This window comes from Pelodiscus sinensis, chromosome 7 (assembly GCF_049634645.1).
Source record: "Pelodiscus sinensis isolate JC-2024 chromosome 7, ASM4963464v1, whole genome shotgun sequence".
NCBI lineage: Eukaryota > Metazoa > Chordata > Testudines > Trionychidae > Pelodiscus > Pelodiscus sinensis.
This window is the reverse complement of record NC_134717.1, coordinates 59,895,811-61,008,733: the sequence shown is the minus strand read 5'-3', so window position 1 is coordinate 61,008,733 and position 1,112,923 is coordinate 59,895,811. Positions and strand designations below refer to the sequence as shown.

The 1,112,923-nt window shown below is 43.6% G+C and overlaps 4 protein-coding genes across 8 annotated transcripts; 2 read left to right on the top strand and 2 right to left on the bottom strand.

Moving 5' to 3' along the window:
- The first annotated feature begins 28,411 nt into the window (after positions 1-28,411).
- On the top strand, positions 28,412-157,662 carry ABCA12 (ATP binding cassette subfamily A member 12). Its single transcript, XM_075933955.1, has 54 exons — positions 28,412-28,883; positions 33,568-33,661; positions 44,212-44,359; positions 45,904-45,992; positions 48,144-48,253; positions 49,259-49,444; positions 52,139-52,317; positions 53,051-53,154; positions 54,557-54,653; positions 54,786-58,727; positions 62,196-62,311; positions 63,762-63,868; positions 64,897-65,150; positions 65,256-65,368; positions 66,469-66,593; positions 67,557-67,730; positions 69,167-69,331; positions 69,926-70,127; positions 71,895-72,034; positions 74,106-74,225; positions 75,284-75,374; positions 79,362-79,541; positions 80,330-80,645; positions 84,678-84,792; positions 88,213-88,542; positions 89,803-89,872; positions 89,959-90,093; positions 91,093-91,248; positions 93,281-93,467; positions 96,338-96,556; positions 97,981-98,177; positions 99,145-99,305; positions 100,677-100,913; positions 103,096-103,234; positions 106,748-107,000; positions 108,362-108,448; positions 109,824-109,917; positions 112,195-112,322; positions 115,889-115,976; positions 118,430-118,535; positions 126,549-126,603; positions 127,358-127,535; positions 128,975-129,090; positions 131,889-132,048; positions 134,135-134,403; positions 135,961-136,171; positions 140,900-141,009; positions 142,337-142,481; positions 143,823-143,957; positions 149,071-149,174; positions 149,967-150,059; positions 151,066-151,171; positions 152,723-152,860; positions 156,980-157,662. The coding sequence occupies exons 1-54, from the start codon at positions 28,815-28,817 to the stop codon at positions 157,097-157,099; spliced, it is 11,763 nt and encodes a 3,920-aa protein (XP_075790070.1). The 5' UTR covers positions 28,412-28,814; the 3' UTR covers positions 157,100-157,662.
- Positions 157,663-199,063: 41,401 nt separating this feature from the next.
- Positions 199,064-358,416, top strand: BARD1 (BRCA1 associated RING domain 1). 2 transcript variants are annotated; one of them, XM_075933951.1, is made up of 11 exons: positions 199,064-199,255; positions 201,266-201,322; positions 208,141-208,286; positions 216,895-217,895; positions 230,732-230,812; positions 231,703-231,875; positions 241,251-241,359; positions 243,286-243,421; positions 246,126-246,218; positions 258,701-258,798; positions 259,529-261,183. In XM_075933951.1, the coding sequence occupies exons 1-11, from the start codon at positions 199,107-199,109 to the stop codon at positions 259,859-259,861; spliced, it is 2,376 nt and encodes a 791-aa protein (XP_075790066.1). In that variant the 5' UTR covers positions 199,064-199,106; the 3' UTR covers positions 259,862-261,183. The 2 variants fall into 2 exon arrangements, with proteins under 2 accessions (XP_075790066.1, XP_075790067.1); XM_075933952.1 differs by lacking the exons at positions 258,701-258,798; positions 259,529-261,183 and adding an exon at positions 357,980-358,416.
- On the bottom strand, positions 300,560-402,382 carry VWC2L (von Willebrand factor C domain containing 2 like). Its single transcript, XM_006127392.4, has 4 exons — positions 401,851-402,382; positions 399,211-399,677; positions 365,075-365,204; positions 300,560-300,865 (listed from the first exon to the last, which is right to left on the bottom strand). The coding sequence occupies exons 2-4, from the start codon at positions 399,598-399,600 to the stop codon at positions 300,717-300,719; spliced, it is 669 nt and encodes a 222-aa protein (XP_006127454.1). The 5' UTR covers positions 399,601-399,677; positions 401,851-402,382; the 3' UTR covers positions 300,560-300,716.
- A 778-nt stretch (positions 402,383-403,160) lies between these two features.
- On the bottom strand, positions 403,161-1,080,925 carry SPAG16 (sperm associated antigen 16). Of its 4 annotated transcripts, XM_014575658.3 has the most exons (17): positions 1,080,825-1,080,925; positions 1,075,178-1,075,224; positions 1,073,871-1,073,969; positions 1,068,435-1,068,562; positions 1,060,783-1,060,920; positions 1,054,808-1,054,915; positions 1,053,486-1,053,620; positions 1,050,105-1,050,222; positions 1,047,283-1,047,352; positions 1,038,928-1,039,079; positions 979,861-979,991; positions 741,278-741,421; positions 704,118-704,303; positions 651,057-651,183; positions 596,249-596,314; positions 554,579-554,705; positions 403,161-403,475 (listed from the first exon to the last, which is right to left on the bottom strand). In XM_014575658.3, the coding sequence occupies exons 1-17, from the start codon at positions 1,080,874-1,080,876 to the stop codon at positions 403,300-403,302; spliced, it is 2,004 nt and encodes a 667-aa protein (XP_014431144.2). In that variant the 5' UTR covers positions 1,080,877-1,080,925; the 3' UTR covers positions 403,161-403,299. The 4 variants fall into 4 exon arrangements, with proteins under 4 accessions (XP_014431144.2, XP_025042610.2, XP_075790068.1 ...); XM_025186825.2 differs by lacking the exon at positions 1,053,486-1,053,620; XM_075933953.1 differs by lacking the exon at positions 554,579-554,705 and having other exon boundaries at positions 403,332-403,475.
- Positions 1,080,926-1,112,923: the final 31,998 nt, after the last annotated feature.

Genomic DNA, 1,112,923 nt, shown 5'->3' with positions numbered 1-1,112,923 from the left:
GACTTGTTCATACAGCTCCAGACACTGAAAGGTAAGTGCAGCATTTCTATCCCACTTGATTTATGTTATAATGATATGGTTAAAAATGAGAAAGTATGGATTTCTTTTCAGTAATGGTGTGCTGTGGCACGTTTTTGTATTTTTATGTCGGCTGTTGTAAGCAAGAAATGTGGGTCCGGAGGACAAATCAGATTTCGGAAAGGGGTACAGTAGTCTGGAAAAGTTAAAAGTAACACAAGAAAAACGATGCATTCCCCCTGAGTGTCCTATAGAGGAAGATAGAGAGCTTCTTTTCTTTCTACACCATCTCCATCTGAAGTTTAACATCAGAATATAAAATTCTGGGCATGCGAAAAGAAAACATTTTTTTTAAAATAGCCAGTCCAAAAAAATTATGTTGACAGTATCCTCTTAAATATACCTAGTGTGCAACAATAGTGAAATAATTTAGGTGCTGCGTAGAAACGCACATAATTGCTGAGAGTTCATACTGTAATTCAGCTGCAAACCTGTATATAATACTAATCTCTGTTGAGATATGTAAGGGGTCTGGGTAATAGCTACCATGGAAATGGGGGTACAGCCTGGGTAGGCACTGTCCCTGTTGATTTGTAGACATGTTATTATATTTTCATGCCTCCTTGGGATAGATAAGCACATAACGGTACCAGGGATGTAACTTTTCATGAATGCTCTGTGTGTTAACAATGCTATCTTATCTGTTCCCTTACCCTCTTATCTGTTCCCGTTCGCTCTGAAGTATACATTCAGGGTCACATCTCCTTCCCCCTTGTAAGTCGCTGATTAAAGGGGTTTTGTGCTGTGAGAATTACTTACATCAACTAAAAAACTGTACATACAAGGTGTGCCTGTGGTTAATTTGTTGCTCACTCCGATCCCAAGGTTGTGAGGGAGATCCTAGATGGAATGAGTGTGCAATAAAGGAACCCTTTTAACCCATCCATGTCTGGTTCACCTGCTCTTTTCTAACAACCTCCTGTTTGAAAAGCACTTTGAGATCCGCTGATGAAAAGTGCTGGGAACAGCACACAGTATTTTTCACTATGGATCTGCGGGACTATAGAATAATACCAAGCGCTTATATTGCACCTTTCATCAGCAGATCCCAAAGTGCTTTCAAGCTATATTTATATCCACAGACATAAAATAAACAGTATGATACTATAGTGCAGTGGTCCCCAACATTTTGAGGTTGTCGGGCGCCAGGGGGCGTGGCCGTTCGCCCGCCGGGCGCCAGGGGGTAGGGACACTTGCACGCCCGGGGGCGCCCCCCCATAGCTGCATGCCCGGGGCTGGGGCCCCCCCATAGCCACGCGCCCGGGGCCGCCGCTCCCCCCCCCCCCGCAAGCGCCGCGCGCCCGGGGCCGGCGCTTCCTGCCCCCCACAAGCGCCGCGTGCCCGGGGCCGGGGCTGGGGCCGGCACTTCACCCCCTCCCCCCCGCAAGCGCCCAGGGCCGGCGCTTCCCCCCCTGCCCCCGCAAGCGCCGCGCGCCCGGGGCCGGCGCTTCCCCTCCCCCCCCCCGCAAGAGCCGCGCGCCCGGGGCCGATGCTCCCCGCAAGCGCCGCGCTATGTGCCCGGGGCCAGGCCAGCCCCGAGCACTTGGCGGGCACATGGCGCCCGCGGGCAACGTGTTGGGGACCACGGCTATAGTGCATTAGCTGAGAAACGAGAGAGGGCGATCCTTTGTTGTTCGAGCAATAGGATACTGCATTATAACAGGATTAGTATGCGATCGTACAATCACTGCTTTAGGTGTTTGAAGAACACATTTGACTTCATGGACTAGTCATGTATTAAGTTAAGCATGTACTTTGTTTGCAGGATCAAGGCCTAAGAAGCTATTTAATAGAGTTATCTACCTAGCACTGAGAAGCACACAGGGCTTGATTCTCCATTGCCACTCTTTGTGCTGTCATTTACACTAGTGCAAAGTGACTTCTGGTTGGGAAGCATTTGGCTTTCATATAGCTGTCTTTTTGCAGTAGGGTGCACACTTTAGAAGGCAAGAGCGAGTCAGGCCCAGTGTGTGTGGTAAAAACAACTTGCTTTCAGCTTTCTTGCACAATTACAGAATGTTCAAATCCGTACTAAACAGTGTAGACACTTTCCTTCCCGGAATTAAAGAAACCAGTTGACAGCATGCCGTACAATGCATTGAAAAGCAATATTTGCACTTTCTGAGGGCAGTGCGAGGACAGACCATCTGAAAACACAGGTCAGAGTGAACCCTTGTAATCCTCTTGTCCAGCATTTCCCAAACCAGGGAAAAAATTACCGGGCCTCAGCGTGGCTGCCGGGAGGGGAGCAGAGCGGGTTGGGCTGGGAGGAGGTATGTGTGTGGGGGGGGAACTGGCTGCCGGGAAGCAGGTTTGGGGGCAGCGGGCTATCCCGCAGAGATGGGGGGAGGGATGGACGAGCAGCGGAAGCAGGGTTGCGGATAGCGGGGCTGGCTCGCAGAGATCCGGATGGGCAGGCGGCGGAAGCAGGGTTGGGGGTAGCAGGGCTGTCCCGCAGATATCCGGATGGGCAGGCGGCGGAAGCAGAGTTGGGGGTAGCAGGGCTGTCCCGCAGAGATCCTGGCGGGCAGGTGACACAAGCAGGGTTGGAGGTAGCAGGGCTGTCCCGCAGAGATCCAGGCAGGCAGGCAGGCAGGCAGGCAGGCAGCAGAAGCAGGGTTGGAGGTAGCGGGGCTGTCCTACAGAGATCCAGGCAGGTGACGGAAGCAGGGTTGGGGGCAGCGGGGCTGTCTGGCTGCTATTGAACTGCCTGGCTGCTAGACACTCTCATGCAGCCTGAGCACATCTACCAGCCAGGCAGTTCACAGCTAAGGACTGATACACCTAATAATAATAAAACTTACCTCATTAGAAAAATACCGGACATTTTATATGTCCGGTATTTTCTCAATTTGTTTCCCGGACAGAAGCCTCAAATACCGGACTGGATACAAAACTGGATACCTGGCAACCCTACCCCTCCTTGCACCCTGCCTCCTAGCCAGATACCCTACCCCCAATCTGCTCCTGCTCCCCCCCACCTGGAGTGCCCATGTGGTGCCGGGTCCCCCTGGCCCAGGCTGGGCGGAGGATGCAGCCGGGTGGAACACTGAAAATGTATCCATTTTTCATTCTTTTTTTATTTGCGTTTATATTTTTGGGCTGCAAAAAACAGTTCTGAAAAAAACAGGTTCCAACTAAAGTAAAAAGTTTGGGAAACCCTGATGTAACCAGCTTTCTATCCATCTTACAGTCCATTTATCCAATCTATATTCCCTTAACTTGCTGGTAAGAATATTGTGGGTAACTGTGTCAAAAGCTTTGTTAACACTCGTACTGGGGGCTTTGGGAGGACCAGAAACAACTTAGCTGAATATTTATCATTTGCTTAATGAATATGCAAATATGCAAATGACTGTTACCGGTCCTCCAAAAGCTCGTGAATGGATTTACTGGTCCCCGTGTCAAAAAGTTTGGGAACCCCTGTTCTAGTCTAATCTGACTTTCTGCACAACACAGACCATAGGATTACTCCAAAATAATTGCGAGAGACGATGTTTTAGAAAAGCATCCAATCTTGGTTTTAAAATTGTCAGTGGTGATGGGGAAGCCACTATGATTCTTGGTAAATTGCTCCCATGGTTAAAATATGCGCCTTATTTCCAGTCTGAATTTGCCTAGCTTCAATTTAGATTGCGTTAGATCAGTGGTCCCCAATGCGGTGCCCGCGGGCGCCATGGTGCCCGCCGGGGTATTTGTGTGCGCCCGCTGACAACCTGGGCCGACCCCGCCCCCAGCGCGCGGTGCACTGGAGGCGCCAACCCCAGGCACGCGCCATGCACTGGCGCCTGGTGCGCGGCGCTCGGGCGGCCCCAGCCCCGGGGCACATGCGGGCGTGTGGCGCCGGTGCCGGCCCCAGGCGCACGGCTCAGGCAGTGGCGCCGGCCCCGGGCCCATGGCACAAGGCGCTCGGGCGGCCCCGGCCCCGGACCTGGGGCATGTGCCGGCGCCGGGTGCAAGGGCATCCCCGCCCCTGGCGTGCCTCAAGACGCGCAGCCCAGCGCATGAGTGGCCCCGCCCCCGGGCGCCCGGCGCGTGAGTGGCCCCGCCCCCGGGCGCCCGGGAGCCTCTAAAGGTTAGGGACCACTGCGTTAGATCATTCTAGATTGAAGAGCCCGTTATTGAATATTTGTTCCACGTGTAGATATTTAGACACAATATTGCCAACCCATGCTTTTATTGCGTCTCACAAGAGTTGAAATTTATATTATAATCTGAGCTGTTCGCATCAAGAGAATGCATGGAAATCTCAGCTCTTCATTTTTTTAAATAAAAGTAATTTTCTAGACACTGCTGTTGCCAAGAAAATTTGGCAACCGTGGGCTTGGTTAGTCTGCAGAAGAAGAGAATTGGCGTGTGGGGGGAGGGAGATTTGATAGCAGCCTTTAACTTCCTGAAAGCGAGCGGGTTCCAAAGACAATGGAACTAGGCTGTTCTCAGAGGTGACAGATGACAGAACGAAAAGCAATGGTCTCAAGTTACGGTGGGGGAGGTTTGGGTTGGCTATTAGAAAAATCTATTTTCCTAGGAGGGTGGTGAAGTACTGGATTGGATTCCCTAGGGAGGTGGTGGAATCTCCATCTCTAGAGGTTTTTAAGTCTGGGCTTGGAAAAGCCCTGGCTGGGATGATTTAGTTGGGTTAGTTGTTCTTTGAGCAGGGATTTGGACTCGATGACCTCCTGAGGTCTCTTCCAACCCTAGGAATCTATGAAAAGCTGGAGAACATGAAGGCTGTGTCTAGACTGCAGGGTTTTTTCGAAAAAAGTAACCTTTTTTCGAAAAAACGTCACCTGCGTCTAGACTACAGCTGCATTCTTTAGAAATTAAATCAAAAGAACACGGCTTTTCTTTCAACGGCGGTACTCCTCATTTCACGAGGAATAACGCCTTTTTTCGAAAGTGCTCTTTCGAAAAAAGACGCTATATAATGCAAACTGTGCTTTTTCCAAAGAGAGCATCCAGACTGCCTGGGTGCTCTCTTTCGAAAAAGCGGCTTGCTTTTTCGAAAGTACTGATTGTTGTCTAGATGCTTTTTTCAAAAGAAGCTTTTTTTCGAAAGTATCTTTCGAAAAGCCTCTTTCGAAAGAGGCTTGCAGTCTAGATGTAGCCGAAGCGAGCACAACCTAAACACTCAGACATTGGAAGGCAAATGAAAACAGCCCCAAATTTAGGGAGGGCTGTCTCCTAATTTCTGCACTCTTAGGATAATATTGTTTACAAAAGTGAGAGATAAATGAGAAATAATATAAGTAGATAAATCTTTGTAGGTATATTTCTCTTAGAAGCAGCTTCTGAGACACAGTAATAAATCTGTTCCAAAGAGCATCCGTGGCCAAATGAAAAATACTGTTAAATGATATGAGTGCCAACATTATTATAATATTTACCTTAGAGACACTAAAATTACCATAAAGAGAACAAATTTAGAAAGTTGCACTGGACCTTTGGGGCAATAAATTTATGAAAAACTGTAAGATGTTCTGCACGGTTTGTGACAGATATGGGAATTTCCTGCAATAATCCTGGACAGACCTTATTGAATTAAATAAAACCAGACTGAATTAAGTTTAAGTACCTTGGGAGCTCATTGTATTAAAAACATAAATGTTTATATATTACTGTGGGATTGTATGTAACTTCTTCCAAGGGGGAGACATAGCTAATATAGACCCTACAAAGTTTTATGAGCTCGGAAGACCTCTTTGAAATGGTATGTTAGACACACAAATAACATTCCTAGGAAATACGGGGGAGAGAGGGGTAGAACAAAAAGTCTTCTTTCTGGACTCATCATTTTGAAGCTGCACCCTTTAGAAGAACCGAGTTAAGGCGGTTGTAAAATTGTGATCACAGAAAAATCTCTCAGGGGGGCTTGTAGAGTCACTTGTCAGATCCCCTGTTGGAGTTAGGATGGGCGCTGGTGAGCTTATTAGCATGCATGTCGATTTTTTGATGGTTTTTAATATTTTCTCGGTAATGTGTTTACCTTAAGAATAAATGTGCTTGCTGAGAAACAGCAGTATGGTAAATTATCTGTGGGTAATTAGACTGTTGGTAGCCTGTCAGTCCTTGTCTATACCTGACCAGGAAGGTTGGCTGAAGGTACGCAACTCCACTTACGCAAAATATATTGCTGGCGACTTACCTTAAGCTGAGCCTTGGCATTAGCCACACAGCAGAAGGCCAATGGGAACAAATGCTCAGAAGGAGGAGTACTGGCCGATGGCGAGGGATGGCTTCCACATGCACTTTATGGGTCTATACTAAATCGAGCGCCAGAAGACCGACCTCAGGAGCATCAATCTCCCAGTAAATATAGATGTGCCCTTAGGGGAAAAGCAAAGCCTGCATAGGCAGTTGGATTTGCTCATGACTTCACACGGTGGGCAGGGAATTGTTTAGCTTCCTGATCAGCAGGGAGAGAGATGTATGTCTTTGCCCCAAAAGAAATGATGACGGGGCACCAGAAACTTAAGGGTGGAATTGTGGCTGATGTCTGAAGGGATATACAAATGTATCCGGCAGTAAATACCTTGCAACGCTGGTGAGAAAAGTGCCATGAAAACATCTGTTCTCACTTTCTGGTGATATTGTCATTAAGAAGCAGGAGCAGTATCTCCCATCAATGTCAACAAACTTGTTTGTGTTCAGCGATTGGCAGAACAAGAAGTAGGACTGAATAGACTTTCAGACTCTAAAAGTTTGACATTGTTTTGAGTGCAATTATGTAGACCCCCCCAGAAATCTACATTTATAAGTTACACTTTCATGGTAAAGAGATTGCACTACAGTGCTTGTATGATGCAAATTGAAAAACACTGTTTCCTTGTTTATCATTTTTATAGTGCATCTATTTGTAATAATAAAAGTAATATGATAAAGTGAGTGCTGGACACGTTGTACTCTGTGTTCTAATTGACATCAGTATTGAAAATGTAGAACTACAACTGCAATTTAATTTTTTGAGTTAATCACGTAAGTGGCCTGTGATTAATCGACAGCCCGACTGCTAATACATTTGTTGGTGGTGATCACAAGCTTTGGGAAAGCTGAAGTACCCTACACTTTCACTCCGTCAGCTAGAGGGGCCAACTTTCCAAAGTGCTGGGGGGGTGCTCGACTCTCGGCTCTACCTCACGCCCCACCCCCACTCCACCCCTTCAACCAACGCCCCACCCCTACCCCACCCTGTTCCATCCCCTCTTCTGAGCATGCCTCATCTTGAACGTTCCCCTTCCCAGTCTCCTGAATAACTGGCCACAGCAGGCTGGAAGAGGAGGTGCGGATCCATGGGCGGGTGGGTGATGTTGGTGGGGAGCTAGTAGGGGACTGCCTGTGGGTGCTCACCACCCAGCAGTTTTTCCCCAGGGGTACTGGAGCTCGAAAGCACCCTTAGAGTCGGCGCCTATGCCTTCAGCTCTTTAATGAGCAGAGAGAAAAGAACTCACTCCTGTTTTGCTTTGTGCTTTGAGCCACTGGAGGCTCAGTTGGTCCAAGAAGGCAACAGAATCCTACTGAACATTATAAGGGGAGACTAGGCGGGTTGGACGAAAATAATAATAGGATCACGGCCATGAAATAAACATATGACTTCATCCCCAGATCTACATCCATGCACAGACAATCAAACTTCATTAACTGAGTATTCTGCTGCATTAACGAAGAAAAGTAAAAAGCGGGTCAGTGCTGAATAGGGATAGACAAAGAGCACAGTTGCGGAGTGTGCAGTTGTCAAGGTAATACCCCCGTTTCCCTTGTCTGGAGAGGGTAGAAACTTGTGACCATCCTCGTTCACTACTTTGGCTTCAAATCACTGTTGTAACGCTCTGGTTTAGCATGCAGCACACTCCCAGGATTACAGGGGGAAAAAAGAGATTGATTTAATCACTTATTAATTTTGGTACATTAAAAGGACCTCTGGGGGCCTCATTTTTTTTATTCCTTCCAAATAACGAATTGTTTTGCTAATTGTTTGTGCAAATCAAAATCAATTCAAAGAATGTACCTTTTTCAGTCAAGGATGTTCACAAAATCATTTGTCTTCCTTGATTCTCTTTATGTGACTCCATTAAAAACATTACGGTTCTAATGGCATCCAGGCACAGCTGTATTGGATAATTTAAGCAGCGCCAATGCACGACATCTGTTCCCTATGAACGGTTTCTCATACTAATGGTCATAGAAGCCATTGGGAAATGAGAATCCGGCGTGCAATTCAGGAAGAGAATGATCAAAGGGGATTGCTATTATTCCCATGACCATAGCACCTAATGCCCCTTTTGTTATAAGTTCCCATGAGACCCATAACACCTTACAATGAAAGACACCATGTGGTTGGTGCGCCTGCATGAGGGAATCCATGCTATTGGAGGAACCGCTGCCCCCAAGACAGGCAAAGCATGTAAAGAACAAGAGGATAGCATGGGCCTTAGCCACAGTGCCAGCTGAGGGCATATTGGTATCCTGTATATTTTTCTGACATGTTCATCTTTGGTGGGTTTTTTGGTCCATTTGATTTCAGGGTCCGCTTTCGAGAAGAAAGCCACTTCTATTTTCAGTTGTGCTAGCATGCCCTTACAGCAGAGCTTGCCTTACAGCATGGCCCTGTGACATTTAGTCGCCTATAAAGCTGGTGAGAATGGGAGAATGCAGGACAGACTAAACCAAACGTGTGGTCTCTTTTGTTCCCCTCCCACTCAAAAATGGGCAGGAGAATTGCATTAGAAAAACAACAATTCAGTCATCTAACGTATCAGCAGGTGGGCGATTTTAAAAAAACGCAGCCACGTTCGAAAAGAGCAGCCTGTTCCCACAGCCAAATTGAAAAAGGCAGATCTGAGAGCTATTTGGCTCTACTACCTTTAGTTTTGCAACACAGAAAAAGCATCTTCCCCAGCATTATTATTTTTTCTGTTTCTAATAGAAATTCTCCTTTGCATTTCAGTTGTTCAAGGCGCCGCACATGGGAGCTCAAAACCAACTAAACAAACCAAAAGGCAGTTTTGTGATTAAATTTGTCCACTAAGTGCAGGGACCTCAAACACCACCCTTCATTAAACATAGCAGAAGCAGGTGATAATTATTTCCCGGCGGCAGAGTTTTGATGCTTATGGTTTTCGTCAGCACCAGGGCTGCGTCCGAACTTGTTAGCTGGATTCCACAGATTAGCAAGATAGAAGAATTGCAGCTCAAATCCCTCCAGGGTGATTTGTTAGCTTGGCTTTCACCTTCCCTTCCTACACACACACCTTTATTTCATTGCAAATTCCATGAGCAGAAATCTTGGCTGTACATCTATTTCCATGCAATGGTTGAGGGCGTTCTTGTTCTAAAGTGACTTGATGCTAACAATAAAGCTGTCTGTCATTTGGTGGGATTACTTTTTTCTTTGAAAGACAAATAAATTACAGTCAGATTACAAATGATTTGTGGTCTTTCTGCCTTTACTGTGGTAGTGCCCCATCTCTGTAGAGGCCTTCAACCACTGCTAAAAATTCCTGATGGAATCTTGAATGTGAATTGTAAGCGCAAAAGGGAAAGCAGGGTTTTAAAATTAAGATCCATTTATCTCTGGTTTTGCTTCAAAATGGAGCAAGGGACCATAGCTGAATAGCAAGGTTGTAAGTGTCTTCTTGCAAATTGCATCACAGAACAGCTATGGAATGACTTGGCAGAAGAACACAGGAGCAACGACATGCCCCACCTATGGGCAGAGAGGATGGAAGGCCTGTCCCCTGGACTGATGTTTCCTAGGAGCGGGGAGCCATAAGTAGCAATAAGAAGAAGAAGTTAAGTAGGGCCAAACTACAGGGTCTGAGAAGCTACATTTGCTTGGCAGAGTGAAATTAACACTTCATGGCATCACATCCTGTCCCCTTTGAAGTTAGTGGCAAATTTCACATTGACTTCATCCATAGATGTTCCAACCAGAAGAGAACATTGTGATGATCTAGTCTCCCCTTCTGTGCACTCCGGGCCCTAGAGTTTCACCAAAAACTATTCAAGGATTGTCTAGTGTAGAATTGATTGTTTTCTTCTCCGTTTTTGTTGCCCTTGGAGAAATGTCCCATGACTCGCTAGAGTGGAGGGGTCTTGATCAAGGGGCGGCTGTGTTTCATTGGTTAGTTGCATGGAGTTAACATTTGAAGTTGTATGGACAGAATCGTTATGTAGCATTTAGTCTTTGGGAATCTGATAGCAGCAGGCTTTTTTCCACCCAGGGCTTACAAGCAAGGTAAACGTGGGCTGAATTTACAAAATGAGGGCTTGGTTTGGGCCTTAGCTGATCCAGACTGAGCACACTGGTACAGAAAAAACAATTAAGGGCAACATTGAAAAAATAGGCCATAACTAAGACCAGATTAATCACAATAAACATTTCTTAAATGTAAGGTGAGGAGTTTCTCCATTCTGAGTCTATTCCTATAACACAGTGGGGTCTGGGTGTTAGATGCCACCTGTTATACTGTAACAGTGATATTAGACATAGCCTGAAGTTAGGAGTCTTGACACAGGCATTCTATGTGGGCTAAATTCTACTTTGGTGTAAGGACACTGAGTTACATCAGGGATAAGCTTAATCTGCATCTGTAAGGGTTGTTGTGTTCATAGCTGGGATTATCTCCTCATTTTAGCAGAGTGTCACTCAAAACTGTTTCTGTTTTATCCACATTTTTCTAAACAGGATTCAGTTTTATTATAAAAAAATATCACTCGTCCATCGTCTTACAGAGACTTAGGTGCTCCTGTTCTCTGCAGAGATTTGCACAGCATTTCCACCAAAGTTTCTACTAAAGGTACGTCTACACTGCATGGCTGTTTCGGGATACAGGAGGGATCCCGAAATAGCTACCTCGCGTCTATGCAAGCTGCCTATTATTTTGAAATATTTTTTGAAATAATGAGAGCGCTATTTCACCATCCCGGTAAATGTCGTTGCACGAGGAATAAGGAATGGCTGGAAATAGTGCATTATTTCGAAATTTGGCGCTGTGTAGATGCACCAAATTTCAAAATAAGCTGTTTTGAAATAGATTTGAAATAAGATATGCAATTTGCACGGTGCAAATTGCATATCTTATTTCAAGTTCAGGATGCTGTGTAGCCGCACCCTTAAACACACCCCCATCTATAGTTCCTGTAGCTGTTAGCAGGTGGTTGCATAGTTGGTTGGATACCCATTTCCAGAGAGTAATTCTCAATTGTTCAAAGTCACACTGGAAGGGCATAACGAGTGTGGTTCTGTGGGGATTGGTTCTGAGTCTGGTTCTGTTCAGTATCTTAACCAACAATTTAGATAATGGCACAGAGAGTACGCTTATAAAGTTTGTGAACGATGCCAAGTTGGGAGGGGTTGCAGGTACTTTGGAGGGTAGGGTTATATACTGAATTCTAATCCTGTCTGGACAAACTGGAGAAATGGTCTCAGGTAAATAAAATGAAATTCCAAAGTACTCCACTTAGGAACACATACGAAATGGGAAGCAACTGTCTAGGAAGGAGTATGCAGAAACGGATCTGGGGGTCATAGTGGACCACAAGCTAAACATGAGTCAATAGTGTGACACTGTTGCAAAAAAAGCAAACATCCTTCTGGGATGCATTAACAAGAGAGTTGTGAGCAACACACACAAAGTAATTCTTTCGCTCTGCTCCATGATGATTAGACCTCAGCAGGAGTTCTGTGTCTAGTTCTGGGCACCACATTTCAGGAAAGGTATGGACAAACTAGAAAAGGTCCAGAGACGAGCAATACAAATGATTCAAGGTCTGGAAAACATGACCTAGGAGGGAAGACTGAAAGAACTGGGTTTGTTTAGGTTAGAAAGGAGAAGACTGAAAGGGTCGCAGTTTTCAAGTACCTAAAAAGGTCTTACAAGGAGGAGGAAGAAAAATTGTCCTCTGAGGATAGGACAAGAAGCAATGGGCTTAAATTGCAGCAAGGGAGGTTTAGGTTGGACGTTAGGAAAAACTTCCTAACAGTCAGGGTGGTTAAACACTGGAATAAATTGCCCGGGGCGGTTGTGGAATCTCCATCACTGGAGATACTTAAGAGCAGGTTAGATAGACATCTATCAGGGATAGTCTAGATGATGCTTGGCATGTCACGAGGGCAGGGGACTGGACTCAGTGACCTCTCGAGGTCCCTTCCAGACCTGTCGTTCTATGGTTCTCAAGTGCTGGGTTTGCAAACAGAGCCTCTGTCTATATGAAATCAATGGAAAGACTTAACTTCAGTGGGCTTTGAATCTGCTCGCAGAGTGTCTCCATCAACCCCATATCTCGGGGTTAGCCAGACAGTCCCGAAGGGTATGATAATATAGGCAGGCCATGGAAGCAAGCAATACTAGTCCAGCTTTGCCTCTAGCTCCCAGAGCAAAGGGGAATCCCCCAGGGAAAACATTGGGCAAGAAGTGGCAGCAGCCACCTACAAAACCAGTAGCAGGAATGGGAGGTGATAAGGGGAATCTAACCTCCAATAAAAAGGGAAGAACCGGCTCAACCTGCCGTAGCCGGCAGCACCTGCTCGCTGTGGAGCAGTTGTCTAACCAATGGTCTATGACTGTACAAGATGCTGACAGAGATTCCAATGGCTTCAACACTTGGAAAAATCTGCTAGACCGGTTTTCTTACCCGCAGGTGTGTCGAGCGATTCGCAGCCCTGAAATCCACATTGTTACAAGGCTGCCAGGAGGCTGAGTGAAACAGGATCCAGGGACTCAACAGGACCCCCAATGTCATTTGATACAGCAACTACAGGAGAGGGTAGAAATTATCTCTCTGCTTCCTCCTTCCAATTCTCTCCTTCTCTCCTTTCCAGCGACCAGCATTCACTTTTCACCTGCCCTTTTTTTGATCCACACCCACTGTTGCCAAATCTTTTGGTTTTACTGCAAGTCTCATGAGATTTCATGGGTTTTTTTCTCCAATGTCTAGGTGTGACAGTCCTATGAATACACGAGACTGTTCAGTTTCCTCTTTAGAAGAGTATATTTCTAGCCCCTAATGCTGTTAAAAAAAAAGTTTAAAAAGATGGCCATAAAAGGTTCAAACGCCAGTAGCCCAATAAAAAGGATGGAACTTTGTTTGAAAACCCGACTCATGATTTTTTGAAGCATGCCAATACCACTCCTCCCATGCACTTAGCTCATGAACATTGCAAACGTCCTCAGCATACATTATTGCATACATCCTGGCTGTGTCTACCCTGCACCCCTTTTCCGGAAAAGGGATGCAGATTAGACCAGTAGGGATGCAGATTAGACCAGACTTCGAAGTAGGAATAAGAAATCCTCCGGAAAAGGGCTTATTTTCCGGAGAATCACGTCTAGACTGGCACTTTTCTCCGGCTTATCCCCAAGCCGGAAAAAAGCGGCAGCCATGTAAATGCAAATGCCGCGGGGGATATTTAAATCCCCTGCAGATTTGCAATTCCGACTGGTCTAATCTGCATCCCTTTTCCGGAAAAGGGGTGCAGTGTAGACACAGCCACTTAGTTTTCTGCCCTCAGCTTTTGTGACACTATCCGTGCCAACCTGCCCAATACTGTCTACCAGTTTGCTCTGAATTATGCAGCATGCTTAATTTTTTTTTATCTGCCTTGCAACTCACAAGTCTCCCTTCTCTTTCCCGAAGCACAGGGACTTAACTTCCCTGTCTTGTCGCTTGCAGATTTGTGCCTTTATTTTTGCTCCGGCTGTGTCTACACTGGGAAGGTTTACTGACAGAAGTGCTGTCGACATGCAAAAGGGAAACCTGGTCAAACTGGTTTTTGTGCCTCCCGTTGTCGGCCTCATTTCCAGCTCCCCTGTCGATAGGTAGAGCAAAGCACTGTGGGTAAGTATCCCACAGTGCAGCATTGCGGGAAGGTAGAGCTGATCCCTGCACTTCTTGGGGTTCTTTCTAAGTTCTCCCATAGAATTCCCAGCTGCTGGGAGCAGCATCATGTGTAGATCTGGGAGCTCTCTGTGCTGAGGAATGTCAAAGCAGCACTGCAGTCTCTCCAGCCCTCTGTCTGCAGCAGCCATCTACTTGCTGCTGTGTTCCTAGCAGGACAGAACAGGAGCACTCCAATGATTTGTTCTTTGTTTGTTCCCCAAAGGGAGCAACTCACTCAGCTGTCAGATACCTCCCAGAGCTTGAAAGAGGAGCGGGGAGGGGTACATGCCTGTAGGGCAGCAAAGATCACCAAACACTGAGCACAGCCATCAGGGCAAGCCTTGTGGGATACTGGCGGAAGCCAGTTCTCTCATCCAAATGAACAACAGAGTCCACACTGGCGGGGGGGGGGGGGGGGGGGGGGGGGGAGGCAAAATTATCTCACAGGGATGGAAGTTTTTTGTCACCAAAACTGGGTGTTTTTCCCGACAAAAGTCGCTTTGCAGTGTAAACGCTCTCACTCTTTTGTCACCAGAAGGCAGGTTTTGGCGACAGAACTTGCCAGTGTAGACAAGGCCTTACTCCTACTGCTCAAACTGAAAGCTACTGTGCTTTGCTCAGCACACCTCACCCTGTTCCTCCATTCAGCTGTTCAGAACCCAATCAGAGGTTCCCAAAACCTCATGCTCCAACTCCCCTCATTGCTTTTCTCATTTGTCAGTGAAATCCCCTCTATAAACCTCTCCCTTCGCATTTGATATTTATTTATTTCTGCCATTTCCACCTATCGCCTTTCTACCTTATCTCCATTCTGTAGGCTGGGATGCAATCTGGATTGGGCACTACCAGTTTGGTTTTGGCTGTTCTTTCAACTGCGTTATTCATTGTGTACACCATTGCTTCCTCTGCAGGCCTTGCCCCATGGAATGGTAATAAAGACCCAAAGGAGATTAATATAATGTAAGGTGGTGCAATGCTAATGATTAGAAATGGACAAAACGGAGAGGGTTTCCCGAAAGTCTTCTCTGTCGCGTTTTGGCTTGGATTCAGGCCTCGTTATTATTTATTTTCTGTTGCACCTGCTGACTGACTGCTAGATGTTACTTACATGAGTGGATGGGTCCCTTCCATCTCTCCCATTGCATAGATGCCCCACCTCCCCGAGAGAGTACCTATGACAACAAGAGAAGTTCTCCTGTCAACACAGCGTTGTCTACACTAGGAGTTCGGTCCATATAATCGCATTGCTCAGGTGTGTGGGTATAAAAAGATAACTTAATCTGTGTAACTTTGGGCCCACACCTTCCATGTATGGTGACTATGGCAATGCGACAGCATCCTGAAGATCCTGGAGGTATCATGGAGAACCTTTTTCCTGTACTATATTATTATTGTCTAATTAAAGTTGGTTATGTGGTCTCTTGAGTCTATTTCATAATGAACCAAAGTGTGGTCAGGCAATTGACAATACAGTTTATCAACAGGTTCAACAGAGCTTTGGTGAGGATGAAAAGATGCTTTAAGCTGGTGGTTTTCAAACGATGGGTCGGGACCTAGTACTGGGTGGTGGAATGTCGGGCGCTGGGTTTCATTGCTGTAGGGGGATTGGGTGACCAGTGGGCGGGGAAGGGGCTAAGGCAGCTGCCGGCCTGTCCTGGCACTGAAGACTGCGCTGCACCCCAGAAGTGGCCGGCAACAGGTTTGGCTCCTAGGTGGGGGGCGGAAGGGGGATGCACAGGGCTCTACACACTACACCTGCTCTGAGCACTAGCTCCACACTCCCATTGGCTGGGAACCTGCTGCTGGTTACTTCTGGGGTGCAGCATCATCATCTGCGGTACCAGGAGAGGCAGGAAGCTGCCTTAGCCCCCCACTGCGCCATTGACTGGGAGCCACTTAAGGTAAGCTCCTCCTACTCCAGCCCTGAACCCCTGCAAAGCCGAAGTCCCCTCCTACACCTCCTCAGACCCACCCCGAGCCCACACTCTAGTCAAATTATGTTGTCATAGTCTTCAACAATGTTCTTCAACTGGGTCATGAGAAAAAAAGTTTGAAAACCGCTGCTTTAAGGTAATGCATGAGGGATTCAAAGAGGGGAGTCAAACTGATGCACAATCCAACGTGCAGAGTTGTTGGGTTTTTTTAAGAAATTGTATTTCATCCATCTGTGTTATTTGGGCCTCTAATGTTGCTCTATTGAGAGTCAATGATAAAACACCAACTGACTTGCTATGAGAGGAATCCATTCCTTAGAGTTCTCAGAAATCCAGGAAAATCTGATAAGCTACCAGCTAATTAAATAAGTGCATTGATTTCCCCAGGGAGGCAATTAAAAAACATGAAATGCCGTGTTGCTAATTTCCTCCTTAAAATTAATTTTACAAATGCTTGTTGATTTTAAATTAAAGGACAACTGTGTTGTTCAAAAGGAAAAGCCTTTGCTTGGTAAAACGGTTCCAAAATTTGAGACCGTGTTCTTTTACATTACAGGTCCTGGGTAGTTGAAATCCAGCGCAAATTATTTATTTCTGTTTCTCCACGTATTTTTCGCATCATCCCCAAAGAATACATTCAGCATGGGAATATATTAAGGGGTATGACAGTATTTTGGGGTGTTTCCCAATAATTTGTGTATTATTCTCAATAGCTACTATGAGTATCTCCATTGGATTCATATTCCAGCCATCAAAGCCAGCTCAGAGCCAGGCTTGTCTGCACACGTGGATGGAACTAACGTGTCTTGCATGTGATTGACTGTACCACAAAAGCTAGCATCAAAGACAGCCTCCATATCTGATTGGTGTCCATTCTTCAGAGACCGTACAGTTTGTCCAATGAACATGGCAGCAGGGCATTGCTGGCCCATGGTGGCATAGATCACGTTCGTGGATGTGCAGGTGAACGAGCCCTGACGGTATGGTGGATGTGTTTAGGGCCTGTGATGGTGTCACTAGAGTTGAACGTTAATATACAAAACCTCTCTGAAAGTTGCCATCCTGGAGCCAAAACAACTTCAAATGCAGACTGCAGCATGAAACTGAAATTCATCTGGAAACTTGACACCACCAGACTGGGTCTGACTAAGGACTGGGAATGGCTCACTCATTACAACGTGTAAGTTTCCCCTTTAGGTATTCTCACCTTCTTAGCACTGTTGGAGATCGGTCACATCCACCCCGAGTGAATTACATCGGTGCTAAAGAGGCTAACGTTCCCCTTTCTGTATGTATGTACACATCCCTGCCCACTGACAAAGCAAGCTGCACCTCATGAAAGCTGATGCCCTGATAAATGTGTTCATTTTTAAGGTGCCTTGGGACTCCTCCTTGCTTTTTTTATAGCTAAGACTGGATTCCAACATTTTTTACTTCTGAAGCTATTACCAGCTTCTTACCTCTGCTGGTTCTACCTGGTTTCAGAAGTCATAGCTCAGGAGGGCCACTTAAAAAAAAATAATAATAGTTTTACATCAGCCACCATCTCTCTGGCCTTGCATGTTTCATCACATGTCAAGATTTTGTCTTTCTGATCTTACTGCATATGGCGGAGGAATTGCGTGAGTTCCTGGAGCATATCTTTTTATAGTGACCCCGTGGACTTAGCCTCAGCATAAGAAGGTCCCCTCTCAGCACCAGGAAAAGGCGCTTCCCAGCTCAAAAAGAGAGAGAGATGTTGCCAGTTAATAAATAACTCCTCTAGGACTTGGCTCTATAAAATATAAAGGCTCAGCTCCAGAAAGGCAAGCTGGAAAAACAAAAAAAATTCTTATCAGGCTACGTCTGGACTTCAAGCTTCTTTCGGAAGAAGCTTTTCCAGAAGAGATCTTCCAAAATAACTTCTTCCGGAAGAGAGCATCTACACAGCAAAAGTGCATTGAAAAAGCGATCTGCTTTTACGAAAGATAACATCCACACTAAATGGATGCTCTCTTGCATTGAAGCTGTGATTACTATGCACGGAGTGGCCACCAGGGCACCTGTGCTTTTTCCTCTTTCCTCTTCTTGCAAAAGAACTCCCTCTTCCCCATCCACACACGCCTTTTTCTGAACGAGCTCTTTTGGAAAAAGCCTTCTTTCTCATAGAAGGAGGTTTACCAATGTTGGGGAAACCCCTCTGTTCTTTTGATTTTTTCCCCCAAAAAAACGTGATTGTAGTGTGGACGCAAGTGAAGCCAGTTGAAAAGGCTACAGAAAAACGTGTCTTATGATTTCTCTTTTTTTATAGGCTCCTGCTGCAGCCTTACTCCCCTTTAGTGGTGCTTTACTCTGAGCAGTCCCCCAGCTGTGACTGGGCCTCCTTGGAAAGTCCAGTACAACTAAGCATGCAGAAGACGGGCAAAATCAGGGCCTCTATTTCCATTACAAATTCCTAGGACTATAGGGCTGGAAAGGTCTATTTCAGTTACTTTCTACAGCTGTGCCTCAAAAGAGAACGCAACAAGATATATGTCCATTCAGCCATGGGCTATAAGGAGTGCTCTACCAAAGGTTGCTAGGCTAGATCGATTGGTTAAGAACAAAGCTGTAGGCTGATTTATGCAATTTTGGAAGGGAGTGATGTCTCATGGCTGACACACGCCCTGTCACCGATAAATGCCGTGTAAGATATTTTTAAACTGCAAATGTATTATTATATACAAAATACCAGAACTCAGGATAAATTACATTACGCACATAAGTAAGAATTAAGCCTTTTAATGCCAAATGTTCTTATGCTAGACCTAAGATGGTCTTAGACCCAAGATTCTGTTGGGTTTGATATTTTGATATCTGCTGGTTTTCTAGTTTGGAATACAAATGAGCTACACTCACGCTCCTTGGAAGAGGAGTGAAGCCAAGACTATGTGAGGTCAGGTGATATCAGACTTTCAAGGTCTTGTATGACACTCCTTCTCTCGGTCCAGAGTAAGAGAAAGGGGCCTGAGAGACGTTTTAATATGATTGCTGTTTTAAACGTAAAGGAAACTAGATTCTGTGGTTTCGCGAGGAACCCTTCCTAGCTGGAACTACAGCTTTTAGAACCACATGCACAAAGATCTCACTTCAGAAATCTAAGGCTTGGTTCCTCACTATCAGTACATCTACACTGCAGCGTTATTTCGGAGTAACAGACGCTATTTCGAAACAACATAGCACGTGTCTACACAACAAGCCATTATTTCAAAATCATGTCAAGCTGGAGGACTTCTTACTCCAACTCCTGTAACCCTCATGTCATGAAGAGTAAGGGAAGTCGGAGGAAGAACATTCTTCCTTCAACTTTCTGGTGTGTAGACAGGGCCAAAAGCTGAGTTAAGCTCCTTCGACTTCAGCTAGGCAATTGATGTAGCTGAAGTTGCGTATCTTAATTCGACTTTTGCCCTTCTGTGTAGACGCACCCTCAGTTACTTCAGTGGACCCTCCAGCCCATATACTGGTGTCCTTGACTTGAATCCACAGGGTGAGCAGAAGAGAGCCATCGGGAATGTCCGTCCCAACCTCATTTCAGTATATCCAGATCAATCATGATTTAACTGAACTTACTTCAAGACTAAGACAAATGAATCGTACTGCTTTAGAAAAGACACACTAGATGGACTTGCATAAGGATTGCTCTATGTCTAAAATTTGCCAACTATGTCTCAATACTCTTAAATTGGGAAGAACAAAACCTTAATTATATGGGAGATGGTTGCAGTGTTCCATTCAGACAGGTTTCAGATATTCTATACTATAACACTCCTGTACATCTGGATTTCTTCATACTGGATATATATCCTGCCAATGCAATGGCCTTCTTTCGTAAGAAGTAACTCTTCTCGGGGTCAGATGACTGTACAGAAGAAATATCTCCATAGCGTACACTCTGGTTATGCAAAAACTTCTGGGGACAAAACCATTTCTCAGATCTGGGGCATCAAAAAACCTACAATCCTGATTTCCCCATGAAACATCTTCTTTAAAAAAAAAATCTTGCCTGTCTCAAATTGAAGTTGCGGCATTTACTGTCTGTTTTGTAACAAGCTAGCACACGGGCTCCCTATGGAAGTGCTGGCATGAGTCCCTCCTCCTGAAACCAGTTAAACACATGAGTAACTCGAGTCACATAGGTCATGTCTACACTATGCAGAAGATCCACGCTGCTCCTGTCGATCTTCCGGGGTTCGACATAATGGGTCTAGCAAAGACGAGTGGCCTTTATAGATCATGGCTCTCCTCTGCTGATGGTTTGAAGAGGGGATGGCTAACACTTAATGAATAGTGGATTCTACGAGCATTGTTGATTTAGCGACCTGCTTGAAACACCCACGGAATAGAAGCAAACCTTTCAACCATCAGCATTTATATTCATGCACCCCCTTCACCTACCAGGCCCCAAGGCCTCTGTGAAATGATTTGCATACACCCCCTCTCACGTAGTGTTAGTTCCAGCTACGGGGAGTTGTCCTGTAACTTCAAACTAGGCCAACGGGCACTTACTCAACCGCACACCATTGCAGCGTGTGAATAAGGGCGTGGGTTTTTTTTTTGTTAGCTAATTTTGTAATAGCACTCAGCTACCATGGTGATGGACACCTAAGACATTGTTCTAATCATTGACAATGTTTTTGAGAGAGTTTGTTTGGCAGTGTGTCTGTTTATTCAAAAACTCCTCCGAAACGGTAAGAGCTAGGAGCCTCAAATTCGGTATGCAGCTTCCTCTTAGCCTAACTGGAATGGGCTTGCTTCTCAGAAGACCACACATAAAAGAGACAGAATTACCAGGCAGGTGAAAGGGGAGGGCTGGGCATGCCTCGTCCAGGACTTCCACCCCCCTGGCTTCCTTTAGGGGTGAAACTCTCCTTCTCTCCCCAATTCATACGGGGACATTGCTGGTTGTTCACCAGGGAGCACGGGGAAAGTACAGAGTTTGCTGCATTCCTCAATCTGGATGGAGAGGGCAGGGCGCAGATGAACCTGGACCTGCCCCAGCTAGAGGACATGCACCTTCCCCCTGGCTGTGCCCACCGGAGCTGCAGCAGCCATGGAGAGGCGCGTCTCTCCTGGCCCCAAACTTCTGTGGTGACAGAGGGCAGGGGTAGTCCTCTCTCCCTGGAGCAGACTCCTACTGAACCCCTCATCCCTAGCCCCACCTCAGAGCAATTATTTAAATAAAGCCTGGATATTTTCATTTTATTTTTCAAAACACCAAAAAAGAATCGACTTAAGGACCAGAGCAATGCCGGGTAAATCTTCTAGTGACTTCTCATTGCCACAGCTGCACGCCGAGTTGTAGCTGTGTTCGTGATAACCCACTCACAACCCTCTCTAGCTGCTTCTCTTCCCACCCTTTGCTTCCCTATACCTTGGTGGGTGTTCGTAGGCCCGTTTTCCTTAAATGATGAACCATTTGTGCTAACCAATCTGTTCATATGGCACCGCACAGCAGCACTCCTGAGATGCGCTGGGTCTGCACTGGTAACTGGTCCACAAACCTTTTGTCCTTCCTAGGAGCGCTCTCCTGTCCACAAAACAAAACCCATTCATGTCCACATAGCCTTGCCCCCAAAAGCCGGGTCGTACAGTCACAGCCTTCCAGCTTCCCTGTTCCAAGGTCGAAAGCTAACTACCAGAACTTGGCCTGATAAAAGAGATTACTTCTCCCATCTTTTCTCCACCGCATATTTACAGCGTCCATGTTGGGAAATACAGTTTTATCTGGAACAGGGTCAGTTGGCTTCATGAGCAACATCATGTTGACTCATTCTTTTGGACATTTTTTTTCATGTCTGGGAGGTTTTTCCATCTATCCCAGCCCGTCACTGTAGGAAATGCCTCTTGAAAGTTCCATCTCCAAGCAAATTATCCATATCCACATATATAATTTCACTTTGATCTACATCAGAGCTACTCAACATGTGGCCCATGGACCACATGCATCCTGCGGCCCATTGGTTTGCGGCCCACGGGGCAGTTTAGGTTTACTGTGCGGTTTGGGTTGATATGTGTTTTAATAGTTACATTCCTGGACTGTTGTGAAGCCAAAACAAAAAAGTAGTCAATATAATAGTCTTCTGTTGATACGTGTTTTAGTAGTTAAATTCCTGGACTGTCATTGCTCATTAAAAGTGCTGTCCTATGAGTGGAAATCGGGTAACTATTACATTGTATTAATATCAGCAGAACTTACTTAAATGGGGCCTGTATATTGTGCAGTCTTGCCTTAATCTTTGTAGTCATGCCTGTCAGTGTGAAAGAAGCTATTTGCATATATTTGCATATATATTTGCATGTCCATGCAACCATATTTAAGTTGCGGCCCTCGGTATGTGCTGTGAGCATCATTGTGGCCCTCGGGGTTCCAAAGTTGAGTAGCCCTGATCTACAGAAATCTATATTGTGAAGAGCATCTGACCTCAGATTGCCGGCCCCTTGCAGCTGTCTCAGCTGAACACCCAAGAATTGAGGTTTCTAAAGCCACTAGTCCCATTGAGAGTCAGGGGTGGAGATTTTCCCATAGGGGAGACTTAGGGTATGTCTAGACTACAAGCCTCTTTTGAAAGAGATAGTCTAGACAGTCACGAGACTTTTGAAAAAGCAATCCACTTTTTCGAAAGAGAGCAGCCAGGCAATCTGGATGCTCTCTTTCGAAAAAGCCCTGTTTGCGGTCAAGAATGCCTTTTTTCGAAAGAGCTCTTGCAAAAAAAAAGGCATTCTTCCTTGTATAATGAGGTGTACCGCTGTCGAAAAAAGCGCCACGTTCTTTCGATTTAATTTCAAAAGAACGCGGCGGCAGTCTAGACGGAGGTGACTTTTTTCCAAAAAAGGCCACTTCTTTCAAAAAAACTTCTGTAATCTAGACATAGCCTTACATTGCCAGACGCAAGTTGCCAGCTTTGAGTGGTGCATCAGGCCCCTTGAATCGTTCTCTGAGGGCGAAGGAGTGCCTTGCATTGCTCATCAAAGCCTTGGATGCTAAATAGCCGGCAGCATTCCTGCTTCCGCAGCATAAAACTCCCACGCCTCTTCAGCATCACCCAAGCGACAGTGTGTCTCCCTGCCTGGTGCGATCAAATGCTCCTGCCAAAATCTATCCTGCCTAGGAGGAAGACAGCGGACCCAAGGTGGCTGTGGGATCCTTAACTTTGATTTTTGTTCCCCTCCTTGCTACCAGTGCATTTAATACCAACGAATTAACTCTTTCACTGCTGTGCTCTGCTCCATGCTCTCTGCCGTGGGAGAGACGATATTGGTGCTGTGCCGTGTGGCACATGGATACTTTATGAGCTCAGTCCTGCAAGCACGCCTGCCCCAAGCTGGCACCGCACGTAAGGATGTGAGCAGGCCCAGAGTAATGCTAAGCCTACCCCAGAGCACCTTGTAGCATTGAGCCGTACCTGACGCTTTTCCCAAAGTCGCCAGTAGATTGTGTGGCACTCAAAGGACGAATGCTCTTTGCAAAGAATGCAAGATGCAGCAAGATTTGTATTGCGCAAATAAGATGCCTGCCGTTGAATAAAGGCTGCCGTCCGATTGAAGACACCCAAGTAACACTCTCGACAATGGAATATAAATCAGGATTCTGGAATGCGGCCTGTTTGCCAATCAGAGCGTTTGCGACACCGGGCAGAAACGTGCCCACCATTTCTCATTCGGTGGGCTTTCTCAGCACGGCAGCGGCTCTGATTATATGGCAATTACTGCCTTTGCAGCTCCCCTCTCTGCTCCCCCAGGCCTCTCCTGGCACCTTCCCACTGCTCACCTTCTGCCCCTCCAGCTTGTTCACGCACTAGCGGCAGTCCTATACGTTTTCTCTGTGGCAGGTACGGGGTAGTTCCTGTGTCTGCTGGCTGAAGCCTTTGCATGTGCCGGACTGTTCTGCCTGTTTCCTGCTAATGGTCCCAGCAGGGTTAGTGCACACATCAGTCTCACAGTTTTGTAAAATTTATGGTCCTAATTCAGCCATGTAATGATGTTTGTGCTTAATTTTTGAATCGCCCAGGTTGGCCTCTTTGGTGTTGCTATGCACATGTCTATATTTGTGACGTAGGAGTTTTCTCCTTGCTTCCCATGCCATTTCCTCCTTCCTGCTGCTGGATGTTTTAATTCCATACCACGCTGGCTCTTAGAAATGCTCGGTCTGGGCAAAGTCCTTCCAGGGCAGCCATGGCCAAACCGCGGCTCAGGAGCTGCAGATGGATCTTCCCTCCCCTTTCTTCCGTGGCTTGTAAAGCTGCCCCTGTATCCCCCAAAACAGCCCTCTGCTCCCGGCTCCCTGTGCTGACCTGGGCCATTAAAGATGGTGTCGGCCAGCGGGAGCCTGATGTGGCCAAAAAGCCCCTAAACACATTTTCTTAAAGGGGCAGAGCTTTTTTTTCCCCCCTCCCGACCAAACGCGACTGGGGCTCCTTTTAAAGGGGCAAAAGGGACGGACATTCTTTCTCGACAACTTTGCCCTGGCTGTTCACGCTAGATCCACTGATATCTTGGCTCTTTGCCCAGAATGGGTTGGCCATCCCTATTCCAGGTGCTGCAAAGGGTCTCAGAGAGCTGTAGCAGTGATAACTTGCTGCATCGGAATCAAGGAAAATAGGCCAGAGAGCATTTAAAAAAGTCTCGTCTCTTCACATCACTGATGCACACACTAGGGATGTTAGGAAGCGTGTAATCGTGTAGCCAAAAAAAAATGTCAGTTACACGGTTAACTACTGCGGCACTGTATGGGTCAGACTATCAGCCCACCTACCGCTTTCCTTAAAGGGCAATGAAAATGACAGAGAGCTGCTGATGTGTTTGGACACTGAGCAAGGGCAGTCGGGCTATTTCTAGACACGCCGACAGCTGGGTTTTACTCCCCGCAGTGAGGGTGTATCATGCGCAAACTGTAATAAAGATTACGGTTTGTGCAACCCAGAACAACAGAGAAATACAACACTATAGACAGGATCTCAAGGATGGCCTGGTGATCTGGTGACATTTCAGGACAGGGGATGTGGCCTAGCTGGGCCAAGAAACAGACAGAGAGAGCTGATTCAGCCCTGGACGGAGAGGCAGAATAGTACTTAGCACTTACCTAGCATCTTCCTCCTCAGCACCTCAACTCTCCCCACAAACATTAATTGACACAGGACTCAGACATAGGAATTTCTAGTCCCGATTTATAAATGGGGAAACAGAGGCACAGACAGAGTAAATTACTTACCTCAGGTCAGATGGGAAGTTTGAGACAGAGCCAGGAATAGACTCCTGGAACCTAGTAATCCTAGTGGGTTTATAATCCATGGAGCTGGTTGGAAAATGTTTTTTATCTCCTAGGGAAGATGAAGGGTTTTGTTGTTATTGTTGTTGTTTTGTTTTTTGAAAGAAAAAACAATAACCCAAATCTGGACCAAAAAAAAAGCCCAAAATGTTGAGGGGATAAAAATATAAAAAAACGGACCAACATTTTATTTTATTGTTTCAGTTTTTGACTGAAAACTTTCTGGGTTAGAGTCTTCCTGTGGAGGGTTGAAATGTTTCATCCAGTCCAAAATAATTGTTTATCAAAAAATGTTCAGAAGAAAGCAGGTTTCAAGAGCAGGTGCTCTCCTCCAAACCGGATTGTCGCCTGAACACGAAGGCTGGGGGTTCTGCCGTCCCTGCTGGCTGGTTCGAAAATGCTGTTAAGTGTAAACACAATACATGGTGAGTGCTAAGCCACTGAAAAGTAATCACTTTACATTTAGGGTATGTCTAGACTACATCCCTCTGGCGACAGAGGGATGTAAATTAGACTTACTGAAATTGCTAATGAAGCGGGGATTTAAATCTCCCATGCTTCATTAGCATAAAAATGGCCACCGCTTTTTGTCACCACGGAGCTTTGGTGACGAAAAGTGGCAGTCTAGCCACGGTTCTATCGCTCACTAAAGCCTTTGGCGACAGATCTCTTATGCCTGGTGCAGCCAGCTGTATTAGAGGGTTCTCTTGGAGTGTGAATTGCAGATGTTAGTACTACTACTAATTAGCCACAGTGTAACCGTGTCCAAAGCTTTGATTAATTCAGTGTTCCGCTGCCCTGTGAGAGCCCTCCATGCTTAAAGGCAGTAAAAGCAGGAATGTAGACAATTGTTACTGCCTTGTCTCACCTGATGTGGAGTCTGTAGTACTCATTATCTCAGAAGAGGAGTCCTTTGTGGGGTAGAAAGACTTGTCTGAGTCCTTGAGCTGCAAATTGTTTTTCCTCCCAGATTAGCCCCAGCCTGGAGGTTAGTTTTGATTGGCACCAAGACTGGAATTGAATTGAATGTGTGTGTGTGTGTGTTCAGGGGAGGGGAGGAGGTTAGGGAAACCAACAGACTCTTATAGATGTGCAAACCATCTCGCTGGAAGCTGATGTGGAATTGCTTTTTGGATTTCTGGCCAGCTGCAGTGGAAGGGATGATTTTATAAGGTGGTATATTTCAGATCCATCATCAGAAGTATACCCAATTTAAAACAACACAGATTAGGATTAAGTATCTTCCTGTGTCAACTCATTTCTCCCCTGGCAAGGCAATAGCCCACTCCTAGAGCCAAATCCAGTCTAATCTACCATTCAATTTCTACCACTCCTGACTGTTGGACTGAGCGGTAGCAAAGTTAGTTAGAATTGGAGAATAAGCTCAACTTTACCATTATCAGGGAAGGGAGCAGAGGGAGGAGAGGGAGGGCCTCTCAAGCAAGCCTCTTTCACCTACCTGGTGATTTTGTCTCTTTTTTGTAGGGTGCAGCTTCTACATGGAATCTAAGGTGCTCAGTTCATTCCTCCTGCCTGAGCTGGTGAATTATTGGATTAGCTCATCATGTAATGACCTTCATATGGATTTCAAAATTCATAGTTCATTAGGGCTGTCAAGCAAATCAAAATGAATCATGATTAATTGCACAATTTAAAAATACCTCGCGACACTGGTTACAAAAGTACTATGCGAATAGCTGTCCCCTCTTTCAGGTTACTAATAAGAAGCGGCATCACGATCACCAATAATTATAAACCAAAGTTTATTAATTAAAATTAAAAAAACAAAGTTTATTAATATTAAATAAACTAAAAAAATTTCTTCATGATTGGCTGGACAAGAAGTAGGACTGAGTGGACTTGTAGGCTCATACATTGTACAGTTTTGGTTTTGAATGCAGTTATATAACAAACAAATTCTAGATTTGTCATTTGCCCTTTCCTGGTAAAGAGATGGCACCACAATCCACGAATGAGGTGACCTGAAAAATATTCCTTTTGGTCATTTTTACAGTGCAAATATTTGTAATAAATATAATGTGAGTAGTGCACACTTTATATTCAGTGTTGTAAATGAAACATTTTCAAATATAGAAAAAGATCACAATATTTAGTGAATTTTATCAGATATTTTATTAACAGTGTGATTGCTTATAATTTTAAAACCACTATTAATTTTTTTAGTTACTCTCATGAGTTAACTGCAGTTAATCAGCAGCCCCCTTGTTCATACATTCCAGATGTGCTGTCTGAGTAATGATGTTCTCATCTATTTTTACTTTTCAATCTATCTTGTTTAATTTTCCTAGTTAGCAAGCTACTAGCATGAAAATTTATCAACTAAAAATGACGTCTCAGTAACAGCAGTGATCTGAATGAACCTCACAAAAGGCTCAGTTCTGCGGCAAAATTTCTGTTAAATTATATCTGTCATATGGAGTTCAGTGAGAATTTCGCCTGAGTGAAGATTGCATGATTGACCCTACAGGAAGGAAATCCAAGTTAGAAATTTGGGGCATTGGACCAGTCCATGGTGGTTGAATTTATATGCAGTAAATGTATTTTTCCATCCTTAACATTCTTTTGCTAATTTCCCTTAACCTTAGGCTTAATAGAGAACGTCCAAGTCTACACTGCTGGGCTGCGTCTAGACTGGCAGTTTTTCCGCAAAAGCACATGCTTTTGCGCAAAAACTTGCCAGATGTCTACAGTGGCCGCTTGATTTTGCGCAAAAGCACTGACGTTCTACTGTCCGAATCAGTGCTTCTTGCGCAAATGCTTTGACATTCCTGTTCAGGCAAAAGCCCTTTTCCGGAAATGTTTTTGCGCAAGAAGGCCAGTATAGACAGCTAAAAATTGTTTTGCGCAAAAAAGCCCCGATGGCAAAAATGGCGATCAGGGCTTTCTTGCGCAAAACCTCATCTAGATTGGCACGGACGCTTTTCCGCAAAAAGTGCTTTTGTGGAAAAGCGTCCGTGCCAATCTAGATGCTCTTTTCTGCAAATGCTTTTAACAGAAAAACTTTTCCGTGAAAAGCATTTGCGGAAAATCATGCCAGTCTAGACGTGGCCCTAATGTGGCTTGAGCTCAGCTGAGAATGCACCTGCTGCTGGTTTTGACTCCCAATCCTCGTGTGTGTTTGTGTTAAGAGAAGGCAGATAAATATGACTGGTCCTACAGGCTTGGCAAGCAGCCTACCGGAGAGTTTTTTATGACACCTCTTCCTCAGGTGCTATGTGTGGGCTGAGAGGTGGATTCATCGAGGCGTGTAGCAACTTCAGCAGAAGCATCTTAGAATGCCACCCCTTTCCTCACTCAGGGATTGAACAAAGCACAGTGGAGAAAGACTAGATATTATCATTAACACAAGCCACTACAGGCTACCACTGCATCTGCCTCCTCACCTTGAGAAGAATAACCTGTTGAATTGGCTAGGAGCGATTGCCGTGGAGAAGGGAGCTAGATTTCCTGGGACAACAGGGGATCCGAGGGGCTGCTCCAAAGCTATGCTGTGGGGAGGGGGAATCGGTACTCCTGCTGGCTGCAGCCCATCTGGTTGGGCCAGAGTGTAAATTGGTTTGCTTTGAGGTGGAGGGGAGAGAGGAAGTGGTTCGTCTGCTTTTGCTCGGGCTTTTCCCAGGATGGCTTCACTCTTTCGGCACTTGCGGATCCTGCTGTGGAAAAACTGGCTGAGCGTCAGGAGGCAACCAGTGAGTATGAAAATGAAGCTGAAAAGGGGAACGGGGGGGGGGGGGGGGGCCTGAAAATTATCAGCTGCTGGAGAGGTGAGGGGAGAGAGTGAAGCAATGGGACGGAGGGAAGGGGCGTTGAGTGGCCACTGACAGGTGCAGAGAGAGGAGGAGAGGCTGGAAGTGAAAACGCTGCGTCAGCTAAACTCAAAGATCCTGATCCTGCATTGGGTTCCAGCTGGATGGACTTTGGGCACCGCAGTGGAGTTCCCTAGGAGCCAGTGGGGTTCTACAGGGGCCCATGGACCTCAATGCAGGAACGGGGCCATAGCTGGGATGGTCATTGTCTAAACTAAGGACCTGATTCTGCTAGCGCCTGGCAGGCAGACCACAATGCCCGTACCCAGCCTTATCCACCAGCCCAGTGCCAGATGCGGAAGATGGATGGGGGGAAATAAAGGCCTTGGAGGGGGATCTGTGCCATGTGGCATGGCCCAGCCCGTTCCCACGGCGAACACGGCGCTCCTCCAGCGTTCTGAGTGGGGGATGAATTCCAGCAGAGGGCAGGCAGTGCCCCCAGGAGCGCAGACACGGCACTGTGTTGCTGTGTGGCCGGGGGAGGCTAGCACCTCCCCTCTCCATCCCCCTCCCCCTGGACTGGGTACAAACGCCAATTGCTTATATGCGGCAGAATATTAGCGACTGCCGAGGGAATCCGGTTTCTTCAAAGTTGACTGGACCAAGATTCCCAGGTGGAAGGAGGGTCATAGGAAGACGAGTAATAGGCAAAGGTGGGGGAGAGGTAAAAACGTAAAGGGGGAGCTGACAGAACCTAAACTTCGCGTTTCCCAAATGAGAAGGAGGTAAATCCCATCTCCCCTCATTTACCCTTTGGCAAAGGCCAGGGAGTCATTAGCCCCCCTCGACCTCTGTAATCTCCCGCCTCTCACGCCCATTGTCAATCCGCTGGAAGGTCTGATCCTGTGTTGGGGCCTGATTCTGCTCTTCAGGGGCCCACTGACATCTCCCTACCTCTCAGCATTGGGCCCCTGAAGAGCAGACCTCCAGCATGGAGGAATGGGCACCCCTTGGAGAGGTCTCCATGATCTTGGAGAACCTAAGGCGGATTAGCAAGGAATGATTTCTCACGTGCCTATTCAATAATGGGGTTCCCTCAGGACCTCTTGTATTGCCAGTGTGGTTATCACTAATTCCTGCCCTCGTTGTTACAACCATGCTGCCCTCGTGGGCTTAGAGTGCCTCTCCGTTACAAGTCGAGCAGCTTGAAAGTTTGGAAGTGTTGATGGAGTTTTCAAACAAACATCAGGACAAATGGCGAGGATTTTTTATTTTTTTTAAGGACTCCCACCCTTCTTTCTCTCCCCACGCCCCCAACTCACCTGCTCCCCTAGAGCTAATTTTAAAAAAATTAACACAGGATTTTTTTTCCCCAAAAAGTGACACTTTCTCCTTAAAAAAAAAAGTAGCTCTGGAGGTACAGCTTTATATCCCTGTGACTCCATTGCCTTCCCCAGTGGAGTGACAGAAGAAACAGGCCTAGAATATGGGTATATTTAGAGTATTTAGCATCTGTTGTTTTTATATTTCCACTCTACATTTTATTTATTAACAGTTTGTGGCTAGGAAGGCTGATTCTGTAACCCCCTGCCCTTTTACTTTTTACTTTGGAGGGCACGTCTTACTGCAGTCAGTGTTATTAAGCAGTTTGCACTTTCCTGGTGTGGGGTGTATGCAATATGCAGCCTTGGCTTTTCTCCCAGAAGATGACTGGAACGCTGTCTTGTGACTTGTAGAGAGAGGAGGTGGGTTATGCAATGCCTTTTACTGGACCAGATTTTGTTGGGGAGACAGACATGTAGTCACTTCTGTCTCTGCTTTCTCTTACATTGTGATGATTTTTTTCTAGGCGTGGTCCTCTATCTAGGCTACACCTCCATAGGTAAAGGGGGCCCGCTCTTGAGCTGATGTCAATTACTATAGCTTCATGAAGTCAGCTAGGATGTGAGTCTGGGCCCATATAGTCCCCCTAAGGGAATGGGAATCTCTGTCAGTTTCCTTTTGCAGAGTCTTCACCGCATTCAGCCGGCAGGGACTACCTCAAACACCAGAGGCTCCAGATTGCTTTGTGGTGGTCAGGGCCACTGTTCCCTGATTAGCAGAGCACCGCAGATAGGCTTTTTGTTTCTCCTGGTGGTGCACATGCATATCTGCCTCGGTGCACAGAAAAAATTATTCCACACATAGATGGGAAAAATTCTACCGATGGATGGAAAAGTTTATATGGAACATTGGTTGGGGCTATAATACAGAAACCTTGTCCTGAGGGTGCCTTGTACCTTCCTCCACAAGACACATGAATGAAAGATAGCAGTTGGGATGCTGAGATAAACTGAAGCCAAGACAATTAATACGCCCTTTGCCTAGTGAGTTAGTCCACCAACTAAAAGAGTTACATTAATTCTGTCACATAGCACAGGGCTTAATAATAGTTCTGTGAACTAAGTCAAGGGCTGTACACCAGATGTGAATCTGACATGAGGCGCTTGCTGAATTCCTGTTAGCCAGGAATGTCCAGAAACCATCCAAGATGATACTGTCACAATTAGTATTCATGTCTGCAGGGAAATTGAATTCTGTCAAGAGACAGTGCTGCTAAGGGGAGACTTCTCTGGAGGACGGTTACCATGGGGCCATTTTGGCTCCAAACTGTACGGAACAAGGACTTGTCTATGGAGGGAAACTCAGACTGCATTTCCTCCCATGATGCACCTGGCAGCCCTGCAGATTTTCCTGTGCTCATTATAAGCAGTTGTGTCTATGGGTGTGTCTAAACTACATGGCTCCGTCGATGGAGCCATGTAGATTAGGCTGATCAGCAGAGGGAAATGAAGCCGCGATTTAAATATAGACGCACTTTTCCGGAAATACTTTTAACGGAAAACGTTTTCCATTAAAAGCATTTCCGGAAAATCATGCCAGTGTAGACGTAGCCTATGTGTGTGTGTGTGTACATGCACAAAGCATTCTTAATTTTAAAACATGCCTCAGAGATTTTATGGGGAAGGGGAGAAAGTGGGTAATATTAAGAATAGAACATATTGGTGTGCTAAATCTCACAGTGATCGAAAGGTGTGCAAATCAGTTGCCCGTAAAAGCTAAAATGGCGCTGAATGCTGACAGTGTGCAAATGCATAAAAAGAAGCCTTTTCCGGTGTCTGGTTGTAGTGGAGTTGTTAGAGGATGCAAAGCTCTCTGTTGCAGTCCCAGAAATGAGCTCCGCTATCAGTTCCACGGACATAAGTTCACCTCAGCCCCCTTGGCCTTGCTGGAAATCCTCTGAGCCCTCCTCTTTCTGGTGGTGCGTCTCGGAGATGAATCAGGCTCCTACACAACAGGCCTAAATCTGAGACTTCGGTAAAGGGGGCGTTTCCTCACCTTTTGGTAAATGGCTTGGATCATGCCATTTCAAAAAAGAACAACATTGTGAATATTGTTGAAAAAAATCTTCAAAATGGGGCAGCTTTGAGTAAAAACTGACAGTAACAACCCTCTCAGTCGGATTTCTGGAGTAAGAACTGCCATCTTGAACTTGTACACTCCTTAAGATGCATCCATTACTGTTATCTAGCACTATCTCAGTGTGTATCGCCCTCTCCCCCTCTAAGAGATGCACCTTCCCGTGTGTTGGTGTTCCCAAGAGACTCACCATAAGGCCATTTTGCAATTTTACTATCTTTATATATAAATCCTGTCTGGTTTTAAATAGTGTACATATAATAGTACAGGCTGAACCTCTCTAATCCAGGCCTCTGTGGTCTGGCAACCTCCATGGTCCGGCATGATTTTAGGTAGCTGGATGTCCACTTATCATGGGTGTGGCCAAGTTTCCCACCATCCCATAAAGTTTGTTTACAGCCCTGGCTCTTAGTGTTCTGTGCTCATAGCTCTTATTTACCCCTCCATGTCTTCTAAGGGTATGTCTACACTAACCCCCTAGTTCGAACTCCTGCAATGAGGTGTAACAGTTAATCCGAACTAAGAACTTCGTTCAGATTAACTTCTGACTGCCGCGTGTAGCCGCGGGCAGTCAGTTCGAACTAAGGGGATTTAAAAATGGCGCCCGCCCGGGAACATGCAAATGAAGCCGGGGATATTTAAATCGCGTGCTTCATTTGCAAGTTCGAATGCCTACATTAGCCACCCTAGTTCGAACTAGGGGGCTAGTGTAGACATACCCTAAGAGCCCAGTGAGCAGTGGAAGTGTTGGTAATGCTGCTAAATGATATTGACCTCCTATGGTCCGGCAAATTCTCCAATTTGGCACCGGTCAGGTGCTGAGGGTGCCGAACTAGGGAGGTTCAACCTGTAATACCCAACTTTTATCATCAGTATATATCCATGTGCTCTACAAAGGAGGTCACAGTCGTCATCTCTTTCTGAACGGGGAAGCTCAGAGCAGCCAAGGGGTCTGTCTAAACTCATGCCACAGCAGAGAGGGGAATAGAACCCTTCCTCCCCCCCAAAACGATCATGTACTAACCACTAGGCAACACTGCCTCTCAAAACAAGCCAATGCCTATTTACTGCATACTGTTTATGATACATATACTGTCATACTTGTACTGTCTGACCAAGTTCTGCCGCTCACCAGTATAATAAGTTTACCTTTATTACTGTTTTATAGCTTTGGTCGCTCACTTTAATTTCCTGGCCGTTGGTTGTTTTTATAATCCTGGCTATTGTCCGAATCAAATTCCCTCCAGAACCACAACCGAACTGTAAGTAACGGGAACGTTTCTATTATCTTGGGGGGTTGGCTCCCATTCCAGTGACTGATGTATTACTTTTCAGTGTGTGGTTCCTTTACATGAACTGTTCTCTCTCGCTTTCAGCTGAAACTGCCTAAGGCATAGAAAGCTGCATACAAAATGTCTGTGTTCTTCTGAGGTTATTTTTATTTACAGGTCTTTCATATTAGCTTCAAAAGTAGGTTTACCCAGATCCCCCTTTGAGATCTGCTCCAATTCTACAGTAACAGGGGGAGAGTGGCAATATCAAATTCTAGGACAAAAAAAGAAGACAGTCCTATTTAGCAAAGAAAGTAACTACAAAGCTAAGGACCCACGTCCAGATCCCCAGGGAATTGTACTGAATTCTGACGTTAGGAGCCTAAATATTTCCATGGATCTGTGCCCATATCCTTAGCTGGCGTAAATGGGTGAACGCTGGCTTCTTTCCGCCAGCTGAAGATCTGGCCCTAAATCTATTCCATGTTGTTTGCACATAAACCAGTCTTGCTGACTGTGAGGGGGCAGGCCCTGTTCCCACAGTGAACACCCCTTCTTCCTGGGAACACATAATCCCTTGGGCCTGGCCCTCAAAGTCAAGTGCCTCTTTATCAGGGGAAATACGGCCCTCCAGCCTAGTCCATTGAGTCCAGTGCCCCTTTATCAGGGGAAATACGGCCCTCTGGCCTAGTCCATAGAGTTCAGTGCCCGTTTATCAGGGGGAATACGGCCCTTCGGCCTAGTCCATAGAGTCCAGTGCCCCTTTTATCAGGGGAAATACGGCCCTCTAGCCTAGTCCATTGAGTCCAGTGCCCCTTTATCAGGGGAAATACGGCCCTCTGGCCTAGTCCATAGAGTTCAGTGCCCGTTTATCAGGGGGAATACGGCCCTTCGGCCTAGTCCATAGAGTCCAGTGCCCCTTTTATCAGGGGAAATGCGGCCCTCTGGCCTAGTCCATAGAGTCCAGTGTCCCTTTATCAGGGGAAATACGGCCCTCCAGCCTAGTCCATAGAAACCAGTGCCCCTTTATCAGGGGGAATATGGCCCTCCAGCCTAGTCCATACAGTTGAGCCTTTTCCACCAACCTGGAGGCTAGATTACAGGGGCTTTGGAGGAAGTAGGGGGACCCAGGCCCTCCCGCTCCTCTGGGTCCCAGCCCAGGGCCCTATTGGCAGTGTCAGTATCCACTGCCTGGATGGCGGGGATGCCTGCTGGAACACGCCGACCTCCCGGAGTTCTTTCCTCTGCCCTGCGCTGCTTCCTACCCTTCTCCCCTGGCTGAGGCGATGTCCTGGGGTCTGTGCATCGGCTTGCAGCTCCTGAGCAGCTGGATCAGCAGGCCTTGCTCCAGCGGTAGCGGGGATGTCAGGTCTGGCTCCAGGGACAGCTGGGACAGCTCAGGATCTCTCCCCTGCACCTCTACCCCTTCAACTACCTCCCCAGACTGCCTGCTTCCCCTGGCTTTTATCCTAGGGCTCACTCGTGTGCATGCCCAGCAAGTCTCCAGGGGTGGGGTCCGCCCCTCCACCGAGGCCAGGTGAACTCTTTTAGCTGCAGTGCGGGGCCATGCCGCACCATCACACCAACTCGTGGGATTTGATCATGAGACGAGCAACATTTGCTTTTTTGTTGTAAAAATCATTTGCAGTCACATAGCATTGGGCAAGTATTCTATGTAGCTAGTGCAGACAGGAAAGAGTAGACTGCAGAGAGATTCTCTGACACCGAATTTTCTGATTCAAGAGTCGCACTGAAAACCTCAGCCGAAAAGCGGATCTCATCTCATCAGGGAACATGAGATCGGCAAGTAACACAGCTCACATGTGAGGATGGTGACTCAGGCAATCGACAGATCTGGAATAATTCAGAGTATGTCTAGACTACCTGCCTCTGTCGGCAGAGGCATGTAAAATAGGCTACCCAACATAGTCAATGAAGCGGAGATTTAAATATCCCCGGCTTCATTAAAATAAAAATGGCCGCCGCACTGTGCCGGCTCAGCTGATTGTCGGCACAGCGCGTGAGTCAAGATGCGGATCGGTCGACAGGGGAAGCCTTTGTTGACCGCTCCCTTATGCTTCGTGAAACAAGGTTTACAGGAGTGATTGACAAAGGCTTCCCCTGTCAACCGATCTGTGTCTTGACTATCGCGCTGTGCCAACAATCAGCTGATCCGGCACAGCGTGGTGGCCATTTTCATTTTAACAAAGCCAAGGATATTTAAATCTCCTCTTCATTGACTATGTTGGGTAGTCTAATTTACATGCCTCTGGTAACAGAGGCATGTAGTCTAGACATACTCTCAGGCTGTGTCTAGACTACATGCCTCTGTCGTCAGAGGCATGTAGATTAGACACATAGGCAAAGGCAAATGAAGCTGCGATTTAAATGATCGCGGCTTCATTTAAATTTACATGGCTGCTGCGCTGAGCCGACAAACAGCTCATCAGCTGTTTGTCCGCTCAGCGCGCTAGTCTGGACGCTCCCCTGCCGACATCAAAGCCCTTTGTCGGCAGCCCCGTTATTCCTCGTGGGATGAGGTTTACCGGGGCTGCCGACAAAGGGCTTTGATGTCGGCAGGGGAGCATCCAGACTAGCGCGCTGAGCGAACAAACAGCTGATCAGCTGTTTGTCGGCTCAGCGCGGCAGCCATGTAAATGTAAATGAAGCCGTGATCATTTAAATTGCAGCTTCATTTGCCTTTGCCAAAACAACAAATCTACATGGCTCCTTCGATGGAGCCATGTAGTCTAGACATACTCTCAGTGACGGATGTTTAGTAATGAATAGACTGTGAGATCTTTGGAGCAGGGAATGTCTTTTTACTGCACATATGTACAGGGCCTAGCACAGACCGATGCTTCTCTCTGCAACAACAGTGCCAATAATAATGAATATGCCATTCACAGATATTTTAGCAACAGAAAAAGAGCGGAAATGCGTTGGGTACATTATTTGTGGTATCTAATCAAATATTCACCCTTGGAGTGGAAAAATGAACTAGTTGCTCAAGTGACAATGGAAAAAACCATCAGTCTGCACCATACAGGCAACCCAGATGATTTTACAAGTGCTGGGAATGTGTACAAGATACAATCTATCCCTAAGGGCTCAACCCACACTGTCCGCTGAGAAACATAAATTAAATTCCTAGGCCTGGATGGTATTTACCCTACCCCACCACACCATCCGATCCTTCTTTCCCCACCTTTTTATTCTACTCCTTTGCCGCCTTCTCTGTTACTCCCCTCTCCCACATCTTTCTATTCTCAGCAAATGCTCTCCCTAGTAAACTGGTTCCCATCTTCCATCCACTGCAGGATGTCTTGAAAACAACAGCCAGATTCAGACAATTGTTTGCTATTCTTCAGGGACTGGCCAGTTCCAGTGCCACCCTCGCTGTAATGCCAAGTATGTGAACTGGCAGAAGCATCAGTGCCCTCCAATTAGACCATAATTGTTGCTCTTCCAAAGACATGGACTTTCTGAGGAATTATGCTGGATAGTTTGCAAAGGAGATGTCACTGGATTTCTTCTAAAGGGCTAGAAAACACAGGCTAGGAGGGAAGACTAAAAGAACTGGGCTTGTTTAGTTTGGAAAAGAAAAGGACGGAGAGGGGACATAGAATCATAGAACACTAGAATTGGAAGGGACCTCGAGAGGTGATTGAGTCTAGTCCCCTGCCCTCATAGCAGGATCTGATATCAGCTTTCAAGTACCTGAAAGGGTGTTATAACGAGGAGGGAGAAAAACTTTTCCCCTTGGCCTCTGAGGACAGAACAAGAAGCAAAGGGCTTAAATTGTAGCAAGGGACGTTTAGGTTGGATAATAGGAAAAACTTCCTACCTGTCAGGGTGGTTAAACACTGGAATCAGTTGCCCAGGGAGGTTGTGGAATCTCCATCACTGGAGATATTTAAGAGCAGGTTGGATAGACACCTGTCAGGGATGAGCTAGATGATGTTTGGTCCTGCTGTGAGGGCAGGAGACTTGACCTCTCGAGGTCCCTTTGGGTATGTCTACACAGCAAGCCATTATTTTGAAATAATGGCAAGCTGGAGGACTTCGTATGCCAACTCCTGTACCCCTCATTCCACAAGGAGGGAAGTCAGAGGAAGAGTGCTCTTCCTTGGACTTGCTGTTGTGTCGACAGCGCCAAAAGCAGAATTTAAGCTAAATTCGACTTTCACTACGCAATTGACGCAGCTGAAGTTGTGTAGCTTAATTCGACTTTTGCCCTGCTGTGTAGATGTGCCCCCCCATTCTAGAAATCGAGGATTCTACAATTCACTGCTTGCGTCGCATAGCAAAGGCTTGTGCAGAGAGCAGAACCATGCACTGGGCGCTGTTAATATGAGAAGCGTGTAGATCATTTCTGCCCTTAAGGAGTTCCGCATTTCATGGCCCTCCATCTAGAATGGTCTTCTCCCTGCCCTTGAAGGGTTTACACTAGGTCCCAATAACCAGCATGACCTGATTTGTGATGGTTATAATCCTGGATCAGTGCAGAGAGAAACATGATCCCACCAGTAGCCAAATCTAAGAACAAGGTATTATTAATGTTTATTATTTTAATGCCACATTGTAATACTGTAATATCTAGGTCTTGTAGCACTTTTCAACAGTATAATCAATATTAACAGTAAAACAATAATTAGTACTTCTCGTGCAGGGCAAATTTCTATAATTGACCCTTACACCACTCCTGTGAAATAGGTGGACAAATTAATCCCGTTTGTGGATGATGTAGTTATTTGTTACTCTGTAAAGCTTCCATTTTTCCTTTGTTCCGCCTGTGTAGTGTTCTTCTTGTACAAGATTCATAAATTTCATTCACACAGTTCTCCGTTCTGTGATCAGACTATTTTGGGGTTTGTTCTGCCCTCTTCTCTTATTGGTTTTTCAGGCTCTCTTCTGAGCAGCATGTGAACCAATCACATTCAAATGCCCGTGGAACTTTGCAAGGCGGTATGTTAGGGCAGGCTTGTAGTATTCTGGCTTGCCTAGCCTATAAGCATGGAGGTGTTGCCGTCTATTCAGGGCTAGGTTTTTGATTTGGAAAGGCTGCAATGCCATGGAGATTTGGGCTAGGAAAGTTCTGCTTTGATCCCGTTGCCTGAGAGAGGAAGTTGTTGCCGTGTAACACTATTTTATTTCTTAGAATCCAGAACCCATATATACCCAAGAACACAAAAAGAGAGAGAGAAAGCAGGTTGCCCCATAAGGAAGGGAGGCACAACTCACCCTACCTTAGTCTAGGCTAGCTTCTTCACAGACTGGCTTCTGAAGACACAGACTGCATGCTTTTCTACAGGAGTCCTTAGCCTGCAAGTAGGACCAAGAAACCCCTTACACTTACAGTAATAGCTTGTAATTTTAACCCAATTTTCAATATACCGCATGATCCAACTTGAGTGGGGAGATCTCTGAGGGCTTGTCTACTGGAGACACTCAAGAAAGTGAAGATGAGTCATGGGGACCTCCATACTTTATGAAAATTGGCTTATGAATATGCATAACTCAAAGACACTTTATGCAAAACAGGTCATGTAACCTATCATTCAAGATCCCCTGAATGTGTGTATTCTATTTTTGTGCATGTATCTTTCCTATATGTGAAGTTAGAAATATTAAGCCGGAACCTGTTTTAATATTCCAGGTAGTCTAATAACAGCCATTAGTGATACTTTAGTGATACTTGGTGATCAAGCCAATGACCTGTGAAAGGTTTTGTTAGTTTGGTAAGTCCAAACAGTGATTGGTCCTTCAAAGACATGTAACCAGGCCACCTGCTGCTAGAACCCATTTTGGATCTGATACTTTTCCATGCTAGATGAGAAAAATTTGAACTGAGCACAAAGAATTCCCACCTTGAGCAAAGGGCATATAAAGGGGAGAAACTAAACAAGAGGGAGAGGGTCTTTGCTTCCCAGCCCTGTTCCCTTGCCAAGCACAGTTCATCTGAACCTGGGAATTGGGATCTGGATATTTTAGAAGCCTTGTTTTGAGTTTTCAGAATATTATCCCATGTTCTCCCATGAAAGAATGTGGTAGCTGCCACCATGTGTTTTTAAGGAGCTAGTTCAGGGCTGCAGGTTTCCTTCTCTTCAATCCTTGCAGATACAAAACTATGGAGCTGAGAACTGGCCTCTCTGTAGGACAGGCTGCCTATGAGTATTGATTGTGGGGACAATGTGGAGACCTGCCCATTAGGAGCCAGACTAAGCTCACAACTATGAATGGTTCGGGCGAGGCTTTCCACAGACTGAATGCTCAGGCAGAAGACTAAGTGGGAGCCAACTGGCCACTGACCGCACTGATATCTGTGTGGCTGTGAAAATGAAGGGAGCAAACCGTAGAGGAGGATTTCCAAAAGCAGTCAGCACCGACCTCCCTTTGCTCCCAATGAAGTCAATTTTCAACCTCTAATGAGTAGGTGCTGCCTGCCCCATTTCCCTGGGCAAGTTCAGGCCTGGCTTTCAGAGAGTTGCCAACAACTCGGTTATCAGTGTGTCACAATCAATCACATTGCTGTCAGCAGAGGAAAACTGGTAATCCTTTTCAATTAGATCCTTTCCCCTCTGTTCATGCGTAATATCTTCTCAGTCTCAGAGAGCGAGGGATGGGCCAGCTAGTTATTGGATCATTGAGCAGATAATTCTGAAGGCGTTTGATTTTTTTAATATGTATATCTGGTGTCAGAGCTTACGCTTTGGAGAGATGCCAGTCACTCTCTTCAGGCAGTAGTCCTTAAGGGGTTTACTCTGCAATGCTATTTCAGGTTACTGGAGTATCCCGAAATAGCTATCCCGCATCTTCAAAGCAAGCCTGTTATTTTGGGCTCGCTATTCCGATGTCCCTGTAAACTTCATTCTACGAGGAGTAAGGGACGTTTCGGAATAGCGCTTTATTTCAAAATTTGGTGCTGTGGAGACAGTGCCAAATGACAAAATAAGCTATTTTGAAATAGCATCGAAACAAGATACACAATTTGCTCAGCTCAAATTGCATAACTTATTCAAGTTACGGTGCTGTGTAGATTCACCCTAAAGGTCACATAGTCGTTACGGGGCTGGTCAATATTTTAACATGACTCTTTGCCCCATGTTGATCACATGGGGATAATGCCTCGCCATCCAGTATAAATAAAGGAGGGAGAAGTAAATGAGTTTCGGTAAAAGGAACAACCTCAGTCTTCTACCCAGAGCAAGAGTGAAATATTTTTCTAAGGATAGAAGGTGTTCATTTAACTTTCTCCTTGATTTTGTGCACCTTCATGCAGATTTTTCCCATACATGAGGCCTGCACCACGACACTAGATATGAAAACCTCAAACTTTAGGGAATTCTGGATCTTATTTAGTGTCTGGCCCTCATGATTGTAATGAAGCAAATTGAAACCTCATTTTCATTCTGCCTTTAATTTGGCAAGATTCCAATCTTGACTCATCTGGACCAGCTGATGATTCCAAGCTGATACTAGAGATGGGTTTACAGGTTCAGATAAAATAAGGATTTTGATCCTACTCCATTACCATTGAAAACGTTGATGTTTTACATTTCTTTCATTATATTTCACATTCCAGCATCCTGATCCAAACAGGGATGGTGAATATAAAACAAGAGAGTGTAGAGAGGCCACAACAACAGAAATGCATGACTTGAATGTAACCGCCCAGTTACGAACTGATTGAAGGTCAAATTGAGGTCTGCGTGTCTGCATATCAGGGATCTTGGCTGTATTTCTCTGGGACCCAATCCTTCAAGAGGACCCCAATACTCATTGAAAGCCCCCTCGAAATCAGCAGGGCAAATCTTCATCTGGTTCAAATCAATGTAGCTTTAGGGGCTTCCGTCAAGTAGAATGGGTTGAAAATTTTTGATGGAACAGTTTTTCATCAGAAAATGTGGTTGTGTCAAAGCCAAAACCTTTCATGGGGGACATATTGATTTTTTTGGACACAATTTTGGGTGGAAAAAATGTCAGAATGAACCATTTAGACATTGCTGTTTTAAGAATGTCAAAACATTTCATTTTGAGAAGGTAGAAAAGTCTTTTTTCAAGATAGTTTGATTAAGCTTTTATAGCACATTCAAATATTAATTGTAATGTTTTATAGATACATGATAATAATTTATAATGCTTCATTAGACTCAAAGTCTTTTTATTCTATCAAAATGAAACATTTTGATGGTTCTTAATCTATTATTTTTGAATTTCCATTCTGCAGGGCATTTCAAAATTTTGACTTTTTATTCCACTTTGGAATGAAAACAAGTGTCAAAATGTTGGAATTTACAGTGCAACTCTCAATCATGACTATAATGAAGTCATGCAGATTTACAGGAGCTGCAGATGTGCCTAATACGTCTCTATATGGGGGCAGAAGCCAACTCTGATGGGTTGCATCTAGACTGGCAAGTTTTTCCGCAAAAGCAGCTGCTTTTGCGGAAAATCTTGCCAGCTGTCTACACTGGCCACTTGAATTTCCGCAAGAACACTGACGATCTCATTTAAGATTGTCAGTGTTCTAGCGGAAATACTGTGCTGCTCCCGTTCGGGCAAAAGCCATCTTGCGCAAATGCTTTTGCGCAAGAGGGCCAGTGTAGACAACGCGGTATTGTTTTGCACAAAAAAGCCCCAATCGCGAAAATGGCGATCGGGGCTTTCTTGCACAAAACCGCGTCTAGATTGGCACGGACGCTTTTCCGCAAAAAGTGCTTTTGTGGAAAAGCGTCTGTGCCAATCTAGACACTTTTCCGCAAATGCTTTCAACGGAAAAACTTTTCTGTTAAAAGCATTTGTGGAAAATCATGCCAGTCTAGATGTAGTCATGAAGTAGATCTATTCAATTGTAGATCTGCAGCTCATTGTGGTGTGAGTTTTGTTTGGTTGGGATTTTTTTTTTTAACTTTTCTTTAACAGTTAGGAATGAATTAAGAAACCTATCATGTTTGTAGAGAGGGAACGTGCTTTTCATCCAGAGGGGTGTGCATGTGCTGGGTTTCATTGCTAGCAAAGACCGATTTCCATCTGATGTCTAATTTAAAAGATGAAAATTGAGTAAAAAAAGATAAAAGACAAATTGGAGAGAGTCTAATGGAGGATAAGGAAAATAATTATGGGTCTGGGGCACATGACTTTTGGGAAGCGTCTGCAGGAATTGGACTTGTTTATTCTTCTGAAGAGAAGAAGGAGGGAGAGGCGTTTTGATAGCAGCCTTCAACTACACGGAAACACGGACACAGGGTGTTCTCAGTGGGGACAGATGAAAGAATGAAGAGCAATGGTCTCAAGTAGCAGTGGGGGAGGTTTGGGCTGGCTATTAGAAAAATTTATTTCACTAGGCGGGTGGTGAAGCACTGGAATGGATTACCTACGGAGGTGGCGGAATCTCCATCCCTAGAGGTTTTTAAGTCCTGGCTTGACAAAGCTGGGATTGGTCCAGTTTGGGCAGGACTAGACTAGATGCCCTCCTGAAGTTGCTGTTGTTTTAAGGTCTGTTTCTCTAATGCTTTTGCCCCAAATAAATAATGCTTGCCTGGAACAAGGCAGTTGTGTTGCTGGTTACCCCATGGATATTGCCCAGAGGGGAAGTGGGTACTGAACGGACGTCAGATCTGCTGGGAATCAGGGCCAATCTCAGAGGACAAGGCCTGGTCTGGGAGCGGCAGGATGGCCAGAGTCGCTCCCGAGAAAGGCGACCGCTAGCGGGGTGCTCTCAGAGAGACGTGGAGTGACCCAGGAAGCATCGCATGCTGGCATAAAGAGGCCATGCCCACAGTGCCAGAGCTCTATAGGTCTGTTCGTGATCCTTGCAACCCCCGAGTAGAGAGCGGACCTGCCCAAGGCGTGCTGGGGCAATGCCTGGGCATGGCAGCTGCATCGCACACTGCAGCTGTTCTGGGACACAGTATAGTCCTTTGATACCCCTCGCCCGCACCTTGCAGCTGCTGTGACTTACCTGAGTTGCAGGGCCAACGCTCTGTCAAGGGGGCCAGATCAACTCCTATCCTCTGCAGATCATCATAGCCGGGTCCTGTAACACGCTCTCGCCAGCTCAATCATCCCAGCCAGGGCTTTGTTAAGTCTTAAAAAACCTCTAGGGATGGCGATTCCACCACCTCCCTAGGGAACCCATCCCAGTGCTTCCCCACCCGCCTAGGGAAATAGTTTTTCCTAATATCCGACCTAGACCCCCCTCACTGCAACGTGAGCCCATTGCTCCTCATTCTGCCATCTGTCACTACTGAGAACAGCCTCTCTCCATCCTCTTTGCAACCCCCCTTCAGGTAGTTGCAGGCTGCTATCAACTCCCCCCTCACTCTTCTCCGCAGACCAAACAATCCCAAATCCCTCAGCCTCTCCTCGTAGGTCATGTGCTTCAGCCCCCTGATCATTTTTCTTGCCCTCTGCTGGACCCTTTCCAATGCATCCACATTCTTTCTGAAATGGGGGCCCAGAATTGGATGCAATCCAATTATAGGAATCCACAATCCAATCACCGCGTGATAGGAATGAGATTTTTTTTCTTTTTCCAGGTTATCTAGCGCCTCGGAACCTCCCCAGTGCCGGTTTGTTCCCCTTCCTGCAAACCGTGCTCTGCGACTCAGATGCCAAGTGCAAGGCCACGCCGTACACACCAGAAGATCTGCTACCAAGACTCCTTGGCAGCTCCCCAATCAGACGGTAAGGGGGTCAGAATCCAGGGAGCGTCTAGCCTGGACGTACAGGACATACAGGCGTGCTGTTTTGGGCATGCCTCTCCGCGGGGTACAGTGCAATTCTTGCGGGTACAGTGCTTTAGAAACCTGTGTAACAATGGGCAAATTGCCCTCTGGGCATTTCCAAAATGTTTCTGTGAAAATAAGCATAGAGGGATCTGACAGCCACATTTCAATTCCCTGATGCTTTCCAACCATCAGAAAATCTTCTGATCTTCAACATACTCACACAAGAGTGGCTGAAGGAAGGTTGTCAGAGAAATAAAGGGGTGGGATAGGTTCCCACTGGAGGGGTTAATATTTTGCTTAGTGGAACCTCTGTACGTTCATGCTTTGTCAATATTCCTTTGAGTCCTAAATGAGGGTAAATTGCAGCTGCCAGCATAGCAGAATGACCTATCACCTGGCATGGGTGGGCCAGATGCTATAGATGATCCGTTGTTTCATTGAAACCAGCAGAAACCATATCAAAGCAACTGCAACGATAGGCCAAATGCATGCGTTAGAGAGAATGCCATCATTTCTGTTGGCCCCAGCCAAGAGCAGGGAGCCACTGTGCCCGGCATTGTACAAACGCTGGGTAAGAATGGGTCTACGCTGCAGTGTAAGCCTGGGTCATGGAGCACGAGTCGGCAGGCTCAGTGCTTCCACGCCTGTGCTTGAGCGTTCGTGCTGAACTTCTAAACCCTGATCGCACACCTATGCTGGTGCATCTCTACGGTCCTACGTAGGCCAGAGTCAGACCGGCCTGCCCCCGGCTTCCCAATGCATTTTCCAGATGTACCCTTTCTAGCTGTTTGTCCTTGGTGTGCTATGGGACAACATGACTGCCCATCCCATGTATCCAGCAGAGCCATCAGTTGGGTCTGTACACTCCGGGAAACCGGAGCCAGCAACTTGGCGGGTGCACCGTGTGAAGAACACGTGCTCAGGAAATGGGCAGAGCACGGTAGATGTACCCTTGGCGACTGTTCTTGAACTAAAATGTTTTTAGCCGAGACAGTAGAGCTGGTCGGAAAAGCTCGGCTGGGACATTTCATAAGGATGGTTGGGTTTGGTTGAAGTTGCGATGGAACCGATGGACTCCTGCCTGTCTTGTTTCTAAAACCTGTCTGGTTCTCTTGCCTGCCCAGCTCCTTGGTGGCAGAGAACCTGGAAGCACTAAGAACTCTAGCTCCTAATCTCCTGAGCTTCTTGGTTCCTCTGCAGCTTGCCTGGCAGGCAGTAATGGAGTGGAATTCTTATGGCTTCCAGCTTCCTCTGAGCACCTCAGGTGACCTCAGTCTGCCCCTGGACCCATGTGAGACTGAGAGTTTCCACTGAGAGTTTCAGAGTTTTGGGGGTTCGTTCCAAGTGGGAATGAGCCAGGATTCAGAAGTAGACATGAATCAAACCCCTTTATCACTCCTGAAAGTCAACTCCAACTGTACCTCATTTCTGATTTAGCATCCGTTCAGTTTTAAGCACCTATCTGTGGAGTGACTGATCTTGTCTCTTCCTTTGTATCAGAAAGGAGAAAAGATCATCTAACTTGGGGGAGGCCGTCCATCCATCACCGCCTAGTGCCAAGGTTCCAAAAAACAGGAATGCTTCACGAGGTAGGTTATTCAATTCTGTTCATGCTTAGAGAGTTCTCAGTGTGTTGCATGAAAAGGTCTAATCTTTCAAAGGTTCATCTTTTAAAGCTCTCCTGGCAGAGACATGATTTCTTGAAGAGCGCTGTTGAAATGATTGATATGTTCTCTATGGCCGCTTGAGTGTATTAGTGCTATTATATTAAACTGGTGGGAATGATCACAAATAAACATCTTTACAAAGCTCAAACATTTCTTAATCCCTTAGGGCAGTGTCTCTTAAACTTTTTAAGACCGAGGAAGTACACCAAACAATCATTTTTTTTATGAGGAACACCAAGAATTTTTTGTTGAGGAAAAAAAAAAGATTGAGGGGGAAAAGGGACGGGGGAAAGTTATTGAGCAGAAAAAAGGGGTGAGGGGAAAGTTATTGAGAAAAAAAGATCACCTGCCCCTTTAAGAGCAGCCATTTTGAACTGTGTTGTTCTCCATGGCATACCTCTGACTGCCTCACGGCACACTGATGTACCATGGAACAAAGTTTAAGAAACACTGCCTTAGGGGGTAAGACCTTAAGCCCTCCCTGAACCCACATACAGTGTTAGAATGTGGCTAGAACACAAGCATTTTCTTCAAAGGAATTCCATGAGATATTTGGTGCTCAGCTGTTTCATAAACAAATATGCATGTAACTAATATTGGCTTTTCCCTGTTCATAATTCCTCCACAAACAATTTTTTGCACATTTCTTCTTCAATTCTTCAGCTGATAAATTCCTGGGAATAATCCTTTCTCTGTAGCTCATTCATTCAGCATTATACCCGGGGTTTCCTAGACATTAAAGATGGGAATTAATTAAGTTATGGGAACTTGATTCTCAAAGTATGAATTCACAGTTCATATTCTGTAACATGTATTACGTACTCATTATTTCCATTCGATTCCTGCTAGTTAACTCATTGGTTAGAATAGTTGGAGAACAGGACACAAGTGGATGAAAATGCAAAAGAGATTCATAAAAATATTTAGATGAATATTGAGGGGCTTTGTTTTGCAGCATTCACACAGCTCTACTGACCACAGGTGGTCAGGAGAATTTAAGTTTTACACCTCATTGAAAAGATTACAGGTCAGATGTAAATTGGCATAATAACTGCATTGATTTCAACAAATACGTGAATGTATACAAGTAATTCTTAGAATGTTGAGAACACGTGAATGCATACAAGTAATTCTTAGAATGTTGGGAACACGTGAATGTATACAAATAGTTCTGAGACTGTTGACTTCAATGCCGATTTACCTCAGTAGAGGGTGTGCAGCGTAAACACACTGAAGCTGGCTCAGAATAAACACTGCCACCCGGTGAATCATTGAGATCGCTTCTTGCAGTACTTTGGCATTCCGTAGAGCTGTCCCATCCAATCACAGTCCCAGTCTGACCTTCATTACATTGTAAGGCCAAGGTGAAGGTGAAGACTCAATAAAAGGGATGAGTTTTTTAAAAGGTTGCAAAAGGAAAACATGACATTTAGGATTTCATTAGAGCTGATAAATTCCTTACATATTTGATATTGACATGCATCTTTGAAGCCAGAGTAGTGACAAGAGCTTTTTGGGAAACAATTTCCATGAGAAAATGCCACTGTTGAAACCCAAATATTATAGAAATAGATTGGTTTCAATCCATATTTCAAGATCCAATTTTTTTGAAAATAAAGGTCATGAGACTCAAAAAATGTCGAAACAAAACATTTTGTCAAACACAAAGTTCTGCTTTATTGGTTTGAAATTAATTTTTGTTTTACATTTGAGTTCATTATTATAAAAAAATTATTCGTAACATTCAAAATCAAAACAAAACATTCCAAAGCGATCAAAATGAAATCTTTGGAGAGTGACCAAAACTGATGTTTTTTACAAAAAACGTTGGTTCACAACAAATATGTATTACTTTTTGTGCCAATTTGGGAGGAGAAATGCTTTGATAGCGCTACAATTTTTGTACAATGGGAAATCTCTTTTTCACCCAGCCCTAGTAGTGATCATACAAGCAAAGATGTAGGATTGCTAGCTGTGCTATTGGATATGTTGATTTATTTAAAAAGTTAAAAGTTATGGCCTTATTTGTGAGAGAAGAGTGAATATAATGTTTGAAAATTCTCATTATTACAGCATTATCGGATTCAATAGCGAACTTGGAAAAAACCTTGGAAGATATTTCATCACCATCCAACTCGACCTCCAGAATAAATATGCTCAACAAAATTCTAAGTTTTGGGAAGGTAATTTTTGCACCTGTGCTTACAGTGACATGGAGTGAATTTGTTTTCATTTAAAGAGCAGAGTTTAAGCAGAATGGGCCCCAACTCACCACTGACGTGAATTGATCCCAGTTGAATTATGGCAGCTGACAAGTTGTCCTCCTAATTTGTACACATATTTTATTTTAGGAGAGGAAAGATAGTTGTGCGGGGTGGGTTGTTAATTGGCTGTGGGAAATTTAGTTTTCCTCAATGCACAACCAGCAAGTGTTGTGAGAGATCCAAATTTTTTTGCCACTTTGCAGATTTCCAGATAACAGCAGGAATACCCCGATATTCTAGAACAGAATTTCTCTATTTTATTCGAAGCAAGGGCACTCCATGAGCTAAAACGTGTATCCTCTGTCACATGTTTATGGACATGAGCTTTGTGTCAGTTAGGCATGGTCTACACTGAAGGGGAAAGTCGACTTAAGATACGCAACTCCAGCTAGGTTAATTATGTAGCTGGATCAATGTATCTTAAATTGTGTTTTCGTGCCATCTACACAGCAGGTGGTCAATGGGAGCACACATACCTGTGGACTTCACTTATTCCTCGTGAGGAGCAGGATTATCGGTGTTGATGGTGGCATCCTCTCAGTTCGAATTAGCGGGTGTTAACTAGACCCACTAGTTCGAACCCCAGAAGATCGACTCTGTTGTCATCGATCTTCCGCGTAGCATAGACATGGTCTTAATGTACAACACTATGTTCTGGACTTTAATTGATAAATTATAAAATATGTTGAATGTTTTTATATTATGGCTTCAGTCGTGTGCTTAATTTCCTGCATCTGAATAGGCCCAGAGAAGTTGGTGGCACCATTCACATGTATAAAATTAAGTATGTGCATAAATGTTTGAAGGAGCAGGGCTAAATGACTGGATTAATTATCCCCAGTCATAATTCCTTGCCGCTTGGATTCAAATCGCTGTCAGGAAAATCCTGGTTTTATTATTACTGATGTTAGATTTTTCTTTTAGGTTCAGACACAGGACTCCTCACCAGAGAACCTCAGAATGGTTATTTGTGAGATCATGTCACCATATCTGGCTTCGTCCAATCTCTCCGGGGAAAGCATGGGAGCACACATTCACAGGACATTTTGTTTCACCAACATGTCTCTTTTGGAGTCCTTTTTCCAAGCGTTCAGGAGTCAGATCTCTCAGGTAAGTAGCCAGCACCTCTGGGCTCCATGAAGAATATTAAGAGTTGTTCTTATTCTTTGGACTGTTGTATTGGTGCCATAATCATGGGCCAGGATCCCTTGTCCAAGGTGCGGTTCAAAGAGTAACTCAAAAGATGGTCCCTGCCCTAAAGAATTGGCATTCTAATTCCTTAGGATGGGGCAGGGAACTTTTTTTTGGGTTGAGGGCCAACAACCCACAGAAAAATCAGTTGGGGGCCGCACAAAGGTGAGAAGCAAAGACTGAGAAGAAAGACACTTCCCTCCCCACATACCTCTTACACACCAGAGCCAAGAGGGGGCCCAGGCTAGTAGCTAATAGATTTTGTGTGGCCCCCTAGGCTCTGGCGAGGGGCCAAAAGTGAGGGGTTGAGTGTGTTGGAGGTGGCTGCAGGGAATCAGGCTTGGGGTGTGGGATCTGGAAGGCAGGGAAGGACACAGAAGGGAGTTGGGGGTTGGTGGGTCTGGGAGAGTAGTAGGGTGCAGGAGTGGGCTGGGAGTGGACATGCTGGGTGGGTGGTGGTGTGCAGGGTATGGGCAGCGGGGGGTGGTTCTGGAGCCAGCTGGGAATTAGGGTGGGGGGAAGTAGGGTGCAGGCATGTAGTGGGGTTGGGGATCAGAGCAGGAGGGGGTGCAGGAGTGAAGTGGGGAGCGGGGTCTGGGTGGGGTGATGTGAGACCGAGATGGAGGCGAGAGGTCTGAGTGGGAGGCGGGGTGCAGGAGCTGGTTATGGGGGTCTGGGTAATGGGAGGGGGGTGATTACCTAGTACAGGTCCCAGGGGACACACATGTACCCTGCTGCTCCTAGGCACTGCCCCCTGCTGTCCCTATTGGCCACAATCATGGCCAATGGGAGAGGCAGGGGAAAAACCTCCAGGCAGCGCTTTGCTGCACTGCTGTTTCCCCAGCCAGAGGAGGAAGGACAATGTACAGGCAGTCCCCGAGTTACGCGGATCCGACTTATGTCGGATTCGTACTTACAAACGGGGCTTTTCTCGCCCCGGAGGACGCGGGCGGCGGGACCGCCCAGACGCGCTGCGGTCCCGCCGCCTGCATCCTCCGGGGCGAGAAAAGCGGCTCCGCATCTCCCTGGTCTGCTGGGGGGGGGGGGGCGTATTTCCTCAGCCCTCCCCTTGGTTCCAGTTTCATCACCTACCACCTCCCCTAGTTTCGTTGCTTTATGAGCTCTGCTGTAGAATCTCGTTGTTCTGGGTCCTCAGGTGGCAATCCCTGCAGGCAATGTCATGAAGGAGAACAAGTTATTCCACCGTGCTGTGCTCGTCAGCCATTCACAACAAAACGACTAGTTAGAGCTGGACTCATTCCAAGTCCTGTAACAGTGTAAACAGTCTCTTGAAATGGGTTTTAGGCAGGCTGGTTAAATTAATCCCGGCTGCAAACCTATTCATTTCGGCATAATTACACTTGGGAAGAATTTGATGCATTGACCCAGCTATAGGTATAATGTGCAGAATTAGTCAGATAAAAGCCCTGTTGAATGCCTGCGCTGGGGAATAAGGTGTGCGGCGCCTCCTTGCCTACACAGCGTACCTGCATTGCACATCTGAAGTGGAGAAAATCAGTTGCCAGTGGGCTGCTACTCCTTCTCATGCACTGATTGTTGAGGTTGCCTGACAGGATTATGGAATAAACAGAATCCCGTAAAGCACCAATCAATATGCCTGAGCTAGCTTAGGCCATGTCTTCACAAGGGGGAACATCAATGCTGGCGTAATTGATCTTCTGGAGTTCAATTTAGCAAGTCTAGTAAAGACCTGCTAAATCGAACTCAGAGGGTGCCCCCATCGGTGGCCAGTACTCCAGCTCCTGTGAGGAATAAGGGAAGTCAACAGGAGCATTTGCTTCCATTGGCCGCCCACTGTCAGGATGGTGGGGACACTAGAATTAAAGTACATTGACGCCAGCTAAATAATTAACATAGCAGGAGTGTAGCTTTGGCTTTAGAGAAGGTTGTAAGCTTTGTTAGGAAAAGGGCGAGGCCCTCGTACTTCCATACAGAGCAGGGACTGAATTGTGGCTTTTAAGGGGAGGTCTACACTTACCAGGAGATTGACACAGCAGCAATCGATCCCTGGGGGGTCGATTTAGCAAGTCTAGTAAAGACTTGCTAAATTGACCTCTGTTCGTTCTTTCATCAACTCCGGTACTCTACTGGAACAAGAGGCAGAAAGGAAGTTGATAGGAGAGTTTCTCCTGTCAACCCTCTGTAGTAGAGACCCCACAGAAACTCAATCTAAGGTACGTTGACTCCAGCTATGCTGGTCACATTCCCAGAGTTGCATGCCTTCGATTGACATTGTCCCTTCCTGTACACCTACCCTCAGGTGACCTCAATTTGGTTCCTTCTTGTGCTCTTGAGTTATTGTAGCTGTGTTATCCTTTGCTGAGGCTGGATTGTAAGGGTACAACCTAGCTCAAAATAAATAGAATACTCAGCACACAATTTTATTACGTTTAAAAATATTTTCCAATTTTGATTTTTATGCAGTCGGTAAAGCCCTTCCAAAAATATCCTGGGGTTACCAAAATTGAAAATGCTCTGTACGAATTCCAGATTATTTTGGAATGTGAAATGTGACTCTTTTGGTTGTGTGGTGCAGCTAGTTAACAAATATTCAGTCTTCTCTCATTTAATTTCATCTTGTTATAATTTAAGTTGCAACAGGACCCTCCGTACCAGGTGACGTTTGTCAAAGAAACGGTCTCGTTCCTGTCACTCCTCTCACGAGTGCAGAACGAAAAGTCTTTGTGGCGCTTCTTCCTGATGGCCCCAGACATGATCCGAGGCAGCCTGGGAATGAAGGACAAACATTATTTTCTTCAAAACCCAAGCAGGTAGGGCCACAGAAAGAATGGAAAGTGCAGTAATTGTATGCTTGTTCACACCTTTTGTTCATCCTAGGGCAACTCCACAAGGGAGCTTGTTGAAAGCAAAGCATGATGTGTCGGTACAGAGCTTTCTTATTATGTATTTGAAGGTCTCCAAGGAGATGGTCGGTAATACACTCGCTTTGCGCCCCTATGGACATGTCTATGCAACCTGCTGAAGTGAATGGGGCTCATTCCAGTGTACTAAACTGGACAGAGTATAGCAAGAAGGGGGTTGCTGGTTAATTGAATGTGCCCGATTAACAAAGCTTATTGCTCTGCCCCCACCCTGTACTGGCAGATGTAGCTTCCAGCAGGTTGAGGGGGAAGGAGGCGCCGGCTGATGATGTCAGCCAGCAGTGCCAGCTGTCAGAAGCCCCAAAATGGCCAACCAGACAGGTGGGAATCAGGTGGGAGTGCCTGAAGATACAGCGGCATTGTGGCGGGGGGCAGCGTCAGTTAACAAAGTTTTCTGGATAACAGAGTGCCGGATAACAAAACTTTCACTGTATGAGGCACTTCTGCTAATGTACTGCTATGGGTTTCCTTCAAGCTTTTGTTAGCATCTTGTACACCATCAAATACATAATTAAACATCTTTTCTGTCATGTATTTTACATGTGCTATGTATTTCCCATGCTCTTTTGTTTCTCTTGATAAACTCTGAGACACAATTTATTTTTTTTGTTTTTCTCTTTAGTGCTCTGCGGGCACCTCCAAAGGTTTCTCCACCAGTCATAAGTAATGAAACTATCCAGAACAGGGTTGTGTGTCTTGTGTATTCCCTGATCTATCCAGAACAAGGTAAGATACCTGAAACGAGCTGTATCTTTGTTGGAAAAATGGCAAAACCAAGGGGAAACGTACAGCGAGCGTGTAGGTTACCAAACCCATCTCGTGCCATTCCGGGCTTGCCATTGTGAATTGTCCCTTTAACTTTTAACAAATCCAAGTAAGTAAATAAAATGTCTTGTTTCCCATGGAAACATAAAACTCTTCCTCAGTTAACCTGCTGCTGCCAAAGAAGGTAAATTTTTACTGCATGATAGTATGAATTTGCTTTCTCACTGACGTAGTGGAAATAAAGTACGGCAGTTTTAACCTTGGTGTAGGTAGGCCCTGGTGAAGGGTGTAATGCTGAACTCATGTAACTACACAGAGATGAACGCTGCGCTGCCTTGTCTTAGGAGCGAGATAGCTTTCTTCAGGGGATTGTCTCGCTGTATAGTCATGCTTATTAGCAGTGAAGGCATAGGCTTTGAAACTTGTCAGGTATGCTCAGGTGGATGAGATGACTGATCTGGAGAGAGAGAAAGCATATTTTATGTATACATCTACAAAATTTGCTATTCTCCATAGTCTTCTTTACCCTGGTCACAGTCAGTTTCTTGTTGTCGTGTTCCGAGTGATTCACGGATGGGAGATGTTGGCAAGGAGGGGAGGTTGTGGGCTTTTAGTACATGATGGAATTCCATGGCTAAGGTGAGGTCTAGAAAAAATCTAGGTGGTTGGTGGGAGCAGCAGAAGGGGACAAGGTTGAAGATGTCCATGTTTGCAGAGCAGAAGGCATGGGAAGTGACGCCCACAGACATAAGAACCGATTATTGAGGCAGAGCAGAACTGTGAAGGGCCTTGAAGAAGAGCACAGGAAGCTGACCAAGTAGGCCACTCTGAGTTGTGTTACTGCCAGAAGATGCTGAGAGTGCTAATGGCGTGCCATCTGCTAGCAACCAGATGTTCATGACCACAAAGTGTTCCTCAGATGGGGAAAACAAACTACTTATTTAGCTACCTAAACATACATCTAAGAATGTGTCTACATTGCACCCTACACTCAAAATAAGATATGCAATTTGTGTTACACAAATTATGTATCTTATTTTGAATCTATTTTGAAATTTGGTCTACACAGCGCCAGATTTTGAAATAATGAGCTATTTCGAGGCATCCCTTATCCCTCGTGCAACGAGGTTTATCAGGATGGCAAAATAGCGTGCCCGTTATTTTGAAAAATATTTCAAAATAATGGTGGCTTCTGTAGACACGAGGTAGCTACTTTGGGATACCTCCAGAATCCCGAAATAGCCATGCAGTGTGGACATATCCTGAATGCTTAACTTTAGACATCCAAGTTTACAAATAGAACCATAATATTCTGTTCTGTTTCCAAACTCACATATGCATCTTCTTTATGCTTCCATTGTAGGCAAAACTAACAGCTCAACAATGGCTGATATTTGCAATCTCTCTATTAACCGGAAAGACAAACAAAGTTTGGTATCTCAGATGGAAGAAGTTTGGAGGTAAAAAAGGACTTAGAGTCATAGACAATGACAAAAAAAATGATTGAAATGTGCGCTCTTTTCTCCAAACAGCTTTTATGTTTTCACTTAAACTGATTTCATATTTTCTAAAATACTTTTCGTTCATTTTAGAAAAAGCAAATTACTGGAGTTTGATGGAGAAGACTTCATAAGAGCTACTTTCTCAAAGTATTTAAAAATCATACAAAAGTCCCTACAACTTTTAAAAGGCTTCCAACAAAATTTGAATAGAAACAAATTAGAAAATGTAAAGCCATTCACTGATGTTGAGAACGGAACCATTCAGCGATTGCATAACATTCTGAAGTTGGGAATGAATATCTTCTATGACTATAAATTAAGGAAACCATTAAGTAAGGAAACAATTGATGAAGTCTATAACGTCACATCTCTTCTACTTCTCAAAGATTTTAATGGGACTTCTGTTTTCAATGTAGCAGCACATTGGAATGAAATTCAAAGAACGTTTAAATTAGCTACAGTGATATGGGATCTAGCATTTTTAAATAAGACGTATTTTAATACAAGTAAAACATGGGATGTTATCAAAATGAAGATATCTCATAAGTTTTCATCATTGCCTGAAGACATAAAACACTGCCTCAGTGTAATGCAAGAAATCCCATCTTTGTTTTCAGGTTCCTTTCTTGAACCTACTGTCGGTGAAATCTTTCAGGAGCAGTTCAATACTTTCCAGAGAATCTTTCTTAGTATGAAGAATACGAATATGAGTTACTGCTATCCACTGGGAATTGTTTTTGAACTTTCACGGGCAATCCAAAATTCCATCCCCGAAGACCTGTGGAAGGAGCTGAATATCTATTGGCAGATTTTCGAAAAACTGAGGTCCACAAAATGGAAGAACGCTGATACCCTGCACAGCTGTTTACACTCACTGAATAATGCTTCGGGTGCTCTTTTCAATACAGAATTGGAACAACTAACAGAATTTGCAACCCACATGTTACAAGAGCATGGTAGCGAAGCCTCCAAAGTGGCCAATATCTCAATGGCCATAGAAGCCATCCAAAAAACCATGGACATATTAAAAGATTTGCAGCAAAAGATTGATATCAGTACATTAGAAACTATTCATCGACTTTTTAATTTTGGCAAAAACAACACTGGTAGATTGATGGAAATATTGAGAGCTGGCATGAAAATCCTTTATGACACCAAATTGAGTGATGTATCCAACAAGGACAAAATTAATGCGGTCTATAATTTCTCACAGCTGCTCCTTCAAAAAGAGTTTAACAAGACTTCCTTACAGTACAAGACTTCACTGGAAGGAAAAGTGTTGGATCTCTTGCATTTAATCTTGAGTCCCTTCCTAGCAGAAAATAATACTCAGAATGAAAAGCCACAGAACTGCTCTATCCAAAACGTTCTCCACATAACACTTCAGATGTTCCTTAAAAATACCACACTCGATGAGTCCTTACCAGGAAACCATTGCAAACACCTGTTTACTTCCATGGATACTCAGACCAGAGCTATGGAAAATCAAACATTTACTGAATTGTTTCAACTTGCCATCATAAACCTAGAGCAGACTCCAGAATTTGCCAGCATCTACAGAAACAACAGTGAATATTTCTCGAATGAGCTGTCTTGTATCATCCAGTCATTACAGTTTGCTTCTAATTTTCTTTCAAAATTAAACACTGTCTCCAACCTTAAGCATCACTGGATCGAAGAAAAGTATCAGACTCTGACAGCCATCTCTAAGGAGCTGCCCTTGAATAAGGTGACCTGCCTAATTCCAGCTTTTCAGACTATGGATAGTGTATTTAAATCTTATCCTTTAAACATTTTGGTGCCTATTATTTTGAATGAAACAGACTGGAAGTCACTAAATATCTCTGGCAGTTCATTGGACTGGATTGGGTTGCCTCTGTTTTCCAGTCTACGGCCAGTTGTTCCCCGGTGGAATGCCAGGATATATGAAGTGTTACAGATGATCCAAAACAACTCCAGCCAGTCTGAATGGGGATATTTCTCAAGATTCTGGAAAAGCATTGGCAATCTGACAGTCACCAAATGGAACCTGACAGAAGTGAAACTCCTGGAAATGATGACAAAAACTTTCAATGTTGTTGACATTGGATTAGCTGCCAAGAAATCAAAAGCACACCAGTTCCTTTATAAGTCTAACTTGGGAATGAAACCCTCATATTTGGAAGATATATTTAGTGTGCTAAAACTCTTCCTCAACACAACTTCTGCCACAAACCACAATCCAGTCTCAGAGAGGCTGTTTAAAAGTTTTGCTCCCCCAAGCGAGGCCCCTGCTGAAAGACGTCTCTTTATGAATCTCTATTCAGGGGAAACACAACGTTTTTTAAACTTATCTAGCGTAATTTGGTATCGACACATTTTAAATGACCAGCTTTTATCCCTCCAAAAACTCCTTGCTTACAAGGCAAAGGTGTACACAACTCAATATTACCTACTGATGTCTTCCCTGTCTAAACGAATGCAGCTTTTCCAAAATTCCACTCAGGGGAATGAGTTCACTAGTTACAGGCGCATTGCTGAAATATTAGGGTCCACAGAATGGAACAGTACAGATGTGATTGCCTCTGAGTCCCTTTTCGACGCCTTGCAAAAACTGTTACAGACAGTGGGAAAAAATTCAGGTCTCCCTTTCAGTAACAAACTGGAGCAGTGGATGAAACTTGCATCCCAAGCGTATCATGGAGCAGACTCCAGAGAACCCAGTTTCTCAAAGTTTTTGCAAGCAGTACAAAGGGGCATCTTCATTTTAAATGACGTCCAAGAAAAGTTTAATGTCAGTGGACTGAAGGCTGTTGATCGGCTGATGAATTTCGACAATAACTCCATCCAGAGATTGCCTAAAATATTGTGGATAGGATTGAAAATCCTTTATGACACCAGATTGGGCGAAGCATCCCATAAAGAAAAAATAGCTGTGGTCTATAATTTCTCACACCTACTACTTCGAAGGGAACTCAACCAGCCTTCTTTACACCCCGATACTTCATTAGAAGCAAAAGTGTTGGATTTCTTGCAGCTAGCCCTGAGTCCCTTCCTAGCAGAAAGTAATACTCAGAATGAAAAGCCACAGAACTGCTCTGTCCAAGACTTTCTTCACATAACACTTCAGACGTTCCTTAAAAATACCACACTTAGTGAGTCCTTACTAGGAAGCCATTGTGAACGCCTGTTTACTTCCATGGACATGCACACCAGAACCATGGAAAATCAAACATTTACTGAATTGTTTCAACTTGCTATCAGAAACCTAGAGCGGACTCCAGAATTTGCCAGCATCTACAGAAACAATAGTGAATATCTGTCAAGTGAATTGTCATGTATTGTCCAGTCATTACAGTTTGCTTCTCGTTTTCTTTCAACCTTAAATACTATCTTTCACGTTAAAAATCCTTGGATAGAAGAAAAGTACCAAGCATTGACAGCCGTCTCTAAAGAACTGTCCCACAGTAAGGTAACCTGCCCACTGCCAGCTTTTCAGCATATGGACAGAGTATTTAAATCCCATCCTTTAAGCTGTTTGATTGCTTCCATCTTGAACGCGATGGACATGAATTCACAAAATTTGTCTAGGAGCTCAGTGGATTGGAAGAACTTGTTTGTTCCCTGGATTGGTACCCAGTGGAACTCCAGACTGTATGAACTACTACCGATGGTCCGTAGTTCCCCCAGCCCCTCTGAATGGAATAATTTCTTCAGTATCTGGGAAAAAGTTGACAAGTTGCTAGGCACCAAATGGAATCTGACCAAACCAGTGGGGTATGGAAAGCTGCTGGAAGTGATGAAAAGGGATCTGGCTGACAGCCAATCCGCACCAATAGATGCCGCTCATGTTAAGAAACTGAACTTTTCTGATCGGCTAGCCTTATTGAAAATGGATCGCAGTCCAGAGTCTGTCTCTACTAGAGCCAATTTTGATGGTATATTGGGCAGCATGGCTCATCCTTTCCGTGTTATAGCAGAAACCTTTTTCAATAAAGCCCTCACTCGGAATGAAGGCAAACAAACCCTGTCTCCTACCAACTTGATCGCCCAGTAAGTTAATTTATTTCCAGTTTAATAACTGTCATAATTTCTTGTAGACTCTACAATAGCTTCTGGCATTAGTTTATTTTACTTGTCAATTAAAGGAGCAACATTATGCTGCACTTACATGAACTACTAGCAAGGGACATAAAATGCAATAAGGAAAGGTTCTATAAATACATTAGCAGCAAGAGACATACAAGGAAAAATGTAGCCCCCCTACTAAGCAGGGAAGGATAGCCAATAATGGATGACCTCCAGAAGGCTGTGGTCTTTGCCTGTTTTGCTTCAGCCTTCACTAAAGAGATAAATTGTGACCAGGTACTCAACACAATTAACGTTAACAACATGGGGGAAAGGAACACAAGCCCAAACAGCGGAAGAACGGGTGAAAGAATAGTTAAATAAATCAGGTGTATCTACATTGGCTGGAGCTGATGAAATTACCAAAGGGCACTTAAGATGCTAGCTGAAGCAATCTCAGATCGATTCATAATTACTGAGGCCCCAGAGGACTGGAGACGGATAAACGTAACACCTAGCTTTAAAAACAGGACTGGAAAGGGCCTAGAGAATGATAAACCACTCACCCTAACTTTGATATCTGGAAAGATATTGAAACAAATTGTATTAAACTGCCTGTGAGCGCCTAGAGGATAATAAGGTTACAAATAACAGCCTACATACATTTCCAATAGCAAATCACGCCAAACCAACCTAATTTGTTTCTTTGTCCCTAGTGGATAAAGGGAAGCAGTAAACACAATATATCTTGATTTTAGTAAGGCTTTTCTTACAGTTCCACGTGTCATTGTCGTAAGAAAGCTCAGGAAGCATCGTCTTGGGTACATTGCTACAACGTGGGTGCAGAATTGCCAGACTATACACAAAGAGAAGTTATCAGTGGGCAAACTTGGGGAACATTTTGAGTGGGGCTTCCTGATGGGGCTATGCTGGGCTCAGTACTAGTCAATATTTTCATTCGTGACTCAGAGAATGAAGTAGAAAGCGTGCTTGTGAACTTTGTGGATGACCACAAGTTTGGAAGCTTTGTTAGTGCTTTGGAGAAGAGGATTAGAATTCAAACAACCTTGAAAACAAAAAAAGGAGAATGGATCTGAAATCAACAAGAGGAAATGGAATAAAAACAGACAAAGAGTACAGGTTGAACCTCTCTAGTCTGGCACTGCCTGGTCCGGCAATATCTGTGGTCTGGTATGATTTTAGTTCACCAGATGTCCACTTATCATGGGTGTGGCCAACTTTCCTGCAGTCCTATAAAGTCTGTTTACAGCCACCCATCTTGGCTCTCAGTGTTCTCTGCTTCTAAGGGCCCAGTAAGCAGTGGAAGTGTTAGTAATGCTGCTAGAAAAACAGTGACCTCCTGTGGTTCAGCAAATTCTCTGATTCGGCACCGGTCAGGTCCCAAGGATGCTGGACTAGAGAGGTTCAACCTAAGCTACAGTTAGGAAGGAAAAATCAAACGCACAACTACAAAATGGGAAACAACTAGCGAGGCAGTAGTGCTGTTGACATGGATCTGGGCTAACAGTAGGCAGAAAATTGAATATGAGGCAGCAATGTGATACGGTTGCAAAAACATCTAATATCATTCTGAGGTGTATTAATGTAAGTAATGGGAGGTAACTGTTCCTTTCCATTTGGTACCGATGAACCCTCAGCTGTAATGCTGTGTCCAAGTTGGTGTGGCACATTTTAGGAAAGATATGGAGAAACTGGAGAAAATTCAGGGGAAACCTACAAAACTGATAAAAGGTTTAGAAACCCTCACCTATAAGGAAGGGTTTAAAAACACTGAGAAAGTTTTTAAAGACCAAGAGGAGGATCTGGTAACAGTCTTCAAGTGGGCTAGGGGCTGTTATAAAAAGGAAGGTGATCTATTTTTCTTCAGATCCTTTGAACGTACAAGAAGTAATCATCTAAATCTGCAGCAGGGGAGATCTAGGGCAGTTCCATTTCTAAGGTCGTGTCTACACTAGATCTGGAAGCTCGGCTTAAGGTACGCAACTCCAGCTACGTAGAGTATGTAGCTGGGGTCAGCTTACGTTAAGCCAAGCTTAGCGCCATCCCCACAGTAGGAGGCCAATGGGAGCAAGCCCTCCCGTTGACTTCCCTTATTCCTCACAAAAACAGGAGTACCAGCAGGGGCACCCTCTGAGTTCAATTTAGTGAGTCTTAACTAGACTCACTAAATCAAACTCCGGAAGATCAATTGCAGCAGCATTGATCAGGGTAGTTAAGCTTTGGAATAGGCATCTATGGGAGCTGATGGAATCCTTCTCATTGGTGGTTGTTCAGAACAGGTTGGACAAACATTTGTCAGATTGGTTTAGGGTTATTTGACCCTGCCTCAGAGCAGGAGGTGTCCTCCTTTGGTTCCTTCCATCCCTCCATTTCTCTGATTCTGTGTCTAAGACCTACCACCCTTACTTCTGGTTCCAAACCATATGGACACTGAGAACATGAGGGCGTGGAAGATTTCATAAGTCACTAAACCTTACATGCAGTGGGAGAGATTTCCAGAAATGCTCCTAGTTGGCCTGCCTCTGTCTCCATTGAAGTCAAAGGGAGTTTTAACCATTGGCTCCAGCAGGAGAAGAGATAGACCAATGCTAAATGCTTTTGAAAACCCTCACCTGAAGAAAATTAAACTCCTTAGCCTCTTCCCCCTAGTTAAATGACTTCCACCTGCTTGAAAGTTTTCCCTACTGTGCCTTTAAGGCCAGTCACTTTCATTCACCTGAGTGACCATTTAATATACATTTTCTTTTACTCGTGGTCTGCATGAATTTCTGCAGGCGACTTTTTCTATTGTTTGTGAGAGAATAGCAAAAGAGATCAATGCAATAAAATCGGGCGCATCTTCACAGACTAGATCAGTGGTGGGTAAACTGTGACCGCAGGGCTGCACGCAGCCCGTCGGGGTTCTATGTATGGCCCATGAGACATTTTGTTTACTGCTGCTCACAGTTCCACGGGTTTCCATCCACGTAGTTTCCCCCTCCCCCCCACACACACACTAGTATTGCTAAGGTGACACAGATGTAAAGCCAGGGTACATGAAATGAGGTGCATGCTGTTGGCACACAACACTGACTACGAGAGACGTGTGCTCCCTCTACATCCAAAGCGCTGCTAGGTTTCGGTTGGCACATCCTACAAATTCTAGGCATGCGAGTGCAATTAGCAAAACTACTCTGTGCTAGGAGACTTCCTTGGTCACAACCATCTTGCGGCCCACGGAGATGGAGGAGGGCCACTCATGCGGCCCACCCACTAGCTTCGGTTGCCCATGGCTGGACTCCATCCTCCGACGATATAAATCAATTGACTTCAGGGAAGTCATACTGATTTACACCACCCAAGAATCTAGCCCTCATGCTGCTAGCAGGCTACTCAACAATGCTCCTTGCTTGTTATAAGCAGAAATGGACTAATTGTGGTCTTATTTTCCAGGTTTCTGTTTTTAGAATTGGAAAAAGCCATCTTACAGGTGTCCTCCAATAACATCTACAAACCTTACCTGACCTGTTTAATGAATGTGAGTGGCAGCCAAGATAGTGAGTTGTCAGGTAATCATTTTTTTTCATTAACGCCATGGGGATTATCTGGTAATGATTTAAGTCTGTCTTTAAAAAATGTTAGCTGTAATGACGCGAAGAAATGGTACGGCGTGTTTTTAGTGTCCTTGGAAGTCCGCTGGCACTGTGAGGCCTCAGAACCTCAGAGAAGAAGGTGCCTTTTGATTTGTCTTGTGCATTTTTATTTTTATTTTAGGGTTTGTTTGTTTTTTTGGTTCTTTAACTGTATCACACTGTCAGTGTAATGTGTCCACCATAGTAATCAGAAAAACACGGAACACTTCACAGTGTGTGTGACATTGTAGTAAAATATATGCTGCCGATACCTCCTTAGCAATGTGAACCTAGCATCTTCAGCCCTGCTGTGTTCTGGTGTGACTTCTCTGTTCCTTTATGACGGCAGCCATGATTCCGAGAGCTAAGCTTCCGTTGGGAGCACGGTGCGACGTGTGGACACGCTGGGTCCCTACTTCCAGCAGCAGCACTGGAGTTGCTATTTCCTCTACAGGCCTCTTTGCTTTCACGAGTGTGGTTTCCATTCTGGGGTCGGTTTGGGGAGCAGGGAGTTGGCCTCTCGAAGATCAGACCCTGAAAAACGAAAGGTTTTAGTAAAGGGGCAGATAGAGATCACGCTCCCCGGAGCGCGAAGGAAGCCAGGCTCGGACTGTGTACCACTAGGTGAGGGCTTCTCAGGAGGTTGTTTTATGGCTGTCTCCTGCCATGCCTGCCCTAGGAGAATTCTCTGGCTGCCACAGGGGCCCATTTACACCACTCCGGCCCTTTAATGCCATGTCATGAAGGGACCTGTGCGGGGATGAGAATCTAAAAGGCTGGACCATAGAGATACAGTTGATGGCTGCAGAGGTGCTGCACACCATCTGAACTCATTGGGGTCTGCGTGCGCTCAGCCCCTGTGGAAAGCTGACCCTCATGGAGGAAGTTCAGGTTTCCAATTTTTCTGGAAAACCTCAGGGCTGTGTCTAGACTGGCCAGTTTTTCCAGAAAATCAGCCGCTTTTCCAGAAAAACTTGCCAGCTGTCTACACTGGCCACTTGAATTTCCGCAAAAGCACTGACTTCCTACTGTAAGAAATCAGTGCTTCTTGCAGAAATACTATGCTGCTCCCGTTCAGGCAAAAGTCCTTTTGCGCAAAAGTTTTGCGCAAAAGGGCCAGTGTAGACAGCTCAGATTTGTTTTCCACAAAAAAGCCCCAATCGCAAAAATGGTGATCGGGGTTTTTTTGTGGAAAAGCGCGTCTAGATTGGCCACGGACGCTTTTCCGCAAAAAGTGCTTTTGCGGAAAAGCATCCGTGCCAATCTAGACGCTCTTTTCTGAAAATGCTTTTAACGGAAAACTTTTCCGTTAAAAGCATTTATGGAAAATCATGCCAGTCTAGACGTAGCCCAGGTGTCCTTGAAAGTAACTTCTTTCCCCTGACAGAAACGGTAGCGCTTCTCCTGAACCGCACTCGGCTGAAGGATGCTCCTTTCAATCTAAGTGACACCGCTGGGAGACATGCTTCTATTCCAGAGATCCTACAGGTCAAAGTAAGTCTGCTCAGAGGAACATCCATGGGCAATGGAGTATTCCGGGAACCAGCACATGGCAAACCGTTTTAAAAACCTCTGACATGAGCTAGCACTGGAGCCTGTGCTTGGGGGGTGGCTGTTACCAAGGAGAAATAGTGTTATTTCCCACATGGTCACAGCAAATGCACTTACCTGGTTGGGAGGAAAGGGAGGTGTTCAATTTGCTTGAACTGACTCCAAAGTCCAGAGATCTAGGCCCACTACAAATACATAGTAAAGATAATCGCATCCCTACAGACTTTACGATAAAAATAGATGAGGAAGCTAAAGGGTAGTTGAGGAAAGACTGAAAAGACCTAAAGGAAGCTAAAGAGTGGAAGGAAAGGCTGAAAGAATTGGGCTTCTTTGGTTTGTAAAAGAGAAGACTGAGAGGGGACATGATAGCAGTTTTCAAGTATCTAGAAGGGTGTCACAAGGAGGTGGGAGAAAAGTTGTTCTTGGCCTCTGAGGATAGGACAAGAAGCAATGGGCTTAAACTGTAGCAAGGGAGGTGTAGGTTGGACATTAGGAAAAACTTCTTCACTGTCAGGGGGGTTAAACACTGGAGTAAATTGCTTGGGGAGTTTGTGGAATCTCCATCACTGGAGATATTTAAGAGCAGGTTGGAGAGACACCTGTCAGAGATGGTCTAGATGGTGCTTGGTCCTGCCGTTAGGGCAGGGGACTGGACTCGATAATATCTCGAGGTCCCTTCCAGTTCTAGTGTTCTAGGATTCAATGATTCTATGAAACAGAGGCATGAAGAGAAGTGACTTGCTCAAAGTCATATAGGACAGTAGCAGACTTGTCGCTAGCCCGTAGACTTTTCTGCCTCTCCTAGATTGGTAACAGCCCACGTGAATTTCAGTTTATTTTAAGAGCTTTTGAACTCAAGGGCTTGAAAGCAGAATCCGAAATAGAAGCAATGTCTATATTCTTTAGCCAAAGGCCCTCTTTTGATAATCCTCTTCCAGAACTTGTGTGTCTCTCTTTTTTTCAATTTAAAGACATCGCGCCTCCGAAGCCTGATAAAGCTTCTTTGTGACTACCAGAGCTTTAAATCACTGCAGCGTATGTGTCAGCTCCCGACCGTGCGCTTTGAAGCACTGTGTGAGCAGAGTCAATTTCACGAGCAGCTCCTTCACAGCATTGAGTTAAGCAGTCACCTTGTGACAAATGTCGTGAATCACAACAGGGTTGCGCGAGAACTTCAAGATGTACTGATCGGGGATCCCACAAAAATCCAGTCACAAATGAGTTGGTAAGGACTTCTTTGAGCTCTTCCATGCCAGTGTTTCTTCCTGTAATTATTAATGTGGGCCCCTTTATTTTCTTTTAATATTGTCTGTTTTTTTTTAAACGTAAGGTTTCAAAAAACTATACCGCAAATTGATTATTTTCGAGATATCTCTCGGCATATGGCTATGATAAGTTCCCTGATGAATACCACTGAGAATGCAACAGTTTCTACTAAACAAGGTAGTTTTACTATTTACTATGAAACTTTGGTTGATAAGAATAGCCACTAATTTTCTCGTTGCTTGTAGGGAATAATTCCGGACACACTGGATATGGTGAAAACAAGTATAGGATTTATTGTGCACCAGCGCTAGTGGGGTACCAACCAGGGGTTAACCTGGCGAGCACTAGTTAAACATACATTAAATTATATAGGCAGAAGATGCATGGAGGTGAAGTGATTTGATAGGTCTAGCAGCAGAAATGGAATGAGCACATAAGCCAATAAACTACAAAGGTTAGACTGTATCTCCACCCATTGCAAATTAAACATCTTATTAATCATACAGGTAATTATTCCTAACAAGCTAAATAAACCAGCATAAACAAAAGACATGTTGATGGCAATTTTGTCTACTGAAATTATGATACGTCTACTGTGGGGGTAAAAGTGCCTTGCATTTGCGAGGTCCTTGAGATTCAGGCTTATTTTCTAGAAATAAAGGAGACAGTGAGAAACACTTCTGCACGGTTTGTTTTGGGACCACACCAGTGCTTTATCAGCATGAGGAATGTGGTTGCCAGGGCAACCACGGTCAAGTTAACTGTCTGCTCTGTGCATTCTCCAGCCTAGCCTCATAATTTAGGATTTAGATGAGAGTTCTTAGCAGAATACCATGGACTGCCTCAGTTTACCCCTACATTGCTCTTGGCGTTTCCAAGGCAAATTTCACAATGATTGTCTTATGAAAGTGCTATAATGACTGTAGTAAGCATGGGTGATGCCCATTTGGCTTCTTTTCTAGGATAAGTTGTAGGCCTACTGAAGTCAGTTACAAAACTCCTATTGAGTCAGAGTTGCTGTACTCCGGTGCAAGACCCAAAAGGAATGGCTCCATCAATCCCTGGACCTGCTACTAGATGCTTACAGATTAACAAATGGTCCATCCAAATTCAGACCTATTTAAGTGCTCCTCTTAACCAAAATGCACAACATCTTCAGTCTGGGCAAAAATGTTTTTCTACCGCTGCCTTCGTGTAGGTGCGCTGTGCACTGAGCCGGGTAATAGTTCTGTAAGGCTGGAAAAAACTATTGTATCATATTTTTTTTTATTTTAAAGAAACGTTAATGGTGGTGTTTAAAAATGTCACCCAGCTCAAAGAGGAGCTCAGAAATAAAGCTGGAATGTCCCCAGCAAGTGTCAAAGCCTTGGTGGAAACCCCTCTCCCAGAAAACATAACGCAGGTAAGTTTATGGTCATTCTGGTAAACTGCACATCCTTGTTAAGTTCTGTCCTCGGATAATTAAATCTGGGGGCTATTAGTGCATGCAATTCAGCAGATCTCGGCTCCTGTGGGAACGGAGAAGGAGAAACACAATGGCTAAGGGACACAAAATCTATCGTGTTTTAGACACCAAGAACGTTGTAAGCCAGAGTAGCCTCTGGAAACCAGGAGTGGTATGTTCTTTGACTGACACCAGTGACTGGTGGATAGCCACATACTTGGTGATTGCTCAAATATTAAGCTAGTGCATCATGTATTCTAAGGATAGACATGCTCTCCTCAATGAATCAGCTCCAAATTCTTCTTCTTCCAACCCTGCCTCAGAACCTCCCCATCACCTTGTTTGGATTCAGTCTCACAGCTCATTTTTACCAAACACCAGTTCTGTCAGTCGCTGGGAAAGCTAAACCACCATGGTCAAGTAAGCCTGTGGAAAATGTGCCTCCAGTAGTACCGTTGTGCTTGGTTTCTCTGTATAGGAATAATGGGGAAGAGAAGGCATGTGTCTTAGGGCTTGTCTTCATTTACTCCAAGATCAATGCTATAGAGATCAATCTCCTCGGGTTTGATTTAGCGGGTCTAGTAAGGGCCAGCTAAATCGACTGCTGATGGTGCCCCCGTCAACTCCAGTACTCTGTCGGGTCACAAGAAATAAGGGAAGTCAATGGAAGAGTTTCTTCTGTCGACTTCCCACCATGGGGAGACCTCAAAAAATGGATCTAATGTACATCGTTTCCTTCTACGCTATTCTCGTAGCTGGAGTTGCGTATCTTAGGTTGACTTTCTGCTGTAGTATAGATCTGGCTTTAGTCCTCAGCTTTGGAAGATGATGTTGGGGAAGAGTTGAGAAGCAGTAGTTTAACCCCTGTGCCATGGAACAACTGAATAATTTGCAAATCTGCTTTTTTTTTTGCAAATACAGCTCATTTCTCAGCTTCTCCAGCTGGAGTCATGTGACATCCATTCCATCGACCCAAAGCTAGAACCAGTTGTGAGGAAATTCTGCAACCTGTCACTTCCAGAAAGGGCCCGTCAATCTTATGTCCTGGGGGTCATACTTTTACGTCACCTGGACATTTCCACCTTTCTCTACAAGGTTTGTGTTGTTTTTTAGGGCACTTTTGTGGCTTTTGTTAGTTACCCTGGCCATGTACAATATTGGCACGGGGTTAGGCCAGTTTCCACCAGCTGAGGATTTGGCCTTCTGCATGAAATAATTAATAATGTTTTATTGCATAATCACGCTAACATGTACCTTAAGACAACTGTCAGTTATAGAGCCAACTGGTGAAAATTGGCAAACCTCAATTACAACCATTGGGGCTACACTGATTTACAGCAACCTAGGATGTGACTCATAAGGTAGTCTTGCCAGGGTAGAGTCCAATCATCCTAGGTCTCCATGGATACAAGATACTAGGTTATGGGTCACTGTATCAATTAGTTATCCTACTAAATCCCAGACTTTTAAAAGGTGCTGCAAGATTTATTTGCCAAATATTCAGCACGCCATAGAACCTCTGTGTTATGAAGTGAGCAGTCAACCACAAACCTCATTTGGAGCCAGATGTAGGCAATCAGAAAGCAGCAGAGAGATAGAGGGAGGGGGAAAGCAAATATAGTACAGTATTGTGTCAATGTGAACTACTTAGAAAAAGTGTGTGTGGGGGGGTTTAAAATAAGATTTGACAGGGTAAGGAAACAGTTTCTGTGCTTGTTTCATTTAAATTTAAGGAGGTTTAAATGCAGCATTTTGCTTCTGCATCGTGCAGTTTCAAATCTGTATTAAGTCAAAGTCCAGCTGTAAACGTTTGAAAGAGCAACCGTACCATGTTGTTTAGCATTGCCAACATTTCAGAGTTACGAACAACTTCCATCCCCGAGGTGCTTGCAGCTCGGAGGTTCCACTGCCTGTAGCTACAGTCGATGAAGACCACGTGTCAAAATAGGTCTGTTTAATAAGCAAGCCTGGTTCTGACACATCTAAAACAATGCTAAGGAATTGCCCGGCTGAACAATGTAAACAAATGAGTATGCCAGTGAACTTGGCTCTGTCGTGATTGACATAAAGACATAAGAGCGGCCATACTGGGTCAGACCAATGGTCCATCCGGCCCAGTATCCTGTCTCCAACAGTGGACAGTACATGAGCTTCAGAGGGAGTAGACAAAATGGCAATTTTGGAGAGAACCTCCCCGTATTCCTCTCCAAAGCTTCTGTCAGTCAGAGATTTAGGGGGTGCATCCATGTCCATCTTGGCTAATAGCCATGGATGGACCATTCTTTCATGAACACATCTAGTTCCCTTTTGAACTATTTACAGCCAGGTTCTTCAGAGCAACACCTAAAGTTCCAGGGTAGAATTTTCAATCAATGGTAAGTGACTTGCGAGTACAAGTCCTGTTATTTTTCTATGGGATTTGTGCTCCGAATCACTTTTGTAAATCCCACACCTGACCCCCCCTAAGAATTAACCCTAGATCTGTGTGTGTATGTCCTGATGGCTGTTTCCTTCCTTCCCCTCTCTTCTAGATGTTTTTCCCCAAAGAACTACAAAAATCAATGGACAAGACGTTAGGCCTCCTCAAAGAGATGGAGCATTTCAGGGACCAGGTGGCATCTGACCTGCACCCACTGATAGATGCGATTAATTCATTCAGAAACCTACAGCGGTCTCGAAAGGTGCCCCTCTCCAAGGTGTGTGTGTGTCTGGGAAAGGCACTGAGCTAAAATGCCTTTGGAGGAGAGACACAGTGTTACCCGTAGAAGCTCTCCATGCATCCAGGGAGACAACCAGAGGTCAGCTCCCTCTGCCTGGATTCTGGGAACATTCTTGTTTGAAATGGTGTAGGTAGCGGAGGGGTGGTCACATGGGCAAGGAGAGGAGAGAGCACGCAGAAGACTTTACAGCTGTGTGGAAGTGGCGTAATCAGGAAAGAGGGTGTAACTCACCACGTCATCAGTGAGAACAGAAGATGTCCTACCCCTCAAAGGCACATCCAGTAGGTCTCATCACTGTGGCCTCAACTCCTTTATGTAAATTTACCTGTCGCCGATGTGTATCGGCACAAATTATCCTTTGCTATTGATGCTTTCCCTTCATATTTATAAATAAGCACTCAAAGGACAAAGCCAGATGGTTTCATTGTTTTTCCAAGTAAATTCCTTTGTTTTGTGGGCAGCTAAACTCTTATCCAACAAGTCTGCATAAATGTGGCTTCTCTCCCCCATGGAGATAAGGTGCTTTCAATGTGCAGGTGTTTCTTACTGCTTTTGTTTTTGGTCCTGTAGGCATTGTTTAAAACAACCAACCAAACAGGAACTCGTGGATCATTTAAGGCCATTTCGAAAGCTCTCTGCAACGAGGAAATCACACCCTTGTTTTTTGAATCCTTGCTTCCTAATTTTGGAAATCCCCCAAGTCCGGGTGCTTCTATCCAGGATGAAAATGTGCAGAAGATCATGAGGAAATACGGCATCCCCCAGGATTCCAGTGAGTCTGCTGCGGAAGCCGTGTCACATGTGAAATCTCGGAAACTGTTCCCTTTCTCAGAGAATGTAGTGAGACTTCGTTAGAAGGTTCAGTTTAAAAAAAAGCGTGGGCTTCATTCAGTGCTCTTCGGTGTTTATGAGAAGCCAGTGCAATGCCTCTAACTTCAGTGGAGCTTTCTGAGAGCAGATTGAAATTTTTCAGCCAAAACTTTTAATTGAGAAATGGCTTTTTTCAACATGAAAAATGTATGGTCATTTAAAATTTTTTTTTTTTTAAATCAAGAACCCTTCTGATACCATTTTCTTTATTGGAAAACCCTGTGTTTTTAGTCCATTAAATGTTCTTTTCATGGATTCATTTTTAGCCCAGACAAAGTTGGGACATTTTTGGCAACATTTTAAAAAAATTGCAACAGCTCTAGCTCCTACATGTTGAGTGGCACAGCAGTGCCCCAGATCCAGTCCTTGGCTGCTTTAAAATAGGCGAAGCTGCATTGAAATCAATGGCGCTATGCCGACTTCTGCCAGCTGGTTTATTGTATCAGTTCTGGGTGGCGCACTGATGATGGAATTAGAATGTGTCACAATGTAGCTGTTTGTGTGGGATGGGCTGTATAATTTTGTGTCAAGATGTTATAGTGCAGGAGTGGGGAACCTTGTTTTGAGTCGGGGAAGGGGGGACACTGACCCATGGAAAAATTAGCCGGAGGCCACACACAAGTGAGAAGCAGGGAGCGGGGCACCTGTCAAAACAACACGGTGATGAGAGCCATCAAGGCATTTACTACTGCAGAAAAAACAACAACCTACCTCACTGATGTGGGGAGGGAATAAGACATTCTCCATATTCCCCTTGCACACCGGAGCCTTGTGGGGCCCAGGCTAGTAGACTTTGTGTGCTCCAGCCTCAGGGGCCAGCTCCAGGCAAACTGGGAGCCGCATCCGGCCGCCGGGCCTTAGGTTCCTCACTTCTGCTATATTGGTTCAGGGAATCTGCCAATTCTGCCTTCGTACACTGTCTCTCTCTCTCCAAACCCAGAGTAACCCTTCAATGGCAATTGGGCCCCGGTTGGGAGTCAGTGTGACTGGAAGGGGACAACTGCTTTCCACAGAGACCCTCGACTCAGCCTAGGTCTTTCTTCCCTTGGCATCCGGCCCTCCCATTTTATATAACAAAAGCTGCTTCCATTTGTTTTGAACCTTGGTACAGAAACATTTCGGAGCCGACCCCAGCATTTCCGATTAGATCCAGAACGCAGCTGTTCTGGGCCAAACCCCCACTTGGTGCCTGCCGGCATAGTTCTGCTCCACGGAGCTATGCTGATTTGCCCCTGCTAAGGTCCTGGCCCTCTATATTTAGGGGGGACATCTTTTCCTCAAGCTTTAGAAAGGAAAACTCAGGCTTCTGAGAGTAAGCCTCAATGCTTCCTAATCTCCCAATTCACATGGTGGACAGGTTTGAGGACTTGACAGGTGAGAGCTTTTATCCTGACATGTAGTTTTTTTCCAGATGCACTGAAGGGATTAGCACCTCCTGGGTCATGCAACTCCACTTAATCTTGAGGCAGAAAAATCTGTTAGAACAATGAGAATCTAGTTGTCTTGATTTCCACAACAGGAAACCAGGGGAGGGGGGTGGTGGATTAGTTCTGTCAAGAGGTATTACATCCACCAAAGAGGGGGATGCAGATGTTAATCAGACACAACCACAAAAACACAGCAGGCATTTCTGTGCATCTGCTTTATCTGTTTTTTTTTCTCCTTGCAGCTCCATTCTGTTTATCCTTTTATTTGGATTTGGTCAGCACCTCTACCGGAGCTTTAATATGGTCTTTCCTCAAACCTATGCTGCTCGGGAAGATTCTGTACACACCAGACACCCCGGAAACTCGAGCAATCATGGAAAAGGTATGATGTTGTTGTTGTGAATACCAAGGCCAGGTCTACAGTAGACCCAGAAGGTTGGGTTAAGGTACACAACTCCAGCTACATAAAATACGTAGCTGGAGTCTCCTTACCATAAGCCAAGGTTGACGTTGTCTTCACAGAGGGCTTTCACTCTCCCATTGGCTTCCCTTACTCTGTGAGGAGCACTGGCACCGACCAGGGCCGCCCTCAGCATTCGATTTAGTGGGTCTTAATTAGACCTGCTAAATCAAACACCAGAAGATCGATCTCCGGCGTGGCAAGTAGAGGCATGGCCTCAGAGGGGCTCTTGTCAAGCCAATCCCAAAGATGGGGCTTCTAGTTTTGTCTCTGGTGCGGGCTGGCTTTTTGGAGAAGCAGCAAAATTCTGTTTTCTGCCTGTCTTGGAAGTATTTGATTTGGTAACCCCCCTTGGAGGAAAAAATGAATCTTGAAGCATTACTGTTCAACACAATTGATTCAGCCTCAAACTGGGAGCAATCTCTGGCTTCTAAGAAGTTCAGAGATGAATAAAGGATGTCGATCAGTCATCAGCAAAGAATTGTTGAAGGCATTTCAATTCCAAATGGGGAGGGAGGTACTGACGGCAGGGTGCTGATTGGACCCACTGAAATTATGGAAGCTGGATTGTAATTTTGCAGGCATTCAGAGCTGTCATCACTGATGGAGTGCTTCCTAAAAATAATGAGGCTAGGTCCGCTTGCAAGTCCTTCTGAACTGGTGTTCTGAGCTGGTGTTGGTGTGCTTAGGTTATCCCATAAAGATCTACCTCAGAGGTTTCTTGCCCCTTACTCTGAAGCCCTTGGTGCTGGTCACAGTCACAGACAGTACATGGACTCCCAGTTTGGTCCTATGGCTTAATTGCAAAAGAAGATTGCTAACGAGGCAGCGACCACTCATCATTTATCACTTTGAGAATGTGGTAAATAGTGTCAATTGCAGGAAATATCCAAGCATCACTGGAAATGGAAGGGGCATTGCTGGGTTTGGAAGGGTTTCTCTGTAAAAGACCTTAGATCAAATCGGTCTTGCCTTCAGTAAGAATATCTTCCATTAATGTCACTGGCAGCTGCTCTCCTTTTGGCTCTTCACCCCAGCCAGGCTCTGTGAAACCCCACAGGAAAATATTGAGAGTTTTGTGACAGCACCAGATCACTGCTCTATGTTAACTAGAAAAGGAGCTGAGGTCAATAAACATTAGTAGCTACTGATGGTGCTTTGCAGGAGGGAAATGGTTGATTCTTGGTTAACAGAACTAGACTCTTAGGCCTGGTCTACACGAGAATGGAAGGTCAACTTAAGATTTGCAACTCCTGCTACATTAATTACCTTACTGGAGTTAATGTATTTTAAATCTCATTTCTATGCTGTACACACAGTGTGAGGTCGACGGGAGCAAACGCTCTCGTCAGCTCCCCTTACTCCTAATGAGGAGCAAAAGTACCGGTGCTACTGGTGGAACCCTCTGAGTTCAATTTAACAGATCTTCACTAGACCCACTAAATTGAACACCGGAAAACGGATCGCAGCAGCATCAATCTTCCGCGAAGTGTAGACATGGCCTTATTCTTAATCTCAGAGCAATTCTACATTTAAAACGCTTTAAGTTTTTCCTGCTGACACAGCACACTCTATGCAGTGTGTAGGGTAGATAAAACTGTGTCGCTCTAGGGTGTGGACCTTTCACATCCTTGAGCAATGTAATTATATGGATATAAGTCTGTAGTTTAGACTAGTCATAATACTTAAGGCCCCACTCCAGGAAAGCATATAAGTAGGTGCTTAAGTTCAGCTCTGTTCCGCACAGCACTGAAACAGGTTAATCCTTAAGCAACTACATGTGGTTGAGGCATGTGTTAAAATTCAAGACGTTTTCAAGTTAAGCGTGTGCTTAAGCACACAGCAGTACAGGGAGGGGCTGGGGAATCGGGTCCTAAAGAAGGAAAAACTTGTTCAATGCCCTATGCAAGGACCAGGGAAATATTAACGTAGCTTTTTGTAAAGCGCTCAAGTGGCTTTATTTATCGTTTTTTGGTTTTATTTCTTTTTAAAGTCTAACGCAACTCTGAAGCAGATGGCTGATCTGATGCAAAAGTCCCAGGAATGGCTGGACAAGTCGCCGTTGATCATGAGTTCACTGACTACCTTAAACCAAACCATTCCAGTAGTCAAGGTAATATCATATCACCGTCTTAACTAGACTCGCTAAACCAAACTCTGGAAGGTCGATCACGGCAGTGACGATTTTCCGTTTCATGTAGACAAGGCCTGAGTGGACTCATTTGTGGAATTAGCTAAGCTAAAACCTGACAGCCAGGGGCTCACTCAGGCCCCTATGCACTGTGCTATGACAGAGTCCAGGGCCTTACAGGGTTATGTCTACACAGTATATTGGAGCCCGTGGGCATGAAACTCCCAGGAGGGTCGCCAGACTCAGACTAGTGTTCTAAAAATACCTGTAGGCACAGGGTTGGACCATGGGCTCTGAAGCCAACAGAAAAGGAACTGTCTGAGGAGCCCATGCCACAGTGCCATATCATTACCTATACAGCTATTTTTGGCGCTCTTTGGCAGACCTCACCAACCCCATCCTGCTGATTGAAGAAACATGCTCCTGAGAGCTCCCCATGGCAGTGTAGATGCACCAAAAATGGCATTTGCTCATATTCGAATGTCTTAGTACCACTGAGGATTCAGGCCAAAGTGCTTCCCAGAACCCATCTGGTACCTGGTGAAATCAGTGTGAATGTTTTGCATTGGCTCATGCTGTTAGAGCTTGCACGACACCATTGCTGGCTAAAGTTTTCTCACCGTAATTGAAATCCAGTGAAGAGACTCAGTTCGAGAAGGGCGTTTGTCCCATGGAGGGGTGCCAAAGGGCACGGATGTCACTCTTGCTCTGTCATTTGGCAGAATGACCCACGGTCAACCTGTGGAACTCCGTGCCAGAGGACGTCGTGTAGACCAGCACTCTAACAGGGTTTGAAAAAGAACTAGAGAAATTCATGGAGGTTAGATCCATCAACACTTATTAGCCAGGTTGGGTAGGGATTGTGTCCCTAGCCTCTGTTTGTCAGGAGCTGGAAATGAGTGACAGAGGAGAGATCACTTGATGATTTCCTGTTCTGGCACTCGCTCTGGGGCATCTGGCATTGGCCACTGTCGGCAGACAGGATACTGGGCTAGATGGACCTTTGGACTGACCTATGATGACCGTTCTTATGTTCTTAGAATACCCTGCAGAATCCATTCGTGCAAGTTTTTATCAAACTCATGGTGGAGCTGGATGCTCGTGAGCTGCTGAGCCAAATAAATGAACTGGGTAAGTTGTTATTCAAATGCCCCCTGTTTATATAAGGGTGCTCGGAGCATCATAGCTACCACACTGTCAAACCACTGGTATAATGATTCCTGTTGGCCAACTAGCTGATTCTTTAGTACCGGTCAAACTCACCATAGTGTGTGCTGACCATGCTTCATGCTTTGTGTGTGCTGGAAAGATTCCTCCTCTTAAAATTTCAGCGTAAGTCCTGAGCAGTGTCCCCACATCCTGTGTGGATAAGACAGCCAGAAGGAAAAAGGGAGCCTTGTTTTACAGATGGGTAACTGAGTCAAAGAGAAATGAAGTGATTTGACCAAGGGCAAACAGGATTTCTGTGGCAGGTTGGCCTTGAAATGAGGTCACCCAAGTCTCAGTCTCATACCTTAGCCCAATAGCACTCATCCTCTCCATGAATCTATCTTATGTAGCATCCAGTATAAAACATATTATCAGATGCAAAAGACAGTCTTAGCTGTGGGATTTCTGAACTGTAACCGGTTACTATGTTATTGGACCTTTTTGTTTAAGAGAAACTAATGGGACATTAATTTTTTTTTAAGTAAACAGGGTGACCCAAATAACTATAGGCAAGTTAGCCTAAGAGTGAGCTCAGGAAAAATCTTGGGAACGGTGGATATGCACTATAATCAGGAAAGAATTAAAGTATGGCAGAATCATTACTAGTACACTGTACGAAATGTCCATTTTAAATGGATTAAGAACTGCTTAAATAAAAGATCTAAAAATAATTGTAAATGGGAAATCATGGAAACCTAGAAGTGTAAGGCTCAAAAGGATGTTGGGAGGTCATCTAGTCCCGTCCCCTGCACTCAAGGCAGGGCTATGTAAAAACTAGACCATCCCTGGCAACTTGTGGTTGAATCCTCTGGTGATGGAGATTCCACAACCTCCCTGGGCAATTTATTCCAGTGTTTAATCACCTTGATAGTCAGGAAGTTTTTCCTAATGTCCAACTTAAATCTCTCTTGCTGCAGTTTAAGCCCATTGCTTCTTATCCTATCCTCATAGGTTAACAACACCAATTTTTCTCCTCTTTGTAAGAGCCTATGATGTACTAGAAAACTATTAGGTTCCCCCTCAGTCTTCTCTTCTCCAGACGAAACAAACCTAGTTTTTTTCAATCTTCCCTTATAGGTCATATTTTCTAGACGTTTAATCACTTCTGTTGCTCTTCTCTGGACTTTCTCCAATGTGTCCACATTTTTCCTGAAATGTGGCACCCAGGGCATGTTTATACTAGGAAATTATTTTGAAAGAAGTTATTTCAAAATAATAACTCCTGAAATAACGATTTCAAAATAAGCGCTATTCCTCATGACCAGGGCTCGACAAAGTATTGAATCTACTCACCCGTGGCGAGTAGATTTCAGCCGGGTGCCCCGTTCATTTGAAGCGCGCACATGTGCAATGCGGGTCTTGCGCATGTGCAGTGCGGGGATGGTGAGCAGCTTTCGCCGCCGTTTGTCAAGCCCTGCTCATGACAAGCAGGAGTTATTACTTTGAAAGAACCAGCCCGTTATTTCGAAATAACGAGATGGGTAGTGTGGACGCTCACCTTGTTATTTTGAAATAAGGGGAGTACACTGGCATTAGGAAAGCTAGTGTAGAGCAAGGCCCAGATCTGGCCACAGCGTGAAGTAGAGCAGAATGACTTTTCGTGTCTTGCTTACAACACACCTGCTTATACATCCCAGAATGACATTCACTTTTTTTGCAACCGGGTTACACTGTTGAGTCATATTTAGCTTGCGATCCACTATGACCCTTACGTACCTTTCTGCAGTACTCCTTCCTAGACAGCATTTTCTGTTTCGTATGTGTGCAATGGATTATTCCATCCAGACTGGTGATGACACATCTAAATCGGGGCTGGACAGAATCAGACGCAGAACTGATCCCTGCGAGACCCCACTTGTTATGCCCTTCCAGATGTACTGTGAACCACTGATAACTGCTCTTTAAGAATGGTTATCTAACCAGTTACGCACCCGCCTTGCAGTAGCTCCATTTAGGTTGTATTTCTTTCGCCTTTTTAATGAGGTCATGCAGGATAGTATCAAAAGTCTTGCTAAAGTCCAGTCATATCTGATCTAACACTTTCCCACATCCACAAGGCTTGTTATCCTGTCAAAGAAAGCTGTTAGGACGGTTAGACATGATTTGTCTAACTGATCTGGATTGCTTGGTAAAATTAACGCCTCTGCCCAGGCATTTTTAATATAGTTAAATGCAAATGCGTACATCTAGGAACAAACAATGCAGATCATCCTTACAGTGCAGGGGCAGTATTCTGGGCTGCAAAGACAGTGAAAAAGACCGAGGAGTCATGGTGGATAACCCATGGAACATGAGCTCCCGGTACGATGGATGTGATCCTTTGATCGATAAGCAAGGGAATATCGAGTAGAACTAGGACGGTAGTATTACCCCTGAATGTGACATTAGCAAGACCATTACTAGAATAATGGGTTCGCACTTCAAAAAGGAGGTTGAAATATTGGAAAGGTTTCTGAAAAGACCCATAAGGATGGTTCACAGTCTGGAAAACATTTCCAGATGTGAGCAATGTAAGAAGCTCTGCCTAGTTTATCCAAGAGAAGGTGATGAGGTAACGTGATCATGAACTACAAGTACCTACTTGAGGAAGAGACTTTTGAAACTAGAAGGGTCTTTTATCAACCAGAAAAAGACATTAAAAGCTTCAGTGATTCAAAGCTGAAGTTGGACAAATTCAGATTAGAAATAAGATGCTCATGTTTAACAGTGAGAGTAATTAACCATTGGAATGATGTGCCTAGGGACATGGTGGGTTCTCCATAACTTGAAGGCTTCAAATCAAGGCTGGATGTCTTTCTAAAAGCTATTCTAGTGGCCAAACAGAAGTTATGAGCTTGATGCGGTTTACGGAGTGCAGTTTTATGGCCTGAGCTATGCAAGAGGTCAGACTAAAATGATGATAATTCTCATGTTCCAATACCAGATAAGGACTGGCTACAGTGCTTGCTTAAATGCACCAGATGTGTTCATCATAAGATCCTTTTATGTTCTGCCAGGAATGGCCAAGGTTCCTTTAGAACAGTGGTTCCCAAACTTTTCGGCATCACACCCCCTTTTTGATTTTTGAGAAACCCTCATGTTCCCAGTCCTGCATGTTATTCAAACCGAAATTGCGAGAGAGTCTCTGCAGTAATTTGTATTAATCCCCTCTGACCACCAGAGGGCACTGTTCAGCCATAATTACCCATCCACATAGTGAGTTGGAAGTCTGAGGGAAAGTCATTTTAATAGTTCATGTGCATCAGAACTGGTGTTTTGCTTTACAGTTTTCAGGTCTCTGGTCTCCCTCCCATCCCTGCTCCCTCAGTGGACTAAGGTAGCAGCCTATTTCTGCCAACAGAGCCCTGGGGAGCTGGGGTTTAGAACAGGAGTCGGGCTAGCCCATTTCAGCCCATAACAGCACACCGTGTAAATGAAATAGCCACCTGTTGAGTGCAATCACCTGCCCTAACTGCAGCAAAACCGTCTTCCTTGTGGCCACTGTTCCATATTAGTTACACTGCCGGGCCTTTCCTGGGTATTAATACACACAGCACTAGAGCAGACGTACCTCTTGCTTGATCGGGTTGTGTTTGCCACGGAGCAAAACCAGACCCGCCGACATGTCGACAACCCTGAAAACCACGAGACGTGGAATGAACGGAGAACACTAAAAACCCAGCAGATTAGCAGTCAAGTCTGGTTTGAAAGGGCTGTCGCGTTCCATAATTGGCACCCTCCCAAAGACAAATAGAGGACCGTGTTAGGAATGATTAACATAAACATTGGGCCAATTAATGCAATCATTGCCCTGATAAATGCAGAATAATATTTCATGGTTAAGATTTAGTTTTTCCCCTCGCCACTAGCACTCACCCTAGAGTGCTGTGGTGGTTCTTGTACTTCATTCCTTCTTCTCCCCCACCACAGACGATATAAGGTTGGAGTTGCAGAACAACGCCGACATCATCAATCAGCTGAACATACTATCTAACCTAGCAGTAAATGTTTCCTCCTGCGTGTTGTTTGATCGCATTCGGGTGGCAAAAACCAGAGAGGAGCTGGAAACAGAAGCCAAAGAGCTGTTTCTGAAGAATGAACTCTTTGGAAGTAAGTGCCTTGTTCGGGGACAGAAATGCCCACATAAGCTAGGCCTGGCCAAAGTGCAATTCATGAATCAAGTGCGATGCACGTAGTTCTAGGATATGGAGATGACCGGTCCCTGCAAAAAATGCTCAACCCGCAGTTTTCAGGCCATCAGCCATAACAGGTTGCACGGCCATACCTCCTTACCAAAGACAAGAGTGGGTGAAAGTCTGCTCCCAGAGATGTAGGTAGCCCTCCATATCCTAGCAAGTTGCCCATATGTCTTTTGTGGAGCAGCTTTGGGAACTCTTGATGACTGTCCAGGAGACAGAGTTGTCCTCCAGCAATGCCTGTGGAGGAGAAGGAAGATGTAAAACAAATAATATGAAGAGACCATGCTTTTCTTCAGAACAGGGGTGGAGAGAACCTTACATGGGTAGGGAGATAGAAAAATCAGTCAGGGACTGCACAAAAGTGAGAAGAACCCCGCTCCCCCAAGCCCACCTCACGGATGTGGCATGGTTTGAAGGGTCTGCTTTTCCAAGGGCAGAGATTCTCAGCCTCGAACGCTGCTGGTCAGTGGTGGTAATGTCAACGTAAATACAGTCCAAGCCACAACCGCTAACTCTCCCTTGACACGCTTCAGAGTGACCACAGACTGCCTGGCCTCGTGAGCCATAGGCTCTTTCCTTAAAATATGCAAAAGGGTTATAAAAATGAGGCTTTCCAATTCTTTTACTCATAGGGGACCCTATCCTACTGCAATCGGCGTTGACTAACCCCCCCCCCCCAACCTTCCTTTGTTTTCCCAGGTGTCATTTTCACGCTACCGTCAAACAGCACCAGATGGAGGAGAGCAGCTCCCGGCAGTCTCTCCCTTCCACCGTTGGTCAATTATACTCTCCGAATGAGCAGCAGGATTTCCCAAACGACCAATAGGATCAGGGAGAGGATCTGGACCGTGGGCCCACATAATTCGGCCTCTCAGAGCCAGATCTACAGCCGAGCCTTTATCTATATCCAGGACAGCATTGAGAGAGCAATCATTGAGTTACAGACCGGGAAGAGTCCACAGGAAATAGCTGTCCAAGTCCAGGCGACTCCCTACCCCTGTTACAATAAGGATAGGTAAGTCCAGGAGCTTTTAATTATTTTAAAATGAAACCATCATAGGGATGTTGGGTTGGGCAGGACCTCAGGAAGACAGATGGCTCATGCCACCACACGTAGGAAGGGCTAGGTCAATCTAGATCTTCACTGACAGGTGTTTGTTTATTGTGTTCTTAAAAACCTCCAGCGATAGGGATTTGAAAACCTCCCTTAGAAGCGTATTCCAGAGCTTAACTACCTTTATGGTTAGATTTTTTCCCCCTTATATGTAACCTAAATCTCCCTTTCTTCTATTAACTTCATGTTAACAACAATGACTGCAGGACATCTTATACATTCGCAGGACCATGACAATAGCTGGGAGTCACCGGCTTCCTCAAAGTCATGGTCTCATGAAGATAAAATCATAGTAGAAAAGGAAAGTCTTTATGATAATTTAAAAATACAAGTTTGTTGTTTTAAAGGAGGCAGGGTAAGATATTAGCCCTCCCGAAATCAATAGTAAAACTCCGAATGACTGTAGCGGGGTGAGGATTTCATCCCGAATGTTTTGCCTCTTCCTAGCACTATAAATAGGTGAATCATCCTAACTCCTGCAGACAGCACTGTAGGTTAAAATGACTATCCCCATTTCACAGACAGGGAAACTGAGGCACAGTCTGTCACTGTCAAAGCAGGGATTAGATTTGAGGAGATTTTTCAGAGATTGTTTTTTCCAGTAGAGGTGTTTCTAGACTACAGGGTTTTTTAGAAAAAAGTGGCCTTTTTTTAAAAAAAAACTTCCCCTGCATCTAGACTACTGTCGCGTTCTTTTGAAAGTAAATCAAAAGAACACGGCAGTTTTTTTGACTGTGGAAAACCTCGTTTTATGATGAATAACGCCTTTTTTTGAAAGTGCTCTTTTGAAAAAAGGCGCTATGTAATGCAAAGTGTGCTTTTTCGAAAGAGAGCATCCAGACTGCCTGAGTGCTCTCTTTCAAAAAAGCGGCTTGCTTTTTCGAAAGTACTGGTTGTAGTCTAGATGCTCTTTTTCGAAAGAGGCTTGTAGTCTAGACGTAGCCTAGGTGTATAAAAGCAGATAGTATATTAGAGCTGGACAATTCATCTGTTGAGCCAAAAAAGTCCCTAAATTTATGAGCCTAAAGATGAGCTTGAAGTGACTTGATATTTCTGTCAAGTTGCAAGTATTTATTATTTGTGCCAGCAGCTCCAGCTTGGACACAGTTCATAGTGTACAGTTCTGCAATGTATTCCTCTCTCCCCGGTGCTGCGAGAGCTATAGAGGAGATGAGGTTGTAACCCTCCTCTCAACAATGTTATGGGGAGACGGATGAGATTCCAGCATGCCGCGCTGTCAGGGTTAACTGCCTGTTCTACCAAGTGGTGTAGCATGAATTGTGTATGAACCAGAATGAGCCTTGAATGGTAAACAGACTGGTGTGGGAATGAGGCGTTCTCGGTTTTCTCTTGCCTTGAGCTGGTGGAAATCAGCTTAACTGCGCCAATGTTAGTAGAACCAAGCCATGTGAGACCAGCTCAGAATCCAGCCCCTGGATGTGATGCTTACAATAAGGAATAAAATGCAGGACTATGTAGCACTTTAAAGACTAACAAGATGGTTTATTAGATGATGAGCTTTCGTGGGCCAGACCCACTTCCTCAGATCAAATAGTGGAAGAAAATAGTCACAACCATATATACCATATATGTGACTATTTCCTTCCACTATTTGATCTGAGGAAGTGGGTCTGGCCCACGAAAGCTCATCATCTAATAAACCATCTTGTTAGTCTTTAAAGTGCTACATAGTCCTGCATTTTACTTCAGCTACACCAGACTAACACGGCTACATTTCTATTACTACAATAAGGAATGGAATCCCAAGACGGTGAGGTCTCAGAATTCTTACAGGGACCAAGTGGGAAATCCTCGCGTGGTAAACATAAGTGTGAAAAGCCATTTAAAATTAATTTGAAAGCCAGGAGGGACGTTCAGCTCATCACGCTGTTCGTTTGGATAATCTTTTTACAGAGGACAATATAACTGACTCCGCTCGGGCCAACCAAAGGGTTTGAACTCTGGACATTTCATGCGAAAAGCACGAGTCCGTGCTGTTTGAGCTAAAAAAATATTTGTAACCTGTGGGACATTTTGTTAACCTTATGAGGGGGCCGGCTGAGAGAGAGTTGTATTCTCGTAATGTAGATTACAATTAAATAATTCACACGCAAATGACCTGCCACCTTCTTGTGAGGTGATCAGAAGAATTCAAACAAAATGTTCAACTTTTTACAGCCCAAATACGGATGATTATTGTTCAGTCATTATGCACTATGATGAATTATTTCCTCGAGGTGCCTATTATTGAGTTGTAAGCTGCCTTTCTCACACCTTTGCTGCCAGGAAAACAACCCACCTGCCTAATTCTTTTTCCTTCAGCCTGAAGTTCAGGGCAGCCATTTCACTCAGCAGGAGCTACAGAATGATGCTACAGTAGAAACTGTTACAAAGTCAACACACATCCCCTGCTACCACAGAGTTACTGTTGTACAAGCCAAATTGTGTCACCCTCCTATGTCATTTTCCTGTAACATTTGGAAATGGCTGAAATTTGGAGACCTAGTTGACATTTTTTGTAGTGGAAAGGTGCACTTTCATCTAAATGTTACCTGCAAACATGGGTTAATTTGTATGGCTTTTTTGAGTTTTCGACTAAAACGATTCAGAACAAAATGAAATTTGAAATGATCTCACTTGAAACTTCTTGCAGAAATAGTATTGGCTTTTTTTTCACCAGAAAGAGGACGTGCTATACACTCATTAAAGTTTAACTACTGAGGAAAAACAATCCATTAATACACTTATTTTCAAAAGCAGTAGGTTCATTTTACTACTACTACTACCGGTACTCCCTGTTGACTGGAAGAGAAAAATCTGTTAGCACAACACAGAGGGACAGTGGTCATGAAATGTGGGTTCTGATGCTGATTCTTCCACAGCCTGATGCAAGACCTCCTCAGGACAAGCTTTTCAAATGTGGGTGTCAAGTTAGGTACCCAAATCCATAGTTAGGCACTAAAATAAATGGCTTGATTCTCAGAGGTGGTAATTACATGATAGCAGGATGCTGAGGGTTCATCGACGATATAGTTGAGCGAGTTTGTCTGTCTGTCTGTCCATCCATGTTTCCATCCGTCTGTCTTCCTCAAGAACTCCTCCTAAATGGTTAAGAGCTAGGACCATCAAATTTGGCAGGCAGCTTCCTCGTCTCATAACTTAAAGCAAGATAAGGGTTTGGTTGTGCCAGGAAAATGGGATGTGCCTGGAATCGGACATAAAACCATGCAGAAAAGAGAGAGAATCCTGAGACAGGTGAAAGGGGCTGGTTGGAAGTACCCCCCGATTTGTCACTGCTCGAACCCCAAGCCTCCTACTGCCATGGTGCCTTTTAGAGAGGGTGAGAAGGCCCCCGATTTCTGTGGGGACGTTGCTGGTTGTTTCTCTTCCTCAGGGAGTGAGGGAAAAGTGCCCAGTTTTGTGCATTCCTCACTCTACCTAGGGAGCACAGGGGGCAGACAAACCTGGACCTGCCCCATCTGGGGAGACATGCACCGCTCCCCTGGCTGTGTCCTCTGGACCTTCAGTGGCCATGGAGAGACATTTATCACCTGGCCCCATGCTGTTGGGGTCACTGAGGGCTGGGGTTGTCCTCTCTCCCCAGGGCAGCCTGTCTACTGAACCCCTCGTCTCCAGCCCCTCCCCACACAATAATTTAATTTAAGAAAAACAAAAATGATTTGAGTTAAGGACCCGAGCAATGCTGGATAAATCTAGCTCATTCATATTTTTTAAGCATTTGGCGGTTCTTAGGTGGAAGATCCTATATAAAGTGCAAAATAGTCTTATTCTAGTCCTAATTACACTCTGCATTTCAAAACCGGAGCCTTGGCTTTCTGGTGCAAAGAGCATGAGTCTGAAAAGTACATTCATCTCCAGCCCCTATGCCAGCACCCGTTCTGGTCCTCTTAATCCTGCATTTGCCTTTTACAGGTTCCTGAGTAGTGTCACCTACTCACTTCCCTTTGCTCTCATGGCTGCCTGGTGCCTGTTTATAGCTGCTTTTGTGAAGAAGCTCGTTCAAGAGAAAGATCTCCGGCTTTATGAGGTACATTAATGGCATTAATAGATGTTTCTATCTGGAACACAGCAGAGCTAGGATGTGACACTGGGGGTGCATCTAGATTGGCAAGATTTCCAGCTGTCTACACTGGCCGCTTGAATTTGCGCAAGAACACTGACGTTCTAATGTAAGAATTCAGTGCTTCTTGAGCACATACTTTGACACTCCCACTCAGGGATAAGCCCTCTTGCGCAAGAACACTTGCGCAAGAGGGCCAGTGTAGACAGGCCCCTTAATATTTGCTCAAGAAAGCCCGATGGCTAAAATGGCCATTGGAGCTTTCTTGCACAAAAGCGCGTCTATACTGGGCACGGATGCTTTTGCGCAAAAGCACTTTTTGTGCAAAAGCATCCATGCCAATCTAGACGCTCTTTTGCGGAAATACTTTTAATGGAAAAACTTTTCCGTTAAAAGTATTTCCGCAAAATCATGCCAGTTTAGACGCAACCTGGAAGTTAAAAGCCCTACTGTCAATGGATGGCTTAAACCTATAAATATAGGGCGTCATTGTCATGAATTAAGTTTCCTGTAAGGGAAAACACTTTCTTTGCTAAAATCCAAGCTCATGAAAGTACTGGGGACTGATCCGAGTTTGTGGAAATAACCCAGCTCTTCAGCTGCGTGATTCTGAAAACTGCGTGGGGAGGACAGGGTGTTGACGTGTGCTTAGTGGTTTTATTCAGTGGGCAGTGGGGGCTAGCTATGGGAAATGTTCAGCACCAGCTGACAATCCTGAATGTGCTGCGATGGTTTGCTGGGACTGCTTCGTTTCTGCAAAGTGTTGTGCAAAGCGTTGGTTGTCCTGCTTCGTCGCAAAAGGTCACGTAGGGCGTTCGTAGAACCCTGGGGCTGGAAGAGACCTCGGATGGTCATCGAGTTTGATCCCCTCCCCAAAGCAGGACCAACCCAGGGAGCTTTAGAAGAGCAAGATGGAGCTATGCCAATCTAGCACAGAAGGAGCAGAAAGTGGGGAGAGGACTGGTCCAGCCTTCTGTCAACCAGCCTCCTAGCAAAGGTCTGGCAGGTTCAGGAGGTCAATATTTTCTTATCTCAGCTTCTGGTTCAAAGGCAGCCCAGGAGAGGATCTATTCATAGAATGATAGAATCCTAGGGCTGGCAGAGACCTCAGGAGGTCGAGTCCAGCTCCCTGCCCAAGGCAGGACCAACCCCAACTCAATCAACCCAGCCAGGGCTTGGTCAAGCTGGGACTTAAAAACCTCTAGGGATGGAGATTCCACCCCCTGCATAGGTAACCCATTCCAGTGCTTCCCCACCCTCCTAGGGAAATAGTTTTTCCTAATAGCCAACCTAGACCTCCCCCACCGCAACTTGAGAGCATTGCTCCTCCTGACATCTGTCACAACCGAGAACAGCCTCTCTCCAGCCTCTTTGAACCCTCTTCAGTTAGTTGAAGGCTGCTCTCAAATCCCCCCTCACTCTTCTCTTCTGTAGACTAAATAAGCCCAAATCCCTCAGCCTCTCCTCATAGGTCATATGCTCCAGCCCCCTAATCATTTGGTTGCTCTCTGCTGGACTCTCTCCAATGCATCCACATTCTTTCTGTAGTGGTGGGGCCAGAACTGGTCGCAATACTCCAGTGCCGAATAAAGGGGAATAATCACTTCCATAGATCTGCTGGCAATGTCATACGTCTCACGGCTTTTCTCCTGTGTCCCTGATTGGACGAGCATATACCACGTGATCAAGAGCGTTTGGCAAACTCAGTAGATGCAGTATTCCTGGGTATCTCAAGGAGAGGTTAAAACTGGGGCAGCCCCAGCCAATAGAACGCGCCCATTATTTGGCCAGAACTCATCTAATTCCCACAAAACTCAAACCAGGAAGGACAGGACTTAGCTTCCAAGGCTTCAGCTAGTAGGTCACGTTGTGCCTGTCAGAACTGCAAGCATGGTCACGCGGCCATCTGGAAAGATGTCAAAAGCACAAAAGAATAGGGCTTTCAATGTTATCAGGTGTATGCTGGAAGTGGGGACAGTGTGAAATGGGTTTTTTCCTACATTTGAAGTCAGCTCTTCCTTACGTCTCCACTGGCATGGTATTTTATGCCTGCTCTAGCGAAGGAGAGCTCTTTATTCCTTGCACTTACCAGCGGGAGAACAACAGCACTGACAGCAAAGTGAAGTTCTTTTTCCTACCCTAGTTTAATTGGATGCCCAAAGTGAACAGGTACTACAGGTCTGAGAGCCAAAGGGCTTCTGCAAGCGTCACCCTCAGCAATCAGCAAGAACTCAGACCACTCTGTTCGTGCAGCAATTCCCATGGAAACAGCTACCAGATCACCAGAAAACGCCTTCCACTAATGACCATTTGCAAAAACAGAAGGGGATTTAATGAGCTTTGAAAAAAACAAAGCAAAAAGAGAAAAAACATTGACTAATTGATCTCCGCTTATCCTGTTGAGGGCAATCTGCTGCCGTGTTTCCACCAGAGCCAAAGTGGCGCGAAGCTTGGTAGAAATCTTCACTCAGCCCACAGTCAACCTCTGGAACTCCTTGCCAGAGGATGTAGTGAAGGTTAGGACTTTAACAGGGTTCAAAAAAGAGCTAGATAGATTCATGGAGGTTAGGTCCATCAATGGCTATTAGCCAGGATGGGTAGAAATGGTGTCCCTAGCCTCTGTGTGTCTGGAAATGGATGGCAGGAGAGGGATCACTTGGTGATTCTCTGTTGTGTTCCTTCCCTCTGGGGCATCTGGTATTGGCCACTGTCGGCAGACAGGACACTGGGCTAGATGGACTATTGGTATGACCCAGTCTGGCTGTTCTTATGTTATGTTAAGTCGCGCTGGTTAAAGAGAAGAGCCATGAATGTGGTTTCTCTTTCAGCATCTAATATTCTTAGGCTCAAACAGGCTTCTAAAGTTGATAGGGTCAGAATCACAGCTGCAAATTAGTGAGACTTCGTTGCAGTGGTGTCTATTTGGACCGGGAGCATCTGCATTTTTAGCGAGTTAGGTGAGAGGGTAATGGGGAAATGGACTTTTTTTTTACAATGAGCTCATTGATTGAAATTTGAAGTGCGTTTGTGGTAAAACCATTCAATAGACATCTTTTAAAATATGTCCTAAATGTCTTGGAAAAGCAACAAATATGTTAAACTAGAGGCCAGTGTTAGCATTTGCATTGGACTTTGGGGGCCGTGTACACTTTTGGGACACTCTTGCACCAGACTGTTGTGCAAACCCAGGAGAGACTGAAGTTACATGTTCACTGGGCTACTCTAGTTTATACATAGAGCTTATGCCAAAATCCAAGAGGGCACGTGCTAATTCCATGCACTGTTCACTGAGTGTGAGAGAGGAATATTGAAGTATGCTGGTGACAGGATGTAATCGGAAATCTCTCTTACTAAATAGCTGTCCTTTTTCTGTCTTCCTCTCCACAGTATATGAAGATGATGGGTGTCAACTCTAGCAGCCATTTCATTGCCTGGTTCATCGAATGCGCCACCTTCCTTCTAATCACAGTCACGTTTCTCATCGTTATCCTGAAAGTTGGCAACATCCTTCCCAAAATCAACGTGGTGATCCTGTTCCTGTACCTCATGGACTACAGCCTCTCCATCATAGCCATGTGCTACCTCATCAGCGTCTTCTTCAACAACACCAACATTGCCGCTTTGGTTGGCAGCCTCATATACAGTCTTACCTTTTCTCCCTTCATTGTGCTGCTGGTAATTGAGAACCATCTGAGCTTCTCGGTGAAGAGTCTCATGGTGAGTTCTTCCTTGTTAAAATAAAAGGGCTGGAGTGTTTGGGAACAGTCGTTCACTTTTGGTGGTCCCACGTTTCTTGTGTCACAAATGACAGCTTGGTGGCTTCATCCTCGACTTTGTTTATGGAACCTCACCAAGCTACTGAGGTAGAATTCTCCATGACGAGCAGTTTCTGACCAAGAGCTACTTATGGATAAAGTAGCCAGGCTATTATGGATAGGAATGGGGGGCTCCCTCAGAGATATGAGGGAAGGTTGCTGACTTCATTATACCTAGCACTGCAAATTCTTTAGTTGCACAAACCTCAAATTCACCTATAGGCCTCGTCTACACTACAGTGGAAGATTGACTTAAGATATGCAACTCCAGCTACACTATTACGTAGCTGGTGTCAGTGTATCTTAAGTTGTGTTTCCATGCCATCCACAGAGTGGGAGGTCGCTCCCATTGGCTTTCCTTACTCCTCGTGAGGAGCAGGAGTACTGGTACTAATGGGGGCACCCTCTGAGTTCGATTTAGCGGGTCTTCACTAGACCTGCTAAATCAAACCCTGGAAGATTGACTATGGCAGCATCGATCTTCTATGTAGCGTAGACATGGCCTTACAGAGTAATGAAAACAGAACTAAAGAATCATAATGTCATGCTTGCTCCAGAGGAGAAAAATCAAGATGATCAGATATCAATACCTTTCTTAACTGAGGTGTGGGATAAAAGGATTTAGGAGCAGGCGCAAAACATCTCACTGACTAGCCAGTCTCTGTCTTGCAATGGAAACCTCACATCCTGTACTCCACTGGGATCCTGCAATGTAAAGCCATGACACCAGAATCCTCCGAACATCCACTGATTTCAGTTGAACTTGAGAGCCTGAATACCTCTGAGGATCTGGGTCTTAGAGTCGTCGTAGCATTTGGGATCCTTTTTCACCTGGCCTGTATAAAGTCATAAGTAAAAAAACCTCCTCCTGGAGACACAATTTTCCTTGGACTTCTACATGTTTTGCTTCCAAAAGCCAGATTCGTTTCTTGTCTAAGCAAACATCATTCCAGTCAGTTTGGTCGGTAAATTTAGCCGTAGCCCTCAGGCCGTTCTCAGGCCAAGCTTCAGTTTTTCAAAGTGTTGTCAATCATGTGTTCGACCCTGTGCTCAGTGAAGTCAGGGGAAAGATTCTCCTCCACTTCTCCGGCCACCGGGTAGAACAAATGAATGTTTTTATGTGAATATTTTGATAAATTTTGTTTTCCAATTTATTCCACAGAGCCTGTTGTCCCCTACTGCATTCAGTTATGCTAGTCAATACATTGCTCGTTATGAGGAACAGGGTACAGGTATGTAGGGCACGCACGAAACTAAGTTTTGCTCCCTCGTAATACTTCATCTATTCCATGATCTATTCCTTGTGTCTTTACTTCAGGTCTGCAATGGGACAATCTGTATAGCTCACCAATGGCTGGCGACAATACTTCTTTTGGCTGGATGTGCTGGTTAATTTTGATAGACTCTGTCATCTATTTCCTTCTGGGCTGGTACATTAGAAACGTTTTCCCAGGTAATAATAGAAAATATTGCAAAGTAGTTCCCTACAGTCCCTCTTGGAAACAAGAAACCTGCCCTGCCTGATTCCAGAATTAATGGGAGTGAGTAGATTGTGCTTGGAAGCGCCTTCCACTTGTGGACTGAGGAGGTGGGATTGTGACACAAAGTAGTATCTTAGGGGGAGTGACCTTGGGTTCCACATGTGACTGAATATCTGAGAGAAATAATGAAACGGTGATAGGGCGAAGCAGCCACCTAAAAGGGGTTAGGGTTGGGGTGGGCTGGATTCAGTCTGCCAGGGTTAGTCCCTGCTGGGCCCCCACACCACCGTATTTACTTGCGTCTCCACAGGTATGAGGGAGCACATCTCCCATTGGCCGCGGGTCACCGTTCCCGGCCAATGGGAGCTGTGATCGCTCGTCCCTCTGGAGGTGCAGATAAATACAGTGTCAGCGGCCCACCAGGTGAACTGCCGCCATTTTATTGCCCACCCTTGAGTTAGGGAAACCGTGCCTGTCACATAGCTAGATGGGCTATAGAGGAAGCTGGGCTGGGGAAGGCTACGTACTCTTTTCCCCTGGCTGGTGGAAGCACGGGGAAAGCCTTTGGGGGTGTCACCCGCACTTCTCCGTGTCTGCACCTGCTTTATATTGTGTCATTTATCTTCTTTCATTTCACATAGCAACTCATGCTCTGAAGCCAGGGGCTTGGGGAACTGTGTGATTTTTGTTTCCCTTCTATGGCTGGGGAAACGGTCCATCGGTCAGTGTACAGAAACCGACAGAGGGCAGAAAAGTAGTGCGTGCCTCCCATTTGACTGTGATAATATATTACCCCATACTCCCTATGACACAATCCGAGAAAATAGAAGTCGCCAGTAGTACACATGCATGTCGTGGCGAGAATAAACTCTTTAGGAGTTGTGTTTTGCACAATCACAGCTAGTACTTTCTGCAAGATGCCAGTGAACAGCCCCCTTCTTTCTTTCTTTTATCTTTGTTTGTGGCTGCAGGAAAATATGGCATGGCTTCCCCGTGGTATTTCCCATTGCTCCCATCCTACTGGGCCGAGCACTACGGTTACATGCCATTATGGGATGAGAAAAGATGCAACCTCCTCTTCGCCAAACTCTTGCTGAGGAAGCAGGTTGAAGTCACCAAAAAGATGTGTACGTGAGCACTGGACTTGCTAACGAGCGTTGTTGATGCTAGAGAAGCTAGGTTTACAAAGGGGGGGCGCCATGTTTGGCCATTCTTGTACTGGAAATATTGCTGATTGCAGAGGTATCCCCATTTTTAAATGTCAGGGGCATTTCTGAAACCTCTCCTTATTGAAAACCAGAATTACCCTTTGAAGTTGGCCAGGGGGGTGTTTTTCACACTCTGGACCAACACACGTTTTGCCAAGAGGAGTGTGACTGTTGACACGAGCCTCTGTTTCCTCATGTGTGACATGTGGCTAGCACCGCAACTATTCCCAACCTTCCCAACGGGGGGTGTTGAACAAACTGATTGATTGTGAAGAGGGATTAAACCCTGGGTGCTTTACATAATGCTTCTCCTGTCCACCGAGTGCTTCTTATTTAAAAGATTGACTTTTTATCACATGAACAGGAATAGCAGCTGCTAAAATAATGAGAGTACAGCGCAGACAGTTAAATTAGCATCGTTGTGATGATGAATGATTATAATTAATTTTTACCAATAAGGGCCTAGAGACCCCCAACCACAATTGCCCCCCCCAACTCCCTTCTCCAACGAGACCTAATGGGAGACATCCTTGTTCCGAAGAGCTGGCCCTTCAAACGGACAAGACAGAACAGAGAGTGGGAGGGAAAGTAGAGGCCCAGCAAGTGGAAGTATTTTGAGCTAGATCAGTCATCAAACCCTGAATAGAGCCCAGGAGTCTAGTTAAATACCTTACCCGCTGGGCAGACTGCTGTGTCTGTACTGAGCCATATTTGCTGGAGGTGGCATGGAATGCAGGGCCACGGGGCCACTTATACACCGTTTGCTGGTTACTGGTGGGATAGGCTATGGAGAGATGAGGTGGGTGAGGTAATAGCTCTTACTGAACCAATGTCTGTTGGTGGGAGAGATAAGCTTTTGAGCTACACACAGCTCTTCTTCAGGTCTGGGAAATGTGGTCCCGATGTCCCTGCCAAACACCAGGCATTTGGGATATGCTATTTAACAGACATTTCAAGGAGCTCTGTGAAGTGAAACGGCACCGTTAACACCTCTCCAGTTACAGGGCAGAGAGGGGACAGTGTGAGGGAAGGCAGCTTGCGGGCAGGTGAGGGTTGTGTGGGGTATAGATCATTGTTAGAAATTCTCTAGTGTGTCTATTCCATCCAATATTTATAGTGTCCAGCAAAGGTGCAAAGGTGAGCTCCTAGGCCCATCTTTAGAAGGAGCTGGGCTGGTTTCCTTCGAGAATGAGGCCTGTGAGGTCAGTTGTGGAGAGATTGCTGTGTGAAAAGGTGTTCAGTTCAGGTGACGGGGTGTTTACGTCTTTCTCATTTTCCTGCGGGGGTTCATTCAAGAGCGCATTGATTGTCTGTGTTGACTAGCTAGTTAGTATCAGGGCGTATTAGATGAGGTCCACTGCATGTTGTGACAGGTGTGTGTAGGTCTCATGGCCCTTGCTGGGGATGCTGGTCATTGTAGCCATGGAGAGACGCCTGCAGGTTTTGCATCTGTTATTCTTGCAGAGTCTGGTGCTGCTTCGAGTTGCAGTGCTCTGGTATTTGAGAAACTTGCTTCTGAGGAGGAGTTTGGAGATGGTGGTTGGAAGGCCAGAAGAAGGGGCTCAGAAAAGAGGTCTTTAGTCCTCATCAAGTATGACTTGTTTTACCCTGTATGAGCTCCAGTATGGAGTGACCAGACCAATACTGCTATCACACGACACACAACAGTGGAAATTCTAAGCTGTAGGATTTCTTCCACTATTTGATCTGAGGAAGTGGGTCTGGCCCACGAAAGCTCATCACCTAATAAACCATCTTGTTAGTCTTTAAAGTGCTGCATAGTCCTGTTTTTTGTTTAAGCTGTAGGAGGTTAGAGGGAGAATTAGTTTCCAGCTGACAAGAATCTACTTTTCTTTATTGCTCTTTATAAAAAAAAAAGCCCTATTTTTTCCTAGATTAAAAGCGCCATAGCCTCGTATATAAAGTTATACGTTATCTCCTCTGATTTTAGATGTCAAAAGTGCCCTTCCTCCTACCCTCGAGCCTGACCCCCCCAACCTCACCGTGGGAGTGTCTCTTCATGGAATAACGAAGACCTATGGCTCCAAAGCTGCCGTGGAGAACCTCAGCCTGAACTTCTATGAAGAAAACATCACCTCCTTGCTGGGGCACAATGGAGCTGGGAAAACAACAACAATGTATGTCTCTTTTAGGCGTGGCTATTTGATGCGGCATCGTATGGGTCAGCATAGCTAGAGGGGATGTGTGAACAAGACCTCCCATTTGTTCTGTGTCAGAAGAGCTAGACACGTTGTCAGCTTTGATTTGATTCTTTTGTAGGTGTCTTGGGAGTTGGGGGGCGTATCGTGCTCTGTATCCATCCCCTCTGTTATAGACAAGGCTGTCGTACTTTGAAGTCTGACAGGGCTGGTTAAGAACACTTTTGCGGGGGAAAGCCATCTCTCCTGCGACTGAGAAAACAAGAAGTAAAAGCTGTAAGAGCCGTTGGGCGCTCAGTCCAATGGAATTCCTATCATGTTGTATAGCATGGCCGTGGTTGGAACGTCAGTGGCGCTTTGGTGCTCATGATAACTTGCTCCAGGAAGCCATGGTTGATCGGGTTGTACCAATCAGCAGTATGGGGAAGAAGCTTAATGGCTGTATATTCAGATGAACAGCACATGAGTCTGCTGGGCTGAGAAGAGCAATGGCTGAATATTGGCCATTCCAGTCTGCCAGGTGTGCATGTTTTCCTTGTTAGGAAATAATGAATCTGAAAACAGACTCGTAGGACTGGATTCCCCCATGTACCCAAGCCGTGCTGAGCACCATGATGGACTGATGTATGGGTGGCGGGGGAAGACCCAGCTCTGGAAGGAAATCCCCAACCCCACTCCTTCTACTTGAGACCCTGGCCCTAGAGCCAAGCCCCGCCCACCCCCAGCCCTATCCTTCCTGGCCACCTGGAGGTCTGGGGTTGCCACACTGCAGCACCGGCCCCAGCCCTCCCCGGTAGCCAAGGAAGCCAACGCATGTAGGCAGTTTTGGGAAGGCAGTGCCTTCCCTTGCCTGCATTACCAGCCACCCATAGGCTCATGTGATCCCCACAGAGCTCTGAGCCAGTCTGTGCTGAACCCTGGCATGCACTGAAGCAGCATAGGTTAGAGCAGCCTACGGACCCATATGTCACCACAAGAGCAATGGAGCGCAATGGGGCTCCACCCCACACTTGACCGTTCTCTGGCTCCCCAAACAGCTGGAGCATGGCTGGCCTAGGAACATCTCCATCAGTCACACCGGGGTCCATGGTAGAGTGTATGGAACCCAGAGTTCTCCACTGGAGTCCTAGGCTGCAGCCTTAACGAAAGGCCCTCGGTGCTCCCTTTCCCAGCACCTCGGTGTGTTAGAGCAATAGGCTGGAACTGAAGCACAGCAGAACGGACCGGGCAACAACCGCAAGACCCAGGAGTGGCTATGCTGTTCCCCTGGCAGTATGTTATGCTGATCAGCAAACATACCGTCAGGAGGCCAAACCCCACAAAGGCCGACACACCTAGGCTGCATCTAGACTGGCATGATTTTCTGCAAATGCTTTTAACAGAAAAGTTTTTCCGTTAAAAGCATTTGCGAAAAAGAGCATCTAGATTGGCCCGGACGCTTTTGAGCAAAAGCACTTTTTGCGGAAAAGCGTCTGTGCCAATCTAGACGCGGTTTTGTGCAAGAAAGCCCCAATCGCCATTTTCACCAAAAGCATTTGCGCAAGAGGGCTTTTTCCCGAACGGGAGAGTCATTGTATTTGCAGAAGAACACTGACAATCTTACATTAGATCGTCCGTGTTCTTGCACAAATTCAAAGCGGACAGTGTAGACAGCTAGCAAGTTTTTCCGCAAAAGTGACTGCTTTTGCGGAAAAACTTGCCAGTCTAGATGCAGCCCTAGTGTCTCCACAGATCCCAAATTCATCCTGTCTCCTCTGAGGGGATGGAAGAGCGGGAGGGTGTGAGAGTAACCGTAGTGACTTCCTGGAACATGACACGAGAGGCAAATTCTGATGCGGGGTGGGGAGCCCACCCCACCGGCTCCTTCCTTTTCAAATGCAATAACGGGGGAGGGGGAGTTCGGAGTCCCAAGGGCATGGAAAGCTCTTGTGCGGGCCGTAGCAGCCACTGCGGCAGCTTCAAAAATAGCTTCTCCTCTTAAACCCCACAGGGAGTCTCTGAACGCGACCACTGTTGTAGGTGTCATCATTGTGGGGAGAAAGCACACCCCTCCGTTCCATTGGGTGCTGCTGGGTAGGTGATCATGGGCGTGAACTAACCGACAGGATGGAGACCTGTTCTCCCTGAGATGCTCAGTGTAGCAACGTTGTCTGGAAGCCTGCACATTTCTCTCTTTCTTGCTAGGAAGGCAATGAACTCAGGGCCCTCCCATTGTCAAAGCCAACGGGGTGACCGGCAGTTGGTTCACTGGATGGTGCAGCTAAAACGCTCTAAAATGTAGAGTGATCTTCACAGTGGGAGTTCTCCACAACGAAACAGCAGCGCGGGGGCCCTATTTCTCTGGGGGTGGGGTAAACCCAGTGGCCTGATGGCAGAGCAACGTTTCCACAAAGAGGCTCTGAGTTGAGGACCTGAGCGTTGGCCCCCGGGTTCTGGGCCAGCGGACCCAAGTAGGTTGTCAATAGAGCTGAATTCTTTTACGGGTTCTCCAGCTCTCTTGGTGACACAGCAGCAAAATGGAGAGGCTCTAGAAGGGAGCTGGGTCTTGTCCGCATTGGTTGCAAGGAGCATTGCATTATGTGGAGTCTTTCGAGGGGCGGAGATATAAAGGAGAAGAGGATTTACTTTTAGTTTCCTTTCTCTTTACCTGGCTTCACAGGTCTGTCCAGTCTTTCCTCCAGGTGTAGGCCCCAGAGACGGCCGGGACTTCCCCCTTAGCAGTTGGAATGTGGCTACCTTGCATGAAATCAAGGAAAGGGACATTAGCAGTCCCGCTAGGGGAATTCAGCGAGGCCCTGGGGGAAAAGTATCTCTGCATTTGTTCACCCCTAGTTTCTTTTCCCTCCCAGATCTATTTTGACGGGGCTGTTTCCTGCGTCATCAGGCACGATATGTGTTTATGGCAAAGATATCCGGACAGATCAGGACCTCATCCGGAAGAACATGGGTGTCTGTATGCAGCACAACGTGCTCTTTAGCTACCTCACGGCCACGGAACACTTGCTGCTCTACGGCCACATCAAAATCCCGCACTGCAGTGAGCAGAAGCTAGACGAGGAAGTGAAAAGGTGTGGTCATGGGGACGTCGCGCTCCCTCAACCTGTGCTACCTACAGTGTCCTGTGTGTTAACGCTCAGCAGGTCAATGAGAGTCCGTACCAGCTGGTGGACTCCAGGCAGAAAGTACTGGGTGAAATTTGGCAGCCTGTGTTAAGCAGGAGGCCAGGCTAGGTTATCATAATAAGTCCTATTGTTGGCCTAAAATCTCTGGATCTAGGAAAACGTGGCTGCTTTCCCAACAAACTTACAATTGACTGTAGATTCCCCTGTATGTTCCAGCACTCCAGAGACGGAGCTTCAACGAACCAGTTATACCAAACAGAGCAAAGCATCCTGTACATTCAAATGCCTAAAAGGGTGTTACAAGGAGGAGGGAGAAAATGATTCTGCACATCCTATGATGATAGAACAAGAAGCAACAGGCTTAAATTGTAACAAAGGAGGGTTGGGTTGGACATTAGGAAAAACTTACCACCTGTCAGGGTGGTTAAACACGAATAAATTGCCTGGGGAGGCTGTGGAATCTCCATCCCTGGAGATATTTAAGAGCAGGTTGGACAGACATCTATCAGGGATGACCTAGATCAGGAATAGGCAAAAGGGCCTCCGTGGCCCGGATCTGGCCTGCCAAGCAGGTTGATCCGGCCTGCAGAGGCCCCTGCCGCCAGGCCAATCAGGGCCTGGTGGTGGGGGAAAGTGCACAAAGTTTCCTCCACCCTGTCCCCGCCCTTCAAGGAGCGCACGGTGCTGCTCCTGAAGGGCAGGAGGAGATTTCGTGCACTCCCCCGCCCCCAAGTCCTGATTGGCCTGGGGGCAGAAGGGGGAGCGCGCAAAGTCTCCTCCTACCACCATGGGTATAGGCTTCTAGGGGGAACCTCGGAGGGGTGGGGGAACAAAGACTTCATGCACTCCCCCACTACCAGACCAGTCATGGTCTATGAGTGGGGAAGCAGGGAAGTATCCTGGCCCCTCCCCTTCTGCCTGAGGCCCCGCCCCTTCCAGAGCAGCCCGGGGCCACTTCAAAAATTTCTGAAGTGGCCCCCGGTAAAAAACTATTGCTCACCCCTAATCTTGATGGTGCTTGGTCCTGCCATGAGGGCAGGGGACTGGACTTGACCTCTTGAGGTCCCTTCCAGTTCTAGCGTGCTGTGATTCTATGGCACTTACCAGTGGATCTGGCGCTTTGGGTTTCCCAGCCATAGGATCCTGCCCTTAACCTTGACACATCAGATGGAATTTATGAAGCATCCCCCACAAAAAAAACCCAATCCTGAGTCTGAGCTATATGTTCATTCTGCATTATGACAATTCTGAATCTGCCTGAGCAGTTTTTCATTTGCGTTAATGTTGCTTGATGCATTCAGATTCCCCTTTCTTTTGCTAAATAACTGAACTGCAGCTGTCTGGGGCGTTTGTGTGTGTGTGTTTTGAAGGACTCTGAAGGATACCGGCTTGTACAACCATCGTCACAAGTTAGCCGGCGCTCTGTCGGGAGGGATGAAAAGAAAGCTGTCTATATCAATAGCTCTCCTTGGTGGATCACGGGTCGTGATCTTGGATGAACCAACCACTGGAGTGGATCCATGTTCTCGGAGGAGTATTTGGGAGATTATATCGAAAAATAAAAAAGGTACTGCAAAGAGACCCGGGGGTAGCGTTCTTCAAGTGATTTCAAGTCGTTAGTGGCTACGGACCTTTTGAAAAGTGTTGTCAGTTGCTTGGTTTCTTTTGAAAATGTTACCCCAGATTCTTGCGTATGAAAATCCAGCAGCTGTAGCCATATTTAGTAGGGGTGGCACTGACAGTGAAAGTCGACCTTGAGGTTAATGACCGCATTGGAGTTGGTTAGAAATTGTTGAAGAATGGATATAGGGAGTCTTGGTTGAACAATTGTGTCTGTCATCCAAGCCCTGAACCAAAGCCCGGTTAAGCAAGTGAGAGTCCTCAGTGGAATTTGGATCTGTACTTACCAAATATTCCCAGAAGAATTATAATCCATCTAGCAATGAGGGAGCAGTTTTCTCAAAGTCTTAATTCATGTAACAACATTGTGAGAGAGGCTGGATTGGCAATACGCATAACGCATGCCAGATCTTGTGTTTGCACCATCGCTGGTCTAAGCACGGAGTGCCTCAGACCAATCAGAATCCTCCCCTACCCCAGGCTATGAAGTAGCTGCAGAATTTGTGGTCTACTCCAGTCATAGAGTCGGGTGAAGCGCCATAGGTCTACCATCTCTGAGTCTGTATCCTAGTGCCACCTTTCTCTGCCTCTCCAAAACCACCAGGGACTATGAGATGTGGAGACCACAAGGAGCTGGACTCCATGGGGAATATGGTCTTTCCCAACCCTCGATGGGCTCCGGTTATCTTCCGCTAAATTCACTTTGAAGAATTAACTCTGCCACCGTGATTAGGGGGGTGTCTCGTTTCTTCGCAAAGTTGCCTCTTACTCAATGACCACCACTATTCATTAATTATTCACATAGGTATATGCTATTCTACGCCCTCATTTGATTATGTCGCTTGCCTGTACTGCATGTTTCACAATCACCGTTGATTCAGTCATGTGTCTTTGCTTTCCTATGCATTCCCCAGGCCGGACAATTATTCTCTCGACCCATCACTTGGACGAAGCAGAAGTTTTGAGTGACCGAATCGCTTTCCTGGAACAGGGAGGACTCAAATGCTGTGGATCTCCGTTCTACCTCAAAGAAACCTTTGGTGATGGATACCACCTGACTCTCACCAAGAAGAAGGTTTGTCACTGTGTTGGGAACGGAAAAGGTATAGCCTGAAATTTTCAAGAGTCACTAGTGGATTTTGGTTGCCCAATTGGAAATGCCTGCAAGGGGCCCGAGTTCCACGGTACAACAGGATTGGAAGAGGGGGCAAAGCATGGCTTTAATCATTTTTGTTGCTCTTCTCTGGACTTTCCACGGTTTCTTCACATCTTTCTTGAAATGTGGTGCCCAGAACAGGACATAATACTCCAACTGAGGCCTAATTAGCACAGAGTAAAGCGGAAGAATGACATCTCGTGTCTTGCTCACATCATGCTCACAAGGTCTAAGGGTATGTCTGCACTGTAGCTGGGCACGAACTGCCCAGCATGGTTAGACAGATTAGCACAAGCATTGAAACTTTGGCAGGGACACCATATGGGCTAGAGCCCGAGTCTCTGCTAGTCTGTCTACCCTGTCTGAGCAGCGCTGTCGCAGCTGTAGTGGAGACATAACCTACGTGGCTTGCCCAAGGCCACCCAAGTCTATGGCAGAGCTGGGCCTTGAGCTCAGATCTGCTGCCCAGTCTAGCATCTCAGCTGTAAAGACATTTCATCTGCCTTTTGAGAAGATGAGCATCTAGGGGTCACCAAATGAAATTAATAGGTGGCAGGTTTAAAACAAAGAAGAGGACGTTTTTCTTCATGCAGCACACAGTCAATCTGTGGAACTCCTTGCCAGAGAATGTTGTGAAGACCAGGACTTCAAGGGCATGTCTACACTACCGAGAAGATTGAAGCTGCCACTGTCAATCTTCCAGGGTTCGAATTAGCAGGGTCTAGTGAAGACATGCTAATTTGAACTGAGAGGGGCGCTCAGGTACTCCTGTATCCATGAGGAGTAAGACGTTGAAGGGAGAGTGTTCTCCCTTCGACTCCCTGCAGTGTGGACAGTGCCAAAAGTCGAGTTAAGCAATTAACATAGCTGAAGTTGCATCTCTTAATTCGACCTTATCCCGAAGTGTCGACATACCCTAACAGGGTTCAAAGAGAACTAGATAGATTCATGGAGGTTAGGTCTATCAATGGCTATTAGCCCGGATGGGCAGGAATGGTGTCCCTAGCCTCTGTTGGTCAGAGGCTGAGAATGGGTGCAACAGGGGTGGGATTGCTCTATGATTCCCTGTTCTGTTCACTCCCTCTTTCCCGGCATTGGCCAATGTGGGCAGACAGGACACTGGGCTAGATGGACCTTTGGTCTGACCCAGTCTGGCCGTTCTTATGTTCTTCTGATCTTATGTGTCTTGAAGACAACAGGTTCACATGTCACAGGCAGATAAAGTCATGGGTTAGGGGGCTGGTGCCACAATTGATATTTGAACTTTTGAGTTATTTCCTCTCTTGCCAGTGTCCGAACCAGCACCTGACAGAGGAGTGCGACACTGCGGCGGTGACCTCCCTGATCCAGTCCCACCTGCCAGCAGCTTATCTCAAGGAAGACGTCGGTGGAGAGCTTGTATATGTGCTTCCGCCATTCAACTCTGGAGTCTCTGGAGCATATCAGTCTCTGCTGAGGGTTTTAGATTCCGGCCTGAGCGATCTCCACATTGGCTGCTATGGCATTTCAGACTCCACTGTGGAAGAGGTACGTGTGCCAAATCTTTCATTTTGAATGACACAGTCTGGAGAGTTGGTGATTTGGAGAGTTGGAGGCAGACAGTGACATGACTGGGTGGGAATGGTGGGCTGTTGTTGGCCTTTGGTAAGCCAGTCAGCTTTCTTTCTACCACTGGGTGTTGTGGTTTGTTGTAGCTCTGTGTTTTCAAGTCCAGCTACGAGGATGTTCTGGCTCACCAAAAATTCCCACTCAACTAAATGTCTTTCAATATCTTCCAAGGCAAAAGAGATGATGGATTTGGGGAACGGGAATGGTAGTAGGATTCTTAAATTCTTTTGGCAATCTCAATGAATCTTGGTGCTTCTATTGAAACAATCAGTGTGAGAGAGTTCATAATGCTGACACTTTTAACTGTTGTCGTTATGCTTCAGGGTGAATACCCTATTAGCCCCTCAGAATAACTATCTCTGTCTTTCTGTCTGCAAACTCACAGAGATCGTCTTGCCTCTGTTCCCATTAAGCAGCCTCTGTTTATAGTCAGAAGAAGGGCTGAAATATAAGCCCTTGTATCAGAGGCCTGGTATGAGGCCTGAGGTCTGGGCTAAAGTAGCAGTCGGAGCTTTGCTAATATAAAGCAAAGTCAGGCTATGACTAGAGGCAGGGCCTGCTCCTAGAATCTGGCAAGAATAGGACTGCTGCACAGAAACACACATCCCAAAGTAGTGCTAGGCACAAGAATATACACACAAATACATTCCAGAACAACTTGATCCCAACACATTCCTCAAAGGTACCAGGGACATGCTGACCCATCTGAAAGATAAGGGCAAGAGGACAGCATGATGGATAGCAATGGTTTGATCAGACCACCAGGTGCAAGGCAATGAGTGGCGCCTACCTACGCCAGAGAGACACATCAGAGATACAACATATAACTTTGATCGGTGTATAAAGAGGTGTCTCTGAGGGAAGGTCTTTGGCCAGCCAAGGGGGGAATGGAAGGTCCATTGTCTCTAGTGTAACTGTAGACACTGATCTGTGCTTCATAGACAATAAACATGACCAAGTGCCTTCACACCTTAACGGATCATGGGGCAGTTCACTCAAGGTTGCTGTGCCAACTCCCTGTGCAGAGCTGGGACAGCACACGGAGGGAGTACGTGCAGCTGAGTATCTAACAACCCTTCTCCCTCACATAAAATGTTTTAAGAGGGAGAAGTAAACGCTTCTGAAACTGATGGGGCTGCCGGAGAAGCGTCAGTACCGGGGTTAAGTCTGACTCGCTGGAGTCTGCACGGGGGGAAATAATTGACACCCCCAGAACGAGTTTTCTCTGTCCCTGCTGAAATAGACTTCCTGGTAATCTTCATAGTTGACCTGCTAACTTATGTGAAAGACACAAATTGCTTTGTCTTCACTATGGTGGCATCTTGAGGTAAGAACACACCATTTTTGCCTAGCTAAGACAAGACTGGAGAGGAGTAAGGTAAAACTTGAGTGAACGCAACTTCTCAGTTGACAAGATGGACCATTCTGCCACATGAGTGCTGCCGGCACTCCAGTGCCTTTCCCCGGTTCCCTCGTGCCCAGACAAGTGGAAGACCATAAGTCATTGGAAAAGCTTGTAGAGAGCAGCTCTGCACACAGCAGTGCTAAGAATCATGGGATATTATCCCTGGAAGTCAGAGTACTGCCCGTAAGTCCGTGCAGCACCAATGTGGACACAGCAACTCAAGAGTTGTTTAAAATTGTGGACTCTCTTCTCTCGAGTGAGGTTACTCGGGAGACATCACTTGAGTGAAGACAACTTGTGAGAAGCTGAGGTGAAAGCAGCCTGCTTCAGTGGGACGAGCAGGAGTTTCTCACTCAGTACCCACACTGCAAGTGAACAGACAGGGACAGGGAGGGAGCCCAGACGTGACGAGTCTCACTCACTAGCCAGAGTAGCTGACAAAGCGCGCAGTGGAGTGGAAGTCACGCCCTGTAAAGCAGCAGAGTAATTTACAACCTCACCCAGAACATGGAGGAGAGCCAGGAAGAGCTGTCATTTAGAGGGGTGTCTCCACATCTCACAATGTCTCATGAAGGACAGAGGCCCCGTGGCGTGGTAAGAAGTCAAGCGGAATGGTAATTCTGGGTGGGTTTGTTGTTATGCTAGGCAATGATTGCACCTCAGTATACTCTTCTCTTTGGTTTTCTTGTGCTTTAGGTATTTCTTAACTTGACTAAGGACCTGGAGAAAGATAAACAGCATGAACCTGGGTTGTCCCAGCAAGTGCCTCAGCCCACTAATCTAATGGACAGCAAGGAGATGTCTGTGAGCATTGACAGCTTCACAGAAAGAGACGGTACTCATTTAACGTGATTTTATTTCAGACTTATACCAAGTGTAATTAATGGCAGCTAGACTGAGCATCCAATGCGTTGGCTCCTTTCTTTGGTTAAATACAGACCAGATTTCAATACAAATACAGTACACAATAGATTTATAACAATACTGGTTTCTCACGGTCTGAATTGCAAAAACAAGTTCTGGGTGTATTTTTTTACCTACCTTCTGTTAAATAAGTCCCATGTTAAAAGATTGGGCCTTAAAAGAGCCAGGTTTTATTCCCGGCTCTGTCTTTGGCCTGTTCAGGGACCAACCTTGTGATTCACTCTTGTCATCTGTAAATGGGGGCAATGAAACTGTTGCAAAAAAAAAAAAAAGAAGCAAACATAATTCTGGGATGCATTAATAGGAGCATTGTGAGCAAGACACAAGAACAAATTCTTCCCCTCTGCGTAGATGAGGCCTCAGTTGGAGTGTTGTATCCAGTTCTGGGCACCACATTTCAAGAAAGATGTGGAAAAATTGGAGAGGGTCCAGAGAAGAGCAACAAAATGATTAAAGGCCTAGAAAACATGACATAGAGGGGAGGCTGAAAGAAATGGGTTTGTTTAGTTGCAGAAAAAAGAAGACTGGGAGGCAACATGATAGCAGTTTTCAAGTGCCTATTGGGTGTTACAAGGAAGAGGGAGAAAAATTGTTCTCTTTGGCCTCTGATGACAGGACAAGAAGCAATGGGCTTAGATTGCAGCAAGGGAGGTTTAGGTTGGACATTAGGAAAACTTTCTGTTAGGGGAGTTTAAAGACTGGAATAAATTGCCTAGGGAGGTTGTAGAATCTACATCGCTGGAGATATTCAATAGCAGGTTGGATAGACATCTAGCAGGGATGATCTAGCTGCTGCTTGATCCTGCCATGAAGGCAGGGGATTGGGTTCGATGACCTCTCGAGGTCCCTTCCAGTTCTAGCGTTCTATGATTCTATGAAACTGATCTCCTTGGAAAAATGCACCAAAATATCAGATTCATCCTGATATGCAAAGGGGTAGCTTCAAGGGAGGGGGGAAGCAACATATTGGTTTAGGGCCTACATTAGTCATTGGCCTCTAAAAAGTCAGCCCAAATAACATTGAATTTTTTGGGCATTCCAGAAACTGGGAAAGGGGAGGGATCACGTGAGGATTTCCTGTTCTGTTCACTCCCTCTGGGGCACCTGCCATTGGCCACTGTCGGAAGACAGGACACTGGGCTAGATGGACCTTTGCTCTGTATCTCACTTGCCCAGTAACTGGGGTGTGCCTGACACCTCCCCAAACCCCATTCCCTGCTTTGCCTCCGCTGTGCCCTCATTATACCCTTCCCCCAAGCCACCCACCTGTTCTCGGGGCTGCTCCGCCTCTCATCTTTACACCCCCTCCTCCCAAAGGTGCCCCATTCCAACTTCTCCCCCTCCTTCCCAGAGCCTCCAGAACACAGTGGAACAGCTGTTTGTGGCTGGTGGAAGGCAGCAGGAGGGAGGGAGTTGATCAGCTGGTGGATGAGAAAGCACTGTGGAGAAGGGGACGTGTGCTTCCTGTTCGGTGCCAAACACCTGCTACGTTTTCTCTTTGGTTGCTCCAACTCCGAAGCACTCACAGGCCACATCTAGACTGGCATGATTTTCCGGAAATGCTTTTAACGGAAAAATTTTCCATTAAAAGCATTTGCGGAAAAGAGCGTCTAGATTGGCACGGACACTTTTCAGCAAAAGTACCTTTTGCAGAAAAGTGTCCGTGGCCAATCTAGACGCGCTTTTGTGCAAAAAAGCCCCAATCACCATTTTCGCGATCGGGGTTTTTTTGCACAAAACAAATCGGAGCTGTCTACACTGGCCCTTTTGCGCAAAAGTTTTGCGCAGAAGGGACTTTTGCCCGAACGGGAGCAGCATGGTATTTCCGCAAAAAGCACTGATTTCTTACAGTAGGAAGTCAGTGCTTTTGTGGAAATTCAAGCTGCCAGTGTAGACAGCTGGCAAGTTTTTCCGGAAAAGTGGCTGATTTTCCGGAAAAACTGGCCAGTCTAGACACAGCCACAGTGCGGTCGTTCTTGTGCCCCTTCTGCGGAATGCCAGTTGTTCGGGAAAACTTTCTAACGATAAGGAGAGTTAATCGCTCAACGGGGTTACCCAGTGTGGCTGTGCGATCCGGGAGGTTTTCAAGAAGAGATGAGACAATCCTTGGTCTAGGCATACTTAATCCTCCAGTAGCTCAAAGGGCTGGACTGACTACCTGATGTGGGATTAAGTATAAAGTCCCTTCCAGCACTGCATTCCTATGATTTATGTCCTGAACAAATAAGAGCCCTGCAAATTATTTCCTTCATGCTGTATTCTATATGTGGCAATATTTCATTCATTTCAGAGGAGATTTTGCTAGGCCACATAGAGAAGAGCATCTTGGACAAGAATTTCTCTCTGTTTAACATGTTCTGTGCAATTATATATTAGTCTACATGCCACCTCCTAGGTCTTGTTTCTTTTCTTCATTTGCCCTGTTCCGATACATTTTATTATTGATTTGCCCGTCTAAGAAAGTACTTATTAAACAATGAAAACATTTAATACTTGCAGAAGAGACCAGCCGTAGCTTTCTGGTGCCAATTAGAGTTTACGTGTGAGCTACTGGTGTTTTGCCTGCGGGGTAGCAATGAGGAATGATGGTTCGGGAGTTGGTTCACTCGTCCGGGTTCAGTTCTGGGTTGTGGCGTAGCTTTTCTCTGTGCTAGCCATGTTTGCCCAAAGCCTGATTTTAATTAAAAGTTAGGGGCCTAAATACTTCTGAACAGGCCTTCCCATGGGGGGTGGGTAGGGGCGGGAGGAGGCAGTTGCCCCGGGGCTTGTTGATTCAAAGGTGCATGGTCTCCTGGCCACTACTGTGGCAACCAGAGCTTGGGCCCTTTAAACCAGCCCCTGGAATGCTGCATGGTATGTGCCGGGTAGCGTGGCGCATTCCACGCAGTGCAGAGGACTGGTTGCTCTGACCCTGCCCCTTCTGCCCAAGCCCCCGCCCCACTGGGCCTCCCCTCCCCTTGCCCAGTGGCCCGTGGAGTTTGTTGGTGCCCCTGCTTTTGAGGATCTGGGCCTTAGTCTCTCTGTGTCTCAATTCTCTGTCTGTAAAATGAGCATAACAGCATTTCCCTACCTCACAGAGCATTCTGAGGATAAATACATTAAAGAGGGTGAGGAGATCAGAGAGCACAGAGGTAGGGGGGCTGCATATAAGTACTCAAAACTGGTAGAAGCTCAGTTCCTCTCCCCCGGTAGGCGGCAGAGAGAGAGGTGCATTCTAGTGACCTGATTTAGGAGTGGCTGAGTTCTAACCCCAGTTCTGACACTGGGCAAATCATGTAGGCCTCCCAGCCCCAATTCTCTCCACCGGTGAATGGGACCAGAAATATTTACCTACTTCCCTGAGGCAATGGAGAGTGAATTCATATATGTGAAGTGTTTTGACAATGACAAGCACTAAGGGGGGGGTTCTCTTTAACACACGCAGACCAAGGCCTGGTGAGATCAAAAAGGGTGACCGGTTTGCCGCTGCTGCTCAAGAAGATGACGGCCGTTTTCATGAAGAGGTTCCACCACACCCGACGGAATTTGAAAGGCTTTTTAACACAGGTCGTCCTCCCAGTGGTCTTTGTGACAGTATCCATGGGCCTCAGCACTTTGAGAACAGAGGTGGCTGAATACCCAGCGCTCCACCTTTCTCCCTCGCTGTATGGTTCCTCTGGGCAGGCAGATTTCTTTGCGTAAGTCTCTCTCTTTCTAATTAAAAGTGGTTTACTGAGCTCTTATCCAATGGCAGGGTTTGGTATTCAGAAAATCCAGTGGCAAAGTTTTACACAGAAAACCATGCTATAATACAGACGAATTCCTAGCAGGTCTGTCTGGGAGCACAGTTTTGCTAAAGCCAGCAATCTGAATACTTAAAAAAAAAACCTTAAAATCTCTCCCTAAAAATTACCTCAGAAGTATGTGCAGCAAGGTCTTAATCGTGTTTGTCACTGAAATTATCCACAGCCAACGGCAGCCATCTTGCCCCCGATGGATACATTTCACTTGCTTTTTATAAGGAGAAGTGAGGCCTACTCCTGTCCTTGGGCACTCGGCCCCAGGAGACAAGATTACAGGTCTGGGAGAGAATTCTAGCTCCCAACTCCTGCTGTGGGTCCATCTGCCCGACTCTTCCCATCTTGATAAAAACCCCGAACCTGAACCCTCGGAGTCTCCATTATGTAGGCTTCTCTTCACCGCACCTATCGATTATCCAACGGTTAGTCACGTCTCCTCTCCCTGAGGTTTGATTTCAGTCGGTAAACCCTTCCCTGTTGAAGTCTTAGGGGTCTTCTTGAACGTAAAGACTTCACTGTGCTGAAAACCAATCCCCACCTTATCCAAAACCTCAAATTACTCAAATGAATGTATCTTGCAGCCTTCTAATTCAGCCTCGTAGTTTCCTGGCGCTCTCCGCCGGTCCTTAAGTTAGGAATACCCAGTGCAGCCCCGACCTTCTCCCTGCTGCTTTGTTGCTCTTGGAGTTCCTATCTTAGCACTGTTCCTGCTTTTCTAGACAATGGCTCTTTGGGTGGGGATGGGGGACGAGGGCACCACCTGCCTCCATGGGTCAGCAGAAGCCACATCCTCCTCTCCCAGCATGAGCTATTCCCGCTGACAGAGGTGAGTTGTTTCAGGCAGATCCTGCCAGATGACTGGGCCTGACGAGGGATGCTTCTTTGAGTGGACGAGCATCACCGAAGATGGGGGAATGGGTGGAGGTGCAAATGGAGACTCATCCCCATTCTCTGGAAGCACAGTGGATGATCCTCATGCAAAATGAAATTCAGAACGGCCATAATTGTATACACCAATGGGATCCTTCTCAGGCCTGAACTCAGCAACATGCTGAAGTCTATGTCCAACTTTAAGCCTATGAGCAGTGCTGTGGAATTACTCTCATACTTATGACTCGTGCTGAAGTATGTTGCACCGGGGACCTCCAATAATAATTCATTTCCAAGCCTCATTTCACTCAGCAGATGGGTTTTTACCACAGGGTCCATCCTGAAAGCACCCTCAACACCTACCTCTCTTTTTCTTTGTTAAATCTTAGGAATTTTAACGAGACCACCGATGAGTTAGTGGCGTCAATGCTTGCTTTCCCTGGAACAGATAACACCTGCTTGAATGAAAGCAATTCGTAAGTAGTTCTTTGCCTCCTTTTTAAAATTCTTAATCTCCAGAAAGGAAAGGACATGAAATTAAGAGCTGTCAGGTATTAATAACCGCCTTTGATCATCTGCCCAGGTTTCATAGCCTGGAGCCACATCAGAAAAGGTTTCCTCTGTTGCCAGAGTTCCCAAAGATAGATTCGCCCCGTGTGAGGTTTGAAGCCACCTGTCTTTCACAGGCTTTAAATTTACTGAGGAAACTGTGTTAAGCTCGAAGAACTAGGCTGTGTCCAGACTTGCTGTGAGGCGCCCTCGCGTGAATAGGCCACTGACTTTGCTGAGTTTACACACAGGAGTAAGTTCTCATCGGAAGTGATAAGGGTTATGCTGTAGAAAGTACGGACCAGTACCTGGGCGGTGGGTGAAAGTAGGGCTGGAGGAGGCAAGCCCTCAGCCCCACCTTCAGCCCCGCCCCTTCTGCTGAGGTCCCACCCCTTCTGCTGAAGCCCCGCCCCCCGGGGAGCCAAGCCACCTCCTCACCCCTCACCATGGGGAGACAGGGCAGCGCTCCCCTTCTCCCTGTGCTCAGAGAGGGTGGGAGGGCAGGAGTGTGACCCCAGCCTGCCCAGCCCTGGAGTACGGTAGGACGTTGAGTGCTGGGGGCAGCAATACTCTATCCCCAGTACACCTACAGTGGGCAGGGCCAGGCTGGCGGTTTGGGAAGGCAATGCCCATGGGCCAGTATGAACACCAGGGGTGCTACTCAAGATGAGTAAGCCTCTCACAGGCTTGCAACGCGGGATGGTCAGCACCGAAGCTTGGAAGCTCTCGGACTCTTTGGGCTGAGTGGGCAGAGGGTGGGGTTCCCTGAGATTTTACAGCCGAACTGTCAGAAGGCCAGTGCCCAAACTGCTGAGTATTCCTGAGTGATTTAGTACGGTGAGTTACAGGCAGGGAAATATTTGTGCTGCCTAGACACTGTATATCAGCCATCGGAGAGCTACCCAGTTAACGCAGCACCCCTGAGATTGGGCGTCTCTTTCTTTTAAAAGATCATTTTGGCCTCTTCATGTGAACTCTGTCGGCTGTTTGCTGGGGGATTTGAAGCAGCCTCCTCCGGAGACGTCTCACAGTGTAGTCGCTAGAAATAGATCTAGCAAGAGCCACTAAAGCAGGAGGATGTGGAGCATCTCGGCAGTGGGGCTGAACCATCTGGGCCCCCCGTGAAATCAGAGGGGTTCTCTGCACTTCCCGGGGGCACCATGGCCCAATGGAAAACAAGGATCTCCGAAGTGTGCCTCTCACCTTAATTCCATTCACTACAGCTCTGCCACACCCTGCCGTTACATGCCACCTGCTCGCCTGCCTATAGAAAACCTCAGGGTAACTTGTGTTCCTTTTCAGGGGGTGTTTGAAGGATGACATGCTGGGCCCGTGGGTATTCCGTGGGAACCAGAGCACGAGATACTCCGCGTGTAACTGCACAGACAGCAGCCAGGTAAAGCTGGGTTCAAGTTTTACGGGGAGAGTACATTTCAACCACCCGAGAGATCTGTGCTTATGGAAGTAGCTGGGAGGGTGGGCAGATGGCTCCCAGGCCTGGTATTGTCCCTGGTTCAGAGTGATCCTAGCTTGGGTAAAGACCAGCACTGCTCTCTCGTTAGATCGTTGTGCTAATTAATCGTTATCTGGGCTACAGTAAGTAGCTCCTAGAGATCCCAATGGGGCTCAGAGTCTCCTTGTGCTACGGCTGGTAGGCACTGTGAGAGGCCAAACTCAGTGACTGGGCACCAAAATGGCAAAAGAAATTGAATGTGGATAAAGGCAAAGTTGGAAAAAATAATCCCAACTACACATACAACATGATGGGGACTAATTTAGCCACAGCTACTCAGGAGAGAGATCTTGGAGTCTTTGTGGAGAGTTCTCTGAACGGATGTGTGTGTGCAGCAGCAGTCAAAAAAGCAAAGAGACTGTTAGGGATCATTAAGAAAGAGATCGAGAATAAGACCGAGAATATCTTATTGCCTCTATATAAAACCACGGTACGCCCACATCTTGACTCCTGCGTACAGATGTGGTCGTCTCATCTCAAAAAAGATACCTTGGCATTGGAAAAGGTTCAGAAATGGACAACAAAACTGTTTAGGGGGTTGGAACGGGTCCCGTATGAAGAGGAATTAAAAAGACGTGGACTTTTCAGCTTAGAAAAGGGAAGACTAAGGGGGGATATGATAGAGGTCTATAAAATCATGACTGGTGTGGAAAAAGTGAATAAGGAAAGTGTTATTTACTTGTTCCCATAACAGAATTTTATTTGGTGACCCCTAGTTCTTAATAGGTAGCAGGTTTAAAACAAACAAAAGGAAGTTTATCTTCACACAGCGCACAGTCAACCTGTGGAACTCCTTGCCAGAGGATGTTGTGAAGACCAGGACTTTAACAGGGTTCAAAAAAGAGCTAGATAGATTCATGAAGATTAGGTCCATCAATAGCTATGAGTCAGGATGGATAGGAATGGTGTACCAAGCCTCTGTTTGTCTGGAAATGGATGACAGGAGAAGGCTCATGTGAGGATTACGTGCCTTGCCCCAATGGGCATATTGTCCCTCCTGCAAGCACATCTGCCTTGTTTAGCTCTCCTGCTGTGACTGGCACCATTGATGTCCAAGTGTTTGCAGGAACAGGACTTACAGGGACAAAGGGGGTGGGGAAATCGTGTGACTAGGGGATACAGTGATCTCGTCTGGCTGACAGCTCCATGAATCGGAGGAGGGGGATTAAGTGCCCTGCTCTGAGGGATAGTCATGCTTTCCAGGAGGAAAGGTTTAAAAGGCATCCTTCTGTGTGGCCTGCCGGAGCAGTAGGGAGTGTGTATTCAAGAGGATAATTGCATTTCTCAGAATGCTCTCTGGAGGAGAACGTATCCTGTTGTGGGCATTTGCCATCAAGGAGAGAAACTTCGTGCAGAAGTCTGGCTCCAGCCACTTTTCCTGTGCCTGGCCTTATAGATTATTGTTCTTAGCTGTTTGCATGGCAGAGGCACCTACAGAACACGGATGGCAGCAAGGGATGGGGAACTCATTGTAGGGGAAGATGTTTGGAGAGGGGAGCCCTACAGAGAAACACACTCACCTCGTGGGTACTTCTTTGAGGTCCTGATAACTATATAGGATTCAGTTCCGCAAAATGCTTATGGATGTACATAGGTTCAAGTGTGGGCTCAGATCTTAGTGAGGGACTGGGATGGACTTAAGCATGTGCTTAAGCCAGCATTTCTTAAAGTGTGTTCTGCAACAGTTGAAAGTATGCCGCAGAGAGAACAGAATTCAAAATGGCTGCCCTTAAAGAGGCAAGCCTCTGTTTTTTTTTCAACAACTTTTCTCGGGGGGAGGGGAGGTTTGGTCCACAACTTTTCCTTGGGGAATGACCTCCCTTAAAGAGGTAAGCCTCCTTTTTTTTTTTTTTTTTTTTTTTTGCTCAACTTTTCCCTGGGTTTTTTGTGTGTGTGTGTGTGTAACAAAAAAAATCCCTGGGGTTCCCCACAAAAAAAAAATTGTTTTGTGTTCCTCATTCTTAAAAAGTTTAAGAAACGCTGGCTTAAACTAAGGCACACGTGTAAGAGTTTTGCTGCATTGGATCACTAATCCAAAGATATGTCCCAATCCTTCAGCGAGCCAGACTCCTGTCTCGGTGATAAATTCTCCCTTGTGGGGACAGAAGAGAGGGAATGTAAATGTTAAAAATTGTTTTAAAAAAACTTTTTTTTTTCCAGACATGCCTAAATTATGACTTCTCCCCACCTCACAAAAGGACTTTTTCCTCTCGGCTGGTTTATAACCTGACGGGGCACGATGTGGAAACGTACCTTCTCGCCACTGCCAAAGAGTTCATCCAGAAAAGGTACAATGACTCCTCTTTGTCTTTGTCCAGTTTCACTGACGAGGGGGCTTGTTACCAGTTTGAGCCTCCTTTTGGAAAGCAGCCCATGAATAGCCAAGCCCTATGGGACTTATTGCTACAGGCCTGGGACGGTTTTTCTTTCAAGCGTGGTGGGACCCAGTGTTGGATTCACTGAACGCTCTGCTAAGGCCGGAGGCGGGGCACCTGTCTTACAGTCAGGGTGGTCATATTTCCCTCTCCTGGATATGGGACACCTGTTAAAATTACTCACATACACGTGGGTTGAACGGTAATCAGTCGGAATTACAAACATCCAGATTAACATCGAGTTGACTGAGCCCCTGTTAAATAGAAATGCTGAGGAACTGGATTATTTTTATTTACCTTCTTATCTTTAAGGATTTACGGTTCACATGGGGAGGGGTGACACATACACCCCTGTACCTGACATGCCCATACGGCTCTCTCACACCAGGGAGAGGGAGGGTGACTGACTCTCCCCTTCCTGCCCACCACTTTCTGCCCTCTTCGCCTGGGACTGACCCACCTCTCCTGCTACCTGGTGGCACATCTTCCTGAGACAATACATAGGGGTGGGCATACCAGGTTACATGTCCCCTCCCCATATTTCTGCCAAGGTCCACACTCGAATTCAAGCAGCAGCAGCCTTTCAGCACTGTGTGGGAGGGAAGAGTTGGGAGCTGATGGTGAGACTTCGAAGAAGAGCCATTGACCAATCTAGGAATTCAAGGAAAGAAACTGGCCAATACCCCATTACCAATCCTGGGACCCATTCTTTTGAACCTATTTATAAATGATCTGGAGAAAGGGGTAAACAGGGAGGTGGCAACATTTGCAGCTGATACTGCACAAGATAGTTAAGTCCAAAGCAGACTGCGAAGAGCTTCAAAAAGATCTCGCCAAACTAAGTGACTGGGCAACAAAATGGCAAATGAAATTTGATGTTGACAAATCTAAAGTGATGCACATTGGAAAAAATAATCCCAACTATGCATACAATGTGATGGGGACTCATTTAGCTACAACTACTCAAGAGAGAGATCTTGGAGTCATTGTGGATAGTTCTCCGAAAACATCCACTTAGGGTGTGTCTAGACTACATGCCTCCTTCGACGGAGGCATGTAGATTAGCCAGATCGGAAGAGGGAAATGAAGCCGCGATTAAAATAATCGCGGCTTCATTTAAATTTAAATGGCTGCCCCGATCTGCCGATCAGCTGTTTGTCGGCAGATCGGGGCAGTCTGGACGCGATGCGCCGACAAAGAAGCCTTTCTTCATCGGCACAGGTAAACCTGGTTTCACGAGGCTTACCTGTGCCGATGAAGAAAGGCTTCTTTGTCGGCGCATCGCGTCCAGACTGCCCCGATCTGCCGACAAACAGCTGATCGGCAGATCGGGGCAGCCATTTAAATTTAAATGAAGCCGCGATTATTTTAATCGCGGCTTCATTTCCCTCTTCCGATCTGGCTAATCTACATGCCTCCGTCGAAGGAGGCATGTAGTCTAGACACACCCTTAGTGTGCAGCAGCAATCAAAAAAGCAAACACAATGTTAGGAATTATTTAAAAAAGGATAGAGAATAAGACAGAGAATATCTTATTGCCTCTATATAAAACTATGGTACGATCACATCTTGAGTACTGCGTACAGATGTGGTCGCCTCATCTCAAAAAAGATACATTGGCTTTAGAAAAGGTTCAGAAAAGGGCAACAAAAATGATTAGGGGCTTGTAACGGGTCCCATATGAAGAGAGATTAAAAGGACGTGGACTTTTCAGCTTAGAAAAGAGGAGACTAAGGGGGGATATGATAGAGGTCTGTAAAATCATGACTATTGTGGAAACAGTGAATAAGAAAAAGTTAGTTACTTGTTCCCATAACCTAAGAACCAGGGGGTTACCTAAAGAAATTAATAGGTAGCAGGTTTAAAACAAACAAAAGGAAGTTTTTCTTCATGCAGTGCACAGTCAACCTGTGGAACTCCTTGCCAGAGGATGTTTTGCAGGCCAGGACTTTAACAGGGTTCAAAAAAGAACTGGATAAATTCATGGAGGCTAGGTTCATCAATACTTGTTAGCCAGGACGGGTAGGAATTGTGTCCCTCACGTGTGTTTGTCTGGAAATGGATGACAGCAGAGGGATCACATGATAATTACCTGTTGTGTTCCTCCCCCCTGGGGCACCTGGCATTGGCCACTGTTGGCAGACAGGACACTGGGCTAGATGGACCTTTGGTCTGACCCAGTCTGGCCGTTCTTATGTTCTAAGCAAGTTTTGTACAGAAACTGTGCATGTAAACTCTGATTCAGTGCAGTGTCTATGGGGGGGGGGACAAAGCTTCACTCTAAATGCATCCTTCAGTGCACCGAGGGTTAGTGCATGCTTCAGTCCAAGATTTTAAGCTGCTTGGCTAAATCAGGGCCTGATGCCATTCGGCACTGTGTAGCACATGGCGGGTTTGCGTGTGTGAAGTATTAGGGTGCCAAGGTAAATGTGCAGTTAAAGGAGTCACGGGAAAAGCGACTCTCCGTATTGATGGAAAGGGAATGGTTTATTTTTCATGGAAATCATCCAACAAATGTGGAATTGCACCAGTGAAGAGAGTAGCAAAATCAGGTGACGGCAGCAGCCAAAATGCAGTTCAGAATCGTACACATGAACACAGATCAGGACTTCGCTGCCTTGCTTTCTGGTTGCTTTCTTTGTAAAAGTGAAGGCTCCTGCAGCAGTATTAACTGGCCCATGCTAGAAATACTGGTGCAAATCCTGTTCCCACCCAGACCTTGTGTGAATCCAATGGACACCTGCGATAATCATTCGTTGTACAGAGCCTAGAGGCCCCAAGAGAAACTGATGCACCTCCGGTGACTTCAGAGGAATTGACGTGCTTTCCGCCTGCTAAGGAGCCGGCCTTGCATTTTCCCAATAACAATAGTGCCTTTCCCTGTATTACCTGCAAAAACAACAACTAGCCTGCAGCTCCTTCGAGACGAACAAAACATGTAGATGGTCTCAGGAGCTTTCGTAAGCACAACCTACTTCTTCCAATGAATGGAGTTAAGAGGTCCGGGCTACAAATAAATAGAGGAGGAGAGGGGACGGGGGGGGGGGGGGGGGGGGGAAGAGAAGGAAGAAAGGGGGGGAAAATGGTCTATTAGAGCGTCCATGCTAAATGAGGATAATAGAGTGAGCTGTAAGTACCCGGTACTTAGCTTTTTATGTCATTGTGGCTAAGTACTGGGTACTTACAGCTCACTCTATTAGTCTCATTTAGCATGGACACTTTGAAAAATTTCCCCCCTTTTTCCCCCTTCTCTTTCCCTCCCGATCCCCTCTCTTTCTCTGCTATTTATTTGTCCCTGGACCCCTTAACTCCATCCATCTGAAGAAGTGGGTTGTTCCCCTGACAGCTCATGAGACCATCTACGTGTTTTGTTAGTCTCCCAGGAGCTGCAGGGCTATTTGTTGTTTTTAAAGTTTTTTTCAGTGACAGACTAACACGGCTCCCCCTCTGACACTTTCCCTGTCTTGTTTCCCATGCAGATACGGCGGCTGGAGCTTCGGGTTGCCCTTACCGACTGAGCTCAAGTTTGATATCACTCCAGTGCCGGCTAACAGAACGCTAACTAAGGTAACGGATGCCTCGTAGGGCCAAGTTAGGGCTGAGTGGGCAGGCGCCTGAGAGTCCCACGGCTAAGTCAAAGTGAAGCAAGAGGAATGTCCTTGTTTGTATGAGGGGCATTGCGGAGTAACCACAGCGTTCCTGCAGGTTACCGTTCCTCAGGAGGAAATACACAGAGAATGAAAGAGAGGAAAGGGAACTGAAACAACTGAATTCAGTCCATTGGGAAGGGAGTGACTCTGTAACCCTCCGCGTGCCCTAACTCTGCTACTCTTGCTTGCACCACGGATGTGCACAGCCCTGACCCCCAATCTACACATCCGCAGGCCTGCACCCTCCCCAAACGCTGAAGCTTTGCTCCAGAGGCGGCTCGCCTAGCCTGGTTTTGTTTGGGTTCCCCTCCTTCCCCCCCGCCCAGGTTGTGAGGAGGCCTAGTGGGAAGGAAGGGCCTAAGTAGGCATTACATTCTGCAAAAAAATTACAAAGTTCCTCCCGCATTGATCTGCGTACATATTTGCATCGCATGTACATATGTAAAATGAAGAGGTTTGTTCTACTCTCGCTACACTCAGTTCTGCAGACAGATGACTCTGCATAAGAGGTAGCATGAGGGGTGCGAAGCTGTCTGTTTCTCAGGCTTCCTCCCTCCTGGGTGGCGGAGCGCTCCTCTGTGTGAACAGTCCCCGACGGCTCCTCCCTTTCAACCTTGTGCACCTACCTCAGCGACCCACATGGCGCAGTGAAAGGCCACGCCTTGCTGGCAGGACCATTCATAAAATCCTAGCACACTAGAACTGGAAGGGACCTCGAGAAGTCATCGAGTCAAGTCCCCTGCCCTCATGGCAGGACTAAGCACCATCTAGATCATCCCTGACAGGTGTCTGTCCAACCTGCTCTTAAATATCTCCAGTGATGGAGATTCTACAACCCCCCTAGGCAATTTATTCCACTTTTAACCACCGTGACAGGAAGTTTTTCCTAATGTCCAACCTAAACCTCCCTTGCTGCAATTTAAGCCCATTGCTTCTTATCCTTGTCATCAGAGGCCAAGGAGAACAATTTTTCTCCCTCCTCCTTGTTACATCCTTTTAGGTACTTGAAAGCTGCTATCATGTTGACCCCTCAGTCTTCTTTTCCGAACTAAGCAAACCCAGTTCTTTCAGCCTTCCCTCATAGCTCATGTTTTCTGGACCTTTAATCATTTTTGTTACTCCTCTTTGGACCCTCTCCAAGCTGGAGTTGACATGCTTTAAGTCGAGTTTCCACGCTGTCCCTACAGTGGGAGGTCGATAGGAGCAAATGCTCCCTTCAGCTTCCCTTACTTTTCATGAGGAGCAGGAATACCGGCACTGATGGGCACACCCTCTAAGTTTGATTTAGCAGGTCTTCACTAGACCCGCTAAATCGAACACTGGAAGATTGATCATAACAGCGTTGATCTTCCGCATAATGAAGACAAACCCATAGTCTGTTCTCCCTTCAGGTACTCTGGATTTATACCAGTGTAAGTGAAAGCAGAGTTTATCACAGAGGACACAGCTCCTAAATTACCAGGTGCTATTTTCACAAAGTTTTCTACCCTGTAGCAATTAGGTGCCGGGTGTGCTCTTCACTTCAAAAGCCCTCTTTGAAAATACCAGCCACTGACATTGCTGAAAAGCAAAAGCACCTGTTGTGGAAAAGCAAAGGGTTCATTTGCTTAGGGTGTGTCTAAACTACATGGCTCCGTCGATGGAGCCACGTAGATTAGGCTGATCGGCAGAGGGAAATGAAGCCGCGATTTAAATAATCGCGGCTTCATTTAAATTTAAATGGCTGCTGCGCTGAGCCAACAAACAGCTGTTTGTCGGCTCAGCGCGCTAGTCTGGACGCTCCAGTGTCGACCTGAAAGCCCTTTATTGACCTCCCCGTTATGCCTCGTAGGATGAGGTTTACCGGGGAGTTCGATAAAGGGCTTTCATGTTGACAGGGGAGCTTCCAGACTGCCCCGATCTGCCGACAAACAGCTAATCGGCAAAGCGGGGCAGCCATTTAAATTTAAATGAAGCCTCGATTATTTAAATCGTGGCTTTATTTCCCTTTGCCGAACAAACAAATCTACATGGCTCTGTCGACGGAGCCATGTAGTCTAGATATACCCTTAGTGTCCCAAGCACCACTAACATAAACCATTAGCAATTGGTGCATCCTCATCTACGTGAAGGCAACTGCACTAAACCTTCTAGAAATGGACGGAACCAGTCACATGCTTAGGCGCCTTGTAGGATCCAGGCTAACAAACCAGAATCCTGCATGACTGAGTCACTATCCCTTAATTTGTTGATTGCCTGGCATTAGCAAATGTTTTTACTGCTACCTTTTAAGATATCCATTATGGAGGCATTCGTCGGTTCAAATGGAAGAAACCAGAGTTGTTGGTAACTATTTTCCACTTGTTGTGTTTGTTTCCCAATCGAGTACAGGTGTGGTATAACCCAGAGGGATATCACAGCCTTCCAGCCTACCTCAACAGCCTCAACAACTTCATTCTTAGAGCAAATGTGCCGAAAAACAAGTCTTCCGAATACGGTAGGTGCTAACCACGCCTTGAAGCATCTCCTGGTACCCTCACTGAAGGGATCCTAGTTCTCCCTCTGCAGGGAGAAAATGATCCAGATTCATTCCTGGTGTAAAATGGAGCGGTGCCAATTTGAACTGGAAGGAAATGTATCCCCTGGGGGAAATCCTAGCCCCTCTAAAACCAGAGGGGAATGCGTTGGGGACAATGTCTTTAGTCCTGGTAGTGCTGATTCATTCCGCGTTCCTTTGAAGAGAGTCAGTGTAACACATCTGTTTCTAGGAACGGCCCTCACCACCCCATCTGAAACACCCGCCCCCTTGAGTCAGTGGGGCCCAGCTATCTCAGTGCGGGAGCAAATCCCCGAGTGAGACGGACTCTGCTGGTAGCCCTCTCCTTTTTTATATACTGATTGGCTCCAGCCCCTTGCTGCTGCAGCAGTGTGGCCTAGAGCCACCGGCCATCTCCCCAGCAGGAGGTCCCAGGCCAATGTAGATGTTAAGGGGTGACTCTTGCCCTGGCTTGTGAACCCCCTCTCCTGGGATCCCCTAGTGCAGTGATGACGAGGAGTCCTGTGGCACCTTATAGACTAACTGAAGTGTAGGAGCATAAGCTTTCGTGGGCAAAGACCCACTTCGTCAGATGCATATAGTGGAAATTTCCAGAGGCAGGTATAAATATGCAGGCCAGGATCAGGCTGGAGATGACGAGGTGGATCCAATCAAGGAGGATGAGGCCCACTTTTAGCAGCTGATCTGGAGGTGTGAATTCCAAGAGAGCAGAAGCTGCTTTTGTAGTTAGCGAGCCATTCACAGTCTTTCTTTAATCCAGAGTTGATTGTGTCAAACTTAAAGATGAACTGTAGCTCAGCAGTTTCTCTTTGAAGTCTGGTCCTGAAGTTTTTTTGCTGCAGGATGGCTACTTTTAGATCTGCAATTGTGTGTCCAATAGTGCAGTGGGAAGTTCTGTTCCACGGGGTCTTCCTGGCTGCCAGAGGACAGGTGGGGGCAACCCTGGATGGAACCAGAGGATCCGCTGCTCTTTGTAGCCTCATTCTTTTGTGCTCAGCCTCGGCTGGGCTCGGAAAAGGCCACCCTCATGACTGTGCAGCAGTTTGGTCCATGGAGAGAGAGAGTGGTAGTATGCGGGGGCTGAGAAACATTCCCCTCCTAGATGATTGGAGAGCTGAGATACCAGGGAGACGCAGTCACAGGGTTCCCCCACAAAAGCACCTTTGAACATACCAAGGGCCCCAGCGTGGGACATGGGGGGAGACCGAGCCCCCAAATGAGAGACACAACACTGTTATTTCGGCAAGGAACCCAAAGTGCGGCATGATCTGTTCCTTTAAACATGAACAAATATCTGCAGCCCCAGCATCACCATTCCTTATTTCTGGTGTGATTTGCAATGCTAAAAGTAAGCACATGCCGAATGTATGTGGCAAAGAGGTCACTTTGGGTGCGTCTAGACAGCAGCGCTATTTCGGGATACTTTTAATATCCCGAAATAGCGTTTTCTGCATCTTGACAGCGTGCCCGTTATTTCAAAATAGCTTTCGAAATAACGGGTGCACTATTCCAATGTCCCTGTAAACCTCGTTCCACGAGGATTAATGGATGTTTCGGAGGAGTGGTTTATTTTGAAATTTGGCGCTGTCTACACAGCACCAAATTTTTAAAATAAGCTATTTGGAAATGAACTCAAAATAAACGACGTAATTTGCCTAGCTCAAATTGCGTAGCTTATTTCGAGCTAAGGGTGCAGTGTAGATGCACCTTTTTGGACTAAAATTAATGACATCTTTTGAATTGAAGGACAGTTGAACCATATTTCCCAAAGTGGATTTCTCCTCGGAGAGCCATTTTATCCTACCTTGCCTCTAAGTTTTCTGGAAATGGTCTTCTATGTTAGTGAGAGCAACTCAAAACTCAGAATCTTTCTCCTGGGGCAATTCTGACAACTGCCACATTTGTGTTCATTTTGGATTGTCATGAACCGGTGAGATGAACTTTAACCAAAAACAATTTGAAAAAAAAATTAATTTAAAGAGCTTTTCTCTGACTTTTTATTTTATATTAAAAGTTATAATAGAAAATAAACTTGTAAATGAAAAAAATAATAATTGAAACCTTTCCCTTCTGGTAAGTTCAACCTTACAGCTTTTTTCCCTCTGAAACAAAAATTCAGTGAAACTGGCATGTTCCCATGGAAAGTTTCAGGTTTGAAAAAAATGGCATTTTCTGATGGAAATGTGTGGGAAGATTTTATAATGTTTTCAATACATCTCGTATGCTCTGTTTGTCTTTGGAAATGACAGATATAAATGACTAGACTGATAATTCCCAGGTTCCTCTAAGAAACAGGTACTCAGAATAGAGGGGAAAAAGGAACTGATGAGTAAAGCTTAACAGGACTTGTCAGCTGGTCTGAAATGCAACTGGACGGACATCGTAGTTTGCTGGCGGCTGAAAGCCATTTGATGCTGTGACAAATAAATGACAATTTAAGAACCATTGAAATGGCCAGATAAAAGCACAGTCATTTCAGCAATTTGAAAGAGGTGCCAATCCTGCTTTTGAGGTTTGACTTAAACTTCCTATATTTAAAAAAAAAAAAGAAATACATAAAAGGAGCTTTTTGCCCTGTCACCAAGCAAATCATAATAGCTTTCGACTTATGTCTATGGGGCTTCCTCTTCTCCAACACCACAAAAAAAGTATTGAAATGGAAATTTTGACTTCTAGGCTAAGCTGCAGTGAAGGAAAAAATACTTTATTCTGCAGCATTAACAGATTAGTTAGACTGGATGGCCTTTATTTATAACTGAAGAAAAACGTTTTTGAGTTGTTGGTCCATCGCTATTAGCAACTGGAGATTTTCATTGAATCCTGTAAGAAAAATATTGCTCTTGAATGACTCCCCTTTTGTTTTCCCTAAAATGAACTGCAAATAAAATCGCACCAGTCCATGTGTCATTGGTGCAGAGTCTTGACTATAGCACATAAAACGGAGACCAGCATTTTTATACAGCATTGTAACTGCCTAAAGTTAAGCACCTGATTTTCGGCTCCCTTTGAATTTAATGGCAACAGTGGACTGTTTTTCCCAGCACCCCTTGAAAGCTAGGCCATTTAATTGCCTAAATGTTAATTTAGTTGCATAATTTTAGGCACTTGGGCTACGTCTACACTACGTCTATTACTTGGCTTCCGCAAGAGATGTGCTTTTGCGCAAGAGAGCATCCACACTGCCATGGACACTTGTGCAAGAAAGCTCTGATGGCCATTCACAGAATGGCCATCAGAGCACCTGTACTTTTTCCGATAGAGGGTTCTTGCGCAAGAAACCCCTGTTGTCCGTCCACACACTCCTTTTTGCGCAAGAGCTCTTGCACAAAAAGGCTTATTTCTTCTGGAAAGAGGGATAACTCTTGCACAAAAGGCCCTGTCTTCTAACGATCTACTGTATTTTTTCTTGCGCAAAAACATGCTTGTCGTGTGGACTCTCCGCGAGTTCTTGCACAAAAACTCTGCAGTGCAGATGTAGTGTTAAAGTTTGAAAACTTTTAGTTTAACCTCTTCCAGGTCCACAAAGTCGTGGAGACTGGTTCTGTTTTCCATTGAACTTCTCTGGAGCTTGGAACTGACCTTCTGGGATTCAGTGCAGTCTCTCTTCGTATTGCATTATGCTGCAGAAGTCATAGAACCCTAGAGCTGGAAGAGACTCAGGAGTCATCGAGTCCAGCCCCCTGCCCAAAGCAGGACCAGCCCAACTCAAACATCCCACCCAGGCTTTGTCAAGCTGGGACTTAAAAACCTCTAGGGATGGAGATTCCACCACCTGCCTAGGTAACCCATCCAAGTGCTTCACCACCTTACTAGGGAAATAGGGTTTTTTTCTAATATCCAAGCTAGACCCCTCCCCCCCCACACTGCAACATGTGACCATTGCTCCTCGTTCTGCCATCCATCAAGTCTATTAAAGAGAAGCCTCATGGATATTGCTACAAATCCATCCCCACAAAACAGCATTTGCCAGAGGCTCTGGCCATCACTCATCGAGGGTACAACACTCACCCCAGAGCATGGGAGGCTACAGAATGTGGAAAGCGGCTTTCTGCAGTGATGCGGAGTCTCCTTCACCGGAAGAGTGGAGAGCAGCATTCCCTATGGCGTAGCCTAAGAAGCTCATTTTTTCCACGGAGATATCGGCCCGTACAGGGCCAGCAGTCCTCTGCCTGCATGGCCTTTGACACTAGTCCAAAGCGAGTGGTAAATGCTGCCCTATAGGCTGGAAATATTTTGCACCTGCTTTGCTCTCAGGTGTAAATGGTACCGCAGGGGGCAAAGCTGCGGAGTCTTCTTACGACTGCCTCGAGCCTCTGAAGCCGTCGTTGTGGCCGTCACAACAAGCTGATGTTGCGAGAGGGTTTTGTACATCCATGCGCCTTGCAATCAGGACTCAAGAAAACACGTAACTATGCGCGTTGCGGAGAAACAGAGAGAACTCTTGATCGCTTTTCTCCCCAAGGCAAACTAAGAACATAAGAACATAAGAACATAAGAACGGCCGTACTGGGTCAGACCAAAGGTCCATCTAGCCCAGTATCCTGTCTACCGACAGTGGCCAGCACCAGGTGCCCCAGAGAGGGTGGACCAAAGACAATGATCAAGCGATTTGTCTCCTGCCATCCCTCTCCAGCCTCTGACAAACAGAGGCCAAGGACACCATTTTATCCCCTGGCTAATAGCCTTTTATGGACCTAACCTCCATGAATTTATCCAGCTTCTCTTTAAACTCTATTATAGTTCTAGCCTTCACAGCCTCCTCTGGCAAGGAGTTCCACAGGTTGACTACACGCTGTGTGAAGAAGAACTTTCTTTTATTAATTTTAAACCTGCTACCCATTAATTTCATTTGGTGTCCTCTAGTTCTTCTATTATGGGAATTAATAAATAACTTTTCTTTGTCAGCCCTCTCCACACCACTCATGATTTTATAGACCTCTATCATATCCCCCCTCAGTCTCCTCTTTTCTAAACTGAAAAGTCCCAGTCGCTTTAACCTCTCCTCATATGGGACCCGTTCCAAACCCCTAATCATTTTAGTTGCCCTTTTCTGAACCCTTTCCAAGGCCAAAATATCTTTTTTGAGGTGAGGAGACCACATCTGTACACAGTATTCAAGATGTGGGCGTCCCATAGTTTTATACAGGGGCAGTAAGATATTCTGGGTCTTATTTTCTATCCCTTTCCTAATAATTCCTAGCATCCTATTTGCCTTTTTGACTGCCACTGCACACTGTGTGGAAGTTTTCAGAGAACTGTCCACGATAACTCCAAGGTCTCTTTCCTGATTTGTCGTAGCCAAATTAGCCCCCATCATACTGTACGTATAGTCGGGGTTATTTTTCCCGATGTGCATTACTTTACACTTATCCACATTAAATTTCATTTGCCATTTTGTTGCCCAATCACTCAGTTTGGTGAGATCTTCTTGGAGTCCCTCACAGTCTGCTTCTGTCTTGACTATCCTAAACAGTTTAGTATCATCTGCAAACTTTACTATGTCACTGCTTACCCCTTTCTCCAGATCATTTATGAATAAGTTGAAAAGGATTGGTCCCAGGACTGACCCTTGGGGTACACCTCTAGTTACCCCTCTCCAATCTGAAAATTTACCATTTATTCCTACCCTTTGTTTCCTGTCTTTTAACCAGTTCTCAATCCAAGAAAGGACCTTCCCTCTTATTCCATGGCCATGTAATTTACACAAGAGCCTTTGGTGAGGGACCTTGTCAAAGGCTTTCTGAAAATCCAAGTATACTATATCTACTGGATCCCCCTTGTCCGCATACTGGATCCCCCTTGTCCGCATTTTGTTATTTGTCCTCATTTCTTTTTGTGTTTTTGGCTAGCTGTTCCTCAAAATCTTTTTTTGCTTTTCTTATTACATGTTTACACTTGATTTGACAGTGTTTATGTTCCTTTCTATTTATCTCACTAGGATTGGACTTCCACTTCTTAAAAGATACCTTTTTGTCCCTCACTGCTTCTTTTACATGGTGGTTAAGCCACGGTGACTCTTTTTTAGGTCTCTTGCTATGTTTTTTAATTTGGGGTATACATTTAAGTTGTGCCTCTATTATGGTGTCTTTAAAAAGATTCCATGCAGCTTTCAGGGATTGGCTCTAGTCACTGTGCCTTTTAATTTCTGTTTAACTAACCTCCTCATTTTTGCGTAATTCCCCTTTTTGAAATTAAATGCCAGGGTGCTGGACTGCTGAGGTGTTCTTCCCACCACAGGAATGTTGAATGTTATTATATTATGGTCACTATTCCCAAGCGGTCCTGTAACGATTATATCCTGGACCTGATCCTGCACTCCACTCAGGACTAAATTGAGAATTGCCTCTCCCCTTGTGGGTTCCTGCACTAGCTGCTCCAAGAAGCAGTCATTTAAGCCATTGAGAAATTTTATCTCTGCTTCTCTTCCTGAGGTGACATGTATCCAGTCACTTTTTAAACTTTTTAAAATACGTCACTCCCTCAGGCATGGAGCAGAGCCTGGTTTGGCCTGCGACGAACCCCGTTCCATGAATTCTAGAATTCTCCTCAGAACACACCCGTTAGCATTTCATTCCCAGCACCAGCCCGTCTCATCCACTCCCAGCACTCCCCCTAGTGGCTCGTTTCACAAGTGACAAATGTTTTTTTCTCCCAGAGGAGTTCAGTCTTGTTCCCTCAAAACAGGCTGTTCTGTATGTGCATAATGGAGAAAATAGCTCTATTGGCCTATTCTGATTTATCCCAAAGCCCCTTTACAGCACTCTGCTAGAGTAACAGGAGTCATAGTACAAGTGAGAATAACCAAGGCCAATAGTCTCAGAGGGGTGGCCATGTTAGTTTGTAACTTTAAAAGCAACGGGTAGTCCTGTCGCACCTTAGAGACTAATAATAATTCCACTTCAACTCATCTGAGGAAGTGGGTTTTGTGCATGAAAGCTCATGATGCTAGATATGTTTTTGTTAGTCTCTAAGGTGCCACAGGACTTATAAGAGAGTTGACTTTGTTACGTTGTGGGTTCTAATCCATTTCTGGTTGTCCTTGTACTCCCAGAATATTTTTTAGCTTAGTGCCATGGATAAATAGATTCTTACTGCATCTTAACAGAGCAAAAATCCTTCATATGTGATATGCATATTAAGGGCTAGAAGCTGGCTTTCTAAGAGAAGTGTTTAAACCAAAGGTTTGGACGGAACTTTGCACGCCACATTATGGTCGGAGAATTCCTATCACCGTTTTCCATTTGATTGTACCAGCCCTGAATTTATGAATCTGGTTGGGAAAGACCTGAGTTGCACACAAGGCAGAAACAAACCATTAGACCAATGGCCAGGCATTGGCTGTTTTCTGTGGTCCAGGCGCTTCTTTCTAGCTTCACAAGGCAGAACTGTTAAATTTCAGTTTTCTCATCAGAAAATATACCTTCCTAACCAAGAGCAGTGTTGTCTGAAGCTTATTCTGGTATCTGCTGGAAGGCTGGAGACCCAGTGGAGTGTGAAAGATTCTTCCACATTGGTTTACCCAGGAAAATACTTATCGGGTATGGTACAGCTCACCAATAAACCTCATTTTTTGAGGTTTACAGGATCTGTCGAAAAAGGGATCCACATCTAGACTGCCTTTTTTTCGAAAAAACTCTGTTTCGAAAAAAGCGGCGGCCATATTTATGCTAATGAGGCATGGGATATTTAAATCCCTGCTTCATTAGCAATTTCGATGTGCCTAATCTACATCCCTCTGTCGACAGAGGGATGCAGACTAGACACACCCTGGGAGAGCCACTCAAAACAATCAATGCCAGTTGTGAAACTTCTCCCTAAGATGCCCCCAGCAATCGGTGGCAGCGTGAGAGCGGAAGCCACCTCCTCTGGTCCTCTGGAGCTGGCATGACCCACTCCATGCCCAACAGGAATCTTAGTCATACATGTTCTAAACGACGTCTCTTCTTTTCCTAGGTATTTCCGTTGTGAGTCACCCTTATCCCGGAGGGCAGTGTAAAGAACAAGTCATGTAAGAGGCTTAATGGCACTGATACCTGCTGCTCTGATTCATTGAGTGGCCATAGAATGAAAACCGCTGCCTGGAAATCAGGAACCACCTGAATTGACACACAACTTTTTTGAATGCTCCAATTGTTCTTCTCCCCCGTAGCCACAGAGCCAGCGATTTTCCTTAGTTTCCTCCCAGAATCTCTTATAAATGTGGGGATGCTGTGGACATCAAGGACGTATTTTCCCCTCTGTCTTTCCAAACAATCTGCTATCACAGTCCTAGGGCTGGAACCTGCATAGTCTTTCTGCAAGCCATAGTGCTTATTAGCCTGAGTGGCGGGGAGGGAAATAGACTTGCCGGATCCATGGGCAAAGTGTGGGTGGGGAGGCCAGCTCTGTGCTCCCAGAAGGTGTGGGGCCTCAGGTGGAAGCGGCAGGCCCTTGGGACATGCCATGCCGGCCCCCCACAGCCCTCACAGCTGCCTGGAGCGTGTCATGCAGTGCTCCGGCGGTGATTTAAAGGGCCCGCAGCTCCAGACACTGCCGCTCCTGTGGTAGTGGCTTAGGCCCATTGAATCATCAGGACCCAAGGAAATGACCCCTTTCCCACCCCCACCCCCGGTTGGAAGGTCTGTTGGGCATCCACAACTAACAGGAGATGTTGGCAGCATCAGATCCTGGAAGGGGCGGGGTTAGCTGTTAGCTATGAATATTGCTTTCTAAATAAGGGAGATCGAACATTGACTCTGTCTTTCTTCCCCTTTTCTCTTCAGGCTCAGTAGCTTACTTGACATCCTAGTCTCCATGTCTATCTTGATTGGCTACTCCATCACCACAGCCAGCTTCGTGCTGTACGTGGTAAAAGAACATCAAACCAAAGCGAAGCAACTGCAGCATATTTCAGGCATTAGTGTGACCATCTATTGGGTGACTAACTTCATCTACGATCTGGTAAATAACTTAACTTTTATACACCAAGAACAAGATTCACACACACACACACACACTTCTGTATTTAAACTTTGTTACACAGACTTATTAATATCCCTTATTTTGAAAAATAGTAGCCCAAGAGTCTGTAATGCTGAAATGCTGGCTGTTCCCTCTGGGGGGCGCTGTTGCCTGAAATGCTGGCTGTTCCCTCTGGGCGGCCCGTGCTGCATGGGGAGCGCGGGGCCCAAACGGCAACTTGCGCTGCTTGCTCCCTCGTGGCTGCCTGGCTGAGCGGCACAGAAGTCAGCCGAGTGCCACGGCGGGAGGAGAAGGGGGATGGGGCGGTGACGTGCGGCATGACAGCGGCTCCAGGCCCTGCCCCCTGGCTGTGAACGTCACCGCCCCACCCCCCTTCACCTCCCGCCGTGGCGCTCGGCTGACTTCTGTGCTGCTCAGCCGGGCCGCCGTGTGGGAGCAAGCGGCGCAAGCGACCATTTGGGCTCCGCACCCCTCATGCAGCACGGGGAGTGCGGCGCCTAAACGGCCATTTGGGCTCCACGGTCCCCTGGGTGAGAGGCAGGAGGGGGAGGAGAAGTGAAAGAAAGAGACAGAGAGAGAGGCAGGAGGCGGAGGAGAGAAAGAGAGAGAGAGAGAGAGAGAGATGGAGCGAGAGACTGGAGGCTCAGGAGAGAAGACCGACGTGGAGGAGAGACCTGAAAATCCCGTCTTATGACGGGCTAATTGGCTAGTTTTGAAATAACAAGCAGAGCGTCCACATGATGGCTTATTTTGAAATCTGTTCTCCTGCTTTCCACGAAGAATAACACTTATCTCAAAATAGCAGCAGCGTGGACACTCCGGGGCTGCTTTTTCCAAATAGCCTCTCCTCAGAGTCATTCAAGTAATTACTCCCCGTGCTTCCTGGGGCGCTCAGTTGAGGTACTAAGTGAGTCACTATTCAGACACCTCACCTGCCTCTGCTTTTATGCTCCCGGTTGCTACTGCAGATTTTTAAATGAGCCTGTCGAAACTGCCCCAGCCTTCTCACTGCAATCAATATTCAGCAGGCAGAAACTAATCCGGAGTCTCAGCAAGCGGCTATTTCTCAGTGAACACCTGACAGTTAATTCTCTGGAGCCCCGAAGTCGGGGAAAGCGGAACCTCCGGAGGCTGCCGCTCCACAGGTCCTTGGCTTGACGTAGTGTTATAAAAAGCCGAATGTGGCTCCGTAATAGGAACGTCATGGGCATTTCTCATTCACACCCGGGCCTTGCATGCTCATGCTTCCTGGGGTTCAAAGCTTGGATGCTCTAGGGGGCCTCAGATAATTTATTCTCCACTCCCATTGATGGACTCTAGGGCAAAATGGTCATTCCCTTGCCTGTACCAGGTGCAGGTCATTCTATTAGGATATTAATTAGTCTGCCTATAACACACCCTTCCATTTCATTTCACAGGCTCTTTTCACGGTCCCGGTCACACTCTCAATAGGCGTTATTTCAGCTTTCCAAATACCTGCTTTCTTCAATAATAATAACCTACTGGCTGTCTATCTTCTCATGATGATGTTCGGGTGAGTGTGTGGCTCGGTTTACTTTAACAGGACTTCATGGGAGGGAGGCAGGAATTTGCGTAGGGTTTGGGGCCAGGAACAGAGCTGCATGACTTTACCGTCACTGCTCCAGGGAGACCCGTCTCTTGGAAGAGATGAGGCAAGAACCATTATCCCTGTTTTAGGAAGGGGAACCAAAGGTATCACAGCAGACGGGGGGCCACCACCAGCCCTTCCTGCGGCCAGACAGAGGCCAGGCACCGGGGCCTGCCCAAGGATCGGGGCCAGAGACAGGCAGCAGGTTTAAAACAAATAAAAGGAAGTTCTTCATACAGTGCATAGTTAATCTGTGGAACTCCTTGCCTAAGGAGGTTGTGAAGGCTAGGTCTATAACGAGGTTCCAAAGAGAACTGGATAAATTCATGGAAGTTAAGTTCATAAATGGCTATTAGCCAGGATGGGTAAGGAATGGTGTCCCTAGTTTCTGTTCGTCAGAGGGTGGAGATGGATGTGGCAGGAGAGAGATCGCTTGAGCATTACCTGTTCGGTTCACTCCCTCTGGGGCACCTGGCACTGGCCACTGTGAGCAGACAGGACACTGGGCTGGATGGGCCTTTGGTCTGACCCAGTATGACCGTTCTTATGTAAGAATTGGAGAGGCTGGGCTGACTCCTGCATACAGATATTACGTGATAACCCTTAACTCGGTAGCCGTCAAAAGCCATGGGGGAGATGAGGCAAGAACCGTTATCCCTGTTCTTGAAAGAGGGGAACCCAAGGTGGCAGCTCAGACACTAGAGGTTCAGAGACCTAGGACACCCTGGCAGGGGCAAAAGTTGCCTGGCTGTGCTTGTCTTTATTTCCTCTCTAGGCAGATTGTACTGTATGCCCACCAGTGGCCACCGTGAGCCCTGGAGGGGGTACAGGAGTCTGGGTAGGAGTAGATAAAGGGCGCAGGGCAGGGGGTTCAGGTGTCTGATGGACTCAGGGCACAGGACTGAGGTGTGGTAGGGAGGATAAGGCAGCCTGCTTCTCCAGGGCAGCAGCTGGCAGGGCATGGGTGGGGAAGGTGGCTTGCTTTGGGACTCTCTTCTGGTAGCTGGGCAGCCACCACCCACTTCCCGAGGGCGGGAGCTGGCATCCGCTGAAGGAAGGATAAGGCAGCTCCTGAAAGTAGGCAGGTGGGGTGGGTCCTCCAGTGGCCATCATCCTCCAGCGCCTGGGGTTGGGGGTTCGAGTCCCCATCTGTCCTGGGATCAGCTGGGCAGCAACAGCGGCTGGGAACAGGAGTACTGCTGCAGCCACCATGCTGCCCATCCGGCAGGTCTTGTTTGACATTCCGAACAGCAATGCCCATTTGCATGACTGAAACTGTGATGACACCTGATATTAGATGAGTTACTATGGTTGATAATGGACATGAGAACCGCATCACTGAACCATTGTACTCACAGCCTTGATTTCACGGGACTTCTGGGGGTGCAGTTTGTGGCTGTGGTGCTGCAGGAGTCAGGGTTGGGATGTATCGGGGTTCAGGGGTGTGTGGGAGGGGCAGGGTACTGGGCGTGGGAAGTAGACTGTGTGTGGGGCGGGATTACCTTACCTGGCCGTGGCTGAGCTGCTGCACCCAGGCAACAGTAGCTGGACAAGGAGCTGGGCCAGGATCGCTGCTTCTGGATTGTGGCCTCCCCTCCTACCTATTCCACAGCAGGAGGGGGGCCACCACCAGCCTTTCCAGGGGCCAGACTCCAGGGCCTGCCCAAGAATTGGGGCTGGGGACAGGACGCTGTGGCCAGAGGGGGGTTTGCCCTGACTGGGGCCTTGCTGGCAGCTGGGGACAGACCACAGCCATCAGATGGAGGCTGGAGCCAGGCCACCGTGGCCAGATGGAAGCATCTACCACCTCCAGCCCCTCTCCCTATCCCAGCTTGGAGCACGCACATGTCCCCCACAGCCAGCCCCTTAAACAAGCGCAGTCCCCCAGCTGGCCAATCTCTGGTTAAAGAGGAAACAGACCAGAAAAGACCAGCTGGACATGAGTAACTATGTGTGTTTAAAATTGTGAATTCATTTCTTCATTTGAATTTTAAAAGTTGCATGTATTTTTGGAATGACGTATTTGGTTCCATATTGAGCCATGTTTGGCTCAAGAGCCATGCTGACCCCTGTTCTAGAGGGTGCTTGATCCTGCCATGAGGGCAAGGGGCTGGACTTGATGACCTCTCTCTATATCCCTTCCAGTTCTAGTGTTCTACGATTCTATGAAGAAGCCAGACTGGTTTTGAATCTTCCCACAAAGTTTTTGTTTGTACTTTGAGCTAGGTCAGGCCTACAAGATCTTCAAGACTTTGCCCCTAGCTGATCTGGTTAAAGAGTTTTCCTTTGCCTTGACTACGTTTCATCAACGTTTCCCTCCAATTCCACCAGATAGATTTTCTATTTTTCCTCCTCTCTTTCAAATTCCCAAGTCCAAGAGTAGAAGGAAGGTCAGTCTGGAGGTTAAGGCCCAGACCATGACTGAGGGCCACCACCGTTCAAGTCCCTCTTCCACTAGAGACGTCTTCTCTAACGTTGGGTGAGTCACTATGACTCCACTGTAAAATGCTCCTCTCCCTCACAGCAAGGTTGTGAGATTAAAAAGCGGTGTAGAGTTCTGAGATCTGCTGAGGAAGGGTGCTACATAAGAAATAGGCATTATTATTATTGCGACAGTGACTTTACCCGCTTGTGTATCATGCGTGAGGCGGAATTCTTCTGTTGGCAGCTTTTGCCACTCTTAGAATCACTTTACTTCTCTCTCTGCGGTTGGTGTTCTACAGATACGCAACGTTTTCGTGGATGTACTTGCTGGCTGGCATCTTCAAGGAAACGGGAATGGCCTTCATCGTTTATGTCAGCATCAACTTGTCCTTTGGCATTAATACCATCATTACTCACTCAGTGGTGTTTCTGCTTTCCCAAGAAAAGGCTGGTGATCAGGTAAGAGCTCACTGTCACTTTGGGCTTGTCTACATGGTGCATTGGTCCTGGCCCGGGTAGACTCTGCTGGCATGCACTAAAGTCCCCGACTATGTCTTAATTAATGTATCCCATTTTAAACAGGACTACTAAGCCCTGTGTTAACTCTTAGAAAACTGATTGGTTTCCAAGGCCATGTCTACACTAGGAAACTATTTTAAAATGACTAAATTCGACCTAATAACTCCTCATTTAACCTATTTGAAGTAGCGTGTCCTCGGTATGGGGAAGCCTTGAAATTAGTCCGAGGTAGGCTCCATTAATATGGACACGCTACCTTGGACCTAGAGCCCCAGGAAGCACGGAGGAGCTGCGAGAGACCTCCTGAAGGCCAATTGGTTTGAGTTAGCGGCATCAGAGTGTCCACACTAACGTTATTTCGGACATACAACTTTGGAATCAGCGTTACTCCTGATGAAAAGCAGGAGAACAGAGTTTGAATTCTGCAGCCTGTTATTTCGAAATAACGGGCGTGGTAGTGTGAACGCACCGCTTATAAATTCAGACTTGGAGGCGGGGAAGAGGATATTTCAGAATAAGGTCCTAGTGTAGCTCAGGGCCAAGTGCCTGAGTCAAAAGCTATTGAAGTCCACGGGAGTTTTCCCTATTGGTCTCAATGGGGTTTGGAGCACAACCCTGAACTTGCATTTTTTCAAGGTTTCAAGGCAGGTCAAAGGGCTGGTGAGATCTCCTATTGCCAAAACATGGAGCAAGTCAGACTCTTGCTTGTCCATTTAATTTTCCCCACTTGTGGTTAGGAACCAGGAGTGGAGAGAGAGGCAGATGGGAGATCCGGGAGGATGGAAAACAGATGCATGTGGGAGAGATCAGGGAATGAATGCAGGCCCACATTTTTGGGAAAGACGGTTGTGTTGAGTGTTAATAATAGTAAGTTCTTCCAGTGCAAATTACTGAGCCTGACTACTAAATCTCAGTGCCCCCAGGGTTAAACTTTCTGCCATCTAAATGTAAAACAAGTGCTGAATACGCTGAATTCCTGCCCATACAACGGGAAAAGCAGGGCTGTCAACAGAGGGGGGGCAAAGTGGGGAGCTGCCATGGGGCCTGGTGATTTAAAAAGGCCCGGGCCTCCTGTCCGTCACTACCACTGCCTCAGCAGCGGCATTTCATGTAGTGCTGAAGGGCTGGCTGAGGGAGCCCCGCCCCTTCCTCTTGGGGCCCCACCCCTTCCTCCTGATGCCCTGCCCCTTCCTCCTGGGGCCCCGCCCCTTCCTTCTGATGCCCTGCCCCTTCCTCCTGGGACTCCACCCCTTCCTCCTGAGGCCTGGCTAGGCTCCTGCCCCAGGCCCGGTGAAGTCTGTCCTCAGCCCCGAGGAAAAGTGACTCCAAGGCACTGATGTTTCCCTAAAGTCGAGCACTGCTCTTTCACACCTCTGCTTCCCATGTGCCTTGGCGAATCCATCTGGTTAAAATGTAAACTTTGGTTTTGTTTACTACCAAGACAATCTTTTGATTTAAAAAAAATTGGAATCCATCTTTGTCCCGCTGTCAGGCAGTACCTGTTTACCAAACTCTTGGCTTGTGCTATGCATTTGTCACGCACTCGCTGGAAAACTGCTCCTGCACCTCCCCAGGCGAAACGTGTCTCCTGGACAGTGGGCACGGGGCTGCTTGAACAAGCAGAACCGATGTGCTAGGGCAGCTGGATGGCTTTATCCCCACCTGCATGAAGAACTGCAGTCTGCAACTTGCTTACTCAGCCTTACCTCACTGAGGGCGTCCCTCCACCAGGAGAATTCCCAGCCGTAGCCTCAGGGCACCTTCCTGGCTGCTGTGCAAAGCGGCAGGAATAGCAGCCTAGAAACCTGGAAATCCGACCGGGGGGGTGCTCACTCTCCAATTCCAAAGCATCTAACGGGGTGGGCACCGATTCCCAGTGACTTTCCCACCCATTTTGGAGCTCTTCACTCATGATTCATCCAGGGTGTGAGAGAGGCCGATCAGCTCAAACAGGAGTCAATCCCATGCTTTCCCCAAGAACAAAGTCACAATGATCATTCGTGTTTCTTTTTTTTCCCCCTTCCAGGGCTTGCACGATCTCGCTGAAATCTTGAGGCACGTTTTCCTGATCTTCCCACAATTCTGCTTTGGCTACGGCTTGATTGAATTGTCCCAGCACCAGGCACTAATGGGCTTCTTGAAAGCTTATGGTGTGGATTACCCCAACAAAACTTTTGAGCTGGACCACATAAGCTCCAAGCTGCTGGGCATGTTTATCCAGGGCACGATATTCTTTGCCATTCGGCTCTTAGTGCGTGACGGGATGATTCAGAAAGTCTGGTCTGGTATATTAGAGTAAGTACCATCTATTTACCTACCCTGGCTGTAGATTAAAACAGAGCTCGGTGCTTTAGTGGTGGGATCTGACACGGTCATCCTTATCAATTATTAGTATTTGTCATCGCTCTATAAACTTACACAGCACTTTGCCAACACCGCACAAGCTCTCTCGGGTGGCAGTTCCTATCTCTGCTTGTGATGAGTAGTGCAAATGTGTGCACCTTCGTTTTTGGATGCCCCTGCCTGTCTATGGGCATCTAGAATTGCTTGCCTGCCCTACTTGTGCACATGCTGGACAGTCCCAACATCGGAAAAGGGAGAGGTATTTAGTATTGTAACATCTGCACAGGCCCGTGAGTTCAGTTTCAAAAAGAATCGGCCTGGCTGACAGAGTCCATTCTCCGCTGGAAAGGTGACCCAAAGGGCAGCCGTTTCAGCTCTCTGGTGCCTCAGGATGTTGAAGGGTCCGCCGGAAGAGTAGCTCCGGTGTCAGCTGATCCAGAGCCCCTTCAGTGTATGCTGTGAAATGTTGAGACCAAGCTCATTTGGGGTTCACTTCATGCAGGGGCTGCTCCCCACGTTCTGATGGTCAAAGCGGTCACCAGAACTGAAAGCTGCCATGATGTAGGCCCTATAGCAAAAGCAACGCATTTGGTGAATACAAGGAAAAGCTTTGCAGAGAAAGAACATTTATTTGTAAGCATCATATGCAGAATAATAATAGGAGAGAATTTTATAATACAACTAGGCTGCGTCTAGACTGGCGAGTTTTTCCGCAAAAGCAGGAGCTTTTGCGGAAAAACTTGCCAGCTGTCTACACTGGCCGCTTGATTTTGCGCAAAAGCACTGACGTTCTACTGTCTGAAATCAGTGCTTCTTGCGCAAATGCTTTGACGTTTCCATTCAGGCAAAAGCCCTTTTCCGGAAATGCTTTTGCGCAAAAGGGCCAGTGTAGACAGCTGAAAACTTTTTGCGCAAAAAATCCCCGATGGCGAAAATGGCGATCAGGGCTTTCTTGCGCAAAACCACGTCTAGATTGGCACAGATGCTTTTCCGCAAAAAGTGCTTTTGCGGAAAAGCGTCCGTACCAATCTAGATGCTCTTTTCTGCAAATGCTTTTAACGGAAAAACTTTTCCGTTAAAAGCATTTGTGGAAAATCATGCCAGTCTAGATGAAGCCCTAGTGTATACAATAGGATCTCATTTCATTTTTACTGAAAAGACACTAGGACCAGGTCTACAGTAGACCCGGCAGCTCAGCTAAGGGACACAACTCTAGTTATGCATTCTACATAAATAGAGTTGGCTTACCTTAAGCAGAGCATGGTGGTGTCCCCACAGCTGAAGGTTGACAGGAGCAAACACTCCCGGTGGCTTCCCTTACTCCTCACAGAAGCAGGAGTACCGGATACCAGCGGGGGTGCCCTCTGAGTTTGATTTAGTGAGTCTTAACTAGACTCACTAAATCAAACTCTGGAAGATCAATTGCGGAAGCCTTGATCTTCCGCAGAGTGAAAACAAGGCCTAAGTCCTCTGAACAGATAGGAAAATTGCCTGCTTCTACGCCTGTAGGTTCCTGTTCAACAAAGTGCATGGCAGGCTGCCGCTTCTGCTGCCGGAAGCTGATGAAGACGAAGATGTTCAGGCTGAGCGTGAGCGGGTTGAGTCAGGCCAAGCAGACAACGACGTGGTGCAACTGCAGAGCCTCACCAAGATCTACCATCTTCCTCTGAGAAGGATCATGGCAGTCAAAAACATCAGCGTTGGGATCCCAGCAGGCGAGGTAAGCAAGCTGGGTAAGGCAGCAGCATTTCTCCTCCAATAAAGGAGCTAGACCAGTAGAGGGAACTGAAAATGCCCTCCAAGCCACTACCTCATTTTCTTCCTGGTCTGTGCTTAAGACTCAGCAAGAGCAGGTGACCGCAACTAGTATCTTACTTTACTATTGCCTCATCCTTCCTTCCTCTCTTGGGGGGGGGGGTCTCCTCTGTCTATTGAGTATCACTGACTTTCTGTATTCTAATAGAGGCCCAAACACCCAAGCTGGAATCAGACGCACCCCTCCATTGGGCTAGCAATAGCTTGCACAGATAGCAAGAAACCGTTCTTTCCTCAAATAGCTTAAACAGACAAAACAAAGGAAAGAGGGAGGGAAACTGATACTCTATCTCAGAGGGGTAGCCGTGTTAGTCTGTAACTTTAAAAACGAGTAGTCCTGTAGCACCTTAGAAAGCAACAAAAGTATGTAGAATCGCAAGCTTTCGTGAGTAAAACCCACTTCGTCAGATGAGCTGGAGCAGAAATAACAGAAACCAAGATATACCGATATATAACAGTCAAAGAAGTACCTGTCAATTGTAGGACCTGTGGTAATGAGATTAATTAAGTGGGCTGGATGTGCCCCATTCATTGCTTTTGATGTGAAAATGCAGATGTTAAAAGCAAGAGAAATTGGCTTTGTAATGTGCCAACCAATTAACATCTTTATTCAAGCCCAGGTTAACAGTGTCAAATTTGATGATGAATTCAAGTTCTTCAGTCTCTCTCTGTTAGGGTATGTCTACACTACAAAGTTAATTTGAACTAACAGCTGTTAGTTCGAATTAACTTTGATAGGCGCTACACATGCAAACTGCTAGTTGGAACTTAATTTGAACTAGCGGAGCACTTAATTCGAACTAGGTAAACCTCATCTACGAGGACTAACACCTAGTTCGAATTAAGTAGTTCGAATTAAGGGCTGTGTAGCCACTTAATTCAAACTAGTGGGAGGCTAGCCCTTCCCAGCTTGCCCTAGTGGCCACTCTGGGCACAACCAGGGAAACTCTTCTGCCCCCCTCCCGGCCCCGGAGCCTTTAAAGGGGCACGGTCTGGCTACGGTGCCCGTGCCAGGTGCAAGCCTGCCAGCACCCAGCCAGCAGACCCTGCACCTGGCATGGCATGAGCCAGCCACCCACTGCCACCTAGCCCTCCACCTCTTCCCGGAACCAGGCTGGCGGCTCCCAGGAGCCTGCCCGGGGCCGCAAGAGGCGGGCACCCGCCTGGTCTATTGCGGAGATCGTGGACCTCATCCAGGTTTGGGGGGAGGCCTCCAACGTCCACGATCTCTGCACTAGGCACAGGAAAGCGACCGTCTAGGGCAGGATAGCTGCCAGCCTGGCCACCAAAGGCCACATGCAAAACCAGGAGCAGGTTTCCATGAAAATCAAGGTGGTCCAGTGGGACCCCCGGCCCTGAGCTTACAATGGCCGTACTGGGTCAGACCAAAGGTCCATCTAGCCCAGTAGCCTGTCTGCCGACAGCGGCCAACACTAGGTACCCTGGAGGGGATGGACCGAAGACAATGACCAAGCCATTTATCTCATGCCATCCATCTCCAGCCTTCCACAAACAGAGGCCAGAGACACCATTTCTACCCCCTGGCTAATACCACTCCATGGACCCAACCTCCATGACTTTATCTAACTTCTCTTTTAACTCTGTTCTAGTTCTAGCCTTCACAGCCTCCTGTGGCAAGGAGTTCCACAGGTTAACTATGTGCTTTGTGAAGAAGAACTTTCTTTTATTAGTTTGAAACCTGCTACCCATTCATTTCATTTGGTGTCCTCTAGTCCTTCTATTATGGGAATTAATGAAGAACTTTTCTTTATGCACCCTCTCCACACCACTCATGTTTTTATAAACCTCTATCATATCCCCCCTCAGTCTCCTCTTTTCTAAGTTGAAAAGTCCCAGTCTCTTTAGCCTCTTGTCATATGGGACCTGTTCCAAACCCCTGATCATTTTAGTTGCCCTTTTTTCCAAGGCCAAAACATCTTTTCTAGGGTGAGGAGATCACATCTGTACACAGTACTGAAGATGTGGCGTACCATAGTTTGATACTTCCCCTCCTCCTTCTTCCCCTGGCTTCCCCCTTCCAGCTCCCTCCTCCCAGGTTTCCCCTTCCCCTCTCCCACCTTCTCTCTTCCCCTCTCCCACCTCCTTTTCCAAGTCTCCCCAGAGGTTAATCCCCCCTGCCCAGTTTTGTTCAATAAAGAGAGTTTCTATTTTTGAACACACATGTCCTTTATTTTGTACATTAGGAAGGGGGGCTAGGGAGGGGTAAGTGGAAGGAGGTGAGGGAGGAATGGGGCACGAGCCCCCGATGGGGAGGACTGGGGTGGCTCTGTGGGCTCCTCGGGATGGAAGCTCTTCTGCAGCCCCCCGATTGATCCCCACCGGATGGCAGCCTGTGGCAAGTGCAGCCAGGCTGATGGCCGAGTGCTTTGATGTGCCGAGTGCGGGCACTCAGGGCACTCCAAGCCAGGACTGCTTTGCTGTCCCTCATCGAGGTAGACAAGCGAGCGGGGAACCCTGAGAACTGTCTGTCCGGGGTGGGGGTTGGGCCCCTTTAAGTACAGCCCTCGGCTAGCCTGAGACAGCAGCTCCACTCTCTAAGTCCTAATCTGATGCCCTGCCGGCACCACTTCTGGCCATCCTTAACCTCAGTTCAGGGTCCACTCAGTGTGGACGTGCTAATTCGAATTAGCAAAATGCTAATTCGAACTAGTTTTTAGGTCTAGATGCACTAGTTCGAATTAGCTTAGTTCAAATTAACTAATTCGAATTAAGTTAGTTCGAATTAGCGCTGTAGTGTAGACATACCCTGATTGATTCGTGACATTCTTTTGTAGCAGAATGGCTTCTTTTAATTCCATGATTGAGTGACCAGGCAGGTTAAAATGTTCTGCCTACTCTGTCCACACATCTATATAAGTGACACCATCACAGGACCTAACCACATAAGCCGCAATATCAGTGGCTCATACAACTGCACGTCCACTTCATATATGCCATGAAGTGCCTGCAATGTCCCTCTGCCATGTGTATTGGCCAAAGGATAAATGGACACAAATCAGACAACAGATATGGTTACTCACATAAACCTGGAGGGTAACATTTAACTTGCCTGATCATTCAATTGTGGATTTAAAAGTAGCCATTCTTCTACAAAAGAATTTCACCAGCCAATATAGAGAGACTACGCAGAACTGGAATTCATCTACAACTTTGATACTGGTACCCTGGGCTTGTTGGCACATTACAAAGTCAATTTCTTCTGTCTTTAACATCCACATTTTCACATTAAACTCTATGAATGGGAAACTTCAAGCCCACTTAATTAGCCTCATTATCCACAGGTCCTACAATTGACAGATACTTCTTTGGCTGTTACATATATATATCTCGGTGTCTGTTTTTTCCGCTCCAACTCATCTTATAAAGTGAGTTTTACCCACAAAAGTTCATGGCGATTCTATATATTTTTGTTAGTTTCTAAGGTGCCACAGGACTACTCATCGTGATAATCTAGAGGGAGGACCTGTCTTTTTACCGCGTGTTTTATAAAGTGTTTAGCACACTATGGTGTTGATCATTCATTGGTGCCTCTAAGTGCTAGGATTGTACAGTAAATAATGGCAATTCTTTATTTGTCATTGTTAAACTAACCTCTATAGGACACCTGGAAGATCAAGTTTGTCAGGACTTTTGTACTTCGGTGACGAGAAAATTAGAGCCAGTTCAGTTAGGATACACCAGAGTATATTGTCCCCGGCAGGGCGGTAAGACTGAGTATAAACTCAGCATTGTTGGTCTGTCTTGAATTTACAATTACCATTGGAAATGTCGCTTTGACTATTCAGAGAGCAGTGGGCTTGGAAAGGGGGATGGCCAGGTGGCAAGGCAGTGGGGTCCAATGGCTAGTACACAGGACTAGGAGATCTGGATTCTGTTCCTGCCACCGGCTTGATCTTGGGCCAGGCAAGATTTTTCAGAATTGCTTCAATGCCAGTTTGATACCAACAACCAGATTTTAGGAAGGGCTTTGCACGCTGGGTAAATAGGAGCTGATGGCTTATGGAAATCTAGCCTCAGATCTCAGGCGGGGGGGGGGGGGGGAGGAGGAAATTTTTAAAGGCATACACAGAAGATAGTCCCCAAATCCCTAGGAAAGTCAGTGGGAATTAGACTTCAAACGGCCATTTGTGTATTTGACTCTTTCTCCCTCTGTACCTTTGCTTCCTCCCCTGTCCGCCGGTGTGTGGGTACAGTGACTGTCTTGCCGTGAGTCTGTCTACACTGCTGCAGGGAGTATGATTGAAGCAGACCTCTCTCCAGGTAGCTTTCATCTAGTCCGTGAAGCAGCAGGAGCCTGCATTTATAGAATAAGATGATCCCGGGATATGAACGTGCATCTCGAAATAAAAGGAATGATCGTATTACAGACCCATCCATTCTTTCCTGCTATATTAACCAGAGGACTCTAATGCATGCGGCAAGATACCGCCCAATAAACAACCTCCCTTCGGCTATTGCTATGCACTTTGCCTGCCTTTGCCTTTTCCATAATTCATGTGTGCTCAGGGGCCAGAGGAGAAGTCACACGTTGCATGGAGCACTTGCCTCAGAGCAATCCGTTAGCCCTGAATGCAGCATGCCTAAATGCCTCCCTTTCTGTCTCACAACCCAGTGCTTCGGGCTGCTTGGTGTGAACGGCGCTGGAAAGACGACCATCTTTAAAATGCTCACGGGAGACATTGGGGCTACCAGCGGAAGACTGCGCGTCCGGGATCAAACTGGGTACGGAGGGTGAGCTACATGGGAGGGATGTAGCCACAAGTCTGGTCGTGGACCCCAGCTGGGTCAGCAAAGCAAATTACCAAGAGTTAAACTTAAAAAGAGAGCGCGTGTGCATGCACAGAAAGCAGATAATTCCACCTTTGAAAAATATTATAATTACATCCTCAAGGTATTGAGTTTCATTTCACTGGCAAAGTTTAGTGCTGGGTACAAACTCATAAAAATGACCACACTGGGTCAGACCAAAGGTCCATCTAGCTCAGTGTCCTGTCTGCCGACAGTGGCCAATACCAGATGCCCCAGAGGGAGGGAACACAACAGGTAATCCTCATGCGATCCCTCCCCTGTCACCCATTTCCAGAGAAACAGATGCTAGGGACACTATTCCTACCCTTCCTTGCTAATAGCCATTGATGGACCTAACCTCAATGAATCTATCTAGCTCTTTTTTGAACCCTGTTAAAGTCTTAGTCTTCACCACATCCTCTGGCAAGGAGTTCCACAAGTTGACTGTGCACTGAGTGAAGAAAAACTTCCTTTTGTTTGTTTTAAACCTGCTGCCTATTCATTTCATTTGGTGACCCCTAGTTCTTATATTATGTGAGTATGCTAATAACTTTCCCTTATTTGCTTTTTCCACACCAGTCATGATTTTATAGACCTCTATCACATCCCGCCCTGATGTCAGTGGAGTTTCTCCTGGGTTTATTTCTCTTGTGTGATCAGAATCTCACTGTCAGATTGACACTAGACGTGCTGCCTGGGTGTAGCGTGTCCACTGAAGACATGCTATGCTGTTGGCGGGCCATTATTAGTCCTCTGTGAGAGGTAAAGCTTTGTTACCAGGAAAGCATCTTCCACCGATGGTGCGGATGGTACGTAGGTCGCTGTAACTTCTGTTGCTCGGGGGAGGGGTGTCTTTTTCACACACACACACCCCTGAGCAGCACAAGTTAGATAGGTTTCAGAGGTCGTGTAGACCTGAGTCATTAAGAACCTGAGTCTATCCACCATCCTCTGGTTCCATTTAAACCAGTGGGTCTGATAATGGAGCAAAGAGCTACTGAACATGAGTCTGGCCACTGGAAACTGGTCCATCAAAATCACTGGACAAACAGAGTGAGGTACTACTCAGTGTGAGTAACTGGGCCATAGACACATGCTCCTTCCTTCTAGGAACTGAGACAGGCTTACGTATCATGAGCTAAGAGCATCCCTCCTTCAGCTAGGCCAACATTTCCCCCTTTCACTCCTGTTTCAAAGAGCCCAGAGCAGATTTTGTTCTGTCGTGTTTATGAAATGACCCTTTCCTCCTTTCCTGATCCAGGTCCCTGAGTGACATTGATGACACCCACTGGTCACTGTTTGGCTACTGCCCTCAAGAAGATGCCTTGGATGACTTGCTGACGGTGGAAGAGCACATGTACTTCTACGCTCGGCTACACGGCATCCCAGAGAAACAGATTAAAGGAGTGAGTAGACCTGTATGACCAAAGAGTTCCATTCAAGCCCAGTCGAGTCAGTGAGTCCTTCCATTAAAGTTCGTTGTCTTGATTTAGACCATTTTGTGTCATAATAAACAATGAGGAAGGTGACAATAAGGGATTTCCAACCTGGGATTCCCTGCCTTTCTGGGGTGGGCAGTAAGTAGAACAGGGCACCACTTCCTGCAGCTCCCACTGGCCTGAAAGAGTGATTTGCAGCCAATGGGAGCTGCAAGAGGCCATACTGGAGGACACGCAGGTAGGTGAAGCATCTGGCCAGCCACTGGGAGTTAATCCTGGCAAACCGTGTCTCGCCTGTGGGCTGCTTATTGCCTATCCCAGGCCTAGATGAATGTGGGATGGTCCCAGGACTTGATTGTTTTTGTAACATGGAGTCATAGAGAGGCTGAGGGATTTGGCTTAATTAATCTACAGAAGAGAAAAGTGAGGGGGGATTTGATAGTATCCTTTAACTGCTTGAAGCGGGGGGTTTCAAAGAGGATGGAGAGAGGCTCTTCTCAATAGTGACAGACGACAGAACAAGGAAAACTAAGTTGCAGGGCTAGGTTGGATATTAGGAAAAACTATTTTCCTAGGAGGGTGGTGAAGCACTGGAATGGGTTCCCTAGGGAGGGGGTGGAATCTCTACAGGTTTTCAAGTCCCGGCTTGACAAAGCCTTGGTTGGGATGATTGAGTTGGGGTTGGTTCTGCTTTGGTCAAGGGCTGGACTTAATAACTCCTGAGGTCTCTTCCAGCCCTAGGGTTCTCTGATTCTATTGTATGGAACGACTACAAATAAGGAAGGGGCTGATACCGCAAACATCAGATACTAGGCATGATATACATGCCTGGAGCCATCCTGTTAAAACTATCCCCATGGACATCCGTGCAAATACTCCCGTTGACTTTGGTGGCAGATGTTTACTAAGCGAACGGGTGAAGCTGGAATTTGTAAAACGGGGCTCGTAAAGGCTGTGTCCTTAATGGATCTCTCCCCAGGGGTCTTTGTGACATTGTTAAACTCCTGTGTATTTCAAGAGAGTCCCCACACTTCAAAGACTCCTTTGGAGCAACACCTTACCTGGCAGCAACATGCTATTTCAAAGGACATTCAATGATAGTATCTGAACTGCTGGGAACCAAAGGTTACAGTCCTACCTGATGTAAATCGGCGTAGCTCTGTGGAAGACATTGCAGCTACACTGATTTGCACCCGTTGAGGAGCTGGGTGCTGATTCATTGGCAAAGACATGCTTGTTCCAGCTATTCTCTGGTTGCTCTAATTCTCAGTGCAAATCAAATGTTTGTATTATTCATTGTACCCACAGATCGCACTTCAGCTTCTTCATAGACTTAATCTGATGCCATACAAAGACAGAGTCACCTCCATGTGCAGCTATGGCACTAATAGGAAGTTATCGACCGCACTGGCCCTCGTCGGGAACCCGTCGATTCTACTGCTGGTAAGAAATCAGAAGTTTTGTGATGTAAAGATTTGTAGCTTTTAAGGCCAGCAGGGACCACTATATCATCTCCTCTGACCACCTGCCTGCAGCCTGGGATAAGAGTAGGGTGCAAATTGCACCAGTCGGGTTTTTTACTCTGCAGTGAGGTCAGAAATTTCACAGAGTTGAAGGCTGGTGAGGCGCAAGCAGAAACCGTGGACTTCAGGGAGCACAGACAAATCTCATTGAAAGAACAGAAACATCCGCGTGCGTAAGGGAAGTACAGCAAAGTGCTTTCCTGCATTGTACATACTCACAACCTTCTGGAGGCCATTAGAAGTGCCGATGGAAAGAAACGTAAGTGGAAGTCATCCTAAGGCAGTGGTGACGGTTTTCGCTGTCACGCTGTCATTCCGATGAGCCCAGCGAAAGGATGGATTTACACCTTACTACACCAGTCCTTCTTCCCCTGAACAATCAAGCATGTCCCATTACCGTCGTTAGGTGGTTTTCTGGCTTTCATGCTACAGTTGCCCAGGAAACCGGAATTGGTGTTCTGATTGTTGTTAGGTTTTTTTGCATCAATACATTTCCCAGGGTTTCCGATATGTTAATGAGGTTGACCTCATGGTTTCACATACTTAAGAATCCCCTAGAAGTTTATTAGTATTCAATTAATGTGTTCTTTGCTGTGCAATTGTGTATTCAAAAGCACACGTTGCTAAATCTTATAACCCTAGGTCCCTTATTTATGCTAAGTCTTATGCTTCTTATGCTAACAAATGTATCACAGCTAGACCTCAATTTATTGCTTAATATTAATACTTGTACGTTCCCTTACTTGCCTTTTGGTTATGTTGGCGTCACTCATAGCTACTAAAAGCAATTTTATTGTCTGCCTGTCTGTCTGTCCATCTATTCTCACAGCCTTTGTAGGATCAGATCAGAGGTCACAGGTCAACTCGTGTAACACACGCTATAGGATTTCACCCCCATACAGAGCCCAATACATTGTGTCTGACTAAAGCATTTCTTCTGGAAAGGTGTTGAGTCTTCATTTGAAGGCTCCAAGACATGGAAAATCCATCACTTCCCTTGGTAATTTGTTCCAATGGCTAATCAGGCTCACAGAAAAAATGGTGCCTTCTTTCTAATTTGAATATATCTGGTTTTTCCCTTCCAGCCCTTGGTTCTCGTGAGGCCTTTCTCAGCGAGATTAATGAGCACCTTAATTCCCACTATACTCTCCTCAGAAGGGTACTTATACGTTGTAATCTAGTGACCTCTCAGTCTTCTTTTTGTTAAGCTACACAGATGGAACTTTTTAAGTCTCTCACACTAAGGTGTTCATTTTTGTAAATTATTTTGTGGCCCTTTGCTGCACCTTCTCCAATTTTCCCAGTAGCCTTTTTCAAATGTGGATGCTCGAACTGTAGGAAGTATTCTAGAGAAATCCAGAGACACTGCCTGAGGGCTTCTTCACAGATGTTTTATTGTGTCTGCCTATTACTCATAAAGGGAAAGGAACAGAAAATACCATCACATGTTCCATACGTATTGTCTCTCTACAACTTCCATATCAGATGCAAGATGAGACCACGCCCTCCATGATACAGCAAGAAGGAGCAAAAGGAGCAGATAGCCTATATCAGTGGCCCCACGCCACTATGGGGTGAAAACCAGAACCAGTGTCCCTCTAAGATATGATCTAGAAAGTGTAGCTCTCTTGCCACATACAGGCAATATTCGACTGTTTTATCTAACATAACTTAATGTTTTCTTCTTACACGATAGTGGAGGTTTGTTCTGAAGTAGCCTCATGTTCTCTTTGAGCAGCCTGTGGCAGTAGGTTTGGCATTGATGTAGGAGTCCCAGGAGCTCCTGGGTTACACACACGTTTTAGTCACTCTGGGAAAGGTGGGCACATGCAGCATCCCATACGTACACATCCAAAATCACAGCTCAGGTTTCTCAGTCTTGTTCCTCAACTTGAAGCTCTCCAAAGCCTGGTCTCTACTAGAACCTTAGTACAAAATAACACACACACCCCGGTCGATTTTGTAAGCGATGTGTCTGCACTACCAAGCTCGTTATTCCAGAATAAGGGGGCGCAGAATTCGAACTCTGTACTCCTGTTTTTCATGAGGAGTGATGGTAATTTAGTTGGGGTTGGTCCTGCCTTGGGCGGGGGGCTGCACTTGACCTCCTGAGGTCTCTTCCAGCTCTATGATCCTATGAATTCTGAACTTGTACATCCGAAATAACGTTAGTGGGCATGCTCCGGTGCTGCTGTTTTGAACTAATTGGCCCCTCCCACAGCTCCCCACAGTGCTTCTTGGGGCTCTGAGTCTGAGGTAATGCTTCCACATTAACAGAGCCTGCCTCAGACTACATTCAATTCTTCCTTGCAGTGAGGACACGGAAGTTCGACTTTGTAAAATCAGGTGCCCAGAAGTTGAACTTAGTAAATTTGAAATAAACTCCTGGTGTAGATGTGGCCCAAGGGACAACCCCAGCACTCCAAGTTTGATTGCCACAGCATCCGTAAGCGGCCAGTGTTTAAATGAACCCCACACAGCTTAAGGAGCTGGTTTTTCTCTGGCCCTTCTGCTGCCGCTATTGGCCTCGTATTCTGCTGTCCTCAACAAACCTCACCTTGCCCTTCAGGATTCAATCACGGCAAATAGCCTCTGTCTTTTCTACCTCATGGTTGTTAAGGCAACCAGCCTGATTCCCGGGCTTCAAGGAGGTTTACAGGATCTGTTGAAAAAGGCTTTCTTTCTCGACAGATCCCCCTCTAGATGGCCGCTTTTTGCCGACAAAGTGTTGAGTCGGCAAAACGCAGTGGCCATTTTTATGCAAATTAAGCACGCGATATTTAAATCCCTGCCTCATTTGCAATGTTGACCTGCCTAATCTGCATCCCTCTGCCGACAGAGGGATGCAGTCGAGACATACCCAGAGAGTTGAAGATGACACAAAACTCCTCAAAATAGTTAAGTCCTAGGCAGACTATGAAGAGCTACAAGAGGAACTCACTAAATGGGGTGACTAGGCAACAAAATGGTGGATGAAACTCAATGTTGACAAATGCAGAGCATTGTGTATTGAGAAGACATAATCCCAGCTATACATATAAAATGTTGGGGTCTAAATTAGCTGTCACCACTCGAGAGAAATGTGGAGAGTTCTCTGAAAACATCCACGCCGTGTGCCGCGGCAGTCAAAAAAGCCAACCGGATGTTAGGGATCACTAAGTAAGGGCTAGAAAATAAGAGCCAGCAGCAGAGCGGGGGTTGAGTTCCCCCAGGAAAAGTCAGGTGCTCGCACCGGTGATACCACATGCAACATGCATTGTTTAAAAGACAGAAACGAACCCTCCAACGTCCCAGACCGCCCTGGGACCAGGGGTTTTAAATTCTGCACTCCTGAGCAATCCCTATGCCAGACACTGGGCCAGATGCACACAGCTTTGATGTACAGAAGAGCCACCCCTCCTTTTGCATAATTCCTTTGCTTTTCTGTCTGCGCCTACAAGCGCCACAGAAGCGGAGACAAGGAGATTGTCTGAGCGCAAGCTGCTTTCCGAAGAACAAAGCTGTTTTCTTTCTGCTTCGTCGAGCACATTGTTCCCCCCATGATAACAATTCCATGATGGGCAGCTGGCTGAGAACTTTGTTGATGATGAATGAGGTGGGGCGCCACGTATCGTAACTCCTCTGTGGCGTATTGTCCATGGGATTCTGAAGCTCGACAGCTTGTTTTGCCCGTAAATGAGGCAGATATTACTCAGAAGGCGGGTCGGTCTGGAGACAAAGGGCTGTTCTGTTATTAGTCCATGTGTGGCTCAGAGCTACAATGGATTAAGAAGCTTTCATTTAGGGAAGTGTGAAATAGATATTGTGGCAAGTCTGGGCTAAGTCCCCTGGGTCCTGCACTTCCTGGTAGGGTCTTTGCATGCGCCTCAGAGACTCGCGGTGTCCCTACCACTGCCGAGACTCCAAGAGCTTTTTTCATCATTGGCCAGTCCAGGGTTTTGGAGGTCAGTCCCTCCGATAGTCCAAGGGTCCCCCTTTTCCTTTCTGGCAGCTCACCAGCCAAGAGGAGGGGTGGGGGAAACCTGGTCCCACCCACCTGCTCCGGGTTCTGGGCCAGGGCCCTATGGGGTAGCCCCGAGTGCGGCTGTGAGGCTTGGTCCTTGCCCCACTGAATAGCGGCCCCTCCCTGGGTCACTTCCCCAACCACTCCCTGGGTACTGACTCCCTGGTGTCTTGGAACAGGCCCGGTTAGCTGCTGCCTTCTGGGTTTGTCTTCTGCTCCGTCTCTCTCCTCCTCTCTTCTGGTCCGTCCCTTTTCTTCTTTCCCTGCCATGCCCGAGGGAAGGTTTTTATAGGGTGCCCATAAGCCTTAACTGGCGGCAGGTGTTCTAATCAGCCTTCCTCCAGGCTGTCTGCAGATGGGCTTCAGGTGTCCTAAGGGCAGGGCCGCCTCCTCAGGGAACATAAACCCAGATACCCAACTCCCCCGTATCTACCTTTCACTTGGCTTCTGCAGCCCCCTGCTCTCGGGCTGCTACGGTATCTACACGGAGGGATGTTTATCTGTGGAACCTCAGAGTCAGCCCTTGGAAAGCTAAGGCTGAAGCTTGCAAATGATTTGATTTAAAATTAATGGGCACCAGGCTTCCGATTCCTCTAGAGAGCCTGAGTGGTTGTATATGAGTTTAATGTTCCGCTACAGCCCTGAGCAGTGAAGAGGGCACTGGGCTGGGATTCAGGAGACACGGGCTCTGACGCCGACCTGCTGTGTGAATTTGGAGAAGTCATGTCCCTGCTGTAAGCTTCTCTGGCTGTCTTGTCTGTTTGGCTCGTAAGCTCTTCGTGGAAGAGACTTTCTCTTAATATCTGTTTTATACAACGCCCAGCACAAGGGGGTTCCACCTTAGGCACTATCATCATACAAATAAATAATACTGATAACACAGACAGAAACTCCATATAAGAGCTAAGTAGTTGTATTAGTATTTGTAGCGTCTTTAATGATGATTCTAAACAGAGCTGATACAGAGAGGAATAGAAATTACATTTTATTTACTCTTTAAACTTACAATCTTTTTTTTTTTTTTTTATAGGATGAACCAAGCTCTGGAATGGATCCTAATGCTAAACGACACCTTTGGAAAATCATCACCGAGGAAGTACAGAACCAATGTTCAGTAATCCTCACTTCTCACAGGTAGAATGTACTGTCTGCCTTTGTGTTGTTATGCTCAAACTAAAGGCTTGTCTCCACTTACCAGGAGCTCAGTCCTGCAGCGATCACTCTCCCGGGGCTCAATTTAGCAGGTCTAGTAAGGACCCGTTAAATCAATCACTGATGGCGCCCCGTTGATTCCGTCACTGCACCAAGTTATGGGGAGTAAGGGAATTTAATGGGAGACTTTCTCCTGTCAAGTCCCCACAGTTGGGTTGCCGTGGAAATTCGATCTAAGTTACATCCACTCCAGTCACGTGGCTGCTATTGCATATCTTGGGTTGACTCTCTCCCCGAGTGTAAACCTGGCCTAACACTGCACACTGGAACACTCTAGAACTCACAGGCACCAGAATGTAAACCCTTTCAGAATCCCAACCCCGACTCACCGCCGCAGCCAACTTCTCTGGATCTGGAGGGTGCTGCATAAGGCCATCTGTGGTAACATCCACATGGAATGAGAAAATCCAGGAAAATCCTCCAGAAAGGGCCAAACACCTCCTGGACATGTGTGATAGCTCTCCATGGACTGGGTCCTTGGCCCAGACCCTCAAAAGCATGTAGGCACTTAACTCCCTTACATATCTTTGAGGAACGGGGCCTTTTCAGTAGTAGTGCAAGAAGAGCCAGCTAAAGATTGGGTCAGGTGATTAAGATGAATCATTCCCGGTCAACTGCCTGACAAACTCATGGGAAACCGTCCAATCTCTGGCCAGTAGAGGTTCTTGCACTGCCATTCGATGGCCCTACAGAATTTCTCTGCTTGCTTTTCAGCATGGAAGAATGTGAAGCTCTCTGTACCAGGCTGGCGATTATGGTGAATGGGCGTTTCCAGTGCCTTGGCTCTTTGCAGCATATTAAGAGCAGGTCAGTAAAATGTATCTTCCACACATCCCCTCTACCACAGTGAGCACCACATGCCCTGTGATGGTAAATCAGTGGAGCTCCATGGAAGGCAACTGAGACACGCTGAGGACCTAGCTGTGTGTACTCAAGGTGCAGTGATCAACCCATGGGCATCACTGAAAGCTTTTTGTCTTTTGTTTCAGAGAACTGGTGATAGATAAAGGGTGCTAGCTGGAAAACAGGAGTTCTGTTTGGGGTCCTTCTGTTTGGGTGTCCATTCCAGCAGGACTAAAGCCAAGATTTTCCTCATTTCTGAGAGACTCGTCCCCCACTAGCCCACACTCAGCATACTCACTTGTGGTCAACTTCAAGGGCCTGTTCCACACCAGGTCAATCAGGGAATTGAAACAGAGTCACCCATGTCCCATGTGACTGCTCCAGCCGCGTGGCTTTTCTGGGGTTGGTTGGGATCTCACAGTCCCACCAACCTGGGACCTGAGTGCTTCCTACAAATCAGCACTTGCCAATGGAAAAAAAAATAAGAAATTCTTAGCCAGCTCTCTCAGTGCATTTTCTACCCCGGGAAGCTTTTGTTCGGTGTTTGAGAGGCATGTTCCTCTACGTAGATGACTCAATAACTGTGTCAACTTTAATACAGAACGTAAAGACATACAATAGTGATGAACCATGACGTTCATCAATTATCACTCAGACTAGACTGCTGATCCAGATTTCTCCATAGTATGGCCTCACTCCATAGTTTCTCCATAGTATGGCCTCACTCCATAGTTTCTCCATAGCATGGCCTCTCTCCATAGTTTCTCCATAGCATGGCCTCTCTCCATAGTTTCTCCATAGCATGGCCTCTCTCCATAGTTTCTCCAAAGTATGACCTCAGTCCATTCTCAGTCATTGTTCTCACCGGAGTTATACTGGGCCTGGATTTGTTTCACGAGTGCTTCTAGCAAACGCTCTCGTGTTTTGTTCTGAATCTGCTGTGGAACAAGCGTTGTGATTTTCCATCTAGGTTTGGAAGAGGCTTCACGGTGAAGATGCACCTGATGAGCAGTGCGGTCAGCACGGAGGCTCTGACGGAGTTAATGCAGTCACACTTTCCAAACACATGCCTGAAGGTGAGCAGGAGAGGTCAGACCCGCTGCCGGAGGAACGGAGAGCAGAATCCCGTCCTCTGGCTTCAGCAAGAGCTGGTTACATTCTCAAAGCACAAGGGAACGGCACACCCAGATCCCTCTTTCAAAGCAGGAGCCAGGCTCTGATTTACAAAACTGCCCAAGGGAGTTGGGCACCGAGGTCCAATTAATCTTAATAGCACTAGAGTAGCCAGATTTCCTAGGTGGCTTTAAAAACACAGCCAAATGGTGACAGTGAGCATGCAAGATAGTCCAATCCGGCACCCTCCTGCTCACTTGAGTAGTCCCATTGACATCAGTGCTACAGAAAGCTGTAGTTGTCTAGCTCCATTTGTTTTCAGAGGGAGCTGGGATTCTTGAGTACCTCTGGCAATAGAACTGTGTTAGCATCGAGGTGGAGTAACACCGTGCTGAATGAGGACAAGCCAATCTGCTAGCTTAACCCCAACTTTCAAAGTCATCCATCCAACTACCAATGGGAAATCATAGACTCCTAGGGCTGGAAGAGACCTCTGGAGTCATCGAATCCAGCCCCCTGCCCAAAGCAGGATCCATCCCAATTAATTCATCCCAGCCAGGGCTTTGTCAAGCCGGGACTTAAAAATGTCTAGGGATGGAGATTCCACCCCCTCCTAGGGAGCCCATCCCAGTGCTTCCCCACTGGAAACACCACATGTTCCCTAAAGATCCTAGGCTGTAGTCTTCTCCGAGAGCCTAAGGTAATAGACATTTCAGTTGGGAGTCCAGAAAACACCTGACATTTGTTGCACTGCACTATTTCCCAGGCAAGAAATGTTTTCTGCGGGATTCCCACTCTTCAGAGGGGCTAGCCAGCATTACAGAACAGACCAGCCAGCGCAGTGGTGGGTGATCTGAGGCCCGGCCCATTGGGGTCCTGTGTGTGGTGCACGAGACGTTTTGTGACAGCGGCCCACGCGCAGGGTTGCCAGATTCTGCTGGTTTCCATCCTCATTGGGGTTTTTGTCCCTGCCAGTGTTACTAAAGTGACACGCACGTCAAGCCAGGATATGGGAAGTGAAGCACATGCCCTATCTTCCTAAAGCCTGTTCCTCAGTGCTTGTGTACTTACCCCCACAGAGCACCGCAAACCTAAAGCAACTCACGGGAAACACACTCGGCAATCCTTGCCTGAGGAGTTTTCTCACCGGAGTCAGTCAGAAAGGGAGAAGATGCATCCGGCCCTTTAAAAAACAACCAGGAGTCCTGTGGCCCTTAGAGGCTAACAAAACTATGGAGGAGCATGAGCTTTTGTGGACCTCAGCTAATGAGTAATGACGTGGGTTTTGCCCACGAAAGCTCATGTTCCTCTATATTGTTTAGTCTCTAAGGTGCCACAGGATTCCTCGTTGTTTTTAAGGTTACAGACTAACCCGACGACCCCTCAGAGACTTTTCATCCTCCCCCTTAGTTCAATTTCCCCTTCCTTTTTATACTGCACCTCAGCCGTAGGACCAGCCGGGACCTATTTACCTTGTACACCTTGACGTTGTTCCTCTGCGCTTGTTCCGACAGGACCGGCATCTCAACACGGTGGAATACCACGTGCCAGTCTCAGCAGGAGGAGTAGCAAACATATTCGATCTTCTGGAAACCAACAAAATGGCCTTCAAAATCAGGCACTTCTCAGTGAGTCAAACCACTCTAGAGGAGGTAAGAAATTCAGTGTCTGCTCCGGACAGGAACCGATTACCAGACACATTGGAGCACCCGTTGAAAGGGGTTCCAAGCTGTTCTCCTTTTGGGTGCACACACAAGCACAGCTGTGTGGTACAAATAGTTGTTGGTCTGTGGTCATGCTGCTGCTGGCCTGGTGATTTCAGTGGGGCTGCGTGGGGGTCAATGTAGGCAGCCATTTCAACCCACAGTTTTCAGAGACGAAGGTTGGTCGTGTGGCGAAGGGTTGTCAGGCGGGAGCTGTGACGTTGAGTTCCTGTGAGACCTTCCTGAAGTTATTCACTCTCTGGGTGTGTCTAGATTACAGGGTTTTTTCGAGAAAAACTTCCCCTGTGTCTAGACTGCTGCTGCGTTCTTTTGAAAGTAAATCGAAAGAACATGGCAGGTTTTTCAACCGCGGAAAACCTCATTTTATGAGGAATAACGCCTTTTTTTGAAAGTGCTCTTTCGAAAAAAGGTGCTATGTAACGCAAACTGTCCTTTTTCGAAAGAGAGCATCCAGACTGCCTGGGCGCGCTCTTTCGAAAAAGCAGCTTGCTTCTTCGGAAGTACTGGTTGTAGTCTAGACACTCTTTTTTGAAAGAGGCTTTTTCGAAAGTATCTTGCAAGAGGCTTGCAGTCTAGACGTAGTCTCTATGCCTCACTCCCTAGCTGTAAAACGGGACGATTGTTAAGGGCCCAAAAGCAAGCTATTCCAATGTGTCGGAAAGATAGAAAATATGGCAAAAGACCACCTTGGCTTAACCACGAGATCTTGCATGATCTAAAATAAAAAAGGAGTCATATAAAAAATGGAAAGTAGGACAAATTACAAAGGATGAATATGGGCAAACAGCACAGGAATGCAGCAGCAAGATTAGAAAGGCAAAGGCACAAAATGAGCTCAAACTAGCTACGGGAATAAAGGGAAACAATAAGACTTTTTATAAATACATTAGAAGCAAGAGGAGGACCAAGGAGAGGGTAGGCCCACTGGTCAGTGAGGAGGGAGAAACAGTTACAGGAAACTTGGAAATGGCAGAGATGCTCAATGACTTCTTTGTTTCGATCTTCACCGAGAAGTCTGTAGGTATGCCTAATATAGTGAATGCTAGTGGGAAGGGGGTAGTTTTAGAAAGTAAAATAAAAAAAGAACAAGTTAAAAATCACCTAGAAAAGTTAGATGCCTGCAAGTCACCAGGGCCTGATGAAATGCATCCTAGAATACTCAAGGAGCTGATAGAGGAGGTATCTGAGCCTCTAGCTGCCATCTTTGGAAAATCATGGGAGACAGGAGAGATTCCAGAGGACTGGAAAAGGGCAAATATAGTGCCCATCTATACAAAGGGAAACTACAAACCAGTTAGTTTAACTTCTGTGCCAGGAAAGATAATGGAGCAAGTAATTAAGGAAATCATCTGTAAACACTTGGGCTGCGTCTAGACTGGCATGATTTTGCGCAAAAGCAGGCACTTTTGCGCAAAATCTTGCCGCCTGCCTACACTGGCAGCAAGTATTCGCGCAAGAACACTGCCGTTGTAATGTACAAAATCAGTGGTTCTTGCGCAAATACTCTGACGCTCCTGCTCAGGGATAATCCCTCTTGCGCAAGTATTCTTGCGCAAGAGGGCCAGTGTAGACAGCAACGTTAATTTCTTGCGCAAGAAAGCCCAGTGGCCATCAGAGCTTTCTTGCGCAAGAGAGCGTCTACACTGGCACGGATGCTTTTGCGCAAAAGCAAATCTTTTGTGCAAAGGCACATGCCAGTATAGATGCTCACTTGCACAAATACTTTTAACAAAAAAACTTTTCTGTTAAAAGTATTTGTGCAAAATCATGCCAGTCTCGACGCAGCCTTGGAAAGTGGCAAGGTGATAGGGAACAGCCAGCATGGATTTGTAAAGAACAAATCGTGTCAAACCAATCTGATAGCTTTCTTTGATAGGATAACGAGTCTTGTGAATAAGGGAGAAATGGTAGATGTGGTATACGTAGACTTTAGTAAAGCATTTGATACGGTCTCACATGATATTCTTATCAATAAACTAGGTAAATACAACTTAGATGGGGCTACTTTAAGGTGGGTGCATAACTGGCTGGATAACCATACTCAGAGAGTAGTTATTAATGGTTCACAATCCTGCTGGAAAGGTACAACTAGTGGAGTTCAGCAGGGGTTTGTTTTGGGACCGGCTCTGTTCAATATCTTCATCAACTATTTAGATATTGGTATAGAAAGTACGCTTATTAAGTTTGCAGATGATACCAAGCTGGGAGGGGTTGCGACTAATCTGGAGGATAGGGTCATAATTCAAAATGACCTGGATAAATTGGAGAAATGGTCTGAGGTAAATAGGATGAAGTTTAATAAAGACAAATGCAAAGTGCTCCACTTAGGAAGGAACAATCCATTTCACACATACAGAATGGGAAGCGATTGTCTGGGAAGGAGTACAGCAGAAAAGGATCTAGGGGTCATAGTGGACCACAAGCTGAATATGAGTCAGCAGTGTGATGCTGTTGCAAAGAAAGCAAACATGATTCTGGGATGCATTAACAGGTGTGTTGTGAGCAAGACACGAGAAGTCATTCTTCCACTCTATTCTGCGCTGGTTAGGCCTCAGTTGGAGTATTGTGTCCAGTTCTGGGCACCGCATTTCAAGAAAGATGTGGAGAAATCGGAGAGGGTCCAGAGAAGAGCCACAAGAATGTTTAACAGTCTAGAGAACATGACCTATGAGGGAAGGCTGAAGGAATTAGGTTTGTTTAGTTTAGAAAAGAGAAGATTGAGGGGGGACATGATAGCAGTTTTCAGATATCTAAAAGGGCGTCATAAGGAGGAGGGAGAAAACTTGTTCATTTTGGCCTCTGAGAATAGAACAAGAAGCAATGGGCTTAAACTGCAGCAAGGGAGGTTGAGGTTGGACATTAGGAAAAAGTTCCTAACTGTCAGGGTGGTCAAACACTGGAATAAATTGCCCAGGGAGGTTGTGGAATCCCCATCTCTGGAGATATTGAAGAGCAGGTTAGATAAATGTCTATCAGGGATGGTCTAGACAGTATTTGGTCCTACCATGAGGGCAGGGGACTGGACTCGATGACCTCTCGAGATCCCTTCCAGTCCTAGTATTCTATGATTCTATGATTCCATGATGACATTCCTTTCTCTCGGCTTTTGCGTCTCTATTTCGATTGCCAGCTCTCTACGGCCTCTCTGTTTTTTAGCATGAATGAGCTCTTCATCTGAGGTAGGTTGCCACAGCTCCGTGGACTTCCGTGAAGCTATACGAGGCTCCAATCTGAGTTGAGCTTCTAGATTCTGTTCTAATTCTCATTGTATTTATTATTATTGGTAACATGCCGCCCTAGTTAGGTTTCCTCCATTTCTACTGCACAGTTTTTTGCACCGATATAAAAATATCATAGGAAGAACCCAAGTTTAAGGGCCACCTTACGTTATGCCTGGTAGGACCATTTCAATTGGCAGGGAATAGCTGGAGCTCTAGGCTCTGCAACCATGCCCCAAAGGGACCCCCCACACAAGGACTAAACGTGGGTGCAGTGGAGCTATCTCGTTTTTTTTGCCGCCTGGGGACGTTCCTGCAACAAGGAAATCCTCAATTGCTCTTATAGGGAAGCTGCGCAGCCCCTTTATAGCACCAAAGTAGTGCCAAGTGATTGCAACTGGGAGCATAACTATTACTCTGAAATCCTGCCTGCTTTTCCGATAGTGAAGTGTGTGTGTTGATGTGAATAATAGGGGTGTGTGGATGAAAATGTAGGCGTATGTGTGTGTACACACAAATATGTGCAGGATTGTGTGTGTACACACAAACATATAGGTAGTTATGCAGGTAGATATCCATGTGTGGTGTGTATATATAAAATACACATTCAAGGTGGGCTTTTCAAAGCAACCCAAGATATACAAATACCCCACTCGCATTTGTCAACTAGCTCTCTTAGACTTCTTTTGGAAATCGCCTCTCACACACAAAATTCCTCCCTGCCTCCTTCCCAGGGCTGTGATCCGTAGGGGGGAAAATGGCATTTTTGTCCATTTTAACTTTTTGTTTTGTTTTATCACATAGCAAATATTTTCCTTTCAACTTTCAGGTTTTCATCAACTTTGCCAAAGACGAAAGCGGTGCTGACAACGCAGAGGCAAGTACAGATGTAGGCTCAGACGGCTCCAATGCAAGTTGCCAAGATAGTCACATAAATGCCATCTGTTAAAGGGATATTGTGGTGTTTTAAAAAATGACATTTTTCTAAACAATTTGTTTGTATTTATTTTGTTATTAACAACCTGGTAAACATGTAAAACTGGCATTGGATTCCATATCAAGATTGGTCTTGCCCCTGTCTTTCCGTTCTTGCTCTAGGTTTATTTTATATCGCTATTGCGAATTTGGTGACATCTCTTGATACTTGCTGTTCAGATATTCTGGGAGCTTATGGCCATTGGCTGTCACCAAGAACAGTGAGTGATAGAGCAGAACAGCTGCTATGGACTCAGGGACATAAGAGAGAAGGATGGGCCAGTGGTTTGGATGTTAGCTGGACGCTCAGGAAACCCGGGTTCCATTTCCTGCTTTGCCACAGACTTCCTGTGCGCCCTTGGGCATGCCACTTGACATGTCAGCAAATGGGGGTTAACAATATTTCTCTGCCTCCCTGAGGTGGTGTGAGCCTAGCTACAGTAAAGATTGTGATTCTCCAGCAAGGGGGGCCGTCTTAGATAAAGCTTTTCTCTGTGTGTGGTTTATGTGAGTAATAATACAGTTATTTAAAATTCATGCTGCCTGTTGTTTCTGTTTGTTTGTGTAGTTTGCCCCAACTCTAGTACAAACCTCCCAGTCCTAAGCAATTTCCCCCCATCCAGTATTCCATACCTCCCTGAAGCCAATAGCCTCACCCCCAGGAAGCATTTGTGTGTCCAGCTTTTAATTTAATCCCCACCTTCCTGCCACCAGCGAGGACAAATTAACCCGGCCTCTCCCAGAACAACCACTCACCCCTCCCTGCTAAACTCCAGCTTTATCCTTCCCCGCAGAGGCCCAGCCTGCCAGGCTGCATTTCCCAATGGCGGTCATAGAATCACAGGGCAGGAACAGACCTCAGGCGATCAGTGAGTCCGGCCCCCTGCCCAAAGCAGGACCAACCCCAATTAAAACAACCCAGCCAGGGCTTTGTCAAGCCGGGACTTAAAAACCTCTAGGAATAGAGATTCCACCCCCTTTCTAGGGAACCCATCCCAGTGCTTCACCAGCCTCCTAGTGAAATAGTTTTTCCTACTATCCAACCTAGATCTCCCCCACTGTAACTTGAGCCCATTGCTCCTTGTTCTGCCATCTGTCACTACTGAGAACAGCCTCTCTCCATCCTCTTTGGAACCTCCCTTCAGGAAGTTGCAGGCTGCTCTCAAATCCCCCCTCACTCTTCTCTTCTGCAGACTAAACAGACCCAACTCCCTCAGTCTCTCCTCATAGGTCATGCGCTCCAGCCCCCTAATCATTTTGGTCACCCTCCTCTGGACCCTCTCCAATGCGTTGACCACCCCAGACAGCCTGGGGTCTAAGGCACTCATCTGACACGGGCACTCATCCCTCTAAATCCCAGCTCTTTCCTTAGCACGCCTGCTCCGCACCCCATCATTACAGGTGGGTTTTCCAAAAAACCCCTCTGCCATTGAGACACTTCAATAAAGTCAGTTAGCAGTTCTGGGGGCGACACTGATGGCCAAATGCTCCAAAGAGTCCAACGTCCGGCCTGCACCTGAGATGTGCCTCTGAATGGAAATTCAGCTCTTCAGAAAAGCTGGCTCCGGTTATGTCCTTTGGCTTGTCGCTGAGGGAGAAGGAGCTGTCTGCGTACCACAGCTCATCAGCTCTCCGAGTGCTCGCTTTTGACCTCCGCGCTGTCTCACCAACGGTCCTTTCAGCCTTTATAATGCCAGCCAGTTTTTCCAGGGAGTACAGAAAACCAGCCTCATTAAGTCCCCGTTGGATGGGGCTTGTCCATGCTAATTGGAACGACAGGGTCCTCCACTGGGTTTCATGTACGAATGCTCTTAAAAATCAGTCGAAAGTGGAAAACCGTTTGACGCGACGCGGTGGCTAAAATAGTCTGGGGCCAGGGAGTCAAGTAGGAATTTTATAATTAGTTATGTGAAGTGAGACTGAGTCAAATCAATTTCCTAATTGGCAACGAGACGTTAGACAGACGGACTCAAATCTCTGTCCCTTCTCCGTTCAATTACACACGTCAAGGGGCCGTTTATTTTGTGACACAGGCTTGGACGTCGCAGACAAAGCTTCTGCTTTTAGCAGAGACATTGGATTCCGTGACTGGGCCTCCTCCCTGGATTCAAATGTCAGGCCTTGATTGGAGTGAGGCTGACTTCAGCAATGGGAACGTACCACCACAGGGGTGAAAAAATGGTACCTGGGTGGTGAATTTGCAAAGGGAGGTTTATGCCAAGCAAGGGAAACATCTGCCAAAGGAAATTGGCCAAAGAACAACTCCGACTTGCCTCTAGTCGGAGGGAGTTGGGTCTATTTAGTCTTCAGGAGAGAAGAGTATAGTTTTATACTGCCCCTGTATAAAACTATGGGACGCCCACATCCTGAATACTGTGTACAGAGGTGGAATCCTCACCTCAAAAAAGATATTTTGGCCTTGGAAAGGTTTCAGAAAAGGGCAACTAAAATGATTAAGGGTTTGGAACGGGTCCCATATGACAAGAGGCTAAAGCGACTGGGAGTTTTCAGTTTAGAAAAGAGGAGACTGAGGGGGGGATATGATAGAGGTCTATAAAATCATGAGTGGTGTGGAGAGGGTGAATAAAGAAAAGTTATTTATTAGTTTCCATAATAGAAGAACTAGAGGACACTAAATGAAGTTAATGGGTAGCAGGTTTAAAACTAATAAAAGAAAGTTATTCTTCACAAAGCGCATAGTCAACCTGTGGAACTCCTTGCCAGAGGAGGCTGTGAAGGCTAGGACTATAACAGAGTTTAAAGAGAAGCTAGATAATTTCATGGAGGTTAGGTCCATAAAATGCTATTAGCCAGGGGATAGAAATGGTGTCCCTGGCCTCTGTTTGTCAGAGACTGGAGAAGGATGGCAGGAGACAAATCACTTGATCATTGTCTTCGGTCCACCCCCTCTGGGGCACCTGGTGCTGGCTGCTGTTGGAAGATAGGATACTGGGCTAGATGGACCTTTGGTCTGAGCCAGTATGGCCGTTCTTACGTTCTCATGTTCTTATGGGATAGCAGCCTTCAACTTCCTGAAGGGAGGTTCCAAAGAGGCTGGAGAGAGGCTGTTCTCAGCAATGACAGGTGGCAGAATAAGGAGCAATGGTCTCAAGTTGAGGTGGGAGAGGTCCAGGTTGGATATTAGGAAAAACTATTTCACTAGGAGGGTGGTGAAGCACTGGAATGGGTTCCCTAGGGAAGTAGTGGAGTCTCCATCCCTAGAGGTGTTTTAAGTCTCAGCTTGAGAAAGCCCTGGCCGGGTTGATTTAGTTGGGATTGGTCCTGCATTGAGCAGGGGGCTGGACTTGATGGCCATCTAAGGTCTCTTCCAGCTCTATGATTCTATGAGTCTAGTCTCTCTATTTCTTTAGAAATGAAATGGCTGTCTGTGCAAGAACTCCTAAATGATAACATTTAGGGCCACCAAGTTTGGTAGGCAGCTTCCTCTTACCCTAACATAAAGCTAGGTCAGGGGTTGGTTGTGCCAGGAACATGGGAAGTGGCAGGAATGGGGCTGTTTTCCACAGCATGGACGTGATCCTCACACTCACCACTGGGGGCAGCGAGCGAAGACGGGATACTGCAGAGTGAGCACTGGGAACAGCCACACCAGCACGAGACTGACCAGCTGGGGACAGGGCTCCGCATGCTACTGGCCAGGCTTCCTTCCACGAGCAAGGTTCCTGGGGATTCCCTCCGCCCACCTACTGGGGCCTGCACACTCCCCCTCCCACACTGATGTGTGGAGATTCCCCCACCCCCGCTGTGAGGCTCCAAAGGGGCCTAGCGATTTCCCCATTATTTCACCCCGAGTGTGGGGATTCCCGCCCGTTCTATGTTTCTTCACCAGGGGATTTCCTTCACCCTCCTTCCTGGGGCCATGCCATTCCCCCTTCCCTCCCTTTGTGCCACTCCTCTCAGGGCCTCCCTATGTATCCCCCCCCTCATGGGCTTGGGGATTCCCTCCCTCCCTCCCCTCCTGCCCCACTGCACCCAGGGTGGAGAGGCTGTGCTACAGGAGTGGATTTGAGACCAGATTGCTTTGCACATGGCAACTGTATGTTGCTACATTGCACGCGGGAAATGCCAAAAATCTTTATTTGAGCAAAAGACAGGAAAACTGCAACTAGTGTCTGCCAACAAGCTTTCCCTAATGTTTGATTCACTTTCATTCTTTTATTAATAGAAACTGTTTTCCTTCCTTTTTGAAAATGGCAACTATTTGCATCGCACATCTGCACTTTCCTTCTATTTCCCCAAGAAACCCAGCCAACCTTTTCTTGAGTTACATCTCTGAGCAACGCCAGGAACATCTTCTAGTTCGAATATAAAAGCTAACTCTAGTTTGTTTCTTTGCTCGCGTGATTGGTGTGGTAAGAAAATCTGGCTTTGGTGTCATTTCAGCCAGAGCTGGGCTTAGGGGCGGGCGAGTCAGGTGGCCATTTTCAAGGGGCCGCCAACAGAGCCCAACTTTTTTTTTTTCTCAACCATTTTTCCCCAGCATGTGAATAGTTGCACCGCAGTGTCACTGAAATGTCATGTGTGTCAAATTCCTCATTGGCAACAATTTCCCAAAACAGGTCCCATGCCTGCAAACACTTACAGGAGTGTGCACTTTTATACCTGTGCCCAATGCAGTTGGTATTGCTGGGATTACTTTTGTGAACAAGATTTGTATTCATGTAGGAGTTCGCTTATGTGCGTCAATGGGACTACCGATGTGAAGAAGTTGTCATGCCCTTCTGTAAGCCCTAAAGAATTAGGTTACTTTTTCAAAGTACCAAGCAACCCACCCTCCCCCTGGTCCCTTTGAATTCAGAGGAGCTTCAGGCAGAAAGATTTAGAAGCCTTATTTTACGCTTGTAAGGGGGTGTCACTGATCTCCCACCAGCACCCCGCTTTTGTCGAGTGCATTTGCCAGTAATGTCTATTAAAAAGCCTTTTGGCGACTCGGCCAGCACACAGGCTCATGTGAAATCACAACCCCTTCCAAGACAGATGCTTTACCAGGGCCCATCCCGGTGCCCCCTATAGGGTCTCTCAGATCAATCCATTCTCTTATCAGTTTCCCCTCTCGATATGAGGGTGATGCGCCTCCTGGAGACCATGTTCTAAACAACTCCCCACTCTGAGCAGTCCTTGGTTCTGCCAACCAGCTACCCCGACTTTCTCCCTTCCAGGTCTGGGCTGCAAATGAACTGCTTTCAGGCCTGCAGCTTCTTATCTAGTCCCTCCTGGCCCCTGATTGGCTGGTTTCTTCCTAGACGCTCTAGCCATCTGAAGGACTTGTCTATGGCTCTCTTGGCCTTAGGGCCTAGCCCCATTACAATGCCCCACTTCAAAAAAATCTCAGCGTAGAGGTTATGTAGCGTGATGCTGAATCCTCAGCAAAATTGGCATTGCCCCATTAAAATCAATTAATCTAGACTGATTTACACTATCAGAAGATTTGACCCCAGTTTGAGTACATAATAATTTGCAACCAAAACTTTTATTACATTTATCTCTTCTGGACAAAAAATTCAAATTGAACAGATTCTGAGTATTAGTTTGGACAAAACTGTGGGCTAAACAGGAAATGTAAAAATCTTTTGACACTTTTATTGGTTAAAGCAGGCTTAAAAATACATAATTCTTGGTGGGTGTAATTCAGTTCAGTCAAACTGAAGGCATTATACTGATTTACACCCGCTGATGAGGGTTTTTTGGGGGTTTTTTTAGGAATAGAGATAACTTTAAGCCTGTGCACTTAATAGAGGCAATAGGTTTAGTAAATGGGCTGAATGAGAAAAAAAATGGGTGGAAGGCAACCGAAAAGAGGAAAATTGGGGGGGTTTTAAGTGCCAAAAATTTCAATCCCGCTAGTGCCTACGGGAGTTCGGTGCCTAAATACCTTTAAAAATCTGGGCCTTAGGCACACAGAGGCCTATGTCACTTGAACACTTTTGGTAACTTTATTCCCTATATTTAGGTTTGGTGAATTCAACTTTAATGATTCTAGGATTTCAACAGATAATATACAAGTTTGTTTGAAGCATTTTATTCTATTTTTACCTATATAAATGTTCACATTTGTGAGAAATTATGGGCCCATTGTATTACAGAGAGGAGTCAGACTATAGTTATTAATGACAGTAGACACAGATACAAAAGTTAAAACTTTATGATCAGTAAAATCCAGCTTACCAAAACAGACAAAAGTAAATGTCCTTAAATCAAACTATAATAAGTACTCTAGCAACATTTATTGTCGTACTTTGCCTCTCTGTAAATATCAATGATTATCAATGGAAATATTTTTGTCAGTGCATGTTTACGGAGAAATCAACATTTACCAACACTTACTGAATAAAAAAATCTCATCTTTTCCTGCCTACATTGATTTTTAACACGTAGCAAATTCTCAGCCAATTTATACCCCAGCTGGCTGTGCAAGCGATCCACAGAAAACCCAGTGACAGGTGGTGTGTGAGGCAAAAAAGAAGGGTTAGGACACACATCTGTTTGTGTCATAAGTCATTTGCAAGATGCATCGGGAGGAAACAGTGTCCATACTGAAGCAATTAGAGAACTCCCAGGTGCCAAAGCAACATCATGTACATGATGGTTACAGAAAGGATTAATTACTCGGGCAGTACTAACAGGGCTTCAACTATGACTTGCAGGAGCAGAGGAACAGTGAAACTTCTTTGGCTGCCATCAAACTTAGAGGCGATAATTTTTTAAACACAAAGGATGTGACGCTTATTGGGGGGTAATTCAAACCATCTCTCATTCTGACAGGTTAAAAACCCACTGGCGGTTCTCTGGCGCTAATGACATGCTGAGTCTTGGACACAAGCTTTGGGCTTCATACTGGAACCCCTGACTGAAATGGTAGGATCTGCGTTATGTAGACGATCAGGGCTAGGTGGTCCTAATGCCCCTCCACCCTAAATCACTGTGAGCATGTCTACACTATGGAGAAGATCAATGCTGTCGTAGTCAATGTTCTGGGTTCGATTTAGTGGGTCTGGTGAAGACCTGCTAAATGGAACTGAGAGGGAGCTCCTACAAGTGCTGGTAGTCCCGCTTCTCATAAGGAGCCAAAACAAGATTTAAGATACTTCAACTCCAGCTATGTAATTAACGCAGCTGGAGTTGGGTTTCTTAAGTCGACTTTCCCTTTCGTATGGAGCTGGTCTATGAATGTATGAAACAGGACAAACTCTTGCCCTATACTAAGGGTATATGTATGGTAAAGGTACATTGCGGAGAAACTAAATGAATTCTTTGCGTTGGTCTTCACAGCCGAGGATGTGAGGGAGATCCCCAAACCTGAGCCATTCTTTTCAGGTGACAAATCAGAGGCACTTTCCCACACTGAGGTGTCATTAGAGGTAATTTTGGAACCAATTGATAAACTAGACGGTAATAAGCCACCAGGACCAGATGGTCTTCACCCAAGAGTTCTAAAAGAATTCAAATGTGGAATTGTGGAACTACTAATGTAAACTACCCTTTAAATCAGCTTCTGTACCAAATGACTGGAGGATAGATAATGGTTTGCTAATTTTTAAAAAGGCTCCAGAGGTGATCCTGGTATTACAGGCTGGTAAGTCGAATGTCAGTACTGGGCAAACTGGTTGAAACTGTAGTGAAGAACAGAATTTTCAGACACATAGATTAACATAATTTGTTGGAGAAGTGTCAATACAATTTTTGTGAAGGGAAGTCATGCCTCACTAATTCACTAGAGGGGGGTCAACAAGCATGTGGACAAGGGGGGCCCAGTGGCTATAGTGTACTTACATTTTCAGCAAGCCTTTGACAAAGTGCCTCGCTAAAAGCTCTTAAGCAAAGCAAGCCACCATGGGATACAAGGGAAGGTTCTCTCATGCATTGTCAACTAGTTGAAAGGTAGGAGACAAAGGGTAGAAATAAATGGTCAAGTGTCAGAATGGAGAGAGGTTAGTAGAGGTGTCCCCCAGGGGTCTGTATTGGGACCAGTCCTATTCAAAAATCACTTAGGAAACAAAAACAAAAAACGTGCCCTGGTGTACAGCTTGTGCCCCACAGCACTTGTGCTTTCTCTAGGGGTTTCATTTTGATTTTGAGGCATCACAGTGAGGCCATCTCTATGCCACGTGGAAAATCAATGCTGCCACAGTCGATCTTCTGGGGCTCGATTTAGCGGGTCTAGTGAAGACCCACTAATTCGAACAGAGAGGGCGGCCCCATCGACACCTGTACTCCTGCTTCTCATGAGGCCTAAGGGAAGCAGACGGGAGCGTTTGCTCCCGTTGGCCTCTCGTTGTGTGGACACCCTGGAAACGCAATTTAATACGGTGACTCCAGCTACGTAATTAACCGTGTATCTTAAGTCGACTTTCCCCTTCAGTGTAGACCTGGCTTTACAGCAAGGCCATTCCCCAGCAATATAGGCAATATATTTACTGGTCTTCCTTTCCTGGCTGTCGGATTTATCTCCAAGCCATCTATACCACACTCCTTTTTGGTGTTTTAGAGTTAAGAATAATGTGTCTCCGCTTGTTCTCCTGATCAGGGATAGCATGAAGGAGTTTCAGCAGCACTGGCTCTCACGACTTACTCTATCCTGACAGCCACGTTTTTGACTCACGGTAAAAGAACAAAATGGCAGCCCACTCCTGTCACTGGTGCGACGGGATGGTGGGCGTCTACCTTTGTCTTTACCTCAGTCAATAGTGTGGGCTAGTGCCTCAGCTACGCAGGAGAGGCATGCTCCTTGAAATGTCCGAGGAAGGAAGGAGGTCATTGTGGGTACATTTTGGTTTTGAGGTAGGCCTAGTACCTATCCGAGGGTATGTCTACACTACCCCGCTAGTTCGAACTAGCGGGGTAATGTAGGCATACCGCACTTGCAAATGAAGCCCGGGATTTGAATTTCCCGGGCTTCATTTGCATAAGCGGGGAGCCGCCATTTTTAAAACCCTGCTGGTTCGAACCCCGTGCAGCGTGGAACGAGGTGTACCGGTAGTTCGGAATAGGAATCCTAGTTCGAACTACCTAGTTCGAGCCCCGTGTAGCCGCGCTGCACGGGGTTCGAACCAGCGGGGTTTTAAAAATGGCAGCTCCCCGCTTATGCAAATGAAGCCCGGGAAATTCAAATCCTGGGCTTCATTTGCAAGTGCGGTATGCCTAGATTACCCTCCTAGTTCGAACTAGGAGGGTAGTGTAGACATACCCCCAGGCACTTAGATGGCCCCCGTTACCACAGGATCTGATAGCCTCAGAAACTTTAAGGTATCCATTCTCATAGCCATGTAAGGTAGGAGGATACTTTACGCCCATTTTACAGATGGGGACCGAAGGCACAAAGAGGAAGGGCTTGTCTACACAAACAATTTGTTTGCAGCAAGATGAGGATTCCCAGGATTTCTAAGGTGATATCTCAAAGGCAGCTTGACTGCCCCAGAGCTAGGGCTCCGTTCCCTTTTACAGAGAATTTCAAAATTGGGAAGGACAGAAGCCTCAGTCATTCTCCACCCAGCTCTGGCTAGTGGCACTCTGCTAAACTGCATCCTCTCATTTGAAGCTTCTTTGCCTTCTAGGATCTGACTGGCAGCTGCATCAAGTCGAGCTGATAAGAACATCAGAACGGCCAGACCGGGTCAGACCAAAGGCCCATCTAGCCCAGTGTCCTGTGTGCTGACAGTGACCAATGGCAGGTGCCCCAGAGTGACTGAACAGAACACGGAATCTTCACGTGATCTCTCCCCTGTCATCCATTTCCAGCCCCTGACAAACAGAGGCTAGGGACACCATTCCTACACATCCTGGCTAAAAAGTATTGAGGGACATAACCTTATGAAAGTATCTAGTTCTTTTTTGAACCCTGTTAAAGTCCTGGTCTTCAGAATGGTCCTCTGGCAAGGAGTTCCACCGGTTGGCTGCGCGCTGCATGAAGAAATGTAGCTGAAGCACACTGTGGGGAATGGTGGCCATAAGCAAACTCACCCCACGTACCCGTGCCTCCCACGCTCCACATCCTCCCTCCCCTGATGCTGGACCGGCCAGACGTCAGCTCAGGAAGTTATCCGGAGCAACCAAAGGGGGGCACTGGAAGTGACTGTGCCTATGTGAGGCGCAGTCCATCACGATGATTTAACTGCCATTGCCGTACATTACATAGCTTGCGGTTGGTGATGAGCATGGAAATGACTATCCAGCCTGGGCCTTAACGGCATGGCCGAGCCTTGCAATTAGAAAGTTAGAGTTCCCAGACAAAAGTGGAGCAAACAAAATGAAATCCAATTGCTGAGCGCATTTGTATTCCTCCGTTAGCAATATTAGAACTAATTCAGTGTATAAATTAGAATTCAGTCACTAGAGACATTCTCACTCAGGATTTATGGTGTTGCTGAAAAGTGCAGGAAAAAGGAAAGCTTAACTTTCCAGTGAAATGTGCACTGGTAGAACTGCGGAACAGAACGGAATATACTGTAAATAAGGATCATTAATCATAGGCAAAGGAGTGTGGCTTTGCAGTTATTTACTGTAACAACATAAATCAAGAGCGGTTGCTTTGGTATTAATTTGGATTTAGTATGTAATTTTGTAGAAAAGAAAGCCGTGCTTACCTGTAAATACATGGAGAGGGGGAGTTGGGTTTTTCCCTTCATGTTCTCTTGCTTGCCACTGAGACAAGAGGGAAAAAAAAAGTTTTAGCAACTTAAAAGTGCGGGCATCATTTTCAGGACCTAGTCACAGATGGGACTAGAGGAATGATGGTCTTGCGATTCAGGCACTAATTGGAGGTGTGAAGAGCTGGATTCAACACCTGGCTGGGTCACTGGTTTTTTATATGACTTTAGGGAAGTCAGTTATGGTGCATCCACACACCAGCAATATTTCAGAATAACGGCCATTATTCCGAAATAACAATGCAATTCTGTTATTTCGAAATAACACAGCAATTCTGTTATTTCGAAATCAATTCAAAATAATAGACAGCTTATTCCGACTCCTGTAAACTCCATTCCACAAGGAATAACACCTCTACTGAAATCGCTATTTCAGAATAGCCGTAGAGTGGACACTCCACTTCTGCTATTTCAAAATAGCGCCTCCCCAAGGCCATTCAAAGTAATTACTCCCCAGTTCTTCCTGGGGCTCAAATTCGAGGTAGCGTGTCCACATTAGGGAAGCCTGCCTCAGACTCATTTTGAGGCTTCTCTAGTGTAGAGGCACTATTTCAAAATAAGCTATTTCAGAGTATTTCTTCTGGAATATCTTATTTGGAAATAAGGGTATGTCTACACAGCAAAGTTATTTCGAAATACAGGCAGTCCCCGGGTTACATACAAGATAGGGACTGTAGGTTTGTTCTTAAGTTGAATTTGTATGTAAGTCGGAACTGGCGTCCAGATTCAGCCGCTGTTGAAACTGACCAGCGGCTGACTACAGGAAGCCTGAGGCAGAGCTGCTCTGCCCTGGGCTTCCTGGAATCAGCTGCTGATCAGTTTCAACAGTGGCTGAATCTGGACGCCTGGGACAGAGCAGCTGGGGCGCTGCCGGGTAGGTCCCCGCAGCGCCACACCTCGGCGCTGCGGGGACCAACCCGGCAGCACCCCAGCTGCTCTGTCCCAGGCATTCCCAAGTCACCCCTGCTGAAACTGACCAGCGGCTGACTACAGGAAGCCCGAGGCAGAGCAGCTCTGCCTTGGGCTTCCTGTAGTCAGCCGCTGGTCAGTTTCAGCAGCAGCTGACTTGGGGATGCCTGGAGCAGAGCAGCTGGGGTGCTGCCGGGTTGGTCCAGTAGCGCTCAGGAGCGGCGCTGCGGGACCAACCTGGCAGCGCCCCGGCTGCTCAACCCCATGTGTCAGCGAGAAAAGCCTGGTCTGCTGGGGAGGGGGGGTGCACTAGCTGCTCCGTGTCTCCCTGGTCTGTTGGGGGGGGGGGGGGGCGCAGCTAGTGGCCCCCAGCCGACTAGGGAGACGTGGAGCAAAGCCGCGGAGGATGCGGGCGGCGGGACCGGCGCGTCTCGGCGGTCCTGCCGCCCATGTCTCCCTGGTCTGCTGAGGGGGGCGCAGCTAGTGTGCCCCCCCCAGCAGACCAGGCTTTTCTCGCCGCAGAAGACGCTAGCGGTCCTGCCGCCCGCGTCCTCTGTGGCGAGAAAAGCCACTCCGTGTCTCCTTGGTCTGCTGGGGGGGCCACCCCAGCAGACCAGGAAGACGCGGAGCAAAGCCGTGGAGGATGCGGGCGGCGGGACCGCCGAGACGCGCTGCGGTCCCGCCGCCTGCGTCCTCCGCGGCGAGAAAAGCCTTGTCTGCTGGGGGGGGGGGGGCGCACTAGCTGTGACCCCTTCCCCCCAGCAAACCAGGGAGACACGGAGCAGCTTTTCTCGCCTTGGAGGATGCGGGCGGCGGGACCGTGGCGCGTCTGGGCGGTCCCGCTGCCCCCGTCCTCCGCGGCGAGAAAAGCCCAGTTCGTATGTAGGGATCTGACATAAGTCGGATCCACGTAACTTGGGGACTCCCTGTAACAGCCGTTATTCTGAAATAACTTTCCTACCATCTATACAGCAATTCCGTTATTTCGAAATTCATTCAAAATAGCGGAGGGCTTATTTCGAAATTGGTAAACCTCATTCCACGAAGAATAGTGCCAATTTCAAAATTGCTATTTTGAAATAAGTGCTCTGTAGATGCTTATTTCGAAATAGGGAGCCTCCAGCCCTTCCCAGGGTGCCCTGCTGGTCGCCCTGGCCACAAAGAAACTTCTGACCTGATGCCCTGCCGGAACTGGTTCCAACCAGCCTTAAATGCGATTCAATGTCCTCAGTGTGGATGTGCTATTTCGAACTAGAAAAACACTATTTCAAAATGCATTTTGTGTGTAGACGCGTTATTTCGAAATAAGCTCTTTCAAATTAACTATTTCGAAATTAGATATTTCGAAATACCTCTGTAGTGTAGACATACCCTAAGGCTGTGTCTACATTGGCACCCCTTTCCGGAAAAGGGAGGCTAATGTAGACTTTGGAATAGGAGCCGAACCTTTTGAAATGTTCTCTCCCGTTATGGCAGGGATTTCAGTGACTTAATTTACAGCGTTGGTGGCTCACTCACGTGTCTGGGGTTTCAGAAGTGGTGAAAGGTTCCCTTAACTCAGAGGTGGGGAACCTCCGGATCCACCCCCCGAGGCTCAGCTCCCCCCTCTCCCCCCGCAGCATTGGAGAGCCCACAGTGGCGCCCCCTGCCACTCCACCGTGGGGCTGGAGCGCACAAAATCTACTAGGCTGCCCCCCCCCCCAGGCTCTCATGTGTGAGGGGAATGGGGGGGGGGGTCTCCTCCTCAGTCCGTGAGGGGCGTTCACTTTCACAGGGCAAGGGATCACTCAGTGGTTTGCGCATTAGCCTGCCAAACCCAGGGTTGTGAGTTCAATCCTTGCAGAGGCCATTTGGGGCAAAAATTTGTTAGGGATGGTACTTGGTTCTGCTGTGAAGGCAGGGGACTGGAATCAATGACCTTCAAGGTCCCTTCCAGTTCTAGGAGATAGGCAATCCCCATTAATTTATTTCTCCTCCTCAGTCAGAGGCCCTGTCAGTGAGGAGTTTTGGTTTTTTTTTCTTCTCACATGTGTACGGCCCCTGACTGATTTTTCTAAGGGTCAGCCACCCACAACCCAAAAAAAGTACCCCACCCCCATCTTAATGAATAGGTTGCCAGAGTTTGGGGCACCGCCATTGAAGTCTGGGGCTCCGCTCTCCATCCCCATACCTAACCATCGGGAATTTCAGAAGCAAGCTGTACAGAATGGAGGCCTGTTCTGTTTTTGCGGGAGGCTAATTCAGCGCAAGGGGAAATTACAAGCAATAAAGAGAGTTCTATTCCAGTACATTCCATTTTTTTACTAATCAGGCCCTTAGGGCTTGATAAAAATAAGGTGGGTTACCAAACGGCTGCTCGTGACCTTATCCTCAGGGCTGCATCTGTGCGCGAAGGCACTGCCAAAAGACAAAAGTGCCTTGTGGAGGAGTGGATGCAGCTCCGAGTTACTGAAACACAGACTCCCCACCGCGATGTTTCCTCTTTCATCTTTCTAAAAGGCAGAGAGCTCAGGAGTAGGGCGGGCAGGCATCATTTTAATTTGAACTAAAGGAGCGTTACCAGCATGCTTTATATGCTTCAGGAATGCAAACCATGCCTCTTGCTTTATGGGGTTTTTTTTCTTTTGACGTAGCACTGATTCTAGCCCTGTAAGCTGTGCACATGTGCATCCTTTCAGGCAAGATTTAAATGCTACCTGGCTAATTAGCAGAGTGCCCACAGATGCATTTTTGTTTTGCCTGGTGGTGCACATTCACACATGCCTCAGTACACATAACAAAATTTATTGTGCACATGGATGGAAAAAAATATGCACATGGATGGAAAACATGAGAGAACACATTGATTCAGACCAGCATATCCAAAAGAGGAGTTGCTTCACAGCATGAAATTCTGCCCTGGCATGTGTGGGTATAACAGACTGAAGTTTTGGGGTGAAATTCTGGCCTCATCCAACTCCCAACGGATTTTAATGGCACCAGGATTTCACTTAATAGAAAGAGCAAACAGATACTGCAAGTCCTAGTATTCCTAATTGCCTTAGTTCTATCTGGACAGATTTCCCCTATTCCAATTATGTAACCCAAGTTCAAAGAACAACAACAACAAAACGTAATAAGGGTTTCTTATTAACATGTAGCGCCAAACTTATCTCCGGAATTCTCCCTACAGCTGTGCTTACCATCATCTTCCCTTGATGGATCCGAAGCTACTGATCTCTGTTTGACGGGATAAAGTTCACCGACCTGCTTACAGCACATATGGCAATCAAAAAGGCAAATGAAAAAGGCTGGAACTTGAAAGGGACATAGTGCAGTAGATGTTCAAAAGGAGGAATATTGGAAAAAAAGCAATGAAATCTGCACCAAAGCATCCTATCTCAGAGGAAGTTTAATGCATTTAGAGAGTTTTTTTAAGCTTATAATGTACAGGGAATTATTATTTATGTGAATTGTTATAGATATGAGCAGCCCAGTCCCGGGCCAGGTCCCCAGGATGCAAGGCACTGTGCAAATTCAAGGCAAAACACTACTGTGGTTATTTATTTCCTGAATTATGATAGTGCTAAGAGGACCCAACTGAGAGCAGGTTCCCACTGGCCTGGGAGCTGTATAAACATATAACAAGAGACCATTCCTGCTTCAAGGAAAGTATGATGGAAATGGGCAGGACAAATGATTGGAAAGGAAACAAAAAGGAAGAGACTTCGCCAAGGTCACAAAGTAAGACAGTGGCAGAGTCAGGAAAAGAGCACATATCTAGATAGATTCCTAGATCCAACTCCAGTGCCATATCACGCTGCCCTCCTAGGGGCTGATACATAGAACCATGTATCCCCCCCTTGCGTAAACAACTTGCGGTGTCAGGAAATTATTTTTTCCTCACAGATTTCTTTTAATTTCTTTGGCATTCATTGAAAGACCAAATTCTAAAAACATTTGTGTGGTTATTTTTTGCACCCTCTTCCCCCAAGGTATGTCCATGAAAAAAGAAAATTACTGGGGAACACTTCCAGTCCATTTCAATTCCATTTTCCTTTAAAAACACATTCTGACAGGAAGTTTTACCCCAGCTCTATTGTTGACTCCTAGATCAGTTTGAAAACCTTCTTGTAGAACATTTGGGTGTGAAAAGATCTCAGCTGGTTACTACTGGAATTCCTCAGGGATTGGTCTTGGGACCATTCTTATTTAATATTGGTAGTAATAACCTGGGCACAAAAATTGGGAATCTGCTAATAAAATTTGCAGCTGACAGAGCTGGGAAGTACTGTCGATGGGAAGAGGACTAGAAAATCATACAGGTTGAACCTCCCTAGTCTAGAACTCTGGTCCGGAAACATTCAGGGTCCAGCATGATGTGAGTTAGCCGGATATCCACTTTTCATTGGTGTGGCCAAATTTCCTGTGGTCCCATAAAGTTTATTCACTGCTACCAGTCCTGGCTCTCACAGGTCTGTGCTAATACACAGAAAGCATCTACTTCTAGATAGGCCCAAGAAAACCAACAATAGAACACCACTTATCATCACCTACAACCCCCAACTTAAACCCCTCCAACGCATTATCAATAACCTACAACCTATACTGGAACAGGATACTACACTCCGAGAGGCTCTGGGAGACAGACCCATAGTCTCCTATAGACAACCACCTAACCTCAGGATGATTCTTACCAACAACCACAGGACATACCCCACGAATACCAACCCTGGTACCTTCCCTTGCAACAAACCCTGTTGCCAGCTTTGTCCACATATTTACCCTGGAGACACCCTTACTGGACCTAACCATGTCAGTTACATGATCAAGGGCTCATATTCCTGTACGTCCAGCAATGTGATTTATGCCATCATGTGCCAGCAATGTCCCTCTGGGATGTATATTGGACAGATTGCTCAGTTATTTTGCCAAAGAATTAATGTCCACAAATCAGACCTCTTCTCCTGGAAAAACAAACCTGTTAGTCAACATTGTAATCTAACTGGCCATTCCCTTAAAGACCTGACAATGTGCCTCTTACTTCAAATAGTGGTAGAAATGTAGCCGTGTTAGTCTGGTGCAGCTGAAACAAAAAACAGGACTGTGTAGCACTTTAAAGACTAACAAGATGGTTTAATAGGTGGTGAGATTTCGTGGGCCAGACCCACTTCCTCAGATCAAATAGTGGAAGAAAATTGTCACGACCATATATACCAAAGGATACAATTAAAAAAAATGAACACATATGAAAAGGACAAATCAAATTTCAGAACAGAAGGGGGATGGAGGAGGGGGAAGGGGAGGGAGGTAAATGTCTGTGAGCTAATGATATTAGAGGTGATAATTGGGGAAGCTATCTTTGTAATGGGTAAGATAATTAGCGCCTTTATTCAAATTTGAGTGTAAAGTGTCGAATTTAAGCATGAATGACAGTTCAGAGGATTCTCTTTGAAGTGAAGTCTTAAAAGGTCTTTGAAGCAGGATGCAATCAAGTCATTGAGACAATGTCCTTTCTGGATGAAATGGCAAGAAACTGTTTTTTCTTCGTGATCCTGTCTGATATCTGTTTTGTGGGCATTGATCCTTTGGCGAAGTGCCTGAGACATTTGTCCAATGTACATAGCAGACGGACACTTTTGGCACATGATAGTATAAATTATATTTCTGGAGGCGCAGGAATGTGTGTTCTTGATCTTATAACTCACTTGGTTAGATCCAATAATGGTATCAGCAGAGTGAATATGTGGACAAAGCTGGCAACGGGGTTTGTTGCAAGGGAAGGTACCACACTAATACCAACCCTGGTACCTTCCCTTTTTTTTCCTTTCGTTTTACCAAGATCAGACTAACACAGTTAGCTCTCTATTACAGTTCTGTGCTCTTATTTACCCCTAAATGTCTTCTCTCAGCCCAGTAAGCAGTGGAAGTGTTGGCATTGCTGCTAGACAATATTGACCTCCGTGGTCCAGAAAATCCTCTCGTTCGGGACTGGTCAGGTCCTGAGAATGCCAGACTAGAGAGGTTCAACCTATACAAGAAGCCTGGATAACTGAAAATTGGAGTAATAGACATGGGGCGACATTTAATAGCGTAAAGTGTGTCATGGGACTAACAGCAAGAATTTTTGCTGTAAGCAAACTTGCCAGTTGGAAATAACAGAGCTGGAGAAAGACCTGGGTCTAATCACAGAATGACTATCAGCCACCAGTGTGATGTAGCGGTGGAAAAAGGCTGCAGTGATGCTGGCATGGGAAGCGCTTTCCATCTGAGACAGGGAAGCGTTAGTCCCGCTGCCCGAGGCCCTGGCGAGACCCTATCTGAAGTACTATGTGCAATTCTGGTCTCCCGTGTTTGAGAGAGATGAATTCAAACCAGAGGAGGTGCAGAGAAAGTCTACTAGGGTGATGTGAGGGGTGGAAAGCCTCCTTCAGGAGCAACTCAAAGAGCTGGTCTTGCTTAGCCTAACCAAATGAAGGCTGAGGAGAGATATGATTGCTCTCTGTAAATACATGAGAGAGATAAATACCAGGGAGCGAGAGGAGTTCAGGGCCAGTGTTGACAAGAATAAATGGATATATCCTGGCCCTCAACACGTTTAGGCTTGAAATTAGACACCAACAGAGGGTCAAATTCTGGAACTGCCTCCTGAGGGGGCAAAAATGGGCTTTAAGAGCGAGCTTACTAGTGTTTGGAGGGGATGGGACAATGAGATTCTCTACATTAGGATGTCACTGATCTGAAACCGCGAGTGGCAAATATCCCCAGCAGCTGGGGATGAGACATTAGATCGGGAGGCCTCGGAGTTACCTCCACGAATTCTTTCCTAGGTGTCCAACTGAAATGCTCAGGGTCCAAACAATGACCTATATTCTCCCAGACTGCAAGAGACCCGGGGAGTTTTTTGCCTTCCTCTGCAGCTGGGTGTGGGGATGACTTGCAGGTTTAAACTAGCATAAATGGTGGATTTTCTATAACGTGGAGTCTTAAATCATGATTTGAGGACTTCAAGAATTCAGTGGGCGAAAGCCTGTGACCTTCTGGACTTAAAGTCTATGAGTCTAAGACAACAGAAGGGAACCCTTTCCCTCCCAAACAGCGGAATTACAGCCCTATATCATGATTATGAGGGTTAACCAGCAGCCTGGGGACTATGAGGTTAACTACACCTAGCCAGGTGGAGTGGCCAATAGGAATGTAGGTAGGAATTTCAAACTGGGACAAAGGAATTTGGGTTTTTCCTCCTTTGTCTCTGTGAGTTAGGTTTTTTTTGTTTTATGATTTGGGTATGGGATCTGGTGTCTGTGCACATTTTAAAAGATGTTTTGGCTTTTCTTTGTAACTAAGTTCTAGGCCCATGGAGTTTCTCTATGAGTATATTTTGTTACCTTTCCATCTCGTCATTATGCTTGAAACAGGAATATTGTTGTAATAATAAAAGTTCTTTCTCTTTTCTTTTTATTAACCTGGGATTGGTGAATTGTGTGCCCTGATTTTTACTTTAGGGGTGAGATTTCCCAAATGATCTTTCCCCTGATTTCTTTATTAATATGTGGGTGGTGGCAGCGGAAGTTTTATTCCCAAAATCTAGGTTTTTAAGATTTTGGGGGGAAGTTTTATGCCAAAGCCTGGTAGATAAGGTTTTGGGCTAATTGCTGCCCCCCCTTCTGAATTTATCGTGCCAGAGTGGGGAAGGAGCCATGACACCCTACTAGAAGATTTACCTGGTGTTGCCTGGGTCCTTCAGGGCAGGGGGCTGGGGGAGTGGGAGGTGCAGGAGTCAGGGCCGGGTCTTGGGGATGAGAAGGGGCAGGGCAGGAGGCTTGGGCCATGGAGGGTGTAAGAGTGAGGGTTGGAGGGTGAGGAAGGGTTCAGAATAGGGTGGGTCCCATCTGGCCGGAGCTTTCTCTCCCCTTCCTCCCCACCCCCCACAACCACCTCAGCTACCTGGGGCCTTCTGTCTCCCCCCAGACTCTTCCCCCAACATGGACCTTCCCTCCCCTGCCCCAGTACTGCGGCAAAGTGCTTGGCCGGGGAAGGGTTTGGGGCAGGGGGGCAACTTACTTGTTCTGGTGGTAGGCAAGATGGCAGAGCCCCAGTGTCTCCCTCACAGATCACTGCCTCCAGTGGCCATTCTCAGCTCTGCATCCCTCCTTTCTCTGACCCCTCCCTTTCCATGTTATGGAAAACAGTCCCATTTCTGGCACTTCCCATTTTGTTGGTACAACCAAACCCTGACCTTGCTTTAAGGTAGGATAAGAGGAAGCTGCCTATTGAATTTGGCGGTCCTAACTCTTACCATTTAGGAGGAGTTCTTGAACAAAGAAACTCACAGACAGACAGACATTTCTAAAATAGATAGGCAGAGAGTTTGCACACCAACCCTCCTATGAGTGGACTAATTTCAACCCACAGCCAAAGCCTTAAGAACTCCCAGATGTTATTCTAATATTTTCACGGGTCTTAGTAACGTCCTGCCTTTCAGGCTGGTGATGATGTGACTCCTAATTGGTTCAGGCTCACTAGAAGAGCAAATTTTGAATATTGAGGGATTTGATCCCAAAAGGAAATTAAAAAAAAGGTCTCTTACCATCTTCATCTAAGCGGCAGAGTCGGGTTTATTAGTCTACTCTCAACAACAGGAACATCTGCTGGAGTTAGACATGGCATTTTTAATTAAAGTCAGCAGCAAAAAAGCTCGTGGTTCATCAGTTCTGCTTTCGCCGTACGAATTGCTAAATCCAAAGGGCATGTCTACAAAGGGTTTCATCTGCAGGCACTCTCTGAAAATGAACTAGAAAAATAACAAGTTAAAAAGTGACAGATTATTTGCATCTGCAACCAGGGGCTCACTCGCATGGGGAAACCAGGCTGTACAAATGGGAGCCTCCCCAATTAATTTAGGATCTTTGAGATCTTTATGAGAGGTTTCAAAGCAGATCTAAATAATACATTTTTTTTTAGGGCTGTTCTAAAACTTCCACCACACCCCGTTGTTCTGTGGGTTCTCTCCCACACTTACTGATCAGCATGAAGGAATGGCAGATAGGCCACATTGTTTCCATAGTAGTATTTTACCAGACCCTTGAAAGAGAACTGAGGCATGGTGAGTTCACTGGAGCAGATTTCCTTCTCTTGGCACTGGCGGTCTTGCGAGCTTTCACGCACAACCTGAAATCCAGATTGTATCGTTAGCTATTGTCGCAGACTTCCTAGTCAGCAGTGTCATGCTGTAAGTGTGCCCCACCCTGAGGCAGCACGGACCAATGGCCGCAGTCTACATCATAGTCCTAGGTTCAGGGCAGACCAGCTTGATGGCTAGAGTCAGTAACCCAGCCCTGGGGTTCAGGGTAGCACAGCCTAATGGCTAGAGTCTCAGGGGTAAGGGGTAGCAGCCCCAGTCGGGGTGTTCAGGTCCCCCCTACTCTACTGGACCCCAACACAGGGGTCAGTGGAAGAGTGATCTGCTACTTGCTCAGCAGGGAATCCCACCTCAATGCACTGAGCTCATGCGCACCCTTTCCCTGCGTCACTTCCCGCCAGTTCTCATGTTGGGGTGATTCATTCAGTCGCTGTGTGATCAGCCTCCACAGTGCCAGTTTCCTCCTGCAGCTCTGCTGGGTCTAGAGGTTCGATTCAGTCTCCCGGGTCTCCAGCTCCTGTTTTCTGGGCTTCTGGCTGGTCCACCTCTGAGTTCTTCCAGCTGGTCTCGCCTCTCCAGCTTCCATCCCAGACTGAGCTGAGCTGCTCCCTTATATACTACCCCAACTCTTGGAGCATGCCCAGTGCAGCTGGGGGGCGGGACTTCCTCCATCCACAGGGCATTAAGTCCTCCTGGCCCAGTGTGGGGTGTGCACACCCTGTCACAGTAGGCAGATCACCAGGAAACTCTGTGCCTCAGATACATTATACCGCCTAGGGCTCCACTTCGTGAGGCAAAATTTCAACAGTCTTTGGGGACAGCATTCCATTGTCTGGTGCCCAGGAGGGTGCCCATCATCTACCAGCTCTCTGCCCTTCTTCATTCACTTATTCCCTGGCCTCACAGCCACTTGCACCAGTGGGAACCCTGAGGTGAGTTCTCAGAGGTGGGAATTGGGCCTGTAGACCTGCGTGGTACCTAATTTAAAAGGGAAAAAACCTCACTGGTTCATAGTCTTTCTGTGTGGGGGAAAACAAACTGACTTGTCAAACATAAGGGAAGTTGCTCATTTTTCTCGCTATTATTCTTACCGGGCCAGGCGCTGTTATGTGATGAATAAAATAATAATTGTAGCTTTACTGAAAATCAGCTGGGGAAAGTTGCGTAATGAATATAATATCAAGTAGTGGCGTATTTACATTAAATGGGCATTACCACACAGATAGCACTCTGTTTTCGCACAAGGTGGAATATGATTTTTCCCTTCCCTGTCAGCTGGGGACCTTGGCACCATACTTCACCCGGAGCTTTTCTTTGAAGAACCACATTGTTAAGAAATCACATTATCAATTTAGCAAGGCTAAGGGCATTGTTGTCTCGGCAGGCTATGGAGTACTTGATTCATGGACGTACGGAACTTGACTATCTCACTATATCACACCCCTCCTGAAACTATTTCCCTAGCTTTCTGTCACATAACCAATTGATTTTAAAATGCGTGGGCCCATATAGCCTGGAATTCCTTTGCCTGTACTTTAAATACTGCATAAACCAAATTTAGTGATCTGTTTATTTTTCACTCCCCTGCGGTCTGCAGCATTTTGCTTCTGACTCGCCAGCTGTCTGCAGTAATTCATGGCGGAGACAGATATTTCTTATATTTTCAGCACCTGCAATGCCTTCACCTTACAAAATATGCAACTTTTACTGATTTCCCGAACAAAAGTATTTGTTAATCTTAGTGGCCGGGGGCAGCGGTTTGTCTTACGTCTAATTTAGTTGTAAACGTTGTAAATCTGCAGATAATATTGCCACACAATGGGGGCTATGGACATACATACTGATTTATTGGCAAAGATTTGGAGCATATTTCAAGTAGTGGAAGAGAAGATGAGGTACTTAGCTGCTTTATTGTCCTATATTGGCATCCCATATTTTTCTAATGTGCATGCCACGTTCACTAAGGAGCTCTATGGATCATGAGTTGTTTGTAGTCTGGGCTGAACGTTTCAAATTGAGAATACTTGTTAAAGACTCATTCTGCCAGGAGGACCGTTAGCAATGATCGAATCATTAGAACTCGATCTGCCGGACTTCCACTAGCCATTCAGTTTTTGTGTATCGAGCATGGGGTGCATAAATCATAATAAAAAGGAGCACAAGGTGAGGGAACGTCATATTTAGTGACCTCATGTTTAGCGACCGAGTCGGCAAAAAGAATTTTACTTCAGGATTCTGACATTGGTTTTAGAGTTTTGAGGAAGCAGATGCTTTGAGAACCATCCCCTTTGAGAAGCAGAAAAAAAGAGGATGGGGAGTTGCCCTAAGAAGGCATTTTCTCTTGCATAGAAGACCCCATGTAGCATAGAGGCTTCATGGCCTATTCTTCAACTTCCACTGCTAACCCTGCTGGCATTTTGGCAATCCTGGGGCGGGGGTGTATGCTAGTTTTGAGAGAAGCGCCTTATCTAGACCATCGTGATCGAGCTTCCGGAATTCGATTTAGTGAGTCTAGTTAAGAGTGGCTAAATCAAACTCAGAGGTGCCCCTGCTGGCGGTCGCTACTCCTGCTCTTGTGAGGAGTAAGGGAAGCTGACAGGAGCGTTTGCTTCAGTCAGCCTCCCTCTGTGAGTACGTTGCCAAGTTTGACTTAAGGTAAGCCGACCTCAGTTATGTATTCTACATAGCTGGAGTCACATACCTTAAGCTGAGCTTCTGGGTCTAGTGTAGACCTGGTGAAGGACAGGTTGGAAGGTATAGCCAGAGCACGCTGAGCTCCAGTGATTCTTTCCCTGTAGTTATATATTACTTAGGGTGTGTCTAGACTGCAGGCTTCTTTCGAAAGAGCCTCTTTCGAAAGCATCTTTCGAAAGAGGCTCTTTCGAAAGAGCGCGTCTAGACTACAATGCGCGGATCGAAAGATCGATCCGCTATTTCGAAAAAGAGCGTCCAGACTGCCGGACGCTCTTTCGAAATTGAAAGCCACCCGGAACTGCTTCTGCCAGGGCATGGGGGCAGCATTTCCTTCCGGGTGCTGCCTGCCTGCCCTTTGCAGAGACGCGTGGTGAGAGGGACACTCCTGAACACCCGTTGCTCTGCTCCTGCAGCTGCCTTTGCTGTCCCTTGAGGAATTTTGCAAGGCATTGCAGTGCTGCTTTGGAGTGCTCAGCTTCCTGGGACACCCCAGCAGCTTTTTTCTTTTGAGGTTTTTCTGCTTGCAGACCCTTATTTGTGGCATGGAGCCAGAGCTGCCCCTGGGCAGGCGAGGGCCCCACACCACCATACTGCAGCTGTTGCTGCATCTTCGTGAGACAATCATGAGGCTCCTTCCCGAGCTGGACCCAGACCAGAGGGACGAGGGGTTCCCCCGTCCGGCAGCCACACTGCCCTTGCCTCCGAACTTTTTCGTGGACAGGCGTGTTTGGAGGTTTGACACCAGCTCTGAATGGTGGGACCGGCTCGTGATGGAGATCTGGGATGACCAAGACTGGCTACGGAACTTCCGCATGAGAAAGACCACTTTCCAGGAGCTCTGTACCTGGCTCGCCCCTGCTCTGCAACGGCAAGACACCCACCTGCGGCCCGCCATCCCCCTGGAAAAGAGGGTCGCCATTGCCCTCTGGAAGCTGGCAACCCCCGACAGCTACCGCTCCGTGGGACACCAATTTGGCGTGGGGAGATCTACTGTCGGGGCCGTCTTGATGGAGGTAAGTCATTGTCTGGGGACAGTCACAGTTTGGGGTGGGGGGAAGGGAGACTGTCAGGAAGGGCCAAGTGGAGTGGGAGTGGGAGTGGGAGGGAGCTCCTCCACTCACCCTGAATTGGGGGGCGGGGGGGGGGGTTCTGAGGAGGGGATTCCCGGGCTGTTTGTTTGAGAGGGAAGGTGGGCGGTGGGTTCTCCTCCTAAGACATAAGGCACCCCTTCTAACACTTTGTTGTCTGTCTCGTTCTGCAGGTGGTGAGGGCCATCAATTCGGAGCTGCTCAACAGGCTCATCTGTCTACCGGATCTGGACAGCGTCATGGCCGGCTTTGCTGCCCTCGGCTTCCCCAATTGCGGAGGAGCGCTCGATGGGACACACATTGCCATCCGTGCACCGCCCCATCGAGCAGCCCAATTCATAAACAGAAAGGGCTACTTTTCTATGGTCCTCCAGGCCCTGGTCGACCATCGTGGACAGTTTTCGGACATTTGTGTTGGGTGGTCAGGGCGGGCACACGATGCCCGCATCTTCAGGAACTCGTACCTGTACCAGAGGCTTCAGGCAGGAACTTTTTTCCCCCATCGCCAGTTTGCGGTTGGGGATGTGCACATGCCGGTGTGCATAGTGGCTGATGCCGCCTATCCCCTGATGCCGTGGCTGATGAAGCCCTACACCGGCCAGGTGGATGCGAGCAAGGAGCAGTTTAATGCTCGCCTTAACCGGGCTCGCAACCAGGTGGAATGTGCGTTTGGCCGTTTAAAGGGCAGATTCCGGTGCTTGCTCACACGCCTCGACATGGGGGAGACCAACATCCCCGAGGTGGTGGCCGCGTGTTGCGTCCTCCATAACCTCGTGGAGAGGAAAGGGGAGGCCTTCCTACCAGGGTGGGGGAGAGCTGCTGATGCCCAGGAGAGGCTCTTTGCCCAGCCCCGGACAGCTGCCATCCGCCAGGCTCACCGGTCTGCAGTTGGCATCCGGGAGGCCCTCCGGGAGCAATTCTCCAGTGGAGGCCACTGAGTGCACTGAGGGGCTTCTGCCTGGGGACTGGGCCCTGGCCCCCAATAGAAGCTTCACTGCACAACCCATCTCCTGACCCAGTTTGGACACATCACTTACACCAGGGTGTGTTTCAAAATAAAATGTTCTCTTTACTTATTTATAATTTTGTACATATAATCCAACAATGTGGCAAAATAACAAAAATTTTCTTCATTTTTGTTGTTGCCAAACTATATACAATAAACAAACAGTGCCTTTAACCCTTTGTTTGTGCTTTAACTGGGGTGATGGGGGTGATTGAAACCTGGAGGGGGGAAGGGGCCTGGAAACCTGGAGGGGGGAAGGGGATCAGGTTGAACGGGGCTTGGCAGATTTCCCTTTCCTGGCTGGGCCTCGTGTTTGGGGTGCTCCCCGGCTACGGGATCGGGTGATGCACCTGTCGGTTGGCTGGCTGCTGGGGGGCTCTTGGGACGTGGAAGCCTGGGGGAGAGGAGGGCCAGGGGGAGAGAGGGGCTGGGGAGCTGGGGGGGCTGGGGGAGAGGGAGGTCCAAGGGGGGAAAGGGCTGCTGTTGTGGAAGGGGGGTTTGGTGGGGTGGGGTCATGGGGTGCTGGAGGAGCAGGACCAGGCACAGCAGCAGGCAAGCCGCTGACCTCCCTCAGGGTGGCGTACAGCACCGTGCGCTGCAGGACCAGCTCATTCATGAGCCGATCACGCCACCTCTCCTCTGCCTCCGCCCTCTGGAGCAGGATGGCGTTCTGCTGCTGCACAGCCTCGACGTGCTGCCGGAGGATGTCGGCGTAGACACGCCTGTGTCTGCGGCTCCCATGTCTCCGAGGTGGAGATGGAGATGGAGGTGGGGCTGGGGTGCTGCGGCCCTCTTCCACGGTTGGTCCGGCTGTGGAGGAAAAGAAGAAGACACAATCAGTCCTATAAACTGGACTCTGTAGCACTTACAATACTAACAGGATGGTTTATTAGGGGATGAGCTTTCCAGGGCCAGACCCACTTCCTCAGATCAGAGTAACACGGCTACATTTCTATCACAATCAGTCCTGTGTGCAACAGCTGTCCAAAAGGGCATGCCCTCTCCCTTGAGACAGGGGAAGCAGACATTCTGAAGGTCACACTGTGTGTGTGTGTGTGTGTGTGTGTGTGTGTGTGTGTGTGTGTGTGTGTGTGAGACCTGGGCATCAGCATGAGCATGACAGGTTTCCCTTGTGCATCACCCACTGTGCACCCACCCACCTACCTTCCCCTCCCCCCCCCCGGGTGTGACACAAACTCACTGTACTCACCTGCTGCTTCCTCTCCCGTGCCAGATGACGCCTGGGAGGCCTCAGAGGTCTGGGTGACTGGCTCCAGGGTGAGGGTCGCCGTCTCCTCGGTGTCCTCCTCCTCTGGGCCCATGTCCCCGTCTCCAGACTGCTGTAGCTCCCGCTCTGGAGCGTCCACCACCGGGTCTGCCAGTCCGGACTGCACGAACCGCCGTGGTGTGCGTGCTTCTGCACTGCCACCCAGGATCTGGTCCAGCTCGGGGTAGTAGGGGCAGTAGTGGGGGGCTGCCCCAGAACGGGAGCTCTCCTCCCTGGCTTTGGCGTAGCCCTGCCGCAGCTCTTTTACCTTTGAGCGCACCTGGTCCTGGGTGCGGGGGTAGTGGCCCTTCTGGGCCAGGGCTTCAGCCATGCGGCCATAAATGTCGGCATTTCGCCGCCGGCTTTTGAGGGCCTGTAAGGCCTCCTCCTCTCCCCACAGCTCCAGCAGGCTCTTTATCTCTGCGCCGGACCAGGATGGTGCCCGGCGCTTGGAGCCCTTGGCTGGGTCCCCAGAAGGCTCGGAGGAAGGGCCAGGACGCTCTTGGGGCTGTGACATGCTGCAGCAAGGTCGCCGTGTGCTCTGGCTCCTTGTCTGCAACAAGTGGCTGTGAGGGTGCGCCTGTCCCTTTAAGGAATGGCTGCAGCCAGGAACCACAGACGTGCAACCCATGGCCCAGATTGTCCACCAGGGCTTGTTCCTGGAGGCCAATAATTTCGAAAGAAAGGGCTCCCCCCGTCCAGACTCACGTTCTTTCGATGGATCTCCCTCGAAAAAGGCGTTCTTCCTCGTGAAACGAAGTTTACCGCCGTCGAAAGAAAAGCCGCGTTCTTTCGATTTAATTTCGAAAGAACGCGGCTTGAGTCTGGACGCAGGGGAAGTTCTTTCGAAAAAAGGCTACTTTTTTCGAAAGAACCCCTGAGTGTGGACACGGCCTTAGAGTTACGGCCTGCACCTCCAGCATCCTGCACTTTGCTTGGCTCATCTACAGGGGAAATACGGGACTTTCTGCCACTTTTCCACTGCCTTGACCCTGAGGACAAGCCCACAGGTGGCTCAAACGCGGAGTGGCTAGATTGGTCTCTGTGGGTATCGCTGCTGTTCTGTCTCACGGATGGCTGTATTCCTCCTGCCTCTTCCATGCTGAGGCTTGTAGTAGAAAGAAAGAGCTTGAAGGATGGGCCTAATGTAAGGCCTGAGGCCTGAACAAAAGTCAGCAGAAGTTATGAGTTGCACTCAGGCCCTGTTATCTGACAGTGCTCCAAAATTCAAATACAAAATTACATTCCACCATCCTGGTCCCAGGCCTAACATTCCCAGGCCCACTGAAAGGGACTAGACATATGATGGGAAAATAAATCCTGACCATCAGTTGTATGAGGGAACATGTAGGCCAAGGGATGGATGGGGCATGAATGTGTGGATGGTAAATTAAGATGACCAAATAACAGTGTTTAGCCCACTGGGTCATCTTCATGAAGCTTTTTTGGGATGGTGGGTAAACATCCTCCCCACAAAGAAACAAAAAGTGGAGGAATGTAGTAGAAAGAAAGACCAGGAAAGCTGGGTCTGGAGTAAGGTCTGGGGCCTGCACCAAAGTTAGCAAAAGGTATGAGTAACAGGCCTTGACAGAAGTATATGCCCAGGACACGAACTCAATATCGGTATTGCTGGCACTGCTAAAACCCATGGAACATTCCAGCAGGACAGGAGAAGGATGCTCCAACCTCACACACGATAACGTGGTTTGACAAAAGTGATGCATACTCTGGAGTGAAACTACATTGACAAATGGTGAATAGGAATTTTTTTGTCTGACCTATCAGGAGGAAAGAACCAGGGAAGGTAACAAACATGTCATTAACCGTGTAAGATGATACATAAGTTGTGTATTCCAGATGGTTTGTCTCAGTCTTAACACGTTGGGATACCTGGTCTTAACTCTTTGCCTGGCCTAGGGGATAGTAGAAAGTCCTGTGGCTGACTGAGCTGGTCCATTGCAACAGGAATACGTGTTAATGGTCTGGTGCAGTCTTCTGGTTATTCAGAATGTCCTTGGCTGACAATAAACCTGGCCTCAGGTGGGAAGAAATCTGAGCTTTACATGTATATGATTGTTGTCCTTTTTTACTGCATATTGGGTACTGTAATTTCTGATGAACTTGCCACCACTTGAAGCAGTACAGATGGCATCACAGGGATTTCCAGCATTCTTCCTTACTTGTCCCTTGGACCTCTCTTATTCCACTAGCAGTATCCTTTCCCCACCAACTGTAGGCGTCCTTTTTCTTTAGGGACTGCCAAGGCTGCTCCCCACTCAGGCACTTTGAGGGCAAAAGCTGGGGGCCTGCAAGAGACGTTAAAATACCCTGCCACTAAAGCCTTGTTTTATAAACTGTCCAAGGTCACAGATTTCCTGGCCTTGGATTGGTGCTCCTGCCATCATCCAAAAGCAAAAACTCCTTTGAAAGTCCAGGAAGGTGCACTTGAGAATTCCCTCCTGTGAGGTACTCTCAAGCTCTTTTAACCCTCCCTCTGGAGACAGCTTGAAAACTGTAATTTCACTTAGTAGTTTAGTTTTGCAGTCTCAGGCATGTGAACAAAGAGCCTTCCACTTTCTAGGATACAGAAATCAGATCAAAGCCTTAAAAAGGTGATTTTTATTAACAACAACAAAAAACTTGGTGAAATACTACTTGGTTGCTAGGAGTTAACAACGAAAAAATGAATTAAAAAACACAGAGAATTGCTTCCATGGAATTGAGTTTGGAAAGGTACAGTGTATGGGGTAGGTTACATGTGCTCAGCACAGAGAGATCCAACAAGCCACCAAAGAAAAGAAAACAACCTGCTCGCATCTGACTAAACATTCCCTGTTCTACTCACGTCTCTGTTGTTTCAAGATTTAATCCTCCCCAAGGTCTGGATGTCGCTGGATACGCCATGCTGGCTCTCTGGCTTAATTCAGCCTTCCAGTACTGCTCTGAGACACAACAGCAGGAACTAGAAGGCCACTGATTTCAATTCAAAAACCCACACTCTGTTTCCATTGGCTCTCCTGGCCTCCTGCCAGCTCATTTCCTGCTTTCCTAGCATTCCTGGGGACTCTCTAGGACCCACTGTCTACAGTTTTAACGCTTACAGGCAACACAATTAGGGCTAGGTCTCAAGAGTCAACCAGTGTAAAAAAAGTTTAGCTAACTGACCAGTGGGAATGTCCAGAAAAGGGCATAAACACTCTCCTTTCATCACAGGGACATTCTTCTTTCACTAAGATGGACACGCCTCCTCCTTGCCTGCTTATACCACCTGCTTGAGGCCATTCCACTTCCTGCTTCTCCTCTTCTGCAACTGGCAAGGTTGCAGCACTGGTTTTATCTCATCTCTCTCTGAAGAAGAATCCCAGCCATGGCTCACTTCAGAAGAAAACCTCCTGCCTTCTAGATATGCGGTCCTCTTCTGCAGCTGAGTGATCTAATGGATAGAGTGCTGGAATGCAACTCAGGAGAACTTGGTGTCTATTCCTGGCTCTGCTGCCGGCCTGCTGCGTGACTTTAGCTGAGTGCTCTTGATAATAATATTAATCTGCACCAGAACAAGAGCGTTCATCACTTACTTTGTATTCAAGAAGCTGCTTCCTAATTCCTGGCTTCCAACTTTTCCCCAATCACATCATGCAAATAAGATTGATGTTGGGGTATAGCTGTTCAGGGAGGTCACTCCCTGCCAGAAATGCCGGGGGGGGGGGGGGGGGGACAAAATTAGGCTGGTTGCGGGCCTGTTGCCTTGGATATGCAAGTGACCTAACCATTTCTTCTTACGAGGTACAGACTTTGATTTTTGCTTCCTCTCTTGGCATGACTAGATCACATGACTGCGGATGAAATTTAGCCGCGAGACGATGGCCAGCCCAAAGTTTCTACAGCACCTGCATCCCACCACTCATGATTATAGGCTGTTATTAACGGGATACCACTCAGTAATATTAACACAGCAGGGTGTGTTTCCCAAGCCTTAGAAACACAGGCTGTTCCAGAGATGTAATCACACTTTTCAATAGCCAGACCTTAGCACCCAGATGTGACTACCAACCTGCCAGTGGCAACCAATGGCCTGTATTTTTGCACTTGCAGAATGAGTCAATGTTCCCTCTAATCTTTGATCAGAGTGCCAACAGATTTTGCTGATGAAAACTGCACTTGCAAAAGATGGGTAATTGTTTTCTTTTTCGTATCAGACTCTCAATGTATCTTCATTGTCTCTTTCATCCCAGGGGGATAAGAAGCAACTGTTAGCTCAAACACAAACAAAGACAGTGTTCCCCTTTTCAGAAAGATGCATTTTTATGTTCCCTGATTTATTTAGGGCAACCTAGATTATAAGGCATACAGTTGATTGATTGACGCCTGAATGTGCTAAGGTTGAAATTTATGGGGTGATATTTTACCCTAGCAGGTTTCAAATTATTTTGGATGTCAAAAAGGCCACTTTTTAAGATGTTGATGATGCGCTAAGAGATTTCTAGGCTCCAGACCTCGTGCGGTGCTGGGTGCCTCTTATGAAGAGCTGAGCCCTAAAATCCTACCCTCGGGGGAGCAGGGGAAAATGAAGAAAAGAAGATCTGATTAGTTGATTTTCAGATGATTATTCGACCTTATGCAAATGGACGTGGAGGGCCTCACAAGACATCCCTCCCTGCCAAACTGAGGGGCTACTGTTTGCTTCTTTGCCAACTACATCTACGTGTGCCTCACACTTGTCATTTAGCTGGAATGTGAAATACCACACAGATTTGCCCCCTGGGTACATTGCCCAAACACACTGAAGAAGTGAAAGTGTTCTGATACCAAACATGATACACGAGGCATAGTCATGTGAATCAAATAGGAAACGTTTTTGTCGTACCATTATCAATAAGGCTACGTCTACACTGCAGGGGTTTTGTTGGCAGAAGATATGCAAATGAATCACTCATTAGCATATCCTCTTCCGATCCTTTTTGTGGAAGAGGTTTTGCCGTTAAAAAGCCCTGTGTAGACAGGGCCATTTGTTGGGAAAAAAACCTTTTGCACAAGTTCCCTTATTCCTCAAAAAATTAGGTTTACAAGGATCTTGCGCAAAAGGGTTTTTTTTCCCCGACAAATGGTCCCCATCTACATGGAACTTTTTAACGGCAAAATATCTTCCACAAAAAGGATCAGAAGAGGATATGCAAATGAGAGTGTGAGATATGCTAATGAGGGCATCATTTGCATATCTTCTGCTAAACCCTCCCCACCACATTATAGACATAGTCTAAGATGCAACGTACAGGCCTCAGCAAAGTGCTTTGCTGGTGTGAGGGGACACAGTGCAGTTTCTATCATCCATCTTCTGTCTAATCGTGATCGCTAACATTGCCTACAGCAATACGTACCTTGCATTTCACCCCTTAGCCATAAGCCCAAGTATACATAGAGATTTTGGATAGCTCTAAATCTTCCTGAAGACTGGCTTTTCATATTGTGCGGAAAACAAAAGGAGAAGATTAGATGGAAGAAAGGACCATATGCCTCTTCTTCTTAGGGATCATACCACGCCTTCCCCTGCGGTGTCCCACAGCCCTGCTATCAAAAATAATTTCTCCGTTTTAAAGCTGAAACTTGAAGACAGATTTCGGAGGTAACCCTGTTAATCTGTTTCAGCAAAAACAACAAGGAATCTGGTGGCACCTTAAAGATGAACCATTGTATTGTGGCATAAGCTTTCAAGAGTTGCGACTTGCTTTAAAGAAAGCAACAGAACTAGCCTCCCCCCCCCATGAAAACACATCCTCGAGGACCTACAGTTTATCCCAGGTGAAGATCTCTTGCTCTCACAGACCTTGGGAGGCAGGTTTGTCCTTGCTTACAGACAATGTTTTCCCCCCACCCCAACCTGGAGCACATACTAACCAACCCCACACCCCACAACAGAAACTAGGACCCAGGAACCAATCCCGGCACCAAACCGTATTGCCAACTTGGTCTGCACCTCAGCTCGAGGGACACCATCACAAGACCTAACCACATCAACCATACCTTTGAAAGCTTGTTCACCTGCACATCTACTAATGTGATACATGCCAGCATGTGTCAGCAGTGCCCCTGCTATGTACATCGGACAAACAAGGCTGTCTCTGTGCAACAGAATAAATGGTCACAAGGCAGACATCAAGGTAACATACAAAAACCAGTGGGAGAACATTTTAACCACCCCAGGGACACACAGTTACATATTTGAAACTTTCCATCCTGAAGCAAAAGAAAACCCCTAGAAGCCTGAAACTGCTGAGCTGGAATTCATATGCAAATCGGACACCAGCAGAATGGGTCTGAACAGGGACTGGGAATGGTTCTCTCATTACAAGAAGTAATTTTCCACTTTAGATAGTCTCACTTTCTTATCCACACCTACTCAGACTGAGGGTATGTCTACACTGCGCAGCTATTTTAAAATAAGATATTCCGGAATGGTTATTCGGAAACAGCATATTTCGAAATGGCACGTCTACACTGCAGGGAAGCCTAAAATGAGTCCAAGGCAGGCTACCCAAATGTAGACGTGCTGTCTCAATTTAGAGCCCCAGGAGGAATAACTTAAAATGGCCCTGGCGAGGGGCTATTTTGAAATAGCAGCAGTGGAGCGTCTACACACGCTTTATTTCGAAATAGCTATTTCGGAAGACCTGTTATTCCTCATAGAATTAGGTTTACTAATTAGGTTTACTAAGCCGTCTGTTATTTCAAAATGATTTTGAAATCACAGAATGGCTGTGTAGATGCTCGCATTGTAATTTCAAAATAACATTAGTTATCTCGCAATAACGGTGCAGTGTAGACACATCCTGAGTTAGCTCTGATTCAACACCGGCATCTCTGTATCCCTACTATCTGCTTCCTTTTTTTCCCCACTTCACGCATCTGGTGAAGGGAGCTGCAATTCACAAATGCTTATGCCCTATAAAATTGGTAGTCTTTAACCTGCCACCGGATTCATTGTTTTTACAAAAAATCGAAGAATCTACTTTTGAGGTTATGGGGGAAACCAAACATATATATTAAGATACAGTTCAAACGTGATAGCCAAAGGAAATTCTCCATCAAACAGCAGTTAAAAGTCCTATAAACAAGAACAAAGACTTGTTCCCTCACGATTAAGTGATGCAGTATATCTCAACCACCGGAGAGACTGACAGTAAAATAAATCCAATCGCATAGCTATTTTATGGCCCCTATTTTGGAAAGTACTTAAGTGTATGCTGGGCCTCCTCACATGCTTAAAGTTAGGCATGGGCTTAAATACTTTCCGTATCAAAGTTAGGTCATTATGGGAAGTACCATATGACAAAGCCGTGTATGTGATCATTAAGATTATGGGTGCTGAAATACTATAACCACAAACTTTGTCTTAACGGCCATGGGCCATTTTGAGTGTTAACTCTCAACGGCTCCCTTGAGACGAATTAAAATTACTACCCGAGTTCTGAGGCAGCTGATTGCAAAATGCTAAAGTACAAAGGAAAACAGAATAGGTGTCAGTGTCCAGGAGCCAAATGAACCTTTTATGGGTGCCCAGGGAGCTGCTGAAATGCTACTGAAATTTAAAACAAGCTGTTTGTGTATTTTACTAACAGCTGTTTCCCGTGATTTTTGTCAACTAAATTTTGCTGCGCTGCATCACAGAATTCTTTTATTATGAACTCCACCCCACCCAAGAATAACTTGCTGCTTTAATCACATTTGCTCTGAGATTTATGACTTGATGAGTATTCACTGGGAGAATTTCTCGACATGAAATGTCAGTGAGCCTGTTATAAATTGCTTCTGGCATTCCTACTCTATCTTTGATTTGGCTGGGAGTATTTCTACCTGAAAGTGATAAATTCCTGCTATAACTGCTTTATGTGCTTCAGTAATTACACCGCGCAGAAAAGGGGACGGGAGGGCCTTCCAGAGAGGTATGGTTTAAAAATAGCAAGCCGTAAAAAGCAGTGGAATAGGTTGGACACTGAAGTGTTAGAGAGCAAAAAACAATGACCAGTAAAAGATCTGTGTCAGGTTGAAATTGATAAATGATCAGGAAATGGAAGAGATCTAGAAATGTTTAAAGAAATGGGGGGGGGGGGACATTTTAATATTGCTGCATCCGAAAGATGCACATTTTTGCTTGGTTATGTATACAGCTGCTCAGCGGCCCCTGGTCTCAACCAGCTACTTTCACCTCCTCTCTGTCCACAGCGTGTTTACTTTGCATCTGGCAAGAGTCTTCCAGACTGGAGGATGGTACCAGTTGAACAATTACCGGGCAGCCTAATCATGCCAAATTAATCTATTGGTGTGAGCGTTCCTCTCATATCTCGTTAACAAACCTTTGGATTGGCAAAGCAAGAGTGATTCCACAGAGCGGAATTTCATGACTGTATGGTTAATTCCCCACAAAATCTTGGTATCCTCCTACTGAGGAAGATTTAAACTCATCTCAGTGATCTGCCAACTTGTTTTCTTTCCCTTTTCAGGGTCTGTATAACATGTATATAACATGGGCATTGCGTTCCCCTCCAGTGGCCAGTGTAAACACGGGGGCTGTGTCTACATTGGCAAGATTTTGCGCAAAAACTTGCCACCTGTCTACACTGGCCGCGAGTTCTTGCGCAAGAACACTGATGGTCTAATGTAAGAAATCAGTGCTTCTTGCACAAGAACTCTGATGCTCCCACTCAGGGATAAGCCCGCTTGTGCAACTGATCTTGCGCAAGAGGTCAGTGTAGACAGGCAACGTTAATTTCTTGCGCAAGAAAGCCTAAAATGGCCATCGGAGCTTCCTTGCGCAAGAGAGTGTCTACACTGGCACACATGCTTTTGCGCAAAAGCACATCTCTTGCGCAAAGGCATATGCCAGTGTAGACGCTCTCGTGCACAAATAGTCTAACGCAAAAACTCTTGCGTTAAAAATATTTGCGCAAAATCTTGCCCATATAGACATAGCTTGGGGCTTTGTCTACACTGCAGGGTTTTTGTGCAAGAAGCTTTTTGTGGAAGAGATCTTCCGCAAAGACTTCCTGCGCAAAAGAGCATCCACACCTCAAAGCACATCACAAAAGCAATGTGCTTTTGCGCAAGCGAGCTTCCACACTGAATGGCCATCAGAGCACCTGTGCTTTTTCTGATAGGCTCTTTTTGCGCCAGAAGCCCTTGCAGAGCATCTACACCTGCCTTTTTGTGCAAGAGCTGTAGCGCAAAAAGGAGTTATTCCTCATGGGGAGAGGAGTAATGCTACCAGCAAAAGCCCTCTGTCCTGTCAATTTACTGTATTTTTTGCTTGCGCAAAAACGACCTTGCGGTGTGGACACTCCGCCAGTTTTTGTGAAAAAATGGCCATTTTTGCACAAAAACCTTGTAGTGTAGACATAGCCAGGGTAACAACCTACTACTGCTTCCAGATCATAAAGTCACCCATTAGCCTACATGGCAGAGTGTGCTTTGGTAATGAAAGTATAAGGTTAAAACCTGAACAATGAACCTTTATGAGCATTGTCACACATGGAGAAGACATAAAGAGTTGAGCCCTCCTGAAGGTTCTTTTAATTCTTCAGCACTTGCTGATGCTCTGTGCCAAAGTAATGGGACAATACCATGAAAAGGCTTTCATTGGTGTTCGCTCACACCTTCACCGCTGTACTGTGTAGCTCAAAAGAAGAGAAATGTCAAGGCCAAATTCAGCTGCCGAGCAATGCTCAGTATGTGCTCCAATCATTTAAAAAATATTCAGTATCCCAATAAGAAAGGGTTGTCATGGTGCTGTCAGTTGGAAGGACAGGGTCAAGAAAATAAACAGAGAGGGCTCAGTTTTAATTTTTCATAAGAACGTGTACATTGACGTGTATAATGAAATATCCCTTAATATGCGTGTAAAATCTAATTAAAGTGTCCTACGGAACAGAGTAAGTGACAATGTAGAGCCATTGATCAGATTAAAAATTTGCCTACAGAGAGCACGGAGTACTCTGAGAGAATTATTGAGGTTTGAAATAGGTTTGCACAGATAGTTGCGCAGACTCTTATCAAAACAAGAGGCAAGTGAATTACAAAATGGCATCGCTCGCCAAAAGATTAATCTTTTCTGTTTCCTCCTGCCGCCTACCTATTCCACCTCGGAACAAGAAGTTAAAAACCTGCCACATCGTCAGCAGATTGATTGACTGGCATGGAATTGAACAAGTTTGCAACACTTCAAATAGAAGGAAGAGTGCTTTGGGCCGGATTCCAAATGGGTGTAAAAAGCAGTTCTGTTGTTTGGAGTGGCGTGGTGCCAATATACACCAGCTGAGAACCTCGCAGCAAGTGATCAATGGGCCAAATGAAACATACAGCCAAGTTTAATTACAATCAAGATAGAAGGGACACAAAGGCTGTGTCTAGACTGGCCAGTTTTTCCGGAAAATCAGCCACTTTTCTGGAAAAACTTGCCAGCTGTCTACACTGGCCGCTTGAATTTCTACAAAAGCACTGACTTCCTACTATAAGAAATCAGTGCTTTTTGCGGAAATACTATGCTGCTCCTGTTCGGGCAAAAGTCCCTTTTGCTCAAAAGGGCCAGTGTAGACAGCTGAGATTTGTTTTCCGCAAAAAAGCCCCGATCGTGAAAATGGCGATCGGGGCTTTTTTGTGGAAAAGCGCGTCTAGATTGGCCACGGACGCTTTTCCGCAAAAAGTGCTTTCGCGGAAAAGCGTCCGTGCCAATCTAGACACTCTGTTCTGAAAATGCTTTTAACGGAAAACTTTTCCATTAAAAGCATTTGCGGAAAATCATGCCAGTCTAGACGTAGCCAAAATGAACTATGTTGTTCTCCTTTTCTCTCTGTCTTTTGACAGAGGAGTGTGGCTTCTCAGGTACGTTTGCCCTTGACCCATCTGATGAACAGGTAGATAAAAATCCCATTGCCATTATAAATCCTTTTTCAGCTTGAAAAGACCTTGCCAAACGGTTTAGACATTTAAAAGCCATCTTCCTGCGAGCACCAGATCCTTCCTGCTCTCGTGTGTATAAACGTGGAATCACTAAAAATGTCAGCGGTTACACGTTTGCACAAATACATGATTATTAACATCATCTCTAGCCCCACCCAAGGATCACGGGCAGCTGCTTGTAGAAGTGGCATCTCTGCAGCGATGCTCCAGAAAATCCATTTACCTCCTTTGTGTTTTGGTACGACTGCCTGAGCGCCTTTATTTTCACACAGCACCGCCGGTCGCCCCTGGCGTATCCTTTCTCCTCCATGCCCTGTGTGATCTTTGTATAGATATTTGCATTTCTTCTGCTGATTCATAGTTCTGCGAGAACGGATTCCTCTCTCCACACAGCAACGAGGTCCATGATCTCCTGCCTGCTCCCAGAAATGGACTTTAGTGTCCTTAAAGTCAATGGAAAGGGCTTGGTAGTGAGGAATGATTGTTTAGAAAATCAATCTAATGCAACCAAGTTTGATCTAAATTTCTAGTGTAGACAGGAACAGTGTACAGTAAAACCTGTGTTATCCAGCATGCCCGGGGATTAGGGCATGCTGGTAACCTAAAAAATCTTGCTATCGGGGGGGGGGGGGGGAGGGGGGAGTAGTCATACAGGGCCTACGGTGGGCGGGCATGGGAGCTGTGCGGGGGCTGGAATATGGCCTTCTGGGGGGGCTATGAGCCATGGGAGGAGAGGGGAAATGCGGCCTGGTGGGGGGAGGGGTGGAAGCTGGAAGGTGGGAAGCGGAGATGGCAGGAATGGCGTGCTGGGGGGTGGGAGCTGCAGAGGGAGCTGAGATGTTAGCTGCTTGCTTCTGGCTGCTGTTTGCCCCTCCCCCAGGTACGTGCTGCACGCTCATCTGAGGAGTGGCCCAGCACTTAAAGGGCCAGTTTCCTTTTTTTGTTTGTTTTGCTTTTCCCAGAGTCAGAAATTTGCCGGTTTCTACAGTTTTCCGGATGATTAAGTTCCGGATAGTGCAGGTTTTACTGTATTAGCAACAGTCGTTCCTTTAGACTGTAGTTCAGGGATGAGCAAATGCCAGTCTGCAGATCAGATCGAATTTGCCAGGGTTAGGCCCTGGCAGGCTTTCGCCACTATCTTTATTTCCGTCTCCACAGGTATGGGCGACTGCAGCTCCCATTGGCCGTGGAGCACTGTTCTTGGCCAATGGGAGCTGCAGGAAGCAGTGTCCCGGTCCCGTAGCTAATCTGGATGAAATGTAAGGGAACCCTGATTGCAGCTTTCCTTGTGTATTTCTTGCTGTCTTCAAAGCAAAAGCTTCAATGATCTTGGTCTCAAATTAATTAGTCTTGTTTTACTTTGTAAATGCACTCAACTAGGGAGATGGTAGGGAATGGGAAATCCTGGGATGCGGGGAAGCCAGAATATTTTACTGTATAAAAAACTGAACAAATAGCCTAAGGGAATCCATGGAGAGCTCGTTTTGTTTTCTTAAGGATGCAAACAGACTTGTCAGTGAGGCTTCTCACTGTCCAGCAACTCTGCAAAAATAAAGTGCCTGGTCCTGCAAACATGGGGCAAGTAATCAGTCCCATTGATTTCAATGGCACTGAAATCAATGGAAGTGGTATGCCAGGAACTCTCTCTTTGCAGCATCAATGGCTGTAAGATGAGGCCCTGAAGCTCATGTATCACAAGCCAGGTGTGGGCCTAGGCACAAAGGTCAAGACTTAGCCAATGTAAAGCAAAGCCAAGCTGTGGGCAAGAGGCTGGAACTGCTCACTGAATCTGGCATGAACAGAGTTAATGGTGTAAAACACGGGCATTGGCTGGAAGCGCATTCCAGAGGGATCGTAACAGAACACCTTGAGAAGAAACGTCCTGGTACCAAACCACCCCTTCCCCCACAGATAGCAGGAACATATTGACCCAGGTTCAGGACATGGTCTAAACTGACAGCATGATTGATAGTGATCAAACCCCTGTGTATAAGGGAATGGGTGGTATCTAGGCCACAGCTACACTAAGTGAAAGATCTTTCAGGGTTCGATTTAGTGGGTCTAGTGAAGACCCATTAAGTTGAACTTAGAAGAGTACTCCTGCTCCTCACAAGGAGTAAGGGAAGTTGAAGGGAGCATTTGCTCCAGTCGACCTCCCTCTGTGTGGATGGCGATTTAAGAAACCTCGACTCCAGCTACGTAGTTATGTGGCTTAAGTCAACCGTCCGCTCTAGGATAGACCAGACCCAGATAGCGTTAGAGGGTGGCAACCTGATACATCAGGAATGATGTGCCTTGTTTGTCCCTATGTATAAAAATGTACCCGAAGGGAGTATCTAGGGGGCAGCAGTGAATCCTGTGCTACTAACTGGGTTGAGTCCACTGTGACAAGCACACATTCGTAGCCATTATGCCTCGTGGGATGAGGTTTACCGGGGAGGTCGACAAATGGCTTTGATGTCGACCACGGAGCGTCCAGACTACAGTGCTGTGCCGCCAAACAGCATCGGCACAGCGCGGCAGCCATTTAAATTTAAATGAAGCGGCGATTATTTAAATCGTCGCTTCATTTGGGTATGTCTAGTAAACTAATCTACATGGCTCTGGCGACAGAGCCATGCAGTCTAGACATACCCCAAGAGAAGAGAAACTGCTTTTGTAGTTGGCTAGCCATTCACAGTCTTTGTTTAATCCTAAATTGATGGTGTCAAATTTGCAGATGAACTGTAGCTCAGCAGTTTCTCTGTGAAGCCTGTTCTTGAAGTTTTTTTGTTGCAGGATGGCTATCTTTAAATCTGCTACTGTGTGTCCAGGGAGATTGAAGTGTTCTCCTACAGGTTTTTGTATATTCCCATTCCTGATATCTGATTTATGTCTGTTTAGTCTTTTAGGTAGGGACTGTCCAGTTTGGCCAATGTATATAGCAGAGGGGCATTGCTGGGATGGAAGCTAGAGGCATGAAGGTGAAGATCATGTAGGTGTTTGTCTGGTTTAAAAGTAGCCATACTGCAACAAAAAAACTTCAAGAACAGACCTCAAAGAGAAATTGCTGAGCTACAGTTAATCTGCAAATTCGACACCATCTGTTTAGGATTAAACAAAGACTGCGAATGGCTAGCCAACTACAAAAGCAGTCTCTCCTCTCTAGGGCTATGTTTACACTGGCTCTACGGCTGTTCTTGCGCAAGAGCCTGCAGAACGTCCACACGACCTGCCCGCTTTTGCTGAAGAAGATTTACAGTAAAGCGAGGGAAGAGAGGGCTTCTTGCTACACTCTTTTCTATCAAGTGTAAGCTCTCTTGTGCAAGAGCTTTTTCACAAGAAGGCAATGTGTACACATGGCAGGGGTTTCTTGGGTAAGAAAGCCCTATGGCTAAAATGGCCATTTGAGATTTCTTGCACAAGAGAGCATCCACACTGCCATGGATGCTCTTGTGCAAAAGTACATGGCAGTGTGGACGTGTTCTTGCACAAGATCTTCTTGCACAAGAACCTGCCAGTGTAGACATAGCCTTGGGTGTTCACACCTCTGCATCAGCTGCTAGAAGTGGGCCTCATCCTCCCTGACTGAATTGACCTTGTTATCTCCAGGTAAAACTCAGAATCTGATAGCATATGGGGTGGGGGTTAGGGGTTGGCAGATGCCTGTTACATGGCTCCTGCACAGGTTCAATGTGCAGCTGACAGGCGGGGCAAGCTTTTCACTTTGACTCCACAGGCTGCAGCAGCCACAAAGCAGGGAGACGAAGAGGTGGATGGGCGGACATGAAGACCCAGTGGTGCCCCAGATTTTGGGGGCTGGGTGAAGGGGGATGTCTGGGCCCTGCCCCAGTGTATGGGAGTGGAGGGAGGAGTCTGGGCCCTGCCCACCATGACGAGTGGGAGGAGCTATAGTCTTGGCCCCGCCCCCAGGGATTAAGACTGGGCGTGGCTGGTGAATTGGCCCCGCCCCATGGCGGGTGGGAGGGGCTGGAGTCATGGCTCCACCCCCTGGGGAAGAACAGTGGGAGGGGGTGTCTCGATCACGCCCCCGACATGGGAGAGGGGCGTGGCTGGAGTCCCCGGGGATGAGGGATGGGAGGGGCGGGAGTCTTAGTCCCGCCCCCCGCGGGAAAGTGCCGCTTTGGGAGCTCTGCCCCGCCCTTTCCCAGGCCTGGCGGCAACGGCTCTGGGGCGGGGCTTCGCGCGCTCCGCCGCTCGTGCGCGCGCGCGCCCGCTGCCCCGCCCCTTCCCGCATGCGCAGTGCGCCCGGCGGGAGGCGGTTGGTTTGAGCGGCGGCGGGAAGATGTGGGCCGCGCTGCGGGCTCGCTCCGGCAACCGGCCGGCGGGGGGGGCCGGCCCCGCGCCCCTCGGCATGGAGCTGCCGGCCGGCGGCTGGCACCGCACCCGGGCCGCTCTGCGGCAGCTGGAGGGGCGGCTGCTCTGCTCTCGCTGGTAACCGCTGGCAACACCCCCCCGCCGGGACCTTCCTCCCCCCCCCCCCGCCTGGAGACACCGACCCCCCCGCGCCTGGACCTTCCTCCCCCCCCGCCTGGAGACACCGACCCTCCCCCCCCCGCCGGGACCTTCCTCCCCCCCCGCCTGGAGACACCGACCCTCCCCCCCCGCCGGGACGTTCCTCCCCCCCCGCCTGGAGACACCGACCCTCCCCCCCCGCCGGGACCTTCCTCCCCCCCCGCCTGGAGACACCGACCCTCCCCCCCCGCCGGGACCTTCCTCCCCCCCCCCGCCTGGAGACACCGACCCCCCCCCCCGCCTGGACCTTCCTGCCCCTCCCCCCGCCTGGAGACACCGACCCTCCCCCCCCCCGCCTGGAGACACCGACCCTCCCCCCCCGCCGGGACCTTCCTGCCCCCCCCGCCTGGAGACACCGACCCTCCCCCCCCCCCCGCCTGGACCTTCCTGCCCCCCCGCCGGGCGGGAGACACCGACCCTCCCCCCCCGCCTGGACCTTCCTGCCCCCCCCCCCCCCGCCTGGAGACACCGACCCTCCCCCCCCGCCTGGACCTTCCTGCCCCCCCCCCCCCCGCCTGGAGACACCGACCCTCCCCCCCGCCTGGACCTTCCTGCCCCCCCCCCCCCGCCTGGAGACACCGACCCTCCCCCCCCGCCTGGACCTTCCTGCCCCCCCCTCCGCCTGGAGACACCGACCCTCCCCCCCGCCTGGACCTTCCTGCCCCCCCCTCCGCCTGGAGACACCGACCCTCCCCCCCGCCGGGACCTTCCGACCCCCCCCCCGCCGGGAGACACTGACCTTCCCGACCCCCGCCCGGCGGGAGGGACCGACCCATATGGGGGGGGGGGGCAGAGATCGGCTCGCTGCACGCGGCTGGGGGGGCTGTTCCGCACAAGCTGTCCCTCCCCGAGTCCTGCTCATTGCCCCCTTCCCCGCCATTGGCAGGGCGGCTCCCTCCCGTCCCCCAACCGGGCTGGCTCTGCCCTGCAGTGACCCCGACCAGACCTCTTCAGCGCGCTGAAACTGCCCCCTCTGCTGGGGGTGGGGGGGCTCGGGTCGGGCATCGCTTGTTTCCAATGCCAGTGCCCCCCGGGATCGTAGCCCTGTCCTGGTGCCGGGCTGACCCATACGTGTAGAGCAGCTGTTCCCAACCTCCCACTTCCGGCCCCCCCCTCCTGCCGGGACCCATTTTGACAATTCAGGAAGACTTGGTGACCCAAGGCAATTCAAAAACCGGGGGAGGAGAAGGGGCACGGTCATGGGGGAGACACTTGGTGACCTGTTTGAAGTGTAATGGCGACCCATATTTGGGTCCTGACCCATAGGTTGGAGAAAACTGATATAGCTGGAGTCTCGCGAGTCTTTGCGGGCACAACCCGCTTCCTCAGGGGAGCGGAGACTCTCTTCCAAAGGGAGCTGATGCCCATTTTCTACTTCTCTTGGAAAGCTGCTCGAAAAATGGCCTTGGATTTCCCAGCCCTCTGCCCCTGTGCCAGTGGGCTGTAGGGTACCTCTCTGGAGGGGTGAACAGTGAGCCGTGCACATGGAGGGACGCAGATCTGGATTTACTTGTTTTGGAAAATAGTTGGTGCCAGCTTGCTTGTGCTGCTGGCTGGATGGCGCCTGAGGAAGCTGATTGTCAGTAAATGCGTCTACATTGGAGCCAGAACCATGGCAGCTGTTAGTGGTCTCAAGCCGCTGTTGCTACTAGGGTTCTACCAAGATTTCCCTTATTGTGGAAGGAGAGAGTTCATCAGCGAACCATGCTAGCTGTTCTGTACGGTACTCTGTTTATTCAGTAGCCTGATTTGTAGAACTGTTCTCAAATAGAATATCTCCAAGTCCTCAGGAAAACCATGCTAGAGGCTTATTAGCCATCATGTTTAAACTACAGGCAGAAGTACAGGTGCCTTCAAACTAATTGGTTCTTTGGTGTTCTAGGAGTTGGACTTTTTTAATAATTAATGCTTCTCTTCTTTTCTGAATAGCATTAAGATCCTCAAGGAACCTGTGTCCTTAGGAAAATGTGAGCATGTCTTCTGTCTGTAAGTACTTTATTTGCTTTATATATAATAACTGTAAAGAACAGGTCCCTAGTCCTGCAAACAGTTAGGTGTAGGGCCCTAACAATTTCATGTCTGAAAAATGTCACAGATCATGAAATCAGCTTCCTCTCCTTCCCTCCCCCATGAAATCTGATCTCCTCAGCTGGCAGGAGTTGCTATTCCAGCTGTGGTGGGACAGGAGTTGTCCTTCCCCTGCATCATTGCTTTTGATGGGCAGATCGGACCCACATCCAGAGGCAGTGCAGGAATGGGGATGGTACACCCTAAACCTCCTCTCACTCTTTGCTGCAGTCACAGCAGCCTAGGCTCAGGGCTTCTGTTCCTCTCCCCCATTCCAGCTGAGCTTGGGGCAGCCCAGGCCCAGAGTTGCTCCCCCCACTAATGCCCTAGCTGGGGCAGCCTGGGTGCAGGGCTCTCTGCTACTTTGCATCTCCAGCTGTGACTTGGGGCAATCCAGACACTGGGCTTCTTCCCCTGTGGAACTTGCCAGGGCTTGGGTGACCCCCTAGGAGTTTCTGCCCTGGGACTTGTTCCAGGGCTGGTGCATCCATTTTTCCTGGAGGGGCCCCTCCCTTTATCTGTTGTTGGCAAAACTAGCAGCTAGGAATCCCTGGCTGAGGTACTCACAACAGCGTGGGGGGAAATCCTCCTTTTCACCTCCAGAAACCTCCTCTATCTGCAGGATTTTAGAAAGGTGCTAATCTCCTACAACAGCTTAGCAACACTTCCTTCTTCCTCCCCTCTCATGATCCCATTTTGGGTCAGTACCTTCACAGTTATAACATTGTGATCTGCTATCATGAAATTGACCAATTTTTGAAACCTTCTGGCTGTGAAACTGACTGGAATGAATGGTGAATTTGGTAGGGTTCTAGATGTGCAAAATACCCTTAACTTTACATATCTGAGCAGTTCATTTGACATCAATGAGACTGTTCTACTTACTGGTTCTAGAACTGGTTTGGAGACAGATCAAAAGAAAAAGCTGAACAGTTTTTAAAAAGAATAGTATTTGAAATTCGTGCTCTCATTCTTATAGTCTGGCCTAGGCGGGATAGGAAAGGGCTTGGGGAACAATACAACAGGGAAACCTTACATGTGTAAATATTAAAATAACCTAAAATTAAAGGAACCATTCACTCTGCCTGCTTAGATCTGCACAAGAAATCACAAATCTTGTAATTAAGGCCTTAGTTCCCCAGCAGTCTGCCCATGTAGAGCCCCTTTTGGCTTTAGAAGGCGTCTAGGTGGAAGCAGAGGTATGTCTGCATGGAGATTTTAGCATTGTCTGTCTATTTAGATTTTTCGTTCACAGATTATTGAGCTATTCTCTGAACTGTAGGGCTAAAATGATCTTTATTTGAATTGTATTGCTAAGAATATCAAGGGGATCCTTTCAGCTACAGGAATTAGTCTAGAAAGATTCAACCATTTGCCTACACTGTTATACCCTCATCAGAGAGAACAAGGTACATATTAGACAGGCAGAAGCATTCATAGGTTTTATTGGTGTACCAAAAACAAACACAAGGTTTCACGTATCCAGAGCAGCAGGTTGGTTGTTATTCAGGGAAGGGAGGGGAACTCTTTCTATTTTCACTGTGTAGAAATTCCCAGGGAGCATGCTGGTTCAGTTAGAGGTAGGAAGATATGCAAAGTAGCTTCACAATTTACTTAATGCCAGTTGTGAGACAATTTGCATTTCACCTCAGACACTGTGCCCATGAAGGTTATGTTATCAATGTAATCTCCTCATGTGGAGTTCTCCGTTTCAGTGTACTAGGAAGATGTCCTACACCGCCAATTTGTTCTACTTAATTTATCCTCTCTGCACGTAGGTAGATCATACATCATTTGAAAGCTAATTATGTGTATTTTATGATGTGGATCTGTCGTGGTGCTGTTACCATAGAAATGGGGATAAACAATGACGCCAACAACCCATTTAAATCAGGGGAGTTGAAAAATGAGTAATTGTGTAGCCTTGTAACCGCTGAAAGTCTCAACGGTTACATGGGTATACGCACTTGCAGCGCAGGGTACATGCCAGGAGCTGGCTTTTAAGCCGGCTGCCAGCGTGCACTAGCTCTGGCCCGTTGGCCTTGCCATTGGGGAACTGGCTGCCGCCACACACTGCTGCCTCAGATACAGAGACGACCGCGCGGGGTAGCAGTTGGCTCCCTAGAAATAAGAACGGCTATACTGGGTCAGACCAAAGGTCCATCCAGCCCAGAACCCTGTCTGTCAACAGTGACTAATGCCAGATGTCTCTGAGGGAGTGAACTGAACAGGTAATGATCAAGCAATCTCTCTCCTGCCATCCATCTCCACCCTCTGACAAACAGAAGCTAGGGACACCATTCCTTACCTATCCCGGCTAATAGGTATTAGTGGACTTAACCTCCATGAATGTATCTAGTTCTCTTTTAAACCCTGTTATAGTCCTAGCCATCACAACCTCCTCAGGCTAGGAGTTCCACAGATTAACTATGTGCTGTGTGAAGAACTTCCTTTTATTTGTTTTAAACCTGCTGCCCATTTGCTTCATTTGGCGGCTCCCTAGTTCTTATATTATGGGAACAAGTAAATAACTTTTGCTTATTCACGTTCTCTACACCACTCATGATTTTATAGCCCTCTGTCATATCCCCCCTTAGTCTCCTCTTTTCCAAGCTGAAAAGTCCTAGTCTCTTTAATCTCTCCTCATATGGGACCCATTCCAAACCCCTATATGAGGCAGGAGCCTGCATATAACCGTGACCAGTAACTGGTGAGCTCAGGCTTATCAGTTAACCGTTGAAACGGTTCTACTTCTACACCCCTAGTTTAAATATTTACATTCATTTCTGTTGGTTTAAAGATTCAGGATTGAATATCTGTGAACTCACAGCATCATAACAGTGATCCCAACGTCAAAAAAATCTGATAATAAATTTGCACAGATATCATTAAAGTATAATCGTGCTGATGACATTTCTGGTCACTTTTGTTATTTTGTTCATCATTATTATCTTGGTCAATGTGGGAGTTGCCACAGTCTTTCTTGCCTTGACACGTACATAGTTCTGCGTAGGGGAGATTGTTCTGACTGCAGATACAGTTGATTGTGCAGTGACCCATACTGTTACAGACACCAATAAGGTCTTCTGGAAGCTTAGATGCCACTGGACTCTTGAAGAAAAGGGGAAATAGTTCATTATCCACTTTTTTCAATCTATCTTGCAATGGTGATCCAGTGTCTGATTTACCTCTGTTGCATAGATGTCCAGATCTTGCTTTGCCAAGAGGCCACTTTGACATGCTCATCAAAACTGTCCTCACATGGCAAAAGTATGGCCAGTGACTCATCCTTTTTGATTGCTAGATGGAGGTGCAAGCGCTTCAGATCTTCGTGAGTCTCTCTTTCTTTCTTGCTCTGGTCATACAGCACTGCTACCTAGTAGCTGTAGCATATGCTGTTACAGTAGTATGAGACTCTTTAATAATACGTTGTAAGGACTCAGTATCTTCAGACTCAACCCCCTTTTGAGTGTTTGCTACTATTTCCCTGATATATGCTGGAACTGCAAGAGTACCTCCTTGGTGAATGCTGTTTAACAAGTGAATAAAGTTTCAGGGCACTCAGATCCTCAGACGCTAGTGTCATGCCTTATAGAGCACAGTTGAATTTCTTACCAGCCAGCATTTGATCTGCAGTACAAAGCTGCATACACAACAGGCTTGAGCAACTACTCTGCAATTTTATAGCCCTGTGAGCCTAAGTCAGCTGATGTAGGTCAGCCGTGTCTGTGCAGCAGATGTTTTATCGCAGCCATACCCTTATGGGGCTTGAGGGGGAAATGGTAGCCAGAGGCATTTTCTGATTCTTTAGGGCTAGTAAGTTAACGGACAGCAATTATACACTAAATAGAGCTTCAGGCAATATTTTTTAAATCTGTTGCAAAGGTCTCTAAGGCTACGTCTAGATTGCATTGCTTTTTCAGGATACCTCCGGTATCCTGGAAAAGCAACGCTGCATCTAAGGAACGTGTCTGTTTTTTCTGAAAATTTTTCGAAAAAGTGGACGCTCTTTTGCCATCCGTGTAAATCTCGTTCTGTGAGGAATAAGGGATGGCTCGAAAGAGCATTTCCTTTCGCAAACTGGCGCCATGTAGACGCGCCAAATATCAAAAAAGCCTCTTTCGAAAGTAAATCAGAAAGAGATGCAATTTGCGTACACATTGCGTCTCTTTTTCCGATTTAACAGTGCAGTCTAGACATAGCCTAAGGGGCCTACTTTCACTGCTGTGTCTGTTCCTCTGGTAGATATGGGCTAGGACTTCTGTGGAACCTCTCACTGTTTCACAAGCTCTATTGAAATCCTTTTTCCGTGTTCCTTTTATACCATCTTATCACATAGAATTTGATGCTCTGCAAAATAATCCTCTGATTTAGGCTTGGTCAAGAGACGTTACTATGTAGGATATATCAATTAACACTAACAGTTTTGACAAGTACTATCTAATGATCTATTTTTACTAGTGCTAGAAATCTTTAGATGAATTAAATGACTCTCAGACATCTAAAATGTAGTAATTTAGTTTCGGGCTCTGTAGTTTAGAGAACAAATCTGAGATACTCAGACATTATCGAAGTAAGATCTTTTTTTTAAAGAAAAGCTTTCACAACATCAAAGATGCTGTAATCTGTGGGGAGGTCAGGAGGAACAACAAACAGGCACTGTAGCTTTTGACAAAAGCTGCTTTTTTCTCCAGGTCTAGAAAGCAAATAGTTTGTATTATCAATATAATCCAAACAACTGTATCGTGGTTGCTTATTTGTTTGGTGGTGAACTAGTTTATTGTTTGTTTGTACCTTTTGATCATCATTCCTTTGGTGGTTTAATCCTGCATAATGGATATTTATTTCATTGAACTTTAAATGGTGGATTAACTAGTCAAATGTAGTTTTTCCAGACAAGCATGCAAGAGGTCAGGTCAAATTTGCAGTAGTCAGACACGAGATTATTCTAGTCCACCATCAAATAAACAAGTATTCATATTCTGAAAGGAGTGGGGTATGGACGGATGACTATGATGTGTAAATATAAATGTGTGAAAACAAGTGGCCTGCAATAACTGGGTCATGTGTTGGAGTGTTTTTTATGGGCTGTGGTGTTTTATTGATGGAAATCAATCCCTATAATATGATCTGATCCAAATTAATTTCAGTAAGTTAACTACAGCGAATGGAAGCTATGCATCAAGGAAGTGGAATATATGTGGGACTGTACAGATACAGATTGACAGCCCCTGAACTGTTTGGAACCTAAATAAATATATAAGTTAAGATGCACAGCTGAAGAAAGATCCTCACTTGTGACAAGCGATAATAGTTGGAGGCAAAGAGAGATGAACATCTTTACTTCCAAAATACTCAGCACCTGGCAGCACCTGCTAAGAACAGTATCAGCTGGGTAATGAGCTGTTTTAAAAATGTGGCCATAAGTGTCTTGCCTAAAGTCATATAAAGAGCTTATCTGAACCAAAAATTGAACTTAAATCTCCTTTGTATCAATCCCATGTCTTAACTGCAAGACTACTTGTCCTCTCAACAATGTAAATGTCATGTGGGAAGAGTTTGAAATATCTCCCTCCTTTTGAGAAAATCTCCCTCTTAGAAATTAACAGTGCAGCACATGTTAGTGTAGTGGTTTTAGGAGATGTCCAGATGTTTAAGAACATTTCATAGCCCCTCAATGTTGGCCTAACTGCTTCCATTGAAGGTGTACTTGGAGACTTGATATGAATATGCTTATGCCTATCTCATACAGCTGGAAGGGATCTTGAGAGGTCATGCAGTCCAGTCCCCTGCCCTCATGGCAGGACCAAGTACCATCCTGGACAGATTTGCCCCAGATCCCTAAATGGCTCCCTCAAGGATTGAACTCACAACCCTGGGTTTAGCAGGCCAATGCTCAAACTACTGAGTTATCCCTCCCCCTGAGTACTAGCTAGGGGGAGCTTATGAGAATCCCACATGATCACTTGTGTGGTGGACCCTAAAGTCTTTTTGCTATAATAATCACAGGAGTAGAAGGTTTCTTTAAATATAATTATATGGAAGGAGGAGGAAAAGTTGTACTGGGAGGCTGCAACTTTGGGTTGAAATGACCTTTACTAACCAAACTTGTTTCTCCTTATGCTATTCAGAGGTAAACGTTCTGAAAAAAAAAAGCTAAAATAACTCTGACACCCATGGATTCCCGGGGGACTTCTTACTGAGAAACGTTGAGAGGGTGTAACAACAGTATCAAGATAGTTTTAACAACAGACGGGTGAAAGTGATAGATTACTATAGATTGAATTTTCTATCTAACTTGTAAAAAGGAATGTTGTTGGAAAACAGTACTATGTAGTTGAGGGGACAAGAGAACCTAGAGTTAAGCAACTCAAAGACATAATTCCCTGTTAACAGAGACAATGAGTAGAAGTAGACGACTGGAATGTTTTCAATTTTGATCTACATGGGCGGGTAAGATTTAAAAGTTTATATTGAACATTTTTGATGACACAGCTTCCTGATATGACTTTTGGACTTGGCGTGTTTAATTCTGACCTGTAGTTGGCCAAATATTAGATTTTTCTCTTCTGCAGTGGTAAATGAATTGCAGGAAGTTCTTGTACTTTTTGCATTGTTTGCTTTTTGGTTTTAAAATAACAGGTCTTGCCTATCAACTGCTAACAGGTGCATGCTGCTGTGGATGTGCCAGCTTACCTGTGTTGAATGACTTGTGTTTATACACGCTTGATTTTCAGATCTTGCGTGGGTGACTGTATTGGTGCAGAATGTCCAGTGTGTCACACTCCAGCCTGGGTCCAAGATGTGCAAATCAACAGGCAGCTAGACAACATGATCCAGCTGTGCAGCAAACTGAGACATTTCCTGGGCAAGGACTCCTCAGGTAAGACAAGAACTCAGTCGTCCCGTATTGTGCTCCCTGTTCACATTAGCGTCAATTTCAGATGCTTTTAAAGGATAAGAAAAGTATCTTTTCAAGATACTGAAAGTTTATATCCAATTGTATTTGGAAAATCTACATTTGAACAGAACGCTTGCTGGGTTTATCTCCTTCAGATCGACCTAAAGCCCCATTAAAGAAAGAGGAAAAAGTCTAGAATTGTATTAGTCCACAATTAGTATCTGTCTAAATCTAAATTTAGCAAATGTATGCAACATTCCCAGGTCACATGACACCCGTGAATTCCAAGTAGGAAAGTGGTGAACATTGTCATGGCTTATACTCTGCATTTTTGAGTGAGTGTAAAGTTAAGGCACAATTCTTCAGTGAGACGTAAATATGGTGATCTCATTGCTGGAACAGGTTTCTTTTCACCGACTACCCTCTCATGGTTGCTGCCTTTTATGGAATTTGCTATTAGGTTGTTATGCATGTGAAATCTTTTACTTTCTGCTTTATGATGAGGAGGGAGACAAGTCTCAATTCTCTTGGATTGTCAGAATCCAGACTGACATAAGCATATCTCTTCTCTCTTCTCTGTTGTGGAAATCTGTCATTTCTGACAATTGTGGAAGTGACTGTGCTATGAAACTACAGAGTTGCTGATTGGGGATTTCTCGTGGATTGTTTTCTTACCAAACTTTTGGGTGATTGACAAAGAAGAGAAGAGTGAGACAGGGATTGTAGGCGAGCCTCTTGAGTAGTTATCACATTTGAGAAAACACTCATTTTACTGTCAGATACAGATCAGGTACTTTTTTCCTCATTGCTTATTTCCAGTATTCATTTAAATAGAAGATTTCCTTTATCAACCTGATTCTGTCAAATGGTTCACATCACAATCACTGCCATGGTAGTTCTTTTTTTTTTTTTTTTTTTTTTTTACATGAAAACACTGAATTATGATATCACTGAAGCAGTGAGGTTAAAGGGCATGTCTGATAGTAAATAAAGAGTTTGTCTCTTATAGCTGAAATCTCTGGGAAATCAAAAGCCACGAGTGAGAGAAAAAGTGGATAACAGTTTAATAGATTTTAGGGAAAATATTTTAAGTGTGGTGAAGCTCTTTAAGAGTATAATGAGAAGGGAGGGCTTTTGAGGTGACTGGCTTCAGGCTTTTCTATACAGTGTTGAAGAATAATAGTCAAAGCTGAGAAGCAACATTTTATGGTTATCAAATGAACTTTAATGGTACTCCAAATGTCAACGTGAATGGAGAAAATCATGCATGAGGTTATTTTGGTTTAAGGTGACGTTTCCCTCTATGGTGGCTTTAATTGCAAGAACAATGGAATGGAATAAAATGTATTTTAGAATAAGGTTCATGCAGTGCATTGGAAATCCGAAACAGGTGAAATATTTTCTTGAAATTATTTGATGCATTCAGCCTTGAGAAACTTGAGCTTTATTTTGTCTAATTTGATTTTTTTTTTATTACTGCAGTATTTTTATAAGCAAGTTTTCAGTACTACTGTAGCCAGAGTGCGCTAAATTATAACGTGATATGGTGATTGGCTCTGGCAATCCATGGAGCAGCCTCTGTCCGCGGCTCCTCTTGTGGATCTGCTCCCAGCCTGCCACCCCGCGCGTGGGGTTGAGAGCACACAGGCTTCTGGCTCCGCCTTGGGGACCATCAAAGTCGTGTAACTGCTAAAATTGATGCGGTTTTATGACTAGTCAGTTAGGGTATGTCTACACTATCACCCTAGTTCGAACTAGGGTGGTAATGTAGTCAACCGGAGTTGCAAATGAAGCCCGGGATTTGAATTTCCCGTGCTTCATTTGCATGTTGCCGGGCGCCGCCATTTTTAAATGTCCGCTAGTTTGGACTCCGTGCCCGTGGCTACACGCGGCACGAACTAGGTAGTTCGGACAAGGCTTCCTATTCCGAACTACCTGTACTCCTCGTGGCGGCGCCCGGCAACATGCAAATGAAGCCGGGAAATTCAAATCCCGGGCTTCATTTGCAACTCCGGTTGACTACATTACCACCCTAGTTCGAACTAGGGTGGTAGTGTAGACATACCCTTAGGGTGTGCTTAGACTACATTCCTCTTTTGACAGAGGGATGTAAATTAGGCACTTTGAAATTGCAAATGAAGCCGGGATTTGAATTTCCCGTGCTTCATTTGCATAATCGCGTCATGGTGTGCTTTCGAAAAAGTGCTCTTTCGAAAATAAAGCCGCGGTCTAGACTCAGTTCTTTCGAAAAGGGAAGGCTTTTTCGGAAGATCTTATAAACCTCAAAAAATGAGTTCTAGTCTGAACTGGTTATTTTGGGTTTTTTCCAAAATATTTTGGTGCACCTGTTAAGTTTGAGGGTATGCTTGGAAGGTCCCTATACCATTAAAGGTTATCTTATTGTTTTCTATCTTGGTCAGGACTGGGGAATCTTTTGGGTTGGGGGCTGTGGGGGGCCAGGGCTGGAGCACCAGCATGGGCCCCCCCAATGCTGGGGGAGGCCTGAAGCCTTAAGGGCCAGATCCTGGTAACCAAGGGGCCACATCCAGCTCGCAGGCCTTAGGTTCCCCACCCCTGATCTAGGTGAAAGGTCCCAGACATATGTATGCTTATTTTTCCTTAGCTGAGCATACAAGATGTGGCCCATAGGTGCCTTGCGTTACAGCCAAACTACCTTTATAAACCTTTTGTAACCTATTATAATAATCATGTCATCGAACCATAAGTAAATTAGAAATCTATAAGAAAATATATCTATAGACAAGCAAGCAGATAAGCCGTATAGGCTACAGCCAGGTCATAAGCCGGGTCTCTGGTTGCAACTTCCTCTCTGACCCTGCAATCCCTCCTATGTATCTCATCCAGGTGAGAATCCTCTCCTGCATCCAAACCACCTACCAGGCCACTCCCCTCCGGAACGCCAATCCTCTGCCCGGCACTCTCGCCTGTATCCAACTTGTGTCCCACATCCCGTGTCACACCCCAATGGCCCCCTCCCTCAAGGGGTTCCTCTGGGGAGGCAGGTCAGCGTTGTATATTGCTTACGCTGTTGCAAGCATTTCAGGGCATTTTGGGAAGGGTCAAAGGTATGAGTGTGGAATGAATGAAGGATTCCTTTGCAGGTCATGCGAGGCCAAGTGGGGGGAGGGGGGAGACAAAGAAAGCAGAGAATGGGTTAACTCCACTCCTGCTAGGCCCAAAGATAAGACACTGGCTCTAGCCAGTTGAAGGCCACAGCACACATTTGACTCTGGCTGTCGGCCAAGAAAGGGGGTGGCTGGGAATCCACCGACCACCCATAAGAGAGACAGATTCAACAGAACAAATCTGCAGAGCCAGCCCATAACAAGCAAGAAAAGCGAAGGCCAGCACGGAGGAAAGCAAAGAGAACAACAGTGTCTAGCTGGTGTATTTTGGGAAAGTCAAGGAGACCACAGAAAGCCAGTTTGGTTGTCACAAAAAGCACCAGAATCCGAGGTCGCGGAATGGAACACCCCAAAGGAGCCCAGGCCTTAAAACCCTCCTGAGAGCTGGAGCAATTCGGAGAGATCACAGCGGACCCTGGACGACCTGTGCGCACAGGACCGAACTCCTGTCCACCCTTCCCCTTCTGTTGTTACACCCAGGCCTGGCCAGCCTCAGGGGGGGGGTGGGTGTGTGTGTGTGTGTGTGTGTGTGTGTGAGAGAGAGAGAGAATGAAAGTGGATTAGGGCTTTGGGCACTAACGCTTTCTTCCTTCCCCTGAGTGACGTGGGAAGCACCCATCGCTCTCCGCTGTTGTTTTATTATTTTATCAATAAAGCTTTAAAATGTAGACACTTGGTGTGTTCCGTCATCTCCTCCCTTAACAATCCTGTGGCTTCAGCCTGATCATTTGACACCTCGGGCAGTTTGGTAACAAAAATCTGTCACACCCGCATCCCTCTATTAATATCAGAAAAGTGCAGCCCTTGATCATTGAACAAATTCTAGGAGTGGGGTGTCCCCATCAAAAATTGCCTACCCCGGTATAGTAGACAAGAAAACAAAGTAATCAGATCTCTACAGACTTCTGCTGCCTTTAAGTACAAGTGGCTGCAGAGCCATCCTTACTGATGCACAAACTCTGCAGCTGCTAGGGCATCATGAAATTTGGGGCAAGTTGCCCCAAATTTCCTAGCAGCTACATGCTGCGTATTGGCTCCCGTGGCTACCACATTCCCCAGCCCATGGACCAGCTCTCTCTTCTGCTGCCCATCTCTCTCCCGCTTGTGGGCTATGCCCAGTTGCTGCTCGCCAGCCGTCAGTGAACAGTGTGAGTGAACCGTTCTGGGGTGCAAGCCCTGGGCTGTGCTAGGAGTGCTCTGACTGGTTGGTAATATGGAGATGAAAGTGGAGAACTTTGATCTGTTGGATTTGTGTTCCGCGCGCTCTCTCAAACCAAGTGCCTTCTCTTTAGCGACCTCTTTCAATACCCCAGATATGGAGAACAAATTACCATTGTAAAGATCTAAATTTTAAAGACTGTGATCTACACATCTTAAAAGAAAAAATAGTTAATATTAGAATTGTGTTAAAAGAAACAGCCTGCAGGTGGCAATACAGTTATGACATGTGTTAATGGAATGGTTTAATTTTTAATTCATATGTAATTAAATTCAGAATTAGAATGCCTTGAGAATTTATCTTGTTTAAGCCAGCACTGAATCTATGATGCTGCTCATTAAGCAGATATTGAAGATTTCACAAAATCCTTCCTTACAAGGAATTGTGACTTATTAAGGACTTGATTATACCCAAATAGGACACAAAAAAGGAACATATAATGGAAAATCAACTGCTGGGCCTGCCGTCTCTTTTCTATCTGCGTATCAAAGCATGCTGTATGCCTAGTAGCATTGCACCTTCACTGTGTTCTTGTCTTGATGTTTTCTAGATTTGTACAGGTACTGAAGTCTCTGTGTATCACGAAGAATTAATTTTTGAAGATGTCTCCTAGAACTGTGGAAACCTTTCACTGCTAACATCTTCACCCTAAGTACTGTGTGTGTTGCTGCAGATGCTTATTATCATAAGACTCTCGGTATGCTTCTTCCTCTCCCTAAATACAAAAGTCCTCTTCTGCACTGGGAAGGAAGAGAGAATTGCGCCTCTGAATTAATGATTCTGCCAGCCGCCAGACTCGCAAGCCTTTTTTGTTTCACCATATTTGATAATTCCCTTTCCAAGTGAACCTTATTACCTGCATTTTCTAGAAAGTATATAATTACTGCAATTAAGGTGGGTAATTAGGAAGAACTTGTCAAACCCTGGACATAATATATGGCATACTAGAGATGAAGAAGCCTGATTTACAGTAATATTTTTCAAAATTAGCTTCTAAATACTTCACCAGATTTTCAGTTAGTGTACTTTCAAGGGACGAGATTGTCATACATTTTCCTGACAATTTATAGATAATTGTATCTTATTCTTTACAACACAATCTACCTGAGACCAATAGTTAAATTGAAAGCTTTTCAAATTCTCCTTTTTTTTTTTTAATTTTATTTTTTTTAAAACAGACTTTACAGGTGTGAGTCAGATCCTGTTAAGCACATGTTGATGCTGGTGGGCAGTAAAAGAGATTAACTCTGATAAGCCTTTATAGATCACAATTTAGATTCTCCTATTTGGTGTGGAGGGGAAGCTATCGGATGCCTTCTATAACAGATTATATTGCATTTTGTGTATGGTGTGACATTTTTCATAATAGCTAAAGATGAGTGTTTGAATAGCTGGAATTTCTCCTATTTTTTTCCAGTGCTGAATACTTAACTTGCAAAATAATCATTCTTCAGTGAAGGCGCTAATGTTGCACAGATGGTACCAAAGCACTTCCCTTTGATTTTTAATAAGGGACTAGTTTGTCAAAGAGATTTCTCAACTTCTGTTCTGAAACCCATAATAGAGAATAATTTGAAAGACACACAATGTGCATCATTATATTCCTTTGATGCAGATTAATGATAGCTAAGACACATTTTCTAATTGCTTCTTTTTCCTCTACAGTTTATTATTGCATTACAGCAAAAACTTGAATATGCAACTCTTTAGCGACAAGTATTTCTCTACCTCATAATATTTTTGTCTAGTCTGAATCATTTAAAAATTCACGGAATTGATTTCTATTAAATGTCAGCATTAAGAAACTAGGTTTCATTATGTGAAAATAAACCAGACTTGGTGAATAGCAATGATTCTGTTAATTGATCATGTATATGAATATTATGGTTTGATAACCTATTTGTTAGAGAAAATTTGCTGGAACTATTATAGGCTAGTTTTAATACTGGTAGAGTGGGTTGTCTTTTTCCATGTTTGTAAATGCTTCAGGTAATCCAGCATTAGTAAGGTCTGCTGTGCTGATCTGTGTATCTCTCTTACATATATCATTTTCAGATTTTGGGCTGAGATTTATGCAAGTGGAATTAAGTATTTTTTAAACATTATACAACTTTCTTTCTTCATTTACATTAAAGTTAAAATTTTATTGACTTTTGTTTCCATCTCGGAAGAAGCATATGATTCCTTTGGATCAAAATCTTGCATTTTCTGAAGGAGAGTTAATTGAGTGTTTCTAGTGATCAGTGTAATGCCCTCTTTGTTTAAACGACGGTGAACTTTTTTTGTAGCTAATATACAACTCTTACAGCATAACATAGATCCGTGTGAATGTCTTTTTGCAGAGAGAATTGAAGGAGATCTATTGTCTTCCTCCCCTTCTGAACACAGGTTAATCTGGGATGGCATTACAGAAAGGAAGAATCTCAGAGGGGTAGCCATGATAGTTTGTAACTTTAAAAACAACAATTAGTCCTGTAACACCTTAGAGACTAACAAAAATATGTCTAGTGTCATGAGCTGTTGTGAGCAAAACCCACTTCTTCAGGTGAGCTGGAAGGTGGAGATGAGGAATTGGTGTGTTGGGCACGTCTCCCCTTTCTTGTAGAACTTAATCTGTAGACGCATCAGAGGAGGAGAGTTGACACTTGTCTTATTTGTCTCTTCTCCCCCCCCCCCCCCCCGTGCAAGTCCCTAAATAGATAGGAGACTGAGTGTTGCTGCATTTTTCCGGTAGTCAGGTGGAGAGATTCACAGATACTTCCAGTCAGTGGTTCTGAAAGATGAAGGTTCTGGAAAGGGTCCAGATAGGCAGGCTAAATTTCTATGGCTCTTCTTTGATATTGGTCTGTGGCTAATAGGTGTCTAGAAATCTGTGGGTATTCAAACTTTCTCATGTAGACCGCATCTTAATTGTCTTTGGAATGTTTCCCTTCCCTATTAAGTGTCATTGCAACATCCCCATTGCAACTGAAGCAATTGCTTATAAGAGAAACGCTAGGAAAGTGTTCCTTGATTTTTTTTCAGCTTTCTTTCAATGCAACTAAACTAAAAAATGAGGGGTCCCAGTACCATCTGACCAGCCAGCCCTTTGTTTACCATTAACAGTCCATAGATGAGTTTGAGAATCTATGTGATGCATTTTCCAGCACTGCTAATGCCAGAAGTGGTACATTTGAAGAATAACTTGCTGTTCAAATGTTTCATTGTATTATTATTGCTTTAGAATCTGTACTACTGAATGATAATGTATGTCGTTAGTGTCTCTAGGACTCGTGTAAAAAATAATCTGGCCTGACACAAATTCTTGTCCTCTAATCTGTCGAGATGAATGATAGTTACATCAAGGTAAATATTTTAGAATAGCTCTGCTAGTTGTGTAAACAGTGAAAACAAAATGAACGTAAATATTTGCATTTTGTCTTGTGTGATTGTGTGCAGTGGAGTGCTTCCTGTTTTAGATATTATTGTTAAAAACAAAATTGGATCTCAGAGCCTTATGCTGGTTATAAAGTTACAAGGTTTGTTTCAATTGTAACTCCCCTCCTTTTCCATCAAACTCTTTCCTTGAAGTAAGTGGAGAATCTGTAATGCTGTCGTTGACTACCATTATCCCTTAATACTGTAATTATTACTGGATACTAAAACGAGTGATCAGCTAACCTGAGGTTATATTGTTTTTGGAGTAAATCTCAGCCTAACAACACTTTTTTTTCTTTTAACTGAATTTCCACACGTGTGACTCTACTTAATTGGAGGGATAAATAGGGGAATGTAACCAAGCATAGGAAAGCATTCTGTCTTGAAATAGCATTTCTGAAGAGTATTCAGCATGTTTGTTTTGGCAGCTGTCTGCAATACTGCAGTGGTTTTCATCTGATCTGTGTCTGCCGTTTTTCATGTGAATTTTGTTAAAAGTGAAATTATCTTAAACTCCTTTCTTTTGGGGAGTGAGAAAGTGGCACGCCTGTCTGGTATCCATAAACCCGACTACTGCTTGAATTAGAAGAGAGTACTGCTACTAATATGAAATCTAGAATATATGGCGATGACAACTTTCCAGCCATAATGTTAATATACTGAAGTAGAAGTAATACACATATCTGTTTCATAAAGGCTTCTGTTTTTAGCATTCAAAATGTTGATTTACAGCTCTATTCGTAGAAGGTTAAAGGGCTGATCTTGACCTCAGAGCTCATTTTAAAAAAAAAAATCTCTCCCCCTCCAGATTCTGCAGATGACTTGTTCACATCAGTAGTTCCTGATCATGAATCAAGAAGCAAGAAGAGGCAGATAAAAATGTGGCTCAGCCCACGCAGCAGGAAGATCAGATGTGTCCTAAACAATAGTTCCTCTCAGAAGCAGAATCAACTGGTGATTGATGATAGTTCTCAACAGGGCCCATCGTCTACATATGACTTCTTTCCTTCTCCTCAAGAGAAATCTTCCAAGATGACCATGCCACCCCCTCACAGATCAAGGAAAAAGCGGAAGAAAAAAATTCTAGCAGACTTCAACCAAGTGTGGGGCATAGAGAAGACAAAGCAGCAAGAGGGCAGTGGAACTGAAGGGGAGACCCAAAATGCACCTAAAGGAAAGACTGTGACCTTTTGCAGCCAATCATTAGTTTTAGGCAGTCCAGAGCCAAAGCATATGGAGGAGACAATCGGGCAGGAGTTTGTAACAGAAATCAGCCATAAGAATGGAAGAGAGTCCCCCTTGGAAAGGGCTATGCAAGTAAAACCTGCAGAGGATATAGATAGTGTTAAGGTCACCTGTTCTGTACAAGTGAATGGTATTAATACAGAGAAATCTCTGCCATCAGAAAATGAAATTACTTCGTTAAAACGTGGAAGGCAGCAGCAGTCTACATCCTCCGCTTTAGCTCATTCTAAAAGACTTAGAAGAAGTGGTCAGAATGCTGATATGCACTCACTCAGCCAGGGTGGTGGCAGTCCTGAGGTAACTGAACCTGGAACTCCTGTTCATATCTCCCCTCGTGCACATAAACGTAATGGTGGCGCATTATCAAAGACAAGATGCTCTGCAGTTCAACAAATAAATAGCCCTTCACTTTCAAAAACTCCCTCTAGCCCATTCACTTCAAATACTCCCCATCAGATGGAAACGACACCCAGCCCTTCCCTTTTGAAGAAGTCTCCTGGTGGGAACACAGTTACCAAAAGGAATCACAGAGGAGAAACCGTGCTTCATGTTGCTTCCATCAAGGTAGGACAGCCTTATTCTTTTGGTTTGAGACAGTGGATCAGTGGTTACTCTAAGATAGTGCAAATGTTTTTCAGACTGTCACTTTAAAATTGCATCAGTAAATTCCATGTTGTGCTTTTTTGGGGTAAGGCCAATTTTTATGGTACTCTTTTTGTATAGATCACCAGATTTAATGAGAGAATGTCTTCATCCTCTTCCGTTCCCCCTTCAAAGAAGAAAAGAAAAAGCCTGTGGCAGTGCAACTCAGAGTTGGGAGTCAATGATCCGGGCCATGTCTTTGCTATATGGTGAAGATCGATGCTGTTGCAATCGATTTTCTAGAGTTTGATTTAGCAGGTCTAGCAAAGACCCACAAAATCGAACTCGGAGGGCGCCCCTGTCAGTGCCAGTATTCCTGCTCCTCGCAAGGAGTTTGGGAAGCTGAAGGGGAGCATTTGCTCCCGTTGGCCTCCCACTCTGGAGACCATGCAGAAACTCAAATTAAGGTATGTCCGTGCCAGCTATGTAATTAACATAGCTGGGGTTGTGTATCTTAATCTGACCTTCCAGGTAAGCATGGACAAGGCCCAAGTCTTGTGGTATGGGGCAAAGAATAGTAGTATAGATGTTCACACTCAGGCTCCGAGAGAATGTCTACACTGCAGTTAAATACCCATGCCAGTGTAGACATTCAGGATTGGGCTGGAGCCCAGGTTCTGGGACCCTTGCTGTGTTTCAGATCCTAGACTCCAGCCTGAGCCTAAATGTTCTCACCACAGCTCAACAATCCTATAGCCCAAATCAGCTGGCATGGGCCCGCCATCTGTACATAATTGCAGTGTAGGCATCCCCTTTGTCCCAACTCCTTCAATGTTTCACAGCCTTGGCGCCATGTGGTGATGTCCAATCCGCTATTCTGAACCCCGTAGTTGACCTAGTTCTGACAGTTGAGGGGGGTGGGTCTTTGTTTTGAGGTGTAGAAATACCCTGGGTTCTCCAAATGGATGTGAAAGCTGTGGTTTTGTGCATTCCAACATCAGCTAGGGTCGTCTTGCATGAGACTCTGAGAAAGTGCTGCACGGTTAGGTTTCGTTCTAAAGATATCGTATCTGCCAAAAAATTGAATGTGTGTCTGACATGGTCTTTGGATTTATTTTGGATATTTCAAGTCAACTCTGCTCGGTGGCCTTAACAAATAATCGGCTGCCTGTTCAATGAGCATATTGATACTATGCATATTGATTATTAACTGCAGCTGATGGTGTACAAGACTACATTGACACTGCTTTTGCCTCGCTTTTGAGACCTTGACTTCACAGCACTAATATGACTTTTGGTATCGCTTTTTAGATGGGCTGTCTCTGGTTTTCTTGAACAAAATTGCAAGCAAAAACACAGTCATAACTGTTTGCTAGGCAGGCATGGAAGGCTGTGTATCAGGAGTCTTCTCCTGTGTTGCTGTCTCTGGGAGGAGAAGCTAGGATTTGATGGTTAAGCAGGCAATTGAGAGTTAGGAATCCTGGATTCAAGTGGATTTTTTGAGAGTTGCTTTACATTTACATGGTTCTCATTCGTCTGTGGGGCAAAACAGTCAGTGAATCACGGTCAGCTTCTGCGGTGTCACAGTTCGTGCCCCTACATTTTTAAATGTTTTTTCCTCTGTCATTTCTGTGTGAGACTCTCACAAATAGGCAAAACTGTGTGTAGTCAGCTCACTGTTCACTCCTATGTAATCACTTGTCAAGCTCACTAAATAAACAAGGGGAGGGAGGGATATTTTTTCCTCATCTTTCTTTGGTTATAGTCATGAAAGGTGTTACGTCCAACTGTTTTATCTACTATTGTAAGTGGTGTGGTATCGTTTTAAGAGGGTGTTTTTTATTCCCTGTTGTATAGCGCCTCAAGTTTTCTCTGAGGGAGATCAGACGGACGAGTATCACATACGGGAAGCTTTGGAAACATTAACTGGGGTCATTTCAAAGAACTTGCGCTTTATGCAGTAGCACTTCCATATGTTTTATCCTAAATCAGACATAAAAATATACAACCTCCTCTGTGAAATGCCTTTACCTCTGGAATTGATATACCTGAAAAAAATCCTGACATTGATGCACAACATTTCTCTTTGTAGAGTCAAAGAATTTCCTTGATAAAAAACTGTTTTCTGCCTCTCATGGCATTCTAGCAGTTCTCACTTGCTGCTTATGAAACAATTCTTCCATTTGATTAAGTGGAAGTAGAACCTGTGGGGTTATGAGAACAAATACTCTGTTTGAAATCATTTCTACTTAATTAGTCATAGGGGAGAAAATTATATACTGTATAGGTAGTGACTTGAGAGCTCTAAGGATGGCCTGCTATTACCTCAGTTCACAAATTCAGCATACTCATCCTTTATTATTACAATGTTGCTTGCAACTACCCTTGTATATTTCCAGGGGGAGTTTTAAGAGATGCTGTCAGGATTGATTTGTCCTAAAATTGGGCCCAACTTGACCGCTTTTCCACATCTTCCCTTCAAGATTGCAGTATCTTCGATGTATTACTCTGCTTATTGTGCGATTCATGGTAAACCAAGAGAAGTCAGTAAGGTGCAGGTATCAAGGTACAGTTTTCTTGATGATTTTTGGTCAGTGAGCTGAACATGGAAATCAGGTGCTATTTGTCATTAGCATCGATACAATTTCCTCCGTTTTCTTTACTTGCATTAAAAAACACCCACAATTATTCATTATTGGTTTAATTAGATGGGTCTTCACTGTACCCCTAAAATAGAATGCATCTGCCTTGAAGTTCAGCAACTGATAAAAGGAGGATGATCTTGTGATTTAAGACATGGAACTGAATTCAGAAGATCTGGGTTCATTTCCCAGGTCTACCACAGATTTCTTGTGTGACTCTAAACTAGTCATTTCGGATATGTCTACCCTGCTGTTAGAATAATAGACTTGTAGGGCTGGAAGAGACCTCAGGAGGTCATGAAGTCCAGACCCCTGCTCAAAGCAGGACCAATCCCAATTAGATCAACCCATCCAGGGCTTTATCAAGCTGAGACTTAAACACCTCTAGGGATGGAGACTCCACTACTTCCCTAGGGAACCCATTCCAGTGTTTCACCACCCTCCTAGTGAAATAATTTTTACTAATGTCCAACCTAGACCTCTCCCACTGTAACTTGAGCCCATTTGCTCCTTGTTCTGCCATCTGTTGCTACTGAGAACAGCCTCTCTTTGGAACCTCCCTTCAGGAAGTTGAAAGCTGCTATCAAATCCCCCCTCACTCTTCTCTTCTGCAGACTAAACAAACCCAAATCCTTCAGCCTCTCCTCATAGGTCATGTGCTCTAGCCCCCTAATCATTTTGGTCGCCCTCCGCTGGACCCTCTCCAGTGTGTCCACATCCTTTCTATAATGGGGGGCCCAGAACTGTACATAGTATTCCAGATGTGGCCTCACCAGAGCCGAATTAAAGGGGAATAATCATTTCTCTAGATTTGCTGGCAATGCTCCTCCTAATGCAACCTAATATGCCATTAGCCTTCTTGGCTACAAGGGCACACTCACTGTTAGAAACTTACAGGTAGCCAATGCCAGTTGTATTGGGCATGGGCTAAGGGGCTGATTAATTTCAGTATTGACCATCAGGTTGGACTTGTAGCAATGGGACCTTCCCACTTTGCAGGGTCCTAAAGTCTATGCATCAGTCTGTTGAAACATCTGCCCTGCAGTTAGATAGCACAAGCCCTGTGCGTCTAATTCAGCTGGCCTGGGCCAGCCTAGTTTTTAACTGTGATATAAACACACCCTTTATCTCTCTCTTCTTCACTTCTTCTTTTGTAAAATGTGAATAATACTTATTCTTCCACACTTAAGTCTTATGTATTTAGATTGTAACATCTTCAGGGCAGGAACAATCGTATATTAGGTGTGTATACTGCCGCCAATGCAATGCTAAAATTACGAGCTAAGGGGTTTTCGGGTCTTGGTTGAAGGCAAGAGAGCACATGCAGTCTGGGTTTTCAGCAGTCAGTCTGTAAAGAGCCAGGTGGGTTGAATTATGCATCTCTGGCTTAGGACACAGCCTACTTTGTGTGTGTTGTTGCTGCTTGTGTTTTTATGGTTCTGAATTCTAAGAAAAAAAGTAGTGTTACCTTGTGATTTTTCAGCAAGTGTTTTTATTTGTGTATATAGAGAGTGAACGTAACGCAAACAAAAAAGGGAACTGAATAATCTCTGTACCTGACTTCTCATGTAAGTTAGAGGCACGAACAAAAGTCCTTTGAAGTTGACCCTAGGTCTGGCTTTGTCTACACTTGCAGCATCCAGTACTTTAATGCGACATAGTACCAGTGTTGGGAGAGAGGTCTCTTGACGCTTTAGGAAAACCACTTATACAACGACTGCAGTCCTAGTCCTGGCAGCCTGTTTCATTGGCAAGTTACTGCACTGAAATTTGCTGCGCTTTAAGGGGTGATTTTTCTCTCCCCCCCCCCCCCCACCCCATTAAGAGAGTTTCAGTGCTAGTCACTTGCCAGTGTAGACAAGCCTAAGTTAGAGAGGTGAAATTAGAAAAACGTTGACTGTAATACACGTAAAGTAGCCTAGTCAGCGATTTCGGTTCTACAAGCAGAATGAGATTTTCTTGGTATTTCTGACATTGCTTCCTTGATTTCTTCATCCACCCGTGTTTGTCAAATTGCCATTTGTAATGGCAACAGTCTTGCAAAAAAAAAAAAATCAGAATTAGAACTAAATTCTCAGGGCCTTCATTAATTATAAAATCCATATTATTTTCATTAGCTTTTAGGCCCTAATACATTGCACTTAATGAAAGTTAATTGAGTTTCTCTTTTTTGGCTTTTAAAAGAGATAATTAACAATGTTATCAGGCATTAAAATTAAGTGTGTTGTGCGATTCCAAATCAATCGAAGCTGCAAGTGTGCGGGGCTCTTTCCCATTTTACTACTTCTACACTAATAATAAACATACTAAAAGCAAAATGGTTCTGAAAAAAAGGTTACAGAGTAGATGAGCTTCATGCTGAACTGCTTTCATAAATTAGAATGAATGTAGCTATTTGCCTAGTGAACTGAAATCATGTTTTTTATTACCCTACATACTCATTAAAGGTAAAATTTTCAAGTAGTTAAAGTGCAAAATGGGGCCTTTTTATACTTTTAAAATTATCGAGGCGGCTGGGGAAAGCCTCACTCCATCACAATCCTTCCGCATCTTAATTATCTAAATTATTTTATTACCAAACATTGGATCAGAGAACTACTGCCCTACATAAGTGGTGATTAAAACACAGAAACTTGCACCTTGTAGTTAACACAAGGTTTTAAATTTGGCCTGGAATTAGAGAATCCTCTAAACTTCCTGCATAAACTTACCTTCAAATAAGATTTTGTTTGTGTTTCTCCTGCAAGGCACAAGGCCACTGGGTAGGAGAGACTGTAGAGATGGTTCTCTATGCCAAAGCAGCACCAATATAAAGTCCAGCATGAGATGAGGACAACACAGGTAGGTGTTGGGAAGAGAATTTGAGCTTTCTGCTCTGAATGAATAGCAGCTAAGCACACAGCTGTCACACACAGACTCCGGGAGCAGGAAGCAATTTACTTGTATTTAGGTGACTTTATTTTGAGTGAAGGAACAGTGTGGGACAATATGTACTTGCTTTGGAAAAGATTATTTGGTGTCTATCCCCTCTCTATTCCAGGGATCCTCAATTTTTGTTTTAACTGAGTTTTATTTGCAGAACTTGACCTTTTATTTTCATGGTACTTGCATTTAGTGCTGTGAAGCCTGTTGGGTAACTCCGTCTGAGCCCTTCAGCTTTGTCATGTGTTGTATAGGGCTTCATTTCTGGAGAGATCCAGACACGTGAGGTATAAACCTCCTTCCACGGTGCTCCTGAGCCGAAGGTCCACACTCTAGGCTCTGTTGTAAAGGGACGGATTCCATTTCAACAAGTTCAGTTCACCAATCATCTGTATCATTACTGGGAAAAACTAGAGTGGTTAAGTTTTATGTACGTTTTATGTAATGAGCTTAAATACCTAAGCTGCATAAAGCTTTTTAATGCGGCAACAGTTAGATAAGATCAGAGTTTTTAAGAACTTTGGAAACTGATTGAAAAATCACATGAGTTGGCAGGGTAACTGAGAAGCAGGTGCGATACCTGCTACTCTCTTTAATTTGTTTGAAATTGACCAGATTTAAAGTTGATTATGTCCTTTTATAGCTAAGTGTTGTGATAATACTAAGCAGACCATTGCAGATAAGAATTTCCAGGCTCTTTCAAATGGAATTCACACCTGGTAGCTTAAATGTATTTCAAACAAATATAAAAGCTTCGTAACCACTAACAATATAGAATTTAGAAATACAAGAATGGGCCGTGATCATGGCAATTCCTAAATATCAGTGTGGAATGTAAAGCTGTTTCCAATTGTTGGGGTCAACACAATGTTCTACAAATACTGCCTTTCAGAGTGCTCAATTTCTGTGGCTGCTTATGAGATGGAAGCTTAACTCTTCTTAGATGTATCTATTACAAATATATGTGCTGAATCACAATGCTCATTACTCACTAAATGATCTGCTGGTGAGGAAATTAATTGTAAAGAAATCGGAACTGCGGAGCTGATTGTGAATGCTCAGACTGAAACTTTAAAGAACACAATTTCTCTAAATGCTCTAATTCTGTGTCATTCTCTTTCTCCACTTCAATGCAAGCTACAAGTAAGATGGGAGGAAGCAATATGAGCTGGGAGGGGTGGGGGTGGGAATGGGGTTTTTTTGGAACCATCTAGTAGTTTGCTCATTAGATCAAGATACTGGGTTCTTTTGTTTGACTTGCAGTACAGGCAGTCCCCGACTTACGCGGATCCGACTTATGTCGGATCCGCAGTTACGAACGGGGCTCGCCCCGGAGGACACGGACTGCGGGACCTCGCGGTCCTGCCGCCCGTGTACTCCGGGGCTTTCTCCGCGTCTCCCTGGTCTGCAGACCAGGAAGCCGTGGAGCAAAGCCGCGGAGGGGCTCAGGCAGCGGGGCAGCCCAGGCGCGCCTGGGCTGCCTCGCTGCCCGAGCCCTCCCGCAGCTTTGCAAAGCCTCGGGGGAAGCCTGCAGCGGGACAGCCCAGACGCCCCGCGGCTGTCCCACTGCTGGCGTCCTCAGAGGCTTTGCTCCCCGTCTCCCTGGTCTGCTGGTCTCCAGCAGACCAGGGAGACGGGGAGCAAAGCCACAGAGGACCCAGGCGGCGGGACCGCGGTGCGTCTTGTCCGCCTCCCGCGTCTTCCTGGTCTGCTGGGGTGGGGGGGTGCAGCTAGTACGCCCCTCCCCAGCAGACTAGGCTTTTCTCCGGACGCCTGTGGCAGAGCAGTTGGGGCGCTGTTGGTTGGTCCCGCAGCGCCGCTCTGGGCGCTACTGGACCAACCCACCAGCACCCCAGCTGCTCTGCCCCAGGCATCCCCAAGTCAGCTGCTGCTGAAACTGACGAGCACTGATTACAGGAAGCCGGAGGCAGAGTTGCTCTGCCCCGGGCTTCCTAGAATCAGCTGCTGATCAGTTTCAGCAGCAGCTGACTTGGGGACACTTGGGGTTCTTAAGTTGATTCTGTATGTAAGTCGGAACTGGCGGTCAGTTTCAGCAGCGGCTGAATCTGGACGCCAGTTCCGACTTACATACAGATTCAACTTAAGAACAAACCTACAGTCCCTATCTTGTACGTAACCTGGGGACTGCCTGTATAGTAAAATCACCTGGAACTTAGAAAGTAGAAGAGCAGGAATAGAATTCTGTGGACCTATCCCCTTGTCTTGGCTTCGGTCTTGTTCACATTATATTCTAATGCTCATGGTACTTACTTTTTCCTTCCTGGAACTTAATACCGCCTTGCGCTCACTGGTCATTATAAGGAAGCTGCAAAATATCTTGATTTAATAGAAGTAGGAAAGGGGGAAATATAAAATTAACGAAAGGGATGCTGGCTGCTTTCCTTAACCATCTGTGTGTACTAGCATTTGATACAATTGACACTAGGACTAGAAAAAATCCCCGTGCCCATGCCAAATGGGAAGGCTTTCTGGGCAAGTGCCACTAGCATCTGCAGAATCTAAGGTTTTGTTGAGGGGAAAAAACGGGTAAGGGTGGGGATGATGGCTGTGAAAATACCCAGCTCCATGTAAAGCATTGCAATGCTGTCATCTAGCTCTGTGGACAGGTGGCTCTTGTATCTTTCATTCTGCTGTGCCGCTTGGAGCTTTCCCAACCTACAGCAGACTGAAGACTAACCAGCTCCATATAATTGTTCACTGCTGCTATTCACAACCTTGATAATCAGCTTAAAATGGCTTGGTGGGTCTCCAGCAGATAATTGGCGCCCGCCCCATATCTCGTGCTGGTTTTCTTTCTGTTCACAAGCTAGTTATTTTCTCGGGGCACTATTCACTCATTAACAGTAGCCCCTATTAATTTACCATATCAACTTTAACTAGCTAACCTCTTTACCTGTCTTAAACATATGCCCATCCCACGGCATTCTCCCAAGTAAGAGAATCCCAAGTCTTTCCAATAAATCTGTTGGGCAGAATCCTGAACTCTAAATTAACCAAAGTCATAGAAGTCCAATTTACATAGAATTACTCATAAGTCAGCAAAAGGTGAGAGACTGAATTAGTCCAAACTAAAACTGTTGTTCATGTTACCCAAAGATTATTAAGATCATAACTAGTAAGCAAAAGGAGAATGGAATTAAAAATCAGTGGCCCAAAATTGGTGGTTGGAAACAAGGCTAATTAGCGAACAAACTAACAAGGGTATGGGCTATTCTGACCACTTTCTCCTCGGTGTTTTGGAAAGACTCCTGGGGGATCTAATGCTGAGAGATGGTAGATATGTAAAGAGTAAGCTTTATAATCATCATTGCTGTTACTCCCAACTTCTGGTGGGACCCGAGAATTCATCATGACACCGTTGTCCTGTTCCTGAGAGATGTCCTGATTTGACTAGGAAAGGACCCAGAGGACATTCTGACTTCCATGGGCTTTGGCTAAAGCCTGAGCATCATCTAGAATAGGGTTTCTCAACCTTTTTTCTATAAAGTTCCCTTTAAAAAAAAATTGTAAGTACCCCCAGTATCTACACTTTTCAGATGCACATAATTTTTTCTACCATTGCAACACATTTTTTTAAACAACTTATTTGTAGCCGGGTGAGCGATGAAATTTTTGGGGTGTAAAAAGTACAAAAATAATAAAATACTGTAAAACTTAAAAAATTCAGTTTTCACCAAATTTCAGTGGTGTCGATGTACCCCCAGACTTCTATCGAGTACCCCTAAGGATACTCGTACCACTGGTTAAAAAACACTGATCTAGAACATGAGATGTGGGCTCTTGTCAGCCTCGCCCTTCAGTGAGGTGTCCCCACCTTTGCCATCTCCTTTTCCATTCTCTTTTGTTTAAGTCTGGCTAAGCCATCCAGGAACGAGATTCCCCCACACTGCTGTGAGCCCACAACCAGAGGGGCAGCTCAGAGTAACGTCTCCAGAAGCTCGTACAATTTTGCCAGGTCTCTGGATGGCTAGTAACACTTGTGCTGTGCCTGTTTCTCCACAGCAGGGTTGCAGTTACACGTGAGCACCATAGGAACTGTGTTTTTTGTCTTCACTACTCTTTTCTGTGCCCTTTTATGGCTTTTTTGTCTAAAGGAAGCAGTATTGGATTTCAGCGACATCAGCTTCAGCCCATCTCAGCTAACTTTTTTGTCTCTTTTCCCCCAGATAACGATCCCCATTTGCTACCATATTCTAGCTACAAGAGTGCCATACAAAGTTTTCCATATTAAGAGAGAGACCTGTATGCAACTACAAGGAATAAGAAATATTGTTAAAATGAAATTCCTAATATTTTACAGTTCAGTTGCCTTATCTGTTTTTTTTTCTACATCTTTCATGAAAGATTGTTAAGGATCGATTGGTGGTTAGTGCTGTGTGACAAAGCAGATGAGTTGGCTTTGTTTAAAGCCCCAACCCAGATTTAAATGTTTAATGTTGAGTATAGACAAGGTCATGTTAACACTTTTGACTCTTTGGGCCCCTTTTTCCATTAAGCTTAGCATAAGTAGCCTTTGCTAGTGGAAGCTCAGAATAGGCACAAAATATTTTAGTGATTTCATACCTCTGCAAATATTATGTGGTGGAGGGATTGATGACTTCTTGTAGTGTTCCCGAAACATTACAGAATCAAGGAAATAATTTTCTATCTGACCATAAGAAATGTAGCTTTTAAATAAAAAAAAAAAAGCCAAAGCAAGTTCTTGGTGCCCTTTAGCTGAGTACCAAATGGGTATGCTTGAAACAAGAGCTATGTATAGATAGGAGTCTTTTTTGTTTTCTTTGCTGCAGGTGAAAACTCAAAAAAAAATTGAATGATCTGTAATCTTCCTGATTGCTTCCAAATGGAGATGGGCAATATAAGGACTCCGATCCTCAAATGGGACTCGGTTTTGCCAGGTGCTGAGAACTCTGGCCCTGACCCAGCAAAATGTTTAAGTCACTAGCCTACACTTTAGCATGAGAATGGTCAGTTGAAGTCAATGCTTAAAGTTATTTATGTTTCTGATTGTATTGTTGGGGCACTGTTCGGTGCTTGGAACCTAGCAAGATCGGGTCCCTAGTGTATACAGATTAAGATCTGTCCTGCATATATTTTTCCTTGTGTGTTTCTTGTTCAGCGAGTATTCACTGTCAGTAGTTGAATGCAGTTTAAGAACCTCTTAAGTTCAGAGTGTAGAAGACATAACGTCCCCAGGTCTAGTAACGTGCCCTGCGGCTGTAAATTTAAACTTTAATTTCTGGCTATATTTTCTCTGTCAGTCTCTAGGCCACAAACCGCTTTCTTAATGCATCACTTCTAATCCTGATTGACAGTAGCCGTTCAGTCATTGTGCATGTGTGTAATCAAAAAGAAAGCCCTCATCCCCTCCACTTTTATTGTGAATTGCAAGTGGTAAAAAGAGAAGTTCCATTTACAGCCTAGGTAACAAAATGGATTTTTTCTCATTTCCAGGGGAAAAAAATCCCACTCAGTTCTATTGTAAACAGAGAAATATAGCTTTCTAGTTTTACTCTAACCGTTTTTCATTCTGTGCATGTAGACAGTACTTCTCGTTGTCCACAGCAGCAAAATTTTACAGTAATGAAACGAACATTTTATAGATTTGTAATATTAGTGTTTGCATTTGGAGCTGTTAACATCAGGGATGTATGAGAGTAGTCAATTAGTCGACTACCTGATCAGCCTATATCAGAGACCATGGAGGGGAGGGGAGAAGCAGGAGCTGGTGCTGGGGGGGAATTGGCTTTTAAGGAAATGTAGGAGGAGCCGGGCGGGCAGGCAGCTCAGCTCGTGCCGGGTTGGGGACCAAACCCCGCTGCAGTTCTACAATTTAAAACACAGTAGGAGCCGAAGTGGGTAGGCTGCCCAGGGACTGAGCTGGTCTGTTTTCCCCTATTGAGTAGTGGATAAAAATGTGTTTGACTACTCGATTACTAAAATAACCTAATTTTAACATCCTTAGTTAACACACCTAATGTCCACCCCAGATTTGAATTATTTGCTAGGTGTGTGAACTGCTTTAAGGGAACACTGCAAAAATTTCAACTGCTCTTCACCATGTTTGCAAATTTAGTCATTTTTAAAAAGCTCAGCTATCACTTACCACCTGTAATTCTGTTTGTCCATGAAGAAAGCTCTGTAGCACTCATCACTGCGTGCAGTGCCTGTGACTATTTTGTTTTTGTATATGGTTTCCACTTGAGTTTCTTTCCTGGAGACCAAAAAAGATTCTAACTAGAACAGCGTATTCTTCAATTACTGTAAAATGTAGCATTTTGCTGGGGGCGTCGAGGTTGTGATTCTTGTATGGAACATATCAAAGTGGTTTTTTTTAATATACATTCAGCTGACTGATATCAAACTAGAGTTTTTCCAGCATTTTCTGTGACTGTTGAGTTTATATTTCGTTTATCAGTTGCTGATTATTTTTCTGCTGAACAGAATTCAGCGTTTTGGGATTAGGGTTAATGCTAGTCTACATTGTCTCAGAAACATTCCTTGGTATCATAGAACAGGCTTTGATGCTCACCTTCATTTAGTTGAATGTTATCCTCAATTCTGGGGCTCATATTTGTTGTTTGTAAAGAAAGAGATGAATTCTAAGTTGTGTTCTGTGGTAGCAGGCTAATGGTCAAGATTTCTTTCAGGTAATATATCTGATGGCATGAGAACTACATGCAATGCATCATGATTCAGGTATTAACTTCTTCCTCTGCTTTTTGTCGAGAGAGCTGCTTATTTTTAATCTTTTTGGATTCCCATGCCTTGCTTTCAGTAGACCTGCATTGGAAATACATGTGCATTTTTCGAGCTAGTTGTTTAGATTAATATGACACTTTTTTTTTTTTTTTTTTTTTTTTTTTGGTTTGAAGGACCTATAATTTTTGGGTAGGTGTGCTTGGTCTTAATCCTTGTAGTCCGTAGCCAGTAGGTGTAGTCTGCCCACGGTTGTTCAGTTGTGTTATGAATTATTTATAAAGTGTCAAATATGCCCTATTCGGTCTGCTCGTGGCTTAAATAAAGGTTTTAGGTGTTTCTCTCTAAACTGTACTAGTAAATGGTGTCATTTTCCAAAACCGAGTAAAACAGGTTGACTAAATGAGAGTCTTGAGTCAGCTGCAGTCAAAATGACGCAGCTTATAATTGTTGTCTCCCATTTATTTTTCTTTGATCTATCCTTTTAAAGATGCTTAGCTGTGATTTTTTTCTTCCCCCCCCCCCCGCCCCCAGGGTGATGTATCAGCTGTTGAAGATTTACTGAAAAATGGAGCTGACCCCAATGTTAAAGACCATGCTGGATGGACGCCATTGGTGAGTATCAACATTTTTTGATATTTTAATTTTTGTCCATTGTTCTTCCTCACCTCCATTTTTTTATAGTGTATTCTTTCCCTCCCCATCTTTATTGTATTCTAAACATAAAGAAGACAATTGAGGATTACCTGTTGTGTTCCCTCCCTCTGGGGCAACTGGTATTGACCACTGTCAGCAGACAGGATACTGGGCTAGATGGACTGTTGTTTTGACCCAGTATGGCCATTCTTACGTGAGAAATAGCATTCCTTATGACAATGGGGAATGCTCTTCCTTTAGAATCATTTCACCTCTCATCAAGTGTCAGTATTCTCTGCCACTTTTACTGTCATGTTCAGACAGTGTTCACAAATCATGTGTGTGGAAAATGATCTCTCTTCAGGTTACTGTGCAAGCGCAGTTTCTTGTACATCCTATAAACCGTTATTGCCAGTAGACCTGTGGGGTGCACGTTAGGTATTGAGATTTGAACTTTGGTTTCTAACAGGTATCTCTTCGATATATTTTTGTATGGTTGCATGCTTGAATATCATTAAAAATGATAGGGAGTGAATGCTAGTCCCTTTTTCTCCACTGCCTTTTTCTCCCTAAGATTGTTTGACCCTAATAGATAATGTGGAAACATTCCTTTATAGTCTTATTTGCATACTAGGTGCTCTCTGTTAAGTTCCACTATACTCTGTCACTGCCATGATTGAAAAGAGAATTACTCCTGATGGCCTTTGTATTTTCAAAATTGAATAGTGTCTTCAAATCAAACTGCCTGTTTTTGCGATGCTATGAAAGTAAATGCATTAACTGTTGGTGACATCCTTTGACTAAAAGTGAGGGCTTTCATTAGACATGTGTCTCTTTCCCATGTGCTTCTTGTCAACATCCCCAACTAGCACGAGGCTTGTAATCATGGGCACAAGAAGGTGGTGGACCTGTTGCTACAGCACAGGGCTTTGGTGAACACTACGGGCTATCAGAATGACTCACCACTTCATGATGCTGCCAAGAATGGACACGTGAACATTGTTGAGCTGTTGCTTTTACATGGAGCCTCCCGGGATGCAGTGTGAGTAGAAGTGTAATGTTGTTTCTTTAATTGACTTCTATATTTCCAAATTGATGTTGCTGGTGCAAGGCCAAGATGGAACATGGAGAAAATATAACTAAAACTCTTAATACATCAGGTTTACTCCGTGGGAATTTTTTTACATTCAATTACATACTGCCTTTACCTTCCCCTTTCTAACTTGGATGATCTTTTTTGCTTAGGCTTCAGGATTGTCCTAAGCCAGGTTAGGCAATAAGAGGTCTGGGGACCAAAGTAGAGTTGCCGATGGCAGTTGCTTTGTTTACTCAAGTGTCCACTGGTATGGCTGCTCGAAGCTCCCATTGGCTGTGGTTTGCCATTCCTGGCCAATGGGAGCTATGAGAATCGGTAGGCCAGCCCATGCTGTTTCCTGCAGCTCCCATTGGCTGGGAGCAGCCAATGGGAGTTACGGGTGGCTGTATCTGCAGATAAATAATACATCTGGCTACCTGCCAGGGGCAAATTGTATCCGGCCCACAAGCCCACTTATCGTTTGCCCCCGTCCTAAGCTTTTCTTTATGAAGTTTGGAACAAATCACAAAGTTTAGGCTTTTTTTTGGAAAAAAAATAGAGTAAAAAGAATAATTTGAGTCCACTATAAAAATTATTGATATTTTTTTAAAGTTACTTCCATTTTAGCTCTGTATATTTCTGGTAAGTTTGCTCTATTGAGAGACATGTGGCAAATGTCTGGAGATGTAAAGTGACTGATACATATTTGAGTCAGTAAGAATTATTCATGGGTTTATTTTTCTGAATGTCCTATCAACTGAATGAGATGCAAGGTTGATCGTGAGATGATGTGGTGCGGCAGCAGCATTGCTATTTGTATCAGCTGCTACTGTATACAATCTATAATCTGGTACCATGCATGTTGTCAGTAAATGGCATGTGCACATTACAAGCCTGTAGAATGTAGCCTTTTCATATCTCATTAAACCAGGAAAAAAAAAAGAAATCCTATCCTTGATCCTGGTAGCACATTTGAGGAAAAAAACAGGAAGCAACTATCGTTAGATGTTGGCTTTCCAAGACATAATGCTCACCAGTTGGATATTGGTGAATGCCTCCATGGTTTTTACAGCTCTCCTGGGCTTCTGAAAGTAATGCACAAGCAATCACATTTGGTATAATCCTTTTTGGTAGGAGCCAAAAGACTGTCAAAATTGCACAGTAGAACCTGAAATTAATACCAGATTTTTCAGGTATCTCTTATTAGCCCACCATTTCTACTCGATTTGCTATCAGAAAATCAAATGGTGCTGTGAGAACTTTTTTGTTACCCACACTGGCAAGTTTGTGACCACCTTTAGTCAAAGTGTCTGCAAGAAAATAGATTGAAATCCAGCTCTATTCATGAGAATGTGAACTGACATGGCATAGGGTAATGGGGATATAATCAGTAGTCTATTATTTATTGTCACAACAATGGTTTTTAAAACAGTGGGCCGTGTGATATCCAATACTGCATCCCCTCTAAAATCAATATGTTTTAGGAGATTGGCTCTAGGTAGTATCATCATACTACCATTAGTGGAATCTTTAGGAACAGGAAAAGGGCTCCATTTGAATCTTTTAAATGGGCAGTGTTTGACAGGGATGGGGGGTGCACTATGATTCAGTATTTCCAGGATATACAAATTCATTTATAGCTACTTAAGTGGTTTTACAAATAGGTACCTAGCAATTATTTTTAAACATACCTTTCCAAAGCGAGTGATGTCTGAGAATAATGACAATGCTAGATAATTCTCACACAATAATTGCTGCAGTAATTAATTTCAAACTTTAATAAAGTAATTTCAAACTTTATTAAAATCCTCTGGGTACAAATTTAGCATGCTTTGTATTTCATCTCTTGCTAATGGACGTGCAAGTACCTTGGCAAGTGTTTAGCGTTTTAAGTAAGTGACACAAAAAAGGATTAGTTTTTCTCATCTTATATAGTCCTCCTGTATCTGGTACTGAATAGGGAGGGTAAGGACTAGTCGACTCTCCGATAAGCTTATCAGATAATCGACAGGATAGTCAACTTGTCGCACCCTCAGCCCCTTTCTACCTCTATCAGATAGAGGCGGGAAGAGGAGGGTACTTGAAAGTTGCAGCGCCGCAGGGAGCCCGTTATCCCGGGCTCGGTGCGGCACTGCCACTCTGAAATGCTCCAGCGCGAGATCAGCTGGGGACTGATCACAGCGGCAGTGCCACTTGGAGCCCAGGATCAGATCCCGGGTTGCATGCGGTGCACCAGCTTTGAAATGTACAAGAGTCCCCAGCTGGGGCTCTTGTGCATTGCAAAGAGGAAGCGCTGTATGGAGCCTGGGGCCCGTGTGGGACTCTGAATCCCCCACTGACCCCAGGTTCCATGTGGCATTCCAACTTTGAAATGCATTAGAGCCCCAGCTGGGGCTCTTGTACAGTTCAAAGGCGGAACGCGGACGTGCCTATCGAGTAGTCAATGGTAATTCCATCGACTACTCGACTAGTAAATTTATTGCTAGTTAATATCCCTAGTACTGAAATACTATTGTATGACTCACTACTGTAGTAGCTGCAGAATTACATTTCTTCCCATTTAGGAAAAGCAATTTGTCCTCTCACTCCAGTAGATTAAATCATTCTGATGTTGTAGCATATAGAAGTATGCCATCCCTTTCTGTACTGTCAGGAGTAAGACTTCAGTATAATAGCACAATGTAAAAACTAGGTATTTGTCACTCGTAAATCACTAAGTGTCAGGTGGCATCCGCTCCTGGGGCACCAGGCCCCCAAGTCACTGGCCCTGTGAGCTGCCAGCCTCCAGATCAGCTCTACTACTAGATGCTCTCAACCTCTGCTGCTAGGGACTCTGGCTAGGTCTATACTGCATCCCTCTGTCGACAGAGGGATGCAAATCAAGCACGTGGAAATTGCTAATGAAGCAGGGATTTAAATATCCCGTGCTTCATTAGCATAAACATGGCTGCCGCTTTTTTTGAAATGGAGGTTTTTCGGAAATAGATGCGGATCTGTCGAAAATAAACCCTTTTTCGACAGATCCTGTATTCCTGAAAAAATGAGGTTTACAGGATCTGTCGAAAAAGGGTTTATTTTTGGCAGATCTGTGTCTAGACTGCCGTTTTTTGAAAGCTCTGTTTCGGGGGAGAAAAGCGGCAGCCATGTTTATGCTAATGAAGCATGGATATTTAAATCCCTGCTTCATTAGCAATTTTGACGTGCCTAATCTACATCTCTCTGTCGACAGAGAGGTGTAGTCTAGACACAGCCTCTATGGTCCTGTGGATCAGAGTTTCCCAGGTGAGAGAGGTTCAGTCTGTATTAAAATATAGTAATTTTAGGTATATCATATCTTATTGCAGTGCCTAGAAGTCCCAAGTGAGATAAAATGCATTGGGTTAAATGCTGTACATTTATATGGGAAGACCTGAAAACTTATGCTTTGTCTACTCTGTATGTTCAGATAGTAGAGGAAGGAGTTCCTTTTATCCCCAATTGACAGATGGGCTGTGTCCACACTCAGGGGTTCTTTCGAAAAAAGTAGCCTTTTTTCGAAAGAACTTCCCCTGCATCCAGACTCAAGCCGCGTTCTTTCGAAATTATTTCGAAAGTACGCGGCTTTTCTTTCGATGGCGGTAAACCTCGTTTCACGAGGAAGAACGCCTTCCTTCGAAAGTTCTTCTTTCGAAGGAAGGCGTTCTTCAATGTAAAGAGGCTGTCTTCGAAAGAGAGCATCCAGACTCGCTGGGTGCTCTCTTTCGAAAAAGCGGATTTCCGCTATCGAAAGATCCGCCTGCAGTCTAGACGCGATCTTTCGAAAGAGGCTCTTTCGAAAGATGCTTTCGAAAGAGGCTCTTTCGAAAGAAGCCTGCAGTCTAGACACACCCATGGAGAACCAAGGCAGAGACTTGCTGAAAGTCTCATGGGAAGCCTGCGGCCATGCCAAGAACTACGCTGTGCACACACTGTTCATCTATGAAGTATCTTTGCCTTTCAGACACCTTTAAACAGACCTCTAATATACCATACAAGTACATTTCACTTCTAGCGTCTCACCTCAAGGATACGGTCAGATTTTTATCTGTACAATTTAATATAGGAAATAGCTTTACTATCAAAGGAAGCATGTGTACATATTTTATAGGCTGAGAAATCAGCTCAGAATTGTTTTTATTTTCCAGAAGACATGGGATTTCAGTTTTTCTTGGCAGTACTTTTTGGAAATCTGCAAGATTAACTCGTTAGGACATTTTCTTTGCTGTTCAATTTTTTTTCTGACGAATAAAGGTTGCAAACTGCAAATGGAAAATATTATATGGACCAGTGGACCTATTAATTGCCCGGCTGGTCTAGTTAATATTTTTAAAGTTAATCTTCTACACATTTATATTTTCATGTGCTTGTTTTTTTGAGTGCTGTCTTTTTTCCCCCCTTGCTTCAGAGCAAGCCAAGTGACTTGAAAAATTAGATCTATGCAATTGCAATTTCACAGTTGTTCATAAATGCTTTCACTCAAATGGGCCATCTTGCAAGTTCTTCATGGACAATAAGTTTAGCATTAATACAAATTGTTTTGTTGCCTTATTTTTTTAGGTGTGTTTTAGCCTTCATTCTCAGTGGCCACCAGTTTGAGTCTGAACAGTCCCAGACAAATGGGGTTGTTTATTTAGAGGTAGCTGTGCCTCTAGGTGCAGATATGAGCAGGACTTGGGTATACATTGCTCCACCCCATGAATATCCTGCCTCAGATGATACTTTGACACAATTCCTTCCTTGTTTTCCCCTTCCTTGAGTGCTGCTGGAGGTCTGTATTCATTCGCCTGTTGTCCTAAACCATCAGCAAATCATAACCCTTCTCCCAGCGCAAATTAGTGTTGGCTAGTGCATTGGGGAGCAGAATCAAGGCTCTACCCATTCTCTGTCCACCTACCCCCTGGGGAAGTAAGCAGATATCTCTAGTGGGTCAGAATTAAGATGGCCTGGAGCTCTAACTTGGTTTTCTCATTTTCAGAAGGTTGAGTTTTGCTGAATTCTATTTTCTAGAAAGGCATGAGATGCCATTGGACAATCTTTATTTTTTTTGCCAGTGAATAATGTCATTCAGCACAATTTCATAGAAGGTAGTTCTTGTAATCCTGCCTCACCCCCAAAAAGACACAAAATGGGTTTATTTTACAAGTCCAGTTGATAAAAGCGGCTGTGTTATTATGGTGTCATTGGATTTCTCCTGGGCTTTACTTTAAACACATTAAATGGATTAAAAACTGGGTTACTAACATGTCAAAATGGGGAGATGGCAATGAGGAGAGCTGTTTCCTGCAGGTTCCCCCCAAGAATTAGTTCTTGGTCCAACTCTTAAATATTTTGATTAGTGATCTGGACAATTATATATAATAATTGCTGGAGAGTTTGCAGATGAGACAAATATCGGTGGGGCAGATTACAGTTGTGGGGCAATCTGACTCCAGTGGCTAAATTGTTGGGATTGTGACTGTTTTAATGCAGTCTAATCAAGGTTATAGATCTGGTAATCAAGAACACAGGTTATCTTCAGGATGAGAGACTGCCTATGAAGATAGTAATTTAGAGGGATTTAGGACTCATCATACAAAATTAACTCAATCAGGGTATGTCTACACTACCCTCCTAGTTCGAACTAGGAGGGTAATGTATGCATACCGCACTTGCTAATGAAGCCCGGGATTTGAATTTCCCGGGCTTCATTAGCATAAGCGGGGAGCCGCCATTTTTAAATCCCCGCTGCTTCGAACCCCGTGTAGCGCGGCTACACGGGGCTCGAACTAGGTAGTTCGGACTAGGGTGCCTATTCCGAACTACCGGTACACCTCGTTTCACGAGGAGTACCGGTAGTTCGGAATAGGACCCTAGTCCGAACTACCTAGTTCGAGCCCCGTGTAGCCGCGCTACACGGGGTTCGAAGCAGCGGGGATTTAAAAATGGCGGCTCCCCGCTTATGCTAATGAAGCCCGGGAAATTCAAATCCCGGGCTTCATTAGCAAGTGCGGTATGCATACATTACCCCGCTAGTTCGAACTAGCGGGGTAGTGTAGACATACCCTCAGTGCAGTACTGAGATCAAAAGATCAAATGGAAAGAAAACCCAGAATATTTTCCTCAGAAGCATGAGATTGACCTAAACTGGCGGTGGGACACTGGCTGAGTGGACCTTCTGAGAGGTAATACAGAAAATCTTTTCTAGATGCCTGGCTGGTATGTCTTGCTCCCATGATAGAAGGGTTTTTCCTCGGGGGGCGGGGCAGTCCACCACCTTCTGTAAATAAATTGTGGTTTGCCTGCAGGAATCATCTGCACATAATCTCATCTCATAATTTCCTGGTTTTCCAGAGGTTATGGTCTTTGGCACACAGAACAAAACCTACAGCCCATGTTTGTTCAATTTTACAGTTGCTCAATTAAAATAAAAATATGTATCCCAAAATATTCAAGATGTGTAACAAGGCCCAGTTGTGCAAACCAGAGTTCTTGCATTTCCTAGCATTGTGCTTCAACATTGTGGGTATGTCTAGGCCACATCCCTCTGTTGCTAGAGGGATATAAATTAGACATACCGAAATTGCTAATGAAGTGGGGATTTAAATATCCTGTGCTTCATTTGAATAAAAATGGCCACCGCCTTTTGCCGACGCGGCGATTTTCCAGCAAAAAGCGGCAGTCTAGACGGGGATCGGTCGACAAGGAAAGCCTTTTCCAACCGATTCCTTATGCCTCGTGCAACGCGGTTTACAGGATCAGTCAGAGAAGGCTTTCCTTGTCGACCGATCCCTGTTTAGACTGCCGCTTTTTGCCGGCAAATTGCTGCGTTGGCAAAAAGCGGCTGCCATGTTCGTTCTATTTAAATCCTTGCTTCAATAGCAATTTCAGTAGGTCTAGTTTACATCCCTCTGGCGACAGAGGGCTGTAGTCGAGACTTAACCTGTGTGAACATCCCTTATTTTTTGTCTCCTTGCAATACCAAGATGGTGTAGAGTATGCACTGGTAAAAGGTCAACTTGAAATGTTCTTTGAAACAAAAAATTCCTAATGGTCATAAAACTCCAATTTAATACAAGGGGAAGACTGAACCAGTGTAAATAAAAACACTGTTCAATAAGGCATAGAGTTGTTCTTTCATATAATTGCCAAGATCTAGGTTGAAGCTTTTGGGATTTTTTTGTCACAATTAATGACCTCACTATCACTCTATAAAATAAAAAAGCAAACGAACTGGCATGAAATGTAACATTTTTAAAAACTAGGTTCAGCCATCTGGTGGAAAAAATTATTTTAATGCATATGCCAATATGAATTTCTCTTTTGGACCTGTTTGAAGGAGCCATCTTACAGCAGCTTGATTTAAATATGGCCTTAATTTAAAGAGAGGTCAAAGCCTACTCTGGTCAGGCATGACAAAGCAGGAAAGGCATGGTAGTATTTAATGGGCTGCAACTCCCAGGACTGGACTAAGATGTAACCAACTATCTTTTAATCTGTAGCATTTGTATTATGCCCGCTCCCTGCACATTAGAAATAGTGGTGCTAGGGCGCCAGTATTGTGAAATTGAGATGTCTTAGTAAAAACCCATCCAGAATCTTTGACCAGAGATTCTGTCTGTTGTACTAAAGAGCAGTGGGGAAAAGAAGAGGCGCATTTAGGCTAGAATGATCATTCAGCTTGGATTTAATTGTTTTGCTTTGGTTAAGACTAATAATACAAGAATCTTGCTGTTTTTGCTAAATCACGTAACTGTGCTGGGAGATTTTTTTACCTATGGACTAAAATCTGATTTTTCAACTAAATACAAGCTTTATGCCGCAGCGTATGGCTATCCTGAAAAGATAATGCTACCATGACACAGCAGTTTTTTGACCTCCTTAGATCTTCTTTTTGTATTACTCCTTATTCTGAAATATGCATTATCCAAGTTACTTCACACTCAGGGCGTTATTCCCATCATGAGCTGCGTTTCCTTTTAAGATCTAGTGCCATGGAAGGTAGAAGGAAGAGGAATGGCTATAGTAGACGAAGCAGGTATAGTGCCCCCAGGAGTGAGACTGTGCTTGCTAACACTAGTTATTATACCTATTCTGTAGCTGCAGGCTTTCCTCCTCTAACCACTGGGGAGGAGACAGAAGTCATAGCCACTCTCAGACAAACTCACCGTTCGCCACAGGTACAACTACCCAAATTATGGCTGGTGAATTATGTGGGATGTAGGAGGTTACCAGCATGCCTTACAACCATAATCTCTCCTTATGTGGGCACATTTGTTAGGTCTCATACAATAGCAAAGAGAATAAGGGAGACCGCAAACTGTGAGTTGATGCTTATAATAGAAAGTATCTGAGCCAGCCATGGGAAAAGTATGCGCATGGGTGTTTTGGGTCACAGTGGTGGTCCTGTTAACAGGCATCTTATATGCCTGTTAAAATATGACACTGTTTTGTTTGAATTGTGTTTGAGTTCTGGTAGTTGGATGATTTGCCAATGAAATATTGGGTGAGGAGAAAATAGCATTTACAATAATCTCTTGATCTTGGCTTGATCAGTACCTCTGTTATACAGGGCATTCCCTGTTATATATTACCCCGGTGTATGTCGCTTCTGCACTAACGTTGTTGATGCTTGTCGGAACTGTTGTGCTGTAAGTCCTCCCATTCCTCGTTGTGCCAAAAAAAAAATTAGTGCTAAAAAAATTCCCCGCTTTGTCGTTTTGCTATATGTCCACTTTTTTTGGAATGTATCTTGGACATATAGAAGGGACACCCTGTATAAAGACTTTCAGTCTGTCTTTTCTAGTTTGTAGTAGCTTAAAAGGTCTTTGGTAGCTACACGGAAGCCCTTTTTTGATACTTGCTAGTATATATTTTTCTAGATCAGCAATATGACACAACATTAGTGGATTCAAGTGCAGATCTTGTGTGCTAGTATATTTGTATTTAAATTGTAATAATCTATTAGAACTTTCCATTTGGAATCAACATGCTTTCTTCCCTGGTGGTGTGATTGCAATTAAACATTGCAAAGCCAGATTCTCTGTATTGAAAATTCTGGCTGTTGTGGTAGATATCATGTGTGAGCAGCAAAACATTTAACTAGGGCTATGGCTTATTTAACTTAGCATCTAGTTGTAAATTCTCTTACTTTTCATATTGAATGTAGCAGCTTGTGATTGTGAATCCATCTGCCTTTGATGCAGTTCTTGAGTCTTTTCTGTGTGTTTTAGCTGAAATTGCATATTAATAAGAAGGTGGAAAAACTATCCAGCTAATGCATCCAGTTAGTTAAGAATCAAGTCACATATTTTATTTACTTAAACCCATCTGTGCTTGTTTTACCAGTAATATATTCGGTCTGCGCCCTGTGGACTACGCAGAAACTGAAAAGATGAAGTCTGTGCTAATGCTACCGATGAAGAATGAATCGTATTCATTTAGTCAGTGCTCAGAAGTAAGTGGTTCTAAAAATAAAATCCATCTTGTGAGCCCAGAACACTTTGGACTTAAGGTAACAAGGGCACCTGGCTGGATAGACAGGTTAAAAATGGACCTGGGAAAAACAGTCCCAGTCAAATTTTTCAAGCTCTCCAACAATTTCAAGACGCTTTCTGTGACAAATTATTTATACGGAAAGTGGCATGACGAATTTATATGCAAGACTGTGGGGTCATCTCCATAACTTAGAATGGCTTTGTTGATTGGGAACGGGCATATTATTTACAAACTATTGACAAACTTTGTTCCGCATCCTGTGTTGTCTGCCTCTGTTATTTGTTGTAGTATACCACATCCAGTAAAAAGCACTTATCCTTTGTTGTAAATGCTTTTACATACTTTCAAATATAATAAGCTATTCCACTATCTCCCTTCACCCAGTAATTAAGATGTTTTCAGCTGCTGGGCTATTACACATCTTTACAGTCTTCTGCCAGCAGCCTTTCAGTTTCTTGCAGCTGGAGAAAACAAATGGGCCACACAGCATGCCTTGAACAATCACAAATGTAGGACAGCGTATAGATGATGGTCTTATTTACACAAAGGCCCCTTTTCACTACTAGAGGAATGTATAGAGGCTTTAGTGTAAACGAGAATTACAGATTTCTCTGTGTACCCATAATAGGTAATAAACACATTTACTCTTCATTGTTTAGAATGCCCTGCAAGACCTTTGGGGGTGGAGGAGAATGATGGTGCCTCTTGGGACAAACCTCGCTTTGATACACTTGAACCTCTCTAATCCAGCAACCCTGACAAATAGGGTATGCCGGAAGAAGGAAGTTTTTGGACCATGGAAGGCAGTGGGGTGGGATCTGGGAAAGAGGGAGGAGGTGTGGGGGGATGGGAATGCAGTACTTACCTGGCGCCCCACCTCCAAGGATCTTGTGTGACTCTGTGCCCCCTGCCGTTCTCAAGCATCGCCTTCCGTTGTTATGGGAGCAGCGGGGTGCGAGAGGGAGCTTCCAGACCAGTGCTGTGCCGCCATTCCCCAAGCTGGGTGTAGGGGGAGCGGCAGAACCGCTTGTTCCTCCCCCTGCCAGGTTCTGAACCATGGGTGTTCCTGGATCAGAGACATCCAGATTAGGGAGGTTCAGGTGTGCTGCAGCTTACATGGCTGTCTCCTGTAGAATAGCTTCAGCCTTACAGTGCCTCATTACTGTAACATTTGTGTATCATGTTTAAGCTAACGGATTGGCACCCATTCATATATATTTGTGTGTCTGTGTGTCTTCAGTGTAAAAAAGAAACAATATGGTAGCACCTAGAGGACCCAGTCAAAGAAAACAACTGTGTTAGGTACTAAACATTAAGGGTTACTTTTAAATTCTTTACCTTCAGTGCCCCACTTTAAACTGTTCAGAGCACATTGATTTAAAATGTTTCTGAGTACGTTATGGTCTTCTCTTGATTAATACTCAGTAACGGCTGTTAGCTGAGGGAGGGGGAAAAATCCCTGCTCTCTACATTTGAAAGTATCAGGTTGAGTTCCTTGTCATGTTATTGAGACCTATGGATGCTAGACATGTACTGCAGTTCCCAAACAGAACATGCTGCGTCTTCATCAACCCATTTGCTGAAAGCTGCTAATGATTCCAAAAGGGTCCCCAAGACAGAACTTTTCGTTCAAAGCCATTTTCAAATGGTACCTTACATAAATTAAAGGAAGTATCTACAATGCCATAGCATTCCCTCTAGAGCTAGTTGGTTACATATAGATTTATGTATGAATGCCGTGTCCTGGAAGATACCATAAAATATTTATTTCAGAGGCTTATTCTTTATTTAATAGACTGTCAAATAGATTAGTTGCTTTCTTTAAGTCCCCCCCACATTCAGTTTAGGAAGAACTTAGCACTTTTTTTTTCTTGTCCTCACCCAGCTAGCAAGCCCAGGCCACACCAGAGAAGGGCCTGTTGTTCTGCTGGGAAGTGGCCTCACTTCAGAACAACAAAAATCACTGAGCAAACTCGCAGCGGCGCTGAAGGCTAAAAAATGTGTCGCGTTTAACAGCACAGGTAAGTAAGCCTGCTTTGGATGTGTTTTAATACTGTCTGTACGAGACTTGTGCTTTTTGGCTCTCCGTGTTAACTGCATAATGGGTGGTAGATTGAAATGAAACTTGAGGTGTGACGGGCCGGGCCTGGACGCAGCTGAGGGCGTCCGCTCAGGGTGAATTGCTCAAAACTCGGGGCTCCTTACAGCCCCAGACTGGAGACCTCCCAGACAGGTCACAAACCAGTCACACCGAACGCTTCAGCTGCCAATCTGGCCAGCCAGAAGCCTCACGACCAAAACCCTCTCACACCCCAGCTCTTCCTGTGCCCCAATCTTCCCCGGGCCTGCACACAGGTGAAGGGTTATAGAACCCAATCTCACCTACCCCAAAGGGATTCTTCCCGTCCCAAGAAACCTGCCACAGTTCCCAATCAATTTACACTCTGGATCTTACCCACAAGATCATGTTGGGCCAATCCTTTAGAATCTAAAGCTTTCTTACTAAAAGAAAGAAAAGCATGACAGTTACTGTGTCTAGATTTCTGCATTCGTTGACAGGGACTCTTGTTACCTTTTAAACGTTGTGTGTCTTTTTGCATACATTGAGCAGTTGTGGAGAAATCCTTAATTCCTAGAGAAATCAGGTTCCCTCCTTATTTTTTTGGTAAGATTGCCGATGTGCAGAGAACATGGTTGGGGCGGAGGGAGCATATTAAATGTGTGTTGTGCCAATGAAGCATGTACAGTTTATATAACACAAATTTCATTCAACATCTCACATGACCCCCTTTGTACAGACTTTTGGGGCAAGCTCCCCTCCCCCCCCAATGGGGCAGCAGTGATTTGCCTTCTCACTTTATCCTTCTGTCACGTTACTGGATTTTATAGTATTTATGCCTCTAATAGTACTGAAGCAATATAAAGTTTCATGTTTATTAGCCCACAGTCTTATGGGCACTCTTTGTGGAGAGAGAAGCCTGTGGTACAAGAGATGATAGAAACTAGCTACCAGCAAAAATGAGTTGGCTAGAAATGTTCCCTTTAAAAGGGAGCCAACCACTAGGATTCTAAATCTGAGTTCTCCCCCTCCTCAGGCAAGACAGGCAGAATTCCTCAAACTCTTGGTTTTGGAGCCAGCTACATTGCTCGAAGGGCACTGGGCCATATGAGGTGGTAGAATAACCCTCAACCTTCCTCAGCTGGAGCCTTCCACGCCATTACCTCTGGACCGCAGTTGGTCAAAGTGCTGCCTGCAGGAGCTCGGTATGTCTGTCAGGCACTGGACACACAGAATCATAGACTAGAATCAGAACTGGAAGAGACCTCAGGAGGTCATCAAATCCAGCCCCCTGCCCAAGGCAGGACCAATCCCAACTAAATCAACCCAGCCAGGGCTTTGTCAAGCCAAGACGTAAAAACCTCTGGGAATGGAGATTCCACCCCCTCCCTAGGGAACCCATTCCAGTGCTTCACCACCCTCCTAGTGAAATAATTTTTCCTAATATCCAACCTAGATCTCTCCTGCTGTAACCTAGACCATTGCTCCTTGTTCTGCCATCTGTCACTACTGAGAACAGCCTTTCTCCATCCTCTTTGGAACCTCCCTTCAGGAAGTTGAAGGCTGCTATCAAATCCCCCCTCACTCTTCCCTTCTGCAGACCAAACAATCCCAAACCCCTCAGCCTCTCCTCATAGGTGATGTGCTCCAGCCCCCTAATCATTTTGGTTGCCTTCTGCTGGACTCTCTCCAATGGGTCCACATCCTTTCTATAGTGGGGGGCCCAGAACTGGACACAATACTCCAGATGTAACCTCACCAGAGCCGAATAAAGGGGGAAAAAGGATACATCTAGTATCCTTATCCAAGAACCGTCCTTCCCCTCCAGTCAGAACCATGAATAACATTTCGGCGTGTGAAGCCCTTTGCCTTGGGTGCTTTTGGCCTAGTGTTTTGTCTTTGGGTTTCTTTGTTTTCTGTTGCATTTCAGCACCTGTGCGGCTGGTGTTTTTGCAACCTTCTTGCACTGTGGCAGCAATTTTTTGGGTAACATCAGCACGAGTCTCTGTTTGTGTGGGTGTAATGGGCACTTAGCACTCTTGAGCTGTAGTGCTGAGGCATCGGAACACTAATGTTTGCCATGGTTTGGCACCTGTCGTAGTGCTCTTAATTCCTTTTATTGATTGGCTTATTCCCTTGAGAGCTTTGCCACACATTAAATATAGCTCTGGCTGAAAGATTCTCAGGCTGTGGTTAAGCTGATCACATGTACTGGGAGCGCTAAGAAGGTGCCTGTCTTATGTTCCACCTAACTACTCTTGCATATAGCGTCTAAAAATCTTGAACTGAGGAAATTAACACCAGTCATGCGTTACATACCAGCTCCAGCAGTGAGAATCTTATTGCAATTATACCTTTGGAGGAGAAGCAGGTTTAGAGATTAATAATATTTCCCCCTTTTCTACATTGCAAGGCTACGCTTACAAAAACCAAAAGGTCTCTCTTTTTGCAGCAGGCTGTGGGTTTTCAAGTATAACACTCATACGCACAAGTTTATAAAGATAAGCTTTTAATCACAGTGATTAAAACCAGATTTTGAGGGTGGGGAAATGGCTCTGTAGAAATGAGAAGGACATTTTAAAATTGGGGATGATTGGATTTGCAACAAGTCTGATGCAGTTATTGAAGTTTGTAAGCTTTCTTACATGTGCAATTTTTTACTCTAGTGACTCACGTCGTTATCCCTAATGATCCAGTACGAAGTACTAGCAAATGCATGCTGGCCATTCTGGCGGGATGTTGGGTCCTGAAATTTGCGTGTAAGTATTGGACTAGATGGAAAATTTATTTTTTCAAACAAAAGTAGTTTGTCTAGAGGATTAATATTACCTGAGAACCTTCCATTCCTTTTTTTAGAAATTTGGTCTAAATGGTTGCTTAGCCCAAGCTATGGGGCTTTTTAACTTTTAAGTGACAATTTAAGATTCAATGTAATTACTCCACCCGTGGAAATTGTATAATGCATCATTGTAAGCAGATGCCAATGGAATAGTTATCCCGAAAATGTAAGGAGGGAATGAATTTGTTTACTGCTCAGTATATTATCAGTAGTGCTGGAATGATGAAGGTAAATGTTTTAACGTATGTGTTTAGTATTAAATTTAAAAATGTTAAATGGTCATCGATATTTTTCAAGTCTTCTCTTAGACAGTTTATCAATAGCTATTTCATAGCATGTTTCTTTCTTAACAGTTCTCTGTGTATCTTGAGGTCTGACTTTATTAATCTCCCTTCTAATTCATTTCTTTAGCATTTTGTTTTCTTTATATTGTAAAAGCCCTTCCTGTTCCTCTTGACTTCTGTGGCAGGAACGTCTCCCCATCCCCATATATTTTCTGGTATGTTTTAACATTATAATTAACTTATGTGCAGCTTATCCCCCAATGGACAATTCATAGAGAGATTTCTTCTAGTGGTTTCTGGAGGGTGTTGGGTTAATAAATTCAATGAGGATTCTTCAAATTACTTAGCAGCCTAAATCTTTCAAGCCCACTACTGATTTTTTGGTGTCCAGTTTAACATGCTTCAGGCTCTTTTAAAATGTATCTGGTTGAGCAGTGAAAATCACTAGTCACTTTGGAAAAGTTCTAATGCCCATGTAACTTCTTAACAGCCACTTAATTTCTTCTCTGCTCTTTTTAAACGGCACATTGGTTAAATGTCTCCTTTGATGCTTTTGATTTCATTTAATTAAAACTCTTTATATTCATCTCCCTGATCTATAGTTCAAAAAGAAAAGTTTTCAAGGAGTCTTGGTACTGTGATCTGTTACATGTAAGAGTAGCTCCTCAGTGACTACCCTGAGATGCTGGTAAACGTTGGCGTGCCGAACAAATGGTTCTGAATGTCTATATCTGCCTATCTTCAGAGACTTTTGGCTAGTATACTTTAAGATACTGAAAAGTAGTGAGGAATTGTGGGACAGTTATTGTATTACAACTGTCTAGCTGCTTCAAGGTTACACATGGGCAGGAAGATAGAACTTCTCTCTTGCTGGGGGTAACACATTTCTGAGGTGTTAAGATCTTGCATGGGGTGCACAAGGAATGTCTTTTATAGTTAGAATTCTGTTTCACTGAGAATATTTAAATCTAGCATTTCTGTGATAGATATTGACTTTATTAAAGCTGTATACATACCAGTTGTTCATCAGGGTTATGAATTTGCCAGGTTGTCGTCCTCTTCTCCATCTCAGCGTTTTTCCTGGTCAAACAGTATCTACTATATATTTGAGTGTCTGTCTGTCTGTCTGTCTGTTGAAGAGCTCCTCTTAAACGGTGAGAGCAGCTAGACCATCAAATTCGGTATACAGCTGCTTCCTCTCATAACTTAAAACAAGATACAGGCGGCTCCCGTCTTGCGACGTGATTGGTTCCTGGGGAAGCATCACAAAGTTGGAGGTGTTGTAACTTGACCCCTCATTTATGATAGGTGCTGTGTGCCGTCGTGAATGCGGGGCTGGGGGCGTAAATTGGCAGTTTTGGCCCCTTCTGCACTTACAACCCCCAGCACTTACAAAAATGATTGTAACTCGGGTGGTCGGAAGTTGGGGGTTTCCTGTAAGGGTTTGGTTATGCCAGGAAAATGGGATGTGCCTGGAATAGGATTGCTTCTCATAAAACCATACAGAAAAGAGATAGGATCACCAAGCAGGTGAAAGGGACTGTTTGGGGGCATCCCATCATGAGCCTCCCACCCCCATGGCACCTGTTAGGGAGGGCGAGGGGGGCTGAAGCTTCCTCCATCCAAATTTGTACAAGGTCATTCCCCTTTGTTATGGGCAAGTGCACAGTTTGCTGCATTTCTCACTCTGGCTGGAGAGCACAGGGGGCACCTGGACCTCCCCCAGCTGAGAGCCATGCCCACTGGAGCTGTAGCCACCATTGTGAGGCGCTTCTCACCTAATCCCAGGATGCTGTGGTGACAAAGGGCTGGGATTGTCCTCTCTGCCCTGGGCAGCCTGCTACTGAACCCCTCATTCCCGCCCCATCCCAGAGCAATGATTTAAATTAAGCCTGGATGTTTTCTTTTTAGTTTCCAAAACCCAATAAATAACTGACTTCAGGACCCGAGCAACACCAGCTAAGTCTTCTAGTAGAAAATATATAATAAAGTTACCAGTACAAGATTCTCTCTCCCTTCAGTTGAGCACTAGGGAGCAGATGGATTTTTCTTGCAGAGGGGACGCTGAACATTTTGAGAGAGAACTTGGTGTTTTGTTAACTTTAGAAATGTGACAGGAAAAAAAGCAAATGCTGCCTGTCCAGCGTTCCATGGAGATTTTAATGCACTTCTTGGTTTTCTGTTGAGCTTTATTTAATGTGGTGCTAAAATCCTGATTAGTACACTCCTGGCTGCTAATGCACACAGCTTAGTAAGCAACATACTTTCTAAAAGCAAATGCTTCTCCTCCCTAGTGGGAAACATTGGTAATAACTCAAGGAGTCTGATACAGCTAAGTGCCTATAATTAACAGCACCACTCCATCTGCTCCTGCCAGTTTGTTGTTGGTCTTCTTCAGAGGCATCGCAAGTTAAAGATGGTTATAACAAATAATGGGATGCCTGCTGATGAAGCATTTGTCTAGGAGAAAGGGTTTTACTTGGCTTTTCTTACACTCCTTATTTATCATTGCTTTTAGGGCTTCTGTTTAGTAATTGGTTAAAGTCCACTCAAACATTACAAAAAATAAACATATAAAGGGTGTGCTTACTCTGCTGTCTTTTCTCTTCCCCCTGTGTCTCTATCAAAGCAAAAATTGCAAAAATATTAGATGTGAGTAAATGAAAAGTTCCAGTATTTCACTTCAGGAAATTTTCACATGGTGGCACATGTTGAAATTGTTCTCCAAGTATGTTCTTTAAAAGATATTTACATTTATGGCCTACAACATTTAGTTTGTGTCACTTAAAAAACCCTGCTTTAAGCTTTTCAAAAGAATATTAATAAAAATAGGTATTTGTACGTCTCCCTTACAACGGGTTTTCATATCATTCTGCAAAAGAAGCAGTCTCCTTATCTGCCTGAATCATTCTTCGTCGTCATGCAGTATTTAAGATTATATATATTTTAGAATTATGCGTAATCTCCCTCTTTGTTCCAGATTCAGCTCTTTAGTAAGCATTCTATTGGAGATGCAGCACTCTTATTTGTGCTAGCACAAGACCTGCAATTAATACAGATGGCCCCAAAACCTCAACAGCTATTTGAATTCCCTTTTGGCTCACGCTGGAGGCTGAAGATGTAAGAATAGTAATGCTGAGCAAAAAGGTCTTTTGAGAAGAAAGATTTCTTAGTGCTCCTAGCGAGATGATTATTTTCTGTGAATTTTATATGTACTTAACACACTATCAGTGAGATCTCAATTTTTCAGAGCAGCATAAAAATCAATTGAGACACCATTGTCACCCTACTCCTTGCCCTTGGTCATATCTTTCATTGCTTTCATTATTTTATTGCCTTCATTATTTCTGGGACTGTAATAGAGACAGAAAGTAGCATATCGTTATCCTCCAGCAAGTATGTTGAGATTAAGATTCAAGTATTACTGAATTTCATCATCGCTTTTTTTTCTGAATCAGAGTACAGTTTGATTAAAAACAGCAGAATTCTTTAATATCTTTGGACTTCACAGTTTTCTCCTCCCCCTCCCCTCCTCCCCCTTCCGAAAGAGAAGCTTGACTTTGTTTTTTAAATTTCCCCATTTAAATAAATGACAGTCCTGGTACAATGGCTACTGTGAATGTCAGAATAAATGCATTCAAGAAACACATTCATGGGAATGCACGTATTGGGAATATACAGCTTTAACTACAGCACTACAATCTCTATCTGGCTTCAGAAAAATATGCAGTTTTAAAGAGTTTTATAAACTAATAATGAAAAATGGATTCAAAACCTTTTTTTTTTTTTTTTTTTTAATTTAAAGATTTCAAATCTGATCTCATGTTTTCCGTACACAATATCCTGGATACTAGTAAGACTACTATGCTTAAGGTGTAGGCTTCCAGATGTCAGATTCTGTTATCTGAAAAGACTGCCTTTGGTCCAGGATTCCTACTTTCCTTCTTCAATCAATTCATCAAATCAGTTTCTGCTCTCTCTGTATAGAGACCCCTGTATTTCCATTTCCAATGTCCCAACCTATGTCAACATTTACCATTGGTACCCCAACTAGACCCTGGACCCTTTGATACTAATATGGCTATGCAGTGGCAGCAGTAAAGATAAAACATCAATTAACCTTTTCAAGTTTTTTTAGGACGATAGTATTTTAAAAGATTTAGGCTGTCTCTACATTGGCAAGATTTTGCGCAAAAGTGGCTGCTTTTGCGCAAAATCTTGCCGCCTGTCTACACTGGCCACGAGTATTTGCGCAAGAACACTGACGTTGTAATGTACAAAATCAGTGCTTCTTACGCAAATACTCTGACGCTCCCGCTTAGGGATAAGTAAGAGGCCAGAGTAGACAGGTAACATCAATTTCTTGCGCAAGAGAGCGTCTACACTGGCACGTATGCTTTTGCGCAAAAGCAAATCTTTTGCGCAAAGGCACATGCCAGTATAGACGCTCTCTTACGCAAATACTTTTAATGGAAAAACTCTTCCGTTAAAAGTATTTGTTTAAAATCATGCCAATCATACTTAGATGCAGCCTAAGTATCAAAATCTGTACTTAGTTGTACTAGTGTAAATCCATCATAATTCCATTAAGGTTAATGGAGCAATTTAGGGTTTAGACCACTATAACACTGGATAATACAGGTTGAACACTTTTAGTCTGGTGCACTCGGGATCTGACCGGTGCTGAACCAGAGAATATGCCAAACCACGGGATGTCAATATTATCTAGCGGTATTACCAATGCTTCTCCTGCTTATTAAGGATGTGAAAGGTTAACCTGTAAGCATTGCCCTAAACAGATAATGCTTATCAGTTCCAGTTAACTGCAGGGGCTGGAGCAGCCTGCTCCAGCCCCATGGGGACCACCGCAGGCAGCGGCTGCATCAGCTGGCCAGAGCACTACCTGTCTGTGGTGGGTATGCCCCAGGCATCTCCCACTGCAGGTTATATGGTGGCACTCCAGGAGCAGGGCCGGCAGCAGCTCCCAGCCCCGCTCTTGGGAAGCCAGCTGCAGAGCCCCCAGTGAAGCTGCTTCCCTAGGAGTGGGGCTGGCAGCTGACTCCTGGGGAGGAGGCTTCGCTGCAGCAGAAAAGCCGCCTCGCTTGGAGCCAGGCCAGCAGGGGCTGCTGGCTCTACACCTGGGTGGGCTTCTCTGCTGGCTCTGCTATACAAAGCTTATTGAAGCTTTATACTGCAGAGCCCGCGGCGCACGCAACCATGTAACCACTAAGATTTTGAGTGGTTACATGATTACCTGTTTACATCCCTACTGCTTACTGCGCTCATAGAAGACATTTAAGGGCAAGTTAGAGCTAAATAACACAGAACACTGAGGGCCAGGACTTGAGGCTGTAAACAGACTTTGTGGAACCACGGGAAACTTGGCCACACCCATGATAAGTGGACATCCGGCTCACTACAATCATGCCGGACCATAGATGTTGCTGGACCAGAGAGGGCCGGACTAGAGAGGTTCAACTTGTACAACTGTACTTGTGTAACGAGCCCTGGCAAATGCAGATAGCGTCAATCAAATCAGTAGAACTTCTCAGAGGAGTACAGTTTAGAGGATTGTGCCCTCACCTTGTAAAATTCACAAATTGCAGTTTCTTAAGTTCCACAGCTTGAAAGGTATGTGGATAAGAGAGGAGCAATAAAGGTAAATTACTGCCAGTATTCAGTCAGATGGTGCATTGGGAATTAGTATTGTGATGGGTTGTGAGACGGCTAGATGCAGAAATGGTTCAGTGTAAGCTAAAGTGTGCAGTGTATGAAAGAACTCAGTTCCTTCCTTTCCTAAATGCAGAGATGTTAACACACAAGCTTGCAACTTCTGATATTTAATGTTTATACTGCAGTAATCCTGTACATCTGAACCGGTCCCATTTGATGGACAAAAGGGGTGGGGGTGGTTAAAAGGACCACTTATTAAACAGTATGGCTTTATAATTTTAAACAACCATTCTGTCTAAAGTGAGCAATTACAATGATTGTTTTTGGTAAGTGCAATCATGCCCTTCAGACAGCTACTCAAAAGGAATTCATGCTCTGGTGTGGTGCACTGTATCCCTAGAGCAGTGGTCACCAACCAGTAGATCGGGATCTACTGGTAGATCTTGGAGCTTCTGACAGGTCACTGGTTTAGCCAAGAGGCTATCAAGTGCGGGCACTTCAGCTTCCCCTCCCTCCACTGCTGTGTATCTCCTTCCCTTTGTCTTGGAGCTGTCCACTCCGGAGCCCCCTGCTTTCTGTGCAGGGCAGGGGAGGGAGAAGAGTGGTGCTGATGCCAAGGTGCACCCTTCTCCTGCTTTGTATCCTATGTCCACAAAGCAGAGAGGGGGCACAACAGGAATTGGGCAGGGGAGAGTTTGCTGGCTACTTTAGGGAGGGGTGCAGGGCCAGGACATGGGTGAGCCTGCCTTAGCCCCACTGCACCACCACCCAGAAGCCACCTGAGGTAAGCAGTGCCCCTCTGGAGCCCACAACCCTACCCGAGTCACGAACCCCTTCCTGCACCTCAACTGCCTGCCCCAACCTCAGCTCAGGGCCCCTCTCACGCTTCAAATCTCTTAACCCAAGACCAGAGCCTGCACCCTAACCTGCTGCCCCAGTCTTGTGAAAGTGAGTGAGAATGGAGGAGGGAGAGGGGACAGAGTGAGCAGGCGCAGGGCCTCAGAGAAGGGGCAGGAAGGAGGCGGGGCAAGGGTATTTGGGTTTGAGAGAGATCTTGGATTGCATTTAAATTCAAAAAGTGATCCCCTGCTTAAAAAGGTTGGAGACCACTGCCCTAGAGCAAGGGTGAGCAATAATTTTTGATGGGGAGAGCACCTCAAAAATGTCTTACGTGGTTAAGGGCTGCATTCTTCTGTAATATTAATGGAGGAGGTGTGAGGTCTGGGATGGAAGCTGGATCCAAAAGGGAGGGAGTTCAGGGGTAGGGGATTCAGGTGCAGGAGAGGATATGGGTAGAGGTGCAGGAGAGAATTCTGACCTGGAGGAGAGGTGGTATAGGGTCTAGAAGGGGGTTTGCCCTGAGGCAGGAGGAGGTTGTGACTTGCAGCTCCCGTTAGTTGGTTTCTGCCCTTGCCCCAAGCATGTTTTCAATTCTCTTGAAGCAGTTTTGTTGGTATCTTTTAGGGAAGCTGATCCAACAAGCACTAGTCTCAGCAGTCAGTCATCAGTGTAGGGACACTGATGTTGCCCCAGCACATGATGAAAAAACATGGTAAAGGAATATACTTCCTTCCCCCACAACTGGCAGGTCTATAGATTTTGTGTAAGGGAAACCTGATTGCTGATGTTTGAGTGAACAAATTGTACTTACTAATAGGTCGGTCCGTTGCGAGCATTGGTTTATTTGCTATTTAGAGGGTATTCATTTGAAATTTATAAGGGCATGTAAACATTATAAAAACTCTTTAGGTTTACAGATCTGTAATAGCAGAGCCAGTTTGGAAAGGAAAAACAAACAGGATACCATTGTGGGCCTCACTCAGAATCTGTACAAAAACTTCAGAGGGGTAGCCGAGTTAGTCTGTAACTGGAAAAACTTAAACAACAAATAGTCTGGCAGCACTTTAAATCATAGATTCCCAAACTGGGGGGTGTGCCTTCCTGAGGGGGCATGAAGAAATTCTACGGGGTGGGGGCGTGAGGTGACCCAGCCCTCCCTCCCTTCCCCTGGTCAAGCTCCCCCGCAAGAAAGAGCCCGGTCCGTCTGGTAAAAAAAATTCAGAAAATCCCATGTGAAATGTCCAGTATCTTCTATTTTTCCTAGCTCGGGCATCCACTGTAACACGTTCAGCTCGGGCTGGCTGGGGCTGGGGAGGATGGAGCATCCCGGACAGATTTCAGAATGGCTGCCTTAAAAGGGCAGTGCCTGCTCTGCTCTTAAAGGGCAACCTTGTTTGTTTCTTTGTTTGTTTGTTTGTTTGTTTTTGGTCAACAACTTTTCCCCTGGAACACTGGCACTTTTTTTAACACTATACTGGTCCCTGGAATTAAAGGGGCCGTGACTGTTTTTGGCCCCAGTCAGTTCTACCTCCCCCACTTTTTTTTTCCTCAGTAACTTTTGCTGCTCTTTTCATTTTTGGGGGGTGGGTGGGCATGAGGGTTTCTCAAAATCAAAAAGGGCACATGATGCCGAGAAGTTTGAGAACCACTGCCTTAAATACTAACAAAACATGTAGATGAAACAAAAAACAGGAGTTTTCAGCTAGACCAGACTAACATGGCTACATTTCTATTACTAAAAAACATGTAGATGGTATCAAGCGCTTTCATGGGTACAACCCACTTCTTCTGATGGAGTATTAAATGTCCAGTTCCAAAATAAATAGGGGAAGAGGGCGAGGAGAAGGAAGGGAAAAAATAGTGAATTAGAGTTTCATGTTACATGAAACTGATAGAGAAGGTGCAAATTGTTCTTAAGTACCCATTGTTTGGTTGGTTAAGGCATTAGGTTGTGGAAGGCAGTGAGCTACCCAGGTAATGTCTTTGTGATGGGTCCCAAACTTGTAAATGAAGTTAAGTTCCAGCACTTCCCTGTATATTTGGCTTGTGGAATTAGCCTGGAACAATACGGTGTGGTTCTCAACCTTTCCAGATTGCTGTACCCCTTTCAGGAGTCTGATTTTTTTGTGTACCCCAAGTTCCAGTTTACTTGAAGTACTTGCTTACAAAAATGGGTTATAACACACTTACTGAAAAATTGTTTATGGTCTCATTTTTGCCATATACATGTACAGTAAGTTTATTGGACTATAAATACAGCACTTACATTTCAGTGAGCTATTTGAGCTCGTTTTTCACACGAGCCTTGTCATTTGGGGAGGCAGCGAATTAAAAAAATTCCGTCGCCACGACCGCCACTTCCAGCTCTTTGTTTTGAAGCCATTTTTGCATGGCAACCATTTGCGCATGACAGCTTCAACCTCATTATCGTGCTTGCACACGTTAAAGACATAACACACATGTCTAATACACTGAATACATGTATGGTACATTGCCATATAATATAGTATGTGGAGCAGTATAAATAAGTTATATGACATTTTAGTTGGTACTTGACAGCTGCTTGTTATGTAGCCTGTTATAGACCTAGGCAAATATCTAGATGAGTTTACTCCTCTTGGAAGATCTCTGCATACCACCGCTGGTTGAGAACCACTGGGATGCCACCATGCTAGGCACTGTACATAAAATAGACACAGTCCTGCCCCAAATAGTTCAGAATCCAAATCCTCTCTCTTGAGCAAAGATGGTCAATTGTTCAAGTGGGACTCCTCTTCCTGTGTAATTTGTGCTGTCTGCCACAGTGGGAGGCTGAGCTATCATTGAGGCTCCGAAGTGGCATCGCACTATAGTTCCTGTTATAATGCCCCCAAGGGTGCAGCCTTAAACAATGTGTTCAGTTCTCATCAGCTGTGCTAAAAAAGGCGATAGCAGAAACAGTAGTATCTGGAAAGCCTTCTGTCTGCAGAAAAAGACTGAGACTTACAGGGCAGACAAATGAGAGAGGGTGTGATACAAGTAAACCTAATTAATGGTATAGAAAATGGATTTGGGGCCTTTCTCTCATACTAACTTCTCATTTTGTTAGAATAAACAAAAAAACAGGACTATGTAGCACTTTAAAGACTAACAAGATGGTTTATTAGGTGATGAGATTTCGTGGGCCAGACCCACTTCCTCAGATCAAATAGTCCTGTTTTTTTTGTTTCGGCTATACCAGACTAACACGGCTACATTTCTATCACTATTTTGTTAGAATAAAAGATTCAATTTAGCCAATTCACTCAAAACAAAAAGGAATAATCACATACTTTAATGCAAAGTATATGGCTATCGTGTGGAACTCATAGTCACAGTATTAGGCCAAGAAATTAGTTGCTTTAGAAATATTACAGAGGAGAATGTCCACTGTTGTTGGGCAAAAGCAAAAGAGTTTGCATCTTTACCATTTTTTTTTATTCCCATAAGGTTTGACAGAAACATCCTGTTCCCTTTTGGGCAAATTAATTCCATAATTATGTGTACTAGGGTTTCTTGCATGGTCCTCTGAAGTATCTGGCACTGCCAAACAGGATACTAAAACAAATAAACTGCTAGTCAGATCGAGGATGGCAATTTGAATATTTCCATCACTACTTTATGCATTCTTGTCTCTCTGCTGCTATGCGGTGTGTATTGTCTGTTGTCTTCCAAACTGTTCTGATCCTTACCACCTACTAGTTGTGCTGTTTGACTGTAAAATGGCATCTGGAATTTAGACGTTCGTGTCAGCTGACATTCCCGCAGAACTGAGGATTCTGATAGTTTTCACATTGTTCCAGTCTTCATATGGGAAGCGAAGTACCAGGGGGGTGAGAAGAGATTGAATGACAGCTGTTCAAAAAGCATTCCAGCACATGTGGTTCTGTAAAACTGTCTAGCTGTGAGTTATCAAACATTACCAAGCTGATGACTTTATATAACAAGTTCTGTTTCCGCCATCGTTATAAGCTACACTTTCTCAAATAGTGGAAGCATAGATCACTCCAAGGAGTGGTATATAACCTCCGTGAAGTCACTCAATGAAAATGTCTGCATTTTAAAGATTGCTTCCTCTGTGCTCTAATAACTTGTTCACAACCTTTTTTCCTGTCTGTAAGCATACCAGGTACACTGTGATTCTGATCAGGTGATGATTAAAATGCATGAGGAAAAAAATGCTTCAGACATTTATTAACAGGGGTGTGTGTACACACCTTGACTTAAAAAAAAAAAATACTTGGACCAATTACTATAAAATTTCTAACTCAGTGTTGGAGCACAGTGAAACTGAGATGGTTATGATCAGCACCATCATCACTATATTGGTTAAATGTTCTCATTGCAGTTAAAAATTAAACCATTACAATGACTGCAGTAAAATTTTACTGAAAGGATTTATCCGTAGAATTGGCTGCATGAAATGGAATGCATATGCATGCGGAGAAGATTTAATATTTTCTGCTAAAAGAGATGCCCTTTACCAACATGCGTCACTTTCATGATTTAAAGTTTAGTTATGGTTAGGATGGTAACTCTGAAAAGATAACTTAGCGTTCCAGATTGTCTGCTGTTTTGCCTCAGATTTGCTCTGACTACCACTGCCAGCTCAAGTTGTCATTGGAAAGTCCACTTGTGAGGAATCTAGCCTTGTAAAGCCTCGCCTTCCGTCACAAGGATCCTGGGATGGGGACTTTGCTGGCAGTTTGCTATTCTGCTTCATGCATCAGTCATAAAGTCTCTTCTCCAACAGGGTCTGCACTACGGGCATCTACAGACTAGCCCTGTCGAATTTTTAACTTTCCCATAAACTTCCTTGTGGCGACTTTGAACGGGTTTCATTGAACTTCTTTCAAAAGCAGCTTCCCACACACGTAGCTTCACGTAGCATTCACACTTGTGCATCTTTGAAACACTACTCCAGTGCAGATAAATTGGTGACTCTAAAAGGGAAAGAGCCCACATTAAGGCATTCTGATGCTCCTGTTCTGATTTCATGCATCAACTACAAACTACTTTTTCCGGATACTTTTCATTAGAATGGGAGATGTGATTCCTTGTATTAGTAATGCAATCCAGAGCCAGCTTTTTATCTGTTCATATGCAGTCCGGCTCAGGGATTTGCTGTCATCTGATGGCTGTTGGTTGGCCTCCAAGATGAAGGTTGCTGTCGTGAGGGACCAAATGATCAGAAAGACAGTAGTTAATTGACATTTTAATGACATTTTAAGTTAATGCCATGGGCAGAATGTTTGACACCAGGCTCCTATAACATGCTGCTGCAGTACCTATTCCACCCGGAAGGAAGTTTTCCTTTTCCAGGGGCATCAAACCAGCATCTCTCAGAAGCACGTCTATAAACTCACTTTAAAGAGTTTCTTAGAAATTGGCTAAACAAGTCACCTGCGCTGTGATGTTGCAAGGATTTCTGTATATATTGAACTTGATCACCCCTTTGACTTCAGTGTAACTATTCACAATACATAAAATTAAGCACACATGTAATCCTTTGTTGATTATATGAAGTACTCTTGTGTTGGCATAAGAATGCTTTGCTCTGTTACCTTGACACGTGTCCTAATTCCAGGGGTGGAGGCATGTTTGCAAAGCAGAATTCGTGAACAGGAGGAGAAGTATGAAGTCGGTGGTGGTCCACAAAGAGGCAGACTCAACCAAGAGCAGCTGGTAGCTATTTAGATACACGTTTCTAAAAATGATGTTTTGTTTCACTGCCCTCTGCTGCTGGCATGGATGAGCGATTTAATACTTGAATGCACACTTATTGAGGTGTTTGTGGGAGAGGTGATTGAATTTCCAATTAATGATGGTCTCAAACAAGTAATGGATATCGGATGTATATTCCCATAAACCTGGCCAAGACTTTAGAGGGAAGTTTCAGTTATGATTAAAGGAGTTTCATGAAATACAAAGGCTGAAGTTTCCTCTAGGATTCTCCAGTCCTGTTTCAGTTGCTACTTGGAGTGACTCCCATCTGAAAGGAAGGGAAAATATTGTAATTATTTTTTATGCAGTCTAAGTCCATCCTACTTTTTAGCTGACCTCTCCTTATTTAAATGGGCCAGTGCTCTGATGTGATTGTATCACTTGTAGTGTTGTAGCACCTAGCGGTCCTCCTCAAGGATCAGGACCCCATTGTGGTAGACCCCATAATAGAACAAAACTGTGTTCCTTGCCCCAAGGAGCTTACAGTCTAATGAAATGCCTTTCCGCTACTAGCTTTAATTGGTTGGCAACATTTATTAAGGTTTCAGAAAAGCTGACGTAGTAACTTGTAACACAACTTAGCCCATATTTTCTGATGCATCAATTTAGTCAATGCTTGATCTGATGACTTCATCATATGCAGGGCTCTGGATCCCTGGACTTACTGTTTCTTGTCATCTTTTTTTCTTAGCTGCCTAAGTTGTTTGATGGTTGCTACTTCTATTTTTTGGGAACTTTCAATCACCACCAGAAGAATGACCTCATTGAGCTGGTTAAAGCGGCAGGAGGACAAATCCTCCTGAGACAGCCAAAGCCAGATAGCGACGTGACACAGACCATCAGCACGGTGGCGTACCATGCTGAGCCTGGCTCTGATCAGTGTTTCTGCACACAATACATTATCTATGATGTGTCTTCTAAATACAACCCAGAGAAAATTCGCCAAGGCAAAGTCTGGATGGCCCCCTCCAGCTGGCTCATAGACTGTGTCATGTCATTTCAACTGTTACCTGTTGCAAAGTGAATATCCCAGCAGAATGAGCAAGTTTCTTAAACGAACTCTGGGGCTCTTGAGCAGTGGGAACACACCGCTGGGCGGTCTAGAATCCGAAGCACTCTTCGTTATTCCCACTTACAACCACAGTGGAACCTATTCATGATGCGAGACTCGGTGTGAATTGCTGAATTTTGTGGATAAATGTGTAAACAACAACAAAAACGTAAGGATAATGCATCAAGAATGTACGTGAAGTTCATTTATTTGACAGATAATTTTAATTCTATTGCAGCATACTAATAAATGTCTCTTATAGTATTTTGTAATTTATAACAGTCTCTGTAACATGAGACCTTTATAATCCTCTTGGTTGCTCAAACTTTTTCTTCAAAATGGATGAGAACACCGTTTCTTATCTGTGACCTATAAATGAACGGGGTTCTGCCATAAGTGTCATGCATTAGAATTCCCTTCAAGGCCAAGAATTAAAAAATAGGGACTCTACATGTTTAAAATCATATTTCTGCATCTGCCTAATTTCACAGTTGTGTGCTCCGCCCTTCTGAAAATTGGTCATGTGCATAAATACAGATTTAAGAGCCTAACTTGTGACTTCCCCAAAGAATTCAAACCTACCCAAGTTACTTAGGACCAAGTCCTATTAGACATTCAATAGGATTTGTGGTCTTATGTCACTTATGCACCTTTGAAAATCCCAGCCCTGGATTTAAAAATCTTGACCTTATCCTAATTGTTCATGTTTTATAACAGAATATTAGTCATTATTGAAACTCGTTCCACTTTCATACCTGTAAATATGTAACTTTTAAAAACTCTAATAACATAACATCTCTTTTCAAGCATGATTTTTTAAAAAGTTGGATTTAGAACGGGTCTGTTTATAACTATTCCAAATTATTTTCTCCATGCGTATTCATGGCAATTGTATTACATATGTCACTGCTATCATAGCCTCTTTAATGGGAAAACTGTGGCATCTGAAAGCATAAACTTGTGCCTTTTTAGGAAATAGAGCATTTTATTAAAAATGTAGCCTGGTTGCATTTGAGTGAAATTTGACATTTTCCATATTTTGTTCTAATCACTGATTTTTTTATTGAATCCTTTATTGCTTTCGTAATTGACCACAGTTTATGTTAATGTCTACAATCCTGCTTTCTTTTAATGCATTCAAATGGCTTTCATCCTGTAGGTTGCATCAGGTATAAAATCATGACTTGGAGCTGTGTGATTGTAATGATTTTGATCTAATGATAATGATGGCTGTGATGGGATTAAGCCTTTGTGTTCGCTTTTTGTATTGCATGTAATAAAACTTATGGTGCCAATGACTTTAAAATTTATTACATAAATTTAGCTGCAGAATAAATATGAAGCTAGTACATAACTTCACAAGAATTTCAGAGTTATTTGCATAAATTCCCGACACAGCAGCTGAGCACAACAAAGATCCTGTCTGAGAGACTCATTCTCTTCTGAGGGAGGGACAATTGATTTCTTTCCTATACCCATTGTCACTGGGGAGTCTAGGCCATTTCCATTATTTACCATGGAGCTCTTTGGGGAATGTTGCTTTCTTCACAGACTGTAGAATAGATAAAAATTTCAAATGTGCCAAAGTGACTTTAGGAGCTGAAGTCCCTGGGATGTAGATTTCTCATGTAGACTGCGGACTGTCACCATATATTAAAAGCAAGTCTCCGGGGAGCTGACAGCCTTGTGGGCTCTGCTCCAGGAAGGGGTGGGGTCTCAGCTGGAAGGGGCGGGACTGGGACAACCAGCTCTCAGTACTGGCCAGACTGTGGTGCTGCACCACCACCACTCCCCTTTCCCCCAGCCCTCAGCATTGCCTGGAGCATGCTGCGTGGTACTTTCGGAGATTTGAACAGCCATGGGACTCTGGGCGCTGTTGCAGTTTCAGCGGTGGCCAGGAACCCAGGGCCGTTCTGAACCACCAAGCCCTTGGGGTAGTTGCCCCCTTTACCCCACCTTGTTGGTGTGCTTGCGGGTCTCATGCACTTGGCTGTTTGTGCTCAAGTGCATGCACAAATTTCACTAACAATTGTTGCAAACGGCACATTTTTGTGACTATGCAAATAACTGAGTAGACACTACAGAGATAAGCATATATTTAGTTCATTTATTTTGACACCTGTAGTTCAGTTAACACTGAAATACCAAATGTAAGTAATGTAAATACTATGGTTTACCTCAGAAAAATAACTCGATCATTGCTGGTGTGAAGTCGCACAACTTTACACTAATAGGTAATTTAACCCTTTGAGAATGTACTAATCACTCTTCTCAGAATTTGAATAGAAGAGTCCATCATTTGGGGAGAAAGAGGAGAATGGCATGTTATAACAAGGAAAAGTTACGTACATGGGACTTAAGGACCGAACAGAGGTGAGATTAGAAATGACAAAGTTGCTACCCATCCTCCTAAATTCATCTGTTTTGCTTGCAAGTGTACAGGCAGTCCCTTGGTTACGTACAAGATAGGGACTGTAGGTTTGTTCTTAAGTTGAATTTGTATGTAAGTCGTAATTGGTACATATTGTAGGGGAAACTCTAGCCAACTGCTTCCTAAAAGGGATGGGAGAATAAGCCTCTGTAAATCCATGGTGTGCACACATCTTGAATACTGCATACAGATGCGGTTGCTTCATCTCAAAAAAGATACATTTGCATTGGAAAAGGTTCACGAAAGGGCAACAAAAATGATTAGGGTCCCTCGTGAGAGATTAAAAAGACTGGGACCTTTCAGCTTAGAAAAGAGGAGACTAAAGGGGGATAGAATAGAGGTCTATACAATCATGACTGGCATGGAATAAGTGAATAAGGAAAACTTTATTTACTTGTTCTCAACATAAGAACTATGTTATGTTAACTTCACCACATGAAATTAATAGGTAGCAGGTTTATAACAAACAAAAGGAAGTTTTCCATGCAGCACACAGTCAATCTATGGACCTTGCCAGAGGATGTGGTAAAGACTAGGACTTTAACAAGGTTCAAGAAAACTAGAGAAATTCAGGGAGGTTAGATCCATCAATGGCTATTAGCCAGGATGGGCAAGAATGGTGTCCCTAGCCTCTGTTTGTCAGAAGCTGGAAATGGATGACAGGAGAGGGATCATGTGCTGATTACCTAGTCTATTCACTGCCTCTGGGGCATCTGGCATTGGCCACTGGCGGAAGATGGAATATTGAACTAGATGGAGCTTTGGTCTAACCCAGGATATGTCTACGCTACACTTTTTTGGAAAAAGGTATGCAAATTGCACTCCGTAATTTGTGTACCTTTTTCCGATTCTTTTTTCGGAAGAGACTTTTCTGAAATTTGACTTGTATACATGGGGCCAAATTTCGGAAAAACCTCTTTTGGAGGAGTCCTTCTTCTTTGTGAAACAAGGTTTACAGGGCTTCCGAAAGAGTGCGTCTGCTCTTCCAAAAAACGCCGTAGTGTAGATGTAGCCCCATTATGGCCATTCTTATAGTCCTTTCTGGGCAGCTGTTATTTACTGGTGAGGTCCATTTTGGGTGAGTAGAGACTTGCTAGAGCAGCTCTCTACTTGCCCAAGCAGAGCCTGCCCATCTATGCTGCCATTTCAGCACAGCTTTTTCTGCTCTCTTCTCTGCCAGAGCCTTTCATGGGTACATGTAACTGCCTATAGTATGGACACAATCTGCTTCTCACCATGCCATCTAGCTCCATGTACGCTCCATCCCACAGATAACGATGTGTTGTGTAGGTGTAGCCTGATAATGTGCTGGACTTTGTGAAGCCTGATGTAGTTGTTGCCCATGAAGGCCTACTTCCATCACGGGGAGGGGAGGAGGAGGAGCAGCAGTAAGGCCTGAGCTTCCCTGGCCTCTGGAGCAGCGGGAAGGGAGGTGGCTGTGTGGCCCGAACCTCCTTGGAGCAGCCCAGAGAGAAGAAGCTGCGTGCCTCCAGCCTCCCTGGGCCCTGGAGTGGCAATGCTCCACCCCAGAACACTCCATCCTCTTTTGAACCCCCCTTCAGGAAGTTGCAGGCTTCTATTAAATCCCCCCTCACTCTTCTCTTATGCAGACTAAACAAGCCCAAATCCCTCAGCCTCTCCTTGTAGGTCATGTGCTCCAGCCCCCTAGTCATTTTGGTTGCCCTCTGCTGGACTCCCTCCAATGCGTCCACATCCTTTCCGTAGTGGGTGGCTCTGAATTGGATGCAACGCGCCAGCTGTGGCCTCACCAGTGCTGAATAAAGGGGAATAATGTGACCCAATGAGGCCTCCTTCTGAGCTGGAGAGAAGACCACCAACACACTATACAGCTAAGTAGACAAGACAGACAAGGTGAGGGGAAGAGAAGCATAAAGGTCCCGAAGCAGAGCCAGGAGCAGAATGCAGCTTTCCTGATTCCTAATCCAGTTCTCTGACCCCTTACCGCTGTCTCACAATTAAGTGCTTTCCTTTCTTCTCTGTTTGCTTTCAGAGGGCGTTTTTAGCCCTAGTTTTTAGTCCTTCCAGAAGAATGACGTGTAAATGGACCATACTAAATTGATTCCAGTCAGTCAGCATGCTGCACTGAAATTGGGCCACTCTGCATTCAAATTCTGCGGTAAAATTGAAATTTTTTGCGGCAGTGTGAAATAAAACCCAGAAGCCTTCTCCTGAATGGCATATTAATATGGAGGCCATGCTGTGCGATTGTGTTAGCCACATTCCTATTTAATTCAGAAGCGAGGTCTCGGGTGTGGAAGGATTTCTTCCCCCCATTTATTTTGGGTGGTGGCAGAAATGGGAGTTTTTCCATCTTGCGGCTCTCACTGTAGCCGGTGCCAGACGCGCTGGCGGGATTGGCAGCTGGAAGTCAGGCTCCCGGGGAGAGACGGTTTGGCAGCTCAGAATGATATACTGTGCAGAAAAGCTGCAGTTCAGAAAAGCAGGCAGACTTGCTGCGTGAGGGACCAAATGCAGGAGTTCCACTGTGTCTCCTCTAAGCTTTAGACATGGCCTTTTTTAGAGGAGTATCCCATGTCCTGAATGCAAGTGGCTTCTGGGGCCTTTGCATTAGGCTCTGGCTCCAGAATCTGTGCCTATTACATGGCTGGCAGCTATGGTAGGCAAGGGAAGGCATTGCCTTTCCTGGTGCTGACACCAACCTGTGGCCGGACAATGGGCTGCCGTGCCCCCTGTTCCATGAGAACCCCACTGCCTCCTCCACTCCATCCCTTAAGTCCCTGCTGCTCGCCGCATCCCTCCTGTGAGAGGTGACATGGAGAGCCAACAGACTGAGGAGACTCGACGGGAGGACTTCAGAGTAGAAGGAGCTGGTGTTCAGAGAGGCTGCTAGCAGGGCCAAGCCCGACTGGTAGCAATGGGGCTGGCCCAGTGCACGGGGACGGCTTAGCCAGGCACTAGGATTAATAGGCCCCTCAAGGCTTTTCATTTTACAGGAGGTGGAAGCGGTTTTAGGGCACCAGCTTGCATGGGCGGAGCCTTGGACAGAAGGGGTGGGGCTGGCAGGCTTGCCTCCCCAAAGCAGGGGTTCACCCACCACCCCTGGCCTATTGGCTGCTGCTAATGAGGAAGGTACCATAGCCTGGGCAACAAAGTTGTATTGTGTTTAAGCCAGCTCTAGCTTCCATATTGTGTGTGAAACTCTACCAGCCCCGAACAATTCTTTATAGCCCTAGGCTGAAGGTTTCATAGAGAAACTAGCATTAATACAAGTGTTAATTTAATTTAACTGTAGCCAAAGCCAGGAGAGTTCCCTCCTCCTCTCCCCCCCCCCCCCCCCCACACCACTGCTATGTTTTTATATGTATCCCAAGCCATCAGATTCCCAATTCTTTGCTTTTAACACACTTGTCAAAAACAAAGCAGTAAAACCATTCGGGCATGAAATCACACTGAGACCTTGTTTCCTAATGACGGCCTGCCATGGACGTCCATGTCCAGACCCGGCACAGACTGTTGTGCATTCTGAGAGAAGTTGTTGGGTGAAAGATGTCCTCTCTGGCACAGTGAGAAAACCAGAAAATACCCTGACCATATCAGCCCTGGGCTGTTCTCCAACATAAACCCATGGGTGCTCATTTTCCAAAAACCTCTGCTCTAATTTAACCCCCCTAATTAAGGACTAGATATTCAGGAATGCTTGACACCCAGCGCCATCTGCCTCACCACTGATGGGCAGGTTTGCCAAAGAGCTTCACACCCGCTGTTCTTGGCTCTTTACACAATCTCACCGCTTGTTTTGGGGCCTCAGTGGGACCGTGGGGAAATTTGCCCTGGCGTTTTGGGTCTTCAGCACTCGAAAAGTCAGCCCTTAGGAGAAATCCAGGGTGTGCTGAAGTAAGACTCCAATTAATGGCAATGTGTGTTGGATTGCCCCTTTTAAGTCACTGCGGAATTTTTCATCGGTCATAACTGTTAGGAGGGGAATAGATGGGATTTAAAGGCAGTTAGCCCCATATAGGAGCAGCCCTTGCCTGCTGATGTTTAGCTGGTAGTTGTTTCCATACCTTCTCCCCTCGCTACATTCCTGTTGCCAAGTGTTTTAGATTGTTGTTCATTTCTTGTGTGAGGTTCTGATTAATCCACATTGTTGCAGCACATACATTTACTGTATGGGAATGTGTATGGTTAGAGAAGTCTAAGTCTGATCAGTACATAGAGGAAATCAGGTATTAGATATACGCAAGACAAGCTAAAATGCTGCAAGATTTTTGCCTTGCTATTTGGGGCCTCTCTATTTGACACGTTGCAGACAAGAAATGCTGACATACGGCAGTCGCTGAGGAATAACCTGATGCCCTAAGGTTATGGAAAAAGTGGCACCAAGCGAGAATATTGCAAAACTATCTGTAGAAGCAAATCTTGTCTCCCAAATGTGTCTTAACCCCAGGAGACAGTTGATTGAGAACCTACCCAGCCTGCACAAGTCAGGGTCCTTCATGCTTTGAGGGGACACAGACCAATAACAAAGAATGTAGGTATAAATATGATCATGTTATTAAAAAGGGTGCCCGGAACCCACCTCACGTGGAGATCTCTGACCCAGCCTTGGCAGCCTTCTGGGAGGTAGAGGAGAGGAACGGGATTTGACTGGGAGCTAGTTGCATTTTGCAAATTGTATCCGTGATTGTTGTAATCCACCACATTAAGTGTTTGCAAGTCCTTGAAAATCCCATTATTCTTGCTTTTTATTTCCTCATCTGTTTGGCTGAGGGCACCAATGGTGTCAGCCCAGTGCCTAATTATGGCGGTGGATGTTAGAGCCATGACACAACTTGGCTCTCAGAGCATCTTTGTGAAGAAGGGGGAAGCAGCAAGCTCTCCTCAGTGCGAGGTCAGCCTGCATCCCTTTCTCTGGCCATTTGCAGTATGCTCCTGTCATTGGAAGGTGAACTCTTCCGGAAACAGAACCCAGAGCCTCCATATATAATAAATTATCAGTTTGAACAACTCCCTGCTGGGGAAGGTCATGCCACATGTCTGTCGTACAAAAGGCTTGTTCTCTAAGGCCAGGTCTACACTAGAGGGGAAGGTCAAATCAAGATATGCTATATCAATGACATCTCTGGAGTTGACGTACCTTATTTTGAGTTTCCCACCGTCCCTGCAATGGGAGGCTGATGGCAGCTGGTACTCCTGCTCTTGCAAGGAGAATGTTTGCTCTTGATGGGGACATCCTCTGAGTTCAGTTTAGAGGGTCTTAACTAGACCTGCTAAATCAAACTCCAGGAGATCGATCGCGGCAGCATCCATCTTCTGCTGAGTGAAGACATAGCCTAAGATTTGTAGGTCTTCCCTAGTGCTTACCCAGGTAACATTCCTATGGGACTCTCAGTAAGTCAGAGGAGCCAACAACCATGTTGGGCCTCTGGGCAAGGTGGGGAAGGGAGCAGCTCTGCACCCAAAAGGGGCAGGCCTGGGGCAGCGAACACGCCATACCGCCCCACCCAGCCCTCAGTGGTATCTTGAGTGCAGTGCACCTCCTCAGCCCTGAAAGCTGCTCGGAGTGGCTGTGAGGTGGTCTGGTGGCTATTTAAAGGACCCAGGTCTCCAGGTGTTGTTGCCTCAAGACCTCAAGATAGAGAAGGTGCAAAGGACTCATTCAACATCTTACTAGTGAGCTGATGGCAGCCTCGGCACCAGTCAAGTGTAAGTCTCTGCTATATTTAGAGCTGCCACGAAAATTTCTCCCCTAATTGGAAAATGCCAATTTTTTTACTCCAAAGCGGTAAGCAGAATAGGGTCAGTTTTGACAAGTTCCTATAAGAGGACATAGAGGATGGGGAAGTGAAAAGTGTTGAAACGGGGATGTTTTGACTCTTTTCTGGTTTTCATTTCCAAACCTTTTTTATTTTTTTGCTTCAACCTTGAAATAACTCATGGGCTGAGGGAGGAAATGTTTGGTTCCTAAACAGGCAGAAATTGCAGGAGTCAGAACAGGAATCGTTTTCAAACTCTCAACCGTCTTTGCCGGACGAACTTTTTCCTGCCCAGCATTAACTGCGCGAAGGGTCACGCATACCCATGGGGGGATGCAAAAGCTGCCTTTGCCTTGTGTAGTCACCATCAGGACAGGGACCATGATCCTGATGTTCCAGGCAGGGAGCTGAGACACAGAGCAAGTGAGTGACACGCTCCAGATCACACAGGGAGCGTGGGGCGGAGCTAGGAACGGAACCTGGATTTTCTAAGTCCACCACCTTTTCTCTTGGTCAGCCAGTCCATCTTCCCCAGTCCTGTGCTCAGACTGGAGAATGTTGCCCTTGATGAGTGGTATTATGAAGCATTAACTTCACAGAGTTCATGCTGCGACTTTCCAGATGGCCAATTAAGCTAGATTTTTGTCCTTGTTTGCTAACTATCTTCTCTCTCAAACTATCATTACTTATGAGGCTAAATCACAGTTTCTTTTCAGTCCTACTGGGCGATAAATCTTTTTACATTTTTTAATATTTGATCTTTTAAGTGAAATGCAATTGAGCATAGTACGGAAAGCAGGCTCTAATTATCCCTTAGGATATGATGCATATTCACAAACTTAATAGATGATACTCTCTCTCTCTCACACATATACACACACACACACACACAGAGAGAGAGAGAGTGTCTTAGCTGATACTACCCAACTTTCCCTAGGAGGGTGGGGAAGCACTGGAATGGGTTCCTATGGAGGTGCTGGAGTCTCCATCCCTACAGGTTTCTAAGGGATGATTTAGTTGGGGTTGGTCCTGCTTTGGGCAGGGTGTTGGACTTGATGACTCCTGAGGTCTCTTCCAGCCCTAGGATTCTATGAATTCTATGCTTCAATATTAAAAATATGAATTATAGATCCATGTGACTATAAAGAGAGAGAGTTGATATAGGACCTTCATGAAGTGATTGATTTTCACTGCAGAGAATTCTATTCACTTTCTAATAGCAGGAAGAAATAAGACATCTCTAACTAGGGACCAGTATGGCTGACTCCTTTGCAAAGTTAAAGTATTTTAAATACAGGTTGAACTTCTCTAATCTGGCACCCTCGGGACCTGACCGGTTCTGAACTAGAGAGTCTGGACCATGGGAGGTCAATATTGTCTAGCAGCATCACCAACACTTCTGCTGCTTACGAGGCTCTTAGAAGACATTTAGGGGTAAATTAGAGCTAAATGACAACACCGAACACCGAGAGCCAGAACTGGTAGCTGTAAACAAACTTTATGGGACTGTTGGAAATTTGGCCACACCATGAAAAGTGGACATCTGACTAACTAAAATCATGCCAGAGCATGAATGTTTCTGGACCAGAGAGTTCTGGACTAGAGAGGTTCAATCTGTATTAACTTTAAAACCCATAAGTTAAAAGAGCATTAAATTTGTAACGTCAAGCACTCCAAAACTTATGAAAATGCAAGGCAGGTAAACTATCTGACCATATTTATGGGGCCCTAAATAAGAGAGAGAGGATCTTTTTCAAAATCCTCAGCTCTGAGGGCCTTTTTAAAGGGCTTCCATAGAGTACCACTGTGCTTAACTAAACCTGTGTAGATTTGATTTATTCAACTTAGGGTTCATCTAGACTGCGTTGCTATTTCGGGATACCGTAAGTATCCCGAAATCGCAATGCTGTGTCTTTAAAAGCGCCCGCTATTCTGACATCCCTTAACCCTCATGTAACGAGGGTTAAGGGATTTGTCGGAATAGAGCCTTATTTTGAAATTTGGTGCTGTCTGCACAGTGCCAAATTTCAAAATAAGCTCTTCCCATTTAGACTCGGAATGAGCTAAGCAATTTGCACAGAGCAAATTGCGTAGCTTATTCGAACAGAAGGATGCTGACTAGACGCACTCTTATTCCGCAAATTACTTTTCCTTGGAGAATCGCAGCTGCGATTCTGCATCAGGCTTTTGCAGAGTAACTCTTGACATTATGATACTTCATGTCATGATTTCTAGGCAATGCCGACTAATGGATTTTAGCTACTATCAGGAAATCAACTACCAAAAGCTTAATGTACCTCCGCTAGGTTTTTTTTTCAATAGATATGTTCATACAAGTCAACCAATTTCAGTAAGTTCCTATAGACTGAAAGGGGCATGAAGCATTCGGAATAGTGTATGAGACTTGTTTGTGCTATATTAACTTTGCTCTGATTAAATATTGCTGCTGAAATTTGATTGAGAGATGGCACCTTAAACAGTGTGGTCTGTGCTTTCAGAGGACCCTACATCAACAATAACAAATTATATTGTGCAAATCTTTGAGATTTTGTGTGTCTCTTGTATAGATCCCACTTGGAATGGCTTTGTAGCTTCTGTTCTCTATACCCTGTGTGCTTGGGTGGCCATGCAGGAGAGATTCAATTGCTGCCCAGCTGATTAGCAGCGCACCCACTGCTATTTTTTTGTTTCTACTCTCAGTGCACATTCGCACATGCCTGAGTGCACATAAAATTATTCCACACATTGATGGAAAAAATGAGAGGGAACATTGTTTGTGGCTCACATAGGTCCCGGATCCCATGTGAAACAATGCTTTAATTGTACCCCAGTTGCATTTCCCAATATGTTGAACAGAAGACAACCCAAGAAGAAATGACATCGCTTGACAAGGTCCGGCAAGATCATATCACACAGTGGGCTTTCACCCTTGCCGGATCACTCATCCCCTTCCAGGAGTCTAATTTGTCTTGCCTATTCCCCCATGTTTCCCCTCAGCTAAGAGATACTTGCTCCAAAATCAGATATAAAAATACAGAGATGTCCCTGAAAAATTGCTGTCGTTCCTCATTTTTGCTATATCATTATAAAGCAAACCAATTGCAAGATAACTATTGGGCTTACCTTTCAGTGTATGGAGCATCATAAGCAAGTCTTTGTATGAACACGTTTGCACTGACTTTGCTAGTGTTTTTTATGTAGCCTGTTGTAAAACTGCACCTAGCTAAGTGAGTTGAGGTACCCTCTGTGTACCCTCAGAGGTATGTGTATCTCTTGTGGAGAACCATGGATATAATGGGCTTAACATCTTTTATGCTAATAGCCATGACCACCAAAGCTTCCCAGGCAATGGGCCATCATCGTGTGTAATTTGATGTGGTCTTTTAGTAAATTAATGAGCTTTTTTCCCCTCTCATCGGTAACGCGCTCTCTGGAGCTTTGTACTTATGATTCACCAAGCCTTAGCTGTGCCCTCCGACGTCCGACTGACAGAACTGTGAAAGGTCACGAATCTTAGCATCTCATTAAGCGAATGTAATGCTGTCTAGCTTGATGTGTTGAATACAATGGCTCTGCCACCAGTGGTGCATAGCACTAAGCATGTGCTTTGCTGTATTATGGATGGAGTCTTCAAGTCAAAATTTCCTTGGTTTTTTAATTCTACCATAATGATTCCTCAAGCAACATTTTTCAGTTGCCAGCTGTCATCTAATGATGATCTTCGGAAGCTGTTTACCAACAAAGAAATCATTTGATAACCTTCAAATCCTCCCTCCTCTTCGGTACCGGAAGTCAATAAACCAACCGTACTCCTGAGTGGAGAGCTAAAATGTGACTTTCAGCTTCTGGAGTTTGCTATTCTATACTGCTAATTATTTTTCTGCATGAAAGGCATGTGGTTCATGCCTTGGTGAATCCCACAGCATGGTCTCAGGTTTGATGCCCACAGCAGCAGATTTCAGAGAGTCAGCACGGCCGCACTTTGTGCCTCTGCACAGTTTGGTTTGTAGGCTCTGTTTCATCCAATGCTCTCCTCTCTGTGCTGGGGACGGAAGACAAAAAGTACTCCCAGCTTCTGCGTCACCAGATGATAATTCCCAGATTCTAGCAATACCTCTTATCTGGAACGGTTTGCTCATGAAATGACTGTGTTAATTGATAGGGCATTTATTTATGTCCTGCACATTTTGTGAAATATAACATAGGTTAGATGTGGTGGATAAAATAACTCCAGAGTCGTACATATATGCAACAAGACATTTAAAAAGAACTCGACACTCGCTGCCGATACCGTTCCTCCTTTTGTATGCAATGTTTCTCCTTTTCTTGTCTTCAGTTCCCCCAGTTCATCTCATATTTACTTCAGCTGATCATTTGACCATATGACCCTCAAAGTGCCTTCTCTCCCACTCCCAGGAATCATAGAACCAGAAGGGACCTCAAGAGGTCCTCAAGTCCAGTCCTCTGCCCTCACGGCAGGTCCAAGCACTGTCTAGACCATCCCTGACAGATGTCTGTCTCACCTGCTCTGAAAAAGCTCTACCAATGGAGATTCCACAACCTTCCTAGGCAATTTAGTCCAGTGTTTAACCACCCTGATGTAACTGCCACCTGGCAGATTTGAAGCTGGGATGGCTGGAGTTTAGGGTACTTTTAGACTATAGGGCTTTTCTGGGATACCAGTGGTATCCTGGAAACACTTTGCTGCGTCCAAGGAACAGGTCTGTTTGTCTGAAAAAAAAAATGCGGAAAAGCCAACACGTTTTTCGACATCCTGTAAATGTCATTTTAGAAGGAAGAAGGGATGTTCCGAAAGAAGGGTTTTTTTTTTTCGACATTTGGTCCCATGTAGATGGACCAAATGCTGGAAAAGCCTTTTTTGGAAGAAAAGTGGAAAAAGTTACACAAATTGCACTTTGCAATTTGCGTATTTTTTTCTGACTTTTCTTTGTAGTGTAGGCACAACCTTAGTATAGCCACCCCTAAGCTTGAGCTATAAAGCCAGCTAACTCTTAGCTTAGGCTGTAGAGTTCCCTTGTTCTTATCTCTCGTTGTAAGTGGTCTAAGTGCCACTACATAGAACAGTGAACCACACTAGGGCTATGTCTACACTGGTGGCTTCTTGTGCAAAAACATCTTGCGCAAGGGTTCTTGTGCAAGCAGTCTTGCGCAAGAAAACATCCACACTGCCATGTGTGAGCTGTCCTTTTGCGCAAGAGCGCCCATGGCAGTGTGGACACTCTCTTGCGCAAGAAAGCTCCGATGGTCATTTTAGCCATAGGGCTTTCTTGCGCAAGGAATCCTTGCCGAGCGTCCACACTGCCCTCTTGCGCAAGAGTTCCTGCGCAAGAGGGCTTACACCTGTTAAAAAAGGGCATAGCCCTTGCGCAAGAAGCCCTCTCTTACCACGCCATACTGTAAATTTCCTTGCAGAAGAACGAGTGGGCAGTGCGGACGCTCTGCGGATTCTTGCGCAAGAATGGCCATTCTTGCACAAGAAGCCGCGAGTGTAGACATAGCCCAGGTGTGTGGGTTACACTGAGGGTATGTCTAGACTACAGGGTTTCGTTGACAGAAGTTCTATCGACAGATACCGTCGACAAAGCTTCTGTCGACAAAGAGTGTCTAGACTACATCCAGTTCTGTCAACAAAGAAAGCCGCTTTGTTGACATAACAGTGTGGACGCAAAGGACAGTGTAGATGCAATAATGCCTTCTATCGACAGAACTCTGTCGATAAAAGATATTATTCCTCGTAGAATGAGGTTTACATACGTCGACAAAACTGCTGAGTTTTGTTGACGTTATGTCGACATAACTCAAAGGCAGTGTGGACCCAGGTATAGTTTTGTCGATAAAAGTCCACTTCTGTCGACAAAACCCTGTAGTCTAGACACACCCTGACAGTTAGGAAGTTTTCCCACTGTTCAACCTAAACCTCCCTTGCTGCAGTTTAAGCCCATTGCTCCTTATCCTAGGGAATGGGGCAGAGAGGAGTAACACTGCATTTTCCCTTTAGCAGAGCTCAGAAAGTCATATCAGGTTTTGATGTCAGAGCTCTGAATTAATAAGATCTGCACACAGCATACTGAAAAGGTCAAGAGCCATGCCCCACACAGCCGCAAGACACCCAATGGGCAGGAACAATCGGAGACATTAACATTCTGACACACCATGCCTATGACAAAAAAATTGTGAACGCGAATGGAAAATGGTATAAAATGAAGCCAATCTTCATGACAAATGTTATGAAAATGGAGACATGGCTGTTCAGGTGCGGGGTGACGCAGGAGTGGTGTTAGAAATGCCTTTTGTTTCTTTGGTGGAACACATCACTCTTTTGTCCTCCCCCAGTCATGTAGAGGGTGGGTGGACCTCGCTAATGACTGGGAGACACAGGGCAGAGGACTGAAATTTGTGAATGCTCCTTGCTTTTGGGTCAGTGGCTGTTTTACCAGTGGCTTCATGGGAAACAGAATCAGATGGCTACCATTCCGGCAATGCAGAAGCCAGCACAAAGTGTGTGCACTGCTGAAATCCCATTTGTCTCAAGAGGGACTTTTATGATGCAAAACCCTAGGGCTGGTCCTCTGTCAAGGGGAGAAAATTCTACCCTACATGACTAGCTATGGTCTAGTCCAGTGGTTCCCAAGTGCTGGTCTGCGGACCGCTGCCAGTCCGTGAGCCACTGGCTGCCGGTCTGCAGCACGCTGCCAGGCCACGCCCATGCCTTGATGATTGGCTCGGCAGCAATCTGCATTCACTGTAAGATGTGCAGCAGTGCTGCCGCTCAGCTGCTAATTGAGCCCCTCCCAGAGCTCCCTGCTCCAGACAACGATCATGCTGGTAGGGAAGGAGACATAGGCAGGAAGGAGGGAGTAAGCACATGGCTGGGACAGGAGGGGGCCAGCAGGGAGGGGAGTCAGGAGCGTGTAGTAAGTGCTGGAGAGGAGAAGTTTGATTACAGAGAACTGATTACAGCAGCTGGGTTTGCCTGCAGCTTCCTGCGAGGAAACCCAGCATGCTCCTCTAGCTTTCTGGTCTGGGAGAGAGGCAGCAGACTGCACGAGGTAGGAGAGGAAATGGAAGGTTGTGTTGGCATCTGTGCAGTGAGATGGGGATAGGGAAGTTTGGGATGTCTTAACTGGCTCCCATCTGGACTGTAGGCAGCAAGATCCAGTCTTTCTCAGCACAGCAGCCCTGGTTGGGCTGCAGACATAGCACTCTCTCCTGGGCAGTCTATAGGGTGGTGCCAAAATTTCAGGTGGGTTAAAAGGTGTAAGGCTGCTTTTGAATATTGCAACAAAAGGCCTGGCGCATGATATGTGAATGGTTACATGTCAAACAAAGTTTACATAGGTGTTAACGGCTTAAGAAAGGAAAGGGTTTTTTTAACAGAATTTTTGTAGCGTTGTAGATATCTGCACACTCTGGTCCATTACAATGACATGTATGGTGTGTGTACAGATGTGAAGTCAAATAATATCTGATCTCTTAAAATGAATTACTATAATGAATATATGAATATGTAAATGTGCAAACAAAATGTTACTGGTGCACCAAAAGTTTGGGAATGGGTTTGCCAGTCCACGATATAAAACAGATTGGGAACCACTGGTCTAGTTGGCAGGACTCTAGACTAAGCAACACATGACTCGAAGTGTATTCTCAGCTCTGCCACTGGCCTGCTGTGTTATCTCGGACAAGTCCCTTTGTGATCCATCCTCTCCCATTCCCAGCACTGGGCAAACAGAGGTGAAGGACACCATTCCTGCTCATCTTCGCTAATAGCCAGTGAATGACCTATCCTCCATGAATTTCCCTAGTTCTTTTTTTAACCCTGCTTTAGTCTTGGCCTTCATCACACAGTCAACCTGTGGAACTCCTTGCCAGAGGATGTTGTGAAGTGCTTCCTTTGGTTTGTTTTAAAACTATTAATTTCATTTGATGAGCCTAGTTCTTGTGTTATAGAAGGAGCAAATTATTCTTTATTCACTTTTTCCACACCTGCCATGATTTTTTAGATCTCTTATCATATCCCCCCTTAGCTCTCTCTTTTCCAAAGTGAAAAGTCCCAGTCTTATTAATTTACCCTCATACGGCAGCTGTTCCATATCCTCATTATTTTTGTTGCCCTTTTCCAAGCTTTTTCAATGCCAAAGTATCTTTTTTGAAATGAGACAACCACATCTGTACACAGTATTCACTATGTGGCGCACCATGGATTTATACAGAGGGAATATGATATCCTCTGTCTTATTCTGTATTCCTTTTTAACTGATTCCTAATATTCTGTTTGCTTTTTGACTGCTGCTGCACATTGAGCAGATGTTTTCAGAGAACGCTCCACAATGATTCCAAGATCTCTCTTGCGTGGGAACAGCTAATTTAGTCCCCATCATTTGATATGGTGAGGTGGGATTATGTTTTCCAATATGCAATACGTTGCATTTATCAACATTAAAATTCATCTGCCAGTTTGTTGCTGAGTCACCTAGTTTTGTGAGCTCCTTTTTTAGCTCTTCCCGGTCTACTTTGGACTTCACTATCGTGAGCAGTTTTGTATCATCTGCAAATTTTGCCACCCATTTCTCCAGATCATTTATGAATATGCTGAATAGGATTGCTCCCAGTTTGGACCCCCCAGGGGACACCACTAGTTACCTCTCTCCCATTCTGTTTATTCCTACCCTTTGTTTCCTATCTTTTAACCACGAGAGGCCCTTCCTTCTTATCCCATGACAGCGTACTTTCCTTTAGAGCTTTTGCCTCTTTTTCCAGCTAGATTTTCATGATGGAGTAACCCTGACTTGGTGAGGGTTACTTTAATAGATGTAAACACTAAAAAAGAGTCATGGCTAGTGCCCCACACATTCGGTTCCTTTATTTTTACCATTACAGAGTAGTTTTAATGATTCATTATAATACCTCGTGGTATAGGGAAAAAAAACACACAATAGTGTACAGAAGTTATGCAGTCCCAGTCCTAAAAGCTTCACAACAGGCTTCAGCTGTGAAAATTTTAATGAGGAGTAAGGCAAGACTATTGGTTATATGAATTGTATTACCATAGCAACTAGGAGCTTTAATAATGGGTCAGGTGCCATTGCTCTTGGCCTCGGATGAATATAGCACACAAGGCAGCCCATGCCCCAAACAATGTTCCCGTTGTGCCAGTCACAGTGTGTCCTTTGCACCATGTTGGTTAGTTACATTAGTCATCCAATCAGATAGCAGATATTAAAATCGGACCATGTACTTGGCTAAGCAACACAGCCCAAATGTCCAGGCACAATGCAGCTATTCTCCATGAACCTTTTGTTAAATGAATCCTCCCAAAGTGCTTATGTAGGTGAGGTGCGGGCCTTACTTTGACTCACTGAACGGGGTGAATTTCACCCTGAAAAAATCCCCAAATAACTGCAAAGTCTGGGTCTGTTTGATAATTGGATGACCTGTTTTCCAATGGAAGACTATTTTAAAATGGAACAATAAAGGCAACATTCCTTTAGGAGCTTATTTGCTGCAGTTTTCTCACATGGCTCTTGAAACTGTGAAAAAACTAAACCCTTTACAGTGCCTGCACTGTTGGCATCTTCTCTGTCTTCAAAGCGCATGCCACAAGTGGGCTTCATAACTACAGGTTGAACCTCTCTAGTCCAGAACTCTCTGGTCCGGCAACATCCGTGGTGCGGCATGATTAGTTAGCCCGATGTCCACGTTTCATGGGTGTGGCCAAGTTTCCCACAGTCCCATAAAGTTTGTTTACAGCCACGAGTCCTGGTTCTCAGTGTTTGGTGCTGTTATTTAACTCTAATTTACTCCTAAATTTCTTCTCAGAACCCGGTAAGACGTATTGGTAATGCTGCTAGACAATATTCACCTCCCATACCCCGGCAAATTCGTCAGTTCAGAACCGGTCAGGTCCCAAGGATGCCGGACTAGAAAGGTTCAACCTGTACTTACTTAACATTTCATAGATATGCTTCAGAACCCTCCCAAGTCTGGCATGCCAGACACTGGTGACCCAAAAATCTAGGAGGCTAAGGCACCGGGCGAACTTGAATTAGAAGTTAGTCATTCTCCCTTCCAAATAAATCACTTTGTGAAAGCATAATGTCTCCAGTGCTTACTGTATTAATTTTATGCATGAGTGCTTTTTTTGCCATGTGAAATATATCACTTGCCTACTAGAGCAAAATACCATTAGATCTGAAGAGGGATTTGGTCACGTACAGGTTGTCACCGAGGATCTTTGCACATAGATTATGCAGGGCCGTACTGTGCGATTTTTCTTGTGTTTATTAAATGATGATCAATGTTGTGTGGAATGCCTTAGGGGGCATTTAACTTCTGTGGTTGCAGTGACATTCCATTTAAAAAACGATACACCCAGGGCACTATGTGGCTGCCAGGCTGTGCTCGGGGGGATGGTTTATGAGCAGGCAGCTACACTCCCTTCTGGCCTCTCTTGGCAGATCTCTTTTGTGTTTCTGTTTTCTCCTTTGTCCCACGCATGCTCACAGTCTAGTTGGTAGAGACCAGAACTAGCCTGAAGTGCCCCTGGAGGGACTGTGGTTTCTTTGCAGGGTTCCTATGTGACTTTGGCTAAGGGGGTCGTTTGGTTTGGAGAGTCTCCCTTTTCAGATGTTCAGCTAGACATGATCTTCAGAAGACAGGAGTGCACAGGAGTACACAGGAGTACACAGAGCGTATGCTTGGCATATAGTGGGTAGGCATGCATTTTTTGCCTAACGCAAGGGTGCACGATAACACGGTGGCGGTTTGCCAGGGTTAGCCCCTGGTGGGCTGCTGCCACTATGTTTACCTGCACATTGACAGGTTTTTTTTCCCTCCCCTGCTCCCTTCTTTTTCTGTTATATATTGGGAGGTTTCCCCTTTCTTCTCCACTCCTCTGAGAAAGTGGATTTTGCCCACAAAAGCTCATGATACTCTCTATATAGTACAGTGAAACCTTTGTTAACTGGCGCTCAGTTAACCAGAAAACTTTGTTAACTGGCATTGCCCCCAGCCACAATACTCTCACATCTTCAGGAGCACAGGCCTGGCTTGGTTTACCATGATTGGCTTAACAGTTTTTTTATTGAAGAAGTACTAATCATCTTTAACTCAAAATAGAAATGTGAGACCAACTGCCTCACACTACAAAACTACCAATATTAAAAACTTGAGTTTCACTATTATTGTCCATTGGTTTTCCTACGTTGATAGGACCCTCAGATAACTGGAATTTTTAGATAACCAGAAAGCCCTAATCCCCGAGCGTGCCAGATAACACAGATTTTACCATATATAGGAGCTACAGGACTACTTGCTTTTTTGGGGGGTGGAGGGGCAGCATTAGTATGAAATCAGAACGGTAGAAAACAGGACTCCTGGGCTCCCTTCCAAGTTCCAGTTGTAACTGAGTACATTATTTTCCCTATGTTGGAGGAGGAAATGCAAGGATAACTAGGATGATTCAGAGAATTGCTCCTAGGAGGCAATACAGGTTGGCTTAAGGTACGCAACTCCAGCTATGCATACATACCTTAAGCCAAGCCTTGGTGGTGTCCACACAGTGGGAGGCTGAGGGCAGCAAATGCTCCCGTTGGCTTCCCTTACTCTGCACAGAAGGAAGCATACCGGATGCTGGTGGGATCAGCATTCGATTTAGGGGGTCTGTACTAGACCTGCTAAATTGAACACTAGATAATCGACCTCTGGAGCATCAATCTTCTTGTAAGTATGAACGTGCCCTCAGAGTAGCTCACTTGGTTGCTTATCGTCTTTGAACAGTGGAAGCTATCCTAGGCCGCCAGTCGCTCAGCCAGGAGATGTAATATAGCCCAACTTGGCTACAAATGTGCTATTGGGGCCTTTGGCAAACCAGTTAGCTTCTCTCAGCCAGATTTTCAAAAGAACCCAGCTGCTATTTTGGTGCCTCAGTCAGTCGTCAGATTTCCTGAAAGTGGTTCAGCTCTTTTGAAAATCTGGCCGTGTCTTCCTGGGAGTTGTTTGGCACCGCACTCTTTTGAAAAGCCAGCCCCAAACTGTATCTGCTGAGTACCAGAAAGACTGCTCCTTTTTGTACTGAATTTCATAGCTAGAACATTGAAATAACAACGGTAGTCCCCATTTGTAAAATGCTTTGCGAGCCAGGGTTTTTTTAAAATGACTATTTAGCAGCTAAAAGGTGCAGTGGCTATGATTTATTTATCAAAAAGTCTGCCCAGAAGGGAAAATGTGCGACTTGTTATTTGTAGAAAGTAAACAGTCTGAATAAACTACCTGCCAGAAGAAGCCAAGTTATATAAAGATATAATGCTGTGGCGAGGTGGGGTATAACACATACACCGGGAACCATGAGAAATGAAGCACATGTGATTTGTGACCAAGATTGTTAAAAAAATTTCCCTGTATTACATGGCTGCATATTTGTTACTTTTATTACTTTTATAATATATGGCTGGACTATTTTGCTTGGCAATCACTTTTGTTTAACATTGCATTTTTCCTCCCCAAACTGAGCTATTTCCTATCAGTTTTCTGAAACGCAATTCCCTGCTAATGGCTAATCCTTGAACTTTATTAATGCCTCTTGTTCTTGAGAATGAGCTGCATTAGCCCAGGTAATAAAGCTCTTGTTTTGTTATTATGTAGCCACCTTATCTCACGGGCTTTCCATAGCAGAGGAAGGATGAAAAATCTGTTAATAAAAATAATAATAATCCAAACCATAATATGTTACATCAATAGTAATGTGATTTTTATGCCAGCTGCTGCTCTTAGGGACTTTTCAGAGGCCTCATAGTAATTTAATAATAACCTACCGTGGTCCAGAGTTTGATGTGATCTATCATACCAATATTGAATTTTCAGCCCTAATTGTTTTGATACACATGATGCGCCAGAATAACAATAATCTATAGAAAATGGCTAGTTATCTCTGCCCTCTAGCAATTGATCAGGGTGCACATTGATTCGGATACTGTAGTATTGCTGTTTGCAAGTAATGCTACCGCAGCAAATGGGATATTAACATACAACCCGAAGGCCTAGGTGCTCCTTGTGACAATTCTTAGCATTGTTTGTGTTGAGTTTAAGAGGACAAACCTGGCTCCATTGAAATCAATGTGAGTTCTGGCCTTCAAAATCTGATTTTATCCCAGGTAACTGTGTGACTCATTAACTTTCAGGCCTTTATTCCTGTTCCTCAGGCCCTGTCACCATATGAAAGAACATTTTAATACTTGTTTTCTAAAATGCTCCGTTTCTTTTCTCCCCCTGAACCCAGCTCTCGAGCGCTAGCTGCTTCAAAACAGAGCCATTCGTAGCTTTTAATGATAAGAGAAAGCTGGCGTGAGCTCCAGATTCTGTCCCAGAATTACTGACCATTGATCCCCTGGTATGTAGTGGCTTGAGAGTGAAAGTAATTTCCTCCTTTTGATGTCTTTGGGCCTCACAGCGATGGGAAAGCAATGCCAATGTATTATAGTCCAATGCCTGCTTTCATTCCATTTCGAAAAACGTGACACACAGGATTAAAGAGACCCTGGTATATGGTGAAACCTGCCTAAAGGAATAGGTGAGTTATAAAATATGTAAAGAGCAAATCTGCTGTGTGCACCAATGCTGATCAATCCTGTTACACAACAGCAAATGTGTCCAATAATGAAAAAGGTTAATCTGACCCTGATAAACGTCTGTGGTGTAATAATTGGTGCCAAGATGAAGCATGCAGTGAAATGCTTGCCCATTTAATTCCAGATACAAGAATTCAGTTTGCAGAGGAATTCCTTCGCCATACCTTCAGCAATGCATTCAGTAATTGTCTCTTGTATAAGGAAAGTTAAACTAATCATAGTTGTTTGTTCTAGCAGTCCAGGAACCCGGGGGCACTCAATAGTGGGAAGGAGCATTCTTAGAGAGAAAAACTTAGGTCCCAGTTGAAGTCAACCCATGGGCATGTAGAAAATTAAGCAAGAGCTGGATCCTGAATGCAGAATGGTCTGGCCTGATCCAGTGATGCACGTAAGTTTGTGACCAGCTTTTAAGGGTGCAGGTAGCGCCGTTGGCTTAAATGGGATTTTCACGTGTTTAAAATGAAGGGTGTGCTTTGGGGCTCTGCAGCATTGATCCAACATGCCCAGTGCCTTGGAAGATTCCAGCCCCGTTTGCAGGATCAGTGCAGAAATCAATAAGACCCAGATTTTTAAAGGTATTTAGACACTTAGTTCTGTTGGGTTTCTAGTGACTGAGATGGCTATGTGCCATTTTCAGAAGTGTTAGGCGCTTAGGCGCCAAAGTCCCCTCGGCTTTCAGTGGGTGGCCTTGCCACAGTTGGGCAGAGAAATCCTGCCCCACCATGGAGCGCAAGCACAGTGCCCTTGTACAAAGCCATATAAATAAACTGGGTGACTCTCAGCCTGTGTATATGAGACTGAGTCTGATCATTACCGGGACACAATTGTCTTCAGTTGTGCCCAGAGCCATGGGGTGTCTCAGTGGTTTCGAACTCAGTTTGTGACACTCGGAGCCTGGTTCCCAGAGTGGGTGTACCCTGGCAAGTCCAGCAAGTGAGTGCTCAGCAGCCATTGTGCCCACACATGTCACCCCGAAGTACTGCCTCACCGAGGAGCAACCCACTGGGACGTGTCGAGTGCTCATGCACCTTTCTGAGTGCCTTGCTGGCTCTGCAGCTCAGCCATCTTACGATGGCCAAATGTGGCTTGCTCAACGTAGCTCCCATTTGGAGACTACACTTACAAACCTCAGTGTCCATTTCCCAACAAGCCCCCTTAATCCTCACTTGTCTCAACATGTTGGAGCATTGTCCTGTGTCTAGGGAACCTAGTGTGCAAGCTGTCCTATTGCTCTAGCAAGAAAATCCATCAAAACTCAAGCCAACCATTAAAGCCAAGATTTTCAAAAGCCACTAGGGACTTTGCGTGCCTCAATTTTTCCCTTTGTGGTGCTCGTGGTGATCTCTACGATCCCCTCCACTTCCATGTGTGGCATTCCACCTATAGTCCCACTGAGTTCTCTTCAATTCCATGTGTCATAATCTTGACTTACATCTAAGATGGCTTCATGCTGACCCCATTTTTGCCTGAATCGGAGACCGGCATTTTCCTTGGGAAGAATGCTGGCCAAGCATTGGCCATAAAACCCATTTGTAGATGTTTTTACCTTCTTATCAAGTCACCCAGTCCTCCTTAAAACATATTGTTTTCGACATTACCAGTATAAGCCACTTATTTCAGGTTAGGTTAGTGATGCTCAGATACACTATGGGGCATCAAACCTTGACAATAAACGTATTTCTTTTACAATGATTGTAAGAAAAAAGGGGAGGGGAGAAATCAATTATGCACAATGTTATTTGACTAGCTATACAATTAGAAAACGTCTACAGGACTTCAATAGTCCAGTGTGGTAACCTTGAATCCAGTGGAAGTGAGGGGAAATTTAAAGATAAGAATTATACCTCAGCATCTGCAATTGGTCCCAATGCACCCTTTTTGCTCTCAAATTCCTCTCATGCCAATAAAATACCAGAAGATGCAATACAATGGAAAATTGGTTCTTTGGGTAATATAGCATCTCGACTTCAAAGTGCTTTAACCTTGGCCTCATGCTTCCTGTGAGGCCTGTTGTCTTTGCTACATAAATACCAACACTTGCACGGACGATGTTGAATTTCAGCTCAGTTAAAATTAAAAATGAAACCTTCACAAGCCCATCGATTCTGGACCTGTTCCGGGTACATTAAATTGAACTTAATAGACTGAAAAACAAGCATTTCACCACATAGGGGAGAGACTTACTTGTGGGAGGCTAACTTGCTCACATTTTTATATCAGTCCTGCTCCCCCTGCCTTCAAAAGACATGTATATGTCTATGTGGGCAGACAAGACAGAACCATTCTATTAGCCGCCTATGACTCTGCGCCAACTCCATTTCAGAGCCTTTTTGTGCAGCTGATGATAAATTCTCCTGGGAAATTCTTCGTCTCAAAAAGTTTCAATGGTTAAAAAAAATGCAGTGGTAATAAAGGAACAAAAGTGATCCTAGTAAGGTTGTTATCAAGTGAGCAGTTGAAGTTTGAATCTGTCAAGCTATCTACATAGTAATAATGACACATTAATAAGACCAAACTATTAATTATTAATCAATTAATCACCCACTTTTAAAATTATTATTTAACTTAGGAAAGGTTATAATCCATCAAGTTTAAATCAACCTCTAATAACATTTTGGAAGACCCTTTCCTGTGTCCAGTGTATCAAGTATCTTCCTGCCATCAGGTTTCTTGCACTTTCTGAATCAGCCAGTAATGGCTACTGTAGGACATGCAGTCTGTGTTGTTAATGTGTACATCACACGAGGTGACTGTTGATTTAAGCCAATTCTATCATACATCTTTGATGTCATTGCTTATGTCTGTTAGGTGAAGCATGCCAACTTTTATAGTCAAACTATTTAATCTTCATTTTGTATACATTTTAATAGCAACGAGGAGTCCTGTGGCACCTTAGGGCACATCTAAACTACATTTTTTTGGAAAGAAGATATGCAAATTCTGTGGGAATTTGCATATCTTCTTCCACTATCAGTTTCGAAGGAGGATCTTTCAAAAGTGAAAGTAGTCTGGACACATTTTTTTCGGGGGAAAAAACCCTTTTTCGAAAAAACTGCGCATGCCTCCTTTTTTAAGGACAAGTGATTTTTTTCGAGAGTTTTTCCGAAAAAACTGCATCCAGACTACTTTCTCTTTTGAAAGATCCTCTTTCGAACGTTCTATGTAGTTTAGATATAGCTTCAGAGACTAACAAAAATATAGACTATCAGGAGCTTTTGTGGACAAAAGCCACTTCATCAGATGAGCTGGAGTGGAAATAACAGAAACCAAGATATATATATAAAACAGCAAAAGAAGTACCTGTCAGTGGTAGGACCCATGTTAATGAGGTTAATTAAGTGGGCTTTATGTGTCCCATTCATAGCTTTTGCTGTGAAAATGTGGAAGTTAAAGGCAGGAGAAATTGGCGTTGTAATGTGCCAACCAGTTAATGTCTTCATTCAAGCCCAGAGTAATAGTGGAAAGTTGAATTCCAGTTCTGCAGTCTCTCTCTCTGTAATTGGTTCGTGATACTACTTTGAAGAATGGCATTCTTTGTGTCATTCAGAAGCAACCAGCCAATGCCCTCTTTGGTTTTCTGTAAATGTATGTTGTTCCTCGGGGGGGCTAATGTCATATGACCAGATCTGGCACCATTTTTTGTTATAATTTAGCTGGATACTATCAATGGCTTATTTTTAGGTATTTTTACATATTTTTTACCAATGTAAACATTAATATTTGTGCACTATCATGACAATTTTTTCAATTTTTATTGATATAAATGTTCACAGTTGTGAGGTGTGGGACCATAATCAGTTAATGACCGTACACACCGAGATTCCAGAAGGTAAAGCGTTATAACCATCCAATCAGAAATCATCACCGTCACGTGCCAAAATATGCCAAGATGCTATTCTTCAATCAAACTCTCTCAAGCGGCAGGTTTCTTAGGTTGCATTTCTATACATTTTGATGATTATTGATGGGAATGTGTTGTAGAGGGGGTTGTGTGAGTACAATGAAAGCCATGTTCACGGAAAAGCTAAGCCTTCCAAGCCCAGGTGTGACCTTCGCGCAGAGAGCCCCACAACCATATATGCTGCTGCTACCACGTTTTGTGTGAAGTTGACGTCTCTCGTACTTTCATTGAGGGAATACGTTTGGCATGCGCGGTATTTTCCCTGTACTACTTTCCTACTATATAGAGTTGAGGCCTTGGGTAGAAAAGGTGGAAGGCTGGGAGCAGCCTTTAGCACCACCAAGAATGCCCCGCCCAGGGCTGCTGGTTTAAAGGGGCTCCGGCTGTTGCCGTTGCTGCAGTATCGGCGGTCAGGAGCCCAGGACCTTCTTGAATTACCGGGCCTCAGGGCAGTTACCCCTTTACCCTTCCCTCCCACCCACCCCCATTGGCATCCTGGGTGCAGGCACCTGTAGAGCATGGGACTCATTTTTGGTTCCTATCCACCAGACTGGTGAGCCTCATAACGTACCGTGAGATGCCTTACAATAGTCTAACTGCTCGAGTTGAGGGGCCCTTAAATCCACGGCATAGAGGGTCCCAAATTGCATTGGTTCACATTCCACGGTCTCAAAAAATTAGCAATACCAGATGCAAATTTCTTCTTTCGGTGCGCCTTTATTTTAAGCCTAACTAGGATAGCATGACTTATTTCTAGATGCTTTCTCTACATGCCTTCTCTTCCAAGTTTGCCTCTGTCTCTCGGTCATGCTGTAGGCTAGCATCACTGTTGGGTTGCTGTGAAGCGACAGAAAGAGCTACAAATGTGGTTCAGAGCTCTGTTTGTTTCGAATATCGCTGTGTTCAAATGTCACCGAGAGTCATTATTTGTCGTCTTCCCATCTCAGCCATTTTGACTTTACAAATGATGCCTAAAACTACGGTAAGGCTTGAATCTGAGATCTTCGCGATAGCAGAGAGAATTCAACCAATCAGCACCCTTAACCTACAGGGAATTTGCATGCAACAATATCATTGGTTGCATCAGAGTAGAAGGGAGCGTGCTCAGATAGGGGAATCACTTGCACAGCTGCCAGGTTGATGAGATAGCATGGACGTTCAGCTACTAACAGTAAATAAAAGACTTGGGAAGTCTGAAATGTCAACTATACCATCTTTTTTAAACCGCTCCCATATTTAGACAGTGCATCAAAAAGATACACAATGAAGCAGCCATTATCAGTACCTGGATTTTGTGATGCACAAATTACCAGGAACAATTCACAGTGCCACTAGGTGACATTGATATGTTTGGGTGCGTGTCGATGAACTACATGCTGCAGCTTGGAAATGCGTCTCTTGGAGCTGGGAAGCGCCAGCTGTGTCGGATGTGGTTCCTTGGTTGACCGCTGCCCGTCCACAGTTCATCTGGCTTCCCTTTTATCACGGTTCAGTCAAGGAGAATACAAAACTTGCGGAATGTGGAGAAAATTCACAGTGGGGGAATTAACGAGGAGACCCAGGTGTCGCAAGGGCAGAGGGGTGCTGGTGGGGGGCTGTGTGTAAAAGGCAAGGGGGGTTAGAGAAGAGGAAAAGTGGCTGGTCGTCAGGCAGCTTCTGGAGGCAGGTTATCTGACCCCACCCCTTAGCTTTCCAGCCGCCACTTGCTCTGTGGTGACTTTGAGCTCGGGGCTCTCTATGGCTGTAGGGTTGGCAGCTGTTCTGACCCAGCCCTGCGTGGCTGTGTCATTCCAGGGCAGAAGAGTGCGGCGAGTATTTTGCTAGTTCACCTTGAGCGGCATCGAAGGCTGGGCCTAGCAGAAAGCCTCCCCCGCCATGCACAGCACAGTGCTATGTAAAACTGCTCTGCCTGCACGGTCAGTATGTGGGGCGGGGGTGTCCGACAGCCATCAGGAGGCAGCCCTGCGGGTTGTGGGCCCGTTCCAGCGTGCTGTGCCCCACAGCGTGGTATACACCCCACAACTTGGCATCCTCTGCACGGTCCCTTTGCTTTACACATTTGCCATTGGTGCTCTCTTGCCTGCTAGCCAACTGGACTGGGCATCGTCAAGGACAGACGGGACTGCGGGGGAACTGACGTGTGAAAGAGCAGGGCCAAAACGAACGTGGAGCCATTACCTGCGATTAACCCCTCAGGAAGCCCCCAGGGGAGCAAGCAGAAGTGGCACAAGTGAGCGACTCCAGCCATGTCTCTGCTCCTCACCACTACACCTGGGACACCGAAGAGCAGTGGAGGCTGACGGGCCAGAAAGTGCATGTTTTTTGGTGCCTCAGTTTTTAGATAAGCAGCTTGAGGCTTTATGGGCAGCGGATTTTTAGCAGGCACTGAACCCCTACCCTGAGGGTTTTCCGTGTCCCCAACTAGACTCTTTAGGAGTTTTCGCATCTAGTGAGCTGATAACTAGAGGAATATGCGGTAGCTGTTAGATAAGATATTATCGAATGGGAATATACTGGATCTCCTTGGTTTTGAGGGAGATTTGCTAGTCTGCAGTGCACTGCAAGGGCAGGTTGGTGTAAGTGAATCTGACTGTAGCTTTTGGGGGCTCCATGGCAGCCACCCCAACCGTCCTATGGATGGGAGAGACCCAGGGGATTATGGGTGCCTGGCGCAGCGGCAGCAGACATGCCCACCTGCTCACCACATGGGCAGCAGGAGCCGGCAACCTGCTCCGTGCTGCCTGCCGCCTTCTAGCCCACTGCGTGCAGCTTCTCAGCGATGGCGGGAAGTGAGGCGCAGAGGGCAAGAGGGCAGCACGGCGGGCAGCTGCTGGGCTGCTCCAGCTCCTGCCGCCCATGTGATGCGCAGCGAGGGAAGACAGAGGGGGGGAAGTAAACCCTGCTGCTGTCACGCCAGGCCCTTGTAATTTTCTGGGCTGTCTTGCTCAGGGGGGAGGGAGTAAGGAGGCGGGACCGGATCAGGGGCGGGGCTTGGGGAAGGGGTGGAGCAAAGGGAGCATTGGGGCCTGCAGTGGAGGGTTGCTCTGGGCCCATGCCTGCGGCACTGGCAGGAAGGGTTCCCCCAGGCTCCACCCCCCCCCACTCGGGACAGCCCTGTATGCAGCATAGTTATTTCTGTGTCAGTCCCAGGCTGTTAGAGACACACCATGGGTGAAGTAAGAATTTTGACTGGACCCATTTCTATTGCTAAGCTCCAAACTGGCCTGTTGGGCCACTAGAAGACCCTTCTCTCTCTGTGACTGCCTGTATTTTTGGCTTTTCCCTTTAGAAAGCCAGAAGCAGAGTGTTCCTTGCTCTGTGGTGGCCAGAAGGCCCTCTGCTCTCTGCCCATATGCATGTGGTGTTATGTTTTCCGGACACATTGGTGACTCGCTTTCGCCGCAGTGGCTCAGGCATCCCCGCTGATTGGGCCAACGGCACGCTCCTCGGGAAAGTCAAGTAAGATGGAACTCAAGTCATTATGTGCCATTGAAGCAATTACACGCCACTGACTCGGGCATTGATAATCAGCCGTCTGGGTGCTGATAGCGCGTGGTGGCGTCTGAGGGGAGGCTGGAGGGAGTTGAAACTCCAATTTGTTCCAGTCTTAGCCTGTTTCAGTAAGTGCCTCTCGAACGCTGTGATATGAGGATGAAATATGCCTCACAATGCTGGGCAGGTGATATAATGCAGAGATGGCTTTCCAGAGGAGGATGGGGAAAATAATCTCAAATTCTAGATAACTGCATATTAATAAGGCTCTGAAAACACTGTGAGGAAAAGCCCCTGGGACAGAAGAAGATGTGAGGTGTTCTCATTAAAGAGGCAGAGAGCAGATGTATGCAGACACCAATTCAGGGGACAGGAAACCGAAGCCCGCTGCAGCTAGAAAAGTTTGAGTAAAGCAGAATGTATTTAAATTAAAAAAGCAGTAACTTACCAGCTCCCTGTGGAGTTTTCCCTTCTCTCTTCCTATCACCTAGGTCCGGGTGTGACTTTGCTGCAATTTCTCCGTGGTCATGTTTCCCCTCAGACTCATTTTTTTCTACTTATCAACCTCATGAAAAAATCATTTTTTTTGCCCTGTGAAAATCTGCCTTGTCTCTCGTGCACACGCCGACACGCTATCCCCCAGTCTCTCTGACTCACACACAACCCTTTGCTAATTTCTCCTTTCTCTGTCCTCGGCTCCTTTTTTTTTACCAGCCTTGTTCCTCTTTTTCCCCAAGCAATCCTCTTCCCCAAAATTCCAGCACTTTTATAGAATCTGAGAATCCTAGGGCTGGAAGAGAGGACCTAAAAGCAGGACCGATCCCACCTAAGTCATCCCAGCCAGGGCTTTCTCAAGCCAGGACTTAAAAACCTCTAGGGATGGAGACTCCAGCCCCTCCCTAGGGAACCCATCCCAATGCTTCACTACCCTGCTAAGGAAATAATTTTTCATAATAGCCAACCTAGACCCCCCCCCACTGTAACTTGAGACCATTGCTCCTTGTTCTGCCACCTGCCACCACTGAGAACAGCCTCTCTCCATCCTCTTTGGAACCCCCCCTCAGGTAGCTGCAGGCTGCTATAAACTCGCCCCTCACTCTTCTCTTCTGTAGACAAAATAAGCCCCAATCCCTCGGCCTCGCCATGTAAGGCATGTGCTCCACCCCCTGAATCATTTTTGTTGCCCTTCACTGGACCATCTCCAATGTGTCCACATCCTTTCTGAATTGGATGCAGTGCTCCAGATGTGGCCTCACCAGTGCTGAATAATCGCTTCCCTAGCTTGGGTGGCAATGCTCCTCTTAATGCACCCCAATATGGCATCAGCCTTCTTGGCTACAAGGGCGCCCTGTAGACTCCTGTCCAGCTTCTCATCCTCTGTACAGGTCCTTTTTGCAGCACTTTCCACCGACTCCTTCACTTTCCTCTATCTCCTCAGCTCACCTAATGCTCCCTTCTCTAGCCCTTCAGCTCCTGAATTATGTCTCGGAATTCCCACTGCATTCTCCCTCTGTTCTCATAGCACCTGCTGTGATTCCCGTCTGTCCCCTCAGCGCCCCCTGTGCTTCCTGTCTGTCCCCTCAGCGCCCCCTGTGCTTCCCAACTGTCCCCTCAGCGCCCTCTGTGCTTCCCTTCTGTCCCCTCAACGTCCCCTGTGCTTCCCGTCTGTCCCCTCAGCGCCCCCTGTGCTTCCCAACTGTCCCCTCAGCGCCCTCTGTGCTTCCCTTCTGTCCCCTCAACGTCCCCTGTGCTTCCCATCTGTCCCCTCAGCGCCCTCTGTGCTTCCCTTCTGTCCCCTCAACGTCCCCTGTGCTTCCCGTCTGTCCCCTCAGCGCCCCCTGTGCTTCCCTTCTGTCCCCTCAGCGCCCTCTGTGCTTCCCTTCTGTCCCCTCAACGTCCCCTGTGCTTCCCATCTGTCCCCTCAGAGCCCCCTGTGCTTCCCATCTGTCCCCTCAGCGCCCTCTGTGCTTCCCTTCTGTCCCCTCAACGTCCCCTGTGCTTCCCGTCTGTCCCCTCAGCGCCCCCTGTGCTTCTCAACTGTCCCCTCAGAGCCCCCTGTGCTTCCCATCTGTCCCCTCAGCGCCCTCTGTGCTTCCCTTCTGTCCCCTCAACGTCCCCTGTGCTTCCCGTCTGTCCCCTCAGCGCCCCCTGTGCTTCCCATCTGTTCCCTCGGTGCCCTCTGTGCTTCTCGTTTGTCCCCCCCGTGTCCTCTGTGCTTCCTGTCTGTCCCCTCAGTGCCCCCTGTGCTTCCCATCTGTCCCCACAGCACCCTCTGTGCTTCCCATCTGTCCCCTCAGAGCCCCCTGTGCTTCCCTTCTGTCCCCTCAGGGCCCCTTGGCTGCTCTGTCATGCAGGGGAGGGGTAAGTATGAATCTCCCTGGTCCCCCTGCATGGGGCAGGGCACAGCCCTGGAACTATGGGGCCGAGGGAGGAGGGCTTTGCACTTGCGGTTTGGGATGCTAGGGGGAGCTGAGCTCCAGCTCCATTAGTCTGCACACTGGAGCCATTCAGTATGGCAGCAATCGGTGCCAGTAAGGGAGAAGGTATGTGCCACCCACGGGAGCAAGGGGGAAGCAGAGCCCGGTCTGTGAATCTGAGAGTAAGTCAGGTGTCTGCAGTGCCCTTTGGGCATGCTGGCTTGTGGGGGTTCAGCCAAGCCCCTCCATCTTTGAGGCTAGATTGGTCTGAGCAGCATCTGCTCACTACGCCAGCTCATACGTGCACCTGTGTCCAGATAGCCAGGCCTCCCCACTGTGCTGGCACATTCGAGATACCTCCCCCCTTGGGTTTATGCACCTGCACATTTACCTTTGCAACCTCTGGCTCCACTCGCAGGTGCCAAACCCTCACTGACCCTCAAGCCTTGAGAAACTGAGCCCTGAGCGGTCGCTTTAAAGGAGTCGAAAGCAGCCAGGAGGCCACGCAGTGCTCCTGGAGCTACCAACCTGTATCTGACACCCTTCTCTTCAAATGGAAGCCCCCCATGCAGTTTTCAACAAGATTAAAGAGAGGCTATTAATTGCTATCGATTCTGGGTCAAGAAATTAAATTGCATCTGCAACGGTGTCTCTGAAAGGCATGAACGAAGGCGAGTAGTTAATGGGCCTGCCTCTGTTATTAATTAAAAGGGGACATGCACCACAAAATATTAAAATAAATAAATACATTGAGATGCGCATCCTTAGCTTTGGCAACATGCAACTGGAGAGACTGAGCGTCTCAGTGGATGGTAATATCACCGTTCCCCTTTTCCTAATAGGTAGCAGGTTTAAAACAAACAAAAGGCCGTTTTTCTTCATGCAATGCACAATCAACCTGTGGAACTCCTTGCTAGAGGACATTGTGAAGACCAGGACTTTAACAGGGTTCAAAAAAAGAACTGGATAAATTCATGGAAGATAGGTCCATCAATACGTATTAGCCAGGATGAATAGGCATGGTTTCCTTAGCCTTTGTTTTTCAGAGGCTGGAAATGGAAGACAGGAGAGGGATCACTCGATGATTCCCTGGTTCTGTTCACTCCCTTTGGGGCACCTGGCATTGGCCACTGTCAGACAGCAGGACACTGGGCTAGAGGGACCTGCAGTATGGCTGTTCTTATGTTCCTGTCCTGCAAAGCTGTTAGCAACACTCACTGTGGACTACATTATTATTGGAATGGATTACAGTGTAGAAGTCAAGGGCGGCGCCTAAATCTATTCGGTGCTTCTTCACATCTTTCCTATATGTATAACAGTAGTGTCTAACTCAGATCAAGACATGAGTGACATCCCCTGCCTTAAGGCGCTTGCAGGCTAGGCCTGATTCAGGCACGCATCCCTGTCCAAGACAGTATATTAAACGTGCTTAACTTGAACTTCTTTTGCCTTTTGTTTGTCTTTAAACAGGAGCCATCACCCACAATGCATCCTGTGGTTTGACATATATGAAGACAGCTTTTGGCACAGCCCTGTCCACAGTGACAAGGGTGGAATTACCTGGCACTCTCAAACCACAGAAATAAGCCAACAAGGGGAAAAAGCAGCCCACAAATAACATCCACTGAGGTCTGGCTGAAAAATGCCATTCTCCTGACAGAAGGGTGCCTTCTTTCACCCAGTGCTCATGGATATAATCACCACAGAAATGTCTGGGATGGCTCTTGTTTATGCTTGTGCTCCTTTACACCAATGGTTTGCAACCAGGAGTCTGGGCCCCTGATGGGGGCTGAGAGTGAGTTACAGGATGGCTGCCAAGTATGAGACTTGCTGGGGCCCACGGCAGCCAGCCGAAGTCCCGCCACATGGGGCTGAAGGGAGGGGTCTGGTAGGAAGGAGTTATACTGTAGAATGACCACAGGGGGGCAGCAAGGGGCCGGAGATGGGGACCAGGACAGTCATAGCCACCCAAGGTGAATGCTGAACTTGGCTTCACTGGGCCCCTTGTGACAAGGGGCCTCAGGCAATTTCCGTGCCTGCTCCCACCTCTCCCGTCACCTCTGGCCTTCGTATGCAGAAAGCTCATTGTGGTGGCAGGGTGGGCTGTGGAGTTTTTAGAGCCTGCTGAAGGACACTCAGAAGGAAAATGATTGAGTCCCCTCCTCCCCCCATGAAAGGGGCTTCAGTGTAAATGTACCTCAGATCCAGCCGATGTATAAGGCTCGCTCTTGCCAGCCCATTATGTAATTGCACCATTGTATTGCAGCGCGTCTTTACCGTCCGATCTGCACAAGAAGCCCTAATCTTGCTCATGATGGTGTTATCCTGCTGGCTGATCCCAGCAGCCTAATCTGCAACCGGTGTTCTCTCTCTGCTGCTCAGGGACAGATGGCCATGGGCTTGCAGGCCAGCTCCCCTCAGGAGGAGAACATGGGTAGGTGAGCCCTGGGTCCGCTCCGGGGTAACTATCTTTCTTTACATGCTCTGCCATGCGTGAAACGAGGTGATCAACCAGCAGGCAGACCCGCCAGCCTTCCAGGCTGCTCTTGCCCCTCTCCTGCTTAGTCCCAAGCTATCAGCACATCAGGCCTGGCCAAAAGGCAAATCTTACGCCCACACTGAGACAGCTAAGCCGGATTCCTCCATGTATTGCCAGCAATTGGCATCCTGTTACCATGATACCAAGCAGGCAGAGGCCTACTCACTTTTGGCTTAGCCAGGGAGCCTAATACAGGAGCATAGCTCATCGGAAGGTCCAGGAGATGACAGCCTCTTGGAAGGGATTGTAAGTATAGTGTCACTCTAGCTACCTGCAACAATAGCCATTTTCTCATCCAGTATATATTTTAGAAACTTTGTCTGTGTGTCCGTCTGTCTGGGACTCCGTTTTGTTCAAGAACGCCTCTGAAATGTTAAGAGCTAGGACCGCCACATTTGGTAGGCAACTTCCTCTTATAACGTCAAGCAAGGCCAAGGGTTTGGTTGTGCCAGGACAATGGGATGTGCCTGGAATTCACTTGAGTCTCATCAAATGGTGAGGAAGGGGTCTGGTAGGAGGGAGTTATACTGTAGAATGACCACAGGGGGGCAGCAAATGGCCAGGGATGGGGACCAGGACAGTCATAACTCCAATGGGCCAGCAGGGGGCAGAGGTGGAGAAAGGGACAGCTATCTCTACTTAAGAGAGTTTGTTTGCGTGTCTGTTCACTGTGCATCTGTCCCTCAGTGGGGGGACATGCACCCCGGTCCTAAGCTGCTGCAGTGGGAGAGGGCTGGGGGGTTGTCCCCTCATCCCAGCCTCACCCCACAGCAATGACTGAAATGAAGAAAAACAAAACTTGAGTTTAGACCCCCAGCAAATCTTCTTGTAACCCACGAGTAAGACTTGACTGCTAAGTTCAGCAGTTTATTAAATTCCTCCTTTAAAAGTGCCATGCCATTTCCCCCTGCTACCTAGTCTCTCTGCAAAATGATTTTCCAAACCCCACGTTAAAAGTCCTTGTATTGTTTTTCAACCCACTTCTAAAATGCCTGGAGACGAGAGGAAGGGGCAGTTTCTTCAGCCTTTTCTCACACGCCGCAGCACTTTACTCTCATCAGTGTGAGATCACCAGCACTACTCCAGGAGGAAGGGTTTACTCGATGCAAGTAATAGTAGGAGAGTCTGGCTTTTAGAAAGTGATTAACTAGCATTGCATGGGATATGGCTAGAGCTAGTTTAATGACTAATATTTAGCATGTGTAGTGCTGTACATGTTCCAAGCATTGTACAAACATTAGCTACAGTCATTAATCTGTCATTAATTAGAGTAACTCCTAATTAGTGTAAATAATGGTGCATCTCCCTCTATAGGTACCAAATGGATTTTGTGGACCTGAAAGCAAAGTACTACTGTGCGTAGATGGCATGTGTGAAACCAAGAGGGGAGAGAGAGTATTGCAGAGGGAGTGTAAAGGAAAGGATGAGGCATCAGAATGGGGGTGTTCACAACTTTTCAAAATGCAAATTTTGAACCCAGGGAAGTCAATGTGACCCCCGTGTGGTGCCTCAGTTTCCCCATCTCCAAAACGAGATGCATGATATTGACTTCCTTTGTAGAGCACTTTGAGAGCTGAGTCCTTTGTTGTGTTCCTTTCGAGTCTGTGAAAGGGCTCTGAGGTCATTGCACTTTTTTAGTGACTGCAGCCAAAGACCTATTATTACTATTTTGGGGGCCAGTCATGCTCTTGTGACCACAGTACAAGACCTATGGAACAAAGCTACTGGGCATTGTCACGTTATTGGGTTTTATAATGGGCAGACAGATCACTGCTGCACCCACTGGGGGAGAGAGGGGTTGCCCCAAAGTCTAACCAAACAGGAGCATGTGAGGTGTCAAATGAAAGCTTATGTTCTACTGCTTCTATATATGTTATGCATGTACTTGTATGATGTCTGTATGTGTAGATATGAATATGGACTCTGTGCTTGTACTGTGAATGCTCTCTGCCTGAGACAGAGCAATGGGCCTCGCCTGCCTGGTGTAAAGAAGGATTGTTCAGTCAATGACTATGCTAATTAGCACGGCCCCCAAGGACAATGGCTCTCAAGGTGGCCAACACACACCTGAGGCATGCCTCTGGAAATGTGCAAACCAGCCAGGGCATAATGGCGGCTGACATGTGAAACACAGGTAGGTCACATGACCATGTGAGTCGCTCCAGCTTGGGCGACAAAGGAAGAGATATGTAAGTGCCATGAGGCGGACGCCATCTTGTCTTTAATTTTGCTACTGAGTCCCAGATGCAGCCTTGCGAGGGACAGAGAGCTGGGAAGGCTTGCTGACTCATCCTGACATAGGATGTACACCAGAGACTTTTAAGTGTGTAACATCTCTGCTAAGAGCCTGCATCAAGAACTTGGTGATCAGTGTATGTAATGTGTTCTCCTTAACAACCTTACTCTCAACCTTTTCTTTCTTTTGTTAATAAACCTTTAGATTTTAGATTCTAAAGGATTGGCCCAGAATGATCTTATGGGTAAGATCCAAAGTATAACTTGACTATATAAAGGATTTGTGGCTGGTTCTTTGGGACCAGGAGGATCTGTTCAGGGTAGGTGAGATTGGGTTCTATAACCTCTCACTTGTGTGTAGGCCTGGGGCTGATTGTGGCACAGGGAAGGTTGTGATGTCTGAGGGGTTTTGCTCATGAGGCTTCCTACTGGCCGGATTGGCAGCTGAAGCGCTCTGCGTGACTGGTTTGTGACCTGTTTTGGGAAAGGTCTCCAGTTGAGGTCTGTAAGTAGTCCTGGTTTTGAGCAATTCACCCGGCGCGGTGTCCAGACCCAGCCCGATCCGTCACAGGTGTGCTCCAGCCCTGTTGTTTTCATTACTGGGCTTTCAATGCATTGATGCAAATACTAACTTTGGAGCACCCTGGGACATCAGAGTTGAAAAGGCACAAAAGCGAAGACCAGGTCCGGAGCCATCTTGTGACAAATATACGAATGCTTAAGAAAAGCTGCAGGAAAGCTCTTCAGATGGTATAAAAAAACAGCATCACTCCATTAACGTCAGTGGAGCTGTGTCAGTTTACACCAGCTGAGGAACTGGTGGGTTAACAAAATCCGTCAGAATTCAGGAACCCTTCTGCTATTTACAGCCATCAGGTGAGTGCCTACAATCTCTTCTGCACTGCTTTACCTCAGCAAAACCCCCACGAAGATCCCAGAGCCCGTGCTGTCCTGTTTCATTTGGAACCGGAGGAGCGGGGAGAGCTGACGCGCTTTGGGAGAGGAGTGGCTGAGTAAAACACACCAAAACCATTTTTTTGCAGGTTAACACACTTTATATTTAACAAAATAATTTTTAATAATATATTTTTCACACATCAAATATTGTTGCTAGAACCCCATAGTGTTACAGTCACGTTTGGGGGGGTTTCCCCATCAGTTTTTCAGGCACACTGTTGTTTAGAGCATTTCGAAACTGGCTAGTCAGTGACAGCTAGCCGGTTACAAATAAACACGATGGTCCCTTCTTTCACAGTAGCAGTGTACGTGGGCCGCAGCCTCGGCGGGGTTAAACTTTTGCTGACTTCACCAGCGTTATGCTGAATCCCGCCAGCTGCGAATCTGGCCCCAAAAAAAACAAATGGGGAGGAAATAATAATGCAGAGGCAACGGACGGGTTGCAAACCAAGGATCTACTCCTCCTTCTATTGCCAGATCCTGAGCCGGTGTATCACAACACAGCTCCACTGATTTCAGAGGATCTGACCCCAAGTGCTTAGCCATTGATTCTAGAGTAGGTTGCTGGCTCAAAAATCTTAACAAAAATCAGGACTGGAAAAGCAAACAATGGTTCAAAAGACACTCGCTGTGACCTGGTGACAGGAGAATTGTAAAGTGGTATCGGTCGTTGGAGGAGGGCTGGGCTGGTGTTAGGTTACATCTTCAGGAAGACAAATTAACAGGTGTCGGTGCGATGAAGCCAGAAAGTAAAAATCTTGCCATGAGACACCCAGAAAGACTCACTCTGGCTGCTAACAAAGCCCACAGAGCTGTCCTTCTCCTGAAGATGGTTTATCATGCACCCTTGAACCCTAGTAATTCTCGCCATGGCTCTTGATGCAGAATTAGTACATCTTGGCTTCCCAACTGCATTTTCTCTTTCCATTCCCCCAAGAAGTTCTCGGTAGCTCCTTGACAATGGTTGTGTCATGGCTCATCTGCAGATTTGCCTTGTGTTCCAACCCCAGCCACGTCGTTTACTTTTTATTCCCATGATTGTGAATGTCAAAATTGGCACTAGGCTACCTGAGTGCAAAGGAACCCATGTCGCTCCACTTGTGGAGGGCCGCTACGTTGAGTGAGCATGAGTCAGTCATGTAGGGCTGCTCATGCATGAGTCGAGATCACGTATTATCTATTAGTAGCTGCCCCAACAAACTCCCCTTCCCCTCCACCGGTGAGGCAGACCAGTGTGCTGCGAGGAAACCCGTTTACTCAAGGTTTGAGGGCCAGCTCTTCACCACATTAATTTTAGGAATGGCTCTGCCTGGCACTAACTGCTATTAGAAGGGAGGACTCATAACATCTGTTGGAAACGTTCCGATCTCCTGTCTTGTGCTGAGTAGCCGCTTCCTCCATAGGTGGACCCATTGGCTAAAACAGAGCTACTCCAGGAGGAAGGATGTGAAGCCTAGAACTATAACAGAGTTTAAAGAGAAGCTAGATAAATTCATGGAGGTTAGGTCCATAAAAGGCTATTACCCAGGGGGTAGGAATGGTGTCCCTGGTCTCTGTTTTTCTGCGACTGGAGATGGATGGCATGAGACAAATCGCTTGATCAGTGTCTTCAGTCCACCCCCTCCAGGGCACCTGGTGCTGGCCACTGTTGGCAGACAGGCTACTGGGCTAGATGGACCTTTGGTCTGACCCAGTACGGCCATTCTTATGTTCTTAAGGATGGGCTCAGCAGGAGGAGGCGGTTAATAATCTAGCCTGGTATGACAAGTGCTGTTGTAAATCCATGTTGATGGGCCTACTTCAGTGGCACCAAAGGTGGCACATCATAAGAATCTGAGCCGTGGCCAGTTCCCACTGAAATAAATGGGAAGCATCCTAGAATGTAGGGATGGTATTGAAACTTGAACATTTGCTCATGGGCTGCTAGGGTCTAGGAGCATCAGAGGTGGAGGAGTATACTCATCTCCTAGGCATGGGGATGTTACACATGGATTCCTTGGCCATCGCCGTCATTATGGTCACAGGCTTGGGGGATGGTGAGAAAATGAGGGGATCATTAGACGTGTCCTCAGGAAACCCTATCTTGTCCACAGGACAGGAGAACACACTAGGCCATGGTGCACGCCCTGTATGTTAATAAGGGCATAGTTTTAGCTTGCTCTGTGAACTACCCGTTGTCCATTGTCATTATTTTGGCTGGTCTTCTAGGGCAGCTTTGTGAATTAGAGGCGTAGGTTTTAACATTTTTCTCTCATCCACTATTCTAATTCAGAATTTGTTGCCTAGCAAACAGAGCTTCAGAAATCTCACTCAGGGCTGGTCCGAGATGCATTTGGCCCTGCACTTGAACTAGAAACAGTGGGCCCAACCTTGGTCTGACTGAGGTCAAGTGAAATTTTGCCCTTGACTTCAGTGAGATGAGGGATTGGCTTGGAGGTGTGGCAGACACGGTGATACGGTCATTGCAGACGGCTCTCGGGGAAGCCATGTGTTGAAACCAAATCAGAGGGCAAGCGTCAATGCTGATCACACTCACAGTGCATCTATGCACCCAAACCCGATGGTTTACGCTAGCAGAAGCCACAAAGGGCCAAGTGCTCGCCGGTGTAAGGCAGCATAGGCACACCAGGAATGTACATGTGTTCAAAGTGATTACCAAAAGTCTGGAACAAAGAGCTTGATCATCACTGGTGACAAATGGTGCCGATTTTCAGCCTCGGATGCAAACCTCCTGTTTGCCATTTTTCAAATGATTTTAGTCCACGTTTCCCCTGTCAGGTTCATTGGTAGCAATGGAGTTGTGTCCACCTACTGCTGTCATCACAGAGTGATTTGATTGACAGTTTTAATGAATCAGTCATGGTTAATGTGTAGTTTCCTTCAACTTGATTGTCCCCACTCGGTGGAGAAAGCATAACACAGCGTCTTCCTAGGGTAACGCCGATCCCTCTCTTGCTCGGAGTCTAGCTCAATCTTTCTGCCGTTTACATTCCAGTTTTATTCCTTCCCTCCAGCCAGCCACCCCCCTCCCTCGCTCTCTGTTTTTAGCATCATTCGGCATTAAACAGGTTTTATTCTTGTTTAACCCATAATTACCCGGAAGACCCTGGCTGTGAGAAAGTTTTGGAATAGGCTTAAAAAAAATCACAACAGCAAAAATGCAGTTCACGTGGTTGGAAGTGCTAGAAGAGTTACACGTTGAGCGGAGGAATCTGTGCAGATTTTCCCTTCTGAAATGTTGGCGATTGAGTCCCCATCAAGCAAAAGCGGAGTAGATATCTAGCTACTGAATATATATTCTGTATACGGTGTGGGAGAGCACTTTCCAGGTAGTAAAAGAATTTGCTTTTGGGAACCCTAAAACGTTTTGCTGGTGACGCTGTGGCAGCAGGCAGGAGGTTTCGCATGTGCCGTGTAGAAGCCACGACTCTCTTTTTTTGAAATAGACTTGTCATTGGTCTGGATTTGGTCTCTACAGAGTCTGCTTTCCGTGGCATTCGCGTTTGGAACACTGAGCGGGCTTCCACCAGTCCCCGTTGTGACAGTGACAGATGTTACACTCATCCACTTTCACTTCAATGCCAGCCGGAATTATGGTGGTTCCTGCAAAGCAGTTTGGACCTGGAAACACACATACAAAATACATAAATGGATTAAAATGGGGGGATGGGGGTGTCTCAGGCAGAGTGGGGGTGACACAGGGTGGATTGGAGAGTGATATTGATAACCGTTGATGTGTAGGGAGTCTGATGGAGTCATCCCAAAGAACAACCCCACCTTATCCCTTCAACTTTCCTTCCAGTCTTACATTTCCATTAGTACCAGGGGAAAGTCTTGTCCCCCACTGACATCAAGGGCTACCCTCATTCACATCAAAGGGGGCAGGATTTCACGGTTAAATAACGTTGTCGTAAAAGCCACCGGAGCGCTGAGCTGGATCAAACTTTTTCCTTTCCTCATGCTCTTTCCCCATTCATTGGATACTTGATCATGTTCAAAGGCCTGATCCACTTATTGACAAGGTGGTGTCCCCTTCTTCCTAGACTGGCTACAAGACCGACCCAAAAACATTGGCACTAAATCTGCTGCGGGTGCAAATGGGCACCGCTCCAGTGAAGTCAGTGGAGTTCGGCCAGTTTACACCCGCGGCCCATGTGGCTGCTCTCACTTCCTTCAGCTCTGTCTGTTCATTCCTGGGCCTTCTGAGTGGGTGACGTAATACGTATGAATAATGCACGCGTCCATAATTGGGTTATCAGCCCCTCCTCCCCCCATGCTTTGCGATAGAATTGATTCCTTCACTCTGCTGACCTTGTCTTGCCTCTGAAGTCTGCAGGCTTTTTGTTTGCACATGTTCAGAAACCCCTGACAAATAAAACATGGCCCAGCCGGTTATGTACATGCAACACTTCTCCCCTACACCTGCTCATGCATGCATAATGCAAATGGGTAATATTGAGCCTCAGATCTTAATACAATTAAATGTGAATTAAAGTCAGAGATGTGGGGGTGAGGAAGGGCTGTAGAGGTTTGACCTGTTGATGTGGGGGAATGTGGCAGGAAACTGATCTGGGTAATTTGATTGTCAGATGTACTCGGTTTTTCTGAAGACTGTGGCCAAGTTTAACACGGTCCTCTATTCATCGGTTTTTGCATTTGGCGATAATGCAATAGTTTAACATCAAAGCGCAAGAATCACAGGGTCATTATAGAGCAGATCTTGAAACTAGACTTAGCCTTGTTTTAAGGGAACACAGCTTTTTACTTTGTGGCTGTGTCTAGACTGGCAAGTTTTTCCGCAAAATCATTTGATTTTGCGGAAAAACTTGCCAGCTGTCTACACTGGCCACTTGAATTTCCGGAAAAGCACTGACGATCTCCTGTAAAATCATCAGTGCTTTTCTGGAAATACTATGCTGCTCCCGTTCGGGCAAAAGTCTTTTTCCAAAAGACTTTTGCGCAAAAGGGCCAGTGTAGACAGCATAGTACTGTTTTCCGCAAAAATGCCCCGATTGTGAAAATGGCGATCGGGGCTTTTTTGCGGAAAACCGCGTCTAGATTGGCCACAGACGCTTTTCCGCAAAAAGTGCTTTTGCGGAAAAGCATCCTGCCAATCTAGACGTGCTTTTCCGAAAATGCTTTTAACAGAAAAGTTTTCCGTTAAAAGCATTTTCGGAAAATCATGCCAGTGTAGACGTAGCCTGTATGTTTATTTCACTTGTGGTGCATCTTCCATCTCTATTTCAAGGAATAAAAATGTGTATCTGCAAATGTGTGTCTGTAAGTAACTGAGAGAGGGGCATGATTAATTGGAGCTGGTGAGACATTGCCCATTGGAGTGATTTTTCTAATGGAAAATGATGCTTCTGTAAAAAATTTTTTTTTTAAAATCCAAAACACTGATTTGGCCAAACAATTTTCATTTTCCATCCCGAATTTTATTTTGGTTTGGTTAGAACTAAATGAGAATATTTCATGGTCAGAAATGACCCAACATGTTTTGCTTTGAATCAATTCAACGAAACATGATACTGCATTTTCTCATTGTGGTACGTTGCCTTATAGGAAGTCTAATTCTGACGTTGATTCTCTACGGGTTGAGCTCCTGAGAGGACCACATCACCTGTACCAAGGCAAAATAGATGTTTAAATGTCAGAATTTCAAAGTGACACTCACTTCTACTTACCATACTAATGCTAAGAGTCAATTGAACGTTTATTTTCTGCAATGGGTTTGGTGTACTTTAATATAGTCATCATTCTCAAGCTGCGATCATCAGTAGATGTTTCCCAATGAGTATACCTCCCAAATTGAAATTATGTATCATACAGTAGCACCTTTACTAAATGCTGTTCACACACATAATAAGAAGCGGGCCCAGTCGAAACAATCTTACAATCTAAAAACAGACAAGCCAGATGATGGATGGGAGGGGAAATGACTTGCCCAAGGACACACAATAAATCAGTGGCAGAGTTTCCTAATTGCTCAAACAATATCTCATACACTGGCCCACCTGCATTTCTAGGTCAAATCTTTGGAAACAGCAGGAAGTTATTAAGCAAACATGTACACACACAGACCCAAGCATACACTGGAAATGCTCTTCCAGTGTCTTACGTTTTGAAATATTCAGTTTGCAAGACAAGCCCAATACTTAAGGACGGGGACTCTTGCTGGATCTGGTAACCTGGCCTCCAAACAGAAGGAACTTAAGTATAGAAACACATGACATGCAGTGGTCATCTACCTGAATGGGTACCTCCATTCCATGGACAGTGGACAGCAGCTACTGATGACAACTTGAGAAATATCTCCACGTGAATAACTTTTCAAGTGACTCCCAGCGAGACCCTGTGTTTTTACTTCACTCCCTACTCAGAAATACAGCTCAAAACCATCTCCCACGCCCCCTTCACAAATCTGTTTGTAGGGATACCGTTTGTAGCATCGTGCTATGCGAAACGTCACACGTGTATCTCAACATTTGCTCAGCCGTCTCGCTTGAAAACAGGAGTTATTTTGAGCAAAGAGAGATATCGGGGCGCTCTAAATTATAGCTGAGTTTGAATCAGAGGAGTCAATCTGATCCGTGCCTGTCACAGCAATGCCTTGGACTGGGACAGTCTGGTATCACACCAAAGAGGTTTGCATTTTACAGCATCCGAAAACTATTTCTTTCCTCTCGTTAACTTTATTAATACCGTGACTTTACAGTGCTCTTCTCAGCACCCACAGGCCACAAGCTTGACATTGCTGGTCTTAACTACCCAGAAGTAATTTAGATAGCTGTCAAGCAGGATAATTGGTGTCTCTTGGCTATTATTCACATTTAAATCATCCCTCCCTTTAATAAGCGCTGCTATAAATTGCGATCAGCTTTGTCTCGCATTCTACTGTCTGCACTAATAGAATCACAATAAAACCATATGAGTGAGACACCCTTGATGACTTTCGTGCTAGTATTTGGAGCTATTATATTCACCCCGTACCTGTTACTTTGCTGCCATCCTCTTTCACACTCAGGGAAGAGAGACAAATGAACAGAGTCATGTAGCTTACAAAGAAGTGGTTCCTATGGTGTGCAAAGGGAGCGTCCAGATGCGCTGCATTTCAGACGTAGCATGCTTCAGGTGGGAGAGAAAGGATTCTCTTGTGGTTCAGATTCAGGAGATTTGCATTCAGCTTTTACCTCTGTCACTGACTTTTGCTCTCTGCCGCAAGTCCCCCTTCGGCAAAATGGGAATAATCGTAGAATGCTAGAACTGGAAGGGACCTCGAGAGGTCGAGTCCAGTCCCCTGCCCTCACGGCAGGACCAAGCACCATCTAGATCATCCCTGAGAGATCTCTGTCTACCCTGCTCATACGTAGCTCCGGGGTTGGAGATTCTACAACCTCCCCTAGGCAATTTATTCCAGTGTTTAACCACCCTGACAATTAGGAACTTTTTTCTTATTTCCAACCTAAACCTTCCTTGTTGCAATTTAAGCCCATTGCTTCTTGTCCTGTCCTTAGAGGCCAAGGAGAACAATTTTTTCTTCCTCCTCTTTGTAACACCCTTTTAGGAACTCAAAAACTGCTATTATGTCTCCTCTTAGTCTTCTCTTTTCTAAACTAAACAAGCCCAATTCTTTCAGTCTTTCCTCCTAGCTCATGTTCTCTAGACCTTTAATCATGTTTGTTGCTCTTCTCTGCACCTTTTCCAATTTCTCCACATCTCCCTTGAAATGTGCTGCCCAGAACTGGACACAATACTTCAATTGAGGCATAATCAGTGCAGAGTAGAGCGGAAGAATGATTTCTCCTATCTTGCTCACAACACTTCTGTTAATGCAGCCCAGATTCATGTTTGCTTTTTCTGCAAGTGTCACACTGTTGACTCATATTTAGCTTGTGGTCCACTTTCTGCCGTACTCCTTCCTAGACAGTCACTTCCCATTCTGTGTGAAATGGATTGGTCCTTCCTAAGTGGAGCACTTTGCATTTGTCTTTATTAAACTTCATCTTATTTACCTCAGACCATTTCTCCAGTTTGTCCAGCTCCTTTTGAATTATGTCCCTATCCGCCAAAGCTTGGTATCATCTGCAAACTTAATAAGCATACTCTCTGTGTTAATATCTAAATCTTTCCTTTGTTGTCCTGTATATTTAGACTATGAAGCTGCTCAGGGCAGAAGAGTTTGTCCACATTCTGCCCTCTGTATTCCCAATCTTGGTGGGAACCTCTGGGTGATCATACAAATAATGGACAATAAAACCATGGTAGACCCATAGTTTAAACAGTAATAACCGTGTAGTTATCATGGAGTGCTAATAGTCTCCTCATTAGAGCAAACTTTAAATGACCACCCAGGCTCTCCTCACTAGTTCCTGTGACCATATTGCTAGAAAGACAGACAAAAGCAAAGAATGTGCTCCATGAGATCCCAGGTGTGTTTGAGAAGAGCAGGCTTACTCCAAAAAGGAGTGAGCAGGGCCAGATCCATGCCCAGATTCTTGCCCAGGTGAATGCCTAGAAAAGGGAGCGTGTTGAAATCGATTTCTTCACGCAGTGCTCAGTCAACCTGTGGAACTCCTTGCCAGAGGAGGTTGTGAAGACAAGGACTTTAACAGGGTTCAAAAAAGAGCTAGATAGCTTCATGGAGGTTAGGTCCATCAATGCCTATTAGCGAGGATGGGTAGAATCATAGAGCTGGAAGAGAACTCAGGAGGTCATCAAGTCCAGACCCCTGCCCAAGGCAGGACCAATCCCAACTAAATCAACCCAGCCAAGGCCCTGTCAAACTGAGACTTAAAAACCTCCAGGGAAGGAGATTCTACCACCTCCCTAGGTAATCCATTCCAGTACTTCAACACCCTCCTAGTGAACTAGTTTTTCCTAATATCCTACTTAGACATCTCCCACTGTAACTTGAGCCCATTGCTCTTTGTTCTGCCATCCATCACTACTGTGAACTGCCTTTCTCCATCTTTTTTGGAACCTCCCTTCAGGAACTTGAAGACTGCTAGCAAATCCCCCCTCACTCTTCTCTTTGGCAGACTAAACAAACCCAAATCGCCCATTCTCTTCTCATAGGTCATGCGCTTCACCTCCCTAATCATTTTGGTCGCCCTCCACTGGACCCTCTCCAATGCACATTCTTTCTATAGTGCGGTGCCCAGAACTGGACACAATACTCATGGGGTGCATCTAGACTGGCAAGATTTTGTGCAAAAGCAACTGCTTTTGCACAAAAACTTGCCAGCTGTCTACACTGGCCGCTTGAATTTGCACAAGAGCATTGACTTTGTAATGTACAAAATCAGTGCTTCTTGCGCAAATACTTTGACGCTCTCGCTCAGGGATAAGCCCTCTTGCACAAAAATACTTGCGCAAGAGGGCCAGTGTAGACAGTGATGCCGTAATTGAACATTTCCATTACTCCAGAGGGGCCTATTTGAAGCACACAACATTTCTAAGGCTGCGTAATGTTTCTGGGCAATATAGCTCTTTGACCCTGGCTTGTGGCTGGAACATAAGCTCCTGCTTATCGGGTAGTTGACTACTCAACATCCCTAAAAGAAACAATCTCTTTTTGGCTCCTCCTGTGATCAGGGAAACAAGACTTTGTATGTTCTTTGTAAACAAACCAGATTGCACATCCCTTTGTCATCATTCAAATGGAAATACCTCCCAAATTCTGGCTAACTACTCATGGTACAAGTAATGCACATAATGCATAACAGCATAGTACCTAAAAGTACAATGAAAAAAACAAGGTTGGGGCAAAAATGCTCCCCCAAAACTACCCCAGTAAGTCTTCTCCCTAGTCGAAACATTTCACTTATCCAATGTAGACTGGTGAAAGCACATGTGAGCACAACTTTCAATGGATTTGATCAATTTCAACTTCCGTGGTTTGCCTGCTAATAAATCTGATCCCAAACAAGTGCATTCGGTATTCATTAAAAGAGCACGTTTTTTATTCACGAGGGAGCTGTGCTTGAGAGATTCTGAGAACCTTTTTTGTACTGTGCCTTTTTGAAAGCTCTAGTAAATAACCTTTGCCGCAGCACAAACAGGTCAGAATCCGGTTATAAAGGGACTATCTATATTTCTTCACCGGTCTGTTGAAATAATTATTTCTTCAAACACTAGGCTTACGGATATCCCTGTATGCCTGAACCAAATGCAGGCAGTGGTGTTCATGACAGATTTTAATTCTCCGCTTCGTGAAATCTGAGGGAGGTTGTTGTGTTATGACAACCAGAACAGACTTTTCCATCAGGTAGACTCATTTTCTGCTGTTTAAAGTTCCAGGCCAAACACACTTGAAATGCCAGTAATTTCAGCACCCTACATTGAACTAAGTGCCTGAATCTCTTCAGAACAATCTTCTGTTTGCCTGACAGACTTCTCCTAACCAACAGGTTCCAAAACAGTCGCCGGAGCTGGGCCAGGGTTGCCTGCCCCCTGGAGTACAGCGAGAAGCCCCTTTTCATGACAATTTAAACAAAAAGAGTCCTCTGGAGATGAGGGTGGCCGGGAAGAGGGCAGAAACTTTTCTCTATGGCTGCCCTGAGGCTGCCTGTGAACCATTTTATTTGAAAATTCAATCCTGCCACAACTCCCACACGCAGGAGAGACAGAGGGGTTGCCTGGCATTTAACAACAGAAGATTTATAGCACCAGGCTTCAATTAACTCTGCTGATGGCGTGAGGAGGACTGCAGCCAAGCTGTGCAGGGAGGGGGCGGAGCTGGGTTCTTTAGTGCCGAAGGCTTTGACAGGCTGAGGGAATCCTCTACCTGTCAGCCGCAAGCACAGACGGCATCCGCTCACCCTGCTTGTCTGTCTCCCGCCGAGCCCGGGGGGGAGGGGATTCGGTGCCTCCCGGCAATGGATTTGGTCTGCGTGCGTTGACGCCATGAAAAAGCTGCCACGCTGTGCAACATCCGACTGGAAAGAGCAGTGTTCAACACTGGAAGGAGGCCTGGATTATTCTCCTGCTTTGCGTCCTCCTTCCATACTGCCCCACTCCCCTCCCCACCACATTGCAGCTGGCGGGAGAGAACCGCCCCCCTCTGGCCCCGGTGATGGTCAGTGCCCCCCTCTGCTATGCACTACCAGGCCTGCAGCCCACACAGTAGCCCTCATGCCAGCACAGGGCTCTGCTTCCTGCCTTTCCAGAAGTACCACAGAGAGAGCTGACGGGGGAGTGAGAACTGGCGAGGAGCAGGCTGGCCATGGGTAGACCATCTAGGCCGCTCGCAAGCTCCCGGGATTGGTTGTCTCTTACCCCTTGCCCTCCCCCTCAGTCTGTTCTAGCTACTTCCTACCCCCTCCCTCTGGGGTGACCACATTTCCCTATTCTGGATATGGGATACCTGGTAAAATAACCGGCATCAAGGGAGCTCAAAGGCAACCCAGAAGGTTCAAATGAACCACGTCCATGGGGCCCCTGTTAAAAACCCACAAAGCATAGCTGGGGACCTGTGCTCACCCACATCGTCTCAAGGCAGCATGTGGGGGAGGGGCACGCCGGATCACAGCCTTCCTCTCCAGATTTCTGTCAGGGGTCACACAAGAACGTGGGCAGCAGCAGCAGCCTTTCGGCCCGGTGCAGGAGGGAAGAGATGGGAGCGGCTTCGAGCCGGGGCGGGGGGAGGAGGGAGGACCTGGCCTGTGTTTTTCCAGGGGCCACCTCTTTCCTCCCACCCACACCCTCCCTGGTGGCTGGAAGCCGCTTGTCGACAGGCAGCTCACACCCTCAGGCTGCTGCTGGCCATCTGCATGATCCAGCCACCTCCTGTCCCCTGGCTACAGCATGGGCAGGAAGGGGTTAAGCCCCCGACAGATGCATTTTGAGCACCAGAGCCCAAAGAACTGGCTGCAGGGGTTCAGTGAGCCAGGCCAGTGAGGTGGCTCGGAGAGGAGGGTGCCTAAGGGACAGAGCAGCCCCGCACTCCCTGAAGGCAGGATGTGGGGCGGGGGGGGGGGCTAAGTACTTCTGCTGGGGACCTGGAGGGTGCAAACAGACTGGAACTAGTTTCCGTCCTGTCGGCTGAGGGGTGGAGAAGTTTCCCCAACCAGCACTGTGCAGGGGCTTTGACACATGCAGGGCTTGGCTCCTCTTGGCCAGTGCCCCAGGCTGCGGTTGCGAGGTGGGGACCAGGCACAGCAGGGAGAGGGGAAGCACGTGAAGGGCCGACAGGTGGGCAGCAGAGGTGGCCCAGCCTCTCCGCCCTCACCAGTCACTGCAGCCAGCACGGCTGGAGATGGGGCCGCGGGGCGGAGCAAGAATTTGCAGGCTGCGAGGGCGTGTCCAGCCCTGCACGCTGCCTGCTCACCAACCTTGCGCACCCGCACATCCATCATCAGACCCCGCCCCCACGCACTCACCACTGGTGGGGGGGGGCAGCTGGAGAGCGAGAATCCAAGCAGCAGTAGATCCCCTCCCCCCCCCCCGGCCCAGTACTGCTGGGAAGGGAGAGACAGAAATACAGAACCATTTGCCCATTGTTAAAAAAGTCAGGACACCTGCAGGGGAGCGTAGATATGGGACTGTCCCTTTAAAAATGGGCCAGTTGGTCACCCTACCTCTTTCCTCTCCCCCCCCCATACCCTCAACTGCCTCTTCCATCACCTCTCTCCTCCCCCCCCCTTCTCCCTGCCTTGCTGTGCTCTTTGCAGGGACATTGACTAATCGCTCCTTTCAGTCCGCTTGTGAGTCAGCACTGGCTTCTGCAGCTCTCCCCTGGGCTGGGAGGGTGGGCCGGCTTCCAGGCAGGCCAGCTAACAGCTGGACCATGCCACCCCTCTGGACAGGGGCTGCAACAGGCTGGGGGGACGGCAGGGGAGGAATAGCGCCGGTAGGGAAACAGATTGGGGGGGGACGCGAGAACTGGGTAAGGGGCTGTCTGCAAGGGGAGGGGAAAGCCCAGTGCAGCCACTGGAAAGCAGCAGCAGGTGGGCTGTAGGTCAGGGGTGGGACTGACCTTGCACAATAGCAGCTCTGGCCTCAAGTCAGTGCCACCGTAGAACTGCTGAGTTAATGTGTTTATTGATCCACAAAGGACCTGACAGCAGCCTCAGCCTCTCGCAGGAATGCTGCCCCCCTTCAGGAAGGGCGCCTCTTCTCCTTTGTGAGGTCACGTATCCAAATGAGGGTCCAACGGCAGCCCTGCGCCCGGCGCCAGCATTCAGCAGCCTGGAGTGAGTGGCGTTTCCAGCCCTGGAAGCCGGAGAGTCACTGGGGACCTTTCTAGCTACCTCTGCGCTTACATGTCTGACAGCTAATCCGCCGATACAAAGGCAAACTCGAGCACCAGGGAGTAGTGGGGAGGATTTGTGAGCGTCACCGGAGGAATGTCAGTCTGTAAATCAATGGACGGATTACAGGCAAAAAGAAAGTAGTTTGATCTGTGGCAGATCTAATCCAGCTCCCATATGCTTCCTGCTGTGCACTCTTTATCCACACGAATGTGTACGGCTGAGGGCCAGATTTGGCAACCTCTGTTAAGCTGAGGCGCTAAGAAAATACACTGAACTATGGCAAACCTAGCAACAAACATCACAAGCAGCGGCAATACGGCATTTCCCTCCGTACCTGTTACAGACTGTGACGCCCCCACCTCTGTGCTTGAAGAAAACTGGCTTGTGACTATGACTATGCATAACACAAAATACCTCCTGTAAGCTATCAATTGTAATGTCCCAATCTGCTGAATCTCTATATCCTATTTCTGTGCATGAATCATTCTTGTATGTGGAGTTAGAAATACGAAGTGAGGATCTGTGTAAAAATGTGCTAGTGAGAGCCATTACTGGTGCCCCAGAAGCCTAATGACTCAGTGATCAACTCAACGACTTGTGAACAGCCTTGTTTGTCCTGTAAGTCCATGTGACCATACCCACCTGGGACTGAAATCCATTTTAAAGCTGGTATTTTTCCAGGGAGGGGGGGATATAAAATAAAGGAGTCTTCCCTTTGGCGAAAGTCTAAGCAGTGGGAAGCAATCCCTTTTTGTCTTCAGCTGGCTTTTTAAATTGCCTGGCCCACCCTAATTGAAAACAAAGAACTTTGAAGACCCAAGTAAGAGTAAAAGGCCAACTTTCATTTGAAACTTTTTACCTGCAATAAGAACAGCTGTTTATGGTAAGAATTTGCACATGAGAAGTTTCTTAGTGGATTAGAACTGGCTATGCATTTTCTATTCATTTTAATTTAGTAACTTACTTTGATCTCTCTGTTTTCACTTGCAGCCACTGGAATCCTCCTTCTTGTACTTAATAAAAACACTTTTATTTATGATCAGGCCTAGTGTAAATAACTGTAAACTCGGGGAGATCAACCATGGTGCATATCTCTCTTTCATTGATAAAAGGAGCTAATCTGATGAGCTTTCCAAGTGTAAAACTTTTACACAAAGATGGATTTATTTGGGGGTTTGAACCCTTTTGGGGGGTTGGTTTCCCGGGTGATTGTGGAAACTCTGTCCGACTGCCACCTGAAGGATCCAGGGAGGGATTTTCTGTGAACATGGTGGGGTGGCTTGCACCAAAGGATTGGGCTCTTCTCCACCTGCCCAGCTTGCTCTGGAGTCAGAGGTCTCTCTTTGGGGGGAGCATGATGGAGCAGTCACCTCATTCCTCTGAGTGCTGAGCCTCACTTTAGGAATTAGGAGGAAACTTTCATAAGGGACTCAGCTTCCCTCAGAAGCAGCCGGTACTGGCCACTGTCAGACAGAAGATTCTGGAAGGTATGGACCTTGGGCCAGACCCAGCTGGGCAATTCCTATGTGCCTATGTTGCATGCCACGGGTAGATGGTTCCTCTGTGCACATGCACTGTATTACCCATTGTAATCTTCTCTTAAATCCACAGAGAAAGGGGGTGCGGAAGCAATCAAAGGCACAAACCATACTGGATCAGCTCCTGCGCTGGTATCAATCGCCAGGTTTCTACCGGCTGTGGCTCTGCCCCATTAACAATGCCGTAGATTAAGGAGTGCTAACGGTACGGGCAGAGTTTTATGTGCCTCATGTACCGCTGTCTGAAATGAGCGAAACCACCAACACGATGTTGTTGTTTGATTGCTAAGCCAACATTCTGAATGCTCCATAATCCAAGCCCGGTGCTTTCTCTTTACGATCCTGGCTACGCACCTGCGTTGCGAACAAATGCCAGCGAAGCATCCAGCCCCTCTGTGGCTGAGCTGCTTTTAGAGTAAATGATGACTTTGTCTTCCTCCCCACTACGGCGTGATTGAGACGTAGGATAAAGCATTAGAATGCAATAGCCTCGTGCAAGGACTAGCTTCAAGCAAACAAGTAGCTGGGAGCATGTGGTTTAATTTGCTTTTAGAGGCTGAGCATATGGCTTTGTGCGAATGTTTTGTACATCTTAGCAGCTCAGTGCCAAATGCCACTGTGGTTCCTAAGCACCAGGGGCTCCATTCTGCTCTCTGTTACATCTCAGGCAAGCCAGTAGCTTTGGAGGGTAGGGAGGGAGGGCTATAGCCGTGCAGAACTTAGCCTTGCATGTGCGAATGAATGCTGCAATCAAAGAAAATGAGAGAGGAAACACTGAGAGTGAGTAGGAATTACTTAGCGCAGCTTGTGACACCCTTACTAAGGCCTTGTCTATACTAGACAGAAGAGTGCTGCTGCTGCGATCGATCTCCCGGAGTTTGATTTAGCGAGTCTAGTTAAGACTTGCTAAATCAAACTCAGAGGGTACCCCCCACCAATGTCCAGTAGTCCTGCCAGGAGTAGAGGAAGCCGATAGGAACGTTTGTTCTTTTTGGCCTTCCACTATGGGAATCCTACCAAGCTTGCATTAAGGTAAGCCGACTCCAGCTACGTATTCTACTTAGCTGGAGTTGCATACCTTAAGCCAAGCTGCCGGGTCTGGTGAAGACCTGACCTTACAATGCATAGTATCCTTCACTACAAGAAGTTCCAGTGACTTCAGTGGAACTACTCATGTAATAAGATTCCAGTAAATAAAAGTACTTATCTGGTGAGTAAAAATATCACACTATGGTTTTAAATTTTCCCTAGTTAGGCTAGTCTTTTTGTCCAGTTGTATGGGCTGTCCCCTCATATGGCTAACATCGGAATTATTTTGGAGATCACTGACTAATCTAAGGACTATCCAGGTGGAACCTCTCTAGTCTGGCATTCTCTCGTCTGGAATCATCCATCATCTGGAATGATTCCAGTTAGCCGGATGTCCACTTTTCATGGGGCTGGCCAAGTTTCCTGCAGTACCTTGTTTACAGCCACAAGTCCTGGCTCTCAGAGGACATTTGAGAGTAAATTAGAGCTAAATAACGGCACAGAGCACTAACAGCCCAGTAAGCAGTGGAAATGTTGGCAATGCTGTTAGGAAATATTGACCTCCCATGGTCCAGAAAATTCTGTTTCTGGTCAGGTCCTGAGGGTGCCAGATTAGAGAGGTTCAACCTGTGCTAGCACTGCAACCTATTCTAGAGAGGTTCAACCTGTATATTGTTTTCAGTAGAGGAGAACATGGATTATTTTGTATCTATCTCATATTTAGCCAATTACCTGACATTCAGTAAGTACATCTAACCATATTTCTTCTGTCTTCCGAGAATTCCCAAGGAGTGGAAGTTACACCATGTAACCATGAGATGGGGTTGACTTGTTTTCTGATAGAGCTAATAATTCCCCCCCCCCCCCACACACACACCCCTGCCTTGCTCCATAATATTCAGAGGTGGGTATAAACTGCATGCATTCCCATGAATATTCATTCAAATGTCTTAATGAATGTGCTGTCAGAGTTTGCAGGCCATGAATATTCTAGTAGAAATGTTTGCTGAAATGAAAAAAGTTTCTCACAAGTATGGAAGAACCTTCTCAGAAAGTGAATACAGATGTCCTAGCCAAAAATATTCACTCCAGAAACCTCATTCTGCATTATGACCATCCGATTGGGGGACCAAAACAATAGCATATGACCTGCGTGGCCAGCCCAAACAACTCACATCCCCAGCACTTCCTATTCACTAAGAACTGGCCACAAACAAGCTACAGTGCAAGAATTAATCTGCTTGCAGACCATCCACAAAGCAAGAAAGAGGCAAAATTTGTAAAATAAATTATTCATTGCAAATGAGTCCCCCGGGTCTATTAATATTTATGCATTCACAGTAAGCCTGCTTAATTTCTCACGAGGGTGCCAGAAATAATGACGGTGGCCTGTGTTGAAGAGTGTCCATGAGATAGAGGAAAGAACTGAAAATAGGACCAAGCCAGGCTTCTATTCCTGACTGTGCCATTATAGTCTTGTGCATATGATCTTGTTTTCTCAGCATATAAAAGAGTTTATTTCGCTCCAAGCACTTGTTGTCAACAGTCCATAATACTCAATTCAACTGCCCCCCAAGCCAAATGCTTGAGAAAACTGGTGGGCCTTACAAGACAATGGAAAAATTCTCAACCCTCTGTGCCTCAGTTTACCCATTTTGTGGAATGATCATAAGAAGGCCTCACAACACTAGGGGTACAGCTAGACTGCGAGGATCTATTGGAAAAAGATATGCAAAATGCAGAGTGCATTTTTTGCGTATCTTTTTCCGATACTTTTGTTGGAAGAGACTTTTCCAAAATTTGGCCCTTCTAGACTGGGCCAAATTTTGGAGAAAAAAAACCTTTTTTGGAAGCCCCCTTCTTCCTTGTGGAACGAGGAATACAAGGGCTTCTGAAAGAGTGCGTTAGCACTTCCGCAAAGAAAAAAGTGGCAGTACAAACTTGTCCGCTGGATGCAGCTGAGTTTTTTGGGATATCTCCAGTGCTACATCACTGCCCTATTTTGAGCAGGCACAGCTGTACAAGCCACACGGCGCTGTAACCCCGGTGAAAAAGGATGTTACAACGGAGTTTCCCTGCCTATTCTTAAGCATGAGGTGCCAGGTGATTACAAGTGCTAGAGCAAGTACCAATAAACCTACCCCGAGTTTCTCCATTGCTGTCCAACCTCAATACTAGTGCATCACAAAACTTGGCTACAGAATCAATCAATGCTCTTAAAAGCACCAGAATCCAGCCAACCCAGCTATAAAATAAAGAGCAAAGTAATTAGGTTCATGTACATTCTCACTGAATTTCTATTTTTTTTTTGTTCTTTTCTAGTGCGGTCATATTTTTTTGTCCAGACAGCTTCACCCACAGCTATTTTTCCCAAAGTCTTTTTTCCTACCCAGCATTTGTCAAACAATTTAGGAACTATATGTTCAACCTCTTTGGGGGGTTTTGTTGTTTCAGGAAGTGTTGTCTAATCACATGGATCAGCTACCTTCTGGGAGAATTCTGTGCCAAAAAATGAGGAATTCTGCACCCAAAAATACAAAATTCTGCATAAAAATGCAAAATTCTGCATATTTTAGTTGTCAAAATAATGCCATATCATGACACTACTTTTACTTATTTTGCAATTTATTTAAACTACCATGGAGAAAAAAAAATCACAGTAACTGTACAATATTTCCTAACTATGTGAAAGTTAATCTACTATATATTTGAGAGAGTTTGTGTGTCTGTCTATCTGTGTGTCCGTCCGTCTGTTAGTGTCTGTTTTTTGGGTCTGCACATCCTAAACTCATCACTCCGGTCATCTGAAGAAGTGGGCTGTGCCCACAAAAGCTCATGAGCCCATCGACATGTTTTGTTAGTCTATAAAGTGCTACCAGACCATTTGTTCATTTGTTTTAGTTTATCCTCCTAAATGGTAAGAGCTAGGACCACCAAATTTGGTAGGCAGCTTCCAGTTACCATGAGTTAAAGCCAGGCCAGCAATTGACTATGCCAGGACAATGGGATGTGCCTGGAATGGGATTGTTTCTCATCAAATGGAAAGGGAGGGCAGTGATAGCAGGGACAGTTATACTGCAGAATGGCCACAAGGGGGCAGCAAGGGAGCACACCGCCGCCACCCCGACAGCCTCGGGGAGCCACACTGCCGGTAGGCCAGGCAGTGCAATCCCAGCTGAGCAGCCACTGGTTCCTGCCCCAAGTTGGTCTGGGGAGCAGCCACTGGCCACCCAACCCCTTCCCTAAATCCCTCCCCTATGCCCCACACCTCCAAACGCCCTTCCCTGACTCCTGCACCCTCTGCCCTGAGCCCCACACATCCCCCAGGCCCCTGCCCTGAAGGACCTGAGCAATGCCAGGTAAATCTTCTTGTTTACAAATAATTAGTAACCAAGACCCTGCCTCCCTGTAATAACCTTGGATTTCCATTTAAATTGAAGCGCACCAACCCCCAATTGAAATTGCTCAGACTTTCACACAAGAAAGTTTTGCTAATCATTGTCCTGCCTTTTTTTTTAACCCCATTGTGCCTGTCCTTCCTGCCTTATCCATCCACAGACTTTGATCTTTATCTACTCAGGTTTAACACCCTTTCTCCTGATACTTTATACATAGAGGGAGGGGGGGTGGGCTACAGAATATTCCCCCCCCCCTCCCTTTTCCTATTTATTTAGAGTTTCCTTATCCTCTAATCATAACTCCGGTCATCTGAAGAAGTGGGCTGGGCCCACGAAAGCTCATGATACCATCGACATGTTTTGTTAGTCTATAAAGTGCTACCAGACCATTTGCTTGCTATTTTTTTTCTGTAACAGACTAACTCGGCTACCCCCTGAAGCTTAATTGAGGAAGAATGGGAACAATTAACAAGCATTAGCAGCCTGTCTTTTTAGCTGTCACATTTTGCTCCACCTCAGGGACAGTGCCTGCTTCACACAGGCCTAGGCCTCCATGCAGCAATGTGGGGGTTATATCTGATGAAGCGAGTTTTGCCCATGAAAGCTATATATATTCTATATATTATGGTTAGTCTCTAAGGGTATGTCTAGAATGCACCCCTCTGATGGCAGAGGGATGCATATTAGGCTGGGCGAAATTGCTAATGAAGTGGGGATTTAAATATCCCGTGCTTTATTAGCATAAAAATGGCCGCCGCTTTTTTTCTGGCACAGAGCTTTTTTGGAGAAAAGTGGCAGTCTAGAGGCTGATCTATCACTAAAGAAAGCCTTTTCCGATAGATCCCTTATACCTCGTAAAATGACGTATACAGGATCTATCGGAAAAGGCTTTCTTTAGTGATAGATCAGCCTCTAGACTGTCACTTTTCTCTGACAAAGCTCCATGCCAGAAAAAAGCGGTGCCATTTTTATGCTAATGAAGCGTGGGATATTTAAATCCCCGCTTCATTAGCAATTTTGCTCAGCCTACTCTGCTGGACACAGAGGGGCGCAGTCTAGACATACCCTAAGTTGCCATAGGACCGCTCATTGTTTTTACTGAATAGGATGTTATGGCACCAGTAGATCCATGGATGCCAACGGTACTACTCACCGAGTACATCATTACTCTGTGTGACTATGGATATCAGAATCTGGTTCCTAACACTTCTCATGGACCCCATTTCTGAATGATAATGCAGTTCAGATAAGCTCATCTCGCACAAGCTTTTCAGATTTTCTCTCAGTGCTATTTATCCAGCACTCCAAAAATGCATTTAGAGCCAGTTCAGAGTGTAAGAAAAGATTATGAGTTGTGTCAAAACAGTGAAGAAGGTTTGGCTTCCTCCCAAGATACCAAAACTGAAAGACAACTGCTTCTTTCGGGGCCAAAATGAGGCATTCAATTCTGCTGATTAAGACAAGGTTTGCCTGTCCAACGAGGCAGATTTAAAAATAATACTCCAGGATTCTATAGTACTGGTCCAAAAAAATCCCACAGCAACAACTGTTGTCTTGCATTGGACAGTAACAATTCTGAGGCCATGTCTACACTAGCAAACTATTTTGAAATTAGTAAATGTGACTTACCTCCCGATTTAACAAATTCGAACTAGCATGTCCAGACTACGAGGAAGCCTCAAAATGAGTCTGAGGCAGGCTCTGTTAATGTGGATGCACTACCTCAGACTTAGAGCCCCAGGAAGCACTGGGGAGTAATTAGTTCAAATGACTTTGTGGAGTCGTTATTTCGAAATAACAGTACCGGAGCATCCATGCTACCACTATTTCAAAATAACTATTTTGGAATTAGCGTTATTCTTGATGAAAAGCAGGCTTACAGATTTCGCATTAAGCGGCCCGTTATTTCGAAATAACGGGCTTGGTCGTGTGGACGCTCTTCTTACAAATTTGACCAAAGGGGGGTTATTTTGAAATAAAGTCCTACTGTAGACCAGGCTGTAGTAGTCCTTGTATTGGGCCAGTAACAATCCCATGTTTTATTTGTAAGGTTTAATAATTTTTCCAAATGCAACAAATAGATCAAAGTACCAGATTCTTCATTACACTCAAAGTAAGTAAAGAGGCTAAAGGAGAGGAGAGTACACAACATGTCTCTCCTTGGGGGGGGTCTATGTTAATTTTAGACCTCTAAAAGTCAGCCTTAACTGCTTCGAATTGTTCAGGAATTCCCCTGTGAGGCTATACTCCATACCCTTCATAGAAATATTGTGTTTTACACAAGATGGGTCTTGTGAGGTATCAGTGGAAAGGCTAGGATTTACTGAATGCGTTTATCCAATTTGTTCTGTATCTGAAGTTAGCAATATTGATTATTGTAACCATTACAACTGGGCATGTATACTCAGAAATGGTCCATCAAGGCTGATTGCATATTGTCTGGTGTGCGTTAAAAATGACATTTCTTTTGAAATGTGGATCTCCCATCTTCCTAGGAGCTCTTTCCTGTGGACCTTTCAAATAAAACTTGTCATGTGGTTGCTGTGACACTGCAAGGCCATGTGATAAGGTCACATGGTCTAAAATATCTTGGACACTGCTGGTACTTTCCTTCTGAAAACAAAGGATCCCCGCCTTATGTAAATTCCATATAAGACCGGCAAGTAAGGCAATTAAGACTCTTCTCCATTGCCTTCCTGCCCAAGAAGGAAAACTTCTGAGAACCAATGTTCCCTCTAAATTTTTCCATCAGTGTGCAGAATAAATTATGTTATGTGCACCAAGGCATGTGCAGATGTGCACCACTACTAGAAACACAAGCTGGTGGTTGTGAGCGTTCTGCTAAACAGCTGGGTGTCACTGGAATTTCAGCTTACAGGGAACATTGCTGAGAACATTTGAAAAAAACTAAGCCAGGGGAAAGGCAAGGGCTGAGTCGAAGCTGAGACAGGGTTCTAACCTGTAAGATAAATAACTGTAACTCTAAGCTGCAGAACCGCTGCAGCCTGCTTAAAACAACCCTTAGGCTATGTCTACACGGTCCAGTCTTGCGCAAGAACATATGCAAATGAGCTGCCATTTTTGCACAAGGGGCATTTGCGCAAGGAGGAGCAGTTTATACTGGAATAGCGAGCCTGTTATTTTGCAAAATAATGGGCATGCTCAAAAGACACGGAACAGCTATTTTGAGATACCGCCAGTATCTTGAAATAGTGCTGTAGTATAGACACAGTCTATGGTACCACAGGACACCTTGTTGTTCTTATGAAACAGACTGACCCGGTATCCCTCCCTAACCAGTTATGCCAGGGTACAAAGTGAACAGAGTAGGTTGTGCTGGTGAGGGAGTGGCCTAGAGTCAAATAAAGCAAAACTCGTCACTGAATCAAGCTGTGCAACAGAGTATCTAGGGCTCGAAATCCCTGGCTTGAATGATAAGCGCCTAGCAAGAGTGACTGCTGTATTGAAACGTTCAGGGAGATTGGAGAAGCTATAGGAACGGCAAACTCAATAACAATGGGAGATTTCAGCCATCCCTGTGTTGCCTGCACCCAGTCCTGAGGTGACATGTGCTTAGAGATAACATTTCTAGACACCATCAGTGACTGCTTTGTGGAACCGCTTGTCCTTGATTTATTCCAAAGTGGAGCAGAGGATCTGATCTAAGAGGAGAATGTAGCTGAACCGCTTGGTAATAGCGATCAGAATACAATTAAATTTCACGTCCTTGTAAGGGTGGGGTGTGTGAGTGTGGGGAAACAGGAAAGAAATGCACCACAGTAACATTTAACTACATAAAGGGGAACCATACACCCATCAGGAAGCTAATTCAATGGAAACTGAACAATAAAGTAAGGGAGACTGTTGGAGACAAATGTATCTTTTAAATATCAGAAGTCAACCCTACTGAGGAAGCTAGAGATGAGCATAAATGGTGGCAAGTCAAGCATGTAAAAATAATTAGGCAGGCCAAAAAAAGAATGTGATGAGCAACTAGTAAAAGACACAACAACTAACAGCATTTTTTTTAAAGTACCACAAGAAGCAGGAAGCCTGCCACAAACATCGGGGGCGGCGGGCAATGGATGATCAAAGTGCTGAAGGAGCACTCAAGGACAGTTGTTGAGAAGCTAAATTACTCTTTTGCCTTGGTCTTCACTACAGACTATGGGAGGGAGATTCCCCCACCTGAGCCGTTCCCTATCAAGTGAAAAATCTGAGGAATTGTCCCACAGTGAGGTGGCAATAGAGGAGGTTTTGGAATAAATCAACAAATCGAAATCTGTCCTCACCCAGGAGTACTGAAGGAACTCAAATATGAAACGTGCAGAACTACTAACGGTGGCATTATATCCTGCCACTTAACCTGGCCGCTGGTTTTATTTCTAGCTCAGCTACTGGCTTGGTAGGTGACTTTGCACAAGGAACGGCCCATCTCTGTGCCTCTGTTTCTCCATCTGTCAATGGCGGTGTGTGTAGGTGAAATAATACTGGTACCAGCCATAGGTAACCCAAGGCCCCGATCGTCTGCTGGCCCAATTGCTGCTGTTATCTGGTTCCTGTCTAGCATCCAGGGCCATTGTTATTCCAGCACCTCTGGAGGCCCTGGAACCTTTGAAGACAGAGTTTCACTCTCAAGGATTCTCTCTCCCAAGGATGTCAGAGAGAGGAGGGGGAGAAAGAGGGGAGGTTTCTGTCTGGCTACATTCCACCCCCTTATTACGCCTACATACACTGTCCCAGAAGAGGAATCTGTCACCCCATCAGAAAAAGGATGTCTAGCCCTAATGATTTCGTTACCTCCACTTCACAGGTACAAATTAAGCTTTGGACCCCCTGTGGCAATGGGCGTCACAAAGACGTTCCAACTTAATTGGCATTTTAATGACAAGAGGAAGCATCTACGTGACCACAGGGGTATAAAGTAGAGCCCCGTGCCCCAGTCTAATTGGAGATCCACCCATATACCTGCTGTTCAGGCGGTCTGAGGAAATGGGTCTGGCCCATGAAAGCTCATCACCTATTAAACCATCTTGTTAGTCTTTAAAGTGCTACATAGTCCTGTTTTTTGTTTCAGCTACACCAGACTAACACGGCTACATTTCTATCACGAGACTTTAGGGACACCTTAGTCTCGTACTGACTGCTTCCCATTGGGATTGAGAGGAACCTGGCATTGCCAGAGTAAAGGATTGCAGGGGTAAGAATATACCTGCTAGGTGTCTGTTTTGCGCACATTTAATAAGAGCTCAGAGAGCCACAAGGGTTTCATGGTACCTGTAAGTGACTTTTTAATGTAATTTCTGTCTTGTCCTATTTGTAGTGGCTGTGTTATCAGTAACACAGCAGTAACATTTAACAGCTAAGCTTGCCTTGTAACAATAAAATAGTAACTGTTTAAGCTTTAACCTGACTCCTTCAGTTGCTGTAACAGAACCAGACACAATCAAAAGAACATAGCCGGTCAGGGGTAGACGCAGTGAGAGTTGGCCATTGGGGCTCTGCCGCCTCCACAGGGCAGACCCTTGGGGCACCCGTCAGCCTCCCCTGGCTTCCCGCTGCAAAGGGACCCCGTCCTAGCAGTTGAAGACTTGGGTGTTTAATAGGGCTCACAGACCACTCATTGCCCCGACCACCGGCTAATAGAATTGGCGTAGTAGGCAGGCTTGTGTTATCGGTTTAAAATACAGCAGCATGAAGCCAGTCATGGTTAATACTGATTTCAGTAAAGTAGAAAAGAATTTTGCTCAGGAAGGTTGGGGCGACCCAAAATGGGATAGAGAAATGTTAGAAAAGGATTGGGGAAATCCTGAGGAGTTGTGGGTGCAGTTCTGTAAGTATAGAACTGCCTGCAAGTTAAAGAATGGGACAAAACCTGAGTCTATGGAAAGGAGCCACTTTCCATTTAGCAAGAAAAACAGGATCAGGCCCAGACAAGCAGGCAGGCAAAAGATAGATTGAAGGCCTTGTGGTAGAACTGAGAAAAAGCAATAAGTACAGGTACTGGAAATCTAAATCCTTAAAACAATACTCACAAGAGTAATATATGAAACAAGGCCAGTTTTCATTTTAAGAGATAAGAAAGTGTTTTAAGAAAAAGAAAACCCACAGAGAATTTAACTCTACAGAGAGTGGAGGGAATTGAGCAGTTGTGCAAATGCTAAAATGGTGGAGGAAAAAAAATTGTGGTTTCTTTGCAGCGATTCTGAAGGAAAAATGGGCCCTTTTTCCAAAAGAATGTCTGTAAATAATCCAGGCAAATTTGACTCAAATCAATATATTTGATAATAGATACTGCTAAAAGAACTTAAAGGGGTTTCTATTGGAGCTTAACTACCCCAATGAATAAAAGGGAATGTAATCGTACAGCTATGTAGAAATAGTGTAAGAAAGGTTCAGAGAGAATGTATGTGTATCTGTGTGTAAATATATATATAGTGTAAATAAGAGGTTTTCAAGGTCCAGTAATCTTGTTTTGTAGCTTTAAAACAAATTGGTTTGGTTTATTTTCAGTAAGACCATTTCACTCCGAGTTGTTTAATGAAAGTACAGGAAAACTCTGTGAGCATAAAGAAAGAGTTACACCCTATGCAAAGTTTAATATGGCTAAGTAATGTTATAAACAAAGATTGCACATTTTCCTATGACATGCCATGTATATTGTAGCTTCTACAAACAAAATCAAAATCCTGTGGAGGCTTCAGGAGCCACAACAGGTTGTAATTTCCTTTGTGGTGCAAATGCCCTAGCTGGCAGCACAAAGAAGCTTTGCAGGTAATAGCTAAGTTTGATCAGCAAACGACCTGAGATCAGAAAGTTCAAATTGTAGCCCTCCAGAAAAAAAGATGGGAAAAAGGAGTCAAACCTAAAATGAGAATCTAAAAATTTCAAGATCTAAAAACAAGCAAGAAAAAGGATTTATGTTTGCACAATGCTAAATGTGAAAACAGATACAAAAGGGGGAACAACTTCTGGTAACAAGAAGATGGAGTGTGCTTGTGTGTGTGTGAGAGAGTGCATGAGTGTAATGTATCATATGCATATGATAAGTATTGATTGATCTATGTATGTTCAATAAATGTGGCATGTTGCCTTATCCCCCTGAAAAAGATCCCGGGTGACAGAAACATAGGTCTCCTGTCTCCTATATCTAAGTCTCTACTCTCCCCACCACTAGTAGAATAACTGCACCGGGCCAGCAAAACCTCTCGGAACTTGGGCAGCTCCTCCCAGGTGGTACCTATTGAAAACATGCTGCGTTCTCAGCAAGGCGGTTTATTCAGCAGTAATTCAGGGTAGGGTTGAGGTGTAAAAAGCAAATAAAATCCAAGCTTCAAAGCCACCCAACCCATCAGTCTTAATGCTTCCAATTAACCCGCCTCCCCCGGCAAGAAGCAGAGTGTTGTGGTAGGTGTAAATCTCTGACGCATCAGGCAAACCGTTTGCCGTGCCATCTGCCCCCACAAATGCTGATCCTCGAAACTCCACAGCTTGGCAGCTGTGGGTGCGGTGTGTAAATATTTTCCGCGGCAGCAGGTGACTCCCGCCTGCTAGCGTCAACAATTAGTCACCCGTTGGAGACCCCGCGAAGCAGAACCCGTCTGATTGTAGTTTTGCGCTTCCTGTCTAACTTCCATCAATCGAAGTCCCTGGGAAGAATGCAGATGCGCCATCTGGGATCCAAGAAAGTGAGAGGGTTTTGTGTTGCGTGTGGCATGGGTAGGAAAACTGGGAAGCAAAGCAAAGCTGAGCTGTTCTGGTAAGTGTCCCTGTGAGAAAAAGGATGCTTCTCTATCTCTGACAGCACGGATTAAATCATTGCAGATCCTTCCAGTTTTTTTCCTCCAGAGTCTCTGCATTGGAATATAGAGACAAGAACATTTTCTCCTGGATGAAAACCTCCCAAGTTGCGGGAAAGTCGTCAATCAGGAAACCCAGTTATTCCTCATCCAGCCAGAAATAATGGCATTGTCTTCATCTAAATCTTTGTTCTGTGATCGGTGGCTTTTAAAAGACGTGCAGTGCTCTTGAACAGAGCTGGGTGAGAGTTTTTTCATCCAAAAGTTATTTTCCAGCCACAAAAAAAAAAAAAAAGTAGACATGGGTGAACTGAAATATTTCATCAATTTGCATCAATTTCAGCAAATTGTTTCAATCCAAAAAAACCTAAAATAAAAAAAAAATTCTGAAAGTTTAAACATTTCGCGTTGTGATTTTTGAAATAAAATGTTTCAACTTTTTAATTCAAAAAGGACGTTTTGTTTCAAAATTACTTTAATGTTTTTTGGGGTTTGTTTTTTTTTACGGAAAAGAAGTTTGAAATAGAGAGAATCATTTGGGTTCAAACAAAATACTTAATTCAGCCGAAAATGTTTGTTATTTTTACTTTTCACCAAAAAGATGGATACATTTTGGTTTTGGGTGGGCCCCAATTATTTTTTTCAAAGTTTATTTTTGGGAATTTTCAGGGAACTGAAAAATCCACTATTTGCTCAGGTCTACTCTTGAATAATGAGACTGACAGCCCTGAAGGCTTGCTCTGAGTTGGTTGAAAGTTTCTTACCGAAACATTTTTTTAACAAACAATGACAAAGTAGTGACAAAACTGAATTTCTTTGCAAAAATATTTCCATTTTATGGAAAAAGTTCAGGATTTCTCAAGCCCTTCCTCCCCACCCAAAACTTGACAACGGTTTCAAGCAAGTGAAACTGTTGCTGTTTTGACAAAAAAAAAATCCCAAACAATTTTGAGGACTATTTTTTATTTTTTCAGGAAGGAAGGGAAGGGGAGGAATAATTTCCTAATCAGAATTCTTTATCTATGGAACAGGAAGAGCACAGAGAAGCAGAAACCATGCCAACATTTCCTGACTTGCCAGACGCTCCCTACAAGCTCAATTTCCATGTCCTTTTGATCCCTATCCTCTAGGCTGACTGTCTTTAGTTAGCTCCTCTTCTTAGCACTAACACAGTGTTGTTTTCTTATGTGACCCACGCCTTCTCTAACAACTGAGACTTTCACTAAATGAAAGATCACAGCTGCTGCTATCAATCTTCTGGAGTTCGATTTAGCGAGTCTAGTTAAGGCTCACTAAATCGAACTCAGAGGGCATCCCTCTTGGTGGGTGATACTCCTGCTCCTCACTAGCAGTAAGGGAAGCCAAAGGGAGTGTTTGCCCCTGTTGGCCACCCACTGTGGATATGGCAGGGAAACTCAAAACAAGGCATGTCGACTCCAGCTACGGAATTAACATAGCTGGAGCTGAGTATCTTGAGTCGATCTTCCCTTTAAGTATAGACCTGGCCTTAGTATCCCGTTACTAATCTCCTGACCTGTCTAGTACATCATAGAGATTTAAGGCCTGTTACGCCATTACCCCACACCTTGTGTAATGAGGACAAGTTGGCTGTCAAATGCCAGGCTGGCAGTATTTTATACCCATTTGGTGTCTGTGTACATAACCAGCGAGTAGAGAACAATGGGCAAGCAGGCTTTTATTTTAATCTTTTTCATATTCTCTTCTAGACACAACACAATAGGCCTGAGCTAAAACTCACTGCAATCAGCAAGGATCTTTCCAACAGGCCCAGCGTTCCAGGTCATAAACTAATTAAGGATATCGACATGAGTGGAACTACATAAATCTGCACAAACTAATCTTAAATTGTTTCCCATAATCTCCAGTCATTCCCCATCTAACAAGGTGACTTTAGCAGCACTTCTGAAGCTCTCTCTATTTACTTGTGAGGTTTTCTTGTCATCATTTATTTTGCAGGGCAACCGAAGAAACTGCTACATAAAAGTTATCGTCTCTAAGTGAAAGCATTATTAGCAGTTTCCCGATCTATTTGAAATCCAAGTTGTTTACGCCAGAGGAAGCTCAACCCAATTCACATTCAAATCAAAGGGAGGCTTTCTAAAGCAACACCTCAACATTGTAGTTGGAGGACAGCCAAGGAATGTCATGGCCTTGAATCTTCTTCACTCTAAGGCCTCTTTGTACCACTCTACCAGCGTAAAGGAGCTTTAAAGTCATAGGATAAGAGGGAAGGTTCTGTCGCAGATCAGTAGTTGGTTAAAAGATCAGAAAGCAAGGGAAGGACTGAATGGTCAGGCTTCAGAGTGGGAAGAGGTAAAGAACAGAATCCCGCAAGGATCTGAGTTGGGACCAGTACTGTTCCATGTGTTCGTGAAGGATCTGGAAAAGGGAGCACGCAAAGAGAGGACAAGAGTTGTACATCTGTATTCCGTCCAAAGCTGACCATGATGGCTCACAAAGGGATCTCACAAAACTGGGGTCACTGGGCAACAGAATGGCAGATGATATTCAGTGGTGATAAATGTAAAGGGCTGCACTTTGAAAAGCAATCCCACCTGCACATATACAACGAGAGGGTGGATATTAGCAGTCACTATTTAAAGATCTTGGAGACAGCATGCACAGTTCTCTGGAAACATCTGCTCATTGTGCAGTCCAAAAAAGCTAGCAGAATGTTAGGAACCACTAGGAAAGGGATAGATAAGCCAGAAGGTATCAAAATGCCATGGTATAAATCCATGGTATGCCCGTACCTTGATTTCTGCATGCAGGTCTGGTTGACCCATCCCAAGAAGGTATATTAGCATTGGAAAAAGTACAGAGAAAGGCACCAAAAATGATTAAGGGCACGGACCATTTTCCATATGAAGGGAGGTTAAAAATGCTTCCCCTTTCATCTTGGGCTCTCTCTGCTCTGAAGAGTTCCCAGCGGCCTCAAGGTACTGACACAGCTGCTGTACGCGCCACTTTAGGCCAACGGGAGAGAGTTGTTCCCTCAAAATAATCAATCCACTAACAACAAGTGGCAGTAACGATATTGGCAAGAGAAATCTCCTCAGTCATACAGCTGTACACACTAATGTGCCTGCCGGCGTAACTTACGTCATTCAGGTGGGTGGAATTTTCATGTTCCTAAACAATATAACTTGAGTTGATGTACGCAGTAGTTTAGGTATAGCCTTAGAAAAGAGAGGACTAAGGGTGGGGTGGGGGATATGAAAAAAATCAATACCATCATGAACAGTGAGGAGAAAATGAATCAGGAGTGTGATGTACCCCTTCACATAACACAAGAGCCAGAGGTCACCTGATAACATTAATGGGAAGCAGGTTTAAAACTAACATAAGGAAGCACTTCTTCACACAACACACAGTTAACCTGTGGAACTCCTCGCCAGGGGATATTATGAAGGCCAAAAATATAACTGGGTTCAAGGAAGAATTCAATTAATGTACGGCTGATCCATCAATGGCTATGACCCAAGATAGTCAAGGTCACAACACCATGCATCGAGTGTTCCTAAAGCCATGACTGATAGGATGGATCACTTGATAACTACCCTGCTCTGTTAATTCTCTCTGAACTATCTGGAACTGATTCTGTCGGATTTCAGACCATTGGTCTGACCCAGTATGGCCATTCTTATGAGAATCAGGCTAAAGAAGCCATACCCTGATCTCAGTCACACCGAAGCAAGCCACAATGGCGTCACTGATCTGGTGGCTGTATAGCTAGGCGAAGAACAGCAAGCCAAGTGCAAGGCTCGGAAAACGTAAATTCTATGCTGGGTGATGAATCAGAGTCAGAAGCAGATGTCTGTTAACCAAGCCGCAAGGGAACTGCTTTCATTTCTCAGGAGCACTGTAGCTATCTCCAATCCCATCTTTGTCATTACTAAAGCACCCATGTCTGAAGCCTCGCCCTAAAGGGCATCAGTTTTCAAAGGCCGTTTCTCCACTACGTGGCCTTCCCAGAGATATTCTGAGGAAGAAAAGTTTACGCAACAGACGCTAGACCAAGGCATGTCAGTTGTGATTTGCCTAGGAAGCCTCAGGAGCCCACTGCATTTCCGTCTCATAAATATCGGGGACAAACCTGCATTTCATAAATGATGAGCCGCCTTCCACTGACACAGATTGATGTAATCCGGGCTGCTTTGCATCAAACTTAGATTACCGCTAGCTTGTTATCATTCTTAATCAAGCGCAATAGTCCCCACACAAATCAGGGACGGGCAGGCATCCCACAGGAATATATGGCATTACTTCTTTTTATGGATGGCCCAGCTACTTAATTTGATGAGCAGACATAAATGCAGGCAGCATGAGATACCTAACCAGAAATGTTTTGGTACAAAGAAGATGTATAGATGCAATTTAAAAGCACTCTGTTTAGGCAGGACGGCTTCTGCCAATGAAATTTTTGATCCGAGATGTGCATGCAGCATACAGATTATTGCTCCAACAGGGAGTTCAACACAGATGACTGCGTTGGCACAGAAAACAGATCAGCTGAAAATTGTGCCTTCAAATTCCTTTTCCCCCGGGGAAATTCTGGAGCATCATGTCTGAGGAACGTTACCCATCCAAACCCAAACAAAACTGCTTCTGTAGTAGGAGGTTTCCCATATTTCTGTAGGATCTGCTCTGGCATAGCCACTTTTCCAGATTGCTTAGTTCTAATTAGTAACCCTTATTATGTTCCTGACTGGTGGTTGGTGCACTATACTTGGTAATCATGCATCAGGGAGTTCCACTTTTGAAAAAAAGTCTTATGAATGTTTTGAAAAATAGAGTTGTGTGCTGTTTAGGAACCTTCATCTTCATTTCAGGGCACCCTTTCACTTGAGAAGAACTCTTTCCCTACCAAGTCATGATACATACACTAGCTACTTCCTGGCTCCACAGCAGTTCATGTACCTCAAAGAGGGACATATTTCCCATTGTTTGCTAGCAAGTGTCGTGGTGTTTTCCACCATTGCTGTAGAGAAAGGCGGGAAGAAAGTTGCCTATACAGGATGAACCTCTCCTAGACTATATCTAGACTACGCTGAAGTTTCAAAAGAGGATATGCAAATTCTGATCTCACTTTCTCACTATCCAGAATGACAAAGAAGTTTATGCAGCTTTTCAAAAAAGGGGGGTTGCCGAAAAAAAACCACGTCCCAATTATGAAGCTCTGCTTTTGAAAGTGAGATTGGAAGAAGATATGCAAATTCCGGCGGAATATGCATATCCTCTTTCAGAACTTCGGCGTAATCTAGATGAGCCCCATGTCCAGCAACCTTGGGACCTGACCAGTGCCGGATCACAGTAGGTCAATATTATCTAATAGCATTCCCAATACTTCCATTGCTTTCTGGGCTGTTAGAAGACATTTAGGGGTAAGTTAGAACTAAAGAACAGCACAGAACACTGAGAGCCAGGACTGGTGGCTGAAACCGAACTTTATGGGACTGCGGGAAACTTGGCCACAACCATAAGAAATGGACATGTGGCTAACTAAAATCATGCCATGTGACGGATGTTTCCCGACCACAGAGAGGTTCAACTTGTACATCAGCTCTATTAATTTGGACCACAATTCAGGAGAGCACTAACTCTAATTCTTGAAAGCATCCTTGTCCAAGACAATATTTAAGCACACGCTTAATGTAAAGCATATGCTTATGTTCAATCTTGACTACAAATACTTTCCTGAGTAGGGTGGGGTGTCTAAATCTGTGCCAATTTCCAGAAACAGAAATTTCAACAAAAAAGGCCAGAGAAGTGTCCTGCACATTCATTTTGTCCATATTTACTCTCCCAAATGTGTGCATTTTCCTAGAAATTCCACAAAAATGACAATTCAGCCATAAGAAAGCACAAACCCACAATATTTGCCATGGACATGCCAGCATTCAAAGCTGATGCAGATCTGTAAAGGAAGTGCACGCAATTCTGACTTTGAAAGGGAACATAAAAACGGTCACATTTTGAATATTTTGCTCACTTTCACGACTAGCACTCCTTCTGTGTTACAAGTGTAGTGGGGCTTCACTCAGAGCAACTCTGAGAGCTAAGGGTGAAGGAATGAACCTCTGAACTAGATTTGCTGAATCTTAGGCCACGTCTTCACTTGCCATGTTGGAGATCAATCTTCTGGCATTCGATTCAGTGGGTCTAATTAAGACCTGCCAAATCGAACACTGAGGACAGCTCCAGTCAGTGTTGCTACTCCTGGCAGTCATGAGGAGTAACTGAAGGAGACAGGAACATTTGCTCTTATCGGCTTCCCTCTGGGAAGATGGCGCCAAGCTCGGCTTAAGGTAAGCCGACTCCAGCTACGTATTTTATGTATCTGAAGTTGTGGACCTTAACCCGAACTTCCAGGTCTAGTGTGGATACTGTCCTTAGAGATGAGTTAAGACCCATCTTGAGGTTCTGCAATATCCTTTCTTTTGTTCTGAGCCTGAAGGAGGATGTTTGGGACCTACAAGCCAATCCTCCAAGAAGTTGAGTGCTCCCGCTCATCAGCATGTTGGAGAGACTCAGCTCCTTGGTGGATTAGAATTTACGTTTGTATGACCATCTTGACTGGCTATTGAGATTTAGTTGATGTAAATGTGCGTGTCCCTGCTTTACTCCAGTGCCAAATCAGAATCATCCACCCTGTTTAGCTCTGGGAATTCCCTCAAATTTCAGCTTCAAGCAAGCACCACCACATCTTGACTACAAAAGTCCCATGGGCCACCCACATGGCTCCAACACCAGCGGGCAAAATTTGGTCCGTGGTATTAGATATGACGTGGCATGCCAGACTCAAGCGCATGCAACTCCAGCCAACAGCTAGGGGAATTTCAATCAAATGGGTTCCAGAGATCTCAACAAGTGAGGGGCTGATGGCGTTAACTTAAAGAGGGCCTTTCCCAAGGAGGCAAACCTGAGGGAAAACAGTGGAATGGGACCCCCATTCAGGGTAATGCAGTCTGTCACGAGCTCTAGAAGAGGCAGGCTCGACTGTGTGAGGGCTAAAGTTGGTTGGATTTTTAGACAGCGTAGTCCCACCTCATTCCTTCCTATACCCCTGATGTGACAAATATATTTATCCCAAATGCTACTGATGCTAGTTTTTTGCATTCCCTTTGGGTCTGACTCAGCTCATATTTGAGAGACTCCCATTCACTTCTGAGAGAGTGAAAACTTTTAGTTGGGGGAAAAAACAGGATGTTTCCTTTCACCAGTTCACTTCTTAGTCCAGTTTGATTCCACAAGGAGAATATTTTTTCCCCATGACCTCTGAGGACAGGACAAGAAGGAATGGACTTAAATTGCAGCAGGAGAGGTTTAGGTTGGACATTAGGAAAGACTTCCTACCTGTCAGGGTGGTTAAACACTGGAATCAGTTGCCTAGGGAGGTTGTGGAATCTCCATTACTGGAGAAATTTAAGAACAAGCTAGAAAAACTACGGGCTTAAACTGTAACAGGGGAGGTTAAGGTTGGACATTAGAAAAAACTTCCTACGTGGTTAAGCACTGGAATAAATTGCCTAGGGAGGTTATGGAATCTCCATCACTGGAGATATTTAAGAGCAGATTGGACAGACATCTATCAGGGATTGTCTAGAGATGGTGCTTGGTCCTGCCATGAGGGAAGGGGACTGGATTTGATGACCACTCATGGTCCCTTCCCGTTCTAGTGTGCTATGATTCTATGGTTCTATGATTGTGTGTTGATGTTACAGCATGCTGCCATGGTGATGTTTGCACTGTCAGCAGTACTGCATTGTGACTTCATGGCAGGGCAGATGGTGAAAGACACCACCAAAATCATCACTGTGGAAAACATCAGCATTTATTATGCCACGGGAATGAAATTTACCAGGAAATCTCTGATGTTCCATCCATTCCGAACAGGAAACAGCGCAGTGCACTCAAGCCACAGAACCGACTGTGATTGTTTGGATTGTCACATCGGCTGCTGCAGAGGCAGAACATTCAGAGGGGCTGGGATGCTGCCCCCATGGGACTTACTGATTCTGCGGAGCCACGTTTTGCTTTGCTATCGCTCCACTCTGGAGACTCCAGCAGTCTCCATATGGGGAGGAAGATGAGACAGGATAATAAATGATCAAACCCTCAGAGCCCTGGGAAGGAATCTTTGTAACCATCCAAGACCTCGGCAGATTATGCAGTACAATTACAAGGATCTGGCCCTATTAAAGAAGACACATCTATGCCTACCAGTGCATTTCACATGGTCTGGTTAAGGGCAGATGCCGGAAATAACAATACATTGTGTATAAGTCAGCTGCTGCACATTGGTCACAGAGGGACCACAAGGGCCAGGTCTGTCTTTAAGAAAGCAGTAATCCTAGGTGCTTTTTCTCAAGGGTTTAATAACAAATTTCTTCCTCCTTCCCCAAGCTGGCGAAGGATGGGCACAGAACATTCCAAACGCAACAGGCTTAAATTGCCCGAGGTTGCCAGGGGGATTTAGGCACCTAGCTTGGGGACCTATGTCCAACGCTTAAATTCCCAAAGTCCCTGCTCTGCTGTTGCCAAATGTGGCTCATCCATCTTAAGCACCTAACTCCAGGAGAGATTCACTGCTGGCAGCCTCCCCATCTCGGGGTTAGGTGCCAGAGTCCATTTGAGGGGCGGGGGGCCGTAAGCCACATCCCTCTCCTTGGATTTTCCTATGGTTAATTCAGGACACTGGCTTCTGTGAATCCCATTTCAGGCACCTAATTTCCCAATTTCATTGTGTAAGGCGCCTGAGCACCTTTGGTGGATACCACTATGCAACAGAGAGCTTAAATCCTATGTACTGCACCACCACCGAACTCCCCTTTGTGTCTCTAGTCCTCAGAATCAACACTGGGGTGTAGCAGCCAGGGGTTTAACCTAACAACGGCCACACTGGGCCAGACCAAAGGTCCATCTAGCCCAGTGTCATGTCTGCCAATAGTATCCAATGCCAGATGCTCCAGAGGGAGTGAACAGAACCAGTACTCATCAAGTGATCCACCCAATCACCCATTACCCATCACAATCCTCTGACAAACAGAGGCTAGGGACACCATTCCTACCCATCTTGGCTAATCGCCATTGATGGACCTAAACTCCATGAATTTATCGAGCTCTTTTTTGAATCCTGTTAAAGTCCTGGCCTTCACAAAATTCTCTGGCAAGGAGTTCCACAGGTTGACTGTGCATTGCAAAAGTTTTTTGACACGATCAACTTGGGCTTGCAAAAAGATATTAACTAGTTAATGCACTACAGAGGTAATTTCCTCTGTCTTTGATATTCACATCTACACATCAAAAGCTAGGAATGGCACACATTCAGCCTGACTCAATTAGTGTCATTTACACTGGTCCTACAATTGACAGGTAACTGCTTTTGCTGTTATATGTATTCTGGATTCTGTAATTTCCACTCCAACTCATCTGATGAAGTGGGTATTACCCACGAAAGCTCATGATATATTTGTTAGTCTCTAAGGTGCTATAGGACTACTCATTGTTTTTAACGTCACAGACTAACACGGCTACCCCCTGAGACTTTTTACCAAGAAATGTGCAAATAGCCAAGATATTTATATTTGAAAAGCAGCTAGTTTGCACATAGAACAGCTAGTTTGCATTTTATTTTTTTAAATCAGATTCTTACGATTCACACTTAAATATGTATTTACAAGAGAAACTACCACTACTCAAAAGCAGTAATATAACATATAACAACCTATTGGTTAAACAACTTGTATTTCAAAATGGGCCTCAACACATAAGAGGATTTAACAATATCCCTTTGCAGATGGCCCAGCATTTCAGTGAACAATACTAATTTTAAGAATGATTAAGATTATTATTAAGATTTTAGCAACGGGCTATCACAGCTACTTCTGGGCCTTTATAACCTCTAAGGTAAATAACGTGCTTCTAAAAACGTGTCTATGTAACTACATCCCCAAACCAACTCTAATTGCACGGAAGTTACAGATAGAGTATGGTAGACATTTTCTTTTCTTTTTTTTTACTTCATGTAAAATAAACAAATTAGAAATACATCAACCAAGTTAACAGAAACAGTACAAAGTGAGGCAAAATGAACCATTCCAAGAGGGACATTTATAGCCAAGGAAAGGAAATACGAATCAAAGAGATTAAACTCTCACTCCTTCAAACACATATACTTGTGTGAAATCCTTATTTATGCAAGTATTGCCCCTGAGTCAAAGGGATTACACACACAAGTAAGGTCTATGTGTCTGAGTAATGTTATGCCAATAAGGCCATATAGCTTTAATACACAACAGGGCATCCAGCTATTATTATGGGCCAGATTTTGTTACTCTTTGTCATTCTGGATAGAATCACAGACACTTAGGACTAGACGGGAACTCAAGAGGTCTTCTAGTCCAGTCCTCTGCATTCAAGGCAAGACTGAGTATTATCTAGACCACCTCAACTGGTGTTTATCTAACCTGCTTGTGAAAAGCTCCACAACCCTCTTACGCATTTTATTCCAAGTGCTTAACTACCCTGACAAGAAGTGTTTCCTGATGTCCAACCAAAATCAGCCTTCCTTTAATTTTAGCCCGTTACTTCTTGTCCTAGCCTGAGAGGATAATGAGAATGATTTTTCTCTCTCCTCCCTTGCCTTTTATGTTATCATATCCCTCCTCAGTCATCTCTGCTCTAGATTAAAGAAACCCATTTTAAAAAAAGTCCTCCTAGATCATGTTTTCTAGATCGTTAATCATTTTTTTTTTTTGCTTTCCCCTGGACTTTTTCCCATTTTTCCAAAGCTTTCCTGAGATGCCGCACCCAAAACTGGACACAAAGCGAGTGGAGTAGAAGAGAAGAGTTACTTCTTGGGTCCTACTTACAACTGTCCTGTTAATGCATCCCAGAATGATGTTCTTTTCTTTTTTGCAACAGAGTTGCTGTTCCACCGTTGACTCATATTTACCTTTCAGTGGCATTCCTTGAACAGCAAGGCACAACTCAGAATGAGTAAAGGGAACAGAATCTGGTATTCTTTTATAATGACTCATAACAGTGTCGATGTCCCATTGGTGGCTAGGCACCAGATCCCTAGCTGTGGTCAGCTCCTTGGCTTGTATAAAAAAGTGATGTCTTAAAAAAGTGATGTCTTAAAGTTCCGGGCTCATTTATTCCATCAAAGTCAAAACAACTCCAGTTAAAGATCTGTCCTTGTGTTTGAAATAGTGCTGTTTTACATGAAGTCCAAGTTCACATGGACTTTTCCACCTACCTGTCTTCCGGGAGGTTTATACTTTCCTGCTCATTAAGGCGGTATCAGATCACCCTAGTATTGCAACATTACGGCTCTTGGAAACCACCCGTTGCTGTTACGTGGCATGGGGCTACCGTTCTTATACAAATGCAGCTCCAACTGAAGTCAACAGCAGTTCCATGCCTGTAAAGATACAAATCCTCATCCATTGACGTCAATGGCAAAACTCCCACTGATTTCAAGAGGAGGCAGGATTTTGCTTGCAAGATCCTTATTTACACATTAAGAAGAGGGTGAATAAGAAAGTTAAAGCCCTAATTCTGAACTTCTGATTCTTTCCATGGATAGCCTTAGCATCGTAGTCAGGCATTAGTTGAAAACATAATGATGTTAATGGCGAACATTTTTATGTCTTTAACAAAATAAGAATACATTCAGGATATGCACGGACGCTATATTTCCTCCTTTAAATGCAATCCTGGATGATGCATGTAAGAGGACTGGCTGCAAGTCAAGTCAGCAGAAAGCCAAAATTGAATGGGACTCCGCTGCTACAGCTGTGTGTGATGACTTATGCAATTTTTTTTATATTGGCTATAAATGAGGCGGAAACTGTTATTACGCCAATTTTGGAACAACACAGTTCTTCTAAAACACCAAAACCAAATAAATACATTTTAAAAAAATAGTGGCACCAGCAGAATGCAACCCTATTTATGTGAGTGAGTGCTGCAATCCACTAGCAAATGAACTGGTGTAATCTTTAGCGGCTAATGGGACGTCAGCTAGTTAAGGTACTATTGCTACATGAAGCAGCACTAGTACAAAAGTCAATGCAGGGACTGATGATTGGTATCACCTGAAAATTAAGTAATTGTCTATTATATGTGCAGATCTACATGTAGGAATGAAAGATCTCCCTCTCCATATGCAACCCTAAACACAACACAAATAAGGAGAGCGTGGTGAAAATTTTCGAAACAAAACATTTTCTCCACTGGGAAACGGCAGTTTGTTGAAATAAAAACATATTCTGCGTCTCATCCTTTCCCATCTCCATCACGCAGGGCTGCTGCTTCACCTCCCCCTGCGAGGGTACATCTACATGGCCACGTTATTTCGAAATAACTAACGTTATTCCGAAATACCAAAGAGCGCATCTACAGTGCAAGCCATTATTTCAGAATAATGGCGAGCTGGAGGACTTCTTACTCTGACTTCTGGAACCCTCATTCCACGAGAGGTAAGAGAAGTCGAAGGAAGAGTGTTTTTTTCTTCGACTTCCTGCTGTGTAGTTAGTGCCAAATGACGAATTCAACAATTTTGACTTCAGCTATGTCAATTGACGTAGCTCAAGTTGCATAGCTTAATACGACTTTAGCCCTGCTGTGTAGACGTGCTCCTAGTGGCTGCTCATATGAGGACTGGATGGGTCATACAGCTGCAGCAGGGGGGAAAGACAGCTTATTTTTTCCCCTGTAGTGGATCTGGATTCTGTGCAGCATGAAGGGTGAAGCCTTTGGGTGTCTTGCTGAAAGAAGGACAATGGGCTTAAATTTTTGCAGTTATGGAGGTGTAGGTTGGACATTCGGAAAAGCTCCCTAGCTCTCAGGGTGGTTAAACACTGGAATAAATCGCCTAGGGAGATTGTCGAATCATTGGAGATATCCAAGAGCAGGTTAGCATCTAAGAGGGATGATCTAGCTGGTGCTTGGTCCTGCCGTGAGGGCAGGGGACTGGATTCGGTGACCTCTTGAGGTCCCTTCCAATTCTAGTGTTCAATGATTCTGTGAAGGCCTCCTGGCTATCCAGTCCCAGTGGACAAACACCCTCATGAAAGGTGCACCCGGCCTGATATACTAAAAAACTATCTACTGCAGGGCTGCAACAGGGGCCTGGAAGCAGCACTGTGAGGTCTGAGGGTGGAAGAGCTCATGAACCAGATGAGGACCCTCCCATGCTAAGACCTTCTATTCAGGCTCCTGGTGATTTTGGCTCCAAAGCCCTTTGATGTCCGTGAAAGAACCTATTGACGTCAATGGGACCCTAATGGCTAGGTACCCCAGGTGGACAGGTCCAGGTCCAGGTCCATTTTTTCTCAGGCTGAAGAATGCAGCTAACAGACTTCAGCAGGGCTGACGCCTGCTACTCCCCTCCTCTCCCCCAGCTTCCCTCCCCCACAAGGCCTTTTCATCGAAATGCAATTAATATGATTTATAGCCTTCGCATCGGGCTCTATTGCCAAGCTGTGCAGTGAGTCAGGTGGCTGTTCAAATAAAATGAGCATATGCCACATTTGGAGAAGTAGCTCCACTGAATTAAATCACCAACTGGAAACTGGGCATACCTCCGGGTGCCAGCCATTTTGGGCACCGCTACAATGGGAAAGAGCAGATGAGTGAATGCTGCCATCTTTACCTACGTAGAGGGGGTAACTCATGATCCCGTTCTGATCTGGTGGGGCATTGTATCCAGTTTGCCCTGACCTGCATGTCTACCCAAGCTGCAAGGCAGTGGTTCACCCTATGATATTTCCCTTATAGATTTCAGATTATTTTTGGAGTCCCTCAAGATCTTTTTCTTGCTTGAGGAATTATTCTTGAATCAACCACATTGCCCAGCTCACATCTGATTGCGACTTTCACTTGGCCCTGTCCTATCACCATGGTATTAAAGAACCTGTATCCGCACCCCACTCCTGTGATGCAGGGAAGCGCTATTAAGCTCATTGTACAGGTGGCAAACTGAGCTAGAGAGAGACCCAAACCTAGGTCGTAAGAGTTAGTTAGGCATCTAACTTCCACTGATCTCAATGGCATTTAGGTCCATAACTGCCTTTGAGAATTTGGGCCCATGTGAGTTGCCCAAGGAAACTTCTTGCAGAACAGGGAAAGGAACCCCATTCTGCTGCGTCTAACGGGAGCGCCCAAAATCACTGGACCGGCTTGATTTTTAGCCCAACTTGTGATGCTGGGTCAGTGGTGAGGAATGAAGGATCATGGAGCCCGATTGTGGCCATGCCAGGGAATAAATGTGTCCCCTTGTTCCTTTGGGCCACCTACTCAAACCATGAGTAGAGGTGCAGACGCAAGAACGCTAGGACCTTTGTAGAAGTGGGGGTTGGGGGCACAAAGCCAAAGTGTCTCCTCTCTCTCCATGGCTGGCAGCACAGAAGCCCTCGGTGGTTGAAAGGTGTAATTACAGCACCTCCCCAGCAGAAGCTATAAGTCTGCGGGGTCAAAAATCTGTGGGGGACATGAATTCTGCACGTATGAGGGTTTTTTAGTCAGAAAGTGGAAGCCTCCATGGGTCTGGTGCCAGCGTTTAGTGAGCCCTCCATGGGACTGCTATTTGGCCTACCCTACACAGGTGCAGGGGCAGCCAAAAATGGCCTTGGCTCCACCCCCCTCGATGTGCAAACCATTACAGGTGCACCAGTGCATACACTGCACTAGGTGTTGGCCCAGGACTTGTGGTAGCCCTTGCACAGGGCTTGAGATAAAGACACGAATGACCCCATCGCTATTCTGAAATGACTGTGCCGTTGGAAAAAAACAAAAGCCGCACAAGCTGTGAGGAGTTTCACTCCCCCTATTACAGATGCTCTTGTTTTTCCTAGGTACTAAGTTAATGATTTTACAAAACAGTTAAAAAAAGGTTTCACTTTCAAAGATTGATGGTGCCTATTGTATTGTTTCAATGCCAATTAATTACTTAACTCATTAGCAATGTAACACAAGAATAGGCGTTGAAAAGCCTGGGCTTTGTGTAAAGGCCTTTAATTATGGCTAATTAAATACTGTGGAAGGACCTGATTATGCCTCTGAGCGCTGGAGAAAGAAACAAGGCCTTGTTGCCTGGAATGCATGCAACAAAAGCAGATCTCAACAACTACATGGCTGTAAAAAGGAAGATTATTGAGAAACACGGGGGGATGCATTCTGAACTCAGCATGCGGCTGCCTCCTTCTTGGAGAGTTATGGGCATTACTACTGTTTGCTTTGGGTAGTAGGGTCTGGATAACCTAGAGTTGGAAGCAGAGCATGCAGCCTGTGGAAAGAAACAGCCGCACCAGTGCGTAAACCTAGTCTCGAGGCTAGTTGATGCAATGCTCACAAAAGTGAAGAGCAGATTTCCAGATGGCCATTGGACATATGGTTAGGGCCACTACTCCAGCCAAAAACTGCAAAAGCGAGCAGAACCCTTTCCAAATGAAATCAGCTTTGACCTTGGGAGATGCAAATGTGCCAGCCCCCGAAGTTGCTCTGAGCTCTTTTCTTTTTCTCTTTTCCTCTTTATTCCTCGACCAACAAAGATCAGATCTGAAGAGTTGTCACGAAAAAGAAGGATTTTGCCACTGTCTCAACAACAGTGTAAAGCTAGGGAAACCTTTCTTTTTAAAGATGGGTCGATCTGTCACTTTAAGGAAAGCCTTCCCTAGAATCATAGAATTGCAGGGTTGGAAGAGACCTCAGGAGGTCATCAAGTCCAACCACCTGCTCAAAGCAGGACCAACCCCAACTCAATCAACCCAGCCAGGGCTTGGTCAAGAGTAGCCTTAAAAACCACTAAGGATGGAGAGTCCACCTCCTCCCTAGGGAACCCATTCCAGTGCTTCATCACCCCCCTATTGAAATAGATTTTCCTAATATCCAACCTAGACCTCCCCCACTGCAATTTGAGACCATTGCTCCTCGTTCTGCCATCTGTCACCACTGAGAACAGCCTCTCTCCATCTTCTTTGGAACCCCCCTTAAGGGAGTTGAAGGTTGCTGTCAACCCCACCTCACTCCGCTCTTCTGCAGATTAAACAACCCCAAATTCCTTAGCCTTTCATCATAAGTCATGCACCCCAAACCTCTAATAATTTTTTTGGCCTCCACTGCTCTCTTTCCAATTTGTCCACATCCTTTCTGTACTGGGGGAGGCCCAAACTGGATGCAATACTCCAATACTGCATGCAAACAGAGGGGAGTTATCACTTCCATTGATCTGCTAGCAGTGGTCCTACTAATGCAGCCCAATATGCCTTCTTGGCTACCAGGGCTCACTGTTGACTCATATCCAGCGTCTTATCCATTGGAATCCCCAGGTCCTTTTCTGCAGAACTGCTGATTAGCCAGACGGTCCCCAGCCTGTACCAATGCTTGGGATTCTTCCTTCCCAAGTGGAGGTCTCTGCCTTTGTCCTTGTTGGACCTCATCAGATTTCTTTTGGCCCAATCCTCCAATTTGTCAAGGTCACTCTGGACCCAATACCCACCCTCCAGCGTATCTACCTCTCCCCCTAGCTTAGTTTCATCTGCAAACTTGCTGAAGATGCAATCCATCCCCTCATCCAGGTCATTAATGAAGATGTGAACAAAACCAGCTTCAGAACCAACCTCCGGGGCACTCCGCTTGCAACTAGCTGCCAACTAGACATGGAGCCATTGATCACTACCCATTGAGCATGATGATCTCGCCAGCTTTCTATCCACCATACAGTCCATTCATCCAAGCCCTATTTCTGGAACTTGCTGGCAACAATGCTGTGGGAGAGTGTATTGTGTGCTCGAGCTGGGAAGTATGTTCTCAGCTGCAGCCTAGGCATGCTGTCTGTTTTATCCACCCGAAGCTTCCCACAAACACTGTTTAGGTTCTTATCAACTGTCTCCATGGCTGTGTCTAGTCTGACCAGTTTTTCCGGAAAATCAGCCGCTTTTCCGGAAAAACTTGCCAGCTGTCTACTCTGGCCGCTTGAATTTCCGCAAAAGCACTGACTTCCTACTGTAAGAAATCAGTGCTTTTTGCAGAAATACTATGCTGCTCCCGTTTGGGCAAAAGTCCTTTTTGCGCAAAACTTTTGCGTAAAAGGACCAGTGTAGACAGCTCAGATTTGTTTTCCGCAAAAAAGCCCCGATTGCGAAAATGGCGATTGGGGCTTTTTTGCGGAAAAGCGCGTCTAGATTGGCACGGACGCTTTTCTGCAAAAAGTGCTTTTGCGGAAAAGTGTCCATGCCAATCTAGATGCTCTGTTCCGAAAATGCTTTTAACGTAAAACTTTTCCGTTAAAAGCAGTTCCAGAAAATCATGCCAGTCTAGACGTAGCCCATGTGTTTGCCCTGAAACATAACAAATTGCACCAGAGACCCCAACTGAGATACATTTCCCTTCGTCCATGGTTCAGTGCATGCACGTAGTAAGAGACATTCCCTCCCCTGAAGAAGATACTGTTTAAATAGGCAAATTGAGATAGAAGAGACAGGAAGTGACTTGCCCAGGCTTACAGAGTAGGTCAGTGGCAGAGACAGTAGACCCCCCCCCCCCTCCAAGTCTCGTATCTCCTAGTTTAGTCTCTCTACTAAAACAAGCTGCTTCTCTATGGGAGTAAAGACTGAGCAGGGACTTCAGGATCTGGCCGTGGATAGTTGATGAACCTCGTAACAGAACGTTAGTCCTAGCAATACTGCAGGAGAATTTCTCAGCACACCTCCTTCCTTCAACACAGGCATCAAGGTAATTTGCAAAAGGGCCGAATGGATTTTTTAAAAAAAATTTTAAACTTTCCTCATTATGTTCTTGTCATTTAGTTTTGCATTCCTGTTTCGGAAAGTTAAAAAGATGTCCGTAAAATTTAGAACCCCCACAAAATAGATGCATGCAGCCTTAAGCACAGACACAGCACAACATAATACTAAGCAGTGCAAATCATACCTAACCAATATAGCCATAATAAATACAGCTTATCCATGGCCCATCTACCAACAGATATTTATTCAGCAAACAAATAACTCATTCTCACGCGTTGCAACAAGGGCTTGATTGTAAATTATATGTCATCTCACCATCCCAGTAAATATGAGAAGACAGTCAAATTTGCCCACACAAATCACATCACTATCATATTTTGATCCTATATATTGTGAACAGAGGTATGTATTTCTTAAACTGTCATAATCTATCAGGAATGCAATGAAGGTTTGTAAACTATGCATGGGCCAGATCCTCAATTGTTGTAGATTAGTATCATTCTGATTTATGCCACCCGAGGATCTAGCTAATCATTCTACAGGAGAACCTCGCAGATCGCGGAACTGCTATTCATAGTTCTCTGTATTCGGGGGTCTGCTGTCCTGCCTTGGGGGGAAGGGTGGGGACTGGAAGATGAGGGGACGTCCTTATGGCTCCTGGCCTCCGCAGTGAGTTTCCTGTGGTCCCAGCCTCTGCAGTGAGTTTGGGAGCCATGGGGCGCTCACTGCAGAAACAAGGAGCCACAGTATTTGTGAATTTCGCAGCTCACGGTATTCGTGAATTTCACAGGAACACATCCACCGTGAATGGCAAGGGTTTCCTGCATTTGAAATATGCCATGTTTTTCCCAAGTCAGCATCAGTTAAAAAAGTTTTACTGCTCATTAGTTTTGCTTTGGTAGAGGACCTCTTATTTGCTTGAATAAGGGGAAGAAGTTCTGTAGCTCTATTTACAAGGTTAAAGATAATGGAACCTATTGGAGGGAATTTACTGTCTGCTGATCAGTAAAGAGACATGGATGGAAGCACAAAATGTAGTCTGGAAATTTTGAAAATCAGCTGGTTTTGCTAGAAGCAGTTGGGAAATTCTCAAGGAAAGGAGTAGTTGGTTGGTTGGTGTCAGAACATGCCAATTCTTTGAATACAAAACTGTTATTGTGAAAAAAAATTGGTGTTGAGAAATTTCCCATTTGGGGGGAAAAACGCTTTGAAATTGTCAAAATTGTCACGTGTTGACATTTTGTAAATGAAAAAGTCAACTTTTGCGGGATGGAATGACTTTGTATTGCAATCTGGAATTTAAATCATAGTACAAATGTAAATAATAATAAAGGTTGAAATCAAAACGAAATGGTCCAATGGACGCGATCCTGATTTTTGATTTGTTATGGATTTCTGATTCAGAAAAACGGGGGAGATTTCAACTTTTCTCCCTGAATCAGAGCATATTTTTTTTTCAAAAATCTTACAAATTCTTGCAAGATGGGAAGATATTTTCCCACTCAGCTCTCAGTTTTACCTAGATAGTTTTGCATCTCATAACTCGAGGTTCAGCAGGAACTAAAATATCTGTTCTATCTAAAAAGCCCAATCCTGCGAGGTATTAATCCTCCTCACTTCCATTACAGCTGGTAGGAGCTGAGGGTACCTGCAGGATTGGTCCCTCAGCATATATGTAGGAAAAGCGTTTTTATTATGTGTCTTGGCAACTGTGCCTTTAATTACATCTTCTTGCCCAATTAAAACACATGAAAAATGACAGGCGATGTCGGTTTCAGAATCCCTGTTTAATATCGCCTCTGTATTTCAGAATCTCATTAGCCAAAGTCACGGCATTTAGCAGGTTTCTAGTTTCTCACTTGCAATGTAGAACATAACAATGCCCTTCCCCCCCCCCCCCCCTGTCTGTTAGGATAAAAAACAAAAAAAACAGGATCAGAAACTGCGAGTAAGCCATCCGCCTGATTGATTCCTCATTCTGTAGCAGAGTAGAGGAGAGCAAATCTACTGCAGTCAATGTGCAGTGTTTCAATGCACGAGGAACAGAATGGCTCTTTTAAATCAATGAGTTAGCTGCTAGTTCTCAGCGGGCCCGATCCTGCAAAATCATACTCACATGAGTAGCTGTTTCACTTTGGACCAGCCTCCTGGAAGTCAATGAGATCCTCCCAGGAGCAAGGCTTGCTGGCAGGAATAAAGTCTGCAGGACCGGATGCCTCATTTTTAATCGCCAGTAAGTGAGAAATAGAATGAATGCTGACAGTGGGGTCAAAATACCAATTTCAGTACAGCCTAGTAATTGCAGCTATATTCATATGGTTACAGATCAGGTCATCTGACGCCAAAAATTAATGAAAGACCTTTAGCTCGTCTTTATTTGACACACTGCTGCAGATTTGCATAGGGCTCCTGTGCCCTGATAAGGCTGCAGGCGAAGGCTCGAGAGATAATTTTTGGTTACTTTTCAAGCTGCGTCACACCAACAAGAAATGCATTCTAGGAAAGGATGAGCAGTAATTAGAAAGGGCGAGGGAAAACGGTGATTAAAAATGGAAACCTGTCTATTATACTGGCAATTACTTCCAATTTCCACATGCAGCACCGAAACCACCTTTTTCCACTGTGGTTTTTTTTCTGAGCCGCTGTATACTAGCACAGCTCCATTAACTCCAGTGCAACTACACCCGTTTACACCAGCTGAGAACATACGAATATAAAAGCAGCCACACTGGGTCAAACCAAAGATCCATCTAGCCCAGTGTCCTGTCTGCCCACAGTGGCCAATGCCAGATTCCCCAGAGGGAGTGAACAGAAATAGGGACTCATCAAGTGATCCCTCTCCTGTCACCCATTTCTAGCCCCTGACCAACAGAGGCTAGGGACACCATTCCTACCCATCCTGGCTAAGAATTATTGATGAATCTAACCTCCATGAATTTATCCAGTTCTTTTTTGAACCCTGTTAAAGTCCTGGTCTTCACAACATCCTCTGGCAAGGAGTTCCACAGGTGCGCCACATGAAGAAAAACCTCCTTTTGATTGTTTTAAAATTTGCTACCTATTAATTTCATTTGGTGACCCCTTGTTCTTTATGTTATGGGAACAAGTAAATCACTTTTCCTTATTCGCTTTTGCCACATCTTTGATGATTTTATAGACCTCTACCCTATCCTTCCTTAGTCTCCTCTTTTCTAAGCTGAAAAGTCCCATACTTTTTAATCTCTCATATGAGACCCGTTCCAAACCCCTCATCACTTTTGTTGCCCTTTTCAGAACCTTTTCCAGTGCCCTTGTGGTTAGTTCTCCTGCCATTCAGGACATCTGGGTCTAAGATGCTGCCTCTTCAGAGTAGAGGAACATGGTGTTGATTAATACACCGAAAAGCTGCATGAGAGAATTTCAGCATGATGCCCAAAGGCTCCAGCCTTCATGCTGCGCAGAAGCCAGATCCACTGCAGGGATAAAAATAAGCTGTTTTCTCCCCCCCTGCTGGAGCTGTATGACATGTCCTAGCCTAATACCAGCAGTCACTAGTACGGGGTGGTAAAGCAGCAGTCCTGCATGGCTGAGAGGGGAAAGGATGAGACAGGTGGGAAAATGGGAACCCGTTACCGCTGCATGCCTAGACAACGCAGCGCCCGATGGTGTGGGCAGAAATTCCCTTTTCAAGGGAGAGCTCTTGGTCTGTCAACCCATTCCGGAGAGGGACTTCAAAGGGGTCTGGAAATGCAGCCCTGTAACAGCAAACTTTCTTTCGTGCAGTGAGCTGTTCACCTGAATCTCTACTGTGCCTTGGTTTTGCTTGGAGGTGCACTGGGCTTGTAGGAAAAAGTGAATACCACCTCAGCGCTCTCCCCCTGGCTTGTTCTTTGTGTTCGTGAAGGCCAGCTTCACAGAGTCACAAGCCAGCTCTTTGGGGGCAGGGACTGGCTCTTTTTAAAATGTGCACGTACAGCGCCTAGCACAACCGCACCCTGGCTCCTGACTGGACCCTCTAGATGCGACCACAGTACAAATCATGGGCATCTAAATCACCTTGGCTACCACTCAGATCTTCACAGGAGCAGCAAGGATAGACGTCAGAGCATCCCGCTTTGAAAACACAGGCCCTTACTATTTACACCGGTGCCTTAGACCAGGGGTCTCCAAACTTTTCAGCCCGAGGGCCGCATTAACTATCAAACAGCAGTTCGGGGGCCGACTACACACTTGAGGTCCAAATAAAAAACAATCAAAACATGGATGTTGTTTTTAATTATTTATTTAATATTATTTTATTCAGTTATTATTTAATAACACATTGATACACTACTAAAAAGTAAGCAGCGAATAAGGTTTTGCAATGTAATGATCGGTTGGAAAACATAACGCACTACTGCGTGCCTCTATTTTAATTCGGTAAAAACATAACATCCACGTAAGCGGCGGCTGATCTTGGCAGGATACACGTAAATTTCCGTAATTTTTTTTCCGTAGACAAAAAGGTCTCCACGGGCCGGATGAGAGGGCCTCGCGGGCCGCATCCGGCCCGCGGGCCGTAGTTTGGAGACCCCTGCCTTAGACTAATAAACCCTGTTGCAAACTGAGAAGCAGCTGCAATTCCACCCAGTAGAGGGCAGTGGTACATCCACATAAGGTACTTGCTATAGGGCATGATTTCTCAACCGGCGGGTCCCAAACAGCGCCAGAGGGGCTGCAATCTAAGCCCCCTTTCCACCCTCAAACCAAAGCTCTGCTTCTAAATTCAGGTTCAATACATCACCGCTCTTATTGTGGAGCCTGAAATGAGATTGGAGGGACTGCCGGTAATTGGAAGCACCGACAGTAACGAGGCGTGGCCGGCCCGACGGTGATGTGATTCGACTTCCAGATACGCAACAGCACCCTGGATCTGACAAGGCACTTGGCCAACAGGCAGTCCTCTGTCCGCCTCACCTCTGCGCTGTTTAAAACAATGGTGTTTCAAGGCGTCTTCCCTTGCGCATGGAGGATACTGATATTTAGCGTACTAGTGATTCACGACCGCCTAATTCTCCTTTACTTTAATGGTCTGGCAGTGTAAGGGACCTTAACATGAGTGTGTATTTTCAAGGACAGCTCCTTAGGTCTGTTAATGGTAGAGCCCTGGCTAAATGTATTCCTATGGAACCATGGGCCAATGTGTCTCCATGGCTACAGTGGCGTGCACTGTCTAAGGCAGGAGTGGGGAACTTAAGGCCCGGGGCCCGGATGCGGCCCTTGGCTTGCCTGGATCCAGCCCCTGAGGCTCAGGGCTCCCCCCTAGCATTGGGGAGCCCTCACTGGTACTCCATTCCTGCCACCGCCCCACTGCGGGGCTGGAGCACACCAAATCAACTAGCCGGGACCCCCCGAGGCTCTGGTGTGTGAGGGGATTGTGGGGAATGTCTTTCTGCTTTTCTCAGTCAGGGTCCACATCACCGAGGGTGGTTTTTTTGGGGGGGGAGCTTCTCACTTGTGTGTGCCCCCCCCCATTGGTTTTTCTGGAGGTCAGCAGCCCCTGACCCAAAAAAGGTTCCCTACCCCCTGTGTAAGGGTGTGTGGATTGTTCTGGGGCATGGGTACTGAATGGCACACTGAGGCAGGGGAGTTTACAGCTAAACTGCAGCTGTATCTACTGATCTGACTGCAGCTTTTTATTTTTTAGCCCACAGTTGTTTGCACTGGGAAGGTGGCACTGGGGCCTACATTGAAAAGTTAAACATCACCAGCTTTATTGCAGTATTTCTCAGCTGATGGGTTTCAACCCACCCCAGGGTCATGAAAGGCTATTGGGTAGGCATCGCGTGGTGGCAGAAATGTTATTCCAATTCTACGGTAAAGAAAAGAGAGTTTCTAACACCTCTGTGGGGGTGGCTAAAGCCTTCCAAGTGTGTGAGGTCAACAATGTTAGTGATCATACTATTAGCTCCGCCCCTTTAACGTGCGTGGCAGCAGTTGACTCCCACGAGCTCGCTCCAGGACTCCCTGCACATCCTTGTCCATCAAAGGCAGACATTCTGTGTCAAGCTATCGAAACACTAAGGCTTCGTCTTCACTGCGAGTTCTTCCAGCAGAAAATATGCTAATGTGGAACTCATTAGCATAAGTTGCAATCTCATTAGCATATTTTCTGCCATTTCTTTTTGCACAAGGGGTTTTTGCACAAAAGGAAGCAGTGTGGACATTTTTTTTGGCGCAGAAACCCCATTTTGCACAAGATTCTTATGCCTGTCCTGGCAAAATATACTAATTTTATGTCTACATTGCAATAAAAGAGCTGGGGAAGAGCTGGGGTTGTCCCGGGTCAGCTGACTCCAAGCTGACAGCTTCTTGCACCATGAGCTACTCGGACTTGATGATTGACCCTCGGCTTCATGTTCCCAAACCATAGCAAATGCTTGTCCAACATGTCACGTTTTGCAGTTGTGAATTTCACCCAGCAGCCCCCCGATTAAAATTGCCGAAGCAGCTGTGGATTAACATGGCACATTCTGCCAGAGACTCTTTTAGGACCAAAAGGAAAATAAAAAAACCATCTGTCACATCCACAAGGGTGATCTTGCCACTGATGCGGTAGCTTTGGCACGTGGTCAAGTGCGTCATGCATTGTAGAGCACGTTTTACGTCTTACTAGTGCTTTTGATAGAATCTCACTGCCACAGAGACCTCTGCCAATGTCTCTGTACATCTCAGAAGATGCCCCTGGACTCTTGGCATGAGTGTATTTCTTGTGAAAAGATCAACATTGAGCTGACGAGAAAGGGGTTCATATAACGTAAGCTGTTTGCCTATCAGCATAGGCGATGGCTGCATGCCGCAAGGAGAAAGATGGCAAAATGAGATTCCAGATTCAAAAGTTTGACATTGACGCTCACCCAGTACCGCTCCCAAGATCATTGGAATGAATCGCGCACAGCCCCAGCAGGGATAGACAATACACTATAGAAATGTTTCGTCTCGCTGCCTGATTGCTCTCTTGTGATACCATGGTTAACAACCCTGGGCTGTAACATATGTGGCTGACACGCTGAGAGCCTGCCGTTGATTAAGAAGTTCAACGAGGCTTCCCAGCAGCAAAAGTCAACTTCCAACTGGCTGGGCATGAGTGGCCAAAAGCAAATGAAAGCCCATGGCACGCTTTTCTCACCCCGCTCGAGTCAGCTCCTTTTAATTAAGGGAGACCAGAAGATCTTTCAAAAATGTTACCAGCAAAAGAGTGACATGAACGCGGAGAAGAATCACCCTCGATATAAAGAAGATTTGAAAAAGAAATACAGAGTGGAGGCATTCGGGCTGTGGCGTCCCTAGAAAAATAGGTTTTGTTTAATTGTTATTCCCCTCAAGCACAATTAGGCTGCTTTGTTAAGCACGTTGGGTTCTAGACACAAATCTGCTTGCCAGCATGGCCAACGGCAAGATCTCAAGGAAGTGATTAGTTCCCTTTATTGGGCACTGGTAAGGCCATGTCTGGAGTATTGTGTCCAGTTCTGCAGGCCCCCTCCGCCCCCCAGAGAAAGGAGGTGGACCCATTGGAAAGAGTCCTTCCTACAGAGCGCCCTGCAGACAGGATCAGGAATCCCCTTCTTCCCCCCTCTTAAAATGATCTCTTGCCAACACAGTCCTCAATACACCAACCTGCTAATGGGGTCACATCATAACAACAGTTACCTCAGTCTATACCTTCAGTGAGAGTTTTACCCAAGCAAGGTCTCAGTGAGGCCTGCAGGCCAAATCTGCAGGCTCCAGGGGAACTGTACATTCTTCCATGGTTTGCCCACAGGAAACATAGGGTTACCATATTTGAACTTTCACAACAGTATAACATTAATACAACGTGAGTTGGTAGATACTGATACAGATACACTCCCTCTCTTGTGAAAGTTCAAATATGGTAACCCTAGAAAACAACCTCTCCCTCTTCTTTGCCCCATGCTTTCATACACACATTAGGACGACCAAGCCCAGACATCTGAGTCTTGCCCAGCTTTGCTTACCCTCCGAGTGCAGGAATTCCCTACAACCGGGCAGAAAGTTTCCCTCTGATTTTTCCCCTCAGCGTGCCAATCTGGTCACACTGTTTGCTGCAGCAATTCCGTGAAGTCAAAGAGAGGCACCTGAGCGCTCCCTTCCAAGCGTGATGCCTTGACATCGACCACTTACTGCCTCACTGAACGGCTGAAAACACCCACAGGGAGCGGAGGAGGGAGACAGTTCACCAAAGCGGTGCGGGGCTAGGCCAACATGCTCTGGTGATTCATTGCAACTGGCAGGACTCTGCACAACAACGGGATGGAAGCCCCAGTGTGGCTTGCGTGGACCTGTCTCTGTTTTCCACCCCATCTTCTTAGTGTGCTTTCCACCTCCCTCCCCCCCGTTTTCAGCCTCTCCTCACTGCCTATGTGGCCAGCGTCAAGGTGTCGCGACTGGAACGGAGCACGGAGGCACCTCCCTTTCACATAAGTGGATTCTCGCAGCAAACAGTGCAAAGCGCTTGACACATTAGGGGCCGATTAAAAGGAAAACAATTAAGAGGGAAATTGTCACATGCATATACGTGCACATCTTGTGGCAAAGCTCTGGCCATGCCCCATGGGTCTCATGCTTCTGCAGATCGTATTTGACTCAGAGGCTTGCTATGGCCCTCCACACGGCCTCTTTATCTTTACTAGAGGCAGGAACCACATCCTACTCATCACAGGTTAGTTCATAAGGTCGGGGTAAACTCTCCCCTGAAGTCCCGATCCCCTTTCTCAGGGCAGATTTTTGAGATGTTCTGGAGAGATTTGGGGGGAACCTGAGCCTCCCTACTACTCCAGGTTCCAGCTCAAGGACCCTAATGTACCATGAAGGGTTACTGCCACTTACAGTTTGGCAGCTTTTCCCTGGGCCAAATGATCCCTCCCAGCCCCTTTCTTCTGGTTCCTGATCGTCAGTCCTCAGCTCACACCTGTTAACTCAGGGAAGAGAAAGCTGTTCACCCAAGCCCCAGCATGTCTTCCCTCCATTAATGTGTGGCAGCCAGCTGGTCTAGGTCTGTCACAGTATATAGCTAGAAAAAAGTTAACCACACCTGGTGCAAAGGGGGTATCATCTCCGTAACTTACTTGCCAATCTTTCCCCCAGTCAGAAAGAAGTGCTGATACAAATTGCAGGTTGACAAAGCTCACAAGCTTTCTGCTCTGCCCCAGAGTTGTCCTGCCTGAAAAACTACACTCTTCATCTGTGTGCATGTCAGGGCCTAGGATGAAAGACGCGCTGTAAAAACGTTTAAAATCCCACTAACCAAGACAGTGGGAGTTCAGCAAGCTTAAAAGCCAAGGCTGTTGCTTCTGCCTATGATCACATATCGGGAACAAAATTACTGGAATGATCTCATTCTAAATGCTGTGTGGGTGGACGGGTGAGAATAAGACAGAAGCCCAGGTCTGAAATTAGTGATTTTACCAGGGAGACAGAGCAGTTGGAAGGTTGGGAGCAGGGGGAACACGGAGAGAAAACTTCTAAGTGCATTTTTCATTCTAATTTCTTCCAAACTCACTTAGCGCTAATCTTTAATTCATGTTTTTATTATATTCGCTCTGCTGTAGAAACCTTATTTCATGTTAAGGAAGAACCTCACACATCAATTATTTGATAAGTCAACCCTTTTGACACATTCTCTGTGCTACATACATGTAGGCACCTGCAAGAGACATTAAACATTAATTAAATTAGAAATACAGGAAACCAGTCTCCACAGCTCTTCTCATGCAGCTATGATTACTAATCCCCATGAAGGGACAAAGTAAGCCCGTCTCTAAACAGTTGACCATCCAAAATACTAGAATGTCTTACATAGTTTGACTCTCATTAGAGTCAATGGCCAGATCCTTAGCTACTGGAACTCTATTCGCTTCAATGAGGCTACCCTGATGTACACCAGCTGATCCTAGATCTCTATGGCTGCCAAATGGATCACAGTTGTATGATGGGATACACACATCATTCATACTCTTCTCAATTACACTGATGGTTTGATTGCCCTGGGAATAATAATGACACGCCTGCTTTAATTTTAGTACCTTCTGAACGGCTCCTGTTCTACCAACGTACATATGCTCTCCACCTAAACTTGAAGTGCCCCGTCTGGCCCTGGAGATAGGGAAATGGTGGAATTTTGAAGATTCATGTAAATTTAAATTGCGGCTTCATTTGCCTTTGCCTACAACCCTCATCTACATGGCTCCATCAATGGAGCCATGTAGTCTAGACACAGCCTGACTGATCTAACTAGCAAAGGCTTCAGGGGATAGCCGAGTTAGTCTATAAAGTGCTACCAGACCCTTTATTGTTTTTTTCTGTAACAGACTAACAAAATTACCGGAGTTAAGAAGCGGGCTATGCCCACGAAAGCTCATGATACCATCTACATGTTTTGTTAGTCTATAAAGTGCTACCAGACCATTTGTTGTTTCTAACTAGCAAAGACTCTCTTTTAATGTCCACTTTATCTTACGTTTATAAGGTGGCAAATTCTGTGCTGTTCCCTTAAAGCTGCTGCATGCCTGGGCCTCTCCCAATATTTTAGCACTTTTATTCTCTGTTTACTTTTCCAAATATTTTAAATACAGTTGGTTAAAGCTGCCAAGAGTTGTGTTTGTGGAAAGTAGACCATGGTATCAATCTAGCAAAGCACTTATGCTTATGAATAATCCAATTGAATGAGGTTTTCAAAATTACTTACAAACACAGACCCCAAAAGATATTTAGGATCCAAACTTCTACTGAATACAGTAGAAATTTGGAGCCTAAATACCTTTGCAGATCTGGGCCTAAGTGACTTGGAAACACAAGTCCTCTGGAAAATCAGCATCAATGAACTACTCAAATTAAGCCTGAGTTTCAGTGGTTTGCTGGAGTTTTGCGTAAGTGGCCTAAATATATTGGCTTCTTTCATGGCCTTCGTACTGTCTTTTAAATTGAATTCTTCTTCCTCAGTTGGCAATCAGGTAGTTTTTTATTGAATGAACACTGTCACAGTTTACCCGCTTACTCATCGTAACAAACATTAGCTGGGAGAATCAACTGGCATCCAGTTTAAGATGTTTCTTACAGTTTCTTCTGCTTTCACTCTTTCGTTACCAGCATTCATATTCCATTCATTGGTCCCTCGTGTGTTACCATTTGTTTAGGCTGCCTCTACTAGTGCTGGAAACAGTGGCATGAGAATCCAGAACTGGGAAGGCAGCTTTATGTCAACGTAACATTGCCAAATATAAGGTTTTGAAACTGAAGTTGGCCAAGGATTGTCGGAGTAGCACTGGCAGAAAATTAGTGGGTCTTTCCAGCATTCCATCAGCACTGCGTTTGAACTGGGTGTTCAACAGAGCCCATCAGAAGGTGGTTGATTGAGATGATTATGCTATTCACATTGAAAGAAAAATTCACTCACTACATTCTACTACAGCCTCTCTCCAACTTACGAACCGGTTATGGACCAAGCAATTGGTCGTAACTTGGTTTGTTCGTAAGTCAGACCCCATAGAGTTACATGCGACCACACTGTTCATAAGCACGGATCGCTTTTGTAACTCAGGATCTGCCATTTACGACAGTTTCAGTCGTAACTGCGAACGGTCGTAAGTTGATTGTTCACAACTCAGAGACCGGCTGTATCAGATGCTGCCTGTTATCATGGGTTTGTGTGAACAGAGTCCAGCACGGCTGATGCTTCTTTATCGTCTCTCATCGTTGACTGAGCACAAGTGCAATTTATCCGCACAATTCAGCGTATTGCACACATTTGGTCCAGATGCTTTTCACTGGAATCCTGAAAGCTGCTCATTTTATAACTTCCTAAAATAATTTAAAGTTGGGCTTTTATTTTTTCCAGGGCTCCAAGCCCACTGGTTTCTGAAAAAATGTGTGAACCTGAAGTCTTTTCATGTCTTCATCCCATGCCTGATTTTTCTTCTTTATTTTGCAGTAGTTTTACACAATCAAAGGGAAGATGATCCCCATTTCCCAGCCATATTTTTGTCTCAAAACCTTTGCAAAGTTTCTCAAATCTTTCTTGATTTTCTCCTATGATCAGTGTCAGAAAACAGTGATATTTCTCATTGAACAATGGCAAGATGAATCAAAAAACTAAATGGTGCAAGGAAGTAGGTGTTATTTCGGAATAGCTGAGGTTATTCCAAAAAAACATAGTCCGCATCTACACACAAGAAATGATTTTGACATAATGTGGAAATAATATTGAGCTGGAGGACTACGTAATCTGGCTATGTCTAGACTGCAGGGCTTTTCTAGGATATCGGAGGTATCCCGGAAAAGCTCTGCCGCGTCCAAGGAACACTTCCGCTTTTTTGGAACAGTTTCCGAAAACACAGAAGCATTCTTTCAGCATCCCTGTATTCCTCATTGCATGAGGAATGAGGAATGTTCTGAAAGAGGAGGGTTTTTGGAAATTTGGCCCCATGTAAACGGGCCAAATTTCGGAAAAGCCTCTTCCAAAAAAAAAACCAATTTGCCTATCTTTTTCTGATAGAACTCTGCAATCTAGACATAGCCTCTGACTCCTGTAACCCTCATTGTATGAGGAGTAAGGGAAGTCGGGGGAAGAGTGCTCTAACATGAACTTCCTGCTGTGTAGACAGCACCACTTAAGCTATGCAATTAGTGTAACTCAAGTTGCGTAGCTTATTTTGAGTTTAGTCCTGTTGTGTAGACGTGCACTAACAGACTACCTTACCTATGCTGTAAAGTACTGATTACTTTGAATAGCCAGGCATTGGATTAATAGAAACTAAACTCGTGGCATTTCTAAGTTTAACAGATAGCTTTGTTGTAGACACATCAAATGGAAAAGCTTCTTTTGTCAATATTGTTTAACTCCTTGTATTGCTTACACTGGTTAATCCATTCGGTTTACCTAAAGAACAATCAACATTTTACATGTATATAGTGTGTCATGGCTCCTTCCCCACTCTGGCACAATAAATGCAGAAGTGGGGGCCAGCAAGTGTACCCCAAAGGCTTATCTACCAGGCTTTGGTATAAAACTTCCCCCAAAATCTTAAAACCCTAGATTTTGGGAATAAAACTTCTTCTGCCACCATCCAAATATTAATAACGAGATTAGGGGAAAGATCATTTGGGAAATCTCACCTCTAAAATAAAAATCAGAGCACACAATTAACCAATGCCAGGTTAATAAAAAGAAAAGAGAAAACTTCTATTATTACAACAATATTCCTGTTGCAAGCATAATGATTAGATGGAAAGGTAACAAAATATTCTCATGGAGGAATTACACCATGGGCTAGAACTTAGTTAAAAAGAAAAGCCAAACATCTTTTAAGTAGTGCCAGACATCAGATTCCATACCCAACCCTTAAAACAATAAAGCCTAATGAATTTATCTAAACTTTACCCTACTTACAGAAAGTGAAGAATTGTTTCTTGGAGAGAGAGAGACATGTTTGTCCCTCTCTGTAGCTGCAGAGGAACTCACAGAGACAAAGGAGGGAAAACCAAAATTCCTTTGTCCCCGTTGAAAGTCCTACCTACATTTCTATTGGCCACTCCACCTAGCTAGGTATAGTTAACTCCTTAGCCCCCGGGTGCTAGCCCTCTCTCATAATCATGACATAGTGCAAGACTTTGCAAGCCAAATAAGATACACTCCCTTCCAACAGCATAGTTGGACACTGATTTTTTAAGAGACATGGAGCGGAGATTACCATCTATTGATTGAAACACCAACACTGTTTCCTATAACATCTAGATTTTCGAGTTCTCCTATCCTCATAACAACCACTCTTAACCCTGCTTAGTTTATGAAAGTCAATGAGATTCAATAGCTGTAGGAGTTCAGTAATGTGATCAATTAGCTAATCTACCATTCGCTTCTGGAGGACTCAATTCACATGGAGAGTAGGAATCAAAAGGACTGTGGAAAGCTCAGTCTTGTCCACAGTGGAGATTTGTCCACATCGCAAGACAGCCCCCTAGGACTTCATCCAGGGAAGCAACTCGTCTGGTCAGGAAAGATCCCAGCATTAGGAATGAAATACATTGGCAACAGGGGCTAATCTCACCTTCATTAGTAGAAAAGGGGCTCTCACAGGCATAGGAGGATGTGCCAGGGAGTTTCGTGGTAGGTAAGTGCTTCAAAGCACAGGTCGAACTTCTCTAGTCTGGCACTCTCAGGATCTGACCAGTTCCAAACCAAAGAATTTTCCAAACCATGGGAGGTCAATCTTGTCTAGCAGCATTGTGAACACTGCCACTCCTTATTAGGCTATCAGAGGACAGTTAGGGGTAAATTAGAGCTAAATAACCTCACAGAACGCTGAGCAAGGACTGGTGGCTGTGAACAAACTTTATGGGACTGCGGGAAACTTGGTCACACCCATTAAAAGTGGACATCCAGCGAACTAAAATCATGCCAGACGACGGATGCTTCTGGACCAGAGAGTGCCGGATTAGAGAGGTTCGACCTGTTGTGTATCTTTTGTCTTTTACTTGGGGCCCTTGCAAACCATGTCACACTGACTCCTGGTGAGGAGAAATATTGGTATGGCCGTATGGTCCTAGCTGCACCCTGTGTGGTTATCTACTCACATGTAGAAGTGCTAACACTCATACAAACCTAACAGGGATCTTTTCAAAGGTACAAAGGGCAGCTAGGCCACAACAGAAATTGGGTTTTTCTCTTCACTTGGGTCTCTAAAAAATTCCCCCTTCTGAAAAAAGCAATGTAAATACACATGTTGACTAGAAAAAGACTGTCAGGGAAGAACAAAAATCCCTCCCTAGTTCTTTTAATGTAGCTGTAGGTAGAATTCACTTAGGGCCAGAACCAAAGCTCACTGCTGTCAAAGGAAAGATTCCTATTAATTTGGACCTAGTCCTTGGAGACGTTTGGTGCAAAATACACTCTGTCACAGAAGATACGGATTGGTGCACAGACTGCTTATTTTAAATTAACTCAAACACCAAAATAATGAGCAGTGAGTTTATATTCTAAGAAACTTAAGAAAGAAGCTTAGGCAAAATGTGGATTTCTATGCAGAGAAATAAATTGTTATTTACATTAATTTGTGTCAGTGCCCTCAAAGAGGAGGATATTTGTAGGGAACTATTAATATTTATGGCTTATTAAAGTATATGTACATAATAACTGTGCCGGATCCTGGTCTCTTTACCCAGGTAAAACTCGAGCTGAAGTCAATGGGACTCTTCCCCAAATAGAGACAAAAGGATCAGACTTTGTATTTTAAAATCTATCAACTGTGAGAATTTAAAACTTTAATTACAGGCTCCGTGACAGATTATCTATGAACGATCTTTCTCCTAGACAGTGTTTCATCGCAAATCTCACCCCTAGTCTATGCAGCAGGTGAATAACTAGAGTTGTCAGGAAGTATTTCATTGTAGATGTGTTAGGTTTCATCTGTTGTGTTGGGTGCAACTAATTACCTTCTTGAGAGTTAGTGGTAACAAAAATTAAATTAAAATCAAAACCAGAGCCCAAATTAGAAACATATAAGGCTTATTTGCTCATCCCTCCAGAAAATGAAAATGCCAGGCCACAATCTAATATTTTAGCAACCACATTAATGTGCATGTAAGTGGGCGAGAAAGATTTTGCTCTGAAAAGAATTTCACACTTTGGTGGAGAAAAATGTTAACTAGTCTAGGGCGGCTTTTATTGGATTTTTCAATTAATTCTTGTGACACAGGCACGCCACAAAAGCCCCAGTGATGAGTTCTTGCTCACATCAAAATTATTTTGGGAAAGAAGTTTTAAAATAGTGCCTATAATTCATGAGAGTAAAGGCCTCTGGGAATTTACAGCATAATCTTATTTTGCCCTGTCCTTGTTTTCACTCACTACTACACTTCCCAAACCAGTTTCTTTTAATTTTAAAATGTATCTTTTTTTTCAGCAGATCAGGAAGTGGGAGGCGACCTGACATGAAACTATACCAAGCAGAACTGATGAACAGCAGTGGGCAAAGATCACAATGTCGCTAACTCAAAAGAGCATAGGGAAAAAAAGTCTATTTTGTATTCCCAGAGGACAATGGTCTATAGCAGAGCTGCTCTCCTTGTTTAACGTTAAAATGTAGGAGCCAAATCCTCAAGTCCTAACACAGAACTTGGATTTAAGCAAACAGTCCTGTGCATGGTGGGGAAGTTTCTCTGATCTTGTCCATTTCCCCGCCCCCATGATCCAAAGGCGATAACTTTTAAGGGCCAAAGACAAAAGTGAGGAGAACCCATTTCACTTGGCAACTTCTTGAACCTGATTAAAAGAAGTGGAAGACCATAGTGATCTGGCAGTTGCACTGGCTTCTGGTTTGTTTCCGGGCACAATTTAAGGTCTTGGTTATGACCTATAAATCCCTAAACAGGTTGGGTTCCGGGGTATCTAAAGGACTGTCTTCTCCTGTATTAACCTGCTCGGGATTGAGATCAGCTGGGGAGGTCTGCTCAGTGTTCCCCCACTTATGGAGAGAAGATTAACATCTATGCGGACCAGGGCTGTCTCAGCTTTTACTCCGAGGCTGTGGAATTCTCTTCCTTGGGATATTCACTTGGCGCCAATGTTAGCGTTGTTTCAGGCTAAAGCCACCCTTTTGACTCGTGTTTTTATTGGTGTTTGAGTCTATGTGTATGGGTGTGTTCCTCCTCTCGAGATGTTTTTAGCAGGTTTTATGCCCCTCTGGGATGTCGTGTTTTACATTTATATATATATTTGTATTGTGTTTTTGAAAATGTTGTAAGCCGCCTCGAATATTTTAAATAGTGAGGCGGGATAAAAATATTTAAAATAATAAATAATAATAAACTGGCCGTGCCAGAATGCATTCAAAAGGATTAAAGGCACCATAAAGAGCAGCTTCCTGGTTACCCTTAGGAAAGAGCTTTAAAGTACGACCAACCCCCTGCTAATGCCATCTGGCTTTGAGCCTGGGGCCCTCACTCATAAATTTGAGTGCCGCTTGCCAATGTCAAGCAAGGCCTTTGGGGAGAGGAAAGAGGGAATTGTGAAGCAATTAAAAAACAAACAGAGGGAGAGCAGGTTTGGGGGCAACGGGAAAGACCCTCAGCTAGAGGAGCTGCAATTCTGACCCATAAGTAGCAAAAAGTGGAGGTGATAAAGATGGAGTGGAATCTCACGTTGGCTGCTGGAGACAAAAGGTCCCACAGCTTGTGACAAAACAGGCCAGGGAGATGAGCAATAACCACGCGTTCACACGTGCAGCAAGACCGAGGTGAAAACGCTCTGTGGGGCCATTCCAGTGGGAATTTGCTTACAGACGCTGCTGCTCTTGCTTCGGTGTAAAGTGAATTCAGAGTCTTCTCGGCGAGGTCAAGTAAAGCCTATGGGGCAAGAGGGACATGGCTGACCATGGCAGTTGGCAGCTTGACTTTAATAACAGCGGGCAGGTTTAAGATCATGGCAAGATGAAAGTTAACCACAGCGGACAGACTGTTGTCTGGAAAAGTCATCATGATGATGAAGAACAACTCGGGGCAATAATTTGATATTCTGTCATTCCGGGAGCACATGAAATCCAGTAACCTTTCGTCGCAAGTCAAAAACTGTATACAGTCCCTGGAGCCATCGCTCTTAAACTTTACAGTGACAATTTGTATGATGGGCCATGGAGAAAAAGGAATGTTTTCTCCCAGTTTTTAGCCTTGCGATGAACCCTGCCTACTCTACGTGCAAATCGATTACGCTGCCTGCTACAAACAAGCTTTGCTGTCCCTCCAAGGAATTTTTCAAAACACAGGATAAAGGTTCTATTTCTTTTGACAATTAGAAGTAAATCTCCCAAAGTGCTTGTTTAGGATACAGGGGAAAGGAATGGATATTGGCTGCTTATGAATCATCAGGTCAGGTGTGATAGAGTCAACACATTTCTGCATTAACCTTACTTCTGCACAGTGCGTCTGCCCTTGGCAACACATAATTAAGACAGGCATGAAAATCATTCTCAATGTATCAAAAGGAAATTATTCTCTGGTTAATGACGACAACGGTTACGCAAACAGGCAAGCTACACTGCTTGCAGAAAGGAAGCACAGAAAAAGACATAGGGCTCGATTTTGACCCAAATGAATGGCCTTTCCTGGCAAATCCATAAGGAATAACTTTGCAAAAGAGAATGTGCATGCCGCGGCTAATCTCATCCCCAAATCGCCTTCCTTTGCCTTTGCAGGACAAAATGCAGGGAAACAGGAAGACTTCGCTGAAGCTTTTGATTGCAACAAATCTTTCCACTGAAATATCTTTTTCTTGACTAGGAAACAAAAGTTGTAGGGCAGGGGGGAAAAATTGTCTATTAAGTGAGGCTGTCCAACAGAATTACCCATCAGCGCATGTGGGAAGCGAATCTTTAATTGGGTGGGTGCAGTGGAAAGCGCAGAAATAAACGCTTTGTTTGAACATGGCTAGTGGGTTTCTTCCTGAAAGTGGTGCAAACCCTCATTTTAGCATATGTCAAAGGGATTCGTGGGGAGGGAGTGGGGGGATATGCTAGATACCTTTCCACTTGTTTAGGATTTCATAGAGTCATAGATTTCAAGAACAGAAGGGACCAGAGGGTACATCTGCACAATGCGATAAGGTCGAATGAAGCTACATAACTTCAGCAATGTTCATTGCATCGCTGAAGTCGAAGTAGCTTAACTCAACTTTTGGCGCTGTCCACACTGCAGGAAGTTGAAGAATACTCTCCCTTTGACTTCTCTTACTCCTCATGGAAGCAGGACTAACGGCATCAACCGGAGCGTCCCTCTCAGTTCGAATTAGCATGTCTTCACTTGACCTGCTCATTCAAACCCTGGAAGATTGACAGAAGCAGCTTCGATCTTCTCTGTAGAGTAGACATACCCATAGTGATCATCTAACGTAGGCTGTAGAACTTCCCCACAATAATTCCTAGAGCAGATCTTCTCAAAAGACATCCAGTCTTGCTTTGAACGTAGCCAGCGATGGAGACTCCACCTTGACCCTTTGGTAAACTGTTCCCATGGTTAATTACTCTCATGGGTAAAACATACACCTTATTTCCAGCCTGAATTTATCTTGTTCCAGCTCCCAGCCTGGATCATGGTAGACTTTTCTCTGCCAGACAGAAGAACGCACTCTTCAATGTTCGTCCCCCTGGAAAGTCACCCCTGAGCCATTCGGTGAAGTTAAATAGATTGAGCTCCTTGAGTCAGTCACTATAAGGCATGATTGCTAACCCTTTGATCATTCTCAAGGCTCATCTCCAAAGCCTCCCCCGTTTATCAACATGCTTCTTGAATTATGGGCCTCAGAACCGGACACAGGATTACAGCAGAGGGTGGCCAATGTGGAGGTAAAATAAGTTCTGTTCCTTGAACCTCCCCCCCATTTATGCAGTCAAGAATCACATTGGTCCTTTCGGCCACAGCATTGCAGGGTCAGCTGATTATCCACCCCAAACTCAAAACTTTCCAGAGTCACTGGTTCCCAGGATACAGACGCTCAGGAAGGGAGGTTAACTATTGAGATGCCCAGTAGAAAAACGCATGCCAAAGAGGAATGACTGAGTCTGCTCATCATGTTTCCTATCATAATATGGACAGCTAGAGAACGGGGGAGCCTTGATTCCCCGTACTCCTTCCCCACAATCTTCCCTTGCCTCGAAATCCAACATCCTCAACAGACTTGGGCTCTTGGTCTTAAAAGGCTTGGGGTGAATAAAATAATTCCTAGCTCTGATAAATCCTTTTTCAGCAGTAGATCTCAGCATGTTTTACAAAGGAGGTCAAAATCATTATTCCCATTCCACACAGGGGGAAGCTGCTGCAGAGGGAGATGAAGTGACTTGACCCAGGTCACCCAAGAGACCTGTGGCAGAGATGCCACTCAGTGTGCAGCGGCAATCAAAAAACCAAACAGAATGTTAGGAATCATTAAAAAAGGGATAGAGAATAAAACAGAGAACCTCTTATAGCCTCTATATATAACCATGGTTTACACCCACATCTTGAATACCAAGTACAGATGTGGCTGCCTCATCCCCAAAAAAGATATATTAGCATTGGAAAAGGTTCAGAAAAGAGCAACAAAATTGATTATGGGTTTGGAATGGGTCCCATATGAAGAGTGGTTAAAAAGACTGGGACTTTTCAGCTTAGAAAAGAAGGGTTCGAACTAGGGGGGTAATGTATGCATACCGAACTTGCTAATGAAGCCCGGGATTTGAATTTCCCGGGCTTCATTAGCATAAAGCCGGCTCCGCCATTTTTAAAAGCCGGTTTGTTCGAACCCCGTGCCGCGCGGCTACACGCGGCACGGGCTAGATAGATCGGAATGGCTACATAGTTCGAACTATCTAGCCCGTGCCGCGTGTAGCCGCGCGGCACGGGGTTCAAACAAGCCGGCTTTTAAAAATGGCGGAGCCGGCTTTATGCTAATGAAGCCCGGGAAATTCAAATCCCGGGCTTCATTAGCAAGTTCGGTATGCATACATTACCCCCCTAGTTCGAACTAGGGGGGTAGTGTAGACATACCCGAAGAGACTAAGGGGGGAAGGGGATATGATAGAGGTCTATAAAATCATGACCGGTGTGGAAAAAAGTGAATAAGGGAAAGTTATTAACATATTCCCACAATATAAGAACTAATGGCCACCAAATGAAATTAATAGCCAACAGGTTTAACACACAGAAGGGAATTTTTCTTCATTCAGTGCACTGTGAACTTGTGGAACTCCTTGACAGAGGATTTGGTGAAGATTAGGACTTTAACTGGGTTCAAAAAAGAACTAGATAGATTCATGGAGGTTAAGTCCATCAATGGCTATTAGCCGGGATGGGTAGGAATGGTGTGCCTAGCCTGTTTGTCTGGAAATGGATGACAGGAGAGGGATCATGTGTTGATTACCTGTTGTTTTCCCTCTCTCTGGGGCACCTGGCATTGGCCACTGTTGGCAGACAAGACACTGGGCTAGATGAACCTTTGCCCCTCCCCAGCTCACTATTTCTGGCTCTTTTAACTTGGTTTTGAAGATCCCTCTTCAGGGGAAGGATGATGAGCTGGCAGCCTGCATTCTGAGGGCAGAAGAGGAGCAAGACACTGAAGGTCTCACGGCTTCTAAGGCACAGAGACAAACGTGGACCTCATGGGCGGTGGAGGGAGAGGGCAGAGCAGTTCTGGGGAGAGGTTGGGTGGGGAAACTGAGTGGCCTCATTCTGAGACTGATTTCTTTCATTGGGCTTGTCTGAAGATCACTTCAGTGTTCATTTTCGGGAAGCTTGAACCTGGAAGCTAACCTCACAGAGTGAACACGAAGTACAAAATCTCGTCAGAGCGTACTGGAGCAAAAGGATTAACCACTGGACAGTATGTGCGAGGAGGACTCAAAAGGCCAAATAGAGCAGCGATGTACTCAGTGATGCAAACTTCATACTGACAGCGTGTGTGAATCTCCCTGGACATACGGGATCCTAAATAACACTCACAAACACATACACAGAGAACTCAGAAGAGTAAAGTTACATTTTCCATGTAGCTGTGTTTTCTACTACATCCTTCTCTTAGGCTACATCTACACTGCGGTGCTATTTCAGGATACCGGAAGGATCCCAAAATAGCTATTCCGCGTCTTTTGAGCACGCCCGTTATTTCAAAATAGATTTGGAAATAACAAGCGCACAGTGACAAGCGCACTTCTATTGATTAGAAGACTGGGGTTATGCAGAAGAGAGCAAAGGGTATTCCTAAACCTCTAATTGTACTGAGTAGAAGCTGGTGTAACGCACCTGTGAAGTGGGCTGGAAGACGGTGTAAGTTATGCCTACTTAGACTCTGAATTTACTCCACGTATGACTAAAGAGAATGTCTCAAGGGTTGCGTGTGAGAGGAGTGGAGGATACCGAGTGCCACTGTATTTACTTAGGTAAATTTACTTAGGTGAATACTAGAAGAAACAAATGGAGAGCATGGAAAGGATCTCAACTACACTTTGCCTAGGGTGAAGGCTCCATTCCCTTCCATTACCCAGTGCACACATATATTTACAAAGGTGGATCTGATTGGCTGACACCCCAAAAAGGCCCAAGGCATTCTTCACTGAACCACGTTATGATAGTCATGTTCCCACAGGGGTGAAAGATGCTTTGTATTCTGACACAGGCTCCCCACTTTGTGTTTGGTTTCTGCATAGTGACATTACGGAACAATGGAAAATAAATGCTCACTCTACAAACACTGCCCAAGGAAAATAGTTGCTTAAATCAGTGTGGGCCCCACCCTGCTTTCACCAAAACCAACGGGAGTTTTGCTACTGACTCCAATGAGAGCAAGAGCAGCCGATTGACCATGGGTGGCAGATGAAGCCCTGCCCCTTCTGCCCAAAGCCACACCCCTTCCCTAAGGCCATGCTTCTTCACAACTTCTCCGCCCCTCGCAATCAAGCCCTGCCCAACCCCAGCTAAGGGCCAGAGCTGTCACCAGGAAGCCGGGTTGCTGCAAGGCCCTAGCCTCTCCCATGTGGCTGGGCAGCGTAAGCAATTTTGGGAAGGCAATGCCTTCCCTTGCCTTCATTACCCTCTGCCCATGCTATTGAGCTTACATAAATGTTGACTCGCCCTGTATCTCAGTCTAGACCCAAATGTTGCCCCTCCCTTACTCATGCAAATAGTCCACCTGCCTTCCAGTGAGACTAAGTGTGGGAGCAAGGTGAGCAGGAAGGAGCCCTTGGAGAGGTGACATTCATGTTTTGAGTGAATGTCGCTTTACGGCACGTCCTACAACACATCCTACAACTTTTGCTGGGGAGGGGGCCCCATTGACTTCAGTGGGGTGACTTATGTGAGCAACAGTGCCCTTGACTTGCATTGATGGACTTGAGCACTAAAGCACACACAAAGAGAGAGGAACACACATTGACCTGTGCCAATCAAGGTCGTTCCTTGGGCGATGGGCAGGTAATAAAAACACCTTGACATTATTTCAATGGCATCTCTCCTTTAAAGCTAATACAGCGCGTTCTTACCATTTTTGCAGACAGGACAACACTGTTCTGGCTCATAGACTGGGTTGACACATTCGGGAACGGCGCAGTCTGCTACAACACAGTGCACTTCATTGCTCGGCTCACAGCGACACCATTCGCATGGCGAGGGCTAGGAACAAATCTCAAATTAGCCCCTTTCCTCCGGCAGCGGAAACGTTTATAACATTTATAGATTGCCATAAGACATAACAGTGGCGTTTCATACAACTTCACTGCTTTTGCTCATCACGTGCAACACGGATCAGCCTGTCGGACAACAACGCAAAGGCTGAAATAGATTTCAAAGTACTATAGAGAACGCTCAGGATTCTATTTTTTTTTTAAGGACCATGTTTTTTAAGGACCATGCAAAAATGGGCCTTTGTCTGTTGTCACACTTACCTCTGTGTTATTACAGGACCCAGAACAGGCCGGGGGGGTTAAAAGAAGTCAGCAGTTTGGCTTGAGTTTGAAGGCACGTAAGTGCGTGACACACAGATCATGCTTTGTTTACTGGTAGTTGTCTTGTGAGCAAGTCTGGTGTAAAGATTTATAAGGACTGGGGATGTAAAATCCCATTGCATTAGGTACTAGTTAAACATTATGTTAAAATAATTAACCGATTAAACGGTGGTGAGCAGGGAGGCCATTGCCAGACACCAGACCGGCTGGAGCAGCTGCCATCTGTGGTGGGACTGACCCAGGCGCATCGCGGATGGGGGCTGCTCTCATTGCACCTGGGTCAGACCCATCACGGATGGGGGTGATCCAGCTGTGCTGGATTGCCCTTGTCTGCAGCGCCCTGGGTCGGGCCTGCTGTGGATGGGGGCTCCTCCCAGCTCATCCAGGCCGGACCCATCATGGATGAGGACTGCGCCAGCCTGTGGTGGGCACCACAGGGCTGGAGCAGCACCATGCCTGCCCCCTGCTCCAGCCCCCGCCGGTTAACCATAACCAGTAAGCACCACCCAGTAAGGATAATGCTTACCAGATACTGGTTAACCAGTTAACCATTCACATCCCTAATAAGAGCAGGGTGCTAGTAAACCTCAGCCCCATGGCATCTCTCAGGAAGGTCCAGAGGGACTCCGTGATGTTCAAATGTACATTCATGTCATGTGCAAACTCACAGTTGCAAACCAACCTTAGCCCTGCATATATTGTAGCCAGATCAGCCAGCTGGAAGCTGGAACCGGAATAGTGTTGCAGCCTCATATTAGCAGGGCTTTTCAGAATCAAGAAGGGCTTCCATTGCTTTTCTTGTGGGGCAGGGAGTCTATTTTTATGTTCTGTTTGCACATTGCCTAGCACAAGATTGGCTCCCAAAGCACTACCCCCATATAAATAATAATTTAATTTTCTTACTTGTCTTCTCTTGTAATGGGAAGCCAAAGAAACCTTTTCAAAAAATACAAAAGCCACTGTTTCAGGGCCTTAAATGTGGAAGAGTGTATGTGAGTGTGAAACGAACATACACACATATGTCTACACAAAAGGGGAATGTCAACTGAAGATACACAACTCCAGTGACATTAATTATGTAGCTGGAGTCGATGTATCTTAAATCACCATCCATATAGCGGGAGGTCGAGGGAAGCAAACACTCCCAGCGGCTTCCCTTACTCCTTGTGAGGAGCAAGAGTACCAGCACTGACAGGGGCACCCTCTGAGTTTGATTTAGTGGGTCTTCACTAGACCCACTAAATCAAACTCCGGAAGATTGACCGGAGCAGTGTCAATCTCCCACGTAGTGTAGACATGGCCTCAGAGAAAAGGAAAGCAACTAAGGGCTTGACTATATGGAGATTTAGTGTAGGGCTGGCCAGAGTGTAAAATCGATGCAATCTAGCCTGCTGCATGCCAAGTGTCTATGCTGCACCCTCAGAAACACACAGTTCACTTTGATCTACTCCTGTTTGCAATAGATCAGAGCACATTAGGGAACTTTCAGTTGTGGTAGAAGTCTGTTGTCCCATGTGCCATTGTTACATCCTAGCATGTCAGGTGCTACACTCCATCCAGCTATGCCCTGGGATAGATAGGAGAGAAGGAGTAGGGCCAAGGGATAGAAAGAGAAATAAAAATGGCATGTAAGTGCATGCGACAACACTATCACTAGAAAATCCTTTTAATCGAGCACCTGTCAGACACTCAAATCAGGCCTCTTCCAAAACAGCTGATCTCACTAGCACCTAAACTAACAGGGGTGGGTCCTGGAGCAAACATCTTCCTTTACATGAGGGGAAAGGTGCAAGAACACCATTGACTTCACTGGAATTCCTCCACGTGAAACGAGAGCAGCAAGCCAATGAAATGTTCAGGGCATGGTGATATCACTCACTCCTTTGCACAAGACAAACGAGCCTGAACCGTGGTCATGGCAGGTCAAAAGCTTTTCTGTTCACCTCGAAGGGACTCCAGATGGCTTGGATCAAATCATGTTTGTCTAGGAACTTCAGTTCCACCCTAAAATGGACTAATTAAAGCTTCCCTTGCTTTGTCAGAATGTCTGCTGCCTGTAATCCTCGTCAACTCGTATTACTAGCGGCTCTGGCAAATTAGATAAATTCAGTACATCCTGAGCTAAGGAAGCGGTGTGTGGAGGTGGAAACCCTCCATCTAATTATCTTTCCTCATTCAACTCTGCTTTGATTTCTGTGTGCAGTACCGGGAAGCTAAATTCCTTTTACCGGCTTTTCTTATTCAAGGCAATTTATTAACGATAAGACAACACAGAAGAAAAACCAAGCTGCTTGCCCAGGGATCAATACGAAAATTACTGCTTTGTTTTCCCTCAATCTAATCAATAGCTGTATGGAATAGTCCAGCTAGCTCTTTTGCTATATGGAGACCTTCATTAACACATCATTGAAAATTTTTCTCTACCCCAACGTTACATGAGTTTTTGTGATGCTGATACCTCTCTCGTCCAGAACTCTCTGGTCCAGAAACATCCATGGTCCGGCATAACTTTAGGATGCCCACTTTTTGTGGGTGTGGCCAAGTTTCCTATGGTCCCATAAAGTTTATTCACAGCTACTAGTCTTGGCTCTCAGTGATTGGTGGAGTTGTTTAGCTCTATTTTACCCCCAAATGTCCTCTAACAGCCCAGTGAGTAGTAGAAAGTGTTGGTAATGCTGCTAGACAATATTGACCTCCCATGATCAGGAACATTTTCTGGTTCGGAACCAGTCAAGTCCCGAGGGTGCCAGACTAGAGAGGTTCAACCTGTGCTAGTACTGATAGCTATCAGCCAGGATAGGTAGGAATGGTGTCCGTAGCCTCTGTTTCTCTGGAAGTGGGTGACAGAGGAGCAATCATGTGAGGATTACCTGTTGTGATCCCTCCCTCTGGGGCATCTGGTATTGGCCACTGTCAGCAGACAGGATCCTGGGCTAGATGGGCCTTTGGTCTGACCCAGTCTGGCCGTTCTTATGTACTAACTATTCTACTGCATATGTCTCAGACTGAAGTACATTAGCAGAGGTAGTACATGTCTCTAAATAACTCAACACTGAGAAAAGGAGACATCATACATGTGTCTGCTGCTTCTGCGTTGTTAGTGTTACCTGAAAATGACACTGCAATAAAATAGGATGTTATCTGATACTGGAAGCAGATGGTGGGATGGGAGAACATCAGACAGTTAGAAGATGGAAAGAACACATCAATGTTTCAGAGAATGAACATTCTACAAAAGGAAAGAGAATCTCTGATCTGTGCCACCCCCTCTTGGAATCTCTCCATCAGCTGCCTATTCCCCTCCAGAGCCGTCCTTAACCTCACCCCTTTATCCAGGCTCATCTCGTATTACATTTCCCACCCATCCCCTCCCCACCACCACTGAGGCTAAGCTTGCTGATCCTTTTCTTGGTCCTGCTGTGAGGGCAGAGGACTGGACTCAATGACCTCTTGGGGTCCCTTCCAGTTCTAGTGGTCTACGATTCCCCGATTCTACAAAAGAAAGTCTTAGTGCTTTCTTCCACATCTTCCCTTTCACATGGAACTCCCTTCTGGAGCTGGTCTGCAAAGCCACTTCCATTGTGCATGGGACCTGACACAAGCACTGTGAACTCAATAGGGTTCCTTTTAATTGTATCAATGGGCTTTGGATCAGAGCCTTAAATTCCTCCTGAAGTTACACTTCATCTGGGAGGCTGACAGGAAACCAGCTGACTGAGTGATCTCCTGTCTATTTATCTCATGACTGAACTGCTCTTTTATAGAGAAAGATGAGTCAACTGTAGGGAGGAAGGCAGTGAAACTGAAGCTGGGAATTAGTGCAGGAACTAGAATTCATATGGGGCACATCACTCCAGGTCTTTTTCTGACTTCTCTATCTAGCCCATCTGTTCTTATTTTCCTTCAGGCATCCGCTACTCTTCTATTGACCCTATTGAAGTTCTCTTCCAGATGCTGATGCTTTGTTTGCTTTTCATTCCTATGCAAATATCGCCCATGGTGCCCAAGAGCTCTTTATAGCAAGCCATACATAGCGTGGCCAGTTTTCAGCAGCAGTCACGGTTGGGATTTAAAGGCATGTAAGCATCTTGAAAACATGTGTATTTAGCAGCATGTTGTATGGATGTGAGACATGGGTGATAACGAAGAGAAGGATAATGGCATTTGAGTGGAATTGTTATAGAAAGTTCCTGAGAATAGGATGGAGGCAGAAGGTCACCAACAAGGAATTATATAGGAAGATACAGCCGAAAGCGAACCTACTGCAGAAGGTTATACAATGGAAATTATAGTTATTCAGGCATATCTGCAGAATGAACGACAAGCGAAAAGTTAAGACCTTGGTATTCGGCATAATGGATGGTCCAAATAGGAGAGGCAGACTCTACAGAGAATGGGTAGAAGATATAATAGATTGATGCAGAGCTAGTCTACAGTAACTAAGGCACTCCGCATTGGACAGGGAAAGATGGAAGGAAATAGTGAGGGAGGCCTCAGATACCAACGGGCGTTGAGCCCATGGTTGTTGATGATGATGATGATGATGATGATGACAACTCACACAGCATGGCACCGTGGCAGACAGTTTGTAAATTTGCACCCGGTGGCGTTTAAAATGATTAAACAATTATGTTCTCCCGTCTGTACTGAAAACTGTTCCCAGGAGTATTTATTAACCCTGACCTACAAAAAGAGTATTCCATTAGGGCACTTCCTTTTAGATAGGGCAAATCCCCCAACTAGCATCGTTAAGTACTGATACCTTACAAGAAAACTCTGAGGAGATCACTGAATTCAGGTCAATCAAGGGTTGTATATGGAACAAGATTTTGGACAGTGGTTGACGCTATCCTTCTGAGAAAGAGCGATGTTTTATAAGGCACTTCTGTGGAAGAGTTTTGTAACAAGACTTCTCAAGAACCAGTGTGTGTGTGTGTGTTTGTGTAATCATCTCATTAACAATTCAGCTGAAAGAAGGAACATGGTTCATGTCCATAGGTATATAATAAATACATACTTATCGCAATATCACTCTGCAATGGTTTTCAAGAAAAATTCTGAAGATTATGATGGATCAGGGTCACAACCCCTTTTGCAGGATCTTCAGTTAATATCTAGGGATACTAATGCAGTACCACCACAGTGGACAACGTTGTCAGTACAGATTTCCATGTTGTCGTTTGCATCCATGCACAGGAAACCTGTGGAATAATGTGCCATGCTTGTTTTCTAGGGCACAGATTCCAACTCTAGCCAGGGTGGCAGGGTGCAAATGTAGCCATCATTATGGATGGCAGGTAATGTAGGAAAGGGAAGGCCTTGCCTTCCCAAAATCACCTACACTGCCCAGCTGCTTGGGAATGGTTGGGGATGAGTTGTTCGGCTCCCCAGTTGCCAGGGATGGATGAAGCCATACCACCTTACAGCCCGGCTCCTCAGTGGACAGAGAAGGCTCATGCTGCACCGTACGGCAGTCCCAGGCTTCTTGGCAGCTGGGGAAGGCTGGGGCTGAACCAGTAACTGGGGAAGGCTGGGACATGCTGCAAGGATCATCCGGCCCTCAGCGCTTGGCTAGGTGGTGGAGGGAAAGATTGTGAAGGGGCCTGGTGTAGGGCCAAGAGTGTGTATTGGGGTGGAAAGGGTGAGGTTTTGACTGCCTTCCCCAGCTGGACCTTGACCCGCAGCCCATGGCCATCATCTGACTGTTGTTCAGTGACCCAAGTTGGTGGATCCAAATTCAGTGCCTTTCTCACTGACAGGGTTTTAGCTCCCCCAACTGGCAGACTCAGCAAAGATGCCTGTAATGGGGTCACACTCCCCTCTCATGAGCAAGGCTCCCTCTCATTTTTTGCATCCAGGCCCAGAATAAATTTTGTTATGTGCACCAAGGCATGTGGAGATGTGCACCACCAATAGCAAAGCATGCTGCCAGCTGTGGGTGCTCCGTTAAGGGTGGCACTTGACTCTCTCCTGGGCTTAGCTTACAGGGAACACTGCTCATATGTGCCCCTGGCTGAGCGCATGTGCCTGAATTTTCTTTCTATCTGCTTGTGATGGGCCTTTGGTCACTGAGCCCTCTAGATAACTCATGCGCAGTCTGCAGGTGTGACAAAAGCAAAGCAATCTCCTTCCGGGGTAAGAGTCCAACAGGGGGCCTATTTCAGAGCTCTCTGTAGGATCCTTTGATCTGCAGCCCCATCCTGGGTCTCACTCGTTAATGAGTCCAGCAGAGCCTATCACAGCACCCTGGCCAAACTCTCTCTCCATTCCTTCTGGGTTCCCTCAAATTACCCTGCTCTTTAAGCAGTCCCATCCCGGTGTGGGCCACACCCCCCATGGCTCCTTCCATGGAGACTCCTCATCTCTCTGGGCCTTTTGGATTCCAGCTCTTCAGCTGGGAGACTAAAAGAGTTCAGTTCCCGTTCTGAGGGGCATCAAAATCCAGGCCACTGTCTCAGTGTTTGATGGGGGGAGAGGGGTTGCCCTCTTTTCCTGGTCCCAGCCCAGGCACCCTATAGATAGCAGCCATCTGCCATGTCCCCTTCAATAAACTATGTTGCTGATACAATTCTCCTTGTAGCGCATTCTTCACCCTTACCTCAGGTCCTTGTCCTGGTGAAATCTCGGCACTCAGCCCAGAGCATCATCCACTCCCCTCCAGCTCTAGCAAGGAACTGAACTCTCTATGCCTTGTGACTCTTTTTATACTAGCTTGCTGAGTCCTAATTGGCTGCTTCTCACACAACCACTCTAAGCAGTTTGGAGGACCTCTCTACTGCCCTTTTCTGGGGCAGAGTGTGGCAAGGCCACAAGACCTCCAGCAGGGGGCCTCTGAGCCTAGCCCACCCTATTACAAGGCCATACACACAAAGAAAAGCATAGCTCAACTATAGTCTTCTCCCTAGAAGTGAATCGCTCCCAACACAACGATGGGACTAGAAGATGTTAGGTTCTTGTCTTGACAAATGGGAGACATCTATAACCAGTAAAGTTCACTTTTTAGAAAAAAAAAGTGAGCAAGACAACACACACAGCTAAATGAACGCTTTACGCACAAGAGAGGAGATACGGATAAATCTGGCAGATGTTAGCAACCTACCAAAAAGACAAAGGATGATGATTCAACAAGAAAAAAATAACGATCCTTCCTCAAGTTGATGATCTTTACTTATTTGGGAGGAGGGAAATATGGAAAACTGACCGGATCAACCACCCAGTATCCCAAACCAATTCTCTAGATGTTTTCTAGATCCATGTTGGGTGCAGCCAAAGATAGTGGAAAATAATTGAGCCCACAAGACTGGACATTTCTGTGAAAACCTCGCTGCCGGGATTTGCAAGAGCTCTGCATTGCTGACTCTGAACCCAAACTCTAGCCCTGGTCTGTGCCCGATCCTGAAATCTAGAGTGAATCTAATGTAGGTAGCACTATCACCTCTTTGGTCACTGACTAGTGGCCTAAGCTATCACTGTATTCCCCCCAAATGTGCTTTACTGTGTAGGTGCATTCTTAGTTGTCTATCACTGTGTATTAAAAGTTCTTTCTAACGCATGGAGCAAGCATCTGTAAAATAGATATTATATAATGACTGCCCTTAACTGTTCTTCAGCTGCCTTAGGGTAAGTCTAGACTACAGGCTTTTGTCGACAGAAGTTTTGTTGACAGTATCTGTCGACAAAACTTCTGTCGACAAAGAGCGTCTAGATACATTCAGTTCTGTCGACAAAGCAAGCCGCTTTGTCGACAAAACCCTGTAGTCTAGACACAACCCTACATGCAATAACACCTTCTGTCGACAGAACTCTGTCGACAAAAGGCGTTATGCCTCGTAAAATGAGGTTTACCAGCGTCAACAAAACTGCTGAGTTCTGTCGATGTTATGTCGACAGAACTCAGCGGTAGTGTAGACGCAGGTATAGTTTTGTCGACAAAAGTCCACTTTTGTCGACAAAACTCTGTAGTCTAGACACACCCTTAGGTAAGAAGCTCTCTATTTTTGTTTGGTTTCTTCTGTCTATTTGTCAATCAGTCTTAGGTACTTCTAAGCCAGTGTGGTTAAAGTTGCAGACAGTCAGTTACTTATTCAAGACAACAGAAAAAGCTGTCTTTATCCTTTTACCCATCATTCATTTTAAGGTGACAAATGTACAATATGTCTTTACTTGTTTGTTCTCTCTGTTTTTGCTCCTGTTAAGACTGTCATAGCTCAGGGGCAGGAATAACTAAATGTTCCCTGTACGCTGTGCGGTTTTTGTGCAGCCACTCAGGAGAGAGTCAGATGCTGCCTAGCTGAGTAGCAGAGCGTCCATAACTAGGTTTTTTTGTTTCTAAATGTGGTACATGTTTGCACATGCCTCAGTGCACATAAAATTATTCCACACATGGATGGTTACATGGAGCATTGGGGCTAACTGCACGTCTGGCCCCATCTCGGGCCTCTAGACACAACTCATCTGTTAGCGAAGAATCTTGATAATTCCAGTTTCAGACCAGGACTTGGGCCTCAGTCCCCTTGAATCAACTGTGGCTACCTCAGCAGGCTTGAGTTGGGTTCAGTACTTGCAGTTCATTTCCCTGCAGGGCAACGACTGAGGTAACCAGCCCCCTTAATGCCACATATTATTGACTTAGTACAAAAGCATTTAAAAGAAAACAGGTCTTAAAACAGTAAACTAGTCTCTACGCAGGCCTGCCTCTCCCTATGGCTTACATCCCCCTGGGCATGGAGTTCAAACGCCTTTCCAGAACCTTCCGCTTTGTCAACCTGTCCCCTGATAATTCCTGACAATTCGCCCCCCTCCCTTTCCTGAGAAAGACTTTTTAACTCGTCATTATTTTGCTCTCTGGGCTGCCATACTGGCAAAACAAGGCTTTCACCTTCATTGGAAACAATAATATACAGGACCCTCAAAGCGAAATGCTTCTCCCATTGTTCTGCAATCGTCCTGGTTTCTTGACAGGCTGCTAATCTAGATCCATTGCGTTTTTTCTCTCACAGACCCAGATCAAAACATTCATGGGGAAAAGTCTCCAAACCCATGTACAGGCAGTCCCCGGGTTACGTACAAGATAGGAACTATAGGTTTGTTCTTAAGTTGAATTTGTATGTAAGTCGGAACTGGCTCCAGATTCAGTTGCTGCCACTGAAACTGACCAGGGGCTGACTACAGGAAGACGGAGGCAGAGTTGCTCTGCCCCCAGCTTCCTGGAATCAGCCTGATCAGTTTCAACAGCTGCTAAATCTGGAGCCTGGGACAGAACAGCTGGGGCGCTGCCCGGTAGGTTCCCACAGGACCAACCCAGTAGCACCCCAGCTGCTCTACCCGAGGCATCCCGCAAAAAAAGCCTGGTCTGCTGGGGGGGGGGGGGGCGCACTAGGTGCGCCCCCCCCCCCCAGCAGACCAGGGAGACCCAAGCAAAGCCGCACAAGCAGAGGGACCCTGCTGCCCGTGCGGCTTTGCTCCTGTCACCCTGGGGTGAGTCCCCCCCAGCACACCAGGGAGACCCGAGCAAAGCCGCACAGGCGGAGGGACCCCGCCGCCCGTGTGGCTTTTCTCCTTTGCCCCCTTGCTCCCGAGCAAAGCCGCGCAGGCGGCGGGATGCCGCCTGTGCGGCTTTGCTCCTGTCTCCCTGGTCTGCTGGGGGGGGGGGGGTCCAGCAAAGCCGCTGGACCCCCCCAGCAGACCAGGGGGACAGGAGCAAAGCCACCCAGGCGGCGGGGGTCCCGCTGCCTGGGCGGCTTTGCTCCCGGGCAAACGAGCAAAGCCGCCCAGACGGCGGCTTTGCTCGGGTGTCCCTGGTCTGGTGGGGGCGTCCAGCGGCTTTGCTGGACCCCCCGAGCAGACCAGGGAGACCGGGAGAAGCTTTTCTCGCCCCGGAGGACACGGGCGGCCACCCGCCACCCGTGAGCTCTGGGGTGAGAAAAACCCCGTTCGTAAGTGCAGATCCGACATAAGTCGGATCCGCGTAAGTCGGGGACTGCCTGTACAATTATTTCCCCTCACGGACCAGGTCAGGAAAGTATTATACCTCAGTAGTCTCTGATTATTACATAGCAGTTCCTTGCCCACTACCAATACCCACATGGGGGGTGGATGGCAGGATTATCTGGGTACATCATTGTAGAGCTATGCAAAATGTACTACCATTACTTCACAAATGTTTGCAAAGGGGGAGTGGTAGGCAGGCTGCAAACCAGGTTGTTTTATCATCTAATTCAAGTGATAGCTGTCATAGAGTGAAAACCATTTATAGAATCATCGAACACTAGAACGGGAAGAGACCTCAAGAGGTCATCAGGTGCAGTCCCCTGCCCTCACAGCAAGTCCAAACACTGTCTAGATCAGGGCTATTTGACCTGCGGCCCACAGCCCGTTTCTTTGCGGCCCACTATGCGGTTTGGGTTTACGCTGGGCTCAACATGAGGCCCATAGGTGGGAGGCAAAACAAAAAAGTAGTCAATACAATGGTCTTCTGTTGATGTGCATTTTAGTAGTTACATTCCTGGACTGTCATTGCTCATTAAAAGCAATATGGGTGGAAATTGGATAACTATTGCATTTTATTAATATCAGAAGAACTGACGTACATGGTGCCTATGTGTTGTTTAGTCTTGCCTTAATCTTTGTATTTATGCCTGTCAGTGTGAAAGAAGCTATTTCCATATATTTGCGTATATATTTGCATGCATATGCAACCACACTCAAGTTGCCACCCTCAGCATGTGCTGTGAGGTATCATTATGGCCCCCGGGGCTTCCAAAGTTGAGTAGCACTGATGTAGATCATCCCTGACAGATGCCTATCCAACCTGTTCTTAAATACCTCCAGTGATGGCGATTCCACAACCTCCCTCGGCAACTTATTCCAGTGTTTCACCACCCTGATGATTAGGAAGTTGTTCCTAATGTCCAACCTAAATCCCCCCTGCTGCAGTTTAAGCCCATTGCGTCTATCCTCAGAGGCCAAGGAGAACAATTTTTCTCCCTCCTCCTTGTAACACCATTTTAGGTACTTGAAAATTGTGACGATGTCCCCTTTCAGTACTTATGGTTTGTTCCAGCTCTGTTGAAGACAACTTGAGTCTTAAACTGTGGAATATATGCATGGATGTTGATGGAAAGGGCTGGGATAAAAGGAGGAATCTGATTGGCCGATGAAAATTCCACATGGTTTCCACCTGCATTTAGACTTCTGTCGCATTCTTTCGAAATTAAATGGAAAGAACATTGCGGGTTTTTTTGAAATCGGTAAACCTACTTTTACCAGGAGGACTGCCTTTTTTCAAAAGAGCTCTTTCAAAAAAAGGCATTCTTGAACGCAAACAGGACTTTTTTGAAAGAGAGCATCCAGATTGCCTGGGTGCTCTCTTTTGAAAAAGTGGATCGCTTTTTCGACACTCTTGTGGCTGTCTAGACAATCTCTTTCAAAAGAGGCTTTTTTGAAAGAGGCTTGTAGTCTAGACATACCCTCCGGTGTACTTGGCCGGGATGCTGGAACAATATTTACAGTGGGGGTGCTGAGAGCCACCGCACCAAACTGCAAAGCCGGGATGTGGTGGAAACCACTTCAAGCCAGGCAGTGCAGGAGTAGTCCTAGTTCATAGAATCATAGAATCATAGAACCACAGAACTGGAAGAGACCTCAGAAGGTCATCAAGTCCAGCCCCCTGCTCTAGACAGGACCAATCTCAACTAAATCAACCCGGCCAGGGCTTTGTCAAGCTGAGACTTAAACACCTCTAGGGATGGAGATTCCACTACTTCCCTAGGTAACCCATTCAAGTGTTTCCCCATTCTCCAAGTGAAATAGTTTTTCCTAATATCCAACCTGGACCTCTCCCACTGCAACTTGAGACCATCGCTCCTTGTTCTGCCATCTGTCACTACTGAGAACAGCCTCTCTCCATCCTCTTTGGAACTTTACTTCAGGGAGTTGAAGGCTGCTCTCAAATCCCCCCTCACTCTTCGCTTCTGCAGACTAAACAGACCCAACTCCCTCAGCCTCTCCTCATAAGTCATATGCTCCAGCCCCCTAATCATTTTGGTTGCCCTCTGCTGGACCCTCTCCAATGCGTCCACATCCTTTTTGTAGTGGGGGGCCCAGAACTGGACACAATACTCCAGATGTGGCCTCACCAAAGCTGAATAAAGGGGAATAATGACATCTCTGAATCTGCTGGCAATGCTCCTCTTAATGCACCTATGTGCTTGACTGGCTGGTTCTTACATCCATTTGTTCCCAGGGCCTAGCTGATCACCCTATGGGTTTAGAAAAGGGTTATCCTCCAGGTCAGATTTTTCCTCCTTCCCTTGCAGCATGTGGTGTAGCTCTCTGGCCAGAATTATCTGAATACATCTGATTTAATCCATTCTCTGCCACTGGTGCGATTCGGGGGCCCCTATTCTCTTTCTATATCATTAAGTCACAAATCGGTTAAATTATTCGTTGGCAATAAGTCATCTAACCACCGTAGCACTATTTCCCACTGACCGCTCCTTTGGGAGCCAGTTCTCTCTTCTGTGGCTGTATTTACTCAGTGTAAATATTCACCAGTGAGGTTATTTGGACCCGTGTACACCCATGGGCGAAGAGACTGTACCTTGGGGCATACAGCTGTGGGATTGAGCACCCAAGTCACACAATATTGCAGCTGCTCTGAGTGGAGGCCTGAAACTTTTAAAAAGAAAATAGCAGGTGACTAGCAGTGAACGGTGATTAATGAATACCCCCGTGCAAACAGGCATCTTTGTAGTGAACAGACATTCCACAATCAGCAAGGTGAAGGACAAAAACCCTAAAACCACAGCCGAAGCAAATGTGTATGAATAAGCAATGAAAAGGGGAGGAGCATGGCCCATGTGAAGTTAATCTGGATTCAAATGGATGTTTTCAATTACTGGGATAATCCTGATACCCCTTATTCACACTGAATAATATTGTCTACCCACTGAAGTCAAAGGGGCTAATTAAGTAATAAAGTTGCCTGCTCAACACCTGGCATCATTCTGTCCTCTCCAATGATAAATAATGTGCTATTCCATCCTTTTGGATTGATTCCTTTCTCTTGCTTAGGGTTGTTGTCAAACTAACCAGTCTGTCCTCAATAGTTTAACACCTGTTAAGTTTCATAGGCAAAGGCGCTACTTCAGCTTTCTTGCAATCCCCATCTCTTCTGCTTGAGATCAGAGGCAATTTGAATAGCAATGAAAATTATTCCAATTTCAGCTCCCGTGGTAGTTCCTGATGAGTGCCATCCTGTCGATGGCCCCTTTTTATATTCATCTCTTCCCATTTATAGCCGACGATCTTAGCTGTAATGTGGAGTCCATTGTGGTGCCGATCTTACTCATCAGCTCCTTTTAAACTTCTTCCTCCCTATAAATTTACCACCTGAAACTGCAGCTACAAAAATCATCCCCATCAGAACTGCCTTTGTCCTCAGCCTCATTAAAATTTACATCTGCGCTCCAGGTATAAGTACACAATTTGACAGTCTTTGCGGTACCGTTTTCTGCGCTTCCTGCTGCTCCCTCTGCAGAAGGCATGAGTTCATCAGTGGAGCCTGCACTGAGGAGGGCTGACTGCAATTTTCTATCTGAGAGCTGGGGATCGATGACTCGCAGGCAATAAGAGAACAGCAGAACGGGATTACTGGTGGCCCAGAAAGCTTTGACGACATTCCAGATTCTCCGGGGTGGCAGCTGCATCCTTGATTGCAAGCAGGTCTTTTGGAACCATGTTGAAATCATAGAATCATAGAAGACTAGAACTGGAAGGGACCTCGAGATGTCATCAAGTCCAGTCCCTTGCCCTCATGGCAGGACTAAGCACCATCTAGATCATCCCTGGTAGATGTCTATCCAAACTGCTCTTAAATATCCTCAGTGATAGACAACCACCCTAGGCAATTTATTCCAGTGTTTAACCCCCCTGACATCTATGCAGTTTTTCCTAATGTCCAACCGAAACCTCCCTTGCTGCAATTTAAGCCTGTGGCTTTTTGTCCTATCCTCAGAGGCCAAGGAGAGCAATTTTTCTCCCTCCTCCTTGTAACACCCTTTTAGGTACTTGAAAGCTGCTATCACGACCCCTCTCGGGGTATGTCTACACTACAAAGTTAATTCGAACTAACGGACGTTAGTTCAAATTAACTTTGATAGGCACTACACTAGCGCTCCGCTAGTTTGAACTTAATTGGAACTAGCGGAGCGCTTAGTTCGAACTAGGAAAACCTCATTTTATGAGGATTAAGCCGAGTTCGAACTAGCTAGTTCGAATTAAGGGGTGTGTAGCCCCTTAATTCGAACTAGTGGGAGGCTAGCCCTCCCCAGGTTTCCCTGGTGGCCACTCTGGCCAACACCAGGGAAACTTGTCTGCTCCCCTCCCGGCCCCGGACCCCTTAAAGGGGCATGGGCTGGCTACGGTGCCCGTGCCAGGTGCAAGCCTGCCAGCACCCAGCCAGCGGACCCTGCACCTGGCATGGATCGAGCCACCCACCCGATGCCCCCCAGCTCTCCCCCTCTTCCCGGGACCAGGCTGGTGGCTCCTGGGATCTTGCCCGGGACCACAACAGGCGGGCACCCGCCTGGGCTAATGCAGACATCGTGGACCTCGTCCACGATCTCCGCACTAGGCACAGGAAAGTGGCCGTCTAGGGCAGGAGAGCTGCCAGCCTGGCCACCCAGGAGCAGGTGTGCAAGAGAATCAAGGGGGTCCACTGAGACACCCGGCCCTGAGCCCTGAGCTTACAATGGCTGTCCTGGGTCAGACCAAAGGTCCATCTAGCCCAGTAACCTGTCTGCCGACAGCAGCCAACCCTAGGGACCCTGGAGGGGATGGACCGAAGACAATGACCAAGCCATTTGTCTCGTGCCATCTCTCTCCAGCCTTCCACAAACCTTGGCCAGGGACACCACTCCTACCCCCTGGCTAATAGCACTCCATGGACCCAACCTCCATCACTTTATCTCACTTCCCTTTCAACTCTGTTCTAGTTCTAGCCTTCACAGCCTCCTGCAGCAAGGAGTTCCACAGGGTGACTCTTTGCTTTGTGAAGAAGAACTTTCTATTACTAGTTTGAAGCCTGCTACCCATTCCTTTCCTTTGGTGTCCTCTAGTCCTTCTTTATGGGAACTAATGAAGAACTTTTCTGTATGCACCCTCTCCACCCAACTCCTGCTTTTAGAGACCTCTATCCTGTCCCCCCTCCGTCTCCTCTTTTCTAAGCTGTAAAGTCCCAGTCTCTTTAGCCTCTCTTCATATGGGACCTGTTCCCAACCCCTGATCATTTTAGTTGCCCTCCCCTCTCCCAGCCTCTCTCTTCCCCTCTCTCACCTCCTTTTCCCAGTCTCCCCCAGTTTTGTTCAATAAAAACAGATTCTATTTTGGAAGACACGTTATCTTTATTTTGTACATCAATAAGAAGAGGGGCTAGGGAAGGGTAAGTGGAAGGACGTGAGGGAGGAATGGGGTATGAGCCCCCGATGGGGAGGACTGGGCTGGCTCTGTGGGCTTCTGGGGGTGGAAGCTCTCTTGCAGCCCCCCAATTGCCCCCTCTCCCCAGATGGCAGCCTGCAGCAAGTGCAGCCGGGATGATGGCCAAGTGCTGTGATGTGCCCAGTGTGGGTAGTCCGGGCACTCCAAGCCAGGACTGCTTTGCAAGCGGGGCACCCCTGAGAACTGTCTGTCCAGGGTGGGGGTTGGGACCCTTTAAGCACAGCCCTCAGCTAGCCTGAGACAGCATCTCCATGCTCTAAGTCCTCCTCTGATGCTCTGCCGGCACTGCTTCCGGCCATCCTTAAGCCCGGTTCAGGTTCCACTTAATGTGGACATGCTAGTTCGAATTAGCAAAACGCTAATTCGAACTAGTTTTTTAGTCTGGATCCATTAGTTTGAATTAGCTTAGTTCGAATTAACTAATTCGAACTAAGTTAGTTCGAATTAACGTTGTAGTGTAGACATACACTCTTCTCTAAACTAAAGAAACCCAGTTCTTTCAATCTTCCCTCATAAGCCATTTCTAGACCTTTAATCATTTTTGTTACTCTTCTCTGGACTTCTCCAATTTCTCCACATGACATGTGGTGCCAAGAACTGGACACAATAGTCCAGACGAGGCCTTGTTAGCACAGAGTAGAGTGAACAATGACTTCTCGTGTCTTACATCACTCTTGTTAATGCATCCCAGAACGATGTTTGCTTTTTTTTTGCAAATGTCACACTGTTGACTCATCTTTAGTTTATGGTTCATTCCGACCTCCTTTCCTGCTGCAGGTCCTGGAAAGTTTGTTTTTCTTCTCCCTTCTCTCAGTTTTGCCCCCAAAGGTTTTTCTTTTGACCGAGTGATGGTTTTCTGGAAGAGTGGCAGGTGGGTTTTGAAGCAGAGGGATTCAGCGGCACGAGAACACCCATAGACAATGCCTGTCCCAGCTCAGCATCATGTCGTCTCCATAGCGTTAGCTCTCACTTCATGCCAGCATAACTTCACTGGGCTAACTGAAGTCAATGGAGATGCTCCAGTTTACACCAGCAGAGAAGCTGGCTCCCAGGTTTAATTCCAGCATGAGTGAGAGAAGAAAACAGGCCTACGGCCATGTAAATAGAAGTAAGTGATCTTGGAAGAAACTTAAAAAACAAGTGGTCCTGCTATACTGGAAGTATCCGAAAATAGCTATTCCATGTCTATTGAAGTGGCCAGTTATTTCAAAATAGATTTTGAAATAACGGGTGGTTTATTCCGACCTCCCAGTAATCCTCATTCCAGGAGGATTAAGGGGCATTTCAGAATAGCAAGTTATTTTGAAATTTGGCGCTATGTAGGCAGTGCCAAATTACAAAATAAGCTGTTTCAAAATACACTCGAAATAAGCTATGCAATTTGTATAGTGTCTTGAGTTTTCATGGGCAGAACCCATTTCTTCAGATGAGTGGAGGAGGAGGCACAGAAACCCCCAAAATTAAAACACAAAAAGATGGGAGAGGGGGAGGAGAAAACAAAACCCTGGCATTTATCGTGTCTGTGCTAAATGAGGCTAATAGAGTGGGCTGTAAGTGTCCCATATGTAGGTTTGGATGTCATAGGATCATGGAGCTGGAAGAGACCTCAGGAGGTCATCGAGTCCGGCCCCCTGCCCAAGGCAGGACCAATCCCAACTTAATCAACCCGGCCAGAGCTTTGTCAAGCCGAGACTTAAACACCTCTAGGGATGGAGACTCCACTACTTCCCTAGGTAACCCATTCCAGTGTTTCACCACCCTCCTAGTGAAATAGTTTTTCCTACTATCCAACCTGGACCTCTCCCACTGTAACTTGAGATCACTGCTCCTTGTACTGCCATCTGTCGCTACTGAGAACAGCCTCTCTCCATCCTCTCTGGACCCTCCCTTCAGGAAGTTGAAGGCTGCTCTCAAATCCTCCCTCACTCTTCTCTTCTGCAGTCTAAACAAACCCAAATCCTTCAGCCTCTCCTCATAGGTCATGTGCTTCAGCCCCCTCATCATTTTGGTTGCCCTCCGCTGGACCCTCTCCAATACGTCCACATCCTTTCTGTAGTGGGGGGCCATTTTCTATGCCATTTAGGTGTTGAAGATAATGGCCCATCCAGTTTGTTCAGGCCCTGGTGGAAGGTGTCAAATTTGTAGATGAAGGCCAGTTGTGCAGTCTCTCTCTCTAGTTAGTTGATGAAATTACTTTGCAATAGAATGGCTGCTTTTAATCCATTAATGAGTGCCCAGGTAGGTTACATGTTGCCCGACAGGATTCTGTGTGTTACCATTTCCAATACCTGATTTGTGTCCACTCATCGGCTACGTCTACACTGGCCCCTTTTCCGGAAGGGGCATGTAAATTTCACTAGTCGTCATAGGGAAATCCGCGGGGGATTTAAATATCCCCCGCGGCATTTAAATAAAAATGTCCGCCGCTTTTTTCCGGTTTTTAAAAAAGCCGGAAAAGAGCATCTAGACTGGCCCCGATCCTCCGGAAAAAGTGCCCTTTTCCAGAGGCTCTTATTCCTTGGAAGGATGTGGCGAGCAGGGGCCCAACAGGGCTCCAAGCTGAGACTTTTTCTATTCAATTTGCTAGCCCGCGGTGCAGATGAAGGACAAAGAAGATGCCAGGAAGGCTGGAGAGGCTGATGACACTGACGAGGATGGCAGCATTATGCACACTGAAACAGCCCCGGGCAATGCGGAAAAGACTGGCGAGATGGAATGGGGGTGTCAGAATACATAACATCAGGCATCCAGGAAGAAGCACCGAGATGGCAAATAGAAATTCCAGATGTCTCTTTAATCAAGGGGACATCGGAGGGAAGGGACCCAGAGGCAAGAGCAATAACCAGAAATCCAGGGCACAGGGCCAGAGGGTTACACCAGTGCAAATCCAGGGCAACTTCACAGACATGCGGATTTACAGCAGTGCAAGTGAGATCAGAACTTGGCTCTCCATTCTAGTCACTGTCAAAAAATCAGAGAGCGTTTTAGGATGAATAAACAGGAGATTTAATGATAAACCACACAAGGTAATGGGCCCTCTGTATAGGGTATCTTTTAAGCCAAAATAATATGGGTCAAATCTAGCAAGATGCTTCCTGTCCTCAGCTGTTACTGATTCCCAAGAAGATCCATCCCTGTGTTATCCAGCATGCCCGGGGATTAGGATGTGCCGGTAACCTAAAAATTCTGGTTATCTGAGGAGACGGGGAGGGCGGGAGCCGTGCAGGGCCTATGGGGTGGGGAGCACGGGAGACGTGCGGGGGTCAGGATGTGGCCTGCTGGGGGGGCCATGAGCCACAGAGGGGGGCAGGATGTGGCCTGGTGAGGGGGCGTGGAAGCCGGAGGCTGGGTATGTGTTGCACGCTCCTCCGAGGAGCATCTTAGCACTAAAAGAGCCAGTTCCCTTTTTCCTTTATTTTCTTGGTTTTTTTCCATTTTTGTTTTGTTTTGCTTTTCCCAGTGTCAGAAATATGCCTGTTTCTATAGTTTTCCAGATGCTTAAGTTCCGGATAGCGCAGGTTTTACTGTAATAAGCAGGATTAGGGAATCCACAGGTTAGCTGCCTGCACTCAAGATTAGGAGCAAGCAGCCCTGACACTGAGCAACTCTGTAGCCTCCTGCAAGTTCCTTAACCCCTCGATGTTAGTTTCTCCTGTGTTAAAATGCTGGCAAATGCTGCCAAGACATGCAGGGAGGTAGCGGGGATTGGTTAGTGTTTGTATGCTTTAGAAATGAATACATTTAGGGAAAGGTGGTGGGAGGCGGCATGACGAGGCACCGTTTTATATTGCAATAACTTGCTGATGGGGAAAAATCTCCTTGATTTTGACATTGATTATTTTAGGAAGAGGTAACTACTCCCTGTGCTCCTTCCCTCCCTCCAACCAACTCACATATGAGAAAGAAGGGCAGAAGGAGGAGGGAGAAAGTAATATGGCCTCCGAAAGGGGCATATACCGCCCTGCCCCACATGATCATGGGAGGTTTCCCCCTCTGTGATCCTCACTTTTTGGACCATTGTAAATTTAGGATTGGGGCCCCCTGTAGTCGGATCTGTAGAAATACTGAATAATCCCCTATCCCAAGGTGTCCTCTATATGCTCCACAAAGGAAGGACAGCTTGCTAATTCCCTGATATAGTTTCTCTCCGAGCCTTCTGACCATGAGGATGCAGGGGACAGGGTCTTCCCCTCCTCCCGGCAGATGTCATAGGCAAGCAGGGCCCAGAAAGGCAGGAGAGCCAGATACAGTTCTTGGGGCAATCTGGCTGAGTGATCACAGTAATTAATAATGGGTTTGGAGGGATGGGAGGGATCTAATGCACTCTGCCATAGTTTGAAATCCCAACATGCGGCCCACAACCCGTTCGTTTGCGGCCCGCAGTGTGATTTGGGTTTACACGGGGCTCAACATGCAGCCCGCGGGTGGGATCCTTTGAGCATGACCTCTGGGAACACGCTCCACAACGGCGGGTCAATATAACGGTCTCCTGTTGCTATGTATTTTAGCAGTTAAATTCCTGGATTGTCATTGACCACTAAGGGTACGTCTAAACTACTCTTTCTTTTCGAAAGAGGATATGCAAATTCCACGGGAATTGTCATATCTTCCTTCGATCTCACTTTCGAAAGCGGGTCTTTCAAAAGTGAAAGTAATCTGGACACATTTTTTGGGGAAAAAAACCCCTTTTTCGAAAAACCGCAGAAACCTCCTTTTTTAAGGAAGAGCGGTTTTTCGGAAAAGGGTTTTTTCCCACCCGAAAAAAAACGCAATCAAACTACTTTCACTTTCGAAAGACCCGCTTTCGAAAGTGAGGTGGGAAGAATATATGCAAATCCCCACGGAATTTGTATATCCCCTTTAGAAAATAACACGTAGTCTAGACACAGCCTAAAAGTGCTGTCCTATGAGTGAAAATCAGGTAACTATTGCATTTTATGAATATCAGCAGAACTGACTTAAATGGGGCCTGCGTGTTGTGTAGTCTTGTATTCACACCTGTCAGTGTGAGAGACGTTATCTGCATGTATATTTGCATGTAAATGCAACCACACTTAAGTTGTGGCCCTCGGCATGTGCTGTGAGTATCGTTGTGGCCCCCAGGGCTTCCAAAGTTGAGTAGCCCTGGCGTTAGGGAATCACCTAAGGATATAAGAAAAGGTCTTTTCCACCCCCATAGAATGATATTGCCTTGGATTACAACTGGACGGTTAGGAAGGGCTTGAAACCAGAAAAGGTCTTTTTCTCTGTGAGAATTGTTTGCCCATGTTGAAGGAAAGGACTGGTATTTACCGAACATCCTGTGTTAGCTGTGGGTTACCTCACTATTAGCAAGGTTCACCTGCTGACACAGCGGACAGAGAGCTCGGCTATATGGCTCTTGCCTTTGTTGTAATTTGGTGCAGCTCTCTGGAGGCCTGAGACTGGAATAAATTTCCCAGGGAAGTTGTGGAATCTCCATCTCTGGAGATATTTAAGAGTAGGTTAGATAAATGTCTATCAGGGATGGTCTAGACAGTATTTGGTCCTGCCATGAGGGCAGGGGACTGGACTCGATGACCTCTCGCGGTCCCTTCCAATTCTAGTATTCTACGATTCTATGACCCCTCTCACGCCCAGGGGGTTAACATGCAGCACCCTCAACTTACGAAATCAGAACCACAGCGCGCTAGGGTTTTTATTTTCACCAACCACACCTCAAGCCGTCACTGAGCAATGTATTCAATTTTCGGTTAAAACGCAATCGCTAGGATCTACGCGGGTGTTATTTTTACTCAGTGTCATTCTGGGCGTAGCACTCTCAATGCTGCTCCAACCCAGAGGCCTACACTTTTCACATCACCCTATCACGGGTCCAAAAACCTTCCGTGAATTTCTGTGCTACATTTTCACAGACTTCCATAAGTCCTGTGCTCGAAGGCTGATGGCAGGATTGGCCTCCCATGTCATTATCTCCTGACAGAGACTTCATTGTATTTTCAAGCTGGCATATGTCAAAAGCCCTCAGCACTGGCTTGACCCGGCTCGCTGTTGTGGCATTGCTTTCAGCAAGAGCAGAGATCCGATCTCTGCTAGGTAGGTTCCCTCGCCCATAATATGTAAAACAACAAATGATTAGTCATGTATTTACAGTATGCAAAGCAGCATATTTACATCTCTCTTCCTGAGTAATGAGATTCCAGCCTGAAGGTCAAAGGAATTGAAACATTTTAATAAGAATAATGAACAAAAAAAAATTAAAAACAAATAGGCTACGTCTACACTGGCACAATTTTCCGGAAATGCTTTTAACGGAAAAATTTTCCATTAAAAGCATTTTCGGAAAATCGCGTCTAGATTCGCAGGATGCTTTTCCGCAAAAGCACTTTTTGCGGAAAAGCGTCCATGGCCAATCTAGACGCGGTTTTGCGCAAAAAAGCCCCGATCGCCATTTTAGCCATCGGGGCTTTTTTGCGCAAAACAGTACTGTGCTGTTTACACCGGCCCTCTTGCCCAAATGATTTGCGCAAGAGGGCTTTTGCCCGAACGGGAGCAGCATAGTATTTCCGCAAGAACACTGACGATCTTACATGAGATCATCAGTGTTCTTGCGGAAATTCAAGCGGCCAGTGTAGACAGCTGGCAATTTTTTCCACAAAATCATCTGATTTTGTGGAAAAACTTGCCAGTCTAGACACAGCCATAGAGTCAGAACTAGGCCCCCAAGGGGGTCTCATCTCTTGGAAAGGGAGCAGTTCTTTGTGCCATGGTCTCCCTCAGCTCTTGGCCACCAGGGCAGGCCCTTAAGTGGGTGAGAGGTGACAGAGACTGGGCACAACCCCATCGGATTCTACACAGCTTAATCGAGAATGATAACAGCCTATGTCTAAACTAGCTTTTCCATGTAGCTGTCCCTCTGGAGTGCCTGGGAAGAGCTGCATGCTGGGTATTCTTCTCTGGAGACATCCCTACTAGCATGGCTCCTGTGGGGATGAGGGTGTTGCTAGGGCCAGAGCCAGTGTATGAAGTTCTCTGAGGAGCTACCTTGTCCTCCAGCAGACCCCTGGGTTTCCTACCGCTTTAGACACAGGCCTAGTGGCTAATTTAATGGCGTGGATGTCTCAAGTGGGCACCCACCAGCTGAGGCACCAGCATTCCTGGATACTCCTGTAATGTGGACACCACGTTCAGTGACACTAGGGGTGGTCACGGCTTCACCCTCAGGTATTTTTTAGCAGGGGAAAGCCCAACCATATGAGCACGAGGTTACAGACCAAATTCCTCCCTTCTGCCACAAGAAGGAAGGCTGGGCTTTTGTTTAAGACACTGGACTGGGGCCCAGGGGATATGGGTTTGGTTCCTAGTGCTGCCACAGACTATCTTTGGGGGGATTTAGGTAGGCCAGGTAGGCCCAACTCACATTTAAATATAGGACTATCTAAATATAGGACTATAGGACTTGGGCAGCTAACTCCCCTCTGGGTATCTCCACCCCATATCAACAGGGATGATGATGTTTCCTTTTTCAGTCCTATTTATTTAAAAGGTCAGTTCTTTGAGGCAGGGGCTGGCTTTTCCTATGTGTCTATACAGGGCCTCGCACAACAGGGGGCTGAAGTCGGCTGGGAACTCTAGAAGCCCCAGGGTGCCCTTTTAGTCAAGGAGGCTAATGGCATATTGGGGTACATTGATACGAGCATTGCCAGCAGATCCAGGCAAGCGATTATTCCCCTTTATTCAGCACTGGTGCGGCCACAGCTGGAGTATTGCGACCAGTTCTGGGCCCCCCAATTCAGAATGGATGTGGACACATTGAAGAGAGTCCAGCGGAGGACAACCGAAATGATTAGGGGGCTGGAGCACATGACCTATGAGGAGAGGTTGAGGGATTTAGGCTTGTTTAGTGTGCAGAAGAGAAGAGTGAAGGGGGATTTGATAGCAGCCTTCAGCTACCTGAAGGGAGTTCCAAAGAGGATGGAGAGAGGCTGTTCTCAGTAGTGAAAGATGACAGAACAAGGAGCAATGGGCTCAAGTTACAGTGGGGGAGGTATAGGTTGGATATTAGGGAAAACTCTTTCCCTAGGAGGGTGGTGAAGCACTGGAATGGGTTCCCTAAGGAGGTTGTGAAATTTCCATCCCTAGAGGTTTTTAAGTCTCGGCTTGACAGAGCCCTGGTGGGGATGGTTGAGTTGGGCTTGGTCCTGCTTTGGGCAGGGGGCTGGACTTGATGACTCCTGAGGTTTCTTCCAGCCCTAGGATTCTATGCTACTGTAGAACAAATAAAAACCAACATGAAATCACTGGAATGATTTCAGATTTACACCCATGTAACTGAGAGCAGCATACACCCTGTTGACTGCTAGATTTGGTAACAGAAACAGCCCATTATATTACAATATTGTACTAGCGTGTAATGTCATACACACACACACACACACACACACACACACACACTTTTAAAGTAGGTATTATTATAGTTCAGTATATGACATACTAGTCTCCTTTATTATGTATTTTTGTATCAGCTATGACAGAAATACAGTAAGTCAGTAATTTCAGACACGATCGCATAGACCCTGTCACTGTAATTTTGCCAGGAGGGAGATAATAAATCATACTTTTCCATTTGACTGATGTTCTGTTTCCTCTATCTGATTTCAATGGCTGTGTGCTATCTTGCAAGCTAGTATTGTTCACGGCTCCTTTCATTAAAGGATAGGCACGTTATTGAAATGTCTTTTGTACTATGATTTTCTAGCAGTACATGAAATTGCAGAACATATAAGAAAAAGGCCTCATTTGTTCATGTTGTAATGTAAAATCACTGCCACATGTATCTCAGAAGGAGAAAAAAATTAATATTAAGTTTTGGCCCTGTGCTGACCTTGTTAGTAATCAGTTTCTTGTAATTTACAAACAGGTATCTGAAAATTACTAGGAACTCGGATCTCTGGTCAGTACACTGCCAAAAGGTTTTCATAATGTTTGCTTTTGCTATTATTAGCCTCCCTTGATTTGAATGCATTCCAAGGTTCGCTATGAAACAGACTGAACATTCATGCTATTAAAAGAGGAGGCAAACTCCAATATGAAAAATTTGTTACCAGCCTAATGGAGCATCTCAGATTTAAGATGTCAAATTTCCATTCTCGCGTGCTGCTTTAAAACATAGAACACGCTTCAAAGCCGCAACGGGTCTATTAGATTTATTTGGGGGAAAACTGAGTTTGAGGCGGAATGATCATCACTTTTCAAATTAAACATGCTGCACATATTTTCCTAGCTCCTCCACACGAGCCGTCTGTGTCGTGAAGCCTGCACATGAAATGAGTGCCGAAATCCCTTTTGAAATCAATGGGGATTTTGTGCAGCGGAGCGGCTTGGAAGGTGCATTAGCAATCAACCCTGCCGTTAACAGATCCAAGAAGTCTGACCTAAGAATCTTAAATGTAATGCAGACATCGATTAGGCAAACACTAGTACTAGCGACAGGCTGTTTGTATGTCAGTTGTGGGATTCATCGTGGTATAACAATATTATAGAGTCTGCTAAGGCTCCAAAATAGTCATTGAATTAACAATAAATAAGGCTGTATTTTATGTCTTTGCTAATGGTTAGAGAAGGGATCTTGGTGTCAGGACACTTGAATTCTGTTTCTAACCATCAGTGGAGACAAAAAAAATAATTTAACTCTCTATACCTCCTCTTACCAAAGGACAGAATAGATGTTATTAATTTCTTCATCATCACAGTGCATAGTGCAGAATTATAAACCAGGACCCCGCTATCCAAACACAGAACAAACAGACGTTAATCCTGGTTATGTCCCCAAGGACATGAGAATCCCTGAACAACATGTGCGGTGTACTGACACTCTTTGATAAAAGGCACCATCTTTCTTCCAAAGTACTATTTGCATATTTGCCTTAATAATGCATGTTTAAAAGAACTAACAGTGGAACAGATGCTACTAGTTCTAAATGAATGTTCCCCCAAATAAATAAAAAAAATCTCGAATTAATGATTACATTCATAATTTTTAATGAATAATTATTGTTTGAGAAAATTAAACTTAATGCAGTTATTACTATTTATTTTCTGGGTTACTACCCAGCCAGGACTGTGACCCTCCCGTTGGACTAGGGACTGCGTAAGAAGACATGAACTCTGGCTTGGTGAGCTGAACGCAAGGCAACAGAGCACAGTGGTGTAACCAGGCACAGTCACCTGGAGGATCAGGAGAATTGAAGAAGAGATGGGGCAGTTGGGTATGGAGGACGAGCAGGCAGTAAAACACCATGGCTACGTCTAGACTGGCATGATTTTCCACAAATGCTTTTAACGGAGAAGTTTTTCCGTTAAAAGCATTTGTGGAAAAGAGCTTCTAGATTGGCACAGATGCTTTTGCGCAAAAGCACTTTTTGAAGAAAAGCATCCATGCCACTCTAGATGCAGTTTTGCACAAGAAAGCCCCGATCGCCATTTTCGTCATTGGGGCTTTTTTGCGCAAACCAGTTTTTAGCTGTCTACACTGGCCCTCTTGCGCAAATACATTGGCCCTCTTGCAGCATAGTATTTGCGCAAGAACACTGACAATCTTACATTGTCTTACAATCTTACAATCATACCCTGAGGGTATGGAGGATTCTACAGTGGCAATGAATTATTTTCACTCTTTTTTTTCACCCCTTAGTCATGCTTGGTCTAGATAATACTTAATGCTGCCCTGAGTGCAGGAGATTGGACCTGGTAACCTCTCAAGGTCTCTTCCAGTACCTATGGTGACTGGCTACATAGGGATTCTTGGGGGGATGAGTCTGAGACCATGAGACTTACAGAAGGGGGGGGATGTGAGAGTGCATGTTGTTATGTGGGGGTGGCTGAGCACATAGGGGAGGAATGAGGAGATGAAGCTGGGGACAGGTATCAGAAGAAGATGGATAGTTAAGGACCAGGCAGATGAGTAGACGTGGTATAGTAGGGTATTGGTAAGAACATGTTCAGCAAAGCAGGTAGCTCTGAGAGTCAGTGGTGGGAATTCTGTCTTTTGGGACTAATGAAGAAAGCCAAAGAAGGCGATGTTGGGAGCCCGCCTAGGACAAGAGGGTTTGTTCCTGCAATAGTGAGGTCACTGTTTTAAGCTTGGCTCCTCCCAAAACCCATAGAATTGTAGAACACTAGAATGAGAAGGGACCTCGCGAGGTCATCAAGTCCAGTCCCCTGCCCCCACAGAAGGACCAAGTACCATCTAGATCATCCCTGATAGATGTCTGTCTACCCTGTTCCTAAGTATCTCCAGTGATGGAGATTCCATAACCTCCCTAGGCAATTTATTCCAGTGTTTAACCACCCTGACAGGAACTTTTTCCTAATGTCCAACCTAAACTGCCGGTACTGGTACTTGAAAACCGCTGTCATGTTCCCTCTCAGTCCTCTCTTTTCCATACTAAACAAGCCCAATTCCTTCAGTCTTCCCTCATAGCTCATGTTCTCTATACCTTTAATTATTATTGTTGCTCTTCTCTGGACCTTTTCCAATTTCTCAACATCTTTCTTCAAATGTGGTGCCCAGAACAGAGTAGAGTGGAAGAATGATTTCTTGTGTCTTACTCACAGCACTCCTGTAAATGCATCCCAGGATCATGTTTGCTTCTTTTGCGACAGCGTCACACTCTTGACTCATATTTACCTTGTGGTCCACTATGAGCCCTAGATCCCTTTCTGCAGTACTCCTTCCCAGACAAACAACGAGAAGTCCTGTGGCACCTTATAGACTAACAGATTTATTGGAGCATAAGCGTTCGTGGGGAAAGACCCACTTTGTCAGAATCATCCTAGACAGTCACTTCCCATCCTGTGTGTGTGAAACAGATTGTTCCTTCCTAAGTGGAACACTTTGCATGTGTCCTTATTAAACATCATCCTATTTACCTCAGGCCATTTCTCCAGTTCGTGAAACTGAAAACTCTCAGACCATGATCTGGTTCCTCCTCCTTTTTGCCCTGCACCCCAAAAGCCAGCTCAAAAGCCCGAAAACAGATACGTTTTGTGTCTACTAAGATTTTTTAAAGGTATTTCTAAACTCAGGATGGTAATGCCCCACTGATTTAGGAGCCTAAATCACATTTATTAAAGATATTTAGGTGTTTGGCAGCCTAAATCCCATTGATGGTCGATAGCAATGCACCCCCCCCCCCCCGCCACAGGGTATACCCGGGCGTGGGGTAGACACATTTTTTTTACACACCAGCTCACCATCCGATTTCTGTGCAGCCTCCAGCCTCCGGGTGGTGAGCGCTCCCCCACCTGGTTCCTGTGCAGCCTCCAGCCTCCGGGTGGGGGAGTGCTCACTGCCCGATTCCTCCGCAGCCATAGGAAGGGGCAGGGGGAGCACTCATCTGGCTCCATAGGAACCAGGTGGTGAGCACTCGCCCGCCTAGAGGCTGGAGGCTGGCGGCTGCGCAGGAACCAGGCGGTGAGTTGCTGGCTAATTTCCCTCCCACCCCCCGCATCATAAATATACCCCCGGCACAGCCTTGTATACCCCGCGGGTTATACTCGTGCGCGGGGTATGCAAGATTTTTTTAACTCAAAAAGCAAAAACTGCAGGGTATATTTGGGTGCAGGGTATATTTGGGTGCAGGGTATATTCGCTAAAAGGCGGTACCTAAATAAGTTTACATATCTGGGCCTAAATACCTACATCCAGATCCTGGCTACTGCCATCCTCTTCAGAGCACTCTCTGATGCACCTACTGCCTCTGTGACACTCCCTCATGATGAGATCCCTGGCCCTTGCCTCAACTTCCATAGAGATCCTGTCAGGTTCCCCTCAGGGCTGTGAGGTATCAGTGGTATCCATGCAAACTATGCCTTGTGAAATCCCCTATGCAAGCTAATAGCATGGCGGCTACCAATACCACGGGGAAACTCGTCTGTTAATGTTATAGGTGAGGCATCTGTGTGATGTTTAAGACAAGACAGCGTCACCGAGAGCAGCGCTTTGAAAAACATTTTTTTCTCATGACCCAGATGAAGAAAATCATTGCTGCCCCGACCCAGTATAATGTAACTAGGGTCTTGGCTCCAGGGTGAGGCTGAGGATGGGTGAAGGAGGGGGCTCCCGTTTTGGGGGCAGGAAGGGCTTACCTTGCGTGGCTCCCGGTCAGCAGCACAGTGGGAGGGGCTAAGGCAGCTTCCTGCCTCTCCTCAGCCTGTGCTGCACTCCCAGAAGCAGCCAGCAGCAGATTCCCAGCCAATGGGAGTGCAGAGCTCGCGCTCAGGGCAGGGGCAGTGCACAGAGCCTTGTGCGCTCTGCCCTCCCCCAACCTCAGAGCTGGGCCTGTTGCCGGCCGCTTCTGGGGCGCAGCGCAGTCTGTGGCGCCAGAACAGGCAGGGAGCTGCCTTAGCACCCCTACTAGTCACCTGATTCCCCTGCAGCACCGAAACACAGCACCCAACATTCCCCCACCCAGAACTGGGTGGTGACCTGCCACAGGCCCAGATAAAGGTAACACACAGGCCTGCCCTAGACAAAGCAATCTGGGTTTACCTCAAATTACACATTAGGAGCACACAAAACTATTGAGTGAAACCAGTAGGGGTTATCCTCTTTCTGAATTGGAGACACAGAAAATTAACATGGTCCTGCAATGGACACAGGATGCTGAGTCCCCATGGGTACCTTCCTGCCTGTGAAAAAGACAAACCTGTGGGAAATATAAGGGACACAATGATATTCTATCCTTCTATTCCCCTTTATTTGGCTCTGGTGAGGCCACACCTGGGCTACGTCTACACTACAAGCCTCTTTCAAAAGAGAGCATCTACCAGTGTTTCTCAACCTTTTTTTGCTCATGGCCCCCTTCTGAGCCTTGTTTACCTTTGTGGCCCCCTTCATAGCTGCTGTTAGTTGGAAAATAAGGTACATAATTTACCTAATGGTCCATTTATTCCATGTGACCCCCTAGAGGTAAGGTGTGACCCCTGGGGAGCCATATGGCCCACGGTTGAGAACCATTGATCTAGACTACAAGCAGATTTTTCGAAAAAGCGAGACACTTTTTCGAAAGAGAGTCTAGATGCTCTTTTGAAAAAGCACAGTTTGCATTCAATAGCACCTTTTTTCAAAAGAGTACTTTTGAAAAAAGGCATTATTCCTCGTAAAATGGGGTTTACCATGATCAAAAAAACTGCCGCGTTCTTTCGATTCACTTTAGAAAGAATGCCGCTGCAGTCTAGATGCAGGTGAAGTTTTTTTTTAAAAGGCTGCTTTTTTCGAAAAAACCTGTAGTCTAGACACGCTCGTGGAGTATTGTGTCCAGTTCTGGGCTCCCCACTATAGAAAAGATGTGGACGCATTGGAGAGAGTGCAGCAGAAGGCAACCAAAATGATTAGGGGGCTGGAGCACATGACCTCTGAGGAAAGGCTGAAGGATTTGGGTTTGTTTAGTCTGCAGAAGAGAAGAGTGAGGAGGGAGTTGATAGCAGCCTTCAACTCCCTGAAGGGAGGTTCCAAAGAGGATGAAGAGAGGCTGTTCTCAGTAGTGACAGATGGCAGAACAAGGAGCAATGGGCTCAAGTTACAGTGGGAGAGGTCTAGGTTGGACATTAGGAAAAAATATTTCCGGAGGAGGGTGCTGAGTGTAATTCTTGCTTCTTTTTCAATAAACTTGTTTTACTTTTACTCAGGAACGGAAGGGTACATTTACCCCAGTTGCGTTCATAAACGGTGATGCAGTAACTCAATAAAAGAGCAGTGAACTTAATATCATCTGTGACTGCAAAGCAATGTCTCCGAGGAGCTCCAGGGCTGGAGTTGGTTCATTGATTGTTTCCTGCTAGATGAGATTTGGTTCCAGAGAGCCTAGAGGGGTTTCCTGGTGCAAAAGATAGGCTGGTTTGGCAGAGAGCTGACCCCAAGTCTAATCACCAGCAAAACACTCTCTTGCTGAGCCAGCAGTGTGTTACAAGCACATAAGGGGCTTTATAAAGTATACAAACTACTTTTTAGGTTCAATTTGCAGCTGAAGTTCAGCTTCGACTTCCTCTAAGACATACAAATATCAACACTTGGACTAGCACAAATTAGGTGGCTGGTTGCCCGCATGCTGATATTTGTGCATACCGTTTTTTATCGGTGCACAAAAATTACGGACGCTACTTGTGCCCACAACATGGAAGTCAGATTTTGGAAAACACGCATCTTAGTAACAAAAGAATTCCCACCAGGTACCACCGTTTTACTCCAAAAACTAGTCAAACACATTTGTATTTACTCCAAAAACTAGTCAAACACATTTGTACTCACTAAGGGTATGTCTATACTAGCCCCCTAGTTCGAACTAGGGAGGCTAATGAGGGTGACCAAAATTGCAAATGAAGTGCGGGATTTACAAATTGACTAGCCCGGAATAACTGCCCGCGTCTACATGTGGCAGTGAAATGGGAGTTCGAAGTAAAGCCCTAACTCGAATTAACTGCTATTCCTCATGGAATGAGGTTTAACAGCTAATTCGAATTAAGGGCTTTCCTTCGAACTCCCGTTTCACTGCCATGTGTAATTATTCCAGGCTAGTCAAGTGCCAAAATGGCGACCACCCGGGAACATGCTAACGAAGCACGGGATATGTAAATCCCGCTCTTCATTTGCAATTTTGGTCACCCTCACTAGCCTCCCTAGTTCTAACTAGGGGGCTAGTGTAGACATACCCTAAGAGCAACAGATGAAGAGAAAGATGGATTTTCTATGCCAAGCCAACAAGCTACAGTGAGCTAAAAATAAGTTAGGAAAATCACCCCAGAACTGAAGCCACTGAAGTACTGACCCAATTACACTGTCTTCTTCAACTTGCTCCAAACTTTCCAGACAAAAATGTCGATCTTGACCGAAGATCATACATGTGAAATTTCAGAGATTGGCTCAGTTCTGGTGAAATTAATTAACACAGTGTGTGTGTGTGTGTGTGTGTGTGTGTGTGTGTGTGTGTGTGTGTGTGTCAACCTTAACTATATATTGACCAGCATAAAATCAGATGGTGGAACCTAGATCTTGATACATATAAACAGTAATCAAGCCGTTATTCTGACAGGTGAAAGGCTTAAACTATACGAGTCCATTTCAGCGACAAGCACTCTGTTTCTAAGAAGCATACGGAAGTATCTCATCTCTGGTATAGCTTGACGTCCTCGTAGGTGGAAATGCACTGAGAAGACCTGCAGACCATCAAAATGTCACAAGAGGCAAGAGAACGAGAATGGAGTCTTCAAAATTTCTACTACAGAGATAATGGAGGAAATCGTGGCTCCATAAATATCAATGGGAAAACTGCATTTGACTTCAGTGCAATCAGGATGTCACTCAATAAGACTGGCAAATTCCTTATAATGAAATTTACAAGATCCCAGTTGTTGGCCCAGGTATTATCTTTCAGCTCCATGAGTTTTTCTGTGTGTCTGGAATGGTGCTACACTTAAAACAGAATTTAACTCCATAGAAATGCCTTGAGAATAACAGGACTTTGCTATTTTGGTATAGTTGGAATTTCATCATAACCAAACCTCCTGCAAATGCCACTCTATCCCCACAGTATATTCCTTCTCACTTTTTCAGGAGCGGAGTTGACTGAGGAAATGTTTCAGCTCAGTGCCTGAAATTGTGATGTTTCTGTGCCCCTGAAAATGTATCTTTTTGTGAATTTGCTATTTGCAGAAAAAAATTCACTGTTCTCTACACAGGAGCCCAGCTATGAGCAAGAGAAGTTTTGATTGTGATCTAAATTGAATTAGGAGTATCTCCTGAAGTCCTGCATGGAGACTTATTTGATCGGGGGCATTCCACAATCTGATCTGTGTTTTCCTCATCATTAAGGTGGTTATTATGATCTCGGATTGTGATCTACTGAGCAGTCCCCAGCTAAAAGTTTGGCATTAGCTTGAGGTGGGGGTTAGGTTTCCTCACAATAATCAGGGAATCGACTCCATCTTATTTTAACAGAGGCTTTGTGGCTCCATGTCAATGCATAGCCTTGAAAACATACTCCTAGTATTATCAGTGGCAAAGTACTAATTCATTGTTTCTCTGACAACTTTTTTTCTTGCACAGGGTTTGTGACATAAAAGTTCCATGTTGCATCCCTTATGCTGTAGGACCTCTTCCGAAAAGGGTCTTGCATGATTTTATCATGTGTACTCGATTTTGACCCAGGAATAACACGAGGTCACTAATTTTTAAGGAGTCATGCAAAGATAGTAATGTTATATTTTCAAAGGTCGGAGGCTGATGCCTGTCATAATAAGTTGAATTAATTTTTTTCCTAGGCTATCAACAGCACAATATATTATTACTGGTCACACAATCAGCAGCCTCAAGTTGTATTCTTTGGCAAAGCAAAGGACACACTATTTGTTAGTCTATTAAGGATATGTGTCTAATGCACCTTAGGAAAGAACTAGGCTCTTTCTAGGACATTCTGATTCATGCGTGGATGGGAAATCCCTCGTGAAAGAAAAACTAAACTATATACTATTACTGTAGGATACAACTGAAAGAGAAGCTACTGTCTGGAAATAAAGTCTAGCTTGTGTTACTGAACTGCTGGAAAATACAAAAACTGATATGAAAGTGTATTCACTGCCAGAGAAGAAAAAAACCTGGCAAGTAGAGGCGTAAGGTTTATCCCATGAAGAGTTAAAAGTTGTGCTTCAAAGCAAGTCTTTACTACTGAGCTATGAGGGCACATGTTCTCAGAAATAAAAACGTATGTGTTGGGTATAGATGCTACTGCAACAGAGGTATGGCATTTTCCTTAGCTTAACGGAAAATCCGTCTTCTAATTTCTTAAAATCACAAGCACACGGTAAAGATTTTTTGAAAACATTCCTTTCAAAATGACTCCTGAATACTTTACCCATGGGAACTGGACAGTTCCAATCAGTATAGTTCTCATTACTTTAAAATCACCTGCATGGAAATTTAACTACCTGCAAGCTGGATGATCACTATTTAATCAAACACAGCAAGCCTTGAGGCTAACAACTGTTACATGTTTTGATGTACTTGTGAATATTCATTCTCTGAGCACCACACCAGCATTTTTTGCTGTATAAACAGGCCAATACCAAGTGACTTTGAAAGTCCCCCCACCAAAGTTCATCTAGCATGCGAGTAGTGAATAAATACTAAGGATCACTCATACCTTAAACTCCTCCAAGATTTTGTAATTTTTCCCATGATATTCACAAAAATTTTTCACTTCTTTGCACTCCGGGCAACATCCATTGTGTTCCACTTTAGTACACTTTGGGTGGATTTTAGGACATTCGGGTTGATCACAAACAGGCCCATCCTCAGTACAGACACAAGGGCAGTTGGAATGCCCTGGGAAAAAACGTTCTCCCAGTTTGTATACAAAGCCACTGTCATCCACACAGCCTTTCCCTCGATAGTCGTCAAAGATCAGATTGTCATTACTGGAGGTCTGGTCGCCTTCATCGGCAGGGTAGTCTTCATGATTGATGGCAGCTGGGGTGACCAACCCAGGTATTAGTAACAGAAGTAGGCATGCTTCTTGGATATGACAAGCCATCCCCCTCCTCAACTTCCATATACGGTCCTAATCTCAGATAGAAACAGCTGCTTCCATAGGGGTACCAGAGGAGTGGTCTGAAAACAAATAGTTAAAATAAGAATAACTTGAAATAGTCACAAAAGCAGACATAGGAAGACCACACTTTCAACCCACACCAGTGGTTTCAAAACATGCAGATGTTAAAAACTGTTTAATCTGAAAGCAGTTTTTTCTCCTCAGTTATTCCTAAGAAAAACAACACATGCTACATAGGGCCAATAAAGTGTGCATTTGTATAGATGTAGAGAGAGACAAATGTACACATACAGTTCATGCATACAAGGGCCTATAGAAAATCTCCAATCAAATGCTGGTTTATCATGATGCCTAATGTTTGCTTTTTCCTATTTGGAAAATATTGGTCATTGGAAACACAAAGAAATGAAATAATTGCCTGAAATTGAAATAGTAAGTAGGCAGTTCACTGGCACAGAACTTGGGATCAAAACAGTTCCTTTCTTTTTTGGTGTAACCACTACCTACTCTTTTCTACAATGCATGGCTCAGTTTCTTAAAATCAAGAGGATAAAAAGGCCAGAGAAGCTTTATCAGACAAAATCACAGAAGGTAAAACAAGAATTATATGGGCTTTAGTCTGATCTGAGCTTCCCATATGAAAAACAAAACAAAACAAAACCCTGTATCTTATATAGGCTTAGAGAGTTAGAATTCCTCAGTGTTTTAAATATGGTATTTTTACAGAGCAAGGTAAAGAGGCTGGGCTGGTAACATCTGTCAAGCCTGTAGGTTTCTTCTCCTTCTTCTGTAGTGTAATTGTCCTTATTTGGCATTTCTAGACACTGACATTTTTCAGGGCAGCAGTTTTCAGACTTATATTAATGTCCAGCGAGGAGTTCATAGATCAGTATTTTAAAATGTCTGGCATGTACACGGCATTACCATAATAGATTTGTCTCATTAGGTTAGTGACAGTCTCCATGCTAAAACTTAGTATGCCAGCACAGCTACATAGAACAGCCAGCGGATTTGGCAATGGAGAATAATATTTAAATGGGCAAGGTAATGATTGACAGATTGGAAAAGGAAGGAAAGCCCATCCCTATCCCAGGAAAGAGCACTCCACATATGATTTGCTGTTACTTTATTGTCTGTGTTGTGTGTCACACCACTGTCATCAAGGTGTGCATTTTCAATCCTTTTCTAAATGCCATTTGGACTTCAGTGTAATGCCAGCAGAAAAAGGGTCTCTTGCTGGTTTTCTGATAATGGGGCAAGGAACGGTCATCCTAGAGTGAAAAGTATTTGCAGGAAACTTTTTAGTAACTGGAATATTAGTTTTATGTTTATTACTAGTCAGGTATGGATTGCCTGCTAATAGCATACACAGGACTACTTGAATAAATAAAATTATGAGCATTTGAACACAGACACAACCAACCCCTCCCCCATCAATACACACATACTTATAGAGATCTGTTTCCTCTTCCTCCTCCCCAAAGAGACATTTCCTGTCGACTCAGATTATATTAAAAATCTGTCAAAAAGAATGAATCAGGAGGAAGCTATAATCTCACAAGATAAGCTAACGGATCCTGCTAAGCAAGACAGTTTTCCCAAAACTGCTACAGAGGGAGACACCGGATATTACACACGCTTTGTCAAAATCAAAAGATATCCTCTTAATTGAAGTGCTAGCTATGTTTTTATCACAAGGGTAAGGCACTGAAATACTGCCAGCCACAGCTGTTGTAGCATGCTGTGTTGTTGTTTTTTCTAAGTGGGATGCACCCAGCTACGTCTGCATTAGAGATTTGGAGAGTAAAGAGTTTTGCTCACCTACCAAGCCACAGGTAGGCATCAATTTTCTATGGTCAGGCAAGTGAAGATTTACGAAAAAAAAAAGAGCAACTGGGAAACAGATATTTGAGGTAATGTGCAATGAGCCAAGCAGCCCAATGAAGCTACCCCAAGTTTGATGGCCAGGCACTCAGTAGCAAAGCATTATAAATCAGTGCTGGTGTGGGCTAATCTTAGCTACCACACACCAATTCCAAAGACCCAGTCTAACGAATGGGAAGGAAACTGACCCGACTGCAGCTTCGTTCTCGGGAAGCGGGTCCCCAAGTAAACAAACCCGGCTCAGCTACGGATTAGTGAGCAGCTCAACTTTCCCATCCTTGCTCATGCCCAGCGATGGGTCCGACCCTGCGAGCAAGCCAGGTCTCCCCCCGAGTCATTGCTACTCACCTCGCAGGCTGGGGAAAAGCTGCCGGGGGTCACAGGCCAGCCTGGATGGAACGGCTGGGCGATCTGTTAGCACTAGCAGCACATCACTCGTCCAGCGCCGGCTCCCGGAGCATCCCTGCCCATGTCCCAGCCCGGAGCAGCCGCCGCCACCGGAGAAAGCAGCTTCGCCCAGCGTTCAGGCTTCACAGAGCCGCTCCGGAGGCGAGAGTGGCTCGCAGCCCCCTGGTCTTCAGCCGCAGCAGCAGCAGCAGCAGCGCACGCATCGCCTCCAGCTGCCTTTCCGCGGGTCTGGGCGTCTGAGAGCCTCCCCACACCCCCCGCCGCAGGAGGACGGGCTGGCTGCGCGGCAGCTACCGGCGGCTGGGAGCCAGCCCCGGATGGCATGCAGGCGGCAGCATCCCCTGGCGCCGCGTCCGCCCCCTCTCCGGGCCAAGGGAGGGGACTTGGCCGGCTCAGGCACGGGAGCAACTTGCCCAGGGCTTCAGCCCCACGGAGCGCAGCGGCTCTGCGGCGGGGCACATACTGCTAGCCCGGCTACCTTCAGTACCGCGGACAGCGCCCCTGTCCGATCCCTTCAGCACCGCAGACAGCGCTCCGCAGAGCCCAGCCCGGACTCCCTTCAGCACCGCGGACAGCGCCCCGCAGTGCCCAGCCCGGGTTCCCTTCAGCACCGCGGACAGCGCCGGGCAGATCCTAGCCCAGCTTCCTCCAGCACCGCGGACAGCCCCCCTCGCGGTCCTTCTGCACCGTGGACAGCGCCGCGCAGTGCCCAGTCGGGGATCCCTTCAGTACCGCGGACAGCGCCCCGCACGGGCTGGGCTCCCCGGCCGCTAGGAGCCCTTCCAGGGTGGGGGCATCGCCGAGCGCCAGAGCGGGCAAACCCACCCCGCCCCCGTCCCCGCCCTCCCCCAGAGCCAGACGGGCCGGCTCCGAGCCGGGGAGAGCCGCCCCGGGCAGCCCACGGCGGGGCTGAGTCCCAGGCAGCGCCGGTGCTAAGGCTGAAGCGCCCTGGCGCGCCTGCAGGAGGAGGCAGAGATCAGGCGCCTGTCGCCAGCTCTTGTGCGCTCCTGCCCAGCCAGAGACTGGGGGGAGGGGGTTGGGAATGCCCCACGTCGCTGCGTTAGTCAAACTTCAAGGCAGCTCCCAGGCGAGGCTGGGGGTGGGGAAGCCGGGAGCTGGCTGTGCCACGGAACAAACCAGGCTCTTTGCAATTCGTCTGGGCTGGCATTAGGCGTCCTTGGGAAGCTACTGCTCCCGCAGCCCCCACAGGAGGGTCCCGGGGCCCTGAAAGACACACACAGAACAACATACACAGACACGCTGGGTTTTATTGGGCCCAGCTACAAACGCGCTCCCCGCGCACGCAGCAGTGAAGGCGCTGAGCCAGCTGATTGCTGCTGGTTCCCTGCAGCCTGGCTCCTCCTCTTCCATCCAGCCACCTCCAGGGGCTCAGCACCACAGCCGGACGGTCCCATCCGAGCCCCCCGACAGCAAGTGCTCTGCCCTGTGATCAAAGACCACGCTCTGCACCTCGCCCTCATGGCCTGCCAGGCTGGAAAGCTGCCCCGAGCTGACGTTCAAGGTCTTCACCGTGCCATCGTTACTCGCAAGGGCTACAAGGTGACCTGCAATTCAGAGCAAAGGAATCAAAGCTCCAGAGGGCCAGGTCTGCAGGAGCCAGTCCTATGCCATGGACTCTTTCATACAATGCACCAAAGGTAGCATACCCTATGCTAGATCTCAGATCCTCGAACTCCATTATCGGAAAGTAGCACCAGTCAATAACAACAGACTCCATTTTAGAGTGATAAAGTGAAGCTAAGGATTTGGCCTGGCTGGTCATTGGAAAGTCAGGTACTTTGTTTTTAGTTTAAGAACAGGAAAACAACCATATTGGGTCAAACAAAAGGCCCATCTAGCCCAGTATCCTGGCCAACACTAGGTGCCCCAAAAGAAATGAACTGAACCAAGGAATCATCAAGTGATCCATCCCTGTCACCCATTCTCAGCTCTGACAAGAGGCTAGGGACACCATCCCTACCCATCCTGGCTAGTAGCCATGGATGGACCTAACGTCCATGAATTTATCTAGCTCTTTTTTGAACCCTGTTACAGTCTTGGACTTCACAACATCCTCTGGTAAGGAGTTCCACAGGTTGTGAGTTGCATGAAGGAGTACTTCCTTTTGTTGGTTTTAAACCTATTAATATCACTTGGTGATCCCTGGTTCTTCTGTTATGGAAAGGAGTGACTAACTCTTCCTTATTCGCTTTTTTTCTACACCAGTCATGATTTTATAGACCTCTATCATATACCCCCTTGGTTGTCTCTTTTCCAAGCTGAAAAGCCCCAGTCTTGTTAACCTCTCTCCGTATGGTAGCTGCTCCATACCACTAATCATTTTTGCCCTTTTCTGAACTTTTTCCAATGCCAATATCTCTTTTTTTAGATGAAGCAACCACATCTGTATGCACTGTTCAAGATGTGGGAGCACCATGGATTTATACAGAGGAATAAGATATTCTTGGTCTTATTCTCTATCCCTTTCTTAATGATCCCTAACATTCTCTTTACTATTTCTACTGCCACTGCACACTGGGTGGATGTTTTCAGAGAACTATCCACAATGACTGGCAACTCTTTTGCTTGAGTGGCCTTCATCATTTTATACATGCAGTTGGGATTTTGACATAATATAGGGCCCAATTCTGATTCACATAGAAGCACCTTCATTGAAGGTACCTTTGCTGAAATCAGTCAGCACATCTGGATTAAGATGCCTTTGGTCTAAATGAACCTGAACCAGAACCAGGCCCACCAACATTTAATATTGATATTCTCAACATAATATATGAAGGTGCCTAGATGAGTTTAGACACCTCACATCCACTGAACATTAACAGGAGTTGGGCACATAACACCGATAGGTTCCAGTGAAAACTCCCAGCCTAATTAAACAGTTAATACAGATGTGGATACAGCAGTTAAAAGGGGGAGAAAAGATTTTAAAGAGTCCAAAGTTTCCTTATGTTTCTTTACAAATCAGGCTACCTCTATATTTTATCAGTTGGGACAAGTCCAGGATGTATTTATAAATTTCTTATTTTGCAGTTTAAACAAAAAGCATCAGTAAAACCTAGCAATGCAGGCTGAACCTCCCTAATCCAGCACTCTCTGGTCTGCTAATATCTGTGGTCCAGCATGATTTTAATTAGCCAGATGTTCACTTATTATGGGTGTGGCCTAGATGTTCACTTATCATGGGTGTGGCCTAGTTTCCCACGGTCCCATAAAGTTTCTTTGCAGCTACCAGTCCTGGGTCTCAGTGTTCTGTGCTGTTCTTTAGTTTTAATATACCTCTAAATGTCTTCTAGGAGTCCACTGAGCAGTGGAAGAATTGGTAATGATTCTGGACAATATTGACCTCCTATGGCTCAGCAAATTCTCTGGTTCAGCAGCAGTCAGGTCCCAAGGGTGCTGGATTAGAGAGGTTCAACCTGTACATTTGACTCCCCCTTCATTTTCTCAGATGAGGGAATCTCTCTGCTTCAAAATTATAATCAGGATCTTGACATATGTGCATAGACACACAGCAATAACTATATCCAACAAGAGATCAATACATTCTTTCCAAGGCACAGATGGGCTGCTCAACAAAGCCATCATTGTATTTCAAGTCATGATTCTGGTCAAACACTGTTAGCTATTAGACACAGGTTCAATATTCCCTCAATGATTAAAGCCCTTTTTATGTATCAAACAGTACTTTTTCCCCCCTCTCAAAGCAAAGACAAATCACCCACAGAAGTTGAATTAGTGCTGACAAAGTCAATGTGGTATTGAAGCAATCGTTGGGTGAGCAAGAGTAGTTTAAACAGGGCCACATGTTGGCAACCTTACTCTATGAATAGCTTGATCAGGACTTATGACCACATGCAAGTGTGTGGGGAAGAATCTGGCCCCCCAAAATGTGATTTTAAGGACACTGAAGCTACAAGGCAGAATCTGATGTAACTTTTATCCTGGAAATAGATTATCTGCCCCTTCAGACAATAATGTCTCCTGTTCGCAAAATTGTTTTGGCAATATCATCTTAAAAATGCATGGAGACCATCTCATTACTGGTTATGCCGGGAGTGGTCATGGCTATTTGTACAGTAGGTGGAAGTATGAAAGTAGAGCTAACCATGATAAATATGCCCCATTTGCAAACCTTTATAACTACTGGGCTTCTTCACCTAAAACAAAGCCTGACACAGCAAAGATCAGTAGGATAGATTAGAGTGTCCAAAGCACCAGATGCAAATATTTATTATAAACTCTCTCTTAGCAAGTCTTTGCTGACAGAAGCACTACATATGGATTTTACTTGCAACCAGACTCTATAGGCAGTTGCTGGGAGGTTTCCCCTAAAAGGCAAACAAATGACTTTTAGCTCAGAGTCTGAATCCTGAAATAGCTGGGTAGGGGGTTACCATCACATTTCAGCTTTTAAAATGGGAACAAAGGCTTAGATTCAAAAGAGATGATTTGGACAGTCCTACTTTACTTTAAGAAAACTAAATCAATTCAAATACATATTTGAAACAATACATTTAAGTGTTTAGTTAACATTTTTGCTGACCACGAGGGGAGTAGAACAGGCCTTAATGAAATGGTGCATCTTTATTGCCTTTGCCTGTTAAATCACGTCTGAAAGACACAGGTACAGACTGAATCTTTCTAGTCCTGTACCCTCGGAACCTGACTAGATCTGAACAAAAGAATTTTCTGGACCATGGGAGGTCTAGCAGCATTACCAGCACTTCTACTGCTTATGGGGCTGTTAGAGGACATTTAGGAGTAAATTAGAGCTAAATAACAGCACAGAACAGAGAGTTGGATTGGTGGCTGTAAACAAACTTTATGGGACCGCGGGAAACTTGGCCATACTCATGAAAAGTGGACATTCGGCTAACTCAAATCATGCCAGACCAGAGATGTTTCCAGACCAGGGAGTTCTGAACTAGAGAGGTTCAAACTATTTACACTATTTGGTTGGTTCACATGAATATCTGAAAATGGTAGTAAAATTAAGTGACAACTAGCTAGATGATGCAGTAGTGATCATAGAAGACATCTGAATGTATCCATGCCATCTTCTAGAGAAGATATTTGGGGGAGGATATATGTGTTGGTAGAGAATAGTTCTTTTCACACATTTTCAATGCTGGCCAATATATGGTGCATTGCTGTTGCAGACCATGAATAAAACAATGTATTTGCTCTGCAGTAGAAGGGTGTATGAGTAACGGCACATCTACACAGCAGAGCTAAACTTGAAATAAGCTACACAACTTGAGCTACACTAACTTCATGGCTTAAGTCGGAATAGCTTATTTTGGTGCTATCTACACAGCAGGAAGTTTGAGATAAAGAACTCTTCCTCCAACTTCCCTTACTCCTTATACAATGAGGATTACAGGAGCTGGAGTAAGCAGTCCTCCAGCTCAACATGATTTCGATATTATGTCGAAATAACTGCCTGGGTGCAGATGCGGACTGTTATTTCAGAATAATGTCAGTTGCTCCAAAATAACACTTCTGTGTAGACGTAGCCTAAAAGTGTGAGTAAGACAACGAATAGGGAAGGGCACATAATGGGCCTGTCTTTTTTCCATTACCCTTTATGTCAACACTGATCTATAAAATAAATTGACTCCCTCCTTCCTGCCAAAAAGAGATTATTTTTCTTGTTTCAAAGAGAGAACAAATTGTATTTTATTGCTGATCAAAATGTTCTCCAATCAGAAAACCACACAAAGCCTATTTCATAATTATCTTGTAAAATTCTACTTAAAATTGGTGGTTTTATGAAGCACACTTCTCTGTACATTAGCAAAGGCACTTTGATGCAGCACTCATAAGAAGAGAAAAAAATAGGGCATAAAACATAGTTCTAATAAGTCTCTAAGCCAGATCCTCGGCTAGGGTAAATTTCCTCAGTGCTAGTGAGGTCTCTAGAACAATGTGGATTCCCATCAGCTGAACATCTGCTCCTCTGTGTGGAAACCACAAAGCAAGAAGTTTGAAATCGACAGATAAGACCCAACATAGTTTAAATCATTTGCAAGGCCTTTGGTGGAGTCACACTGCTACTGGCTCACTTACAGCAATAGGTACACTACTGGCTGTCCCAGGATTGGTCCTGAACCCCCAACCTCCTTCTCAGTCTGTTAGATGGGTGGAATGACTCAGTAGGTCTTCCTGGGGCCCATCACAGAACCAGCTAAGCATGGAGGCAACTAATTTCTAATGTAGACACGACAACTCACCCGAGATGACGTATGAGTCTCTTAGGCCATGTCTGCACAATAGAAGGGATGGATGCTGCCACAGTCAATCTTCTAGGGTTCAAATGAGTGGATCTAGTGAAGACACACTAATTTGAACTATAAGGGAGCTCCCATCAGTGCCGGTAGTCCTGCTCTTCACAAGGAGTAACGGAAGTCGACAGGGGTGTGCGCTCTCGTTGGCCTCCTGTTGCATGGAGAGTGCCAAAACACAATTTAAGATACTTGGACTCCAGCTACATAATTAACGTAGCTGGAGTTGCATATCTTAAGTTGACCTTCCCTGTTAGTGTAGACCAGGCCTTAGAGATGTATAAACCACGAGGTGATTTGCACCACAAATAACTCTGGAATAGGATGTGTAAACAAAAGCTCTTCCTACTCACCAGATGTGATAGGTCTGCCCATTCAAGAACCATTTCTGCTGACATTAACAAAAACAATACAACTAGACCGTTTTACTCCAGTTAGCTCTGTGGAGCCAACCCAACTGTTAAGCCAACACAGTTAAGAGTATGAGCTGGATTCTATTTCTGCTTATGCCTCATCAACAGAACTGTTAATAAGTTCTAGGCTGTTACACTTGTGCAAGCCCCCGTTGCTGGTAATGGACCATAGAGGTTTAATAATTTGTTCTCCTGGAGCCTTATGATGTATAAGAAGGAAAGGGGCCAGCTTGATTTTGAGATCTCGGCGTCAGTAAGTAGGGCCACCAAAGAGGACCCGAAAGCAGCTGAGCTCATTGGATTAGGAGTCACAGAGGCAACAAGCATGGAAATGCAGGCTGCCATTTTTACAGTCATTGCTCAAAGTTGGACTATGTGCAGTCATTTTTGCCTTCATCAGCAGTAATACTCATGAACAGGTGCAGGGTATGGGATTGGCAGCAAGACAGCCAATGGCAGGAGTGCCCTGGCATTTGCTAGAAGTAACATGGCTCCAAAAGGGACATTGCAAAATACGTGGAGATCTATTGAGTCTTAATGGGCATAACCACTAGGCAGGTTTTTGTGGCCCAGTGGTAAAAATGCCTGAGCTCCGTTTACTCTAGCACTCACTCTACCATTACTGCTCATGCAGCAACACTCTTCCTGCTTGCGAGCAGGAAATGTGTAATTCTTCTGCTTTAACCAACTGGTGTTAGCACCGAGGTAAATCACCGTGCAAACAGCTGCTGAAAATGAGGTGTGTTTTCAAGACCATGTCACTTATCCTTGCTTCTTGTTTTACAGTGGAAAAAAATGCCAAAAGCCATCATAGGTCATAACGGTGGGATATTTTCATAAGATTCCCTATTACATAGGTCTTTGGTATCTGTCATATCCATTCCTTATGCCTCTACTAGCCAGCAGCATGGAGTTTTAATTCTCTTGTATGGGCCACATAAAGGCTAGAGGCAGGCATATAACATGTGGGAAGGGATGACATTATGGTCACGTTTCCTCTGATTTTTCTCTGATGCTGTGTCTACACAGCAGCATTATTTCGGAATAACTGGCGTTATGTTTTGGAGTGCGTCTACACCGCAAGCCATGATTTCAAAATAATGTTGATGGGGGGTGGATAGAGGAGTAAGGGAAGTTAAAGGAAGAGTCTTCCTTTGACTTTCTGCTGTGTAGAGAGCACCAAAAGCCGAATTAAACTATTTCGACTTCAGCTATGTGATTGATGTAGCTGAAATTGCATAGCTCAATTCAACTTTAGCCCTTCTGTGTAGAAATACCCTGAGGCTACGTCTAGACTGGCATGATTTTCCGGAAATGCTTTTAATGGAAAAGTTTCCCGTTAAAAGCATTCTCGGAACAGAGCATCTAGATTGGCACAGATGCTTTTCTGCAAAAGCACTTTTTGTGGAAAAGCACTTTTTGTGGAAAAGCGTGCCACTCTAGACGTGCTTTTCTGCAAAAAAGCCCCGATTGCCATTTTCACGATCGGGGCTTTTTTGCAGAACACAAGTCTTAGATGTCTACACTGGCCCTTTTGTGCAAAAGGACTTTTTCCCGAACGGGAGCAGCATAGTATTTCTGCAAGAACACTGACAATCTTACATGAGATCGTCAGTGCTTTTGCGGAAATTCAAGTGGCCAGTGTAGACAGCTGGCAAGTTTTTCTGGAAAAGTGGCAGATTTTCCAGAAAAACTGGCCAGTCTAGACACAGCCTGAGTGATTAGGGCCTTTGGATCCTTTTTCTCCAAATGCTGAATAAGGGATTAGAGCATATGGCTTCCACATCTGAGTTAGCTATTTGCTGTTTCCAAATTCCAGTGTCATACTAGCAAAGGGCTATTCTTGGACTCCAGTTTGAAACTCCTGCATGGCAGCTCATCACACTGCCTTTTACAGGTTAGCTAAGCTCTTTATTTTAGACACTGATTAATTACAAGCATAACACTGATGTTTTGGTCAGAAATATACTTGAAAAACGAGAAAATCCTGAAGATCTTTGCAGTTCTCCCCTGGCCCTCTTATCAACATTGCTCTTTTAGGAAGACTGCACCTAGGTGTTCTTGCTTGAGGCCAGAAGTGCGATCTTAGTACATCAAAAGATGTTCCAACTTTTTTATTTTGTGGGTCAAAGCCCCTTGTGGTGTAAATCAGTATAGCTGTATAGCCATTGATGGAGTTATGCTGATTTCCACTAGCTAGAAATCTGGCCTTATTACTTTAGGAATATGTGTAAGATTCTGGAACTAGACATATTTTCTAGATGAGTGGCTCTCAAAGTGTGGTCCACGGACCACTAGTGGTCTGTGACCATCTTGCAAGTGGGCTGTGGGCTCAGGGCTTACCCCCAGCCCCTGCAGCAGGGAGCCTGTGCTAGCACACCAGCTCCATGAGGTTGGAGCACCAGTACCAGCTTCCCGCTGCAGGGGGAAAGGGGAGATGGCGGCGGTGAGCCTCGCAGGTCGGATCCAGCTTCCGGGGGGCAGAAAGCTGCTCTGTGAGCTCCCCCACCCCTTCCCTCTGGTTGGAAGTATGGCAGTGCAGGAAAGCACTCACTGGAGGCTTTCCTTGCTGTTCCCATTGGCTGGAATCACAGCCAATGGGAGCAGCAGGCAGTGGTGCCTGGGAGTAGTGGGAGGCACAGAGCCAGGTAAGCACCTCCCATCCCCCTCATTCCCAGACCCCACACTCCTATCCTGCTCCTACACCCAACCTCCCAGCTAGAGCCCCCCAAGCTACAGCCCATACTTACACACTCCCTCCGACCCATACCCCGCACCCTCTCCTGCACCAATTCTGCCCTCATGAGTGGTTGGCTGGTAGTCCACAGGATGGTCTGCATTGAGTGGGGTGGGCCATGGGCCACAAAGTTTCAGAACCACTGACCTAGGCTACGTCTAAACTACATTCCTCTTCTGAAAGAGAAATGTAAATGAGCCCAATTGAAAATGCAAATGAAGGACAGATTTACAAATCTAGTGCTTCATTTGCATAATTGCATGAGCGCTTTTTTGAAAAAGGGGTTTTCGAAAAAGAAACCACAGTCTAGACAGGGTTCTTTCAAAAAAGCACCACTTTTTCGAAAGAACCAGTACACCTCATTTTTTCAGGAGTATGGGTTCTTTTGAAAAAGGGTGGTTTTTTTAAAAAAAAAAAAAAATAACCCCATCTAAACTGCAGTTTCTTTTTCGAAAAAACGTTTTTTTGAAAAAGTGCTCTCACGCGATTATGCAAATGAAGCACAAGATTTGTAAATCAGTGCTTCATTTACATTTTCGATCGGGCTCACTTACATTCCTCTTTTGGAAGAGGAATGTAGTTTAGACGTTCCCCTAGACATACGATTCTAAGGGACCACATTCTGATCTGTCTCATACGGATGAAAATGCAAACTAACAGTAGAGAAGTTTATGCACTGTGATAAAACCAATATGAGTCCAAAGTTATGGCCATGACATGTTTTAACTAAATTTGATTTTAAGTTCCACGGAAGCAGAGATCTGTATCTTTTCCCTTGAGTATAAACACCTCCAGTGCAAAGTAAACAACAACAACTAATCCATTTGCTGTAGATATAATATTAAGCCCATCTCATGATACAAATTGTTGGTTACATCTAAAATAGTGCTGGTACACTGAAGCAATTTAATTTAATCTGTTACTGTATGACATTTCTATAGCACACACAACTAGACACGATTAATTTGCTGGGTTGATAAAGCCAAATTACTTAGAGTAGAGGGAACAAGACCTGTACTTGTCAAAGGACAAAAACATTGACAATTCATATTCCATGGCACCCTAATAGAAATCACAGCCATGATTACCAGATATCTTTGCAAAAATGAATTCAGAGCAAAACTCTGCGAGGACAACAGTAGGCAATGTTTTCCAAGGCTACATAGTCAAGTATTCATAAACAAAGCCGTTTTTGCAATGGGATAGCCTCCAATCAGACTGTTTTACTGATATTTGGCTTTGACATTTGATAAATCATGTTTACCGAAGCTTTTGATTTTTTTTTGTTATTAAAGGACCAAGTCACAATCCCAAAGGCTGTTTTGCAGCTAATGTATCAAACAGTTAAAAACTGAGCCCTTCACAGAAAACACTCCAACAGATTTAATCTACTTTGTTTTTTGCTTCCCTATTAAATCCAGCTATACACTTATCCAATAGGCTGGGTAAGGACCAGTAAGGACCCAGCCTACTGGATAACTGTATAGCTGGATTTAATAGGGAAGCAAAAAACTGGGGGGACCCAACTTGAGGACTCATCTCACACACCTTCAGCAGCTGCCTTATCCTTCCTACCTCCAGCTGGTGCCAGCTACCCACCTGCTGGAGCGAAGCTCTGGAGCAAGCAGTACACCACATGCTGCCCATGCCAGCTCCAGCCCTGGGAAACTGGTGACCCACCTCCCTACTTCAGCTGATACCAGATCCCAGCCCTGGGCAAGCAGGTGGTGCCTATATAGCTGCTCCAAGGGCAGGCAGGACTTGAACCGACAACCTCAAGCTCTGTAAGCTAATGCCATTTCCATTGGACCACTCCTGCACAACCTGCCCATACCCCAGAGCCCATCATACACCTGAATCCTCTGCTCTGAGCCCCTAATGCAACCCAACCCAGACTCCTGCACCCCAACATCTCTAGGCCCCTGTCATAAGATTGACAGAAAGCTGCCTGAATGCATGCATAAAGCTATGACGTAAAATTCCAAAAAACGTGAAAAGATGCAGCAGCAGAAATCCCATTATATAAAATCTGTGAATACAATGTTTCATTTATGCTATTAATAACCATGTCAATTCTCCATAATATTAAGCTGCATATTTTCAGTCATGCAAATGGGCATTCTGATACAGCACTTTGTTGACCACTTGTTTTGAATTTTGATGTAGTTTGGCTCGTTGTTGATAGAATCTTAAGATAATACTAACGTTGAATCATCACATTTTTCTTCAGACAAATTCACGTAGAAATTATGCATCTAATTTAATTATTGACTACTCTTAATATTTCTGTTTAAGGAGGACCAAGCTACAGAATATAGGTAGCATGAATGCCAAAAAAGTCTAATAAATACCACACACACATATCAATCAACCAACTATCTAATGGGATTGAGACATTAGTGCCGATAAAGTAGAAGATAAGTAGCATTATCTGTTATCCTTAATTCAATTATTTGTAGAGGCCCCATATTAACTCTTTGGCTTATCTGAGGAAGAGAAGAAGAAATGCATAAAAAAATCATGCAAAACTCTCCCTCAGCCTGTATTCATGTAAGTAGTCAATATTATATTGATAACTTAGGAAAATAAGAATAGTAGACATGCACCATTGCTTTTAATAAAAGATGGAGATAATAAAAGCTCTCACTGAAAATAAACCAACAGTTTCCCCAATTTACCACCACCGGCTCTGCTTAAAATTGCAACATATTCTTCCAAGAAACAAAACCATTCGTTTAATCTTTCATTCAAATTACTGGCATCTTGTATGCATGCTGTCTATTTTGTTTATCATAACTACACAGGGAGGAAGCCTGAAACTACTTACGTGTGGCATAGATGAAATAACATATCATCGAAAGAAAGCAAAGCTTTGATCGATATGAAAATGATTTTTATACCAATTCAAGGCAATTCTCTGGGATCAATTTAGATAGACAGGAATGCTTCTCAGCATTTATTACCTGTGGAGAGAATTATTGATTACCTCCATTGATTTCTTCTATGTATGTGGAGAGGCATCTGCTGTTTTTCAAGACAGATGCCTCAAAATGAAAAGCATCAAGAAACTACTTATATTTTAAGGATTTACATTAATGGTTCAACTGGTGTCATTACTCAGGACTTTGCAAGCCTATTCAAAGAGAGGAGAAATATAATTGAGCTTATTTTTAGCACATGATTGCTAGTCAATGTAATGCATTGTCAGAGATGTTGTTTGAAACCTTACTTACCTCTCATCTTTTAAAATACACATTGTGCTGAATAGGTTGTTTTCACTGTCCGTCCCCTGTGTAAAGCATTCCTATTGTCAAAAGTATATGGTAAATCAGGGGTGGAGGAGTGGCTAAATTCTTTGCTGATGTAAATAGCTGAAATTTCACTGCAGTCAATGCAGCTGTAATACTTGTCACCATTATTGTTATGTCTTATATTATAATAGTGCTTATAAAGGACCACTGTGCTAGGTACTATATAAAAGGAAGGCCCCTTTCCCAAACAGTTTGCAAACTAAGTCAAAGACTAGGGAAAAGAGGTGGCCAATGGATCCGAGAGTGCAAGTTAAAATGGGACAATTGCAAGTGAAATAAACTGTAGTCGAACTGCCCGCTCCTTGCCAAATGCCTAGTAGCATCATAGTAAGAGAACAGAACGTGGTGCTACGTTTACAGATCCCCACCTGCTGTCAGTCAGAGGCACTGATTTACGTCTGCTGAGGGAAGTTTACGTTTAATGTGAAATTACAAAATACTTATGTTGGGAACTTTTTAGGAGCAGGAATTGACAGAAGGGAAGGCCTCCAAACACACCGGTAACTCCACCAACAAACGCTGGAGTGCTACTCTCAGTCAAAGTAGATAAAATGTTTTAACAGCTGTTGCAAACTGTGATTGTAGTGGCTGCAGATAAAAATTCTTCATTACTGTCATCCCATGCCGAATGTTATTTACCAAGCAACTGATTTGCACTGCACGAAAGATGTTTTATATATGTTTTTTGTTCTATAAACAGCTTTCAACAAATACAGTAATTATTTCTTGTCTTCCAAATGTAAACTATGTTCTGCTTAGAAGTGCACTTCTTTGACATTGCTATAATTCCTAAACTCTAGCAGCACATGAATAAATCCTTTGTGACAATCTTATTTTGCTAGCAACAGCATATACCCCTTCCCTCCCCTACCTACAGAGAGCATTTATTTAAGGTTTCACAAGAGGGAATGACGAGGAATCTTCTCCAGAAGATGCTACTTCATATGAAATAATTTACAAAATATTATAGTAATTCAATGCAAGATAATTGGGAAAGAAAGGACTTTGTGAATATGCTGAAATGGGGAATGGTTTTTAATGAGTCCCTACTGAATTAACATTGAGTTCCTGTTCAGAAATCACGGATTTTTCTCTCAGAACTACCTAAGTCAAAGATATTAGAGATCTAGCAATCTGCATTAGGAAAAAAACTGCCTTATCTACAAGCACTCCAACTTCTGAGCCATCTTACTCATACACAGCAAAGTTATTTCGGAATAACGTCTGTTATTCAGAAATAACAATGTGAGTGTCTACATGGCAATTCCGTTATTTTGAAATAATTTTGAAATAACGGAGGGCTTATTCCGACTTCTGTAAACTTCATTGTACGAACAACAACACCTCTTCTGAAATAGCTATTTTGAAATAAGGCATGTGTAGATGCTCCACTTCTGTTATTTCGAAATAGCCCCTTACCAGGGCCATTCTAAGTTATTCCTCCTGAGGCTTTAAATCGAGATTGCACGTCTGCATTAGGGAAGCCTGCCTCGGACTAATTTTGAGGCTTCCCTGTGGTGTAGATGTGCTATTTCGGAATAAGATATTCTGGAATAACTATTCCGGAGTAGCTTATTCTGAAATAACTGAGCAGTGTAGACACAGCTGCAGAGTGTCCCCATTGAATTCAGTGCAGTTATTCACATGCTTACATGTTTGCAGGATCAGGGCCTTCTCGCGGACAGAGAAGTTTTATTGTGACTGTGTGTATTTTTTTTATTTTTTCCAGATAAACCAATTGCAAAATGGCAAAAAAGGAAGAGGGAGACAAGAACAGAAATACATAGATTCCCATGCTCAGGAAGGTACATAAAGCCTACCTTTAAGCACCTGGGTTGTGGCAGATTCTCCTTACAGGGGACAGATCCACTTTCATTTGGTTCTTTACCCTCAGTGAAACTGTTGGAGCTCTGTAAGTGTAAACTGAACTTTTTGTGTTGAATGCGAGGACACGGGTTTACTAGATTCAATTATTCAAGGAAGCGAACGGTAACCAGAATTAAGGCCAGAGGAAAACAAGACTTTTAGGCAAATTCCTCAATAAAGATTTAGAAATGTGTAGGGGGCTTTCAGTGAAAAACACAGCCTGGGCCATGCTGTCATTGTTGATGGGTCATCAGGACAGCTTTGATGATGCTGAATCACAGAGACTCCACATCAGCTGATGATACTTCAGCCCCATTGGCTAGAGGGTTGTCCCCTAACAACAGAGGGGCTTTCTACGGGCTATATCCATATGCATGTACTTTTTGGTTAGGAAGGTCCACGTGGGTGTGTCTACACAGCAAAGTTATTTTGGAATATCAGCCGTTATTCCAAAATAACTATGTGAGCATCTACACAGCCATTCCGTTATTTTGAAATAATTTTGACATAATGGACGGCTTCTTCCGAGTTTGGTAAACCTCATTCTACAAAGAATAATGCCTATTCCAAAATAGCTATTTTAAAATAAGGCATGCCACTTCTGCTGGTTCAAAATAGCCCCTTACCAGGGCCATTTTAAGTTATTCCTCCCGGGGCTCTAAATTGAGACAGCATGTCTACATTAGGGAAGCCTTCCTCAGAATAATTTTGAGGCTTCCCTGCAGTGTAGACCTGCTATTTTGGAATACGCTATTTCGAAATAACTATTCTGGAATAGCTTATTCCAAAATAACTGTTCAGTGTAGACATACCCCATTTGTCCTATTTGAATGGAGCACACAGTTTAGTTCTGGTTATTCTCTATAAAGAAAAAAAATACTTAGAGGGAAAGACATTCTTTCCAAAGCGTGAACAATTCTCAGAACTGATACAATTGCTTTTTGGTAGGTGTGTGAGAACACACACGTCAGGTGAAGTTGTGGAGATACATTCACCATTCAAGGCGAGATCTAGAAGGATGAGTTCCTGGCTCACTTTCTACAAACAATCAGTTTTATCTATAAATGGCAGCAGTTCATTATCTTTCTATCCACCTGGAAGAAAAACAAATTGTAATGCATCAAGTAGGAACAGCTTTGTCTAAATATCAATTTTATGTATTTATATGTGCATGTATGTTTGCCTCTGCAACTGAGTTTACCAGAATATAAGATTAAGTACGTAGCAGATGGCATTCTAGTAAACAGTGGAAAGATCATTAACTCTGCTTAGAATTTCCTAACAGCAGGTAATTGAAGAGCGCAAACATAGGTGAGGATTTATAGTCATTTGTGTGAGTGTTTGGAGGAAATTTTCTTATACTCTCCAATTGTTGTCATACAAGGAAGGTATTTTCATGGAGAAATAAAGGCACACTGTTGAGAAAATGGAGTAGAATAGGATCCATTAATGACTACATACTACTTCATCTCACATGTCGTGCCTTAGGTCTTGCTGTTCCAGAAGTAACCACAATCAGGAGTCTTCATGCTGAAAAAAACATAAGACCAAAGGCTTGGATATTCAAAGAGATCTAAGGGAGTGAGGCACCCAATTTTCATTAGTTTTCAGAAGGTGTCTAACCTCTCAAAGCCCTTCAACAAGGTACGTTTGGAGATGTAAGCTACAAAGTCGTCAAAATAAAGCAAGAAATGGATCATCACAGAAATTAATAGCTTTTAGTAGTGATTAACTAGAATTGTATGTGAGCTAAGTGCCATTTCACAGAGTTGTTGACTCGAGTCCCATGACTTGAACTCGAGTCCGACTTAAGTCGCCTAGGTGACTTGACTTGAGACTCAACTCGGGTTCATTGTTTGTGACTTGAGACTCGACTTGAGACTTCCTAATTTTGTTAAATCTACTTGGTGAAAAAATTGTCAGAAAATGCCGATATTGATGGCTTGTATAAAAGTGACTTGACATTTTTTAAATTAAGACTTGAGACTCAACTTGGGACTTGACTTGAAAGTGACATTAGGGACTCGAGACTCGACTTGAGACTTGAACTGTAGTGACTTGAGATTCAACTTGGACTTGACAATGATGACTTGAAAACAACACTGCCATTTCACCCGTCCACTGGTATAAACCCATTCAACCTGTTCATTGCATTTCTCACAATGTTATGGTGATGTACGTGTACACATATAAAGTTCCTGGAATTGGGATCATTGAGAAGGAGGTTTTTTATGTTTGTGATGGGGATCTCAAGAGAAAAGAAGTATGCAGAGAGCCTGATCTTGCTTTGAGCAACTCAGGAAGATCCTACCTGTGTGGTGATCATTGTCTTGAACACAGTCACAGAGGTGGGGTCCTTAGCGTATTTTCTAGTTTGGTGATTGCTGAGTTTCCTAGTATATTGACAGGAGTGATTGAGACAATTTCTGCACATTTAGCCCTGGTCTACACTAGAGAGTTATGTGAAAATAACCCCCCTTATTTTGAAATAATAAGCGGCGCGTCCACACTACCAAACCTGTTATTTCAAAATAACTGGTTATTTGAAAATTGGTACTCCTGCTTTCCTTGGGGAATAATGCTTATTTCAAAATAGTTATATTAGCTTATTTCAAAATAATGTTAGTGTGGACCCTCCACTGAAGTTATTTCGAAATAACTACTCCCCATAGTAATTCAAAGTAATTACTTCCTGGGGCTCTAAGTCAAGGTAGTGCATCCACAATAATGGAGGCTGCCTTGGACTAAATTTGAGGCTCCCCCATAGTGGGGACATGCAATTTTAATTTTGTTATTTCAGGAGTTATTTCAAATTTAGCTATTCCAAAATAATTTCCTAGTGTAGACATGCCCTTAGATTGAAATATTTTTTTCTGGACAGAAGGGTCAGCAGCTGTATTATGTGCAGACTTGGGGGACTGACTGCCAGATATTTGAAATGGTCTTGGAGAGCCACTGTAGCGTTACCTCTGTATTTGGCAATTGCTACCAGAATACTGGGACCAGTTCTGGTGTCCACAACTGATCACTTGGAGAGGGATCAATGAAAAGTCAGAAGAATGATCAAGGATTGGAAAGCATGCCTTAGCGTGATAGGCTGAAGGAGCTCAATCTATGTAGCTTAAAGAAATGCCGAATGGCTCACTTCAACACAATCTGTTAGTACGTCCATTGGGGAACAGAAATTTGATGATAAAAGGCCCTTCAGCTCTGCAGACAGAGGTAGAACACGATCTAATAGTGCCAATTTAAAGAACCATTGGAACAACTTAACAAGGGGGGTGGTAAATTCTCCATCTTGGCAAATATTGAAACCAAGACGGGATGTTTTTCTGAAAAAATATGCTGTAATTCAACCAGGAATCAATTGAGGGAGTTCTCGGGCCTGTGTCATAGAGGTCAGTCCAGATGGTCCCAGAGGTCCCCTCTGGCTTTACAATCTATGATTATCAGCATCTGACTGGCCCAATCTGCACCGGCAAGGACAGCATGGTGGTTGGAATATTAATGATATTATGATGCTGAGTCAATGGGAAACGGGAAGAAGATATGCCAAAGGAAGGACTTGATCAATAATTGTGGTGAAGAACGTCCGTGCTTGTGAGGATAATAACATTGCTGCTGTGGTGCTCCTGCCCCTCAGGGCAAGCAGACGACAGGGAAATGTCAAATGTTAAAACTTGGCATAAGTGGAAGGTGACTGCGGAGAAGAGTAACGATCAGTATGATCTGCTGATCTTCACAAATGAATTAATCACCATAAAATTATCTAAACGCATTCCTGAGACAAACTCTACTCACAGGCACATTTTCCACAATAACTCCTGGTCATGTGGAAAGTACAAGTTCAACCATCCCTTTTAATAACCATTTGTATTTGTCAATTACAACTGCACATATGACATTTCAATTTAAATGACTAAAGACTGGACTTGGCGCAATACCTAACCCAAAATGAGTTAGTTACTTCTTGGATATTTTAAGCAACTTTCTTAAAACAATTTGAGAGAAACACTCCCTGATGTAAAATATATTGACTAAAATATCTTAACTTAACTTTCTCAGAGTTTTGGGAAACTTAGAATAATGGGAGAGCAAAACACATGTTACACATTGGAATTTACTCTGGACTTGGAATTGAGATCCCCATATATAATTCTTAATGCAAAATGGCCTACTCTATTAGAAGTCTGAGGTCCCTGTAATAGCTCAGGGCATTCATATTATTCCAGTTGCAAGAAATCTATTTTTTGTTATTGGCATAGCAAAAGTGTTAGGGTATGTCTACACTACAATGTTAGTTCGAACTAACGGACGTTAGTTCGAACTAACATTCATAGCCGCTACACTAGTGCGCCGCTAGTTCGAATTTGAATCGAACTAGCGGAGCGCTTAGTTCGAACTAGGAAAACCTCATTTTACGAGGATTAAGCTTAGTTCGAACTTACTAGTTCGAATTAAGGGGTGTGTAGCCCCTTAATTCGAACTAGTGGGAGGCTAGCCCTCCCCAGGTTTCCCTGGTGGCCATTCTGGCCAACACCAGGGAAACTCTATGCCCCCCTCCCGGCCCCGGACCACTTAAAGGGGCACGGGCTGGCTACCGTGCCCGTGCCAGGTGCAAGCCTGCCAGCACCCAGCCAGCAGACCCTGCACCTGGCACGGCACAGAGCCACCCACCCGATGTCCCCCAGCCCACCCCCTCTTCCCAGGACCAGGCTGGCGGCTCCCAGGAGCTTGCCCTGGACCGCAAGAGGCGGGCACCTTCCTGGGCTAGCGAGGACATCGTGGACCTCGTCCACGATCTCCGCACTAGGCACAGGAAAGTGGCCGTCTAGGGCAGGAGAGCTGCCAGCCTGGCCACCCAGGAGCAGGTGTGCATGAAAATCAAGGGGGTCCACTGAGACCCCCGACCCTGAGCTTACAATGGCCGTCCTGGGTCAGACCAAAGGTCCATCTAGCCCAGTAGCCTGTCTGCCGACAGCGGCCAACCCTAGGGACCCTGGAGGGGATGGACCAAAGACAGTGAGCAAGCCATTTGTCTCGTGCCATCCCTCTCCAGCCTTCCACAAACTGTGGGCAGGGACACCACTCCTACCCCCTGGCTAAGACTACTCCATGGACCCAACCTCCATGACTTGATCTCACTTCCCTTTCAACTCTGTTCTAGTTGTAGCCTTCACAGCCTCCTGCAGCAAGGAGTTCCACAGGTTAACTATTTGCTTTGTCAACAACAACAACTTTCTCTTACTAGTTTCAAGCCTGATACCCATTCCTTTCCTTTGGTGTCCTCTAGTCCTTCTTTAGGGGAACTCAGGAAGAACTTTTCTGAATGCACCCTCTCCACCCAACCCCTGCTTTTAGAGACCTCTATCCTGTCCCCCCTCCGTCTCCTCTTTTCTAAGCTGAACAGTCCCAGTCTCTGTAGCCTCTCTTCATCTGGGACCTGTTCCCAACCCCTGATCATGTTAGTTGCCCTCCCCTCTCCCAGCCTTTCTCTTCCCCTCTCCCACCTCCTTTTCCCAGTCTCCCCCAGTTTTGTTCAATAAAGACAGAGTCAATGTTGGAAGAAACGTTATCTTTATTTTGTACATCAATAAGAAGGGGGGCTAGGGAAGGGTAAGTGGAAGGAGGTGAGGGAGGAATGGGGTACGAGCCCCCGATGGGGAGGACTGGGCTGGCTCTGCGGGCTTCTGGGGGTGAAAGCTCTCCTGCAGCCCCCCGATTGTCCCCTCTCCCCAGATGGCAGCCTGCGGCAAGTACAGCCGGGCTGATGGCCGAGTGGTGTGATGTGCCCAGTGTGGGTACTCCGGGCACTCCAAGCCAGGACTGCTTTGCAAGTGGGGCACCCCTTAGAACTGTCTGTCCGGGGTGGGGGTCGGGTCCCTTTAAGCGCAGCCCTCGGCTAGCCTGAGACAGCATCTCCACGCTCTAAGTCCTCCTCTGATGCCCTGCCGGCACTGCTTCCGGCCATCCTTAAGCCCTGTTCAGGGTCCACTCAATGTGGACTTGCTAGTTCGAATTAGCAAAACGCTAATTCGAACTAGTTTTTAGTTCTAGACGCGTTAGTTCGAATTAGCTTAGTTCGAATTAACTAATTCGAACTAAGTTAGTTCGAACTAGCGCTGTAGTGTAGACGTACCCTTAAATATCTCAATATATGTATATGGATTTTCTGTCATTTCACATCACAGCATTTCTGTTGCATTTTATAAATATAAAGACAGCAAAACATTCAAAAAAATGTGTCTCCGACTGATAGAAACATGACTTTCAGGAGCATTGATATAATATAAAATAACCCTTTTATTACTATTCTACTCCTCTCTCTCTTTTCGGATGCCTGCAGTCATTCAACACAAGCCTCTTTGATCCTCCTTTTTTTCTCAAATCATTATACAGTTATGCAAGTGAAGCAGAAGATCAGATCAGGATGTAAGTAATGACTTATTTTCCCTATAGATCCCCATATGTGCAGGGATGGCCCGTGAACATGGGCAACTCGGCTGTCGCCTAGGGTGCTGTCTTCAACAGGGTGCCCAATAATGATGTCATGGCCATTGACACCCATGCAGGAGGGGGCACTGATTGCTTGTTCCACCTGGGGCGCCAGCTGCCGCAGCCTGCCTTGGGCCGCCCCTGCATATGTGCCATCTATTGACCTCAACATTAGCTTAAAGAATGGAAGGCCAGATTTGTAATGGGATTTAAGTACTTTATGATGCAGGCAGCAGCCTAGTGGATTTTCAGGACTTAGGCATCTAGTGACCATATTTCTACTGAAATAAATAGGAATTGCACACTTTGACACTTTCAAAAAAAAATCTCACTGAGTGCTTAAAGAACGTTAAACATTGGCCCCCTGTAGTAAGACGAGGATCTGAAACATAAGCCTGCGGATCACAGGCCGGATATGAGGCCTGAAGCCTAGACAGCAATGGTCAAGACTAGGCTAATATAAAGCAGAGTGAAGCTGTGAGCAAGAGACAGGCCCTGCTCACAGAAGTTGGCAAGAACAGGACTGGCATTACAGAAACACTGCGACCTAAGAGGTGCTAGGCACAGGCAGTAAGCACATGCCAGAGGGGTTGTAACAGATCACCTTGTTAAGAAACATCTTGGTACCAGCACACAACCCACAAATAACCTGCACAACAACTTAGGTTCAGGACCGGTGTAAATTAACAGCATGATGGATAGTAATGGAAACCCCCCTTCTGTGAGGTAAGGGGTGGTAACTAGGCAACAGAGGATGGCAACCTGATACATCAGGAGTGACGTGTAACTTGTATGTACCTGTGTATGAATGTGCACCCCAAAGGGTGGTTGTCGACTGACCGTGGGGAGGGGGGTTGCTAAAATCCAGCGTGTTTAGTTGGGTGTTAGTCCATTACACGGCTTACATAAGGTGTAGTGGTGCAGCTGACAACTATTATTATACCTTGCTTGGCAATAAACCTACTCGGGTGCTTTCGATCTTTATCTGAGTTGTGGTCTTTGGGGGCTCTCTCAGGAGTCTGTCGTGTTAACTAATTGCGCATGATTAACGCATTAGACAGGAGAGCAAATGCAAGCATGCACTTAGTGGAAAATTTATCATTGATGGAGTAGAAGACCTGTCCGGAACCCGTTAGGATGACCCCGTCTGACTGATGACACCCCCCTGAGCCTGTGTCCGCATCTGATCCTGAATCTTCGCAGCACAGTACAGTTATTCAGCTATGACAACAGTCCATAACTTATAATTAATACTGAAACAGCTTGCATGCGTTGCACAAATTCTGCAGCCCTAGCTACTGAAGTAACACACCTCTCATCTCTCCTGTCCTTCTAACTGGTTATAATGAACACCTGCCTTTCTACTAGAATTCCCATGGCTCCTCGAACAGCTTTACAGAGTCATGGAGTCTAATGAACATTTCAGATGTGGTCCTCATTTATAGGAAGGATGCATGAGATTAATGTGGAATCAGATGGTTGAGAGCTGCTGTCAGTTGTTCTACAAGGGCTGGCTGTCAAGCTCAACTGAAGAAGCATTTAAGATCATTGTAATCAGATGCACATAAATAATCTCAGGTGAAGAGGAAAAAAAAAGAATTATTTTGCTTTATCTCACAAACCTTCCCTCCCAAACGTTTCACCGTCGAGTATGCACATAGAATCAAGCATTGGGCTGGATTACAGAAGAAGCTGTTGACAAAAAATGTGTTTTGAGTTCAATGATTCTAATATTCATCTCCCATTTGCATGAGATTAGCTAGGGGAAACAATTACGTTTTGACTATGAAGTTAGTTGGTGAGACCAGGAGTCTACTTGTATTTCAGAAAGTTTGTTTGTCTGTCTATCCCCCAGCTAGGGGACATGCACCCTTCTCCTGACTGTGCCAACTGCAGCTACCATCGAGAGGTGCTTCTCCCCTGGCTCCGAGCTGTTGCAGTGTGACAGGACTCGGGTAGTCCTCTCCCCGGGGAAGCTGCATACACAACCCTTCCTCCTCAGCCCCACCCCACCCCATGGATGATTTCCATGAAGAAAAACAAAATTTGTTTGCGTTAAGGACCCGAGCAACGCCGGGTAAATCCTCTAGTGAAATAAAGATGGAGATGGTTATTCACTCTGTTGAACTTTAGAGAAATAGAAGGTTTCATTTTTTTAGCTCAGAGAAATCTACCCCTAAGCTACCTTCCCTTGGGAGGAAGGTTGATCTTGTGCTCAAGGAATGGAACTGAAACAGATGATTTGGGTTGAATGCCTGGCTCTGAGCTACAGACTTGGGCAAAGAACCTTTTTCTCCTCATTTGTAAAATGGGGATAAATAATACTCCCTTTCCTGGAAATGCTGTCCATTTCAACTGAATGGAACAGTGGCAGGATCAGTGTCTTATTCTGTTTCTTCAGTATCTACCACCATAGAGCCACAGTCTCCACTGACGCCCTTAGGTGCTACTACAATTTAATATACTATATTTAAGAGAATTTTTCTGTGCATTTGTTTGTTCAAGAACTTCTCCTAAATGGCCAGAGCTAGGACCACCAAATGTGGTAGGTAGCTTCCTCTTAGACTGTAAAGCTAGGTTTGGGTTTGGTTGTGACAGGAAATTGGGATGGGCCTAGAATGGGATTGCTTCTCCTCAAACCATACAGAAAAGAGACAGGATCACCAGGTAGGTGGAAGGGGCTGGCTGGGAATGACCCCCATTCAGGACTGCCCCAGCTCCAAGCCTCCCACCCCCAAGCACCTTTTAGGGAGCGTGTCAGTGGAGCTGAAGCTCTCCCCATTCGTACGGGGACATTGCTGGTTGTTCCCTTTCATCAGGTAGTAGAGAGGAAAGTGCACAATTTGCTGAATTCCTCCTTCTGGTTGGGGAACACAAGGGGCAGATGAACCTGGACCTGCCCTAGCCGGGGGACATGCACGCCTCCCCCGGATTTGCCCACTGGAGCTAAGGTGGCCGTGGAGAGGTGCATCTTCCCTGGCCCCAAGCTGCTGTGGAGAGATAGGGCTGGGGTTGTTCTTGCTCCTGGGGGAAGCCTGAATATTGAACCCCTCATCCCTCACCACACCCCCGCCCAGAGCAATGATTTCATTGAAGCACAGACATTTTCATATTTTCCAAAAACAAAAAGTTAATTGAGTCAAGGACCCATGGAATGCTGGGAAAACCTGCTAGTGTAAACATATAAAATAACAATAATATAATAATAATAAATACATTTAAGAGGTTTCTTTCATGTACATAAGAACGGCCAGACTGGGCCAAACCAAAGGTCCATCTAGCCCAGTGTCCTGTCTGCCAACAGTGGCCAATGTCAGGTGCCCCAGAGGGAGGGAACAGGACAGGTAATCTTCATGTGATCCCTCCCCGATCACCCCTTTCTAGACATGTAGATTATTCCTGAATGATTGGCACCTACAGCTAAATGTTTTCCCATGACAGTGAAAAAACAGATTTGAAAACGGAATTTAATAAAATCGCTTCGGGGGGAGGGGAAAACAAGAGGCTCTGCCTTTACCATAAGCATGTTAATGTCAACAGCAGCATCTCTATTTGGCTTGTTCTTTTACCTAAACATTCCTATTACTGTCATGTCTCCAGTTTGTCATATTCACCATCTTGACAGCACAAACACTACTCCGTAAAATCTGTCAAAGAGGCCAGTTGATTTCCTACATCTTATGACACTTGCAGCTCTTTAATATTGGGCTGTCAGAACACCTAAGAGAAAGACAGGGGCTTACTTGTTCAGCGCTGTTACGGTGACTACCATCACAGATACTTTAATCATTAGCCCTCCACGATGAAATTCTGACTTTTATGTCCTCCGAGTCCCAGGTTGTAAAATGCTACTGGCATAAATCTCTCTTGTGGGTGAGTTTAGCTCACTTACCCATGGAAGTAGATTTATAAAATGAAGCCCTTGTAGTTTATGAAATGTACATGATTTTTACTGAAATTTTCCACTACGGTCTGTTGGTTTTACTGTTGTTTTTTGTAACTCTTTATTGACTCTGATACTGATAAGTGAAACTCAGTCTTCTCCAGGGGCACAGCCAGAAGGGTGGGTGGGCATAAATGAGGGAGAAGCAGGACAAGAGGGATGGGGAGGGTAAGTCCCATCCTGCTTTTGGACAGTGTCGGGACAAGCCCCAGCTCCACTTCCTGGCTGGAGTGAGTCAAACCCTGGCCTCCTAGCCCCATTCCCCGGCCAGAGCGGAGCAGGGTAAACTCCAGCACCCTGGCCAGAGGGCTGGGCAGGCTGGCAGGTGGGCATTGATACAAAGTGTGTGCACCATGGCCCATTAAAGCCCACCCATGGCTATGTCTCTGATCTACTGTATTCCTAAACTCAAGGGTAGATTAGGCACAGTCTTTCTTCTGCAACCTTCTGGAGACCTTTGGAAACAAAGATGGAAGAAAACATAAATAGAGCTCCCCAGAAGAAGGTGCTGGGTGAGGCTTCCCACCCCGCAGGCCCATGTTATCCCAATATGTCCCAATAACTAGCCATTGTTTACACCTCTTCCTCTTCCACCCACCCAGATCCCAGACCATATCTGATGTCCCCATGTGTGGAATTCTGGCTAGGAATGGTTAAAATTCTAAGGGTACGTCTAAACTATGTTCTATTGTCTCAAGAAGATATGCAAAGTCTGCAGGAATTTGCATATCTTCTTCCGATCTCACTTTCGAAAGCAGAGCTTGCAAAAATGAAAGTAGTCTGGATGTGGGTTTTTTGGGAAAAAAACTCCTTTTTCAAAAAAACCGCATAAACTTCAGTTTTTAAGAGTGGTTTTTGTATATGTTAGGCTTAATTCCCATGGAATTTGCATATCCTCTTTCAAAAATAGAACATAGTCTAGACATAGCCCAACTGTTATCACCTCATTTGTGTCAAGGAATGGCCCAATGATTTTGATATGTCAATGCAGTTTGCTTTATTACAAAAATCCCCTACGAGCCTGTACTATGTTCATTTTTGGGTTACCTATTATCATGATCATGAGAGATGGCCAGCAGCCTGGGGACTAAGGGGTTAACTGTGTCCGTTACCGAACCAGGTAGCCGGTAGCCAATAGAAATGTAGGTAGAAATTTCAAACTGGGACAAAGGAATTTTTGGGTTTTTCCTTCCTTTGTCCCTGGGCAGTTTCTCTTCAGCTACTGAGGGGGACCGACATGTCTCTCTCTCCAAGAAAAGACTCTTCACTATCTGTAAGTAGGGTAAAGTTTAGATACATCCATTAGCTTTTATGGTTTGGGAATGGGAATCTGATATCTGTGCATTTAAAAATGGGGTTTCCTCTCCTTTGTAACTAAGCTCTTGGCCCATGGGGGGGAGGGGCCCCCCATTAGTATATTAATTGGTGACTTTTCCATCCAGTAACTACGTTTATAACAGGAGTATTGTGGTGATAGAAATGTAGCCGTGTTAGTCTGGGGTAGTTGAAGCAAAATGCAGGACAATGTAGCACTTTAAAGACTAACAAGATGGTTTATTAGATGATGAGCTTTCGTGGGCCAGACCCACTTCCTCAGATCAAATAGTGGAAGAAAGTAGTCACAACCATATATACCAAAGGATACAATTAAAAAAAATGAACAAATATGAAAAGGACAAATCACATTGCAGAACAGAAGGGGGATGCGGGGGGGTGGGAAGGGGGAGGAAGGAAGGTAAGTGTCTGTGAATTGCTGATATTAAAGGTAGGGAGAGTGGGATGTTTGTGAGTTAATGGTATTACAGGTGATAATTGGGGAAACTGTCTTGGTAATGGGTGAGAAAGTTCAAAGTCTTGTTAAGTCCTTGTTGGCAAGTGTCGAATTTTAACATGAATGACAGTTCAGAGGATTCCCTTTCAAGTGCAGATGTAAAAGGTCTTTGTAGCAGAATGCAGGTGGCTAAGTCATTTAGAGAGTGTCCTTTCTGGTTAAAATGGCAAGAAACTGTTTTCTCTTTGTGATCTTGTCTGATATCTGTTTTGTGGGCATTAATCCTTTGGCAAAGTGTCTGAGATGTTTGTCCAATGTACGTAGCAGACGGACACTTTCGGCACATGATAGCGTAGATTATATTTCTGGATGCGCAGGAATATGTGTTCTTGATCTTATAACTCACTTGGTTAGGTCCAATAATGGTATCAGCAGAATGAATATGTGGACAAAGCTGGCAACGGGGTTTGTTGCAAGGGAAGGTACCAGGGTTGGTATTAGTGTGGTATGTCCTGTGGTGGTTGGTAAGAATCATCTTAAGGTTAGGTGGTTGTCTATAGGAGACTATGGGTCTGTCTCCCAGAGCCTCGATACCATACTCAAAGAGCGGATTTTTATTGCCAAAATCTAGGTTTTTAAAATTTTGGGAGGCAGTTTTATACCAAAGCCTAGAAAGACAAGGTTTTGGGTACTTTTGCAGGCCCCCTCTTCTGCATTTATGGTGCGAGAGCGGGGATTAGGCCTTGACAAATATTTATCACAAAATACACTGCCAAACCACCACAAGAGACATAATGTACATTTTATAACATTAGCTCAAACACATAATATACTCTTTGCTAACTTATACCAACTGCCAACTTCTACTGAACCTCGCTTTAAGCCCTTAACGCCTAAGCTGAAGACATTTAGCAAAACCTATTTTTAAAACGTGGATTTCAGTTCTTCTGTTTTCTGTTATAGTTTCAATAACTTCCACTATTATTTCTATACACATACTTAGCAAATAGTTTCTATTTTAGCCAAAAATATACTCTCCAAGGTGAGATTGGGAGTCAACAAAAGAAAGGGGCTGTTGTACATAGCTATGAACATTAATCCCAACACATGCAGCACACAGTCAACTCTGTGGAACTCCTTGCCAGAGGATGTCGTAAAGGCCAGGATTTGAACAGGGTTCAAAGAAGAACTAGATAAATTCATAGAGGATAGATCCACCAATACTTATTAGCCAGGATGGGTAGGAATGGTGTCCTTAGCCACTGTTTGTCCGAGACTGGAAACGATGACAGGAGAGGGATCACTTGATGATTCCCCATTCTGTTCACTCCCTCTGGGGGCACCTGGCATTGGCCACTATCAGAAGACAGGACCCTGGGCTAGACATACCTTTGGTCTGACCCAGTATGGCCGTTCTTATGTTCTTATTCTCATTAGGCATGTGGAAATCATTTCTAACAGAAAAGCTTGTAATTAGTCCAGTCTATTTGAAAAAATCCCCTGTCCTATGCAACTGTTAAATGTTTAAAGAAAAGAAAACGATCCACAAATTAACAGCCTCCACCATGACAAATAACCCTGTCCTATGCATTATTGTGAACTCACAACTAAGTAATTCAAAAAGAGCCAATCAGACTTGCCGCTTTCTGGAACTGGACTAGAGTTTCCAATTTCGATAGCATTGAAAAGTAAACTTGAGTCACTTCTTTGTCTCTCTGCTATGTTGCAAGAAGAATGCACACAAATACAGGTAATCCACACACCGCCAGTCTGAAAGGCTTAGGCTGTGTGCAAAAAGTAGCGCTATTTCACCTGCCCCGCAAAGACATTCTGCGTCTGCCTGTAAGAGACATTCTGTGTCCTTTCTCCTCCTTTGCAAAAAAAGACCTTCAAAAATTCTTTGGTCTTCCCGGAGCATCACTTTCATTTCTCTCCACTCCTTCTCCCCATGCATCCAGGCTGTGTCTAAATCTTTATATCTTCTTTCATGTCATCTCTTGCTCCTCATTTCCTGTCCTCATTACTGCGGCTTAGCCTCCCTAATATCTACAGTCCTCTCCTCCTCCTTTCCCCATTACAACGTAGGATAATTTCCCTTGCCTGATCTGACCATGTCGCTCTCCTTCACAACCCCTCTACCCACACCAAATCAAACGTCTCATTTTCCAGAGCCCTTCATAGCTCAGCATTTCTTATCCACCTATTTTTTCCCCGCACCACCTGCTCCTCCTCCTGCTTCGCTCTTCCTCCAGGGTAGTTAAAAAAGATCACTGGGGGAGGGGGGGGGGCTAGAGGAGACCACTAGGACAGAGTGTTGAAGATGAAAATGAGAAGATTATGAGAGACAATGATGGTATAGTTCGACAGACAAGAGGAGGACAGACCTACAAAAGCTCAGAGAGGTGAACATGCAGTAAAGAAGGCAGCAGAGAGCTGAGATGTTTCACCACATAGCTGTTGAAAGACAGAAAGACAGAAAGAAAGACAGAACGAAAGAACGAAAGAACGAAAGAACGAAAGAAAGAAAGAAAGAAAAAACTTTTTTGGCAGCTCTCTACTTTGAGAAGTTGCAAGACTCAACAGACACTTTGCCTATACCATCTTCCAACACTCAGGGTACATCTAGACAACAGAGCTTTTCTGGAAAAGCTCTGCCATGTCCAAGGAACATATCTGCTTTTCTGAAAAAATAATTCAGAAAAGCAGAGCATTTTTTTGGCATCCCTGTAAACCTCATTTTATGAGGAAGAAGGGATGTTCTGAAAGAGATTTGTTTTTCTGACATTTGGCCCCGTGTAGATGGGCCAAATATCAGAAAAGCCTCTTTCGGAAGATAAGTGGGAAAAGATATGCAAATTGCTCTGTGCAATTTGCATATCATTTCCCGACTTTTCTTTGTAGTGTAGAGACAGCCTCAAAGAGATTTCAAAACAAGCCATTTCAACTAATGCACTATCCCATGCACGAAGAAAGATTTTGTTCAGCAGAGTTCATTCTCCTTCAGCATGTCACGCAGATGCAATTTATTTGTAACACGATTGAGAGATCGAGGCTTCCAATGTAGCCTGGTGCAAATCTGGATGTGTGAGCTGGTGATATTCTGAATAGAGAACCTAGAATGCAGTGACATTGCAGGGATAAACTGGGATGTGAATGCAACACCACGAGCCACGGATTCAGCTGTGACATTCCACCTGGGCAGCAGCAGGCCTCAGAAGACAGCTCAGGGCATGACGTGTCTTTCACTGCTCCGCGAGGCATTTGCACCTCACAAAATGCTCAAGTCACCTCCTCCGTTCTGTATCAACGGTCTCTGCTCACTTTTGTCTTCCGTATGTAAAGTTCAGAAATAGTTAAACAACTGGAGGTGTATTTCTAACTTACTCCACATTATTAACATGTATTGAATTGTATTGGGATTAGGTATGAAGTAACAGCTAATCCCCACATTATAGCGGACGGAGATTAAAAGCCTACATGTGGATGAGCATAATCCACTCAATGCTTTATGGATCCAAAGTCCTTCAGACAGTGTTACAAATCCACTTGTCCCTCAGCACTGAAATGAATGTGGAGATCTAGGGGAGGTGAAGATGCTGTGGCAAGGCTCCGGCCGTGCCCCGAGAGTCCTACACTTCCTGGTGGTTACTGTTTACCTCAGAGACTTGTTGTGGCCCTACATATAGCCTCCGGCCCTTTACTAGAGGCCAGGGTCGTAGCTTACTGAGCCATCCTCATCATAGGCAAGTCCAAAGATTGGGGTGAAGCCTCTCCATTGTCCTTGTCTCCTCTGCTGTGGGGCACAATTTGTAGTGGTGTGGGGAGGCTTTGGGGCAACCAGGGCCCATCCACTACTCTGGGTTCCAGCTCTGGGACCCTAAGGCAGTAACAACTGGCAGCGTTTCCTCTACTCCCAGTCTTGCAGCCTTTCCCTGGGCCACTTCCCCAAACGATCCCTCCCTGTACCTTCTCCCTAGTACCTGAGCAATCCTTCTCGCGCCTCCACAGTCCTCTTCTACATTCCCAGTTCTCTCAGGGGACCAAGTACCATCCCTGACAGATTTGCCCCAGATCCCTAAACATCCCTTTCAAGTATTGGGCTCACAACCCTGGGTTTAACAGGCCAATGCTCAAACCACTGAGCTATCCCTTCCCACTTCCCCTAGGCTGGCTAGGTTCAACTGGTTTTAGGGAAAGAGCCGAGTGATTGTTCCAAGACAAATGCACAAACAATAGTGAAAATAAACCAAGTTAGCAAGTGGTGAGAGGGTGGAATAGAAATAGTAACCGAGTAAAGAAGAAACTTAAGGGAAGGGCGCTAGGGCTAAAAATTAGCTAGGTGCTGAGTGACAAGAAGAGAGCAAGGGACCAGACAGGACAAGTCATGTGTGGGGAGACATGAGAAAGTGAATGTACTGCTGATGACTGAATGCTGTGGTATATTTTCTGGGTATTCCGACTGTGGCTATTGGGGAATTGGTGTGGAGCATTGGTTGGAAATTAGGGATCCGGGAGAATGAAAATGCAGCCAAAGAGCAGAGTCCCCAGCTTCTGCTGAGAAAGATAAATAGGAACAGCTCATTGATGAGAGACGGTTGGGGATGTATTTGACAGCAGAGGAGCAAGTTACAAAGAATGACAGGACAAGGGCGCCATTGAACTCACTGAATGGAACGGGGAGAGACCCCGTAACAGGAAGGGCTGTGGTTGTAAGTAAAATGACATCTGGATTCGAACTGAAGAGGGTGTCATTTTTAGACAGGTGTGAGGCACAACGCAATAGCTCAGGGAGATGTGGAAAATGACATCTAATAAGGGTGGCTACAGGGAAGAAACAATCCAAAGGAAAAAATCCAAGGAAAGAATGTTAGGCAACTTGCAGAAGCAATGTTATGTGGACAGTGAGTTCTGCCAGCATCCAGAGTCAACTGCCAGTCTCATATCAAAGTTTTGGAGATGACAGATGAACTGATTCAGGAAGCATGAAGGAACTGGTAGAAACCCTACATGATGCTGGAATAGTTACAGTGAAGGAAGAAAGCTTCAGGATAAGATTTTAATTCTTGGGAGCTTACTTATCTCTGGAAGGTTATAATTACCTCAACAGGCTTTAATTGGATCTCTGGAATTGAAGGGAAGTTGCATTTGTCTGGCTGAGGTCAGTCACTGGTAGAAGAAGAGGCAGAAACATGATCAGAATTCATGATGGTTGGAAAAATCTCTTCCTAGAGAAGTGGGATGGATGTCTAGGATGAGCTATAACTCAAGTCTGCCCATGGGATCATACTACAGGTTGAACCCTCTCTACTCCGGCACCCTCAGGATCTGACCAGTGCTCAATCAGAGAATTTTCCGGACTATGGCAGGTCAATATTGTCTAGCAGCATTACTGACACTTCCACTGCTTACGGGGCTGTCAGAGGACATTGAGGGGTAAATTAGAGCCAAACAACAGCACAGAACATGCAGGCTACGTCTACACTACAAAATTTGCCGGAAGAGGCAATGCAAACAAAGCACGGATTAGCATTTTCTCGTGCTTCATTTGCATGTTCTCTTCTGATCCATTTTTGCAGAAGGGGTTTTTGCGCAAAAACAAGCAGTATGGATGTTTCCTTTTTGCGCAAAAAACCCCTTTTTCACAAGAGCCTTATGCCTCAAAAAAGAAGGTATAGCAATCTTGTGCAAAAGGGGGTTTTTGCACAAAAAGGAAAAGTCCACACTGCTTGCTTTTGCTCAAAAACCCCTTGCGCAAAAACAGATTGGAAGAGATTATGCAAAGGAAGCACGAGAAAATGCTAATCTGCGCTTCATTTGCATTGCCTCTTCCAGCAAATATTGTAGTGTAGAGACAGCCTTAGAGCCAGCACTGGTGGCTGTAAACAAACTTTATGGGTCGGTGGGAAATTTGGCCACACCCATGACAACAGATGTTTCCAGCCCCGAAAGTTCTGGACTAGAGATGTTCAACTTGTAACCACTACTTAATCCTACAGGCACATTCTCTCCCTTCTCTTCCTAGCCTTTTTACTCAGGGAAAATCAAAGTAAAAAAGCCATGAGTGCATTAAACTGAAGAGATTGCAATTTGACGCGCGCTTAAGTTCCTTCAATTTTAAAGACCAGTTTCCATTAATCCTGCTTATATTTGATGTTCTTAAATTGTGTAGACGATAGACAATGACACCAAACTATTTGCTCAGCCTAGGCCTCATCTGGATGTTGTCAAACAGTAGTTAATGAATAGTAATAGAAAAGTGGGTTCTAACATCTGCATTACTTAGACAAAATCCTCAACATTATACAAAGCTTTCGCTCCTTATACAGCTTTTCTCTCTGTCTGATAGGAAAAGATGCAGGGCATTTTTTTTGCATGTTTACAACTAGAAATATATGGATGGGTTTTTAAATGATGACATCACAGACAAAATGCAAGCTTTGCTGAATCCAGACTGTAATTGCTTTCTGCTTCCACGGCTATAAAATTGCGAAGTTCCGAATTCCTGCTGGTCGGACACCAGGTGGAGAACAAATATATATTCAATACTTGATTTATTTTTTTCCATGATTAAGTCATACGCATAGGAATAGGAAACATCTACTAACTTGAACTTATTTTGTGTCTCGATGGGTCATGTCACCGGAAGTTATTCCTACTGGAAATACTGCCATCACATATGATATGCCTAATTCAAGATATTGTGACTGAAATGAAATTCACCGTTTGAATTATACCTAAGCTTACACTGTGGAGATGTATGCACTTACAGGCTAGTGTGGCAAAATTCTGCATTTATATTTTCAATGGATGTGAGAAATTTCCATTTGACGTGCCTATTTTCCAATGGCTTTCCACCTCTTCAAACCAGCAGACCTGCTTTCACTTTTTTATTTTTAAAGATAAATTGCTTAGTGTGCTATCAAAGGGTACTTAGAATTTAAGAATAGAACATATTAGGCTGTCATTCTTTCAGAGACACAGGTCTTGAAGAGCCTGAAGAAGTAGTCTTTATATGACAGCATAATAAGGATGTCAGCTCCCCCCCTTCATCTTTTTGAACGACATTTTCCCCAGCAGGGAAAATTAGTACACTTCAAAAGATATAAAGTACAGGAAAACATGCATTAGACACCAGTGTGATTTGCTAAAATGAAACACTGTGCAAATCACATCCTTAATAGATTTTGGTAAACTAGTTCCCTTTTTTTTTAAATACATGGTTTCAAAACATCATCCGGTGTGTGGCATTATATTTGCTAGTGAAGTGTGGAATATTTCTTTCTTACATTATTAAGTTTCAAAAAGATATTCCTTGGGGCTTGCCTTATTTATGTCATCTGTGCGGCTAGTAAAGATTCTTAACTCTTGGACAGCTATTTACCTCCCATTTGGATGCTAACAGCAAATCAATCAATATGGCAGCTTCTGTATTGGATGTAGGCTATTAGCAAGATGCCAGGAAATGTTTGTACTTCATCACAGTGGAGCTGGTTTTTGTCACCAAATGAGCGTTGTCCATACCACTTAACAAGAAAGACAGCCCGCCCAATGAGAAGGCCATCTCTTTAGGTGTGATTATCATCATTGTTTGATCTGAGTGAAAAGAATGGCTGTTGTGAATGTAAAGCCAGAAAGCCAAGAAAACCAAAGAGATATAAGTAAGATCAAAACTCTACCAGGAGAGGGAAAAAAGACATAAAGATAGAAAGGAAAGAGGCTAGAAAAGGATGTACATGAAAGAATAGGGGCTTAAGTGAAGGAAATGTGAGATCAAAGAAATGTGACTTAAGTGAAGGAAAAGTCCAAGAAAACTTGGGGAAAAAGTTGAGGAAAGAGAAAAAGGGAAATGAAATAATTACAGGCGGTTCAAATTCAGATCAATAAGCCAGGCTCTCTGGGTATGTCTAGATTGCATCCCTCTGTCGGCAGAGGGATGCAGATTAGGCAGGTCGACATTGCAAATGAAGTGGGGATTTAACTATCCCATGCTTAATTTGCATAAAAATGGCCGCCGCTTTTGCTGACTGAGCACTTTGTTGGCAAAAAGCGGCAGTCTAGAGGGGGATCTGCCGAGAAAGAAAGCCTTTTTCGACAGATTCTGTAAGCCTCCTTGCAGGAAGCATAAGGGATCTGTCGAAAAAAGCTTTCTTTCTTGACAGATCCCCCTCTAGACTGCCACTTTTTGCTGACAAAGTGCTGAGTCGGCAAAAACGACGACCATGTTTTATGCAAATTAAGTGCAGGATATTTAAATCCCCACTTCATTTGCAATGTTGACCTGCCTAATCCGCATCCCTCTGCCGACAGAGGGATGCAGTCTAGACATACCCTGTGTGTGTGTGTGTGTCATTGGCGCACCACAGGAATCCAGCTATATGAGGCCAGTAGGAAGGAAAACATATTTCCAGCTAGTCACCAATGGCTCTGAGCCAATTTTGTTGTTGTGGTTATTTGGCCATATAGTAGCTCTGCAGAGTATAAGGAATCCAAAGTTGCAAAGCAATGTGCTAACAGCTGACAGGTGGCATTGGAGGTCTTTTATGCTAGCCTCTTGTTTAGCTTGTCTAGTAATAGAATATACACCTGGAGATACTTTGGGAATCTCTAGCCATAGTTTCTACAGTATTGGTCCAGGCTATATCTTATTTTAGGATATGTTGCAGATTCAACTTGCTAATGCAGGTGTTGACAATCTCTGTTCTGCAGACCCCAAAGCCCCTTTCTCCATCTATGAAGGGCAGAGTACAGTCATTCATGGTGATCTTGACTTTGGTCACTGTTTCCCTGTCTACAGTGGGTATGACTGGGCTAAGTTCTCTGAAGTAGAGAATTGTGTTTTTGGTCCGTTTCTTGGCTTATGGCTTTTGTGCTCTTTTCAGGCTGTTTTTCATAGTATCATGGAATACTAGAACTGGAGGGATCTTGAGCGATCATTAAGTCCCAACCCCTGCCCTCACGGTGGGACCAAGCACCATCAAGTTCATGCTTGAGAAATGTCTATCTAACCTGCTCTTAAATCTCTCTCTAAAATAAGAGAATTTTTTGTATGGAGAGGGACTGTTTCTGATGTTGATTGGATATAGCCTTCGGTTTTTTAAGAAACATAGTCTGGTAAATTTCTTGTGCCTGTATAGCAGAGAACTAGGATCTTTGGCATCCTCTACAGTGGTGCCATAGGTTTGAAGGAATTCTTGTGACTGACTCTACGAACTTCATTCTAAATCAACACCATTCACATGTTTTTCCTTTCATGTATTTCTGTCACTGGCCCATTGAAAACTACAGATAGAAGTCTGTCAGAGCAGGAGGGGGTATGCTGGTGATGGGGGTCTACAGCAGTAGGAGAGCAGGAGTAGTATTTCATTCATTCTCTGCTCCTTGGCCTGGTGGGTGGGAAGAATTTTCCAAAACTAAGGCTATGTCTACACTACAGAGGGTTTTTTTTTTTTTGGAAAAACAAATGTTTTTCCGAAAAAAAACTTATGGAGTGTCCACACCGCAAGCGCGTTTTTGTGCAAAAAAAATAGAAAGAACAGAGGGTTTTTTCCACCGTAGGTATTCCTCATTCTATGAGGAAGAATGCCGTTTTGCGAAAGAGCTCTTTCGCAAAAAGATGTGTGTGGACAGGGAAGAGGGTTTTTTTGTGCAAAAAGAGGAAAGAAGAAAAAGCACAGGTGCCCTGGTGGCCATTCTGTGCATAGCAATCAGGGCTTATTTTTGAGAGAGCATCCATGCAGTCTGGACGCTCTCTTTCGCAAAAGCATATCACTTTTTTGATGCGCTTTTGCAGTGTGGACGCACTCTTGCGCAAGAAGTTTTTACAGAAGATCTCTTCCAATAAAAGCTTCTTGTGCAAGAAGCCTGCAGTCTAGATGTAGCCTTAGAGAGGGCTTTTGCAGGAGGAAGGGTTATTTGGGGCAGATAATGGGGGCAGTTTCCTTTTGCAAAGCCAACAGAAAATGCTTCCTTTTGTCAAGAGGAAGAAGTTGTTTGAGTTGGGCAGAGGCCAGTCCCTATGTTTCTTATTTTCCCATCTTTAAAAGGAACCAACTGGGAAAATTATTTGGAAGGAAAACGTTCACTAAAAACACCGAGCATTAAATTCCTTGTCTTTTTGTGAAACAAATCAACCAAGCTGACACAGGGTTTGGCAACTCTGCTGAGCGTTTTCTGCATGCAAAATGAAGATGGGAGAGAAAAGGATGCACAAGACTGGCTTTTACTGACAGATCAGCTAAGGTGACTGAACTAACAGGATATCTGTAGCCCTAGTATATATAATGTAATGAAAATCCTCCTTTCCTTTTAGTTACCTTTGAACTGACAAATTCCGCAATACTGTCATTTACAGTCTCTCAAAAATATGAGCAAGCAAATATCAGAACTGAATAGCTTTAATTCTTCGATCAACAAAGATCCGTTGGCAATTACAAAATGGTATGGAAAAAATAATAACTCGTCCATTGTGAAAATTGTGTTATGCTAAAGATGTCCTATTCATGCTTAAAAATTGGACTCTTGTAGAATTCTGCAAGCATTACATTGCAGAATGATTGATTTTTATGATAAATGGATTTGTGCCTGCTTCAAGCAATTCTTATACATTTTCACTGGAAAAACTTTTTTTTTTTTTTAGAATAAAATAAGGTGAATGTCGAATCTTCTCCTTCTAAGGAAGAATGAGAGCTTTTAAAGATGGGATGAAATTGGCCAAGAACTTCTCTCTCAAGTCAATATTATGAATATAACCTCAGAAATGTTCTTCCGTTGATTCTAAAATTACATGTTCTCACTATAGGGTAAATTTTTAATTTACCTACCATATGAGCAAGTTATTATTACAAGGAGTCATATAGTTAATCATTGTAGACTGCAATGGAAATATACCACATTATGCTTGTTAATTTTTGAAGAAAAATTTGGGAAATTAGAGTTAATTAACAAAAAACTATGCTAAAATCATGCATATATTGGCATGCACTTGATCCTGGAAGGAGAAAGGAAATCAATGGGGAGCAGAAGAGGGGTAATCATATAATCATAACTGTAATAGTTGCCATAATGAAATTCTGTCTATAGCGCTACAAGTAAATTTGCATGTCATGTTGTTTTAATTATAATTGCTGAGAACTAAAAGGAAACAATGGTGAGGTAAGAACCAGAATAGAAAATGCATTAAGTACGTCTACCTACTCTTGCAGAAAGATTGAAGATGGTGGTTGCTTTCCCATCATTTTAGTGCTGGCTTACGAGAACATAATGTCGTAACTATCACGTATGTTTCAGTCACCTAGGATCAATATGACGATGAAACATCATAATTTTTTTATTTAATCTATTCGAAGGAAATTCCATGTGGATTCTGAGGCTGTGATTTCTGTGTGATGGGCTAGATCATGGAAATCCCCTACGGGTTGTCCCATGGTGTGCTGATCAAGCCACTGTTGCCCACCTTGGGGCTCTCCACCAACCTCTCCTGCTGGGTCAGAAGCACCGGTCTCCCCCAGCCTACGCACAGAGTTGGGGTTACCACCTCCCTGCAGAACTATACAGACATTGAACCAGCTGAACTCTGGGAGGACTCATCTATAAGATCTTTGATGACACCCAGGAAACTAACCCCCAAAAAGGGACCAACGCCCCACCAAAAGATTTGCCTTACCCTGCGTAAAAGTTTTACATACAGAAAGCTCATAGGGCATGTCTAAAATACATCCTTCTTTTGAAAGAGGGATGTAAATTAGGCTGATTGAAATTGCAAATGAAGCCGAGATTTGACTTTCCCAAGCTTCATTTGCATAATGGCGGCTGCGCATTCTTTCGAAAACGGGTATTTTGAAAGTGAAACCGCTATCTAGACACAGTTTTGTTGTTTAAAAAACCATTTTTTGAAAGAACCGTAATGCCTGAAAAAATGAGGTTTACCAGTTCTTTCAAAAAAGGTTTTTTTTTTTTCCCCAAAAGAACCACATCTAGACGGTGGTTTTACTTTCGAAATACCCTTTTTTGAAAGAACGCGCATCTACCATTATGCAAATAAAGTGCAGGAAATTCAAATCCCGGCTTCATTTGCAATATTGATCTGCCTAATTTACATCCCTCTTTCAAAAGAGGGATGTAGTCTAGACATAGCCATATAGATGTTCACCTCCTTTATCAACAAACGAGAGCTGCACCGTGGTTGCTGCCCCCAGGAAATAATTATTTACATTGGATTTAATAATCCAGCCTATTAATGGATCCTGGTGAAAAAAGATCAAAAGCCTGTAGCACAATCCAAATGGCAGTTGAAATTCCACCAACAATTAATGATATTTTGGTTTGTCGTGTCCAACCCTACAAATCCAACCCTACCATACCAGAATCTTGTACAGCTGGTCCCCGAGTTGCGAACGGTCGATTTACGACCGTTCGCATTTACGACCAAACCTCTAATTAAGCAGTCGTAAAAGACAGTCCCCGAGTTACGAACGTGACCCATGATTACAAACAGCATGGTCGCAATGTAACTCAAAGGGATCCGACTTATGAACATTTCGAGTTACGACCAAATGTTTGGTCCATAACTCGTTCGTAACTCGGGGACCGGCTGTACTGAATTGTAATAAAGTGCCAAATATTGCTGCCTTTATTTATGTAAAACAGACAGGCAACCTCAACTTAGAGCCCCAAGAAGCACCGGAGAGTAATTAGTTTGAATGACTCTGGGGAGGAGTTAATTTAAAAATAGCAGTACCAGAGCATCCATACTACCATTATTTTGAAAGAACTATTTAGAAATTAGCATTATTCCCTGAGGAAATCAGGAATACAGATTTCAAAATAAGCAGCCCATTATTTCAAAATAATGAGCTTGGTAATGTGGACACTCCACTTATTAATTCAACCAAAGGGCGGTTATTTTGGGGGGGAAAAAAAGTGTAGGCCAGGGCTCAGAGAGTAACAAAAATATATGTAGTATCATAGACTTTCGTGGGCAAAACCCACTTCCTCTGATGAGCTGGAGTGGAAATAACAGGAACCCAGAAGTGATAACAGAAAAAGGAGGAGGGGAGAAAAAGTACCTGTCAATAGTAGGACCAGTGCTAGGGAGACACATTGAGTGGGCTGGATATAGTACTTTGCTTTTGATGTCTCCGAGCGGTAGCTGTGTTAGTCTGTAACTGTAAAAACAACGAGTGGTCCTGTGGTCCCTTAGAGACTAACACAAATAACACTTCCCCAATTATCACCTCTAATATCATTAGCTCACAGACATTAACCTCCCTCTCTTCTCCCCCCTCTGTTCTGAAATTTGATTTGTCCTTTTTATATGTGTTCCCTTTTTTTGACTGTATCCCTTTGGTATATATGGTCATGCCAATTTTCTTCCACAATTTAATCTGAGGAAGTGGGTCTGGCCCATGAAAGCTCATCACCTAATAAACCATCTTGTTAGTCTTTAAAGTGTTGCATAGTCCTGTCTTTTGTTTCAGCTAGACCAGACTAACACGGCTACATCTCTATTACAAATAAATCTAGTATCATGAGCTTTCGTGGGCAAAACTCACTTCTTCAGATGAGCTAGAGTGGATGTGAATGAGGTGTTCAGTGTGAGGAATATTCCTTCTGCAAGCACTACTCAAAAGCATCAGAAATAAAGGAGAGGAGCAGAAAGTAAGCCAAGCAAACCAGAACCTTCCCCCCATCCCTCCCCACACCATGTGATTATATCAAATAACCTTTCCCAGGCTTATAAACCTTCCATAGACTATTAACAAAAGCCTGATTGCAAAGCAAGTTTGCTTGGTATTCCTACCTCACTGTCCTTTTACGTGCAAAGCTCCCATTCACTTCTGTGTGTGAAATAATGACAAGATCCCTTGGAATCTGGCTGGGTCTTAGAAATGCACTTTCACCCACAGTTACAAAAAGAATCAACGTGTGCTAATGTGCACAATGCACTTCCCGTCTGGAGACACACACAGTCCTGGTCTGAACTCTCTTTCCAAGACAGTGTTTGTATTTCCAAGGGGCTCTCTGTTTTCTTTATTTCAGGCTGCTTAATGTTAGGGAGTGCAACCTGTTTGTGTCTCATGAAGGAAGGGCTCCGGTCCAAAGCTGGGCTTCTGCTAAGCACAGGCAGCAGAAGCTGTGAAAGTGCTGTCATTACCAGCAGATTTATGTTCTTGAGGAACTTGGCAGCAGATGCTGTCGCTGTGGACACGATCTGCCGCACCAGGGATGGATGAGAAGAATGTCTTTCTGTTTGGGCACAAGAGAGGTCTGCCAAGCCTTCAAAAGCATCTGGAGGAAGCTCTAAGTCAGAAAACTGCTTTTGGGATGGCGACAGAATCCCTAGATGCAGGGGCAGAAAGAAAGCAGTGATGGGCATGCACACGGAGGATAAGGCAGCCAGAGAGAATGAAGAAAGAGGAAGTAATTGAAAATGCCAAGATATATACATGATCACTGATGTGAAGAATAGTAGCATTTCAAAGGCTTCTACCTGTTATGATCTCTGGGGTGGAAAATTTGTAAGGGATCACAGCCCTTACTTTTCAGGACATAAGCCAGTCACTACATGCCTGAGGTTAGCCAGAAATTTCCTCCATATAATTGCTAAATCATCCATTATTGGAGTCTTGCACCTTTCTCTAAAGCATCTGGTCTATTGTCAGACTAGATGGACCATTGGCTTAATCTGTTATGACAATCCTTGTGTTTTCTACAAATTCCGATGCTGAATTCAGGTTTCATTTGGCTTCCTGATTCACCTTACAAACGGATGACTGTTCAATGCCTAAAGGTAAAGGCAGAGGGTACGTACCTGTCCAAACTATTACTCAGCTCATTTGGTTTATACCCGGCATCACTGCCTGATTCTCACATCAAAATTATCTTTAGAAAAGAGTTTAAGCAGAATCCCAATAAGAGCTACATTAAAGAGTAGCCTGCATCAAAGTAGGATGAAATAAATATTCCTTATGTAAGATTCATTATTTGGATCCCCTTTTAAATGTTTCATTAGAGCTAGCCAGAAAATGGAATGCTCCTTCTACAGGACATTCTGGTATTCTGAAATCTGTGTTGGTCTTGAATCAAAACAAAAAATGAAAATTTCTATTCCCCCCGCTCCAAACAGAAGTTCCAATAAAATAAGGTATTATAGCTGAAACAGAAATAGAAGGCCAAAGCAAAATGCTTTGATACTGAATTCTGTCCATTCAATAATCCCTGCAAAATATTTTGGTTCTAAAAAGTTTCAGGCTACAGCTAAACTATAGAGTGTTATCAGAAAAAGGTATGCAAATTGTGCTCCACAATTTGCATACCTTTTTCTGATTGTTGTTTTCAGAAGATGCTTTTCCAAAATTTGGCCCATTTACACTGGTCCACATTTTGGGAAAACCTTCTCTTTCCGAAGAGCCTTAATTCCTCACAAAACGAGGCTTCTGAAAGAGCACATCTGCTCTTCCGTAAAAAATGTCAGAAGAGCAGATGCGTTCCCTGGACACGGCGGAGTTTTTCCGGGATACCTCTGGTATCCTGGAAAAATTCCATAGTCTAGACCACTGTTTCTCAACCTTTTAAAAAAAATATCAAGTACCCCTTTCTCAACAATAAATAAATAAATAAATAAATAAATAAATAAATAAATAAATAAATAAATGAAAATGGTAAGTAACCCCAGTACCTACAGTTTTCAGATACACAATTTTTTTTTCAACCATTGCAACACATTTGTTAAACAACTTAATCATAGCCGGATGGGTGATGAAATTTTGAGATGTAAAAAGTATAAAAATAATAAAGTGCTGTCAAACTTTTAAAAAAAATCAGTTTTCTCCAAATTTCAGTGGTGTTGACGTACCCCCTGGACTTCTTTTGAATACCTGTGAAGGTATTAGTATCACTGGTTGAGAAACACTGGTCTAGACATAGCCTCAGTCGGACAGCTGTATTAATCTGCATCTGCAAAAGCTATAGTCTTATGGAACCTTAAAGACTAACAAATGTATTTGAGCATAAGTTTTGTGGGTAAATCCACTTCATCAGATGTTTTTATCCACAAAAGCTTATGCCCAAATAAATCTGTTCGTCTTTAAGGTGCCACAGGACTCCTCATTGTTTTGTTTCCTTATTCTGAAAAAATACCATTTTTCAAGAGAAAATTGTTTAGTCCAAAAATTCTCCACCAGCTCTGGTTACGAAGGTGCACTGTGGTAACAAGGTGTAAGGTTAGCCTTGATTGCAGCATTTTATAGAAACAAAGAAAGACAAGGTACGCTTTTAAAAATAAAGACTTCATGTATCACTGTAAAAAAAACACCCCCCCCCCCCAAATGGGATGAATCTTAAATCAGTGAGATTGACAATGTCAAACTAGTTTTCTTCAAGAACAATGAAAATTTCCTCCCTGGGGTTTAAACTTGAAAAGGTGACTAAATTATTTCAGAAAAACTGAAAACTCTTTTCATTTTAAATCCTCAGAAAACAAAGCCAAGTTGAAGCTGTCATTATAAGGGACATTTTGTTTGAGATTCCTCAAAGCTTGCACCATTCTTGTTTTAAAGGTTAAACTAGTGAAGGAAACACGGGTTTGTTATACCCTGTTCTTCTATAAAAAACAACCAATCAGGTTGGAGGCCAAACTTAATATGGAGAGTGACATTTACTGGGAGCCCCTGGGATTTTCAAAAACCTTTAACTCTGCCCACTTCTGAAACGATTTCTTACTAGAATTTGGCTCAGCTTGAATTTCCCAGTTTTGGACACCTGTGCAGAAAACTACTGATAATTCTTTAGCATAGGAGAATACAGATGGGCATTTCTCTTTCCCCTTTGCTGCCTATTTTTTTGGTTTATGTTTTTTTGTGGGCAGGTTGGGTTTTTTTGGCAGAAGAACAGCTAACTCTCATGCCAAACTGATTATTTTCTTTATTTATTTTAGTTTAGCTCTAAGAACTTTTGATACGGTCTCCCACAACATTCTTGCCAGCAAGTTAAGGAAGTATGGATTAGATAAATGGACTGTAAGATGGATAGAAAGCTGGCTAGACTGTCAGGCCCAATGGGTAGTGATCAATAGCTCGATGTCACGTTGGTGGTCGGTTTCTAGTGGAGTGCCCCAAGGATTGGTTCTAGGGCCAGTTTTGTTCAGCATCTTTATTAATGACTTGAATGAGAGGATGGATTGCACCCTCAGCAAGTTTGCAGATGACACTAAGCTAAGGGGGAGAGGTAGATATGCTGGAGGGCAGGGATAGGGTCCAGAGTGACCTAGACAGGTTAGAAGATTGGGCCAAAAGAAATCTGATGAGGTTCAACAAGGACAAGTGTAGAGTCCTGCACTTGGGATGGAAGAATCCCAAGCATTGTTACAGGCTGGGGACCGAATGGCTAAGAAGCCAGTCTGCAGAAAAGGACCTGGGGATGAGAAGCTGGATATGAGTTGACAGGGTGCCCTTGTAGCCAAGGCAGGGAACGGAATATTAGGTTACATTAGGAGGAACACTGCCAGTAGATCTAGAGAAATGATTATTCTCCTTTTTTTGGTACTGGTTAGGCCACATCTGGAGTATTGCATCCAATTCTGGGCCCCCCACTGCAAAAAGGATGTGGACGCATTGGAGACAGTCCAGCGTAGGGCAACCAAAATGATTAGGGGGCTGGATCACATGACCTATGAAGAGAGGCTGTGGGATCTGGGCTTATTTAGTCTATAGAAGAGAAGAGTGAGGGGGGATTTGATAGCAGCCTTCAACTTCCTGAAGGGAGGTTCCAAAGAGGATGGAGAGAGGCTGTTCTCAGTGGTGATAGATGGCAGAACAAGGAGCAGTGGTCTCAAGTTACAGTGGGGGAGGTCTAGATTGGATATTTAACAAAAACTATTTCCCTAGGAAGGTGGTGAAGCACTGGAATGGATTGCCTAGGGAGGTGGTGGAATATCCATCCCTAGAGTTTTTAAGTCTTAGCTTGACAAAGCCGTGGCTGGGTTGATTTAGTTGGGATTGGTCCTGCTTTGGGCAGGGGGCTAGATTCGATGAACTCCTGAGGTCTTGTCCAGCCCTATGATACTATCTGCAGGACTTGGAACAACATAATTTCTAATGTAATACTGATAATTGTGGGCTAGGTTTGCCTATCAACCCCAGAAGCTACATTTCTGCTTCTTTCAGGAAGAGGGAAGGCTTATGCTAATTAGCCCAATGTCTATTCACATTTGCTGCACTTCAGTGCACAAAATAACAAGTAAAATTCCTGTCTCCTCCCCTGTTTGCAGGTGGGCATGTAAACAGTTAGGCCATGTCTACACTAGGAAAGCATTTCAAAATGACTAAATTAGACTTAACTTCTGATTTAACAAATTCAAACTAGCGTGTCCACACTACGGGAAAACCTCAAAATTAGTCCAAGGCAGGCTCCATTAATGTCGACTTAGAGCCCCAGGAAGCACTGGGGAATAATTAGTTTTAATGACTCTGGGGAGTAGTTATTTGAAATAACGGCACAGGAGTGTCCACACTTTCATTATTTTGAAATAACTATTTCAGAATTATCATTACTCCTGATGTACAGATTTCAAATACCATAGTCCATTATTTCAAATTAACAGGCTTGGTAATGTGGATGCTCTGCTTATAAATTCGGCCTGGGAGGGTGTTATTTCAAAATAAAGTCGTAGTGTAGACCAGGGCTTATGGTTAAAACACATTTCTGTGCAGAGAGCTAGACGACATGCAGGGATAGAATTCTGCTTCTACAATGTCCAAATAACCACTGCCACCAACAAAATGATCACCCCTCAACTACAATCACACAGGTCTAGTAAGCAGGTATATGATAAAGCAGAGGGCTGTGACCCCAACACAGCAAAACATTTAAGCATGTGTTTCACTTTGAGCATAAGTAGTCTTGTTGACTTCAGCGGAACTGCACTGATGCTTAAAGTTAAGCACATGCTTAAGCGTTTTGCTTGATCAGGACCTGAGGATTCACTTTCTTTTATTTACACATCACTTGCTTTCCCTCCTATTGCCTCTCACCCTTCTGCTCCTTTACACATACTCCCACTTAGGCTATGTCTAGACTGCAAGCCTCTTTCGAAAGAGGCTCTTTCGAAAGATACTTTCGAAAGAGCCTCTTTCGAAAGAGAGCGTCTAGACTGCACGTTGAACTTTCGAAAAAGCGGCTTGCTTTTTCGAAAGAAAGCATCCAGTGAGTCTGTATGCTCTCTTTCGAAGAAGCCCTATTTACATTCAAGAACGCCTTCTTTCGAAAGAGGAACTTTCGAAAGAAGGCGTTCTTCCTCGTAAATTGAGGTTTACCGCCTGTAGCCAGACATAAAGCCCCATTTTAACATCCATCTTTGTCTGCTTAAAACCATGCAGGGCACATAAGAGCTGGAAAACAGCATATTCTTTGAAAACCTTGGAGCAGGAGGTTTAGATATGCTGGCTCAGTGACCGTGACCAACTGTAAGCAGAGATAGGAGGGTGGTCAAACTAATTGTTGACCAAGAGGCTGTACATCGTGCCCTTGACTGAAACCCATATTGATACGAACACATACCCGTCCACGGGGGAAGGAATCTTCCGCCCAATAAGAACATCCGGCAGTCCTAATTTAGTTATCTTCCTCTCTTACAAGTGTAAATTAACTTGTAACCTGCTTGTAAGAACTGGCACCACAAAATGGACCAGTAAAATTTGGCCTCTGAAGATAAGAAAGAGAATACGGGCCCCCAGCGGTATAAAGATGAGTCCAGCAGCACATTTGCTTTGTGTGTCAATCTACCATCTATCTGCTGGTCGGGTTTGGTGTTTGACCTCCCGAGGTTCCAGAGGGGACGCCCACCTCGTATTCGTCTTTCCGAGGAATTGAGAGACCGGCCCTGGCCTGACACGCTGGAGTCGAGAGGCACAGAAGGGGGTAAAAATTGTACCTGGATGTGGTCCTTTGTTTAAGTATATATACATAGTGTTAGAGCTCTTTAAAGATTAAGCTGTCACTTGGTACCATTATTTTCTATTTTCTATCTTTACCTTTTTCCTGTAACCATTTTAAGATCTATATTTTGCTAATAATTAAGAAATAGAGCAATAGCCATTGTAACCATATGATTTATAAGTTCCTTTAATAAACCTGTAACTGTTTAAGTTTTAACCTGACTCCTTCAGTTGCTGTAATAGAACCAAGCACAATTTAAAAGAACTTCAGCCGGTCATAAAGGGACAGACATAGGGAGAGCTTGGGCGTTTGGATCTGTGTCACTCCCAGGTGACAAGATCCGTTAGGGCACCTTTCCAGCCTTTCCCAGGCTGCCCGCTGCGAAGGAACTTTGTGTTCTAGCAGTTAAAATCTAAGGTGTAATAAGCTCTTCCTACACACTGGGGCGTCTGTTAGCCTGTTTGGCTACCCTCTGCGACGGGACCTTGGTCCTAGCAGTAAAGTCACAGACGTTAAACACTCGGGGCTCCTTTCAGCCTTCTGGGCTGCCCGCTGCGACGAGACTTCGTGTCTTAGCAGTTAAAGACTTAGGAGACATACCCACACACACTGCCCTGACCGTCGGCTGACACCGCCATCGAAAGAAAAGCCGTGTTCTTTCGATTTAATTTCGAAAGAACGCGGCTGCAGTCTAGACGCAGGTGAGGTTTTTTCGAAAAAAGGCTACTTTTTTCGAAAAAAAACCCTGAGTCTGGACACAGCCTTAGGGTACGTCCGCACTGCATGGCTATTTTGGGATACCAGTAGGTAACCCGAAATAGCTATCCTGTGTCTTCACAAGCCACTTGTTATTTCAAAATATTTTTCAAAATAACAGGCACACTATTTCAACATCCCGGTAACCCTCATTCCACAAGAGTTAAGGGATGGCTCGAAATAGTGCATTATTTTGAAATTTGGCATGGTGCAGATGCACCAAATTTTGAAATAACCTATTTCAAATTGCATGCGTAGCACAAATTGCACATACATAGCACAAATTGCACATACATAGCACAAATTGCATATCTTATTCTAAGTTTAGCATGCTATGTAGACGCACCCTTACAGAGGCATAACTTACATCATCTGTGACTCTCTCAGTTGAAGCTACATGGCTGGGTGATAAAATCCTTGAGGTCTGATTAATTGATGTCTACCATTTATGTAATTAACCTTCATCTTTTGCAGAGGTACAAGCCCAGGGGCTGCAGAAATTCAATCACTTTTCTCCAGTCTATGGGTTGGAAGAAGGCTTTCCCCAGAGAGTTCACTTTCAATGTAGTATTGATCTTAGTCCAATATGGTGAGGAGCTGGCAGACAGAGTGCAAGGTGATTCATCATTTTGCAATCAATTGCGATAAATGAACTTGCTCATCTTAAATTATTTCTCCAAGTTCCTCTGGGATGAAAGCATCAGGAACCATGACCCCCTAACTGCAGAAATACTTGGTCAGTGACCCCCAGGGGAGACACCCAGATCTGAGCAGTACCTTTTAAGAGCAGTATCTGATCCTCTGTGAGCAACTATTTGGATCGTGTGCAATCTGTTTGTTCAGGAACAGTGGACATTTTTCAGTCTCAGTTGTGGTTTCTGCATGTTATTTGGTTGTAAATAGATGGCTGTCTAAGGCACTGGGCATCCTTCACATAAAAGGCAAAAACCAGAATAAATAGCCAGCCACAATTCCAACAACTCAACAGCCAAATGAGTTCAGGCTCAATTCCGTAAGGTGATGTACAATTTGGCCCAGATCCAGCAAAGCACTTAAACAAGCGCTTCTCTTTAAGCTCATGAATAGTCCCAGTGAAGTCAGAAGATCAAGTCTTATGTGATCAAACATTTGATATTTGCAAGAACAGCTCCCATCGTTCCACCTCCAATTACATAATTAAAATCGGTGCAGCTTCATATAGGAACCATGAAAGAAACATGCATTGTATATAGAAGAAACTGGGTATTCCATCCTTCTCGCAAACAATTCTCCACAACCAATTGGCAAAGAGCATTTGTACCCACTAGCATCAGCTGGGATTTCAGAAACTATGATCCAAAAGAATCCCCAAATTTGGAGTCTTTTGGACAAGATCCCTTAATAAAAAGGAGGAAACCATCCATGCCACACCTTTCAGACCATCCAATGCTATAGTATCTAAGACCAATTATCTGCTAAGTTCTGGGAATGCAGATATAGCACATCAAAAAAAATGGAACAGAGATACCGCATATAAAATCCAAAAGAAGATTTGCACAAAGGTAAGCCCAAGAGTTACTCTTCAGGGCAAGGAACAGAATAGGTGATTTGTGTACCTTCTTCAGAAAGCAGAAAATATTAAGTTGGGACCCTAGCAAGAACTTCTTAGTTACTTCTACGAATGGCCCTTATCATGGAAACATAAATGCTTCAAGAGCCGGCCTTAGAATCTAAAGAGTATCTACTGTAAGAATGCTAGTATTTCAGATGTTTGAATACACCTTACACCGTGCCGTTCTAAAAAGAGCAAAGCAAGAAGGTTCCCACAATCTGGAACACTGATAGAAAAAAGACACATCAACAGAGCTCCAGTTCCAACTTTCTCACTTCTGCTCAAATCTTACAAAGCAAGCAGGACTGTTACTTCAGACAACTCAGCAATGCTGAGGACTGATGCAGATCTGAGGCCAACAGAGAACTTGGAGGAACGAAGTTTCTGTTTGTAAATATCCATGCTGGAAATTTACTGACCAGGTCATGTTTTTAGATGGAACCTGGTCAGCTAAGCACAGCAGGGTCCTAATAAATGTGTGATTAGTGTTCACCATCCTCCAAGGTGTATCTTGCAGCACAGAGGAGTTACATCTGTACTGGGACGCTTCAGAGAGGCTGGCCCCATATTCCATACTGCGTTGGAAACAGATAAAGTAGCTGAGGCTCCAGTACCAGAGGGCAAAAGACTCCAGAAGTTGCTTCAGAAGGTGTTCTTCAACATGCCTTGTTCTTCAGACAACTGGAGAAGGTGCTCTCCATAGCTCCTAGTACTGAGCCTAAGGTAATACATGATTCCTTCCTTCACTCCACTGGCCTCATCATCTGATGGGATGCTGATAAAGGCCAGGGCATTGCATCATTGGAGAAGAGGCCCTGGAGGACCTGGCGTGGTTCATATGTGTTACAAGAACTTACTGATAAAACCAAAGCCCTATCAAAGGTATAATTTAGCCCTTTTAGGATAGTTCATCAGGATTTGCTCAGAATGAAATCCAAAGTGTTCTGTAGAAACATAGCAGACTTCTTCAGAAATGACTTGAACTTTATAGACTTTAAAAGAGAATGATTTCTTCTCTATGGAATATTTAATCATGTAAAGAAATGAGCAAAAAATCCAGAGCCCTACATAGAAAAATGATCATGCTCATTTCAAGTCTATAGAAATGGTCTATAACAAAAGGAAACATATTTATAATGGTCTAGGATCAACACCCCATTGCCCCTGAAATTCATCACAAACATGAAAGTTTAACTCAAAGTATTTATATAATGAAAACATCACTCCATTATGTATTCAATTGGTTGATTATGCCTTTGTTGTTTCTTTATCATCTCTTCAAAGACAATGGCACACCTACGTTCTTCTAAAGACATTTTGCTTATGTAGAGCTACCGCAATGCTTTCACAGCTACAGCAGTTTTACTTATGAAATGCTGTTTATTTATAATGGCTATAATGTTTCAGAGCATGAGCTCACATTGACTAAAAACAAACGAACCTGCTTTATAACAGGCTTTTACGGCAGATACTTTGGAGAGTGTGGGTTATGTGCATTCGTGAGGTCACTATGGGCTCATCTACACAGCAGGGCAAATTCAAATTAAGCTACGCAACTTCAGCCACGTCAATTGCGTGGCTGAAGTCAAAAACCTTCATTTGGTATTTTGACGCTGTCTACACCACAGGAAATTGAAGGCAGAACACTTTTCCTACCACTTCCTCATGAAATGAGGGTTACAGGAGTTGGAGTAAGAATTCCTCAAGCCCAAAATTAATTCAGAATAATGACTGGCTATGTAAACGCACACTATGTTATTTCGAAATAACATCAGTTATTCTGAAACAAAACTGCCGGAATATTCTAAATGTTGGCATTATTGAGGCTTAAGTCAGTAGTCAAGGAATGCAAAATTCAAAAGGAACCACGGGGGATTGGAAGACACACCAAAGCTATTCTGTCCCCACAGTATTGGACATTAAGGGTACGTTTACACTGCAACACTATTTCAAAATAACTAGCGCTATTCGAAAACAGTAACTTAGTCTGCATCTACACAGCAGGCAGTTATTTCAAAATAGTGTCAAAATACTGTCAGGCTGGAGGACAACTTACTCCGACTCCTGCAACCCTCATTGTAAGAGGAATAAGGGAAGTCGGAGGAAGCGTGCTCTATTTCAAAATAAGGGCTATGTAGATGCTCCCTATTTCTAAATAAGCTATTTCAAAATAAGATACGCAATTGATGTAGCTCAACTTGCATAGCTTATTTTAAGTCCTGCAGTGTAGACACAACTTAAGAGAAAACTGATACAGATGAGGATGATACAGATCAGTGTAAAAGAGTAATGAAGACCATTCCACCTTTGCATATAAAGTCACAGAAACATTCAGACACTAGATTACCAATCAGAATTGAATTGGCAATATCTTTTGCACCAATCTCCAGTTTCTCTGTTGCACCAAAAAAAATGTTCATCATATTAGCGCAAGATAGCAAAGCACATGTTCCCTCTAACTGACTTTGGCTGCGTCTAGATTGGCATGATTTTCTGGAAATGCTTTTAACGGAAAAGTTTTCCATTAAAAGCATTTTCGGAACAGAGCATCTAGATTGGTACGGACGCTTTTCCGCAAAAGCATTTTTTGCAGAAAAGCATCCGTGCCAATCTAAACATGCTTTTCTGCAAAAAAGCCCCAATCGCCATTTTCGCGATTGGGGCTTTTTGCGGAAAACAAATCTGAGCTGTCTACACTGGCCCTTTTGCACAAAGCTTTGCGCAAAAGGGACTTTTGCCTGAACGGGAGCAGAATAGTATTTCCGCAAGAAGCACTGATTTCTTACAGTAGGAAGTCAGTGCTTTTGCGGAAATTCAAGTGGCCACTGTAGACAGCTGGCAAGTTTTTCCGGAAAAGCGGCTGATTTTCCGGAAAAACTGGCCAGTGTAGACACAGCTTCTCAGTCTTATGCAAAACAATAATAAATCAGACCCTTCGTCATGTATTTCTGTCTCCTTTTAATGTCAGACAGTTTTTCCTTTTCTTTAGTAATGAAAGTACACAACCAGGATAAGGCACAATCCTGGACTAATGAACAAAAAAAGCCTTTGGCTTTGCTGATGGCCTTCAGAATGCCAGTGTGTATACAAAGATATGAGCGTGTAGTCAGAAATAATATCCATGTTTTATGACCTCCAGCTTTCTTGACGGAGAAACACCTAACAGAGTTATAAGATAAAGGTTCGGGATGATTGTTGAGCCCCTAAGGATTTGGAAAGTCACTTTTATTTAGTTTTAATGGCACAAGAAAGGAACAGGAGCAACACAGGTGCAATAAATGACTTTGTGAAGACTCTTTTCTGATCTTCTCATCCTAGACTCTCTGTCACACTCAAAATATTTGTATTCCTTGTGTTTTGGGGGCATTTATTATCTTTGGATTAATTCTTCTAAACTCCTAACCTTATCTGTTCAAGGAGATTCCTGACTCAGTTACAACTTTCTAGTCAATAACATTATATCTTGAACTAATTTTTTTTTCAGAGTTTGTGTGAATCAAAGTACTTACCTCTGGCACAAAATTCAATCTCCTCTTAACCACATATATTACCTGGTGCTAGGAGTTTTCAACTCCTCTCTGAACTGGACTCTCTCCAGTTCCCCAAAAGAGGAGCTAGGATTAAATATTTGGACAAACCTCTAGATGGAGCAATTCTAATTTCAAAATCCAACAGTTTAATGTAAATAGACTGAGAAATCTTAGTTTAAATTGTTTGAAAAGTAAAAACATTTTTGGTGTAGGCTTTAGAGTAATAGGAGATGTCACACTTCTTGTCTGAAAACACACAAGACAAACTAACTCTAGACAAGACTTCAGTTCAGGAAGAAAGGGGTGAAAGGAAAGAAAGATATCTGGGAGAAATGGATTTTAAGCAGGGACCTGAAAGGGAGACAGAGTTGGCAGATTCTCATAGATTTAGTGACTTTAACGCCAGAAGGGACCATTGTGAGACTTTCATCTGACCGGCATATTACAGTCTACAGAACATTGCTAAGCTCCTGTAACAGACCGATATTCTCTGGCTGATCTAGTTAAAACCTCAAATTATCATTTAAAAACTTCTAGTTACAGAGAATCCATCTTTTTCTCCAGCTCAAAACAGCAAGTGATCCGTGCCCCAGGGTGCAGAGGAGGGTGAAACCCCTCCAGGGTCTCTCTCAGGGTGTGTCTAGACTACAGGGTTTTGTCGACAAAAGTCCACTTTTGTCGACAAATCTATATCTGCATCTATACTACCGCCGAGTTCTGTCGACATTAAGTCGACAGAACACGGCAGTTTTGTCAACGGTGGTAAACCTCATTCTGCGAGGAATAATGCCTTTTGTTGACAGCGTTCTGTCGACAAACGGCGATATTGCATCCACACTGTGCTTTGTCAAAAGAGAGCGTCTAGACTCTCTGTCAAAAAAGCAGCTTGCTTTGTCGACAGAACTGGCTGTAGTCTAGATGCTCTTTGTCGACAGAGGCTTTGTCGACAGTATCTGTCGACAAAGCCTCTGTCAACAAAAGCCTGTAGTCTAGACCTACCCTCAGTGTGACCTGGGGAAAGAGATCCTTTGACGATCCCAAATATGGCAATCAGTCTGACCTCTAGGAAAGCATTCTTGGTATCTTAGGAAACATCTACATTACGGGATAAGGTCAAATTAAGATACGCAACTTCAGCTACTTCTCCATGGGGACTCTGGCAATGCTGGATCACCAGGGGTATTTCAGAGACATAACCGTGGGGCAGTCTGGAAAGGCTCATGATGCACGCTTCTTCAGAAACAGTTGTCTGTATGGAAAGCTGCAGGCAGGGACTTTCTTTCCAGCCTAGAAAATTTCAGTGGGGATGTGGAAATGCCCATAGCGATCCTAAGTGATGTGACTTACAGCCCTGGCTCATGAAGTCTTACAGAGGGCACCTGGATAGCAGTTAGGAGCAGTTCAACAGCAAGCTAAGCCAAGGCTGCATGGTTGTTGAATGTCCCTTTGGCAGACTGAAAGTGCGATGGAGGTGTCATATGGCAGGCTGGGCCTTTTGGAGGACCAGATTCTCCAGGTGGTGGCCTCACGCTGTTGCTTACATTATTTGGGTTAGAGTAAAGGTGATGCATTGGCCGTGGGTGGAATAATGAGACACAGCACCTGGACAGCCAGACACTTGTGCTATCAGAGGAGCCCATCGGGTGGCCATCAATATCACAGAGGCTCTGAGGAGCCACTTTGACAATGAGGGGTGCTGACATTTCTGTGTGTCGGGGTTGCTTCCTTGCCTCATCCTACTGCTCATGCTGAGCGAGGCATTTCTATGAAACCCTAGGGTTATTTCAGGCTTGCACAGGGGCCAGAGTGATTGATGCGGGTTGTGTCACACAAAATAAATTCATGGAAACCTGCATGACGTTTGTCTTTATTGATGTCTTTTAATCAGGATGCTCAGTGGTAAGGCCTATTGGAAAACCTCACAACGGTGTTAACCTCCAGCTGGTAAAGTCACAGCTGCTTTCACAGGAAGCAGAGCGTGCTGGGGGAAAAAAACACGACTTGATTTCAAAAATGAGTATGTGGGCATAGAGGCAGGGTTGCTGGATAAAGAATTTTATGTGTGACTGAGGAGGGCTGGTTGCTGTGAAAAGAGTTCTGCATCTGTTGACAGTGAGGCCTTTGTTTCTGTTCTCTCTGCATCTTAATACACTTCAGTATCTCAGTTTGGTCTTCCATGAGCTTTAGCATGCACTCAGTGGTTTGTGTTTTTGCTTGCACCTCCATAGCTCTTCTTGTTTCCTTTTCTCTGTGTGAAGCACTAAATGAAGCAACGCCTCCTTGACCAAGGTCCTCCCTCATCTTCTGTGGTTTTTTCCTTAATTGATGGGTAGTCTGTCTGCTGGTAAACATTCTTGAATCTCAAGGTTCAGTCTCGAAAAGCAGGCACTTGCGCATAAATGCTTGCGTACATAAGACTATCAGTGCAAGACACGCTACTGCTAACGCAACTAGTCTTGCTCACTGAACTGGTTTTATTATGTTAATAGGAAAACTCTCTCCCGTTGTAATAAAAAATGCTACATGAGAGCTGTTACAGCGACATAACTGCCTTGGTACAACTGTGCTGTAGTCACCTTGGATGGGTATAAATGGTGCCTTTGTTCTAATCCCATATTAGAGACATATAATTAAGTTTCATGGCAACTTTCATATGAAGTTCATTATGGGAAACTGGAAAACATATGATCACCAGAGAATGCCAGTTTTTTTTGCCAGTGGCCCCAAGAGCAAGAAAAAGCTTGATAAATGTTTTTCACTGTAGATTGGTACCATTTCACACAAACCCAGAGAATGTACGGAAAAGAGCTGTATGGAAAAGACTCATGTAGTTACACAAAGTCACCAGTCATTTCCAAAGGGATTCCAAAAGGCAAGTCTTCTATTGTATTGTATATACATGTTGAATCTCTTCCCTGGGTACTGGGATTTAAGATAGCCCAACCCTTTACAATGTATTTCAAGTCTGAAAAAAACCTTTGTCGGATTAGGAAATTTACAAGACTTATTTAAGGTGAAACACAAAACGACAACATCAGTGGCGGGGAGGGAGGGTGGATTCCACAATAAGCTAGTTTACATGGAAAGACGCGTCTTTCAACTTGCTAACTTTGGGAACACATTTGGGGAAGCATTTCAGTAGTTATTGCATTTGTTTTGAACCCTTCCTGAGAAGAGATTCGGTGCTAGCAATGAACTGATCCAGAGACACAGTTAAGTCCAGAGACACAGTGTTCAGGAGAAAGGGGATAAATATATCAAAGCTGAATAAAACATCAACCTATTTTAAGTGTGTTCTTTCCACTCCTTAGAAGAAAAAATTCTGTGATGCGACAGTGGTACATTAGTACTAAGAGTCCATCATCTACAAAAAAATTCATGCATTTAGTATTCAGAGTTTTATTCAGCTGACCAGTCCCATGCAGCAAAATACTTATGTGCTTAAATATTTTCTTGCTTAGAGATGGGCGAAAAAAACACGCTTAAATGCTTTGCTGAACTGGATCTTCAGCGAATAAAATAAAATCATCTCAGAGAGATAAGGAGGGAGTTTTGTTATGACTAGTATAATTTGTACAGGGATTGCAGCTAGAAGTCCCAGTTGGGGATCAGGGCCCTGTTTCACCTACGGAGTACACACAAATAATGATAATGGGATGCCAGCAAAATGCTATGGTGCCATTACTGTACAACAAGAGTTGTTTTTATGACTTTTAATAGTATATTCGGTATTGTGATATCTCTTGGAGGCCCCAAATCAGTGATCAAGGCCCCAGTCTGCTGGGAAATGTACACATATACAATGATAGTGGGCGCTCAATAAAAACATCCCACCATTACCAGAAAATGAGACTAGATTGGTGATATTTAAGATTACTCAGTTAACATCTTAATTTTTCTAAAGTAACCACAGCAGCGTGTTCAAGGATGCAGAAATCAGTCTTTTCCACTATTAGCTGTAAACGCTGACGCTAGTGATGCAAATGCGCCTTGTATACTAATTGAGTTTAAAAGGTTACTGAACTCCTATTTTTATTTCCTACAAAGTAAGAAATTTGTAGAATAATTACCTTATAATCAGTAAGGCACCTCCTGCCGAATATTCTTCAAGAAGGTTTTCAATAAGTTTATGGATCACAGGCAGAAGCCCAATATTTATAACATTTATATGAAAATACTTTTACTAATGCTTACTGTTCCTTCCATTTGCTATAAAAGAATCTTCCAGGCAAAAACCAAAAATACAAATACTGGCAAACAGGGATTACTCCTTTGTTGCCCATGCATCATATAATTAATACCATGATGCGATCTAACATGTTAAGGAAATAATAATTTACCATCAACGGGCTGAGAGAAATTTGTTTATTAGTTTACTGTGATCCAATTTATGAGAATGTGCTTCATTGATCTTGGTAAAAGAACTTTAATTGGAAATGAATATCACAATCTATTTACCACTCCACTAGACCCAGGCTGCTGCAGTTCATTACATTCTACACCTGCTACTAAAAACTTTCCTAGGGGAGAAAAAAAAATCTTGATGTAACACAGTCAGGAGAAGTCAGGACACGGGGTCAATACACCACTGGTTTAATCCAGGAATTCCTTTGTTTTCTACGCCATTTATATCAGAGCTTATATTCCGATTCTGCGCATTTCTGTGAGTGCGATAAGCATGCCCAATCATTCCTGTGATGATCTGAAATAAGGGAATCCATACCCAGCATTCAAGATTCAGAAGCGATATTTGACTTCTTAGGGCCAACTTGACCTGCCTTAGAACAAGGATGTAGGAGAGTACAAGATGCCTTCCCTAAAACCAGTACACCTACACAGAGACCAGAAACAACTGTAGAACCCCAAAGTGTAGGAGCGTAGGCATTCCTCCTCCATGAATAGCTGGTGATGCAAATCAGGACAGGAAGGGAGGGGGCAGGGCCCTATTCTTCATTCCTGCATTGGTGCATGGGATAAACTGAGTGTGTTAGAGGAGCAGCCCACACCACTGCAAGGGATGGAGCTGCATGTGTACTCATTGCTTTGTGTTCGAGAGCTCTGGACTGGTTGGGTCTCCTGATGAGCTGTCCCTCCTCTTGTTCCTACTGAGTCAATGAAGTTCTTCACGAGCCCTTACTCAGGGCTAAGTCACAATCCGGCAGACAAATAAAGCCATGGTGGTGGATGGATCCCAGGCTAATACCATAGAATCACAGGATTGGAGGGACTTCAAGAGGTCATCTGCTCCAGTCCCGTGCACTCATGGCAGGAGAATTATCTAGACAAGAGGGGGGCAAACTATTCCCTGGAGGCCACATTCGGCCTGTTGGGCCCTTCAGTGTGAACCCCCCAGCTCCTCCTGGGAAGCGGGATCAGGACAGACATTGTGTTGTTTGTTTATGTTCAACCTTTCTAATTGGACCAAGTTTCCACTTTGGGTGTGACTAAACTACATGGCTCCATCGATGGAGCCATGTAGATTAGAAAATTGGCAAAGGGAAATGAAGCCGCGATTTAAATAATCGTGGCTTCATTTAAATTTAAATGGCTGCCGCGCTGAGCCAACAAACAGCTGATCAGCAGTGCGCTAGTCTGGATGCTCCCGCACCGACCTGAAAGCCCTTTATCGACCTCCCCATTATGCCTCGTAGGATGAGGTTTACCGGGGAGGTCCATAAAGGGCTTTCATGTCGGCACGGGAGCATCCAGACTAGCGCACTGAGTCGACAAACAGCTGATCAGCTGTTTGTCGGCTCAGCGTGGCAGCCATTTAAATTTAAATGAAGCTGCGATGATTTAAATCGCGGCTTCATTTCCCTTTGCCAAACAAATCTACATGGCTCCGTCGACGGAGCCATGTAGTTTAGACATACCCTTTGTGTGGGGCTCATTGCGAGTTTTAGATCAGAGAAGATCTCCTAATTAAGCAAGAGTGGTCTTTTGCCATACTTCCCATCTTTCCTATGCAGTGGATAGTTTGGTCTTGTGGCCTTCATAATGTGTTTTTGAAAACTGCCAGCTGTCTTCAATTGTTTTTCCCCTCCAACTGGCTTCCCATGGTTGCTGTTCTCTCCTACCGTTGCTTAGAATTATGAATGCCACCAGTTCTTCCCTATTTATCAAAATCACATTGAGAGCAGACTTCCTCCAGTAGCTTTCTCCTCCTTCTGAAGTAAAACTCAAACTCAAATGAGGCCCTAAGCAGAGCCATGAAGAGCTGAAAGAGGAAATGGCTGTCTCTAAATCCCAGACACATAAACTAGCAAGCCCTCCACATCAGCAGCTGATTAAGCACAATGCTTCTCTGCAAGAATTAGTAAGTGCCCCAAGCATGGTTTGCCAACTCAACATAAAACATCTAGCCAGGAAATAACCATCTGCTGTAATACTACAGGTTGAACCTCTCTAATTCAGCACCCTTGGGACCTGACCGATTCTGAATGAGAGAATTTTCTGGACCACAGGAGGTCAATATTGTCTAGCAGCTTTACCAACACTTCCACTGCTTGCTGTGCTGTCGGATGACATTTAGGGGTAAATTAGAGCTAAACAACATCACAGAACACTGAGAGAGGACTGGTGGCTGTGAACAAACTTTATAGGACAGCGGGAAACTTGTCCACACCCATGAAAAGCGGACATCCGGCAAACTAAATTCATTCTGGATGACGGATGTTCCTGGACAAGAGAGTTCTGGATTAGAGAGGTTCAACCTGTAGATGTATAGCTGGCTATGTGTTGCTATCCACATTGCACATACTTTTGGGTAGAGATGATTGAAGAAGTCACTATCTCAGGGTATGTCTACACTACAAAGTTAATTCGAACTAACGTCCGTTAGTTCGAATTAACTTTGATAGGCACTACACTAGCACTCTGCTAGTTCGAACTTAATTTGAACTAGCGGAGCGCTTAGTTCGAACTAGGTAAACCTCATTGTACGAGGAATAAGCCTAGTTCGAACTTACTAGTTCGAATTAAGGGGTGTGTAGCCCCTTAATTCGGACTAGTGGGAGGCTAGCCCTCCCCAGCTTTCCCTGGTGGCCACTCTGGCCAATACCACGGAAACTCTATTGCCCCCCTCCCGGCCCCGGACCCCTTAAAGGGGCACGGGCTGGCTACGGTGCCCGTGCCAGGTGCAAGCCTGCCAGCACCCAGCTAGCAGACCCTGCACCTGGCATGGCTCGAGCCAGCCACCCGATGCCCCCCATCCCTCCCCCTCTTCCCGGGACCAGGCTGGAGGCTCCCGGGAGCTTGCCCAGGACCGCAAGAGGCGGGTACCCGCCTGGTCTAGTGCGGACATTGTGGACCTCGTCCACGACCTCTGCACTAGGCACAGGAAAGTGGCCATCTAGGGCAGGAGAGCTGCCAGCCTGGCCACCCAGGAGCAGGTCTGCATGAAAATCAAGGTCGTCCACTGAGACCCCCGACCCTGAGCCCTGAGCTTAGAATGGCCGTACTGGGTCAGACCAAAGGTCCATCTAGCCAAGTAGCCTGTCTGCCGACAGCGGCCAACCCTAGGGACCCTGGAGGGGATGGACTGAAGACAGTGACCAAGCCATTTGTCTCGTGCCATCCCTCTCCAGCCTTCCACAAACTTTGGGCAGGGACACCACTCCTACCCCCTGGCTAATACCACTCCATGGACCCAACCTCCATCACTTTATCTCACTTCCCTTTAAACTGTGTTCTAGTTGTAGCCTTCACAGCCTCCTGCAGCAAGGAGTTCCACAGGTTGACTCTTTGCTGTGTGAAGAACAACTTTCTGTTACTAGTTTGAAGCCTGCTACCCATTCCTAATGAAGAACTTTTCTGTATGCACCCTCTGCACCCCACTCATGCTTTTATAGACCTCTATCCTATCCCCCCTCAGTCTCCTCTTTTCTAAACTGAAAAGTCCCAGTCTCTTTAGCCTCTCTTCATATGGGACCTGTTCTAAACCTCTGATCATTTTAGTTGCCCTCCCCTCTCCCACCCTCTCTCTTCCCCTCTCCCACCTCCTTTTCCCTGAGTTTTGTTCAATAAAGAGAGATTCTATTTTTGACCACACGTTTTCTTTATTTTGTACATCAGGAAGGGGGGCTAGGGAAGGGTAAGTGGAAGAAGGTGAGGGAGGAATGGGGTACGAGCCCCCGATGGGGAGGACTGGGCTGGCTCTGCGGGCTTCTGGGGGTGGAAGCTCTCTTGCAGCCCCCCAATTACCCCCTCTCCCCAGATGGCAGCCTGCGGCAAGTGCAGCTGGTCTGATGGCCGAGTGCTGTGATGTGCCTAGTGTGGGCACTCAGGGCACTCCAAGCCAGGACTGCTTTGCAAGCAGGGAACCCCTGAGAACTGTCTGTCCAGGGTGGGGGTCGGGTCCCTTTAAGCGCAGCCCTCAGCTAGCCTGAGGCAGCAGCTCCACGCTCTAAGTCCTCATCTGATGCCCTGCCGGCACTGCTTCTGGCCATCCTTAACCCCAGTTCAGGGTCCACTTAATGTGGACATTCTAGTTCGAATTAGCAAAACGCTAATTCGAACTAGTTTTTTAGTGTGGATCCGTTAGTTCGAATTAGCTTAGTTCAAATTAGCTTAGTTCGAATTAACTAATTCGAACTAAGTTAGTTCAAATTATCACTGTAGTGTAGACATACCCTTATTAGGGGGCTGATTCAGATTTCATTTTATGCCAGATATGCACCATTACTTCAGAGTTACTTTTGAACCTTAACACCTGTTTCAGCAAGATTGTAAGGCCCAACATTGAGAAAACTTTGGTAATTCTCCATTGATTAACACATGAATAACTTTCCCTCTATTATTCAGCCATTTCTGCTTTTGGCTGTAAGGATAGGATTTAGTTTTTATTTACCATTGATCTTCATAAGTGAGTTTGCCACAGATTTATAGTTCTCCTTGATGCAATATGTTTATCCTGATTAAAAAGTAAGACGACAGCAAAATATTGTACTCTTCTTTATAATGTTTTATTGCATTTTAACACTCTGTCCAATTAAAAGCAGCAGAGTAATGCATTTATTTACGCATAATAATTCAAAACACTTGAACAAATACATTTTTCTATAGGTGATGGACAGACCATTATAATTTTCCATTAAATATCTTTTTTTTTTAGGGATAACTTCTACCATGTGCCTTTTGATTGATCTAAACCACAACATTTTCAGTTTGTTGACTCATGATTTTTTCCCCCTCATTTTAAATGTTTGTCCTGATTTGGGATAAGACCCAATCTCAAAGTCGTGACATATTTCACGAGATTGGAAAATTGCTTTCCAGTCCCACAAAGTCCATTTGGCACCTCCTGGATATAGCAGAGCAGGGCTCCTTGGATCTCTGCTAGACAGCAATTGGAAAAGGTAATTCCCAGTCAGTCAGAAATCAACACATTAGCTCTGTTTGAGCTAGCAGGCTAAAAATAGCAGTGTGGCAGCAGTAGCATAGGCAGAAGCACAGGCTAGCCACCCAAGTATGTACCAAGTATTTTGTATATTGTCATTCCTAATATCTGATTTGTTATACCTTGTAATATACAAAAACCTGTAGGAGAACACTTCAATCTCCCTGGACACACAATTGCAGATCTAAAGGTAGCCATCCTGCAACAAAAAAACTTCAAGACCAGACTTCAAAGAGAAACCGCTGAGCTACAATTCATCTTCAAGTTTGACACCATAAACTCAGAATTAAGACTGTGAATGGCTCGCTAACTACATAAGCAGCTTCTCCTCTCTTAAAATAATAAACCATCTTGTTAGTCTTTAAAGTGCTAAATTGTCCTGAATTTTGCTTCAGCTACCCCAGACTAACACGGCTACATTTCTATCACTATTCTCCTCTCTTGGTATTCACACCTCCAGATCAGCTACTAGAAGTGGGCCTCATCCTCCCTGATTGGATTCTCCTTGTTATCTCTAGCCTGATTCTGGCCTGCATATTTATACTTGCCTCTGGAAATTTCCACTACATGCATCTGACAAAGTGGGTCTTTGCCCACGAAAGCTTATGCTCCAAACACTTCTGTTAGTCTATAAGGTGCCACAGGACTCCTCGCTGCTTGAACAGAGTTTGTTATTTAATTCTCCCTCATCTTCTCTTCCTTCCATTTCATTCACACGGATCACTCATGTCTCCACTTGCTCTTCCCTGCCCTGCATTGCTCCCAACTGCTCCTTATAGTTAAGTTCCACCACCCCATTTCTCTTCAACTGCTCTTCAGCTTGTCTTATCCCCCTTTGTAGCTCCAACTGGTCTACACTGACACCCTTCACCTGATCTCACCTCTCAAAATGTGTCTCTGCTCTCCTAGTCACCATCTATCTGCTTTCTTTTTACTTCAACAGGTTAGAGGCTATAGGGAGAGGAAAGGAGCCTGTGGAAACCCCCCACAGGAAAGGAGGAGGAACATAAGAATGGCCATATTGGGTCAGACCAAAGGTCCATCTAGCCCAGACGTCATGCATTGGTATGTTCAATGATGCTGCAGTGCTTTGGAAGGGATGGAAGTTTTCAAAGAACCTTGCACGTGACCACATGAAGGTGAGGGGATTGAAGTTAAGAGTTGTCTGGGAACTTGCCAGTTGTATCTCCTAATCCCTGCAGGATCCTCCCATTCTTCCCCAGAGAAAATGACGGCTAAGAGAAGAAAAGTTCAGGACCCAGGCAAATAATACAAGTGTGATGAAAGATCTCCATTTCTGTCTTATAAAAACACAGAAGATAGAACAGGAAGAACACCAGGAGCCTGATGTCTTTTCCTTTGTCATGCATTCAAGTGATTTCTTAAGTCCTCTAATGATCTATGAAATCTGCTGCAATATTATGTACAGTTACTATGTATTGATAGTCCTGGTTGCACAGACCATGCTGATACAGTGGGATACTTTGGGCGATATCCCAGCTGTAATATGATAAGTTGCAGTTATGCACTAATTGCTACATTTTTAAAGAGTCTTTGAGAATAAAAATTTATCAACAGAGCGGCCACTTGCACTGCTACTTTGAGATAGCAACATGAATCTAGAAATTTTTGAGGAAGTACTGTAGTTCAGAAGTTAAAAATGCAGTCCAAGATGTAAAATTGGAGTTGTCTCTAAACATGATACAGGTTCAGTACTGTCCTTTCTCTCTATACAGACTCACAGAAGAAGACGGATTTCATTACCAATAGCAGAGTCAGTTTTGAATGACTGATCTCCAAATCATTGCAAGGTTTAGCCAGAATGAATGTAACAGCTAAATCTGGTATAGCCTAATTTTACGGAAATAAATGTAAAGATGACATCCCAACAATATATAATAAGAAGTGCAGCTTTAATCAAAGAATTGGGACAAGACAATTCAGAAATATTCATTTGCGGAGAACAGTAGGTAAGGCTCTTATCCATATTCAAAATGTTGGCTAACTTGCACTGGTTTATTTATCTGATATAATGGATAGACATCAGTTCCAGGTAATGAGATCCTCTACCAGTAGCAATGTTATAGAGTAAAAAAAGACTTCCTATGTAATTCAAATCAGCATACAAATCAGTAGAAAATAAATTATGATTCCAAATCAAATCTGAATTAACGCAGGGGAAGTGCAGAATTTTTGGCTTACCCAATGTTTCTGATTAAGAGATTTGGAATGTCCACATATAAAACAAAATATACTTTTAATTTACATTTAAAACAATCCCTGTTAAAATTTTCCAAAGCAGAAATATATTAATATCTAAGGTCCAGGTTCCAGTTACATGACTCAAGTGGAATAGTACTTTCCTTCACAAACAGCCTTCATGAAGTCAATGAGACTACCCATGGAATAAGATTATAAGAATTTGTCTGAAAGCTGCTTATAACATGATATGAGCATATCACAAATGTTTCTCTGGTAAAGAGTTCTCCCTAATTCATGCATCTATGCAATAATAAGTACTGTAGTGGCCATCCTAGCTTTGAGTCAGGTTGGTGTCAAAGGGTATGTCTACACTAGCTCGTTAGTTCGAACTCGGTAGGCAAATGAGGGCAACTGGAGTTGCAAACGAAGCCCGGGATTTAAATATCCTGGGCTTCATTTGCATATTCCTGGGCACCGCCATTTTTAAATCCCCCTTAGTCCGAACTAACTGCCCACGGCTAGACGTGGCAGTTAAACGTTAGTTCGAATAACTCCTTAGTTCGAATTAACTGTTACTCCTCGTGGAATGAGGAGTGCAAAGGAGAAATATTCCAAGTGCTTTGTGTTGGTGTAACTCAATTTATGCTATCATGTGCCGAAAGTGTCCGTCTGCTATGTACATTGGACAAACATCTCAGACGCTTCGCCAAAGGATTAATGCCCACAAAACAGATATCAGACAAGATCACAAAGAAAAAACAGTTTCTTGCCATTTTAACCAGAAAGGACACTCTCTCAGTGACTTAACCACCTGCATTCTGCTACAAAGACCTTTTACATCTGCACTTGAAAGGGAATCCTCTGAACTGTCATTCATGTTAAAATTCGACACTCTCCGAGAAGGAATGAACAAACACTCAAACTATCTTACCCATTACCAAGATAGCTTCCCCAATTATCACCTCTAATACCATTAGCTCACAGACATCCCACTCTCCCCACCTCTAATATCATCAATTCACAGACACTTACCTTCCTTCCTCCTCCCCCCCCCCCCCGCACCCCCTCCTGTTCTGAAATGTGATTTGTCCTTTTAATATGTGTTCATTTTTTTTAATTGTATCCTTTGGTATATATGGTTGTGACTATTTTCTTCCACTATTTGATCTGAGGAAGTGGGTCTGGCCCATGAAAAGTCATCATCTAATAAACCATCTTGTTAGTCTTTAAAGTGCTACATTGTCCTGCATTTTGCTTCAGCTACCCCAGACTAACACGGCTACATTTCTGTCTCTATTCTTATTAGCATTAGAGAAAGCAGAAATAGGCCAATGCTGTGTGTGTCAGAAAACCCCACCTAGAACTGCTAGCTGTAGGTATAGAACATTGTACTATAAGACATGACAAAGAGAAAAATGAAGAGAGCTGTCTAGAAGGACAGTGACAAGAGAAGGAGGGTGGGGGAAGGCGTGTTTGCCACAGATTTATAGTTCTCTCTGATTCAGTATGCTAACTTGATTAAAAAAACAAGACTACAGCAAAATATTCTACCCTCCTTTATAACATTCAATATCATTTTAACATTTAACATCTCATAATTAACAGCCTCCGATTAACATATTTTATATGCGGCATAATATTTCAGGAGATTCCGAACAATAATTTTCTTTACTATTGGTCATGCATAACCATTACAATGCGCCAGAGAGGGAGGGGTCAGGAAAACTAAGAACGACAATAAAATCAATCCTCTCCCACATTTTTGTAATTGGTGGGCTTGGAATAGAGAAAGGCAGTTGACCATTTTGATTTACACTCTCGCATAATTTAGGGATGTGGAGACTCTTAATAAAAGGCAATACAATTAAAACAGAAGACATACTTTTTTTCACACAACATATAAATTAAAATGTGATAGTCACCAACACTGGACATCATTGAAACGGCTTAGCTAGATTTATTTCTAAAAGGATTAGATATACATGACACAGAAAAATCATCTGCAACTGCATTATACTAGATAAGACACTACAAAAGTTTTGAATCCCAATATTATTTGGCATAAACTGACCTTCAACTGAAGTTAGGAATAAATCTTCTCTTGTATCCTGCTGCATTAAGGCAGTATAGGCATATGGTACAGTTTATAGACCACTGGAGGACACAGGAGGTGAAAGAGGACGACAATTTCTTTAACCAGAATACACTATGATGTTTATGTCTCTTCCAAAGTCATGGAAAGTCTGTGGAATTTCTTCCACTGACTTCAGTGTGCTTTAGAACATGTCCTATAATACCCTTTACATTTGCTTAGCTTTGCCATTGTAGAGTACTATTCATTTGTTTAACTTGTTTTCTGTTATATCGATTGGAGTTCCATAGTTTAGGAAGAAATCTCTGGAAACACAGAGAGCTTGAGCAGTTGCAAGTGTCCATTTTATTTCATACCATAGAACTAACTAGAAGCAAACCAAACCAGCTGGGCTGACCGTTAGGGTGTGTCTAAACTACATGGCTCCATCGATGGAGCCATGTAGATTAGGCTGATCAGCAAAAGGAAATGAAGCCGTGATTTAAATAATCACGGCTTCATTTAAATTTAAATGGCTGCTGCGCTGAGCCGACAAACAGCTAATCAGCTGTTTGTCGGCTCAGCGCGCTAGTCTAGACGCTCCCACGCTGACCTGAAAGCCCTTTATCGAACTTTCCGTTATGCCTCATAGGATGAGGTTTACCGGGGAGGTTGATAAAGGGCTTTCATGTCGGTAGGGGAGCGTCCAGACTGCCCCAATCTGCCGACAAACAGCAGATCAGCAGAGTGGAGCAGCCATTTAAATTTAAATGAAGCCGCGATTATTTAAATTGCAGCTTCATTTTCCTTTGCCAAACAAACAAATCTACATGGCTCCGTCGACGGAGCCATGTAGCTTAGACGTACCCTTAGTGACCTAACTCAGTTACTATAACAACAAGATCTGTATCTACAACCCAATACACAATATTTTCAGGTACTGATGGATACTAAAAACTCACCAAGACTCACTTGCCACCAAACTTTTTTTGAGGGGTTAACTGGTTGCTGGCTTTAAAGTCTCGGACAAAAATTTACCCTCATTTATGCCACTATAAAATGATTGACTTCAGTGAAGTTGCAATGGTGCAGCTGACAGAATATGGCATATTGTGGTTATTTTTATATAGAAATCTCAAGATACCCAAAAATAAATGCATAAATAAATAAAACTCTGCAGATTTTGTTGGGATGTCTGGGGGTGGAAATTTTAGGCCAGTATTTGCATAAAAGATTAAAAAACAAATGTGCGTGAGTGGGGATAAGTGAGTGGGGAGGGAGGTGATTTTTAAGGGCATGTCTACACTGCAGAGCAAAAGTCAAATTAAGCTACACAACTTCAGCTATGTTAATTGCGTAGCCAAAGTCGAAATAGCTGAATTCGGCTTTTGGCACTGTCTACACAGCAGGAAGTCTCAGGAAGAGCACTCTTCCTTTGACTTCCCTTACTCTTCATGAAATAAGGGTTACAGGAGTCAGAGTAAGAAGTTCACCATCTCAACATTATTTTGAAATAATGGCTTGCTGTGTAGACATGCAGTATGTTATTTTGAAATAATGTCAGTTATTCCAAAATAATGCTGCTATGTAGACGTACCCTAAATGCCTTAGCCACAGATGCCAGCAAACCAGAGTGTTTGGACACTGAAAAGAAAAAGTAGATTGTAAACGTGCAACTGACAATATTGTGAATTGCCAAAGAGATCATTTTCAGCTTGGAATAACAGTTTTATCATACACATTAAAATGTATGCTCCGCTTCATTAATCACATTCATTTCCCTTCCAGAGCGCCTGATATGATTCACACCTTATTTCACAAGACCAGTGTAGAAAGGTTGTTTTTTTTTCCTTTTTACTTGAGTGTTCAGCCTGATTATTGTGAAATAATTTCTACCTTGAAATGCTTTGTCTCTGAATGTGGAAACTGCAATTCCTGGCAGCCTCCCTTCCCTACCTGCAGTTCCATTTTTCTCTCACTGAATCAGAAAAGCTCTACAGAATCTAATAAATGGTTGCAGATTTTTGACTCAGAGACAGAGAAACCATCCTCAAAGAGAAAGAGAAACTACACTTACTTGTAGCCATCTCGACTTGAAATAACATAGGGCTTCTCTTTACTATGTGGAAGATCGACACTGTCGCAGTCGATATTCCAGAGTTTGATTTAGCGGGTCTAGTAAAGACCCGCTAAATCAAACTCAGAGAGTGGCCCCATCAGTTCTAGTACTCCTGCTCCTTGCAAGAGTAAGGAAAGCTGACAGGAGCGTTTATTCCTGTCAACTTCCCGCTGTGGAGATGCTGCAGCGATTCAGCTTCAAGTAAGCCAAATCCATCTACAAAGTTTATGTAGCTGGATGGCGTACCTTAAAATGACTTACCTGGTCTAGTGTAGACCATGTCATAGATTCTAAAGTGGGGGGGGGGGGACTAGGCATGATAGAAGAAAGATCTAAATGACTTCCGGACTTTCTGGGTTTAAACTTTTACAACCCGCTCAACACATTTGAGGTTTGAGTCTATTTTATTGTAATGTCAAGACCAAGGCATACTTGTAATGAAGCAGCTCAGAGCCACCAAGTTCAAAGCTCTAAATTCTGTCCTTGGATTTACACAAGATGCCCATATACTACCAAGGAAGCTTCCCGTGCCTATGCAGGCAGAAACTGACTTGCTGCACCTAGCAAGAACTAGTTGCAGAAGAGAGGTGCTGATAATGAATAACAATCAAACGAGGAAGAGGGAAATTTCAGGTCTGTGTTCCGGAAGGACTGTCTGGAAAAGGGAGATAGCGTAGTCATAAAAATTAGTTTGTGATTAAAAACAGAAACAACTGTTGCCTCCCAATTGTTAATCAATCCAGCCAAAGACACTTGTGCAGAAGGAAGACAATCCAGAGATGTTACTCATTAAAAGTGTTGCATATTTAGCAAAGTAAAGGAGATGAGTGAAAAATGAGTTAGGCCATGAATTTGTCATGGAAGTCAAGGACACGGACTATTCTTTACTAGAAAACAAACAAAAACCCTGACACTGACAACAGCTCAAATTCAAATTTTAAAAGGGTCAGATGCTCAACTGGTGTAAATCGGCATCACTCCCACGACTCATCGCTTTATTCTTGTCTTCAATCCCTGACCCTGGGAAAACACCATGTCAGGTGTCCCATGCCCAGCCTTGGGAAAACAAGCGCAAGAGGAATGGGAGCTCAAAGACTTGACCCCATCAGACCTTGCCTCTGTTGCTCTATTGGCACCTGCAAATGCAGCATGTCTGAGTGTTGCTTGTTAGTTTTGCTGTGCACAAGACCAGAAGGTATAGCCATGAACCTCCACTGGTGTAAATCACCATTGCTCCTTTGACTCCAATACAGTTACGCTGTAGCTGGTTTACCCTGGGTGTGTATATAGATGAGATACTTGTTTCCTATATCAAATGTAGTAGCTGATATGGGACTATACACTGAAGTTTGCATAGGCTGACTGACATCTAGACTACACGCTTCTTTCGAAAGAAGCTTTTTTGAAATAATCTTCCGAAAAAACTTTTTGAAAGAGATCATCTAGACAGCCACCACTTTTTTCGAAAAAGCGATCCGCTTTTTTGAAAGAGGCCACCCAGGCAATCTGAATGCTCTCTGGCGAAAAAGCCCTGTTTGCATTCAAGAAAAACCTTTTTCGAAAGAGCTCTTTTGAAAAAAGGCATTCTTCCTTGTAAAATGAGGTTTACCACTGTCGAAAAAAACACCGTGTTCTTTAGATTTAATTTTTGAAAGAACGCGGTGGCAGTCTAGACGCAAGTGAAGTTTTTTTTTCGAAAAAAGGCCACTTAAAAAAAAAAAAAAACCCCTGTACAGGAAGTCCCCGGGTTACATTAATCTGACTTACGTCGGATCCTTAGTTACGAACGGGGGGGGGGGGGGGAGGCGCAGCTAGTGCGGGGTGCACGGAGGCCGCAGCCTGGCTCAGGGCCGGGTGTTTAATGGCAGAGGCGGATTCCCCTTTAAATCTCCCTCCCTGTCCCCCCCCAGGTCTCCCTCTTATAACAATGAACCGGGCGCGCCGGGCTCCCTCAGCACCGCCTGAATGGAAATGCCGCTGCCGGGGTGCAGCTAGTGTGCGGTGCCTCCCCCAATGTCGCCGCCTCTGGCGGCACAGAGGGTGCTTCCCCGCAGCAGACCAGGGAGACACGGAGCTAGTGCCCCCCCCAGCATACCAGGGAGATTCAGCCGCTGCTGGTCAGTTTCAACAGCGGCTCAATCTGGATGCCTGGGACAGAGCAGCTGGGGCGCTGCCGGGTTGGTCCCGCTGCCCGCGTCCTCCGCGGCGAGAAAAACCACTCCGCGTCTCCCTGGTCTGCTGGGGGGAAGCGTCCCCCGCGCCGCCAGAGGCGGCGACAGTGGGGGAGGCACCCCGCACTAGCTGCGCCCCGGCGGCGGCATTTCCATTCAGGCAGCGCTGAGGGATCCCGGCGCGCCTGGTGCATTGTGGGACTGGGCTGGGAGTCCCGTTCGTGAGAGGAGGCGGAGGGAGGGCGAGGAGCGAGCCGGTAAGAGGGAGACCTGGGGGGGGGGGCAGACGGGGAGATTTAAAGGGGAATCCACCTCCGCCGTTAAACACCCGGCCCCGCGCCGGACCTACGGGCGCTGCAGCGGCTGGTCGGGGCGCACGGTGTACACTTGGCCCTAACCCCAGAGACCGGCCGCGGGGGAGGGGGGTGGGGAAAGGGGATGCGAAGTGCCGCTGGGGCCACTTTAAAAAACTCCCCACGCCTAGGCCGACTTACATTCAAATTCAACTTAGCATACCAGTTCCGACTTACATACAAATTCAACTTAAGAACAAACCTACAGTCCCAATTTTGTAGTAACCCGGAGACTTCCTGTAGTCTAGACATAGCCCTTATACTTAAAACATTAGGCCATGTCCACACTAGGTGACTGTTTCAAATTTACTAAATTCGACTTCTGGGCACCTGATTATACAAATTCGATGTTCCATGTCCTCACTATGGGAAAGAATCAAATGTAAACTGAGATAGTGCATCCACATTAACGGAGACTGCCTCAGACTCAGAGCCCTAGGAAGAACTCTGGGGAGCTGTAGGAGGGCCAGAGGCCAAGTAGTTTGAATTAGTTCCACCAGTGCAGCCCCACTAACTTTTTTTTTGCACTTACAAGTTCAAGAATAGTGTTACTGCTTGTGAAAAGCAGGAGTACAGAGTTCAAATCCTGCAGCCCTTATTCTAGAAGGCCTGGTGGTGTGGATACATCACTTACAAAATTGACCTTTGGGGGCTAATTTCGGAGTAAGGTGCTAGTGTAGAGCAGGCCTTACAGGCTAGATCCTCAATATAAGTCAGCATGACTCCATTGAAGTCAAAGACTCTTGACTTTCCAGGGGTAAGATGATCTATATACAAATAGGGCCAAAATAAATTTGGCTTGTTTCAGGCTCACATGGCTTGAAATGCATGTTGACAACTTTTCTTTTCTTGTTAGAGCTCTTAAAGTTGCTGGTAGCATGTTGCAAGAAGGGGCATGGAGGGGCAAGGGATTTAAGGGTTCGTATTCTTTCCAGGATTGACTTGTGTAGGCCTTGTTTTGAGATGGGATTAGCTTGTTTTTGGGCTCACTGTGAAAGCTGGGGCGCTTAATTACAGCGTGAAAGTTGGCAACAGATCCTGGTGAAAATCAGCCAGGCTGGTAAAATCAGCATGGTTCAGCTGGTGTCAATTTACCAGTTTACACCTGAGGATCTGGTTTTCTTTTATAAGTCATTTCACCCCCAAAAGAGTCAAGTCTGCATAACATTGATATTTCTATATCTCCCACAGCAAGGGTACATCTAGACTACATGCCTCTGTTGCCAGAGGCATGTAGATTAGGCTACCCAGCGTAGGAAAATGAAGCGGCAATTTAAATAATTGCCGCTTCATTTAAATTTAAATGGCTGCTGCGCTGAGCCGATCAGCTGTTTGTCGGCTCAGAGCAGTAGTCTGGACACTCTGCGGTCGACATCAAAGGCATTTGTTGACCTCCCAGGTATTCCTCCTGGGATGAAGTTTACCTGGGAGGTCGACAAATGCCTTTGATGTCGACCGCGGAGCGTCCAGACTACCGCGCTGAGACGACAAACAGCTGATAGGCTCAGAGCGGCAGCCATTTAAATTTAAATGAAGCAGCAATTATTTAAATCGCCGCTTCATTTTCCTATGCCAGGTAGCCTAATCTACATGCCTCTGTCGCCAGAGGCATGTAGTCTAGACGCACCCCAATTGTCCTTAGCTACCTGCCTTCAGTCATCAACATTAGGCATGAAAACATGTGAGACTTCATCTTAAAGCATTATACGAACTGCCTAGCACACTGGAGTGCTCTGACGCGCTTAAATCAACAGGAATCCTTCAGATTAACCATTGTTTTTAAGGACTTTGCATCTGGGGATGTAAGTTCCTGTCAGGTTTTCAATTAATTTCATTTTACGGAATTACTGAATTTCGTTTCCTCCGACTGGTTCATTGTGTGTGTGTCTATTCTGCCAACTGCTTTAGGTATCACAGTTTTATTTTTATGTTAATGTAAATCGCTGCTTATACTAAAAGGTCAGTATTGGAATGACTGCAAATGTGAACAGAGTTTAACTCAAATATTTTCCTCCTCACTGCCATGATGGTAGGGGGAAACGTTAAGCATTTTCCCCATTACGTGCAAAGCATTAGAGCAGTATAAAAAGCTGCCAACACTGTTCTAGTGCATCACTAGTTTGGAATAAAGCCTTTCTTCAATTTTAACTCAAGTGGTTAAGGTTTATTTGACTGATTAAAAAAAACCATTTCAAAAGCCCCCAAAACAAACCTTCCATGCTTGCAGGAGGAATATTGCAAAATATAATTATATCAATCCGGTCATTTAATAAGACAATGTACACAAAGAAAAACAAGCATAACATGAATTTAAGAAACTTCCAAGTCAAGTCAATTTGCAGACAGAAGAAAGGTGAGTAACGGAGTCATTAATAATGCCACGTTATCATTCATTGTAAGATATTCCGTTGTGGATCATCCACATCTGCGTCTCCATACACGAAATTATAAAGGTAGTGAGCTCTAATATCTATGTACATCACACAGTGTCGTCTGCGATCGGCTCAGCTCAACATCTTCTCAGTTTTTCATGTACCACTGAGCTGCTGTGATAACTGCTGTCTTTCTTTGGCTACCTTATCAGTCTAAAGTCCAGTTTGCTCTCTTGATTAAGAACAGCAGTTATGCACCCCCTTTATATATTACGTAATGTATCAACAATGAGTAGTCCAGTGGCCCCTTAGCTACAGCTACACTGCACATCAATTTCAAAATAAGCTATTCTGGAATCATTATACCAATATAACTTATTTTGAAATAGCATGTCTATATGACAGGGAAGCCTCAAAATTAGTCCATACTATCTCAATTAGATGTGCTACCTTGATTTAGAGCCCCAGGAGGCACTGGGGAGGAATAACTTAGAATGGCCCTGATGAGGGTCTATTTTGAAATAGCAGCAGTGGAGCATCTCCAGAGGCCTTATTTCGAAATAGCTATTTTGGAATAGGGGTTTAAGTTCAAGATATATTCCAGAAACATACAGAAAAACAACTCAAAGCGGGGAATTTTTTTTCCCACAACTGACTTCCATTTGCGCAAATTGGTTGGGTTGGGTTTTTTTGTGACTGAAGAGCAGGGAATGGGAGGACTTATAAAGCATCAGCTCCTACAAGTATTAGCAACTTTAGTGCAGAATGGATGTATGCCGGGGCAGCTTACAGCTGGAACGCCCTGTGTATATATATTTTTAGTTTTTAAAATGCCAAAGGACTAATCATTGTTTTTAAAGTTACAGACTAACACAGCCACCCCTCTGAGATAATTTATCAGGATGAGAGAGAGAGAAATTCAACAGGTGTCTGGAGATCTTTGATCAATTTGTGAACAACTAGTAAGTGATCTTTACATTCTCTAATGTTATTAAAAAGTTGTCATGTAAATATCACCTGTGGTGCAAGAAGGGACAAATCTTTTTCAAGCTCATATGCAATATATGTGCTACCAAACAAATGTGAAGGCCCAAGACTTTGTTACATCTGGGTAAATAATGCATACTGTTTCCGAGGATGTTTTATGACTTCTGAATTAATTCACCAAAGTGAATGAATATAGTTTATGTTTGCTTTTGGTGAACGTTCAAGGGATTACAATTTTACAAATGAAAATATTGCTGAAAAGAGACTTTCGAATTCACATTACTGGAAACCACAGTTTTAAGTTTACAGGAACAATTATTCACATCAGGAGTGCTTGGGAGTGCTTATCCAGGTAGGAACCAAAAACAACAGCATGCAAGTCGTCTGACCAATCACAGGTAAGTGAGACATCTCCACGTTGGAGTATTCTTCAGTAAGATGATGAATATTTATCAGACGGAGGCGAAGTCCTGCAATGGGTTACCTAGGGAGGGGATGAAATCTCCATCCCTAGAGGTTTTTAAGTCTAAGCTTGACAAAAACCCCGGCCAGAATGATTTAGTTGAGATTGGCCCTGCTTTGGGCAGGAGGCTGGACTCGATGGCCTCCTGAGGTCTCTTCCAGACCTAAGAGGCTATGATTCCATGAAAAGATGTGAAAATACTTTGAAGAAATCAGACGAATTAATTGGAAAAACCTGTGATTGACTCATGGACATCCTGGGAATACGGAAGGAAACTACATGTGTCAAACAAAGTATTCATTGCAAATTGGTCATGCCTCGGTACACAGACTGGGCTCGATTGTCACCTCCCTTACTGAGCCATTCTGGAGAGCAAAGGCATTGCATACGGTGATTCTAGCCCTAGCTCCATCCCTCCAACTTGCCGGCCAGAGTAGCTAGACTAGTGCATACGAGAAGTGAGCTGCTCCAAGAAGAAGAGCTCTGTGTAGCTCAAAAGCTTGGCTCAGGGGAGCCACTGGCCTCCGTGGGTGCCTGGGAGAGATGAGGGAGGCAACTCCATGCTTCCAGAAGGGACCCAGCCCTCTACACCACTCAGAGCATGCCATGGCCCCCTCAGAGCTGCCCGGAGCACATAGCATGGTGCTCCAGTGGTGAATCAAAGGGCCCAGAGCTCCAGCTGCCACCGCTACTGCTACAGCCCAGAGCCCCAGGCTCCTTTCAACTGCCAGGCCCTGGGGTAACTGACCTTTTTACCCCCGCGGCCCTCAGCAGCGAGCCTAACTTAGCTCATTCACTAGTGGAAGCAGGTCCAATCAAAAGGCATTACCTCAGTCATCTTGCCCAGCATGAAAAAGGATGAAGCAATTCCCTGGGCAAGGGCAGCCAGATAGCAAGAAAGGAACTGGGATTCTGAGTCACATTTCATTTTCCAGATAAAACTCACTAGGTAGCGTTGGTTTTGCCGAGGAGAGTCAGCGAACCAGGCTCCCCCCAAAGTGCCCATCTGTGAGGCTGAAAAAGTGACAATGCTGCAGCGGACACGAAAAGGGTGATAAAAATTCCCACGCCAAGCGCAGCCATGTTTATTAGCAACCTGACATTTCCTGCGTCCCTGGCTCTTCAGGGAAACATCAACATTTTATTTTGTTCTTACCTCCTCCAAGCTATCGGTCAGATGTGCCACCCTTCAAAATCATTAGCATATCAAATATACAATCCTTTACAAGGGGTGTGTTGAAAATGGCTTCTTAATGTATTTCCCAGTGGCCCTCTGATTTGTGCTTTCTAAAGGGTATAACGCAAAGATGAAACCATAGGCAACATATAAGTGCCAGTATAACATACAGATTTAGGAGCAACCCTAACAATATATAGTATACAAAAAAAACCCAAAACAGGTAGATTTGAAAAACAACCCTCAAAACATTTCTAAACTTCCAAGTTACTGGTGGGGATTATTTCTAAGAGAACTTTTATGTAATTGCAATAGGAATCCCTGCATGTAATTCACATATAGTCATCACATTAGGCACATGTATATAACTAGAGATGAACCAATACAGATAAATGGGTTAGCTTCAAAATATGATGGGGGAGGGGAGGTCTGCATGGATAAGGGCTTGGTTCAGGTTGAATGTCTCTACTTCGGCATCCTTGGGACCTAACCAGTGCCGAACCAGAGAAATTGCTGAACCACGGGAGGTCAATATTGTCTAGCAGCATTACCAACACTTCTACTGTTTACTGGGCTGTCAGAGGACATTTAGGGGGAAATTAGAGCTAAATAACAGCACAGAACACTGAGAGCGAGGACTGGTGGCTATAAACAAACTTTATGGGACTGCAGGAAACTTGGCCGTGCCCATGATAAGTGGACAACTGACTGACTAAAATCTTGCCAGACCATGTATGTTGCTGGACCAGAGTGTGCCACATTAGAGAGAGTTCAACTTCTGCTTGGCTACAGAGCCTGTCTTCTCTAAGGACCTAGTTCAAAGTCCAGTGTAAGTGGTGTATAAGTTCCTCTGGCCTTCGATGGCTTTTGGACCAAGAAGTTACTCATTGGATTAAATCTTATCCAAGTTAATAGTGAGGTACATGCGGAAAATATGTAAAACAGGTAGACAATCTCACTTCATTTCCAAATGAACAACACAGGCACTAAGGTTATGTCTATACTAGCTCGTTAGTTTGAGCTAGGTAGGCAAATGCGGGCAACTGGAGTTGCAAATGAAGCCCGGGATTTAAATATCCCAGGCTTCATTTGCATGTTCCCAGGCGCTGCCATTTTTAAATCCCCCTTAGTATGAACTCCGTACCTGCGGCTACACACAGCACAGAGTAGATAGTTCAAATTAAAGATCCTAATTCGATATTTAAATCCCGGGCTTCATTTGCAACTCTGCTTGCCCTCATTTGCCTACCTAGCTCGAACTAACGAGCTAGTGTAGACATACCCCTAAGTATGCATGTGTAACTGCAGGGGGCGGGGAGGGATTTGAACCTGGGAGCTCTGAAGTGCAGTATAGGAGCCTCTACCCTCTGAGCTAAAAGCCAGCTGCTTCCCAGCCCATGCTGTTGAGGTCTCTTGAGCTTAACTGTTTCTGTGGTCTAGGTACCACTTGCATTGCTCAGTAACTACACTAGGGCTATGTATACACTCGCAGCTTCTTGCACAAGTATGGCCATTCTTGCGCAAGAATCCGCAGTGTCCACACTGCCTGCCTGCTCTTGCACAAGAAGTGGTAAGAGAGGGCTGCTTGCGCAAGAGCTGCACTCTTTTTAAACAGGTGTAAGCCCTCTTGCGGAGGAGCTCTCGCGCAAGAGAGCAGTGTGGATGCTGGGCAGGGATTTCTTGCAGAAGAAAGCCCTATGGCTAAAATGGCCATCAGAGCTTTCTTGCGCAAGAGAGAGTCCACACTGCCATGTGCGCTTTTGCGCAAAAGCCCAGCTTGCACATGGCCGTTCTTGCGCAAGCTGCCACCAGTGTAGACATAGCCTCAGTGTGTGGGTTACACATGTTTGGAGAGAGAATCGAGAATACTGACTGAACGGATGCAGAGGGTACAATGCAGTACATTACATGTAGACCCTAGATCTAGCTTCTGTTTGAATGACACAGTGAGGTGATTTCTAGCTGAAAACAGCAAGGATTGAAATAGACTCATCTCTTACACACACCTATAAGCTCTTGGGGGAAAAGAAACATTTAGTGCAATGGAGCCCTCCATTTTGAGTGGAGCACAGGTTGCTACTGTAACAAACAGAAATGATAAAAGGTGGATCTTTTGGCCTGTTCCAACCACTTTGCCCTTCTCCAGCAACATCAAAGCAATGAAAGCTTGTCAGATCTCCCTAGCTGGGAATTATAAGGACTCTTAAGAAGGATATATATCCGACATGGCTGGCCCACAATCGGGGACATGCCAGGCATAGGAATGGACATACTGAGCCATTTCCAGCTGGCTGAAAGTCTCTTGATGGTTACCACTGACTGGTGTACTCTAGCGTAACTGCAACAAGCTGTTATTGCCTTTCCTTCTACTGAGTTGAGTTGAGAATTTGACTCTGTGTATGGTATTGTTGAAGGTATTTGTTATAATTTGTAGTTCTCTTGCACAAATCATTGAACAGTGGTCAGAGAAGGCAAATACTTTTCCTAGAGTTGGAGGATACATTTCTGTACATTCAATATTTCTTGAAATGATCTTCATATACTTCATGTTAGAACACTTATATCGATACGCAACCCAAACGAATGCCTAGTATTATATTATCAAGTTAATACCCCAGAATCCCCATTAAGTTCAATCATTCTTTCATATAAAAGTGCGCCCTGGCACGCATGCATGCAGAGAGATCGAATGTATGTGTGAGGAGGGGGAGGTTGCCTTTGAGTCTCTACCATGTCTCTCTATTAAAAACTTTGCAAGTAAAGTATAAAAGATTACTCAAATAATTCAGTAGATGGATCGTGACAATGACTAAAAAATTCAGTATACTGTATGTCCTGAAATTCTACAGGCTTGCCAAGTATACTGTAACTCAGAGCTACTATGATTTCTGTGTTGGATTTCATAGATTCTTAAATCTCTCCCATTAGAGAGTTGCAATTTTCAGGATTTGGTTCAAGTGGTTCAATATTAAGTAGACAGTAAACTATTCTGAATGTTTTTCTTCCTGTTTTGACTAAACTCAAGAGTCTATCTTTTTACATTTTCTTTAAAAATACATATAACCAGGGCTCGACAAACTATGTAATCTACTCACCCATGGCAAGTAGATTACAACCTGGAAGAGCCGGGTTCGGGTAATCTGCGCATGCGTAGATCGCCGGACAGCGCGGCTGACGAGCAGAGCCCGCCGCGGTTTGGCAAGTCCTGCATATAACTAGGAATGAAATATATGCATCACTCATATTATTTATAGAATAATAGACTCATGGGATACTAAAATTAGAAGGGACCTTGAGAGGACATCAAGTCCAGTCCCGTGTCCTCATGGCAGGACCAAGCATCACCTAGATCATCCCTGACAGGTGTCTGTCCAACCTGCTCTACTAACTTTGTAAATAAACAATTAGATTAAATATTTATGTGATCCTTCTTCCTTTCAAAGTACTGTAACTTTTAGTGACTTATCAGAGATTTTTCTATGTGCCTTGCCTAGACTGTAGACCATCTAGGGAGAGCATCCTAAGGGAACTTGGCCTAAAAATTTAAAACTGCAATATTTCTAAACTAGTAGTAGTGAATTGTCCATATGCTTGTGTTCAGCCTGAAGGATTTTCGATTACCCTTTAGTTTGTAGTTATGCAGCTTTAATGAAGTTTAGATACATTCCATCGTTGTTAATAGCTCAACACACTGAGACCTTGAAGAATAACAACCAAGGTTATTTAGTAATGTAAGGCAGTAAAATAAACCAGAATTCACCATCTATGCAAAAGAAGTCAGTAAAAGCATTGCTGATTTTAAGACTTCTTTAAAGTGCTCAAAACAAAATGGTTTAACTGACCCTCCTCCCCATAAGACACGTTTCTTGCAAACATTACAGGTTGCAAGAAGCAGATAAAGACATAAATAACCAGCAATTAGAAACTTGCTGAAGAGGAGACTTAGGGGAATTAAGTTAATTCAGAGAAATGAAATGCAAACATACAATCCTTGCATGTACAGGGCCACTACACCTGTGTGCTTGCAAAACCACTAAATCAGCAAGCATGAGTCAACCATCAAGCCATGAGGATGCCGATGAAAATGGAGCAGCATGAATCTTGGTGCTTCATTCTGAGAGGTGCCGAGTCCCTAGAGTTCCCATTGAGTTTAACAGGGGGTTATGTGTATGCTCGGCAACTCTGAACTGCAAGCCCACCAGAAAAAGACTGTATTTATTAAACTAGAACAATCAGTTAACTCCTCCAAATATCCCTTCCTCCAGCAAGACAGTTGGTCTCCAGACACTTCCTCTCAGTATCTCTTGAAGAGGTTGCTCAGATGTCCTACGTGCTCATTATACCGAAACGTTAATGGTGGTTAGCTTAAGAATTCATGAATTCTTTAAGAAGGGGCTGGCTGGCTGTAACTGAAGTATTATCGGCATACAGAGTACGCTTATTAAGTTTGCAGATGATACCAAGCTTGGAGGGGTTGCAACTGCTTTGGAGGATAAGGTCATAATTCAAAATGATCTGGACAAATTGGAGAAATGGTCTGAGGTAAAGAGGTTGAAGTTTAATAAGGACAAATGCAAAGTGCTCCACTTAGAAAGGAACAATCAGTTTCACATATACAGAATGGGAAGCGACTGTCTAGGAAGGAGTACGGCAGAAAGGGATCTAGGGGTTATAGTGGACCACAAGCTAAATATGAGTCAACAGTGTGATGCTGTTGCAAAAAAAGCGAACATGATTCTAGGATGCATTAACAGGTGTGTTGTGAGCAAGACATGAGAAGTCATTCCTCCGCTCTACTCTGCACTGATTAGGTTTCAGTTGGAGTATTGTATCCAGTTCTGGGTGCCACATTTCAAGAAAGATGTGGAGAAATTGGAGAAGGTCCAGGGAAGAGCAACGAGAAGGATTAAAAGTCTAGAGAACATGAGCTATGAGGGAAGACTGAAAGAATTGGGCTTGTTTAGTTTGGAAAATAGAAGATTGAGTGGGGATGTGATAGCGGTTTTCAAGTATCTAAAAGGGTGTCACAAGGAGGAGGGAGAAGACTTGTTCTTCCTGGCCTCTGAGGATAGAACAAGAAGTAATGGGCTTAAATTGCAGCAAAGGAGGTTTAGATTGGACATTAGGAAAAAGTTCCTAACTGTCAGGGTGGTGAGACACTGGAATAAATTGCTCAAGGAGGTTGTGGAATCTCCATTTCTGGAGATATTTAAGAGTAGGTTAAATAAATGTCTATCGGGGACGGTCTAGACAGTATTGGGTCCTGCCATGAGGGCAGGGGACTGGACTCGATGACCTCTCGAGGTCCCTTCCAGTCCTAGTATTCTATGATTCTATGATTACTTCAACGTTTGGGGCTATGTTTGAATGAGGTGCTTCCTGGAGGGGAAGTAGCCAAATTCTCACTCTACCTATGGTTTGCAAACATCTGACTGTAGTGAGTATGCTCAGAAAAGCCTGATACATTGTTTCCCTAGGGCCTCTGTTGGCCATTATGTGATGGCAAAGGGGCTGTAGAACAGGAGAAAGGCCTTTTAAGGGTCCACGGCACAGGTGAGGCCTAGACCTAACACAGAGCCAGCTCTGTTCCACTGTCACAGCAGGCCTGGGGAGTGTTCTGGGGCAGTCTAGAAGAGGAAAGGGGTGTCTTGAGAGGTTGGAAGAGCCTCTGCCCCTGAAACAACCCATCGGGATCAGCGAAGCAAAGGCCTAGATTAGGGCACTCTTTGCCTGAGTCAGCCATCTTGGTGGCCACTTCTAGCACCAACACCCGTGCCAGGCCTACCGTCTCTTGCTACGTTTTGCAGACATACCTCCATGTGGTCTGAACTCTGCAGGATGAATTCTGTGTAAAACTGCTCCTGTTCTCAGGGTTTGCTTACATCCTTTATATCTCATTCTGGTGTTTAACTTGTCAAAAAGCAACACTGAACACCTTCACCTGATTCATGCAGGTCCTTCCAATTTTAGCTCGAGCAAGGCATGGCCTTCGCCTGGGGTGGCTGTTGGAAACGTGCTAATTATGGGTCTAAATCCATCTGTGTTGCCAAAGCAAGCTGTACTACCGGCCAGTCCTGGGAAAAATCCATCCAATAAGCCCTTGAAGAAATCCATGCTCAGTTGACAAGGCTCCTCTCAGACGGTGACAGTGTTTGGTGTGAGTGCCACCAATCATTACAGCAGTGCTCCTTCCCCTCAGGAAGTGATTTCAGTCCCAGTAGGCAGCTCAGTGAACAGCAGTCAAAGAATAGACTGGGGAGAGGCAGTAAAAGAGGTGAGGTGAGGTCAGAATTACTACTGAAAGGCTCAGTGGGAGAATGAGAATTTGCTGAGAGAGGATGAAGACATCAAGGTGAGAGACTGAAAGAGAAGGAAAGAGAAAAGCTTAGGAGACCCAAAACGATGAGGGAGAGGAACAAAAGGGAGAATTCCCAGAGGAAAAGCACAGTAGAAAACTTGAAGAAAAACAGAATCTGGGGGATGGGGATCACATTGAAAACAAAGAGAACGGGAGCTGCAGGAAGTGGTGGGCCACAGTACGTGCTGGCGGCTGCTTCCTGCAGCTTTCATTGGCTGGGAATAGCAAACCGCAGATAATGGGAGTTGCTGGAGGCCAGGCCTATGGACACTCAATGTCAGCAAAACGTCTTGGTGCCTGATTACGGTGATGTGCTGCTGTTAGCCTATTGGCTGCAGGCTGTCCACCACTGCTGGAGAATATCTTGGAGCTTAGTAGGAAACAAAAATCTCCATATGGCCAGACCGTGAGTGGTCTTGCACAAATTACTTCTCACACACACATAATATCTTAATGCCTCTATATAAAACCAAGGTACGCCCTGCGTACAGATGTGGTTGCCTCATGTCAAAAAAGATATCTTGGCACTGGAAAAGGTTCAGAAAAGGGCAACAAAAATGATTAGGGGTTTGGAATGGGGGCCCATATGAAGAGAGATTAAAAAGACTGGGACTTTTCATCTTAGAAAAGAAGAGACTAAGGGGGGATATGATAGAGGTCTATAAAATCATGACTGGCTTGGAAAGAGTGAACAGGGAAAAATTATTTACTTATTCCCACAATGTAAGAACTAGGGGCCACCAAATGAAATGAACAGGCAGTAGGTTTAAAACAAACAAAAGGAAGTTTTTCTTCACATAGCGCACAGTCAACCTGTGGAACTCCTTGCCAGAGGATGTTGTGAAGTCCCTGTTAGGATTCAAAAAAGAGCTAGATAGATGGATGAATGCTAGATCCATCAATAGCTATTAGCTAGGATGGGCAGGGATAGTGTCCTAGCCTCTGTTTGTCTGGAAATTGATGACAAGATGGATAACATGAGGATTACCTGTTGTGTTCCCTCCCTCTGAGGTATCTGGCATTGGCCACTGTCGGGAGACAGGATACTGGGCTACATGGACCTTTGGTCTGACCCAGTATGGCCATTATGTACACAAACCACACACCCATTTATTCTTTTTGTTTTCTTCCCTCTCTCCAGTTCACACATACTTTAGCCTCATCATTCAGAATTCAGCCACTGTTTGACAGATGATGTATGAACCCAAACCTTTAAAGTTTGCAATAGGAACCAGGAACTGCAATTAAGAAATGTGTTATGAAGCCAATGCCTTTCATAACCTGGTTACCATCTGCAGAAACTCAACTTATTTAATAGAGTTTTGAAAGGAGAAAAAAGGTTCAACTGAATTTCAAATGGTTCTTTTCTCAGTGGTAGTGGAGAATGGAGAGGGATAATAAAAATCTGTAGACTCAACAATTATAAAGGAAGTGTAAGGTGTCTTATTGCATTTAGTAAGGGACTGACAATCAGGTTCAGCTTTGCCACCAACTCACTAGGTGTTCGTCTACACAGCAGCGTTATTTTGGAACAACTGGCGTTATTCTGAAATAACAGTGCGCGTCTACACGACAAGCCTTTATTTCCAACTAACATCAAGCTGGAGGACTCCTTACGCTGACTCCTGCAACTCTCATTCTATGAGGAGTAAGGGAAGCTGAAGGAAGAATGCTTTTTCTTGACTTCCTGCCGTGTAGACAACACCAAAAGCCGAATTAAGCTATTTCAACTTCAGCTACGCAATTGACAGAGCTCAAGTTGCGTAGCTTAATTCGACTTTTGCCCTGCTGTGTAGATGTGCCCTAGGTGATCTTTAGCAAAAGGTCTCTCTGCTTCCACTTTGCTCTTTATACAATGGATACAGTTCTTCCCTTAGGGTGTGTCTAGACTACATGCCTCCGTCGACGGAGGCATGTAGATTAGACAGATCGGCAGAGGGAAATGAAGCCGCTATTAAAATAATCGCGGCTTCATTTAAATTTAAATGGCTGCCCCGCTCTGCCGATCAGCTGTTTGTCGGCAGAAAGGGGGAGTCTGGACGCGCCGCGTCGACAAAGAAGCCTTTCTTGATCGGCACAGGTAAACCTGGTTTCACGAGGCATACCTGTGCCGATCAAGAAAGGCTTCTTTGTCGATGCGGCGCGTCCAGACTGCCCCGATCTGCCGACAAACAGCTGATCGGCAGAGCGGGGCAGCCATTTAAATTTAAATGAAGCCGCGATTATTTTAATCGCGGCTTCATTTCCCTCTGCCGATCTGGCTAATCTACATGCCTCCGTTGACGGAGGCATGTAGTTTAGACGTACCCATACAGATGTATTTTGAGGCTTATTTAATACACTCTGAAAAGTGCTATATCCTGTAAATGAAGAACGTTATTACATTTTGGCTTCAGAAACTCATCGTAGCAAGGATTCTATGCATAGAAATTATTGTACTGAACCTCAAGGTCCTTGCTTAACACGCAACACTCCAGTTGATTTAAATGGATTGAGATGGGATTGTGGAAAAGAACACACAGGCGAGGCTATTTTGTCCCTTGATATTCTTGTGGGTAGATGGGCCTCTCTTTGGTCATGCTTCCTTCCCCCCTTCTCTGGGGCCCTGCCCCTGCTCCACTCCTTCTCTGAGGCCTTGTCCTGCTTGCTCTGTTGCCCTTCCCTCTCTGAATCTCATTCACTTTCACCAGGCTGGGGTAGGGGTGCAGGCTCTAATCTTGGGCATGTAGCAAATGCCCTATCCCCTTGGCCAAATATAGTCCCACTGAAGTCAATAGGCCAGATTTGGATACCTTTAATTGATGAGCATTTCCACTGGCTCCTGGTATTTATATAGGCCTATCACTGGGGCATCGGAGTGCCTCACTCTCTTTAATGTATTTGCCCTTACAACGCTCTCGTGAAGTTCTAGCACTGACGTTTTACAAAGGTACACAGAGGGACGAACTGAACTTGCACACACAGTCGGTAGCAATGCAGGGATTTGAGCCCTGGACTCCCACGTGACAGGCTAATGCCCTAACCACTGGGCAACCATTCCCCGCGGTAGTGACTTCAGCTACGAATTGTTCCATTCCAGAGCTATTTATGGAGCAAGTTCCTTTGCAATTGGTCTAGAGCCAAAGTACGCTGCAGTCTACAGGTGTCTCTCTAGAGCCAAAGTACGCTGCAGTCTACAGGTGTCTCTCTAGAGCCAAAGTACGCTGCAGTCCACAGGTGTCTCTCTAGAGCCAAAGTACGCTGCAGTCCACAGGTGTCTCTCCCCTGACTTAGAACAGTATGTGTGGGAACAGGTATACTGTAGAGTGACCCCGGAGGAATGGGGAAGGCACCAGTAAGAGAGTGGCTGCGGGGTCGGGCTTTGGCATGTTGCAAGCTACCGGCCCAGGTAAATGGCTCCCCTGCCCCAAAGCTTTCAGTTTCCCCACTTGTGGCTCCACTCGGGGGGCTCGGGCTGCACAGACCTGGTGAATGCTTCTGAGGGCTGCGGCTTCGCTGCCCGGCCAGTGACTCCTCCCAGGGAGCCCAGCCCCCTTGTTCTCCAGTGCAGCACCACCCTCAACACCATGGGAAGTCCTGGTAAACCCCCCTGAACTCCCAGCCCTCTGCCGGACATCCCCCACCCCTCCCAACCCCACGCCCTGCCTTGAGCGCCCCCACACCTACCAATCCCCTACTCTGAGCCACCCACCCCCTGTTCTGTGCCACTCTGAACCCTCACTCTAGGCACCCCCCCACACACCCTGCCCCGGGCCCCTCACTCCCCAGCCCTGATGCCTACACCTCCATCCCTAGTCTGACTCCTGCGTCATCACACCTGCCCTCACCTCCCAATCCTCTGCCCTTAACTCTGCCCCCATCAAAAAAGAGTGAAGGACCCGAGGAATGCTGAGTACCTCTGCTAGTAGTCAAAATACCAGCACTAACCGTGAGTAAATAATAATAATAATAAAACAACCACCACTTTCCTTTCAGATGGCAAAGTTTAAAGCCAACCGGCTGTCTTTTCTAGGAGGCACACTTTGGCCTGTCAACATAATGGAGTGTGACAGACCATTTCAAGACAGCACAGCTCACACAGATATCTGTTTTGGTCAAAAGAAATCATGGTTTTACTACCCCAATCTTCACAGGAATAGTTTTCTTCCCCTCCCGTTAAAAAACATCATCTCTTGGAACCAGTTGAAGGATGTCGGACATTTTTCTGTGGTTTGAATGTTTTCCCCCACTGCATACATGGCCAGGCGGGTTCATATCCATGTAAGTGGAGTTAACATGACATCTGGGGATTCCCCATATATTAATTCAAATGCAGTGGAATGGAGTAAACTGCCCATGCTGCACATACCATTGAAATCTTGACATTTACCACAATATAGTATTTACCTTACCTGTGGTATTTACCCATATTCCCTATACTTAAGAGTGGGGAACACTGCAAATGCCACGGCGATTTATCTATCGCAAGCAGTAAATGACAAGCGCTTCAGAGCACCCGCTGTGTATCTGCTCCAAGGAGCCATCAGTGTGCATGCATTCCAACAGAGGTCAGTCCTACACACAAGTCCCTTTCACATTTTGTTCCTACTGAGAGGGGTATAATTTGCACGGGGGATGATGCGGAGGGGCACTTGCTTTGGCTGAGTGTCCATACACGTATGTATGCACATACCAATTATGCTCTGTTATCTCTAACTATGGCCTGATGCTCCCACCATGTTAGTCAGATACGGCAGTCTTTTCACAACTTCCTTGAAGACACAGAAATGGGATAAACAGCTACCGCAGTTTTTCCCACCGTAGTTCATGGGGCTTTTTATTTGTTTGTTCGATGAGCAAATGCGTATAATCAGGTGGAATTTGTCTAACTAAAGTTTGCAATTTCTCAGAAGGGCATCAACAACATTTTTGTTTAGCCAGGTTGAACTGCTCCGATCTAGTTGAAATTATTGTCCTTCAAAACAGCCCTCCACCTGGGAAAGCAGCTACTGAAGATGACTTATGCATCCAAAATTGCACAACTCCAGCATTGTCAATTTCACAGATCTATGAGTTCTAACTTATTACAATTTCCTCTTATCCAACCCATGGAGCTAACCTCACTCAATGGTCATGAAAAAAACAAGCAGCCCAAACATCATTTTAAACAAACTACACCGAATGCCGTAGCTTTCGCATTATATTAATGAAATGGAGTGATAGGATATGCAACGGCCATGTCACAGGACATGAATCAGCAAGCCGGCACAGATTTATACCTGCCTGAGCACTGAACTGAAACCCAAAAAGTAGCTCATTTTGAATCACCGTCCTTTATGAATCTGATATTTAAACCAGCATGGGCTTAAAATTCTGTTCCTTTCCATGTCCTGTCAGCGTATGCTAAAAGTGATACTAATTTCAAAGAAATGTATGCTGGTCCTATACTCTCAAAAGAAATGGCCTAATTCACCATATAATACAAATTCATATTTGACTTCTCATGTGCAGCATAACATTGGGTCACATGGATTTCATTATGGATTACATACGACCCGTCTCCAATCACGTGTATGCTTTACACCAGGTTGAAGATACAGGTTGGACCTTCCTGGTTGGACTGGATGGGTCCTGGACAAGGGAGTTTGCGAGACGAGGGGAAGTCAGGGCTCTCCCAGGAGCACTGGCCCCCTGGCTGGCTCCCCTCCTGGCTATCGCCCTGTTCCTGGCCCCCAGTGGCTGTCAGCCGGTCTGTGCTCCTGGATCAGAAGCTGCAGGGCTAGCCAGACTATACTCCTGACCCCCAGAAGCTACCAGACACTGCTCCCAAGCTCCAGAGTCTTCTGGCTGCTCTCCCAGCCGCCAGAGGCTGCCAGCTGGGCTCTGCTGCCGGCCTCCCGGCCAACGGTCGCTGGGGCTCTCTGGACCAGGGTTCTCTGGGCCGGCAACATCGGTGGTCCTGCTGGACCATGAACATTGCTGGACTAGAGAGTCCCAGACCAGAGAGGTTCAACCTGTAGTAGGGTTAGCTCTGTGGGAAAGTTATGGATATATTTGCAATTCATGGTCAGATATTAAAGACGGTACAAACATTTAATTTAACACCCTCCCAAAAAAATACCCGCTTGACAGTAGGGTGGGTTTGGTTTGGAACCACACTGACAAACATTAACCCTGAGTGGCAGCTTGGAGCTAGTCTTTCACAGCACCTCCCCCTCACCACCACTGTTCAGGTGCCAGGGCTGGCCCTTATCTCGGTGTTGTCTGTCCCCTGAGTCGCTCACAAAGTCCAATCCAAACCTCATCGAGTCTTTTCATGGACCTCTCTGTGCTTTAGAGCAAGGTGTAAAGGATGGAATCTCCTGGAGTACCTCAGAGCTCCATGGTGGCTGGTTTGCCAGGCTCCTCAAGGGACCACTACTCAGCACCACTGGCTTCTCCAATCTGCAACATTTCCAGGGAGATCTGGCCGTTTTTCCGACAAAACTCTGCAGTGTAGACATACTACCAGAGAAGAGAGCTTGGGTGGCTAGTGGTATCTGGGAACTGATGCCCAGCTGAGTGAGTGTTGCGCTTGCTGAGGTGTGTAACAGGTTGACTTTCAGTCCTGGGTACTTTGAGAACCACCAGAAGGAGCCAAACGGATCAGACCACCGCACACCACACAAACTGACAGCCATGATTAAGAGGATTCCAGGGGCAAGAGATTTAGTGGTTTGGGTTCTGTAGATGCTGCAATCTGTTCAATAAACAAACTTCTTAAACTTTCAAATCAAGTTCACTCCCCCTTCCCCACAAAACCAAACTGCAAATTTTCTCTGAAGTTAATTTTCTACATGAGGACTACAGCCATTGTGATAAATTCCTTCCTCATTGCCTCTTTCTTCCATTGGGACACAAGCTTTCCACCACATGGATTTTCATAGCTTAATGATCCTCGTCAATAAACAGAGAGCATAAACTAGAAATTAGATGCAGGGTCAGCTGCCTCCACATTTTTTCCTGTGTACAATTAAGCCTTTCAGAAATCATACACTGCCTGCGATCATGACAATTCTATTCATTAGTTACACTCTAGCAACTGAATTTGAAGTCACAGTGCCAATTAAAACTACTTAGTTGTGTTTGGGAGTTAATTAATAGTAGATTACAGTTCTGATTTTCATATAGATTTCTGATCTGTGCTGCTAAGTCCACTGAATGTGCCCAATGGAGAGCACTCTCAGGGAACAATTTTCTGTCAACTTATTTTCATCTGAAAAGTAAGCTACTAACATTTTCTTTATGCCTCATTTCTTGACGACCTTGAATGTGGCTGTTTGTTTTCTTTTCCCAAGTATTTTCAAGGTGTTCTTTCCCCCCATTTCAGTAAATGGTTTTTATATTTTAGTTGCTTTTGGATAGATTAAGACTATACCCAGAACGAATTTAAAAATTGCTATTAAAACTTCTATTCCCCCCCCACCTTAAACAACTGTTTTTGGCACAGTACCCATTTTTGTCAGCTATGGGATTTCATGTAATAGAGTGATAAGGGATCACCTAGGATAAGGAAGATTCATAGATCCAAATAATAAAGTCGTAATATATGGCAACAGTATGTTGGGATGACATATGGAATAAAAAGGAGAGGTGTATAATTATGCACAGTGTTTAAGTGACATTCAATTGATCCAAGCTTTGTTTTAGAGGCTTTTTCTAATATTATTCGGCCACTTATAGCTAGTTAGATCTCTCAGGAAACCAGCTGCCCTAGATGAATGTTTAAGGCCAGTGAATATTTTATGTTTCCAACCAGACTCTTGATTCTCCTCTGGCAACTTTGTATGATTCAGACATCATAAGATAACTTCATCTGAGGATGACTTCGACAAGGACAAGTGAAGAAGAATCCCAAGCATTGTTACAGGCTGGGGTCCGACTGGCTAAGCAGCAGTTCTACAGAAAAGGACCTGGGGATTATGGTGGATGAGAAGCTGGATATGAGTCAACAGGGCACCCTTGTAGCCAAGAGGGCTAATGGCATATTAGGGTGCATTAGGAGGAGCATTGCCAGCCAATCTAGGGAAGTGATTTTTCCCCTTTATTCAGCACTAGTGAGGCCACATCTGGAGTACTGCATCCAGTTCTATCCCCCCCCCCCAGTACAGAAAGGATGTGGATGCATTGGAGAAAGTGTAGCAGAAGACAACAAAAATTATTAGGAGGGCTAGAGCACGTGATTTGTGAGGAGAAGCTTAGGGATTTCGGTTTATTTAGTCTACAGAAGAGATGGGGGATTTGACAAAGCCCTGGCTGGGATTGTTTAGTTGGGGTTGGTCCTGCTTTGGGCAGTGGTTTGGACTTGAGGCTCTCCTGAGGTCTCTTCCAGCCGTAGGATTCTATGGTTCTAATTCTGGCCAAGAGTTCAACGGGGAATCCCCCTTAGCTAAGAGAAACTCTCTCTTGGTGGAACGTCGATTCGGCTGGCCCATTAGTCAGCGGTCCCCTCTATCCTTGGGGTGAAGAGAACATTTCTGTGGGAGTAATGGGCTTTGCTTTGCTACATTGACTCTCCAATGGTGAAAGGTCTGTTCATGACCTTCCGCTAGTGATGTACATTAGAGCAGCCCCGAGGTTGTATGTACTCATACAGGGCTGACCAAATTGCTACCTTGTTAGTTTTCTCAGTCACGGAAATTTATCAAGGCAAGAGGCAAAATCAATGCTGCTATTTGTTAAGTGTCAGAGTGCTCAACGCGACTCTCAGTTACTAGATTCATCTGTGTAAATCCAAAATAAATTCAATTTGAGTTAATTCTGTTGTACAACCTCATTGAAGTCAATGCTCCAATTTTACCCCCCAGAGCCATTGTATGCAAGGCAATTGACTTCAACAGAGTTGGAGGGCAAATGAGAGCCCGGTGGCCATATAATGTGAATCAAAATTGAAAATGACACGTTATTTCATTTCTGACATAACTGAAGATAGATCCACCTAGGGGACCAATCGTACTTCAATCGAAATCAGCGGGAGGAATGAGAAATTACAAACAGAGCCGGATCAAGCCCCTACTGATAAAGTCATGTTACTTTATTCAGCATTTTGCTTTGGAGAGTCGTTTTGGTAAGCTGTCAAAACAGTTTCAAGCTTTCCCAAATGTAGCTGAATTATGAAGTCAAACTGTGGTTGAGGCAAGAAATGTTAATTTGGGACAAAAATCCCCTCTATGGTGTGGCTCTGTTTTTAATGCCTGGAGTCACTCTATGCTTCAGATTACTGGCGATATTCGTGGGAGTTTTCATGTGAAACAAGCATATGCAATAGAGGGTCACAATAAGGATGGGTAGAGGATAATTTAGTCCTTAATTTTGGCTCGTTTGGCATTTTTGCTTTTCTATTGACTTCATATGGCAGCAAAATACTCAGCCATATAGACTCAAGGCAGAACCTACCATAGAAGCCAGCTGGTTTGTTTTAGTACCGTGGTCACCAACTCATTGATCGCGATCAACTGGTCGATTGCGAGGCCTCAACCAGTCGATCGCGAGGGCCCCCCATTTCTCCCCACCTCCAAGAAGCCCCACTACTTACCTCCTGTGACGATGGAGGTAGTGGCGTCTTCCCGCTGGGTGGATGGAAGTCATGAGCTGCGTGTCATTTCCGCGGGTTCCGGAAATGCACTGGCTGCTTCCTTGCCCCAGGTCTCTGACGTGCCAGGAGCTTACTGGGGGAGTCCACAGAGGTGCATGCTGGGACTTCCCTTCTCTGCGGGATTGGGGGGGGAAACTCACCCCAGAGTGGGTGCATGTGCGGGCTTCCCTGCTCCATGGGACCAGGGCGCTGTCCCCTGCTGCAGAACCCTGTCCCCTTTCCCCTGCCCCCAGCCACAAAACCCCGTCTCCACTGGCACCCTGTCCCCTGCTGCAGAACCCTGTCCCCTGCCCTCCCAGCACCCTGTGCCCTTTCCCCTGCCTCAGAGCCCTTCCCCCACTGGCACCCTGTCCCCTGATTCAGCACCCACTAGCACCCTTCCCCAGTACCATGTCCCCTGCTCCCACTAGCACAGTTGGGGCCACATTAGTGTGGCTTGGGGTTTTTTGGAGGAGTTATTTGTTTGCATCTCACTTGTGTGGCCCCAACTGACTTTTTTGTGGGTCAGTGACCCCTGACTCAAAACAGGTTCTCTGCCCTTCTCATAAATAAAGACAGTACAGAAACTTTTTGTTTGACATAGTATTTTATTTAAAAATGAAGCCTGGCCAACAAATCCCCAATTGGGGCCAAGCCCCCATCTGGCCACAGCATCATAACACTCCTGCACCCCCTTTTCCCCCAGACCTTAGATCTAAGCCTATCATACACTGGAACCCCCTGCCCTGACCCCCTCACATACTCCAACCCAAATTCCTGCACCCTAACATCCACAAGCCTGTGGCTTGCTTAGTACCGTGACCCTCCGTCTGACCCCAACACTGCCCGGCCTGGAGCCTCCTCCCCAATCCAGTGTCCCCTTATCTACCTTCTCCTGCATCCAGATTTCCTCCCAGAGTTTTCACCTCACCCCTTCCCGCACCCAAATCCCCCATTCCCACCCCAGAGCCTACACATCCTGTCTCAACCCAGCGAGGGTACAACTAGACTACAGGGGCTCGTCTACACTGGCCCCTTTTCCGGAAAGGGCATGTAAATTTCACCAGTCGTCGTAGGGAAATCTGCGGGGGATTTAAATATCCCCCGCGGCATTTAAATAAAAATGTCCGCCGCTTTTTTCCGGCTTTTAAAAAAGCCGGAAAAGAGCGTCTACACTGGCCCCGATCCTCCGGAAAAAGTGCCCTTTTCCGGAGGGTCTTATTCCTACTTTGAATAAGGAATAAGACCCTCTGGAAAAGGGCACTTTTTCCGGAGGATCGGGGCCAGTGTAGACGCTCTTTTCCGGCTTTTTTAAAAGCCGGAAAAAAGCGGCGGACATTTTCATTTAAATGCCGCGGGGGATATTTAAATCCCCCGCGGATTTCCCTACGACGACTGGTGAAATTTACATGCCCCTTCCGGAAAAGGGGCCAGTGTAGACGTAGCCCCGGGAGTTTTTCAGGATTCCAGAGATATCCCAGAAAAACAATTCTGCATCCAGGGCTGCGTTTGTTCTTCCGCTTTTTTTAGTGGAAGAGCAAACATGCTCTTTCAGTCACCCCTATATTCCTCTTTCCATGAGGAATAAGAGGACTTCCAAAAGAAAGGTTTTTTTCTGACATTTGGTCCAGTCTAGACAGGCCAAATGTTGGAAAAACCTCTTCCTACAGAAGAATTGGAAAAAAAGCAGCAGTATAAGGGTTGGGGATAGCAAGTGATGGAGAGGAGGAGAAAAGAGAGGGTGGGGCGGGGCTTCAAGGAAGGGGTGGGGTCTTGGGGGAAGGATGGGGTGGTAGATCTTGGCTTGTTCTGTCATTTAAAATGTGATTTTAGGTGTAAAAAGATTGGAGACCACTGTTTTAGCACTTGCCCACAAGTTTATACATTGTGACTGCTAGCTTTTGTTGGCTCTTTAACAACACAGTCTACACTGTGTCCACTGCTGCTTGTAGACACATATGTTCTCGTTCTCCACACAGAATGAAATCCATGGACCTGTGCACAAGAAAGGGGTCCACTCACTGCACCAGCACAGAGGATCATGGCTTAAAGACTACATGGTATTCTGAGCTACTGATTTTTTTCTCCTAAATACCACGAGAGTCTGGAATTGGACACACGCTGGTTCCTAGGTCATCACTAGGAACAAGTAATGAACGTGACAAGAGAAGCCATCTGACATATCCCGGATACACGTGTAAATTACAGTGGTGTTTGGCGCACGAAACTGACCATGAACCTGAAATTGCTAGTTTTTCATAAACAGAATGTGACTGCGGTGGCTGTTTTGATGGCCAAATTCTTTTTTGGGGAGATTTCACTAAGTCAGCCAGTTAGGAGGGCATGAAAAATGCGGCAGTCGTAAGTCATTCATTTTTTGTGGTGTCAGTTTAAAATAATGCTTTATCTGGTCTTGTTACTACATTTACAGTAATTAAAACACATTTATCACCATACATCCGCTGCAGTAATTGAGACGGGGAAGTCGGTTTTTTCATGGTCTACTGAACATTCTAGGTCTTTGAGTGGCCGGGGACATGACCTATACATTTTCCTGAGAGTCAGAAAATTCTACAACTATATACTTGTGCTTGTTTTTCATTAAAATTCAAGGGATCTAATCATGCTTGATGAAGGGCATCCGAGAGTCATTTACATAAGTGCAAAGTGGCCGTACAAGGCTCCCAAAGAAGAATGGTAGTATGAAACTCAGTTTGCAATGGGATAAGGATAGAGCAATGAAGAACGAGGTTCAAGAATAAAAATAATGTGTTTTTTTTCTGAATGTCAAATCCTGATTTTCCTACCCCAATTCCTAGTGAGCACTAGTTGGAATTCATCTGTAAGAACACACAGTACTAAAGCACCCAGCAAAGACCCATCTAAATCTTCCATGGAGGAGTGGATTTCGCTCGGAATGACTGTGTATCATTTCTAGCAATTAGCTGGTGGGGCAGGGTGGGTGATCCTTTCTTCTAGTAAGCCAAGGGTTTTTACAAATCAGAGAAATGCAAGCATGTCCTTATGCTATGGAGACTCTAAACATAACAGAACAGCCAGACTGGGTCAGACCAAAGGTCCATCTAGCCCAGTATCCTCTCTGATGACACTGCCCATTACCAGATGCCCCAGAGGAAGGGAACACAACAGGTAATCCTCCCATGATCCCTCCCCTGTCACTCATTTCCAAAGAAACAGAAGATAGGGACAGCATTCCTACCCACCCTGGCTAATAGCCATTGATGGACCTAGCCTCCATGAATCTATCTAGCTGTTTTTTGAACCCTGTTAAAGTCCTAGCCATTACCACATCCCCTGGCAAGGAGTTCCACAGGTTGACTGTCCGCTGAGTGAAGAAAAGCTTCCTTTTGTTTGTTTTAAACCTGCTGCCTATTCATTTCATTTGGTGACCCCTAGTTCTTATATTGTGGGAATAAATAAATAACTCTGCTAGGAAAGGGTACGTTTCTAGGTTTTTCAAAGTGCAGCAGTGGGTCTCAAAGCACTAGAATTTTTTTTTTACCGCGATGCAGTCATGGAGCCTGGAAGGCCCACCATTTGCTTGAAATCTACTCAACATAATCAAATATGAACTCAAATACTCATCTGCCCAAATTGTGGCTTAGTTTTGAAATGATGCCCACATGCCTCCCAATTAATGAGCTAGACAGGGGAAACAGTGGCTATAAACACAGTGCTGCCCAATGCACAAAGCAAGAACACCAAAACCAGGGAAACATAAGGTTTTCCTCTTTACTTTCTCTAAGCGATCTTGGGGATTACCTCTATGAACAGAAGGAGATAAATGTTCAGGAGAAGTGTGATGCTTAAGCAGACAGCGTCTCTTTCAAATGCTGCCTGCCCAATAGAAAGTGACTTTTTAAAACAGGAAATCCATGTTTGTCAATGGAATTTCACCCGGCAGGAAAACTCCACAGAGTAGGTGGAATGTTAATGCTTAAAGATGGCATGTTGCTTTCACCTCTTCATGTGCAGTGGCATTTTGCTCTTTTGCCATTCTAGCCAAGAACACGAGGCGTGCATGGCTCTCCTTCCAAACTGCCAGTTTTCCAAAGGAGTCGTTTCACAGATGAAGAGAATGCACTTCCGACAGAGCTGATATTCTCCTTTTCGGAGAGTTGTCTGGTATGACAGTAGCAAGAATGGGCCAGGACATGGCATGCCTGGGAGAGGGAAAACTTCCCCTCTGAAATGTTCCTCTCAGCTCCTGAAGCTTGCAAGGAGCCATAAGTGAATTTCTGCAGCTTGACTCTGCAATTTGCTGTGTGCCATGTTATTAAACAGTGGACAACTCTGGCTATTATTTACTAATTTATCAAAAGGAGCCATTGTAAGGTTGTATACAACAGAGCACAGAAATACTCAGAACATCTCTAAAGTAACTGGATGGAAGGAATTCTTAACATTGGACCTTAAGCTTATTGGGAGTATAATCTGACTTCATACACTTTTGGCAACGTCTACATTGGCCCCTTTTCCGGAAGGGGCATGTTAATTTCACGAGTCGTAATAGGGAAATCCGCGGGGGATTTAAATATCCTACTTCAAAGTAGGAATAAGATCCTCCGGAAAAGGGCACTTTTTCCGGAGGATCGGGGCCAGTGTAGACGCTCTTTTCCGGCTTTTCTAAAAGCCGGAAAAAAGCGGCGGACATTTTTATTTAAATGCTGCGGGGGATATTTAAATCCCCCGCGGATTTCCCTATTACGACTCGTGAAATTAACATGCCCCTTCCGGAAAAGGGGCCAATGTAGACGAGCCCTTTGAGTAAAACGAGGGAAAATGCTGTACCAGGAGACTGAGGCGGACATACATGGTACAAGGGAATTATCTGACCTGGAAAATATGGCTTTGCACAGGGACATAAACATTAATCGTCTTACACAGATTTAATGAAGCCCAAGAATGAGGAATCTTAAACACAAATAATGAAGGTGGGTGGTTTTTTTGAAGGATAACGGGCATTCATAGTAGAAATTTGAATGAGGGCCCGGTGTAGGAGTTGTACATCCAAGAAATAAAGGAAATGTACCAATGTGTTCTGAATGGATTGTAAATGGATAATGGTTGAGGCAGACAGACCCTAGAGAACCACAAGACTATTGCAAGAGTGTAAATGGGAAATCGTAGGACTGTGAATTCATGTATTAACTATTTCCCTATGATTTCAAATGTTTACATTTTTGACAGAGACCTTCTAATGGAAGGCAATGCTTCCATTAGGTTTCAAAACACCACACTTCTCAACGTCTTTTTCAAATGATGGGTATTATCATCACATAGGGGATACTGAGGCACAGACAGGTTACATGGCTTGTCTGCTGTCATCCAACACTCAGTGCCTGGAGTTCAGGGAAAATCAGGAAAAGGGAGGGGCCTTTGAGAAGTGGGTGGTGGGGACTGAATGCTTGGTATATTCAGAATTAGTTCTTCTAGGTGTGTGTGTGGGGGGAAGGGGCTGTCTCTTAAACCTCTGCAGTCAGAGTGCATGCTGATGCTGGACCTGCTTTTCTGCAGGAAAACCAAATCTTGGCTTTCTCAGTCTCTCTTTGGACAAGCAAGGACAAAGAGATGGATATGAACAGCTATCGTCTTAGGAAGACTGAAGCAACATAGGTGTGGAGGCAGCGGTCTGATTTGTACAGCAGTCTGATTTATAAAGACTGCCAAATTCTGACGTTTCACCATGTGGATTTGACAGTATCAGATGAGCTGGAGTGCATAATCCTATTACAAAGTCATGTTTCTAAAGAGCGGATTTTATGGGAGTAGCAAAGCATGGGCATGAATAGTCCAGCGACTGTCAGCAACTACCCCGTGGAGCCCTTATTGTACAGGCATTGAAACTCTTCTGCCAAAAGAAGAGACACAATACAATTTTGAACAGTGAAAGAATGAGCTAGCCCTAGGAGCAACATCTGAGTCGGTCAACTACAAACGCATGTCGTGAGAACCGTCGCACCAGTGCACAGGAGACGGGTGGTACCAGCTGGTGTCAAAATGGAGGACCTGGGAATCCACTAAATCCATCGTGCTGTATTGTATGCCTCCCATGCACCTCTAGTGCTTTTGTGGCATCCAGTGTTTGTTGAAATCAGTGGAAAGACACCAATGGGCTTTTGATGAGGCCTAAGGTGCACAGCTAAATGAAGAAATGGAGATGAGTTATGACCAAGCCTTCTTTTCTGATACCCTTGCCCACTTTTTGGGGGGGATGGGGGTGTGGAGGAATGTGCTTCAACTGTGTGTAAATACAATGTTCCTTGAAGGCACTTGACTGCATCCTATGTTCAGGTGAGTAGAATCATAGAATTGGAAGAGACCTCAGAAGGTCATCGAGTCCAACCCTCGCCCAAAGCAGGACCAACTGTAACTAAATCATCCCATCCAGGACTTGGTCAAGCCAGGACTTAAACACCTCTACGGATGGAGATTCCACGACCTCCCTAGGGAATCCATCCCAGTGCTTCCCCAGCCTCCTAGTGAAATAGTTTTTCCTAAAATCCAACCCAGACCTCCCCCACTTGCAACTTGAATTCATTCTGGATGCTTTTTGGATAGCTCACACTGTGGTTTGCATTTTCTAACCCATGCAACAACTGTAAGGAAATTTGTATACAACATCACGTATTTCTAAAGGTCTTGAAAACATGAGCTGTGAGGGAAGACTGAAAGAACTGCGCTTGTTTAGTTTGGAAAAGAAAAGACTGAGAGGGGACATGATAGTGGGTTTCAAGTATCTAAAAGGGTGTTACAAGGAGGAGGGGGAAAAATTGTTCTCCTTGGCCTCTGAGGGAAGGACAAGAAGCAATGGGCTTAAATTGCAGCAAGGAAGGTTTAGGTTGGACATCAGGAAGAACTTCCTGCCTGTCAGGGTGGTGAAACACTGGAATAAATTGCCTAGGGAGGTTGTGGAATCTCCATCACTGGAGATATTTAAGAGTAGTTAGACAGACACCTGTCAGAGATTATTTAGACAGTGCTTGGTCCTGCCGTGAGGGCAGGGGACTGGGCTCGATGACCTCACAAGGTCTCACAAGGTCTCAGTTTTAGTGTTATATGATAATATGATTCAACATGCTACTGAGGCCACATCCTGCTTACCTTACTGATGCCAAGTTGCTGCTGAACTCAAGCGAGAGTTGGACTTGGAGAAAATAAATGAAGGACAAGAGGTGCAGTGAGAAAACACTTTCCTCTTGGACATCTGAATCGCTTTATCGCCCAATAGGTTTGTGAGAAGATTTGCGTGGCACCAGATCCTTGGCCATGAGTGTTGGTGCCGAGGCAGATGTCGATAGTCATGATGTGAATGGTACTGGGGTGGGTAGCATGGTTGGTGTCGGCTCAGTTGTTGGTGCTGTACGCATCAGTGCTGTGGAGGAGACCTGTAGCATTTTCGGTCTCAACTTTTTCGGCTCCCTGGCACAACTGCTGGCAGAAGAGTCGGGAGACCTGTGTGGACTGACTCTCTTAGCCATTGGTACTAAAGGTAGAGACCTTGCAGGGAGCCATTTCTTTTCCTGTGGGTCTGGTTGTTGAGAGGTGGAGGCTGTCTTCCTCTTTTCTGAAGGGGATGGAGATGTGCTCTTTAACAGTTCAGACCGTGTCAGTGAGCACTTTTTGGAGGATTCTTGGTTATGCTCGTCTGAGCCTGGGAGAAGCGATTTCTCCAGTAGGTTCATTTTCAGGGGAGGTCCTGATCTTGGCAGACTTGTGCCTTCAAGTTGAGGCGAATGCACTCAAAAGGGATGCGTCTCTCTCCTAGGCACCTCACACATTGAAAGTGACCATTGGACCTAGGCATCACCTCTCAGCAGCTGCCGTACCTCCCAAAGCCAGGCCATTAAAGGTAACATGCACAGTCTGAGGAGAAACTATGAACTAAGGAAAGCTAAAAGTATCCATATTTTTAACGAACTACAAAGCAACAATAAAAGAAAACTTATTTTACTAATAATTTCTATGTATTAAGAGGGAGAAAGAGCTGGCACACTGTGGAAAGCTCTGTCTTCAGCTGAGTATGGCTGAGAAGGAACTCAGGGGTGGGTGGGCCATGAATGTGCACTTAACGAGGTAGACGGGCACCATGAGACAGCTAAAGCATGTACCTGGCCTAACTGAGCACTTCTATGGAGAAGCCTCCATTGAATGGTGCAGGGACACACCATCACCTAAAACGGAGCACCCACAGGGAAGGCACTAATCTATTGCTATAAGCTTTTCTTGAGGTGAAAAATATAAAAATAAAAGACACAGCTGTACCATGATACCAGCCACTGTAGCAATACTTTACATTATTGAAGGTCAGATCCGGCATTATCTTTTAAAGAGAAAATGTAAATAATAAGAAATATACGAGCTTTATCAACCAGTCCGTACACAAAGAAGTGGTTTTCTTTCAAGGTCACTGGCACATACATTTAAGACAATAGGCTAAAACATGATAAAGAAAATGTGAAACGACTTGTGCTCTTACAGTAGAGGTGCAACATTTGTTTACTTTTGACAGTCCGTTTTTTAAAAGGCAAAAGTGATACATGATATATAGCCTGAGTCAGAACAATGCTGCAGTTCATGCTGTCAGAAACACGGATGCTGGTAAGAGCTCTGGAATTTAAAATGATTTTTTAAAAAAATCATGAATATGGAACCATCTTCTACAGTCAGTCAAAAAGCAACACACTCTGCTCCCCGCGTAGAGAGAAAATAAAAGCAGTTAAGTACTTTCCTGAAAATGGAATTATAAAATAACGTTTTATTGTAAATACCCTCCTTTGATTTGATGAATTACAAAAACAGGAGCAACAAAACCTAGGTCTCCAACCGTTGCTATAATTTAAACAAGATAAAGGCAATTTTGACATTTAATTTGGCCCTCTTAGTGCAGCTGAATCATACATGTTTAATGTTTAAACAAATCCCCTGGTATCTCTTTAAAAGGAGGAGACTATGTTGACACAATATCTTCAGAGGGGTAGCCGAGTTAGTCTGTTAAGGGTGTGTCTAGACTACAGGGTTTTGTTGACAAAAATGGACTTTTGTCGACAAAACTATACCTGCATCTACACTGCTGCAGAGTTCTGTCGACAGAACTCAGCAGTTTTGTCGATGGCTGTAAACATCATTCTACGAGGAATAACACCTTTTGTAATCCTATACTTATTTCTGAACATCTTTGCTGGGAGTGTTTTCGGTTTTGTTTTGAGCCCAACGTTACCTGAAGAAGGGACTCTTAGGGTATGTCTAGACTATAGATACTGTCGACAAAGCTTCTGTCGACAAAGAGCGTCTAGACTACATCCAGTTCTGTCGACAAAGCAAGCCGCTTTGTCGACATAACAGTGTGGACGCAAAGGACAGTGTAGATGAAATAATGCCTTCTATCGACAGAACTCTGTCGATAAAAGGCGTTATTCCTTAAAGAATGAGGTTTACATACGTCGACAAAACTGCTGAGTTTTGTAGACGTTATGTCGACATAACTCAAAGGCAGTGTGGACGCAGGTATAGCTTTGTCGACAAAAGTCCACTTTTGTCGACAAAACTCTGTAGTCTAGACACACCCATATAGTTAATCAAACACAACAAACAAACAACCCCCTACATGTAAGTTTCTAGGAGTGATGGATCATGATGGTGGTCCTTCTCCTCACTGCCTTCCTACAAAAGTGGCTTCCCCACACAATCTGACCAGGTTGCTCTGTGTCACTAGAAAGGGTTATAAATCTCTCTTTCAGGCACAGTGAGGCTATGACAGCCCAGGCTTCAGTGTGAGCTAGCCACCCAAGTAATTACACAAGATTCTGGGTGGGCTTGGACATAGAATCCTAGGATTGGAAGAGACCTCAGGAGTCATGGAGTCCAACCCTCTGCCCAAAGCAGGACCAACCCCAACTCAATCGACCCAACCAGGGCTTTGTCAAGTTGTGACTTGAACACCTCTAGGGATGGAGATTCCACCCCCTCCTTAGGAAACCCATCCCAGTACTTCACCACCTGCCTAGTTAAATAGTTTTTCCTAATATCCAACCTAGATCTCCCCCCACATACTGTACTGAAACCCATCCCACCACACCTTTCACTGCTCCAGGACTCAGGGCAGCTAGATTAAAGATTGCTCGGCAATCACATCCTCCAACTGCAGTGTAGACATATCCCCAGCCACTGGTATTTCTAAGATGCTCAGAACCAAAGTACAAAGACACCCAAGGCTGTGTCTACACTGGGCCACTTATTCCGGAAAATCAGCCACTTTTCCGGAATAAGCTGTGAGCTGTCTACACTGGCCCCTGAATTTCCGGAAAAGCAACGACGCTCTACTGTACAAAATCAGCCGCTATTCTGGAAAAACTATTCTGCTCCCGCTCGGGCATAAGTCCTTATTCCGGAACACTGTTCCGGAAAAGGGCCAGTGTAGACAGCCCAGTAGTCTTTTCCGGAAAAGCGCGTCTACATTGGCCACAGACGCTTTTCCGGAAAAGGGCTTTTCCGGAAAAGCAGCCTGCCAATTTAGATGCTCCTTTTCCGGAAAAACTGAAAACGGAATAGTATTCCGTTTTAAGCATTTCCGGAAATTCATGCCAGCGTAGACACAGCCCCAATGACAGCGATTACACGGTAACATGCCTAGTATATTTGACTTTGGTTTTTCTTAGCTTGTCCATAGAAATTACTTGATCACAAGTTAGGGGAAAGAGGGATTGTAATCACTTACCAGTGATTGTTTGGGAGCGAGCCTTATTATCCATTGTGCTGACCAAGTTGATGTTCGGGCTTATGAAAGGCTATTGCCCAAATTACACTAAGACACTCTAAATCCTGCTGTAATAGAACAGAAGCCTTAAAGAGCAATGCTGCATTCAAAGGTGGTAAATCTTTAAAGGGCTTAGCATTGCTTTTACTCAGCAGGTATTTATCAATGCTAGAGTAACCGCTTTGGACTGTACCACATTTTTCTGTGCCATTTACAGGAGTTATGGCTGCGAATGACAGGAAAGGAAAGCTGGCAGGCCAACCTTTACCACATGCTCCAGAGTTTAGTTTGGCTGGAAAGGACTTAAGGGCTCCCCTACAGCTAGAAGACCTCAATTTTGGAGGGCATTTGCAAATCATCACTATCCTCCCCAGTCTGGTGGCTAACAAGAACAGCCACTATTTAAGGAAAAGTATTTATAGGGTCTTGGTCATCAGCCAGGGATACACATATCCCTGCCATGGCCCAGTGGTCTTCCAGAGGGCATCTCAACTCATCTAGCTGTTTGCCTTGTTGTACCACAGGTGACATAAAAAGCACTAGCAAAGTCAGTGCAAACTAAAATTCCATACAACTTGATTACACGGCTCTATACACTCTGCACTGAAATGTAATTAGAATATTTATATGCCTGTTGATTGGTTTTATATTTCTGGGGTGAAAATGAGAAAGGAAGCAGTTTTTTTCAGTAACAGCGTGCTGTGACGCTTCTGTATTTTTGTGTCCAATTTTGAGTACTAGGCATATAGTATTTAACTGAGGTGAAACTTGGGATATGACAAAAAAGATTGGTCTCCTGAAAGAGGTACAGTAGTCTGGATAGGGTTCAGAGCCACTGATCTAGAATAATGATCCAACCACATTGTGGTCGTATGGGGTAAAATGCCAAAATTATTCATTTTATTAATAATAATACATAATAGTTTTAATAAAATTTTAACATGCCTGGGCACTCATTAAGGGGTTTAAAAGTGGTCATTCTTCCGCAAAGGAATTTCACAAGCCAATTACAGAGAGAGAGTGTGTTGAAATGACCATGTGCAAATTCCACACTGCTTACCTGGGCTTGAACACAGACATTAACTGGATGTCGCATTATAAAGCCAGCCTTCCCTGCATTTAGCACCTCATTTACATCAAATCTAAGTATGGGACAGGTCCAGTCCATTCAATTAGGCTCATTAGCACCAGTCCTACAATTGACAGGAACTTTTTTTTTCTTTCCTTCTTTTTCTGTTATAAATTCTGGGTTCCTGTCGTTTTCACTCCAGCTTCCAGCTCATCTGAAGAAGTGAGTTGTGCCTACAAAACTCATGATACTATATGTGTGTGTGTGTGTGTGTGTGTGTGTGTGTGTGTGTGTTAATCTCGAAGGTGCCACATAATTGCCTATTGTTTTTTAAACTATTCACTTACAATATGTCTTTGAATTAGCAAATGTCATGATTTCTCTTCAGTGATCACCTTCAGGCAAGAAATAAAGTTGAAATTCTTTATTGCTATGGGAGGGCGGGGGATAGGGAGGAAGCAACCATCCGTATAATGGACCCAATGTTGCATCATACGAGTCAATGGGAATCTTAGCATTGATTTCAGTGGCATCAGGAAGGGTGCCAGTAGGGTTATCCTAATGATCATGTTTACTTGTCACAGTGGGAAACTCAGAGGATGCTTTCAGTGGTATTTCTGGAATGATTCAATAGGCTGCCTAGCACAGAAGGATCTTGAAAGCTATTCCTTTGATTTCTTCTGCTAACTTTCTACTGCACACAGCTATAGGGCCCTGGCACGCTTCCCTATTGTGAAGGTAAAGCAGAAGGATTGTGCTTATTAGCTGTACTGTTCAAACCAGAGCTCTGGATGGCATTGTAATCAGGGGCGTGTCCTCTGCTTTACCGCGTAATGGGTTGTGAGAGGCACCTGGCCAGAAGAGACTGATCAATGTGGAGGTGGTGGGAACCTATCCTTTCTTGGCAGCTAGCACTATTCACGTGTGCCGCTGGGCTCAGCGGCCTCTTTGCAAAGGGAGAGAAGAGTTTCTTTGCACTCTTTCTTCCCATTTTCCATATGCACAAAAGCCAGGCACACTCTGATTCTTAGTGCAGACCATACAAACCTGTGGAACTCCTTGCCAGAGGATGTTGTGAGGACCAGGACTTTCACAGGGTTCAAAAAAGAACTGGATAAATTCATGGAGGTTAGGTCCATCAATGGCTATTAGTCAGGATGGGCAGGAATGGTGTCTCTAGCCTCTGTTTGTCTGAGGCTGGAAATGGATGATAGGAGAGGGATCACTTGGCGATTCCCTGTTCTGTTCGCTCCCTCTGGGCCACCTCACATTGGCCACTGTCGGCAGACAGGATGGACCTTTGGTCTGACCCTCTATGGCTGTTCTTATGGTCTTAAATATTAGCTCTGCTTTCTTTTCCTTGGGGAAGATGTGCAAGCAGCATAGAGCCTCCTGCCTGCCATAGTGCAACACAGACTATAGTTCCGCTCTGCTGTGGTTTGTAGCTACAGCCTGCATCATAAGAACATAAGAGCGGCCAGACAGGGCCCGACCAAAGGCCCATCTAGCCCAGTGTCCTGTCTGCTGACAGTGGCCAATACCAGATTCCCCAGAGGGAGGGAACACAACAGGTAATCCTCACGTGATCCCTCCCGTCACCCATTTGCAGGTAAACAGAGGCTAGAGACACCATTCCTACCCATCCTGGCACCATGACAGGAGCTCTGGGTCTCCCAGCCCCTCATTTCCCTGAAGGTTTCCCAAACATCACTGCCGAGTTGTGTCTCCAGGGCTTTAGCAGGAAACAGTCCCTGCTCTTAAGAGAACCAAGGTGTTAGCTCTGTGGCCTGCCCCATGAGGCGGCTTGACCTCGAGTCTACCTCCCTTGCATAGGGACTGCTCACGATCCGGCTCCTTCTACTGCCACAATTCCCAGTCTACCGATAGTGACACAGTCTCAGTAGAGTCTTTCAGGCCTGGACATGGAACTTGTTACAGAGTTTGAGGAAGACTCGTCAGCTGATAAAGCAGATGCACAATTCAACCTGAGAATCGCTGGAAACATTCTCCTCTTGCAGCGGGTTACTATGCAGATTGGAGGAATTTACATGACAATGATCTTATTGTTGTAAAAAAGGTGCTGCAGGGAACATAATGCGGGAGAACGCTTCACTCTTCCTGCCTTTGCTGGTGGCGTTTGAGCAACCTATGAAGTGCAGGTCTGTGTGGATTGTAAAAGACCAACTGCTATAATGTAAGCAGCTACCACGTGCTATTTCTAAACACAGGGCACTATGGAGAACAGAACTGAGGAAACAGAGACAGAAATCCAGCCCTAAGTGTTCCCTTTTTCTATTCTCAGGCTGTCTGTACAGAGACTTTCCACCAGAAAGCAGGAATGCTGCCAGTCTCTAGGGCTAGACAGCATGGCCCAGTCAATCAGACATCAGCCTCCCATTTAGGAACCTGGTTATGCCTTGGTATGCTGCATGACTTGAGAGACATCACTTCTCGCTGTGTGCCTCTGTTTCCCATCCCACCCTTTATCTGCCTTGCGTTTTTGACTAAGTTCTTCAGGAAAGAAAAAATCTCATAGCATCTATACAGGGCCTTGAATCCATCTCTATGCATTACCGGAATATGAACAATACAGGAATCCCCGCATTATGATGGCCCGGGTTGCAACCGCCCCACACTAATGACCATTTTTGTAAGTGCGGAAGGGGCCCAAACCCCCCAACTTATGTTCTTGGCCCGCATTTACAACGACGCACGGAGCCTATCGTAAATGTGGGTTCGAGTTACGATGCCCCTGACTTGCGACGCTTCCCCAGGAACCGATCATGTCGCAAGTTGGGGCTGCCTATAATACAAATTAGATAAAAGGTCTTGTGTTATCCCCCGACTATAATGCCCACAAGATACAAGCACGGATCGACATGCTGCAACAGCCAGATGAGTAAATTTACAACAATTAAGAAGTATTGAAACCTCCCTCCCCTCCCTCACACACACTGAGTTGCCAGTACCCCTTAACCCACCCCACCACCAGACCTCCCTTTTCCTGGGCTCTGAGGTCCTGGAACATTCATGGTCCATGAGGGAGCACGAATGTTACCGGACCAGGGAGTCCCAGTTAAGGGAGGTACAACCTGTAGTAATTATATCTTGTTTCTTATCTGCAAATGTAATTCATAATCAACAACAAAAGAACTTACAGTGGGTATCTTGAATATATGTGAAATGTGAAATCTCCCACACAGCTTCCCCTCTTCAGACAGTGTAGTGCATACAGCTGGAATGTTCCTATACCACAGTGATCCCTGGCTGCCATAATAGCCCCTTGGAAGCTTGCAGAAGTTAGAGCAGTCTTAAGGCTGCTGTAAGTCACACCAGGGGATGGGCTGGTTTACCTTGACCTTGAAGAACAGAAAACTAAAAACTCTCTTTGCACCCAGATCTTCCTGAGCTGTGTGGTGTTTTCTTTAAATCAATAAATAAATCTTCATGTGTCCTCTTTGAAAACAAACATGATTAAAGGTCTAGCAACAAAAATGATTAAAGGTCTACAAAACGTGAGCTATGAGGGAAGGCTAAAGGAATTGAGCTTGTTTTGTTTGGAAAAGAGAAAACAGAGGGGACATGATAGTGGTTTTCAGGTATCTAAAAGGGTGGCACAGGGAGGAGGGAGAAAAATTGTTCTCGGCTTCTGAGGATAGGACAAGAAGCAAAGGGCTTAAATTGCAGCAAGGGAGGTTTAGGTTTGACATTAGGAAAAACTTCCTAGCTGTCAGGGTGGTTAAACACTGGAATGAATTGCCTAGGGAGGTTGTGGAATCTCCATCACTGGAGATATTGAAGAGCAGGTTGGACAGACATCTATTAAGGATGATCTAGATGGTGCTTGGTCCTGCTATGAGGGCAGGGGATTGGACTTGAAGATCTTTCAAAGTTCCTTCTGGTTCTAGTATTCTATGAGAATGCTTCTTAAAATATATACAAAGTGTATAGTTTTAACACCCCGGCTTCACCCCCAAATGAAAGAGTTAATTGATAAATTGTGTCATGAAGTCCTGGATCAAAAGTGCAAAATGAAATGAAAGCATACATCTATATTTTGGAATAAGCCTGGAAAATGGTTTGTACAAAAATTATCATCTTTCTAGCTCCCATTAAAACCAAGGCTTAAGCGATTGTTATGTCCAGTCAGAGCAGGATTGGGCTCTAGACTACAAAGTAATTCTTGGACCTGAAAGAAAAGCACTGTAGGATTTGAAATAATTATATGGTACAGTATGTGCTGTATAGACATTAACACATAATCATTTTGGTATAGTCAATCATTTGGATGTTGTAGGCTGCATTTAATTTTCATACTGCTTGTAATAAAAATCAGAATACCATAACAAACATTTTCATTGTGTAGCTGCTTCCATAAGGAATAGCGAGTTCAAATGGAACCTTTAAACATTATTTTGTGGCCTGCAAATACATATCTCACCATTTTTTAAAAGGGCAGAAGATATAGGAAGCAGGAAATAATAGAAAATATCCATTCTTGTATCAGGTAACTGCTGTTGATGCTTTGATATTTCAATTTCACCAGGGCTACGTCTACACTGGCCCCTTTTCCAGAAGGGGCATGCTAATTTTTCAGATCGTAATAGGGAAATCCGCGGGGGATTTAAATATCCCCCGCGGCATTTAAATAAAAATGTCCGCCGTTTTTTTCCGGCTTTTAGAAAAGCCGGAAAAGAGCGTCTACACTGGCCCCGATCCTCCGGAAAAAAGCCCTTTTCCGGAGGATCTCTTATTCCTACTTTTCTAAAAGCCGGAAAAAAACGGCGGACATTTTTATTTAAATGCCGCGGGGGATATTTAAATCCCCCGCGGATTTCCCTATTACGATCTGAAAAATTAGCATGCCCCTTCCGGAAAAGGGGCCAATGTAGATGAGCCCAAAGTGTTTGGAGTGAAAAGTTGAATATAATTTGAATGAAAGAACATGATCCCTGAAATATTACATCCTCGCCTCCTCTATTGTGATGTATTAATAGTATCAGTGGATCATATTCTTTAATTCAAGTTGCATTCGGCTTTTGATTCTCAAATACTTTATGAAAAAAAGTTCCAACTTTTCGGGACGGAGCAAATGTTTGCGCAGAAAAAAATGTTCCATACCTAATGGAATATCTTCTGTCAGATGGCAAAGCAACTCGTGATCTAACTTCTTGCTGATGGGAATAAGTAACCCATAGTTACAGATTGCTAGTGAGGGCTTTTCCCCTAAGCTCATTAGGCAGAATGTCAAGGAAAACATTAGTGCAATAATTAGCACAGAAGTAACTGCACTACCGTGAGCAAAAGCTTCTTTTCAATAGTGTACTTGAAGTACAGCTGAGTGGATGAAAGAAAGGTCACTCACTAGCCGTTCTTGGTGAGGCCTGCGTCCTCTCACATATCTCTTGCCTCCATTATGCAGCACTTCAGGGGCCCTCTAGAAAAGCAAAACCCTGCATAGAAACCAACATTTAGAGCTGGTTCGATAAGGCATGTGGGTCACCTCTGCACCTGCTTTTCTTCTGTTCACTCGCAGGACTCAGAACAAAACTCTGAGGAAAAAGAGAAGGTGAACAGGTAGCATGAACAACCTGCAAGAACTGCAGCAATCTGTTTTAAACCCCCCACACCTCTCTCTTCTCTGAGGGTGTGTCTACACAGCAGCGTTATTTCAGAATAACGGCCGTTATTCTGAAATAACAATGCGAGCATCTACACCATAATTCCGTTACTTCAAAATAAATTTGAAATAATGGACGGCTTATTCCGACTTCTGTAAACCTCATTCCACGAGGAATAACACCTATTCCGAAACAGCTATTTTGGAATAGCCATAGTGTGGACGCTCCACTGCTGCTATTTCAAAATAACTCTTCCCCAGGGCCATTTAAACGAATTACGGTACTCACCAGTGCCTCCTAGGGCTCTAAATTGAGGTAGCACATTCTACACTAGGGGAACGTGGTTTGGACTAATGTTAAGGCTTCCCTCTAGTGTAGATGTGCTATTTCAAAATAAGCTATTTCAGAGTATATCTTCTGAAATAGCTTATTTCCAAATAAGCATGCAGTGTAGACATACCCTGAGGTGGCTTCTGCATAGCCTCATTTGTGGAAGTCTAGGTAGCAGCAGCTCCCAACAGCTGGGGCAAGGCGATAGAACAACGTTTGCTCTCTCAAAGCAAATATCAACAGATGCCATGACTGGATGTGGCAATGAGGGCGGTGAGGCCTGCAATTCAGCCCTTTTAAGAGGCGCAGAAGAGTAAATTAAAGGAATGGGCTTCTCAGTTTTGGTAGCCCCATGACCACCAAAAGTGGAGGGACCTTTCTGCTGATATGACAATATCAGCCATGGGTTAACAAAAGGAAGACAAGGAAGTCTGCACCTAAGTGTCCCAAGGAGCCAGAGAGGTCCTTCCAAGTGGTGCTCAAGGAAAAACATGACCCCACAAAAGGCTCAGTTTCCTTGTCCCAAGGACTCTCCCCATCAGCCATCAAGACTTTCCTGGTTGAAGCCAAATCCAAACCAGACAGCTTCCAGACCCCAGAAACTAAATCAGGAATCTCCGGTACCTCTTCCTGATATGAAAGAGGACCTCTCTTAGGTTACGTCTAGACTACAGGTTTCTTTTGGAAGAAGCTTTTTTTTTTTTGGAAGAGATCTACGGATAAACTTCTTCCAAAAGAGAGTGTCCAAGCTGCAAAAGTGCACCGAAAAAGAGATCTGCTTTTTCAAAAGAATGCATCCAGTCTGAATGAACACTTTCTTGCATGTAAGCTGTGATAGCTATGGATGGAATGGCCACCAGGGCACATGTGTTTTTTCCTCTTTCCTCTTCTTCTGAAAGAACTCCCTCTTCCACATCCACCCATGCCTTTTTCCAAAAGAATTCATTCAGAAAAAGGCTTCTTCCTCCTAGAATAAGGATTAATAATGCTGGAAAAAGCCTCTCTGTTCTTTCGATTTTCTTGCAGAAGAACACAACTGCAGTATGGACGTTCCTCAAGTTTTGTCAGAAAAATGGCCATTTTCCCGACAAAACTCTGTAGTGTAGACACACCCTTAGATTCCTCCATATAGAAACAGGAACCATGCATGGGATGATGTACCCGTATTGGTGAACCTGCACCATCCTCATGTGGCTAACTCACACAGTCTTAAATGTATCCTGGTTCCTACAGAACCAAAGAAGCAGGACAAGAGACCTTCAGTCTATAGAGATGTTTCTTCTTCCTTCTCTGCCACAGAATCATATATCCCAATTTGGGGAGAGAGATGGAGCCCTGCTTCCTCATAAGGAACCTAGGACAACTTGTTTCTTTCCAAAAAACGATACTGCCAGAGTGCCTGGCATCAAAGATGATCCCTAATAGCACCAGAATCAAATCACACAGCCAGCCCTCTCATTGCTGGAGCAGACCTGGAACTGGATTCAGGATGCCCCCTCTTACTGCAGACAGCTGAAGGTGCCAGACCGAGCATTAAAACCATTTTTTCCTCATTTCAGGGGGATTCAAAACCGACAAAGACTAATTCGGTCTCTGCATGAGAACAGGGTGTCAATGCATTGGGAGATCTGAGAATCTGGCCAAAGGCCTGTTACATGAAGAAGACCTGGAACACAGGGTACATCTACACTGCATGCTTATTTTGAAATAAGCTATTCTGGAATAGTTATTCCAAAATAGCTATTTCGAAATAGCAAATCTACACTGCAGGGAAGCCTCAAAATGAGTCTGAGGCAGGCTCCCCTAATGTAGATGTGCTATCTTGATTTAGAACCCCAGGAGGCACTGGGGAAGAATAACTTAAAATGGTCCTGGTGAGGGGCTATTTCAAAATAGCAGCAGTGGAGCGTCCACACAGGCCTTATTTCGAAATAGTTATTATGGAATAGGCATTATTCCTTTTAGAATGAGGTCTACACATTTTGGAATAAGCCGCCCATTATTTTGAAATAATTTCAAAATAACGGCATGGCTGTGTAGATACTTGTATTGTTATTTTGAACTAACACTAGTTATCTCCAACTAACGGTGCAGTATAGACACACCCTGAGTGTGCCTGTGTTCCTGGGCCCAAAGCATAAAGGATCAACATGCTGAACAGAAATATGGGGAATAGCCTTTGGAAATACCGTGCTGGAACCCAGCCTTGTTTCCCCAAGATATTTAGAGTCTGGATCAGATGTGACGTCTCAGAAGAGAGCTGGAGATGGCTACGGAACCCCAACTGCGCAAAGGCACCAAAACTACCTGAAATAGCCTAAAAACTTATTTAAAAACTTCTAAACTGTGACAACTCTAACAAGCAACAAACAATTTAGTGGAATGCCAAGAAGAGGTTCTTTGGACTCAGAACAAAAGGTCTCTAATCCCAGGAGCTAGCCATAGTGAGAAGGGGAGCTCCATAGATTCTCATAATCTCACAGATGAATATTCATTGCTGTGAAGGGTATGGTTTTTCTGTATGGTTCCTGAAGCTCAGTGCGTGTATGTGTGTGAATCCCAAAAGATGGAATGTGAAAAGGCCATCCTGAAGAAAGAAAGTATGTATGCTAATAAATGGATCCTCATGCCAATATGAGAATGGAAAATTAACAATAGACACCACCACAGAGGAAAATGGAATGAAAACAACTTCTCAGCGTCTAACATGGTTTCCTTTTATTAAGGTAAAAAGTAAGAAAGCTCATAAAATTATTGTTAAGAAAGAATTGTTTGAGGTTTTAAAATCCTCTGTCTTAAATAATGCAAATGGTATTTAAGGAATACTTCTGTATTATGCTCCAGAGATGGAGTTCTGCTGATGTGTCTGTGTTTTAAGAGTATTTAGAACTTTTGTCATAAATTGGAAGTCACAAATTATTTTTAGACATGCTCTCTGTTGCTTTTCTTAACGTAAAGGCAGTTTTATAGTAAATCTTCAGCTTTACTGTTCATTTCCTCTAAATCTGAATGCCAATATATTTCTCTCTCATTTGCTTCAGCATGCTTATTTCTTTCCTTTCATCTGCGCCCCCCTAATAACTGTTAGAAAATAAGCAAATAACCCGGTATGGGGCTGAATCACTCTAATAACGAGTTGTGACAATTGCTGGAGGTTAAAAACTCCGACAGGAAACGGGCTGTACCTTTGCAAATTGTGTATTCTTTTTATTTTGCTTTCAAAGGATTGGGAGGAACAACTACACCATGTCGTTTATCACAGTTTATGCCATGCTGTTCCAAAAGTCTGGCCCAGGCTCTGCCGTGATAGACAAAGCCAGTTTAAGATCTGTAATACGCTACTTTCTGCCACTTTTAGCCAACTAACATTATCTTCTGGGTAAAAAAAAAGACAGAAATTTAACCAGTTCAGAATAGGCTTGCCCTATTAATAGACTACAGAGATAACTGAGGTTTTAAAGAGTTCTCAGAGTTCTGACTCTGAGCTGACTCTTATGCTAGACTAGTTTAAAGAATATTTAAACTCGGTTGGGCAAAGACATACATTTAAGACTAAGGTCAACATAACAGGAACAGCTGGAAAGAACTCTCTTTACAGAGTTACTGTTCAGCAACTGATCAGTGTGAGTTTCCTGCCTCATTTTTTTATTTGTTCCCTCTCTGATGCCTTTTCCTCTGTTTTGCTACCTCTCTGGCTGTCCATCCACATTGTAAGTGAACAGAACTAAATAAAAGGAGGAAAGAGTCAAAACTAACAAAGGGTAATGACCAGAAAGAAAGGGTCAAATGTCCTGAAGTTAATTTTTAGTGATTAAGAACGTAATTTCATTTGATAGAAATAATACAATGGTTTTTAAATTAAATTCATTGAACTTATTTGATTCAGCTGAGTGAATTGCAACAATTCAAATACCTCACAACTAGTAAATCAAAGGTACACTTCCAGTATTCATAACATTTCATATATCAGGTAATAATGTTCATCAGCATATATTAAGCTGTTAATATTCTGATGTGATTATTTTTCATAATTTATATAAAATCTGATTTCCTACCTTGAAATACATTAATGGTTATGATGCCCATTTAAGATGTACAGTTAATTGCACCAGAGATTCATATGCTAAACATGGTAAATTATTTGGAAGACTTTAAACATTATTGCTTGGTTTGCCCCACTCCAACATTAATACATTCTAACAGCCCAAGTAAATTCTCTTATTCTGCTGCTCCTACTTATACGACAAACTCATATTGTACTCTGTCAAACAAACTTTTTTAAAAAGACAGAGAAAGTTTACAAACCAAAGCAAAAAAAAAAAAATTCCACAAATGGGGATTGGAAAGGTAAAGAAGTGAAATAAGACTAGATCATGAATCTAAATTGCTCGTTGCGTTAATCTAGCACACCCCCTTCACTAATTAGAATGCACACTGGAGGCATCTTATGTGACAGAGTTGGTGAAAGATTATTTCCTTGCTAGGGCATATTCAATATTCAATTATTCTCCGGTTAATAATTTATCCAGTATAATAGAGAAAACACTGTAAATAACCATCTGTCTCAAGGAGCAGCTTTTTATGTTCACAAAAGTCAGACACTGCAGAATCTCCAAGTGGGCTCTCAAATTCATGGCGTGCTGAAAGGAAGAACATTGGGGTTGAATCTTTAGAATTCTGGAATTTTGCAGACTGCCCACTAAAGTAAGATCTGGTCTACACTAGGACCTAAGTTTGAAATAACCCACCAAAATCAAATTTGTAAGCGATGAATCAAGTGTTATGGGGAAAAAACACCATGAACATATCAACTTTTCATTGTCACCATTAAAAAGTCAACCTTCCCCAACAGCTATGACACCACAGTATCTGACCTTCTCTGCTGTTCAGGTTCTGACATTATAGTCATCACCATAGTAACTGAGCACCTTCTGGTAGTGGATAACACAGTGTGATCAATGATTGGATGCCCCTCTGAAAGATGTGCTCCAGTCCAACCACAGTTATTCTATGTGGAGAAGGAATTATGCAAAGATCTATGGCTTGTGTTATGCAAGAGGTCAGACTAAGCTGTCAGAACGATTCCTTCTGGACTTAACACCGATAGATCAGGCCAGGGTAAGTCATATTACAGTAAACATGTGTAAATACTGGGGTATTTTACAAAGTCCGGTAGTTGTTTGTAAATATCACACCAAATTCTGTACTGGCCTCATTCCACTCAGTTCAATGGAGTTATGCCAGCAAAGTTTCTTCAACATTGACCTTTTACTGATGCTTACTAAAATGCTACTCTCCACAGGATATCATAAAGGACATTTTCAAGCAATTAAGAATAGATGCAAGCAGTCCTCCTGGTTTACAGACCTCCCATTTCAAGGAATGACGTATAAAACACGGTGTCTTTTGGGTATCTAGATAAAGGCATTTGAGTACATTCTCGCTCCTTTGCATCTCTAACGTTAACGGGTGTGACGGTAGACTTTGGCTCGTGTATCCAAAATTGCATAGGGTACAAGAGAAGTGACTTCCAAAGTACATGAACTTTTGAAAAATGTCATTGCTATATCTCTATTAAAAATTACTGTTTCGTTCCTCTAAAGGTACTTTAGTATTCTAATCTGAGACCAGGCCTACACTAGATCCGGCAACTTGGCTTATGGTACACAGCTCCAGCTACATTCTTCTATGTAGCTGGAGTCAGCTTACCTTAAGCAGAGCTTGGCAGCGTCCCCACAGCGAGAAGCAGATGGGTGAAAACACTCCTGTTGGCTTCCCTTACTCTTGGCAAGAGCCCGAGCACCGGACACTGCTGGGGGTACCCTCTGAGTTTGATTTAGCAAGTCTTCACTAGACTCGCTAAATCAAACTCTGATAGATCAATCATGGCAGTGGCAATCTTCCACGGAATGAAGATGTGCCCCGAGGAGCCTCAGGCTGCTAGAAGGTGGCTGGATCTTTGGTAATGAGCACACATTAATTCTGTGCCAGTGTGTGCATGGATTTAATTCCACAAGACATTTCACTTCCATCAAACAAATGTTCCTCCTTATGAGACTCCTGCATTCGCTTGTCAACCATCGCTAGCCTTACATTCATTGTTCTTGATTTCTCAAAACAAACAGACTGAAAACTGCCCCATGAGTAGCTCTCGTAATAGAAGCAACCACCACAGGAGCTGGATACGTTAATAAGTCCCCACGCACTCTATTCACGGAGTCTGCAGTGAGTGGATATGACTTACCCTGGCCTGATCAAACACTCTGAGAATGAAACCAGACTTGGCGATTTCGGAGCTTAATCTCCGTTTGTGCTCTGTTCCTGCTGCTTTCAAAACGGCTGCATCTGGAGTCCATCATTCGGTACGGATGTCCCGTTTTCAATGCACTGTCAGTGTGAACTGGAGTGAAAGGTTCAATATTCACACAGACATTTGTATATGTACACACCCTCCTCCACTCCACCGTCCACATTACAAAGTAACTTAATCCTGACAGTGCCAGGGGGGGAAAGAAAAGCTTTATATTTTATTCTTTGATCACTCCAAACAGAAGACTGACAGGCACTAATGACATTCTGGTTTCCAAATGAGTTCTTTTACTCCTATATCTTCCCATTTAGAATCTCCAGAAATTAATAATTTAGTCTAGTAAAACCGTAGGCCATGCTAGGGTTATCTTCTGAATAAAACAGTAACCAGCACTACCTACACTTATGTTGCTAGAAGGCAGCTGGGTTTCTGAGAGGCAATGCCAGGCAAAGAACTAGCTAGTCTCGACTCATTATAATAACTGGGACTTAGCAAAACTGCTGCCAGCTTTATTTACCAATATCAGCTAAGGTTAGATTTGTTTTCCTTTTCATTAGATATGTTAATTTGCATTGGAATTCAAGTGTATAGAAAAGAAAAAGACAGAAAGCATCATTTACAGAGACCCTGAATAACAACCTAACAATACCTTTACAGTTAATCGAAACTCCCACGGTTACTCTCCCATCTGGATACTTGGTTATACTGCGTTTAATTGAAACAGCTTTCAGCTATATCAGCTCAGCCTCTAATCTATGATCTTATAGGAAGTTCTAACTGACAAAAGAGTCACATGCATGCTAGCAATAAGTCATCACAGTGGCCAATGCTAGGAGAGAAGACAAGAATTTAAAAAAAGTTGGGCCAAATTCAGCATCAAAAGAATTTGCCAATCTCTTGCTTCAGTGGATTTGCCCCTGCTTATACCAGGCTCAGTATGGTTCTCTGTCTTTCAAACTTTTTTGGGGAGGTGAGGTTTTACAGAGCTCTATAGAGCTCCTGTCAGACATTGGGTTTTTGTCCAGATACAGATAAAAAGAAATACCTGGTAAAAGAGACAAATAAGGAGAAGAGAGAGAGAGAGAGATTTCCCTGCCTCAGAGCCCCCAGAAAAATGCTTTGTATGCTACTAAGTACCCTATAAATTGAAGCTGAAAAAATTAAAAACAAACCACCCTCTCTGCATCTATTAGAACGTAGCACCAGGACTTGTTTTTTTCCAAAGAAGCCAGGATGGAATGACCCAGGAAGATTGAATTCTCAGGAGCAAAGGAGTCCTGCAAGCCAATGCAATCAGCTTAGCACAGCTTGTACTGAACTCAGCCTGTAGATTCCTTTCTTCTGAAGTCCCGTTCCTTGGTGTTTACAAGACTTAAATTCCACACTTTAACAAAGGCAGCTCTGAATATAGGCAGGCTTAAGCAGATAACTGTCGACCTCGTGGGTGACATTAACACCAGAAACATACACAAAATGTATTTAGACGTAGAGGATTTTTTTGTAAAATGATCAGGTAGAGAGGAATCTGGCATCTCAGACTCACAGGTGTCTGAAATAGGGGCACAAGGAGTTAGAGACAATTGAGCTATGCGTCGAGCTCCTCCAATGCATTACATTAATTTTGCCTCGGATTTCCATTATTCTTTTCTTGCTTATTCCCAGGGCCAATTAAAATGCAAACAGGAGATTTTAAAGGCTTGAGTTTGATAACAGGCAGCAAGACAAGTGAGGCATGAGACAGAACTGAAATATGACTGTTTAATGTGAGCGTATTAATAGAAATAATTGGATTTCTAAAGTCCCAGAATTGCAAGCTTTACCTCTTATTGCCCATTAAATCAACGGCCGCCTTGCACTTGTGATTTCAGAAGTGTTTGATGCTATTTGAAAGAAGGCTCTCTCATTCAGTTGCCAGCCAGGAAAGTTTGTCAAATTTCAGATTAAAATATGTGGCAGCTTCACATTCTGGGGCATTCTTCAGGGTGTAACACAGACAAAGGGTGAAATCCCGGTCCCAATAAAATCAATGGCCAAATTCCCACTTACTTCATCCAGCAGACTTTTGGACTCAGACAGAGTCTGCACTGTTTCATTAGCCTTCTTGTGTGATTTAGCTTGGGATTTTCAAAAGCGCCTAGGAGAGTTAGGATTTTACTACATTTCAATGGGAGTTTGGTGCCTAACTTCTGAAAACTCCACTCAATATTTATTACTGAATTCTGGATACTAGAAGCTCATTGTCTTCCATTCCGTGCTTAACCAGGGCCACCAGCCTGATTTACCCTTCCTTGCTGTTGAGCACAATCCTAGGTTCAACCAGGCTCATCGCAGGTGGGATTTTCAGAAGATGCTGGCCCACTCTGAAGTCAAGTTAGGCCAATAGGGAGTGTTGTTAAATGCTGAAGGATGGAATGATGTTGCCTTGGTAACTCTATTTAGGCTGCTCGGTGCTTGGCGTTTCAGGTTATTGGTACGAAAGGCAGATAAATGCAGCCTGCTAATTCAGCTGACCTTTATGTTACTCATCAAAGACGACCACAGGCATAATTCAGATACATGTTCCTCAGCCACAAGGCACAGTCCGAGTGCCCTGTTTTCATACAATGACATGAGAACCCCCTTGGCAAGACACGGCTCAGGCAGCAGCAGAAGTTTTTGCTATTCATGAGGTCACACGAAAGGTGAAGGCAACATTGATTTACTGGAATAAACCATGTACTACCTTCTGTTTGTAATGACACCTGTGTGGTACCTCCCCATGCTCCCAACATCTTTGACAAAATACCCCTATACATTATTTTGTCAAACCATTTTATCTTGTATGACATTGGGATGTATCTGTTCTAGCTGGAATATAGTCACACAAATAGCTAGTGCTTAATACACTAGCCACGAATTCGCCAAGTCACAGACTGAACAGTGAGCTTGGAAGCATCTGCTTTAATACTTGATTTTAATGGCCTGGTTTGGGTTCACAGCCTCTGGCTCTCACTTTAGACCTTACACCAGACCCAGTGTTCTGGGTTCTTCCCCCCCCCCCCCCCCAATAACACTGAATCCTTATTAAATTCCCAGGCCAAGAATTTAAGGCCAAGTTTTTCAAAACCAGGTACAGGCGACCCTCACACTTACGACCTAACTGGTTCCTGAAGAACCGTTGCAAGTCAAACCATCGTAAGTCGAACCCTTATTTCCTATAGGCGCAATGTTATAAATAGCGGTTCCATTCCTGGAAACCAATTTCATACCCTAAAAATACCAAAACTGACCACGAAAATGGAGGAAAACTGAACTAAATAGTTCTAATAATGCACAAAAAACTAAAAAGTGAAGACCGACGTGGCGGAGATGCGTGCAGTTCAAGCAGCAGCTGCAGGCTGGCGAGTCTGACTGACCTTGTGGGTTTCCTGTTTTAGGATGATGTGTGGAGTCTGCATCGTATACTGTCGTAAATGCGAGCTGCAGACATAACTTGGGGGGTTTTAGGTGCTATCTTGCATGAAAAAGGTGGTCGTAAATGCGGGGGGGTTGTAAGTCACGTGGTCCTAAGTCGGGGGTCACCTGTACCTAAAGTTAAGTTTCTAACTTGACTGGAACTAATGAACAGCCAGCAGCCTATGAGGCCACTTACTAGATGCTTAAGTACAGATGTAGGATGCTAAGAGTACGTCTATACTCAGGCCTGTACGCAGGAATTTCTTGGGCGTGAGAGAGTGCTTTTCTGGTAAATGGGGACGTCAATTTTTTTAAATATAAAGGAGTTCAAAATAGTCATGCAATGAGCGTGCTTAAGAGGGGTTACTGAAAAATTTGAGGGGAACCAGGGATTGGTAAAATGATTTTGTTATAACAGACTAAACATTTATTCAGTAATTAAGGTTTTATAGAAATTACCTTCTGGGACCATAGTGAGCAGCGTAGCCGTGATGGCCCCGTGCTCTCTCGGTCACCTCTGCTTGCTGCTGCTCTACCTGCTTGGCGAGGCCAGTGCTGGGTGAGTGTGGGCAGGGCTTCTAGCCCAGGCCATTGCTCGCAGGTAGTGGGGGGGAGGGGCAGTTCCTTCAGCCCTACCATGCTGCCACTAGCCCCACCTGCCCATCCCCCCACAACACAACACTCATCCATCCCCCTAACAGAGCTCTCTCATGCATACTTGGAGGACCATGGGAGTGTGTTTGTCCCCTTCACATAGCCCCTCCCCCGCGTATGGGCCTGATACTGCAAAGAAAAACACGCAGTGCCAAATTTTAGAGCCTAGGTCGACAAGTAGATGGGTAGATGGAGCCTGGGCTTTGAAACTCAAAAAAGGGATGTGTCTTAGACCCCAGAATCCAGCGTGTGGGGGTGTGAATCCAGCGTGTGGGGGTGTGTTTGGGGGGGTGACAACACAGCTATTTTTAGTCCTTCAGCCTGCGCCTCAGTAGCCCAAATCAATTGAGCTGGGTTTGGTTCTGTGAATTTTTCTTTGCAGAGTAGATGTGCATTGTGGGTATGTCTAGACTACATCCCTCTGTCACCAGAGGGATGTAAATTAGACATACTGAAATTGCTAATGAAGCGGGGATTTAAATATCCCAAGCTTGATTAGAATAGAAATGGCCGCCGTTTTTTGCTGACATGGCAATTTGCCAGCAAAAAATGGCAGCCTAGACGGGGATCGGTCAACAAGGAAAGCCTTTTCTGACCGATCATGTAAACCTTGTTGCACGAGGCATAAGGGATCCATTGGAAAAGGCTTTCCTTTTTGACCGATCCCCGTCTAGACTGCCGTTTTTTCTGGCAAATTGCCGCATCGGCAAAAAGTGGCAGCCATCTTTATTCTAATGAAGCGTGGGATATTTAAATCCCCACTTCATTAGCAATTTCGATATGTCTAATTTACATCCCTCTGGCGACAGAGTGATGTAGTCTAGACATATCCTGAGTGCCCCAGGATTGGAGGTGAGTGAATAATCAATTTTTTTGGTTTAAAACTGACAATTTGTTACAAAAAATGACCTCGTGAAATAAATGGTCAAAATGAGTCTTTTTGAAAATATCAAAGTGAAAATTTTCAACATTTCCCAGAAGAAACTTTTCTTTTCTCCCCCTGCCCAAATGCCAACCTCCATATTTTTGGAAATGATTTTGGTGCCCCCAAAATTTTTTTTTTCAGTAATGTAATTTACTAGTCACTGAAAAAAATCCTGCCTAGCTCTATTAAGCAGCAAAATCTCATTGAAGTTGAAACTGAGTTGTGCTCCTAAGACAGGCAGGTGCATTAAAAAATCTCATAAACTTTAGGCTCCTGTTTTGTTTTGTTTTTTTGACTTAGTGGCCTACGTCTTTAGACCTCTTTATTCTCTATTGCTTTTTCACAGATTTAAAGCATGGTAAACAATGTTTTTATAATTAAGATTCCTTACAATTCTTGATCAACACACTTATGTAAGCAGTCATATTCATTTAAATTGGATCAACTCGCTTGAGTAAAGAAAGATGTATCCTCAGATTAGTAGATGCGAATTAATCTACACACAAAAAGCCAGAGGCCAGTTTCACTGGCATTTTTGAGTTGCTTTGGATCAATCCAGTGAAGTAAAATAGCTGTAAACCTCATTTCATGACTCAGGTTTATGCCACTCCAAGAAGCCAAATAGCCATAATGTCTAGAAAAATGTATTTTGAAAAATTATTACACTGATTTGGGACCACAAACACCAAAATGCATGAGTCAAAACTGAACACTGTATGGCATAATGTAACAAGAGGACAGAGTTAAGATTATTTACATTTTCATAAATCAACATTTATACAACCAAAGCTCTGAATTTTGTGTCTCTGGATGTTTAGTTTTGAGATAATTACAACATCCCGGTAATACATTTTCCCTTACTCTTAATCTTATCTCTATTTTAACACAGTTTCGATTTGGGAATATATGCAGTTCTCCACTAAAATGGTTCTGAATTAGAATTATGATTGGTACACATGATTCAGTGAACTGGTGTTTATACGAATTTGAATCTATGGGGACTATTTTGCAGATGTAGATAGCTGAACTCTGCTTGCAAAATTTACCCTGAGATTAACTGCATAAAGAAAGCATGTATTTGCATACACAAAATGGGTGAACAGCTACCTGTGACGGACTAGTGTTTTATTTTCTGGGCTACAGGTAGGCATGCAAATATTCCTCCTCTAAAATCAATTCATTCGTCCCCCACAATCAATCAGTTCTCCTTTTCCCGAACAATCAGTTTGATGCTTCAGAACTATTCTGCCTTCACAAAAATCAATTTATTCTACACTCCTCTCCTGCTTCCGTACAAGAGTCTGCTGGTTTCACACTTCTCCTAGGATCTCAGCTCCTCACCTTCTCCAGGTAGGCTCTTCTCTTTGCTCTCACTAACATGAATGCCTAGTGTGCTGCATACCATTAGCTTAGGGTGCATCACCTTGCAGTACTCTAAATGCTGGCAAGTATTCACAAACAGCTAGGATCCACTTGTCTTATAGCAGGAAGCCAGGTTGTACCTGCAATTTCACTTACATAATCCCTAGCATGCGCACACACACACATTGGCCCAGACCTACTAAATAAAATAAGTTAGCTAAGTTTGGATGCTTCCAAATGGATCACTTCACTAATCTCATAATTTTCATGCCAGCTTTGTACAGTATGAAGGGGATCACATGACCAAAAGCCGGCAGTTTGATCAGACATGACAAAAATTGTTTTTAAGGTTTACCCCAAATGCTAAGGCCGGTTAAAGCAACATCCCAACGATTTCTTCTACTTAGAGTTAATTCTCTGTGGCTAGCATCCCTGGCTGTAAGCTACGATCTCCTTGAAAGATGAAAAAGTGTTGCACTTTATCAAGAATCTAATTCAAACATGTTGCAAGAACTGACAAGGCAAATCTGTAACATGTTAACCCTTGAACATGCCAATGGAATAATTTCAACTCTAAAAATATGAAAATAAGTTGAAAGTGAACTTTGTAGACTGAATGCACTTTCAATGTCTTCCACTGATACCATTTCTTTGCCCACATTTATGTTTTTACAGTTATAAAAAGGAGCAAACATTGAATATACATTTCCAATTTCAAAACCAAGTCAAACTCTGTGGATGATTTTTTTTTAATACCATTTATTTATTCCCTGGAACCCTGTTGCGTGAATGCAAATTAATTGCTTCTGCGTCTCTTTGAATAATGCTCCAGAACTGCGTATTGACAGTTACACAGCTCTTTGGTTACTTTTGTATCCTACACATAGCAGTGTGTAACTGTTACTCATTTCAGCTTTTAGATCCACATGCTAGGTTAAAAGCTAATATGAAACACTGTTGTTCTGCCTTACATTTTTAATCGCATCCTTATGCACTGTGTATATATTTTGGAGGCATTATTTAAACTAACATATTAAGAATCTTGCTGGGTCATTTTCCAAAGAGATTCCCCCAAAATTATTGTCTTTTATGAGGGCAATGGGGGTTGGGCTCTATATGTTACACTACCCTTTTACCCAATACTCTGTTAACATTTATCCATCAATCACAGACTAAAACTTAAAGGTAAACAGGAGTCTGAGTTTTCCACAGTGTAGCAGACTCAGAATTAAATAGCAATTTATTAAAAAAAAACATGCTAATGTGGCAGTCAGACATCTCCAGTGTTCAGCTATGAGCGTTCATGAGTTTGCTCCTCTCCCCTTGACTTTTGGGATAGGGGGAGCCTATACAGGAAGGACACCAAAATAGAACCAGACTGCTGGCACTTAACATTAAAAAGGTTGTAGAGCAGTTTTTAAACTAAGGGCTGGGGGAAAGCCGACAGCTGTGGAGGAGCACATGGATCGGACAGAGACATCTCTAAGGGGAGGGTCTATTCAGGTAAGGTTGCCCAGGGAAGCATTCACAGACCAGCTGGTGAGATCCATGGCTTTTGAGCAGTTGTTGTATCAAGGTCGTTGCAGGACAACATGGAGTCTTCATTTCATGTTGTGGAAGGAAACACTAATTTTCAAACAAAATTATATTGAGTTATAATTTAAAATTCTACCTAGATACAGTTGCCAATGTTAGATCTTAAAACATTCGGTTTGAGGATTCACAATTCACATGTAAGACCTGTAAGTGCCAACGTTTTAAGTTCATTCTCAAGTGCTGGCAACTTTCCCTCGTCATTCTGCCAAGCAAAGACATCCCCCAACCAATGAAAGAATCGGCTACCATTGTGTATGCACGTTGAATAATTAAAAAAATCCCATCAAAGCAAAACCTAAAAATCCCATTTCATACCCTGCATCTTTCTGCAGTTACATATTCTCACACTGGATGGCTCTGTATGGAACATGACAAGTATTTTGAAGTGTGGCCTTTTAAAGAGAAAAAAATGGAACACGGCTTGCACGACTGGCATTTAAAAGCAGTACCAAAAATTATTAGTTCGATGGACAACAGTAACATTTACAGCCTGAAAGCATAAATGCCATGGAACAGATAATGATAACCTCTACTGACACTACAAATAAGATATATTCAGTTTTTAATGGCTCTTGTGCTTTTTTCTTATGTGAGCTGCATGTGATGTAAAAATGTATTTTAGTCTCAGTACTTGGAAGCAAGAACTCCCATTATTATTCCACATTAGCTCCATTAGCTGATTTGATGACTAAATGCCGATTGGCCAGATGCAAATTCTGCCTTCCGATGTTAATCTAACAAGCACAGAAGCCAGGAGCCTGTCATTCGACAGCCAAAAAGCTTGAATGACTCCGGTGAAGCATTTTGTAAAGTATTGCGTAAAGCTAAGCTGGTTGCAGTAATTATCTGGAGGAGGCGCTCAGTTCTGTATGAAATCATTTATATGACTAATTTAAAAAATGGCATTATTTATTAAGGTAAATCACTTTGCCATAAAGAAGAATTTTTCCTACTAAAAAAAATTACCAGAGGGCTTGATCTGAAAAGTTGCAGAGTATTTTGGACTTGAGTCACTAAGCACAAGTGTAAGCAAGTACAGTAAACTTCCGATAATCCATCACCTTTAGGACCCAGGGGGTGCCGGATTATCAAATATGCTGGACTATCGGAAGGGGGGGCTATGAGGGGTTTGGAGTGGGGTGGGAGGGGGATGCCACCCAGACCCCTCATAGCCCCCCCCTTCCGATAGTCCGGCTCTGCCCCAGGCATCCCCGATTCGGCCGCTGCTGGTCAGTTTCAGCAGCGGCTTAATCGGGGATGCCTGCGGCAGAGCAGCTGGGGTGCTGCCGGGTTGGTCCTGCAGCACCGAGGGGCGGCGCTACGGGACCAACCCGGCAGCACCCCAGCTGCTCTTGGGGACGCCTGGGACAGAGCATCTGGGGTGCTGCCGGGTTGGTCCCGCAGCGCCAAGGGGCAGCGCTACGGGACCAACCTGGCAGCACCCCATCTGCTCTGCCCCCGGCTCCCCCGATTCAGCTACTGGTCAGTTTCAGCAGCGGCTGAATCAGGGAAGCCAGGCGCAGAGCAGCTCCAATTATCCAGCTGCCCAGAGAACTTCCGGGTTCCCGATGGTGCCGGACCATCAGGAGTGCCAGACCATTGGATGCCGGACCAATGCAGTTTTACTGTATGTAGTTTTAATGAAATCAGCGAGACTACTTGTGTTCTTAAATGCTTTACTGATGCAGATTAGAAAGCACGGAACATGGTTTCGTCTCCCTGATGAACCTGAGGTTCGAAAGATTGTCTAGGGGTGGCTTTTTGTGGCAAGAGACTGGGGCCGTGAAGGAGGAAAGCCTGAGACTTAAATGTACTTACCCAATTACAAACTTTATTGACTACAATCTGATTATATTATGTCTTTGATTTGTTTAAGACAACGTAGCATGCAAATAAAACATACATTAAAGAATATTAGTTTGTCTATTCACTTAACAAGCCCTCAAGTCTACTCCTAGTTCTTATTTAGACTTAGGTGTGGTACCATTATACAATATGGTTAATACAATACAACTAACTATTGCTAAGCTGATAAATAATATATTAAGCAATATTTACAAACCCAGTGACAATTACGATACACAGACAAAAAACAACGCATGGCATGCTCTGGATTCGTACACCCTTTGTGATTCGGTGGGTGGGAAGCAGCCTTGGGTGATCAACCCCTCAGCCAAGCTGGACGACACGTGCCTTCTATTTTGATATGGAACCTCCCAAAGCTTAGGGCTCAGGGTGCTTTATACTATAATTTTGACATCCGGTACCATATTAGGGTTATTTGATATCCGGTACAATATTAGGGGTCCTTCCTTGTGACATGATGTCTGCCTTAGGGCATTGTGGTCAGTGCCTGATGCAGACATGACTGGCACACGTGAAAGCTAGCTATGGTTTTGCTTCCCTGATCCAGATACTTGTTAACTGATGTATATGACAGTTCATTTCTCTTATTCCTATCTTGTCCTGTTTTTTTAGTGCTCATTAACTTAGGGTACGTCTAGACTACATGCCTCTGTCACCAGACATAGGAAAATGAAGCTACCAGACATAGGAAAATGAGGCTACCAGACATAGGAAAATGAAGTGGCAATTTAAATAATCACCGCTTCATTTAAATTTACATGGCTGCCGCGCTGAGCCGACAAACAGCTGATCAGCCATGTAAATTTAAATGAAGCAGCGATTATTTAAATGGCCGCTTCATTTTCCTATGTCTGGTAGCCTAATCTACATGCCTCTGGCGACAGAGGCATGTAGTCTAGACGTACCCTTAGTGTATGGGACAGCTTGTGTCCCTACTCTTATCTTTTTGGCCCAGGTGCTTGCCAAGTTAAGTTCCGTTTACTGAGGCTTGAAAGCCCCTGGCCCGGGTACTTGCCAAGTTAAGTTCCGTTTACTGAGAACAGTGCTGAGCACCCAAGGGACTTCAAGCTGTCTCTGGATCCAGCTCAGCGGCCTGTGTTTTTCTTGTGAAGGGCTTTTGTGTGGCAGTATGGGCTATACGCGCGAGGCCTTGGTCAGAAGGACCTGCTACACGACACTCCCAAACACAGTCACATTGAAAGGGAAAATCTGAAAGGGATGAGGAATATTGATTTAAAGATGAGTGGGTTTCACCTGTAGCTTCCTGATAATAGTTCATTTCAGGAAAAGAGAAGTGTATTTGTTAATAATTTTTTTGCTTAAGGAGTATTTTGCTTAAGGAGTTGGGTTTTAGTTACATTGTTTCATAGTCTGTCATCTCGGAATAATGAGAGCTGAAGGAAGTAGCGGTGAGCGACTATTTCAATTAGCATTCAGTACCATAAATGTGTAAATATATGGGTAAGGAAAGCTTGTGAATTAAAGATGCTTGATTGCTAGAGACTGGTAAAATTTTAATTACCTCTGAATAGAGCACGCATTCAGACGAAGGTTCTGTATGTGGTTCAAGTGTCATAATATTTTTTACTCAAATCCAGATTCATTAAATGAGTTATTCACATTGTGTCAATACTACCAAAAAACCCGCAATAAATTACGCACACAGAAACACACACACTTTGTCATGCATCACTGCCCAAGCCATCGGCTAGACAGAAAGTTAGGTTTGGTTTGAAAGAACTTGCCCATGGGGCAAGTTGTTCCTTAATTAATCATAATGGGATTTCTTATGCCTGCCTTAGGATCACTTATATAAAGAAGATACTGGACAAGATGACATACGGGTTTGATCATGGACAACTCTTTCTAGGATTCCCTGCTCTGTAAACCAATGGGATCCAGAAGTCCCCAATTGCTAAAACCAAAAAGTTTCATTTTAAAATCCCTACTTTTCTGCTTATGGTGGACAGAAACCTTGAGAAACTGTAATTAAAACATTTGACAAAATGAACATTTATATTTTTACTTTTTTGCAGGATAAACAATATTCCTAAAAGCTCTGATTTAGATATAGACACACACACACACACACACACACACTCTCTCTCTCTTGCTTTTCTAATTTTGTCAACATCTAGAATATGAGTTCCAGCCTATCATGCCTTATTCCAATCTAGTACCGAGAAGCAAACTGATATTTTCTACTACTAATAAATACCGGCAGAGGTAACATGGAGAATGATGAAAGAGTCACGTCCAATGTCCCCACAGACAGCTACAGAAAGGATACTAACACTCACAACAGCATGAAAATAAAAATATCTCAATAAAATATAAATAGGGAGAGCAAAAGAAGAATCAGTAAAGACTTTCCAACTCCTGGTATTTCTGAGAAGTGAATGCTTCTTACATAGGAATAGAAAACTCCTTAGTATTCACTGGAAAACCATCCTCATTTCTCCGTAATATCAGTAGCAAATATACTGTAAAACAATCTAATAAGAAATACTTTCCTTATTAGGTTCCCCAGGCCAGGCAGAAGAAAAGTTTACAAAATGCATATTTCTGGCATATTTCTGTGTTCTCCTTTCTTCAGCATAAAGAAATATGATCACAAATCAAATAATTGGTTGGGGACTCGAGAGAAGTGAATTTGCTTGCTGCTTGGCTTTCTCTTTGAAACAGGCATGATGTGGCCTTTTGAAGATCTTTTACTTGTGTCTCTAGATCGGATACAAAGGCATAAATCAAATCCAACAGCTGATCCATCCGTATGAAGGCCTTGGTTGCTTCTGATTCCACAGTTGTACAGGTGTTTGTTTTCCCCCCTCTCCATTCAAACTGGTTAAACATGGGATTGGGATTGCTAGAAGGCCAGAAGCCTTTATCTGCTGACTGCTGGAAATTGTGGATGATATTTCTCTCAGAGCTGCTATCACAAAGTCTTGAAAAGTGCCCAAGGCAATCTTGCTACAGAGAATCCCATTAGATATAAGTAATTTCCTCAGCAGTGATCTATTCCTAATTAAAAATGGCCCATTCCTCCTTGGCTTGGACAGCTAGATTCACTGCATGGGTTGGAAGTGAGAGCATAAGAATAAACAAACTCTTTATTTTCCTGTGCTTAAACATGGAAAGAGGTCCAGATCGCCAGGAAAATAAAATCTCTCTGCACAAAATGTACCTAAGACACAAATAATTGGCATGAGCAAACAATAATAGGGGGAACTACTTACTAAAAGTGCCTAATTCATCCAAACTGCAGCAGTTAGGGAAAGCAAATAGAATGAGTCAAGAGCTCAAGCAACTCCCCACAGAGGCGGATCTTGATAAGTCTAGCACCAACACTGAGAGCAAGCAACTCTGTTTAGATAAAAAACCAAATTAAACACAAATTAAAAGATGACCATGACACCAAAGTTAGCAAATTTCCAATAGTACAGCATTGTGAGATCTTTAATTACCACAAGTGGCTACAACACTGTCTTGTTAGCCATGATACTAAAGACCAGGGAGGTGAGGTAATATCATTTATTGGATCTACTTCCGCTGTTGAGAGTGACAAGCTTTTGAGGTACCCAGAGCCCTTCTTCAGGTCTAGGCTTGAAGCACATTCAAGACCTGAAGAAGAGCTTTGTGTCATTTCAAAAGTGAGTCCAAAAAAAGATATTACCTCACCCATCTTCTTGCCATAGATGGCCATGAATCTAGTCTTACAACTGAGCAGAGATTATGGGGGTTGATGTTCCAGTGAATTTAGCAGGAGAAAAAAAATCCTACATTCTCTAAATCAAGTTAGAACTCCTTTGAAGGAGTTAATTGAAATGGTTCCTTTTTTGAGTCAACCTTATTTTATCCTACACTAACTCTGTCACTGAAGTTTATATTAAGAGATTAACACTGTGATAATAAACTAGAAGTTAGAACACTTATCGAATTCCATATTCCAAGCATCTTAATACAATTTACAGAGGTTCAATAGCGTTAGACAGAGATTATGCAACCAGTTTAAAAGGAAAAAACAATCATGTGATTCTTAAAAGCTGACCTTCCTGTCTTATCTTTGAGGGTAGATATATCCACTTTGACACTCAAGAGTCAATAAAGAGGTCTAAAAAGCCCATCTGCTTATGTCTGATGTTATTCCTAGTAATTCTGCTGTTGAGTTACTTTTGATGATGTAGTCAGAGCATTGTACATCAGCATAGAAACACGCCTGCCCCTCACAAGTAGTGAAACGCTAGCCCTAAATGGTTAGAAGTGCTAAGACGTGAACTTGACAATGACCACAGGATTTTAAGACCATTTATTCCTATAGTCTAAAGATGTAAATGTTTTATTTTCCCCCAATGGCTATTATTTATGATAAAATGACATTCATTTCCCTTTTTGTGCTAAAGTTACGTACTTCTCGAAGAATCAGCCCATGGATAATATATTGGATAGATACTTAGAAAGGAAAGCGGGAAAAACAAGCATTTTTGTGTGGAAAGAGGCCTCTGACCACTAGTGGGAATTCTTCACATAAGACATATGTTGCTCCTTGGAGAACAGAAACAGATAAACAGATGGGTTTGTGCAAGTAGAAATAGCAGTTCCACATGTAACTGTGTTCCTTACTATATGATGGTTCATATCCACCCAAAGTTTCAGCATCACGCTGCTTAATTATTCCCGACATTTGCCCACTTCATATGTTCACAATGCAATGGCCAAATATGAAAAACAATGAGACCAAATGGCTGCCTAGCTCTCAATGGAAACAATCCCTTTTATGCAAAACAAACCCCTTTCTTAGGGGACTGTCTGTGAAACGAACGACAGTCCATCTGTTCATAACAGCTTCGTCGAAAGCATTTGCTTTGCCTGCAAAAGCCAACATTGACTGTGCTGGGTGGTTTCTTTTGCAAAATTGTGTAATATCTAGGAAATCAAAGCTGTTTGGGTTGTATTAGACCCTACCAAAGCATAAAACTTTCAGCTGCATGTCATTATGTTACAATGTGCACTCATTATATAAGCCAGTGTTTCTTAAACTTTTTCAGACCGAGGAACACTAAACAATAATTTTTTTATAAGGAACACCAAGGATTTTTTTGTTGAAAAAAAAGAAACAAGGGAGGGGGTAGTAGAGAGTAAGCCAGAGCGTCTTGGACCCCCTTAGCACTCCCCACCTCTGTCCCCTCGGGAGCTGCCCCCTGCACAGTCATTCGCAGCCTTCCAACGGGAAGGTTCCTTGCTCGCCTGATCCTCCGTCCGCCGCCTCGCTTCTGGGTTGCTCCTCCCGCTGGGCTGTTCGTAGCTCTCAACTGCCCTCTTCTCTCCTGCGGGGGGCTACCTTCGTTCCGCCTGCCATAGAGAGACGTGCTCCACTGTCTGGGGTGTGCTTCGCTCTGCCTGTGGGGGGTGAGAGCACAACCAGCTCCTGCTCTTCCCCTCCCCTACACTCCACCCTCCCTCTTGTATCCCCTGCACAGTGTGACGCAACATCCCTGCATCGGGGATGGCAGGACGCCCCGGGGTCCTAAGGCCCACGAGTTCTGGCCCGGGTGCCATTCACAGCTCTGCACACCACCCACAGCTGTGGCTGGGTGGCTTTTAGTGCAGAGGTGGGGTCCCCTGTCACAGGGGGGGCCTGAGGAAAAGTTATTGAGCAAAAAAAAATGTGTCTGCCCCTTTAAGGGCGGCCATTTTGAACTCTGTTGTTCTCTGCCTGTGTGCCACAGAACACAGTTTAAAAACACTGATATAGGGAATCCTGAGGGGAATTCCTATCATCAGACCTTCTCAGCAATTGTTTGCTATCTGTGATGAGTGGCTGGGATGTAGCAGGGGTGAGACGTCTCCTCCATGATTAGGAGGACTCTGATAGGTATAGAACCATTAGAGGCTAGTGTGGAAAACCCTGTCTGGGCAGCAAGCAAAAGCAACAGGCCTGACTGTGCCCGTAGGGAAACCAACAGTATCATTTCAGTGGTGCTTTTTACAAGGGCACAAGCAAAGTCCTAATGATCACCCTGCAGTTTCTAGATTGAGCAAGCGGCTCTGCTCACCTAATTGGGTTGTTTCTTGTGATAAGAGCTTGTTATCCAGACGTAGGCAGGGGGTCAAAAAAAATCACCACAGACCATGTTTTCATTGGCTCATATAGCAAAAGTGCACGGCCCCGGGGAAATATCATTGTCTGTGCAAACATATGCACGTTTGGCCTCTGCTCTTTATTTTGGAAATATGAAAGCATTGGGCCTTCACTTATTAAATGTTCCTGCTTTTGTCATTTTTGGTCCCCTTTAGGGCTTTTCTGCCAGATTCGCCTTTCTGCCATCGTAATGTGTAGTTCGCAAAAGAGGAGGAAAAAACAGGTGAACTTCAGAAATTATTAGAACAAATGGATTTTTCCAATAGGAAAAGAAATCAAAGGTGTTTAAAAATATCACTTAGCAATGCAAATGGACTATTGTAAAACACTAGAAGACTTACCCAGAATTGCGTGGGTCTTTGCTGGAACTTAATAAGAACAGTTTTTCTTCCACACAACGGCTACGTCTACACTGGCATGATTTTCCAAAAATGCTTTTAACGGAAAAGTTTTCCGTTAAAAGCATTTTCGGAAAAGCACATCTAGATTGGCAGGATGCTTTTCCGCAAAAGCACTTTTTGTAGAAAAGTGTCCATGGCCAGTCTAGACACGGTTTTCTGCAAAAAAGCCCCGATCGCCATTTTCGCGATCTGGGCTTTTTTGCAGAAAACAGTACTGTGCTGTTTACACTGGCTCTCTTGCGCAAATGATTTGCACAAGAGGGCTTTTGCCTGAATGGGAGCAGCACAGTATTTCCGCAAGAACACTGACGATCTCAGATGAGATCGTCAGTGTTCTTGCGGAAATTCAAACGGCCAGTCTAGACACAGCCAACATGTATATATTTGTGTCCTCGGTTATACCTGTTCAGATGTACAGTGCAGTGTATTCAATATGCAAGTAAAAACAGAAATAAAAATGAAAAGTTTCCTTCATTTTTATACAGATAAAATGAAGGGGAGGAAGAAGCCTTTCTTAAAATGCATCCTTCAGCTACTGAAAAGAAAAAAGACAGCTACAGGTAAGTGAATTCCATCTAAAAGTAATTTACTAGTTGGGATAGTAACCAATGTTGGGGCCAGATTCCATAATACACACACTAACTCACATTTGGGCAGTGTAAAAGCCGTGCCATAATACCATTTCCTCTTTTCTCGGGCAGCTTGCCTCTTTTGAGGTGCAGTTGCTGAGTCATTGAAAATTTGGTTGGATCTTATGCAGGGATGTTAAGGTTGAGGGAAGGATCCTTTGGATGCTTCCACTCCCCTGAACTCTAGCAAGGACCAGGTACAAACTAGGGCTTAGAGAATAAATTCACAGGTTTTTGACTCCCACATGGTAGTTCTCCTGCTCTGAAGAGGGCACTTGAATAGTGGGTGTGGTGTCTAAAGATACTTACACTTCCCTATCTCCACAGCTCTGATTGTAACAAGGGGAGGGGCCAACATTAAAAGTTAAGTTAAGTTAACTGAAGCCTTTGACCTAATATGCCCATCCCATGTGTTAGCTTAATGATCGGTAAATGCTCCTCATGCAAAACAACTGTGCTTGAAAACTACCCTGCACCATGAAAGGTTGCAATAAAAGCGTCCGTGCTTTTATTCAAGCTTCGTAAAGGGCAGGTTTGCAGCTACGGCTAAAACGAGAAACATAAATAAATCACCCCTGCATAGTGCCTATTTTGTTATCTGGGACATTTAAAGGAGCTGAGATTGGCAGATTTATTACGGTGCAAAAAGGAGGATGCAGACAGTAGAAATCAGACTGAAATACTGGTGGCTATCTTTTGTGTTTCCTTTCTTTCTAAAAGGGCACTGCACAGGGATTTTTGCCTTTGCGTGAAAGATTTTGTTTACTAAAACAAATCTCGGAGATATTAAATTACTGGGAGAATGTTTGAAATAGACAGTTGCAACTCCAGCATGGAATGCCCTGAGGACACAAAAGCTACAGAGGAAGCAGAAACAAAAACCACGAGGGTCCGAACGACTGCCTGTTTTGCCAAGATGATTTGGGAAAGAAAGAGAAGCCAGAAAGATAAGTCTCATGGCAGGATCACTCTGTACAACAGGCCACACCAGACCCTGGATAATATTGTACTTTTGGAGTAGAGTTCAGTTTACTTTGCAGGCTCTCACCTAACAATAACAGCAGCAAACCAGATTTCTCAGACATTTTAGGTGCTTGGGCCACAACAATCTTCTTTAGGCTTGAGGGGAACCCCAGGATGGAGGTCTTGGGCCACTGGAGCGGATGGTTTTGCAGCCTGAAAACGTGCATCAGGACAGAGGCTCGTGCTGAAGCAAGGTTAGGTCCCTCTAGCCCTTGTTCCTTCATACTAGACAAGGGTGCTTCCATCCAGAGATGTGTACCAGGCTACAGTGATTACAGTCAGTGATGCGCTAGTGGAGATTGAATGGCTGCCTGGTTATCCCACGTCCTATCCCTAAGATGGGACATTTCAATCACCCCTAAAACCTGCATTTGTTCTTATTTGGAAGGCCCATTCAGTTCTTCCTTCTAGGGAAACCAAGATAACCCTTCAAGAGCATGGAAGATGTCGAGATAGGTCTGTGAGGTATAACGATCGCTCATAAGGCATGTGTATGGAGATTATATTATTAATCCATTTATTTTGCATAACCTCATGGATCACCTTTTGTCCCTGGTTAGGTCTTTTAACCCTCTGGACAATTTGCCAACAGTCATTTATGACTGCACTTATTAATTCATTTAATGTATTTTAAAGAAGATTACCCATTTGCGAAAGGTGCCAGATTCAAAGCATTGGAGAATGACATGTAGCAGAATTAGCATGCATAGCCGTGCTCTCTCGTCCTTCCACTCTTTGAATATGCTCGATCCCTGACCTGGAGATGCCACCGTTACCTCCCCACTCCTCCAATGGAAGTGTCAATTAGCGCCAGTTTATTAAATGAGGTATGGACAACTTTCCATGAAGCCCACAAGCTCATTTTGGATTGCTCATCAAAAAACTGCCAGATGCTAATGACTTTCCATCAGTAGTAACTTGAGCTAGATTCTTAACACTGATCAAGAAGTAGAAATCTATGCACCCTATTACTAATCTCGAGAGCCATCCTCTTTCCACTAAATGCCCATTATATCTATCCTATTCCTTACATTATATTTACTCTCTCTCTCTCTCTCTCTCTCTATATATATATATATATAGTACACATATAGCCCTGTATACAACCAAATTCATTTGATACTTTATTTTATAAATCCCTGCTTTGTATTACATAATATAAAGGCAATATTGATTCTTTTATTTATGTACAATTGAGTAATGCTTACTCAAAGCACAAAAACTAACTAAGCGCTTGATCTTTAAGAGAAGCTTTCATGGAAGAAAGGACAAAATGACCTTCAAGGATCTTTAGTGTCTGATGTCTGTAGGAATAAGCTAATCAGGAGATGAAGTTTTGTCGCTAAGCCAGACTTTAGATGGAATGGTGAGGCCTCCAGTTTGAAAGAAAGGAGTTTTCATTAAATAATTGTAAACACATTCAGACTGGGAAGTTACTAATTGCACCTTTGTGAGCTGGATTTAATAAAAATGCAAAAACACATGGACCTAATTAAGTCACAAGTGCAGCAGTGCCATAGGAAAATATTTGAAATGTTGACTAAATTTATATTTAAAAATACTTGTGCCTAGTTTAAGAGCGATCTTAAAAAACTATTGAAAAATAAATAATCTGGTTTGTAGTTAGCTCCTAGAGAAATCAGAATTTTGATCAGCTATGTTCCTCTTGGGAAGTGCAAACCTCCAATTACTTTCAGCTTGTGTTAGTTTAACACAGGGATCTCAAAAATCGTGTGGACATTTCTGGCACACACACTCAGAAACAACGATTCTCCCATCACCAAGTTGTGGGCTTCATGCCAATACAGCTGAGAGTCCTGCTCTTTCTTCAAGAATAATGTTTAACCAGTCAGCTACCACTGCATTCAACCAGGGATGCTCACAAAACTAACAGACCAGTATATTGCACTCACAAGGTAGCAGCCTTGCATCCAGAACCTAGTTTCAGTGTTGGAGATATGTGCGCATATGAGAAGAGAATATTTAACATTATAGTGTATCGACTTAACAGAGGCTGGCTCTATTAAACAGCTGTCCATCTTCCTGCACTTGGGGCAAGGAAGCATTCCTCCCTAGCAAAGATGAAGAGAATATCAATGGAGCTAATCTCTTCAAAGTGCTAAGAGCTCAAAGCAATTGCCTGCAGTAGCACACAGCCGCGCCTCCCCCCCCCCCCCCACCCATTAGCTCAGAGGAAAAAAAGAAAACACACACAAGCATACAAAATACAATCCTGCAGTTCCCACTCTCCTTCCCAAAGTACATTTTAATGATGTGTATACAAGGAAAATGAGGATAAACATATTAAAAACCTCTTCTCCTTCCTCTCTCCAGTTTAAGAGCATGGACTCTGGTCACGTTGAAAAATGTTCGTGTCACAGCATAAGTAACATACCACATGTAAACAATGAAAAATTAGTCACTGGCAAGTCCTTCCCTTTGGAAGGGAGAAATAGTCAGGGACAGACAGTGCTGTAGCTTCACCTTCAAGAACACAAGGCAGCAAAACACTTGTCAATCAGATCCTATATATGAATGCCCTGGTCTATCCACTTCTGTCCAATTCAAGAGGCAAAGGAAAATCCAGAGAGACAGAGAGGGAGAGAGATCAGATGCAGGTGTCAGAGACTGATGCCTGATGAAAGAAGAGAGGACTACAACCAATGGAATGATCATTGACCAATTCTCCCTTGTTTGACATCCCTGTATTCCTATCCTAACCACGGAGTCAGTCAAGGACAGCCAGTAGATGTAGACCATTTCTGGAGGAAGAGGAGTGCTTATATTAATGTGTTGCTTGTAAGACTTGAAGACCAAGAGAGGCATCCTAGGGTACAGCCAGACAGCCCCATCAGGACAAAGAAAGAAGATCGAACCTTAGGCCAACTGATGCAGAGGACACAAGAACTTCCACAGATTGTCCATGGATAGATCTCTCAGTTCCAAAACCCAGAGCGTCAGAAGCCCCAGGAGGCAAATCACACTACCTCTGACTTATTCTTTGTTTTTTCCCCGAAAACATTGGGCTCTGAGAGCGGCAGCTGCTTGTCCCAATGCGTTGCACAAACACCCACGAGTAAGGGATCTGAGCTCAGCAGGCAAGGTGCAAATGCAAGAGACTTTGGATGACAGAGCTGAGGTGAATCCGGCCTTTACCGGCGTTGCCAGCTGGAGACATGCAGGCTGGAAAATGCAAAGACAATAAAGGCTTCCTTGGTGATAGCCAAGTCAAAACATGGTTGAGCTGTAGCGTGATCTCCTGAAGAGATGCATGTTAGGATGCCAAATGGACACCCCGATCACACACCTCCAAAAGAAGAAGAATGTTCTTGTCTCCTCTATTTCATTGATATATATGATTGCTGACTACTGGTAATTCCGCTATCATATATGTAAGCAGGGGCTGAACTGCTGCTTGCTGTCAGCCAGCTGAAAGGAGGGGTGGGTGTGCCCACTACAGTTGTTTAGCTCTACAAGGTAATTAACTGTTAACTGTTGACATGTAAATACTGCTCAGGAGAGAATCCAAGGTGTGGCTATGTAAATCCCATTCAGCCAGGGCTGATGGAGGGTCAGTGTTGGAATGGAATGTGGAGAATTGTATATAATTTGGGACTGTTGTGGGGGTCACTAATTATGCTACCCCTAAATGTGGGAACTGTTAAACATGCCACCAGTGCTTACATCCTCCCCCCAGTGAAAAATTTGCTGTCCCGGCAAAATATGTTCCTGATTATACCAGCAACGTGAGTTCTTTTTAAAGGGTCTAAGGAACCCCACTATGGCCTCTACCAGCCTGTGTGCCAGGTGTATTACATCCTTACTAACCACTTTTGGTGCATTGTAAGTTAGCCTGTTCACTGGTTTTATAACCCTATCACGCCTATTGAGCACAGGCACAGCAGGAACTGTGGGGACTTCTTCTGGGGGTAGGGCTGACAAGGGGTTATGTGTAGGTACCCTCTCTTTAGATACATGCCGTTGCACCTCTTGTTGAGATGCTGGGATGTCCAGGGCACTGGGGACACCTTCCCCTGGAACATACTTTTTGTCCACTGACACAGGTGTGTCATCACAAGCCTGTTCCTTTTCCAGAAGTTCTGAAGATGTAGATGGGACAAACTTATCCTCCGAGGTTTGTCTAGGTGAGTACACCGAACCTCCTTCCACAGGCCTAAATGCCTCAGCCATAGGATTCAGAGCCAAAGAAGTGGAGCTTTCTCCATGTCTTATTGATAGACTTCGGAATCTGGTCTGCATCCCAGTATCCTCAATGGGATTATCTTCCTCTTCAGATTTACTTTTAAAGGTGCTGGGTAGAGGCAGATTAGCTTTACAGGACTCACCACACATGATGGGTGGTTGACTTGGCCGGACACTTCTTTTTTGCTGAGGCCCCATGTTATGGTCCATTTCGTAAGGAGCGCCTACCAATTCTCCCACAGGCAGCAGAAGGTTCCGATGTACTGTTTTTGCTTGCCCTGGCCCAGTTTTTGGTTTAATCTTGTAGACCGGTAGATCTTTAAGTTTTTTTACCACCCGGTAAGGCATTGCCTTCCATTTGTTGGCAATCTTGTGTTTGCCAGCAATACCCATATTTTGTAGCAGAACTCTGTCCCCAGGTTGGAGCTTTTGTGGGCGCACTTGCGCATCATATTGGTGTTTATTACGGTCTGCATTTTTTTGGGCAGCTGCAGTAGCCAAGCGATAGGCATTCTGCAGTTTTTTTTTGTAATTGGGAGACATATTGCAAGTGTGTCTCATAACTCTTGCCATCTTCTGATACTTCAAAGCATATGTTTATAGGCAGCATCGGCTCTCGTTCAAACATTATGAAGAATGGGGTGACCCCTATAGCATCATTTTTTGTAGCATTGTAGGCATGCACCAAAAATGCGACATGCTGGCTTCAGGATGCTTTTTGGTCTGGGCGTAAAGTCCCCAGCATATTTAGTAGAGTTCGATTGAACCGCTTAGGCTGAGGGTCACCTTGGGGGTGGTAAGGTGTTGTTCTGGACTTCTTAACTCCGGACAATCGTAGCACCTCCTTCAAGAGGTGACTCTCAAAGTTCCTCCCCTGGTCAGAATGTATCCGAGTTGGGAGACCATACACTGAAAAATATCTTTCCCACAAAACTTGTGCCACAGTAGTGGCTTGCTGGTCACGTGTGGGATATGCCTGTGCATATCGGGTATAATGGTCAGTTACTACTAAAATGTTCCCCATATTTTTTCTGTTCACTTTTAAAGACAAGAAATTGATACACACCAGCTCCAAAGGCCTGCTGGTGGTGATATTCTTCAGATAAGCAGCTTTGGTAGGCAGAGTTTTCCTATGAACACATTGGGCGCAGGTTTTACATTTTTTTTGTACATCTTCAGCCATTTGGGGCCAGTAAAACCTACTACGGATAAGTTCCAGGGTTTTTTCCATTTTTAAATGCCCAAAATCATTATGCAGGGCTCTTATGGCCAAGGCTTTGTACTCTTTTGGTAGCACTAGTTGCGTTCGTTGATTTTGCAAAGGATCTACGGTGATCCGGTGCAGCATCCCCTGTATTAGTTTCAGTTTGCACCACTCCCGCAACAGTAGCTTACCCTCAGGGGTGGATGTGGCAACTGCACTAGGGCTTTTCCCTTTTCTTTTTGCAAGTAGTGTGTTACGGATGTTGACATCTTGCAGCTGTGCTCTTTGCCAGTCAGAAGCATTGAGCCTGGGCAAGGGGGACTGGTTCAACAAAATGTAACCCTTCTGCCGGGTAGGCCTGGCAGGAACCAGGGCTGGGTTCAATATCTGGGGTCAATCTCACAAAGAACCGGCTCGAGCCCCCACCCAGTGATCTGGGAAATTTACGCACCCCTGGGCGCCTCTGAGAGGCAATGCTTCCCCACTCGCAAGCACTGAGTCTATATGGTAAGAGGTCTCGGAAGAACAAGCCTCCCCCCTTCCAGAGTTGAGTAGACAGAGCTGGGGGAAAGGGTTAAAGGACTTAAGTCAGCCTGCTTCACACCTACCAGGTGTGAGCTATAAGACTGGCCCAGCCTGCACCTTTCCCCCTTTGTTTTAAGGACAGACCTAAAGCAGATTCCCTGAGGAGTCTTTTTGTTTGCTAGTCCAGTGAAAGCTGGATTCAGTTGAGAGCTGAAATCACTGGTTTGGCTGAGAGTTGAAATCACTAAGCTGAAATCACTGGTTTGGCTAAGAGCCAGACCTACTGCAGCCAGTAGAGTGGCAGCAGGCGAGGAGCGGCAACTAGCGGCGTGGCGTGGCGCGGCGGCAGGCGAAGAGCAGCCATCTGTGGTGTGGTGCAACGGTGGATGAGGAGCGGCCATTAGCGGCGTGGCGTGGAGCGGCGGCAGGCGAGGAGTGGCGACCAGTGGCGTGGCGTGGAGCGGCAGCAGGCGAGAAGCGGCGACAGGTGCCCAGCGGAGCGTCCAGAGGTGTGGGACGAGACAGCTGGTGAAGCGTAGCGGAGTTTCGTATAAGGTGCCCCCTATCTATCTCCCCACCCCCATTTCTACCCAGGTTGGGAGGTAAAACCCTGCGGGTGAACTTTGGGACTCTGGGTGGCACAGAGACTTGTGGGGACAGAGACTTTTGGGGAGTCGGTGGACTTTGGGCGAATCTTGGCCGGGGTGGGGGCTCATGTTTGGGTTATGAACTCTGTTTGTGGTGTTTTCCCCAAGCTAATGCCGTATGAATTCTTCCTCTGTTTCATTAAATGTTCTTTTCCTACACTCAGACTCAGTGCTTGCGAGTGGGGAAGCATTGCCTCTCAGAGGCGCCCAGGGGTGCATAAATTTCCCAGATCACTGGGTGGGGGCTCGAGCCGGTTCTTTGTGAGATTGACCCCAAGATATTGAACCCAGCCCTGGTTCCTGCCAGGCCTACCCGGCAGAAGGGTTACATATATGCTCCTGGAACACTAGGGATTCTCAAATTTGTAAGGCTAAGAAGATAGTCTGAGGCTATAGGAGACTGATGCTCAATCTATGTTGCCTAGAGGAAGATCCATTCTCCATGATCCCAGCATGGATCCACACAGACACGTCTACTCAAAAAGCTGGCATTGGCACAAGCTGAGAATGGGAAATTTGGCACAGGAAAGAAAGGCCCACTCAAAGTAGAGTTAGGGGAACCACCAGGCAAACAGAGGACTAAGCTGACTTGGGAAGAAGAAAGATTCCTGGAGGTAGTAGACAGATTGCCACCAGACTAACATTAAGGACTTACGAGGCCAAAGACGTGCCAACAATCACATCTACGCAGACTGCAAACTGACCTAGATGCTTTGAATGAGCTACTGAACTAGCTGTCTGTCTGAATTGCTGCCCACTGGAGGGAGCATCCAAGGACTATGAGGAAAAGATCCTGTCTGATCTTGAGCCCTCTTCAAATCCAGATTCTATCTTTTTTTACTTCTTTCCATGGTCCTTTACTTTAAGCAGGATGGAAGGAAAACCAGAAGCAGAATTATGGAGAAAAGGAGCTGAAACAGGAACATGCAACACAAACACAAATTATTCCAGGCTGAAGCAGGTAAAAGAATGGAAACAAAGTGGATATGTAGCCCACACACCTTCTGGGCATGGTGGACAGTTCCATGTAGTGGCACTTAGCCCATTTACAGAGGGAGAGAATGAGTTTGCTCTACCACTTTGCTAAGAGTCATTTGGTGTTTAGTTCAAGCTATAGAGACTCATGCACTGATCTCCAGAGGTCTCAGGTTTGGTTCCCACTGCTGGTGTTACAGGGTAGATCTATACAGCACCGTTATTCCAGAATAACTGCCGTTATTATGAAATAGACTACACACAAGCAGTTATTTCGACATAATGTCCAGCAGGGGGACTTCTTATTCCAACTCCTGTAACCCTCATTTTACGAGGAGTAAGGGAGTCAGAGGAAAACTGCTCTATTGTGAAATCAGTGCTGTGTAGATGTGCCCAAATTCGAAATAAGCTATTTTGACATCAGCTACACAATTGGCGTAGCTCAGGTTGTGTAGCTTATTTCGAGTTTAGCCCTACTGTGTAGACATACCCGCAGATAGATGAGATATTACACACATAGGTGGTTCACCCCTTTAGTCCTGGTAGGTGGAGCTATAACACTGCCCGTAAGGTAGAAAAAGGAGCACAAATAATGACGTAGGGATTTGGGGTGTGCCTGACTTCTTACACCAAACTCAGAAAAATGCCAATGCAATTCCAAGGGAGGAGTCACATAGAACAAGCTGTATTTGCAGATTCTCCCTATTTTATCCTCCATGAATGTGAAGCTCAGGCTGGAAAAAGTACCCTGAAGAATAATTCATGTTATATAATCTAACTTTGGGATTAAAAGATGAAGGCCAATAAGATGCCTGTAATAAACAAAATATATAAAAAAATCACTTGCCTTTCAATACAGAAATTAGAGGCATAAGGAAAAACCCAAGCATTTAAAATATCACTGCTCTATCTAGAGAAAAATGAGCTGCTGCTACAAAGGCCAACTCTGTAATCACTGCATGAAAGATTTTTTTTGGTCAAGTTCTACTTTAACCAGCAATCAGAGGATATTAAATATAGTGCAAGGTAAAAACACCAGGAAAAATAGGGAGATAATGGCCCATCCTGCATCCGAATTCTAGAATATTCCAGGTTCTTCCAGCTGGCGGTGGAGCAAAGGCTGACCATTGGTGGAATGGAGGAGCTGCATTAGATCAAGTGAGAGCTCTCCTGGGCTGCGAGAATCTTCACCTGGCCACCTGAGGTGAGAATCCATTTTGTGCCTGCTGATCAGTACAAAGCAACCAAAATCAGGGGAGAGAAGGATCAAATCTTGGTTCTCACTGCCATTGGCACCAATTTCTAGCAAAGATCTGGAATCAACATGCCAGCTGTAATCAGGGAAATACAATCATTTTGGGTCTGCTTCCCAGTACAGGGTCAGATCTTAAAATAATTTCAGTACAAAATATCAGGCGGAAGTAATTATTTGCTTGGTTTCATTTTTTAAAGCACTGCACTTAATAATGTAGCCAGATCTGAATGTATTCTACTAACCTATTTCTCCTCCTATTAGAAGAAGGTTAAAATGTCTTTACTCCCCTTTCTGGTTGTCAAATTACTATGGATTAGGTTATATTTTTGTGGTACATAGCACTGAGTTTCGATGACTGTGTTCTGAGTCACACTTACAGCTGGCTAAAATAAAGAACATTATTTTTGTATAGAATTTATGAAAGTGCGGAACTGTTGCCTTTGCCCAGATTTCCAAATGGACCCCTTTGCTGTGTACGTTTCTGCGCATTTACCAAGTTTCTAACAGCAATTATCAAAATCGGGTTCCATCACAGTTCCAAATATGATTTCAATTCAACAATATGAACAACTGAAACATTGTGAAACATTCACAAAAACATACAACAAAAAACAATAAGAGGGCAACAAATTTGGCAAAAACTCTGTTTTCAGAAGTCAGCCATTTTTCACTCCACATTTTCTTTGTACTAAAATATCCCCCCCCCAGAGCTAGTCACTTTTTCACCCCCTCCTGCTTTCTCCTTCCCCTGGATGTAACAATTTACCACTGATCTAGAGCAGCTATTCATTACTAACTCCTCCAACAGGCAACCATTCATCTACTCTGGCCAGTAAGGGGCAGGTGTAAAACAAAGCTTTATCCCTATGCTCTCATCAATTACAGGGAGTGAGTGGGTGAAGAGTCCAAAGCCTGTTTAGTCTGTGTAGGGAAAATGAAAAAAGGGTTCTTATTCTCTTGTGCTGGTGTAATCTAAATCCCAAATTAGCTCCTGCGCTCCCTCAGAGGTCAGTAGGAAACGAGTGAAGAATATCAATAGAGATGCACACTGCAGATCTGAAGATTAGAGGCATTTCTGCAGACTGTAAGTGCGAGAAAGCCACACTCTACAAGTTGGACTTTCACCAGAATAAAACACTTGTCCTTTTCTTGCATTTGCACATTGTTCAATGAAATAAAAACATGTTGAACGGGCTTTTCTTTTCCACCTACAAGAAGTGAGATGGACCCCCTGAAGCCAACGTCTGTATTAATTGCATGTAAGTGTTTGTTTAAAATTCAATTTTAGATAAAACAAAATAAGTAGTTATTTCTAGTGCCACCTGATCAGCCTATAGTCATTCTCAAATAATGTGCTATTTGTCCTGGGTGCTTCTGAACATAAAATGCAGATCAAATGAACTGAAACTTCTATTAAAGGATTATCCCGTTTCTGAAATCAACCTTACAGATTGCAGAAAATGATTATGTATTCAATTTTGCGTTGGCACCTTTTTACTCAATTAAAAATGATGACAGACAAATCCCTCTTGTTTGACTTGAGATCATGCAATATATGAGGACCAGAGAGTGGGAGTTATAACAATATTTTCTTTAAAACTGCTAATACAATAATCTAAGCAGCAGAGGCGATGACTTGCAAAGTTAAGGTTGCCCAGCACTTTCCATTATAAGACCCTCATTTCAGTTCCTTATAAACTTTTCCAACTTTGTATGGTTGAGGCTGACATTTTCCCTGTTAAGAGTTCTGTGATTTTGGAGTGTGTGAGGGGAAAGTTGCAGCTAAAATTGTTCCGATGTTTTGCCAGATTAGTTTATGGAAAACTATGCTGTTTTGCCCTTTAAAAAAACCACAGCTCACAATCATTGTGTTGTGAAGCTCTAATTGCCTCTGTGCTTTGGAGCAGGGACTTGAGAATTGGCAGGTGAATCACCTTGATGTCAGAGATGTGCCTTTTGCTGTCCTAGTGAAAATTAATCTTAATTTGGCCAGTTTATAACCCGAGGAAAATCTCAATCTGTAAATGCTTAGTACAGATTTGTTAGCGTTTGGCAGCTAAATTCCCTGAAGCTTCCATCTCCACAGAGCATGCGTCATCATCTCATAGTTCCTATGTGCTACTTCAGCTGCACATACACAATCTCCACAGAGCATGCTCCATCTCAGGGCTGAGCAGAACTTTTCTTATGATTACTCCTCCCAGTTGTTGTGGGCAGCAGTGGCACCACTCAAAATAGGGGAGGAGGAGGAATCTTTGTGTCTTGAATACAGAGGGTTGAGTTGCAGGGTAAAAGGAGCAAGGAAATGTGGGGGAGAGACCAGGAACTAGAAACTAGAGCAAGAGTAGATGGGTGTACTGCAATCAGACCCCATGTACCTCAAGTTGGATATCCAGAAAATGGGGAACATGCAGTGGTCACCTATGAAAATTTTGGTTTATGTAACTTGCTCAGCATCACATTCTCATAGGACCTCTGGCTGAGGTGGGCACAGAACCCTGTTCTCTAAGTACGTCTAGACTACATGCCTCTGTCGCCAGAGGCATGTAGATTAGGCTACCCAACATAGTAAAATGAAGCGGCGATTTAAATAATCGCGGCTTCATTTAAATTTACATGGCTGCCGCGCTGAGCCTCCTGGGATGAGGTTTACCTGGGTGGTCGACAAATACCTTTGATGTCGGCAGGGGAGCGTCCAGACTATCGCGCTGAGCCGACAAACAGCTGATCAGCTGTTTGTCGGCTCAGCGCGGCAGCCATGTAAATTTAAATGAAGCTGCGATTATTTAAATCGATGCTTCATTTTACTATGCCGGGTAGCCTAATCTACATGCCTCTGGCGACAGAGGCATGTAGTCTAGACGTACCCTAAGGCAGCATTCATCTGCTTCCCTCGTAAGAGAAACCTTTTACTTCCTAAAGCAATGAAGAGTCCTGGGACATCTTAGAGACTAACAAAAGCTTTATTTGGGCAAAAGCTTTCCTGAGTACAGCCCACTTCATCAGATGAATTGGAGTGGAAGTTACAGGGGCAGGGGTAGACATATATTGTGTTAATACATCCCTGCCTCTGTAATTTCCACTCCAAATCAGCTGATGAAGTGGGTTTTATCCAGGAAAGTTCATGCCCTAATAAATACATTAGTCTCTAAGGGTACATCCACACGGCAGCTTGATTTTGGAATAACTGATGTTATTTTGAAATAACATAGTGCGCATCTATACCACAAGCCACTATTGTGAAATAATGGCGAGCTGGAGGATTTCTTACTCCTTCTCTTGTAACCCTCATTTCATGAGGAGTAAGGGAAGTCAAAGGAAGAGCACTCTTCCTTCAACTTCCTGCTGTGTAAACAGCGCCAAAAGCCAAATTAAGCTATTTCAACAGCAGCTGTGTAATTGACAAGGCTGAAGTTGCGTAGCTTAATTCGACTTTTACCCTGCAGTGTAGATGTGCCCTAAGGTGCTACAGGACTACTCGTTGTTTTTCCAGATATGGACTAGCATGGCTATCCGTTGGAGACTTCTACTCCTTGTCATTCTTTGCCCCATTTGCAGCCTTGCTAAGCATTTACGACTGCAATGGAAGTCAACGGGAGCTGTGTTCTAACACAGGCACACACACAACTACAAAATGCTAGGTATTCTGAACAAAAATCAGGTCCTGACACTTAGGCATCTCAAATTGGGCACCCAAAGCCAGTTGACAATTTTGACTTTAATTTCTGTGCCTCAATTCCCTAAATATAAAATAGGGACAATAATGCAGCCTCACCTCACACAGTGAAAGTAAACTTCATTAATGCCTGTAAAGACTTAAGATACTACAGGTTGGACCGCCCTTATCCGGCACCCTTGGGACCTGACCCGTCCTGAATGAGGGAATTTGCCGGAGATGGGGAGGTGCCCTGTTACTGGCCTCCCAGGATGTCCTCCTTCCTGAGGCTGCCTCCGCTCCAGCCCCACTGCCCCTGGGCTCCAGCCTGCAGGGCTTGGCCTTGGGCTCCGACCCACTGGGTCTTCTTGGGGATGGAGCTCCCTATCCACCATGGCCCCACTTCTCCCTAGCCCAACTGGGAATCCCCAAGGATGGGGCTTGCCAGCTGTCCCACTCCTGCTGCGCCCCCAGAGATGGGGCTTGCCAGCCCCATTTCTGCTGCATTCTGCCGGGGATCCCCACAAGGGAGCTTGCCGGTTGCCCCGCCTTTGCCATGCTCCAATGGGATCCCCAGGGATGGGGCTTGTTGGCTGCCCCACTTTTGCCGCTGGTTGCCGCACTGCAACCCTGGGCTCCTGGGAGACAGGGCTCACAGCCAATTCACACTCCCGGGTTCCCTGATCCAGCAACATCCATGGTCCTGATGTTGCCGGACCAGAGAGTCCCAGATTTCGGAGGTTCAGCCTGTAGTAGGACAGCAGCACAGAAAAGCCCCATACGGGACAACTCCATAGTCAGTTAAAGGGTTAGATGGGGTGCAGTAAATAACATGGGGCTCCACAAACTGAACCCTTAGGATAAAAGGAAATAGTGAGTAGCAACCCACTCAGTGAGTTCATCCCAGGCACTAAATGAGGCAAGAATCCAGTGGCCAAAATGGCACGTAACTCTGTAATTAAAGATCACATCTTCCGCACAAGGGGCCCAAATTCATTTCCTCACCACTGAGTGCTTGTTTTGGCAACCTTAATGTTCTTCTAACTGCATTTTCAAATGTAACAGATAGTGAGTCCCCTCATCTAGTTAGAAAACTCAGCAGTCTGTAAATCACAGGAAACCTAGCAGCAGAAATCATAGAGCCAAGACACTCCTATTCCATAGAGAAGAATTTTGCTCCTTCTCCCCAAACCGGGTATAAACTGGCAAAAAATGTCCCATCCCATTGTACCACCCACATACTAAGTAGGAGCCAATGGAGGACTCACAGGGTCGATGGAGCCATGTAGATTAGGCTGATCAGCAGAGGGAAATGAAGCTGTGATTTAAATAATTTAATGTAATGTAATTTAAATTTAAATGGCTGCCGTGCTGAGTCGACAAACAGCTGATCAGCTGTTTGTCAGCTCAGCACGCTAGTCTGGACGCTCCCGCGCCTACCTGAAAGCCCTTTATCGACCTCCCCGTTATGCCTCGTAGGATGAGATTTACCGGGGAGGTCGATAAAGGGTTTTCATGTCAACAGGGGAGCGTCCAGACTGCCCCGTTCTGCCGACAAACAGCTGATCGGCAGAGCGGGGCAGCCATTTAAATTTAAATGAAGCCACGATTATTTAATCGCGGCTTCATTTTCCTTTGCCGAACAAACAAATCTACATGGCTCCGTCGACGGAGCCATGTAGTCTAGACGTACCCTAGCGATCTCAATGACTGTGTTATATTCCATGGCTTGAGCTAGCTTTCTAGTTTCCCTGACACTCCCCACCCCCCAAAACCAACAACCAGTGTGGGATTAGGAAAAGGGCTTTAGGGACTGCAAACCATAAAGTCCCTATGTACCAGGCCAGCCCCTCCTGGTGGGGAGAAGGGGAGGTGGCTCCACAGGCTGCCAGCCATGTTGCCATGGGAAACTGTCCCCATGTTGCCCTGCCCTAGAGATTCTGCCCCCACAGCTCCCATTGGTTGGGAATCATGGCCATTGGGAGCTGTGGGGGAGTTACAGATGTGGGGGGTGAGGGAGCTACAAGTGTGCACAGGGCAGCATGGGTCACACAGAGCTACCTGTTTCCCCCACCAAATGGGAGCTGCCCTAGGTAAGTGCCCCATAGCCCTACCCAGGCCCGAGCCCTGAGCCCTCCCCTCCACCCCGGACCTCAGTTCCCTCCCAGAACTGGTGCCATAACCCTGAGGAACCTCCCCCACCCTAAGTCCCTAGCTCCCTCCCAGACCTCACAGCCAATTCTGAGCCCCCTTCTGTACCGTAAATCCTGGCCAGACCCAGCAGCCCCACACCAATCTTCTTCCCTGAGTCCACTCCTGCCTGCACTCCAAATGCCTCCCTTCTAGCCCCACTGCAGAGCCCACACCCCCAGTCACGACCCTCACCCCCTCCTGCACATTGAATATCTCATTTTTATCCCCACCCCTGAACTTTGGGAGTCCCCCACCAGAAAAGTTAAGCCAGTCCAGCCAATGATGCTGGAGTTGAATGTATATCGAATGAGACTTGCAAGAATTGAGGAGTAATATTTCACTCACACAGATAAAAACTGCAGACAAGACTACACCTAAGAGAGTGATTCAGCGAGAGGAAAAACTCAGGCAGAGAGAAAATGGACTTTACGGTTGATAGTCAGTAAGAGGAGGACTAATGCAGAGGGAGGGAGGCGCTATTCAAAACCCATTTTCGGTAGCAAGGGTCTCTCCATTAACTGAACTGGCTTTGTATGATGCTAAAAGAGAAAATGAAGCTCACTGATCATATTCTCAGGAACTGTATCACAGCCACCAATAAGCACTTCTGCCAACAGTAACACTGAGATCAACAGAATTAGCAAAAAGTCTTTTGTAGCACCATCTGGTGTCCCCCGATAACGTTACAAAGAAGCTAGGCTTTCTTGATAACAATCCTGCACTGAAGAACTCTCTTTTGGCAAATATATGGTTTAGGTTGGACATTAGGAAATATTTCCTTCCTGTCAGGGTGGTTAAACACTGGAATCAATTGCCCAGGGAGATTATGGAATCTCCATCACTGGAGATATTTAAGAGCTGGTTAGACAGACATCTATCAGGGATGGTCTAGACCAGGGGTGGCCAACCCATTACAGACGAAGAGTCAAAATAGTGGTGGATACAGCGCAAAGAGCTGAGGGAAAAAAGTTGTTGAGGGGGGGAAAAAACAACCCACCCCCAGCCACCATTTGGTCAAGCAAAAAAACAAAACAAAAAAAAACGGGGTGGGGCGCAGCCCTTTTAAGAACAGAGCAGGCATTGCCATTTTTAAGGTGGCCATTTTTAAGTCTGCACTGGCAGACAGAAACATGCTGCCCCTTGAAGAGCCGCAGGTGCGGGTGCTGGAGCTGCAATTTTTTCTTTGAAGAGCCGCATGCAGCTTGCGAGCCGCGGGTTGGCCACCCTTGGTCTAGACAGTGCTTGGTCCTGCCGTGAAGGCAAGAGACTGGACTCGATGACCTCTCAAGGTCCCTTCCAGTTCTAGTGTTCTATGATATTGACAAAAGATCTTGCCATCTTCAGACCAAAATCTAAGACCCTTCTCTACAATAGATTTTCTGCAGTAACTATTTTAAAGTGGTGGCAAAAGAAAATTAAACAAAAAAAATCTTCCATTAGGTAATAATCAAGTTGTTTTACAAGGAACTTAATATTTTATTTATGTAAATTTTTATATGCGGCTATCTCGATGATGGGAACTAGATACATAATTAGATTTTCAGCAATTTGGGCCAGGGACTGCCTTTTCATTCTGCGTATGTACGAGGCCTAATACAAAAGGGCCTGTAATCCTAATTAGGACTCCAGGCACTACCAGCATACAGATAATAGAGATATAGATATTGTAATATTCTATTTTAGTAAGATGCTATTGCTTATGACTGCGCTCTTTTAAATTATGCTACATTGTGGTAATTCTTCCCATCCTGGTATCTCTGTTGCGGTTATTCCTGCAGAGAAAAGTTTGGATTTTATCCAAATAATGGGAAACGTTGCCCATTCAGACTATCTGAATCTGATAAGCTTTCTGCTGGAAACTTCCCATCTGGCTCAAAATACCGCGACTGCATTTTCAGGGATGTGATTCCTTTACAAATGCCTCTACGTTACGTTCCAGATATGAGAAAGGCAAAACTCCTTCAAATCCACATCATGCACCATGTGAGCTCTTTTTCTAAACTCTGTAATTCTGCTCTAGCACAGAGCTCAAGTCAGACCTCTGAAAATAGTGGAAAGCACATAATATTGTAACAGGGTCAGCATTCACCTCACACGAGCCCGCCCCCCCCCCCCCATTTGGCCGAGGGCGGGTTCCTGTACTGCCTCAGTTTTGTAAAAGCCTTGTAGCTACTCAGCCCTCTGGCTGAGTCATGCTCCATGTGATCACTCCTGTCTGGGGTACATCTCTAACAGAGGCCCATCCTGGTGCCCCTCTGTAGAGTGTCTCTCAGGTCAATGCCGTTCCCTTCATTTGTTGCCACACTCTGAATGAGAATGGTGCCTCCAGGGCTTCCCCTCCTGGAGACAAGTCCTTTGCCCTTTCTTTGGGGCTTTACCTTCAAATCCAGCAGTCTCTCAATCTGTTTCCTCAGTCAGCAGGAGAGTGGCACCTCCAGGGCTCCTCCTCCTGTAGACAGCGTCCTAAAGAGCTCCCCACTCTGAGCAGTGCTTTGTTCTACCAGTAAACCCCCTTGACCTTCTCCTTTCCAGGTCTGGGTTGCAATTGAGCTACCTGTAGCCCTGCAGTTTCTTTTGTAGGTCTCCCTGGCCCTGATTGCCTAGTTCCTCCAGGGCCTCTCTAGCCACCTGGAGGGCTTCTCTATGGCCCTCTTGACCTTAAAGCCCACTCCCATCAGAAATGTCAACACCGTTTCTGGAAATGACAATGCACATTTAGTATTAATCAGCTTCTGAAAAGAACTGTATTGCATGATGAAATATTGAGATCTGTACAAAATCCTACAATATTCTACAGAGGTTTTTCTAGTAATAGCGACTCAGTGACATAATTTTCTATATTGTGTATTTTGTTTGTCATTATGACTGTGGTGCTATTATTATGAAAGTGCTTCTTTCCCTCATCTCTCCCACTCGATTTAAATGCCTTGCGTCTAGCCTCAACAGCACTTAAGTGTGTACTTAAAGCTGAACTCACATAAGTGTTGCTGTGAGCAGGAACATTTTCAAAGAAATTGGGGCCTAAGTTTATAGTGCGGTACAACTACTTATCAGCCCCCGTGGTTGTGACGATTAAAGTCCTTTGTAAAACAAAGCTAACATCTCTATGAAAACCAAAACCGAGCATTCAGTAACAGTGCAGGTAACCAATTGTAATATAGGGTGGACGATGCAAAAAGTGTTGCGTTATACATGCGTTCCAATTCTTTGTACATAATAGACCACTTATTTCAATATGATAGGGCTCTGCAGGGAGAATAATAGGATTTATCATGGGTGGTTATGAAACACAACTGTTGTCTAAACATACAAAGGAGCAGTGGAAGAGGAGGAGAAATAAATTCCTCTGTTTTTCTCAGACATTGAGTGAGCATTTCTGACTTCTATGGAATTCATTTTTGCCATCACTGTAAATGTTTGGTTGTATGTAATAACTGAGCATTAATAAATTTTGATAAATTAAAATCAGTCTGAGTTATAACATTACAGGTTGAACCTCTCTTGTCTGGCACCCTCAGGACCTGACCAGTTTTGAACGAGAGAATTTTCCAGACTACGGGAGGTCGGTATTGTCCAGCAGCATTACCAACACTTCCACTGCTAACTGGGCTGTTAGAGGACATTTAGGGGTAAGTTAGAGCTACAGAACAGCACAGAACACTGAAAGCCAGAACTGGTGGCTGTAAACAAACTTTATGGGATTGCAAGAAAGTTGGCCAAACTCACGAAAAGTGGACATCCAGCTAACTAAAATCATTCCAGATGATGGATGTTTCCGGATTAGAGAGGTTCAACCTATAGTTGGTTGAAACAGGCATAGATTCACTCAAGTCAATAGAACTATGCTGATTTACCCCAGCTGGGGATCTGGCCTCAGAATTTTAAACCCCGCTACAAAACGCTTTTTAGAGCAAAACACTTCATTTGACAATCAAGGCTGTCAGTTGAAGAAAGAATCCTACCGGATGGGTCAAAGACCACCTGATTGCCAGGATGAGGGCCCGCATCTATTGATATCATTGGTGTTACCCTCCGAACGTCCCAGAACTTCACCACACCGTAGGAGTCACAGGAAACAATGGTGTCACCCTGCCAAGTATTAAAAAAAATACATTATTATTTGTACTTCAGAGAAGAAGAACATAGTGACTGACATAGAGCTGATGTGTAATGATAATACCAAGATACATGGGTTTTATGAACACTTGGTTTATTAGAAGGTTCTCTGTGACTACTGATCTAACGTATAGCAAGTGCACAGAAATATTTATTATGCACCTATAATGCCAAAATTCAGTGGCTCCGTGCAAGAAGGTGAAAAAATGGCATTTCTGATAAGAACACATTTGAAAGATAACGGGAGCAAGCTGTTAGTTTCCAGGATCCTGTCTTCAATCAGTTGCAAACCTTGCCTTGCCAAAGCTGGAAGTTACCAGATCAAAGATTAATGGGCAGCAGGTTTAAAACAAATAAAAGGAAATCCTTCTTCATGCAGCTCACAGTCAACCTGTGGAACTCCTTGCCTGAGGAGGTTGTGAAGGCTAGGACTATAATGGGGTTTAAAAGAGAACTAGATAAATTCCTGGAGGTTAAGTCCATTAATGGCTATTAACCAGGATGGGTAAGGAATGGTGTCCCTAGCCTCTGTTTGTCAAAGGGTGGAGATGGATAGCAGGAGAGAGATCGCTTGATCTGTTTGGTTCACTCCCTCAGGAGCACCTGGCATTGGCCACTGTTGGCAGACAGGATACTGGGCTGGATGGACCTTTGGTCTGACCCAGTATGGCCGCTCTTATGTTCTTATATTCTAAAGAGCTATAAGCAGTGAAAAAGTGACATGATTTCAGGGAAATGGGATGATTTGCCAGGTGTGGTCCTTGAAGATGTGAGTGAGCTGGGAAACAAGCTGATACAGAGAAAGCCTCTGTGGAAGACATCATAAAGAGTTTGTTTAGATTTTATAACCCTCCTGCTTAGAACTGAGCATCATCTCCCTGGACTCATCAGCCTATTAAGCACCCACCCTCCTCTGGGCTCTCCGGCCCTTACTTTGCCTAGCAGAATAGTAGATGCAGACCTCTGCCCATGATTCACTTGTAAGGATTCTCCTCTTTTATCTAGCCCAACACTGGTTGCCCACAGAACTACCCCATCCACTGTCCCCAAGGAAACAGCGTTCATACCAGCCTGTATGATTCATCTCAAGACCAACCCTTTGCTTAGTACCACAGCACTCAGAGGCTGTGTCTAGACTGCAGGGTTTTTTCGAAAAAAGTAGCCTTTTTTCTAAAAAACTTCACCTGCGTCTAGACTACAGCCGCGTTTTTTTGAAATTAAATCGAAAGAACGTGGCTTTTCTTTCGATGGCGGTAATCCTCATTTTACGGGGAATAACACCTTTTTTCGAAAGTGTTCTTTCGAAAAAAGGCATTCTTGAATGCAAACAGGGATTTTTTGAAACAGAGCATCCAGACTGTCTGGGTGCTCTCTTTCGAAAAAGCGGCTCAGTTTTCCAAAAGAAGAGGTTGCAGTCTAGACGCTCTCTTTCGAAAGAGGTTTGCAGTCTAGACGTAACCAGATATATTTATAGTGAAAACAAAGATACATTTACTGGGGGTTCAAGAGATAGTGAGGAAGGAAACAAAAGGTTACGTGTAGAGCAAAATCATAATGTGTTGTCTAGAGACTAAACTTAACTATCAGATTACCTTGCCTGATGAAACATGTCTCACTCAAAACCTTTTGCAGCTTCTTCTGTCAAGATGGGTACAGATCGTGTTTTCATGAATGTAAATACACTGCTCATTTACTTCCAAGTTCAGCATATTCAGGGTGGGTTCTTTGACTTCACCTTATGTCCTTAAAGCTACTTATCTGTATTCAGAGACAGTACAACCCTTGTATATTCACTTGTTTTTCTGGGTGTTGCTTTCAGTTAGCTACATCTCTCTGATAATTTCCTGTGTAATGGGCATCCATGGTGTTAGTGTACATGCTTAATTTATATGCGACAGAGAGAAAGGCGAATAAACAACTTTTGTCTGAGACGAAACTTATTTCTCTACCTCAGCTATGACACTGAATCTAAGAACATATTTCAGATTACATACCTAACTGCTTCCTTCTACCTGTACATGCATTTTACAATGATAGCCTAGACCAGTGTGAGTCTGGCTTCCTTTTTAAGATCTTGCCTGTCGTTTTTTTGTGAACCAGAATGTACACATCTAAATCAGGATATTGTGGAACCCTTTTGCTATCTGGCATTCAGAAGTTCTTGTGTCACAGAAGACCTAACCAAAATAAATAAATACATAAAAATAATAAAAAAATCTGCCTACTGGGGTTTCCCAGTTTGATAAGGTTGTGAGTCAGCCAACAGAACAACTCACCAAAGGCTGTGGCCATATTTCTTCTTGAAGGAAATCATGAGGGAATCCAACACGTGGTTTCAGTTATTTTACCCAGTACAATGATTTCACAAGCTATATCAAGCACGAAGCTCATGTCCATAGACTTCTCTGGTTTTTCATCATCTCTAAAAGTAACCCATGCCTCTTTTCCTTCCGTACATGGAGACCCACTGTGTTTTACTGACTCAGCTCGTGATGCAATGCTTGTGGCTCTGTGGTAGGGCTCTAACTCTTGCATGAAGTGTCTGCATGTTTATCACATCTATAAATGATAGCCATGTTTTTCAGAGGAATAGTAGAAGAATGATGCAGACATGGCGAGGGCAGGTATGCAGAAGGGGAGTTATGTTAAAATATTTTGGCTTATGCATTTAATCCATCTCAAAACTCCTGTGGGAAAAAAGAGTGCCCAACAAAGACTCTAAAATCTCAGGCAGCAAGTTGAAAATGCAGAATGGTTTAAGCTCATACTATATGTTATAGTACCAAAGCAATAAAGAGAGATTAAGACATGCTGCTGAATTCAGAATGGCTTCCTCTCCCCTCCTCGCTCTCTCGCCGCTCACTGAAGTGATGTGGAGAGTTACAGGTTTCTACTGTTTGTTAGGACAATGTGAAAGGCATATCTTAGGAAGTGTGAATTTAAATGTGTAAATTGTTAAAAAAACAAACCCAAGAGCTTTCCACAGCTCTGCTTGGAGAAGGTGATACACTCAGCTCTAACTTTTCCTCATGTTAGCACCTCAGCAAACCATAATTTCATTCTAAACGGTTGGGCCTGATCCTTGAACTGTTGCTCGTGCACTTTTCTTAGCCCGTCTTTGCCCTGGAACAAGTCGCAAAGACCCTCTAGCTTACGTTGTGGCGTGTAAGCCAGAGTTGGAAACAAAAGTGAGCTACGTTGTCCAAGTGGGCCTGGGCAACAATATGAATGTTGTATCATCGGTGGACTTCTTCCCTCAGAGGGCTAGATTCATAGACCAATGCAGAGTGATGGAGAAGGAAAAATCCCCTGGCTGTTCCCTGTCCTATATAAGAAAACATGCACTCCAGCAAATGTGATTATCCTTAACCTCTTAAGGGGGTGCATCCTCCATCCTGATCTTCCAAAGACTTAATGTCTGTAGGGCTCCTCATCTGCTTAAATATAAGCACAGGCATAGGCGTTTGCAGGACAGGCACTCTTTTATTGGGCTGATTTCTTTTGGCAACAAGGACAAGCTTACAAGCTGCACAGAGCTCATCAGCTCTGGGAAAAGCACATGGAGTGTCACAGCTAAATGCAAAGTGGAACAGATTTTTTTTTTAGCATAAACAGTTACTACATATTCGAGGGGACCATTCACAGTGAAGTGGCCTGTTAATATCCACATAGTCATAAGACACAACTGAGGGGTAGTGGATTCCAGATTGTTATAAACCATAAATCCAAGGTCTCTGTTTGGTCCGTGATTTTTAGAGTCTAGCAAAATTATGAATTTAAACTCCTAGGCTTGCATTTTGAACATGTTGTGCACTGCATTCAGAAGAGTTGGCAGCCTCTCAAACAGGCAGTATTAAGGAGCAACAGCAAACCAACCTGAAGCAAAGGAAAGATCAGAAGAATAGCAAGAGGCTAACATAGCTCTGTGAGGAGATTTTTAATTACATGAAAATGAAAAAGCAGAACCATGGACTGCTATGGACAAGTGCATGCAGAGTCAAAATTAGACAGGGTAGTGCACAGAATGAGTTATGCCTTGAAAGGGACATAAAAGGCACTAAAAGATTCCCTAAACATATTAGGAGCAAGAGGAATATGAAGGATACTGTAGGTTCTCTATTTAGTGTGGAGGAAGAGCTAATTACAGACAATATTAACAAGGCTGAGTTGTCACTGTTTCAGCACCACACCACGGCCACTCTTTTAAACAATGCTTTTATTGATATTTAGGGGTGTGCGTTTCTCCTCTTGAGGTGTTTTAGCAGGTTCCCTCCTCCCCCGGGGGACCCTTGTATTTTACTTTATATACATTTATTTATTGTGGGTTTTTTTAATTGTAAGTTGGCTCGAATATTTTAAACAGAGAAGCGGGATAAAAATATTTTAAATAAATTAAATACAAAATAATTTTAATTCCTTTTTTGCTTCGGTCTTCACAAAGGGCACATCTACACAGCAGGGTAAAAGTAGAATTAAGCTACACAACTTCAGCTACGTCAATTGCATAGCTGAAGTCAATATAGCTTAGTTCGGCTTTTGGCACTGTCTACATAGCAGGAAAAACACTCTTTCTTTGACTTCCTTTGCTCCTTGTGAAATGAGGGTTAAAGGAGTCAGAATAAGAAGTCCCCCAGCTCAACATTATTTCGAAATAATGGCTTGCTGTGTAAATACATACTTGGTTATTCTGGAATAAAGTCAGTTATTCCGAAATAATGATGCTGTGTAGACATACCTTAAGTAAATACTGATTAGATTCTTAACACAATTAACATTAACAACAATGGGGAAGAAATGCAATCCAAAATAGGAAAGAAACAGATTAAAAATATTTAGGTTACTTAGATGCATTCAAGATGGCTGGCTTGATGAAATTCAGCCTAGGAATTACCTGCAGTAATATCAGAATCATTAACAGTAATGAGAATTAATCACATTCTCAAATATCTTTGAGTAACATCTGAATAATTCTCAGGTATTATATACGAGAATCAGAATCGTTGAGAATTTATGGAAGAGAAATGAGGTCCCAGAGCACTAGAGAAAGACAAACATAGAACCTATTTATGAAAAGGGTAACAAAGAGGTTCTGAAAAATTATAGACCAGTCTGCCTAAGTTTGATACCTGGAGGAATTCAGAAAAATTTGTAAACAAAGTGAAAACAATCACTTTGTAAACATCTAGAAGATAACAGGATTACAGAGTAACCACAATGATGGATTTGTCAAAAATAAATCATGCCAAAACCAACCTAATTACCTCATGTGACAAGGATATTGGTGTAGAAAATGGAGTGGAAGGAAAATATGAAACGTATAATATCTGGATTTTAATAAGGCTTTTGACACAAGCCTATATGAGAGTCTCATAAACAAAGGATTGGAATTCCAAACAACTTTGACAATCTAGAGAATGACTCTGAAATTAACAAGAAGAAATTCAATACAGGCAAGTGCAAAGTACTTCACATAAGAAGGAAAAAAATCAAGAGCACGACTGCAATATGGGGCATAACGAGCTGGGAGATAGTACTGTTGCTAAAAAGGATCTGGAAATTTATAGTGAAGAGGTGTGGTCCCCCTCAGAGATTGACAGCAAAGGATGCCATGCATGCCTACATGCTTACAGCATTGTAATGTATCGTAATTTGAGTATGAATCCACTATGTCATGCGGTTGCAAGAAACAGCTAATATTTTGGAGTATAACACCAAGAGTGTTATAAGTAAGAGATGGAAAGTAAGAGATGTGCTGATTTAGCTGGTAGTGGTGAGGCCTCAGCTGGAGGGCTGTGTCCACACTTTAGGAAAGAGGAAAGTTTGAGCAAACTTGACCTATAGGGAAAGGGCTACCAAACTTTGGCACGTTTAGTCCTAAGAACACAGAGGGGGTACCTGGGAACAGCAAGCCTGCCAACACATGGGGCAAGAGGGCAGTTGTCCTGGGGCTCAGTGATTCAAAAAGGCCCAGGGCTCTCACCCATCACCAATGTAGCAGCCAGAGACCCGGGTCTTTTAAATTGTCGCTGGAGTGATGTGCCAGGTGCTCTGAGAGCTGGGTGGGTGGAGTGCCACACTCTGGGTGCCACAGAGGGCTGGTTGCCCTGGCCCTGCCTCTTCCACCCAATGCCCCTTCTGGAAGCCACACCCCCTTGGCCAGGGACCCACCCAGCCCGTTGATTCCCCGGGGTAACAGTCTTCCAATGTAAGGGCTATTTCAGAGAGGACAATAATCAATTGTTCTCCATGTCCACTAAATGTAGATAAGAAATAATGGGCTTAACCGGCAACAAGGAAGCTTTAGATTAGCTCCTGGGGAAAAAAAATTCCAACGGGAAGCTGTAACTGCAAGGCTAGTTAAGCTCTGAAATCGGTTTCCAAGAACAGGTAGACACACATCTGTCAGGGATGGTCTTCCTGGTCCTGCCTCAATTCTGGTGGCTGGACTACATGACCTGACAACGTCCCTTCCAGTGCTGAATTTCTATGGTTTCATGATTCTGTGGACTTTTAGAATATAGGGGGTCCAAATTCAGAAATCAGTTACATTGATGTATATCTAGAGTAGTTCAAACTAAATCAGAGGAGCTTCTTCTGGTATATTAGTTTGTGAGAAAAGAACGCAGCTTTTTTATTTCACTTACAGGCACAGCATCCCATCCATAGGATGGTTTGGGACAGCCACCCTAGGTCCCACATTTCTGAGGGCTCTGCAGAGGTCATCACGACCAACCTATGGACAGGAGAAACCCAGAGGATTATGAGGGCTTGGCACGTGGCAGCAACAAAGGTCTCTCCCCATGCATTCACCGTGGCGACGGGAGCCAAAGCGGCCCAGCAGCCTGCTCCACTCCACTTCACACTGCCATGCTGCCTTCTCCACAGCGGTAGGAAGCAGAGTGCTCTGGCCCCAGGGCACTCTGCTTTCCTCCGCCATAGAGTAGAGAGGTCAAGGGGCTAGGAGGATGAAGTGGTGGAGAAGTCTGGGGTCAGGCTGCTCCAGCTACCATGGGTCATGTGATGAGTGCAGGGGAGGTGACCCCTGCTACTGCCACCACACCAAGCTTCCATAGTTTCCTGGGCTGTATTACTCAGGGGAGGGGAGAAGTGGACAAGGGGGAAGGGGTGGAGAAGAAGTGGACTTAGGAAAGAAGTGGGGGCAAGTATGTGGCCTACAGGGGGGTTCGCCTTGCACCCCATGCCTGGGTCACTGAGGGGGCAGGTTTCCCGCACCCCACTCTCCTCTCAAGATGGCCCTGATTACAGGATTTCATGATTAGGTTCCAGAATAGTACAACTTTAAAATGGGTCAGCTTCTGCGTTTAAGCCTTGTAACCTTAATTTTCATTCCTTTCCTTGAGATAATGCATGCAGGGAAAAGCATGGGGTCATCAAGCAAATAGAGGCAGTTAGACTTGAAGACATCCATTCCCTTCCAAAGGAGAAGGTAATGGCCTGCAAACCAGTATTAAGGTACAACTATAATGAAATGTTTAGGTTCATTTGCAGGAGATGTAATATTTCCAAACGGATTTCTGGTGTATTACAAAGAAATGTTGGAAGCAAAATAATGAAAAATGAATAACGGTCAATCATCATCTACATTTCTCAGAAAGCAATGAGGGACAACAAGTCATCTTTCTGATGATTAAGTTTTGAAAAATTACTCAATTACCGGGGACTAGATTTTCCAAAGTACTCAGTGCCACAGCAGGTTGGAGGAGATAGCAAAATACGCCCTTACATCCATGGGGCAACATTTTGCAAAGATTGCTCAGATTCTATGAAACTCCAGCTGGGGAGGCTTTTGGGTCTTGGAGAAAGACTGTCAATTCCTGGATGGTTAGGGTAATGACCTGGGATACGGGAGACCCAGGTTCAAGCTGATTTTACATGATCTGGGTGGAAAAATGGTGCTCAGAATGAGGTACAGGTTGAAGCTCTTTAGTCCAGAACTCTCTGGTCCAGAAACATCCGTCATCTGGAATGATTTTAGTTAGCCAGATGTCCTGAGGTTGCATAAAGTTTGTTTACAGCCACTAGTCCTGGCTCTCAGTTTTCTGTGCTGTTATTTAGCTCTAATTTACCCCTAATTATCCTCTCACAGCCCAATAAGCTATGGCAGTGTTGATAATGCTGCTAGACAATATGGACCTCCCATGATCCGGAAAATTCCGTTTTGGAACTGGTCAGATCCTGAGGGTTCCGGACTAGACAGGTTCAACCTGTAGAGCAGTGACATGTACTTGGAATCGTCTTCCCAATGCAAAATGAAAACAAGTTTTGAAACCTCAAAAGTGGTCACAAAATGTAACTGTTGTCTTCTGGCCAGCTCTATTCAGTACTGACAGTTGAGGGCAGGCTTTCAGAAGAGCTTATTAGCTGGATTTACAAACAACTTCTCCTTGTTGAGTACTGAATACTGTTAAAAATCTGGTCTAATATTTACTCATTTAATTCTGGGTTGTTTCATATGCTTCATTTCACAAGTTTCGGTTTATATACATTGCAAAGGCGAGTCAGTCATAAAAAGTTCGAATCATTTCTCAAAGTAACAACTATTTTCAAATAGAGGGGTTATCCTAAATTAAGTCTCAAAGAGTGTCATTTTCAGTGGAAAAACAATACTGAGACTGGAATTAGCTAGAATGGTAGCCACCACAGATTTCATCAAGGTATTGGCCTCGATTTTCAACAGTGGGCACTTACTTTTGGATAATGGGACACTCACTGATTTTCAGAGATGCTGAACCTTCTGTGGATTACACCCACCAGTATTGGTATTCCACTTATGAATTGTTATTTCCTATTGTATCCAGTATGGAGTAATCTCTAATTTCATATGACTTCCAGATCTTTTGGCAGGTTGCTCGTGCTTCTTACATCCCTGTACAGATGATTTAGGGGGTTAAAACACTCATCGGTTTTAATATTTTGTTTCCAAACAGTTCCATCTTCAGCCTTGCTTTGTATATTTGAAGCATACTCCAAATCACTTGAATTACATTAATGATTGCTAATTGCTTCCTAGTTTAAAGCTTGATTTGAAAAAGGCAATCAGCACCCCTTCTGGTTAAGAGGAACCCATCTAACCCAAACACAGATTACCACAGAAGGCAATTCTTAGCTCCAGACCCTTCTTTTTAATATATCAGGGAAAGCATGAATGAGTGTCTACCATGAGATTTCTCCTTTCTTATTGCTATTATAATTTAACATCTATATTACAATAGCATCAAGAGGGACCAAACAGACTGGTGTCTCATTGTGCTAGGCACTTCTTACACTATGGGAAAAGTCTGGTTGTGCCCTGAGGGTCCTGTGCTTCTGGTGGACAGTGTTTGCCTCAGAGGTTCATTGTGACTCTCCACATAGTCTCGTATTTCTAGAGGCACGAGTCAAGCCTCCTGAGCCATACCCAAAGACCTTAAGGCAGCAGCAACAGACAAGGCATCCTCTACTCCCAGCCTGGCAGCTTCTTCCATGGGCCACTTCCCAAATAATCCCATAGGCTACGTCTAGACTCCAAGCATCTTTTGAAAAAGAGCATCTAGACTACAACCAGTACTTTCGAAAAAGCAAGCCACTTTTTTGAAAGAGAGCACCTAGGCAGTCTGGATGCTCTCTTTCAAAAAAAGCACAGTTTGCATTACATAGTGCCTTTTTTCGAAAGAGCACTTTCGAAAAAAGGTGTTATTCCTCGTAAAACGAGGTTTTCCGCGGTCGAAAAAATGGGCACATTCTTTCGATTTACTTTAGAAAAAACACGGCTGCAGTCTAGATGTAGGTAAAGATTTTTTGAAAAGGGCACTTTTTTCGAAAAATCCCTGTAGCCTAGACATACCCTCAGTATCTTTTCTCTGGTACCTGAGCAATCTTCCTTGCTCCTCCACAGCTCTCTGCCTTGCTTGCAGGACACAGCTCTCATCCAATGCACTTTCTAACTCTCAGATCTTGGACTCCTCTCCTCCCTTAAAAACCAAGTCCCAGCAGGCCTTAATGGGCTGCAGGTGCTCTGATTAGCCTGCTGCTTCTGGCAAGCTCTTAACTGGCCCCAGGTTATGCCTGTACTAGGTTCAGCCCTGTTTACTCAAGGAAGAGGAAACTGTTCACTAAGAGCCCATCCTACCTGGCTTCTATTAGAGTGCGACAGCCGCTGGTCTGGGTCTGTTACTACACATACAGTAAATGACAGTCCCTGCTCCAAAGTGTCTATAATCTTACTGGTATATTTTGAGTTGGTCAGCTCCTCCTATGAACCACCTTAGCTGCATTGTTCAGCCCAAAGGAGGAGCGTAACTCATAATCAAGACCTTAGCTTGCACTTAAATATATTGAGAAGATGACCTGAATCACTCTTGTCTTAAGTTCTCATCCACAAAGTAATTTGTGGCCATATCAAAACGCTGGCTTCAAGTATGATATATAAGGATCATCATGATTGTTATTTATTATTATTTGTACAGTGGTACAAATAAGAACCTTAGTCATGAGCCATCCCACAGTACTAGATGCTATGCAAGGAACTTACAATCAAAGAATCAGGATCAAATAATTTATACCGCACCAAAAGTTCTTGGCAGACTTTTCCCTGAATTCAGCAGAAACATATGGTATAATTATAAAAGATAATAGTAATTTACAATAAAATGAAATATAAAATGATTGAATTACATTTCACATGTAGATAAAAATGCAGCAGACCCTCTCAAAAAGATAAAGAAAATTTAGAAGTCAGATTAAAAATGCTTACCCAGTGTTTTACCATTCTTGGCATTCCCTGAACGGCTGTGATAACTAATGTATAAATCGGTATTGATACCCACAAAGCTGTAATGAGATTACTATTTCTTTCTACCTACTCATTAGCATAGTGTAATCTCTATTTATCCCTTTCCTAAATCAAATGAGTTGGGCCCTGAAGTTATGCGACAAGAACTTTTCCTTGAGAGGGAATAAAATATTAGCACAGGAATGGAGTAGTGGTTTAAGGATAGGGTTTTTTTGGAGGCTACTTTCTATTTGAAGAATGAAAACGTAGTAAATGACTGGCATGGCATGTTACACTAATGCATTCTGCCTCTGGCCAGGAGTCTTTTTCAAAAGCTTGCAAAAGGAATCTGGTTTAATTCACATGTGAGCTGTTTGCATCTTCATCCCTATTATTGTTATTATGTTAGTTGTTCCTGGAGAGCCTTTTGCATTGCTCGGCTTTCTTTTCTTGCCACATTAAAAAATAGTTTCATTATATATTGCATTCAGCAACATGACAGAGCATCAAAGCAACAGACCATGTTTCTCTTGCAGGTGCGGGAAGCAAGAAATGTGATCTAAGGAGAAAAGTTGGAACTCTGGTACATCAAGGCAAAAATTGTGTTCCATTTTCTTTGTCATACTTAAAAGAGTTGATGCTTCCTCAGTTGATTTTGTCTGGTCAAAGAGATCCATTATCATGTGGATCATCACAACGCTGAAATGACAGATGCTGGAAATTTGCTGCTCATATTTCATAACCTACTGTACATCTCAGTTAGGCATTTGTTCTATAGTAATTCAACAAGGAAGACTTTAATCACATGAAGGGTCAATTCTGAGGTGCTACACAAGAACTCAGGAAGATCAAAGTGGAATTCTTGATGATGTCACAAATTCTGAATTTGACTTTTGCAAACCATTTAATCTCACAGCACCTGAGTTTGCCATTTGGAAAACAAGAATAAAACATGTTGCCTATTTAGACTAAGGTCTTTGGGGTAGGGAACATCTCTTACTATGTGTTCAACTAGAAAACAATGGGTTGCCAATCTCACATGACACTGATACAGAATACAAATAATTAATAAGTATAATAAATCAAGACTGAGTCTATCAAGATCACCAGCCATTTGCAGATATTAACAGATTGACCTAAGTTTGATTTAATTATGCTTTTCCAGTTAGAATGATTGCGACCATACGTTTGTGAAAAATCTTAGTAGCAACGGTACTATTACCGATTACCTTGCATAAAGACACCTTGTATGTTATTATATCTGATTAATGATAAAAATGTTAACACTTGTGCCTTTCCATTAGTAACAGATCTCTAAATATATGCACGGTAGATCAGGAGCGCCTAAAACATAATCAAATGACTTTAACTAATTCTGAATGTAATAAGCTCCTTTGGAGAACTTTCCCTTTAAAGTCTTAACTCCGAAGGAGACTTATTAATTGCTTTGTGACATTCTTCAGCTCTTTTAGAAGGGTACAGCATTAAAGAACATCTAACGTATTTTTCGTTATGGTTTTTTATCTTATAACACTGTTAGACATTTGTCCTGAATTCAGACCTGGGGAAACACCACTTTACCAGTTAGTGGTGTTACACACTCTTACACCAGGTCTGAATTTGGTCCTTTGCTTTCAAAATTAAAGTTATGTACTTGAAAACAATATTTTATTGTTATTGGATTATTGTGATTATATCAGTAAGATTCCTACTGACTACAACGGGAACATGGTCAAGCCTGAATCCTTGCTTATGAGAATGAAGTGTTTTGCGGTCCCTCCGTCACTTACTTGATCTTTTACTACTGAGTGTCTGACTGTCTGCCAGAATGACAAAGTGTTCATAAAATAAACTGAAAGCCTGCTTACCACAATGACCGAATAATTTAACAGTCACATCTGCAAGAGGGCGCACGTCCAACCCCCTGCAAATTGGCCACAAATGTACTCTGGTACTTGAAGCAATAAGCTTCTACTGCATAACTGGAGAGGAAAAATGGGTATCTAAATGGGATGCAGAAAGTCCAAAGGTTTCAGAGATAGCCATGTTGGTCTATTTCAGTAAAAACAACAAGAAGCCCAGTGCCACTTTAAAGACTATCAATTTTATTATGGTATAAGCTTTCGTGGTATAAGCTTTTGCAGCTGACTTCATCAGAGGCATGAATTGAAAGAGAAAAAAATGCGTAGAAGGGATACAGAGATGTGAGTGTTATAACAGAGCTAACTCAATGGCTACGTTTAGACTGGCATGATTTTCCGGAAATGCTTTTAACGGAAAAGTTTTCCGTTAAAAGCATTTTCGGAAAAATCGCGTCTAGATTGGCAGGATGCTTTTCCGCAAAAGCATTTTTTGTGGAAAAGTGTCCGTGGCCAATCTAGACGCGGTTTTCCGCAAAAAAGCCCCGATCGCCATTTTCGGGATCGGGGCTTTTTTGCAGAAAACAGTACTATGCTGTCTACACTGGCCCTTTCGTGCAAAAGTCTTTTGGAAAAAGACTTTTGTCCAAACGGGAGCAGCACAGTATTTCCGGAAAAGCACTGATGATTTTACAGGAGATCGTCAGTGCTTTTCCAGAAATTCAAGCGGCCAGTGTAGACAGTGGCAAGTCTAGACACAGCCACAGGGAGTGAATGTGGATAAGGTAAGAATACCTAAAGTGGAAAATTACGTCTTGTAATGAGAGCCATTCTCAGTTCCAATTCAGAGCCATTTTAATGGAGTCAAATTTGCATATAAATTCCAGCTCAGCAGTTTCATGTTGCAGCCTGGTTTTGCAGTTGGTTTGCTTGAGGATGGCAACTTTTAAGTCTGCAACTGTGTGTCCAGGGAGGTTAAAATGTTCTCCCACTGGTTTTTATGTTATCTTGATGTCTGATTTGCATCCATATATTCTGTTGCACAGAGACAGTCCGGTTTGCCCAGTGTACATGGCAGAGGGGCCATTCTGGCACATGATGGCGTGTATCACGTTAGCAGCCATATACTTGCATGAGCCTTTGATGTTGTAGCTGATGTGCTTAGGCCCAATGACAGGCAGATGTGTAGACAGAGACGGCAATAGGGCTTGTTGCAGGGATTTGTTCCTAGTTTAGTGTTTCTGGTTCAAATGTGTTCCAGGTTGGGTGTGTGTCTAAGCAAGGACTGGCTTGCCCCCCAAGGTCTGTGAGCGTGCGTCTACCCTGCACCGTTATTTTGAGATAACTAGCGTTATTTCAAAATACCGTGAGCATCTACACAGCCATGCTGTTATTTTGAAATAATTTTGAAATAACAGATGACTTATTCTGAAATCTGTAAACTATATTCTACGAGGAATAACATCTGTTATAAAATAGCTATTTTGAAATAAAGCATGTGTAGATGCTCCACGTCTGCTGTTTCGCCCCTCACCAAAGCCATTCTAAGTAATTTCTCCTCAGTGCCTCCTGGGGCTCTAAATCAAGATCGCACATGTACATTAGGGAAGCCTGCCTCAGACTAATTTTGAGGCTTCCCTGCAGCGTAGATATGCTATTTCCAAATAAGCTACTTGGCTGTGTCTACACTGGGCCACTTATTCCGGAAAATCAGCCGCTTTTCCGGAATAAGCTGCGAGCTGTCTACACTGGCCCTTGAATTTCCGGAAAAGCAACGACGCTCTACTGTACAAAATCAGCCGCTATTCCGGAAAAGGTACGCTGCTCCTGCTCGGGCATAAGTCCTTATTCCGGAACACTGTTCCGGAAAAGGGCCAGTGTAGACAGCCCAGTAGTCTTTTCCGGAAAAAAGCCCCGATCGTGAAAATGACAATCGGGGCTCTTTTCCAAAAAAGCGCGTCTACATTGGCCACAGATGCTTTTCCGGAAAAAGGGCTTTTCCGGAAAAGCACCCTGCCAATGTAGATGCTCCTTTTCCAGAAAAACTGAAAACGGAATAGTATTCTGTTTTAAGCATTTCCGGAAATTCATGCCAGTGTAGACACAGCCCTTCAGAATAACTATTCTGGAATAACTTATTTCAAAATAGCTATGCAGTGTAGATGTACCCTCAGAGCAAGGAATTTTCATCTAAGATAGGTTGTAGATCCTTGGTGATATATAGGGGTATGTCTACACTACCCCGCTAGTTCGAACTAGCGGGGTAATGTAGGCATACCGCACTTGCAAATGAAGCCCGGGATTTGAATTTCCCAGGCTTCATTTGCATAAGCGGGGAGCCGCCATTTTTAAAACCCTGCTGGTTCGAACCCCGTGCAGCGCGGCTACACAGGACTCGAACTAGGTAGTTCGGACTAGGCTTCCTATTCCAAACTACCGGTACACCTCATTCCACAAGGTGTACCAGTAGTTCGGAATAGGAAGCCTAGTCCGAACTACCTAGTTCGAGCCCCGTGTAGCCTCGCTGCACGGGGTTCGAACCAGCGGGGTTTTAAAAATGGCGGCTCCCCGCTTATGCAAATGAAGCCCGGGAAATTCAAATCCCGGGCTTCATTTGCAAGTGCAGTATGCCTACATTACCCTCCTAGTTCGAACTAGGAGGGTAGTGTAGACATACCCTAGGAGAGATTTTTGGCTGGGGTCTGTAGGTAATATCTGGTGGAGTTCTGTTGCTTTCTTTGTTGGGTCTGTCCTGTAGTAGGTGACTTCTGGGTAGGGACTGTCCACTAACATGCCCCTGCTAAATTCTAACCCAGACCTTGAATGTAATTTTTTGCTAGTCACTGGCTCTCTGTGCCTTAATTTTCTGTCTATTACATAGGGATAGTTCTTCCTTTTTTAATGCTTTGTCTGTAGTCTCTAATACTGCAAACTATTTAGAGAAGGGAGAGACTCTTACCATGCGGTTTGTACACCTAATACAGTTGAGCCTTGATAATTGTCAGTAACCATATACATTATTGTAATACAAAAAAGGAGTAATGGATGCAGCAGGGCGAGAATAATGGTACTTTCTCCATGTGGTGTGCAATCTGGGTTCCTGCACACCACTGAGCAGAGGTGACTTGAGGCCAGAAGATCTGCTGCATCAGGAGCAGGGAAGAGAGCTTTTAATTACTAATTACACTTGTAAAGTATCACCTGTGGAAAGAGAAAATGCATCGGTAATCCATTATTAGAATTACGGCCAATCGATCTCAGAGCACTTTTCAGGTATCAAGATTAAATCATCTTTCTTTGAGTGAAAATAATTTTCCTAGGAATGACTCAAAATTAGATAGAGTAGCAAGGTTTCTGAGTTATATTGATTACCACTTCAAAAGAAAAGTGGCATATATTATTTTAGTCAGGATCAGGGATTAGAAGTTATTTACAGCCACTTCAAATTTTCCTCTCTCCACATTTCACTTGCTTTTTCCTTTGATAGTTCAACTTCTTAATCGTGATCATTGTAAGGTGATACCATTTGTCTTATAAAGTTACTATCACAAAAACCTAGGACTCCAGCAATAGGACTACCGCCACTGCCTCTTGGCATATTTGTGACAATTTATAAAGATCTGAATGGACTAATCACTGCAATTACTGAGAGAGTACTTCTCCCCATAGAGGGAATATATAATCTAGGAGATTTTCTTCCCAATCTGGCAGACAAAATCATCTGTGAGACTATTAGGCCTGATCTACACTAGCCCAGACAGGTCGGTTTAAGGTACGTAACTTCAGCTATGCAAAATATGTAGCCAGTCAACTTACCTTAAGCCAAGCTGTGGTGGCGCCCACATAGTGGGTGGCCGACAGGAGCACACGCTCCCATTGGATTCCCTTATCCTTCATAGAATGAGGAGTACCCGACACCAATAGGTGCTGCCCTCAGCGTGCAATTTACTGGTCTACATTATATCCACTAAATCGAACACTAGAAGATCTGCCTCTGGAGGGCTGATCTTCTAGCCAGTGTAGACGTGACCGTAGTGTGTTCGTTCCTGGAGAAGAGCTCTCTAGGACTGCCAGCAGAGGTCTGTCAGTGGACAACCTCTACTGTAAGCCCACTTGGTTGCCTATTAGAGCTAAAGTTTTGCAATGGACACGGCCCAGTGTCCTGGTTATTCATGTTCTATCTAATGTGCTAAATTATTCTCCTATGTTCAGGTGACAGTATGGTTCATAGGTGTAATGCCTCTCATTGTAGATGCTTTTTAGGACAGGGATGATCTTCATTCTATGCTCTCTTCGGCATTATGCTGATTGTCAGTGTTTGACAAATGCTCTGTAGAGTGCCCATCACTTGGGCATTACTATTAACAATCACACTGAAATTCAAGACACAAAAATTCAGACAGGAATCTCTCTCAAGAGCCTATGTATTGTTGTAATCACATATTTAGCCCCAGCTCAAAGGGGATCTCCTGCCAACGAACTGGCTGATGTTTTGTGCAAGTGGCTACCAGAGATCAGTCTTGTTTCTGCCTCTGTTATTTGAATGGTTGAGTTCACCTTCAAGCCTCATGCAGCTGAGGTCCCATAAAGACCACACAGAAATTAATTGCGTCATTACAACCCCATTAGGAGAATTATAGAGTCACATGCTCATCTTGTCTCACATTTGCCCATAAAGGGGGTGTGAAAACAGCCACAATGGGCAGGTTTGGAGGGCCATTCATAACACTACGGGATGTCTCCATTGAAATTCAGGTGCTACAGCTCCCTTTCAGACACTAAGTAATCTTTGCTGGGTCAATCTTGTGAGGTGAATCTTGTTATCTTCAATCTAATAAAAAGGAAGGATGGAGTGTCTGAGGAGCAGAAGGAACTGAGTAATAGAGCAGAGAGATTCTGCAGGAAAACCTAAGAGGGTGAGCTGCTTAGACAAAGGTTTAAGCTTCCTTACTTCTTTGAACAGACAATAAAGCCAAACCCATGAAGTGGGTCAGAGCAGGGGAGACGCATAATCTGCTCACAACAGGTATCAATTGAAATTGTTACCCAGAGTGATCAATGGAGAGAAGAGTGTGCTGGTACTAGCAATCAGTGTGACTTTCCGAATGAAAGGTTGGCAGGACGGAGGTGGCAACATGCTCCCAGAAAAAAGTGGTGGGTGTGCTATCCCATAAAAAGGAATAGGCTGAATACAAAGTAGAGTAATATTTGGCTTGGTATTTCTCACTACTGGCTTTGTTTCCTTAGTGTTGTCGGACTCAACATAATTCTGTGCTACAGGGATAAAGAAAAGGCTAGGATGATCTTTGAAAGATGAACAGATATATCTGGGCATAAGCTATCACCCTCACTTAGTCAGATACACTGGGTTTTGCCACAAAAGTTGATGCCACAATAAATCTATTAGTCTTTAAGGGTCCATCTAGACAGCGGCACTATTTTGGGATACTTCCGGTATCCCGAAAGAGCTATTCCACATCTTTTGAGCAAGCCCATTATTTCTAAATAGATTTCAAAGTAACGGGCTTGCAACTCTGACATCCCTGTTATCCTCATTCCATGAGGATTAAGGCACTTGTAGGAATAGAAGTTTATTTTGAAATTTGGTGCTGTGTAAACAGCACCAAATTTCAAAATAAGCTATTTTGAAATTAGATCAAAATAAGAGACATAATTTGCATAGCTCAAATTGCATATCTTATTCCGAACTAAAGGTGCAGTGTAGATAAACCTTAAGTTGCCACAGGATTCCTTGCTGTTTTGTGGATATGGACTAATATGGCTATTCCCCTGATAATTATATTATTTCTGGCGTATTAATTTTACAATGCGGGTGTGGGTGGGGCTAATAAAGAGCCCTTTCTGTAACCATGAGTTAAAGGGATCACTATAAATAATTGGAAAAGAAAAACAAAAAAGGAAGAGCGTTTGTTTCAGAATATTCCAGGACTACCAAGTTCCAAATAATGACAGATCATTGTTCTCTTTCTTTGTTTACATGCACTCTGCAGACTCCCCTCTTGCTGTGTGAAACAGAGGGAATCTCTTTTCCCTTTGCCACATCAAATATTAAGAAGTTCCTTGAGGTGTTTGAGAACAGCACATGCTAGGCTTGCAGAACTCCTTTGCATAAATTTACATAAAAAACTGAAGATCATCGCACTCCCCGCAGAGTAACTGCTAGCCATAGTTGACACTACAATTGAAACAGTACAGCAGAAAGAGCTGCTGCTATTTTTTTTTTTTTTTTTTTTTTTTGGTAGAAGGGCTTAAGATGATCAATTTTGTTTTTCTTTTTATCCATCAAAGCAGTGCCTTTACATTCCAGGAGTTGTGCAACGGAAGGAGGAGGTGAATGCTAATTTATATTACTTGCTTTTCAGAGCATTTTGAAAGATATCAACTAAACTAAAGTTAGGTGACAGTATTACCTCATTAGATATTCCCTCTGATAGCAGTGATCATAGTGAACTCATAGGGTATTACAATAGATGTCATGTGTTTCTCCTTAAGAGTTCTATTATAATTCAGCGACTGCATGCTATTAAAGTAAAGGATTACACACTTAAAAATAAGTGGGCAGTCATTGTTGATTACTTCTGTACTCACTGTAATAACATTATCGCCATAACTTTATTTGGGTTACTGAAATATATGTAATATGCAATTCCATAAATTCAGTGATAGTGGCAACATATCAAATATTCATTTTAAATAAGAAGTTATTGTTACCCACCAGCTCTGTGATTATTGGGGAACCAGAACATGGTCACCTGTCAGCCTTGTGCTCTTGGGGAGTCAGGGAGTGACATTCATGGAAAACCATCCCCCTCCCTCAGGCCTCTGCTAGAATCAAAGACAAAGCAAAGAAAAGGCCAGGGAAGACACACCTAAACTGCTTCAGACAAGGGTGATACAATTAAGGAAACACCCCAGCCTCATTTGCATTAAAGATGGAACAGAGGGACATCTCATTAGCATACAGAATGGAGAGCAGCTCTTCCAAGGCAGGAACCGCATTGAACTATGGGACACCGAAAGCAGAGAAGCACTGCCTGATGGGAAATCCCTGCTCCAGATGCTAATGAACCTAGGCCTGCTCACACCCAAATTAGTCATTATCAGACCAATTCTAGTAACGATCCTATTGACATCTAAAATACTGAAACTGCCAAGTTGCATTGTGAGCTCGTTCAAGGAACATCACCCATAACCAGGTGTGATCAGTCTCTATTGTCTCTCCTCTTTCTCTTTGAACTATCCCTATAAAACTCCTCTCCTTGCCCCAAGAAAACTGTTCTGATACCTGGACTTAAACTGCATCAGTTCCATTGAGACTTCTTCATCTCCTGTCTGATCGTGCTGGGGGCTCTGTCCTGCTTTTCTCCTGCCCTCAGGACCCCCGGCTACCATCATCATCTGGGAACCCCGATCAGTGCAAGCTCCGTGGAGTGGTGAGGTCTCTCTCTCTCTCTCTCTCTCTCTCTCTCTCAACTATCTCTCTAAGCATAGCCTCCTGACCCTGCCCTGTGTAAACTGTTATATGGTTACCTAACATTTGTAAGCAGCTTCAATTTAGATTTAATATTGTAATTGTTAGATTTAATATTGTAACTGTTTGATATCTATTCACTACTCAGAAATAAATCACTTTCATTGTTAAGCTGGTTGCTTCTCTCTCTTTCTTTCTCTTTTGCTCACTCTTCCTTAAGGGGTGTTGTTTTGGCTTCCCCATTCGCTCTGCAACAACGCTTCTTGTACCCAAGCAAAAGATCCCTGTAGTGCCCAAAATCCTGTGGGGTTTGCTCATTGTGTGGTTTACCAGTGAATGACTGTGGTGTGAAAGTGGGGATAGGGGGTGCTGAACCTGGGGGTTTATGAGGATGGCAGCTTAAAGTGCTGTTTAATCCAGCCCACGGAGTCCAAAGGCACATGAAGGTGCAGTGTGGCATTGCTGTGAAACCCAGCCAGCTGAGTCCAGGGACATATGAGGGGGTCAGCTTGTGAGTGCTGAGTACCCAGTCCTCTCAGACGTGCTCTGACTAGTGTGTGTGAGTGTCTGTGTGTGTTGCTAAGGTGGGAAGAACCCCATCCTGAGGAACCTAGTTCCTGCAGGAGAGCTCCAGTGGGAGGGGGAATTGGCAGCAGGGAGAATTCAGCTCCATATGAGAGCCCAAGTAAGCACCAACAGCACACTGATAGAACTGTTAACCTTCCCCCAGTCCCATAAGGGTAACCCTGATAAATGAGCATACCCCAGAGTATTGGGCAAATCTGGTAACAAATTGGTGGAGGAACGTGGGCAGCACGTGATCCTGATCACGGGGTACTTGTTGAGTAGTTGCTGCAGAGTGGGGAAACTGAGGCACAGGTTTTTTTTTTGTTTCCTCTTTTCTCTTTCCTTTTTGTTGTTGTTGTTGTTGTCTTTTAGTGAGCTGCTTCTATCATTTCTATAGACTACTTGGTAAAGTTCTGAGTAGTTGCTCCAGAGTGGGGAAACTGAGGCAGGGGCCTGAGTCAGTTTTTTTTTCTATTTTTTTTAAGCCTTTTATTGAGCTCCTTCTATTATTCACATAGAATACTTGAAAAAGTTCTGAACTATGCTTGGAATTATTGTAGCTGAACTGTGCTTGGAATTAATGTGGTAACTGGTCAGAATTGTGCTTGGAATTATTGTAGAATTATTGCAGAGTTGTGCAAATAGGACTTAATGTGGTAAAGTTTCTGAATTGTGCTTGGAATTATTGTAGAACTGGGACTAGGAATTAATGTGGTAACAGTTCTGAATTGTGCTTGGAATTTTTGTAGCTGAACTATGCTTGGAATTATTGTAGTACTGTGCATTTAGGAATTATTGTAGAACTGGAACTAGGAATTAATGTGGTAACAGTTCTGAATTGTGCTTGGAATTTTTGTAGAACTGTGCGAATAGGCATTAATGTGGTAAAGTTCTGAATTGTTCTTGGAATTATTGTGGGACTGTGCAATTGAAAGTTAAATATTGGGCTTGAAAGTAAATATTTTAGAGTTATATTGACTGCAGGTAAAAGATAACTAGTGCAGTAAGGAAAGTAGAGATGTCTGAGAGAACCCCTTTGGCTACTCGCTTGAGACAGGAGAAAACCAATAGGATAGAGAGATGGGTAATGAAGAAGGGGAAATGTCCCTGGGAGAGGGGGTGCTTTAAGGGTGAGGATCCCCTGCTTGAAGCAAGTTTGAGCTTTGAACAATACTGCACAACCATTAAGCCACGAGGTAGTGCAAAAGATGCAGCTGCTGCATGGGCATTGTTTTATGCATGTCTAGACATGGCTGAAATGGTAAAGGGAAGGCAGGAATTGGAGCTGGAGAAAAAGCAGTTACAACAGTGTTTGGACAAATGTGAGATGGATGGATGTGAATTTATAGCAGAAAAGCTTAAAATGGTGACTTTACTTAGAAATATGCAAGAGGAAAGGGACAAGGCCAATATGGCTGCAGAACAGTACAGAAAAGAGTTGTCTCACACTAAAATGTTGTTAGAGGAAGCACGAGCAGCAACTCGCTTTCTAGCAGATGAAAACAAGGCAGCTAAGGCAGCAGCTAGCCATCAGAAGTGTGAGGCAGAGATCAGTAAACTGCATGCCCAACTTAGTGCCCATAAGGGGGTGGTAGCAGCTGTAAGGTTAAGAGAGGACTGTGATTGGGAACCCCCTACAAAAATAGAAATACTCCCTGATACTGAACCCCAAGCCCCATTTAACCCCCAGTGGTCTCACAGGCACAATGTTGCCCCTGTTTCCACAAGGGAAGTGAAACACATAGTTGCAGGAGCTGACCTTCCCACAACAGAGCTGGTCACCGATGTAACAAGGTGGTCTCCTAGCCAGGCCAAGGCTATTGCTGAGAGGCTGGGACCACTGAACCGTGACACGGCTGTGGCATGGTTGGCTCGCATTTGGCAAATGTACCCCTCTGCTGATGGCATGGACCTTACCCAGTTGGCCCAGTTATGTGCTTCTCCTGGTGATGCAGATGCTCTGGACATAGGCATAGGTTCATGGGAGCGGACTGCCCCTGGGCCCCGGGAATGGATGATAAGTGCTCTCAAAATATTACTGCCTGCTTCTTCCCTTAAAAAACTCTATATTCTGGAAGAGCAGAAACCTGGAGAGGCCCCTGAAGCTTACCTAATTCGCAAAAAGATGCTGGCAGCTCTCTCTGATTCATTGCCCCAGACAGAAGAGAACGGAATTATCATTTACCAGTATCAAGGACATGAATTGGTACAGAGCACATATGCAGGTCTGAATTCCCAGACAAAAATTACCATGGGGGCTGTGGATTTGGAACACCTTACATGGAATGAGCTAGTGGCAAAAATTAAACAGGTGGGAGATTTGTTAAGAGAGACTGGTGTTTTAAAAAAACAGATCAGCAAAAAGACTAACTGTGAGCCTGTACAGGCTATTACTTTTGCAAATAATGGTCCCCATTCTGCCAGTCGCACTCCCAGTGGTAGTCCCCCTACTTCCCACCGTATTGGGCAGCGCCGGCCCAAGGAGACCCTTAGGAATGTGATCTGGATGGAGCTAGTAAAGTTAGGGGAAGACATGAGGAAATATGATCGCCAGCCCCTCAGCACTCTAATTAATGCTTTGTCTCAGGTTACACGGAGAACAGAGTTGATGGAGGGAGCCCCACCCCGGCCCACTGCTCCAGTGAGGAGTGAGTCCCCAACACTCACTCCCTGTCAAAACCAGAATCCTGCCTCCTCTTCTGAGTGCAGGCTTTCAAGGGAGTCAGCTAATCAATAGGGGTGCCCTGTTCCCCGTGGGCCTCCCCAGCTGATTGCAAGACTTCATTGTGACAGGTGGGGGAGACCAACTGTAAGGGCTACAGTGGGGAATCCAGGGACGTTAGCCCAGCTGCTAGTGGACACAGGAGCCTCAGTAAACATTCTGAGTCCTCGGTGGATCTCGGGAGGGAGACCCACCACTAAACAGGCTCAGCTCAGTGGGTGTGGGGGAGAAATCCAGGAAGCACCTGTTTGGCAGGATGGTCCCTTGCTAGTAGACAGACTACAGGGACAAGTAGAATGCTGTGCTCAGGAGGGAAAGGACATGGAAAGAACTGGAGACACTTGGGTGATTCACACCAAGGGGCATCAGAAAAATCCCTCAGAGGAAGCACACTGGAACAACAGAGCTGATACCTTAGCCAAAGCTGCTGCTATCAGTGACCATACCAAAGACACAGACCAGGTGGAACAAACAGAGGCAGTAACTACTCAGGGAAAACCTTTAGGCCACGGAATAGATGCCTTAGAGTTAGGTACTTTTCAAGATGGGGATACAGAAATTCAGTCCTTAGCCAGGAAAAGGAAAGAGCACACAGGAAAATCCAGGATGGAGCAGGTTGAAGATGTCTGGTGGGCAGAGGGTGCAGGCCGTGAAAGGCACTGGATAGTCCCCAACCAGATACAGGGGGACCTGATTCAATTTGTGCATGATCAGGGACATAAAGGGAAACAAGACAAAAAAGTACATTGGGGAAAACCTCTGGTAGTATGGGAATTAGGCCAACCAGTAATGTACAGAAAGTTTTCAGCAAAACAGCATTCTCTGACACACACTCTCTGCATGATTGTGAATTGGGCTAGCCCCAGTGTTGACCAGGTAGAAATCCTGAATAGGAAAAATGGGAAACTCTGGCAGAAATGGTTTCATTCTTCACAAATCAAAGAGTGGAAAGATAAACCACCTGACCTGCAAGGAATAGCATAACTGACTTCTCCATCCTGCCAGCCACCCTTCTTGACTAGCAAGAAGGAACAGCTTGGGGCTGTTAAACAAATACATGTCAGCTAGGCTTGTCAGTGCCTACCCTGATGCTGAAGCAGGAACAGGCCAAAGAAGTACTGGACTTATTATGGCCATTCTTATATAGGCCACTATTCCATGTTCACTCTGTAATAATCATTTCCGATTCTCCCCGTATATACGGGGGGAGTGTGGAGTTTGTTTTCTCTTTTCTGCCCTTTCACAGATCCTGAACAAGAGCCATGACAGCCCACTGTTGCCCCAGCACTCTCCTGGCCCTAAGTATCTGGAGTCTGATGCTACACAAGCTCTATGCTGGACCTGTGATCCCCCTGAACCTACGAAGGTGCCTGCTTGCTGAAATGGGAGCAACCCCCTGGCCCTGCAGTGTCACTATCAATTCCATGCTATTGGCAACTCCTCAGGGTACTCCTGGGAAAGTGGCCAATTGTACACAGGTTGCCACCGGAGAGTCACTCAAGTTTTGCTATGAAACTAAGACCACACCGGACTCCATCCCCTTATTCTGTAAGCCGTTGTGGTCTCGAAAGAGACACCTGCCATCTGATGCCACTAATGACAGCCTTCCAGGTGGTGAAAGGTACTGAATAATCCTGGTTTCTTCAGAAGTTTGGGTACCAGCCATGCCCTTGCATGTCATCATTGTAACTGGCACCCAGACACCTCCATTACCCGCAGCAGAGCTGCAGTTGTCTCTAATCACACCCACCAGCAAGAATATCACACAGTCCCTTGTAAACTGGGAACCACTGAACTGGACTGTAGCGGGGCATGACCTGATTCAGCAAGGTCCCCCAAACGGGATTGTGGAGACCAAGCATTGGAGGAACATGATTGTTTCTTCCCACAACTGGGAAATAAAATCTCACTGTTCCTTTGATGTTATCTAGAAAGATGGGTTTGTTACTGTCCATTGTTAAAGCATGTGTGCGTGTAAAAACAAGATTGTACTAATTACATTTGTAATTATTGTACTATTGTATTAATTAATGGACATTGGATCCAACTCATGGTGCCTTACATTAATCACCATTTCTGTGATATAACTACAATTGTTAGATGTAACCACAATTGTTAGCTGCAATAGCAAGTGTACTGTGCCTATATGGACTGTACAGCATCTCAAAGCCTACACTGAGTTATACAAGGAGATCTCTCCCATTGCACTGGGAATGGGTCTCAATGTTATTAAGGTACTATTAAATCATCTCTCCTTACAACCTGAGCTTCAGAAACTCCAAACTCTGGAGATCTCTACGCTAGCAACTACAGCTGCAGACACAGGCCATCACTCCTGGTGGGAGACATTGCTTGGGTGGTGCCCCACTGCAACTGGTCTTTTAAATATTATGCTTCACCCCCTTGTGGTGATCATTGGTTTCCAAATTATACTAGTAATTGGTCTGATTCTACTGGTTTGCTGGATCCAACGACTGATGCGACGGCTACAATGGATTGAAGACCAAACTCACTATCATGGACTAAGGATGTGATGGGGATACTTGCTCAGCGCAAGCACCCCATCAACGGGGGGACTTGTTACCCACCAGCTCTGTGATTATTGGGGAACCAGAACATGGTCACCTGTCAGCCTTGTGCTCTTGGGGAGTCAGGGAGTGACATTCATGGAAAACCATCCCCCTCCCTCAGGCCTCTGCTAGAATCAAAGACAAAGCAAAGAAAAGGCCAGGGAAGACACACCTAAACTGCTTCAGACAAGGGTGATACAATTAAGGAAACACCCCAGCCTCATTTGCATTAAAGATGGAACAGAGGGACATCTCATTAGCATACAGAATGGAGAGCAGCTCTTCCAAGGCAGGAACCGCATTGAACTATGGGACACCGAAAGCAGAGAAGCACTGCCTGATGGGAAATCCCTGCTCCAGATGCTAATGAACCTAGGCCTGCTCACACCCAAATTAGTCATTATCAGACCAATTCTAGTAACGATCCTATTGACATCTAAAATACTGAAACTGCCAAGTTGCATTGTGAGCTCGTTCAAGGAACATCACCCATAACCAGGTGTGATCAGTCTCTATTGTCTCTCCTCTTTCTCTTTGAACTATCCCTATAAAACTCCTCTCCTTGCCCCAAGAAAACTGTTCTGATACCTGGACTTAAACTGCATCAGTTCCATTGAGACTTCTTCATCTCCTGTCTGATCGTGCTGGGGGCTCTGTCCTGCTTTTCTCCTGCCCTCAGGACCCCCGGCTACCATCATCATCTGGGAACCCCGATCAGTGCAAGCTCCGTGGAGTGGTGAGGTCTCTCTCTCTCTCTCTCTCTCTCTCTCTCTCAACTATCTCTCTAAGCATAGCCTCCTGACCCTGCCCTGTGTAAACTGTTATATGGTTACCTAACATTTGTAAGCAGCTTCAATTTAGATTTAATATTGTAATTGTTAGATTTAATATTGTAACTGTTTGATATCTATTCACTACTCAGAAATAAATCACTTTCATTGTTAAGCTGGTTGCTTCTCTCTCTTTCTTTCTCTTTTGCTCACTCTTCCTTAAGGGGTGTTGTTTTGGCTTCCCCATTCGCTCTGCAACAACGCTTCTTGTACCCAAGCAAAAGATCCCTGTAGTGCCCAAAATCCTGTGGGGTTTGCTCATTGTGTGGTTTACCAGTGAATGACTGTGGTGTGAAAGTGGGGATAGGGGGTGCTGAACCTGGGGGTTTATGAGGATGGCAGCTTAAAGTGCTGTTTAATCCAGCCCACGGAGTCCAAAGGCACATGAAGGTGCAGTGTGGCATTGCTGTGAAACCCAGCCAGCTGAGTCCAGGGACATATGAGGGGGTCAGCTTGTGAGTGCTGAGTACCCAGTCCTCTCAGACGTGCTCTGACTAGTGTGTGTGAGTGTCTGTGTGTGTTGCTAAGGTGGGAAGAACCCCATCCTGAGGAACCTAGTTCCTGCAGGAGAGCTCCAGTGGGAGGGGGAATTGGCAGCAGGGAGAATTCAGCTCCATATGAGAGCCCAAGTAAGCACCAACAGCACACTGATAGAACTGTTAACCTTCCCCCAGTCCCATAAGGGTAACCCTGATAAATGAGCATACCCCAGAGTATTGGGCAAATCTGGTAACATTATCTGTCCTAATGCTTAGCTCTAATAAATCAGAAAAAAAATCCATTTAAAAGGAAAAAAAGCAGCACTTAACAATATGTAATACTTTCACACAATATAAAATAAAACTGGTTGAAATTTGTCCACCTATTTTAACTGTTGTATTTCCCCCCTCCCCCCCTTTTCATTGGAAAACCAAATGAAACTTTTTCATTTGCTGAAAACAGACTTATTTTTGATTTTCAGGTGGCCTGACAAAAAATGTCAACTTTCAACAAAATTAACAAATCTTTTCACTTTCACCAGAAGTTTTCAATAGAAAAATATAATTGTTCTATCAATTCTAAGTAGTAGAAATAACAATAGAACAAAATTTTCCCTTCCAATTTCAAAATATTTTGTAATACAGTGGGTGATGAAACCAAACACACTTCATGCATCACAAAGGATAAGTGATAATCTAATATAGACTTTATTCTGATCATGAATGTACCTCTGTTTTGAGCCTGCTATTAAATTTAGGATATTTGTTGTACACAAAATTATTTGCATGTGATACTGTTTAAAAGTTTACCTTAAAAATCTGGTATTCAATCTACGGCTATGTCTAGACTGCAAGCCTCTTTCGAAAGAGGCTCTTTCGAAAGATACTTTTGAAAGGGCCTCTTTCGAAAGAGCGCGTCTAGACTGCACACGGAATTTCGAAAAAGCAAGCCGCTTTTTCGAAAGAAAGCACCCAGTGAGTCTGGATGCTCTCTTTCTAAAAAGCCTGTTTGCTGTCAAGAACACCTTCTTTCGAAAGAGCACTTTCGAAAGAAGGCGTTCTTCCTCGTGGAATTAGGTTTACCACCGTCGAAAGAAAAGCCGCATTCTTTCGATTTAATTTCGAAAGAACGCGGCTGCAGTCTAGACGCAGGTGAAGTTTTTTCGAAAAAAGGCTACTTTTTTCGAAAAAACCCCTGAGTCTGGACACAGCCTACATGACTGTGATACTCTGTACTCCATATGACACTGTGTACACCATGTCCTCCCCAGCACATATATTATGCACAAGTATGCCTCACAAGGTATCATTTAGGACTCATAATCTGCTGAATATTATTATCATGAAGAAACATGTAACACCACCACATCTGACATTATGAGATTTTACTATTTATTTATTATTGAAATATGTTACAATTCTGAGCAATGCCCTGAAACCTTTTCTCAAAGACAAATACACATCAGCACCACTGCTATAATGGCATTGCCTGATTAACGAGAGACTCATCAGCAGGGGAGATATAAACAAGAAATGTACAGTCCACCTGAAGGATGGTTGATAGCTCATGAGCACCATGGAACTAGCTCTCTGACTCAGGTAGAAACGGTCAGTATATAAAAAGGAAAGACAGTATAGAAATAGCCTGAGGAAATTTCTATTGAACAGCAAGATAGCATCCACGCAGGTGCATGAACGCATGTCCATTTGCATGTGTCAGTGATGAGAAACCTGTCTCATGGCTAGATCCATGAAATGTCTGGATCTTACTATTTATATTAAGTTTTGCTTATTTATTGACACAGTGAGTTTAAAAACAGATATTGAAATGAAAAAAAATGATTTAGGTTGGTCTCTGGGCCTATAATGTAAATCTACCACAGGAAATTCCACTATGTTTTGCCAGGAGGGGCAATTTTTAAAATCTTTATTCTTACAGTTGCTACTTGGGATATACAAATTAATTCTCCTCTGAGAAGGAAGGACAACGTTTTCTGCACTGCTTGAAGATTTGCACATTAAACAGCATTCGCTTCTTAGATTATGCATACAGAAGGCCACATTCACTGAACACCACACAACTGAGCAAAAAAAAATCGTATTAAATGAAATCATCTCTTTTCCTTGTAATTATATTTAGGCACAAATTGGTATGACAGGTTTTTTGTTTTTTTGTTTTGCAAATATGAAGTTGAAGTTTATGAAGAGAAATATGATTTATGATGTGTTTATTATGTATTTCTACCCAGGGTCTCTTGAAGGTTCTAGCACGTCTACCTTAGCCACATATAATTGAATTAATTCAAGACCAGCTATACTAGATTAGGCATCCAACATACAGTCAGTCCTATTAAACACTGGGGCTGATTATAAAACCAGAATCTCCGGTGGTGCTTGGCATGGCGTCAGAGCACTGATCTTGTGGAGCCAAGGAAGACTCCATCAAAAGTGCTTTTAAGTGAATATGCTTCTCTTTGATAGCTCTGGGATGGAACGATCTGCAGATCTGACAGTTCTCACTGATGTGAGACTCTCCGAGGCAGCAACAGCAGTCTGCCTGGGGGTCGCAAGCTGGCACAGGCCTGCAGCAGTTAGCACATAATTTAAAGGTAGGGGAATGGGGCATGTCCCATCGCCAGGCTAGGCCCCTAATGGGGACTAACTACAAAGGGAGGGAGAAAAATGAAAATCTTTGCCATTTTTAAATCTTTATTTAAAATTAAAAGGGAACGATGAACTCTTGAAAAGGTGACTGCTAAGCTGGAGCAAGTAGTTCCAAGCACTGTCACTAGCAGTAAGAAGGAACTGGGGGAGGGATGGGCTCAGCGGCCCCCTACATAATGCAGCATATGCATGCCATTGCAGGGGTCACTGTAGCCGGTCCCCTACAGGCACTGCCGAGGAAACATTTTCCAGCACTGGTGAGCACACACACTTACTTGAATGGACATGAATAAGCACTCAAAGGAGAACAAGACCTGTTTTCTAGGTCACTGTGGGGAGTGGTCAATCCAGTTCCTCAGATACAAAGGATAAACTGACATCTCAGACCGTGGTAAACAAGGCTGATAGACCTGCCAACTGGTCATTCTTTAGCAGGAAAGGAAAGGGGGCAAAAAAAAAGTCCTACATTTTAGCAAAGAAACAACATGGAATTTCCATCCATGCAGGCTGCCTTTTGCCTTGCTTCCAGCTGGAAGTGATTGTCAGAGGAAAGAAGGACTATAAAAAGAATGAGACCTCCACCCCGCTCACCACATTCATTGTGGCTGAAGAAACAAAGGAAACAGCTGCTGAGCTCTCGGGGAAGGGTCCTGACCTAAAGAGTTGGTCACTAAGACTGCTCAAAGCATGTGGGGAGAAAATTCTGAATATGACAGTTCATTAAGTCAGCATTCCAGTGATACTCTTCTTGTAACCATTTCTGACTTTTATACCTCATTACTTGTATTCACTTAAAATCTCTCTCTTTATGGTTAGTAAACGTGTTTTATTTAATCCCGTGTGTGTTCCAGCTGATGAGTTGGGTAACTTTTCTTGGATGTAACAAGTTGTGTGCATATTATGCCCTTAACGGATTAACAGATTCCATGTATTTGTGATATCTAGGAGAGCACTGGGCAATATAGGACATACAATATTAGGAGAAAATCTGGGATGAGACATGTGTTGACCAGTGGTAATTTTTTAGGCTGATAAAAGCCAAAGGATGGCTGGTTGGCTTAACCACACACAAAGTTGTGAGTGACATACATGTCGGAGGCTGTTTGAACAGCCAAAGTTGGAGGCTACAGCAGCAAGGTTGTGTAAAGGACACCCCAGGTGAGAGGAAAAGAGGTAACATAGGGTATGTCTACACTACCCCCCTAGTTCGAACTAGGGGGGTAATGTATGCATACCGAACTTGCTAATGAAGCCCGGGATTTGAATTTCCCGGGCTTCATTAGCATAAAGCCGGCGCCGCCATTTTTAAAAGCCGGCTAGTGCGAACCCCGTGCCCCGCGGCTACACGCGGCACGGACTAGATAGTTCGGATTAGGAAGCCTAATCCGAACTATTTAGTCCGTGCCGCGTGTAGCCGTGCGGCACGGGGTTCGCACTAGCCGGCTTTTAAAAATGGCGGCGCCGGCTTTATGCTAATGAAGCCCGGGAAATTCAAATCCCGGGCTTCATTAGCAAGTTCGGTATGCATACATTACCCCCCTAGTTCGAACTAGGGGGGTAGTGTAGACATACCCATAGTTACTCACTGGTCTGAACTGGATTCTGGAATGTCACATGAACAAGGAATAATGCTGAACCAACACCCCCCTTTAAATCAAGATGGTAACGAACATTTAAAAAATCCTGCAAAATCAACATTTTCTTGTGTTGTTATAGCTGTGTGAGGCCCAGGACATTAGAAAGATAAAATGGGTGAGGTAATATATTTTATTGGCCCAACTTCTGTCAGTGAAGAGAATCATGTTGAATGAATTTAGGGGTCATCTCTACTGAGGATGGGAATAGCATCGCTGATTCTCAGATTTATCATTAGTTTCATGGTCTAGAAATTATTCCTTAAGGTTGCCCATGAAGAGGTTGACATATTGGGGAGCTTCCTTTCGATCTAAAGCTATTTCCCTCTTCTGGAAGAGGTCAGTTGTCTCCAGGAAGAAGCTGGCCCTTTGTGTGGTGAGTGGTTTGAGGAAGGTTTCTATGGGTATATCTACACTGCCACCCTAGTTTGAACTAGGGTGGCTAATGTAGGCATTCGAACTTGCAAATGAAGCCCGGGATTTAAATATCCCGGGCTCCATTTGCATGTTCCCGGGCGCCGCCATTTTTAAATGCTCCGTAGTTCGAACTATCTGCCCGTGGCTACATGTGGCACGGACGAGGTAGTTCGAATTAAAGCTCCTAATTCGAACTACCATTATTCCTCCTGCAAGGAGGAATAACTGTAGTTCGAATTAGGAGCTTTAATTCGAACTACCTAGTCCGTGCTGAGTGTAGCCGCGGGCAGGTAGTTCATACTATGGGGCATTTAAAAATGGCGGCGCCCGGGATATTTAAATCCCTGGCTTCATTTGCAAGTTTGAATGCCTACATTAGCCACCCTAGTTCGAACTAGGGTGGCAGTGTAGACATACTCTATGAGTCCTGACATTCCTTCAATGTCATTGTCTTAAAACACTGTTGTAATAAACCATAACTACAATCTGTAACCCATGAATCCCTCTGTGATGTCCTATAACTACAGAGGTTTCAACAGGCCACTTCTCCTTGAATGGCATGTGTGTTAACTACTTCTGATAAACAAGCTGTTCTGCCTTGGATTTAGGTGTGACACTGAACACTTTCCCTAGACCTAAAGAGGAGTTCTCAGTAGCTTGAAAGCTTATCTTTTTCACTAAAGGGGTCCCGCGACCCCGCACTGGATCCCCCGGGGCAAGTGCCCTGCTGGCGCTGCGGGTGAGCCCTTACTGGTTGTGTGCCAGATGCTCCGGGGCCGCGGTGCAACTGATGACCGCTGGCCCGGCAGTAAAGAGGGTGGAGGGGACGGCCCCACGCTATATCGGTGTGGGGGGCAGAGCCACGCCAGTGACATCATGGAGATGTCATGCCCGGTGCCGGGAGCAGTGGGGGATTTAAAAGCCACCCGGGCTGGAGGAAAGGGGAGATGAGCGTGGAGGACGCCGACGCTGGGAGAAAGGGTGTTCGGCGAAGTCCCCTTTGAGCGGCAGAGGAAGTGCCGGGCTGGGTTGTGGCGGGAAGGTAGTGAGCCCTAACAAAAGGCACCTGGAGGGGGAGGAGAGAGGAAGTAGCCCAGGGCAGGGCGGTGCTCCTAGCCCGTGGGCTGGCGAGTTTAGTCGGGCAGCCCCGCCAGCCGGATTTGGAACGCAGCGTGGTCCAAGTCCTTAGGGCCCTGGGCTGGGGCCCATGAGTGTGGGTTGGCCCAGGCCCCCCTCTCTCCTCTCACCCGTATAGAGGAGCAATGTAAGAGGACTCTGGCTAGAGACAACTGGCCCTATCAACCGCTGAGGAACTGGTTGGTGGGACATAGGACTGTGCAATGCCCAGAACTGGGGGGACAAGGGACCCGGGGCACCGGGCCGACCCCCACGTGCACAGTCACATATGTTTACACTGCACGGCTATTTCGGGATACCAGAGGTATCCCAAAATAGCTACCCCAAGTCTACACAAGCCGCCCGTTATTTCGAAGTACGCTATTTCACCATCCCAGTAAACTTTATTGAACGAGTGAAGTGCATTATTTTGAAATTTGGTGCTGAGTAGATGCACCAAATTTCGAAATAAGATATTTTGAAATAGTTTCAAAATAAGACATGCAATTTGCATAGCGCAATTGCGTATCTTATTTCAAGTTTAGGGTGCTGTGTAGATGCACCCCAAAAGAAGCTGGTCCAGTAAAATGGACTTGTCTCTCTAATTTCCCCATGGGAAAAAGATTGATTTTGCAGAAACCACATTTTCCATCAAAACCAAAAATTCTATTAAACACAAAGCTTATTTACATAAAAAGTCCAGCTTAACTGACCAGCTCAGGGTTTTTTTTTCTTCATTTAGTGAGATGCCAATATTTGATTAACTATATTTAAAATGGGAACAATGAATATGGGGCAATCCTGTGCAACCTGTCCATACACTTATATTACACTGTTCAGAGCCAATGCTTTCAGCATTCCAGAGGCACATGGAGAATGGCTGACTATAGCAGCTATTAATCCTTGGAAAAAAGGCAGTTTTTAAGGAATGTTTATGCGGGCACCATTTAAATGGTTTAGAAGACATGCATCTGGGATAGGACCCCCTAGGATGTCCAAGAAATGTATGTATCACACCGGACACCACAGAGAAAGAAGTCAAGCCAAGTGTGTGCACTTACTCTAAGATAACCAATATCCAGACAGGGACTATCCTCTTCTCCTTTGTTGTGTAGTCACTGATCCAAGAACATGGAATACTACCAGGGTACATCAAGCCGTGCATTATTGAAGGAAGAAAATAAAGATATTAAATAGGAAAAAAAATACACTGCAGCTTTCAGGACCTGATGCCTGAAGGTAATATCTTCAGACAAACAGGCATCAATCTTGTAATGTCTAATGAAAGGGAGGATTGAAGCCCAAGAGGTGGTTTTACAAATCTCATTACGGGAGGCTATGTTTCTTTCCTAGAGGCTTCGATGTCTGCATGAGAGAGAGTGCTGAGAGAGTAGAGATGGCTGGAGGTGGGGAGCTTACAGCTGATGGACGGTACCGTCAGCTTCTTTGCCATTTCTTAGTGGGCCCAAGACTTTTGAGCAAGTTTGGAGACCTTGACTGGGTTTACCAAATGGACGCATTTTGCAGAGACCGTGTTCTTATGAACGGTACCCGATGCGCCTGTGGACTCCAGTGAGTTGCTGTAATGGGACAACAAAAGAACTAAACAACATTTCTTTGTTCAAACAGAAAATCATTTTAACCTTGGTGATGGATGAAGGAAAAGTACAGACGATGTGATTTTATCTCGGAAGAATGGGAGATTAAGTTCAATAAACGTCCAGTTCACCAACTCTACTGCTTGAAGTAATAGCAAGAGAGAGAATTTAGTGGCTAAAACAATAAAGGAGGGGGAGATTGAAGGGTGTTGCCTTGACCTATACGTTTTTTTTTATTTGAAGATTCCATTTAGAGATATAGGTCTTGAGAAGACTGTCTGGCAAAAGCCTTCAACAAACTAGTAATTTGCAGGAGAGCGGAACTCTTGTGAAATCAAAGACTCCTAAGGCAACTTGCACCTGGAGAAAACAGACTTTTGTGGACTGAATCTTGAGGGGAAAATCAAGACTTTGGGCAAAAAATAGATTCAAAGCCTTCAGATCTGCCTTCCCATTTTAAGAAAGAAAAGTGTAGTTCTTTTAGTTGATAGTTATGCTCCTATTTTGATCCAAGAAAGACACAACTTCCAGGGTCATATTTCATGGATGAGCATAACTGAACTATGAGCGTAACTGAACTGGAAGAACTTCTTTTCTGTCTTACTAGGGAAAGGCAGAACCGAAGGGGAGTTGTGTACTAAATCAGTGCTCAGCAAAGAAGGTATCTCGATTAACGTAATCTGTCATAAAGAAGTGACGGATGACCTATCAAGGTAAACACTTCAATGGCTTACACCATCACAGTCAGCTCAGTAGGATCTGAAAGCTAGATTTCCTTGGACCTAATAAAAATCCCAGCTCAGATATTTGGAGTTTGCTCATAGGCTGATATTAACAATTTACTGGGTAGCCAGAGCTGAGCCATAACTGTACTACAAGTATTACTAAATTTATCTTCACAACATCTCAGATAAGGAAATAGCAGATCGAGTACGGAACTCAGGAAACTTGGTATAACGCATCAAATGCTTTTATTATAAGACCATCTTTCCTCTTTTAACAGCAACAATTATGGTTTCCAAAGCTAATATAGTACAACAAGGATTTGTGGGGCAAGAACTTCCTTGTGCTTCCTGACATTTGCAGTATCATCAGGACCAGACAAAATGCACAGACCTAGGGGCTTCTCCACTGAAAGAAGGCAGAATCCCCCTCCATGACATTGTGTTTCAGTGTCTGGAATAACAGAGCTGATGTCTGTGATGGTTTCTGAGGTGAATAAATTGAGAAGCTTCTGACATTTGGAAGAGTCAGCAAAGAGATTTTTTTTCTAGTCTCATATTTAGAGAATCTAAGTTCTACGGCATGAATATTTAGTTGGAGCTGGATATAGCCTGGATATACTGGATTCTCCTAGCATGCCTTTAGAACTTCTTTTCTGATTGCACCTTGATGATTCCCTGTGAGTCTCTATGCAGAATATTGATGGTGTGAGCTGGGGAAAGCGGTGGTGAATAATCTGTGTGGCAGACACAGAATCCCAGAGAACGCCTACAGGAAATGAGGACACAGATGACCTCCTTAGCCAATGGTGTTGGAATCAGTCCTTCTAGTGGAGGGAGGACCGTCCTACAGTTTCATCTGCAGTTGAACCTCTCTAGCTACCAGCAACACGAAAAATGGCATGAGGAGCAATTATGTTTCATTGCACATTTTCCTCTCCACCCCAGCACTGACAGAATAGCAATTCCTTTCTCCCTTTGCCTTGATAAGGACACTTCTCAGATTTTGATTTTTTTTTTACTTCTAACGCCTTTCAACTAATAATACTAATATCTGCATTTAGAATGCAACCCTGTTCTGCAATTATATTTCTTATGTATGAAGACAGCAATATACCAAGAGAAGAACCTATTAGCCCTTCTGCATGTCTAATTACACATTTGATATTACTAGGTAACCTTTATCAGTGGCTGGCTTGGAGCTTATGCAAAGAACTGAACACTCTGAATACATAAACAACAACAGCAGCAGATATAGGTTTGATTTTGTATTCTGTTCTTTTCTGGTTTCTGTCTATCAGCTATAGTCTGACAGCCTAGGCTTTATTTGGCCAGCCACGGAAACATCTAAAAGATTTGGCTTTTGTATCATTTGGGTGCAGTAATGAATAAGAACTGACATCAAATATCAATATTATTGGCCTAGCTAAATGGTAGCTGACATCAAGCTGGACTGCTGAAGAAGTAAACAAAATTGAAATTTTGTTTTGGTAGAAGAACTGTCTGACATTATTTGTCCTTCAGTAAATCAATGGAAGCTTGACCTGAAATGCTGGTTGCATTTCTGTGTGCGGAGGGAGAGCTGGATGCTGCTGATGAAGGATGCCTTAGGAACCCTTTTGGGCATTGATCAGTTCAGAATTATTATTTGTTTTACGGAAATTTGGTTACTGTGTTTTTCCCCCTCATCTAATGCAAGCAAGATGCAGAGAATATCAGTAATAAACAAGCCCTAATGAATGGTGACTCATTCCTCCATTCATACTCAAGCGTATCTGTACACACACAAAGGTTCAAACTGTGCTGTAAGTTATAGTCAATCTGAAGTAATTCCATGGAGATAAACGGAGATACTGCATGATAATGAGGTACAAATAACGTAAATGATGGTCAAGCTGGAATGTGCAGTAAGAGGAGGCTATATGAGGACTTGTTTCAAATGGAGAGGTTTATCAAATTCTTACAATTTGATATAGATGTATTACAAAACCAGAGGAGATTCTCAAGTTGAATGTCAGCTCAAATTGCCAAAGTGAAATTTACATCATGCAATTGTTCTGTTTTTCTATCATTCCCTAACGATAAAACTGTCCCATTTTGTGTTTTACATGCATCTACATAGGAGAACTCTGTCCAGGGCTCTGCCTCCATGTTCCTCATTGGCCAGTGGATAGAGCCAGTCATGGAAGGGGGTATAGGATGCCCCATGCAAAGTGCCTGTCTCTACCAAAGCACACGCAATGGGTTTTTAAAAATGATAATACTTCAGGAGTTAGAGAAGGGATTTTAGCTCAAAGTGCAATTTCCTTGAGATCTCCTTCCTATGGGTCACCTCAGCACTTCCAGTTAACTGTGCTATGTGAAATCTGTTAGTCAGTCTTGTGTCTTGGGACCATTCACTTGTAGCCTTTGAAGAGAGTCAGAGTCAATACAGTAATCTCTAGAGAACTGTACAAAATTATATCTTCACTTATGTATGTACTTTTGTAAATAATAAAAGGACCTAGCCTTGCATGAACTAAAGCCGTTTTTGAACATTTTAGATGATAAAGTAGCTGTGATTTGATTGCAGAAAATAAGTAAATAAGATGGTAACTTACAAAGGGAAAGATATACTTTCTATATTTCTATGGCTAAAGAGAATTTGTTCAAACTTTCCAAAACAATTTCACCTCTAGATACAGGAACCTGGATAATTATGAACAACTTAAAGCAGTGTGTTATTAAAATCTTTCCGTAATCTTAGCTGTAGAAGATGGCGTAGAGTATCTATTAAAATATGCAATCACAGCTTTTCAAAAGTATTCCGCTCCCATCCAGATACCTAAATAAGTAGCTATATTTTCAGGTATATAAGAAGATTCACACTCTTCAGAATATCTAGCTGCTAATTATAGGTGCTGCTAGGTTTTAAAAATTCTGGCCCAAAAATCTATCCATCTCTGAAGCATTTTTAACAAAAACTAACATCTGGCAGTCCCAATAATGTGAGACTATGTCTACACAGCAGCATTATTTCAGAATAATGGCAGTTACTATGAAATAATGTTGTGCATGTCTACACAGCAAGCCTGCTATTTTGAAATAAATTTGAAATAACAGGCTTTTTACTTGGACTTCTGTAAACCTCATTTGATTGGGTAAGGGAAGTTGGGGGAAGAGTGCTCTATTTCGAAATAACTGCTGTTTAGAGACTGCCAACAGTCGAAATAAGCTGTTTTGACTTAAGCTACGCAATTAACATAGCTCAAGTTGCGTAGCTTATTTAGAGTTTAGCCCTGCTGTATAGACCTGAAAGACTAAGTCACTGATGTTCATTAATTTTAACCAAAATACATATTGTTTCAGATAGCTACAAAATAATTTACATACAGATCATATAGAGTGCTACCTACTGAGTCATTGATATTTCACTTAACCATTGAAAATTGCCATCCAGAGACCCATCTCCAAAAGTAATTTAGGCACATAGGAGCCTAAGGATAAAATTTCAAAAGAACTTAAGGGCTGCGTCTAGACTGACATGATTTTGCGGAAATACTTTTAACGGAAAAGTTTTTCCGTTAAAAGTATTTCCGCAAAAGAGCATCTAGATTGGCACGGATGCTTTTGCTCAAAAAATGCTTTTGCGCAAAAGCATCCATGCCCAGTATAGACGCGCTTTTGCGCAAGAAAGCTCCGATGGCCATTTTAGCCATCGGGCTTTCTTGCACAAAAAATTAAGGTGCCTGTCTACACTGGCCCTCTTGCACAAGTAGTCTTGCGCAAGAGGGCTTATCCCTGAGCAGGAGTGTCAAAGTATTTGTGCAAGAAGCACTGAATTCTTACATTAGAATGTCAGTGCTCTTGCGCAAATTCAAGTGGCCAGTGTAGACAGCTGGCAAGTTTTTGCACAAAAGTGGTTGCTTTTGTGCAAAATCTTGCCAGTCTAGATGCACCCAAGTGGTTTAAGGGCTTAAGTCACATTTGAAAAAATGAGTTATGCTCTTGGGAACTTAAGTCCCATTGACCTTTAGTGAGACTCAGGTTGAAGCATCTAAATTACCTTAGAAAACAGACTTGAAAACTTTTGGATAGTTTGCGCTCCATGACCAAATGAGGGCAGAATTGCTGGTCTGCGAGATTGCTGGGTTTCACAAAATACTTAAATCTTTCAGTGGGTATCCCACAGCAAAAGATTTAGAAAATACTTGTTCATTACTATTTCTAATTGACTCGTTGTCCTAGCTATGCTGGCCAGACAACTGAAACATGTACACCTCAGGTTCGGGTGCCTTGCCTTCTGTGTACGTACAATTCATTTATATAACTGTAATTATCACATCTGAAATTACACTCCTGCCTCAGTTCAATCAATACTACACTGGCTGTTTCCATCTTTACTAATTCAATCATTGAGAATGTCAACCAATGATTTCAGTCTAGAGTTGAATGCCAGCTGTAATATTTTTTATCAAAATAACATGCTTATTGGGAAGATTATCCGCACACCGTCCTCTGCCTTCCTGTTAATTGTTTTAGACCAAGTAGGATGTTCTGCCCTGGAGAGAAGAGTCCTTTAATGCGTGCTCAGCATAAAGGCCAATTTGCACCTTTGCTTATTACGATGAACCCGTTATTCACCATTATAATTACAAAAAATAGTTATATTCTTTCTTTTCTAGGCCATCATGCTGCAAAATACAAAGGGAGATGAATAGTAATTGTCCAATATGGGCATCATTTGAAATAAAATACAGATCAGGAGGAAGTCCATGGGAGTTCATATTCCCAAAACCAGGACATTACTAGGTCATATGAGAAGATAAGCTATGCAAATTGCATAGCTTATTTTGAGCTTATTATGAGATTTGGCACTGACTAGACCATGCCAAATTTTGAAGTAGAGCGTTATTCCGGCATCTTCCTTATTCCTCGTGCAATGAGGTTTACCGGAAGCTGGAATCAGATGCCCGTTATTCCCCCCATGCCACATGCAAGGGAAACCCTTTTTGAAGCAAGGAGGATCACTATTGTACCTTGTCCTACTCCACTCCATTAATGGAAGATTTTGGAGATTCTCAAGGCATGTCTACACAGCACCATTGTTTTGAAATAACTAGTGTTATTTTGAAATAACATAGTCCACATCTACACAGCAAGTAGTTATTTTGAAATAATGTCAAAATACTGTCAAGCTGGAGGACTTTTTACTCCAACACCTGTAACCCTCATTTCATAAGGAGTAAGGGAAGTCGGAGGAAGAGTGTTCTTCCTTTGACTTCCTGCTGTATAGACAGCATCAAAAGCCGAATTAAGCTATTTTGACTTCAGCAATTGACACAGCTAAAGTTGAGTAGCTTAATTCAATGTTAGCCCTGCTGTGTAGACGTACTCCAATAGAAAAACAAGGATCGTTCCAGGGTTGGAGCTTGTGTCTTAGAAGTTCAAGCTTTATAGGCTAAGTACCCTTCTCACAAGCATTGTGGGCCTGATTTGGGCCTTTGAAATCAAAGGGATTACACAAACTTCAACGGGCTTTGGATTGGGGTCCTGTAAGCACTTATTGTGCTGGTCTGTGAGAAACATTGTATTCTCCCATGAAGTTCGGTCATGAAGACCCACACTTTCTTCAGATCTGCCATTTATTCACATTCTATCCCTGAAATCTATCACTAATCTAACCCAACGTGAGCCAGAATAACCTTCATAGACAACAGCAAAACTAGCTATCAAGGAAATGACTACGAGCCAGCAGGAAACATCACCTCGCTAAGCTAATAGAACATTATTGTAGTGAGTACGTGTGTCCCCATGAACTGTCATAGGATCAAGAGACATTCCTACAGGAATGGCAATTTCATGAGGGAGAAACACCTGCTCATGATGTCTGTTTAAAAAAGGAGGAACAAATAACAAATAAGATCAAGATTGGATGTTCTTTTTCTAAGAGATATACTCTAATTCAAAGAGGAATTATTTTGGAGAAAGTGTAAGGCCTATGTAATTCAGGGGGTCAAATTAGATGGTCACATGGTCCCTTCTGGCTTTGGAATTTGCTACATGAGAAATACATCCTTTCTGCACAGGACTTACCTTCATGTTGAATGTCGCATGGTTACAGGAATGCAGGTGACCATAGAAAGTCTGAGCACAGAGGCCCTAGGAAATCAACCAAACAAAGGGAAACAATTAAACAATTAATAGCTATGGAAATTACAGTACTTGTAAACACAGAGTTCGCTTTTACGGTCATGTTCCAAGATATGTATCAATCAATGGCTGAAAAATCAACTACTGCAGTGCTGCATTCATGGCAAGGAACAGTACTTTTTAAAGCTATGAGATGATACACATCTGCATCCAGAATTGTGCTTAGTAGAAAAGAGAATGGTCCTCTTACAACAAAGATTCACTTTTAATGAACTAGACACATGCAATTGTAGTCAGGGCTGGTGACAGACTGACAGATTTCTCAGCCATGGGCAATGTGTGTATTTATGTGGGGGCACAGGAGCTAGGATCTGGGCCCCCAGAAAGGGTGTGGCCTTGAGCAAAAGGGGCGTGGCTTAGGGCAGCCAATCTTAAGTGCTACCTGGACCATGCCATGCCTCCCCAAGCCAGCTTTCAGTGCTTCCCAGGCTCCAGTGGTGATTTAAAGGGTCCGGACCACCAGCTGTCACTGCTGCCATGGTACTGACATCAGTGGTCTTGAGGCCTGGGCCTTTTCCAATCATCAGACCCCAGAACAATTGCCCTCAGTACCACTATCCCCTCAATTCCCTTGGAAAAGCTATAGTCCTTTGGAAAGCAAAGTGCCAGCTTTCAGGAAAGGCTTCAATAATTTAATAACATATATTGCTTTCATACACGTACATATTCCTGTGAAACTGTGATTGAAATACCCACCGGTATACAACTGCAACAAATCTTGTACAAAATATGTCATGTAAGTTGTCAACGGAAAAGTTACAATCTATCAGTTATGATTGTCCTGGTTATATGTATGTATCATCTCTGTACGAATAGTGGCCATGAATTTATATTTTATACATGTGGTATTCCTGGATAACACTCACCAGATAAGATTTACATCAAGGCTAGACAGCTTTGTGTTGATGGTCCATCAAAGACACTTGCCTCTCATGAGGGGCCATAGAAGAACCTCATCCCTGCAGATGCCTCAGTCTTTCAGGGGCCAGTGGTGACCCCCAGTGATTCATGAAACCACGTAAGAACATGAGATATGCTCATGTGATCCCAGACCCCATCTTCCGTCAGTAACTTTGCACAAACTGGGCTGTGAGCTCTGTTTGAGACAGTACATTTCCAGGCAAATGGCAAAGAATTTAAAAGAGCCTTGAGATATCTCTGTATTGCTTCTTTCCAGCCCTGATTCTCTGGTTGTGGATTTACAACCAAAAAGAACATTTTGAACTATGGACTAAGGATCTTTCAATTTTTTGGAAGTTACCAGAGAGACTGTACAAACTGGTAGTCTAGACCATCACTGCTGCTAACCTTATATAAGGAGTTTGCAATTATTTTTATGCATATGAACTATCACCATTAACCATCTCTCCTTTATTAATAAACCTTTAAATTTTAGTTACTAAATGCCTGGCAGCCTTGCCAGTTACCTTGATTATCATGTAATATCTGAATTATATATAGATCTCGATAAAGGGCTGATCTCTTGGGATTAGAAGACACTATATATAAGGAAACTGGTTTTCAATAACTGCTTATCATAAAGCCCAGTGCTTGGGTTTTGAGATAAGCGCTGGAATGCCTAAGCAGAATACATAACAAGTGGGGTTCCGCGGTGGTCTGTTTTGGGACCAGCTCTGTTCAATATCTTCATCAACTATTTAGATACTGGTATAGAAAGTACGCTTATTAAATTTGCAGATGATACCAAGCTGGGAGGGATTGCGGCTAATCTGGAGGATAGGGTCATAATTCAAAATGACCTGGAAAAATTGGAGAAATGGTCTGAGATAAATAGGATGAAGTTTAATAAAGACAAATGCAAAGTGCTCCACTTAGGAAGAACCAATCCGTTTCACACATACAGAATGGGAAGCGACGGTCTGGGAAGGAGTACGGCAGAAAGGGATCTAGGGGTTATAGCGGACCACAAGTTAAATATGAGTCAGCAGTATGATGCTGTTGCAAAGAAGGCAAACATGATTCTGGGATGTATTAACAGGTGTGTTGTGAGCAAGACACGAGAAGTCATTCTTCCGCTCTACTCTGCGCTGGTTAGGCCTCAGTTGGAGTATTGTGTCCACTTCTGGGCACTGCATTTCAAGAAAGATGTGGAAAAATTGGAGAGGGTCCAGAAAAGATCAACGACAATGATTAAAGGTCTAGAGAACATGACTTATGAGGGAAGGCTGAAGGAACTGGGTTTGTTTAGTTTAGAAAAGAGAAGATTGAGGGGGGACATGATAGAAGTTTTCAGGTATCTAAAAGGGTGTCATAAGGAGGAGGGAGAAAACTTGTTCATCTTGGCCTCTGAGGATAGAACAAGAAGCAATGGGCTTAAACTGCAGCAATGGAGGTTTAGATTGGACATTAGGAAAAAATTCCTAACTGTCAGGGTGGTCAAACACTGGAATAAATTGCCCAGGGAGGTTGTGGTATCCCCATCTCTGGAGATATTTAACAGTAGGTTAGATAAATGTCTATCAGGGATGGTCTAGACCAGGGGTCTCCAAACTACGACCCGCAGGCTGGATGCGGCCCGCAAGGCCCTCTCATCCGGCCCGTGGAGACTGTGATGGGGAAGAAACTCCCCGCACTAACAGCCCCTCCCCTGGAGAAGCGCCGAGCAGCACAGCGCCGCGGAGCTGGGGCGGGGAAGAAACTCCCCACACTGACAGCCCCTCCCCCGGAGAAGCGCCGAGCGGCGCAGCGCAGCGGAGCCCAGGGGAAAGCCCACGGGGAGGGGAGCGAGGGCGCACAGCCGCAGGCGCGGCAGGCGAGGAAGGCGGCAGGACCCAGGAGGAGAAGGGGCAGGGACGCCAGGGTGAGCGGCACGCCCCGTGCGTGCCGGCTCAAAAGGGGGAGGGGCCGGAAGGACAGGGGCGGCCGGCACTCACTTTCTTTTGGGCAGGCAGCCAGGAGAGGGAAGCCGGAGGAGCCAGCGGGACGGAGGAGGGACTCTGGACCCGCGCAGCCCTTGCCCTGTGCAGCGAGACTCCCCGGCCGGGGGTGCGGGGGATCGGAGCCGCCAACGGACGGCCACACGCCCTGCGGACCGACGGCCGAGCCCGGGCTCTGCGCGTCCCTCACAGCAAGAGGGGTTGGGACTTGGCGTGGACAATTGCTCCCTATTGGCCAGTGCGTTCTTATCCTATTGGCTAGCTCTCTCATGAGGTCACTAGTGGGCTGGGCTCTATTTTGGCATCCAGGAAACAATTTCACCATTCACACTAATACAGGTGTTCATGTGTAGTGTATCAATGTGTTATTAAATAATAACTGAATAAAATAATATTAAATAAATAATTAAAAACAACATCCATGTTTTGATTGTTTTTTATTTGGACCTCAAGTGTGTAGTCGGCCCCCGAACTGCTGTTTGATAGTTAATGCGGCCCTCGGGCAGAAAAGTTTGGAGACCCCTGGTCTAGACAATATTTGGTCCTGCCATGAGGGCAGGGGACTGGACTCAATGACCTCTCGAGGTCCCTTCGAGTCCTAGTATTCTATGATTCTATGATACACCTTTGTCTTTCCGTTAACTAGTGTGCTTTTATTACTGGCTTGGTATAATCTAATGATAAAATAACCATTAGTTTGGGGTGAATTGGTCCTATTTCTCAGTAATTTCTCCTAAATCTAATATTTTTAGCTGTGACCCACTGAGATATTGTGACTATACACACACTCTTAAATATCTTTTTTAAGAAACCCAAAGTAATGACATCCAAATTAATTATCGTCTCTTGCCTTCACCTGGTAGACTATAGTTGACCTAGGGAGGCCAATAGTATAGTCAAGTTGTCATCTGATACTTCTGACGTGCTCAGGCATTCAAACAATAAGATGTCCTGCCTGGGAAAGAGATGGCCAAGATGGGAGAAAAGAATTAGCCAACCTATGCTCTCCAGATGTGGTAAGCAGCCTACTGGCAAAATGGTCAGCAGTCAGCAACCTGCAAGATTTCACCCCAGAGACAGATGATCTCAGTCTTAAAGAGATTGAGAACGGGCATAAAACGCTCCAATTTTTCCTCCACTTTTCCAGCCTGATTCTTTGCAGAGACATCTAATCTCCCCCTCCCCTCATCCCACACATCATTGCATACACCCTCCATACACTACTCCTTTTCTTTGAAATTTGGCTCTAGGGTACCAGAGCTCACCCCTTCCTTGGAGAAATCATAGAATCATAGGCTTGGAAGAGATCTCAGCACGTCATTGAATCCAACTCCATGCTAAAAGCAGGACCAACCCCAACTAAATCATCCCAGTCAGGGCTTTGCAAGCCGGAACTTAAAAACTTCTAGGAATGGAGATTCCACCACCTCCCTAGATAACCCATTCCAGTTCTTCACCGCCCTCCTAGGGAAATAGTTTTTCCTAACATACAACCTAGACCACCTCCACTGCAACGTGAGACCATTGCTCCTCGTTCTGTCATTTACCACTACTGAGAATAGCCTCTCTCCATCCTCTTTGGAACCCCCCTTCAGGTAGTTGAAAGCTGCTATCAAATCCCCCCTCACTCTTCTCTTCTGTAGACTAAATAAGCCCAAGTCCCTCAGCCTCTCCTTGTAAGTCATGCGCTCTATCCCCCTCATCATTTTTGGTGCCCTCCACTGGACTCTCCCCAAAGCGACTACATCCTTTCTGTAATAGGGACCCCAGAATTGGATGCAATACTCCAGATGTGGCCTCACCAGTGTCGAATAAAGGGGAATAATCACTTTCCTAAATCTGCTGGCAATGCTAAGAATAATCACTTCCATTGATCTGCTAGTCATGCTCCTATTAATGCACCCTAATATGCCATTAGCATTCTTGGCTACCAGGGCACATTGCTGACTCATATCCAGCTTCTCATCTGCTGTAATCCCCAGGTCCTTTTCTGCACAACTGCTGCTTAGGCAGTCAGTCCCCAGCCTATAGCAGTGCTTGGGATTCTTCCATCCCAAGTGCAGGACTCTGCATTTGTCCTTGTTGAAACTCATCAGATTTCTTTTGGCCCAGTCTTCCAATTTGTCTACGTAACTCTGGACTCTGTCCCTACCCTTCAGCATATCTACCTCTCCCTCTAGCTTAGTGTCATCTGCAAACCTGCTGAGGGTGCAACCCCTCCCCTCATCCAGGTCATTAATGAAGATGATGATCTTTGGGGTACTCCACTTGATATAGCCACCAGCCAGACATCAAACCATTGATCACTACCCACTGAACCCAACAACCCAGACAGACTTCTATCCGCCTTTCAGTCCATTTATCCAATCCATACTTCCTTAACTTGCTGGCAAGAATACTGTGGGAGACCATATTAAAAGCATTGCTAAAGTTCATGTTCTCATGAAGGGAAGCAAAGACATTCCCTGTTGGTAATTTGGACAATGAGAAAAAATTTCCCATCTTCGGAAAAATAAATACAAAGCAACTAACGAGGAAATAGCATTCAAATGCCTTCCATTAGAAATAGCCAAAGGCTCTGAGCAATGTAGCACAATCTATAGAACCATACTCCACTTTGGGCAACATTTTATTGCTACTGGCATTAGAAGCAATCAATATTTATTCATGTAAATGTGACCAAGAGCAAGAACTGTTATGGAGGTTACACTTTGTAATACCCCCCTCTATTTGTATGCTCACGTTAGCTGTCGTTTTTATTTTAGCTGAATTTACAATTATTACGCTAAACCCAATGTTGTTGTTTGGGGGAACTTTTAACTTCTGTTCAACCATTCATGAGTACGAAAGAGTGAAAAATTATAGGTTTTCCACAGAGAAAAGATTTTAATGTGCTCTTTGGGGCATGGATAACTCAAAAAAATCATTGAAATTCATACGATAAACCTCCACTGTAAGGTTAGTCCTAGTCTCTAGGCTAATTTGCAAAGAAAAAAAGTACTTTTATGCATAGTGTGGAATTTCTATTAACTTTATAGTTATAATACTCCTTCTCTGCAGATTTTCACAGACATACATCTACACTGTACGTCACGCCAGCTTAACCCTGCTGGCCACCGGTTCCATGACTCAATGAGTCCTGTCTCTCTCAGTCAGAAGTCCTCAGTCTACCTACCTGGAGCAGCCCCTTTACTTCCTGCAGGGGCGGGTCTTTCTCCATGTAGTACTCACCTACTGCTACTTCCTCAGGTCAGCTGCAGCTTTCCAAACATCTGCCCTGTCCGACACTCCCAGCCCTATCTAACCAGAGTGTTACAAGTGCCCTTTCAAGCTCCACCTCACCCTCCTGTCCCTGGGCCTGGCCTGAGTTAGTAATAGGGCTTCATTATTACTTATCTTTCCCACTGGGGAAGGTGAGTCAAGTATGTTTTGGATGAACTAAAACCCATCTCTGCATAGACCTCCCTAGCACAACTACCCTGCAAAAGAAGCTTTTAATAGAGCAGTTCCCCTGTAGATATGGTCCTTCATTGGGACTCAAGAGACCTAGCTACTCTTCTAATCTCTGTTACTAGTCTGCTGCATGAGTTTAGGCAAAGAGGAACAGAGCAACAAAGTGATTTGCCCATCTGTAAAATGGGGACAATTATATTTGTTTCCATGTAAAAAGTTTGGAGAACTACTCTGCTGAAAAACACGCTGCTGGAAAAAGGTAATATTTTAATGGAAATGTTGCTATACAAATATAACAATAATAAAAATGATTACAAAACTTCAGTTACAGGAAGAAAAAAAATCTCAAAATGGGGCTTAATTCTCCACTTGTGTAACTCCGTTGTCTTCAGCAGACACATAGCATCCAAAAATGTGGCCCTATATATTAAAAAGGTTTATAAATAATCAAATTACAAGCCATAAAATCTGATAAAGAAGAAAATTTAAATATTCATTACTCAATTATGAATTCTCTGTTAATAGACAAATGTTATTACACCTGATTCCCAGGGTAGATAGTGATAAATTAAATTTGATAAAGATAATAACAAAATAAGAGATAGGAAGAGTATAGCCGAATAATCATGAAAAGTCTGGTCAGTAAGACTTCCAAGAATCCAACTTGAACTTTAGTGGCAATGTCAAGCTACATGTCAAAGCATTTTTGGCATCAGTGTAGTCATGGGCCCTTTAAAGTAATGTGTTGCTTTGTAGGAGGAACAGTGACTTGCCTTCTCTTACATACACACACTAGTATTTTTTTTAAAAGTCATCTTTCCACAATCACAGGGATTCATCAGGAAGAGAAAAGAAACACTTGGCTACCATATCCCAGAATGAACACTTCTTGACTTTCCTTCTAGAAACAACCCAATCTTTATTACCAATGAATAAATCAGATAATGGTCTTGTAAGTTGTTTCTGAATAGTGTCCCGACAACAGCACCACTAGGGTGTGTCTACATTGCATTGTAACTTGAAATAAGATACTCAATTTGAGCTATGCAAATTATGTATCTTATTTTGATGCTATTTTGAAATAGCTTATTTCGTCATTTGGCACATAATGCCAAAGTTCGAAATAAAGCGCTATTCTGAAACGTCCCTTACTCCTCGTAGAATGAGGTTTACAGGGATGTCAGAATAGCCAGCATGAAGTAACAGGCTTGCTGTGAAGATGTGGGATAGCTATTTTGGGATACTTTGGTATCCCGAAATAGCGTTGCAGTGTAGACGTACTCCTAGTCTATGTCTACAGTGGCAGGTTCTTGCACAAGATGATCTTGCGCAAGAGTTCCTGTGCAAGAACTCTTGCACAAGAACACATGCACATGGCCACGTGCTTTTGCACAAGAGCATCCACGGCAGTGTGGATGCTCTCTTGCACAATGAAACTCTGATGGCCATTTTAGTCATAGGGCTTTCTTGCGCAAGAAACCTCTGCCACGTGTCCACATTTCCTTCTTATGCTAGAGCTCCTGTGCAAGACAGCTTACACCTGTTAGAAAAAAGCATTGCTCTTGTGCAAGAAGCCCTGTCTTCCGACGCGGTACTGTAAATCTTGAGCAAGAGCGGGCGGGCAGTGTGGACGCTCTGCGGAAGAACGGCCATTCTTGCGCAAGAAGCCACCAGTGAAGACATGGCCATAGAGTCCTCATACTATATACCATATCAGGAGATCAAATTTAATTGCTCATCATTTCAAATCTAACATTTAATCTGATATTGCAGAGTTCAATTTTTACTGTTCCCATCAACACCGTAAGTTCTCAGATTCATACACTAAGTGCATGCATAAAAGCTATCTGACTGAACCTGCAAGCCCTTACTAACGAGCACAGTTCTTACCACAGTGAGCAGCACCATTGAGGTCAAGAGGAAATAAGTGTTTCAGGATCAGACCCTATGTTAAGAAAACATGACATTGGCAAAGTTGAGCACTTCAGTGACACACACACAACACCAACGATATTCCCCCTTGCCTATGCATTCTGCTTTGGCCTCTAATAATTTCATTGTATATCAGAGTATACTCCCGGCCCCTGCTGCATTCAGTGTGAAATTCATGCCATGCAGAGTGCCAGCATAGGAAGCTCAAGTCCAAGTTTAAAAAGTATTTTGAGTGTCCTACATCTAGGGCTGAATTTTACACTCAGGAGGTAGACCCACGTGGAATGAATGTGACAGGGATCATGAAGAAAACCCTTTTGTGGCATTCCCTCTAAGGTAGTAGGACCCTATAACATCTTCCAGGCAAGGTCCCTTTGAAATTAAAATTGTTGGGTCCATACAGTATGTGGAGTAAGTGCTAAAGGCCCAAGAAGAGCCCACACTCTTGGTCACAGCACTCTCTGACAGCTGGGAGATCCCAGTTCAAATCCAGTCTCCCTATCTGGCAGAAATGAGAGTTGAACCTGGATCTTCTGCATGGCAAGTGAGTGCCCTAACTGGTAGGCTGAAAGCTGTGAGGTGAACAACACAATTGCCTGCTCCTTTGGATATATTTAACATGCAGGTGGGAACAGTAGGCATGTTTGGAAGCTTCCCTTCAGATCAGACCCTGCCCTTGACTTAGGTGGCTGAACGTATGTAGTTTTCCCCTGGTTTGTGAATTGCTTTGGGGGACCAAGTGGGAGATAGGTGGGTGGGTGCTTACAGTGCAGCAGCAGAGCCTGCATCTTACATTCTGAGGGAACTTTTACTTCGAAAATATAGGCATTGAGTGAGTTTAGGTGCCTGCATGGTGGTGAGGGTTTCATCAGTTGCTATGGAAACAAAACAGCAATGTGGGCAGCTAAACCTGAGATTCAGGAGCCCAGTACATCTCAGGTTTAGATGCATAAATAGCATCACGGATCCTACCCTATATACCTTCTCCTGTTGAGGGCTGGGGTAGCTGAGCGGATGGAAACATTATTGGCACTCCACTACTGTCTACCACAGTGCTTGAAAAACTGACAGATCTTCTTGTCACCAAGAAAGCCATGAGACTGCCAGGCATTTGACAGAACCTGTCACTTTACAAATGTTAGAGGCAAACTCTGGAACCTTGCCTCATATAATGAGGGAAAAGATCGGTTAGAAAGATTAACTCTGACATCAATATTCGGGAAGATTCGCTGATTAGGGTCCAAAGTTCCTGAGACATTATTGTCACAAGTCTAACGACCACCACACTATGTACAGAAAAAACTTAAAACACAATAAATAGTCTAGTAGCACTTTAAAGACTAACAAAACATGTAGATGGTATCACGAGCTTTCATGGGCACAGCCCTATGTACAGTAAGGGATACTCTCCAGAAAGAGTAAAATAAAAGAGTAAAATGTGGAATTTCACTGTTGTAAAAGAGCAACAAATGCATCCAGTTTCTTCTTAAGGGATCTATTAATCTCTATAGGGTAAGTCTAGATTGCAAGCTTCTTTCGAAAAAGAGCATCCACACCTCAAAACAGGATCGAAAAAGCAATCTGCTTTTTTGAAAGAGAGCGTCCAGACTGCATGGACACTCATGAAAGAAAGTCCTGATTGCTATTCACAGAATGGCCACCAGGGCACCTGTGCTTTTATCGATTGCCTCTTCTTTCGAAAAATGTCCCTGTTCTGCATCCACACACGCCTTTTTTTCAAAAGAGCTTTTTCAAAAAAGGTTGTTCTTCCTCGTAATTTGAGGTTTATCAATGTTGAATAAACCCCTGCGTTCTTTCCATTTAATTTCGAAAGAACGCGATTGCAGTGTGGACGCAGGTGATGTTGTTTTGAAAAAAAGGGCAGTTTTTTTCTAAAAAACAATGTAGTCTAGATGTACCCTATGGGTCTACAGAGCAGAGCAAAAGCTGAAATAAGCTACACAATTGAAATAGCTTAATTCGGCTTTTGGCACTATCTACATGGCAGGAAGTCCAAGAAACAAACATTCTTCCTTTGACTTCCCTTACCCTCGTAAAATGAGGGTTACAGGAGTCATAGTAAGTCATCCTCCAGCTCAACATTATTCGACATAATGTCGAAGTAGCTGCTTGCAGTGTAGATGCACCCAACATTATTTTGGAAAAACGTCAGTTATTCTGAAATAACGCTTCTGTGGAGATGTACCCTCTGGGCACAAAACCCAGGCTTGGGGTACTAACTTATGAAGAGTGGCCCATTCATTGTTCCACTGACTCACCAGTCTTTCTGATATCTTTGAAATTTAAATGTGTAAAATAAGGTTTTTCCTCCATTCTCTTTGAACTGCGGACTGGTAGCCACTTTCTTTTATGTGCACTACAATCTTCTTTTGTACATTTTCCATGAAAGTAACAATCATAAGAAAAACAACACAGCGGCAGCGGGCATTGAAAGAAAACAAGTATTAAAAGGGAAGCGTTTGTTGATAAAAAAACGTTTTTTTTTTTCATTTCAAAGCTTTAAACTAATATTAGAATCACTGTTTATAAATAATACAGAAACATCCCCTGGTGCTTATCGAACTGTTAGCTCTCACTAAACATAGCTGTTAATTGCCTGTCTGGGATTAGAGTCATCTGAATGATCTTAAAAGACCATGATGATGTTTTTATTTTTAAACCTCTCAATAGCAGAAAAGAAAAGGTAGCATCAGAAAGCATTTTGCCATCTCCTCTTGGCGGAGAGGCTAAAATAGGTACCCTTGAACCCAGCCTCAAAGAACACTTCAAACAAGGAATCTGAATTCAAATAATTTCTTAGGTCCAATTTATACCCCCCTCCCTCATGCACACGCACCAAAAAAACAGGAAACTCAATGTCAAGGGTGAAGTTCAGATTTAATTCCTCCTTGCTGATGAGCTATGCGTATCAAGGCAAAACAGGGCAGGTTAAGGATAGAGACTGCAGCCCAGCTCTTCATTTCTTTGCATCTGCGGAATTAAGTTAGATCATTAACTGCTCAACACAGCAGTTGGGTTTTCCTAATATGTATTTAATTGCCAGTTTAACAACATTCAGTGAGCCATTTTTGATTTATGGGAGTGCGAAAATAATATTGTGCTGTGTGTTTGGAGGTGCCGCTCAATCATTTTGAAGGCTTAGATAACCTGAACTCTTTGGGGATTGAAAATATCATGCCATGGGTGATAGATTTCCACAAAGAACACACCCTTTACAGGGCAGAAAACTTTAGTTGAGCAATATGTTATAATTGAGGAACTATAATGAGCTATGTAAGTGCGGTACATCATTTTCTTTACTGATTCAATCCTTTATGATCTTTAGATGGACACATCAGAGCGTACATACACCTATATACATAGATAGAGATTCAAACATGCAGGACTTCTTGGACCTCCCGGGAGTTAGAGTCTTGAAGAAATGCACCTACAGCCACAACTAGTGAGTGCAGGAGGACAAGTACTTACATAGCAAAGCACTTATAAGTACTTTCATTAGTCTTTGGGATTTGAAAAGAATGCTATGACCTCTGACTGAACATTAAAGTAAATACACATGGGCCAATGAACATATCACTTATTCAAACAGGAACATAAGAACAGCCACACTGGGTCAGACCAAAGGTCCATCTAGCCCAATATCTGGTCTGCCGAGAGTGGCCAATGCCAAATGCCCCAGAGGGAATGAACAGGGAATCATTATGTGATTCCTCTCCTGTGACCCATTTCCAGCCTCTGACAAACGGAGGCTAGGGACACCCTAGCAATTGATGGACCTAACCTCCATGAATTTATCTAGTTCTTTTTTGAACCCTGTTAAAGTCCTGTTCTTCACAACATCCTCCATCCAGGAGTTCCACAGGTTGACTGCATTGTGTGAAGAAACACTTACTTTTGTTCGTTTTAAACCTGCTACCTATTAATTTCATTTGGTGACCCCTAGTTCATATGCCTTATAACTATATGCCTTCCACATTCCCATATGAAATCCTAACTTTTCCATTCTAAAGTAAAAAATAAAAGGGATTAATGAAAATAAATTATGCCTTTCACTTATATCACACTGTTCACTAGAGGGTGGATGGTACCCTGTGAGGCAGGTAAACAGTAGTATTATCTCCATTGTACAGGTAGAGTAACCAAGGTACAAAGTAATTAAATTACTTGTCTGAGGTCACACAGGATGTCCGATGACCATACAGCTATTGAATAGTCTGGAATACTACTGCTTGGATACCATAACATTTATCTAACCATTAAGGCCCTAAAAATAAGGCTGCTCACAATACATTCAATGGAAAATTTTGAATGAAGATTTTTGTTCTGGTAGCGATTCACAAACAATACTGGACTTTGACTGAAAAAGGCCTTTGAAAACCCATGTTTAAAAGGAGATAAGAAATGTTGACACTAAGGAATCATTTTGTTTTCTGTTATTCCTCCCCCACAAAGATGTAAAAGGGACATCATGGTGTATATATACTGAATATGATACCGAAATATAAAAATGAACAATTGTCAAATGGTAAGGGTAAAAGTTTTATTAGCAATATAATCTGTAATGATTTTATGAGTTTAAATGAGATAACACTTAGGCCAAGACCTGGCCTGCGTAAGTGCGGTTTTGCCCATTCTTTTTATGAGAACAATCAATTTTACAGATATAGAATGGGAAGTCACTGTCGAGAAAGGAGTACTGCTGAATCGAATTTAGGGGTCATAGTGGACCACAAGTTAAACGTGGGTCAACAGCCCTGACACTGTTGCAAAACAACAACAACAACAACAAAACCAAAAAAAAACCCACCACACAATTCTGGGATGCATTAACAGGGGTGTTGTGAGCAAGACACAAGAAGTCATTCTTCTGCTCTACTCTGAATTAATTAGGCCTCAGTTGCAGTACTTTGTCCAGTCCTGGATACCACATTTCAAGAAAAAATGCCAGAGAAGAGCAACAAAAATGATGAAAGGTCTAGAAAACATGAGCTATGAGGAAAGACTGAAAGAATTGGGCCTCTTTAGTTTAGAAAAGAGAAGACTGAGAGGAGACATGATAGCGGTTTTCAAATATCTAAAAAAGTGTTCCAAGGACGAGGGAGAAAAAGTGTTCTCTTTGGATTCTGATGATAGGACAAGAAGCAACGGGCTTAAATTGCAGTAAGGGAGGTTTAGGTTGAACATCAGGAGAAACTTCCCAACTGTCAGGGTGGTTAAACACTGGAATAAATTGCCTAGTGAGGTTGTGGAATCTCCATCACTGGAGATGTTTAAGAGCAGGTTGATAGACATCTATCAGGGATGGTCTAGACAGTGCTGGGTCCTGCCATGAGGACAGGGGACTGTACTCGATGACCTCTCGAGGTCCCTTCAAGTTCTAGGATTCTATGACTCTTCAGAATTGCCAGTCCACTTAAAATGATGCTATTGCTGACAAAACAATGACAATGTTGTTCAGGAAGATTTGAGGTAAAAACATACAAACCTACAACAAGAAGTATTTTATTGAGAAAGCCCACATAAAAACTGAAATCTAGCAGAAAAAATGCAGGTGTTTGGACAAATTAAAATGTATAGGTTACCGAAAGAATTAAAGGGCTAATGTAGAATGTGAAAACATATAAAAGAAGGGAACAAAGTCCGAAGAAGAGGAACAACGTACCGGAAACTGAAGGACCAGACCATGGGATTAGAGGAATAATGAACAGCATGAAGTAAAATTAACTTTCCCAATGCATCTCAATGTGGAAACGGAATCTACACCTATTCTGTTTTGTCCGATATTATTGTCTGATATAAATATATGTGCAGACCCTATAAGAGTTGCTAGTTCTATCTGAAATTGTATACATCAAAGTGAGAATTGATTTAATCTAAATTGGGTGGACTTGTGACTCAATTTACACCTTTCCAACACAGTGTATGTCTCTCAGCTTTCATGCCCATGTTTCCAACAATAGACTAGACTTCCCTTAAGAACAAGAACATAACAAAGGCCACACTGGGTCAGACCAAAGGTCCATCTAGCTCAGTATCCGGTCTTCCCTTCAACAGTAAAAATCTCTCTTAGTGAACTGCCAAAGCTGGGAAAGTAAACACAACAAACTTAATTCTGCCACATTACATATAAATAGTATGGTACATCCAATGGCACTGAAGTTATTTTAGAATGGGGGCGCTGAAAGTCACTGAACAAAACTGTACTCCCTCTATATGATGGAAACCAATTCAAGATGTGGGGCACTGATGTATCCGCAGCACCTTCAGTTTCAACATCCCAGGCACATCTTTGAACATATATAGCACTACTGTGTGAGCAAATCACTTCACTGCTCTATTCCTCTCTTTGCCTATCTGTAAAATGGGGATAATTATATTTGCTTCCATGGAAAGAGTTTGGAGAATGACTATGGAGAAAGGTAATATTCTTAGGGAAATTTTGCAATACAAACATAATCATAAAAATGATTACAAATATGGAAGGAACTAAGATAATCTTGTTTGGGGAGTATTTATTTTTGACTTTCCCCACTTTTGTGTACTTCAATTTCACCTTAACGTAGCATTAACATGGCTTTTACTTTAAATATTCTTCCAAGATATAAACATTCAAACTGATTTCTCTTAATTGGGAAGAAAAATGTGCTTCCAGGACAAGACCTTGAATGCTAAGTCAGTTCAAAGTGAACCTTGAAGGCCTAAAATCCTGAAAACAGGGGTTTATAAAGGAAATGCTGACAGACCACTTTCAAGCCTCTATAATGTCATCTGACTCTACAATAAATATTTCATGAATTAAGGAAGTTGAAAAAGCCTCTCTGTTTGGCTTTGTTCTTGAGATGAAAGTGAATTATCCTTTTGTCTTCTCCCCACGCTTGGGTGTCTAATACTGCAGTCTGCTAAAACCCTTAACCCAAGGCAGTGTTTGAATAGTTATGGCCATCTCCTCGGTGGACTCCTGCAGGAATCATCAACTTCCAACTCAACAGAAGAAAAGTTTCAACAAACCAGAGGCATAAAAGAAGTTTCTGACCTACTTACTAAACATTTACAGAGTTTCTGTGCATTGTTTAAACAACTATCCTCCCCAGAGAAGGGTTTAAAAATAGCTATAATAGAAGAAGAGACTGCTGACCATTTCACCCGGAAGTCTCCTCCATAAATAAAAATAAGTAAATAAAGAAAATCTACCATTCAGGACGGAGAAAATATTACAGTGTCTCTTTAGCTCTCCATATTATGTCCAGTTAAAATCTCTTAAAAAGCTCTCCCAACATTTAGTCCCCCTCAAACGAGAACCATAGGCTTGATTCAGACTCAGACCCAAATGCCAAACCATTTCTCAATTCTAATTCAGACCAGAACTGTGCTTATTTGGCCTGTCTAGACCAAAATATGTTTAGCTAGAGGAGACACAATAAAAGCATTGTAGGCGACACAGAAAAGTGTTGATTAAAAAAAAAGAAACAGATAACTCAAGGATAGGGAATGGTTAATGAACCTCTTCCATTTTTAAAATGCCAGTGAGAATCCAAAGCAGGTTAATGGTAGCAAAGCTATCACCCACCTGACAGCTATCTGGTTTTTTTTTTAAATATCATTTTTATGTTTAAAAAACTCATTAGTAACAATGCTGCATTTATACTGGGAATTATATTGCCAAACCCATTACATGAGGAACATGGTCTCAGGTTACAATGAGGGAGGTGTAGGTTGGATATTAGGAAAATCTATTTCACTAGGAGAGTGGTGAAGTACTGGAATGGGTTCCCTAGGGAGGGGGTGGAATCTCCGTCCCTAGAGGTGTTTAAGTCCCAGCTTGACAAAGCCCTGTCTGGGATGATTTAGTTGGGATTGGTCCTGTCTTGGGCAGGGGTCTGGACTCGATGATTCCAGAGGTCTCTTCCAGCCCTAGGATTCTATGATCCCCCACCCATGTCTAACAGGCATAGGAACGGAGAAATAAACCAAAAGGAAGATTAAAAGAACAAACAAACAATGACAGTATTTCCAACAATAAACAATCTTTGTTCAAACAAATATTTGTTCTTTGCAATGTTGGCCCCCAATAAAAGATATTATCTTACTCACCTTGTTTGTTCTGTATCCTTTATTGTCTTACTTCATCTACAGAGTGGGCTGATTGTATTCTAGATTTTTAAATGTATTTGTTCAGGTCTGTCACCAAATGAGTGCTGTTTGTGAATTATGAGTAAATGAGCTACGATCTATGTTCATTTCCTACTGAGCAGATAGCATGAACCCAGTTGGTACCCAAATTAGCAATCTGTGGCAAAGAAACCCAGAACTAAATGGGAATGGAAAGTAAAGCACTCTCTCACCCAGGACTGTCTGAGGAATTATGAAAATTTCATCCCAAAAAAATCCTTTTTTTTTCGAATCTCAAAATGCTGAATTTCAAATATTGTCAACGTTTTGAAATTCAATTCATTCCAACCATCGCTAATGATTTGATCAGGTTTGACATCCTCATTGGGGCAGCTTTGAAAATGTTATTTTGTATTTAAAATGTGAATATTTCAAATAAATATCAGTTTAGCAGTGACAGCATGGTGTTTCATATTAAAGTCAATAATAATCACATTCTGATTTAATACAGTCCTGGGCATACGACCTCTGAATTTATTCAACCCCGGATACTGTTATCACTTAGACAGGATCCTCGTGATTCCAATTACTATACATCACAACGCATGTGTAGTAAATGCTTTTGGTTTAGATATTGAATTAGAGTCTGAACTCGCTCAAGTTAATGGCAAAATTCCTGTCAGTTTCAATCATAGAACCTCGTTCTGCAAACCTTGCTTATGCAAAACTCCCATTATTCCGATGTCGCATTATGTATTGCGGTCTCTATGCCAAATCATTTAGGCTCAAATGCAGGAAAGTACTTAACACACACTTTTAACTTTAAACACGTGAAATCAATTGGACTAATCACATGCTTAAAGATAAAAGCACATGCTTAAGTACCATGCTAAATTGCAGCCTGAAGGATTTTCAAAATGGCTCACTCTGCTCTTGTTAGACAGCCCACAATTCACAACAATGGGAACAGAATTAGACCAGGACTGGGTGAGTTTGGGAGTATCTGCTACATATAGAACCCATACGGTTCTCTGATCACATTGCAAGACAATAACTTCTGTTTTTAAAATATTTTATGGTTACCTAAAAATACGTGCCACTGAGTTTAGCTTTGTTCATAAAGAACACCTCTGACATAAATGAATAGGGGATTCCTGTTTTATTTGTATATCTAGGCATTGCATTTGATGCCTGAATTCACAGGAGTATGGGCTATGTATTTTTCCCTGCAGTCGTCAAAGCAGCCGTCAGAAAGGGGTGAAATCGGGCAAATCTTACACGAACAGTTATGGGTCAGCACCCGCCTCTCATGAGCATCCCTTTTTGGTGGGGTGTATCTACAATGTTTCAGTTGATGGTGACCCCTATTTGTGGTTTCACAGGTGGCTTTTTAGTGACCCAGTCCTCCTGCTGAATCATGCATACTGTCTACATGTGAAGCAGAATGAACCTCTTCCAGAGTATACTGCCTTTAACTTCTTCTGGCCCTCGTATGGGACCATACCTCAGGGCTTCCTCCCTAGAGATGGTATTTTCCTGCAGCCCACCTCAGACTCAGCCTTTACCCAGTTCAAGCAGCCTGTCATGGAACTCTTTCATTCCTTCCCTACTACCCTGCTGGCAACTATTAGGTTCAGACCTAGCAGCCAACCATGAACTCTCTCTTTGCTCAATTGGTCCCTACTCACACTAACCTGTCCATGGTCTGCTGCTCTTTCAGCCAGACAGTCACCCAGGTCTCTCTCTTCCAGCTCCAGGCAGCAACTAACTGTTGCTCTGTTCTGCAGCTCCTTTTGTAGGGTTGTACCCTACAACCTCTCATTGGCTGCTTCCCCACAACCACTGTAGGATACTCAGAGGACTTCTCTTCTGCTCATCTCTGGGACGGGATGAGGCAGGGCCTTGAGGCCTTCAACAGGTTCGGGGGGACTCTCAGCCTACTTCACCTCAACAATGGGCACATCCCAAGGTAAAGAAATTGCTTTTGACTAACATATAACAAAAGAACAGAAGAAAGGACATGAACAAAATTAGGGATAACAAAATAAAAAACTGATCTGAAGCACTTTCTCCTGAAAGATTTCTTGCCCGCTACAAAGTTGTCAAGACAAAAATGAGTTTGCCAAAGCCCATTTAGCCCCTTAAGAGAATAAGCACTGATGAGTTAACGGCTTTCACCTATTCTGCAGCGATGGTTCCAAGATGCTAGTATAACGGTACAAACCTTTAGCAAACAAAAACTCAAAAGAGCAATGGTCCTTGAAGCTTTTTCACAGTTCAGTAGTGAAACTGCAGCATGACTGCACATTACTTGGAGGGCACATCGACATGAGCACTTACATGCTGCAAACGGGGGTGAAAATCAACAGCACTCCAGCCTACTGTGCACAAAGTTTCCACAGGACCTTGTTTTTTGCATATTAAACATTTCCTGCTGTACCTAGATTGTAGTACAATTAGCCATATGTCACGGTATATACATGGAAGGTTCCCTTTTGAAACCTGATTTTTTTTTGGACATACGTGTGGAGCTTCTAACCCAAATCTATTCTGAACACATCTTACATTGTACGAAATATTAGACGTATTATTTCAATATTGCAAAAGGACAATACAGGCCTGATCCTTTAGATGAAACTCCCAGTGACTCAGTGGAACCTCTGCTTGAGTAAATATTTCCATTACATCGCCTTAGATTATGTAATGGAAAGCAGAAAACATACACAACAGGCTCCCATTAGAGTAGATCTATTATTCTGTGTGGTCTTCAGACAAAAGTATTTCAGCCTTAGGTTTTTACGAGTTATTAAAGGCAGCCGGCCCCGTAATTGCGAGTGCCATAATCTCATTGACACATACAAGTTCAGAAATAGAGGTCTCATTAACAAAGCCTCTAGTCTTTATTAGATCATATAAATAACCAAGTGAGCCTGCAAAAGATCGATTACAGCCTTTAAAACGTTTACAGAATTTGTGTTTAATTAAGACCATTTTAATATGCACATCAAGTCTAGTTATCCTCATTTATTAATGTTAGTCTGCCTGGGATCAGAACAGCTTCAGCTGTGGATAGGGTAACTGCATCCTATTTTTGTTGTTCTGTCTAAGAGGAACGGCAGAGGAAACAATGAGGTTGGGCTACTAGGAAGTACTAAAGCTTTCAAAGAGGCATTTCCGTTTATCATTTGGAGAGGAAGGTGAAAAAAGTGCTCGGTATAGCATAAACCCTTGCTGACATGTTTTGCATTTCTTCACCCAGTATTTTTGGGAGTGTTTTAATTAATGCATTTCCTTCAAAGTAAGTGATCCCTCCGGGAGCTTCTTTTGATGAAAATCTGCCCTTCTTCAGTGCAATGAGAGTGCAGATTGATTTATAACACAAGGCACTGTCAATTAGAAGTTGACATCAGGGCGTGATCCACTCCCTCGGTCCCCCTGGAAATGGAAGCCTCCTATGTTGAGAAGCCAAGGTATTATGGCAAAGCCCTAGGAAATTAAACAGGAAGCAAATTAGAGCATCAAGAACCTTCATCAGCATGAAGGGAGCTAGTGGGGAATAAAAAGCAGCAAGGGGGAGAGAAATGTCTGTATTTTTATACCTTAAGAATGAAAATGAAAGCCTAAAATCCCCCCTGAATTTGTTCAGAGAGAAAGATGGGAAGCGCCAGAGCTTAGTGCTTGTAAAAATCATATCCTTTCCTCCCCCTCCTCCTCTCCTGCCTCCAGAGTGAACTCTTAAAGTCTTCCCAGCCCAGAGATGCCTTTGCCATTGTTAAGCATGGATTTGTTATTGAGTGCTTAAGGGTATTATACAGTGGGGAAAATACGAAATGCTGTTTACCACACACCCCATTCGTAAATCAATGCCTAGATCTCTCTCTCTATATATACACCACTCTATTTTCTTTTCTTGTCCTGCCAATGGGTCGCTTTGGATAGCTCAGCAGGTAAAAGTGGCGACTTTCCTCCTTTGATGCTTCTATGATACCGCACTAGGCACTTTTAAAAGTTCTTGGAAAATAAAATTACAGGCAGCCACTGTAGGCACCTGCTCTTTTGAGATAAAGACACCAGAGCAGGGGGGAAACCCCCATGATTTCACAGATAAATAGTCTTCTGCAGCTCCCATTGCACAGATCAGCAGCCGTGAAGGCTGGAGCTGCCCCCCACAGTCCTGAGTGGCGAGGCAAGGAGGAGACAAATGAAACTGATCTCATTGTCTGACTGGCTAGATAGCAAGAAGGAAATCCAGCTGCCATTCTCCAACTGAAGAAGGAGAATGCAATTTGAGAAGGGACTGTATAGGCTGCTGAGAGGAGATTTAGGGGCATTTCTAGCCTACGTGGAGACTAAGGTCGAGCCTAAAGAGCAGCATGAGGTGCATGGTCCCTGCAAGGCAACATCACATCCAAGAATCAGTTCCTGCCTAAAGGGAAGAATGTGCCTTAATCCAGGACTCATGAGCCACGGCTGGTGGGGCAGCAGAGCCCCAGTGGATGTGTCTACACAGCACCGTAACGCGAAATAAGATACGTAAGTTGAGCTACGCAAATTGCATATCTTATTTTGATGCTATTTCAAAATAGCTTGTTTCGTCATTCGGCGCGGTCTACACAGCTACTCCTAGCGCAAGAGAGGAAAACCAATTCAAAGCTAAAGACAATTTGGTCAGCTACTTACATGCCAATTCACCAAGGCCTCCCTCCCAATTAATCTAGACAAGCAAATCCTTTATAGCTACTTCCCAGCCAATTATATTAGCTCAACATCTGATTAATGTGCTGAACCACATAATATCACTCCTACATTTATAACACCATTAAGACTGAGTGAACCTCAAGAAGTGCTCTCACTGGGTTTCCTTTTATGTCTCTACAGATCTACCACTTGAAAGGCAGAGTGAAACCATTAACTATGATCGACACGATGTACAGCGTAGCACAGTCTTAAACACCTATGGTGTCTTGTTCAGTGTAAAAGCTACTGTACCACAATTTTGATAACAACCTGTTACAGAAGATGGACACACGGTAACTCTGTGACAATCTTTACAGCACACACACAAGCATATACACATCCCTGTGCATTAGGTACTCGTTTTCAAGCAGTAGTAGTCAACTGATTTGGTTCATCATCCAGGAGAAAGTCTCAATGTTACTAAGCACCTGATCTTTGCTCTGCCATCAGCTGGCGTTGACACTGCAAACATAGATGGACCAATGGATGGACATGACTGTCTAGGAAGGAGCATGGCGGAAAGGGATCTAGGGGTCATAGTGGACCACAAGTTGAATATGAGTCAACAGTGTGATGCTGTTGCAAAAAAAGCAAATATGATTTTAGGTTGTATCAACAGGTGTGTTGTAAGCAAAACTCGTGAAGTCATTCTGCCGCTCTACTCTGCACTAGTTAGGCCTCAGCTGGAGTACTGTGTCCAGTTCTGGGCGCCACATTTCAAGAAAGATGTGGAGAAATTGGAAAGGGTACAGAGAAGAGCGACAAGAATGATTAAAGGTTTAGAGAACATGACCTATGAAGCCAGGCTTCATGAACTGGGCTTGTTTAGTTTGGAAAAAAGAAGATTAAGGGGGGACATGATAGCGGTTTTCAAATATCTAAAAGGGTGTCACAAGGAGGAAGGAGAAAATTTGTTCCTCTTGGTTTCTGAGGACAGGGCAAGGAGTAATGGGCTTAAAGTGCAGCAGAGGAGGTTTAGATTGGACATTAGGAAAAAATTCCTAACTGTCAGGGTGGTCAAATATTGGAATAAATTGCCAAGGGAGGTGGTGGAATCTCCCTCTCTGGAGATATTTAAGAACAGGTTAGATAGACATCTGTCAGGGATGGTGTAGACGGAGCTTGGTCCTGCCTTGAGGGTGGGGGGCTGGACTCGATGACCTCTTGAGGTCCCTTCCAGTCCTATTATTCTATGATTCTATGATTTTCCTGGTGCCCTAGAAAGCAACAAAAATTACTGGAAAATAGAGAGAGACAGTCAAACGGGCCTATCCAAGTTAGGCACTTGATGTCACCAGGAACACTTCCAGACAGTCAGCCCTGGCACTCAATCTTCTCGGAATCTTCAGTTTTGGGAAACGATATGCTGAAGGAGAAAAACCATGTTAGCCCATTTGTGCTGGGAGGTCTTTTTGGAGATGCTGGTTTGGGCCCATCAGATGGTGACCGAAACTTCTGCCAAAAACATGACATGTCTAACCAAAATGACCGCAAAACTTGTATTGGTGAAAATCCATTTGACCTGTTCAGTTAAGCTTGTGCCTCTGCTTTCATAAACTCCAGGGTTGTCACCTGGTGTCCACCCCGGGCACCACAGGCTGCTGTCAAGGCGATGCATAGCTGATGAATTGGCTTTGCATCTATCTGTACATAGATAGGCCCTCCTCTGCTGGATGTATTCCATAGGAGAAGGCAAACTCTGCCCTGTGGCAGATGTGTGCGGGCCTACCTGGTGTAATGAGGACAATGTAGGATAAGGCCTGATATCTGAGCCAAAATTAGAATTCAGGAGTTCATGTTCCCTTATGCCAGGCTCAGACCACCCATCAAAATGCACACTTAAAATGCCTATTATAGCCCCCTGGGATGCAACAAAAACTTCCAACCAGGATCCAGTTAGCCAAGGAGGGCTGTACCATACAAAAATCCCATTATCTTAATTTTCACTTCAGCTACCTTTGCGAGCAGATGATCCGGGAAGCCGCATGAAATGAGTACATATTACACACCGGCTTTTACAACCATTATTTGTTGAAAGCCGTAGCTTTCTTTACAATGTACAAGGCATGACTAATTATAGAGGTCAAGGTGACCTTTGCTCCGCACCATGTAAGGGATTTTTCTTCTCTACGGAAGATCGTAGTTTAATGAATAAGGTGTCAGGGAACAAAAACAAAAAACAAAACAAAAACAAAAAAAGAGAGAAAGAGAGACTAAGCAAGTGTACACTCATTCTTGGGCTCTGCTATAAATAATGCTCTCATTAAAATTCTGCCTTGAAAGAAAGGGAAGTCCATTAGTCTGGCAGCTAATTTTTACTGGCTCCTTAGATGTATGCATATTAAAAATTCAGCTTTTATAATTGCCAGCCATCAACTATCTAGTCAATGGTGTTCGCAGAGTTTTTTAATTATTTACTTCATTTGCATAGACACTCCAATTTATGATCAACCATTTGGTTATCAAGGGACAGTTTTAATAATTTCTTGCCTCCATTTTTATCCCTTTTGTTTCCCCGGTAAAAGCCCGGAGACAGCCCTTGCCCTGTGCTGAATACAGGGCTGTTAGAAAATATATGCTCACAGCTCCTGTCTCCTTTCCCCCATTCCAGCCTACACTGTTGTCTGGCTGTGGTTTCCAATTAACATCTATTAAAAGGTGTGATCAACTCCCCGGCTAGGTTAAGTTAATACAGGACCACAGATGTAATCAGGCTTTTCTCCGTGCCCCTAAAACACAAAAGCTATGTCTATACTGTCCCCGTTTTGCGCAAAAAAATATGCAAATGAGGCAAAGTGTGAAATATCACCGTGCCTTGTTTGTATAATTAATGAGGCTCCGTTTTTGCGCAAGATGCTTTTGCGCAAGAAGGAACCGTCTACATGGCTCCTTTTTGCGCAAAACCCCCCTCTTGAGCAAGAACCGTTCTTCCGCATTTTTTTCAAGAAGAACGGCTCTTATGCAAGAGGGGGTTTGCGCCAAAAGGAGCTATGTAGACAGCTCCTTTTGCGCAAAAGCCTCTTGTGCAAAAATGGAGCCTCATTAATTATGCAAACCATTATTCCACGCTTCGCCTCGTTTGCATATTTTTTGCACAAAACGGGCAATGTAGACATAGTCTAACAGCAAAATTGATCAGCTGGTATCAATGAACACCCCAATATTGGACCAGCTTCCTGCCAGTTGCCACAAGATGTTTTCTGTCCTCAGCTTCTACCAGCGGGTAAGAACTTACCTGGCATTGTCTTTTTCCTGATCACAGGTTTCAACAAGCTAGGTTTGGGGTTACCAAATTCTGTCCCCCGCTTTTGTCTCAGTTTTCTAAGATTTTTTCCCTCTCTTTGTCCTGCTTTTTCATCGACTCCCTCCATCCCTGAGGACTGTGCTGCTGCTAGGCCTTTGCATAGCTTATAGCACAGATCTAGCATTCTCTCCCTCTCGCTTGTATTCGTCTCACAGGAACAAAGGCCTAGGGCTTTTTCAACGGGTTTTGTCTAGCATTTTCCTTTTGTAGCTCTACCATGCACAGGGCACACACCTTTGTGCTCAATATTCTGTCTGCACAGATCCTCGGGCTCCCTGGATACACGTGACTTCTATATCCGAGTATATGCGGGAGAAGACAGGCTGCCAAATGAGACCCCTCTCTGTCCTGCTACAGTGGATCCGACCCATTCTTTGTTCCCAGAGCACCACACAACCTGTGCAACGGAAGAGGGCCAGGAGCAATAATTTTCAGCACTCTTGGTGGGAGCCGTCTCCCCCTGTGCATCACACCTACCAGACAAAAATAGGGCTTGAAAAAATTGTGGAAGGACTCTTTGCACTCCTTAGGAAACAATTACATTATTGAACAAAGGAGTTGTACGCTCTGTCATCAGAGTTGAGCTGCAGGCTGTCGTGAGAATAACGGTGACTGATTTGTAATCCCAGCTTTCACTGTGCTCCCTCCCTGGCTACTGTCTGGAAGCTTTCTGTGGCTAGGATATTGAAGAGTGAACATGAAGGGAGCAAAGCAGCTTTGCCGGGCAGACAAAAAATGGATTCACAGTTCCCTGGTTTGCCAGGGAAAAATCTCTACTGCATTCAGAGTTTTCCACGGGCTGCCTGCAAACAGCCTCCAGATGGCATGGGGGGTTAGGACCATGACACCGGAGATGGTGACTCAATCATTATTGCAGAGCCTTTAGGAAGCAAACGGGGGGGGGGGGGGGGATAAAGTTGCAGTGTTTGTCGTCTTTCATTTTCCCTTCGCCTCTTTTGTTTCCTCTTTGCCTCATTCACCTACTGTTTTGCGTTCCTTTCTACTTTTACTGTCAGTCTTCTGAATTTGTGTTTCACTTTCATACTTGATTTTGTCCCATTAACAGGTTGGGGTTCTTTTTTAACACCTCCTCCTCCACTAAATCACTGCTCTCCCTGGCAGCCATACTTCCTGAGATGAAAGTAAAAATTTTGGACAACTATCAGGCACACTTTTTTCTTCCCCCTTCCCTATTTACCACTCTCTTCCTCAGACCTCTGAGAGACGGGGAAATAACACCAGGGCTGAGGAAGATGTCAGTTACGCTGTTTCATGCACTACTGTACATTGCTCTGAGTGTGTATAAAAAAACCCCTGGATAGAATATTATACAAGGCCCATCTGAAGCTTCTTGGCCATCCCTCTGACTCCTTTCATTGGCCTCTCTCAGGTTCGGTCGGTAATGTAGGCAAGGGAAGGCACAGTTTTCCAAAAACTGCCTACACGCCCAACCACCTAAGGCTGGGGCAGCCTGGCGCAGCAGTCCAGTTCCCTCTGTCCCGGCGCTCCTAGGGCAGCCCCAGTTCACCACATGGCCAGGAAGGATCGCATAGGGAGTGGGCAGGGCATGGCTTCAGGGACAGGGGCTTAGGTGGAAGGGGCGGGGCTGGGGCTTGCCTTCCCTACCGGGGCTTTCACCCAACGCTCGTGTCCTGACTCCCTCTTCCTACAGTACTATGAGCTATACAGCAGTAGCTGGTGTGAGTTCAGTTCAGAAGTTCCTTATCATAGCAGTGCTGAAGGTCTAGACTCAGCTCTGATTTCACTCATGCCACTGGGGATTTTTCTATACTGTTGCCAGGCTCACATACTCAAAGACCAGCCATCGGGCACCTCCCGCCAAAAGGGATCTATTTAAAACATAACTTTGGGGTAATTCTTATCTACTTTCTAGTTTTTAATCCTTTAGGGTGCACGTGCGTCACATGGTCAATTTTTTCCCACAACCTCGAGAGCTCGAAAGTTTTTCTTTTAATGTCAAAATGAAGGCTCAGATGGTAGAAATGGAGAAATGGTCTAAGGTAAATAGGATGAAGTTTAATAAGGACAAATGCAAAGTGCTCCACTTAGGAAGGAACAATCCATTTCTCACACACAGAACGGGAAGTGCCTGTCTAGGGAGGAGTCCTGTAAAATGAGATCTAGGGGTCTTAGTGAACCACAAGTTAAACATGAGTCAACAGTGTGACACTGGTGAAAAAAAAAAAGCAAATACGATTCTGTGATGCATTAACAGGTGTGTTGTGAACAAGACACGAGAAGTCATTCTTCCGCTCTACTCTGCGCTGATTAGGCCTCAATTGGAGCAGTTTGTCCAGTTCTGGGCACCACATTTCAAGAAAGATGTGGAGAAATTGGAGAAGGTCCAGAGAAGAGCAACAAAAATGATTAAAGGTCTAGAAAACATGACCTATGAAGGAAGACTGAAAGAATTGGGCTTGTTTACTTTGGAAAGGAGAAGACTGAGAGGAGAAAGTTTTTCAGGTATCTAAAAGGGTTTCATAAGAAGGAGGGAGAAAAATTGTTCTCCTTAGCCTCTGAGGATAGGACAAGAAGCAATGGGCTTAATCTGCAGCAAGGAAGGTTTAGGTTGGACGTTAGAAAAAACATCCTGTTAGGGTGGTTAAACACCAGAATAAATTGTCTAGGGAGGTTGTGGACTCTCCATCTCTGGAGATATTTAAGAGCAGGTTGAATAGACATCTATCTGGGATGGTCTAGACAGTACTGGGTCCTGCCATGAGGACAGGGGACTGGACTCGATGACCTCATGAGGTTCCTTCCAGTTCTAGTGTTCTATGAAATGTACCATCTATGGTAATCATTTTCCAGCTGGGGCTTAGGACTTTTAGTTAAACATCGAAGGCCACAATAAAAATCACGAGAGTGGACTTTCCAAGGAACTTCAAATAACTAACACGACTATAAATGCCCACCTAGAGAGCCCTACAAATTTCCTTATGTTGCATTTGAGAGGTTCACTGTTGTTCCAGATTTTGGCCTTGACAGCCATCTCTTTGGTGCTACTTTAGGGAATCCATTTTCAGTCCAGAACAGATCAAACAAATTACACAGTTCCATTCTTGATATCGGTGGCCATGTAAAGGGCTCAAATGCCATCTCATCAATCGATATCTGCCCCCTGCAGATGAACCATGTTACTTTGCTTCTGTTTGGAGCTACCAAGGCACCGTAGCCCACTCAGACGGTCTGCCGCCAGAGTCTTTGGTCTGACCGTGCTGAATGCTATAGGAAATAGTTCTGTAAACCACTCCCTTCCTTTGATTAGTGACACTATTTGTGGCCTAAAGGACCATGTGGCTTTGTTCAATGTCCTTGCTGTGCTTGTATTAAACTCAGTTAGCAAAGCGGTTTAGTAATACGTTCATCCAGGTACAGTGACAGCAGGGGAGCCATGGAGAGCAAACTGCAGATATTCCAAGGGGAAACAGTCCTGAATGCAGTGTTTGCAGATCACAGTAATCGGGGTGGCCCGTGCGTATAGGCCGACTCAGCCGTCACCTAGGGCGCCGCATGAAATGAAGCGCCCAATAATGACATCATGCCATTGAGGGCTGTGGAGGTGGAGGCGCCGATTGTGCTTTCCATGGAGGGTGCCAGCTGCCTGCAGTCCTCCTCGGGCCACCCCTGACAGTAATCTACCAATGTATGGATGTCACATGGAGAAACTGAGATTTGGCATGTCTGGCTAAGACAATGAATATCCTTTCACTCTACTCCTCCCCGGCCCGAAACCTCTCCCGAACTCAACAAGCTGGGGTTGGGAGGATTTTTCACCTTTCACCAATCCTTCTACTTTGGTATCCATGATTATATAACAGCACCCTGAGGTTGTAGTGGAAGACAATCCTATTTGTACCTACGTCCCATGCTCATTACAGCAGCTAAGCTTGCAAATCCCTGACTCTACATTAGTTTACCATATGTGGTGGTATTAACCGATCATTATATTTAGGGATATCAGCCTTGTGCCACTTTCCTCTTTACGTTAAAGGAGGGAGGGGAGGAGGAATATGTTACCATCATTGCATGTATTGATCTGGCTACTAGAAATCTTATTTGTTCAATTTTTTTTGTCATTGTGCTATTTTTGATAGTTGAAAATTGCTGAAAATAAATGTCTGGCTATTCTTTTAATACCTTTCTTACAGCACAATATGATGAACTACATTGCTAAAAACTGACCAATTTATCTAAACAGAATGCTTTAACAACCAATATGGACTAGCGTTATATAGTACAGTATTCAGAAACTTGAGGAATATTATCTATCTTCTAATTCTTTTCGTAGAATAAGAAAGAGAATTCTACTAAAAAACAATCAAAACATTGAATGTTATTCCCGAGAAAACCTTTCTAATAGCTTTGTGACATACAGAGAGGTTCCTTTATGAAAACCAACATGTGACCTAAATTACCATATGTCACAGGCTCCCATGCTTTATGAAAATTGGCTTATGAATATGAATATGCATAACTCAAAGATGCTTTATGCAAAACAGGTTATGTAGCATATCATTTTAAAGTTGCTATCTGCTGAATCCTTCGATCCTATTTTTGTGCATGTATCATTCTTGTAAGTGAAGTTAGAAAGATGAAGTGTGAATCTGTTTTTAATTCTAAATGTGCTAACGAGGGCCATTGGTGATCCTTTAATGGCTCAGTTCTCAAAGCAACAACCTGTGGATGGTTTTATTTTTTCTACAAGCCCAAATTGTGGTTGGTCCTAGGAAGACATGTGACCATTCCACCTGGGACTGGTACTTTTCCAAGGGTTTCTGGTAAGCAATGGGAAATCATTATTCTGTTGTCTTCAGCTGACTTTTGAAATCGCCTCCCCTACTCTAAGAGGATATACATGGGTTGACCTGTAAACAAAGAACTGTAGCAAAAGGATGAAGGCAAAGCTGCAGGGCCCAAGTCAGAAAAAGATCAACTTGGCCTGAGATAAGAACAACTGTTGAGGGTATGAATTTGCATGTAACATGTTTCTTAGTGGATTAGAATTAGGTTTTGTTTATTTTGGCTTTGTAACTTACTTTGATCCATCTGTTTTCACCTGCAATCTCTTAAATCCTACTTTTTATACTTAATAAAACACTTTTGTTTATTATGAAGCCCAGTGTAACTAATTGTTACCTGGAGGAGATCAACCAATTGGATTTATTTGAAGTTTTGGTCCTCTTTGGGGGGGGAGGGGGAGGGAGCTGTGTTGTCAAAGGTTTTATAGCTGAGCCCTGCCAGAACTGAGCTGGTTCAGTGTCTGTGCTGCTCTGCTGGGGGGCTGTTACCCCAACTTTGTGCCTTGGCTGGGGGAGACCAGAGCTTCTGATCCAGAGGGCAGAAAGACAGGCTCAGGGGCTTGATCAGCACACCAGAGGGACAACCCCAAGAGGATTTCTGCGATCCAACCCATTACACCGGATATGAGGCATAGCATATTCGTAATCATCTCATATACAAAAGAGTATAGACTCCTAGAAAAAGAAAGCAAAATCTTGATTTTGCTGCCAGTAAAAGCTGGCAGCCAGCCATTCTTTTCCTAATTTTGCAAATGTTATGCCTTTGCGCTAGGCAGATGTTTATCTAAATCATTTAAATCACTATCTTTTCCATTTTAGACACAGCTAGTATTAAGGGCTGCTCCCTGTGTAACAACATAGATTAAAAGTTAATTAAGAGGAAGTTAAAGAAAAAGAAAAGCAACGACTTTTGTTATCCTCCCCAAACCCCCACCAAGAGATGTGTTTCATTATGACAGGTTAAAAATGGAACAAAAGTGTGCAGATAGGCTATTTAAAATGATTACGCATTTCCCTCTATATGACGAGGAATGCCACACTACATAGGAATAGTAATTCATTTACTAATAACGAATGTAAACCAGCTCATTAGGTTAGATTGTTTTATGTAGTTGCTCTTGCTTAAGTTTGCACATCTAAATGAACTAGCAGACAACGGTGAGCTATGACCACAAAAGCAATCCAATTTGGATCAGTGCTCCTTCCTATTTTTAGTTTTTCTCGTTATCCAGTGTCCGATGATAATGTCTCTATCGCTTTAGGACTAATGATAAAATAATACACTACTGCAAATCAATTATGTTCTGGAGATGGAGGGAAAAAATACAAAGCAAAAACGAGAACTCACTCATACCTAAATTGATAGGAATATCAGCATGGATCATTCTTAGTCATTTCTAGCAAACAGTGGGAAATAGCTGGAAATTCTACATAAACAACGAGAATTCCTGTGGCACCTTATAGACTAATAGATTTATTGGAGCATACGCTTTCATGGGCAAAGACCCACTTCATCAGATGCATCTGACGAAGTGGGTCTTTGCCCATGAAAGCTTATGCTCCAATAAATCTTTTAGTCTTTAAGGTGCCACGGGACTTCTTGTTGTTTATGCGGATTCAGACTAACACGGCTAACACTCTGATACTGGAAATTCTAGGTTCTGAAGAGAAAAAAAAACATCAAAAGATTTTTTTTTCATCCTTTAGACTAGCGGGCCCCTTGATTTCCAGATCAAAAAGAAAAGCCTGAAGGACTGAAGCCATTGCCACTAACCCTAAATTAAAGGAGTCTAACATGAGTGGTTTACCTCGAGCCAGGCAAAGATAACAGGGGGCAAAGGTAGTATATATCACCTCTGCATACACCAACCTGCAGACCCATTCCTGTGCTGAATGGAGGTTCACCAGAACAGAGAACAGGCCCTAGGTATTTATTCTAGTCACCAGTAGGAGATGATTATGTACACAGGATGTGTCAGATTGTTAAATTGTTCTCCTGGCATATCAGCTTTGTCCCAGTGTTTCTAATCTGGATGTGATAAACGTTTGTTCTCTCTGAAAGATTATTTCTTCTCTATAAAACATTTTCAGGGCAAAACAAAACAAAACAAAAAACGAAAAACCCAAAAGAGTAGGACAATCATCCGAGTGAGAGATTGGCATGTAAAGCACTATCGTTAATAAAACACTAGACTGAAATGCCCTTGCAGGCAGAAATCCGGGGGTCAGACCACAAGAGAAGGAAACAGAAATGAGATCTGTACCCATGTAGTTTTGGAGACAATTAAAGGCTAAATAAGCCATCAAACTGAAATAGTGTTTACCAGCAGATCTGTTCTGTATCGGAAAGCCACTAAAAACCATTCAGGAACTGTCAGTTCTCAGTGGATCAACTAGGGGGAACTTTTCTGGCAAAGTCTTGTTCCTCCTGTGTCTTGTGCCGCAGCACTTCGGGTTCTGAAACAATTCATTGTAAGCGGTGCTGCAGCAAGCATGGGCGGAGTTCCCAGCTTGAAAGAACTGGCCCCGTATTGCAACCCTTCTGTTCAAATGGATTCTTCCATCCTAAATCTGCCATCTCCTGCTAAGCACTCTGGGAAGTTGGGCTCAGAAATGGCCAGACTGAATTGAAACCACTAGGGTTCAAGCTGAGGGCGAAGTGAGAGATGACAATGCCGTTCCAAAAAGCAATCATGAAGGGATTCGTGCAAGCAAGGTATGTTCAGAGGGGTGTGTGTGTGTGTGTGTGTGTGTGTGTGTGTGTGTGTGTAAAAGAAAGAGAGATTGTATCGTGAAAACAAAGGACTGTATCATTGCCTCCCACAACAGGATAAAATATACCCAGAAAATTCTGGATTTTTATATATATTAGAGATGTCAACATGTAGCCGACTGCACAATTAACTGATAACCCTGGAATAATCAGTTAATCCTATCAACCACAAGCACCCTCCTGCACCTTACTGCCTAGGGCAATGGAGTAAAGCTGCCCAGAAAACAAATGTCTTCCATGGAAAGTTTCAACTATACACCCCCCAAAAAAGTAAAATTTCAGTTTCAAACTGTCAAACCCTGAAAAATGTGTGGCTGAAAACAGAATTTGTCATGGACTTTGGTTCAAAATGTTCAGTATTCAAACAACAACAAAAAAAAAGAAAAAAGGAAAGCTGGAAGCTTTCACTAAAAAAGGGAAAAAAAGAAAAAGAACAAGAAAAAGAAAGAAAAAAGAAAAAAGGGGAAGAAAAAAGGAAAAAGAGGAAAAAAGAAAAAGAAAAGAAAAAACCTTAATTTTGTATTAAACGAAAAGTTGAGAGGAAATTTCCACCAGCCCTAGTGTGATGCTGGCCAGCCTCTCCCCCACACCCGCCTCAATGAACAGTCACAAATTCACAGCTGGAAACCAGTCTGGTGTATCTGTGGGCAAGCCCCATCCCTATAGATATTAGCCGGTAAGTTGATAAGGCTGTGTTTACTGTTTTCACTTTATAAAACGCTTGTAGGATGCTGCATGTATTGATCTCACTTGTAACCTTTATAGCCCCAGTATAATGTTACATTGAGTGTTTGCATTGTGAGCCTCTGTAATTGCATAATTCACCAAAGAGGATAACAAACATTGATTAAGGTAAAGTACCCAAGATGGGTCACTGATGGCAAACGAGGTATTTGTGTAGCATCACAGGAGAGAGGCCTAGTTGATTCCATTCCTAACTGCCTCCAGGAAGAAGAAACTGACACATCAACCTGCCGCATCAGTTGCAGTCTGGAGGGGAGGGGCTGGCAAGGAGAAATCTACTCCCTCTGATCCTGAGTGGATCCTGAGGTGCAAGGATTCCTAAACATAAGCATGGAGAGCCTCATGCTGCTTAGCATGGGTTAGTCTTGAAAGACACTTCAAACTGGCAGACTCTCAGAGGGCTGCTGACTATATTAGTCTCTTTCAGTAAAAACGACCAGGAGTCCTGGGCATGAGCTTCCATGGGTTGGATCACATCCGACACATCTGTTGAAGTGGGCTTTAGCCCCCACAAAATCTTATGCTCAAATAAATGTGTTAATCTGCAAGATGCCAAAGGACTCCTCATTATTTTTACTACAATTTTGTCACCTTTTGCATCACAAACTCATGGATGTTATACATGCTTGTTTGCTTTCACCTGTAAATAACTCATTTCCTTTCCCCTCATTAATAAGCCCTTACTTTATGATAGAATTGATCATAGATCTCACAACAAAGACAAAACCTAAGGTACAAATTGGACGGGGGTGACTGGTTTCATGGGAATGAATATTTTGTGATTTTTTTGTGCAAGTTACTTTTTACCACTAAATCCATCTTGCCTGAGTGGCAGGGGGAATGATGAAATCTAATTATAGACCAGTCTGGAATGTTGGCTTTGAGGTTGTCCTCACAGTCGTGAACCACTCCAGACAGCATGACACCTACCATGAAGACTTCTTAGCTTGAAATAGAAAACATTTGCTTGTTTTTCAGTTCAATCTGCTTCCAGTAATAGTGTTTCTATTCCTATTATGTCATTGATCTGTGAACAAAAAGGTCTAAAAAGCCACATGCTAAAGGTATGAGAAATTGGAGTGGAAATAACTTTGTTACTTAAGCTCTAATGGTTAGAGGGGAGTAATATTATACACAATGCAATAAATGATCTCCAGGTGGGGTAAACACCAATATTTTGATTGAGCATTTACCCAGCCTGAAACCAGTTTCCTCAGGATAAATTATTTCCTTTTCAACATTATTGTGATTAGAAAGGAAAATGATTGATAATGTTGCTTGTTTTGTCTGCTTCTGAGAATGCAGTGGTACCCTAGCTACCACCTCCCTCAGACTTTCCGAAGAAGTTCAGGGGTACGGTTAAAATGACTAAATCACTGAAAATACAATTACAAATTGAAGAACTTGGCAAAGATGTGGTTGGGATTGGGGAAATATCTACATTCACTCAGATAACGGCCCAGGCTTTGTGTTAGGGATACGGTGCACACTTTGGATGTGCTAAATACAAAACTAAGTCATATTCATTGGTGCAATCTGGGGCAGTGGGCAATAGCTAGTCAGAATTGCAATCGGTGTGCCGTCAGTGTGGGCATCACTCCACTGGAGTGCAAATCACTCCAAAATGGGGGGCAGGGAGCATGCTGCAGTTCTCTTCGGGTATGTCTACACTACAATGTTAGTTCGAACTAACGGACGTTAGTTCGAACTAACATTCATAGCCACTACACTAGCGCTCCGCTAGTTCGAATTTGAATCGAACTAGTGGAGCGCTTAGTTCGAACTAGGTAAACCTCATTTTACGAGGATTAATCCTAGTTTGAACTAGCTAGTTCGAATTAAGGGGTGTGTAGCCCCTTAATTCGAACTAGTGGGAGGCTAGCCCTCCCCAGGTTTCCCTGGTGGCCACTCTGGCCAACACCAGGGAAACTCTATGCCCCCCTCCCGGCCCCGGACCCCTTAAAGGGGCACGGGCTGGCTACGGTGCCCGTGCCAGGTGCAAGCCTGCCAGCACCCAGACAGCAGACCCTGCACTTGGCACGGCACAGAGCCACCCACCCGATGTCCCCCAGCCCACCCCCTCTTCCCGGGACCAGGCTGGCGGCTCCAGGGAGCTTGCCCTGGACCGCAAGAGGCGGGCACCTTCCTGGGCTAGTGCGGACATCGTGGACCTCGTCCATGATCTCCGCACTAGGCACAGGAAAGTGGCCGTCTAGGGCAGGAGGGCTGCCAGCCTGGCCACCCAGGAGCAGGTGTGCATGAAAATCAAGGGGGTCCACTGAGACCCCCCGACCCTGAGCCCTGAGCTTACAATGGCCGTCCTGGGTCAGACCAAAGGTCCATCTAGCCCAGTAGCCTGTCTGCCAACAGTGGCCAACCCTAGGGACCTGGAGGGGATGGACCGAAGACAGTGACCAAGCCATTTGTCTCGTGCCATCCCTCTCCAGCCTTCCACAAACTTTGGGCAGGGACACCACTCTTACCCCCTGGCTAAGACTACTCCATGGACCCAACCTCCATGACTTGATCTCACTTCCCTTTCAACTCTGTTCTAGTTGTAGCCTTCACAGCCTCCTGCAGCAAGGAGTTCCACAGGTTAACTATTTGCTTTGTCAACAACAACAACTTTCTCTTACTAGTTTCAAGCCTGATACCCATTCCTTTCCTTTGGTGTCCTCTAGTCCTTCTTTATGGGAACTCAGGAAGAACTTTTCTGAATGCACCCTCTCCACCCAACCCCTGCTTTTAGAGACCTCTAGCCTGTCCCCCCTCCGTCTCCTCTTTTCTAAGCTGAACAGTCCCAGTCTCTGTAGCCTTTCTTCATCTGGGACCTGTTCCCAACCCCTGATCATGTTAGTTGCCCTCCCCTCTCCCAGCCTTTCTCTTCCCCTCTCCCACCTCCTTTTCCCAGTCTCCCCCAGTTTTGTTCAATAAAGACAGAGTCAATGTTGGAAGAAACGTTATCTTTATTTTGTACATCAATAAGAAGGGGGGCTAGGGAAGGGTAAGTGGAAGGAGGTGAGGGAGGAATGGGGTACGAGCCCCCAATGGGGAGGACTGGGCTGGCTCTGCGGGCTTCTGGGGGTGGAAGCTCTCCTGCAGCCCCCCGATTGCCCCCTCTCCCCAGATGGCAGCCTGCGGCAAGTGCAGCCGGTCTGATGGCCGAGTGCTGTGATGTGCCCAGTGTGGGTAGTCCGGGCAATCCAAGCCAGGACTGCTTTGCAAACGGGGCACCCCTTAGAACTGTCTGTCCGGGGTGGGGGTCGGGACCCTTTAAGCGCAGCCCTCGGCTAGCCTGAGACAGCATCTCCACGCTCTAAGTCCTCCTCTGATGCCCTGCTGGCACTGCTTCCGGCCATCCTTAAGCCCTGTTCAGAGTCCACTCAATGTGGACTTGCTAGTTCGAATTAGCAAAACGCTAATTCGAACTAGTTTTTAGTTCTAGATGCGTTAGTTCGAATTAGCTTAGTTCGAATTAACTAATTCGTACTAAGTTAGTTGGAATTAACGTTGTAGTGTAGACGTACCCTTCCGTCATATTATTTGGCAGAGAAGAAGAAATGCGCTGGGGTCCATCTATAGGGTGCTAATCTACCACAAGACTCTTTCATACGTGGCTTCCTTCTGTACCTTGTTTTGGTCAATGGGTCCATGAAGCCACTGGGGAAGGTGGTGTGAGTTGCAGGCCGTCAGCCTACAGAAGATATGTAGATTTCTATATCGTTCAACACACCTTAACCGTGAGGTGTCCCATTCCTCAGTGTCTCATCAGGAGTGAGATTTGGATGACAGCAAACTAGTGGAGGTAAATCCAGATAAGACGCGGGTGATACGTGTTATCTAAGGAGAGCATCAACAGAGTTTAGTGGGGATGGCATCTACTGAACATGGAGGGGCTTAACCACCATGTGCCCATAAAGATCATATTGATGGGCTATGTTTGGATCTTCAGTTACTTTTTACATGACCGAAGACCAGAAAGCGCAAGCATTTCTCCTTGATGCACATCATCATCCATGCTTATGTCGACGCTAGACTGGATTCCTGGAATACACTTCTGGAAATCACAGAGGTGCAAAGGATGCAGAATGTGGCAGCCTGTTTGTTAATCTCTCCCAAATGGAGGAAACATTACTCCAAAAATATCACTGGTTTTCTGTTTGCTTCCACGTGCTGTGAAGATGTGGCTATTGACCTAGAAGGACATGTGTACACTGCATCTGGGAGCAAGTCTCATAGCCTGGGGCTACAGAACTGTGCTAGCAGGGCTCACACTAGCCTTCTAGAAATAGCTGCTTGAGTTGGAACCTGGGCTCTGAAACCTGGGGGGTGCATAGGACAGATTTGAGAGTCTAAGCCACAATGTTATGGTAACATCTACACTGGTACCACCTACTTCAAATCTCTCCTAAAATCGCTCTCTGCTCTACTGTCTCAAAAACACAACAACAAAAAACAAACAAACAAACAAAAGAAGATCCTCTTCAACAATTGGGTGTGCTGTGAAGTCTGCTTATTAATCAGTGCACAATCATTTCATTACTACCTTGCATGTTTATTGTTTCTCTGTTGTCTTTTGTCTCACACTTAGGGTATGTCTACGCTAGTAAATTAACTTATTTTGAAATAATAAATCCCAAAATAATAATTTCGAAATAGCTTCTCCACTCTACAGAAAAGCCTCTAAATTAGTCCAAGTCAGGTTCTCTTAATGTAGACATGCTACCTCGACTTAGAGTCCCAGGAAACATTGGGAAGTAATTAGTTGGAATTACTCTGGGGAAGAGTTATTTGAAATAGCGGCACTGGAGTGTCCACACTTCTGGTATTCCAAAATAACTATTTCGACATTAGCATTATTCCTCGTGGAAAGCAGGAGTTATTATTTCAAAATAACCAGCCCATTATTTTGAAATAACAGGCTTGGTAGTGTGGATGCTCCTCTTGTTATTTCAAAATGAGGAGAGTTATTTTCAAATAACTCCCTAGTGTAGACCAGGGTTTAGTAAGCTATGCAAGAGCAGGGACTTGCCTTTTGTGTGTATATATGTATGCGAGTGTGCACGCAGTGCCTGACACAATGGGCCCTGACCCTTGATTAGAGCCCCAGATACTACCACTATACAAATAATAAATGTACTTTTTTATTAAATGATATACCTGCACCCAGCAGCAATGTGATGGGTATATTTAAACTCTCTTACACACACATGTAAATTACTAATTGATTACTAATTTTTTCTTGCTTCTTCCAATATAGTGATTAAATTAAAAATGACCTTCTAGAGATTACACTTGCAATTCCTTCCATCTTTAATTACTTACTTTGCTTTAATTGCTAAATTAAAAACTATTAAGAAAGCAGCCTACTTCATAATCAATAATTTAATTAAAATTTCCAAGCCAAGAAGACAATGAAAATGTTATTTTTCAGTCAGACTTTTCCCAGGCCTTTGAAAGAACTTTGCTTCCATTTTGCTTGAAAGTGACATTGGTGACATAAAAATTTAACTCAGAGAGGTTGCTATATATCATGTACACACATTAGAGATATACTCTACCTGTAGGTAAAAAGTTCAAATTCAGGTCAATCCATTTGTTTGCCAGAGAGGTATACCGCTTGCTTTTCTCATTCTATTTCCAAATAATCAGTGACATATCAGCACAACTTGACATTACACATTGCAGAAGTACCTACCATAGATACTGCATGTCAGAAGCCACAAGATCACAAGCAATTACTGACATCTACAGCCAGATGTGCCTCATGGCTATAGTTTAACACACATTAAATTATACCTTTCTAAAGAGCGCTGTAATTACCTTAAGATTTTCTGGTGACCCCCCAGGAAACATACAATTAATACAATGGCTTTTTCATTGATAGCTTCAGATTCTGTTTGTAACATATCAGTTTTCTCCGACATTTCCCTCTATAACTTCCTTTCCCTATGCATCCTAGCAACATGACATCAGCCTCTGTGCTACCCCAAGCTTTCATGCACAGGTACAAGCTGTGATTTACATGCTTCATGCCTGAACTATGACCATCCATTATTCATAATTATAGGCAAGTATTCATGATTTACAAGATTCAGCTATTCTCCATGTCTGAAACATCTGGCTCAAAAGAAGCCAACAGCCACATGGGGAAAGAGAACTGGCTGTAAATAAACTTTATGGGATTGTGGGAAACTTGGCCACACCCATGAAAAGTGGACATCTGGCTAACTAAAATAATTCTGGACGATGGATGTTTCCGGACATGAGAGTTCTGGATTAGAGAGGTTCAACCTGTAGTTAATTCTTCATGCTAGGAAGTGGACCCTATTCTGAGTAAAAAGGGTCAGTTATATTAAGAAGCTAAACCTTTTATGGAACTCTTAAGCCTTCAAGACTGAGATCTTTAATTTTTTATCAGGTTTTAGAGAGGTGAGACTTGAATAATATATATAAATAGATTTTAAAAACAACCTGTTTTCTGGGAAAATGTATGTTCACTCAGATCTTGGATACAATCCTCATGAATTCAAATGAGCACAAGTCGATCTGACAAATCCAAATAGTCTCTACATTTTGAAGAATTATCATCTAGGTCCCTAATCTGCATCTTATTCTGGCTCAAGCATATATCATGATGTTATTCACACAGATACCGATGCACCAGAGCTGTTTGATTTCCCTTCTCTAATGGTTAGCCACCTTCTTATCAACTCCAACAAGTCACACAAATATAGAGGGTAGAAGATAGCATCCTAGCACACAGAACATAGGTTCTTGATGTTCCCAGTACACAAAGATAAACATGACTCATCAGAGATTCTCAGACAGCAATAAAATGATTTAAAATATTCTATCACAATGAGTATTTCAAAATTAGCGACGAGGAGTCCTGTGGCACCTTATAGACTAACTGAAGTGTAGGAGCATAAGCTTTCGTGGGCAAAGACCCACTTCGTCAGATGCATGTAGTGGAAATTTCCAGAGGCAGGAATAAATATGCAGGCCAGGATCAGGCTGGAGATGACGAGGTGGATCCAATCAAGGAGGATGAGGCCCACTTCTAGCAGCTGATCTGGAGGTGTGAATTCCAAGAGAGCAGAAGCTGCTTTTGTAGTTAGCAAGCCATTCACAGTCTTTGTTTAATCCAGAGTTAATTGTGTCAAACTTAAAGATGAACTGTAGCAAAAAAACTTCAGGACCAGACTTCAAAGAGAAACTGCTGAGCTACAGTTCATCTTTAAGTTTGACACAATTAACTCTGGATTAAACAAAGACTGTAAATGGCTTGCTAACTACAAAAGCAGCTTCTGCTCTCTTGGAATTCACACCTCCAGATCAGCTGCTAGAAGTGGGCCTCATCCTCCTTGATTGGATCCACCTCGTCATCTCCAGCCTGATCCTGGCCTGCATATTTATTCCTGCCTCTGGAAATTTCCACTACATGCATCTGACGAAGTGGGTCTTTGCCCACGAAAGCTTCTGCTACTACACTTCAGTTAGTCTATAAGGTGCCACAGGACTCCTCGTCGCTTTTGCAGATTCAGACTAATACGGCTACCCCTCTGATATTTTTCAAAATTAGGAGTCTAAGAGTACATCTACACTGCACTCTAAAATCAAAATAAGATATGCAATTTGCACTGTACAAATTGCATATCTTATTTTGATTTTATTTTGAAATAGGCTATTTCAAAATGTGGTGCGTTTATACTGTGCCAAATTTTGAAATAAAGCACTATTTCAAGACATCCCTTATTCCTTGTGGAATGAGGTTTACAGGGATGCCGAAATAGCGCATCTGTTATTTCGAAAATGATTTTGAAAGAGCAGACATGCTCCTTTGACGTGGGGTAGCTATTTCGGGATACCTACCACAAATTGCTTTGTGGTGTAGACACACCCTAAAAAGTCATCTCTGCATCTCATCAGAAATAGGAAAAAAGGGTTGGATGACAGAGATTATATTCCTGAGGGAATTCTGTGCCACCGTGCATGTGCAAGTGCAAAATTAATCTTCAGTGCAGAATATTAAAATGCATTCTGCTAGAGAGGTGCTGTGGTTCTGCCTTCCACCCACCAGGGGCTGCTCTGGCACCAGAACAGGAAGCTGCTGCTCCTGAGTAGGAGCAACCAGTTGGGGTATGGCAGAGAAGGGAGTGAGTTTCTCAGAGCCCTCTGCCCATGGAGTGAGATCAGGCACATGAGACTGCTGGGGGGATCACAGACTGAAGTTCAGAAGGGGTAGTGGAGGCCACATGGGGGAGCTGAATGGCAGTGGGGGTGCAGGGAAACCCAGGGATGGAGAAAGGGAAAGCGCAGTGAGGGCGCAGGGAGACATGAGGAGAGCCACCCAGGGCAGGAAGTGGCAGAGCAGTGGTGCTAGGCCACAAGGAGATGGAGGGAAGAGGAGTGGCTGGGTGAAGCTGTGGAGACACATGGAGACAGAGCACAATGACTGAACAAGAAAGGCTCGTGGTTATGCAGGGTCTGCACGGGGGAGGCTCCCAAACAATCCTTTCCCTTAAAAGCACTAATTCCATACATCTCCCATCATACCAACAACCCTCCAACTTTATACCCTCGCTCCTTCCCAGATTATATCCCTCTCCCTCGGTTTCTCCGTTACTGGAGTCCTCCGAGCCTTTGCACTGCATCTGAGGGTGTGGGAAACTTTCTCCTATATTGGAGCTGAAATTAATATTACTCAAAGTTCCATATTCATATGCTAAGTAAGGAATCTACTGATTGAAAAAGAGTTTCCACATCTTTTCTGTTCTGTTGCAGACTCCCTTGCTGACAGGGATTTTGAAATACATTAACAAAATAATTGAAACTGGCATGAATAGCTTGTGCTACTTATACAAATAAAATAGGCAGAGCTTTTGCATCGTGCCTGCACAATTTTTAACTTTCGGCACAGAATTTTTTTGTTTTTGGCGCAGAATTCGACCAGGATTAGGTTAGTCATGAGCATGCACAGTTCAACCAAATGTAGCCAAGCGTCATTCAAATGCTATTGTGCCTCTCACAATGTTTGTAGATGAATGACAAGCCTCCAACCCTTCTTTACTGTGTGCCAAAATACGTTTGGCGTGTTGCTTTTTCAATAATATATGGCTCTTCTGTTCAGCCAGAACCCTATTAATCCCAGGTTGCAGAAAACACCCATAATTTTCAGAGTTGTGCTGTCAAGGCTTTCACGATGGTTACCTGCTGCAACCCAATGACTCAATTTTGCACAGAGAGCTATCTTGCCGTCCACCTGAACTGACAGAAGGATGCACTAAGGCAGTGCTACTCAACTTTGGAAGCCCTGGGGGCCATAGCGATACTCACAGCACATGCCGAGGGCCGCAATTTAAGTGTGGTTGCATATACATGCAAATATATATGCAAATATATGCAAATAGCTTCTTTCACACTGACGAGCATGGATATAAAGGTTAAGGAAAGACTCTACAACATGCAGGCCCCATTCAAGTTAGTTCTGCTGCTATTAATAAAATGCAATATGTACACGATTTCCACCCATATGACAGCACTTTCAATGAGCAATGACAGTCCAGGAATTGAACTACTAAAAAGCATATCAATAGAAGACCATTATATTGGCTACTTTTTTGTTTTGGCTCCCACCTGTAGGCTGCGTGTTGAGCCCCATGTAAATTCAAACCGCACCACGGGCTGCAAACAAATGGGACGCGTGTTGAGTAACCCTGCACTAAGGTAAATGAGCTTTGTGAGTTTGGAGGATTAGGACCCATAGCAGGTTCTCTGTGAGTTTAATCCATTACCATCTAGCACTTCTTTTGTGGCTGTGAAATGCAGGGGTGGATCAGTCTAGTTTCAATTTGACCGGACAGATGTCCACATCATAAAAACGCAACACCCTCATAACTGACGCTAATTAGCAATCTCAGCAGATAGATGAAAAGCTTATACACATAGGCTACGTCTACACTGAAGTCTTCTTGCGCAAGAAGCCTTTTGCGCTAGAGTTTTTGTGCAAAAACTTCTTGCACAAGAGCATGTCCACACCTCGAAGTGCATCGCAAAAGCGATATGCTTTTGTGCAAGTGAGCGTCCACACTACATGGACGCTCTTGTGCAAGAAAGGTCTCATGGCCATTCTTTGAATGGCTATCAGAGCACCTGTACTTTTTCCCATAGGCTCCTCTGGAGCGTCCACACTTGCCATTTTGTGCAATCGCTGTAGCGCAAAAGAGAGTTATGCCTCATAGAAGAAGGTTTACTGACACCTGCAAAAGCCCTCTGTTCTGCCATTTTATTGCTCTTTTACTTGTGCAAAAGCGCATCTGAGATATGGATGCTCCGCAGGTTTTTGCACAAAAACAGCCATTTTTGTACAAAAATCTTGCAGTGTAGATGTAGCCATAGACACACATCCCCTAATGTTTAAGGCACACCAGTAAGGCAGTAGAGGGGAATCTTGCTTTGTTGCAACCCATGCTATACATGTTGGCTGTGTCTAGACTGGCAAGTTTTTCCGCAAAAGCACCTGCTTTTGCGGAAAAACTTGCCAGCTGTCTACACTGGCCACTTGAATTTCCATAAGAACACTGATGATCTCATGTAAGAAATCAGTGCTTCTTGCGGAAATACAATGCTGCTTCCGTTCGGGCAAAAGTCCTTTTGCACAAAAGTGCCAGTGTAGACAGTTCAGATTTGTTTTGCGCAAAAAAGCCCCGACTGCGAAAATGGCGATTGGGGCTTTTTTGCGCAAAAGCACGTCTAGATTGGCATGGACACTTTTCCGCAAAAAGTGTTTTTGCGGAAAAGCGTCTGTGCCAATCTAGAAGCTCTTTTCCACAAATGCTTTTAACAGAAAACTTTTCCGTTAAAAGCATTTGCGGAAAATCATGCTAGTTTAGACATAGCTGTTGGGTGCATCTAGACTGGCAAGATTTTGTGCAAAAGCAGCTGCTTTGGCGCAAAAACTTGCCAGCTATCTACACTGGCCGCTTGAATTTGCACAAGAGTACTGACTTTGTAATGTACAAAATCAGTGCTTCTTGCGCAAACACTTTCACGCTTCCGCTCAGGAAAAAGCGTTCTTGTGCAAGAATACTTGTGCAAGAGGGCCAGTGTAGACAGGGAAGAACTGCTTTGCACAAAAAAGCTCCAATGGCTAAAATGGCGATCGGGGCTTTTTGCACAAAATCGTGTCTAGACTGGCCACGGATGCTTTTGCGCAAAAGCACTTTTTGTGCAAAAGCATCCATGCCAATCTAGATGTGCTTTTGCGGAAATACTTTTAACGGAAAAACTTTTCTGTTAAAAGTATTTCCGCAAAATCATGCCAGTCTAGATGCAGCCGTTCTGTATACAAATTAATGATTTCATCCTCCGGGATTATGAAACCAACACCTTGCCCAAGCACTGAAACTTCTGAGGAGAAAGAGCTCTCACACCATCAAGCATTCTATGTATTTACAATTGTTTTGTTGAATGGCATGGTCTTTCCTGGTAGGACTTGGGACCTTTGGTATCTGTATTTTTTTTCCTCCAGAATTATGGCATTCCTGCTCACTGAACATTGGGAAAACGACAAATTACCACTAATAAAATCAACCATTCAATTTATATGCATTCTCAATGGTTTGAGGCAGCTCTGATCTAGAGTTTACTCTGTATAAAAATTAGGGTTGTCAAGCAATTAATCACATGATTAATCGCGTACGTCTTCCTTTTGAAATATCACAGCAGCGTTTCCGCGGGGCAGCGCTGCATGGAGCCCAGGATCAGCTGGAGTCCCCACTTTATCTTGGGCTCCCTGCAGCATTGGAACCCGGGGTCAGCTGGGGGAACTCCTCCAGCTGATCCCGGGCGCCACGTGGCATTTCCCTAGAACCCGGGATCAGATGATGCTGAGTTCCAGGGAAGTGCCGTGTGGAACCTGAGGTCAGCTGGGGGAATGCTGCACAAAGCCTGGGATCAGCTGGAGTCCCCAGCTGATCCCAGGCTCCAGGGCTGCCCCTTTGAAACATCACCTCCATGCATGTTTCAAAGTGGCAGCCCTGGAATCCGGGATCAGCTGAGGATTCCCCAACTGATCCCAGGCTCTGTGTGACATTTTCCCAGCTGACCCCAGGCTCCACTGCTCCTTTGAAACACATGGAGGTGGAGTTTCTAAGGGGCAGCTGCCGGAACAGCTGATACCCAGCTCAGCTGTGAGGAGGCTGCCCCTTTCAAATGCCGCCTTTGCGCAGTTCAAAGGGGCAGAACAGCCCGGGGTCAGTTGGGGAGTCCCCAGCTGATCCCAGGCTCCGCTTTGCACTGCCCTTTTGAAGCACTGCAGCTGCACTTCAGAGGGACAACGCAGCATTAACGCCTGCGATTAACGTGTTAAAAATGTAATGTGTTAATCCTGGACTGCGTTAATTGCAGGTGTTAATGCATGTCAATTGACAGCCCTAATAAAAATTGTATGTTGCAAGTTTACTTTCATAGACATTCCATGGACAATCTTTTTCAGGCAGGCTGTTCAATTTGTTCACTAAAATGTTTTTATAAGCCTGGCTGAATGGCAATGAGCTATTTTGCACACCTGTTTCCACCCCAACCCACCCCACCCCACAATACCCTCTCCCAGTGCTTCTCACATTGTTTCTTGCATTTCTTAGCCTGTTCTATAAGCCAGGATGCAGAGGGAGGGATTTTGCCTTATATTTTCATCCAGAGTTTCTCCATGGGGTGGGGTGTCTCCTTTTGGGGTGAGCAGGCTAGGTCCCCTAGTCCTGAGTCAGTCAATGTTGATTTGGATCTCCTCAAAATCTTTTGCAGGTGGATCTGGAGGTCCGTATCTAATCCTCAGTCAACATCACTTCTTTCTACAGGCACAGTGTCAATATTGTATGACCCACTCCCTTATTCCAGTTGGGAGAATCTGGAGAATTAAGTACAGTACAACAAGACCAGGAGAAGAACAACAAGGGTGCCTGTAGCCAAGAATTTCACCCAGGGAGCTGAGTACTACTTCTGCTACCTACCTCCAACCTTTTTATTTCATCAAGACTTTCAAAGCCTTTCACTCTACAAAAGGATGTGTGAGGTCATTCGTCTTGGGTCTGTACTATCACAAAAAGCAGCAGGAGAGAAGCTTGCAGACCTATAACTTTCCAGGTAGCTGTTTCCCTGAGAAGCTGAATATTCCATGAGAGAAGGGGAGGTTCTAGCACTAACATGGGCTGAGAAGGCCTTGAATTGCTACCTGTAGGACCAACCAGTCCAGCTAATGATGGATCACCTGCCCCTACAATGGCTACAATCCATGGAGGACCACAGCCACCAAGTCATGCAATGGTATTTGTCCCTCAACCATATTGCTTTCAAGTTCGGTAGCCAAACAATAATGATCATACAAATGAAGACTTCTGTTCCCGAGCTAGGAAATGGGGTGGGAGCCTGCCAACATAAGTAGATTGGCAACTCTGAAACTGAAGGAGAGGATTAGCGATGAGTATGCAGGCTCCACACTGAACCAAGGAAGGAAATAGAGCCACACTGAGGTAGAGAATGGCACACCTCTGAGCAGGTGGAGGGCGCAATTTCAAAGGATGCTGGTACCTAAGAGAAGGCAGAAGCAGCTGAACGTGGCACCAGGATGCCAGGCTAATGCTGACTGTAGCCAGGAGTGGCAACAACTTCGTAAGGGCAACTCTAGGAGCAGTGACTTGGATTTCCCACCCACTGTCCGTGGGAGCTGAAAGCCCTGAACAGGACACTAAGAGAATGTGGAGAATCTGCTGAGCCTACAGTGGTGCCACACCCTGAGGAACTCCATACTGAAAGAAAGTGACTGAGGAAAAATATAATTTGGAATAGCTCAATGATGGGGCTGGGACTTTACAGGTCATTGAAGTGCGAGAGCCTGGGCCTACTAGCTTGCCAGGCTGCTTCTCAGAGTCAGAACTGCAGGGGGAGCCACTGGAGCACGAGGAGGTGACAAAGCCACAGCCAAGGCCCCCTGTGAGATAAAGAGTCCAGCAAACACTGTAAGGCCACAGCCTGAGTTCAAGGCCTGCTGGTCATCAGCCCTTCCTGCTCTAGGCTCTAAGTCAGTGTTCCTCAAAGTGGTCTGTGAAACCACTTTGAGAAACATGCTAACTGGCCGTGCTGGTTTGTTTATTTACCGACGCTGCGATCATGGAACCTCGTGGCTCCCATTGACTTTAGTTCACCGTTTGGGCAGTTAGCATGTTTCTCAAAGTGGCTTTGTGGACGACTGAGAAACACTGCCATAAGAACATAAATTAGCACTAATGGGAGTTATTTGTGGCTGTCAAAGCAGAAGTGTAAAGAGCTTTGAACAGACTGATCCAGTTTTCCTCTTCTCCTGTGGTTGGTATTTGCATTATTCAAAGACACCACACTATTTCAGAGCTTTTACATTTGACTGTGCTGTTCAGTCCACGAATTAAGATACGGATAAGGTTTGATACATACATTCTGAACACAGGCTTGGGCACTGTTGTACTGAGCTCTTTTACCATCATTTAAGTAATTTTTAAACCAAATTATTTTTAAACCCACAATCTGACATGCTTGCTGCCTTCCTATTTGAATGCCGGAGACGTTAGCTTCACAAGAGGATAGGAAGGACTTCACCTGTGTTACTATGATAGCATTCTGCTGCAGAAGAGTACAGAAGAATAAAAAGCATACTGAAAATGGCTAGGCTGCTCTGTAAAATAAGTGACAAAGTCCAAAAGCAATCATGGATAAGGACCTAAATTGTAGCACACACAACTGAATTACAGCAGTCACCACTGAAAAGTCAATATTTGCCAACAGTAACTACAGAATGTTATTGGAGTTAGAATACAAAATAAGCATAGTATGGCCCTAATTCTGCAAAGAGTTGTGCATCTATTTAATTTTACACATGAGTAGTCCCACTAAAGCCAAAGGAATTATTCACCTGGGTAATGCTAAGCATATGAGTAAGTATTTGCAATATCATATCATAGTATGTTGTTATTAGTAAATATTAACTTTTGGATGGCAACTACCATTACATACCTGTTAATGAATGCAAAATCACTAATTTCAGAATTTAACACTTTGCCTCATACAGTAGACAGAGCTGTTTCTAAATCAAATATGACTTTACACACATGTGCTCTGATTTTTTTGTTTGTTTGTATCCAATATTTTGAAAAAACTGTATAAAAGTAGGCTGAGTTGACAGGTTTGTTTTTATTTTCGTCACACAAGTTTGACTAGCACTAGAAATTAATCAATGGAATGTGCGAAATACAGTTGAATGACAATCATCTAACTTAGACAAAACTAACCTCGCAGGGGAACAGGGGTTTAGGAGCTTAAAATTACCTCATGTGTCTTGCACTTAACTTTGGATATACAATTTAATTCCAAAATAGGAGAATGTTCACTTTGATGTGACAGCGTAAAACTATTTGGACAAAAACCAGAATGCTCGTATACCTATGAAACTGGCAAAAAAAGAATAAAAAATTCAGCAGCTTTGCTTGGCATGGAAATCTTCAGCTTTACTGACAAGAGATTCCACTACTGAATTGTTACACACATGGGCTACGTCTACACTGGCCCCTTTTCCGGAAGGGGCATGTAAATTTCATGAGTCGTAGTAGGGAAATCCGCGGGGGATTTAAATATCCCCCGCGGCATTTAAATAAAAATGTCCACCGCTTTTTTCCGGCTTTTAGAAAAGCCGGAAAAGAGCGTCTACACTGGCCCCGATCCTCCGGAAAAAGCACCCTTTTCCGGAGGCTCTTATTCCTACTTCAAAGCACCCTTTTTCCGGAGGATTGGGGCCAGTGTAGGCGCTCTTTTCCGGCTTTTCTAAAAGCCGGAAAAAAGCGGCGGACATTTTTATTTAAATGCCGCGGGGGATATTTAAATCCCCCACGGATTTCCCTACTACGATAGTTGAAATTAACATGCCCCTTCCGGAAAAGGGGCCAGTGTAGACGAGCCCATGCAATCCAATGGGAATCTGGCCCAGTGCTAAGATGCTTCCAATTCAAATTCAACAACAAGTTGTGTATCTTTCCAAAACATTTGGAATATTCCAAGATCACCTTTACTCTTTCATAATCTCACTTCCCTGAAAACAACATATTGCCTTCCTATTTAATGAAAGTATCATGGTTATTTTTAACATGCTGGAACAAGCCATGCATGCTATCAAAAAATGCAAATTTCATTCCTTTCCAAATGCTGCAAAAATGTTTCATCGGTTCAGCTTTGTGATTATAAAGATTTATGTTCCATTCTCCTCCAAACTTCAGAGCTGATCTGTCCATTTGACTTAGACAGAATTGATATGCTGTTCTCCGCATCCATTATGTTTAATAATAGAGAGTTGACTTAGGTGAATGACTTAAGACCAGAATATGATTAATAACGTGAATAGAAGCTTTAAATTCAACTTTTAGGAAAATAAACCAGTGAATAATTTTCAAGTTTCATTAAAGAAACTCTTTAGATGTATGTCTTAATACTAATTGATCCCAGAGAGGTGGGAAAATGCACTATTTCAGTCTGACTAATGTGACTAAATAGTTTTTTGTGTTTCTGGAAGAGGCTATTAGCATAACCTGATCGTTTGGTAGCTGTGAAAGAAATAAGGTTTTTGTAATGAATTAGCCATGCAAGTGCTAGCCATATATGAACAATTTATCTGATAAGTGCAAGATAACTCAATGGACAGAGGTAAAATAAACAATTTTAAACATGTTATGTTTTGGACAACGCCCTTTTCTACAGTGGAAATCTAGCCATTGTGGAAAACCAGTGCAGGGGAACTAATGTCGAAAAGGGTATAATTCCGAGTTTAGTGAAACACAAGCCGTAGTGAGCACTATATAATAAAACAGCTAATTTGCATAGACTCACAGAACTAGAATGGACCCCAAATGTCTTCTAGTTCAGTCTCCTGCATTCATGGCAGGACTAGATATTATCTAGGTCAGCGGTACGCAACCCATGGTTCATGACTGTCTTCCTGGGGAGGTCACAGTGCCAGGCCAGCTGCCATTTTGTTTTCCCGGCTTGGAGCCCAACGGATGCGCAAAGGAGGTGGGGGGGAGTGGCAGAGGAGCATACCAATGCTTTAAATTCAAGTGGCTACAACAAAATGTTCCTGGCACTTTTTTTTCCCCCTCAACAAAAATTTTCCCAGCCCTGTGGGTTGTGAATTTAAAAAGGTTGAGCACCACTGATCTATACCATCCCTGAGAGCTGTTTGTCTAACCTGCTCTTAACAACCTCTAAAGACAGAGATGCCTCAACTACTCTAGGTAATTTATACCACTGCTTAACCACCTCAACAGCTTCCTGTCCTATCCTCACAGGTTAATGAGAGCATTTTTCCTTGCTCCTCCTTATAACAACCTTTTATATATTTGAAAACTTATGTTCTCCCTCAGTTTTCTCTTCTCCAGACTAAATAAACCATTTTTTTTCAATTTTCTGTCACAGATCATGCTTTCTCGAACTTTAATCATTTTAATACTTCCTGAAATGTGGCACCCAGAACACAATACTCCAGTTGAGGCCTAATCAGGGAAGAGTGGAATAGAAGAAGCAAAATCCAGGACAATGTAGCACTTTAAAGACTAACAAGATGGTTTATTAGATGATGAGCTTTTGTGGGCCAGACCCACTTCCTCAGATCAAATAGTGGAAGAAAGTAGTCACAACCATATATACCAAATGATACAATTAAAAAAAATTAAAAAAATTTTTTTTAATTGTATCCTTTGGTATATATGGTTGTGACTACTTTCTTCCACTATTTGATCTGAGGAAGTGAGTCTGGCCCACGAAAGCTCATCATCTAATAAACCATCTTGTTAGTCTTTAAAGTGCTACATTGTCCTGCATTTTGCTTCAGCTACCCCAGACTAACACGGCTACATCTCTAACACTGGAATAGAAGAATTGCATATGGTATCTTACTTACAACACTTCAGCTAAATCAACCAGAAATGTTTGCAGAAGTGTTAAAGGCCTTTTTTTCTCATCTTTATCTTGTGATCCACTATGACCATCAGATCACTTTCCACAATGCTCCTTCTTAGAGAAGAATTTCCTATTTTGTATGTGTGTAACTAATTGTTCCTTCCTAAGTGGAGTCCTTTGCATTTGCTATTATTGAATTGCATCTTGTTTACTTCAGATCATTTCTCCAGTTTGTCCAGATCATTTTGAATTTTAATCCTGTCCTGCAAAGCATTTGTAACCCCTCCCAGCTATGTATTGTCAGCAAAGTTGTACCCCCACCTAAATCTTGAAGATACTGAACAAATCAGGATTCAGAACTAATTCCTGGGGGACCCCTTTCAGCTTGACTGTGAACTACTGATAATTACTCTCCAGGAATGTTTTTCCAATCAGTAATGCACCTACCTTAGTGTAGCTCCATTTAGGTTGTATTTCCCTAGTATATTTATTAGACGGCTATGTGAGAAGGCATCAAAAGCCTTACTTAAGTCAAGATATATCACATCTACCTCTTCACCCTCATCCACATAACTTGTTTCCCTGTCAAAGGAAGCTAATAGCTTGGTTAGAATAATAAAATAATAGAAGATGAGGGTTGGAAGAAACTTCAGGAGACCATCTAGTCCAACCTCCTGCTCAAACCCACCTATATCATGACATGATTGTTGACAATTATTTGTTCTTGACAAATCTACACTGGCTGTGACTTATACCATTATTATCTTCTAGAGGTCTGCCAACTGATTGCTTAATTATTTGCTCCATTATCATTCTGGGTACTGTTGTTATCCTGACATATCTGTAATGTTCTTGTTCCCAGTTTGTTCATGAACAAATAAGAGTCTTTATTCTTTGTACAAAGCAGTATTGGTGAGATTTCAGTGATAGTGTGTTAGACATTAAATTATGGTAAAAAAGTTACTTTAATATAAACAAAGATTTTCTTTCCAGTGAAGTTAACCTTTTACTTTTGTATTTCAAGATTCACTCTCTTTTTAAATTATTCATACTTCTGTCAAACTTCCTCAGAAACTAACTTCCATATCTAAGAACAATGAGTCTTGATTGACTTCATTTTAACATGCTGTGCTTAATATTCATGATTCTTATTGAATGACCTTCTCTCCTGTCTGTTTCTATGATCCATAAATAGAAAGTGGCTAATGAACTTCAGAGCATTTTGCGATTTCCTTCATGCAAACGTCTCTCTCACATCTACAACTGGCGTAATTATTACAGCAATGACTTCTTCTTCCTCTTTCATCCCCCACATCTTTACTTTTCACACCAACATGATCTTCTACATTCTGTGCCAGGTTCTGGTCGCATTGTGCTGCTAGAGTACTGCAAAGGGGTCAGAATGTCGGCTCAAGGAATACTTGAGAATTCCCACAGTGTAGGAGGACTACCACGGTGGTAGATGTGTTCTCTGCCTTTTGGCCCTATCCTTTGGGTATTCTCAGGGGAGGCACAAATCTGTCGCTCCATTCCTAAGTGAACTTTTATTATTACATTCTTTATCGATTAAGTTAAACCTTTAAATTGTGGTATAGACCAAAGGTAACAGAGATCAAGAGGTTGCAACATACCTTTCTGGGGATGTAAGCAACTAGTTGAGTAGCCAACTACCCAATAAGCATAGGCTTATCAGGTAGTCACATAACTACTCGACTACTCACTCTCCCCTCCCCCCCGCTGCCTCTGTATCAGAGGCAGCAAGACGGGGGGAAGCAGAAGCTGGTGCTAGGGGAAGCCACCTTAAAAGCCGGTTCCTCCCAGCACCTTCTTCACGATGTGAAGGGGGCAGGGCTGCAGCGGTCCTGAGGTGAGCACAAGCTGAGACTGTTCAGGCCCAGCTTCTACCACCCCCGAGAGCAACTGCACAGCTGCAGTACACTTTAAATGTAGTAAGAGCCTACTGGGGTCTTACTACATTTAAAGTACCAAGCCGCAGGGGGAGCACTCTCCCCCTTATCGACTAATAGAGTAGTCAATGGAATTTCCATCAGCTACTCAGTTAATTAACTGATACTTAACATCCCTATACCATTCTGTACTGTATATACTTTGTGAATGCATTTCAGTCTAGGTACGTATGCACACAAGAAAAAGTGAGGATGAGGAGATGGTGAGAAGTACATTTTCATTCTCTTTATGGTGGAATGATCCATAAGTAATGAGAGGTCAGCAGTTATGAAAGCCAATTCCTCAAAAAAATCCCAATTCATTATGCCTACTCCCTCTTATTCCCTCCATTTCTCCCACATCCATTTTTCACTAGTACATCTTCTTTAAAAACAATTGAAAGTGACTTGGAATGCATAGGAAAGGTATCAGACAAAGCTCCCTGACAACTCTTCTATTGGCGGAAGAAATACCGTGTGGCTGTAGTAGTGCAGTCTTCCAAACACAGTCCAAGGAGTCCATGGTTCTCAACTCCATTCTGCAGAGGGTAGTTATAAAGTTGGTATTTGGCCCTCAGACTTTCTTCTAAGAATGCCAATAAGGACAAGAACTGCTGCTAAGTGTGACTGTTGATTTATGCATATTAGCAAAAATACTGGGTGGATCAAACATATTTCAGAGGTTCACAAAGATATGTTACATGGTGTGATGGGGCGGCGGGGACTGCGGAGGCTAGCCCCATGCCCCGCACTCAGGCGCAGGATGGCCCAGGGGCCGGGAAACCCGAGCGGCTCTGTTGCGCCTTTCGTCAGTGGCTGTGGGTGCAGGCAGTTCCCTGACGAGTGCGCCGGGGGAGGGGCAGAGGGCCTGGAACGCATGTGCTGGCATCCCCGGAAAGGGGTGCCGGCTTCAAAAGGCAGCTCCCAGCTGGGAGCAAAGGAGGAGGGAGGTAGCCGCCCCAGACCAGCTGGGATGGGGAGCAGAGCCGTGGGATGGAGGCGCCTCGGGACAAGCCAGGACCAGACCGGACCCAACGGAGCACTGGAGCCGGCGACGAAGGATCGGCTCGCCATGACGGGGTGAGGATAACCACCAGACCTGGCAGAGACGACCGGTGGCCGGCCGGAGAGGAGGAAGCAGCCCAGGACAGGACCAGGGAGGACCTGGGGACCGGTGAGTTGCGGCAGTAGCCCCCCTGGTTAGGCAGGACGTCCACGACGCCTATCCTTAGGGTCCTGGGCTGGGACCTGGAGAGAGGGAGGGTCCAGGTCCCTCTCTGCTCTCAGCCGGCACTGGAGCGACAATCCCAGCTTTTACCATGGGAAGGAGGCGGCGGCCCCCGCAAGGGGAGCCCCAATGGGAGAGCTAAACCCTGAGTGTGGAGGGACACGTGATACATGGTAATAACTTTTTGGTCAGTATAAAATGCCTGCAGATGAAAAGCTCTGTATACAACTACAAAAATCCTAACACCACACCAGAGGTGCATCTACACAACACAGTTATTTTGAAATAACAAAAGTTATTTCAAAATAACAATGTGAGGGTCTACACGGCAATTTGGTTATTTTGATATAATTTTGAAATAACGGACAACTTATTCCTACTTCTGTAAACCTCATTCCCCAAGGAATAATGCCGCTTCTGAAACTGCTATTTCGAAATAGCTCTTTCCCAGGGCCATTCAAAGTAGTGCTTCCTAGGGCTCTAAATCGAGGTAGCATGTCTACATTAGGAGAGCCTACCTCGGACTCATTTTGAGGCTTCTCCATAGCATAGACATGCTATTTCAAAATAAGGTAATTTCAGATTATTTGTTCCAGAATAGCTTATTCCGAAATAAGCGTGCAGTGTAGATGTATCGCTGCTGATTTTCTGCACCTCTTTCATTCTTCTTTTGTATTAATCAACCAGTGTATTTGCACTGTGTCATGAACTTCCATACATTCAGAAAGAGTCCAAAGCCAAAGTTACTCACTGTTCTGGCATCCCAGAGAGATAGGGTCTTGTCCGCAGAGCTGGTGAGGACAGTGTTGGAGAATGGAAGAAACTCTATACTATTGACCGAATCCTTGTGACCACGCATTGTGTATCTGCATCGCTCACTAGAACAGAAAACAATGGCAGAAATATAGCTCTTACCATGAAAGAGAATCAGAGCTCTAGAGACAACAGCAGTAAAAGAGAACCAGAGTTAATTTGCTCAGTTACTAACTTCAAAAAAGTTAGTACATAGGAGAAGGTTTATAACACAGGCTAAAACAAGCATCATCAAAAGAACAGGTTACTTACCTCGTAACTGTTGTTCTTCGAGATGTGTTGCTCATGTCCATTCTGACTAGGTGTGTGCGCGCCACATGCACGGTCTCTGGAGCTTTTTTCCCTTAGCAGTCTCCATAGTGCCAGCAGGACACCCCCTGGAGTGGCGCCGGTATACCAGTGCCTATATACCCCTGCTGGACCCTCCACCCCCTCAGTTCCTTCTTGCCAACTCCTTCCGACAAGGGGAGGTGGGTGGAATGTAGAATGGACATGAGCAACACATCTCAAAGAACAACAGTTATGAGGTAAGTAACCTCTTCTTCTTCGAGTGCTTGATCATGTCCATTCTGACTAGGTGAGTCCCCAGCGATTTCCTTGGAGGTGGGGTCGGAAGATTACCTACATCTATACTTCTGCAGATTTAAGAACTGCTGACCCCAGCACAGTGTCCTCCCTGGCCAATTGTGTAATCGCATAGTGTTCCACGAATGTATGCACTGACAACCACATAGCTGCTCTGCAGATCTCTGAGATCGGCACCTACGCTAGAAATGCTGCTGTTTTTGCCTGAGCCCTTGTGGAGTGGGCTGTCAGCCTAGGTGCAGGCTTGCCTGCTCTCTCATAGCATTCCCGGATGCAAGAAGTGATCCACGAGGATAAGCGCTGCGCTGATACAGGTGACTCCCTCATCCTCTCTGCCACTGAGATAAACAGCTGTGGTGATTTACAAAATTCCCGAGTCCTGTCTATGTAATACGCTAATGCCCTCCTGACATCCAGACAGTGCAAGGCCTGTTCCCTGGGTGTGGAGTGCGGCTTTGGGTGAAACACTGGCAAATAAATGTCCTGAGAGAGGGGGAAATGAGATATTACCTTGGGTAGGAACCCTGGGTGGGGGCGGAGCCTCACCTTGTCCTTAAAGAACACCGTATACAGGGGTTCAGAGGTCAATGCCCTAAGTTCTGACACCCTTCTTGCCGAAGTGATAGCGACCAAAAAGGCCACCTTATAGGACAAATGTTTCAGAGAGCAGGAGGATAGAGGTTCGAATGGGGCCCTTTAAGGCGGGACTGGCGGTCGTTCATGCGGGAATCGTCTGTCCACTCCCTTCAGGAACCATCTGACCATTGTATTAGTGAATATGGATGTATGTCCCTCGGTCGGATGAAAGGCCGCTATTGCTGCCAGATACACCCTGAGCGAGGACGTGGCAAGTCCTTGTCCCTTCAGGTAGAGGAGGTAGTCCAGGAATAGTGAGACAGCCGCTTCCCCCTGGGGAATTTCTCTATCTTCCAGCCATGATCTGAACCTTTTCCTCCTGGTGAATGGCTTTCTACTTTTTATCAACATCTCCTGAACCCTTCCAGAGCAGGCTTGCTCTATCTGTGACAGCCACTCAGGCGTCACACCGCCAGGTGCTGTGATGCCAGATGCGGGTGTATTACCATCCCGTTCTCACACTTCTGGGAAATCAAGTCCGGTAGTAGTGGCAGCATCAGGGGCCCTTCTATCGTGAGATCTAGGAGGGTCGTGAACCAGTGTTGACGAGGCCACACTGGAGCTGAGGATTAACTGTGATCCGTATTTCATTACCCTAATCACAACTTCATGAACCAGAGGGAACAGGGGAAATGCGTACAATAGACCTTGGGCCACACTATCTGTAATGAGTCCCCTTTTGACTTAGGCCGTGGCCCATGTAGGAGCAATATTTTGTGCATGTCGAGTTGCTCTCTGTAGCGAACAGGTCTAGGCGGGGAAACCCCCACCTGCGGAAGATGGCCCTGCAATACATCCTGCCTTACTGCCTACTCACGTGTCTGGATTGAGCGACTGAGTTGGTCTGCTAACCCGTTCCTGGATCCTGGTAGGTGTGATGCCTCCAGGTGAATATTGTGGAAAATACACATCTCCCACAGCTCTAGGGCTTCCCGGCACTGGGGAGAGGAATGCACGCCCCCTCTCCCGCTTGTTTATATAGTACATGGCCGTAGTATTGTTTGTCAACACAGCTACCTCCTTGTTCTCCAGCTGGGGGAGAAACGCCCTGCACGCCAAGGAAACCGCCCTGAGCTATTTGATATTGATATGAAGGGACGTTTCCCATGGTGACCACGTCCCTTGCATCCTGAGGTTGCCCAGGTGCGCTCCCCATCCTGTGTCTGACGCATCCGTGACTAGTCGCACCGAAGGGGACTGTCTGGAAAATGGAGCTCCTGCGCATACCATGGTCTCGTTATTCCATCATTCTAACGATTGTAGTATCCTTTCTGGGATAGTCACTACTGCATTCAGGGGTGCCCTCACAGGGTTGTGCACAGCCTTGAGCCACTCCTGAAGTAGTCTCATGCGCAGCCTGGCGTACTGGATTACATATGTGCATGTCACCATATGTCCTAGGATCCTCATACAGGTTCTTGCCGTAGTAGTAGGAAAAATCTGCAGTTCTACTATCAATGACTGCATTGTACAAAACCTGCTCCTAGGCAGCGAGGCTCTTCCTGTGATTGAGTCCAGGTGGGTCCCCACAAAGTCTATCACTTGTATGGGGTCCAGATATGATTTTGGTTCGTTTACTAGTAGGCCCAGGCTGTTGAACAGTGATCTCGTGCGTTCGACCTGGTTTTGAACCTGTTCCTTGGATGTGCCTCGTATCAGCCAATCATCTAGGTAGGAGTATACTTGTATCCCGTGTTTTCGCAAAAATGCAGCCACTACTGCCATGCACTTAGTGAACACCCTTGGGGTGGTACACAACCCGAATGGGAGCACCGTAAACTAAAAATGATCCCCTCCCACCATGAATCTGAGGAATTTTCTGTGTTCCGGGGACACTGCAATGTGGAAGTAGTCATCCGTTAGGTCAAGAGCAGCATACCAGTCTCCCTTTTGCAGGGATGGAATGATGCAAGCTAGGGTGACCATCCTGAACTTTGTCTTTTTTATATATATATTCAGATCCCTTGGGTCTAAAATAGGATGAAGGCTTCCCTTTGCCTTGGGGATGAGGAAGTATCACGAGTAAAAACCTCTCCCCCTGAAACCCTGTGGGACCGGTTCTATAGCTCCCAGAGACAGAAGATTGGAGACCTCTTGTCTTAGAAGGGTTTCCCTGAAAAGGGATGGGGGGAGGAGGTGGATGGGAAGGTGGGGTACAGAGGAAGGTTATGTGATATCCCTGTGCCACCAGATCGGGCACCCATCTGTCCGATATGATATGCGCCCAAGCACGATGGTAGAGGGAAAGGCAAGAGCCAAAGGAGGGGTTGGGGGTGAGGGGCTGACTAGTACTCTGCTCTCGGGCGTATCTTCAAAATGATGGCTTGGGTTGCTGCCCGAGCGAGGGACCAGACCCCTTCTCGGCCTCAGCTCTAGGCCCCCTGCGCCTGTTCCTGAATTGATCAGGACGACCGCTGTCATGTCCCCTGCACTGCACTCTATCTGACCCACACCCCCTGTGGAACTGCCTCTGGTATGGTCTAGGGTCGAAGGACCTTCTTAAAGGTGCAGGGGCATGTATCCCAAGGGACTTTAGGGTTGCCTTTGAGTCCTTTAGGCCATGGAGTCTTGAGTCTGTTTGCGCAGAGAACAAAGTTGGCCCTTCAAACGGCAGATCCTGAATCATCGACTGAACCTCCGATGGGATGCCAGAAACCTGGAGCCACGCGTTGCGCCTCATTACCACCACAGTGGCCATGGTACGAGCCGCAGAATCTGCAGCGTCTAGCGCTGCCTGAAGGGTAGTGTGAGCCACCACCTTTCCTTCTTGCGTGAGAGCTCCAAACTCCTGACGGTCCTCGGGGGGGGAGACGCTCCCTGGATTTTTCTACCAATGCCCAGGTGTTAAAGGCGTAACGGCCCAGCATCGCTTGCTGGTTCGCAATGTGAAGTTGGAGTCCCCCCCATGGCATAGGTTTTTCTGCCCATAAGGTCTAGCTTCTTGGGTTCTTTTGCTTTCGGCATCGGGCCGGGGAGCCCCTGGTGCTCTTTCTGCCCCATTGCCTGCACCACTATAGACCCAGGGGTGGGGTGGGTGAAAAGATGTTCGTGGCCGGTCTGGGGTACGTAATAGCACCTCTCCACCCCCTTCTGCGTTGGCGGGATAGATGCAGGTATCTGCCATATAGCTTTAGAAAGCTTATCCACTGTCTTGTTTAGGGGCAGTGCCACTCTCCCAGGGCCCGATGCTAACAGAATGTCGACCATGAGATCCAGGTCTTCCTGGTCCTCTTCTGCTCCTACTGCCAGGTTCTTCACCAGTCTTCTCAAAAGGTCTTGGTGCGCTCTGGCGTCCATAAATGGAAGCTGAGGTGATGAGTCCCCTAGCACCTCATCAGGTGAGGAAGAAGACTCCCTGGGTGGTACCTGCTCTTTTCCCCGCTCTGTCATCCCCATAATTACGAGTGACTGGGGTTCTGACTCCAGAGGAGCTGGCGTCCTGGTCAGTGGCACTTGTACCTGGCCCACTGTGGGTGGTCTAGCTGAGGACTCCAGTCCCGATGTGGGTGCTCTCAGGGGTTGACCGATGGGGCGCTGGTTCTCCTGGTCGACCTCACCACCGACACCTGTGGTGGAGGGCCCTGGGCCTGATGGTATGCCGAGGGCATCCAGAATGGCCACTGTGGTTGGTACTGCCACTGGGGCTGGTCAGCACCTCCGCTATGTCCTGACCTCATACTGGATCTGGAGCGGTGTCGGGACCTAGACCTGTAAGATGATCTTACTGATCTGTCTGAATCCGCCTCGGACTCTGATTAATAGTCCAAGGCAGACCATGGAGGGGCTGTTGCACTTTGCTCCTTCCTATGTGCTGCCATGGCCCATGGCTTGCCCCTATGTGCCATTCATGGTGCCGGGGGAAGCATTTGCTAAGTTTGCCTGGAGTCCACCGGTAACTGATATGCCAGAAGAAATGTTTGCAGTGCCGTGGTTGGTTGTGGCACCGACTGGGCTATCTGGAACTGAGCCGGTGCCGGGATTGGATGCAGGATAGGCAGGAGTATCAGGGCGCCAAATGCCACCTGATGCACCGGTGCCACAAGGTGGTAGAAGACTCTCTGTGCCATGGCAGCACCTGTTTGTGTCTGCTGTGTTGCCAGCTTTCTGGTCTCAAGGGAAGGTGCTGTCCCCGGTGCCATGAGGGGGGTTTGCAGCTGCTGCTGCTGAGTTGGAGCGAGTGCCATGATCAGCGTTGTTATACTAACTCCCTGTAGGGGGAGCCTCAGTGCCATGAATAGACCCTGGCTACTTTGCGGAGTCCATGTTGATGATGGCACCAGAGGCTGTATCAGGGCCGGCACTGTGGACGGTATCGGGGCCGGTGCCTGGGCACGCAGCGGCATCGGGGCTGGTTTCTGAGCTGGTGTCGGGATTATCGCCAGTGCAGGGAGCTGAGCTGGTACAGCGATCAGGGCCAGTGCAGTGGTTGCTGGGGTCTGAAGACTCTACTGCCCCGCCAGTGCCGAGATCATGGGAATAGTACCCTGGGAGGCTATGGTCTGCATCTGTGGCACCAAACAGTCTCCCTCCTCAGCCGCAAGCTCAATAAGCTCCCTGGCTACCTCGAAGGTTTCTGGGGTGGAAGGGGGCTGCATGTCCCCCACCCTCAGTTCATGTCTTTGAGCGCCCATGCTGCTTTGTTTCAGTACCTTAAAAGTCCAGTGCCCCTGCTTTGGGTGCACCTTATGGCTCCATCTTTCCACTGATCTGCCCCTTGAGCCCTTGGGGTGTCATGGTGCCTTATCTGCCCGGTGCTGCAGAGCCCCTAACGGCTCCGACGGTGTGCTACTGGTCGACTGCAGTCTCTCCATGCTTTGAGGTTGCAGAGCTGCCTCCATTAGTAGGAGCTTGAGCCTAGAGTCTCTTTCTCTTTTAGTTCGAAGCTTGAATCCTTGGCAGATTGAACAGCTCTCCGCTCTGTGGGCTTCACCCAGGCACTTTAGGCACAACAAGTGTGGGTCGCCACAGGGCATAGGCTTTGAACAGTCACTGCACGGCTTAAAGTCTTGAGGTCCTGGCATCCCCTCCCCTAACGGGCAGAGTGCCACTCACTACCTATACTACTAACTATACTAATTAACTACTATTTGGATGTAAATCTAACTATGTACATGGTATGAAACTGCTACTGACGAGGCTAAAAGCCTAAACAACACACTCCAGCTAACCGTCACTGGCGGTAAGAAGGAACTGAGGGGGTTTAGGGGTCAGCAGGGGTATATAGGCACCGGTATACTGGCGCCACTCCAGGGGGTGCCCTGCTGGCACTATGGAGACTGCTAAGGGAAAAAAGCTCCTGAGACGGTGCACGCGGCACACACAAACCTAGTCAGAATGGACATGAGCAAGCACTCAAAGAAGAATATTCCCTATACTTTCTATCAAGTTATTTGCAATTTTGAAAGGTTGAGAGGTACCCAGGCCTGCTGACAGAGTGGGGCAAGGAGAAAGGTGCAATTGACCCAGGGCCGGGCAATTCAAAAGGGCCTGGAGCTCACATAGAGATGACCAGGGCTACAGACCCTTGAAACGGCCACCAGAGTCCTGCACGGCATGCTTTGGGTGGCTCTGAGGTCTGGCGGTAGGCAGTTAAGGCAAGGTGCATTCCAGGTCTCACTGAGGACTAGCTCGCCCTTTCCATCTAAGGCCCCACCTCTTTGGGGGCATGCAGAGCTGTCCACCCCCTTGCCCAGGGGCCCAGGAGGTCTGTTGTCCCCCTTCTCTCCGGAGGTACCCATTGCATTGTAAAGAAAATAAGATTCCAAGACAGTGAAATAAGTTTCCACCTTACTGATACACCAAAGAGCATTTATACAAACAGTGGGTCTACCATCATGAAAGATTAAAGAACTGTGCTTGTTGAATCTTGTGGAAAGATGTTAAAGGGTGTTGTAAAGAGAACTATGATCAGTTGTTCTTTGTGGCCACTAAAGAAAGGCCAAGGAGTAATAAACTTAACCTAAAGCAAGAGAGGCTGAGGTTAGATAGCAGGGAAAACTTTCAAGCTATAAGGTTAGTTAAGTTCTGAAATAGCATGAAACTCTGGAATATTCTAAGCTCTAGAATATCATGGGAGGTTGTGGAATCCCCCTCTCTGGACATTTTAAAGAACAGGTTGGACAAGCACTTGTCAGTGATGGTCTAAGTTTATTTGGTCTTGCCTAGCATGAGACTGGACTCCATGATCTCTTGAGGTCCCTTCTAGACCTACATTTGAAATACCCTACATGTGAAATAATAGTCTTTGTTCGGAAGTTTAATAACTCTTCAAAACATTGATTTTTATTTTTAGTACGTACATTGATTTACCAAGGATTGAAATTAAGGTTGGCGATGGTCAGTAGAAGGGCACGGAAAAGGGGATATTAACTTTGAAAGCACAAATGAATCGAAACCATCTCTGCTCTAGAACATTGGGGTTTCTAGAATTCACCCTCGATTCTAGAACACTTTGGATGGGGAGGATAATGAGATTATGAAATCCCCAAAACACAGGTCCTTTTTTTGAACCACAGAATCATAGAATGCTGGAATTGGAAGGGACCTCAAGAGATCATGAAGTCCAGTCCCTTGCCCTCATGCAGAAGCAAGCACTATCTAGACCATCCCTGATAGATGTCTATCTAACCTGCTCTTAAATATCTCCAGAGATGGGGATTCCACAACCTCCCTGGGCAATTTATTCCAGTGTTTAACCATCCTGACAGTTAGGAACTTTTTCCTAATGTCCAACCTAAACCTCCCTTTCTGCAGTTTAAGCCCATTGCTTCTTGTTCTATCCTCAGAGGCCAAGGAGAACAATTTTTCTCTTTCCTCCTTGTAACACCCTTTTAGATACTTGAAAACCACTATCATGGCCCTGCTCAGTCTTCTCTTTTCCAAACTAAGCAAGTCTAATTCTTTCAGCCTTCCCTCAGACCTCATGTCTTGCTCACAACACTCCTGTTAACAAATCCCAGAATCATGTTTGCTTCTTTTGCGACAGTGTCACACTGCTGGCTCTCATTTAGATTATGGTCCACTATGACCCCTAGATCCCTTTCTGCTGTACTCCTTCCTAGACAGTCGCTTCCCACTCTGTATGTGTGAAACCGATTGTTCCTCCCTAAGTGGAGCATTTTGCATTTGTCCTTATTACATTTCATCCTGTTTACCTCAGACAATTTCTCCAGTTTGCCTGATGTTTACTTGTTGCATCCTTGCTTGCCAAGCCAGTTTCCATTTTTTTCTTGCTATGTAAGGTTTCAAAAGATTAGTTTACAACACATAACCCCCCAAACAGAATATTACAATTATTAATGCCATCAGTTCAGTTCCATCCTACTGCCACAAATAAAGAACAGCAGATGAACTAGCAAACTAACATAAAGCAGCAATCCACCTCTACCCACTATAACTTGCAGTGTTAGTTCAGTATTTTATTTATTGTGCATGTGGTGTGATAGCACCAGTTCTGAACTTGCTGCTGAATATATTAGGCTGGCAAATCAGATCGAGGTGAGAGGGGGGGTGACGACTTTTAACTGGAAAAAGCCAAATTTCTTATAGTAGTCTCTTTAGGAGGCATCAGCAGAGGGAATTCAAAATGTTATGGACATTTTCTTCTTTTATTCCTGCATAATCCCAGAAAACTCATAAAGCTCTTGCAGGGTTTTCTTGTACTACAAACCTTGGAGATCAGATGCAGATCAGCAGAGCTTAAAGAAGTTTGCCAGAGGCTCGCAATGACCTGCCAGACAAAAGTGAGTTCCCAGACTTTCTTAAGACCCCTTTCCGTTTTCCAGGTTAGAACATATTTGCCACTCTGCATCTAAAGATTAATACTGACTTTGGAGAAGATGTAGTGTGTGTGCGTGCGCGTCTGTTTTGTCTGGATGGAAGCTTTAACCAGGAAATATATGGCAAAAGCACTGTGCATTGCACAAAGTAATTACATATCATGCTATTTTAGATATTATATTATACTCTACATAATATAGTACTTTTAGTATAGTAGGTGTTACTTTGTAACAAGGATCTAAGTTAAAGAATCTGTTACTTATAGCTTCCTGGCTCATAGAGATTACTGCACACTTCATCAGATGTTTGTTATAGGGTGCTAAAATAACGCATTATGTTTTACATTCCCAGTGGTCACATGGCTTTAATCATCAGGGCAGATATATGTGCATATGGTACATCCATGTTTTCAAAAGCGACTAGTGATTTTGGGTGCCCGATCGGATATACCTTAAGGGGAACTCGTTTTCAGATAGTGGGAATGCTGCACTGTCTCTTGGAACCATTTAAGGTATTGACTGGCGATGTCAAATGCCCTCTTGGAAAAATGTAAGCCAGCTTACATCTTAATTAACATTATGTTTCATTAGAAGAACAAAGGCGAGAGAGAGAGAGATAAAAAGGGAGCGTGTCTTGGGGGGGAATACTTCCGCACAGTAGAATTATACTAAGAGAATCTTCCGGAAAGACAGCTGAAAACATCTTATCTGTTTGCGGAATGGGGCAGCACAAGAGAGGGTGGGGGAGGGGGAAGAAGAGTATTATTCATGAGTTTGTGAGGCCTAAAATAGGGGCACCCCGGCAAACAGGCTGCAAGAACAGACTTGTGAGAGATTAATTAGGTGTGATAGCAGAAAGGTGCCATTCAGAATCTCTGAGCAAGGTGAAAATGGACTAAAGAGATGGACCAGAGCAGCAATGGAAGGGAAGGAAATGAGTCGTATATTTCAATCAAGCATATAAACACTTCGGTTTGATACAGCGCTATCTCGCTGAAACCTCCATATCAATGTGCAGTGACAAGAGAGCTCTCTCCTGCTCCAGCTTTAATTTACCACTCTGGCAACTGACTGACTGATATTTCTGAAACCCTCTGCCTGCTATAGAAAACAAACTCATCTGATCTTCCAGCTGAGAGAGAAAGTAAATGAGAGTGCATTTCTTGCATACAAGCTCACGTCTCATTGGAAGGGAAAATGTTTAACAGGATCTTCTTCTGCAGCAAAGGAAAACTTGGGTTTCAAGCAAGACAGCCACTGTGGCTAGCACATTTTGTATGCCATGAGACAGATTCTATGCTTATAAATCCAGAGAAACTCCATTGTTTTGAAACTAGTTGCCTCAGCTGTAGTCCGATGAAACAAAGAACCAAATCCTTTCTTTGTAAAAACAAACACTTCATACAGGTTGAACGCTTTTGTCCAGCACTCTCTGGTCCAGCAACATTCGTGGTCCAGCATGATTTTATTTAGCCTGATGTCCACTTATCATGGGTGTGGCCAGGTTTCCCACAGTCCCATAAAGTTTGTTTACAGCTACCAGTCCTAGCTCTCAATGTTCTGTGCTGTTATTTAGCTCTCATTTACCCCTAAATGTCCTCTAACAGCACAGTAAGTAGTGGAAGTTTTGGTAATGCTGCTAGACAATATTGATCTCCGATGGTCCGGCAAATTCTCTGGTTCAGCACCGGTCAGGTCCTGAGGATACCGGACTAGAGAGGTTCAACCTATATAGATAAGTTTAGGAGGACTAAAAAATGTGGGAAATTTGCCCCTCAAAGTGATTAACAAGAATCAGGACACAGTAGTTCTGTGAAAGTTTTGTAGGCTTGCAAGCCAATCTCAACCCCATTAAGCTGATCAGTTCAATTAAAAGGAGAATCCCATCAACACATCCTATCAGTTATCCATCATGCGACTTTATCTCCAAAACATGTCTAAATCAGGCCTTTCTAAGCAAGCTCAAAAAGTAGTATAGAAAAAGGGCTGGCTTGAGACATTAAAATGCCAGTTTGTTTTATGATGTTATAAATACATCCTATCAAGTCTTTATATTTTATTACCTCTATTTTATTTCTAGGTAGCTTCACATATGACACATCCAATTATTCATGTCAAGAATATAAAACTACTAGTATTTCAGTAAAAAGCGCCTACCATCATTTCTGACAATTTTTTGACCATTATTTCACTAAACATAAGCAGGGTTTCATAAGACAATGATGAGTGGGGACATATCCTCTGGTAAGCATATCTGTCTTAGAAAAGATATAGATGTCTATAATGTTGCCCATACGAGACATTTAGCTCAGCACAAGATAGACTTTCATTACCACCCTTCAATAAAATGAAGTTCTTTTCTAATTCTGATTACACAGTGTATGGCCTCTGTGTCATTAAATGTTTGTACAACACTTTGAAGAGGAAAAGCACTGGAGTATCGAGGTGCTTCTTATTATTTTTGTAAACATATAGAAACTCTCTTCCCTAATGTAAATTTACATTCACTTGGAAGGAAAATGAAGACCAGCTAATTGATGCATAAATAATTGATGATAATACACAGCATTTAGAGTACATTCAAATGCTAACGACTCTGAAAATGGCTCTGCATGGGTAGTCCCCCGACTTCAGCGCTGGCTCAGCGGGGTCTACCAGCACAGATCTATTTGCAGAGTCAAGCCCGAAGTCATTAAGCCTCACAGCTGCAATTACGTTGCTTTATTCAAAGGCTGGGCTTTCTCATTGTGCATGTTTTAACCCCACAGAAGGGTAAAATTAAGATTAAGTTCCAAATCTCTCATTAGTCACATCAGCAATGCCATTGAACTCAGCGTGACCAGTAGTGGGAATGTGTAAAGTAGCAACTGGAGATTGGATACACCAGAGGAGCAACCCAATCCTATTCCCATTGAAAGCCATGCAAGTTTTGACATTGACTTCAGTGTGAGCTGGACTGGGCCTTAGTTTATCACAATGGGAGGTTGATAGTCCAAACTCTTAGCCCAGTACCCAACAAACAGCATGAGATATGAAACCGACTCCTTAAGCTACACATACTTGTCCGACAAGTTCAAAATCCTCCATGCCCCCTCCACCAAATCCCTTCCTCTTTAGACTGTTTCTATCAAAGTAGGAAGGGGAAACCCCCCACTAGATGGTCCAACAGATTATTAATATACATAAACAAACATACTTCCTCTGTCTTGGCAACTTCACAAGCCAGCAATCATATTCTGCTGTTACACCTCCTTGAAAAAAAATGAAAATCGATGAGTCTCATAATTTAACTGTGACATCACCATTCTTAAAATAAAATTCGGAGATGGTTCAAACTGCTTCTCCATTAATTAAAAAGATAAAAGCCCTTGTTAATGGCTTATATTTCAGTCTTGTTGCTGAGCTTAATTTACACTGGTCGGCAGCTTTCTCCTCGGAAACTTGGCAAACGTACATTCTCTGTATTTTGAGTGGAGTTGAATTTAACATGGTAGCTAATCTTTGACACCAAGTTTGAAAGTATCTTGCCGCAGCAAAAAACATAACTGGTGATGTTGCGGTTCACACGCAAGTCACTGGCAAAACTCCCACTGGTTTCACTAGAGGAAGATCAGACCATTTCTTTACACAGCTATGTTATCTGGTGCCCAAATAACCAATGGAGTCTTAGCAGTTCTGGGTTTTGTTCTGTTGGCCAACCCTTACACTTCAGCTGTGCTCTTGGCAGCTGCAATGGCCATGAAGAGACACTTCTCACCTGGCCTCATGCTGCTGCAACAAGAGGGCTGGGGTTGCTCTCTCTCCCAGGGCAGCCTCCAGACTGAATCCAACTCTGCCAGAGAACAATGGTTTAATCCCGCCAACTTTGCAGGACCATGGAAAACTTGGCCACATGCGTGATAAGTGGACATCCGCCTAACTAAAATCATGCCAGACCATGGATGTTGCAGACCAGAGAGTTCCGGACTAGAGAGGTTCAACATATAATACCAAAGCCTATACCTTGCCTCCCCAAATGAAAAGCTGATCACTAATTGAAGGACAGGAATTATTTCAAGAAATGAAAGCAGAAGTCATATTTCTAAGTGTGTTGGTATCCTATGATGCAGTGAGAATCCGTATCATCCGCTTTTCTGATCATTGAGCTTGTTTGGCTACATGTAGCCTGCACTGCTGTTCCGGGATACTGGAGATAGCCCAGAAAAGCAACACCGTGTCCACAGAACTTTTTTAATTTTTTTTCCCAAAAATGTGGACACGCTCTTTTGCCATCCCTGTAAGCCTTGTTCTATGAGGCATAAGGAATGTGTCAAAAGAGCACTTTTTTCAAAAATTTGGTGCCATGTAGATGCGCCAAATTTCAGAAAAACCTCTTTCAAAAGTAAATCGGAAAAGGATACGCAATTTGCATACAGCAAGTTGTGTATCTTTTTCCAATTTAACACTGCAGTCTAGATGTAGCTTTCATGTCTAGACTGCACTATGGTAGTGGCTGTTGTGTTTTCTAACACAAGAGATTTTACAAGCACCTACTGGAGACACCTAGCAAAAGAAGGTTGGGAAAAAAATGTGAAATTCTTTATTTTTCCCATGGTGTGTTTTAAATACACCTCAGAATCAGAATCTATTTATTTACCCTGAAAATAATTTCTAAAGAATACTATTCTCTGACCTGCCTTTTGCAACTGAAGTGCATATCCTAGCATTAGTCTAATTAGACTTTCAGAGGAGGGTGTGAAGAAGCCTAACCATATATAGCTACAATCATTGTCACCTGCTCTTTAATGACTTGAAACATTAATAATGAGGCTTTGGCTAATTATCCTAATGAAGGATTCACCAGATAATGATTTTACACTGTTTTGAGCATGTAGAGTGCTCTGTAAGTGGTAAGTATTATTATTTAGATTATTTTGTTTCAGATAAAGGCGTTTTCTGGTTTTAAAAGGGAAAAAAGATAAGAGGTCTGTTAAAACAAAAGAATAAAATCCAAGCTCAGATCTTGCAGAGACTTGCAGCTACTTGACACAGTTTCAATTCTGATTTAACTCTTTTGATGAAGACTGGGGTGTTATTTGGATATAACTGAATTGGTAGACTCCCTAGTGTAAAAGCAGCTTTGTGTTGGTGAAACACATCTGCAGTAGTGGGCTATTGTAATTTCTAACTCAATATAGTTGAAGCAGTGCAAAATCTGATTATAGACAAGACCATATGCACTTCAGATGGCCAACGGGGGGAATGATCAAGGATTTAAAGTTAAGCATGTGCTTAAGTGCTTTATGGATCCCGGCCAGAGTGCAGAGACCCAGAAAAGATCCAGACCCAAAACAGTCACAGTAATTAGTACCTGTGTTAGTAGCATGAACAAGAAGCCAAAGGAATGAATGATCATAATGAAGGGAGATAACCAGCTTTTGACTCCTACGTCTGAGGCACATTGGGATAGCTTGGGCAGTCCTAAAGCAAGCTGTATCTATTATGATGAGGTAGCCTAGAGGGCAAGATTTCCATTTCCAGTACTGCCATTTATTTGGACGGGGGAGGAAAAATACTGCAAAAATGCCTTAACTTGCTCATCGACAACACCCTATGAGATAAAAAGGCTTAGAACATTTTCTTACTTATATATTTTAGAAATGTGTGTCTGTCTGTGACGTCATCTGTGAGTGTATTCATTCAAGAGCTCCTCCTAGAGCTAGGACCAGCAAATGTGGTAGGCAGCTTCCTCTTATCGTAACTTAAAAGTAAGCTGGGGGGTTGGTTGTGCCAGGACAATAGGATGCGCTTGGAATTAAACTGTTTCTCGTAAAATAGAAAAGGAGGGGTCTGGTAGGAGGGACAGTTGTACTGTAGAATGACCACAAGGGGGCAGCAAGGAAACAGAGATGGGGACTGGCACAACAATTATGCTATTGGGCCAGCAGGGGACAGGGGTGGAGAAAGAGACTTCTATATATCTCAGAGAGTTTGTCTATTGGTGTTTCTGTCTGTGTGTCTATCCCTCAGCCAACAGATATCCATCCCTCTTCCAGCTGTGCCCATAGCTGCCTCCATACTGAACTCCCCATCCCCAACTCCGCCCTAGAACAATGATTTAAATGAAGGGAAACAAAACTTAATTGAGTTAAGAACCTGAGCAATGCTGGGTGAATCTTCTTGCACAGCAGATTTAGATGTATATTATAGTTCACTTTCTTCTAAAAGAACAACTAAATTGCCCTCTGTATTTGGGATCTGCTTTCAGAGGATGGGGAAGGGTGGAACGTTTTTTTTAAAATCGCACTCCTTCAATGGGTTACAAATCAGGCACTTAAGAAACTAGCCACTTTTGAAAATTATGGCTTTATTTTCTGAAACAACCCCTTTCTATTCCCATCAAGGGCCACATCAGTAGCTAAAAATAACCACAAAACAACGGAAAACATTTAATTAAACCATTGTGAAAACAGTGCAGCCCCAGCATGACCACGTTTTCTGCTCAGTGCCTCTGCAGCAAGAGAATAAACTATATGACTCACTCCCTGAGGACAGTGGAGTTATAATCCAATAACGTATCCGCTGAAATCAGCACTGAACTGATGACACATAGTGGTGTTTCTTAGGTGACTTGTACTAAAGCTGCTTTTTGGTCTCGTCTGTTTCATGCCCTTCATAGAGGTAAAACTTTTGCTTTTTCTGATTTGTCTTGGACAACTAAATCCAGGTTTTCCCTTCATCTGTCCAAGTTCATACTGCTGTTGGTTGCTACAAACAAACAGGGCAAAATTTCCTTGACTTGTGCTATGAAGGATCAGATGGCTTCCCAAGTGTTTTTTTTAAAGGATCCTTAAGCCATAGTTTTGTTCTTCAGTTTTTCAAATAAAATACCCAGGAAAGTTCACTTTCTAGATTTAATGTTCAGTCTTTCCTATATTTTATTTGAAGCAGATTGGATCTCTATAAAGCCAGCTAAATGAATGCTTCTATTATAGCCCCTGTTCTCCTCCATGATCTGCTATTTGTTTTTAGATTTACAAAAATGTTTCCATCAGTTACTAGATGCAAGAACAAAAATGTAAAAGAGAGTACATCTGTCAACCCAAACAGATTCCTACACCAGAATAACTCTTAGCAAGTTTCCTATAAATATACCTATTGGCCAAATGGCTGAGTTTCTCCAATAACTTGTCCTTGATCTCAGGGCATTTCAACTATTTCAACTTCTTCGCAAAAGTTTTACAAGTTGGGTCTTGAACCCACAACTATTCTGCAAATATTATCAGCAAAATTACGGTAGGTTTTTTTTAGCTGAAAAATGCCAAATAAAAAAGGTCTTGTTGAAAAACTCTCAACTAGCTCTAGCTAGCGGCTAGATTTTTTTAAAAGTATTTAGGAGACTAAACATACAGATAAATGCCTACCAAGATTTTCAAAGGAGAGGTGCCTAACTCCCATTGGCTTTCAAGAACTCCTTTAGGAATTTTTGAAAATCCAACCTTTGGTTTGTATTAAATTGAGGGAGTCTGGCTTTGTTGAAAACTGTATTTGCAGGTCTTTCTGACAGGAATTTGTCACCACTTAGCAGTGCTTATAGTTGGAGAAGGAAAAGCGCTCCCCACAGATGAGCTGGGACTCTCCCGAGGCCTTTGTTATAGTTGGCTTTGGAATCCACGAAAGACAACCTCGACTCGCTGTTTTAATGCCACATTCTAGCCTTCTCCCTTGTGAAATGTAACCTGTTGTTTATCTATGGGCAGGAACAAAGAGCAGGACTCCAGTTATGGATACTCAGGCTACGTCTACACTGCGGTTGTTTTTCAGAAGAGGAAATGCAAATGGAGCGCTCATTTGCGTGTTTCACACTCATTTGCATATCTTCTTCCGATCCCATTGGTGGAAGAGGTTTTTGTGATAGACAGGGCCATTTGTAGGAAAAAAACCCTTTTGAGCAAGAGACCTTATTCCTCCAAAAATGAGGTTTACAGACTCTTGCGCAAAAGAGGGGATTTTTCCCGACAAATGGCCCTGACTACGCGGGGCTTTTTATCTCAAAAACCTCTTCTGCAAAAAGGATTGGATGAAGATATGCAAACGAGAGCATGAGATATGCAAATGAGCACTCCATTTGCATTTCCTCTTCCACAAAACAGCTGCAGTGTAGATGTAGCTTCAGAAAGACCCTGTCTCTCTCTCAACTTTTTTTTTCCATAACATGACCCAATTATTTGGGCATATATTCCAGAACAATCAGCTCACTAACCGTCCCAACAATAAACAGGCTTCCTGGCCCAACAGTGACAAAGGGCAGGTGAAAAGACAGCTCGCCTCTGCTATTTCATTCCATCAGACTCCTAGACCCTTCATACAACAGGATGGCATGAATATTAGTGTGCAGGGTGGGTAATCCACATTTCTCAGGATGAATGTAACAAACATTTCAGACATCTGCAATAACCTTACTCCTCATTCAAATGCACAAGTCACCAATACCACACTGAAGGTGTTAACATAATTCCGTTGGAGATCATCCAATTATTCTTATTGGTACAGACAAGACAATGACTGAATCAAAAGCAGTTAGATAACAATACTGCAGCATGTCAAATTCAAGTTATGCAGTTGCAGCTGAGTGTTAATGCTACTTCTCCTTTCTTTGGAAGAGATGCCCTTTTTATTCACCATACCATAGCAAACCCTCCAGGGTTTGTTCATCTTTAAGAGGAGAAGGGTAAGGGCTAAAATGCCTCGTTCCAATGTGTACCAATATTATGCAGTACTAATACACACATTTTGGAAGCAATGCTATACTATTGTAAATTAACATGAAGAGATATATATTTGAGGGTTCCCCCAACAATATACAACTTATTAATTGTTACAGTTTAATCTACGTTGGATAGACATTGCGGCCCTTGTCCTGTTTCAAGTTGATTTTCTTCCTTATTTTAAATTTGACTGACTCTGCTGGCAATCTATTAAATGAGCAACTACTTTTGAAAACAGTACAAAAATGGCTGAAACAATAAATATAAGCACATAAATATTAAAGTGAGTAAAATGAATTTCAGTGTTTTCAAATTGGTTTTCTTCGGAGCAGAGTTTCATTATTTGTCCAAATGAAATGGATTTTGAGTGGGTGGCAGTCTTAAGGAGGCATGCTGTACTATTTCAATGGCTTTATGAGCTCGGGAAGATATGAATAATGGATTTGCTGTGCTCTTAGACACAGCACCACAACAAATACAATAACATTCTGGTTCTCTAATAAGCGGCTGCTGGAGTGAGGAATAAAAAGCCTCACCTCCCAGTCTAACCTACAGGTGATATCATTTTCATTCAGGGCATTTTTCGTAGCCATTGGAACAAATTATTGCATTGGCTCTGTCTGGTTTCATAAGGCGAAACCACAGAAAACACAGCAAATAAGAAGCTAAATGCCAGAGGTCATCTGTGATTCAGCTCTGAAGGAACCAACCTTTCAAAAGTCAGATGTGCCAGGGTGTGACTACACAAAGGACACTTTTTATTTTGAAGAGGCAATTTCCAGTTGGGAGGGACTGTGTAACTGTTGCTTTAGATATTATGCATTTTTCCATAACCATGGAGTCAGAAACTTCTAGAAAGGTATGAGGGAACGGTAATGGTAATGGTGCATCTCCTGCTATCTTAACTTGGGCACAAGCTCTCCCCTGCATCTATATTTTAATTATGGTTGTAGTTGTGTTGTTTTTAGAATATTAGTGAGACCAGTTGGGTGAGGTAACACCTTTCATTAGAACAACTCCTGTGGGTGAAAAAGGCAAGGTTTTGCACTTACACAGAGCTTGAAATCATGTCTCATTCACCAACGGAAGTAGGTCTGACAGAAGACAGTATCTCACCTGCTTTGTCTCTCTAACCCACCATTTAGTAGTGTGGGAAAGAACTGCACTGGGTCACAGTTGCTGGAGGACAGGAATCAAGCTATATACAGTATCGTAACTGTCTCAGTCACAGGCTATTTGAGAGATATGGTGAGATAAGGTTCCAAAGTGAGGAATAGCTTGAATTAAGTTTGCCCATGCAACTTCAATTCCCTTTCTCCCTTATGCATATGTTTATGGTACAGTCTTTATGCACTAACATACTTTTCTTCCACGGAATCTCTGCTTCTATTCTTCCCCCCTCCATGGCTCAAGTCCTTCCCTTGCCCTCTGCTCTCATTCCTCTTTCTTCTCTTATTCCGGTCAACCACGTGCCATCTTCTGTGACCTCTTCTCTTCCCTCATTCTCCATTTTCTGCTCTATTATCTATGCCCCTGTACTATGTCTCCTCCTCCCCTCTACTCTGAGCTCCTCATGCTACATTCCAGTAAATCTGCTCGTCTTTCTCCATGCTACGCATTTACAAGCAGGAGCAGTACTGACAGGACAGCAGAAAAAGTCTTCTTGCTTTCAGTTCTTGTGGCCAGCACCATGGCTGCTTCAAGAAGAACTACTGTAGAGAAACTCATTCTTTGTCCTTGCAGCCCTTGGATGAAGCCTAGTCAGTCACTGGGTAGGAAAGCTCGGTGAAGTCACATGTGACAGCTATGAGGAGATGGCATATGCCCAGTAGACAGACAGACGCATCAAAGAATTTAGCTGCCAAACTCCAGCAAGTCTCTCGAGTTTGTATGAGTTACAAGATTTTTTTCTCCTTTACTAAGTTAAAAGAGGGTAAATTGCCTTAGCTACCTTCTCCAAAATTCGGAACTATTTTAGAGTAAACTTTCCCCAAAAAAGTTCATCTTGTGACAGTGGTTTCAGATAAACCATTTAGGTGAAATTTGCAGAAATCTAAATAAATAGAAACCAGAATAATCCTGCCTTTGGGCATTTTAACAATAGCTGCTGAGAACACAGGTTCATAATGACACACAGCCAATGACCCATGCTTTCTTTTTGTCTTTAAGAGCTGCCCGCTTCAATACATTGTCTCAAAAGCGTCCTAACTGTTACACATCCAGAGGCACGGATTTTCCAGGAGCCAGTTCCCGCTTAACTTTGTGTTCAGTAGCATTCAATGGCTACTATGAAATTTAAACAAGACCCTGGATTTTACCTTAGCACTTCCCTGAAAAGTGAACCTGTAAAAATGACAATGTGAGGGTCTATGCCCATTGCATCTCAATAACCTCATTTAAAATGTGTGCCATTCACAAAATAAGGTCTTTTTTTAAAAAAAAACAAGGAGTCATACAAATGCAACCTCAAAATGTGAAAGTTCAAACTCAAGTCAACACAGGATTATTTCCTTTTCAGACACAACTACTAGGCAAGATCCTAGTTAAATTATTCCCTTATTTACACTGTGGCAAACTATAGCATTTTCATCGGTGTTATACAGGTGTTAATGAAGCTGTAATTTGACAAAACTACACATTTTGTAAATTGACATAACTGACAAAATCAGTTTTACAAATATTACTCAGGGCGGCATGTGGTCTGCAAAAAAATAAGTTACTGGTGTGAATGAATGAGAAGAAAGAACCAAGCTTGACTTTCAGAGCCCAGGTTGAGTTTGCAGTTCAGGCAGCTAGAACAATCATTTTTGCCTGTAAATTGCATATTTGTCTCAATTTGTATTAAATTTGCTCAACCTCACGGTACTCTTTTTACAGTTACTGTTGAGAGTGGAACTGCACTTTCAATTGTATCTGAGACAACACTAAAACAAAGAGAATAAATTGCATTAGCCCATGAGGAAATTACTTAAACTTTTAATATTAACGACATAAGCAAGACCCCAAATTTTCAGATAAGGCAGACAAAATAAAATTGAGAATAGGATGTCTGAATCTGTTTGAAAGTTATACAGTAAATATTAACTAACACACACACACACACCTCCTCAGAGTAGGCACGTTCCACATCTATTGACTTCAACAGGAGTGGAGAGTGAACCTCAAATAATGGACCCCCCTATGATCATTAAGCACCAATGTTTTCTATGCCACTTTAGACCTGACCCTGCACACACAAGCACTTAACTTTACATAGATTGTGTCATGTGAGAGGCGGGGCTCAATTGCCCCTGTACCTGATATAGGGAAGGGATTTAAACTCTGGTCACCCACCTTGCAACAGAATGCACTAATGCCTGGGAAAAAATTGTAAGGCGGACACCATTACCAGAACCACTTCCTTTTCTTCTTCCACCTCTGTCCATTTTCTCAATTTAGACCAGGAGTGGGCAGTAAAACAGTGGTGGTTTCTCAGGGTTAGTCCCTGGTGGGGACTATATTTACCTGAGCCTCCACAAGCACCAATGAGTGCAGCTCCCATTGGCCACGGATCACTGCTTCTGGCCAATGGGAGCTGTGGGAAGCAGTGTGGACTGGAACACAGCTTCTGGCAGCTCCCATTGGCCAGGAACAGCAATCCATGGCCAATGGGAGCTGCCATCATCCATACCTGCAGAGGCACAGGAAATATAGCAGGGAATAACCCCAGCAGATCAGATCCAACCCGCAGGCCAGAACTTGCTCAGCCCTGATCTACGCAGCCATTTTTACTTTTTTCTGTTTTGCCTTTAATTTTAAAAATTCCTGAAACCTGAACAAAACATTTAGGCTATGCTATGTCTACACTGGTGCGATCTCGTGCCAGAGCTATGAAAATGTGGCTAAGCATGGAATAGCGCCGAGCCTCATTTGCATATCTAATGACCTGCCATTTTTGCGGAAGGAGGTTTTGCGCAAGAAGGAGCGGTCTACACTGCCCCTTCTTGCACAAGAAAAATTCTCTTGTGCAATTCTTTTATGCTGATTATTTTCAGGAATAATGGCGTTGTGCAAGAGGGTTTTTCTTGCGCAAGAAGGGGCAGTGTAGACAGCTCCTTCTTGCGCAAGAGCCTCTTCCGCAAAATGGCAGCTCATTAGATATGCAAACGAGGCATATTCCACACTTAGCCTCATTTGCATAGCTCTGGCGCAAGATCGTGCCAGTGTAGACATAGCCTTGGGGGGTTTTTTTGGACTGGAAACAATAATTTTGTTGATGTTTTTTACGATTTGCCACTTTTTTTTCCAGAACTTACGGTTTCAGTTTGGACTGATTGTATTTTAGTTGATACTTTCAGGAAACTGAAAAAATTATGTATTCCTTTACTCAGCTCTAACTGATAAAATTCACAGGTGTAAATTTATAAGCATGGGTATGAATGGTTAGACAGGCTACTGGGCTAGATGGACCTTTGGCCTGACCCAGTACGGCCATTTTTATGTTCCTATGTAATGGTAGAAAAAAATGTGGTGAGTGAAAACTGTAGCAGATCAGATCCAACCCGCAGGCCAGAACTTGCTCAGCCCTGATCTACGCAGCCATTTTTACTTTTTTCTGTTTTGCCTTTAATTTTAAAAATTCCTGAAACCTGAACAAAACATTTAGGCTATGCTATGTCTACACTGGTGCGATCTCGTGCCAGAGCTATGAAAATGTGGCTAAGCATGGAATAGCGCCGAGCCTCATTTGCATATCTAATGACCTGCCATTTTTGCGGAAGGAGGTTTTGCGCAAGAAGGAGCGGTCTACACTGCCCCTTCTTGCACAAGAAAAATTCTCTTGTGCAATTCTTTTATGCTGATTATTTTCAGGAATAATGGCGTTGTGCAAGAGGGTTTTTCTTGCGCAAGAAGGGGCAGTGTAGACAGCTCCTTCTTGCGCAAGAGCCTCTTCCGCAAAATGGCAGCTCATTAGATATGCAAACGAGGCATATTCCACACTTAGCCTCATTTGCATAGCTCTGGCGCAAGATTGTGCCAGTGTAGACATAGCCTTGGGGGGTTTTTTTGGACTGGAAACAATAATTTTGTTGATGTTTTTTACGATTTGCCACTTTTTTTTCCAGAACTTACGGTTTCAGTTTGGACTGATTGTATTTTAGTTGATACTTTCAGGAAACTGAAAAAATTATGTATTCCTTTACTCAGCTCTAACTGATAAAATTCACAGGTGTAAATTTATAAGCATGGGTATGAATGGTTCCGCGATCCAGGCCTTCAAGAAACCATCACAAAATCTGGGTGCATGAAATCGAAGTTTACAATAGGGTTAAATCATCAGCTGCTGCTAAGGTTTTAAAAGATGACCCTGAGCATTGGGAAGACGGGACACTGTTTTATACTCACAAGTCATCTACATGCATTATATACATATAAGCTATTTCCATCAACAGATAGTGTAAATCCTAAATTGCAGAAGGTAATCTCAGTTTACATCATTGTTGTAGGTGTTGAATATGTAATCAAACTAATGCCAAATGGTGATTGATAACCTAGCAGGAATTATGCAAAAAGTTCCCATTGTCAAGATTAGATTTTTGTCACCCCCAGAGCACTAGCTGTTAATTCTATATACTGTATCACACACTGCTTCCTCAAGCCATTATTTTCATCTAAACTTCCAAAATGATGTTACTTTAGATCTATGCTATTATCATAAAAATGAAAGAAACAATTATCTCTCTGAAAACCATCCTGCTAAGCAGAAAAACCTAACATATTAATTTAACTGCAAAACATCAGCTTGTGTGTTTATTATGTGGCTGGTAAGTGGAACTTCACAGGTCAGGGACAGACAGTACAACGCAAATATAGTCATACTTCGCAGTTCAGTGGCTCCAGGTCCCTGTGTCTGATCTGACTGTTATTATGGGCCTCCTGGTGAACTGGGACATACACCTGCACCAGTAAGGAAATGAAAAGTGTGTTCTTGTCCCCTGCATGCTCTACTAGGGTGCAGGGAATTGTTTAAAAAGCCATTGCTCTCCCTCTCTCATAAATGGATGGGCAAGGACAGAGACGGAGAGGAATTGGACATAGGACCAACACACTTGAATTTCCCTTGGCATTAATCATCAATTGTCAAGCCTTGTGGTATAGCCCCAATTGAACCCCAAATGTGAAAGTGAATCAATCATAGAATCATAGAATACTAGGACTGGGAGGGAACTCAAGAGGTCATCAAGTCCAGTCCCCTGCCCTCATGGCAGGACCAAATACTGTCTAGACCATCCCTGATAGACATTTATCTAACTATTCTTAAATACCTCCAGTGATGGAGATTCCACAACCTTCCTGGGCAATTTATTCCAGTGTTTGACTACCCTGACAGTTAGGAACTTTTTCTTAATTAAGTAAGGACCATGTTCTGATAGGTTCCCTCCCTCCAAAGAGTACCTTACCCTGTTGCTGTGTCTACACTGGCGCAATCTTGCACCAAAGCAGCCGATCTTGCTCAAAAACTTGCTGCCTGTTTACACTGGCCGTCTGTTCTTGCGCAAGTAAACGGACGTTCTACTGTATGAAATCAGTGCTTCTTGCACAAGAACTAAGATGCTCCTGCTCAGGAATAAGCCCTTTTGTGCAACTGTTTTTGTGCAAGAGGCCAGTGTACACAGGCAACATGAATTTCTTGTGCAAGAAAGCCCTATGGTTAAAATGGCCATCAGAGCTTTCTTGTGCAAGAGAGAGTCTACACTGGCATGAATGCTCTTGTGCAAAAGCACATCTCTTGCACAAAAGCACATGCCAGTGTAGACGCTCTCTTGCACAACTACTTTAATGCAAGAACTCTTGCACCAAAGAGTTTTTGCGCAAGACCATGCCAGTGTAGACGTAGCCTGTGAGTAATCTTTCTGAAGCCAATGGGACCACTCATTGGAATAGATGCATGCTTACCCACATGCAGAATATGCAGCTGTGTAGGGCATCTGAAAATCTGGGGCACCACTGGGTCTTAATGCCCACCCTCACCCCTTCCCATCCCTTTTCTGTGGCTCTGCTTCCGCCAGAGAGCATTTAGTAAAACTTGAAAGTGACAAAGCCTGCCAGAGCTATTAGCAGAACCAGTGTAAGAGACATTCCAGTGGTAATGATGTAGTTTCACAGGCTTTAACCAACCTCTTTCAGGTTCTGAATTTACTGTGTTAGTCTACAGCAGCGTTTCTCAACCAGTAGTACACGTACCCTTAGGGATACTCAAGAGAAGTCTGGGGTGTACGTCAAAACACAACTGAAATTTGGACAAAACTGAATTTTTGTTTTAATTTTTACAGTGCTCTATTAGCTCTGTACTTTTTACACCCAACCATTTCATTGCCCACCGAGCTACAATTAAGTTGTTTGAACAAATGTGTTGCAATGGTTTAAAAGAAAAGTTCTTCTTCACACAGTGCATAGTCAACCTGTGGAACTCCTTGCCAGGGGAGGCTATGGAGGATAGGACTATAACAGAGTTTAAAGAGAAGCTAGATAATTTCATGGAGGTTAGGTCCATAAAAGGTTATTAGCCAGGCTATAGAGATAGTGTCCCAGGCCTCTCTATGTCAGAGACTGGAGAAGGATGGCAGGAGACAAATTGCTTGATCATTATCTTCGGTCACCGCCTCTGGGGGCACCTGGCATTGGCCACTGTCGGCAGACAGGCTACTGGGCTAGATGGACCTTTGGCCTGACCCAGTACGGCCATTTTTATGTTCCTATGTAATGGTAGAAAAAAATGTGGTGAGTGAAAACTGTAGGGACTGGGGGTACTTTTTTTTTCCAATGGGTACTTTAGAAAAAAAGGTTGAGAAAGCCTCATCTACAGGACCTCAGTTTAAATTTTGTTTTAAAAATTATGTTGCTGAAAATTATAAAAATGAAATCTCTAAAAAAATCACCCCCCCCCCCCAATGGCTGCCATCAGGCACAAGTCACCAGTTTAATGGTACGGGGGAAGAGGAGTATAAATCCTAAGGACTGTGCTGCATGGTAGAAGGTGCTACCTACCATAAGTACGATTTTCTAATTAGTTTCTAATTAGTATGGACCAAACTGGGAAGTTTAACTAGCAGTAAGCAGCCACTCAGAGTTATCTGAGTAAGGGGTTCATAATCTGGCCCATTTATGTTCCACTACTTACACTGCAGATATCGCTGAGAATCTGCTATTATTATAATTATCCTTATTTTCAGCAGTTTCTAGCTTTCCAAAGGAGTTACCCTGCTGAAGTAAGGCTTCTCAGTGGGAAGGTAGGTTTGGGCTTGGCTTGGAAAGGATTCTTTTAATCCCATTTCACCAATTTGTGTTATCCTGGCACGAAGAGGGGAGGATGACTACACCCTGAGTGCAGTCCTCCTGTACTCTCTGGGCAAAACAGCAATTGGGCTTCTTTGATTACATAGATTTAGGTGTTCAAAGATGTGCGGGGAAGCTGGGTAGGAAATGACAGTCCTGTCCAGGGGGAAAAAATTGAGATAAAAAAAACAAAACAAAAATCCCTGTGCTGAATTGAAACAAAAAGCGGATATTAAAAATAAATGCCAATCAGAAATCCAACCGCCCCCCCCCAAAAAATGACCTTGTTTCAATTTTGACTTTTATAAAAAAAAGTTAGAAAGTATAAATCAACTTGAAATTTCCAACCAAAAAAATGGTGAAACCATAAAAGGAAGCTTTTCATTTTGAAAATGTCAAAAAGGGATGTTTTAATTATTTCAGAAACAATTTTCAAAATGGTTTGGAATAGGGAAATTTGTCAAAACTAATGCTTTCTTGCAAAAAGTTTCAGTTTTGACAGGCATTTTCCAACAGATTTACAAAAAAAGTCTCTAGCATCTGTACTGCATAGGTCCAACGTGTGAATGCAAACACTGTGGGTGCGTCTACACTGCACCGTTGTTTCAGAATAACTAGCGTTATTCAAAGTAACAATGCAAGTGTCTTCACTGCAATTCCGTTATTTTGAAATAATATCGAAATAACGGGCGGCTTATTCCGACTTCTGGAAACCTCATTCCATAAGGAACAACTCCTCTTCTTCCACTATTTGATCTGAGGAAGTGGGTCTGGCCCACAAAAGCTCATCATCTAATAAACCATCTTGTTAGTCTTTAAAGTGCTACATAGTCCTGTTTTTTGTTTCAGCTACACCAGATTATCACGGCTACATTTCTATTACTTACAACTCCTCTTCTGAAATAGCTATTTTGAAATAGCTGAAGTGTGGATGCTCTACTGCTGCTATTTCAAAATAGCTCCTCACCGGGGCCTTTCTAAGTAATTTCTCCCCGGTGCTTCCTGGGGCTCTAAATCGAGAGAGCACATCTACATTAGGGAAGCCTGTTTCATTCTAATTTTGAGGCTTCCCTGTAGTGTGGATGCTCTATTTTGAAATAAACTATTGCTAAATATATCTTCCGGAATAGATTATGAAATAATCATGCAATGTAGAAATACCCTATGGCTTAGTCTATACTACATGCTTTGCCAAAAGAGGGCATGCAAATGAAGTGTGGATTAACATTTTCTTGTACTTCATTTGCATACTCTTTCGTTCTGTTTTTGCGCAAAAACAGTGTGGACGTTTCCTTTTTGCACAAAAACCCCTTGCGCAATAACCCCTTGAGCAAAAATGGAACAAAAGAAAGTATGCAAATGAAGCATGAGAAAATGCTAATCCGTGCTTCATTTGCATTGCCTCTTCCAGCAAAGCATGTAGTATAGCCATAGCCTCTGAGTGTACACAGACTCTTGATAATTTATTTACATAGACAGACCTACAATGCATGTTTGAACGATCACTGAACACAACCAACACTGTGGCTAGAAAGGACTGCTATGATGAAGACATTCCATCCACACCCGTTTTGAGCCACTATTTGAGCCTTTGGGGAGTTGCCTGGGTGATTTTGCATGTTAGACCACTGTCTCCTTGCCATCTACGGCCATGTATTCTTCCACAGAGCAATTCAGTAGAGAGTCATTCTAGTAATATGACCAAACCATGGTAGTTGGTGCCTTTCAATGATTATAATCACACATTACATTTTCAATTTTCCACAGATGTTGTCACTTTTTAGTATAATCAAGCTTTGTCACACCTGCGACACAGCACCTTAATACAAATGTTTGCAGCTTTTGTTCCAGAAGCTTTGGCGATACCGGTGTTTCACAACTGCAAAGTAAGCAATGAACGCTGTATATAAACTGGCTTTAGCAGGCATAGATGATGATTTAAGGTTCTAAAACCATTTTGTTCAGACATACAGACATTATACTAGCAGTAGCCATCCATAGGTGTGTCTACACAGCAGGGCTTCACTCAAAATAAGCTATGCAAATTGAGCGACGTCAGTTGCGTAGCTTATTTTGAAACAGCTTATTTTGAAATTGGGAGCATCTACACAGTGTTTATTTTGAAATAGAGCACTCTTCCTCCAACTTCCCTTACTCCTTGCACAATGAGGATTACAGGAATCAGAATAAGATGACCTCCAGCTTGACAGTATGTCAACCTTGTTTCAAAATAACTGCCAGCTGTGTTGACATGGACTAAGGTATTTCGAAATAACTCTAATTATTTCAAAATAATGTTGCTATGTGGATGTACCCCAGGTCTCTCTGTCAATTTCAGAGCCGTTATCATATGTTGTGATGGAATCCAAGTCGTAGAAACTGTCTACTTGTTCGAAGTCTACACTAGTTTAGCTTGTTTCTTGATTGTTGAGGTTACCACCGGTTTGATCTTTGGTTTCCTTGGTTTTAATCCTCAGTGTCTTGGCTGTTGTCTACTGGACAGTTGCTTCTTGGCTGTAGTCCTCCACAGGCATTATTCCTGTGATATCATTGGCCATGTCAAGGGGATTGATAATTTGCCCCAATATCTTATAGTCTCCATCAGTATCACTAAGGGAACTGGACATGATGCTTGTAAGGAACAGAGCATGAAGTACCATATACTGCATACTATCACTATACAGACTCTGCAATACGCCACAAAACTGTACGACTTGCATACTTTCCCCAGAATTGTACCAGTAACGTATTTTGCACACTTCACACTGACAATGTAACATTGTGCTTGGTAATAAATAGAATGTTCAATAAAAAATGGATCCAGAAAGGGGCTTTGTGCTACAGGCAAACAAGGTCGTTCTTCCCATTCTGATGGTGCCCCCAGCAAGTCTCTTTCACTCACACTGTTCCCCATCGGATTTTTCCCTGCTCAGAAGCCTACTCTTCTAGATGGCACTTCTGCCCTTTATTTGTCAGCACATTCACTTTCAGTCTGTGACTCAGAGACCTGGATGCTAACGAAACACTCAGAGCAAATGAGTAAAACAATCATAACAAACCCATGCACGAGTCAGGTGTGATCCCCTCATTTTTGCTTACTACTGAATAGACAGGGTGAGTGTATTCCTTTAAGCTGAGACAGAAGTAGCCTCGCTCTAGAAACAGCCCCAGGAGGACTTGTGCCTCAGAGACACTCCCTTTACTTATCAAGTCCTTCTCTTCATTAGACCAGCTACCCTGACTAGCAGGGATGTGAATGGGTCAGGCTGGAAGCCCTTCGCCCCAGGCCTGCCACTTCTGGCCCCACACAAGGCTGCCAACTCCCAGCCCATGCAAGCTGGTAGTGCGCAGCCTCACATGGGGCTGGAGAAGCCCCTGTCCATAGTATGGGGGTTGTGCTAGGCTGGAGCAGCCCCCCCTTCCTCTTGTTTAATCAGTTAAACTTAATGTTTAACCAGTTAACAGGATTTTACCTCCCTCCTGGCTAGTGAGTAGGGGGAAAGGCTCTGGGGTCCCCCTGCCATTGTCGACAGCGGGAAGCACGGAGTGAGTGAGAGCCTCTGCTCTCCCCACCCTGGCTAGCACTAAGCTCTGGTGCAGCCGGGAAAGGGCCGTGACTATTTCCCACACGTTGGCTAGGTCACTGCCGTCAGTGAAGCTGCACAGGAATCTCAGGTGCTGGAATTGAGTCTCTGTCTAGACCATTGTTTCTTAAACTTTTTAAGACCGAGAAACACCAAATGGTGTCTGAGGGGAGAAAGTTGTGCTGATTTCTATTTCTTTCCATTTTAAGAAGGCACTAAGACAATTCAGTATCTGCCGACTTCAAGAAAGTGCCCCGGAGTCTTTTTTGTATCCAGAAGTCGGCATTGTTTAAGGGCTGCGATGTGACTCGTGTTCATATTGCTGTGAAGTTAATCAGAGCTGAACGTGGGCTGCTTTAACAAGGCACTCGTCTGGTAAAAGACGAGACTTCCGCCATTTGGGGTGGGAAAATCATTTGGCAACACATGATTTTATGCAAAGCCTACTCTTTCTGAACTCTTAAAAAAAAGATACATCTCTGTAGAATGCCTGAGGCCAAAGGAACTATACTCCAAATGAGAGGAATTGATATGTATGGAGGCAGTCATTGCAACAATCTTTCCCTTTCCTATCAAATGACCAGCTCCTCTAATTTCCAACTTGAATACATTAACAGTTAACAGCAGTTTAGTATTCAGGGGGCTGTGCCTTTCCTTGTACTGCTGCTTATGAATAATAAACAGCTCCTCTCCTCTGACTGGCACTATTAGCAGTGAAACTATCTGCAACTACTTCTGATGCAACACGTATGCTTTTGGGTAACACCTCTTTAAATGTGCCACATCCTAGACATAGAAAATGTGCATTAACTAAAACTGAGAGAATAGAGATGTGAGGATTTAAATCATATTAATGATCTGTTCGTTGTCTTTAGTGACACATATATGACATCTCTTATGACCATTTGATGTCTCGATCAATAGAATGCTTGTTTTGTCTGAGAAGTGGTGGGAAAACATTTCCACGAAAGGGGGCGGGGAAAGAAAAGCTTGCAAGTAAAGTGTTGGAAGTGAGGAAAATGTGATTGGATAAGGCATCAAGGCATTTGGTGAAAGATGGTGCTGTTAGCTAAAATGAACTGCCTATCAAGTGTCGTTTACGGCATTACAGACATCTATGAGGGATGGTTTAGATGGTGCATGGTCCTGCCATGAGGGCAGGGGACTGGACTTGACCTCGCAAGGTCCCTTCCAGTTCTAGTGTTCTAGGATTCTATAATTATGCATATTTTATGTAGGGCTATGGAAGCTACCTGTGGAAAAATGTACACCATTTGGCAAAAGCCAGAGTTCAAATTTCTACACTCAGCGAATAAGACAAAATATACTATTTGCCACAGCGTTGTTTAGATCAGCATTTTGCAAACTTGGCTGCGAGTGACCTAAGGCTGAAATCCTTCCCACAGCCAGGTAAGCCCACTTTCGGGTATTTTTGCACCTGGAGATTGATGCATAACATCTGGAACATACTAATGAATCAGTCTCACTAAAAGCTTTTCCAAAGCTATCTTAGAAAGTATCAGACATTGATAATAAGTTGAAACAGGGACAAAAGAATGTGAAGGAAAAAATTATCCATATAGAATAAGAGAAATTACCACTGATGGCTGGTTTCTAATTTTAGTAGAAATTTTTATGTACGTAGCTGAGAGTAGAGTTTGGATAACAGAATTAGTACCACATTTATAAAGAAGGGAATTCAGGAATTAAGGGGCAATATTACTATTTAGCAGCACCTTATTTTTAAATTATGTAGTAACTTCGTCAAAATCATGATTATATTCCTGAATCAACTCCCAAAACAAAATTGCTGTACATTTCAAGCCCACCCTCTATAGTCCACTGGAGAGATGTACTCTTATTTTCCCTAATCATTTTTTGCAGTTTGAAAAGAACACTACCCAAAACGCTCATGCAAATGAACAGTCATGGCTTTTTAGTGCGGAAAGCAGTGTTTATGCCACTATAATACAAGCTACGCCCACACAGGTAGCTGCAGCGAGAACACATTCCGTATCAGGAGAGAACAATGAACCTTCTAGACTTGTCTCTGGCAGGGACCAGAAGTTTCAGTGGAAGTTGTAAAACTCCCATTATGTGCTTTATAATGTAATATTGTGCCATGGAAGGGCATTTCCTCTTGATCCCAGCTGGTGATTAGTTTATGCCCTGAAGCATGCGGCTTGATAGCCCTTGTAATTCTAATTGCAGCTAATGTAACTTCTGATGCTTCTTATTCCTATGCATAACTGCTGTCTGCTCATTGCTAGACCAAAGTGCAGAAAAGTTGAACTGAAAACTCTCTCTTTATAATGTAATATCTTAATGGTATTTGGGATAGTGTCCAGTGACTTTTTAAAATCACAATTACTACAGCAGTCATTTAACCTCATTCCTTCTCTTCTTTCAGAAAATGTGAAGTGTATCCAGTTGGACATGTTTGATGTTATTGAAGTGTGAAAAAATAGTATCTCTAACCATGGCTTTACCACTAACTCACTGTGTGACCTTGAGCAAATCATTTAACCTTCCTATGTCCCAGTGGTCCCACCTGTGACTGGAGCTTTGAGGTACTGTGATAATAAATAATAAATTATATCCATCTACCACACATAGTTCTTGTGAGGATTCATGATGTACCATTTGTATGTTGCTTTAAAACTGATGTGAAATATCCCACTATTTTTATTTTACTGTACTGTGGTATTTCTTACTACGTTCTGTTTTTAAAAATATTTTGTCCTATTCCTCTCATTAGACGTAAATAAGTATAAACAATGAAGGTGGTGCTCACAGCTCTGCAGTTAAGAACGAGTTGAGTTTTGCACTTACAGTATAATTTCATCTGGTCATGTACAATTTCACCCCAAAGTACTACACTTTGGGCATCCCTAAACTACATACCTCTTTCGAAAGAGGGATGTAAATTAGACAGATCAAAACTGCAAATGAAGCCAGGATTTGAATTACCTGCACTTCTTTTGCATAATGGCCGTCACGCGTTCTTTCAAAAACGAGTATTTTGAAAGTGAAACCACCATCTAGATGTGCTTCTTTCAAAAAACCACCTTTTTTCAAAAGTTCCTGTAAATCTCATTTGCAATTTCCATCTGCCTAATTTACATCCCTCTTTTGAAAGAGGGATGTAGTCTAGAGATAGCATTACTCTTTGGGCACAGAATGCTTTTTCTTTGGTATTTACAAAGAAGTCCATTAATGCATTTATCATTTAAAAGTAATTTTAAAATGGGTTCTTTAAGAAATTGAACACCAAGGGTATGTCTACATAGCAACGTTATTTCAGAATAACTGACGTTATTCTGAAACAAAGAGCACGTCTACACTGCAAGTCATTATTACGAAATAATGTTGAACTGGAGGACTTTTTACTCTGACTCCTGAAATGAGGAATAAAGGAAGTTGAAGGAAAAGTGTTCTTCCTTCGACTTCCTGCTGTGTAGACAGCGCCAAACACCGAATTAAGCTATTTCAACTTAAGCTCCACAATTGACCTAGCTTAAGTTGCATAGCTTAATTTGACTTTTGCCCTGTTGGGTAGATGTGCCCTAAGCGTGCTGTTTTGTCCTGAATGACTTCAGTAAGGGTATGTCTACACTACAATGTTAGTTCGAACTAACGGACGTTAGTTCGAACTAACATTCATAGCCGCTACACTAGCGCTCCGCTAGTTCGAATTTGAATCGAACTAGTGGAGCGCTTAGTTCGAACTAGGAAAACCTCATTTTACGAGGATTAAGCCTAGTTCGAACTTACTAGTTCGAATTAAGGGGTGTGTAGCCCCTTAATTCGAACTAGTGGGAGGCTAGCCCTCCCCAGGTTTCCCTGGTGGCCACTCTGGCCAACACCAGGGAAACTCTATGCCCCCCTCCCTGTCCTGGACCCCTTAAAGGGCCACGGGCTGGCTACGGTGCCCGTGCCAGGTGCAAGCCTGCCAGCACCCAGCCAGCAGACCCTGCACCTGGCACGGCACAGAGCCACCCACCCGATGTCCCCCAGCCCACCCCCTCTTCCCGGGACCAGGCTGGCGGCTCCCGGGAGCTTGCCCTGGACCGCAAGAGGCGGGCACCTTCCTGGGCTAGTGCGGACATCGTGGACCTCGTCCACGATCTCCGCACTAGGCACAGGAAAGTGGCCGTCTAGGGCAGGAGAGCTGCCAGCCTGGCCACCCAGGAGCAGGTGTGCATGAAAATCAAGGGGGTCCACTGAGACCCCCGACCCTGAGCCCTGAGCTTACAATGGCCGTCCTGGGTCAGCCCAAAGGTCCATCTAGCCCAGTAGCCTGTCTGCTGACAGCGGCCAACCCTAGAGACCCTGGAGGGGATGGACTGAAGACAGTGACCAAGCCATTTGTCTCGTGCCATCCCTCTCCAGCCTTCCACAAACTTTGGGCAGGGACACCACTCCTACCCCCTGGCTAAGACTACTCCATGGACCCAACCTCCATGACTTGATCTCACTTCCCTTTCAACTCTGTTCTAGTTGTAGCCTTCACAGCCTCCTGCAGCAAGGAGTTCCACAGGTTAACTATTTGCTTTGTCAAGAACAACAACTTTCTCTTACTAGTTTCAAGCCTGCTACCCATTCCTTTCCTTTGGTGTCCTCTAGTCCTTCTTTAGGGGAACTCAGGAAGAACTTTTCTGAATGCACCCTCTCCACCCAACCCCTGCTTTTAGAGACCTCTATCCTGTCCCCGCTCCGTCTCCTCTTTTCTAAGCTGAACAGTCCCAGTCTCTGTAGCCTCTCTTCATCTGGGACCTGTTCCCAACCCCTGATCATGTTAGTTGCCCTCCCTTCTCCCAGCCTTTCTCTTCCTCTCTCCCACCTCCTTTTCCCAGTCTCCCCCAGTTTTGTTCAATAAAGACAGAGTCAATGTTGGAAGAAACGTTATCTTTATTTTGTACATCAATAAGAAGGGGGGCTAGGGAAGGGTAAGTGGAAAGAGGTGAGGGAGGAATGGGGTACGAGCCCCCGATGGGGAGGACTGGGCTGGCTCTGCGGGCTTCTGGGGGTGGAAGCTCTCCTGCAGCCCCCCGATTGTCCCCTCTCCCCAGATGGCAGCCTGCGGCAAGTGCAGCTGGTCTGATGGCCGAGTGCTGTGATGTGCCCAGTGTGGGTAGTCCGGGCAATCCAAGCCAGGACTGCTTTGCAAGTGGGGCACCCCTTAGAACTGTCTGTCCGGGGTGGGGGTCGGGACCCTTTAAGCGCAGCCCTCGGCTAGCCTGACACAGCATCTCCACGCTCTAAGTCCTCCTCTGATGCCCTGCCGGCACTGCTTCTGGCCATCCTTAAGCCCTGTTCAGGGTCCACTCAATGTGGACTTGCTAGTTTGAATTAGCAAAACGCTAATTCGAACTAGTTTTTAGTTCTAGACGCGTTAGTTTGAATTAGCTTAGTTCGAATTAACTAATTCGAACTAAGTTAGTTCGAATTAGCTTTGTAGTGTAGACATACCCTAACAGAACAATAAAGACTCTTCAATCGTCTCATGAAGTGACACTTCTGAAAGCTCCGTACATAAATTACACTTCTGAAAGCTCCGTACATAAATTACGATTTACGATTTTTTTCCCCCTCAGGACTAACGGTAGCTTCTCTCATTCTTGAGAACTGAAATTTTCCTCTTCCACAGCAGCTAAAGAGTCAATCTTGACTATTGAGATGGTAAATCCTTTGGGACGGGGACGTTGTATAGGCCATTACTACAGTGGAATTCCATTCTTTGCTTTTCCCCTTGTGGCAGTGTAATAAACGTGGGTATTCATAATATTATTCAGTAAATCCCACAAAGAACTGCCCTCTTTCAAAATGGCTGGTATTTCCAAAAGCTCTCACTGGGACTGAGGCCACACAGTCATTCCCCCCCCCCCTCCAGTCTCTCTCAGTGCTACCCTCTATTTCCAGATTCCAAAGAGGACCACCACCTTCCTGGATGACAGTGGGGCTCATGCCTACCAGGTAAAATAAGAGGAGATGGCCATTTTAAAAGAGGACATTTCATGGCTTCCTTCTCACTGAGAACAATGGGAGATGACGGCCATTTTACAAGAGGGCATGTTAACCAAGGGTAGATTATAGCTGCAGTCCTGTTCAGAGCAGCAAGGAACAACAGCCGCTTTGAAAGTTAGCAATTTTCCATGAGTTTCTTTGAAGGAAAAGACTTGATACGGTAGCCTCTATTGACTGCATTCATATATTACAGTGATAATGAGAGAGGACTATTCATCGTCTTCCATCCGTTACGAAACAGCAAATATTAAAGTTAAACATTTTAAATTTGCAGTCCTGGAAAACTTTCACTCAAGAGTATTAAAAGAATCAGCCAAGAAACACTTGAACCAATAATGTTGATTTTTTTTTAATAATTCTTAGAACACTGGCGAAAATCCAAAGGACGGGAAAAATAGCAACTATTGTATGAAATGAGAAGAATATTCAATGACAAAATAATAAATGACTAGGGAAATAACTTAACTATGGCCCTGATTCTGAGATCTTTATTCACATGAAAGACATAAAAAGGGCACAGAGAAATGTTTCTTCTCTGAAGACTGGTTCCATCTTCATGGCACTGGAGTAGTATAAAAGTACTCGAGCAAGAATGGAGAATTGGCTCCATTGAATTTCAGTGTAAATCTGAGCAGAATTTGACTCTTTTAAATGTTCCCATTCAGTGTAAATAATTCCTCAAATTAAAGATAACATAATTTTGCATTTTATACATTGTATATGACATGTGCATACTGAACAAAATAACTGTCAGTCTGTGTTTACAGTAGATACTTTAAACTAAGCTTGATCTGCATTTCAGAAATAGGGCCTTGAATTTCTGAACAGATTTATAGTCAGATAATCACAATTAATCTTGCCATAATGACTTTGAAAGCCCTAGATTTATGGTCAGGAAAAACAATCCTGAATTGTTTTCTGATCTATTAGCATGGGCAGCTATATATTTTCAATCTTAGTTACACTCGTGAATAATAAGAGGTTTATACAAAATAATGATTATCATCTTCTCAACCCCTCCTTCCTCACAAGCTGCTACTTATGATTACTGCAGAGAGGAGCAAGGCTTGTGAAGGCGGGATATAGCTAAATATCTCAATACTTCCATTTGAGCAGGTAGGTAAGGTTTCTCTATTTACTTATACCTTACTGTCATTTCCTACAATAGGCAGCTAGACTTCAATGCTCTTCAAATCCACTAACAACATTTTTGTGGAACAGTTAATACTGATAGGTAACAGTAGGTAATATGGAGAGTGGTTCTTTCGTAACATTTGCATTTCTCCGAAGGGGGAAAATTGTACTTTTTTTTTTAAACCCAAAACAGATCTTTAAATCAAAGGCAAATAGGCAGTCAGGAAGACAAAAAGAACGGTTACTTACCTGTAACTGTTGTTCTTCGAGATGTGTTGCTCATGTCCATTTGAAGTAGGTGTGTGTGCCGCGTGCACCACATCTTCCGGAGTGTTTTCCCTAGCGGTAACCGTAGCGCCGGCGGGGCGCCCCCTGGAGTGGCGCCGCCATGGCGGGGCATAAGTACCCCTGCCAGTGCTGCCCCACCTCAGTTCCTTCTTGCCGGAAACTCCGATGAAGGGGAGGTAGGGTGGGAGTCGAATGGACATGAGCAACACATCTCGAAGAACAATAGTTACAGGTAAGTAACTGTTCTTTTCTTCTTCGAGTGGTTGCTCATGTCCATTCGAAGTAGGTGACTACCAAGCTAACCCCACGGAGGAGGGGTCGGAGCAGTCATACCAGCAGAGTCATGAAGAGAAGTGAACAATAAACTGATTTATTGAACAATCCAACACTCATAAGGCACAAATATAGAACAATGGCAACAAGACATTATTAACCTATTTACAGTATCGACTCGAGGACTGCAGAGCCCACACCTGCATCCTCCCTAGCTTGCTGAGATAGCGCGTAGTGCACTGTAAACGTGTGAAGGGAAGACCACGTGGCCGCCCTGCAAATTTCTGTTATTGGTACTTGGGCACCAAAAGCCACTGAGGACTCCTGCACCCTGGTAGAGTGTGCCTTCACCCTGGGTGGGGTTTTACCAGCCAGTTGATAACACTCTGCTATACATTGTACCACCCATTTTGATAATCTTTGCGTAGAAATAGGCGAACCTTTCCCCTTATCCCCGAACGCAATGAACAATTGTTGGGATTTACGAAAGGGCTTGGTTCGGTCAATATAGAATGCCAGTGCTCGCTTGGCATCCAGGGAGTGTAGTACGCGCTCCTTAGGGGAAGCGTGTGGTTTAGGGAAGAACACCGGTAGATAAATCTCCTGGGACAGGTGAAAAGGTGAAACTACCTTTGGAAGGAAGGCCGGATGAGGCCGTAGCCTTACGTTATCATACGAAAAACAAGGTAGGGCAGTTCTATAGTCAGCGCCCTTAGTTCTGATACCCTTCTAGCAGACATAAATGCTACTATGAAAGCAAACTTCAATGAAAGGTACTTCAATGAACATGTAGCCAATGGCTCGAAAGGAGGGGACATAAGCCTGTGTAGGACCAGGTTGAGGTTCCAGGCAGGGTGAAGAGCCCTCACCGAGGGGTACAATTTTTCCAAACCAGTAAGAAACCTTTTGAACCACCTGGTTAGAAAAAAGAGAGGCTCCTGCCGTACCAACATGGAAGGCAGAGAGAGATGCCACATGGACTTTGATAGAAGAAAAGGACAGGCCACTAGATTGGAGTTGAAAGAAATAGCCGAGAATAGTTGGAATAGGGGCCGAGGACGGGTGTACTCCTCTCCGGGATGCCCAAGACGAGAAGTGCCGCCACTTGGCAGCGTACGATCGTCTAGTAGAGGGCTTCCTGCTGCTAAGGAGCACCATCTGTACATGTTGGGAACATTCCCTTTCTGGTTGGTTCAACCACGGATAAACCAGGCCGTTAGGTGAAGAGAACGGAGATCCAGGTGAACCATTATCCCCCCGTCCCAAGGTTGAGTTAGCAGGTCCCGAACTGGAGAGAGTGCTATAGGGTCTTGGGTAAGCATGTCCACCAGGATGGGGAACCAGAACTGTCTGGGCCACCTGGGGGCTATGAGGATGATCGAGGACCTGAAAGTTCTCGCTCTGGTTAACACCCTGGAAATTAGGGGAAACGGGGGAAAAGCATAGAGAACGCCCTTTGGCCACGTGGTTGTTAGGGCGTCTCCCCTGGAGAATTTCCCCAGCCCCAGCAGAGAACAGTTGTTCCTGCACTTGGCATTGCGTGCCGAGGCGAACAGGTCTAGGTGGGGATAGCCCCACCTGTGGAAAACCTGACTGAGGACAGAGTCCTTGAGCGACTACTCATGGGCTCCAAAGGATCTGCTCAGTGTGTCTGCAAGTAGGTTCTTGCACCCGGGGAGGTACTCCTCCTGAGGCGTAATATTGTGCATGACACGCAGGTGCCAGAGACACAGGGCCTCCTTGCAGAGGGGTGGTGAACGTGCCCCACCCTGCTTGTTGAGGTAGAAAACCGCTGCAGTGTTGACCATACGCATCAGGATGGAGTGGTGGGAGAGCCTCGGCAGGAATGCTTCGCAGGCCCTCCTCACTGCCCGCAATTCCCGGACGTTGATGTGCAGGGTCCGTTCGGAAAGGGACCAGAGGCCCTGAGTTCTGTGGCACCCAAGGTGTGCTCCCCATCCCAGGTCGGACACATCGGTGACCAGCGTCAGTGAGGGGGGAGGGGCGTTGAAGGGAACCCCGCTGCACACCACGGATTCCTGGGTCCACCAGAGTAGGGAGTCCAGAATGTCCGGGGGCACTGTAACTATGGAGTCCCATAGACCCTTGGACTGGCAGAAGACCTTTGCCAACCACGCCTGTAGAGGTCTCATCCTCATCCTGGCATGTCGCACCGTATAAGTACATGCCGCCATATGAGCCAGGAGCAGACCCGAGGTGTCGTGATGGGGGACCGATTTAGCCCTGAGATCAGCTCCACTATGGAGAGGAACCTGCTGTGGGGCAGGAATGCTCTTGCCACCTTCGCATCGAGGAGGGCTCCCACAAATTCTATCCTCTGGGATGGGGTCAGGGAGGACTTCTCGACATTTATCATGAGCCCTAACCTTAAGAAGAGAGCTCTTATGAGTGTTACGTGAGCTTCTACCTGCTCGTACGAGCGACCTCGGATCAGCCAATCGTCGAGGTACAGGAACACATGTACCCCTCAATTGCGCAGAAAGGCGGCAACCACAGCCATACATTTTGTAAATACCCTTGGCGCAGTACATAACCCAAAGGAGAGTACCGTAAACTGAAAATGGCAACGGCCCACCATAAACCGGAGGAACCTCCTGTGACTGGGCCTGATTGCCACATGGAAGTAGGCGTCCTTTAGGTCGAGAGTCGCGTACCAGTCGCCCAGTTGTAGCACTGGGATGACCGAGGCCAAAGTCACCATTCTGAACTTGTGTTTTACAACCGCCTTGTTTAAGTATTGCAGGTCCAGGATAGGACGAACTAATCCTTTTGGTTTCGGAACAACAAAACAACGGGAGTAAAACCCCCTGTCCTGCAGATGCGGAGGGACCCCTTCTATTGCTCCTTTTCCGAGGAGCGCCACCACTTCCTGGAACAGGATGTGTTCGTGAGGGGTGTCCCTTACTAGGGACAGAGTAGGGGGTTTTGAAGGCGGTGGGCCCAGGAACGGGATAGAATAGCCTGTATTTACAATGTTCAGGACCCAGGCATCTGATGTTATCAGGGCCCATGCCTGGGCAAAACAGGATAGCTTGGCCCCAAATGGGGGGCCAGGGTGGCAGACTGGTACGGGACTCTCGAACACGGCATCAAAACTGGGGCTTGCACTGATGGGGAGGGCCGTGGGGACCTGCCCACTGGGGATCTGACCTAGGATGATGCCGTTGGCCTCTAGGCCCTTGAGGGTGCACAGCTGCCCCGGGACCTCCACCGGAGGCCTGGGAGCGGCGCCTCCAGAAATCCCCACAGGGGACCTGGGGCTGCACTCTACCCTGCTGCCTATAAGGCAGTTGTCGCCGCTGCGTGGCCGGCGTATGTATGCCCAAGGACTTCAGAGTTGACCTCGTGTCCTTTAGGGTGTGGAGCCTGTAATCGGTGTGCTCCGAGAATAGAGTCTTCCCTTCAAAGGGCAAGTCCTGGATAGCGTGCTGCACATCTGAGGGAATCTCCGAGACGTGGAGCCACGCCCCGTGACGCATAACGACACCAGTTGCCATGGTGCGGGCTGCTGAGTCCACAGTGTCCAATGACACTTGGAGGGCAGTTTGTGCAATGACTTTACCCTCAGAAGCCATAGCCGCAAACTCTTGGCAGTCCTCCATCGGGAGTCAGTCTCTAAACTTTTCGACGGCCTGCCAGGTGTTAAAAGCATACCTGCTCAGCATCGCCTGCTGGTTAGCGACACGGAGCTGTAGAGCACCTGTAGCATAGACCTTACAGCCCAACACATCCAGCTTCTTAGGCTCCCTTGCCTTTGGAGAAGGCCCCTGCTGGGGAAGCCTTTCTTTTTGGGCCGCAGCCTGTACGACCAAGGATCCCGGGATGGGCTGGGAGTAAAGGAATTCATGCCCCAACTGTGGGACGAAATAACGCCTCTCTACCCCTTTTAGTGTAGGGGTCAAGGTTGCTGGCATTTGCCACAGGGCATTAGTAATTTTAGAAACAGTTTTATTGTGCGGTAAAGTGAACCGCGTAGGGGTGTCCTCCATGAGGATGTCCACCATTGGATCGGTGTCCTCAATTATTGGCTCCACAGGAACAGCCAGCTTGGAAGCCATGCGCCGCAGGAGGTCCTGATGTGCTCTGGCATCCATTGATGGCAGACCAGGCGCTGGGTTCACCAGTGCCTCATCAGGGGAGGACAACGACGACGACTCCTGAAGCAACACGGGAGCGGTCGTGACCAACTGTGGGGCCAGTTGGATGGCCTGAGCCTCCGGGGGGCCTGCCTCTGGTACCGGTGGTTGCGGTGCCGCAGGATCATGTTGCAGCACCCGAAGGGGGGAGGGAGGCGCCCTAGACAGGGACGCCGATGGGCGGGAACGGTGCCCTGAAGCCTCCGACCCCATAGATGGTGGCGGCTGACCCTGCCACTGATGATAGGCCCAGGGAGTCCAAAAAGGCCACTGTGTGTGAGGGAGCCATATCTGCTGGTTGTGGTCCCACCGGTGTCTGGATCTGGACCTGTGAGTCGAGGATGCTGCTGAAGACCCCGACCGAACCGACACAGTGTCCAAGTCCGAAGAGTAATCGGACTCTGGCCAAGGTGGAGCCGACGAGGAATGTGGTGCAAACTTGGCCATCGACTCAGGTTTGCCCGCATGAGCATGGCAAGGACGTGCCATCTGCGGCACCGGGGGACCCAGACCCAGTGCGGCGAATTCTGCCGAGTGTGAAACAGTCAGCTGTGGCACCGGGGTGCCGAGGCCTGGTGCCGGTTGCATCGTCAGTAGCTGTGGCACCGGGGTACCCAGGCCCGGTGTTGGTTGCAACACCAGCAGATGCGGTGCCGGGGTGCCCAGGCTCGGTGCCGATTGCGTCGTTTGCGGCACCGGGGTGCCTAGGCCTGGTGCCGAGTGCGTCACATGGAGTTGCGGCACCGGGGTGCCCAGGCCCGGTGCCGGCTGCATCACCAGTAGCTGCGGCACTGAGGTGCTCAGGCTCGGTGTTGGTTGCGATGCCAGGAGTTGCGGCACCGGGGTGCCTAGGCCCAGTGCCGATTGCGAGGCCAATATCTGCGGCACCGGGGTGTCCAGGCCCGGTGTTGGTTGCAACACCAGCAGATGCGGTGCCGGGGTGCCCAGGCTCGGTGCTGACTGCGTCGTTTGGAGTTGCGGCACCGGGGTGCTCAGGCCCGGTGCCTGTTGTGTGGCCAGCAGCTGTGGCGCCGAGGTGCTCAGGCTCGGTGTCGGCTGAGTTGTGCCCGACTGAAGCCGCACCGGGGTGCCCAGGCCCGATGCTGGAATAGACCACTGGGTTGATGCCGGTGCCAATGACGGTACGGGGATGGACGCCGACTCCTGGGAGGCCACATGGCCATGGGGGTACGGCACCAGTACCACCAAGCAGGGCCCTGGCAAAGCAGTAAGCAGCGATCTGCCAGGACTCGAAGCTCCCTGAGACTGACGACTCGGCGTCGTGAAGGGTGCCGCAGTAGCAGCTGGAGCCGACCCCACCGGAGGTGGTCCCAATGCATAAGCCACCTTAACATGCCGACCTGGGCCATGAAGGGGCAACGATGGTGCCCTCCGAGCCTCCAACGGGGGCGACCTCGAGCCGTCCGAGTCGACCGACGACAGCGGGGAGGTCGTGAGACTAATTAGGTCCTGCGCAGCTTCAAAGGTGTCCGGCGTGGACAGATGATGAGAGGGTAGGCGACCAGGACTAACCAGACCCCCTCGGAGCCAACGGTGCACCGGAGGGGAAACACGCACCGGTGAACTGCCGCTGCGGTGTCCGGCCGATGTTGGCTTTTTAGACGGAGACCTGCCCCGGGACTTCTTCACCCTCTTAGATGGCGGAGAGTGAGACCGGTGCCGGGATCTCGACGCCAATGCCTGGTGCTGGTGTGCGGTCTCGTGTGTGGAGGCCGGTGCGCTGCACACCGCGGGCTGGTCCAGCGGCACCGGCTGAAGCGCTGTCTCCATGAGGAGAAGTTTCAGGCAGGAAACCCTTTCTTTTCTGGTAGGAGGCTTAAAGGACTTACAGATTTTACAGGCAATAGCCAGATGAGCCTCACCCAGGCACTTAAGACAGCTGCCGTGAGGGTCGCCCCTGGGCATAAACTTCCCGCAGTCAGCGCACATCTTAAAGCCTTGCGGCCCTGGCATTCCTTACCCCCAAGGGGGAAGGAACAAAGCGAATAACCTAACTATCTAACTGTGAGAACTATTTACAATGAATGTGAAAAACGGGAACCATTAACTAAGTAGGCTGGGAGATATGGAGACGCTCCAACGACCGTTGCTGCGGTAAGAAGGAACTGAGGTGGGGCAGCGCTGGCAGGGGTACTTATGCCCCGCCATGGCGGCGCCACTCCAGAGGACGCCCTGCCGGCGCTATGGGTACCGCTAGGGAAAACACTCCGGAAGACGCGGTGCACGCGGTGCGCATACCTACTTCGAATGGACATGAACAACCACTCGAAGAAGAACCTAACTATCTAACTACACAAACTATTTACAATGTGAGAAACGGGAACCATTAACTATCTAAGCCTAAGCAGATAGAGAGAGAGAGAGACGCTCCAACGACCGTCATGGCGGTAAGAAGGAACTGAGGTGGGGCAGTGCCGGCAGGGTTACTTATGCCCCGCCATGGCGGCGCCACTCCAGGGGGCACCCCGCCGGCGCTACGGGTACCTCTAGGGAAAACACTCCGGAAGACGTGGTGCACGCGGCACACACACCTACTTCGAATGGACATGAACAACCACTCGAAGAAGAAACATTGTTGACTACAAGGCTACACTGCAGTATCCCGATTGTAGAAAGGCCAGTTTTGGCTTGATATATGGCAAACACTTACAAGCAACAGAAAAGAAAAGTGCTTGCGAATAATCTCCATTGCAAAGACCAGACTCTTCTGAATAAAGAATAAAAATAGAAAAATAAGCCCGTAGTAGCTTCCCAGTCATTGACAACTATATATCTTCTCTAGTCACAACATTTTCACATGGATACTCTGAGTTCTGTGTGTTTTAATGTTTTATCATATGTATATTATATATTGGAACTGCTTTTTGTTTCAAATTCTGAGTTTACAGTGAAAGTGATTATTGCAATAGTGATTTAATTTCAAATGCTTATGGAAGTAATATTTTGGGATTAACTGGGAGAAAAGATGCAAAAGAGACTATGGATACCAAATTTACTACCCAGGAAAGAAACTGCCTTAGGCATTTGCAGGAAGTATATTTATTATGAAGGAGTTCATGTTCTGATATCACATATAAACCAAATTGCTTTATGAAATCGGAGCTTATTTCGGGAGAGGAACAGAGATGATATTTTATTACTAGAAGATTTACCCAGTGTTGCTCAGATGCTTAAATGTTTTTCTTCATGTAAATGTTTGCTCTGGGGTGGGGATGGGGAGGAGTTCAGTATGTATCTGTGCTGGGGAGACAGGACAATTCCAGCCCTCTTTCACTGCAGCAGCTTAGGGCCAGGTGAGAAGTGTCTGTCCACTGCTGCTGCAGCGGGCACAGCTGAGGGAGCGATGTCCCCTGACTGAGGGGCAGAGCACACAGACAAACAGACACAAACAAACTCTCTGAAATACATAGCATATAGATGTCCCTTTCTCCATCCCTGCTGGCCCAATGGGGTTATAGCAGTCCCAGTCCCCATTTCTGACCACTTACTGCCTCTTTGTGGTCATTCTACAGTACAACTGTCCTTCCTATCAGACCCGTCGTCTCCTTCCATTTTATGAGAAACAATTGAATTCCAGGTGCATCCCATTGTCCTGGCACAACCAAACACTTACCTTACTTTACGTTAGGATAAAAGGAAGCTGCCTACCATATTTGGCGGTCCTAGCTCTTACCATTTAAGAGGAGTTCTTGAACAAACAGACTCACAGACAGACTCACAGGCAGAAAGCCAGACACACAAACTCTCTCAAATATATAGTTGATGTGTGTCCCAGCAGATAGCACACAGGACCTGGGAGTTAGCAGCTCTGAGTTCTAGGCCCTATTCCTCCACTGGCTAGAGAGGTGACTGTGAGCTAGCTACTTCTCCTCTGCTGGCCTTAATTTTTCTGTCTGTAAAATGGGGACAATACTGTTTGCATCCTTTGAAAAGCACTTTGAGATCTAATAATGAAAATACTTCATGGCTACGTCTACACTGGCCCCTTTTTCAGAAGGGGCATGCTAATTTTGAAAGTGGGAATAAGGAAATCCGCGGGGGATTTAAATATCCCCCGCGGATTTAAATAAACATGTCCGCCGCTTTTTTTCCGGCTTGGGGAAAAGCCGGAAAAAAAGCATCTAGACTGGCCCGATCCTCCGGAATAAAGCCCTATTCCGGAGGATCTCTTATTCCTACTTTGAAGTACTTTGAAGTAGGAATAAGAGATCCTCCGGAATAGGGCTTTATTCCGGAGGATCGGGCCAGTCTAGATGCTTTTTTTCCGGCTTTTCCCCAAGCCGGAAAAAAAGCGGCGGACATGTTTATTTAAATCTGCGGGGGATATTTAAATCCCCCACGGATTTCCCTATTCCCACTTTCAAAATTAGCATGCCCCTTCCGAAAAAGGGGCCAGTGTAGACGTAGCCAGTAGGTACATAATCCTCAAAGAGATATTTTCTGCACTTTACTTATTTATAATGCATCTTTGAAAAAAAATAACAGAACAGCCTTGACAAACTGTCTTGCACCTGAAGTATTTTTCGATGCGATGTTTTTCCAGACTGTTAAAACTTACATAGGACACTGAACTAAGTATGTTAGCAGTGAGAAAAGTGTCACATTTATAACGTATCAGTGTATTAATACTAGAAATAACTTAGCAGTGGATGAAATTGAATGGCTGTGGCCCTTAATTACTACAGTAATCATAACTACCCCTCCCACAGCACATCCTTCTGTTGCATACACCTCTTCTCTCACCATATTCCTAAACTGTACATTCATTTGGATTTTCATTCCATAGGTTGAAGGATCCTGAACACTGATTGGCACCTTTAGTCATAACCACAATACAATTATTATAGGCAAAGCTCTTTAATTATAGGAACTTCCCTTTTCATAACTTTGTCAAACTTTAACAATTTAGGCTGAACTTTGCCATGCACTCAAAAAACAAAGCAACACAAAATCTTTGTCCTTTTGAATTATAGGTTTAAATATATGAGCACATTTTCCTGCATTGATCCTCTACCTCATTCAGTACACAGAATAGACAGAGCATAAATCAGGGTTGTGCAGTGAATGAGGCTTTTATGTGAAGGACTTCTGACTTGGTTGTTGTAGAAATTGAAAGGTGTTGAATGAAAGAAGGGCCTGCAGGTAGAGAAAGGATGTCCTTGTGGCTAAGAAAGCTGAATTCCTCAGAGAAGAGACTGATTATTATATACACATGTTGTACAGTATTTCTGTTATATGTCTACATAAAAGCACCATAATATATTTCATTATATTTTTAGAGAACCTTTGCTATGGAAAACAGTTGATTCACGTGATTAACTCAAAAATTAATCATGATTCATCACACTGCTAAACAATACTAACTGAAATGTATTAAATATTTTTCAATGTTTTTCTACATTTTCAAATACACTGATTTCTATTTGCATCACAGAATATGAAGTGTACAGTGCTCACTTCAGCTGATTTTTTACTTCAAATATTTGTAAAAATGAGAAAAATAGTATTTTTCAGTATCACACACATACTGTAGTGGAATCTTTTCATCACAAATGTGTAACTTACAATAGATTTTTTTTATTACATAACTGCACTAAACACAAAATATAAAACTGTAGCACCTATAAGTCCACTCAGTCCTACTTCTTGTTCAGCCAATTGCTAAGGCAAAAAAGTTTGTTTACAATTCCACCTACTACTGCTGCCTGTTTCTTATTTACCATGTCATCTGAAAGTGGCTTTTGTAGCTGGTTTTGCAAGATATATACATGCCAGATATGTTAACCATCCGTATACAGTTTCATGCTTCAGCCACCACTCTAGAGGTCACATTTCCATGGTGATGGTACTCATTAATCAAAGTGTTGATTCAATTTGTGATTGCCTGGGAAGAGAACTGTATGTCTCTTGTTCTGTTTTACCCACATTCTGCCATATACAACATGAGCTGGCTGTCTTGGATGATGACCCAACACATGTTCTTTTTAAGTACATGTTCTTTCTCTTTCACAGAAGATTTGACAAAATTCAAAAAAGGTAGTGATGTAGGATTTCCAAATACAGCTACAGTGCCAACCCAAGATTTAAGAAACTGAAGTGCCCTCCAAAATCTGAGAGGGATTACGTAGGCATCATACTTTTGGATGTCTTAAAAGAACACCACTCTGATGCAGAAACTACAGAGCCTGAACAACCCAAAAAGAAAATCAACCTTTGGCTGGTGCAATCTCACTATGAAAATGAACATGCATTTGTCCAATCTGCTCTAGATCATTATTGAGCAGAAGCCATCATTAGCATGGGCGCATGTCCTCTGGGATAGTGATTGGCGCATGAAGTGACATATGAATCTTTAGAGCATCTGGCACATTAATATCTTGTGACACAGGCTCCACTAGCACCATGTGAACACCTGTACTCATTTTCAGATGACATTGTTAACAACAAGCAGGCAGCATTACCTCCTGTAAATGATAACCAAATGTATTTGAGCAATTGTCTGACCAAGAAGTAGGACTGAGTGGACTTACAGGCTCTAAAGTTTTACATTGTTCTGTTTTTGAATGCAATTATTTTTGTACAGAATTCTACCTTCGTAAGTTCAACTTCATGATAAATAGACTTCCCTGCAGAACTTGTTTTAAGTGAATTAAATTGAATGTATTTTGTTTTTTTGCAAATATTTTAATCAAAATAAATATAAAGTGAGCACTGTATACTTTGTAAGATGTGTTATAATTGAACTAAATATTTTGAAAATGTAGAAAACATCCAAAATATTTAAATAAATGATATCCTATTATTGTTTAACAGCACAATTAATTGCTATTATTTTTAATTGTGCAATTAATCACAATTTATTGTGGTAATCACTTGATAGCCCTGGAAAATAGTCCATAGCGAAGAAAAGAGTACACAGAAAATGGAAAAAAGATGCCTTTAATTACAGTAACCACTGTATTGTTAATAAGTTAATATGGTTTAATGTCTTACTTTTATCCCTTCCCTTAGGCCCCGGCTTACAACACTTCCTATAAAACTATAAAAATGGCTATGCCAGATCAGACTAATGATCCATCTAGCGCAGGATCCTCTCTTCCTATAGTAGACACTGCCAGGTGTTTGGCAGGCAATGAACACAACATGGCAATTACTGACAGATCCATCCCATTATCCAGTCCCCTACTGCAGTGGATCCCAACCTGTAGTGGTCTATGATGGTACTGCAGTGGGTCTGTGGGAAGTTTTAAGGGTTTGGATCAGGCCCATCCCAGTGGGCCCGACTCTTACTTTTCTTTTTTCTTTCCTTTCCTTACTTTTCTTTCTCCTTTTCACCCAGGTATAAGGGTCTGTGAAATTTTAATAGATTGTAAACTCAAAAAGATTGGGAACCTCTGCCCTATTACGTCCTCCCCCTAGTGTTCCTGGTATCCCACTTCCTGCCATCAGATCCCCTTTTCTCAATGGTGGTTGGCCTACTGTTCACGTTCTGTAAAATGACAGATGTGGTGCTATTGCGCTTTGGAATCAGCCTGCCCAGCAACAAAACAAAAGCTTTACAGCAATCTGCTGATGAAGGGCAGCTGAAGAAGCAGCAGGTCAGGCCAGAGACTGGTGAAAGTGGCTGGCGGCTTAGAATAGCACAACCTTGGTGCTTTTTTAGGAAGCTTTAACTGGGAACTGTCAACAGCATGCACTCTAGATTTTCTGAATTAAAGTGAAAAGGAAAAGAGCTTGCAGAGTCAGATTAGTGGAGTCGGAGGCTTTGGTAATGGGAAGAAACAGTCGGGAACAGACAGCTGGTGTCTGGTGAACTCAGCACCATCTGGTTCAGTACTTGAGCAGTTTGCAGTAGGCAGAGCACATCATAAAAGGTTTGATTTCAAGCCAGTTGATGGCTCACAACTGACAGTTCTCTAAGATAGCCAAACCCACTTCCAAGGTAAAATCTGACAGGTGCCGGCAGGTCCACACTGAACCGTCAGTACCATTTGACTCCCTGTAGGCATTGGTTTCAGCATTGACCATAGCAGCATAAAATGGAGACAGCAGGGGGTTCCGTGTGGTCTCGTGGAACTCATGCTCAGAGAAAATGGTTCTATTTAAAATGCGATGAACTGCAATCTATGAAAATGCAAGAGGAAAGACCCAGAACAACCAAACAGCTGTGTTTCTCCTGATATGGGTCTCGTACTCGTACCTTTATCAGGTTGGGATTAAATTTTTCATGGCAGGTGTCTGCCTTGGGCTCTATTGCAGGGAGGGATTTCTGCCACAACCGTTCAGTCGGATTAGCCGGTGTTGATGGCATTATGTCAATAGCTTGATGGCTTCCTGGCAGAGCAATGCTTGATTATATAACACATTACAGATGAACTGTCTGTCAAAATCCAGACCAGACAGGAATACCACTCCAGCCTGTCTTATGAGCTCCAGACCTTGCTCTTGTTACATTTATGATGAACCTCACTATCAGAGAGGTCACAGAAGATGCATTTCTCCCTTCCATGTCAACTGGAGTGTAGTCCCCGGCTCATCTCTCTCCGGATTTGGAGCAGGACTGTGACACTTTTTTGCATGGGTACCCGAATGGGGAGTACACTGACCTCAACCAGAGCTGTAAGGGATATCGGTGAAACTTGGCAAATGGCATCACCTTTACCTTCCCCCTCTGATTGTAGCAAGGGATTTGGTTGATCCTCAATACCAACTCTATACCAGGTGAATCTCCTGTTGCTAGTAACACAGTTTCTCCCTGTGGTACAAAGGGGCCCATTAAGTTTACATAGGATATGTCTACACTACCCCGCTAGTTCGAACTAGCGGGGTAATGTAGGCATACCGCACTTGCAAATGAAGCCCGGCACTATCTGTACGCCTCGCGGAATGGCTTGCTCGTTCGAACTATCTAGCCCGTGCCGTGTGTAGCCGCGCGGCACGGGGTTCGAACAAGCCGGCATTTAAAAATGGCGCCGGCCGGCTTATGCAAATGAAGCCCGGGAAATTCAAATCCCGGGCTTCATTTGCAAGTGCGGTATGCCTACGTTACCACCCTAGTTCGAACTAGGGTGGTAGTGTAGACATACCCAGAGAGAGTAGCTTGCATCTATAGCCACAGCTGAAACAATGTAATTTTTAAAGGCACATTATGTGATCTGTGAGTTCTTTTTGGAGGGAAGCGTGTTTTCATTACATCTGTATGCTCTGTCTAGCAGCATAGGAGTCCAAGTGCTGACTGGGGCCTAGAAGTGCTGCTAGAATACAAATACATTCACAATCAAATCATTATTATCAGTATAGTGTGCACTGAATCCAAGCCCTGTTGCCTTTTGTGACATCATAAAGTATGCACATAGAATTCTTGATTCATGTGGCATGGACCAGCGGGCAAAGCTTTAAAGTCACTACTTTCAAATGCAATCGAATTTTCAGTGCCTTCCAGCTTTTTATTAGTTTGAGGCATCTTAGGAGACAAGCGAAATGTTATCTCCTATTCAGCTGTAGGGAACAGTAAATATTTTTCTATTTGTGGGGCACCGTATTTTCAAATGTCTTCTATATTCAGTTTGTATATACTGTAGCTGCAGAAAATCTTTTCTACAGTAAATCATGCAAAGAAATCTAACTTCAGTAGAGGTGCTGAAAAGATTCTATTATTGCCTTTTGGACTTGATATGATCAAAATGAATAAGCAGGAACAAAGGCTACTGTGACGAGGAAAAATCAACCAGTGAAGGTTCCACATAAGCTTCCTAATTTAATAACCATTGAGTCTTCTAAGTCTGACAGGGTATATTGTGCCCCTATTTGTACTCCCTCCTACTCTAACCAACCATTTCCACTCTCTCATTACTTAAAGCTTTAGCAGAATGATTGTCTTTCACACTATCACTGTGCAGCTCGCTTGTGGTTGTATTAGTAGCTTAGCTTCAGCCCTTGCCTAATGCAAAATGCACCACACACATAGAGAAGACAGAAAGGCTAGTTGCAAATTAATGCGAGGGATGGTGGCAAAGCTTTGCGTTAATTTCTCTGAAAACAAAAGCTTCCTTTGGCAGAGGTATTTTAAGATGTCTAAACATAACCACCCCTTAGCACATTTAAAACCACTCAGACATAAAATTAATGCTATTCTTAGTGTTATTCATTAGAGGTCACAAATCTGTTTTAACTTATGCTGAAAGATAATCAAGTTACAAGAAGTTAAGAAAAGAGGCAACTATGCAAGCGATCAAGACATGAAGTCATGAGGAGTTTCAGCTGAATGCCAACCATTAATTCTTTTCAGAAAGACTGCTGCTGTAGTTAGGTAGACCTCTTATTAAAGTTGCCCGACACTTCACATTGTAAAACTCTTGGGTTTGGTTGCCTGTATCATCACTAAACGTTAATTGTTTGGGCTTAAATTCCAAAGCGGGGTGTCTGCTGTCAAATTTAGTTACTTCAATCATAATGGTTCGCCCATTTCCAAGGACAAGGCTAATGAAAACGTCAGTGTTCTGCACATGATTAAAAATTCTGGCCAATTTGTTTTGATGTAATCTAGTGGCCCCTACCCTTTTGCTGCAGAGACTTGAAACTTTGCGGGAGAGGTGCCTTTGTGCCACAACTGTGCTTTTTGCAGTCCCTGTGAAAGTCTGCCCACACTTGGACAAACGTTAAGGCTCCGAAGAACTGCAGCTCACAGATGCCCTGTGGAGACTCGCTAGATTCTTGCAGATAAGGTACAAAACTCTGCAGGCATCTTCAGCAGTGAGCCCAAGACTGAGCTGGACTTTCCCTGCACTTGCAGCTTTAGACTGCCGTAGGCCAGGCCTGGTTTAGGAATGGAAGGCAAAAGCAGAAGACTATTTCTCCTGTGTTCTCAATGACCTGCTGCTGGGACCAGGAAGCATGAAAGAGAAGAGAGTCTGATTCAAATGCAAAAGGGACAAAAGCCGGATCTGAGAGGCGAGGGAAATTAGAGTGGGACAAGGAATCATTTATGTAAATTAACCAATATATAACACCATTAAAGTGGAAGAATCACACCTAAAATAAGTAAAATATTGTTGTATTGGTCCAATCTTAGTTTAAAACCCCTTGTTTTCAGTCATGCCCCAAAAAACAAAGCCTAGAAAATACACATTTTAGTTTCTGGCTCAAAACCCCACAAAACATTGACCTTGAAAAAACACCAAGGAAATTCAGATGTAGAATAAAACAATCTTGTTCTGAAATACTCCAAAATTACCTGCTTCCTTTCTGTTGTTTACTGAAGTCTTGATCTAGCAAAGCATATTGGTTTTTTTAACCTAATGTTGGTACCAGTGAGACTAATGCTGAAAGCTAATGATGAGTTTTACTGGAATGGGACCTAAATATAGATCTGTACGAGTGATCTGAAACATGCTACATTTGCTCATATTCATAATTATCCATCAGTTACGCAATGATTTTCAATAGCTACACACCTGTTAATGTCCCATATTTTGCTGGTGTTATCCATGGAAGCAGAAGCCACAAAATCTCCACAAGCGTGCCACGAGCAGTCCCACACTGCATGGCTGTGTCCTTCTAGAGTCAGAATGCATTCACCCTTTGTGAAATCCCATATCCGGACTGTTGTGTCTCCACTTGAGGTGACCAATTTGGTGCCACTGTTAAGAGGAAAAAGGAAGAGAGAAGGGTCATTAGCAAAGATGGAGGCACAGAGAAAGTCGAGACATTCAGCAAACCACCTTTTTTCTTGATAAGAGTACAGGATGGACACCTATAGTTCCACTCTGAATACGATATAGAAAAAATAGTGCTAACAGATCTCAAAGTCCTATATTTATACCACTTTCGGATACAGATACACCCTAAAATGCCAATTTCATCTGTATTGATGAAAAATAATTTTTTTATTATGTATTGAGAGAAAAGAGAAAAATGCTTAAACTATTTCAGTAGAAAGTTAACATAGATTTCAAAATTATCCTTCACTTTTTAATGCATTTTAAAGGCGTTGAATTGTAAACTAACTTCAGATCAAAGAATTGCTTTTATCAGAGGGTAAAAGAGATTAAGGGAAGAATCTTTCCCCACCTCCAAGTCCAAACTAGTTTTTAAACCTATAAATTATCATTCAAACATTATAATTCTGTCTCTCCCCTCTCAGTAAGGCCTCATTTCAGTAGTCATTTTGAAAAAACATCCCCTGCGTCTAGACTGCCACCACGTTCTTTCGAAATTAAATCGAAAGAACATGGCGGGTTTTTTGACCACAGTAAACCTCATTTTACAAGGAAAAACACCTTTTTTCAAAAGAGTTCTTTTGAAAAAAGGCATTCTTGACTACAAACAGGGCTTTTTCAAAACAGAGCCTCCAGATTGCCTGGGTGCTCTCTTTTGAAAAAGTGGCTCGCTTTTTTGAAAAAAGTGGTTGCTATGTGGATTATATCTTTTGAAAGAAGCTTTTTTGAAAAAGCCTGTTTCGAAAGAGGCTTGTAGTCTAGATGTAGCCTAAGTGTGTCAGATCTTGAGCTGGTATAAGTAGGAATAAGTCTACTGAAGGCAACAGAGCTTTCCTGATGCATATCAACCAGCTATCTGGCCTTCTATTTTATTTATAAATGCATCCGAGATGGAATGTCATGGGATCATGTACAAAAATCTAATACCACAAATGACAGTCAAATAATGCCTGAATGATGACTCATCATATCTCACTCATATTGAGGAAACAGTTGGGGAAACTGAGTCAGTGTTTAAGGCCAGAACAGACGACTACATCATTCAAGTTCACCTCCTGTGTATCACTTAACGCTCTCTAATCACCCCCATACACTCAACCCAACAACCAGAATTAGGCCAAAGTCTAACAGCCCTCAGGAAACAAAACTACTATTGCATGTGGATCTTGTCTTAAAGATCCAGCATACACTGGGTATGTCATGGAGGATGTGTCGTCCGGAGCAGAGGACCTCTGCGGAGAACATCTTGCCACCAGCCCCTTTGTCATGTCAGCACCAAGAACAGCTCCATGGTTACAGCAGGCCATCAGTCCTAAGAGTAGACTCGGATTGATGACAAACTGAGATAATTCAAGATTCTGTGACCCCTCTACGTCTGTTTGATATAGCAGGTATCTTTATACTGGCCTGATAGTTATATCTTAATAAACTGACATTAAATTATACCTGTAGCAAATGTTTATCTGTCGATACTATACAGACATGCACACGGCTCTATGATGTATTGATTTTTGCTGAAACATATAATAACTATTCAAGGAAAAAACATATTATTAATGCCACAATCATGCTAAGATAACGCTGCTCTAATTATCAGCAATAATTCACAATAGGGACTCTACAAATGCAAGATTAACAGGAGAAACATAATTTTGGTTAATTAGATGGAGCATTTTCTCTCCCTTTCCCTCTTCCATGGGGTAAATAATATTTACATTTCATGGATTACTGGCAGACGCTTACCAAGACTGAATAAGAAATGTATTTGGAAATAAAAAGTAATGTAAGTTAAACATGAGGTTAAACACTTAATATAGAGATTTGTGAGTATGGGCCTGAGTCAAAGCCTTCTGAAGCCAATGGAAAGTCTCCTGCTGAAGCAAGAGGACCTTGTATAAGGCTCTAGATGCATGGGGATTTATTGATCCTCAGATCTGAATCAGAGAAGGAATATTCATCTAGACATTTGGCCAGAGATCTTGGCACTACCCCGAAGCACTGCCTCAAGAAAAAGTAGGTGTGTTCCACCTAGCTAATTTCCCACAACTGCAACATAGGCAGGCAGATGCTGCTGGCCTTGTTATCTAATTTGGTGTTTCCAGGTGTTTTCATTCATTAACTGGAAACTATATTAATAAATTACCATCCATGCATACACATGAGGTATCACAGCATAGCTACAGGACTCAATTCCAATTTTTGCTTCCAGCTCAAGCTTATGGAAATGCGTGCGCACAATTCTGCATGCCAGCTATTACAAATTAGGCCATTTTTTTTCTTGGCCTCTGAAAGAGAATGACTCTCAGCTGTAACACTCCTGCACGGATGGAACAGTTTTTTCTCCTGTTCAGGCTTTTTAGAAGGACCAAAGATTTAGCAGGAATAAAATACACTTTATGAAGAGTAGAGTTTTGCATTTTATCCCTAGTACAGATTCTACTAAGGCTGTTTCAAGGGCTCCGTTTCCTTCGAAAAGCTCAGTTTCCGTAAATTACTAGCACACAAAGAGTTTTGGAACTATCCGTTTTCAGCTGCTGCAGATAGAAAGAAAGCATTAACTCTCGCTAAATCCTCACAAACCCTCCCCGCTCCTATTATCTGAATGAATACAAGCTATAGATGCTTTCAGATTATGATGAAAGGCTAGCACTCCCTCTCCACTCTGAGATACAACGGTTATCTCTTGAAGTGAGCTAAAGAGTGCCTCCAAGACCCAATGGATTGATTGCTGTGCCATTGCTTATATGCTTAACTTTGCTGCTCTTCACCCTTGATTCTTTCCTCTCCCCAGCCCCATCGTTCTATTCTTCCCACCAATTCCAGAGTCTGGTTCAATCCTACATCTACTTCTCCCATTCCTGCATTACAGAAAGGCCTAGAGACACACACCAGGGACAGCATAGACTCCTTACATTGCACATACATTATCCAATTAGTTCCACCATTTTTCCTAGAACACAGCTCTACTAATACTCACTCATCGAGTCCTACACACCTACAGTGAGAGCCCCGGGCATGTTGTGATTCTGCAGCCAGGAATCGACCCTGGGGATTACACTCTCATCGTGTGCACATTTTCAAAGCTAGATGATGCAGCAACATGTTTCTGAGTCCAACATCAGCCGGCAACAATGGGTCTTCCTTGAGGGCCCTTGGTTGAGCAAAATATTATTACTATGTGTTTTGCAGTACAGGGATTCTGCTGCTGTGGGTTTATAAATGATTTCTTACAGAGGCCTCAGAACAGTCCCTTTTAATACCTAAGATACTTTCCTGGATGAGTGTCATTCATGTCTGCAGTTAATTCCTGCGTCCTCAAAGGTTGTGGAGGAAAGCTAAGAGCTTTAACCCTGGACAACAGGGTGGCAGGTGTAGCGTCCCCCCCACAAACACGAGTTGGGATGAATTTTGACCTACTCCCTCCAGAAGACATGTTCTTTTGTCTAACCCAGATTTAGAATACAAAAAGGGAGAGGGGAGAAAGAAAAAGAAAGAAAGAAAAAAGCCAGGTGGTCTTCAAACAATGCACAGCCTCTATTTACGCAGGGCTGACATCTTTGCTAGTGGGGAATACACACAGTTTCTCTCCACACAGCTGCCTTTGGCTATGAATCCACCTCTGGATGCTGCCCATCTTATTAGTTGTTGACTTTCCTCTTAATACGTCTTTTTCCTAATTTTTGAGAGGGTTTGGGAGAAATGAGCATCATCCGAGTTTCACATTTTCCCTAGTCCCTCTTAGCCTCCAGGCTGAGCAGTCTGTCTGTCGGGTGGGAAAAGGTCCTGCTACAAGTAAATCTCTCAACAGCCTTTCGTAGCATTGGCCATGCAGTCTTGTGGATGAAGCAAGGGCCAAGGGGAGGGATCCCTCACAGTGACGTCAAGCAATTGAGTTGTTGTTCCAAACATTCTCGTGCAAGGTTCAGTTCCGTTCCCTCTCCTCATTCCACATAAGACTGAAGGCCCAGTTGTGGGGAAACAGGACTATTTTGATTCCCTGACCATTAGCGAAGTCTCATTTTCTTCATTTTGCAGGTGGCCATGTTCCTGAGAGGTTGGAATGTGCGTAAAAGCAGTGTGGCTGAGGATCTCACTCCTGAGGAGATGCTAGTAAAACGCAGGAGGGTAGCTAAATCCCAAGACATAGATTGTCCCCATATTAATGAAGCGGTGTTCCCATTCTAAGCTATACCTGTTCAGATTTTATGACATACATAAATTCCATGACATCTATGCTACTTGGATATGCCAGGGGCATGCACAATGCTCTACAGACCTAAATTAAGACAAGAGTCCTATCCTGAGGACTTTACAGTCTAATTTATAGTAGATGAGCAGAGATTCATAGCTAGGGAGGGCAATTATGTAGTCTCCAAACAAGGACAAAAGAGTTTGGGTGACTCACCCTTAAAATTTTGTTTCATAACTCTAAGGGGGGTGATGGCATTGAGGGCAGCTGAATTGATTAGTAGAACGTTCGCCGGAGGCCTGGTGCTTTCAGGAAGAGAGTGGAGGTAAATTTCAGTTGTGATAATTTTATAGAGTAAAGATAACCACCACCTTAACCCATTTCAGAATACTGTCTAAGCAAGTTTAAACTGTCCGTACTCATTAGCACACTCGAGAAATAACAGCACACATACAAATACAACACAATCAATTCCCTAGTGCAAAACTAACATTTCTGGTAATTATGACAAGTTTACAAGCACACGATGATTCCAAATCTGGACTGCTGTACCGCTCCTTGTGACAGAGCTGGCTACCACTGCATACAGAAAATAATTAATAGATTTACCCCTAAGGTTAATACCAAAAAGCTATTTTAATTGCATTAAAATCCCTCACCGAAACTGTATGGAAAGCCCAAGGGGAAAGGTAGGGAAGAAAAAACAAACAGCAGCAGAATGCATGCTCAGAAGCTTCCTTCTTGGTTTCTTCCTTCTTTTGGACCTCTTTACAGAAGACCAAGACCAGGACACAACTCAGGAGATTAGGTATTTGCTGTTGTAACTCATGGGTGCTGCTGTTTTTCCCCTCATACTGTACCATCTGGTGCTGAGAATGCAGCCCTGAGCATGGCTAATTGTTAGGTTAGCTGTCTGCCTGGCTTTCATTTTGATTTGTTGTGCTTCTTAACATATGCTGTGGTTGGTAGGCATCTATTGCTTGCTGGTTATAGGAGAAAGGGTGTAATAGCGTTCTAAATTAAAGGAAAAACACTACTCCACATGAAATGGCCGAGGAGGCTGATTGGTCCAACTACTACAGGGGTGGAGTCTAGGGACTTGTCTGCAGTTCCTTAAGAACTCAGTCTACATTAGATTCACAGACTTTAAGGACAGAAGGGTTTCATCTGACCTCTGGTGCATTGCAGGCCACAGAACCTCACTCTTGTAATAGACCTCTAGTCTTTCGCTGGATGCTGACGTCCTCAAATCATGATTTAAAGAGTTACAGAGAATCCACCACTTCCCTAACTTCAACCTGCAAATGGCCCAGGCTTCAGAGGAAGGCAACACCTTCTCAGGGCTCTACCAGTCTGACTTGGGGGATGGGGGGAGAATCTGAAACATACAAAAAAAGGTCTTTTCCTCATTTATCATCAAAACTGGGACAAAAGTGCATTCAAATTTCAAAGGTGAAAACTCAAACCTCAAATGGGGCTGGTCCTGCTTTGGGCAGGGGGCTGAACTCGATCTCCTGAGGTCTCTTTCAGCCCTAGGATTCCATGCTTCTATGAACTGGCATTTTATAAATTAACAAAGTTCAGGTCCAGCAAATGCAGCCACAACCACTGGCCAGTTCATGACAGGCAGACTCTGCCTCCTCATGGGAGCAATAGATCACTTCGAATTGCACGGGCCTGGCCCTCCCTGAGGAATACAATCAAAGCCAGCAGGAACCCTGTGCTAGAGACACACTCCTCTGTTTCCCGACTCTGCCATGCTGCCCTGGGCTTGACAGCATATGGCCTTTGATGAGTGCATTCTGACTGCTGAATACCCTTAAAATCAGTTCTGAAAAAGGAAAGTAAAAGATGAATGTCTGGCTTTCAGAAAGCCAAGTTCACTGCATTGGGCTAAAATGATCAGGCCAGACTAAGGATGTTAATTATCGGGTACCTGACTAATCAAATAGTCGATGCATTTTGCATCGACTATTTGATTAGTAGAATCATAGAATCATAGAATCATAGGACTGGAAGGGACCTCGAGAGGTCATCGAGTCCAGCCCCCTGCCCTCAAGGCAGGACCAAGCTCCACCTACACCATCCCTGACAGATGTCTATCTAACCTGTTCTTAAATATCTCCAGAGAGGGAGATTCCACCACCTCCCTTGGCAATTTATTCCAATATTTGACCACCCTGACAGTTAGGAATTTTTTCCTAATGTCCAATCTAAACCTCCCCTGCTGCACTTTAAGCCCATTACTCCTTGTCCTGTCCTCAGAAACCAAGAGGAACAAATTTTCTCCTTCCTCCTTGTGACACCCTTTTAGATATTTGAAAACCGCTATCATGTCCCCCCTTAATCTTCTTTTTTCCAAACTAAACAAGCCCAGTTCATGAAGCCTGGCTTCATAGGTCATGTTCTCTAAACCTTTAATCATTCTTGTCGCTCTTCTCTGTACCCTTTCCAATTTCTCCACATCTTTCTTGAAATGTGGCGCCCAGAACTGGACACAGTACTCCAGCTGAGGCCTAACTAGTGCAGAGTAGAGCGGCAGAATGACTTCACGAGTTTTGCTTACAACACACCTGTTGATACAACCTAGAATCATATTTGCTTTTTTTGCAACAGCATCACACTGTTGACTCATATTCAACTTTTGGTCCACTATGACCCCTAGATCCCTTTCCGCCATGCTCCTTCCTAGACAGTCGCTTCCCATCTTGTATGTATGGAACTGATTGTTCCTTCCTAAGTGGAGCACTTTGCATTTCTCTTTATTAAACCTCATCCTGTTTACCTCTGACCATTTCTCTAACTTGCTAAGGTCATTTTGAATTATGTCCCTATCCTCCAAAGAAGTCGCAACCCCACCCAGTTTAGTATCATCTGCAAACTTAATAAGCGTACTCTCTATCCCAATATCTACATCATTGATGAAGATATTGAATAGTACGGGTCCCAAAACAGACCCTTGAGGAACTCCACTTGTTATCCCTTTCCAGCAGGATTTAGAACCGTTAACAACCACTCTCTGACTACGGTTATCCAGCCAATTATGCACCCACCTTATCGTGGCCCTATCTAAGTTATATTTGCCTAGTTTATCAATAAGAATATCATGCGAGACCGTATCAAATGCCTTACTAAAGTCTAGTAGATAGGGCACCTCTGCTTTTGAAGTGTAGCAACAGCCCTAGAGCTGTTGCAACACTCGAAAGGCGAAAGTGCCGTGTGGAGCCTGAGGTCAGCGGGGGACTCCCACGCTGACCGCGACACTGCCTCTTTGAAATGACGTGTGGAGCCTGACGCCAGGCTCCCCGTGGTGTTTCAAAGCAGCAGCGATGCTCAGAGCCCAGGGTCAGTGGCTGATCCTGGGCTGCATGCAGCACTACTGCTTTGAAACACCACGTGCATCCTGGGGACACCCCAGCTGGCCCTGGGCTGCATGTGGTGTTTCAAAGCAGCAGCGCCATGTGGAGCCTGGGGTCTGGACCCAGGCTTCAAGCACCACTGCTGCTTTCAAGTACCCCCTCTCGCCCTCCCTCCCCACTTACTGCCTCTATCTGTAGTGGACTATCCTGTTGACTATCTGATAAGCATTTGCTTATCGTATAGTTGACTAGTCCTTCACATCCCTATACCAGACAGCAATAGATTGTCTCCACTAATTTCTTGATGTCACATCCCAGGTACTTCCTAACACTTTGAAGCCTTTCTTGTATCTAAAAGGCCATAAAAATATTAAACACACTCATAAGAATCCCAGATCAGATGTTTTGGTTGTTTATAGCGGGAAGGATGGATGAGTTCAGTTATCTATTTTTGCTAATATAGCCTTTACATCAAAATACCTCTAAAAACCAGTTCTTATTGCATTTCTGGCTCAACCGAGTCAGCAATTATTGCTACTTTTAACAAGGAGGTTACACAGACTGCCTTCCAGGAGCCTTTAGAAATTCTCTCCAAAACTAGTAATCCATTATATCCCTAGTACAAATTATGTGTATTTTTCACGCCACTCTTGAAAGCAATTAGATTCTTTCATAATATGCGTGTGTGTGTCTGTTGTTAAATGGCTGTGGATGGCTTTCTCTCCACCACTAGCTGGTTAATAAGTTAGGAAAGCTGGAGCAACAGAGAGGGAATGTTCTCTGAGAACCAACCATCACAAGTTCCATGGAACACAAGAAGGAATTCGGAGACCTTAAAGAGCTGTTGCATTTTAAGACAATTTAGCCTCTTCTCAGTCAGTCAGACCCCTCATGCTACCATGTGCTTTAGCAATGAAGACTAGTTGGGAATAGTTACGTGGCCATTATAATTTAAAAGAATATGCCCCGACTGCCAGCATGATTCAAAATAGAGCACACATGAGCTTTCAGAAGCTGTAAGTAAAATTATTTACCAAATTTCATTCGGTCTGCATGCAGCCTTTGGTCTCTGAATTCACTGACAATCTTCCGTGTGTCTGTCCATTCATCTGAGAGACTATTTGTTCAAGGACTCCCCCTAAATAGTAAGAGCTAGCACCACCAAATTTGGTAGGCAGTTTGGTAGAGTTTCCTCTTATTATAACTTAAAGCAAGGTCAGGGTTTGGCTGTGCCAGGACAATGGAATGTGTCTGGATTTTGATTATTTCTCATAAAATGGAAAGGGAGAGGTCTGGTAAGAGGAACAATTATACTGCAGAATGGCCACAAGGGGGCAGGAAAGGGCCAGCGACGAGGACCAAGACAGCTATATCTCCATTGGGCCAGCAGGCAGCGGGGTGGGGTGGGGGGGAGAGAAAGGGACAGCAATCTACTATATATTTCAGAGTGTGTGTCTGTTTGTGTGTCTATTTGTCTGTCTGTCCGTCCATCTCCCAGCTGTGCCCATTGCAGCAGACACAGAGAGTCGCATCTCACCTGCCCCCCAGCTGCTGCAGTGAAAGAGGGCTGGGGTTGACCTCTCTTCCTGGGGCAGACTGCTTCCTAACCCCTCATCCCCAGCCCCACCCCAGAACAATGATTTAAATAAAGAAAAACAAAAGTTACCTGAGTTAAGGAGCCACACAATGCTGGGTAAATCTTCTAGTTGTACATACTTGTAATGTCTATAGGGAAATAGATTGCAGGTGCCAATTCATATCATACACTGTAGCTTATCAGAATATCTGCTTATTGCTCCAAAACTGCACCCCGGGTTGTTTGCTACCACCTATCTCAAATAATTCCCAGGCAGACAGGATGTTCACAGAAGGCAATGCAGCATTACTATTCAAGTGTTTGGTTAGGCTCTTCATTTTCCCATTTGGAGTATTCCTGAGCCTCTACTTGGTTATTATCACCAGTCTCTGTCTACCTAGGTCTCGCTCAATTTAGGAGCGCACTGTCTTTCATTGCATTTGGTAGGTAAAGGGAGCTGTCCTGAAAGAACCAGCATTTTAGGGTAATGGAGTCTCAGAAGCAAAGCCCTTTCTGGACGTCAGCCTTTTAACTCTCCCATTGCAAATAATCACAGAGGAGACCAAATCAGACAATGTGCACCAAGATCACAATAAAAAGCAGAAACACAGACAGACAAGCAGCTGTGGCCAGGGCTAGATTAAAAAAAGTTAGTTTGGGATTAGCAACTCTGCATCCCAGAACAAATATCCTAAGTGATACGATTCTTTCCAGCCCAGTCCTTGCAGAAATATACGTAGCTTCCTTCCAAATTCAAACAATTAAACAATAATTAAGTAAGATTGTAAATAATTTAGGCACCCAATAGAGAGATAAAGACCAAGTACATTCTGACTTGACTTTTAAGAGGTTTTGGAAGCATCTGGGGAATAAAAATGTAAAAGCCACACACAAAAAATTGAAAACCTTCCACAGTAGTTGTAAATAAACTATCTTCATTTGCCATCTGCAGCTGAGTAGCTGAGAATAGAAACCTCTCTTCATATCTGATTAAATTTGGGGACGGTTTAGCTTATCTGGGCCTATTACAAACATTTGGGGCACATCAACAAATCATGTAAAACACCAGTTTTGATTGAAAGTTTCTTAACACAAAGGGCAGTAGGTTAAGGATTACATTTGGAAGTTCTCTAATCAGGCACATTGTGATGTTGTGGGAATGCAATTAGACACGATGAACGCTATTTTGTTCAAACACTTTAGCAGCTATTGACTTCATTGGGATTAATCAGATAGATTCATTGATTATAAAACCAGAAACATCTCTGAATTAATTCTTGCTTGAACTAGAACAAATCATAGAAAAACATCCCATCTTGATTTGAAAATTGTCTGTGATAGAGAACCCACTACAACCTTTGGTAAATCATTCCAGTAAATCATTCATCTCAAATCTGAATTTTGTCTACCTTCAATTTTGAGCCATTATAACGTATTATGACTTTGTTAGATAGAAGAGCACCTTCTATTAGCAAATTTATTTTCCCCAGATAGGTACTTACAGATTGTGACCAAATCACACCTTAACCATTTCTTTGTTAAGTTAGTCATTGTGAGTAAACTGATAGAACGGGTTCTCCTGTATTCAGACATTATTAATTTTTTTCCCATTTTAATCTAAACTACATCTCTTCCTATGTCCTATTGTATTTCTACATAAATTAATACATTTAATCACAAAACCATGCACACTAACAATCAAGGTTCATAATGCAGTTTTCTTTAAACAGTACATTGTGGTAGAGTTAGTACAGGAAGTCATAAAAGGAGATAGCATGGACCAGGGAATACAGCACTGCACTGGGGCTATGAAGACCAAAGTTCTATTATCTAGGTTCTGTCACTGGCCTGCTGGGTAGCCTCAGGCAAGTCACGGCACTGTTCCGTGCTTCAGTTTCCCTGTTTGTTAAATAGGGATCATAATATTGACCTCCTTTGTAAAGACTGTTGAAATCTATTGATGAGAAGTATTATGTAATAGCTGGATCATTTTAATATCAGCATAAGTCCCCTGTAATGTGTATTCTTTTCCCTCATCCATATGATGCCAAATCTCAAATTTGTTGAGTTGCTGGATTAGAAGAAAAAAAAATCTGTATTAAGAAAGATATCCAGATATGCAAACTGACAACTGCATTGCATACACAACTCTGAGCCCATGAATAGCTGGGGTAATTCTCCTGGCAAGATGTAGACATTTTCCCCCTCAACTTCTTTATAACATAATAATGTGGCAGAGTTCCTGGCATATCTTTCTGCCTTTTCTGACATTTGTGTGTCCTGCATGAGCAGCATGACGGATACAGTCCTGCAGTACTAAAACCTAGTGCATGATCATACATAACCTTAACTCTTCCCCTTTACAATAAGCATCATGATATAGTCTTTAATTACAGGATTGTTTAAATGCATGACATCATCATACACTTTAGCTATAGAACAGATAGAATAACATAACGACAGCCATACGGTGTCAGACCAAAGTTCCATCTCCTGTCTTCTGACAGTGACCAATGCCAGATGCTCCAGAGGGAGTGAACAGAACAAGTAATCATCTCCATTTTCATCCATTTCCAGCATGTGACAAAGGCTAGGGACATCATTCTTACCTCTCCTGGCTAATAGCAATCGATGGACCTAATCTCCATGAATTTATATAGTTCTTTTTTGAATCCTGTGAAAGTCCTGGTCTTCACAACATCCTCTGGCAAGGAGTTCCACAGGTTGACTGTGCCCTGCATGAAGAAACACTTCCTTTGGTTTGTTTTAAACCTGCTACCTATTAATTTCATTTGGTGACCCTTAGTTCTTAACAATCATTTTCTTGTACTGTGTGTACTATTCTGTATTTTTCTACTTGGAGAGACCTCTTTTCATTCCAAATGTATTCTAGAGTGCACTTTTCTTCTCATCCCGTTAGGCTGAAAAATAACTGCATTGGCTTTGGTCAAATCTTTCATAAACTTTCATAAATCTTTCATAAATCTTCTTTTCAGACAGAGACCACATTTGGAAAATTTTAGCTTGAAAAGAAAACGTTTCTGAAATGCGTAAGCACTTGAAAGCAAGGGATCAGAACAGAAGCCTTTATTACAGCATTCATGTACTGTAGTAATTTAAGCCCTAATCCTGCAACTATATTCACTTGTGGCAATCCCTGAATCCATGAGGAACCTGCTGCAGGATTACAGCTTTAGTGCATGGCTAATCTAGAAAATTTATGGGCTTATCTAGACTACACTAAAGTGTCGAAAGACAGCACCCTTTCGAAAGTGAAAGTAGTTTAGATGTGGCTTTTTCAGCAACCCTCCCCTCCCCATTTGTCGAAAAGCCACGTAAACCTCATTTTTTGAGGAAGAGCAGCTTTTCGACAAGGGACGGGTTCGCCGAAAAAGCTGCATCTAAACTACGTTTACTTTCGAAAGCTCTGCTTTCGAATGTGAGATCGGAAGATATGCAAATTCCCACAGAATTTGCATATCCTCTTTCGACACTTTAGTGTGGTCTAGATAAGCCCTATATGGCACACAGAAATGGAATCACAGATCTATTCAGAACACAATGCTGTTTCTCAGTTCAAAAATCTGGAGGGCTTCCTGATCCAACATATGCTGGAGCTAAGGATGAATTGAAACAAAACGTATGACAGGAGAAACGTGTTTGAAGACCAAAATGATCCATTCAATAGGTTGAGTGTAAAATATATTAAAAAATGAAAATGTTTTGGGAGCCATCCCTGTATGATTAAAAAGTAGCACAGCAGAGAGCTTCTCTTTTGTTCTCATTTATGCTTAGAACATTTTAAATGAAAACATGCCATGTTATCTAAAAATCTCATCTGTGCAAAATGAAGCAAACAATCCCACTTCTTAATCCTGTGAAAAGAAAGGTTGCTTTTCACTGCTAAACAGCCGCAGATGGTAAATTAAGATTGATCGCTTGCTTCTACTGGTAGCGAGCTTCCAAATTCATCTGCTGGTTGTTCCACTTTTTATTCTTCACCATTATACTGTTCCAAAGACCTTAACAGACCATATGGAGAAGCATCAAGACTACATTAGTTTGTTTTTTAGGCCCCATTGGCCCAGTGGCTAATCCAACACTGGCTCCTTGCAGAAAGAAACCCTGAGATCCATTCTCCCAGCTCCATGCTGTTCAAACAGTCTGCTTAGTAGCGAGCTGTTTTGTCTGCAATTACAGTCTCTTTCTGTCATTGGACCACAGAGGGACTGCAACAATTTAAAAATGGGAAACATTTATGGGGGGGGGTAGCTTTGACTCTTTACAGATGCAATATTTAGGGTTGCCAGATAGTTTCTTGGAAAATACCTAACAGGACGGCAAAAAAGTTGGTTAAGCAAAAAAAAAAAAAAAAAAAAAAAAAAAGTGTCATGGCGCCTTTAAATGCCCACACTCCCCGGCCCCCACCAGGCATGGCAGGGGAAAGAATGTCCAACCAGCCTTCCGTCCAAGAAAAACAGAAACTATATACAGTATTTTCTGTTTCTTTTAACCAGACAGAAGCTGCTAATTCCAGACCAATACCAGGCACCTGGCAAGCCTAGATTTCTAAATCTAAAGTGGACCCATTCTGGACGTATCTAATCAAAAGGAAAAGAAACCCATTTTACTGATTTCATTACACCTTTATATTTACAACTGGGTTCATTCTTTGTGATATGTAAAAAGAAGAAAATGCTTCCGTTTCTTGAGCAAACTAGTAATTCTACCATCCAGGCATTTTGCTTACCAGGATGTGTTTCATATTACTGATTTCGCTTGCATTGTGTTAAATATAAACCAGGTTATTGTGTGATAAGCAAATATAAAATATGTGGCAAGATACATTAATAAAGGATCATGTTGATTTCTGACAGTTCGGAGTTACTACACCTATGTTGTCCCTCAGCTAGAGGCCCTGCTCCTGAGCTGCTGCATTTCTTGGCTGGAAACTTGTGTGTCTCAGCCTTCTGCCTGGGGTATTTCCAAGCTACACCATACACTAACTTCACTGTGACATCCCCAGCAGAGACAGGCCGCCAAGCAGACCTGATTGCTTTGTCTTCAGAGACTGATAATAGTGATTAGAAGTTACCGCACAGCTCTTCCTATGCAAGCCTATTTCAGTCTTAAAGTAAAAGAGCTAGACAGAAAGAAAACCTGTTCAAGACAACAAAAGACACTACATGCATGCTAATAAGCATACCAGACATCATCCCAAATCTAACATGGGGCTCTAGCAGGTGCAGTCCTTCATAACCTCCCTCCCCGTGTGGTTTGGTTTCCATTGGGGTTGCAAGTTTATCACAACTTCAGCTCAAAACAAGCACACTTACCCCATATTCAGTGCACTCTTTGTACAGTTCAGAGGTCTTTGATCTCGAGTTTCCAAAAGCAGGTAATTAGATGAGCAATAAAACCCAAATAATATACAATAATACACCTGTTCTGAAGAAGGTTAATTCATTTCTGAGAGGAATGCATCTTGTAGAAGGGGTTTTCTCCTGGCTGCAGCTTCAAAAGCGTACATTTGAAGTGAGTAATTTTCATTTCCCTATTCCCAGGTACTTTCTAGGACAACCACTTTATATGTAATGTTCCAAAACGCCCTTTTAAATTCCTAATACCTTCCAGACATTGGATTAGTCAATCTTGTAGAGAAGGTACATAAAAGTCCACAATAACACACATACAATGGCATTATCAATACAATAGACCCCAAAGATATTAAAACAACTTTAATAAGGCTTAACTCAATTCATTATAGTTCACGGAGCACATTGCAGGACATTGTCAGTCCAGTTTGCAGTATGGTTCAGAGATACCCAGGTCTTACTAATTGTAGTTTTAATACCTCTCAGTGGAACAAACTTTCTTTAAGAAACGAGTTTCTACTTCTTACAAATAAACTTGGCTCTAGGGTCTTTGAACATTTCTCCCCTTTCTTGTATCTATTCTACATCCATATTTTGCCAGTGTGCAGTAGGCAATCCATCCTTCCCGTACAGCCTGGAGGTGCTACTTTGAATCCACTCTTTTACCCTATTATTAAGCCCATGTGGTTAATGATGCAGATTAGAAAGTGCTCTGCTGAAGAGTTATCCAAACCACATGGAAGACCTCACTTCTAGGGAAGTGATCTTTCTTTAATCCAGAAGCTCCTTCCAGGACTTCAATGGTGCTTCATTACATGACGTGGTGTCAATGGGTTTTTTGCTTAAAAAGTGCTTATTGTTCACACAATTCTTCTACAAAAAGTTTATGCTTCCAACTAACTATCGAATGCCATGAAGCATTGACCATACAGCACTGATCACTGTAACTTATACTGAACAGAAGTGGTGGGAATACTTTTGGTGCAATGAAATAAAAGACATGCTGATTCTATGACCTGCTGATTAGGGCACTAGCCAAGGCTGTGAAAAACCCCAGTTCAAGTCCCCGCTCTTCCAGATTCCCAACAGAGGATTTTCATCCTAGATCACTCTAAGTTTATACTCTGCCTGATCAAAACCCAAATCTCCCAAATCCCAGATAAGCAGTCTAATATCAAGGCATGCATACACATCACTGAACTGCCGAGCTAATGTTTCACCTGAAATTTGACGTTTTTGGCAATTTCCATTACCCTGAAAACACTGGAAAGGTTTTGGTTTTGTGCCATTTCAAAACCTGAAAAGTTACTGTTCTCTGGTCAGCAATAACACTCAATCACGTCATTTTAACAGCTCCCTTTTAGGATAAACAGATTAGTCAATCATTTCATATAACACGCACACATCGCCAGTAACCCGCTGGGGAACCCGAAGAGCCATCCTCAGAACAAAATAATTGCCTTTGATTCATAAAAGAAAATAGTAATGGGCAGAGAAAATTTAATGCCTCAAGATAATTGCACACACAGAAATGCCACACAAAAAGGATTAAATTAAAAGAGCTGCTCCAGTCTCGAGAACAAAAACTGATCAGAACTGAACAACATATTCAATGATAACATGGGAACAGAACCAAATACATTGTTAACCATCCAAATGAGAATGCAGCAACACTTCAACATTCCCTGTAATTTCCATCCAGCATAGAATGACAACGATCAAGCCAGAAAAAACCTCTAAGCCTTTATCTACTATAGATGTGAGAATCTGTTTGTTCAAGAACACCTAAACTGTAAGAGTTAGAGCCATCAAATTCAGGAGGCAGCTTCCTCTTATAACTTAAGTCAAGCTAAGGGTTGGGTTGTGCCAGAAAAACAGGATTTGCACTGCATTTGTTTGGTTTCTTGAAGCATGTAGGTGTATACAGGTAAAGTTTGCTATACAGAGGTTATCTTATGACACTACATATCACTACGGGCAGTGCAGATAGCCTAAAATACACAACACTAAAACTATGTAGCTGTAGGTGGTGTAGGAAATTGAGTTGAATCTGTAACTGCTCTATGAAACACCCCAAAAGCTGCTTTTTTGAAGCAGCTGATTTCAGCTTGCTTACATGTCTCTTCTGCCTCTTCTTCATAAAAGTAGAGTGCGGACTGTGCAATTGCATAATGTGCTGGACAGTATATTAGTCCTCATTACTAGATTGAGGATTTGTTTTGAGCGATAGCAGAAATGCTGGTTAATTAAGCTTTCTAGCTGAGTGCTGGATAACAGAGCTTTTATTCTGTTATCAACTTGGATTCTAAGTATGAAAGTACTGTTACACTATAAACTTCCAGTAGGTGCAGCTTATAGTTTTTATAGACATTCTCTGTGAGTACGCTATGAACGTAACATTAGTTGTATTTTACACTATCCTCGCCTCCTTTTGTACATTACAATGGCTAATTTAAATAGATAAAACTGTATGTCCATCACATCCAGACTATAGGAAAAGTCTCTTTCTCCTCCAGGAAAACGTCAAAAATATTTCTCTTGGGAGTTTCACTGGCAATTGGCATGTGCTTAGCGTACCATTCTCTTGCATGTGTGAATTAAATTTCAGAGGGTTTATGCCTTTTCTGCAGGATGGGATTGCCAGTTAATTCCCACTACAGACACACAAAAGAGAAGTAACACATTCAGGAAACTGCAAATATATCAGAGTCTAAAGAAACCATATTTTTCAGTTACTAGAATTGCAATTGCTAAGAAACATACCAATGGGGAAGGCAGCAAAAAGAGATAGGAAATTCAAATCTAGGCCAACACCTCCTCCCAAATTTTTATAACATTCTTCTCTTCCTCAAACCCAAATATATTGATGTGTTTCAGCTTCTGCCACTTTCAAACACAATTGGAAGCCACTTTTTTCTTATTTAAATCAATATATCCAGATACCAAATCTCTCTTTTATCCAGCACCAAATGACTCAAAACTTCCTCTTACCTCAACCAGGAGTATATTGCCAAGCAGAACGTACTTAACAAGACAATCCACCAAATGCTTCTGACACATTTCAGATAAAAAGATTGTATGCAGTTTGTCTATAATATGGAAAAAGTATTTACCAAGTATCAGAATTTATTCTTGTCTATACCAAAATGTCAACAGGTTTCAATTGTAACTTTCTGGAAATAAATATTCAAAAATCACCCAGCTAGCTAACTTCACCGCAGTCTCAAAAGGTAGCATTTTAATATAATTCCTTCTTGGAATTATTTGATGTGTACATCTAAATTGTTCAAAAGTGTGATTGCTTGTTCTCTGTCAGCTAGTTTTACTTTCCTGAGAAGTCATCAGCATTCATCCCCTCTCCTGCTTGCTGAATTATTGCAATGGAGATAATATTAGTGAATCACTCTAATTCAGGGCGATCAATAATTTCACCAGCAGGGGCATAGAAACCAAAGATCAGTTTTGCATTAGAGTATGGTCATTCCTGAGGAAAAAGTGAAGCCTGTTCAGTAACCACTGTATGGAACTGCTGATTGTTTGCTTTTTAAAATCAATATAATGATAGACTTTGAAGTTTTCTGACCGAAGAAAAAAAAACGACTGCATTTTGTGTTTTGTCCAGCAAAGTATTTCTCGTTCAAGCAGTTTTCCAAGGGCAATTCTGTAACTAAGGATTTGTTAAAAGAGATAACCAAAGTTAGATGGGAAAAACTAACACAACATGTAAATGGTATCATGAGCTTTCGTGGGCACAGCCGGTCATCTGAAGAAGTGGGCTGTGTCCACAAAAGCTCATGATACCATCTACATGTTGTGTTAGTCTTTAAAGTGCTACCAGATTATCTGTTGTTTTTTAAGTTTCTCCTGTTACAGACTAATTCGGCTACCCCTCTGAAGCTTTCCACGAGGAGTAACGGTAGTTTGAATTAGAGATCCTAATTCGAACTACCTATTCCATGCCGCGTGTAGCCGCAGGCACGGAGTTCGGACTAAGGGACATTTAAAAATGGCGGCGCCCAGGAAGATGCAAATGAAGCCCGGGATAGTTAAATCCCAGGCTTCGCTTGCAACTTCGAATGCCTACGTTAGCCTCCCTAGTTCGAACTAGGGGGCTAGTGTAGACATACCCTCAGAGAAAAGGAGAGAGAGCTAAGAAGAGCAGCAAGAAGAGCAAGCTGTGCTGAGAGACAGACCTGCAGGGACAGAGCCAGAGACACACACAGCCCAAGAAGTGCAAGCATTGCTGAGAGGCAGACCTGCAGTGACCAGACAGCCAAAGGGATCAGAGAAGCAACACAAGGAGCTGGAGGCTGGCAAAGCAACATAGTTTGCAGCTAGCTGTGGTGAGCAGCTGGGACCAGCAAAGCGGGGGGAGAGGCTCTGGGCAGGGAGACACCACCAGCCAATAGGCCCTGCAGACCAGACTTGGAGAGGGATTGTAACTCCTACTGGGAGAAGGGTCCGGCCACCTAGAGCCTGAAGTTGTGCAGTCACTGCCAGAGCAAGCGTGTCCAACCTGAAGCCCCCCCTGCAGCACAGCCAGGGCCTGAGAAAGAGCCCTCGGACCTATAAGGAACAGACTGTGAACTGTCCTTACACTCTGCAAACTGCTGTTTGTGATGTCCCCGTGCTACAGAGCAGGGCTGTGTGTTCTCTTTTAACCTCTCTCATTTTTTCCTTATTCTTTTCTTTTTAATCAGTTGCTGTTTAATAAATTGTATTCTCTTTGAACTGTATGTAATGATCACTGGGTCAAGAAAGCGTCCAATGTGAAGAGAAGCACCCTGGAGTGGGGACACCCTAGCCTCTGCTCTAAGTAACTACAAGGTCAGGGATTCAGCCCCAGAAAACCTGGGCCCAGCCTTGTTGGGATTTCGAGGACTCTGTTACTCAGGGGAGCGAAAGGGGAGCCCTCAGGCTCAGGGAGGTATTTGGGTAAAAGAAGGGAGAGCGGGGACTCAGGGTATGTCTACACTTGTACCCTTTTTTGAGAGAGGGATGCAAATGAAGACATTTGAAATTACAAATGAAGCCGGGATTTAAATATTCATACTGTGGCGCCACAATAACCGCGTCTTAACAGTGTCTGTTATTTCGAAATAGCGCTATTTCAAAATAACAGACACTGTTAAGATGCGGTTATTTCAAGAGAAAACCCATCTCTTGAAATAACTGATAAACCTCATTATATGAGGAATAAGGGTTATTTCGAGAGAAGGGTTTTCTCTCAAAATAACCGCGTCTTAACAGCGTCTGTTATTTCGAAATAGCGCCATACATGAATATGCAAATGAGGCATGGGATATTTAAATCCTGGCTTCATTTGCAATTTTGAATGTCTTCATTTGCATCCCTCTCTCGAAAGAGGGTGCAGGTGTAGACATACCCCCAGATTCTTTCGCTGGTCCATTTCACTGGGGTAGTATAGAAGCCAGGAAAGTTCTCCACCGTAGTGGGACCATTCCCCCATGTAGGGTGTATTCTTAGGATAGGAGTTCCTAAATTTTTGATTGTCACAGCCCCATTTTAATTAAATATTTCCTCCTGGGAACCCAGATGGCCTGAAGAGCAAAATGGCCTCCTCCGCACAGCATGACCTTGGACATAGGGCATATGTGAGATCATGTTGGGCAGAAGATGACATTTTGCAAAGCAGAATGGCATCCTTTGTGCCCTATGTGTGGGAGGTCAGGCTGTGCAGAGCAAAATAGCATTCCGCAAACACTAGGGACTACTGTGACCCCATCTGCTGACGCTGCATCCCCCACTTGGGGGCATGGCCCTGAGTTTCTGAACTACTGTTTTAGAGGGATGTTCACCAACAAAGGCAGGAAGTATTCATCAAGGAATCGGTTTTTGACAAATCAGACCATTGATAGTAAGTTGCTCCCTGGGCGTTAACTCGACAAGTGGGACCTGAGTTCAAGTCTAAGCTATCTTGTTTACACAAGACTCGCACATCCCAAATCAGTGAAGACATACCCTTAATTAGCACATTCGCTGACACTTTCTAACAAAGCTTCATTGTCCTGGGGACCACTAGTTGTCCCCGTGTCTCAATTTACCTAGTTTTAAAATGGGTACAGGGCTCCTTTGACAAGCGAGGTATTTCCCCTAATTAACATTTACAGCAACACTGAACTCTGAGGAAATGTGCAATATTCACAAAGAACATTAGCATAATTGCAAGTAACGGAATGTCCATTGCTGTCACATGGAAGTAATTCCTAAACACTTGTGTGAATTAAAAAAAAAAAGCTAAAAATAGCTGAGATAGAACATAACTGAATGGTAACAGGCTGCAAATCCCACTGCTGACTGAACCTGAGGCTATTCTGAACAAAAAGAGCTCTCGAAAATACGTTTACCTGTTTCCATTGCTTCGTGCTCTCTGCAGATATAGTCTAGGCTTTGGAGTATTATTTGGGTGTGTTGTGCATGGTGGCGGTGTTGTTTCATGGGTAGTTGTGAAGAATTATTGGGCCAGCTCTCTGCCATCGGTGTGATCTCCCTGAGACAACCAATGAAACCAACTGTGGCTTGCAGATTAGGTGCAGAGTAAGAGATTGAGTTGTCCCTAATATTAAAATGGTCTCGGGCTCTCCTCGCGGCATGGAAGCATTAACCCCTGCTGTAACAGGGTCGGTACTCATACGAGCACCCCCATTTGGCCAAGGCGGGTTCCTGCACTTCCTCAGTTTTAAAAAGCCTTGTGGCTACTCAGCTCTCTGGCCGAGTCACACAGGCTTGTGTGAAGTCACAACCTGGGTCCATCCTGGTGCTCTCTCCGGGTATGTCTACACTACCACCCTAGTTCGAACTAGGGAGGCTAACGTAGGCATTCGAAGTTGCAAGCGAAGCCTGGGATTTAACTATCCCGGGCTTCATTTGCATCTTCCTGGGCGCCGCCATTTTTAAATGTCCCTTAGTCCGAACTCCGTGCCTGCGGCTACACGCGGCATGGAATAGGTAGTTCGAATTAGGATCTCTAATTCAAACTACCGTTACTCCTCGTGGAAAGCTTCAGAGGGGTAGCTGAATTAGTCTGTAACAGGAGAAACTTAAAAAACAACAGATAATCTGGTAGCACTTTAAAGACTAACACAACATGTAGATGGTATCATGAGCTTTTGTGGACACAGCCCACTTCTTCAGATGACCGGCTGTGCCCACGAAAGCTCATGATACCATTTACATGTTGTGTTAGTTTTTCCCATCTAACTTTGGTTTAAATCCCGGGCTTCATTTGCAACTTCAATTGACTACATTTACCACCCTAGTTCGAACTAGGGTGGTAGTGGAGACATACCCTCCTTGTGTCCCTTTTCTCTCAGTTTGGTTCCTCGCTTAGAAGTGAGTAGTGTCTCCAGGGCCTCTTTTGATGGAGACAGTTTCTTGCCCCTCGCTCAGTTCATCATTCTGAACAGCTCTCCACTGGGAGCAATCTCTGCTTCTGCCAGCCAGCCACCCCTGACCTTCTCCCCTCTGGGTCTGGGCTGCAAAAGAACTGCCTCTAGTCCTGCAGCTCCTTTTGTAAGCCCTCCTGGCTTCTGATTGGCTGGTTTCTTCCTAGCCACTTTATCCTGCTGGGAGGACTTCGCTATCGTCCTTCTCTGGCCTCAGGGCTTGGTCTGCCCCCTCACACCAGATCTACACTCAACATTTAAAGTGACCTATCTACATTGCTCAAAGGTGTGAATTCTTACACCAACCTAACTCCTGGTGTGGCTGTAGCTAGACTGATGGAAGAGTATTTTCTTCAGCTGAGCCATTGCTGCTTTGCATTAACTACTTACATGGGAAAACGCCTTTCATTGACATAGGAAGTTCCATGTGATAGTGGTACAGCAATAGTTATTAACCTACTTTTTAAGAAGCCAGCCCTAAATGGAGGTCAAGCTCCCTTCCAGCTGTACACGTCCCTGATTCTTTGACTCTGAGGTCATCCACAGTCTAGCGTTTTATAGTGAAAACAAGCCCTGACGTACTGTCTGCAATGGTGCGGTTTAGAACGAATCAATCTACAGAAAAATGGTATTTAGCCGTACATATGCCATTTCTAAACATGGACCCAGATGCTTTAATTGATCTCTGAGATGAGTTCTAGAACGTATGTGAGAAATAGACGTATGTGTACACACTGGAAAAGCAGAGTGGCTATCCAACAGCTGCATTTACCAGCAGCAGATTAGTATGGGTAGGAACATTTGGCTGGCGGGGGCAGGTGGAAGGAGAAAAAATAAACATTTTAATCAAATCCATTACCTGGTTATTGATTTCTCTTTGCCAGGCTGATCCTGCAGAATACTTATAAAGCTTTTGACATTGAGACATTTGGCCAAAGATATTGGATTAGTCTAAGCAGAAGCTGAGCTTCTGGTGTAATCTCTCATATTTCATTTATATGTGATTTATTCCTTTGTCCAGAAAAAGGCCGTTTTATTGATAAAATTAATGAGAGTGCACATCCCGAAGGGAAAGTCACGGCCAGCCACTCCGCACAGGTTTGTGCAGTAGAAATGGTGGTGCTGCGGAAGGATTCTGCTACATAAAGTTTGTTTCTATATGGGGTCCAATAAGGAGTGGTTAGATTTTCTGCCCACGGATATATACCCTTGCCGTTTGAAAAGGGATAAAATGAACAATTCTGAATTGTAAACACAGGTTTATTAAAGCCACAATGCAGGGTGGGTGCGTAGATGACACCTCTTTGTGGCTAAAAAGCAGTCAAAGGCATTGGAAATCAACTTTTCAGTGGGGTGGGAATAGCTTTTCTTGCAGGGGGTGGGGGAAGCGGCGAGTAAATGTTCTATGCTACGACCATTTTCCAATGCCTCTCAACATACATCCAGTCTGCCAAGCCTAATGTGTTTTGCAAAGCCTGTTGTACGGCTGAAAACTAATCATGTCATCTCCCAGAAAAGGTTCAAGGATTGTTCTATTTAATGTGCGTTCTCGTAAAAGAAGGCTTTGCTGAGCTCTGCGTCTGCCCAAGCTTTCCAAAAAGGAATCAGAGCAATTTGGCTTTACAGTCAAAATGCAATTTTGAAAGTCCTAATTAATATAACTAGATCAATTATATGTCCATATCAATCATAGTTTTACCAGGGATAAATAAGGGGCATGTTTCTACAGGGAAATCTGCATCAGGTTTTAATGCCTCCATCTGACCTAAAGGCACAAAACAGGCAGTGATTCAAGCCCACTGCTATTGAACAGAGATCGTTCCGTGAGCATGAGCCAGGCGTCTCTGTTTTACGTTAAAACAGAAGAATGAGGTTGTGGCTTTTCCCCTCCATGGGAAGGCGTGCAGGGCCGCATGGCTTGGTGGGGACACTCCAGTCAGAAACTCTCCCCACAGAGGGGTGGTTACGCAGGGACCGTTCACAGCAGCAGCCCCTGCATTCAAAGGACTGTGAGAGATTACCCGCTCCTCATATTGCCCGCAGGGCCGGCTTTGGGAACTTACATTTTGCTGCCCCGGCCCCTCTGTGGGTACTGGCACTCCTGAGTACCCCATGGGCTCCCCAGGCTCCCTCATTGTCCCCAACCCCAGCACTGTGCCTCCCCTTGCCTCTCATCCTTGCACTCCCTCCCTCCCCCAGGGTCCTCATGGAGAAACTGGCCTGGATGCAAAGAGCAGCTGGTATTGCCGCTCTCTCCCCACCTCAGAAGGCTTCTCCTCTGTGCACCCCAAGGTGGCTGTGTGTGTGGGGGGGGAGGGGACAAGAGATGTCAGAGCTCCCTACATCCCTGGGGTCACTTTCCCCAGCGGTGCTGCAGAGCAGCAGCTCCTGGCGCTCGCCTCACAGTGCAGCTCATGAGAGGAAAGTCACCTAGATGCAGGGAGCCCTGGTGTTGCTCCTCACTCCATTACAGCCTTTAAGGGTGGCATGGAGGAACATGGGAGGGGGGAAGAAGAGCTGCATTCTGCCCCCCACATTCCTCCCCTGGGAGAAAGCAGGGAGAAATCTGGGCACTGCTAACCCCACAGAACATAAGAATGGCCAGAATGGGTCAGACCAATGGTCCATGTAGCCCGGCATCCTGTCTCCCCACGGCGGCCATCCCGCAGTGTTCACCTCCCAGCCAGGAGCAGTTTTTGACTTGACACTAGCAGTGTGCACCTCAGGGCTTCAGCATGGCATCACCTTGACCATGCACCTCTCCCTGCCCCGGGCAGCCCACCCTAATTGCCTGAGTGGAGGCTATAAAGGCACCATCTCTCCTCCCTGCAACCGTTCTGTTGCTTTCAAGGAGATAGGGATGAGTCTATGGAATTGCTCTTCTGAACGGGCTTCGTGGCAGTAGGAAATGAGGAATGGGGACAGTTCCTGCTTACCCCTGGCTAGATGAGCCTCGCACACCATCTGGCCCTTCCTTCCCTCTTTCTTTCAGCCCCGGGATCTTCGACACTGGCATCCCTAGCTGGACTTTGCATGTTCAGCAGCGAGACTTTTCCACAGTGAAACCCGAGAGTGTCTACAACAGAGTTCCTGAGATTAAGTCATAGGACTACTTAAACTCTCAGCCACTTCTACCGCCCACAAGGATAAACATTTTGAAGAGTCGCCTTTTGACCTGATTAGGTGGACATTTAAAAAAAAAAGAGACACAACTTTAGGTATGATTTTTGTCCTGTGTAGCCTTCAGAATGCTCCATTGTCTAGAACAGAACCCAATGGTATTCTCGAAGACTCAATTTTTAGATGTCTCTGCTTGTCTCCATACCAACAGAATTTCCCAAGGCCTTTAAAACAACATACCAAGGTCTCCTCTGAAATTAACAAGACCATCAAACAGTAAGGTCAACTCACACAGGCGAATGTTTCTTTACAGCTTAAATACAGGTGAACACCGTTTTGTTTAACTAGAGCTAAGAAATATTACTTTATAATGTCACTTAGCAGGTCCTGGACTCAGGATTTTGACAGCATCTGCTTGACCTGCAAACCTTGCTAGCTTCAGAGAATACTCTCAGTGCAAATGATACTCTATGTTTAAAGAGACAAGGGCAGTGGAGAGGGGAGGGTGAGGTAATATTTTATTGGTCCAACTCCACATATTACCTTACCCATCTTGACTCACTAATATCTTGGGACCAATACAGCCTCAACAACACTGCATACCCTAGGCTTACATCTACCTATTAAAACACGAGAAGAGATACAAGAGCAGTGGCTTGCTGTTTTCACCGAGGAAACATGCCATGTAAGACTGATATTATAAATCATTGAAAGATTAGGGAGGGATACAGGTTTGCTGCCAGCATAGCTTTTTAACTATTGATACCATGACTAAAGAACCGTTGTCAATTTGTAATCAAATCATTTCCCTTTGTTTCACTACCTACCCATTGTAGTTATGCATGTTATTAAGGCAAAATAGTTATTCTACATAACCAAACAAAACAGCCTGCACATTTTTGGAATCATTAATAGAGTGTTTGACTCTCTGTGCAGCCAGTAGCTGTTTCTCACCAAACACTGATCTATGAAGATATTGATGGATTTCAGTTGATGTGGTTGCATAAGAGTATTAGATCCCTGCTAGCTGCTACTATCTATAGCCATGTTTCTTAAACCGTGTTCCATGGCACACCGGTGTGCCGTGAGGCAGTCGGAGGTGTGCCACGGAGAACAACAGAATTCAAAATAGCCACCTTTAAAGGGGCAGGCAACTTTTTTTTTTGGATCAATAATTTCCCCTCCCCCCCCCGATCTTCCCCCTCCTCCCTGCTTCAATAAAAAATCCTTGGTGTTCCCCATAAAAAATATTGTTTGGTGTCCCTCTGTCTTAAAAAGTTTAAGAAACACTGATCTATAGGGAGTCTACAGTTTGAAACATGGGGAATGAATATTGAGCGCAGATCATTCACCTTGATAATCAAACCAGCAGCATCCTTGTCCTCAAAAAAGTTTACAATGCGTAAGCCACAAATGCATTTCACCTAGAAGGCTACGTATTTGACTCAGAGTTAGTGAGAAACTTGGATATGCTGTGGTGGTCAAAAGAAAATAAGCCATGCTACAATTATCACTCAACATTTGTAATGTGGTAGCACCTAGTCTACCAAGTTAGGCCCAACTCTTTTAGGTGCTATACAAATAAACAGAAAATGATTGTCCCTGATTCAAAAAGCTTACAAAAGCCTTTCCCCAAGTAGAATGTTGGAAGCCATACTGGAAGGAGACCCAAGAAGTTGATTATAAAATATGTGTGGTGTGCTCTTGTTATAATAAATGCACAGAGACAGTAATTTTGTGTTTTAGTTTCTCATTAATTGTTAGTGGTGCATATTTTTATGAACACCGAATGGCTTGGCAAATGCATACGTTCTGTGAGAAAACAGGGAAATTTTTAATGTATAAAATATTTTTCTTCAAATACTACTCTCCAACTGCCAAGTACATTGTTAGTGTTCGTCATATAACATTAACAAATTGATATTTGTTTAGAATTCATACATGAGATGCCGAGAGAGTAGAAATAATAACTAAGAAAATATTGGCAATTCTTCTGTCTCATATCAACAGAATAGTACCAGCTCATGCGCCCACGATTTGCAGCACAAAGGTTTTAAAATGAATCAAAGTTACTACTCAAAGTTGCTTTTAGATTGAAAGGAGCTGAACTAAAACATCCATGTTGTTTCACGGGCTCAGTTCTTGTTTTGCATGAGAAAAATGTTCAGAAAAGAAGGTGCTGTATTAATATCAAATATTATATTAATGTCATTGAACATTACACTAGCATATGTGAAGAGCAAATAATACAGTATTAGGACACTCCACGGTGACTTTTATTGGGCCATTAACATATCCCTCAGGTACATTGTGTGGTTTGGCACTTTAACCACCCAAGGCTAATATTAATAGACCAATAAAATATAATACATGCCCTGAAGTATTTTAGTACTGCTATAATGTGGTTCTTTAGGTTGTTTTATTATTTTACAAAATAAAAATCTTTTAAAACAGTTTTTAAAGCAAAAGAATCAACTTGAACAAGGACAGAGATGTTTCTTTACTATTTTGAATACAAGAACATATAAATGGTTTTTACCTAACCTTAAGGTTTCTTTTGTCCTCCTCCTAGTCTACACGTTTTGGGAACACCGTCTCTTTCTGTGTCTCCCATCAGCCCCTTCACGTCAAATGGCTAAAGCTTGAGAGACATTCAGTACTTCAGGTTGAGCCTAGTCCTCGTGCAGCCCTACCTCATAACACTCTAGTTCGCAATGGAATGTGAGGAAACCAAGTGGCTTTAGAACTGTGAAGTGCTGTTCAAAGTGTCAGAGGGCATGGGGGAGAATTTTAAAATAGCCTCGTTTCCCACCAAGAATCCTCTGTGTCACATTATCATCGCCAAATCTCACACTGCTTTCAGGTCTAAGTACCGTGGCTGTTGTGATGTCTCTGCTGCAGTGACAGGGCGTAACTGCAGATTGTGTAGCCAATCTTTCATCTAGCTAACATGGATGTTGGAGCAGCAAAGCCATGGGCTAGCGTTGTCGGCTAGCTGTCCAAACACCTATCCAGGATTCCAGGAAATCTTCCACAACTACACTGAAGCCCATGCTGCAGCAGCTTCATTGATCTGCTTCCCAAGCTAGCTCTGGTGCATCTATGCTTCTAACTGCAGTGTAGACAGACATGAGACTGAGAGGGGAGGAAGATGGATGCACCCATCAGGATTTCTGTACCCCAGGAAGAGTTTCACCCCTGAGGAAAGCACTGAAGTAATGATTCATGCTCTCTCCAGAGATAAAAGGAGGGCAGCTGTAGGTTTTAAGGATCTCCCCTGGCTGAAGCACTAGACTGAATCAGAACTACGACAGGTTGAGTTTCAGAGATCTCCTTGAGACATTCGCTTGTTGCGTTGATCACTGAACCCGCCTACCTGCCCTTTGGGGCACGCCCCACCCTGTCCTGCTAAGCCAGAAGCACTGGTCTCTCCCAGCAAGGCACAGAGTTGGGGTGACAGCTCAGAGCATCTTAGTCTGTGTAAAAGGTTTACGTAGAGAAATCTCATAAAGTTTGCTCCCTTTATCAATGAACGAGAGATAGGAACAGCTGTGGTTCCTTCCCAGGTAACAATGATTTCCACTGGATTTAATAATAAAGAGAAGTGATTTTATTAAGTATAAAAAGTTGCGTTTAAGTGGTTGCAAGTGATAACCGATAGCTCAAAGTAAGTTACAAAGCAAAATAAAACAAAACACGCCAGCTAAGCCTTCCCAAAGAATATATGCAAATTAGGCTCGAATTTGCATATCTTCTTCCAATCCCTTTTTTGGAAGTTTTTTTCACAAAAAAAAAGCAGTCTAGTTGGGATTTTTCATGCGAAAACTCTCTATTTTGGAAAAAACCTTATTCCTCAAAAAATGAGGTTTACAGGGTTCTTTTGAAAAAAGGGTTTTTTGCATGAAAAACCCTGTCTAGACTTTTTTTTTTTTTAAAAAAAAACTCTTCCGAAAAAGGGATTGGAAGAAGATATGCAAATTCATGCCTAATTTGGATATCATCTTTCAGAAGTCGTGAGTGGTCTAGACGTGCCCTAAGAGAAGTTGTTACAAATCATCATTTCTCACCCTAGTTCTTGTCAGGCCCAAGCTGTTCTTTTTTCTGACCTGTGTCCAGCAGTTTCTCTGAACCCCTGTCCTTAGGGTTAGTTTCCAGGAGTGTATGTGTACCCTTGCAGGGTGAGGAGCAATCTGACATACCAGCCGACAGTCATTGTTTGCATCCCATTTCTTATGAAGAATTTCCACAGTGTGGGAAATCTCTGTCCAGTTCCCACCACCACTGTGGACAAGCTCAAGATGGATTCCAACACAAGGTGGCAGGGTCATGTGTCTTTGTAGCACCAACCACAATCCAGAATTAAAAAAAAATAACAAGTCAATTATCACTGCCTTGAGCACTGGGCCATTAAATTCCTTGACTACTGCTGATGGCCTTCATTAGGGCACGTAGATATAGAAATGGGCTCATGCACCATAATTCTGAACTTTATATACAAAAATGATACATGCACACAAAGAGAACAAAACAGACACATGCAGTAGATTACAAGATCGCCAAGGATAGGTTACATCCCCCACTTTGCCTAAAGTATTTTGGAGTTATGCATATTCATATTCAAAAACGTATTTCCATAAAATATGGAGGTGCAATGTCACAAGCACATTCCCTAATCCCCCTGATTGTGCCCTACAGAAGTGATGCTGACTCCCTCTGATCTCACAGACAGAGAAAGGGTGCAATTCCCCTCCTGCCCATCCTCAGAGACCTCTGCCTTCAGACAGCGTATTCAAAAGCACTTCCCAGAGGGAACAGATACAAAAGTTTATCTTGACAATGCTCACATCAGCCTTGTACTGATCCACAGATGATCTGACTCTGCTATGGCTCTTACCCGGGAAGTCTGGCTATTTAGATCAAGCTTTAGTGACTGGTTTTACTTCTGGGAGCCCCTGAATCAATCACTGGTTTGTCAGTACAGCTGTTATATATGGATAGCTAGGGGGTACATGAAATAACGTGGTGATCAAAATAGATTGGTCATCTGACCTCTCATTATCTTCAACATGAGATTTAATCAGTGAAATTTCTACCCAGTTAATAAGAATGTAGCTTCAATCAATCTAACTTCAAAGTCATATGGTAGATTTGATTTAGATTAGTACTGTAAGGAAAACCGAATTCAATCTTGCATCCATATTTTGGTCAATTCGTATACATTTTTGGTCAAAATATTTTTTACAACGAAATCATTATGCAAATTCACTAAATTTTGCCAGTTGAAAAAAATAGGAAAAAATTTAAACATTTCATTTAATCCAAAATGAGTTTTCTTCATGTTTTATTAGTTTTTTGTCGGGTCAATTAAAAAAAAAAAGACTTTTTGTTTCTGGTCAATTCTGAATGACTCTTCCAAATGCGAGATGTTTTGTTCTTTTACTTGTGCAGAGATTGTTCTATTTCTTTCCCTTTCCACTTATTTCCCTTTCCCATGGTGAAAAGCAGTACCAGAGGGCTGTGCAAATGCAATTTGTGAAAGACAATTTAAAGGTCGGAACAGATTCTGTGCTAGGTTACGTTAACTTTAAGTTTAAAGGCAGCAATTTCCAAGATTTCTGTAGGGAATATTACAAGAACATTCTCTGTGTCTGCCATAAAACATAAAATTGCCACAGGAAGTCAGCAATATGGTTATTAAATATTTTAAGCCCTGCAATTTTTTTTAAGTATTCTGGTGCTAAATGGGATTTTAGGTGAATACAAAGGAAAGCATTCTATTAATTTCCATTATAGTTCAGAGCTTGCATGGCCTTGCTGAGAGACTAGATGAATCTGGTCCCTGTGGCAATTTCTCTACAACTCCTAAATTTCACATGGACTTTTTAGACTTCCTGAAGGGCTTTTTTGAAAGGCAATCACTCTACTGTATTGTACCAGGCAACTAATGACCAACAATGAATTGTGGTTAGTAGAAAAAGTCTTATACTCAGTCCTAAAATGACATTTTGTAGAAAAAATACAAACTTTGGACCAGAATTAAACAAGCCAATGACATAGATTGACACACAGAAATAATACAACAGCAGCAGGCCAATGGCATTTCTAAAATGTTTGTACTGGTACAGCTACTGAAGGATCTCAAGGGAAAGGTTACAGTGACTGAGGTTCTTTAAGATGCGTAGTCTTTTGAGCGTTCCCCTTCAGATGTGCATTGCATCTTAGTAGGCACATCTGGGCTACCTGTCCCCACCTCCCTCTAATATGAGTGGCAGCCATTTACATGTAGGAGTGAAAATGCTGGTGTTGCCAGCACAAGACAACTGGAAGAGCAGAAGCAGCTCTGGCATCTCTTCCGCTTTCACCCCTTCCCTGGCCAAAAGGGAGTGGTGCTGTTTTCCAGCTGGGAGAGGGAACAAGCTAATTTCATTCCCACTCCCTCTGACTAGAAGAGTAACAGAGTTGCAGTCCAACCCAGGGAAAGAAACTGCCAGCAAAGAAGCTGCTGGCACTGAGGAGGAAGCTTAGCTGCAGCTGGCAACTGGCTTGGACCCCAATTGCTCTTTGTAACTCTGAAATGTTTGCAACTCTGAACCGATGACCGCCATTGCTGAGGTAGGGCCGCAACTCTGAACCGACGACCGCCATTGCTGAGGTAGGGCCGCAATTCTGAACCGATGACCGCCATTGCTGAGGTAGGGCTGCAACTCTGAACCGACGACCACCATTGCTGAGGTAGGGCCACAACTCTGAACCGGTGACCGCCATTCCTGAGGCAGGGACGCAACTCTGAACCGGTGACCACCATTCCTGAGGCAGGGCCTCAACTCTGAACCGACGACCGCCATTGCTGAGGTAGGGCCATAACTCTGAAGGGCTCAAGATTCTGAGTTTAATCTCCCTATTCTTCCTTTTCCTGGATTTAAGGGCCACGCAGAAGTAGACCCTCTTAGCTGGCGTAGTCCCTCAACAAGGGTATGTCTAGACTGCATCCCTCTGTCGGCAGAGGGATCAGATTAGTCAAGTCGGCATTGCAAATGAGACAGGGATTTAAATATCCCGTGCCTAATTTGCATAAAATTGCCAACTCAGCACTTTGACAGCAAAAAGTGGCAGTCTAGAGGGGGATCTGTCAAGAAAGAAAGCCTTTTTCGACAGATCCCTTATGCCTCCTACAAGGAAGTTTACAGGATCTGTCGAAAAAGGCTTGTTCATCTGAGACCTCTTACAATGATGGTGTCTCTCCTGGAAACACTTCTGTCATATTTTACAAGTTCCTACATTTAAGGGTAGCATGATTTGTGACCCCCACAACAGCCCAAATTAGTTACAATATATCACATTCCATTCTAACAACAGATCCTCCATCAGCCTTGGCTGAACTGGTTTTACATAACCACACCCTGGATTCCTTCCCCAAATCAGCATGAGCTGTATTTACATATCAACAGTTAATTATCTTGCAGAGCTAAACAACTTCAGCTGGCTGCATTGCATGCAGTCCTTCAGACCCCTGGCTTACACTAATAATTACCCATAGTAACTAAAACTAAAACTACTACCACAGGACAAACAGAATACAAGATAGTCCAGGCACTCTCAAAGCAGATACACTACAGGCAGTCCCCGGGTTACGTACAAGATAGGGACTGTAGGTTTGTTCTTAAGTTGAATCTGTATGTAAGTCAGAACTGGCGTCCAGATTCAGCCGCTGCTGAAACTGATCAGTTTCAACAGCGGCTGAATCTGGAGGCCAGTTCTGACTTACATACAGATTCAACTTAAGAACCCCAGGCATCCCCAAGTCAGCTGCTGCTGAAACTGATCAGCAGCTGATTCCAGGAAGCCCGGGGCAGGGGCTTCCTGTAGTCAGCCACGGGTCAGTTTCAGCAGTGGCTGACTTGGGGATGCCTGGGGCAGAGCAGCTGGGGTGCTGCTGGGTTGGTCCAGTGGCGCCCAGAGCGGGGCTACAGGACCAACCGGCAGCGCCCCAGCTGCTGTACCACAGGCGTCCGGAGCAAAGCCGCGGAGCACGGGGGCAGCGGGACAGCCCAGACGCGCCTTGGCTATTCTGCTGCCCTCGGGCTCCATGGCTTTGCTCTGCTTTGCTCCCCGTCCCCCTGGTCTGTAGACCAGGGGGACGGGGAGCAAAGCGGCGGAACACGCGGGCAGCGGACAGCCCAGACGCATCTGGGCTATCAGCTGGCCGTGTGCTCCGCGGCTTTGCTCTGCTCTGCTCTGCTCCCCGTCCCCCTGGTCTGCAGAGCAGCCGCTTTGCTCTGCTCTGCTCCCCGTTCCGCTGGTCTGCAGATGCGTCTGGGCTGTCCGCTGCCCACGTGTTCCGCCGCTTTGCTTCCTCTCCCTGGTCTGCTGGAGACCAGGGAGAGGGAGGGCCCCGTTCGTAACTGCGGATCCGACATAAGTCGGATCCGCGTAACTCGGGGACTGCCTGTAATACTCCACCTCAAACTTAGGCAGTTCAGAATGTCTATTATCGTTCACTGTGAGGAGGTATAGGGAGCACGTGTGGCTGACAATGCACTGGTAAAGGAAAATCTTGTATCAAAGGCTCAAGAGGGTCAGACACACTTGAGGTGGACTGCCCACGGAAACACCACTCAAAGAGAATGATTATTGCGTCTATTAGTACAACTCGTCTTTTGTAAAGAAACCCAAGTTCTAAGAGAATTGAGTCTTCTATTATAAGCAAAGCTCTTTTACATTGTCGTGTACACAGATAGATTATTATTCATATGGAACCTGCTGAAGTAGGGCCCCATTGGGCTATGCACTGTATAACTGTAAGAGACAGTGACTTTACTGAAGACCGTAGAATCTAAACAGACGAGACAGACAGAGGTGGGAGAAAAGATGTATTATACCCATATTACAGATGTGGAACCAAAGCACAAAGCATTTAAGGCCCTGTCTAGACCAGGAAACTATTTAATAAATTAGTAAATTTGACTTAACTCCTGATTTAACAAAATCGAACTAGCACATGCACTCTACGGGGAAGTCTCAAAATTAGCCCAAGACAGGTTCCATTAATGTAGACATGCTACCTCCAACTTGGAGCCCCAGGAAACACTGGGAAGTAATTACATTGAATTACTCTGGGGAGTAATTATTTTGAAATAGCAGCACTTGCATGTCCACACTACTGCTATGTCAAAATAGCTATTTCGGAATTAGCGATACTCCCAATGAAAAGCAGGAGTACAGATTTTGAATTACACAACCTATTATTTTGCAATAATGGGCTTGGCAGTGTGGACATGCCACTTATAAATTCAACCTAACGGGGGTATTTTGAAATAAAGTCCTAGTGTAGACCAAGGCCCAAAGACTAGCTCATGGTTCAACAGGAAGTTTCTGGACAATCAGGGAATTGAACCAATATCTTTTAATTCCCCACTGTGTAACCCTGCTACTGGAATGTCTTTGCTTTCAACCTTGTAGAGGAATAAATCCATAAGGGTTCATGCAAATAAAAAACAAAACTAATGAATGTCTCCATTTTAATTGTGACACCCTGTACAAGAACTTTCTATTTTCTTCTTGATAAATTCACATCTAATGTGTAGAAACCCAACACTGGAAAAAAAAAAAGACCATGAGTAAATGTATTCTGTTTCATTATATTTATTTCATCCACTAACAGCAGGTGCATTTTGTAACAGCATTTCTTTTACTCTTTATATAGCATTTAGCCTGAGTAAATTCATACTGCAAGTGAATAATGATGTCCCTTATTCATTTTAAATTTCAATAATTGAATTAGAAACAAGGAAGCCTATTGAAAGGACTGTCTGCTGGTCAAAGACTAATGAGAATTTTTTTTAAAAAAATCTGAGTCATTGGTATCACAGTAACAATGCATTATTGAAATCTGATTAGTATGCCCAGCAGCCTTATAAACGATAGCACACTCCTCTAATTGTGTTTTCTGTTCTCAGAGAGAAGTTTTATGCTCATAGGAGGTGAGAGGATGGCAGGATTCTGTTTATGTATATGTTTGATATGGAATTTACTGTATGCTCACATTTTCAATATAACCTCAGCTGCCATTCATTGAAGAAAAAAAGTCTTCTATGGTATTAAGGGAAATGAAAAACCCAATTTCCCCCTCTTCCTCTATCACTCCACATTTTATTACCTCTCCCTCATATTTTTTAATTCATTCAAATAGAGTGATGACCCTTTGATACACAGAACTCTGTGTATCAGGAGAGTATTCTGAAGCAAAAGCACCCTATTTAAGGTCCAAACCTACATAACTTGTGCACCTGAGTCTAGGTTCTAGTGCAAGGGGTACATAAGGAAATGCAGGATCTACAGTAAAACTTGAGCTATCTGGCACTTACCTATCTGGAAAACTTTAGAAACTGGCAAATTTCCTAGGGGCTTGGCGCAGCTGGCCGGGAGCTGGGCCAGGCACCTGGAGGGCCCTGCAGTGCAGGGGTGGCAGCTCCAAAAAAGGACCCTCAGATAACCAGAATTTTTAGATAACCAGAACGCCCTAATCCCCAAGCGTGCTGGATAACACAGGTTTTACTGTAGTATGAAACTTTCCATCTTACTCAGTATCCCATTTCAGGAAAGCACATATTCATTTGTGTAAGTCTAAGAATGTCTCTAGACTACAGGGTTTTTTCGAAAAAATTGGCCTTTTTTCGAAAAAACTTCCCCTGTGTCTAGACTGCTGCCGCTTTCTTTCGAAAATAAATTGAAAGAACGCAGCAGTTATTTTGACCACAGAAAACCTCATTTTACGAGGAATAACGCCTTTTTCGGAAGTGCTCTTTCGAAAAAAGGTGCTATATAATGCAAACTGTGCTTTTTGGAAAAGAGAGCATCCAGACTGCCTGGGTGCTCTCTTTCGAAAATGCGGCTTGCTTTTTTGAAAGTACTGGCTGTAGTCTAGATGCTCTCTTTCGAAAGAGGCTTGTAGTCTAGACGTACCCTTAGTGAAGAAAATAGTACAAGCTAAAAAATAATCATGTGCTTAAAGTTCCCTCCCAAATAGGGATATATTCCCACATGGAGGCTTAAAATAGTACTTAAAAAAAAAAGTAAACATATGAAAAGCCAACAGAAGCTGTGATTAGAGGTTTTTTTTAACATTTCTGAAGAACATAGATTAATGCCTCAGTGAAAAATATACAAATTTAATAAGGCTTTCAGTTGTACTGCAGAGTCAAACAGATTTTCACTCTGTAGTAGACTTCTTTTAACAACTGCAGGTCGTGGTTTACACCAGAAATCTGATGCAAAACTGTTTTACTACATACATATACAATCTCAAGAGATGAACAGCTAACTTTTCCAGATTACAATTAATTTTTTTTCTTACATAATAACCTTTAATAGTTCATTCTTTTTGGTATATTTCAATAGCTTATGACAGTTTCCTGTTCAGACTATTATTTTATTTTTGAGAAATCATTTGACTTTCTATTAAGGTGGTGGCAGCAGTAAGCCAACACACTTATTCCTTAGGGAAATTTGTATGTTTTAAATACAATCCAGGAAAATGATTAATCCAAATGATGCAAAAACAGGAAATGTTTGTCATGGTGCAAGGACACACAGAAAATGACACAACTAGATCTAGAACCACAGTACTATTTGCTCAATGCGCAGAGCATGTAAACAAAATTCAAGACGCACAAAATATCCGAAGCAATCAATCTTACGTCAATAGAGTGAAAGCCAAAAGAACATTTATCTGCATGTTTAGGAATTTAGCAGAGAGCACAGGGTTACACTGAGAACAGAAAGTCATCAACGCAGCCCACCTAGGGACCGAAGAGCAAACAAATATTTCCCCAGAAGGGATTAGTGCTGCTCGAGGGCACAATTTGCACTAACCTTGGATGGAAGCAGCAGCCAGAAAGCCAATCGGTGTGGCCTTCACCTGTCATAATGATGTTCCCATTTGGGAAGGCCCACATCTTCCAGAGGTGGTCATCACTGGCAGTCACCACAATATCTTTCCGAGGATGCAAAGCCAAACTAGGGCAAAAAAGACAGACAAGAATTTGACTCCATTCCATCTTACATGAAACAAAAGCAATTTTTTTTTTTTAGCAATAGCAAGGTCTACGTTACTATGGTGTGGTAATATTTATGCTCCTGAGGTACAAATCCTTTACATGTTACAGGTCTGACCCTGCTTCTATTGAAGTAATGGAAAACTCCCATTTATTTCGGTGGAACCGGCAGCAAGGCACCTAAAGCAGATGCTTAAGCCGCTTTCCTGGACTGATCTCCTAAACGAGTGTAATTAATAATTTAAAAATATAAATCATGAACCAACGAAAAACCATGTGATTCACTCACAGTGCTCCAGAAATAAGAGCCTCATGAAATGTTAGCCTGTCGGGCCTTCTCAAGAGAGATGGGGAATAGGAAATCAGACCTCAGTACCAGTCTATTCTGCCCATGAGCTGAAAATCTCCTAAGCTCAAGGACATTACTGAACTATGATATATACCAGGGCTTCTCAACATGTGGCCTACGGCCCATTTGTTTGCAGCCCGTGGTGCGATTTGGGTTTACACGGGGCTCAACATGCGGCCCGCAGGTGGGATCCTTTGAACATGGCCTCCACTGGGAACACGCTCCACAAGGGCAAAGAGTCTCCCAGGCAGGGTGAGCATTGAAAGACGTAAGCAGATGGGCTGGCTGGAACAGACGGGGAAAGGGTGTCAGTGTTTCTAGCACCCAGGGAGGAAGAAGCTATTTGCATATATTTGCATGTATATGCAAACACACTTAAGTTGCGGCCCTTGGTATATACTGTGAATATCATTGTGGCCCCCAGGGCTTCCAAAGTTGAGTATACCTGATTCACACTATAGTAGCTATGGTTTATTGTTAATACTTTAGCCGCTACTAGGCTAAGTTCAGTGAATCCATTTCAGTTCTACTCTCTGGCTGCGCGACAGGTTTTCCTTTTGGGTAGTGAAGTCATGGGAACATACTGGGATGCATCTATTATAACTCTTAACTGAAAATTCATACTAACACAGTCTGTTCTTGGTTTGGCCATTGTGTGTCTACGAAAGAAAAGGTGAACCTGTCACAATGAACATTACCAAACTTTTTTTAGATGGGCTTAATTAGTAACCAAATCAACACAGTGATGTATTATTTATTGTGGATCAACACTGTACATGCTCTTATGTCCAAGGACTAAGCCGTGTGCAGCAAAAGGCCTAAACAGGCCAACGATACAGTTCAGAATTAAAATGCAAGGAAGAATGAGAAACTATTTTTTAGACAGATAAGATGATACCCCAACAAAGAGAGTTCTACTAACAGGGTATGTCTAGACTGCATTCATCTGTCAGCAGAAGGATGCAGATTAGGCAGGTAGACATTGCAAATGAGGCAGGGATTGAAATATCCTGTGCTTAATTTGCATAAAAATGGCCACCGTGGTTTGCTGACTCAGCACTGTCGGCAAAAAACAGCAGTCTAGAGCGGGATCTGTCGAGAAAGAAAGCCTTTTTCGACAGATCCTGTAAACCTCCTGCAAGAGGCATAAGGGATCTGTCGAAAAAGGCTTTCTTTCTTGACAGATCCACCTCAGACTGCCGCTTTTTGCAGACAAAGTGCTGAGTTGGCAAAACGTGATGGCCATTTTTATGCAAATTAGGCACGGGATATTTAAATCCCTGTCTCATTTGCAATGTCGACCTGTCTAATCTGCATCCCTCTGCCGACAGAGGGATGCAGTCTAGACATACCCATAAGTAGCACATGAATGTCACACCAGAAAAAATTCTTGCTGCAATAGCATCTTTCTTCTAGACATAAATAATGTATCCATAATTATTCCAGAGCTCCACAGATCAACATTCCCACCACTGATAGGACAAGGATTTAAGCCTTCTTCAAATCTATCCTAAAACCTCAGTTCTTTCTTCCCATCAAGAAATACTCACAGATGATCTCCTATCTGAAAGCAACACCTCCCAGAACAGCATTTTCAGTTTCCAGGCATTTAATAATTAGACACGCTTTTGGACAAGGGAGGCACTTCTCATTCTCCACTACCTCAAAAGGAGGAGATCTTGTCACTCTTGGACAAAGAGGAGGATTTACTGGGGGAGGAGATGAAGGAAATACTTTTATTCAGAAACTACAATGATGAATACAGAATAATTACACAAGTTAAACTGGTCACAATTTGGTCCATAGCTGAGGACGGAATAGAAAGAAACATCACAGGAAAAGAAAGATTCCCAGCCTATTACAAGGCAAAGGAGAGGCCTAATGGTCACGGGTCAAACTGACTTGACCCAGAATTCTCACTAACATAGGACGACTCTGAAACACAGGGACATCTGAGATAATGTGACTCTGTCTGAGGCCTTGCTAGGAAAGCAGTAGTATTGCCAAGGCAGAGGTGAGAAAAGCAGGTAGAAGATTCCGGGCTTCAAAGGTGGTTTCATCACACACAACAGGAGTCCAAGGAGGTCAAAGGAAGAAGGGCCCAGCAGGCCTACGGACAGTCTTCGCCTTACCCTCAGAAGCCACATTGGTGGTATAATGAAACAAAATACAGGACTATGTAGCACTTTAAAGACTAACAAGATGGTTTATTATATGATGAGCTTTCGTGGGCCACCCACTTCCTCAGATCAAATAGTGGAAGAAAATAGTCATAAACATATATACCAAAGGATACAATTTAAAAAAATGAACACACATGAAAAGGACAAATCAAATTTCAAAACAGAAGGTGGGTGCAGGGGAGGGGGGAAGGTAGATGTCTGTGAGCTAATGGTATTAGAGGTGATAATTGGGGAAGCTATCTTTGTGATGGGTAAGATAGCTAGAGTCTTTGTTGAGCCCCCCACGTAGAGTGTCGAATTTTAGCATGAATGACAGTTCAGAGGATTCCCTTTCAAGTGCAGATTTAAAAGGCTTCTGAAGCAGGATGCAGGTAATTAAGTCCTTGAGACAATGTCCTTTCTGGTTGAAATGGCAAGAAACTGTTTTTTCTTTGTGATCCTGTCTGATATCTGTTTTGTGGGCATTGATCCTTTGGCGAAGTGTCTGAGACGTTTGTCCAATGTACAAAGCAGACGGACACTTCCGGCACATGATAGCATAAATTATATTTCTGGATGGTGGTATAATGGTGAGCATAGCTGTCTTCCAAGCAACTGACCTGGGTTTAATTCCCAGCCAACGCGAAGTGGGAAGCAAGGACCTGATGTCCTCAGGAAGGCTTGTGGTCTAGGCCAGGGTGGGCAAAAGGGCCTCTGTGGGCCGGATCTGGCCCACCAAGTGGGTTGATCTGGCGGGTGGAGGCCCTGCTGCTCCTCTGCCCCCAGGCCAATTAGGGGAAGTGTAGTTTTCTAAGTACCCTGTGCTCCTCACAGGGCAGGATGGAGGAAACTTCATGCACTTCCCCCATCCTCAGGCCCTAAATGGCCTGGGGGTGGGGGAGGGTGCAAAGCCTCTTCCCGCCCTTGCATGGGTGCTTAGTGGGAAGCAGGGGGGAGGAGAAAAGGGCTTCCCTACCCCCAGACCAATCATGATCTGTGGGTGGGAAAGCCCAGAAGCATCCCCCTAGTCTAGGCAGTGCTTGGTCCAACCATGAGGGCAGGGAACTGGACTCAATGACCTCTCATGGTCCCTTCCAGTTTCCTATGATTCTAAGACATCATGGCAGGCAACCTAGGTTAAATCGGAGTATCCCAGCTGACAAGCAAATATGTACAAAGCTATGGGCAGCATAGTAGACAGAAGCCGAGCCAGTGCATATCCGATAATGGAGCAGACCTAGAAATAGTTTTCACCAGGCACTGCCTCTGATGTAGCAGAGGTAGGAGAAAGGCTGCTGAGAGGAAGACACACAAGTAGATTCCCAGTAAAGCCTGTGGAACTGAGGTCTGCTCAAAGGCAGGGAGTTCCTGCAATGAAGCTGCTGTACAGTTATAGTCCACAAAGCATTTTTTTAGGCACCATTAGTGCCTGCCTACAGTGTGAAAACTGAAAGCCTGAGGTTTGCTGGTTGGTAAATCTCACTGTTGCGAACAGCTGGATTTCTCCACTGTTTAAACATTGCAGAAGTATCATTGGATACCTCTTGAAATCTCCATGTCAACCTAACCCCAAAACATCTTCTAACTGCCTCTCTCATCACGACGTTGGTCTATTCTGCCTTTCACAATACTTCCATAATTAGTTGACAGGGTGACTACAGTGATCAACAGATTATGGCCGCAACCCTCAACCATCCCTTTTAAAAGTCCTCCTAAATCCCAAGACCTGCTAAACCATCTCATGCACAGCTTCACTTCCCACATCAAATTCAAGATTGCTCTGGTGGTTGACTCTCGATTTAAATCCAAGGTGCTCATTTGCTCATTCTGCCACATCGGTTTGGAATATTTTCTCCCCTCCCTGCCAAGGTACCTCGGCATGTCTCTCTCTTCAAATCCATCCTTTGAACCTTCTTTTCCTCTTAGCATTTCTAAAGCATTTTGCGATGCTCTTTGTGAAGACTGCATTATAAAAGTAAAAGTGTATATTATAGATCAGAGGAAATAAGCCCTTGCAATTGGATAGGAACTCACCATAAATTTTATGGACTTTTCTTTTTAATTGCAAGCTCCTGCAAAATGATGCTGATATCCAAATGTGTATTTTCCCCTCCTCCCAAAGGAATTGTATAGGCATAAAACTAACACCATTTAATTAACAGCAGGCTGGGTGACATAACCACCACTGAGTTGCTTCTCAAAGTGGGAAGCATATTCATCCAAAACATAAAAAATAAAGAAAGAATGCTGTACACCACACTAATTAGGTGCCCTTGTCTTCATTTTTGGCAACCTGGCACTGAATTCATTCTTGCTTCATCTTTGTTCACAGGGTCTAATTATTTCCAGCACAGAGGACTCAGGGTGGATTGGGGTGAAAAGAAATCAATAACAGGACATGTGTTATATAACATTAGCTTCCTTCTCCTCTGTGTGAGTGTGTGTGTGTGTGTACGCACGCGTATGTGGAGCATGTGGGGAGGGAGAACGGACAAACACAGCAATAGGAGAACTCTCAGACATTTGCTCCTGTCAAGTTCAGAAGCAGATGTATTTAGATACCATTTCAGCAGCAAAAATCATTCACATTTCTTCATCACTTGCAGTGGTAGATCTATATTGCTTGCAGTAATTTGCTTTAAAAACATTCATGTGTTATATTAATCTACCTTGCCTGAACAGTAAACACACACAGAATTTCAAGGTGCAGGCAAAAGGTAATTACAAAGTAAAAGACAAGCTACATAAGGAGCTACCTGATCATATTACTAAGGTTGCAAAGTCAAGCTCTTACAAGTTAGGAAATGCCAGAGTTAAGATTTCCCAGGTAACCTTAATTCGGCCCCCCTTGTACATATTCTGGTCACAAACTATTATAGTCACAGAATGCTGGTGTCATTTTGTATATGGGATGAACAGAGCTCAGTGAACAGATCATTAATGTTGTTAAAATATTAATAAATACATCTTCATACCACCATTCTGAAGTATAATTTGTCCCCATTGTACAGAGAGGAAACTGAGGCACAAAAGACTTAAAGACACAAGGGCTATGTCTACACTGCCCCCCTTGTGCAAAAATATGCAAATGAGGCCAAGTGTGGACTATGGTTGTGCCTCATTTGCATAATTAATTAACGAGGCTCCATTTTTGTGCAAAAAACCCTCTTGTGCAAGAGCCCTTCTGCATTTTTTCAGGAAGAACAGCACTTGCACAAGAGGGGGTTTTGTGCAAAAAGGAGCCGTCTACACCACTCCTTTTTACAGAAAAGCCTCTTGTGCAAAAGTGGCTGCTAATTAATTATGCAAATGAAGTACAGTGATATTCCACGCCGCGTTTCATTTGCATAAGCTGTTCTGCAAGAAGGCTACAGTGTGGCCATAGTTTGGCAAAGACTGGGATACAAGCCAATTCCCCAGGGTAACATTCTATTGCCTTAGCCATGAGACCACCCTCTGTAGTCCTGCAACCCCTCTACCTCACTCACTACACACTGCCGATGTCTGCAACAAAGGAGGCAGGAATCTCTACAGAGAACAGCTTCATTTATGCCTTGAAACTGATTCCCCCCCAGGTCTAGTCCAGCCTGCACTGGCAACCTTAACTCAGGCATTTCCTAACTTTTGGGCATTAGCAACATCAGCATTTTTAGTGTAGGCTTCTTGGATGCTATTTCTATGTTTTCACAAATCAACTGAAGGCAGAAATTCCCTCAGGCGGGGCCACAACATGTTCCCATACAGGGTATCAGTAGGGCAGGGATGTTTAGAGCACAGCAAGGAGTCATGGACAGCAGTGGGAATGTTCTTTGTGGGCGTTACTTTTGCCGCTGGGTTTCACCACTATTGGCTGACCAGAAAGGAATACTGAGATGGAGGAGTCCTGGTTCAGATTCAGGCTATGGGAGGGACTCGTCTCTAGGCATTATAAACACTTCGGTCCCTATCTCCATCACTCCCCAGCTTCTATCCTCTTCTTTACCACCTTCCTCCACCCCCATTTCTCCCTCCTGTTGCCCCCCTTCTCCTCAATCCCGCTGCTTTTGAGACTGGCTTTTGTGCTAGCACCATCAAGGTGCCTGGAAGGGAGGAAATGTCTCTGTCCTGATGCTTTGCATCACAGAGGATCAGATCCTGCCATCTGAAAGGAGGAATTTCAAGGAAAGCGCTACTTGGCCTCTGAAGCCTCCAGGCTGGTACATGCTCAGTCAGGGCGCATCTACACTGCACCGTTATTTCAAGATAATTCACATTATTTTGAAATAACATTGCGAGCGTCCACACAGCCGTTCCATTATTTCAAAATAATTTTGAAATAATGGACGGCTTATTCCAAAAATCTGTAAACCTCATTCTACGAGGAATAATGCCTATTGCAAAACAGCTATGTTGGAATAAGGCGTGTGTAGATGCTCAACTGCTGCTATTTCGAAATAGCCCCTCTTCAGGGCCATTCTAAGTTATTCCTTTTGGGGCTCTAAATCGAGGTATCACATCTACATTAGGGGCGCCTGCCTCGGATTCATTTTGAGGCTTCCCTGCAGTGTAGAGGTGGTGTTTTGAAATAAGTTATTTTGGAATAACTATTCCGGAATAGAGGCGAGGAGTCCTGTGGCACATTATAGACTAACTGAAGTGTTGGAGCATAAGCTTTCGTGGGCAAAGACCCACTTCGTCAGATGCATGTAGTGGAAATTTCCAGAGGCAGGTATAAATATGCCTCTGGAAATTTCCACTACATGCATCTGACGAAGTGGGTCTTTGCCCATGAAAGCTTATGCTCCAACACTTTGGTTAGTCTATAAGGTGCCACAGGACTCCTCGCCGCTTTTGCAGATTCAGACTGACATGGCTACCTCTCTGATACTCTATTGCAGAATAGCTTATTTCGAAATAGCTGTGTAGTGTAGACGTACTTTCAATGTGTGGTGATAGCACATGGGCAGTTGATAAACAGGAGGGCTACATCTACACTGGCATGATTTTCCGAAAATGCTTTTAACGGAAAAGTTTTCCATTAAAAGTATTTTTGGAAAAGTGCGTCTAGATTGGCAGGATGCTTTTCTGCAAAAGCACTTTTTGCGGAAAAGCGTCCGTGGCCAATCTAGACGCGCTTTTCTGCAAAAAAGCCCCGATCGCCATTTTTGCCATTTTTTGCAGAAAACAGTACTGTGCTGTCTACACTGGCCCTTTTGCACAAAAGTCTTTCGGAAAAAGACTTTTGCCCGAACGGGAGCAGCATAGTATTTCCGGAAAAGCACTGACAATCTTACATGAGATCGTCAGTGCTTTTCCGGAAATTCAAGCGGCCAGTGTAGACAGCTGGCAAGTTTTTCCGCAAAAGCAGATGATTTTGTGGAAAAACTTGCCAGTCTAGACATAGCTGAGCTGTAGGAGAAGCGAGCATGATAGAGGCAGATGGAATTTACCTGCCAAACTTAATAAACTTCTATTGAGCATGCACAAAGTCAAAATCAGCCTGGGTTAGCCAACTGATGGGTCATTTCAGTCTGAACAGTGACCATCTGGTAAAGCTCTAGGAAACACTTTACTTGAACACTTGCCACATCTTGGTCAAACTACTGTAATTCCTTGAATTATAAGCCACTGTAAACATCTCTCTCAGCACACAAATCACCCTGCTTATTTGTGAGAGAAAAGTTTCAGAGGGGTAGCCGAATTAAAGTACTACTAGCTTATTTGTTTATTTGTGAGAGGTCAGGTAGGCTGTCTTTGAAATTGTCTAAGTAAGTCTGGTGAATTTGCAGGGATCCTTTAGGCCTACATCTTATGCTTACTATGAATTACTAAAGGATGGGCAGGAAGCAAAGCAACGAAAGCCAAAAACCAGCAAAAAGATTAATTACACTACCGTATATTCCGGCGTACAAGACGACCTCTGATGTTAAAAACCATCCCCCAAAAATCGGGGGTCGTCTTGTACGCCGGGTATACATCCCAGGCGCGCCTGGGCTGCTCTCCCGCCGGCTTCCCCCGAGGCTTTCAAAGCCGCGGAGGGGCTCCGGTGGGGGAGCAGCCCAGGCGCGCCTGGGATGCCCCCCCGCCGGCTTCCCCCGAGGCTTTCAAAGCCGCGGAGGGGCTCCGGTGGGGGAGCAGCCCAGGCGCGCCTGGGATGCCCCCCGCCGGCTTCCCCTGAGGCTTTCAAAGCCGCGGAGGGGCTCCGGCGGGGGAGCAGCCCAGGCGCGCCTGGGATGCCCCCCCGCCGGCTTCCCCCGAGGCTTTCAAAGCTGCTGCGGCTTTGCTCCCGGTGCCTCTGGTCTGCTGGGGACCATCTCCAGCAGACCAGGGACACCGGGAGCAAAGGAGGCGGAGGGGCGCTGGGGTATAAGATGAAACCCTATCTTTTAATTAAAAAGATAGGGGGTCGTCTTATACGCCCAGTCGCCCTATACGCCGGAAAATACGGTATATGCTTAAGTACTAGGGACACTGACAGGCCTGTTTAAGTCACTGAGAATATCTACTGAACTTTACTGTGTAACTCACCCAAAGATGGCACCACCTTCTACAAAATGTAATAGCAGAGAGCTACCTTGTAATTAAGTTGTATCAACACTACATGGTTATATACAAAATATTCTATTTTGGGGTACATTATCAAATATTACTAATTAATTAATTAAAATCTGCCTTCAGCCGAGGTGCCAGGAAGTTGATACATAATCAGTTCACTTTACAGAAAAAGGTCATACTTCTTTTGTGCTTACTGCACCAGTGAACACTTAATTTTTTTTATTTGAGTACAATTTAGAGTATAACAAAGCTGAGACTGCCATGATTTAAATAGATATGTATTTTGAAATGACACCAAACTTAATCCAAGTTTAGGCTAAGCAATTATACAAAAAGTCTGCGTGAGATGTCAGGCAAGTATTTTATTGCAACACAAGGATCATATACATATTCCTGATTGTTTTCTGCTAGACAGGGCCACTACTGAAAACTGTTCCTCCTACTTCATAAGGCTGCGTGCCAAATTCGCAGGTGATAGTGATGATGATGTAAATTACAAATCAGCAGGTTGGTGTGCGATAAGGGGGGCTGATTTCCACATCCAAGGGCAGGAACAGAGAGCAGAGCAGGAGAAATCAACAGGAAGGTAAAAATTACAGCAGGGAGATAGCAAGATCTATCCTCTTGTTCTTCTGTTTTCAGAGACACTTTGCCCTTTGTGTGAAAGCAATATCTGCTCCCATGGATTTCCCAATGTATAATTTATATTTTCCATGTAAATAAGCTCTGAATGTGGTCTACCATCTGGCACATGTATTTCCTATTTTTCTACTGATAGTTATCTGAGTAAGTGTGCTCAGCAGACTTGTTGGTTTTTTCCCCCCAGATCTGCCTTCAGTCAAGCTGCAGGACTGGGTTCGAAATAGCAGCAGTTTCCTTTCTATCATCAATCACTGATTGCTTTTCAGAGGAGGGGCTTGAGAGGAGTCTAACATATAGTGACTCGAGTCTTGGTTCTGAAGTTCTCAGTGAGGGAGATCTAGGTCTTGTGTTGTCTGTGGAGAGGTCCTCCTCCCTAACCCCCTCTTGATGAAGTCAATATGTGGATCAAATGTGACCATTAGAGTCTTGGATATCTCTGCCTCAGAGCATGGGGAAGAATCAGGGCTCATCCTTGACCTAAATAAAATGGGCACTTGGCCTACATGAAAAGTGCTATGTGTGGCATAGAAACATCACAGCAGGGGTAGCTCTGAAAATCTGGAGATTTAACTTGCATGCGGTTAGCTCAAATCCTCCGACTTTCGATGACTGAATTGTCTCTTTCTAAGGCCAACATGAGAACTGAATGTTCAACAACTGCCTAAGACCTATGCTAACTTGCTCACACTTACAGCAACAGAGTCACAAGAAGGCGGCAGATACTGCAGGAGTGCCAGGTCACCGCCACATGCGATCTCAAGGAACTGAGCGATGATGGGGCTCCCCAATCCTTTTGTGCCCTCAGGCAGAGGGCGGGAGACACCACTGAGCAAAGGGAACCAATCTCTCTCATATGGGGTGTATGCAAGTGGAATTTATCTGGGTAGTCAGGCAGAGAATTATCTCATGTGGTAAAATTTTTGGAAATTCCTTCAGGCCTTGTGTTTAATAGCATTTATTTTACTGTATTTGGAAAGTGAGTTTTTAACATGAGACACTTATTTTTGCTGTTTGTAGGTATCACAAATGGAGAAAGGGTCTGTCTAGACTACAGGCTTATGTCAACATAAGTTTTGTCGACAGAATCTGTCGACAAAACTATGTTGACACAGAGCGTCCAGACTACATCGCTTTGTCGACAAAGCGATCAGCCTCTTTGTGGAGTGCATGGCCTGGAGGGAGTCCTCCTCAGCCCAGAGGCTTTTATCTCCAGCCTTGACCAGGAGGGTGCCCGGCGCTTGGTGCCCCAGGGTTCCCGGGGGGATGATTCCCTGGAAGGGCCAGAGGGGTTTTGGGGGGCTTATCCCTGTGACATAGCTCACCCAGAACTGAGTAGCACAGTCCTGGTCTGCTCTGGAGCTCGCTTGCTGCCAGAGTGCTGCTCCTGGGTGCCAGTGCCTTTTAAAGATGGTCAACAAAACCCTGTAGTTTAGACACACCCAAAAAGAAAAACAAAAAGCCCTCTAAGTACTAACCACCATCCCCATCAGATTCACAGTTGTTTAGAGAAATCAGAAATGGCCCTCAGGTTTCTTTTTAGTCCCTGACATACACAGCAAGAGAGGACAAAGGAATGTTGAATAATAAGAGATTTGTGTATGTGGGATCATACCTGAACCACTATTATTTACCTAAATATAAGAAATGCATTCTGTAAATGTTGACGATAAAGACAATCCCTCCAAACAAACAAAAGCTCATCTACCCACAAAAGTCCTGCCATTTATCAAGCATGGCAAAGCATTATGGGACATTCAGAGAACCAGGGTCACTACGTTCACTGTTTCTAAGGCCTTGAAATGTAAAGTACATCTTATTCTAGTTGACTGAGGGGGACTCCAGGAATAATTGAAATATCAGGCTATAAAAACACAAAGAAAAGATGAACCATTCTGTTCTGAGACCTCAATTGCTGGGTAGGGTATCTCTAACTCAGAAACAATCCAAGGAGCACACCTCACAACTATATATCTTACAAAGAACTGCACCTTTGCTTTCAACATCAGTTTATCTTCCTTCCACTTCTCGTTGCTTGTATAAAAAATGTTGAGTCATGATTTTAAGGATGTAGGACATTTTAGCTATTAGAATTTAATACACTTTAATTCAAATATCCCTCTTCCATGGTATTAGGTTTTTTCCTACAGAAGGATTTTGCCACATTAAGAACGATATTATTGTGGCGTAGTGGGGGATGGAGGGGAGCTGTCTGCTCTGTAACCTGGTGTGGTGTGGTGGTGGCACCTTGCTGGTTGCTAGGCTTGGGCAGTGGGCTGTGGGTGACCTCCACTGGTGGCTATTTGTAGCACGGCCCAGCAGGACAGCGGATGAGTCACGTAGGCAAGGGTCTCCCAACCTGTCCAACCAGTTGCCTCCCCGGGAGAGAGACAAAGGGAGGAAGGCAGGGTCCAGCACCTGGCTGGGGGGCAGGGCCTGGGAGGGAGGCAGTGGCTGACTAGGAAGCATGGAGAGAAGAGGCTAAGCTGGGGCTTAGGGGCGATGGGCCCTAACCGTAGGGTCTGAGACATCCTGGCCCTGGGCCCTGTAGCCACATCACATATGTGCTGTGCTGTATCCTGAAGGAACAATAAACCCCACTCTATTCTACAACTGGCAGAGTCTGTTCTTGCTGCTACGGGGGTGCAGGAACGGGGGAACCCCGACTGCGTCGTCACAATTATGTATTTTATGTCCATATGAGGGTGGAGGAGAACCTGTGTCAGATGCTACTCTTGGAAACCAATCCTTAGGAAATGTCTGTCCCATATCACATACTGGACACAGAGAGTTCATCAAGAGGAGTTTTCGGTGTAGGTCCCTCACTTCCCTGGTGCAGGCCTTCTGAGTATGGCAGTGGAAGCGTACTCATGGGGTGTGCATCTTGCCGAGGCAAGGGCCCTTATAAATGTTTGTCGGAAACCGGGACTGACAACTAGCAAGTAAATCAACATTTTAAACCCAGGGAGCCAGACATGCCCCTTAGAATAGGGTTTCTCCCATGAGGGATAGCAACTATACTACACCACAGGGGATACTAAGAACTGATACTTACATTCCTAACAGAAAGTGGAAGGATTTTTTTTTAAATGGAGAAGAGACAGAGTAAGTGAATATTAACTCACTAAATCTGGTATTCTAAAGATAAAACTCAGAGGTGCTGCCAATTGCTCTGTCTCAAGCCAATGGCGATAGACAAAAAATTGAAGGTCTGTGCTGATTGCACGCTTGCTATTTAACCACCAAAGGGAGCATGAAATGGGGACAGTGCATGTGCAACTCAACCCGGCACTGCAACTAAAATTCTCCAATCATATGTGCAGGGATAGAGATTCATCTGAAGTGGAGAACCGAAAAGGACAACCTCTCGAAGAATATAAATATAAAAAAATTAAAATAGCAATACATGCAACGTCATGACCGAGTATCAGTCAGAGTCTGGAAATTCCAAAAGTCAAAGCTGCTCTCACAACTTTTAACTCACTCAACTTTCATATCCTATTTTTGGGGAGATGTTTTAACAGAAACAATAATATCTCAACATTGACATTTGACGGGAACTGAAAATAGCACACGTGCAAAATGGATACTGTATGGATAAACATTAATGTTTGACTTTCCTAACTTTCATGTGCTTGACATTTCAACCTTAACATTACAATAAGTAATTTTATGTGTTTCATTCTTTGCATGTTTGACTGGGGATTGGTTTGAGGATGTGGTTTTTTTTTATTTTGTGTTTTTTATAGAGAAATTATATTCAAAAATTCCCAAACCTCCAGCATTTTTTGTAAAGTTTACTATCAACCCTTCTGATACTGCCAAGAAAGCTTCTTAGTTCCTTCATCCTAGACCTACAATAAAGGCTTCCTAGATCAATGATTTTATCTCTTGCTGAGCTCATATCTATACATATTCCTGGATCCGGGCTCCCCAGTGGTACCAGCCTTAACTGACTTCAGAAATCCTGAGAGAAATTCTTTTTCTCTATGGAGTCTACAAATTTGTATAATGCATGGACATTTTACTATGGACTTCTCTGGAGTCAGAATTTCAGCCTCTAACATTGCAACTACTGACACCACTTTCTAAATACATGCTTTTTTTAAGGGTCATTAAAATCTATAGATTCTAACCAACTGAGTCTGAAGTTTCCAGTTCAGCTGTTACAAAATTTCTACTCAGAACATATGGGGAAAGTAGTGAGTTATTTTTACACTCCAATAATTTACAAACAGCTGAACTGCTTTCGCTCAAATATTTACCATCAGGCTATAACGAAAGATGGAAACCATACCCCTGGTTTGTCTGAGTAAGTTCTGAGCAACTGCAAAAGAAATTAGAATGGAAGTTGGATTTCAGCTGAGCTCAGTCTGTGTTTGTGGTACCTGATAGAATTGTAATGCACTTGATTATGTATACATATTGAGTTCAAATCTCACATAGACACATTCTCTTTTTAGAAAGAGAGGAATATGTCACTTGTTTTACTCAAGTTTTGAGGGACAAATACACACAAGTGGAAGGTAGGGGCACATGGACAGTACCCATCCCCCAGTGCCTCTCTCACCAGCTACCTTTGATTACAACACTGTGAAATTTCCGATTTAAATAGCTATAATTGTGACATGTATGATGTTAAAATCCTATGACCATGAAGTTGACCAAAACAGGCTGGCTGCGTCTAGACTGGCAAGTTTTTCCGCAAAAGCAGCCGTTTTTGCGGAAAAACGTGCCAGCTGTCTACACTGGCCACTTGAATTTGCGCAAGAACACTGACGATTTAATGTAAGATAGTCAGTGTTCTTCCGCAAATACTATGATGCTCCCGTTCAGGAAAAAGCCCTCTTGCGCAAATGTATTTGTGCAAGAGGGCCAGTATAAACAGCTCAGGACTGTTTTGCACAAAAAAGCCCCGATGGCGAAAATGGCTATCGGGGATTTCTTGCGCAAAACCGCGTCTAGATTGGCATGGACGCTTTTCCGCGAAAAGTGCTTTTGCGCAAAAGCGTCCGTGCCAATCTAGATGCTCTTTTCCGCAAATACTTTTAACAGAAAAACTTTTCTGTTAAAAGCATTTGCGGAAAATCATGCCAGTCTAGACGTAGCCGCTGTGAATTTGGTATCATATGATAATACACTTTGTTTTCTACCTCAAGAGGATGATGAATCTCAAACAGCAGCTACTAAAGTTAGACTTTTGTTCATCAGCTGGTCCAGATAAACTCGCATCTTAAGAGTATTAAAAAAGCTTGTAGCAGTGCTGGCTAGACCATTAATATTGATTTTCCAATAAGTCCTAGAATACCTAGAAAGTTCCAAAAGATAGAAGCAAGCTAATGTTGTGCCAACATTTGAAAAGGGTAAATGGGATGACCCAGATAACTACAGGCCTATCAGTCTGATATCGATTGTAGACAAGACAATTCAGCTGCTGAGATAGGGGTTGATTTAATAAAGAATTATAGGAGAATAATATAATGAATGCCACTTAATACAGAGAAAGCTTTAACCGGCACTGTGTTAACCAGAACACTTTGTTCACCGGCATGGACCCCCAACCACAATACCGCCATGTCTTCAGGCGCATGCACCTGACTCCCACCTGCCTAGCTGGCTGTTGGAGGGCTTCTGACAGCTGACACTGCCGGCTGATATCAGCAGATACCGACTTCCCCCTCAGCCTTTCCCGAGCTGTCAGGAGCTGGATTTGCTGGGCGGGGATGGAACAATAAGCTTTGTTATCCAGCATGCTCAATTAATCAGCAACCTCCATTCCCCATTAGTGCCGAATAACACAGCTTTCACTGTGTATGTTATGGGGAAATGATCCTGTCACACCAAGTTGGTATTTTTGATGAGAATCTAAGTTTGACTGAGAGGGTAACAGTGTTGATGTAAGTGTATTACACTTACACTTCTGTAAGGCATTTCACTTGGCACTCAACATTTTGATTCAACACCAAGAAAAATACAAAATCAATCTGGCATGCACTAAATGGATTAAAAACTGGCTGACTGAGAGGTCTCAATATGTAACTGGAAAACAGGAACCATCATTGAATGGGTATGTTTCTAGTGATGTCGTGTAGAGATCAGTTCTTGGCCTTATACTGTGTAACGTTTTTATTAATTACCTGAAAGAAAACACAAAGTTATCACTGATAAAGTTGGCATGTGACACAAACACTGGGGAAGCAGTAAATACGGAAGTGGCTGTGGTTACTGATGCAGATTAACTGCATCATTTGGTAAGTGGGAGACAAGCAAACAATATGCGTTTTAATACAGCTAAGGATAGATGTATACCTCAAGGAACCAAGAATGCTACAGATGGGGGACTCTGTAATTGGAAACAGTCACTCTAGAAAAGATTTGGGTGTCTGAACATGAGCTCCAAGTGCAACTCTGTGGCTAAAAGAGCAAATAGGATCCTGGAATGAAGAAACATGCAAATCTCAATCAGCAATCAAGAAGCTATTTTACCTCCGACTGCTGGAATAATTGTGTTCACTTCTGTTGCCAGAAGACCATGCAAATGACGAAAGCATTAGAAAACATGTCTTCTGGTGATATATCAGAGAGCTCAATCTAGCTAGCTAAGCAGAGAAGGTTCAGAGATGACTTCATCATAGTCTGTAAGTACCTACATGAGGAACAAATATCTAATATTGGTCTCTTCCATCTAACAGAGAAAGATGCAACATGATTCAATGGATAGAAGTTGAAATGAGGCAAAGTCAGGCTACAATTTAATGGGTGAGAGTAATTTACCAATGGAACAATTCACCAAGGGTCTTAGTGGATTCTCCAAATCTAATTCTAGACTGCACTCTAAAATTGAAAAAAAGATACACAATTCGCGCTAAGCAAATTGCGTATCTTTTTTTGATTAAATTTCAGAAGAGTCTATTTCGAAATTTGGCATGTTTACATGGTGCCAAATTTCCAAATAAAGTGCTCTTTCGAGACAGCCTTTATTCCTCATAGAATGAGGTTTATAGGGATGGTGAAAGAGCGTGTCTGTTACTTGAAAAATTTTTTGAAATAGAGGACGCGTTTCTTGGACACAGCATTGCTATTTCGGGATACTTCCAGTATTCCGAAATAGCAATGCAGTCTAGACGTACCCTAAGACTAACAATTTTTACATCAAGATTGGATTTTTTTCCTAAAAGATCTGCTCCTAGAATTTTAGGGAAGTTCTCTGGCCTTTGTTATGCAGGAGATCAGTCTAGATGATCACAGTGGGCCATTGTCACCTTGGAATCGATGAAAAAGCCACGGAGGACAGCTGTTCTATGAAGTAATCTTACTATTATGATGTCATTCCCCTAATAAAGAAGTTTGAGAATCACTAGATAAGAATGTCTGGATGAACAGAAATGCAGAGATAGAGTTTACTACCCCACAAATCAAGAGCAGTGTGCAGTGCATGTGTCTACACGTATGTGCTGGTTTAAGAGAGATGTTCAGGAAAAGACTGCAGGAGAACCCCAAGAAATAATATATTAGCCTTTTTTTTAAAAAAAAAATCATATTTCTTACTCATTCAGTGAGAGTAGATGCTCCTAGATTACAGGAGATAAACGTAGAACATTTCCAGTAAATTATTCTTTGTAAGAGGCACATATAAAATGAGGTAGATGAAGTTTTTCTGGAGCCGTAGGCCTGAGCAAGTGGTGATCCCTCTCCAACCCTTCTGCCTGCAGTCCCACCAGAGAATGGAGGTTAGTACAGGTTTTTCCCCCACCCTTCAGCAGGAGCACCAGGTGGTAGGCAGAGCTAGGGAAACTCCCACATCCTAACAGGCAGATATGGTTGGGGTGAAAGGTTATCCATTTTTCCAGAGACCCCACATTTGCCAAGGGCCCTGGCCATAGGCCTCCTTCACTCAGTGGCTAATCTGCTAATGAAAATGGTGACTACTTTACAGTTGGATAACGGTTGCTTGAAGTGGTGTTGTAGCTGTGTTGTTCCCATGATATTAGAGAAAAGTGGAGGCAACTTCTGTTGGCCAAAAGAGATGGGCTTTCAAGCTGGAGAAGAGCTCTTTCACCGAAAGATGCTGGTCCAATAGAAGATATCTCATTCACCTTCTCTATCCAGTTAGATAATGAAGCAGCTGAGTTTGCTGGAAGATTAGGAATGGGTAAAAGAGAGAAACACATGTAGACTGCTGCAATATGATGCTCACACATGCTAGAGAATGCTTGGTTGATGCAACAGCAAGGAACTAGAATATAACCAGCGACTAGCTTGTGGACGCTGCGGCAGAATGTACTGTAGAGCCACAGTTTTATAGCTTCCAGATGGAGCAATCATATGTTATGCCAGGTGAAGCCAGGATATTCTAAATCCAACATACAGAAATATTGGCTCACTCTACTAATGACCATTGAACATTTCTGTAAAAACAATTCTCTCCTAAGTATGCTAAAATATGAGCCTGGATTGTAATTACAGCATGTATACATTTTCTATGGCCAATAGTTTTTTTTTTTAAATACATTTAACGTTTCTGTAATATCATGTATATTGATCAGGGATGCAATGGACTATGAGAAAAAAAAGTTAGTTCCTATAAGTAAATGACAAAAATGCTATTAAAGTAAGTGATGAATGCTTGAAAATATACACACCATTATGCCATAAACACAAGAATGTAAGAATTTAATTTGCCATTAGATATCCAGGAATGTACAAAGGTTAGTTAACGTCATGTAAAATATTAATATTACCATTAATCTCTTTAAGTTGGAAGAATTTTCAGGCTCCCTTAACTTTCAATTTCAATATAATTATTGTTTCATTCATATAATTAAGGAAGAGATCTTTTCCGAGAGACAGAGAAACATCCGCCAACCAAACGGACTGGCAATTAAGTACAATAAGGGTTGAAAATGAATTTTACTACTGGTGCCACTATTTGTAAAACTAAGCTAATCTAAGATGTGCCCCATTAGTCTTCTCACCATGTGGAGTAAAAAAATTCGCCAACATTTGTCTTGAAACTGTGCATTGCACACTTTTGCAATTACCATGCTAATGATATTTTTTCTATGTCAAATAGACTATGTAGCTCTGTTCCCTGCCTTTATAAAGGGCAACTGTCCAAGAGCAGCTTCCTCTGTACTGCAGGAAGCAATAGGGGATATGAAATTCTGAGAGGAGAATTAACTCCCCCTTTTTCTTTCAATATGCAATCACCTACGGTCGCTGTGGAGAGCTGTAAAGAGGAGTTCAATTTACTAACTGAGCTGCCCAGATGTTAAGACTCAGCCTATTGTGTGAAGGTGAAACACATAATGCTTTCCTATAGCCATTTAATGCAGTATTATGCACGTGATGTCAGTTGATTAAGTAAATCGGAATGTAACAACATGGAAACAACGTGTTTGTGGGCTCCTCCAAAGTCCTGTAGCCAGCAAGGCACAAACAAAAATATTGCAGCGCAAGTAACTTACAGCAGAGTGGAGGTTCACAACACTGTTGTATGGACTTGAGAAAATAAGTCACCATGTTAACATTCAGTATCACAGTGCAACACAAGTCAGGGCTATACAGAAATGACACTTCTCTTGCCCTCAGTCTTCTTAACATAGCCATTCCTGTACAAACTTTTTTTTCCTTAACGGCTCCAAGACTTAACCATGAAATGGTTGGCACTTATTAATCTCGTTACAGTGCATAATTAAACAGCGAGGGATACAAAGTGGTTCATTGGGCTTTAGGTTCAGGTGGGGGAGAAAAGGAGGAGGAGTTGCATTGTATGTAAGAGAGCAATATGATTGCTCGGCGCTCCAGTATATAGGGAGAAAAGGTTGTTGAGAATCTATGGGTTAAATTTATAGGTGGAAGCAACAGGAGTGATGTGATTAGTGTCTGCTATAGACCTCTGGATCAGATGGATGAGGTAGACGAAGTTTTCTTTAGACAACTGAGAGAAGCTTCCAGATCACAGGTCCTGGTTCTCATGGGCGACTTTAATCACCCTGACGTCTGTTGGGAGACCAATACAGCAGTACACAGCCAATCCAGGAAGTTTTTGGAGAATGTTAGGGATAACTTCTTGGTAAAAGTGCTGAAGGAACCAACCAGGGGCCATGAACACCTTGACCTGATGCTCACAAACAGGGAGGAACTAGTAGGGGAAGTAGAGGTGGGTGACAACCTGGGAAGAAGTGATCATGTGATGGTAGATTTCAGGATCCTGACCAAAGGAAGAAAAGAGTAGCAAGATACACATCCTGGACTGCAGAAAAGCAGACTTTGACTTCCTCAGAAAACTGATGGGCAGGATTCCCTGGGATACTTACATGAAGGGAAAAGGAGTCCAGGAGAGCTGGCAGTATTATAAAGAAGCCTTATTAAAGGCACAGGAAGAAACCATCCCGATGCGCAGCAAGAAAAGCAAATACGGTAAAGGAACCAGATTGGCTATTGGGGACATCCTTGGTGAGCTTAAACACAAAAAGGAAGCTTACAAGAAGTGGAAATTTGGACAGATGACGAGGGAGGAGTATAAATATATTGCTTAAGAATGCAGAGGAATTATCCGGAAAAAGTGCAACTGGAATTGCAGCTGGCAAGGGATTTGAAGGGTAACAAGAAACATTTCTACAGGTATGTTAGCAATAAGAAGGTGATCAGAGAGGGTTTGTGGCCCTTACTGGATGAGGGAGGTAACCTAGTGAGAGATGATGTGGGAAAAGCTGAAGTACTCAATGCTTTCTTTCCTCTGTCTTCACGGACAAGGTCAGCTCCCAGACAAATGCACTAGGCAACGCAATATGGGAAGGAAGTGGACAGCCCTTGGTGGGGAAGAACAAGAAAATCTAAACATACACAAATCCATGGGCCCAGATTTAATGCATCCTAGGATACTGAGGGAGTTGGCAAATGTCACTGTGGAGCCTTTGGCCATTATCTTTGAAAACTCGTGGAGATAGGGAGAGATCCTGGATGATTGGAAAAAGGCAAGTGTAGTGCCCATCTTTAAAAAAGGGAAGGAAGACAATCCAGGGAACTACAGACCAGTCAGCTTTACCTCAGTCCACAGAAAAATCATGGAGAAGATCCTCAAGGAATCCATTTTGAAGCACTTGGAAAAGGAGAAAGTGATCAGGAATAGTCAACATGGATTCACAAAGGGCAAGTCATACCTGACCAATCTGATTAGCTTCTATGATGAAGTAACTGGCTCTGTGGATATGGGAAAGTCAGTGGATGTGATATACCTTGACTTTAGAAAAGCTTTTGATACGGTCTCCCACAATATTCTTACCAGCAAGTTAAGGGAATATGGATTGGATAAATGGACTGTAACGTGGTTAGAAAGCTGGCTAGACTTGTTATTAATGTTTGAGTCTGTATGTGTGTGTTCCTCCTCTCAATATGTTTTTAGCTGGTTATGTCCCTCTGAGGTCTCATATTTTAAATTCTCATATTTTACATTTTTATATATATTTGTATTTTTTTTGTTTGTTCTTGTAAGCAACCTTGAATATTTTAAATAGAAAGGCGGGGTAAAAATATTTAAATAAAATAAATAAATAATAGACTGTCGGGCCCAATGGGTAGTGATCAATGGTTCGATGTCAGGTTGGCGGTCGGTTTCTAGCAGAGTGCCCTAAGGATCGGTTCTTGGACCAGTTTTGTTCAACATCTCTATTAATGACATGGATAAGGGGATGGATTGCACCCTCAGCAAGTTTGCAGATGACACTAATCTAGGGGGAGAGGTAGACACGCTGGAGGGCAGGAATAGGGTTCAGAGTAACCTGGACAGATTAGAGGATTGGGCCACAAGAAATCTGATGAGGTTCAATAAGGACAAGTGTAGAGTCCTGCACTTGGGACGGTAAAATCCCAAGCATTGTTACAGTTCTGAGAACTGAATGGCTAAGTAGCAGTTCTGCAGAGAAGGACCTGGGGATTACAGTGGATGAGAATCTGGATATGAGTCAACAGTGCGCCCTTGTAGCCAAGAAGGCTAATGGCATATTAGGGTGCATTAGGAGGAGTATTGCCAGTAGATCCAGAGAAGTGATCATTCCCCTTTATTCGGCTCTGGTGAGTGTGGAATAGTGTGTCCAGTTCTGGGCCCCCCACTATAGAAAGGATTTGGACAAATTGGAGAGGGTCCAGTGGAGGACAACCAAAATGATTAGGGGGCTGGAGCATATGACCGATAAGGAGAGACTGAGGGATTTGCAGAAGAGAAGAGTGAGGAGGGATTTGATAGCAGCCTTCAACTTCCTGAAGGGAGGTTCCAAGGAGGCTGGAGAAAGGCTGTTCACAGTAGTGACAGATGGCAGAACAAGGAGCAATGGTCTCAAGTTACAGTGGGAGAGGTCTAGGTTGGATAGTAGGAAATACTGTTTCACTAGAAGGGTGGTGAAGCAGTAGAATGGCTTACCTAGGGAGGTGGTAGAATCTCCATCTCTAGAGCTTTTTAAGTCTCGGCTTGACAAAGCCGTGGCTGGGTTGATTTAGTTGGGATTGGTCCTGCCTTGGGCAGTGGGCTGGATTTGATGACCTCCTGAGGTCTCTTCCAGCTGGGCCAAACTCGAAATAAGCTATGCAACTTGATAAGGCTCCAGACTCCGGTGCTCGGGCTGATGGATTTGAATCCTGCCAGCTCTGGCCCCCAGTGGGCACCCACCACCAGTTTGCCAAGGCTGAAGCTGGATGCCACCCACTACCAGTTTGCCAGGGCTAAAGCAAATTGCGTAGCTGAAATCAAAATAGCTTATTTAGAATTTGGGCACGGCTACACAACAGCTATTTCAAAATAGAGCACTCTTTCCCTGACTTCACTTACTCCTTTTACAATGAGGGTTGGAGAAGTTGGAGTAAGAAGCCCATTATTTTGAATTTACTTCAAAACAACAGGCTTGCTATGTAGATGCACAATACATTACATAGGAATAACTGATGTTATTCTGAAATAACACTGCTGCCTAGATGATATTTATTCGTAATATAAGAAGGAATCACAGCGTCAAACCCTTGTGCATGACTTTGAACATTTACTCCTAAGTCTTTCCAACTTAAAATTCTTTATGTACTACCATGTTATTTTACAGTGCATTTAGTGTGTGTATATCATCTTTCATATGTAGGTCCTTAAGTTCTTACAGTCTGATCCAAAGCCTAGTGAAGTTAATAAGAGTATTTTCATGTATTGTAATTAGTTTTGTGAGGACTTATTTAGGAAAAAAATCACTATTAAAGTTCATGGGAATTTGATCTGAATCAGTACTTCAAGATTTGGCTCTATATGCACACACACTGTATTTGTCTTCTCTCCCTTCAAATGACACTCATCAGAGGTGTATGATAGACAAATATTGCAATGGAAAACAGCATATGTTGTAGTAGCCCATGAAAGATCTCTACTTAGAGTTCTAACAGTATGAATTATAGAAAACCCCATTTTAAGTATTTTTTTAATAATTTCTACAATGTATTTGTCAGCTTTTTTTAAAAAAAAGTCTTTCAATATGTATTACAAATTCAGCACGGTAATTGTGCAGTGAAGTCTAAAATTTTCTTTAGTTCTTATTTGTATTCAAGTTATATATAGACCCTAAAATGTAATGAATTACAGAAGACCTATTATTGGACATACACAGAGACAAGACAGGGAACATGGGCTTGAATGTTCATTTCAAAGAGCACAAAAACAAGGGCAACTTTTGAATGCAATGAATAAATAAGTGGGAAATGAGAATGGAAGACGGACAATGTCCATATGAAATGTTGAATTACAGTTTGATTCGACAAGGCAAAGCATCTGAGCATGTGCTAAAGATGAAAAATGAGTAGTCCTAGGAAGATCAGGTCTCTAGTAAACCAAGATAACCTATTTTGATGTCACTTGGACCATATACGTGCGTATGGGCTTCGATGGATTGAAGATTGAATGCTCAGTGCCTTTCAGAGTGAACCTTACTACATAATATGTGATAATAAAATAGTACAGCGGATCCAACAGCTGCACAGTACTCAAGGAGTTCGCTGAGAAGGTATCTGAACCATTACCGATTATCTTTGAAAAGTCATGCAAGATGGAAAGATCTCAGAAGACTAGAAAAGGGCAAATATAGTACTAATCTATAAAAAGAGAAAGAAGGACAACTCAGAGGATTATAGACCCATCAGCTTAACATTTCTATTCAGAAAGATAATGGAGTAAATTATTAAGGCATCAATTTGTAAACATCTAGAAGATAAGAAGATTATTTGTTCTTGAGAAATCCATGCTGTTACTCACGTCAAACTAATCTGATAGCTTTCTTTGACTGAATAACAAGTGGAGGTAGGGAGGAAGGAGTAGCTGTGGTATATCTGGACTCTAGTAAGACTTTCAATACTGTCTCGCATGACCTCATTTACAAACTAGGGAAATACATCCTATAAGGTGGATGCATAACTGATTGGACAACCATTCCCAGAGAATAGCGATCAAAGGCTCACGGTCATGCTGCAAAGGAACAACAAGTAGTGTTCCATGGGAATCAGTTTTGGGACCAGTTCTGTTCAATATCTTCATCAATGATTTAGATAATGGCAGAGAGAGTATAGTTATAAAGTTTAAACAACAAGTAGTGCAATGGTACTTTAAAATATTTATTAGGGTATCAGAGCATAAACTTTTGTAAGTTACAACTCACTTCCTCAGATGCTGAGGAAAGAAAGACCAAAAAAAAGGAAAGAGATGGAACTGTGACTTTAGTGCTAATTAAATCAAAATGGATGTGGGTCATCTCTATGAGAGTACCTGAATGGGAAATTGTCTATTGTAATGCGAGAACCTTTCCATGCGTTTGTTGAGACCTTGGTTCTGGGTGTCAAATTTTGCATATGATTTCCATCTGAGAAAGGCAACTTACAAGTCCAAAACTGTGTGCCCACAAAGGTTAAAATGCTCCTCCGGCCCCCAACTTTTGCATGTTGCCATTCTTATTTGCGTCCATTTTTCTCTCAGTCTGGTTTGTCCAATGTACATGGCAGAGAGGCATTGTTGGCACATGATGGCATGTATATCACATTAGAAGATGTACACATGAAGCAGCCTTTGATGATATAGCTGATGTGGTTAAGTCCTTTAATGGAGACACTAGGGTAGATGTATAGACAGAATTGGTCACAGGATTTGTTGCAGGGGTTCCTGGATCAATGTTTTTGTGGTGGGGTGTGTGGTTGGTAGTATTTGTCTCTGGTTGGGGGACTGTCTGTAAGCAAGGTCTGGCCTACCTAAGGTCTGTGATAGTGAGGGATTGTCATCTTAGATAGGTAGTAGATCCTTGATGGTATATAGGAGAGGTTTTAGCTGGGATCTGTAGGTAATGTCTAGTGGTTTTCTGATGCTTTCTTTGTTGGGTCCCTCCTGTAGCAGGTGATTTTTGGGTATTCACCAGGCTCTCTCAATCTGTTTTTTAAAGTTTGCAGATGATACCAAGATGGAAGGGGTTGCAAGTGCTTTGGAGGATAGAATTTTAATTCAAAATTATCTGGACACACTGGAGAAGTGGTCTGAGATAAATAGGATGAAATTCAAGGAGGACAAATGCAAAGTGCTCCACTTAGAAAGGAATCATCAGCTGTACACATACAAAATGGGAAATGACACCTGCAGAAAGGGATCTGGGGGTGATAGAGGAACACAAGCTAAGTAAGACTCCACGGTGTAACACTTTTTCCAAAAAAAGCTAACATTTTTGCTTGCATTATCAGGACTCTTGTAAGAAAGACACAATAAGTTATTCTTCCACTCTACCCTGCCCTGATTAGGATTCATCTGGAGTATTGTGTTCTGGGTGCCACATTTCAGGAAAGACACGGGCAAACTGGAGAACGTCCAGAGAAAAGCTACACAAATGATTACAGGTCTAGAAAACGTGTCCTGTGAGAGAAGATTGAAAGAATTGGATTTGTTTATTCTGGAAAAGTGAAGATTGAACAGAGACATAACAGTTTTCAAGCATATAAAAAGGTTGCTACAAAAGGTACGTCTACACTGCAACATTATTTTGCAATAACTAGCGCTATTTCAAAATAATTTAGTCCACATCTACACAGCAGGCAATTATTTTGAAACAGCATCAAAATACCATCAAGCTGGAGGACTTCTTGCTCCAACTCCTGTAACCTTCATTATACAAGGAGTAAGGGAAGTCGGAGGAAGAGAGCTCTATTTCAAAATAAGTGTCCTATTTCGAAATAAACTATGCAATTGATGTAGCGCAATTGGCATAGCTTATTTCAAGTTAAGCCTGGAAGTGTCGATGCACCCTCAGAGGAGGAAGAAACTTTGTGTTTAATTTTTGAGAATAGGATAAGAGGCAATAGTCAAACTGCAGCAAGAGAGATTTAGTTTTGATAGTAGGAAAAGTTTCCTAAGTGTCAGGGTGGGTAAGCTGTGGAATAAATTGCCTGGGGACGTTGTGGAATCTCCATCACTGGAGGTTTTTAAGAAGTTGTTACACAAACATCTATCAGGGATGGTTTAGATAATACTTAGCCCTGCCATGAATGCAGGGGCTGAACTAGATAACAGCTCGAGGTCTATGATTCTATGTACCTGCATCATCTGTGCAACAGAACAGTTTAAATAAGTACCATGGTACTTCTTAGACTGCCCCCTACTGTCTGGCTCCCTTACACCCATTCACTACACAATCCATTCCCTTATGTGAATCATGTACAGAAAGACAGAGACGCATGAACCTGTAAAACTAGACTTATTTTGCCCTTGCACGTCTATTACCTTGATTTGCTATTGCTGCTGGTCTTTATACTTTTGCATAATAAAGGAGAATATCGAAAACTAGTATCTGTGTAATTAGAACATCAATCATGTTGTTCTTTAATATAAATGAAATATTAATTCGGTCCTCCATAAACTCCCTCACTATAACTAATACAAATCATTAATCAATTAACCACAAGAAAAAGAAACACGGCTCATTGGATTTATGTGCTTCGTTTTCCTCCATCAGAAGCACATAAATCCAATCAGCAGAGTATCAGTCACTCGCCTCCTAAAAAACCTCAAAATTGAAAAGGAAAGATCTGATTTGGTGATTCCTCCCCCAGCTCCCCACCATGAGTGTCAAAAAGTGTCCCCGGAGCATTACAACTCGGGCAGGGTGCCAGCTGCAGCTGTGCTAATATAAAGCTGCGGCATCAGGTTCCACCGCTTCTTTAGCTGGCTGTGCAGGTGATGCTGCAAATTCCACTGCCTCCTCACTGCATAGTTCATTAACGACCTCACCTCTGCAGTCAGGTATCCTCGAGGAAATGCAGCTTGGAGCGGTTATAATTGCCTCATTTGTCACAGAAATGTCACTGGAAGGGATCAGCTGTCTCCAGCATGCTCTCTGTGTCCCCAAATCACACTTCCAGCAGCCACTCATTCATCTATCCCTTTGGCAGGTTCAGCAGGCAGGGGAAGCCCTCCCCTCCCCCCGCAATTTCCTCATCAAAGCTGCCTCCCAACTGCTTTTTAAAATATGCCTTGACAAGTAAGAGAGGAAGACTCAACCCGGCCAGCTCTGAGTGAGAACCAGGGACCAGGCAATAGCTGTGGGGAAAGTAATGGGGAATTATAGGTGTTTCCTCGCTGCCTATAGCAATTTGACCTCCCTTTTCCCGTAAATCCCCTTGGTTCCTATCAGGGCTGATGATGGGGGAGCAAAGCGGGCAGTTGCCCCGGGATTCCCGGCCGCTGATCCTGATACAGTTACAGCAGCAGCTGGAGCCCCGGACCCTGTAATTCTCCATCAGAGTGCTGGTGCAGAAGGCAGGTGGGGGAGAGGGAGGTGATCTGAGTGGCATGGAGAGCTAGCTGGCCTGGCTCCACCCCTTCCTGAGGCACCACCCCTTCTAGGAGAGTGGAGTTGGGGCCCCCTTCCACCTCACCCAGGGGCCCATGGCAGCTTTTGGCACCCTGGGTTCCTATAAAGCTTGTAGAATTATTCCAGGAGCTCCTGATTCAGGGAGCTGCGGTGGGAATTGTAGGTACCCAGAGGGCAGTGGAATTGCAGTTGCTTAGTGAATGATTTGGGCAAAACCACAACCGAACGTGTACGGCTCCTATCCATGCTCCAATACCTTGCCACCGGTTTAGTGCTCTGAGAAGACACAGCCTCAGGGCCAGAGGGTGCTGACGTTGGGTCACCCTTCTAGCCAACGAAGGTCCAATTCCCATTTGTTCTATACACAAATTGTCCTCGCTGGCCTCCAAAGTTACTCAGCAACTCCTAAATGCACCAGTGTTTTTGCCCCCGCCACAGGACATTTTTCCCTTGATGATATGCACGAGGTGGCAGGGCTGTCAGCATGAAGCAACAAAGGCAAGGGGTAACCCATCCTAGGCTATGTCTACTCTGCCAGCTTCTGCCGGCAGAGAGTATGCTAATGAAGCGCTCATTAGTAACTTCTCGCATTTCATTTGCATAATCTCTGCCCGAGGCTTTTTGCGCAAAAACTAGCAGTGTAGACGGATCCGTTTTGTGTAAAACTCCCCTTTTGCACAAGATCCTTATGCCTCAAAAAAGGTATACAGATCTTACGCAAAAGGAGTTTTTTTGCGCAAAACGGACCCATCTGCACTGCTAGTTTCTACATAAAAACCTCTTGCGCAAAAAGCCTCGGGTAGAGATTATGAAAATCAAATGCGAGAAGTTGCTAATGAGTGCTTCATTAGCATACACTCTGCTGGCAAAAGCCGGCAGTGTAGACATAGCCCGATATGTTTATTTCTAATACACCTTTTATTCATGTGTAGCAAGTGAAATTATTCATGCTCCCTTTCTATTTAATTCTTGTATGTTTGCAATCCAAATCACTGCATTTGTTTTCTGACTCCTTTTGCGCAAGGTCTTTAGACCTCCTTTTGAGGCATAAGGATCTTGTGCAAAAGGGGAGTTTTGCACAAAACGGATCCGTCTACACTGCTAGTTTTTGCGCAAAAAGCCTCGGGCAGAGATTATGCAAATGAAACGTGAGAAGTTGAGTTAGCTTGTTACTCAAATGGTCTGATTTTTAAAAATTAATTAAGCAAGAGCTGCGTTCTACTCATTTTCTACCTAAATCTACTGGATTGTTTGAACCTAGTAAAACCATTGTCTGTCTGCTTAAATCAAAAGTGGATTAGCATTCCATTCATTGTGGAGGAAATTTGAATACCCCACAAAGCCATACTTCTGTCCTGCATCATGGTCCCATTCAGCAAAGCACATAGACAAGTGCTTAAAGTGATGCACTTGCCAAAGTCCCACTGAAATAAAGTCTCTTTGAAGACAGGAGGATTTAATTGTTGAATGATTTACTGAATCAGGGCCTACAGTACTGGTGCATCTATTTGCTGGTCTCCAATAACAGCTTTTAAAAAAATCACTTCTAAAACAAGAGTATCGCTAAATAATTCCAAGAATCTCACCTCTATTTAGACCCATCGCCCAGTCTCTGCTCAAGTCCCAGTTCATTTCATTCATAAAATTGATTCTCATGTTGCTGGCCACAAGTAGAAATTTACCAGGCATCCTTCAAGACACTTCCTCTCCTTTCTGTCACTGTAGAGTCCCTGATAATGAATCTAGCCCCAATACGTACACACACTATTATACACATTTTTCCAAGTCTCATGATCAGGCACAGTTGAAAACTAGAATTTTTTCCCATGTAAGTAGTGATCTAGTTTGGAAGCCCCTGAGAGCTTGAAGAGAGTTATTATATTATTGTAAAACTGCATACTGCGCTGAGACATATCTCTCTAAACAACACTGCACCGATATCTTTCCCCTTAGGGACATTATGATTTTCAATGTCATTTTTTGACGTGCGTTGGCAAGGAAGAGCTTTTTCCTCCCTTTTACAGCTGTTAGCAGCAAATCAAAAATTTAATTTCAGCAGCGATGTTTTGAAAAGCTAGCTCATAAGAAAAAATGCCATTTCCCCCATAGGATTAGAGTCTAATCATACACTGAAATGTCATTGGGATGTGACACTGTGGCTTCCATGTCACACACAATATTCTTAAAACAACGGCAGGGCCTGGACAGTGTTTTACACCACGTCTCCTTTTTTTTTCTTTATACACAAACTTTTGATGCAGAAAATACTTTAGTCCCTTCTGTTTCGTGGCTTGCTCTAATTTTAGAGATTTGCAAAATGTTTCATCTGTCTCTTTCTCTACAAACATACTGGGCAGTTCTCTGCCTCTTTTCTGAATCAGCAGCACATGAAGTGAGCATTTTATTAGTCATTGCTTATTGAAAATTAGCTGTTTTCCAGACACTGGGTAAAGGAATGTGACGGGCACTGGCAGGGGAGGGGTTAGGCAGGCCTGCTGGGCTGAGAAGGCCCCTCTCCTGCAGTCCTTCTGGGCATGCTCCAACTGCAGACCCAGGATAAAGGCCAGAGGAGCAGCTCAGTTGGGGCTGCCCACTGGAGGGGAGAGAGTGCCTGCTGGAGCATAGGAGCAACCGCACCCGCTGGTCTAGCAGTGGCTGTAGCTGCCATAGCAGCCATAGGCCACAGCCACGGCCATCACACCGGCCACAGCCGCTGATGCAGCAGCATTCGCCAGCACTGGTGGGAAATATGCCAGCTAATGGACAGGGGTAGAAATCAGCCCAGGGCAGAGAACAGAAGGCCTCCCAGCAGACTCGGTGCATTTCAGGGGGAACTGCCCACCGAGCCAGTGGTGGGAACCACCTACCAGTGACCAGGCCCTGGGCTGGGGCCCAGTAGAGAGGAAGGGCCCAAGCCCCCCTACCTCCACCTCCCCTTGCTCCCCAGAGAAGGAAAGACAACTTAGTGAACTATAGACTTGGCCAGTAGGCCAGATTTACCCCGAAGACCAGGGCACCAGAGACTTGGCCACTGGGCCTTGCTTACCCCACGGCAGGGGCACCAGAGACTCGGCCGCTGGGCCTTGCTTACCCCACGGCAGCGGCACCAGAGACTCGGCCGCTGGGCCTTGCTTACCCCGCGGACAGGGGCACCAGAGACTTGGCTGCTGGGCCTTGCTTATCCCATGGCAGGGGCACCAGAGACTTGGCTGCTGGGCCTTGCTTACCCCACGGCAGCGGCACCAGAGACTCAGCCGCTGGGCCTTGCTTACCCCGCGGATAGGAACACCAGAGACTCGGCCGCTGGGCCTTGCTTACCCTGCGGACAGGAGCACCAGAGACTCGGCCGCTGGGCCTTGCTTACTCCACGGACAGGGGCACCACAGATTTGGCAGCTGAGCCTGCACTACCCTGCTGACCAGGTGGTGGACTAGACCCTGAGCCATAATGCCCAAACTAGAGGGATTTTATCCAGGGCTAGATCACAGGGGGAGAAGCCAACCTGCCTGGGCCTTCAGGAGGGATGGGCTGCACACTCCATGACAAGAATAATTTTCCTTCAAAAAACAAATGAAAGCCAGTGGAAGAGGTTGGGATGGACTATTCTGGACTAATGTGAATATGTCTTATGGCAAAGAGGATTGTCTATACATTTGGCTAATGGCAAAGACAGGACTGCTGGGCTCATTCTGAACACTATCCGCTTGATAGTTACTTACAGGCCTCACGAACGTCACGTACTTGCCAAAGAGCTGCAATGAGAAAGGCCCCAGCAGTGCATCACCTCTGCTCAGCAGAGATCGAGGACTTTGGTTTAGCATGGAAGGCAGTGATAGAATTACGATGTTTAGAATAATGAGGGTCCTGGAACCAGATGAAATCCCTGAAAGGATGATTCAGGCAAGTGTATTTCCAAAATTGTGAAGTAGCGCACCATCAGATGCAATACTGGGGAGGAGTGTTTGACAAGAGATCTGAAAATTCAGGGAATTCTCTCCATCAAACAGGCAGTAGATTCTGTGGCACTATTTGTAAGCATGAAGGACTGTCCAGGTATCCTTACCTAAATCTCCCCTTGCCTAATTTATCTGCTGCCCGGCACTTCAGAATGGCTGCCTCTCAGTGGTAGATATGGAACTGGGTGCACTTTGCACTGGGCTGGTAATTATCTGGTCTGGTGCCGCTGCTGTGAGAAAGCACTAACCATTTTGACCACTGTTTTGAAGCTTGGGCTCAGTGCGAGTTTCTCCTCCACACAGCTGTCAGATAAAAGGCTGGCGCGGGAACATGTTTGTTTGCACAGCAGATCGGCAGGGTGATGTTTGGCATTTGCTTAACTTTTCCCCCTTAAATCCTCCCTAAGGGAAAGTAAATATGCACAGTTGTATATGAAGAGCAGCAGAGAAACCTGCCTAGTCGGCTCCAGGCTTCCACCCATATCACGGAATCGTGCATTGTGCACTGCACACAGACTGCCACAAAGAGAGGCTAAAGGTGCCGAAGGGGGGTCATGAACACAGGCAAGAGATGCAAAAGCAGCAGTTCAACTCCTCAGTGTAGTAGGTAAACCACATGGGTGGTGGGCGGCCTCATGGCATGAGATGACAAGCCCCCCAAAATGCCATCCCTTCTGCCTGAAGACCCGTCTCCACTGTGGCCGCTACTGGCCTCTTCCCAGCTCCCCCCCCCCACACACACACAAAGGGGCAGCTGGCTCTTGCCCCCTGCTCTAGGATAGTGCCCCCAGGCTGGGACAGCACAGCTCCAGCCTGCCTCAGTCCCTGGAGAGCCAGAGGTGGTGCAGCTGCAGCCTCCCCGACTCCAGAACTCCAGAGAGCCGGTGGGGTGGCTCGGCTGCAAGTGGCCTAGGAACCCCAGAGAGCTGGCAGGCAGCATTGTGCACCCTGCCCCACACTTCAAGCTGCAGAAAGCCAGTGGGCAGGACAGCTGCGACCTTCCCCAGCCCCTGAGCTCCAGCAGGCAGTGCAGCCCCAGAGCACCAGAGACAAGAGCCAGGAGGAGTGGCTCCAGCCCCCCTATGGCGGGCCTGCTGGACTCGTAACCAAAAAGCCCCCTTCCCACACAGCTGAGCTACCAGAGCTGGGAGGACACATGACATGGCGCAGCCCCCAGCCTACCTGGCCCCACCACTGCCACAGCAAGAGCAGGCTGGGGGACTCTGGTGGAGCATGGGCAGGGCCAAGTCTACTGATGGGGGGCGGGAAGAGGGCAGTTGCCCTGGGGCCCAGCGATTCAAAGCAGCAGAGGAAGCCCTGGGCCCTTTAAATCACCACTGGAGCACTGTGCTGTACGCTCTGGGCCATGCTGAGAGCTGCCTAGAGGCTGGTACACTAATATATGGAGATATGCCCATCTCATAGAACTGGAAGGGACCTTGAGAGGTCATCAAGTCCAGTCCCCTTCCCTCACGGCAGGACCAAGTAGCAGCCCTGACAGATTTTCCCCAGGTCCCTAAATGGCCCCCCCAAGGATTGAACTCACAACCCTGGGTTTAGCAGGCCAATGCGCAACCCCCTGAGCCATCCCTCCCCTGCCGCTGCTGCCGCCGACACTGCCTCCACCTCAGCCCCTTCCGCCCGAGCCCCACCCCTTCTGAGAGCATGGAGTTGGTCCCCCCTCCAAAGTTTGACCAGGGGCCTAGAGAGGCTGTCGACTCCCCTAAGTGAGGCAGTTTTGGAAGGCATTGTTGCCCATGGTAAACCAGATTCGTCCTCTTGGGAGACACTACACTACTCATTTTGGGCCGCAAATTAACCGATCGGTCTGTGTGGCAATGGTACCAACACTCCAAATACAGGTTGGGGACCGAGCCAGGAAGCGGATGTAATAAGAAGGTAATGTTTGTCCAAAAATGCTCCCTCATGAGCAGCTGTTGATCCTACTTGGAAAGGGTTTTGCTGTTTCAGTAGGTCATTTGCAAAGTTTGCTCCTTAAAAAGAAGACCTGAAAAGTATCCCAAATACTTGTCAAAAGGCAGTAAGGAAACCAGACGAGCACCTGTATTGCTTGCTTACCACAGTGCTGCCTCTGTAATGCTGTATCTTGAACAGAAGGAGGAATGGTGAAAGGGAATTAATTAAAGATGCCGCATGGATATTCAATTTTACATTCATCAACTTCCATGCGTTCCTGTTAAAATATAGTCCTTACTATCTATAGTTCGGTAACACTTCTCTGCTGACTTTCACTTTTGCCCCTGCAGGATTCCTGAATCTGTCTTCAAGGAGAGAGACAGACAGCTCCCACAGACGTGCAAAAGAAGAAATAAAAAGTAACCTATTTTGGGTTCCTAGTTCTATGGCTTGGTTCTAAGAGATAACAAAAGCACCACTAATCCATTTTTGCTGCCTGATGTTGTCTGTTTTCAGATTACCGAGGGATAATCTTCACTTCTTTATAGATCCCTTTCTGAGTGAAGAAGTTCAACACAAAGGAATCTATTTATCAGAATAAACAGATGAGGTCATTTTTGCCTTCCATTGAGTTTCACAGACTTTTCATCGTTCTCAAGCTTTCCTACCCTTAACCATTGATCATGGAATAAATGACAGAAAACATACAGACAGCCTTTCAACATCCAAATATACAGATAGGGGAGAATGGCTACCATACAAGAAAGGGTAACAAATTCACAAAGTACAAGTAGAACCTCAGAGACACCAACACCACAGTTATGAATTCCCCAGTCAACCACGCACCTCATTTGAACTGCAAGTATGAAATAAGGCAAGAACAGAGACAAAAAAAATGCAAATATAATGCACTAGTGTATTAAATTATTTAAAAAATGAAGAGAAAGTTTAAGAGAAGCATTCACTTGTTCCCTCTTCCCCCTCTCTTGAACCATTTTCCCTCCTGAGTCCATTTTTTATCTTCTACACTAATGAGCTGGCCTCTGGGGCATTTTCATTTCTCCGCCCCATCTATTAGCGCAAACTCTTTAGCCCAGTGTTTCTTAAACTGTGTTCTGTGGCACACCGGTGTGCCGTGGAGAACAACAGAGTTCAAAATGGCTGCCCTTAAAGGGGCAGGCAACCTTTTTCTCTCAACAAAAAAATACTTGATGTTTCTCATTAAAAAAAATATTGTTTGGTGTTCCTCAGTCTTAAAAAGTTTAAGAAACACTGCATTAGCCCATTATCAGAAATGCAAGCAGCCATTTTCCCCTGCAAAGAATGATATTTCTGCAAGGTTTGTGTGAATAGCTATTTAGTCACCTGGCCCAGTAAAATGAGCAATTACTACAGCAATGGTTGACAGGAGGCCCCGCACAGAGATCCTGATGTACAAAGCTTACCAGACTGGTGAAAGGGAATTCATATGCTTGTGTACGACTTGTAGGGATGAAGGCTGAAGATGGCTACCTGACGCTTGTGAAATCCAGAAGATTCTGTAGACACAGTACAGTGGCAGAGAATTCTAGAGGACAAGAAAACTGATATGTCCCTTTAAATATGGTATACTAGAGAGTGCCAAATAAAGAGCATCTTTATATTTCACACAAATTGTCTTCTGGCCAGTGTTCAGGGAATACTGTTGTCAGGCTAAATGAGAATATCTCTAGGGAGGGAGACCAGCTAGACAGTGCTAGCAGTTACCTGCAAATTTGAAAACGAGCATTTTTCTGGAGATACAAACAGGCCATAGGATGGTTAACTTATAATAATTTGTATGCAGTAACTGTTCAACACTGCCTGGAGTCATGGATAGGTGGCCTGGACATTGAATAAATACATAAATATCTGAAACACTGCATTTAATGAAAGCCTTAATGTGTCAAATGTTCATTAATTTCTTCCTCTAGGTCAGTACCAAGCAGCTTACATTTCAGAGTATGTTAATGGAAATTCCCTATAATTTGTTTCTTAGGTATTACCTATAACCAAAAAAGAAGTTTGAAAAGTATTTAACCAAGACGACACAACAGATAACATATTCCTGCACGCATATCATAATTATTGGGTAGAAGTAAGGCACAAGGACAAACCAAATGGATATACTCTTCTGAGCAATGCAATAAGCTTAAGTGTCTGTTTGTTCTTTGTCACTCATAAAGGATACATATAAAAACAGGGAACACAATTGGAATTCATTACTGACTATGCATAAAACCAGGGCGGGCAAGATACGGCCCGCAGGCCACATACGGCCAATGAAGCCTTTTAATCTGGCCCGTGCCTGGCTCCTGAAGCAGCTCAAAGGGGCTGGCTGCTCCCTGTGGTTCTCTGCACTGTGAGGGGGCAGGCTTCATGTGCTGTTCTGCCCCCAGCAAAATCTCTCCGCTCCTATTAGCCAGAAACCGGCCAATGGGAGCTGAGAGGTTTTGATGGGGGTGGAGACAGTGAGCAAAGCCTCTCCCCACAACTCAGAGAGCCACATGGATCAGAGCAGTCTGAGGCTGCTGGCAGTCCAGGAGGCCTGCCTGCGAGTGCTACTGGCCAGGAGCTGCTTAGGTAAGTGTCTCCCAGCCAGAGCCTGTCTCTGGCAATCCCCCTCCCTTCTGCACCCAACTCCCTTCCAGACCCTGCTCCCCCTTTCATATCCCTCCCCCAGGCAAGAATCTTTTCCTGCACACATACCCTTCTTAGACCCTGAACCCCTGCCCCTTGTCACAACCCCCTCCTTTACTCAAGCTCCCCAATAGGCTCCATGCCCTTATTTGCACCTCAGCCCCCTACCTGAACTCCCTTCCACACCCAGCCTCCGAGCCAGGCCCCACACCTCCTTCATAGAAGCATGAAGCCCTGGGCCACTTACCAAAAATCTTGGAGTGGCCTCTCCATCAAAAATAATGGCCCACCCCTGCATTAGACACAGTTATTTATTAATAAACTAGAAGAATTACCCAGCATTCCTGGGGGCCTTACCTCAAATAAGTTTTGTTTTTCTTCATTTAAATCACTTCTTGGGGATGGGGATGAGGGGTTTGCTATGTGGCTTTCCCTGAGAGAGAGGACAGTCCCAGCCCTGTCTCATTGCAGAAGCTTGGGGCCGGGTGAGGGGTGCATGTGCCCCAGCTAGGGGATAGACAGACACACAAACAGGCAAACTCTGAAATATATACTAGATAGCTGTCCAATTCTCTACCTCTACCCCCTGCTGCTGTCCCAATCCCCAACTCTGGCCCCTTGCCACCAATCTGTGGTCATTCTTCAGTAGCGTTCCCTCCTACCAGACCGCCCCCCTTTCCAGGCACATCCCATTGTCCTGGCACAACTAACTCCTGACCTTGCTTTAAGTTATGATAAGAAGAAGCTGCCTACCGAATTTGGTGGTCCTAGCTCTTACCAGCTAGGAGGGGTTCATGAATAAATGGACTCACAGACAGATGCACATTTCTAAAACGTGTCATACAATTACAGTGTTAATTTGTGCTTGGTGCTGTACAAGTCATAAATGAAGATAGTCCCTGACCAACGTGGAAAGTCCCCCAAAAAGGAGCTATCTTGTAATTCTCCCCACCACACACACGCGTTTCATCCTTCTAATGAAAAGTTAGTCGTATAACATATGACTTACATACATTTGTTTTTCTTAGTGTGGTGGAAGAAACAGGTACAGGAGTTGGCACATTGTGATTGGAAAGTCCATTAAGAATGGGAACGATAATAGATCCCAAAGACAGGAGCAGGAAGCGGCTAGAAATAGGATTTTGTGGGAGCGATGGCATAGCAAGAAGAGAAATGGTAATTAACAAGACATGGGTCAGCTTATCACTGACAGCAAATGAGAAAGCCCACATTAATTTTAATGCAATAATAAACCACGAAAGGATATGGTTTAGTGATGCATTATCACATCCCAGATATAGGTTTATATTTTCAACCATCCATGGCATGCACTAATCATTAATGGATGAATGAATCATATTTTTAAATGACTTGCATATTGTACACTGATAAGATTATATATTTTGGTACATTTAAAATTTATATTTAACTCTTATTTTGATATCTACCTCTTCTCTATGAATACTACCCACTAGACAGTTCACATAAAATAGTGGAACACAGGTCTTCTAAGTCACTACTAGTATTTTGTTCTTTTCAACTCTTTTTAATTTTTTTGTTTTTAGTCACTAATAACTGACTTAGAGGAATTATTTGAAATTATGTTTCCAAAACTTTTTTTCCCACGTGGAAACTTTCAGACATAATTTTGCTGGTCCACAGCACAGTAGTCATACTGTAAAAAGTTCTTTTGTTGTTGTAAATTACTGGTTCCAGCAGGATTTCCCATTGCAAGTACAGGGAATTTCCCACAAACCAGCAGACTCCTGGAAAAACATAAGGAAATTTTAAAATGCACCCATTGTGCCGTCCCCTCCAAACGCTTATATGCCCCACTAATTCCCAGAGCCCTTACTCCAGGACCTCTGAGGCGGCAGCGGCACAGCTGTGTACCACATCTCTGCAGTAGTGAGTTCTTCCCTTGAATGGAACCAGGACCTTCTGCAGCTCTTTATTCCACATGGTGGAAAGGGGCCAGAGTGGAGGGAGGATCTGATTCTCTATCACAGGGCACTCTTGCAAAGCAGCACCTTGGTGGGAGAGAACACAACTGGCGAAGTTTCCTGCCCAACATCTGAGAAAACGGAAATTTAAGCCAGGTCGCTGGGTCGAATCTTTGCGCTAGTGATATTCAATTTTTATATCTTAGTCCTACCAGATCTCTGAGGGTACGTCTTCATTCTGGGGAAGATCGCCACTGTTGTGATTGATCTTTCAGAATTTGATTTAGAGAGTCTAGTTAAGACTCACTAAATTGAACTCAGAGCTGTGCCCCCGCTGGCATCCAGTACTACTGCTGTTGCCAGGAGTAAGGGAAGTCGATGGGAGCATTTGTTCCCGTTGGCCTCCCGCTGTGGGGATGCCACCAAGCTCGGCTTAAGGGAGCTCGTACTTTAAGCCGAGCTGTAGTGTCTACTGTAGACCTGGCCTGATATTGCAACTTCCTTTACATGCTAGCTACATATATGCCTATTGTCAGTCAGGCAAGACAAATGAAAAAGGGAGACACTGTTCTAGTGAAAAATGGTACTAAAATGTAGCACGTAATAGAGAACCTCTGAGTTACAAGCATCCCAGCAGTCTTGAAATGAAGCAGTACTAAGGATCTTATTCTCATCTCCCTCTAGGCCCAAAGTAACTCCACTGAACAGTTAGGCTGGTATACAATGAGTGCCTGGGAGACTGGACTCAAGTCTCAGGATTTCACAAGACCACCACAAATGTTTACTGCTTCCATCGAAGGGACCACAGTTATGCTTATCAGAGAGGTTTTCTGCAAGCAAAACAGGAGTTTTCAAAACGAGTTAAGCCAGAGTAAGCGTTGTCTCAGCAGCTAAAACTTCTGACTCACAGCAGCTCCGAGGGCAGGATGCCTGAACTGCAGCATTTCACTTTCAGCAGGAGTTTTGTGTAGGTTCCCATCGTTCAGAGATACCCTCGTGATACAGGTGTTTTGCATCCAAGGGATCTCTCGGTCACCTGTAAAACCAGCTTGTTTCTCTAAGATCACCTGGTTACTCCTGCTGTAGTCCCATGCAGGATAGATTATTGTAATGCACTTCTAACTGGATTTGCAGAACACAACTGGTTGTTTGTCTCTTTGGCCTGGAGCAAGGGAATCAGTTACATCCCAGCACCTGTGAGCATGTGACTAGACAGGACTTTAATGGTTCCTCAGTCTTCAACTGTAGAACTCTCTCTTGGAAGTCTGTCGGAGTCTTGCTTTTAAAGACATGATGGTGAGTAAATGGGATGATTGTCTGAATAAAATTACTCATGTGAATACATAATAGGATCAATCCCTAAACTGTACAGTAATAACATCAAAGGGAAAAATGTACATCTACATGGGAGATAGGAAAAACACAATGTTGGAGTCACATCAACAAACATTCTTATTTGTCATAGTATCAGAGACAAGATCCACTGTTAAAATCAGTGACAATTTTGTAGACAAAAACCATTCCTTGTTCACCAGTTCAAATTCCAAAGCAAAAGCCCGTGGCATTGTTGTTTTTAACGGGACATTACTTAGCTGCCTTAAAAACAAATTTACTTGAATTCTCGTTGCTTTGTTGTGTAGGAAAAATGGTTAATCCATAGTTAATCTAAGCATTTTAAGACAAAGGGGATGAGTATCAATTACAAAACCCAACTAAACCATTGAGAGACCAGTCAGCATCCACATTTTAAACAAATTATGTTAATTCAATAAGGATAAAACCATTGAGCTGCTCACAGTTATAGCCACTTTCTTTGTGTTGAGTTTCTGCCTTTTATGCTCTTGAGACACAAAGGAAAATGCATGTTCTGAAGTCTTCTAATAAAATGCGTGTAAACTTTCTATTATACCTTTCTGAAACAAAAGTACAGCTCACAAATGCTAAACTATGGTTTATTTCCATTAACACACATCTGAATGTGATGAGTTTTTTCTGAATACATCAAAATTATAGCTGAGAAAAACATTCAAAGGTCCTGTCATACCTATTTATTACGGAGATAAAAGAAAAAAATAGAAATTCAATTACAAAATACAAATTCTAACATAAAAAACCTAGAAAACAATATGGAAATGTGGTAGTGAAATGTATAATGTGTTAGCACTGTCACACACTAAACCAGGTAAACCACAGCTTTGGCTTAACTGTCACCAATCCCTTTTTGTAGTATTATAGAATCCCCAGGTGCAAATCTGAAAATAATCTTTGGTGAGAACTCTGTAATAGCCTTACCAATCATTACTAATAAAAAGAGAGGAAAATTCCCCTTGACTGCACCGGAGTTGGTATTTCACCAGGATTATTTTTTCTTGCGAGTTCGGGGATTTCTGGCTTTTTGTTTGTTTGATTTTTGTTTTTTTAACTTTTCAGATAAAATCTAAGAAAAGAGCCATCAGGGTGGGAGTGAATTATGAAGTGAGGTACAAAGTAAGAGTCATAGAATACTAGGACTGGAAGGGACCTTGAGAGGTCATCTTAAAATATAAGCCAAGACAAATTTATATTCAACACGAGGAAAAAAAATATCTTCATGACTGTGGAATAGTCTTCTAATAGTGAAAGGCCCATCACTTGTGTCGCTGAAAACTAAATTAGACAGTGCACTAGAAAATGTTCCCTGGAGACAAATCCAGCATTAGCAGGGATCATGGACTAACATCCATCTCCAATTCATGATTTTTTTAAGCTAACGAGCACCTTCTTTACAAAAGTCTGTGGATCATTCATAGGAATGTATGACAAAGGACTGACAGGATCCTCCTGGGTCTTCAAGTCTGGTCTCCTATTAACACAGGCAACCCCATAAGATTCATGAATCTGAATGCTTACAAATCAGGGGAAAGTTTCAAACCATTCCGGAATATCTGATTAACAAGACAAATATTGGAAGCTCTACCCATGCATCCACTACATGAAAATGACAATGGTGTCAAAGACAGCGACATGCTACAAAACTGGTCATCTATGTATTTACTTCTAAACCCAAAATATTTTACAAGCAACAAAAAGAAAAAGGATTTTCAGTGCACTTTAACAAATTGTTACAGTCAGTCGAGTTAAAATTAGATCTCCCCCTCCCCCCTTGACTTTTAAACATCTTGTTAGATATAATTATCAGTTGGTTAATAACAGTGGTTTAAATGGATGGCAAAATGTGATCTTTAAAAACTACTTGAATAGAATAACAAGTGAAATAATGGTATCCCAAGTAGCACTGCACAGACTCAAAGCAGAGGAAAGGCTGGTGTCTAAGCATTCCAATTTTGGATCTTCCATTCTAGCACTGTCAAAGGCTAATTCCTGTGATCAATGTGAAGGATGTGATCATTCCTTAGGGTAGCAGTAACTGAAACCGCTCCCCTACAATGACTAATAACTCTAGTGTCATTATTAAAGCTGGCTTCATAATGGAGAATGGTACCAGCGGCTTCAGCACAGTGAACTGCTTTGTCATCTCAGAGATAATCTCTCCAGCACAGGGCTGAAGGCAAATTGGTAGACCGGCAGGGTCAGATTTCTCTTTCACTGCCTGAAACTGCCCTGGGGTCAGAGGGCGTCAGGCACCTTTCCAAGCACGGCATTTAAAACAACTGTCTGCTAAAAGTGCATTGATTATACAGAGCATTCAAAGAATTCAAATAGAGCAAAGTAGTGCAGCGTGGTCTATTTCACTAGCAGGAAACTGATGCAGAGAGAGATTCCACTGAAAGGACATGTTCCTGGAAGGTGCCTAAAGGACTCTCTTGTGTTATATCCTCAAAAGAAATATGGCACAGGAAGTGACAGAACAAGCTTTCAGTAATTCCTCATCCGAGAACTTGGAAAGACAACCTCTTGGGTGAAATACTGCTTCATTTAGAAGTCATAGTATTTTTCACTCTGACTGCTGACAAAGGCTTGTGGCAATGGTTTTGGTGATGCGTTAACACAGAAGTCGCTGCTCTTCTGTTATTTTGAATCGGCTATACGTGTAGCAGGGATGTTTGTTGAGGAAACATTAAATCAGGAACATCACATGTTAAACATGAAATCCCCGTAAGTCCCCAGCATTAACTGTCCAGGAATAGATGGCCATTTTTTTCTTCTTTGGAGAGTGAGGAAGTTAAAGATGATCGTATTCTCTCATCACTGCTGTCCAGAAATATTTTTGAAATGGAGCCCTACCAGCTCCTTCTCCTAGAGATTAAACTAATTGTTGAAATCTTGTTATTCCAACTTAATTTTGCAAGTAAACAACGTATCAGACAACCCTTCCTTTTATCTCCACAGGGTGAAAGCAATAATCTCCAAGTGAAACCTTGGAAGGAGATTTATTTAGATTTCACATAATCTGACTGCTAATGAGCTAGTGAAAGGAGAAGAGAAATTTAAGACATGCGAGGAAGCTCTTTCTGGAGACAGGAGTAACTGCAAGCACAGAAAAAATGAACAGATGGAGAAATCAAGGGCCCAATTCATCCTAGTGTAACAATTGAGATACACCAGGAATAATATGATTTAGGGACTCAAGTATTTACAATGCTGCTGCCCATTTAAAAAGGATTTTTCTTTTGAATGTAATCTCTCTCCTCCATAATACAGGTACCATTTCAGTTTTGCGTAAAGCTAACTGAATTATTAAATAGCTGATCCTAACACATAAGTAATAGAATTAGGGCCCGTTGAATATTATAAAACAACAGCCATTGTAATCTGCACACTGGGAGATTGTGTGGAATTAATTTTAAATTTTACACCTGAACTGCCTAGGTTTAATTAAATTGAATGTACCATTATTTCAGTACCCCTACTAATAAACATATTAATCACAAGTGGAGATAGACAGATAGATACAGGCAGACAGACCGACCGACTGACTGACCCAGGAAAAAAAATTGCTTCTGCTAAAGTCATCAGAATACAGAGATGTGCGTATGCTTTTTAAATTGGCCAGTAACAATTAACTGATTTTACCCAACTCAGAAGCAGACTGGCAGGTAGCACTCATTTACATATGCAAAATCATTGCTCAACTTGCACCCTAATCTCTCTTCAGAGAAGAGCAATATTAAAAATAATTTGTACTCATCTCAAGACTATTTTCAGCCCATTATAAACCAAGATTACTGTCTTTTATGTACAAGTTATTTATCTACTGGGTGCTTTGAGCACTATGCACTCTAATATTTTGGCTGCCTCCATTTCTGTATACCCATCTTGAAGGAGGCTGATTTTCAGAGGGCGAAGACCATCCATACGCTGAAAATCTAGCCTTTATAGGTTGTCTCCTGTTCAATCCCCAAAATCGCTCTTCACTTGTAAAAATTTTGAGCCCATGTCAGTAAATCATGAGGTTGCCCTGGACAGCGGTCAATTTTTGTTTAATTAACAGTAGAAAACAAACAGCTGAAAGGACAACGGAAATTAACATCTCTGTCATATGCACCTTGATCCATGCACCCCTCAAGGAAGATGTAAACATGAATATTAAGGTGGTGGCAGGTATAACCGCAACTACAATATCTGTAGTAAGCCTCTATACCCACCCAGTGTGACTAGGATGTTTCCAGAAGCCCGAGTAGTCCAAATTAACTGAGTGCTTGTACAGTTAGTAATTTCTCCTGTATACCTGATTTCAGAGTGCCTAGAAATAGTACAAGAGGGTAAAGTGTTTCTATTTATCCAATAAACTGAACCACAACAGGAAGATTATTTTGTCAAATACCTAAAAAAAATCAGATCTGATCTCCCTCTGTTCAATGAGTTTTCAGTGCATGGAAACATGATACAAAGTTACTCCCTGGGTTACGCCATATTATTGACCTAATCACCATTGTCATAGATTTATTTTTAATTAATCATATTTATTTATCTAAGTCAGTCTCAAGCCTGATGGGAACCATTTTGAAACAATAAAGAGTAGATAAATACTCAGCAGGAATTCAGGAAAACACAAACTAGGATTTTTCCTTTTCCCTATACCTCTCTAGGTACAAACTGTACAGTCGGTTATTGTACATTGAAAAACACATACAATTCAATGATCAAAGAAAATGAACATCTGATATAAGAATTTATATGAAAAATATGATTGGCAATGTATTAAAGTATTTAAGTCCTCCCCCAAAAAGGCCTTAGAATAGTTTGAATGGTTCATTGGCATTTTGCCCATTAGCCAATCAGTGTTAACATTCACACACACAACTTTCCAGAGGTGTTTTTTACACACACACACACACACACACACACACTCTTACTTCTCAGAGGTTTCTCTAGCTTCTTGTGACACAGAAGATTTAGAGGACGGATCCACCCTGCCTGACCATTCTCTTCTGACATATTAAACATAATACCTTTATTTTAGAGGTGCTCCATTGCAGTCAATGCATGCATGCAATTTTGGGTGCTACTATGCCTTTAGGACTTGACATCGGCACATTGGCCTATTAACACTGGTGAATATACGGAAAGCCTAGAGATCTGGGAAAGGATTCTGTTTTAAGGTAAACATTTGGGATGAGGGAAGATCATTTGTCTTTGAAAGGGCATTACATGCAAAGAAATACAGATTTCTTTGAAGAAATCAGAACACCATCTTCAATTCTAATCATTATCTGCAAGAACATTAATGACTAACCTTAAAATCTGGTTTTCAGCCAGCATTTTAGCCGTACTTGATTTAGAGGAAGTGCATAAACAAAAAGAATATGGCAATTAAGAACAATGTAAGCTAAACAAATGAGGAAAATCAGATTAGCTTGCAAAATCAAGATATTCTGTTCTACCATAGAGAATATAGCCCATCCCCAAAGAATTACAGCATATACCCTAACAAAAAATGGTGAGACTGTTTAGAGTGCTTCATAATTACATTCTACTGTTCTCACCATTTAACAGGTACAATCAAAATGTTTTGACTTCAAAACTAGCTTGTTTTGTTGTTGTGTTTTCAATCTCATTAGTAAGAATCAGATTTCCACATGCATTTTTTTTTTAAATGAGGACTTGTCAGATTTTGGAAAGTTTGTGGTTGAGAAATTTAAATCAGCCAAATTCAATTAGCCATTACAGTTTTAATAAATGTTTTTGGGACACAAATTATTCATTGACTTTATAGTTGAACAGCAACTAAATGGCCTCCAGACACCACCACAACATCAATGTTAAATACTACTACTCTCAATAACTTAAGGCTGGTCAGACTCAGGTGTTCTCTGTAATGCAATGTATACTGAAATTAATGTGAAATCTAACTCTGCCTCTTTGCCCTAACCTGCCCTTCTCATCTGAAAAGCAGAAGGTCTAAATAATGCATTCTGGTAATGACATGATAAGCATTAAATAGCAAGCCCTACACCAGACTCTACTCTCACTGACTTTGCATAGATCAAAAGCCAAATTAAACATTCCCCATTTCCAATTTGTCTCTTATCTGCAATCCTGCTCCTTGTTGTCTACAATTTTTCAAAACTAAGCACTACAGTGCTAGTTGCCAGCAGAGGAGTACGGACTGAGATGTAGAGGGCAACCACCGCCATGAGCAAATGGTTATTTGCTCGAAAGAGTGCTGTTCTATATGCTACCACCAATTTCTCCATGTAAGAAAGAAAATTCGGAGCTGGGTAGTTTTGAGACAGTAGAGGAGAACTCTCCATTTCCTGCCCTTTCTGATACTGAACCAGGGAAGCAAAAAACAAGCACTACTAGACTCGGGCAAATTCATCAACCTTAAGTCAGCTAATAATATGCCTACATGCTGGAGTTAGTCATTTTTTTGTTAGTCTGTAAGCTGCTGCAGGACCATTTCTTGTTTAATTTTTTTTCAGTTACAGACTAACATGGTTATCCCTCGGAGACTTTCATACATGCTGGAGTTGTTAGTGGTCTCCTCAATCTTCTGTATGTATTGTGATAGGATACCAAAATTACTCCACTTGGAGCAACACTGGTCTGTGTTCGGTCCTTGGTTTTTACATTGAATGAACATGCAAACATTGAGTCTCCTTTGGCTGGATTATAAAAGACCATTACTCCGTTATGACCGTAAAAGGTGTTTACACTGCTTTCCTTTTGTTTAAGGAATGTCTTTGCTAATACTGCAAGACATATAAACTGCCCATATTTCAGCAAAATGAACTTGCTTAAATCCTTTTAATGAAAGAAATCAAACTCTTTAGAAGAGGATGGAGAATTCAGCTCTTATGGGAGCCTTTACAAGCCATTATTTCTGACATTTAGTTTCTCAAACCAGTAAAGCCTCATGTGAAATTTGTCCTTACGACTGTGCACGTGTACATATGCATGTGAACCTTGCATGCTGCAATTTAGAATTTGCATGTTAGAATGGCAGGAAACAACTAGAGAGAGACACTGCAGAACTGGCCTTCATATGCAAAGTTGACACTCTCTCTCAGCGACTGAACAAAGACATGAACTGGATGGGCCGTTAGCTTTTGATGTCATTTGGGTGTTGAATATAAGTATGGGACATTTAGAGTTCACTCCATTAGCCTCATTTAGCATGGGCACTATAATTGACAAGGAGGTTTCCCTCCCCTTTCTCCCCTTTCTTTTTTCTAAAAAAATGGGAAGATTTTTCCTTTTTGTTCCAGTTATCCAGTGGGTTGTGACCACAAAAGGTCATGATACTGTATATATATTGTTAGTCTCTAAGTGCTACAAGGACTACTTGTTGATTTTTTTAAGGTCACAGACTCTCACAGCTACCCCTCTGAGACTTTATTGAATATTACAGACACTCCCGTCCCTCACTTTTTTCAACAGCGGTGTTTCTTTCTTGTAAATACTTACTAAAAAGAGGGAATTTATGTTTTGCTCAATTTTTCCCCAAGTTTTCGGGCCAAAATATCAGTGAATTTCTCTATGTAAAGACATCTCTTTGCTCCCTTGCTAGGAATTCCTCCAACACAGATTGGAATGGCACTAGTCAGAATGGGCCAGGGAAAGTAACTAACCCAAAGCATTGACTTTTTAGCACTACGGAGCTAGTTAGTTTCCTGGTGTGCTGCAGGGTATAACATTAATGCTTAGAACCTGAATTATTCCAGGCTTTCCATAAAGAGTCTCAGTTTCTGACAACTTCTTTGGGTCCCTGAATTAGTGCTAAGAAGCTTTTGGGATAGAAAACATTTGCAAGTAAATTTCCTTACTTGTTGAGGCAAGGAGGGTAATGTAATATTATTTACTGGACAAGCATCTATTGGTGAGCAAGACAAGTTTCCAAGCTTACAGAACCTGAAGAAAAGCTCTGTGTAGCTTGAAAGCTTGTGTCTCAACAGAAATTGGTCTAATAAAAGGTATTACCTCGCCCAACTTGTGTAGCTAATATCCTGGGACTACCATGGCTACAACATCATGGCCTGCTAGATATGGATGGCATTTTCACTTTTCAGACCATTTCAGAAATGGGCTGTTACTGCTCTTGTTCTTTCTTGAGGCTTAGAACAGTAGCACACACGATAACATACATACACTCAGTGAGATTTTTTTCAAAAAAATAACTCAGTGAAAAAGCTCTTTAGCAGAGTCCAGAGAAAACCTTTTATATGCTGACCTCCACTGGTATCCTTTTAAAATCTCAAATTAGAACAACAGCCATTGTTTCTTTTTTGGATCAGCAGCCTTAAATGGACTTTCTCATTTCTTTCCCATCACAGGATTTCTTTAAGGATTGCTCCTCTAAATTACCATTCAAATTTGTCTCTCTTGCAGGCTGTTATTTTATGTCACCATTCTGAACTCAGAACTACAACTGTTAACTCCTTTAATCTTGTCGTTAGTTGCAGCAGCCTGTCCTTGCCTCTAGGATTTTATATAGTGTCAAGTATGCAATGTGACTGGCAAATCATGAAAGCATCAGAATATCATCAGCCTCAAAGTCACACGTTAGACAGAATCTTTAGTACAAAAATGCACCTTTTTTATTTATTCTTTGGGGATTTGTTTTCATCTTCCAGTGCTGACACTAGTAACCGTTGCTGGATTTTAAATATCATACAACTATATTTAAAGATTTGGCTTTATATAGCTAGAAAAGAGATCATTAGCACAAACTGACGAGTACATCAGCGGGGGAGAAGAAAACGGGAAAAAAGAAGGAAAATAAGCTAGAAATGGAAAAATACAAGACTAGAAGTGTTTTCTTGTGGTCCCTTTTTATTGTAAACAACATGTTCCTTTGAAAATGTATTTATATGTTATTTAATGTAGCAGGTAAATGATTTCATCATAGATATGTGATAGGATTGATTTGAGAAACAGGTCAACAGTCTGTTATAACTCGCTGTCATGACCACTCTGTATTCTCTTCTTAAAACACAGAATGGGATGGCTAATCAGTTAACATAAGTCACCAAGAATAAGCTAGCTGCAGATAGGCACAAAAAAAAGGTATAAAGGACAGAAAGAATGATCATTTATTTATTTATTTATTTGTATTGTTTAGGATTTCGAGTCACTGTAGAAACACAGAACAAAAGGATTCTTCTCTCTATCCCAAACCAAATACAATGAAAACATGACCTATGAAGGAAGACTAAATGAACCGGGTCTGCGAGTTTGGAAAAGAGAAGACAGGGGAACATCATAGCAGTTTTCAAGTACCTAAAATGGTGTTACAAAGAGGAGAGAGAAAAATTGTTTTCCTTGACCTCTGATGCTAAGACAAGAAGTGATGGGCTTAAATTGCAGCAAGAGAGGTTTAGGTTAGCCATTAGGGGAAACTTTCTGCCCATCAGGGTAATTAAATACTGGAATAAATTGCCTAGGGAGGTTGTGGAATCTCCATCACTGGAGATATTTAAGAAGAGATTGGATAGACATCTGGGATGATCTAGATGGTGCTTGGTCTTGCCGTGAGGGCAAGGGACTAGACTTGGGAACCTCTCAAGGTCCCTTCTAGTGCTAGTGTCTATGATTCTATGAATGTAAGTATAAGACAATAAATGGATGTAGGCAGATGGAGAAGGACATGTAAACAATGACAATCCCGGTCAGCATGACACACTATGGTTTTTGCACACTAGCAGATCTACAAATTTCAGGTTTTGTATAGGTATCACGGCAAGGGAGAGTTTTGAAAAGAGATTTGCGCACATGCACAGAGAACACCTCCTAAGTTTGTAAGGCAACATGGGAGAAAGCACAAAGAAGTGGGCAGTGATGGCCCTCATTTGGTGCATAAAGCACAGACGTGGTGGACAGCATAAGGGGGAAGTCATTTATCCAGCTGTAGAGAAGTCAGATGAGGGTTTTTCCTAAAGGACTGGAGCTGGAGAGGATGGAAAGAGTGAGGGACTCAGAGTACAAGACAGGTGAGAAGGTATAACGAGGCCAGACATCTTTAACTAATTACATGCAATTGTAAGCAGGGAGGTTTCAATTTGACCCTCAAGTCAGAGTTAAGATCTAAAATAGCCTTGTGGGAAGACTTAGCAGTATAACACAGCCCCTCTGTTCTAACACATCATAAGGGAACTAGGAAATGGATTTGATGCTATCGAAATGCCAGGAAGGTAGCCTGACCTAATCCACACTTCTTTGAGAATGAGTCCAAGGTTACGTCTACACAGCAACATTATTTTGAAATAACTAGTGTTTCAAAATAACTTAGTCCACGTCTACACAGCGGGCAGTTATTTTGAGATAATGTCAAAATATTGTCAAGCTGGAGGACTTCTCTCTCAGACTCCCGTAACCCTTATTGTACGAGGAGTAAGGGAAATTGGAGGAAGAGTGCTCTATTTCGAAATAAGTGCTCTGTAGATGCTCCCAATTGTGAAATAAGCTATTTTGAAATTGAGCTACTTCAACTGCGTAGTTTATTTACATAGCTTATTTTGAGTTAAGCCCTGCTGTGTAGACGAATCCTAAGAGACTGTGTGTGTTGAGACAGAGACACAGTCCAAACGTGTGCACACACTTGTACGTGTGCAAAAACACGTGCATATTGTGTGAATGGAGAACTTTATGGCTGATGTTTCTAGTGAGAGTGACCTACTGTGATAATGGATCTACTAAGACAAACATGAGTGGGCATGGTTAGAGCCCTGCCAATCTGCAGATACCTGCATCTACAGATATGAATGTGGATATCCACGTCTCATTTTTGCAAATACGGATATAGATGTGGAAACAAATTTTGTCTCTAGAACCCTGCAAATTGATGGGCATCTGCAGATGTGGATGTGAATAGATGTGGCTCATTTTTGTGGCTGTGCGACAGATAGCAATTTTGTATCCACAAAGGGCTCTAGGCATGGTGCCCAAATACTCTCTCTGAAAATTTCTCCCCCAAAATTTCTATTCCATTCTGAATCAAGTCAAAGCCTGTGTTGCTGTCCCCATGAGCTGAAGGCTCTAATCAGGCAACTGAGTGGCTATCATAGCTAGATGCAACTTGGTTCTTTTCAAGATAATACCAACAACACTGAGTGCGACTGTTCCAAAAGGTGAATGCTATCTGTAGGACACATTTCAGAGACTACTGAAAACCAATGGGATCCTTTTTGACTACAGTACTCGCATCTAAAAAATTTGAGCAAGAGCTCCAACAGCTGTACTCTCTTACATCATGAGAATCAGAGCTTTAACAACCAGCAAGTGCAATATAAGAGGATCCATTCAGAACTAACGCAAAAACAACGTCTACTTCTCTGAGACCTAATATTCAAATTACAAAGCTTAGGCTACTGATATTTTCCAACTTAAAATCCCAGACAGATGGCATTAAAGTAAATTGATATGCATATATTTTTCATGATTTGCAGGGTTTCTTTTATAACATGTATTCATGAAGGAAATGTTTTCTTTTTCTTCTGTTGTTCTGCACACTCTCACAAACATAATTCATGCATATGTATTATCTTTCAGTTACTTCAAAATACACAAGTGTTTGGTTTTCTTTGTGTGTGCACACTATGTTATTCTGGGAGGTAGCTTCCCAACACCTCCCTCCCATGATTATTTCTGAAAGCTTTGATTGTGCAGAAGTAAATTCATGGCTGAATAAGTCTTTACTTCTGAAAAGATAATGAAAATGCAGCGAGATAACAAGGGAATAAGCCCATGTGCAAATTTAAATGTGTCTGAATGCTGGACTATGTAACTCCATAGAAACAAGGCTGGTATTTAGTAATTGGACATCAGTCTCCTGGTGGTAGCCATCAATGTTAGATAACTTGTTCCACCTGCCTGAACCAGAGTAATATTTGGGGGAGTTTGTGAAAAGGTCTAATACTGTCCCTTATGACTTTCTCCTCAATATGTTCTTTCTCTGATCTCTGGCATTGTCAAAAGTCACTTCAGTTAGGCCAGTTAGGCCAGATCTATACTGGATTTGATAACTCAGCTTAAGGTTTGCAACTCCACTTATGGAAAATATGTAGCTGGAGTTGGCTTACTTTAAGCCGAGCTTGGCACTGGTCCCACAGCAGGAGACCGACAGGAGCAAATGCTCCCATTGGCTTCTCTTACCCCTCGCAAAAGCAGGAGTACCAGCTGCGGACCAAAGTGCCCTCTGAGTTCGATTTAGTGAGTCTTAAATAGACTCTCTAAATCCAACCCTGAAAGATCAATCACAGCAGTGTCGCTCTTCCGTGAAGTGAAGATAAGACCTTAGTTTTAGATTTTAAAGACAACTAACAAATTACTTATAGCACCAGATGGGGAAAATGTATAGCTCTGAAATTTGCACAGAGAATGTAAAATACAATATAATAAAACAGGGCTTATTTTTTAAATAATTTTACTCATGGGAAGACTCTAAAAGGACCATCTCTTGAATGTAATAAATAGATAGCTGGATATATTGCAGGAAAGAGTCAAAAAGAAAATGCACTAGAAGAGGAAAAGAAAAAGATTAGATTTTTTTTCGTCTTTGATTTTTGGTCTTTGTGCTGGTGATGTCCCAAATGAATAGTGCAAGAAACCACACAGTAAATAAGATACTGCAAACATTTGTATTCAGTGGAGTAGAGAGAGATTTTATAATTTTATGCACACCTTACCAATTGCTGCAGCGATTCTTTGCCATTATCAGTGCATGTTCTTAGTATAAAAGAGAAATAAATTGGCCCGTTAGCTCAATTTCCTTTACAATATCTGGATTAAATGCCATTAAGACAGAACTCGAGAGAAAATGCTATGATGCTTTATTAGTGAATCATTTTTTTTTCCTAAACAAAGCAGTTGGGCACAGCCATACGTCATGAGATCTGAACAAAAAATAAACAGGAGAACTTGCAGTAACCTCAAAATTAACTTATGTTGCCATTATAGATACTGCACCATTTTTGTTCCTTGTCCATCAGCACTCATTTTCAAAGACTTCTCACACCACCAGCTGCAGTCATTGCAAAACGGTCATTCATCCGTAGCACAAAGAAAAGAAGACCAAAAAAATGGATTTCCTAACCGCCTAAGTTTTTCCTTTAGAATTCTGGATTCTTTACAGATGGATTAGATTCTTCACTCACAACAAGAGCAAAATGTTGAAGGGACGTGCCAACCAACTGCTTCTTTAGAAATTCTATTTCCCATAATAAGTGCTAAGAAGTGTATTACTTCTTGTTAACTTCCAAGCCAAACCATGTTGACATTCAGCAATGGAATATTAAAACAATTGCATTGTTGCCTTTGGGATATGAGTAATAACTTTAAAACCAATTATTCCAGCAGTTTACAGAAATATAGATACTTGGATAAAGTCGGGCTGCACCAGTGACCTTGATTCTGATCATGGGGGCCTGACCTAAGTTCATTTTTCATGTACTCAGGAATCTCTACTACTTTAAGGTGTTAGGAAGATTTTTGGGTTCATATAAACCAATACCAGTTCAATGTTCTGGATTATGATTTATACATGGATGGCTGTATGAAAACAATAAAATAGTAATAAAACAGCTCTCCCTTTCTCTTAGCTTCTTTTTAAGCAAGTGAGCTACCAGACTCAATGGCTGAGGGGGATGATGGTGCGCTGGATCATGACTAAGATAATAGGGTTTCATATGGAGGTGTCAATATATTGACATCAGCATGAGTTTCAAAAACAAACAAGGCCTCTGTGTCCAGTACGGTATAATAAGCATGACATTTGACTCATTTCTCCCTTCTACTCCAGCTCAGGGCTGCAGGGATGCTGAATAAAGACAGAGAAGATGTGGTGAACACGGTTGCAGCAGAAGACTACAGAGTTCATTTACTGGGCTCCCTGGAAAGTACAGCAGGCCTTTGAAATTTTCTATGGAAGCCTAGAGTGCCAAGTGATCTTACAACACATTCAAATGTATCCTGGATCAGGAATATTCCTGTGGCTACAAGGAACTTCTCAGCCAGACTGTCAGTTCATTGATGTTACTTTTTATGCATGAACTTGAAGGACAAAGTATTCATTTTTGGTCTGTTAATTATGTGGAAGAGATTCCACTCAAGCTTTAATCCCTTTGTTCTTTGTTGCCACTTCAGTTAGGAGACTGATTACATTGTCTGTTGCTTTGTCCAATTTCTGCTCAGCCCCAGAGAACAGATACTGTTTTACTTGTGTCCCTCTGAGCTGTTGTGGACAAATCTCCCCTTCATTAGATCACATCCTCAAAGGCTAGCAGCTGAAGCCGCACCAGTTCTCCACTTGCAAGAGCTTCTCTATCCACTAGCTCAAGGAGTTCCATAATTTTTTCTCGTTATTTGGACAGAGAGATTCATTTATGCATGTTGTAGAGACCATTTGATGAAGAATAGAACTCTGGAGGACCATCACTGGAAAACACATTTACAAAAAAGACATATGGTGCACTTACTGCAACTGTTCATATGCTGTAAATGGAGCATTGGTCTGAAAGTCAAGGCCACCATCATTTTGGGCAGCATTTCTGTCTGCTAGCTCTGCTTGCCCCCTCTAAGCAACCCATCATTTCGAGACAGATAATACTGTGCTTTTAAAAGAATTAAAAAGGAACTGTACTTCAGGCAATTTACTGTCAAGGTGGTGACATCAATTGAGTGTGCTTTAAGAGGAGAGAAGAGTCATCGTATGGTACAATTCAACTAACAGAGTCTATGCAATAAAGAATAGCTGAAAAAACACATTTTTTGCTCATTTTTTTAGTACAAGATCTTTTGAAGCGGGGCATTTTGTCAAAAATGCCCCATCTAAACTGCCATTTTTTTCAAAAAGCCCTGTTTCAAAAAAAGCAGCGGACGCCATTTATGCAAATGAAGCATGGGATAATTAAGTCCCTGCTTCATTTGCACTTTTGATGTGTCTAATTTACATCCCTCTGCCAACAGAGGGGTGTAGTTTAGACACACCCTCAGTGGGCTTCTTATACAAAAAAAAGTACAGATTGAAACTCCCTAGTCCGGAACCCTCGAGACCTGACTGGTTCCAAACTAGAGAATTTTCCAGATCACGGGAGGTCAATATTGTCTACCTGCATGACCAACACTTCCACTGCTTACTGGGCTGTTAGAGGATATGTAGGGGTAGATTCGAGCTAAATAGCATAGAACGCTGCGAGCTAGGACTAGTGGCTGTAAAACTTTATGGGATCACGAAAAATTGGCCACATCCATGAAAAGTGGACATCCACTCACTAAAATCATTTGGAACAATGGATTGAGAGACTTCTAGATTAGAGAGGTTCCACCTGTAGTATTTAAATAGTTTAGGGATGGAAGGTAATAGCTATTTGTATCCTTGGTATACTTTCCCAGTTCTGTGAAGGCCAGAACAATCCTGAACAATTCCTTGCAGGAAGAAAGGAATGTGTCAAATCACTTAAATTATGAGTTTCCAATTGACTGTTCCCTACATTTAAATAGAGAGTTATCATTTGAATACGTTAAAATAGCTAATGGAAGCGCTATGATTAAATGAACATCTTGAATGTTAACATGGCTGCAGTATTTCAGCATCTTGATGTGATGGAAAAATGGAAAAGCTTTAAGATTTTTTTTCCACATCTGTCTTCACAAAATATTTTAATACAAAAAGAGTACGACCAAGGATAAAGTGGGAGACAATTTCTTTATCCAATTTCCTAGTGTGTGATCTCTGAAATACAGTACAGGGGCTACAAACTGAAAGCTGTTTCTATACAACCAGTGACCATCGGAGACAGATGGGACAAGTGGAACTTTGAGGCAGGATTTCATGCAATCACAAGTCATGATTTGCATTTGATTTACAAAGTGAAATAAAGACATCCTTTCTTTGCTTTGATGTATTAAACTAGAAATTAACAAGGCAGGCTCTTCAAAGATATTCTGTTCCACTTGGGGACCTTAAATTATGCTCTAAATCACAAAATGATTTCTCCTTCCTAGCAATTTTAGGCTACCGGGCATTAAACTCTTTATACCATCTGTGTTTATAAAAAGCACAGACACCTTTGCATAAACCTGTTACAAGAAGAACATGCAGACTGTACATTGCTCTCCTACCTCCATCTAAAACTATTTTATCTGCATAGACTGTTACTTTCTGCCTATGCTAGCCACAGTTTGTTATACACAAGTTGCAGTGAATGCCCTTACAATCTTGCCAGTTTTATCTTAAGGGCTAAATATATAAAAGAGCACAGGGATAATTTATCAACTGCTCAGCAACCATAAACTGGGTCAGATTTTAAGAGTTAAGCTCCCTTTTATTTAGTTTAATAAGCAACAGACTTTCAGAAGTAGCCAGCACAGTAAATGTGACATTTGCAGCCAAATTTTTAAGAGCACAGAATGTCGGTTGTAGTGGGAGAAGAACTCTTTTTGAGAAACTTGTCCAGTATAAAGATAGGCAATGGCAATTGCAGTATTCCTTAGCATTACCATAGGATATGAGTTTAGGGAATATTACAAATGCTGAGTAATATTATTTAGTTTCTATGCCGTTTGCATTTTTTAAAACATTTTTGTAATTTGATTATTAGCTTCATCTCCTTTAGTAATATGTTTAATTAGTTACTGTGTTGTCTGGGTATGATTTTCATTTACTCCAAGGTCATGTCTAGACTGCGCTGTAAAATCAAAAAAAGATACGCAATTTGCGGTCTGCAAATTGTGTCTCTTTTGTCAATTTAATTTCAAAAGAGGCTATTTCGAAATTTGGCACATCTACACCGCACCAAATTTTGTAATAAAGTGATCTTTTGAGCCATCCTTTATTCCTCGTAGAACGAGGTTTACAGGGATGGTGAAAAAGCATGTCTGTTATTTCAAATTTTTTTCCAAAATAGCCAACGCATGGTGCTGCTATTTTGGGGTACTTCCAGTATCCTGACATAGCAATACAGTCTAGACATAGTCCAAGAAACCTTGATAGCCCTGGCACTGCAAAGGGGCTTTTAGAGTCGGCACGCTACATTTACACTGATTTTAAGATCCCTTTTACATTACCAGGGGCCTTGGTGTAAATGAGAAACAGGCCCTGAACATATTTTGGCCTGAAATCAATAAGATAAAATTCAATCAAGTTGGCTGCAAAGTACTTCTTTCAGGAGGGAAAAATCAAAGACAAAACTGCAAAATTGAGAGCAATGTGATAGGTGGTATGTCATCGGGAAAGGATCGGGGTGGGGGGGAGGTGTAGTTGATCACAAATTTAACATGAATGAACAATGTCATGCAGTTGTAAAAATGGGTAATATCTTTGTGGAGTTTATTAATAGGAACGTAGAATGCTGATCATGGGAGGTAACGGCCTACGTTATTTGACATTGGTGAAGCCTCAGCTAGAGTACTGGTCTAGTTCTCGGCACCACACTTTGGGATAGATGAAGAGAAACTGGAGAAATTCCAGAAGAGAACTATGAAAATGATCAAAAGGTTAGAAACCCTGAACTATGAGGAAAGGTTAAAACCACGGGGTATGTTTAGTCTTGAGAAATGGAGACTGAGCAGAGACCTAATAACAGTGTTACAATATCTTAAGGATTGCTATTAAGGGAATACTGATCAGCTGTTCTCCAAGCCCAGTAAAGGTAAAACAAGAAGAAATGGGTTTAATCTGCAGCAAGGATGATTTAGGTTAGATATTACGAAAATCTTTCTAACTAGCAGTGTAATTAAGTTGTGGAATCCCCTCACCGGAGGTTTTTAAGAACAGGTTGGACAAATACGTGTCAAGCATAGTCTAGGTTCATTTGATCCTGTCTCAATACATGGAGCTGAACTTAATGATTTCTTGAAGTCCCTGAGAGCCCCAGAATTCTGTGATAACAACACAATAACACAATTTTTAGTCCTATGACAAGCAGCGTTTTAAAATATCAACCTTTCATAGTAATTTCCTTCTCACTCATTATTTCCTATGTCAGAAAGTATGTCAATGCACTCTGTGATCTAAATTCACTCCACCTGTATAAAATTTACCCTAGCCAACTATTATTTGGTGCAGATTTTTCCACACTATCAAATGTACATTTGCACCAAAAAATCATGTGAAAATACCCATGTGATGCAGGTGAGAAATTCATTCTTTAGGGAACAGCTCCACCAGCCACATGTTCAAGCATGGCTTTTTTATGCAATTTATGGGAAACAAATAAAAAAAAAATCTCTTCTCATTCCCGGCACGCCAAACAAATGGTACAGTTTCAGCAACAGTAATCTGATCAAGTCTAAGTGAGAAGAAACAACCCCGGGGAGAAATGAAAAAGCAGGCATGAAGTTATGAAGTAAAGGCATTTTGGATATAAAAATGAAAGTCCTTGATATACACAATATATTTTGGGAGCGGGGGCAGGTTCTCGTCTCTGCTCTAAGGATTTTGTGCTGCTTTGAGGATACAAAACATCTGTCAATGCAGCCTAATCAGCAGGTGGAGCTGTGCTTATGGCCGCTTTGCCACAGCTGTCCAATGAAACTACACCCCCAAGTTCACTGGTGATTGCAGCCCGGACCGCTATTGCCAACCCTTGCGATTTTATCAAGAGTCTAATGGTTGGTAGTTTTTTTCCAGCGCCAGCGGATAGCCTTTTTAAGAACACATATTAGTAGCTCTCAACATGGTATAGGGCAGAGGTGGGCAATAACACAGCAGCAGTTCACAAGTGTTAGCTCCTGATGGGCCGCCACCACTATATTTACCTGCACAGATGCAGGTACCGGTGATCGCAGCTCCTGTTGGCCATGGATCTCCATTGACGGACAATGAGAGTGGCAGGAAGCAGAGCAGGACACTGCTTCCTGCAGCTCCCATTGGCTAGGAATGGCAATCCACAGTCAAGCTGTGATCCCTGCTATCTGTGGCCATGCAGGTAAATAAAGTGGTGGGGGCTTGCCAGGAGTAAACATGGTGGACCAGGCTTGGCCCATGGGCTGGTATTTGCCCACCCCCATATAGAGAAAAGCTTAAAAATGACAAAGGCTCAAAAACAAAAACAAAAAACAAAACAAAAACCACACAAACACCCCCACAACCCAGAAGACAAATAAAATGAACTCAAGTTATTTGGGAGTACGGTCATGATTTCTGAATGCTTGGCATTGGCAATACTCACCATCCATCCCAAAGGGTTGTAGCCTCCTCCTAGATTGAGTGTCATTGGTAATACTACAGAACATCATGAATTCCTAAGAACCACACTAGATGAGACCAATTTACTCAGTATCCTGTATTCTAACACTGGCCAATGCCAGATGCTTCAGAGGGAATAAATTGAACAGGGAAATTATTGAGTGATCCAGCCCCATTTCTAGCCCCAGATCTTGGCAATTGGAGGTTACTAACATGCAGCCCATTGGGCTGTATCTATGATCATCTTTCTAATGACCACATGATTTTATCTGTTTTTTTGTTCCAATCCAGTTATAATTTTGGACTTTACAACATCCCCAGTAATAAGGTCCATACGTTGACGATGCATTGTGTAGAGAAGCACTCCCTTGTGTCTGTTTTTAACAAAATATTTAGTCAGCCAAAGCACATCACATTGGGTTTCTTCCTTAAAAAATGATGTGTTTATTCATCAGAACATGAGTACTGAAATTACTAATTCAGATTAAAATTGATATGGTTCGACACAGCCGTCATTTATTCTGAATTATGCCAAGTGGCATTTTCAGTGCCAACTCAAGTAAGGATTCATAAAATACATCCGTACTTTAAGTTTCAAATATAACTGATGTTACTAATGCAAGAACTAGTTAAAGCTACAATTTTCACCTCAATTAATTAAAAGAAACCTATGCACATCAAATCTTGATCTTCCCTAAGTTAAAATTAGATACATTTTACAGTAATACCTATATGAAATGCTTTATTAAAAGAATATTGACTTTGAACAGAGATGACATTGTCTGAGTCATTTAGCCTATGCCCTTAATCTGCCAGCATACTTACGTACAAAACATAACAAAGTGCTTGTTAAAGTTATCTGCAAAATAGCTTCTCTTTTTAAGGTGAGAAAGAAAAAAAAGAGTTTTTGTATCTCTTTTGTATCTCTTACTCAACTGGAAAAAGTGGTTACATTATTTATTAAGGGTCTTATTCTACAAACCCCTTCTCAGAAGAAGCCAATGGAACTACTTGCATCAATAGTGGTTTGCAGGAACAAGCCTTTTGAAAGGGGGGATTGTTTCCATTTTGCAAGGCTCTTGTACTTTCCATCCTTCCTTCAAAGCCACATTATGTCTCAAACTTCACAGCGACACCCTTTCATCACAAAATGATTTTCTTAGGCTTCAAAAGACGTAAGAAAAGAAGAAAAACAAAATTGTCCTCCCTTTCTTTCTGTAAAACCTCACCCACTTTATTGGCTATAGAAGATCATAGGATATACTTTTTCTTTAAAGAAAAAAGAATGAAAATTATAACCAAGTTTACAAGAAAATCACCTGTAAGTAATAAAAGAAATCCACAGACTGCGAAATGGGATACTATTTCATTTTCAGCACATATTATGCTAATGTAGATCTAGGCACTATAATTTAGCAAGTAGCAAGAGCTTGACATCAATCTGACCATCTTATTAACCCTCAGCAGAAGGTAAAAACAGAAGTGGTCATTATTGTTGCAAACAAGTTTTTTAGTATCTGTCTTCTCCCATTTTCTATTTCACCTTGGGATTGTTTTCTAGAAGACATTTTACTACCTTAAACACAATGTACATTTTTTTTAATTCTGTGATTTTTAATTCACATTTTTGTCTAATCTGTAACCTGCAGCCACACATGATTTAATAAGTCAATTTCTTACCGCAATAGGCAGCACTGCACGGGTGCTAGTAAAAGTAAAAGTGCAGGAGTAGGTTTGACACAAAGCATTTTTTCAGGATATCACCTAATGTGGATCTTTTCTCCCAAACCATCTGCCTTCTGCAAACATACTCGGATATATTGCTGCCCTCCCTTGCCACTTAGATGCACAACGGGGGGGGAGGGAGGGAAGGAGGGGAGAGGCGGAGGGGGTGTCATCGTGAAACCTTGCTCTCCATTGCTCCAGACATTCAAATCCTGCCACTTAGTCCTTTGAAATATTTCCAAACTTGATTGGCTTCTCTTTATTTTCATCACTCACCCTCTCACTCAGACCCCCATCTTCTCTTACCTGGATTACCACCTCCGCTCTGAATGTCCTGCCAGCCACATTGTTCCCTTCTTGTACACCCAAAACAAAGCTGCCATGATGATCTTCTCCACATATGGAGCTGGTCTATAGTCCCACCTCTGCTTTCTCATATTCTAGATTCTTGTGATCCCACAATGCCTCCTCTCCTACTTAACCACCCATGTCTTCTCCCCCACATCCTCATGCTGCCAACAATGTCAGATGTTTATCTGCCCCTTTCACAAGTTTGAATGTACCGTATTCTATGCTTTGCCCCATACATGGGATTCTTCTTTCCTCCCTGAGATGGTCCACAATGTCTATACCTCATCAACCTTCAAATGCCTCCTAAAGATTCACTTCTGCTACAGGCCTACATGAAACCAATTGGTTGATTGGAATTTGGAATAAATCCATATATCCTCTATGCGTGCACACATACAAATACACACACCTATTAATTGGGCCAGGTCCCAGGACACTGCTAACAATCCTGCATGCTACTTAGGAAGCACAAATAGCACTTAAGAATGGGACAACCTATGGTTAGGTAGGGGAAGGACAGATTATGCTGCACTCTAGCAATCCCTAGAGCAGTGTTTCTTAAACTGTGTTCTGCAGACTGGTGAGCTGCAAGGCAGCCGGAGGTGTGCCACAGAGAACAACAGAATTCAAAATGGCTGCCCTTAAAAGGGCAGGCAACTTTTTTTCCCCCCTCAAAATAACGATGGTGTTCCTCATAAAAAAATATTGTTTGGTGTTCCTCGATCTTAAAAAGTTTAAGAAACACTGCCCTAGAGCCATCGACTGAATTCCAGGCATGGGTCCTCCATTCCCCAGCACACCTCTACTCCAGATCTGAAAGAAGAGACATTCCAGTAGTTCAACACCGAATGCAGAATCCTTTTAGGCCAGTGGTATTTCAGAGAACAGTTCTGGCAGTCCCTTTGTACCCCCAGAGCAGCCTAGATGGGTCCACAGGAATGGATAATTGAACTCCACAGCACACATGGTTGAAGCAGAGTGTGAGGGAACATCACATTTAAACAACACCCCAGATATACTTGAGCCATGGAGCAGAGAGAAATCCAGAGTGAAGCCTGATAAAAATTCCGTCTAAATACATGGATAGGCTAGCAGGTTTGGACACAGCAGAAACCAACCAAATCTACTGAGTATTTTCTGAGCTTCTTCTCCCCCCAACTTTAAATATTTAACATTTTCTGCATTTTCTTCGTTCTATATGCACGTGAGACTACTGAAATACCCCACACATATTTCTTTTCATATTTGAACCATCGCTGAAACAGGAATTAGTGGAAATCTTGATTTACCAAAAATGGTCAAGACAACTTTGGACACTTTGGTCAAGAGGCATGGTGAAACCCAACTTCTGAATCTTTTAAGGTTTTCTGATCACTCCTCTATACTGTTCTGCAGATTAACATTTTGGCCAACTGAGAGCCCAATTCCAAAAACCCTTATTCACACAAGTATTTCCCTTGATTACTAACATGAATATCTGGGCCTAAAAGGAGAGGAAGTCATTCTAGTATTGGTACATCCTCAGGAAGATGAATATAGTATCTGCTAACACTAGCAAAACTTTTCATGTAGGAGATGAGTAAGGGGAACTTCCAATCATGGAGAGCTTAGAGTGTCTTTATTCCTCCATGAAAAAGAGACCTTGTTTGCCAAATTGATTTTTGTAAGCACTCACAGTTCTAATACTGCATATTAATTTCCTCACTGGTATCTGCTGATATGGAAAAAACTGATCAGGAGAAAGCCTTTTTTCTGCTGAACGCAGCCAAAAATTTGCTTTAAAAGTCTGAAGGATGTAAAAGTTTAAATGGTAACCAGATTAATTTGTGCACTTTCAGGATAACCAAACTTTCTCTCCAATAGGGAAGCTAATCCCACAAACCCTGGCCAATTTTCTTTTAAACACCAATGTTTTCCTTAGACTTGCTGGAGTCCAATTAACTTTGCAAAGTAAAGCTTTACACAATTCTCATTTTTTAAGTCATCCAATAAGCTGTAAAAGGCTTGGCAGAATCTTATTTCCTCTAGTAGAATCAGAATAATGGGATGTTATAACGTTAAGGTGGAAGCTATGATGGATTACTAATTTATTTCCACGGGCCCATCACTGGAGTGATGAAATACACTTCAAAACATGGCTGAAAGGGTTAAAGTCTTGCTCATTTGAAGGCCATGCTCAAATGTTATATATTGAAAACAGTCCTATTGAAATCTTATGCAATAACACACCATGCAATAAAAATAAATATACTAACACCTGGACCTAAAATTGCTACTCAAATGTGACAAAAAAATCTTATCCAGGGATCAGAATATCAGCAACTGTAAATTGGTATAGCTCCACTAACTTCATTAGAGCTATACCACTTTACTCTACCCGAGGATCTGGCCCAGAACTGGTATTTGAATTTCTGTTTTCATTTGCTCCTCTGAATTTAAAATAGTAGCACTGATTACTCAAGTCTGTTGTAGTTAATACGAATGTACTTCTACTTGTTCTGTGAAAAATGACTCTTTTGGTACTGTGATTCAAATCTGCTTTGTCTTTCCAAGGTATTTGCAAGTGTGATGTTTTGCCAAATTCTGAACTCTTCCTTTCTCCTCACAAGTGTGAAATGTGTCATCTGAAACACCATGCTAGAGGCCCCCAAAGCCCTGTTGTAATACATCAAGAACACGTCTTATAGTCAACGGATTATGAAGATCATTGAACGAACATGCACAAGTTCATTGTTACAAGAGAACTGAGATCATTTGCCATGATATGCCGACCCTGTCTGATGGAAAGGGGTTGCGAGAGTGAAAATTAATTTCCTAATATGGTCTTAAAAGAAACGCTAGGATGACACACGGCTTATAATGCTTTGATGACAAAAATAGCTAACTGATTGTTGCTGCTTTGCAAAATATAGAGGATTGTTGTTACTGGGAAAGACCATGCTGCCATTTGGTCTGATAGCTGAAAGTAAATTCTATCTTCTACATCCTGCAGGCCACATGCAGCCCATCGGGGTTCTCAGTGTGGCCCAGAAGTCATTTTGTTTACCACTGCCCACACACAGAGTGGCCAGGTTCTTCTGGTTTCTTTCCACTTGGTTTTTTTCCTACTAATATTACTAATGTGACATGCATGTAAAGCAAGGGCGCCTGAAGCGAGGTGGGTGTAGGCTGCACATAACATTGACTGTAAAAGCTGTGCACGTCCTCTGTATACAAATAAAGGGATGCTACAGTTCAATCGGCACACTCTGCAAAGTTGAGGTATCCCAGCATAGTTAGCAAAACTACCCTAACCCAGGAGTCCAGCTTAGTTCTGACAATGTGTCGGCCTACTGAGATGAAGGAGGGCCACTCATACAGCTGACTCATTAGCCTAACTTTCCCATCAATGTTCTACATATTCACGGTCATGGCTTCTGGTGGCAAACAATCATTTTTTTCCATGCCGTGGAGGGTTATAAAATGGTTAATAAAAGGGTTAATAAAATGTTAAGGTTATAAAAATGAAACAAATTAGTGATGATAACCCAGTTTCCTCTTTTAAATGTTGGAATAAATCTTACACACCACTGTTCATAATCCCTGGTGGTGTTTTTTCTGTTCTTGTACATTTTATATTTGTTGGAGTAATCTAGATGCTTATTTTTGCTTGGCTAGTAATCTGAAAAGAGTTTACAAAAGCAATGGTATCTCGATTCTTTTCAGTGGAAGATATTTCCTGATGCTACATAACATACTGTTTTCCATATACAGATCCCAGCTATTTTAAATAGGTTGTTTAATTCCAGAGAGCTGGAAGCAATCATTTTTATATCCTCATAATTATGCCAAATATCCAGCAAAACATATTTGGGGGAGAAAACAACCATTTTGTCTGAAAAGGCTACTAATCTGAATCAGACTGTTTTGTGTGTGGATGGAAAGGGGGCTGGGGAGCAATGTCAAACTAAGGTACACAATTCCAGCCACGTAAATAACCTAGCTGGAGTGGAGGTACCTTAGTTTGACTAACCGATGTGGGGGGTTGACACCTAATTTCTCTCGCTCTGGTGGCATATCAGAGTCGATGCGAGTGTGATCAGTGTTTGATTTAGTGGCTCTTTCCTAGACCCATTAAATCAAACCCTGAGAGATTGATATCCACAACTGTGATCTCCCAGTAGTGTAAACAAAGCGTGTGACAGAGCCCAGGCATAGTGTGCAGTATAAGACATACCTTGAGAATGGGAGTTGCATAATATGATTTGCCCAAAATGGTCGGTATTAGAAGTCACAGTAGAGGTAAGACTCTTAGGCGGTGTGAGTTACTGTAGCTCTGCTAAAATAAATGGAGGTATGGCATTTTATACTAGGTAGGAATGTGCCTCTCTCTCTCAAATACCTATTCTATTCTCTAGCCATCTTCCCACATCCTGCTCAGACAACCATCTTTCCTTTCCTGCTATCAGACTTGCTGTTAGTTGCAAACGTATTCTTGAAGAGACCAACTTATAGTACCACTTCTAACTAATTTTTTTAACACTGCAAAAAGAAGTTGCATTTTTGCTGATCAAAAGTCTAAGAGATAAAACTATGCTATTCTGCTTGCTGGGCAGCATTTGACTCCTGTCATTGTCTTTTGAATAAGGCGTGACACCAATATTCTAAAAACATACATGTCAGCTGATACCACTTCATATGCCACAAGCAAGCTCCTACAGCAATACCAGTAGATCACTTGTGCACTTGAGTCAAACAGATTATTTTATTCGTTTACCTACAATATTAACTTGGTCGTTTTCATTCTGACTATATTAGGTTAGCTTGTAGTCAACAGAGCAGTTCCGAGTTTGCTCTGGATTTTTTTTTAAGGCACCCTTTCAGCTAAGTTGCTTTCTGACCTCCTGCAGTTTAATTCTTTCTATCAGTATCTAAGCCTCAGCAACTGATGAGCACAGAACTGATTTCATCTGGCAGAGTTTTGTACCCGAGTGCTTTGGACTAATCCAATAACAGCTCAATCAACTCTGTTTCCCTGTGACTAAACAGGAAGATGGATGTTCCTCCCACAGGTTATTCCTTGTAACTTACATCCACAACTCTCAGTAGTTGCAGCACCATGGACTCCCTTTGTGATTGCAAATAAGCAGGTCAGGTTGGTTTCCTGGAGAAGCAAGGCGGGGGGGGGGGGGGGTTAGGAAGGGGGGCAGTGTCGGAGGGAAAAGGAAGGGTCTGTGGGTGGAAGCAGCTGAATAAGGACTTCTGGCTGAAGTCAGCCCCATTCCACTTTCTCCTGTGTGAGGCTTCCACATTGTCCCTCTGATGGTGGGTCTAGTCCTTAGTTTGACATTGCCCCCCAGCCCCCCTTCCATCCACAAGAGAGTCTCCAGCAACCTGGATGAGGGCAAAATCAGGCTCTTGTAGGAGCTGGAAAGGACAGAAGAGAGGAAGAGAGAGGAAGGAGAGAATGGGGCTATGGCTGAGGCAGCGACTGAGAAGCCCATGTTGGCGCTCCAGCCCAACCCCCCACTGCCCTCCACGTAGGGTTGGAGCACATAAAATCTACTAGCCTGGGCCCCACTAGGCTCTGGTGTGTGGGGGGAATGTGGAGAGTGTCTTTCTCCTTCTCAGTCAGGGGCTTCTTTGCTTCTCACTTGGGTGGGGCCCCCGACTGATTTTTCTGTGGGTCATAAGAACATAGGAAGAGCCATACTGGGTCAGACCAATGGTCCATCCAGACCAGTATGCTCTCTGCCAACAGTGGCCAATGCCAGGTGCCCCAGAGGGAGGGAACACAACAGGTAATGCTCATGTGATCCCTCCCCTGTCGCCCACCCCCAGAGAAACAGAGACCAGGGACACCATTCCTACCCATCCTGGCTAACCTCCATGAATCTATTTAGCTCTTTTTTGAAATCCTAGCCTTCATCACATCCTCTGGCAAGGAGCTCCAGAGAGTGACTGTGCACTGAGTGAAGAAAAACTTCCTTTTGTTTGTTTTAAACCTGCTGCCTATTCATTTCATTTGGTGACCCCTAGTTCTTAGGTTAGGGGAACACGTAAATAACTTTTCCTTTGTCACTCTCTCCCTACCTGTCATGATTTTACAGACCTCTATCATATCCTCCCCTTAGTCTCTTTTCTGAGATGAAAAGCCAAACTCTTTTTAATGTCTCTTCAGATGGGACCCGTTCCAAACCCCTAATCATTTTCGTTGTCCTTTTCTGAACCTTTTCCAATGCCAATATATCTATTTTGAGATGAGGCGACCACATCTGTATGCAGTATTCAAGATGTGGGTGTACCATTGTTTTCTATAGAGGCAATAGGATATTTTCTGTCTTATTCTCTATCCCTTTTTAAATTATTCCTAACATTCTGTTTGCTTTTTTTGACTGCCACTGCACACAGAGTGGATGTTTTCAGAGAACTCTCCACAATGACTCCATCTCAGTGAGGATTTTTCTTTTCTTTTTGCTTCTCACTTGTGTGCAGCCCCCGATTGTTTTTTCTGTGGGACAGTGGCCCCCGACTCAGTAAAGGTTCCCCACCCCTGTCGTAGACACTCATGCACATCTGGATCGTGTGGCCCTTGGAAGTCTCGGGCCAGACAGTGCTCCATCCCACTACAGTAAGTTTAGAGTAATTCTGGGTTCACACTCGTAGAGCAGAATCTGGCTACTTGTTTTCAATAACTTTGTCCAAATCGTTTTCATATACAGTAGAATCTTGCTAACTGGCAGAAACAGGCCCACCAATGGGGTAGGAGGACAACAGAGAGAACTGCCTCAGAGCCTGGTGATTCAAAAAGGCCCAGGCTTCTCAGACACTGCCACTGCTACAGTAGAGGTGGCAGAAGCCAAAGCCCCAGGTTCTTTAAATCGCTGCTGTAATGTCACACGGTGCGCTCTCAGCAGTACAAATGGCTGACTGGGGAGGAAGGGTTGTGGCCCAACGTTCTCCAGCCAGAACTGAGAGCTGGCTGCCCCTAGCCCCACCCCTTCCACTCAAGGACCTGCCCCTTTGTGCAAAGGCCCAGCAGTGGTGGGCAGACACGAGTAGGAAAGTAGTTGAGATTGTTTGGACTACTACAGCAAGGATAATTCATCCCTAAATCTGATGAAACTCAACTTCACTGAGCCGTTTGTGTTGCTGGACCAGCACATTGGTGGCACTGGCTCCCATAGCTCACTTAGCAACTGTAATTTGATGGATAACATTACTGATCCTGGATAATCCTCTGGTAAATATACTACAGTACGGAGGATAATATTATAAGATCACAGTACAGAGCCCTATTGTTCGTTTTCTGTTGAACAAGAACAAGAGGGGACTACTTTTTCTGTGTGATAATATCAAATGGGACACTTAGCAAAAATCTGTTCTAACAAATATGCTAACCCCAACCTATCCAGCACCTTTCTAATATTCCCTTTTTAAACTGAAAAGTTTCCTTTCACAGCTATCATTTACTTCATCTTCATAACTCAGTTTTCTAACCACCATCATTTTCCACACAATTGTATCTACACCAAAAAGCTGTAGAAAAGCTGTATTCATTGTTTCCTTCCTCTATTATGCCACGGATGTCCTCAGAATTCCAGCAACTTAGTTAAGCATAACCTGCCTTGTATGTATCCCAGCTGGCTCGCTTTAATTAAATTGCTTTTTCAGGTATTGTATGCTGCCTCTCTAGTTCACTGCTACGATTTGCCTCACAGTTGAGATTATGACTAGAAAGCAGCACTATTTCAGGATAGGTCCGGCAGTGCTTTTTTTGAGATGGTACTGCCCAGTACGCAGTACCGGCACCTCCAGTCAGAGCTTACCTGGAAAGAACAGAGAATACCGGCACCTCTGTAATAAAAATGGACGACAGTCAGCTGGGTCTTAAAGAATACCAGCACCCCCCCCTTTTTTTTAAACAAAAAAGGATCAACGTCTGGTATCTCAAAATATCATTTGCCACATCATAAGAACATAAGAACGGCCGTACTGGGTCAGACCAAAGGTCCATCTAGCCCAGTATCCTGTCTACCGACAGTGGCCAGCACCAGGTGCCCCAGAGAGGGTGGACCGAAGACAATGATCAAGAGATTTGTCTCCTGTCAACCCTCTCCAGAGAGAGGCCAAGGACACCATTTTATCCCCTGGCTAATAGCCTTTTATGGACCTAACCTCCATGAAATTATCTAGCTTCTCTTTAAACTATATTATAGTCCTAGCCTTCACAGCCTCCTCTGGCAAGGAGTTCCACAGGTTGACTACACGCTGTGTGAAGAACTTTCTTTTATTAGTTTTAAACCTGCTACCCATTAACTTCATTTGGTGTCCTCTAGTTCTTCTATTATGGGAACTAATAAATAACTTTTCTTTATCGGCCCTCTCCACACCACATCCTAACATCATGCCAATTATTTCAAAATGCAATCAAAATAATGGGCTTGCTATTCTGACATCCCGGTACACCTCATTCCCTGAGGATTAAAGGACTTATTGAAAGTGATTATCTTGAAATATGTTTGAAATAAGATTTCCATATCTCAAATAGCGTAACTTATTTTGAGCTGTGATAGAAATGTAGCCGTGTTAGTCTGGGGTAGCTGAAGCAAAATGCAGGACAATGTAGCACTTTAAAGACTAACAAGATGGTTTATTAGATGATGAGCTTCCGTGGGCCAGACCCACTTCCTCAGATCAAATACTGGAAGAAAATAGTCACAACCATATATACCAAAGGATACAATTTAAAAAAATGAACACATATGAAAAGGACAAATCACATTTCAGAACAGAACGGGGATGCGGGGGGGGGGGAAGGAAGGAAGGTAAGTGTCTGTGAATTGATGATATTAGAGGTGGGGAGAGTGGGATGTCTGTGAGCTAATGGTATTAGAGGTGATAATTGGGGAAGCTATCTTGGTAATGGGTAAGATAGCTTGAGTGTTTGTTCATTCCTTTTTGGAGAGTGTCGAATTTTAACATGAATGACAGTTCAGAGGATTCCCTTTCAAGTGCAGATGTAAAAGGTCTTTGTAGCAGAATGCAGGTGGTTAAGTCATTGAGGGTATGTCTACACTACCCCGGTAGTTCGAACTAGCGGGGTAATGTATGCATACCGAACGTGCTAATGAAGCCCGGGATTTGAATTTCCCGGACTTCATTAGCATAAAGCCAGCTCCGCCATTTTTAAAAGCCGGCTAGTGCGAACCCCATGCCGCGCAGCTACACGCGGCACGGGCTAGATAGTTCGAACTACGTAGTTGTTCCGAACTATCTGTACACCTCATTCCACGAGGCGTACAGATAGTTCGGAACAACTACGTAGTTCGAACTATCTAGCCCGTGCCGCGTGTAGCCGTGCGGCACGGGGTTCGCACTAGCCGGCTTTTAAAAATGGCAGAGCCGGCTTTATGCTAATGAAGCCCGGGAAATTCAAATCCCGGGCTTCATTAGCACGTTCGGTATGCATACATTACCCCGCTAGTTCGAACTACCGGGGTAGTGTAGACATACCCTCAGAGAGTGTCTAGCGCTGCTGTGTAGACCCACTCTTACTGTTGCATAGATCATAATAAGTTTCTTTAACTTCTTTTTAAAATAGTCAACATTCTAAACTTGAAAAAAATCATAGTAACGGCCAACCACAGCTTTGAGATCTTCCTACACTATCTTTTAAGAACTGGCTTGTGCAAGTATAGAGAATTTTAAAAACACAAGAGTTTTACCACATTTTAAATAAGACTTCAGAAAACTAGACTCTGTTTCTGAATAAAGAAGATGATTGTTGAAAAACACAAAGTAATGCATATTGGAAACACAATCCCAACTATAGGCATGAAATGATGGGGACTGAATTAGCTGTTATCATTCAAGAGAGATCTTGGAATCATTGTGAACAGTTCTCTGAAAACATCCACTAGTGTGCAGTGGCAGTCAAAAAAGCAAACAGAATTTTGGGAATCATTAAGAAAGTGACAGAGAATGAGACAGAGGATAGCTATATAAAGTTCAGAAAAGGTCAACAAAAATGATTAAGGGTGTGGAATGGCTGCCATATGAGGAAAGATTAATGAAATTGGGAAAAGAGATACTAAGGCAGGCTATGATACAAGTCTTCTATATTCACTTTCTCCACACCAGTCATGATTTTGTAGAGTTATTTATTCCTTTCCATAACACTCATGTAATTAATAGATAGCAGGCTTAAAACAAATCAAAGGAAGTACTTCATCACACAACACACAATCTGGGGAACTCCTGGCCAGAGAATGTAGTGAAGGCCAAAACATGGAGGTTAGGTCCATAAAAGGCTATTAGCCAGGGGGTATTGGCCTCTGTTTATCTAAGGTTGGAGAAGGATGGCAGAAGACAAATTGCTTGATCATTGTCTTCGGTCCACCCCCTCTGAGGCACTTGGTATTGGCCGCTGTCGGCAGACAGGAAACTGGGCTGGATGGACCATTGGTCTGACCCGGTACGGCCGTTCTTATATTTCAAACTAAACTTTGTAGGTGAAAAATACAGAGACACTGAATTAAATACATTTCAAAAATTTCGATGAGCTTTATTGAATTATTTTGTTGTTTTTTTTAATCCCTCCCTCAAAACTCCAAAACCAAATGCTTTTTTGGTTTGAAGTGACTTGGGGGTCAAAACATCTTTTCATTTTTAAAGTAAAATTTTAAAATCATCAAAATAAGTTTGACACTTCCACTTTGTTAAACCATTTTGTAACTTTCTGATTCATCAAAGACGATGAAAAATTTTGTTTTCGGTTTGACCTGAAACAGTATTTTATTTTTATTTTTGGAATTGCCAGTAAACCAAAATCTTTGTTATTTGCTCATTTCTAATTGGGAATACTCACCATGGGTAAAGTTACACACAGACAAGGAGGTGATGCCTTATATATAAAAAAATGTATATACTTGGACTGAAGCAGAGATGGAAATAGGAGACAAGACAGACTAAGTTTATGGATAAGGATAAAAGAGGTAAAAACCAAGGTGATGTCACAGTACGGTGTCTAATACACATCACCTAACCAGGAAGAAGAGGCAGATGAGAAGTTTGTTTAAACAGCTAACAAAATCATCAAAAGTACAAGATTAGGTGGTGATGTGGGACTTCAACTCCCCAGACATCTGTTGGGAAAATAGCACAGCAGGGCACAGATTATCCAATAAATACTTGGAATGTATTGCAGACAAGTTTTTTTTATTTCAGGAGATGGAGAAAGCTACTAGGGGAGATGCTGTTCTAGATTTGATTTTGATAAACAGGGAAAAACTGGTTGAGAATTTGAAAGTGAAAGGCAGCTCCGGTGAAAGTGATCATGAAATGATGAATTCATAATTCTAATGAATTGTAAGAGGGTGCACAGCACAATAAAGATAATGGATTTCAAAAAGGCAGACTTTAGCAAACTCAGAGAGCTGGTAAACAAGATCCCCTGGGAGGCAACTCTAAGAGCAAAAACAGTTCAAAAGAGTTGGCAAATTTTTGAACAGACATTATTAAGGGCATGAGAGCAAACTCTCTCACTGCATAGGAAAGACAAAAAGTATTGCAGGAGACCCCTCTGGTTTACCCCGGTGATCTTCAATTATCTGTAACTGTAAAGAATAATACAAAAATTAGAAACTAGGTCAAATTACATAGGATGAATATAAAAAAAGTATGTAGGGACAAAATTGGAAAGGCCAAAGCACAAAACAAGATAAAACAAACTAGAGACATAAAAGGGAACAAGAAAACATTCTACAAATATATTAGAAGCAATCAGATGACAATGTAGGCCTGTTACTCCATGAGAGGAGGAACAACAACAAAAAATATGGAAATGGTACAAATGCTAAATTATTTCTTTGTTTCAATTTTTGTCAAACTTTTTAGTAGTGACTGAACCTCTAGAATAGTAAATAGCAGTGAAAATGAGGTAGGATCAGAATCTAAAATAGGGAAAGAACGAGTTTAAAATATAGTGGACAAGTTAGAGGCCTTCAACTCATTAGGGCCTGATGAAATACATCCTAATGTATGTATGAAATACATTCTTATGACACTAAGCTGGGGGGAGAGGTAGATACCCTTAAGGGCAGAGATAGGGTACAGAATGACTTAGACAAATTGGAGGATTGGGCCACAAGAAATCTGATGAGGTTCAACAAGGACAAGTGAGGAGTCCTGCACTTGGGACGGAAGAATCCCAAGCATAGTTACAAGCTGGGGACCAACCGGTTAAGTAGTAGTTCTGCAGAAAAGGACCTGGGGGTTACAGTGGATGAGAAGCTAGATATGAGTCAACAGTGTGCCCTTGTAGCCAAGAAGGCTAATGGCATATTAGGTTGCATTAAGAGGAGCATTGCCAGCAGATCCAGAGATGTCATCATTCCCCTTTATTTGGCTTTGGTGAGGCCGCATCTGGAGTATTGTGTCCAGTTCTGGGCCCCCCACTACAAAAAGGATGTGGATGCTTTGGAGAGGGTCCAGCGGAGGGCAACCAAAATGATTAGGGGGCTGGAGCATATGACTTATTAGGAGATGCTGAGAGACTTGGGTCTGTTTAGTCTGCAGAAGCGAAGAGTGAGGGGGGATTTGATAGCAGCCTTCAACTTCCTGAAGGGAGGTTCCAAAGAGGATGGAGAGAGGCTGTTCTCAGTAGTGACAGATGGCAGAACAAGGAGCAATGGTCTCAAGTTGTGGTGAGAGAGGTCCAGGTTGGATATTAGGAAAAACTATTTCACTAGGAGGGTGGTGAAGCACTGGAATGGGTTACCTAGGGAAGTAGTGGAGTCTCCATCCCTAGAGGTGTTTAAGTCTCGGCTTGACAAAGCCCTGGCCGGGTTGATTTAGTTGGATTTGGTCCTGCCTAGAGCAGGGGGCTGGACTTGATGACCTTCTGAGGTCTCTTCCAGTTCTATGATTCTATGATCCTGGAATACCCAGACTGCTGACTGAGGAGATATGTGAGCCATCTTCAAAAAGTCGTGGAAGATGAGAGAGATTCTAGAAGAGAGAAAAGAAGCAAATATAGTGCCCATCTATAAAGAGGGATTAAGGACAATGCAGGGAATTACAGATGGGTCATCTTAATTTCAGTACCCAGAAAGATAATGGAGTAAATAACTAAGCAATCAACTTGCAAACACCTAGAAGATAATCTGATAAGTAATAGGCATCTTAAATCTGTCAAGAACAAATCATCTTTAACTGAACAGCTTTCTTTGATGGGTTAACAAGCCTTGTGGATGGGAGAAATGATAAATGTAGTATATCTTGACTTTAGGAAGGGTTTTGATATGGTCTCACATGATGTTCTCATAAACAAAGTAGAAAAATATAACCTAGATTGAGACATACAAACTGATAAATTTCTACATAAGAAGGAGTACTACAGAAAGGAATCTGGAGAGGGAGCGGTGGTCATAGCAGACCACAAGCTAAATATGAGTCAACAATGAAACACTGCTGGAAAAAAAACCCCACCAAACATCTTTCTGGGATATATAGCGTGAAGGTTGTAAGCAAGACATGTGAGGTAATTCTGCCTCTATACTTGTGGTCTGATCAGCATGCAGCAGAATATTATGCCCAGTTCTGGGCACCACATTTCTGGAAAGAGAGACAAATTGGAGAAAGTCCAGAGAAGATTAACAAAAATTATTAAAGGTTTAGAAAACATGATCTATGAGGAATACTGAAAAAAATTGGTATGCTTATTCTGGAGAACAGAAGTCTGACGGGAGAGAACACACCAGTTTTCAAGTACACAAAAGAGTGTTACAAGGAGGAGGAAGAAAATTTGTTCTCTTTAACCTTTGAGGATGGGGCAAAAGCAACGGGCTTAAGAGCAATTTAGATAGGACATTAGAAAAAATGCACTGCCAGGGTAGTGCAACACTGGAATACATTGCCTAGGGAGGCTGTAGAATCTGTGTCACTGGATATTTTAGAAGAGAAGCTTAGAGAAACTCCTGTCAGAGATGGTCTACAATGATAACACTTAGTCCTGCCATGCATACAGGGGACTGGATTAAAAGATCTCTCAAGATCCCTTCCAGCCCAACAATTCTAGGATTATGTTGCTTCACTGTTTGAAATTTCTTCATTTCAATTTGGAGTCATTATCACTTCCCACTTGAAAGGTTTCATTCAAGTTAACATCCAGTTCTTTAAAAAAGTCGCAACTGCAATATAACAACCCACTGCCTACACAACTTTCACAAATACTCACAGATCAAGAAAATGTTTTTAAAATGTCCTACAGTTCTATCTTTTGTCCACCTCCTTCCAAAATGCCCAAGAAAAACTGTGGTCTTGGGGCATGTTTAGAAGGTTAACAAACCCCAGCTTTGACTATGCGTATGTGTATGCAAATAAAATGATCATTTCCTAAACTCAAAGAAACAACATGTTTGACATATTTAACAAGCAGCCCTTTTTTTCGTTTGTTTGTTTGCTTGTTCTTTGTTCCCTCCATCTTTGTCCCAGCTCTTCAATATTTCCAAAGGAGATTTTGCAATTCTTGTGTAGGCCAGGAAAGTGAAGTTAATCTGAGGAGTCGTTCTATGTCAAAGGCGTTTTGCCAGGCTATACAGATGTTGTTTACTAATTGTACAGTTACATTTTCAGTTCCTTACTGACGATCCTGCAACGGGTCTAGCAACACCAGCCCCTATGTGCAAATTCACACAGATCTTGAGCAGAACTCTGTGTGGAAGTAAGAGCAGAGCTCGATCAGAGTGTTTATGGAAAACCCTGATCCGTTTCACAAAGCTTGTGTAAACTAGTTTGCAAGGGTAAGCTCCCTGGAGAGAGGATAAAGAGGACACCCAGCACCTCCAACCCCTCAGTAGCCAGTCTATCGTCACTATATACTCCCCTCGCCAAGGCAGAGATTTGGTCATTTGAGTATGAATCCTTCCCGCCTACAAATGCCTCCTTTACAGATGAATTGTAAGATCACAAGTTTCTCTCTGGCACACAAAGGGGTACAGAGTATCTCTTCACAGCCCCTGTTTGGTCTGCAACTTGGGCGATAAAACTTTGTTATGGGCCTGAGTGATCACAAAAGGGATGGCAGAATCCCCACCTTGGATGGCCAAGTGCAAGGTGAAAAGCAAATATCTATTAATGTTACTATAGACGCTGGTATGCACTGACAGAGATCTCTGTATCGGCCAGGCATGAAAATCTATTTTATTTTCCTTTAGACAGTTACTGCCTCTCTTAAAAGCAATTGTGTAGTCTTTACAGCAGCTGCATAACAATATTAAATCCTTTAGTTCAACTCATTCCACAGAGGAGAGGAAAAAATCCAGCTGATTTTATCATTCTATCACATGGCCCTTTGGCATCTGTTTCGTATTAGACATTGATGGAGAATCTGTAAAGTAGCTATTAGAAGGGATAATTCTGTGACTTCCTTTCTGTTGTTTTTAATTCTCTGCAGCAATTAAAAGGCTATTTTGAATCAATTTTGTTTCCTCCTCTAGGGAGAGGTTATCGAATTTGAATTTTATAAGCAGCAGATCCATTCTCTTTCCACAAACACTGTGGCATAGCCAACATCTGACGGAAGCACAGGGAGACAAAGTATTAAAAGCTAATTATACTCTACTAAATTATACTACTTTTAAATAATCCCGTTTGATAAAAAGTGCTTTTTTGTACTACTGATTTCAATGATTTGGAAATAGTTTTGTCAGAAAAAAATAGCCCATGCTCCATTTAACAATAAGTTACTAAAACATAAGGAACCACAGCTCATTCTGCCATCAATTTTTAAGGAGATTCCATTTTTTATTTGAACGTTGCATTCTGCTTAAAAATTGATGGCATGATATGGTCCTAAGACAGCGTACAGGCAGGTCTGTGCCCATCTGGAGCCCTAATGACTTACATGCAGTGTGTCTGTATGGATGCGTCTGGAGGATTGGGGATTACTGACGCTTGGGAACAGAAATGCTCATGGATGTAGGATGTGCAGGAATCCCGTGGTAAATTTCCATTATTTGTAACAGAAGGTACTGTTGGGGGAAGAGGGACACTGTCGGGGCATTTTTTTGGCCTGAAATAGAATGTGGGGTCTTGTTTGCCTATTTGAATCTTGATATATTCTGAGTACTGTGTGTAAACAAAGGCATAGGCACCAAATTTCCCTCTAGGTCACGGGTGCGCAAGCTCCTCCCTCCATCTCTGGCCCTGCCCCCACTTCACCTCACTTCAAGCTCCTGCCCTGCTCCCATTCCACCCCTTTCCTCAAGCCCCACCTTTGGTGTACTCTTGCCCCGCCCCATCCATCCCGCCCCCAATCCATCTCTTTGCTGGCTTCTCCCCCTCCCTCCTGGCGCTTCCTGGACTCAGCAAATCATCTCTTAGTGGCACTCCAGAAGCACAGGAAAGGCTAGGGTGGAGCTGGTGCATGGGGCCGTCAGCAGGCAAGAGGTGTGGGTGGGGACGAAGGCAAAGTGGGGAAGCCAGGCTGCCAGTGTGTGCTCAGCACCTACTAATTTTTCCCTGTGGAATTTCCAGCCCCGGAGCAGCCACAGAAGAGGTACATAGTGGGAATATTATATATGAGTGCACACTTGGAAATCTGACTCACATCCTATCTCAAGCCACGTCAAGCAACCAGTTGGGAAGAGGGTGGGGGAGAGTATAAAACACTTAATTTCTTAGTGTAGAACTGCTCTATTTCAAAATAACTTACATTTGAAATAATAACTCGGAGAATAACAAAATCAAAATAGCATGTCCCCACTATGGGAGAGCCTTGAAATTAGTCTGAGGCAGGATATCTGAATGCGGACACATTACCTCGACTTAGAACCCCAGGAAGCACTGGGGAGTAATTACTTTGAATGGCTCTGGGGAGCAGTTATTTTGAAATAGCAGCAGCAGACCATTCACGTTAGTGTTATTCTGAAATAACTATTTCAAAATAAGCGTTGTTCCCTGTGGAAAGCAGGAGTACAGATTTCAAAATAACCAGCCTGTTATTTTGAAATAATGGGCTTGGTTGTGCGGATGCTCCACTTATTATTTTGAAATAAAGGGCATTATTTCAAAATAACTCCCTAGTGTAGACCCGGGCTAAAAGGCCAAAGAAATACCTCTCCTTGACTGTGGCACAACTTTACTCTTTAAGTCTCCCATACGATATATAAGGGGTGGGACAAAGACCCCTAACTCACAACGACCCCAGACTCACAACCCCCCAAAATAAAACACAGCTATCCATTGGAAGGGATGGGACTGTCAGGTCTAACTGAATGCTAAAGCAGGGTTGCCAGATGGTCTCCCAAAAAATACCGGACACCTGGTATTTTTTGGTCGAGCAAAAAAACAAAAACAAAACAAAAAAAGGAACGCGGGATAAGCATTGATTGCAAACCTTCCTCCCAGCTGGGACTCCCAGGCTGGGAGGCGAGGCCACTATTGGTGCTGGGAGCCTGTGATAGCGCAGAAGCCTTATGGAGGCGGACTCCCAGCAACTCCCCCCACCTCTGCCACGCTTCTGCACAAACACAGGCTCCTAGCGCTGATCATGGCCCCACCTTCCAGCCACTCCCCCTGCCTATGACAGGCTTCCGTCCAGTGCACAGCTGGAAAAATCAGAGAATACTGGACATTGCGCATATCCAGTATTCTCTGATATTTTTTCCCAGACAAAGAGTGCAAATACCGGACTGTCCGGTAGAATACCGGACACCTGGCAACCCGACGGTAAAGATGGGGGAGAATGGGACACTGGGGAACAAAGCTCTGTGGCATCCGAGCTATAGACGTGCTTGCTGGAAATGGACCCCAGTCAATGTTACATTGCCTGCACTTCGGACCTCTGATGGTCTGCTTTCTGTCTGTGTGACAAGAACCAGGGAAGAGGGTGAAAGGAAAGCCTTCTAACGGGTTCGTCTCAATTGCACAATGCATTTTATTTCTATCCCTTCTTTTCCCCCATTGTAAATCCTTCACTGAGCGATTGGAATCCTACTGACTATAAAATTGGTAGGGCTCCTGTTTTTGAGCAAGTATGCTTGCAAAAGTCTTCATGTTATTAGAGCTGCCATTCCTTTTGCCCTCACAATTTTTTTAACCCCACTGTGATCTGTGATATAGTAAAATTTGTTCCAGTGTGTTTTCAGAACAGATTCTGGTGCCTTGTCTATTGAATTTCGCTTTCTGGCACGCCTCCCATTGCCACCACCACCACCTACCCACATTGAAGGCCCTGGTTAGAGGCTGATAAAGGGAAAGTAAAACTGACAGCAGACTGGCTGAGTGTGTGTGTCTCCTAAGGACCCCCCTCTTACGAGGTTGTTATATGCTGTCATTGTGTCCCCACAAGGCCTACCAGTGAATATCAGTCACTTCGCACAACCTCTCCCCCATCATTTGCCAGTATCTGCGTGTGCACCCCTCTTAGATACCTCACCTTTGCATCGACCTCCAATCGCTAACCTTGCAGACCCTGTCTTCCACGCTGATCAATAGCAAGATAACAGGCTAGGACTGCTCATATGAATGTGTGGAAGTGGCATTGCAATGTCAAATCAAGTTGATGGCATCGAGATGAAGTACAGCAATGTCAGGATAATTCCACAGAGTTGACAGCACACAGTCAAAAAGGAGATAGGCCCCTCCAGGTCTACAGAAGTATCAAACTGTCAAAATAAAATCATGCCATTGGAGTTTTACAAGGCTGACTAAATGATTCTATGTTTAATTTTTTTCCCCACGGTGTTATATAATTGACAGTCACCCACTCATTGTGCCAAGCAAGTAGTTTCCTCCTTCCCGCCCGGGAAGAACACTGTACCTGGCGTGCTTCTGCCGCACAAGATGAAGGGGATTGGGAGTAGAGGATTGGGAGTAAAGCATACCAAGGGTGCATACCTCTCCCCTGCCCTCCTGCGTTGTGGCATAGCATGGGCAAGACAAAGGAGGAGCTTGTCTTGAGGTTGCACTTCTACCAGCTAACCTCTGCTTATGTAAAGCTCTGTGGAAGCAACCGTAGGAAACCAATCCATCCAGGAAACCTCTCCACCCTGTAGAGTCCCACAGAACGTACTTCATGGCTGGAAAGAGATTATTCCTTTTCCCACCACACAACAGCCCATCACCCGGCCCAGGTAGCGAAGCGGGGTGCTGGACTGCAGCCTTGCATCTAAATCAGGCCTGGACAAAATACAGCCCGCGGGCCATATCTGGCCCACCAAGTCACCGAATCTGGCTCACGAACGTAGTGGGGAGTCCTAAGTACGCTCCCTGCTTGCCTGGCCTCACTTGTATACCACTCAGAAAAGCGGCTGCCGCAGCTGCTTCTTTTTCACAACTATGAACCTGGAGAGGAGGGGGGACAGGCTTCACGAGCTGCCTCCACCTCCAGAACCATCCTATTGACCAATTTTTGACCACTGGGAGCTGCCTGTTTGAAAAGCACTACCTCCCCTCCCCTTTACCTGTTGGTTATTCACACACGCACAAGTCCCCCGCAGACTATGCGGGGCTGGGGCGGGCAGAGAGGCTGCCTCAGAAACATGCTGGGCTGCTGACTGGGAATCACCCAAGTTCTTCAGTCCCCAACCCTCTGTCCCCCACCCTTGCCTCCTTATCCTACATAACCCAAGCTCCTGCCCCCTTCCTGTATCCTAATCCCTTGCCCCAAATCACAACCCAAGCCCCCACATGCCAGGTTATAACCCCTTCATGTCCTAGGTCATGACCAACACCCTGCACCCCATAGCAGTGCCCCAGGTCACAACCACCTCCTTCACCCAAACTTGCTTCCAGACCCCACACTCCCTCCCGCACCCTACTCCCTTACCCCAAGCTTCCTTCTGCACCCAATCTCCTTCCCAGACCCCACACTCCCTCCCGCACTCTACTCCCTTACCCCAAGCTCCCTTTTGCACCCAATCTCCTCCCCAGACCCCACACTTCCTCAAATATTGTCATGAAGGAGTGCGTCTCTTGACCAGTTTCCAAATTCTTGGAGTGGCTAGCATCAAAAATCATTATCCACCCCTGATCTAACTGTAGTACACGTCTTCACTCTGCATATATTCCTCTTGACACTATGGTTCTTCTTCATGGCTGGAGGTAAAATAACCCCAAAATCCACCACACCACTATCTTGAAGGGTGTATCCTAGACATCAGACATTAAGGAAGGCCAGACAATGCACAGTGCTCAGGCAGATGGTGTTTGGATCGATAGAGAGCTGTTTTAAGCCTGGTGTGAATCAAATGCCTTGCAGGTTCCTCGAGGGAGACCATGCCACCTGTCTGTTCCACTAGCAAGACAACCAAGTGTTGTCAATCTATAATACCGACAAAAAGGCGTGGGGATAGGGAGATTAAGGGAATGGAGAGAAGCATCTCTCAGCACAAACAGGCATTCACCGGCACCTGTGCAGATACAAAAAGACACTTTGCATTAATTGAAGTGTTTGGGATGCTCTGAACCAAATGTGACATCATATGTGTGCGTGTGTGCTTCAGACCTAATAAAATGTAGTTGTACTAAAAGCCCTCTTATTTGGGCCAACAGGGTCCCAGACAGAGGGGCTGTGGCCCCAGTACTTTATTCCTGTTTGTACCTGCATGGGAACCAGTTAAGTTACCGCTGCCTTGGATTCTGAAACCCCAGGGTAACAATGTGGCTGAGAGGAAGTAGCTTTGTAGCAGCCAAGTTCAACTCATTCCCCTCTGGCTGCGGAGCACTGCTCCTTCCTTTGTCACACGCACGAAGATCAGGAACATTTTCCTTTGAGCTCATGAGCTACATCTGAGAGACTGCCTCTCTCCTATGGCTGGCATTCAGCGGAGCATGGGAGCAAAGCATTGCACATCGGCACCCTACATGTCGTCTTCTGAGGTGGAAGCAAAACAGATTAGGATGAAACATCTCAGAGGCAGAACATCTGGTTTTGAGAAGTCTAAAAACCAGGGCTAGATGTGCAATTTCTCTTTGGAACAAATAGATCAGGCAAAGATTTTATTTTGCTCTTGACTGTGTGATCTGAGTGACTGAGGGAAATGGACAACGTGGATCAGGATTTATCCCGAGTGACCCGAAGGGCAGAGTATTAAATTTGTATCACATTTCCTTTAGAGCAGAGGGCTTTATTGGCTTGATTTGAGGAGGGTTCCTTGGGCTTTGCCAGTCTTAGATCCCTTTCCTCTGTGGAGGTGATTGCTGGGCTGCCTCAGAGGAAGTGGAGTTGGAGTTCACAGAGGTCCAGTGACAGACAAAGTATTGCATTTGTGACGCACTGAAAAGCAGGAGCTTCCATTTCCAGGGTGTCTGAAGAGAGGCTGAGAAACCAGCAGCTGTGAAGAGGAGTGTAACACGATGGGCTCTCTGCCACAGCGCCGCCTGCTGGGGACTCTGGAAATGGGCTCTTCAGTCCTGGAGCACCCCCTTTTGGCTGGTGCCATGCCTGCTGTTACCTTTTAGTCTCAACTGCTGTGTATAGGACCGGCGACTCCCACATTGTGGCATCCTCCCATCTGAGTACTGCCCTGCCACAGTGGCCCCACACTCTGGGGTCCTCCCTCTTAGAGAACCCCCCTCACCCCTTATGCCTACCTGGCCTCAGTGACCCACTGCCAGTTGTCATCTACTCCTTTACCCCAGGGGCAAACTGCCATCTCATCATTGGCAGGGAGTGCGGACCTGCTGCCTTCGCTAACCTGGCTGTGTCGCTTAGTACCCTCAGGCCTTGCTTCAGGCCCTGCAGCCTGGGCGGTTGCCTGGCCAGAGTTTGCCAGCTCTGACTGCCTTTCCCCAGCCCTGGTCTAAGTCAGGAAGCCTCCAGCTTCCCTGGCACAGCCAGGTCCCTTCTGCTCCACAGCTAGAGCAAGAGTGAGTCTGTCTCCACCTCTCTAGGTGCCCTATTTATACAGCCCCAGCTGGGCCCTAATTGGTTGTCTCTGCCTCAGCTACTGGCTCCATTCCTGGCTTTTAACCCTTGAAGAGCCAGTGCAGGGTAGACACCCCATCACAAGGAGGTACAGATGCTTTTTGAGCTACCAAAACTATGTGAAACTTTGCAGGGAAGGAGGCAGTGGCATACAGCTCAGGAAATGATACTCAAGATCTGGGTCCCACCCTCCCCCCAACATCCATGGACACAGAATCCATTGTGAGGCTCAGTGGAGCTGAAGATTAATTCTGGACTTCTATGTATTTTCTAAGGGTTGTTTTTGTGATGCATATTTGTATCAAATTACAGAATAAATGGGATGGCAGGTACGGCACTAGCTAAAATGCACTTGTACCATGAAGCTGTGTATTTTTCCCCATTACCTGAAACTGCAGGGAGATCAGCAGGGTGTTTTGACAGCGAATATTTAAGCCTCCTCATCAGCTATGAGAAGGTGCACAGATGAAACATCTTGCTAGCAGAAATCTGTACAGTGGCACTTGATTAAATCATGAACATATATGAAACAGACAGAATGCTTTTCTTGCACAGGGCACCATTTCATTACTCCTACAAATTTAGCTACTTTCTATCACAAAAACAGAGTGATGGAGAGCCTTTTCCGTACAACTTTTCATTATTAAAGCATGAGTATTGTTTTGCATGAAATATGATGTGAAATCTTTGAGACAGGCAAGAATACCTTCCTCCCCCAGTCCTACCGACCAGAGGCAATATAAAATTTTTTGAAAGACAATGGGATTTGTTTCCTATTTCTGCAGAACCCTATGTTAATGCTTCACATACAGTGCAATTCATTTTCTACTGAACTATATCCATTTTTGCTTGACATTTGCTACATGGCTACAGGACCAACAAAATCTGCAGGAAAGTTTGCTAAATAAAGGTGAGATCTTTTTTTTCCCACCATAAAGGTGCAGAAAAAAATGTCTTCCGTAATAAGGAATGCCTGCTTTGGAATATACTGTATACAGGCAGTCCCCGGGTTACATGGATCCGACTTACATCGGATCCCTACTTACAAACGGGGTGAGGCAACCCCGCACTAGCTGCTTCCCCCCAGCAGACCAGGGAGATGCGAAGCTATCACCCCACTCCCCCTCCCCCCCCCCGCAGCAGACCAGGGAGACGCGGAGCGGCTTTTCTCAGCAGACACCTCACCTTGAGAATAAAGGACTGAGGGAAGTGAGGTGTGGGAGAATAAAACTGAGCTCTGGAGAAATGTTTGGCTAGAGTTTCCCCTACAATATGTACCAGTTCCAACTTACATACAAATTCAACTTAAGAACAAACCTACAGTCCCTATCTTGTACGTAACCCGGGGAATGCCTGTATAGATTGTGAACATGTAAACATGTGACTTCCCCACCAACGTTAAAGCACCGATCCCGTGTAAGCTCAAAATCCATGCCTGTATTTTGACTTTCTTCTCCAATGAACAAGGCCATAAAAATGATCAAAGCATTTCCCTCCAGGTTAGCTACTCAACCCACTCTATGACTCCAATGCTCCATATCCCAAATCACTTTTCCTGGGCAAGCCAGCTCTGTTTCCTCCCTATTTAGTCCCACTACACTTGCTGCTGCTGTTGGGAGTCATATAGCAAGGGTAGCTTCTGTCCCTACCTCCAGGACAGGCCATTAATTCTTTCCTACGCTTTTTAGGGCAGGGATCTGTCAGTCTGTTAGAGTCTAAAAAGGAAGATATTTTTCCGATATTTAAGGTCATGCATAAAAGCTTCTAAAAATTTTATTTGCATGATTGTTCCCCAGAGTTCGCAAGAGAAGCTTTTGATACTATACACGTTGATCGTTAATTGCCATTATTCCATAAAATTCCTGCCTTTATGCCTACGAACCACACAGCAGAAGGAGCAGATGGTTCTCACTGTGCATAAGGTTCATGTCAAGACGCTGCAGGACAGCGTGAAGCAGAGCAAACATGCTCTGACCTGCTCCTTATTGCTGGTTCGAAAGGGAGCAGTGCCTACCCACTGTCTATCAACCTGTCTACAGCCCCACTGTGGGATACAATCAGCAACAGCGACCCAGAATGAGGGAATTTCATACAACTTGCTTCTCTTCCCTATCTCTAACATCTGCATCAAGCCATTGGGGGAAGCGGAGAACCATTACAGGCCCAAATGTGCCCAATACAGATGGCACATTGCTTTGCACATTCAAACTCACTGTGTTGGAATACTACGGTGCATACAGATGTAAAATATGACTCAAATAGGTTGAAACAAAGACAGACGAAAACACCTCCCACAAAGGTGTTTCTCATGCTGTCATATAAATGAGGGAAAGCGATTACAATTATATTTCACTTGTTGCCATGTAATCAATAAAGCATTTTTAATATCTGATTCAATGCATCAATCCTATTTTATATGCTGATATCACCCTCTTGTTACTTGCGGTTTGTCTAAGTGAAGCGATCCATTGTGCTTCTGCTGGAGGCAAAACAAAGCACTGTCACAATATCATTTATCTTACTCTTGCTAATGCTACTCCTCATAAATTGTGGTGATCTCGGGATGCATTCAGTATTTGGGACATTACTTAATAAACACAAGGCTGGACAAGTGTTTACATCTTCTGGACGATCTTGCTAATCTGCACAAAAGACCAGATACCAGATTAACTGGTCAGTAAGAAGATTGTAGACGGTCCATTCTATGTAGAAGAGAAGGGGAAACAGCCATCACAACAATATTGTCCTGCTCCCACTAGCTACATCTATACTGCAACACTACTTCAGGATACTGGAGCATAGCTATCCTGCATCTTCACTGCAAGACCATCATTTCGAAATGTAACAGGCATGCTATTGCGACGTCCCTGCAAACCTCATTTCCACGGAGAGTAAGGGACGTTTCAGAATAGCGGGTTATTTCAAAATTAATTACAAAATAAGCTATTTTGAATTAAGATCGAAATAAGATATACAACTTGCATAGCTCAAATTGCATATCTTATTTCAAGCTATGGCACGATGTAGACGCACCCTTGCGTCCTCTTTGTGTACAAAGGATTTGTAATTTGGGACACAGCTTGATGGCAAAGTGGGAGGAGATGGGGGTGGAGCTAGGGCACGTACTGTATTTCTCTCCGCATGCCCTTTGGCAATACTAATGGAAAATTCATGTAGCCTGGGGCTGCATTAAGTCCTCCGCAATTTCTCCATCTTCCCAGTAACAGCAAGGCACATTGAGAAAACACTTGGTGCCATAAAAAGACTCGCGAGTTAACAATGTCAGGAGCGTCCTTTCATATTTCAAAGCCAAAAATCACTCGTAAATGATTCATGCAGGCTTCCAGCAGCAGCTGGTCTTGGCACAATTAGAAAATCTCAAAAGAGCTATAAGCAAATTATAACATTAAAATATGGACTCGGGTTTTTAACCTGTAAATAATAGTTTAAGTGTCTGAAATTCCTAGAACCATTGGTACCATAAACTAAAACTAGCGTATTGTCTGTGCTGGTGCAGATATTGACAAACATAATCATACTTTCTAAACTATTATTTGTGGAGGCATCAGACCTGAAAGATATCTGTGTATCTGCCAATAAGCTCAATGTTTTAGTACAAATAAATACATTTTAGATTAATCAGGTTGTAGACTAAATTTGAGTTTGTGATTTACTTTGATCTGGCATTTTGAAATGATTACATAACATTCAACACTGAGTTTCCCTATGCCTATAATTTCCTGAACAAAGACAGAACAAAAATTTTAAAAGTCAAAGAGCCAAATTATGCTACTCAGAGAAATCATGCAACTTTAATTGGTTTATGCTCATACCAGAGGGCAAAATATTCAAGGTGCTAGATTTGTTTTATGATGTATTATTTGTACTGTGCTCGCTCCTTTGAAACCCCAGTCAAAATTTGAGGCATTACATTGTGCTAGGCACTACGTAAATGTATAAATAGGAAAGACCCGGCATCAGAGAGCTTACAGCTTAGAACCGCAACAAGGTATAACAGATAGAATAATGGACAAATGAAAGAGATAAGAATAAGACAGACATGGTATGCATAATAAACAGTAGGATCAACTTGCTACATGAATGACCACTATTTGCTTAAATGCACTTGCCTCCAGGAAGAAGGAGAAAGAGGAGGAGTTGTGAATTCTGTTGAAAAGAATAAAAATATTACAAAAAAGATTCTTATGAAGGTTTTTTTCGGGGGGGGGGGGGGGAGAGAAGAGGGGATCAGAATGAGCCAATTTATTGAAACAACGTTTGGTGGGGATGTTTCGTGTAATGTTCTGTGGAAATTTCAATGCCAGGCAGGTCTTGGTCAGCACCTGGTTTTCTACAGATCTCCTATCCCACTCCAACACAGCCTGCCTGCCAAGGATGCCTGGGAGTGTAAGGCCCGAAGGATTCCAGGGCCCATGGTTTTAAATAAGGCAGCAGCTGGCAAACAGCAGAGGGACCCGGTAGATTTGGCCCTTTTATGAAGATGTTTGAAACTGTTCATTTTCACTCCAAATTGGAGTGAAAATTGCCTCATCCTACAATCACAGGTACAGAGCAGTTAAGACTCGAATGAACCCCAGATCTTCTAAACTGTCACCTTTACATCACAGGCCACCACACCACCCAGTATCCACATACCAAACTTAACGATACAAATTAGACTAAAGTACTACAACCCTGAGGAGATTAAACTATGATGTGCCACCAGCAGAGACTAGGGAGTACTGAGTTGCACCAATGCCCCTACAATGGTAGGGAATTGGTTAAGTGTTAATCCCATCGATGGACCTATCCTCCATGAACTTATCTTGTTCTTTTTTTTAAACTCTGTCATAGTCACAAAATCCTCTGGCAAAGAGTTCCACAGGTTCCTCATGTAATAAAAACCAACCGGTCCTGTGCTCAGTTTGTTCCATACACCGTGCTTTCCCCCTTCAAAAATACTTGCAGTGCAAACAGACACGGCACTGACCACTGTTCTGAAGACCATTAAACTCTAGCAGCTCTAGACCACAAAACAAGATGCTGCTCCTAGAGCAGTTACTACAGAAGTAATAATTGACAAGTCACAAAGCATTTTTCATCATTTACGGACACAGCAAAAAGATCGGGCCTGAGGTACAGATCATGAGATATAATCAGCAATGTATGTTGCACTGCAAAATAATTGTCTGCAACTATTGACAATGAGGTTTGTAAAAATAAGATTTATATTGCTGCAGATTTCTCCCTTGTACTTGAGGCACAAATGAAAATAATTTGACTAGCAAACTCTTAACAACAAAATAACACCTGCATATTTTGTAATCGCCATTGATACAAGCCCTTTAATCAAAGTGTTACTGCCTCTCCTCATTAATAACTAGCTCTCACGCTGCAAAGTCACTGGCTTAGTAATATTTTTTACACAGGGAGGCAACACAACATGAAAGGCCAAATGTTCATAAAATTATTGTCTTTACATGATGGCCTAGCTGTCTACAAGAATTATATCATCCTGGAAAGCATCTCATGTTAGGAGGAATGTTGCTTCCATGTGGCCTGAGCAGTGAACAAGAAGACAGCTATGAGAAGTAAGAGTCAGTCAAGAACATTTTGGCCGTGTCCAGACTCAGGGGTTTTTTCGGGAAAAGTAGCCTTTTCCCGAAAAAACTTCCCCTGCGTCCAGACTCAAGCCACGTTCTTTCGAAATTATTTCGAAAGAACGCAGCTTTTCTTTCGATGGCGGTAAACCTCAATTTACGAGGAAGAACGCCTTCTTTCGAAAGTTCCTCTTTCGAAAGAAGGCGTTCTTCAATGTAAAGAGGCCGTCTTCGAAAGAGAGCATCCAGACTCGCTGGGTGCTCTCTTTCGAAAAACCGGATTTCTCTTTCGAAAGATCCGCCTGCAGTCTAGACGCGATCTTTCGAAAGAGGCTCTTTCGAAAGATGCTTTCGAAAGAGCCTCTTTCGAAAGAAGCCTGCAGTCTAGACATAGCCTTTATGTGTGTTATCTTTCATAAATAACACAGCCTGTGGTTTGCTTCTCAGATGAGGTGCCTTAAATGTTAAGATCAGTGCCTACAGATATTTGAGCTCTAGCAGGGAAGTTGTTCCTCCATGATTGCTTGGCTCTGAGCAAAAAAATGCAAAGAGCTCTGAATACATTTTTAAGAAGGAGGATAGATATTGTAGGTATTTAGGGTTGCCAAATGGTTTCAGGAAAAATCCTCAACAACAAAAAAAACACGCCAGGCAAAAGTTCAAAAGTTTGTTGAGCAAAAAAAAAAAAAAAAAAATCCACCGTGGCCCCTTAAAAATCACATGGTGAGGCTTTTTGGCCCTAACAGGGTACTGGTGGCCACCCAGCATCTTCCCTCCCTGCGCCAGGCCAGACAGCTCCCCAGTAAGCCTCCGAATTGAGCCGGACAGCCTGGGATTTTCACCTCTTGGCCGGGGAAAAAAAAAACAGAAAGTACCGGACATTTTAGGTGTCTGGAATTTTCTGATTTTTTTTACTCGACAGAAGGTGAAAATAACCGACTTTCTGGTTCAATACCAGACACCTGGCAATCCTATAAAGTATTTGGAATCACTCTCACCTCTGTGCTTTCTTAACTGTGCTTTGGTAACACTGCTTTTATGCAAAACGAGGCAAAACCTCTTAACAGTATTGGAAAAGCCGTGGCTGGCTTCTTTTGGGGGTTCAGAGAGAGAACTTTTCAAGGTTTGTGCCACAACACTTGAACATGGACTATTAACCATGGATACAAAGCACCACAAAGAAGGCTGAGAAGGCACTGGGCTTGGCCAGGAAAGCAGTATATATTGCTTATGGTCTCCTGGAGTTCTCACTGCAGGGGTGAAATGCTGCCTCTCCCAACACTGTACAAAACAGGCATTACTAGACAGGACTGAGGCAAGGCGTGCCCAGAAGGGGTAGGGGCAGGATCCAGGGGCAGCCAGCCTTCAGTGCCACCTGGCCTGTGATGCAACCTCACCCCACCAGGCCTTAGAGTCACATGGAGAGCCCGGCGTAGCACTCCAACACTGATTCAGCTGGGACCCCTTTGAATCTCTGGGCCCCCGGACAACTGCCCCCGTCAGCACATCTGTTCACTGTACACGCCCCCACCATGTTGGAAATAATCTACATTTACAGAGAGGCAGAGAACGTAAAACCCTGCTTGAGACCTTATTGAAATTTAATGTAAGTATATGTCCTTTGCATATATTAACATGATGTTGACATTTTTTGCTGTAACATTTAAAAAGCTTTGTAACTTTGATATTTGTGTCCACTTTCATTAAATAACGTCTGACTCGCCCCATCATTCCCCCAAACCGTGCAAATTTAAATTGATACCGCTAAACATGCTTAAACACAAAGTGAGAAAATGTAAATAAATAGTAATGAAAAAATGCTCTTTTAAACTAACAAATCTTTTTTTCCACTCACATTTATATGTTTAAATATATTTGAACACTACTTATATTCCACGGTGTTTTAAAATGCAAACCAAACCAGCAAGGATCATCTTTTTTCTCATGAAAGAATCCCACAAGATACCAAAAACTCCTACAACTTTTTCCAGAATATCTACCGCTATTTCCAAGTGATGACGCTTTTTAAATTATCCAGAGGTTTAGCTAGCCATTCACCTTACTACGTATTTTATAAACACAGACAATAACTACAGACTCTATCATGCGGGTGGCCTGAGGACATCAAGTCCCAGCAGACCACACAACCATGAAGTCACCACCACCAGGTTGAATAGTCAGAAAACCAGAGAAAGCAAAAAGATTTACGTAGAATAGAATAGTGTTAGGCTATACATATTCAGGCCCGCCTATTAAGGCCTGTTCTTTTACGCCTATGAAGCAGCGCTATTTTGAGATACTGGAGATATCCAAGAATAGCTAGTACATGTCTTTGGAGTGCACCCCTTATTTTGAAATATAACTGGCTCACTATTCCGACATCCCTGTAAACCTCATTCCACGAGGAGTAAGGGATGTTTGGGGATAGTGATTTATTTCAAAGTAAGTGCCGTATGGATAGCACCAAATTTTGAAATCAGTTATTTCCGAATTAAATTATTTTTTTAAAATTAATGGAGATTGCCTATCTCCTAGAACTAGAAGGTACCTTGAAAGGTCATCGAGTCCAGTCCCCTGCCTTCACAGCAGGACCAAGTACCATCCCTGACAAATTTTTGCCCCAAATGGCCTCCACAAGGATTGAATTCACAACGCTGGGTTTAGCGAGCCAATGCTCAAACCACTGAGCTATCCCTTCCCTAGTAACTCAAAATAAGCTACGCAATTTGCTTAGCTCCAATTGCATCACTGATTTTGAGTGTAGATATACCCCATGGCTGTGTCTACATTGGCACCCTTTTCCGGAACATGGCTGCCGCTTTTTTCTGGCTCGGGACTTTGCCGGAGAAAAGCACCAGTCTAGACAGGATCTTTCGGAAAATAAAGCCTTTTCCGGAAGATCCCTTATTCCTGATTTTAAGAGGAAAAAGGGATCTTCTGGAAAAGGCTTTATTTTCTGAAAGATCCCGTCTAGACTGGCGCTTTTCTCCAGCAATGCCCCGAGCCGGAAAAAAGCGGCAGCCATGTTCATGCAAAGGCCGCGGGGGACATTTAAATCCCCCGCGGTATTTGCAATTCCAACTTGTCTCATTAGCATCCCTTTTCCGGAAAAGGGTGCCAATGTAGACACAGCCCATGAGTTTAGGTATATTCTGTCTATTTTTTCTAATTGCAGGGGTATAGAAGAAGAGAGTCAAAATTACAATCAGTCTGTGAGTGATGATCTGAGGCCTTGGGCTCAAGCTTTTGGCTAAGCAGCAGCATCCATAAGTTGGGAAACGTACAATCACATCTTGACACATTCCAAACCAGTTACATTAAAATAAGGCTATTTGGGGCTGTCAGAAAAATGATCCAATCTATTGCCCCCGGATCAAGAGAAGCGCCAAGAAGATTTAAAGGACGCTTAGGTTAACAGCGTTCTGTCTGGCAGAGGCCACTTATCATTAGTTAGGGCTGCGAAGTCCTCATTTCTCTGTTTTGTTATTATGCTCTAAGAACTCTTCATCTCCCTATTGTTTATCTGTTTTGCCTCTGCCTGGTTCTTTGATTGTTTCTGTCTGCTGTATAATTAATTTTGCTGGGTATAAACCAGTTAGCTGGTGGGATATAATTGGTTAGATGATCAAGTTACAATATGTTAAGACTAGTTAGTTAAGTTTCAGTAGAATCAGTTAAGTTTCAGTAGAATGATTGGTTAAGATCATAGAATCATAGAATACTAGAAATGGAAGGGACCTCGAGAGATCATCAAGTCCAGTCCCCTGCCCTCATGGCAGGACCAAGCATAGTCTATATCATTCCTGACAGGTGTCTGTCTAACCTGCTCTTCAATATCTCCAGTGATGGAGATTCCACAACCTCCCTAAGCAATTTATTCCAGTGTTTAACCACCCTGACAGTTAAGAAGTTTTTCTTAATGTCCAACCTAAGCCTCCCTTGCTGCAGTTTAAGTTTAAGATATACCTGAAAATATTGCTATTTATATTGGGGGCAAACAGGAAGTGGGAAAAAATAGGGAACAGGGGAAAAAGGAAATTGGATTTGTAGTAAGATGAGGGCCTGAAACATAAGCCCATGTAGCACAGGCCTGGTTTGAGGCCTGAGGCCTAGCTAACAATGGACAACACTTAGCTAATATAAAGCAAAGCTAAGCTGTGAGCAAGAAGCAGGCCCTGCTCAAAGATCTTGGCATGAACAGGGCTGAGTGTGTAAAATACTAATTAGTAATAGGCCCACGTGTAGAACAGTCATTGGTACTGGCCATAAGTTGAAAGCACATTCCAAAAGGATGGTACCATGTGTTTGTTAAAAAAAGACTGGGTCCCCACAGATACAGACCCAGGTTCAGGAAAGGGTCTAAAATGACAACAGGATGGATAGAGATGATCTAATCAAGCCACGAGGTACAGGACCGATGGGTGGTATCTAAGTAGTGTCAGAGGGTGTAACCTGACAACGTCAGAGGGTAGCAACCTGACACGTCAGGAATGATGCGTAACTTATTTGTACCTGTATATAAAGTGGTGTCTTGGGGGGCGGAGGACAGTCTTTGTTCAGACAGGGGGCAGTGGAGTCTCCCACTGATTGAGCTAGGTCCACTGTCACGGAGAACACTTGTGTAGTGGTTCGGTAGAGCCTACTGACAACTATGACTGTACCTCACTTAACAATAAACCTGGCCGGGCACTGTCGATCCTTATCTAATTTGTGGTCTTTGGGAGCTCTCTCGGAGTCTGCTAGGTTGACTAATTGCACAAGTCAACACAGCATACATTGAGCAGACACACAGGCAGTCTTTTGGCTATCATAACTGACGGAACAGGGGACCTGTCAGGACACGACAGTAAATCCTGACCTATTACATAGGTGACCCCACTACAGGATTCATACTTGCTAGAAGCTCACCTCAATAAATACTGAATTCTTTGCACCTCTGGACTTCAGGTATCGCTGTTCTCTGTTCACCATCTAACATACAAAATCAATGGCAGAGATTGAGTGTGCAAAATGCCGAACTAGCCACTAGCATGGTGGGAGGAAAAGAGACCGCATTTTCAAGTCCTTGCTACAGTGCAGGGTTGAAATCTGGGTCTCATATCTCTCATGATTTCCCTAATCACTGGGCCAGGGTGCACACTAGCTCCTTCAATTCCTTCTTTCTCATGAATGGTTCCTAAATTCTTTCATGAATGTAGCCTGAAGACTTAAAACCCTTCATTTTGATAAATGTCACAATGGTTAATTTTGACTTTTCGAAAAAGGGGAAAACAACCCCAACAATCTGTTTTCCTTTTTGACTGAAAACAAGTCACTGAAATTGACATCAATTTGAAAAATGTTTCAGTACATCCAAATCTGAACTGTTTGGCAACACCAAAACCAACACCCACACCCACACCCACACACAATCTTGTAGCCAGAAATGTCACCCAGGTTTAGTCCTCATAGGTCTTTGGACGCTATCATAGTAGAAAGGAAGAATAATAACAACAATTACATTAATTAATAAAGAGCATTATGGGACTATGACAGTGTGGTTTAAACACTTGCAAATTTGCACTCACACATTTTAGTTCAGAGAAGGAAAGTCAATCAACAGTTGGCAAACAATGAGTAAATATTAATTATAATAATTTATGTATTACTGATTCACAGGAAAGAAAATGGAATAGTGACAAAAACATACTATTTGATCAACAAACTGAATTCAAATTCTGACAACTTACTTTAAGGGACCCTTCATAATTCCCATCCAGAATCCCGGGAGATTTATGATAGAAAATGGCTACATATCACTTATAGTCACCATTTGGTCCTGCTGTGAGGGCAGGGGACTGGACTCAATGACCTGTTGAGGTCCCTTCCAGTTTTAGTGTCCTATGATTCTATGAATCCTGTGGCCAGTTGGAGGCCGGTTTGTCCCACCACAGAAGGTAAATTTATAACCAGTTGCAATGGCAGTTCTCCAGTCATGGCCTTGCTACATCCCTTATGGCTGCAGACACTATTCTACTTGGGGATACCTCTTCTTCCCCCCCTCCCCCCCAGAAATCCTCAGATGGCCACTAAGACAAGTTGTAGTTCTGCTCTGTGCCAAAAGAGTATTATGATACAGACTAGAATCTGGTCCTAACTAACAAAAGAATCATAGAAACGTAGGGTTGGAAGGAACATCAAGAGAACATCTAGTCCACCCCTCCCTGCTGAGGCAGAATTAAATATACTGAGATAATCTATGACAGATGTTTGTCTAGCCTGTTCTTAATATATTAAGTAAAACATCTATTGTGATGATACTTTATTATAAAATGAGAAAAGGAAATCGAGTGTAAGGCTGGAAATGTTACACTCCCAGTTTGGAATTGATGCTAATGAGATTCAACCCTTTTATTAACACAGTAGGACTCCAGTGTGAGAACTGCAATGCTGATTTGCACTTAGTTGTGTTGACAGTACTGTGTTTTGTGACCTTATGTCAAATAACACAACAGGCTAAGATAAACAAAAGTGATTTACACCTTGCCTGGTTTTTCTGCTTAATAAACAATACAAATACTTACAAAGGCTAAATCCAAGGGACCTTATTTCTCCCCCACACACACCTGACAAATTTATTCACACTGACTTTGTCCGGAGTTTTGCCTAAAAAGAGTAACAACTGATGAAAAGTCTCTGTATTTTATACATCATTAATTCAATTTAGATAACATGGATGTTCTGGGTACCAACATAATATTAAAGTACAAGCCTGCTAAAATAAAGAATGACAGATTTTAAGTAAGATTGAGTCTTAAAAACACAGTATGTCTAGAATGACTTTTAATTAAATGATTACCCTGATATATGCTTACATGTCTGTAAATGTAGGGCCAGATCCTTTCACCAGCTATATCCCTAGCCTAGGGGATTTCTCAAGCTGTCAAACCATCTGTACACCCCCTTTTTGTTCTGTTGTCCTACGCAGGGGCATGCCTGACAGACTATTACCAGTGTAATATATAGGCCTCTCGGTACACAGAATTATAGCAGGAGCTGAATCATGGCTCCCAGTTGGCCCCGAGATGAGGCCAGTAAAGCCAAACTAAAGGTCCTCCTTAAATCTAAGCAGCTATGACAAGAGCAATAATCATCCCTGCTGAGCTTTTTTCATATTTCCATGCCTTTACTTAAATCTTTGTAAACCAAGGGGCATTACCTGTGTGACACTTTCACAGTTAATTTTTGAGGTTCTTTAACTCACTGAATCGGCCAGATTATTATTTCTGGGATTGTTACCTTCATCTCCTCAAAGTCATGCCTATGCTTCAAACAACTGATTATCTCATTCTGCCCTCAGTCAATGGCAACGAGATACCACAGAAGAAGAAATACAGAGAATGGCGATTTTTTAAAATAAAGGCATTATTTCAATACATTGTTATGGGGGAAGCCCTACATTTTACTGGAATGGAAATCCACTGTACTTGAAATAATGTGCTTCGTGGGATACCTTTTGAGGGAGGGAGGATTTTGCCTGAGTGACTGGTGATCTCCACAAAGAGGGTGTGGGGATAGGGTCCCATGAGGTGTAATTTCCATTCCATCCTCTTCCCCTGGAGCGACGGCTTTTGCGGAGCTCCAGAGCTGGTCTTTGCACTACATAAGTGTGCACATACCTGGCACATGCTTCCCTAATCCTAACCCACTGCAGAAAAAAAACACACTGGCTCCACCATATGCTTGCTGAATTTCCAGAGGAAGTGGCCAGATTTGATCTAAATAGGAAGCTCACACTACCCAAGAATGAAGCTTACACATCTCACTACACTGAAATAAGACTTTCACTCAACCTTTTTTGGGGGGTGGGGGTGGGGGAAGAGACACAAATTGGGTGACATAATATCTTTCATTGGGACTACCTCCTCTTGGTAAGAGCCAGGATTTTGAGGTCCAATAAAATATATCACCTTATCCATTTTGTCTTTCTAGTATCCTGGAATTCACACTGCAGCTAACACTACTCTTATTTGTGAGAGTTTCATTATACAGCAAAAACTGTATACTGCTTAAACTTTGTATTTGTTATTTTATACAATCTAATGTTACTTTATTGAGCATATGTCTTACAAACTTCCTCTTTTGCATCTGGAAAAAAATATGAGCACTCAAAATAATAAATTCAATTACCTCTCAGGGGAAAAAAAAAGAAACACACCACATGAAATCAAGAATGTCTCAATCCAATATAGAATCACTTTACTATATGCATTCTGTACCATTAGAAACGAGTACATTAGGTTATTTTTGTGTAACTGCTGTTCTCTTGAATATATTGCCTCCACTCCTGGAATATGCATGATCTCATGAGGACATTAAAATCATGGATTTTTGGGGTGCAGTGTCTCCAAACAAGCCACTAGTGGTTTCCAAAACCTGCTAATTAATTTGTCACAGAGTGATCCGCATATTAGTGTGGAAGGTGGTAGGAAGTGTGCATCCGTGGAGGCAATATTATTAGAGAACTCAGGTGATGGGAAATAACTTTTTTGCCAGGTCAGATTCCCACTCTTGGAAACAGCAAACAGAAAAGTCCCAGGAGCAGAACTGGGGAATCTTCCTATTAAAAGGAGAAGAAACTGAAACACTCCCCCACCCAGCAGTTTAAAACTCACTTTCCAAACCATTGGAAATCAGCAGAAAGTTTTATAGAAGTTGCTACATGGATCCCACTCCCGAGGCTGTATTAACTGTATTAAGACAGCTGTGGTGGGGTAAATCCATGTGTATAGTAAGGTGCAGCTACAGACAAGAAAACAAAATACGCAGAACAAAGACATGTCCCTTTAAAAAAGCATTGCTTGCAAAGAAGCTTGCCTATAAATCCACCTGTCAAAATTCAGTTGAAGAGGGTTTTTTCCCCCCCCAGTAACTATGTCTATTTCCAGACACTGATAATTATAATGACATTTTCTGTAATATTCTGTAATCTTCTGACATTTTTTATAATATTCCATGCATGGAAAATATCCTTGAAAGAAGGACGAAAAGGATGGGGTAAAATATTTGATGTCTAAGGTGAATCACGAGGAGGACTTCTTGAAGAGAAAAAATGCATCATGCATGGAAGGAGGAGGAACAGCCTGCCATCCAAGGAATTATGGTGAACAGTAAAGCTGCCCAATAAACTCTAATGTAAGTGTGGTTCAGACCTGCATTGCTAAGGACAAAGCTATTAAACAAGGACCAGGAAAGATGAACCTAGTCTCATCACAAATAGACCCTTTCTTTTAACTCCGGGAGCACACATAAGAATTGCATGCTTCTAGCATACTCTGATCAAAATCTGCCCAGTGCACAAACGCAGATCCCAGAACTAGTGCAATGACACAGGCTAGCAGCAAAGAATTCTGTCTTCACTGAAAAGTAGAAATAGGCTTCGTTTTATCAATTAAAATGTTCCCCTGGGGAACAGGGTGTCCTGTCAGAAATACAGCTGACAGTGCATAGCTCAGATCAAGCATAAATATGCGTGTCAAAGCTGGGACTAAGTCGAGCATGGCCATGAAGTTGGGAGGGGTGGAATTCTCAAGTTATTCACTCAGCTAAAGATCATCTGTTCTGGGCCATCATAGTTACTTCAAGGATATAAATGACAATGTGCAAGGTATCAAGCACACAGTGGTGTAACATCATCATGCAGCAAGAGGGGTTGATGAATACCTCCTCTTTTTTTCTATGAGAATCTAAGTAGCAATAATATTTGGCACTCAGTGCTTTACATCTTCAAAGCGCTGGGCAAACATTAATCTTGTCAATGCCTCTACAAAGAAAAGGACATATCTTCATTTTAGAGATAAGGAACTAAACTAGAGAGATTATTAATTCCTACTGTTGTAATTACTTGCTAAGTGCTCACAGTTTATTTTGCCCTGAGAATGATGCAAGGGGAAAACATGGTCTCTGCCCTCAGCAGTTTCTAAAACAAACAATAAAATCAATATTTTTTAGCCAAGAATCAAGGCTCAACATATTATCTCAAAACCAAAACCATGGTGAATCACAGGAGTTGTATTTCAGGTGCCTTATTCTCCTATACTTGGTTCTCTAGTTAAGCTCTCCAACCTGTCTACGTCTTCCATGAAAATAAACTTATCTGAATGAAACAGCTACATCGAAAGGAATTAGATTACAGATATGCAACTGGCAAACAATCATCTGAATAATGTATCAACCATTTAAAAAACCCATAGATTTCTGATGGTTTCAGTTACTCTGTGACAGGGATGGGGAACCTCAGGCCCAGAGGCCGGATGTGGCCCCCAGCTTGCCTTGATATGTCCCCCGATGCTCAGCATTGGAGAGCCTTCACTGGCATTCCAGCCCCTGCCCTCCCCCCCCCTCGCTACACACTTGCAGGTGTACCTACTAGTCTGGCCCCCCCAGCCTCTGGTGTGCAAGGGGAGTGTCTTTCTCCTTCTCAGTCAGGAGCCTCTCACGTCTGTGCGTGCCCCCCCCCCCACTGATTTTTATGTGGGTCTGAGGCCTTCAACCCAAAAAAAGTTCCTCAGTCCTGCTCTATGATGTATCTGAGGGGGTTTCATACCTGGGAATAATACAGTGGCAGACCTAGTACTAAAATATGTCCTCATCCTGAGAATGGGCAGGAAACACAAGTGTTACACCTGTAATACAAGATTTCTTCACAGCCTGTAATGCAGATCTGATGACACACACGTTTTTCGGTATTTTAAAAATATTGTACCTGGGCTAAATGGACAGCCCTGCCTTTTCTGCTCCTTCCCAAAAATATGAGAAGGGGGACAGACTCACAATGAAAGTAATAGCGGGTAAAAGTAAAATCAATGACAGAAAATAGCACTTCACATGATGTAGTCCTGTCACTGACTCGTGATGTTACCAGCTGCAAAGATGTAGTTTCTAAAAGCATTGGATAATTTTACGTCCATTAATAATAATATTGGTTAGTTTATACAGTGTAATCTCACTCACTGGGACCGCCGCTGAGCTCCTTCAGGCTTAACTCCATTGTAATGCAGAGTGTTGTACGTGATTAAGTATATTGTGGAGTTTGAGCTTTGTGTGCTTATGAATACATCAGTCACTAGCTAATGCGGGAGGCAGGCACTGAGCTTGCTGGACCACTGGCCCGATTTGGTGCGGCTAATTTTACGTTGAAAACCACTGTGCTATGCTTTAATAGCAGTTGCTGTCTAGCATGCAACTCACTCACAGGAGGCATAGGTTTCTGAAAAAAAGATACGTCTGGGGCTTAGCCAAATAGAAAAGTTTTGCTCTCCACACACCCTTGGTTCTGAATTCTTCCGCCCCATATCTAGTCATTGTGCATTCCACCTCTGAAAATGAATAACAGTTGTGACACATTTACTGCAGAGGTAGAGCCATGCAGGAGATGGAGGGACAGATACATATTTATAGCCACACACATATACTCCTGGAAAGGTCACAAAGCAGGCATTAGCAATGAAGAACTTCAAATGGACACTCCCTGGAGGATATATCTCCCATCACCCCACAGATTCAGGTTGGCAACTTGTCAGAGTTACAGTCCACATCCCAGGTGTTTTATGTAAAAGCACAGGAAAATATGTATTTATGCTTCTCACATCAGCACACTGAAATGTCAAGAGATTCACCTCTCAATATGAAGACTCTCAGCAACACCAAAGAAAAGCAGCTGACATGCCCCCTGGAAAAACACCTTGCGAAGGTGCCCAATAGGGAAAGTGATTAGATAGAAATAAGAAGCTTGTGTTGCTGAAGCAGTGCTATGAGTGGAGAGTGGATACTCTTATCATTTGCTCGTGCTCCTATACCTATGGCGAGAGGTTTGCTTTTACTTAGTCTCAACTAGTGACCAGTTTGCCCCATATTTCTCTCTCTTGCTCTGGCATTCTCCACAACAGGCAGTTACAGCACTAAGCAAGTAAGGAGCAGCCCTACAGGGGCGGATAAGAGTGCCGTGGGGCCCCGGGCAGCGCTGAGGGACCCTGGGCAGCACAATTTCGTGCCCCCCCCACTTTGACATGGCGCATGCACTGTGGCACCACAGCTCATGCGCGGGGCTTCTGCAAGTGCAGGGCCTGGGGCAGCTGCTCTGCTCGCCCTGCCCCAAATCCGCCGCTGCAGTTCACTAAGGAACTGAAAAGCTAATTTCCAAGAGCTATGTTTGTATATATACGGATTTTTATATGCAGTTAAGAAATCACATTATAAATAAACAACAAATGGTCTGGTAGCACTTTATAGACTTACAAAACATGTAGATGGTATCATGAGCTTTCGAGGGCACAGCCCACTTCTTCAGATGACTGGAGTTAACTCCATAGGTAACTCCGGTCATTTGAAGAAGTGGACTGTCCCCACGAAAACTCATGAGACTATCTACATGTTTTGTAAGTCTATAAAGTGCTACCAGACCATTTGTTGCTTTTTTCTGTAAGAGTATGTCTACGCTGCCACCCTAGTTTGAACTAGGGTGGCTAATGTAGGCATTCGAACTTGCAAATGAAGCCTGGTGCCGCCATTTTTAAATGCCCCATAGTTTGAACTCCCTCCCGCAGCTACACGCGGCACGGACTAGGTAGTTTGAATTAAAGCTCCTAATTCGAACTACCGTTAAACCTCCTTGCAGGAAGAATAACGGTAGTTCGAATTAGGAGCTTTAATTCGAACTACCTAGTCCGTGCCACGTGTAGCCATGGGCAGGTAGTTTGAACTATGGGGTATTTAAAAATGGCGGCGTCCAGGAACATGCAAATAAAGCCCAGGATATTTAAATCCTGGGCTTCATTTGCAAGTTCGAATGCCTACATTAGCCACCCTAGTTGGAACTAGGGTGGCAGTGTAGACAGACCCTAACAGACTTACTCGGCTACCTCCTGAAGCTCCTGAACATTACAAATAAAGTGATGCAAGTCCACAAGATGTGCTTGTAGTTTGATTAAAGTCTGTCATGTTACTCACTCCGGCTCTGTGTCGACAGGCAATGCCTAACATGTTGTGATGTGGGGGAGGCTCTAATCCTGGCATAGGAAAGAGTAGCTGTCTTGTTACCATAGAAACATTACCACTTTCAGTGGGTGGTGCTGTGGTACCCAGGGCTTGGTGAGGCCACAGCAGGTCTCTAGCAGGTAAGGCTGGTTCTGACAGTGGGACTGTAGGGGGCCTCCTACAAAGGGCCAAGACACCAGGGCGCAAGATGTAGGGGAGGCTGCAGAGACCCCAGGCCCAGATCGCAAGGAAGAGCTGAGAGGGAGGTCCTCCCACTGCTTATCTGCCTGGGGACTGCTCTGACAGTCCGGCATGGTGAATGAGGCAGCAGGGCCATGGCAGCAGAGTTTTCAAGTACAGGTTGTTACAAGGAAGAGAAACAGGGTTCTCTTTAATTTGAGGCTAGGACAAGAAGCAATGGGCTTAAATTGCAGTTGGAGGGAGAGGGGGATGCAGGTTAGACAATGGGAAAAATTTCCTGCCGCAGTAGTTAAGCGGTAGATGCCAGTCCTCCTATTAAACATGCTCGCCATTTTTTGAGATATTGCAGAAACGTAGGAGTTCCAGTAGCAAACAGAACCCTTTAATATTTGATGCACCCTTTTAATCTCAAGTAGAACTGAAATTGGTATGCCTTCCTTATCCCCACTTCTCATCTCAGAATTCAAAGAATAAAGGGTTTGTGCAGACAGTATTTTCCCATGGTCTGGTTCATCAGTAGTACAGACTGTTGCAATTCTTGTCTCTTGGGCTACCTCCTAGACCTTGTCAGCAACTTGAGATATATTCATTTGCAATCCCTTGCAGGCAGATTAGTTAGGCTGACCACAGAGTTGAGGTAACATTTACTTAATCAGTTGTATGTTTACATGACAAAGGCCTGGCCTGGGGCCAAATCTTGCTTCTCTTGAAGCCAATAGCTTTATAATTAGGATTTGACTAAAGCAACTAAACATTTGACTCCTCGGTTCTTTCAAGGTTTTAGTATTTTTCTTGTCGTTTTTGAGGAGCGATTTCACAAATGTAGGTGTTTCTTCCATCAATTCTTTTAAAGCCTTAACCTTAGTCTCCACATGGCTCGCACATGGTTCAGCCCCAGTAACTCAAGTCCAAACAACAAAACATTTCTGAGATCATTACTTCCACATAACACAAAGTCTTGACATAAAACATCATTTGAAATCTTTCATTTTAAGGCCTTCTCTTCCCCACCCCCTGCATTTTCTGCAGAACAACATGGTACTGGGGTCTAGGAGTTTGGGTCTTGATGGATTTAGCCACCTCAGGATACGTATTGCTTTTCCTCATTTTACTGGTAAGGCAACTAGTAGATCGCTTTGGGTTTGTCTACACAACAGCGTTATTTCGGAATAATGGCCATTATTCCAAAATAACAATGCAAGTGTCCACACAGCAATTCCATTATTTCGGCAAATTCGAAATAACAGCCGGCTTAGTCTGACTTCTGTAAACCTCATTCCATGAGGAATAGTGCCTCTTCCAAAATAGCTTTTTCATAATAGCAGTAGCAGTAGCAGGACACTCCACTGCTGCTATTTCAAAATAGTGCCTTCCCAATTATTGAAAGTAATTACTCCCCAGTGCCTCCTGGGACTCTAAATCGAGGTAGCACATCCACATTAGAGAAGTCTGTCTCGGACTAATTTTGAGGCTCCCCTGTAGTGTAGATGTGCCATTTCAAAATAAGCTATTTCAGAGTATTTCTTCTGGAATAGCTTATTTTGAAATAAGTGTGCAGTGTAGATGGACCATTGTTCCAACAGGAAAAGAGTAGCTATGGATTCTTGCAGGAAGTCAGGAGAGTTATGCTTTCCAACGCTGGATTTACTCTGCTACACATCAGTTCCAGTGTAGACTCTCCTTTCCTCAAATAATCATCCTTGTGGAAAATATATTCTAGCAGAACTAACAAGACATGTACATAATGGCGAAGTAATCATACAATCCTATTATTGTATCCCCAATCCTCACTTTTTCCTGTTCCTCCCACTGTTTGCATTCTGATTCACTGCATCATGTCTGAAATTACACTGTCAACTCCTTTGAGCAGTGTGTGCGCCTTTGATTTGATTTGTAAAGCACACAATACAGCACATTTTGAACACAGCAAAACAAGAGCAGCAGACACATTTTCTAGGTACGGACACATACTTAGATATAATAAGCAGAGGAATATATTGATTGGTCTAGGAAACAGATTTAATGAGCACAGCAGAATCAGATTTAATTAACAGCTCCTAAAATGTATGTATTGATAGGACAAATAAAGCTCTTCAAAGTCTGTGTCTTGTGGTTTGGTAGCTGGCATTTTGACAGGCAACCCTGACAGAACTCTTGTTTTCAGCTGCCAAAGATTATCAGCCTGACACCGAGGGAATTCCCTGTTAGTCATTAGATTACAGACTCAAACTTCTGGAGAGACAGGTTCACATTTCCTCTACCTGGGTTTGAAGCCACCGTCCCCCTGACATTTTCAGAATAGCGATCAGTAATACATACATGGGAACAAGTAAGAGGAGAGTGTGGACCCGCCTGTCTAGATTGTCAGAAGAAATCTGATGGCAATTAATATTTTCCTAAGCCACATTCACATTCGCTAAAAGTGAACATTAATTGAAAGTTAACATGGCCAGTGATTCTCACAGCCCCACGCCTACCTGCACTATTTAGCACAGCCAAGAGGCAAGAGAGATAAAGGTGGCTAAGCTCCCTTTTCCCAGTTAGCACAGGGCAAGTTCTAATTTATGGGTGCTAGGACAACCTACTAAGGACTATTACAATGTTCCAGAATGATCAGAAACAGGTCCTGTGACGGATAGGCTAGGCTAGGCGAGGCTAGCATAGGAGGAGAGAGAGAGGGAGAGAGAGGACAGACAGACAAGACAGACACATGAGTTTCGTGGGCAAAACCCACTTCAGATGAGCAGAGACCAGCACTACAATTGACAAGTATTTCCCCTCCCCCATTCTTTTTCTGTTATAAATTGTGAGGGTCGTCCCCTTTCTCTCCTCTCTGCTCACCTGAATATGTGGGTTTTACTCATGTTTGTCTCTAAGCCCTGGTCTACATTAGGGAGTTCTTTCAAAATAACCTCCTTATTTGGAAATATGTGAGGCATCCACTCTACCACACCCGTTATCTCAAAATAAGGGGCTGATTATTCTGAAATCTGTATTCCTGCTTTCCTCAGGAAATAAGCTTATTTCAAAATAATTATTTCAGGAGTTATTATTTTGGCTTTAATTTTTCAAAATAATGTCGTAGTGTAGATATGCCCTCAAGTGCCACAGCACTACTTGTTTTTAAAGTTACAGGTTAACAGCTACTTCTCAGAGACTGGACCACCTCAGCTGCTCCTTTAGAAATGGCACCTTTCTTCAGCCAACAATTTTGCTCATAAAATGTAGTTCACGTACTAATGAATAAGCAGGAATTTTTTTTAAAACCTACTTACTGGCTACTGTGGATTAAAAAGGGCATTTTAAAAATGTATTTAAGGGGAAAAGTAGTGACAATATTCATCTAAAAAGACACAATGAAAAAATAAAACAAGGAATAAAGACAAACTACAGAAGACACTGTTTGCACGGAGGGATAACACAGTAAATTAAATTAATGTTAAATCATTTTTTTCTGTGAGACCACAACACATTTTGTTTTCAAGAACGTTTCAAGAGAAGTAATCTAGTATGGAACTAACAAAACAAAGAATAAAATAAATGTGGGGGCAGGTAGTTGTAATTGTTTGGGGTTTTTTTTTTAAGAAATGGTATTTTCAAGAGCTTTTACAGTTCTCAGACACCAAGCCTGCAACAAAGAGCAGCAAACGAATATGTGAAGGTTAGTAAATAGCAGCCTTACTGCACATATATAATGTACATGTATGCAGAAAACGGTGGTAAAGGCAGCCGTGAGACTAGTGACAACTGAATTTTCTACAATTGCCACACGTAGAGCCGCTAGTGTGTTCCGAGTAAGGGATAAATAGGTGACAATCGCAAAAATGACACTTTTCCAGGCATCCACCCATCTTTTTTACTTATATACCATAAATTAGCTATGCACTGTAAATCTGAATGTATAGTATGTCTCAGGAGGTGAAATAATTCAATTTTTATATATTGGCAATTCTGAGGGATTACACCAATTCTCATTTTAAAACTTAATTAAATTATCACATTCACAAAAAAGTTTTAAGCATTTCTTAATTTTGAATCAACTTAAATGTTCACAGTTGTGAGGAAATGGGGGGGATCAAACAATAAATTAAGAGACAGCAGGTGTTGAGAAAAAAGCTAAAGTTTTAAAATGGTGAAAACAAAAAAAAGCCCAAAAACAAAAAATCACATCAAAATACACCAAATAAATAACCTTAAAACGAACTGCAATAGTTTCTCAAGCATCAGTTTTCTTGCTTTTCCTCTCTGAAAATTTTGATTCCAGATGGGAATCTCTTTTTCTTCTGTGCATGTATGGTGAAATCAGTGTTTATCACCATTCCCGCCTCATAAGCTAATCCTTCCATGCCTATATGTAAACTTTATGCAGGATTTAAAAAAAAAAATCCATACCTGATAAGGTCTGCTTAAACACCATAGCCAGAGAAAGCACGTATGTACAAGTGTCTAAATGAATTATTAGTTATTTAAATTTGTGAATAGACTCAAAAAGCTCTTGCTATAAACATTCAAAGATTTCAAAAAATGAAATCTCTCTAAGTATCATATATCTGTTTAAATCTTGTACACACTGCCGATGTGTAATAACATTGTTATAGTTTTTCATTACCATTTCTATACTGTCAGGTTTTGAATAAATACTTTTGGTTCTTTTGTTCATGCACTAAAGCCAACAACAAAAAATGAAAATATTCCCCTATGCCTTTCAAGGTCACCTTAACCAATTCCTCATACATGCTGAAATGGCAAGTTCATAAATCACTGAAACAATGAAGTATTGTAAAATACATCTAGAGTATAGAGCTGAATTTTAGTTGCAGCACCATAACTTGTAGTGCATCATCTATGATCAATTAAAGATGACCTTTTCTGAGCAAGATCTAATACAGAAACTTATTGATTTTTTCTGATTAATAGCTTTTGTATATCTAGAGTTATTGTGACCATAGGATGAATGTGTTAAATGAAGTAAGAAAATGGATTAATCGGTTGGGGGAATAAGGCACATGTTTGTGCATGGCAGCAGCACAAACTTCTCACAAGTAGTCTCAGAGGGGTCATCATGTTAGTCTGTACCTGCAAAAACAACAAGGAGTCCTGTGGCATCTTAGAAACTAACAGATTTATTAGGGCACAAGCTTTTGTGGGTAAAACCCACTTTATCAGATGAATTGGAGTGGAGTTTACAGAGACATGGGTAGATATAAGGACAACAAAAAAAGAGGTTACTTGTGTAAATGAGGCTAATGAAGTCATGGTGGAAGTGGTTCGTTCACAGCAATTGATGTGGAAATGTGGATATCAAGAGAGGGGGAAATTGCCTTTGTAATACATTTCCCAGTTAAGATCCTTAAATTCAATACTATCAAGTTAGTACCCTCTTTCTTTTGTACTTCTGAGCTTGAGAAGTCAATTTAGGTTAGTATATTTTTTGAGGTGGTTTGGTTTTGCTATTTTTACTATGGGGGTTGCTTGCTTGCTGAAAACACCATACACCGATCTCCGCAGGCATCTAAGACTCTGGTACATTGAATAGACAGCATGTCTCAGAGTGTCTGGACCTAATTCAAGCTGCCATTCTCCAGTGTCCACTACCCCATGTACTTCTCTGTCAACAGAGAATTCACAAGCAGGCCACATGCAAGAAGGCAGAATGGTCAGCCTGAAGAACAGGTGATGTCAGAGTGCTCCGTCCGCTGGTCCGGGGCGGATATAGGGCAGGGCGAACGGGGCGGCCGCCCTGGGCCCCGTGCTTAAAAAAGCCCCGCGTATGCGCCGTGGCGCCATCACGCATGCGCATGGCGTCACGGCGCATGCGTCATGACAAAGGGGGGGCCCCACGGAGTTATGCTGCCTGGGGCCCCGCAAAACAGTCATCTGCCCCTGCGCTGGTCATCAGAGTTTGAAACATTGAGAAGCAACAGGGCATAATGGGATGACTTCCCTCAATGGCTCCTATTTCATAATTTCTATTGTAGGAAAATGCCTCTCTTGACTACCAAAGGATATCTGAAATGCAGAGTTCTGATAGGGCAAAATCCCTTGACTGAATAATCTTCCCTCCTGAAAAAAATTAGGTCAGAGGAATCAAAGAGAACACATCTGAAATCTTCACAGTTCTAAGAAAGAGGTTTTCAAACTGAGCTAGATGAATCTGAAGAGCCAGGAAATAACAAAACCCCATAAAAATAAAGGATGTAATAAGTAAAACCGCAATAAGATGTTCTAAGTACAGAGAAATACAATTCACACTTCCTTCAACTAAAGGAGAAAAGACAATGCAAGAGGTATAATTTTTCAGGTCAGAAACTGAACAGAAAGCAAATTCATCCCTTTTTGGGGGCTATTATACACTCATAGAAACTTACTCAGACGAGAATTTGAGCAGGTGTTTAAGTCCATTCCTATTCAGCATAATACTTCAGCCCTGCTTAACTTGATATCATTTAGACTTCAGCGTGTGCTTAAAGTGAAGTGCATGTTGAAGGGCTTCGCTGAATAGGAATGGACTGTCAAATTGGGGGCTTACTCCTATATCTTGTAGAGCATCATGGACATTTTTGGTGCTTAAAAAATATTAAATAGTCAGGTGAAACAAAGGAAGGCACGCACGTGCCAAGTGGAAAGAATAAAACTGGGTCAACATAGTATAAGAAAATAGAAAACTGAAGGTGCTCTCTACAAATGGAGCTTCAAATCAAATTAACAATGTACTGTACCAGGATACTGAAGAAATATTGCACAGCCGTTCACTTACTGGTATCTATTATTCCCAGTACTTCTGTGATAAATCAGTTTCTGCTTTTGAAGTCACCTCATCGCCAACAAAAAGCAGGTATTTGAGAACAGACTACTTGAGCCACAAAGCAAAAAATACACAGCCATGTCCTTCAAATGCCACCTAACAGGGATTTTCTCAACATCATTACCCTGAAATTCTGCGCATATATCTGTAAAATCTTCATGTTTATATAATTTTATAAAAAGAATGGAAAGAATATTGTTGGGACCAAAAGTAAAATCAAAACAACTCAGACATTACAGTGACCAGAACTCTGTAAACATCTAAATGGACCAATAGTTAGATTAAAACAGTCTGGAGGCGTTGTAGGATGGTAAAAAGCCTTCACTGGCTTTTACTCACCGTTAGGCAAAAGGATCCCGAAATCTTGACATTCAGGAGACTATCAGCAGCATTTTATGGAGTCATCCAACGGCCTGGTATGAATGTTTCTGCTATGCTGATTAGGTGAGCTTGATAGTGCACACATTCTTAATATTATTAGCTGTGAATTCCAGTAATTAGCTGTGAATTTCATATAAGGAAAGGAGAAGGCCCGTAAGAATCTTATCTGGAGTGTTTTTGTAATTGGGTTGGTTCCAGGCTATTAGAGAGATAACGTGGGTAAGATAATAGTCTTTACTGGGCCAGCTTCTGTTGGTGAAAAAGAAGCTTTTGAGCTACAGAAGAGCTTTGTGTTCAAAAAAAGAGCTAGATAAATTCATGGAGGTTAGATCCAGCAATGGCTGTTAGAGGCTAGGGACACCATTCCTACCCATATCCTGGCTGTTTGTCAGGAGCTGGAAATGGGTGATAGGAGAGGGATCACTTGGTGCTTCCCTGTTCTGTTCACTCCCTCTGGGGCATCTGGCATTGGCCACTGTCGGCAGACAGGACACTGGGCTAGATGGACCTTTGGTCTGACCCAGTCTGGCCGTTCTTATGTAGCTCAACAGCTTGTTTCTCTCACCAACAGAAATTAATCCAGTTAAAGTTATTATCTCCCCGAAATTGTGTCTCTGATTTATCACAGAAGTGCTGGAAATAATAGATACAGTGAGTGAATGAGTGTACAATATTTCTTAAGTATCCTGGTACACTTAATTTGATTTGAAGCTTCCATTGTAGAGAGCATCTTCAGTTTTCTGTTTTCTTATACTACATTGACCCAGTTTTAGTCTTTCTATTTGGCAAGTGGCTGCCTTGCTTTGTTTTGCCTGATTATTTAATATGCAAACTTTAATCAGCAATAGCTATGAGTTAATATGTTGTTGTTATAAACTGTCTGGTATTTGTAAGACTGCTTCGCCCTGAATTAGAAAATACTTTGGGTGAACCCCCCGCCCCACACACACATGAAAGTCAATGCCAACATTTCCATTTGCTTCCACAGAGTAAGGATTTCATCCTTTGTAAGCAGCTCATCTGTGGTTCTTAATGATTCGGTCCTAAAGCTGAACCCAACATCACACCACGATTTGTGTAAACCGCAACTTGCTATAGACAAATAAAATAAATATTCAGACAAACAAGACAAGAACACTTTACAGTGTGCCAGCTTCAGAAGTTAATGGGAAAGATGAACCCTGGGTTATATAGTGTATTATAGAAACAATTTCCTTCTGTTTTACTGATGCAAGCACATTTTTTGAACAAGTAATTAAGAAAATAACTTCCAAGTAAGTATCTGTAGTCTACCAAAGTAAACAACAGGAATTTTTCAATCCTACAGTACTATAATCGATTAGACTTTCCGGGAGATTATTTTTTGTATTTTCTTACTCTTCCTGGCAAAATATTCATTAATAATGCAATGTACTATCAAAACAACTAAACTAAAATTAATTGCACGAAAGTAAAAGGAAAACTCACTATTCTAAAAACCTAATATAATCCACTTTATAACTAAAATTATATTACCCCGCTTTAATTAAGACATTATACACTAATTTTCCTTGGATGCTCACAATTGTAATTACTGCATGCGTGGGTGAACCCTTGAATTACTTTTTAACAGAGTTTAGCATTTGTGCTAGTGTCCCCAAAGACAACAGTGTATGAATAAAATAAATGTCTTCTATCTATGGAAAAAAGGTGGAGATGTGAACCTCTTCTTCGTCAAATCTAAACAGGGAACATTAGCAAACTAAAAGTTAGAGTCCCTTTCTCAAACTCTGTCAGGAATATTGCTGTCATAGGCATTCTGTAGCCCTTTCTATTCGACTAGTTGTAGCACTGCCTAAATTCTATACTGAAAATGTGGTCTATGTGAAGAGAGGGTGAAGCCTCTGATTCTACAGGTCTTGCAGTATCGTTCTCCTATGTACCATTTAGGAAGAGAGCACCATAAAGGTATTCTTGAGGATAGTTGCTTGCTAGTTGGTGCTATAGTTGAAGTATGTTCAACAGCAGTTAATGAAACAATCGTAGAAACAACCATAGCGCTATCTCACTAATGATAGCTAGATCGTGACAAATGTTTATGTTGAAATGGTTGCCAAAAAGCTGCAGTGGAGCAAATAGGGCTCATCTCGGGCCTATTTTCATGAAGTTAGCACATAAAGTCATCATACTGGAAAATAAAGTCCTCAACGAATTCATGGGACATCCAGGATAAACAGTGGTAGTGCAAGATTGTTAACACCATGATGTACTGGTTTTACATATGCCACTGCCTTCTACCACATGGAATCAGATTAGTGCCCATGCTTGCCCTCCAATGGAGCTGACCTTAAGAGAGGGTATGAGAAAAACGTTTCAAGGCCACTGTGTTTGGTAGGCTCCTACTTCTTCTCCCATTCTACAAAACAAGATTCCACCATCTACCTGAAGAGTACACCAAACTTCCCCGGTGATCCATGAAGCTGTATCCTTGGAAGACAGGGGGGTTATGGAAGGAGGGTGATGTTGGGAAGGGGTGGGGCTTGGGGAATGGTTATGTATCCAGCTGACAATGACCTGTGGGCTGGGAATTTGTGACCCCTGACCTAAATCCATAATTACACACTTACATGCTTGGATGAGCAGTGAAATCACAACAGTGCTGGCATTTAAAGTCTCAGAACTGCCAGTTGAGTTAGCAGCCATTTACTTTACTGGGGATAGTTCACACCTACTGTTTCAAATGCTCGGCAAACTCAAGTAAATGTTGCTTTGTTGGTTACACTGAGGTAATGTTAGTATGGCTAAAGAACGGGATTGGGACTTGGGAGCTCTTTGATCTATTTCTAGCCCTGCCACAGACTAGGAGGGTGGTGAACCCACTGGGATGGGTTCCCTAGGGAGATGGTGGACTCTCCATCCCTAAAGGTTTTTAAGTCCCGGCTTGACAAAGCCCTGGCTGGGATGATTTAGTTAGGGTTGGCCCTGATTCGAGCAGGGGGCTGAACTCGATAACCTTCTAAGATCTCTTCCAGACCTAAGATTCTAGGAGCAGAGAAAAGCTGAGAGTTGATGCATAAGACTCTCCACTTATCTGCAAAGCAAACATCTTATAATGTGTCCTTAGTGCATTATGGAGGAGCTCCATGGTTAGGGCTGCATTTAGTATTCTACATGAAATGGGGTGCATATAGCTTTTATAAGCATAGCCAGTCACCAACATCAGTCACAATCATGGACTATTTTTGGGGAAAAAAGAAACAATGTTTAGGGGATTTTTACTCTTGAGGGCATCTTTTCCCTAATTGTGAACTTGGGTAGGCAGGTGGGCACAAAGGATTAGGCTAAGACCTGACTCACACCTGTTCTACAGTGTCATGATTTCAAAGATTTTTAAATCTAAGTCTCCAGTTGTTATGAGGGCCAAGAAACTGTGATGCAACTGACGCTGATGCAACTGATAGCAATGTCCGTGTAAGTTTGTAGGGAACCTGAAACAAACTGGCTGCAGTCATTACATGGGTATTGATTCAGCTGCCAATAATGACATTTTAAATGTCAGTACTATAAACTGTTTCACTGCGTATCTACACAGAAAAGAAAGGAAAGAAAGCGCCATGCTTTGTAGATCTACTAGATCAATCTATTCTGATTGACCCCTTGGCCTTTAACAACACATGGTGGAGTTAAAGGGCAGAGCAATTGGTTTCATTTTACTGAAGCTCAGGGAAGTACAGTTTTCAAATGTTTGGCACACTTAATCTTCAGTCCTCCTTTGAGAGTTCTAAAACATTTTATGACCCACTTCTTAAAATTTCCATAGGGTTTGTGACTTTTTTCAGTGACAATCCAAAACATCACATGCTTGAAATTTAATGATAGGACTTCATTTGTCAGAAAAAGCTTAACAGAAGATTATTTTTAAAACAAATTATTCAAAATATAAACATCTGGTTTTATGTTTAGCTGGTTAATTGGTTTGATTTTTGCCAGAACTCTTATTTTTCATTGCACGCAAACATACAAGACCTTAATTCCAATCTAATATTCTTTCAGGAACAAAGAAAGATAAGGTAGTCAACACTTGCACAGTTTAGAGTTTTCAAAATATTCTGTTGGGAGGTAAAGCAATCTACAGGGTCAAGAGAAAGCAGAGGAGCATTGTTCATTAACATCTGTGAAGGCTTTTGTTTAGCATCTCTGGGACTCTGGTAAATGTTAGGGAGTTCTGTAGATTTTCCTACTTTTATCTTTATAATTAGCATACCTGTATGAATGCTAGAGATATAATTACAAGGAAAACAGATCATACTTCATTCAAAAACATCACAAAATACAGTAACACGAGCAATATAATGAAAAGAAACAATGGAGAACAATTTTGATTACACAAACAGACAAGATAGCTAAACACAGTTACCATCACATCCATAAATCAAGTATAATAAAATATGAGCAAAATGGAAAAAAAATCAACTAACACTTTGCTACGAGAGCAGGAACCAACCCCATGTGCCTTATTCTGAAGTGGTTTTGTTTCTTCTTTTATATATGCTGGAGATCATTCTCAACTATTTTCAAAAGCACAACAGGCTGCTTCAGGGAGCAAGAATGACTTCCCCATAGGCTGATTAGTTTGCTGTGGTGCATACTGTTCACAGTATCCTTGTTAGAGACTGAGCATTATCACAATGGAATACTAACAAGCTACACAAAAGCATAGGTGACCAGGGGAGAGAGTACAATTTTTAGCCTCCAAGATTGGAAAAGAGAAACTTTTTTAAAAAAAATAAAGAAAACGCAACAGTTCAAATTTGCAGTTTCTAGAGATGATCTCTGCCAGGTTTTTCTGACATTGGGAATAAATAATTACCACTATACTACTGCCCTCGCCTATTGCTGCAGCAATGGGAAACAAACATATAAAAGGACAGCCAAGAAGAAGAAAGCAAGTTCATAATGGAAAAAATGGACAATTACTCCACTCTATTAAAATGGAGTTTGAACAATTTCAGTAGCAACCCTGACATATATAATGCCCAATTATAAAAGTGCCTCATTCAGTTCTGCAAATGTTGTTTATACTTTTCAGTGCAAATGGAGATTAGTCATATGAATACTGTAGTGCTAGTTCCAATTTTCCATTGCAAATTAAGTCTAGGATGCACATAAATTATCACAATATGTGATCTACATATATGCTATTGGTGCATTAGCCTTTTATGTAGCTTCCAGTAAGGTTAAAAATGGAAGCGAGTTCAGCGATCTCTTCCTAATCGATCACACAGACATTTATTCTCCTTGCACAAACCACTTTTTCATGACAATACACTGTGACTAGAAATCTATAAATAATAGTGGCCCTTGACAAGGGGAATAGGGGAAGCCGCTGGTCAGGATTAAGGTATAATGGCAGAGTTCCATGAGTTCTACGTAGTCAGGATGCTTAAACAGTACACCTACTCCAGACCATGAAAGTAATCACTCCCTTATATCATATGCAAACAACTGACAAACAATTAAGAAACATGGAGATCATCTCAATTTTTGAGTGTTATGATGAGCAGCAACTGACTTACAAAACTCCTACAAGCTAGAAGGAGAGAACAACTCCATACCAATAACTGAGTTCCTCTGAGTATAGATTGTGGGTTCCACTGTAACTATTGGAGTACTTGCATGAACAGGCCTTTTGAGGTCAATGGGACTATGCATGTAAGTGCTCGTTAACATAAAGACTGGACCCTTTGTGAATAGATACGCATCTCCACTATGTGACTATGTTCTCAGAGTTCAGGTAAGACCCTCTGGAAAACAGTGGTTTTAGGTGATGCACAGACACGCTCTCATGAAACCAAATATTTTGGAAAAGGTTATCGACAGGAATGTGCGCACATAGGCTATGTCTAGACTATAAGGTTTTTTTGAAAAAAAAAAGTGGCTTTTTTTAAAAAAAACTTTCCCTGCATGTAGACTGCCGCCACATTCTTTTGAAATTAAATCAAAAGAACGCGGCGGTTTTTCCGACCACGGTAAACCTCATTTTACGAGGAAGAACGCCTTTTTTCGAAAGTGCTCTTTCGAAAAAAGGCATTCTTGAATGCAAACAGGGCTTTTTCGAAAGAGAGCATTCAGATTGCCTGGGTGCTCTCTTTCGAAAAGCAGCTCACCTTTTCGAAAGAAGTGGTTTCAGTCTAGACGCTCTCTTTCGAAAGAGGCTTGTTTTGAAAGATTCTTTCTAAAATGCCTCTTTCAAAAGAGGCTTGTAGTCTAGACTTAGCCATAGAGCGGCTGGACCTTACATAGGTTATACTGGGAGGTGGGTTTCAATGGCCTCACCTGTACCCACCCCATTGCAAGGACAGATAAAAGTGACCCTGTACAGGTAGAACCTCTTTAGTCCAGTATTCCCCAGGACTTGACCGGTCCCGAACCAGAGAATTTGCCAGACCATAGGAGGTCAATATTGTCTAGCAGCATTACCTGCACTTAATGGGTTCTTAGAAGATATGGAGGGATAAATTAGAACTAAAGAACAGCACAGAACACTGAGAGTCGGGATTAATGGCTGTAAACAAACTTTATGCAACTGTGGGAAAGTTGGTCACACCCATGGTAAGTGGACATCCAGCTAACTGAAATCATGCCGGATCATGGATGTCGCCAGACCAGAATACTGGATTAGAGAAGTTCAACCTGTATAAAATGCTGGAGGCCCCAAACATCCTTCCCTTTCATCAAAATCCCTAATAAAGGCTCTAGAGAATTAGAGATGGGGAATAGGAAGCAAGGCTGTATACAAAAATATGTACTGGAAGAACAGCAGTATTGCTGAAAAATAATCTCGCTTTCTCCTCTGAGCATGAGCCTCACACTTTGGAGCACTAACAGCCAAAGAAGCTGAACGTAAACACATGAGTTTAATAACAATAGCAGGATTGCTGTCCAAACTGGGCATGATATCTGGCTGCAAAATTGAACATGCATAAAGATTTGACTAGTACTCAGATACCAGTTTTACTAATCCACAGTATTAATCCATAGCGATAACACCACCCAATGAACACAGTGTAGAAGGCTGTGTTGGGCTTTCTTGAATGTATTCTCAGACCCTGGAACTGTACCAAATTCACAGTCGTAACAATTTGCAAAGCTTGCTCATCATAGACAATCAGAGCAGATCTGCTCCTTTGGATTTACCTCCATATGCTAAAAATAATCTACACAATTTGCAAATTGTTTTTATTTTTATTTCAACTATAGCCAAATATCTTTTTAATCATCTAAACTACAGTAAAATTCCAATAGTCCGGCATCCAATAGTCCAGCACTTCTGATAGTCCGGCATCAAAATGGCAAGAGCCTAGTGAGTGAGCTTCGGTAAAAAATGAGTCACAAGGTAACAGTGGCAGCAGCTGATCTGAGCAAAAAGGGTAAAAAAGGCTTAAAAAACCTAAAACCGTACAGTATACTGTATACAGTATGTACAATAAAAAGGGTTAAGAACACTTTATATAGTATATAATGTATACAGTATATATATAACCATCTTATAGTACCTCCTGATAGTCCGGTATATCTGATAATCTGGCACCACTTAAATCCCATAGGTTCTGGATTATCGGAAGTCTACTGTATATAGCCTGTACTCCCCCACATAAAGAATGTCATTCAGAGAAAAAGTAAGGCAAGGTGATCGAGGAGCACAAAGCTATCTTCTCTTTATGGAAAACTACCGGAATAGGGGAGGCCAACCTTTTATATATATGGCTCCCTAGGACACACCTTTAGGAGAGGCTCCATGGAACTGATAAGAGCTAAACTGTACTCCCAAGAAAGTACAATCAGGTAGCAAAGTAGGAATTCCTCTTTTGAGGAAATCACAAGAGTTGGCAACACTGCACATGACACTGGGATTTAGTAGTTTATAGATACAACCCTATAGTGTATTTGGCCCTGATTCAGACTGATGAAATCAACTTTGTTGGCTCATGAAACAAACGTGATGAAACAAACTCACTCAGTATCATGAATCTAGCCACAAACTTCCGAATTTAACAAAAATGATAAATGAATCAAGAAACGAAGCATTTCCAATAACACCCGGCTACTAAAGCCCGTGAAACAATGGTGAATGTCAGATAGAGTTCTGACATCGTCTGCAACAGTTAAAAGGAAATAAAGGAGTAAGATTGCAATTCCCTTATACAACTTCAGAAAAAACCTTCCTTTTGATGGGTAAGCAAGCAAATGGTCACTATTTACTCGTAGTTTATGCAAACCCTTCTGAAGGAATCTATACTGGGAACACTACAAGAAAAAGTGCATTTTCCTTTCCACAACATTGATAATCTAAATAACATTTTCCCCTATTGCTAGCACTGCTCTGCTACAACACACCTGAACCAATTAAAATAACCTTGTTTCACCCCTTACCCATTGCTGCAAGACTTCCACCCTATGAATTAATTGTTTTAAGTGGTGGTGGCTCGCGTCACATCATTCACACACTCTCACCCACACGCCTGTGCTCCAATGGCATGCATTCACAAAGTGATTGGCTGGTGCTTGGGAGCAGTTTATGGCGGTCAGTGTGAAATCATTCCATTCGTCCATTATTAAGTCCTCCCTGCTGGTACATAGCATCTCCACCCTGCAATGCCTCCCAAGTGGTACCAACCACTAACAAGGGCCTTGTACACCTAATCAAATTCAGCAAGGAATCTCAGTGCAGTTCAGGACCCCCAATGTGTACTGAAAAGGCCTACCTGTGTGGAACATGACTAGCCACTCACTAACCTATGTCCGTGGCAGCTGTGCAAGTGTTACACACTACAACAGCACAGCAACCAGATGTAGGCAGAGGAGTTGTGGTCAGGATAACAACAGCAGTGAAACGAGTGCAGTGCAGGTTTCAGAGCAGGGCCCACACTGGGCCTGTATTTTCTGTGGTGTTCTCGGGTCAGTGCTCCTGTGAGCCATGCTAGTTGGAGTCAAGCTAGCTCAGGTAGGCTAACCTGGGCCCCCCTTTTGCTGTGTTGCTGTACCCTTAAGCTGGAGCCAAGCTAGCCAGGTACGTCCAAGGGAGATTTTTCAAAGGAAGAATATGAAATCATTCCGCCTGTCTGATTCTAAAAGCAACCCAACCGTTTAGAAACATATACAAAGAGTTCTTGGAAACCAGAACTATTCTTGGAACTCTGCACCGCCCTCAGTGCCTTGATTAGCATACAACTTTGGAATTCAAAAGAGCCTCAATTTACGAGTTGAAGAGATTGATTAATTGATTATAGACCAATTTTCACCAGTGATGCCTCTAATTACCAAAATGATGCTGCTTTATGAAATGAATTTTAAATTAACCAGGCTTTTCCTAGGTGGCAATCATCTCATTATTATTACAGCACACAGGCAATCCTGTGTCTGAAGCCCACAACAGCATTCAGACTAAGGCGCATATCTCGTAATATACAGTTCAACTCAGACTAGGACTTTCCGGCCAGAAGGGACCATTGTGATCCTGTATTTGGCCTCTGGCACATTGTAGTCACAGAACTTCTTGTACCCAGTCCTGGAATCATGGGTGGTCCATGAACCAGCTGTTAGTGGAGGCGCTCTCTCTCTCTCTCCTCAGCTCTCCCCACAGCTCCTCTTCTCCTCAGGCCTCCCTTCCCACTTGAAGCATCATCCCTCCCATTCCGTTTCTGCTCCCTGCTGGAGCCCAGCACCTCCCTCCTGCTACTGGCCCTCTGCCCTAGGCCAACACCACTCCCCAACCTCAGCCCCAGAGCGTGGTGCAGACACTGTAGCTCCTCTGACTCCGGCCCTGGAGCACAACCCAGTAGCCCCAATCAGAGTACCAGGCAGAATACCAGCCCTAGCATTCCCAAGTCTAGCATCAGCCCAAGTCTGCCCAGCTGGGGTATGGAAGAGCAGGAACTTAACCCACAGCAACCTTTGAAGCAGAGTGTGGATGGGGCTGCACCAGGGCTGTTTGGGGTCAGCTTCCCCCTGCCCCATAACCTCTGGCTGATTTACTGAAGTCCCCCAGCAATTATTTAAAGAAGCTTACAGAGAATCCACATTTACTCTAGTTTAAACCAGCAGCTGATCCTCCCCATGCTGCGGAGGAAGGCAAAAACCACCTGGCACTCTGCCAATCGAACCTGGCAGAAAATTCCTTCCCAGCCGTGCCAGACAGGGTGATCTGTTAGACCCTGATCATGTCAGCAAGAGGCACCAGCCAGACTCCGGGAACAGCGTTAAATGTAATAATGCAGAGCCATTCCCATTGAGCGGCCTAGTGCCAGCAAGTCACAGATGGGCCACACGCCATTGTCAACAATCTAATCATATTCTTCTCTCCAGAAACTTATCAAGCTCAGTCTCAAAGCCAGTTGGGTTATTTGCTCCCCTCGGGAGCAAAGCAAAGTTCCACTGCTTTAATGGTGATTTCACTAGTGGTTTAAACATTGGCCTGCTAAACCCAGGGTTGAGAGTTCAATCCTCGAGAGGCCATTTAGGGATGTGGGGCAAATCTGTCAGGGATGATACTTGGTCCTGCTGTGAGGGCAGGGGACTGTACTTGATGACCTCTCAAGGTCCCTTCCAGTTCTATGAGATAGGTATATCTCCATATTTCTAAAACAATCTCCCATTCAAAAATGCAGTAGCTGAAATTCCTAGTTATAAAGACAGAGATGGTAACAGCTACAGATAATTCCATGTTATTTGCTTTGCAAGTCAGTTTCTTAGGGCGCAAGGTGTGTGATGTAAACAGAAAGCCATATATTCCCAAGATAGCGTCAGTATCTAAATAGCAACCACCTACCTCTGGGCTCTACTACATCGATATTTTTTTCCTTTTCTTTTTAAAAAAAATATTCATCTAAAAGAATAAAGTTAGATGTCTGGAAGAAAAACTAAATCCTGCTTTCAAAATAGGACCCAGTTACTCTCTCTTGGTGATATGTTAGGGATTAAAAGAGATGCATGCTAATCATTCAAACTTGTCTCATGAAATCAGAGAAATGGATGACGAACAGTATTCCCTGTAAGCTTGTGTGGTCACGGAGGCTACGTCTAGACTGCAAGTCTCTTTTGAAAAAGAGCAACTAGACTACAACCAGTACTTTTGAAGAAGCAAGCCGCTTTTTCGAAAGAGGGCACGCAAGCAGTCTGGATGCTCTCTTTCGAAAAAGAGTTTGCATTACATAGCGCATTTTTTCGAAAGAGCACTTTTGAAAAAAAGGCATTATTCCTCATAAAATGAGGTTTTCCATGGTCGAAAAAACTGCTGCGTTCTTTCAACTTAATTTAGAAAGAAGGCAGCAGCAGACTAGACGTAGGGGAAGTTTTTTCAGAAAAAGGCCACTTTTTACAAAAAAAACTGTAGTCTAGACACACCCTTAGAAATTCAAATGCCACCTCGTGATTAGCAGAGGATTTTTTGTTTCTACGGGTGGTGCACATTTGCCCATGCCTCGGTGCACATACAAAATGCATTCTGCACATGGCTGGAGAAGGTTAGCAGGAACATTGATATTGCAATATGTAAACATATAAAACTATGGTTTTTCATAATTGATAGTCAATCAAAACATAGTAGATATGTTTTCTGCAATTAAATTATTGAATTAGCACACTGGAAAGCTCTATCTTCTTACCATGCCCTGTTAAAAAGTTCTTTATGGCAACATACTTGGAGATAAAAAAAAAACCTTAGATTTGTTTAAAAATGGGATTATGTGATGAACAGAGTACTGATGTCAAGTGAAGATCCACTAATCTGTTTCAAATCTTCAGCATTCGGATGCTCTGTGTATGAATTAGCCCTTCTACAATTTAGTGCAATATGCAGCAATTCTAAAGCAAAAATTCATGCTGAATGTGCACTGACTACAGGCTTCTTTTGGAGGAACTTTTTTCGATAGAAATCTTCAGAAAAAACGTCTTCCAAAAGAGCGTCCACACACAAGTGCATCAAAAAAGCGATCTGCTTTTTTGAAAGATAGCGTCCACACTGAATGGCTAGCCCGCATTTCAATTGTGATAACTATGGATGGAATGGTCACCAGGGCATCTGTGCTTTTTCCTCTTTCGTCTTCTTTGCCGTCCACACACTCCTGTTTCCAAAAGAGTTCTTTCAGAAAAAGGCTTCTTCCTCGTAGAAAGAGGATTACTAATGTCAGAAAAACCCCTCTGTTCTTTTGATTTTCTTTCGGAAGAACGCGATTGCAGTGTGGACGTAATTTAATTTTTTTCAGAAAAATGGCCGTTTTTCCGAAAAAACTCTGTTGTGTGGACATACCTTGAGATCCACTCCATTTTACCAACATGCTTAATTACAAGAGTCATCACAGAATTTCAACGGAACAAATTCCCTTGAAATTTTTTAGCCAGCTGTACATGTAACATAGAACCATAGAACTGTCAGACTGGTACCTCGGGAGATCTTCCAGTCTTCTGCACTCAAGGAGGATTAAGAGATAGTCTAGGTAATGACACCTGTTTGTCTAACCTGATCTTAAAAGTCTTGAATGATGGAGATTCTACAGCCTCACAAGCATTTTATTCCGGTGCTTAACTATTCTGACAGTTGGAAGTTATTTTCTAATGTTCAACCTAAACAGTCCTTGCTGCAATAAGCCAACTGTTTCTTGTTTCATTATCAGAGGTTCAAGAGAACAATTTTTCCTCACTCCTTATAACAATCTTTTATGTACATGAAAACAGTTGTGTCCCTTCTCATTCTTCTTTCCTCCAGATTAAAGTAACCCAGGGTTTTGTTTTGTTTTTAAATCTTGCCTCAGAGGTCATGTTTTCTAGAACTTTAATATTTTTGGGTGATCTTCTCTGAACTGTCTCCAACTTATGTCCTTAGCCAATTTAATTTTGTTTTCTGCCTTTGCCTTTCCAAATTTGTCCCTACATACTTGTGATGTTCATTTTCAACCTATTTTCCACTTTTTGTAGGACTCTTTATTGAGTTTCAAAAAATTGAAGATCTTCTGGTTAAGACAGAGTAGTCTCTTGCCATCCTCCCTATTTCTCCAGCGCAGGGGGGCAGTTGGCTCTCCTGCTTTTAATGATGTCTCCTTGAAAACCTGCCAATTCTGTTGAACTGTTTCCTTCCTTTGGCTTGCTTCCCAGGGGATCTTACCTACCAACTTCCTGAGTCTGCCAAAATCTGCCTTCTTGAAATCCATTATCTTTATTGTGCTGTTTTCTCTCCTTCCATTACTTAGAACTATGAACTCTGTCACTCCATCACTCACCTAGATAATCTAACGAAAACATGTAAAGGTAACTAATCTACACATCAATTTTTGGTACAAGCCAGGTAAAAGGTGTCTCAGCATAGAGTGAAGGGGTCTACATCTGCAGCTCATGATGGAAAAGAAGGAACTAAAACAACTGAGCACGGCATGAACTTTTATCATTACCTCAATCATTTGGTGCCAAAAGAGGTTCTCACTTGCTACAGCTCAGTTGTTATAAGCACTGCTTTTCTAGAAGACTCTTGGTACTTGGGTGTACCAAGATGCACATCTCACAAATGGGAATGTACAGAAGCCAGACAGGTGCCACCTTGAGGAAGATTACATATTATCAGCAGCTAAACTCTGTCAGTAGATAGAGCAACCCGTTTTCCTTGGGAAAAAACATCAAAATATCATTTTGGCCACATTTAGTATTAACTGTTAATGCCAACAGTGTCAAAAAACAATGATCCTTAAAGAGAAATCATAAATAGATATACATTCAGTTTGAGAAGTATTTTTGGTACTAGCATAAAATTTGACACATTCATTAAGGTCTATTTTTTGTGGCTCGGTTTGTAGCACAGTTGTTTGTGCAATCATGTCTGTTTGATAAGGTCTCCTTTATGAAATGTTTCCAAAAAACAGAAAGCCCTGACACACCAGAGCTCCTCTCCATTGCTGGGTACTTGGGAATAATGAAAGGTAAGTAACTGTTCCTTCAGGTAGGGAACAGGTGAGTCATTAACAGGAATTACAAAGCAAAAATTACTCTGAATTTATGAAAAAATAATCTCCATTGCTGAAAGTTTGAGTTTACAAAAGGATTTCATCCCATAGTGCCAGCAGCTTTAAAAAAAACTAGAGGGTCTGCATGGACATGAACACTGTTTATAACATTCAGAAGAGCATTTTCTCCTGATATTTATGCAGCACAAACCACTCCAATACTTTTGAATAAAACTTTGTATTATATGCAGACAACATCATTTCATTAAGCTTCCTTTTTTTTTTTTTTTTTTTTTTTATTAAAGCCAAACAAAGCCACAAGCAAGACAAGCAAGGCCGTGGTGTCTTGTAAATTATGAAGTCTTCCATTATCAGATATTAGGATCTTTCTCTTAGAAATGGGACAGGTGGGGGTAATTTGGGTTTTCAAAAACCCTGGTTAGCTTTTGCAAATGCAAAACCAAATCCATACTTGTTTGTGGGTTCAGTTTAACCAGTATCCACTGGTTGTTTGCAAACAAGCTAATGGTGTGCCTAGAGCAGGGCTGCCAATGGGAATGGGACAAGGTGGGCAAAAGGGGCAGCTGCCCCAGGGCCCAGTGATTTAAAGGGGCCCAGACACTGCTGCTACAGCAGTGGCCAGAGCCCTGGGCCCCTTTAAATCGTATCTGAAGCCCCAGGCGACATGAGCCAGGCAGGGCTGAAGAGCGGGCTATGGGAGACTAGCCCTTAGCCCCACCTCTCCACCTTGCCCAGGGGCTCAGCAATTCTGTTGGCAGCCCTGATCCAGAAATATTGGATTGCATGATACTGACTCCTCCTCCTCGTTTCCAGCTGTTCCTAAAGGTGCCCAGCTCCGAGTCAGGGGCCTGGTAAATGTGCCTCGTTTGTGCTTCCCTCCTCCCATTATTTCTCTTAGAGTTGTCAGTGAAAATGTTCTCTCATAGGCTGAGATTCTTCACCCCTCCATCAATATCACCCCTCACCAAGACTGGAAAGGCACTTCTACAAATATTTACCAGACCCCGCATAATTAAAAGACTTCCTCCCCTTGCTCTATTGCTTCTTGGTCCATGGGTAGCCAATACTCAATTGAAAAAAATTCTTGTAAACTGAGTTCAAGTATTTGAAACATGGGGAAGGAAAGTCCCGCATCACATAAGAAGGGAATAGACAGGAGTCCTCCTTGCCCCTACAATGTATGCTACACAATAATTACCAGGAACAGCTAGTTGTGGAAAAACTCTGACGACACCTGGCTTTCAAATGGTTGTTTCTAAATTGATTTTTGAATCCACACCTGACAACAGCTTTGCACAGGACGCAAAACCTACTTGTATCAAAAAGTGACTCATTCGTTATGACATATTAAAATGATTTATGGAAACTATAGGCCACAGTGTGATTTCCATGGAGAGGAGTAATGTTCCAACCAGGACTCAGGAACTAGATTCGGAGGCTACAGCAGCACAACTGAAAGAATGGTCAAGAGGGAATTAAAATTTCAATTCCCAGTCCTGGGCAAAGGCTGTATCATCTACCTTTTCACATGCTAAAAAGGATTCTGGAACCATTACAAAAAACACAAATTCATTTCCTGATACTTTCCCCTCTTCATGTGAGTTTCAGGAAGAAGATGTGGATTTTTGCTGCTTCACAACAAAATCAACTATACAACAATCATCTGAAATTTGCATCCCCAATAAGAACAACAAACTTGTAGGGAAAAGCTTCAGACCCAGCTAGATGAAGAAGCATCTCAAAGCTAGTAGAAAGAGTAAGCAGAAAGCCTATCAGGAACTCAAAAAGAAGTAAAATGCAGGACAATGTAGCACTTTAAAGACTAACAAGATGGTTTATTAGATGATGAGCTTTCGTGGGCCAGACCCACTTCCTGAGGAAGTGGGTCTGGCCCACGAAAGCTCATCATCTAATAAACCATCTTGTTAGTCTTTAAAGTGCTACATTGTCCTGCATTTTGCTTCAACTACCCCAGACTAACACGGCTACATTTCTATCAAAAAGAAGTGACACTGCAGAGGATAGAAAACGTAGGAATCCAGTGAGACTTGCTAAAACTTAAGTTGAATTAGTTCTTGCCAATTACACTGAAATAAACAGATATTTTTAAATTATATAAATAAAAGGCTATGTTTAGACTGAAGGCTTTTTTTTTTGGAAGAAGCTTTTCCGGAAGAGATCTTGCAAAAAAACTTGTTGGCTATGTCTAGACCGGCATGATTTTCCACAAATGCTTTTAACGGAAAAGTTTTTCCGTTAAAAGCATTTGCGGAAAAGAGTGTCTAGATTGGCACAAATGCTTTTCTGCAAAAGCACTTTTTGCGGAAAAGCGTCCATGCCAATCTAGACGCGATTTTGCACAAGAAAGCCCCGATCGCCATTTTCGTGATCAGGGCTTTTTTGTGCAAAACAATATTGTGTTGTCTACACTGGCTCTCTTGCACAAAAGCATTTGTGCAAGAGGACTTTTGCCCAAACAGGAGCAACATAGTATTTCCGCAAGAACACTGACAATCTTACATGAGATTGTCAGTGTTCTTGTGGAAATTCCAGCAGCCAGTGTAGACAGCTGGCAAGTTTTTCCGCAAAAGCAGCTGCTTTTGTGGAAAAACTTGCCAGTCTAGACGCACCCCCCTGAAAGAGAATGTCCACATTGCCAAAGCGCATCGAAAAAGTGATCTGCTTTTTCAAAAGATAGTGTCCATTCAGCGTGGACGCTCTCTCGCATGTAAGCTGTGATTGCTATGGTTGGAATGGCTACCAGGGCACCTGTGCTTTTTCCTCTTTCCACCAAAAAACTCCCTCTTCCCCATCCACATACTTTTTGAGAGCTTTTTTGGAAAAAGGCTTCTTCCTCATAGAAAGAGGTTTGCCAATGGCAGAAAAAACCCTCTGATCTTTCTATTTTCTTTCGAAAGAACATGATTGTAGTGTTGACTCAACTGAAGTTTTTTCAGAAAAACAGCCCTTTTTCAAAAAAATCTCTGTAGTGTAGACATAGCCAAAGAGATTAAGAAAGGGTCGAGAATAAGACGGCATAGAGATCAAAGATAATATTGCAAAAACTAAATACATATTTTTTCTTGGCTTTCAATAATGATCATAATATGGAAAATGTGCATATAACATTATGGCTGATGGAAATGAGCGTTTAGAAATAGGAACTACCACCACTGAAATGGGGAAAAAAACTACTTTAAAGAACTTAACGGACTCAAATTGCAGAAACCAGATGACTTCTATCCCCAAATAATAAAAGAAATGGCACATAAAATTAATAGTCTGGTAGCAAGGATTTTTAACACGTCAACTTGAAGATAGTATCATATGACCGGAGAACAGCTAATGTCGTATCTACGTATGACGACATTATTAAGACCTAACATGGAATACTGTGTACAACTCCGGTCACCCATGATTCATTTAAATGGGAACTGAAAAATTCTACTAAAATAACCAGGAAAATATGAGAGGAAACTGGTAGAGCTTGGCATGATGAGTCTATCAAAAAGATGACTCGGAGAATATACGATTGATCTCTAAATATATTAGAGGGTAAATACCAGAGGGAGTAAGAGCTATTTAAGCTTAAGGACAACATTGGCTGAAGAACAAATAGGCATGCAGTAGCCACAACAGATTCAGGCTGGACAGTAGAAGGTGGTTTCTAACCATTATAGGAATAAGGTTCTGGAACAGCCTCTCAGTAGTAGCGGTTGGGGCAAACAACTTAATTGGCTTTAAGAGAGCAGAACCAGTTTGAGTACATATGTCTGCTAGGATTGTTTATGACCATTTATGATGTCCATGCACATACCTCAGTTGCTTGAGGGTTCATTGACAGTTTATGTCTTATGTTCCAAATAGCTCATGCTTCAGAGCTTGCTGGAATCAGAAAGGGATTTCCCCCTCTCCACTGTATTCTGTTACTTTGATTTTGTTTTGTTTTTAATTTTTGGTCTCTTCTCATGAAGCATCTGGGATGACTATGTCCGAGATGGGATACTGGGCCAAGAGGGCCAAGACTGAGGTGGCACTGTGTTTTCTCTCTCTTGGGTCTTGACTGGCTGGTTGTTGCTCATATGCACATGGTCCAACTTACTGCCATATGTGGGGTCGGAAAGGACTTTTCCTCCTGTGATCTTGGAGGTTTTTGCCTTCTTGGGCAGAGCGTAGGTGTAGGTCACATGCCAGGATTATCTGGGTAAGTCTCACTTAGTCATTTCCCTGCCATTGTGGGGTCCTTCGGCACTGAAGCACCTTAGTCCATCCTAATTTCTGCTTGTGGCATATGATAGGGCTGTAATACTTTGGTTTAATTTCATTTGTTGTGTAAGGGTGCTGTGTGATGTTTGTGGTCTGGGCTATACAAGAGGTAAAACTAGCTTGGGATGCCTTCTGGCTTTATACTCTGTGACCCTAAAAGAAATGGACTAAAAATTTTGCTTTCAAGACTGCCACAACAATGCAGGCTAATGAAGAACAACACTGTGTTCTTACAACAACAAGATAAAATACATTTTATTTAGAATGTTGTGTTATTAATATAGTATCTTTAATAGCCTAATTTAATTCTACTCGGAGGTATTGATTTCATAATCTACTACAATTTTAGTGCAGGATTATAAAGAGTTGAAATAATTCTCTACATTGAACTTTATAGCTTCTTTTCTCAAGTTAAAAAAATACTTCTAGTATTTTTACTATATTTAAAAAAAATGGTTACTCTGATGTCAACTTTGAGTTAACTGATATCTGACTACAAGGTACTTATGGTTAATAAAATATAGTCTTAACGTACTGGGTTTTTTGTATATCCAGAAAACTTTATATGCAAATATAAGAGATTTATGGATTAATTTATTACCATCTACTGAATAAAGATACACATGTTTTGTGACTTTAAAGATCAGAAAATTAATTGGTTATTTTCTCACGGCAAGCTGATACAATTTACCAGTGCCTAAATTCTAGAACCTCTGAAAATACATTTCACTATCACCTTCACTCAGAATTTTGAGTTTAAATATCATTTCAGTAAAGAAACAACAACAATGTATCTTTCCATTTCTCTACTGAACTCTCCATTCTCTAAGGGTCACATGAGCAACAAGGTATAGAGAAACAGGACAAGAAACTGCTGTCAATATTATTAGCTCCAAAATATGAAAAGAAATACTATAGCATTACAGTGGCTATATTTACAGGTTATATATTTAGAGGTTATTTAAACACCATGAGTGAAATTCTGGCTTCACTGAAACCAATGGCAAAACACTTATTGACTTAAAAGGTGCCAGGAACTCATCACGTATGCCATAAGACATTTATTTACTTTCAGAATGATTTTATTTAATATTTGAATAAGATACTGACTTTTCCAAATTTGGGTCCCTTATTTTTGCAAATTCAGCTCTCCTAACATGGGATCCTCAAAATACCAGAGATTTTGTGTGACGACGAGTCAGGGTTCCTCCGATCTTGCAGCCCTGTAGCAGCAAGAACAGACTCCACCAGCTAGCAGAATAGAGGGGGTTTTATTGCTTCTCCAGGATACAGCCCAGCATAGACGTGATGTGTCTACAGGAGTCTGGGCCAGGATGCCTCAGCCCCTTGAGATGGGGTCCCTGGGCCCCTAGATTCCAGCCCCCTCCTTAGTCTGTTTCCTTCATGGTTCCAGCCCAAGACTGCCCCTTCCCCCAACACTCACTTCTTTTGTTCCATCCCTTCCCTTAACTGGTAGTGAAACGAGGTGTACCGGTAGTTCGGAATAGGCACCCTAGGCCGAACTACCTAGTTCGAGCCCCATGTAGCCGCGCTGCACGGGGTTCGAAGCAGCGGGGATTTAAAAATGGCGGCTCCCCGCTTATGCTAATGAAGCCCGGGAAATTCAAATCCCGGGCTTCATTAGCAAGTGCAGTATGCATACATTACCCCGCTAGTTCGAACTAGCGGGGTAGTGTAGACATACCCAGAGATCACAGTAGGGGTTATCCGCAGCCCAAGCAAAGCAACCAGCAAGGTACTGACACTACATCACAATTTGTCCTTGAGCTTACAGTCAAAGTCTTTTCATTTATTGTGATCTTGAGGCTCTGGCCTCACTGCTGCAAATCCCCCATGTGAAGAATTTCTATGATCCTCAAAGTAATGGATAAAGTCACTGAAGGTTTCGGTTCTGTGTGTAGCTACCAGCCTAAATATTCAAAAGTGATTTTGAATGTCCAATTTGCGATATTTTAAAGGGGTCTGATATTTAGAATATATATATATATATATATATATATATATATATATATATATATATATATATATATATATATATAGCATTGAATACATGTCCTCTAAAAATTAGGTCCTTTTAGAAGTCTTAAATTAGGCACCAGAATCATTAGTCACTTCTGAACATTTAACTTGTGATCTTTTAGACCTTCACTGATTAGAAATGTCCTTGTGCATTTTCATTTCAGTCAACTGACCTTGTCTTGTAGAGAAGTTGTTCTTCTACTGCTCATAAATATTGTTCAATATGTGTAAAAAGAGCTTCTGAGTGCCTACTCTAGCTGCTTGATTCTTATATGTTTTCAAAGTTATGTCATTATGGTATTGTATGTAATGGTAATTGAATGTGACAAGAAACTAGACTAAGACAGGCTGTGAACAAAAGAATATTTCCCTTGTCTCTATCTGTTTTTTATGTCTGAACAGCTTATTGTAGACCGGGGCAAGTAATTTGACAGTTTCAATGGTAGTTCGGGGGAGAAGTGGGGGGTGGAATTTGGTCCAACTGAATCGTAAAACTATAGAAAGGTTCAGCCAATAAAAAAATCATTTTGGGGCACTTGTAAAGGTGTTGATTTGGGTGGCTGTGGTAAAGGCCTCCTGTATAAGCTTTTCCTTGGGTTAGAGTGATGACATGGGATGTGGGGAAAATCTTGTTCAATTCACCTCTCCCCTCGCTGCCATTCCTGCTGAACAGAAGAGATTTCAATGTGGAGAGATTTGTGAATGTGAAGAGATTTAAATGAAATAGGGTCTTCCATACTGCAGGCAAGTGCTCTAAATACTGGATTAGAAGGACATTCTTCCTTCAGTGCTGCAGCATGACACAAAGGCCCTAAAATATACAGAGAAAGCTACTCCGCAAATTAGCGTCAAACTTGTAAATAATTTTGAGTTCCACAAAATGACAACATATTCTACTACGACTTAGAGTTTGACTTTAATGAGTAGGAGAGAGAGAGCTTAAGAACCCTGATAAATCCAAATAAAAACCACTGAATGAGTCTGTTCTCACCATAGTCATGCAACTCCTGTAAACAGTGCTTGGTGCAGAACAGCTGATGCCCCATGCAAGAGGGAAATATGCTCCTAAGACGAATACAGAAAAGGTGAGAAATAATGTGAATTTAATACACTGATACACAACCTTCTTTGTACACAGGACTGCACAGGGTTTTGAATCAGCCTTCTAGAAGGATCCTTGTTGGAGCAAGTTCAAGAGCTCCGTTCTTCACTGGTTGTCCATTATTACCAAGGGTTACAAGTGCATCTATCGCCAGAAAAAGTTACCCCTTTAAATCCAGTGTTAAGCATACAGCCCTGAACTCGATAACCAACATGCAGCTAGTACAGCTGCAGTTTGGTGGAAATTAACTCTGTAAAACAGCTTCCTCCTCCAAGCTCCTAAAAGTGTGCCCTCAGACAACAAACGGGGGATGGGAACACACTGATCTTCTGAAATGACGGTTTATGGCACGTTTACATCATACAACAATGGAATGTAGGAAAATACCAAATTCATTGCCTTTTGTGTGAATACAGGCTTAGGAAAGAGCTATCAAGCAATCAAATATTTCATTGAGCACTCGGGTCCCACTTCTTTAATAGAGTCCTTCTTTTAACAGGCCTATTTGTTTTGACTGCCAGCAGTGGGTGCTACACTAAAGAGGCTGCACATGGTTTCTAATGTGCACGTCACGGATGGCCCAGGCATAGCAGTCAAGATTGATGGATCTTTGGAAGAGGGTAGATTGTTCTTTTCCTTTTATCAAGATGATAGAGAGTGCAAATTAGACTTAAAAAGATCGCTATCCGATATAACGTGAAAATTCACATTCTGTAATTCATTCTTGTGATTTAAAAAAGAATCTGCATAAAAATGCTCCATGTTTTAAACAAAGCCCTTAATTAAAAGAATCATTCGTGGGCCGAACAAAGTTCTTCCACTGCTCTCCTCATGCATTAAAGCCTCTTCACTCTGTGTATTGTACCACATAGAAACATGTCCAAAGGGGCAGAGAGAGAGGTTGTTAGATGTTAATTTTAATTCCAGGAGTAAAAGGAAGTTCCTTCATCAGTAGCTTTATAAGGTAAATCTGTAATGCTGGCAGGCCAGGGGCTGGCTCATGCCAGCTCCCCATTTCGCAGCTGAACACTGAAAAAAGCACAGCTGGACTCAGTGGCTGACTTTCAGTATTGTTATGATAGGTTCGAGAATGTACGTAGTGTTTAGACTTTGTTAAATGCTTGTGACCTGCTCCCTGTATTAATCTCTCTTATAGTCTCGGCATCTCATAGGGTATGTCTAGACTGCATCCCTCTGTCAGCAGAGGGATGCAGATTAGGCAGGTCGACATTGCAAATGAGGCGGGGATTTAAATATCCCGCGCCTATAATGTGCATAAAAATGGCCACTGTTTTTGCCGACTCAGCACTTTGTGGGCAAGGAGGTTTACAGGTTCTGAGGAAAAAGGCTTTCTTTCTCGACAGATCCCCCTCTAGATGGCCACTTTTTGCCGACAAAGTGCTGAGTCTGCAAAAATGGCAGCCATTTGTATGCAAATTAAGTGTGGGATATTTAAATCCCTGCTTCATTTGCAATGTCAACCTGCCTAATCTGCATCCCTCTGCTGACAGAAGGATGCAGTCTAGACATACCCATACTGTAAGGTAATGTTTGAACATTGATACTCTGTTAGGGCTGTTTCTAGGGGTATCCCCCCCGCCTCAGACTGCACTCTACTCAGTTGGTCCCAGTCCTTCCTCTTCCCACCTCTTCTCCTCTCCTTTCCATGAAGCCACCTCCTCAGAGCTATGCAACCTGGGGAATTACTGAGGGGCCTGGTATGGTGCAGTAGCATGGCTCTGGTCCTCCTCTCACCATGGCAGCAGGAGCCATAGGAAGCGGAGCAACAGAGCAGCCTGCTATGCTTCCCCACTATCTTCCAGCCAGATCGCACCGACCCACTGCAGTCCGCTCCCCCAAACCTGCAGAGCAGGCTGGGACTGGACAGCTCTGCTTCCCATAGTCACACTGAAGTGGAGCAACTCAGCAGGGGAGTGGAGCAGGCTGCTGGGTCATGCCGCTTCTCCCACCCCTGAGGTGAGTGTGGGGGAAGGGAGCGATCCCTGCTGTTTCCCCGTGCCAATCCCCCCGGGTCATTTCCCCATGCTATTCTGGGCCCTGTGGGCTAAATTCAAGAATGGGGACCATCCTGCCCATGGGGCGGCTGGGGCAGCTGCGGTGGGGGCCTCCAAAGTGCAGGGCCTGGAGCAGCCACCCCAAACCATCCTAAGGATGGGATGGCATCTGGCCTCTGTAACCATGTAAACAACTGAACAAGAGCGATACATTAGTGCAAAGTGTCGATCTGCCATCAGAAGTCTTACATCCTGCCCAACAGGAAAGGTCCATTAACAGCAGATGGAGTATTGTGGAAATTTAAAGAGGACAAAAGACTTGGCTGATCTCCTTTTAACGCTCCCCTCCCACATTTCTCCCTCCTCCCAGAAGGAATCATGCAAATAGACTCCTACCATTGCTTGAGTTCACAGCACTTTGGAGGAGGGGAAAGATACCTCACAAGAATAAACAGTATGTCTATGCTGTTTGGACACTGAAGGCAAGATTTTCAGACATTGGGAATGGATCCCCAACTGCTTAGCTTGAGTTAGCGTTAAAGGGCATATGAATCTTGATTACAGAAGCTTCTTTTACCTTTTGAAACTGAAGATTGTAACTCATTTGTGTATCTATGTTTTCCTGCCTTAACCTTGTAAATAACTCTTATTTCATTTTTCTATTTTATCAGTCTGTATAAATCTGATTTCATACAGGATTGTCTACAAGTGTTGTGGTTGCAGCAAGATCCAATATCTGGTCTTTTGAGACTGGGAATAACCTGAGTATTGCTGAATAGTGATAGAAATGTAGCCATGTTAGTCTGGTGTAGCTGAAACAAAATACAGGACTATGTAGCACTTTAAAGACTAACAAGATGGTTTATTAGATGATGAGCTTTCGTGGGCCAGACCCACTTAGATTTGATCTGAGGAAGTGGGTCTGGCCCACGAAAGCTCATCATCTAATAAACCATCTTGTTAGTCTTTAAAGTGCTACATAGTCCTGTATTTTGTTTCTGAGTATTGCTGTGATTCTTGGTGTAAGGATCTAACTATCGCAAAGGTAGACTCACATGGGTGGTGGGACAGATTGGCACACACAAGGGGATAGTCTGTAACTCCACATTAAGGCTGTTAAGATCCTGAGAGTTTACACTTGATAACGGTCTTGTGAAGCTTAGGTATAGAACTCTCAACCTATTGTTATTTGTACGCTGGTTTTATACAGTCTTGAATCCCAACAGGATGTCATGTTAGCACGATACAGAAAAGTTAGTATCTTGTAACTATATTTATTCCGGTAGATTTTTCATATAGATTTCTGCTTGTAAGCATGCATGGATTTCTGAGTGCCAAGTTTCAAACCCACAGGAAGTCAATGGCTCTCGTGGACATGTTTATGCTCCCTTGTGGGGCCAATATTCATCAAGAGGTAGAATGAGTCACAGCAAGAACCCCACCCAATGTCTGCTCCATTAACACAAAATTTAAAATCCCAGTCCTGAATCTGGTTCATTTGCTTTAACTCAACTAAAAAAAAAATGTTGCTAATGAGTTAATTCTGACCAAAGCTCCGATTCAGCAAAGCACTTAAGCATGTTCACAAAAATGTGATGTCAGCAGGCCTGTTTAAAGTTAAGCAATTGCTAAGTACATCCCTGAATAAGGATGGGATTTTTCACCTGCGTAAGTGCTTTGCTGACTCAGCACTTCAGACAAATTTGAGCGGGGCAGCAGGCCAAAAGATTCTGACTAGGTGCGAATAGAAGCTGGGGAGTGGCTCTACACACTAACCATCTAGTTAAACAATCCGTTATAAACCACGCCGTTTTTCTCTCTCCCTTTACTATTTGGTAGCACAGATTAGATTCTTGTTCGGTGGGGACTCGACAACCGCTCTACAAAAAGTTGTCTGAAAAGCAATTTCCCCATCAAATTGCTGTTCTGAAATAGGTACCAGACCTACCTAGTGGGAGTGCGTCCACACAGCAGGGCTTCACTCGACATAAGCTACGCAAATTGAGGTACATCAATTGCGTAGCTTATTTCAAAATAACTTATTTTGAAACTGGGAGCATCTACAAAGCACTTATTTGGAAATAGAGCACTCTTCCTCTGACTTCCTTTACTCCCCGTACAATGAGGGTTGCAGGAGTCAGGGTTACAGGAATCAGAGTAAGAAGTCCTCCACCTTGACAGTATTTCGACATTGTTTCAAAGTAACTGCCTGCTGTGTAGACATGGACTAAGTTATTTTGAAATAAGACTAGTTATTTCAAATAATATTGCTGTGTAGACGTACCCTAAGACGATGGCACAAGGCCATGTACAGTTAGAAATGGAAATCAAAGTAGCCACCTTGACTTTCTCTGCAAAAGCCATTTCTCAGAAGTACCACAGAGGCTACTATAGACCTCGTGGAATATCTTCTAAAAGTTTCTGATACTGTTGCATCCACGAGATCATACCTAGGCTGCGCACAGTTATTTACCCAGGCAGTCTCTGAGCCGTGGCTGCATGTAGCTCTAACAGAACCCTCTAGACTAAAGAACAGTGTCCAAGTATCTAACATCTAACATGAGTTTCTTTCAGTCATCTGTCTAATCTACATCAACTACAGCCACTGTACCCCTTAAAGGATTTGTTGTTTGCTCACTTGCTCTCTTTCCACCCCCCAGAAATTATTTCCTCCTGATCTTGCAATTGTTTGTGTCACCTCCTCTCTTCTGCTTTGTTGTAGGTTTCCTGACTCTCGTATCATGTTTTCACTACGCAGAAGATCAACACTGCCGTGGTCAATCTTCCGGGGTTCAATGTAGCAGGTCTAGTGAAGACCCACTAAATCCAACTCAGAGGGTTCCCCCATAGGCACTGGTACTCCTGCTCTTCATGAGGAGTAAGGGAAGCTGATGTGAGCTGGAGCTGCAGATCTTAATTCAACCTTCTACTGTAGTTTAGACCTACCCTCCGCATTCTTTCCATTCTTCCCAACCCAAGCTTCACCTGCTGCCGCAGCAGTTGGGAAAATGTGAGTGACAACCCAATTATCCTCCTCCAGTGTGCGAAATGCTGGTTTGAAGGGCTGACCTGCTTCACAGGTTAGTAGGACTCCCCTTGCCCTGGCAAGTATGTCCTGGGGAGATAGGATCAGAAGCCATTTGCACAGTCAACCTGTGGAACTCCTTGCCAGAGAATGTTGTGAAGACCAGGAATTTAACAAGGTTCAAAGAAGAACTAGGTTAGGTCCATCAATGGCTAATAGCTAGGATGGGTAGAAATGGTGTCCCTAGCTTCTGTTTGTCAGAGTCTGGAAACAGATGATAGGAGAGATCACGTGATGATTACCTGTTCTGTTCACTCCCGCTGGGACACCTGGCATCAGCCACTGTTGGAAAACAGAATACTGGGCTAGATGGATCTTTGGTCTGATCCAGTATGGCTGTTCTTACGTTCTCCTAAACTCAAGCTCTAGTCTTAGTTGAGAGTAGTGTGTAGGCCCTTGACCTCGTCCAGCTCCTCAGATTACAGTGGATGGGATACCAGCAGCAGGAGACATGACAATCTGAAGCAGTTACCTCCCCTAAATGTAAAGAGCATGGGCCCCTATTTCATTGTATGAGCAGTGCCTCAGTTTTATTTTCTGTAAGTAGGTCCAACAATAGCTAATATACCTCACAGGTGCACTGCAATTTTCATGTGCATGCCAGCTATTCCAGAATCCTTGAATAGCTGGAGCTAAGTAAGTGTAACATAGTATTCTTCCCATAGCACATGAGGGTTGAATGCTAGTCAGACTGCGGATTGCTTCAACCCTATCTCAGATGTACAGCCACAGGATTGGGTTTTTGACTCTGTTTATACAGTTTTTCTTCTCTGTCTTTGGGCTGGCAGGAAAAGAGAAACACAGGGTTCAGAGTTCAGGCGGGAGCACGGTATTTCAGTTTTCCATTTAATGATGGTGCAGCATGTGATTCTGATCACATATCCACGAGTACCGAGGATTTCACACATGGCCACCTGACATGAAAATGTGGTTATGCCAGTTTTCTACTGTGATCACCCTCTTTGCAGTAAATTAAAATGAAGAACTCAGACTAATTCAGCTACCCTTCTGAAGCTTCTGTGAAAGTGTTTCTCTTTATTCGGATTGTTCCATTTAGGACAAATGTACAGTTTCTCTCTTTTCTTCTTCTTGTTTTGAGAGAGCATCTGATGCTCATTTGTTCTTTTATGTTTAACTGTATCCTTGTTGTTATGGATTTAGTCATTTCTGATTTCATGATAAACAAACAGATTTTTAAATATTGGTTAATATTTAAATATTAGTTAATAATTAAGACACAAATGTTAGTTGACACTCATGTTTAACATAGCCTCCAGCTGGGACACATTTGTACTTTTTCTGTAGTGGAATTTACAATTGTGTGAATTAAACCATGTTTAAACAGGCTTAAAAATTCCAGTGTAGATATATCCTTAACATAAGGATAATGTGTGGTTGGTCTGCAATCTACATCTGATCATATAAAAAAACCCAAGGTTATAGTTCTAGTCTAGTCCTCCTATGCCTCTATCTGCCTCTGTGGCTGAGTGCCTTCTTCAACTCCTTCTGTGGCCATATTTGTTCTTGATCTCTGTTAAGCTAGAAGACAAGCGGCTGACAAAGGTGGAAAGTGTTTACACGTGGGCCATTCAGTTGTAATCTGCAAGATTGTGTTCTGTGGCATGTGTGTGTGAGGGGAGGGCTTGATTAAATGAAGTTCATTATGAAAAACTAATGTTCTGCTAGTACAGCGCAAGAGACTAATTCCCACCAGAGGCAATATATTCTGAAAGAAGAGGAAGCATCATGGTTGAAAGCTTTGTTAAAAATGCCTGTGCACTGTCATTTCTTATGAAGTTGATGGTAATTAATCATAGGTTTCGGAACAACCACTGGCATCCATCATTTTCCTTTTCATTCTCATTTTAGGCCTGTTTAAAAGTTTGCCGTTTCCAGGAATATTCACTGCAGTTCAAAAATGAAGACGACCACCAAGCTGGCAATCTAGAATTTGATTGAACTTTGCACTTGTAAATGGAAACTTCTCCAGATAGGGATTAAATACAACCGGCCACCAAACATATGTATTTGAGATCCAGAATAGCATACTCACGACTCATGCTTCTAAAATTGACCTGTCCGTTATTTTGAAAGACCTTCTTTCACCGCTGTCCTATCCAAATTCAGGCCAGTTTTGATTCCAGCTCTTCTTTCTTAATTCCAATAGCTACTCCTAACTGTGGTAATATCAATACCACCAGATGCACATTGGCTAGAAGAGACTAGAAGGCCTCCCATATACTGCAAAAATCGGATACCTACCAGAGCTGTCTACAGACTTATGAGAGACATGCCAGTGAGTCAATCAAGTTTCTGAAGTCACTTCTAAGGATGTCTATATACAGCACCCTAAACTTGAAATAAGATATACTATTTGTGCTACGCAAATTGCATATCTTATTTCAAATCTATTTCAAAATAGCTTAGTTTGAAATTTGGTGCATCTACACCATGCCAAATTTCAAAATAATGCACTATTTTGAGCCATTCCTTATCCCACATGCAACAAGGTTTACCAGGATGGTGAAACAGCGCACCCGTTATTTTGAAAAATATTTCAAAGTCACAGGCGGCTTGTGTGGACGTGGGGTAGCTATTTCGGGATACCTCCGGTATCCCAAAATAGCTGTGGAGTGTAGGCACACCTAAGACACTTTCTCCTCCACACTCATTGCTTCTTCCATCCCAGTTTGATGGTCTCTATAACAGCCATGCTCAAAAGGAGAGGTAGTTACGTTACTGTTGTTGATACACATTTTAGTAATTAAATTCCTGGACTGTCATTGTTCATTAAAAATTCTGTTATATAGGTGGAAATCAAGTAAATATTGCATTTTATTAATATCAACAGAACTGACCAATTGGGCCTGTGTGTTGTATAGTCTTGCCTTAATCTTTGTATTACTGCCCGTCAGTGTGAAAGAAGCTATTTGCATATCTATTTGCATGTATATGCAACCACTCTTAGGCTACGTCTAGACTACATCCCTCTGTCAACAGAGGGATGCAAATCAAGCACGTCGAAATTGCTAATGAAGCATGGATTTAAATATCCCACGTTTAATTAGCATAAACATGGCCACAGCTTTTTTTGACATGGTGCTTTTTAAAAAAGTCAGTCTAGACGCAGATCTGTCGAAAATAAACCCTTTTTCGACAGATCGTGTATTCCTCAAAAAATGAGGTTTACAGGATCTGTCAAAAAAGGGTTTATTTTCCACAGATCCGGATCTAGACTGCCGTTTTTTTTCTTAAAAAGCTGTGTCAAAAAAGCAGTGGCCATGTTTATGCTAATTAAAAGTGGGATATTTAAATCTCTGCTTCATTAGCAATTTTGACGTGCCTAATCTACATCTCTCTGTCAACACAAAGGTGTAGTCTAGACACACCCTTACATTGTGGCCCTCCACATGTGCTGTGTGTATCACTGTGACCCCCGGGGTGTCCAAAGTTGAGTAGCCCTGCTGGAGACAGCGATATAAGCAACAGGACATGTAGTCTTGTGTGAAAGACTTTCTCTTCTCCTTTGCCTCTTTTGGCACTAAGACTGCAACCTGTGTCTTGCAGTTCGTGGTAGCAATTCATATTTAAGGTTTTATTAAATCTTACTTCTAGTTACATATAAAATAATGATGTGGTAATTACAATTAGTTACACCATTGCAACTCAGCTTCCTTTTTCCTTCATTGCTGACTTCGGTAGCAACTTGTGTCACAGGAATAAATTCACAGCACAGAAGTTTCTAAGCTTCATTTCCATTGATATGAATTAAAGTTTTCTTCAAAAAATGGTATATTCATTCTGTATCTTTAATTCTTTTTATCCAAGTCAGACAAATTCTTCTCTAAATGCTTTCTTAAGTAAATTCCTTTTACTTAAGCGTTCACTGGAATTAATATAAACTAGTAATAAACAGCACATATAATGTTCTGAAATTACTGGCGGGTTTAGTTTCTCTGCTTAATGTTTAACTCCCTTGTTTAGTTAAGGCATAATTTACTACTCACTCAACAGGAAAAAATTATCACGCTAACATAGTTTAGATATCTTTGAGTTCATTTTTTTATTTTTTCCATCCCCATCAGCTTCGAAGTAGTAGTAAGCATTTGCATTCTAATGGATCTGACAGAAGAAATGACATTTGTCTTTTGCACTGAGTAGAAAGTTAATGTATCCTTACTCTGTCTGACTGATGATGTACGAGCTCAAAACAGTAGCTCCTGGAATTGTTCTAAAAAACCAGCAGCATCCTGGTTAGTAATTCTTGCTCTACTTTTTATCTGAAAATGTTAATTTGATGAGACAGCTAGCTTTCTCTAATTTTGCAGCGATAATCACATATATTAAATCACATAATGGAAAACAGTAAATTGACTATCAACTCTTACCAAAGAGTCCATTTAAAAGCTGAGAATTCAATTTTATGGACAGGATAATTTCTTTTGTCTTTTGAAAATCCTTTGCTTGCAACTTATGTTTAGTTGCCCATCTTGATCTTGATAGATAATATTCCCAAGCCACCTCTTCTGAGTCCACAAGGAGGATATCAAGGAATTTTGGATTAGCATTTGCCACAGCACCTATGAAAATGCCCTTTGAATAACCCTTCACAAAATGGAGGCAATAGCTTCTGCGGTGCAAGAAGCAATCTGTATTTTTAGGCTCTTATCTGGATTATCCTGAATCCCATTTGCCCTCACAATAGTATCACATGGAAGATTTGTAAAAAAGGCATTTCTCAAGAGCATGCTTCAAGCAATGTTTTCTACATTGATTCAAAACATCCAGTAAGCTACTGTCTTCCCCTGTGTTTCTGTAATGCACAATCAACCACAGTAGCACCTCAGAATTATGACCTGACCAACCACACACCTCATTTGGAACTTGAAATACGCAATCTGGCAGCAGCAGAAATCAAACCAAAAAATCAAGTATAGTCCTGTGTTAAGCGTAACTACTAGTAAAGGCAGGGAAAACAGTATTTTTCTTCTGCATAGGAAAGTTTCAAAGCTGTATTAAGTCAGCATTCAATTTTAAGTGCTTGAAAGAACAGCCGGGACATTTTATTCAGAGTTACAAACTAACTCCATTCCTGAGATGTTTGTAACTCTGAGGTTCTACTATGCTCTAGGAGTACAAATACTTCATTCAAGTTCATATTTCCTGGTACTTTTCCATTACGTGCTGAAAGATTGGTGATAGCACTGGTGAGTGTGGTATCTTGCTACAATTCCAATAGAAGAAAGCCATTTTTCTTGTCATCTTCCTCCATTTCACACTGATAGCACCCAGAGGTCAGATTCCTGACTAAAATCACACAATTGACGCGTTTCGCTATTCATATCTTCTATTGTAGAAGATGCCAAGGGGAAATCAATTCTCTTAAATTGCAACCTCTAGCCGTTATTGCAGATGATCTATCATAACAGTGGTCTAAGGTATTTCATCAGAATCTATATACAAGGCTTAGCAGCTGCAATGTGTCCATGAGATAAGTCATCCAGGACAAGCTTTTCCAAAATCTCATTCAGCTTGCAACTCCTCTCTATTCAATCAGCAGGAATCAACAAACAAATCTTCAAAGTCAAAAGTAAGCCGAGCATTCGCAAGTCTTCCTGTCATCACACCTCCCTCACTGCACCCAGCGACCCAGCACTTAGCTTTCAAAGGAACAGATATTGACACTTAACCAATTTTACATCTTGGCAGGAAAATTACACCGAGGCACAAACTGTTCTTCAGAACCCCCAACATCTTGTTTCCTGACACATTAAGCACATTCAGAAAGGCGCTCGCAGCAGCAATGACAGGTAATAGCCTTCCAAAAAGCTGGTCTAGCAGAACAGATGGATTGTTTAACTCCTGCTCCATACTAACGGTGAGAAAAACCCAGGCCCTTTCACTCGCTGAAATAGAATGTGGCTGCTCCCATATCATCTGATAGAGCTGACTTCCCTCTCCGCTTCTCCCTCTCAGGTACTACCGTAAATGAAATATTTGGTGCCCACACATAGTTTGACTGTACAAGGCTTCACTCAAAAAATGGCTCAATTATTTTGGATACCATCCTGACGGCTGATTGTTCAACACACTGATGACTATAAGGAGTGGGATTTCGGTGTGTTAAAGGTTAACCAGTAATCTCACACTTAAGTGAGGCTCACCGGTTACAGTTAATCAGTAGGGGCTAGAGCAGCCCCCCTCCCTAACATAGGCAAGAGGCTGTTCCAGCCGCACAGGGCCCACTATAGGCAGGGGCACTCCAGCCTGGCTGTTGTAGCCCCTGATGGAGGCAGGCCCAGCCTTGGGCAGGCCCAGAGCATGGTGGCGGGGAGTGGGGCACCCCAACCCAACTGTGGTGGGCGGGGGGATGGAGTGCCTCCCCCCCATTTAACCAGGTAAGTAATTAAATGGGATTTTACCCCCCTAAGAAGTTAACTATTGAAAGAACAATGATGTCCTCACAGAGGTAACGTAGACACACAGAGAGTCCTTACAGACCCAGTGAATATCTTCCATGTTAACGAGGGACTATTCTGACTTTCAAAATCTTCTTGTCTCCGGGATAGCACCAGTGGCCTGGGGTGGAAAAGATGCCAAATTATTTAAGTAGATGATCTCTGAAATAGCGACATTTGAGCTCCTCTTTGCAGTGTACATCAGCTAAGGATACCACACCCATACACTGGGGTCTAAAAATGCCTCTCCGCTACACCTAGGTGTGTGTTCCATTTGTGCTAGTCGTTTGAATCTTGCCATGTCCTCGAACTGGCCCACACTCAGGATCACCCCTCAGGCTTTAAGATGGAACGAGATACGGTTTGACTACTTTACCTCTACGGGGACAAATCAAGAGTCAAGTACAAGGTGCACCACCCGGGTCTGGTACCTTTGGGACCGGACTGATCCCGACTCAATGGTCCATGCTGAGCTCCACTCTTCCCTGGTCCCTCAACACTTCTGGCCCCAGCCTGCTGGTTTGTCCCAGTGAGCGCCTCAGCCCCAAAGCACCAACCCACTGAGTGACCAAAGCTGCTGGACTAGGGATATTGCCATCCCAGGGAAATTCGGAATAGGGAAGGTCAACCTGTACAGTCATTTACATTAACAAGCAATTAGGCAGAATGCGTGATCAGTTGGCCAAACTGTAATACTCAGTTGCAATTTTCACAGGTACACAGACAAAAAGCATGCATGGTTCAGTCCATTCTACGCGTCTCTGCTTGTTCACAACATACACTGTTTGGAAATACAGCCATAGAAATAACTCCGCAAAAGTGCCTATTCAATTGCTGGTGATGGAGCAGTACAAGATCTACAAAAAACCTTAGCAATAGCTGTCATTTGTTTGGATATAACACACACAATTAACAACCACCAATTTGTAAAACACTCAAGTTCCCAGCAGCCTTGCTTTCTCTTTAACTAATTAGAACTTATTCTCTTAAGGAAGCACCAGAAACTATATTTCTCAGGATTTAAAGCTTTTTATCCTTTCCCTCTGCCTCTATTAATGGATTTTTTTTCTATTCACAGATACTCTGTCTGGAGCACCAACAAATAAAGTGGCTGTCGAGAATTTGCCTGTCCCTTCTTTAACTAAATGGGTTAGAGACCATTCTTACAAGTCAAAGAACCAACTTAGGCAGTAGTTCTCAGAGTATGCACAGGCCTTCCAAATGATGCATCAACTCATCTAGATATTTGATTAGTTTTACAACAGGCTACGTAAAAAGCACTAGTGAAATCAGCAATACAAACTAAAATTTCATACAATGATTTGTTTATATTAATCTATATACGATGGTATATAAATACAATATTTATAAGCTAATTGATTTGTTATAATTACATGGTAAACATGTGGAAGTATGCCTTTTTCAGCAGTCATGTGCTGTGATGCTTGTATTTTTATGTCTGATTTTGTAAAGAAGTAGTTTTTAAAGTGAAGTGAAACTCGAGGCGGGGAGTGGGGGAGGAGTGTACAGAAAACAGATCAGACTCCTGGTTGTATCTATTTCATATGATCTAAGACTGAGATCAAGATTAATGACTGTGGAAGCAATGTTGATGGAGTTGGCAATCTTTTGGTTGTCTTAAAATTGCATTTGATAGAGCAACCTAGTAATAGGAGTATATTCTGGACAAACTGCTGTTTCACTAGAGCACTAGTACAGCTCATGTATCCACAGGAAACTAGTTGTATTGCCCTCATCTGGAAATGCCTGCCAACTTCTGAAAATGGCACAAACCTTAATTTTTTTCCCCTACATAAAACCCAGGACATTTAGGCTGTGTCTACACTGGCATGAATTTTCAGGAATGCTTAAAATGGAATTTTCAGTTTTTCCGGAAAAGGAGCGTCTACATTGGCAGGCTGCTTTTCCGGAAAAGCCCTTTTTCCGGAAAAGCGTCTGTGGCCAATGTAGACGCGCTTTTTCGGAAAAGAGCCCCGATCGCCATTTTCGCGATCGGGGCTTTTTTCCGGAAAAGACTACTGGGCTGTCTACACTGGCCCTTTTCCGGAACAGTGTTCCGGAATAAGGACTTATGCCCGAATGGGAGCAGAATAGTTTTTCCGGAATAGCGGCTGATTTTGTACAGTAGAGCGTCGTTGCTTTTCCGGAAATTCAAGGGCCAGTGTAGACAGCTTGCAGCTTATTCCGGAAAAGCGGCTGATTTTCCGGAATAAGTGGCCCAGTGTAGACACAGCCTTAGTGTTCCATAAATTTTGGAAATGAAGCTTATTTCATGTGCCTTATCTTACTGTTTTGTGCCACCTAATTATACCTGCTTGCTTCAGGCCTTCTGTATTATACTCTGTTGATTCAAGCTGATGGCTATTTAACTCCTCCCTTTCCTCCTTCCTTCACTTCCTCCCACCACTCATATGCAACCTGGAAAGACAAGGTGATAGCCGAATAATCGTCTATGGTGAGATTTCCATATGAGGTTGCCATAATGCACACAAACCATCCTGGAAATAGATGCTCCCCTAGCCAAATGTATTACTGGAAGCCAAGTTTGGCTCATGACACAATGTACAGGTTGAACCTCTCTAGTCTTGCACCCACAAGACCTAACCGGTGCCAAACTAGAGAATCTGCCAGACCAAGGGAGATCAATTTTATCTAGCAGCATTACAAGCGCTTCCTTTATTTACTTGGCTCTTAGACACTTTGGGGGGAAATTAGAGCTAAATAATAGCACAGATAACAGAGCCAGGATGGGTGGCTGTAAACAAACTTTATGGGACCATAGGAATTGTGGCCATACCCAGGATACCTGGACATCTGGCTAACTAAAATCATGCCAGACCACAGATGCTGCTGAACGAGAGAGGTTAAAGCTGTAGTTGAATGCATGGTACAATATGGATCAAAGGCTCACATTAATGTTCCTGTTGCAGCATCGTCACATCCAAGTGAATGAGAGTAAAGATGGATTCATTTTGACTTGCAAAAAGAGACTTACTAACCCAGTGTTTCTTAAACTTTTTAAGACCAAGGAACACCAAACAACATTTTTTATATGAGAAAAAAAAGGTCACCTGCTCCTTTAAGAGTGTCCATTTTTAATTCTGTTGTTCTCCACAGGACATGGAATAGAGTTTAAGGAGCACTGTACTAACTTCTTCCCTAACTGCTAATGCCTCTACACGGTGTATAGAGATGGCTGAGAATTGATGAATTACAGACATTCTTATATAGTACAAAGCATACCTGCACTGTTATTTGCTACCTCGGAACAAACAGGTCAGAAGAGAATTTTTTCCCAATTTTTAAAAAAGAAAACCATGTACAGTAAACTTCTGATAATCTGGCATCTTTAGGACCCGGGGGATGCTGGATTATCAGATATGCTGGACTATCAGAAGGGGGGGGCTATGAGGGGTCTGGGGTGGGGTGGAGGGGATGCTATTCAGCAGTAGCTGAATAGGAGCGGCTGGGGCAGAGCAGCTGGGGTGGTCCCGTTGCGCCGCCCCTCGGCGCTGCGGGTCCAACCCCGCAGCACCCCGGCTGCTCTGTCTCAGGCGTCCCCAAGAGCAGCTGGGGTGCTGCCGGGTTGGTCTTGCAGCCCCGAGGGGCAGCGCTACGGGACCAACCCGGCAGCACCCCAGCTGCTCTGCCCCCGGCTTCTCCGATTCAGGTGTTGGTCAGTTTCAGCAGTGGCTGAACCGGGAAGCCGGGCGCAGAGCAGCTCCAATTGTCCAGCTGCCCCAGCATTTCCGGGTTCTTGATGGTGCCAGACCATCAGGAGTGCCAGATCATTGGATGCTGGACTAATGGAGTTTTACTGTATGTATATCAGTAAACCATTTTATAGCAAACTTTTTTTTATTAAGGTGCCATTCCTCAAGGAACACTACAGAAAATTTCTGCTTCTTAATTTTAAATACTGTTTTACAACCACATTTTCTTCCCATAGAATATAAGTGACAAAGGAAAAAGACAATAAAATGCAAATAGAAAAATTATCTAAATTTATTCTTTTTCTTTCATATTACAGATTCAGTCCCAGCCAATAAATGCTGGAAATATTAAGGGAGGTGAAAAAGAGAGATATGTAAAAGATGTAATAAAAATAAAAACTCTTATCCGCATAACTGATTAAGAAACATAAATCAATACAGAACACAAAGTTTCTATTTGTTAGAAAGGATTTACGGGTTATAACTAGTGTTCTCTAGTATATTAAATACGGAGGAAATCCTTCTCAAACCTCTAAAAACATTCTGACTCATAGAAACATTTTAAGCGTGTGACAATAACTGAGTTCTTGAAAACATTATTGTTGACATGTCATAAAGAAATCATTTCACCTAGCCTAGAGGCTTTGCAACCTAATCCTCGTATTACATTGTCTTCAAGTTCTGGAGAGAATATAGACTCTATTAGTGACAATTCCCAGTAGAAAGTTACTGAAATAAACAGCACAATGCCTATGAGGCTTAACTGTAAAAACAAAAATAAATGAGTGTTTGTTTCTTTTCTCAGTGTAACTTATTTACATGGGCAGCAAATTAATACAGGTGTCCAGGTTTACACTTATTTTAATGCAGCAATAAAATAGTTAATTATCCTTAGGTCTGTTCTATGTGGATTGCTGAGAACTTGGGCACTACTGCTACTTTTTATTGGCTACAAGTGAGAAGAACCTATGGAAAATGGCATTATGTTCTAGCGAGCACTTAGTATCTTATAAATGCTGCAATTAATGGTATTTAATTGCAAAATATCTTAAGTAGCACAGTAGGATAGGGAAAGTTCAGTTTGGTCAGAGATATTTTGAATGAGACAAAATATACTTTATAATATACTTTATAATAATAGGAACAGAATTGGATCTGCACAAACAGCGATTTTTGCGCAAAAAGCCTGCAGTGTAGACATAGCTGAAGTGTTTTACGAAGAGGGCTAAGTATACAGTATATGATTATAAACTGAATGCTAGATCAAAAGGAAAATCGGAATTTGGAGAGCACAAGAGTTTGATAAGGGAGCATTAATTTCAATAAATAGCAAAAACGGAGGAGGGGGGAGGAATACATTAAATACTTTTTGGGCTTGTGTTACTGTGAAAATCCCTGGGAATTAGTTGTGTAAGGTAGTGAGCACTATAGACTAAATTTGCAGAAGCCATTACAATTATTCCTCTTTTTTACAGCTGATCACAATAGACACAAAAATTTACTTTTGGGTTGGACATCTGCATCCTTGATCCCTGCTCTGAGCTATTTGGTTTACTGGTGAGTGGAAAAATAAAAAGAAGTTTCCCCACAATAAGCATATCCCCTCTTTTAAAGAAGTGAAACTACAAAAGACAGGAATCAGAGAGGTAGCTGTGTTAGCCTGGATCTGCATAAACAACGAGAAGTCCTGTGGCACCTTAGACTAACATATTTATTGGAACATAGGCTTTCATGGGTTAAGACCCACTTTGTCAGATGCATGTCAGAGATGTGCATTTGACAAAGTGGGTCTTTGCCCACGAAAGCTTACGCTCCAATAAATGTGTTAGTCTATAAGGTACAAAAAACAGTTAATCTTTGAATTTCAGCACACACACATAGCCCTGGTCTACACTGGGACTTTATTTTGAAATAATCCCCACCGAGGTTTAAATTATAAGTAGAGCACCCACACTACCAAACCCGTTATTTCAAAATAATGGGTTGTGGAATTCAAAATCTGTACTCCTGCTTTTCACCAAGAGTGAGGGTTTTTTCTCAAGTATTTTAAACAAAACAGATTTGACTTTTGAGTGCGGAGTGTTTGTGATGGTTCCTCCGGTCTCATTGCTGAACACAGGCGGAAGGTAGAAATAGGGAAAGGAGGACCGTGGGTGGTTATCCTGAATCACATCTGCTCAGTCCTAGCACAAAATAGGGCTTCCCCTGTGCTTTAATGTAGAGATGACATTGTCTCTAAGTTATTTGTGTTATTTTCCTCAAAAGGCAGTCTAGCCATGCTTTTTTCTTTTTCTTTTGATATTTTATTTCCTTCTAAAAGGGCATGTGTTGAACTCCATAACAGAAAGTGTCTTTAGCAAGGATGAAAATTGTATCTTTCTAGAGTGAAAAATACTTTTTTCACCTGCCTAAGAAGGTCAGGCAGATATAATAACTCACAAAAGCTAAAGCCTTTTTTTAAACTTGCCAGGAATAACAAGGAAGGAATCAAAATACCAGCATAGCAACGTGCATGCATGCAACTTTCCTACCCTTTGGAATAAATGACCTAGTCAAAATTTGCTAATTTATCATGCAGTGCCCTACCACATGTTCAAAAGCACCCAGGTAAAAACTGTCTCTCCAAATCCCACTTGTATATAAACCACCCGCTTGTCTTTGGTCTAATGAGGGGCAAGAAGATCAGAGGAGCATGTGTGTGCGCCCACGCTGCTATCAGGACATTATTGTCAGAGTCAAAAAACCAAACTACATCCCAGGATTCTGTTTGTGATGATAGAAGTTGCTGATTTTGAAGGACAGAGCCACTGGAAACTAGAACAGGAAAGACCACAGAAGGCATGGACTGCAGTGATGGACAATATGGAAAGCACAGTCAGAAGAAACAACATCAGAAGCAAGATGAATCTGAAAGATGAAGCAAGAAGAAACCTAATTCATTAAGAGCAAGTGATGGTTAATGTTCCATTTCCCCATTTCAGGGCTGCTAAGAGAAAAAGTCAGCTGGGAAGTTTCACAATTACTTATAAAGAGACAGGAAAAAACTTAAACAATGAATAGCCTAGTAGCACTTTAAAGACTAACAAAACTACTAGACTATTTGTTGTTTAAATTTTTCCTGTTACAGACTAATTTGGCTACCCCTCTGAAGCTATAGAGGGACAGATTCTGGAAACAGCTAGGGAGTAGCCCAAACTTTTATTCCAAGCCATAAACTGCCGTTTTAATGAGGTTAAAAAAACCTAAAAAACAAAACAAAAACTAGAGAAAGAGCTGTGTGATATTACAACAAAACCTGGAAGGGCATAAAATCACTAAAGGGGGTTTGTATTGAAACTCTCATTCTACTTTCAGAATCATTCTTATACAGCAAAAGACTCTAGTCATGGGGAAGCTAAAGAATATTCACTGGTATAAAGATACACGAACATACAAGGAGATTCTTCAGAAACAGGAACTGATGAACAGCTGGTGAAATAGTGGAACTCAAGAGGAGAAGGGTAGAAAAAAGAAAGACTAAAAGGCTTAAAATAAGGAACATCACCGGCCGAAGTAGTGTTGTTGAACAAGTGGAGGATTCAGATAACAAATGATTAAAGGGGGATTGTTTATTAGGAATAATCGAATGGGGGGAAACTGGAAAGACTTCTACTGCCATAATCCACCTCTTGGGTTATGAGAGTAGGGAATATAAATTATTATTCAGATACCTTTAAAATGTGAATGTTCTATATAACAATTAACTATTGATTGCTTTCACCAGAATTCCCATGCCTGAAGACTAGGATAGCTAATATTCCCATAAACCTGTATACAGAAACCCTAATGAGCTGGAGTATACGGTACTGATAAATGTGCAGTAATTGTTTTAATTAAAACATTTGGTAATATTGTTAACATATAATCCAGTAGTACAATATTTGTATTTAATAGCTGCTTGCCATACAGTAAGATAGTGTTAGAAAATGCAGGAACAGAAAAAAAAAAACCAAGAATGTGCTCTGTCTTCAGGGAAACAAAACCAACATGTCTCCTTTTTGCTTTGTCATAAAATGATTTCATTGAGGGTTTCAGTCTAAGTCACAGAAGATTGCACCCTGTAGTATGCAGAACGGATTTCAGGTGGTCAACGTATCACCCAGATTTGCAGGGGTGAAGAGAAGCTCAGCAAACCAAGTATATATAATCAATAATATTCCTGCGTCAGGTATTACCAAGGGTCACCAGCTATAATTACAGCAATTATTCTGAACAGTTCAGCATACACTGAACCACTAACCCTAGCGTTTAAACAACTTCAAAAGCTAGTTATGTTGGCACTGTGAACTAATTCAGTTTGGTCACACAAACCAACTTTCCTTTAAAGCTTGTTCTCACAAATATCACTTTAAACACACATGCACATATGAATGCATCCCACTTGTCCTGCAGAAACAGTGCTCTCTAGATATTTCACTTGGCAAATATGGTCTTGGTACACAAGGAAAAGCACAAATGAAATATTCCCGTTGATGATTCTCCCGCTGGAACCCCAAATACCACAGGAATCAGACATCCAAAGTACGCCAAACCAAACTGACATGAACAGAAGTTCTGTGAGTGGAACAAATATAGAATATACTGCACACAATTCTATAGTACAGAGTGAGAGGACTTTCCTTCAGCCGTATCAAGGATGTTTATGAACATACCCAAATGCTTTAAGTATGGATTTGCCACAGTTTGGACAGGAGTGAAGCTGTGCTGGTATAATGCTAAATTTGTCATCCTTGGCCACCCTGAGATACATGAAGTAATTGGTCTTGGAGAAATTACTGCTTAGAGATTCCCCCACCTCAAGACTGCAGTCTTTAGGGTATGCAACAGGAGTCAAAATGTGCTGGTTTCTCTGTAGCTGAAGCTGCAGTTGCAATGATCCATAAATTTCCCTGCAGGCAAAGTAAGATCTCTGTGTACAATAAGGAAATATGCTATTGAATTAATACAGCATATAGAGGGTTTGTTATTAAAAAACTCAATACAAACAGATTGTTCTCACAGGAGTAACAGTTTCCACTGTGGCAAATGTTTACTTCTGCTTACGTTTACCTTAGGGCCAAGCTTTGGATCCCAAACAGCTACTCTTGCCTTGTGCTGTGGCAGTGAAAGCCTTTCTAAACAATGCAATCTTCATCTCTATAGTTTTTGTTTCGAAGTTGTACTACTGTTAATCAGTCTGAAGAGTTAAGGCAGTACTCTGCTGCAGTACAGTAAATGAAATTCATTTGTAACACACAGAGCTAGATTGCACCTATGATTACAAGTGAGCAGGAGACGGAGAGTGAAGAGGGAGTCATGTTACAGCCAACAACAGAGAAAGAACAGTGGCTGAGCATCTTGGAATTCTTTAGCAGTTCAGCGAAAGTATAGGCCAACAGCTCTACCACCCCTTGCAGGCACTTCTGCTGACGAGGTGCAGTGGGGAGCATTAGTTTAAAAGTAACCCTCCATCTAATCTTTCGTCCTATTACAGCTGGCTTGCAAAAGCCTGCAATTAAGGAAGGTAGCTAGATAGGGTAGAATATTCTCCTGCAACAAATACCCTTTTGCACATTAGAAGGACAAGGGAGGAGAGAAAGCCAATAAAAGCTAAATCTGTATGTAAAGAGGGATAACTCCTGATTATATAACCCCATGTCACTGTCTTATACATGTACGTGTCATCCTCCAGCAGCTGTTCCATAGAGGACATCTGCCTATTCCCGCATTGGCTAACGCATTATCTTTCTTATTTGTCAATTTGCAAAATTTGCAGATGATACCAAACTGCTCAAGATAATTAAGACCTAAGCAGATTGTGAAGAGCTTCAAAAAGATCTCACCAAACTAAGTGATTGGGCAACAACATGGCAAATGAAATTTAATATTGATAAAGGTACAGTAATGCATATTGGAAAAATAATTGCTACTATATATACACAATATGATGGAGACTAATTTAGCTACAACTATCCGAGAGAGATCTTGCAGTCATTGTGGAGCGTTATCTGAAAACATACACTCAGTGTGCAGCGGCAGTCAAAAAAGCAAACAGCATGCTAGGAATCATTTAAAAAGGGATAGAGAAGAAGACAGACTATCTTATTGCTTCTATACAAATTCATCATATGCCCATGTATGCCTGCATACAGATGAGGACACCTCATCGAAAAAAAAAGATATATTGGCATTGGATAAGATTCAGAAAAGGACAACAAAAATGATTAGGGTTTTTGAACAGGTCCTAAATAAAGAGAGATTAAAAGGACTGGGATTCTCCGCTTAGAAAAGAGGAGATTAAAGGGGGGTTTGATAGAGATCTATAAAATCATGATGGATGTAGAAAAAGTTAATGAGGAAAAATTATTAACTTGTTCCCATAACATAAGAACTAGGGGTCACCAAATGAAATGAATAAGCAGCAGGTTTAAAACAAACAAAAGGAAGTTTTTCTTCACGGAGAGCACAGTCAACCTGTGGAACTCCTTGCCAGAGGATGTGGTAAAGACGAGGACTTAACAGGATTCAAAAAAGAACTAGATACATTCTTGGGAGGTTAAATCCCTTAATGCCTATTATCCAGGATTGGTAGGAATGGTGTCCTTAGCCTCTGTTTGTCAGAGGCTGGAAATGGATAAGGAGAGGGATCATTTGATGATTACCCATTCCCTTCACTCCCTCTGGGGCACCTGGCATTGGCCGCTGTCAGCAGACAGGATTCTGGTCTAGACAGACCTTTGGTCTGATCTAGTATGAACATTATGTTCTTATTTGCATTACATTGGTACCTAGGAGCCCTTGTCACAAACTAGGACTCAACTGTGCAAATTTTCTACAAACACAGCAGAGAGACTGCCTGGCACTCAAAGAATAGCTCAAGCGATAGAAGTCTGTTCTGCAGGTCCATGGCTCAAATCCTGCTGATGTCCCATGGGGGATGATTATTATAACTGTGCATTTTAGAATTTGTGTTTTCCCCCTTTTTTCCCTTTAAACAAGGAATTCACAGCCTGGATGTTAAAAGAAGATGAGTAAGATTGCTAAATCTAAATTGGGAAAGGACAGAAATAAGGTTTCCCATTCAACTTTTCTTTCTTTCTTTGTGCATAGGCATTATCTATCATCCTTAAGAACTGAGATCAAATAGAGATAGAAATGTAGCCATGTTAGTCTGGTGTTCCTGGAACAAAAAACAGGACTATGTAGCACTTTAAAGACTAACAAGATGGTTTATTAGGTGATGAGCTTTCGTGGCCCAGACCCACTTCCTCAGATCAAATAGTGGAAGAAAATTGTCACAACCATATATACCACAGGATACAATTAAAAAAAATGAACACATGTGAAAAGGACAAATCAAATTTCAGAACAGAAGAGGGATGGAGGGGGGAGGTAAATGTCGAATTTAAGCATGAATGACAGTTCAGTACCTTCCCTTGCAACAAACCCCGTTGCCAGCTTTGTCCACATATTCGCTCTGCTGATACCATTATTGGACCTAACCAAGTGAGTTATAAGATCAAGAACACATATTCCTGCGCATCTAGAAATATAATTTATGCTATCATGTGCCGAAAGTGTCCGTCTGCTATGTACATTGGACAGACGTCTCAGACACTTCACCAAAGGATCAATGCCCACAAAACAGATATTAGACAGGATCACAAAGAAAAAACAGTTTCTTGCCATTTCAACCAGAAAGGACAGTGTCTCAACCACTTGATTACCTGCATCCTGCTTCAAAGACCTTTTCAGACCACACTTCAAAGAGAATCCTCTGAACTGTCATTCATGCTTAAATTTGACACTTTACGCTTAGGTTTAAACAAAGACATTAATTATCTTACCCATTACAAATATAGCTTCCCCAATTATCACCTCTAATATCATTAGCTCACAGACATTTACCTCCCCCCCCCCCCCCATCCTCCTTCTGTTCTGAAATTTGATTTGTCCTTTTCACATGTGTTCATTTTTTTAATTGTATTCTTTGGTATATATGGTTGTGACAATTTTCTTCCACTATTTGATCTGAAGAAGTGGGTCTGGCCCACAAAAGCTCATCACCTAATAAACCATCTTGTTAGTCTTTAAAGTGCTACATAGTCCTGTTTTTTTAGATCAAATAGGATTTCCTCCACTGATACATACATAGTTTCCTTCTGGTAATATTCAGTATTGTAGGCCACCATATTTTAAGAAGAGTCTATTTATCATGATGGCTCCCTGTTGGGTTTTTTTGTTGGTTTTTTTTTTTTTTAAAAATCAGCAAGGTATTTACAGGCACTATAGAGTTATTATGGCCTGCAAAACAAGACTGAAGTCTGCAAGGTCATTTTATGCTCCTTTGCTTCCTTGCATTTTGGTAGGCAGAACAATAATACCAGCTGCCCCCCGTCCTTATGAGAGGGGCAATCAGAAAAAGGACCATATGCAATATAAGTTCATTTTTAATAAGAGAAAACAAATAAGATATGTCCAATTATTCAAATGTGGCAGAGAAAACACAGAATAGCATTCTCCCAAAGCCCTTGTCAAATGTCCTAATTTGGGGGGAAACACTTTTTCCACAGACTCTAAAGAAAATGATCCATCTACAGGTAAATAATAAAAATAGCTAGTTCAGTCTGCACCTGCTTCTTATACATAACTCTGTACTTGTAATGCACAGACAGGCGTGTGCCCACTTTTGTTGAGATTCCTCTATTCACAAGACATGTAGTGAATGCATTATTATCCTTCAACTGAAGGATTCGGATGAGTCCCAGAATATCCCTGAATCTGCCAATTTCCTCTTTCTTCTACAGCCTTCTTTTCTCATGGAATATTCCAGGTGCTTCCCCCACCACCAAACCCATCAGTACGCTCTCATTTCATTACTAGACAGTTATTTAAAAAGTAACAAAATATGCTTAGCCCCCCACCTGTATATTTATCAGATAACCTCATCAGAGAATCTCACTGTTTAATGTAATTGTTATATTTTCCTCCTGATTCTCGACCACAAAGTGTCTGTTCAATGTGTTTTAGGTTATCCAAGCAAAAGAGTGCACTCAAGTCATTTCCTTTTTCATGCAAACTGAAAAAATGGCCAAATGCATATTCAAATGTTACAAAACTATTTGTTGCTAGACTCGGCTCTTTCATGCCAAATGTTAGCACAATGAATTTAACTCTGCAAGCTATACATTTCAGAAATGAGGTAATAGAAACTCCTTAGCTACAGCAAGCAGTGAAGACACTAATATATGATAATGATATACACACTGCAGAAAATAGAAATGTCAACAGTTTAGGAACCTGAGCATCCCGAATAGCTGTACCAGCTTGCCAGTAGAAGATCCATATAGACTTTGTTAAAATGCATTGTAAAGAAACCGAAAAAAGTACATTAGGGCAAATAAAAATTAAAAGAAAAATCCATAGTAGAGAATCACGTTTCCTACATATATTTACATTTCCAATATGAAGACATTAAGATAACATTTGTCAAAAAATAAACTAACTCAATGCTTGTTTTTGCTTTGATCGAATATTGCAGTCACTGTGCTGTGAAATTTGAAATCACAATGAGACTAATAACTTACAAAGCTAAAGCATCTTTCTAGAATAAAAGGGAACTTTATTATGTATTACACACAGAAAAAAAAAAACAGACATCTTCAGAGAACAATACCAAGGTTCCAAAGGCCAGGAATCAAAATTGATCAATGCCAGAATGAACGGAACCTATGAAATCTCCGTTTGGCCCTTTTGTGCAATCGCATGGTTGCTATTTATTCCAGAGAAGCCCTGCCTTATTCAGTGCCTCAGATGGACTGTGATCATACAGTAAAAGCTATTCAACATCTTGTTTTATCTTCATCATTCAGTGCTGCTCCAGGCCTTATTCATTACACACTATACTCCTCCAAAGAGAGGCTTATGAACGTCCTCATGGACTTTTCTATGGAATTCACCATTATGGCTTCTGACTGCTTCACAAACAAATTCATCCACCCATGTGTAGCCAGACATGAACCCCATCTTGTCCCCCCCCCCCCCCCGCAGAAAGCAAGAGAAAGGTAGTCAGCCTTTGATACCCTGGGAATGCAGGTGTGCTGCCTGTCCCTGACTCTACCATAAACAGAAACCAGACAGTAAATGGGCTAGCTGACGACCCGGGGCCTCCTGCCGCCCTGATGGCTAGTACCAGTAATTGACACGCCTGCACTGTCCCCGGAGAGGAATCTTCTCCCATCAGATACCAGAGGTGCCCATTGTCTGCATTTTCACAGGTGTGAATTATGCTTTGCACCCTTCGTGGGAAACTTGGCGTTCAAAGCCATTTTTCCTAATTGGCCTCTTGAGACCCAAGGGGTATAAAGAGGGGTTTAGTAGCCCACCCCATTTCAGCTCCAATCATCTACACCTGCTGACAGGTATTGATTGTCTCCCGAGGTCTGTGGGACACCCAACCTCGTCCTACTTCTTCCCAAGGGATTGAGAGAAAGACGCTGGCCACGCCAAGTCTGCAACGCAGGGGTGAGAATATATACCTGCTAGGTGTCTATTTTGCATGCATTTAATAAGAGCTCAGAGAACCAAAAGGGTTTCATGGTACCTGTAAGTGACTTATTAGTGTAATTTCTGTCCTGTCCTTTGATAGTGGCTGTGTTATCTGTAACACAGTAGTAGCATTTAACAGCTAAGTTTACCCTGTAACAATAAAATAGTAACTGTTTAAGCTGTGACCTGACTCCTTCAGTTGCTGTAACAGAACCAAGCACAATTTAAAAAAAAAGAACTTCAGCCAGTCATAAGGGACAGGTATAGGAAGAGCTTGGGCGTTTGGGTCATGTCACTCCCAGATGACAGATCCGTTGGGGCATCTCTCAGTCTTCCCTAGACTGCACGCTGCAAAGGGATCCTGTATCCTAGCAGTAAAAATCTGAGGTGTAATAAGCTCTTCCTATAAACTCGGGGTGTCTGTCAGCCTGTTGGCTGCCCTCTGCGACGGGATCCCGGTCCTAGCAGTAAAGTCACGGACGTTAAACTCTTCTCAGGGCACCCGTCAGTCTCACCTAAACTGCCCACTGCGATGGGGCCTTGTGTCTCAGCAGTTGAAGACTCGGGTGCAACACACACACATGCACTGCCCTGACAGTCGGCTGACACCATGGGAAGAGAGGGCAGAGGCACAATGAGTTTAAGGGTAGAAGGATTCATTTATTTTGGGTGCCTAATCTGAGATGCTAGGTTCTGAGTTCTCAGAGTACCTACATCACAGAGCACTTTATATATTCACTCACAAGTCTGATTGGCATCAGCTGCAGCTCTGAGAGCTCTGGGCTTCTGCAACCCAGACTCCAGAGAGTCTCTCAGTTCAGGCACCCAGAAAATGAGGAACCCGCAATTTGTAATCCCCTGTGGAAAAATTGGTGTAAGTGACTTGCCCAGCATCACATAGCAACTCTGTAGCAGAGACAGGGATGGAATCCAGTTCTACGTGACAACATTCAACTGCCTCACCCATAGTCCTTACCCTTACTCCTTACCTCTACTCCGGCTATGCCAAATTTCAAGTCCCACCTCCAAAGCATGCAGAGCTATTGCTTTTTAAAGTGATGGTCTCAAGATTATTTTAGCATAGGCAAAGCAATGCACTAACCCATTATGGCTTAAGTTTTCCCTAAGAAAATATCAGCCTATGGTAAACATCCAGCCTGGAAAGTTTCAACCAAAATGATCAAAGCTCGGCAAAGATACAAGCAACTGAAAACTGGGTCTTATCATGGGACGTGTCTGGCAACCTTAATAATATATGGAGCTATTAGCCCCACTTTTCAGTAAAATTTAAAATCACACACTGTATTTACGTTATACTTAGAGGTAAAGAGAAGTGGTGTAAATGTAGAAGGGAACAGCAATGGGTCAATAAGACCCACGCACAACACCCAAATCACTAATTCCCAAGACCCAAATCGCTCGTTCAAGACATGGCTCATTGGTGGGGTCAGAATTTAATGTGCTGTGCAACATTTCCAGATCTCAACCTTGCTTGTGTTTGTTGCATTTAGCCTCATCTGTAATGCTGTGAGCTTAAGAACAAGAAAGCAAATGCCTGATCCGCCTTGTCTCTCCGAAAGCCATAATACCCAACCTTGCCGATTTAAGCACTGGTCTATTGTTTTGTACTATAATTGCTTACAGCACGGAAAGACCTGCTGCCTTTTCCTCTTATTGCCACAGTTGTTATTCATCTGACAGCTCCACAGCAGGGAACATGCACACTCAGGGCAGAAGCATCTCATGCCAGTCACTGACAGCCTATTCTCAGGCTGTGTTGATTCAGCTCTGCTTGGGAATAGTGGAGCAGGGAGAAAGCAGCAGGAGGGGCAGAGCCAGTAACTGTATCCACTCAAAAACCAAACTGCTCTTTTAAGGTGGCATTCAGGAAACCCACAGAAAAGCTGAGTAATTGGGATTGATCAGTGTTTCCTTGGAGAGAAAAGGAAATCCACTACTCAATCTGGTGAAGAGCAGGCTGCATGGTTGTAGAGGAACAACCCACATCCATCAACTGTGGGGATTCTCATTCAGTGGATACCCTCAATGCTTCAGCTCTCCTTCTGGTGCCAGCAGAAAGCACAGCTTGCCCGTGTGCAGGAACTGCAAAGATACCATATCATAACTTCACCCCTCTGCAAAGCAGCCATTGGACTTCCACGGTGCAGACAACGTAGGTGCAAAAGTGTGGCATAAATAGAAGAGGATGATGGCAGCGGAAAGAAGATCAGAAGACAACCCATTAAAGAAGTGAACTGTGAAACAAAGTACCAGCTATTTTGCTTTGTCAAAAATGACTAGCGAACGGAAACATCCCCTAACACAGGAATCAAGCTCATTCCAGTAACGGCAAGAAATTTTCAGCACATCAATGGGGCTGTTACAGATCTTCCGTACTTTGAAAATACACTTGGAAGATGAAGAGATTCAAGAAAACAAAGGACCAAATGCTCCTCTACTCAATTTATAGAAATATTAATGCCCTCTAATGGTGTGAAAGCTTTTCAGAAGTTGTGGAAGGAAGGAAATTGTGGACAACCACCCACCACAATCCCACACTCTCACCCAAAAAAGTTCTGGAGGCAGTCAAAGGCGTATTTATCCACAAGCACTCCTCTAGCAAGGTGACATCTTATACACCTCAAACCGTTTCATTTCAGATGTTAACATTCCTTTTTTTCCCCCATGTGTAGTAGATAATCTACAGCTCCCACATCTCATGCAATCTGTGTGAGTAAGCATGTGACAATGAGAGGGTGGGACTTGATGACCTCCTGAGGTTTCTTCCAACCCTATGATTCTATGAGTGAAAGTATGGCCACTGAAACAGCTGTTAAGTTAGGCAAAAAGTGCACACTAATTGTCCAAAGGCCGCCTCATACTTAAAACCATTGATACAGAAGAGATCAATGTTACCAGTTCTCAAGATTTGGTTTTGTGATGCCCAGTTTTAAATCCCCATCATACAGCATTCTCATACAGCATTCTCATAAAAATAGTTACTTCACACTGCTACTGGAGTCATTTTCTGGTCTGAAATAGAACTGGTTGACTAGTGTTGGTACCAGGAAAGAATCTCTTCCTGACTCGGGTTACAAGTTGATCGGTGTGCTTATTTCTGAGAATATGGTCTTGAATTTGAGAAAGCAACATAAAAAATTTGCTTATGCTGGGGGGGGGGGGGGGTAGAAGGGGGAGGGAAAGGGAAGCGGGGAGAAATATATTAGATCACTAGCCTAAGGAAAGAACACACAAAATTTCCAAAGACTTTCCCAATACCAAGATTCATAAAGAACTAACATCAATAGAGTGTACAAAAGGATATAAATATTTAAAGACTACATTATTCTTTTTACATACAAACTTGATTAATGCAAAATCTTTCCCTGAGATCTCATGGTCCTAGCCTGAGTACCGTCTTCACCCACTGCATGAGACCTAGGTATAATTTGGCCCAAACACAAGACACCTACAAAGTAGACTAAAATACACAGGATATGAATAGATGATGAAATCCCTCTAGGAATACTGGTTTGTCTGTAGCCAGGAGGCTTTCTAAATGCACAACATGGTGTTAAAGCATCAAACTGCAAAGCTGTCGTCTGAGTGGATTGTACGCAACAGCAACAATACATTTCTTACTTTTGCTGACAATGTTTTTTTCTTAACATCACCCCAAGTAAACTGATTGTATACACTCAAGAAATGAAATAGATTGGCTTTGCAAATTGTAATCTTCACTAATCGAAATTAGCTTTATTCAGAAGATATTCTTTTTTAAAATTAGCTTTTAAAATGAAAAGACAATCGCAATCAAACGGCATTGTGTTAAGTTTGCAATCTATTATAATGTAGGGATATATTCCATATCTAGTGAGAAAACAGAATAGGGCCTTAATATGTTACTACAATTCGTTAATGTTAAAATTCAAAATTCTAACTGTGCTTCAACCTGTATTTACTGTGTGCAACATGCTATGTATTAAGAAACAAATACATGCCCAAAACAACAGCAAAAACTTCCTATTTTGTTCTACTGGAACTGGGAAAATCTGCTATTGCTAATCACGTAAGACAGACATGATAAAATAAATTTATAAAAATCATCTTTGTTAAGTGTGACTGGTGTTTCAGGCCTTATATCCCTGGCCTCCATTTTGAATAATCTGGAGTCACTATCATTAAATGGAAGCTGCAGGTCACAGTGCTGTATACAGAACTGGAAGGACAAGGTGGTAAACAGCAGTGATTCAGCTGATAATATCACTGTGAAGTAATAGCCCTTGTAAGTCTAAAAAAAGAACTGACAGCAGAAGATGGCAAACTAGTAGAATGATGTCATGTGTCTAAAAATAGAATTGGAAAATGGTATCAAGATTATGACTTCTGTGGTGCTTTGTGATGGTGGGGTAGTAGTTACAGACTCCAGACTGAGAGAGACTCACCCTGTCACAGCTGGTAGGCCTTTGCAGATCACTCAGCAAGGAGGGAAATTTTACTTGCTGTAATTGTAGCCCCTAGTGTCATATTTTGGTCCCAATGTAGCTTTCATAAATTGTTAAAACCACCTGGCTATCCGGAACTTGACTGAATTTTTCTGGGAGAAGTGCAGTTCCTAACCGATCAGTTCGTCTAACCTCGATTTTGGTTGCACACCTGTACTGGGTGCAAAGTCTCATTTGTTTGGCATTCTTCCCAGTAAAAATCAATCTAGGGGAGTCAGCATTTTATACGCTAGTGAAGCTGGCATCTGGCAGTCTCTTTTGCATCCTACCCAGTCCCATCCAACTTGACATGTTTATTAATGAAGATTAATTCTGTTACAGCAACATGTTTGAAAACTATGCAGTGTGTTAAAAGAAAATATTGTCAGTGTATTTGCTACTGTGCCCTTTTGCAAAATGATATTTAATTAAGATAATTGGAATGATTTTGAGCTGAGAACATCCTTCTGTTTAGAAATAATATAGTGACAGTTGTATCATGACAAGGATCTGAGTTTTTTAGTTACTCTACTTTTTGCTTAGTGCACACACCGCTTCTGAAAGTGGCGGAATTACTGGGCAAGAGAAATGCTAAAAAAAATAAAAATTATATCTGGAATGAATGCAACTGGCATTGACTTGCTGCACACAATTGTGAATGTGGATTAGTTACACTGATTTCATGCATGCTTCTTGCCTACCGTACCTAAGTAAGATATTAATTCTATCCGGACATTCTGGATATATCAAACATGGGGAGAGACTCTCTGTTAGCCAAGGGCACAAGAGGCCTGTCCCATAGACATGAAAAGAGGGAAGACAAAAGTATTTTTGCAAGTTATTTTGCATACAACCCAATACAAAGGGGAGCCAGTTTCTTATGGAAATTAGAGTGGGCCTCAGGACCAATCTTATTTGTCCCACTTTGTGCAACTCCCCAAGGTTTTCCAGAGAGCAGCCTATGGCTCATCTCTCCCTAACACACACCCAACATTTCCCTACTGGGATTGGTTGAAAGAATTGAAATCTCTTGCCAGTTGGTTACTACTCTTTTGTGACACCAAATCAATGCCGAACGGACAAAATTGAGGCCAGGACTTGAACGTAAATGAACAGTTTGGGCCAGTTTTTGGACAAATGGCGCTAAATTCAGTTCTCAGCTCAATGTAAATCCAAAGTATTTCTCCTGACTTCAGTGAAGTCATTCTAGGTTTACATCACTTGATCTGAGAGCAGAATTTGGTCCACTGTTAATAATATGCAGAATTCTATGTTTAGCAATTACATTATCTTCTTCAGCTCCTTTCCTGTGTAAGGTTGTCACACCTGCCCCACCTCACCTCCTGCCCTCCTGTTACCCCACAATGTATTTTCCTATGAGTAATGCAGTAGCATTGTTTGGACTTTTAAAAGAGACCATTCTTAGCCCTTTGCTCCCCACCCCAACCCTGAAGGCACTCCTTTCTCTTGTTAATCAGGTGACTCTGAAGGTTTTCAAACATCACAAAAGGGCCATATTGGGCCCTAGGCATGGGCCTATAGCAGAGGCAAGCAAGATCCACCCTGCGGTCTGGATCCGGCCCACCAAGCCTTTTGAGCTGGTCTCCAGCCTGTCCCCGTGACATGGAGCAGTGGCCACTCAAAGGCTATGTCTAGACTGCAGGCTTCTTTCAAAAGAGCCTCTTTCGAAAGATCGCGTCTAGACTGCAGGCGGATCTTTCGAAAGAGAAATCCGCTTTTTCGAAAGAGAGCACCCAGCGAGTCTGGATGCTCTCTTTCGAAGACGGCCTCTTTACATTGAAGAACGCCTTCCTTCGAAAGAGGAACTTTCGAAGGAAGGCGTTCTTCCTCGTGAAACGAGGTTTACCGCCATCGAAAGAAAAGCCGCGTTCTTTCGAAATAATTTCGAAAGAACGCGGCTTGAGTCTGGACGCAGGGGAAGTTTTTTCGGGAAAAGGCTACTTTTCCCGAAAAAACCCCTGAGTCTGGACACGGCCAAAGTGGGTGGCTGCTCCCTGTTCAAAGTGGAAAAATGATATGGTGTGTGAATAGGAATGGTTTATCTGGAGAATAGCCTTTCTTCCTTTGCCTTTGAAAGAGGCTAATAAGTATACGGATTCATCTTTAGAGTGCTACAAGTTGTACAGAGAAACATTATATAAATATAAAAAGAAAAAACATTAACGTAAGCAGGATGGATCCGAAACTTTAGGCAGAATTAGAAGAGCAATGATTCCTCCTTCTGCTTTCCATGATCACAACTATATTAGCCTGCATACTGGAGCTATCAATAAAGTGATCGCTACTTATTAGATTACTATGCCCATTTTTCATACCCCAATATTATGTGAGACTTAATCAGTTTGCTATAATCAGAAGAAAGAAATGATGGAAATTATTTACAATCATTTTGTAATCTGGCGGTGAATGGCAAACCAATGTATCTTGTGGAGATTGACACCTGATGATCATTTACTTCCAGCCAATTACTATTTAATGAAGCACGAAAGCACATTGATGAAATACACAAGGGTGATTACAGAGCACATTTCAGTACCATATTACTGAATAATTAATGTTAGAATAGTTTGAAATGCAATTTCAGCATAGGGAAATAAGGAGAACCAGGACCTTTCAATAACAAAATGCCTGCTTGCTGCATAATAATGAATGATTGTTTCTGTTTAGCAATTAAGGAATTAATCCTGCATCCCTTGTCCACCCATAACTCTCTCAGAAGCCTCGCTGAGAATTCTGCATCAGCAAAAGATACAAGATTAGGACACGGAGTGTGAATTCCTAGACAATGTAATATTAAAAAGGTGTGAAATTAAAAATCTTCTACAGTTGGCATATTCATTTCCAGGCTTTGCTATGCCTGTATTTTGCACAAACTTGATGATAGATCAACAAGAAGAATAAGATACAAACTTTCTATTTCTGTCTAACTCTCTCACTGAAGATTAATACAGATTTCTGGTTTTCAACTATTTATAGCTTTAGGGGGCTGCTATAAAGATATTTATCTTTATAACAAGAGAGAGAAAAAAAAGCAGTCTCTCCCATTAGCTCCTCCAACTATTGTCCTCTACAACCACTTTTTTCTACTATTAATCAAACCGCTGACAGTGGCTCCTAAGTTTCTTAAGTAAACCTAAAAAGTGCAGAACATGTCAAGTTTGATGTATCTAAAAAGCAAGGCTGCATTTCTTCTTAAGTTAATTGACAGTAAACAGACTTGCCTGTCTATCTGTCTTTGTCTAACTTTTTCCAGCTGGATAAACCCAATTGCTATTAAACTTGACAAAAGACAATGATATTATTAATGAAAGCAGCTACATGATGTTAGACTTTCATTACAGTCTCCCAGTGAGCTTCAATTAATTGCGGAGCTGTTGCGCCTAAGACGGCTGCAGATGGGAGGAAGGGTTATATGAGACAGCACTGATGGATTTTTTTACCTTGCACTTTTTAGTAGGATATCTAATCCATCATTTTCCTGTCTTGAAATTTTAACTAAATTATGTTTCTGAAAAGTGATCTGTAAATTATCCATATATTTTCCACTCTTCTGAATAATACAGACATGAGCACACATATTTACATATGGGGCTCATTTAGACATATCTTGTTGCAATGAATGACCCCAACCTGGCTCAGGTAATATGGTGTTTGATTAACAAACCTAATTTTAAAGAAAAGCAATCTGAATGGGGTTAACAAACAATGATGCATTCATGTATTATTGCAGGTGTGCCAAGCACAAGAGCAGAATCTTATACAGCCACTGGGCAGATTTAGAGGGGGACTGAAAATAATTTTTGGGTCATCTAGTCTGGCCTTCTGAACAAGCACAAGTTACTCCGTCCCATTCCTACTAGCATTACAACCGAATTTCCCTTAAGTACAAAACAATGATACTTCATGGATTTTTCTTAGCATGTTATTTTACTGCCCAGTCATCTTTACTTGGGGAGGCGGGGGTTGCCACTAGGACCCAGAGTGTAGAAAATTGTGTCTGCTGCTGGTGCATATGTAGGTAGAAGATCAGTACCATGAGAGGAGTAGAACAGGAAGATGACAGAATTGAGACCTTTCAAAGTTTTGGCCCAAGCGAGGGGGCATGGGGACATCATTTGAGCTCCCTGCCTCAGGTACCAACATGTTGTGGGCTGGCCCGGTCTTCACTTGTAGGTTTTCTAGTTCCTAAAGCCAGACTTCAATTTTCCTTTTTCCAGCTTCTAGATCTCACTGCTTAGCTTGTTGCCTTACACCACACCAAATGTTTCTCCTTTTTGTCATTACTTCAATATTTTGGCATGCATCATTGCTATTTATTGAGTACTTTCAATGTTCAATCCTGAACAAATATCGAAGAATCCCCAAAGGGGTTATAGTCTGAACCTAGTGCTGTGTCCCCCTCTGTAGGTCGTTTTATGGCTCTTTCAAGTTGCACATATGCCATCTCTTCAGGTTCTTCTACAGAATATTTATTTGTGTTGCCTTTTTATTACGCCTTTAACTGTGTCCTTTTCATTTCAAGGAACTTGAAACAGACTTCTCAAAGTTGACTGTTCTTGTTCTCCTATGGCTCACCTGTTTATTTAACTTGGATTTCCCATCATGCCTCCCATTCTTCCCTCTTCTTCATCTTCATTCTTTCCAAAACCTCTTATAGAGAGTAGGTGTGAAACATGTGGGAGTTACCGATATTAATTTTATTAAAGATATAGATAGCTCTGTACACTTAGTGGTGATTGTATTGCTAGCTATGGAGGAACTAAAAGTTAAATCAGTCTAAGTTAACATTGCAGAAATCAAAAATCAATGGCCAGAAAGAACTGGAGTGGCTGGTTCTTAAAGAACATAATCATGCCTTTGAAATTGATGTGGAGTTTGGATCTGCCTGGTCCCACAGGAAGAGGGGAGGAAAGAGTCAAGCTTGAAACTGCATGGGCTTTTTGGCAGGAAGGCTGAAACAAAGATCTTGACAGCAGCTAAAAAGCTGAGCATCTGAAGATGCAGGAGCGACAGAAGATCTGTAGGAAAGGACACTATCATTTGGTCCATATGAGAAAAAAACAAGGTACAAAGGTTAATTGAAGCCTACCTACTTGCATGAGATAAACCCTGTGATGAGATAAAATGCTTTTCTTGTTTTAACTCATCATATTCTTATAGATAAACAAATAATCCTTTGTTTTAGCAAGCTGATCTCACATTTTGAAACTGATCTGGCATGCAGGAAAAAATTTACAAGGCCCAATGCTGCCTGGACCAGTAAGGATAATAGTTTTGGTTAGTGGGATTACACTATGAGAGAAATGAAAATGTGGGCAAGTGAAAGAGGTGAAAGGAAAAGCTGAATCTGAACCATAACAGCAGAACTCGCTGACAAACGCATTTGCACTGGGTTGTGAAAATTATTGGATGAGATTTGACTGTTACCTTTTCCACAATCACAAGCCTGCTTCCCGGTGCATACATTTTAACCTTTGCAGGTGAAAGTTTCTCTATCCCCAATGAAACAAAGTTGTTCTAGTAGATTGTGGATGGAGAGACAGTCATGGTCTGGTACCAAACCACCGAAGCCCTTGGAGATTAGTACCGCGAGCTGGAATCAGAATAAGGCAGTGTGCATTCAGGGAACTAGTCTAGTGTGCTTGCAGGAGCTACTATGCATTCAGGAGATGAAAGTCTGACCATGTGACCCATACAGAGATTATGGTTCTTAGATGTACAGACACCAGTAAATATTCTAACCCTCCTTTGTCCTGTCCCTCTTCTACTACTCAGTGTCTTGGGAGTAGAACTTGCAAGTCCCCTCAAGCAGAGGTGGCCGTTTTGGTCAACCTCTACACAGGAAAAGAACCATGTGAGAAGTTCGCCACCAACCCAAACCAAACAAGAGCAGGCACAAAGTAGCTCTTTATCACGACTCACTCATTCCCCTCCATTTCTTGATGTTCCTATAGATGCGGCACCTTATGTTTCCACTTGACAAGAGATGCGATTTCTGCGAGGATGGTTTTTTCACAACTGTCTTTGCCCTTCTTTGTCCAATGTGTCTTAGGGTGAGGGGGTTTTTGTTTGTTCGCTTGTTTTTGTGCGTTTGTTTGTTTTGCCTCTTCTCCTATTTTTTGTAAGGCCTGTCTCTAACAAGGATTCAATCCTTCTCTCCTTTCATGGAAAATACCTCCCTACCATATAGATTTCATTTCCCAAATGGAACAGGGAACACTACAAAAATCAAGGACTGAATGAATTAATATTCAAGTGAATTAATATTAAACTATGTTCTGCACCCCCCACACATGCATTCCGAGTCGTACAATGCACTAAAATACCTACAGATGAGCCAATGATAGAATTGTGTTGCCCATTTCCAGATTCTGCAGCTGCACAGATGAGTGAAATCCCTTGGAAACTGTTTTTTGCCCATGCTCGTCTATTCTCAGGATTGGGTGGCCTGCTAATAACATAAACTGAGATTATCTCACCCTTTGTAACTCTATAGTATAGGAACCAGATTTGCCAATAAGAACTTATTTGCTAATAAGAAGAATCTGTGCTTTTCTGACCGTTGGGATGGATTCCATTTCTGCCAGGAGAGAAACATTAGGCTATAAAGAATGGATATTCTTCTGAAAAATACTTCTCTCTCTCATCTGCAAAAAGGACCAACTCCTGGGTGCAAGGACTCTGAAGCTGATATTTGAGAGTCTCAATTGACAAAGTGCCAGAAAAACAAAAGGAAAATATGTAGCATCTTCACAGATGAACATCCTTCAGTTTCTAAAAATCAGCTGTCGAAATGGCCATCTTACGCTGGTTCTGCTCTCGATTCATCAAGTGCCCTTCCATCTGGAGATCCACGAATCACCTTCCCAAGGAAACACACATCTTCCTTTGAATATGTAACTTTCCCAAATAACCGCTCTAGACACTTGACAACCAGCATTTTTCATACTTGATTTTTTATTTCAGAAATTCTTAGAAAAAAATTAATAAACAATCTCATGGCTTGTGCATTAATCATCAAGTAAGTGTTCCAGGAACTACTCACTGCTACATAAAGTATACATTGTGATAGAACAATACATGAACAGAAGAAAAACAGTTATAATTCATGGTGGGTTCCAAGTACAAGTATGTCCCTCAGAGAGAACACAGGCCGCCCCCTGCCCTGAGACTGTAGACATGATTGTCCTGATACACAAGACTAAAGTGCAAGCTTGTACAAGCTTGCAAAAACACAGCATAGTATGGCGCTATGTAATGATGAGAGGAAGGATTGCACTGGACTGGGACTCAGGAGATCTCAATTCTATTTCACAGTATCACAGAATTCCCATGTCAATTCGAGCAAGTCATTTAAATCTCTGTCTCAGCTTCTACCCATAAAATCAAAACAATATATTTTCCTGCCTCCCAGGAGTGTGATGAGAATCAACTCAATTGTGTTTGTGAGATGCCACACTGATAGGAACTACAGAAATATCTAGATGTAATGAAGACTAAGAAGCTAGCAGGATTGATTTTGAGGCAATCGCTGTACATTGCAGCAGGGGTAGGCAATAATATTTGCAGGGGGCCCACTAAATTATTTTTGGTACATGGTCATGGGCTGGCTACACTTCTGGAAGGGGCGGGGCATGGGATGGAAGGGGCGGGGCTAGGGACTTGCCTCCTCCCAGAGTTGTCTAGGGCCGGAGGCTTTGAAGTAAAAACACAGAAAAAGGCTCATGGCTCCTGGCCCCGCCACCATTGCGTTGCCTGGCAGCTGCCCTGGGTTGCTGTGGCTATTTAATAGGCTTACGGCTCTGGCCCCTGCCATGAGCCATTTCAATAGGATCCTGCTACCTGAGCCATCGCCTGGAAATTCAGTGGCAAGGCAGCAGAATCTAAATAGAAAGCAGCCAGATGCAGTCTGTGGGCCCAATCTCAGTGTTACATGGGCTGGATCCAGCCCCCAGATCCTATCGTGCCCAGCTCTGCATTAGAGTCTATGATTTTGACAAAATACCACCTATTTCTCATTTACTTCTTACCTTTTCCCTTCTTTCTGGCGTGGGAATTTCTCTAGTACACTGGTGTCCCACTTGCCCTTTGAACCAGCATAAAAGCAGAAATACAAACACTATGCCGGCCAGCTGGGATAAATTAATCAACTACAACTCAGAGGATTTAACACGAGGATCTAATTTTTCTCCTATTGGTTTCATTATCTATTCCTAGCATGGGGATAGACACTCAATAAAAAGCATCACAACATTTTGGAGATGTTTAGACAATATTTGTCACATTATTGTGTTATAATTGTGCTATGAAGTTCCTACTTGTTCACAAGGGGCCTGATCTTGTACTCTGTGAACATCCAGAATTTCTACTAACAAATTACAATTATCAGAGGCGTAGCCGTGTTAGTCTGAATCTGCAAAAGCAGCGAGGAGTCCTGTGGCACCTTATAGACTAACTGAAGTGCATGCAACTGACAAAGTGGGTCTTTGCCCATGAAAGCTTATGCTCCTACACTTTAGTTAGTCTATAAGGTGCCACAGGACTCCTCGCCACTTTAACAAATTACAGTTTTGCATGAAGTGTGATCAATCTAAAATATGGGAAAACTGTCATCATATCAACTAACATACACTTTTAACAACTATTATTATGCAGTCTTTTGCATCAAGGAGTCAAACAAACGTGAGGTTCAGTGTGCACAAGGAAGGTTCTGAACCCCTAGTGGAAACGTAGGATTAATGCAGAATAGGCTTAGTAGGGGGTGATAGCACAGTTAAAAACTATGGTGAAATTTTACTGTAAGCGCATATATTATTACACATTTAAAGGCACCAACCACCACAGGATCTGGGGGTTCTTTATACAGCTCAGCCCTCAAGTACAACAATCATTTCCTCAATCTCAGGATCACACTTTTCATTGGTAAAAATGAGCAGCCCTGTGCCTTTTCCATCCATGTGTGGATTTCTTTCCTATTCACGTATGGAATAATTTTATGTGCACCAAAACATATGTGGATGTGCACCCCAATTCGGAACAAAAAACCTAACTCTGGGTGCTCTGCTAATCAGCTGGGTGGCACATGAATTTCTCCTGGGGGGTTGCCCAAGCACTCATCTTACAGGGAACACTAGTCCTGTGGCACCTTAGAGACATGAGCTTTCGAAGACAAAACCCACTTCATCAGATGAGCTCATGGGCTGGGCTTTAAATTCTCTCTTTACTAATTTACACTTTACAGTGTGAATTGTCCAGTGTGACAATTAGTCAAACAAGACACAAACAAATATACATGAGACACCCTATTTATCTTGTAGCACTGTATAGACTAACAAAACATGTAGATGGTATCATGAGCTTTACCATCTACATGTTCTGTTAGTCTATAAAGTGCCACCAGACCACTTGTCTTTTTTTTTTTGTTTTCTTCTGTAACAGACTAACTCGGCTAGCCCCTGGAGCCCCTATTTATCCTCTTAACAAAGGTTTAACAAACAGGCTGGTCTAGTAGGAGGTCATATTACAATTCTGAAACCTAACTAGGTTTTTAAAAGAATTCATTATGAATAAAAGGTAAAAAAAAAAAAAGTCTCTCTAAAACAAGGCCAGAGTAAAAGTAAGGTCAAAGTAACACTTGTGCTGTTCTTACAACATTTGAGGAGAAGGTCACATTCACCTTTGTGACACTGGTTTCCCCTTGCTCCAGAGAGTGACTAATTTGTGCTGAATCTGCATCCAGTGCAGTCTTGTTTGCCTGATGTTCTGCCATGACTTGGTTGCCCTGTGCACTGAGGATGCAGAGCTAAGTCTGTCTCCTCCCCATCCTGCTCATACCTACCCTTCTGCCCACGTGCATGGTGGGCAGGATGACTCAGCAGTGCTTCAGAGTCTGCTCTCCTTCGGGAAGGCTCGTGTTTTTAATCCGTTATGCAAGTAGCCAGCCCAAGGATGTAAAGGGGTCTTTGGTGCTGGGTCACACACTGGCTCTAAATGAACAACGTGCATTTTGCTTTATTATTGTGCTCATTCACAGCCTTCCCCAAAGTCAGTCATTTGAATGTATTGCATTTTCTCAGTCAAGTCTGAATGAGTGGCGTTCGCTTATGCATCTACTACGCCATCATAGAGCTGATATTTTATACCCACTTGCTCTAGCATCATAAAAAATAATTTTGACAGATTTTGTGACCAGTGAAGCTGTATTCTTAGCCATTCCAATGAAATACATGGGAAATGGATGGGAAGCATTACCACCGTGTCATCTTTTTGCAATTGTGAATTTTATTGCACAGGATTTTCATGAATGTTGGATGAGGACAGCACAGCTCTGAAAAAATAACATTAAAAGCTTTTCAACTGTCCAAATAGCACAGTTAATAAACATTAGCATTGGTCTACATTTTGATGGACTATATTCAATTTCCTGTTAAACAAGCGTTATGTTTCTATGAGGAGGTCATCTTTTTGATAATAAGTAATGGAAGATACATAAATGCTCTATTAAAGGCTAAAAAGGGAAATGAAATAACTGAAGGTCTTTTAAATCATCTGTGTGCCTTTTTCATGTATTCAATGCGGTACTTTGAAAATACTTAATTTCAAAAAGTACACACCATTCTTCATTTAAAACAAATTTCCTAGGAAACTTTTGTTTCTTTTTCTCTCACCCCACGATGAAAAGAAGCAAAAGTGAAGGATCGTAAACGGAAAAGTTATTTAAACAGGTCACCTTTTTTACTCCTTTAGGCTAAATAAGAACATAAGAATGGCCGTACTGGGTCAGACCAAAGGTCCTTCTAGCCAAGTATCCTGTCTTCTGACAGTGGCCAGCACCAGGTGCCCCAGAGAGGGTGGACCGAAGACAATGATCAAGCAATTTGTCTCCTGCCATCTCTCTCCAGCCTCTGACAAACAGAGGCCAAGGACACCATTTTATCCCCTGTCTAATAGCCTTTTATGGACCTAACCTCCATGAAATTATCTAGCTTCTCTTTATTCTCTATTATAGTCCTAGCCTTCACTGCCTCCTCGGGCAAGGAGTTCACAAGTTGACTATATGCTGTGTGAAGAAGAACTTTCTTTTATTAGTTTTAAACCTTCTCCCCATTAATTTCATTTGGTGTCCTCTAGTTCTTCTATTTAGGGAACTAATAAATCACTTTTCTTTATCGGCCCTCTCCACACCACTCATGATTTTATAAACCTCTATCATACCCCCCCTCAGTCTCCTCTTTTCTAAACTGAAAAGTCCCAGTCGCTTTAACCTCTCCTCATATGGGACCCATTCCAAACCCCTAATCATTTTAGTTGCCCTTTTCTGAACCCTTTCCAAGGCCAAAATATCTTTTTTGAGGTGAGGAGACCACATCTGTACACAGTATTCAAGATGCGGGTGCACCATAGTTTTATACAGGGGCAGTAAGATATTCTGGGTCTTATTTTCTATCCCTTTCCTAATAATTCCTAGCATCCTATTTGCCTTTTTGACCGCCGCTGCACACTGTGTGGAAGTTTTCAGAGAACTGTCCACGATAACTCCAAGATCTCTTTCCTGATTTGTCGCAGCCAAATTAGTCCCCATCATACTGTACGTATAGTTGGGGTTATTTTTCCTGATGTGCATTACTTTACACTTATCCACATTAAATTTCATTTGCCATTTTGTTGCCCAATCACTCAGTTTGGTGAGATCTTCTTGGAGTCCCTCACAGTCTGCTTCTGTCTTGACTATCCTAAACAGTTTGGTATCATCTGCAAACTTTACTACGTCACTGCTTACCCCTTTCTCCAGATCATTTATGAATAAGTTGAAAAGGATTGGTCCCAGGACTGACCCTTGGGGTACACCACTAGTTACCCCTCTCCAATCTGAAAATTTACCATTTTCAGATGAGTGACTTTGCTAGAAAAATCTCTAATCTTCCTACTCACAAATCCTACATACATGTTCCTCAATTTAAGCACAAGGAATAGGAGAGTGAATGGGTTAAAAAAATAAGATGAATAAGACCCACTGAAGTTAGTTACAAAAATATTAAAATAAAATATAAAAATAATACAAATATAATAAAAATAAAAATAATAAAATATTAAAAACAAAATATTAAAATAAAATAATACAACCAGGACTTTGGACTTTTGAAGTACTCTCCTCTCATCCCAAAGCACTTACAGACAAGTGGTGAAGACTCACAACATCCATTACGGTAGGTAACTATTTCTAGGCTGAGGAGCATTCGAGGCCATAAGGAATTTCTGGACAGTATTCCTGTGGAGTCCACTGAGGTCACTGTCCTAGGATGTGGGACTGCTGACCCGCCACTTATGGAGGAGGAGGTGGTGCAGGGTGAGCACTGGCAGCTGGTTACTGGCACTGTGTTGTTACATAACCATTACACTTTACTTTCTGCAGGAGACAAGGAGTCACCCCCCATAGTGGAGGAGACCAGGCCTTGCACCACCAAGGTTGAGCAGTCTCCTGCCACCACTGCGAGGAAGAAATGTAGGGTAGTGGTGGTTGGAGACTCTCTTCTGAGGGGAACGGAGGCGCCCATCTGTCGCCCTGACAGTTCATCTCAAGAGGTATGCTGTCTGCCAGGGGCCCGTATCCGAGATGTTATGGAAGCATTGTTGAGGATTATCCATCCCTCTGACTACTACCCCATGCTACTCATCCATGTGGGCACAAATGATACTGTCAGGTGTGACACTGAGCAGATCAAGCATGACTACAGGGCTTTGGGAGTACAGGTGAGGGAGTTTGGGGCGCAGGTGGTATTCTCTTTGATCCTTCCTGTCAAAGGTAGGGGCCCGGGCAGAGAGAGGTGCATCCTGGAGGTGAATGCCTGGCTGCGAGGATGGTGTCGCCAGGAGGGCTTCGGCTTCCTTGACCACGGGGTGCTCTTCCAGGAAGGACTGCTTGGCAGAGATGGAGTTCACCTTTCCAGGAGCGGGAAGGCCTTGTTTGGACACAGACTGGCGAACCTTGTGAGGAGGGCTTTAAACTAGGTTCGACGGGGACAGGTGAGCAAAGCCCACAGGTAAGTGCTGAATGTGCGGGACTGGGAGATGGGTTGGAAATGGGGGGGGACTACGGCCTATAATGGCAAGGAGAAAGGAGGGTCAGGGCACAACAGGGAGGCAAGATCAAATCAGTATCTTAGATGCCTATATACAAATGCGAGAAGTATGGGTAATAAGCAGGAAGAACTGGAATTGCTAACAAATAAATACAACTATGATATCATTGGTATTACAGAAACCTGGTGGGATGGGACGCACGATTGGAATGTTGGTATGGAAGGGTACGGCTTGCTCAGGAAGGACAGACAGGGAAAAAAGGGAGGAGGGGTTACCTTGTATATTAAAAATGTACTCACTTGGACTGAAGTGGAGACGAACGTAGGAGATAGCTGTGTAAAGAGTCTCTGGGTTAAGCTAAAAGGGGTAAAAAAATGAGGGTGATGTCATGCTAGGAGTCTACTACAGGCCACCTAGCCAGGTGGAAGAGGTGGATGAGGCCTTTTTTAAACAATTAACAAAACTATCCAAAGCCCAAGATTTGGTGGTGATGGGGGACTTCAACTATCCAGACTTATGTTGGGAAACTAACACAGCGGGGCACAGGCTATCCAATAAATTTCTGGACTGCATTGGAGACAACTTTCTGTTTCAGAAGGTTGAAAAAGCTACCAGAGGAGAAGTTGTTCTGGATTTGATTTTAACAAACAGGGAGGAACTAGTTGAGAACTTGAAAGTGGAAGACAGAATGGGGGACAGTGTTCATGAAATAACAGAGTTCATGATCTTAAGGAAAGGTAGAAGGGAGACCAGCACAATTGAGGTAACGGATTTCAGGAAGGCAGATTTTGATAAGCTCAGAGAACTTGTAGGTAAGGTCCCATGGGAAGCAAGACTGAAGGGAAAAACAACTGAGGAGAGTTGGAAGTATTTCAAAGGGACGTTGTTAAGGGCCCAAAAGCAAACAATTCCGCTGTGTAGGAAAGATAGAAAATATGGCAAAAGACCAGCTTGGCTTAACAAGGAGATCTTGCATGATCTCAAAATAAAAAAGGAGTCTCATAAAAAATGGAAATTGGGACAAATAACAAAGGATGAATATAGGCAAGCAACACGGGAATGCAGGGGTAAGATTAGAAAGGCAAAGGCACAAAATGAGATCAAACTAGCTACAGGCATAAAGGGAAACAAGACGACCTTTTATAAATACATTAGAAGCAAGAGGAAGACCGAGGACAGGGTAGGCCCACTGCTCAGTGAGGAGAGAGAAGCAGTAACAGGAAACTTGGAAATGGCGGAGATGCTCAATGACTTCTTTGTTTCGGTCTTCACCGAGAAGTCGGGAGGTGTGACTAACGTAGTGAATACAAGCAGAGAGAGGGTAAGTTTAGAAGATAGGATACACAAAGAACAAGTTAAAAATCACTTAGGAAAGTTAGATGTCAGCAAGTCACCAGGTCCTGATGAAATGCATCCCAGGATACTCAAGGAGCTGATAGAGGAGGTATCTGAGCCTTTAGCTATGATCTTTGAAAAATCATGGAAGACAGGGGAGTTTCCAGAAGACTGGAAATGGGCAAATATTGTGCCCATCTATAAAAAGGGGAATAAGAACAACCCAGGAAACTACAGACCGGTCAGTTTAACGTCTGTCCGAGGGAAGATAATGGAGCAGGTAATTAAGGAAATCATATGCAAACACTTGGAAGGTAATAAAGTGATAGGGAATAGCCAGCATGGGTTTGTGAAGAACAAGTCATGCCAAACTAATCTAATAGCTTTCTTTGATAGGATAACGAGCCTTGTGGATAAGGGAGAAGCGGTGGATGTCATATACCTAGACTTTAGTAAGGCATTTGATACGGTCTCGCATGATATTCTTATTGATAAACTAGGCAAATATAACTTAGATAGGGCCACGATAAGGTGGGCGCATAATTGGCTAGATAACCGTAGTCAGAGAGTTGTTGTTAACGGTGCTAAATCCTGCTGGAAAGGGATAACAAGTGGAGTTCCGCAAGGGTCTGTTTTGGGACCCGTACTGTTCAATATCTTCATCAATGATGTAGATATTGGGATAGAGAGTACGCTTATTAAGTTTGCAGATGATACCAAACTGGGTGGGGTTGCAACTTCTTTGGAGGATAGGGACATAATTCAAAATGACCTTAGCAAGTTAGAGAAATGGTCAGAGGTAAACAGGATGAAGTTTAATAAAGAGAAATGCAAAGTGCTCCACTTAGGAAGGAACAATCAGTTCCATACATACAAGATGGGAAGCGACTGTCTAGGAAGGAGCATGGCGGAAAGGAATAGAGGGGTCATAGTGGACCACACGTTGAATATGAGTCAACAGTGTGATGCTGTTGCAAAAAAAGCAAATATGATTCTAGGTTGTATCAACAGGTGTGTTGTAAGCAAAACTCGTGAAGTCATTCTGCCGCTCTACTCTGCACTAGTTAGGCCTCAGCTGGAGTACTGTGTCCAGTTCTGGGCGCCACATTTCAAGAAAGATGTGGAGAAATTGGAAAGGGTACAGAGAAAAGCGACAAGAATGAATAAAGGTCTAGAGAACATGACCTATGAAGCTAGGCTTCATGAACTGGGCTTGTTTAGTTTGGAAAAAAGAAGATTAAGGGGGGACATGATAGCGGTTTTCAAATATCTAAAAGAGTGTCACAAGGAGGAAGGAGAAAATTTGTTCCTCTTGGTTTCTGAGGACAGGACAAGGAGTAATGGGCTTAAAGTGCAGCACGGGAGGTTTAGATTGGACATTAGGAAAAAATTCCTAACTGTCAGGGTGGTCAAATATTGGAATAAATTGCTAAGGGAGGTGGTGGAATCTCCCTCTCTGGAGATATTTAAGAACAGGTTAGATAGACATCAGTCAGGGATGGTGTAGACGGGGCTTGGTCCTGCCTTGAGGGCGGGGGGCTGGACTCGATGACCTCTCGAGGTCCCTTCCAGTCTTATAATTCTATTCCCTTTTCATAGATGTGTGACAGAAGCACAGTGATGCGAAATTACAAGTGAAGACTGTATTGTAAGTTAGTGACAGAGCTTAAAACAGAACATTTATCCCAAGTCACCAGAAGTCCCCTCTTTTATACTAACCATGGAATTCACAGAAATTTAGTTGCTACTTGAACTCTGACCTTTTCTTTTCACAGTTGAAAAAAAGTCTCAGTGGAAGTTAATTACAGTCATTTAACTTTAGGCCTTCATGCCAGAATAGCATGTGTTTGCTTTCTGGTGCCATCAAAGAATGCTGAGGTGTCTTAAAGGCACAGTAGGCTACCCATTTGGGGGTAGTTTCATGACTGGCCCTATACTGCTCTTTGGGGCGGGAGCAGACATTTTCTACTAGGTTAGTATAATCTTCCTATAATAGCGTTCTGGCCCATAACTGGGACTGCTAAGCACTACTGCCATGAGTGAGTAACAGTAGGGCTGTGTCTAGACTAGCATGATTTTCCAGAAATGCTTTTAACGGAAAAGTTTTTCCGGAAAAAGCATTTTCAGAATACAGTGTCTAGATTGGCATGGACGCTTTTCCACAAAAGCACTTTTTGTGGAAAAGCGTCCGTGACAATCTAGACACGCTTTTCCAAAAAAAAGCCCCGATCGCCATTTTCGCCATCGGGGCTTTTTTGCGGAAAACAAATCTGAGCGGTCTACACTGGCCCTTTTGCGCAAAAGTTTTGTGCAAAAGGACTTTTGCTCAAACGGGAGCAGCATAGTATTTCTGAAAGAACACTGACAATCTTACATGAGATCGTCAGTGCTTTTCCGGAAATTCAAGTGGCCAGTGTAGACAGCTGGCAAGTTTTTCCTGAAAAGCAGCTGATTTTCCAGAAAAACTGGCCAGTCTAGACACAGCCTAGTAGTTTGCAGTTCTCATTTCCCTTTTTTATTTCCGACCCTTTCATTTACTTGTCCCCACTATCAGAATTCTCCAGGTGAAGGTCTCTAGGGGCTTGCCTACACAGCAAGAGATGTAAGAAGTAAGGGAAGTCGGGGGAAGAGTGCTCTATTTTGAAATAAGTGCTGTGTAGACATGTCCAATGTCGAAATAAGCTATTTTGACTAAGCTATGTGATTGATGTACACAGCCTTGCTGTATAGACATGCCCTAGGTACCTAAAAATAGGCTGTATGGCTGAAATTTTTTCCACACAAGTTGTCTGCTACAGAGGTCACCCATACAAATCTTTCAGTTGCCTTTGTAACCCACTAAATAAATGCAGTCCTCTTTATACAAATGCGAAGGTATACAGGAAATACCACACCACATTACCAGTTGCCAAAACAAAAGTGAGAAGGTTTTTGAGGGTGATCTCTGTGTAATCTATTATATTCCTATGCAGATTTGAATTAGAAGACTTAAGAAAAGATGAACAACTTTGGAAATCCAAGTATGTCCGCGGAAAACTAGCTTAGCTGTTGAATCACTTACAATGTAGCTCTGAGGGCGGGTTTCAAGATAAATATTAATTACCCTTTTTTAAAAAAATCTCTGAAGCAATTTGGCTAAGTGAGCCTCTGGACTTTCAGCAGTGGGATACATGAATTAAATGTGCCTATTCCCCAAGTGATCCCTAAAATGATATAACATGACTGAGCTGTAGATTTGAGTAAATTAATCACTCATAAAATACCATAATGTGCTGTGGAGGTGATTAGCTAAACTGCTTACACTTGCACAAACATGCAGGCATAAATTTGCCAAAAGCAGCCTCCTTTAATCTTGCTAGATGCGGTTTCATTGTCATGGACGATAGCAATAATTCAACTTTGCTCTGACAAGGTGGGCACTTCAGAAGATGATTTGTGGAAGCCAAACTTATGCAAATAAATATACTCACAAATTCATTTATTGAATGGCCGGAGAACATATTTTTAACTCTTAGAACCGTGGCTTTCCAGATTGAATTAATATACAGTATTGCAAACTGTACTAGTCCAACAAAGCTGTGTATTTGTAATAATAAAACTGCATATGGCCCCTCACTAATAGAGTCCTGATAAATCCTGATACTATGGACATTATTCCAGAGAAACTCCACACAGATGCAAGTATTCATAGTAGTGGATCCTGATCGTGGGCCATAAATGGTATAATGAAACGAACAGTCTACTTTCTCATTGCATTTTTAAAGATGTGGTAGTGTTTTTCAGTCTACAGTATAAACCAGTTCTTCCTTGGTGGCACACTGTAAAACTACTGAATTTCATTCATGTACAGCCGGGGGGAGGTGGGGTTCGGATTTCCTTTGTTATGTGACAAGAAGAACAAAATAAAAAAAGGCAGAGGTTTCTATTTGTAAGTAGAAAAGAAATGTCTACAAGGGAGGATATTCAAAAGAAACATCCTTGGTGTAAGTGGAGAATTTTTATTCTATTCCCGTAGATCACTGATTGTTGCACATTTTTCTAGTATTTTTGAAGGATGACACAGTTCCGTAGTATAGGCATTAAGTTAGCATTTTCTGTGTGTTATTCCCATATTTGTTGAGCTCTTTTAAAGGGCTCTGTTTCAGATTTTTTGGATCCGCAAAAAAAATCATGAATTTACACACACACACCCCCCCTCCCTTTGTTATCCAGCACTCTGTTAACCAGAAAACTTTGTTAACCAGCATTGCCCCCAGCCACAATACAGTCACATCTCTTCAGGTGTACAGGTCTGGCTTCGCTTACCAGGACTGGGTTAATTTTTTATTTAAAAAGTACTAATCATCTAACTCAAAATAGGAACATGAGACCAACTGCCTCACACTACAAAACTACCAATATTAAGATGTTGTTCCAAGGGACTTTTTTAAAACCTAAACCTCTGAAGATGTTAGTTTAGTGGAAAGGAAAGAACAACATGCTGCATTTCGTTGGGAAGACCATGCTAGATGAAAATAATATGACAAGCCCTGTACATAAATCCTACAGTAAGAAAGTATTCATTGTACCTTTGATATTCTCTCAAGAGTATATGACCGTATATTGACATGCAACGAGCCATGTAATTAAGCAAACACATCAGAGATTCATTAGTTGATAAATAAAGTCATGACAGACATTCAGTGGTTTAAAAAACAAAAAAAACGACAGACACGGTAACTACACTATTTCTCAGTACGGACTGAGAAGATATTTTTCACTCTACTCTACATAGTGTAAAATAAACCTGCAAGCCACACTGATTCTAAACCCTTGTCATTCAGCAATCTCTGTGTGTCTGATACTTCTCTGACTCCACTGGAACTTTTTTATTCTATGCCTATGAAACTTGTGCAAGAGCAAACAACAACTGCTGTTCCGTGGTGTTCTGGGAAAGGAAAAAGAATAAATATTCAAACATGTTACCAAGTAACTGAACCTCATTTTAACCTTCTACCTCGTTTCTACCTGGGAGACTAGATGCTGAACAGAGTAATGCTGAAGAATGGGGACAGTGTGACAATAAAATCCAGTTCTGGAAATAAGCGCAACTTCCAAAGATCCTCTTATGTACGCAAAAACTGGGTCTGTCTTCTTTGGATCAATTGATTTTCCCTAGTGCCAAAACCTCCCACATCAGAGCTTTGGATTTACTTTGAAGAGGTGCTGTTGGTACACTAGGGTTTGTAGGTGTGTGTCCTGCTAGTGCTAAAGAGAGTAAGAAAGAAATCCAGTGAGTCAATACAATATAAAATTCCAGTGGACTATAGACAGAGACAGAGAGAGAGAACTCCTTAGCATGCAAGTCTTTCACTTAAATCTGCCACACTATTGATACCTTCAACTGAAAAGCAAACAATTCTGTAATTGATTCAGCCAGTTACACTGTACACAGGGCCTGGTGTATTGTTTAATTCCCAGACATAGCACTCACTACAGAATATAACTGACACTAGAGAACTGTGCTTCAGTATCAGTTTCCCTTTTTAGTGTTTTCTTGTCAATATGCAATGGCACTGAGAAAAAATGCAAGCAACCTATTAGGCTCCATAAGAAATAGTATGGGAAGTAATAATGAAAATGTAATGTCATTTTATTGTTCAGTGGTATGCCAAGGTAACAAGTTGTCTGTTCATTGCTGGTGGTCTCATTTCAGAAACTGCCTAACAGAAACAGAGGTGATTCAGAGCCAGGAGAAGTAAAGTAAGAGACAGGGGAAGATTCTTGCAAGGAAAAAGCAAGCTGCACAATCGAAAAACGAGACAAGAGGCACTATGCTGTCTCTTCCCCGTGAAAGAGCACAGGGAGGGAGCCCAGGTAGGTGAGGCAAAGTCATCCTAAAGGAAAGCTTCTCTTTCATAGCTATCCAATCTGAGCTGCATTCGAGAAGGAGCTACTTGTCCATGTCATGCCAGTGGAACTAGGTGCTAAAAGACACAGCTGTATGTGGTCAGGACAATGAATACATGGAAATCCAAATGGTAAATAGAGGACAATTGAATTTTAAGAGGAAAATAAACAACAGAGGCTATTGTGGAGGCTGTATTATTTATTTTCATAATTAAGAGGCCTTAACCAAGGTTTCCTCTATGCTGCGTGGCAGCACAGCCCTGCAGCTGCTTAATGAGCCCCACCCAGCCAGGCAGCTCCATGAAAGGAGCCCTGAGTCCCTGCCTGGGCAGGGCTTATTAAGCAGCAGCGGGGCTGTGCTGCCATGTGACTTAGAGGGGTTTTTTTTTCAAAAAAAAGCGGCAGCCACCATTATGCAAATGAAGCATGGGATATTTAAATCCCAGCTTCATTTTCAATATCGACATGCCTAATTTACATCCCTTTACCGAAAAAGGGATGTACTCTAGATGTACCCTCAGAGTAAGGGTCCTGTAACTAAGGGTATAGTTGTCCCGTACTTGTGTGTATTTTCCTGAGATGAAGCTGTCCTTCAAAACTGGTCCTGGTAAAATTTAAAATCCTCTGGGAGAGATGAGGAATCTGGGAATCTTCCAGAGGTGACAGGAAGAGAGAGAGCGCATAGCCAGAATTGTCTCTCTAGAAAGATGTTGAAGCTGAAAGACAGGCATCTCTGGAATTACATCCCCTACACTGGAATCCAGTAGGAAAGGTATATACGTAAATGCTGCTCTGGTCACTCCATGCCATCCAAGAATACCCCTAGTTAGGAGTTCTTTTGGCATACGATTGTAGTAATTTTACAGTTGCAATGCACACATGTGGAAAGCTTTTCCAACATGCACACACAAATCCATCCAACTAGAACAGCATGTTTGTCATTGCCACGAAGGGATCATTGTACTCTCCCGGATGAAAGACCATTTAATTTTGTTCCACCAATCATTATTCAGATGTTGCACAAAAATAATTAAAGATTCTAATTGATTTTCAGTCAACAGAGGCTAGACCAGATGTTCTGTACTGAGCTGAGGTCGTTATCCTTTTGTCAAAAATTACTAAGAATGGTAATTTGCTCATAGTTATAATAAAAAAGCTATGAAATTTAATTTAGTGCCATGGCCTGCTCAGCACATGGTTGAATACATTTTTGTACAATTTCTTTTCTCACCACAAGCCCTCTCCTCTAATCAGATGTGCCTGCTCCAGCTTCAAATTGGTAGCATGAACTGCAATCAACTTAATAAAAGTAGAAATAAGAGCAATTCATTTCACTCAAGATCTTCAGCTATCTACTTTATAAAACTAAACAGAAATAATGTTGGTGTCCCTGCCCGGTATTGGCAATACTGATTAGGATACCTGCTCACGCAAATGCAAAATCAGATTCCAAAAGTCCTGATTACACATTTAAAGCTGAGATCAGAATTTGACCCAAGAGTGGTATTTTGGTACACTGAAAAGAACAGCGAAGGAGTTATTTACAGTGGTTGAAACCATTACTGGTAGAGTGCAATACTAGCAAATAGAGGTAAAATTTAGTGAAACTAAGAAAAAACCCCCACAGACTAGAATACACAGAGGCTCTGTCTAGACTGGCCAGTTTTTCCGGAAAATCAGCCGCTTTTCCGGAAAAACTTGCCAGCTGTCTACACTGGCCGCTTGAATTTCCGCAAAAGCTCTGACTTCCTACTGTAAGAAATCAGTGCTTCTTGCAGAAATACTATTCTGCTCCCATTCAGGAAAAAGTCCCCTTTGCACAAAAGGGCCAGTTTAGACAGCTCAGATTTGTTTTCCGCAAAAAAGCCCCGATTGCGAAAATGGCGATCGGGGCTCTTTTGCGGAAAAGCTCGTCTAGATTGGAACGGACGCTTTTCTGCAAAAAGTGCTTTTGTGGAAAAGCATCCGTGCCAGTCTAGAAGCTCTGTTCCGAAAATGCTTTTAACGGAAATCTTTTCCGTTAAAAGCATTTCCGGAAAATCATGCCAATCTAGACGTAGCCAGAGGTTCTTGTGGAGGAAGACTTCTGACTAGAAGCTGCTGGGCTTGTTTTGTTTGAAACAATATTCCAGTGGGGCCTTCCCAGCAGTATACAATTATTGAGCAAACCATTGTGAATTCCTGAATTTTTTGAAAATCAGGCAGTACACCACTTTCTTAGTAAGGAGCAGCTGTAAGCTAACAGACTAACACTTAACTGGGAGTCAGGAAATATGGATTCTATCAGACTAATTTTTGAGAAAGATACTTGGGGATGGATCGGATCCGAAGCCCACAGAAATCAGCCATTCCTTGGAAGGGAATTTTAAAGGTAGTGAGATTGGCACTGAGTGGCAGAGAGAAAATGGGCCACCATGAATACAATACTAATCTTTGGAAGACAGTTCTGAAATTCAGCCTTAACACTGCCCCTTTTCTACAAATTAATGTCCCTCTGCCTTGGGATTGTTAGAAACATTCAGGTCTGCCCAGGAAGTGGCACCCATGCACAGGGATGTGCACAACGGATGCTATTGGACACAGCACACTGTGGCAGGGTCAGGCCAAGGAGCTGCTGCAGAGAGGGGAAAAAAGCAGCCCAAAAGGGTAAAAAAACCTGTAAGTAGAAGCAGAGAACTGCAGGCCAACTAGATGCAGCTGGGAGGGCACTGGCTCGGGCAGATTGGGGACAGCTGATTTCTCTGCTGGCTGAGGGCCTTTAAAAGCCTCAGCAGTTGGAAGCTGGGGAGTGTGTGAGAGGACAGAAGTGAGGTGGTGGAGAGACAGAGGAAGAAGTTTGAGAGAACAATCTGTAACAGCATTAGGTGGAGGCTGCTAGGGAGGGAGCCTGAGGAGGCGCAGCTGGGCTCCCTACCACAGAGACCTGCTGCAAAACCCAAACTCTGGGGTCAGGAGTGAGAGGCCTGCCCAGAGGTGGCTTGGGTAAGAGGGGCCTTTGCCACAACACTCATTATCATGCAGTGAAGTGAGGCTTTGTGAGGTGAAATACGCACACCAGAGAGTGTAGAAGTCACAAGCATAAATAACCCCACATATTAACTAACAAAGTGGGCCAGTACCTCCATACAACAATCGGGCACTGTCATTCCAGACATGCAAGTAGTGAAGCGTATGTCCCTCCTCTCTAACCATTCACAGCAACAACTTGGTAAAACAAAGAACTTGTCCAAATAGAGCGACCCTGCTGTTGTGCAGCCACAGCCGATACCATGAAAGAGAAGCCAGTTGCTTCGAGCTGTTCACAATTCATCACCAGCAATTTCAGTGCTGCACTGTTACAGTGAAGAGGTGGCTACATGCATCATAGGTGAAGCTACACTGCTGTGCCTCTCACATTATTACCAATCATAGACTCCTAAGACTGGAAGGGACCTCGAGAGATCTTCAAGTCCAGTCCCCTGCCCTCATGACAGGACCAAGCACCGTCTTCCTTCTATCATCCCTGACAGGTGTCTGTCTAACCTACTTTTAAATATCTCTGGCAAAGAACATTCCACAACCTCCCTAGGCAATTTATTCCAGTGTTTAACCACCCTGGTAGTTAAGAAGTTTTTCCCTAATGTCCAACCTAAATCTCCTTTGCTGCAATTTAAGCCCATTACTTTCTGTCCTATCATCAGAGATCAAGGAGAACAATGTCCTCCCCTCTTCCCTATGACACCCTTTTAGATACTTGAAAACTTAGATCATGTCCCCCCATCAGTCTTCTCTTTCCTGAACTAAACAAACCCAGTTCTTTCAGTCTTCCTTCCTGGGTCATGTACACTACAGACAGCAAAAGGCAGGATACCTAGGGTGCAAATGGACTGCAGTGAGCGACTGAGCATTCAGCATTTCCACAAATTTTGAAAACCAACAAACACCATTGCTCTCTAATGCCATTGAATTATAGACGATAAATAGTCAACCAATGAAATTACTCTTCATTCACACTACTCAGTGAGAATGACAGTAACCCTTTGGAACCAAAATTCTGTGTAATGTCCCAAAATGTTGCACTTACACTACTATCATCAGATGAAAGTTACTGTGTATTTTATACGTCATTCCTTATACCCATATTATGTACTGATAAACTGAGGCACAGAGAGTTTACTTGATATGGCAAAAGTCAAACATTTAATCACCTTTCTCCCAATCCTGTACAGTAATCACTACCTTGAACAATACTGGCAAGTAAACAAGGGCATTACAACACAGTCTTTGGCAAAATTCCTATTAACTTCAATAGTTTTGCTTGAATATGGACTGTGTGATTGGGCCATAAAAGACATTCTGATTTTCAAACCAAATTGCAAGTCTACTTTTAAAGTTTAGATGTATTTGCAATTTTTATATGTCTGCATAGAACAGCTGTGGGATACTATTTTATTGATATCCAAGTTCCTTAACGAGTATGATCTAAAAGCAAGTTGAAGGAGATCTGGTGACCAATGAATTAGGCCCAAATGCAAAAAATCATTACCACTGAGCCAAAGCTAAAATAATCACATGATCACCAACACAATAAACATTTTCTGTTATTTGCAAAATAATTACTACTACTACTAACAATAATTGAGACTATGTAAGGGGGAAAAAAGCTCTCTCTAAAAAATATTTTTATTATCCATGAAGTGTTTCCTCTCTTGCATAGTAATCACACACACAAAAATTAAACCAACTAAGGCTTTCAAAATGGTTCAGTGTCACTTAGGAATAGAGTTCATTGTGTATTGTATTCGTATGGTTTTCCTCATTTTATTTGAAATGTATGTATGGAGATAAGATTTGTGCTGGGAGGGTCCCTGTAACTCTACATAAGTAGCAGCAGTGACTATTGGGCCACTGCTGGATTATTTATTATATATTTGAGAGTGTGCATGTCTGTCTGTTCAAGAACTTCTCCAAAACTGTAAGGGCTGGGACCACCAAGTTGAGTATGCAGCTTCCTCGTCACATAACGTACATCAAGGTAAGGGTACGGCAGTGCCAGGGAAACGGGATGTGCCTGGAATGGGATTGCCTCTCATTAAACTATACAGAAAAGAGACAATCACTGGAGGTGCCCCCCCTCCAGGACTTCTCCAGCCTCAAGCTTCTCACTCCACAGGTGACCTTTACGGACGCCAGGGAGGCTGAAGCCCGCCTCCCTCCTCCTCAATTCAAATGGGAACATTTGCTGGCTGTTCCTCCAGGGGAAAGTGCAGAGTTTGGTGCATTTCTCACTCTGGCTGGGGAGCACAAGGGGCAGACAAATCTGGACTTGCCTCAGCTGGAGGACATGCACCCCTCCCCCAGCTGTGCCCGTTGGAGCTGCAGCAGCCATGAAGAGGTGCTTTTCACATGGCCCCACGCTGCTGTGGAGAGAATGGACTGGGATAGTCCTCTCCCCCCAGGGGCATCCTGTTGAACCCTTCCTCTCTAGCCCCACCCCCAGAGTAAGGATTTAAATCAAGACAAAAAATGAATTGAGTTAAATTTTCTATGGCACTCTCCTGTACCTTAACCACATGGGCCTCCTTGCTAAACACAAAATTCAAGAACCCAAAAGTTAACTAGAAAAATTATAAATACAGACAATACTTGATTTACATTATTTTCTAAGTATTTTCTTATGTAGCATTTGTAAAGATGATGATATTCTAAAACCAGTCTGGTAAATATATCGAATATCAAAAATGTACATAATTTGTACATCAGTCACCAAACCCTCTCAATTCATCTTTAGATACCACTGTTACATGCCTCATAGGACATAAAATAGAGTACATTAGATAGCAATTACCTTAACTGGGTAATGTATTTTTCTAGTGGGTTGCAATAAATTCTACTGACCTCTTGCCTTTTGGTTTCTTCGTGTTTCTCTTACCATATTTTCCACCATGGAAACAACAATAGACCACATTTCCAGTAAGCACGCTGGAATAATTGTGTTTCTGTTACAGAGAATCTGAATTAAATGATGTTACCATTTCAGTGTTAGGAATTCATTCACTTGTTGATCTTACAAGTGGAGAGAAGACAAATCTCTGCCTAGAGAATTTCATTTTGAAAGCGTGTAGATTATAATTCTGAAGTGATCCCTGCAGCCCCAAAGCTGTTATATCGCGTTAGAAAGACTCAGCATAGAAGATGGGCACCATTGGTTGGGGGCAAGGGAAAATGGGAATCTAATATTTCTCTTCTTCTACTAGTGTGGAGTTAATAGCTTGTATGATTAAAGAGCAAAGTTGCCTTAGGACCAGAAGATGTCACACCTTTTCAGAATTTACATTTTACAAAAATTCATTTCTGTGACTTAAGAGCACTACATATTTTGTGAAAACCAAGTAGCCTGAAGCGACTTTAGCTTTTTGTGAGGCAATATTTAGATTTTGATGCATACATTTTACAAAATCCCATTTTGACCTCACAATACACTTTTCTTCAAAATGTTGTTAGTTTTCCCTTTGCAAGTTACCATAGGCTTCAGATACAACACAAGAATCCAGGATAAGGAAATACACACTTGATAATCATAATGTATCATTAGAATAACTCCATTCTTGTTTACAGTCCAAAAGCTCAGTCTCCTACCTTAAAAAAAAAAAATTGAGAAAATGCTAGTGCCACCTCTTGGTGAAACCATGAAACTGCCAATAATTCGAATTTGAATAAGGTAAAACAATATGACCAGGAGAGAAATACCAAGAGGTGTGTGTTTGTTGTGTTTAGAAATTTCATTATATATTTCAGGTTAAAAGCCATTAAATTTAGAGTATGTTTTGGATGAATGTATTAACATGAAAAACAATCACCATAACACTGACGGCAAAAGGAAAAAGGTAAGACCATGAACGTCACAGGAAAAGAGACACATATATTGATAGCAAACGTATAACACCACAAATATAACAAAAAATAGGCAAATTAAATACCAATACAAGGTATTACTGCACTGCAGAAGTCTTTCAAGTATGAGAAAATAGTGCCTGCATTTTAACCAAAGGCTTTGAGGGAGGCTTGGAAGAGCTTCTGGCTCTGCGAAGTAAACAATTTATTATTCCTTAGATTGTTCAATAAATATATCGAAGAAAAAATGTTCCTATCTGAAACAGCTAATGCTCATAGGGATAGTTCCGAACATTTTCAACTTCTTTATTTACTGTAGAACTGTAAACTATGGTAACCTTAAATTCACATTCAGTATTAAATTATAATCCAAATGTTTATGCTTTTACTGCTTTCCAAAACGTTTTCCTTATGTTTCAAACATTGTGCCATCTGGCTGATTTCAGATATGAATTTGTTTGGAAAACACACAAAAAATATTTTCAAACATATTGAATTAAAACACACTGAAAAAAACTGAAACAAAATACAGGACTATGTAGCACTTTAAAGACTAACAAGATGGTTTATTAGATGATGAGCTTTCGTGGGCCAGACCCACTTCCTCAGATCAAATAGTGGAAGAAAATAGTCTCAACCATATATACCAAAGGATACAATTAAAAAAAAAAAGATATGAAAAGGACAAATCACATTTCAGAACTGGTGTATGTCTTAAATAACAATTTCTGTTTTCATAATATACCACTATACTGCTTTAAAATGTCAATCACAAAAAGAAAAAAAGTTAAGCATGTTTCATTAAGATATAGCCACCCAAACAACCAGAGGAGTGAAGCAGACAGAAGCTGCAGAAAGGGATGTTTAAGAGGGAGAGCAAGAGATCCTGCCACTGAACAGGTTACCAGGTGAGAGAGAGAGAATACTCACTTTCGGTGTGAGTGAGTTTGCTCTACTGCTTGAATTTTGATTCTGATATCAGGTGACTGCAGTTTAAGTTTCAGCTGCTGTGGTAGCGGGGACTAAGTACCTGACCTTTGTTCCCTTGATTGCTCCCTTGATTGCCTCTGATCAGCCTTTCCCTGTGTGACTCATGAGGGGGCAGGCCTGACCTAGGCAATAAGGCTTTAAAAGCCAGAGGCAGAGCCACCAGGGGAGCTTAAGAGGGAGAGCAAGAGATCCCACCGCTGAACAGGCTACCAGGTGAGAGTTTGACAGAGGGAGACCTACGATGGTCAGGAAGACCCGCAACACCTGTGTCAGCCCTGCTTCTGTCTCCTCCACCTGCGCCTGCAGGCAGACAGAGTGCCTGAGCATGGATGCCTCTACCCAAATCCTGGTGTGGTTTTGCAGGGACTGTGGCTTGCAATTCCCACTTACTGATATCCAGGCTGGGGAGACCATCCAATGCGAAAGGTGCCTGCTGGTGGAATCCCTCAGGCAGCAGGTGGAAGAGCTAGAGGAGGAGGTGGCTAGGTTGAGGAGCATCCAAATCCACAAGCAGTTCCTGGACAGTGTTCATGAGAAGACAGCTGAGGTAGCTGTCCCAGTACACAGGACTGCCGACACACCACTGGCGGAGGAGGAGATGGCTCAGGGTGGATACTGGCAGCTGGTTACTTCTGGCAGCAGCAGTGCTCCAACCCTGCTCCAAACCCTCCCGCCATCGTACTATGAAACCATTATGCTCTTCTTGATACAGGAGATAAGGAATCACCCCCTACAATGGAGGAGTCATCACCTCATACCACTAGGGCTGGGAGGTCTGCTGCCACCACTGCAAATAGGAAATGTAGGGTAGTGGTGGTCGGAGACTCTCTCCTGAGGGGGAAGGAGGCACCCATCTGTCGCCCTGATATTTCATCTCAGGAGATATTCTGTCTGCTGGGGGCCCGTATCCGAGATGTTAGAGAGGCACTGTCGAGGATTATCTGGCTCTCTGACTACTACCCCATGCTACTCATTCATGTGGGTACAAATGATACTGCGAGGTGTGATACTGAGTGGATCAAGAGTGACTATAGGGCTCTGGGAGTACGGGTGAAGGAGTTTGGAGTGCAGGTAGTGTTCTCTTGGATCCTTCCTGTCTAAGGTAGGGGCCCAGGCAGAGACAGGTGCATCCTGGACGTGAATGCCTGGCTGCGAAGATGGTGTCACCAGGAGGGCTTTGGCTTCCTCAACCACAGGATGCTATTCCAGGAAAGACTGCTAGACAGAAATGGCATTCACTTTTCGAGCAGGGGGAAGACCCTATTTGGACACAGACTAGCTAACCTAGTGAGGAGGGCTTTAAACTAGGTTCGACGGGGAGAGGGGAGCAAAGCCCATGGGTAAGTGGAGAACATGGAGACCTGGGATATGGGTCGGAAATGGGCTATAATGGCAGAGAGAAAGGAGGGTCAGGGCAAAACTGGTAGGCAAGGTCAAATCATTATCTTAGATGCCTATATACAAATGTGAGAAGTATGGGTAATAAGCAGGAAGAACTGGAAGTGCTCATAAATAAGTACAATTATGACATTGCTGGCATCACAGAAATGTGGTGGGATAATACACGATTGGAATATTTGTATGGAAGGGTACAGCTTGCTCAGGAAGGATAGACAGGGGAAAAAAGGGAGGAGGTGTTGCCTTATATATTAAAAATGAACACACTTGGAATGAGGTGGAGATGAACATAAGAGACGGAAGTGTTGAGTCTCTCTGGGTTAGGCTAAAAGGGGTTAAAAACAAGGGTGATGTCATGCTAGGAGTTTACTACAGGCCACCTATCCAGATGGAAGAACTGGATGAGGCTTTTTTTAACTAAAAATATCATCCAAAGCCCAAGATTTGGTGGTGATGGGGGACTTCAACTATCCAGATATATGTTGGGAAAGTAACACAGCAGGACACAGACTATCCAGTAAGTTCTTGGACTGCATTGGAGACAACTTTTTATTTCAGAAGGTTGAAAGCTACCGGGGGAAAGCTGTTCTAGATTTGATCCTAACAAATAGGGAGGAACTGGTTGAGAATTTGAAAGTGGAAGGCAGCTTGGGTGAAAGTGATCATGAAATCAAAGAGTTCACAATTCTAAGGAAGGGTAGAAGGGAGAACAGCAAAACAGAGACAATGGATTTCAGGAAGGCAGATTTTGGTAAATTCAGAGAGCTGATAGGCAAGGTCCCACGGGAATCAAGTCGGAGGAGAGTTGGCAGGTTTTCAAAGGGACATTGTTAAGGCTCCAATAACAAGGTATTCCGCTGTGTAGGAAAGATGGAAAATATGGCAAAAGACCACCGTGGCTTAACCACGAGATCTTGCATCATCTAAAAATAAAAAAGGAGTCATATAAAAAATGGAAAGTAGGACAAATTACAAAGGATGAATATAGGTAAACAACAGAGGAATGCAGGGGCAAGATTAGAAAGGCAAAGGAACAAAATGAGCTCAAACTAGCTACAGAAATAAAGGGAAACAAGAAGACTTTTTATAAATACATTAGAAGCAAGAGGAAGACCAAGGACGGGGTAGGCCCGCTGCTCAGTGAGGACGGTGACACAGTAACAGGAAACTTGGAAATGGCAGAGATGTTTAATGACTTCTTGTTTTGGTCTTCACCGAGAAGTCTGAAGGAATGCCTAACAAAGTGAATGCTAGTGGGAAGGGGGTAGATTTAGAAGATCAAATTAAAAAAAAACAAGTTAAAAATCACCTAAAAAAGTTAGATGCCTGCAAGTCACCAGGGCCTGATGAAATGCATCCTAGAATACACACACACACACACACACAAAACAAAACAAAAACAAAACACCCCCCACACACTAGCTAGCAAATGGTCTGGTAGCACTTTATAGACCAACAAAACATGTAGATGGTAGCATGAGCTTTTGTGGGCACAGCCCAGTCATCTGAAGAAGTGGGCTGTGCCTACAAAAGCTCATGATACCATCTACAGGTTTTGTTAGTCTATAAAGTGCTACCAGACCATTTGCTTGCTGGTTTTTTTTTCTGTAACAGACTAACTCGGCTACTCCCTGAAGCTCTAGAATACTCAAGAAGCTCACAGAGGAGATATCTGAGCCTCTAGCTTTCATCTTTGGAAAATCATGGGAGACAGGAGAGATTTCAGAAGACTGGAAAAGGGCAAATATAGTGCCCATCTATAAAAAGGGAAACAAGAACAATCGAGGAAACTACAGACCAGTCAGTTTAACTTCTGTGCCAGGGAAGATAATGCAGCAAGTAATTAAGGAAATCATCGGCAAACACTTGGAAGGTAGTAAGGTGATATGGAACAGCCAGCATTGATTTGTAAAGAACAAATCATGTCAAACAAATTGGATAGCTTTCTTTGATAGGATAACAAGTCTTGTGGATAAGGGAGAAGCGGTGGATGTGGTATACCTAGACTTTAGTAAGGCATTTGATACAGTCTCACATGATATTCTTATCAATAACCTAGGCAAATACAACTTAGATAGGACTACTATAAGGTAGGTGCAAAACTGACTGGATAACTGTACTCAGAAAGTAGTTATTAATGGTTCTCAATCCTGTTGGAAAGGTATAACAAGTGGGGTTCCTCAGGGGGTCTGTTTTGGGACCGGCTCTGTTCAATATCTTCATCAAGGATTTAGATATTGGCATAAAAAGTACACTTATTAAGTTTGCAGATGATATCAAGCTGAGAGCGGTTGCAACTGCTTTGGAGGATAGGGTCATAATTCAAAATGATCTGGACTAATTGGAGAAATGGTCTGAGGTAAACAGGATGAAGTTTAATGAAGACAAATGCAAAGTGCTCCACTTAGGAAGGAACAATCAGTTTCACACTTACAGAATGGGAAGTGATTGTCTAGGAAGGAGTATGGCAGAAAGGAATCTAGGGGATAGTGGACCACAAACTAAATATGAGTCAACGGTGTGATGCTGTTGCAAAAAAAGCAAACATGAATCTGGGATGCATTAACAAGACACAAGAAGTCATTCTTCCGCTCTACTCTGTGCTGGTTAGGCCTCAGTTGGAGTATTGTGTCCAGTTCTAGGCACCGCATTTCAAGAAAGATGTGGAGAAATTGGAGAAGGTCCAGAGAAGAGCAACAAGAATGATTAAAGGTCTAGAGAACATGACCTATGAAGGAAGGCTGAAAGAATTGGGTTTGTTTAGTTTAGAAAAGAGAAGTTTGAGGAGGGACATGATAGCAGTTTTCAGGTATCTAAAAGGGTGTCATGAGGAGGAGGGAGAAAACTTGTTCATCTTGGCCTCTGAACAAGAAGCAATGGGCTTAAATTGCAGCAAGGGAGGTTTAGGTTGGATATTAGGAAAAAGTTCCTAACTGTCAGGGTGGTCAAACCCTGGAATAAATTGCCCAGGGAGGTCGTGGAATCTCCATCTCTGGAGATATTTAAGAGTAGGTTAGATAAATGTCTATCAGGAATGGTCTAGTCAGTACGTGGTCCTGCCATGAGGGTAGGGGACTGGACTCGATGACCTCTCGAAGTTCCTTACAGTCCTAGTATTCTATGATTCTATGATTAAACCTCAATGGATAAACACCTGTCCCTTTAATCCAGGCCTGCAGAAAGCATAATTTTAGTCTTACTTTGTAAAAGTGTCCTCTGGGGGCAAACCAACCATCTAAAATTGGCATGTGTCACTCCTTGGGTAATTGTACCCTGAATTGCTGCTAATATTTTCCATACCCAGCTTCCCTTTTAACCTCAGAACCAACCTTCTCCCCATTAAAAATTTCCTTGGCATTTAGTACCAATAGCCATGAAATTAATGTCCATTCCACTGTAGGCCTGTGTGCACTCCAGTACACCGCAGTCTGAGACCTTTTATCCTTTAGCACTGCCATTGGGGTAACCTAAGCATTCTTTCCTGTCTACGCTGCATGGACATTAAGGGCCAAGCTAAACTAGATATACCTCAGTTCCTTCCTAACACAATGAATCAGGAAACGACAGGAGTGTCAGTCATAGAATGGAAACATGCAACTAATCTTGAAGAACCATCATTATGGAAAGATTGGTAAGCATTTTTTTCCTCTTCTTCTAGTGTCGGCACACGTCCCTTTCACTGTAGGTGACTTGTAGGCCAGCCAATCTAAAGGCAGATTCAAATGTAGCATTGTCCCTAGATTGAGGAATTGCTGAGCAGGGGGCCAGTATGTGACATCATGACATCAGTATGTTTCCACTTTGCAAATGTCTAACGGGGGCACGTGAACCAGAAATAATGCAAAGGCTGCTTGAGTTCTAGTCAAATAACCCAATACTTTAGTCAGTGTTTCACAGTAGCCTATGATAGCAAAGGCCAACACACTCAGATGTCCATGTGCAAACCCTTTGCATGGAAACCGAGGGGCCCTTCATTCGGTCTACAAATGCAACGAACAACTGAGATGAAGAACTGAATGGTCCTACTCCCTTCTAGATAAAATTCTAGCATTCAACATCTAGAGCATTCAATGTCTCCTCTCCCTTAGTACCATGAGGCTTTGTTCTGTGAGTTTAAAGCCTCTGAGAACCTAGGCATTTGGTTTCATATTCTTGCAGTCATGGTTGTGCTGTCCCCAGTGCCTGAGATAATCCAGCAGAGAGAAACAAAAATAAGGGGTTTGGAAAAACATGACCTTTGATGAAAGCCTGGAAGAATTGGGTATGTTCAGTGTAGAGAACAGAAGGCTTGAGGGGGACAGGATAACAGTCTTTGAACATGAAAAAGGTCCTCCAAAACCACTGATGGTAGAACAAAAAGTTATTGGCTTAATTTGGAGCAAGGAAGATTGAAGTAGGGTATTGGGGAAAACTTTATAAGGCTAGTTAAGCACTGGAACAATTTATCAAGGGAGGTCTGTCCTGGGAGATTTTTAAGAACTGATTGGACAAATGCTTGTTGGGGATAATCTAGGCATACTTAATTCTGCCCTAGCATGAGGGCGGGCAGATGGGAAAGGACAAGATAACCACTTGAGATTCCTTTGAGACCTACATGTCTCTGATTCTATAAAGATGATGAAATATTATGAGATGTTCAAGGCAGAGAGGAAGCACAAGCTTAGTGGAGAGAGAGAGACAGAACTCAAAATGTTAAGTATCCTAAAGAAAGCAAAACATAGACAGAGTTTGGAATCAAAGGGGGTGCTCAAGAGAAAAGTTTGCACTAAACACAGGATGTAGACAGCCTGTGGGAGGAGAGGAAAAAATAAATAGGTGTGATAGCATGGAAAGCTTTGAAAGTGCAAATGAGACGCCCACACTTAACCAGGAGAGTGTGTACTACAATTCAAGAGCCTTGGCACCTAATACCAATAGTACAAATCTACAATTTGTAGATTTGGCCTCTAATTTTCCATTTCCCCCGTCATTGTATAGCATTCACAAATACCATTTGCAAGTGTAAATTCTGTGATGTGACCCAGAGAATTCCCCTGTAGACTTCGTTATGCAGATTGAATTAGCCACCAAAGCTCCTAGATGCTATGGCCAGAATAATACAATGGCTATAGAACCCCTTCCCTCAGAAGACAATTAGATACCATTCTGCATCCAAAATTCAGACTTAATTTAGGTTCCTTGCTAAGGAGCCCTGTGTACATACAACTGTACCAGTATTTGAAGCAGGCCCAGTGGTCAGGCCAGGGCCAGACAGTCAATCGGAGACTTGAAGTGACTTTTCTGAGCAGTCCAGAGGTCAGGAAGCCATGCCACAATTAGTTCTGACCTCTCCCACCCCCAAGCCCTCCAGGAAGCTAGAGGAAGGACAGAAGGACCCAAGTCCTCCATTTCAACCAAGACCTGGAAGGGGAAACGGGTGCACACACTGGCCACCAGCTTCCTCCTGATGCTAGCCAAGTGAGGGCCATGCACTCTGGCCATTGGCTTACCCGGGGGCAGCACAGGTCACGGAGGCATCCTGGGGGCTGAGAGGGGCATGCAGACTGCCCAACACTATTCCCTAGGCCTGGTCCAGAGAGGTCACGTATGCCTCCTGCCACGCTCTCTGCACCCAACCTGGGGGAGGGGCATCATCCAGTGCTCACCAGGACTGGCAGCTGATACCTGTGGCAGGCTAGGGTGTCAACTGCTGCTGGCCATTGGCTTCCCACCGGGGTACATGCTGCCCCCTTGAAGTCATTTCACAGTGATCATTCCCTCTTACCAGACTCCTCCCTTACCATTTCATGTGCAACAATCGAATTCCAGGCACATCGAAACCCTGACCTTTCTTTCAGTTAGGAGAGGAGGAAAATGCATATCGAATTTGGTAGTCCGAACTCTTATCTCTTAAGAGGAGTTCTTGAACAGAGACAGACAGACATTTCTAAAATATATAGATAGATAATACTGTATCATAAAAAAAAAACAGCTGGAGAAAAAAAATTGAGACCTTTTTATCCCCCCCAATACCAAACTCTAATATAAGGTCACATCAACAAAACCAATCCTAATCATAACAAAAACCAGACAGTATTTTCTTAACGTTCGGTTCATCATAACAATATTATTCCTAGTAGCAATTACGTTGTGCGGTTGACCTTGCTCTTGCTTGGCGGCCTTGAGACACTTTATTAGCAACATAGTTGCTTCTCTCACAGTAACGACCTTTAAAGAGTTATTACTGATTAATATGCCTATTTCAGAAGCATGTTTCATTCTAGATGCGTGTTCTCTTCTTTATTCCTTAATTACAACCTTTTAAGTAAGAACATTTACTCCCCGGGATTCTCAAATTAGTGTATGTGGCTTTATCTATACTGTACATAATGATAGACAGTGTACTTTTTATATTGTAAAATGGTCAAAAAACAAATTTCATCCTCTGTGTGACCTTAGCAGATGTGGCTTGGTTATTACTCCCTTAAGCTTTCGAACATATAGCTCAGACTGGGTCACTTTCATCATTCACTTTTCGCATTAGCCAATGTTTTGGTCAGCTATTTTTGACCCACAACGGGCCAATTTTTATGGCATTTATGTATTCCTATCACTACCACTGAACATATAGCAGATGTTTCATGGAAGAAATGAGCCTACTGATTCCACAACACACCTTTTCTCTTTAGTTTAACATTCATCAGGCCATTGCTAAAATCATTAGGAGGAAGGCTGCATAATATGACAGGCAAACTTTAGTACATGTGTTCACTGAGAACAGCTCTTCACTTTGGCTCATTTAAAGTGAACAAATCTTTCTTCCCCAGCTCATTGCTACCAGACAACTGTCAAAGACTGGCAGCTTGAAGAATGAGTTAGCTATGGTGCACTTAAAAAAACCCAACACTATAGTCAAGAAAGAATTTGAACTACCTACCTCAGGTAATACAAGAATATCGTACTGAGCAAATACTAGATCAGAAAATATTCTGAAAGAATTACATGCAGAATTCCTAAGTGAAATGTTGTCATACATACTGTATTTTCATATGTAGACAAAACAATGCCTATTTCATTGTACAGGCAGTCCCCGGGTTACGTACAAGATAGGGACTGTAGGTTCGTTCTTAAGTTGAATCTGTATGTAAGTCGGAACTGGCGTCCAGATTCAGCCGCTGCTGAAACTGACTGCCAGTTCTGACTTACATACAGAATCAACTTAAGAACCCCAAGCGTCCCCAAGTCAGCTGCTGCTGAAACTGATCAGCAGCTGATTCCAGGAAGCCTGGGGCAGAGCAACTCTGCCTCGGGCTTCCTGTAGTCAGCGCTGGTCAGTTTCAGCAGCGGCTAAATCAGGACGCCTGGGGCAGAGCAGCTGAGGTGCTGCTGGGTTGCTCCAGTAGCGCCGCTCTTCGGCACTACTGGACCAACCCAGCAGCACCCCATCTGCTCTGCCCCAGGCGTCCTGATTCAGCCGCTGCTGAAACTGACCAGCAGCGGCTGAATCAGGACCAGAGCAGCTGGGGTGCTGCTGGGTTGGACCAGTAGCGCCCAGAGCGGCGCTGCGGGACCAACCGGCAGCACCCCAGCTGCTCTGCCACAGGCGTCCGGAGAAAAGCCTAGTCTGCTGGAGGGGGGGGGGCATACTAGCTGCGCCCCCCCCACCTCAGCAGACCAGGAAGACACGAGCGGCGGACCGAGACGCACCGCGGTCCCGCCGCCTGGGTCCTCCGCGGCTTTGCTCCCCGTCTCCCTGGTCTGCTGGAGACCAGCAGACCAGGGAGACCAGGGGACCAGGGAGATGGGGAGCAAAGCCTCTGAGGACGCCGGCAGCGGGACAGCCGCGGGGCGTCTGGGCTGTCCCGCTGCCGGCTTCCCCCGCGGCTATGCAAAGCCGCGGGGAAGCCGGCAGCGGAGCAGCCCAGGTGTGCCTGGGGTGCCCCGCTGCCCGAGCCCCCCCGCCGCTTTGCAAAGCCTCGGGGAAGCCGGCAGCGGAGCAGCCCAGGCGTGCCTGGGGTGCCCCGCTGCCCGAGCCCCCCCTCGGCTTTGCAAAGCCTCGGGGAAGCCGGCAGCGGAGGGGGGGGGCTCGGGCAGCGGGGCACCCCAGGCGCACCTTTGCAGTGGGGCACCCTCGGGAAAGCCTTTGCAAAGCCCCTCCGCGGCTTTGCTCTGCGTCTTCCTGGTCTGCAGACCAGGGAGACGCAGAGAAAGCCCCAGAGTGCACGGGCGGCAGGACCGCGAGGTCCCGCAGTCCGTGTACTCTGCGGCACCCTCGTTCGTAACTGCGGATCTGACATAAGTCGGATCCGCGTAAGTCGGGGACTCCCTGTATCTATTGGCTCCGGATTGCTCCTGCTGGTTTTTGGGATTATTGGGATCACATATGTAGTAAGGAAGTCAGTTGATCTCACACACAAATCTATCCTAATGCAAGTAATAGTTGAGATTTTAAAATCAAAGTTACAATTAACATTACACCCCTTTGAATATGCAAATTGCATTACAGAACATGTTAATTTTAGCCCTTCCTTACTTGGGTGCAATGTGTCCAGGCTATTGTTTCAGTCATGCCAGGGCTCAGTAAATACATCTCAAATATGCAGTGGGTCATTGTATTATAGAAAAATTATAGAAAAAGGCTCAGTAGTTTTTGGTAATGAGAGTTTCAACCTATGAGGTAGTAGAATGAACCCTTAAATGGGTAAATAGCTTCCAAAATTTGTCAAGTTATTGCCAACAATGATTTTTTGACAGCAGACCAGAGATTTAGTAGATGTACAAGACAGGAAGTGAAACATGGTGCAGCAAACGTTGAAGAAATTTCTGAATACAAGCCTACCTAGCTTCTTGCAGGTCTCATCACAAATCTAATGGCATGACAGCCATAGGAACACACTTTTCTGGTAAGAAAAACTATGGTGTCAAATCAGGCCTGGGTAAAGCATTATAATGATTGCTTAGCACAAGTGTCCTATATTTTCTAAATCTGACAAAAAAAAATCTCAGCTTTGCATTAAAATCGATGCTGAAAAACAAGGGATATTAATTCTGGAATACATGTGTAATGGTGACAGGTAGAACTGAACCTGGGACCTCTAGAGCTTAATGCATGAGCCTCTACTGCCTGAGCTAAAAGCCAGCTAAGGCCATAGAGCAAACTCATGCTCTCTCTCCGTAAGGGTGCATCTACACAGCAGCACTAGCTTGAAATAAGCTACGCAATTTGAGCTACACAAATAGTGTAGCTTATTTCACGATACTCTATTTCAAAATTTGACACAGCGCCAAATTTCAAAATAGCGGTCTATTCCGACAAATCCCTTAATCCTCTTGGAATGAGGTTTACTGGAATGTGGGAATAGCAATCCCATTTCTTTGAATATATTTTGAAATGATGGGCTTGTTGTTAAGACACAGAAAACGCTATTTTGGGATACCGGATGCATCCCAAAATAGCGCCCGCTGTCTAGACGTACCTTAAGTGATCTAAGTGTCACTTGACAGTACACCACACCCAAAAGGTTTGTGGGTTACATGTGTGACACACTAAAGGGTATCATGTAAATCTGAATTTCTAGAGTTCATAGTAAAATGAACTCTAGGAATTCAGAATATGAATAAGTACAAATTCCATCCAGAGGAACACACCATTCTTAATACATACCCTTTCATTATAACACTGTTTTAAGTTAAGGAAAAGAATCCAGCTGGATTCTGAACTAAGAAGCTCTTTGATATTCTCAGTTGAACATTATAAATAAAATAACGTAGGGCTCAAGGCTTCACCCTGTATTTGTGTGATGCAGGACAGAGAGAAGGATATGGCCATCAAATATCTTGGACTCGTAAGCACTCGAGGTGGGAGGGAAGAGTTCCAGCTAACCCAGCTGCACGTCCTCCACAGCCCCGTCAAGACGCAGTTTGTCATTTTGAGGACATAGTCAGTTCCCATTCTGAGCACGTGTCCCGTTGGAGGCAGAATCCACTAGCGTAGCATTCTGTGAGGGGCAGCTTATGGCTGCTCCTCAAAGGAACCGCACTGCTTTGGTAAGATGGTTTAGAAGCTCAGTGTGTGGCCAGTATCACTTCCATCGTTTTCCTCACAGCATAACAGCAAGATTTTACCCTCGCTGTAAATGTTTTTGTATTATTGTGGGCTAGGTGCTATTGTATTACAAAAGTACAACTAATCAAATAAACGTTACATTGCCAAGTGCTGAGAGACCTTACTCCGGTTCAGTATAAATCCCCATTGCCTAGGGACAACAGAAATGTAGTATGTGTAGCCTTGTGCCTCACAACAACAAGACATGGCCAAATAAGTAAACTCCAACATTATTTTACTGCATTTCCTTAAAACCAATATTCCTGAGCCACAACTGCTCTGGGACTTGTGCTTGCAATTCCATTAACGAGTCTTATTTCATACAGTTCATCGTGTATTGAACTATACTGTGCTAATGGGAAAGCTGTAATTATTTACTCTGTGTATTTGCCGCTGACTAAGGTACGCATGACATGCAGGACATTTCAGTGTTAGAATAAAAGGTAGATAATGGGAGAAAAAAAAAGATGAGAATGGTAATTCCATAATTCTTCTTAGAATGTCTGCCTTTTGGGAGTAGAAGGGCATTAAGGGTATGTCTGCACTGCAGGGCTTAAGTCAAAATAAACTATGCAAATTGAGTTACATCAATTGCATATCTTATTGCGAAATAAGTGCTTTGTAGACAGCGCCCTATTTCGAAATAGAGCACTCTTCCTCCGACTTCCCTTACTCCTTGTACAATGAGGGTTATAGAAGTTGGAGTAAGAAGTCCTCCAGCTCGACTGTGTTTTGACACTATTTCGAAATAACTGCCTGCTGTGTAGACAGGACTAAGTTATTTCGGAATAGCGCTAGTTATTTCAAAATAGCATTGCAGTGTGGACGTATCCTACATGATTAGTTAGAAGTATGACACTTTTGAAAGTTTATCCTCATTTATTTTCAACAAAGATTTGATGATTTCTATATAGTATTCCGGTTCCCTTTTAACTTACTTAATTATGATATGTATCAGGTCAACTTTCTATATTCTTATTTGCCCTGTTATGCTAATTATAAGTATTTTTTTTAAATTGGATATGTGAAGTTAGTGAAGCATTTATGGGATAGATGAAAAATTAAATGGCTTTTCATAGGCAGCTAAAAATAAGTTATATCATTTTACTATTTACCAGTCAATTATTTTGGCAAGCTTTTCTGTAAGAAAATTTATGGGAAATATAAAAGTTAAAAATCAAAAGCTTGCAGATATCCAATTAATCTATTTGGCTACACAACTCGATATTCAGTCCTTGCTCAAGTAAAAAAAACTCCCATTCAAGCCAAGAAAAATCCAGGCTGACACTTGTGTCTTGTAATTATTGGATTCTGTTATAGGAATAAACCCAGACACACAGAAAAGTACAGTTCTAGTGGTCTGCACCAAATTACAACTCTTTGCTAGCCATGGTAGAGCCCTCATGTTTCAATATAGCAGCCTTTAAGGAACACATCATTATACCAGTGGCATAATGAGGGGGGACGGGAGGGGGCAATTGCCCCCGGGTGCCACTCTATTCCTTTTCTGCTCTCCGTGTCATCCTTCAGTTCACCTGCCCCATCTCTGCCAGCCGCTGCCATCTGGAGCCTCCGCCCCACCTCTCTGCCCCCAGCCCGACCCTCCTCCATCTCCGCCAGTGGGTGAGTGCATGCGGGGGCCCAACCCCAAACTGGAGGGGGTGGGGAAAGACATGGTACAAGCTCCCCCCCACTCTTCCCAGAGTCAGGCTCAGTCATGCGCCAGGGTCAGGGCCTCACTGCGGAGGTGGGGGGGGCGCAAATTTTTGCATGCCCCCAGGTGCATAACACCTTTGCTGCACCTCTGCAATATACAGATTCTGCAATCTCCAAAACAAAATGCAACTAAAATGGCTAACAAAAACTGAAACTCCCCCCAAAAATCGATAGTTTCACAGAACGCATATGTTTCTAAGAAGCACCAAAGGGCAGATGTATTCCTGGGGAAAAATAGAAGGCAAAACTCATGAAGTAATATCAATAGTACAGAAAATAAAACTGAAAAATGTCACTGAAATGAGAAAGATTACTAAGTTTAGTCAAGTTGAATACTGAATCCAGAGGAGAGCCATCAATCAGGAGAAAGGAACAGATGGTTCACAGTATGGGCAGCTTCAAGTGTTCAAAAATCATGAGAGTTAAACAACATAAACCAATGTATTGAGCTCTTTTTATTGGCCTTCTATCTTAGAGCTTCTCTCTTCAGCTTCAAGGCTACCAACGTAGGGGTTTTATTCATATGACACAAAGAGCTGGAGGCTTTTTGAAAAATATCATGGTATTTGATGTTTTTATTAATCTCAGTAAAACCCCAAAAGCTGGCAGTACTGGGATGTTAACAGTGTTCAAGACAGCTGGACAAAAATCAATCAGAAAAGTAGTTGATTTGCTAAAAAGTGGAATTTGAGGTTGACAAATTATTTGTGAATGGAGGTTGAATATGGCAAATGGTTTTGGCAACACACAAGAAAATTAAAAAGTCAAAACATCATGAATGGATACTTTTTTAAAATAAAACCTTTCAACATTGCACTTCAAAATGTTTTGTTCCAAAAACTTAGATAGATTTATTTTTAAAACAGCTGAAAATACCCCTTGAAACAGAAGCAAAAAAAATTTTTGTTTCTCACTTCAGCAATGAAAGGCAGTTTAGAGAAACCTTTTGGGTTGTTTTGTTTGTTTGGAGTTTTTTGTCACTTATTTGTTTCAACCAACAAAATAAAAACAAAACATTCGGTTATTCACACAACTCTAATTGTAACCACAGCAGTTCACTGATGAAGACGTTTAAGTATTTTTTTTAAATAAAGGAACATGACAATTAGATCGAATTAGTGGCACCAGAGCATCCACACTAATGTTATTTCTGACTTCCAAGTTTGGGAATAGCGTTATTTCTTATGCAAAGCAGGACTACTGGCGCGATCCTCCGGAATAAAGCCCTTTTCCGGAGGATCTCTTATTCCTACTTTATTCCGGAGGATCGCGCCAGTCTAGATGCTTTTTTCCGGCTTTTCCCCAAGCCGGAAAAAAAGCGGCGGACATGTTTATTTAAATCCACGGGGGATATTTAAATCCCCCGCGGATTTCCCTATTCTGACTTACCTGCTTTGCATCACTTTTCCGGAATTTGGGGCCAGTGTAGACGTAGCCATATTGTATTCACATGCACTGATTGCAAGGTGGGCAAATCCTTAGAGAGATGACCTAACTGATCTTCATTTTTGATCAAATCAAGTACTACTGCAGAGATTTCTGTTATGGGTATTTCAGTTCCTATAACAACTAGAAGAGACGCACCCCTAATACGACTCTATTATCAAGTTTTTCTCTTGGAACAGTAGTCATCAACCAGCAGATTGGGATTTACTCATAGATCTCGGTGCCTCTGACAGGTAATCGTGACTGGTTTGGCTAGGAGGTCATTAAGTGCAGACAGCTGTTTCTCCCTCTTCTCCCCCACTGCTCTGCTGTTCCTGCCCTCTGCCTTGGAGCTGCCCCCCAGAGCCTCCTGCTTGCTCTGCAGTAGAAGTGACGGATCACCGATATCAGGGTAACACGATACGTAGATGGTCTCATGAGCTTTCATGGGCACAACTCACTTCTTCAGATGACTGGAGTGTTGGATGTCCAGAACCAATTATGGTTCTGGACGTCCAATACTCCGGTCATCTGAAGAAGTGAGCGGTGCCCATGAAAGCTCATGAGACCATTTACATTTTTTGTTAGTCTTTGAAGTGCTACAAGATTATTTGTTGTTTGTTTTTCCTGTTACAGACTAACTCGGCTACCCCTTTGAAACTTTTGATATCAGGATGTCTCCCTTCTGTGAACTCTGTACCCCTTCTCCACAGAGTTAGCAGGGCAGGACCGTGGAAAAGGGGCGGGTGGGGCAGAGCCTCAACGAAGGGGTAGGAAGTAGGTGGGACAAGAGTACTTGGGTTTGAGGTCGATTCTGGATTGACTTTATTCAAAAAAAGATCTTGTGCTTACAAAGGTTGGAGACCACTGCCTTAGAGAGTATTTACATAAAAATAATTAACAGTAAAAATAAAACAAAACATGTTTTTAATCTAACTCAAATTTATCACAACAGTTCTCTCTGCTTTTTCAGGATTGGAAGCTGATGGTTTCTCCACTCAGTATCTTTGTGCCCTTTAATTCAAAAAAGAGCCTTAATACCATGAATACATAGTTCTAAATAATGAAAGAGCTTTCATTTATCATCCAATCAGCCACCAATAACACTACTCTATTACTTGCAAATGCAATAAAAATGAGTAAAATACTTGATGGGGTTCACAACAGAGTGGAATAAGAACAATATTATAGCTGATACCTCTTGACCCAGGAGAAGTGCTCATTGATTGCTTGTAGATAAACATGTCTATCTTGTAGGCTGAGTGTGTCAGGCTACTCAGTAAAAGAATACACAGCTCAGGAAGCAGAGAACACTGGAAAGAGTTACAGATGCTTCAAGTAGTTTGAGAAGAAAGGGTGAAAACTAAATCTAAATTTTAACTCTAACATTTGAATTAAGGTTGCGCCACTGTGCAAAGCTCTGTATAGATATAGAAGAAGAGTGTCCAAAAGAATACATCATCTAACACACACATCAGCTCTGACTCAAGGTATGTCTACACTACCCCCCTAGTTCGAACTAGGGGGGTAATGTATGCATACCGAACTTGCTAATGAAGCCCGGGATTTGAATTTCCCGGGCTTCATTAGCATAAAGCTGGCGCCGCCATTTTTAAAAGCCGGCTAGTGCGAACCCCGTGCCGCGCGGCTACACGCGGCACGGGCTAGATAGTTCGGACTAACAAGCTATTCCGAACTATCTGTACGCCTTGTGGAACGAGGCGTACAGATAGTTCGGAATGGCTTGTTAGTCCGAACTATCTAGCCCGTGCCGCGTGTAGCCGCGCGGCACGGGGTTCGCACTAGCCGGCTTTTAAAAATGGCGGCGCCAGCTTTATGCTAATGAAGCCCGGGAAATTCAAATCCCGGGCTTCATTAGCAAGTTCGGTATGCATACATTACCCCCCTAGTTCGAACTAGGGGGGTAGTGTAGACATACCCTCAGAGACTCTTCAAACATGATTCTCAGCTGCACAACAAATTCATGAGCCATTCTAACACAGAACTATACACAGTACACACATCACCATTCAACACAATCATATTCAAACACAAAACTTTAGTGTTAAACTCAACTAGATTAAGATGTTTTACAGATAGGAAAACATCACCACAGAAATCTAAGAAATATGTTTGTTTATTGGTTATTTTTATACCAGAGAAGAATGTGTGGAATCTGTTTGACTCATCTGTGATTTGGTGCAAAAGAGATCGTGCTCTCTTTTGCTTCTTCGAAGTCCTCCTTTCTCCATAAAGCCTACTGGGGGGATTGGTGACAGCCCCTTCAGGGCTCTGTGGAGAGTAAAGAAGAGGAGCTGTCACCCCAATATCACCCTATAGCATGCCAGCTAGACTGGCTCTCCCCACTGCTAGAGGTGATCATCAGCCAGCTAGGAATCAAGAATGTCACTAATTTGCAAGCCACAGGCCCTGACCCAACTGCTTTGCACAGGTGAATTTCTGCATCTGTTCGGAGCCCCGTTACAAAAGGACTCCAAGCGAGTACAGGAGTCTGCTCATGTGGAATGGCTTGCAGGATTGTGGCGATCACATGGCCCAGGGAGAGGTGACATTGCTTTTGCTTTCATGAGTGCAATTCTAATCCTTCACACTATCTGACATTAAATAAGGGGTTTGATTAATTCTTTTTTCTTGTCTAACGCCTCCACTGATTTGAAGCAAACTTTCCCCAAACCAATGAATTTGATCGGCGCTTTTGTTTATTTAGTTTCAAAAATAAAAAAGTGATTTCTACCCTTCAGTCGCCCGACTGATGCAGTGTAAATCATTATACCACAAAAGCTGTTTTTGAATTTCAAGTTGAATCCAGTTTTCCCCAGTTCAGCACTTTATTTTATCAATTTCTAAACTCTCCCTCAAAGCCCCAAATAAACATGCACAGGAACACAGTGACGCCATGAAGATAATTAGCCCTTACATTTCTGAGTTGATACGATATTCCTCTTAAGCATTTGAAAAGCCATGATTGTGACAATTATAAATTGCAGAGAGCTGAAGAAGCAAACTATGTAATAGATCAACTGTGTAATTAAGACCAACAGTGCAAGTATGAACCATACCAACAATCCCTCTACTACAAATCTGTCTTCCACCAGCTGAAGTATAATTGTCATCCTTCTAAAGGCCCAATGGCAATCTATTAATGTTGGGAAACAGAAAAATGCCAAATATTTCATAGGTAGAGTATCAACTTACTTTTTTCCCCAAACAGAACACCATCTAATAAGTGTGTTCCATATAAAATCCTTCAATTGGTCTGTTTCCCTTACATCATATTAGACCTAGATTTGCCAGTGATTACAGTTTCAAAGTAAATATTGTGACAAAAAGCTGATTACTGGCTCACTGCTCTGACAGCAACTCATCAGACATGACATACTCAATACATCTAACCGTGTTGTCATAAATATATATTTCAGAGATGTGTGTATCCTTGGTGAGTCCATTTGTTGAAGAACTCCATCTAAACAGCAAGAACTAGGACCACAAATTTGGTAGGCAGCTTCCTCTTCTAATTTAAAACAAGGTCAGGGTTTGATTGTGCCAGGACAATCAGAAGCTCCAGGAAAGGGACTTTCTTCCATAACATGGAAAGGTAGGGACGGGGTATGACAGTGGCCATCGGGGGCAGCAAGACCACAAGTGCAAGCCAGTAGCCCAATGGATAAGGCACACAAGCAAGATGTGGGAAAGTCAGGATCAAGTCCTTTCTTTAGATCAAGCAGAGCAGGGACCTGAATCAAGGTCTCCCATTCCCAAGTTTCTCTCCGCAAAAGTGTATCCTGGACCCACGGAAAATTAAGCAAATCTAATGTCAACTAGCTTTGATATTCTATACCATGGGGAGTGCCCTGGAATCCCCATATTCCTCGTGTGAGGTATCAGGGAACAGTTATGATCTGCCAAAAGTCATTTCCCATCCACATAAGTATACCATCAACGCATATGAAATTATAGCCATGTTAGTCTGGGGTAGCTGAAACAAAATACAGGACTATGTAGCACTTTAAAGACTAGCAAGATCGTTTATTAGATGATGAGCTTTCGTGGGCCTGGAAGTGGGTCTGGCCCATGAAAGATCATCATCTAATAAACCATCTTGTTAGTCTTTAAAGTGCTACATAGTCCTGTATTTTGTATGAAATTATAAGAATTGTGTTGTATGGTTTTCACTAAAACATGCTGTTGGTTTAGGAAGCACCCAGATATTAACTACAGAGACAATGACATGGGAGGTACCCAACACCTGAGTGAGTGCTGTTGAACAGATATCAACAGCCGTTGTCTACCAAGGGAGCTAAATTGCAGTGACTCACCTGCACGAGGCCACACCAAGGGAATTTTTCAGCCTCATCTAAGGACTCAGCAATGCCCACCGGACAAGCCTAGATTTGTATTCTCCAGTCACTTGGACTACGGATTAAAAAACCAAAGGCTTGGCTTCTCTCCTCTCCCATGTGGTTATTCCTACATTTTCATGTTAACGAAATATTCTTTAATTCAAAGTACATTTTAGCTTGAATGGGTGAATGTGCATTATCTATACTATATCTCCTGTGAGTTTTTGTCTTTCCTCTATCAAACAATAATGCTTAGTTTAGTAAAATTTGGGATAAATCAGAAGCACACTAGTCTCAAAAGGGCAGAATATTTGGTTGTTTACCTTGGAGGAACACAAGTAATGTTCACACAAGGAGCTCTCAAAGGGATACATTAATTAATAGATCCAAGTAATTTACAAACACCAAAGTACTGCTTATGCCATTTTGTAAGTACATGCATCTCATTAAAAAAAAAACAATTCAACTTCAAGAATTCCTATAGGACTTAGTACCTTAGCAATATTTGTATAAGCTTTGTTACAACACAAAACTGTATGGTAATTTATCATCAAAACAGTATCTGCTGAACCTTCAGGGCTTGTACTTCAAAAATAAACTGAAAAATGTATAATAAACAATGGCTATTTTCTCTACATTAAATGTGGAATCCGTACGGAAAGGATCTCTTGATGAACTACTTCTAGTGAGCATGCGCTAAGATCATTTGGCCAGCAGTGTACACTGGAGCCAAGTCTACCTCCAAGACATCCTCATGCACTCTCCTGCCTCTGATAAAGAACATCCCTCATTTCCTTTGTTAATACAGAATCCAGATGTCATAGGACTCTGTAGTAGTGGAGAAAGAAGTCAGGTCATGAAATCCATGGGCAGCAAGACTCAAATTTTTAATGCCAAGGAATCATGGTCATGGTCTAGTCTTACCTGCCAGACCTTAAGACTTAGAATCATAGGTCTGGATGGAACCTCAAGAGGTCATGAAGTTCAGTCCCCTGCACTCATTGCAGGACCAAGCACCATCTTGACCATCCCTGATAGGTGTTTTTCCAACCCAGGGCTACTCAACTTCAGGAGCCCAGCGGGCCACAATGATACTCATAGTACATGCCAAGGCAATTTATTCCAGTGCTTAATTACCCTGACAGTTAGGAAGTTTTTCCTAGGGTATGTCTAGACTACATGCCTCTGTTGCCAGAGGCACGTAAATTAGACTACCCGACATAGTCAATGAAGCCGGGATTTACATATCCCCGGTTTCATTAAAATAAAAACGGCCACCGCGCTGTGCCAGCTCAGGTGATAGTCGGCACAGTGCGGCAGTCAAGACAAGGATTGGTCAACAGGGAACACCTTTGTCAACCGCTTCCTTATGCCTCGTAAATTCTAATAGCTAGAGAATCTCTTTTAGAGCACCTTTCAGTCTTGGGCAGTTACAGAAACATCTTCCAGTGCTGCTGTTGGGAATATACTGTATTCATTACCGATACACAGCAGCCCTGTTTCTCTGTGGAGAAACAATCCTATCTCCAACTCAGAAGCCAGACATCCACCCCCGAAGTCCTGTATTTGGAAGTGGTCTTGCACATCATAGCATGGCTGTATGCATTTTGCTAGCACCCAGTTTGCTTTCTCAATTGGAATGGACATTTTTTTTCCATAGCATGGCTGTATGCATTTTCCTAGCACCCAATTTGCTTTCTGAATTGGAATGGGCATTTATTTTTTCCAATCTCAAAAATTCTCAGTGGATGGAAAAAATGTTTCCCACCAAGGTCTACTGGACAGGAAGCCGCATTCTGGGACTCTGCCACAGGATCACCGACAGCCTCATAGGGCACCTTGGTAAAGTGACGAGCCCTGACTCTGCACTCCAGAAAGGAACGGGGCCACAGGTGGCACTCGAATGAAAATTTAAAGAGCCAGGGCTCCAGCAGCGTCAATTGCCACAGCAGCAGTGACTGTGAGCTCCCAGTCCTTCTGAATCATCTGGCTCCCTTTGCCTCCCCCACTCCCCCACATCAGCAGCCTTGTTCTACAACTATCATAAGCCAGGTCTCCATTAGGTCATTTTTACAAAAATATCCCTGCCACTGCTAGCACCAATTCCGATGCTCTGGTAGTAGCAATGCTAAGAAGCTTAACCCAGAAGGCAGCTTTTCCATCCTCATATCCATCAATCATTTATTGTCAGATTGGGAAATTGGAAAAAAGCAAAACTAATAAGGATGTTCCTTTATAATAAAGAGCACTGAGCTCTTGTATGCAAACCTAGAACACTCACAGTATAAAAATTCCAATGCCGCATTAACAAACACACAGTGCATTGCAACACAGTATTGTGAAAGCCATTTCTCAATCACCACTAATGCATCCTTGTGTTTGTCTGTTTGGTTTGTTTGCTTGTTTGCTTTGTTTGTTTGAAGGAGCTTCTAAAAGGTTTGAAATCTAGAAGCCTCTGTTAATTGGCTGAGCCTCAGTCAGGGGGAGGGGCTACCAGAGCTATATAAGCCTATGACTGAGCGACCAGGGAGAGCGCGACCAGGAACAGCTAACAGGAGAGTTTGGAGAGGGAGTTTAGAGGGCACTAGTGACTTCTGACCTTCTTTAAAACATAACTCTTAGAATAATCTATATTCCAGAGGTTTAAAAAGAATCCCAGTTTATACTTAAACTTATTCATTAGAAAAATGGAGACAGAAGCCCAGCAGTAGAGTGGGGGCTATCCTGTTTATTGTGTCGAGTGTAACATGTATGATTACCTGCCCTGTGGGTGGGTGGCATATGTGTGCACCCATTGCAAGGAGCTCCTGACCCTCAGAGACCGAGTTCAGGCTTTGGAGGCCAGGGTGGCTGAACTGGAGGAGCTAAGGGAGGTAGAAAGCTATGTTGATGAGACTTTCCGGGACACTGTAGTACTGTCCCACCTCCAGTCTGAGAGCCCCAGTGCTCTTACGGAGGATGAAAGTCTCAAGGGAACAGAGCATTCAATGGGAGCAGAGGGAAACCATCCCGTAGTTGGGACCCTCCTCCCAGAGGATGTTGCGGTATCCTCTCGCACAGAGGATACCTCTGAGGGGGAGGGGGGGAATGCCAGTTAGGAAGAGGCAGGTGTTAGTAGTGGGTGATTCGATCATTAGAAACATAGATAGTTGGGTTTGTGATGACCGGGAGAACCGTATGGTCACTTGCCTGCCTGGTGCGAAGGTTGCGGATCTCTCGAGGCATCTAGACAGACTTCTGTGAAGTGCTGGGGAGGAGCCGGTGGTCGTGGTACATGAAGGTACCAATGACATAGGGAAGGGTAGGAGAGATGTCCTGGAGGCCAAATTTAGGCTGCTAGGAAAGAGACTGAAATCCAGGACCTCTATGGTGGCATTCTCGGAAATGCTTCCAGTTCCATGCGCAGGGCCAGGTATGCAGGTGGAGCTTCAGAGTCTCAATGCGTGGATGAGACGATAGTGTAGGGAAGAGGGGTTTAGATTTATTAGAAACTGGGGACACTTTTGGGAGAAGGGGAGCCTATACAGGAAGGATGGGCTCCACCTAAACCAAGGTGGAACTAGACTGCTGGCACTAAATATTAAAAAGGCCGTAGAGCAGTTTTTAAACTAAGAGATGGGGGAAAGCCGATTGGTGCGGAGATGCACGTAAATCGGAGGAAGACTTCTCTTAGAGGAGAATCCATTGATAGAGATTCTCTAAGCTGTAGCCAGAAAGAGAGGAGGGGAGAGGACAAACCATGGGCCAGAGCAGACAAACAACCGCATACAAAGGAATCCAATGCATCAGGGAAGGGCAGACAAATAAGCAGTGGCAAATTTTTAAAGTACTTGTACACAAATGCTAGGAGTCTGACTAATAAGATGGGTGAACTAGAGTACCTCGTATTAAATGAGGAGATTGACATAATAGACATCACCGAAACCTGGTGGAATGAGGAAAATCTGTGGGACACAATCATACCGGGATATAAAATATATCGAAAGGATAGAGCAGGCCGGCTGGGTGGCGGAGTGGCACTGTATGTGAAAGATAATGTAGAATCAAACGAAATAAAAATATTAAGTGAATCAACATGTTCAATAGAATCGCTAAGGATAGTAATTCCATGCTCCAATAATAAGAAATTAGCAGTAGGGATATATTACTGACCACCTGACCAGGACAGCGATACTGACATTGAAATACTAAGGGAGATTAGAGAGGCTGCCAAAATAAAGAACTCTGTAATAATGGGGGATTTTAATTACCCCCATATTGATTGGATCCATGTCACCTCAGTAAGAGAAGCGGAGATAAAATTTCTCAATGGCTTAAATGACTGCTTCTTGGAGCAGCTGGTACAGGAACCCACAAGGGGAGAGGCAATTCTCGATTTAGTCCTGAGTGGAGTGCAGGATCAGGTCCAGGATATAACCGTTACAGGACCGCTTGGGAATAGTGACCATAATATAATAACATTCAACATTCCTGTGGTGGGAAGAACACCTCAGCAGTCCAGCACCCTGGCATTTAATTTCAGAAAGGGGAATTACACAAAAATGAGGAGGTTTGTTAAACAGAAATTAAAAGGCACAGTGACTAGAGCCAAATCCCTGAAAGCTGCATGGAAACTTTTTAAAGACACCATAATAGAGGCCCAACTTAAATGTATACCCCAAATTAAAAAGCATAGCAAGAGACCTTAAAAAGAGTCACCGTGGCTTAACCACCATGTAAAAGAAGCAGTGAGGGACAAAAAGGTATCTTTTAAGAAGTGGAAGTCCAATCCTAGTGAGATAAATAGAAAAGAACATAAACACTGTCAAATCAAGTGTAAAAATGTAGTAAGAAAAGCAAAAAAAGATTTTGAGGAACAGCTAGCCAAAAACACAAAAAGAAATAACAAAATATTTTTTAAGTACATTAGAAGCAGGAAGCCTGCTAAAAAACCTGTGGGTCCCCTAGATGATCGAGCTATAAAAGGAGCAATCAAGGACGATAAAGCCATTGCAGAGAAACTAAATGATTTCTTTGCTTTAGTCTTCATGGCTCAGGACGTTGGGGAGATTCCTGAATCTGCACCGTCCTTTGTGGGTGATGAATCTGAGGAACTGTCCCGGATTGAAGTGTCATTAGAGGAGGTTTTGGAACAAATAGAAAAACTTAATGTTAACAAATCTCCGGGACCGGATGGCATTCATCCAAGGGTTCTAAAAGAACTAAAATGGGAAATTGCTGAGCTATTATCTGTGGTTTGTAACCTATCCTTTAAATTGGCTTCTGTACCTAATGACTGGAAGGTAGCCAACATGACACCAATATTTAAAAAGGGCAGTAGAGGCGATCCTGGCAGTTACAGACCGGTAAGTCTAACTTCAGTTCCGGGCAAATTAGTCGAAACAATAGTAAAGAATAAAATTGTGAAGCATGTAGAAGAACATAATTTGTTGGACAAAAGTCAACATGGTTTCTGTAAAGGGAAATCCTGTCTTACTAATCTGTTAGAGTTCTTTGAAGGGGTTAACAAACATGCGGACAAGGGGGATCCAGTAGATATAGTATACTTGGATTTTCAGAAAGCCTTTGACAAGGTCCCTCACCAAAGGCTCTTGTGTAAATTACATGGCCATGGGATAAGAGGGAAGGTCCTTTCTTGGATTGAGAACTGGTTAAAAGACAGGAAACAAAGGGTAGGAATAAATGGTAAATTTTCAGAGTGGAGAGGGGTAACTAGTGGTGTACCCCAAGGGTCAGTCCTGGGACCGATCCTTTTCAACTTATTCATAAATGATCTGGAGAAAGGGTTAAGCAGTCACGTAGTAAAGTTTGCAGATGATACCAAACTGTTTAGGATAGTCAAGACAGAAGCAGACTGTGAGGGACTCCAAGAAGATCTCACCAAACTGAGTGATTGGGCAACAAAATGGCAAATGAAATTTAATGTGGATAAGTGTAAAGTAATGCACATCGGGAAAAATAACCCCATCTATACGTACAGTATGATGGGGGCTAATTTGGCTACGACAAATCAGGAAAGAGATCTTGGAGTTATCGTGGACAGTTCTCTGAAAACTTCCACGCAGTGTGCAGCAGCGGTCAAAAAGGCAAATAGGATGCTAGGAATTATTAGGAAAGGGATAGAAAATAAGACCCAGAATATCTTACTGCCCCTGTATAAAACTATGGTATGCCCACATCTTGAATACTGTGTACAGATGTGGTCTCCTCACCTCAAAAAAGATATTTTGGCCTTGGAAAGGGTTCAGAAAAGGGCAACTAAAATGATTAGGGGTTTGGAACGGGCCCCATATGAGGAGAGGTTAAAGCGACTGGGACTTTTCAGTTTAGAAAAGAGGAGACTGAGGGGGGGTATGACAGAGGTTTATAAAATCATGAGTGGTGTGGAGAGGGCTGATACAGAAAAATTATTTATTAGTTCCCTAAATAGAAGAACTAGAGGACACCAAGTGAAATTAATGGGGAGCAGGTTTAAAACTAATAAAAGAAAGTTCTTCTTCACACAGCGAGTAGTCAACCTGTGGAACTCCTTGACAGAGGAGGCTGTGAATGCTAGGACTACAATAGAGTTTAAAGAGAAGCTAGATAATTTCATGGAGGTTAGGTCCATAAAAGGCTATTAGCCAGGGAATAAAATGGTGTCCTTGGCCTCTGTCTGTCAGAGGCTGGAGAGGGATGGCAGGAGACAAATTGCTTGATCATTGTCTTCGGTCCATCCTCTCTGGGGCACCTGGTGCTGGCCACTGTCAGTAGACAGGATACTGGGCTAGATGGACCTTTGGTCTGACCCAGTACGGCCGTTCTTATGTTCTTATGTTATCCTCTCTGAATACTGTTCAGTTGCATCCAACACTTTGTACTTACAGAACCAAAAGAGAGGACTATGCAGCACTTTAAAGACTAACAAGATGGTTTATTAGGTGATGAGCTTTCGTGGGCCAGACCCACTTCCTCAGATCAAATTCTGGAAGAGATGTTAGAGGGGTTTGGGGAAGGGAGGGCATCCTACTGTGTCCCAGCCTAGGGGTCAGGAGCATGCCAGCTCTCTTCACACACGCGTGTGGCTCTCAGGCCACGGCCCCCGTGTGGCAGGCAGCTGCAGCCACCTGCTCAGAGGTGGCACAGCACGTGCTCACACATGCACAGGTTGCTGCCTGATGCATGGTAAGCAAGGGCCACGCGCGCAGTCCCTGCTCCTCTTTCTTCTCCACCCCCCCTCTTCCGGGGAAGGGGACAGTGACAGCACTTACATGGTGTGGCCTCCCTGGATGACCCTGCTAACTCCTCTTCTGGGACTGCTTGAGGGTCCTGCTGGCGTGGCGGCTCCTCCTCTGTGGCCTGGTCAGGGCCCTCCCGTCCCGGCTCCCTGCCCCCCAGGGAGGCACGGAGTCCACCGCCCCCCAGGGTGCAGACCAGGGCATCAAAATAGGGGCAGGTGTCTGCCCCTGCTGCGGAGCTGACCCGAGTGGCCCTGGCGTATGCCTGCACAGCTCTTTGATCTTGAGGCACACCTGCTCCTGCGTGCGCCTGTGGCCTTTGTTGCCCATGGTGGCAGCTATGCAGCTGCGTTCCTCCGTCTAGTGCGGACATCATGGACATTGGGGGTCTGTCCCCAAACCTCAATGAGGTCCATGATCTCTGCACCAGTCCAAGATGGTGCCCACCGTTGACGGCCCGTGGTTGGCTCCTGGGTGCTGGGGGTCTGGGTGACGGTCTGCTGGCTTGCTCTGGCAGTCCGGCTCATCCTGAGGCCACTGGGTCAAGGGCAGCGACTGCTGGCAGGCCTGGATCTGGCACGTGCAATGGGGCCAGAGTCTATCCCTTTATGGGCTCCAGGGCTGGGGAAGAGGAGGAGAGTTTTCCTGGTTTGGCCCAGAGTGGCCACCAGGGGAAACAAGGAAGGGCTGGAGGCCCCCCTATTTTGAAATAAGAGTCTACACAGCACTTATTTCTAATTAGCTATTTTGAATTTGGCGTTATTCTTCATAGAATGAGGTTTAACTAAGTCGAATTAAGTGCCCCGCTATTTCGATTTTATTTCGAAATAGCAGTTTGCCTGTATAGATGCTATTAAAGTTAATTCAAAATAAGGGCTGTTATTTTGAATGAACTTTGCTGTGTAGACATACCCCCTCTGAATAGCATCTTTCTACAGAAGGATGGACGACTGATGACGACAATTTTATGCTGCAGGTCCACCAGCTCTGGTCCCCCAGTGACTTGCATGGGCTGCCTGAGCTGCTGCAAGGGATGTATCATGAGAGACTGCACTGTTCTTCACAAACACAGCACAGCACAACCCTGCTCTGTTTGAAGGGCAACCAATCCCACCTGCATGCCAAAGACAGGGCATTTGCTCCAGAGGCTCCATATTTGGCAGTGGCCTTGAACATCACCACAGATGGTGGAGAAGTACCAATGCAAGGAAGCACAGAATTTAGTCCTGAATACTTGTAACAAATTATCAAACTACCATTCACTAAAAATGATAGAGTGGATTTCTCAAAATGTTAAAGCATGTTGTAGATAATAAGAGACAGAAACATTAACATTTAGTAATTAAGCAAGTAATTAAGCATTTGTTGTAAATTTCACCAGATGTGAACTATTTAGCATTTTGACAATGTTATAAATTCACATTTGTATTCAGTAATACGCTGATTTTGAAATTTGCACCATTTCAGACAGTAATCTATCACTCTTACTACTGGCAACCTCGGGACAGTCTGGAAAATTCTCAGGTTTGGAACCGGCCATGGAAAGTCAATATTATCTAGCAGCAGTACCAACACTTCCACTACTTACTGGGCTGAAAGAGGACATTTAGGGGTAAATTAGAGCCAAACAACAGAATAGAATGCTGAGAACCAGGATTGGTGGCTATAAAGAAACTTTATGGTACCACCAGAAACTTGGCCACACCTATGAAAAGTGGACATCTGGCTAACTAAAATAATTCAAGATGATGTTTCCAGACCAGAGAGTTCTGGACTAAAGAAGTTTAAAACTTGCAATACTTCAGAAGTTCAGCAAATCTGTGCTATATTTGCTTTTAAACAGAGATCATTTGTTGAAAAAAGTTAAAGATCAACAAAATTACAAAATAGATAAAATCATAGAAATGAAGGGCTGTAAGGAACCTTGAGACATCTACCAGTTCAGCCTTCTCAATGGAGTCAAGACCAGCTAAATGCAAGCCATACCCACTAGGTGTTTGTCTAGTCTGTTTTGAAAAACCTCATGTGATGAAAGCGACAAGGAGTCCTGTGGCACCTTATAAACTAACAGATGTATTGGAGCATAAGCATAAGCTTTCGTGGGCAAAGACCTACTTTGTCTGATGGATGTAATGGAAATTTCCAGAGGTAGGTACAAATAGGCAGGCCAGAATAAGGCTAGAGATAACGAGGTTAATTCAGTCAGGGAGGATGAGGCCCACTTCTAGCAGCTGATCTGGAGATGTGAACACCAAGGCTATGTCTACACTCGTGGCTTCTTGTGCAAGTAATATGCAAAGGAGGCTAAGCGTAGAATATCGCTGAGTCTCATTTGCATACCTAATGAGCCACCATTTTTTTCAGAAGAGGCTCTTGCACAAGAAGGAGCATCTACACTGCCCCTTCTTGCACAAGAAAAACCCTCTTGCGCAATGCTGTTCTTCCTCTCAAGTAGAAGGTGCCTCTTCTGAAAAAAATGGCTCATTAGGTATGCAAATGAGGCTCGGCCATATTCCACGGTTAGCCTCATTTGCATATTACTTGCGCAAGAAGCCGCGAGTGTAGACATAGCCCAAGAGAGGAGAAACTGCTTTTGTAGGTGGCTAGCCATTCAGTCTTTGCTTAATCCTAAACTGATGGTGTCAAATTTGCAGATGAGCTGTAGCTCAGCAGTTTCTCTTTGAAATCTGGTCTTGAAGTTTTTTTGCTGAAGGATGGCTGCCTTTAAATCTGCAACTGTGTATCCAGGGAGACTGAAGTGTTCTCCTACAGGTTTTTGTATATTGCCATTCCTAATATCGGATTTGTGTCCATTTATCCTTTTACGTAGAGACTGTCCAGTTTGGCCAATGTATATAGCAGACGGGCATTGCTGGCCCATATTACATTGGTAGATGTGCAGGTGAATGAACCAGTGATGGTGTGGCTGATCTGGTTAGGTCCTGTGATGGTGTCGCTGGTGTAGATATGTAGGCAGAGTTGGCACCGAGGTTTGTTGCATGGATTGGTTCCTAAGTTAGAGTTACTGTGATGCGGTGTATAGTTGCCGGTGAGAATTTACTTCAGGTTGGCGGGTTGTAGGTGTTGGTCTCTATCTGAGGGGTTGGAGCAAATGCAGTTGTAACTAAGTGCTTGGCTGTAGACAATGGATCGTGTGGTGTGCCTGGGATGGAAGCTAGAGACATGAAGGTAGGCATAGTGGTCCATAGGTTTTCGGTATAGGGTGGTGTTTATGTGACCGTCACTTATTTGCACCGTGGTGTCCAGGAAATGGATCTCTTTTGCCGATCCAGACTAACATGGCTACCCCTCTGATACTTGACACTCAGGTGATGAGGATTCCAAAACCTCCCTTTCAGAGTAGTTGCCCTAACAGTTTTGTAATATCTAACCTAAATCTCCCTTGCAGCAGATTAAACCAATTACCTTGTGTCTTAAAGTTCAGTGGACATGGACAACACTTGATCTTCATCCTCTTTATAATGGCCCTTAACATATCTGGAGACTTCTCAGGTCACTCAATTGTTTTTGTTTTACCTTTTTCTCATAGGTCAGATGTGCTATATTTTTGTTTCACGTGTGGAGTTCTAGTCTGGATGCTCTCCCTTTTGCCTATATCCTTCATAAAGCATGGTATCAGAATTGGATACTGTATCCCAGCTCAAGCCTCACAAGCGTGGAACAAAGCAGAACAATTACCTCCCCAGGTCTTACATATGACACTCCTGCCAATATATCCCAGAATGATCTTAGACTTTTCTTTCCCCACAATTGCATCCCATTGTTGATCCACATTCTATTTGAGATCTACTCTAATGCCTTTTCAGCCATGTTACTGTCTAGCCAGTTATTTCCCACTTTGCAGATATGCTTTTGAGTCTTCCTTCCTAAATGTAGTACTTGGCACTAGTCTTTCTTGAATTTCTTCTAGTTCATTTCAGACCAATTCATCAAGGTTGTTTTGAATTCTAATCCTGTCCTCCAAAGCGTTTGCAACCTCTCCCACTATAGTGTCATCGGCAAATTCTAAGTGTGCTCCACTCCATTAGCCACATCAGTGAAAATCTTTATTGGTACCTAAGAGGTGATATACCCTCCCAATCTGACAATGAACTACTGATGACAATTCTGAGTTTATCAACCAGTTGTGATCTACATGGAAGTATGGTAAGGTGGGAGTACATTTCCCTACTTTGCTTAAGAGATTGTTGTATGTGAATGTACCCAAAGCATCTCTAAAAATCAAGCTATATTGTGTCTACTACTTCCCTCCTATTCACTAGACCAGCAAGCCTATCAAAGAAAGACAATGAAGCTCAATGTTCTAGGCAGTTTTCCTACATGCATATACTTTTGTAGACATGCCTCTGTATGTATTGCAAAAACCATGATATATTCTACATTATAAAATCAAATGTCTTCAGAAGGAAAAAGACATGCAAATGACAGCATTTAGGAAATACCTTAAATCATTAGCACTCATTAATTCTTGTAAAAAATTTTACTGACAACCTTAAAGTTGTACTGATTTGTTTATTTACAGTTATTTTGACAGCTGGTATTATGATGTTGGTTTTTCTGCTTCTTTCTTCACCATAATTTGTGAATGTGATATTATCAAAAATATTTCAAAGTAACAGTGAGCATAGCCATTGATTGCAGGCAGCAAAATCTTTAATTAAAAAGAAATGCAGGGTGAAAAAAAGAAAACCCTATAAATGAGATTTACAATTCAACTCAAATGAGTCAATGCAATGAGCCCCTATGGGGAATACTGTACTGAAACATTAACTAATTTAAATGAGCTGAAAAGCACCCAACTAAATAACTCTTATCTGTGTTCCACTGAAACAGTATTAATTAGTTTTCTTCATAACTCACTACACTACACTCTTTGTGTCTTTAGTATTTTTGTTGTATATACACTACCCTTACAGCTGATATTCTTCTGTATTTTGTAACCTTTCCCTTTTGAAAACAAATACTTTTTATTGTTGCTTTCACTCAGTGCCACATGAAGCCATAAAAAGATAAGGCTGGAAGAGATCCACTAAACAATTTAACATACCCTCATTCAGTATTGTGCTGTACCCTATCTATTCTTGAGCACTGGTCCCTTTCATCCTACCATGCAATGTTATTCAGTCACATAGTTGACCTTGTTATTAGATACTTTTCTCTGGCTCTAGAATATCTCTCTTTTGATTACTTCTCATTAGGGAAGTCTAGACACATTTAAATTAGGCAGCACCTCCAAAGTAACATCTTGTCCCTCCTGCACAAGACTGACAGCACTGATTTAATTATGTCTAATATAGACTGGTTTTGACTCCAGCCCTGGATCTCTCAGCTGTCAGTGACTCTCCAGTTATTGCTTGTATCAGCCCTTCAATGGCCTTGTATTTATCATTTAGCAGTCTTAATATTGTTCCCTACTGCAAGTTTTAATCCTCTTGCTTTGTCATCTTTGCCCAATGAAAATAATTTAATCCCTTTAAATATTTGGATAACATCATATCCCTTTGCCATTTCTTCCATACATGGAACATGGATCTTAATTTCCCATTGCTCTTACTGTGGACATCTTATGTTTCCACAAAGCTTAAACAGATGTCTCTTGTTCTGAGAGGAAAAGAATAGGTAAAACAGATGGTAACCTCAGAAACTACTGTGTACAGGCAGTCCCCCGGTTACGTACAAGATAGGGACTGCAGGTTTGTTCTTAAGTTGAATTTGTATGTAAGTCGGAACTGGTACATATTGCAGGGGAAACTCTAGCCAAACATTTCTCCAGAGCTCAGTTTTATTCTCCCACACCTCACTTCCTCAGTCCTTTATTCTCAAGCTGAGGTGTCTGCTGAGAAAAGCCACTTCGCGTCTTCCTGGTCTGCTGGGGGGAAGCAGCTAGTGCGGGGTTGCCTCACCCCATTTGTAAGTAGGGATCCGATGTAAGTCGGATCCATGTAACCCGGGGACTGCCTGTAGTCACTGTAGAAAAATGCTGACTTTTTAATTTAACCATTCCCCCATGACAAAAATTACGTTTCTCTCATTTTTCCTGTAATTCTTTTTTGAAAGATCTTCATCTTGCTCCCCATACAAAAAAACAAACAAAAATCCCTAGTTGTAATCTTGTGCATTTGAACTTATGTAGTCACACATACAGAATGAAAAGTAACCATCTAGAAAAGAGGACAGGAGAAAGTGATCTAGGGGTTGTTGTGGATCACAAGCTAAAGATGAGACAACAGTGTGACACTGTTGCAAAAAACAAACACCACACCTGATTCTGGGATGCGTTGACAGGAATATTGTGAGCAAGACCCAAGAAGTCATTCTTTTACTCTACTCTGTGCTGACTAGGCCTCAGTTGGAGTATTGTGTCCAATTGTGGGCACCACATCTCAAGAAATGGAGAAAGTCCAGAGAAGAGCAACAAGAATGATTAAAAGTCTAGAAAACATGAGCTGTGAGGGTAGACTGAAAGAATTGGGCTTGTTTAGTTTAGAAAAGAGGAGAATGAGAGGAGACATGATTGCAGTTTTTATGTATCTAAAAGTGTGTTACAAGGAGGGGGAAAAAATTGTTCCTCAGAGGATAGAACAAGAAGCAATGGTCTTAACATCCAGCTTAAGCTTCCCTGGCTGCAATTTAAGAAAAGCTTCCTAATTGTCAGGATAGTTTAACACCAGAATAAATTGCCTATGGAGGTTGTGGAATCCCCATCACTGGAGATATTTAAGAGCAGGTTAGATAGACATCTAATCAGGGATGTTCTTAGAAGGTGCTTGGTCCAGGCATGAGGGCAGGGGCCTGGACTCAATGACCTCTTGACATCCCTTCCAGTTCTAGGATCCTATGATTCACTCGGAGATGTGAAGCTACAGAAAATGAGCTTCCTATTCATTTTATTCAAGCTCTTTTTGGAAAGAGTATTACATTGCAGTAATGAGAAAAGAAAACATTTTTCTTTGCTTAGAAAAATCAGTGTGTGTCAATTGAGGAGTAACTGTCCATCGGACATTTGTCTGGTGTACAATAGCTTTGGGCCTCTGTTGTGAGGATACTGGAGGGTAAGGGAGAAGAACCAGCTGCTTTGAAGGCAGCATGGACAGAGCTCAGTGCTGGGCAGGAGAGCAATAGAGAGCTCCAGCCTGAGGATGGTCAAACTGAGGCCCCAGACACAAAGTAAGGAAAAGTGGCTCAGGGAAACAGAGATGGGGTTGAAAGCTATAAGCATGGCTGCTGCCTAGAGGATCTCTGGGTTGGGACCTCGAGTAATGGGCAAGCCTGTGTCTCCTCACCAGCTTCACACTCATTTGCCAATGAGGAGAGTGGCTGATATCCAGACTGTAATTTTTCCCCTCTGAAAAGGAGCTAGACTTTAGACTACAGTTGGCCAATGAGGCTAGTGGCAGGACTGAAGGTCCCCTGGAAGGGGACCAAGGACCGAGCAGGGAGCAGCTGGACGGCCATGCCCTGAAGAGGACGATGTGGTTTAGGGAGTGGCATAGGTCCCAGAGAAGTAGGGATGACAGCAAGACACCTTTGTTGAAGAGCCAATTCCCAGAATGACCAATTGGAGGCATCATAGTGTTGAATCCCCCACCATTAATCTCCCTATCTCTTTCACTTAATATAAAGGAACCAGCCATTTTGACTTAATTTTCTCTCCAACTGAAATTTGATCAGCCCAATTACTGGGAGTATGTGGCAAGGTTTTCACCTTGAACTAAGTCAAATCTCTTAAGTTGTAGTATAAAGAAAATATTTTACATTTATTTCTCTATTAACTACCTGACATCAGTGCCTTTTATATGTACATGCTTAAAAAAAAATCTTTGTAGTTAAACTTGTATTATAAAACTCAATCACGTTAATGCTGTGTTATGCTTAAGCTGCTGTGTTGGGTAACTGCAATTCCAAGCATCAAACGGTTATGTATTGACCTTTTACCAGGTAACAATACCTGAACTGTCGAGGAAAGGTCTGGATAGTGCAGAACACACATTTTGGGGGTAGATTCAGGACTGGGTGTGTGTTAGGAACTCCCTGCACTAAGGAACCAAAGCTGGTTGAGTAAGTGTTGCTAACAGGACAGAGACACTCAAGGTGTGATGTCCCTGCTGTTTGTAAAGGGGCTCACACAGGGAGCTACAGCAGCAAAGCATTGAGAGAAACCCCAGGTTGCAGAGCAGGTGGTGACAACAACTCAGTTGTCTGGATTGCATCCAGGAATGTGACAAACACAGAAAACGTTGATTTTCGGTACTGCCGTCTATTAACTTTCATGAATATGAATACTCATAACCAGCAATCCCACTCATGATCGTAACTGCACAGATTTCGGTCAGTGACTTTTCCTTATGCAAATTCAAAGTACTAACCCATGTACATTTCCATAATGTCTTACTGCTTGGTCCTGCCATGCAGGGGACTGAACTCGATAACCTTGTGAAATCTCTTCCAGTTCTATAATCTACACTTCTCCTCTTTCAGAGATAGGGATAATAGTAATTTCTAACTTTACACTGTAGCCCAAAGTGAGGTTTAGGTTAAGTGAATTGAGTATTGCTTTCAATACCTGTAGCAAGTTACATCACCTTGACTCATCAAACCTTTAGCCCCCCACCCCCAGCTGTGCTGTGATTTTAGTGCAATCTCTCTTCTCTAACCCTAGCTTTCCTTCTCAATGTGCAGCTGTTCCTTCTCACAATAAAATCTTCCTATCTATTTGGAGGTTAGCCAAGTGGTTGTTTCAATTCCCAAGGGTACTACTTGGTGACAGCTGTAGTCCATCGACTGTCAATGAGCATAACTTCGTGCCCAGCCGATCATATTTTCCTGTACCTTATTCCAGTCTGCTGCTTGACCGCTTCACTGAGGACTCAGTTTGAAATTCATCTTTCAATTGCCTTCTCTGTGACAGACAATTGTTGCTCCTCTGTTTTAGTCAGTGCCTGCGTTTCACTGCTGTAAAACATTGCCAGCAATACTGGTGAGCTGAAGGGGTTGGGGCCTGTTGCCTTTATTTTTCCCCACTGGAGTGCATCCCTAATGGAATTGCATGAGCCCTAACCAGCTTTCTTTGTAAGACTTCACATTCCTGATGGTGATACATACTTTCTTGGCTTAAATAAATGCATCGTTCAACTTCTATTTGTTCTCCCCTCACTATTGTTTAGGTTTTTAGCAAAGCCTCAGATTATCAATTTTGTTTTAGAGCAGTTCCTTTTCAGTCTGACTTGGCCGTTTTGTGTTGAGTTAAACTACAGAAAGTTTTGGGAGAAGGTTTTCAGCTATCGACACAAAATTATCCATGAATCAGAAGTGATTTCACTGCTCTTCATTGATGGTTGTTGCACCTTTCCAATCCATCTGCCTCATTACCATTTCTGTGAAACAGTGTCTCCTTGCGTCACACTTCTTATGATTGGGATGAGAAGGGGAGTAACAGAGTTATAGCTGTAGTGCAGTCAGTTTTCTTCTTTTGGTAGTTTGATGTAGTTTGTGTTGGTGCCCTGCTCTGAGCCATCTTTCAGCACTGCATTGAACTCTACACTGCCAAATGCTCTCTCCCCCCCCCCCCCCCCCATCATTAACAAAGGCAATGCATAAAGGGAACACACCAATAAGCTAAGTATGTTAGTAAATATGTATAATTTATGGTTTGTATTCAATATTCATGTAGTAGTAGTAGGAGTAATTTCTCTCGTCATGTATTCCATAGATAAAAACAGAGGTATTCTTCAGATCAGAACCCCATTCAACAGTATTTTATGGACAATGTATTATATGCCAACTAATAAAGGACACTGTTTTTGTTTCAGTGAACTGGGAGTAGCTACAAGAGGCAACCAATGGAAGATGAATTTAGATTTTCAAAATAGGGATCCAACTGAGAGAATTTTAACAGATCTGCAATCATTGCCTTGGGGCACAAAACTTACACAAGGGTAGAAGTACCAGATTTTGCACTTGTTTCCCCATTTAAGCATTCATAACTGAGGCTGTGCGCTAAGATGGCAACCCCCAGAATTAGACTATCACCCTTGAAGAAAACTTCCTCTGGATGGAAACATATGTTCTTTCACTATGTGTCAAGTACAGAGGCTTACTCCAGGATCCAAAAGGAAACTAGCAGTAGACCTAAGAGTCTCTGATAGGGGAAAAGAATAGTATTGAAATTAAAGTATGGGTCTATTATAAACCATCAAATCAAGAGCAAGTGAGTGAGGCATTCTACTATCAGATAACATTAATAGTATTAATGTGGGATTTTAACTTACCTGATATTTGTTGGGAGACTATTTCAGAAAAACAGCAACTTGTAGGGCACAGCATGTGTAGGCAACAGCTTTCTGATTCAAAACACTGAGAAAACAACCAAAGGATCAACAACCATTTTCGATCTGTTAACCATCAGGGATGAATTAGTTGAAGGTGGTCAGGAACTTTGGAGGAAGTGATCATGATCTCTTAGTATTCGACAAGGCAAATTTAAATCAACTCAGAAGGCAAGATATCCCAGAAAGACTAATTAGGAAGGAAAAAAAATCTGAAGGGGGCTGGTAATTCCTAAAAGATTTAATACTTGCTGGTACTGAAGACACTGCCTCCACCAATGGACCATTTTAAGTTTTCCCCCTGCTTCGACATTAGCTGTGGACCCCTGAAGCATCTATCTACTGCAAGACAAAATTGTTTCATACAAAGAATAACTGCTGCAAAATCTTGATATTACTGTTGACATGAGGACTTTCTTCCGCTTTTGACAGAGCCACGTCTTTTGCTGCTTTTAAGGATACGTGCGCCAATTCATTCCTGCAAACAGGATTACTAAAAATGACATCCATATCCTACAGTTCATCTTCGGTAAGTGCTTTAAGAGCCTTTCTACTTATCACTTGTTCCTCTTCAATCCTGTTCAAAGCACACACTTAGCCTCTGCATTGGCCATTGCCTCCACTTTCCCTTCCATTAGTGCCTCTCTGAAGCAATCTACAAACTCCAGCTGAACCACACAATTCACCATACTAAAATTAGTATTTGTTTGCTGCTTTTACATTTGGACACAACACATTACATATGTTTTCAGCATAGAACTCAATGTGATACCAAACGTCATATGCCAGGCACCCATGGGTCAATGCACTCACCTTATTTCTACGCAACATTCTTTGGAAGAGTAACCGCTTCATACAGCTTGTCACCTGTTGTGTGTTAAAATGGTGCTTCAAGAATGCCTTTCTGGACACACATGGTTTCACGATGCATACTGTGGGATCTAGCATAAGGCTAGTTTTGCCTACTGCTGGTGGTATCATCAACTTTTTTCTGGTGCTTCATGTACTTCCTCGCCAACTTGACCAAAGTCAGTTTAGGCATGTACTACTAAAAGCATGCAAGGTGCCAGCATGCATTGTGTTTAATCAAATTCTCCACAGTGGTGTTCTCCAAAGTTTCAGCTACTAGCTGATACTGTCTCCCCATTGATGCATTAAAAAAAAAAATCAAAATGAATGTGAAACAAAGGACTTTGGATTAATTTACTATTGAAATAATTATATATTAGGTAACTAAGTACAGCATCTGAAGAAGTGGGCTGTGCCCATGGAAGCTCATGATACCATCTACATGTTTTGTTAGTCTTTAAAGTGCTACCAGACTATTTGTTGTTTTAACTGTATTAACTACATACTGTTTGCTGGTGGATTCCAGGAATTTCTTGCTGATGTATTGAGACATTGGTTAAGATAAGTTTTAGAATAATAAACGCATCTATAATCCATGTCACTTAACAGCTTTTTTTTTGCTGATGGAAAAATCAGCTTGAAGCACTCCTTCCATTTATGTGATCTACTATTTAAAAAACAGGTCTCATGTTCTGACCCTTAACAGTATTGTCAGTAGACAAAAAAAGTTCACTTTGTGAGGGCTACACATTTGACCGGACTGTGCTAAAGCATAATACACACATTGATTTTTTGCTACATAACTGTTCTGGGGCTGTTATGTTTAGTACCACTCTGTTTGTAGGAGAAAGAAGCTTTGGAATGATGCCCGACTTGAGCCATTTCTGGCCATACTGTATTATCAACAAGAAAATTGGGCTGGAAAATTGACACTGCAAAGCATCAAAATAAATTCTATTTCTGTGGATATTTAATCATTTACTTGCCCACAAAAGTTATACAATCCCTGACCGCATAGAAAACTTTCCCAATAGTCTTACAAGCCTATTGATCTGAGAATATACTTCTAACAGCTATACAATTTTCAGAAAGAAAGGTGCCCAAAAAGTTGACTGTGTCCCTTTAATAATATGTTAAAACAGTCTGATTAAAAAAAAAAGTGACTGGATTTACCTAGGTCCCCATGAAGATATTCAAGCACAACAGAAATGAATGTAATACATTCAAATCTTTTTGAAATTGGATACATCCATAACGAGGACACTGAAATGCCTATGAGAAGATAAGCACCTTGATAAAGTTTTATCAAACTGCAGTAATCTGGGACCTAAAAAGTTATGGCAGTATGTTTTAGAAAAACAGGATTACTGGACAGTCAGAGATTTTTGCCCACTTTAAGGTTTGCTGTCTTATTAGAAAAAAAATTACAAAATTCCCACTCAACAGAAAGGGTTACATGCTTGTTGCATAATGTTTAATACTGTTTATAATGAGTAAGCTTGACCTCAACAGCAAGCCCAGTACAAGTACAGGTTGGGACCTGACCAGTGCTGAACCAGAGAATTTGCTGGACCACAGGAGGTCAATATTGTCCAGCAGCATTACCAACCCTTCCACTACCTACTGGGCTGCTAGAGGACATTAGAGCTAAATAACAGCACAGAACACAGAGCCAGGACTGGTGGCTGTAAAACTTTATGGGATCGCGGGAAACCTGGCTAGTTGTCCAACTTGTGGCACGTGAAGCAATGGCTCTAACTCATGGTGGATAATCAGCTGAATACAAATACCCAGCGTGACCCTGTGCCTGAAAGCGCTAATGTGATCCTGGGATGCATAAATAAGTAGGAGTAGAGATATTTTACCTCTTTTTGGCATGTGACCCGCTGGAATACTGTGTCCAGTTCTGATGTCAACAAATCAAGAAGGATGTTGATAAATTGGAAAGAGTTCTGCCAACAGCAAGAAGGCTTAGAAAAATATGCTTTGCTAGTGTACGCTCAAGGAACTCAAAGCTTCTCTTGGCTTTGTTAAGCTACAGGGGTGACTTGTTTACAGTCTATGGCTACGTCTAAACTGGCATGATTTTCCACAAATGCTTTTAACGGAAAAGTTTTTTTGTTAAAAGCGTTTGCAGAAGAGAGCGTCTAGATTGGCATGGACGCTTTTCCACAAAGATCCAAATGGATTCTCCATCACTGATCATTTTTAAATCAAGATGGGTTGTGTTCTTCCCAAAAAGGTCTGCTCTAGGCATTATTTGGGAAAAATTATGGCCTGTGTTCCACAGGAGATCAGAGCAAATGACAACAAAGGACCCATTTGGCCTTGGAATCTATGAAAACAAGTTATGTTCACAGACATACACCGAGTATGCAATAAAATAAATGTAACATGGTTATGTAGCCATGTACCATGGTGATAGGCAACATGTAAAACTCTAAATAGAATACGAGGAGGACCGAGCTCTAGCTACAGCCTCCTGATGGTTGGCAAAATATAGTATTCAATTCAGAAATACACAAACCTAGTATCATTAATTATATGGGGTCAGTCAGTCTTATGCTGAAGTGTAGTTCTCTTAACTTCAACAGGGTAAGAGCAGTGTGGAACAGTGCAGTGGGGAAATCAGACCCATACTTGGTACAAATCAATACATCAAACCAATCCAGCAGCTAGTTCATTGAACCGCCAGATGATCACTATTCAAAAGTCAAGTTCAGCAATTAGACCGGGGGTGGGGAACCATTTCTGGGGCCGGGGCTGCTGACCCACAGAGAAGTCAGTTTAGGGGCCCCACACACAATTGGAGGAAAAAAGCCTCACAGACTCAGAAGGAGAAAGACACTCCCCAAATTCCCCTCACAAACCAGAGGGTAGAGGGGTCGAGGCCAGTAGATTGTGGGCTCCAGCCCTTGCAGGGGGATGGCCAAGGACCTGGAGTGCCAGTGCAGGCTCCCTAATGCTGGGGAGGGTCAAATCCAGACAAGCCAGGGGCTGCATCCCCACCCCTAAATTAGACAGTTGCCAGATATTCCTATTCTAGAAGAGTGATAGAAATGTAGCCGTGTTAGTCTGGGGTAGTTGAAGCAAAATGCAGGACAATGTAGCACTTTAAAGACTAACAAGATGGTTTATTAGATGATGAGCTTTCGTGGGCCAGACCCACTTCCTCAGATCAAATAGTGGAAGAAAGTAGTCACAACCATATATACCAAAGGATACAATTTAAAAAAATGAACAAATATGAAAAGGACAAATCACATTGCAGAACAGAAGGGGGATGCGGGGGGGTGGGAAGGGGGAGGAAGGAAGGTAAGTGTCTGTGAATTGCTGATATTAAAGGTAGGGAGAGTGGGATGTTTGTGAGTTAATGGTATTACAGGTGATAATTGGGGAAACTGTCTTGGTAATGGGTGAGAAAGTTCAAAGACTTGTTAAGTCCTTGTTGGCAAGTGTCGAATTTTAACATGAATGACAATTCAGAGGATTCCCTTTCAAGTGCAGATATAAAAGGTCTTTGTAACAGAATGCAGGTGGCTAAGTCATTGAGAGAGTGTCCTTTCTGGTTAAAGTGGCAAGAAACTGTTTTCTCTTTGTGATCTTGTCTGATATCTGTTTTGTGGGCATTAATCCTTTGGCGAAGTGTCTGAGATGTTTGTCCAATGTACATAGCAGACGGACACTTTCGAAAGTGTCCGTCTGCTATGTACATTGGACAAACATCTCAGACACTTCGCCAAAGGATTAATGCCCACAAAACAGATATCAGACAAGATCACAAAGAGAAAACAGTTTCTTGCCACTTTAACCAGAAAGGACACTCTCTCAATGACTTAGCCACCTGCATTCTGTTATAAAGACCTTTTATATCTGCACTTGAAAGGGAATCCTCTGAACTGTCATTCATGTTAAAATTCGACACTTGCCAACAAGGACTTAACAAGTCTTTGAACTTTCTCACCCATTACCAAGACAGTTTCCCCAATTATCACCTGTAATACCATTAACTCACAAACATCCCACTCTCCCTACCTTTAATATCAGCAATTCACAGACACTTACCTTCCTTCCTCCCCCTTCCCACCCCCCCCGCATCCCCCTTCTGTTCTGCAATGTGATTTGTCCTTTTCATATTTGTTCATTTTTTTAAATTGTATCCTTTGGTATATATGGTTGTGACTACTTTCTTCCACTATTTGATCTGAGGAAGTGGGTCTGGCCCACGAAAGCTCATCATCTAATAAACCATCTTGTTAGTCTTTAAAGTGCTACATTGTCCTGCATTTTGCTATTCTAGAAGGACAGGGGAGAAGGCAAAGTTGCACGTCCTCAGAGAGGCAACTTGTTCCTTCCACAGTGGAACATCCATCCCATTCAATGCTACGGAGCAGAGGCTGAGATGCGCAGCCACAACTCTGCCCTCTTTGAAAAGGTAGTCTAGGAGTTGTCTTTACCACTCTCTCTGATGCTGATAAGCGTCATTCAACAATGCTGCCAACTTCCTCACAATACAACCTTTCTATCTGTCCAATTATATTACACCGCTTCCTGCCATACATGTAAACTTATAGAAATCCAGGTCAGGGTATACATATTTGGATATTTTCTCTCTAAAGACCTATGGGAGTGTGTACTCTGAACTCTTAGCTCAAAATAAGCAACACCATTTGAGCTATGCAAATTGTGTAGCTTATTTCTATTGTATTTCGAAATAGCTTATTTTGTAATTGAGTAGTCTACACAGCGCCAAATTTTGAAATAAATGGCTATTTTGAAACATCCCTTAATCATCGTGGAATGAAGTTTACAGAAACGTCGGAATAGCATGCTCATTATTTCAAATGATATTTCAAAATACCTGGCACGCTGTCAAGATGCAGAATAGCTAATTCGGGATACCGAGAAGTATCCAGAAATAGCGCTGCACTGTAGACGTACCCTATGGCAGCTGCTGCAGTTGAAGTATTACTCTAACATCAATGGCAGAAAACCTTAGGCTGCCATGGCAAGGCTTTAAAGTAAAAATGTAGCCACAGGAGTATGGGGAGTAGCTACCTGCACTGGGAGCCTGTTTACACTGGTGTTTTACAAGTGCTGTACTAACTGCACTCGGGGTTGATTACTCTCCCTCCCCCCTCCCCCCGCCTCCACACACACAACCCTGAGCCAGAAAGTTGCAGCACAGTAAAGTGGCAATGTAGACGTAGCCTTTGTTTAGAATGTTCAGACAACGAAAAGCCTGAACAGAGTTCGCTCAAACACTTGAATTTCATGGATAAAACCCATGAGACGCATCCACCCAAAACATATTTAGGGATAAGTTATGTATAACTGAAATGCCATTGCTATTGTGCAGTATTATAAAAAGTCCAAGTTAAAGCCTTATATGACTGGACTTCAATGAAATGTTAGGGATCCATGTGCTTGTTGTTTTACCATTTTGTGCCAGTATTAATATGTGCACAACATAGTCAAGTAAACTGATTACAGAAAAGGAAAGCCTGAAGGCATTATCAAATTAATTTGCAATTTATGTAGTATAGCATGAAAAAGTGCTTTACACTAATAATTACAAAGCAATCAGTGGCAAAACTAATTAAAATAATATAGACGATCTTATGCATATTTTTTTTTGGAGTGGCATCTTTATATGAAAGGTACTCAGATAATTCCATTCTGTAATGCAAAGTATTTCAAGAGTAAGTCACTTAAGTACGATGTATTTTTATTTTTGTTATGGTATTTTCCCCTTTTTATTGTATCATATATAGAAAACTTTAGTTCTGATAAAACATCATTCAACAGCACTCTCGACGTCCCCAAAACACAACTTTCCTACATTATTGGTAAGCTGTATGCATGCTGACTCAGATATACATGCACCCTTGATTTAATCATCTTTGTTCTCTTCACTCTTTCCAAAGAAAGATCATATTTTCTTATGACTCTCTACATGCAGAAATTTGCTGTCAGGTAGAAGACAACGTAAATGATGGCAGCTGAAATCAAAGTAAAGCCCCTTGGATATAAATTCCACTTTATGCCTGTGTCTAATGAAATGGATAGTGTTAAACAGATATAGTGAAAGTATTCCAGTGCTCTTGGCTGAGTGATATTCAGACACGGATTTGATTGCATTGGTTATGCCTTTCCACAGAACAAGGCAGAACACAAGAAAGTGCATCTGAAAGCCAGCATAGCAGAACAGCCTCTCATCTACTATATAAGTGAGAGTTTGTCTGTCCATTTGTCTATTCCCCTCCTCCCCCCAAGAACTCCTCCTAAATTAGAAGACCATTAAATTTGGTAGGCAACTTCCTGTCATCATAACAAAGCAAGGTAGGGTTTTCATTATGCCAGGAAAATGGGAAGTGCCTGGACCGGGATTGTTTTCTATAACAGAAAGGGAGAGGTCTGATAGGAGGGAGAGTTATGCTTTACAATGACCACTGGGGGCACCAAGCATGAGGAGAGGAAAAGGACAGTTATACTACAGAGTGACAGGAAGGCAAGGAGATGACCATGCCAGGAAGACAGTGGCCAGTGGAGGACAGAGCTATCCATGACCAGGAATATGGAGACGTGGCCCCTGCGCCCCAAAACCCTCACTCCCAGCCACATCACTGAATGGGAGGGGCCACAGCCAGCTCTCTTTCCCCTCCTGCACTGCAATTCCCTCAGAAGCACTACCGAGGCCAGGTGGTGCAGCTCTGCCTCACTCCCACCACCTCCATTCCTGGAAAATACTAGGGGAGAAGTGCTTAGCCCTCCATAGTAATTTGACTTTACTTTTTCCTGGAGAACTTTTTGCAATGAAGGGTCTCCTGACACCTGAAGTGATTACAACTGTGGGGGAGCCATAGCAGGCAGACTTCCTTCCACCCCCATTCTCCCAAGGAGAGTTGCAGCCATGTCAAAATACCAGGAAGTGCCATACATAATGTAGTGTGGCAGAACTCCAGCTTTGTAAGAAGGGATGCTGTGCTTCTAGGCAATTAGTGCTTGCCTCAGAGGCTCATTGTGACCCCCACGGTAGCTTCTCCCCCTTTCTGGAGTCAAGAGTCACAGCCTACAAGCTTCATAATAGGCCACTCAAGGGGCTTGGCGTGATACCCCTCCAAGTCTTCCCTCTTGGGGTGGTGTGTGTGGGGTGAGGAGGGGCAGGCCCACCCTCTACTCTGGGTACTAGTGCAGAGATCCTAATGGCTTGTCAACAGGTAATTTTTTTCTTCACTTACAGAACTATAGCCCTTCCCTAGGCCACTCCCCCAAACAGCTCCTCCTAGCACCTCTTTCCTGGTATCTACCCATGCTCAGCCTCCCAGCTCTTCTGCCACGCATCACCTTACTTCCAGCCCCTCACACACCACTCAGTCTAAGGAGGAGCCTTTTAAACTAATCCCAGCAGGTTCTCAATGGACTGCAAATGTCCCCATTGGAAGCAATGAAGAGAGGCAGGCTAACAAATCCTTAACTGGCTCCAGGTGTCTTACGGTGCCCGCCTGATTTACTTTGTTCTAGTCCATTCCTGAATGTGCTGGAGCAGCCCCTACCCTTCTCACCCAGGGCACAGAAAGCTATTCATCCAATGGCCAGTATTTACCTTCTATGAAACTAGCACAGCCAACTGATCTAGGTCTGTCGCATGAAGATTAAATAGAGCAATGCTAAATAGATAGTCAAAGTATCAAAACACTCTTGCTAATTTTGAACATGTACATGGCACCAGGGCAGGGCTGGCCTTACCGTGAAGCAAACTGAGGCAGACTGTGGGGGGGGGGGATGCCACTAGGATCCAGAGTGTAGAAAATTGTATCTCTATTCTCTCTGCTCTAGATGCACAGAGATGGTGGAGTGCTGTGTGGAGGAAGGAGGGCACAAGAGACATAACAGGCAGGCGGGCGAAAAGGGAGTATGGGGGCATCATTGGAGCTCCCCACCTCAGGTGCCAAAGTGTTGTGGGCCGGCCCTGCACCAGGACCTGATAAAATGTATCCTAGAATACTCAAGGAGCTGATAGAGGAGTTCTTAGAAAAAAGTCACTGAAGTCAGCAGTGTAGCCAGATGTGGCCCCTTATCCCCCCATTTATTCTTTCATCTGCAGTTTGCTGCTCAGTTGCTGCGGTCTAGATAGTTCCTGTTATGCTGAAAAATCCCCATGATGTTAGATGCCTGCTAAAAGTCACAGTGCATTAATAGAATCAATTGTATTCATGCTTATGAATATGTAACCTGTTGATACATGAAGTGCATGAGGAAGTATGAGTGAGAACCCACCAATCAAAGCAGCATGGCATGTATTATGATTAAGAAAAACTAGAAAGTGCATAAATGTGTGACGGGCAACCAGGAGGAGTTCTCTTTTCCTTGGTAACAGCACACCAAGCTTAGGACCAGACCGGAAGCAGTAGAGCCCTTGCAGCTCCAAGGGGACTCATGTCACCCTGCAGCCGATGTTCATGGAGCTGTTGCCTGGCCGCCTCAGCTGCCTGCAGAATGTAAACTAACTCACCACGCTTGCAGCTTGCCTCCAAACTGTCGGCAGGAATGTGATGTGCGTGTGACTATTGCCTTACCATTAAGAATCTGTACCAATAAACAAGCTGGAGTGTTGCTCCAGTTCACCCTTTGACTGGGCTTATTCCTTGGCTGATTCTAAGGGCAGGTAACAGGGAGAGATAGCAGAGACAAGAAAAGGGGAAATATGGTGTCCATCTATAAAAAAGGGAAAGAAGAACAACTCAGAAAACTACAGACTAGTCAGCTTTAACTTCTGTACCAGGGAAGATACTGAACAAGTAATTAAGGAATTCATCTGCAAACATCTGGATAGTAAGGTGATAAGTAACAGCCCCCATGGATTTGTAAAGAACAACTCATGTCAAACTAATTGGATAGGTTCATAGGTTAACTAGTCTTGTGGATAAGGGAGAAGAGGAGGATGTGGTATACCTAGACTTTAGTGATATGGTCTCACGTGACCTTATCAATAAGCTAGGTTTGATGAATCAGACTATAGCATTGACCTTTTCTTTCTTCAAAACTAGAGATGAAAACAAGTGCAGCAGACCAGTGAGCCTTTGCGGATCTCAGTGCAGGATTGGGGCCTTAATGTGTCATTTCAGAATGAGGGGGATGTTCACACTTTCTGCAGCCATGTCAATGCACCTGACTCTTTTAGGAGATTAAAAAACAGTCTTCTGTGGAAGCCACTCATAGTAAATAGGGAAACCTAGTCTAATGAGATAAAGAGGAGTTAATCCTTGGAGAAAAATCTATCTTTGATCCCCCCAAGAAACCTAGATAATCTCACTAAATCCTTTATATTTGCTTTTCTTAATTATCTGTAAAGTCATAGGCCAACATATGGCATAGCTATTTAAAGAACAACTCTTCATAGTACAGAGTACCATGCAGGGCTAAAAGGATTTAGATGCTCCCATTATATATAAACAGGAATATACGCTGTCTTTTTAAAAGAGTATATGTAGTTACAGTTAGGGGTTTAGATGGTCTCCCCAACCCAGGAGGCATTAATACCAAGCTCAGTCTGTTCAAGCCCTTTCCTCAGGCTCCCATTTGCCCTGACAACCTTTAGTGACCCTCAAAATAAAACAGTTCAACGTAAACCCAAAAGCTTCTTTCTTCCTGACCTAGAGGCTCCCCTCCCAGAGCTTCTCTGCCTCATGGCCTACTACAAGAATCAAGCGTTTTCCACTGAATCCCACCACCCTCCCTTCCAGATGGTCTAGGAATCACATGCTCATTAAGCAGTCAGCTCGTCCCTTTCTAGAGGGATCTGATAGCACCCACAGAGTCAGTGTGTGGCGTTTCGGGCCATAGCACTCACAGGGAAAAACTGGTGGGTGCTCAAGCAGGTCCCCACATCAGCACTTCCCCCTCCCTCCTGCAGGAATCAGCTGTTTTATGGCATTTGGGAGGCTGGAGAGGAGTGAGGGGCAGGATGCAGCACGCTCCAGGGAGGGGGTGAAACTGGGCAGGAGGAGGCAGGATGTGAATGTGGCCTTGGGGAAAGGGGCAGGCTTTGGGGCACGGCCAGGGGTTGAGCACCCCCTGGCACAAAGGGAAGTTGGCACCTGCGAGATCTGCTTCCTAACAGAGCTGGCTGGCCTTGGTGCCCTCCACAGCTTAAGGGAAAGAATCAAATGTATGCTTTACATAATATTGCACAATACATCTTATACTTCTGCAAATGGACCACTTTGCCTTCCAATGTGCTCAGCAGGGTATGAGATAAGAACTGCGTCCCCCTAAAATCCTAACTATACACTTGTGGGCCAAGAATATTGGTAATTCCCCTATCAGGCTGCACAGAAGTGAAACACAGTCCTGCCCAGCTGTCTTCCCTCACTGGATCAGAGGCCCCAATCAATATGCTACACCACAGAAAAGACCTTAAAAACAACCATACTGGGTTATACCATCTAGCCCAGTATCCCCTTTTCCACCACTGGCCAATTCCAGGTAATGACCCGAACAGGTAATTATCACATCATTGATAACCTACAGTATGGGGTAGATGCAGTCAATCATTCCTGTGCCAAAACCAAGCCAATAAAAAAAATGAGGCAGAAATTTCAAGTACTATGCTGAAATGTGTCAGAATGGTTTAGCAGTCATCCTAATAGCAAATAAGAATTTCAAACATTTTCAGATTTTTGAAAAATTGTTCCCAGTTCCACAAACAAGAACATTTTGATCACCACAAAACTCCTTTTGTTACCAACATTTCATGCAGTTCTGCTTCCTGTATATTGCTTACACACACAGAGAGAGAGAGAGAGAGAGAGAACAGAAACTATATTAGAAGTTTGTCCAGTTTTTCCCCAGACACCGATTATTGGAAAGGGCTGCAACTGACAATTGAGAAACCACATTACCTAAAATGTAAGATCTAAGCAATAAAAGATCTAAGAAATTAATTAGCTTTGGAGAAAACATCTTCAATTTAATTTCACAAAGTTTTGTTGAATGAGGAAGGACCATTTTTCTTTAGGCTGATAAGTTTAGTAGCATTGAACTTGCCATCTGGCCACAGTGGGGATAATACAAAGCTATTTCAAAAGATCTATAAATAGCAAACCCACATCTGGGTGGGTTTCACACATGCATTAACAAAGAAACACCTTAATAAACTCAGAACTCTGAACTTTGAAAATGTGTTACAGCTAGCAGCAAAGATGACTTTCATGTTTACTCTTCCTCAGCCAAATGGCTAACACTTAAAGTGTGCAATAGCTTGTAAACTAGGACATCTAAATTTAAAACTTGATTTTTTGACCCAAGGAAATGAGCTGCACACACCACATTTTTTTAAATCAGCCTACTAGAACCTCAAGCTTAGATGAGTGTCACCATCGTATCTATTTTTCCTTATTTATTCATCATAAAGGCCAATTTCCAATATTATTTGAGTCTGACAATATGTACTTCTACCATCCACAGATTTTTCCATGCCAAACTTTAAGCTATTTTAGTAACTATATTGAGAATGTTGGCCCATCACATATGCTTCTCACCTGGTTTGAAAATCCACTAGGACTAAGACTACAGAGGGGAAAAGGACATTGTCACAAATATGCTATATTCTCATGGCCAGAATCTGTTCTCAGTTACATCAACTAGTAAAAACTTCTATCCGGAGGAACTCACTAGAGTCAATTACTTGATTTTAAATTACTGCCATAATTTACTCTGGTATAAAATTAACTGCATGGGAATCTCAGAGCAAGTGCTCTGTACATTTTATAGGCCTCTATATAGGATTAGGACTGTAAATCAAGGACTCACAATCCACTTGGCCTGTGCAGTGCCTTTGACGATTGTTTAGGGTAGTGGTCCCCAACCTTTTGGGGATGCCGTGCGCCCGGAGGCGGGGCCACTCGTGCCAGGCACCCAGGGGTGGGGGGCACTCACGAGCCGCATGCCCGGTGCCGGCACCACCCATGCGCCGCACTCCCAGGGCCAGCGCCGCTCCTGTGCCACACGACCAGGGGTGGGGCTGCCCATACACCAGGCGCCTGGGGCCGGCGCTGTTCCTGTGCCATGCGCCCAGGGCCGGAACAGCCCATGAGCTGCATGCCCGGGGCCAGCGCCACTCCTGTGCCGTGCACCCATGCGCCAGCAGCTCCCATGCGCCCCATGCCTGAGGCTGACGCCGCTGTTGTGCCGTGTGCCCAGGGGCAAGGACGCCTATACGCCGCATGCCCGGGGCCGGCACAGCCCATCCACCGTGCCTGGGGTCAGGGCCGCCCATGTGCTGCACACCTGGGGCTGGCGCCAATCACTCGGCAGGCACACAAGTGGCCCGGCGGGCACCATGGCACCCGCAGGCACCGCGTTGGGGATCACTGCTTTAGGGCATTTAACAAGAATAGTTCTTTCACCACTTCCAACAGATTTCTCTCTATAACCATTAGATAGAAGAGACTCAATATTTATACAATGATAAACTAAATATATTAAGGTTCCTACCAGCTGACTGCGAGATTATGGACTTTCAAAGTGTTGCTCAACCGGTATACTGCAGATTTCAATGGTCGGATACATTCCTTCGCTCGAGCAAGGTAAGGATTCACTTGAGCATCTTTAGGAAATTCTGAATCCTGGGGGCAGGGAAAAGAGATTTAATTCTTAAGATCACTGCACAAGTTTGTATGACACAAGTTTGTATGACAAATTATTTATCAGTTTATTTTTGCAATAGTATAGTTTTGTCTATTTTTCCATTACTCACTACTGGTTCTTCAGTGCTCCTTCTAGTAAAATGCAGTCTGCCTGCAAACATCCTGCAAACTTAAAGCTAAGTACAGGCATGCTCGCAGAACAGGTGTTTATAAAATAATAACTCTGAGTACACTCAAAGACCTCATTATTTGCTCTTTTAAATGTGTGTTCCATGGAGTGTATTTCTGAAGCACTATTACTTGGTAAAAATAGCCCAAACCCCTTCCTTCTCTAAATCTGAAGGCTGCATGTACACCACTCAACACAGCAGGAAGTTTTCAAAGGATAATGCAAACGTACACTGTAAATACGATGAAATACAATGGAAAATGATGACCTAGTTCTGCTGTCATCTATATCCAGGCAACTACACTGAAATTTGTGGGGGGGAGTTACCGTTTATGGATGTAAATAAATGAAGAAACTACTGTTGCGCTTTAATTAAAATTGTCATTTACGAACTTGGTGGCGGCATACATTGCTTAAAAGTTGCATTTGCTAAGTCAGCAACATAGGAACGCAACTTACAATTTTACCAAATTTCTCTATGCACATTTGGAATTCTAGTTTCATAAATCACAGCGTGTATTTTGGAGCACAATGTGATAAGCCCCATATTATTCTTTAACCAGTAGAAATATTTTTAGACTGTTTAGCCAGCACCACACCTGATAATTTGAAAACCCTGGATTCAGTTCTGCACAACAGCAATCTTGTGGTCAGACATATGTGGCTTTGAGACACCTTTACACTGGAGGAAATATTAGGAATTTAGTGCTACATATGTACTATCATTTGCATTCTGGCTAAAGTAGTTCTACTTAAGCAGTTTATTTTTATTAATTTATTATGAGGCAACTGGGTAATTTTGATTTCAGCATCAAGGGTTAGATTTGTTAAGGTATGTCAGTGCCTAAACATGAAGATAGTGGCTTTTAAAAAGCCCACTAGGAGTCTAAGTGGGTTAGGTGCCTAAGTCCACTAAATCAATGGAATTTAGATACCTCATCTATCTGGTTCCTCTGTAAATCTCACTAAGCACCTATCTGCTTTTTTAAGGCACCTAAATAACTGTCTCTAAGGCCCTGATGGATAGCCCATAAAAAAAAAAAAATCAATTGAAAGAATCCATCAACTTTAGTGATCTTTCAATCAGAGCCCTAAGTATAGTGTTACAGATACTTACCTTTTAGTATCCAAGTCTGAACTTTTTGGCAGACATTTAGATTGCACATGCAACACGTTATAAAGCAAGTATACCACAGAGATGATAAGTACTTAGATTAGATTAGTCTGAATTGCATTAGACAACCAGTATGGAATTATAGTATAGAGATGGACTCAAACCACAAAACAAAATGTCCCATGGTGTTTAGATTAAGGATTGAGGTCTGACAAGCATATGCTCATAGCAAACATTTTATCTGACACAGATTTCAAATATTCCAAGGGTTAGGATGTGTGTTGAGCCAAGGATTTTGCCTAAGCCCAGCTTTAGTAATAAATCTATTTTTTAGCAACTACCAAAGAATAAGAAGTAGTAATATCTATTCTTCAGAAAAGCTTATTTTTCTTTATCCAGAATAAACAGTCTCTCTCCATATGGTTTTACAGCCTCAGTTCTCTGATCAATATAGACTCCTAAATGTTTTCTAAGATTAGTCAACCAGCCAAAAGATTTATTACCAACTCTAATTAGCCTGGCTAAATAGGGTTTATTAAAAACAGATTGTCATTTAGGAAGGTCAGGAGAGTACTAATCTTATAAAATATACTTTGAAGGACTTTTAAAAAACCTCCTTGAATTCTTAAAAGAACTCTAAAGATTCAGTTAACTGTACATGTTTTGCAATATCCCCAGAACACACTGTTGAAAATACAATGAAAATGTTTCAAACAAAAAAATAATAATTTATAGTGTTCCTCAAAATTTCCACCACCCACTCAGATTAAGATTAAAAAATGGAATAGGATCCAGACTGAGGAGTATTAGCTGAAGATGTTGTATCATGCAAGTAAGGTAGTAACAAACTTCAACAGGCCTTGATTTATCCCAGTTCTAATAAATACAAGCAGCATCTAAAACACCACAGATATGGATAGAGCGGGGATACATGGATGTTCTTTTTAGTGTTTGCACTAGTTCTTGAACTCAGCCAAGATTAAATTGAAGGAATAAGCATAGGGCAATTATATTCCAAAACTGCAGACTATTAGAAGGCTATCATTTTAATTCACATTAACAAACAAACATGTTCCTTGATACAGGGTATACTCACCAATGAGCATCTGCCCATGGTCAGGAAGGACATAACTGCTTCCTACTGTACTAGCCCCACCGCTGACAGTCTCTCAGGTGTCATAGCAGTCTATGTACATGGCCACTTACCCACTGACTCAACCCACCAGCCACACCACAGTCTTTAGTCCACCCCTTTCAGAGTCCCCATTTTCCATGCTAAAAGCCCAAACAGTCATAATCAGAAATCAAGAGCCTTCCATGCTCTCTGGGGCTTTTCTTTAGCCTGCCCCCTGTGCTGGATTCAGGTACACTTGTGAAGGGCTTGTCCACCTTCTCCATAGGCTGGTATAGGAACACAGCCCCAGGCTCACCTCTTGGTTGCCACCCAGGGCTCTAAATTAGGCTGGATCCTTTTCCCACAACACAGTTTTCCCTGGGCCACTTCCTATCTCTTTACTCCCTCTCTGAGTCTCCCAAGCTCTTCCTTGGTTAGTCAATGTCTCTCTGCCTTAAGAGATTTTGACTTTTTTCCCTGTTTTACTCAGCACTTCTCCCAAGTCTCCAGCTCTGACCTTCCTTTTTCCACTCTGGCTGCTATCTGCTGACTCAGAGCCCAGACAACTATTCCTTCCAGCACTTACACTTTTGGCTATTTATATTCCTCAGGTGTGAGGCTCATTCTATAATCAGGGTTGGCTTAGTCCCAGACTCTTCAGGCCAAAGGCAAGTCACCTTGTTACACTTCTCAAATAAATTACAGCCCTAAAAAGTTAAGTAGTAGGACACCTGGATTCAGTTGCCAGCTTGCTGCTAGCCTGCTGGGTGATCTTGGGCAAATCATTTCACTGCTGTTTGCCTCTATTTCCCCATCTATAAAATGACCTCCTTTGTATAGTACTTTAAGATCCACTGCTGAAAAGCTCTTTATCAGAGCTAGGTATTATTATTATTTACAAAACAGTTCTTACAAAGGGAAGCAGATATCTTGGGGGGATACAGTGGCCGAGTTGCTTCAGGCACTGAATATGAACAAAGCAGAGGACGTATTCCTCTCACTTGACAAGTGCTATGTGTTCATCTAAAGACCCTATCACCGCATACTTTGCAGAAACCTCCTAAACAACAGAAGTCCACTCTGTGCTACCAGAGATGTTATAACATTTTAACCACTACCTGAAATATTATATTTAATTGATTTGTTTAATTGATTTAACAAAAAGTGGGTGTACTCTAGTGTACTAGACACTGTAGACATTAGAAGAGACTGCTTTGCCCCAAAGGTCTTACAGTCTAATAGGGTGGAAGAAAAACATTTTTAGTTTCCCTTTGATTTTACAGAGGGGAAACTGAGGCATGGAGCAGCTAAGTAATGTACCTAAGATTGCCCAGGAAAGCTATAACAGAGGCAAAAATAGGACTGAGTCTCAGTAAAATGTCTTAACCACAAAAATAATCCTCCTACCAAGACAAATCGCTTGATCACTGTCTTCGGTCCACCCCCTCTGGGGACTTGGTGCTGGCCACTGTCAGCAGACAGGCTACTGGGCTAGATGGACCTTTGGTCTGACCCAGTATGGCCATTCTTATGTTACTAACATTCTTACCTACTTATTAAAGCAATTTTCAGATTTCCTGAGGTATCTAAAGAAGTTTTTCCTTCTCTGTCCTTTATCTTTATTGTGGGCATATTTCCATCTCCGAGAGCAGCTCTCTTCAAAAAAAACTCTGTGGCCCTCAGGATTTTTCTGAGGGAAAAAAAATCCCTTTAGGCCCCCTCCCTTTCACTAAAAATTTATTAGGGGTGAAAAACCATAGTAATTTTAGATAGGAAGATCAAGTACTTTCCAAGTGAGATTAGCTACAGCTACCCGAATGCTATCTGAATGCAGAGTCCACTAATTCATAGAATCATAGGACTGGAAGGGACCTCGAGAGGTCATCGAGTCCAGTCCCCCGCCCTCAAGGCAGGACCAAGCTCTGTCTACACCATCCCTGACAGATGTCTATCTAACCTGTTCTTAAATATCTCCAGAGAGGGAGATTCCACCACCTCCCTTGGCAATTTATTCCAATATTTGACCACCCTGACAGTTAGGAATTTTTTCCTAATGTCCAATTTAAACCTCCCTTGCTGCACTTTAAGCCCATTACTCCTTGTCCTGTCCTCAGAAACCAAGAGGAACAAATTTTCGCCTTCCTCCTTGTGACACCCTTTTAGATATTTGAAAACCGCTATCATGTCCCCCCTTAATCTTCTTTTTTCCAAACTAAACAAGCCCAGTTCATGAAGCCTGGCTTCATAGGTCATGTTCTCTAAACCTTTAATCAATCTTGTCGCTCTTCTCTGTACCCTTTCCAATTTCTCCACATCTTTCTTGAAATGTGGTGCCCAGAACTGGACACAGTACTCCAGCTGAGGCCTAACTAGTGCAGAGTAGAGCGGCAGAATGACTTCACGAGTTTTGCTTACAACACACCTGTTGATACAACCTAGAATCATATTTGTTTTTTTTTCAGCAGCAACACACTGTTGACTCATATTCAACTTGTGGTCCACTATGACCCCTCTATCCCTTTCCGCCATGCTCCTTCCTAGACAGTCGCTTCCCATCTTGTATGTATGGAACTGATTATTCCTTCCTAAGTGGAGCACTTTGCATTTCTCTTTATTAAACTTCATCCTGTTTACCTCTGACCATTTCTCTAACTTGCTAAGGTCATTTTGAATGATGTCCCTATTCTCCAAAGAAGTTGCAACCCCACCCAGTTTGGTATCATCTGCAAACTTAATAAGCGTACTCTCTATCCCAATATCTACATCATTGATGAAGATATTGAACAGTACGGGTCCCAAAACAGACCCTTGCGGAACTCCACTTGTTATCCCTTTCCAGCAGGATTTAGCACCGTTAACAACAACTCTCTGACTATGGTTATCTAGCCAATTATGCACCCACCTTATCGTGGCCCTATCTAAGTTATATTTGCCCAGTTTATCAATAAGAATATCATGCGAGACCGTATCAAATGCCTTACTAAAGTCTAGGTATATGACATCCACCGCTTCTCCCTTATCCACAAGGCTCATTATCCTATCAAAGAAAGCTATTAGATTAGTATGGCATGACTTGTTCTTCACAAACCCATGCTGGCTATTCCCTATCACTTTATTATGGAACTGATTGTTCCTTCCTAAGTGGAGCACTTTGCATTTCTCTTTATTAAACTTCATCCTGTTTACCTCTGACCATTTCTCTAACTTGCTAAGGTCATTTTGAATTATGTCCCTATCCTCCAATTGTTCTGCTTGTGTCCTGCTGCTACCATGTTTGAATTAATACTTGTTCTAAGGCTTCCACTTAAGATCAGTAACAACCCAGCATGCACAATATGACTAGGAAGTCCCAAGCACATAAGCCCAGGAGATTTAAAAATACACTTTGTATTTACTATGCAGGAAACACCAGAACAACAGCAGAAATAGGGGTCAGCAGATAAGCAGGCAAATACCCCTGCCAAAACTTCCAGAAGACAAATCGGCTGTGTCTACACTGGGCCACTTATTCTGGAAAATCAGCCGCTTTTCTGGAATAAGCTGCGAGCTGTCTACACTGGCCCTTGAATTTCCGGAAAAGCAACGATGCTGTACTGTACAAAATCAGCCGCTATTCCAGAATAGCTACGCTGCTCCTGCTCGGGCATAAGTCCTTATTCCGGAGCACTGTTCCAGAAAAGGGCCAGTGTAGACAGCCCAGTAGTCTTTTCCAGAAAAAAGCCCTGATCGCGAAAATGACGATCGGGGCTCTTTTCCGGAAAAGCGCGTCTACATTGGCCACAGATGCTTTTCCGGAAAAAGGGCTTTTCCGGAAAAGCATCTGTGGCCAATGTAGATGCTCTTTTATGGAAATACTTATAACGAAAACTATTCTGTTTTAAGCATTTCCGGAAATTCATGCCGGTGTAGACACAGCGATGGTGTCTGAGTCAAATTAATCTAAACTAGTACCCGAAATTAAGGAAGGGTTGAAATGAAGTAAGAGGTGTGTGAAGTATTAGGAAGTATTGTGCATCCAGATCAGTGCTTTCATGTCTGATCTCGGCCTTGACTGTATCTGTGAGGCTAAAATGTTAGGATTCTGCTTTGCCAGCTGATTTAGATTGAAGTCTAGGCAGTCAACTTCACTAGGTATATGTCATCAAAGTCAAAATTGTTTTCTTGCTTGCAAAACGAGGGAGCTTTATTAAGAAGGAAAAAAATCACCAGGAAGTAACTCAGTGACTCAAAAGTCCCTGTGGTGAGGAGCAGGAATCTATTTCCATTTCAAAAAACCATTTGAAAGCTCTGCAACCTCAGTTTTTCACTCTGCAACTTCCAAACGTGTATACATGGATCAACCATTGAATCATCGACCTTAAGAGCTCATCGAGTCCATCTCCCTGCACTGAGGCACGACCATGTAAGAATAGACCATCTGTGAGAAGGGCTTGTCCAATCTGCTCTTACAAATCTCCAGTGAAGGGGATTCCACAAGCCCCCTGGAAATCCTACTCCAGGACTTAAACTATCCTTAGTTAGAAAGGTTTTCCTAATATCTAATCTAAATCTCCCTTGCTGCAGATCAAGCCAATTACTTCTTGTCCTGCCTTCAAAGGACATGAAGAACAATTGATCATTATCCCCTTTGTATCAGTTCTTAACCTAAGTAAAGGCTTATCAGGTCCCTGTCCAGCTTTTTAACCTTATTCATCCTTTAGATTTTCTGATCCTTTTGTCATGTTTGTTGCTCTTCTATGCACTCTAATTTATCTACATCTTTCTTAAAGTGCAGCACCCAGAAATGGACAAAATATTCCCATTGGGACATCACCAGTGCTGAGCAGAGAGGGACAACTACCACTTATGTCTAATGTACAACTCTCCTTGTTAATATATGAACGACATTGGTCTTTTTCACAACTGAAGAACCTTACTAACTCAGATTCAATTTATGATCTACTCTAACCCCCAGATCCTATTTTTGTAGCTCTGCATTTGTGCTTAGTAGTTCTCCTTACCAAGTGTAGAACTTTGCACTTGTCTTCACTGAACGGCAGCTTGTGGATTTCAAACCAATTCTCTAATTTTTCAAGATAATTTTGAAACTAAATGATGTCCTCCAAAGCACTTGCAACCTTTCCCCATGTAATGGCATTGGCCAATTTTATAATCATGTTCGCCATTCAAGCCGTTAATCAAAACATTGACTAATATTGAACACAGGTCTGACCCCTGGTTAGTTTGAGAATATTATGTGGGACTGTGCCAAAAACCTTACTAAAATTCAGAAATGCTTCATCTACTGCTTCCTCCCCATTCACTAGCCAGTAACCCCATCAAAAGAAGGAAATTAGGTTGGTTTGACATGATTTGGTTTTGATCAATTTATGTTCCTTTCTAATCCAATTGCCTGGTTACAAACTGTTTAATAATTTGTTCAAGTAGTTTCTAGGTATCAAAGTTAGGCTACAATTGCCCATGTCCTCTGTTTCCTTTCTTAAAGATAGGTACTACATTTGTCCTTCTGCAGCCCTCTTGGGCCTCACCTGTTCTCCATGAGTTGTTAAAGATAATTGGTAATGGTTCTGAGATGGCTTCAGCTAATTCTCTAAGTACCCAAAGATGAATTTCATCAAGCCCTGCTGACTTGAATGCATCTAACTTATCTAAATATTGTTTAATGTGTTCTTTCCCTATTTTGGCTTATGTGCCTTCTTTCTTGTTCTTAATATTTATTGTGCTGAATATCTGGGCACCATTAAGCTTTTTAATCAAGATTGTAGGAAAAACAATCAAAGAGCATATTGTGTGAAAGACAGATGATTCCTTCTCTGTATCAGTCTATTCATTTTAAAAGGAAATAATGAGGCATTTTGTTAAAAATGAAGGAAGGGGAGGGAAAATTATGAAGCTTAGTTCTCATTATTTATCACCCCTATATGTCTAAATACCTTCACAAAGAGCTTACTTGACTGGCTGCCTGTTTTCACTATCCAAAATATTCTTCTGTTGGCTGTCACCCAAAATGAAGAATGACTATGTGTTTTTGTAATTGGAAAAGCACCATTTATATCAGCTATTTTAACCTGACTTTCATTCCATTAAATCAGTTTTTACTTTTTGTAGGAAAAGAAAGAGAAAGAGAGAAATGCATCTTCTTTTGTAAAAAGTTTGTTCATGTCATTGTTTTAGGAAGGTGTTTATGTGATTTATAAAAGTATTTGCATTTTGGAGGACACAATTAGGTTTAAAAAAGCTATCCATACACAAGCAAGCCTCGTAGAAAGAATCGGTATTGTCTACAGTAACATTGTGACATCATCTCCAGAAAAAAAACTGCAAAGAATCCTCATTTAAATTAGGAGCTTGTAGCAGGTTGGAAAGTAGGTTATGTTATCACTGTATGTGATCCACTCACAAGCAGAACTGCCAAGAGGGCAGGGGGAGAGGAAGAGGAAGGATAAGCTTCCCTGAGGACCGGAGCTTTAAAAGGGTCTGGGGTTCCCAGCTCTTGCTACTATAGAAGCAACCCTGGGTTTTTTAAATCACTGACAGCACCCTGGGTGGTGTGAGCCGGGCAGTGCAGAGGAGCTGGATAGGAGAAGATAATCCCAAGAGCCCAGAGGCAGCCTCTCCAACTTTGCCCCAGGAGTCTGGCAATTCTGTCACCAGCCCTGCTCACAGGACTGTTTGGTGAGTCCTGTCTCTCTTCAAACCAACACGGCCCCTCGCTAATGAAATAAAAACACAATCTTTAGAGGTGCCACATTTGATGCAACATGTTATAAGAGCATTTTCCACTCAGGGAATTGTCATATTTTATTCTCTTTTCTTTTGTGTAGTGCTAGAATGCCATATAAAAATGGTCAGAGACAAGGTAGATGAGGTAATATATTGTATTGGACCAACTACTATTGGTGGAAGAGAAATTCAAGCTTCACAGGGCTGTTCTTCAAGTCGGGACAAAGTATTCAGTCTCACAGCTAAATGCAAGCTGGGATTGATGTGTTAACCTCTTAGGCTTAACAGCGGCACAGGGGACCCTTTAACTGCCCACTCCATTTTAACAACCCTGTAGGCATAGAAAAAAGGAGGGCTGGTAGATTACAAAGTGTTGGGATGAGCCATAAAACCAGCCTCTCCAAGTTCCTGACTTTTAGTGTCTAGCTAAGAGAGTTATGAATGTAAGTGCCCAGGCCTGTCTTTTGAAGGTGCTGTGTATGTTTACTTTGAGGAAGACTGAGAGGTTATTTGTCTACTCACTTTTCACAATTAGTAACCTAGGAATCCTCCTAAGACAGCAGAGTTGCCAATTTGTTAATTTCCCACTTATTTAAGTGAACACGTTAATTAACCCTTCATGAGTAACAATCTGTTCTACCTTGTGTTTAGCTGTGACTAAGGCTATGAGTCTGTCTTGGCGGCCAGGGATTCCATGACCTTTGTGACTTTATGGCTTGGGCTATCAGACCCCCCTACCCTGCCAATGGCATGTTTATGGCCTGCAGTCTGTGGCTGGGCAGCGCTGAAAGGATGGTGAGGAGAAGTTAGCCTCCCACAGCCCTGCCCCTTGTACCCAAGTTCCCACCCTTTCAGGAGCCCAGAGCTGGCTCCCCTTTCCCTTTGCCCAGGAACCTGGCAATTCTGCCGGCAGCCCTGCTCCCTCGACTGTTTGGAAAGTTCTGTATTTTCTTCCAAACCAACACAGCCCCTCTCTAGTATAAATTTAGTGAAATAAAAATTTAACTTTTCACCAAAAATAATGGAAACATAATCGTATCTTTAGCTGTGACTCTCTTATTACTTTCCTCTCTCATATCCCAGCAACCAATATGGCTATAATAATACTACAATTGCAACAATGATTACTTATATTTTCCAAAAGGGCTGATAGGTCAGTGTTATTCCATTTCTGGATAGCCATAGTGTGAAACCTTAAAAAGAGTTTCAGAAAGCAGTGAGCACTTGCCCATGAAAATCAGGGTCCTTTAGTCATCTCAGATTGGACACCCAGAATTGAAATATACAAACTCACCAGACACTTTCTTGAAATTTTTCAGTGGAACAACACAAAGCAAAACTAAAACACGCCTGACAGATATTTTGTTGGGAAAAGGTAAAAGAAGAATTGAAGAGCTTAAGAAACAATACCTGAAGACCAATATCTGACAATATTCAGAATGGTTAATATTTGTAGTCCTTTGACAACAACAAGCACTTTATGGGTACGTCTACACTCCAGAGAAGATCAAAACTTCCACTGTCGATATTCCAGAGTTCAAATTAGCATGAAGACATGCTCATTCGAACTGAGAAGTGAACTCCAGCTGATGTTGGCAGTCCTGCTTCCACGAGAAGTAAGGGAAGTCGAAGGGAGAGTGGACAGCTTTTCTGTGGACAGCGCCAAAAGTTGAGTTAAGGTACTTCGACTTCAGGGATGCAATTAACGTACCTGAAATTGCATATCTTCATTCAAGCTTATCCCATAGTATAGATGTACCCTATAAACAGCTGGTCAGAAAACAGAATTTCCATCTCAAGGAAAATTCTGGCATTTTGAATTTTGTTTTTAATCAGAACAAAATGTTGACATTTCAATAATTTCCAAAGAATGGACATTCTGAAAAGAAAATTGATTTGAAAACATCAAAACATTTTTTCATTAATGTGAATAGAATAGAATAATGATATAAAATATTTTTGCCTTATAACAAAATGTTTCAACATTAACAAAATGAAATTAGAAAGATGAAACTATTCATTTTGACACTTTCCCTTCAAAAAGTTTTCTACATAATACTTCGATTTGACAAAACTGCATTTGCCAATGGAAAAATGCTCTCTATAAAATATTTCAGTAAGCTCTTATTACAAATGTTCAGTATTATTACCAGTTATTATTATGAAACAGAGTTACTTATGCATATTTATTCAAAACAGATGGTTATTTTCAGGTATTCATAACCCCTTTGAGGCAGAAATTTAATAAACTTGATCTCTTCTTGAAAACTTTCTTTCATTAAAATGCTTCAAAATGGTCCCAATTTCAAAAATAACTAGCTATTGTTTCTGAGAATGGGAAGAGTGAAAATGAAACCCCATATTTCACATGATAAATAATAGTTATTTAAAAGAAAACCAGCTGTTGCATGTCAATCGGAAGAAAAAACTTATAATTTCTTTGGGAGTAGGCCCTTACATTGCACATATATGCCTTCCAGTGGTCCAGTAGAAATAGATTTTCTTTAAGTTGAGGCATAATGGTTTTAAAAAAGAAAAATATTCCTTGTGGGTAGGCACTGATTTTTGTTTAAAGATAAATAATTCTCTACTTTAGTCTATATACATATCATATTTGTAAAACTGTAAATTGATTGGATACGTCTATCGAGTAGGTGATCTCTGAACAGTGTAATGGAGTTACACATGAACAAATAAATGAAAAAACTGAGTTAAAATTTTTAGGCCTCAGTTCTGCAAGCAGCTCTCTGTATCTATGTGGCATTCCATTCATTTCTAGAGGACTCTGTGTGGACATATAAAATGCATCAATATGCAGCTCGCTAGAGCCTGAACATACAGAAGAATATGGAATATTATCTGTGAATATACCTATGGAAGAGAGAATATAGAAGGATGCAAAGCATCTGATCACAGCCTCATTTCATGTATGGAAAAACATGCCTGGAAAGCATGAAAAATATCCTACATTTTTGCAAATTTGCCCCAAAATAAAGGAAGAAAAAAATCGATGAAATGAAGCCAGATAAAAGACAAGGTAACTGAGAAATAAATACATGCTATATAAATACACACATTTAAAAGAAAAAAAATAGTGTGGACAAGATAAAAGGATCAGTTCATCAAAGCATTTAAGCACATGCTTACTTTTAAGGCTGAGTATTGTCTAAAGCAGAAAGGGTTTGACAGATTACAACCACAGTTCCTCAGCAGTACCAGGCTGTAGAAGTTAGTAGTGCATCCCAGTCCCCAACCAGTTTCAAGATGATTCTACATTCATGAAGACCCCACCCAGTCCAACCTTGGGGATACACATAAGAATCTCCTGCAAAATTAATGGAAGGGTGAAATTCATCTGAATTGCATCTCTATGTATGAGGGTGATCTCTAGTTACTTCAGTGTCTCAAAATTTGAATGTGTTATATAATCTAAAGTTACTGATACTTCATAAGTGAGCAAAAAAAAAGGCAACAAGCTCACTCAAGAGATTTTTTCTTTTTCTTATTACTCATTGTAATGGGATGGATTAGACCTTTAGACTCCCTGCTGGAGGCCTTGTGGCCCTGCCCCACCTGCTACAGAAAATAATAGTAGAGAAGTCCTCCAAGCTCCCCAGGAGGACTATGGGAGGAGCAGCCAATCAGGGCCCAGCAAGATAATATAAAGCATGCTGCTGGGCTAGGGCCAGTTGAATTCCTTATTGGAGCTGTAAGAGCATGGATGGCTTACAGAGCTTCAGAGCAGGGCAGCACTGCCAGCAGCCAGGGAGAGTGAGAGGGAGCCCTGAGCTGGTTGCTGGGACTCCATGGTCCTGAGGCAAATAAGGGTAGACGGCGCAGAGCTGTGGAGAAGTGGCCCATGAAATTAGAGCACCAGTGGAACTTAAATCAATGGATACAACAGACAGCTGCTATCTACAGAGCTGGGACCCAGAGTAGAAAATGGGGTGATCTCTCCCAACCTCTATTAGCCACTGGTGGGGGGAAGTGATCTTAAATTTGAGGAACCATATAAGGGGAACTAAACTGTAGCAACCCCGCAGGAGAGTTGTGGCCAGAAAGGTCTTAAGGGTACTGTGACGAACCCAGGCAGGTCCGCACTAGCGCCGGAGCAGGAAGCGCCCCCCCCCCAGGCCGCCGGGCAGGCCGACAGGCAACCCCGGGAGCTGGGGAGAACGGACCCGGGGGGACACCCAGCCGGGGAAGGAGCGGCCGGCCCCGCGCCGGGGAAGGAGGGGCCGGGAGCGGCCGCAGCCGAGGGGCGGGGAGCCCAAACGGCGCGCCGCCCAAACCGCGCGGCGCAGATCCAGCGTCGGGGCATTACTCCCCGGCCGTGACGTCAGGGAGCATCAGGACGCCCGGGGGGCGGAACTGACGCCCCTGGCGTCCTCGCCCGGGCCACTTGAAAAGCGGCCGGGCGGAATGGACAGGGGCGGCACTTTGAGGAGCTGCTGCCGCCCCAGCTGCCAGGGGAAGACCCCCCCGCGTTGGAGGAGAAGGAGGGCCGAACCTACACCCCCACGACGGCAGCGGGACGAGACCGACGCTTCGGGCGGGGTAAGCGACCTCGGGGGACCCTCTGACGGGGCGGAGGGTAGTGGGGAGTGGAAGGAGCCCGGGGCGGGGTCCTTCTGGTTCCCGTGGACAGGTGCGTTACGGGGATAGACCCCACCTGTCATGGAAGGAACGTCCCCATTGTTCCCCCACTTAGGGCCCCGGGCTGGGACCCGGTGGAGAGGGCGGGCCCAGGTCCCCCACACCCCCTCCCTACCTCGAAACCCCAACCCACGTACCCCCCTCAGGGGGTGAACAGCATAAGGTACAGTAGCGGGCGGAAAGGGGGCCGTAAGACCCCACGGGGCCAAGGCCCTTACCTTCCTTTCGCCCCGGCGAAGACCTTGCCTACGGATGGGCCGCCAGGGGCGACCCCATCCCCTCGCCCATAGCACCCAGCCAGACTAGTACCCCGGGGCTGCCAGAGAGGAGACAGGACAACGAGTCCGCGGATCCCCGGCCCGGACTCGCGGCCGGGTGATCGCACTCGAACTGCGAGCCCCTTTTAGAGGGACCCTAGATGGCAGGTCCACCGAACCCCCCTGCCGGGCAGGAGGGGGTGTTCGCACCCACGCGAGCCGTCACAGGTACGTTTACACGGCAGGGAAAAAGTCAAGTTAAGATACACAACCTCAGCTACGTCAACTGCACAGCTGAAGTTGAAATAGCTTGATTCGGCTTTTGGCGCTGTCTACACAGCAGAAAGTCAAAGGAAGAACACTCTTCTTCCAACTTCCCTTACTCCTCGTGAAATGTGGGTTGCAATATAGACGGTCACCTCGTTATTTCAAAATAAGGGGAGTTATTTTGAAATAACACCCCAGTGTAGACATGCCCCAAGAGCGTGAAGGCATTGCCCAAAGAGAAGGAGCCCTGGAACACCACTCTAATCTGGAGCAGAGACAAACTGAAAGGCAAAATAGGGCACTGAGAGAGGCGCCTGTTGTACTTGTACCCCAGAAGGGTGTTGCTTTAGCTTTCATCACAGTCTGCGTATGACTTGGCTGGAGGTCTGAGTCACCATCGACACTACAGAGAAAGGGGGAGAGAGAGAGAAAATCCAGGTACATGCTCTTGGTCAGAGAGCATCACAAGAGGTGAGTGTGACTCCGTTATACTCCTGAACCTCCACTTCTGGTCTATACAAAGATCAGAAGGTGCAGGTACTAATGCATGTGAATAAGGATGGCTTGACTGGGTTGTGCCCACAAAAGCTCATGATACCATCTACATGTTTTGTTAGTCTTTAAGGTGCTGCTAGACCATTCGTTGTTTTTAAAGATACGTATGTTTGCTTGAGATTTGAAAAAAGTTTTGGGTCAGTTCAAATATCCCTCACAGCCTGCAATTCTGGCCACTCTCTTGACCCACACAACGTCAGGTGACTTAGCTTTGGCACTGAGGAGATAGTTTGATTTGAAATACACCAATTATTAAACAAGTAACCCGTTGAATGTGCTTTGAAGCATGATATTGTGAAATATGACAACCCACTACTGTTCTATTTTGTTATTCATCCTTTCTATTCACACCAACTTTCCATTCTTCACTGTTAGCCATGTGCGCCAGAAACTACAATCTGAGTAATTCAGAAAAAATATAATCAATAAATGGAATATCATAAGTAAATTACCAATCTGTAGTAATCTTGTATGATCCTTAATATTCAAGAAACTTTCTTTTTAAAATAGTACTGGATTCATCAGTATATCATAGTAGAACACATCCCAATTTTTTAATTTTAAATCAGAAGTACGCTTGTTTTGTAAACATCTGAAATATCAGAAAAAAATTGAAAGCAATAGCAAGAGAGTTAGAGTTCCATTTTATTGCATACTTCATCTTGCTTAGCTTGTTAATAAAACGCATAAAAATCACCCACAAAGGTTGTGGCTACATAAATCTCCCTTATTCAGCTTTATAACCCTGATTTTTTTTTAATAAACATAAAGATAATATGCAACAGATAGTAAAAGATAGATTAATTAAAAAAGCCATTATAAAACTGCTCTTACTTCATCTATAGGATTACTGTGCTCATTGAACTGTTCAGACACAGCCTTAGCACTGGTGCCTATGTAAATTTAATTCTCAGATTGCTCCTTACAGGGTTAGTTTTAAGGTTCTGCCAAAGCGACTTCTTACAGCAGCTTCCCGGGTAGGGAAGAAGAAAAAAAAGCAGTGGTGCTGTGTTTACGAGTGCTTCTCTGGTGCTTAGTGAGACCCTCTTAGCTGGAGCTCATATTAGCACTGGTTGATGTTCAGAACAGAACTTACTGTTCCCTATAAAAAAGGAGCCTATGGTCTGAGGAGAAATGCTGCTGATTTTAACGAGTCATTTATTTCTTTTATTACACTAGTTAAAATTATGTTTAGCATTGTTTAGTGTACAGGGCTTAGGAACAAAATTGGATACCATCATATATGTCAACAAGATAAAAATTTTGATCCCAAATAATTGTACAATTCAACAGTGCGCATTGTAGGGATGTAATAGTGTAGTCAATTAACTGATTAACTGATGAGCAAAAGCTTATAGGTTAATGCTATAGATTACACGCATTTTCCCCCCACCCCTTGACAGTAAATTTTTAGCGGGCTGACCAGCAGCTCTGCTCAGTCCTGGATTCGCCGGGTCCAGGACCTACCCCCGCTGCAGCTCTGCATTTAATGTATATTAGGAGCCAGGCCGGCAGGCAGCCTGGCTCAGTTCCAGCTCATGCCAGGTCCAGGAGCTTAGCACCCCCACTGGTCAGAGGCAGCAGCATGGAGTGGCAGGGGGTTCCTTGGGAATGGGACTGGAGCACAGTGGCTGCCGGCCCCACCTCTGGGGACTATCGATTAGTCGAGTAACCAATAAGAATTCATGAGGGTAATCAACTATTCAGTTAACTGATATTTAACATTCCTAGTGCATAATGGTGTTTAGTAATTTTTTTTTCATATTACTATTATTTGAATTGCTTTTGGTAACCTTAGGAAAAGTAAATATCGATGTGATTCATACTGTACAGTCTTGCAGAGCACAAGCAACTCTTACACAGTTCATGCTCCTGTCAAACTCTGCAAACATGGTGGCAAATATCTGTGTCAATCACATATCTCAGTTAATTAACCATCCATGTTCAACACAAAAGATCTAGAAATGTAAAAGAGCCAACACAAAATCACCTACCCACAAAGTACTGTGTTTACAATGACAGAGTCTGTCAGTCGCCTAGGAGCTCGGCACTGAGGGCATTGGAGAGCAGCACCCAACCACATGGAGCTCTGAGACAGATTATGCCTCCCCAATCTCCCTAGCACCTCTGGAATGTATAGGCTGCGTCATCCATCATTTGTGCCACTTGGCACATATACATGAATTCACTTAGGTCACATCTAGACTACATTCTATTTTCGAAAGAGGATATGCAAATTCCGTGGGAATTTGCAAATCTTCTGATCGATTTTTCAGAAGCGGGTCTTTCGAAAGTGAAAGTAGTCTGGACACGTTTTTTTCAGGAAAACCCCTTTTTTGAAAAACTGCGTAAACCTCCTTTTTCAGGAAGAGTGGGGTTTTTTTCAAAAAAGGGTTTTTTTCCCCTAAAAAAAATGTCCAGACTACTTTCACTTTCGAAAGACCTGCTTTTGAAAAAGCAATCGGAAGAAGATATGCAAATTCCCTCTTTCGAAACGTACTCTAGACACGCCCTTATTGCTGGCAAGTAAATATATTCATCCAACTAGCCATCATTTAATCCCTGTCAAAAACTGAGGGGGTTTCCACTTGTAGAACAGCCCCACCAGGTGCCTGGATATGTGCAGCAGAAAATGGAGCCAAAAAGACATTTGTAGAATGTCACAATGGGAGTGACCAGGAAGGGGCCCAGTCTCACATCCATGCAACTAAAGTAGCTCAAAACCCCTCCCTCCACAAGCATGGAAAGACTGTTCATTGGCTGTTCACATGTATGGAAGGACTGCTCATTGGCCATTCACACATATGGAAGGACTGCTCATTGGCTGTTATGGTGGCTTGAAGGGCTGGGACCAGCACAGAAGTCATGAGCCCAAACCTTTGCTTGAGAAATGTATTTAATTTCCCCAACAGCTCAGAATTCACACAAAAATTGTGACTACTCATAGCCTTTACACAATTGGTATTGTTTCATAGAAAAGGAACAGCCTTCGCACTTTGCCAAACACAGAGACTGCTATTTGTCCTTCTCCCTGAGGAGAAGAAAGCTCCTTGTACCCTCTTCCGTTTATGCACTGGAGTCTGAAAAATATTGGCCTTCAGACTTCACATTCTCTGTAGTCTTAGTTCAGCCAAGCAGGATAGCTGTACTATTTGTAAAAGTATATTAATCCCCACCAGAGACAAGGAAACAAACTCTCTAATATTTTATAACTAGAAATCTTCCGTGTGTTGATACGGATTCTTGTTGCCATGACATCGCTTAGTTATTATGGCAGAATATGCTGCAGCGTAGTCATCAAATATATAATTACCCTGAATGTAGCAAATCACTCCCTTCTGAGATTCAAAACTTTATCCTTCTTTCCCCTGCCACTATGTAAATATGCATTACAGCTGTACAGTTGTGGAAACATCAGTGATTTCACAGAACAGACTTTCAGAGAACATGGCTGTAAATTAAATCACACTTGCAAAACTCCACTTCCAAAGGAAAGGAAATGATGTTAATAAAAATACTGTCATCTGTCATTGTGGCAAAAGACATGCAAGTAAATGTGATGCTTTGACTTAGAGGCACTGATTTGCTCTCTAGCCGGGTGGAGTGTTGCTCCCCCCCTCCATATCAGGCCCTACCCCATTGCATCCTCTTCCTCAAACCCCCACCTCCACCTGGCTTCCTCCTCTCAGTGCATCCCATCCCCACTCCAGAAGCACTGGGAGGGCAGGGGAGGAGTAGACCAGAGGGCAAAAGGAGGGTAGTAGAAGGAGAAGGTTGGCTCCAGTGGGTGCTCCACATTCACTAGCTTTTCCTCATGGACACTCCAGCCCTGGAGCCTGAGTGGAGTCGGCACCTATAATTTCCCTCATACATTTCCAAGATAATTTGGGCACATCGCTATAAAAGGTATGTTACTCCTGAGGACATTATCTGTCTCATCCAAAAAAAAAAAGGTCTGCATTTGAGAAAGCAACTATATTTATGATTAAGTACAAAATAAACACTGGTGTACAAATATGCAAACTTCACTGGAGCGTAATTTAATTTTGTAGATTTAATTTTTGCTTAGGGGGTCTAGCAGGCGACAGTGATATTTTAAATGACTGCAACACATGGTGCATAGCCCATACAATTCAATTAGGCATGTTAAAGTAGGCAATTCTGATGATACGATAGACTTCATGTTAGTTCAGCTTTGTAGAGCACTTTATAAATGTTGCTGTTATAAGCCAAACATTTCATCATTTTTAACGCAGATTAACTCAGAGATTATGAGGAGCTTTCTTTACCATGCCGAGATCTGCTCAGGCCCAATTTTAAAATCAGACCTGAACCTGGCTACTCCATAACAACCCAGACCTTACCCAACCCCATGGCTATCAAGGTATTTTCAGACCCAACCCAAAACTGCCAGCGCCACCATCACTTCATTCTTGGGCCTTTCTGCCCCCCATGTCCACAATCTCTCTCTAGCTACTTCTGGCCCATGGGCTGGTGCCCCAGGCTATGTCTACACTGCAGAGTTTTTGCACGAAAATGGCCGTTTTTGTACAAAAACATGAGGAGCATCCACACCTCAAGTGAGTTTTTGTGCAAGAAAATGTGCAGTGAATTGACAGAACAGAGGGGTTTTTGCAGTAATGTATTCCTCTTTCTACGAGCAATAACTCTTTTTTGCGCAAGAGTTATTGCACAAAAAGGTGTGTGTGGATGGGCAGCAGAGGTTTTTTGTGCAAAAACAAGCACAGATGCCCTGGTGGCCATTCTGTTAATGTCAATCAGAGCTTTCTTGCAAGAGAGTGCCATACAGTCTGGACTCCCTCTCACGCAAAAGTGCACCGCTTTTCTGATGCACTTTTGCAGTGTGGACGCGCTCTTCCACAAGAAGTTTTGAGGATGATCTCTTCCACAAAAAGCTTCTTGCGCAAGAAGCCTGCAGTGTAGACATAGCCCCAGTCCTGCAGCCACTACCACCTTGCTGTCCTGTATGTGCTGCAGGTTGAATATGCTGACAAGTCTCAGAAACTCTCACTCTGCAGGATACACAGTGCAGCGAGGAAGTGGTAGCTGGCTGGAGTCATGCAGCTACTGTGCCAACCATACAGGAAGCAGTTTGGATTGTTTTCAAACCAAATCCTACCTGACCCCAACTCCCATCAGGTTCTTTTGGGTTCTCAAGGTCTAATGCTTTGATTTTGCATCCCTGCAAGGTGTAGTATGAACAACCTGTTGCTATTAGTCCTATTTACTTCTTCATTTCCTTGAGATAGCTATAACTGACTAGGCAGTTTAGGGGCAAATTTTCAAATCTGGGTACCTAACATGAGGGTCCTAAGATCCCTCAGGTGGACATAAGAACTTCATTTCCATTGATCGCTAGTTATGTCAAACCTTAGAAAGCAGGATACCTATCAATCAATCCATTTGTGGGTGTGGAACAGCACTAGAAGTTCCTGTCTGTTCCTGAAGCTACAAGCTTTAATTTTTTCCCCTGAAGAAGAGGGGTCCAAGTCTACACATCCTGCCTGATCCATTCGTGCTGACACCACAACTGGCACTAATTAGCACTTTTGGTGATTCTCTCAGCTGAAATGCCCCTTCGAAAGATATAAAGACAACTACCATGTCATCACATTTATAAGCTTGGGAAACAACTGAATTGTTCTGCAATCAAAAGGATGAAACTAAACAAAGACAAGCACAAGTACTACACTTAGAAAGAAACGTTCAAATGAACAAATAGGAAAGTGGGGAGTAACTGGCTAGAGGGTAGGACTGTTGAAAAGGATCTAGGGATCAGAGTGGATCACAAACTGAGTGCAAGTCAACAATGTAATGCAGTTGTAGGAAAGGCTAGTATCATGTTGGGATACATTAACAGAAGAGGTGTATGTAAGGCATGAGAGGTAGTTGTCTCACTCTACCCGATATTGCAGAACTGTGCCCAGTTCTAGGTGCTGCACACCAGAAAAGATGTGGATACACAGGAGCATTCAGAAGAGAATAACAAAAAGGATAAAAGGTTTAGAAAACTGGCCCTATAAGGAAAGGTTAAAACAACTGAATTTGGTTCCCCTCTTCCCGCGTCCCCAGAGAAAAGACTGACACAAGACTTGAGAATCTTCAAGTTTAAGGGCTGTTTTAAAAAGGTTGGTGTTCAATTGCTCTTCATATCTATTAAATGGGCTTTAATCTGCAGCGAGGGAAATTTAGATTCGGTGTTAGGAAAAGCGTTCTAAGAATAGTTAAACACTGGAATAGGCTTCCAAGGGAGGTTATTAAATCCTCATCACTGGAACTTTAAGAATAGATTAGACAAACCCCTGCCTAGCTATAGCTGGGCCTGCCTCAGCATGGGTGAGCTCGGCTAGATCAGAGGTGGATTAAGGTTTTCTAGGGCTTTAGGGCCAGAGCTTCTGCCAGGCATGGGCATGGAGGCAGAAGGCAGAAGGGAATGAAGGCTTCTCTCATCCTATGACTTCTACTGCACAGTGAGGTCTGGTGATGGGGTCTTCTGCCGCCCAGTGGCAGATTTGTTTACACCACTCCTCGCCTTTGGCTGGGGCCCCTGAACACAGGCATAGGCAGCCCAGTGCCTAATCCACCACTGGGCTAGATGACACCTCAAGCTTCTTTCCAGCCTTACGTTTTTTTGATTCTGTGAACAAATGTGCTTGTGAATAAAAGAGATCACCCTTTGAAATGTGACCCACACAATGTAAGGAATTCCTGTAACTTTTTTGCATTCCTCAGGCACTTTCAAGACTGCAATAACTTAAATATATTGTATTAAAATATTTGACACATTCACTTTTGTCTGCCTTTCTAGTATATGGGGAGAGGAGTTGCTATTTTCCCACAAAGTGGGAAAACTCTTGTTCAAAGTTACAAACAATTTCCATTCCCGAGGTGACCGTGACTCTGAGCTTCTACTGTAAACAACTGGTAGCAGTAATTGAGGTTTTTTTTCATAAAGCAAACATTATGGCAGCCTGTTTATGTCCATCTGTTGCCTCTTGACTTATATTTGGACTCAGACAACTCAAGGGAGTCCCAGTCCATGACTAGGGTTCCGACATGCAACAGTAACAGAATTAATAAATAACACTGTATGGTGAAAGTGTACCATAGCTTTTACACAAATCTATTTTGACAGTTTTCTTAGGTTCTCCAACTCTTGGGTTAAAATGTCCAAACCCACCACTTAATCCATTATTTTTCCATAAAATACATGAAAATAGTTTAATTTTTTATTCCAATCATCTGAAGAAGTGGGTTGTGCCCACGAAAGCGCATGATATTATCTACATGTTTTGTTAGTCTTTAAGGTGCTACTAGACTATTTGTTGTTTTTTAAGTTTTCTTAGTTACCAAGTAACTCAGCTACCCCTCTGAAGCTTTTAAAAAAATAAGTTTGTATTTTAATTATAATTATGAACATGCAGCATTTCACATGATGTCCATGCCGTGTAATGCATGTGCAGTAAACAGTACCTATGACAATGGGATTTATTGTTATTTTTTAGGAAGATCAACACTGGAAAATGTGCAAATTGTACTTTAACATTCTAGGTGACAACTATGGTTAACACGTGGGAAGGAAGGAAGGAAATATTGTCACAACTTGACCTTTTCTTGAGTGTTTCACAATATTTGGTTGATTTCGTAAAGCTCCAACTGCCAGAATCAAGTTAAAACCAAGCCCTACTGGCCTTGTTTGTATAAATAATCCCACTGATTTGAATGGAATTACTTGTGTAATGTAAAGGAGACAAGAATTCGACCCAAAAGAGTTATGAATAGGTCTAGTGCACCCTTAAGGTATGTAAAAAGGACCCAGAATGTATTGTTTGAAAAAATAACAAGCAACTCAAAATCCTGATCTCATATGTACTCATGCAATTATTATAATAATCTCAGTAACATTTATAAGCAAATATAGTTTGCAAGGGTCCATAAATCACTATAATGAATTGGTAAACACATTTATAAGCAATTTGTTATTGATTAAGTTGCAATTATCCTTTAGAGCGGCCTCCCATATTATTCCATTTTGCATTTCATTATATTGATTCAGCTTCTAGACATCTTATAAACTAATTGCTGTTATCCCATGCCCCACCAGATGATTAATAACACAAACAAACTAAAATGTGAGAACACGTCGACCTGTAGTTTGTAGTGAAGCTACTGAGTCTTCAGACCAGTTTCCTAGCATCAGAGATTAAGGCCCTCAATACGCTAAAAACATGACTCACTGGTGACAGTAGTTATTAGCAAAAGATAAGGCTATAATTTTGGTGTGATGGTCATGGGCAGGGGCGGCTGGCAATGAAGACAAGGGAAGGCACAGCCTTCCCAAAATTGCCTACACTCCTGGCCACCACGAAGGCTGGGGCCACGGCATGGCAGCCCGGCTCCCTGGCTGCCGTGGAGGGCTAGGGCCAGAGTCGAGGATGCAGCACAGCAGCTGCAGCCTTCCAGGTAGCCAGGAAGGACTGGGTTGGGGATGGGCATAGCTTCAGGGGCGGGGCCTCAGGGGGAACGAGAAGGACTGGGATTTGCCTTCCCCAGCTGGGCCTTCACCTGCCACCCATGGTCACAGGAATATGTTGGCCAAGTCACATGGCCATTCGGGTTTGGCACATCTATTTCTCCATCTCCAACTACACAAACAGGTGTTGAGCATAAACTGAAAATAAATTAACTACTAATGTAAAAGGAGCAAACTGTTTTCAGCAATGTAACAGAAAGAAGGCTGTCACAGCAGAAGTCAGTGAGACACAATAACATTATAATTGTACTGAAACCAGATTGTTACAACTACGCTAAAAAGTGAGGGACATTTTTCAAAAATGCCTACGGCAGTTAGGAGCATAAGTCCCGTCTGAATTCAGAGATTCTGATGAAGGGACCACTTTGATTCTGGCCTCCTGCATAATTCAGGACATAAGACATCTCTAAATTATTCCTGTTTGAATGAGGGCGCATCTTTTGGACAGATCTTTCATCATGATTTCGAAATGTCCAGTGATGTAGAATTCACCACAGCTTGAACTTCACTGCTACAGATTTTACATTCTTTGGGGGCTGGTTAGCAGCAAATGGAAAAAAAACCTGACAGAATTACAAGCAAGGCTGCTCAGTGCAAGGGAAGTCTGCACAAGCCCGGTGACTTATGATAAACTGAAAGAACTCTGACTACGTAAAGGACAACAACACAAAACCATAGCACGACTAGATTTTCTGTGCAGATCAGAGATACAGGAAGTCCCCAACTTGCGACCGCCCAAGTTCTGACCCTCCGCACTTACAACCATTTTTGCAAGTGCAGAAGGGGATGGAAACTCCTGACTTACATCCTTGGCCTGCATTTACGATGGCGCATGGTGTCTCCCGTAAATGCAGGTTCAAGTTACAGCGCCCCCGACTTGCGACATTTCCTCCGGAATCAATCACATCGCAAGTTGGGGGCCTCCTGTATGGGAAACCAAAGACCGGTACTTTGAAAAGACTTGAAATCTGGCACTCTCACCCCCAGCCTGCTCTCTCACCCCACCTCCCACCCAGATGTTTGCGGGCAAGGAGAGTGTGTGACATGGCTGGATCGCATGCAGAATGATGTTTCTGCGGGCTTAAAGGAAAGCTGGAAGAGAAGAGGCAGAGATTATATGGGTATGTAGAGAAGACTGATGAAGGGAATCCTGTTAGGGTGGTATCTAAGAGCAGAATTTGCAGGCAGAGAACAGGCCACCCCAAAAAAGTTTATAGACTGTGTATGAAGTAGATAGGAAGCAAGTCATGCAAATGGCAAGCCTGGAAAAAGGCTGATCTAGCAACCTGCCTCCCTCTAGCTGGGAAAGGGGAAAGAAAAAGTACCTACAAAATTGCACCTTGGGTGGAGCACCTGCTTCTGATCAATCCGTCAGGAAGACAAAAGTAGACTTTGATGGGTCAGGGAAGGAGAATGGTTCATGTGACTGGTTTCTCTTCTTTGAATGCTTGTAGAAGTGCATTGTACTATAGTTGGGGCTCACAGACCCATCAGAAAAGGGAGATGAGGACTTGTTCCTACATTTGTCTCCTGTCTTGAAGCAGACAGTGCATAATGTCTAGGGACTGCATGACTGGAAGATGACATTACCATGCTGCAGATGTCCATAATGAGGATGTGTGCCACAACAGTTGCTGAGGCAGAATGGTTTTGAGGAGGCAATCCCCTACAATGGTATAACACATTGCAAAGCCGGATCGTGGTGCATTTTGAAAGTGCTTGAGTTGTAATTTGTTCATCCCTCATATGTTTTTCATAGGAAACAAAGACCTGGGAAGAAACCTAAAAGAGCTCTTTCCTGCCCAGGTAAAAGACTCTGTGAATATCTCAAGTGTTTACCCTTCATTTGTCCTTTGGCACATGCTCGGGCAGATATATAGACTGACACAGGTGGAAACAAGATACTACCTTGGAGAAAAAAAAACAACGTAGAATGTGGTGTAACATGAACCTTGTCTTTGTGGAAAGCTGTATACATCGAATCAGAGTCTCCCACCTTGCTAAAGTTACTGGAAGATCGATGCTCCAGAGATTGATCTTCTGGCATTTGATTTAGTGAGTCTAATATAGACCCACTAAATGGAACACTGAGGGAAGCTCCTGCCAGCGTCTAGTACTCCTTCTTTTGTGAAGAGTTAGGGAAGGTGATGGGAGCATTTGCTCCCATCAGCCTCCCATAGCATGGATGCAATGCTGCCAAGGCTCAGCTTAATGTAAGCCAACTCTAACTACGCATTTTGTGTAGCTGAAGTTGTGTACCTTAAGCCTAAGAAAACTACCTTCACTGAAAGGTGTAGAAGTGAGCACAACTCTAGCAGTTCAAAAGGAGGGCACATATAAGAAGGCTACATGAAATTCAAATCCCAAGGTGGTACAGTATCCCTAACAGGTAAAAAAACAATCAGAACCTCATCATAAGATGGTGAGTAAAAACGGTCCTATCATCAATGTTCTCAAATTATCCCAAATGGCTCAGAACTCCAGTGTAACATTGTTAAAAAAAAATAAGCAAACACCATTCTGGGATATATTATCAGGGACATGGTATGCAACACACAAAAAAGGAATACTTCCACTCTACTGAGCACGGATAGGGCTTCACTTGTGTCCACTTGACAAACTGGAAAAAGTCCAGCGAGAGAAGAGAGGGGAGAAAAGATTAAAGGTCTAGAAAACATGACCTATGAGGAAATTGAAAAAGCTGGGTTTGTTCAGTCCAGAGAAGAGAAGATTGAGGGGGGACATGATAACAGGCTTCAAGTACCTATAAGGTTATTATAAAGAGAAGGGTGATAAATTGTTCTGCTTATCCACTCATGACATGACAAGAAATAACAGGCTTAAATTGCAGCAAGGGACTTTAAGTTAGAGATTAAGAAAAACTTCCTCACTGTAATGTCAGTTAAACCTTTGAACACATTACCTTGGGAGGTTGTGAAATCTCTGTCATTGGAGGGTTTTAAGAACAGAGTAGACAAACAGCTGTCAGTGTGTTAGTCCCACATCAGTGCAGGGAAATGGACTAGATGACCTGTGAAGGTACCTTCCAGTCCCGCATTTCTACAATTCTTTGAGTCTGTCTCACTTTAAAGGTGACTGTATTAAACTGTATTTTGTTTGCTTGCCCCCCGTTTAGCTTGCGATCCAGACAGCTCTGTATCAGTGACCTGCCCGCTTCATCATTTGCCACGCCACAATCTGTGTGTCACCTGCAAATTTAGTCAGTAATAATTTTAGGTTTTCTTTCCTGTAAATGATAAAAATTTTCAATAGAGCAGAGCTAATAACTAACACAACTCCATGATGAAACAGAAATACATACATTCAATGATGGGTCCACATTTACAGTTCCAGTTTGAGCCCTATCAAGTTAGCCAGCTTTTCACTCCTCCTTGGGTGATGTATTGATTTAGTATTATTTTAGTTTCTTAATCAAAATATTGTGCAGCACCAATTCAAATGCCTTACAGGGCTCTAAATATATTACATTAACATATCAGCCACTATATCAGGGACTTATTTAACTGCACGTCCAGTAATGTGATCTATGCCGTCAAATGCCAGCAATGTCCCACTGCCATGTATATTGGCCAAACTCGACAGTCTCTACGGGAAAGAATTAATAGACACAAATCAGATATCCAAAAAGTCAACACACAGAGACCTGTTGGAGAACACTTTAACCTGACTGGGCATTCATTAATGGATCTCAAAGTCCCTGTGTTTTTCAGGTCAATTCCACAAGCCAAATACACAGGGTAGGGTTGAAACTTAATTTCATTTACAAGTTTGATTCCTATCAGAAAGGAGTGAATAAAGATATTGGCTGGCTCACACATTACCTTCCACATCCTAATGACTTAACCAAGCAAACAAACAATAGGTACTTATAGAGGTGAAAATTGTTCTTATCAGCCTCTTGAAACTTGAACAATCTAATTACCTACTTTTTTTCTCTTTTTTGCTTTTTCCCTCTCCTTTCCTCCCCCTCCTCCACCTTCTCTTATTTATTCTTGGATCTGGACTTTCAATACTCCAGTCATCTGAAGAAGTGGGCTGTGCCCATGAAAGCTCAGGATACCATCCACATGTTTTGTTAGTCTTTAAAGCGCTGCTAGACTATTTGTTGTTTTTTAAGTTTTTCCAGTTACAGATTAACTCGGCTACTCCTCTGAAATTATTACCTTTATCATTCAAACTTGTAATCACATTAAAATGTACAAAGTTAGGTCAGTAAAATCATTCATGTTGATTGTCATAAATTATACTGCCTAGCTTTAATTAATTTTAACCAAGCTCTGGCTCAGTTCTTTAGGTGCTTTTGGAAAACTCTAACTTTCAGTCCCAGGAGCAGTTAGTCAACTTCTTACAATAGACAGTGCTGAATAGTAGAATTAATTTTTCCCAGCTTGCTCCCAAATAACAAAATTGCAATACCATGTGTCTTTGTCCGGTATCAGAACTGCAAGTGATTATTGAATTCCTGGAGCCACATTACGATCTCAAGACAGAAAGAAAACTTATTTATGGGGGTTAGAACAGATGGAAGGGTGAGTTAATACAATTTTAACTCTGAAAAGTGGCACTGACTTTACTCATATCATAGCTCCTGAAACGGCTAAACATTTTTTATTGCTTTATATTACTCTTAGCCATTCAAAACCAACACAGTTCTGAGAGGAAGCTAGATTCTAATTGTTCTTTTAGAGTCACTTAGTAACATGCATTCTGACTAGCTATTTCCTCTGAAGATTTTTATTTTTAAAATCCTACCTAAAATCGGCAGGGTTACCTGGCTGAACCTAATCAGCCATGGCTGTTCATCCATATAAAATAAAATAAATAAAACTGGCACAATGCTTCCTACTGTCACTATAAATCTAGAGTAGTTTTATGGTGATCCCAGGCACTGATGCATGTTAGGTGCTCAGCTAATAGGTTATAAAGGAATGCCTGTCTGGTAGCAAAACTAGCTGGTGAAGGAATGGATTGGATTAGGGATGTAACAGTGTCGTTGATTAATCGATTAACCGATAAGCAAAAGCTTATAGGTTAATGCTATAGACTACATGCATTCCACCTCCCCCACACTGCCTTGCCAGTAAACTTTTTAGCAGGCTGGCCAGCAGCCCAGCTCAGTCCTGGCTTGCAAGTGGTCCAGGACTGACCGCCCCTGTATCTCTAAATTTAAAGTGTATTAGGAGCCAGGAAAGCAGCCAACCTGGCTCAGTTCCAGCTCACGCCTGGTCCAGGAGCTCAGACCCCGCTAGACAAGGGCTACTGCCACCCTGCACTGCTGCCTCTGATAAAGAGTCAGCAGTACAGGGAGACAAGCAGCCAGTCCACAAGAGGAGCTGATTTTTAAACTGGCTTCCCTTGTAGACCAGCTCCCTCCTGGTACTCCACGCTGCTGCCTGTGATACAGAGACAGCAGCACAGAGTGACAGGAGGCTTCTCGGGAGTGAGATCAGACCACACTGGCTGCCAGCCCCACTCCTTAAGACTATAGAATAGTCACCTGACCTATAAGAACTCATGAGGTTACTCAACTATTCAATTAACTGATATTTTACATCCCTAGATTGGATGGGTCAAACAGGATAACAGGATTATGTTAGGGCACAAGGAATGCAGCCATACATACTGTGCCCCATACATACATGAGACATACAGTGTATGTCTGCTCTGCACATTAAGCCTAAATCTATGGGACCTGGGCATATGGACTTAGCATTTCCAAGGGTACATTTAAAGATCCTCACTGCACTGGGAACTGTGGTTTACATTGTTGGACCCATGCCTCATTGATGTGCTATGTCCATGCTGCACTAAGCAGAGATTCTGAGTCAGGACTGCAGCTTGACCTTCATCTACACTGCAAAAGGAAAGGGCTTGGAGCCGAGTCTCCAAAAGGCAAGTAGATGGAAGGTCTCCTCTGCACTGGCAACTCCTTCAGCATAGCTGGTTCCAAATGTATCAACTTCTGTCCTTCCTTTGGTCCAAACCAAAGTCAAGTGGGAGATGCTGACACATAGGAAAAGCAGCATCTCCATATCAGCTACTATTGCAGCCTTATCACAAGAAGAGGGCACTCCATTCTTGATGGCAATATGGACACAACACAGAAGGTGGCTGTTACGGGTTATAGTCTTTCACAGAATTGGCACAGAGGAGGGTGCCTCTGATGGTGGGAGGAATCACTGCATGCCATTGGTCAACCACTGCCTACCACAAAGCAGGACAGCCCCTGTCCAGTTAGGTGCTGACCCACCATGGTTTGTCCATCTCAAGGGGTGTGTGGGACTAGTGCAGAAGTTAAAAGTCAGACGGAAACCTTGTGTTATGGGGGGCAGTAAAACAAGTTCCCTTGTGACTGATCCCAAGTGTGCTGACCATGCCACTGATGTCTGCCTTCTTACTCTCCGCGGCTCCCCACCAGTCTGTCCTGCTGGGCCAGATCCTCTGGTCTCTTAGGGTATGTCTACACTACAGCACTAATTCGAACTAACTTAATTCGAATTAATTAATTCAAACTAAGCTAATTTGAACTAGTGCATCTAGACCTAAAAACTAGTTCGAATTAGTGTTTTGCTAATTCGAACTAGCATGTCCACATTGAGTGGACCCTGAACAGTGCTTGAGGATGGCCGGAAGCAGTGCCGGCAGGGCATCAGAGGAGGACTTAGAGCGTGGAGATGCTGTCTCAGGCTAGCCGAGGGCTGTGCTTAAAGGGTCCCGACCCCCACCCCGGACAGACAGTTCTCAGGGGTTCCCTGCTTGCTTGTCTAACTCAATGAGGGACAGCAAAGCAGTCCTGGCTTGGAGTGCCCTGAATGCCCACACTCGGCACATCACAGCACTCGGCCATCAGCCCGGCTGAACTTGCCGCAGGCTGCCATCCGGGGAGGGAGGTCAATCGGGGGGCTGCAGGAGAGCTTCCACCACGAGGAGGCTCATGCCCCATTCCTCCCTCACCTCCTTCCACTTACCCCTCCCTAGTCCTCCTTTCTGATGTACAAAATAAAGGACACGTGTGTTCAAAAATAGAAAATCTCTTTATTGAACAAAACTCGGGGAGACTGGGAAAAGGAGATGGGAGAGGGGAAGAGAGAGGGTGAGAGAGGGGAGGGCAACTAAAATGATCAGGGGTTTGGAACAGATCCCATATGAAGAGAGGCTAAAGAGACTGGGACTTTTCAGCTTAGAAAAGAGGAGACTGAGGGGGGATAGGATAGAGGTCTATAAAAGCATGGGTGTTGTGGAGAGGGTGCATAAAGAAAAGTTCTTCATTAGTTCCCATAATAGAAGGACTAGAGTAGCAGGCTTCAAACTAATAACAGAAAGTTGTTCTTCACAAAGCAAATAGTCAACCTGTGGAACTCCTTGCTGCAGGAGGCTGTGAAGGCTAGAACTAGAACAGAGTTTAAAGAGAAGTGAGATAAATTCATGCAGGTTGGGTCCATGGAGTGCTATTAGCCAGGGGATAGAAATGGTGTCCCTGGCCTCTGTTTGTGGAAGGATGGAAATGGATGGCACAAGACAAATGGCTTGGTCATTGTCTTCGGTCCATCCCCTCCAGGGTACCTAGTGTTGGCTGCTGTTGGCAGACAGGCTACTGGGCTAGATGGACCTTTGGCCTGACCCAGTATGGCCGTTCTAAGCTCAGGGCTCAGGGTCGGGGGTGTCACTGGACCATCTTGATTTTCATGCACACCTGCTCCTGGGTGGCCAGGCTGGCAGCTATCCTGCCCTAGACGGCCACTTTCCTGTGCCTAGTGCGGAGGTCGTGGATGAGGTCCACGATGTCTGCACTAGACCAAGCGGGCGCCCGCCTCTTGCGACCCCAGGCAGGCTCCTGGGAGCCGCCAGCCTGGTCCCAGGAAGAGGCGCAGGGCTGGGTGGCAGCGGATGGCTGGCTTGTGCCGTGCCAGGTGCAGGGTCTGCTGGCTGGGTGCTGGCAGGCTTGCACCTGGCACGGGCACCGTAGCCAGCCCATGCCCCTTTAAGGGCTCCGGGGCCGGGAGGGAGGCAGAAGAATTTCCCTGGTGGTGCCCAGAGTGGCCACCAGGGCAAGCTGGGGAGGGCTAGCCTCCCACTAGTTCGAATTAAGTGGCTACACAGCCCTTAATTCGAACTACTTAATTCGAACTAGGTGTTAGTCCTCATGGAATGAGGTTTACCTAGTTCGAATTAAGCGCTCCGCTAGTTCGAATTAAGTTCGAACTAGCGGTTTGCTAGTGTAGCGCCTATCAAAGTTAATTCAAACTAACGTCTGTTAGTTCGAATTAACTTTGTAGTGTAGACATACCCTTATAGACAAGGCACGGAGTGAGGTACCATCCCCCTGAAGAGCAATGCAAGCACTGAACTATTTCAATTCTAGGTGGATGCAGTTCTAACGCTCAGCACCCAAGAAACCAACCCCTAAATGGGATCAACCTTCACTCCCACACAAAAATCCATCTCTCTCAGTGTAAAAGTTTTACACAGGGAAGATTTATCAGGTAAGCTCCCTTTATCAATGAAAGACGGATATCAACAGTGGTTGTTCACCCACAGGTAACAATTATTTACACTGGGCCTGAGAGTAAATAACAGTGGTTTTTATTAAGTACAAGCAGTAGAATTTAAGTGGTTGCAAGTGAAAACAGACAAAACAAAGTAAATTACAAAATTAAAATGAAAAGAAAGTGCATTGCTAGTTCTAATTCACTGAGAAATGTATTGCATACAGATCCTTATCCTAAAGAGTGTTCTTGTTTCAGGAGTACTATTCAAGTCAAAGTTCATCTTTTACTCTGACTTGGGTCTCCAGCCCTCTGAAATTCTTTTTTTCCCTGACAGTGTTCCAGGAAATTTCAACAGCCTGTCAAAGACAAAGGGATGACAGCTTCCCATTGCTTAAATAATCTTTTGTTTTACACACACACACACACACACACACACACACACACACACACACACCCCGTTGGTGGGAAGTTACCAAGTACATGATGGATCCCACTACCAGGTGCTATGTTCACATATCTCTCCAGATGGACCATCTTCCCGACTTAAATGACAAACAAGGCTGTTTGCAAGTTGTTAATTTCATCACCCAACCATTAAGCTCATTAGAACATTTAATATTATAAACAGACTCACGCTACATACTTCTAACTGTATATACAAGAGTGATACATGCACCAAAATCTTACGATATATTTTAGACTGCCAGACACACATTTCTATCAGCCCATCTGTAAGTCCATTTATTCAGGAATGCCTTTTAAACAATAAGAGCTACAATCACCAAATTTAGTATGCAGCTTCCTCTTATCATAACTTAAAGCAAGGGAAGGGTTTGGTTGTGCCAGAACAATGGAATGTGCCTGGAATTTGATTGTTTCTCACAGAATGGAAAAAGAGGGGTCTTGCAGGAGGGACAGTTATAATGTATGATGACCAGAGGAGGATAGCCAAGTGCCAGAGATGGGGATCCCAACAGCTATCACCCCATTGGGTCAGCAGACGGCATGGATGGAGAAAGGGACAGCTGTCTACTCTATATTTCAGAGAGTTTGTTTACCTGTCTGTCCCCCAGATGCAGGACATGCACTCTTCCTCCGGCTGTGTCCACTGCAACTGCAGCAGCCATGGACAGGTGCTTCTTACCTGGCCCCAAGTTGCTGCAGTGAGAGAGGGTTGGGGTTGTCCTCTCTAGGGGGCAGCCTGCATATTGACTCAGCTTATTCCTAGCCCACTGCAGAACAAAGATTTTAATGAAGGAAAACAAAACTTATTTGAGTTAAGGACCTGAGCAATACCAGAAAAATCTTCTAGTAGGATATACAGATCCAGCAGATGGCAACATTAAAAACTGAAATGCACATTATGCATGTTCATATTCATACGCCAATTTTCATAAATCATGGTTGGGGTCACACCTTGCACCTGGCAAAAATAAGAAAGCAAGAACTTTCTGAGTCGGAAATTGGAATGTCAGGATTATGTATCTGGGACTGATAGACAACCCCCAAGCAGTATACAGAAGTCAGTTTTGATGGACCGTGAACTGTACACACGGATACTGCAGCATTGTCAACAAACTTGCAGATGATGATGATGCTGTCCAAGAGGTCAATCACACCTTCTTTTGGCAAGGTAAAAGCAGTGAAGAAAATCATCTGCACAGTGTCAGTTTTCCTGTGAGAAACAAGTGGGTATAGCACCTAGAAACATCATCTCACAGATGACCATTGGTTCTGTGAACATCATGAGTGGCTACGCACCCTCCCCCAACCCTCAGAGATGCACGGAGCACGCATATGAAAATGCCATATACAGTGTACTTAACAGGACTTCATTATATCATGTTCAGAAGGAATTCCAAGGAAATTCTATTGAGAAAATTCAAAGATGCACTTAGCTGTCTTATTTGCAGAATGAATGCACTGGGCAAATCAGCTATTAGAAAAAAAATCCAAAGGGTGTGCTTATTTGATTTCAATCCTGAGAGCACTGCCAAATGGCCCAGTTCCATCGATGGAATAAAACTGCACACACAAATAATGCAAGTACTGTCACCTCGTTCATTCTTCATCCATTGAGACTGTCAAGTCACTGCTCTTGGCAGATACCTACTTTAATTCTGCGCTCAAAATTCTTTGCACATACACACTGAGAAATGAAGCATGCATGCACTGGTGGAAACAATTAATGTAACTTTCCTAACTCTTTCTGCAAAACCTGAAACATTTTACCGAAGGAAGAGGAAAATTTTTGTCATTTAATAGTGGAAAAATCATCCCAGGTCGATTACCGTAATCAAACAGAAATTCACCTGCAAGTAATGAGAACTCTGCAAAAGCAAAGAATCTGACCAATATTAATCCCCCCCCCCTTTTTTTTTGCTACAAGAAATATTGATTTTTTTTCTTACCGTTCTGATATTTAAAGTAATAGGTGAACACAGACACTGTTACACTAGTGGAAATAGGCTTGCGAATTCAATGGAGTGCATATTTAAACTGACAATGGTCTAGCTCCAATGAAGTACTTACAGGTTTCTGAGGAGAATGTGGGAAACTCCTGTGCTTACTGCTGCAAGCCACAAATGGATGAAGGCACTTCCACCTGGTCTTCTCTGGTGATAAGGAGACCCTCCAACTGTCACCCATTAAAACCTGGATGTTTGTTGCAGGCTAGAGAGTTTACTGAGTGGCTAGTGAGAGAGTTTAGCCAATCAGATGCAAAAGTGAAAGCTCTCCTGGGAAAGTATCTTTTTGTTCCTTTGAGTTCGGCAACACAACATTGTATTTGACAGATGATATTATGAAAGAAGAAAGAAATTAATAGAGAGGGTATAAATGACAAACACAAGAGAAAATTATTAACATAGTTTAGAAATAACTAAGTATACACTTTCTCTAGCTGGGATTTGGCAGAAGGTGGGTTAGATATTTGCTGTTTCCTGGGTTTAAAAGTTTTGTCCCGCACATAGTATAAAGTCTATCTAGCGGGAAATTAAATAAATGCTAGACTTGGCCAACTCTAGAATATCCAAGTCCCCCAACTGTGACATCACAGAAATTCCAGGGCATTTCAACCAATTATAGCTCGCTGTTATGGCAGGCCAAACCAAACTGATCACATCAAGTGTACGTTTAGCCAGCCTACACTTTGTCCTGTCTCAGATTTTCCTTAGTATTCAAATTCCAAACCAGCCACATACCCTCAAGTGCATAAGCTGGTGCCTAAAAAAAATAATGCTCTGTGACCCCTGTGTGTGTCTTTTGCCAGACCTGGAAATCTCATCAGATTCTGAACAAGAATATATTTCTATATCCACAAAGGGCCTGATAATAAACCTTGCTCCACTACTTCCATCCATTAACATTCTTCTCCACCTTCCAGCTCAGCCTCTCTCTAGCCAGCTGAAAAGCTTTTTTTTTCTCTCCTGTTGCTATCTATTATCGAAGAGTCTTAATGCAAAAGCATATCTCCCACTCTGCAACACTTCACCTGAATAATTGCTATTGGTATTTTATATACTTCCTCTCCTCCCCACTCAGTTTTTTCTCCGATTTATTTGCAACCCCCTAATATACTGCCAGACCCTTAGGAAAATAATCTCCTCTCTTGATTTCTTTATTTTTGCTGTCATTTGTGCTGTACTCTTGCCCTTACTTCCTCTCTTTCCATAAGTGGAAAAAACTTTCTCTGGCTATGTCTACACTACCAAATTATTTCAAAATAAATTATTAGTTCAAAATAACTCCCCAAATAACTATTTTTTAAATAAGCTTCACAAACAGGAGTTATTTTAAAAGAACAACCCCATTATTTTGAAATAAAAGGCTTAGCAGTTTGAATGCTCGCCTTGTTATTTCAAAATAACAGTGTAGACATGCCCTCTGATAGCTTCCCTGACACTTTAAAATCTGTCATGGTCCATCCTCTGCTCCACAATCCTCCTTTATCTATAACTCTATGGATATGTCTACATTGCAGAGTTTTTTCCAGAACAACATGGAAACACCGTCTACACTGGCATGAATTTCCAAAAATGCTTTTAACGGAAAAGTTTTCTGTGAAAAGCATTTTCGGAAAAGCATGTCTAGATTGGCAGGATGCTTTTCCACAAAAGCACTTTTTGCAGAAAAGCGTCCATGGCCAATCTAGACATGGTTTTCCGCAAAAAAAGCCCCGATCGCCATTTTCGCGATCGGGGCTTTTTTGCGGAAAACAATACTATGCTGTCTACACTGGCCCTTTCGCACAAAAGTCTTTTGGGAAAAGATTTTTTCCCGAACGGGAGCAGCATAGTATTTCCGGAAAAGCACTGATGATTTTACAGGAGATCGTCAGTGCTTTTCCGGAAATTCAAGCGGCCAGTGTAAACAGCTGCCAAGTTTTTCCGCAAAATCAGAAGATTTTGCAGAAAAATTTGCCAGTCTAGACACAGCTCATCTGTTTTTCCAAAAAAACCCTCTAGTTACACCCACATTGCAATTGCGTTCTTTCGGGGGAGGGGGGAATCAAAAGAACAGAGGGGTTTTTCCAACATCAGTAAACCTCTTACTACAAGAAAGAAGCCTTTTTCCGAAAGAGCTCTTTCAGAAAAAGGCATGTGTGGATGGAGAAGAGGGAATTCTTCTGAAAGAAGAGGAAAGAGGAAAAAGCACAGGTGCCCTAGTGGCCACTCTGTGCATAGTAATCACAGCTTAAATGCGAGATAACATCCATTCAGTGTAGACACTCTCTTTCAAAAAAGCAGAGGCTTACTTGATGCACTTTTGCTGTGTAGATGCTCTCTTTCAGAAGAAGTTTTTTTGGAAGCTCTCTTGCTTCCAAAAGAAGCCTGCAGTCTAGACATAGCCTATTTCTAACACTTTTCCAGCAGTACATGGGAAGGTACCTTTTTCTCCTATTATGACATTCATAACCCTCCCCCAGCTATGCCCATTGCAGTGACCATGGACAAGCACTTCTCACCTGACCCCAAGCTGCTGCGGTGAGAGAGGTCTGGGGTTGTCCTCTCTCCCAGGGCAGCTTGCACCCTAAACCCCTCATCCCCAGCCCCACCCCAGAGCAATTATTTAAATGAAGAAAAATAAAACTTATTTGAGTTAAGGACCCGAGCAACACCAAGTAAATCTTCTAGTTACTATATAACTAATACATTATGCAAAGTAAAGCCGTATTGAATTTTTGTTCTAAGAGCATTTGTGTACCATTATCATATTTCATATCTGTTGTGTTTATGAATCTCTGTCTTCTTTGGTGCTAGTATTTCCCATTCTAATTAATTGTGTGGGTGCCAAGAATATGCTTGGCTATCCTTCATCTCACGACTGCTATCAAAGGTGCTTTACATTTTGCTATGTTGAAGTACCCATCACATTTTGTTTAAAATCAATCTTCCCTGCACTGGTGAGAGGAATATATCCAGAACTGCATCCCCCCCCATACTCAATATTCACAACCAAATGCATGTTCGTCCTTTTCCTGCTGCCAAAAAAGCCTGACAGGAGTTCTACACCACTGATGCGTTTCAATCAAGAAAAAATCTTTATCTTGGATTTAGATTTCTCTTATTTCTTTTTCTATAGCTATGGAACCATTATTCCAGCTGATTAAGCTACATTATAATACAATAGTACTCATGCAGTATGTATTATTTTGGATGCTCGATCAGCTTTTTGAGGTTGTATATTCTATTTTGTGTAGGAGGGATGCCAGAATCATAGCACACCCAGGAGATTCGCTCCAAAGACAGAGTGTATCTTGGCTGGAGACCACTTGTACATATAAATAAGGAAATAAGGCTAAGGAGAGAAAGAATAAGGGATGGAGTATCCTGAATGGTAATGCACTTATGTCAAACAGACCAGTTTGCAAATTGGTCACAATTTCCCAGGGGGCGGACTGGCCCGGCCGGATACTGGGAATTTCCCGTCATATCCACCTGTGACAAGCCACCGTTGCCCCACACTCCGAGCGGCTCTGCATCCATGCTGTATGCGGTGCATGGAGCCTGACCTGCCGCTTGTGCTGTGTGCCGGACATGAAGCAAGCAAAGGGGGTGGGGCTTGAGGAGCATGCAGGAGTGATGTCATGGGGAGGGGCGTTTCCAGGCCTATTTTGATTGCCAGCCCACTCCTGCAATTTCCCATTTTCAGTTGTTCCATTAATCTGTACAAATCTCAAACAGAGAGATTCCATTAAAAAGGGAGCATTTGTCACACAGTTTTCACAGTGCAGCCTTGCAAATAACACTTTTTTCTTATTCAAAATAAATATACCTCTATGTTAACCATTACTAGGATATTATTTTTTTACTAGTAATCAGTGTAGCAAGCAAGAAAGACAGGTATAACCAATACCATACTGCAAGCTTCGGCATAAAACTTAGCAATGGGAATGGTAATGGCATTTATTGGAAAAGTAATGGTCAACGTAATATTTTTATGTGGCACACAATTTCATTATTTTCATGTAAAGAGAAGATGGTGTGCTGGCATCTCTGCCAGTGCACAGTTAAAGTAAGTTTCGATCCCTCATTTGAAATTTATAATCTTATCTCTGTAGGTCCAAAGTTTCTAACGTTAGGATTTTGGATTTGGTAAAAAATCTAACATGCTTGCAAGGTAAAATGCATTCACCCTGGTGCTATGTGCCTATGATCTTACCACTACTTTGAATTTTTTTGTGTGAAGAGGTCTTCCATTCTCTCTCCTGGGAATTAGAATCCAAGGAGAATGAAAGTGAGAAAGACAAGGATAATTCTCTGTTCTTATAGAAACTCACAACAGATTTAGATATTTCAAAGGATTTCATTTTTTTAACATGAAGTATATCCACACAGGAGCTGGGAGCATGGCAGGACAGTAATATAGGCAAGGGAATGCACAGCCTTCCCAAAACTGCATACACACCCAACCATGGCATGGGAGCCCAGCTTTCCCAGCCACGGGGGAAGGCTGGGGCCACGGCATGGCAGCCTGGCTTTCCTGGCCACTAGAGAAGGCCAGGTCAGGGACATAGCACAGCAGCTTCGACCCTCCATGTGGTCTCCAGGGGCAGGCCTCAGGTGGAAGGGACGGGGCACAGCTGAGGCTTGGCTTCCCGGCTGGCCTTTTGCCCACCTCCCATGGCTGGGACTGAGCTTCCCTGCACAGGTGGACAGACTTGCTTGAGCTGGCATGCTACAAATAGCAGGGGCGTTGGCATCAGCTAGGCTAGAACCCCTTGACGTTGGACAGAGGGGGTCAGGCAGGCTCTGACCCAGATGGTAGCCCATTCCACTGCCAGTACTGCAATGTCCACATTGTGAATTAGCACAAGTCTGTTTTGCTGGGCTGGGAACTTCAGCATAAATATACTATTAGGGTTTACAAACTTTTTAGTAGCATTTATGAAAACCAAAAACACCACCTCAGGATACAAACATCTGGGTACATTTTAGGAGGGAAAATCTGAGCCCCCAAAATGGTTAAAAGTGAGTGAAACTCAGTTTTGATAATAAGAATTAACACTCCTAGAAAGTATTTTAGGGACATCATTGACTGTTTCAGTCCTGGAAGGGGATATCAAGGGAAGGTTCTGAACAAAGGTAAAACAGTGAGACCTAGAAAGAGGGCTAAAGAGAGCCACATGAACTGATTGGACAGAAGACTTTGAGCGTGAGAAGCAAAAGTGTCATTACACAGGTTTATATCATATCCTTCTTTGTAACATTTGGATACACTTTACATTGCTTCAAGCAAGGATATTCCACCTAAGCAAAAGGCAGTGATACATAGAGAATCACATTTTTACTCCAGGGGGAATTCTGTGCCACTCTGCATGTGCAGAATTCATATCCCTTGGCAGATTTTTTCCTCTCTGCAGCAGATTGTTGGCAAGGTGCTGCAGTTACATCTTTCATCCACCAGAGGCTGCTATGAGCCAAGAAGAGAGGGCAGCCAGCCAGAGAAGCTGTTTTTTCCAGTGGGGCCACATGAGGTGGCACTAGCCAGACAGAGTAGGGCCCACCGGGCTGCTTAAGGGTCACAGACTGCGGTTCAGAAGGAGGAGTTGGGGGGCAGATGGGGAATGGCCTCACGAGCTAGTGGGGTGACAGCAACGAGCCAGTGGCTGAATAGGAGAGGGGCTTTAGGGCCACTTAGGGACAATGGTGCAGGGACAGAAAGAGATGAGAGCAGATGTGCCTGACTGAATGGGAGAGGCTAGTAGTCACCAGGGCTATGTCTATACTGCGTCCATTTTGTGCAATAAATATGCAAATAAGGCTAAGCATGGAATATCGCAGAGCCTCATTTGAATAATTAAGTAGCGCCTGCTTTTTGCACAAATGGCTTTTGCGCAAAAAGGAGCCATCTACATGGCTCCTTTTTGCGCAAAACCCCCCTCTTGAACAAGAGCCGTTCTTCCGCGTTTTTTCAGGAAGAACGGCTCTTGCGCAAAAGCTATTTACGCAAAAAGCGGGCGCTACTTAATTATGCAAATGAGGCTTGGCAATATTCCATCCTTATACTCATTTACATATTTCTTGCAGAAAAGGGGTGCAGCATAGACATAGTCCACGGGAGGCTTTTCAACTTCCTAACAATCCCTGTGAATTACTCCTGCTGCTCCCCCCGCAAATAAAGCTCATTTCATACTTCTCCCACACACATCTGACAACCCTCCAGGTTCAGTCCTAGGCTTCTTCCCTCTCCCTCAGCATTTCTGTTACTCCCGACTCTTTGCACTGCTTCAAAAGGGTGCAAGAAATAAGTTTCCATATTGTAGCTGAAATGCATTACTCCAGGTTCTGTCTTAAAACGTCGAGTAGGGAACCAATTTGTCAAACATTTCCTGGGTCTCTTCTTTTGGGCTGTATGGTTTCAGACATACTTGCAGACGGGTATTTTAAAATGAATTTACAAAGCAACTGAAAGTGGAGGGATGATACTGTGTTATTTTGACAAATAAAAGTTATAGAATTTTAAAAAGAACATACAGACTTTTTAATTTTTGACACAGAAATCCTCTAGGAGTTAATTTAGAGGACAGAGACTAAGGAAACAAATTGGAGTTTCTGCCCCCCATCCATCCATTCCCTCATCCTATCTACCTCAACAACCCAAGGTGGGTTCTGCTTCTGGAAAGCCGGGGAGCTGGGGCGGGGGTAGCAGCTAGCGTACTAGGATGTGGCTTGCATTTCAGCCTGTTCCTCTGACTATCAGAGAGCAAGGGGAAAATACACAGCTTCTGAGCATGCCTCTCATTCCTGGCTGGTGAAGGGAGGAGGCACAGGAGTAATTCACAGAATACAAGTCCTTTCCCCTCACTGCTTGATAGTCAGTTCAATGGGGAAAAAAGCAAGCAATGTCCTGGAACACTCAGCTGCTGCCCTTCCTCTCCTGCTCCCAAAATGACACCCTTGCCCATGCCCTGCCTGACTCACAGCTCCATGCTATCCAATCCTGCCTGCCCAGCCCTAGTGAACTGCAATTGCACTTGGAAAAGAAAACATAATTTGATTACTGTTACATAATCATAATCGTTACTGTTACATAATCATTGTTTAAACACAAACACAGATGTATCATTTAAGACTCCGTTGAGTCCTTTATGAATGTTTTATGTGCTGTCTCCAAGCTGATGCATCCAGATGATACACTGTGACTTTCTTAAAAATATGAAATGTCAAAGATCAAGCCTCGAAATTCCTTATGTAAGATCATTCTTCTATGCTTTCTTACAGCCTAAGACTGCAAAGAAAAACTAAGCCCTTCTCTTATGCTAAGGGCATGCAAGGAGACACCTTTAAATAGCTAAGACATAAGGACTTGTAGCAGCAATTGGCATTATTGCTAATTGCTAGTTTACATTAATTAGTTCTATTAAACATTTAAAAATATCAATACATGTGATTTAAGTCTCCCAATGTAGACAGATGTAGTCCTACTATAAAGGGTACCACACACATGAATTATTCATTTGTAAACCAATAAGAAATGGTACTGACAGGATTTAACACAATAGTTCTCAGATTTCTCTCCTTTTTTTTGTCCTTTCGCTTGTTAATCTGTGAAAATTCCTTTCACCTGATTTAAATCTCAATATTTGCTCTATTGCTTCAAAAGTAAGATTCGTCTGAAACTGCAGAAACATTTTGCGGGGTTTGTAATGCTTGTTTGTTTTCTATTGTTTGAGTGAGGCATTCCTGAAAAAAATGTAAGATCCTTGTATACACTATAAATCACTGTTTTGATTGGCTGATCTCCTTTAGATGACTTACAATATGCATTACATTATCTGCACTGCACAGACATTGGTACTAAATGATAACAAGGAAAACTTCAAAAACAAAGGAATGACACACTATACAAAAACATTTGAAATTGAATCTGTCATGCATGAAATAATATCATCCTACCTGAAGCAGTATTATATTTTTAGCTATTTTTAATAACAAAATGCTACATCATGAGACTGTTAAAGATCAGGGGGTCATTTGTTTTTTAATTCAATGCATTAGTAGGAAGGCCTTGTGTTATGGAAGAGCGGGGGTGGGGGAAAAGATGTTTATTCACCTTCTCGTAACTGTTCTTAGAGATGTTTTGTTCATATCCATTCCAATCAGGTGTGTGTAGGCCATGTGCTCAGTCTTTTTAGTTTTCAATATGTAACCTTGCTGATCTGACCTCCCCACCCTCAGTTCCTTCTTGCTGGCTATTCTGACAGAGGGAAAATCGGTGGGTTTTGGAATGGACATGAACAACAGTTATCAAAAGGCACTGTAGGGCCAAGGGACTCCAAGGCAGAAGAGCAGCTGTCATGTCCTTATCCCAACTGCTAGGCAGTGCCTGTGGGGAGCAAACCCTTCACAGACCCTAATCAATGATTGTTTTGGTTCTGTATTTGGGAAAAGGACAGATACTGTGTTGGTACCATATAACAATTATATACTTTCTACTCCAACAGTGACTAATGAGGATGTTAAAACAGCAGCTACTAAAAACAGACATTTTAAAAGCAACACAAATCAAGACAGCTTGCAATCAAGTGTTTTCAAAAAGCTTGCAGAACCAATGAGCTGTCTGAATTGTTCACATTGATTTTCAGTAAGTTTTGGAATGTGGGGAGGAACAGAGAATGGGAAGAAGGCTAATGTACCAATATTTTTAAAAGTACATATAGGCTGGTCATTCAAATAATCCAAGACCTGATATAGGCTCAATTCATATTGCATTAAAGGAAAACAACAATTAATACCAGGGAGTGAGATTACATGTTTATTAATAAAAGGTAGTCATGTCAACCTAATCCATGTAGACTTCTGTGAGACGCTGACTTGGTACCACACAACATTTTGATTAAGGAACTACAACAATACAGAATCAAGATGGCATACATTGAATGGATTAAAAACTAGCTAACTGACAGGTCTCAAAATGGATCTGTAAGCAGCCTTGTGTGTTAAAGTTTTCACTACTTTGAAAGGTATTGAATTTTGTAAGAAAAAAAAGGAAGTATTTCCTGAATTTCCAAGTAACATAATTTCAACCTTAAATTCTTTCTTTATTAAGATTTTTGCAGCATAAATTTTAGTCTGTTGTAATGAATTTCATAATAATTCAAGTGTATTTTATAAACAGTTGAGTAGTGACTCACACAATGGGTCCTGGTCTTGCCTGGTATATCTAAATGCTACTGTATCAAAGATAATACTTCACTTTGTGGTCCACATGCATTTATCTCAAAATATTGGAAGAGAAAATTGTATTTTAATAGCAAGAATAATCATCCAGGATGTATTTTTAAAGAACTATTCTTCCAAAATGAACATTCTGAATACAAAATTCTGTAGCTAATTTACATTAGTGTTCAGGGATATATTAAAAAGAAAACGCGTATGCATGCTACAGCTCTGTATACTTACCAAAATGAAAAATTAATGTAAATTGAATGAGACCCATAGTTAGCAATACTAATTGTTTTTCTATTTTTCCATTTTAATGTAGTTCAGTTTTAATTATTCATGCATAAGACTGGATCCCTTTCAAATTGCAGAAATGTGATTGAAATGTAAAATAAGCACTCAAAAGCCTAAAGTCTGGAGGAAAAGGCTCAGGTGCTCATTTACTGTGGTATTTATATTTGAAATTAACAATTCTATGTTGAATTATGGATTTTCATTCTTAAATCCTTCCCCTCCACCCAATATTTAAACAATGCTTTTGCATAGGTAAACATCTCCTTAAGAAAAAGGACATTCATATTTCATGAAGCTAAATGTAAATGTTGAATCTGTCTAATACAGCGCAAGCATCATGGACGTAAACATGGCATTAGCTGTACTATTCATCATAGTCAGTGCTGTTTACATTATATACTTGACTTCGGGGAATAAAAAAAATAAAGTCTTAATTGTTTTTGATAGATAATACTGAAGAAGTTAAATGAAAGGTTACCCTCCAAATAGCTTATGAATTGATAATGAGATTATTCCCTTAACCATCGCAATTGTGTTCCAGTGAGATGTTGGCTATGCCTTTTTAAAACAGTAATAACAGTCTATATAAATATGTACATGCATTATTGGATATTGTGACTACATATAAGCCCCCTTCTGGATGGCAGGTGGCTCAATTTACCTCTCTCCAGATGCATGTGTAAAGACTGTTAAGGCTGGGGGGGCAGGATTTGTAAAAGGAGGAGGAGAACAGTAGTTGGAAGGAGGAAGGGGAGAAGAGCAGTCAGGTTCTCCAGGGGTGAGCTGGAAGCCTGACTAGAAATAAACTGTAGTCGGACTGAACCCCCGAGTAAAGAGAGCACTGTGCCAGCCCCTGAGCCATAGGGCTGATTTGAGATAAATGCCTGTGGATCACAAAGTCAAGCATTATCTGTGTTACAATATCATTTAGATCCACCAGGCAAGACCAGGACCCATTGTGGGACACACGACCCAACTGTTTATATGACACACTTGAATTATTATGACATTCATTACAATAGACTAACATTTACTCGGCAAAAAACTTAAGTGAAAAGAATTTAAGGTTCAAATTATTTTACATTGGCATTCGCGAAACACCTCCAAAACATTTTTTCACAAAATTGAATACCTTTGAAAATAATACAAATGTGAGCACATCTGGATATGAACAGTTTAGAGAATCAGCAAGCTCTCCTCTGTCATAATTTTTCATCATTGGATATCACCCTATGTGACTTACACTGCCTTCAAATATATAGTCAAATGCCAAGGAATATGCAGATAAATAGTACTGCCTATTTTGCGATGCAAAGTGAATGAGGCAAACCTTTGTGACAGTTTTTTTGCAGCTCCCCAGGGATGCAAGAGAGAGAGGTGCTCTCCTCTAAGCCTTGTGTGGTGCACTAAATAATGCATTCCTGCAATTTTTAATCTTTTCATTTTTCTTTCAAGAAAACAACCTGGTGAGGTTGGAGTCTCCCCCTTAAGCTTCATTCTTGGATATGTTCCTGATACATGGAGGTTACCTGGTTATAATGCATCCTGGTTCCAAGGTGCAGCTTTGGCATTTTGGTCTATTTGTTATATTTGACAAAATTAATAAAAATTAACATTCAAATTGCAACAACAAATTGGCACTATCTCCTTAGCTGCTTTTTTATTCTAGGTAGAAAGTTCAGAGTGGTAAATGTCAACTGCACTGAACATACACAAGGTGACAAAAATATCTCCATAGATAATAGAAATATACAGATAGGCAAAGTAAGAAAAATGCTGCTTGAAAAGAGAAGCTTACTCACCTTGTCAAGTAACTGAGATTCTTCAAGATGTGTAGGTTCAGAAAAGGGCAACAAAAATGATTAGGGGTTTGGAATGGATCCCATATGAAAAGGGATTAAAAAGACTGGGATTTTTCTGTTTAGAAAAGAGGAGACTAAGGGGGATAGAATAGAGGTCTATAAAATCATGACTGGTGTGGAAAAAGTGAGTAAGGAAAAGCTATTTACTTGTTCCAATAACATTAAGAACTAGGGGTCACCAAATGAAATTAATAGGTAGCAGGTTTAAAACAATCAAAAGGGAGTTTTTCTTCATGGAGCACAAAGTCAACCTGTGGAACTCCTTGCCAGAGGACGTTGTAAAGGCCAGGACTTTAACAGGGTTCAAGAAAGAACTAGGTAAATTCATGAAGGTTAGGTGCATCAGTGGCTATTAGCCAAGATGGGTAGGAATGGTGTCCCTAGCTTCTGTGAGAGGCTGGAAATAGGTGACAGGAGAGGGATTACTTGATGATTCCCTGTTCTGTTCACTCCTTTTGGGGCATCTGGTATTATTGGCCACCGTCGGCAGACTGGATACTGGGCTAGATGGCCCTTTGGTCTGATCCAGTCTGGCCATTCTTATGTGCTCCATTGTAGGTATTGCATTGTAGGTATTGCTCCATTGTAGGTATCCAGGTATCCTGTCACTATCTGGATGCACTGATACTTCAAATGGGGCATCCACAGGGACAGCACTTGAAGAACATATTAAAATTTCATTTCAGCATATTTACTTTGTGTATTTTGACATGTGATGTTGACAGTTTGTGTTTCGATGGTCAGAACACTAACTTCCGATAGCTTAATGTCTAGTCTCATTCAATAATTGTCTGAACTCTTCCCCATAATTTTCCAAAACTGTGAAAATTCAGATTGAGAAAAATAAAAAAATAAAAGCTTCAATAGGAATATTATCTGTTAGCATGTTAAAAAAATTAAATCCTGCCAAGCCTACTTATGAATGACAGAAGAAGAGAGCCCATTTACAGCTGAACCCCACAAAGGGGGCTGGACTCCCCACTAGAGCATTTACTTGTGGCTAGATGTTATGTAGCAACACGTTTCCTATCTGGTGCCCCAAGCCAGGACTGCTCTTCACAAGATCCAGTGGTCTGCCTCTTCACGAGTCAGCCTACAGGCCACCACACAATGTATCTGGGGTAACGACGTCCAACATCAAATGGTAACATCCTAAGAGAATGGTCTTTGGCCCCACCTCTGGGGCCCATGGTGCACACATCTTCGCTGTGGCTTCATCCCCTTCCCAGGATTTGTGTTAGTTCTATTTGAACAATAGACTCTCAAGCCCGCCTAACCCCACGGGTCCAGGCTCAGGGGGTTAGTCTGAGTCTTTTCCAGGAGAGATCTTCTGAAAAAACTTCTTCTGAAAGAGAGCGTCCACATTTGAAAACGCATCGAAAAAGCCATCTGCTTTTTTGACAGATAGCGTCCACACTGAATGGATGCTATTTTGCATGAAAGCTGTGATTGCTATGGACGGAATGGCCATCAGGGCATATGGCTTTTTCCTCTTTCTTCTTCTTTCAAAAGAACTCCCTCTTCCCCATCCACACTTGCCTTTTTCCAAAAGAGCTCTTCTGCAAAAAGGCTTCCTCCTCATAGAAAGAGGTTTACCAATGCCAGAAAAAACATTCTGTTCTTTCTTTCTCCCTCCCCCCCACCCCCCGAAAGAATGTGATTGCAGTATGGATGTAAGTGAAGTTTTTTGGGGGGAAAAACACCATTTTTTCCCAAAAAAATGTCTGTAGTGTAGACATACCCTAGGAGACTTGCTCCTAACTGCAGTGTAGACATATCCTTCAAGCTCTCCTCTGAATTCTCTAACAAAAAACGAAAACAAAGGATATGCAAACTTAAACCAGTTTCTGCTCCCCTACCCTTCTCGGCTGTTTTCTTTGTCCACTGAGCACTTCCTAGAGCTATCAGCCAGCAACTCCGAATCCAACCCCTTTATCAGGGATTGCCACTAGAGCCTGCTCCACACCCAATGGTCGGTTGGTCTATCCGTCTCTGTCTCTCTCCTCTCCTCCTCTGCCCCCCCTTGGGAGAGGACCTCAGGAGAAATTTCTCCTTGGGTTCTCTCCTCACAACCTAGTCCCTAGTCCCAGAGACCGCCTGCAGAGCTCATTACGATCATCTACCTGCTGCTGTCTTTTCCATGCTCAACTTTAAGTTATAATCACTACTCAGCACCTCTCCCACTGGGCACTCACTCTAATTAAGCTTGGCACGCTTCTCCATGTCCACCAGATAATGTAATTGGTCTCCCAGGCTCTCATTAACCCTTTCGGGGCCTGCCTGGGAAGCACACTCCATCACAGATCCCAGTAAGAATATGACTGTTACAAATGATTTCCTAGGGGTTTTTAAAAGATATTACCCACTTTAATTAATATAACAAATCATTAAGATAGCACATTTAAGTGCTCAAAAGTCAGGCAATGCTACAATCAATTATAGTTATGCAATTCCAGCTCTGCCACCCTCAGATGTGCATTCCAATAAAGTCTCTCATCCCCGTATCATATATTATTTCTTACACCAGTGGTTCTCAAAGTGTGATCCATGTCCGTCTTGCAGGTGGGCTGTGGGCTCGGGGCTTGCACCCCTTGCAGTGGAGAGCCTGGCTGGCACTCCAATCCCGTCCTGTCTCCTCCCCTTTCCCCCGCTCATGAGGTCAGAACACGTGTGCTGGCTTCGTGCTCCAGGCCAGGATGGAGTCTCGTGGGCTGGATCCAACTTGCGGGGGGAAATGAAGCAATGTGCATGCTGACACTCCTCTGTCCTCCTCTGACTGGGGAAATAACAGTGCAGGAAACTGTTCACCTGGAGGCTTTCCCTGCTGCTCCTATTGGCCACAATCATGGCCAATAGGAGCAGCAGATGGCGGTGACTGGGAGAGGCAGGAGCACAGAGCAAGGTAAGTGCCCCCATCTCTCTCATGCCCAGACTCTGCACCCCCATTGCCCTCACATACACACCCTCCCACCAAGACCCCGCACCTTCATCCCACTCTTGCACCCTTCCTCCCAGCTACACTCCACACCCCACTCCCGCATTCTAACCCCCCACCCAGATCCCCAGTCCACTTTTGTATTCTCCCTTCCACCCAAGCCTGCCTCCATCCTGCTCCTGCACCCAACTTCCCAACCAAACCCTCAATAGACTCCCTCCAATTTATCCACATCCTTTCTCTAGTGGGGAGGGGGATTAAAGGCTGGACACAAATGATCCAGATGTGGCTGCACCACTACCCAATAGAAGGAAATGATTTCCCTCAATCTGCTGGCAATGCTCCTACTAAATGCAGCCCAATGTGCTATTAACCTTGGTAACAAGAGCACACGGTTGATTCATATGCAGCTTCTTGTCCAGTGTAGCCCCCAGATCCTTTTCTACCACTTAGCCAGTTGGTCCCCAAACTGTGGCAGTTCATGGGATTCTTCCATCCTAAATGTAAGATTCTTCCCTCGTCCTTGATGAACTTCAGATTTTCTTTGGCCCAATCCTCCAATTTGTTTAGATCACGCTGAATCCTACCCCTACTCTCCAGCATAGCTACCTCTCCTCTCAGCTTAGTGTCAGCTGGGAACTTGCTGCGGGTGCAATCCATCCCCTCAGCCAGATCATTAATGAAGATGTTAAACAACACAGGTCCCAGACCGACTCCTGCGGTACTCCACTTGCTACTGGCTTCCAACTATTTATGAAGCCATCGATCAATATCTGCTGAGCTCGATGATCTAGCCAGCTTTCTACCCACCTTTACTCCATTCATGCAAGCCATACGCCTTTACATTGATGGCAAGAGTACTGTAGGAGACCATAGCGAAAGCTTTGCTTAAGTCAAGAGATATCATTCCCACCACTTTCCCCATAGCCAGTTATCTCATTATATGCAGCAATTAGATTGGTCAGGCATGACTTGCCCTTGGTGAAACTATGATAACTGTCCCCAATCACCTTCCTCTCTTCCAAGCATGGGCAGTTGGTGCAACTAGGGCGGGGGGAGGCAGGCTCCCTGCCCCCTCTGCTGAGGCCCCACACTCAGAGGAGGGGAGGAGGCAGGGCAGTACAGAAAGCATGCATCCCACCCACCCACAGGGAGGAGAGGGAGTGAGCACATGTGGCCCGAGTAGCCCCAGAGCACAGGGAGGGTAGGCGCTGGGGAGGTCAGCAGCACTGGGCATTCTGGGGATGGAGTGTGGGTGGGGCCCTGCCTAGTGGTTTGGGAAGGCTGTGCCTTCTCCTGCCTAAGCTACTGCATGCCCCTGCCACCAAGGGTTTCAAGACAGATTCTTTGAGGATCCGCTCCCCGATTTTTCCAGGGGCTGAGGTGAGGTTGCCTGGTCTGTAGCTACCTGGATTCTCCTTCTTTCCTTTATTAAAGATGGGCACTACATTTGCCTTTTTCCTATCGTCCAGGACATCCCCCAATTACCACGAGTTTTCAAAGATAACGGCCAATTGCTCTGCAATGACAACAGCCAACTCTCTCAGCAATGATTACATTGCATCTGGCCCCGTGGACTAGTTCATGTCCAGCTTTTCTAAACAGTCCTTAACCTGTTCTTTCCCTGCTGAGGGCTGCTCACCTCCTCCCCAGACTGTGCTGCCCAGTACAGCAGTCTGGGAGCTGACCTTGAAGATTGAAGCAAAAAGAGCATGAAGAATTTCAGCTTTTTCCATAGCATCTAGGTTGCTTTGCCCATTCACCAAGGGTCCAAAATTTCCCTGACCTCCTTATCGGTAACATACCCGTAGAAACCTTGTTGTTATCCTTCACATTCCTTACTCTCCAAATCTTATTATAATATACTCATTTTGGATGCTTTTCCCAGTCAAAGAAATTCAGTACTATACTATACTATACTATACTATACTATACTATACTATACTATACTATACTATACTATACTATACTATACTATACTTTCACAGTTCTTATAAGGGCTCAGACTGGATTTTAAATACTATTGCTCTAAATATAAATCTTGTCTCAACTATTATAATTGCGTTAGCTGAATAGATTTCCTAAAATACCTGACCACATGTGTCAAGTACCTGAAATCAAATTAGGCCAAAAGTTCTTGTTTGTTTCACATCCCTTTTGAAGCATGTATCCCAAGAGATGCATGTTGTTCTATCATATTGTGCACGCAATGATTCATGAGAAACAATGCATTGCTTTGATAGATCCACGTCGGGCTCATAAATGATCAAAGAGCAATGGCTTCATATCCAATCAAGTACAATCCTTTCTCAGAAATACACTGCTTGAAGTAGCTTATGGTAATCAGTTGGTGATACAGCCGGAAAATGTCATAACTGTGTCTTTTGTATATTTCATTTAAATGTGTATAACATTTTCGTCAGTCAGTCAGATAGCTTCATTTCTTTACAAAACGAGGAAAGAACATTATGCACGAACATGATGCATTATTCACCTTATGCACGAACAATGGTACTTCAGTGTGGCACCCATGGAGGACACCTCTCAGAGGTGCAGGCATGCCCCTGAGCTTCTACTTGGAGAATTTGGTAGCAGCATCCATTGACACAACATACATTCTCCCTCTGTTGAGCACAGCATGGGAAACCCTGGCCTGAGTTCTTTCTCTACTGCGGAGCTCTATGGAGAACTCTGAAATATTGGAAAGGTGAATGGGTTGTGGAGCATCCTCAAAGAACCATCATTACTGTACAGGGTGAGTGATTTCCTCTTCTTTGAGTAGTGTCCCTATGGATACCCTACTGTAGGTGACTCCGGAGCAGTATACACCTCTGGATGGTGGGACTTCTTCACTTTCCCAAAAGGGTATTTAAGTTTTAGGAATGCCTGATCAAGATCTTGTAGGCATTTGTTTCTGACTGTGGGATTAGAACAAATCCAGTTGTATTTTAGGGCCTGGCTGTAAACAATGGATCGTGTGATGGGTCCTGGAGAGACGGTAGAGGCACATAGGTAAGAATAATGGGTCGATAGGTTTCTGATATAGGGTGGTAGAAATGTGGCCATCATATACAGTAAAACTCCAATAGTTCGGCATCCAATAGTCCGGCACTCCCGATAGTCCGGCATCAAAATGGCAAGAGCCTAGTGACTGAGCTTCGGCAAAAATTGAGTCACAAGGTAACAGCAGCAGCAGCTGAACTGAACGAAAAGGGTAAAAAAGGGTTAAAAAAACTAAAACATTACAGTATACTGTATACAGTATGTTCAATAAAAAGGGTTAAGAACACTTTATATACAGTATATACTGTATACAGTATATACATAACCAGCTTATAGTAGCTCCTGATACTCCAGCATCTCTGATAATCCAGCACCACCTAGGTCCCATAGGTTCTGGATTATCGGAAGTCTACTGTAATTGTACTGTAATGTTAAGGAAGTGGATCTCTTGTGCAGACTGGTCCAAGCTAATGTTAATGGTGTGGTGGAAGTTGTTGAAATTCCTGTGGAAGAGACGAAGGCAGACAAAAGATCTTCATTCCTCCTCTTCTTCTTTTCTTTTTTTTTTTAACTGAAAAATCTTTAGACTCTTCTAAATGCAGGGGAAGGGGGAATCTTCCCAGACAGGGCAGGAAATGCAAACCAAATTATTTGTTTTTTTCATCTCAGTAAAAAGGAAACACTAACTATTAAGGAGAAGAAAAACAACACAAACTACTACTACTTATGCTAGTGACACAGACAAGAAAGGGTTGACTGCTTGCTCTATTGGATGCCAAAGGGGCTTGAGAGGGAACTGGAGAGAGGGGGAAGGTTTGCCAGGACATTGATGGATAGCCTCAAAGCAGACAATGAGGAAGGGAGAACACCTAAGTAGATTCAATGGAGAGTGCTACCAAAAAACTCTCCAGTTAGAGGCACAGGAGCACACATACACCTCCTCAACTATGTCTTTTACCTATCTCTTTTTATTTTTCATTTCTCTCACATGGAAAAGCCCACTGGATTTAAAGCCCTCTTTTCACGTATGTGCCAAGAACGAGGCCAATGTCACCTACTACAAGCAGAATACAGTATGCCTTCATTCCAAGGAACATAAAATGAACCTCCCCCCCCCCGCCCCACAGTATTAGTTTCCCCCACCCCCTAACATTTTTTCAACTGGGCTTGCAAAAAGAGAGGGTTTACTTCACAAAGATCTCCGACCTTCAGGATAGTGACAAGGACTCTCTTGAGCCCTGCTTCAAAGTCCATTAACATCCATGGCAAGACATCTATTGACCTCTGTGGGTAGTAGATCAGGCTCTTGGTGCCTCAATGTGCAGAAATGCAATAATACCTTGAGGTTATTGAGGAGAGACATGCTGAGTGGTATGAATATCTCCTAACGGGAAACAGGAGTAAGAAGGGAGACAGGAATTCTTCCTACGCTCTCTAAGGGTGCGTTTACACCGCACTCTTACCTCAAAATAAGCTACACAATTTGTGCCTAATTTCAAAATAAAGGGCTATTCAGAAACGTCCCTTAACCCTCATAGAATGAGGGTTACAGGGATGCTGGAACAGTGCACCTGTTAATTCGAATTCCATTTTGAAATAACGGGTTGCTTTAAAGATGCAAAATAGCTATTTTAGGGATACTTCCGGTATCCCAAAATAGCGCCGCAGTGTTGATGTAGCCTCAGTGATAGCTGCAGCTTTTCTTCTCTTCTACCCTATCTCCATGATGGGAGGGGACTATGATAACACTGTTGACATACAATTCTTATATAAAAGATAAGCACCACAGGTGCTGTGTAAATTCCTTTGAGTGAAAAAACATTTTTCCTTTGAAAAAAACATTATATTAAAATTTAAAAAAGGTTTTCTGTTGCTTCACTGGTTTATTATGCCTTGAATATTTCAGTGAAGATAAGAGTAATTTATAAGGTTACTATGTAGCAAAACCTGCAAGAGTCACTGAAACAGATTGAAAAGTCTAATGTCCCATTCTGCAAGTACACATGGATATTGGGAAATAACAGGCATGTGAACTGAACGTAAGGAGACAGATCCTCAGCTGACTTCATTGGAGCTGTACCAATGGAACTGTACTAATTTACATCAGCTAAAGATTTAGGCTAGAAGGTTATTTACGTACTTACATGTCTGCAGGTTCAGGGTTTTTAGGGTTTCCACTCTATCTTTGCTACCTTTTCCAAAGAGCTTTTCCATTCTAAGGAGCAACTCTGACTTCTTGCATGCATGCACATGTGGTTTTATCAAGACCTAATAATTATGAAAGCTGTTATTCCCATCAGCATTTCATTTCTGTAAGCCAATTTTTTAAAAAAATGTTCATTTGCCAGCATCATTTTCAACCTCTTTTTCCAGTGGTAGAATATATCTCAATCCCAGAGCTTTACAATGTGTCTTTCAATAAAGTTTTGCACCTAATAAAACATTAGGGAATAAAATTATATCTTACAATTAATTACTGAAAAGATACATATGACACTGATGAGCTAAAACTGCCCAGCTATTTATAAAAAAACCCAACAACACACAAACAAAAAAAAACCCACAACACAAAATCAGCTATGAAGTGCACTCTATTTGAAATCTGACAACTTAATTATAAAAAGAAAAATCTACTCCAAATATACAGAAACAATAGTATCAAAATATGGGAGTTTTTTCATTCAAGGAAATGTCTTATGAAGTATTAGATTCAAATGATTAACCTATGAAGTATTGATGCGATTTCATATAGGACAATTTCAGAGTAGAGATTTTGGTATTATTGTTTCCTTCCCTGTTATTTTATGACCCCACTATTGAAACAAAGTATTTGGAACCAGGAAATTTCACTCCCTTTACAGAAATCCATTGCGGTTTTCTCCCTGTTGTTGTACTTCTTTTTAATCAAAGATACATAGGATTTTAAATTAAATGTCAGCTCTTATAAAACATTGGGATACTAAAGAGTTTGACTGTCCTTGGAGAAAACTTGATAAGTCAGCTACTGGCCATATTTGTAGCTAGTTGACACCGAGCAAATCAAAGCAACAGATCAGTATTTAGCAGATGGCCAGACCATAGTGCTCTCAAAAGATTTACAAACAAAGTGTTAGAGCTCATTCATGTTTAAATAGTACACTTAATGCCAATATTTTCTAATTTTTTGCCACCTGTCAAAAATACTTCCTGAGCATTTTGTTTTATTTTTACTGGTAACAATGAAATCCAGATGGCTGTACTTGAAAGCATCAGTTCACTCTGATTTCAGCTAAGCTTTAAAACACACGGAGCCATCCTGAAAAGCTACAGAAAACATTTTTACAGTCAATTCCATTGATACCTCATGTGGTTTCTTTTGTCTCATTTCCCGTTTCATTATAAAGAACAGGATTATTACATTTTATTGGTCCCTCCTGCTTACGCCTCTCTGGGACTCATGAGGTCTGATTCATGTATACACTAAGGCCCCTTTACACATCCCAAGTAGTGAAAATAGGGCTTAGAATGACTAACTTTTAATTTACCTCCTCTTAAATTCCCTTTACAACAACAGACTATTCAAAGGCTGTTTGGGTATCAGGCCCATCATCTTCGGCATGATGAATCAATTTGTATAAGACTGTACGGGGAGATTTCGGCAAATCCAGTACTGTGCCTGAACCACTACTGCTTATGGCTTAAACTTTAGCAACCAAGCTAATAGGCCCAAATTAGACCTAGACTGCAGCTTCCGCATGACCACAGTCAGGGAAGTGGAAGAAAGGGGGTTTGAGTGCCACAGAGAGGGCAGCTTGACCCCACGTCCTTCTTGAGGCCCAAATCTCTAGTGAAATCGCTGAGCTATACATTTAGGAAAACAGGAAGCTTGTCCAAATGCCCTAAGACATATATCCATCAGAGCCCCCAGGCATGGAGACTCTGAAAGAGAAAAAACGCATCTGGCGAAAGTGATGATCAGAAGAAAATCTCTTGCCTAACCTTTAAAAAGTGCTTGCCTCACAAGTTTTTGAGAGACATGTTATTGTAATACTAATGGATAAATAGGGAAGGAAAGTTTGAGTTAGTGGGACAATTTTGGGGAATGCTTGGAGGGATGCCTCAAGAACTCCTTGAGGACTCTTCATATCTGCACACAACTCCATCCCCACCAGCAGACGGAAGACTGGCCATTGGAAGCCTTCCCGCTGTTACTCGAGAGTCACACTCTACTTCGGTAACAATTGAGGGTGGGGATGTTTTACTTACCTGTTGCAGATGTGTGTAAGTGCTTGAGACTAAGTAAAGTTTAGCTTTAAGTGAAAGCACTCGTGTTGTCCTGTTTGTACCATCCATCTAATTGTCAGACGACCGTGTCTCCCCTGAATTATTTCCTGACACCATCTCGCAGAGAGTAAAAGTTACTGAGAGTTTTGGGTTGAAAGAACCCGAGTAACAAGATGTGGCATGTTTACTAGGCTTTTCTGCTGCAAACAACACAACCTCTATTGGCCTGATCTATACCATCATTATAGTGGAGATGTAAAAGGGATAAAACAGTCAATCATAGCCTAATGTTTCCCACTGGGGAAGGTACCTGTGTAAAAGTATCATTTTTAAAATCACTTCTCAAAGTAGAATTGTACTTCTGTCCTGTAATTCTGCTCCCCATATGTACTGAGTTATTATGGAGAGATAGTTTATGGTATAAATATAATTATCTGATATCACCAGTTTTCTGTTTTAAACCTGTTTTCGGAAAATAAAGCCTTTTCCGGAAGATCCCTTGTTCCTGATTTTAAGTAGGAATAAGGGATCTTTTGTAAAAGGCTTTATTTTCCGCAAGATCCCTGTCTAGACTGGAGCTTTTTTTCCGGCAAAGCCCCGAGCCGGAAAAAAGCGGCAGCCATGTTCATGCAAATACCGCGGGGGATATTTAAATCCCCGCGGCATTTGCAATTCCAACTGGTCTCATTAGCATCCCTTTTCCGGAAAAGGGTTCCAATGTAGACACATCCCTATAGTTTCCCATGCTTGCTTTTCTGCTAAAGAAAATGTTTTGGAACAATACATTTCATAAGAGGAGATATTTTGAAAAATCAGAGATTTTCACTCTCGGAAAAAAAAATCTAACTTCTTTTCCTAAAATGCCAGCTTTGGTTTATATTGGCACTTCAACAAGAAGAATTGAACTTGACTATTCCGAGCATACCTGGTGGGCAATTTTGGGCTTACCTTTTAGTTTTCTAAACTAATTCCATGATCCAAAATTTTTTTTAAAAAAGAAAGACTTCAGAACCTGGACTGGACTCACTTGGGGCTTATAAAATTCATGGCAGCAGAGAAGCCTGCAAGATCCAGTTAATTAACATTTATAAATTAAATAGGAGCAAAGAGTTTATAATTTCCAAGTGTAAAACGCTGGCCCCTCTGAAGTCAGTAGTAAAATTCCCTTTCTCTTAAGTAGGGGCAGGATTTCTTTACCCCAATGCTCCGTGGAGCTGAGGTATCTCTGACCTGCCAGGCAGGGGAAAACACAGTTGCTCAGTAGCCACAAGTAAATCCAAGTGCTTTCTGGATAAGTCAAAGGGTTAAATTTCCTCATGACTTGAATGGTTCACCAAAAGAGCCTGGGGGAGGGCTAAGAGGGGCTCGATCCACAGAGCGGAGTGATGTGTTTTCCGGTAACTTTTTGTTTGGACTGTATGTAATCATCTGTGGGTCCAGGAAATGTTCAGTGTGGAAAGAGCACTCTGGAGTGGGGACACCCAACCCCTGCCCTAGGTGACCACAAGGTTAGGGGTTGAGACCCAGGTGTCCTGGGCCAGGCCTTGTTGGGGTTATGAGGACTCTGCCTCACAGGGGAGTGGAAGGGGAGCCCTTGAGGTGAGGGAGGCCTGTGGGTAAAGGAAGTGGGAGCAGGGACTCCGATCCTTCCACTAGCTCATTTCACCAAGATAGTGTAGGAGCTAGGAAAGTTCCCCACAATAGCGGGACACTTTCCTTGCTTGCACATAGTTTTTACTTGGATCTGGGAAAAAAGAAACTCTGGTACAGTCTTCCAGCTAGGACTCAGTCTCAGACTGGTGATGGCCAGACCATTTTAGTTTACACTGAGGACAAAAAACTCTCCACACAAAATCAAGTGAAATTAAAACATATCAAGAGACTAAAAATTAGAAACCTCAGCATAATAATCCAAGCAGAACAAGGAAAATCTTTTAAAAAAAAACCAAAATAAAATAACCCTCTGGCTACGTCTAGACTGGCATGATTTTCCGTTAAAAGCATTTGCGGAAAAGAGCATCTAGATTGGCACGGACGCTTTTCCGCAAAAGCACTTTTTGCGGAAAAGCATCCGTGCCAATCTAGTCGTGCTTTTGCGCAAAAAAGCCCCGATCGCCATTTTTGCTATCGGGGCTTTTTTGCGCAAAACAAATCTGAGTTGTCTACACTGGCCCTTTTCTTTGAGGAAAAGGACTTCTGCCCAAACGGGAGCAGCATAGTATTTCCGCAAGAAGCACTGATTTCAGACAGTAAGAAGTCAGTGTTCTTGCGGAAATTCAAGCGGCCAGTGTAGACAGCTAGCAAGTTTTCAGCAAAAGCAGCTGCTTTTGCCGAAAAACTAGCCAGTCTAGACACAGCCCCTTTGTTTTGCTATCCTTGTCGAACAACACAATTTTGTTTTAAGTTATCTGGGAGAATGACACCTCAATCTGTGAGCCAGGGCACCTGCGTATCTTGCTGGAAGCTATATCTGAGCAGGAACAAGCTATTAGATGTCCACCCAAACTGCTCCTGTCCCCCTCTCTGTAGTCCAACTGCTGAAACAATAAGTCTGGAGCTTCTGACCTCTGAAGGCACAAAATGAATAAAGCTGGAACTCTTGAAAAGTCTATAAGCTCTATAAGATGGGACAGGACTTCTGCCAAAAAAGTGTGATAGATAGAAATAAGACTTCCGTTAGAGGACCCTTGACAGAGTAGGACTAATATTTGGTTGCAAAATTAATTTACTCACATATTTACTAGTAATTTACCTGTATATTCTCACAACTCCACTTAATTATCTGAACTATTCTGTTGAGATAATCAAGCTAAAGAGATACTAACTTCAGAGAATTTTAACTGTTAGATGTTTACCCTACTTACATTTTCTTACTCTTTCTATGACTTACATAGGAGAATATATGATCAGACTCTACTTTCAATTATACTGAATTGTGTAGATTCAATACCAATCAAAATGAGGGTTTCATACCTTGGAATACCTTTTGCCCTTTTGTTTTGTTGGATCCTTGGCTGGATCATACGGAGCAACCCCAGCATATAGATATTTTTGCTCTCTTGTCTCTTGAACAGCTTTCTGTACAGGATCTTGTCTTTCATCTTCCCTTTCGCATCTATGACCTGCTATAGAATAAAAATGATTTTATCCTCTTAAAATGTATTTCTCATGTTCTTCTGAAGAAAAAAAAGTTCTCATTTACCTAGCAATAACCTTAGTATGAAAAACTAAACAGAACTGGTTGCTGAAACTAATGCAAAATATGTCTTTGAAAGAAAGCGACTCCCAAGTAGTCAGGCTGCATATATCAATAACTCCAGAATTATGTATTACTACTCTGACACTCAGTTCAGCCCCTTGAATACAAGGTATTTGTGTGTGTCCACTTAACTTATATTACAATGCCCCAGATTTTCCATGTGCTACACATTCTGGTACAGTAATTCTTCATTTAACATGGTAGATACATTTCAGAAAATGATTGTGTTAAGTGAAAACGTGTTATGAGGGGTCAATTTTCCCATTGAAAATAATGGAAAAGGTGGGGGCTGCATTTCAAGCGGTGGTGTCGAAGTCAGTTTTCTGTTGGTGCTGAGTTGTCTCCAGCCTACACTTGCTAGCAGCCGGCTGCTGAGCACAGGCAGCTTCCTTGGGACCGGGACATAAGGTTGGGGGAGAAAGGGGACTGGGTTACAGCAGGGAGGAGAGGTGTTTGGCTCTGGGGAAGGGAAGGCGAGGAGAGGGAAGGGGGATTGGGTTGGGAGTATGCCCCTGTGATGGGTCTGCCGGGACCCACACTGCGTTCAGCGAGGAGGGGGTCGGCAGGGAGCGGCGAACCCTCCATCACTTTGCAGGGAGGCAGGGGAAGCCCCGCACAGCTGACGGCAACAGGGTGGGTGGGGAAACCCAGCCACCGGCCTGCAAGCGGGGGCAGAGGAGAAGGGGCAAGGCGCCCAGACGGCTACCCGGGGCTTCCCCGCCTCCCTGCAAAGTGGTGGAGGGTTTGCCGCTCGCTGCGCCGTTCCCCGCCAACCCCCCCTCACTGGACACAGTGCGGGTAACAGCAGACCTGTCACAGGAGCAAACTCACAACCCAATCCTCCTCCCCTTCCCATCCCCAGAGCCAAACACCTCTCCTTCCTGCTGTAACCCAGTCCTCTTTCTCCCCCAACCTTATGTCTTGGTCCCAAGGCAGCTGCCTGTGCTCAGCGGCCGGCTGCTAGCAAGTGCAGGCTGGAGCCGCGAGTGCACATGCGACTCACAGTAGCCCGGCCGAGAGAGCGGCTGACCGAAGCACTTCCATATTATTTCAGGGACAGTCGTGTTATTCAAAAAACGTTCCCTAAAAAAAAATCATGCTATCATGAAAACATGTTAAGCAGGCACGTGTTAAACAAGTAATTACTGTATGAAAATAACATTAGAGATGTAGTGAAAGAAAATTTGCAGGATTTTTGTAATTGGATAGGGGAGAGAGAAATAAATTGCTGATTTGGTAACACTACAATGTTTTTCCTAATTGTTAATCTGAAAAACAAAAAACAAAAAAATTACAAAAATACCAAAACAAAACATTCAGAAATTCTGTTTCAGAATTTCCTATTTTGGGAGGGAGAGGAAGTAAAACATTAAAGATAGCTCTCACAATCAACACAAAATATTTTATTTAGCCCTATTTTTTTGCCAGAATTGCTAGTGAACCAAAACACATATAACTTTCACAGCACTAAATACATACGGTAAATTACTAGGGTGAAATAAACAAAATTAAACATACATATCTAATACAATCTGCTCTTTGTAAGTAAAGTTGAGTTCCATCAGGAAATTCAAACTCTTGAAAAACTGCAGGCATAACTGGGATTAAACAAGGATCAAAAGTGTATGTATGATGAACTCCAATAAAAGCTACAAAAAGGTGAAAAGAGCTGTGAAGTGAAAAGTGAAGACTACTGCAATAAATGCTATGAATAACATTTCCTGAATTACTGTAGAATGCAGAATTATTTTATTCATGTGGAAGATTTCCCCCTCGCTCAATAACTGTCACCCACTGGCAATTATGATGCTCACGGGACATTGGGTTTGTTTGGGTTTGTGAAATATATGTATTATAAACCACTACAGAACCATGAAAGTTAAAGAGCTTAAAAAGTCAGTAGCTGCATGAAAGAATGACCAAAATCGAAAGGACTGTGATTCCTCTGCATAAAATGGCTCATGTTTCCCATTCCAACTGCCTTTTGTTTGGAAAAGGGTCACTCAGGTCCAAGTACTATAACTAGTGCCTTTGAACTTTCCTTTTGCGTGACATTCTGAGAGCGGTTACATCAGATCCAGGAAGAAGGAAACATGGTATGAGGTTTAGCAGTGAATTAATTCAACCACGAAGAAAGTCTTTGAATTTAGACTTCATAACTGGGTAATAAACAGCTGCACATTGCAGGAAATAAGAGAAACATACTGAGCTGCTAACCATTTCCTTGTATGGTTTTCAGAACCAATTCTAATAGCAGTGCTAGGTTCAAATATATATGTAAGACAGCAAAATGATTACTTCAATCTTTGGGGACAAGAACAGTCCTCAACAGGCCCACAGCTGCCACAGGGCCCGGGTCAAGGTGAGCAGGGTTGTTGGCTCTGCACCCCTGGAAGGGGCAGGGCCGAGGACAGAAGGGGCAGAGCTGAGGGCAGAAGGAGCGGGGCTGAGGGCAGTCAGCCCTTAGCACTGCTCAGTCTGCAGAACCCCCCTCCAGGCTTCAGAGCTGCGCAAAGCATCGCTCCTGCAGCAATTCAAAGGGACCGGGGAATCAGCCGTATCAACAGCTGGGAGTTCTATGTCCCTTTGAAACTCTGGGTCCTGGGGTAATTCCCACCTGGCTCCCTCCCCATCAGCAGACCTGACTGTCTTTATTTCCCATATCTATCACAATGGGATCCTGGTCCATAACAACAACACTTAAATTAATAATATTGTGAACAAATATTAGTCTTGCTCCCTCAAAGCTCCTATTTCAAATTTTTGAGCAGGTAGGTTAAAAAAAATCTTATTGAACATGGAGAAATTTTTGATCAACTTTTTCACAAAAGGGCTCTCTCTCATCAATGAAAAAATTCTGACGTTTTTTTTTAAACTTATCCTTTTGGCCCAAGTGGAGCCAAACTCTTTAGCATGTGACAAACGTGAGGAGTCTTAAAAAGGAGGCATGTCAGGAGGGACTCGATTTGGCACGCACACTCTTGAAGTTAGTTGTGTGATGTATTGCTCAACTGGCATTTTAAGAGACTTTCCAGTTACTAACTAGTTCTTAATTTATTTAGGGAACTGGAGGATGGGATCATAGTTAAACCTAGTAGTTAAAAAAAGAACAAAACATGATGGAGACACTGGAAGTGTTAAATAACTTTAACAGTGGCAAGGAAAAAATTATTGACTCTATCCTAATTGTCAGAGTATTATTTTCCATGTTATCAGGGAGAATATAGGTACGCAGCTTTTTCTAACAGTTTAACCCCCAGCTCACTATACCTAAAATGCATCCCTGTTCAGTAAGGAGTAACCGGAGCAAAGGGACACAATGAGAAATGTATGGGCCAGCAGGGTTAAAGTCAATAAGGATTTGTTTCGGTCTCTAAGGACCAAAACAAATCCTAACAATGGTATTACATGGTTTTCATTCCTCACATGTAACAGACTCACTTCTAAACAACTTGCACCAGACTGCATCTGGTCCTCCAGGGAATTTTGAGAGAATGAGAGTGAAAGATGAGTTCACCCTATTACATGTCTGCCAGACACAGCTGCAGCCCTGTTGCTCAGGAAAGTATTCCATGTGTGTGCCCCTACGGGAAGAACTCTTGCACTCTCCATCCCACTTTCACTTATAACTGGCTATGTTCATGAGGGGCTAGGGGAAGGCTGCACCCCAGAGCTCCCCAGGGATGTCAAAGTTCAGCCCTGCCAACAATATGGGGCAACATCATATTGGCATAATTTATTCTCTAGTTTATGACACCCATTTTAAATCCCTGAACCCCAGAATTTATATACAACTGACTTGACAGGCGAGAGAATGACGATTTTGTATTTGGGGCATTTGGAGGGAGATGGTAGAAAACAAGCATCACTCTCTCAAAATGTGCAAAAAGTTTCTACATGCTGTAGGCTCTCACCTGTGGCCTGTCCATAAATGGAAAGAATGACATTTACACATCAGGTCTGGAACAGGCAAAGAGCAAACACCTTTTCCCTCACATTTGGAAAGCTCAGTTCAAGCACACAGTTGCGAAGGTTAGTCACACACAATTTTACATGCAAGTTCTCTTCACTGTATTTATTTTATGTTGCTCAGTTACAACAAGAAAATGTACAATGTTGAGCTTCTAAGTCATGCAGCCGAACAAAGACAATTGTACAAAATAATGTAAGACAAACCCAAATCTAATTATTTAGATTTAAAATTTACAAACATGGTTATAAGTACCTTTGGCCTTATCTAAAAACAATCTCATAAAAGAGACCAAGCAGCCTATATTTCTCACTCCAAAGTCAGAAACTAATTGACAAAAGATTAAATCAAATCAACACAACCCTTTTAAGCAGTTGGGTGGCTTAATTTTATTTTGCACATGTACACGTCTTTATAATGGCTATGCAAATGCAGGAACTAGTGTAAAAACCTGGGCTTTGTCGCATGCCCTGAAGATGACAGGTTTGTAGAACAAATGGCCATTTGTATGGCCCGTATGCAAAAATGGAAGACAGGTGCTGCCAATCACCAGGCAGACATAAATATGGCTCTTCAGCCGCAATCTATCCCCCTTGACTGAGACAGCCCCAATCTGTCCTACCAGCCTTTGTTATGTCTCACAGGATGACCGCAACACATACCCAGTCCCAATTTTTCCCAAAATGTGTGCTCAGTACTGTCCATTGCACCTGTCAGGAGTCAATATTGACCAGTTTTCAACTTTAACTGCAGTTACCAAACAGTTCCATTTAAACAAAGTTCTGGCTTGGTTTAAATTAAAGATAAAACAAGTGTATTTATAAAAGAAGATATGATTTTAAATGTATTCAATTATAAGTTAAAATGGCTACAATCAAATAAAAGTGAAAACATGTATCTAAAAGTATAAACCAGTGTCACAAGTTGTGGTTGAAGGCTCAAGTTCTAGTCGAAGGCTTTGTTCAACATGGCTTTTCTCATCCATAGTCTTCCAGTAAGCTGCTGACTGACCCTTTCCTTGATCAGAATCTTTTCCAGAGGCCTAAAGATGCTGGTGTTCTTGTTAGGCGACAGAGGGACAACTTGGGGTTCTTTGCCCCATTCTTTTAAAATCCAGCAAACCTCTGAAGTGGATTCTTCACCCTTCAAAATTAAGCTCATTCGAACAGTAAAGGTGATATGGAGTCTGATGGTGAAGGAAACTCTAGGCTCTTTCTCCACCATTTGTGTTTGCTGAAAACCCAATTGTTGTTTCCCGCCATCACTTCCCCCAATGTCTTTAGTAAACTAGTTATATGTAAATTGAGGTAATCCACATGCCTTTGTTTATTAAACCTGTTTAACATCTTTTGCCCATCTTTTGCATGGCTGAGTTGTTTAGAATGTGCACTAATATTACACAGGGAAATTTATAACTTTACACTAAATATTACTATGTACATTTCACCACAATATTATTGACCAGGAATGTGTAATTTTCAAATGATACCTCAAAAGGAATATTTTTACAAAGACCATTGTGGCGTGTAAGGTATGGATTTAGGGATGCCTAGTTTCACAGCAACAAACTGAAAATGTGAAAATGTGCAGCCTTGAAATTGTGAATCACAAATCAAACCATGACTCAAAGAGAGGGAATTTATGATGGTGAAAAAGATTTGGATGACAGCTGTAATCTCTGCATTAAGAATTGAATAAGTTATCACGATAGTTTAGGAAAATACTTGATGTCTCCTTCACTCAAATACAGGAATTAGGAAAACCAAAAAACTGAAGATTTAGCTATTAGTTCTTTCTGAACCCAAAACAATTTTAAAAAGCACAGAAATGGTGCATCTACACTGCACTGTTATTTCAAGATAACTAGCATTATTTCAAAATAAAAATGCAAGCATCTACACAACCATTCTGTTATTTTGAAATAATTTCAAAATAACAGATGGCTTATTCTGAACACTGTAAACCTTATTCTATGAGGAATAGCATCTATTCCGAAATACCTATTTCGAAATAAGGCGTGTGTAGACACTCCACTGCTGCTATTTTGAAATAGTCCCTTCCTAGGGCCATTCTAAGTTATTCCTCCCAGTGCCTCCTGGGGCTCTAAATCGAGAGAGCATGTCTACATTAGAGAAGCCTGCCTCAGACTAATTTTGTGGCGTACCTGCAGTGTTGACATGCTATTTTGAAATAAGCTATTTCGAATAACTATTCTGGAATAGCTTATTTTGAAATAAGCATGCAGTGTATCCAAAAGGACATAAAAAACATAAAAGGACACTTTTCACTTAGGATGCTATAAAATTCAATATTTACACCAATTTATTCCTGTTTTCAAAGTGCCAGGGTAAGCACTTCCTTTAGATACAGATATAGGTGTTATTCCAAAAGGTATTCTATACCCTTTCTTATTAAAGGCCTTCTCAGATGTTTAATGTGATAAAATGAGATGCTAAACTCTTTTCATCCTGAGTGGGTACCCGATTCACTATTGTCCTCAAAACATCCAATTCTGTCCATTCTTACGCTCAATCAGATGAGAATCTCCTTGTTCTAGATAGTGGATCAGATGACAGAATCAAATCCAACTTAGGTTTTTAGGTCATTAGCCCTCCACACTTACTCTGAGAAGTACTGCTTACAGATGTGTAATTTCACCGTCCTTGTCTTGGGGTGGGCTCACCACCATGGGGCTTCCTGCTGGTTGTTTTGAGAATTAGCTCACATCCATCAACAAGACACCCTCCAGTGGTGGCGTCTTGCTTGCCATTACTACCACTCTGTTGTCTCCTCCATCTGTGACCCATGTTGCTCCCCAGATCTGGGGGTCCTCCTCTAGGCACTGTCCCGTGTCTATGCCCTGCTCTGCTGTCCCTCCCCCACTTCTAGGGGAACCAACAGTCTATTGTCCAGCCACCAGCTGACATACCAAACTGCAGCCTTTCGCTAACCACTTCCCTCAGTGGAAAGTGGGGGTAAGACAGGGAAACCCAGGCCCACCTGCTACTCTGGATTCTTACCCAAAGATCCTATAGTTGGCAGCCACTCACTGCCCCTTTTCCAACTCCTCTGCTGACTCTTGTCCCTGGGGCACTTCCCCCATAGTCCTGGCAACTTTTCAGCCTCAGCCTTATCAGGGCCTCAGTCTGGCAGGCCTCAGGCTGGAGCTTGCTATTACTCGCCTGACTCTGTGTAGCTGTGTTCTGCACAGGTAAGTCTCAGCAGTCCGTCTTTCTCCCTTGCCCTTTAGGGAGAGGGTGGTTTGAGCATTGGCCGGCTAAACCCAAGGTTGTGAGTTCAATTCTTGAGGGGGCCATTTAGGGATTTGGGGCAAATCTGTCAGGGATGGTACTTGGTCTTGCCACGAGGGCAAGGGACTGGACTCAATGACCCCTCAAGGTCGCTTCCAGTTCTATAAGACAGATAGGGAGAGACTGCCCTCTGCTCTGCTGAGCACCCCTTTATATAGGAGGTGTTCCAGCAAGCCTTCTCCTGACTGACTTGCTTAATGAGCTCACCTCTGATTGAAGAGTTCTGTGCTTTAACCCCTCCTCTTCCTGAGTGGGCAACCAAAGCATTACTGTATTCAATAGAACCAACTGTGAGAATAAGTGTTCAAATGATACAACCACAAAACTGAATCCTTAATTTGTAGCTGTCACTAAAACTAGTAAAATACTTGAAATGCAAGTGCAGCAGAACCACCATTTTATGAACTAATTGGGGTTCATAAAACCCAATTTTATGAACTAATTTGGTTCATAAAACCAAACTGAACTTCTTAAAATTACAGTTTGTATTCTGTGTGAGAGTGGCAGTATGATGTACTGCATTGCTTTCTTCTTGTCCTTCAAACCACTGCGAGGCTATTTTCAATTCCTTGAAGGCATTGGAATGTGAAAGGATGTCGACTTATTCTTCATTGACATTCCTTTCATTATGCGATTACCGTTTTTCCCGACCAGGAAAAATGGTTTGTACAATTTGTTGTTCATAAGACCGGTGTTTGTAAAATCAAGTTTCTACTATAATTCAAACTCTCAATTATGACTACGTGCCTTCCTCATAATATATGTGCACTTTTAACAAAATGTTTTACCTCGGGTCACAGGAATTTCAATACCACGCCCAGATTCTAAATTTTGTAATGTAGCTTGCAAGCCTGTAACCTAAAGAATAAAAATAAAGAAAAGTTATGTGGACTTTGATTTTGTACACTGCCACCACAAGTAAGAAACCAGAATATGCATGCATAAATAATCAATCAGTAAATACCATGTGCAATTACTGATTTAACTAATTCACTAAAATTACTCATTTCATTCACTTTTCCAGAAACATCTCCAGTATAACTCATTTTGAAAATATTAAGTCCAACAATGGCATACAATAATCCATCCCCAATTTCTGGTGGTGGGAATATTATATATTTATTTAAACAATGCAAATGTTCTGGGCCATCTTAAGGGCATTATCTAGACTATGGAGAAGATCGAAGGACAGATCAAATGCCACAGTGTTGATTTAGCGGGTCTAAAAAAGACCTATTAAATCGAATGCTGAGGGTTCCCTCGTTGATGCTGAAACTCCGATGCCTTGTGAGTAGAGAAGGAAGTCAATGGGAGCATTACTCCCATCAACGTCCTGCTGTGAGGATGGTGCTGAAGCTCGGCTTAAAGTATGTCGACTCCAGCTGTTTTTGACACATGCACTTCTCATAATAATTTCTCATTGAATTAAAAGTTAGTTTGCTAACATAATACGGCCCATGATATTGTCACAATAAAATAGCTATCACAATATGCTACTGTGCATTTAGGAATGCCTGCCATTCTAGCAGCCGGTAAACTGACCTGCCATGTATAAGATCTTTCATTTTCATTGCACTAGAGAATGATTTCACAAGATAAATCTTTTATTATGTATTTCAATTATTAGACTTTTACTCCGGGTGCCGATGTAAGGCTGTAACACTCTTTCCTCTAAGACATGAAGACATGTTCCTTTGTTCTCAACCCATCCCTGTACGAAATGGGCAAGATCTCTATAGACTGGTATACATGATAAGATAAAACAAATCTTTTATCTCTGCACTTGGAGGACCAAAGTGTCTGGTGCCTACTACTTCAGGAAGCGGAAGTTTTAGGATCATTCCCAGGTAGAAAATACTATATAATTCTTTAAGCATGAGTAAATTATCTGGAGGTTAGCAGTGATCTTAGAAAACTAAGATCCAGTTTACTGATACTGCATCTCCACAGGTATGTTTAGAAGTACCTGACACTATGAAAATAAATTGACACTTTCCTTTCAACCTTTTGACTGACAACATTTGACTAAAACTATTTTGGCATCCACTAAACTTTAAGGATGGTTTCCTCTGAAATATCTATAATATCCCTATGGGCAGGGCTTGCCGAACCGCGGCGAGCCCCACTCGCCAGCTGCGCTGTCTGGCAATCTGCACGTGCGCAGATCGTTCTGCGCATGAGCAGATCACCCGAACCCAGCTCTTACGGGTTGCAATCTACTCGCCATGGGCGAGTAGATTGCATTATTTGTCAAGCCCTGCCTATGGGGCTACTTGAGTATCTTCATCCAATCCAGAATCTGGTCCACAGATATCCACAGATTTGCAGGAGTAATCTATTATTATAATGACAGTACTTGGATATTGGATCAGTATAGGTACTCTAACTAGGTCATAGTCTCACTCATGTTTCATTCACAAATATGAAAGCTGAAAGAATGATTCAGAAGAACATTTCAGTATTCCCATTCCTGTGAATAAAATTTAATGCAGTTTTTCCACCCAAGTAAAAGCCCTGTTCAACTCACAGTTGGCCTAGTAGAGAGAGACAAATTCTAGGAGTCAGTACTAGTGATTTTGTCAGAATATGTTATGAAGACCAGGACTTTAACAGGATTAAAAAAAGAACTAGATACATTCATGGAAGTATGGTCCACCAATGCTTATTAATCAGGATAGGTAGGAATGGTGTCCCTAGCTTGTTTGTCAGATTACAGATGATTACCTGTTCTGTTCTGGGGAACTTGGCATAGGTCACTGTTGGCAGACAGGATACTGGGCTAAATGGACCTTTGGTCTGACCCAATGTGTGTCATTGATATTGAGACGATAAAAAGTTTCAGAGGGGTAGTTGTGTTAGTCTGTAACTGCAAAAACTTAAACAACAAATAGTCTTGTAGCATCTTAGAGACTAATGAATAGTCTTATAGCACCTTAGAGACTAACAAAAAATGTAGATGGAATCACGAGCTTTTATGGGCACAAACCACTTCTTCAGATAAATCTCATGATACCATCTACATTTTTGTTAGTCTCTAAGGTGCTGCAAGACTATTCATTGTTTTTCAAGTTTTTTCTGAGGTGATTGCAAGTTCTTACAGTTTAAACCATTAATAAAACTTTATCTCTTCCACTACATGAAATGTAGGGCAGCTGAACACAGATAGGACTTTAATTCAGGCTGTCCTCACTATAAGTCCAAGATACATTCCAAAAACCTTGGACTTACGGTGGAACAACTTAAAGCAGGGAATTTTTTCCCCCCACAGCTGACTTCCATTTACGCAAAATGGGTTTTTTTTTCCTGCATGACTTAAGAGTGGGGAATGGAAGGACTTATAACATATCAGTTCCTAGAAGCGCCAACAACTTTCATGCAGAACAGATGTATCCTGGGGGGATTTATAGTGGGGATGCTCTGTATTTTGTCTGGGTGCTTTAAACTGAAACATCAAGATTCCTGTATCTGCTTCCAAAGAACAAAATATTTGTAAATCACATGAAACTCAAAAATACTCTTCTTCTATCTCAAGCTTTCTTTGATTTAAACAAAAAAAAATATGAATCTGTTCCCAGTATGTTTCTGCCAGTGTAGTAGACCATATTTTTACCTGACCAACTGCTCTGTCTCTCTCCAAGCTGGTTAACATTTTCTGTCTCAGTATACTCTGGTATTTTTCAGTCAGCTGCTTCAGCATTGGCTCATATGATGCATAATGTGCCTTCAGCCTATGAACAATAAAAGGCCAAGTGTATTTTAAAGGATGACTGAGTTAAATCAGCAATTTCCATCTAAATAACTTTTTCCCCCATGTACTGTAGAGAAGAATAAAAAGTAGAAAGGTCAAAACACAGGAGACAGCTAATCTTATTTAGCATGCAACTGCCCCACTGGAGTGCCAAGAAAAAATATTTATATATCAGTTGTTCAGTAATAGGATCTATATATCCTGACACCAAAACCTTTTGAAGTCATCTGTCCAGTTCTGTTTTCTGTTTTCAGCAATCCCCTAATCTTCAAAGTACATTAAATGCATTACATACATTAACCTTTATTAATCTTTGCTTCCTTCGTATAGATGGATTTTATTTCACTGGGAGAAAGAAAAATGCAGACAGGATTTGACAACCAAGTAGGCTACTTATTTAGAGAAATCAACTATGAAATTTTGAGCATTAATTACAAGTAGAAACTATATTGAGATGCCTTCATCAAATTAACATGGAGATAAATCTCTCCCACATTAACTCAGGCATCAAAGTATGGAAATGCTCTATTTTTCAGGAGAAATTGCTCAGCTCAATACACAATAATTAACAACTTCAAGAATATTGTATTTTGCCAGAATGCGCACAAAAAGAGACACAACTGGGATTGTTCTTGCAGGAAGATAGACTGTAAAGTTAAAATGCACATAATGAGAGTCAGCCAAAATCATGAAACTTCTAGATATGTCCCACATCAAATGCCAGCAATGCCCCACTGCAATATATATTGGACAGCAATGCCCCACTGCAATATATATTGGACAAACTGGACAGTCCCTATGGGAAAGTATTAATGGACACAAATCAGATATCCGTAAAGGGAACATACAAAAACCTGTGGGAGCACACTTTAATCTCCCTGGGCATGCATTACAGATCTTCAAGTGGCTGTTTTGTTACAAATCAATTACAGGAGCCAAATACACAAGGAAGGACTGGAACTTCAGCTCATTCCCAAATTCAATTCTCACACCTCTGGATTAAACAAAGATACTGGATGGTTAGGTCATTACCTACTTATCAAACAATGAAGGAGACAATGGTTCTTTGTCTTTGAAGAATCTCATGATACCATCTAGATGTTTCATCAGTCTTTAAGTGTTTCCTGACTCTGTTGTTTGCTAATTAATGGTTCTAATTTGCCCCCCTTTGATTATCTAGTCTTTAGGTATTTTCCCTATTGCTTTCCAGCTCCGCTTTCCCTTGATATATTTTTTACCCACTGCCTTTTCTTGTCCCTTTTGCTACTCCCAATTTTCCCTTCTTCCATGCCCCCCACACCCCCCACCATCTCCCGTATTTATTTTGGTCCCAGACATCCAACACTCGGGTCATCTGAAGAAGTGGGCTGTGCCCATGAAAGCTCATGATCCCATCTACATGTTTTGTTAGTCTATAAAGTGCTACCAGGCTATCTGTTGTTTTTTTCAGTTTACCTGTACAGACTAACTCGGCTACCCCCTAAAACTTTAAAATTGATCAATTCAAACCCAAAAAACTCTATAGCAGCGAGTCTCCGAGTTCTAGTCAATTGTCCTGTGCTCCTAGGACTCATGTTACAGGCCTAAAAATAGCAGTGTAGACATTTTCACTCAGGCTGGCCCCTGGACTCTGAAACCTGCTGAGGGGCAGGTGGGTCTCAGAGCGTGGGCTCCAGCCCAGGGTGAACATTTACACTGCTATTTTTAGCCCCATAATGTAAGTCCAAGTCAATGGACCCAGGCTCTGAGACTTGCAGCCATGAGTTTTTGTTTGTTTGGACTTTTTTGCAGTGGGGATGTACTCTGGGTCAGCAGCCTAACCGTGGACCGCACAGGAATGGCAAGTAATAGTAGCTGAAGCAGAGGAGCACAACAGTTCTAGGAGCAGCAGCTAGTCTGTAATGATGAACTTATGGAAATTAATATTAAAGAACTCATAGGGAATTTTCATATAACCATGTGGGCTTATTTGCACCTAAAGCAATTCAAATCCCAGGCAGACGGTTAAAGTTTCAGGAGACTTAACAAGGATAGAAACACTAATTATTGCAAGGATTACCACAACAGGCTTGATTTCTACAGGTACAACAACTTGTTACTGATGGCTCTAGGGCATGTCCCCTAGGATGCAGGTGGGTAGGGCATTTTACTCAACCTAAGCAGTGTCTCATCATTTACATTGCTAGTTACAGCCATGCTAGGTGGGCGTACAATGTCTGCAAGCCACAGGACACCACACGTGCAGAAATACTTAAAACAACCATGTTCACGAGGAAAATGTTAAATAGATTTTTCAAGATAACTAACATTTAGGCTACTCAGAGAACCTTTTCTACTAGGTTACAGCCCCAAGAAGGTTGCTGCATTTGAAAAGAACATATTAATAATACAGTTACCACTAGCAGCCAGATGCGTGAATGCTCATTTTTGGAAAATAATGGCTCACAGCATTAGCAGCATGGAGAAGTAAAGTACTAGAAATCCTGTGAATGGATCAAGTGACAGATAGCCTCATATCAGCAACAAAAAGTAGATCTTATATCTGTAGCTACCATTCTTTTAGATTTTGAATAGAAATGACAGAGAGACTGACCAAACACTAATGGAGTTTTTTAAAGGTAATAAATACAGGTAATCAATAAGATTAAATGCTTCTATGGAAAGTTCATGTATGTTAATAATGATACACTTAAAGGGGCTTGGGATTAAGTGCTTCAGGAATTCACCCCAGGAACTTCTATCCACATAGTGGTAAGGTATCATAAATCACTCCAAGGCTCTTCACAGAGAACTTGAGGGGACAATCTTAGTTATTTTGTCAGACAGAATACAGTGTTTGTGGAAAAGAATGCAATATGATGCTCACACATCTCTTAAACACCAATACTTTGACAATGTTGATGCTCCACTAATGTACTTGATTCCATCTAATATTTCAAAGCTACTTTTAGAAGTATCTTCCTGCTTTACGGGATGTTGTCTAGACTGAGCGTGTGGTTCATATCCCTGTGCTCTAAAACAAGGATGCAATTTCAAAATCTGCCACTGACCCATTGTTTGGTCTTGAATTACTTGCTTAATCAGTCTGTGCCTTAACTTCCCTCTATGTAAAATGGGGATAATACTGTGACCAAAATGCACCCCTGTATTCACATCGTAGACCAGAGGTGGACAAGTTCTGGCCTGCTGGCTGAATCTGGTCCACAGGATTAATCCCTGGAAGCCCCCCATCACTATGTTTACCTGCGCCACTGCAGATATCGGATGATTGTAACTCTCGTTGGCTGCGAAATGCTGTTCATGGCCAATATGAGTGTTGGGAAGCAGTTTCCTGGTCCATGTAGCTTCCTGCCACTCGCATTGGCTGTGACTGGTGATCTGCAGACAACAAGATCAGATATCACCCTATATCTGCAGAGGCGCAGGTATGCGTAGCGGCGGCAGTACACCAGGGATTAACTTTCGCAGAGAGGTGGACAGAGAAGTGGACAGTGGCCAAGAGAGGTGGACAGTCCAGAACACATGTTCTGGGAAGAAATTCAGAACAAGGAACATCTTAGGGTTACCCTGGAAGTAGTAACCAAAGCTGCTAGAAGCAGGTATGAGACTGGAGTGCTGCTCGGGTCAGAATTGCTGGAGCCGAGCTATAGCTATATACAAACACTCAGAGTATGACCTACATGCTGGCAGGCTCATTGTGTGTGAATCAAGTTCTAAGTTACTACAGAAAAGCATTATGGAGCACCCAACATTTCAGGGGCAACACTGCTCCTCCCTGGGTTCTAGACTGTACTCTAGAATGTCAAATAACACATGGCCTTTGGGCAACATTTTGAGATGTTCCCCTGAAAGATGCGGTATAAGTGCAAAGTAATATTTGCTTTTATATATTTCCAATCTTTCTCCTTCATTTTACCTATCAATAGTGCCTACTGTTCCTTCTCTAAAATGTAAATGCAGCTATAAAAAAAGATTTAAAAAAAACTTCATTTTGACTTCTTTCAAGTTAAGAAAGACAATATGGAAAGCAGAGATTATAAAATGTTATAGTAATGCAGGTTTATATTTGAGCATTTTTGCTATACTAGAGACAAAAAAAAGTACATCACTTCATTCTACAGATTAGATCAAAACATAGTCAACAAGTGTCAAGGACAAAAACGAATGACATTTTTTAAAAGATTGATTTATTGCATCTAACTCAAGTTGAAACAAATAAGTGAGTTTCTCCAACCACCATGAAAAAAAGGGAATTGACAGTCAAGGAACGTTACATACTTTATGTACCAAATAGTATGTATGTGTGTAGGTCTTTTTTCTCTGCCTCCTAGGAACTTTCCTCTGATTTCTGAAACACTGGAGACATTTGAATTTTAGAGATCTCAGTTATAATTTCTCTGCTTTCAAGGCTGGCCAGAACTGTGATTTAATGAGATGCTAGCTAAATTCAACTAGCTTTGGTGTACCAATTTAAAATTCATCCACGATATAATATTGCCAAGAAGCAACCCAAACTTACTTAGATTTTGTTAAATGACAGTAAAAAAGTAGATCGGTTTACTTACCTTTTAATATCACTAATGAGCCTGTTTTTTTCTTGGACCACTCGCTTATGGTGCATTCGATGGAAATCACGTTCTTTCTGTATTTTTTGCAACGCCTCCTTAGCTTTGCTGCATGAAAACACAAAAATCTGAAACTTGTAATTCAATCATCTGAGGACAGGGCCTTGGGAGACTGTATGATTTGAGATGGGTAATGGGAATCTGAATAATGTAACTCCATGTCTACATTATCCCGTAGTTGAAAGTACAGCTATATGAATAGCAGTATGTACCAAAGTGCTGCATTATAACTGCTCCATGTGGGTGCTGCAAATGCAAACTATCAGGGTTCTAGTTCACATTAGTTTAATCCTGTCTGAAGAGGAATATGATAGCTAGAAACTTTTTAGCTTCCCCTTGTTGATCCTGCAGGTGTGGCTACACTATAGCACTTTGGTTCCCACATCCCCATAGTCCAAATCATGGGGCAGTGTAGACAACCCCTAAATCACCGATTCAAATTCATCCCATATTGGTAGTGACTAAACTGAGAACAAAAAATGTGGTGGTCTCAGTCAACTTCCTACGGAATTGTCTGCTCAGAAAAGATCATCACCACAATGCTACTTGACTCAAATGAGAGACTGAAGACTGAGCTGTTATGAAGACCTTTTTCCTGAAGGCGATCCTTCCATGTAAAGTACATTGGTGGTTTAAAGCATGGAAGATCCCGCTTCCTCTGCAGCATTCCCCCTTTTGGTGCATACAGAAGACACTAAAATCTCTGAAACAGCTGTCAGTCTTGCTCTCTTCACAAGCAGTTAGCTAAACAGAATGGGGGGAGGGGGGGAAACGAGCCATTTACAGAACTAGGCTAGGACTGTCAGAGGAGCAGGGATCCAAAGGAGTTAGTCACCCAGATCCCATTGAATTGCAGTGAAATTTGGCATCAAACTCCTGTAACGCTGAAAATTCCAGCCCTAAACTCTGAGTCATCAGGAATATAAAGACTCTTTTAGAAATTATGCCATCTCACACCAACATTTTGCTTCTAGCTACACACGGCATACAATCCTACATACTGTATGAAGTGCTACACGCAACACAAGAGCAAAAACAAATATGTATTTTATCTGTGATAAAGGCAAGCAAATTTCTATGGACTTTTGGTGCAGTGGGAAGGAAGGCAAGCAAGGGTTCTAGCTCTTAAATTACTATCAATTCTGAGGAAGGTTTTACACTTTGTCTGATTTCAGCAGCAAATGGGGTATCTAATTGTGTGCATAGTTTTGAAAATGAAGACCCTAATCTATTGGGCCACAAAATAGATTAGATTCCTATCTGTAAAATAAGAACAATAGCTAGATTTCCTTACCAGAGCATTGTAAGGCTAACTGAACTAATGTTTGTAAACTATATAAAAACCAGTGAACAACAGAGCCTTAAATCTGATAAGTTCTTCTTTTATATGTCTTCACTGCATATACAAGCCAAAGATTTACACAATCACCACACATCTGCCAAATACATCCCCGCCACATCAAGCGCTAGAAATTCTGTAACGTTGCTACACACAGGGGTCGGGGGCCCTCTGTGGGTAAGGGCATGTTAAATGTGATTACCATTAGAGATACGCACATACACCCCAAAGCCTCTGTTTAAACAATAGGGGAAATGGTATAAAATACCTAAAGCTGCAAGGAAATATAGAATCATAGGACTGGAAAATACATCTGAAATCAAAGTCTAAAGCCTAAGAGATTCAAGGTATCTCAAATCATAAAGATTTTATACTCCAGCTGGCTCAAATTGTGATACAGTAACTCCTTGCTTAGCATTATATAGTTATGTTTCTGAAAAATGCTACTTTAAGCAAAATTGTTAAGCAAATCCAGTTTCCCCATGAAAGTTAATGTAAATAGAGAAGTCAGGTTTCAGGAGAAATTTTCTCAGCAAACAGAAGGCAGTATATACATATACAATACAAGTTTTAAACAGTGTAATACTGTACACCGCAAAGATGATGGCGAAGCTTGGTTAAAGTGGGGGAGTCAGAAGGTGGAATATTTCCCAGGCAATATCTTGCTACTAAATGATGAATTAGCACTCGACTGATCTTGCAAGGGTTAACATGTTAATGTAGCATCACACTCAGAGGCTGGAGGGAGGAAACACAGAGGTAAGGCAGTAGCTGCAAACACTTTCCTGCAGAAACCAAACAGGATGATGACCCACATGATGCTGCTAGAGTGCACCACTCTCTCCTGTGGATGGTGCACACACAGCAGCATAGTGTCAAGGGTGTGTGTGTGCGCACGTGTGACAGAGACACATACCCTATGTATGAGGAAGCAAACAGAGATACACACTGTGTTTGTGTCTGTGAAAGAGAGAGAAAATAGAGACATGCATTGCCCCTTTAAGTCCACTGACCCCACTTCAAGTACACTGCCCTTGTAAGTAGACCAAGAAGTCCAGACACAGGACTCTGAATTAGGGTTGCCACATGTCTGGTATTTGCCCAGACTGTCCGTTATTCGGGTCCCCATATCCGGTAAAAAACCCAGAAAATACTGGACATGTGAAATGTCCAGTATTTCCTGATTCCCTAGGACAGAAACCGAGTGGGGACAATTTTCCTCTACCGCATCTGGTGGAGGAATGAGGAGTGCAGGGCTATTTAAAGGCGCTGCTCCCTTCCCCCCCCCCCCCTTTGTTTAACAGCTTTGGTCTCCCCTCCTTTTTTTTTTTTCTCAACGGAATTTTTTCCCGGTGTTTTTTTTGGGGGGAGGGGAGGTTCGATATTTTTTGTTAAACGATCTGGCAACCCTAGACTCTGTAGCTGTGATACCCTGCTTTGTGAAGAAGGGGGTACAGAGTGAGGGACTTGATAGAAGAGGGGGGGATATCCTGACTTCAGAAACTCTCTCCCCACACACACCAAGAAGGAGGCTTCTGGGAGCATCTCCGAGGCAGGGGACAGGAGCAGCACGGCAGTGCGGGAGGGGCAGCTGAACTGCAGCTGCCCAGCTGCATATACCTTACAGCGAGTTTAAGAGGGATGATGGGGGGCTTCCAGCCCACTCTGGTTCCAAGCTCTCACACTGCTTTTCCAGAAAATCCTAGGAGTAGTGGACAAATCAGGCAGCCAAACAACATTATAATGGAGCACGGCACAACTTTAAATAAGCATATGCTCTAACAGATAATCAATATAACAATGAAACAACATTAAAACTGGGACAATGATAAGTGAGGAGTTACTATATATGACTTGACTGAATAATAATTATTATACAAAGAAGGTAATATCTTCAGCAAGAGTAAAACAATATTGAAAACCATGCATGTATGCTATTTTACTCCAGTTGAGATCAAACCCTCCAGTGACATGTTAATTAGTTTATTTAAATCTACTTAAATTGAAATTAATGTACTCAAATACACTGCTTCAGAGTTCATGTTTGCAACATTTTCTTGTTCATACATTATACTGCTAGATATAAAATATCCTTGTTACAGCAAAATAAGTGTTCCAAAAGAAGACAAAGCAATTGCCAACCAATCTGAAGTTGACTTCAGTGAAGCTATGCTAATTTATACAAGCCTAGGATCTGATCTGGAGGGTTCAAGGGACAGAATAGGAGAATGACGGTTGTTTGGAGAGTTTCTCTCTACATTAAAAATAAATGCAATTTCACCTTTGATTTTCATGACTTTCAAATGTTTAATTTTTAGAATTACAACACTTGATTTAAAAAAAAATCTAAGTTTAATGATATGCCTAAATTTCAGTTAAACACATTTTTAGCACGATAATTAATGTTTGCAGAGATATTGTTGGAGTGGCAGGGCATTTCCTGACATACACTAGTTTCTTTTAGAACAGGTCTACACTAGGATCTTAGTCAGAGGCAGGCTCCATTCATGTGGACACACTACCTTGGACTATATCTGATTCTTCCCCATAGGGAGGACACAGAACTTTGAATTTGTAAAATCAGGTGCCCAGAAGTCAAACTTAATACATTCAGAATAAGTCTCCCCGTATAGACATGGTCTTGAGTTTTCTCTGGTTATTTCAGCAGGCATATAAAGGTTTGCACACATTGGACAGTGTATTAAAACGTATTATTTATTGTACACAGGATTTGAAAGTGATCAAGAATTTCTCTTTAAATGCTAAAAATCCATGGTAAAATTTGTTTGAGTAACAGGAATCTAGTAAGTATGCCTACCGTTGCTACAGAATCATTTGAATACTGTATTAAACAAAATTACATTCCAATTTTAGACACAAAAGCTCTTCCTATGACCATTAAACATTAAAACAGAAAGAAATTGGTTTAGTCTTTTAAACCGCGCCCCCATACTGGTGGTGTCACAAATAATGTCCCTTTTCAGCAAGTTGATCGTCAAGAACAGCAAGCTCAGAAGCAACCATTTTAATTAGAAGCTATTTTCAAATACATTTCACAGCGATGCATCTCACCATGCAAACTTTCTGTGTGAAACACTGAACATAATGAGTATCATCGTCTAATCAGTCTAATCAGCACTCCTCCATTATGTTCAGTTGGAAGCACTGAAAAATAAAGCTTAGTATATAACCAATGGGGAAAAACTTTGATTATACAAGTCTTTGAAGTTAAATATATAGTATAGTATATTTCATCCAACTCTGGGATTTGGGTTATACAGAGTAGATCCTCAGCTGGAGTAAACTGTCATAAATCCATTGAAACCAATGGACCTGACAATTTACACCAGAAATATCGGTAGACAATACCACCAGTCAAAAATATCAGAGGTAAGATTATAATTTTCCTTCTTGGACTTCAGTTTGCCACTCCTCACCTTCCTAGTTAAATGGGAGTAGGCGGTTGCATGGTTTCCCCTATACAACCAAACACAAGGTTCAGGGAGGCTGCAAAGAAGACTAGGGAATGGTTTGACTTAGGCTATGTCCAGACTGCATTCCTCTAGAAGCAGATCAAAAATTTAAATGAAGTGCAGATATACAAATCTCGCGCTTCATTTGCATAATTGTGTCCAAGTGCTTTTGCAGAAAAGGGTTTTTCGGAAAAAAAAACCCGCAGTCTAAAAGGGGTTCTTTCGAAAAAAAAAACCTTTTTCGAAAGAACCCGTACTCCTGAAAAAATAAGGTGACGGGTTCTTTCAAAAAAGGGGTTTTCTTTCCTGAAAGAACCCCGTCTACACTGCCGGGGGGAGGAGGGGAGTTCAAAAAGCCCTTTTTTGAAAAAGCACTCGGACGTGATTATGCAAATGAAGCGCAAGATTTGTAAATCCGCACTTCATTTGAATTTTCAATCTGCTTCATTTGCAGAGGAATCCAGTCTATAACTGTCCATCTCCCATTAAAACCCACTCCTAGATGTTAGTGCATGGAACACAAATGCAGAAAGCAGATTTTTTTTTAATAAAGACTGCAGCGTAGTTCATTATACAGCCTGAATGTAAATTGCTGTGTGAGAATTACTGTGCATCTTGCAAAACCTGCTACAAATGCAGTCAATAATTCCAAGACCTAAACTCCAAGACCTAAAAACCTTTGAAAGGGCTACAGGATCAGGTGTATAATGAGGAATTATTCTTCTCCTATATATGAGAACTTGCTACAAATTGTCATATTGCAACATATCAATACAGAGCACTAGATGGTAATTTCTCATCTATCCCTATAGACATTTTCATAATCCTATGGAGTATTTTGTTGTGACTATTAGATTTTAAGTATTATCAACTAAAGTCCAATAAACTGACATAAAAGAAATTCAGACTCAGCTCTCTCGACAGAGCTGAGACATACTTGGCAATTTCATTCAGCTTTCATTAAGGGTCTCATCCACAAGTGGTAAAAAGTGCAAAGGCACAGAGAAAATAGAAATGTATTAATTCCATTAAGAGTTTGATTTTATTTTATCTGGAGCTTTCGTGGTTTTAAAAAAGAAGGTATTTCATTAAAACTAACATACCTGGCAGCCTGTTTATAGTTTTCCAATTCCTTCTTTAATCTTCTGTTCTCTATCTCCAAATGCTGATTGTAAGTGTACATATCTGGGACAAATCCAATGTCTTTACGATCAATTATACCTTTCTGCATTAGTTCATACCTAATGTAACAAACAGATAGATGTTTTACTTTAAGTTCTTCTGTCCCCCCACCTAAGTGTTTCCCCCCACCATGTTTAATTTTACATTAAATAGAACTGCTAACACACATACCAGCCTCATTGAAAAATTATTTTATACTCAAACAATGATAGTACCACTCACTCTGTTATGCTGTATTTTAATTCCCTTATTTTTAGCAGTTTTCCCTAACAGCCAAAACACATCTTATTTATAGTTTACTGCCTTAGCCTCAACATTAGTTCTTTTCCTTCCTTCTAATTTACGTTATTGAAAGAAAACCTAAAGAATAAATATTAACCTCAATTTGTAGCCACTTAAAAGTAGTAGCCTCCATAGATACATAAAGTCCTTTTAGGTCAGTCTCAAATACATGCATTTTTTTTTTAATGAAGGCATCTACAATTTTGTTTGAGTCATAGGGTATGTCCAGACCACATGGCTCTGCTGACGGAGCCATATAGATGAGTTTACTAGACATAGGAAAATAAAGTGGCAATTTAAATAATCGCCGCTTCATTTACATCAAAATGGCCACCGTGCTGTGCCGATCCGCTGTTTGGCGGCACAGAGGGGCAGTCTGGACATGATGTGGTCGACAAGGGAAGCCTTTGTCGACTGCTCCAGTATGCCTTGTGATATGACCCATAGAGATGACCCCATCAATGGTCCCAAGTATGAAACTCATAGTGCACTAGGAGAAATATCCTAATAAAACTATCACTTTCTCTTTCATTTTACTAATGGCACTCTTTCATATCAGCATTATATTATATTTTCTCCTTGATTGTTTTGAAAGAGCTAATCACAAGCACATTTCCCATTGCTCAATATATTTATATATTTTTATTACTATCAAGCGAAATCTTGAGCCTACAAGCTTCTGTGATATAGCCTGTTTTGTGCTCCACACAGTTGCAGACAAAACCATATCTTGGCCGTGAATAGTGACTTTTAGGTGTCATGAATATTTGCAGATTACTCATGCAATATCTCAGTCATTCTTGCAATACTGTCTTTAACTATACCCAATCTAAGCCTCAAACTCTTTAAAGCAATCCAGCTCATAGGAATGATGTTATTGGAGATGCAGAATACCATTCAGCAGAAGATTAAGTGCCACATAGGCTTGTTGACAATACAAAAAGATAGATGATGCTATCCACAAGAACAATATTGTCTGACAGCTTTGGTCATAGTTCTACTTGAGCTGGGACTGAGTGTGAACCTCAAGATTTGCCAAGACAAAAAACAAATCCATACACAAATTTAAGAGCATAGGGGCTCCAGTTAACCCAAGGTGCCTCTGTGCCAGCAGAGATTATAAAGAAGTTTCATAGATTCCACAGCCATAGAGATGGCTTCCTAGTACACAGAAGTACAGTGTACGCTGCTTTCTTAGCTCTGACCAGGTAATGTGGCTCCATTCTTTGTTACAAAGGAGCAGATCATCAGCTGGTGGAAATGGTCAAAATTCTTTCAAGAGCAATGAAACTATACTCCAAGGAGCCGTGCCAATGTACCACAGCTCAGCATCAGCTCAAGGGAGCTGTGCCAATTTACACCAGTTCAGGATCTATCCCAGAATCCTTGGCTCCACCAACCATGATTGCCAGAGAGAGAGGTGTTGGAGCTGGAATTTCTAGAGGAAAGCACATCAGCAATCAGGTAGGCTAACCACATTACCCAAGTTATGCTACAAGAAAATGATGGCCATATCGGCTACATCTACACTGCAGTTATTTCATAATAAGCTATTCCAGAATAGTTATTCCAAGATAGCTTATTTCGAAATAGCTCATCTACACTGCAGGGAAGCTTCAAAATTAGTCTGAGGCAGACTTCCCAATGTAGACGTGCGATCTCGATTTAGAGCCCCAGGAGGAATAACTTAAAATGGGCCTGGTGGGAGGCTATTTTGAAATAGCAGAAGTGGTATGTCTTCACATGCCTTATTTCAAAATAGCTATTTCAGAATAGGCGTTATTCTTCATAGAATGAGGTTTACAGAAGTCAGAATAAGCTGTCCGTTATTTTGAAATAACAGAATTGCAGTGTAGACACTCGCATAGATATTTCGGAATAATGGCCACTATTCTGAAATAACTTAGTTGTATACCCACACCCATTATGTCTTTAATTTTTAAGTAGAGGTCTCATTAAATTATTAAAATCGAGGGCTTTTTTGTCAGTCCATGTATGGCATTGTCACAGTCCTAATAAAACACTGAATAATCTAGCTGGGTAATTTGGGAACCACCCACGGATTTAAAAGTAGCCATCCTTCTACAGAAACCAAAAACAAAAAAACAAAACTTCAAAACCATATGAAACAAGAAACAGCAAAACTGCAATTCATTAGCAAATTTAATACAATCAGATTAGGACAGAATAAGTATTTAGATTGGTTCTCTCACTACAAAGGCAATTTCCCCTTCTCTTGGTATAGACAACTCATCAACTGCTGTGAGGGAGCCGCATCCTCCCTGACTTAATTGGCCTCATTAATACCGGTTCTACACTTGGTAAGTAACTTCCCTCTTTTGTTATACTTTTGTTATACCCACACATACTGTTATATTTTATATATACATCCATCCCTGTCTCTATCGTTCCCATTCCAATTCATCTATCATTCCCATTCCAATTCATCTGATGAAGTGGGTTTTACCCCAAAAAGTTTATGCCCTAATAAATCTGTTAGTCTCTAAGGCGCCACAGGACCTCCTGTTTTTGCAGATACAGACTAATGTGAATACCCTTCTGAGACTTATGCTTAGATAATTTTATTTCTCTCTCTCTCTCAAAATTTGGAAAGGAACTGTGAAGCAGATTGAAGTGTGATTATAGCCAGGCATACATAGTACAGATGGGCATTCTTCAAGCTCTTTACCGCAGCTTAACTTGAAATAACCCAAGTACCTACTACATGAGATTCTCAAGAAGAGAGACCATCATTTGAGAGGTTATGACTTAAAGCACATTTGGATCTAACCTAAAATTCTGACATTCAATACAAGCTATAAATAAATTCATGTCTCCAGAAATGTTCTGAAGGAACTGGGTGGTGTGATGATCCTGCAGTTGTTAGCTAATGAATGGGTACTTGACTGATTAGCATGACAGTTCATCTTTGGATATCAGATAAAATGCTCTGCATTTTTAATATTTAAGATGACACGCTGTCACACTCCAGTTCTTATTGGAAATTTCTGCAGCAAGGCCAAGAAAGAAAAGAGCATAGAAGTTCAACTACCTTTTTACTCTTAAAATAGACACTTCAACCTACCACTGAGGCAGATTAGTGGGGACTTGCAGTATCATGCTGTCTGTACCTCTCTCTTATGAACAGGTTCAGGACAAATGGATAAGACTTAGATATCCATTAACTGCAGTGTACTTTAGAAGCCTGACATATTTCCCATTATACGCTCAACGGCATGATATTATATTTACAATTTAGTGAAAACATAACACGTAGTGTCTAGTATGTACTCACTATTAGGAAATATTTTGTTTACTCATTATATAAATTATGTAAAGTGCACTCTGACATTAAAGTTATAGGTGATCTGTAAATGCACAGGGCTACAAATACACAGCTATCTAGATAAAATATATGGCTTTAAAGAGCAGAATGGGTGCCTCTAAATGGTTGCAAGTGAAGCAGCAATTTTATGTCCTTTATTTTCCTTCAATGGGGGTAGATTTTCACTGTATAGTCTGGCCAGCACAAAGGGTAACACATTGGTGCACTGCCCCTTGAATAGCCTTTGTGTGTATGTGGGAGCGGGGGTGGATTGTGACTCAATCATAGTCTGTCTCCAGATTTCTCTGCTCCTCCAGGAAGGAATTATGCTGTGCTGGATCTATGCTCAGTGCTGCAATCTTTCCTCAGACTGCTGGTTCAACTGCACAAGACAGGACGCTGCAGCTCTGCAGAGCCTGCTTTCCACTCCCACTGCTATACCATAATCCATGTAACCTGTACAAGAGAGAAGGTATGCTCTGCACTCCCTGACAGCCTGGCATGGCCACTCAAGACAGTCTATGAATTTGTCCCTACTTAGTGAAGATAGATTAGCAAATTATGTATCCATCCCCCAAAGTGCTAGGAGACAGCTCACCTTTCACCCAAAGCCTGAAAGACAAGCAGCTCTTTGTAGATCGAGGAATGTTTAAAAAAAGCGATTGCCAGTTAAGAGTTTTCTGACCAAAGGTAGCCAAAGTTGGAGGAGAACTGATCAGCAGCTGGCAATGAGCACTTTGGAACTATACCAATTGATGCAAAGGTCTGCAGTGAATCTCTCTTTATGTTTCATTTTCCAGAGCTGTCAATCCAATACCATCAGCAAGCAAAAAAGGCATTACAAAAAGACTGGGGAGTCAGAAGAATACAGAACATACAAGAAGCGTACAACACTTTACAATATTCCATAAGCATTTGCAAACAAGGTTTTAAATTCCCAGGAGCATCGTTAGACACGCTACGACGTGCATGAGATTTGCACAAATAAAATACGATACAGCACCATTCATTACAATAAAGAAAATACGTACTTATTATCATTTAAGATAAGACATCAATATGAATAGGAAACATGTGATATATCCAAAGATAGTTAAAAGTACTCTATTTTCTCTATAGACACTAATAATTTTGTCCAATTTAATACAGCATTAGATCTTAGGCAGACTATTATATTTAAGTGGATCATTTGACAAATTAGTCAAGCTTTTTTTATGTAAATGAAAAAGATTCTTAACTAATTATTTTCTCATTTTAATTCCCATTAGGACTTGATCACAGCTTGGATCGGCTGTACAGGAGGAAGAGGAAGATATCAGTTCAAAGAAGAACTTGATAGCACTAATCTGTGCTCACTTCATTAAACAGTGTAAATCAGCAATTTAAAACCAGTTTTGATACCACTTGCTAATATCATACAAATGTATTTCAAAGGAAGTGGCTTAATACCATACAATTCAATTCTGAAAATCCTTATCTATACAAGTAGTATCTCTGAAGTTAAAGGGATTGCCCATGCAAGGAAGAAATATTCATGTGAGTAAATGTTCGAAAGATGAAGCCCATAAATTAGGATTTGAACCACTTTTATTTAGAGTCTGTTTTGCCAAAAGACTTGAATCCAAGCAAGATATTACCCTTACAAAGTTTCATTTCCATACAAAATCTGTCATTTATATCTGTGTAGTCATAGCTGTCTGTTGCCATCAGAGTTACATATCTGATATCCATCAGCTGCTTACAAGCTAAGAGTTACAGAAGTTCCTGAATGGTGCTCTTTATGCATGAATGTACTGAATTTAAAATAATGTCACTGTATAAAAAAAATGCAATATAAGTTACATAGGCAATGCCTGCCTTTGGAAACTCTGCATCAGTAACACCAGTGTCTTACAAGTGGCCGGGAATTGGTCCAATGAACGAGACACAGTAACAGAGGGTACGTCTAAACTGCATGCCTCTGTCGGCAGAGGCATGTAGATTTGTTTGTTCAGCAAAGGCAAATGAAGCCGCGATTTAAATGACGGCAGCTTCATTTACATTTACATGGCTGCCGCGCTGAGCCGACAAACAGCTGATCAGCTGTTTGTCGGCTCGCGCGCTAGTCTGGACGTTCCCCCTGTCGACATCAAAGCCCTTCGTCGGCAGCCCCGGTAAACCTCATTCCATGAGGAATAACGGGGCTGCCGACAAAGGGTTTTGATGTCGACAGGGGGAACGTCCAGACTAGCGCGCGAGCCGACAAACTGCTGACCAGCTGTTTGTCGGCTCAGCGCGGCAGCCATGTAAATGTAAATGAAGCCGCGATCATTTAAATCGCGGCTTCATTTGCCTTTGCTGATCTGTCTAATCTACATGCCTCTGCCGACAGAGGCATGTAGTCTAGACACAGCCTTAGTGAGCAGTAAACAAGAAAGATGTTTTAACCCTAAAACATATGTCTGTAAAATGTTACATTTTTCATTAGGTGAAAATACATTTTTTTCCTATTGCATTATTCGAAGATAGCTTGTAAAACAGTCTAAAAAACACCAAACAGTTCTCAACAGCTTTAAAAGCAAGACTAAGGGTACAGCTACACTGCAACCCTATTTTGAAATAACTCGCGCTATTCCGAAATAACTTAGTCCGTATCTACACAGCAGGCAGTTATTTCGAAATGGTGTCAAAATACTGTCAAGCTGGAAGACTTCTTACTCCGACTCCTATAACCCTCATTGTATGAGGAGTAAGGGAAGTCGGAGGAAGAGTGCTCTATTTCGAAATAAGTGCGGTGTAGACACTCCCTATTTCGAAATAAGCTACGCAATTGACATAGCTCCATTTGCATAACTTATTTCGAGTCAAGCCCTTCAGTGTAGACTCACCCTAAGGCATTTCAGGGTAATACAATGTCTCTCCCACCAACAATTATTTGGCGGGTTTGAAACAGGCTAACAGAAGCTGTATCATTAGAATCTTGCTACCAGAGCCACTCTTACAGATCCATAATATAGCTCTCTCTCCCCCAGGAGCTTTGTCATTCTGACAGTTAGTCAGTGAACGAAGTACCTGACTTGGAAATTATATTTTCAGAGCAATTCAGGGAACTCCTATATAACTTTCCTGTGGGTCAAAAAATCTCTATGAGCCACTTAAAAATACAGAGAAGAGACCTGGTGTTAGGTAGTCACAAGAACACTCTTCTGAGCGTTATTGTACTTAAATTAAAAAAGACAAAAGATACAACTGTAGCCATCACAATTTTCTAACCAATGTAAATGACAAAAATTATGATCATTCTCCCTAAAGATATGAAGTAACTATCCAATAGAACATGCTTCAAAACACTAGGGGAGCATCTACACATCACCCTAAACTAGAAATAAGATACGCAATTTTCTCTATGCAAATTGTGCATCTTATTTCGATTCTATTTCAAAATATGTTATTTCAAAATTTGGCGCATCTACAGAGCCCCAAATTTAGAAATAATGTGCTATTTTGAGACATTCCATAACCCTTGCGGAACGAGGGTTGCAGGGATGCCGAAATAGCGCACCCGTTATTTTGAAAAATTTCAAAATAACAGGTGGCTTGTTAAGATGCAGGGTAGCTATTTCAGGATAACTCCAAATATCCCGAATTAGCCACGCAGTATAGACCTACCCAGGGACAAGAAAACTGCTATGTGCCAGGCTTTCAAAAGTTCCCAGCACCTCAATAAAAGTGCCCAGATTTTGAAAAGGGAGAACAATGGAAAACTGTGGATTCTGAGAGCTTCCAGTCATTTCGTTTAGGCATATAAGTGGGAGATTTTGAAAAATCCTAAAATGACTGTTTCCATTATTCACATAAGCACAAATTTACTTTCAGAAACCTCCTCATCAAGAAAATATGCTTTTTTTTTCGAACACAAAAAGAGGCTGGATTTTCTACATTTATTCCAAAGTCCCCACAGTTAGAGAGACAGTTTACAAGTTTTACCATTCGGTTTGGAAGCAGTCAAGGGTTCTGGTCATCCTCATTCTGACCAGGAAATTGCAAAGAAAGTCATCCACAACTTCAGGGATTTCAGACACTGACTGCTTAGATATTAGATCCGATCGCTGAGCCTGAAATTAAAAAGGTTAATCATTGTTATTTTAAATGTGCGCAATTCCTGAAAAAAAGATACAAGAACCCATTACTTTGAAGGCCAGGGCCACTCTCCATCCAATAGTCATTTGAATAAAAGAATACAAGAATGTTATATAAAGACTAGCCCAATAGCCCATCATAACATGGGATTTTCAGGTCTCTCCTCCACGTCCTATTCCCTCTCTATCTCGGTCTCCTCTCCTGAGCCTCCAGTCTCTCGCTCCATCTCTCTCTCTGCCCCCTCTTCCTACTTCCTCCCCCCCTTTCTCAGCTCTCTTCTGTCTCCTGCCTCTCTCTCCATCTCTCTCTTCTCCCCCTCCTGCCTCTCACTCTCTCTTCCCCTCCCCCTCCTGCCTCTCTCTCACTCTCTCTTTCTCTTCTCCTCCTCCTCCTGCATGGGGAGCACGGAGCCCAACGGGCAGTTTTCACCGCTTGCTCCCATGTGGCAGCCCAGCTGAGTGGCTGCCTATGAGCTCCAGCTGCCTCCCTGCACCGTTTCCTTTCACCCCAGCACTGATCCTGCAGCCTCCCAGTTGTCCTCCACCTTCTCCTCCCCCTCGTTCCCCCGCCTTTCCCCCCCGGCCTGGCTCAGCGCCCAGCCCCCACTCACAGGTGCCAACTGGAGGACTGAGCAGGGGGCAGCCATGGAGCAGGTGGCTAGAAAGAAGTGGCACTTTCCCCTTAAAAACGCCACTTCTCTCCAGCTGGCTATGCAGCTGCTTGTGCTCCTCCAGCCTGGGCTCACTCTACCAGGCTGGTTGGACCAGACGTCAGCACAGTAAGGACATAACGGAGGCTCCAGGACCTGCCCCCTGGGCATGTACATCAGCACCCCGCCCCCCCTTTGCCTTCCGCCATGGCTCTTGGCTTACTTTTGCGCCACTCAGCCAGGCCGCCGCGCGGGAGCAAGCCCGGCTGAGCAGCACACAAGTCAGCCGAGCACCACGGCGAGAGGCAATAGCCCCGGCAGGAGGCAACAGCCAGTGTTTCAGCGTTACAGAGTCACAGACATTGGGCTACTATATATATGATATGTTGTTGTGTATAAGAAAGGTGACCATTTATATCACTGTTACACAATTTCCATGAATCTCATATAAAATAAATCATGTAAGGCATCAGTAGAAATGTTATAATCAAGTATAATTATCCTGGATAAATCCATATATCATCTTTGCATTTGAAGTTACGAAATAACTGTATTGTATTCCTAAGTATGGATATCCACCCAGAGGTGTTTACATCAGGGCTAGAAAGCTATATATTGATGGCCCATCAAAGCCTTCTTGTGTGATGCCAGGATAGTCACTTCAGCTGAAAAATGCGAAGAACACCTGTTTCATGAGACTGTTGTGCATACAAAACCCATTAATGACAGAGGTGCCCACATATGGCAGAGATACAGACCACAAAAGAAATGAGACGGAAGCACTATGCAAGGTTTTCAGCTTATTTATTCAGTGTAAGAGTTTTGTCCAATTTATTTTTCTGAAAAAAAAACAATAAAGCCAACCACCTGCGGATTCTGGAGAGGATGCTGAGTGTGGCGATATCAAACTTTTCCAATAAAAGCCATTAGGACTTCCTCATAACCTTGGGTCTGTCACAGCACCATTTGCTGGTACTCAGAGGAATTTTCTGTCCAAAGAACACCGAAAAAGATTAACTCCAAACAAAATGGGAGGTGGCAGCACATTCCTTCAAAATTTACTTAGCTGGAAGGAAAGGGAAAAAACCCACAGAAGTGCAGAATTTTGGAATGCAGGGTCAAATTAAAATCAAATGTATTAAGGCAGAATATAAACTAATCTTAGAAGAGAATTTGACTTTTCACATGTGACACAAAAGGCTGCAGAAATGAAGTGTTCCTAAAGCCTAAGGTAACACAGATCCATTTTCTTTTATGGAAAAAAAATCTAGATTCGTAAGTTCTATGCATTGTCAGAGAAGAGATGATGTTCCCATTTAAAAGGCTCTGTCATTTTCATAGAGAGAGATTAAAAATACATCCTGAGGAAACATCTCCATCATAATTCTACTTACTTTGTGTGCTACACAATTTAGAGAGATCAAAACAGAGGAGAAGGTGGGACATATAAAGGAAAAATGTATAAAGAACTCAAGATTCATTTTTTCACATGGAAAACAAGGTACTTTTGAGAGGAATTACATTCGGGGATCAGCCACCAGCTTACAAGATACTGTTCTAAGCAAGAGCAACAGCAAAAGTAAGGAGGTAGGACTGAATCAGGACACTTGGCTACATCTACACTACAAAGATTTTTCGAAAGAAGATATGCAAATTCCCAGGGAATTTTTCTTCCGGTTGCATTTTTGAAAGAGGATCTTTCAAAAATGAAGGTAGTCTGGATGCGTTTTTTTTTTCAGAAAAAAAAAATCTTTTTTGAAAAACCACGTAAACTTCCTAAAAAAAGGAGGAGTGTTTTTTTCTAAAAAGGTTTATTTTTCCCAAAAAAACCCGCATCCAGACTGCTTTCATTTTCGAAAGATCCTCTTTGAAAATGCGATCGGAAGAAGGTATGCAAATTCCCAGAGAATTTGCATATCCTCTTTTGAAAAATCTTTGTAGTTCAGACGTAGCCAAAAGACTGAAAGGGGTGGCAGCTAAAGAATCCGCTTTGGGCAGAGAAGCTGTACATGCAAGCCACCATGCCATCCCCACATACAGGTTTAGCAGCCTGATCGGGCATAGTGAGCTCTGATCTATCTTCTGTTGACAACAGGTCCTGAATGTTTACACCAACAGAATGTGTTAGAGCTGCTCCCTTGCACCTCTAGCTTTCACTAGGCCTGTGCAGGTTAGGATCCAGGAGCCAAACTGACCCCAGAGATCTCGGAAGAAGAATTTGTCCTGTTATTTCTTGCAGCAGCATACCTTTAATCACATCACTAGTGTTTTCCTTCCCCACAAGATAATGGATGCTAACACATACTAGCTGTTTGGCACAGTAGTCTTGGTTTACTGAAAGTGCCAGTCATTAGAATTCAGAAAACTCTCTTCTTGAGTTTTACTAGCTATGTTTGATCTTCTTAAAGAAAATTAAAACCATGGACATAGATATAAATAACCATGATTTTTAAATTTGGGGAACTTAGTAAGCTTACTATACTTTTGGACATTTACTTGATCTATGCACCACCACTGCATAAATGCTTTATTACCTTAACATGTGCATTTAAATAGGGGTGACACATTTTTATTATGGAATTGGGTGCAAAGCTGAACTGAAGCCATAGAGGAAGGTAGGTGTGCCAGGACATTTAAATCCCAACAGAAACCAGACACAGGGACTACCAGGTGACACTTGCAAGTGTACCAGGGAATCTCACAGCTACAATCTTTCATTGTCTCAATTGTGCCTCACGTAAAGAAGTGTTTCTAAGCACAGTGTTGAGATTCAGGTTCAATAGGGGAAAAAATCAGAGATATTACAGTATTACTATTTGCTGAGTCACCAAAACCTCTTGTTTCAATGTTTAGGTTTTCTAGTAAATGAGCAATAAACAACCTAGTTTATACGCCTCATAAAATATGCAATAAATATTTAATTATGGAAGCATTCAGGCAATTAACAAGTACCTTTGTTTTGCACTACAGACCCTACCATTAATAGCAGAAAGTGATTTACATATACTATGTTTCTAAAATACTATGATTAACCATGAGAATTGAATTAGATATCTCAGTACCAAATCCAGAAGCAAAGAGAAACCTTTTAGCTAAAACACACACACACACACACACACACTGAACTTGAGGCTAGCTATGCACATAGTGCTTGCTTTTTGCTATCAAAGCTTCAATAAGCTTTGGGTACTCAAACAAGATTTTATATATTAAACACATCCACACCAAACGTATCATACATCAAGTGTTCCTCTGTAGCAGTCTTACAGTTCAACAGAGAAACTTCTGAAACAGTTGAAAAATTAGACTAGTAATATTCTCCATAGTCTTTTCCCCAAGTATCAAGTTGCACAGTCTGATGTAACTATAGCTGACCTTTGAATAATTTCAAATATTTCCAATGCTTCAAAATCTTCTTTTAAAAACTGAACCAATTTTCACACAACATGCCTCTTAGTTTGATATTTTCAGTTTAATACTGACCACAGAACTGATCATTTTACTAATCCACACAAAATAGATCTTTCCTCAGTTGTCACTGAGAACTGATCACTTTAATTTAAAAAAAAGTTACATTCATTTGCCTTTGCAGAACAAAGATGACAATCGCTCACTGCTTAAATGAAAAAATATAAGAAACTGATGGTGGTATAAGGGAAAAGAAAGATATCTTATTATGTTAGTCTAGTAAGCCAACCCAAGTAATTTTTCTGCAAGTGAAGTAGCATCTGAACTCACTGTGGTATACTGAAAGCTGTTTTCAAGTTGTGATCAATTAGAATTCTCAGGGATTTTCCTAGACCTGCCTGCAGAGGAATGGCTGGCTGGCTCTATAGGCAAGCATTTCATGTGGTCCTGGCAGCAGAATACATTTTGCTAAGAGTCAACCTACAGTAGGGAGGAATGAGTAGGGCCACTCTGTTTTAGGAAGCAGCCTTCTTTTCCTCTCACCAGTTTGAGGTTCTTGGTGTTATTCTGAATTCTGACAAATTAAGCAGAGTCATGTTACAGCCTTCCCACAGAAGCTTTTCTATTCCTGGTTTTTGTTAACTACAGTGTAAAAAAAGAAACTAAAATTAATACTAGATGTTATCTAAATGATCAATCTGATTGTATCTGTCATTCATCCTAGGCAGCTAGATATATACTTGTGGGGTTTTTTAAAGCATTTCAGTAATTCTACTCCTGTTCAGCAAAGCATTTAAGGGCATGTTAAATAGCGATTGACACACATGCTTCAACAGAACTTAAACACATGGGTAAAGGCCTTTGTTGAATCAGGGCCTATTTTATTTAACTCATTCCATTTAGAGAAAAGGATCCTAAAAACCCATTTTTGTGACTTAAGTCTACTTTTCCCCCTTAAAATATTGAGCAATGCATGAATTATATAATAACAAAACAGGCAAGCAGCGAATAGAGGATTATCAGGGTGGATGAAAAATGTATTTACACTTTGTTCTCAAAATGACATCACAGCTGATGATTCTAGAGATTTATGCCATAAGTAGTGTAAAAGAATCTATCCATAGTTTGTGCTCAATAATTAAGTATTCAGCGTGTAAGCGTTAAGCCAATAGAAATCAGTTTTATTACTGAGGGATTCTTAGCAACAATATTTGGAAAACTCTTACTATAATTTGTGCATCTTCAGCCTGCTCCTGTATTGTCTGTAAAGCCTTTTCCAGATCTTCATCACCTTCCAGAAGACTAACATCATCATCTGCTGGAACCTAAACCCAAATATCAATGAAGTCACATCCATACACATTAATGTATTATACTTTCTTCCCAAATATAATGAAGTCCTACTTTCACATAGTAACTTTCTAGAAGTCTTCCCTCTCCTATGTTAAATTCTATATTAATTCTTCCTCTACAGCTAATTCTTTAATTCATTTTCCAAGGCTAAAGAACTTTACTTCTTACATAAACACACCATCTTGTAGTTTTCATTTCTCTGCTTTATGAGAAGTCCCAGGTCCTCCTCAGCAGGGTCTGATAACAAATCCAGGCCAACACACTCTCCAGGTACAGGAAGATGGGCTGAGTTCTCAAAGGGTACATCTAAACTTGCTCCCCAGTTCGAACTAAGGATGTGAATGTAGCTGACCGAAATTGCTAATGAAGCTGGGATTTAAATATCCCACGCTTCATTAGCATAATCTCACTAAAAATGAGGAGTAACATTAGTTCGAACCAAGGGGTTTGATTCGAACTAATGTGTCCCAGAGCGCACTTCCTGGTTCCAATCAGCTGGGGAGCAGAATAGCGCGCGGGCGAGAGTATGCTAATGAAGCACGGGATATTTAAATCCCCGCTTCATTAGCAATTTCGGTCAGCTACATTCGCATCCCTAGTTTGAACTAGGGAGCAAGTGTAGATGTACCCAAACTCTTACTAACACTTTGCTCACCTCTCTGTTAGGTTTACACTCCTTCACACAACAGCTATTCAGAGAGAGATCAAGCACAGGCTTTAGAAGATGTTATTTATTTATATCAAAGACTAGGATATTAATATACTGAAAACAAAATCCAAGAAAGCAAAGCTATATTATAAAATATAAACATAAATATGCAAAATCCTCACTATGACTAAGCTGAAATCAGCTAACCTGAGTTACTGCTGCCTTTTACAAATTATTTAAATGGCAAAATGACATAATAAATCAAATGTTACTAGTTCTCTTTATTAAATGAAAATACATACTTAAAACCATGCATATCTTGTTAAATTGTTGGGCTCCAGGGCAGCTGTGCCTTTCCCCCCCAACCTTGTCAGCAGCCCAGGGTGCATTTAAATACAAGAAGAGATGGGTGCTGCAATACAGATATCACTTAAAACTATCTCCTATGTTTTGAGCTCTATTGATGAAAGGCTCTCTAAAAGAAAAAGCTATTACTGTTATCGTTGGCAATGTTATTATTAAATAAGTTACCTCTTCATACTGATAATCATCTTCAGAATCTTCTGTAATGGAAACTTCTGTATGTTTTGTCAAGTCTAACACAACTGACGTAGTCGGTGCTTTCCAATGAGAATTAAAATGATTTTTTAAATTAGCATTAAAAATAAAGCAGTTGTTCATAAAGCAGTGTCTAGCAGCCTCTCGCCTGATCTCTGTAAGGCCAATGTTCATATATTTAGGGCTCACATTAGCCCTTGGATGCCCCTACACAGCTCCTATGAAAGGCATGTTTCTGCATTCAAGAACAGAAATAAGCACTCAAACTTTTCACTGAAGGATTGGGAAAGCATTAAAATACCACCTATTTGCTTTGCTATCTGTGAATCCAGTTGCTGTGCTTAACATATGCCATATGCCAAACTTTACTCTGAGGAACATAGTCACAGTTGCTATACTGCACTAGGGGACTTTTCACTGTTCTTACGCCTCTGGGTGAATTTCATTCTTTTAGAAAACTAGCCATTTTCATCAGGTTTAGCAATCTGATATTACAAATGCACAGCTGTGTAGATCCACACTTTGGGGGGAAATAACAGTAAACTGAGCACTGATGCTGCTGTTATGTCAGTATAACAACCCTACATCTCCTTTAGTTACACTAGGAAAAAATTGGATTAACTGATTTAAATGGGAAAATTGACGAGTGTGTGTTTCGTGAATGCTTTACAATCTCCTTCTGGCAAAGCGTCTCAGCAGCAGCCCCTGCATCTGCTGCATGGGGGCAGGGAGAGCATAGCGGAGAGCAGTTGCACTTGTGGACAGGACTTTGAAGAGCTGTCCTGAAGAACCAGAGCTTTGGCCAACCCTCCTAGATTTTAGCAGCTGTCTCATTTCTGAGTCTCAACTCCTCTCTCCCAATCAAATTCTGGGGACCTTACAATTATCTTTGTTCCTTTCATGCTCTTAAGAAACTAGTAGTAGTGCTGCTCCTTTAACTGCATGGGGAGGAAAAGTAAGCAGCAAAGTGATCCTGGAACCACTAACAGTTTGCTAGAGGGGCAGAAAGAGCTAAGTGGCTGCAGCTGCTCTAATGTAAATATGATAAGGCAGGGCAGGAGGGAGAAGGATTGCTTTGGACCTATTGCTCCTAAAAGATAGAGGGTGCAAAAGCAATAATTGGGGAAACTACGAGTTTTTTAACTTGTACTGGAGATTGATAGGGAGTGCCAAAAGCAGAGGAAGTCTGGTGTCAGAAGAATTGATTTGGGAGGTTAGGTGTTTTGGTTGATTTGGTTTGGTAAGTAGTCTGTCTCTATTTACCGGAAGATCAATTGATCGTCTGGGGTTTGATTTAGCAGGTCTAGTAAAGATCTGTTAATAGAATTCTGAGGGAGCCACTGTCACCAGGAGTAAGGAGAGTCAATGGGAGCATTTCTCTCATTGATCTCCCACTGAGAAAATGGCACCAAGCTCATCTTATGGTACACTGACTCCAGATACATTATTTATGTAGTTGGAGTTGTGTACTTTAATCCGACCTCTCCCCCCTACAGTGTAGACCTGGCCTCAGAATCATTTCTTAAAAACTAAATGCCCCTATGATCAATGTATTCTATATCCTTTCACTATACATACAATGGCCACGATGATACTTTATGTCTGGGGCAGATAGCTTGTGAATGAGACTTTAAAAAGTGAGGTCGTCTTTGCATAGTCTGGATACTAGGGCCCCCTTTTTATAAAGGAGGGGCTAATTCATGTACTTATGTATTTGTATTTGCTCTGCGATTATATTCCTGAATCGGATATGTGTAAATCTGCTGGTTTCTCTTAATATCCCTGGTTTATTTGGAGAATTGTACTTGGCTACATTGTATTTTATCCATATGTGCATCTAGAGAGAGAGAGAGAGAGAGAGAGAGAGAGAGAGAGAGAGAGGCAAGCAAAAGGGAAAAGTTAATTGTGTTATTGCAGAAGCTACAAAAATCTTTTTATTTAAAATGCTCATTTAAAAAGAGGATATTTAATTTTTTTTATAGTAGTGATTTTTAACTTACACACAGTAAAAGGATGCCTTTTCAGTCATTAAATCTCAGAGGGGTTGCTGTGTTAGTCTGTAACTTAAAAACGAGTAGTCCTGTAGCACCTTAGGGTGCATCTACACAGCACCCTCACCTCGAAATAAGCTATGTGTGATGCAAATTGCATAGCTGACTTGGAGGTTATTTAAAAATAAAGCACTATTTCAACAAATCCCTTAACCCTCATAAAACAAGAGTTACAGGGATGCCAGAATAGTGTGCCTCTTATTTCAAAATAAAGGATGGGTTTAAAGATGCAGAATTACTATTTCGGGATATTTCCAGTATCCCGAAATAGACCCTGCTGTCTAGATGTAGCCTTAGAGACTAACAAATATATATATATAGTACCACGAACTTTTGTAGGTGAAACCTACTTCATCAGATAATGAAGTCAGTCAGTACTAATTCTGCATTTGAGCTTAGAGGGCTTGCCCCACCAATGATTTTGAACTTTTGATAAGTCAAAAAAGTCTTAATATTCTCAGAACATTTTCTCCTTCACTCTCCAATAACTCAAGATCATGAAGGGATTTTGCTCCAGCTTTATTTAGAAAAAAAAAAAAAAAAAGCTGAGACTAGCAATAGTAAGTTTCAGCCATAAAGGACCTTTCAGAAAGCTATTTGTGCATAAACAGACATTTATAGTACACATCACAATGTAACTAACTGCCTTAATTATAGCAAAAGGTATAATAAAAGTAATATTCAACACAGGTATAATCTAGTCATCTGGGACTAAGAGTCACAAATGCCTGAGTTCTATTCTTACTCTGCTACTACACTGTTGTGTGGCAAATCAGATTAAACGTATGGGCCTTAGAGTCCCATATCTGTACAATAGAGATAAGTTACCTACTTTGCTGGATATATTTAATAATTATGATTTACCATTAATTCATTAGCATCATAACTGAATGGTACTTTATTCACAGTTTGCAAAGCACTCAGAAACTGAAAAATGTACCAAGTATTATTTTATTACTATATTTTTTAAAAGGCCCAATGTCATTGAAATTAAGCAGAACTTCTGGTACTGTCATGTTGTAGTGTTAAATAAGAGATTTGAATGTTTTGTTTGGTACAACTTAAATGCAGTACTGTGCATCTAGTAATTTGGCTAAAAACATCTCATTGGAATTGTATAATGAGCTAAACAGATTTTGTCCAATTGTTCTACATAGGTACAACACCATTCCTTTCTCTATTCTACAGCTATAGAATCTTTTATAATCTGAATATAAATGTCACTGCCATATCTACTAGACATTCCAAACTAATGCAATATGCTCTTGGTGACTTAAGAGCTTCAGAGAAGAGTAGTTTGCTGTTGCCTTTTTAAAAGTATTTTACTGACTTGATAGTCCTTATGTGTCATTATGGTCTACACCAGTGTTTCCCAAATGGTTTTCCGTGGAACCCCAGGGTTCCGCGAAGTGAAAATAAGGGTTCCACGAGAAAATTCCATTACAATAACTTTGTACGATTTTTTAAAAATAACAATTAATATTTAAGCATTTATAAACTTTATTGAAAACAATTTTCATGTGTGTTTGCCACGACAAGTGTCCCTGTGTAATGCCTGCTTAGCTAGAGAGTGGGGACGATGATGTCACTACTCTGTGCTGCATGCACAGTCAGTCAATGGTGCGATTGCCTGTTATATACCACCGTAAATCCCCGTACTCACTCGTTCTCAGTGTGATTTTTGTTTTTAAATATGTGCAATTAAACTAAATGTTGATCTCATTACCTTGTTTAGCATTTGTTTATTATTATCCTTACTTATTTGTGGTCTACTTTTTCAGCTCCATGTATAAGACTGTTATTAGGAGTGCCTCAAAATTCTTTTGAGTTTAAAAGGGTTCCGTGGCCAAATAAAATTGGGAAACACTGGTCTAAACTACCGTGTTATTGCAGGTGCCATGCTTCCAGAATAGAACCTCATATTAAAAATCTTGAAATTATTGTTCAAAAATTATATTTCAGATGCACAATCTTTGACAAAATTCCTCATTCCACTATATTTTTCAGCAAACATCCCATTTTATTTAAATGTTTTATGTAGTGCTTTTTATCAGCCCAAACACTGAAGAATTTCTCTGCTTTTAAGAAAACAAACTGAATTGTAGAAAAGTGGCTTACATAGGGTGACACAATGAGTCTGTCAGTACTACGGTTGAGAAGAGAAGTCAAATCTTTTGAGTGCCAGCCTTTAAATATACACTACTGGAAAAAACCACAAAAAATGAGTAATATCTTTGACTCTTTTTCAGTTATAAAAAGAGCAAACTGTGTTTCTAAATGTCGTAACTTGGAAATAAACCTTCTAAATTGCTGTAAGCCAAGTTAGTAATTCCTATATTGTCTAAAATATTGAGTTAAACATAGATTTGTAGGGACTGATTGGATAATTGAGGCACTTGATAATGAAATTAAGAGTCTTTCACTCTAGGCCTGTGGTTAAATATTGCTAAGTGGAAGAATGAGCAAATGTGTGAATTTGGTGCCTTATTTGATAACGGCTTGGAAAAATGTGCAAGACACCTGCTAGAGAGAGAGTACGAAAAGTGGTAAGAGGCAACAGCTCCCGTACTTTAGCTGTTGCTCATCACTTTCCCAAGCAGCAGCAGCAGCAAAGTGAAATTGTTATCTCTAGTTTCCCCCAGGGATTCTAAACAACAGTATATTCTGGCAACACTGAAATTAACTAGACTCTGGACAACCCCACTGTTAATACTCCTAACCCTTAGGTGAAACTAACGACAAGCGGGGCATCTCAGTTTTCCATATCAGAGGAGGAGTGGATTTAGCTGGGGAGGCGGGAAGATGGCATGGTGGCCTCGATTAACATTGTTCTAATCCTGAAGTCTGGGGACTGAGCTCACTGTGACCTTGGGGAAGGCAGTTGTGGTTTTGGGGGTTTTGGCCTGGCCCCTCCAGGGCTGCACGTGGCATGTACAACTGAGCTGCTGTATTAGCACCCACCCATCACCACGCTCTATGGGGGGGGGGGGCACGCAGAACATAAGAATGACCGTACTGGGTCAGACCAAAGGTCCATCTAGCCCAGTAGTCTGTCTGCCGACAGTGGCCAGCACCAGGTGCCCCAGAGAGGGTGGACCGAAGACAATGACCAAGCGATTTGTCTCCTGCCATCCCTCTCCAGCCTCTGCCAAACAGAGGCCAGGGACACCATTTTATCCCCTGGCTAATAGCCTTTTATGGACCTAACCTCCATGAAATTATCTAGCTTCTCTTTAAACTCTGTTATAGTCCTAGCCTTCACAGCCTCCTCTGGCAAGGAGTTCCACAGGTTGACTACGTGCGGTGTGAAGAAGAACTTTCTTTTATTAGTTTTAAATCTGCTACCCATTAACTTCATTTGGTGTCCTCTAGTTCTTCTATTTAGAGAAAGCCCCTATTGCATGGGGGGACTCCAGCCCACCCCATGGCTTCAACTTGCCCTGGGTGGGGGGGTCACACTCCCCCCATCTCCACGCCTGCCCCACAGCGAGACGCCCCCCCATGCAGCCCCCAGTCTCCCCCCGCCCTGTGGGAAGCCCCCCGGAAGATCCCCCCATCCCAGAGGATACGCTGCAGGCAGAAGGGCCCCTCAGCTCCGGCCACCGCCGCCTCCCCCGCCATGTCGCCGCTCCGGCCCGCTTGTTTACACTCCGCTCTCGCCGTTGCTAGGCTCCCCCACCCCACCTCTCGCGAGAGCAGGGAGCAGGAAGCAGCCCGCCTGGTTCTATCCAGGTTTCCCGGCGGGAAGGAGGGGAGGGAGGGAGGAGTTAAGGCGAGAAGCGGGAACAGCCGGACGCGATCCGGTCGCCATGGCAATCATCGCGGCTGGATGGCGGGGGGGGGGGAAGGAGGACAGTCCAATGGCACTTCAGAAGGGCGGGGCCGAGAGACTCCTCGGCCAATCGGTGTAAGGGAGGGGGAAAGCCCCGCCTCCTGGCCCAAGGCTGGCGGCACAGAAGGGATGGCACAGAGGCACGCGTGGGGCGCAGCTGCTGCCTCAGGTCCCAGGGCAGTGGCGCAGGGTAGCTGGGGAGAGGGCCCAGAGCACCCTGCCTGCCCTAGCGCTTCCAGCACCCTGCTCCAACAGGCAACTCTTGTTTGCACCTTGGGCTTCTGCGGGGCCATTCTAAAGCAAAACTTGGTCCCCTATTAAAAGTATCTTCCCTGCTCCAGGGATTCCTAGCAGAGAGGAAATCCCTTGTTGCCAACGCACCTACAATTTGGATTTTTCTCTTAATAGCCCAGCTCCTCTCAGTGAGGCAAACTCTCAGCCCAAAAACACTGTGTCTAGACTGGCCACTTTTTCCGGAAAATCAGCCGCTTTTCCAGAAAAACTTGCCAGCTGTCTACGCTGGAAGCTTGAATTTCCGCAAAAGCACTGACGTTCTACTGTCTGAAATCAGTGCTTTTTCCGGAAAAGCTTTGACGCTCCCGTTCGGGCAAAAGTCCTTTTTGCACAAAACTTTTGCGCAAAAGGGCCAGTGTAGACACCTGAGATTTGTTTTGCACAAAAAAGCCCCAATCACGAAAATGGTGATCGGGGCTTTTTTGCGCAAAAGCGCGTCTAGATTGGCCATGGACGCTTTTCTAGATGCTCATTTCCGAAAATGCTTTTAACGGAAAACTTTTCCGTTAAAAGCATTTCCGGAAAATCATGCCAGTCTAGACGTAGCCCCTCACTTTTAGCAGGGATGGTTTCAGCGCAAAGTTGAATGTGTATCCTAATGGCTCGAGAGCCAGAAGTCAAAAAAGGAAAACAAAAAAACCCACCCAACCCTAAATTTACTGTTTTTAAAAATACCATGACTTAAGTGAACCTCCTTTTTAGAGTGGACTCGTGGTTTTGGAATGCATGGAGTTGTCCAAATTGAAACAGTTCATTGTGTAATTACAGGGAATACATAATATTTCGATTTTTCATAGCACTTTTCATCTCAAGTACTTATAGATGTGCGATAATTACATTGTGACAGCAAAGATGATATTCTCATTTTATAAGTTTATTAAAAAAAAAACTTTGGGCAAGTTACATAGTTTGTATAAGGTCTCACAGTGAGTCACCTGACAGACCCAAAAACAGAATCTAAGAGTTACTCTGATTTCTAAATGTCTTGTACTAACTTGATATTTGGATGACCTTTCTATCCAGGTAATATGGTAATGTGCACAAAAGAATAAAATGAGTAGAAAGAACAGTAAACTATCAATGTGTAAGCCTTTTAGACTGCAGTTAATGATCCCTTTAGAGAAAGCAAAATCTTTTTATAGAAGAAACAGATGTCCTGGAGCTGATGTTGCACCTTTGCATAATCTTGAGGGAATTAATTGTTCAAATTCTGTTTCTATGGTATGCTATTTCTCTGTAGTTTAATTAAAAATGTGGGGAAAACTTCTGAGGTCATAGTATAACATATACTATATTCTTGAGGACATACTATATTATTAATTATAACCCAAAGGGCCTGGTCCTAAATTCCCATAGATCCTTTTAATAGAAATTGTGCACAATAAGGAACTCAGGATTAATTGAGCAAGAAAGGTTATTTGCATTTGTGCACAACAACTGGAAAAAAATCTTAATTTTTCTTTTGAAAGGTTAAGAGCTTAACAATGGCCAATGTCAGGTGCCCCAGAAGAGGTGAACAGAACAGATAATCCTCAAGTGATCCCTATCATACATTTCCAGCCTCTGACAAACAGAGGCTACGGACACCATTCCTACCCACACTGCCTAATAGCTATTGATGGACCTAACCTCCACGAATTTATCTAGTCCTTTTTTCAACCCTGTTAAAATGCTGGTATTCACAACATCCTCTGGCAAGGAGTTCCACAGGTTGACTGTGCACTGCATGAAGAAAAACTTCATTCTGTTTGTTTTAAACACTAGCCCACTTTGTTTACCTTAATAAAGAAAACCTGGTCAAAGTTGCCTACACTGGGACAAGAAATTTGAGAAAGGAAAATCCAATCTAGCAAACAAAATTCAAACACGATCCAATGGCTGGAAGTCAAACCAGGACAAACTGAGACCAGAATTAAAAGCTGCACCTTATTTGTATTTATCAGTCCAGACTACTTACCAAGAGTTTTGTTGGGTTCTCCAACATTTGAAACTTTTAAATCAAGATTAGATATGTCACAGTTTTAGGGTAACTGCATCTGCATCCCTTGTTCTCTGTGGACCATTCAAGGAGTTTCTAAGGTGATATCAGGTCACCTTCTGGTACCTGTCTCTGGGTAAATCTCTTGTTCTCCTCCCTCCTGAACAGGGTTTTGAGGCTCCTCAGCTGAATAATGTAAGTCAAGCTGCCTAACAGCTGACGCTTATGTATTCGTTTCTCTCCAGGGCCTATTACCAGTAGTTACAAGTTACCATACAGCTTTTTCTAAGAAACCACATTATTCTTAAGGTAAAAGTATTGCAGAGGAAAACATTTTTAAAAACTGGTTTAAAGACACAAAATTTACCAAGCATCACTCATCAGTCTTATGGGGCGCTGATGGGCCACAGTCTTTTGAATCTTTCCCCAAAGGGTGGGGCTCCTTTTGGACAGAAGGTCGTGTCTGCTGGATCAGAAAAAAGGCTCCGTTCAAGTTCATTCTTTTATTCCAACAGCCCTTTCTGTGCTTCCTAGTCTCTGGAAAACCTACCCTGATTCCATGTATGCAGATCACTCCCAGGGGGTAGGAACTTCTCAAGACATCTTCAGTCTCAAGGCTGTTCACCCATACTGTTTTTAGTTCCTGCAGAAGCTGTGAAGACTCTCCCTTAAGGGATAGGACAAAAACTATTCAAAGTTTATTGGAGAGGCCCCCCAAAATACTGCGTAGGGTTGCAATACATGTCAAAAAACGCTCTAACATATATTCTTGTTCAAACAGAAATTAGTTCAGGGAAGTCTTGTGATCTGTCATGAAAGAACTCAGACTAAAGCACAACAAACCCTTCAGTCTTACAGTCTATTTGCAACAAATAGATAACTGAGAGAGTAATCAAACCCTCTGTATGGAGACTAGCTAGTAGCTAAAAGGGTAAATTTTCAAACTATTATTATTTTTTCTAAATTGTTCAGTCTGTGTGCCATTCTTCAGCTGGTGTTAATCTTTGTTTGGAAACAGCTAAATGGCCGGCTTTGCTTGGCACTTTGTGACGTGAGCTGAGTAGGACATCAAGCTTCTTTGACACAAGTGACTTTGTGTCACAGTAAGCGTCCAGCAGCACAATCACAAACCATTATGAGTAAGTGACTTGATAGCACAATAAGCTTCCAGCAACACACTCACAAACCATTATGTGTTTCCTGTACCAACTGGAGAAATCCCTATGCAAATATTACATTTGATTATTGCAGTACTGAATTCCAGACACTAATGAATGGAACTGAGAATAAACTAGACAGATTCACCCTGGCTTATAAGAGTTATAACTGAGTTATCAATGATTACTTTGTCCCTGGGTAAAAGAAAAAATGGTTTTACTTTACCCTGTTATCCTATTCATAGATTCAGCAGTCAAACAGCCTGATGTAGTATTTACCCCCAGGAGGGGAGACTAAAACAGGTTAGCTCTTTGGCACGCTCATTAGAGGAAATGGGTACTTTGTTTCAACTCTTAGTAAAGGGTCCAAACCCATATCCACTGAAGCCAATGGAAATCTTGACATTTATTTCCATGGGCACAGAAACAATTACAAAGCGTCCACCCATACTACTTTCATTGGGCTGGTGTACACTACAGTGTAAGGTTGACTTAACATATGCAACTCCAGCTATGTAATTTACGGAGCTGGAGTTGACTTGTCTTGAGTCACATTTCTGCACCGTCCACACAGCGGGAGATCAATGAGAGCAAATGCTCCCATCGGCTTCCCTTACTCCTTGTGAGGAGCAGGAGTACCAGCGCCAATGTCAGTGCCCTCTGAGTTCAATTTAGCAGGTCTTTACTGCAGTGCTATTTCAGGATATCGTAGATCTTCCAAAAATAGCTATCTCGTGTCTTAACAGCAACTCTATTATTTCAAAATACAATGGGCTCGCTATTCCAATGTTCCTGCAAACCTCATTCCACAAGGAGTAAAGGATGTTTTGGAAGAGTGGGTTATTTCAAAATGTATTGAAATAAGCTACACAATTTGCAAAGCTCAAATTGTGTACCTTATTTCAAGCTATGGTTGCAGTGTAGATGCACCCTCAATGATTTGCCACATGAAGAGTCTAGCACAGATGATTAAATAGAACCCACATTGTTTATTCATTAGAGCACATAATATTTTTGTGTTTCATTTTCACACATTTTATAGCTGTTGCCCCTAAGCCTGTGATATATATGTAAAAATCTCATCTTGAAATTTCAGACTGAATCTAACGCTCCCCCCCCCGCAAAAAAAAATCCACGAGAGGTACCTGCCAATTTTTATTGCTGTAGACAGCATTTTACTGAATGCATTAACAGCAGCCTTGAACAGCAGCCATAATTCAGTCAGTTTGTGCCAGAACCATGAAGAGTTTATCTTGGCTCTTTTGACTGGGATGCACTGAATGTGTGTATATGAATGTAAATCTCTCTTTTGACAGGACAGGTGCAACCAATATTCTGTTCAAGGACATCCACACTTTGTGTCTATACATTGGACTGTGAGAAAGATTTGACCCCATATTTCTACACATTTTAAATCTGGGCATGAGAATTCAAAACCCTCCCTAACAACGGAATGGATTTGGTATGGTGTGACTTTACACTGTTGAATTTTATGACGGTCTACTAGAATGAATTGTTTATCTGTTGTAGGTGTCACACAAATGCTATCCTGATACATGATAGACTTGGAGATGGTCATGTCTCCTTTATCCATGCCAAGGCTGCTATTTCTGATGCTCCAAAAGCTGCAGCCTCCATCTTCTACAGTTGCAAATTAAGGAGAATTGAACAGATGATGTTGTCCGTATCTCCTCATGCCAAACTGCAGCTAGCTCTCCATGGTTGGCAGGAATTAACGATGCTGACAGAGACAAGTGTTGACTTATGCAGTCACTTTTACTTATGTAAGTATCACAGACCCATGCCCTCTAGACGTACTAGTTTTGTGAACATCATAATGCTTTACACAGCTAGTAACCAGTAAAGATTCATTGTTTTGGAGGGTAGTCTCCCACATCTTTGTGGGTTTTTTTCCCCTTACGCCATTACATTTCTTTAAGGCTATGTCTAGACTACAGGCATCTTTCAGAAGAAGCTATTTTTGGAAGAGATCTTCCAAAAAAAACTTCTTCTGAAAGAGAGGGTCCACACCACAAAAGTGCATCGAAAAAGCAATCTGCTTTTTCGAAAGAGAGCATCCAAACTGAATGGACGCTATCTTGCATGTAAACTGTTATTGCTATGGACAGAATGCCCACCAAGACACCTGAGTTTTTTCCTCTTTCCTCTTCTTCCAAAAGAACTCCCTCTTCCCCATCTACACATGCCTTTTTGCGAAAGAGCTCTTTCGCAAAAAGGCTTCTTCCTCGTAGAATGAGGATTACCAATTGCAGAAAAAAGCCCTCTGTTCTTTTGATTTACTTGCAAAAAACGCACTTGCAGTGTGGACGTAACTCACGTTTTGTCGGAAAAATGGCTATTTTTCAGACAAATCTCTGTACTCTAGATATACCCCAAGGCTATGTCTACACTACAAACTTTTTGTGGAGGAGGCAATGCAAATGAAGCACTCATTAGCATTTTCTCATGCTTTATTTGCATAATCTCTTCCGATCCGTTTTGCGCAAGAGGTTTTTGTGCAAAAACAAGCAGTGTGGATGTGTCCATTTTGCACAAAAAAACCTTTTTGTGCAAGATCCTTATGCCTGTAAAATAGAGGCATAAGAATCTTGTGCAAAAATATTTTTTTGCACAAAATGGACACATCCATACTGCTTGTTTTGGCGCAAAAACCTCTTGTGCAAAATGGATTGGAAGAGATTATGCAAATGAAGCACAAGAAAATGCTAATGAGCACTTCATTTACATTGCCTCTTCTGCAAAAAAACCATAGTGTAAACATAGCCCAACCGGCTATAAAGAGACCATAGTGTCACAAGTAACCTATTAAAGAAAAAAATAGTTAAACCGACATTCTTATTAGAAGTGAAAGAAAATGTTAATGTGTTTGCACGTTGTAAAAAAAACCCAACAAACAAACAAACTACACATGTTCATAATACTAAATACAAAGAAGGGACAATGCTGGATTTTCTTATAAATTCCTTGTTTGCGTGATATTTAGGCAGCAATATTTGAGTTTCTTTCCGGTGGCACAAAGGGAAAAATCTTTTCTGTTAACGGTCAATAGTAATGTGAATTGGTTCTTTTTTTTTAACCTTTTTTTTAACCTCCCATTAATGCCTCAATGCCCAGATGAAGTACCTTCACTTTGAAACTCCACTGTAACACTCATAATCAAATACTAGAATAATCTGGATTGGTTCCTTGTTCTTCTTTTTCTACCTGTTCTGTCACCATTTAGATATTTACATGTTCCCCCTCTTTGGCAATTTTAAGAGGCACATAATTTCAAATGGCTTAGCAAAGCAATCGATTTTTTAAATTTGCACATGCATCTTTTCTCTCCACCCAATTATTCTCCCTCTCTAATCCAAATTTCCACTAGCTCCTCTCTTCCCTTGAAATAATTCAATTTTTTTCCTCTCTCTCAAGCCACATTCTGTTTTACTTGCAGATCTCTTTGACGGGAATAAACTCTTAAACCCATATAGTTTCCAATTTAGCTAATATGGATTTAAAAAAAATCAATGTAAAAAAGTCTGACTTTTCATTTTACACAGGTTTATTTTTAAAATTTAAAACAGGTTGTTAATGTTAAGGCCTACACTTATTATCTACTAACCTCATTTGAATTTAAATGCAAGTAGAATGTAGTTGTTGCCAATGTTCAAAGAAAGTCACATCACTGAACTGATGGAAGTCACTGTCTAAGTACCTAAGATCAGAGTCATCTGAAGTGCTAAAACAGCTTTTGAGAGCAGTAGCCTCCTGTACAGGTGCAGAGCATATTTTCTTCATTTCAGTTCATTCAATCATTTCAATGATTAGCTCATGCAAAATTTAAAAATGTATTGAGGATTGAAAAAAAACAGGATAGCTTATTTTCCCCTTATAAAACTAGATATGAGAGGATGAGATCTAATACTTCTAAATTCTTGAAGAACATAACATAGTGACATAATCAACTCAGTTCACTAACTATAAATAATAGTTTAATCAGTTGGTTTAAAATGTAAAACATGTTTTGAGCATATAACAAACTTTTTTCTTGCAGTTGAGCACATAAAGTAGTTTTTATTAAATGCAAAAATAATCCTTTTGCACATATAATTGAATTTGAATTTCCATTCAAAAGGAGCTTAACACAAATAAAATATATCTAGTAAACAAGAAATGTGTCAGTCAGCATTTTTTAAATAAACTGTATATTTATTCAAATTCTTAATTTTCATTTTAAGCTTTGTATTTGCTTAAATACATGTGTATAGATGTAAATACAAGCATCACATTTAGTGTAAAGGCTATTATTCAGCTGGAAATCAATGTTTTAATGGTTACCATCTGAGAATCCAGCTTTCTTTAGGAAAATAATGAAGTGATACAAATGCAGAGCATGATTATAATCAAGTTTTGCTACTTGCTGATTTAAATCATGATTTTATCAGTAATTTATAGTGCTTTAATTTAAATCAATCCCTCTTGATTCTGGTACATCTATTCTCCTGCTGTTTTCTTCACAGGGTCTTAATCGATCTGGTAATACCAGATAATATGGACATTTCTTTTAAGTTTATCTGTTCCAAGTCACACCTAGAAGTACCCTAAAATGTATGGTTTATTTCTGATCCCAGCAAAACAGATGAAAGAGTGAACCAGTCCAAAACATATTGCTGAGCTTACAGAGAACCAATAGTAAGGATTTATGGCTTATTGATTAAGGCAAGAGAGTTGGGAGCAAAGTGATTTTGATTAAGTACTGTAGTACAAGTGTTTGAGTACTTAGCCAAATCTTCATAGAGAGATGCAGGGTATTGCACTCACTCACTGAGGTTCAGGGTGGAATTTTTTTTGTCTGTTCTTAGCACTCTTTGTCAGATAAGTTATGCTAAAAATATAAGAGATATGGAACTGGATACTCAAATGTATATACATCATATCAACTCAACTGATGATACTAACAGCTGAGCAGCTGGCCAGTTGTGTATAAAGGAAGTCAGACTGCAGAAAACAAAGTACATATCACTGTCTTCCGGCTTCTTGTTAATAAATTGTAGCTTTTAGAACAGTGATTCTTAAGAAAAAAAGGTCCCATTTTATATTATGAGGATAACTTTTAAAAGTCCTTTTCATGTAACCCTTTGATGCATTCTATTGATTATAGTTTGAGTGGGTGGATGAAATACCGTGGTTTTCATTTTCATGTATCTCCAATGGCAGTTTCTTTGCAATATATTTCTGCTGTGCGCTTAAATGTCAAACCTCTGCTTTGTGGCTTCATTATATTTTCTGTTTAAATACCAAAGTGACACTGGCAGTGGAAATCTGAACATGTTAAAGTTTAAGCTCCTGAGCTTTGGTTTCCTATCCTTTGCAATGTAGAAAGTGGCCATAAGTTGGGATGAAGAAGCTATTATATTCTGCGGCGCACTTGGTACAGTAAATGGTAGCTGCAATTTATGCCAGTGGGTGTTAAATGTGTTAAAAGGGTGTGCAAACAAGTCCCAAATATTTAAATAGCATTCCTTGCACAGGTTCATTTTTGTTTTGTTTGACAATATTTGCTGTTTTCCCCTCACATTTTAGAAGAGTCTGCCATTTCACTGCTCTGTAGAAAGAATTGGTCTACTGAATTATACTAAAGAAGAATTTAACTTATTTTGAACAAGATTTCGGTTTGTATATTGACATAAGTCCTGTATTGCCACTGATCAGAAATTGTTGTGGTCTGTCCACTCTCAAGTCTACAGAGGATCTTGAAGTCTCCTGAGCAATGTAATTATGAAGGCTGATTCTTTTGGGAGGGGATTCTTCCATTCAGAAGTGCTCACTTATGCCAGTTTTGGCCATAAACAGCGGCATAACCCTCTGTTTCCAAAGGGCAGAGTCACATGCTTCATGATGTCTCTAAATTTAGGTCCTTACAGTTCATTCTCTGGTTCCAGGGAGTCTAAACACTAGGGCTATGACTACACTCGCAGCTTCTTGCATGAGAAATATGCAAATGAGGCTGAGCATGGAATATCGCCGAGCCTCATTTGCATACCTAATGAGCCGCCATTTTGCAAAAGAGGATCTTGCACCAGAAGGAACTGTAGCAGCATTGCACAAGAGAGGTTTTCTTGCACAAGAAGGGGCAGCGTAGACAGCTCCTTCTGGCACAAGAGCCTCTTCTGCAAAAATGGGGGCTCATTAGGTATGCAAATGAGGCGTGGCGATATTCTATGCTTAGCCTTATTTGCATATTTCTCACACAAGAAGCCGCGAGTATAGACATAGACTTGGGATGCATCTACACAGCAGGGCTTAACTCGAAATAAGCTATGCAAATTGAGCTACATCAATTGCTTAGCTTATTTCAAAATTGGGAGCATCTACACAGCACTTTTTTCGAAATAGAACCCTCTTCCTCTGACTTCCCTTGCTCCTCGTACAACGAGGGTTACGGGAGTCAGAGTAAGAAGTCCTCCAGCATGACAGTATTTTGACATCATTTTGAAATGACTGCCTGCTGTGTAGACGCAGACTAAGTTATTTCGAAATTGCACTAGTGATTTCGAAATAATGTTGCTGGGTAGACACCCTAGAAGTCCCCCTGGTTATGGTATACCAGGTTGGATGAAAAGGGGTGGAAGACTCTGCAGACAGTACACAGCCCTTTCACACATATCCAGGCCAGGACTGCTTCTTTTCCCCCCACCTTCTTCTCGCTTCCCATGGAAGAGAGCATTTGGACCTTTATCAGCTGGCGTTTCGGAGAAAAAATTATTTAACATCTGAGAAATGGCCATCATCCCTACCGCACAGAAGGTCACATTTATTGTCTTTAAAACTCTTTGGGCAGAATTGCTTGCAGACAACAATGCCTTTGCTTATTAAGATTGGATTCTATTCATCAAAGAAGAGGTTAGGCTGGTGAAAAGGTAGGTAAGCATCCCTCAGACCGAGAAGTATTTGGCTCTGTAGTAAGTTGAAGGCTTAAAACATAAGCCCATGTAGCACAGGCCTGGTCTGAGGCCTAGCTAACAATGGACAAAACATGGCTAACATAAAGCAAAGCTAAGCTGTGAGCAAGAGGCAGGCCCAGCTCACAGAAATTGTCACAAACAGGGCTGAGAGTGCAAAACACTAATTGGTAATAGGTCCAGGTGCCGAACAATAATTGGTACTGGGGATAAGTTGAAATCACACAGTACCACCAGCTCATTACAAATGATCTTGGTACCCATTCCTCACAGATACCGACCCAGGTTCAGGAACGAGTCTAAAATGACAGCATGATGGATAGAGGTGATCTAATCAAACCACGTGGTACAGGGCGGTGGGTGGTATCTAAGTAGCGTCATAGGGTGGTAACCTGACATCATCAGAGGATGGCAACCTGATACGTCAGCAGTGAGGTGTGATTTGCTTATACCTGTATATAAAATGATGTCTCGGGGCGACAGTCTTTGGATGACCTAGGGGGCAGTGGAAATTTCCCACTAATTGAGTCATTCCATTGTGGCAAGTACATGTGCATAGTGTACATGTGCATAGTGGTTTACTACAGTCTACTGACAACTCTGACTGTACTTCATTTATCAATAAACCTGGCCTGGCACCTTTGATCCTTATCTGGTCTGTGGTCTTTGGGGGCTCTCTTGGGGTCTGCTGTTGAGACTAAGTGCACAAGTCATAGAATCATAGAATCATAGGACTGGAAGGGACCTCAAGAGGTCATCGAGTCCAGCCCCCCGCCCTCAAGGCAGGACCAAGGTCCGTCTACACCATCCCTGACAGATGTCTATCTAACCTGTTCTTAAATATCTCCAGAGAGGGAGATTCCACCACCTCCCTTGGCAATTTATTCCAATATTTGACCACCCTGGCAGTTAGGAATTTTTTCCTAATGTCTAATCTAAACCTCCCTTGCTGCACTTTAAGCCCATTACTCCTTGTCCTGTCCTCAGAAACCAAGAGGAACAAATTTTCTCCTTCCTCCTTGTGACACCCTTTTAGATATTTGAAAACCGCTATCATGTCCCCGCTTAATCTTCTTTTTTCCAAACTAAACAAGCCCAGTTCATGAAGCATGTTCATGAAATTCATAAAGTCGATACGGCCCACATCACTGAGCACACACGCAAGCAGCCTTCTGGTTCTCATCATTGACAGAGCCAGAGACCTGTGAGAATACCTTGGCAGTAAATCCTGACCCCACCTGCATAACTGCAGACTCATGTCAAAATAGATGGAGTTTCTACCCCGATCAGCGATGCGGTCCCTACTCCTCCATTGTTCTTATAGGATTCAGGGGATCTCTTCCCATCTTTTATTTTCCCACCCATCATCCAGGGGAGATGCTGTTAGTCTGGGAAGGCTCTGAGTATGTTCAGTGCTCTTGGTGGTATCTTTACCCGCAGCCCAATTAGCATTCATATTCTTTCAAGTTAGGCTGCTTAGGCTCCAAATCACCAGTCCTCCTTCATTTTTAAATAACAACCAGGAAAAAAAAAGTTAGATATGGCTCCAATATGCCAAATATATTATGTCCGGTTGTATGTATTAAACTGACGGAATATGAAAGATTTAAACATCATGCACTGCCTACTGTGGAATAATTTCAGATTCTAATTAAATGCTTGGTTAAGGGGAAAACAATCATTGCTGGAAAAATAAACGGAGCACCTTGTGGGGGAAAGCGTATGTTTAATAAATACTCTTACATCCCTACTTTGAAGTGTGAGAAGAGCACAGACATTGGTTGGGTTGTAATTAATGCCAAAACAAACTCTCTGTAGCCAAGAGTTTCACCAAGGCACTTACTGTATTATGTATGTATATTCTTTTTCAGGCCCCATTAAGTGCTACTGACGTTAATGGGAGCTGGGTCATTGGCTTCAGTGGGGAGCAGGATCAATCCCCAAACGCTCAGTGTAACTTTTGTAGATCCAGCTGTGATGGGAGGAAATTATCCATAGCAGGTGAATGGAAACCCGCTCAGTGTAGAAATTCAACTTCTTTAAAACTGGTATCTGGTGCCAATGGAGAAAATATGACGAAAGAATTATCCTTCAAGCAAATATCAAGGATTAGCACATACTCCCTTTGTAGGGTGGTGCCAAATACCTTAATCATACAAGGGCAGTGGTTCCTAAACTGTGGTCTGTGGACACCTGGTGGTCCACGACAGTACTGCAGGGGATCGGTGGAAAGTTTTAAACGTTTGGATTGGGCCCATCAATATGGGCCCAATCCTTTCTTTTTCTTTTCCCATAGGGTCCGTGAAATTTTACTACATTGAAAAGGGTTCCGTAAGCTCAAAAAGGTTGGGAACCAGTATACTAGGGGATTGGGTGAAGCAATGGTTTGGGAGACATGCTGACCACAGAATTAACAATTTAAAAGCATATTCTGTACCATATAGTCGTTCTGCCAGACCCTCTTCTGTTCCTAATAAAAGGAGGAAAACAGACTTTGGATCCAAACGTTTCCCTGGAAAATAATGGGAGTTTTGGCTTTAGCTCCAGTGCCACTCCCGTCTGCATGTTAGGATTCCTTTCCCATTCGTTCTCAGTCACTGAGCACACATTATTTTCCCAGAGTTCAGCCAGTATCAGCATTTTTTCTTCAGCCGCCACAGGGCGTTGTATGAAATGAATATATTTATAAGTAGATAAATTACAAACTTCTTGAGAAATCTGGGCACAAGCAGGCTTTCTAACCGGCCGCTAATGCTGTCATTTTTACCCATGTCAATAATGCCTAGTGACTGCACGAATAGGTCTGTTTTTTCTCATTACATATGCGTGAAATTGTATTTTATTAGCCCTGCCTTTACATCCGTACAATGTCCTAAGAGGACGGCTATTTGGATTGAATGAATAGTTCTAACTCCAATTTCAGCAATTAGGTGACACCGAACAACACAATTTGTATTAAAAATTGATTTAGAATGTTGAAGCTGTCCAGAAATCTTAATGTCTGACAATTCTTAAAGCCCAATCCTTCATTTCTTGCTCTCTCCAAATGCCATGGAAGGAAAACATGAGGTGAGCCCTTAGGCTAACCAGATCACAACAGTAACATACTGGGCCGCAGTCAGCCCCACCCCCACTCCACCGCAGGCCTTATGCCCCCTCATTCCCTCCCCCACATTGCATCCTCTCTCAGTTTTCTCCTCCTCCCACTGCTCACCACTTCACTCACCTGCCAGACAGGATTCTGCAGGCCACCAGGACCCCTGATCACTTCTGCTCACCTCTTCACCCTGTCAGTGGGGCTAGAATGGTTTTCGGAGTGGGGGTGCAGAGCTGCACCCCATCTTGCCCTTGTCTGCATGCCTCACCACCCCCTACAGCTGGAGCCATCAGCCAGGAACTATGTGTGGGGCTGGCAGCCAGGATCCCAGGTCAGTGGCTGGGATCCTGAGACTAGCAACAGAGCCCCTGGGCACAGGGCCAGAGGCTGGGAAGGACCCTGGAGCCAGCGGTAGAGCTCCCAGCTCCGGTAGGTAGAACCTTAGGAAACAAGGGTTCAGAGCCAGTGTCTGGGACCCTGGATAGCAGGGGCATGGAGCAAGAATCTCACACACACAGTCATCTCCTCACCTGCATATCGGGACAAATGGGAGTTTTGATGTTAGACCAGTGCCGTTCCCGCCAATGCTGTCCTGTTCCTACATCAGTCGGGATGCAGCACAAAGGGTTAAACATTGGGACATCTAGTAACCCTACAAGCCCCAAATATGATCTACCAAAGGATTATTTCAGTGTGGGGTAACTTGAATAATTTGGCTTTAGGAAAAGTGATGTCTACAATAGAGCACAGTGGTAGGTTGGGCAAGTCATTATAGAATGACTATGAGCCGCCATTGTGACATGGCCGTGAAAAAGGCAAATACGATCTTGGAATGTATTAGGCGAGGTATTTCCAGTAGGGATAAGGAGGTGTTAGTGCTATTATACAAGGCACTGGTGAGAACCCATTTGGAATACTGTGTGCAGTTCTGGTCTCCCATGTTTAAGAAGGATGAATTCAAACTGGAACAGGTACAAAGAAGGGCCACTAAGATGATCCGAGGAATTGAAAACATGTCTTATGAAAGGAGACTCAAGGAGCTTGGCTTGTTTACCTTAACCAAAAGAAGGCTGAGGGGGGACATGATTGCACTTTTTAAATATATTAGAGGGATAAATACCAGGGAGGGAGAGGAATTATTTAAGCTTAATACCAATGTGGACACAAGAACAAATGGATATAAACTGGCTAGTAGGAAGTTTAGACTTGAGATTAGATGAAGGTTTCTAACCATTAGAGGAGTGAGGTTCTGGAACAGCCTTCCAAGGGAAGTAGTGGGGGCAAAAGATCTATCTGGCTTCAAGATTAAACTAGATGGGTTTATGAAAGGGATGGTTTGATGAGATAACATGATCTTGGTAACTAATTGACCATTCATTATCAGTGGGAAATAGATCAATGGAGGGATGATAGGAATTACTAGAGAACTTTCTGGGTGTCTGGCTGATGAGTCTTGCCCACCTGCTCAGGGTTTAGCTGATCGCCATATTTGGGGTCGGGAAGGAATTTTCCTCCAGGGTAGATTGGCAGAGGCCCTGGAGGTTTTTCGCCTTCCTCTGTAGCATGGGGTACAGATCACAGCTAGAGGATTCTCTGCATCTTGGGGTCTTCGAAGTATTTGAAGGCTTCAATATCTGAGGTATAGGTGAGAGGATTATTCTGGGAGGGGTGGGTGAGATTCTGTGGCCTGCACTGTGCAGGGGGTCAGACTAGATGATCATAATGGTCCCTTCTGACCTTAAAGTCTATGAGTCTAAGTCACTTAGGCCTGGTCTACACTGATGTGGAGAGTTGACTTCAGATACGCAACTCCAGCTATGTTAATTACGTAGCTGGATTCGAAGAATCTTCAATCGTGTTTTGGCACCAGCCACACAGTGAGAGATTGATGGGAACACACACTCCCTTCGATTTCCCTTATTCTTTGTGAGGAGCAGGACTACCAGTGCCAATGGAAGAACCCTTTCAGTTTGAATTAGCGGGTCTTTGCTAGACCTGCTAATGTGAACCCCGGAAGATTGATGGTGGAGCTTCAATCTTCTCTGTAGCGTAGACAAGCCCTAGACCCACATTTTTTAAAATGTCTATCCATATACTTTCTATTTTTTCAAAGCCCAGCCTAATATATCTACATTTTTTATACCCCAAAATAGAGAGAACCAGAATTAATCGACACTTTGGCTATGTCTACACAGCAGTTAGTCAGTTATTCCAAAATAACGTAGCACATGTCTATACAGCAAGCAGTTATTTCAAAATAAATTCGAAATAACGGGCTTCTTACGCCGACTCCTGTAACCCTCATTGTATGAATAGTAAGGGGAGTTGGGGAAAAGTGCTCTACTTTGAAATAACTGATGTGTAAACAGTGCCAAATGTCAAAATAAGCGATTTCAATTTAAGCTACACAATTAACATAGCTCAAGTTGCGTAGCTTATTTCGAGTTTAGCCCTGCTGTATAAACATGCCCTGAGATTAATTTCTCTGAGCCATAATCTCAGAGGACTTTCAGGGTTCATCTACACGGCACACTTAACTCAAAATAAGTTACGCAATTTGCGCTATGCAAATTGTGTAGCTTATTTCAAGGTAATTTAGAAATAGCTTATTTAGAAATAGCTTAGAAATTAGCTTATTGTCTACACAGCACCAAATTTTAAAATTATAGGGTTCCCAGAATAGAGTGCCTATTGTTTTGAAATATATTTAAAGACACAGAATTGCTATTTTAGGATACTTTAGTCCCACTGTCTAGAAATAGCCTCACTTCCCCCTTCTGTATAATGGAGACAGTAACATTTTTCCAACTTTGTATGCGCTATGAGGTCTTCAGATCAAAGTATTTGAAGTAAGTGAAGTATTATACTCTATAAAACCATTTCATTTACTCCACAACTACAAAGGATACATTACCTGTTTGTTATTGCTTAATTAATGTTAATAACCAATGTTCAAAGTTAACACAGACTCTAAAAATCAAGAAGCGACCAATAAAGCTGGCCTTATGGCTGGGAGGTGGGGGATGATAGAACAGATGGTCCAGAACCAAACTAGTTCCAAAAACTGCAAACTTTGTAATGTAATCTTGAAACTACAGCTGGATGCAAATGTTGTGCTTGTAGTCTATAAACTAGCCCTCCTCCCTCCCCTGCTCTGAACCTTTGTGTGCAGCTCTGTAAATCCAGAATGTATAGCTTTTGTAACTTTACAAACTTCCAGCATGGGCCCACCTTTAAGTTATTAACCACGACAATTCGTCCTTGAAAATGTGATTGCTTTGCTACAGTTGCAAGGTATTATGCTACTGCTTTGTTTGCCACCATTTATTTCACCACGCTACCTCAATTAATCATGTATCTATCACATCATAAATGTGTTAGTAAAAATAAAATATTCATTATGTCCCGTTTTCTACTATGTTGCTAAATATTTTATAACATCCCTTATACTCCCTCTGCCTATTCAAGTGCATATCTTCTGCCGTGGTGCATCAGATGCATGCTCTTTCTCTCCTTGGTGTCCAGAGTTGGAGGGAATGATCCACTATATCAAGAGTCATATTTGGAAGTATTCAGGGCCAGTTTCTGGCAATCTCCTGTATATGTGTACAAGTTGGGAGAGCAGAAGGCACCTGTGGCTGACATTGCAACTCCACAGGGTGTCTTGAGGACCATCTCAAGTTTAAGAATAGTTTATGGATAGTTTATGTATGACTGTGTTCTACTCCATGGGGAAGTGTTACCACAAACCAAGAAACTCTGCGGTTATACCACATCTACCCTGACAACTTCTCTTTGCCCTCTTTAACTGATGCCTCTAACAGACTTCCTAGCACTCTACCCCCAACAGGTGATAGAGAGCATGTTGGGTACACAGCACATAGGAATAGGAAAGAGCATTTCCTGCTAAGACAAAAGTGACGGATGTAAAGAAAACTGTCTGGCTATGCTTGGCTTATCCTCAACCACTTCATTGGCTCTGTACAGGCTACTTTAAGGCATGTCTGTGCTATCGCGGCACCTCTTCAGCTTCACATCCATGCTGCTGTAGTGTCATGGGGTTGATGCTTCCTACATCCACAGTACAGGTTTTTCCAGGGATGGAGTGAATCGCCTTCCCCCCAAATTCCTCTATCAACCCCTGGTTTAGATCTGGAAAGATCAGGTTCACCAAACTACAGCACTCAGGGCACGCAGTTCTTCACAACCCTGAGCAACGTTGCTAGGCCAACCTACATTTTAGGTGCAGACAAGGCCTTGAAATGGCAACTCCCTCTGGAATGTTGTCTGCACTCTCCCAAGCCCTGAACTGCATGGTCATGTGTGCTACCAGGCAGCTATACCCCCTCACAGCTACAATAGGCTATTGCGCTCTTCTGTTTACACAACAGACGTACCTCCACACACAACTGAAGGGTTCATGAGTCCTTTGGGTGCAGATACACTGGTCCTCGTATTGCACCATGAGCAGGGGCAACCTCCTACAATTAATCTCAACCTCAGCCCATCCAGCTGTCCCTACCATGGTAAAGGGCATTTGGAGCATGTGGAGACAAACGACAGTACATAATTCTATGGCACATATCGCTCTACATAAAACGGTTCATTTATATAATATTTCTTCATGGCTGCCTGATCATAGGGCAATCCTGCCTGAAACATACCTAAAATATTTCTCCCGTGACTCCTGCCAGCTCTACTGGTGGAACTTGTGTGTACATAAACTTTTCATTCTCTGTAAGCATTAACTTTGCGTTAGTAAAGCTTTTGGACAGAGAACTAATTGTATACAGTGTTCGTTAAAGAATCAGAAATGAGAACATCAGTTTTAACACTGAAAAATGGATCAGGAGAAGAAACAGTGATATCTTATTATTTTTTTTCAAAAGCACATGGCATTGCAAAGTAATCAAAGAGAATCCTTAAAGATATTTCAACAGCATATTAATTAACTGTAAAGAATTTCTGAGGGTCATCGCTACAGACTGTAAATGCTCTAGGTTGGTGTTTCTCAACCAGTGTTTCTCAATTTTATGGGTACTCGAGAGAAGTCTGGGGGGTATGTCAACATAACTGAAATTTGGAGAAAAATGAATTTTTGTTTTAAGTTTTAGAGCACTTTATTAGTTTTGTACTTTTTACACCCAAAAATTTCATCGCCCGGCTGGCTACAATTAAATTGTTTAAACAAATGTGTTGCAATGATAGAAAAAAAAATTGTGTTTCTGAAAACTGCAGGTAGTATAATTACTTTTTTTAAAGGGGGCACTGCTCTAGGTAATATTTCTAATGGCTTTTTTATATACATTCATGTGCTATAGATAAAGTAAAATAGCAGATTATTTAATCTACTTTTTCTGTGTCCCCCATCTCTCAATAGGTTCCAAGATTTGATTCTTGAACTAAAATTCCACACACAGCAAACTTTGCATGAGGTTTTAACAGTTTTCCTCCTCCTTTCATTTTTGTAACAATGGTGACATCTACTGTTCAAAGAAAAGGAACCACTTAAGCAGGTGCTAACCTCAAACAATTTATCCCTTGTACGTGTTTAGTTATAACAAACTATAACAATCCACAATCACATGTGGCAATATTAACAAACTAAATGATTTAACTATTGCTGTGATTTTTTAGTCCAGGTGAATTTTAGGTGCAAACACACTATGGAAGGTTATACTAAGTTAATCTAATGTGTTACTATAATAAAGGTACATACAAATTGTACACATTCAGTACAAGTAAACATTTCTCTCTCTTGGGAAACCTATAAGGACATTTGGGGTGCATCTACACTGCACCCTTAGCTTGAAATAAGCTACGCCATTTGAGCTATGCATAACTTATTTTGAGTTAGTTTCAAAATAGCTTATTTTGTAATTTGGCACAGTCTACACAGTGCCAAATTTTGAAATGAACCACTATTATGAAACATCCCTAAATCCTCATGGAACGAGGTTTACAGGACTGTCAGAATAGCGCTCCTGTCATATTTTGAAATAACAGGCTTGTTCAAAAGACACAGAATAGCTATTTCAGGATACCGGAAGTATCCCGAAATAGCACCGCAATGTAGACCCATCCTTAAATGGTAATTTCCTTTGACTAGGTTTTATCCCTTCCCCTCTCCTTCCGCAATTAGTACTGACATCTTCCTTCTCATGCTGAGAGGCTCAATGTACAGCTAGGAAATAGGTTTTCTTTCCTGAATCAGTTTATTTCTTCCCTGTACAACTCCCCCACCCTCAAAAGAAAGATTGCAAATGAAGATTAGAAATGTCGTTGTGATGGCATCTGTGGTATCACTCTCAATAATGACATTTAAGTGGAAATTGTGAATCCTTTATTGTGTCCATTTTCTTAACCATCTTACAGGGAGGATAAACTAAAGCAGTGGATCAAAGAAAACCCAAAGGGGAAGTGCAAATCACACACGTATTAGTATGGCAAACGGGTATGTATATCTCGTAGAGATTAAAGAACATGCACCATTTAAATGCCACCCATAATACTGAGCCTATCGTTTTAGTTATTTCTTCCATTTAATTCCTCAACATTTTCTTCCATATAACTGCATCCATAAACCTTATCATGTTCTATCTGATGGTCCAGAATATAGGCAGAGTTTGTGTGTGGTGAATCTATAACTCTGTCACTCATTCCCCTTTCATCCTTTGCTTTCTGGGTTTGGGGTGTTCGGGAGGTTTTTATTGCTGAAGGAAAGAGGTGGTAAAAACTGTGCAAATAAGTTTATTGATAGTTAATTGGGTTTTTGAGATGCCATATTAAAGCCATAGCAATGTATTATTGTTTTTACTAGTATTTCTCAGGAATAGCTGCCAAATTATACATGAAAGAAAGACAGTTGCCATGTGGAAATAGCCACTTCCCCCCGTGAGTGATCGTCTGTGAGGAGCTTACAATTTTTCCTTTCTAACTGATCCTACAACAGCTCTAAGGGAAGTTGTGGGCCTGGTTTTCCTCTCACACACAGCTACCTACATTAGGAATCACTTTACTGTACCCAGTGGTGTTACACTGGTATGAAACTGAGGCAAACAGCTAAGAATCTCTGTAAATTGCCTGTGCATACGTTTGTGAGACTTCTGATCATTTAATTATCGTGTATTTATCATTTATTTTAATATAATTGTAAAGAAACAATAATGTGGGGACTATATTGCGCATTTAACTCATGGTCCTTGCTGAAGGAAGATGGGAACAAGCCAAGATGAAGCTCTAGAGGCAATACTGGCAGTGACTGACCAGTGATCCTCATACATACAGATAAACACCATTCATCAGGCAAGCGCCAACCTGGCTTTTGTAAGGGGGAAGTCAGCATGCTCTTAGAATGCTCTGAGGGCATGTCTACACAGCAGGGCTAAAGTTGAATTAAGCTATGCAACTTCAGCTACATCAATTACTTCTCTTAAGCTGAAATAGCTTAATTCAGTTTTTGGCGCTGTCTATACAGCAGGAAGTCAAAGGAATAACACTCTTCCTTCAACCTCCCTCACTCATGAACTGAGGGTTATCAGGAGTCAGAGTAAGAAATCCTCCAGCTCGACATAGATATGCTCTGTGTTATTTCAGAATAATATCAGTTTATTCTGAATTAATGCTGTTGTGTAGATGTACCCTCTGTGTCAACTACACAGAGTAGTCCTGAGATAACAGGGAAGGTTTCCTCATGGATCAGTAACTGGTTAAAAAAGAGAGGAAACAAATATTGGGACAAAGGGTCATGTTTCACTATTGAAAGAGGCAAACAGAAGGGTCCTCCAAGGATCTGTCCGGGAAGCTGTGCTATTCAAAACATTCATTAACGATATGGAAAAAGAGTAAGGTGGCAAAGTTTTCAGATGATACAAAATCTCTCAAGATGGATAACTCCAAAACTCACTGTAAAGAGCTGAAGGACAATCTCACACAACTAGAGGACTGAGCATCAAAATTGCAGATGAAATTCAACACTGGGGGAAAAAACATCCCAGCTGTCCAGATGTAATGATGGGGTCTAAATTAGCAGTTACCACTCAAGAAAGAGATTTTGGAGTCATCAGGGATAGTTCTCGGAGTAACTTCCACTCAATGCACAGCAATGATCAAAAATGACTAACAGTATGCTAGGAAAGAGAAAAATATCACAAAGCCATGAATTCAGTGTCCTGTTCTGGTCACTGCATCTCACAAAGGATACAGAAAGTACAGAAAAGGGAAATAAAAATGATCAAGGGCCCCAACCACAGACCCCTCTAACTGGCTTCCATAGGAGGAGAGACTAAAAAGATTAGGACAGTTCAGCTTAGCAAACAGAGGAGATGGTAGAGGTCTATAAAATCATGAATTGTGTTGGAGGAAGTCAATAGAGAAATATTGTTTACCCTTGGCCACAATATAAAAACTAGGAATCACCTGATGAAATTAATGGGCAACAAGGTTTAAAGCAAACATCGTAAGAACGCCCAAGGCTCTTTGAGTCATTATATTAAAATAAAAGCAACAGTTGAAGAAGAACAGGAAGAAGGATAGAGACAGGTACATTTCTCTTCCCCCTTCTCCCTATCTTAACAAATACCATTCAAACTCTGATCACACTCTCCAGCATCTTAAAAAAAGCTGATGACTTGCTATTGGAGAATAGGAGGCAAAGATTGGTACACGAGGAAAATGTTGGTACAGATTCTGAGCTTCTCATGGTGCAGACTGAACCTTTCTAGTCCAGAACTCTCTGGCCCGGAAATATCCATGGTCCGGCATGACATTAGTTAGCCAGATGTCCACTTTTCATGGGTATGGCCAAATTTCCTGTGGTCCCATAAAGTTTGTTTACAGCCACTAGTCCAGGCTCTGTGTTCTGTGCTGTTCTTCAATTCTAATTTACCCCTGAGAGCAGGGGTATGTCTATGCATCAAAGTTATTTTGGGATAACAGAGGTACCCTGAAATAGCTACCCCACGTCTTCGCAAGCCACCCGTCATTTCAAAATATTTTTCCAAATAACGCGTGCATTATTTCGGTATCCCAGTAACCCTCATTCTACTAGGGTTAAGGGATGTCTCAAAAAAGCACTTTATTTCAAAATAAACTCAAAATAAGTTATGCAATTTGCATAGCACAAATTGCTTATCTTATTTCGAGTTTAGAGTGCAGTGTAGATATAGCCTAAATGTCCTCAGTCCAATAAGCAGTGGAAGTGTTGCTAATGCTGCTAGACAATATGGTCCAGAAAATTCTCTTTTCAGAACCAGTCAGGTCCCCACGATGCCGGACTAGAGAGGTTCAACCTATAGTTCCTCTGAATTCAGTGGTGCTACTACAATTTACATAGGCACATTCCAATTTCACTGACATTTCAAGAAGCAGATATTTCAAGGCAAGGATATAATCCCGCTATAGTTTTTAGTATATGAGGTAATGAACATTTTTAGTGCTTAAAGATGCTGTGCAAACCTGCAGGGCATGTGTGAATGCCAAGAGTTTTATGAAAAGGGTGGTTTTACAGCCAACAGACTTTTAAAAAAATCCCTGCAGTTTATATTAATAAGACTGGATGTTATTGCATGTCAGAAGCTACTGTGATTTATAAAGTATGTCCTACTCAATGTGTTCTGAAAACACTTTGCTCTAGATTCCAGTAACTAATAGCAGATGATAGCAGCTTTATCTCCAGTAGCCAACTTGACCTAGACCCTTCTATTATTTCTGATGATTTTAACAGTGCATTCTGCTTTCACCTTTGCTTAGGATTGCTTTGACTTCTTTTCCAGTTTAGACACACACACAAAAAGATTTGCATAATAAAATAAATTGTGTTTTTGCATTCTCATTGCAGAATGTTGCAATATTCTGTATTGTTTTAAATCAGGATGGTTTGCTGTTCTCCTTTTTAGAATTCGATGCACATCTGGAGGAACAATAGCAAACATGTAGCAAAAGAAAGAAGAGGGAAAAGCAGAGAAAGAGGGATGATCAGTTGCAAATAACTGTGTAGGCACTATTCTATGGGCCAGAACTAGTGGGCTTTTTCTAGCTACAGTTCGCATCAAAACAGACCACAGGGCTACAAAAGAAGGTCAGAGGAGAAGAAAAGAATGTGATTGGCTGAGCATCAGTCTAGGACAACTTTCACACTCAGAACAAATCCATGGATGTAGACATTGGATCAGATCTCCACTACACTCTGGATCCTTTATGTCAATCTCTTGGGTCAAATAGGCCATTTACCAATGGAACATCAACTAAGGATTCCTTCAGTTTGGAGGAGGCTGAAAACAGAATAGGGCTGCTGGAGTTGCTCCTATGTCACCTCTGCCCTTCCCTGTTGGCCTTGCTCTAGGAGTACGGAGAGGGTTGCTACATCCCAGCAAACTGTAGCTAATGGTACGGCCTCTTGGTGTGACGGGCAGCAGGGCCTAAACTTGTGGTAGCCCTAAATGGAAAAGTCAAGGGTTCCTGCTCTAGGCTCCAAAAACTGAGCAGACAGGATCCGTAGAGTGATCTCAGGGGAATGAGAAGAACCCACATCCTCCTAGGAAACAGACAACATTAGACATGCCCAGGTTATCAGGCCAGGTCAAGGCAAAGTTTCACCTAATCCATGACACTCGTCTCCAGCTAGCTGCAGGCAGAGTATTGCCAAGAGGAAATGTACACCAGTGAGAGGTCGCGGTGACATTCTTTGTCTGCAAGAGGATATGCATCCCGTAAAAATGGGGGCACATTTTAGGAAACACCAATGACCTGCATACATCACTGGGGTCGCAGGCTGGCAGATTCCAGACAGTTTTGCATGTGGAACATTAAATAAGGGAGAGGTAGGATATAAAGGACACTCTTCTCTCATTATGACACATCCAGAGAACAACGAAGGCATTGCCTGCAGACGTTGCTACTTATACTTACTCCAAATCACTCACACCACGTCCAATGAATCACGAGGCAACTTTGCCCTCAGGTCGTGAAGAAGATTTGTGCCCATTTCACAGTGGAAACAAAGAAGGGTCTGAAGGAAGCCAGGGGTTGGGTAAGGAGGACTAAGTCTGATGGACTAAAAGATGTTATCCCAAGATCCAATGACTGGAAATGGAAGCTAAACAAAGTCCGACTATTAATAGGAAGTACATTTTTAACAGCGGGGGACATAAGAAAGTTAATCACTGAAAAGATTTGCCAAGACTCATGGTGGATTTTCCACCACTGGCAACTTTTAAGACTGCATCTTTTTTTAACGATCTGCTCTAGTTGGAATGGACTTATTTTGTGGCAGTCCCATGCTCTGTCTATGGAGGGGATTGTACTAGAGGATCAAAATACTCCCTTCTGGCCTTCGACCCTATGATTCTCCTGGCCCCACCGATGTGCCAGAAATGTGAGCATGTCCGCAGGTTGAACAGGGATGCAGCCCCATCCAGAACACAGAGCTCAGACCCCTCTGTCTTCTCCTTGCCTGGTTTTGACTGGCTGGTTCCATACACTGCAACTCAACCATATCCCGCCCCTTCCCGTGCAACACTTGTTCTCTGTCCTATCACTGAGCAGTGGAATTAGGCTGTCTCTTCACAGTATGTCTACCGGGGGCTTTTTTAGACAGAGTGTGCATCTACACAGCACTTCCATTATTTCAAAATAACATCGAAATAATGGGCTGCTTATTCTGGCTTCTGTAACCCTCATTCCATGAGGAATAACTCCTCTTCTGAAGTAGCCATTTCGAAATAGGGAGTGTGTGGACACTCCATTGCTGCTATTTCTAAATAGCTTATCCCCAGGGCCATTCTAAGTAATTTCTCCCCAGTGCTTCCTGGGGCTTTAATTCAAGGTAGCGTGTCCACATTAGGGGAACCTAACTTGGACTAGTTATGTGGCTTTTCTGTGGTGTAGACGCTCTATTTCAAAATAAGCTATTTCAGAATATATCTTCTGGAATAGCTTATTCCGAAATAAATGTGCAGTGTAGATGTAGGAATTCTCATGCATGTTATTGCAGAGCAAGAATAGAGATCCAGCCCTGCAGGGCTTAATTTGTGCCTGCTGATGTAATCCTGCTCCTGACATGGCTAAACCAGAAACACCTAGGTGACCCCCATGTCTGTGAGCATTACTGAAACAGTTGGCTGAGCGGTTAGCTCCTTAAACATGGCCAAAACTGGTTTATGGAATTCCTCACCACACGGCGCACTTGGGGAGGTTGGCACAACTAACAAGCTGTTCTAAAAATCTGCTAAGCACCAGCTGGAGTACTCAACCTGCCACCTGTGCCCCTCCACACACTTGAAGGTACTGGTTCTAATCCTTCTGTGACTAAGCTTCTACTTCAGTAATGTGAGGTTAGATATTTGCATGTGACCAGGATGGTGATCGTGAATTAGCGCGACTAATCAAATAGACAATTCAATAATAACGGGGGATTTAAATGATACGCATATTACCTCATGAGCGGATGCAGAGATAAAGTTTCTTGCAGTTGGTACGTGGAACCCACAAGAGAAGAGGCGGTTCTCAATTTAGTCCTAAGTAGAGTACAGAATCAGGTTCAAGAGGCAAATCTAGCGAAATCATTTGGCAATAGTGACCACAAAGTAATTAAATTTAATGTGCCCAGAAGTGGGGGAAGAACACTAAAACAGCACACCATGGTAGCATGTCATTTCAGAAAGGTGTACTACACAAAAATGAGGACGTTAAACAGAACTTTAAAAAGATACACGGTGCCAAAAGTGAAATCCATGCAAACTACATAGAAACTTTTTAAAGACACCATCATAGAAATTCAATATAAAAGTATACCCCAAATAAAATACATAGAGGAACAACAAAAAAGGGTCATGATGACTAAATAACAAAGTAGAAGCAGCCATTGGAGATGAAAAAGTGGAAGTTAAAAGCCCTCTGTAGAAAATAGAAAGTATAAACTCCGGCAAGTGAAGTGTTAAAGTATTACTGTCTAGAAAGAAGTACGGCAGAAAGGGATCTACGGGTTATAGTGGACCACAAGCTGAATATGAGTCAGCAGTGAGATGCTGTTGCAAAAAAAGCAAACATGATTCTGGGCTGCATTAACAGGTGTGTTGTGAGCAAGACACGAGAAGTCATTCTTCCACTCTACTCTGCTCTGGTTAGGCCTCAGTTGGAGTATTGTGTCCAGTTCTGGGCACCGCATTTCAAGAAAGATATGGAGAAATTGGAGAGGGTCCAGAGAAGAGCAACAAGAATGATTAAAGATCTAGAGAACATGATCTATGAAGGAGGGCTGAAAAAATTGGGTTTGTTTAGTTTAGAAAAGAGAAGATTGAGGGAGAACACGATAGCAGTTTTCAGGTATCTAAAAGGGTGTCATAAGGAGGAGGGAGAAAACTTGTTCATTTTGGCCTCTGAGAATAGAACAAGAAGCAATGGTCTTAAACTGCAGCAAAGGAGGTTTAGGTTGGACATTAGGAAAAAGTTCCTAACTGTCAGGGTAGTCAAACACTGGAATAAATTGCCCAGGGAGGTTGTGGAATCTCCATCTCTGGAGATATTTAAGAGTAGGTTAGATAAATGTCTATCGGAATGGTCTAGACAATATTTGGTCCTGCCATGAGGGCAGGGGACTGGACTTGATGACCTCTCGAGGTCCCTTTCAGTCCTAGTATTCTATGATTCTATGAAGGCCAAACAAGACTATGAAGAACAGCTAGTCCAAACTCAAAAAGTAACGGTAAAAACACGAAGCATAACAAAAGCAGGAAGCCTGCTAAAGTCAGTGGGGCCACTGGAGAATTGAGGTGCTAGTGGAGCACTCAAGGACAACAAGGTCATTGTGGAGAAACTAAATGAATTCTTTGCATCCGTCTTCATGGCTGAGGGTTTGAGGGAGGATCAAAAATCTGAGCCATTCTTTTTAGGTGACAAAGCTGAGGAACTGCTCCAGATTGAGGTGTCAGTAGAGGAGGTTGTAGAACATATTAGTACCTTACAGAGTAATAAGTCATCAGATCTAGCTGGTCTTCACCCAAGAGTTCTGAAGGAATTCAAATATGAAACTGCAGAACTACTAACTATGGAATGTAACCTGTCATCTAAATCAGCTTCTGTACCAGATGACTGTACCAGATGACACTAATTTTTGCAAAAGGCTCCAGAAGTGATCCCAGAAAAAACACAGGCCAGTAAGCCTGACTTCAGGACAAGGCCAACTGTTTGAAACTATAGTGAAGAACACAATGATCAGACACAGAGCTGAAAAAATGAGAAAGAACGGCTCTTGCACAAGAGGGGGGTTTTGAGCAAAAAGGAGTTGTCTACACACATCCTTTTTGCGCAAAAGCCTCTTGCGCAAAAGTGGCTGCTAATTAATTATGCAAATGAAGCATGGCAATATGCTAATCCGCACTTCATTTGCTTAGGCTTTTGCACAAGAGAGGAGCAGTGTAGACATACCCTGGGAGTTAGGTACAAGTGGCAGTGAGGTGACTACATATCTTCAGAGGACCCAGGCTGTTTGTATGCCCATGTCAAAAGTGAGATTGCAAAGCAGGGAAGCTTGTGGCTAGAACAGTGTGGTGATTTAAAGCAAGTCTTCCTCTAAAACATGAACGCAGGATGACCAGATGCTTGTTGGAGATGCAATTGCTCGTGCTGGCAAAGCTCATTATCCATACAGAAACATATGTGCTGTTTTCCAGCATAAAAGTGCTTATTTCAAGAGGCTATTTGAAATCTGAATTGCTTTAGTGCCAAGTTAGGGAAGTCTGGCCTAATTAGTCAGCTATTGCGTAGCCGGTGTGTGGCACAGCACAATGAGAATCACATTACTTTCCTAAGCAAAGGAGATGATGTTGTGAAATGAAGTTTGCAACCATGATCCCTACAGAAATGTCTGCCCTTGACAGGGCTCAATGCATTCTTAGAGTGGCAAGTTGGAGTGCGTGTAGTGACATCCACCGATTTTTTAATCAGGCCCTTAGAAAAGGAGGCGTCTGTGGAATAATAAAAATGACACCTTCGTAGCAACACAGCAAATGTTGCCATTTTAATAATACAGAAGAAACTATTAATATAAAGGCTCATACATATGAAAAAGAAACAGCCTGGTTCTCAGTTCTCCTTCACCTTTAGTAATTTATAAGTGCAAAAGCAGGCCTGACACACTACACCACGGCTGCATTGATTCTGCACGGGTACAAATAGTTGTGCAATACTGAAGAGGATAAAAGTGATTTCCTTCAGTGCATTTTGGCAGGGGGCATGAGGAAAGCAGGGCACACACAGCTATCGTCCTGATGACATTCTCCAAATAAACACATTGACTACGTCTAGACTGGCCCCTTCTCTGGAAGAGGCATGCTAATTTCTAACTTTGGGATAGGGAAATCAGCGGGGGATTTAAATATCCCCCGGGGGATTTAAATAAACATGTCCGCTGCTTTTTTTCCGGCTTGGGGAAAAGCTGGAAAAAAGCGTCTAGACTGGCGCGATCCTCCGGAATAAAGCCCTTTTCCGGAGGATCTCTTATTCCTACCTTCAGGAATACCTTGTGGCAAATCCTGGAGCAAGTTAACAATAACTGTCAGCATTGCCTCACGTAACATCCATCTCCCTGAAGGAGCGTGGAGGCCATGGTTGACATAGGATGCTCTGCCCGCATAGCTGCCATCAAGTTAGCTATTCAGGAGTGTCGAAGAGCTCTGCTCCGGCCTAGATAACCCAGCTCCATGGCAACATCCATGACGGTCGGGGGGTTACATCCCCCACAACAGCGACTGAGAGGAAATGCCACAAGTACGAACTTTGGGGGCTTTTCCACCCTGACAGCTGAAGAGTGTGTCCCTCAGAGCATGGGGAGCTTTTCCCCATAAATGGGACATGGTTTTGCAGGCACTTACTTAGAGTTTTATTAAACCTCTTCTGCTGAGGTGAGCAGAGACAAATGTAGCGGACAAGGAGGCCCTTTGTGCAGAGATCCTGCAATCCAGCCCGCACTGGCACATGAATGACAGGTGCTGTCATGGGCGGGTGGTATCCGAGGCGGGGAAAGGCTTTGACTTCCCAAACTGCCAAACTGCCCTGCCACGCTCCGCCCCCAAAATTCCTGCTGTAGGCATTCTGCAGGAGGAGTGTTGCTGCCCCCAACACCCGTCTTCCTGGTGCTCCGGGGCTGGGGCTACATGGCGTGCCCTATTTCCTCCCCTTATGCTCTGGGGCTGAAGAGGCTGGGCCACACCATGTGCCCTCCTCTCTCCCCCACTACTCCAGGGCTGGAGAGGCTGGGCCATGCGCTGTGCCCGCCTCCAGTGCTCTAGGGCTGGGTGGCGCAGTGCACCTTCCTCCCTCCCTAGTGTCCCAGGGCCGAGGAGGCTGGGGTGAGCACACTCCTACCCGCTCCCCTTCCCCCCCATGGTTTTGGGGGTGGTGCATGCATGGCACACTACCCCATCTCTCTGGAAGGGCAGGGCCTAACCAACTGCCCATAGATGTGGTGTTCCCTCCAACTCCCCCGATGTCCTTTTCCCTCAGTCCCTCCTCAGAGGGGAGCAGGTAAAAGAATGTTGACCGTGACTATTAGTTTACTCACTGCTTTTCCAGGGGGAGATGAGAAATGGCTACTGCAGGACGTAGCCGGTCCGGCCTGCTGTCTCTCCACCTTTTCCTTTTATCTTTGATCAAGAATGTGGAAGCTCCGGAAGGACTGAATCATTTAAAGTAAATGTTTCGGTTTTTAGGTGCAAATACCCAGAAGCCTCAGAGCACTTCACAAATGCAGCATCTCCAGCCCTCACAACTTCTGCTATTTGGTGGTTTCTGTGATTACGTTACTCCAGGAGCTGAGGTTTTAGGGCGAATCTCGGCTTTCATTTAAAAAAATGTTTTGAGGAAAAGTTCAAAAACCCTAATCTGAAGAAAAAGAACCCAAATTGTAATTGCATGTGTGTATATATTAAATCTCCATGATTTTTATGTTACTCTAATGCAGTGTGAACACATGGATTCATCAACGCTGGAAACAACAGAATTGTAAGGTTCAAGTCTTTAAACTTTTCTCCCACATACACAACAAACCATCTACAGCTACCCCAGAAAGAAACCAATCCTACAGCTGGCTCCTGTGTGGATTCTTACTCTGAGAACCCCACACAGATCTCCCTGTTCCCCCTGCAGGTCAGGTTGATAAACTTTCAGGCTTTGTCTACAGTGCCGTCTTTTGTCAGCAGAGCGTATGCAAATGAAGCGCCGATTAGCATTTTGTCGCGCTTCATTTGAATAATCTATTTGAGCCATTTTTGTGCAAGGGGTTTTTGCGCAAAAACGGCTTGAATAGATTATGCAAATGAAATGTGACAAAATGCTAAGCAGCGCTTCATCTGCATTGCCTTTTCCGGCAAAAACTGATAGTGTAGACATAGCCTCAGAGTAAACACAAGGCCCTCCCCCCCCCCCATCTGCCTTTCTTCCTCAGACAAGACTCCCTGTCAGAATCAATGGAAGTTTTGCTTCCATGGAATCAGAGTGCCAGCTAAAATTATCTGCCCTTTGGAACTCCAGTGCCAGCTGCCACATCTATTGCTTTCTAAAATGAAAAAATAGGAGACACAAGTGTGGTTTTGAACAATATCTTGTTACTGGATCAATTCCACACATCAATACTGATGAGAGATTCTGGCCCACTTTTACCCTATAGTACAGAAAATACTCACAGAAATCCCTGGGTCATTTTTCAGTGAGCAGCCTAGATCTCGTTCAGTGTGAACTTCATGTATGAGGCTATTCTGTTTTACATAGGTTATTATATCATGCTGATCACCATAGCATCTGAGCATCAGTGCTTGTTTCCTTCATGTATATTCTTGCCCCCTTATTTTAACCTAGAACTGCCCAATGCAAGTATTCCCAGGTCATTTTTACAAATAAGTGTTGGGGCTATTTTTCTTCTGGTGTTCAAGTCCTCAAGACCATGGACTCTGAGGCCCGGAAACTTACTTCCCCTCCTGCACACCCAAGTAAAAGCTAAGATTCATAACTCCAGGGGCAAGGTTTAAAGAAAAGCCCCAAATATCAGAAGACTAGCACTAAGGGTACGTCTAGACTACAGGGTTTTGTCGACGGAAGTTTTGTCGACAGATACTGTCAACAAAACTTCTGTCGACATAGAGCGTCTAGACACATTCAGTTCTGTCGACAAAGCAAGCTGCTTTGTCGACAAAACCCTGTAGTCTAGACACAACCCTACAGGCAATAACACCTTCTGTCGACAGAACTCTGTCGATAGAAGGTGTTATGCCTCATAAAATGAGGTTTACCAGCGTCGACAAAACTTCTGAGTTCTGTCGACATTATGTCAACAGAACTCAGCGGTAGTGTAGA

What these genes read in the sequence shown, in the direction of transcription:
- VWC2L (XM_006127392.4), bottom strand. Translation starts at nt 399,600, where the DNA reads ATGGCTTGTCATATCCAAGAAGCATGCCTACTTCTGTTACTAATACCT. An exon ending in AAATCTTGGAGGAGTTTAAG is followed by an intron (nt 365,205 to 399,210) that starts GTATGAGTGATC and finishes ATTTGTTCCTAG; the next exon opens with CCCTCGCCATGCGAATGGTG. An exon ending in TTGTCCTGTCTGCAAAAATG is followed by an intron (nt 300,866 to 365,074) that starts GTAAGAACGCGC and finishes GTGTGTTTCCAG; the next exon opens with GTCCAAACTGCTTTGCAGGA.
- SPAG16 (XM_014575658.3), bottom strand. Translation starts at nt 1,080,876, where the DNA reads ATGGCGGGGGAGGCGGCGGTGGCCGGAGCTGAGGGGCCCTTCTGCCTG. An exon ending in CTCATTAGTGATATTAAAAG is followed by an intron (nt 1,053,621 to 1,054,807) that starts GTAAGTAAACCG and finishes TGTTGTCTGCAG; the next exon opens with ATCACCAGTCACAGCCAATG. An exon ending in CATAATCTCGCAGTCAGCTG is followed by an intron (nt 741,422 to 979,860) that starts GTAGGAACCTTA and finishes TTTTTGCCCTAG; the next exon opens with TTTGGCTTTGCATCCTCGGA.
- ABCA12 (XM_075933955.1), top strand. Translation starts at nt 28,815, where the DNA reads ATGGCTTCACTCTTTCGGCACTTGCGGATCCTGCTGTGGAAAAACTGG. An exon ending in TCCAGAACCACAACCGAACT is followed by an intron (nt 33,662 to 44,211) that starts GTAAGTAACGGG and finishes TTCTTTTTCCAG; the next exon opens with GTTATCTAGCGCCTCGGAAC. An exon ending in CGCGTCCGGGATCAAACTGG is followed by an intron (nt 141,010 to 142,336) that starts GTACGGAGGGTG and finishes TTCCTGATCCAG; the next exon opens with GTCCCTGAGTGACATTGATG.
- BARD1 (XM_075933951.1), top strand. Translation starts at nt 199,107, where the DNA reads ATGTGGGCCGCGCTGCGGGCTCGCTCCGGCAACCGGCCGGCGGGGGGG. An exon ending in CCTGGGCAAGGACTCCTCAG is followed by an intron (nt 208,287 to 216,894) that starts GTAAGACAAGAA and finishes CTCCCCCTCCAG; the next exon opens with ATTCTGCAGATGACTTGTTC. An exon ending in GACTCAACCAAGAGCAGCTG is followed by an intron (nt 258,799 to 259,528) that starts GTAGCTATTTAG and finishes TTTTTTTCTTAG; the next exon opens with CTGCCTAAGTTGTTTGATGG.